The 1,153,433-nt window shown below is 45.3% G+C and overlaps 7 protein-coding genes, 6 long non-coding RNA genes, 1 other non-coding gene and 2 pseudogenes across 34 annotated transcripts; 11 read left to right on the top strand and 5 right to left on the bottom strand.

The window, feature by feature from the left end:
• Positions 1 to 24,650: 24,650 nt before the first annotated feature.
• LOC137208303 (small nucleolar RNA SNORA70) lies at positions 24,651 to 24,785 on the top strand. Its single transcript, XR_010935608.1, has one exon. It is a non-coding gene; the product is annotated as a small nucleolar RNA SNORA70 (small nucleolar RNA).
• A 204,706-nt stretch (positions 24,786 to 229,491) lies between these two features.
• Positions 229,492 to 247,928, top strand: LOC137206396 (uncharacterized). The gene is made up of 3 exons (XR_010934638.1): positions 229,492 to 229,665; positions 244,671 to 244,859; positions 247,846 to 247,928. It is a non-coding gene; the product is annotated as an uncharacterized lncRNA (long non-coding RNA).
• Positions 247,929 to 285,202: 37,274 nt separating this feature from the next.
• RALGAPA2 (Ral GTPase activating protein catalytic subunit alpha 2) lies at positions 285,203 to 567,250 on the top strand. Of its 6 annotated transcripts, XR_010935102.1 has the most exons (42): positions 285,203 to 285,432; positions 307,345 to 307,455; positions 312,625 to 312,677; positions 332,009 to 332,066; positions 341,834 to 341,877; positions 344,425 to 344,602; positions 345,461 to 345,576; positions 348,777 to 348,915; positions 350,576 to 350,775; positions 357,843 to 358,073; positions 365,762 to 365,929; positions 366,928 to 367,065; positions 370,386 to 370,534; positions 374,685 to 374,796; positions 381,374 to 381,611; positions 384,823 to 384,987; positions 388,939 to 389,079; positions 395,139 to 395,276; positions 396,753 to 396,850; positions 401,626 to 401,716; positions 403,062 to 403,238; positions 412,190 to 412,383; positions 413,192 to 413,290; positions 413,521 to 413,676; positions 435,710 to 435,838; positions 439,587 to 439,715; positions 440,813 to 440,871; positions 446,090 to 446,198; positions 450,352 to 450,462; positions 451,751 to 451,819; positions 452,595 to 452,732; positions 453,211 to 453,394; positions 458,048 to 458,819; positions 459,656 to 459,727; positions 464,243 to 464,366; positions 466,692 to 466,847; positions 472,359 to 472,517; positions 490,092 to 490,219; positions 545,632 to 545,753; positions 561,103 to 561,136; positions 564,079 to 564,748; positions 566,178 to 567,250. XR_010935102.1 is itself a non-coding variant. In XM_067707372.1 (41 exons), the coding sequence occupies exons 1-40, from the start codon at positions 285,327 to 285,329 to the stop codon at positions 561,108 to 561,110; spliced, it is 5,769 nt and encodes a 1,922-aa protein (XP_067563473.1). In that variant the 5' UTR covers positions 285,203 to 285,326; the 3' UTR covers positions 561,111 to 561,136; positions 564,079 to 567,250. The 6 variants fall into 6 exon arrangements, 5 of the variants coding, with proteins under 5 accessions (XP_067563473.1, XP_067563475.1, XP_067563474.1 ...); XM_067707372.1 differs by having other exon boundaries at positions 564,079 to 567,250; XM_067707374.1 differs by lacking the exon at positions 388,939 to 389,079 and having other exon boundaries at positions 564,079 to 567,250.
• Positions 525,620 to 545,631, top strand: LOC137207470 (uncharacterized). The gene is made up of 3 exons (XR_010935103.1): positions 525,620 to 525,673; positions 526,110 to 526,453; positions 545,498 to 545,631. It is a non-coding gene; the product is annotated as an uncharacterized lncRNA (long non-coding RNA).
• Positions 567,251 to 583,436: 16,186 nt separating the features above from the next.
• Positions 583,437 to 586,568, bottom strand: INSM1 (INSM transcriptional repressor 1). The gene has a single exon (XM_067707371.1). It carries the CDS (start codon positions 586,114 to 586,116, stop codon positions 584,569 to 584,571), a length of 1,548 nt encoding a protein of 515 aa, XP_067563472.1. The 5' UTR covers positions 586,117 to 586,568; the 3' UTR covers positions 583,437 to 584,568.
• Positions 586,569 to 593,524: 6,956 nt separating this feature from the next.
• Positions 593,525 to 848,650, bottom strand: CFAP61 (cilia and flagella associated protein 61). 2 transcript variants are annotated; one of them, XM_067707353.1, is made up of 27 exons: positions 848,576 to 848,650; positions 844,847 to 844,997; positions 837,548 to 837,698; positions 834,522 to 834,598; positions 833,659 to 833,726; positions 833,296 to 833,422; positions 819,847 to 819,979; positions 806,181 to 806,340; positions 777,650 to 777,741; positions 771,815 to 771,889; positions 769,314 to 769,492; positions 767,821 to 767,860; positions 763,992 to 764,131; positions 738,045 to 738,171; positions 733,565 to 733,642; positions 731,214 to 731,420; positions 728,218 to 728,352; positions 691,535 to 691,662; positions 677,226 to 677,324; positions 671,554 to 671,722; positions 662,028 to 662,202; positions 651,275 to 651,567; positions 646,409 to 646,736; positions 644,979 to 645,070; positions 638,920 to 639,125; positions 601,332 to 601,422; positions 593,525 to 594,023 (listed from the first exon to the last, which is right to left on the bottom strand). In XM_067707353.1, exons 2-27 carry the CDS (start codon positions 844,987 to 844,989, stop codon positions 593,823 to 593,825), a joined length of 3,714 nt encoding a protein of 1,237 aa, XP_067563454.1. In that variant the 5' UTR covers positions 844,990 to 844,997; positions 848,576 to 848,650; the 3' UTR covers positions 593,525 to 593,822. The 2 variants fall into 2 exon arrangements, 1 of the variants encoding a protein (XP_067563454.1); XR_010935095.1 differs by lacking the exons at positions 593,525 to 594,023; positions 601,332 to 601,422; positions 638,920 to 639,125; ... (7 more) ...; positions 728,218 to 728,352; positions 738,045 to 738,171 and having other exon boundaries at positions 731,283 to 731,420.
• On the top strand, positions 782,658 to 783,702 carry LOC137207457 (apoptosis inducing factor BLCAP-like). The gene has a single exon (XM_067707352.1). The coding sequence runs from the start codon at positions 782,921 to 782,923 to the stop codon at positions 783,182 to 783,184; it is 264 nt and encodes an 87-aa protein (XP_067563453.1). The 5' UTR covers positions 782,658 to 782,920; the 3' UTR covers positions 783,185 to 783,702.
• LOC137206395 (3-hydroxyisobutyrate dehydrogenase, mitochondrial pseudogene) lies at positions 824,130 to 825,215 on the top strand (annotated as a pseudogene).
• A 33-nt stretch (positions 848,651 to 848,683) lies between the features above and the next one.
• Positions 848,684 to 871,494, top strand: CRNKL1 (crooked neck pre-mRNA splicing factor 1). The gene is made up of 14 exons (XM_067707368.1): positions 848,684 to 848,856; positions 850,449 to 850,601; positions 851,444 to 851,535; positions 852,355 to 852,513; positions 852,975 to 853,141; positions 861,916 to 862,094; positions 863,254 to 863,424; positions 864,827 to 865,018; positions 866,002 to 866,061; positions 866,727 to 866,807; positions 867,552 to 867,791; positions 869,210 to 869,311; positions 869,767 to 870,015; positions 870,916 to 871,494. Exons 1-14 carry the CDS (start codon positions 848,806 to 848,808, stop codon positions 871,099 to 871,101), a joined length of 2,082 nt encoding a protein of 693 aa, XP_067563469.1. The 5' UTR covers positions 848,684 to 848,805; the 3' UTR covers positions 871,102 to 871,494.
• A 1,965-nt stretch (positions 871,495 to 873,459) lies between these two features.
• NAA20 (N-alpha-acetyltransferase 20, NatB catalytic subunit) lies at positions 873,460 to 899,474 on the bottom strand. The gene is made up of 6 exons (XM_067707370.1): positions 899,334 to 899,474; positions 894,925 to 894,949; positions 879,903 to 879,993; positions 879,284 to 879,419; positions 874,412 to 874,557; positions 873,460 to 873,981 (listed from the first exon to the last, which is right to left on the bottom strand). Exons 1-6 carry the CDS (start codon positions 899,384 to 899,386, stop codon positions 873,896 to 873,898), a joined length of 537 nt encoding a protein of 178 aa, XP_067563471.1. The 5' UTR covers positions 899,387 to 899,474; the 3' UTR covers positions 873,460 to 873,895.
• Positions 899,475 to 907,148: 7,674 nt separating this feature from the next.
• RIN2 (Ras and Rab interactor 2) lies at positions 907,149 to 1,132,675 on the bottom strand. Of its 14 annotated transcripts, XM_067707356.1 has the most exons (14): positions 1,132,512 to 1,132,670; positions 1,091,419 to 1,091,528; positions 1,012,049 to 1,012,364; positions 1,010,640 to 1,010,732; positions 975,188 to 975,288; positions 953,778 to 953,970; positions 950,211 to 950,322; positions 946,828 to 946,900; positions 942,674 to 942,765; positions 938,212 to 939,366; positions 923,599 to 923,904; positions 921,704 to 921,835; positions 917,458 to 917,621; positions 912,807 to 914,668 (listed from the first exon to the last, which is right to left on the bottom strand). In XM_067707356.1, exons 4-14 carry the CDS (start codon positions 1,010,694 to 1,010,696, stop codon positions 914,345 to 914,347), a joined length of 2,709 nt encoding a protein of 902 aa, XP_067563457.1. In that variant the 5' UTR covers positions 1,010,697 to 1,010,732; positions 1,012,049 to 1,012,364; positions 1,091,419 to 1,091,528; positions 1,132,512 to 1,132,670; the 3' UTR covers positions 912,807 to 914,344. The 14 variants fall into 14 exon arrangements, with proteins under 14 accessions (XP_067563466.1, XP_067563457.1, XP_067563463.1 ...); XM_067707365.1 differs by lacking the exons at positions 912,807 to 914,668; positions 1,012,049 to 1,012,364 and adding an exon at positions 907,149 to 910,553 and having other exon boundaries at positions 1,132,512 to 1,132,675; XM_067707362.1 differs by lacking the exon at positions 975,188 to 975,288.
• LOC137207465 (uncharacterized) lies at positions 939,360 to 942,806 on the top strand. 2 transcript variants are annotated; one of them, XR_010935099.1, is made up of 4 exons: positions 939,360 to 939,699; positions 940,422 to 940,521; positions 940,617 to 940,737; positions 941,294 to 942,806. It is a non-coding gene; the product is annotated as an uncharacterized lncRNA (long non-coding RNA). The 2 variants fall into 2 exon arrangements; XR_010935098.1 differs by lacking the exon at positions 940,617 to 940,737.
• Positions 973,054 to 982,126, top strand: LOC137207466 (uncharacterized). Its single transcript, XR_010935100.1, has 3 exons — positions 973,054 to 973,269; positions 976,219 to 976,262; positions 979,716 to 982,126. It is a non-coding gene; the product is annotated as an uncharacterized lncRNA (long non-coding RNA).
• On the bottom strand, positions 989,047 to 995,678 carry LOC137207464 (short coiled-coil protein pseudogene; annotated as a pseudogene).
• Positions 1,048,522 to 1,054,205, top strand: LOC137206394 (uncharacterized). The gene is made up of 3 exons (XR_010934637.1): positions 1,048,522 to 1,048,789; positions 1,053,753 to 1,053,855; positions 1,053,911 to 1,054,205. It is a non-coding gene; the product is annotated as an uncharacterized lncRNA (long non-coding RNA).
• Positions 1,116,044 to 1,121,524, top strand: LOC137207455 (uncharacterized). Its single transcript, XR_010935094.1, has 3 exons — positions 1,116,044 to 1,116,402; positions 1,119,334 to 1,119,579; positions 1,120,031 to 1,121,524. It is a non-coding gene; the product is annotated as an uncharacterized lncRNA (long non-coding RNA).
• Positions 1,132,676 to 1,153,433: the final 20,758 nt, after the last annotated feature.

Below are 1,153,433 nucleotides of genomic sequence, written 5' to 3'. Positions count from 1 at the left end.
GCTGTTGATTGATACGCCGCTGGCTGTCTTAATCGTCGTGATCAAAATCCAGATCTTCGGGAAAGGGGCCCGGGAGGGGTGCGTCTGGGCTTTTAACAAACCCTAGCCTAGACCAAACTCAGAAGCCCAGCCCGCTCTTTTTCAAACCTTTTTCCAGGCAAGAGGCCCCGACAGCCCGCGTGGGGCTCGTAGTATTTCTCGAGTGGTTCGACACCCCCCCTCGTCCCCCAAACCCAGACACACTCCGACCCCGCGAACTGGTCTGGGCTGTCAAAACTCGCGGAGGCGTGTTGAGTCCCAGTAACTCGCACGATGATTAATGAGCGGCTTGATCATTTAATATCGCGTGTGATTAAATTATAAGGCGTGGGGGAGGGGAGTATGGGCCTACGCAGCGGAGCCAGCACGCGCAAAGCCGCGCTCATCCTCCGCGCAGAGCCCAGCGAGGTCGGGCGAGCGGCGGCTCCGCGCCTTCGCAAGGTTAGTGGGTCTAGGAGCGGAGCGCGGCGGGGCGGGGCGGGGCGGGGTTGGGGGAAGGTTGGCTCGCTCACGGAGGGGAGGGAGTGTGCGCTCCGGACCGCTCGGGTCTGAGCCGCAGAACAGGGCAAGCGGCCGGCTCTTCCCCGGCAAAGGCGCGGAGGGGCCGGGAGATGGTCCCCGGCAAGAGGAGATATCTTTCTTAACTCCCCGCCTCTCGGCCACAGGGACCTAGGGAGTCCCTGGGACCCCGGGACCCCTGGGAAAAAGGGGAGTGAGGCCTGGCATCGCGGGGTTTCCTCCCGCCCCCTCCCCCGGGCCTGGACTTTGAGAGGGTTTCCCTGAAGGCGGGGAGGTGGCGGCAGGTTTGAGCCATCCAAGTCCCCTCTCTCCCCCAGCCGAGGCCCCCAGCCCCGTCCCGTGTGGGGCGGGGTCCGTGCCCCCTGGGTCCAGGCAAGTCCAGGAGGAGAGAGGGACTCTCAAGCCGCGCAGGAGCCTGCAGCCCCGGGAGAGCGCAGCGAGGTTGACAAAAACGCGTGGCCCATCTCCGGGGTTCCCAGCTTCATTTACTGGGGAGGAGGTGAGGGAATGTGATCTAGGCCCTTTCGTGGTTACTGGAGGACTCCTCACTGTCACTTCCTTCTCCTTAAAAGCCCGTGGACAGGCTCGGGCGTGGCCCCCTTCCTCCGGGAGAAGTGGGAGGGCAGGTTTGGAGGCGATCGCCCCGCGTTGGCCTGCGCGGGGGGAAGGGGTCCGCTGTCCTCGCGTTGTTGCCGCCGCCCCGGCTGCCCCGAGCCAGTCCGGCGGCTGCTTGTGCTGCAGGGCAGAGCGGCGGGGCTGCGCGGAGACCCCGAGAGGCCACTCGAGGGCAGAGGAAGCGTGGTCTCTCACTTCCTGATTGCATCGCGGGGCTTAAAGTTTAGCCAGAGGAGGGCCTCGAGAGGCGAGATGTCCCCAGAAGCCCCTCGGGAACGGCATCCCGGGCGGTACGGACGCCGAGCAGGAGCGTGCGAGGAATAAGCACCACCACCGGGCTCTGGAGGGCCGGGCGTCCAGGCCGTGCCCCGGGCCTGGCAGGAGGACCGATGCCGGCTGGATTTTCAGGCAGGCGACGAATCCTGGAGCGGACGCCGCGGGCTGAACCCAGGCTATCCCGCTTTCCTTCAGCCAGAGAGGCCCCAGATTGCTCCAGGAGCGGCCGCCTAGTGTCCTGTGCCTTGGACTCCAGGTGCGGTGGCAGAACGTGCCTCCGTGAAAGGGATAGAAGCGTCCTCGGCGTGGTTCCTTCCGACTTGCGGGAATTACCATCCTTCCTCGGCTTCTCTAGATTACGTGGAAGCAGCGCCAAGAAAGAGGGGAAATCACGAACGACCAAATGGACTTGTAAACAGAGGTCATAGGATGGGGAAAAAAAGAAAAGAAATATTTTGTCTCAAAACACTCCAAGAGAATATTAAAAACTAAAATAAAACTGCCTAGCTAGAGCAACAACAAGCCACGAATTGGTTCTAGTAGGCTCAGCCTGAAATGCCTCAATTAGTACAGTGTATGCTGTACCTACAACTCCAGGATATTCGGAACACAAAAAATCCTGCGTAAGAAAAAAATTTGAAGGGGTGTGTGTGCGGAGGAATCGACCAGAAGCCTTATCTCGTCCTTGGCCCGAGTGTGGCTCTGGGGCTGCCTTTCTCCCGGGTGAGATTGGTCCGGACGAAGCCTCTGTGTCCAGGCTCACAGGCTCTACAGAGGAGGCCGCTCCCCTCGTGGGGCCTGCATAATAAGTAAAAAGGATTTATGGGCAAGGCTGCTGCTTGCGCGCCTCTGCCACCGGGAGTGATTCCGCAGAGAGGTGGCCCCAGGTATCATCAGTGTGCGCCCTGGCGCTCCACCCCGGGCACCCACACACCCCGAGGCCAGACGCGGAGGCTGCGGACTGCCGCTTTCATAAGATTTTACGCTCTTCATAAAATCATTCCTTAAATTTGCTTCTCGTCCGTGCTTCTCTCAGACATAAGCTGAACCCCTATATCTGGCTGTCACTAAAAACAGCGGCTGGGCCTACGGAGGACAATTTAAAAGCTCGGGGCCAACTTTTTCCTCCCAAATGTGCCACATGCCGTGGGAATAACAGGCAACTCCTGGACCCAGTATTTTCCCTGGGAATTAAGTTTGAGTTCTGAAAACAGGACTGGAAAGATCCTAGGCACAAATGTGTCCTTGGAAGGAAAGACTCCGCGTTCTCAATATTAACACGGGAGGATGAGGGGGGCTAAGCTAGGTTTTATTTCGCAGATTATCATTAATCTGTTGTCTGACTAAATGACGCCAGGACGCTGTGAAGAAGAGTGCAGCCTCCAATTTCTAACGACTCCCAAAGTTGCGAGAGAAGGAAGAATTCCTTTTATTCTTTCATCCACAAGATCACTCGTGTCTAATGATGTCGGCCACCTGCAAAATGACGTCGAAGTCGGTGGCGCATCGGGTGGCATTGCCAGCCCAACGTGCCAGGACACGAGCCGAGCGGCAGATTCGCTGCCTCCCGAGGGCGAGCTCGCGCGTTCATTTCACCCCTCGCTCTCAGCCCCGCTGTCGAACACCATTTAGGCCAAGATCGGGTGTAATGGGAAACACTATCAGCAGACAATTACCCTTTCAGAGGATTCACTTCTCCTCACAGACACTGTTATTTGAGAAATAGGATCATTTGATTTCATATTGCACTAAATAACACCCAGCCGGTTCAAATTGCCAGCTTCTTAAAAAACGCCCATCGGAATAAATTGCAGCGGCCTCTTTTGCTTTTCAGGGCAATGTGATGGGCACCGGGCAGAACTCGCAAAAATAACTACAAAGCCAGCCCGAAGCCGTCGCTATTGGTGGGAACAGCTCTGCTACCCCGCAGGCAAAGGCATTCAGCCACGCAGTTTCAAGCTACCGCCCCCTCCGCCCGCCAACTTAGAGACGGTTCAACCTCTTGGCTTTGGAATTAAAATGCACCGCCCTAGCCGTCCAGAGAAAGCGCTTCGGGCCACGCGGCGCGTTAGAGTCGGGCGGAAAAAGATGGGCGGGGGCGCAAGGCACAGATTTCCGCGTGTCCCGCCGCGCTCCCTGTCCGGCAGACGTGCTTGGAGACCGTCGGGCGTCTGGGGCTCCGCGTCCGGGTGTGAGCCCTCAGCTTCGCGGGTCCTCGGTTCCTCGCTGGAGCTGCCACTGCCGCCGCGCCCTGCTCCCTCTGGCGCCCTCCAGGCCTGCGGGCCGCAGCGCCCCTCTCTGACCTCAGCCAGAAGCCGTGGCTCGCGGGGTCCGACTGGGGACAGAAAGAGGAAGGGGCTTCACTGTAGCTTCAGCGCGGAGTCAAGGGAGAGAGGGAGAGGGCGAAGGAGAAAGGGAGGAGGGGGCGAGCTGCAGTTCGCTGCACGCCCACCGCCGGAGACTTTTCAGAAAGAATTGAGCTTTTTCAAGTTGGCCACGAACTGCGGCTTGACACCCTGTTCAACTGGGTGACAGTTGTTCAGCTTGATGGGGGCGATCCGCCCCCCCTTTATATAAAACAAGATTTGACTCCTTGATGCTTAGTTCATTTGTGCCAAGGGGCAGGGTGAATTTAAGACGGCCGCGGCCTTGGCGAATCTGCCTGTTGAAGTCTTTATTACCTTTGTGTTAGTGTACTTCACGAAGGCCGAATTAGATTCTCCTGCCCCCAGGAAAATTGAAGGCCGCATCCCGAAAACACCTGTATACTCAGACCTGGGGCGTGAGATGAAAGGACCCTTTTAGGTCCTGAGACGGAGAGGGAGTTAGTCTGGGTATTTGGGGACTGGGGACGGGGTTGGGGGGGGGGTTGGCTTTTCCCTTCCCTGGCGCTGGGAGGAGCCAGGGAGCAGGGGCTTGTGGGCATGCGTCCAGAGGGAAAGTTATGGGCGCCCAGAGAGCGGAAACTAAGTTCCCAAGGCTGGGGTTGGCGCAGACTTTAGCTCCGGAGCCGAGCGGGGGTTGAGGGGTAAGCGTGGGCGCCCACCCTAGACGGCGTACTGGGGGCCTGAGTCCGGCGAACCCTGAGCTGCCCTTGCTCTTTAGCGTTTCACCCAGTCACCCATCTCCCCAGAAAATAAAAGCGCCGCCCAAAGGCCCGAGTGTACACGAGCCAAACTCCGTGCCTCCTCTGGGAGGAGGCCGCGACACGCAGCGTCCCAAGCCGCCAGCTCTGGCGCTGCGTGTGCGGATCCGGGGCAGGCCCGGGGCTGCCCGCCCGAACCCAGGGAGAGCCCCGGGTCCTGCTCCATCCGGGTCCCTCCACCTAGACCCTAGCGCCCTCACTCCGCGTGGCACTCTGCCCCAGCTCCCCACCTCCTCCCCGAGGGGATGCAGCCAAGGAACGCTTTTCCCATCAGAAATCACGCCCAAACGCGACAGCCTTTCGAGCAGGCAGCAACAAGGTGATTAAACTCGAAGCAGCCGGAAAACAGTCTTGACTGGCTCCAATCTTCTCTGCCCGCGGGAATGGAACCACAGAGCTGCGGGTGGAACGGCCGCATCGCAGTCTTCGCGACTCCGACCCGGGGTCTGGAGCCCTAGAGCTGGCGGAGGCTGCTGCCGGGCGGGCTGCGCCCCTGAGGCCCCCGCAGGGGACTCGTGGGACGCCGTGGGTGGGCCTTTCCCTCCGCATGCACCTCTTTCGGACCCGAGCAGGGGCAGCGCGGAAAAGTCGAGCTCCAGCCCCGGGTGGGGAATGTCTGAGTCCGCCCTGTCCCGGCCTGGGAGCCCAAGGTGAGGGCAGTGAGAAGCAGTTGTCGCGGCTCGTGTTGGCTCCGGCCTCGGGCGTTGGCCGTGGCCAGCAGATCATCTTCTCGCCCCTCCCGCCCCATCCGGGTTCACAGCCGCAGTGCCGGTCCCCGCGCTCCCCTCCCTCGCGCGCTCTCCCTCCAGGTCGCCGCGTTTACCAGCGCGTTTTGTTTCCCTTCGGATTCCGGGCCGAGGGGCTGGAACTGTGCTCTCCTCCGAAGGACGCTAATCAAGTAATTTCCCCATCCCAGCCCCATCAAATTGCTCTTTAGCTGTTGAACCGCGGAGTTTTGCTCGCCTTTTCACATGCTAATTACGCCCATTCAGCGGCTCTCGGTGGGGCTGTTTGTCGCGGGATAAATCTCCTTGTTTGCCGGCTGCATGATTAATTGATATTGTTGTCTGGCTTTTGTGGGGGCCGCAAGGAGCTGAAAGGCGTCGCGTCGTGACTGCGCCGCGGGCCGCTGGCGACATCGTCGGGCTGCCGAGGTCCTGGGGAGGTCGAGCCGGGGCCGAAGACATTATGCGCCCGATTTGGTTTTCCTTATTAGAAAGATGATGAAAGACTTAGAGACCCCAATTTTACAGCCCACCACCGAAGCGCAGAAGCCGCACAGAGCCGAAGCCACAAGCGCAGACAAAGCCCGGGCGTTTGCTCAATTCAGAGAGAAGAGTAGGTGTCACTTCGCCACGCAGGAGACAATTAAATGCATTTCGGCCCACCCGGGATTTCAGCAGGACCTGGACGTGCGCGCGCATCGTGGTGGTTTGTTTTTTCAAGCAAGGAATAAAATCTGGTTTTGTTTGTTTTGGTTGGTTGGCTTGTTTTGGTTTTTTTGGTTGGGGGTTAGAGACGGGTTAAAACCCTTTAAAGATAAGTAAAAGGAAGCCAGAGCTCAGATGCAGACCTTGCAGGCAGCGGTCCAGGGGAGCGGCGCAAAGGTGCCTCCAAGCCTGACCCGGGTTTGCGAAGCGCGCGGGGCTGACACGGAATCGCGCATTGATGCTGAACTCGCAGAGTCGCGAAGGCCCGCGTCCGCCTGCAGGCCGATGGTTCCTTTTCCAACACTCGTCTCTGCTCATTGCCGCATTTCCCGCGGTCCACAGGTGTGCAGTCAAACCCACAAATTCCTGCGCCCTCCGCACCCCTCCCGCCCTCTCCCCCGAGTCCTGGGGTTATATCCCCTACCGACAACCCTGAAAACTTGGAGATTCAATTAAATAATTCCAGTTACGCGGTGCTCCTACCGCCTGCTTATTGCAAATATTTCCTTTTTCGAGTTCTTAAAAAAAAAAAAAAAAGCAAAGAGAAGAAAAGAAACTGTGCCTCAGCTTTCACTGCGCGCGGGGTAATTGATAGGCGCCATCGGAGGTCAGAATTTGCATAAGAATTAAGAGCAGTAAATTAATTTAATATTCCATGCACATCTCCAATTATTCCTGGAGACCTTTGTCTCCGCGGCTGCCAGAAAGGGGATTCAGCTGCTCTTCAGCCAAACAACATCTGTGCGGTTAATAATTTGATAAACAGCTCATACAAATAGTTTCTGAATTATCTGGCAGCCCAACGACTATTCAGTTTGGAAGCGTTTTGGCAGGGTCTCCCGGTGTCCTCCGAGGGCCTCAGACGTCCGCCTAGACAAATTTCTTCTTATCTTTTAAACATCAGCAGACGACAATGTGTAAAATATGTCATTATCATTAAGTAATAATCCTGCCCCTTAAAACAAAAAACAAAACAAAACAAAACAAAAAACGCCTGGTGTCCGGAGTTCATCTATTGAAGACCCTGAGATAGATAGACGTCCTGGGGAGGGGGACTGAGGGGGTGGAGGCCTGTTTTTATTTAATATCGAAACAGAGTTTGGACTTGTGCATTGAAACATCTGCAAGGCAAGGGAGAGTCATGGTGGTTCCCACTGGAAGAGGAGCCTGGGTAGGTGGGCTGGAGGGGGACCGAGTTTTCACCATACTGCTTCTTGTACCTTTCAATGTTCTCCTTATCTATGGGTATTATTTATTCCCAAAATAAATACGTAAGAAACAAATTGAGTTATCACAGCAGGAGTGAGTTGTTTTGACTGGATATAGTCCTTACCCGACTTCTTCTCACTTCTCCTCCTGACCACACTCTCTCCTTCCTACCTTCACCCCCAGCCAACGCTGCCCCCATCCTGATAAGCAGCTTCCCACAAAGAGCAAGCATGTCAGTCAAAACATTGAGTTGGCCCAGAATTTTAAAAACAAAACAAAACAACAACAATAAAACCACTTGTAGAATGATGCCATCTTGTTGTCGAAACAGACCTGAATTGATGCTTTTCCTCTGCTATCCCTGTCTCTACACTAAAGATTTTATGGCTGTGATTACGTTCCCTTATCATTCTGCCACCCATAGCAGAGGCCTGTTCCTGATATAGAGTCTAGAAAAGAACCCTTTGATCTTGAATGAGACCCAGACTGCTCTAATTTTTGCAAGCAGTGCATTGCAGCTCAATTTACCCCACATCTGTCTTTACCCTGGAACTGTTCTGCTCCGACTTCACTGTAACAGGGTGTTCGACTAGGATCCTTATCTCCATCTATACATTCCTGCACATTTGATGTATATACCTCACCCATTCAATATTCTACTTTCTATTTCCTGCACTGCTGACAATCTAAGTACTTGAAGCCACTGAGAACTACCCCAAAGTTCTGAGTGGTGTTGAAGCAGTAATATGATAGAGCTTTGTCCTTGTACTCTAATGAGCCTGGGGTAGCACTGAGCTTTAAACACAGGCAAACCCTTCAGACTACAGGTCTGAATATACAACTTTACAATGAACACAGTGCCTGCCTGGGCTCAATGGAAGAATTACTTTTCCGGAAAACAAGTCATTGTGTCACAAGAATACAATAGCGTTTCCACCAAGTACATTCATTTCTATTTTTTCTATTTTCTTCTTGCATCTTATTAAATTTTTTGCCCTTAGGACTATAGACACCACCAGGCCTTGCAGGCTTTTTATAAGCATACAAATCGGCTCTGTTATTTATGACTGGGGGTCTCTGTCTGCATCTTTTTATTAATTTCTGACTTTGATTCAGACTTCTCTAGCCAGCAGAGTGATTTGAAAACATTTCTTTTCTTAAATGGGACTTTATCAATTCTTTGGGGAGCCATTCTAATTTTAAACACCAAGATATTCAGTTTCTTAGTCTGCAGCTCTGAAGTTACTCATTTTTATGCGTACAACCTATCCCCTTTGGTGGTATTTCGTTTATACTTGATATTTATCTACATTTGCTTGACTATTTTTCAAAGCAGTATATAGGCAGAAAATGGCTATTAAACAGGAAGGCAGGGAACTCTGATTATGTTTTTAACTCTCTAAGTAAAGGCACAGAACATTGGCATTTTGAGAATTTTGTTTTTTTAAACTAATGAGCCCTCTCCAGAAAAGCCGTCTGGATACCATTAAAGCTGATGATTTTGGAAGGATTATCCTGATAAATGCTTGGTTTCTTGGTGATTAGACACATATTTTCAGTACAAATGAGACTGAGGTTTGCATTTGGTTGGAGTTTTGTCGGGCATAATGGGAAATTGTTGGGGAAAAAATCCAGAGTGCCACCTTACTTTGTAGAGTTCAATTCAGAGGTAACTGCACTCATATACACTTGCACTTAAAATATTGCACATACAGTAACAAGTGATGGTCAATAACTTAAACAGCACATACCCTGGTTATTTCCAACCTAACTGTAAAAGAAATATACCTTCTATCTTGGGAAAAATTAAAGAATGGCTAAGGAGTAAGATAATGATTTAATAATTCAGTGCTATCTCTATCACGGATAAAGGGATTGTTTTTTTAAATCTGAGAGATAAGAACAGTGTGGAGCCATTAGACAATTTCTTTCAAGTCATTTGTTTCCATTGCCCTTAAAAAAAAAAGACAATTTTTACACATATGACCCAATTTTAGTCAAACACTAAATTTGAAAAATACAAGTTAGCATGTAAAAGTTGTGAACAGCCTTCACTTAGACAGCCCTGTCTACTCTCAGTTTCCTCTATTTTAATATTTTAATGAGCTGTGCTGGGTGCTCATGCTGGGTGTGCATCTCCATCCCTGATATTGTGCTCAAAAGGAAAGAGCTTCAGCACTTAGCCTGTGTGTGGATTATTGCAAACCAAGAACAAGTCCAAGTTCTTCAGAGATGACTGTAAAATGTCCCTGATCGTCACAGATGTCAGCTAGCTCCATGGTTCTTTCCTCTCCCTCCCCAGCCCAGGACTCGTGATTACAACTCACAGGTTGAAAACCTCACCTAACTCCAGGGGTGCCCTTCACATCATTGCCATTGTAGACTTGTACGGTTTTTAAGACACTGTTGTGCTGAATGGCAGTAAATTTCCTTGAGGAAGAGGGAGGGTCATTATTATTATTTTTAAAAATTTGGGAAGGATAAATTGGGAGATTGGGATTGACCTATACACACTACTATGTATAAAATAGATAACTAACAAGGACCTACTGAATAGCACAGGGAACTCTACTCAATACTCTGTAATAACCTATACGGGAAAAGCATCTAAAGTGGATATATGTACATGTATAACTGATTCATTTTGCAGTACACCTAAAACTAACACAACATTGTAAATCAACTATACTCCAATAAAAATTAATTAAAAAATTTGTATTAAGGGGCAACATGGGCTAACAGTGATGCTAGTTGCCTCTGCTTAAAAGGGAGGGTCATGGCAGTAGAGACTATGGGCCGCTATGCCATTTGATTTGGCCAGAAAGTCCAATCTAGCGCCTAGTATGAACTGAAATTGAGAGGGATTCCAAGGGCTTATTTGCTTTGCTGACTCTGTGATGTGGGGAGGTGGACCCTGCAGAATGTCAGATTCTTAAGCATTCGAGACCACAGTCAGGCTGGAATCAGTTTGGGGGCAGAAGGAAAAAAATGGTGGGCAAAAGGCTTATAGTTCTAGTTGTCCACTAACTAGCTGCAGTCCCTTGGTCAATCACCCAATCTCCCTGTGTCAGAGACTCCCGTCTGCCACTTCTCACCAATTTATTCTCTTCTTGCTGGGCATATGGCTGTCCATCTGGACTACATTTCCCAGCCTCCCTTGCAGCTGCATTTGGCCCATGTGACTAAGTTCTCACCAATGGAAGGCAAATGAAAGTGATGGGCGTAATCATCATCTCATACTTGCACCTTCCTCTTCCTTCCTGCTGGCTGGGAACGATGTGAATGGAAGACACATATTGAGGATGACCAAGCTCCCCCAATGGCCTGGGTTTGCAAGATGACTTCCTGGAGCAGAGTGAGCCCTCTCACCCTGAACTGTTACTTGGAGAGAAATAAATTTCCATTTGGTTTGAAAAACTGCATATTTTAGTTCACTTTGTTAAAGCACTCACCCAAGGAATCTGCATCCTGGCTTTATTTTTCCTAACTCTAAAATGAGAGTCTCTTCATTTGGGTTTCTCCAAAGGCAAGCAATTTATTGGGAGGTGATCTCAGGACCTCTAGTAGGAAGTAAATACCAGTAGGAATCAGGGTTGAATAACAGGGAAGGGAACGTAGCCATTAAAGTGCATTATGAACCAAGTTACCATTGTGGGCGACTGGGATTTAATTCTACCAAGGAAACTCTGGGACCCAGCGTAGAACACCTGCCCTAGAGTGAGTCCACCTGAGCTGGGATGTTTCTACACCAACTCCCATCAGTCATTAGTCTCACAGGCATTATCTCCCCCAGCATTTCTGTCCTGTTTGCTTTGGTAGGTGGGCGAGACAACAACAAACAAGCACTCAGGCAATGAAATGCCAGTGCTGGTGGTTGGATGTTGAGCTGGTGCCCACTGAAGAATAAGGGCCGGGGTCTGCTGACAGGGCACTGATAGCATCCACTACAGAGGGCACTGATGAAGAGTCTTGAAGTTCCCCCTCCCATGTTAAAGTTACCTGGGCCCAGTTTATCGATCTACATTCTTCTGATTGCTAACCTGAAATGGCTGCTCTAGCCAGATTGGTTTACTCAGTTCAGGGCATCCCCAAATACTCTGTGCATTCTTTCTCATTCTATTCGTGCCGTCCTCTTATGTGGCAAGCAGCTCACCTCTTTGTCCCCACTGTATCCGTTATTTATGGCTGCTTAACAAACCATCCCAAACTTAGTGGCTTAACACAACAGCAATTTATTCTTTTCCACAGCTCTGTGTCAGGAATTCAGGCAGGACTGCTGGGCGCTTCTCTATGGAGTGTCAGCTGGGCTTATTCATGTGGAATCACCCAGGCAGCCTGTCGTCCTCCAGGACTTTCTTCACGTGGTCTGGAATCGTTCAGTAGCCCAGCCTGGACTTCTGCACGGCAGGTGGCTGAGCTCCCAGGGGAGGAGGCGCAAGCTGCTAGTCCTTGTGAGACCTGTGCACTGCAAGTCTCTGGATGTCACTCCCATCTCATTCTATTGGTTAAAGCAGGTCATATGGTCTGCACAGATTCAAGAAGGTGGGAGATAGGCTCCTCCTCTTGGCGGGAGGAGCTGCATGTGTGTAAGGGAATGGGAGGAGCTGATATGGCCGCATCTGGATACTGTCTAACGTGCCCCTTCACCCCTTTCCACTTATTCAGATCCCCAAATCAGACTCCTGACTTCAGGAATCCTTTCCCATCACGTTAGTCTGCCTGCGTCTTCTAGCCCCGTCTGAATAACTAGGGCACCCTTTGTTAGACACTTATTTTGTCCTTAGTTGTTTACTGTCTTGTGGGTCTTTTTGTTGCTGTTTACTGTTGGCTCTTTGAGGACAGAGAATGCAGGTTAGAGCTCCGAGAACACTTTGTAGAGTTTGGAACACACAATGGGCTCTCAATGTGCATCTGTACAAAGACAAAGGGAGGACAAAGAAGTAAGGGCTGGGTGGAGGCAGTGACATATGCCCTTGGGCTAAGATCTGGATCAGTAGAGCTCATTTCTAGTCGATTTCTGTAGAGTCGTCAGCTGCTTATTCTGAAAACCAAATAATTCTGTATTCCTCCCAGCCTACGTGAGACTTTGATGACACACACACACCTACAGGCAGGAATGGCCAGGTGTAACTGAGCTGGATCACGTGGAAAGTGCCTGGAAGGCTTCCCCTCTTCTGCGATGCACTATTTCCTGTGTCCAGCGTTGCCCTCTTTTAAAATACAAGTACGACCCAACCCGTTGGAGATGGATGGGAAGTGGTGGGGAGAGGGGTGGAAGTTTGAATCTCTGATGTCTTAGTGTAAATTACTTGATAAGAAGAGTGTTTCTTTTTCTCTCACAGAAGAAGCTGGGTCAGCATGAATGTGCTGGAAGATTGGAGGTCACTGATACTGAAGGAAGGAGAACTGAGGAAGGACGGCCCCCACGGACAAGTGGCCTCCCTCATGTCAGCCAGGCCAGGTGTCCCGGAGACATTCTGAATAGTGCATCTTCCTGGGCATTCGAAAGTGGCCAGCGTTCTCACGCACAACAGAGAAAAATGGGAACATGAGTGAAAGGAAGATTCCAGAACTTATGAGCGCATTTGTGTGGGTTGCAGCCAGTGGATGAACATCCCTCCAGTCTCTGGGATCCAATCTTCTATGTTGTGACTGGACACTTAGTCACTAGGTTTCCAAAGGCAGAGGAAGCCTGTGGGAAAACTGACCCATGGTGTCTGCCGGGAGTGGAATAAATATTGTTGTTGTTTTATAGTTGGACCTTTAGTAGAACCACTAAGGGAAGATCGGTAGACCACTGGGATGAGCATCAGTACTAAAAATTGACGAGACTTCCACGGTTGCTCCTAGTAACTGGTGGGAGCACTTCTAGAGCTCCCTGAATATGCAAGCCCCACCCCGCTCTTTAATTAAACACCCTGAATTGCCTTTGTGGATCAAAACGTTCTTTGTTCTGTCAATTAAAGAAGGCTTGCGGCCCACCTCATGGCTAAGGATATCAGATGTGTAAGAGGTGATGGTTTCTGCACATTATCATGACTGGCAACATTTTGTGTGTTAATGTTGTCTGGCATGAAGAAAATGTACTTTCCTGGGCCTGGGGACTTTGTGATGGATGCCGGCTCTGGGAGAGGCAGAATACAGCATGGACTCAGGTCACACCTGAGTTTCAATTCTGCCTCTGTCACTAGCCTGGTGACCTTGGGACATTTGAAAACTCTGATGTGGGAAAAGCGTTCCTCATCTGGAAAGTGGGAATAGCAATACCCAGGTCACGGGATTGTTGCGAGGAATAAGTAAATGTACGCTAAGTTTCTAGAACTTTCCCTGCCACAAAGTTATATTTAATAAATGACTTTTAAAACAAGGTTCTTTTTTGTCACTTACCATCTGATCATTTCGCCACGCCACTGTGCTTGCAGCCTGTGTCTGCATTTTCTATTAACCATCAGAAAATATATGTAGGCATGTGTGATTCCTAAAGATGGGGGAAATATTCAGAGGATCTAGGATTACTGACCATTCTGTTAACTGAAGAGAATCTTTTGATGCCCATTTGAGGGATTCATAAAGATGATGAGGGGTTAAAACCGTAACAGGAAGGAATTCTTTTTTATGGTGGAAATAAGAAATGAACTGATTATAAAAACTGGCAGAAGCCCCTGGATGGAACTGTTCCATCTGTCTAAGAACATTCAACCCCCAATTGCCCATTGACTGGGCACTCACACTTCTTCCTTGTTACAACCTCATCTAAGTGAGCAAAGAAACCCTTTCCTTGTGGATAACCCCTGGTTATTGAGAGCCATCCTTTCCGGCATTCTCTGAATCCCAACCACACTGAGGTTTGCTCTTCAGATGGGAACCTTGGTAAACAGCCCTGCTTGTTCTACCTTTATCCCTTCACCAAACTCCTCCACACGCAATCACGTCTCCAAAAATAAATCCAGAGAAATCCTTCCCATCACCTTCTTCTCTTCCAAAGGCTATTTGTTGGTTGATGACTCTACAGAATTTGCAGTGTCCTTAAACACTTGGTGGAGCAAACATCTCTCCATTGACTCTTTGAGCTAAAGCACCCTGACCAGGGGCCTTTGCTCAGCCTTTTCAGTTACTCTTTGTCAGGAAGCCAGGACCCAGAGGTTTCAGAAAGAAAACAAAGAACTTGATAACTTCCCCAAAAGCCTTTCCACAGATTTGAAAGAGGGAAAAAATGTAGGAAATATATTTAAAGACAAATACCAGAGAAATCTGGGAAACTGCTGGAAATGAACGGATTTACAGATGTCACCTTTCTGAAGGCAGTTGGATCCTTGAGTTTCATTTCACTCATTGTAGTCTGTGCCCATTGCCAAGGATTTATTCTTCCAGGAAATGTGAAGGCAAATTTCTTGGCATTTGTTTTGCTATATTCCCCGGACTAGAAAACTCATTAAGTAGCCATTCCTGATGGCAACTGGAGATGTAAATGAAATGCCCTCCCTGCTCACTTTAGTATTTGGTTGAGACAGCCCAAATGTTTGGCAGTCATTAAAACTTTCCCAAGCAATATGCATAGCGATAAACCAAAGTTGTCAATACACGACATCATTAAAGGGAAGACAGTAGTCACCATCGGGGGTGGGGGTGGGGGGGAAAGGAAATCAAGTTTGCATGGTGGAATACACTCCATTCCAAACTAGGGCTTCGTCTCCACTTTTTGGGGCGGAGGGAGGTTGCACAATCTTCTTATGGAGTTTTTAATCGAGTTGCTATTCCACTCTTTCTTTTATGGAGCCATAGAAGTGCCTGTAATGAAAGATAACAATGGTGGTTTGCAGTGGCTATGCCCAAATAAAATATGACAGGTCTCTCGTAGGGCCTGTATGTACAAGCAGAGGGAGCTCCGTAACAAGCCGCATTATGCTCTCTGTCGTGCATGTTGGTTGCAAATTGTGTGGGTTATCCTCGATGCCATAAGAAAAAGGTGTGTGTGTGTGTTAGAGAGAGAGAATTTCTTTCTCCCAACTAATTATGAACCTCGTGCATAGCAAGCATCGGAGAAACGACACTCAGATTTCCTACAGCAGAGTGTGCGGGTGCGCGCGCGCGCGCGCACACACACACACACACACACACACACACACACACACACACTCTTATACACTGACAGGCTAATGGCTACTTTCCCAAAGAGTGGTTAGAAAGAAGTAGTAAATGGGACTGTGTTGATGCTGGGAGAAGACCCGGGCAAAGATCAAGATACCCTGCAACGTATCGGATAACACATAATTGGCGGGTCACAGCCAAATGAGTGCAGTCACGCATCACCGGGCGGCCTTTGCCGGTGATAAAGACACTTGTAAACAATTCAGTCGCAGAACATGGCAATAATATGTTGATCCGGCGTGTAATGAGGTGTCCCTGGAATCAGTAAGCAGTCCTGGAGAGCAGGGAGCAAGGGCAGTGGCTGTCTTTTTGATGACCTTTCCTCACCACCGAGGACCCCAGCTCCCCTGAAGAGGACTTTTCTCATTTTGCAGTCGGCTCCGAGTGTCAGAACTTCCATTCGCAGCCAGCAAATGAACAGCCGGGCCCTGCATGCTAATGAAGTCCAGGCTATTTTGCACCTTTTCATCCGCACATTATGCTCTTGACTCTGGAGAAGGTGGGAATTAGGCCGGACCCCGGTGTCAGACTGCCTGATGGCTCGGCTCCGGAAAACTGGTAATTGAAGCTGATGAGTGATGCGAGGGAAGCCGGAATTTGGAAATAAACAGTTTCAAGCACTGCATGTCATTTCTAGAGAGACTGCTGAGAGAATGGAAATGAGCTCCGTTTCTTGAATCTAATGCAGTTTCTCAGCAGGAAAAACATCGTCTTTTAGACAACAATGCCAGTCATTAAGATTTAAATGTTCTGGCGATAATAGAACTGGCCTCCTGGTTCACAAACAGCACTTTTGTAAATGTCTTTCAACACCCAGATCTACATTTAATCCACGCCCAAGAAGATAACTGTGTCGGAAAGCGGAACCAACTGCGATTCTTAGTCTATAAATATCATTCATAAGGAGAGAGAGGAAAACAGTCAAATTGTTTGCCAACCTGTCACATAGCATTGCCTATCAGCACCAGCAAAAATGGCAACTCCCTGTTCAAACAATGATAGGACATTCAGAAGTCTGCAATAAAACACCCGGAAGCCACAATTTTCATGCTTATTTTTGCACTGCTGTATTTCTTTGCAGCAGAAATATACCAGATAATATACCATGCTAGCCTTTTATGCAGAAATGGCACGAACGTTCCCTCCCTTATATGCAGGATCTCTGCTTGGAGAATGATCTGTATATTTAATGTTGCAACACAAGGTCAAATCTGGACGCATTCGCTTTTAGTCTTTTAAAAGAAGTTCAGTCATTGCATGTTTATTTCACCTTCTTTTACATTACTAGGCTGTCACAGAACCTGGGACCAAACATGACATACTGTGTTGGTGTCCTCTCCTCAATCTGCCGAGATGATTTGGACCCCATGTTGATGTACGCAAAAAGAAGGGCTTGTAGCCCATACACAGACTTCTGCGGTTTAAGAGGCTTTAAAAATCAGGTTTACTAGACATCTCCCCCAGCCCAGTTCTTCCTGGGCAGGTGAAACACCTTCAGGGAGAGAATTACGAGCCTGGAGAAGAAGAGAACAAGGCGAGTGGTATTTATCATGGCAGGCCCGAGTGATTCATGAATAACCATCACTTTGCCCTTTTCTCGTTTCTCTTTCCTACCAGAAGTGAGAGTTCGCTATTTCGGGCCTTTTTCAATTTAATGGTGACATGCAGGATTCTCACAGGCAGTCTCTGGTTTGTTAGCGACATCAAGGATATCAGCACAACTCGAGAGAAACCGAAGACAGCTGGGGTGTTATTGTCACTTCAGTTTAAAGGTAGCAAACCTATCTTGCAAAGGATCAACAATGAATTACTTCAACATTTCAAAAATATAGATAAGCAATGCATTTCTAATAGCGTACTTGTGGATCCTGGATAGATCAATGAATATTCAGCAATCCTTTGCACGAAATGTATGAAAGAGAAAAGGGATAAATCTTTAACACACACACGCACGCGCACACACACGCAGGCACACACACCCCTCACTGTGACAATGTCACCCCATTCTGTCATTATTTCTGTGTCTCGTGGGGTCTCCCACGACATAATGTAAAAGACAGGGAGAAAATTGGGGTCACTGCAATGCAATGATGATAACTACAAAGCTCTCCGTGCTCGGTGTACACGTATGCTGGGAATTCAATATTTATACGGTGATTCCTCTGTGTCCAGAGCAGTGTTGGTTTTTTGAAAAGCTTTTATGTGTATTTCCTCACTGGACTCTCATTGCAAGCCTATGGCACTAAAGCCCATTTTATTAACATGTAAGAAAAGAGAAGTGAGAGAAATGATGTGATTTTCTAAGGTCACACAGCAAATCCAGTGGTGAAGCTAGATTCGGAGCGTTCTGTTTTAAACATTTGCTTTGTTCTTGTCTATAAATCTGCGCTCTCCTGTGTAGGTATTCTCAATAAAGAAAGTTATGCAGTATTAGGCTATTTCTACTTTTATCTTTCACAAGCACCATGTCTTCGGTTGGTGTTATGAAGTTGAAATTGTTGTGACTTGGAAGGGGGATGGGCAACTCCAACTGCTCTGAGGGAGAATAGCAAAAGCAGGATTTTTCCAGGCTCTCCTGGCCACTGTTGGTGACTACTATAGTAATAGCATCCCTTTTGTGTGGATAAGAGTGATTCAGCATTGTTTGAGGGTCAAATACATGGGTTTGGCTTTGGTTCAAATCCTGGCTCCATCACGGTCTCAGTAGTCACAGAAAAGCAGAGTGGGTTGTTTTTGGATCATGTAACAGGAATTGCAGAAGTAGGTAGTCTAGGGAGGAACTGAATGGGCCCCATGATGCTGTCAATGTCCCAGGTTCCTTTTGTCTTTCTACTCCACCTTTTTTAGAACATTGTTTCCATCTCAAGAATGCCTCATGCTCATACCGCACAGCTGCAGCCATCTCATCTGAAGGAGGGCAAGGCAAAGGGCCCTATTAGTAGGTCCTTCCAAGGAGCTTTGCAGGAGGCGGCTCTACCTTGTGTTTGTAGCTCTTTGCTAGGGTATGTTGCTGTATACTGTACTCCAGATCACTTTCTCTGTCTCTCTCTCTCTGTCTCTCTCTGTTTCTGTCCTCTGTGTCTCTGTCTCTCTGTTTCTCTCTGTCTCTCTCTCTCTGTATATATATTTGTAATTGTACAGCTGACGGTCTGGAAAGGAATGCACCCAACAAATAATGATCGCTCAGAGCAGAAGAACTGTCAAAGGAACTTAATCTTTGACCTCTGTAATGATTTATTTAATGATTTTATAAATGTACATCTTTATTGCCATATTGTGATGAGGCAATTCTCTGTGGGTATCTCATATTGATACTGCATGTCTTATGAGGAGAGGCACTGACGTCTTTTGTTCCAGACTATCTGTTCAAGGATGTTTGTACAGCAAATAGCCTTGGAAGACAGAGAGAGGGTTTTCCTCTGAGGCCAGGGCAGGTTTGTTTGCTGCCCAGTATAATAAAGATGATGGTTGCCTCTGGGACAAAAGTTGAGCAGTGTTTGCTTGCGGCTCCTTTCAAAGACTGAGATTTCCTCGGTGTTCCTTGGGTCTGATGCCAACCCAGTGTGTGTACAGCACCCACCTGGGCCCCCCTCCATGTCACCCCATGATACTTGGGGGTCAAAGGGAGCTGATGTAAACATGAACCTCATGGTTCCTGTGAATAATAAAGTCCTTTGTCTCTGACCCTGGAGTCTCATATCTTCTGCTGGCATCCATGAGATCAAGGCAGGCTAAAATCTCAGCCCCTTCACAGTTCTCATAAATGTAACGTAAGTATCGAAAAGCACGCATATCACAAGTGCACAGTTTGATAAATTTTCACAAAGTAGTTTCACATGTGTAACTGACACCAGATCTGGAAAAAGAACGTTACCAGCATCACAGAATCTCCTTCATGCCCTGTCAGCCAATACCCTCCCAAAGGTAACGCATGTCTATCTATCAGCACAGATTAGTTTTGCCTGTTTTTGAACTTTACATAAATTGAAACATATGGTATGTATGTACTTTTTTGTGTCTAGATTCGTTCTTGCAACATTATGTTTATAAGATTCATCCATATTATTACAGGTATTTGTAGTTCATCATAATAGTTGTGGTATCAATAAACCATAATTTATAGATCTGTTCTATTGGTTATGGACATTTGCATTATTCCTAGATTGTTTGCTATGTAATTATTTCTTTTTTCATTTTTATTGAGGTATAATTGACATATATCCTGTATAACTTTAAGGTGTACAGCATAATGGTTTGACTTACATATATTGTGAAATGATTACTGCAATAAATTTAGTTAGCATCCATCATCTTATATAGATACAATAAAAAGAAAAAGAAAAAGATTTTTCTTGTGATGAGAACTCTTAGGATCTTCTCTCTTAACTTTTCTACATATCATAGAGCAGGGTTAACTACAGTCATCATGTATATTCACAGAGTTGTGCAACCATTAGTGCTATTTAATTCCAGAACATTTTCATCACCCCAAAAAGAAACCCTCCACCATTAGCAGTCACTCTCCATTCTTCCCTTCCCCAGTCTCTGGTAACAACTAATCTACTTTCTGTCTCTGTGGATTTGCCTTTTCTGGAAATGGAATACAATATGTGGCCTTCTGGGTCTGACTTTTTTCACTTACCATAATGTTTTCAAGGTTCATCATGTTACAACCTTTTTATGGCCAGATATTATTTTAGTGTATGGATATATCACAGCTTGTTTAGCCATTCATCAGTTGGTAGACATTTGGGTTATTTTCACGTTTTGAATTATGAATAATGCTGCTACGGACATTTGTGTGCAGATATTTTGTATGGACATATATTTTCATTTCTCTTGGATATATACCTAGGAGTAGAATTGATGGTCATATAGTAATTCTATGTTAACTTTTCCAGAAATTGCCAGATTGATTTCCAACTTGGAAATGTACTATTACCATTATTTTACATTACCATTTTGTGAATGGTATGAGGTAGGGGTCAAAGTTCATTTTTAAAAATAGATTTCTTGGGGTGATATATTCAAACTTCTGCGAGAAAGAAACTGCTAACCAAGAACAATTTACCCAGCAAATGTGTACTTCAAAAATTAAGGAGATAAAGATTTTCCCAGACAAACAAAAGCTGAGGGAGCTCATCACTGCTAGACTTGCTTTATAAGAAACACTGCAAGAAGTTTTTCAAGTTGAAAATGAAAGGATCCTAACCAGTAACAAAAAAACATATAAAAATAAACAACACACTGGTAAAGGCAAGTGTGCAGTCAGATTCAGAATACTGCAATACTGCAATATGGTGAAGTGTTAACCATTTAACTTTAGTATAAAAGTTGAGAGACAAAATAATTAAAAATAACTATCACTATAATAATTTGTTAATAAATACACAACATAAAAAGATGTAAAGTGTGACATCAGAGCATAAAATGTGTATGTTGTGGGGGGAATAAAAGGTTAGATTTTTTTGTGTGATCAAACTTAAGATGTTATTAGCTTAAAATAGACTGCTATATCTATAAGATGTTTCAAATAAGCCTCAGGACAACTACAAAATCAAAACCTATAATAGATATGCACAAGATTAAGAAAAGGAATAAAAGTATACCACTATGAATAATCACCAGTTCACAAAGGAAGACAGTAAGAGAGGAAGAAAGGAAAACAACAACAAAACAACCAGAAAAGAATGAATGGGATGACAATAGTAAGTCCTTACCTATCAATAATTGCTTTAAGTGTGAATGGATTAAATGCTCCAAACAAAAGACATAGAGTGGCTGAATGAATAACAAACAAACAAGACCCAACTATATGCTGCCTACAAGAGACTCACTTCAGTTTGAAGGACACATATACCTTCAAAGTGTAGGGATGGAAAAAGATATTCCAAGCAAATGGAAACCAAAATAGAGCAGAGGTAGCTATATTTATATCAGCAAAATAGACTTTAAGTAAAAAAGAGACAAAGAAGGACATTATATAACGATAAAGGGGTCAATTCATTGAGAGGATATATAATTGTAAATATATACGCACCCAACATTGGAGCACCTAAATATGTTAAGCAAATACTAATGGATCTGAAGGGAGAAATAGACAATAAAATAATAGTAGGGAACTTCAATGCTGCGCTTTCAACAATGAATAGATCATCCAGATAGAAAATCAATAAGGAAACATTGAACTTAAATGATACTTTAGACCAAAAGAATCTAACAGACATATATAGAACATTCCATCTACCAACAGTAGACTACATATTCTTTTTATGTGCACATGGAACATTCTCCAGGATAGATTGTATGTTAGGTCACAAAAGAAGTTTCAGCCAATTTAAAAAGATTAAAATTATACCAAGTATCTTTTCTGATCACAATGGTATGAACCTAGAAATCAATAACAGGAGGAAAACTGTAGAATTCTCAAATATGGGGGTACTAAACAACATACTCCTGAATAACCAATGGGTCAAAGAATTTTAAAACAATTTTCTGTCTTCCAGTAATTGCCTCTATAACTCTAATTAACATGGCCTCCCAATGTTCTTGATTTTTTTTTTTTTTTTTTGCGGTACGCGGGCCTCTCACTGCTGTGGCTTTTCCCGTTGCGGAACAACAGGCTCCGGACGCGCCGGCTCAGCGGCCATGGCTCATGGGCCCAGCCGCTCCACGGCATGTGGGATCCTCCCAGACCGGGGCACAAACCCGTGTCCCCTGCATCGGCAGGCGGACTCTCAACCACTGCGCCACCAGGGAAGCCCTGTCCTTGATTTTTTATCTTCCCATATTTTCTACTGAACTTCTATCACATCACATGAGGATCTGACTGATGTCTATCCTTTTCTATCTTGCCCTCCTTAGTGTTGGTAGGTAGATCTTTTGTACTCGTCTGCTGATTGTCTTTACCAACCTTTCTTTGCCTTGTATTTTCTAATTTAAGCCACTCTACCATGTATTGCTGATACTACGTACACGAAAAAATGTTTTCTTAATGTATATGAGGCCAGACACTTTTATGTCACTTTTCTGGCTGTAAATATTTTCTCCCTTTTGGATCGGAATGCATTTTTGTCTTTGATTCAATCTGCATCACTTCAATTAAAGGACAGGAAAATAAAACTCACATGGGAATCCTTGTGTATGTGAAATGGAAGCTTCATCAAATATTAAACCACACACACACACACACACACACACACACACAAACACACACACAACCAAACTCAACACCTGACTCTTCCTTTTATCTGAGCAACAAGGGTGAGAGACTCTGAAATCCTCCCTGGGATCCATGTAAACTACCAAGGCAGTTAGGTAGCAAATGATCCTCAAAGTGGGCATCCTTCCAACAAATGTTTGCATTGATTTCGTTATTTCTAAAGGCTGACTGAGCCAGAGAGAGCAAAAGAATAAGGCAAAACCCATCTCTTTTACTGCCCCCTGTCCTGTATTTCAGGATGAGAATGTGATATTGGATGAATTCTGTGATCATTTGGGGAATTGTAGACGGTCCTTCTTGGAGGTGAGACATGCTGGTGGCTGGGTAAGACCAAACTGAGCCATGGAGTCAGGCGTCCAGAAGTTCCGTCTGCCGCCTGTTAGTTGTTCTTTACGACATTTGGGGATTAAGCTGCTTAAAATGGGTTAGAGACAACCAACCCACTTACGTTGACATAGTATCAAACATTTATTTTGTTTGAATTTTTAACTTGTAATTCTTCCACTTTTCATGCTGTGAAATGCAGTATGTCTCTTCCATATTTCAGATGAAGAAATGAGAGTGGGTTTTCAGCGTGTGTTAAATAGAAATAAGGAAAGAATGCCTTATCTAAGAATTTCCTGGTGACTGAGGGAGGAGGACAGAAAAAAAGGGTGAGAAGAATCGGGGGATGAATGCAGTCAGGGTGTCCTGAGAAAAAGCCAGAGGCACAAGGAGACCAGGATGAACTCATAAGGAAGCACCTTTTCATTATGAAGAGAATTACTCCTGACTCCTAAATGTAGGTAGCTATGTGTTAACAAGATTTTAATGTTGAAAATATTATTGAAAAAACTTACAAATATGGCTAGTAATGGGAGATTTAATAATATATTATCCAAGAAGAAATGGTTGATTTTGCTTATCTTAATCTTAGTAAAAGAAGACACAAAGGACCTGGAACTTTAATCATTTTGGCAAAAGGAATTAATCTTTTTGTTTACCTAGGGACTTTGGTGAGCAATGGGATACTGGGGGATGAAAATTTTAACCTGATGCTGTCTGATAGAAATAGGGTGCCAACCAGACACGTAATTTAAAATTTTATTGTACCCACATTATAAAAAGTAGAAAGAAACAGGTGAAATTAAGTTTTTTAATTTTTAATTTTTTTCTTCCAGCTTTATTGAGGTATAATTGACGTATACCTTAAAATATATACAGTGCTGTATAGTTTAAGGTGTACAGCATAATGATTAGACTTACATACATCATGAAATTATCACAGTGAGTTTAGTAAACATGCACCGTCTCATATACATACAAAATTAAAGAATAGAAAAAAATACTTTTCCTCGTGATGAGAACTCTCAGGACTTATTCTCTTAACAACTTTCATATATAACATACAGCAGTGTTAACTATATGTGTCATGTTGTACATCACATCTCTAGTACTTATTTATCTTATAACTGAAAATTTGTACTTTTGACCACTTTCTTCTGATTCCCCATACCCACACCCACCTTCACTAACCACAAATTCGATCTCTTATTCTGTTTGTTTGTTTTTGAAGTATAATTGACCTACAACACTGTTAGTCCCCATTACACAAGACAGTGATTTGATATTTCTATACATTTCAAAAGGATCACCAGGATAAATCTAGCCACAATACATCAGTGTAAAGACATTACATAGTTATTGACTGTATTCCCCACACTGTACACATCATACCGGTGACATTTACTTTGCAACTGCAAGTTCGTACCTCTTAATCTCCCTCACCCATTTCTTTCCTCCCCCCGAGTCCTCCCCCCTTCTCTGTATCTATAACTCTGTTTCTGAAACAGGTAACTTAATTTTAATAATGTATTTCATTTAACCTAATGTATTTTAAATGGCCTCATTTCAAACATAATCAACATATGTTTTGTTGATTATCAACATAAAAATTATTAAAGAGATAGTGTACATATTTTTCATTCTAAGTTTTGAATGTCAGTGTATTTTTCATACTGATCAGCCATCACATTTGAGACACAACATTTTTCATAGTTCAAGTGATTTGCAGACAATTAACCTGACCATGCTCTTTTCCCCATGGGGGCCTGATGTGCAATGGCTGCAAACAGTAGCCTCGTCGGTAGTGTATGCAGCCTGTTGCCTGTGTGGGTTGCCCTAAGGGGCCTTGGAGACAGCCCTTGCCCGTGGACATCGTGACTGGCATGCTGTCCCCAATCTAGGCTCAAGACAGGTATGCACGGCACCTTTGGAAAGCCCCAGGGCACAGTGGCCAGGGTCCACATTGGCCAAGTCATAATGTCCATCCGCAGCAGGCTGCAGAACAAGGAGCATGTGATCGAGGCCCTCCACAAGGCCAAGATCAAGTTCCCTGGCAGCCAGAAGATCCACATCTCCAAGAAGTGGGGATTTACTAAGCTTAATGCAGATGAATTTGAAGACATGGTGGCAGAAAAACGTCATCCTGGATAGCTCTGGAGTCAAATACATCCCTAATCGTGTTCCTTGGACAGATGGTGGACAGTGCAGTTCCCTGAACTCATGAGAGCCTTGGTGCTGTCCCTTCTTTACACACACCCACCAATAAATTCTACTTTCCTGTCCAAAAAAAAAGTTCAAGTGAAAGGTATCTCTACTCAAACAATAAAGTTGTGTTTCACAGGAAAACATATTTACTCTCCTTTAGTTTGAAGACTTAAATTAATTAAAATGAAACAAAATTAAGGATTCACTTCCTCAGTGGCAGTAGCCCTATTTCAAGTACTCAGCAGTCACACGTGGCCGTGGCCTGCTGTTATGGACTGGACAGCTCTCACCCAAGGGGGCCCCTGGGATGTTCATGCAGTCCAAGTCTGCTGCCAATCTTCCAGCAAGAACTTATTGGGTTAGAATAGACATAGTTTGTGCACATCCTGGCTTTATGGGCTGAATTGTGTGCCTCCAAATTCATGCATTGAAGCCCTAACTCTGAGGTAATCACGTTACAATGAGGTCACTAAGGTGGGCCCTAATCCAATATGACTGGTGTCCTCATAAGGGGAGGGGAGGGAATTTGGGCACAAGGAGAGACATGATACCAGCACGCACACAGAGGAAAGGCCACGCAAGGACACAGCGAGAAGGTGGCCATCTGCAAACGAGGGAGCTGGGCTTCAGAAAAACCAACCCTACCAACACCTCGATCTTGGACTTCCAGCCTCCAGAAGTGAGAAAATAAATTACCTCCACTAATATTTGCTATTATCTAGAACACTGCACATATTTTCAATAACTTAAAAATGAATGCCTAGGGCTTCCCTGGTGGCGCAGTGGTTGAGAGTCCGCCTGCCAATGCAGGGGACACGGGTTCGTGCCCCGGTCCGGGAGGATCCCACATGCCGTAGAGCGGCTGGGCCCATGAGCCATGGCCGCTGAGTCTGCACGTCTGGAGCCTGTGCTTCGCAACAGGAGAGGCCACAACAGTGAGAGGCCCGCGTAACGCAAAAAAAAAAAAAAAAAAGAATGCCTATTCTTCACATCTACTAATCCCCCTAGGAAGTACAACTTTTTCCCACTAGATTTAAATAATAAATCCACTCATGGTAGGAGATTCTGAAGCTGCCCAGTCTGTGGTATTTTGTTACGGGAGCCTAAGCAGCTAATAAGGCCCAACACACAGAGGGTTAAGAAAAATCTGGTAAGGTCTTCACTATTTCAGATGTGCTCTTCCCATTTTGTCACAGGCTTCATACTTGAATGTCCCACAAATCCTTAGAGCTTGGATCTCTGAAAATCAATTTAAGAAACACACACGTCCAAGGGTGTGTGTGTGTGTGTGTGTGTGTGTGTGTGTGTGTGTGTGTGTGTGTCTTTAGCTGGCTTTGTGCACAAGTTTTTTAGTGGCTGTTTGGCCAGGATGTTGCGTGTGTTTTCCATTTGGAAGGTGGGAAGTGAATAAGTCACACTGACAAACCACAGACACGCGGCTTTGAGGTTCAAAATGAAGTGTTGGTGGCCATCCTCTTGCCTTTGTCCATCACAGACGTGGAGCCTCTTCATCATCACCCACGTTCGTTAACAGCGTCTGTGTCTATGCTAATACAATCAGGAAACGAGGCAGCCCATCTCTTCCTTCCCAGAGAGAACAGGGTGCTCAGCCATTAGTGATTCACACTGATGAGCCTCCACTAATTGAGCAGAATGTAATTAGTGATTACATAATATTTGAGCTCTTGCAACTGTCATTAATGTCCACGATTCACCAGAGATGAGCCCTCCTGAATGGAGTGTGATTGCCGCGGCTAAATCTAGTTAATCTGGGGTATCTTAATCAACACAGGATGCACTTTAGGCAGCAGTTGAAAGCTCTGGTGACCTCGGAGAAAACCCTGCCATCCACCAAGGTCTGGATTGCTTGCGATAGGGATCCCTTTCCAAAGAGAAATTTAATAATTAAATGGCCTGGAAAACTTGAGGGCAGAGTTATTGGATGATATTAACACATTTAGATTTTTCTGTAACAGATATGGTGACCAAAACGTTGTACTGGTGCTGGCATTAATTTATGACACATCTGATATTGACTCAGGGTATTATCTGCTGAAGTTATAGTAGTTTTTGTAATGTGGCTAGGAGAACAGGATTAAGAAATAGTTCTTTATAAGAGGAAAGATGACTATTTATAATGGCCCTCTCAGAGCACACTTTTGAAAGTTCGTTTTATGGAACAAAACTTTAGAAGCAATAACATTAGAGTGATATTTTGCTTCCTGTAATAAGGAAAAGTTGGGTTCATGAGATATTACATTTCACTGTGTCCTGAAGTCAAGATGGATTTTCAAGGCATTTGTAGCAGGAGCTCTTGGTGCCCGACCCCGTGTTCCTCAGTCAATGAGTTCACCTGCAGCTGCACTGGACAGCTCTCGCGTATACTGTAAACGTTCTACCTCAAGCATCTTTATCACCTTGTTTTTCTTCTCAAAGGCTTTCTTCAGCACCCCGTGAAATTGGTCAACCCACTTGTTGGACAACCTGTAAGTGTCAAGGATTCAACAACTCTGGGGTAAGTCTCAACAAAAGGGGGCTGGGAGTTGGTGGATCAATACCCCAGCTCCCCACTCTGAGGATGTGTTCCACAGGGTTTCTCAGAGGGCTTCCAGCACCATGGAGTCTATAGTGATAACCTGCTTGTAAGTACTGTTCTCCCTCCCCTGCCTCACTTCCTGACTCCCTCCCTGTGTTTCCTGGGGTCACCTCCCGTGATGGTTAATTTTATGTGTCAACTGGGCTGGCCGTGCGGTGCCCAGATTAAACATTACTTCTGTGTGATCTGTAAGGGTGTTTCCAGAGATTAGCATTTGAACTTGTAGACTCAGTAAAGTAGATTGCCTTTCCCAGTGTGGGTAGGCAACATCCAATCCAGAGAGGGCCTGAAGAGAACAAAATGCAGAAAAAGAAATTTGCCCCCTTTTTTTCCTGCCTCACTGTTGCGCTGGGAGCCTTCCTAAGTCTCCAGGAAGGAGACAGCAGATCATGGGAATTTTCAGTCTCCATAATTGTGTGAGCCAATTCCTCATTATGTATAATCTCCTATTGAATCTGTTCCTCTGGAGAACCTTGACTAATCACCTCGCAAATAAACTACATGCACTCAAGCCCTTGCGCAGGGTCTGCTTTTGAAGAAACCCAACTAAAAAATCCTTGCCTTCTTACCCTCCTCCCAATCCCAATACTTCATCACCCTAAGAGAATGTAACCAACTGTGATAACTTCCAGTAGCCTCACTGTAGGTGTGGCAAGCCCTCTTGGTATGAAGTTTTTACCACTGAATTTATGTGAATTAAAACCTTTTATACCAACCATAATTTGTGCTTTAAGTGACAGTACACATAAATGGTTGTTTCCAATGTGAAATTTACACAGGTTTACAAATTTCAAAGGTCCGAGCAACTTAATATGGTCCAGTTTTTCATAAAATAATACGACTATTGAAGATTCAAGGAAAACAGCAACTCATGATTTATGGGATTTTCTCCTGTTTACATATTTTATATAAATAATAAATATACTGGCATCTTTGCTTTGTAAGGTGCTTTCTGGTGGTTGTTTAAACAGCTCAGCCTTTCAGATATTGTTTTAGAAAAGTTCTGCTGAGTAATCATCATTGACACGAACTTAGATCACCACTTACTCTGTGCCAGGCACTGTGCTAAGCTTTCTGCTATAAGAGCTATTATCATCCCCACTTACAGGTGAGGAAAATGTGGCTTAAAAAGGTTGTGATGTCTTGCCTAAGGCCACATGACCTCTAAGCGGAGCAGGCAAGAGTCAGCCTAGGCACTCCTTACCTTAAAGGCCGTCATTAATTTTGAGATTAGAAAACTGCCCTTAGGGCTCTTCTACTCTGAGGGGCAGCAGGGGTGCTGGGATTTATGGCTCCTTGGGAAGAGACGTTATGGATTTATGTCTCTTTGAATGGCCCACACAATGTTAGATGGGAGCAGCATCTTGCCCTGGTCAGGACATGCACAGGAGGGACCTGTACTGTCCCCATAACTCCCCTGTTAGATCAAACCAAAGTCATTTCCCAGCTGATTTGCTAGATACTGCACCTGGCCTGGCCTCCTTTCCTGTCCTTCTTCCCCACTCTCCCACGGGTTTTTCCTGGGCTGAGGACTCAGTAAGCCATTTCACAGGAATGCTCATCTCAGGGACCATTTCTGGAAAACCCAGTCTAAGACAGAACTTAAGAAAGAGTCTATCAGTTCTAGGAGCCAACATCACCCAGGAAGGTAAACCTGCAAGACCAACTTGAATTGGGAAGGATGAACAAGGTTTTTCATTATTTGAAATAAAATATGATTGAAATACAGTTGGAAAAGATTTGAATGTCTATCAATAATGGATGAATTGAATAAATTACAGCACATTCATACAATGGAATAATATGCAACCATAAAAAAGAATGAAGAGACTTCATTTTAAATTAGTAGAAGTAAATTCAATCTACTGAATAGGAGGAAAAAAAAAAAAGAAAAAAAATGCACTGAAGAGAAAATGTAAAATAAGAAGGTAGAGTAACATCTAGTATATTACTAATTGTAATAAATATATGTGGCTTAAAAACCAGACTCTTGGACTGTATTTTATTTTATTTATTTTATATTTATTTTTAATTTATTTTATTTATTTGGTTGTGCTGGGTCCTAGTTGCATCGGGCAGGCTCCTTAGTTGTGGCCGGTGGGCTCCTTAGTTGTGGTTGGTGGGCTCCTTTATTGTGGCATGTGAACTCTTAGTTGTGGCAGGCATGTGGGATCTAGTTCCCTGACCAGGGATCAAACACAGGTCCCCTGCACTGGGAGCGTGGAGTCTTAACCACTGCGCCACCAGGAAAGTCCCCAGACTGAATTTTAAAATCCAATGATATATGCAAGAGACACTCTTGAAGTGGAAAGGTAAAGAAAATTTGAAACTAATGGGATGAAAATGCTACACCAGGAAAATACAAATCAAAGTAAAGCTGGTGTAGCAAACTTAACATTCAACAAAATAAAATTCAAGGCAAAATATCGTTAATAACGAAATGTTATTTAACTGCAGAGGAAAAGTAAGACAAAAAATATATATCTGTCCTAACTACATATAGCCCTTCTATACCAAGCAACAGCTGATAGAACAGCAGGGAGAATTGGATAAAGCATTAGTTGTTTTTGAGGCTTTAATATAGCCCTTTCAGAAACTATTAGACCAAGTAGATTAAAAATAAGATATAAAAACCAGAATAGTACAGTATAGCTTGAGCTCAGACATATATAGAGCTCTATATTGAGAAACAGAGAGATTGATTTTTCTTGATCACCAAGGAACTTTTTAATTTAAATTTATTTATTTATTTATGGCTGCGTTGGGTCTTCCTTGCCGCGCAAAGGCTTTCTCTAGTTGCGGTGAGCAGGGGCTACTCTTTGTTGCGGTGCGTGGGTTTCTCATTGCGGTAGCTTCTCTTGTTGTGGACCATGGCCTCTAGGTACGTGGGCTTCAGTGGTTGTGGTACACGGGCTCAGTAGCTGTGGCTCGCAGGCTCTAGAGTGCAGGCTCAGTAGTTGTGGTGCACAGGCTTAGTTGCTCCACGGCATGTGGGATCTTCCTGGACCAGGGATCAAACCCATGTCCCCTGCATTGGCAGGTGGATTCCTAACCACTGCACCACCAGGGAAGTCCCCACCAAGGAACATTGTTGAAAAAAAAAGTTGTACTAGGCCAAAAAGTAAACCTCAGTACATTCCAAATAACCAAATATTATATTTTCTCTATTTGGCTATTTTCTCTGACATAATGGGATCAATTAGAAATGAATACCATTTTTAGAAATTATAGCTAAAAACCTGATATATTTATAAATTAAAATATATATTACTAATTAACCCCTGAGCTAAAAATGAAATAAATAAGGAACAAAGGAATATTTAGAACTGAATGATAATTAAGCCCTCCTTTTCAAAATTTATGGTTCATAGCTAAATATAGCACTTACAAGGAATGTTTTTCACCTTGAAATATTATTTAGGAAACCAGAAATATTAATAATAAATATTCAACAAAAAAATCTGGAAAAAGCATAACAAGGTAAGTACAAAAGAAGAAAGGAATAAAGAGCAGACATTCATGAAAGAGAGAAAAAATAAATGAGTTCTGAAACCAAAAATGCATTCTTCGAAAAGACGGAAAAGATAGTCTGACTTTTGACCTCTGCAAATAATGACAAAGAGTAAACAACTACAGACACACCAGAAACTTAAAGGAAAATAATATTATTATATATGTATGCAAGTGATTAAAAATCCTACATGAAATGGTTAAATTCCTAGATAATGATATAAAATCCCCAAATTTGTATACAAATAATAGATAACTTGAATAACTAATAACTATTAAATAAGTTGAAATTATGGTCAAAGACCTGTTTTTCTCCAAACCTCACATGCCTAGATGGTTCAGATAAATTCTTAAAAAGGTTTTGAAGGAGCAGCTAATTCTTGTCTTAAATAAGGTGTTCCAGAAGATAGTGGAAAAAATGTCTGCTTGAACGCTTTTATGGCATCATCTTGGGTCTAAGACTTGATGAGAACAATGCAAAGACAGAAGATCTTAGGTCCATTTCATTAATGAACATAAATACAGAAACCCTATATAAAATATCAGTTAACTGAACCCAACAGCATATAGAAATATTTCAGATTCAAGTAAGATTTATCCCAGGAAAGTAAGAATGGTACATTCTCCATAATAATTAACTGAAGGAGAAAGTCATGGGATTTTCTTAATTAACACAGAAAAAGTATTTGATATGGTTCAATACCTATTCATGACCAATTTAGCAAATCAAGAACAGAAGGGAACTTCTTTTAGTTGATAAAAGTTTTATACCAAAAGTTGCAGAAATAATTATACTTAATCGAAAATTCCTTCCTTTTAATATAAAGACATTGTTTGAAAGTGTATAATGGGGTCATTGGCTGGAGGACACCAGGTAGAATTAATACAATAACACAATAATGAAAGCAGAGGGACTAACTGACCAAATGCCTAGATGAACACTACTGCTGAAATTCTCATTCCTTTTTTGGAGATTCCCAGAAAGCTAGAATTCTCTTCCATCCAGATACAAGACCGGAAGACTCCATTCCTGGAAATCTGAACATCCCCAAAGGAAAAATCCAAAAACTTTTTTCTTCTTCAATATTGCCTTGGCTATTCTTGGCCCTTTTCATTTCCATATGAATTTCAGAATCAATTTTTGTTAGTCATTATTAGGAATATAATGGTTTAGTGGCTCATAAAAAATGGCCCTTGGTGTATTTTGTTATTCAAATTGAATCTAGCGAACAACAGAGTGAGACAAGTAGGAAATATCCGTACTTTCATTCAGCTCAACGGCAAAGCTCTGTAAAGCATAATTTGTTCTAATGCATATATCTTTAAATCTTCGGCATTGCTGGCTATGCATTTGCAGTCGTGTCGCTCATAAAGGGAGGCGTTTCACCTTCAAGTTCTCTTCATGTTACTGTAGCCACCTCTACTTGGCGTAAAGAAAAGGGCTTGCCCAACAACTGTTGGTAGCTTTTGGTTTTTCTTTATTGAGAAACTTCAATATTTTTCTTAAGCTGAGTGAAACTTTGATAACTTACCGGGTTGAGTATTTTAAAACTTCAAACACTACTGAAAAAAACTGTAGACGCTTTGCTTTTACACCCTGGATGCTGGCTGTATCCACATCCTGGTTATCACCGGGGCTTCCTGCTACCATCTGCTGCTGTTTTCAAACCACAACATAAACATATAGGGTCAGGTTCATTGTCATAGATAATGATTGTATATCCTCATTTCCAGTATTTTTTCTTTTTTGCAGTATGCGGGCCTCTCACTGTTGTGGCCTCTCCAGTTGCGGAGCACAGGCTCCGGATGCGCAGGCTCAGTGGCCATGGCTCACGGGCCCAGCCGCTCCGCGGCATGTGGGATCTTCCCAGACCGGGGCACAAACCCGTGTCCCCTGCATCGGCAGGCGGGCTCTCAACCACTGCGCCACCAGGGAAACCCTATAAGCATCTTTTAAAACTTTTTCTCAGTTACAAAAAACTCTATATAATGTTGAAAATGCCAGTATCTTTCTTTATATTTGGTTAATTTAACTAATGTTGTCGTGAGGAAGTCTTCCCCTCATGACTTAGAAGTTTCCAAACAGGTGATCACTACACCAGCTGAAGCACCAACTGTGCATCTTGGATAAATCAAATCTCAGCCTTAGGATATGTATTCAATGCACAGAGATGAGCAAAAGGTTAACTATTGAGAAATCTGAGTATTTTTCTAAAGGTATTTATTTAGTATTTTAAATGGACTTTCAACTGTGTTTCTGAAAGGATCTGCAAAAATATCCTCACCATTTTCTACACTGGCTCAGCTCACTTTCCTTTCCTTACATGAAAACCTGGTGTCATTGGCTCATTCCTAGAGTTTTTCTACCTGTCAGATGAGACACTGTTGATCTCAGTCTCATGACTTTCTGCTAAATTGAGTTGGCTTGACTGCTTGACGCTAACTCAGGAAGTTTTATACAATGGAATATGACTCAGCCATAAAAAGAATCAAATACTGCCATTTGCAGCAATGCAGATGGACCTAGAGAATATCATGCTTAGTGAAACATCAGACAGAGAAAGATATACTGTACAATATCACTTATATGTGGAATCTAAAAAATAACGTACGTGAATGTATATGCAAAACAGAAACGTTTTCCTTTTCCTTCTCGCGCCCTCCAGGGACTTGCGCGTGGCTCGCCATGGTTGCAGACCCTGCATTGCAATTCTCTTCTGATCCTCAATAAACCTATCTTTCCTGGAGAAATATCTGACAGTCTGTTTGCTTCATGTCAACAAAGAACATTCAGCTGTCTCAGACTTCAAGAGAAAAGATATAGCTGTGAAAGGAAGAAATGCCAGGAACTGTGGCAGCCATCCCAAGACCTGGAACGCTAAGGCCTGAGAACCAATATCCTGAGGATGGCCGTACAGAAAGATGGTGTGAAAGATGTACCCAGTGAGAACTGCTGTGTGCAGACCTCCTGGCTGAGAGTGTCTCGGGCACTCAAGAAACATTCTCTCAATCAGAAATATCCCTTCCTGGCAGAGTCAAGATGGCGAACGAGGAGGATGCAGAATTCCCATCTCCTCACAACTAGGGCCCCTACCAGGCACCGGTGGGGGACCACAGACACCTAAGGGGACAGGAGGAACCCCCAGCGACCAGGTAGGATGTGGGGTGTGGGGGGAGAGTGAAGGGGGAGGAGAAGTGGAGGCGGGACAGGACTGGTGCCCCTGAGGGGCAGCTAGGGGAGGGGAAGGGATCCCACGCCCAAATGGGGAAAATTGGGGAGCCACTGGGAGGGCAGAGGATCAAAAGGGAGCCCACTTGGGCCCCCAGGAACCTGCTGAGATCCTGGGCCTGATCCTCTGCCCACTGAGGCCCCCTCCAGCCACGCGGGTCCTAAGGGAGTGGGAGCGAGGGAAGGGGGAGCAAAAGTAAAGGCCAGACCTCCGGTAGGGGACCCCTGAGGGGTGGCTGGGGGAGGGGAGGAGTTCCTACACCCAGAGGGACCCACCCACGGTTAGGGGTCCAGCAGCAACTGGGGAGACCCTGGGGGAGATGGTGGGGGAGGGGCACTAAGGAGCGGAAGGGAACGTGGCCAGTGCCTCCTTCCCTGTCCACGTAGGCATCGGGGAGCCTGCTGGGCTCCCGGGCCTAATCTTCTGCCCTTGGAGCCTCCCTCCTGCCACTCTGAACCCAAGCCCTGTCCCTACATCCCGACCCAGGGCCCCACCTCTACACTCGGAGAGCCCCTCTGAGACCCCCTCCAACTGCACTGGGCCTAAACCCCAGCCACATACCCTCACTCAGAGCCCTACAGCTAAACTCTGGAACTCCACACTTCAGAGGCCTGCCTTTTGGCCTCTCCCCTTCCACGCAGGTCCTAAGTAGAGGCCCCGCCCCACGCTCAAACGCAACCCCACACCTGCCTAGGTCCCACCCCACCCGAAACCCTGCCCCCGTCTAAGTTCCACACGTGCCTAAACTCCGCCCCCAGAGCCAAGGCTTTTTCTTTTTCCTCTTTTAGATTGGGGTTCTGTTTTACCTTGTTGATTCATTGCTGTTGATTCTTTTATATTTTTATTTTTCCTAATAAATCTTTTATTTTTCTAATTTTATTTTATTCTTTGTACTTTGTTATTGTTCTCTCCTTTTGGTTTGTTACCTCGACCCATTTTTTTTTTCTTTTTTCTGTTGTGGTTTTATTTTACCTTGCTGCAATTGTTTCAAGTATAGTTTTATTATTCCTAATATATTTTTTGTCTTTCTAATTTTATTTTGTTTTTTATTCTTTGATATTGTACTGCTCCTTTTTTTCTTTCTTTCTTCCTTTTTTTTTTTTAACTTTGCCATGAAGTTTGCAGGATCTTGGTTCCCAGCCCAGAGGTCAGGCCTGAGCTCCTGTGGTGGGAGCCAGGAGTCCAAACTGCAGGACTAACAGAGAACCTCAGACCCCCAAGGGAATATCAATTGGAGTGAGGCCTCCTGGAGGTCCTCATCTCAGCACCAAGACCCGGCTCTATCCAACTGCGTGCAAACTCCAGTGCTGGACGTCTCGGACCAAGCAACCAGTAAGACAGGAATACAGCAGCACCCATTAAAAAAAAAAAAAAAAAAAAGAAACGACAAAAAAATATGTTACAGACGAAGGAGCAAGGTAAAAACCTACAAGACCAAATAAATGAGGACGAAATAGGCAACCTACCTGAAGAAGAATTCAGAGTAATGATAGTAAAGATGATCCAAAATCTCAGAAACAGAACGGAGAAAATACAAGAAACATTTAACAAGGACCTAGAAGAACTAAAGGGCAAACAAACAGCGATGAACAACACAATACCTGAAACTACAAATACTCTAGAAGGAATCAATAGCAGAATAACTGAGGAAGAAGAACAGATAAGTGACCTGGAAGATATAATGGTGGAAATAACTGCCAGGGAGCAGAATAAGGAAAAAAGAAAGAAAAGAATTGAGGACTGTCTCAGAGACCTCTGGGACAACATAAATGCACCAACATTCAAATTATAGGGGTCCCAGCAGAAGAAAAGAAAAAGGGGCTGAGAAAATATTTGAGAAGATTATAGTTGAAAACTTCCCTAACATAGGAAAGGAAATAGTCAATCAAGTCCAGGAAGCACAGAGAGTACCATACAGGATAAACTCAAAGAGAAACACACCAAGACACGTATTAATGAAACTATCAAAAATTAAATACCAAGAAAAAATATTAAAAGCATCAAGAGAAAAGCAACAAATAACATACAAGGGAATCCCCATAAGGTTAACAGCTGATCTATCAGCAGAAACTCTGCAAGCCAGAATGGAGTGGCAGGACATATTTAAAGTGAGGAAAGGGAAAAACCTACAACCAAGATTACTCTACCCAGCAAGGATCTCATTCAGATTCGATGGAGAAATTAAAAACTTTACCGACAAGCAAAAGCAAAGAGAATTCAGCACCATCAAACCAGTTTTACAACAATTGCTAAAGGAACTTCTCTAGGCAGGAAACTCAAGAGAAGGAAAAGACCTACAATAACAAACGAAAAACAATTAAGAAAATGGTAATAGGAACATACATATCGATAATTACCTTAAATGTAAATGGATTAAATCCTCCAGCCAAAGACATAGACTAGCTGAATGGATACAAAAACGAGACCCATATATATGCTGTCTACAAGAGACCCAGTTCAGACCTAGGGACACATACAGACTGAAAGTGAGGGGATGGAAAAAGATAGTCCATGCAAATGGAAATCAAAAGAAAGCTGGAAGAGCAATTCTCATATCAGACAAAATAGACTTTATTAAAATAAAATAAAGACTATTACAAGAGACAAAGAAGGACACTACATAATGATCAAGGGGTCTTTCTAAGAAGAAGATATAACAGTTGTAAATATTTATGCACCCAGCATAGGAGCACCTCAATACTTAAGGCAAATGCTAACAGCCATAAAAGGGGAAATCAACAGTAACACAATCATAGTAGGGGACTTTAACACCCCACTTTCACCAATGGACAGATCATCCAAAATGAAAATAAATAAGGAAACATAAGTTTTAAATGACACATTAAACAAGATGGACTTAACTGATGTAGGACATTCCATCCCAAAACAACAGAATAGATTTTGTTTTGAGCCTGGGTCAGCACAAATGCCTTGACTAATGAGCTATGCAGAACTGTCCAAGTTTGGTGCATGTCTGAGGCTGCCCTCGTGAAGCCACTGCCCCGAGCTGTCAGTGGAGCTGTTATGCTTCTCAGCCAGCTGGAGTGTGTGTGTGTGTTTGTGTACATGCATGTGCATCCTTAGATGAGGCGGTATTGGCTAATGATTATCAGCAACTGCAGAAATGAAGGAAATCAGTGACACAATAAAAACTCTAATTGCTTGGCAACAGTTTTTAGGCCTCATTAGGTAGATTTGTAACAGCTTCAAGAGAAATAAACTCCTGTGTCATTAGATAACAAGGCAAGAAATAGGTTATTTCCTTTTTGAAAGGTATGAAAGCTTCCAATTGCCTGATATATTCACTTAGTAGATTATTTTCTGTCATCTCAGTAAATTGAATTTTATCCCTTGCTCTTAAAATGCTTTCCTTTAAAATAAGGTTACAAAGTTCAGAAAAGGCATATTTTAAATTATAGTCATCGAAAGCAGAAATCAACCTTGTCTAGAAGAAGTGCTCCAGGAGGAAATAAAAAACCCAAACCTGGGCTTCCCTGGTGGTGCAGTGGTTAAGAATCCGCCTGCCAATGCAGGGGACATGGGTTTGAGCCCTGGTCTGGGAAGATCCCATATGCCGCAGAGCAGCTAAGCCCGTGTGCCACAACTACTAAGCCTGCACTCTAGAGCCCGCGAACCACAACTACTGAGCCGGCGAGCCACAGCTACTGAGCCCACGTGCAGCAGCTACTGAAGCTCGCGCACCTAGAGCCTGTGCTCTGCAACAAGAGAAGCCCCTGCTCGCTGCAACTAGAGAAAGCCTGTGTGCAGCAACGAAGACACAACACAGCCAAAAAGAAAATAAGTAAAAGAAATAAATTTTTAAAATACTTAAAAAATACTTAAAACCCCCCCAAAACCCAAACCTTTAGAAGATCATCTTTCTCCCATATTCTTGGGTGACTTGGCATTCAAATACTATTTTGTAGAACACATCTTTGCAATATAGTGCCCAATTTAGATTTTAAAAGAAAACCCCAAATTATATATGGTTCCATATACGTTCTTTCTATGGAAATTCCATCAAAGCTTTCCTTGTTGAAAAGTTTTAATTTCAGTTAAAAAGGACAAAAGCAGAACTCAGGCTTGGCTCCAATATAAATTTGGCTTTCAATATGTTTGGTAATATCATGCTTTCAATCTGTCTGTGGCATATTTCAAGCCTGTCCTTTTGTTCCTTGTAAACTCTCGAATCTTTCCAGATAATACACACCATACAGGCACACCCCCCTTCACACACATGGTCAGGTACAATATGGTACATTAGCAAGGTCAGTCATCTTTTCCTTGTAGATGCTTGAAAGTGGACCAAATCAATGTAGCAAAAATATTCACAGTGTCTCACATCTGATTTCCAAGGCTTAACTGTCCTTGCCTATACTGTTTATCACTTTTACTCATTCACTACCAATTTTAAAATCCATTCTCCCTTAGGCAAAAGGCATTTGGGTGTTTAACAGTTTCCCTGGTTTGTTCTACTCAAAGCCCCAGTCCCTCGGAACGTTCAGACCACGGATGGGAGAAGCAGGCAGAAGTCAGTGCTTTGGAAATTCTCCAGCGTATTCTTTGGTGCCAAATAATGTCTCATAGGGGGGATGGTGTCTAATATCTTCCCTCTCTCACAGTGAAAACCTGGAAGGGTCTAGGAAAAGAATATTCTATCCTCAGCCGTCATAATTCTAAGCCCTGGGCCAGAACAGTTTTCTTAGAATCATGCCCCTGTGAGAAGAAGTGATCGTAAGTTTCAGCTAAGAATATCCTTGGCTGGAGAAACATACATGAGGTCAACACTGTCGGTGCCCACCCGCATCCCCGTCCCCTGGCCCTCACCACTCCGTCCATGCCAATGCCTGGGTCAGTCCTGGAACCTGCCCAGCTCAGACGAAGAACAGGCCAAAGTGCCAGAAATGGATGCTTCGGGAGGAGCCCTCAACCAATGTCAGTTAGGAGTTGGTGGACACAGAGCCCAGCCTCCTTGGCCCCTGTGTGGGACAACTCTGGGGAAGTCCACATAGTCACCCAGATGTCCCCAGTGGGATTGGGTCCCAGCTGCCCACCGCGGTGACACACTCACCTCAGATTGGCTTCCCTCTCTCACTTCCCCATCCCCCCCCACCATCCTTCCTGGAATCACCTCCCACATAACATACTTGTCCCCAGATTCTTGTCTCAGGGTCTGTTTTGGGGGGCTCCTAGTGTAATTCCATCGGCCAGGGCAGTGAAGTCTAATATTAGATGCTTCCACTGGACACAGGTGAGGCTGGTCCACGTGGCACTGACTAGGGTTGGCCGTGCAATTCCTGGTCTCTCACTCCCCACCATGCACTGGACCCACCTGGTTCCTCCGTGTGCCAAGAGTCCATACTCTGAAGTGAGATCATCGTGTGCTTGATCCAGCCCCAGCTACCTGTTGCTGGGTAACCCTGCCCAAGTTACTTACCCTCTCTGGTCCCAGCTTCCTCACCTGGGACTGGAGATCAAACTAGTTCTTACATCAGTGGGTTGTTGTACGGAACGGATGAGAAAATGTTCATCAAGGGATTAGTACAGTGCCGGGTACACAGAAAGGGCTTAATAAATGTTAACTATCATGACTATTATTATCGCTACCACTGTTATTGTTACTATTAGGTCTAACTTACTTCCTAGAATGCGCTTCTGCATGTAATTTAGAAGTTTGCCATCTATTTCTTTGGCTCTGTGTTAAGGTAGATATGAGACAAAGAATCCACATTGGTCATGAATTTTGATTCAAGACATTTCTATGGCATAAAATGCCTGAATTCCGGAGCTTGGCGTTCGCAGATGCTAAATTGTATAGTGACAAGCTGCTTACTGTATCTTGAAAGGAGAAAGCTTCATCCGACATTCTCTCTAGATTTTCTCTCCCTCATTGCAACTTCATCTCCTGGAATGTTTCTAATTGTGTTTACAATTTGGTAGTATAATTTGGAAAAACTACCCATTGAAAAGGTATTTTAGCTTAAAAATCTTCTTCAACTACAACTTTTCTCTCTTCTACCTCCAAATTATGTTCTCATCTAACACAGTTCAGGGCAACTGTTCCAGAAAGTGACAAGGTACTGCATCTTAGGGTGGAAAATTGACTACATTGATTTTACCATGACCCAGACAAGCAACTGTATAAAAAAGAAAAGCAGAATTATCTGGGGAGCCCCTCTGTGTCCTCCCCAGCCGAACATTTCTAACCTCCTCTGTCTTTCTTCCTAAGAAACTTTTCCTTCCTCAACCTTTTCCTCTCCTGCCCACCAAATATCCTGGGTCTCTTAACAGGTTTCAACGTGGAAGCTTCCATCAATGAGAATTCTTTAACGAGGGATTTCTAGCCTCCCCCGAGAAAGGGGACTCTCTGGTGATCTCATCACAGGACAGAGTGTGCAAGGCTGGAGGGAGCGTTCCTGTCGCCGGTGATCACACGAGGTGGGTGGCACATGAAACGTGCAGCGGCCTGAGGCTTTGCCGGCGGTCTCTGTCTGGATGTGGCCTTCAATGTCACCTCACCCTTTCAGGTGCTTGATCTCTTCCTTATTGTTTCTTCCATTTTGGCCCCCTCTCGGCCCCCAAAGTTCAGGGAGCCTCTGTGATAGGTTGTTGACACCCTAATGCTGTTAAGCAGAATGATGGGGTTGGAGCATACTTTAGGATGGCCTAGGGGACCGGATAGCAGGCGTTTCTCAATCCGACCCTGGGCTACAGCTGTTTCCCCTCAAGGATTCCAGTAGAGGTAGAGACAGGGATGGCTGTCAGTCATGTTGAGCTGCCAACATGCAGAGCCCAGGGCTCTGGGAGCTGAGCTGGGGAGATGGCCCCGCCCAGCACTGACCCTCCAGAGCAGACCCCTGGCCTTGAAATGCTTCACACACTGGTGAGCCCCCCGGAGGGCCGGGGACCCACAGAAGGACACCAGAACGCCTTAGGGAGAAAAGGATGGAACGCAAGACATCCATGCCTCCTCCCAAATGTGAAAAAAACCTTGGCCCTTTCCCATGCTGGCTCTGTGGAAGGAAGAAGCAGAGAAAGAGATGGAGAGGAAGATGGACAGAGAGACAGAGACGGACCGAGAGACAGAGACAGACCAGCAAGATGAAGCAAGAGGGTCAGGCCTCCTCCTTGTGGGCAAGGCCTTGGGCTGGCTTCTGGCTGAAAGAGGACCACACGAATAAACTTGTCCTAACTGATGTCTTGGAAACTGACCAATTTTAGTGGGGTCCCCCCTTTGGGGGAAGAAGATGTAGAGCCAGGAGGGATTGGGGTGAAAACTCCCCATCTTTGGAGAGCTCGATGAATATAAATTCCTGAATTCCCTTTCACAAGATTATTTGTGTTTCTGAGCCTCTGTTAAAGGAATTTCAGGCATCACTACAGAGGTAAGGAGGAGGAATTTGGGCGCGTTTGGTAGAGACTTCCACTCCGTCCTGGGAGCGTAACCCAGCTTGAGTGGATAAGGCCCCTTTAGTGACTCACAAAGCGGTGTCAGCCCGGAATGGCCTGGGAGGCTGGAGAGATTAGCACCTCTTATCTCAGCCTTGAATTGAAGGTCAATACCCTGGATTCTCCTGCAGTAAGCAGGTGTCTAGAGAGCATAGATTTTCTGCTCTATGAGCTCAACTCTCCCTTATTGTTGGCCCATATCAGGCCAATTTCAAACCCATCAAAACACATGATGGAGACGCCAGCCTCTAACAAACGCTGTGTGAGGTGTTTCTGGAATTCAGGGCTGGGGCTGTGCAGCATTTCCCCTCCTCCCCAGTCTTCAGCACCTGTGCCCCCCCAACCCCCGCCACCCCTTGTTTCCAGATGACAGTGGACCCTGCCTGGAAGCCGCAGGGCCAAGATGCCACGCTCTAGAACAGTTCACACTTAGGTTTTGTGTTCATCCATTGGTAGAGCTGTTCTGGGAAACGATGGATGGTGGGTGAGCCATCTCCGCCCTGGGGACTTGCCACATGAAGTGAGTACATTTAAAGCACGTTGATGAGCCCAAAACCAGTGTGACGGTTAGTCTTTTGTGTCAACTTGACTGGGCCACAGGGTCCCACATATTTGGCAAAAATTATTCCAAGAGTTTCTGTGAGGGTGTTTTTTGATGAGATTAACATGGAAGTCAGTAGATTGCGTAAAGCAGATGGCCCTCCCCCAGAGTGGGTGGGTCTCATGCAATCTGCTGCAGGCTTGAATAGAACGAAAAAGGCTGACCCTCCTCTGAGTAAGAGAGAATTCCTCCTGCCCAATGGCCTTTGAACCGGGGCATCAGCTTTTTCCTGCCTGTGGACTGGAACTGAAAACATTGGCTTTTCCTGAGTCTTGAGACTGTGGGCCTTTGGGCTGGAACTGCACCATTGGGTCTCCTGGTTCTAAGGCCTTTGGACTCAGACCGAAACCAAACCATTGGCTCTCCTGGGCCTCCAGCTTCCTGACTCACCTGCAGACCGTGTGTGAGCCAGTTCCTTATAGTAAATCTCTTTATACAGACATACCTCGGAGATATTGTGGGTTTAGTTGCAGACTACCATAATAAAGCAAATATCATAATAAAGTGAGTCAAGTCATGTTTTTTTGGTTTCCCAATGCATTTAAAGTTATGTTTATACTATACTGCAGTCTATTAATTGTGCGATAGCATTATGTCTAAGGAAACAATGTACATACCTTAAGTCAAAAATACTTTATTGTTGGTACAAATGAACTTATTCACAAAATAGAAATAGAGTCACAGACATAGAAAGCAAACTTATGGTCACCAGGGGGGAAGTGGGGGAGGGATAAATTAGGAGATTGGGAGTGACATATATACACTACTATATATAAAATAAGACCTCATGAGACCTACTGTATAGCACAGGGAACTCAACTCAATAATCTGTAATGGCCCATATGGGAAAAGAATCTAAAAAAGAGTGGATATAAGTATACGTATAACTGATTCACTTTGCTGTACACCTGAAACTAACACAATGTTATAAATCAACTCTACTCCCATCAAAATTATTAAAAAAACACTTTATTGCTAAAAAAAAAACCTTCAGCAAGTCCTGAGAGTAACATCAAAGATCTCTGATCACAGATCACCATAACAAACATAATAATAATGGAAAAGTTTGAAATATTGTAAGAAATACCGAAATATGATACAGAGACATGAAACAAGGGAATGCTGTTGGAAAAATGACACTGATATATTTGCTTGATGCAGGGTTGCTACAAACCTTCAATTTGTAAAAGACACAATATCTGCAAAGCACAATAAAGCAAAGTGCAATAAAATGAGCTATGCCTGCGTGTAGAGTTGGCCTTCCCTACCTGTAGGTTTTGCATCCGCAGACTCAACTAACCGCAAATTAAAAATATTCGGAAAAAAAATCCCAGAAATTTCCAAAAGGCAAAACTTGAATTTGCTGTGCATACACAGCATTTACATTGTATTTACAATTTATATAGCACTGACATTGTATTAGGTACTATTAGCAATCTAGAGACGATTTAAAGTTTATGGGAGGATGTGTGTAGCTTTCATGCAAATATTTCACTATTCTATATGAGACTTGAACATCTGTGGATTTTGATATCCCCTGGGGGGGCAGTGTAGGGTGGGCAGGGGTCCTGGAACCAATGCCCTGCAGATACCGAGGGACGGCAATATATACGTTCTACTGGTTTTGTTTCTCTGGAGAAAACCCTGACTAATACAACCAGCAACTCAGAATAGGCATTGCATGCTAGTTCTTCCAGTGTTTTCCCTTAGTTTTCATGCATTCATTAATTTATTCATTTTTCTGTTCACTCAACAATTACTCCTTAAGCAGCAGCATCTGGCAGACATTAATCACCCCACCATGTAGGCCAGGCTGAGAACCACAGCTTCCGTCCCCCCTGCTCACCCACTTCTCACCCCTGCCCTGCCAGGCCCGCCATCTCCCGTCCCAGCCTTGTCTGTCAGGCGTGCGGGGGGGGGGGGGGCTCCACCTCAGCCCCACCTGCAGGGTTTTTGCCTGCTTCCTTTCTTTCACTAACCCTCTTCCACCGTTTCCTGTCTTCTGGAAATGTGTTGAAGTCTCCCTGGCTGCGAATGCCTCCTTTATTCCATTTGTTTTGCTCTTACTGGGTTTTATCTTTTTAATCCATTATTACGATTTTAACAGGGTCTCAGATGGATGTAGAGGCAAAAAGCACATGCTCAATTCACCATCTTGAACTTCAAAAGCCCAGGATATTTAAAAAGATTTTTAATAGTTTTTTTGTTTGTTTTTTGTTTTTTAAACTATCCGTATGATAGTAACTCACAGCCATGAGCACACTTGTAACCATTAGGGAACAATGGATACAGTTAATTTCTTTTTTAAGCCCCAGTTATATGGCAGTATATTTGACATATAACATTGTGTAAGTTTAAGGGGTACAACAAACTGATTTGATACATGTATATATTGTAAAATGATCACCACAGTAGGTTAACATCCATTGCCTCTCATGGTTACACATTTTTATTTTTCTTGTGATGAGAACTTTTAGGATCTACGCTCTCAGCGACTTTCAAATATACGATATAGGACTGTTGACTGTGGTCATTGTGTTCTATAGTACATCCCCAGGACTTATTTACCTTATAATTGGAAGTTTGTGCCTTTTGACCATCTTCACCCAGTTCTCCTACCTCCTATTCCCTGCTTCTGGCAACCACTAACCTTACAACGGATTTCTTGAGAAATTTGTTGATGGTACCTGGTATCTACCTGATGGCTCAAGTGGTTATTTAATCACAGGGTGCTGTAGTAAGAATACGGTCTTGGAATCACATAGATGTGGGTCCCAATGCCTTATCTAACTTTTCCAAGGCTCAGTTGCATTCTCTCTAAACGGGATAATTACACTTGCCTTGCAGGGCTGGTGTGAGAATTTAATTTAATCTCCCATGTGGATGCTCCTGGTACAGTGCCTGAAACAGGTTATTTTCCTTCCTACTTCAAAACTGCCCCTCAGATTGTGCAAGGGGACCTGGGCTTTCTGCCTAAATCAAATGTCTCCCTATTTTATTCTGTGATGATGCCAGGTATACCAATGCAGGAAGCTGTCTGCATTTTTCAGAGGAATTTAATGGGCAGATGCAAATGTAAGAAGAAGTTGTTATTTCTTCATGGGAGGATCCGAACAGCCCTCTCCTGTTTTAAGGTATGCTCGGTCATGCACCAATTTTGTTAGCAATGTGATTTCTTTCCTTCGCGGGCAGACCTGAGCAGCTGTTTTTACCTTCTTGGTTATCTCCAGCATATGTCGCTTCTTCTATTATTTGGTCTTCAGCTATTCTAAAGCATTCTCTCCCCCATCGCACATCATTATAAAGAAAAGGCTCGAAGCAAACTTAAGGGAATTTCTAACTGACTTCCATATTTCATGAGGACTCAGCTATTGCTCCTTGGTGATACGTTGATGAGAGCAGTGAAAGTTTCACAGGAGAAATGACGCTGAGATTTCAACCTAAGCAAGTTGACGTCTGTCTATTCTTTCAGCGAGGGTCCGTCTAGCTAGGACAGTGAGGCAGGGGTTGGGGCTTACGCAGACAGACCAAACTTTACTTTTCCTATCCTCCTACCTCTTTTGCTACCTGGTAGCATTGCAGAGTGTTTTGGCCCAAAGTCTTTGGAGAAACAAATGTTGATTTCAAGCCAGATGGGCTTCTTAGGGCCAGGTGCATCTGAGCCTCCGTCCCCACCTCTGCAGCCTGGACAAGGGCATCCTTGTCTCGCACAGGTGAATGAGGATTACAGCCCAGGGCATCACACATAGTACTGGGCAGTGGCCAGCATCACTACATTGCTGAGTGGGGCCAGAGATGAAAAGGAGAGGGAAACGCCCATCAGATCACTTTCCCATTAGTGATGCTGGAGAAATGGCTGAAGGAGAAGATGGGACGTAACAGTCAGCATGAGGTGTGGGCATGGTCTGCTAGTTTTGGGAGCTGTGTAAGTGCGGTGTACGGGAAGATGGTAGCACGTCATATCTGTAGTTAATGATGCTGTGAATTTTCTTGTATACGGTGCCACTTAATCCTTGCCCATCCCCACAGAGCCAGGATGGCAGGTCCTCTCTGTATTGGCTTCAGAATTTTACTGGTGTCAATGGCAGCTGACCTCGCCCTTGGAAAATGCAGAGCCGCAGAGAACTGGAATCCTCGTGTCGGAATCAAATACAACTTACATCCAAGTCGATCTTCACAGCTAATGAAATGCATTGTCATCGTCCCCGGGCTAGGTGGGGATCAGGCCCAGGGTAAGTCATGGGGACAATTTCGGTGGATATTGAGTTTCATATTATGTAGTTGGTGAAACTATTTGTCCTGGAAGATGTCTCTGCTCATGGAGGAAGGGGGATCAGACAGGGCAGTTGAGACTAAGAGCTATTGAGTGGCTGCCTCATGCATTCAGTAGGGGAAAGAGTTTGTTGGGGAAATAAGTGTGTGTGTGTATATGTGTGTATGTGTGTTTGTGGTGGTGAACCCTTCCTATTCAGACCAAAGGGAAGCTGAGTGTCGTGAATTGTGGAGAGATTACTGACAGTGTACACAGACCCTTTCCTTCCATGGCTTGAGATACTACTGATTAAAAATTCATTTTAGCCAACACGTATCTCTCTGTGAAAAGATAATGGCTGTAGCAAGTCATTCCCTACCTAGTATGAATTAGTTTAATGAACTCGTTTTCCCAGAGCCTCACAGAAACACAGAAAGGGAGCCGGGGTTTTTTGAAGCCTGCAGCAGAAGCAGGACCATGAGGTTGGTACCTGTGAGGAGCTGTGGGACCTGCCAGGACAGGGCCGCTGGGTGGATGCCACATGTGACCGCAGGCGTCTCAAGCGAAGACAGGGAGGTTGAATTGTTGCTAGCGTGTCTGTGTGTGTGAGATGTGCGTGTGCTTGCATGTGTGCCTGATGACTGCTGGTGGAAGTGGAAGCCTTGGGGAGTGGCAGAGACGAGTAAGCAAGTAGAGAAGACCAGGGAGCAGAAGTAAGGGAAGACAAAAAAGAGATGGGAAGGAAGCCCATTTATTCAAGACATTAATCGTCTTCTACCATCCGCTATGTGCCAAAGAGCATTTCAGGTCCTGTAGGGAAGTGGTGCTCACACTTTTTAGGTAAAGGCATCTCTTTTGTATGAAAATATGTTACATAACCAAGAAGGACCTACTGTATAGCACAGGGAACTATATTCAATATCTTGTAATAATCTATAAGGGAAAAGAATCTGAAAAAAATATATGTATAACTGAATCACCTTGCTGTACACCTGAAACTAACACAACATTGTAAATCAACTATACTACAATATAAAACAAAAATTAAATTAAAAAAAAAGAATTATGGAGTTGGTCCATAACATATTTTTTTTACTTTTTTCCCCTTTAATTTTTTAGTTATTGTAGGGTGGGGCTGGCTGCCTAAGTCCCTTCACTTGGCAGGATGCAAGCTGCCTTATTTGTTAAGTCGGGAGCAGAATGGAGCTAGGAACAGCAGGAGGAGGTCTGGACTAGCACATCTGAGGACCAGACCCAGCTCCACCACGTAGAAGCTGTGGGATGATTGACAAACCACGTGGACTCTGAATTTCCATTCTCTCATCCGTGAGAGAGAGAAATGGGCACATTACTGACAGCACGAGTAAGTTCATGGATGTGAATGCATCGTATAAACCAGGACACCTCTTACACATATGAGGAGTTTCTCCTATTAAGGAAGTGAGGTGAAGGATGAGTGTGATTTGCCCAGGGCCCCAGCATCCCTTTGGAGAAATCCAGATTGTCAAAAGAAGCAACCAAGAGAAAGAATCGGAAAGACTCCTTTTCCCCCTCCCTCTTCCAGATCCACGTGGTCCATTTGTCTCTCAGGCAGCAGTGGAATGAAGCCTGTCTTCTTGGGCGTGTGGTTAGGGGTTTCGGTCCAGAATATCAACAGGAAACCCGGGGCCTGCAGCTGCCCTGGGAGGCTTCCTGAGGCCTTCCGGCTGCCATGGCACTGCAGGGCGCTGGTCACCCAGAGCCCAGGCTGGCTGGCTTTGGTGTCCCGCGGAGGTGGCCGGCCTTCCTCCCTGTCAGGGTTCTGACTTCTCCCCCATCGGCCCACCACGCTCCACAGGCTGCCGCACAAGGTCAGACGCACCATCGCCTGAGCGTCAGGGCTTGGTAATCTCCCTGGGCTCTGGGGCTGCACAACGGGGACCACCAGGGAGAAGGCCAGCCTGGCCTCCAGGGCTGACCCCAAAGGCCTTCTCAGCAGGATCAGGCCATATGTCCTTGTTAATGCAACATTTGGGTCACAGGGTGGAGAAGCCTATAGAGCCTGGCTAACCCCGCGGCTTCCCTCCCCTCCCAAATTCTAATTCTCAGATCCAACGACAGAGGAAACTTAGTTATTGAGAGATGGCTTCGGGGAAGGCAGAAACAAAGCAGATTTTGGAAAACAAACACATTTAATTTGCATGTGGAGTTCTTGAGAGCATAATGAGTTAAGTTTTAACATCTCCCCCTTCCCTCCCCCTTCCAAAGATTAAACTGGAAGTAGTGGGGGTGGGGAGAGAGAGGACAGAGTTCTTTATGGAACTTCAGACTGTGATGTGGGATTTTGCTGCTTTCTCATTAACCTTTCTTGAACCCAAGTTACACGCACGCCCCACTCCCAGTTGTATTTTTTTCTTGTTTCGAAAGTGAAATTTAAGCTTGACATCGTTAAACACCCTCCCAATGTTCACAACACAGCCCTGGGGAGCTGGTACACTCAAGGGACTCCAAAAAAATCTGTCCGTGCAAATTAAAAAGATAATCAGGAGGACAAATAAGAGGACAAGTGATTGAGTAATGGTTTTCAGATCTAGTAATTTTAATCATGTAGTCACCCTCCATCATCACATTTTCAAGTTCATTTTACATTTTACTTTCCAGAAAGGACACTTTCCTCCCTTGATTTAACAGACATAGGTGAACTGGCCAAAAACCAGTTGGTGTTTTTTACTCCCAGATTTTTTTTACACGCATCATGCGTGTAAACATCTGAGTGTAAACACATATTGCTCTCTGTGTCTGCCCTGAAATCACAAGAAAACAAGCTTTGAGCTACTTGGGCGTGTATCTCTATTTAAACCCCAGGATTTCCACTTAATTATAATGACCACTGTTCCATCGTAAGAAAGGCAGCATCCCCTTTGTGGCCCAGGAGGCTGCTTTGCAGAACTGCCTGGTGGTCCCCGAAGGCTCCCACTGGGCCACCCAAGATTCCTGGGGACCCCAGATGGCTTGGGAGTGGGGAAGTTTCCCCACTTTTGAAAAGGCAAGCTCGATTTTCTGCTTTGGTGACTAACAATTGTCCACCAGGCACCTTAGAATAAATCGCACAGCAGGTATGACATGGTTACAAAGTTCCCAACTATTACAGAATAGTATCTGCCCGGGTACTTTTTCTACACCACCCTCCCCCCGGCCCATGGGGTGGAAAGACGTGGAAAAAACACTGTGGGGGGGTGGTCATAAGCAGCCTCCTGGCTTCGTGCCCGCCGTGGCGGCGGCTCAAGTTTATGCGGGTAATTTCGGGGCCTGTGTTTAAAGGATGAAAAGGGAAAAGCATTCAAAGGTGGTTAGAGACACCACCACACTGAAAGCCAGGGAAGCGGCTGAACAGTGGGAAAAGACATCTTCACCCCCCGCTGAAGTTTGCCCAATTATAGGGAGAAAGGCTTAGCCGGTGGCACTTTTAAAACATCCTCTCTGAGAACATGTTGGATGTTGGTTCTTCTGTGTCTCAAATGTCAGATTGGTAGCTTTGGGTCCTTATTAAAAAATTCTGAGCCACAAAGTGGCTCACATACTAGTGTGAACAAACACATCGACAAAAAGAATCGTTAAAGGAGCATCCTTAGAACTAAGCTGATGTGCCAAACATTTCATGAAATAGGATAAGGTGACTTGGGAGGAAGATTTAATTGGGAGAAAAACTTGGCTACCCACCAAACTAGCGTGGGGTGCAGGCGAGGGTCTCCCTCTATGTGAGGGAGAACACTCCTGCCTTTAGACATGTAACTATCATTGGAAAGGCCATGGCAAGAAACACAACTTAATTTATTATTCATTTGTTTGCTTTTCTGAGGGCTCACCATGTGGCATAAGGTACCACGTGATACCCAGATTAAAACATGGCCTTGATGGTTGGGGCTTGTCAGTAAGAATAGAAAATCCATCATTGTCATCATACAGAACGATTATCGGCCATTCGTATGTGGAGTGCGGTTTGCACCACTTTATTTGTTTTAATTCAGTTGATTCTCACAGCAAGCCTCTGAGGCAGGCACTGTTACTGATCCCATTTCCGAGATGGGGAAAATGAGACCTAGAGAGGGGCCTTGCCCAAAGGTACAGAGCGAGCGGGCGGCAGAGCTCGGATGTGTAGATACATGTCCACAAATCTCTAGGCAGGCTGTGGCAGGGACTGTTGGAGACCCATGTGTCGAATGCACTGCTGGTGGAGAAGGGAGAGGTCACATGTGGTGAAGGACCAGTGCAGGCTTCAAGGAGGAGGTGGCTGTTCAATGAGGCTTGGGAAGGTAAGAGGGATTTCATCAGGTGGAGACCAGGGGCTGGAAATAGGAGGGCATTCATGGGAGGGAGACACTTGCCAGGGTGAACACTCAGGCTGGGAGTTCAGCTCCTGTAACTGAGGTCGTGTCCCAATGCTCAGGGTTGGGGCTTTTGTACCATATGTCCTTATGTTACCAAACAGGGATCACTCGATCCAAAAAGAGTGGGTTTCTGTAACTTAAAAAATGTTCATCAGACAATGTGTACAATGTGTACATGAAAGAAAAGGTAAGCAGAAAGTTCCAGGGATGGCAGGGTTGGGGAAAGGGGGGCATAAGTTTCTCTGTGGGTGAATAGCTGACAATAAGGATGGAAAGCGAGAGGGAACCAGCAATGCTGGGGGCCTGTGGGGCAGACCTACCGCGTGCCAAGCATCTTTACACGTCTTACCTCCTTTGGTCCTAAAACCACCCTACAAGATCGGTATCAGTATCAGCTCTTTACTGGTGAACACATTCAGTATCTAAAGAGGAGGTAGCTTACTCAAGACCACATGGCTGGTCCAGTACAAGCACCGGAACATTTGAGTCCAGGCTTCTGTGATTTCGAAGACTGAACTCATTTCATTGCACCAGAGAAGGCTAAAGCCACTCACAGAGGATCTCAAATGTCTGGCCACGGTTGTTTTTAGGTGGAGCAGTACAGTGGTGTGCTTTAGAAGAGTAACCCAGCAGAGATGGTGGGACGGATTGAGGAGGTGCAGGGAGAGGGGAGTCAGGTAGGACAGGGGGGAGTCTGATGTCAGGAGAAAGAAAAGAAGAGGTCTAATTCTAGGCAGAGTTTAGACTGAAGATCAATAGGTCAATGATTCTCAAAGAGTGTTCCCAGCATTAGCAGCTCCTGGGAACTTGCTAGAAATACAAATCTACCTACTGAATCAGAAATTTTAGTGGTGGGGCCCAGAAATCTGTGTGTTAACAAGATCCCCAGGGAATTCTGATGCTTCTTTATGTTTGAGAGACTCTGTCACAGACCAAATTGGTGGACTGGATCTGAGAGGTTAAGAGGGGACTCATGAGTGTAGACTAGGGGTAGATATATAATCTCTAAACCAGTTATTTTCCTGTGGTACTGCCCACCCCACCCCCAGCCCCTGGCACCTGACATGTACTTTCTGTCTCTATGAATTTGACTGTTCTAGGGACCACATATAAGTGGGATCTTACAGTATCTGCCCATTTGTGACTGGCTTATTTCACTTAGCAGAATGACCTCAAGTTTATCCATATTGTAGCATGTGTCAGAATCTCCTTCCTTTTAAAGGCTGAATAATATTCCATTGTATGTATACACCACATTTTGTTTATCCATTCATCTGCCAGTGGACACTTGGGCTGCTTCCACCTTTTGGCTGTTATGAATAAACGCACTATAAACATGGGTGTACAAATATCTCTTCGAGACTCTGCTTTCAATTCTTTTGGTTATTTACCCAGAAGTGGGATTGCTGGATCATACAGTAACTCTATTTTTAATTTTTTTTGTGTTATTGCCATACTAGTTTCCACTGCGTTTGCTCATTTTACATTCCCAACAGTGCACAAGGGTTCCCGTTTCTCCACGTCCTCCCCAACACTTGTTCTTTTCTTTTCTTCCGTTGATTTTTTTTGTGTGTGTGATAGAGGCCATCTTAAAGGATATGAGGTGGTATATCATGGTGATTGGCTTTTCCCTAATGGTTAGTGATGTTAAGTATCTTTTCATGTACTTGTTGGCCATTCGTATATCTTTTTTGGAGAAATGTCTATTCAGGTCCTTGGCCATTTTTGATTGGGTTCTTTGGAGAGTTCTTGTTTTTAACCCTCTTTCAAAGACAATGATCAGAGAGGTCTGGAAGGGACCCAGGTGTCCGTAGGTTATAGAAGCTTCACAGGTGTTTCTGAAGCAAGTCAGGCTTGGAACACACTCTGTTACACGGCAAGATCTTACCCTCTGTCAACTTAATTAAACCTGCCCACGTTCATTTGAATGATCCAAAGAAAAGTCTAAAACTCCCCCAAGTTGTCCAATTTCTCTCTATGTCAAATAGAGTCACTGTGATTTTATTGTGACTCATGAATGACCTAGCTCCCTTCCTCCTTTACCTTTAGATAAACTCAAGGAGGTTAAGGCTGGCCACCAGTGCCTGAGGAGCATGAGGAAAGAAGAGGGAAGCAAAGTCTAACAACGCGAGCGGTCTGGCTGGGGACGAGGCCGAAGCCGTCCTCCGTGGTGCAGTGAATTTCCTCGTTTTGTTCTTCTCTGGATCACACTCCACCAGCAAACAAAGAACAGACTTTGATAACCCCCAAGAGGAAACACCACACCCAACATGTGACCAAGAAGGATCAGCCAGAGTGTGGCTCTCTTGGGTGGGTTCTGCCACTGGATTTCACCCAGGACCGTGGGTGATGGGAAGCTTGAGATATGCTGTATGTTGGTTGCAAGTGACAGAAACACACCTCAAACTGACATGGGGTAAAAGGACACATTGGTGTCTCATGTAGGGACACCCCATGACACATTGTCTATTCGTCTCTTTTCTCTCTGAATATCAGACTGGAAGGAAACACAGACGCTGAGAGGTTCCTGGTCTAACCACCTGTCTTTCTTCAGGTCCAGGCTGAAAAATTCCAGGATAAGTTTCCAACTGGTCTGATGGGTCACTGCCTATGGATGGACCAGTCAACTGTGGCTGGGATAGGGATAGCTAAGACTGTCAGTCCATGAGCATTCCATGCTTGGGTTGGGTGAGGAACAGTTTCTCCTAAAGAAGGGAATCTGCCTGCAGAAGGAAGGATGGCTACAGGGAAAATAAGAGAGAGAGAGAGAGAGAGCGAGAGAGAGAGCTGTCAATTCTCTCCCATCAGACCTGGGCTGAGGAGTCTGTATTTTTGGTTAGTAATGCGCCAGGATTGGACATGGGCAGGAGAGCGTGGGTGTCAGAACATCTTGTCCAAGCAGAGAACACCCTCAACACCCATGGAGTTCCCAGGCCAGCTAGAAGCTTCTCTCAGGGACTGGAGGGGGATAATTTTGGCCTGGAGGAGAAAGCAGCTAAGTTAGATTGGTTTTCTGGAAGAAGTCTCTGAAGCAAAATATAAGAGATTCATTAAAAAGTGATTCCAGGAAAATTCAGTCCAAGAGTGGGGAAGCAGGGCCAGAAAGGCTGAGCAAAGACTTGGTATCCAGCAGAACCTCATGTAGGATAACTTCGGCTCAGTCCTCCGGGAGCTCGGGGGTCAGGGTCACACCGCAAATTTGCTCTGCTCACGGGATGGGATGTAAGCTCCTCAGTCACCTCCTGCTCTCTGTGGTCTCAAGCAAAGCCGGCTCTAGCAGCTCAAGTGCCATTTTCCAGCAAACAGATGCAGAAGATGGTGTTGGGAGTGAATGCACACGGGGGGCGGTTGCATAAAAGTGACAAGGAATTGTAGGGGACCCGGGCAGAGCACCGACAGCATCTGCTATCCTCACACGCTGTCATTCCCTCTTCAAAATATTAAAAAGGGTCATTTCTAATACAGCTGCATATATGGTTAGGGGCCAGTTTTGTCAGATGATCTGCTGTAATTGGTGACAGGAACACCAAGAGAGTCATAAATATGACATCAAGACTCAGTGGCACCCATAACAGTGTGCTTACTACAGTTTGGATGGTTCTTGAAAACGGGCGTAGGTCACATACTTTGCACGTATATCATGTATCATACTTAGCTGGTGACTTTGCAGGTTGGTGGGTGGCTCTTCTGGGCTGGGCTGGCTTGGCTGACCCCTGCTGGACTCTTGCATAGGTCTGTGGCTGTCTGGCGACTGGATGATGGAAGATGGCCTCATGCACAGGTCAGATGGTTGGCAGATGTCGGGTCTTCTCCGTGTGTGTCTCTTCCTCCAACAGGATAGCTCAGGCTTCTTCACTTGGTCTCCAAGTGCAGCAAGAGGGTGGGTGCTAAATGCTTTTCAAGTTTTCTGTGTATGTCACATTTTTTGATGTTCATTGGCCAAAGCAAGTCAATCAAAGCAATGGACAATCTCAGAATCAGGTTCGGAGGCCACTATCAAAGGCCAAGTGTGGGTGGAGGGAGGGGAAGAATGTGCCACCTATCTTGGTCATATTTTGTGGGTGCTTGTACTTGTACATAGTTTCTCAGAAAACTTACCGAATTTTCAAGAAATAGAAAAAAGGGAAAAGCCTACATCCCTTTAGGTAAAATTATTTATTTGGAGCCTTGAAATATACGTGCTATTTTAAAATTGTAAATGCATAAATAGATTGTCAGGATTTTGAGACCTAAATGCAGGTGAATATGTATGTTAAAAGGGCAGATTTAAAAATGGCTTTGGACATTAGAGCCTTTCTAGACACATCAGTGTTTATATATTTCTAAAAAGGATAACAATTAGCTAAGACACTGGAAATCCTTTTTCAATACTCCTCTGTGTGTACGTGTGTGTGTGCACACGTGCATGTGAGCCGCTGGTGAGAATAAATCCATAACTTCATAAGGGCTTTATAACCTCCCTTAATATAGGCGGTCATGGCCCATATTCAACAACCTTTCTCCACTTTTCCATTTGACTTTTGATTCAGTTATGGGATTAACTGATTTGAGGAATTTATTTGTTTATTTAGTTATATTAAAAAAAATAATGTTGGCAACATTCGGATACCAACTGGATTAAGGACCCTTTTCTCACCTGGCATCTGGTCCCCCCATTCTCCACTCAGGGGGGTCCTTGGCGAGGCATTTCCTTTCTCTCCTCCTTGCCTGGGGATGTGTGAAGTGCTCACCTTTCATGAGCTTTGCTCATCGCTTGTGGCAAATCCGTGTGCTTCTTGTTCTGTCAATGAACGAACCACAGGCTGCAAAACAAAACCGTTGGGAAGCAAGGTCATCGGCATTTGGGAACGTTGCTTCACTCTCTTGGGTGTCCCCTGTATTTCCCCTGATTACTCCTAAATTTTTTTTTTTTTTTTTTTTTTTTTTTTGCGGTATGCGGGCCTCTCACTGTTGTGGTCTCTCCCGTTGTGGAGCACAGGCTCCGGACGCGCAGGCTCAGCGGCCATGGCTCACGGGCCCAGCCGCTCCGCGGCATGTGGGATCTTCCCGGACCGGGGCACGAACCCATGTCCCCTGCATTGGCAGGCGGATTCTCAAGCACTGTGCCACCAGGGAAGCCCCTAAATTTTTTTGATCAAAAAATAATCTGCACATTTCAACAAATGTGTGACCGGCAACATTCAATAGAAAAGTGACCCCCTCCCAAAAGCTCTTTATGATGCCAAACGCAGACCTCGAGTAATAGCGATCTTCCTTCATTTCTCCCTGATTTAGCACGAATATTTTTCAAGTCTCCTCTTGGGGCCTAGCAATGTTCTGGTACCTTCTTCATGCTGGGAGCAACCGTTTCTACCTAGTTGCCCTAGTCCCAAACTGGAGCACACAGTTTTAAAATGAGATACCCCCTACCCCCCCGCCCCAAACCCTCAGAACCTACCTTTTTCCATTTTGTTTCTCTGTGTTGAACTGAGTCACCTGCCATCGGTGGAACCTGTGTCCAGGAAGGGTTGACACCCGGGCGGTATCCTCAGCCAGCCTGGGTCAGAACCGATTCAGCCTGCCCAGCCTCAGCAGTGAGGATCCCGGGGTGGGGTGGGCCCAGGCCACCTGCACACAGTGACACAGTTATCCCAGTTTGGTTCTGCCTGGAGCAGGACTCCACCTGGTTCTGGAAAGATGGCCCGACATGGGAGCCCTGTCTCTACTGAAGGCCTCAATTGGAAGTCGGGAAAAAGCTGAAGCGATGCTAGGACGGCGGAGAGGCGGGGCGGGGGCGGGGGAACGTGGACCAGATCGCCCTCAGCTGTCCTAGCAGAAATGCTGGCGTAGACTGCAGCCCGTGACAGACAGCTCCTTATTTGTAAGTAGTTAATGTTTCTTAGCAAGCACTTCTGAAAAAAATAGGTATGTAATGACAGCACTCACTGGAAAACAGGCCGATTAGAAAATGCACTAACTTATCTGGTATTCATTTGAAAAGTAAATGGCTGCGCGGCAAGGTGAGAGTTCACTATCAATTCAAATATTTTCCCCGTCACAGGCTCTAGCACTCCTGCTTTAATTCAAGCAGAAACAGAAGTATGAATAATCAAACTAGATGACGCTCATCAAGAACCTTTGTGCCTTGCACCATTTCAAATGGTCATTGAAGCTTAATGGCAAAAAATTTACATTCTTCCTTTAATTTGTATTCTATTCCTTCCTTCTGAGTGATGTGATTGTGGCTTGCCGCTGCCCCTCGTATTATTTTGATGCAAATGCCTGTTGTGTGTGCCTGGGTCCAATTTCCTGGTTTTTGCCGGGAAGGGGAGTGCCTGCGAGAATAGTTCAAAATCAGGGTTATTTAAAGAGTTTATAACTACTGCTCCTAATGAGTGAAACAAGACAATTGATGAGCCGCCATCTGGAGACATCTTGATGGCCCCAGGTGCACAGATGCCCACAAATGGAAATAAAATCAACAGGAAAATCACTGTTTTCTTGTCTCCTTGTCTTCGGCTCGAAAATTGACTTTATTCTGGTTGCCATCTACAAAAGAATTAAAAAATTTGTAATTCAAGCAAAACTCCCTTTGCTGCGCCAAGCTCGCTGGGGAGGAACGCTTTACGCAGACACTGGGCGTTGTTGGCCAAACACTGCAAACGGAGGGCCCCCAGGGCTATCCTGGAATGTAATGTATGCACTGACTAATTTATGATGCGGTGACTAATTTCCATGTCTTGTGCTTAGAGTTGCCTGGCTAATTACATGGATGTTTTCTTAACTTTGGTAATTACGCTCTGTGCCTTCACCGGGCGCCCAGCGAATGAGCAAGGGCGGATCACGGTCCTCCGAGCCAGGCGGGTCCAGGCTTGTCGGGAGCGCGCGCCCGCGCCGCGGGGCCATCATCCCTGATCAGAAGCCTCGTCAGCTTTGACCAGCGCCCACAGGCTGCCAAGTAAGCATCTGGAGAAATATTTGATGGAACGCTCCGTAATTAGATGGACTGGCTTCATTAGGAGAACTTTGCGGGCAAAGGGAAGCCGGCGTGTCTGTGCGGGGATCTGAAGGTTTGCAGCCTCCTCCCGGGAGGCCCGAGCACAAAGCTCTGCCCGCTGTGCGCGCCCACGCTAGGGCGGCTGTGCTTCCAAAGCGGCTCCGTGGGGTCTGCGAGTCCAGGGCTGGGGTCCAGAGGCCAGCCCCCCTGCAGCAGCCTTGCCAGGACGACCTCAGTCCCACTCATCTGGTCCCCTCCAGCCCCCTCCAGCCCCGATAAGACAAACAGGAGAACTCAGATGCGGTGGCCCTGTGCGAGCTGGCCCTTGGAAGCATTTCTGGAGGTTGGGAGGAGGCTGGGGACTGTGGACCACTGTATTTCTCGCATTCCAGGGCCTGCTACCCCAGCACAAAATTCAAACATCCCAAGCAAACACTTAGCTCTTTAGGAACCAAGGTCTTAATTGTCCAATCCCATCAGTCAGAGCTTTCAAATGAAAACTGGCCCTGGTCATTAGCATTAGGCTGCCCGGCATGGCAGAGGGATGATGTGGGGCTGGAATGTGGGCACAGCACACATCTGGGAGGCATGTACCCCCCACCAGACGGAACCTTTCCATAATCAGGGACCACGGTGGGCAAAAGGAGAAAGGAGGGGTAATAGTCACCAATGCATCACAAACTCATCATTTCACTCACTCTGCTCGCAGCTGGGGGACATCTCATCTTTCTCCCGCATGGGGAAGCAAGGGAGAGGCTGAGGTATATGTGGGTTTGTTTGTGCGCGTGGTAGCTCAGTCATTTTGGGCTTTCTGCGACTTTAATTTTGACATACGATCAGAAAAACGTGAAAAGATTCCAATAATCTGTTCCCAGTCTACCAAATTAAAATGATTCCCTCTGCTTTATAGAAATGATTTGTGCATCAGACCAGTCAAGATATAAAAAATGATCTGTCCCCGAAATATCTCATTAGATACAAACATTCGGTGAAATGCACTTCAAGCCACTCATGATATCAATTTTAAACCCAGCCAACCAGGTAACCTCACTCAAAACAGACCACGCTGAGGATATGTTGCTGTTGAATTTTTAACAGACCATTGAAAAGCATCAACAGGCTTTATTTTGAAATTCTAAAAATGGATTTCAAATGCATTGGAAAAGACTTCTTTGCAGAATGATGAAATCTATATTGGAGCTACTACTTTTTTTTTAAAGTTTAACCTCCCAGTTAAAGAATTTTTTAAAGTTTAGCCTCCCAGTTAAAGAATTAACGTTGCAATGGACATTACCTTCAGTTGCATAAAAAGCAAAAGAAATGAGTAGAGAGAACGCTGGAGATATTCACATCTCAGACATCAAACAGGACATTTGTGGGGTAAATGTTCCTGCCAGCATGGCTTCCCAATCAACCAAGAAAGGAGACGCACAAACAAATCCCAAACATTGGGTAGAATCAACTCGCGCCGTGTCTGGAATCCCAGGCAGCCCTGATGGGAGGAACCCTTCCTTGCCTGGGTATGTTTTGCTGTCAGAACAGCCCTCTCTGAAAAAAAATAGTCCTCCTTTCATCCATTCAGGGGAGGCCGATGTGCTTGCTCATGTGATGTCGAAGAAAGGAAAGCAACAAGAAATGTAATTATTTTGGCACATTCCTTTTTAAAAGGTTATTATTCTTACTTAATGCAAAGTGGTTTACACCGCCATTATGAAAGGGGGCCCACGTCCTTGGTCTCTAAACTGTGACCACTCTGAAGATTCAATGCCAGACACGGAGGCAGGAGGCACAGAGGCCGTCACGAAGAGTTGGATGACAAACTGCAGGGAGGAATCATCTCAGAGCTGTGAGAAATGCAGAGCTTTCCCTCTTCTTTCCAGCATTTTCTCTGCCCTACATTTCACTCCATTTTACCTTGTGAGAAGGAGAAAACAGTTTTGGGGGGTGTCCCTCATTCATCCATCGTTTTCTCCCCCAGATGACTTTGATTTATCCTGAAATTCTGTGTACAGACACATGACCTGGACTGTGTCATTCCTCTGCAATGAGTTCTGGAGAATTATCCATTTGAATCATCATCACGCTGCCCTGCCTGCTGGGAGAGCAGTTCTGGGTACCTGTTAATTGTTGTGCGTGAACAGTCCCTGGTTTGGGGGAGAAGTGTGCCCGTTCCTGTCCCCGCTCCACTGTGTCTTAAGGACGGTTTGATGCCAGGAAATGGAAAGAACCCCCAAACTCTGCTCTCTTTCCATCCACACTGCGGCTACGGAGGGGGCCGAGATGTTCCACCACAAAATGTCATTTGCAAGCAGATCAAAGCCCCCCCCCCCCTCCCCATAACTCACGGGCCTTATCATGCTCCTTGTGGCATCCAGGGGAAGGAAAGGATCAAAGTCATAAATAGAGGCCGAATCACTGAGGAATAATTTACATGCACAGTAGGTGGGAGTGAGTTAGTACATAAAGGTCTCTTTGAAGAGGAAAAAAATTGCTGCCTTTCTAGCAAATTTGGGAGAAGCTCAAGAGAGGAAGCCTTTCCACGGGAGGGCTTGGCTTTGCTTTGACAGTGACCACGGTGCTCTGACAGTCACACGTGTGCTCGAGGGCAGACCTTAAAGGCTGCAGAGGGTTTGTAAACACACGGTTGTTCATTCACTGCCCGCGTGGCAAAAGGGCTCAAACTTAGCATCGGAGTTAATAACTCCAACCAGAAGCCTGCCTTGAAAGAATTTCACCATGCCCTGGCTTTTCTTATCATGAAAACTACGTTTCCCTACTGTGTCCACTCCTATCACTGATAAATTTATCTGAAATTAAAGATAGGCTTAAAACTCCACCAGACTGAGAGATTTGCACCATATTTCCCGCAGAGTAATAATTATATTGGAAAGAAAAGCTTTTATGTACGTGTGTGTCTCTGGATTAAGTGAGGTGCTGGTATTCTACTACAAATGGAAGTGTCTTCTCTCTTTTCAGGATGTAGGCAAAAGAACTGGCTTTTTTTTGTGTGTGTGTGTGGTACACAGGCCTCTCACTGTTGGGGCCTCTCCCGTTGCGGAGCACAGGCTCCGGATGCGCAGGCTCAGCGGCCATGGGTCACGGGCCCAGCCGCTCCGCGGCATGTGGGATCCTCCCAGACCGGGGCACGAACCCGTGTCCCCTGCATCGGCAGGCGGACTCTCAACCTCTGTGCCACCAGGGAAGCCCAAGAACTGGCTTTTGAAAGCAGCCAAATTCATGTTTGTGAAAAGAAAAAAAAAAAAAAAAACTTCAGAAAGAAATAAAGATGAATTTAGCCTTTTATTTAAGACCAAGCATGGGGTTCTCTCACTCTGTCTGAATTTTAGATGCTGACATCATTCATGTGATTTAAATAATTAGGCTGATCATCACTTCCTTAAAATAATTTCAGCACTCAACTAAAAAAAAAAAAAAGATTTCTTTCAAAGACCCCTTCCTTAAATGTGCTCAGTGCTTTCTGTATCATGCAGGCCAGTTTAATTCGGCTCTGCTCTGTCTGCCCAGCTAAACAATTGCTTTTCAGTTTCTGGAGAGTGTGGTCAATGCAGCAAAGAATACCCATCTAGAGACAGAGATGGCCTTGGACGCTTTTGCTCAGCAAAACTTGACATCTGAAGTCTCACTCTTTATTAATCTCTTGTCAAAGAGTGAGTCAAGATTTCTGAAAAAAGGTCAGTGGGGTATAAATCATTATTAATGATTCAATAATGAGTGAGATTAAAAATGGAAGAATGAAACATTTAAGAATGGTGACCAGGCATCCCGTTTATAAATAGTCCATCTCTCGATGGCCATGCCTCTCCACCTGCAGCCTGCTTTTCTCTGCAGTTCCGGACCCCGTGGACAACTCTTGTACTTGACGGTTTAAGAGAGTGACCTGAGATTACAACCTCATGTAGTAGAGACTAGTATTATCTATTTTAACAGATTAGAAGCAGAAGCATGGAGAGATTAAGTCACTTGCCCAGGATGACACAGCTAGTACCAGGTGCAGCCAGGGTTGAACCCATCTACGAGTTCAGGGAAGTCTGTTGTTCGTGTCGATTCACCTCGGCTGAGGGCCCCAGGCCTCACTACACTCAGAACAGGTCCCAGTCAACAGCGTTTTTTGAACAGGGGCCTCAGCAGACTGAGTCACACCAGCTTGGACTCTGAATTTGTCCTGTTGTATTCACATGGTTACAGGTTGCAAAAACGACACCCTCTAAGTATGTGCACGGAGGCCCAGCACCATTTCCATGCCTAGCCTTAGAGTTCCATTTGACTGTATTCCTCTGCTGCTCCGTGCTTATTCTAACAGAAAGTTGCCCTCTGCATCCCTCTAATTGGAGACAGCCTCACTGGGTCCCGTTCCTTGTAATCAAAGAGCAAAAGTGAAACACAAACCAGAGATGCACTGAATATGAGGTCTCCGCAACCGTCTTCCAGCTCTTTGCCTACGTCTGGCCTTGACCCTGTGGGCACCATCCCCAGATGGTGTTGTCCCACTGTCGAATGGCATTTGCTGGATACATTCTGAGACAGTCACCAGGAACCCAGTCACTCATTTGCCTTGGGTGGGCTGGTTATCTTCTGCTGCAGATCAAACCATTGCAAGCCTTAGTGGCTCAAAACAGTTACATCTGTTTTGCTCAAGAATCTGTACTTCGAGCAGGCTTGGCAGATGTCATGGGGTGCGCAGTGTTCCCCCAAATAAATTCATGTTGGAATCTTACCTCCAGTAGCTCAGAATATGACTGAGGGTCTTTTTAGTGATGAAGTTAAAACAAGGTCATTAGGGTGCACCTTTATTCCATATGACTGGTGTCCTTATAAGAAGAGGAAATTTGGTTGCAGACACGGACAGAGGAGAGGTGATGGGAAGGTCCAGCAGGGAGAAGACACCCTTTCAAGTCAGGGAGAGAGACCTGGTACACATCCTTCCTTCTAGCCCTCAGAAAGAACCAACCCTGCGGACGCCTTGATCGTGGACCTCCAGCCTCCAGAACTTTGAGAAAATAAATCTCTGTTGTTTAAGCCACCTGGTCTGTGATACTTTGTTCTTGCAGACTAATAGGGCAGGGCTCACCCATCCATGCTCTACATGGTGTTGACTGGGCATCTTGAAGGCTGGGGGCTGGATTCACCCCAAGGCTCTTCACTCATATATCTGACGGTTGATGCTGGTTTTTGGCTAGACCTCAGCCTGGGGCTGTGACACCTCCACGTGGCCTCCCTGCCTGCCTGGGCTTCCTCATGACATGGTGTTTGAGTTCTGAGCCAGCCAGGTAGAAGCTACTCCTTTTATGACTTAGGTCACAAGTCACTCAGAGACACGTCTGCTGCATCCTGTCCATTAGAAGTGAGTCATAAAGCCCATATCATATTCCACAGGAGGGGAACTAGACACCCTACCTTTTGGTGAGATGACAGCAAAAACATTTGTAGACATATTTTAAATCACGACATCAGGCAAACCAATCAACAACCTTGTTTGAACAAGGGCTTCAGCAGACTGAGTCACACCAGCTTGGACTCTGAATTTGTCCTGTTGTATTCACATGAGTAAAGTTTGTAGAAGTGACACACTCTAAGTGTGTGCGTGGGGGCCTCACTGTATGTGGTCAGCAGAATTCATTGAACTGGACATTGTCAGATACTTAAAGCTAATACCAACTACAGAAAACACAAAAGTCTTAGCACCGTCCTTTCATTGAATAGTGGTTACCCTACCCTGCCCTGTTGTAAAAGTGCATCCCCATGTGGTGCTTGAACTAAAGGGCCACAGGAAATTTAGCCAGGCAGAGGTTGGAAGTACTCTGATCCCACCCCAGTGGATTGGTTGTTGATTTCTGCTGTCATACAGTGATAATTAAATCAAAGATTGAAGTAGATGTGGCATTTTATAGCCACTAGGGATGATGACTAATGATATTTTCACTAAGGTTTTATGCATTGAAGAAAAGTTTATGAGTAGGAGACAACACATCAGGGGCAGAGAATGGAATCTGGGTGTGCAAGGAGGCCAAATCAGACCTGGGGTTTGTGCAACTTGCCACCGGGAGAACTTCTGTCTCTGACCTCACAGCAATAGGGAAACTTCCAGCTGGGGAAAGACAAAGGAACTCTCTTCTCTCCACTGGGAGCATCAGCTACCTCTCCACCATTTCTCTAAACTTTTCCACAAGAGTAGCCCAAGTTAGCCAATTGGATAGTTGGAGATTACGACAGGAAGGCTGTGGCTATTTCTTTCACCAACCCAAATTCTTCTTTTCTATTACAGGAAGACTGAAAGCTGCTGTCCCCCAAGAAAAGACTCTTACTTAGTCATCCATTAGGGGCACCTGCTCATGCCTGCAAATCACCGGGACACCCCATCACTCTCAGGAAGCATAAATATTAATGGGTGCATGGCCTGGGCACTGAGGGCCACATAGCATTTACTATAACAGAGAGGAGGTTGCAGCATGACCAGGGGAAACATCATTAGTGAGGCAGGTGGTGTGTGCATTAAGCAGTGTCTTCACCATAGAGATAGATGCCTGGGAGGGCAAGCTTGAGAGCTGAGAGCCTCGTAGGCATTCAACTGGCTTTGGACCCATGATTCCCAGTTGCAAAAATCTTTCACCTGGTGCAACTGTGACCTCTCTGATCAACTTAGCAGTGGCATAAAAATGGTAGCATCTTTGCTCTCTCCCACGTTTGAACTCCATCTAAATTAGCAAAAGTGAAAAAAGATAGAAGGAACACAAACCATCGTCGATGAAGTAGGAACCTGTAACCACATCACACCACAAACTATGAAACATTCCTGGCAAATGCCGAGAAATCTAGATTGAGATCAGGGAGTAAGCACACTGCTGACACATGCGGCCTCAAACTCTCATAAGGGTCTGTATTTCTTTAAAAGTATCTGTTAACACCAAGAAGAACACACCCAAGGATTCTTACAGAGTTGAGATACAGTTTCATGGGCAGCCCAAGTAGGGAATGTCTTTATTTCTACCAGAAGGTATCCACTGCTCACAGTGAGGTCAGGGGTGAAGGGGTAGCTAAAAAAGATATTGGTATGATGGTAGTCTGTTTCTGTTGCCTGTGACCTGGACTTCTACCCAGGGAAACCCCCCAGAGAGAGAGCTAGGGGAGGGGTGGGAAGTGGACAGCCAGAACCTGACCACAACCCAGAGGGCGGGTGCCCTAATGAGCTTGCCATGAGTGACGCCAGCCCAGGAACATAAGACTTGAGGAAAGATGTACCCTTAAGGCAAGGAACTTAAAAGTACAGGGAAAAAACACTAGAAAATAGAGAGATGGTATGTAGGCTTGAGATCACTGCACAAAATGAAATGGAAAAGTCAACTATAAATAATGATTACAAATAAGATGATAGACATGGAGACAAAAGAGACCTACATATCCATAATTACTGTTTCTGAAGAAGAAAATAGGAAAATGGAACAATAGACTCAAGAATATAATAGAAGAAAACTTTATTAAGATAAGAAAACGTTGGGACTTCCCTGGTGGTACAGTGGTTAAGAATCTGCCTGCCAATGCAGGGGACAGGGGTTCGATTCCTGGTCTGGGAAGATCCCACATGTTGCAGAGCAACTAAACCCATGTGCCACAACTACTGAAGCCCAAGCGTCTAGAGCCCATGTTCCGCAACAAGAGAAGCCACCGCAATGAGAAGCCCGTGCACCGCAACGGAGTAGCCCCCGCTCACTGCAACTAGAGAAAGCGCACGCACAGCAACGAAGACCCAACACAACAACAACAACAACAAAAAGTGTTAATAGAACAAAATGTCCCAGAATAAAGGATGTGCAATGATCAACCTAAAGTACATGCTGGGGAAGCCACTGACCTCCAAGGTGAAAGAATCATAAAGACATCCATGTAGAAATATTTCAACATTCAACATAAATTTTGAGTCTACCATGTGCCAGACACTGTACTTTGAGGATTCCGTGGTGAACAAGATAATCGAAGTTCCTGCCCTCATGGACTTTTCCAGTTTAGGCTGTGGGGTGGGAGGGTTAGAAAACAGAAAATAAATATGTAAACAAATAGAATATTCCATATAATCTCCCCCCCCAATAGACCACCTCTCCTATTTTTTTTGACAATTTATAAAATTTTATAATAAAGGAACATCTGAGACCACAGTCTTCCACTTTTGCATACATCGTTTCTTTGTATTTCATTACCTTAACTGCTCTTCCTGATAATGTAGACTTTATTTATAAATAAATTTATTTTATTTATTTATTTATTTATTTTTGGCTGTGTTAGGTCTTCACTGTTGCACGCAGGCTTTCTCTAGTTGCGGCGAGCGGGAGTTCCTCTTCATTGCAGTGCTCGGGCTTTTCATTGTGGTGTCTTCTTTTGTTGTGGAGAACAGGCTGTAGATGCATGGGTTTCAGTAGCTGTGGCACACGGGCTCAGTACTTCTCCTACTTTGAACGTTTGAGTTGCATAAATGTTTGGAGAGATGTCCAGGATGGTGTTCACCAAATGTTGAAAATTTCATTGAAAATGTTCAATGAAATGTTGAAAGTCAGGCTCCCTGACTTCAGACTATACTACAAAGCTACAGTAATCAAGACAGTATGGTACTGGCACAAAAACACAAATATAGATCAATGGAACAGGATAGAAAGCCCAAAGATAAACCCACACACATATGGTCAACTTATCTTTGATAAAGGAGGCAAGCATATACAATGGAGAAAAGACAGCTTCTTCAATAAGTGGTGCTGGGAAAACTGGACAGCTACATGTAAAAGAATGAAATTAGAACACTCCCTAACACTGTATACAAAAATAAACTCAAAATGGATTAAAGACCTAAATGTAAGGTCAGACACTATAAAACTCTTAGAGGAAAACATAGGCAGAACACTCTATGACATAAATCACAGCAAGATCCTTTTTGACCCACCTCCTAGAGAAATGGAACTAAAAACAAAAATAAACAAATGGGACCTAATGAAACTTAAAAGCTTTTGCACAGCAAAGGAAACCATAAACAAGATGAAAAGACAACCCTCAGAATGGGAAAAATATTTGCAAACGAAGCAACTGACAAAGGATTAATCTCCAAAATATACAAGCAGCTCATGCAGCTCAATATCAAAAAAACAAACAATCCAATCCAAAAATGGGCAGAAGACCTAAATAGACATTTCTCCAAAGAAGATATACAGATTGCCAACAAACACATGAAGGGTTGTTCAACATCGTTAATCAGTATGAGGTATCACCTCATACTGGTCAGAATGGCCATCATCAAAAAATCTACAAACAATAAATGCTGGAGAGGGTGTGGACAAAAGGGAACCCTCTTGCACTGTTGGTGGGAATGTAAATTGATACAGCCACTATGGAGAACAGTATGGAGGTTCCTTAAAAAACTAAAAATAGAACTACCATATGACCCAGCAATCCCACTACGAGGCATATACCCTGAGAAAACCATAATTCAAAAAGTCTCATGTACCACAATGTTCATCGCAGCACTATTTACAATACCCAGGACATGGAAGTAACCTAAGTGTCCATCAACAGATGAATGGATAAAGAAGCTGTGGCACATATATATAATGGAATATTACTCAGCCATAAAAGAAACAAACTTGAGTTATTTATAGTGAGGTGGATGGACCTAGAGTCTGTCATACAGAGTGAAGTAAGTCAGAAAGAGAAAAACAAATACTGTATGCTAACACATATATATGGAATCTAAAAAAAAAGAAAATGGTTCTGAAGAACCTAGGGGCAGGACAGGAATAAAGACGCAGACATAGAGAATGGACTTGAGGACACAGGGAGGGGGAGGGGGAAGGGTAAGCTGGGATGAAGTGAGAGAGTGGCATGGACATATACACACTACCAGATGTAAAATAGATAGCTAGTGGGAAGCAGCTACATAGCACAGGGAGATCAGCTCGGTGCTTTGCAACCACCTAGAGGGGTGGGATAGGGAGGGTGGGAGGCAGGTGCAAGAGGGAGGGGATATGGGGATATATGTGTATATATAGCTGATTCACTTTGTTATACAGCAGAAACTAACACACCATCGTAAAGCAATTATACTCCAATAAAGATGTTAAAAAAAATAATAAAATAAAATAAAAATAAAAAGGAGAAACATTTCCCAATGAATCTTAAAAGAGCATTACAAGAGATGAAAATTGCAGGCCAATCTCACTCTCATGAACATAGGTGCAAAAACACTAAACAAAATATTAGAAAATCAAATCCAGTGATATGCAAAATGGATAGTGCATCACAACATAATATGGCTCATTGCAGAAAGGCAATAGTGATAAAAAAATTCTAATGTGAGAATTGAAGTATATTTACTCTTTAATTTTGAGAATATTTTAAGCAAGAAGGATCATTTAACCAAAGCATGTCCCACTTTACTGACGATGGGAACAGATGGTTAAAATGGAAGGAGGAAGCCAACTCTGCATATACCTGCCTCTCTCCTTTAGTTATCCCTCTCCTGTGGTATGAACCTCTTCCAACCCTCTGATTTTTTTTTTGAAAGAAGAAGATATGATGCACGATGACCATCAACACTACCCACACTGTCCAAACAGACCTCCGAGAGAAAATATGGTTTTGATTCAGTGATTTTGTTGGATCATAAAGATGATCCTATGGCTCAATTATGTCAGCTGATAAATTCATCTCTTGAGAATGTTTGGTCATCACAGAAAGGCTGGGATACTTTTAACATAAATGAAGGCGACTTCAGAAGCATAGCTATCCTCAGATAGAATTCTAGCCCTGGAAAGGATAGTAGCAATGGTGGATTAATTACGGTAATTGTCCCAGTTTGATTCTGTCTCCCTATTACCTGCCTTTTGGTAGTTTTTATCACACTGACTCTAGGTTTGGTTGTGTAACTTGCTTTGGCCAATGGGACGGTAGTAAACGTGATGTAAGTAGAGACAGGAAAGGCACTTGAGCTCTGGTCCATGTTCTGCTCCTGAGGTCCTGCTGAGCTGCCATGTTGAATAAGCTGGAGGTTGAGAGACCACGTGGGGCTGAGATGAGCACCCCCAGCTGAGCCACCTCATACCAGGCAGACCCCAGCAGACCCGGCAGCGGACAGCAGACACGTGAGTGCGCCCAGCCAACGTCAACTGCATCCAGTCCAGAGAGGCAGAGTCACCCAGCTGAGCCCAGTCCCAACTACGATTCTTTAGAATCATGACTAAATAAATAAATGATGGTTGTTTTAAGCCATTATATCCTGGGACACTTTATTATATAAAAATATCCATCTTTTAAAATATTTGAGATCAAAAATACAAAAAAAATAGACTTCTTTTTATCTCCCCAGAAGTGACGTTTTACTTAATCCAGCCAACTCTTGAATATCTAAATAAACGAGGGATAGGGACATGATGGAAAACCCCAATTCACAGACAATCCCGAAGTCTACCATGTGTTGAAAAAGTTCTGGTGATAGATGGTGGTGACGGTTGCACAACCATGTGAATGTACTTAATGCTACTGAGCTGCACTCTTAAAAATAGTTGAAGGGGAAAGTTTATGTGATGTATATTTTACTACAATAGAAAAAAAGAAAAAAAATGATAGCATCTGTTACTAGGTTCAACTTTGTTCTTCATTTTGGCCTGAATCAAGGGGAAAAAAAGGAGGCCTCCTGTGGTTCTGATCTCACCCAAGGCTCCTCTGCCACCAGACGCTAATGAGCCCTGAAACGAAACAAGGCAGGTGGCTGGGGAACGGGGGTGGGGGTGGGGTGCGGGGTGGGGGGGAGTTGGTGATCTGGGTAATCAGCTTCTGGTAACGAGTCAGCCGCCCCAGGGGTCTGTAGGTGAGCACTTTTCTCTCCGTCCTCTTTTGATCAGCATGAATCGTAATCAGCCAGGTCATGCTGTGGCTCCCCACTGATGCGCGTCCGAAGCTCGCGTGGTCCCCACACTCCAGAATAATAGGTGACCGACCCTAATGCATGAATCTCGTGTTTGAAAAATAACGTGTACTCTGCCTACTTCTAAAAGAGAATTTGATGCAGTGACAAGTCTGCTATGTTTATAACAGGAGCTGGTTGTTAGGCTCCCGCGGGCCTGCGCTCCCCTGCCTACCGTGGAGGGTTCCTCTGCACAGTGCCTGGACCGGCCTGTGGCTTTCTGTGTCTCTCCAGAGTGGGCAGCCCACAGGTTAGGGAGTCAGCATCCCCAGAAGTCACCTCCAACCCATGAGGGACAGGAGATGGTGGACCAAGACCCAAGTTCCTTGACCCTTAGTGGGGCAGCTAGTCATGGCTCTGCACGGTCCATTGGGGGCCCTCAGCTGCCCTCGGTGAAAACCGTTCATTGCCACATTTCCTGCTGGCTTTTCTCTCTTCCCTGTCTCCCTTCCCTGCTCCCTCACACGGACCAGCCACGATCCAGTGTGGGAGGGGCTGCACCAGGGCTTGAAAACCAGGAGGGGAGGCTCTTTGGGGGCCACTTTGGAGGCTGACAACCATGCTTCTTTTTTTAAAATTGAAGTATAGTTGAAGTACAATATTATATATAAATTACATGTGTACAATATAGCGATTCACAATTTTTAAAGGTTATACTCCTTTTATACTTATTATAAAATACTTGATATATTTCCCATGTTGTACAACATATCCTTGTAGCTTATTTTATTTACTTTATTTTATTTTTGGCCACACCTCGCTGCTTGCAGGATCTTAGTTCCCCGACCAGGAATCGAACCCGGGTCGTGGCAGTGGAAGCACTGAGTCCTAACCACTGGACCGCCAGGGAATCCCCTTGCAGCTTATTTTATACCTAATAGTGTGTACCTCTTTATCACCTATGCCTGTATTGCCCCTCCCCCTTCCCTCTCCCCACTGGTAACCACTAGTTTGTTCTCTAGATCTGTGAGTCTGCTTCTTTTTTGTTACAGTCACTAGTGTTGTATTTTTTAGATTCCACATATAAGTGATATCACACAGTATTTGTCTTTCTCTGACTTATTTCACTCAGCGTAATGCCCTCCGCACCCATCTACACAACCACACTTCATAAACTGTGCCGTTCTGAGTTTCTGCTCTGATTTGTGAAGAGAACATCTAATTGTTTTTTTCCCACTCCCACTTTCTCCCATTTTTCGATAACTATACCCCCTCAGATGCCTTTTTACCTTTACCGTGTGGGCTTCCCCAGGTTTGGGTGCTCTGAACACCTGCCCCAGGCTGGGATAACCTGTGCTCCTGAGCACCCTGCGAGGTCGGCCCCTGCTGTCCTCTGCGGGCCTCTGCCTGCGACCACACCTGGGCTTGGCGTCCTTGCTTCCTTTTCCAGCTTCTCCGAGCCCTTCTCTGTTTCCCCTGAGAGCACCTGCTTAAGAAAACATGTGCTTCAGAATCCTCATCCCAGGATCTGCTTCTGGGGACGTGCCTGAGAGCTGGGGTTACTAGAGTTGATGACATCTTCAATTTTTTTTCCTTTTTTTTTTTGCGTTACACGGGCCTCTCACTGTTGTGGCCTATCCCGTTGTGGAGCACAGGCTCCAGATGCGCAGGCTCAGCGGCCATGGCTCATGGGCCCAGCCGCTCCGCGGCATGTGGGATCTTCCCAGACCGGGGCATGAACCCATGTCCCCTGCATCGGCAGGTGGACTCTCAACCACTGTGCCACCAGGGAAGCCCAACATCCTCAATTTTGAAGCTATGCCCGTGCTTGCAAACTCCCTCTGAAAAGGAATAAGAGAGAATTTCCTCTTACGATTACTCAAGATTTTAAAATCAATAAAGAAACATTTAAAATAGACATAGCTGTATGATAAAATACTAAAAAGTTTACCCAACTTATATCCAGACAAAACTATAATTCAAAAAGATACATGCACCCCTATGTTCATAGCAGCACTATTTACTATAGCCAAGACATGGAAACAACCTAAATGTCCATTGACAAATGAATGGATAAAGAAGATGTGGTACATATACACAATGGAATATTACTCAGCCATAAAAAAGAATGAAATAATGCCATTTGCAGCTACATGGTTGCAACTAGAGATTATCATACTAAGCAGAGTAAGTCAGACAAAGAAAGACAAATAGCATATGATATCACTTATATGTGGAATCTAAAATATGACACAAATGAACCTATCTATGAAACAAACAGAACCATGAACATAGAGAACAGACTGGTGGTTGCCAAGGGGGAGGATGTTGGAGGAGGGATCGACTGGAAGGTTGGGGTTAGTAGATGTAAGCTATTATATGTAGAATGGATAAACAACAAGGTTCTACAGTATAGCACAGAGAACTATACACAATATCCCATGATAAACCATAATGGAAAAGTATATATAAAAATAGAATGTATATATATGTATAACTGAATCACTTCGCTGTACAGCAGTAATTAACACAACATTGTAAATCAATTAAACGTCAATAAAATAAATAAAAGGAAAAAGGGTGCCCAAATAACAGAAAATGTGCTGTACATTAATTTTCCTGTTAAACCACCCTTTCCTCTCTGCTTTGTTTGGGCTCCCACGACCCTGAGAACCTAGAGAGTCAGAGAGCCCGACATCATATGTCAAGGACATGTCTGGGGGCTCTGGCTTTTGAAGGGCATGTGTTGAACCCACTCTGCCATAAGGAGCTATTAAGCTCACTTCAAACCTTTCTCTAGGAGGCTCTTGGCTGTTCCCAAGTCTCTGGAAATGTGAAGAAGTCAAAACAACTTCCTCCGAAAATAGCCATGCATTTGGCTGACGATGGAGGAGCCTTGATTATGTAGCACATGTTGATACTGAGCTCCCAGCTTCTCATCCAAGCGAGGCACAAGGTAAGGCTCAGAAGACATCCTCATTAGCTCCAGAACGGAGTAGAACTGAGCTCTGTTCCCTCTTCAGATACCTGCAGTTTCTAGTGTTTCCATCATGATCCTGAATCATTTGTGGGCTGTTTAAGGAGCAGCAACCTCATAGACACCCCGTTCACCAGCCGCCAGCCCAACCTGCTGCCTTGGCCCATGGTTGGTTTACAGCCATTTCTAGTCTGCAAAGACACGAGTCCCACTCCTGCAGTGACCACTGTGGACTTTGTGGTGTGTATCTCTTAATCTTGTGGTTTGTTCTGGGAGCCATATTTTCTCCATGGACTCTCGGGAACTCCCTTTGGGACCCATTTAGAACCCCAGACTGGGGAACTTCCCCCAGCAATGGGGCAGTTCATCTGGAATGCATGTCTATGCAGAAGCGGCTGCCTGACACCTTGGCATCATTTATTCCCAACGGAGCTCTTCTCTGCAAAGGTGTGGAGAAACCTGGAAACAACAGGCTTTTATTCAGCCCTGCTGTGGAAACCCCTCTATGCAAACCTCCTGGGAAACCCCTTTCTCCTCGTTCAGAATTGACCCCGCACTATTCTCCCCACCCTCTTGAATCCCCTGTCCCACCTTTCATAGTAAATGTCAGAATGCACGAAATCCTCACAAACGCTTGTTTCTTCTGTGTTGATTGCTTCAGTGATATCTGGAAATTTAAGTTCCCGGGCCCAGCATCTTTTTATGTTTGTCTCATCTCTTTTTTTCCCTAAGACCTTTCCCAAGACCTTTCTTTAGTGTCTTGTTCAAACTAAATCTCTTTGAATTTTGCCAAATTAATGCCTTGTTTTCTTTAGGAGTTTCTTAGACCAAGATTTTGACTGGATCCACAGTTTGTCCACAAAATAAATAAATTTACCGTCAATTCAGTCAAACTAGGGCATTTTCTTTTCTATTTTTCATTTTTTCCTTTGTCAAGTGAGACAAAATGATCAGACTAGAGTAGGGCTGTCTAAAGACTCTGAAACATTCTCACTGGATTGTTTTGAAATTTAAATGAAAGCCTGGTTATCATTACAGGTGATTATTTTATGTATAAAGAGGTTAGTAGTTGCGAGCGGTAAAGAACAGATTTAAATAAAGCAAAGGTACACAAGTGTCTCCTGTGTTGCAGGAATTTCCCTTGCTTTCTTTGAATCACCTGCACAAGGAGGTGGTAGCTCCATGGCCCCAACGTCAGGGCGCCATGATGCTATGGGCTCTGATAGAAATCCATCATCTGTACACATTTAACCAGCATACATGTTGATTCACTAATGAAGGGAATTACACACACACACACAGCTATTCCAGGGAGGGCTGCTTTCAGAGAAACATGCCGCCATTTGCCTATTCAAATTCACAAACATGCCACAAACCATTGTCCTTGGTGACTTCCAGCTCAACCAGTGAGGCTGGGAACAGTCTCTGACGAGAAGGAGACTGGTACCTCGTGGAACTGTGATGATGCTTCACATCAAAATGGCTTGGAACCCTCTTGGTGGGGTGGGGTGGGGGTTCTTTTATTGAAAAGGAAGATGTCCCCCAAGTGGGAGAATGATCATTTACTACTATGTTTAGGGAAAAATGTCCTCACTTAAAGCTGTGCCTTTGACCCATTTGGACTTTGTCTTAATTCAGAAATAAAGGGAAGCATGATGAATTCAACAAATATTTCTGAATGTGTTCTATGTTCCAGCACCTGGTAGGCACCATAGGAAAGTCAAAGATGAAGCTGACTTGACCTCTGAATTCCAGGAGGGCACCGCCTTCCAGGAAGAAATTTCATGTGTGTATATGCGTGCGCGCACACACACACACACACACACACACACACCCAGTACCATACAATGCCTGTTAAGATATAGATTCTGAGGATCTAAGAGCACAGAGGAGGAAGACACAGCAGCAAACTACCTTCCGCAGTTCACACAACAAAGGTCTGGGTATCCCATCCTGGGTCCTGGCGAGCTGTCCTCACTCACTCAGGGGCTGGGCTGCTGGAATTGCCCGTCTTCTGTAGCTGCCTCCTCTGGATCATGTGGCTTCTGAGGTTGCTGTGGTGGGAGGAGGGAAGGACTTGAGAGCTGTGCTCTTCCTGGAAGTGTCCCCATCACTTCCATTCACCATCACTTCATTGTCAGAGCAAGGTACGCTGGGAGGGAGGCTGGAGAGTGACAGGGATCGCACGGATAACAGCAGAGCGGTAACTGCTCTGCCCCAAAACTAAAACTCGTGAGGTCCTGCTGTGTTGTCTGCCTCCCGACCCCCCGAAGGAAAGTGCTTCTTGTCTGTGCCTTGAAGAACCAGTAGGTTCTAAAGTGGAAAAAATACATGAAGAGAAAGGAAGAAATTCTATCACAGATGCTTGTGGGGAAAGGGTTGGAAAGAAAGAATAGGGCCGCAGCAGGTACAAACTTCCAGTAATAAGACAGAGGAATCCTGGGGATGGAATATACAGCACGGTGACTATCGTTAACAATACTGTATTGTAGACTTGAAATTTGCCAACAGTAGATCTTTTTAAAAAATTAATTTATTTTTAAAAGTTTATTTATTTTTATTTTATTGGAGTATAGTTGATTTGCAATGTTGTGTTAGTTTTAGGTGTATAGCAAAGTGATTCAGTTATACATATACATATATTCATTCTTTTTTAGATTCTTTTCTCACATAGGTTATCACAGAATATTGACTAGAGTTCCCTGTGCTATAGAGTAGGTCCTTGTTGGTTATCTATCTTATATATAGTAGTGTCTGTATGCTCACCTCAAGCTCCTGATTTATTCCGTCTTCCTACATTTCCCCTTTGGTAACCATAAGTTTGTTTTTTATGTCTGTAAGTCTGCTTACAGTACATCTTAAAAGTCCTCATCACAAGAAAAAAAAATTGTGACAATGTGTGATGATGGATGTTAACTAGGCTTATTGTGGTGAGCTTATTGCAAAATATATTTAAATATTGAATTATTATGTTATACACCTGAAACTAATAATGTTATATGTCAATTACATCTCAGTTGAAGAAAAAATGAAAGAAACTCAGAGCAGGTTTGGGAAATGGGGAGGGATCCAATCTTTAGAGACGTCAGGGCTGAGCAGCAGGTTAGAGCCGGGCCGTGAAGGGCTTGGGTGCCATAGTCAACTGTAGGTTTTGTCTTCCAGGCAATGGAAGCCTGTTGATGAGCTTCGCTCAAAGAAAGAGCATCTTAATTGTCATCGTTACAGGGGCCGCCATTTATCCAGACCGTCCAATGCAGGGGGCACCATGCTACATGCATTATCTACGTGTATTATCTACATGCATTATCTCATTTGATTCTCATCGTAACCCTGAGGGGCAGGTGCTTTTCTTATCCCTACTGTACAGGTGAGGAAACTGAAGTTCAGAGAGGATAAAGAACTTTCCCAAGATGTCACATTGCAAGCAGGTGGTCGAGAAAACCCTATTTTCTTGAAAATAATTTAAAACTGGGTGGAATCATTGCTATTATTATGATTATAGGTATTTTAAGAAAACCACTGTTCTAGTTCCAATTTTAAGAAAGACCAAGAGCCTGCTAAGAGTCTTGTGTAATAAGATTAAAATGTGTATGCAGTTTACTTTTATTGCAACTATCAACCAGTGACCAGTAACTTAAATGAACCCTGCATCTGGACAGAGGAGATGAACAAAACGGACTGCCAGGAGAAACACATGAAGGTAGAGAGTGAATGTGGAGACTATTTAATCAGCCAGGGGCACCTCCATTTCACTCTGGAAACAAGCCAAGCAATTTACATTACAAAGCCCTGTCCAATAGCACGTGATTTTGCTTACTGAATTATGGCTCCTTCTTGCAAACCTTTTTTTTTTTTTTTCACTTTAACAGGGAGCTTGGGAGCTGCCCTTCTAGAAGGATCAGCGTTCCTTGTGCTGCTACCCCTCTGGGATATGATTACCAGAGATAAGAATGCTTTGCTTGAGCTTTATTGTCCAAATAGGGAAGCCACGTATAAGCAGTAGTTCCAAAAGGGAGCACTTTTCGTTTACATGACTTATAGGTGGTGGCTGCGTCAGAAAGGCTATGATTTGAAGCAGGGCAGGAAGAGTTTGTAGGGGACGTAGCTAGGAAGCAGCCCTGGGCTCCTGATTGATTCTCCACCCTATGGACTGCCTACTGTTCCGCCTCCTGAAGAGTGTAGCAGACACACGTCCTGTGGCTTCCAGTACCTTCTCCGTGCTCTTGACCAAAGACAAGGGATCCACAGGGGACCACTTTGGCAAGGTGGCTCAGCACTTTCCCCCTCCAGTTTTCAGTAACCAGCCTTTGAGACAGGACTACTCTTGCTTCTCATCAGTAAGCCCCCTTCCCAGATCCCATCCATGCAGAGCAGGTGTTTGGTGAGGGAGGCTGGGGGCAAGCTACAAAGTAGTGTTTCTGTCCTTGTTCCCCTTATGCTATAGAGGCAGAGAGAATGCACAGGTGCCTCCTACGTTACCTTAAAAATGTTCAATTAAAATGACACCTTATTAAAATCGTACTGTACATACAGAGGCGTACACAAATGAAGCTCCCCCTGGTGTCCTCTGCCAGTTATTACTGCCACCCAGGCAACCATGATCTCAACTTCTCATACCGTAGAGCAATTTTTCCTGCCTCCAAATGCTTAAAAATGGAATCCTTTTTGTACTGACCCTTGAAGTTTGGCTTCTTTCATTCAGCATCCTGTTTGTGAGATTCATCTGCATAGTTGTGGTTCAGTCGTTCTGATGGCTGTATACTATTCCACTGTAAACCAATTCCCAACCGCTTTATCCATTCTACTGTTGATGGGTATTTGATGATTTTCAGCTGGGCGCCACTCAGAAAGGATGATGCTATGAATGTTCTAGTTCACGTCTTTTGTTAAACACATACGTGCATGTCTGTTGAGAATCTACCTAGGGGTAAAATTGCTGGTGTGTACATGTCTGGTTTTCCAAAGTGGTTTTAGAAATTGACACCAGCAGTGGTTAAGGATTCTGGTTGCTCTAGATTTCATTAACACCTGGTATTTTCCAAATTATATATTTTGGCTCTGCAGCAGAATTACTCTCAAAGAGCAAGGATCTTTGATCTCAAAGAACAAGACCTGGGGTAAGAATGATTTGGTTAATGTCCTGGAGAAGTACTCAACAACCCATCTCTGGCTGCCCTGCTCAGACCCAGCCAATGGTGCTGGTAGTGTGACCGTGATGATTTCTAAGCTCCAGCCCTCCCTGCTTCCTTGAACACCACAGAGGGTCCTGGAGAATCCTTCTAGAGGCAAATTTGTGCAGATAACTGAGAGACTAGTCAATGGCTATGCTTCTGCCAGAGTGGTCCCACCTCTTCCCCTCCCTGTCCTTCCCTCCAAGGCCAGCCCAGAAGGCTCTCGAGGAAGCCAACGGCTACGCCTCTCTTCCAATAACTCAGCATCTCCACTACCTGCCCGAAAGCCAGAGCCTGCTCTCCTGGCGTGCTCTGTGCCCCGGCTTGCTCGTCAAGACAGAGCACGGCGAAGCCGCCACATAATCATTTCCAAACATTAAAATGGCCCCATTGTCATTATAGCAGGGAGATTGAATTCGTCTCATCAAAGCGGAGTGTGACAGGTGACTCAATAGGACAGTGCCAAGCGCGGAGGCAAGAAGATTAACAGGGCACTGATATCATTATTTCCGCCTATCACAGATTCGGCAGGGAGGCAATTGTAATTTCTGGGCTTATTAGTCTACATTCGGAGGGAAAAACCGAGTGATAAAACTCACGGTGACAGCCAGGCATTTGTGCAGCAAGTACCATTAGAAAATGCCAGTGTGCCTACGTCCTCATAATCCTCACTAATAGAGGTTAAAGCCGGGCACAAAGGTACCTTTATCAGCCATCAGTCCACTGATAGCATTTGCATTTTTAAGTTAAATATAGTAAGTAAAGGAGTAAAGTCGTTCTTTGCAGTTGGGACAGTTAATTTCACACTGGAATTAGAAAGCAAAGCCAAAAATTTCCAGTGTCTTCTATCTCTTCCATCGCTTGCAGGAATCCTCCAAGTAAAGAGATGAGTGAACGGCATTGAGAACAATGTTACCAGTGGTATCTGTTGCCCGTGAAACCGTGGATATGAGCACATCACTAAACTCCTGAAATTAGATCTCTGTCCCCCCACTCCAGTCAACAGACAATGCAGCTCAAGGACTTAAAAACTAACAAATGCAGTGGAAAATATCTTCCCATGTTTAACAAACTCCCGTCTTAACCCTCTTGATGCCATCCAGAGCTATATTAAATCACATAAGGAGACTCCAAAGAGCTGGGGCCGGCGGGGAGCGGGGGAGACGGTATAACTATTGGTGACGACATGCAGTACCGCCTATTCTGAGGGCCACTTCCCAGAAAAGCCTTCCTAGCCCCGCTGATTTCCAGAAATCTCCTCTAATTAACACGTTTCTATATCAGCATTTTTCAGGGCTTTGGCAATGAAAGAGAAAATTAAGAGATTCTTTTTGGAGATAGTAGCAGAACTAGAGTTTCATAGCTAAATATATATTCATAGCTAGATGATTGAAAACATCATCTAGGTTGGGGGAAAATATTCGAATTCTGATTTTATTTTGTTGGAAAAATATTACAGGTGGCAAGCCATTACTTTTTCACATTTAAATAAATGAGACCAATTAAGAAGACTATGTAATTCAATTCTTGAGTGAGTGCCACTGAATTCAATTTGTTTCAGGTCAATGAATATAATGCAAAGTTATTAATAAAAAGGTCAGGGGCTGCGTAGAAAGCCCTGTACATCAGGGGTAATTAGTACACATTTCCAGTGTACTGTTGTGCTGGTATATTGTGGAGAAAATCTTAGCAGGATTAGATGTTGATACATTTTCAAGTCCGTTTTTCCTCCCTTACCCCTCTTTAATAAAAAAGCCTTAAATTGCTCTCTCCAGCCATCTCTGTCTCTGTCTGTTCTTTCATCGTGCCCTGGAGACGGTTTAGGAAACCACCCATACCAGCGGGCAGGGCTGAGCGCACGCTCTGAGGAACCCCCTGGGCGGAGCGGCGTCTGACTCGGGAGAATGCAGGCACCCACTCGCCCCCATCCTGAGTTACAGAATCTGATCCAAGTTCACCGAACGAGACGAATGGGAGGAGCGGGCCAGGCACTTTCCTATCTTGTTTCGCGAAGGAGGAAGGAGAAACGTGGGGAGGAAGATTTGCGGCCCCAGACATTCAGGATATTGCTCAAATACCTCTGGGAGGAGGACGCACCTCATCTTCCATCCAACGTAATGCGAGGCCGCGCCCTCGTCACACACCTGAGCCCTGAGCCTGGCGGTGCTCTCCCGAGCTTCTGGAATCCACTGTGGCTTCAGAGGCAGATGCGGACAAGTTCTCACAAGTCCCCACCTTGGCCCAAAGCCATTCCTGCTCAGCACTCTGCAGGCAGGGAGAGCCTGACTCTGGCTGAGTCCGGTGGGCCCGCTGTGGGCAGGTGGCGTCCAGTAGAATCTGATGTTCATTTTCCCAAGTCACCTTCCTTAGGAATAAGGTAGAAGAGGACGCTGGGGAGCCCACCACCGCTGTCCAACATCGCGCCAGCCCCGAAAGGGCTGACGGAGTTGACATCTGCCTTCCACAGCAAGTCAGGGGGGCTGAACACACCCGAGGGTCCCCCCTGGGCCCTGGCCTGCCTCACTGCCAGGACTGCCTGGCCTCACCTCCCACATAGCCCCCTGCGCTTTCCTTGTCTCGGGGTTTACTTCTGGGGGAAACCAATCCCAGACAAGGGACGAGCAGCAAGTGGAGGGAAGGGGGGCAAGGTTGTGCTGACCCTCAGCCTGGGGGGGGGCTTGCTGGCCTGAGTACAGCGTGTGCTCAACCCACAGTGACTGCATCTGACGGCCTGTCGCCCGAAAGCTCCAGGGGTCCTCAGCGGTAACTGCCTTGACGGCCCATGGGCTGCCCTGCATGGGCTGTATCCCTTCCCTGTGTCCCCGCCCCCTCCTCTGCTGGGGTTTCCTGGGGTCCCCTGCCAAGGGATCATCTGCTTGCACCTGACTCCCCATCTCAGGATCTGCTTCTGGGAGAAGGCAACCCAAGACAGCCGTCAAGACACGGTCTGCAGTGTAGCCTCAAGAACTAGAACACTCCATGTCCTTCCCTGGAATATGCCAGTAGGCGCTTTTTATAACGGTTTCATAAACCAGTGTCGCATACAGGTATGAAATATTGATCGGCCTCAGTGTGTGAATAATGAAAAATAAAAACAAACCCAGCCCATTTTCCCTCCCAGAGATAGTAGAGGGAAGCAGAATAACAGGAACAGAAATTCCCCGTCCCCTCTGACAAGATGCAAATAGGAAACCAGAATATGAGGCTGGCGCTGCTGCTGACACATGGCTGAGACATTACTTTAGAAAAATGACTTGCTTTTCGTGCTTTTAGAGAATATTTAAAGATATCCTGTCACTCAAGATTGCTTTAAAATGGCTAACATTTTATTTAAAAATTTGTAAAAAACTGCATATTTGAAAGTAAATGAAACTGCCTTTTTTTAATGTTTAAATTTTTAATGTTTAAAAATTTTAGGATTTAAATTTTTTTTAATTTTCTTTTCTTTTTTTTTTAACATCTTTATTGGAGTATAATTGCTTTACAGTGGTGTGTTAGTTTCTGCTTTATAACAAAGTGAATCAGTTATACATATACATATGTTCCCATATCTCTTCCCTCTTGCATCTCCCTCCCTCCCACCCTCTCTATCCCACCCCTCTAGGTGGTCACAGAGCACCGAGCTGATCTCCCTGTGCTATGCGGCTGTTTCCCACTAGCTATCTATTTTACGTTTGTTTAGTAGCGTATATATGTCCATGCCACTCCCTCACTTTGTCCCAGCTTACCCTTCCCCCTCCCCAGGTCCTCAAACTCCCTTCTGAAGTGTTTTTAAGCAAGAACTTAAAAGTTTGAGTTCTTTTTTTTTTCTCCTCTCGGTTTCCATTCTCATTGTGGCCTGTTTATATGTCAATAATTTGAAGGGTATGTATGTTTTATAGGTGGTTTATATCCTTTGTAAGTGTGGTAGAGGTAGCTAGCTGTTGACCAAAATCAATACTTTCTGCCCATAAGATTTTGTTGTAGTTGGGAAGTGGCTGCCCAGGAAGGGACTATGTTTCTCAGTTTTCCTTGCAAACAAGTGTGAGCATGTGACTGGCTTCACAATGGAATGTGGGTGGAGGTGATGTGTGCAACTTCCCTGCTAAGGCTGTGAAGAGAGGGGGCTGCTCCCACTGGGCTCTCTCTCTCCGGCTGTCGACTTAGTAAAAACAGGTGAGGTCTTAGGAGATGATGGGGCCACAGGTGGAAGGAACCAGAGTCCTTGGTTCCTTGGTTCCTATGACATGGAGTGGAGGTGTCAGCCAACCGCCAGATGAATAAGAAACAGTTTCCTATCGCATTTCAGTCCTAATATACATTTTTGGAGTGTGTGTGTTATAGTAGTCTGACTTACCCTAAGTAATACAGTAAGGAAAGTTGCAAGGATAATTAAAATCTGACATGAGAAACGCACGATTCCTTGCAGCAGAATTCCTCGTCAGGTAACTGGTTTGATGATGTCCTTGGTGAGATGCCTCTGATTTTTGGGAAACCCCATTAATGTGATCGGTTTTGATGTGTCTCTTCTTCTGTGTTACCCTGGGAAACTCCTTATTCCTATAGAACTGCTTCAAGTATCACCTCCCTGATGAATTCTTCTCTGAGGCTCCTCCCTCTTTTTTTCAGTATAGTTAATAATTCTCTTCATTTTTAAAATTATTGCTCATCACTCTGTTTTTGCATCTTTAATATACTATTACAAATACTTGCCTACATCTGTTTCTCTAACAGACGTGCTATGGATTGAATGTCTCCCCTAAATGTGTACGTTAAAACCCTAATCCCCAGTGTGATAGTATTTGGAGAAGGGGCCCTTGGGAGCTAACAAGGCCATGAAGGTGGATCCTGCGTGATGGAATTAGTACTCTTTTAAGAAGAGACATGGGAGAGCTTGCTTTCTCTCTATCTCCCTCTCTCTCCACCATGAGCAGAATCCAGGAAGAGGGCTATCACCAGAACCTGACTTTGCTGGTACCCTCATCTCAAACTTCTAGCTTCCAGAAATGTGAGAAATAAATAAACATTCATTGTTTCAGCTCCCGAGTCTAGAATATTTTTGTCACAGCAGCCTGAACTGACTGAGACAAGATGTAAACAGACAAATGAGTTCCATGAATGCAGAAATGACACAGTATTCAGTTTTGTACCACTTCAATCTATATGGTGCCTTGCCCATAGTAGGGATGTAATATAGACTTTTAGAATGAATAAATAAATGGATCCAATATTTGCTAAAAATTGTTGATTTGATAATAATCAGAAGGTAGAGAGGATAATTCTGCAGTGGTGACTTGGAGTTTTAAATACTCTTGACCCCCATGATTCCTTGCTTGGGGGCACTGGTTTCTGACTCAGGCAGGCTATTCAGTTGGGTATCACAATGTGCCCAAGCCGAGATGTATAAGGGCTCACAGAACGGAAGGCCCAGGGACAGAAGGGACCTGGCAGGATTGGTAACTGGGGATGCTTTCATCTCCATGACAGCAGGTTCAGCCCTTGGCTAGAGCAGATTTCCACCTTTGTTTGAGAAACACACAATCATGGGCTCCCTTGAATTGAGAGTCTGCTTAAGTCAAGCAGAGAATGCAAAGCGGGCTATTAATGCTGGAAAGACCCTTAGGAATCGTTGGGTCCAACCTCTTTGCTAAGAGAGAATTATGGTTTGGCAATCTCTCATCTCTTTTCTGAGGTCTCTCTCTACAGTCCCCGCAGTTATAGAGGGATCTGTCCTGTTACTTGTGAATGGAATCTTGACTATAGTTGATTGGTGCAAAGTGAGCCAATTAGAGTCTTTCTCTGGGAATTTTGGAGCTGAAGTGTGTGTCTTCCTCTTGGGGTCTGGGTTTTATGACATACTAGTTGGAAATTATCCAGAGCTGTACAGTTTTACCTCCTGGGCCAGAGGGACGGAAGAAGTAAATCCGTATCTATAGAGAGAAGAATGCTGCGGATGTAGAGAGGGACGTATCCAGGAGATGCAGAGAGTCTCCTGGGACTGAGCTATTGCTCCTGAAGCCAGGAGTATTCCTCTCACAGCTCTAGATGGTGGCCCTTGTTCCTGCAGAACAGGGGTCGCTCTGTATTTATGCCAGTTCCAGTTGGAACTGGAATAGGGGCCGCTCTGTATTTATGCCAGTTCCAGTTGAGTTTCTGTCCCTTGCAATCAAAACAGTCCTAACAAATAGGCTCCAAGTTTTAAAGAGGAGGAAGAAGAGCTGAGGAGGAAGGATGTATTTCATCACGTGACATTGGCTGTAGATTCCATCCTGAGAAAAAGAGCATTCTTTAAATTACAAAAGTCTGTACCAAGCCACGGCTCAGAATATTAATGGCTTCTTCAAAGGGACTTTACAATAGAAAAATTTCCATCTCTTTTGTCTTTTTTTGAGGGAGAAGGTGATCATGGGGAACCTCGGCTGACATGGAGGCCTCAACCTCCTATCTGTCCATCAGTCTTCCATGGTCATCCCACAGACCCAGGCTTCCAAGGAAGTGGTGTGGACTCATGGCATTGTGTAGGGTCACCAGGAAGCTGACAGCCAATCCCCAGACACCTCCTTCACCTCTTGAGGTGTGAGCCCAAGCCAAAGAGTGATTATAATTCTCTCCAACATCTATTGAAAGAAAGCCGTTTCCATTGTACATGGGCCCAAAATGGGAAATTGGAAAGAGTTCTGAGGTACAGCCAAGTGAATTTTCACATAAGCTTTGGAGTATATTCATATAATACAAGGCACCTTCTTATCAGCTACAGGAAAGTAGGCACAGCTCTCCTCTTAAAATAAAGAGAAATTTATGGACAAAGGATTATAGCTGCCCAAGCTGCCAAAAATGCTATGTTTGTAGAATCCAAGTCCTTTAGACACTCTTCCAAATCCAAGAAATAAATTTTGCTTTTGATATTTGTGTTGGACCTGTTACCCTATGCTTCCTGCCATGTGTGGTGACTGTGCATCAGGAAAGGCCATAACGTTAAAAGATGCTCGAGGAATTTCTTCTCTGTACTTCTACTTCTGAGGTCGGCATCCTCAGAAATAAATGCCGTATAACACATGAAAATCATGGTGGTCTTCCATGAGACCACTGTAGGTGGGTAAACAAGTTAATGAAAAATGAAACAAAACACCTCAGTGGCTTAGCCATGGAATAATGGAGCAATCTGAAGCTGTAGAGTGCATGAGCCCATTTTCTACCCTGAAATACACGCCCTAAGCCTGCCTTTCATTTTAGCTAAGGTAGGTTTCTCCTAAGTACGTTTCAGTGTCTTGTGTCAAGGGCCAATCAAACAGCTCTGCATGCCTCGTTAGGGTTCTTAGAGCCATGGGAGCTCGCTCAGCCATGGGTGCCCCCAAGTAGGCTAGAACCAGGGATAACCCTCCAGCGGTGGCTGATAGGACTTAAAAGATAAATTTCTCAACTTCTAGTCTTTAGAAAAGACAATACAGAAGTATAATCTGCATGATTTCCCGGCAGAACTGAGCCTCAGTTGCCTGCAGCAATAACAATCTCAGCACACAATTTACAGAATTTTTCTCTCCTATAAGGTTCTCCCCTTTCCCTCCCTGGAATCACCTCCCAAATAAACTACCAGCACCCAAGTCCCTAACTCAGGCTCTGCTTTTGCAGGAGCCAAACTAAGGCAGTGTATAAATCTATCTCCTTGTTTTCATTATCATATTGTCTCAGGCTAAATTCCTGCTCCTTGGTAAAATCGAGCTGCCCCAAAGACACATGGTCTTTATTATATGCTGGTGCTCTTTATTCTTCTACCCCAGAGTTTCAGGTGAAACCATTCCATTCTCATAAAGCTCTCAAAATCCGAGTTGCTAAGACTGTGCCACATGGACTTTCATGGGCCGTATGAACTATGAACCATGGCCAGTGGGACATCCCATTGGTAACATTAATAGAAATGGCTACTTATTTAACGGCAGACTGCTCTGTGTCATGCCCTTCTGCTCTGTGTATTTATTTGGAATGTTTTTGCAATGTAGGCATTAACAATCCCACTGCACAGAAGATGTTGAGCCTTGCCCCACCCAGATATGTGTGGATCCAAAGTCCATGTTCTTTCTATGGGTCTGTAATTTTTGAGTTTCCTCCACATTCTTCTACAAATTTTCCTGTGTCCTATTTGGTTTTCAGTCAATTAGACCACATTGGCCATTTGCCATAATAACATGCACTAGAGAAAAGGAAATATCCAGAACTTTAGATTGATAGAAATCTGAGCTGACATGCACACCAAGGGATCCCACCCCTATTGGAGTGGGATTTATGCAGATCAGGTGACAATATGAATTCTGGCCCACAGCCTTAACACAATGTTTCCAGTGGGTCCTCCCACGCATCTTAAGGTTATTTTCCCAGTACTCACGTGCATAATCAGGATGGAGATCCTTACCAGCTGGCAGAATCTTAATTGATTCCCCATTACACAGATGGAAATATTATGAAATGGTGGACCAAGTGGAAGGCCCTGAAATGATTCCTCCCCTGTCCTGGCCAAGATAGTGAATCAGAACACACCCCAGGAGGAATTGCATCAACTCTCAGAGACTTAAGAATACAGGGGTGGTTGTCCCCACCAAATCCTCATCTAATTTACCTATATGAGCTTCTGCAAAAACCAGGTGTATTATGGCAAATGACAATGAATACCGTGAGCTTAACCAAATGATAGCTCTGATCACAGCTGCAGTGCTGAACATGGTATCTATGGGAACAGATAAATGTAGCCTTTGGTACTTGGTATGAATTGATTGCACTTGAGTATGTGTTATTTTCAATCCCCATCAGGAAGGAGCTTCAAAAGCAGTTCACTTTTACACGGGAAGGACAGCAGTACACATTTCCCTGTATTAGTCTAGTTATTAACTTCTTATAACTGAGGCTGGATAAATGATTTTTTTGAGAGAATGAATGGAAATACTGAACCCAGGAAGCATCCAGATTTCTAAAACTCAGGTCACTAGGTTTGCTCTTATCCTCAGGATCTATTTTTTCATTTATTAGCTCAGTTTAAGTGAAAGCTAGGACCTTCCCCAGAGTCCTTCATTACCAAGTAATTATGGTACAGAACATTTTTCTTTTAATTTTTTATCTTGATGTAATTTTAGACTTATAAGAAAGTTTTAAGATTAGTGCAAAGAATCAAAACTACAGTGAGCTACCACTTCACATCTACTAGGATGGCTAGGATAAAAAAAGACAGAAAGTAACAAGTGTTGGTAAGGATGTGGAGAAATTGGAACCCTCATATGCGGTTGGTGGGAATGGGAAATGGTGCAGCCATTTTTGGAAAACAGATTGACAACACCTCAAAAGGTTAAACAAAGAGTTAGCATACGACCCAGCAATTCCACTCCTAGGTATACACCCAGGGGGAATGAAAGCTTTGTCCATGCAAAAACTTGTATATGGAGGTTTATAGCAGGATTAATCATAAGAGCCAAAAAGTGGAAATAATCCAAATGCCCATCAAATGAAGAATGGCTAAACAAAGTGTGGTATATCCATGTAACAGAGTATTTGGCAATAAAAAGAAGTGAAGAACTGATATATGCTACAAGCCTTGAAAACATCATGCTAAGGACAGAAGCTAGTCACAAAAGACTACATATTGTGTGATCCCATTTATATCAAATATCCAGAATCAGCAACTCTATAGAGACAAAAAGCAGATTTATATTTTGTAATATTAATACTTTTGAAGGATGCTGATCAGCTGTATTGTAGAAAGTCCCTTGCCCTTTTTAGGAAATAACACAAACATTGAGGCACACTCAGAACAGGGACCCGGACTTTGACCCCAGCAGAATAAAACTCATTGTCACTGCAATCAAATGCTTCTCCTCTACATTGACCATTATTTGAGGCTCGGATGGTCATTTAGTCTTTGTGGTTTTCTCACCTTTCCCCAGCCTCTCCCCTTAGTGAATTCCTACACCTCCCTCAGCTCCTGGCTTAAACGTCATTTTCTCAGGGAAGACTTTCAGGACACCAGGTGCCACCCTGGCTGGATTAGCTCTAGCTGCCCCACTGTCTGATCCCTGAACTGTTCCTTTCCTAATCACACCCCAACACTAATGAACTGACATTCGGTGTGATCGTTCTGTGGATGGTGAGCTCACTCCCTAGATCTCAGGCTCCACTGTCCTGTCCCTGCTGCAGCCCTGGTGCCCCCAGCACGGTGCCCACGAATCAAGATTGTCGATGGACAAACGAGTGAACAAATGGGTGATTGACAAGCGCTTTGCCAGAATGTCCTGCATGTTGTGATAGCTGAATCACGGCCCCTCTATGGATGCCTGAGTCCTAATCCCCGGAACCTGTGTATGTTACTTTATACAGCAAAAGGGACTTTTCAGATGGGATCAAGTTAAGGATCTTGAGATGGGGAGATTATCGTGGATTGTCTGGGTGGGCCCTGTGTATTCACAAGGATCGTTAAAAGAGGGAGAGATGGGGCCATGAGGACAGAAGCAGAGTGGGAGTGAGACAGCCTGTTGTCACTAAAAACTGCAGGAGGCATGGAATGGGTTCTCCCCTGGAGCATCCAGAAGGAGCCAGCTAAGTTGACCCCTTGATTTTAGCCCGTTAAGATATGTTTTGGATTCTGACCTCCAGAACTGCAAAAGAATAAATTTGTACCATTTTAAGCCACTAAGTTTGTGGTAATTAGTTACAGCAGCAATAGGAAACTGATCCACCTGTCGAATATAACTGAGCATTTCACGGGCATTCACAAGTATTGAGATAGATGCTAATGTTGATGACCCTCACCTCTGTCTCTGAGATGCTCTTACTGGAGATTCCGAAAATATGTTTGGCATTGCGATGACACATCACATTATTTGAGACTCAATGAGCCCAGTAGAATTGCTGGAAAGAGACAATTATCTGCTAGTGAATAAATATAGAATTCAAAGAAATATTGTTTTTTAAAAAAGAATCTGTTGCAGCTTTCTTACCTCTGCTATTCATAGGGAAGGTAGATCTAATTTACTAAAAGATAATATCAGGAATTCATAACTGTAGGTTTGTTAACACTCCCACACAGGTACAGTGATCCTGTGATATAAAGCGATACAAAGACGCCTGGCATTGCCTGGGAGAGGAAGGAGCCAGATAACTCGGTGCCATGGGCTAGAGCTCTGGACTAGGACGGCTCTGTGTCTATGCTGTGCTCCGTGATTGGCTCCATCTGCTCCTTCTGGGAATGAATCGGGAGCCACAGCTCATTTCGGGGACCCAGGGGAGGTTGCCTTTCAGCAGAGCGAGGGTTAGGGGTCCATTCGTGGGCATTGTCTGCCATCCAGATAAGTTGCAGGGATGTGACTCCTGGGGGTGACCCTTGGAGGCTCGAGGCTCAAGTGTTGCAGTGGTCGGAGGGCCAAGAGGAGGCTTGGATGATGGAAATTTCTGTCCCTCCTGTGAAAAGCTGCCATGAGGATGGAATGGATGGTGCTATTGAAAACACTAGATCAGTGGGGCCGTGTGCAGGGGACGCACACACCACTTCTGCATTGTCGTGGACGTGGGCTTTTTGGGATGGGGGACAGCAGTCATCCGCCGGAAAGAAGGACTCTGGTGGGCACTTAGGCAAGGAGGTGCGTAGGGGCAACGTTTCAGGCGGCACTGCCCTGGCTGTCTGGCCCAGGCCTGGACTCTGGGGCCCAGCCGTGATGAAGAGCTAGAGGCAGATGCCCGGATTCCAGGCGTGGCTCTGCAGCCACAGGCTGAGTGACCTTGGGCGAGTTCTTTTCGGGGTCTCGTGAGAGCCGCTATCTCAGGGGATCTGGGGGAAATCAAACGTCAGATGCTTAGAACAATATCTGGTGTGTAGCGATGCTCACATCCTGTTAGCTGTGATGACTTTGATGATCACGACCGTTCAAGGCCATCTGAGAGTGTTTCAGATGTTGAACCTTTGCAATCAATGATAGGCAACAAAAGCAAGAGAAGACCCACACCCTCCCCACCCCCGCAACCAGGATTGTAAGCAGTGGAGCTTCCTGGGAAACTGGAGGAGGAAGACCCTGGCGGAAAGGACGGCCTATCTCTCCATCCTTTTGTTCTACATTTTCCCATATTTGAAACCCGGTCACAAATGCCTTGTGATTTGATGGGCTTCCTCCCGGGCCACCAAGGGTTCTCCTTGGCTCTCCTGTCCAGTGACCTTAGACCTTTAAAAGCCCTTGACTCTCCAGCCAGTGCTCTGGCCTCTGAGATGCCAATTCCCCTGCCGACGGCGACTACGGCGCCTGCCCTTGTGAGAAGCGGTCCAGAGCTCACGGGCGCACAGGGCTGCCAACTCCGTGCGCTCAACAGGTCCTCTCTGCGGACTATTAGGGCCAAAGGATAAATATTGACACATTAGACTATTTCCTCATTTATATTCTGTTGATTGTCTGGGCAATCTGATGGGGCAAAATTCCACTTTTCTGATAACCGATTCTCGACTAATAGAAACAAATAAAGTAAAAGCTTCTGTCCACAATGGGTTGGGCAGACCCATTGTGCAGAACTGCTAATCGGATTAAAGCAACTCCTAGCTCTATTTGCAGCCACCAGACTCCCCGGAACATTTGCCACTTCCCAAGCCTACCCATCATGGTGGCTCTCTTGCCCTTGAAATCAAATGGAAAGAGGCAAGCAAAGGCTTGACATTGCAGCAAATCCTCTCTTTAAGCAAACAAAGTGCAGGATGAGGAAATATACGTGCCTACCCCTTGCCATTAAGTGGACAGGCAGAGAGAGTGGATCTGGCCAACGAGCACAAACCAGTTTTCATTCTTGTAAAAAATTGATTTTTTTCTAATTTTCTTAAAAAAAAAGCGAACAAGAAGGAGAGGAGTGAACATGGTCTGTGCATCTACAAGAAAACTAGAAGGCTTGCAAGAGTCCTTCTGATCCAGCATTCGGGGGCAATGCATCTTTCTGATTTTGCCAATTTATCTAGAAAATATTACAATTTAATCTGTGTTAATGAAAGACCAACAGAGTAACAACGCCTGGGGTTTTATGTGTCTGGCTGGCTTCTATTAGCATTTAAATCTGCATCCGTTACATTAGTCCCTTAAAATAAACACAAACATTTATGCGAGTGACGATTCGAGTTAGCCTTAGTCAGTCTTAAATAATGTCACTCAACTCGGCATTTGGACCGAAGCCTGTGAATCATGAGGTATATTTTTGCCTACAGTCTGATAATTTTCAAAGCTATTGGCAACCTGGGAATTTTCCTTCCTTATCACCAGGGCTCAGCTAACTTCACTAAGACTAATCAGGCCGGGAATCATTCATTCAAGGATTGCGTGATCATGTTTTTCTTTAGCTGTGACAGCTGCCTCGGCCCTATTAGCAATGCAGATTAGGCAGCCTAATAGGTTAATGCAGAGCACGCGAAAATTAGGTTTAATCCCCAGTGAAATAATCTAACATTTTCACATTTCTTGATGTTGGGATAGAGACATTGCTGGTGACTCAATTAGGTGTAATGTAGATCAAAGCAAATTTACCTTCTGGCTGAACCCTCCCAATAGTTTAGACAGAAGAATGTAGCAAGGGCCCTTTACTAATTGGTGAATAGCCGTAGGGAAAATTGCACGGGGAACATGGAGGACGTGAGCCGAACTCTTCGAGCCTGGGACAGACGAGGGATGCATTTTGCAAGCATCCGCATTTATCCCTTGACTAGGCCTCCAAATGATGCTGCAGCTCGGCGCCCATGCAAGCACCTTGGACCAACCCATTCATCCTTCAGGCATAACTGCCAAACGTGGGACCACACACTCTCTCTTCCTCTGCACCTTTTGCATGGCCTGTCTAGAAGCATCACGACCGTGTTCTGAGTGGGCCTGCATTGTGAGGGGCACAGAAAGAGAAGGAGTGTGTCTAATGTTTCCATTCTGGCACATAGCACATCAAATGCTCATCTCTTTCCATCATAAAGGGAAGGAAACAAAAAATTACATGCCCTCAGTTGACAAATTATTTTTTTGCCCTGACATCTTAATTCTTAATCCTTGTGTGTGGTCAAATCAGTCTACTATAAGCAACCAATCAAGCAATTATTTCTAAATTATATTTGCCCAACTCACATTGATTGGCCATTCTTTTCTTATTGGGTTAGCTCATTAATTCTGAGCAGCTTACTTATTATGCCTTCCACATCATTTTCCTCCTGAGCCTATCTGCTCCAACCAGCCTGCTGATGTTTCAAGATGCCATACAGGGGGAAAAAAAAAAAACAAAAACCCGACCACTGATCTATGCATTGTCTCCTCTAGCAATTACAATTCACATTGCTGATTAACTTTGATGTGAGAACTAATGAGATAAGACAAGTTATCAAGGCGGGCCTGATCGTCATTTCATTTATGCAGCATTTGCCATCGGTGAGTGACAAAAAACTAATGAAGACGTATCTGACAGCAGGCTGAGCCCAGGCGGATTTCGGTTCCCCATCAGCAAGAGTTGTGTTCCCTTCTCCTGGTCTATCTGAGACACGTTGGAATTAGCTTAATAATGAAAACACTTCATCTAAATAGACACATGTTTACATTAAAATAACTACATGATAAATAGATGGCAGAGATTTTATGCCTTCTTGAGTCTAAACAACAAAGTAAAAATGTGTTCTAGGATTCACTAAATCATTCAGAGGGAAATTCAATTTCAGCTATTATACTTATCACTGAGTGAGTGTCCCCCTGTTTATGGGTAACAAATGTTGTTTTTCGGAGGGTTGGGGGGAAGGGATGCGATCTAGGCAGAATAGGAATGATTTACTTTTGTTAAGATGGTAATGGGCAGATAAACAGAAGCGTAATATTAGTAAAGCTAATGAACGATGTTGACATGGTAATAACTTAGGGTTGAGAAGATCCCAAGGAATGACATTTCCAGCTGGACATTTTTATACTTTGTCTTCATTTTCTGAACCGAGACCTCGGGGTCTCTGCTTTTTTACACATGTAAATGTAGTTCCAACGTTCTCTACATGTAACATGTATGACTTTAGGAGAATAAATCCAAAGCATTTCTCTGGATATATTCATGTGTTTTTTTTTGTTTGTTTGTTTTTGTTTTTACTAACAAATACAAGGAAAGGCAGATACTAGGCAGGAAATGTAAATTTTCCTTGGACACAATTTTTTGGGCTGAGCATTAAATAATATGAGAAAACACACACTTTATTAAATTGGTTAAATAAAGTGGTTACATGTGAACTTCAATAAAATTCACAAGTATTCATATGGTGAAAAGGATTCCAGTGCATTTTTTTGTCTCTGTAATATTTTACCTTGTAAGTATGAAAGGAAGTAAAACGCTGTTTTTACAGATGACACGGCTTTCCCAATGAGTCTTTTGTTATTTTGATAAATCAATTCTAAAAATGGAAAAAAAGGAAAAATGTTCACTTTCCTAGAAAAAGGCTTTCTTCCCTAAAACATGAATACAGAATACATGCAAGTGTATTCTGGTTTTCACATATAAACATCATGGCATAATATTACACACAAATATCATGGGAAAAGCCGGAATAAAAAAGCAAAAACAAATTGTGGCATGTTAAAACGTATTTTTAAAGTCTCCTTTTTAAAAAATTGGTGGTAGTTCTTATTTCCTTTAGTCAAATATGATCCAGAATATTTGCAGGCTACTGCTCATAAATATCATGTCCAGTTATATTTTTTTGGACTTAAAAAAAGAAGAAATACATGAATGATGTTGGCATCTATACTCAAAATTTCTCCCCCTCCCCCAGCCACTGTCCCCATCCCCAGTCATCACAGACAACAACAACAGCAACAAAACAAAACCCGGCAGGAACACAACCCTATGTTTCTTGAGGGGCTATACTAAAAATCTACCGAATCTGATGAAAATTAATCGCAAGTACTGTTTTAAGGGCGAAAAACAAATTAGGGCTCCAGTGAGGGATTAAGTGTAACAGCTCTTCTCAGAACCGCAGATAAATCCTATATATATTAGAAGACACTATAAAAGTACTTTCGTAAGAGCTAAAGGCACAAGTGGAAAGTTGACCCCCAAGATGGTTTGATGATGGTGTGTGCTCAGTTTATAAAATTCTCCCTCTATAAAAGGAGCCTGTAAGTACAGTGCCCACTAAACACAGAAGCAATTGTCCTAGAAAAAGGGTTTCCAATTGTGACTCAAGTGACAAAATTAAACGCATCTGAACAAGGGCTGACAGATTTCTTCTCTGGAAGCCGCCTCCTCGCCCTCCCCCCCATACACTAGCTTCTCTGGTAGCCCATCTCTCTCTCTCTCTCTCTCTCTCTCTCTCTCTCTCTCTCTCTCTCTCTCTCTCTCTCTCTCTCTCGAATTCTCCCCTGGTTGTGTTTACCACTCAATTCTAATGTTAATTAGAGACACACATCCGTATTAGTAACCCCCGTTTTCATCGGCACAGCCCAGCCTGAGGAATGAAAGCCCCGGAGTGTGTCTTCCTGGGAGCCAACAATGCAGGGGAGGCTGTATTCTTGCACACATATATGTGACATTCTTTCCTCCTTGGTGTTAATTTTCCCTTTCTGTGTACTCTTATTATGCTATCTCTAACATGAGTGGCGGATTCCTTTTTAGCCTATTTCTTTAATCTATTTTAATAAATAATTACAGGCTGCAACAGAATTTATTCATTCCAGAGGGCCACCTCCTTCACATTTTTTCCTGGAGGCTCAGCTCAAGGAGACGTGGTGATAATCAAGGGGGCCTGGAATCCCTTCTATACAATGTCGCTGGGAGCTCCCATTTAAAATGAAAACTGTATATTACACTTAAAAGCCACACAAGGTGAGCGCCTCTTCCCTGGGGATACGTAATAACAAGGGATGCTCTGGTCCCGTCCTCAGGAAAGGAACCGAAGGGAAAAAAATGAAAGAGAACAGAAATCACTACAAAATATTTTAAAGCTATGAAACAAACCCCCTCCTTGAGTGGAAGAAAAAGACTCACACCCTTTGTCTTTCTTACAATCGGGACTCTTTCCCTGGGTTGTTTGAGAATTTTATTCTTAAATTAATCTGTTTTGTTAGTGTAATATTTGGGTTTTATTTTTTTCCTTTTATTCAAAATAAAAAGAGATCTTCTATTTTTTCACAATGTCTTCCATGTTCCCTAAGATGTATTGATTTAAATGCTCACAAAATAGGGTTTCCATCCCAGGGCTGGAGTCCCAGTCACCCAGCCTTTGTGACCCTCATACTACAAACTGGGTTTTATGGTGCTGAGCCCAGAGCTGAACGTTTTTCTTCATTCCTTCAAAATGCCCCCGCAAACACACTGGGTACATTTCTCTGATCAACTTCACTTCTTCAAAATCAAACTTTCCCCCGTCTTGTTCATGCATACTTAGGAGTGTCTGAAATAGGAAACTAACTTCATCGTTTTGCTGCTTAGCTGTCGAGTGGATTTGTAATATTTATCTTTGGAGGATTGAAAGTAAATTCCTTTATTAAGTGCCTGCTTGAAGTGTGTTGCTAAACAGTTCCCCCAGTATGTATCCTAAAATTTGCTAACTGTGCTCCCTTCCCATAAATGATTTGATAACGGGAAAAAAAGCCTTGCTTTGAATTTATATATATTTCAGTCCTGACAAATGTTTTATTTAAAACCATTACGGTGCACCTTTTGATTTGGCGTTTAAAGTAAATAATATTTGTACATCTGAAACATACTTAAGACAAATGAAAAGCCTCTAGATGCTTTTGTGTGAGGTGTTGAAGGGGCTCTACAAACTTAAAAGGACAACCTCGGTGAAGCTCATCATCATCTGGAAAAAAGTAGCAACTGAAAGCTGAATATATTAGATAATACACACTTGCCGAAGAGCATTCTCTTAGTGATTTAAAAAAAATTTTTTTTAAAGGAAAAAAAGAGAGAGAGAGAGAAATATTCTTGATAACCAACCCGAAGCTGGCCCGAGGGTCGCTCCATGCTAATTTTGTTTGAAACTGTTCAACTAACTCTGAATAGAGATCCGTATTCAACAAAGACATAATTAATGGCAACATTTTCTTCAGCCCTGAGACATCATAACAAGATGCAAAGTACAAAAAGATTTTTATGGGAACTAATTTAAGGACAAAGGGTTGACCTCTCCCATTTCATTAACCAACTGAGAGAGGAAGAGAGAAGGCAGTGCTCATCCGCGGTTATTTCAAGCAGCCAATTTCAAAATGCAAATCGCAATCTGCAGATGTTGGAGGCTGATACAGATATTTTAAAATATCATTTGTTCAATTTAAGGACATCAGACATTTGAATTTTAAATAAAAATCAAAACCAATTTTAGGATTCATTTTTAGCCGGGGAATGAATGTATTCATGGTGCGTCCAAGGTCTTTAGGTTAGCTATGTTTTCAAGTGTCTAAAACTATTCTTGTAAACCATTAATTTTATATATTATTTCCAAAACCTTTTAATGGAGAAGCTCCATTAAACTACACATTATTTCTGATTATTGTACCCAGTGAGAAGTAGTGTATTTTGAGTACAGAGTTGAGAAGGATGAAAGCCACCGTCCTAATCAGACACTTAATTCATGGATGTATTAAATAAAAAGCAAAGCTGTGCTCTGGACTCTACAGTTTGCTTTAGGCGGGACCTAAAATAAAATCTGAGAGATTAGCCTTTACAAAACATGCCTTGGGCATGAAAAATGGTTAAGTGCGTTACTCTTTTTAGAATTTTGACCTTTCCTAACTCCATTTTGGCTTTGATTTTTTTCTACAGCACTTTTCACTATCTGACTTACTATGTGTTTTGCTTGTCTATCTTTTTGTGTGTTCTCACTCCACTCACTGGGGTGTAAGTGTCAAGAAAGCAGGAACTTTTCGCTGTCCCGTTCATTGCTGAATCTCCAGTGTCTAGGCTTGCCCTGTCCAATATAGTAGCTGCTGGTCACATGCTGCCATTAAAATTTTTTTTCTTCCAGTTTTATTAAGATACAATTGACATCCAGCACTGTATAAGTTTAAGGTGTACAACATAATGATCTGACTTACATACATCATGAAATGATGACCACAAAGTTTAATGAACATCCATCTTCTCAGATAGATACAGCATTAAAAAAAAATTTTTTTCCCCTGTGATAACTCTTAAGATTTATATTTTAGCAATTTTCGTTTATAATGTACACCAGTGTGAATTATATTTCTTGTGTTGTACATTACGTCCCTAGTACTTATTTATCTTCCAACTGAAAGTTTGTACCTTTTGACTAACTTCATCCATTTGTCCCTTGGCCATTTAAACGTAATTTAAAATTCGCTAATATTAAACAAAATTAAAAATTCAGTTCCTCAGTCACACTAGCCACATTTTATGCACTCAATAATTGCACGGGCCAGCAAGTCCCATATCGGACCCTGCAGATACACAGTGCTCTCATTGTCCATAATTCTATTGGAATGTGCTGGTCTAACAGTGCTTGGCACATAGCAGGCACTTAATAAATATTTGTTGAAATTGAATCTGAAGGTCTAGAAAAGACTATTTCCAGGGAAAAGGGATGTCTGATAACGTTCCCCTTGTGGTCATGTGCTTAGACCGAGCGAGGAAAGCATGGTTTACCAGCAAGCTCTTCCCGTGTTGTCCTATATAGTTTCATATATTCCATCAGTGAAGGTAGATGCCTGCTTCATGACCTCGCTTTTTTTCGTTTAGATTAGAAAAGACCATTCAATTCCTTTTTCATTTCTTCATGTAGGGCTTATGAGGTTGATTAGGGAAGATATTGTCCATCCCATTTTCAGATGGGAACAAGGGTTCCAGGGGGTTAACCCCCCTCCCTGCGAGACAGTGACCACTGTGGGGCTCATGCCTCCTCCAGAGTTTTCCCAATAGTGCATCCTCCGCATGTGCACCCACAGGAGTTTTGGGGAGGAACTTAATAAATGCTTCGGGACTTCCCTGGTGGCGCAGTGGTTAAGAATCGCCTGCCAGTGCAGGGGCCATGGGTTTGATCCCTGGTCCGGGAAGATCCCACATGCTGCGGAGCAACAAAGTCCGTGCGCCACAACTACTGAGCCTGTGCTCTACAGCCTGTGAGCCACAACTACTGAAGCACATGCACCTAGAGCCCATGCTCCTCAACAACAGAAGCCACCACAATGAGAAGCCTGCGCACTGCAACGAAGAGTAGCCCTGGCTTGCAGCAAGTAGAGAAAGCCTGTGCGCAGCAACGAAGACCCAGTGCAGCCAAAACCAAATAAATAATAAATAAATAAATAAAAAAGTGCTTCATTGAGTTGAATTAAGCAATAACAGTAAAAATAATGAAAATGGGTTTCCACTCATTAATTATCATCACCACCACAACCATGTATTAAATTTGACTAACTGGTGAGCACTGAGTGAGAACACATATTCTCTCATTAATCCTGACAGTAGTCAAATAATGTAGATAACGCTTTCTCAGACTGACCCCGGAGGAAGTGGAGATTGTAGGGAGGGAGGGGTGAGATGCAGGGAAGCATCTAGAAGAACAGTCCCGGGACTTGGACCAGAACCGTTGGAGCTGTTAGTCACTTTCTGCATGAGTGTTGAGGATCTGAGGTCAGATTTACTCTGGTTGACATTTTCACTTCCTTTCACCTTAGAACATCTTGTCTTCCTTTCCCCTCATAGATGGGGCCATGTTAGGGTGCAATCAGTCCTCCTGATATTGGGTATGAGGAAAGACAACATAGACTTTTTGGTGCCAAGATAGGGAGAAGAGTGTGTATTCATTGGGACCCGCCAAGGTTGGGGGGTGGTGCTGTCCAGAGTGATGCTGAGAGCACAGGAGAAGGGGGACCACGTGGGAAGGACCGTGTCCTCCAGTCCTACCTGCGCCCCTGCTGCTCATCAGTGCAGCTGGTTGTTATGATGATGGGGGACCCTGAGTGGGGACAGTGGCCCTGGCAATGGGAGAGGGCTTTTTGTTTATATAACCCTGGACAAAATATGTTCCCTTTGAGCCAGGCTCAAACTGTCCACACTGCCTCATGCTGGAAGGCATTCTCACACCACTGGCCCGATGAGTCTCTTGTTTCTCTGTTTTCTTCACCTTATCCTTGGTACCACAGGGAAATGGCTATAAAAATGGGGGAGGGTAAAAATACGGTTGGAACCCATGTAGAAATAGAACTCTGAGGTCTTGAACATATCAATACACAATCTTGACCAATGAACTGGCCTTTTGGAGAGATGTGGACTAAATATATATCTATGGATAGATTTGGAATGAATGTAGTAAAAATTACTAAGGAATGCTTTCTACTTATACTGCAAGGGAAGATTCTATCAGCAAAGGACAAGGGCTTGTGGGAATTCATGATTCTGGGGACCAAATCTCACCACCTGGAGATATTAGCCTTTGGGATTGTTTCCAAGTAAGGGGAAGTAGGAGGCTGAAAGATTCTTGAAGACTCACAAAGAGGACAAACTCTACAGTGAACAAACATCTCTCTCCATGGCCACATATTTTAAGCCCCAAATTAGGACATCTGGTCACAACTGGTTAGCAACCAATTTCCAGGCCGCTTGAGTGACAGGCTGGGAGATAAAGTTTGAATTTCTAGGTTGTAATAATGTTGCTGGGAGCACAATTTTTAAATCAAGGCGATCCCCGAAAATTGGGGATTTACGGATTTCGCAGATCCTATCCGTTTTGGGGTTTATTTATACCCTGTTTTATTTCTAATGAACTTGTTGTGACTTCATAAATAGAGCAACCGACCACATTTTGCCAAGAAAACATCTTAATAAGAAGTATAGTTAATACGAAGTGTAATGACCCAATGGTCAAAATGAAATAAGCCTGAAAAAAGAAAAATAAAATTTAAAAGGTATCACAAGAGGTAGACTGAGCCCTGGAGACAGTCAGCTGTAAAATACAATCCAATCGGGCTTCCCTGGTGGCGCAGTGGTTGAGGGTCCGCCTGCCGATGCAGGGGACACGGGTTCATGCCCCGGTCTGGGAGGATCCCACATGCCGCGGAGCGGCTGCGCCCGTGAGCCATGGCCGCTGGGCCTGCGCGTCCGGAGCCTGTGCTCTGCAACGGGAGAGGCCGCGACAGTGAGAGGCCCGCGTATCGCAAAAAAAAAAAAAAAATACAATCCAATCAGTAAGCAACAGAAACAAAACAGCCCGGTATCGAAAGACTCATTTGGGGATTGATTTGGGTGACATTCTGAAGTGGAAGGAATCTGCTTTGCTTGAGGGTCCCACTGCTGTCCTTGTCAGCTTGTCACATGCTTCTGTCTCGTTCTGTTTTGATCACCATCAGGGCTTCCTCAGCCTCCCTCTGGCCGTGTGCTGGGTTGTCCGAAGGTGGTGGCTGTCACAGAATGGGTACTGGAGGACCGAAGAGAATCGGGGGGACGCAGGCAAGTTTCGTTCCAAGGTAGGCCGTGGACGGCTGTCTAGTGGAAACACGGCTGTCGCTGGACAGCCGTGAGGACCCGAGAGGGACACACCTGGCCCATCCCCTGACTCTTTCATGTCTTGAGTGCAACCTGGCTTAGTGGTCACTGTCACGGTGCCAATTATGACTCCCAACCCACTTCGGTCTCTCCGCTCGCCCTACTTGTCTTTTATTCTTGGCATGTTTTACCCTCTACGGGACTGTGTGCTTGATTTATTTCAGTTTACTGTTTACTGTCTGCTTTCCCTGCTGGGATGGAAGCTTTATGGGGGTAGACATTGTTTTCTGTTTGGTTCGTAGAGACATCCTAAGTGCCTAGAACTGTAGCTGGCATATCCTAGGTACTCAGTAAATATCTGTGGAATGAACGGATGAATGGATTCCTTATGACTCCCCAGCTTGGCTGTGGACAGCAGTCTGTTCTGGACTTCTCTCTTGGCTTCTGGGTCTCACCATGGCTTGTGCTTCCCTTCCTCGTGTGATCGGATCAAGGCAACTTTCATCTTTTCTCCTAGAGCGGGAAAACTCTGCGAGTTATGCCTCTGAATCTTCTGCCACAGACCACACCCGTCAGCTCCCATCTCTCCCTTCCTTCCTGTTACCCAGGAGGCAATATTAGTAGATCTGGTTTCTGATTTAGAAAGACATGAGGCCCCCCTAGAAGCTGGAAAAAGCCCCTGGGTTTCAAGTAAAAGATTTCAGTTATTGATATTACAGACTATGATCTCATCGCATGAGCTTCAGGCCAAGACGCCCTCCTTGCTAGGGGGCCCAGGCTCAGCGTCTCGCCCTTTGTCTCCCCAGGGTGCTACCTTCTCCTGGGTGCCTCTCCTTGATCCCCATCATAATCATCCTCCACCCCACTATCATCATTGCATCCCTACTGCATATTTCAACAGGCTGTTTCTCTATCCCCCACCCCCTCCCTTGAGTGTGCTCTGTAAAAGCCTGAACGGATCCAGCTCTATTGGGCATGATTCTCGTGCCATACTCCAGTTCTTCCTCCTCAGCCATTCAAACACCTCCCCTGGGTCCTCAGCAGGGCTGGTCCCTGTTACAACTATACAGGAGGCCAAGCCAGGCTTCGGAGTTCTCTTGCCAACATCCAGCCCTAGATGACATTCTCATGCTTTTTCTTCCTTCCTTCCTATCAAGCTGCTATGGTGACCAGAGATGCCCGCTGAACTCTAAGCAACTCCAAGAGTATCTGGATGCCCAATAAGCCTGCTAGGAAAGGGCATTGCTTACCACCCCCTAAGTTCTAAGGTTGGCATTGCAGGGCGTGGGATGATGGTGGGGGGTCAGAGGGGCTTTCCTACATCCTTCATTCCGTATCTGGAGCACCGGTGCCCATTCTCAGCAAGGCACAGTGCAACAGTTTAGCCTGTGACCTAGGGGCGTGACCTAGTCTCAGATGTTCTCTTTCTTTGTGAAAGCAGAGGAAGAATCTCTCGCTGGCATCGTTTACGGATGCTCTTTGCCTCCCCAAAGCGCCCAGCTCTGTGCTCCCGATACGTTCTCCCCAGGGTGTGCTGAAATACGGGAAAAGAATCTGAAAAAAAAAAGAAGTGGGTCTATGTATATATATAACTGATTCACTTTGCTGTACACCTGAAACTAACACAACATTGTAAATCAATGTTTTGTAAATCAACTATACTCCAATAAAAATAAAAAAAACAAACAAACAGACCCAAAGGTGTGCTGGAGGTGGATTCCCAAGCGCTTCTTCTGACCAATGAGAATACAAAGGGGCCGAGCAGCCAGCACATGGAGTCATTTTAAAATGATAACTTTGTCGATGTTACATATCTCCTCACCCATACATATATACATACCCACCTACAAAAAGACATCTTGTGTTCAGGCCCATTAGAATGAAATCCCATTAGAAAGAGAGCTGAGCCAGACGTTTTCCTTTTAGGTCTCAAAATGAAGCGTTCATTTTAGCAACATAAATTCCTTTTTCTCCGTGAAGGCATTTTAAGCATTATTTGTCTGGCTCTTTAATTGGTAAACGAGCCCGCATCACCCAGTGGGAAGGCGAGTTCTGCTCTTGCCTCCAACAAAGCCAGGCCTCACCGGGAGCGAGGATGGCCATGGTCTGGCCAGGTTGCCAGCGCCCCTGTCTCTGTCATATGTCAGCAGCTCCTGCAGATGTCTCAGAGCAAAATAAATGACTTCCAGATGTGCAGAAAAGAACTGAACGCATTCACGCAGAAGTGAAGGGGGCATTGTTTTCCCCATGTTGGGGTCTCTTGGAAGGTATCAATGAACAACCGCTTCATTCTTAATATGTCACAGGAAATCTAAAATGGAATGCATTAGCCAGCAAATAATTTCCTATTTTCCATGCTGAGAACCCCAAACTCAATTTCTTGTGAAGTATGAAGACTTATATTCTCCAGGAAAACATTTGACGGCTTACCCACTAGCCTGATTTAACAGCTCATTATTCCAATTTAAATTTCAAAACAAATGCAAAGGTTGGCAGGAATGGCTTTATATGAATTTCATAAACCGATATCCCTTTTTTAGGTCTGCTCAATTCATGGAGGAAGGTCTGTTACCTTCTTGAAAATACTTTCATAGTGGAAGTCCAGATACACACCATCTGCCTGTGTCATAAATAGATCATGTAATTTTCAGCGTTCGGGAGAAAACAAATGACTTTTTCTTCCTTCCAAGGTGCTACCATCTACAAGTTTTCATTTGGAGATGTGTGTGTGTGTGATGACGACAACGATGATGATGATGGATGTGTATTTTTAAAGTAGAAATCATGAGAACAACCAGGAAGCAAGACACAGTGAGGACGAAGCCAGCCCCAAGACAAGGTACCGTTGGCCCCAACGACAAGGTACCGTTGGCCCCAACGACAAGGTATCGTTGGCTTATGATCCATTATCTCTATAGACAGCACCAGACTCTCTTACACACACTTCCTCAGGATGGGATGATAATTAGATTCTGAAGGGCTTGTATTTCATGTGTCTAAACGAGGCATCTGAACTTGGCCTTATCCGGGTCCCCTCCGAAGTCAGAGCTCCGCTGTGCGCCTGTGGGCAGCACTGCTGGATCTTCTTTTCCTCAAGAGTCAGGGCAGGAGGATGAAAAGCCAAGTGAAATACTGGCTGGAGGACAGCCCTCTGTGGTCCTCAAACCAGTTCCTGGTCTGAAATGAATTTGTTTATTGCTTCCTTACTCTCGGTGTCCCCACCTTCCATGGGATTGGAAACCCGGGGCAGCTGGGTCTTCCTTTCCTTCACAAATGTGTCCCTGGTTCCTGAAGTGGTTTCGGGCGCATTGTAGGTACTTCATATCTTTGCAGAATGAACGGATGTGGGCGGGTGTGACCCCTTCCTTGTGGACATCTGGAAAATCCAGGTGTCCTTTGAAAACATTATTTGGCACAAATATTTGGAAATATTGGCCAACATATATTGGGATGGGCGTGGTGCGTTCACTCATATCAATTTAGTGGACTAGAGAAGAAATTAATGTCTTCTTAAATAGAGACACAGACATAGAGGACAAATGTATGGATACCAAGGGGGGAAGGGGAGGTGGGATGGATTGGAAGATGGGAATTGACATATATACACTATTGATACTATGTATAAAATAGATTGCTAATGAGAACCTACCGTATTGCACAGGGAACTCTACTCAGTGCTCTGTGGTGACCTCAATGGGAAGGAAATCCAAAGAAGACGGGATACATGTATACGTGTGGCTGATTCACTTTGCTGTACACCAGAAACTCACACAACATTGTAAAGCAACTATACTCCAATTAAAAAAAAAGAAATTAATGTCTTCTTGCAAAGGACATCCTCAAAAGATAAGGTGGGGGAACCCTAGCATGTGCCACGTTATTAATACTGGAACGCTCACACAAATAAATGTTCTTTAAAACCAGCTGGGCCCTTTAAAGACAACAACATCTAACTATGTTCTGCAAATTAATTCCGATCACATCTTGAGGTCCATTGACAGCCAAGCTCAGAGTCCTCCCCTTCCGTCAGCTGTTGACTTTCTAAGTGTCCCGGGCAGCTGCGTGTCTGTCTGTGGTTCCCTGTGATGACTGGCAAACCTCGCTTTCTTAAGTCTGCTGGCTTCTACGGGACACCTTGACAAAGCCTCTGCTCTGTGGACGCCTCGAGGCCCCGGCATCCAGTCAGCCGGCTGCAGGGGTTCAGGGAGTCCCGAAGGCCTCTTTGAAACCACGTCACGCTCGTGGGATCACTGATCCTCTGTGCGTATTTGAACTGTCCCTCCCAATTAGTGGTAATAAGTGACTCTGTAAAGATGAGCCACCACAGCGGCTTCATTAGTCCGCACCAGCTCTGCACGCCCCCTCCCAAGCCTGCATTCCCTGCCCCGTGCCAATCAGCCCCAGAAAATCCCCAGAGCGTTCCTCCAATAGTGTTTGGAGAAAGCTAAACGCATCTTATTCCAAGAGAAACACGGACCGGCAAAAGGCAAATTAATGACAACCCATTTGAAGAGTTTGCTTGCAATTATTGTGTTTTGCCCATCCACCGCAAAATTGATTACTCCCAGGGTAGGGGGAGAAAAGCCAAATCAATAGACTACAGCAAAATGGTCCAAAGCCATGCACCGAGCCCATTTGTTTTATCTGTTTACTGTTCCTCACTGCCCCCCTTTCCTGGTCTCCTCCCAGGCATCTGTCTGCCCCTTCTCCATCCACACACATTTTTTAAAGAAATGAGATACAATTTCCAGGGCAGGAGCTGTTTGGCCTTTCCAGATAAAGCGCTAATGGCAGACCAGGGAGAGCTGCGTGGTTGTACATCTCCCAGATGGACTGGGGCCTCTGAATTCCTCCACCCCAACTCTGCCAGAAGGGAGTCTGGGTGACGTGGATGCCTCTCTCCGTGCCGGCCAGAGAGATGCGCAGATGAGCCTTTGCCTTGGGACTCCAGGCAGTGCGTGGTGCTAGCCATCCTCTTCCCCAGGCACCTGCCCAACAGGAACAGAAGAGCAGTCCCCTCGTGCCCAAGGGGGCCGGAAGCAGGTATGGCTTCTCCACGCCGGTTTCAATTGCCCCGTGATCTTGGGCGATGTCTCTGAATCTCACCTTCCTTAATGAAAAAACAAGAACGATGATAACAAATTTGGATTTTGTGCCCCCTTCCCATCTCATTAAAGAGCAGAGGGTCTCTCCAACTCTATATCAGAATAGAGTGCCACCTCCCTTACCTGGGATTCTAGCCCTCACAGTGACCTGGTGGCTTACGGCCTTCTGCACCCTCTACCCTCCTCACTCCAGCATCTCCGGCCGGCCATCCCCCTGCCTGGGCTCGCCGAGCCCTTGACCTGGCAGGTCCTCACCCCACTTCTCTCTCTCTTAAGATCTTTGCAATCATTTAAGGCCCAACTCATATTTAATAGTATCAGATGCTTCTCTGCCTGTCCTTGAATCGTCCATCAGCCCCGTCACCTGCTTGCACCCACATCTCTGTTATATCTTCCAACCTGCTTGAGCTCTCGACACATCCAAAACCTGTGATGGTATTTCTGCCCCTACCCCCAGCCCCATCTTGCGAGCTAGAGGACTGTGGGATCAGCGCTACTGGACTCCCTGGATGGAAGTCAGATCACATCTTCCTTTTCATCAGTTGGAGCAATGCCCGAACCCATTTTAAAGGGAAACATATCTTTTTTTTTTTTTTTTTTTTTCCTGGTACGCGGGCCTCTCACCGTTGTGGCCTCTCCCGTTGCGGAGCACAGGCTCCGGATGTGCAGGCTCAGTGGCCATGGCTCACGGGCCAGCCTCTCCACGGCATGTGGGATCTTCCTGGACCGGGGCACGAACCCGTGTCCCCTGCATCGGCAGGCGGACTCTCAACCACTGTGCCACCAGGGAAGCCCAAAGGGAAACATAACTTGAGGACCCTCAGAAGTCACTTATTTTTATTAAAATGAAATTACTTAAGTCTGTATGGATACATATTAATTAACCTTCTTGGATTATAGCTCTTGTGCAACTATTAAATATTTCGCAAATTCAAAGCAAAAGAAGCCCTGCAAAGCCAATAATGTTCAAATTGTCAAGGCTAATTTCACATCAAGGATTGTTTGGCAAAAATTTAAATCTCCACTCACAGTGCGAGCGGGGTCCTGGCCACTGGAACATTCCTTCTTCCAGTTCCAGAACGGCTGCAAATCCTCTCCCCACCGCATACTCTTCCCCGATGGAATTACTCTCAGTCCTTCATCGGTCCTGCATTTGGGTGTCACTTGGGGCAGTGAGGATGGAGGATGCATTGGAAAATGAAGAGTGCAAAGGGACTGCTTAGGAAACCAGTGCATGCGATCTTGTCTCTCAGTGCCAAGCTGCTCCTTTCCACTCTGCTCTGTGATGTGAGGGCTGAGAATCGCAAAGCTCATTTCTGCTTCTCCTGGGCTCTGACAATTTGGGGGGGCTCAGAGGAGCCTGCCAGGCTAAGCAAGAAGGGACTTGCTCCTTCTGTCTTCTCACATGAACAGCACCTTCGCCACACTTCCTGTCTTCCATTCCTGATTACTTCCTGTTCTTTTTTTTTTAAATTGAAGTATAGTTGATTTACAATGTTGTGTTAATTTCTGCAGTACAGAAAAGTGACTCAGTTATACATATATATATGTATATATATATTCTTTTCCATTATGGTTTATTCCAGGATATTGAATAGAGTTCCCTGTGCTCTACAGTAGGAACTTATTGTCTGATTACTTCCTGTTCTTGACAGCATCTCCCAGCCTCACGTCATCCCAGCAGTGGTCGCTCACCTTCCACTCAAGCAATTTGCAGATGACGTGACATTTGCAGAGCCACTCTCCTTGCTTCTGCTGGGAGACACCACCCCAAGCAGCTCTGCAGCCCCGTGGAGCCCCCTTCTCCATGCTTCTAAGGTTTGGTATTTCCACCTCTTCTCTTGTATCCCTCAGCCCCAGAATGGTAGCTGTTTCCTGTGGTTGCTACTTCAGAGACTCCTTAGAGTTTACTTTTTATTGTTTCCGTTACAGAATTTATAACTATTTCATTCCATTTCCACGAAAATATTACGTGAAGTTTCTGTCTTCTAACCACGACTGAAGCCAAGGGGGTGTCTTGGGCGAAGGAAAGAATTAGCAAGGGGAATGGTGGGAGGTGGGTGGATTGGAAGAATATTCAGGAGGCTGATGAATAAAAAGCTCGTGGAAATTGGGGGATAGAGAAGAAAAGAAGACGAAGGCCTCAAGCTGAGCACTGTGGACTGAGCACCGGCTGGAAGAAAGTGTCAGAAACTACGGCAGGTGAGGGCTACTCTCTCCGGTACATTCATTTCCCTTTGCTTGCAAGTTGCACCCCTACTTTTGTTCCCGTATCCATCTTTAAGCTTCATTAAGATGGCACAGTCATCCTGAGGGTGGGGTGGGTGGTCCTGTCATTAGCTGGTCAGCACTTTCCTTCCCCTCAGCCATTGATTGGCTCAGGGATGAGTGGGTGGACTACATTGGTCCAATCAGGATAAAGCCCAGGAATTGATTTCATGTGGAAGAGATCCCACTGGCACCCGGCAGGAATGACCGTGTATTCAGTACTGGCCCACGAGGGTGTATCTGCCACAAATGAGACCAGCACTGAGAAGGCAGAGCCAGGAAATGGAAAGAATTATCCCGGATGCAAAGGTGGCATCAGTTTCCAGCCCATCAGGGAACAGCCGGCTTAGCCCGACTGTTATCTCTGGGGCGGAAGCACAGCTTTCACCGTTAGCCCAGTCCAGCCATCCCCTTGCACCCCAAACTCGCTCTCCTCTGTATAGACTTGTGGTTGGATTGGAGGGTGGTGGTGAGGGAAGAGCATCTTTCACTGAATGACTTTTATCACACTCCTGCAGCTATAATAGTGTGGATCATGGGCTCAAATTAGGAACCAGTGGTCTACATGAGGCAAAGCGCCAAAGTGTTTCCAAGCTTATTTGAATGTTTTTATTTACAAGATACAAACGTATGATATTTCACACTATTGGTATGTTTTCCCCCTTTCTTCCTTTTACATCCGGACATTTTCATCCTCAGTGGCTAAGCCACAGCTCCCCCACTGAGCCAATTCTCACTCTTGGTATTTTCTCTCTAAAGGAACATGCATGGCGCAAATTGTACTTCCCCAAATTGGCCAAAGCGATATTTTTGGTCCCATGCACTTTTCCTGAACTTTGCCACTCTCACACCAAGAGATGGTGTCCATTTCCCCTCCCCTCCAAACCGGGCACAAAGAGACAGCAGGTAGGTTGTGGGGAAGTGACACCGTGTGACTTCTGAGGCCAGGTCATAGAAGACCATCGAGCTTCCACTGGCTCTGTCTGATTCCCAACACTGGCCTTTGGAACCCGGCTACCATGCTGTGAGGAAACCCAGGCCATGGGAGGGGCCATGAGGAGGCGTTTGGGTCACATCTCCGGCTGAGGTCTCAGCTGACAGCCGGCATCGAATGCCGTGTGTGGGTGACCAAGCTGTTAAATCTTCCAGCCCCCAGCCTTGGGGTCTTCCAGCAGAGGCTGTAGACCTTTGGGGTAGAGGCAAGCTGGCCCTGCTCTGCTCTCTCTGAATGTGTCACCCACAGAATCCATGAGTAAATTCAACGATTGTTTCATGCCTCTGAGATTTGGGGTCGTTTTTTATGCAGCTGGGCAGCAAGTCTTTCCTTGAAGGGGAGCTGGGTGGTGGATCTCTGCTCTCTACCACATCTCTGCAGGTTGAAGTCTCTAAAGTTACGGTAGGGATTTATGGCCTTTTGACCTTTTCTCTTTCTGAATAATGTGCCAGAGAAAATCAATCAGGGACCTTGAATCAAAGACAAAGATTGCAGTGTTCCCAGTGTTGCGGGGTTGGCCGGGCTGCTTTGTTTATAAACAATGGAAACAGATCTGAGTAACTCAGCAAACAGGGAGGTGCTGGAAGGCCATGGGACCTCTCCTGGGGCCCAAAGGGGGAACCAGAGCGCCTGGTCTTGGGAAGGACGGGGACCCAGACATCCAGGGAGTGGGGAGGTAATCACCGTGGGCAGCATCCTCACGCATCCTGGGGGACGGTGGCTCCATGAATTTCTCTGTCCTTTTGCCTGGTTCAAGAATCAAATTCCCAGGAGAAAGGGTCTGACTGGCCAAGTGTGGGTCACACGCCCACCCCCTGGAATGGTCAGGACACACGGACTTACGTTCCTACCAGGACTACAAGGACGGGGTGTGTGGTACTGCTCAGTTCTAACCCCAATTCAGCCCTGAGTGTGTGCCAGGCACATAGACTCAGTCACTTAACACTCAGCAGGAAGCAGTGTGTTATTATCTTTATTTTGTAGACGAGGAAACTCCAGCTCAGAGAGGGTAAGCGGCTTACCCAAGGCCGCTCAGCTGGGAAGTGGTATCGCCAGGGCTCAAACACAGAAGCTTCATCTCCTGGACTCAGAATTCCTCATTCACAGCCTCTGTATAGGCCTTGTAGCTATAACACTGCTCATCGCCACAGTTCCCCAAGATAAATCAAGGGGGTACTTACCGCAGAAAGAGGAATGGGTGCTGGGTCAAGAAAAGGTACCACCGTAGACCCTAACTGCCCAGTGAGGGAGAGGAGGAGGTTTGGAGCCAAGGTCTGCGACTTAGGGCAGAGCCAGGACAGGCCCCGTCCTGAAGATGTGTGTGTTTATTTCACGTAGATTTCCTGAGTAATTCCTCACAAAGGGATGCCTACTCACCTTAGGGCCATAGGCATGAGAACTGTAGGTGGGTTGGTGTCCGTGGCTACCTGGGACCCCTGGCCTGACTCCTACACACAGCTGGATTCATCCAGATCCCCACACGTGCTGCTCTGCCTGTATCTCTTTGTCCGCTAGATTTGCACATCCTCAGCAGTTCAACGGCTTTTCTTCCAATGGCCTTGGAAAGCACTTACAGGTGAATTCCTCCTTCAGTAGACATTAAAAGCATGTCTGGCACGCAATTCAGTGAGACACGTAACACATGCTCGATGCTCGATTCAGTGAGACACGTAACACATGCTCGATGCTCGATTCAGTGAGACACGTAACACATGCTCGATGCTCTATAGAGGGGGTGTCTCACCCCCTCAATTTATAAAGTGATTTCACCGAGAAGGGTCCTTCCAGTAGAACTTGCTGCTTTAAGCTACGCCTGTGCCACTCAGCTTAATTACAATGGGATTCAAGAATTCGTTCTAATCCAAATGAAAGAGAATTTTGTTTAAAAAATGATAATCTCGACTCTCTATGTGCTGGTGGCACCCCTAACTCTGCATGCCCACCTGCCCGTCCTTGTTCCAAAAGGACCAGGCTTGGGAGATCCTGAGAAGAGGTCCTCATCTGAATGGGTGTGAAGATAATTATGAGTGATTTTCTGATATTCCATACAGGCATCTTTTTATCAAAGACCAATGAAAACACGTTTTAAATACCTTTTTAATTTAATAAGAGGCAAGCGTTAAAACATTTTAAGTATATACAGAAATTCCCCCATCCCCCATTTTTCTTTTTCCTTCTTAAAGTTTTGGGGCACTTGGCAAATGCTTTGTGATCCCGCACAGAGGCTCTGCCTTCTGAGCCAGACCAGGGAGACACATCTGTGAATCCTCCTGCAAAGGTGGTGCCTCTGGATTCCCAGTCTTGCCTGCTCAACCCCTGTAAATCGTCTACTCATGGAATTATGGGATTTTATAACCAAAATATGCCACAGTGGTTTCAAAAATGTCAATCGGGCCTTTTTCTGTGGACAGGATAAGGCGTTGGACCACGTTTGATCCACCTTCCACATAGGTGCGAGTGCTTTTGTTCAGATCCTTTGTTTTATGAACTGAAAACTAAAATCTGAAGGAGTGAAGGGAGGATGCTCATTCTAGATGTGCTTGTCCTGGATCTGAAAGTGGTGCATGTCAGGAACTAAGGCAGTTCTGGGGCTGTGTGCTTTTCCCCCAAGATCAAACCAGCGACCATGCTTTGTCAAGCTTGCTCTCCCACGGTCCACACTGCCCCCACCCCTCCACACTCCCCTGTTGGATAAGTACCTGTGATTCCTACATCCTACAGAGATTTACCTTACTTGGCACCTGTTGCCCACCCTGCTTGCTTCCACACCCACTTATTCTGCCTTATGTCTGGTTCCCTAGAGGGCGACTCGGAAATCAAGACGTGTGCAGGTGGTTGATTACGAACATGTTGCTGAGGGATCCTGGGGCGTGGGGGGATGCAGGATGGGGACAGGACAAAATCCCGGGGATGCTCCTCAGGCAAAGTCATGCGAAGGGCACTGTGAGCCTGTGAGTGTTATCATAAAGCGTATGTATAATTGATCTTGGCCTTGTTTCTGGCACAGAGCTCCTAAAACCCTGGGAATTTCCTAAATGATGAAAGGGATACCGGTGTCTTCTGTTATGTTAAGGAGGTGATTTTTGGACCCCACCTAAGGATGGGGCTGGTTGCCATGTGATTAGAGGGCTGGAACTTTCATCCCTACCCCTGACCTCCGGGGAGGGGAGAACGGCTGGAGACTAAGTTCAACAGACAATGGCCAATGATTGAATCCATTAGACCTTTGTAATGAAGCCTCCAAAAAACCCCCGAAGTTCTGGGTTGATAATCATGTGACGATTTGGAAAGAGGGGTGTCCTGGGAGAGAGCACGGAAGCTCCGCGCCCTTTCCCCACACCTTGCCTTGTGCATCTCCTCCATCTGGCCATTTCTGAGTTGTATCCTTTTATAATAAACAGGTCATCTGGTAAGTAAAATATTTCTCTGAGTTCTGTGAACCGCTCTAGCAAATTAATAAAACCCGCGGAGGCGTCGTTGGCGCCTCCGATATCCCGCCAGTTGGTGGAAGCACAGGTGACCACCTGGACTTGTGACTGGTGTGGGCAGCCGTGTAGCACCAAGCCCCTAACCCCTGAGATCTGACCCCGTCTCCAGGTAGACAGTGTCAGAATTGAGTTTGATGGTAGGACACCCAGCTCGTGTCAGAGAACCGCTTGGTGGTGGATACTGCCCATCCCCCCAACACACACACACACACACACACACACACACACACACACACACACACACTTTGGAATGGGGTGCAAAATCTTGGGTCCATTTCTAGACACTCCCAAAGCAGGGTCCAGTAGCCAGAGGGCAGTTGTCTGAGAAAGAGACAAGGGTGCAAGCTCTTGTTAGGAAAAGCACATCAAAGCCAGGAACCCCGCCTTCCCCCCAAAATGGTAAACAGTGATCTGAGGGGACCTGGGAGAAGCACCAGAGTTGCCACCACCCATTCTCAGTGGAGAGAGAGAAGCTTGTGTGAGGGCGGGTGGGTGAGTGGCGGGGGCTCTAAAATGGGAAGTCTTCAGGAAAAGTGTAAGGTGCAAGGGCTCTCCAAATCTTTGGGTGTCTTCCAGATAGCCCCATACTTACTGGCAAAGTCTCATTCTCTACCAATCAGATACTTAGCCTGGATCGTGGAAAATGTTAATACTGGGAATTTGGCCCATGCTGCAATTCAGCAGTGCATACGACATTTTCAGGCTTACTCTTCAATGGACCCGTTGTGTCACCTCCAGGCAGGAAGGGCATCGTTCAGTAGGGTCACAATGTGTTCCCAAACAGCTGCACAACCCAGAGGCAGAACTCACTCTTCAGTGACTGGCAATACCTCACTGCTCTTTTGAGCACTCCTCTGACACCTGCAGCCCTGCACAGTGTATCCCCAAACCCCCAAAGCCTCACCTGCAAGGTGGTCTGAGTTATAAGAAACCACAAACTGTAGCCTGATGTACCATTGCATTGCTGTTTGAAATGGCATCTTCCCCTTCTGCCCCAGGTTATGAAGAATTTCTCACAGCCCTGGTTGCCTGTTTCAAATACCCTGCATTTCTTATGAGTGTCTGGCTCCAACAAACCCCCTCCCAGCACTAATTCTTTTTATAGCAAATCTCTTTGGTTACAGGGAACAGAGGTTCACTTGAGTGACTTAGGAATAAGGGAACTTACTGTAATTTATTATAATGTAAAGTTGAACTTGGCATGATACTGAAAGCTGCCAGGACTTCTTGAACTCTCTTGGAATCCCCGCTCTTTTTTATTATCTCTCCTCTGTTTTTCTCTGGTTGGTTGCTTCTGCTTGTTTATTTTCTCTATATTTTTCTCAGTCTCACTGGTTTCTGCCTATTCACACTTTCTGCTCTCTTATGACTTCAGCTTGAATTGGACCATCATGACCGCAAATTTTCTGTTTCCACTGGTGTCTGGCAAATCCTTGCCATTCTTTTACAGAGATGAGCAGAGGTTTGAAAAGTGCTTGCATATTAGGACTTGTCTTTTTTTGTTGCTCTTGGAACTCTTTGACCACCCTGACGTGAGTTAGCCTCCTGGAGAGGCATGTGGAAGATAACCAAGGTGCCTTTGTAATGGCCTGCCAACCTATGTCATGGGAGCGAGGCCATCCCCTATCACCCAGAACAGCTGAGCCCCAGCTGACTACAGTCATAAGAGTGAGCTCAGGCGGGAGTAGCCGGAGAACCACACGGCTGAGCTCAGCTCAGAGGACCAACCCACAGAACCATGAGCTGATACGTGATTACTGTCTTAAGCCGCTAAGTTTTGGAGTTACTTGTTATGCTGCAGGAGCAAACTGATACACCAAGCAAGTCAGTGGATCAAGCCTAGTGTCAGTGGATATAATCCTATTACAGGAAGGGGAAACACGTGGTGAAGCTTGTGTCTTGGTTTTTTAATAGTCCCATCACCCCGCACAATATTGGCATCTAGTGTGTGTGATCAAATATTGGCAAGTAAGTGTACAACACAATGAACAAAGGACATTCTCTGCCCTCAAGTTTCTTATTGTCTAGATAAGGAGATAAGGCACACATTCAAATAATGATCTCGGGAAGTTGAGAATCAATGGTGCCATGGAAATTCTGTGGAGACTCGTTTGCCCTCCGACTTCTCTGTGAAGGCTACTCCCTTGGCTTGAGATGAACAGGGGGACACCCAGCTCTTTCTCGACTGCGGGAGTGCAGGACTCAAAGCAGCAACTACTCTTCAAACTTCCTCTCCTTCCTTCTTCAGTAGCCTCCAACCCCTTTATTCTACTTCTGTGGGTGAACAATTAAGAGTCACATAACCAGCGTCAACCACCTCTTTTGTAAAACCTACATCATGGTCTTGCAACTCACTTAGAATGAGCATCGATTGTCTTGAGCTGAGACCCACCTGAATATCTTGTGACCCCATGTTAAAGTTGAGGCGCCAGTGGCAGAGAAGGATGAAGTAGCTTCTTAATAGTAAGTGGTAGAAGTGGAATCCAATCAGGAAAGTCTGGCGTCAGATCCCAGACTCTAAATTCCTCTACTGAACCATCTCATACACGTTTGCAGGAAAAGGACAAGTCTGGGAATAAACTCACCAAGATATTAAATAGATATTTTTAAGCAGAGGGATTAATTTTTATTTACTTCTGAGTGTTTGTTCATTATACCTTTTTTCAAAATATGTGTATGTATATCTCTCTGTATTTATAATAAGTTATTTTTAAAGATTAGTAAAAGCATTCAGAGGCAGTTTGGTGTGATAGGAAATTGGAGACAAAGATAGTAGCTAAGACGATGTTGAAATAGTCAAGAAATAAGATCTACAACAAAATCAATTATAATAAAGCTCACCGAGTGTTTGCTGAGGACCAGACACTCTATTTACGTCATTCTAACTTGATCCCTCAACAGGCCATCATGCAGATACTCCTGTTATTACAAATTCATAGTGAGAACAGAGATGTAAGTACCTAATCCCTGTCCAATCTCCTCAATTGATTGCAAGTCCCTTGAGGGCAAGAGCCAACCATGTTCATATTTTTTTCTCAGTGCCTGGGATAGAGTTGGCACATCGTGTGTGCTCAGCACATTTGCTGAGCTAAAGAGGACAAAGTGTTTTCAATAGCCAAGACATGGAAGCAACCTAAGTGTCTATCGACAGAGGAATGGATATAGAAGGTGTGATACATATATACAATGGAATATTACTCAACCATAAAAAAGAATGAAATAATACCATTTGCAGCAACATGGATGGGCCTAGAGATTATCATAGTAAGTGAAGTAAGTCAGAGAAAGGCAAATATCATATCATATCACTTACATGTAGAATCTAAAAAAAATGATACAATGAAGTTATTTACAAAACAGAAACAGACTCACAGACTTCGAAAACAAACTTATGGTCACCAAAGGGGAAACATGGGGGAGGGATAAACTGGGAGCTTGGAATGAACAAATACACACTACTATATGTAAAATAGATACCAATGACGACCTACTGTATAGCACAGGGAACTCTACTCAATATTCTGTAATAACCTATATGGGAAAAGAATTTGAAAAAGAATGGATATATCAATATGTATATGTATGACTGAATCACTTTGTTGTATACCTGAAACTAACATGACATTGTAAATCAACTATACTATAATATAGAATAAAAAATTAAATTAAAAAAATAAATTAATTAAAAAAATAAGAAAAATAAAGAAGACAAAGTGATGGAACTTGGAAGTGAAGTAGATGAGAGTAATGAAGTGGGAGGACCCATCATGAAAACAGGCAGTTGGGTGGCTGGCAGAAGCAGCCACATTCTGTAACCAAATCCTGTCATACAGAGGACTAAACACAATTTTAAATTACTTGAGTGAGAATATTAGAGAGTAGCCAAGAGCGAAGATAATCTTTAAAATGCATGTTCAAATGTTAAGTACAGTGGGCCACAAATCTGACCTGAATTTTCTGATGGCCAGTGCAAGGAGAACAACTGGACCAGGCTCATGATTTGTGTTGTAATACAAACTCGGAGTTCTTCAGGAGATTCCAGATGTCCCAGGTATTGAAACTAGAAATGATTTCCCACTCCTGGCATTTCATACAGCAATGTCCTTACAGCAGATACAAGCACACCTGTCATAAAGTTTAACATGTAATTGTCTCCAAGATACCTTGATGGGGTAACACCAAAGCATGATCTTGTAGCAACTGCCCTGGGAGAATGAAAACAATCCAGTCTTAGGATACAGCTCTGCCACCTGGGATTAATGCACAGACATCTTAGAGAATTCGGGCAATGGATGGCATAACTTTCAGGGAGTCCTCTGTAAATATTTTAATCAAGCTTTTGTTAAATATTGAGTGGCGGGAGTTCAAGGTTGCCTGGAATAATTAGAATGCAGCCATTCACTAGCCTGGCTCAATTCAGACTTTAGCAGTGAGTTTAGCTGCGAGCAGGACAGCTATGCTTCTAGGAAGTTTGACGAGCTTGACAAGGACGCCTGTCTCTATGGTGGCAATCCATCACTGCCATGGTAATGCCATGTAACAAGGCTTCCCACCACCCAGTGGCCTAAAACAGCGCTCGTTGATTCTCCACGTGTCCAAGGTGGCTGCTTCACGCTGTGTTCAGCTCCGAGAGCAGGTTGGGTCTCACTCTTCTCCACATCTCCCCTCCTTATTGCATCAGTGGATCAGCTAAGACACGTTCTTCTCAGGGTGCTGGCAGAAGTGCCGGAAGGCAAGGCTCAGGGCACGAGGACGTTACATGCTTTTGCTTCTATCACGTCCATTAACCGTCCATTGGCCCAATCGTTTCACCTGGCTGATGGGCGGGGACATGTACGCAGTGCACCATGAGAGGGAAGCTGGTAATGGTCAAGCCAAGTAATAATCTAAACAGCCATCTTCTCCTTAAAAAGCAATTAGGCCACCCTGGTGAGAGTGGCCAAAATTACAAAGGCTGATAAAACCAGATATTGGCAGGGAAGTGGGCTACCTACCTCTTGCACAGATGTAAAATGGGGCAACCACTTTGGAAAACAGGGTTTGTTTGTTTGTTTGTATATAATGTGTATTTGTAGTTCTAGAACACCTTTAATACATCAGAATATGTTAATAAAAGTTGTCACAATTAGTTTCTATGTGAGAGAGTATGAAAAAAATTTCTGGATTATTTTATGTATTCTCCTCTCTCTTACCATCTCCCTATTGAGAAACCCAATCTCCCCCTCTTCACTCTCCTTCCACAACTTGAATATTGATGGTCATCACCCATTTAAAGTACTCCAGAGGCCAACATTCTTCATACACTTTACTTTTTGAACCATTTCAGCACTCTACCACTTTCTGTGATCTCCAGCTAAATGAAGTATGCTTAATGTCGTAGTTTAAGGCATTCTGTTTATCTCCAGAATTCTCTTGAGATCTTTACACAGAAACACGGCTACCCTCATTCTCCATCTTTGAAACTGACTCCAAGTCTCTTCTTTAGAGGGTTTATTATTAAGATATTTGTCTGCATGATGTAGTCACCTAAAGACAAAATAATTTCCCGTTCCCTTTTTCCCTTTGCTTGTCCCTTAAAAGTTCCTCTTGTTTTCTTTCGATTCTCCTCTTTTCAGGCTTTACTTTTTGGAAAAGAGTTTTTAAAAGTTAAGCTATCGGCCATCCACTCCTAGGTATTTACCCAAGAGAAATGAAGATGTATATCCACGCAAAGACTTGTGCATGAATGTTCATAGCAGCTTAGTCATAAGAGCCCCCAAATATCTATCAGCAGGTGAATGCGTATCAAATTGTGGTAGATTCATCCAATGAGATACCACTCAACCATGAAAGAAACAAACTCTTGATACAGCCAACGAAATGGATACGTCTCAAAACATATTATGATGAGCAAAAAACAAAACAAAACAAAACTAGACACGGAAGATACATACTATGTGAATACGTTTATATCAAGTTCAAGAACAGACAGAACTCATCCAAAACAATGAAACCAGCTCAGTGGTTGCCTTTGACTGAAAGTGATATAAAGGAACTCTTTGGGGTATGGAAAATGCTCTATAGCTTGACTGGGTTGCTGGTTATATGGGTGTATATATTTGTCAATATTCATTTAAAACTAAGCATTGCACTGTATGTACATTTACCTCACTTAAAAGAAACCCCTTCCCCCAGTTTTGCGTTGATCTGGCACATGCAGAAGATTGGACTACCAAGGTCACATTTTTCATGTCACTGAGCCCGGCTAACCCGTATGTCAGCCACGTGGGAACTTCTCAGAAGGCACCCAATGGCTGGTGGACCTTGAGTAAGATACACTCTTCCAAGAAAACTGCTGTAGAACGTCCTTGTTGGCAGCTGTCTTACGGTGGGGTTCTGCAAAAGTTGAGCCTGAGACAAGGACTTGGATGCAGGTGGTTTATCTGGGAGGTGTGCCCAGGGAGCCGGGAGAGTGGGCAGGGAAGGAGGGGATGCCAGCACAGCAAGACCACGCCAGAGTCGGCCAGGCCTGGATTCCATCAGGAGCTCTGAAAAGGACACAGTGTTCCTCCCAGAACTGTCCAGAAAGGAAGAGTGGCTGGCACTCTACCACCAACTCCTGTCTGCGTTAGTTGGAATCCTCCCTCCCCTGGAAGTGCGTTTCCAGGCTGCGCTTGTGCATTTGGATGGAGCTCTCCTGCCATTTTAGGCTCCAGGACACAAAGCAGACAGTCATGGAGCACGTTCTTGAAGGCGAGATGCTGTCAGCGTGACTCTGAGCTCACAAGGGGATGGTCCATCCTGGCTGCAGCTGACATGGGGGTAGGCTCAGGGGATGAGACGTGGGGCACCAAAGTGTCTGCCATTGTCACTGCATGGGCTGGATTGCTGCAAGGATCTGTCAGGTAAACTTGGGGGACCCACTGGTGTATTCACTTTGTGAAAATTCACTGAGCCATTTCTAATTTGTACACTTTTCTCCATATTTTTTAAATCAATTAAAAGTTTCCCCAAAAAGCAAGTGGAATTTTTTTATCCTACTTTTGAACACACACACATGCGTGTGCACACACACACACAGACCTTTATATGACTGTAAAACATGCTGGAAGTGATTTAAAGAATACAAGTCAATATCTTCTAACTTCCCATCTTTCACAAAAGAATTACAAATGCAAGTTAGGAAATACACCTGCATTCAAATTGTTACATTACACTCTGATTCAGTACCAAGTCTCAGAATAATCTGGCAGATTTTTTCTTCCAGTAGATGTTATAAACCTTTGTCCCCACTTAAAAAATCACCTCCAAAACAGAAGCAGCAGAAAAACATCTAACTTTATCATTTAAGGATATTTAGAAAGCTGAACCAGAGAGGAATCTCAGATTGACTTTCTTAAGAGTTTGATATTATCTGATATTATCCTTGAGGTTTGCAGAGCAAAGTCATCTACCTTAAGAGCAAAAGGGAGTTTTTTTTTGTTTTTTTTGCGGTACGCGGGACTCTCACTGTTGTGGCCTCTCCCGTTGCGGTGCTCCGGACGCGCAGGCTCAGCAGCCATGGCTCACGGGCGCAGCCGCTCCGCAGCATGTGGGATCTTCCCGGACCGGGGCACGAACCCGTGCCCCCTGCATCGGCAGGCGGACTCTCAACCACTGCGCCACCAGGAAAGCCCAAAAGGGAGTTTTATACTTATTCTTTTGATGAGGATTTTGATGGTAAAATAGACAAATTCTGAAAACTCACATCAAACGAATTTTCCATTCCCCAAAACCAACAGGCATGCCTTCTATTCCCTCATCGCATCTCAACAATTACCTGCTTTAGACCCTGCTGAGTATCAGCTAAGGTTTGCCAAACTATTTGACCCACAGAGGGGTTGGAGAGGACCTTATTGGCTAATGCTCCCTGCTCTAGCTGTGAGTGTCTCACACTCAGAAGGCAGACTGCTCTGTGAAATGGACATACAAATAAAATATCAAAACTATGATTCTTTGCATCAAGGAAAAGCAGAATGCATTCCACAAAGAACGAAATGTCTCTGGTTTCTAGGTATGGAAATCTAAGGAAGCTGTAGGGAAGATGTTCTAGAAACCCGGTCAGAAAAATGAGATAAATCCCCAGGAATGAAAAAGTAAAAAATATAAATAAAACAAAAGCTGGGAAACAGCGAGGAGTGTCTCATGCCAAGCTGGTGGTGGCAAATCTTCCTAACAGGATGTTCCGTCCAAAGGGCGTTTCTTGTCCCTGTATTCCTTGCTGTCGTCATGGTCAAAGTTCCTTTTCAGGGAGCTGACCTTAGCAGAGCTTCTAAACCTCCTGCACAGATTTCGTTCAGCCAGGTGTCCTACCCACCCAAGACCACGCAGCTAGTTGGCAACTCAGCAGAGCACGCAGTGAAGTCAAAGGGACTTTCCTTCCACGTTCCTTTTGTCACCTTATGCTCTCAATGTCCTTCCATGAGTGGCCCTAAGTCAGTTCCTGGTGAGGAACTGGATTTCTCTTACAAATGGTGTTTGACCGTCAATTCTGAGGGTTTAAAAAGACACTTTCTTTAGTTATGTTTTCAAAAACCCTTTTTCTTAGCCAAGGAAAACCTACCTAAAGAGCCCACAGCACTGTATCGATCTGATGAATTTGTCCAAAATGAAGGCTGCCATGCGACCAGCTTCCAGGTGGAGAAGTAAAACATGACCACCCTCTTGTGCGCCCTCCCAGGCATCAGCCCCTGCCCAGGGGAGCCACTATCCGGGTTTCTGACACCAGAGACAGCTTTCCTGTTCCTGACCTTTCGGTGGACACATACAGTGCATGTTCTTTTCTGTTGGCCATCCCTCTCTCCACACCTGATCTGTGGTTCACCCCTGGGCATAAGTTGTGCTGAATCTCCTGCTGTTGAATATGCCTCCATCTGTCCACTTTCCAGTTGATGGAGGTGTAGGTGAGCTCCAGTTCGGGGTTATTACGGAATAGTGCCGCTGTTACGAACAGTCTGGGGCACGATACGCTTCTGAAAGGAAGGTCCTTAATGTTCAAATCTTGGTTGGTGTGAAATCAAGGTCCCTGGGAGACTGGACTTGTAGTGGTCAAAGATGTAATTTCTGAGCCCAACTGGCTTGGTTTGACTCCTGGATGTGTTGTCTGCTGTCCGATACTGGACATTTCACTTACCCATCCTGTGCCTCAGTCTCCACGTTTGTAATAGGGAATAATAACAGCTGCTCATAGGGTTTTCGTGAGGACTGGGTGAGTCAGTGCCAGAGAAGGCCGGACACATCCCAGGCACCTGCTGAGAGTTTTCTAATGAGTTTTCAGTTATCCTGATGCTGCCAACTTGACCTCTCATCCACCGATGTGGGATGGTCCCGGGTAGAAAGTGATGTGAAGTAAGGGGATTGGAAAGGACCACAGTTGCGCGTGTCTCAGAGCTCGGCTGGGCACCACGACTGCTTGCACGTGGGCGCCAGCCTGTGGAAGTCATCCAAGCTCCCAGCTTGCCGCCTTCCTGGGGGCGCATCTGGGGTCCAGCATCCTCCCCTCCACTGCCTGCTGCCGCTGCCTGGGACCCTTCTAATGTTCTCCTAATTCCTTACCCACTGGGGAGGTTTCCACCCTGCCTAGAATACAGATTCTTTCCGGCATGACGCCATTAGCAGAAAGCAAGCCAGACCTGTAATAACTGACTGATTAAACCAGCCCAGCTGCTTCCATCGGGGGTCATAACACAGACCAAAAAACAAGGCAGCCGTTTTCTAAAATATAGTTTTATTTGAATAAGACCCGTCCACATGGGATTAATTAAATACATCCACAGTGAGTGAGTGGATGCATGCTGGTGGATTTGCTCGTCTGCCTTTCCTATCACGGCTCTGGACGGTTTAGCTTCTACTGCTTTTGTCTGCACGAGATTAAGAAGGAAGAGGTTGCACGGGGTTATTAAAAGAAAAAAGAGCATGCCTAGTGACCTAATTCCCTTCTGCATCTTTATCATGTACCGAGATGTACAAATCCCCATACGGGACAGCAATGCAAATGAGTTTTACTGGAGAATAAAACATTTGAGACAAAAAAGAAACATGAGTTTGTCATACAACATCACCACAACTCACAACGCTCAGACTTTTAAAAAATGACATTCTATTATGGCGTTTTCTTTCCTGTCCCAGTGGGCGGCCAACCATGTATAGCAATTCAGAATTCAAATACTGTACGAGGATATACAGTAACTACGGTTCTCTGAGGATTTGAGCAAATGTCAGAAATCCAAGCCTGAAGTGAAATTTATTAGTTGGTGCTGATACCTAACAATTTTACGTAGCGGCTGATAAGGCCATCTGAGAATCCCTCACGCCATTAAGTGATTTAGGGGCTCTGCGGAAATTTCCTCGTCTGCTGCATTTCACGAAGCGTCACATCCCCCGTCCTGCACTGGCAAACCAGGCAAAATCAACAGCTCTAGTTATCGAGTCTTTCCAACGGATGTATTTTTATTTAAATGCTTATTTCTATAAGACCCACAGATAGAGGGATTTCTCATGAAATCAGCCAAACCCAGAACGAATACAATTTTTCAATTTCACCACAGGGCTGAAAAAGAATGGTTCTGTGTCAGACCTACCTTCCTCCCCAGCTCACGTTTCCTGTTCGTTCCTAGGGTTCTGCCAGAAAGAAGTTGTTCCTGGTGGATGGAGGTTTCTGGCTTCATCTGGACTAGGCTTAGCTCTTGAAGGCAGCAGGAAAAAAGGCTGGGTGTCGGTGATCAGGGTTCTAGTCTGGACTGACCACTGACAGGTGAATGTACTCAGGCCAGGGGCGAATCCGCGCAGGCCTTCAAGCTCTCAGCATGCAATTAATGCCTGGACCACCTGAGCCATGACATCTCCTTCTGGGTCTGAAACAGGGTTTCTAACCTGCGGTCCACTGTTCCACCCCCGTGCTCTCGATTTCTCGTCTCCCTCCGGCTGTCATCCCCACCCCTCTTGCTTCCTTCAGAGAAATCGTCCACTCTATCATGACTCTACAATTATCTCCACCCTATAACTGCCCAAGTGTTCCTCAACGCACCCCAGTCACGTCAAGTAAACGACGAAATGTGGGGCTTTTTTCTGCTCTACATGCCTTGCATATTTGTTGAACTCGGAAACGATCTCAGAACTTAGGAATAAGTTTGAAAAGTCGGTTCAACAGCCTTTGGATTGGCAGGAGGGACAGAATAGGTTCTGGAATGTAAAGCAGAGATCTCCGCCTTCAGGACGCAGGGTGGGCAGGGAGAGGGATCAGGAAGTAGGTGGTTCCACGCCTCATGGACAGAAGCCCCCGAGGAAGGTTCTAGTGCAGCCTGGGGGGCGTCCAGAGGTGGCTTCTTGTCCAAGCTAAGTCTTAAAGGACCAGTAGGAACCATTGAGACAAATGCAAGGAAGGACTGGGCAGGCGTGAGTAAAAGAGAAGATGCTTTCATGGAGATATAAGTAGGCAGGCACTTCTGGAGAGGAAATTACAAGGCCAAAACTGGTGGGAGAGGAAATAACAGTCATGGGGCTCTCTTATGATGCCAGGGAACTTGACCTTTATTCTGTACTTAACAGGGCATGGGTCGGCTCAAGAACTTTAAAGAGCAGAGGATGTGCAGGGTGGGATTTTCATTTCCATTAGGTTGCTGTATTCAGGTGAACAGGTAAAGAGCAGATGTGTGAGGGGTTTGGAGGATGGAGGCCAGGTCAGGAGCTAATGCAGTAATAGCAGAGATGAGCCCCACAGGATCTGTGTAATAATCAAGGGCACACTGGCAGCCATAACAAATAACCCCCCAAATTTCAGTGGGCTTTGTACCAGGAAAGCTTATTTCTTACTCATGTCACAGTTCAACAGGGTGTGTCCTGGTCAGCTGGAGGGCTTTGAAGGTCCTTTCCCTCCTGGAGCTCCACAGTCCTGAGGACCTCAGGGTCCTCTGCACCGAGGCAGAGGGAGCAAGGGAGGATCGAAGTGGCCCACCTGCTTCTTGGAAACCTGGGTCTGGAAGAGACTCGTCACTTCTGTTTCCACAGTTGAGAACGGGTCACATGACCCCCTGAGATGCAGGGAAGGACTGTGGTCGTGACTGTGCTGCTGCCTATCAGGGCTGGAAAGTGTGAAGTCTTAGAGGACAGTTAGGTGTCCCTGAGACAAATGGAGGGGGAGGCGTGGTGACGAGACACATGAACGAGTTGTCTCATCAGGATTTGGGGAGCATTTCTGTTTGGCTGAAATAGCACATAAATGGGGAAGGATATGACATCTTCTTTTCTGACCTAGACAGGTGAAATGATACCAATTGCGAATTGAAATATGAAAGGAGGAACTATGGTTTTTGTTGGGGGGAGAGGGTGCATTTTGCTGGGTGTCTGTCTTAGGACAGGTTTGCCGGAAATGGACCTTGAGAAGAGGCTTCCTGTGCACGTGACTCATTAAGGATGGGCTCCCAGGGGCGAGGGGAGGAAGAGGCAGGACAGTGAAGGCAGTAGGTAAGCAGGGGCAAGACTCCAGGTCAGGTCCCAGCCTCAGCCTGGTCCCTCCTACAGCTCTCCGGGTGTGGAGGCAAAGTTCTAGCAGCCGGTTGTGGGCAGGCAGAGTCTGAACCACACAGAAACTGGAGAAGGAGAACCCAGAAATAATACAAGGGATCCAAGGGTGTCTGGGCAGAGCAGCAAATAATGTCTGCTACAAATTCCCCGTGGGTTGGTCCAGTAGGAAACGTGAGCAGACAATGGGATGTTTGAGGCCGGAGCCTGAAGGTTCAGGACCTGGGACGCAGACCCAAGACTCTGCACGCAGGTGGAGGTTAAAGCTGCTGCTCAGAGGAGACTGTCATGGGCCAGAATGTGTGATACGAGAAGGTGAAAGGGCTAGACGTCTGGGGAGCACCAACGCTTGAGAGTTGGGAGAGAGATGAGACAATGAGCAAAATCAAGAATGAGCATCCGGGCTTCCCTGGTGGGGCAGTGGTTGAGAGTCCGCCTGCCGATGCAGGGGACACATGTTCGTGCCCCGGTCTGGGAAGATCCCACATGCCGTGGAGCGGCTGGGCCCGTGAGCCATGGCCGCTGAGCCTGCGCGTCCGGAGCCTGTGCTCCGCAACGGGAGAGGTCACAACAGTGAGAGGCCCATGTACCGCAAAAAACAAAAAAAAAGAATGAGTATCCAAAGAAGCAGAAGAACCAGGAAAACAGGAGTTGCCTGTCTCAGAGGCGTTTTAGAAAGACAAGGACCAAAATTAAATCTGGGCATCAGGAACCTGTTCCCTGTTTGGGCAAGAGCAGATTTCCTTTCATTCTGCCAAACATCTCCTGTTCCTTTATTTAAAAAAAATTTTTAGTTTTTGGTTCTGATGAACCTAGGGGCAGGACAGGAATAAAGACGCAGATGTAGAGAATGGACTTGAGGACATGGGGGTGGGGAAGGGTAAGCTGGGACGAAGTTAGAGCAGCATGGACATATATACACTACCAAATGTAAAATAGATAGCTAGTGGGAAGCAGCCGCATAGCACAGGGAGATCAGCTCGGTGCTCTGTGACCACCTAGAGGGGTGGGATAAGGAGGGTGGGAGGGAGACACAAGAGGGAGGGACATGGGGATATATGTATACATAGAGCTGATTCACTTTGTTATACAGCAGAAACTAACACAACACTGTAAAGCAATTATACTCCAATAAAGATGTTAAATAAAAAAATAATAAAATAAAATAAAATGTTAAAAAAAATTTTTTTATAACTTTGTATTTTATTTGGCAATGAATACCAACTTTGTTGTGACTTTGTAGGAAAATACCCTAAGGAAAGGGTTAAATAAATATTTTGGCTTATTATTAATACTCAAAGGAGCTCACTCTCTTGCACACCTAAGATATTTTATCATCCCGCAAGATAAGGGCTCCTCATTTCAATTAGTGGAAAGCTCGCCATTAGCTAACTAATTAATGCTATTCCCTTACATCTATTTTCTAATTACAGTCACCACTGAGACTTTTTTACCCAAGTGGCCAGTGATGCTGTGGATTTATTTTAAATTTAGTTTGACAATAACAAACACCTAATTAATGTTTATAAATATAATACAATCCCTCCTGACGAGTTGTGGGTATTGCATACACTAGCAACTGGTTTATTAAAACATTAATTGCATTTGGATTTGTTTTGGGATTCACACATAATCCATTTAATACATAGCGGGACTAACTCATTTTGAAGGGATTATGAATGAAATCCTCCACAAAGTCTATCGTTTAATTCACATTGTAGTCAAGGAAGGGGAAAGTTTGCCTTCAGAAAATTCTGTGGCTCTTCTGGGATCTTCAGTGTGGTCCTCCCTCCCTTCCCTCCTTTCTTCCTTCCTTCTTTCCTTCCTTCCTCCACTCAGTATTTATCCAGCATCTGTTGTGTACATAACTCTAGGAAGGTAGCCAAAATGTGTTCATGCGGTGTACAGATGAAAACTGCAAAACTCAATCAAACTTACACTCCTGGCTGTATTGGAAATTGGCACCCCCATGTTGGAAAAGTGAAAGCATTTCTTAAAGCCGAATACATGCCTACCTTATGACAGCAATTCTACTGCCAGGTACACACAGAAACGTGCCCACATGTTCACCCACAAGACACTTATTAGAATGTTGGTTGCAGCACTATTTGTAATAGCACTAAAGTGGAAACTACCTGAATACCCACCACCAGTTGAATGGGTAAGTAAATTATAGCATATTCCCATAAAGGAATACTGTATGGTATAGCAACGAGAAGGAAAAATCCACAAAGCTCAGAAACAAGCAAGACCAATGCACGATGCTAGAGTTCAGAAGAGCAGCTATCCTTGGGATGGCGAGTGAATGGAGCTTTTGGGGTCTGGTAATGTTGCCTCGATCTGGCTTCTGGTTATGTAAGTGTGCTCAGTTCGTGAAAATTCATTGATTGATTATGATGGATGCATTTTTACACGTGTTATATACATTTTTTTAAATTAATTAATTAATTTTTGGCCGCTTTGGATCTCTGTAGCTGCACACCGGCTTCCTTTATTTGCGGCAAGCAGGGGCTACTCTTCATTGCGGTGCTCGGGCTTCTCATTATGGTGGCTTCTCTTGTTGCAGAGCGCGGGCTCTAGGTACGCGGGCTTCAGTAGTTGTGGCACGCAGGCTCAGTAGTTGTGGTGCATGGGCTTAGTTGCTCTGCGGCATGTGGGGTCTTCCCGGACCAGGGATTGAACCTGTGTCCCCTGCATTGGCAGGCGGATTCTTAACCACTGAGCCACCAAGGAAGACCCACACGTGTTACATTTTAATAAAATTTGCAAAACAAACGAAAACTCAACACATTAGCTAGAGACTAGCCTTTGTTTTTGTGTGTTTGTGCTTATCCTAAAATAAGTGGCTACATGGTATTTTAAGTCTGATTATTCATTCATTCCACAAGCATTGATGGAGTACTTAATTATTTGTAATGCTGGTGGGGGGGATGTGTGAAGATACAAAAGCACATCAATCATGGTCTCTGTCCCCAAGGTTTTTACAAGGCATTGGAGGAGAGAATCATGTCATCAACTATAACCACACAATGTGGTGAATGCTAAGGTCACAGTGGAAGGGCATTTAGTCCAAGCTGGGTGGGTGTAGGTGAGATGGCTAGGACAGGAGTAGAGGATGCTTCTGCCTGAGTCTCTCAGCATCCCCTGGCTCTGTTTAGGCAGCAGCCCTGAGTTTTACCTGTGGCCCAATCCATCCCATCAGCCATTGTTTCAGATGAAGCCCAAGCCCCAGGCTCCAGGGCCAAAGCATATGACCCAGGCCAAAGGCAGTGGAATATTCCTTCCTCTGGCTACACTTATTGGTTCAGAGATGAGCATGTAACCTAAGCTGGTTTGATGCTAGCAAATTGCAGGAACTGTTTGAGAGCTGCTGGGAAAAATACCTCTTTGTTCTCCCTTGAAACTGAGAAGAGGGTAGTAGGTTAGAGCAGTAGCAGCCATCTGCCATTATCTGGAGCCTGAGAATGAAGTCAGTACATGGAGGTGAGCAGGGCTGAATCCAGAGGCCAAGAGAAATTACCTTCTGGTGACATCAACTGAGCCTTGATCAAGCTGAGCCTGAAGCCTGAAAACTACAGGACTTTGCACTTTAATGAGTCATAATTTCTCTTCTGTTCAAGCCCATTATTGTAGTCTTGTGTGTGTGTGTGTGTGTGTGTGTGTGCGTGTTTTAATGTGTAACTGAAAGGGATTTAACTGATACTGAGAGTTTCCAGTAGGAGGTAATGTTCAAGCTGATCTTAGAAGGTAAGAGGAGTTAGAATGATGAAAGGAGAAGCAGTACCCCCCCCAAAATGCTACACTATGCCAGAAGGAAAGGGAAAAAACCAAGAAATTTGATACGGTTGTGGGTTTGATCAGAGAAAAGCATTAGGAGCTGCACACTGGGGCTGGAACACGTAGCCTGTGGCTACTGCTGTCCTGCTCAGAGCCCCGGGCGTCACCTTTCCTGTGCACGTGACAACTTCCTCCGACGAGCACCAGCCAGTCTGGCTGTGGGCGCAGCACTGCTCTCACGCGGGGATGGAGTTCACACCCCAAGGAGCAGCCCTTCACCCAGGATGATGGCTGTTAGTGAATAAACACCTCTCAAGTCAGACCACTCCCGGTCAAATTCGACCACCTCCTAGAGGCCCCGACGGACTGATCCCAGGTACCCAAACAGGACCTGCTCATCCGTGCATCTGGAGCTGAATCCTTTAGCCAGCGATCTCCGTACAAGTGCACCGCCTCCAAACGCCGGGGTTTCCAACAACGCTTAGGCACTATTTCTCCCGATTCTGGGCTCGGGAATGTGTGGACTCAACTGGTTCTGCAACAGCAGGCGGGTTGGCTGGGGTCCTCACGGGGCTGTGCTCTGCTGAGCTGGAAGGTCCAGCGGGTTTCAGTCCTGCCCGGCTCTGCCGCCCTGCTGCTCCACGTGGCCTCTCGCCCCTGTGATGCTGCGTTGTCAGTGGTCCAGCCAGAGGGGCCTTAGAGCTGGGCGGCAAGACTCCCCAGGTGGAGAGGAAGCAGACACTGCCAGACCTCTACACCCTTGGCTGGGTGGCATTCCTGCCATAGCAGGTGGCTGGGCAGTTACAGAGCCCGCCCAGGTCCAGAAGCGGGGCACAGACTCCACCAGTGAGAGGAGCGGCGTGCTGCCCAGGCAGGGGAGCGTGGTGGTGGCCGTCCTTGGAGATGACACAAAGGCCTCTGCCACAACCCACCCCCGACTCCTCCGCCAGCACTACTTGGGGCTTCCTTCCAACCCACTAAAAGCGTTGCCTCGGGGGACCCCAACCTAAGGTAGCCCAGTGTTGGTTTTAGACCTAATCTTTATTTTGCATCTTTAATCTCAACCTTGGAAGGCATGTGTTTATATATAAAACTGATTCTAGTGTGATGTCGGAACTCTAAGGTGGAGAATTTGCCATGAATAGTCACCAGTCACCAGGAGGCTGGTGGGATGACAGGTCGCCTCTGGGCTCCTGACCCCTGACCTGCCTGAAATGTCTCTCTAAGGCAGCTCCCCTGCCAAGAGCATTTAACACAGTCTAACTTCCTTTTTTTTTAGGCCACACTGCGCAGCATGCAGTATCTTAGTTCCCCAGCCAGTGATCTTAACCACTGGGCTGCCAGGGGATTCCGTCGTCTAACTTCCTGATGGTGGCAATGCATCTTCACTTCTCTTTTTCTTGATCAGTTTTGCTCAAGGTTAATGAATTTATTCAGTCTTCAAATAGCCCCCTTTTGGCTTTATGGATTTTCTCTACTGTACATTTATTTCCTGTTTTGTTGATTACTGCGCTTTTATTTCTTTTCCTGTACTTTGTGGTTCTTCTGGCTTCTAGACGTGGTAGCTTAAATCATGGAGTTTCAGCCTTTCTTCTTTTCTAATCTATGAACTAAAGCCTTCAGCTGCATCCTCCAAGTTTGATATTTCTTGGCTTATCTTAAATGCCACCAAAAGGTATCTCAGTTTCCCCCAAGTATTGATATTTCGTGGCATAATTTTACCCACACGTAGTCCTACAGGCTCAGATCTGGAGGACCTCAGAGGAGGTCTCCTTGTCTTGCTTTCAGAATGGTGGTGTGTGGTCTAGACCACAGCTCACTCGTGAGACCCACTTACTTGAACAGAAACGATACCACAGAACTTCAGTTTTCAGGTTGTTTTCCTGCTGACTTATTTGATTCTATTCCAATTGTTCTTTTTTTAAAAAACACCTTTATTGGAATATAATTGCTTTCCGGTGGTGTGTTAGTTTCTGCTGTATAGCAAAGTGACTCAGCTATATGCATAAGTATATCCCCATATCCCCTCCCTCTTGGGTCTCCTTCCCACCCTCCTTATCCCACCCCTCTAGGTGGTGGCAAAGCGCCGAGCTGATCTCCCTGTGCTATGCGGCTGCTCTTTTTGATGGTCTGGCCCAGCCTGACCACCAACCAACCACCTGGTTCATGCCTCAGCTGAGCTACTCTCTTGGAGGGTTTTGTGCCACCCTCTCGGGCTCTTATAACTTGGGTGTGTCACAGCCTCACCTCCGACTACAGCTGGCTTGTGTCCACTCTTGACTTCTTTCCTTGGCAACAACCCCTCTTTACTTGGGATGACTTGAGCCCCACTGCCCTTTCAATACCCTGCCTGGCCCCGCCCCGCCCAGCCCCGCGGCCCCCGGCCCCCCCCGCAAAGGTCTCCGTGGCTCACAGCAGGACTCAGTTCAACCTGGTCTTGCTAGCTGGTCTCAAACAATGGCAACCCTGTAAAACTGACAGACCAGGAAGGAAAACTCTCTTTTAAACTGGGTCCTCCAGAAGCGGAGCCCAGGGATGCTGGTACACGTGAATTGTTGAGGGAGGGGGTGAAGCAGGATGGGGCAGAGGGAGGAGGCCCCAAGGACGTGGTCCCAGCGGTAGCCTGATCCATGTGGTAGCAATGGGGTATTCAAACACGAGCTAGGCTGCACAGTTGCCCTCCCCCGGGGCCAGGAATCCAGCCTTTTCTATGGCAGTCTGTCATAGCGGGGGCTGTGTGGGGTGGGCAAAAGGGGGCTGTAACTTCCCAGGTGAGGCAGAGCCGTAGCTGAGGGCTGGTCCCCGCTTCCAACAGCGCTAAGGATGGGTGGGCTGGGCCAGCGCCGGGATCTCATCTACTGCATGAGCCTGTTTTGCTGAAGACAAACCCAAGGTTCAACAACTGTCGTGATCACAAGGCTAGTAACTTCTGAGGCAGGACCCATGCCTTCCAGTTCACGTTGTATCGCACTGCTCTTCCCATAACACCTTGTCAGCACCATGGGACTGTGGGTCCCTCAGCTGGTCTCATCCGCTCTGAAAACATAGCCTCACCCTCCTACTGGTATGCATTTCAAGCTAGTTTGGTATTTGTGATGCAAAATATCACCCTCAATCCATCATTAACTGTAACCCGGATGTCCCTAGGTCTCGGAGGCTGTAGGTACAAATGAGGTCACGCTGACGTTAGCAGCCAATGAAAGCAGCTCCTTAGGCCTGTGTCTTTAGTGGCACCACTCTCCCTGGGGCTCCCGGTGGAGGGGGGCGGGTCTCATACGTGCTTGTCAAAAACTCCAGCTCACTCTGTGACTTACGGTCAATGACCCCACTGCCATTGGTACCACCATCCGTGGGTTGCTGTGGATTAAAGTGTTGATATTTGAGGGTAATTCAAGATGAGAGTGAAACAACTTATGTTGGGACTTTGCTCATTCGTCAGGGACACGAGCGACTTCTTCCTGAGTCAGATAATAGTTTTTGAACGATGGAAGGATACCTCCTCAAGTTTTTACCCAATGTCATGGCTACAGACACAGAAGAAGTTCCATGTGCGTTATTCACATTTTCTCGACCACTTTTCAAAGTTTAAGCCCCAATATGAGCCGCAAACATTTTTTTCCCTTTTGACTTATTTTGTCATGCAGATGTTTTTCATTATGGTCATTTCAGTCTTTTCCTTTATAGCATCTGGGTGTTGCGTCACCATTAGAAATGTCTCATCTCTTCTAAGTTTATTTTAAAAATCCTCTAGTGTTTTTTTTTAGTATTTGAAGGTAAAAGTTTTTTCAAAACGTTTACATCTTTGACCCATTTGGAATGAATGCTGTTGTAGGCAAGGTGAGGGATGGATTAAGCTTTATTTATTTTCAGATGGCTACTTGGATAGCCCAGCTATAGAATAGTCTGCCTATTCTCCACTGATTTGAAGTGCCTCCCTTACCGTAGGTCTCTTTCTTTTACATTTTGGGGTCTAGTACTAGATTTTATATTCTGTTCTATTGGTCTGTGTGCCAGTGCCACACAACTTTAATCATTGAGGCTTCATAAGATATCATCTTTGGCTCTAATCCCCCACTAATACAATACTTTGTAAGATTCTTCCAATTTTAAAGCTGTCTTTCCATGTAAACTTAAGAATTAGCAGGATAATCCAGTTTTTAAAACCTGAATATTTTGATTTGCTTAGTGTTAAATTTCCAAATTAATTTGAACAGAAATGACATCTTTATAATATTGACATTTCCTGCCCAATGACATGGTGTGTCTTTCTTTAAGTTTTCTGCAGTGATATTTTAGGGTTTTCTTCATATAGGTCATGCACAGTTCCTGTGTAGGTGCTTCACCTGTACTGATGTTTTCACAAGCAGGGCCTGCTGTCATGTCTTTGATCTGGTTGGTATTTGTATTTATGAAAGTTGTTGGTTTCTATGTAGTATCAATTTTGCATCGCACTCCTTTGCTGAATTTTTGTATTGTTTGTTGCAATTTTTCAAGTGGTTCTCTTAAGTCCCTTAGGGAAACAATAATGTCATCGGCTAAAGAGTTTTACATAAGAGTAAAAGCAAAGCCGCTTGGAAATGGCAGCAGGGAGCTGGGTAAAGCCCCAGCCACCTCCCAGGTCCCAGCCTGGGGATGCTGGGAGAAAGCTTGGTGGTAGGCAGTATCTTTGGAGGAAAAGCAGTTATCTGTTCAGGCAGGAGGTGGGGCTGCCTTGGGGCGGTAGTCAGAGTTTCTCTGGGGGAGACTGAGGTTATAGGAGAGTTTCCTTAAAATCGAAGGGACATTTAAGGGGTCCAGGGAAGTTGTCAGCGGACAGTGGCTGTGGGCTTGGGAAGCCTGGAGCATCATGGGAATGAGAAGATGGGCACCTGGGGAGCTTGTGTCTTGGCTGCGGACACAGTGGATGAGGCGCAAAGATTCAGCTGGTCCCAGAGCGTTGAACAAAATGTTCGCTTAAGTGCGTCCTCATTTTTTCTCTAAGTTTTTTGGTTAATCTATTGTTTGTCTCCACTGTCATCCGGTAGTCAGCTGTGAGGTTAAAACATCTGGCAAATACTACCCTCCTCTGCTTCTCTCTCAGAGGTGTTTCATCACTGGGTGAGTTCAAGAGAGGTCAAACAAAGACAAGTCTTTTGAGTGGGGTCTTCCAGTGAAACACTAAAACATATGATGACAGTTACTTGGAACTGAGGCCCATTCTCCTCCCTCTTTTATTTTTCAAGGCTACCATTGAAAGCAAGAAATTGGACTAAAGTACTAGAAATGCCACAAGCTTTCTGTTTTTACCAAGTTTCAGCCACATTTCTAAATGCTCCCAAGGATGCTAGAAGCATTTGGTTAATTTTCAGAGTTCTGAAAAAGTTGGTTCTGACCATTTTGGGCCATTTTCCACGCTTTAATGGAGGGCTGAATTTTCAGAGGTCCTCGCTCCACCATTTTCACTGACGTCATTCTTGTCTCTACTTCCCAGTATACATCTGCCCGCTTTCCTGTTGTATGTGCCCACGTTACTGTCATGATTTTATAATTCTCAGGCCAGTCATTCCCTAAACGGACTCTCTGAGTCTCTTAGTTCAAATTCCTGTGGGAGAAAATCTGATTGGATCCAGCAGCCGACAGAATGATGCACCCTGCACCAGCCATCTGGATCTGGGCTGGAAGACCAGGTGGCGTAGACATGGCCACCTGGCTCCTTCTCCTAAGCAGGGGCTGTGTTGGGAGAAAATGCAAGAGAAAGGGAGACAAGTAGCTTTGTATCGATATTTCTAGAACAGACTTCACAGTAAATTTCTCCCTCTGTGCCAGTGACCCCGTTCTCTCCTGCCTACTCTGGAAACTTGTTTCCAGCAATGCGACTCTCAAAGGCACTGCCCTCAGGGCTAGGCCTGCTCTCCCCTCCCATCTTTCCATCTTCCCCCAGGCCTCAGAAATGTGGCTTTTCCCTTCTTTTATTCTGCCTCCCTGCAGACCTGCTGAGGACCAAGAGAAGCACTTCCCCCTTCACTGTAGGGCTGCTTCTGAAACAAGCATACAAAGCCCTCCTTATTTATTTTTTTGCGGTATGCGGGCCTCTCACTGTTGTGGCCTCTCCCGCTGCGGAGCACAGGCTCCGGACGCGCAGGCTCAGCGGCCATGGCTCACGGGCCCAGCCGCTCCGCGGCATGTGGGATCTTCCCGGACCGGGGCACGAACCCGTGTCCCCTGCATCGGCAGGCGGACTCTCAACCACTGTGCCACCAGGGAAGCCCCGCCCTCCTTATTTTTTAAGAATGTTTACGCTTTTCAGCAGAAGGAGACAGTTTAATAAAAATAAAAAATTCAGGCAATTTTCTTCTCCACCTGCATGTTTCTTCCCCAGTGTTGTCCTGATCTTTGGGTGCTGGATACACTTTCGCTCCCATCTGCTTTGTGTCTTATTTTTCACCTTGGTCTTCGATTCATGTGGCCTCCCAGCTCTCCAGTGGGTGGTTGATTCCTTTTGGCTTTGCATCATGTCCTCGTTTTTCTAAAGTTCTGTTCCAAGGGTAACATCTGCTGCTGCCTCCAGGGTCTAAGGTTACACATTGACGCATCCAATCTTTCACAATCAAGCCATTCAGTTATCAGAAGGGTCATCTGAGAGGCAAAGTGAACGGTTATCTCAGTGTTGGCTGTTGGTTTGTATAGCATGTGATGTCACATCCCACTGGCCCACAGCAGAAGTCACCTGTATCTTGAGTAAACTCTTCCTGTACAAGTGGATGGCTTTCTACTTCAAACACCTGAGTTTCTCTCTTCCTGAGGCTGATGTCTGATCATAGGACATGCTTGGCTACCAGATGGCCAGGCTGGAAGTGCTGGGGAGCGAATGCTCCCAGGAGCGGCACCCACCAATGATAGATGGAGGTTGATGAAAAAGTGCCGCGGCTTCCTCTGCTGGAAAGGTCAACTCTGAAGTGTGTGTTGGAGACAGTCTCCCAGAGATCCCCCCGGGACTGAGCCCCCATTGCTCACAGCATTATTCTCCTCATGAATACCCTGAATTGGTGCTTTCCCCTCCCTCCCTTCTTTGCTTCCTCACAGTATTTCTTGGAATTGCCTCCCAGGTAAGTTACTTGTTCCTAAGTTCTTTTTCCTGGGTTGGCTTTTGGAAGAACCCAAACAAAGACAGTTGGGTAAATGGCTTCACTCAAAGTCACTGAAGACCTGATGCTTGTCAAGAGAGCCATGGTGGAGAAAAGGAGGCTGTGATTACGCCTTTGCCCAGGTACAACTCTGTCTGAAAGTGTTGCCCATATTCTAGTATGGGACTGAGTTGGGGAGAAAACCCGAAGTTTGGAGAGAACTCAGGGGACCAAGATGGAGCTCTAAGTGCCTCATGAAGCCACGAAGATCTTGGCAGGGGAGGACTGCATCTCATCCAAGCCTGCAAAGGGGTTTTCACAAGGCATAAACTGCAGGCGTGCCAACCTCATGCAAGAACCCTGCTGTACAAAGAGAAAATATGTCTCTCCTTTTAGGACAACGTAAGGGACACTGATGTGGTCTCACCATAAGCCAATAATTATCACATTCAAGTCAACAGCCACTGAAGAGTCCCATGTTTTTGTAAGAGCTTGAAGTTTGGAAGGTGTTGATGAGAACAACTCTTACTGCCATGGTGAGTTGTAAGTCCAGTCGGGGGTGCCCCCTTGGACACAATGGCTGATTAAGTAGTTGAAGAGGGAAGAGTATCATGGGTGCCCATCCAGGTGGATAATGGGGTTAGAACAAGCACCAGCTGCTGGGGAGTTAGAGACGCTTTGGAGGAAATGATCTGGGCCCTCAGACACACTCGTGGAGGAGCAAATGGAAAGTTACTGACGCATTTATGGGTTCGGCTCCTTCCTGCTATCTTCAAAGGAGAGATTCTGCAAGCACATGCTGGTGTTTCTGGAGAAAGAACCATGGGTAGGACTGAAAAGAGAAAAGGCACTGCAGTGCTACAACTAGTGTCCAAGACGTAGAGAAATACATAACAAGAAGAGAAACTCTTTGGTTGTACGTCTTACGTACAGCCCTGATTTTGAAATTTCAACCAGTTATTGCCTCATGTCAGGAAGGCACCCTATTAGAGAAGATAGAGGGTGATCTGATATGCAGTTTCACATGGGTTTTCTCTAATATAATGAGTCTATAAGCTATTATCCCCTATTTATTGATAAGGGAATTGAGGCTCAGAGAGAAGGCATGACAGCCAAGATGTGAGGAGTAACAAGTACTGGTCCCCTCTGGTTCTATCCAGTCCTGAAGTGCACTATAATTTCCCAGAGCTTGGATTTCCTGGTAAAGCAAGAAGACATGTGGCCTGTTCAGGAGTGGCTGACTTCACAGGTGTGATGGTGATGATGGAGGTCAGCGCTGGCCTCCCGGCTCCAGTGCTGAGTCCTCCTCTCAGCCGGGGTCCCCAGTCTCCATTTCAGCCCAGCTATCTCACCCAGTCCTGGTTCTGCCTGTGCTCTCACAACACAGATTGACTGATCTTCATGCCCTGTGTTACCTCCATCTCCTCTAAAATGAAAATTTGCTTATTTTCTAAAGGAGATTTGGAACAAAGTGTTTCAATTTGTAGATATGAAAACGGAAAACCTGAATTAATCTGGTCCTCCTCCCACCTCCAAGAGGAGAAGGAACTCCCTTCCTCCAAGTTTTTGACTTTAGTCTAATTCTATGTCCCACCTTCCACCGTATTATAGAAACTAGAAGTATAAAGACTAGACTCCCTTGCCTTTCCCGGCTTCCTTGCAGCTAGGATCCTAGACTCAGGTATTACCAGTCAAATGTGTTCATGCAGAATTTGGAGGATGGAAGGGAAGTAGAGGCCACCTTTCTGCACAGGTGGTGGCTGACGGACAGCCTCTGATTGGCCTCTGTGTTTGCAGTGATGTGTCTAACGGGGCCGTCTGGTGGCACTTGTGAGTATAAAGCCAACATAATTTCCTGACCTGCTGCTGCAGTGGTTTGGTGCAGCCGCAGCCCCTGACTCCTGTGCTTCCAGCTCCTCCCGAGATTTTGTAGGCACTAAAGTCCCTTTATTAAATGTATTTTTACTTAAAGTACCTGGAGTGCTGTCCAGCACAGAAAGTGGCCTAGGGAAGGAATGGGGTGGTCACGGAATAGCAGATTCACAGTCTGTGTCTGGGAGTTCTTCAGCCACCTATGAATTAATTAGCTTGCTGGTATACCTTCCCTCACCTCCCTCAACCCCAGGCTCAGCCCTACCCCTCTCAGCACTTCTAGGAATATCTGTTTACCAGTCCTCCTACTGGCCCTCTGTCCTGGTTGCTGTTTCTTTATAACAAACCACACCCAAACTTAGTGTCATGAGATAATTTTATTATGCCCACAATCAAGGCATAGTGAGTATGCCCTGTCTCTGCTCCACGATGTCTGGAGTTCTACCTGCAAAGACATAATGGCCAAGGGTGACCTCACAGCTGGGGGTGTGGGAATCATCTAGAAGCCTCATTGCTCACAGGTTTGGGAGTTGATGCGGGGTTGGAATGTCAGCTGGGATTTTCCATCAAAGCACCTACAGGGGCTACCCCACAGAGTCAGGGCTTCCTCACAGCTCAGCCATGCAGGGCTCCCAAAGTGAACTCCCCAGAGAAACAGGGGAAACTGCTTGGCCTTTTCTGAGCCTAGAAGTCACGCATCGCCACTTCCACTGTATTCTTTAGATTGAATCAGTCACAAGCTGGCCCAGAATCAAGTGAAGGGAACATCTCGGGGTACGAGGCACTTCAAAGAATAAATAGACATAATGTAAAATCCCTTGACCCTCTCTTCACAAGGTATTTTAGTAATTGTTTAATGATGGTGTGGATATATTCAGACACTGAGGTTTTATTAGGATAATGACATCCTTGGATCTGCGTCTGTTTCCCACTCAAACCAACAAATTTCAAGTTAGAAAGGAAGATAAGCACCTCTAGAAGTAAGAAGAAAAATACACCTGCATAGTATTATATCTTTGAAGAGTTTTCTACCAAAAAAAAAAAAAAAAAAGAAAAATGGCTTTAATAATGTATTGCCAAAAACGATATTTTAAGTAAAAATAATCAATACAAAAAAGTATACACCCTTCAAGGAAGTGGAGAAAAAGGAACCCTGATACACTGTTGGTGGGAATATAAATTGGTGCAACCACTGTGGAAAACAGTATGGAGGTTTCTCAAAAAATTAAAAACAGGGCTGCCCTGGTGGCGCAGTGGTTGAGAGTCCGCCTGCCGGTGCAGGGGACACGGGTTTGTGCCCCGGTCCGGGAAGATCCCACATGCCGCGGAGCGGCTGGGCCCGTGAGCCATGGCCGCTGAGCCTGCGCGTTCAGAGCCTGTGCTCCGCAGCGGGAGAGGCCACGGCAGTGAGAGGCCCGCGTACCGCAAACAAACAAACAAACAAAAAAAACCCTAAAAGTAGAACTACTGTATGACCCAGAAATTCCACTCCTGGGAATATACCTGAAAAAAATGAAAACACTAATTTGAAAAGGTACACGCACCTCAATGTTCATAGCAACATTATTACAAATGCCAAGATATAGAACCAACTTCAGTGCCCGTTGACAGATGAATGAATAAAGATGTGGCATGTAAATATATATATATACACACACACACACACACACACACACACACACACACACACACACACACACATAATGGAATATTACTCAGCCATAAATAGAAGGAAATTTTGCCATTTGCAGCAACATGGATGGACTTGGAGGGCATTATGCTAAGTGAAATAAGTCAGAGAAAGACAAACACTATATGATATCATTTCTTTGTGGAATCTAAAAAACACAACAAACTAGTGAATATAACAAAAAAGGAACAAACTCACAAATACAGAGAACAAACTAGTGGTTACCAGTGGGGAGAGGGAAGGGGGGAGGGGGTTACAGGAATTCAGAATCAGAAAGGAATTCAGAATCACCAAGATTGGTGAAGATGCAAAGTCGAGGCAAACTTCCCCAGATGGGGGGCTGAAATAAGTCACAACTCCAGAACTGTACTCAGAACTATAGCCAGAGCTGCACTCCAAGTCATCAGGAATTGCTTGTATTATGATCACTGTATTTTCTTTGAGAAGGAGGAGATTGTGAAATCCATTTAGGAAAGAGTTCCCTCAAAAATGGTTACATCTTTTTTTTTTTTTTTTTTTTTAAGTGGGCCCTTGAAACAGATGGTGAGCTCCTATTATTTTGGAAAATTCACCAGTGCGGATGGGCTCCTTTCTGGACAATGGCAGATAAATGAGCCGTGGTTGTTTCAGCACCTGTGCGATGTTTGTCTTGCCTCTGACGCAGCGTGGAAGCATTGTCAATGAAGTGGGTTCCTCATTATCCTGGCTATTGTTCCCGGAATCAAAGCTATTATCAGTGCCCACGCTTCATCCTGCATAGCTCAGCCACAATAAGGGGAGAAGTGAGAAAATAGGTGATGGAGTGAGTAACACATTCTCAGGACCACATTTCCTGCGAACCACCGCCTTCCCCAGCTGATTCTTTTTATTTTAACGTTTTCATTACCAAGGTAATACATGATCATCATACAACCGTGAACAATGAGAAGTGTATCAGGTGACAGCCCCTCTCCCATTCTCCAGCCCCACTTCTGGGATGAACCACGATTTCATTGTGTGAAACAGCCAGAGAACTGTACCTGGGCACACACGTGTATTTAAAAATGACACTCGAGCATCTTGTTTTGCCTTTTCCACTCTCTCATCTATCCCTGCACTCTTCCTGTCACCAACATTCTATTCTTTGGAGGGTCTCCCAGAATTCCATTGTCTGGATGTCTCATATATTATCCATTCCCCTTTCAGAGAGTTCGCCTGTACAGGTATTTAAACAGTGGACATCTTTGTACATAACTGTGCATTTGTGACACAATCACTGCAAAAATGAATTGCTAGGATAGGAATGACCAGGTGCAAGGGCATGCACGTTCTTCCCTTTGGCTTAAATATTTTCAAACCGCCCTCCAAATCAAGCCAAAAAATATATTTCATTGTTATTTTAATTTGCATTTCTTTTAGAATTAGTTAGTTAAGCTTTTCCCCTCCCACATTTATTGGTGCTTTGTATGTCTCTATGGACTATGTGGAAATAAACAAAAACTAGCTGAATGAGAACAAGTAAAGCCTATTTATTCAGAGCTTTCAATAGCAAGGGAGTTGGCCACCATTATTTGCATTTGTCAGAGACTTGAAGGCAGGTAGGAAGATGGGAAAACATTACAGTGAAGAGAAGAGCCAGCTTCAGTTCAGGTGTGCCCGGACCAGGGCTGCTGGGCTGGGGAAGCAGGAGACGGGCTGACTAGCCATGAGCATCCTGTGTGGCTTGTTCGGTAGTGTGTTCGGCTCCTCTGCTTGGTCCCGTGTTGGATTCAGGGGCATAAATCAGGGAAGCTGTCTGTCAGTGACTTGCTCTTTCTTCCCGGCAGTTTGTAAACTGCGAGCAGGGATGCCAGCGTGTGGCTTCAGTCTTTGGGATTTTGCTGTATAATTAAAGCAAAGCCCATTTCTGTTGGCTCAGGGGAGACTGTTCAACCCTAGGGAGCACGTGTCACTCCTGCAAGGCAGTTCTGCGTTACTCGGGAGGAAAGGGGGAATTTCAACCCTGTAAAATGAAATGCTCTGCAGGACGAAGCCAAGCTGCCTGGTGCTCCTAGGAGTGTGTGTAAGGTTGGGGTGGGACTAGGGACGGTTTATGATGGCTTTACACATTGGGACAGGATGGAATCCCCAGAACACTGTGCCTTGTGGTGACTCCAGGATGAAGATGCCACATGACCTTTCTTCTTGTCGTTGATTCTGCTGTGCACAAGGCTTGGAGGTGGAGGTCTGGGAACACTCATCACGCCTTCAGACTAGAATTGAACATAAATATCACACATCCATGAATCTTTCGTCTTGGAATAGTGAGCACTGAGTCATTCACTGAAAAATCTACATGCATCTCTTTTTTGGGGCAGCAGCAAGGGGTCAGAAAGGGTTGGGTCTGTCACATCAGCTGCCTTCTACCTGGCAGCCTGGAAAGTCCCCTTTGACCAACATCTGCTGTTCTTTTGTTTGTTTTTTTTGGAGGACTGCCTTTGGGCGACTGGTTTCTGGGAGTTCACTGCCCCATCCCTCTCAACTAACGGTGAAGGGTGTGCAGATATGGAAGCTGCCAACCCGCTCTTCGGGTGGGGCTTAACTCCAGGTCCCTGTGGAATCCCCCCACAGGTGTCTGCCTGAGAGGACACCCCGCTTGACCCCCTCCTCTTCTCTTTCCTGCCACCTCCACTCCCTTCTGATACCCCTGGGATCACCTCCTTCTTACGTCACCTTCCCACTTATCATTGTTCAGGGTCAGCTTCTGATGAAGGAGACATCGATACCATCCAAATCCCTAACTCTGTCACAAATTTGTTGCGTGGCTTTCGGCAAGTATTACTGTCTCCTGACCTCTGCCCGCATCTAGAAAATGAGAGTGAGGACTAAGTTATTTCTAAGGACTTTTAAAGAGTTAAAACACCACAATTTCCTTTAAATCATGACTCCATGTTATATTTCCTGTAGGGAAGGGCTTCTTAATGCGGGACTCATGCATAACTTTCAGATGGTCAGTGAACCCCTGGAAAGTGTATGCAAAATTGTGGATGTGATTTTTTTTCTGGGGAGAGGGTTCACAGCTTTCGTTAGATTTCTAAAGAGTCCATATCCCCCACCAAACGTTGGCGAGCACTCTTTCAGTTTGTTGTTTATAAACATCAGAAGGGATACGGCAAGAGCATTGTCACATGAATCTGTTCAGAGGAATAATGATCTCATTAAGACCACTTAATTCTTATTTTAAAAGGGTATGAAGAAGTATGTGCTAAGTGTATTTTTACGACTAACTCCATCCCCCTTGCTCAGTCTTCAACAGCTTTGTCTCTCAAGCCCAGTCTTTTGTAGGTTCAGGCTTTTTTGACCTTGCAGCGGGGATTTAATATAAATCACAACTTTTTTTTTTTTTTCAGACAGTGTTGAAGCAACCAGCTGGGCTTTGCTAGAGAAGAAAATATGTTTTGTCTGTGATTAGCAAAGACTATGAAATGCACTTACTTGAGTTTCTCCCCACGTTCCTCTCTTTTCATTGACAGACAGACAGGTACACACACAATCTTGTGTGTCAGAAAATCATCCTTGAAGCTTTCCCCAAGGGCAGGACTCCATATCTGATAGCAACAAAAATACTCCCAGCTGATCATAGCTCTGTCCCACTTGTTACGCACACAGTAGGTCAGTAAATTATGAGCCGAGCAGCTGCTTCGGTTTTTAGAACCATCAGGTCCCACGAGTAAAGCACACGGAGGAGGGAGGTGTCAGGAGGCACAGACGGCTTTTCTTGAGAAATGAAACATTTCCTCTTGTGCATCTGGGTCAGCCATGGGTAGTTTCTCTCATAAAGGATATTTTATGAATCCGAATGATAAGAATTTATATAAATAAACACACACAAACTCACACAATGTATATGGAGGTCAAAAAGAACAAGTAAGTAATGGGGAATTAGATGCATTGAAGGGTTCAGCCAGACTTATCATAAACCAAGAGAGAGGAAGGCTTGAGTATGTGTTATGTCCCCTTGATACTGAAGGGTATTTATGTGTTTCAACAAGCTTCTATGGGCTGGACGTAAGAGCTGAAAGCTTTGGAGGGGGGCCGGACCCTAACACTCTGCTATAGCCGAACTGCATACATACCTTCGTGATTTCACTCACCCTCTCTTGAGTTTGTTCATTAATTTATTGAATATGTATTAAGTAGATGCCAGGACCCAGACTCGCTGCTGTTCAAATGCTGATTACTGCCTCATGGGACTTACAGTTCGGAAATGAGGACTGAAATAAACCAGTATTTATTTCTCATGAATATCTAACAACTGATTGTGAAGAGAGTGATTTATGAGGGTGGTGGTGCCTGGAGAAATCAGCAAGGATGAGAGAAGTAGGACAGGGAGGGAGAGGGAGCCACCACGGGGCCGTCAGGTAAAGTCTCCCAGAGGATGGCTGTGCCCCATCCCGCCAGGGACTCCGGAGTGTTAGCTGTGGCTGGAGTTTGTGCTGCCCAGGGAGAGGGGCTGGGCTTTCACACAGGTCCATGCGGATGTCAATTCCCAGGCACACTGGCTCTTGGGGGACAAAGTGCTCCCGTAGCTCGATGGTTATCCTCTGAAGAAGAGTCCCAGGCATGAGCCATGGGTAGAAGAGCTCATCCAGGCTGGGGAGAGACATACGGACACCGTGGAAGGGCTGGAGGGAATCTGTTGTGAGTGCTGACTGTGTCCACCCCAGGAGTGAGTGATGCTCAGATATGAAGGTGGTGAGAATCAAACATATAAGGCAATGCTGTAGGTTGAGGGTGGGGTGGGTAAGAGCATTTGAAGTGGAGAATAAAGCCTGTGCTGGTGCCTGAGGCAGGAGGAGACCCAAGCAGCCCTGGAACGGGTGGCTGGGTGAAGAACAGGCACTGACGGAGGTGAAGTGAGGTTGACGATGCAGGTGAGTCTTCTGTTCAAGTTGGGCATGGAGTCCCAGCTTCAGTAATCCCCCTTCCTGCATATACAAGGCAGTGATGCACGAGGTATGAGGAAACAAGCCATTGGCTGGGCTCAGAAAGGGATCGTCATCTCTGCAAACAAGAAATGGAAACAGAAAACAGCACACATAGAGAGCGAGCCTCCGGCTTGCTGGGCTGCTGTCCTGACAAAGGCAGCGACAGCTGGGACTCCAGTTCCTGGGAGGCCTATAAGTGGCCCCTTGAACGACCCGGACCTGATGCAGGCTCACTGCTTGAATAGAGAATTCTCTATCCCGAGAAATAAGGGCAGGAACCAAATGAGACAAAAATCTGAGTGGTTACGTTGTAGGCCAGGCAGAAATCAGCAAAGTTACAAACATCTGGCTTCCTCCTGGCAAGCATTTTGCACCACAGGGAAGGGAGGGCACCGTAGTCAGTGAGCCTGTGCTGTGGGTAGGCACGTTTATTGTTTAATACTCACAGAGACGGTGTGAAGTAGATTTTCATATGAGATCACTGAGGCTCGGAGAAGTGAAGTAACTTGCCCGAGGTCAGAAGTCATAACTGGAATCTTCCAGAACCCATGTTGTTAATCGCTTTGTGATCTCCTTCAACCATCCAGACGGGGAGCAAAAGACCTCGTGCCAGAGAGGTTCTACCAAAGGTTGAGGGAATAAGCTGTGATTCACTCACGTCTTCCTTCACAAGGAAGTCAAAGAAAGGGACTGTCCACCACACGTGCAAGGATAAGAACAAGTCCAATGTCCTCTTCTCCAAGGACTCCTTGAAAAAATGTGCTGTGGGCAACGAAGAGAGGGAAGGTAGAAAAGGAAGAAAACGGAAGGGAGGGAGGTTGGTGGGTTTCAGGATTTAATTTGTGTCTTTCACTAGATTCTCAGGTTGAAGCAGTTTTCTCAACCAGGGCACTGTCAAATACTTATCAATCAACTTGTAAGATGCACTTTCTCGCTTTCTAGACACCCGTCACGTGAGCATGTACACCGTGACTCAGAAAGCCAAATTCTCATGCTTGGTGTCATCTGCGACCCTAGCATCACCTTATTCTCTCTACCAAAATGATCTATTAACTTAACAAATATGTATTTTTAAGTGAATAATACGGTTGATTTCAGGAAGATTATTGAGCACCCGCTCCAGCTTGGGTGTTGTACTAGGTGCTGGGAATTTCACAGCGAAGAAGCCAAAGTCCCTGCCCTCATAGAAATCACATGCCTGCAGGGAATAGGTCAACAATGGACAAACAGGCACATTGATCACAAGATCCTTGTTGGTTTCAGCAACTTGGTGGCTGGCAGTGCCATTTACTAAGATGAAAAAGACCTGGAAATTCTCAAATTAGGGAAACCAGAAGTTTCTCATTGGACATGTTGAGTAGGTAGGAATAGATGCATCTAGAGCTCCAGGGAGAGGGGTCTGTTTGAGCTGGAAACAAAATGGGAGGAGCATCAACATATACTTGGTGTTGGGATTTGTGGGTGATATTATACTGAAGCTATATAAGATGTCACCATTGCAAGAAACAGGGTAAAGGGTCCATGGGACTCGCTACTGTTTTTGCAACTGCCTGTAACCCTATAATTACTTCAAAACTAAAAGTTAAAAATAAAACCACAGGGCCGGATAAGATTCCCTAGGGATAAATAAAGAAGGGATCACATGATAAAAGACTTAAAATCTACCCCATCCTGGAGTATCCAGAAATGTAGATACACAGTATCTCTGGTCTGTGTTAGCTCAGGTCTTCCAAGAAGTGGACGCCAAGATGACATGAGATGAGCAGGACATCTGGGGAGAACACCTGAGAAGGATGAAGGGGAGCCAGCCCAGGATGCGGAGAGCGGGTTTGGACCCCGATACAGGTCTGAGGGGTGAATGAGGTGGGGGAGGGAGGAGGGCCGGCCAGGAGAGGTTCAGACTGAAGCATGCGGCTCAGGAAATGTCAGCCATGCCCATGGGGAGGCCTTGAGCCAACATTACGGTGAAACACATCTCACTGGAAGGAGCCTGAATTAGCACCCCACAGTGCTCTGTCTTTGGGAGAAGCCCTGGGAAGCATGGCGTCTTGGGGATGTGCCTGGAGCCTTCCCCCAAGACCATGCTCAGGATAACAGGATTCCAGAATTTGCTGTCTACACAGCCCCGAGTCTGCTTCCAGGGTCTGTGCAGGCCCATACCAGGCCTGTCCTGCTGAGGGGACACTGGGCTGTGATGCACCACTCAGGACTCAGAGGTACCCAAGGAGCAGCTGTTTTCAGGGGGTCCATGTCCACATCTGGGCATTTCTCAGTGAAGGGAGGTTGGAGGCAGAAAGAGGAGATGGCCTGGTACTGAGACTGGGGACCAGCTCCCCCTGCATCACCATGTGCCTGGGGGAACGCAGAGGGTCAAGGATCCTACATGCAAACCTGGCCTTCCAGGTCATTTCACAAAGAATATTTTCAAGGTAGGAGGATAAACATGTTTTATCAAAAACCTGATGGGTAAGTTTTAAATATTTAGACAATGATACTGGCTTTCATTTGTACCTTGAGTTCGGCCCAGCCAATGTTAGGACCACTTAACAGATGCCCTGGTTATACTTTCCTGAAAAATCCATATATAGACAGAAGATGACATTCAAAAGATTTAAGAATTTTAAGAAATGGCAAGTAACAAAATTGTGTGTGCATATATATATACACACACATAATACACATACATAAATCTTTTTAAAGTTCTAAATAAGATATATATGTGTACCTTATATATATCATATATAATTATATAATATATTCTATATCTTATAATAAAATTGCTCACCAAGTAACATAATTGTCATTAGTCAAGTTATTCTAATAATTCTGGATTAATTTTAGAAATGGTTAATATGACCTTTTGTCTAACTCAGCTGTCACGAGCTAGGTGACGCCTTGACTGCGTGGCTTAACACAGGAGAGCTCATCAAACTCTCCTTATTAAATTGGAGGTCATTAGGTTCCCAGCTCCTGGGCCATTTTCTTCAGCTACAAGGAGCACCGCATTGTAGCCTGCATATCCGGCATGGCAAGGACCTGGAGCTGCAGCTCCTGACAATGAGACTACTGACTTCTGAATCCCCCAGGATAAAAACCCCAGTAGAAAGAGTCAGTGACAAGCTAGTCCGTACGGGGCATGGGTGGAACTCATCTGTGCTGTCCGAGTTGCCCTGATTTCCACAGCCTGGCATGGCACTGGTGCTCAACACACGTTGACTGATTGACACAGCTCTCGCTCTACCAATTCAATGGCATCAAAAGGATGATTTAGCTACAGGTCTGCCCAAATCCTCAAGTTCACCCAGCTCTGGGAACATAAACAAAAGGACTTCATGTGGGTGAGGCTGCCAATACTCAATGGATTGGATTATACTTCTCTTTTTTCCTTTTGGACGCCCCCCCTTCTTTTAAAAATTCTTGCGTTTGTTGGATTAAAACTTTCAAGTTCCAATGAAAGCTCTAGAGATGCAGACTGAAAGGAAGTAATACAGCTGAGTTTACAATTTCAGAAAGGAATGGAGCTGAGATGGGGATTTGATACAAATATTTCTTCCCCCTCTCTTTGTCAGAGAGCACCATCTTGGCAAAATCCTCAGGTTAGGTGGGTTTGGGTCTTAGCTTGTCTCGAATGTGGCCAGTAGCCCTATGAGTTGAATGTTTTCGGTAATCTATCCTACTCACAAATTAGATGCAATAATGTTAAGGTTGGTGGATCAACTAATCAAGCATGAGAAACGGTTCCTAGTTAGGCAAAAAAAAAATTAAAGAAAGGAGAGATCATAAGGATGCTTCAAAAGCTCAGGGACAATGAATTTTCAGCTGAGGTGTCGTAAATGTATCAGACGTTGGGACCCAGGGAGGCCCAAGATGGGAGGGGTGGGAGAGAGCAGAGCGTCCGTCCACTACAGCAAAGCCCAGAGACCTCTTCCAAATCAAAGGCGGCAGATCAGATAACACACAAAGGAGGATAGGAAAGCAAACGACCCCTTCTATTGTTCACTGCTCAGCCTGCATTATTCAAAGACAGAGTTTTAAATATGTATCAGCATTCCAGTAAACAGGGTAAGCTTGCTAATAACACTGCAATTCAGCCATCCATCGCTAACCCAAATAAATACATTATAAATGTCGCTACTCTAATCAGATTAACCGTTGTCCTTCATGTTATGCTTTGAATAATCACCAAGATTATTCTTAGTGAATTTGGTAAGTACATTGTCTGGAAATGAACTGAAGAAATAGTGTTTCTCTAGTATTTTTCCTCCTTAAATACATTTCTTAAGCGCTTTTAAATGCATTGATTTTTCTTCCTGTAAAGGCGACTTAATTTGGTAAGACCAACTGTGTTCAGTTTCACAATTTCTAGCACCAAGATGTAATTTTTATGCTGGTTTTATTATTCATTACAGTAGTTCATGCCTTTTATGAGAACAATTGCTATGATAGGTTAAATGCCATTATTTTCAAAACTACCCTCAGAGATTAGCTGCAATGTCACCTTCTGGACACTTATACTTGAATATCTGAACCATAGCCCATAATTGTATTATTCACTAGACTGATTCTTCCTGCTAATAACGCCTGTAAATGCTTTTTTCAATAGCTAAGGATCCACTCCTGTGAAGCAAAACGTCTCTACCCATTTTGGCTTTGGGTGACAGCTGGGATCTTTTGTAAGTAAATTGAGATCTAGTGATGAGTTTATTTTCTATTGCAGTTAATTCGTGATGTGAAGGCCATTAAAATTCAGACTTGTGCTGTCAGATGTTCAACATTTTTTAACTCATAGGATTTAAGAGGGAGAAGTACTGTAATCATTCATTAAAATAATTTTTCTTACCAAAAAGAAAGTGCTCTTTTATGCTAAGAAAATGTTAAGGAGCATTGATACTTAATAAATAGTTATATTGAACTAAGCTTCAACAAACATCTAATGAATACTTACCCTCTTCCAGAGTGGAGGTAGGAACTTGCACACATGCTAATAATCCGTCTAAGAGGTGGACCTTTAGCTCTAACTTGACTTTTATTTATTGGGCTGGCCAAAAAGTTCTTTCAGGTTTTCCTGTAACATCTTATGGAAAAAACCCCAACGAACTTTTTGGCCAACCCAATATTTCGCTTTGTCTGTTTGTTTGTTTCTTTCTTACGCAGGCCTCTCACTGCTGTGGCCTCTCCCATTGCGGAGCACAAGCTCCGGACATGCAGGCTCAGTGGCCATGGCTCACGGGCCCAGCCGCTCCGCAGCATGTGGGATCTTCCCGGACCAGGGCACGAACTCGAGTCCCCTGCATCAGCTGACGGACTCTCAACCACTAGCGCCACCAGGGAAGCCCCTGTTTCTTTCTTTTTTGTAATCACTTGACCTTTTTTTCCATCATTCTTTTCTATCCTGAGAATATCAAAAGTCATGATCTATCTATATATGGGGAAATGGAAGGAAATAGTTGGATATTCAGCCAATAGCAGTTGCCCCAAAGTAGCGATAGAACAAATCACACAGTCCTGCATGGATTGTCTATTTCCTTCTGCCTCCTTCACCTCTCTCCCCCATGCACTGTCTATTCCTCAGCTTCAATGATGCCATTTCTTAGTAACTGACTTTCTCAGGTACTTTTGCCTCTGGTGGTCACACCTGTTCCCAATAGGAGTTCCTGCCATCCCACAATGTCTTGAAATGCATAGGCTTTTCAAGGACAGGCTTCTCTTTCAAGAGAAACTGGTGTGGATTTAGAACCAAAGCTGTGGCCAAATTTGCAAAATGAAGTGGGGGAGCACAACTTGGTCCCTAGCATGAGTTTCTGATTGTGGAAATGTGCAGAGAAGCATAGACCCATACCTTACTTTTTGCAACTTACAGCGCCATAAAAAGGAAACATTGACTCTGCTTTTTGGAATGTTTAAGATTTCTTTGAATGGACTATCCATTTTCCCAGATTGGCTAAGATAAAAGAATTATAGGTGGGAAGGAAAATTTTAGTTCATCCAGTTCCTTAATTTTGCACATAAGACAGTGCCACATAGGGACTTCCCTGGTGGCCCAGTGGTAAAGAATCCGCCTTCCAATGCAGGGTTCGGGTTCGATCCCTGGTCAGGGAACTAAGATTCCCACATGCTGCAGGGCAACTAAGCCCACGCACCACAACTACTGAGCTCGTGCGCCTCAGTGAGAGAGCTTGCGTGCTGCAAACTACAGTGCCCACGCGCCCTGGAGCCTGCACACCACAACTAGAGAAGAGAAAAAACCCGCACACCACACTAGAGAGAAGCTCGCACGCTGCAACGAAGAACCCGTGATACAACGAAAGATCCCGTATGCCTCAACGAAGATCCCACATGCTGCAACTGAGACCCAACGCAGCCAAAAATAAAAATAAATGAATAAATATTTAAAAGAAAAAAATAAAGTGCTGCATGGTTCAGCAGAGGCAGACCTCAACCAAAACCAGGTGCATCCTTGAATGCAGTTCTGTGCTCTTCATCCCACTATTGTCTGTGATTCTCTACTACATCAACTCCCCCATTCTCTCTTCCTCTTGAAGTCTGCAAAAATGTACCCTCAAAACATAATTAACACATCCCAGGCGGGTTTCCTAAGTGGTTGGGCCCCCCAAGCAGAGGGCCCAAGCTCTCAACAGCCGGAGCCAGGAAGTCAAACGGAATTAAAGTGGAGGCAAGGGCCACGCCGGCCACAATCTGTGCTGCTCCGGCCACTTCCCAACGAGAGGGTGGCAGACCTCCATTCCTCGTCTTTCCCTGCCAAGCCAATCGAGTTTGTTGCTCCTTTTCTTAATTGGAGGCAAGCAGCAGCATTCCTGGATTCCTTAAGCTTGTTCCTGGAATGCATTCTTTCCTTTTCCGGGATTGTCTAGTCAAGTGGGTTCTCATAGCTGCCAAAAGCAACTTTTCTGAAACACTGGTCTCAGGCGATGTTTGTATTCCCCTTATTTTCAAGGCAAGTATTTCCTGCTCCTAAGGGGTAGCCTCCCACTTTTCCCAAAGCTTTGAGTTTTCCTAATTGATTCTCCCAGGCTCTAAAGCCAGGCTCCGTCCATCCAATCCTCATTCCATGACCTTAGAACAAAGAGGAATCGTTGAACCAGAATTGCAACTCTGTCAAACCAGGATGTTCAACTAAATCTAAAGACATACTCTGCATGTGAGCTAAACTAGCATATATGTGTCATTTATATATATATATACACTACTGTATGTAAAACGTGAAGTGTCCTCTGGTTGAAGTATTCTTATGTTCAGTGGCAATTTATAGACCATCAATTACTTGGGGCTCTGAGCCGCGAGCTAGGGCTGCAGCAGGGAAGACCGTGGTCTCTGACCTCCCAGAGCTCACAGTCCAGCAGAAAAGTGGGTATAAACCTCAAGAATCCTGCTGAGTAGAAACTATCCACGCAGTAAATAACTGATGTTAAAAGTACTTCATTGGTCAAAATGTCAACTCCTCTGAATTCAGTGGAAGCCACTCAAAGAAGGACTTTCTTGAAGTGTGTTTATTGCCATGAAAAAAGAAATAGCATATAGAATTAGCATGGGATTCATTTTATTGCTTTGTGTTGAATTCAAAGACTGTGTATGGGGAGAGTCAAATGATAAGATGAAAACCAGGAGAATTGTAAATTATCTAAGAGAACAAGGTGGACTCAACATATACAGGAAAACGAACATAAACAACATTTATTTGCAACTAATTATTGCGAGATTGGGAGATTCATCAGAACTAGCTACAAAGATCACCTTGTGGGCTTCCCTGGTGGCACAGTGGTTGAGAGTCCGCCTGCCGATGCAGGGGACACGGGTTCGTGCCCCGGTCCGGGAGGATCCCACATGCCGCGGAGCGGCTGGGCCCGTGAGCCATGGCCGCTGAGCCTGCGCATCCGGAGCCTGTGCTCCGCAGCGGAAGAGGCCACAACAGTGAGAGGCCCGCGTACCAAAAAAAAAAAAAAAATCACCTCGCATATTTTAACCTTGGACCTCAGTACATGAATTTTGCTGAAGGCCCACTTTGAGCATGACCCCGTCATGCTGACACCGCCGACGTGACCCTCAACTCAGTTTGTAATAAATGGCATCATATCACACCTGTGAAAGGCCATCCTGGTGTGATTCCTCTTACAAAGTAGAGAACCCTTTTTGAAAGTGAATCTGCAGCCCTGTCTTGGTTAGAGGAGGCTCTCTGCTGCAACAAACCATCCTCACATTTCAGCAGCTTAACCAGTGGAATTGCTTTCTCGCTCAGGTAACGGTTCCATGTGGTTATTCTGAGGCCAGTCTTCTCCAGCTGGAGGTCCCACCATCTCTTGGAACCTGGAGGTCCTTCCTGAGACCTCTGTTCCCACTGGCACGTGTGGGGAGGGAGAGATCATGCGACGGACCCAGCAGGCTGGGAGGTATGGTCCAGCTACTTGTCAGAGAGAGGGAAACTGAGTCAGTGAAAAACTCACCTGTCTGCCAGAAGTCCTGAATGTCTCTGGTGTGGCTTTCATAAGAGGAGAAAATGTATCTGCATATTAAAATCATAACAGGACAGATTTGTTTATTAAGTATGTGCTATTGAATGTTATCTTAATCTTTAAAGGTCTTCATTGATTTGATCTTCAAACCAATAAACCAGCTAATAAAAATAGAAAGATTGGGAAATAATTTTGGCCAAATTACTTTTGCATCATTTAGTTGACAGCCCAAGTCCATCAGCAAGTATTGCTGGTACTGAACTTTGATCCATGAAACATAACCTTCTTTAGAAAAGAACTCAATGGATCAAACATCGAATAGTGTTCATAAGCAGGGCTAAAGGGGACATACTGATTTAGAGTTATCTCCAAGATGGACATTTAAGTGGAAAAAAGCTACAAAGCAGTATATATAGTACACGACTTGCATTAGTTGTTGTTTTTTTTAAAAAATATAGTTGATTTACAATGTTGTGTTAGTTTCAGGTATACAGCAAAGTGATTCAGTTATACATATATATATATATATTTTCTTTTTCAGATTCTTTTCCATTATAGGTTATTACAAGATATTGAATGTCATTCCCTGTACTATACAGTAGGTCCTTGTTTATTTTATATACAGTAGTGTTGCATTAGCTTTCCATCACTGTGTAATAAATGACCACAAATGTAGTGGCTTAAAACAACACAACTTTATTATTTCACAGTTTCTGGGGTCAGGAGTCCAGATACTGGCCAGCTGGCTTCTCTGCTCAGGGTCCCACAAGACTGAGATCAGGGGCTCAGGGCAGGGGTTGCGGATCTCACCCGAGGCTGGGGGCTCACTGGTTGTTGGCTGAGCCCGGTTCCTTGCTGACTCTCAGCCTGGAATCGCCCTTGGCCCCTGTGGACCACACTCAGCCTTAGCAGCGTGGCCCTCCCACGCACGGCAGCACTTCTTCAAAGCCAGCAGGGGCACCTTCCTCCAGCCCGTGGTGGCGAGTCTTAGGTGAGGAGACTTACCTAATCACGGGAGTGACACCCCAGCGTCTTCACTGTCCGCCACACTCCAGGGGGCATTTCAGAGGAAGCAGGAATCTCAGGGACCTCCCACACTGCTGGTGATTTTTAACAAATAGGACAAGCAGACGTGAGTGCAGGAGGAACTCACCCCGGGCGTGGCTCTTTGTATTATGCTTGTTTGAATAGTTGTATCTACTGAATAGTTGTATGTTGTATCATATTCATGAATTACCTGTTCCCTTGAAGCAGTCAGTGAGAATAAGAATAGCTGGCTGGTGCTTCTCTGGAGGAAAGCTGTCCTCCCCGGAGCCCACAAAGCAACATCAAACTGCCCCAGAGAAGATATTGCAGGAGGCTGGCCTGGCCTCGGCCTCTCCCGGTGGAGGGACTCCTGCCTGAGCCTGGAAACGCCAGCCCCCGGGGACAAGGAAGGAAGCTTCTTGTCAGGTGAAGGCTCCCCTCTGAAAAGTCCTTCCGAGTCCTCACATGTGGAGCCTTCAATACAGACCGAAGTAGTAAACTATACGTCCATATGCCTCAGCTCACCAAAGCTGGCTGGGAGATACCTTAGATGATCAGGTGACTCATTTAAAAGAGACCATCTTGCAAGACACCCATCGTTTCATCCAGTTCTTTTTTCAGTATCTATTTTAAAAATGTTAAGGTCCTTGATCCAACTAGGGTACACCTAGGAAACTATATACTGACGATGCTCTGCCGCTATTTATTCAGTTTCACCTCTGGCCTTACAGTGGTTTTGCCGACGATGAGGTGAGCCAGAACATGGTCATGCAGGTAATGCCACCCTTGAGTGTCTTTCTGTAGCTCAAAAATCGCCCACAAAGTAGGAGCGTAGTCTCCCTACATTGTAAATCTAATCACTCTTAAGAAACAAGGATTTCTAACAACTCTGCCCTAAAAGGCCTGTAGGCATTCTCATCTCAGTAAATTAGCATCCGATAGAAGGATCTAACATTATTGGAGGATGGGTGCCATGTGTCTGAGGATACCTAGTCAAGAAGCACATGTGACTCTGCTTTTGGTTTCCATCATATGTGGTGGGAGATGGGATCCAGCAAACAGAAATGCTCACCTGCGTCTGCTTTCCTCCCAGATGCTGATGGGAGTGGGAGACGGTCATTGGCAGTGAATGAAAGAAACATTGGGAGACCCTGTGAACCAAGGAAAGGAAAGGATTCGACAAAGGGAGCCTTAACAAGCAGGTTCCCCCCGTGGGCAATGGATCTTCATCCCCCGGGGGCCCTGGGGGACAGGGCAGAGCACACGGAGCCCCTGCCCCGGGGACGTGGAGCTGGCATTCCTGTACCAACACCTCTCAGCCATTATTTGAGGGCTGATCCCCGAGAAGGGGTGCTGGCTTCCTAGTGCTTCTGCCTGCCCCCCAACTGTGGACCAGAGAATGCCCCAGCAAAGTGGAGAAGCCACAGGGTGGGCGGGTAAGCTGTGGAGAACGCAGGGGTGGGGTGGGGTGGGGATTACAGGCAGATGGTAGTGGTGTGCGCTGCACCTGTGTCTACAAATTAAAAACAAATGCTCCACCTTGGCTGCAATCCAACCCCATGCTTTTTGTTTGTTTGCTTTTATTTATTTTAACTGGATTCGCTTTATGTATTTATTTACTTCTGGCCATGCTGCGTGTAGCATCTTAGTTCCCCAACCAGGGATTGAACCTGTGCCCGCTGCAGTGGAAACACAGAGTCTTAACCACTGGACGACCACCACCACCAGGGAAGTCCCTCTTTGCATTTAAATTAATAGATTTATTTTTAAAGAGACTTTTACAGACAGGTTTACAGAATCTTTACAGAAATTTAGCAAGCTTATAGAAAAAAATACTATACTTCCGAAAGTATTATTACTGTATCCTACAGAGTTCCCAATGCTTTTTAAAAACCTGTCGTTTTTAGCAATTCATGAAGGAAAACCCCCATGCACATTTGAAAGCCTTATTACAAATTCAATTCTGATTTGTCAAAGAAGAAATCAATGAGGCAATTATTTTGGTTGAAGAAGATGAAAGTACCCTCAATTCTTCTAGGATTGCCAGGATGTGCTTGGTTCAAACCTTTGTGGACAAGGGTCTGTTATGGATGGAATTGTCTCCCCTCACCCGCTCCCCAGCCCAAATGTATATATTGAAGCCCTAACCCCCAATGTGACTGTATTTGGAAATGAAGCCTTTAAGGAGGTAATTATGGTTAAATGAGGTCATAAGGGTGGGCATGACAGTTGGATGGTGTCCTTAAAAGAAGAGGAAGGGGCACCAGAGCTCTCTCTCCCCAGGTACCCACAGAGGAAAGGTCACGTGGGAACCCAGTAAAAAGGCAGCGTTTACAAGCCAAGGAGAGAGGCCTCACTGGAACCCAACCCTGCTGGCACCTTGATCATGGACATCCAGCCTCCAGAACCGTGAGAAGATTAATTTTTGTTGTTTAAGCCCCCAGTCCATTATGGCAGCCCGAGCTTTGGGAAAAAACTCCAAGCAAAAGTTGGGGGGCTGCACATCCTGCTTTTCTGTTTGAATCAGGAGGAGATTGCCAGGGGCCCAAGGCGAGGCCTAGAGCTAGGCATTTCTGAAGTGACATGGAGACACTGAGAGCACCGCACAGGCCCCTGGGCTCTCTGCAGCTGCCGGTCCTGGAGGCGGCCCATCAACCAGTTGTCATGACAAATCCGCAGCTGCGAAGTGAATCGCGGAATAAGGCTGTCAGTCATCCTGACTGGATGACACGTGGCCCCAAAAGTACGACATTGGAGAAATGTCACCGTGCGATGGCCAATGAGCCCCACCGAGCCCCCTGTCAAGTCCCCGCACCTCCTCCCGCGCCCCCATCACCGGCACTGCTCTGGTCTCCGTCCCGGTGTGGGTGCCGTTCTTTTACAGACATGTTACCTAAGCAACAATTTGGGTGACAAGAGCTCACCCCCCCTGCACCTCCTCACCAGAGCACCCTGTGGTGTGGGGTTCCTCCCCACCCAGAGCTCGTCCCTCCCCCTCTCCACGGTTTCACTGCAAACACGCTCTATGAACCCCAGACCCATTTTGCAAACTCCCGAGAGGAATTTTGTGGGGCTCTGTTTTTAAAGTGAAAGACATTTGCGAGAAGAAACCGTGGGCCGTCTGGCTTGGAAGCAGCATTATTGACTAGTTAGGGGTGAAGTAAGATTAACAATATGCCAGGAGCTGCTTGCAAGGGGCGTTGAGGTTTTTTACCTGAATCAGTCGAGGGGGCAGAAATCAGCATCGTCTAAGTAAAAACTGGACCAGGAGATTCAGGTTCAGACATAGAGCTTACAAGCGGCTGGGAACACATCCCACCCAGGCAATTCTCAGTTTATTTCGTCATTTCCTAGGGTCTTGGTCAGTCATTAAGTTTCTCCGAATCAAACAAGTCTCCCCATCATGATGGTCCCGTAAAACCAACCTCCTGCTGCTCTGAGAACGGTGGAGAATGGCCCCATACTCGGAAGTCTGAATACACGCTGATAAAAATCAGAGTTTCCGCATTTGATGGATATTAAAAATACCAAACTTTTATGACGTTTGAATGTTAAACAGCGTCCACGGGGCCAAGGTGACCCCGAGGTGTGCAATACGGTAAGAAGAAAGACGGGGCAGACGGCCTCGCATCTCTCATATCGAATAATTTCCCTGTTCAGCCTCCAACCACTATGGTGTCTGAATACAGAGGCTGCCTGGCCACAGCTGTTTTTTTGTAAATATTCCTTAAAGCCGCTGCTTTCCTGGGGCCTCGTGGAGCCCAGTCAACTTGCCTGCATCACAGAGGCCCAGCCAGACCACCTTCCATTCTGGTTTCCCTCCTGACACCAAGTTAATCTAAATTCAAGGAGACCAAAGCCTTCCTAGTGGTCCTGGTACGTTAAGGATTACCACCACTGAAAGGGTTTTCTATGATCAGCTTGTACTGTCTTTGCTACTTAATCTCTTTCTTTCTGTAGCTCAATGGCATCTTCGTACTTTCTCTCTGACTGAAGAAACAGGAGGGTTTTTTTGTTTTTTGTTTTTAATCTCTCTCTCTTCCCTTTTTAACAACTTAGGAAGTTAAAAGCCCAGCTCAGCCTGACCACCTGGCAGGGCGGGAGGCGCCAGCAGCCAGCTGTGACATTGTGCCCGGCCAGCTGTGTTAGGGCCCAGCCCGTGCGATTGTCCCGGCTCCCTCAGCAACCCCCCAGCCAGGGTCCCATCCCCATTGTCCTCAGCATCCCTTGTTTAATGCTGTTTTGCATATTATGGACACTGGAGTCCGTTAATCAAGTTCACGTCCCGTGTAAGGCCACACAGGAGAGGCCGCGCTGGGTGGACAGCCCACTGGCAGGGCCGACTGTCTTGGCCGTGGCCCTTTCACATGCCTAACGAGATCATCGTGGATCACTAAATACAAGCCCAACCTCGTGACCCTCTGCGGAATCACAGACCCGTGTAGGACACCAGTATTGTCCCTCAGCCCCTGCTCCGCTGCCTTCACACCGCAGAAGCTCAACCTGTGCTCAAAGGCCTCTAAACCTGCTCTGGTCCCCAGTCCCCAAGCCTCAGGCACCCAAGTGAGACCCCCCCACCCAGCCTCAAGCGCTTGGGAACCGGCAGGGCAGCACATCGGCCAACCTGACCACCACCTATCCAACCCACGTTCTCCTCGCCCTCCCGTGAATTTAAGCCCACATCCTCTGAGCATCTCACTGCCAGCGCTGGCTCTGACCATAAAAAGGAGAGGGGGAAGCTCATGCCCAAAATGTCTCTGGGGTCTACCCTCTGGGAGGAGAACGGCAGAGGGCCAGGCCTTCCCACCTGAAACATTGGATGGTGGCGGATGGAACCGCTGTCCCTTCAGGCCCCGGAAGGTCCCCAGCACCGCTCACCCATTTACCCTCGCACCTCGCCTCCCACGCCGCCCACACCGCACGGTTTTCACGCGGATGACCAAACTGGACAGAACCTAAAACTGAAACCCTTCCTTCCCAGAACTTGAGCAAATGAGCCTCACTCTCTCAGGTTACGACAGGGCCTTCTCGGCAGCTCAGACCATGAAATCGCCCTGTCGCCTGGGCCTCTCCACTCTGCCGTGTGGGATCGCAGGAAGCCTCTCCCAGCAGAGAGTCACACGTGCTTTATATCATTATTTCTTAAGTAAAAACCAAGGTTTTCACCACCCAAGAGCAGCTTTCCCCCCATGACTTAGCAAAGCAGTGTCCCTCTTCCCAGAGACCTGACGTTTTTAAAACATTAGTTTTGCTTCCCCTGCTTGCCTGACAACTCCGAGGGCACGACTAAACCTGGACAGATAAGGAAAGCAGGAAAGGTTTTTCATTAGATCCTTTTCAACTTTTATCTCAGGAGCAGGAACTTTCATGAAACACCGATTTCAGGTTCAGGGAGCCGGAATATTTGGGTCTGTCTTTGAAGAATGTGGCTTCGTCTAAGAGGCTTTACTGTTTGTTGATGACATATTCCTGCTTAGTACTGGGCTCTTCCTCGTTCGTTTTGCTGTAGCCACACAGCCTTCCTTCGGGCTCCTAAACACCCCAGGGCTGATCCCGCCCCAGGCCCCTTGCACATGCTGCTTCCGCTGCCTGGCTCTCTTTTCCCTGTGCCTCTTTCTCTCCCTCAGATCTCAGCTCAAATGCCTTCTATTTGAAAAGGGCTCTGACTGTCTTAGTACAAGTAGTTCCTAAACCCACTCTGTTGTCTTAGAGGCGTCTTTTCCTCTTTGCATTTGTCTCATCTGACTGTCTTCTGTTTGATTGCCTGCCTGTATGTGGACCTTGCCCCTTGCTCTCCTGGAACAAAAGGCCTGGTACACAGTAGGCACTCAATGAATGTCTATTGGAGGAATTCTGCTTGGAAGATAAGGGAAAGCCACATGATATTCTTGTTGGGACCCATTTGGATATTTCTTGCTTCTCTTACTTTTTTTAATTAAAAAAAATTATTTACCTAATTGAAGTATAGTTGATTTATAATGTTCCAGGTGTACAGCAAAGTGATTCAGAATATATATATATATATATATATATTCTTTTTCAGATTCTTTTCCATTATAGGTTATTACAAGATATTGAATATAGTTCCCTGTGCTATACAGTAGGTCCTTGTTGTTTATCTATTTTATATATAGCAGTATGTACCTGTTAATCTCAAATTCCCAATTGATCCCTCCCTCCCCCGTCTTTCCCTTTGGTATAACCATAAGTTTGTTTTCTATGTCTGCGAGTCTATTTCTATTTTGTAAATAAATTCATTTGTATCTTGCTTCTCTTTTAAGGTTATATTTTATGATAGCACCAAGCAAACTGGTCCACTGGATTTGCCCCCATTAAAAAAAATATACATATACATATAGATCTTGTTATCACTCACCTTTAGTAACCAAATGTTGGCTGTGATCTTTATCCTCATGGTTATTATCTATAAAACTAAATCCACTTCAAATTGCTACTACGTGGAGAAACCATGAAAACATGTGCTATAAGAGCTTTGAAGGATCATTTCAAAAATCCATTCTACCAAGTTTCCCCTTCTCTCCTTCAGAGCTCTTTTTGCACAGAAGCACCATCTCCCGAGCTGCGGAGGCTTCTTGGGAAGAAAACACTTCAGGCCATAAGATGTTTGGACCAACACTTTCCTCCTTCACTGTGGTTATTCTATTCATAAAATACAGTAAAGTTTACTCATCTCTGTTTATATTTTGATGGGGTCCAGGGCAGGCCACCCCCAAATATGCCACATTGGCATGTTGATTATTTTGAATTAAAGTTACTTAAGAAGCAGCCGGTGCAGAAAGGGCACGCTGACCTTCCTCTGTCCCCATGAAAGGGAGAAATATTTCTCCCAGGTGAAAGGTGCCCTCCTGCACCAGGAGGTGGAGAGACACCCTTGTCACCAGAGACGGGGTTCGCAGGCACTAGAGGCTACATAAACTAACCTTGTTACTTCTTTGCTAATTTTTCACTGCCCCAGCCCAAACATCTCTGTCTGGTCAATTCCTCACAAATTTATTGTTTCTTTGTCTAAGAGGTATAAAAGCTGCCTGCTTTGGTCACTTCTTTGAGTCATATTTCTGTGAGCGCCTGTACATGTGAAATTAAATTGTTTTTTTTTTTCTCCTGTTAATCTTTTTTGTGTCAACTTAATTATTTGGCCAGCCAAAGAACCAAGAAGGGAAGAAGGAAACGTCTTCCTCCCCTACAATTTCATGGTACTGTTTTTCCATATTGTTGTTCATTTAATTTTTTCTGAGTATGTGAAAATTAACATGGTTCAAGACCTGTGGTTGCCAAAGGGGATGGGGGGCGGTGGGAGAGGGAAGGATTGGGAGTATGGGATTAGCAGATGTAAGCTAGTATATATAGGATGGATAAACAACAAGATCCTACTGTATAGCACAGGGAACTATATTCAATATCTTGTGATGAACCATAATGGAAAAGAATTTGAAAAAGAATGTACATAGATGGATAATGGAATCATTTTGCTATACAGTAGAAATGAACACACTATAAATCAACTATATTTCAATAAAATAAATTTAAAAAAAAAGAAAAGTCACACGGTTCACAAGTCAAATCTACACCAAAAGGTGTTCTAAGAAAAGTGGTTCCCCCCCGCCCCCATCCTCACCTCTCCATTTTCACCCCACTTTCTCTCCACCCTGTTCTAACACGTTCCCTATAGTAACTAATCTTGTTACTTTCTGGTTTACCCTCCCTGTATTTCTTCCTAAAAAAAAAAAAAATTTGCCCATAAATGCACACTTTCTTATTTTCCACTTTTTCTTACACCAAAGGAGGGAGGCTGCAGAGACTCCTTTGCACTTGGCTTTCTTCACTCAACAGCATATCCTGGAAATTGCTCCATGGCAGGTCACAGGCATCTTCCTCAATGTTTTCTATAGCTGCTCCTCTGCAGAGACGTATATCCTTTATTCAAATACTCTCCTGTGATTGGGCCCCCAGGAAGGTTTCAGCACTTTGCAACGCTAAACAATGCTGCAGTGAGTAATCTCACGTACGTGTGGTTTTGCATTGTTCAAGCTGCGTCTTTAGCGTAAATTCCTTGAATTGGTGTTGCTGGGTCAAAGGCAGGTGCCTGTGTAGTTTTGTTCGCCGTTGCCAGGTTCCCCTCCTCCAGAGCGGCAGCAACTCGGATTCTCCCTGGCGTGTCTCAGAGGGTCTATTTGCACCACAGCCTCATTAACAGAGCGTGCCGTGGAGCTATTTAATGTTCTCCGATTTCACAGATGAGAAATGGGGTCAGCGTCATTTTAACTTGCATTTCTCTTTGTATGAATAAGATTGAGCATCTCTTCTCATATTTAAGGGTCTTTTTTATATCCTCTCGTTGTGAGTTGTCTGTTCATATCTTTTGTCCATTTTTCTATTCAATTTTTGCTCTTTTTTCCTTTATGTGTGAAGAAGCCTCCCTATGTGAGTGACATTAGCCCTTTGTCTTGATATATGTTGAAAATATTTTCTCCCAGTTTATCTTTTGACTTTGCTGCTGGTGCATTCTGTCAGGCAAACTTCAAAATTTCTTTTACATAGTCACACTTGTCAATCTTTTCCTTTATCACCTTTGGATCATGAGGCACAGTTAGCCTTTTCAAAATTGCAGGTTATATAGGAATTCACCGCATTTTCTGCAAATGCTTGTATAGCTTCATTGTTTTACATTCAGATCTCTAATTCTTTTGGATATTATTCTTGTATACAGTGTGAGATCCCCAAACTATTCAGTTGTCAGAGCATCATTGATTAAAAGTCCCATCTTGAGAGGAGCCCTTGGGAGCGAGGAGGGATAAGAAAAAGGAGGGCAGGAAGGGGCAGGAGGACGCACCTTTACATCTGTCCTCTGCACGTTTCTCATCGCAGACAAACCCAATGCCCAGCACACCCAGCAAGGGTGTGTCTGATTCTCAAGGGGCCTGGGCTCTGCCCCCACCACTGAGCTGTTCCTACGCAGGCCTGAGCTTGAGTCCAGGACCTGGAGGTGGCTAAAACCCAAGTTCAAGTGTCCAGTTGTTTGTGGGGAAGAGAGGCCTGGGGGCAGTGGCTCAGAAGTGACAAAGTTCCCTGCAGACTCTGTAATGTCCGGCCTGTCAGAGCCCGCATGTCTGATTTGCTGGCCCCAGCTGGTCGCCAGTTTTACCCACACAATTGGAAGAGTCAGAAAAAGCCCCCGGGCCCCCAGACTCTGGGCTGGAAGGCTGCGGACGATGAGACGCTGCTGATGAAGAGATGGTAGGAGGCAGTGGGTCCCCTGTCCTTCTTGGTGCCTCTTCTCTCTCCCTCTCTCTCTCTGATCCGTTTTGGCATGGAAGTCTCTGGAAGCTTTGACAGTGGGGGCTTCCACACTGAACTGTCCTCCAGAACAATAACAGTGCCAAGAGCATCCCCCTGCCCTGGGGAATCGCCCTGGTCTCATATTTTGACACTGCCTCCTGGGTCTTCCCACAGCCTCCTGAGGTTTGATTTATTATTATAACCATGTTGCAGATGGGGAAACTGAGGCTCAGACAGGTTGTCGTTCTTGCTGAGGTCATTCAGTGGCCAGTAAAGTCGACGGAGAAGCTGGATTTAAATCCAGCTCCCACCTTCGCAATGCCCGAGACTGCTCCTAGGGAGACCGGTTTCTCATTGTCACCGTGGTTTTTTTTAAAAAATAAATTTATTTATTTATTTTTGGCTGCATTGGGTCTTCGTTGCTGTGCGCAGGCTTTCTCTAGTTGCGGCGAATGGGGGCTACTCTTCATTGCGGTGCACGGGCTTCTCATTGTGGTGGCTTCTCTTGTTGCAGAGCACAGGCTCGAGGCGTGTGGGCTCAGTAGCTGTGGCACATGGGCTTCGGTAGTTGTGGCTCGCGGGCTCTAGAGCACAGGCTCAGCAGTTGTGGTGTACGGGATTAGTGGCTCTGCTGCATGTGGGATCTTCCCAGACCAGGGCTCGAGCCCGTGTCCCTTGCATTGGCAGGTGGATTCTTAACCACTGCACCACCAGGGAAGCCCCATGTCACTGTGTTTAATAAGCAAAAAAATATCTCATGGGTTTAAGATGCTGACCTTTTCATTGCTCATTTCACTACGTGCAAGAAGTCAATTATGTCCCAATTTGCACCCCAGCTCTGGGTTGTTACAACCAACCCCAGGCCCAGCCAGCAGGAAAGTCTAAAAGAAATTGACAGGCTGAACTGTCCAAATGACATCTTCAAAATAACTAAGTGCTTTCCAAAGGTGATACAATATTAAGTAAAAAAAAAAAGATTTCCTGGGTAGACCAGGTGCCAGTTGTACATTTAAAATGCAAATGGTCTGAGCTAGGCACACTTAAAAAGTCCAGAGGTACGACTGACTAACGTCAAATACAGAATGTCCTCCCATCCTCGGCATTCATCTGCCGGTCACATTGTCGGTTAAAAGTAGTCATTTTGAAAGCAGTAATTCACTCTCTACAGTCCTTCCTTAACACAATTTCAGCCTGCAATTTAGATGATAGGAAAATTACAACCTCTGTGCACTATATTATGTGGTATAAATGTTATTACAATTAAGCCTGCTATGAACACACACACACACACACACACACACACACGCACACACACAGACCCCAAAACAACTGGTATTTGATTTAGTCTAAATAACCATTTCCTATAAACCAAGGGGTTTCTGTTAGTTCAGTGGAAAATGGGGCCCAAAGAGGTCTCAAACAAGAGACCAAGTGTCCTGGTTTGGATAAAAACTGGACTGGAATGGGACCAAGCAGGAGATGATCTGAGAAGGTCTGAGTTTTACCTTTGTTGGTCAGGAAATGAGTATTGGTCTCACCTAACATGGTGAGTGTTACCAGCCAGCATTAATGCCAGAACTTCAGGGTGATCCAAGAACCTTCTCCTTCAGCTCCAAAGCCACTCGGAAGCGGTGATTTCAACCTCCCAGATCTCTTGATCCTGCCCTGTCATTTACACCCCAGAGCCACTTTATTGGATCAGCAGGTCACATTTTGTTCTAGATTATCACAGCTGCTCCCTAACTGTCCTCTTAGCCAATGATATATTTGCTCCCCAGTTTATCCTTAAGACTGTTGTTCAAATGATGACTATCAATTGCAAATCGAGTTAAGTTACTCTGTTCTAAATCCTCGAAGGCTCTCCGAATACTGTTCCATGCCACAGTGTCGTTCTTTGTCAGGAATGCCACTCTCCGACTCCCCTCCCACCTTGGACGTTCCTTGTCATCCCTGACAGCTGGGTCAGGACCCTCCCTTCCAGGAGATCTACTCCACTAACCTCCCCAATGGAATACATCTCTCTCTTCACCCATCTGTGCTCCTTCTGTATCTGTGATATACATTTATTGTAGCACTTAATGGAACTGTGTGTGTTCATGGCTGGACACTTCTTGGGAGCAGCGACTGTGAGACAATCAGTACTATTCCATTTCCGGGCCTTCCTCATATGGTTAAAAAATGAAAATAAATTAGGGAGTATCAATACAAGGTTTCAAAGCCTGTTGGGTGTTGTATGGTTACCGTCTTCTTTTAATCTTGTTGGGTTAATTCTGTGATTGTGTGCAGAGCCTCATTTGGAGTTAACCTCAAGGGGCCAAATCTAAAGCGTTGTAACATGTGAGTTTCGGCCAAATGGTCTCCCGCTGCCTACCTGGATTTCCCATATACGATAGGTGCTATTCATCCTCCATGTACTTCGTCCCACCTCCGAACAGCAGAAGCCATCAATAAATGTTGTTGAAATTGAATTTGAAAGAGCAAAGATTCCTTCAAATTCAGGTAAATGAAAAGGAGCTGTTCTTTTCATACATTTTAAAAAATATATATTTTTATCACGGCTTTTCTCTCTAGACAAATTAGACAAACCTAGCTGCTATAATAAGGAAATTAAAAGATGAAAAGTGGCTCAAAGACTACAGAAGTTTGTCCCCCTCATGCACAAAGTCCAAAGAGAGTCTCTGACCATCAAGGCATCTCTCCTTCAAGCATTAATCCTAAGGCCCAGGATGCTTCAATCCCTTGGCTTTGCTATCTTCCACATGTGGCTTCCAAAGTTTCACCAAGTTAGAAAAAGAAGAAAAAGCATGGCTGTTTATAGTGGGAGGTTTCCACTCTCATCCCGTTGGCAGAATGTGTGCATGTAACTGCAAGGGATGCTGGGAAATGAAGGATAGCTGTGCTCAGGAAGAAGAAAAAACTGGCTTAGTGAGCTTGCAGTTAGCCTTACCAGTGTTTTTACATAAGATTTGTACAGTTAGGGCAAAAGGCAATGGCAAGTCTTAGCCAAGAAAATAATAACAATAGTAATACCTATGATCTCCTGAGTGTTTACTACATACAAGGCACTGATCTTTACATACATTGCCCCATTTTTGTTCTTGAATAAACTGCAAGGTAGATATTATTATCTCTTTCCTGAAGAGGAAAAAACTGAAGCTCAGAGTGGGACAGTAATTTGCTTGAGGTCACACAGCAGAGTAGGAATTCAAATTTGTGTCTGACTGAGCTCAGAGTTCAGGGTTTTTATTTGCTATCATGTAGTGCTTCCTTTAAAAGATTAGCCTTCAAAATGGAGGAGAAGTTTCAACCTACAACAGAGTGAATTTTAGAGAGCAACAACGTGTAACTTGTTAGGGAGAAAAGGAACTTTGGGAAGACATTGACTTAACCTCCTTACTTTACAGGTGAGAAAATTATGGTTCAGAGAGATCAGACATTTGATTAGTGGTAGAAGCATGGCCAGCCCCCAGAGTTCCTGATTCCCAAGCTTTACAAGCCCAGGGTCTTGTCCAAAAGAATCATGAGACCAGGAGATTAAGCAATAAATGTACTGTTTGTGGTGATTCTCAGCACCACCTTTTGAATCGGCAGGTGCGTATATCTTGGTAGACATGAAACACGGTGTCCCTTCTAGTATTGGATCCTAATATAAACTACCATCAAGAACGGCTAAAAGAGGGCTTCCCTGTGGCGCAGTGGTTGAGAGTCCATCTGCCGATGCAGGAGACACGGGTTCGTGCCCCGGTCCGGGAAGATCCCACATGCCGCGGAGCGGCTGGGCGCGTGAGCCATGGCCACTGAGCCTGCGCGTCTGGAGCCTGTGCTCCGCAACGGGAGAGAGGCCACAACAGTGAGAGGCCCGCGTACCGCAAAAAAAAAAAAAAAAAAAGAACGGCTAAGAGAAGATGATGTGGAATGGCCTCAAATTCTCAGGCTCCTTGATTACAGTTGTTCAACTAAGGGACAACCAGAACCTCTGTTTTCTAAGATTGCAATGAGCTTGGATCTCTTTGTTTGAGTTTCGGAAGCAGATGTGTCTTAACCTACCAAGGAACATGGCGGCTTGATTCCCTGGGATGCCTTCAGTTTCTTGTGCCTGGAGGGCAGAGAACAGGAGTTTTCCTTGCTCGGCTGCTTCTTACCACCCACCCTCAACCCTCCACCAAAACACACGATATTAGATACTTCATGCAGGTGACTGAGTTTGAGAGGAGGGAATAGAGAGGCCGGTGCTGAGCCACAAGTGAACCAGAACTTCTGGCATAAATACAAGAGTCTCTAAATTTTTTCAGTGTCTCCGTACCCAAACACATACATTTCTTATTCTTCTGATACAGATGAAATGGTATTTCCCTGCCCCAATTTGCTTGTAATGTAGTCAGCACTGCTTCACTGTGTTTGCAAAAATAATAGCTAGTTTTGATGATCTTTTTCTAACTCTTTGAGTTTTATTACTTTTTCAGCCTGATGTATTAAGGAACACATTTTTATTGTGGCCAAATATGAAAGTTCAATACCTTTCGCTCTGCATTCTATATGTTATATAAATAGAACATATTTAAATAGGAAAATGGCAACAAAGAAAAAATCGTGGCATCAGAGAGGATTCTACTTTGTGTCCTGTCTTACTGTCTTCTCCTGACCCAAGAACCACTTTTTTTTTTTTTTTTTTAATAAATTTATTTATTTATTTAGGCTGCGTTGGGTCTTTGTTGCTGCGTGGGGCTTTCTCTGGTTGCGGTGAGCAGAGGCTACTCTTTGTTGTACGTTGCAGAGCATGGCCTCTAGGCGTGCCGGCTTCAGTAGTTGTGGCTCACAGGCTCCAGAGCACAGGCTCAGTAGCTGTGGAGCATGGGCTTAGCTGCTCCGCGGCACGTGGGAATCCCCCCCGACCAGGGCTTGAACCCGTGTCCCCTGCACTGGCAGGCGGACTCTCAACCACTGCGCCACCAGGGAAGTCCCCCAAGAACCACTTTTGACCTGACTTAAAGTTAAAGAGATTTCCAAAGCTGTAAGAAAGGCTGCTGATTCAGAAAATCAATCCTGACTTACCTGGTTTTCAATTAGTCCTTAGGAACTGAGCTAATTTGCATTCTGTTCAGACTTGTAAACGTTTCGCTGCAAACAGAGCCCCAGCACACCGCTGGAAGGACAGCCGTGCTGAGGTTTACTAGTCACCTAGGAAAGGTTTTCTAAGCGAGCCTAGGGTGTGAGAAGGCCTAATTTTGATAGTGGATGTGCCCTTCTGGGCTTTTAATTCTGTGTTTAATTGGGCACAAAATTCAGGCTCTCAGATTGAGCGTGGGTGCTGGCCACGCTGGTCAAACGGCATGGCAAGGGACTACCAACTTTGATTCAACAGCACCAAGAGAGCTCTCAAGTGAAGTCTGTGATGTTAAAGTCTCTAAGGACCAGAAGACTGAGAGAGATCGTCCTGACTGGGCTAAGAGCCTCGCTGACATGAAGAAGGTTCAATAATAAACAAGGAACTTTCCGACTCTGACCGTGGCAACAGCTGCCACATCCCAGGCCACCAAATGCGGCCAATAGTGCTCGCCTAGCTGGACCCGCATGAGCAAACCAGGCCGGTGCCAGAGCCGCCAGCCTCCCCGCCCTCCACCTTTACCTGAGATCTTGACATCATGACAGGTGAGAGGCGGTCCGCCTACAACGTGGGCTCAGCACAACTTCTTTCTGATTGAACAAACTGAAATGTTGTCCGTTTTGAAAAGACACTGTTAGTGGTTTGAACATGTGTTTTTAAATAAAGTGTTTATCATAAACCATCGGTGGGTAACCAAAATTTCCATAGAAAAATGAGTCATTTTCTGTTTTCTTCCGTTTTATTAATCGCTCTTTCTACTGTAATTCTTTACCTTCATGCCGTTCTTTCTCTTACGACTTACGTCTTCCTCCCTTCTTTCCTTCTTACGTCTTCCTCCCTTCTTCCTTTCTTCCTCCCTTCTTTCCTTCCTCCCTAAAACAACAAAATTTTATTTCTCACAGTTCCAGAGGCTGGGAAGTCCAAGAGCCAGACACCAGCATGGTTGTGTTCTGGTGGGAGCCCTTTTCCTAGTTCTTAGTTGGTGTCTTCTCACTGTGTCCTCACATGGTGGACTTACTTCCTCATTTTCTTTTTTATTTAAAAAATATTTATTTATTTGGCTGCACCGGGTCTTAGTTACGGCATGTGGAATCTTTAGCTGTGGCGTGTGGGATCTAGTACCCTGACCAGGGTTTGAACCCGGGCCCCCTGCATTGGGAGTGCAGAGTCTTAGCCACTGGACCACCAGGGAAGTCCCCCTCATTTTCTAATAACTGCATTGAAGATTACAATTTTTCTTCTCAGTATAATTTAGCTCTGCCACACATATGTTGACCTGTAGTGTTTTGGTCATTTGGGTCTAGATATTTTTGGGAAATTTTTCACTATTTTTTTTTCTTTAACCCATGAATTTTTCAGGTGGGTGTTTTCAGTTTCCAAAAAGTGTAAGGTGTTTTGGCTGTCTTTTTAGTATTAATTTCTAACTAAGTTTCATTTTAATCAGAGAACAGGCTTCTAACCTATCAACTCTTTGAGGTTAGCTAAGAATTTCTTCACTTAAATATTTTGTGAATGGGGCTTCCCTGGTGGCACAGTGGTTAAGAATCCACCTGCCGATGCAGGGGGCGTGGGTTCGTGCCCCGGTCCGGGAAGATCCCACATGCCGCAGAGCGGCTAGGCCCATGCACCACAACTACTGAGCCTGCGCATCTGGAGCCTGTGCTCTGCAAGGGGAGAGGCCGAGACAGTGAGAGGCCTGCGCACCGCGATGAAGAGTGGCCCCCCCGCTCACCACAACTGGAGATAGCCCTCGCACAGAAACGAAGACCCAACACAGCCAAAAATAAATATAAAAAATAAACAAATAAATTAAAAAAAGAAAATATTCTGTGAATGTTTTTTTAAAAAAATCTTCTCCATAGGATCAAGGTCAAGACATCTAAATACATCTCTTAGATCAAGTGGATGGGCACTATTCTTCTGTGTTATCCTGAAGAATTTTCAGTTTGCTTTAATTTCTCTGCTTCTGAGACTTGGGTTACAATCCCCCATTATATTTGTAAATTTATTTACCCATGCTCCTTGGTCAGCCTCTGCTTATATACATCAAGGTGAAATGGTTAGGTTTATGAATGCTTTATCATACGTAAGGATATTTCCTTTACGAAATCTGTCATGTCTCTTTTCCTGTATTACCTCTTTTTACCCTAAATTCTACTTTTGTCCGCTATGAATATAGCTACCAGCTCTCTTTGGCTTAGTACTTACCCAGAATATCTTTTCCAGTCCTTTATTTTCAACCTTTCTGTGTCGTTTTGGAGCAATTTATAAGTACTCTTGGACTTATTTTGTTTTTCAAAAAACACAAAGAGCTTTAAGATCACTCAGTAATAAATCTAGCCTAAGGCTCAGAGATAAAAAGAACTGTCCTCAGAACGAGGTTCTTCAAATACTTAAAACAACTTGAAAATCTATAGGAATTACAGAAACAAAATTAGTTCCCTTCTTTATTTGTCCATCTCGACTTGGGAGTTTTTGAAACCTGAAGCTGCTGGCTTTTTTTTTTCCCTCCTCATCTTTCAGGGAAATCTTGGACAACAGCCCTCGGAAGCTGAATCCTAAAGATCATTTCCCCAATAGGAAGGCAATAATGGTGAAACAGCCCTCCACGCCCTTTGGGGAGTGTTATGTTTAGAAGAGAAAAACATCCCTAGAAGCATTTGTGAGAGATGACTGAGTGTTTTTATCATCAGTGATAGGGACTTTTTCCCCATAAATATACGGCATTCAGTAACACAATCTCCTTTCGCAGCTATATGCACTCGTCCTTCAAAGCCACTCTTCCTTCAACCATGTGACCATTCAGCAGAGAAAAATCAGCCCGTTTACATAACAGCTGTTAGTGCGAGAGTTGACATATTACTTCAGGGCCTTCTGCCTATAATGGGTTTTTCAAATGTGCTGCCATGTTCAGTTGATTAGTTGTGGGTGATCTGAAATGTCAAACTATTAGCCTTGACAACTACTGCCAAGGTTACTATCTTCGGAAAATATCTTTTTAATAATATAACTGTTTGTAAGTGGAAAAGGTGGTGCTCAAAATACAAAATAACAATAAGTGTGGATTACCGAACCACTGCTGGCTTCGGTTTTTCGTTCTCCTTGGTGAGGCATGGTCTGGGGGCTTCTTTTTAATGAGAGAGCACCACCAACCCAGCCCTGAGCTGCACATATGGGGATTGCAGGATGGGAAATAGACCACAGGGGAGAAAGGGAGAGCAGACAAAAACAAAAATTCTGGATTAAAGAGTTCTACCTTCTCCTGTGGGAACGACATCTGTAAAGTCACTTCCAAACCCACCCACAGGTGAAGGTTTGCAAATTCTGGCTCCAGTATGGAAGGGGGTCTTAAAATCAGAGTTTGCACATTTCGATCATCAAGGTGGTCCTGGCCGTCAGGGAACCTGGGAGGGAGTCCAGTTAGTTTTGGTCCCTCCTCTTTTTTTGTCCTTCACTCTCACCTGAACGGCACCCACCCAAGGGCACCCGGCGTTTTTATCAACTGTCTTCTAATCAGTGATACCTCTAATTATAGTCAACTCTTTCCTGGCCCTTTGCTCCACATGCACTAAGTTTCTGTCACTGTCCACTTCTGTTCCATCCTTAAACTGGCCTGCGTGACAGTCATTACCAACAACTGAACATACGACACAGGGACATCGAGTGGGCTGTGACTCTGCCAGGCATCCAGGATGTACCGTCACCCTGTCAGTAAGGGATCAATGCATCTGCCCCTCTTGGGAAAGATATTTCCATTATAATCCAGGCTTCCTGGAAATTGCACATTAGCCCAGGGATCTCTGCTGGGCTGGGAAATGCTGGTAGAATAAACCAACAAACCATTCTGATCTTCCTTTCTGATCAGAGTGACACCGAAACTTACCCAGGAAGAGGAAATCCACAAGGAGAATGACCACCACCAGGAGTTCATAGGCTGGGGCCTGGACTGAGCCACAGAATCAGGGATTCAGCAAAAGGAGAAAAAAAACCCCACACATCACGACATCGCCATGTGAACGAGCACAGAGAAGCTGTGATGTTTTCTATTTCTTGCTCTTCACAGCAAGGCCGATTGACCTCTTCCGCAGGAATCTGTCTTACTCAGTGGGTGAAGGGGGGAAGGATTTATACAAGAAGAGAGGAGGATTGAAGAAGCATTTTATAATCTATAAAAATACGAGAAACAGTACATCTTTCCTGCGTTTGGTTTTTTGAAGCCAAGTCTCTAAAACCACGATACCTGGATCCCAAGTCAGATTGATAGTGGAGATTTCAGGCAATGTGTCAGGCTGGTGGGGAGGCTATTTGGGGGTTATTTTGGGGATCACTTGCTATTACAGTTTGAGGGACCCTAAAGAAGGATGCCAGCTCTCCAGGAGGGCTGGGATCACAACATCGCGTGAAGACCCGCGCAGGGTAACTCTGCCTCAGCACGACTCTGCCTTTTCACGTGTGCCCCGCACCCCAGCCCCCTTTCCAGAATACCTGGAGATGTGGAGAACTCACTGTGACAAAGAAAATTTTTTCTGTAAGATAGATGCAAATGTCAAAATGTTGTTTATTTAATCATCACAATACAAAATAGTGATTAATGAAAAAAATTTAATGGACACAGATTCTGAAATTTGTTACAGATTTTAGTTAAAACAGGTACATGGGTGGAACTTGAAGAAATGCTGAGTTAAAATGAATGCAGTCCAAAGATGGCCAAACAAATTGTGTCAAGGGAGTTATTTTAAACGTGTATTTTTGTTACTTGTTTCTAAAGCTGAGATCTCTACTTCATTTTATTGAAAACCATCTCATTTAAAACATGAAAACTATGTTTTAAATGCATAAAATAAAACTCAGAGAATTAGGAAGGGATCCAATACCTTAAAATACAGTATCAAAATATTTTAAAAACCAAATGTGTTTTATGATCATGCGTGAAAGTAATGCTTAGGGCATTCAATCACGGGATCTAGGGTTGATCTGTAATCCCTGTAATTTTAAGGTAGTCATGAGCATAAATGGTAGTTTGTTATCTCTGCAACAAGTGTAACATGGTGTGAAAATATCTGATTTCTATTGATGACAAAGTCATGGTTACTATTGATACCATTGTGGTTTGTTGTCTGTATTCGGAAATGCCAAATTTTAGTCAGAGATTTGCAAAAAATGATAGAATTTTTTTTCTCATTCAAGTTCATAGATGCTCTGAATTCCAACTGTGGACCTCACGGGGGTCCACAGACCCCTGATCGCGGACCAACATAATTCTAATAAGTCACATCACTTACTGCGTTCAGGGTCTAGCTTTTTTAAGAAAGGCACCGCCCCCTTCCTGTTCCAGCACAAACGCAAGCCCTGCCCTTTAAGGCTCACAGAGGTCGTCTTGGAAACACTGCCCTTGCCGTCACGGGCCCTCGGTGTCCAATCACAGACCTTGAGACACTTCTTCGAGTCACAGATGGCTTACCTACGGGAAATCTCAAACGTTTAACCATTTCACTGTGACAGTGGAGTGAAACATTGTTCACATCTACAATTCCTTCTGGAATAACTGTTGAGCCTGGAAGTTCCACAATTTCCCCACTCCTGATCAGAAGCTCCAGCAGAAAAGACTTCTTGGCTGCTGAGTTACTGAAAGAGAAAGAAATGGATATTTTTTTTCTCAAAATTTCTTTGACTCAAAAAATTTTAATTAATGCCATTAATTAAACCATCCAATAATATCCAATATCTAGTAAATATCCAATTAAACCCAAATTGGACTATACGAGAGGTAATGTAACATGGTGGATGTGTCTTCAGGGTCAAACCGATCTGGGTTCAAATTCCAGTCAGATGTTTAATAAATATGACCCCGAGTATTTAATCTCCCTGAGCCTCAATTTCCATAGAAGTAAACTATAGAGAGTAGCACATACCCCAGAGCAGCGTTGGGAGCACGAAATGAAGTAGTGAGATGCATGCAGACACTTAGAGCCTTAAACATCAAGGTCAATAAAGCAAATGTCGTTATCACTCTCTCCAAACACGATTATTCCTGCCACCTCCCTTTTTTGTTGTGTGGCTCCTTCTAACAACGGTATAGGTGTCAATTTCCTTATCAGAAAATGCTGTGCTCTACTCCTGAGATTTTTTATGAAAAGGTTAATTGGAGAAACATATTTTTATAGCATATGTCAACTCCCCCACAAGGAATAAATGCCAAGTTTCTGGCACAGAGAAAGAATTGCAAATATGGGGGTGGAAGAGGAATTGGAGCAAGAAACTTTCAAAACACACAAATATTACATTGATGGTCTAATAACAAAATTGCAAGGAGGTAAACTGCGTTCTGAATACCAGACAAAAAGTTGGCTCTACATGGGAACAGGGCTATTGATTCAAATAACAAAGAGCGCTATGTAAATTGCTGTTTCTCTTTTATTTTCAGTCTGGTAAAATCAATTCCTTTAAACATTGCCTCAAATCCACGGCAGCTGCCGATTTAAATGCAACCCACTATTTTAAGCTCCCTCAATTTTAAAAAATTCAGTTTTGGGTACCTATTTGAGCCAATGATTAAAATATAACCTAAAAGGATCGATGCTGGTGAGAGACCAAAAGAGTTGTACCACATCATGGGTCGTTCTTGCTGTTTCTCAGGTCCATTTAGGAAATTTGGGTCAAATCGTGAGAATTTAAATGTAAGGTGATCACCTATAAAGTAAGCAACGAAAAGTAACCTCCTTCAGAAAGGATGCTTCTTTCCTGCAACTGTTGTTCAGTATCAAACCCCCCTAAATCGATAGTAATGATAACAACCAACATTTCTTGAGCATTTACTTACTACATGCTGGTCACATGAATTGCCTCATTTATCCTCCACAAAACCCTAGCAGGCAGGTCCCATTATCATCTCATTTTACAGATCTGAAACTGGCTTATGGAGGTGCAGTTAATGCAGAACAGAAAGCAGAAGGGAAAGTTAATGTATATGTTAAGGTGTGTCCGTGGGCAAAGACCATTCAACACAGGCTTATTCTTGCATCACCAACTAAACATGTCACAACTAGCCATCTTTCCACAGCTCTTCTTCTTTTTTTTAAATTAATTAATTAATTTTATTTTTGTCTGTGCTGGGTCTTCGTTGCTGCACGTGGGCTTTCTCTAGTTGCAGCGAGCGGGGGCTACTCTTCGTTGCGGTGTGCGGGCTTCTCATTGCGGTGGCTTCTCTTGTTGCGGAGCACGGGCTCTAGGCGTGTGGGCTCAGCAGTTGTGGCTCGGGGGCTCTAGAGCTCAGGCTCAGTAGTTGTGGTGCACGAGCTTAGTTGTTCTGCAGCATGCGGAACCTTATTGGACCAGGGCTCAAACCCGTGTCCCCTCATTGGCAGGCAGATTCTTAACCACTGTGCCACCAGGGAAGTCCCTCTATAGCTCTTCTTTAATGAAACTGCAAACTCCCCCAAATAGAGTGGTCCATCAGCTTTGCCCATCCCTGGCAATATTTGTGTGGAAATCTTCAGTCCAGGAGATGGAATTTCTGGCATCAGAACTTGCCTAACAGACCCAGAAGATGAGGGCTCCGTGGCTCCCCGAGGAAATGGGGAGGATCCACGGGGGCCAGGGCATGGGAGGAAAAACCCCAGCGATAAATAGCTGGACATCTCCCCTCCCCCTTAGCAACACTGAAATGACGGTAAATCATTTTGCTCTTCAAAATGTTTGCTGTGAGGGGTGTGAGCACTGCCACAGAAAGACTTCTGGAAGAGATGCAAAGTAACAAGCATTGTCGGAACGTTGACTATGACAGCGCGAAAGCACTTTTCCCAGAGACGCCTAGAGGTTCTGGGGCTCGTTACTCCTCCTCTCCCCACATGTGATCTCCTACACAGTTTTTCTCCTAGAAATGCTGGTATCCGGTGAAAAATCTAGCTTTGGAATCCTGGCATTCTCACCAAGAGGCAAGGTGCTTGCCGGACAATGCTACCAAAGACAGGTCTCTCTTCTAGATTATTGAGTGTAAGAGTTTCATTTTTAAAATCGTGTCTCTTTGCTGAGATGAAGCATTCAGGACATTGCTATTGTTTTTTCCTCTGGATTAAATCAGGCTTAGATATGTAAATTGATGAAATTGAGGAGTTTTAAATCAACGTCCTACCCCGGTTGTCTTTATTTTGGCTTTGTGATGTTAACAACGAAGAGAGCAAAGTTTAATATTTAATTTACCAAGAATCTTCCCAACCCACTAAAGAAAACTATACATTTTCATTATACACTTTCATCCACCTTACTTTATAGAAATGGGCACAAAGGTCAATGAAGGAGAGATCAAGGTTGTTAACGCCATGGAAGGACCATTGTACTCAAATCACTAAGCATTGCTTGTTACCTTCCAAGTTCCTGGTGTTTCTATAGGCACCGAGGAATGAACGAGAAAGGAAATTCATAGTTACCTTTACTGAGTACTTTTACACGCCAGGCACTGTACTGCTCACGTTGCACAGACATTGATTTGATTCTTACTTTTTCTCCGGGAGGTAAGCATAGTAATTTTTATTTGAGACACAAGGACACTTCAAGTCAGAGAGGTGAGTGACTTTCCAAGCTCCCACAGCTGGTAAGTGGTTGGGCATCCCATAACCTCTGCCCTGAAGAAACGTATGTGCAACCTAGGGAATAAAACGCAAGTGCACAAAGGCAGACCATGCAACCTACTTGGGAAAACACTTAGGCGAAGGTCTGGAGGTATAGGAAATCCGCTGGCTACAAAATAGGCAGATCTGTTATATGGCTTGCGTTCAGGATCATCTCAGCAGGATTGTAAAGCCCAAATTTCTCACATTCTGCCAAATCCCCATCAGCGGTAACGACGTATGTATTAGAGTTATACTAATTTATTGGGGCAGCTTTTCCCATGTAGACCATAACAAATAGGCTTTAAAAACTTCCAAAGTAATGGCACTCCTTTTATATTCAGATGAACTTCTTACAGTATTCTGGGGAATTACTCAATAATAACTCATACAGCATCTTGATGAAAAGATAATGGTATATCCATTGCATATGGGTTTTTTTGGGGCCATGGATGAAAAATGAAGGCATCTAAAGGCTAATCACGTTATCTAAGGTCTAACAGCAAATCAAATGAAATTACACTGGCGTGAAAGAGTTTGCCGGAGTGGAGAGCACGACCAAATATAAGGTGTTATTATGAAGAAGCCCGATCCTCCGTAACGTCTGGACCACCACACTCGACATGCATTTTCCTGACTATGATCTGGGACTTGCTGTCAGTGTGATCTTCTAGTTCTTTCACTTCTTTAACAAATACTCAAATGCCAGACGCCATGCTCTTGAACTAGGAAGCAGAGGACACCTCGGGGAAAGGAGAGAAGAAGAGAGGAGCTTTTCTAAGTGCGAGGAAGAATCAGAGTTTAGGCTATGGGAGATTTTATACCCATGACATCCTGAGCTGAGAAACATTGGTTCCATTTGGCATCTACCAGGCACTCAATAAAGGGGTATCGATTAATTGCCTAGCTGAACCAGACTCCATGAGGCAAATTGGAAGAGCTAGATCATTTAAAGCGGCCAAAGGAAGTTTTGGCTATAAATCACTCATGATTTTCTAATGCAATGTATCAAGAGGTGTAAATCGTTTATAAAACAGATTTTTGCCAAATAGCTTCTTTATAACTCTCCCCTCAGAGCAATGTCTCCATCATCTTGGAATGTGGTTTATCCATTCTAAGAATTTGAATGAGTACTTTTTTAAAGAAAGTGTTACCTACCGCTATCTCACGATCCAGCCAGCAACACAGGGCCTTTCTATCTTTACTTGGGAGATTGAATTTATGGAAAGGCTGGGCCTCCCCTGATCACAGCCACGGAGCCCATCCAAGCTCCAACATCTCCACCTTCAGGAAATAATGCAAAACTCAGCTCGGTTCCCAGCCCTTTTTGGATATAGGATCAAACGGTACATCTTACAGCACCCTCATCTGCATTTCTTTTTTCCTTTTTTCCATTCCCAACCCTCCACCTCACTCCCCATAGAAACACCCTGATTCTTAAGGCCGATCTCAGACACCTGCTCCCCACCAGTCATGAGAAGACAGTGGGACGAAGGGAACATTCCAGCCTCCTCCTTGTCTAAACAGCAGGCCTCCTTCAAGGGTCCTTCCAGACGACTCAGCAGACACTCAACACCCGAGTCAGAGACATCCCTCCAACCACGGTTCTGGAGGAAAAGGGGAACACAAAGAAACATTCCAGGATTCCACCCGTTTCTCTGACTGTGTACAAAGTATTGGCTAGAGTTTCCGAGAGTTGGGAAATTAACAACTGAACGATCTCAGAAGAGCGCAGGCCAGCAGAGGTGTTCCCATGGTGCACATTTCTTTCTGTCCCATAATCGAGGGCTGTTGGCTTCAGCTGGAACCAGAGCACGATTCTCCCCTGACGCTAAGCTCACCAAGGTCGGGAACAACCATCACTTCAGAGATGTCACACTGCCAAGGCGCCCTGTTCCTCCTCCCAGCACTTACATCCACGCCAGACAGTGCTGTCCAATAGAATTTTCTGTCAGGATGGAAATGTCCTTTACCTGCTTGTTCAATGCAGTAGCCACTGATGACGTGGCTCAGGGAGTACTTGAAATGTGGCGGGTGGAACCGAGCAACCAAATTTGCAGTTTCCTTTCATTTAAATTAATTTACATTTCAATAGCCTCCTGAGACCAGCTGTTAGTGTCTGGGCCAAAATACTTGAAGCAAAGTACAGTTAGAGTTAGGAATTTGTCAGGGTGAAGCCTGAGATGGTTTCTACCAGCTGTATCTCGACACCCACGGCTTCTCTCCTTCCCTCTCTCTGCTTCCACGTGCGGGTCCATTTTTGATTTTCATTTTCTCACATGGTCATCCTTCACCAACGGCCCCCTTGCCAAAAACCAGTCTCCAGCAGAAAAGTAGGCAAACTTCCCAGAGAGAATCTTGGGCTTTGCAATGAAAGTTTGTTTGTTTGTTTTTTTCAGAAGTTACACTTTGTTTCCACACCTTCTACGTTATAGAACTAGAGTCAAGCTAGATAAATACTCCATGATATAATTTGTCACTTGGGCCTCTACTGCCAGGTGGCAGGTTTTCCAGAGCTGCAGACACTCCGTCTACAGCTGCAGCCTAGAGCCCTTCTAGGGGATGTGGGCAAAGCCATCACCTGTGGCTTCCCGAATTGCCTGATGGTCAGAGCCCCCCGTGAGCTCCTTCCGGGAACTTTCCAGGGCCCCTTCTGGACCCGAGGAGTCAGAATACACAGAGATGGCTTCCCCCTTTAGATTTTATGAGTTCTCCAGCGCCTGGGCAGCTCTGGGGAAACCCTGGCCTGTCCAATACTGAGCATGAAACCCTCAATGGCATTGTCCACCCCACTCCATCCCCCAGCAGGTCCAGTCGGGGGTTGAGCGGAAGAGAATTTCTACGGTGTTACATTGAAAATGCTGTGATTTCAGGGGAGAAAACCATTTTCAACCTAAACTTTTATCAGGAAGTTCTTTCGCCCCTAAGGATTTTGAAATACCCATCTTTCCATGGAGGTGCAGCAGCAATTGCTGCAGAGACAACCAAGGAGCACAGACAGATGCTTACCCGGGATGCAAGGTAGCAGAAAACCAGCTACCACACTGGCCGCCATTCCTAGGGTTGCAAGTAGAGCAAGAAGCCAGCTGCGCAGGAGACCAAGAAGAGAACAACACAGGCCCTCGGAAGACACCAGGAGAAGAATTCCTCCAAGCCTCTACAATTCTGCCAATTCCTTTATGAGGAGGAACTAGCTGTATATAATCAAAATCTTTTAGTTTGTTATATTTCCAGTTTAGTTTCCGGGCGGTAAAATGCACATAGCGCTGACTTTCTGGGCGTGGGTCCAGTGATCTACGAGTGCGTTTGCCATCTTCATAGAGACTCCAAGCTAATCAGTCTTGCAAGAGGGGACTAGGTGTGGTGGCCAGGACTACATGGACCACGTCCTGTCGATACAGTCAGGATTCTGGGGTGCAAACAGCTGCCCACACGGAATGGTGCCCTCGCTCAGGATCATTTCTATGATGGGATTTGAAGGCATAATCTTAACATTTTGAGGACTAGAGTCCGAACGTTTTTCTATTGCGCCTTCCCTTTCCTCCCCATTATATTTCTACGCCCCAAACTAAAATATCTGCCCAAATTGTGGGTCCATCTTTCCCCTCCTCTTCAAGAACTCTCTGGAGGGAGTGCTGAGCTGAGTTTTCCAGAGCTTTCTCCTACAAGTGTGGACAGGGAGAAAATGCATGACATCAGCCACATCGACGGAGCGGGAGGGGACACACAAGCTAGTTCGACGGGGCCATGCTGTAAGCCACACCTATCTGGTTTAGATTTTCTTTGGTCTCTAAGAATTGAGGCTGAAATAGATAAATGTGTCATTTCCCCTGAATTTGGGTAGATATTAGGGCCTCACTCTCCAGATGCCTTTCAGTGCCCTAGAATTCAAGAGCTTTCTCTGTATGCCTCCACTAGAAATTTCTTGGGGTTTTCTGGAAGTGGAGGCCTGAAACCCAAGAGGGTTTCCCTTTCACTGGTTGTGACTCTGACCTTTGGAAGAGTTGGCTGCGCCGGACATGGCAATGTGGGCAAGACGGTCAGATGGCTGCATCCTTTCCCTGCATGACCACACACTAACTGCTCATCGAGATGCCCTGGGCTCTTGTTTTCTACTGTTGAACATTTCTGTTCCTGCCATATTATGCCTCTATGCCTCTGTTATTAGCTGCATCTGCTCAGACAAGTTTGCTTTCATTTATCTTATTTACAGTAACATCGAGCGCACCATTAGTATAACTGAGAATTACCCTGGCTCCATGAAGATGCCCTAATAGTTTTGAAGGAAAGCCACCCAAATTACAGTTTGTAGGGGAGAGAGTTCACACCAGTCTATAAACGTGAAGATCTTCAAGCACTGTGCTGGATTCTTTTTTATCTGTTTTCCCTGGAGTAGGTTAAACCTCTTGAATTAAGAGCCACACTCAGATGCCAACGGGGAACGGAGTGTGTACCAAAACAGATACGTTTACTTGAAAGTGTTTATTGCTTAAGTGCCATTTTTGCCTTCTCATCTCTTTCATTGCCTTTTCAAGCGTTCAGAAAGGAATCTGGTATTTACGATTATTTTATCATCTCTCCCAAATGTGTGCTCTTTGAGTCGGCTGGGAGCCATAGCAAATATTTTCTTTCTTTTTTTTCTTTCTTCCTTTTTAAAGTTATTTCTCTGGTCAACTTGTAAAATAGTGGTTCTGGAAGCTTTAGGTGATTTCTGATTTTTTTTTTTTAACAATTAAGAGGTGCTATATTATTGCGTTCAGTTCCAAGAGTGAAAAGGACTTGTATTGCTTTTTAGGATTCTGTACATTTTGCTAAGTCCATGTACAACCTAACTCCACTGTCCTTCTCCCCTGAATTTGTATCTTGCAGAGGCGGGAGAGAATTGTGGCCAAAAGTGAAATTGCAAGCGGTATGTTTACCTGCGCGATGGTTGCGCTTGTGCGCCCCCTGCTGGCCTAGTTTATGGCAACCGCTGTTGAAGAACCAGGTCTTTGGAAACAGGTGCTTGGGTAGAAAAGTAGATGAAAATGAAGACGACGAAAATATCTTCTGTTATCTAAACATGGAGGGGCTTAGGCTCTCCCCCAAGTGGATAAGAATAAATATTTCTAGAAACTTTCTGACTTTCCATGGACCGTCCCAGGAGATTAGGTTCCCATGCTTTTAAAGCAACTGTTGAGTGCTATTTAATTTAATTAATTAATTAATTTTATTTGTCATTTTTATTAATTATCTGTTTTATACATATTAGTGTATATATGTCAATCCCAGTCTCCTAATTCATCCCACCTCCCCTCCCCCACTTCCCCCTTGGTGTCCGTACGTTTCAGAGAGCTATTTTAGCATTTATTATCATAGGGTCCCAGGCAGGACGACTGGGCACGGGGAAGGGGTGTGTGTGTGTGTGTGTGTGTGTGTGTGTGTGTGTGTGTGTGTATGCGCCCGTGTTTTAGTCCAGCTCCGGCATTTCCATCAGCTTCTCCATTTAAAAAAATAATATGGGCAACTGGCATTTCCTCAAACTTCTATATAAAGTGTTACACAAATATACCATCAGACCCTTCCAGCCAGATGACTGCTTCCAGGCAGAAACTGTGGGCCACCACCCCACTTGTAGTGTCCTGCAATGTATCTGCTTAACTGTCTAGTTATATGTAATGGAAAGGTTACCAAATGGTGATTCTGAAATTTTCTTGTGCCCCCAAAACATGGCTTATTTTCCCTCACAGTCACTCTCTGGTAACAGCCAATTCCTTAAGTATGAGCATCCCACCTGGAGGGAGCTGGCTGAAGCCCGGACTCTGTTCATGTCTGGATCCCAGCCTTCCTGGGCACATCTGGAGGCTGGTGGGCTGGAAGGCACACACTGGAATGAGACGTTTGTAGTGGAGGTCAGAGCTCCTTTGGGGCTGAGACCTCAGACAACAAAATGGCGACAACAGGGAAATAGAATCTCCTTGGATTGGGACCGAACAAATGTGGCTTCTGGTGCTTGGTCAACATGGGCTCCACTGAAGTGCTTGCTGCCCTGGCAGGGGTGGCCTCCTGCCTCCCCATCATGGCCACAGCCCCGTCCCTGCCCCCACTGTGTCTCCTGCACCCCGCAATAGCCTCCCTACTGCTCTCTCCATTTCCATTTGTCTTTCTTGTAACCTGCAATTCCGCTCTGAGTCAGAATGTCATTTACACGTCATGCCAGAGTGTTCATCTAAAACTCCAAACTGGTCACCTCACCCTCTGGATTAAAACTTTCCAAAGATTTCCACTGCTTTTAGAATAAAGACTAAAATCTTCCATGCAGCTTGTGGAGCCCCTTATCTATCTTTCCAATCAACCCCAATTCCAAAAATCTTCTTTTGTTCGCATTGCTTACTTCCGGAGAACATCTAACGTCAGAGTCTAAGCTCCATAAGGGCGAGGTGAGAGCCAGAGTTTGAACCAATCACTGTATCCCAGTGCCCAGCACAGAGCCTGGTATAGAGTCGGTTATCAGTGATTATAGCTATTCACTAAATAAACAAATGAATAACTAACTCAGATGTTGGCATGGAGAGCTTCAGCAGTGCCAGGAACAAGCGGCACCAGCCCCTCTAGGAAAGAGCTCCGTTGGCAGGAATATTGGTGACAGCAGCCAGGCTTCCCACTCTCGTGTCTTCACTGGCAACACAACAATCAACCCCAGACATCGCCCAGTAGGGTCAGAGCAGACAGGAAGGAAGATGGCGGGCACCACGCTTTAACTGGGAGAACTTGGTGGGGAGCAGAGCTGAGATGCCTTCTGGCCACGTGTTGACAAATGTTGGGAGGACTGGGGTTCCAGAAACTTCTCTGGCAAGGGACCCCCGAACTCCAAGAAATATGTGTTCTCTTCTTGTTATCACTTGCCAAGATTTCAGAAGCAGGCATCTCAAGTTACCAAGCAACAGGTATCTTCCTGGTACTGGGACGTAAGGAGATGAGTAGAGTAGCTCAAAGAAAGAACAACAAAGACTCGATGAACTTCAAGGGTTTTAGCCAACACTGAACCATGGGATCCCACCACAGAAGCCCGCTTTGGTCGTTGAGATGTGGTCTCATCTGACTGCACTGCCTCTAATCACATACCAGAGGCATAAAAATGCTCACAACTTCAAAACACGACCTAAATGTATCTCAACACTCTTTATAAACCTATGTTTCTGGCCTATTATGGGGTCTTTAAAATGTGTTTTCTTAGATCTCTTTTGTCACTTAATTGTCACGTCAACCTTGGGGGGTGGGGAGACCTCTGGATTCACGTCACATAGGTCATGGCAGCAATAACTCACTTGTGCCCCTAGTAACCTTGTAAAAGTCAAGTGTACACGGTTAAATCATATTAAGCTCATTCAGATTGCCTAGAGTTATTGAGTCTCTGTGACATAATCGGAGGCAACAGAAAGAGGGTGATCTGGATTCCTCCAACTGCAAACACCACCAGTGTAGACACTAGACAATACCAGGTCTCTGCTCCTAGAACATCCCTGGGAACGGGACCTGCTGGAGCCTTTCCTTCTTCTCCTCGGCAAAGCTGACGGCCTCAGTATCCTCTCCTGCACTGCTTAGAGCCTCTTAGAGAGAGTAGCCACCTCTCTAATCCTGCTTCCAACTCCAGTGATTTTCCAAAATAGCTTGAGTCAGTAAGTGTGCTCTGGGCACCAAAGGTCCATTTATCTGCACCCACAGAAAACTCTAGATGACCGTGAAGCTCCAGGCTCTCGCACCAATCTAAGCAAACTAAGAGAAAAACAGAAACAAAAGATGAACAATCAGAAGGTCCTTTCAATCTTAGGGAGGAGGGTTCTGTACACTCTAAAGTGTTATAGTGATATTGTTTCTATTAACAAGCACCCCTGTGAGACAACAGTAATAAAAATAATAATTTATAAACATTACATATTTTATATCCATAAATTTATATGTACTTATGTATTTTACACATACATGAAATGATTTATAAACATTATAAATATTCCCTTAGAACATCACATTCAACATGTCCAAACACTCATGACCTTCCTCTTCCAAACACAGGCTCCACCCTCACCTCTCTGATTTCGGTCAATGGCAAGAAGGTTGGAAAATTATATTTGATTTGTTTCTTGCCTCATTCATCCCATCAGTCCTCTGGATAATTCCTGCAGGTTCACTCACATCCACTTCCTTTGCCCCATTCCCACTGCTACCTCCTGGGAATGTGAAGGAGGAGGTGGAATTTAAAGCAAATCTGTTAAAAACACACCCCAATGGATCTTTGAATTCAGCCCTCCCCCTCTTGCAATGTGTCTGCACAAAACCAGCACATTAATTTAGCACAGCTCCTCGGGGCTGGGTCAGGACCCCAGCTCAAAAACTTTCAGCACCTGCCCATTGTCGACTCATTCAACTCCAATCCCTTTGCAGATGGGGTTGCAGGACTCTGCAGACTGGCCACAACCTGTCTTTCTAATCCCCACTCTCAGAATGAGTCTTGTTATTTCCCATTTGTACCCCTTGCCCTCTGCACACCCGTCTCCCCCGATGGTGGACACCATGGTGTAACTGCGGGCACTATGCCTGAGCGCCTCCGTATACCTCCTGGCCGGGAGGTTCTTTCAATTCAGCTAAAGGAACCAGTCCAAGCAGCTCCCCTGGTGTCTCAGCACGAATCGCTCTCTTTGGCTTCCTCCCCCAACTCCTCCGCGGTGCCTTCTGAGGGTCTTTGTGTACCTGCCTTAGAGGGGAGTCACCTTCCCCTCTAAGGTTAGGGGCCACGTTTTTATATATTCCCACCCCTCCCCCATAACATCTTCCTTGGGAGGCACTCGCACAGATATGGAGCTGAGCAAAATGGTTGAATTAAGTTAAAAAAAGTAAAGAAAAACAAAATATATATACCTATAAAGAGAGAGGCAGAAAGAATATGAGGGACGTTGAGACTTACAGATCTGTGCAGCTGTGAACGCTAAGCAAAGTCAATCTGTGACGAAGAAACCCACCCACCCAGACAAAACCTTTAGGCTATAGCGTTTCTCAAACTGGAATCCCCGGGAACTCTCGTTTGAATACAGATTCTGACTCAGGACATATAGGGGGGAAATGCCCCCAAATCTGCATTTCCAACCAGGTTGGAGGACGTTGCTATTGCTGGTCTGTGGACCACATTTGGAGTAGTGAGGGAGTGGACAACCAAACGATATTTCAAATAACCGAATCCCTTATTTTGTCATGAGGGCAGAACACTGACCAGATAACAAAGTTGGGACTTGCTTATTTTTGTTCTTTTTGCCAGATATCCTAACCCCAGAAAGTACACAAACATATTATCCAACAGAAATGAATTCCAAATAGGAAGTAAGCAGCTTGGTAGTTGGCAGGCTACTTCATACACTGGGGAAAAAGTCGGGTTTGAAAAATTATATGGAAGCAATTTCATTCCCATTAGATGTTTTAACTGATTTCTTTATGACTGCTGATGTAAAACAAATATACTCAGATGGATCCGGGAGCAATCTTGAGTCTTCACACATATTATTTCATTGCTTCACAGATGATGGAAGAAGGGGAGGAAAGCAATCCGTAAACCAGGGATAACTGCTCCAGATTCAGTCTGCACAGAGATGCTCCAGTTCCTCCGTGGGTGCAGCCCGAGCACCATTTTGCCTCTTCGTGGGGAAATATAAGATGTATTCTTCCTTCAAGCTATTGACTATGGCTCAGATGTTACTCGGCCCTCCAGATGTTTACGGAACAGAGCGCTAAAGACAGACAGACAGAAGGAGGGCAGTTGTGCATCAGAGACACCGAGGGCTCCGTTCATCTGAGAAGACCCGCTGCCATCCCGTCCAGCCTGGAGATTTGTGTTAAAGTCACCCAGCTGCTGAAGGTTGTTTCCCCACTGCGGGGTGGTCCAGGCAGGAGACATCAGAACGGAAGTGGAGGTACACCTCTTGCCAGGATGCAGAAGCCACACTCCTGAATCTGCAGTCACTCAACGCTCAGGCTCAATTTTTGAGCCTGAACCCCTGATGGCCATGGTCCTATTTGCTTCCCCTGCGCAGCCCCTTTTTCTGAAGGATGGAGACCCTCAGTCTCCCAGGGTCTTGAAAACTCAGAAGCCCCAGAAGGATGAAAACAAATGCAAAACCTCTTCTTGTTTCCCTCTCTGGAGCATTCTGTTCAGAATGAAGAAAGTTATTTTGTCAGAGCTCACCTATCAGTTTCATCTGGCAGGTGGAAATTAAAGATGGTTGGTAGCTTCTGAGAAAATGAAAGTGGCCTCCAATCCCTGTCTGATAAGCACAGGCTACCGCTGGATGTCACACGTGGGGTTATTGCTCCAAAGAGGGACACCTAAGCCACTCCTTCACGTTTACACACACACACACACTCACAGCCCTGCAAACACACATTCCTTACACATTCACACACAGACTGTGGAGTAACAATCACCCCGTACTTTTAAATCCAATAATGTCCTACCAGGGGCCCCAACACAAAAATGCCCTGACTGGTTCCCCATGTCCGATTCCCCACGTCCGGGGTCTGCCGTTTTCATATTTAGGACCACACAATAGGCCTTCCTAGGATGGAAACTTAAGAAGCCTGAGGAAACTCTGAAACAACTCCATAGTTCCGCAGCACTTAAGCTACCCTGGCTTCTGTTTGCCCTCAAGAGTCCTGTGCCACCTGCAGCCCAAATTCACATCCAAGTTCACGCCCTTGCATCCGCATCTATTTCCCCTGTGTCCGCCTCCTTCTTGGTAACTGTCACGTTCTGGGGACACCGCCTCACACTTGCTCTGCCCGTGGACTGGCGCCTGGTCTCTGCAGCGGGCGGAGGTCCCCAGTGCTGACCCCCCGCCAGCTCCCTGCCCCAGTGTCTGAATAGAGCCTGCCTGCATGGCCTGTCTCTGTGTGCACAACAGTCCCATCCTCTGGACCCACGGTCTCCCCTAGGTGGACGTCCCCCAGCCCCACTCGTTGCCTGGGTGACCCCTGGTTGCCTAGCATTGTATTTGATCAGCCAGATGGGCTTCCTGTCATTGGGGATCTGGGTCCATCACTACCCTTCAACATATGGATCACCAAGCTCTATCTCCCAGCCACCCCAAGCCCCATTCTAGCATCGATCTAAGTCAAGAGATAAAATTCTTAGATAAAGAAAAATAAGACAATCCGTTCTAACAACCTACTCAGCTATGGACAATAACACTGCCGTATTATTTGAACCAAATGACACCACCTACCCAGAGATGGGTCACAAAAGGTGCCCCTCAATCTCCTTTTGCAAATTTGTATTCTTTCCCCAATATCCACCTGCATCAGAGCTCATAGGCCTCACCTTGACAACGTGGATGTGACAAAAGGCACACAGGGTGTTCCCAAGGAAATAAAAAGAATTCAAACTTCTTAACTAAGCAAACGGAGAACATGTTTTAAATCAATCTAATAGTGTTCAAGGAAACAACCCTCAAAACCCAAGTTATGTCGCATCACGAAACAGATGGTAGCCGCTAAAAATAAACGTTTATTGGAGGAAAAGTGTATATTTACAAAGTAGAAAAACAAAACTAGCAACAGCTTCTACTGGGAGACACTCGGTTTGTGGGTCTGTGTCTGTGAATTTGAGCTGTTTCCTGAAGCGGATGGTTTGAAATTTCTACAGAATCCTTTGTTTTTTTAAAAGATAATACTTAACGTTTATTGAAGGTCTTTTTTTTTTTTTTTTTAGGGAAGGATTATTTATTTATTTATTTATATTGGGTCTTTGTTTTGTGCGAGGGCTTTCTCTAGTTGCGGCAAGTGGGGGCCACTCTTCATCGCGGTGCGCGGGCCTTTCACTGTCACGGTCTCTCTTGTTGCGGAGCACAGGCTCCAGACGCACAGGCTCAGTAGTTGTGGCTCACGGGCCTAGTTGCTCCGCGGCATGGGAGATCCTCCCAGACCGGGGCTCAAACCTGTGTCTGCTGCATTGGCAGGCGGATTCTCAACCATTGCGCCACCAGGGAAGCCCCATCTACAGAATCCTTTGAATCCACACTTTATCTTCACCACGAAAAGGACAAGTTCGGGTCCCCAGAAAGGATGTGCATGTTTGGGTCACTTGCATCAGAAAGAAGTGACTTCTTTGGAGAGAAGGAAGGGAGCTGGGTGATGTCAACAGCTTGAGACCTGGAGGAGAGGGAGAAACTGCAGTGGGAAAGAGAGAGGAGCTTCTCCCTATGACACTGGGGGCTTCTCCTCCCCAGCTCCTTCCTCCTGCTCCGGGCTGGGAGGTCACTGAATACACGGCCGTGAATCAAGAATGTCAGCCCCACCGGGGCAGGCAGTACAAGCTGTCAAGGAATTTTACATGTAAGACATTATAAATGTACATTCTCCTGTGAAACGCTTCACTATTTCTAGACTGAGTAGAGAGACTACTGCACTAAACGTTGTTTAAACAAAATAACCTCTGAACTCCCTGGCCCTGGTGGACATTGACCAGGCAGCAGATATGGTTACAGTCATGACTGCTCTTCCCCGCCAGCTGTTCTCACCCCTCTCGACCCCCTGCTGCCCGCAGCCCAGAAAGCACAGAAACTGTCAGAGGAAAGGGGCGTGTGTCTGTCCATGATAAAACAGAAATGAGGTTTATTCCTTTAAGGTGCAAAATGGACATGAAATGTAAGCTGTAACCCACATCCTCAGAGTCCGCTGACACCCCTGCTCCACCTGCAAAGATCCTGGGTGAGCCCACCCTTCCCTGCCCACCCGAAAGTATGACACTAGCCTCCCAGGGGGCATGGGGCTGTGCACTCCTTAGCTCACCACTCAACTGTTTCCACTGTACGCATCTTCCCTCCGAGCCACGGCATAAGCCCCTCAGACGGAGGGGCTCTCTTTTGTCTTTTCTTATATCTTCGGAGCATTAGGCATTGTTTTCGTCTGTCATAATATAGTCTCATCCTTAGTGATATGTTCTTGTAAGATGGTTCTACTCGGAGATGACCGTGCTCTGACTGTGGAACCCCACCCCTGCAGGTGGGTTTGAAGGGGAAAAAATGAGAGTTTGGGACCACGCCCCCTCTGCCAGAGGTTCGCATTCTTCTCTCTCTCCAAGGAAAATGGGTTTGGAATCGGAAGAGCCGAGTTCAGTTCGCAGATCTATTGCCTACAAGCTGTGTGATCTCAGGCCTCAGTTTGCCCACCTGTGGGATGGAAATATTGATCACCATCCTATGAACCTCTTAGGACTATAGCAAAACGCAGATAATTTCACATGAAAAGTGCTCTGTTATCGTGACACTGCCCACCCCTCACCCATTTTTATTTACCAAGAGGAAATAAAGCGCCCTGGGCTGTGAGAGCCTTATAGGGTGATTTGAATGAGCTCGTCTCCACCTTGTTCATCATGGACTCTCCGTGGGTGAACTATTTAATATCCCAAACATTAACCACTGGAGAGCCAGGGAGGAGGGAGCAAGGTGCTCCCTGGAAGGTGGAGCTCAACGTCAGGACTCCAGGAAGGTCTGGATTCCCACCCTGGAGGGACTTGGGTGTGAAGTTGGGATTTAAGTCTAGTCCACTAGCTGGATTGGTGGCGAGAAAGGAGACCTGTGTTGGGGCAACGGGTGCCCTAACCCTGTCGCTTAGGGATCCTTGTTCCTGAGTCACTGGTATCGACGGGGCCTTGGGGACCAGGGTCTGATGGGGGAGGGGGGACTTTACACAGAACTCAGATGATTAAGGCAGCTCATCATACCTGCTTCCCAGAGGGTTTGGTCTGTGACTGAAGGCAGGGCTGGACACTTTGGACTGGGGGGTGGGTTGAGAAGTAGATTTATTGAAGAAACTCGAGACAGGGCATCTGACGAGTGACGTTAACAAGAAATTGTCCACTAGAAATTTCCAAGCAACGTGCATTTCCCAAGAGGATGCAATGATTTAAAGATCACTTGAGGGCTTCCCTGGTGGCGCAGTGGTTGAGAGTCCGCCTGCCGATGCAGGGGACACGGGTTCGTGCCTCGGTCCGGGAAGATCCCACATGCCGCAGAGCGGCTGGGCCCGTGAGCCATGGCCGCTGAGCCTGTGCGTCCGGAGCCTGTGCTCCACAACGGGAGAGGCCACAACAGTGAGAGGCCCGCGTACCTCAAAAAAAAAAAAAAAAAAAGATCACTTGACCACAGAAACTGAACTGCAGCCTTGCACTGCGAAATCTTTGATCCTGAGAGCTCCCAGCAAGTGAAAGATGCTATTAAGGGTAAGGAAACTATGTTAATTTTTTATTTGCATATGAATGTAATTGTGCCAATTTGTTTCATAACGGTTAATGGTACGGAATGGACTGCACATCCATCCACTGGAGCTATTCCCATCAGCGTGGTTCTAGGTGAAGAACTCTCTCGCCAGAACTGTAGGTCAGCCACATCCTGCTTCTGCCACCTAACAAGTCATCCCTAACTTGGTGGTGAGCACAGCCTCGGGGGTACCTGGACCACACATCCCTTACCCTTCAGTGGCTGCACCAGGCTTTCCTGTGGAGGTTGGGCTCCAGGAGGGAGAAGAGAGGCAGGCAAGACCTCCTGAGACTTAGGCTCTGCCACATTCTATTGACCAGAGCAAGTCACAAGGCCAGTCAGACTTCAGGGGTGGGAAAACAGACCCCACATTTTGAAGGGGGAGCAGCAAAGTCACATTGAAAAGGACTTGGATACAGTGGGGGGGTGGTGGAGAATTGCAGCCATTTGGGGAAGCACTTGACAAGATCCTCATCCCAGGGCAGATCCCAAGTTCCAGTCCAGACTCCGGACTCTGCTCCCACCCTGTAATGAAGAACTCCACCTCCCTCGCCCACACTTCCCCGAGCCCTCCAGGGGCTGGGTTGGAAGCTTCTGGCCCAACTAGCCTTCCTGTGGCATTCAGTGGGTCACAGTCCTCTGCAGGCGGACTTCTGGCTTGGGACACTTTATCAGAGGAGAGGACCATGAGCTGGGGGGCCTTCTACTCCCCAAAGCCACACCCGTGGCCGATCTCCCAGCCCAGTGTCCTGTGCTCTCTGCCATGTTGTTCTGGGCAAAGTCTCCTGCCTGATGTGAGCGAATATGGAAAGTGCCTACTCATCCCAAGCTCGCTCTGTGCATTCAGGAGGAAAAAATTAGAGGTTCTGATGGTTCATTTTATGGGTCAACTTGGCAGGGCCACAGCGTCCAGGTGTTTGGTCAGACATTATCCTGGATGTTTCTGAGAAGGTGTTTTTTGGATGAGATTGACATTTAAATCAGTGGACTTTGAGTCAAGCAGATTGCACCCCATAATGTGGGTGAGCCCCATCCAATCAGGTGTCTTAAAAGAAAAGACTCACCTTCTCAGAAAAGAGGGAATTCCTCCAACAGAGCACCTTCGGACAAAAACTGCAACTCTTCCTTGGTCCACCCTGCAGATTTTGGATTTTCCAAGGCTCCATAACCATGGGAGCCAATTTCTGGAAATCAATCCATCTCTCTGTCTCTCCACATCCTGTTGGTGCTGTTTCTCTGGAGAACCCTAGGCTAGAGATTAAAACACTCCTCGAAATAGCCAACCCCAACCTGGTACTCAAGATTCTGAATTACATGAGAAGTTTAACAACCGAATCTAAAAACTGGAACATTTATAGTATCCTGGGTTAAATATCAATACTATTTTGTTTTATCAGTGGGTTAAGGGGAGAAAGAAAATTTGCACATGAAAGGAAGGAGGGAAGGAAGAAAGCATTTGTAAATCCTCTTCTCATATTATTCCAGGGAAATTACTAGAGTGAATTGAAGTGAATTACACTGATGGTCACGCAGATAGGCCCTACTTATATTTTCCCTTTTTTTTTCTTTTTTTTTGCGGTACGCAGGCCTCTCACTGCTGTGGCCTCTCCCTTCGCGGAGCACAGGCTCCGGACGCACAGGCTCAGCGGCCATGGCTCACGGGCCCAGCCGCTCCGTGGCACGTGGGATCCTCCCGGACTGGGGCACGAACCCGCATCCGCAGGCGGACTCCCAACCACTGCGCCACCAGAGAAGCCCCTATTTTCACTTTTATTTCCATTATTTTCTGTTTGCTTCATTATGACTGGAAGATTGTTTAAAGAGGATTCCTTATGACATGTCCCCCAAAGGTCTCAAGCGTCTTTTACTTACATCTAAGTCAGCTGTTTTGCCAAGAACAGGGAGCCAAAGATGAATATTTTAAAAAACAATATGACCTTTTTTTTCATTTTAACCATCCTGGGAACAAGATTTAGAAACAAATGCTTTTAAAAAAATAATGTAAACTGGCCCTTAAATTGAAGATTTTTTTTCCCCATTGGGTTGCAGTAAAGTTGCCAAAAATCTTTGGGTTTAGACAAAGTACAACAAGGCTGTCCGAAAGGAAGAAGCAGAACCCAGAACGAGCTACCTAAGTCCAGTGAAGTTAAGGAACTCGGGGAGATCACCCTGGTAACACCAGGCCTTCTGAGCAGAGCATCTCCCCGGAGCTTCTGGGCTGGTTGGTCTTTCCAGACGGGAGAGCCTCACATATAACGCGACTCTCTTGAGCCCCTTATCAGAGGTCTTCTGCTAGAGAACTGGAAGGCGTTTTACCCCAAAAAGCCTGAGCTCTGGAAAGACACATTTATTTTCTGGTCCACACTGCCACCTGCTGGTCTGACCATCTCACTACATTAAGCATTTGCTGTTTCTGGGTAGATCCAGCGGTTGATATTTTATTCTAAAATTCATGTACTTGACATGTTACTTCACTCTATTTCCAACACAGTTAAGGGAAGCACTTGATTAAACCAACTCATCAAACAGAAGTTACTCATGTTGACTACGACGTGAAGCAAAACAACAGTCAAGAAGTGAATAATAACTTCCCTGTCTCATTTGGATAATTAGTACCTACACGTGTCGGTGGTTAGATGGCCCGGTAATTATAGTGTGAGTTAAACAGGTAAATCTGATGAATCCACAAACGCCGTTGATGAAGCATCTCCTCGGCACCCTGTCAGAGCCCCATGGCAATTAGTGAGCTGTTACGGGGTTTTTATATATGCAAATAAGTATTTAACAAGAAAATGTCTCTAGAAGACAGACAGCAGGTTCATGAGAAGTGGCGATTTACCACCAGCGTGGACTTCAGTGATGCAGGTAGTCAGCAAACTGCCAACATGCATTTGGAAAGCCATTTCAGGGGGGTTTCAGAACCGGGATATTCATTTAACTGCCACACACATAACAAGTTTGCAGAGTCCTTCAGAGGTTAATCATTCTTGTCCTCCCCCTTTAGCCTGAATTTTATTCTCTTCTCATCACCTCTCACTGATATATAAATAAAAGGAAAGGAAAAGAAGGAAGGGTGAGGGGCTGGAAGAAGAGAGAAAAGGGGATGAAGAAAAACACACAGGAAGTTCCCAAGGAACAGGCATACAGCTGATGCATTTAGGTGAAACTCCTATTCCCTCTATAATATATTCTGAGACAAAGGGAGAAGCCTGCATTTTCTCTTCTCAAAAAAGAAAAACTGTAGGAAATGTCTGCAATAAATGGAGAGCGTCTCCAACCTGGCCCAGCGAACCTGGACCCTTCCCCGCTCCTACTAAGATGATCGACAGGCCACCACGAGGTTCTGAAATAGCACGACTTCAGCAGTGGCCTCATCCCGCTGTCTCAAACTCCCGGCCCCGCTGGGCAGCAGGATGCCGTGTGCAGGACAGTCCCCTCCCAGCTCAGACTCCCAGGAGTGTGTGACTTTGCAGCGGCCGTGCAGGCCAATCGGCTGGAATTATTACCACGTCCTTTGCTCTCAAGCCTAAGGAGCTTCGCCACCTTTTAAACGCCAGAAGCTTATCAAGAGGACCATTCTGATATTTCTTTTTTCTTTCCCAAAGATAAAAGAAATGCATGAGGATGGGAAAAGAAAGGAGAGAAGAAAAGAGGGGAAAAAAGTGGAAACACCACGACTCGTCTTCCACCTCCCCATCCAGTGGCAGCCACGCCCCTCAGCCACAGAGGCCCCCCCATGGCCTCTGGTTTCCTCTTGCTCTTCCGGCCACCTCTCCATCCTTATTTGGAAGGCTCGTCCCTCTCCACCTGGACTTCATCTGGTGGACCATTTTCTTCTCATGTGATACTTTCTCCCTAGGCCTGAAGTTCCAACCCTGTCCGTAGTTACACTTGCCTGGGGGCTTTGGTTATCTACCAATCCCTGGGCTCCATCCCAGGCCAGATAAACCCAAACCTCTGAAGAGGGGGTCTGGGGAACCCAATAGTTTTAAAGGTGTCCCAGGTGATTCTTCCGTTCAGCCAGGATGAACTCCTGGATCCTTCCCCACTTAAACTAAGATGATCAGCAGACCCCTGTCAGTTTCTGAAATAAGCAGGACTTCAGTAGTGGCCAGGTGTGGCATCCAGCAGGGGAACCAAAGTCACAGCTCCTTTGGGCAGGGCCACTTGTTCTCAGATTTGGCCGCACAGGTGGAATCGGAGGGGGATGGTAAAAGCTTCTGAGGGCTGGATCCAGAGTGCCCAGGTCTGACAGGTCTCCGGGGATGCAAGACTTTCAGTATAAAACCAGGAAAGTCCTAGACATCTTGGGCAAACTGGGACAAATCACCCTACCTGGATCCTGGCCCCAGAGATTCTGAAGTAATGGTATGGGACGGACGTTGAGGATTTTGAAAGCTCCCAGAGCGATTCTAGTGTGCAGCAAAGCTTGAACCTTCCTGTGCATCGGAATCCCCTGGAGGGCGTGTTAAAACACAGACCCCCAGCCTCCCTGACAGCGTTTCTGACTCAGTAGGTCTGGGATGGGACCAGAGATTCTGCTTTTCTAACGAGCTTCCAGATGTTGCCGCCACTGTCCAAAGACCACCCCTGGGGGCTCTCGAGTTACCAGCCTCACGGGCACAGGGGCAGCGTCTCTGTCCAGCCCCTTCCTCCAGCTCCGCAAACGCGTAACCAGCTGTGCACTTGGCGTCTCCCCCCACCCGGACGGCACCTCCAATTCAAAATGATCACAGTGGGGTTCGTGGTCATCTTCCCCGAGCCTGGTTTCTTCTGACGGTCTTCATCTGCCACAACTCAGAACTAGGAGTTTCCCGGGGCAGAAATCACCCTGCCCTCTGTCCATCTCCACACCCGAGTCATCTCCAAATTCTGTTGGTTTTACTACTTCAGGACTCTGCGATTCCACCTATTTCTCTCTTTCTGCCCCTCTTACCCCTCACCCCTGCCCTGTCTAAGCCCCAGCACGGCCTTCTCCCTTGGGTGCTGGGTTTCCTAATCTCCCCCTCGTCCTGCAGGTGCGCCCTCCACCCTGTTGTCCACACCTCTTTCCAACAGCCAGATTCAGTCGTACCCTCCCCTGCGCAGACCCCTTCCAGGCACCCTTCTCTCCGGGCCCTTCCCCGGGGCCCCTGCCCTCCCTGCTCTCAGGCCAGGTTGCCCCACGCACTGGCTCATCCTCACTCCGCCTTGTCCCACACCCCCATGGCCCCTGTCTTCTCTCCTGGTCCTCAGATGTTCCCTCCTCATGGTGGATGTGAAGCTGGAAGGCTCGCGTCCACCCGGCCGAGCCGAGTGGGGGCGGGGTCCTGCGCCCCCAAAGCCCTTCCGTGCGGAGCCAGGTCAGCGCCCCCAGGGAGGGGAGGGGGTGGCCGTGCAGGTGATCGCCGTGGGAGCCTCCTTCCTCTGTTGGCCCTCACCTGCTGACCAGCTACTCCGCAGGGGAGCCCTGCCGGGACCCGGCTCCCCACGCGCTCCCCAGCGACCACCACGGCCTCCCAAGCCCCCACCACCACGAACCCCCCCAGGAGCCTCCCCACGGCCCCGCCTTCTCCCCGAGATGCCACCTGAGACCCTCCGCAGGAGCTCCCCTTAAGGACGCCACAGCCCGAGGCTCCACGTGAACCGGGCGGTGTCTGCGTGGCTCCTCCCACGCCGCCTTCGTGCCCCTGCGTGCCCGGCTCCCCATCTGTGAAGCTGTTACCCCCTTATCTACCTCTTGGTCCCCTTGGCTCGCGGGGCTCTGCTTCCTTACGTGAGCCCGACTGATACGGCACTGGGCCCAGTTCCCGTACATGCTGGTCTCTCAGGCATGCGGCCATCACTACAGTTTAGTTGACCTTGGGGGTCAGATAACTGTTTGTTGGGAGAGCTGTCCTTTGTGTCAGCTGCATCCCTGGCTCTACCTACTAGATGCCAGCAGCACCCCCTTCCCCAATCATGACAACCAAAGACATCTCCAGGCACTGCCAGGTGGCCCCTGGGGCACAGCCTGCCCTGTTGAGAGCCAGTGCCTGGACTGTAAGCTCTGAGCAGGCGGGACCCAAATATCTGTCCTGGGAGCTCCTGGTGATGATGCAAAAGGACAAAAGGGGTCCTTTGGTGTGCAGAGAACACGGCACAGGAAAGGTGAGGAAGGGAGATAGGGTGGGAGTTTGGCAAATAAAAGGTACAGTTATTAGGTCACATCACTTTGGACCCCAGAGTGCCGTGCTGTGGGGCAGCATAGCGACTATCCCCAGAACGATGCCACCAGCAGGGCAGGCGGTGGGAGGGGGCCAGTTAACTCCCTGGCATTTCCATCCTGCTGGGTGAGCACAGAGATGCCCGCTGAGGCTCTAAGGAAAGTCCCCCCGGGGCTGGGGTGCCCTGACCCGCAGGATGTGGACCACTGGCCCAGCAGTGTCTGCTGCAACCTGCTCCCAAACTCTCGAATATCTGGTTCCCAACCCAGGTGAGCTTTCTCATAAATGCCTGTCACCAGCCACCAGAGGGACCAGACAGAAGAAGACAGGTGGCTCCAGGTAAAACCATCCACCCCGGTGAAAAACAGGCCAGCAATGAAATATCGCTCTGCTTTCCCCATAGATGGATTAGGTAGACCTCACTGGGTATCACCTAACGGTCCTGAGATTTTTCTCTGTAAGTGGAAATTCTTGCAAATCCAGTACTTTCCTTAGAGGTTTTTGAAAGGACTCCCTTGTGACAACTTTTGACAAGCAAATGGCCCTGCCTGTTGTTCTGGGGTGGGTGGGACAGCATTTGGGTTTTGCATAGAGTTACAGGCAGACCGATTAAGTAGAAGTCCATTAACTTCGAAGAATGACAGGTGCAGAGCAGAATGTGGGTTCCTGGAAGTGCAGGCTCTGGAGAGAAGGGACACAGTGTGTGAGGGACCAGGGCGTGCTGAGGGGACACTTAGCATGGAGTCTGCGTCCCCGGCTGAGATAAAGGCCATCCCAGCTCCAGGGAGACTGCGGTTCAGCAGTTCACTTTCAGGGCGCCCTGACTCCATGTCCATACCCCCACCTCCCAGTCGCCTGGGACGGGCCGACTGCCCCACCATGGGGCATTTCCTGAGGCTCTTCCGCTCTGCCCCACTGGATGACAGCTCTCCAGCGGCCCTCTCAGGTTCAGACTCTCTTCTGTAGGACCTGACCCAGCGTGAGAGCTGTTTACCTAACATCGGCCGTCGACCCTTGTTCGTGACGAGAGGACGCGTAAACTGCTTTTTCTAGCGGGAAACGCTCCTAAGAGGACCATGCTCCACGTACCTCCCCTTCCCTCGGCCCCCTCTCAAATTCCCACAATTCAACAAATCTCGGGGTTTGGAAGAAAGCAGTTCTGCTAACTAAGGAGGAGCCAGGATGCAGAGACAGAAGGAAAGAGAAGGACGAGGAGTTCAGGCTCAGCTGAGTCCAGGAACTAGCTCACCACAACCCTGTGGACGGAGGGGTCACAGAAGAGGAACTGTGGCCCAGGTTTCCTGGGTTTTTGCCTGAAGTCCCACAGCTGGACGCTGGGGATGAGCCTACGTGACGACACTGGTCTTTCCAAACTGCGAACAGCTAACGGGCTCAACTCTCCCAAGGAACTGAACCTGCGGCCAGAGGTTCCCATAATGAGAGGAACCTAATGGGCTTCATGAGTTCAATGTGACAGGCAGACTGTGCTAAGCAGGTGTTATACTTTCAGTTCTCCAAAGAACTCAAGGGAAAAGGCAGCTCTCGTTTGAATTTATACACACATTACGAGGGGGAGAGCCAGAGGGCTTAGAGGACGGAGTGCTGGATTGGGGCTGTGGTTTGGTTGCTGTCTTGGTGACTCAGGTGGTGTGGCAGCCGTGACAACGTGCCTCTCAGGGGTCCTGCTGCAGGGAGCAGAGGGCGCAGCTGACCAAAGGCTCCAGGTGCTGGACTGACTTCCTGCCCTGAGGCTGCTGTCAGCCAGGGACTTAGTACAGCAGGTCATCAAGACAGGTCTGTTCCTTGAGACCCAGGCAGTTTGGGCTGAAGGACTCCCTGTCAGACGTGCTGGTGCTTTTTGGAGAACTGCAGTGCAGAGACTTTCCTCCCCAACCTTCCCGCCGTCCCTCTCTCCTCCGCAGGGGTCAGCCCTGCATCCCAGTAAATCTCCTAAAAATCTAATTCATCTTGACACCTGTTTCTTGGAGGGCCTGGACTTATACAATCAGTGAGAGGAATTTGTTAGAAGAGCACGGGGCGGTCCATGAACTCTAAGGAAAACCTCAGCCAGTGCCCAGGGATCTAGGCAGTGAGAACTGGTGGGTGGTCAGTCAAGGCCCCACCACCAGCAAGAGGCAGTCCCAGTCCCCTTCTGCCTCACAGGACAGGATTTCACTGGCTTCACGTAGGTCATGAACCCACACTTGGCTGGGTTTGCCAGGCCCTCCAAGGCTGCCTATAATGGGAAAGCAGAGTCCCCTAAGGAGAAGTGGAAAAGAAGGAATGGCAGCTGGAAGGACAAGGATGACAAGTGTCCTCACCATGCCTGGTCCAGGATGTTCTCTGCTGAGTCCTGAAGCTTCAGCATAGAACCAAGCTCCACCGTGTCTACAGAAGAGGCTGGCAGCACCCTGCCCAAGTCCCCACGCCCTCCCCTCTTTGCCTGCCTGAGTGCCAGCAGCCTTCACCTGCTTTTCTTCGTCTCAAAACTTTCTCTGGCACTAGAGCTCCTTTGCCTGTCCCTCTGCAGGCCGGGAGAGCCTGGGAATGACCAGCAGCCCTCAGCCAGTGACTAAAGGGAGTTGGCGTATAAACACCCCAGCCCCTCATCCTTCCAGGGAATCTCTCCACTGTCTGCCAGAGGTACTAGTGGGGTTGAACACCAGTGGCCCATGGTAATAACTTGCTCGACAGCACACCCATTACCGGCTGCCTTCCTTTCCTGGGCTCATTTGCTCATTCACCCACCAGGGTTTCCTTCATCTCCCAAATACGCTACTTACTCGGATCCTTGATTAGGGTACGTTCTGGGAGAACCCAATCTGAATTGTGGTGCATTGATACAATGGGAGACCGTACTGCAATGATAATGAATGGTCCACAACTGCATGCCACCATGCAGGTGGATCACACACATGTGATACAGAGTGAGTGAGGCCAGACACAGGGGACCCTCCCACCAAAGGAGGACCCACTGACATAAGAAGGAGGAAGAAACGTAAATACATAATAATTCTAAAACAAACAAAAAAAGAGAGAGAGAGAGAACACACTGAACGAGTCTACTTTAAGTACAAAAGGAGGCAAGTGAAACCATGCTGTCAGTGGTCACCTTTAGGGGTGAGTAGTGACTGGGTGACTGGTGAGGGAACAAGGAAGGCATCTGGAAATGTCCTACCTGTGGATCTGGGCGCTGTTTACAAAGGTGAGTTTAATCTGAGAAAATTCATCAAGCTTAACAACGACTATGTTTTCACATTTCTGTACATAAAGAAGTCTTAAAATGTTTTCAAAAGATACAGTGAGAAGAAAAAAGATTGTGTCCTTGGTTTGTCTATCTGTCTGTCCATTCATCCATCACATCGTTAAATCTGAGCTCCAAGGAGGCATGGGTCTCCCTTCCTCGAGAAAACTACAGTCTCATGAGCGAGGCTGGCCAGTAAACACAGGAGGAGGGTTATGTTTCAATGTGGAAATATGTTGTTCTGGGCAAAAGTTTCCACATGCGTAATACTGAGTGAGTGCCCTGGAGAATAACACTTCTCTGTCACTTGAGAAGGCAGATATAAAAATAAATTCTGCATTTGATGGAACATCCTTAACCCCTTCGACTGCCAGAATCAATGTCTCTACCCCCCACCCCCGCCAAGCAAGATGGGGCTGGAGAGGCAGATCCCCCAAGCGGTGGCAGAAGCTGTAATTGATGACTAATTTATCACTGGCCGACAGCTCAGCACCCTCCCAGCAGGCAGAGCCCAGCACCTGGCGTCCCTCTGCTCCCAGTGTCAGGCTGGGTGATTCTTATCTTGTGCCCCTCCTGACACCAGACCGGAGGCAGAGCTCCACCCTACAGAATGTCACCTGACAGCTCACAGCCTGCGCCTTGGGGGGAACGTGCTGGGCTTTGGAGAGATTGCTGTAGATTCACCACCAGAAAAGACCAAAAACTTGAAAACTACTTATGACCCATCTTTAATAAACAGTTGCATTTGTTCTCCAGCAGAGGGCACTAGAAAGGAGCTGGCCCAGCCTGAGGAACACTGACCACAGGAGTTCGGGAGTAACATATACATACTACAATGTATAAAACAGATAATCCACAAGGACCTACTGTATAGCACAGGGAACTCTATTCAATATTCTGTAATAAGCTGTATGGGAAAAGAATGAAGATATATATATAATACACACACACACACACACACACACACATAATTGAATCATTTTGCTGTACACCTGAAACTAACACAACATTGTAAATCAACTATAGTCTAATATAAGATAAAAATTGAAGTAAAAAAACACAGCCGTTCACCGTTCAGTCTGGCTTCCCTAAGGACTCTCCCCACCAACTTAGCCCCTCCCGATTTCCACTTGAGAATGCAGCCCCCATCCTGCCATGCTCCTGCACATCTGCTGACAGAGTAGGAAACAGAGCTTGGAACATTTTCCTAATCAAAAAAAAAAAAAAGAAAGTTGTTTATAAACGATGGTCATTGTCTCATGGGTGAGATTTATGGGATGCTTGGTGCCCAGACAACTTTATGGTGACCCTTGGGGTCACACATTTGTCTGCAAAGCTCAGAGGGGGCCTTCCTTTACCAGCTCAGTCTTTTTTCTCCTTTGAGGGAAAATAGGGGGTCAAGGCAAAGGGTAGTTGTGCAGGACAACCCAAAACTCTACCACTAGAAGGGTCACTCGGATCTTCCCTTAACAAACTGAGTTGTTTTGATATCTCTGGAGACCATTATTACTATTATCTTAAGTAGTATTATTCTTTGAATTGATTTCTTAACCTAAGTGTGTCTAAATGATGAGTGATTTTAGCAAACGTTTACAAAAGGTAGGAATTTTTAAGAAATTAGGCCCTGTTTTCTAATTTTATTTTTTCTAACTTGTCTTTTTGTCTCTGGGGGCCTGTAGAGTCTTCTATCTATTCTTGGGGGTTGGAGGGAGCGCTGGGGTGCACCGCACAGGTCCCCTTTGGGAACAAAGTGTTCGTGTCCCCAGCGGCAGGGAGAATCGGTATTCACAACTGACACCCTCTCTGGAACTGACCTTGTGGCCACGTGCATCCAATGTCTGGACAATATGGAGGTACAAGGCTGAGTGCCCTTGCCTCAGCTGAGGATGATGCTAAAGGGACATCCTGGCTCCAGGGCTCCCAGGAGGATCAGCTGAGGCTCTGCCTTGCCAGACGACACATGCCCCCCTCCTCCTAGGATCTGGCCCCACCTTCCTGCCTGGAGCAAGAACTAGGGTCGTGTCACAACATACCCCAGTGGGGGGAAGGGCTGGGTCTGCTAGGTGAGGAGGGGGACTATTTGGTGATGGAGATAGAGGAGCCAGCCATCATGTACCAGCAGGAGCCGGAAGGGTGGTCACGACTGCGCCCTGAGGGCACTGGACCAAAGCGGGTAGAACGAGAAGTTGGATAGTGGAGACTCCATTAATATGGGAACACTTGCTCATGATGGGGAATTTAGCAAGGATCCCAAAAGGAGGTGCTAACATACTGGTAGGGTGACTTGGAAGCCTATAAAAAGTGGTGGCCACGTTGAAGGCAGTAGAAATGCTGGAATGGGGTCAAATGCTCAGGGTCGAAGCATGCTCGAGTGTATGTACTGTGTAAAGTCAGAAACCCACTAGGTGACCAGGGGCCGTGGACCAGCCCAGAGGACACGCCATTTACCAAAGCAATGAGGAGTGTGCTGCTGAGAAGGACCCCAAATCTTCGAGACGCTTAGTGGTGGCTGTTCCCTGTAGGGCAGGGCTGGTGGTAGGAAATGGCATTACAGAACTGGGCTCCCTGATAACAAAGACGATGAGAGGATCTGGAACTAACAGAAGTCAGGTGGCAGCCCTTGTTAGCAGCAAGGTGGGCACAAGTATTACAATGAGTGGCAAGATTGGAGGGGCAGCCAGGGTCCCTTGACCTCTAGAGAGCTAAGGGGATGACCAGTAAAACATGGTGGTCTGGCAGCCAAATAGGTGGTCAGTTGTGTCAGTGGTCCACAAGACCACCCTTAGGTTCAGTGATTCACTAGGACTCACAGAACGTGGAAGGGCTATTGTTCTCATGGTTATAGTTTATTACAGGAAAAAGGTACAGCTTAAAATCAAAAGCAAAGGCAAGTGGAAAGAGTGCAAGAGAGACCAGGTATGACCTTCTGGTTGTCCTCTCCCAGGGGAGTCATACGGACAGTGCTTCAGTCTCCCAGCAATGGTGTGTGACCACACACATGGAGTTCTGACAACCAGAGAAGCTTAGCTGAGCCTTGATGTCTAGGTTTGGGGTTGGTTGCATAGACACGGAGTCCCGTGTGGCTGACCTTAGTTGCTTAGTCCTCAGCTCCTCCAGCGTGGCCTAAGGCTCCCCCCATAAGTCACAATGTTAGCATTAACTATCTGTGACCCAAGGCCCCAGGTATAAAGTCATTCTTATCAGGCAGGATATTCCAAGGGCTTAGAGGTTATCTCCTAGGAGCCAGTGGAGGGCCAGTTTCTTCGGACTGTGCATGGTTTGAACACCCCAAACCTGCTGAGTTAACCCCTTCACTGCACATCAGTCTTGCGTTTTTATACAACCAGAAAGAAATCAAGGATGGATGGTGAAGAGTCCAAAAGTAGTTTCTCCCAAGAAGGGTCACAATCCCTTGCCCAGTTTCAGGACTTGCAGTTCTGAGTCCTGGAGCCCACTGAGGAAAGGAGAGGCTGGGCCTCTAGGAAGGAGGACCCTGCCCCCTGTGGCAAAGTGTATGGTGGTCCTTTCCCCCAGACCTTCCCTAAAGGGGTCTATAGCTACTTACTCAGCTAACTGTACACTGGGGTCAAGGGAACACCCAAGCTCGTCAAGGGCTATTAAACACGTGGACTGAGTTGGCACTGATACCTGGGGGCCAAACATCATCCCAGCCCCTCGCCAGAGAGGGCGCCCATGGGGGCCATGCAGCAGATGGAGTCCTGGGTCAGTCCAGCTCCCAGTGGGTCCACCGGGCCCACTGACCCAGGTGGTGGTCACTTTCAAGTCCCTGAAAGTATCACTGGAGCACACACTTGATAGTTGCCAGAATTTTCACACTCTTTCCTTGAACTGCGGGGTGAGAGCTATGCTGTGAGGACCAGTGATGCCCTGGAAACTACCCCCTCCCAAGCTGATAAAATACATTTTTACAAAGTCACATTCAACACACTGCTATATTTAAGATAGATAACCAACAAGGACCTACTGTACAGCACAGGGAACTCTGCTCAATACTCTGTAATAAACTAAATGTGAAAATAATTTGAAAAAGAATAGATACATGTATATGTATAACTAAATCACTTTGCTCTATACCTAAACTGACACAACATTGTTAATCAACCATACTCCAATATAAAATAAAATTTTCTTAAAATCCACTTTTTACCTATCGCTTTGTCTCTCACTGAATTCTTTCTGCAATGAGACATAAAGAACCTGAGCTTCAGTAAGTCCTGAGACCAGGAACTAAGGCCCCTCCCAGGTGGAGGATGGAACGATGGTGCTGACCCTCCTTCCTTCAATCAACTAAAGCTTGGACTCTGTAGACCTTTGCCCCAATTCTATGCTGAATTCTGCCCTGCTCAAGCCCCCTCTTGAGTATGCAGGTACCCTTAGTTTAAAACTTCCCAATTTTGCAGTTTGGGGAGACACTGCTTTGGGAAAAGATCCCCAGTGTTCTCCTTACTTGCTGCAAGTAATAAATCCTTCATTCTCCCCCCACCATGCCCCACAAAAAAAAAAAGAATTTGTGAATCACTATATTGTACACCTGTAACATATAATGTACATCAACTACGCTTCAATAAAAGTGACATTCAGTGATAATGGCAGAGACTCAAGCCATCCTTAGAGATTAAAAGGATGTAGTGCTGGTGGTCCTAATGACGTCGTCATTTAATTCCTTAGTCTATCGCTTGCAAAAGTGGATCAGCCCTGGTGGATGACAGTGGACTAACATAAAACTAACCAAAGAATACCACGATTAGAGTTCTGTGCCAGGTGTGGTATTTTTCCTAGAGCAGATTAACCCAGCCTAAGGGGCAAGGTATTCACCTTTGATATGGGGAATGTTCCTCGTCATTCCTGTTCTAAGAAGGGTCAGAAATGCTTTGTATTCACGTGGGATGGACAATCATACACACTTACAGCCTTGCCCTAGGGCATTGTGTTAATTCTCCTGCTCTCAGTTGTGGCTGTCTTTGAAGAACATGGGAAATCCGGACATTCTGCAGAATATCACCTCTGCCTATTATATTGAGGGTGTTAATCAGACCACGCGAGCAAGAAAGACGGTGTGGTAAGACAGGTACACGCCAGAGGGTGGTTGATAAACAGTTTGAAGAGTAAGGCTCCTGGCACGTCAGTCAAACTGTTCATGGCCAATGATCTAGGGCATGTCTGGACCACCCTTTTAAATAAAAGATAAACTATTACCTCTTAAACCCCCTACCACTAAGATAAAATCACAATACCCTGCGGGCCAATTTGGGTTCTGGAGGCAGCATATTCCATAACTGGTAACTTTCTCTGATCCATTTATAGAGTGACATGAAAAGATACCAGCTTTGCATGTGACCCAGAAGAGGAAGGTCTGATCTACAATGCCAGCAGCTCTGCAGCTTGGACCATACAAACCTCATTATTCTACAGGTGCTGGTGATGAGAAAGATGCCGTGCAAAATCCACGTGAAGATCCAATAGGATGATCACAGTGTAGACCTTAAGGTTCTGAAGCAAGGCCATCTCACCTGCAGCAGAGACCTGCGCACCACTGAAGTAGAGATCTTGGGGTAATAATTGGCCCTGGTAAAAGTCGGGAGACATGTAGCCTGAGCTCCTAACCATGAGCTGGAGTCTGTGGAACCCACTAAATCGCAGGGTAGGGTAATTGTAAGATGGGAGGGGTACATATATGATGGGGCACAGCAAACTGTAGAGTGTGGTGTCCCCTCGCCCACGTCACCCATTGCTGTTGCACCAGCACCTCTCCCTCAGCTCACACAGAAGGGGAGAGTCCTGGCAGGTGGTCAGGGGCTGGAGGAGGCAGGCTGGGCACAGGGAGGTCTGGGGAAGAGACCTGGAGATGGACCCATGGGAGTGCATCCAAGTATGAAGATCTTTCCATCACATGTTAATACCCACCAGAGCCCTCTGTCTACTCAGCTGTTCAGTGCCTTTTCCAGGTTAGAGGCTCTGTGGCGGAGAGGGGTTTTCTCAGCAGACAGGAGCCCAGATAGACCAAGGGGAGCTGGGAGAGCCTCACTCTTGTGACCGGGTGATTTCTGGAGAAGTCATTCCAATCATGGCAATGTTTGGGAAAGATCGTCCTCTTCCAGGGAGGTGAGGTCATACCGTCAAGATATCTCATCTGTAAAATAAAGTTCATAAGTCTGGAAGGAAGCTGACACGACCACCTCATCCAAGGGCTCCATCACCTGGGCTCAGAGCCTCGGAGTGACTCGGTGGGCATCCAGTGGCAGCTGAGGTCGGACCGTGCCTCCCAGCTCGGCTCAGTGTCTGTCCATCTCCCCGCCCACCCACCTGGGGCTGGTACTTTGAAGATCATTAAAGAGCGTTTGAAAAGCCATCTAATGAAAATATATTGCCGCCCCCTTGTTTATCTGCTCTTGTGTTAGGGCAAATGGAGAGCATGAATTGGGGCATTCAAAAGTGCAATCAATTTGCTAGACGCTGGCAACGTTCACAAAGGTAGGTGTTATTGTTTCAGTCCAGGCCAGAGGGAGCGAGATATTCATTTTAACAGGAAAATTATAGGTTAGCATCTGTGACTGCATGTGAGTTTATGTTCTCTTATCAGTTCCCGGTTGGTTTTCAGTGCATTCATCATCATGTGTTCTGTTGGGCTGAAACAAACATTTCTAAAGATCAAAATGTTCTCTTTTTCTCTCCCATCATTCCCAAATCTTGATAAACCACTGCTCTCTAACTTTGTGGAAAGGAAACCCCGAGAGGAGAAATGGATTATGTCTCCTAAAACTTTCAAACAAAGTCAACCTTTTCTGGAAATGAGGTTATTAAGAGCCTGATGTGGGTTACTCATCTCAGACCACTGTCTACCCTCCAAATCTGTGTCAGGATTTCTTTCCTTGCAGTGAGTTTGATTCTTTCATTGCCCAAGGTCTCCCAGGTAGTAAGAGGTAGAACCAGGCAGCTGGACACCTGAACCCACATCCTTAACTATGTTAACAGGCTGGGTGGGAGGAGCAAGCACTCCTCGAGGGCAAACCGTCTTTGGAGGAAGCAGAAGTTGCAGATGGGAGAGGGATAAATTAGGAGGTTGAGCTTAACATACACACACTACTATATATAAAATAGATACCTAACAAGGACCTACTGTGTAGCACTGGGAACTCTACTCAGTATTCTGTAATAACCCATAAGGGAAAAGAACCCGAAAAAGAATGGATATATGTATGTGTATAACTGAATTACTTTGCTGTATAGCAGAGACTAACACGACATTGTAAATCAGCTGTACTACAATAACATTTAAAAAAGGAAGATGTGGGTTGCTGGGATTGGCGTAGTGGGAAACCTGGGTGGGAATCCGGAACAAGTGCCTGTTTAGTAGTACCTCAACTAGAACCGAGAAAGACGTGATGCAACAGCTGAAAGAAGATGGGACGCACGTTTGGAGAGGCTTCAAGGCCAAACGCAGCCCTGAGTAGTTGAGTCAGCAGCTGTGACAGAGACTCAGAGTCTGCGGCTTCAGTACCTTGGGTGGCGATTGTCTCATGGATAAGAGGGTAGGAGGTCGGCTCTCCAGGGCTGGTGTGGCGGCTTCCAGGACCCAGACTCTGTCTATCTTCCTGCTTCTCCATCCTCAAGGCCACGCACTGGCAGCAGGAACTTCAGCCAACTTGTCCGTGTTCTAGCTCCAGTCCTGGGGAGGGGGGGAAGAGCTAAGGGGAACAGGTCACAGCCTTCCAACTGAGTCGGCTCCCCACAACGAGCTTTCTTATGGAAGTTCTAGTCACCTCCACGTACAGCACAGAGGCTGCAAGGGAGGCTGCCAATGCCATCTTTTTAAAAAAATTGTTTTATTGGAGTATAGTTGATTTACGTTTTGTTAGTTTCAGGTGTACAGCAAAGTGATTCAGTTATACATACACGTATATCTATTCTTTTTCAGACTCTTTTCCCTTATAGGTTGTTACAAAATATTGAATATAGTTCTCTGTGCTATGCAGTGGGTCCTTGCTGTTTATCTATTTTACATATAGTAGTGTGTATATGTTAATTCCAAACTCCTAATTTATTCCTCCCCCCTTCCTCTTTGGTAACCATAAGTTTGTTTTCTACGTTTGTGGGTCTATTTCTGTTTTGTATATAAATTCATCTGTATCATTTTTTTTTTAGATTCCACCTATAAGCGATATCGTATAATATTTGTCTTTGTCTGACTTGCTTCACTCAGTATGATCACCTCTAGGTCCATCTATGTTGCTGCAAAGGGCAATGCCATCTTTTAACGGCTATTGCTTCCTGGAAACAAATCAGTGTTCTAAGACCTAAGTGGAAAATGGATATTGGGCAGGCAAAGCAGGTGAGTGGCTGTCAGGAATCTCAGCAGACTATTTTCTTAGTCCTTGGGAGACATTGGAGGATTCTGAGGACTGAGGTGATTAGGTCGAGAAGATGAACTCGGCAGAACTGTGGGAGAAACAGAGGGATGAGCAGAGGCTTGTGCTGTGTGACCTTTCCCTAAAGGGAAGGAGGCAAACACACGTGGTCCTCTCTCGATCCCCTGGGAAACCCAGGCAGCGGGACGGCACTGCACTGAGAGATGCCGTCCCTGCAGCACTAGAAGGAACAGGCCTGATGGTCATGAGAGGTAGTGTCAGCTGTCACGTGATTAGTAACTTTATCTCATCACACTGAATATCTCGTTTCTTCTTTACTCCTGGAAAGCCACCTGAAAACACTTTCTCTTCTGTCTTTTGTGCTCATTCTGACACTAATGCCAGGTTTTGTTTTGTTTTGTTTTCTTTTGTTTTTTGCAGTACGTGGGCCTCTCACTGTTGTGGCCTCTCCCGTTGCGGAGCACAGGCTCCGGACACGCAGGCTCAGCGGCCATGGCTCACGGGCCCAGCCGCTCCACGGCATGTGGGATCTTCCCGGACTGGGGCACGAACCCGTGTCCCCTGCATCAGCAGGCAGACTCTCAACCACTGTGCCACCAGGGAAGCCCAATGCCACGTTTTATAATTGAATAGTATTTCAAACCCTGTTCAATTTGAACCATGTTCAGCTGCCCTTGGAGTTTTGGCCCTTGGGGAATTTGTCATCACATTAGCCCCTACTCATGGACTTTGTAGTCACAATCGAATAGGCATTTACATCAGGGAGGTGGTCAGGAACTTTATGACTCAAAAAACTAAGCCCAGGGGCTTCCCTGGTGGCGCAGTGGTTGGGAGTCCGCCTGCCGATGCAGGGGACACGGGTTCGTGTCCCGGTCTGGGAGGATCCCACGTGCCGCGGAGCGGCTGGGCCCGTGAGCCATGGCCGCTGAGCCTGCGCGTCCGGAGCCTGTGCTCCGCGGCGCGAGAGGCCACGGCGGTGAGAGGCCCGCGTACCGGAAAAAAAAAAAAAAAAAACTAAGCCCAGATACACAGAACAAACACGGCAGTCCTAAATAAAGAATATGGGCTAGTGTGCACAGGATTTATAATAATTGTAGTGGAATCCGTTGTCGAGCTGATGGGACTTTGAATTTAATCATTACAATACTTAGGGACCTCTTTCAATAGTTTACTACCTGGATTTGGAATATTGGGATTTCTGAGATGTTTCAGAGGTTTATGGGGACAGTAGGATGGAGTATTTGAAGTTGGAATTGTTCTGTACAGGGCCTTGGCTCCCTGCCTCGGCTTTCCACACTGTGCATCTTCAAAACTATAGGGCTTGTGTTTGAACTGCAGTTTCTTTGATAAAGGGACCCACAAATGGCAGGATGTAGTTCATTGCCATCAGCACTAAAAGTCAAAAGACTGGCACTAGTGTAAGGAACGAGATGAAAGGGCCGGTTTTCAGGCCACAGACTCTTCGAGGACTTTCAGGGACTAAGCTATATAAAAGCAAGCATCGCCACGCCGGCTGCTTGGAGACGGCATAAATCGAGTCAATCCTCGGGGCACCTCATGTTCGCCCCGACTCATACCTCACGTAAGGGGCGACCTGTATGCTTGAAACCCCATAAAGATATATTTTCACTTTTGTGTTTTAAAACTTAGGTCTCTTATGAAAGAACATGATTCTGCTTCCAAAAAGCAGATGTAGAAGTAGAAAAGGGATGTCCCTGGCGGTCCAGTGGTTAAGACTTTGCCTTCCAATGCAGGGGGTGTGGGTTCAATCCTTGGTTGGAGAACTAAGATCCCACATGCCTCGTGGCTAAAAAACCAAAACATAAAAAAGAGAAGCAATATTGTAACAAATTCAATAAAGACTTTAAAAATGGTCCACATCAGAAAAAAAAAGTCTTAAAAAAAAAAGAAGTAGAAAAAATTCCATTCGTTACATCACCAAATTGCATTTATCCTGTGGGGAAGAATTTTGGTTTGAGTTGGGCACTTTGGCCTCTTTTTTTGGCTAATCACCAACATTAAATGTTTCTTTTTGACAATGGGTTTCTAGCAAAATGTCTGTTTTCATTCAGTGAACTACTAAGAATTATGAATTCCAATATCTGGGCAGATCAGTTAACAACGTGATAAACATGGTTTCACAGCTACAAAGATGGAGACAGGGTCTGCATTGCAGGGCCTGGTCCAGAGGATTTATAAAAAATTATAACAGGGCTTCCCTGGTGGCGCAGTGGTTGAGAGTCCACCTGCCGATGCAGGGGACACGGGTTCGTGCCCCGGTCCGGGAAGATCCCACATGCCGCGGAGCGGCTGGGCCCGTGAGCCATGGCCGCTGAGCCTGCGCGTCCGGAGCCTGTACTCCGCAGCAGGAGAGGCCACAACAGTGAGAGGCCCGCGTACCGCAAAAAAAAAAAAAAAATTATAACAATAAAAACAGCAGATCTTCATCTGAGTTCAAGAGTGAGAGTTATTCTTGCTAACAGAGATATCACCTGATTTGCCTACAAAAACATATTCATGAATAAGGGCAAAACTAGCAGAGTGCAGGTGAATTTTTGGTGGCTGAAGGTCAAGGTCTCCTCTGGCTTTGCTCGGCTCCTCCCCCATCACATTCCTGCCATATTCTACCTGTAGGGTAATCTTCCCTTTAGTTTCTAATATCTACCAATCCCTCCATGAAGGCATCCCAAACTAACATACAGGTGATGTCGAGGTGCTTGCTATGCTACGGTAGCTCTCATACAGGTACCCTAATCCCCTTCCAACCAGATGGCTGCCCCTAAGCCCTGCCTGTATGAAATTTTGGATCAACTGCTGCTTAGAGAATTTAGTGTATCCCAAGCCGACAGAAGAGGCTTCTCTCTATATCGCTGCAAAGCTGGTGAATGAACCTGCCTGAGGACCAGGCACCAGCCAGACACCTGGAGAGCAGTGAGTCTGCTCATCTTTGGAAACCCAGAGAGATCCAACCAGACCTTGAGACCTTTATGATGGCAAAAGTGAGAGAGAACCTTTGTCTGGAGCGTGAGCAAGGCCCTTGCTGACTCTGACACCTAAACTATGGGGTTGCTTCCTGCCAGGAGGGCGCAAAGCAGAACAATGGCTCAGCCCAGCTTCCCAGGGCCTCCTGCCTCAGCATCCAGAGAGGGAGGTAGGAGTGCTTAATGCAGGGACCCCTGGCCAAGCTCCCCATCACCACGGTCAGCTGTGGCAGGACACTGTCATCTTGTCTTTGGAGAACGACGGGCGTAAAACATGCAGGGAGAAGCCCAAACGAGGACAGTGGCATTTGCTCATTTGGTAAATATTATACCAACTGTATGCTGATCTGACCCAGCCGTCAAGCGAGGCGCCGGGGATCCAGCCAGGAGGGGAAACAGTGCCTCCCCTCAGGGAGCTCTCTGGCGGAAAAAGAAGAGAGAGAGGTAGTTGATGGAGATGAGCCAGTGTTGGGTGGAGGTCTTAGGGGGGGTCCCTGAAGACGACGCCACGCCCCACATCCTCAGGCTCACTTGCAGCTGGCGGGCAGTTTCCAGGCGCACCAACAGCTTCGCACCTCCAGCACCTGCCCGTCCCTCCCTCTTCTCTACCTGGGGATGCAGGGCAGCTGATGCCCCTAGGGCGACACTCCACCAGGTGGTGGACACTGCCCTGGCTTCCTCCCCAGCCTCTGTGGGGCGGGGCCAGGCCGAGGCAGGGCCCACCCCTCACCCAGGGGCCCAGCAGGAGGGAGCCCTGGTCACCCACACACCAGCTCACTCATTGACATGGACTTTGTCGACTCCCCTGCCTGTCAACCCCCTACCTCACAGGGCCTCCTGGGCCACCTCCCAATTAGCCCCTTGGCTCAAACCCTTGCCTCGGGCTCTGCCTTTAGCGGGGACCCAGGCCAAGGGTCAGCACATTGCACTTTTGTGACCCTCCGAGGAGAAGGCAGCTGGCCCCAGGTGCACGCTCGGCCGAGCAGAGTGGCCCACCTTGGACGACACCCCAGCTGCTTTTATGACCAAGCAGATTTGCGCAGGTCACAGTCTGACCAGTTTTACACAGCCATCCTGCAGAGGTGACTGCAAGAGGGTTTATAAAGGACTTGGGAAAGCTTGCTCATCTGAAGCACTTAAGGTGGCCCATCTTTTCCCAGCTCCCCACATGATGTGTACCTTTCAAGTGGTACCCATGGGGTCACTGGACACCCATCCTACTCCTGGTGTCCAGGCCTAAAGAAACACAACCCCTCCCTTTCCTGAGACAGGAAGCACAGGTGCACGATCTCCCAGGCAAATTCCTTAGGGCCAGATGTGTTTCAGCATGTTGGAAGGATAAAACCCTACGTATACCATGTAAGACATCTTACCCCTGGTAGGGTCTCCGGCCACATCCCCTGATCAAACAGTTTAAAATTTCTGCAGCTTTGTGTTGAACACGAGTTTGTCCCAACCCTACAGAAACTTTTGGTTCTCAGCACGTTTCAGATTTCATATTGCAGTTTAGAGATGGTGGAGCTGTCCCACATCCAACCCATCCAAGTCCTATCACCTCAAGGCCCACTGCCTGCCCCTTCTCTGACTTCTGACGGACTCACAGGATCCATAGTCTATAATATAAAACACAGCCCTTGGGCTTCCCTGGTGGCGCAGTGGTTGAGAGTCCGCCTGCCGATGCAGGGTTCGTGCCCCGGTCCAGGAAGATCCCACATTGCTGCGGAGCGGCTGGGCCCGTGAGCCATGGCCACTGAGCCTGCGCGTCCGGAGCCTGTGCTCCGCAATGGGAGAGGCCACAACAGTGAGAGGCCCGCGTAATGCAAAAAAAAAAAAAAAAAAAAAACAGCCCTTGATACTACTTTACCTTATATTGTTCTCTCATTGTTTTCATGCGCTGATCTTATCTTCCACTGCAGTTATAAAAATCCTTGAAGGCAGCAATTATGTTTTAGGCACCATCCTGCATTTAGCGGGACTTTTTTGGTTGCAGGAAAAATGAATTCATATTCAACTTTTAAAAATTGAATTTTTGCTCTCATAACTGAAGAGTGCAGGAATAACCCCTGATTCAGGTCCAGCTGCATCCAGGGGCCCTACCAGTCCATCAGGATTCTATCTTAGAGCTCTCTGTGTCTCCGGGTGCTGCTCCTTCTTTGTTGATGTCATTCCTGACCAGGCTTTCTTTACGTGGCAGCCCCCAGAGGCTTGAGGTTTACAACTAGCTGAGCGGTTTCCAGGGAGAGACAGCTTCTCTGTCCTAATGTTTTCACAAAAATTCCCACCACTCATTCCCATTGGCCAGCTTGGTCCTGAACCTATCTCCATAGCCAAGGGCAACAGTGCTTTCCGTGACCAATCTGGCCACCTGTTTCCCCATGGAACAAATGCTTCCAGACATGGCTGGTAGAAGACAAAATGGGACAGCTCCTCAGGAGGGGAAATTACATATACATTTACCTTTTGACCCAGAAATCCCACCTCTAGGGAGCCGTCCCACCAACGCAGTGGCAAACAAATGCGATATGTGCACACAAATTATTCATCGTAGAGCTACTCATGATTGGAAATAATCCAATGTTCATCAGCAGGAGACTGATTTAATAAACTAAGGCACATCCATGCTAAAAGGAGTAAGGAGTATTGTGATGGTTCATTTTACGTGTCAACCTTTTTGGGTCATAGGGTGCCCTGATAGTTGGTCAAACATTATTCTGGGTGTGTCTGGGAGGGTGTTTCTGGATGAGATTAATGTTTAGATTGCTAGACTGAGAGCTGAGGGAAGCAGATGACCCTCCCTAGTGTGGGTGGGCTACACCCAATCAGTTGAAGGCCTGAAGAGAACAAAAAGGCTGACACTCTTATGAGTAAGCGAGAATCCCTCCTGTCTGACGGGCTTTGAGCTGGGACATTAGTCTTTTCCTGCCTTTGGACTGGAGTGTTCAACGTCAGACAGTGCATGTAAACATCGGGCCTTACGGTTGCTGAGACTCCTAATACTGGTCCCATTGATACACTCAGCAACGCTTCCTCCGTAAATGGATGTGTCAGTCAATTAATCCACACGGGAAGGTTGATACTGCAGAGGTTATTTAGCCTGGAAAACAAGAAACTACTCAGACTGGTATCAATCTACACCATGGCTATTCGGGGTCTTCTGTGTCTCCATACAAATTAAAAATTTTTGGTTCTAGTTTTGTGAAAAATGCCATTGGTAGTTTGATAGGGGTTGCATTGAATCTGTAGATTGCTTTGGGTGGTATAGTCATTTTGACAATATTGATTCTTCCAATCCAAGAACATGGTCTATCTCTCCATCTGTGTCATCTTTGATTTCTTTCATCAGTGTCTTATAGTTTTTGGAGTACAGGTCTTTTGCCTCCTTAGGTAGGTTTATCCATAGTATTTTATTCTTTTTGATTCAATGGTAAGTGAATAGTCAATAAATTGAGAGTTTGGGACTGACATATACACACTACTATATTTAAAATAGATAACCAACAAGGACCTACCGTATAGCCCAGGGAACTCTACCCAATATTCTGTAATAACCTAATCGGGAAAAGAATTTGAAAAAGAATAGATACATGTATATGTATAACTGAATCACTTTGCTGTACACCTGAAACTAACACAACATTGTTAATCAACTATAGTCCAATATAAAATTAAAATTTTTTTTAAATAAATAAATCTATACCATGGATCATAAGCATTGCTGGTTGTAGGCAGGAGGGGGGACCAAAGCAAGCAAAACAGTGGTCTGACTCAACCTTGCAAGATGGTGAAAATATGAAAGGCAGGAAAACGTGCAGGTCCAGAATCATTTAGCCACAGGGTCTGGGAAAGAATCTAAGGATCTGAAACGGGGACTTGTCACAACTCACACTTCATCTTCGGAGCAGAGCGAGCCCAGAAGCCACGTTGTGGGAGCTTTGACACAATATCTTCTGAGAAATTGGGCCATTTTAAACTCTTCCTACTGTTAAGCTAGCTTGCATCCAACTGCTTAAACTCCTTTGTGGACTTTCTAATCAAGCGCCTGCAAGGGATTACTCTAACGCTCTGCGGTAATCCGTCATTCCGTGTAACAAGACGTTTCATGATAAATCACTAAAAATGTCCACTGCGCCATGAAAAGCAGATCTCTGTTTGGTGGTGCATGCACGGATGAAGGAGAGGTGGTTTGTGCTGGACATCCCACCCTGCTGATCCCCAGCAAAGCTGTAACAGGTGCAGCCACCACCCTGACTGGCACAATTGGCCGAGCCCTTGAATGCAAGATTCCAGCCTCCTTGGCCCCTCAAAAGTGGCTTTGGATGATGACGCTCCAGGAGAAAAAGAGACCAGATTTGCTTCTGGTACTATCTGAGTCCATTCGTAGTCTGTGCTTGCCCACCAGGCCCCCGGACAGGGCGAACATCACCTACTTGTTGTGGATTTGAAATAGGTAAATGGAAACCTAGGTGACTAGACTAAACCCAGCCTGGGGCCAGGGTCCCTCTGCAGTGAAGCCTGGAGGTAGAAACCTTGGAGCAAAGACCCAACAAAGGAGGAAGGGGGCTCACCCAGGACTCACCCGGAGGATCCTCGTCCCAGCAAAGGTTCCGATCTTTGTCCCTTGGGTGGGACAACATGGGGACCGTGCCGTTTCCCACAGTGGTAGCCTCATCATGATCACACCCTGTATTGGCTGCCTCCCCATCCTTCCCCACTTCTCAAATCCCTGGGATGAGCTGATTACACAGAAATGTTTTCTTCAGGGTCTGCTTCCTGGGGGACCAAGTTAGGACAGTCCCAGAGGCCCACAAACCCCTCTGAGCCCAACAGCACGTGGAAGGGAGTCCAGACTCTTACCAGAGAATCATGCCAGAGGCAGTGTTAGTGCTGTGAGGAGTTGACTGAGAACCATGGAGACAGATCAGCAGGGCCAGTGGTAACACAGGGACTGAATTCTGTAGAAACAATGCAGGCAGAGACTGATATTCCTTCTGTACGATGTGGGTATTAGAGTGAATCCAGACGAGCCCAGCCAAGGCTGGTTCATATCAGCAGAACTGTCTACTCCTGAGCAAGAACAAATGGTGGTTTTTAGACCTGGAAGGTTTGGGGTCATTTGTTATGTAGCAATAGTAACTGCTACATGATATTGAGGTGTAATTGACAAATACAATTGTATATATTTAAAGGGTACAATGTGATGATTTGATATACAAGGAAAAAATTGCTCCGGCTGTTACCAAGTAAGGAAGAAAATTGTAGGAGAGTGCCACTGCCTCAAATGAGGTAGAGAGTGAGGTGAGAGATCACAGCTGGCCTGAAATTTTTAACTAGTGGCATAAAAGGACTCCAAACACTTCCTTCCTTTAATGTGTTGTTGGTTGTACTGGTAGAGGCTCAACTGTAGGTACCTTCTCTGTCATCTACCCCAAATATTTGCTCTGGGGGCTGGGGCTGTTTAGATAACTGTTACCCACTTTCAGGCAGAGGGTGAGAAGGTGTGTGTAGTAGCCAGGTGTTGCTTCGCACTGCATGGTGAGACATATAAAGGACCTGAAACCCTAGGGGTGACATTCAACTGAGACGTTTCCAGCTCACGGTGGTGGGAAAGAACCAAAGGCAGGTCTGGTAAGAGAAGCAGCTCCTAAAACACCAGGGGCTCCAGAATGAAACACACCAGCCTAGGAGCACCGTCTGCCCTCCTCAGTTCTCAAAACGCCTCCACGGGGTGTAAAAATGGGAGAAAATATTTGTAATACCTATATCCAAAGAGAACTTGTATTTAGAATATATAAAAAATTCTTTTTTTTAAATATAAATTTATTTATTTTTGGCTGCGTTGGGTCTTCACTGCTGCACGTGGGTTTTGTCTAGTTGTGGTTAGCGGGGCTACTCTTCATTGCAGTGCTCAGGCTTCTCATTGTGGTGGCTTCTCTTGTTGCGGAGCACGGGCTCTAGGCATGCGGGCTCTAGAGTGCAGGCTCAGTAGTTGTGGCACACAAGCTTAGTTGCTCCGTGGCATCTTCCCGGACTAGGGCTTGAACCCACGTCCCCTGCATTGGCAGGCGGGTTCTTAACCCCTGCACCACCAGGGAAGTCCAAGCATATATAAACAATTCTTGCAACTCCATATTAAGACAACTCAATTTTTTAAAAAAACAGGCAAAAGATTTGAACAGGTACTTTCACCAAAGAAGATTTTAAAACGGCAAACAAATTCATGCAAAGATGTTCCACATCGCTAATCATCAGGGAAATGCAAGTTAAAATCTTACTGAGATACCACTACTAATCCACTAGAACAGCTAAAATTTAAAAGGCTGACCATACCAAGTGTTGGCAAGGATGTGAAACAATTAGAACCCTCTCACTCTGCTGATAAAAAGAGAAAATTGTGCAGCCTCTTTGGAAAATAATTCGGCAGTTTCTTTAAAAAGTTAGAATACTTCCCATATGAACTAGGTATTTCATTCCTGGAGAGAGGAAAGCACTTGTCCAGGTAAACACGTGAACATGAATGATCATAGCGGCTTTAAGTGGAAAAACCGCAAGCTGGACAAAGCCCAGATATTCCTCAGCAGGTCAACGGATAAACAGACTGCATCCATACAGTGGAATACTACTCAACAATAAAAAGGAACAAACTACTGAGACGCACAACAGGGATGAATCTGACAATCATCGCGGTGAGTGAAAGAGGCCATATTGTGTACAGTGTATATTCTGTTTCCATGTATATAAAATTCTAGGGGTTACAAAATTAATCTAAAGTGACAGAAGGCAGATCAGTGTTACCTGGTACTGGTAGGGTTGAGGGAGGGAAAGATTATAAGGACATAAAGGAACTTTTAAGAATGATGTCTCTGTTTCTTGCCATAATCGTGTTGTTTCCGTGGGCATACACATGTGTCAGAACTCATCAAATTGTATGTGTTAAAAAATATATATATATAGGAGAAATGTGAAGGCAGATAAAGGCATATGGCACCTGGCACATTTGGTGCTCCCGCTCTGGAAAAATTCATAAGCCAAGTGGAATGGGGTAAGGTCTTTGAGCCGCATTCTGCAGGGGGCCTGGTGACTTCGGAGCCCAGAGCCAACCTCTGTCCCCAGCAGACGAGGCACATGAAATCTGTGTGACTTGTCCAAGGTCATTATTCAAGTCACAGCCAAGCCAGTGATTTGCCCTCTCAGATCCCAGCTGTGGACCTGTGCTCAGGTCACCCGGTCAACCCGGCTTCTCAAGCCCTTCGCAGCCGCCCGTTGTTTCTCTGGCGTTGTGTTTTCTCTCCGAGTGTTGGACCGAGAGCGTTTTTCTCTGAAGTTCAGAGTTTTTAAAGGCGCTCTTGGAAACCAGTCACGGTCTTCAATGAAATGGTATTCCTCATTCCATTGTATCCCCAGGTCACAGATAAACAGCTCTTTAGTCCCCCTGAGTCACTTTGATCACTGGTGCCTTTATCCCAGATCTGCACCCAGCCGGCCTCACCCCCCTAGACCCCGCATGGGCCCAGACTCCGTCAGGGTAATCTGTGGATCAGTGCGACATGTATATGCGGAGCCGGAGTCATAAATGCCTTCATTATCCGGACCACCCAGCTCATATTTTATCTTCAATATGAATGCCCTGGCCCACAATGGCCCTGTTGTTCTGCACCCTTAGGCTGCAGCCAGGCCCCGCCGTAATCTCCCCGTTCAGAAAGGACCCCCAGGGCTCAGGTTATCCTTTCTACTTTTGTGAGCACTTGCAAAAGCCTTTGGGAAACCGGTGCAGTTGACAGCAGTGTCTCATGCCACTTGTCTCCCCAGCTCCTCCCGGCCATTCAGGGGGGATTTCCAAGGGCCCCGAGCACCACACACAGAGTGGCCGCCCACCCGCCCGCGCCCACGTGCCGGGACCGCTCAGGCTCCACCCGATGCTGGATGCTGGGGAGGCCGCCCGGTCCCCTCTGCCAGGCTCTCGCCTCCCACTTTCTGCTTCTGCCATCTCTCTTGAAAGGAGCTTGGGCTCCGCACACAGAACAGAAATGCAGGGGGGCACGAGAAAGAAAAGCCACTGGCCAAACAAAATTCATTTCATCTGCGTCCGTATACCCTGGAGGAGATGCCTGTCTGTGTGGACAAAACCCCCTCCTGTCTGCTTATTATTCCAGCGGTAAAAGTGACTCTTTGCTGCTTCCAAACTGTGGCTGGAAATCTTCAGTTTTAGGTGCTGAAAAAGACACCCTTTTGCAGAACTGTCCGCTAGCATCTTGACTCTCCGCGTGGTCCATAGACCCGCGGCATCAGCGTCACCAGGGAGCCTGCCAGAAATGCTGACTCTCAAGGCCCTTCCCAGTTTTACTGAATCAGCATCTGTACTTTCATGAGATTCCCAGGTGATCAGAGCCGATAAGATCTTCTCCCCAAACCACTGTTGAATATTCTAAAAAGGGAAAGTTAATTGGTCACCTTGATACAAAAAAATGGGGAGAGGGTGGTTTTTTCCCAGGCCTTTTGTGCAACTTTTAGCAATCAAGAATTCCCTGAAGGGTTGATTCCCCAGTGGCCCTGGTGAGAATGCTTCTGGAAGAAAATAAAGAACACAGCCCAGGGTGGGACACAAAGGACGTATTTGGGGTGGGGCCGGGGGGCAAAGAGAAAGCCACGGGAGATGTAATCTCACCAGGGCCTTGCTCAAAAGCCACCCGAGGGTCACCATCTCAAACAACTCCTGCAGATGACAGCTATTTTTACCAATCTTCAGAAATCTCAGTCACATGCCACGAAAACATGTCTATTTACGATGGTGCCCCTTTGTGGAGGTAGTGTTTGTTCCTTCTCTTTTTAGATCCCTTTTTCCATAACGCACACACCACACACACATCCAAATAAACGTGTTCAACGTGGACTACCGGAAAAAGAGAAGGGGAAAATTTGTCTCTGCCTAGCTAAATCTCTCTCCAGGAAAAGTCAAGTTAACGCCTCTGCCCTGGGGTATTCTTCGCTCTGTATCAGCTTGTTCCCTCTGGACCAGGGTTTCTCAACTGATGGGGATTTTGTTCCCCAGCAGACATTTGGCAATGTCTGGGCACATTTTAGGTTGTCACAGCTAGAGAGACGGGATGCTACTGGCATCTGATGGGCAGAGGCCAGGGATGATGCCAAACACCCCACAATGCAAGGAACAGCCCCAGGATAGAGAAGGGTCTGACCCACAGTGTCAAGTGCTTCTTGGAGAAACCCTGCTCTTGGCCACTCCTGGTCCAACCACATCCATGGCCACTTAATGTTTATCCCACCAAGAGTTGCTTCTTCCTGCTCTGCCCAGACAGGGCCATCTCTCTCCCTCCTTAGGGAAGACACAAGGGATTTAATAAGAATCTCAAATCACATTTATTAAATGCTGCATCTATTCCAGGCATTGCTCTGGGTGCTTTCCATGTTCTTTCCAGCAAATCATTTACTCTTTTCAACAAATTTGGGGGCTACTATTATCATTATATCATTATTATTATCATCCCCCCCATCAACAGAGGAGGAAACTGAGGCCCAGAGAGGAACACTTTGCCTGAGGCCTCCCAGCTGGTTAGGGGCAGAGCCAGCATCTTCACGCGAGTGGATTGTCTCCAGAACCCATACTTTTAACCAGAACACAATTTCAGGAAGTAAATACTTGCCAAGGAACTGAGGGTGATGGACAGAAAGCGTGCTGCACGCCAGCCAGGACTTCAGGAGACCCAGCCCTTCCTTCTCAGGAGACCCAGCCCACCCTTCCTTCTCAGAAGAACATGCTCTATATACACATTGATTTCCTCCTGGAGCCAGGCTGATCATGGGAAATTGGAGGGAAAAGCGGCAGCGTTCATTATAGGAAACCCCAGGGTGAAGAAATTTACAATGTTTCTGGGAGAAGGCATCCCATTTCCCTGACATTTATTATGGAGTAATGAGGGAGAGGAACAGAGTTGGGTCCTCAGGGCTTGTGGCTGCTGATGGAAAAGATGAGGAAGTCGACTGCAACCTGGCCACCTGGCTTGTAAAAGGAGAGGACAAGCGAGCCATGGTGATTCCGTTCTTAGGGTCTGAGGAACAAAATGCAGTGCTGGCTGATTTGACCTGAGGAGTTCCAGTCTTTCTAGGAGAAAAGCTTATTCACCCTCAAGGAAAAGGTTCAAGAGAAGCAAACGTTTTATTCTGGAATCGTGATTTACAAAAGTACCAGCCCCTTTGAGTGTTTCACCAGCCGTGTGGCTCAATGGGTCCTTCCTTACTGGTCCACCTGGCATCCACAAGCTCCCCAGCCCACATGGCAGCCAGGACAGTGCTGGGTGGTTCACAAAAGACAGTCAAAAACCAGTGTGTGGTAAGTACAGCCATCCACCAGGTTTTATGGAGAGAAATTGAAGTTCCAACACTTAAGTTGTATTGAATCGTACAGCTTACTTCATTGGCACAGGCAGAATCTTTTTAGATGAGGCTTTCCTGATAAGAATGTAAACCAACACAGTGACAATATCAACCAGGAATGAACAGATTCCCGAGTGCCAGCACCACCCTCACTATTTTACATGCAAATCTCCTTTAAAACTCACAACAACCCTGCCACTCATGGATGAGTAAATTGAGATTCAGAAAGGCACATTAACTTGCCCAAAGTCACACAGCTGGCCAGGGGCAGAGCTGCAACTCAAGACTCGTTCTAATCGCCAGGCTGTCTTGTGACCTCCTCTCAATTAAGCTGTCCTTAAGATGTTCACTCACAACTTGGGCACCCAGGGTCCAACGGCACCGAAGTTGCAGCTCCTTTCCTCTTGCAGTTTCTCAGAGTTGTTCAGCAGCATCCCCACATCGCTTTGCCACCAGTCTGGCCTGTGGAGCATGAATTGCCTTCCCAAGAAAGTAGGTCCTGCTTCCCCTCCAAGCAGCTCCTGAGTTGGTCAGGGGCTCTCAGAGGAGAAGAGAGATGTTTGTTCCCTTGGAATAAAGAAGACAACACAGACCAGGCTTCTTTGCCTTCGGGGAGAAGGAGTTTAAAACAAAAGTACCAGGAAGAATACACTGATGGAGGAAAGGGAAGAACTCGCCATGGTTACTTTGGTGCATCTTTCTTGGGATGCTTTACTTCTCTCAATCTGTTGAGCTGCCGTAACAAAATAGCAGAGACTGGGTGTCTTCTAAACAATAGAAACTTATTTCTCACAGTTCTGGAGGCTGGACATCTGAGATCAGGTGCCAGCAGGGCCAGATGATGGCCGTCTTCGGGGTCTCTGACTTCTTGCTGTGTCCTCACATGGTTGAAGGGGGCAAGGGCACGAATCCTATTCATGAGGACCCCACCCTCATGACTTAGTCACCTCCAAGGCCCACCCCCTCATTGAGGGTTAGGCTTCAACATATGAATTTGGGGGAAACACATTCATACCACAGCAACATCTGTGTCCGTGGTTCTCAGCTAGGGCATAATGTTTTGGCAATGTCTGGGGACATTTGGGTCACAGCTAAGGGGTGAGGGGTGGTGATATTGACATGTAGCTGGTAAGGCCAGGGATGCTGCTAAACGTCCTACAACGCACAGGACAGCTGCCCACCACAAGGAATTACCTGGCCCCTGACAACAGTGCCAAAGTTGAGAAACTCTGCTCTAAGTAGTAAAACATGGGCTTTCCAAACCCAGATCAAGGGCAGGATAGTTGGGCCAAAACTGCAAATTACCATCAGCTTTGAGAAACACATCCTTCACTCTTACCTGCCCCCATTTCTCTCTCTGTCAACAAATGAATGGGATTCAGAAATTTTCAGATTCTCCATTCCCCACCCCTGAATCTGGACACAAAAGAAAATGATTCCCAGGGCTCACATGCTCACAGGCCTGACGTGCATGACAATCATCCGTGAGGCTGTGACCCGTGTACTTTTCCTTATGGAAGTAGGGTGTGTAAAACAGTCAGCCTGGCAAATTGTGGGGCAAATATGGAAATGGAGACATGCCAGAAACACATTTCACAGGGACCTTCTCACTCCAAGGTAGCTAAGGTGGAATGTATAATTTAAAAAAAGAAAAGTAAATCTAGCAAACACCCAATGAACAACAGAAGTCAGAGGTGCTATCTTTGCAGCCTGAGATGTTTGCAGCTGGCTCTGCAAGTTTGGGAAAGAGCATCACTGTGCCAGCCCAGCCGGGAGCTCTGGGACCAGGGCTGCCCCTTCCAGGAGGCCCAGGCTGGAAGGAAGGGGCCAAGCCCTGTCCCTCCACCTTGCTCAGTCTTTGGCCATCAACCACCCACATTCCGGGCACCCAGCACCTCCTTTCCTAAAGGGGGAACTGAGCTGTGTCTCCCCAGAAGCAGAGATTTGTGGGAAAGGGATTTCTGAGGAAGCGCTCCCACCCCGGGAAGAACCTGGGGTGGGATAGTGGTCCAGAGAAGGGAGGGAGGCTAAGCCAGGTGAGACCTTGGGCAAGATCCCACTGAGAGACTTTGGCTCAGCCCTGGTGAAGGGCAGGCTGGAGCTGACCAATCAGGGCGGCCGCCACTGTCTCCATCCTTGTACCTGTCCCCCAACTCCCCACCCCCACCCCTGACACAGCGAGTCACAGGGCGGGGCCCTAAATTCCCAGACACTTCCGGTCTCTGTGCAGCAGGCAAAGTGAGTTCCGGCAGTTTAGGGACAGCCCCGCAGAGACACTCAGGTGCCTGCTCTGGGTTTGGAAACATACCTGGGCAGGTGTGCTTGAAAATGCCAAGAGCCCAAGGGCACAGAGTAGAGCTCTGGCAGCACCCAGTCCAACCTGAAACCCAAATTTATAATGATTGTGGCAGAGAAGGAAAACTGAAAATAGAATCAATGATTTTAAAAGTTTGTAAAACTACTCACTTAAAGTCAACCTGCACTTTTTTTCTTTAATAAATTAGGGTCTGAGTGTAGGGGGAGGGGAGGTAAGGAGAGGTTGGTGAAAGGGTACAAACTTTCGCTATGGGATGAATAAGCTATAAGGATCTAATATGAACTATGGTGACATAGTTGACAACACTATATTTATTGTATGATTCAAATTTACTACGAGAGTAGAACATAAATGTTCTAATAAGAAAAAGGTACGTATGTGAGGTGATGGATATGTTAATTAACTAGATGGTACGAATTCTTTCCCAGTGTGTGTACATGTATCAAGTCATCACAATGTGCGTTTTAAATATCTTACAATCTTATTTATCAATTATACCTCAATAAAACTGACAAAAGAATCAGAGAGCTATTAAGAGGCTTCGGGCTTGCTGAGAGAGTGCAAGGAAGCACAGATAATGGTGTCATTTACTGAAGGGAGACGGCTGGGGGCCTGGGTCTGGGCGATCCTGAAAGTAGAGCCTGCCACAGGAACTTGGGTGCCTGAACTGTATTTGGAAGGTGGTCCCAGGAAGCTGAGTCAGGGGTGGTGATCGGGAATAAGAATCAGTAAAGGATGTGCCTCCAGGCTGGGCATCACCGTGGACCACTGGACTCAGCCCCACTCTGGACCCTCTTTGTGGGACGTGCTTCCAGGTTGTTCCTCTGAAGGACGAGAGGTTAGGATGTCTTCCCACCAGCCCCCATCATTCCCTTTAGTGGAGAGTCTCCCCAGGCCCCCCACCCCAGGCATGAACTCCCCTTACCTCCTGCCCTTCCTGCACCTGCTGAGGACTGTGGACTCCCGCAGCTTTGGAGGCAGCGCTGGGGCAGGAAAGTGAGGAGGCCGTGGCGACGGCGGGGGGATGCGTGCGTGCCCTACAGATGCAGGACCGTCAGAGGTGGGCAGAGGCACCAGAAAAGCGGCTGTAACGAGAAAGATCGGGTTTCCAAGGGTGGGGTGGAATTAGGCTTTTTCATTTTCAATTTAATAATTATTTATTGAGCATGTAATATACCATAGTGCATTCCGCCCAGGTGCATGGGAGGTAGACATGGAATAGACACCAGAGGGAGTAAATACATGGTCCCTTCTCTCAGGGAATTACATCTAGTGATAAAATATAATATAATATGTAATGTAACATAATATAATATGATGAAATATAATGTAACATGTAATAGAAAATATAACAATGTAATATGTAATATAATGTAATATATAATATAATGTAATATGCACTATAATATGTAATATAATCTAATGTAATATATAATATATGTAATATATAATATAATGTAATATGTAACAAAATATAATGTAATCTGTATTATAATATGATGTAATATAACATGATAAATAGCACTGGCTATGGAGTCATGCGCATCAAATTGAAGTCGGCTATTTTCTACCTACGCAAAGTTAAGACACATCACTTGGCCTTTCTGAGACTATTTCTTCATTTGTAAAATGGGATAACATTAGTTCCTCCCTCAGAAGTCTGTGTTGAGTATTACATGAAACCATGCACGTGAGGTACCACGCACAGGGTCTGGCATCAGCAAAACACTCAGTCACTATTCCGCGCTATTGTTGCTGTGGTTAAGAAGAGAGATGAGATATTTGCCACGATCCTTATAAGGCAAAGAGATTTTCCATATCAGGCAAAGATTTTATTTATCAACCTTCTTCTAGTTCCTTCTAGAATTTTTAGGGGAAAAAATTCCTAATACATGATTATCTAATAAATTCCTTATGGCTACAGAATGAAGAGTCAGCCCAAAAGAATCATTTAAGAATATTTTGCTCACACTCAGCCTTACCTCTTTCCAACTTCAGAATTTAGCCAGTGTAGCTTTAGGACTCCCCATTTGTATCAAGAAGTGGCCTGACAAGAGCATTTCTTTTCCACAAAAACTGTAACCCACGCCACCATTATTTAATTGCCCTGATAGCATTACGGCTTATCACTATCATTTTTAGTCTTTCTTTTATAGATTGAAATCAGTGACTCTCAATTTGGAGAATGTGTATCTGTGGATGTATATGTATGTGTGTGGGTGGAAGGAGGGGGCTGTATCAGTTATCTTCTGACACGATAATGCTGCATAAATAACACAAAACTTCGTGCCTTAGAACAAGAAGCTTTAGTTAGCTCACGTGTCTGTGGGTCAGTGATTCAGGCGTGGTGAGGCTGGGCAGTTCTGGTTTTAGCAAGACCCACTGATGTGTCTGGGAGACAGCTGGCGTTGGCTGATCAGGATGGGCATGGACTTGGCTGGAATGGCTGGGGCAGCTGGACTTGACTTCATAAGCTAAGACCTGGCTTTTGATATGATGCCCCAGGACATCAGTCCTGAACTGCCGACCCCAGGGATGCAGTGACACAGAGAACGATGAACCACCCTTTCCTGCAAGAGAACCCCCTTGCCTACCTCCTGGTTTCTCTAAAGTGCTTCTTCCTGACAAGCATGTGAGTTCAGCTTTGCGAGGGATGAGAAATCAGCCTATGAAAGCTGCAGGTGGTCTCACTTGGAGCCCAGTCTAGAAGCCGAGGATCACCTCATGTGGAAGCTGAAAAGTAGCGGGGAGGTATCTCCGGTAGCTTTTAAACGTGTAAATTCATCGCTCTTGTCTAGCTGGCTTAACCACGAAGGCCTTCAACAGAGGCTTGACGTGATTCGTGTAGTATCTGGACTTCTGATTCTGGGATACAAATGCAGGGGTCTTCAGGAAGTGGGCAGGTAACGTCTAGGAGTAAAGTGGCCAGACCAGTGTATTTCATGTTAAGCAGGCATGGCCTTTGCTTCTAAAAGAATCATGCATTCTCCCATTTTTCTTGAAACACATGGCTTTCTGTATCTATCATTTTGCCTCTTTGAGAGAGATGGGAGCATAAAAATTATTTGATTTCCCTCTTCCCTGTATGTGAAATAACAGAGCAAGTGAGTTGATAATTGACAACTTATATCAGTTTAGACACAAGGAAGGGGGTGAAGTGGGGTGGGGGCTGGGATAAACTGGGGACAGCGTATGACATCTTATCAAAGATAAACAAAGCTGGATCCCGGTTAAAGTGGTAAGGACAGGTTCTAATCAGTAATAACTATTTGTCCAGAGGTGACTAGGGGTTTTAAAGGGAGAATGAGGGAATTGGGAGAGGGGATGGGCAGGGTCCCAATAGAGCCAGGGAAGTGAAAAATTACAAAATCAGGAAAGGGAGTGTTGGTCCGTGTGACAGCCATCTGGGTTTGCTCACTGGCACTTGTGGAAGTTAGGCTCCTGCCCTCCCACAGAGGCTGGGAGACGGGGCCTTATCCTCAGGTGTCGCTGGAACAAAAAGGAACTTCTTCTGGCAGCCCTGAGCTTTCTCGGGCAGGCACTTTAAGGGGGTCTTGGGTCATTCTAGGGATGTGGCCTTGAGCTGTTAGGAACTGTTAGTGTTTCTTCACATCTTTTCAGGCCAAGTTTCAGGCCTAGTCGAGAAGAGGCTCAGAGGAGCCTGGCCAGAATTTGGTCAAGGACAGAATCTCCATCAGTCTCCATGGTGTGTCCTCTGCTCAGCTCAAATGGGTCATAGCCATTTGGGACCCAACATTGCTAAGACTTTCAATTTCTGAAAGAGAGCCAGAAATGCAGATACTTGCATGAAATCTCCCAATATTTAAATTTTGGTAACCTATTCCAATACATATATTTTTAATATGGTGCAGTACAAGCTAACAAAACCTGCCTGTGGCTGGGCTCTGGCCCTTGGGCCACGAGTGCGCAGCTGTTGCATAAGCTCATGGGGGGAAAGTTAATCCTTGACCTTCCTTCTTGCCTCTTAAAAATGTCACCCTTTGGCAATAGCACTTTCCCAAATCTTTATTTTGTGTTCACTTTGATTTACGATGCACAAATAAAAATACTTCCGGACATGTGACCTTTTACCTCCCAGGAAGGTAGATAGGGACATTTTCCTATTTCATTGCTAATTCTAAGGCTGATGAATCCTTTTCCTTTAAGAACTTGCCTTTATCTCATTCCTTTGGGCAACACGGCTACTTTGCTGAAAAACTTGGCAAAAGATTCTATTTAGAAAATTGTGGAGCCAAGCAGATTCCCCTATCAGCTGCACCGAAGCCCATGACCCCACGGGAGGAGAGCCTGCATCCTGCTATTTCTGCCTGTCCTCTGGAGGACCTGTTATTAAACACAGAATTGGGTACTTCTGGCTTGTAGCCCTAAGAGAAGTTTATAAGCACAGATTTAAAGGGACATAATAAATACCTCCCTGCAATCATTGGAATTGCCTGACGTTATTGTTACCTTAAATGCCAGAACTTTAAAAAGAAAAGTTCTTGTGAAGGAAGAGTCAAACTCCTTCCCTCCTCCCCCATCTAGGCCAGGAGTTCATTTCTGAACCCCTTCTGCCTGCATCCACCTCCTTGGAAGCAGCTCCATTGATAAGGTGCTTGAGCACCAGCCCGCAGGAGGACTTCACCGACCCCTCACGCTCATGGTGTGCTATGGACTGAATTGTGTCCCTCCTCGAGTTCACACGTTGGAGTCCTAATCCCTGGTACCTCAGAACACGACCTTATTTAGAGATAGGGCTTTTAAAAAGGGAACTAAGTTAAAATGAGGTCAATAGGGTGGGCCTTGATCCAATATGACTGATGTCCTTAATAGAAGAGGAGATTAGGACACTGACACACACAGAGGGACCACCACATGGGAACACAAGGAGACGACAGCCACCTGAAAGCCAAGGAGAGAGCCCAGAAGAAATCAGCCCCCCTGACACCTTGATCTTGGTCCTTCCAGTCTCCGGAACTGTGAGAAAATGCGTTTCCGTTGTTGAAGCCTCCGGCCTATGGTACGTCGGCACCCCCGGCAGACTCACGTATGGGGGCCTGGCTGCTTTGGCCCCTGTGCTGCTACCAACACTCACAAACTTACCCCTGAGTATCCTAGACCATGGCTTGTGCTGACCCAAAGCTTCTGTTTACGGAGCGATTCTGTGTCCTCATGCTTCCACCTGTTGGGCAAAGCACACAGACCAGCCCTGCTCTCAGGTTGCTGGGTCAAGGTTTGCTGCCCTTTTCCATCTCTGTGGCCAGGAGGTCACAGAGTATGCTTGGAAGAGACCTAAGGCCGTCTGCCTTGGCGTGAGGCTGTGGGAAGAGACTCCCCTTCGAAAGGCGTGTGTGTGCACGGGTGTGCGTGTGTCTGTGCATGTGCGTTCATGCATGTGTATGTGCACGTGTGCTTGTGCCCGTACGTGTGTGTATGAAGCATGCTTATAGTCGGCCCATGGCCACACTCATTTATACAAAAGCCACTTTATTCTAGAAAATTCAAACTAGTCTGCAGTGACAATGAGGTGGGGGAGGGGGAGGGGTAGAAGGCAATGAGGTTTGAGGATGAAGAGAATGCTTTGTGTTCTGACTGTAGCCATGATGTCATGAACTTACCTTTCAAAAGCTCATGAAATCCTATCCTTTACAACATGGAGGCTGTTGATTGTATTAAATCAAACCTAAAAAATAACTTCAAAAAAACGTTGTTGTTTTTAAAAGCCAATGTCTGAGGTTAGTTTCTAGATATTTGGCACCTTGGGGTGTGACAACGAAGCCTGAAGGCTTAGGCCAAGCTTTAGAGAGAGCTCTGTGGAAACCTCCTTCTGTGACCCAAGAGTGTGATTTCTCCACCTTCCTGGCCTGGCAAACCGTGGAGTCGGTTGGCAAGGGCCGCCTGCGTTGGGAAGAGAGTGACTGAATGGGGAAGTCTCAGTGGACGACAGGGAGGGAGTACAGTTTGTACAATGTTCCCGAAACCTCTGATTCAGGGAGAGTCGCAAGAAAAGACCCTCTGGTCCGAGTCCTACTTTTGTTCAACCCCTCCTTGTTCCAGAACCAGGTTTTCTCAAATTTCCACAGCAAACCTAGCTCAGTTTCCACTTTGATGTGCAGGCTTTGATACCCGCCCCATCAGCATGAGTATTTATGAGGCGGTGTTGATTTCAGCATAACCTGGAGTGAATCCTGTTAGCGTCGGGAAGGGATGTGCCCAGACCATGCCCAAGGCCTGGCTTCACTCGCCGTGGTCTCATTTTAAATTCTCAGGCTGGCAAGGGTAGATGGAACCAGTATATCGCTGCTAAACCAAAAACAGTAGAGTTCAAGGATACAGTCAAAATTGAAGGAAAGTGTTTAAAAAGCAGAGAAAGAGATTTTCACCAGATGCTCCTTCTTACAAACACTGTATTGAGCTCCAGGAATCGTCACAAATGGCAAACGCCTGGGTGAGCATCGGATCAAGAGAGAGAACATCACCAGCAATGCTGAAGCCCCCTCATGTCTCCCCCTCCCCCCCAACCCAAAGATGACCACTACCCAGACTTCTGACAACATTAAATAATTTTACCTCTTCTTGACATTCATATAAATGGAATCTTACAAGATGAATTCCTTTGTGTCTAGCTATTTTGTTTAAAATCATGTTGGCAAAATTTATCTGTATTTATCTGTACTTACGGTCATAGATGTTTACTCCCATTGCTGTATAATGCTACTCTCTGTGATTACACCACAATTTATTTATCCATCTACTTTTGCTGGGCATTTGGATAATTCCAGATTGGGGGCTAATATGAGTAGTGCTGTTTTGAATATTTTAGTACATTCTTTAGATGAATACATGTTCAGAATTCTGCTGAGTATATATCTAGAAGTTGAATGGTTGTCTTGGATGATCAGTTTTAGTAGATTCTACCAAATAATTTTCTAAAATGGCTGTAGTAATGTTCACTTCCACCACCAGTGTGTGTGGAACAATTCCTGTTGGTCCTTGTCAACACTGCTTTTTTTAAATCATTTTTTTCATTATCACCATTCCAGTGGGAATCCAGAAATTCCCGAATTCCAGAATTTTCCAGTGGGATTTATAAGTGTAAATCTTCCTAACTTTGGATTAAAGAATGGTTTCTTAGACCTGACACCAAAACCACAACCAAGATAAATAAATAAATAAATAGGACTTCATCAAAACCAAAAGCTTTTGTACTTCAAAGGAACTCTCAAGAAAGTGAAAATACAACGCACAAAATGGGAGAAAATATTTGCAAACCATATATCTGATAAGGGACTTGCATCCAGAATATACAAAAAGCTTCTGCAAATCAACAATAAAAAACAAAGCACTGATTTTCAAAATGAGCAAGGAGTTTGAACAGATATTTCTCCAAAGAAAATATACAATGGCCAATAAATACATAAAAAGATGTCAACATCTTTAATAATAGAGATATGTAAATCAAAACCGCAATGAGATACTACTTCACATCCACTAGGATGGCTATTGTCAAAAGACCAACTATAATAACTGTTCATGAGAGTGTGAAAAATTGGAACCTTCATACATTGCTGATGGGAATGTAAAATGGTGCAGCCACTTTGGAAAGCAGTTTGGCAGCTCCTTCAAAAAGCTAAACATAGAATTACCACAGGCCCCAGCAATTCTACTCCTAGGAATAACCCCAAGAGAACTGAAGGCATAGGTCCACACAAAAACTTGTACATAAATGTTCATAGCAGCATTATTCATAATAGCCAAGAAGTTGAAACAACCCAAATGTCGATCAATGGACGAATGGATAAAGAAAATGTGGCACGTATATCCAATGGAATATTATTCAGCCAAGTACCAACATGTGTGCTAAAAGTTGAATGAACCTTAAAAACGTGCTAAGTGAAAGAAGCCAGACACAGAAGGTCACACATTGTATGATTCCATTTATGTGAAATGACCAGACTAGGCAAATCCACCAAAACGCAAGTAGATTAGTATTTTCCAGGGTTTGGGGGTAGGTGTACAATGGAGGAGTGAGTACTGATGCAAGCAGGGTTTCTTTATGGGGTGGTGGGAATGCTCTGGAATAAGGTACTGGTGATAGTTGCACAACTTTGTGGATATACTAAAAAGCACTGAATCATACATTTTAAAAAGGGTGCATTTTATGGTATGTGAATTATGTCAGTTTAAAAAAGTTCATCTCTACTTCCACATTGCATCATGTGTGCATGCAAAGTCATGTTGTGTTGATTGACCCTCCTGATGACACTTTCATTTTCTATATAAATTCTGGAAAATTCCCATTCTTCCACCTTCCAGCTCTATTTACTTACAGCATTTTAGCTTTGGCACAAAGATATTATTCTGTTGGAAGGTTTTTTGTAGCTTAAGAACTAAATAAACTACAGTCACCGCGACTCAGTTTGAATTCAGGTCAACTGAATTTTTTTCTTTCCTGCTAAGTAAAATTCTGTGAGTTATTTCTCTTCGTCTGTGGTTAATCAAACTTCTTAGATATCAAAAGTACGATCTCGGCCGACCGTTCATGTCAACTCTCACTTCGGAAAATATAAATTTACACATTTTCTTCAGTATAATTTCCAGTATCCTCTATCACGCCATGCTTACACGCCGTCAATTAACAAATACAGCCTTCATTAACAGACAAAAGTCTTTGAATAAATCATATATCTCATTCATGAAAATCATTTTTAAGTTAAATTGAACTTTGTTGAAAGATTGTGTTTTATAGCTTAACTGGACATTTTTTAAAAAGGAAATGAAAAGCAATTATTCCAATCCAGTTTTTATTAAAGTCTTGTCAGATATGTTCCTATTTCCAACTGTTTCTCAAACTGTGTTATGAGTTGAACTGTGTCTCCCCCAAAAGATAAGTTGGATTCCTGTACCTCAAAACACACCCTTATTTGCAAATAGGATCTTTCCAGAGGTAATCAAGTTACAATGAGGTCATTAGGGGGGACCCTACTCCATCTGACTGGAGAAATTTGGAAACATGGACAGACACACATGGAGGGAAGAGAGCGTGAAGAGACACAGGGAGAACCCCATGTAGAGGCAGAGGAGTGATGTACCTAAAGACAGAGGAAACCAAGGTGGCCAGCAAACCACCAGACACTAGGAAGAGACAAGGAAGAGGCCTTCCCTGTAGGTTTCAGAGGAAGTGTGGGCCTGGCCACACCTTGATTTTGGACTTCTAGGCTCCAGAACTATGAGACAACAAATTTCTGGGGTTTTATGTTTGTTTGTTTGGTTAGTTGGTTGGTTGGTTTGGGGCCTTGCTGTGTGGCTCGTGGGATCTCAGTTCCCTGACCAGGGATTGAACCCAGGCCACGGCACTGAAAGCTCAGAATCCTTACCCCTAGGTCACCAGGGAACTCCCAAATTTCTGCTGTTTTAAACCACCCAGTTTGTGGTACTGTGTTAGGGTAGCACTAGGAAACTAATACGAACTACGTAATTTCTTTCCTAAGGATAGTAAATGTGTGTGTGTGTGTGTGTGTGTGTGTGTGTGTGTGTGTGTGTTTGTGTGTGTTTTAAACAAATCCGGACTATTTCATTGTTTCTCATTCAAATTCCCTTCTGCTATTTTTCAGCTCAGTTACACGTCCAGACAACATGGTGAAGTTAGTCTCATGAGCAGAGTCAACGGCCTTCTGTAGTGATGTAAGTAATAAGACACCATATCTGTCCATAAGTGTCTCCAGAGGTGTGTACAGTGGTTGAGATGACCCTTTAGGGGTAATGGCACTGTCTTTGGTTGAAATCACCTCTGTCAAAGGCATAAGGACTCACATCCAGGGGACAGACAGCAGGATATCCTAATCTGGATTCTGTAGGCAGTGGGCCCAAGATGAGGCTTGCATGCCGGGCTCTATTGGAGGTGCGGTCACAGGGCAGCAGGAGTGAGGGGAGAAAGGGAGCCAGGGTGCAGCACGCAGCTGAGCTGACCTTCGCTGCTCTAGAAAGTGCAGCTGATTGCTCAGCCTTTCCTCTGGTCTCCCAGAGAGGCCATGAAGAACACATAACCTCGGAACAGCCTGTCAGGGAAAGGAAGGGAGAAGCATCTATTGTGAACCCTTCCTGTTTTCCACTCATCTGCTTCCCTCACGAGGTGTTAATATCTCTGTGCTTCGGGGCGGTCTTACATTGACCCTCCAGTAGCTACTGAGAAAGAGAAATCCCATGTCCAATGGTGTTTCAATGATCTATTGCTTCATAGCAAACTACCCCCAAGCTTAGTAGCTTCAAATAAGAACAACTTGATAAGTTTTACAGTTGTAGGTTGATGCGCAGGTCTTATGCTGGCTTCACCTGGGCTTACTCTCGAGGCCAGATTCAGCCAGCAGGTTGCCCAGGGCAGGGCTCTGCTGGGGCAGCTGGTCTGACTCAGGTTCCCCCTCTGGTGTCTTTTATCCTCAGCTTCATCCCAGCACAATGCTCTCAGGTGAGGCCATGAGAGGTGGTGAGGGCAGCAGCAGGCCAGGCTCCTGACACATCACTTCCACCACATGCTACGGTCTAAGTGGGTCACATGGCCAGCCCAGAATCAAGGAGAGGGAAACAGACGCTAGCTCTTGGTACTTAGATATTTCATCTACTGTATATGGTCTGGTACTTCCTCGGAGTCCACTCGTGTGGGGTGGAGCCAGGTCAGGCTGTCCCCGGGTGCCAGACCTGCTGGGGCTCCCGCTCTGATGGGTGCCCTAAGGCTCAGATGAGGACCCTCTCACCCAGGAGCACCGAAACAACAGCAGTTGTTGTTAGGAGACCAGGGAACGGCAGCTGTGGCCAGACCTCCCATGTCTCAAGGGCGGCACGAGGGGGTGAATCCTGAGACTCACATATTACGTCCTGTCCATAGGACTCACGGATACAGGATGACAGATGCTGTTGGGGTCAGAGGGAGTGTTGAGAAGACCCAGAGTAGGACTTAGGAACTGGAGTGAGGGGTCTGGGAAGGGAGGAGGGTCCATGGGTGGCGTTCAGCACAACCTGAGGGTCGCCCAGAGCAAGGTGAGGACGCTGGACACCTGGCACATCATCGGAGGGCAAGGCCACCTGGTAAACAAACTTTCCTCTGGCCTCACCTCTTTGCCTGGTGCTGCCCCTGAACAGAATATATCTGAGCTCAAACCAGAGTATCAGTGAAAACATTCTTTAATTCATTCCATCATTAGACTTTCAGTTGTTCACATAATTTCAGTGTTAAAGAGACCTCTAGGTACTGTGTCAATCATAGTCTCTGTTCCCCTAGAAGAGACCCTAAGACAATGACGAGGGTGCAAGTGTTTATTTTTGAGGTGACTTTAGGAAATGGTGGTGGGGAGAGGGGACAAGAGTCAAGGAGAGGAAGCAGCCAGTAAAGGCTGCCTAGTTGACAAGTTACCGAAGGCCTCACGGGGGCGCTCCTATGGGGCAACTTTGGGGCACCTCGTGGAGCCCACCTCTGAGTGACCTTCACCAGTGGGCGAGTTTGTTGGGGTCTTTTAAAAAATTTTTATTTTATATTCACTTACAGTTGATTTACAACATTGTGTTAGTTTCAGGTGTACAGCAGTGAATCAGTTATGCATATAACTATATCCACTGTTTTGGGTTTTTTTAGATTCTTTTCCCATTAGGCTATTACAGAGTATTGAGTAGAGTTCCCTGTGCTATCCAGTAGATCCCTTTTGGTTATGTGTTTTGTATATAGTAGTGTGTATATGTTAATCCTGAACTCCTAATTTCTCCCTCCCCCTCCCTACCTTTCCTTGGGGAACCATAAGTTTGTTTCCAAAGTCTGTGAGTCTGTTTCTGTTTTGTAAGCTAAGTTCATCTGCATCATTTTTTAAGATTCCACATATAAGTGACATCATATGATATTTGTCTTTATTAAGCAATTCCCACCATCTGTGGGTGGAGGGCCACTCCTGAGGATGGAGGGTCTCCAGAGTCCCAGGAGGTCCTGGGGGTCCACAGCTGGGAGCTTTTGGGTGGCATGCCCAGAGATGGGGGACACTGAGGGGACATGGGAGGTATTGGGTGTTGCTCTGGTGACCATCCATGTCTTTAGAAACATACAGTTTATGAAATCAACATATGAAAGATCAAATCCACACTTTTGACAAATACTATCACCTTCCAATAATTTCTTTCCATTGATTTCCACCCTTCCCACATCTGAGTCTCAGAAAACACAAGTTACCAAAGAGTGGCTGTAAAAGCAGGGCCACTGCAGGGCAGTGAACAGAAGCCACAGGCCGCAGGGATAGGTCATAGTTTGCTCTAGGCTGAAAGGACTTACGTCTTGCTCAGTAATACAGAGTTCACGGAGCAGTTGGCTCATAACTTCCCTTTTTAGGGTCAAACTTCCTGGTTGGGCAATCCTAGCTTCTTGGGCACCACCTGCAAACCGAAGCCCGCAGGGTAAGGATCGTCAGGTTCCTTGACAATGTGCAGAGGATGGTCACTCCCTAAGTGGGAGGGGTCTGGCTCTGGTTTCATGGACTTTCTAACTGAGCTGCCTGTCGTACACGTGTCTGAAAGTCAGTTGTGCCGTTTCTGGAGGCTGCCCTGGCCTGGTTCTTGGTGAGCTCAGGCTCCCGCAGGCAAGGAGATCACATTTTACCTTGTCTGACTCTGTTAATGATGTCCTGATCCTCCCAAGGCCTTCCCGACAGCCAGAGGTGCCCTTCCATAGAAATAACCACCAGCAGCAACACGGGGATTGCCATCAGCTCAGTGAGCTGTCATCTCACAGTATGAAAGAAAGAGACAGGTGAGGGGGTGGTGGGGGGAGAAGAGTGTGGGGTGTTAAAAAAGCAGGAGAGAAGAAGGAAAAAGGAGAGAGAGAGAGAAGGAAAGGGGTTGAAAAAGGGGACAAGCATTGGAGTGCAAAGAGCTTCTGTGAGGAGTGAAGGCCGGCCAGCACGGAAGGGATCCAGGGCGGAGGCTGCCATCAAAGCTGTGATCAAGCCAGCTTCCACGGCGGGCAGTGGAGCTTAGCCCCAGTGTGGACGATGCCCCTCGAGTTACCCCCGAGGGGGAGGAGTTGGCACCTGTATACACCAATCTATGGCAGCCGTTGTTTGCGGGCTGCTCCTGAGGGGTCTGAATTCCCTGGTGCTTCCACCCTGTCACAGGAAGTGCTCGATGGCAATACAGGGAGTGCCAGCTGGAAATGAGGCCCCTGGGCACAGCAGGGAGGCAGAGAGGGTAGAGGGCAGGGCGGCCAGTGCGCGCCACAGGTTTCTGCCCAGTTTCTTGAAGCTTCTCGTCTTATAAACCTCTGTCATTGACATTTCAAAGGAAAACAGTGATACTATCTCTGCTTGACTTGAATTTGATTCCAACACTTTCTTATAATGTCCCAGACCGAGGGGACCTGGTGAATCCTCCCCCTGGGAAGCTATACTCCTCCTGGGAGAGCAGAGCAGGGAGGAGCACCTCTGGGGACACAGCCGTGGAGTTGCCTTCTGACTTGTGGTAAACTGGTCTCAGTTTCAATTCTTGAGAAAGGGAAAAACAGAGATATGTACTTTATGTGAAAGCCTTTCAGAAAAAATTCTCATTGCTTGAGGTGACTCACGGCAGGTTGTCTTAAGCAAATAAGAAAAGAGCAAAGAATGGGAGCTTTGGAAAAACCCTTTTGAGTCACAGCCAACGAAGTTCCTTTACTGAAATAATCAGAGCATCTTGTATGGTGGTCTCACAAGATGGTTTGATGGCATGGATTTCAAGGGCAAGTTTAATGTGTCTCTAAGTAACATCTGACCCAATGGAAGTCTCAAAATAATGACTAAATCACTTGTTTAAAATACTCATTCATTTAACAAATACCTGTTGAGAATCCCATAAGAGCTGGGCTCTGTTCTCCATGCTGGGAGAACAGCAGTGAACCACACTCACAAAGACCCCTCCCCTGGGGGAATTTCTTATCTTGTGCAAAACCGACAATGAATAAATAAGCGAACTACAGAAGAGGTCAGATGGTGATAGATGCAACAGAAAAGGACAAAGCAAGGCAAAGAGTGAGGTGGAGAAAATCTGGGAGCTGCAGCTTTAAGCAGAGTAGGTGGGCAATACCTAAGCTGAGTCTGGAAGGAGGGAGGGAGGGAGCCACTGGCACCAGTGGGGAAGGGCCTTCCAGGCAGAGGAAACCTCAGGTGTGAAGCCCTGAGCTGGGAGTGTGCCTGGTGTGTTAGAGCTGCAGCTGCAGGCTGGGGTGGCCAGGACAGACCACTGAGGGGCTTGGACAGAGGAGTAGTGTAGTATGAATTCGTTTTCAACACAGTCCCTTGGGCAACTGAGGTGAGATCAGGCTGGTGGGGGGTGGGGGTGGGGGTGGGGGTGGGGAGGGCGGGGCAAAGATGGGAATAACTTAATCTCCATCCTTGGTGTCAGTATCTGACTGTGGTCACTTTAGGGGTGCTAATCATGGAAGGAAATTTTGAGAGCTGGCAGAGGAGCAATTTGGAAAGAGTCAAGGGCTCCTTTATGCCAGGAAAATTTCCCACAAAAACTTCTTTACGTTTGATGATTCTAGTCCACATATATGGCCAAAGAGAGTGAGACACTAACTTTAAAAGGCAGGCTGAACCTCATATAAAAATGAGCCAAAGGGGCTTCCCTGGTGGTGCAGTGGTTGAGAGTCCGCCTGCTGATTCAGGGGACACGGGTTTGTGACCCAGTCCGGGAAGATCCCACATGCCGCGGAGCGGCTGGGCCCGTAAGCCATGGCCGCTGAGCCTGCACGTCCGCAACAGGAGAGGCTACAACAGTGAGAGGCCCACATACCGCAAAAAAAAAAAAAAAAAGAGCCAAAGGCCTTAACAGACACCTCACCAAAAAAGGATACAAATGGCAAAGAGCATATGAAAAGATGCACCACATCTCCTGTTATCAGGGAAATGCAAATTGAAACAACAAAAGATATGACTGCACACCTCCTAGAATGGCCCAAATCCAGAACACTCACAACACCAAATGCTGAGGAGGATGTGGAGCAACAGGAACGCTCATTCGTTGCTGGAGGGAATGCAAAATGGTTCAGCCGCTTTGGAAGACAGTTTGGTGGTTTCTTACAAAGGTAAACATACTCTTACCACATGATCCAGCAATCACTATTTGCTCAAGAGTTGATGAAAACTTACGTCCACACAAAAACCTGCACACAGATGTTTACAGAAGCTTTATTCACCATTACTAAAACTTGGAAGCAACCAAGCTATGCTTCAGTAGATGAATGGGTAAATAAGCAGTGTTACATCCAGATAATGGAATATTATTCAATGGTAAAAAAGAAATGAGCTATCGAGCCATGGAAAGACATAAATACATATTACTGGGTGAAAGAAGCCAAACTGAAAAGTCTACATACTCTCTGGTTCCAACTATACAACATTCTGGACAAGGCAAAACTATGGAGACAGTGAAAAGACCCATGGTTGCCAGGGTTTGAGGGGAAGGAAAGGATGAACAGGCAGAGCACGGAGGATTCTTAGGGCAGAGAAACTACTCTTGTATGATCCTGTCATGGTGGATACAGGTCAGTATACATTTGTCCAAACCCATACAGTGTACAACTGTCAAGAGTAAACTATAAACTCTCAGCAATAATGTGTCAGTGTAAGCTCATCAATTGTAGCAAATGTCCCACTTCGGTGGGGGATGTTGATAATGGGGGAGGCTATGCTTTGGGGGAGATATAAGGGGAATCTTGGTACCTTCTGCTCAATTTTGCTGTGAACTTATAACTGCTCTAAAAATGAAAGCCTATAAAATAAAATAGGTTGATATAAAGTACTTGCATATAAATTGTTCTCATTAATTAACACGAAAGGGGAAATTAGCATTTGATGACCTGCCCTAGGCTAGGCATCCACCGCACCTGCTGTTTCACTGTCACCAAAGCCCTTCAGGGTGGGATGTAAAGCTATGCATCCTCTGTGATTCATCTCCACCTATCCTACCCAGCACTCTCCAGGCCTCGGGGAGTGGGGAGGGGTGCAAAATCCAGCTGGTTCCAAGGAGAACTTTTCTTTGGGCTTTATTTCCATGAGTTTGGCTCTCTCTGGCCAACTACAGTCAAGTTCTCTGGTGGAGACCAAGGCAGATAGAAAGATATGCCCAGAATGGAGCGTTCTGGTACTCACTCGATGAAGATTTTTTGTGGCTGTTTAAAATAATGGTTCTGATGACTATGCAACAATATACGAAATGTTTGGGGGAAAGGTAAAACAAAATACACAGTTGAATTCATGCCACAATCACCAGTATACATTTTAAGAAAATTGACAAGAAAAAGAAAGAGAGTGGGAAGAGCATGAGTATGAAGTGCCACAGGGTCACGTGACTAAAGCGTCACAGGGCTACAATCCCTGTGAGTGCATTTTCTTTTCTCAGTTGTTTCGAACTCCTTGCTTCCTGGTCTCTCCTTTGCTACCAAAAAAAGTCTGCTTTCCGTGAACTGACAGTTTTAAAGCGTTTGAACATCAGACTCTAGATGGCTAAGTGGGTCTGCTTTCTCCTCTCCTGAGTCTGGAAGCTGAGACGCAAATCTTATTCCGAGGGCTCCTGTGTCCCACGCGGGAGGCCAACCTTTGAGTCACTCTGTCCCTTTCAAAGTTCCGGGGACAATATAACAATTTCCTGGCAGTAATCGTTTGTCATCAGCAAATTAAAGGAACAACGATACCTGATACTGTCTTTCCTCCTTCCTTCTCTCCTTTCACAAATTTAGTCCAACAGGAACTTCTCAGGTCACCTTTCTTGCCATGTGACTTTAATACCCTTCCAACAACCTCAGACACTTTGCTGCAACTTTATGAATGAACGATCCCTGCTAACAAATGTCAAAGGAGGAAGATTCAACTCTTGAGCTTTAACTAGAAAAGGGGGTAAAAATATGATTTATAAAGAAGTCTGTTCAGACTAAAAGGTTCAGAATAAAAGGTTTAAGGTACTAAGTCCACATGTTTATGCCTATAGGAAGGCTGCCATTTACTTCCATCAATGCATATTTTGTGTGTGTGTGAAGCAATTTATAGACTCACTCAGGACCTTAATTTTTACTTCTATGGGAAGTTTTTAAAACTTGCTGTCCAAAATGCCCTCTGGTAGTACTACAGTGATAGTCATTGAGTATTTATACTACCCGAAGATTTTTGATCTGTGAAACTAGTTGTCACACTGTTTCGAATGCATTTAAAAAGGATTCGATTTATCAAGTCTTTATTTTCTAGATTAACCCCTAGTAAGACGCTCCCATGTAACAATCATGTATTTTTACGGCCATTTCTTTCTCCTCCCTGCGCCCCCTTCCTTTCCTCCCTCTCTGCCTTCTGAATTAGTCATTTGTCACTTGTGCTCCTACTGCTGTATTTCTCGTAATGCTTAAATTATTCAGAGTATTTAACAGGCAAACATTTTTTTTTTTACTTTTTATTAGGTAAAAATGCAATTAGTGACACTCTCCAGTATATTTCCTCTTGTTCTCCTCTCCTGCCTTGTTTTTCTTACTTTGCCTTTGTTCTCTTGCAAATAGGAATGTGGGAAAGCCCAAGATATGGGGGGAGATGTAGTAAGGCTCCATCGCGCATTAATGCTCTAATTAACGTGGTAGTTGGCAGCGCTCTGCTAATAAACTGCTGCATCCCAGTTCCTCTGCTGTGACCTCACTGTTTGATGTAGCTGCTGTGTGGCTCTGGTTCCAACCTTAGCTGTAAAAGGTAGACCCCGGCATAAGTTGGCACATGCGCGTGGTTGCCATCATCTCCTGGCCCTCCTACAGACGCTGCATAGTTCCTGCTCTGCTCTGAGCCAAGCTGGCTTGTCCTTCCTCTCTTTCTTCCCTGGTTCTGCAGTGGGACGTGGCTGGCACATAGATGACTGTGATTCGAAGTGAACATTTCTAAGAGTTGTCTTTGACAAGATTAGGTGTCTCAGTGGCTCCCCCGTACCCTGGCTTCCCTGCCATCGGAAACCTGACCCTCGCACTATTGTAACCTCAGTCTGACTCTGAGCCCCAACACCACTTCTCTCAGGTTTCCTCCCGTCCAAACAATGACCCAAATCTGCTGAAGAAAGAGTCCAGATATTTAGACCAAAACTCTTAACACTTCTTCTAAAAATAGCTATCAGGACCCACTTTGTATACAATTAGCACAGCAGGAATTGTATAGGCCCATGCAATGTCCAAATAACTCCATTTATTCTGGTGGCGGACATCCAGAATTTACAAATAGTGCACACATGTTATAACTGGATTTGTTCCCAATAATATACTGGTCCCAGTGTAGCCATTTACTTGCAGCAATGTTTACTACAGGATTTGAAATAGCCACATGTTTGTGAGAGAGACAATCCGGTGCCTCTGTTTTTGAGTAATTTGCCAGCATAGGGGAAGCTTCTGGGTCATAGAGTATGTATTGGGTTGGCCAAAAAGGTCGTTCCGGTTTTTCCATAGGATGTTACGGAAAAACCTGAATGAACTTTTTGGCCAGCCCAATACATATCAACCCTCTTAGGGTCCCTGGCTGGGTCTGAAAACTAGATTGATGAAGATGAGCAGGAGAAAAGCAGACAGGTTTATTTATTATAAGTTTTACATGACATGGGACACTTTATAAGGAAATGAAGCTCCAAAGAAACAGATCTATGTACCTTAGTGCTGGGTTTGATGACGTGTGGACTGCCGCGGAAGAACATGATAGGTTAAGGAGTACGAGGAATTGTAATAACTGCAGGAACTTAGCAAGGCCTGTTTGCTAGGAGTCTTTTCAGTGTCCCTTTATTTTTGGAGAAAAGGATGTTGCTTTCATGGGGGCCGGGCACACCTCTCACAGGAAGGTTTTATAGCCTGTTCCAGGGAAGGGTTAGGTGGGAGGAGGTCCGAGTGACCGTCTTGGTTTTGTCTTTTTCTCAAATTCCTTCAGCTTAAAATATTCAATATGCCAAGGTGACATTGTTTGGGGTGGCATGTCCGAAATCCCATCAAAACACAACAGTGAGTTTTAAAATATCATCTTTTGACATTGCATTTTGCTTAAAACTACTTAAGGTGACATTTCTGCAGGACCTGAGCACCATTTTCAGTTCGAACTTGTGTGTTAGGTTGATTCAGGTGGTTGCCGGCATAGAGATTTGAAGAGGAAAGAGGGTTTTCTTGAAGTATAAAAACATTTATTGAAGTATATTAAAAAAAAAAGAGTATGAGGTATATAAACAAGAGTGTACATGTCAAGAGTATACAGTTCAAACTGAACACATCCGTGGAACCAGGACCCAGATCGAGAATCAGCACCTTCCCCATCCCCAGACACAACTCTCCAGCAAGGGTAGCCATACCCTGACTTCTAACAGCACAGATGAATTTTTTCTATTTTTGTACTTCTTTCTATTTTGTACTTTCACTCCACATCATATTTGTGATATTTACACGGTTGCATGTAGTTGTAGTTCGTTCATTTTTATTGGCGCAGAGATTTGCATTTCCATGATGTGAATAGACCTAGCATCCATTCTACTATTGCTGGGAATTTGGTTGTCTTGTTTTAGCTGTGACAAAGAGCTCTGCTGTGAATGAGCATCCTGGCATATGTCTTTTGGTGCATTTCTAACGGGTGTGCTAAAGTGACATTGCTGGATCATAGAGTATGGACATGGCGGCTTTATTTGACATGGCCAAGCTGTTTTCCAGGGTCGTGGTGTGTCAGTTCACACTTCCATCAGCAGACCACGCGTGGTCAAGTTTCTCCACATCCTCACCCACACTTGGCATTATCTGTGTTCTTCATTTTAGCCATTCTGAGGGTGGCTGTAATTTGCATTTCCCTAATGACTAATTAAATGGGGCAAGGCCCGTATATTCACTGACCATTTGAATATACCTTGGGAGAAAGACTTTTAATATTTCCAAGGAGTGTTTGCTTGTGCCATACAAAATGAAGTAGAAGAAACATTTTGCATGAAAAAATAAAAATGTAAAACTAACTTTTCACCCTCACTTAACTTTCCATCCAGGTATACAAGCACAGGTGGACATCACTTTCCTGGCGGGTAACCATCTAACTTAGATGGATTCATGAAGAGCCTTCCACAGTGGTACAGGCGGGATTCACCGGAGAGTAAGAAGCACCCAGGGACACACAACAGTGGGAGCCATTAACACCCCAGACCTAAAGAGGCAAAGGGAACAGTCCCAGGAGACAGGTGAGAACCGCTCCAGGGAGGAGGACCTCCTGGCAGAAGCCGTGGTTGTGACAGGATACAACCACTGCCAGGAAACATTGCCCAGAGCAGAGAGGAAATGGGGAGGAGATACCGTAACCCCTCTCTTCCCCTGCCCTACATTCCTCGGGTCGTGCTGGCCACTGGCCAAATCCAACCAAAGTCCAAAGAACAAAGGAGCCCCGAAGAGGTGACCCAGGGCTCAGAGCAGGAGAACAGGAGAGTGGAATGGCCCTGCGGGGGATGGAAGTGAAGCAAGGAGATTAACCAGCACACGCAGGTGCTGCAGAGTGATGGGAAGGGTACTAGAAGCTCTGGACTCTTGTCACTCACTGCTGTGTCATTGAGAAGATAAATCATCTTTCTGAGCCTCAATATCCTAGTCTGTAAAAGAGGTTTGCCTCAACGGTCTGTGAGGTTCCTTTCTGTCCCCTGACTGTGTTTTTCGAAAATCGTTGAGTCACTGCCATCTTCATCAGGATGGGCTAGCCAGGTCCCCAAGGTCCGCACCCATCCTATACAGCACCCATTGGCTTTTGGGTTTACAAACCATGGCCTAAGCTGTCTAGGTGGAAAGAATCTCAATGAAAATCTGTTCCTGGGTAAATCTTATATTGCCACCTATAAATAGGTTCCTGCTTCATTAAAGTAGTGCCCAGTGAGAAAGAAATGATGCAGCTAGTCTGGGTTTCAGACGCTCCATCCTTCTCCAGCAGAGAGCAGTCTAGATGCAGGGCAGGCCCATTGGGGAAGATGATGTGGCATAAAGCACAGGGTGGCACTAAAGCCACCAATATAAGGTAAAGTAGAGGTCCAGCCCCATATGCTAACCAAATACAAGGAAGGGGGAACGGAAGTTCTCAAAAGCACCCCTGCAAAATGTACCAGTAGCTTTTAAAATCTGAAAAAACACCCCCCCCTATGCTCCAGCAATTTCACTTCTGGATATATCCCCTAAAGAAAGCCTCGAGCATGGTTTGCTGAAGCTAACTTGAATTGGAGTTTACCCCTTATTACCTCCTTATCGCCTAGCCTGTGTGGTTAGAGTGTATTGACTAATAATTTATCTTGACACTATTTGTGGAGATTGTTCTTTGAACTTCTGTTATAAGCTTGGTTTCTGCTGTGTATTGGAGTGTTTCTGTTAAGAGTTATGCCATCCAGAGAAACTCAATGCCAGGAAGTGTTGCCCAATAGATAGAGGGCCAAAGGGAAAGCCGGAGGGCCAGCTGTCCTAGCCAGCTCCTCTGCTATTGCTGGCCGACCTTGGGTGACCTTTTCACTGCTCCTGTTCCCCTTATCTGGCGCTGGCAGGTCTTCGCCCCAGATCATGAGGTAACTTTCATTTATGAAGAACCTCAGGAAAACCTTAGGTCTTTCTCTGCTTCACGACGACGAATACCTCTGTGACCGTCTAAGGTGGATGCCTATCCTTTCTTTGGCCATACTTGCAGGATCTTAACTCACCGACCAGGGATGGAACCCAGGCCCTGGCAGTGAGAGCACAGAGTCCCAACCACTGGACCACCAGGGAATTCCAGGATACCTATTCTTTTATCAGCTGCATTTGCATTGTTGATGTACAAAATAGCTGTTCAGACATCATCCCATGGACGTTGTTTATTAAATGAGACTAAAGTCAAATTTGGCATTTATGGCCTCAAGAAGTCAGTGAACTTATGCGATGAAAATTTTATCATCAGCCATGTAGATTTTCATCTGTCTTCTAGCTTGGAAGTGGACATGCCACTGAATTTAATAATTGATGAATAAAGAGTTCTACTGAAATTATGAGTCGAATTATTCAAAATTTACACGGTATTGCAAAACATTATGTTTCCTCTAACGATGTGAGATGGTGGGATTTTTTTGATTGAGTCACTGAAGGCATGGAGTTTTAGCTTAGTTTCAACTCTCCAATTTTGTCTCCTACAAAAGATGAGCCTTAATCATCAAGGTTTTTGAGTTCTTTAAGAGGAAATTGTATAGTTAAAAAAGTAAGAAACACACCAAGATGGTTTTCACAGACATAATGTTGGGCAAAAGAAATTGAACACAAAAGGCAATAGACTATAGGATTTCACTGGTGTGAGGTTCACAAACAGACCAAACTGGTCCAGGCTGACAGAAGTCAAAGTCGTGGTTACTTCCGAGGGTTGTAGGGGAGGACATGAGACAGTCCTTTGAGTGCTCAAAATAGTCTATATTTTGATGATTTCACGAGTGTCGACATATGTAAAATTTATCAAGCTGTATCCTTGCTATTTTTGCCCTTTGCTGTATAGGTTATAGCTAAAAATAAATTAATTACAATAACTTTTAAAGAATTGAGAAAAAAAAAAAAACACCTGGAACACAGTGGTAGATTAAGATGAGTATTTTGCAAATCATCCGTCTATAGTCTAGACTTACTCTGGTACTATTTTAAGGAACTATGAAAACGAAGAAAGCCAATCCACAGATAGTTTGAGCTATATTTAGAAAACAATTGATTTAGGTAATTAATAAATCAGTTTGTTGTGTATGAATCTCTCAGAATGAAAAGGCATCATCTTTCCTAAACCTGATTTATTTCTCAGCCATACAGAGAGCAATCTCACTGCCCAAGTTATCTGATATCAATGCTCTGGGTCCCATAGAAGTTTCCACGATATCACATATTTTAATTACCTTATTGTCCATAACGTCCATATCTAATTACAAATAATTTTCCTGTAATATTTGCTTGTATGTATTTGCTTGTATGTATTTGTAATATTTGCTTGTATGTATTTGCTCAGATAATATCTTGTGATAAACATTTTTCCTTTAATATGTTTTCAGAGTTGTACACAGTTTTCTGCAAAGCGTCAGCTGTGTTGCTAAAAATGAATCTATTTCTTGTGTTCTGCTGGCTGTTGGATGGAAAAAATGTTGACAAATTATTAAACTAATCTTGAAGCTCTAATTATTGTAATTTCTTTTGCAGCAATCCATTTGAAGGAAAAGAAGTGTCAAGTCCCTAAATTATCAGCGAGCCAAGAACACTTGTTAATAAATCCTGTACACAGAGCTTGCTGGACAGTTTTATGTTTATTTTCAATTGCATGCACAATGACTGTTCCCAGTTTATTTTTTCTAACTTCTGCCCTAGAGACCTGGCACTAGATAAAGCTCAGACGTACAAGAAAACAAGGAAGTGACTGATAAAAATCATGACATGGAGTCTAGAACTAAACTGCTTATTCTGTCCACAGAGATCATAAAAATTCTTGCTCGTGGTCATTTCTGGATGATTTCCACCACAGGGATTGGACAAGTCCCCATCTTCCTAAGCCACAAAGTTGGGCTACCTGAGGCTGGGGTGACCTACAGCAGACACTGTTAGCACCCTGCCCAGATTTCTTTGTACGCTCCTCAGTGTGTTTACATGCCACCCTCACCAGTCCTCAAGGACCCCTCCAACTTCGGTGTGTTTTTCCTTCCAACAACCTGAGGCATGTTCTCTAGCTACCACCTTGCCCAAATGTGCAGACAGCCTGGAGAACTGGGAAGTTACTCCCCTCCAGTGACTGTTGGGTGTGGGACTTCGAAAGCCCAGCTCCCTTGTCTCAGGTTGGAACAAATTTTCGGATTAACTTACCCCCCAGAGTTCTTCGTGGGATCAAGCAGCAGTCACCTTCTGCAGGACTTTGCAAGACCCTGTACCCTTGCTTCGTGCCCTTCCTCCCTCCTTCTGCTCCCCGCGCTGTTTCCCCATTTCCTTAGTGTCTCCCCGGGGGTATTTCCTTAATCAATCGCTCTCACATAAATCTTCATCTTAGGACTTACTTCTGGGGAACTTGAACATGACCCTGAACCCTCATATGCAATCTGCAACGTGGGTTTCACAAATGCTGCATCATTACTGAGATTGGAAGGGGCTCAGGAGCTGAAGACTGCTCACCATGACTGCTTTTTCGCTGCTTTCTTTTTACTATTGCAAGAATTCAGTTCTAACTTACCCCCCACCCCCCATACACACACTCCCTTTTACACATTCAGCACCTTTGGGATGTCAACTCGATGTTGCATACAACACCAAACTGTATGCAATTGCATAGTCAATTGTATATAACTTCAAAATGACCTTGAGTGCAAAAATGTTGGACCCATCACCTACGTACCTAATTCACCTCTAATAGGTTGGGGGCAAAAACATAAATCCTTCCAATCAAGGTCTTACAAGTTCAGTGTTATTACGAAACATTGTCATTACAAAGCAGCATACCTAGTTGAAATATAAGGCAAATATTCACAACTCATGAATTTAAAATACATGCAGTAAAGAAATAAACAGAATCTGTTATGCATTTTTCACTCCATGTGCATGATTGTAAATGTAATAGTGAAAAACACTTCAACTCTTTTGGAGAAATACAGTCAAACATTCACTCATGAGGACTGATCCTGAATTCACAATATTCCTTACTATAGATGATTGGCTACCAATTTGCACTTTGTTAAGCCCAGGAGACCTTATTCAGCAATCTTGTTTGTAATTTCTAACATCAAAGAGAATTCTTCCTTTTCTAGTTACCTTTAAAATCTCCCTGGAACAATAGAGGGGAATAATTGGATGTGTTAGTGTAAATAATTCGGTGTCTATTTTTGTGAATATGTTTTAAAATAATCAACCAATCAAGTAATTGTTAAGTCCCTGAGATCACAGCAGATGTAGCATGCCTAAAAATAGAATACAAAAACAGAACCATTCTTCTCAATTTAGTACTTTTTTCTCACAACTCAAGGATTAAAACAGAACTAGTTAGTTGGGTTATTAATCTCTGTTACAAACTATTTTTCTGAAGAGTAAGTTCTGGATAATTCAGGGGGCAGTTCTTGTCCCCTATTTCCCAACACTGAAATGAAAATAAGTTAACAGTGATGTCAAAGCATGGAAATAATTGACCCGATAAGTGGCCCCTCGTTCTTGATCTTTATGGAACTGGGTCTTTACCCAAGGGCTTTGGACATAGGAATTCAAGAATGGCTGTCAGAACCCCACTATGGGCCTCAAGTTCTTTTTTTAAAAATTAATTAATTTATTTATTATTTATTTTTGGCTGCATTGGGTCTTCGTTGCTGCGTGCGACTTTCTCTAGTTGTGGCGAGCGGGGGCTACGCTTCGTTGCGGTGCATGGGCTTCTCATTGTGGTGGCTTCTCTTGTTGCGGAGCACGGGCTCTAGGTGCGCAGCCCAGGCATCAGGCATGTGAGTGAATGAACCTCAGTTGATTCCAGCCCTTGGCCTTGGAGCCTCCCCAGCTGATAGAGAGTGACACAGAAATGAATTGTGCCCACCAAGCCCTATCCAGTTTACAGATTTCTGAGCAAAATAATTGTATACATTGTTTTAAGTTGCTAAGTTTTGAGATAATTTGTTACGCTGTCCTAGCAAGGGAAACACCAAGTGAAGACAGAGTTTCAAGCTCTCCCTCCTGTCAAAGCCTGCTGGGGTCAAAATAAGATGATGGCTGAGACCTCACCGCTGGGTTGATCATGTAAAAGGCTCTGGGAACACTGAAAGGGGGTGAGGGTAGAGCTGGAATGGAGTGGGTTTAAGAAAGCAGTGGCATGGAATTGTAAACAGCCAGTAAGGACAACCCATTCAAGGAGTTTTGCTACAAAGTAGATTTAAGAAATGGGGCAGTGGCTGGAGAGGAAGTGGGATCAGGAGAGAGGTTTTGCTTCGTATGGCAAACATAATGGTACATATGTCGACAGGAATCAGCCAGTAAAAAGGGGCAAGTGGATGATGTAAAAGCGAAAGGAGAACATTGCTGGAGCCCATTCCACAAGAGATAAGAAGGTCTGGGGTCTATGACTCTGTGACACAGCTGGAGAAGTTGGCTTTAGCTGGAGATGGGCAGTTCATTCATAGTTACAGAGGGAAGGGCACAGATGCAGACAAGTGGGTAAACATGGTGGGGGGAAAGATGAGCAGGTACTTGTCTGCTCACTTCCATTTTCTTAGTGGGAGAGTAGGGGGCTGAGGCAGTGTATGGGATCACCGAGGAGTATTGGGGGCTCACTGGAGGCCCCTCATCATGAATTGAAAGGGAGACCAGGTAGTGTGGTCATGTTCTTGGCCAGCCACATTCAGTGGCCTGGGTGCAAGCACAAAGGTAGGGCATCAGACTTAACCAGGGGTATGGTGTTGCCAAGAGGAAACCAATAAGAGAGAGGGGCAAGGAAGCCGAGGGTCTTTGCAAGGGAGTGATTATACTGACTGGCTGTGGAATTTAAGCTGCATAAAGAGGAGAGGAGAGATGTGTGGGGCTCAGGGGCAGCAAAGACGCAGTAGGATCCACGGATTGTCGGTCACAGTAAAGTTCAAGAATTGCTTGAGTTCATACACCTTAATTACCCCCATTCTGAGAATGAGGAACTTCTGCTTAGAGAGATGAAATTACCTTGCAAGTGAAGTAGCCAGGGAGTGGCCAAGCTGGGGTTCATTCCCAGGCTGCCCAGCTCCTGTAATAGTGAGAACACTTTTCACAACCCAGCTTCTGGTCAGAAAGAAAGGAGAGGAAAAAAGAGCAATCAGCATTGATGGTCACCAAAGGCTCCAAACACCAGATCTGGAAAACACCGGATCTGGAAAAGTCTCCAGGAGAGATCCCTGGGGTCCTGAAAGCTTGGTTTTAAGTCCTGAGTGAAATTATATTATGTGCTTTTTGAAAGATCTGAGCTTATTTTTTGTGGAAGTCAGTTCTTAATTGAGTTCTCTTTAGAACAGGGATGCAGCAGAAAGGTTGGCATGTGGGTATAGAAACTACAACTGGTCATTTCAGTCTATCTTGTGTGACTGGTACATGCATCCTTCCCCACCGAGGTATTTCCTGCAGCCCATGGAAGATTTCATCAAAGGAAGCCTGTGTTGGAATTACATCATGATTCCGATTGTTTCAAGTTTCTATTACAGCCAATTACTTATAATGAGAACCAGGGGACTCTCTGTTTCGTCCCTGATGAGATGCTTTGGTGGGTGGTTATCACGCCACAGTTATGAGAGGATGTTTGCAAGAGGAAGTTTTGTAAGAGGAATTTGACAAGGGCCTCATGTGTATTCTGCCCACCATTGCATTTGCAATAACATCTCCTATAGTTGACTGTCCTGTAATTCTAGTCCGGCGGCAGCTCTGACGTTGGTAATGTTTATTTCCAGAGGAGGTGGCTTGGCTGGGAAAAGGCGATAGCTAAGAGGTTGTTCGTGTGTGTTTAAAAAGGGCAGGTTAGCCTCAAGGTAATTATCTTCTCTTTCTTTTTGCTTGTAGGGAGAGAGAGAGGGGGAAAAAAACAACAAAAGAAAACAAAACATGGCTAAGTTCTATGATTTAGGAGATGAGCACATTAAAATAATTTGAAGAAAATTAGGTCATTCAAAACAAAAGTTGTAGGGAAGGAAGGATTTTCTCTGCCCCTTGCTTGGACCACATTTCTCCTACTTCACTCCACAAGCCCACCCCTAACCTCACCCCCACTGGGACTTTTGGGACCTCCCGTTACTTTATAAATACTGATCCAAGGTGCAGGGAAAAGAACATAAGTTTTAGCCTCAGAAAGACCTGAGTTTTCATCTAAATTCCATCTATGAATGAGTAGCCTTGAGCCAGATACGGCTGTCTGAGCCTCAGTTTTGTCCTCCATAAAGTGGGGATGATAATGCCTACGTGGTAAGGTGGTTTGTGAGGCTTACATGAGATAAAGCGTGAAAAGCATCTAGCTGCTCACAACTGGCACATTTTGTTGCTTTCTTCTCCTCGGCATGTCCTTTGATTCCCCCCACCATCTCGTCCTGACCTTGGTATGTAGTGCTTGAAATTATTTGGCGTGCCCTCTCTCCCTTTCTTTCACCCATTCATCCTCCCTTCCTTCCTTCTTTCCTTCCTTTGAGGCCCCCAAATTCCAGTTCTCTGATAAAGCCTTTCCAACTATCAGAAGCTACAGTTTACATATCAAGTTTCCCTTGACATTATATGTAAATTTCCATGACTCACATGATTTACTGTGATATCAATCACACGTTCATTATTTCATCCCAGCATCTGATTTACAAGATGGTTCAACATTTCCCTTCTTGTTTATTGCCTCCCCACATTTATATCATACCTGAAATCTTACATTTTTACAGTGTTTAATACTTTGTTTCCAGCATGCTTTATCATATATTATCTCAGTCGAGCTTTATAACATCCTGGGAGGTAAGCAAGACAGATACTATCATTTTCTACGTTGATAAATGTGGAAACAGGTTGAGCAGGCTTATCTACCCACCCAAGGTCAGAACTCTGGTTTCCAGAAGCTTGTTGTAGCCATCTTGACCCAAAGCATATGCATGACCTTCACAAGTCACCTCCTACCTGGTCCAATCTCTCTTACACTGTACGTGACCCTAATTCCATCAGTGGAACTCTCTGGCTGCAGAACCCCGGGAATGTGGGTCACTGTGTACCCAGTCAGTTTTCCAGGCTGCACAAGGACATGTTTGAGGTGCCCTTGATATTACATAAATCCTCATTTGTCTTTAATCTGAGATTTCCTTAAGTGCTGAGATAGACTTTGGTTTTGATTTTCTAACAGTTTAGGGCCATCAGAAGCAATATCTTAATCCTTATGGTGAGGACAGAAGATTCCCAGCAAAGCATTAGGTTCTGGCCTAAAGATTTGGCAAGTATTTGACCAAACAGGTTCAGCCATTCCTAATCATAATTCGTAAGTTCAAAAGTACCTGCCCGGTCACCATATCACATCCCCATAAACCAAAAATCAGAACACTCCCATACTGACACTACAATAACCCTCTAATTATATTTTGATTCCAGGAGAGGCTGTGTTCCAAGGGATTTGAATGGCCTCAGACAGGCCTGTGGAATCTTGATGACCTTATTTGTGTTGCATATGGCCCCATTTCAAACTCGAACCCCACCACGAAGTGCATGAGCCTAGGATACAAACACAATGCTGAAAAATACAGTCAATGTTTGAAGCTTTTTAAAATGAACATGCCGGCAGTATAGCAGCTTTGGAACCAGCTTTGGACTCATATGTCGGAACCAGCTTTGGACTCATATGTCGCTGGCTGTTATCCATTACCACCCCCGTTTTCTTTCAAATTTATCTTGACAAATTGTTATTGAGTATGTATTTGTGGTTTTCTGTTTTACCCTCCAAGGAAGCTTTAAATGATTAACCTGTTACACATAAGACCGAATTAAGGCAGCTATTGTCTCTTGGTCTCCGGAGCTAGTTTGAAAAGACAATCCTACATGCAGGAAGGAATATTCGTAAATGAACTTTCAATTCAACAATATGTTGCGTGTTTACTTTGCAATAAGTGATGGGGGAAGGAAAAAGAAAGATTTAAACACGGGCTTGTTTTTGGAGTACATGAGATTTGTCCATAAAATAATTAGAGAAATATTACATATAATTTAAAATAAAATGCTAAAATGGAATATAACCAATGGATAGATGAGCTTATTTGTGCTACACCTAGAAGAAAAGAGAATTATCAATATGAACCCAAGTTGTTGAGGAATTGGTGCCTGCTAGGGCATGCCAAGCACCTTGCCTTCTGGGTTCTCAGCATATTAGGTGTCTTGAATGATGGTTAAGGAAAGTACTCATTAGAAGCCTATTTGCAGAGTGAGAATAGAGACGTAGAGGTAGAGAACGGACATGTGGACACAGCGGGGGAAGGGGAGGGTGGGACGAATTGGGAGAGTAGGATTGACATATATACACTACCAGGCGTAAAACAGATAGCTATTTGGGAACCTGCTCTAAAGCACAGGGAGCTCAGCTCAGTGACGACCTAGATGGGTGGGATGGGGGGGCAGGTGGGAGGGAGGTCCAAGAGGGAGGGGATATAGGTATGCATATGGCTGATTCACTTCATTGTACAGCAGAAGCTAGCAGAGCATTGGAAAGCAATTATACTCCAATTAAAAAAAAAAAAGCCAAGACATTTATTGAGTCTGTTTTGGTTATACTGGAGAAAAAACACTCCCAAACTTAGGACCTTGGAAACAACCAGCATTTTATTATCTTTCCAACTCTGTGGGTTGACTTGGGCTCCACTGGCTGCTTTTCTGCTCCATGTGCTGTTGGCTGGGCCTCTAGTCGACAATCTGGAGACTTTTCTGAACTGTGTATCTGCCATGGAGAACTCACATGGCCGGTGGTTGACGCTGGCTGTCGACTGGGAGCTGAGCTGGGGCCAGACACTGAGTGTCTCTGTTCTCCTCTCCTCCAAGGAGCCTTGGGCTCCTCAGAGCATGGTGACTGTGTTCCAAGAAGGAGTGGAAGCTGCCAGGCTTCTTAAGGCTCAGGACAGAAGTCCCAGAACGTCACGTGCCATATAGGCTATTGACCAAAGCAGCCACAAGGCCAGCCCAGAGGCAAGGAGAGGAAAAGTAAAGGCCACCTGTCAATGGCAGAGGGACGTGTGCATAAAGGTGAGGGAAAGAATTTCGTTGGAGACTGTGTACCACAGGGCTTAAGCAAACACACAAGACATGCACTCGAAGGTAAGAACTTTGCGTTGGTCCGCCTGCCAGATCCATCCACTGCTACCAGTGCTGCCACCAGCCTCTTGTCTTCCTCTTCCTCCCACCTTTTTCCCTTGAGTGAACTGAACCTACGACTTCTGAGTGCATTCCAAACGCAGATGCCTGCGCCTTTCTGGGGACTGACGGTCTTCTGTCATAGACTCACGTCCCAGGCTTGATGCTACTTCCTGCACCCCAGCCCCTCACAACTACCCTTAGTGTGACGGGTTCTCGCTCGGGCCTCTGCTTTGGGCCCTGATGCCTAATTGTCTCCACAGGGGTTTCATAGACTCTTAGTCCCACCTTGCCCTTGTCGAATCTCGTCTATTGCTCCCAACACTCTGGTTCTAATATTGCTAGAACATGGGATGGGAGTGGATGGATAGCCATGAAAGATCCCATAGATCTTAACACTTTAGACAGGTTTTGACTGAACAGAGGATGAAAAGTCTGAGCAAAGCTGTACGCTTAGGACCAAGCATAGGATGTTTACAGAACAGAGAGGGTGGAGGAAACTTGGCTTGGAAGAGGAAAAAGGTGTGTGTGGGGGGGAAACTGGGGTATTAGGGCTGGATGATGACAGTCAGGCAAAGAACGTTAGATTTGCTGTGATAAGGAGCAGTAAGCCACTGTGCACTTTTTTTTTTTTTTTTTTGCGGTATGTGGGCCTCTCACTGTTGTGGCCTCTCCCGTTGCGGAGCACAGGCTCCAGACACGCAGGCTCAGCGGCCATGGCTCACGGGCCCAGGAGCTCCGCGGCATGTGGGATCCTCCCGGACCGGGGCACGAACCCGTGTCCCCTGCATCGGCAGGCGGACCCTCAACCACTGCGCCACCAGGGAAGCCCCACTGTGCATTCTTGAGCAGAGTTTTGGCCAGGTGAAATGATGCTGAAGCGAGATTAGTGCAGTGGTGGAATGTCAGGGAGAGTGGAGAAATCGCAGTCAAGGAGGCCAGTGGTTACTGGGTTCATGGGTGTTGAGTGCTAGGATTAAGGGGGCTGCAATGGAAATGATGAAAAAAGATGGATATGAGACAATTTCAAGGAAAAAAATGTATAGGGCAGTGACTTCTTGGATATGAGAAATTAAACTAAAGATGACCAGGAAGTGGACAAATGAGATGGACAATGGGAGGCTGCTGTGGGGTGGGGGAGGGGCTGGAATGATTGACAGCAGTGTGCAGAAAGCAATGGACAGGGAGAGACCAGAGTGAAGGAAAAGTCAGACAGGAATGGCTCCCCATCTGGGCTGGTGGATGCAGAAATGAAGAAAGGTTGAGTCAGGAAATGTCAAAGGCAGAAGAGATGGTCCTTAATGAAAGTTTCAATTGAGAAGAAAAGGAGAAAGGATAAAATAAAAGCGACTTATCTGGATTTCAAAAATTTTGGAGCCATTGGCAGAAAGAGGGACACGGTGAAGGAAGGTTAGTTGGAAGGGAAAGTGAATATCATACAGGGTGAGAGGAAGGTAGCAGTTGGTACTCTGGTAGGAATACCTAGAAAGGCCAAGATGTGGGGTGAGAATTAGGTGAGGCAACATTAAAGATTAAGTCCCTTGTTCAGAGTTGAGATCCCGTACCAGTGTAGTTGTGGTGTTCACCTATACTCCTGGACCACCTTGGGTTTGCTCTTCACCATCTTGAGTCAAGGCTAAAATGTTAGGGTAAGAAGGCAGATGGTACAGGGATGGGACCGGGAGCCCCGAGATTCCAGCTCTTGCATTTATTCTTCTGAGTTCTCCATTGGGCTCCCCTATTGCATACCTGACCTCCATCACCCGGCATGAACTGTTCTGCTCACCAGGTCTGAGGGAATATGCGTACATTACTGAGGTATCCCCCAAGTGTGATTCACACCACTCAGCCTCAAATGAATTTGAAGCCATGGATCCCAGCCATAAGTCACAGGTGGAGGGCCAGGCTGAAAGCCTCACAACCCCTTATGCAAACATACATTGATAGCCCCGGACCTGAGGTGCTCCTGCATCCTCCTGCTTCTCCCCCATCTCACAGGGAGCCTGCTGCCTCCCAAGATGCCTGGGTGGAGCGAGCCCTTCCCCACCTCTTCTCTCCTCTCCTTTTGACTTGGAACATAGGTGCTGCTCCTAGCTTGTCTCTTTGCCTGCTCGGTGGAATCTGGGGATCTGTCTTTTTCAGTCCTGTTCTCTCAATTAGCAGCCTGCATCTAAAGGAACTCCATGAACTTCAAACTTTTAATCAGTTAGAAGCATCCTTCCTTTCCTCATCAGCTGATATCAGGATTTTCCAATATCTTCTCTCTTCTCTCTCTTAAATCTTCTGAAGGTAAGTTGAATACGTCATAGCTTTTTCTCCTAAAGACTCCAGTGTATATTATTGAAGAATAGGGATATTCTCTCAATGACCAAAGCAATTATCAACTTCATCTACCGCCTTTGTAAACGTGATTTTCGAGTACACACATTAAGACAGAAATCCACTGTTTTCTTTTCAGCGATAGCACTACCGATAAAGCTACGTCTTTGCCCTGCCCCACCTCCAACCCTGGCTCCCTCCACCCTCCTAGATCTCGTCACTGCTGTAAGTCTGGTTTCTATCTTTGCAAAAGTTTATTTTATTTAAACAGTGTTACATACATAACAGCCCAAGAACAGTGTTAAACAGTGTTACATACATAACAGCCCAAGAAAAAGGCAACATATTTGAACAATAAAAAGGAACTACTGATATCCAACAACATGGATGAATCTCAAATGCATCACGCTAAGTGAAAAAAGCCAGTCTCAAAAGACTACATACGGTAAGACTTCAATCATACAACATTTTGGAAAAGGCAAAACTATCAGGAGGGAAAACTTATCAGTGGTTGCTAGTTGCTTTTTCTTTCGACTATTTACTTTAGATCTATCCAGGTTGATATGCAGAGCTTTAGTTCATTCCTTTTTAATGGCTATACAGTTACTCTATCATATAAATACATAATTTTTCATTTATCTAGGGACATTTAACAATATTTTGCTAATATAACAAACAGCAATGAATATCATTGTGCACATTTGAATGAGTTTCTCTAGGATGGATATGAAAAAGTAGTATTGTCAGGTGGTAAAAAGTCTGTGCACTTTCAGTTTCAATAATTACTGTCAAGACGCCCTCTGATAACGGCCATACAAAATTGGACTCCCATCAAAATGGTGTGAGAAGACTCACCTCCTTTAATGCCTTACAACACTTAATATTATCATAAAACATAAAAGTTCAAACATAAAAATTCACCCAGCTGCTTTTACTACACTTTCTAAAACATTTGAAATGACAATTTTTTTTTTTTAACAGGGACTGCTGCTGTCGCCTGATGGGGGTAGGATGGAATGGAGACCGAGGGGGGATTCGCTATGGATCAGTGTTTGAAGGGGCTTGAGTATTTCTTTCCTATTAACTTTGGATGTGGATGAAATCATTCGGCAGGAAGAGAGTGGAAAACTTGGGCTGGACCTTGGGAAATACTTGCTTCAGTTCAGGGAGTGAAAATAAAACAGGGTGAGGAACAGAAAGAAGGGATCAAAGATAAGGACAAAACCAAGAGACAAAGAAGCGCTGGAAGGAGCTGGTCAGCAGCACCTGGGGTCAGAGGGCTGGTGGGAAGCAGGCTGTGCTCATGTCTACTGAGCCTTTATTAGGTGCCGGGTTCCGCACTGTTTTGCATGAACTTTGTGTCATCTTCACAATTCGCTTTATAAGTTATTCACTCTGAGGCCTGTTCTGCATTGTTTCTTAGCTTCCCCAGGGGGATTAAGCCCCAGTTGCCCACAGTGGCAATTTGCTTAACAACGCAAGCTTTCCTGGTTTGTCTTTTCCCTGTTTACTCCCTCACTCCCTACAGTGATTCCCAGTGTCACCTCCCAAGTGAACTATTTGCACTCACATGCTTGTGTCAGGGTCTCAGCGGAGTTGCTGTGGGTAGCAGGCCCTGAAATGTAGCTTTCCCAGGCCCTCAGGGGCTGATGCACTGAGACCTCTGGGTGCAGTCCGGGGGGCAGGTAAGGGGTCCGCAGAAGCCGGGTGGATGTTTAGCAGCTGGGGGACTCGGCATGATTTGAGGGTCTGCATCAGGGAGAGCGAAGGCGATGTTAACCAGCCAGAGGACAATGGCTGACGGTCCTCGTGGGCATGGGAGGACAGACCCCGAGTCCTCCAGTGGCCGACTTTGTCCCCCAAAGGCCAGCCAGGTGCTCAAGAACCAGGGGCACAACGGGCTGTCGCCCCAGGAAGGAGTGAGAGGACACCATCCCCAATGACCCTAAATCTTCCTCCCAAACATCCAAAAAGTCATTTTGCAAAAGATTCTGGGAAAGAAGCAGAAGAGACAGAAATTGGAAAGACCGAGCATCGCTTCATACGACAGTGAAACGATCAGATGGGCAGAATTAAAAGTTAGCTGTTTTCTCTCACTCGTGGGTATGGGAGGCTCAGGATCAAGGTCAGACCGTAGGAGGAGCTCCCTCTTCTCTGCACATATGAGCCATGTGGTGTGTTCAAGTGGGCGACTCCCCTGGAGCAGCCGGTGGGTCTGAGCTGGGGGCATCCACACTGGGAGCCAGTCCCCTCAGGGTTCAAATATCTTGGAGAAATGTCATGTGCCCCACCGAGGGGCAGAAACAGGAAACACACTTCACCACCTCTTGTGGACACGCTCAGATGTGAATTGGTCTCTTTCAGGGGCTTTCTTTGTTTGCATTAAAGCCCTTCTCCACCCAGGAGTTGTGGCCCTCCGTGAAGAGGGTGTTATGCAATTAGGCCAAGTTCTCCAGTGCTCCCTTTCCAGGAGGGCATCAACGTGCAAAGGGCACTTGTTGGCCCTCTGTTTTGTGTTCCGCTGAAGTGGCTCCTCCTGCCGTCTGCTGAGATGGGAGCTGGCCTCCCTCAGTGGTGTGGGACCCGCTCCAGCCCCTCCTGGCCAGGGCTGGGGGACCACGGGCTTCCCAGTGAGACTGACCCAGAACTGCTACTGACAAAGTGCCCACGAGGGAAAGGGCAGCATCGAAGGCTTAGAGCTTCTGGCTAAATCACAACACAGATGTGATGGTCTTGGGGGACGGGGGGACATGCTGTTATAGAGAAAACTGGAGGCTGCTCTGAGGCAGGCACAGGGCACTTTGTGTTTAATTATTAATTCCCAGGCAGCCGGGTCACAAACGCTCAGCTGACAAAGCTTCAGCCCTTCCCTGTGGCCCTTCGAGGAAGCAGTTTGAACCCCCTGGCTTGAGTAAACACACAGTGAACTCTGCTTCCTATGTCCTGGGTATTATCTGTGAATAGGGCTCCAGACCATTTCCTTTCCTGGCAGAAGAGTGAATTTTCATGAGGACAGCTCCAAATGTAAGGGACAGAGGCCCATCTGCAGCTCACATCCGGGGAGTGGGGGGTGGGGTGGGGTGGGGTAACCATAGCAACAAAAACAAACCGCCTCCAATAGAAGCAATTATGCCTTGAGCCCCTTCCACACGCCAGGCACCTTGGGCAACCTCCCTGCTCCAGAGCCACCCTTGATGATCACAGGCCCCACGTTACATTTGAGGAAACTTGGGCTCAGAGAAGGAATTTGCCTCAAATTTTAATCCTACCACTGCTAAGTGATTGAACCAAGAAGCCAACGTGACAGTCCAGGTCTAGTCACTAAACTGCCTTCCGTCGATATATCATCCTCTGTCTTTGCCTCTGTCTCTCTCACTTTTCTATGAAACTATCTTCAAAACCTTTGGTTTTACAAATCAAACACTGAGACGTATGGTTGGCAATTCCTCCTCCAAAGGTCTAAAATCAAGTCACTTCACTCAGAAATTTAAAGATTAAAGAATACCCCAAAATTCCATACTGGCTCAGAAAACTGGGTGTCGGTCACCTGCCACGGGTTTCGTTTCCTGCATGATGCGAGGTTAAGCAGGGTGGGTGGCTAAATTTCATGTACCTTTATGTACATGACGTTTTCGGTAGAAATTTTGTGCACAATCCCATGTTCCCCTCATGTTGGCGGACAAGCATGGTGACCTCTCCTTCAAGTCTCTGAGTGTCTGAATCTTCCTTTCTAGAACTTTTCCTCTTACCTCTCAGGTCCAGAAACACGGCTGAGAAACAAGGTCTTTGGAGGCGTTCCATGGAGTGCACTTTCCCCGTCACATCCCAGACAAGGTTAACCAACGCTCGGTTGTCTGTATCCATTTTAAAACCGTTAAATTAGCGAGTTCAAATTATACTTCAGACCCTATAAGATGTACCCGCGGTTTGGGTTCAATCACATCAATTTTATCTCACAGGGCAATCATACTGCAAATATATACACGTTCCATATCAAGTAGTGAAAAAAGACAAAGACGGCAGCAAGGTCACTGCATGGGAGTGTTTTCCTCAGCCCATCATTCACGGAGGTGAGCCACACCCTGGCTGTGTCACACCTCTTCTTTCTATGTGCCCACTGTCACCATGGCTGCAGGACAACCCCCCAAAACTGGTTCTGGGAGACCAGGTTGATCTAGCAAGGTATTACTTAAGTGTTTTTATATTTGGGGAGCAGAAGCCACTACTTGGTGGATTTCTGCTGGATTTCTCACTGCTCCAGGGTAAAAAGACAGACAAAATCACTGTTAGATATTTGTTAAAAGGTGACGTTTTAATGATCTCAGTCGGGCTTTTCTTCGTACATCAGGTCGTGTCATATCACCGTGAAGGCTCCCCTGTCCGAGACAAACTCTATTTGCAACAATTGTTCTTGACACAGCGTCCCATTCAAGAAAGTAATTTCAACAGTAATTTCCACACTGTAGATTAGTCCGAAACTGTCAAACTACAGACTTGATTTAGGTTCCATCTGTTATCTTCCCAGGAGGACACCTCACATAAAATTCCCCCTGACAGTCCATGTGCGTTCGGTGACTATAAGACTGAGCACTGCCCGCCCTCCCACACCGGGTGGGGTGGTCCCACGCCACTGTCACCTCTGAATACCCCAAGCCTTGTGTGTAGAGCAGGAGCGCGATGTCTTTCGTTCCTGCTCAAGAGATACTCCGACTGGGTCAGAACGCCACTGTCAAAGGCAAGGGAAGCATAGAGGTAAAAACGCAAACAAACAAGTGTTCCTATAAAACTTACTCCTGCCAAATCTTGCTTTAGAGTTTGAAAGAATACAGCTGTTCTGCCTGATAGCTTACCTTGTCTCAACCATCCTAGTGGCTCATTACTTCAAACTTTCAGGGACTTGCTTCTTTTTGTAAACCACAGGAAACCTGGAAAGATGTCGCACAGCTTTTTGTGGCAAATATACATTACAAACCTGGTTCTTAGGCCTGGAACGTTTTGAGTGACAAAATAAATAATGATAACCATGGACCATAACCCATAGAATACAATCAACATCCAGGACTCCATACTGATATAAATAAATAATTGAATAAACAAATAAAGAGGGGAGAAGGGGGACTTCCCTGGTGGCGCAGTGGTTGAGAGTCCGCCTGCTGATGCAGGGGACACAGGTTCGTGCCCCAGTCCGGGAAGATCCCACATGCTGCGGAGCGGCTGGGCCTGTGAGCCGTGGCCTCTGGGCCTGCGCATCTGGAGCCTGTGCTCCGCAACGGAAGAGGCCACAACAGTGAGAGGCCCGCGTACCACAAAAAAAAAAAAAAAAAAAAAAAAAAGAGGGGAGAAAGGAAAGCTTTTCATTACAGCAGACTTCCAATTACTAAATGAAGAAGGAATGATGGAATGAGAAAATCACTATTTAGCAAACACCACAGTCATAATGATTCCAGATAAGAAACATCAATGGAAAAACAGGTGGTAATGAAAGTATGAAAACAAATTATTTGCATAGTCTCAAAGTATCTTCCCACAAAATAATGATTAATTTCAAAGGGCAAAGGTAGTAACTTTGGGGAAACCTGGAGACACCACCTTAATGAAATGAGCAAAGTTAACAGCACCATCATGAAACACGTTGGCATTTGGTACTTCCTGATCCGATGCACAGAGAAGGACACAACATCACTTCTGTATGTATTTCCCCCCAAATGCAAGACCTGAATTTAATCATGGAGAAACATCAGGCAATCTCAGATTGATGGATAGTCTCCCCCCAAATGGACTAGAACTCCTCAGAAGTGTCAAAGTCATGAAAGATAAGGGTTGAGGACGAAAGATTGCAGGAGACTAAGGAGAAACAACACCTGGGTGCAATATAGGGTCTCTGACTGGAGAACAAAGGACATTAGTGGGACAATTGGCAAAATTTGAGTAAGGTCTGTAGGTTAGTGAACAGCATTGTATGCATGTTAATTTGCTGACTTTGAACAATGGTTATGTGAGACCTTAACATGAGTGGAAGCTGAGTGAAAGGTATAAGAGAAATCCCATACTTACTGATTTTGTAACTTTTTTGTAATTATTTGAAAATGAAAAGTTAAAAAATTAAAGTAAACTGACTCTTCCACTAAATAGTTTCCCTATACATTTAAAACATGGTTAGAATTAAGAAGTGGATTTACCTAAATTAAAAACACTTCTATTGCACTTCTTATGCATTTCTTTTTGTCCGTTCTCTATATGATCAGTCTCTTCATTCCAATTTGCTATATGCAAGCAGATTTCAAAACCATTTGCATGGTAATATCTTGAAGACTCTCCCTCTCTGCTTCTCTGTCTCTCTCAGACATATGGCCCTGCACTATTTTTTCTTTCCCATACCTCTCCTGTCCTTCCCAATCAAAACAGATGGATGAGTGGGTAGATTGGTGGATGGATAAGGCCAAAGAGCATGCTCAGCTAGCTCTCGGGGACAGAGCTGAGGCCCAGATAGGGAAACTATGTCTGGGAATGAAGCTGTTTGGGAGGAAGACTCCAGAAGTCAAAGAGGAAGGCTGGGAGGACCCATCGCCATTTGGAAGCAAAGCAGGGCCATCTCAAGGAGTTCAGAGCACATGTTACAGCTCTGGAGAGAGGAAAGTCAGGGGTCGTGCCCCCGTGGAAGCACCGTGAGGTGGCAGAGGTGTGGCCTGATGTAGGGAGGTGACCTCCAGGTCACCCTGCAGACAGTTCTCCTCATTGCTCCCTGCATCTTGGTGTCCAAGGCTTTTTCTGGCCAGGAGGGTGGTAAACCAGCACAGGGCGGTATGAAAGTGCCCAGCTGGAGTTCATGCCACTGAGTGATGGGAATTGGTGGGTAAATATCTCAGCTTCCCTGCCTTTCGTATAGGACAACAGTGAGTGTGTTCCACACATTTCCCCAGAGGGTCTCCAGTGGGATTGAGCTCCCATCGCCTATCCCACATGCCCTACCTTCCCTGATCACGCTCCCATTCCTTCACTGAGCTTCCCGAATCACCTTCCAGATCAACCACATGCATCCAAATCCTTGTCTCAGAGTCTGCCTTTGGGGAGACCCCCAGCTAAGACACTGGGGAGAGGGGTCTTTCCCTAACTGCACAGACACCGATGCTGCAGGCTCTGTCTGTCTCCGATGGAATGGCCCTGCTAATTCCACGTCTTCTGTCAGGCTCATGCTTCATGCCCTTTGAGGATGGCCCAGAGCACTTGACCTTGTTTACCTCCACCACTCCTTAACTTTGAGAAACAGGAGATTAGATTCTCCCTATGATTCTGGTCCACCCTGGCTAAGCTGTCCAGGTCCACACAGCTCAGATGCTATATAGGTGATCATGTCACCAAACCCAGTTGAGAGAGACCTAAGGATCGACTCCAGACAGTATTCATGATGGTGAACTTCTTCACTTCCCCGGGATCAAAGCACAACCAGACCATCCTGAACTACTGGGGCGATCCCTGAGGAGGAGGAGGTTCTAATTACCCTGTTGGAAGGTAGTCAGGACACCTCCTGTCAGTAGCAATTAGTATAAATCTCTTAGTGTCCACTTAGTTTCTCTATTAGGTTGTTGGAAATGTTTCATTTTCTTTATGGACCTGTATAGGCTTGAAAAGGAAAATATTTTAGCAAAGAAGCTGAATGATCCAGGCAGAAAGTTGCCATGCTTAACTCTTACAATTAATTTGTTTCTTGAAGAGAATGCCATTCAATCCTCATCTGTTTTAAGTGATGTCTTTTTCTGATTGTCAAAAGGAGTATATCCTCATGTAATGAATCTGGAAAGGCACAGCTCTGAAAATAAAAATCAGTGTCTGCATAAAATCTAGGTTAACATTTTGGGGTCTTGTGTTTCCTTTTGTTGGCATTATATAGAATTGTAGATGCTTGCATGTACTTACACAGAATTAGGAAATCTGTATTATATTGCACTTACAAAATTCTACTCTCTCTGTTTTAATCTGGCATTATAATATTAACATTTTACCTTGCCATGATTCATTTGTAAAGTAAGTTTAGTGGTTGCATTCCATTGAATGAATACACTATAACCTATTTATTTTCCCTATTTATTTTATTTTAACCTCTTTTAACCTATTTATTTTATTAACTGTACACTTAAGTTAATTATAATTTTTGGTATTATTAAACAGTGCTTTGATATCTGTACATAAATGATGCTGTGATAGATATCTATGTACATATTTTGACTTTCCTATTATTTCCTAAGGCTGGTTCCCACATGGAGAATTATAAGGCCAAGAGTACAGACTTATTTAAGACCAAATTTCTTATTAAAAGGGCTGTCCCAACTTACGACCACCAGTGTATTAGTGTGCTCATTTAGCTGTTAATTTAAAAACAACTTTACTAACTTGATAGGAGAAAAATGGCTTCCCAGTTTTGTTTAATTTGTTGTTCTTTGCTTGGTAGTGAAGTTAATATTCTCTTCTGTGAATTTTTTGTTTATATTCTTTGCCTATTTTCCTATTAGAATTTTGGTGTATATAAACTTCAAGTAGTATGAAGTTTATATGCAATAAAAATAGAAACATTTGTTCTATCACATTTATTGCAAATATTTTTCAAGTCTTTCATCAGACTGTAAACTTACTGTGCTTTCAGAAAGTTTGTTGATGTGTATTTCTAGTTTTTAAAAAATGATTTTAACTTTTATAGTTAATTCCAGGATTTATTTTGATATAAATGGCCTACTTCTGTTTTATAAGAAAATTATTTTACATTTAAAACTATTTAGTTAAGTATTTTAAGTAAAGATCACTAGAATTTTTCTTTTTTAAGCTGATAGTTAAAGTTACACTTTGTCCAAGCTGGAGGTATGACACTCCCTGACTTCAGACTATACTACAAAGCTACAGTCATCAAAATGGCATGGTACTGGCATTAAAAACAGACACATAGATCAATGGATGTGTGACCCAGAAATAAACCCAAACACCTATGGTCAATTAATCTACAACAAAGGAGGCAAGAATATACAGGGAAAAAACAGTCTCTTCGATAAGTGGTGCAGGGAAAACTGGACAGCTACATATAAAAGAATCAGATTAGAACATTTCCTCACACTATATATAAAAATAAACTCACAAAGGATTAAAGACCTAAATGTAAAATCTGAAACCTCAAAACTCCTAGAAGAGAACATACACAGAGCACGCTGCCATAAAACATAGCAATATTTTTAAAAAATCTGCCTCCTAAGGCAAAAGAAGTAAAAGCAAAAATAAGCAAAATTTGACCCAGTTAAACTTAAAAGCATTTGCACAGCAAGGGAAAACATTGACAAAATGAAAAGACAATGGGAGAAAATATTTGCAAATGCTATGACCAACAAGGTCATAATATCCAAAATATATCAACAGCTTATACAACTCAGTATCAAAAAAACAAACAACCCAATGAAAAAAATGGGCAGAAGTCCTGAAAAGACATTTCTCTGAAGAAGACATACAGATGGCCAACAGGCACATGAAAAGATGCTCAACATCACTAATTATCAGAGAAATGCAAATCAAAACTACAATGAGGTATCCCTCACACTAGTCAGAATGGCCATTATAAAAAAAATCTAGAAACAATAAATGCTGAAAAGGGTGTGGTGAAAAGGGAACCCTCCTTCACTGTTGGTGGGAATGTAAATTGATACAACCACTATGGAAAACAGTACGGAGGTTCCTTAAAAAACTAAAAATAGAACAACCGTATGACCCAGCAATCCCACTCCTGTGCATATACCCTGAGAAAACTATAAGTCAAAGAGATACATGTACCACAATATTCATTGAAGCACTATTTACAATAGCCAGGACATGGAACCAACCTAAATGTCCATCGACAGATGAATGGATAAAGAAGATGTGGCACATATATACAATGGAATATTACTCAGCCATAAAAAGTAATGAAATTGAGTTATTTGTAGTGAGGTGGATGGACCTAGAGTTTGTTATACAGAGTGAAGTAAGTCAGAAAGGGAAAAACAAATACTGTATGCTAATACATATATATGGAATCTAAAAAAAAAAAAATGGTACTGATGAACCTAGTTACAGAGCAGGAATAAAGAGGTAGACATAGAAAATGGACTTGAGAACACGGGGTGAGAGGGCGAAGCTGGGGCGAAGTGAGAGTAGCGTCGACTTATATACACACTACTGAATGTAAAGTAGTTGGCTGGTGGGAAGCAGCAGCATAGCACAGGGAGATCAGCTCAGTGCTTTGTGATGACCTAGAGGAGTGGGATAGGGAGGATGGTAGGGTGGCTCAAGAGGGAGGGGATATTAGGACATGTGTATGCATATGGCTGACTCGCTTTGTTGTGCAATAGAAATTAACACAGTATTGTGAAGCAATTATACTCCAATAAAGATCTATTAAAAAAAGTCTACAAATAATAAATGTTGGTGAGGATATGGAGAAAAGGGATCTCTCATACACTGTTGGTAGGAATGTAAATTGGTACAACCACTATGGAAAACACTATGGAGATTCCTCAAAAAACTAAAAATAGAACTATCATATGATCCAACAATCCCACTTCTGGGTATAAATCTAGAAAATATGGAAACACTAATTTGAAAAGATACATGCACCACATTGTTCATAGCAGCACTATTTATAATTGTCAAGATAAGGAAGCAACCCAAGTGTCTATCAACAAATGAATGGATAAAGATGTGGTACATACATACAGTGGAATACTACTCTGTCATAAAAAGAATGAAATTCTGCCATTTGAAGCAGAATGGACCTAGAGATTATTATGCTTAGTGAAACGTCAGAGAAAGACAAATACTATATGATATCACTTATATGTGGAATCTACAAAATAAAACAAATGAATGAATATAACAAAACAAAAACGAACTCACAGATACAGAAAACAAACTAGTGGTTACCATTGTGAGAGGGAAGAGGGGGACGGGGAAGACAGCAGAAGGGTTTAAGAGATACAGCCTACTGTGTGTAAAATAGATAAGCAACAAGGATATATTGTACAACACAGGGAATTATAACTATTACCTTGTAATCACTTTTAATGGAGTATAATCTGTAAAAATACTGAGTCACTATGTTGTACACCTGAAACTACTATAATATTGTAAATCAACTATACTTCAAATACGTACATACATATATACATACATAACAAGTAAGTTACACTTTGTCCAAAACTGGAAAAGAAAAAAATCTGCAAATTCTCTTTGCTTCCTTGGAATTGTAGATTCAGATGTTGGAAAATGAATGACCAAAAAGCATTTCAGAGGCTTAAACTTTTCTAAAAAACTATGATGGGGAGGTAGAAAGGCTTGTTTGCCTCTTGGGGAAGCAGAGACAATCCAAGGCTTTGGTCCTGGGATTTTCTGAGCGCACGAAAACTCTCGGGCAGGCATTCAAATGCTGCTTCTTCACCTCCTTTCCGTAGGTCACACTCAGTTATAATTCTGCCAGCAGGTTAGGGACTGGAGGAAGCCACTTGTTACCAGGCAATTGTCTAATACAGAGGTGTTTGCCCTTCCTGGAATAAAGTGATGATATTTGTGTGAAAAAGGAAACACCAGGCACAATGATCTCTTGTTTGCTATCCATCTCTGGCAGGTTTTAGATTTAGTTTCAGCAAGAAAAGAAAAGGAAAAACATTCCTTACACAAACAAGTCCCCAGCCCACCAAACTGGAGGTCGCTAGCTGATATCAGTACATTTATCTTCTTGGCAAATTGCTGAGTGAGGGGTTGCATTTAAGTAGTTCATGAGGAGCTGGACTCTCCTCCATCATTTTGTCCTAACGCTGCAGCGGCCTCGTGGGTGTTGGACTCCCCTCCACAAGCATTTGCTGTATTTCGCGTGACAGCCCCTCATTTTCTTTGGGGAGCTCTCATTTCTCATCCTCTCACAGCTGGCTTGGTTTTTCTCCATGGTCCAGCCATGGTGATGGGCAGGGGGCCCAACGAGGGCCTATCCAGGGCTTTTGCATGAGCCCCCGACCTGCGGTGGCTACCCTACTATGGCGGGGTGCCTGCAAAGGAGCCAGCCGAGGGGGAGGACAGACAGCTGAGAGCCGGGAGGCCGGTCACATGTGAACCTTGAACCCTGAAGCCAACTCCACGCCTGACTTCTCACTTACGTGAAATAACAAACTCCCTTTTCTTTCTTCTCCCAGCTTGTGTTGGGCTTCCTCAGACTTATATCAGAAAAAGTCTTCTCATATCATTTTGCTGTTTTACTCCACATTCTGGCAGTTTTAATTCCTCCTTACAATTAACCACACGGCTTTATCTCACTGTTTCACCTTGGGATTGTGGGGAGAGGGTTTTTTTAAATAACTTTTTTTTTTTTAAGATACAACAAAATAAAACAGTTCTGAAATATTCAGTTTGATGATTCTTGACAAATGTATGCAACTGTGTAATAACTGTCCCAAACAAAATACTTTTCCCATGTCACCTGAAAGTTCTCTCATTCGCTTTCTGGTCAATCTCCACACCCTATATGAAGAAACCATGCTCTGATTTCTGTAACTAGAGAGTAGCTTTGCCTCTTCTAGAACTTTATATAAGAGGAATCATACAAGATGTGTTCTTCTGTGTCTGCTTTTTCACTCAAAATAATGTTTTTGAGATTCACTAATACCATTGCCTGAATCACTTGTTCTTTCCTCTTTATTGCTGAGTCATGTTCTGTAGTTTCGATGGGTAGTTTGTCTATTGTTTTTCCCGTTGGACATTTGCATTGTTTCAGAGATTAGATGTTTTTTCAAATTCATGTCACACAAAACTCAGGAGCCCAGTGTGAACCCCAGAATATCACAGACATGAAAACTCACCCGCCATGAGTTTTCTCAGCTAGGTGCTCATCAGAGAGGGTGGACAGGAGAAATAAAGGAATTGTGAAGACAACGGCCTTCTCTGCCCGAAACAGGCAGACAGAATTCATCTGTTCAACACACACTTATTAAATGCCCATTGTGCGCCAGGCATTCTTTTTTTTTAATTGAAATATAGTTGATTTACAACGTTGTGTTAATTTCTGGTGTACATATTCTTTTCCATTATAGCTTATTACAGGATATTGAATATAGTTCCCTGTGCTATCCAGTAGGTCCTTGTTGTTTATCTATTTTATTTATAGTAGTGTGTATCTCCAAACTCCTAATTTATCCCTCCCTGACCCCTTTTCCCTTTTGATAACCATAAGTTTGTTTTCTGTGTCTGTGAGTCTGTTTTATGTTTTGAAAATAAATTAATTTGCCTCATTATTTTAGATTCCACATATAAGCGATATCATATGATATTTGTCTTTGTCGGACACTATCTTTTCTTTTTAACATCTTTATTGGAGTACAATTGCTTTACAATGGTGTGTTAGTTTCTGCTTTATAACGAAGTGAATCAGCTATACATATACATATATCCCCATATCTCCTCCCTCTCGCGTGTCGGACACTCTTGACGGCAGTAATACAGCAGAATCCCGGCCGTCACGGAGCTCACGTTCTAGAGGGAGCTTTCATTATGCACAGCTGCCTGCACACACTTGAACAAGATCATTTTGGCTTATGAAAGTGTCCTGGGGAAAACGAAGCCAGTTGATGCTGACGGCGTGCAGGAGGGCTGGGTCCTGTTTTTATCTGGGGTCCGGGATGGGACAGGCCCCCAGGGGTGGTGATGTTGGGGTGAGGGCGGGTCCACCAGTCACCCTGCGCAGAGCCAGGATCAGCTTCCATCCAAGGTGACAGCAAGTGTAAAACCATGAGGCCGGAACATCCAAGGGAAAGAGAACCAACGGGACCAAGCGGGACGGCGGAGGGATTGGGGGTGGAGAAGAGGTCTGGGCAGTTAGAGCAGGCCAGACGGGCAGGACTTTGCAGGCCCTCGTGTGATGATGCCTGCTTAGAAGCTGGTCATGAGCAGAAGGACAACGTCTGGGATGTGCGGCCCACTTGGTGGGCCCCTCCCCTTCTCCTCCTCCCTCCTGGGGCATCCATCTTCACAGGCCCATTTGGGGTGAACAGGAGATGCTGGTGCGCCTTGTACCGACACCGCCACCAGGCACTCAGCTTCTCTCCAGCTCGGTTCTGTTTGTTCCTGCTCACCTCTGACTGAGCACCCAGGAAAACTGCCCTTTGCCTGGACTTGAGGGTCAGACTTGGAAAAACTATGCAAGCTCGGTTCTGTGCAGGTCAGCACTGTGTGGCCCCAAGAGTGAGGGCCCCCTAAATCTTGTGTCCTAGGTGCCTCCCCCAGGCCAATTTCCTCTTTGTCGCCCCACACTGGGACTTCACCCAGGACTCATCCTCTGCTCTGAATCACACTGGGTCATGTTCAGAGAGCTGGTGATTTTGCGAGAGAAGAAGTATCCTTTGAAAATTTAGCTTCTTATAGCATCTTACTTACAGCATCCTCTCCAGGGCTCCTCACGGAGCTTCTCTTTGGTGTTTTTGCTCTAAAGGAGTCTGGATCATTCCTAACTCCAAGCCACCCAAGAACAGCTGGTAATTTTTGTCTTTTCTATTTCTTGGGAGCAAAAGGCCATCGTTTACCTCCTTCTTCTAACTTTTGATCTTTAGATGGGCCTTATCTCTGCTCCTGGGGCAGGGCTTTCACATACATAACATCCATGCCCTATAATATTTATCATTTGCAACTGTTGGCTAGCACTCCAGAGGCGGCTTGGTAATTGAGAGAAATGAGATTCTTGTATAAATTGACAATAAACTGAAGAAGGACCTTGACTCCCCCTTTTATTTTTTTGTAGAAAAGTAGTAATTAATATCTTGGGCTTCACAAGAAGATGATCTGGATTAAAACCTTGGCTCTGCCCTTAGATAGCTGTGTGATTATTTGCAAGTGGTGTAGCTCCCGTGAGCCTCAGGATGGCAAAGGGATCAAGAACAGGAAGCGAAGAGCCAGGCTGCCTGTTTCGAATCCTGGCTCTAGCATTTACTAGCTGTGCACATTTAGGTGAGTTACTTGGCCTCTCTCTACCTCAGCCCCTGCATCTGTACAAAGGGGATAATAGTAATCTCTACCTCATAAAGAGACTATGTGGATTAAATGAGATAGTGTAAAAAAAAAACCAGTTACCGTATCTCACACATATTAGATGCTTTATGAATTTTAGCTATGAGTATTTTGAAGTCTTATTTCTATGGACTAGTTAAGGTAAGGTATTGATGGCCTGATAGCTGCTAGCATGGAAGTGCCCTAAAGGGAACACTCAAAATGAGGAGGTTTCCATTATCCAAGGTATCACCTCTAAATAGCAGCAGAGTCCTTGCTGACTTGATTAGTTAATCAGTGCCGGCAAAACAGCTGAATCATAGCCCCAATTCCTCCCAGTGGAAACTCACATGGTCATTGCGCTCACTTTCTATTTTTGAACTATACCTTCATGGGTGGAATTTTTGGTGAGGAAGTAAGGGAAAACCTGGGCTACCTAATTCAGAAACCTTGTGTGCCATCACATCAATTTGGCGAAAAGATTTTTTTTATCAAAATCAACTGATTGGAGGTGGGAAAGGAATAAGGGCCATTTAATCTCATTTCTAGTAAGAATAAAGAGGTGAAAAGGAATGAATAAGCCAAATCAACCTATTATCTTAATCAAGTAAGCCAGAGCAAACCAACTCCTGAGTCACCTTCCTGGCCAACTTTTTTATTGACTTGAAATAACAAAGGATGAAAGCCTGAAATGACCTAGATGGCTTTTCTCACAGAGCTGCCCACGGATAAAGCTATCCTGGAATTCCCCCAGAGGTGAGGACTGTTTACCTAAGTCAATATTCCGAAAATAGATTTTTTTTTAAGTTGGGGGAAGAAGTTAAAGTCAAAGAAAAATTTCCTGTCAGTCACAGATTTAAGAATTCCTTTTTTTAATGATTGCTTTACTAACTTTGCTCAAAACTGATTCTCTGTTTCTTTAGTACATGCTTCTTGGAGACATCAGTGCTTGAGAGGAAGTTTTAACAAATAAAGGCAACAAGGTAAAGCCAAGAAAGAGTTGTCTCTGGGTCAATTCAAAACCAGAGTAGATTTGTGTATTTTTAAATTTTGAGCAATGTACTTCAGGTAGGAATGATGAGACCAACATCCCTTGAACAATCACTCTCCTTCCAAGGACCCACTCTTGCTAAGCCCACCACCAGAGGTGACCACTGTTGCAGATTTGTTGTTTTCTACCCGTGTACATAACCTAGCAACCCTGCATGGACATACCCACACAGGCACACACACACGCGCACACACACACATGTGCACACATACTGGGGCACAGACAGGAACGTTTGTCAAAGCATGGGCTGCGATCATGAAATTTTAGAACAGTTTGAATATCCATCTCCAGGAGAATGAACCGACACATTGTGCAGTATTCGTGCCCTCGGACTATGATGAAGCAACTAAAATAAGAGCATATATATCCAAACTGAAAAAAAGTCTCAGATACATAATATTGAGCGAGCAGAGCAAGCTGCAGGAGGGGAGCCATAGAGAACGATGCTGTCTTTCTATCAGGCTTCATGCAGTGTCTGAGTTAGGTGGGCAAGACTGGAGCCTCTTTCCTCAAGTTTGCAGTTTGCCCTACTGCCCCAGGCTAAGGTCTAGACTAATAGGTCATGTGGATGGCTGGAGCCATCCTTTCTCCATCTGTCTATCTGTCTATCTGATATCTGTCATCCATCTAGAAGCCCTGAGATTTGTCTTGTTTGAATCTCATCAACGTAATTCACTTTCTTTTAACTTATAACATTGGTTTCTCCTTCACGGAACACAACACTGGCAAAGAAAAACTGGTATCCTAGGTATTGTTCTGTTAACAACCACGGCCGCTTATTAACCTGACTGTGTTCTCTTGTGAGACTGAGTGCTCTCTTGGGTTGAAACGGATTTGAGAGCAAGTAGTTGATTTGGGAGGGGATCCCAGCAAACACTGGGGGAAGTGAAGAAGGGAGACAGAGAGGGGAAGGTAGCCCATATGGGGTTCATGACCAAGCAGGTAAGCACGACATTCCCATTCCCGTCATTCTACTCCCAAGGCGAGGGAGCTGGGCTCCTTATCCAGCACCTCCCTGTCTGGTATTGCTGAGGGCTGCTTCTGAGAGCACGAACTCTCCTGTGTTAGTGCTGTGCACGGACCAAGCATGCTCCCACAATGAAAAAAAGCCTTCGGACAGAGAGTCACAGTTTTTGGTCGTACGTGGCCTTTAGGCAGAGGTGAGTGCCAAGGGTTTGGGTGGAACACCAAGAATCTCTACTCATTCCTGAACCTTGACCTTGAGGGCATTGTGATAAGTGAAATGTAAGTCAGACAGAAAAAGACAAATATTGTATGATCTCTCTTATATGGAGAACCTAAAGAAAGAAAGAAAGAACCCCCAAAAAACCAAACTCATGGAAAAAGAGATCAGATTTGTGGTTACCAGAGGTGGGACATGGGAGGAGGAAGAATTGGATCAAAGTGGTCAAAAGGTACAAACTCCCAGTTATAAGATAAATAAATATTAGGGATGTAACGTACAACATGACAGCTATAGTTATATAGTTATGACACTGCTGTAGGATATATTAGAAAGTTATGAGAGTAGATTCTAAGAGTTCTCATCACAAAGGGAAAATTTTTTTTTCATCCTTTTTCGTATCTGTATGAGACGATGAATGTTAAGTAAACTTACTGTGGTAGTTACTTCACCATTTAAATCAAATCTTTATGCTGAACACCTTAAACTTATGTGCTATGTGTCAATTATATCTCAATAAAACTGGAAAAAACTCTGAAGAAAAGAATCTCTGTTCAGCTTCTTGAGTGAATATCATCGGGGAAGTTTTACGTCTGCCAATATTTTCTAATCAATTTTAACTTATCCTGTGGTATAGCAGATCCAGTTAAATACAAGTTGCTGTTTGCTAGGATTTCACTGTCCAAAGCAAGAGACATATAAACCATATAAACATTGCATTGAATGCCACACTTTAAAAAAAATTCCTTTGTGTCAGGACACTGAACATACGTCCAGGGGTCAGGGCTTCTAGAAGGTGGGACTTCTCATTAGAGACTCACCTAACGTAGGTCCTGCAGCTTGAGAATTGTTAACCTGGGAGGAAAGCTAGTGTTCCCCAGGGCCTCACGAGGTCTGCACGTATCGGTAGGATCACTGTGAATCTGTGTCTGGGGTTTGGTGATGCAGGTCCAGAAGCTCAGGGTTACAATGTCTGCTTGTGGTTTTCAAGCTCTGGGTGACTAGCATGGGCCAAGCAAGCCAATTTGTAAAAGGCTTTATCAAGTCAGGCAGAGTAAGAGCCATGGGGATGGGCAGTTCTCAAACAACACTTCCCGCCTTCCAGAAGTTTCCACTAGAGTATGATTGACACCTGTACTCTTCCTCTCCTGGGAGTCCTCGGTCAACACTGGCAATGTCTTACAACCAAATCTGCCTTCTGATTAATCAATCATCCAAGTCACCTTTCCTTTGTCATCTGAAAAGTATAATGTAATTAAATCTGCTGCAACCGTCTCATTTTAGCAATTCCTTCCTGAGATTACACCTGGGTCTCTTAGCAGAGACTGGGAAAGCCCACTAGCCTTGCAACCAATGCATTTATTCCCTGTCTCCTGGTGTTACTGAACCAAACTTGGGTCCACTCACTCACTCGCAGTAAAGCCAATCTACCGACACTGGATTGTGGTGAAGGAAAGTGCAGTGTTTATTGTAAGGTACCTTACGAGGAGTCTGGGATACCTAGTGCTCTAAACACACGAACTCCCTGATGGGTGTCGGCATAGCATTTTTAGAGGCCAGGTGAGGGAGGGGTGTCCCAGGGTCTGTGATCAGCTTGTATACAATTCTCTGATTGGTTGATGGTGAGGTCACAGGGGTTAACATGATCAATCCTTAGGCTCCAGTAGGCTTGGGGACTATGTACTCTTGGTTATCAAGTAGTTAACGTCTTTCATTGGGTGGTGGTTTTAGCACCTGTAAAGCAGCTCAGAAATGTGCATCAGATACCATTACCTGGGTACTTCAGCGAGGAGCTAAAGCAGAAGATGGGGGGAGGGGTCTGTCCCCGGAAGGCCCAATAAGGTCCTGTTCCTTTACATCAGGGCAGCCTCCTTCTCAGACTCCAAAGTCCAGTGGTCTATCTGGTGGGGGATTTTGAAGGATGGTCATAAAAGGACAGTCACGTGAATGGCCAGGCTGAAATACGAGCTCCTTCAATGTGGATAAAGGACTTCAGGGTAGGCAGGATAGCAGGCACTCCTTAGCGAAGGGGAAAGATTCCTTTGTTTCAAGTCCCCGGGGTTAGGAACACCGCCTAACAGACAGAAGTTCCTGATAGATCCTTCGAAAATCTCCCTTTGTCCATTTTCAAGGTTGATTTTTACAAAATACCTTCTTCGGCAGATTGATTAATGGCCATAATTCTTAATCCCTCTCTCTATCCATTCGTTCCCAAGACACTCCTCCCCTGACTCTCAGCTCAGCCACAGGAGTTGCTTTGGCCAATAGGATAATAGCAAATATATCACAATTAGAGGCTTATAACTGCTGTGCAATGAGGCTTGCTCACACCTGCCCTTTGTCATTATCATGAGAAGGACATGCCCAGGCTGGTCCACTGGGCTCTGGACGAGGTTGAGAAAAATATGGACCAGAGCCAGGATACCCTAGTCATTCCAACCAAGGCCACCCTGGATCAACCAATAGGTAGCGAACTCCCAGACATGGAAGGAGTCCCAGCCAAGAAGAGCCAAGTCCAACCCAGATCAGATGAACCCCATAGACTCTTGAGCTGAACAAATACTTAACTGGTGTATGCCACTGACTCTTGTGGTTGGTCGCCATACAACATTTTAGTGGCATAGCTAATTGATACGCCCTCTTCCCAACTCTTCTGGAAATTTCATCTATGTTCTCGTCTGCTTACCTGCTGCAAGTAACTAGTTACAAACCCAGCACATTTTTAAGTGATTCCTATAATACTGGATGAATCAAAAGTCAATTTCTCAGGTCAATTTCTGTTGCCCTGCCTGTTTCAGGTGTGCCCCATGCTTTTCCTATGAGTATTCTACTATTTACTCTGTAAATACCCTAATATCCTCTATGGAGACAAACTCTGGGTTTCTCTCCTTGCTGCCAGCAGCCAAATTCTTGAAGCTGCTTCTTTTGTCTGCCTCTACCTCTGGATGACCTTTTGTCCTCCCTTCTTGCCACTGACATTCCTGCTCTTTGATGGGTAAAGCAATCCCTGTCAAGCCAGTCACTTTCTGGGAACAAAAATCTAAATTATTATGTGGATACCAGGCTAGTCTGAGGTCATAGGGACGAGCCATGGAGAGAGTCATAGGCTCAAAGAATTTGAGCACCAGGAAGATGCTGGAGATAAGCCATCAGAGATAGTGTCTGGCTTTGTCCAGCTGAGGAAACGAGTCTTTGAGACTTGTTAGTTCCAGATCCTTGGGGCTGCAAGCAGATAACCTCCTTGTTTACCACTCTGTAACAAACAATCTCCAAACTCAGTGGCTGAATGCATTTTGTTTATTTTTTCGGAATCCTGAAATTTGAGTTAGGCTTGGCTGGGACAGTTCGCCTCAGCTCTGATGGAGAAAAATGTCATTTGGTACCTTTTGGATACATTACGTAAGCCAAAATTTTTAGTCTCTGAGGTGTTACTTTGTTGTTTTTATGATTATAAATGAGTTGTTAATCTCATTTATAATAACCTGAATTATTAATTTAGCTTTGCAAAGACCCATAAACCATTCTTGGGTTTGGTCTTAACGTAACCAGTAAAATATACCCAGGACAAACTGCTGGGTCACATTATTTAGGTCCATGAGCCTTTGGCCAGCATTCTTAACCCAGCATCATTTAAGGTCCAAAAAGATGCAGCTATTTCACCTGGTGTGATGGGGATGTCAGTGAAAATACCCCTCCTTGCCAAGGGGTGCACATAACAAAAGCGGGGTATAAAAGATTCTGGGACACTGCTTCGACCTATTTTGATGGTGTCCAGTGTAAACCATGGAAAGCCATGGAAAACCATAGCTGTGTAAAGCCTTCCTATTAAACACGTTTAGAAATAAAATGTGCACACAAATGGACAATCTTAGTAAGCAGGAATTTCGTCGTTTGTATTTTCTGGGAGTGGGAGAGAAGGGAGAAACAAAATAATCTTTATTGAACGTTTTGGTACGAGGCATTGTCCTCGTTCTTTTTATGCTGATTTACTCCTTAGAATAAATAGCCCAATGTAAGTTTGTCTCCATTTTCTAGATGAGGAAAACTGAGGCTTGGAGAATTAAGTCACCCACTTAAGATCGCACAGCAAGTAAGCGGGGAAAACTGGGAGTCAGAGCATTTGCCTTTGCTGTCATCTCATCCTGCCTTCCACAGATCCGGAAGAAGTTCACTTGTCTCTTCTCACTTTGGCATCGCCACCCTTTACTTTCATTTGGTCCTGCTGTTTTTACAAGGCTACGAGAACACACACATTTCTGCAATCCCAAGAGTATGCTGAATACTATCGCAGCACAAATAGCAACCATACAGAACCAAACTGCTTCTGGTGTTCTTCACACAATCCTTTGCATCTTACCTCCTAGCCTTGCCTGGGGTGTGTTCAGCTTCTTTCCCAGTTCAGGTGTCACCTCCTCCAGGAAGCCTTCTCTGAGCCCTCCACTCATGGCCACTCCCCAGTCCTTCCCGCCATCTCCCATAATGCCTTTCATGTATCGCTGCTGTGAATTACTACTATCTAGTTAGGTGTCTGTCTCTTCCATTAGACTGTGACTTCTCAGGGAGTTGAGGCTGCGTCCTCATTATCTTTGTAACTCCCAGAGCTGCATCAGTATCTGTTTTCCTAGTTACTTTCTAAGCCTGGTTTTCCAACCTCCCTTTGATTTTGACAGCCAACATTCTTCGAATGAATTTTCTTTTGCTTAAACAGCCTGTCAATTTCTGTTGCTTGAAACTAAGAATCCCATCTGAAATACCAGGTAAAAATAGTCTCAGTTTAAGACATAGGTTTATATGTATATTAGGAAAAGGATTTGTATTCTTGTATTGTTTTTCCCAAGGATGGTTATGCTCTCCAATAATTATTTTGAGATTCAGTTTTTCCCAGAAAATTTCAAAAACTTGCAAGTAAAACAAACTGTATGATGATGTTCTCCATTTTGAATGCATAATTTTTGTTGACATTTCATAATCTGCATTCATTTTTAGAAAATCTAACACTCAGTTCAAAATTAAGGTGTATATCTGATCTAATATTAAACCGAATGGTGGTACTTTGTATATTGGGGGCAGATGTGAGGTAATGAACAAATTTTTGCAGACTTCTTACCTTATGTAACTCTGTCTCTCCAGCCTCTGTACATCACCTTTTATTCAAGTTTTATTTACTGTTTAGATAGTTTCCATGATTCTTGATTTTTTTTTATCATTATCATGCGAAGATATGTTTTTTTTACTTATAGATGTTCTCATGTGCTTACATCTGTGCTTATTTTTTCTAATGTTGATGTATATCCATGATTTAATACTGAAATGTTATTACTGTTTTGATGATAAAAAAAAATGAAAATATATCCCAAGCAGATGACATCGTGGTTGAGATGCACAGCTGTGAAAACATCTGCTTGAGTACATTGAGAAAAACGATTCTGTTTCTTTCCCTTCGGGCATTACTTCGTTATCAGGAAGCCATCAGACATATCAAAATGAGTAGAACATTTTCAAAAACTTTTTTCTGAGTCTTTTCTGAATTGAAATTCTCATATAAAATGATTTATAGTCAAGTTTAAAGTTAAGTATTAAATCTCCTTGCTTGACAGATATTTGGAAAGAAAAGAAACTAATGGGAAATATTTTTGGAGGAGAAAATAATATATATTTTTAGGGTAACAGTAATACATCATCTGGAAAACAGAGACCTTAGGTTTCTCGTTTCTTAAGGACTGGGTTTTTCATTTCATTCTTATGAAGTGTCGTCATCTCTTCTTTTCTGGGAATTTTAGGTAGGAGTAGAGTCTCAGGAGCACAAGATACATGTTGAATATCTTAAGTCAATGTTTCAGGGTGAAAGCTGATACAAGAAAAAAAACCTGAATTTATTAGGTTGTAGCTTTTTGTAAGGAAATAAGCATGCAAAGTGTCCGATGATCAATAAAACAGACAACCTGGGGTTGATGTTTGCAGCAATAACATTCAAATGAAGATCCACAGTATGTCTGACCCACTAAAACATCTTACGCTGGAGGATAGGCACAACGAACATAACTGACAGGAATATTTGAGGCTGAAAGTTGATTTTTTCCAGATATTAAAATTAACATAATATTCATGACTATCAGGATTAACACGCAGGCATGAGGTATTTTAGTCAATCTAAAAAAACTTCTTCCAATCTGAAAAATTCTGATGCATGAAATATTTGGAAATAAAATACATTAATGTGTAGGTTACCTGGAAACCACAGAGCTGGCAGATCTAAGTATTTGGAATGATTCCAACTGTGGAAGTTAAGAAGACGAACAAATTGTCTCTGATAGCAATGACTGAGTTTTGGGGCAAGATGTGGTCAAAATTAGATGGGGGAAGCCTACGAGGTATTTCTCCTTTGTTGCTAGTAGGAACACCAATGAAGGAAGAGATGCAGGGGGCCAGAGTGGTGGTGGGAGATAAATGATGGTTTCATAAACAATGAACAGTCTGTTTAAGGAGATGTGGAATATAGTCAATAATATTGGAATAACTGTGTCTGATGACAATCTAGATGGTGACTAGATTATTATGGTGATCATTTCGTAATGCATAAAGATATTGAATCACTATGTTGTACACCTGAAACTAATAGAATATTGTGTGTCAATTATAACGCAATAAAAAGTAAGATGGGGAAAACTGAGGTATATTTTAGAAAGATTTCCGAGAAAAGAAGGGTAGAATTTTTTTAAAATAAATTTTATGTATTTATGGCTGAGTTGGGTCTTTGTTGCTGCACGTGGGCTTTCTCTAGTTGCGGTGAGCAGGGGCCACTCTTTGTTGCGGTGCGTGGGCTTCTCATTGCGGTGGCTTCTCTTGTTGCGGAGCATGGGCTCTAGGTGTGCAGGCTTCAGTAGTTGTGGCACGTGGGCTCAGTAGTTGCGGCACACGGGCTTAGCTGCTCCATGGCATGTGGGATTGTCCCGGACCATGGCTCGAACCCGTATCCCCTACATTGGCAGGTGGATTCTTAACCACTGCACCACCAGGGAAGCCCAAGAAGGTTAGAATTTTAAAATATGGGTGCACGGTATGTTAATTAAATCAAACCCATTGTACTGAACAATATTCTCTAATTATGCTGACTGAGATATTAACGAATGAATGAATGAATGAAGTAAAATGAGAACATAGGACATTTTCTCATTACTTCTTATGGTGGCACAGCTCTGCATAGCACTGCCTTATGTGGATGGGCAGGGTTCAGTCAGCTACTCTCCGGTGTGCGCGTATGTGCAGAAATTTATTTTCACACAGTTCTGGAGTCCAGAAGTCTGAAATCAAAGTCAAGGTTAGGCTCCCTCTGGAAAACCCCTAGGGAGACTCCTTCCTGGCTCCTTCCAGCTTCTGGTGACTGCAGGGGTCACTTGGCTGTGGTCACATGACTCCAATCTCTGCCTCTGTTTTCACCTTCTTCTTTTTTTGTGTGCCTTCTCTTCTGTGTCTTATAAGGACACTCATTAGATTTAGGGCCCAGCCAGATAATCCAAGATGATTTCACCTTGAGATCCTTGACTTGACTACATCTGCAAAGATCTTTTTCCAAAAAAAGTCACTATCACACATTCTGGGGATTAGGACATGGACATATCTGTTCACCCTGCTATACTGGTTATTATAAATAATGCTAAAGGAATAACCGTCCACATGTGGTTTTATATATTTGTGGAGGTATATCTTCAGAGTAGATTCGTAGAAATAGGATTTGTGTCAAAGAGCAAGTTTCTGTAATTTGGCTAAATTCTCCCCCTTAGGAGTTGTACTATTTTACACTCCTATTAGCTGTGTTTCTCTACAGCTTTGTTACCAGAGTGTGTTGTCAAATCATGTTTTTGTTTTTGCTTTTTTTTTGAAAACCCAAATAGCATTTCAGGGTAGTCTTAGTTTACATTGTAAATTTTTAACTCTTGATTTCATTATCTGTATTTATTGATGACAGCAGGACACTTTTTCAACAGTACTCAAGAGTCTACAAAATACTTGGCACTCTGAACCTCCAGGGATAAAAATCGATTGCAAAGCAGGTGATGTTCTCAAGAAGTTCAAAGTCTAGCAGGAATGATTTTGTGGAGCAACAGAGAATAAGAAGTGTTTTTATTTATTTTTATTTCACATGGAATATATATACATGGTGGGTGGGTGAAAAACCTCAAAATAATAACTTATGTTTCTTGATTATTTTAGAGAAGACCTGGAGTTCTACATTTTCATCAGTGAGTAAAGGCTAGATACGATGGATGAGATGAACCTGTATGCATGAATGCCTATTTCTGTTACTACCAAGTTTTGACCATGTCATGTGTTCACTGAACACTGTTGTTTATCTCTTCATTTATCTAGCTGCTCTGCCTCTCAACTAAATTGGAAGCTTTGGAGGTAAGGAGGCTGCATCTTATACAGCTTTTTATCCCCAAGGTTTAAACTCATGCCTTGCACATAGCAGGTGCTCAACAAATGTTTGACTTTGATGATAGGTTGACCTGCGATAGATAAATTGAATTCCCTAAGACAAGTGCATCCTATTTTTTTTCCATCAATGCAATGAAAGTTATCTTCCCCTAAAAGAATGGTGCGGTGAATATTGCGACTTACTATGTGTAGCCAGGTACAGGCTAAATTTCTGCAACAAAGACACCCAGAACGCTTTGACTTAAGAGAGAAGGTTATTTCACTCTTGTGACAGTCTTGGAGGGTTTGTGGTCCTGATGGAGAGGTCATCCAGGAACCCAGGCTGGTAGGACAGTTCTGTCATCCTGAGTGTGGGGCTTCCATCTCTGGGTCTGAGATTCATCCATGCCATTGGGTTTATTGGTTGTCTATTCCTTTTTACTGCTGAGTAACATTCCTTTGTATGAATATATCCCAGTTCTATCAATGCTATTTGATAACTTGAAAAATAGAGGATCTAACAACCAAGAGATATTTTTTGCATGCCTGGATTAAATATGTAGGATTATTTTAGCTTTTTATCCCATTTTATTTAACGAACTTTCATTGAGTGCTTCGAGGTCAAATACAGTGCCCAGCGATGAGGCTAGAAGGCTGTGTAAATCGCTGGCTCTTCCCCCAAGTTACAGTTTAGCCGAATGAGGAAAAGACAGTTGTGCTGTCCCAATTTGATGGAGATCACGTGATTTTAAACAGCCAGCTTAAGTGTTTGCTAAAATGTTGTCAAAATTTGAAGCATCAAAGGATCCAGATGCCAATAAATAACCCTGCAGATCTCCAGACCATCTTCCATCTCAAAGTCTTGCCTCAGGTTACAGGCACCTGGCCTTAAAAAGCATCCCAGCCTGAGAGTAAGGTCCCTCAGGTTCTATTTCTGGTTCTGCTACTGTATTGCTAGGTGGCCTTGCACAACACAGAGAACATGCACTTCCTACAAAGCAAGAGGAAAGACGTTGAGGAACCTGCCAGTGAGGCACTCTCACATCCCAAGTGAAGACGGGTCCCAGGAACCAAGGGGAGTGGGGCTGGCCTCCTCTCCCAGAGACTAGGCATGCCCTTCCCTACTGCCAAAGCCATTCATTTTAGTGTGTAATTGGAGCTCCGATTTTGGTATGATCAACGGGATTTCCACTCGCTCCCTCACTCCCTGTTGTGAGTTTCTGTGGTTCACGTTGCACTAGAGGGAACTGGGTGGGCGCACAGGCCGGAGACTACAGATACAGAAGCCTTGGGCCTCCTGGGGTAAGGGGCGGGCGGATGCTGCCCAGTGACCGGGACCCTGGAAATGTGGTCTCAGGGTCTCGCCTCCTGGAGAACTACCTTTCCCAGGAGCACTTGCGGCCCACGGAGGGGCGGAGAGGGGGGCACGTGCTCAGAGCCGGCCCACTGACTCTCATCGCGCCGAAAGCGCGCCAGCCTGATTGGAGGGCTCTGTCGCGGTGCATCCCGGGACTTGGAGTACAGCGTGTGCGCGGGGCCCGCTTCTTTGTGATTCGCGGCGCCTCCTCGGAGCCCGGGCGCGCCCCCGCGAGGCGGGTCCAGACGACGCGCGCGTGCGCTGCGCCCAGGGGCCGGACGGCACCTCCCGTGGGGCGGGGCGATGGGTTTAGCGTCGACACCGCCTTCCTGCTCCGCCCCTCGCCGGCCAGGCCCGCCCCTCCTTCCTGGAGCCACAGCCGTAGCGGCGGCGGGCGGCGGCGGGCGGCCCGGGAGACACGCGCCGGCCTGACCCTATGCGGTGACTCGCGCGGCGCAGGCGCCTCCTGCCCCGCCGGCGGGGCCCGGGCTCCCCGCGGCGGGATGTTCTCCCGAAGGAGCCACGGGGATGTGAAGAAGTCCACGCAGAAGGTGCTGGACCCCAAGAAGGACGTGCTGACCCGCCTGAAGCACCTGCGGGCGCTGCTGGGTGAGGCGCGGCGCGGGCGGGGGTCGGGGCGGGATGCCGGGGCGGGGGGCGCAGACCCTCTGCCCGGGCCCCGGCGTTGTTCCCGGGAAGCGGGCAGCCTGGCCCGCGGGCTTGCCCGTCGCCCTCTAGTGTAAACTTACCCCAGATTCTCGCCGGGTGGCCTCGGGGCCGGGCGCGGCCGGGACGGTCCCCTCCCCAGCAAACCCTGGACGCCCGGGGGTCCTCTCACGCACATATCGAACTGTCATCTTCCCTCCCAGTTTTTAGTTTTTATTTTTAAGTCCGAGACCCTAAGTAGACTGAGACCCCAAGTGGTCCCAGCACGGACTTAATTGAACTGTCATCTCCTCCTCCCCCTCCACTTTAATTTTATTTTTACTTTTGAGTCCGATCCCCGAACAGACTGAGCCCCCAAGTGGCCCCGGGTTAAATTTAAGTGCCCTCTCTCTTCCCATGGGTCTGGCTGCTTCATTTTCTTTGTGTTCTTGGTGTGAAGGGGGCTCCTCGTGTCTGCTTGGAGGGAGGGGTGACTTTCCTGGGTTCAAGGAGGCTGCTTCTCCTTTATTGTCAGGATGACACTGATGGTTATGTGCCTTCTTCCGTTTTTATGAGCCCTCTGGGTGGAGATTCTGCAGAGCCCAGGTCGGCCTGCACTTGACCTGGGATGAAACTCACCCCTGTGGGTGTGAAGTGTTCCCAAGGCTTCCTCTCCCCTGCCACCTGTGATCTGTAGCTGGTTTGCTATGCTGTTTTGTTTTCTCTTCTTACCTCCTTAGTCTTAACTTGTGTTTAAGGTGGAAACACCTTTGCTGTCTATAGACAGGCTTGTCTTTGTGTTATTTGCGGGCTGAGAAAAAGATACTTTATGTTTCTTCTAGATGTCTTTTTTTTATTCTTAAAATGAGCAAAATCACCTGATTTAGGGCACAGAGTCTTAATGTGTCTGTCACTTGAGGAAATACGGTATAACAGAATTCATCATATAGGTGAGAATTTTAAATAAAGATCTTGTTCATGAGATTAAAATTTGCAGATGATTTCTATTTATACTCCGTGAAGTACCTCTAAGGAAAACAACAAATCCACACACCTGGTTTTGCCAGGTGAAGTTTTTTACATTCTCGGATTCCTTGAGATTCCGCCCGTCTGGGTCAGCTTGGAATGAAATGTAAATTAAGTACTGTTAGAGGGATTAGTTTTCAAGACTTTTGAAAGTGAAATTTGGTGTTCTTGGTAAACTGAACTTTCTACTTCCTGTACTAAAATACCAGGAGCACACAGGACGCATTGTGTGGGGTTCTCTTAGTAGTGACTGATTAACACCTCCTGCAGGGACATTTTTTGATAAAGGAGAGTAGAGTGGTATTTTAAAGCAGTTGATACTTGGGACTTTTTCTGTGGTAGAGAGCTTGAACTTTTGTTCTGTCCAAGTCTACAGGATTAAGTTGGCTACATTTTGCAAAGGCAGACGCAATTAAACCTAGATGTTCATTTTCTTAGAGACACACAGTACATTGTTACTGTTCTGAGAAAGTAGTTAGTTTTCAAGGCTCTGTGGTTTCAGTTGAAGATGTGTGTCTTATTTTGAGGAACTTTCTTTTGTCCTTTCATTGAGCCATCTGACCTCAGTTTTGCAGCGTGGAGAGGCTCTGTGATATTTCCTTATGTATGTTGGTTTTTGTTGATGCATCGCTGGTGGACTGGCCCAGTTTACTTCATTTATTACTGTAATCTTATCTGTAGGTACTAGATTTTTGTAAATGTGTCTGAGGAGTTCTAGTTCATAATGTTTCATGTAAACTTTCACTTACGACTGTGGTTGAAAGGCTTTAAAGAAAAATAGTACAGCAACGTACTAGTCCCACCACGTCGCATATCCTACTGGTTTGCTACTTTAAGGAAAAGTCTACTAGGAAAAAAGTCCTTTTCATCTGAAAAATAGGATTTAGCCAAGATCAAGAAACTATTTGAATTGGGGTTGACATATACACACTACTATATGTAGAATAGATAACTAATGAGGACCTACTGTATAGCACAGGGAACTCTACTCAATACTCCGGAATGACTTATATGGGAAAAGAATCTAAAAAAGAGGGGATGTATGTATATGTATATGTATAACTGATTCATTTTTCTGTACAGCAGAAACTAACACAACATTGTAAATCAACCATACACAAATAAAAATTAAAAAGAAAAAGAAGAAGAGACCAGATTTGTGGTTACCAGAGGCAGGGTGTGGGGGGATGATTGGATGAAGTTAGTCAAAAGGTACACACTTCCAGTTATAAAATAAGTCCTAGGAATGTAATGTACAGCATGGTAACTGTAATTAACACTCCTGTATATTGCATATGGAAGTTGTTAAAGGATGGTGATGTCTGCCTCATAAAGGTTATTGGGAGTGTGATGTATAAGCCACTTCAGCTTGGAGTGGACATGTAACAGTTTCCTCTGTCATTACTGTTTTCCTGTCGTTAGTAGGATGGGACAAGCGTTTTGGTAGGTTGTCCCTTCTCCTTTCTTATTTTAATAATTGTGATGGATTTGCTCCCTCTTCATAAAAATTAGTCTGTATTTAAGACAGCTGGCTGAGAAAGATACAGTTAGCTGTGAAAGGTAGAGTATTTCTTCATATCATGGTAATGACTCCAGTTAGAACTTGCTTAGCTACTTTGACCTGCCTATATATTGTAGATTGGCCTGGTATTATTAACTTTATTTTATTTAATTTTAATTTAATTTAATTTTATTTTTTTGTGGTATGCGGACCTCTCACTGTTGTGGCCTCTCCCATTGTGGAGCACAGGCTCAGCGGCCATGGCTCACGGGCCCAGCCGCTCTGCAGCATGTGAGATCTTCCCGGACCGGGGCACGAACCCGTGTCCCCTGCCTCAGCAGGTGGACTCTCAACCACTGTGCCACCAGGGAAGCCCTTAACTTTATTTTAAAGGGGGAGGGGAAACTGAGACACAGGCAGGGCTTACTGGGGGCCAAGCCATGCACTCAACGTTGTGTATGTATTATGTAATTTAGAGGAAGAACAAAGAGCTGATAGGTCCCCTGACTCCCAGGTCTCCTTACATTGTTGAAATCATCCTTGGGAAAATAAATAAGTAAACAAAACAAAACTAAAAAAACATTCTGTAAACTGCTGTCTTGCTGCAGCAAAGATTCCATGTCTAATTACAAGTTGAGTGCCTACTGTGAGTCCCAAAATAGGATTTAGAAATGGTATTGATGTGGCAGGAAGAATAGACGTAAAATACCAGTAAGCACGTAGTGTGCTATGTAATTAGATAGTGGCTTATATACGGTGGACTCCATTATAGGATTTCTAGGGGCAGAAAAGATCATTAAGAACAAAGATAGGGGCATCTTGAAGGAGACCCTGAAGAATGGTTAGACTTGTTCTGTCCAATAGAAATAGATGTCAGCCACAGGTGTGATTAAAAATGCTCTGGTAGCCACATCTAAAAAAGTAAAAAGAAACAGGTGAAATTAATTTTACTAATATCTATATATTTTTAACCCCATACATCTAATATGTGTTAAATCAACAGGTAATGAAAGTAAAATGTTCAGTTTTTTCCATCATTTTTTGATAGCAAGTCTTTGAAATCCCATGTGTACTGTACGTGTGCAGCACGTCTCCGGTCGGGCCAGTGGCATTTCGAGAGCTCAGGAGCCACAGGTAGCCAGCGGCATGCTGGACAGAGCAGGGTTAGACTTGGGGAGAGTCGAGGGGGAGAGCATTTCAGGCCGAGGTGGGGAGGAGCTGGTGGTGGAAATACACAGTGATGATGCGGGAGGTTGAGGAACCTCGGGCACTGAGGATTGGGTGCTGGAACCCTGGCCCTGAGGGTGTCCACAGTGTCAGAGCAGTCACCAAAGTGGTGTGTAGGCCAGGGGTAAGGGCAGGACAGCGAGTTGGACTTCGGGGTCATGGGGGAGGGGAGGAGAGGTGGCCTGACCGGTAGGAGCTGAGGCAGGTTGGGGCCAGATCAGAAAGGGCCTTGTTTGCCGCAGTTAGAAGCTCAGATCTTATCCTGCAGGTGAGAGGGCCCATTGGAGAATTCTTAGCAGGTCGAATGGTAATATTCAAGCACTGCCTCTCTGCCGGCAGGGCCAGGATAAATGGACGGGGCCAGTGGGAAGGCAGGGAGACACTGAGAAGACTGGTGACGAAGGAACAGACAGGGGCTGGGGCCTGGAGAGGAGGGGCGGGGCCACGAAGGACCCTGTGGCAGGACAAGCGATTCTCAGGGAGGAATGAACATGAGGTTTGCAGAAGCTGGGCGAGGAGTGATTAATCTGAAGGAGAAGAGGTTTGGGGTCAGGGGCCACAGGCCAGTCAAATCTAGTGAGACCAGGGTTCAGACCAAATATCTGGAACCAGAGAGGAGAGAACAGTTGCTCACAGAGGCTCTATATGCCCATAGAGCAAAACTCAACATTTTGACGTTTCCTTTTGTGCATCTGTTGCTTTAAGTAGGGACAAGTTCACTTACAATTTTAAACGTTGCCTTTTAAGCTTACTTTTAGCATTTCCCCATGTTTTGTTCCTTTTATTTTTATTAACTACAGATGTTTGTTGAGGCGATGTACCATAATTTAGCTTAAATAGTAGTTAAATAGTTTCCTTCCTTCATCTCTCCCTCTTTTTTCTCTCTCGCTTTTTCTCTCTTTTTCTTTCTTTCTCTGGTGTAAATAATAACTACTCTGAACATCTTGGGAGGCGGCTTCTCCTGCATTTTGCATTATTTTCTTGGATTAGATTCCATGGAGGTCAGACTGCTGCGTTTCTGCCTCAACCCACAGTGCTGTCCCACAGTGCTGTCCTCAGTGTCGCTCCCATTGCCCTGCAGGCAGCGAGGGTTGAGGCGGCCACTTCCTTTGCAATCTGACTAGCAATAAACTGCGTTGTTAGAATTTGATAATTGGTGTTAGGTATTTGGGGGAGTGGAGGTGTCTTGGATAGAGCCAGAAGAGTTGGGAGGAGACTCTGGCTAACGACAGAGCAAGATGAGTTTGGTGCTGATGTGTGTTGAGTTTGAGAAGAAGGTGAGATACAAATGGAACTGTCTGGGAGGTGCTGGATGTGGTGTCTGGAGCTTAATGAGGGGTTAGAAAGCTATGGCATGGTTATTAGCATTGTGATCTCACTGGATCGTCCTACAACCTGTGATGAAGGTAGTGTTCCCACCCCCGACCTCGAGATGGGGAGACTGAGGCTCCCGGAGGTGGGCTCCTTGTCTGCCAGCTCCCTGTCTCTAAGGGGCAGAGCTGGGGGTCATAGGATTATACAGCCCGTGTCGAGCTTTTGCTAGTTACCTGACGCAAGCATATTTACGTACCAGAAAATATATTTACCCACCAGAGTGAATGTTAACTTGTAAACAAAAGCCAAGCAGTTTTTGCGCGTCTCCCAGAAATGTTGCTTTGAGTTTTGCTGCTCTCTGCCTAGTCTGCTTTACCGTATTCTTCTAGGGAGACTTGAGGCCATATTTGACTTGAACATGGCAGAAGATAAAAAGACTCCTTCTGTGTTTTCGTGTTCACTGACCTCTCTGTGCCCTTGGCAGGCCTTACAGGTGGTAAAATATTTGCATGGACATTAGTGCCACATGGACATTCTGCAACCAGAGCAAAGCTGGGGGTATAACTCCAGGCCCTTCAGACAGTCTTGGGATGGTTTCTCTCAGTTGACCTCGTCTTAATTAAAGCGATTTTGCCCTAATGCTCCCTTTGCTCATTTTTCACCGGTTAGTAACATTTTATATCTGTAACTTCTGGAATGTAAAATGAACTTTGGACACATATATGTCACACAAATACGCCGTCCCTGCTCCTAGTGCTTGAAATTGTCTAGCCTTCTGAAGTGAGAAAGGTGGACCTAGGATAAAAGTCTGACTGAGCTCAGATGTTTTGTTTGAGATAACTAGAAAAGGTTGCCTTTGACCTTTTATTCTGGGAAGAGAGATAATTGGTAGGTCTGGAATATTTTGATGTAAACTTTTATAATTTGTACTTTTATTTTGTTTGTAAGTGCTTTATTTGCAGATGGACATAAATACTTTTACTAGCTGTTTAGAGCACTGATCTTTGGTCTCTAAGTGCCACAGATGAAACTAGAGAACAGTTTATTGCTTTCAAAATAGCAAATTGATTCAATTTAAATTTTAAAATTATTTTTAAAAGAAGGAATATGTTACTCTACTGTAAAATCAAGAATAATTAATATATAAATGTAGTAAGCAACTATCTTTTTCTTGGATTTTTAAAAAATTCAGTTTCACGTACATTTTTTCGAGTCCGTGTGTGTGTGTGTGTGTGTGTGTGTGTGTGTGTGTGTGTGTCTGCTTGGTAGGGCTGTGTCTTCAGAGATCAATAAGGCACAAGCCCAGGATTTACTGTTTGTTAGGGGAGACAGTCAGGTAAACAGCTGCATTTACCACGAGGATGTTAGTGCTGGGGTGTGGGGATGGGGTAGGGGTGGGGGAGTGCGTGTGGTGGGTGGGACTGTACAGGTGGCTGCAGGTGTAGAGGAGGCACAGCAGAAGGGCCCCTTGGAGAGGCTGCCAGTGCTTCCTTAGGGGTGCGGGGCTGAGGTGGGTCTGGAGTAATGAACACGGGTTTCCCAGGTGGGCAGGCTGGGGGCAAGGGGACTGCCGAGAGAGGAGCTTGTGCAGAGGTGATGGTGTGGCCACCACGTGGCTAAGTGCACACTGTCCTTTACCCTGTGCCATGGGTGGACGTTTGGAATCCGGGGAAGAGTTTTAAGCAGAGGAGCCACCAAATCCAGTGCCTTCCCTCGGTGATAGTCCAGGAGTCCCAGTCTCCCTGAGGTTTGAAACATGGATTCCTGGCGGGTGAGAGCTCCCATGCATTTGGATTACAGACCAGGAGGATGTAGCCTGGGCTGCCAGTGTTCATCTTTCCCTCCATGTGGGGAGCACACACCTCAAATTGAATTCACAGTCAGAGGGAAGCAGAGCGGAGAGATGGAGAGTGAGGAGTGTCCGTGGACCCTGTGTGAGCTGAGGGGCTCAGCCCTGTCTGTGCCATCCCCACCCTGAGCTTCTCAGTTGTAGGAGCCTGGAGCACCCTGTTTTTGCTCTAGCCGGCTTGAGTCATATAAGATTTCTGGGCCTTGCAATGGGAATAGTACACATTAATATGCCAGGAAGAGACTGGGAAATTACAGATTGAGGATGGATGGGTCTGTGTGTGTATGTGTATATATATTTATATATATATAAATATAAATATATATGATGTGTATCTATATAAATAAAATGGGCACAGTTTAAGTGATGTGGATGCTGCCTGCCCTTCCACTCAGCGACCATGTGCCTGCCTGGCGGCATGAGGAGGGACAAGGGACTTCGCTGTGTCCTCAGAGGTCTTCTTTCCTTCATGTCTGTCACTGTGGGAACATCTTCCCTGCTGGGTGTGCCGCTCATGTTTAAGGGTAATTGTGATTTTCTCCATTTTTACCTTTCACGTGACTTAACCCCACCTAAGACGTAACTTGACTGTATCCATAGCTCACATTCATGTAGCACTTCACGCTTTTGCAAATGTTTTCTCGTATTCTCATTTGATCAAATTGCTGTCTTAAGGATTTATTACCCTCTAGGTTCTTAGCAGAGCTTTGTTTCTGCATTAGTTCTGAATCCTCATTCCAGAATTTTAACTTTGATATTTAGCAAAGAGATGTTTCATAACGATTTTATGTCCTTTATGTTGTTTTAGAAACTGAAACCACGTCTGAAAGATACTGAACACTATTTTAAAAGTAGTTGTAATCTTTAACAGTAAATATGTACTTTGATTTTGCAACTGTGGTTTAGTTAAAAAAAAAATTCCTTTTGAAAAAGATAAGGAACCCGTTGATGTTGTCTTGTGTTTGAGTTTCAGTGATGTCATTTATTTATTGAGGCTCAACCTGGCTTTCAAGGGCACAGGAGGTACTAGGGACGATGCTTGTGCCCAGCTGTGGGAGCTGTGAGGGTGAGCATTCAGATCAGCTGTGCTCCGGGGAGCGCCACTGGCCGTTGCTCCCAATGCTGCCCTTGGATTCACCACCACTGTGTAGCCAAAGCTGAGCTCCTCCTGGGCTCCTCCCAGCCAGTTACTGAACACGCGGGGGTACTGATGTGGCCGTTCCTTTGAGACCCAGATGCCTCTGAAGGGAGACTTTGTCTCAAGGGCTCCCTGTTGGCCTGGCCGGCAGCTTTTCAGACCTGTGCTGCCTCTTCCTCCTCAGCCCTCCTCCCCTCCCCTCTTCTGTGCAGGGGTCAGACCTCCCTTCTCAGGTCCTCCCCTTCATCCTTCACAGACAGCTCCCTCAGTAAACCTCCTGCGTGTCCACTCCTGTCTTGGTGTCTGCTTTTCGGAGAACCCAAACTAATATGCCGTCCCTTTTCCCAGAGGTGTCATCCAACCTGTCAAGTAAAATTCTTCCAGGAGCCGGCAGAGGTATATTACATCTTCACACAAAGTGTCTTCGTCCCTTTTCGCTGAAATGATCTTTCCTCAGAATTCCCATAGCATTTTGTGCCTTCCATTTGGCATTTATAGCCTTTGGTTTTGTATTCTACTTATCTGCGTTCTGCCTAATCTCTCTCACTAAGTGATATTGATACTAAATAACGTTGAGAACACCAGCAGCTTTTTGTACATCTTGATTCCTTTTGGTGACATACTTTCTTATTTGTAATAATAATAAGTAGCATTTAATCAGCGCTTTCCATGTGCCAAGTACCGCAGAAACACTTCACATGTGTTAATGCATTTAATCCTCTCCCAAGTGGGATAGGGAATGTTATTATCCCCATTTTACCAATAAGACCCAGAGAAGTTGAGAACGTTGCCTACGGTTGCACAGCTAGTAAGTGACAGAGTCAGGATTTGAACCCAGGCAGCTGGCTCCAGAGTCCCTTTATTCGTTTAACAGTTATTTTTTATCCAACCCCAGCCATGTGCCAGGCATTGTACACAGCACTGGGCACGCCTGAGCTTGCATTCTGAAAAACCAAGAATGTGATTTCCACATAGATGGATCTCAGTCTGGGGGAGAGTAGCGGCCACCGCTATGGATGTTTAGAAAAATTTCTAGAAGCCTTCCTACCCCAGCCAGAAGTTCCCATCATTAAAGTAATGATTCAAGGGACTTCCCTGGCGGTCCAGTGGCTAAGACTCTGCGCTTCCAGTGCAGGGGGCGTGGGTTCGATCCCTGGTTGGGGAACTAAGATGCTATGTGGTGCGTGGCACAGCCAGAAAAAAAAAAAAAGATTCAAGACCACGAATTAAGTTCTCCTGACAGAGCCCTCTCTCCTCCCATGTGTGCGTGCACTGTCAGACCCACCCCCTGGATCCAAGGGGAAGAGCTTTAAGAAAGGACGATTTCTGTGGACAAAAGGGAGAAGAGGTTGGGGAAACCTTGACTGGGGTGGAGGCTGAGGGCCAGCGGGGCCAGAGGGCTGTGGGTAAGGACAGGCTTGGGTGAGGCTTAGGCAAGTACCCCAGATATTTTTGCATGGAAACAAAATGGGAGAGACACTGTTGTCAAATTTTAAATTTACAAAAACCAAAACTGAATTACCATCCCCCGAAAAGGGCCTGTTATAACTAGTGGTGAACATTCTTCCAGTGAAATCTTGATAGTATTTTCAGGACTGCATGGAAGAGAGGGGAGCTGAGGACACATGTTGCTTCCTTACAGCTTTCTAAAGGGGTTAGCGTGTTTTCATTCTGTCTGGTCATATTTCCGGTGCCGACAGTGTAAACCTCTTTATTCCATGGATTCTGTATCTGATAAGATGAGGATGTGTTTGGGCCAGAGAGGCTTGGTAGAGTAGAGCTTATGCTGAGCTCCCAGAGTGGGAGTAAAGTATTACATAGTCTTTCTGTGTATGTGTGTGCACGTGTGTGTATGCATGTGTGTGTATGTGTGTGCGTGTGTCATGTTGCAGATACTTACTTTTGAGAGAATGGTTCCATTCCTTTCTTCCTGCTCCTAAAATAAATACATATACAAACATATCATCTTTAACTGAAGCAAAAAGTAAATAATGAACTGGAAAAATAACTTGAAACTTAGAGGAGAGGAAATAGTTATATCCCCCAAACATAAAGAGCTCCTACATATTAATAGGAAAAATTATAATAAATAGATATTCAAAATGTATGTGTATACATAAGTCACAAATGAAGAAATGACACCTAGGGAGATGGCCTTTGCCCCCAAACGGAACAGTGACTGCAGACAGAAAAGAGAAGAGGGGAGAGAAAGAAGCAGTGCTGGAGAGGAGAAGCCAGCCGTGGCCGGGGAGCCCTAGCTGGCACACGTGGCTGGTCCTTCCTTGTTGCAGCAGTGGGTCCTGATAAGAAGACAGGCCAGGACCACCGTGGCCAGTGGGGCAGGAATGCTTGAGTGTGCCAGACGTGAGATGGGGCCACACAGCAGACCGAGCTTGTGATAGTGTGTAGATGCGCTTACTACGTCGCCCCAAATTCTAGTAAGAGCCAAAGAGTAGGTATCTTTGAAAGTGCCCTGATGCTGACAAGAAATGGAGATCAGCCAGTGGCTGGAAATGAATGAGCACAGGAAAACGTTGATGGGTCAGTGCAATGTTAATTAATCTCTGAATGGTGAGAAAGGCAGCAGACGGGCTCAGTTTCAGGTACCTGCTAAATTAGAACGCTGTTTGTGCTCTAAGTTGTGTTTCTTTTTTAAGAACTTGAGCCATTTCAAAATAAATTTTGTTTTGGCTACCCCCCCACAGCTTGGAGGATCTCAGTTCCCTGACCCGGGATTGAACCTGGGCCTTAGGTAGTGAAAGCCCGAATCCTAACCACTAGACCACCACGGGACTCCCTCTAGGTTGTTTCTTAATGCAAAGGCCTGAGGGAGTCTTGGTCTTTGGCTCAGTGTTAATTGAAAAGACGTGTGGTTTCTAGGACCTGGTGTTGCTGCTGAGCGTGCGCCGAAGGGGAGTCTGCTCCGCGGTCGGTGATCAGTCCAGGTTTAAACAGGACTTGACGTGTGCTAAGGCCACCAGGTCTTGTAAGTGAACCTGCCGGTGATTGGAAATTTCATCACCTTTTTGCATTCAGAGGTGTCACACCTTTGCTTGTTCCTATTCAGTTCAAGCTGTTGAGTGGCTGGACAGAGACCGTTTCTTCCTGCCCGACCTATCATTTTTCTACCCTTTCCAGTAAATGACAATTAGAGAAACATAGCTTTCTCTAAAGACAGCAGAAGTCCTCTACACCTAGATCATTACAAGGCATTATGTACAACGTACGTGTTATTACAGAAGAGGTCTAACGCCAATGTTGGGCAGAGGAAATTTAAATTATTTTCTGTTTTTAGGGCATTTTAGTCTTGGCAAAGATACTACTGTACGTATTGTTTAGGTCTTCAATGTTCTTCAAGTTTCAAAAGTAAGACACGTTTGGAGGAAACTATGGCCGATGTCATGTCTGCTGTTCTTTTTTATGGTACATAGTCAGGTTTTGAAAACAAGTTCTTTCTAAATACTCTGGCAGCTTTTTTTTTCTGAAATGAATAATAGTTTTTTCTGAAAAATAGTAGTTGTTTTCTGGTTATAAAATTTTACATACTCATAAACATTTGAATAATACGAATAAGCAAAAAATAATTTAAGTATGAAAAAGCTGTTCACATTCTGCAGTCCTCTGATAACCATTGTTAAAATTTTGGTAAACATGCTTTCTGTTCTTGTTGTTGCTTACGTGCAACCTCTCTCTCTGTGTCTTGTAGGTACACACATAAACACAGTCTTACATGAATAGTTGTTATACGTGGGCTGACACTGTATTTTTGACCTAACATGCCTTGGACATTTTTCACATGAGTAAGTGAAGGCTTACATGATACTTAAATGGCCCTATCGGGTCCCACTGGACTCACGCAACAAATTATCCACTGCCCATTCTTCAGGTTGGCAGTGCCAGGCCCTTCCATGCTGTCAGCAGACCCCGGCTTGGGGGGAGCAGGGTGACTGCCCGGTGGCCAGAGGGGCGTTTGGTTTCTTATATGAGGATGAGTGGGGCTGACGGTGTTGCAGCTGCTGATGCGGCAGGGGACAGTGGGATGATTTTCTGGAAGTAAAGAGAGCTCCTTGGGGAGGGCCGTCTCAGTCTCTGCGGAATTAGCTTCATAGAAAGGCCGCCCTTTTAACCTATCATGGAGGAAGGCCATTCCCCTTGCAAGCTAGCTCTGGTGTCCTAAATAAACCAACTTCTGGGTCCTCCCTGGGGTTTAGTATCTATTTAGTTCCGGGACATCTACCAGCTCTCTCTTATGGACTTAAAAATCTTGTGTTTCCAGGTGTACTTCCCTGCCCCTCCTCCATCACTTTCAGCTAACGTTAGACGTACTTAGGTAAGCAGTGCGGGAGCCGGACTGCCTGGGTTCGAGTCCTGGCGGGGACCTAACCTCTCTGACCCTCACCTGGTGGTGGGACAGTACCTGCTTCCTAGGGCTGTTGGAGGTTTAATTGAGTTAATATATACAAAGCCCTTTTGTAAGCCGTTATTATGCTTATTAATAATAATTATTTGACGTAAGTAAGACGGCTCTCTGCCCTCAGCACCACTTTTCTGCTGCCTTACTTGTTAGAAATGGAGCGGGAGAGGTTACCATTTAGCTCCTGTTTTATCTATTTCTATCTCCAGCTCTTTCCCTAGTGAGTGGTTTTGACTGTAATATAGGCCAGTTCAGATCAAGAAAAGTAGAAGTAGTTATGCATCGCCTCAAAAAATCGGATGAAACTTGATTCCTACAAAAGAAATAGATATATGAAAATATAAACTGTTATGTATAAGTTAAACTACAAGGATATATTGTACAACACAGGGAATGTAGCCAATATTTTATAATAAAGTATAACCTTTAAAAACTGTGAAATACTATATTGTATACCTGTAACATAATACTGTACATCAACTATACTTCATAAAAAATACATGTATATGGGCTTCCCTGGTGGCGCAGTGGTTGAGAGTCCGCCTGCCGATGCAGGGGACACGGGTTCGTGCCCCGGTCCGGGAGGATCCCACATGCCGCGGAGCGGCTGGGCCCGTGAGCCATGGCCACTGAGCCTGCGCATCCGGAGCCTGTGCTCCGCAACGGGAGAGGCCACAACAGTGGCCCACATACCGCAAAAAAAAAAAAAAAACATGTATATAAAACACATTAGATTTGAACATTATATTTCATTGGTGTATATATTTTTGTTTTATTGTGTTGGCACTTGATATCCGTTAAAAATAATGTTTGAGTCCTGCTTTTGAGACAGGTGTGTCAAAAATGTTTAAGATAAAAGTAGCTCTACTTTTAAAAATTAGAGCTCTGGGTACGTGGAGTATATCGTCATCAGAATCACTTTTACATGGGGACTATCAATCCAGGATAACAAAGTGTTAACATCTTTCTGACTTCTAAGAATTTTACTTTCTGCACCTAGCTACCATATAGGTATAAAGAAATGAAAATAATACATCTTAGGAAACAAAGTGGGATGAATATAACTTCTACAACCTTTCAATTATACTAGGATTTGTTTCCTGTTCTACTGTCAGATTTTACTTCAGTATCTACAAGGATGTTTTTGGATATAGGTAACAGAAAACCCAAATATAAACATAAATGATGAAGAATTTTTTCTCCTATAGAAAGAGGTCCCAAAGCAGGTGGCCCCCCGAGCCAGCTGTCACGGCAGCTCAGTGACGTGCCCATCCGCACGCTCTCCCCTCCCTGCTTTGCCCTCTTTAGTGTCCTCTGCATGGCAGAGGTTTGTCCCCTCAGTGGCAAAATGAACTGCAGGCATCGCACCCGGACGGAACAGCGTCCAGAGGCAGGAGGAAAGAAGCACTTCTGCTTTGTGTCCCTTTAAGAACAATGACCCGTTTCCAGGCATCTCCACCAGAATTCTTCCCCTTGCTTGTTGGCCAGCACTGGGTCACAGGCTTGAGTCTAAACTCATAGCTGGCAGGGGACTAATGCCACAGTAATTGGCTCAGCAGCATCAGGTCCCACCCCCACGAAGGGCACACGGATTTGCGGGGTGGATGGTCCCTGAACAAACAGGGGCTCCATTAGGAAGAGGAAGGGTCTGCCGTGGGAGTGGCTGGGCGAGGGGGCAGGAGGGAAACCGGGAGCGTTTGCTCCAGGCCACTCTCGCTTTCAGTTTAAATTCTACAGAGATAGAACAGTCCAACATGGCTGTAATAATGTATGTAGGAAACACAGTTATCAGCAGAGCTAAAATGCGAGTTCATTTCATTTCCTACAAACAGGAATATGTGGTTTAGGCCTCCAAGTGCTTCCAAAAGTATTATGTCGGCGTTCTAGGCTCCTCTTCCTTCCGTGGCGCTTGGGCACAGAGGTGCATGCGCACCAGCTATTGGCCCCAGAGAGGGCTGAGAACTGGATGAATGGTGTGGAGCCCCGTAAAGTGGGGGTTGGGGATGCTTGGTTGAGTTGGTGAGTGGGTTTAAAGTGCATGTTTTATTATACAGCATCAGTTGCACAGGTACAAAACATTCTTTCACATCTATTCAAGTACTTAAACCAACAACTTAAAAAAATCTTTGCTATCTGGCACATGACCTGTGCTCAAATAAATACTTTCGGTTGAATTAAGGGTGAAACTGACTGGGTTTTTTTTTTTTTTTTTTTTTTTTTGCGGTACGCGGGCCTCTCACTGCTGTGGCCTCTCCCGTTGCGGAGCACAGGCTCCGGACGCGCAGGCTCAGCGGCCATGGCTCACGGGCCCAGCCGCTCCGCGGCATGTGGGATCCTCCCGGACCGGGGCACGAACCCATGTCCCCTGCATCGGCAGGCGGACTCTCAACCACTGTGCCACCAGGGAAGCCCTGACTGGGGTTTTATGGAGTGAATATGATGCAGGGGGAAGGGAGGTGATTGAGGGACAATGACAGGGCTGATTAAAAAGGTGGATCGTGGAAACCAAATTAGGAAGAAAAAAAGAAGTGAAGACTTCAGAGGGGTCATAGATCATGACAGAGGGGTGAGATCATTGGATTGAAGGACCCAGGAAGGTCGAAGAGTTGTTGGAATTAGGTTTCCAGAAGGAGGGAGCAGGGGAGGTAGGGAGAATGGGTTCAGAATTGGGAGGCAGGGAGGTTAGAGGGATGCCCGGGCGGGCCTGGGGGCAGAGGTTGCGGAGGGGGCATGGAGGACAACCTCAGTGGAGATAAGGAAGTTGGGCATCACCTGTGTAAATGTGGCAATCAGTGCTGGCTATGAGGGCAAAGACAGTGAGCCAGGCCCTGAAATCTTCTGGAGAGCGTCCTGGGGGCGGGTGAGCGGGTGTAGACTGTAGCCACTGAAGCCAGAGCCTCCATCTGCCATGCAGGTTAGCGCCCCCATCCACACGAGGATTTTGTATTTGCATGTAATCAGCACAAGGATGCTTTTAGGTCTGCACATAGATGCATTTTCAGATGTGAATTTCTCTTTGATAATAATGATGACCATAAAAGTATTGCGTTACCACTGAAGCATAGTCAGCATACCTGCTGTCTTATGACCCGAATACCTGCTGAGTCTTGAAAGGGCTTCATTATGAGGACTTTACCTCCTCACCAGGTGAGTTCCAGGTCAGTTACCTGCCCTTGGAACAGCATTGCACACAGGAGGTTCTAAAACCTACCGGCTGGTGTCAGAAAAAGGAGTCCCTGCCTGCACTCTAGTTAGTGTTGCAGAAACTTTCTGTTGAGGAAAGTGTGTATCAGCTGGCAGCTCTTGTTATTCAGACCCATATTGTCTCCTTTTCCTTCTTTGACGGAGGTGACAATGTGTCGTACTTGGGGCACCTCTTCACGGGCTTGCCGGCTCTCATGGCCGGTGAAACTTCTTGGTGATGAGTTGCTTTTTCTTCCCCACCAACATTTTCACAGCAACGGTGCAAGACAACCCATCCCAAACCTCAGGCTTACAGAGACCTTACGGCAACAAGCATCTGTTTTATTCCCTCACCTATCTGCATTGCTGCGTGCTACTGCCCTGGCTGCAGGTTGCCTGGGGTTGGGTCCTGCTCTGCTCCATGAGTTTCCTCATTTCCTTTGTTTTTGTTTTTTAACTTTTTATTGGAGTATAGTTGATTTACAGTGTTGTGTTAGTTTCAGGTGTACAGGAAAGTGAATCAGTTATACATATACATATATCCACTCTTTTAAGATTCTTTTCCCATACAGGTTATTACAGAGTATTGAGTAGAGTTCTCTGTGCTGTTACAGTAGGTCCTTATTAATTATCTATTTTGTATATAGTAGTGTGTATATGTCAATCCCAGTCTCTTTGAACCAGAGACTACTCGACACTCTCCAGCCACTGCTGCGTCGGGCTTCTAATGACAGGTTGTCCACAGCAGGTCGGGAGATCAGCCCCAGATCAGTGTGGGTGGGCATTTTCTAAAGGAGTGGATGGAGGGCGGGAATAGTTCGTGGCATTATTATAAAGTACTTAACGCAAGAGGGAAGGAGGGCAGGGAGCTAGGCAGTTGTGAAAAGGTGGAATCACCAAAATCTCATTAGCCCTTAAGTAAAGGCGCCATACTCATGACATTTTTCCTTGTCAGTGTTTTCTGTCTTGTGTCTGACTCATTTATTTTCCTTGTTCTCACTGTTTCTAAATTACGTTTTATTAAGTCGCCACATTCGCCTTGAATTTTTCACTCACCCCTTTTCCCTTTCACCGGCATGTGATCTTGAGCATCGTGCTTCAGTGCCAGTATCTAGGGAATCTGAGTAAAATAGCAAATGACACCGTCTTCATCTACGTGCAGATGTGTAGGCAGCACTGGGATGGTTCTTGGCCCTGGGGAGGGTGGGGGACGGAGGACAGGAGGATTGGGGGTCACTCCCTACTCCAGAGGAGCTGGTCTGAACCCCTTCTTCCTCTTGACAGTGTCCACCAGGGCCCCCAAGTCTGAGAAGGACATTCCCTCCTCCTTTGGTGCTTTCAGGGTCTGCAGCAGGTTTTTATGAGGCTGGGCTATGATCCTCCCAACTAAAAAGGAGTAAGATTGCTATTGGGAAGGGTTATATGTGGGAGGAAGTGGAGGGACAGTCCCACTAGTTTTGGAGCATCTGCTGCTGAATTGGGATTAAGTGCTGTGCCTTTTCGAAAGGTCTCATTAAGTGGGTGAGTTTCACGTATCATTGAGTTTTATGGCTCCACAGGTGAAGCTGGGTTATTCCCACCTCGTGAGATGGCCTTTGCCAGGAGCTAGGTAATTGGAAAACAACTAACATTTATTTACGTAATGCTGACTACACACTTAGGAGCACTTTGCTTATGTTCATTTTATGGGCCAGGAACCATCGTTGGCCACATTTCTCAGGTGAGGAAATTGAGGCACAAAGTGTTTTAAATAACTCGCCAAGGTCTTGTAGCTTCTGGACTTGAACCCAGGCAGTCTGCTCCAAAGGGTCTGCCTTCAAGCTTTGCTATTGTCTTCCAGCTAGATGTGGGGAAATCATTGTCAGCAGGAGGCTTAGCTGGACAAAAGGCCAGGGGAGGGTAGCTTCTGCTGTGGAATATAGATTATTTTTCAGATATAATGGGAAAATAGTAGAAACAGTTGATTGGCTGTTGGTTGGTGGTAAAGGAGATTGCTTTACAAATCCCAGAATGACCCTCAGCTCTGTAAAGCTGGCTGCTGGTTGCTTCTCTGTGGTCAGTGTGAATGCACTTGCCTGGGTTTTGTGATGCCAGCCAGGCAGCGTGCTAGCGTCGGTGCCAAACACACCCAGACTCATCACCTCAAAGGTGGTCTACAGCCTGGGCTCTGTACCTGGGGACTTCCCCTCCTTCCCGCTTCCTTGCTGGCCCCACGAGGCCACGGGGAGGTTGCTGTGAGGTCATTGTGGGGAGCCGGGCTGCGTCTCCCCTCGTGTCTTACCTGTCCTCTCATCCCCCTGCTCTTCTCCCTCAGGCTCTCCTGCACATCCCATCCCCGAGGGGACGACGTATTTCTCTATATTCCTGACCCAATTTCTGGTTTTGACTTCTTCCGTCTGTTTCTGAGGCCTTTGTGTAGCTCAGGTTTGAGCTGGAGACCCGGACAGGAGTCTCTGACTGGCCTGATACCTTGGGCAGGTTACAGACGATTCTGAACCTGAGGTTTCTTTGTCTTAACCACACCTGCCCCATCCCCCTCACAGGGTTGTGGTGAGGGTCAAATAAAATACAGTCATGAAAGTGTGTCTTTCAAAGCATAAATGTACGGTGTTTTTAATGTTCCCAACCCCCCCAGGTGGCCTTGTCACTCCCTGCTTTGATGCCCTGCCTGAGCTTCAGGCACGCTGCCGTCTCCGTTACTCGCTTGTGTTCCTGTACCCTGGAGGGCCCTGCACTGTATTCTCTTGGAATTTCCCAGCATTTGGCGCAGGGCTATTTGGCAGGGCTCAGGACTCAGTCTTGTTTGAATGAACAGATGAAGAGTGTCTTTCGAAAGGAAGTTTGTGGTCATAGGCTTTTTTTTGTTATTTTCCTGAGCAGTCTTCCTCCTATATATCTTTGGTTCTCGAAGTTACCTTGTTACAAAGTAGACCTGTGATACTCCCTTGTGTTCCCTTCTGCAGGACGCTAACTCCCAGTGCCCGCCTTCTCCAAGATCTATGCTTTGTAAATATTCATCTGATGAGTCTTGTTTTTCAAAAACAAGACAGATCGTGGAAACAGTCTAGGTTTTGAAGTAGAGATAGAAAATATTTGATATTTATTTTTTGTTTGTTCATTTAACAAATGTGTGTCAAGTACCTTTCAGGTACCAAACTCTATTCCTGGGGCTGGAAGTACAGCAGGGAACAAAACAGATGTGATTCCTGCCCATATGTGGCTTCCATTCTAGTGGAGTGCCGGTCGGTGGAGAAGTAAATGAATAAATGAGACAGTCTCCACTAATCTTAAGTGCTGTGGGCAGGGATCACGTGAAGGGGACTCCCAGACGAGTGAGGAGTCCTCACATGGGTAAATAAACTAGTAGTTACAGATGTTACACCCTTCGTTCACTGTGTGCTGGGTGACCTGGAGGGCGTCTGCTTGTCTTGTCCTGAGGACTTTAAGCTCCATCCACTGCTAACCCACAAGGAAGACAGTGAATGGCTGAGGAGGAAGGTGGCTGCCGCCTGGACTCTGGCCTCATGAGGGTGTCTCTGTCTGCATGAAGCCCCTCAGCCTTGACGAGGACCCTCTTTGCTCAGGTCGCTGACACTCGAGTATTTCTGAGGGACCGGGGAGGTGAGGGAAGGTAGACTGTTCGTGGCCCATAACCTTTCTGTGCTGTCTTGCCATACCTGTGTACCCATGTCCTCAGCATGGGGATGCTTTGCTCGCTGCGGCCCATTCACAGGCGAGCAGTTGGCCGCCCACCCGCCAGACTCCGTGAAGGAGGAGGTGGGTGATGGAGGCCATGCTTGGGGACACGGGGGCTCCTTAGATTTCTCTGTGGAGGTTGTGTGGGGTCCCAGCTCTGAAGGATGAGAAGGAATGAGCTGGATGAAGATCAGGGAGGGGAACACGTGTGGGAAGCTTGGGAGATGGAAAGAAGCCACGGCGGCCAGAGTGCAGGGCGCAGAGAGAGTGGTGTGGGACGGACTTGGCCTTGAGTGGAGGAAAGCCCGCAGGGCCGCCAGGCTATGGTAAAGGGTTTGGATTTTATTGTAAGCAGAACTGGAGGCCGTTGGAAGGTTTTGAGTAAAAGAATGGTCTGATTTGGTTTATTCCATTTTACTGTTGACGGCAGTGTGGAGAGGGGACCGTGGAGGGGAAGTGGGGATGCGGGGACCCTGGGCGGGGATGGGTGGTGGGCAGGGATGGGGTACAGTGCCCGGTGGGTCTGTGGAGGAGCCCACACCCCGGACACGGGCTGGGAAGGAGCTGGGAGGAGCCGGGATGGGGACTAGGTTTCGGCTTGAGCAGCGCAGTGGGTGGTTCCTGCGGGAAGAGCAGAAAGTGAGGGTGAGAACGAGAAGCCTTTAGACCCTCACTTGGAACAGGGGCCGCGAGAGCTGGGGCTGCAGAGCGGAATCGGGCGTCCTCAGCAGAGGGTTGACATTTCTCTCCTAATAACCCCAAGGATCTGAAGAAGGTCAGGCCACTTTTTCCCATCGGCATGAGATCTGATGGGTTACAAGCTGTGGTCACTGTCCTGTGATTGTATATTATAGGCTGTTTCTTTTATTTAGTTCGTTCAAGAAAATATTGAGCTAAATGCTATATTCCCTGCAGGGTGCCTGATGATGCAGAGACACACAGGAGGTCTGTGAGGGTGGGGACTGTCTCTAACAGAGGAGACAGACCCTTCCATCAGAACTAAGTCAGGAGCTGCACCAAGAGTGGAGTACAGTGTGACACCATCTAGGACGGGGAGGAACAGGGCTGTGGGCCCCAGAGCAGAGGCCCTGACCTGGCCTGGGGGGCGGGGGAGGTTTCAGCGGTCCCGGGAGCAGTTGGTGTTGGCATGAACATGAACAAAGCCCTCTCTTGGAAGTGACACATCCTGCAGAAGGCACTTGAGCATTCCTTGGCAGGGTTGTGTAGCTCGTGAGAATGGTGATATTCACATGGGTTAAGGATCCTGATGTCATTGTTACCTGCTTGGGTGAAGGTAAACTGGTTAGTTGCTAGGAACTTCCACTGCTCTGTGCTCAGTGTTAATTTGTGGCAAGAAACAGAAAGTGAAATTGGCAGTTCCTATGACTTTACCAACACCTTATGTGCATTGTTTCAAAGAACCAGGGCAGATTTTTGCATGAAAGGCGCTGTGTAGTTATCAGAGGGAGACAACTCTAGACTCACCAGCAAGAGTGTTAACTTTATGGAATGTAAGCATAGCAGTGGGTGTGTTCATACATATTCACATTAGGACCTTCCAAAGCTGATACGACTCTGTTATAGATTGAATAGCAACACACTTTATTTTCTTGAGTAATCTTATAGAACTTTAAGGAAGCTGTTTTTAATTTTCCTGAGGTTTCCTAAGGTGTATTCTTCCAAAGAGCTAACACCTTGGTCAGGACACTGCTGTAAACGCACAGACAACCTTGTTTGCTAAGGAACCTGTACAGAGGTGTGTTGACAGTGGGCGACTGACCGGAGCTGCGAGGGATGCTGGCTGTGTTGTCGCTCAGCCCCTGCGGGGGCCAGGGCTGGTGGTGGGAGTGCGGGGAAGCTGTTCTTGGGCTAAGTTCCCTGTACCACCTGCCGATCCACCCGCAGCCCTGGTTTAGCAACACTGGTGCAGCTGGGAGACACACTGCTGGGACGAGGCTAGGAGCACGTGGCGGGTCCGCCGTGTCCACGCAGGGGTGGGGCGGGTCACGTAGAAGCTGGAGGGACGCGGTGGCAAGTGGCCCAGGTGGATGTGGGCAGGTGTCGGGGGAGGGCCTGCTGTCCTCTGGGCGGTGGCACGGGAGCCAGGAGGGAGGGAGGAGATTCTGGGTCATGCCGGGCTCCTGGCAGAGTTGTTTCTCAGCCGTACAGACTCATCCCTCCTTATGGTCTGGGTCAGCAGCCACCTCTTCCATGAACTTTTACTTCCCCACCCCTAACAGGAAGTCATCTTTGTCCCTCCCTGGACCCTCACTTACCCCTGGCCTTCTAGCTGCTCGTAGGTGCTGTGCCCCCAGGCTCTGACCTTGAGGTCTGGGATGGGGAGGGGAGGTGCCCCAGGCCACCTCAGAGCTCTCCTTAGGTGGAGAAAGAAGTGGACTGGAATACACTTTGCTTTGTTTTGTCTTATAAGGGGATATGGCTCGTTTTTACATTCCTTCATTTCTGAAAAGATTGTGAACTCTGATAGTTGTGTAAGTTTGTCATAAATGGGAACTTTTTCTTTGCAGATAACGTGGATGCAAGTGATCTTAAGCAGTTTTTTGAGACCAACTATTCTCAGATATATTTCATCTTCTATGAAAATTTTATAACACTGGAAAATAGTTTGAAATTAAAAGGTAAGAATTTCTACAAAATGTTTTTGATATACAAAGTTTTTTGTTTTTTTAAATAAACATTCAGGAAGTTCTGAGAGGTAATGTGTGTCATGTGCCACAAGTTACATGCTTTTTTTTTTTGCGGTACGCGGGCCTCTCACTGCTGTGGCCTCTCCCGTTGTGGAGCACAGGCTCCGGATGCGCAGGCTCAGCGGCCAATGCATAATTTACTTAAAAAGAAAGAAAGAAAAGTAATGTATGCACATCATTAAAAAAATTCAGATTCCACTAAAGGGTTTGGAATGAAAACTGATGTGTCTGTTTGCCCAGATACCCAGTCTTGCTGTGCAGAGGCAACCACTATCAAAGTGTCCTGTATATGTTATTAATATACTGTGTTTATATATGTTTATGGTTATGCCCATACATATTGGGTTGGCTAAAAAGTGCCTTTGGTTTTTTAAGTAAAAATAAAAGACACGTTTTTCATTTTCACCAAGAACTTTATTGAACAAGGTATTCACCCTTTAGTTCCACTACCTTCTGCCATTTTTCAGGCAACTTCATAATTCCATCTTCCCAAAACTTTTTATCTTTTTGAGCAAAGAACTTTTCCAGGTACCTTTTACGGTCTTCCACGGAATTGAAATTTTTTCCATTAAGAGAATTTTGTAAAAACCGAATAAATGGAAATCCGAAGGTGCAATATCTGGTGAATACGGCAGATGAATCAGAACTTCCCAGCCAAGCTGTAACAGTTTTTGCCTGGTCATCAAAGAAACATGCGGTCTTGCGTTATCCTGATGGAAGATCATATTGACTAACCTTGGATGCTTTTCGTCGAGTGCTGCTTTCATTTGGTCTAATTGGGAGCAGTACTTGTTGGAATTAATTGTTTGGTTTTCCAGAAGGAGCTCGTAATAGAGGACTCCCGATCCTACCATATACACAATATCGCCTTCTTTGGATGAAGACTGGCCTTTGGTGTGGTTGGTGGCGGTTCATTTCACTTGCCCCATGATCTCTTCCATTCCACATTATTGTACAGTATCCACTTTTCATCTCCCATCACAATTTGCTGTTTTCCTTACGTTTAAGTAGGGAATCTCATGCGGAAATACGGTCAAGAAGGTTTTTTTCACATAACTTATGTGGAACCCAAACATCAAAGCGATTGACATAACCAAGCTGGTACAGATGATTTTCAACACTTGATTTGGATATTTTGAGTATGTTGGCTATCTCCCAGGTGGTATAACATTGACTGTTCTCGATTAATGTTTCGATTTGATCTCTGTCGACTTCAGCTGGTCTACCCAACAGTGGAGCGTCGTCCAGCGAGAAATCTCCAGCATGAAACTTTGCAAACCACTTTTCACACATTCGATCAGTCAGCACCATCTCCATACACTGCACAAATCTTTTTTTTGTGTTTCAGTTGGGTTTTTACCTTTCTTGAAATAATAAAGCATAATATGCTAAAAATGTTGCTTTTTTCTTCCATCTTCAATAATAAAATGGCTACACAAAAATTCACCCATTTTGATGTCTTTTTTTAAATGCATGCTGATGTGACCTGTCACAATACAATCTAGCAAAATTGTTTCGAATGAAGTTTAAGACAATTAAGTGCTATTAGACCACCTTACGGAAAAAACCGAATGAAACTTTTGGCCACCCCAATACTTACATGAAATATTCTTTGAAAACCAAGCCAATAAAGTCATGCTGCACATTCTGCTCTGTATTTATGTGGCAGGATAGAGTAGCCCGGGGAGCCAGACAGGTTTGGGTCCTTGCCCTACCCTTCTAGCTGTTTCTCCTTGGACAGGTTACTTCATCTGTGACTCAGTTTCCTTTTGTCAGCATTAAGTGGGTTGACACGTGTCCTGGGATTCCAGGACAAAGCATGGCACGTGGTCCGTGGTAACTGTTGGCTGTCATTATCATCATCATCTTTCACTTTTATGTAATGTGTTTTGGAAATCCTTGCACGTTAGCACCTGTATATCCACCACAGTTTTAAACAGTTGCAGCACTGCGTTGGGCAGAAGTGCCATTGTTCTGGGTGACTGACTGCTGAGTGACTGAGTCAGGACCACAGAGTTTTAAGGTTGGAAGGGGCTCAGGAGATTGGGTTTTTCACAGTCATCATTCTAGAGTTGAGAAAACCGTGTCCAGAGAGGTTATATCACTGGCCTGAGGCCACACAGATTGTTTAGTTAACTGTATAGCCGGAATTGCAACCAGGCTTCTTGATGCCATGTTCAGAGCACCTTCCCTGTACCAGTGGCTCTCAGAGCGCCTTGTGGTTTTTAGACTAGCAGCACGGGTATCACCTGGGCACTCGTTAAGCCTCCTGAATCAGAAACTCTGCAGGTGGAAAGTCAGCAATTGGTGTTTTAAGAAGCCCTCCGCTGATACTCATGTGCTCTCAAGTTTGAGAAGCACTGTTCTATTTCATATTTCTCCCATTAAATAAACAACACAGATGATAGGTTGATGGATAGACATTGAAATGTCATCTGTGTTGCTCACCCACAGGCAAGAGCATCTTCTACCTGGGGCCTAGACCATCCATGCTTTAGCATCCTGAAGGGTGCCTTTCGCCCTTGTGGACCCTGGCCTTTTGGACCCTGGCCCTGGCAGCTCTGTCTCCCTCTCCTGTTTAATTCTACATTTATTCACCCATCCAGGATTTGAAGCTGACGATGAGCAAGGCACTGGGCTAGATTCCTGAGAGGAATCCGGAGATGTATCAGATGCTGAACATGCGTCATAGGTGGTGGTAGTTGCGGATGGGTCAGGGAATAAGCCATAGGCATGGTTCACCGTGGACTAGGTCAGAAAGTAGATGTGTTGTCAGATATAGACACCCCATCTGTGGCTGCTGATTTCCCGTAGAGTGCATGAGGGAGGTTTGGGGACGAGGTGGCCTTGGGGACGGAGGGTAGAGAATGAGCGACGGCAGGGAGGCCATCTCTGGGGCATGTCTGGGGAAAGCATTTCTTTTTCTCTCGACATCAGATGTATGAAAGAGGTTTATGCTTGCTTCGTGGGGAGCCTGCAATTCCAGGTTAAGGCATCTGAACTTCGTTCTTTGAGTGGTCAGGGCTCTCGAAAACATTGGCTACTAAGACAGTGTCTTATAATGTGGTGAGTGAACCGGAGGGAGGAAGACCAGTTAGGAGGCTGATGTTGTCATCCGTGTGAGGTCTGGGGACGCCTGCTCCAGGGACGTGGCAGTTGAGGGCAGAGAAAGTGTTAGGGGTCTGTGGGTGCACCGACCGATCGTGAGACGTGGATATGGGAAAAGGGATCCCAGAGGGGGAAGCCAGAGATGCTTTCAGGATGTTGAGTCTGGTTCCTCTGCTGCCCTTGCAGCAGAGGGAGCCCTGCAGGGGAGTCAGGTGTGAGGGACGAGAGGGTGAGCCCGGTTTTTGGCAGTCTGTGTCTGCGGTGCCCGGGGCACACCTGGGCTTAGGTGGGCTGTTAAATTATAGAGACTGGAGCTTGGGAGAAGGGAGGTGCAGTCATCCTGTTGCCAAGGGAGAGAGTGTATGCAGAGCGAGAGAGTGGCAGTCAGGGATTTGGGGGAATTCCTTCTTTTATTGGGCAGACAGAGGAAAATAAGGGGGGTAGCCGGGAGGGTGCCAGGAAGCCTGAGAATAGAGGAGTTCAAGGGATGAAAGGTCAGCAGCGCCCGCCAGTGCAGAGAGTTGAGTACCAGCAGGACGGGGAAGGGTGTTGTCATTGAAAGGAATGTTCTGAGCGGCCAGCGGGATCAGAAGGCAGACAGACAGGGATGGAGCAACGGGCAGTGAGACAGTGAGCTGCACGGGAGGTGGTCTTTGTGAAGCTGTGAGGATGAAGCCAGAGGAGCTGCGCAGTCCCGGGAAGGTTTTAGGGGCGCGTTTCCCTGGTCGCAGGCTGAGGAACAGGAGGCAGCAAATGGTGCCCGGTGTGGGGATGGGCTGAGACAGGGTCATATGGAAAGAAGAGGCCGTGGAGAGGAGCGTGTGGACCCCTGGCTGTTCCTGTGAGACTGAGGCGGAGGCCGAGCATGGAGGGGGGCTGGGGGAGGCCACACAGCTGATGCTCAGGCCCTGCAAGGGGCGCTGCTCCAGCCTCTAGTAGGTCAGGTCACATGTGGGCATGTACCCAGCATGCCAACATGTGTTCTTTTTAAATGAATTTCTCAGTTTTTTCCCCTGTGATTTATAAATTGGTATAAATCTTGAACTTAAATTTTTTTTCTTGCCAAATGTGGTAGATATTTCAAATATGAAATTATGTGATTTTTATCTTGCTTCCTAGCTCTGTTCCACTTCACTATTTTTCACAGGTGTGTGGAGGAGACAAATGTGATATTACGTATGATCAATAACAAGGAAAAAAATTAAAATCCATATCTGAAAAACCCCCTACAACCTAGAATCCTGTTTTTAAAAGGCCACCCCCTCCCCCCCTTTGCTCCTTCTATCCTTAGGAACATGTAGCGGTTCAAGACCATCAGTCAGTTTGTGCTGTGTAACAAATTGCACAACAGACCATCCCAACACTGAGCACCTTAAAACAACTACCAGTCATTTAGCTTGTGATTTTTCTGGGTCTGTTGGACAGTTCCTCTGGTTTGGGCTGGCTCACGCCTCTGACCAGTTGGTGGCGGGTGGCCTCATTCACACGTGTCCTGGTTAGCAAGCCATGCCCAGGGTGCCTTAGTGCTCCTCCATGTGGCCCCTCTTCCCCAGCTGGCAGGCTCTCTTGGGCTCCTTCACACGGTGGCCTTAGGGCTCCACACTCACAGGTGCGGAAGGCTTTTCAAGCTCGCTTCACATTTGCTGTCATCAGGGAGCAGAGCAGGTCACAGGGCCTCTCAAATTCAAGGGCTGGAGAAGTGGACCCCTCTTGTTGCGGGGGAAGATGCTCCACTGTTGATTAAAACTTAGAAAGCCTGGAAGCTGTGTGTCACCAGCTAGCAAGGAGCAGCTCTGCTGAACGTGGCCCTGGGCAGTCTGGCTCCGCCACGCATCTGCATCCGTAACGCAGGCTGCACAGCACCTCCCGGGATCTTTGACTGAATGTCTGTATGTTGAGGCTTGAATGTTTTAAGATACCTTTTAGCATAATTTTTAATATCCTAAAATTTGTACATTGTCATGATAACTGATTTTTTTTTATATATTCCAGGGAATAATAAGTCACAAAGGGAGGAGCTGGACTCCATCCTCTTTCTTTTTGAAGTAAGTTTTTATTAATTCATTTAGCTTTTAAGATTCTTGTCAAAAATATGGTATTTTAGATCTTTAATTTTACTTGAAGATAAGTAAAAATGATGGACATGTATACCCTGCCTTCCTCTTTTACAAACAATGCTGCTAAGAATGTTCTTCTGACTTGTTTTCCTTGTGGGAGAATTTTTCCTGTATGGGTACCTAGATGGGAAGTTGTATGCACATTTTAAATATCGATATTGCCAAGTTGCTCTTTGAAAAGGTCATATAAACTTATTTATTTTTTAAAATATTTATTTGGCTGCACCCGGTCTTAGTTGCAGCACGCAGGATCCTCATTGCCACGTGTGGGATCTTAGTTGCGGCATGTGTGTGGGATCTAGTTCCCTGACCAGGGATCGAACCCAGGCCCCCTGCATTGGGAGTGCGGAGTCTCACCCACTGGACCACCAGGAAAGTCCCCATATGCAAGTTCTGAAGCGTGAGGGTAAAGCTTGCGTGCTTGTCCCCCCCCTTGCCCTCCCCCCAGTTTAAGATCCAGAAACGGCAGTTGCCTCTCCCCTGACCCCATCCCTTCTCTGCTCCAAAGGCAGCCATGCCATGCCCTTTGTGCCATTCCCTTTCTTTTCAAAGATGATTTTCCACAAGCATTTGTACCCCTAAACAATGCACCATGGGGTTTTGTTTGGTTTTGAGTGTCATAAACATGGTCTCATCTGGTGCACAGTCAACGTTATTTCTAACCTTTATCTGTGTGTTTGAATCTAGTGCTGGTTCGTTCATTCCATTCCCACTGCCGGGTCAGGTGGATGTATGATTTAATTCCAGCATTTCATCTGTAGATGGTTTTGGTTTTCTTGGTAGGTAGGCAGATGGTCTGGGAATAAAGGTGACTCTGGTCTCCTTGTCTTCCTCCACTGGCTCGGCCCTGCAGCGTGCTGGTAAATGGGAATGATAAAGGTGGTCTTCCTGTTTCTGATTTAAAGAGAGTTTTGTTAATGTTTCATCATTACGAATAATGTTTTCTGTAAATTTTTGGTAGTTACTCTTTATCATAATAAGGAAGATTGTTTCTATTCCTAGGTTGGTAAGATTTATAAAAAATCATAGATGGGTTTTGAAGTTTTGAAAAGTTTTTTTCTGCATTGATTAAGACGATTCTTCATGAATATTAATGTGGTGAATTCCAGTTCTGAGTTTTGGGAAGGCTAGTATTATGTTTGCATTTTTGGATGTATGTTCACAACTGAGGTTGGTCTGGATTTCCTTTCCTCATACTGTTTTGAATGATTCTGTTACAAAGGTTACAGGACCTGTTGTCAAGTGTCTGTTCTTTTTCTGTTATATAAAATAGTTTGTATAAGATTGGACTCATCTGCTCCTGGAAATTTTTTTAGTCTTCCCTGTAAAAAACATCTGAAACTGATGCTTTTTTGGTTATGTTTTTTTTTAGTGGGAGGACTTTAACTACTCCTTCCATTTCTTTAATAGTTTTTGGATTACTCTATGATGATTCAGGTTTAATATTTCTTCTTGATTCTGGTTTGGTAAATTATATATTTTTCTAAGAATTCAAGGAATATGGTCTTATCACCAGTTTTAAAACTTATGGGCACGGTCCTTCTTTTAAGAGCCATACATAATCCCTTCAATTTTATCTGCTTTCGATTAACCTTCGCTGTCTCCACACTGTTGCTATTTCTTATTACTAGAAGTAGTAGTAGTAATAAAAGCATTTATGTTACACTTTACAGGTATGATTTTACTATCTTTCAGTTGCCATCGCAGCAGTTTTAAGCTCTGTTCTCAGTCTAATTGCTGTTCCTTTAAACGCCTTTTCTCTCTGGCTTAACAATCTTGTCTTAATTTACCCTTTGGTTCTGCAGTCTCACCACGAAATGTCTAGTTGAAAATTTCTTGCTTTGTATCTGTGTGCTTCCTATATTTCTGGATTCAAATCTTTTATAATGTCTGTAAAATTCTCTGCTACTTTCTTCTCAAATATTGACTCTTTCCTCTTCTTTCTGGCCATACTTTCTAGGATTCCCATGCAAAATTCTTGGTCTGTCCTCCGCATCCCTCAGGCTCACCTCTGTCCTCCCCACCCTGTCTCCTGGCCTTGTGCTCTGCCAGGCGGCCTCGGCTGTCTCTCCCCAGGGCACTGTCTCCATTTGGGTCTAATCTGCTGCTTCACTGTGCTATTGAGCTTTTAATTTCTATGTTTTAACTTCTTTTGGTTTGATATTCATATGTGGCTGGTTGCTTTTGATGGTCTCTTGATCCTTGTTCATTTTTAGACATCTTTTATTTTCTGAAACATTTATAATGGAAGAGTTCGTGCTCTGTATCTGATCATTCTTCTATCTGAAGTATGTCTTTGGTTGTCGAAAGCTGTTGGTTATTTCTGCCATCTCTCACGATGGCTTCTTTTCTTGTATGTTTTGTGATATGATTTTGAGATCAGATTTCATTGGATGCAGATTTACTCTGCTTGAATCCTGTTTTTCCAGAGGGTTTGTCTTTGCTTTTGCTAGGGGTCTGGTTTGAATCCCATTTTTTTCTGGAGGGTTTGTCTTTGCTTTTGCAGGGGGTCTGGGAGTGCTCTTGTTTGGGATCACTTTGGCTCCACTTGAGGGTCCTGGTTCATTACTGGCATCCCTGGTTCAGTTCCTCACACCCACCTTGGGATGGGCACAGGTGTCTGGAGCGCGCAGATGTCCATAAGTCCTCCTGTGTACTTGGTGTTCCCTCCCCTCCTGCTTCCTCTCTCACTGCTTTTTAAGTCCCTTGCTAGTTTCTCTGTGTCCTCCGAAGCCCAATAACAGTTAACTTTGCTGTCACTGTCCTGCAACAGGAAAGCCCATCAGAGCCTGTGGTCCTGTACCCACACAGAGGGGGTTTCAACACCTTCTCCTCGTGTCCAGAAAGTCTAGATCAAGGAGGGTGTTACTCCCCATACATTACCATCTACAGGGGATGTGTTGCCTATATAAGAGAACAAATATATATTACTCAAAGCTTCATAAAACCTTCATTTGGCACAGTAAATATGAATGAAAAATGAACTTGCATTGCTTTTGTTTTTGTTTATGTTCTCTCTCTGTCTCTCGCTTCAGAAGGTAGGTTGTAATTTGTATGGTTCGTTCTGAGAATTAAGTAACTTCATCGCTACCTTCTACAAGTTAGTGCCACGTAAAGAGATGGTTTATGAGGATTTGAAGGTAACTACTTATCAAGGTGTAAATAATTGGGAAAGGCTTCCTTTAGAAGAAGTGGTATTATTAAGACATGTTAAATCACAGAAGGGATACCATGTAAAGACTGTCTATAAATAAGAAATGGATTGAAAGAAAGCGCAGAGGTAAGGGAGTTAAGAAGGCAGGAAAGAGGAGTCTTAGGAGAGCTGCTGCCTGCTTTGTGAGTCAGGGCTGGTTGGAAGGGAACCTTTGAGAAAGGAAGCAGTCATTTGTTCAATGTAGTGAGCTACCGAAGACATCACACTGCTTGGATGAAGCAAGTGGCGACAGTCAAGGCTGCCAGCCCAGGCCGAGTCTCCTTCAGGCAGCGGGTGGACCTTCCCATCCTTATGTTGGGTGGCAGCACTGTACCCCTCAGAAGCTGACCTCCAGCTACCGTTGCCTGTGGCTTCAAATCTCTGTACCACTTGGAGTTTCTCTTGTTGCTGGTTCATGGAGATGTGTGTCACGTCTAATTGAGGTTACGGCTCCTTAATTTTACTCTTCTTTTAAAAAGATATTTCATCTGTCATTGCCATATGTTTCAGATGGGCCTGCAGGATGATGGTGTGGGACCCCATCAAATGAATCAACGTTGCTGACTTGACCAGAATATAAATATTTTACTCAGGCCATCCTGTTTAATCCTTTCCCTCGGAAATAGGTTCAGTCTTTCCAGTTTTTATCAATGGAAGGTTGGGGGCTTGGTTGTGTCAGGTGACTTGCCCAAGATTGCACATCTGTCCAGTGGTAGATAGAGATTTAACCTCTGGTCTCACTCTAGAACCCATTCCTTAACTCAGCGCCAGGCTGCTCACCACTTAGAAGTCTCGATATTCAAGCTGTATTCCATGGGCCACCTATACCAACACATGCCTATTCTTGTACAGGTCATTCATTCATTAGACACATTTATTGGGTACCTACTGTGTGTCAGGCACACTTCTAGGTGTTGGAGGTATGGCAATGGGCAGTGGGATGGATGGAACGCCCTGCTCTCATGGAGCACGTCCTAACGTTTCATGGTAAACTGAAGAGTCCAGTGGTGAGAATGGATATGTCAGTGCTCCAGTAACCACCTTATGAGTCAGAAAATTCTGAAAGGCCCTTTTCAGAAGTGACACTTAGATGGTGGCCCTTGAGGTGGCTGCCTACATAGGGGAAAAGGAGGGTTGGTGTAACAGTGTAAGGCACCTGGTGAATGGGTTTCAAGATCAAATAATTCACTTGACTTTGAGCAGCGTCTGCATTCAGCAGTTGAGAGGTGTTCATGGTTCCTGGGATTTGTTTTAATCAGGTATGGTAAGACACACAGACCTGAAAATGATTGGCATGAAGGAAGACGTTATTACAGTGCATCCAGTGCCTTAGAAGCAGGAGGCATGGCGCGTCAGGTAGGGCCATAAAGAGAAGCTCCAAGGTGAAAAGAGCAGGCAGAGAGGGAATCCAGGGCTCTAGTGGAATCTCTGTCTGAGAGGTGGTTTCTGCAGGAAGGAATGGGCCAGGCGAGGTCGCCAGCAAGCTGAGCAGGTTAGGATTGGATAGTGTGAATAATTGCTGCGGCCCCCAGCTTTCAGTACCTGGTCGCCAGGCGATGCGGGCAGGGGATAGTGTCCCAGAGTGTGAGATCCCATTAAAGGAGGTGGCTGAGGTGTGGATTTGGGCTTGGCTGCTTTGCATATCAAAGGTGTGCTGGCAGGTACTCCCAGGAATTCACTAACCTGGGAGGGCAGCTCCTGCCAGGGCAGCGGGACCCCAGGTGTCAGAGCATCGACAAAGTGAGAGAGTGGCATGGACATATACACACTACCAAACGTAAAATAGATAGCTACTGGGAAGCAGCCGCATAGCACAGGGAGGTCAGCTCGGTGCTTTGTGTCCACCTAGAGGGGTGGGATAGGGAGGGTGGGAGGGAGGGAGACGCAAGAGGGAGGAGATATGGGGATATATGTATATGTATACGTATAACTGATTCAATTTGTTATAAAGCAGAAACTAACACACCATTGTAAAGCAATTATACTCCAATAAAGATGTTAAAAAAAAAAGAATACAGAAAACAAGAAGATACAGTTCTTAGATGGTGTTTCAGGCCGTCTGCCATGCTGTATGTCATCCCCCCTTTGGTAGAGAAATCGGGGAGTTTGGATAGAGTTTGATAGCAGGGCATTTCCCCAGCCTCCCAGTCCCCAATTAAAATGTACATCAGCAGAAGAGATTTCATATTAAAACTTACACATATCCTGGCCTCAGAATGCTACTTATTCATCTGTTTTTCAAATATCACAGAGTTAGAAATCACAGATACACGGACATTTAATATCTAGATCCCTTGTTTTTGAATTTATCTAAATTACCCCACCAGATTAAATAAACCCTGTTTTTTTCCCTTCCTAGAGGCTGAACGGGTTCTTGTTATCCTGTGAAGTGTGGCGGGAGCTGGTCTCGCACTCGGAGTCCCTGGGGCTCCCTGTTTGGCTGTTGGGGTCACTCTATGAGAGCACTGTCACCCGCACTTGGCTTGTTGCCCCCTGGCCTCTTTGCGCACAGTTTCACTCCTACCTCTTGGTGTATGCAGCTCTCTTTTCAGGGCCTGCCCTTTGCTCTCCTGCTCTTCCGGCCCAGTCTTTCAGGCTGTGTTCAGACCCCTCGTTTCTCCTGGCAGCTCCAGCTAGAGGTGCCCATTCTCTTCTGTCAGCTTGTATAATGCACTCCCACTTGGTACCGTTGCATTACAGCCGGATGTTCTTGGTTTTCCCTCCAGGTGTCTTAGATTCCTACGGAGACTAGGAAGTTCCTGGGGCCCCTTGTAATCCTTTGTGTGCCCCACACCGATTGGCACTTGTTAATATTTATTGTTGGATTAAAGCCTCTTAAATTCTCGACTTATCTCCCATGGGGTTTATGTGGTATTTTTCTATTAAAACTATTTTCTTTCCTTGCCTATAACTCCCTGGACAAAGGGGATGAGAGAAAGGTAGCAGAAGGGCTGGCGAGGTTTGGATCTGGCTTTGGCACAGCGCGCCGTGCAGCCCTGACTGAGGCAATGAACCTTCCTTTGCCTTGGGGTCCGCGTTCCTGCGGCAGGGGTGGGACCAGATGAGGTCTGGGGGCTCTTCAGCTCTGCCAGCAGCCTAGGGTCCCACAAAGGTAGCTTTGATGGAAGTCTCCAAACAAAGACGTCTTCAAAATAAGAAGTCCACGGGGGAGTCTTTTTCAGCATGAAATTTAGTTTCATGCTTTTATTTAGTTTTAATATCAAATCACTTTGATCAGCCTTTGAGTATCTAAACACCTCAGTTGCTGTCTTCTCTCGAGCAGCTCTGTTCACTAGAACTTTCTGGGACGATGGGAATATTCTACATGCAGCTAGGTGACCACTCGCTACATGGGCTACTTTGTGCTGGGAATGTGGCTGGTGTGACTGGGCAACATAAATTTTAATTGTAAGTAGTTTGATTTGATTTAATTTTTTTTTTTTTTTTGTGGTATGCTGGCCTCTCACTGTTGTGGCCTCTCCCATTGTGGAGCACAGGCTCCAGACGCGCAGGCTCAGCGGCCATGGCTCACGGGCCCAGCCGCTCCGCGGCATGTGGGATCTTCCTGGACCAGGCCACAAACCCGTGTCCCCTGCACCGGCAGGCAGACTCTCGACCACTGCGCCACCGGGGAAGCCCCCTTTTCATGCTTATTTTAAGATGAAAATAATAGTATAAACCAGGGACAGTCAAATAGGTTTGTACTTCATCTTGCCCCTTCCCTCCAGCCACCCATCGAGATAAAGAAAACACTGTCAGTGTCCTCCCAGGGCAGTGCCCACTGGTCCTCACCCTTCCTGCGGTGGGAGGTTCTGGTTGGAGAGGACTTGACATCAGAGCCATCGGTGAGCTGCCCAGAGAGCGCAGGTGACGTGGGGCTTCTTCAGGGGCCAGCAGAGGAGGAGGGGTGATGCTGGGGTCCTTAGGTTTTATTTTTCCGTTACCAGCAAAGATGACAGTTTGTCTGACAAGCCTCCTACCTAGCGTCTGTGGGAGTGATGCTGGCTTGGAGGGCACTTGGGGGTGGCAGCCTTGCTGGGCACGCTGATGTTGGGGAATTGTTACTGACCGGCTGGGAATCCAGGGCTCTAGTGGAATCTCTGTCTGACGTTAATGGAATTCAACCCAGGCTCTCCGGTTCTTCAGTGTTCCAAGGGAGCTTATACAGAAGTGGGTTCAGCCTCAGATTCTTTTCCTCAAAATAGGGGAAAGGACTTTTAGTAGCTTCCCAGATGATGATAATTCAGCTGGACTGGTGAGGTGCCTGGGGTTGTGCGAGAGGAGGTGACATGATGTGCTGGTCTTCGCTCTGTGCAGTTGCTTTCCCTGTGCCAGCCAGCGATTTGAGGATTAACTGTATTTACCACACACTCACACATTTATTTATCTTTTCACTCTTAATTACCTCATTCTGCTCCAGATATTAACAGTGAAGAAGAATTGCCTGAAGAGAAACTAGAATAATGGATATAATAGGATTATAAGCAATGCTGAGATGTTTGTCCTCCCAACTTCTCTCCTCCTCCCCCACCATCTTTCTTCTTTTGGTGGAACTGTTTATCTTTTCCAACTGTTTGAAAATGAAAACAAATTAGAAGCTTCTGTGGAGGTTCAGGGGAAACGCTTGGACTGAATCATGGCCAGGTCTGTGCATTCAGGGCAGATGACCTGCAGGATATTAAGTCAAGGCCCTCTTTTCTTCTGAGCAAATGACACAGAGCAAGGCAGCAGAATTGTATTTTGACAATTAACTAGTTTCCACAGCCCTGCTCGCCCCTGCTTTATTTGTCATTAGTTATTCCAGACTGTCCAGCGTGCAGAAAACCTCCAGGGCTGCTGCCCTCCCCACGCTGAGGGGGAGGACTTCACGGGCCTCTCACACTGTTAGTGCTTTTTATTTCTTTTTCCCGTAAGGACCACTTTACTGCTGGTGAGTGGAGGAGGGACAAGAACAAATAAAATGCACACGAAAAACAGATTCCTCTTAAATTCTTGGAATTTAAGTACTTACTGAGAATTTCAAAGATTTGGATGCTTCAATGGACTTTTTTGCTTGTTTGTTTAAAGGAATGATTCCAACTTTGAATGCGGCTCCTCGGTCATTGCCGTAATTCTAAATGACTGATTGCAGCTGAGAGAAGTCAGGGTCAGCTCACAGTTCCCGGAGAACTGGGCCGACAGATACTCCTCTCCATCCCCAAAGCTGCCCTGAGGTCCGGTTGGCAAGCATGACCAGGATACTTGGTCATCTTTCTGACATCGGGGTTTACTTTAATGTGTGACATATATTTAAAGTGATCATATAGAGACATAGAATTGCTCTGGCTTTCTTCATAGCGTTAGTCATGTTTGCTGTTTTTATCAACATTGGGCCCTTGGTTGGGGGCAACTCCAGGTGGTGACGTTCGTGTCACGGCAGAGTGTGACCTGCTCCCCGACAGCCCCTGAGACTTCCTCGGCCGGAGTTGCAGTGGAGGCTGGGTGGCTCGTCGAGCCCTTTCTCCCTGGTCTCAGGTGTTGTTTGTGGTGGTGAGTTAGCTCAGTAATCGCCCCTCAGTGCCGGGTCCTGTACGGGATGCTGGGGACATAACAGAACACAGGGCCCGGGTCTTCTGTTTCTGTAGCACATGGTTATCCTGGTGTCTGCTTTTGATCATGAAATGTTTATGATCTCTGCAGACTGGAAGATGGAAGCAAAGCATAAACATCGAGTCCTTTCTAGAATTCTGTGACTGCATTGTTTGCAGTTACAATTTGATTATCTTATTACAGCGTGTTAATAATTTGAGATGAGTGTCTGTGTTGAAAGGAGCCATTTTCAATGGACATTTTAACTCTAAATTTAATACCAAGACTACAGTTTTCCTTATGCCTTGTGACTTCCAGGTGAGAAACTTGGGATTGACCCAACAGGATATACTGAATTACTCAGTTTACCTCGGAGGAAGGGAAACTGGAGATGTCTGGAGCTGTTTGCGGCTGTGTGAAATTACATTCCCCCTTTTCTCTGCCGCAGCCCGGGTGCCCTGGCCCCGCTCTCCTGGGTAGCTGACACCTTCAGGAGTGGGTCGCCCAAAGGCAGCACCAGCAGATGCTTCCAGGAACCCTGCAAGGGCAAAGGGTAGAAACTGCATCAGGACTACACGTATGGAAACCTCACAGTGAAACGAGCACGTTGTATTTACTGTTAGAACAGCAGGAGATACGTAAAGAGCTTTTTCTCTCCCTTTAAATTGATTGGAACTCATATGGGAACACAGTTTGGACGAGTTGGTTTCTTTGTCAGTTTAGGAGGTAGTTGTACACAGACTTGCTGTGTTGTCAGTTTTCTGTGGCTTGTTTTGCTTGGATATGGCATGGTGGCTGTCACAGAGTGACACCCGGTGTGTGATGTGCTCCCGACACAGGATAGGCTGTAAACCTGCTGAGCACCAGCTGCTCCCACAGACCCTGGCATTCGCCCGGTGAACTTGGCAGAGGGGCTAGTCGTGAGCCAACTGCAGGTCTGCGACACTTTGTAACTGTGGGGAAGCGGGCGTTTAAATCCTCAAAGGTTCTGGGAGGGTGGGGACCACGTGCTGGCATCTCACTGCGGGGGGGCTGTTATTTCTCTACTTTCCACTTACCTGGAAACGCTCTGGGAGTGATTTTTTTTTTCCATTTTGTGAAAAATGACACAGAAAAGACAGACAACTGGTTGTGTTGGTATCAAAATTGAAAAGATCTGAAAAATACAGTTTTTAGCCAGAAAATAGAAGCTGGAAATGAAGAAGAGCTCAGCAGATTTGATTGTGACTGAGGTTTCCTGTGTCAGATCCTTGTGTGAAAAGAAGACTCCTCTTGGGTGTGTTCCAGTGAGTGTGTTATTCAGGGCAAGACCACATATTATGGGTAGAATTACCTGCTACTCTGTCATTTTCTGTATTTTATTGTTCATCTTTCTGTGTTTGAAAGCCAGTTCTGATTGACTTGGTCTTTGGTAGAGGAATTTAACTTATTTATATTTATTATTTTTATGTGATAATTAACATTACACTTTTTTTTTTCTACTTTTGTTTTTTGTGGGAGAGGTTACTGACTTTCAATGCTTTGCAATTTGGGAGATATACTTTCACTTTTCTGTCATTCCAATAATTGTCTTTAAATTAACAAAATGCTATTTGAACCTTTTTCTTTCTGTTATCCATATCAAGAATAAAGCAGTGTTTGGTGGTACTTTTACTCTAACACCACATATCTTTTGTACTTCTTACTTTTCACCTATTTTAAGCATTTTATATCCAGATTATTTTAATGTTTTTTAGAATTTATTTCTCTTATGTTAATGATTTTGAGGATTTACTCTATTTTTCATACCCACATTAATTCCAATTATATAAATATAGCTCATTGTTCATAGTGTTTATGCACCTGCATCCTTGTTTTTGGATTGTTTATTTTAACTAATCTCTTTATTTGCTGGAACATGACTCACTTAGTATGTTGAGGAAGTGAGGTGTGTGTCTGATAAACTCCCAGCTCTAGAATATCTTGTTTTTTTAAACTTCAAACACATACAGCTGGCTCTATGCTTTTTGAATCATATTTTTTTCTCAATACTTTGAATCTTATTTGCTTTTCAAAAGAGCTGTAGTTTACTCTAGTTCTCTGTATCACATGCTGGATTCACATGTCGGCATCTGGTTTGCTGTGGGACTCCTGTCCTCCATGTGTGTCTGTGTTCTGGTGCCCCTTCTTCTTGGCCTGGCCTGCAGTGAGCAGCTGACCACGCTGTCTTCTGAAGCTTAATGTTGCAGAGAGAAAGACTGAGGTCAGCCCGGGTTTTGTTACTTTGTGGATAATCCATTTGTCCTTTTTAGATTTGTGTAGGATTTTTAATTATATTTTCAATTTGCAGCTTGGAACGTGCTGCGTCTAGACATTTATCTACGTTCAGCTTATTTAGTTCTAGGGAGGCCTCGGGATGTGCATCGTCTCAGCGCAAGGTTATGGTGGGAAACCGCGGCAGACTCTAGATCCGTGTTTTCCAGGTTTTCATATGCACGTGATATTTTCTGATTTCAAATGTCACTTACTTGTGCATCTGCTGCTTTTATTTACCTAGGTCTTTAAAAAGATTCAGCATCCTCTTGGGTTTCTTAAGAATGTGAATCAGAATTTCTAAAAACGTATCCTCCTCTTGCAGCAAATCTATTTCAGGAGGAACCCGTTCCTCTTGAGGGTGGTCTCCTCCTTTGCTGCGTATTCTAGGTATGTTCGGCTTTCACGGGAAGGGGCCCCCACCCACCACGCCTCTTTGCAGTTCCCTTTATGCTTTAAGCAGTAATTCCTCTGAGTGTTTTGCTTGTAGATGGGATCCTTTACCCTTTCTGGGTTTTCATTATTTAATGAGGTTTTCTAACATTTTTATATTGGTCGATTTCTAGAATACAGGAGGATGAAATTAGATGCCCCCTTCTCTTTTTTTTTTTACATTCTGTATTTCCTTTAGATGTCTTTGCCTTGTGTTTTAAGTCTTTTGAAATATTTTTTTTTCTCATTAGCCGAGAAAAGTCTTGCCTTTTGAATGATGATCTAATCAAGTATTAAGATTTACTGTAAGGTTGTAAGCACAGTTGTATTCTCCTTTATCTTTATCAAATGCCTGCTCTCCAGGTTCTGTGTTTCTATGATGTCAGAGCATGAGCACCTTCCTTAAACGTGGGCATTTTCTTGTGTCTGCTTGTACACATGCACAAAATTAGAATCCCCTTTGTCTTCCTTTCTTTTTTTTTTTCATTTTTCATTCATTCATCTATTTGTGCATGCAGTGCTCGTTAAGAAACATTATTGCCAGCCACTGTTCTGGGTGTTAGGGGTACCAGGTGGCTCATAGGGGGTCTCTTCTCTCAAGGAATCCAGGAGCTGCTGGTGGAGCAGGCCCAGTGCCTGTCTCACTGGGGTGGGATGTGTTGGAGGGGAGGTTGCAGTGGGCCCTTCTCAAGAGGTGAAGTTTGAGTTCGGTCCTAAAGACTGAAAGGGATGTAGGAAGATGGAGCTGTGTTTTCCCAGCTCAGTAACAGCATGGCGAGTGATTAGCTAGAAGGGGACGTGGGATAAGAAAAAAAGCATTACTTTTTTACCTAAAAATATAGTCACCTTATTTTTAAGATTATGCAGTTCGTTATTTTAGCTCTATTTCTCTTACATTTTGAAGTCCCAAATGTTGACACTCAAAATTCAATGAAAAGGTTTTGTCCGCATTAGATAGTTGGGTCATTTTTAGTGAGAGAGGAGTGGCCAGGCCCAGGACAGCTGAAGGACACGTTGCTGTGTCCAGAGGTCACCCCGGGAGTGTCCAGGCCGGCGGACTCCTGCTCACAGGGGTCCTTCTGAGACCACCTCACACGTGGCCCAGGCATTCACAGGATGTTTCCTGTGAAACCATCTGCCCTGTCTCATCATAAGTTTTTCAAACATTTATTACTCAAAGGGCCAAGCGACTAAGACTTCCGTTCTTCCAAACTGAACTTTCTGTTTTCTCCCTGGTCAGTGTTTTCTGCACCTAGCACCCTTGTGCCACGTGGCTGGTTTCAGGGAGAGTTGCTCCCATGTTCTGTACTTGTGGGCATAACAGGTTTAGTTGGTCATCGTTTACAGACGTTACCTTGCGTCAGTGAGTATGTCATATTTTCCTTCTTCTTCACTGACCTACCCTTCTAAGTGGAATCGAAATCAAATGTGAATCTACTGGGATATGTTGCAATCATCTGGGAATAATTTGAAAAAAAAACAAGTTGCCCACACAAATTAAATGAAGATCAACAGTTTTAAAGTACACGATAGCATCTTGTATAAACTACAGCTTCCATTTCACATTATTCCTGGTCATGCAGTAGGTTCTGGAGAAAAAAGGACTATGGATAATCAGTTAAAAGAATGACAGATTCCCCGATGTGCTGAGCAGTAGTAATACCTAATTTCGATTTCGAGTGTGCTATAATGGATTACCATATAGATGCAGCTGATCACTGAGCATTAACTACGGCCATGTGCTTTTCAGAAAAGTAATATTTATTCACACTGTGTGGCTTTCCTGCACTTTTAAAATTTTACTCTCCAGCGAAACTACAAACAAGATGTCAGTAGCTTATGTGGCATTCGCAGTAGTGTAGCTTGGAATGTGGGCTGCAGTAGCAATACCTTATTGTGTTTGCCTCCGTAGAGGTAGGCTTCATCTGGGGCTTTCTGAGGGACAGGGTTAGCATTTAGACACAGATGGTTGTTTGGGGCTTCATTTTTATTGACCTCATAGACTTTAATGCATAAAAAAGGGCCCTTGCCACGTTTGAGTGCAAAAAGCATCTGTGTGGGTAGTTTCAGCCTTCTAGTTGTTGTATAATATTACATCCACTTGGGAATAGTCTTCGTAGCTCAGATATCGGGCATGGTGTTTCCTATCCAAACCTTACTGAGTTTATTTTTGAGTATCTTTAAAGTCCATCCATTTTGTAAATCTGAAAACTTTTATCCAGAAGTGGTGATGATGATATAGACCCGTCCTCAGAACATGTTGAGTCTACTTGTGGCCAACTGAGGGCATCCAGGCATCCAGATGCACGCCACCTTGCTGTATCCTTTGTCCTTCTTTATATTAAAAAGACACTTGTCTTTGTCGCATACTAAGAAAAGAAACCTAAATCAAGAAGACCCATGTGTATTTTGGAAAGCTGAAGAGCGTGATTCAGTGCCCACTTGGTTTCCTGACTACAGTGAATATCTGAAGAGCCAGTGGGCATGCCAGGCATTCGTCTTGTCCAAGATGAGTTCTCTCCTAACTCTTCAGAGTAATTTTCTCAGCCTCAGCTGTACGAAATTTTTAGATTAAGTAGCAAGATGGGCGCAGGGGATGATCCCGGAATGTAGGTGGGGTGCCACATCCCCCTGGAGGAAAGCATGACAGAGGAGGACACCGAGTGCTGCTGTCTCGCTCACTCTGGAAGAGCGGGCTGGATGCAAGGAGGCAGGAGATGTGCAGGGATGACGCAGCTGTCCAGCTCCCATCGCCTTGAGGCTGCAGCCAGCAGAGACCCCGTCCCCGAAGTAGGGTGCACTTCTTTAGGACTTCAGCCTCTTGATATGAGAATGTCCTGATTAGTCATTGGAAGATGACCGTGGCAGACAGAGACGAGTGCAGCTCGAATCCCCTTCAGCCTGGCTGCAAGGAGTGGGGTCACCCCAGCCCCCGGCTGTCAGCGCCGTCTTCAGCTTTCCAGCCACGGCCATGCTCTTCCCATCATGACCCCAGCCAGTGACTGAGCGAGGCAGTGGTACAGTGGCCTGGCCATCGTCAGGCACGTGGGGCTCCTCTAACATACTGTGAGCTCTGTGTGGGGGTCTGTTTCTCTTTCACAGATGCTATTCCCCATAAACCACTAGGGCTTCTAACTGCACACAGGGTCTGTTTCCCAGAGAACTCAACCTGCAACCATGATTATTCATTTGGTAGCAAACATATTGAAATAGCCTCTGTAGTAAATTTTTCGGTAAAGAGAAAGGATGAGTTAAAGAATCCTAAAACTTAACAGCATTATTTACAGTTGCCAAGGTATGGAAGCAACCTAAATGTCCACCGACAGATGATGGATAAAGAAGATGTGGAATATATAAACAATGGAATACTACTCAGCCATAAAAAAGAATGAAATATTGCCATTTGCAGCAGCATGGATGAACTTGGAGGGCATTATGCTGAGCGAAATAAGTCAGACAGAGAAAGACAAATGCTGTATGATATCACTTATATGTGGGATCTAAAAAATACAACCAACTAGTGAATAAAACCAAAAAGAAGCAGACTCACAGATATAGAGAACAAACTAGTGGTTACCAGTGGGGAGAGGGAAGGGGGGAGGGGCAATATGGGAGTTGGGGGGAAAAAGGGTTATTATGAGATTGTATGAAATCATGTGTGTGAAACTTTTGAAAATTGTTAAAGTACTATAGAATTTAAAGACTCATTTAATAAAAATTAAAAATAAATAAATAAATGAATGAATAAATATTGACTGAAAAAAAAGAATCATAAAACTTAGGCACAAATGGAAGCTGTCTTTCTCTCTTGAGTCTGGAGAGCCCCCAGCCCACCCCCAGATGTGCTTGTTCTGGGCTCCAGAGCTGCTTGTTTGGCTGGACAGCAGCCCAACTGCTGATACCCTCATCCATAACCTTGGTTCCAGAGTAGGTGGTTTTCTTGTACTCACCTCCTTGCTTGTGATATTCTCCCGCAATCCATAGACCTCTCTCTGGGTTTTCTCTGCTGTCGTGTCTTCTGCAGCTCATGGGGACATTCAGGTTTACATTCTGATGGTAGGACAATGCTTGGTTCCTGTTAAACAATTGGTTCCTGTTAAAATGTTCTGTAGAAATCTGACTTTCTTCTTCTTCTTCTTCTTGTGATTCCCTTTTAATGTAATGGAACTTAACAAGACATAACCGAGTTTTTACATTTAGTTCCTTTTGTGTGTTATCCATCTAAAATGCATGTTGGTATAATTGCAGAGTGAAGACCTTTTTTGATTTTTTCCCCCCAGAGAGCCACTTGCCTTCATAGAGTTTATAGACTGATAGATCCATCCTGCCTGGCACTTGGTGTTTGGCCGACAAAGGTTGTGGGTTCTCTGGGCAAGGGAAACCATCGAGCTCACTTGATTTAACGCTGAAGTCACTTTGTTATGTGGCATCGATTTCCCCACATTTCCAGCATCTTTAGCTTTTTCTAACTAGTTGTCATATCAATTAGTCATACGTATTTCTAACCTTTAACACAATAAGCCTACAAACACCTGGCACATCCAGAGTTTCTCCTTTGACTTGTGCACGCTTGCTTCTAACTTCTGTTCCCCCGTCCGGCCCCCCGCGTCCTTACCTCCTTAGCAGAACTTCAGGAAACTGTTAGTGCTTGGGTTTTACCTCATTTCATTTCAGGCTCTCTCCCTGAAGGGTCTCATATACACGCACCTTTAACTGCTGCCTGTTTTCTGTTACCATCCAGATCCCATTTCTATATTCTAGACCCATATACCCGATTGCCTATCAGGACATCTTCAGTAAGGTGGTCCACTGACACCTCAAATTCCAGGATGTCCAGAGCCAAAGCTGACATGCTTCAATTATGGAATTCCTTCTGGATTTGACATCTTGGATTAAATTATTGCCATCTACCGAGCCCTCTGGTGGGTGGGTGGGGGGGTCATTCTTGAGTCCTCCATTTACCCCAGCTACTCAACCTGTCCACCTTGACAGTTTCCCCTTCTGAATGTCACTGTGCCAGCTTCTCCTCTTACCCTGCTGCCCCTGGTCCAGGCCATTTCACTCTGTCTGAAATACTACCACTGCTTCTTCCTGCACGCCCCTGCCTTTCTTCTCAGCCGTCTTACGGAACCTGCTCCAGGGAGAGCATCAACCCCAGCCTCGCCTGCCTCTCCAGGCCCGTCTCCTCCCTTCTCAGCCGCCTGCCTGCTACGCTTACTGCCTGCTGCTGTCTGCCTCTGAACCTTCACACACGCTCCTCCTCTGTTCCTGCCCTCCACTTGGCAATTTAATTAATCTCTAAGTCTTAGCCCAAGTGTCCTTTTTTCCAGGAAGCAATCCATGAAGTCCCCACTGATGGGAGGCGCTTTCCCCTCACCCCTGTAACACGTCATACAAATTTCTGTCAGGCTTCTTTTTTTCCCTGAATGATATTTTCCTTACCGTCTCTCTTGGCCATGAATCATGAAACCCTTGGAAGTAAAGACAAAGTATTTTATTCATAGTTATTTTATTTCTGCATTTCAAATACCAAGTCTTGTAGATATTTTTCACTAAGTGGGATCTGGCGCGCGCGCGTGTGTGTGTGTGTGTGTGTAGATCTGCCGTGTGTGTGTGTGTGGTGTGTAGGTATGTTTGAGTGTATGTCATTATTATCACATAGTAAAACAGATTTAAGATACCCTTTAGAATTATGGGGTTAAAAGATAACAAACCAACATGTTCTAGGGGAAGTCTGAAGTGGAAAAATGGAGGAGAGAATTTAGTGATTTTCAGCATGTGGTCAGCTATGTACAGCTTTTAATATATAATCAGAAATAATCTTTGATGGTCTGTGTAGCATTTTCATCTTGTGTAGTGTGTAGAATTCATGACAAATTATGTAACTTAATACATTTATATTTTATGTTTATCAGATTTTGAAAAACTTAGGTCTTTTAAATGATACAGCTTTTATTTTTGGTTTGGGTTTTCTTTACTAGGTTCAGGGCTAAAAAACACCCACACATTTTAATGTATTTTAATGTAAATGCCATCACTAATTCAGTGATGCTTAAGGAAATACAAGGTACATATTATGTCAACGTGAATATAAGACCATAGCAAAGATCAGGATTACCTATAAAATTCACAATTTCACAAGTAAAAAACATTCAGAATTCTTTTACTGAATATTTATTGAGCACCGACTGTGTGCCAGGCATGCTTCAGGCCCTGGGGATATTTCAGGGTGTTCTGGCCTTCATGAGGCTTCCAGTCAGCCAGGGTGAGGACTGTGCCAGGGACGATGGGACAGGTGATGGAGGAGGTGACGTTTACAGTGAGGCCCAGCTGCTGGGAAAGACGTCCAAGCCGGGACAAGTCGTGCCCTTGATAGTCACCCACATTGGATCAGGTTTACCTGTGGTGGCTTTCCCAGTAGACGTTCTTACACATTGCTTTATTGTCAGGTGGGAACAAATGAGGTAAATGAGGTAAACACACTTGTATGTTGCTGACTCAGTTGGAAAGTTACGACAAGAAAACCAAACCAAACCCCAAGCTGGCTTGAATGGAAGAGGTGGTGTGTCGATAGCTGCCTGGAAATATACTTATTCTGGAGGTCTGAATATATCAATAAGTTTTTTACCTTAATTTTTTTTTCAATTTTTTAATCATAGGAATCTGATGTATTTTTTAAAATATTTGTTTATGTATTTATTTGGCTGTGCCAGATCTTAGTTGCGGCACTTGGGATCTTTGTTGCAGCGTGTGAGATCTTTAGTTGCGGCATTCGGGGTCTAGTTCCCTGACTGGGGATCGAACCCGGGCGCCCTGCATTGGGAGCGCGCAGAGTCTTAGCCACTGGACCACCAGGGAAGTCCCTACCTTAATCTTTCAAAATGTTAGACTGTTAGGCTAGATAAACCTAGAATGAGGATTTTCATAGTAAATAGAAATATATTATCAATACCAAGGAATGAATTTTAACCAGTGTTTGGATTTTCTACATTTTTTAAAAAGGCAGTTACAGATAGAATACAAGGACTTTTATTGCCCAAGAGTAACTTGCCAATACTTGTTGTAGAGTGAAAAAAAAGTCGTTCTCGTTTGTTTGGGTCTTTCGGGAACAGCTGCTTTCATTTTCCAAATACTCTTGTATATTGTAAATTTTGTTCTTTATTGTATCTACCAGAGGCAGCGGTGGGGAGATTCATGACTACAATCCTAAAACTAATTTTTAGCTATTGATTTCAAGAAATTCTTGCCACCAATTTCATTTCCTTATTCCACTGAGTAAGGTCGTATCCTCTTTGTCGTTCATCTTTCTTCCCAATTCCGTTTCTTGTCCAGAGACCAGTGAGGATTTTAATGAAAATGGGAAGTGGAAGGTGAAAAAGAAGACACCTAGAGAATCTGGCATTTGAGAGCTTATTCTTGTAATATTTAAGCAATGGCTGTGATTTAATTAAGATAAAATGATCACTTCAGGTTTTTTTTTTTTTTCTTTTCTTTTCTTTCTTATAGGGAGAATTCAAGTTGGGACAGTAATCTCTTTAAAACATTCAGGGAAGGAAGTTTGCTTGGGGCAAGTAAAAGAGACTGTCCCATTGGGGTCCAAGATAAAGTGCAATATTTATGTTATTACGAAGTTTTTTTTTCTTTTCTGAAATATATCTATATAGATATATATAGATATACAGCATGTACTATGGGCTAACATGAAAATGTGTAATTTCATTTGTTGTTTATTTTCTCTTTATATCCTCTGAATTTTCGTTTGTTTGTTTTATAGAAAATACTGCAGTTTCTACCTGAACGAATTTTCTTTCGATGGCATTACCAGAGTATAGGTAAGAACAGTTACAAAAATTTTAAGTAATACAAATTTCTTCCAATCGTATTTTCAGTATTGTTTTGTATAATTAGCACCATCAAGATAGGTTACAGCAGGGAATATTAATAAGTGTGCCAGTTAAAGCTGAGACAGTCCCACCTGGCCTTCAGAGGGAAGTGCATCATCTGTCTCCTGCTCTAAAAGGGGTTCACAGACCAGCAGCCTCAACCTCACCTGAGAGCTTGTTAGAAAATGCAGAATCTCAGGCCCCAGCCAGACCTCTTGAATTACAGCCTGCTTTTCCAACAAGCGTCCCAGGGGATTCCTGTGCACGTAAAGCTGATCTGGAGTATTTTACTTAAATAATTTTACATTTTTTTCTTGCAAGAATATCTTGTTCTTCAGGCCTTTATCATGGACTCAGAATTATTTTGTTTGACCGTTTTAGAATGTGGCAGCAAGAGGGAACTTGAAATAAAGCAAGTTACCGTGGCTGCCCTTCTGTCCCGTTCTCGACATCTCACAGTTTACTCTCAATTTACTATTCACAGTACAACAAGAGTAATTTGTGGCATCGATTGTGAATTCTACCTTATCTTTAAATAGAGTGTCTGGTTCAGTCCTCCTGCCTTAGAGGACTCTGACATTTCCTGTAACTCTTCTGCCTTACCAGGTGGTCATATTTGAGGAGAGCATGACCTTATAGTGGAATCTTAACTATTAGATCATTCATTCATTGAAATATTTATTGAGGGAGAGACTTTTATTGAGGGAGAGACTTTTCAAATGTTTATTGAGGGAGAGAGGCAAAAACAGAGCATCTCACCATGCTGTATTATGTAAGCTGATTGCCTAATGGGGATTAGGTGAGAAAAAACGAGTACAGTATGATCGTTGCTCTACAAGAAGTGTAATGGGAGCAAAGAAGAAAAGTTGAATAATCCTATTCAGAGGGATTGAGGAAGCCTTTGAAAGAGGTCATTTCAATCTGAGCCTTGAAAGATGAGTGTGGGAAGGGCTTTCCAGGTAAGAGATCAATAGGAAAACGATAGGGAACCTGAAAGAATGTGGCACAGTCAGGGGATGTTCCAAAATTCAGGGTCCTAAACTTAATTTAGGATTATTTATGTGAAAACTGTAACCGATCTTTATATAAACTGAATTATTTAAAGTTATATGTTATAAATGTTATAAGTGTAAAGAAGGTAAAGTATATATACTAAGCACACTATTGAACTGAATGAATAAATCGTTATCTTAAGATTGTGCCTTGGTCTTTCAAGCTTTCAAACACACAAAGAAAGTTTTTCTTTAAATTTTAGAGTTGTTGATAGCCTTTCTGTTTAACTGATGCTTTGACCTTCTGTATTTAAATTAAGGTAAAAATTAAAAAAAAATTAAACATTAAGTATAAGAGTGACATCACGGGGATTTGTGGTGCTCTGCGGTACAGCAGGAATGGATGACAGTGAAAAATACCTGCATGCAGTGTTTATCTGTGCTCCCTATAATCCTTCAATGTTGTTTATGTCGTCTGTGTGAAAACCACCCTCATTTTCTTCAGATAATACTTTACAATGTCTGAAGACTAGTAGGCTCCCCTCAGCATGAATGAACTTACTAGAACTATGTGTGGAAATTAACTTGCCACTTGTGTTGTGAAACTTTAGGTACCCATTAGGCAGTGTGTAGTATCACTTCAACTCTGCGCAGGACCTCGTGGGCTGGTTACAATTGCTGGTACAAGTAGCGTTGGTACCCAGTTTAAGAGTATCTCTCTGAGAACAGTGACTTCTGGCTCGGGGGACTGCAGAGCGTCAGGTCTCCTGAGCCCCTGGGAGAGCAGGTGTTATCTTTGTCCGTTGTGTAGAATAAGCCAGCTCTGTAACTCAGTCAGAACGCATCATGTCTAAGGACGTTCAAGAATGAGCATTTGTGTATCAAATCATCCTTATTGTTGACACTTGTATACTTAATGCTTGAATCAAACAGGCTTTTTTCAGATAAGTAAATTTTTGCGCGATTTATCGAACTGGGTAGAAGTTGGTGTTGCGATGGGCCCACATCCCTTTTCTGATGCTCTCCAGGCTAGATGTGGGTTGAATCAGAGTTTCTCAGATTTCAGAATGGCAGTGTGGTGCGTGGGTGTATAACGACCATTGAGTCACCATTAGTGTCTGTAAGTAACCCCCAGGGGCCTGGGCAGCACCCTGTAACCCAGTGTCAGGTTTTCTGTAGCCTGAGGTGTAAGTACTCATCATTGTGAGATAACTACACCCCAAATAGCCTCAGGCTAGCCCGGTGTTGCCACCGCATGAGTTCAGGTCACATCAGGTCTTTTCCACTAAAGAATTACACAGAAAGAGAAAAACAAATCTCGAATATAATGCATATATGTGGAATCTAAAAAAATGGTATAAATGATCTTATTTGCAAAGCAGAAATAGAGACAGACATAGAGAACAAACGTATGGATATCAAGGGGGTAAGGGGCGGGTGGGATGAATTGGAAGATGGGGATTGATATCTATACACTATTGATACTATGTATAAAATAGATATCTAATGAGAACCTACTGTACCGCACAGCACAGGGGACTCTACTCAGTGCCCTGTGGTGACCTAAATGGGAAGGAAATCCAAAAAAGAGGAGATATATGTATACGTGTAGCTGATCCACTTTGCTGTACGGTGGAAACTAACACAGCATTGTAAAGCAACTATACTCCAATAAAAAAATGAAAATGTAAAACCAAAAAAGAGTTACACAGGAAAGTTTCTGTTTTCATAGCGTTTTGGATTTTGAAATCGCCAGTAAGCGACTGTGGATTTGTAATTCTACACGTTTTTTTTTTTTTTAATACCTCAGCTGTACCTCTTGCATTCTTCCCAGTTTGTTTGGACCTGTTAAAACTGTTGCTATTTGTCACTCAAGATCTTGACCAAGTTCGTTATAGAAAGTAAGAAACTGTAGGGAAATACCAGATATCAAAGGGAAGGAATGTGCCTTGGATCTCTCCTTAGCACTGGCGTCTTGACGTGTGCAAAACCTCTGGGGTCAGGGCAGGAGGCTTTTCCCAGCGCCCGGCAGTTTAGGGACCTAAGCTCCCTTATTGCAGGCTTTCGCATTCTATATAGATATTTGGTATTCCTTACCTAATAGGAAGAACACTGCTGTGTAAACCTCTTAATTAAATGTTAATTGGGCCTGGTAGGGGCCAAGGTACTCTGAAATATTGGGTTAGCACCTTGGAGTTTGGTTTTCACAGCACTGACACAGCATGCTTCCTGCCCCACAGCACGAATGACAATGTTACTAGCACAGAAGCCGCAAATATGAGCAACTCCTGCATCTGCAAGTCTTAGAAGCTCTCAGACCCACCCGATAGCCACATTTTACCCTGAGAAGGAAGGAGATAATTGGAAACATCAGTTGCCACAGTGTTTGAAGTCGGCTTCTTATCTTGTCATCATGTTTTGTCCGTAGCAAAGAGAGACATTCTATTTCTCTTAAAAGTGTTTTTAGAGGGAAAAAATACGGTGTAAGGTTGTTTTTTTTTGTTTGTTTGTTTTTGCGATACGCGGGCCTCTCACTGTTGTGGCCTCTCCCGTTGCGGAGCACAGGCTCTGGACGCGCAGGCTCAGTGGCCATGGGTCACGGGCCTAGCCGCTTCACGGCATGTGGGATCTTCCCGGACCGGGGCACGAACCTGTGTCCCCTGCATCGGCAGGCGGACTCTCAACCACTGCGCCACCAGGGAAGCCTATCTGTAAGGTTTTTAAGGCTGGCTCCTTGCTGTAAATCTGTGAACAAGGAACATATTTGAACTCTAAGGCTTGCAGTGTGAAATGAACACTGGCTCATTATTCTGAGCATCTGGAGATACTGATTCAAGTGATGTTTGGAGAGTAAGGAGATTAGGGAAGTGGCTGACACAGCACTTATGAACTCTGCGATATATGCTGGCCTGTTACTCAACTATTTGCAAATTTCCATTACTAATTACAAATGGAAAAAAATTTGTTTATTAGATTTTTCTTGAAGTCCATTTTAGGCCAGTAGTAAATCATGGTGGGTAAACGTGGCTGCTTGAAGCCTTATCTGAGAGTAATACTGAGAACTGACAGGGAGTGAGATGATGACAAAGAATGGCACAGCAGCAAACCAGGGATATTTGGTACAAGGGCAGGCTGTGGCACCCCTTCATGTGCCCATGTGTCTTAGTACAGGACTCAAGTTATACATGTGTTCGCTTTAAGAAGGTTTACTACTCCCGAGCTTCTATAAAGATTTTCTGTCCCATTCAGTGTATAGTGCTGCGTCTGTCCTCAGTAAATGTTTGCCGAGTGGATGAAAGTATATATTTCATATTAGAGATGTTTTATATTAAAAATGTTAAAAAAGTAAATAACCTTTGGGCTTAAAGGAGCAGGCTCAATTAATGAAAGTTCACACATGTACAAAACTTCATACATGGTTTTTATATATGAGTCACTGAATCTAGTTTGTTCAACTAGGTTTTTCTTATACGTAGTATAAAAACCAGGGGCATAACTAAACTGCAAATATGTTTATGGCTTTTAAAGAGTATCCTTGCGTTGGGTATACCTCAGGCTACCCAGGGCTCACATTGCTTGGGATGTGAACACACTCTCTGAGGCTCATTTCTCATAGTTTCTGCTGCTCACTCTTTGGGAGTCTGAGTCTGACAGCCCTCCCAGGGCCCCTCCCAGGGCCCCGCCCCGTCAGCCCACTCTTCCCGAGGGAGCGGGGGCTCCCCAGGCACTTCACACCAGGACTCCCTCAGGATGCATCACAGCCAGGCTGGGCTAAGTCCGGGGCCCTGTGTGCCTCGTGTCCACCGAGGGCTGGCTGGGCCTGATGCCCTGTCAGCTCACTTGGTGTCCTCCCAGCATCCTCCTTCGGGTGCTTCCCCCATCACTGCTCTGCGTTTCTTCCCCTCCTTCGCCTTTGTGCTCTGCCCTCCGGAAGCCCTCTTCTTGGGTTAAGCGACAGCCCTACAGCCTCGGCCTCTTGCTTTCACCTCCTTGGCTGCAGAAACCTGGGTTTTCTCTGATGCTTCTCTGTCTCCCTCAGGGGTATGGGGGTGAGACCACGGTCTTTTTTCCTTCAAGGCCCACTCCAGACCTCATCCACCACCCCCTCTACGGAAACCTCTCTCCCTTGACGATGCTGCCTTCTTCCCCTTGTTGTTGCCATGTCCTCTGATCTTCTGCTCACTTGCTTTTCTTTTTTAACAGCTTTACTCTCTCTCAGTCCTTTTCCTTCATGACAGCCATAGCTACCCATCAGCCCCTTGACCCCCTCGCCTTCTGTGGCTTCCTGACTTCTCTTCCAACCCATGTCATGATGCAGATCTCTGTCTGACCACGATCTCCATCCCTGATCTTTCACTCAGTCATTTCCAGGCTACCTGCTCTGTTTTTATTTTTTAAATACAGCTTTTTAAAAGTATAATTGACATAAAACAAATTGTACATGTTTAAAATATACATTTTCATAAGTTTAAGCATAGGTGTACACCTATGCAGCCATTGCTGCAATCAAGATAATGAACATAGCCATCACTCCCAAAGTTTCCTCCTGCCCCATTCCACCCTTCCCCAGCTCACCCCCCAGTCCCCAGGCAACCACTGATCTGCTTTTTGCCCTTATAGTTTGATTTTTTAGAGTCTTATAGAAATAGAATCATGCAGTGTACTCTTTTTTGTTTGGCTTCTTTCACTCAATACAATTATTTTGAGAGTCATCTGTGTTGGTGCATGTATTAATAGTTCATTCCTTTTTATTTCTAAGTTGTACAGTAGTCCATTGAATGGATATACCATAGTTTTTTTATCCATTCATTTGATGATGGGCCTTTGGGTTGTTTCTAGTATGTGGCTACAAATAAAGCTACTGTAAACATTTGTGTACAAGTCTTTGTGTGTGGACATGTTCTTTCCAGTCTCTTGAGAATGGAATGGCTGAATCAAATAAAGACATATGTTTAACTGCCAGACTATTTTCCCAAGTGGTTGTACCATTTTACATTCCTGCCAGCAGTGTGAGAGTTCCGATTACTCCACATTCTCATCAACACTTAGTCTTATCAGTCTTTTAATTTTAGCGGTAGTGGTATCTCGTTGTGGTTGTAATTTGCATTTCTCTAACGACTAATGATCTTGAGCATCTTTTCATGCGCTATTTGCCACCTGTATGTCTTTGGTGAAATGTATCTTTGAATCTATTGCCTATTTTTAAATTGAGAGTTTTCCCCCCAATACTGAATTTTAAGAATTCTTCACATATTCTAGTTATAAGTGTTTCAGTCAAATATATGATTTGAAAATACTGTCTTCCCGGCTCTGGCTCATCTTTTCATTTCTTTAATAGTGTCCTTCAAAGAGTAGAAGTTTCTACTTTTGATGAAATCCAGTTTATCAGTTTTGCTTTTATGGATTGTGCTTTTGGTGTCATGTCTAAGGAATCTTTGCCTAACCCAAGATCACAAAGATCTCCTGTGTTTCCTTCTAGAAGTTTTATAGTTATATATTTCACATTTAGGCCCTTGATTCATTTTGAGATAATCATTGTTAATTTCAGCTTCCCCCGGTAGACTGCTGCTCCCCTGTGCTTAGATGTTGTAGTGCCAGAAAGTCCTGTGCTTCTGCTCCACTGGCACTTTCAGCACAGCTTGTACACCAGCACCCACTTGGCATTCCTCCATGTTCTTGCCCCTTCTCTGATGTCATACTGCCATCGCTTATTAATTGGCTTGAGGCACGATGCATACACAGAGGGAGGTTTTTTTTAAATTAAAAATAAATAAGAAAGAGTTTTATAATGTTAAAGTTAGATTTGACACGTCTTTGTGAAATTGTGGCCTTAAAAATATCTTTAAAAGATCTTGAAAAGATTGCCACTTTATCAGGAGAAATCTTCAAGCACTGCAGTTCTTATCAGTGAGATAAGCAAAGAAGTAGACTTTGAAAACATTGATTAATTTGCTTCCATTAAAGCCAGGAAAGTAAAATTATAATACATTCTGTGTTATAAATATTTAAACTAGTGTGATTTTTCATAATACTTTTTCATTTTTCAATATTGAGCTTTTTGATTTTTCAGTATTTTTCAACTACTTTACTGTACTCATTCATTTATTCTTTTTTCACATGAGTCAATATAGTGGTAATCGGTAGGCTTGAAGAGGCACATAAAAGAGATGGAGGTGGGTATAATCACAGTTTGGTTGAGGAGTTTAAAAATACACACAGGAATGATATATACAGAGAGAAACTTTTTGAAATTAAAATGAAACTGATTTCATAATGGTAAAGTAAAAGTAGAAATATCTTTGTGAACTTAGGGTCTTTAAGAAATACCTAACGTGACCAGGGAAGGCTCTCAGGTACTCATCACCAATTCTCACGTTGAAACCCTCTGACATGTGCCTGCACTGCACACATTTTTCTTTCTAACGTTGATCTTATTTAAAAAGAGGTCCTTAGAGAATAGCTGATGCCCTGTCTTCCGGGGGGAATGTGCTTCGCATGTACCAGACACTGTTCTAAGCATGTATATAAACTCATTTAAACCTCATTACAGTGCTCTCTGATAGGCGCTGTTATTATCCCATTTTACAGATGAGAAAACTCAGGCATGGTGAAAGTAAGTAAGTGACCCAGGTTACACAGTAAGCACAGAACCTAGGTTTGAACCCTAGCAGTCTGGCTCCTGAATCTGGCTTGCAACTGCTAAGCTGCACTGCCTCACACATCTGAGAGTTTCTGAATACAGCAGGATGGAATAGATCAAATATATATATATTAGTTTTCTATTGCTGCTGTGACGAATTAACAGAATCATTTCAAAAAGTAGGGTACTGTTGACAGATATGGGCCATAGATTCTCTATGTCTCTTTGTAAAGTCTGTCCTTTTCCTATGTATTTTCTCCTCCCTGTGTAGGGAAGTGTGGATATAGGCAACTATGGGTAGGCTGAGAGTTTAAAATAAAAATGTTGAGCCCATTTCAAGAAGGGGAAGGAAGGACTGACAGCCCCCCCGTGGTCACACACAACGAGCAGGAGAAAGTGTTTCTGAGAATGTGTTGCAAGATGATGGATTTGCCGGATGTCTGGGAAGAGAGCTGTGCAGACTTTATCCCGAGTCTCCCGGGAGGTGAGGTTCTGCCGGCTCTGCCAAGCCTTGGGAGGTCCTCATGGGCATAACGGAGCAAATACTAAGCTGAGGCAGAGTGGACTTGGTCCAAGAATGGATGAACAGGGAGGCGAGGGACGAGGAGCAGGTGGAGGACAGGTGTGGGATAAGTAGTCCCGTGAGCACAGGCACTCAGGGCTCGGCTGTGAGAGAGCCCAGCCTAGTCAATGCTGACTCTGGACCCCAAATCACTAGACGTGCTTTGGTGACAGATGTGGAGGGAAGTGGGCGTTTTAACTTCCTACTTCATCACAAACCATTAGTAATTCAGTGCTGCAACCTAGTCACGACGATGGTGAGTTCCCACCGAGCCCAGCGTTAGGTGTTATCAACAGTACAGCAGATAGCTGTACAAGGTTCCTTCAGAAAGCCAATGATTTCATTCCAGGTAATGAATTCCTAGAGTGTATGCATTTAACTGACATACGTGTATCTGTCCACATAGATACAACCTGTAGCAGTTGTCGAGGCACTGGCTCTATTTCTTCAAAATATGTTGGTGGTATAAAGTGACTTGATATCCAGTTTTAAAATATTGCACAAAACTTTCCATCAGGAAATCTAAATAATTTTTTTTTCTCAAAAAAATTGGGAAAAAAGGTTCTCTCGCTTAAGACTTCCAATTTATTTTTATTTTAAAAGATTACTTCCAGGGCTTCCCTGGTGGCGCAGTGGTTGAGAGTCCGCCTGCCGATGCAGGGGACACGGGTTCGTGCCCCGGTCCAGGAAGATCCCACATGCCGCGGAGCGGCTGGGCCCGTGAGCCATGGCCGCTGAGCCTGTGCGTCCAGAGCCTATGCTCCGCAATAGGAGAGGCCACAACAGTGAGAGGCCCGCGTACTGCAAAAAAAAGAAAAAAAAAAAAAGATTACTTCCTTTTTGAGGTTGAGATCTCATTTAGGGGCTACATGTGATACTGAGGTGTGGTTGCCAAGCCATCTCTATGCTAAAGGCATGAACACATCTAGCGAGTAATAGGTACTATGTCTCCGTCCTCATGAGGGGCACTTCTCCCCCAAGTGGGCTGCAGCACCAGCTGGTGTAGTTCTGTGGAAACCTTGAATTCCTCTCCTCAACAGTGACCTAAGTGCTCTGCTAGATGATTTATTGATGGACAGAACCCATAAATGTGGTTGTCATTGCAAAGAGAGAGACATGCTGTCCTGAATATTTGCAAAATGGTCTTGTAAAAATGTTTTGTGAGTGGTAGTTTTATATTATGTTTTCCTTTAGAGATTTAAAGAAATCATTCATTTTGTGCCTGACAGAGACATTTGCACATAATCCACTGTGGGCATTTGGGTTACCTTAATATCAATCACTTTGACTCTTTTAAAAGAATTTTGAAGAGGTTCATACTTAAAGTATTTTTGTCCTAACAACATCTCTCCTTCTATGACATTGCTTTGCTTCTGAAGGTCAGCCTTCTTTCCTTTTATTTTTTAAAAATGATATCTTTTGTCATAAGTACATTTTTTCTTTCTAAAACTAATTTTTAAAAAATAGGTCTTAGATATGCATTCACATACTCCATTTCTAATTCATTGTTTTAAACTTTCAGGCTCAACGTTAAAGAAGCTTCTACACACTGGAAATTCTATTAAGGTATTTATTTTAGATGAAAGTGTAATGGCTTTTTTCATTACTCTTAAACTTACTCATGCCATAAAGTGACAAAATTAGGCCATTTTGAAAAAAAAAATCTTTAAAAGCCATTTAACTTAATTTTTATTTTAATTGAGAAATGATATGACAAATATTGTTAGAGTTTTTATACTTACATCATAATTTATTGTGCTAGACATTTTAAACATTAGTAGGAGAAAGTGGCTTGGCATTCGGAGTTTGGAATCCTGCGTTCTAATTTCGATTCTGCCGTGTGCAGCCGGGGCACCACCGGCGAGGTGCTGACTGCTTCAGCTGTATCATCAGAAAAGAGAAGTTGAACCAGATCCTCCCTCAGCTTCAGAGCTAATGTGCCTGATTCTGTTCACCCCAGTAATCTTGTTGTTAAAAATTATAGTTGTCTCTCAATTATTTTTTGCTATTTTTTTTTGCGGTACGCGGGCCTGTCACTGTTGTGGCCTCTCCCGTTGCGGAGCACAGGCTCCGGACGTGCAGGCTCAGCGGCCATGGCTCACGGGCCCAGCCGCTCCGCGGCATGTGGGATCTTCCCGGACTGGGGCACGAACCTGTGTCCCCTACATCGACAGGCGGACTCTCAACCACTGCGCCACCAGGGAAGCCCTATATTTTGCTCTTTTTGAGAACACTTGTGGGGAAAAAGAGCAGCAGAGGCTGACTCTTGAATGTTTATTTGCAGCGGATTGATCTTGTAATTTAGGTTAAAATTGGCTTATTTTATAATGAATGTGCCTTTTATAAAAGTATACCATTTGATGCTGGAATAAGATGACCCTAAAACGTAAGTGGCAAAAGAAGCCAGCCTGGGATGTATGTTTTATGGAAGATAATTCACTTCATAGCTATTTAATTTATGTGCGTGCCTTTAATAAGCTAATACATTTTTGGTTTTATATCAGTTTAAACAATCCTAGCCACTCAAACTGGATAGGTTCACTCTCTCTTACCTGTTGGAAAAAAGAGATGAGCTGTCCCTAGTTTCGTGACTGTTCCATATTTTGTCCCTCCTATTTTAATGAATGGTCTTATAGCTAAAACTTACCAGCTTATCTTCTGTTTATTATTGGACTTATTTATATTTAATTATCTTAATGCAGTTAACATAAAAAATTGGAGATTTGTTATCGGAGTATGTAGAAAATTTTCTCTTGTTAAATTTGATATAATTTGGTTAGCTATACATAGAGCCCTGTCATTTTTTGTTGGGTGCTGAATAGCATTATGTATTTAGCATCGTCACCGCTCATCTTACCTGCTGGGCAGGTGTGAGCGGCTGAGCAAAGCAGAGCAGAGCAGTGCTGAGTCCAGGGCATGTCTGGAAGAGTGTCATGGGATCAGTGTTGATGGGGTATCTGTCTTGGTGTATTTGATTTCTCTGGGGGGTCAGCCAAGCTTTTCTCTCTCCCTCTCTCCCTCTCTCCCTCTCTCCCTCTCTCCCTCTCTCCCTCTCTCCCTCTCTCCCTCTCTCCCTCCCTCCCTCCCTCCCTCCCTCCCTCCCTCCTTCCCTCCCTCCCTCCCTCTCTTCCTTCCTGTCTCTCCTCCTCCTCTTACCTTTCCTGCAGAGCCTGGGGCTTGGCTTGAACACTTGCTGTGGAGGAATCAGCACCACTTTGGTGTCACTGAAAGGAGATCAGGCAGCCCCTCAGTTACCTGTATTTGGAGCTCACTACGTCTTTCAGCTGCGTCTGACATTTTTTTCTTCTCCTTTCCTTATTTAACCTCTTTTATTGACATCATCTTCCCAGCCATTTAGGAATATAAAAATGGAGTTACCTGTGTTTATGAATTCTAGGAATGGGAAGTTGAAAGTAAGTGCAGAGGAGGAAAAAGGGCACGTCTGCCTATATTGATATTTTCTACAGATGATGCCAACGATTTGGCGCATGGCAAAGGGTAGGAGAGAATAGAGTAGGGACACAGACAGGGGAGCCAGGTCTTCAGGGTCTATTCAGCTCTAAGTGTTCTGATTTTCAAGAACATCATACATGTGCATAATGTAGTGACATGACAAAAATTCTATCCAAAGCACAGTGTAAGTTTGGAGGACGATTCTCTTTGCATTGTTTTCATGAGTATTCAAGCATTGACGGTATGGGTGCTGTTGCCATGAAGAATGAAATACTGCTTATAGGAAATGCTTAGGTAGCACTTATGTGAGCTGGGCAGTTCTAACTCACTTCACCCCATACCAGCACTTTGTGGTAAACTCTGTTATCATCCCTGTTTTACAGATGGGGGCGACGAGGCACAGAGGAGTTAAGTGGTCCTCCACGGCTCACAGCTAAAGCTAGAAAGTGGCTGAGGCTGCACTGGGGCTCAGGCACTCTGGCCCTCGTGCTGGGTTGCAGTGCCCTTGTTTCCTGGTCACTCAGGGAAGGACTTGGTGCAGGACTTCAGTAATGCTTTTAGCTTCTTGTTTATTTTCCCCCAGAACCAATGCTACACTGCAATGCATTCCTACAAATACATGTACGTATTCACTTTTGTTGCCTTTGATATTGTTTCTAGATAAGATGTGAAGGAATCAGGCTGTTTCTCCTGTGGCTCCAAGCACTTCAGACAAACTGTGCAGAAGAGCAGGTGCTGATCTTTGCTTGCCTGGTGCCCGGTTTCCCAGCCATCATGTCGTCCAGGGGCCCCAGTACACTGGAGACACTCATCAATCCCGGCCCCAGCGCAGCTGACGGTGAGCGATGGTGGCACATCTTACAGGTGGAAACAACCCTCCAAGTTGCGTTGAGGAATTCCTTGGTCTGTCCTCTTCCTGAATAGAAACCTTGGTTTCATAGATGGGTAGTCATGTTTTGTACTCACAGTAGATTCTTACAAACATTAGAACTGACAGAGTTGGAGCCTGTTTTATATGAAATGATGACAGGAGAAATTTACTGGAGTGGTGGAAACAGGAACGGAAGGGAGGGGACGGCTGTTGGCAGGAGCAGAGACGCATGGTACGTCCGGAGTGAGTGCTTTTGTTGCTGTTAATGAGATTTAAATCCGCCTCCCAAACTGCTGCCTGTTGCCCTCATCGCGATTGTTCTATAAGTGGGCGTTCATCTGCTCCCCCAGGCTCTTCGTTGCCAGCTGTGTATTTTCATGCAGCATTCATGGAAGGGCAGTGGTGGCCTCACCGGACTATTAATGCCAGCCGTTTGTGCCCAGTGAGTTTTCAAGGAACTTGCTCATTAGGGCCACTGATTTATTACTGCCTATCACTTTATTGCCCAGTGACAGGTATTTGATCTTGGGCTGGCCAGAGCAGAATGTGAAAGGGAAAAGAATGGTCCAGTGAGGGAAGTGGCTTCATGGGCCTCTGTCCCCTGTGTCAGATGGGCCTGGCCTGAAGTGTGAGCAGTTCCAGTGGTTGGTACATATATTTTATTTTATTTTTTTGAAATTTTTATTGGAGTGTAGTTGATTTACAATGTTGTGTTAGTTTCTGCTGTACTGCAAAGTGAGGTACATGTATTTTAATAGAGCTTTTTCAAGTCCTGTTTGAAATTTAACTTTGGTGAAAGAGGTTTCCTTATTTTCCACTCTGCAGCAAAGATATATCCAGAAGAAATCACGCCACTCCTGCCAGCCATATCAGGGGAAAAGATCACTGAGGACCAAACATGCTTTTTTCTTCAAATACTGTTGAAATATATGGTTACTCAGGTATGAGTAAAATTGTGGATAATTCAGTGATGGTCGGATTCTCAGTAGGAAAGAGAAAACATTGCCTCTTTTCTTCCTCTTTGTTCATATTTTATATTTTTGCTTTTTCTTTGAGGTGATTTTATTTGGTATTTCACTAAACATAGAATGCGTGCCAGGACACTTCAGCAGAGACCAGGCCTACATACTAGTATGTGTGTGTATGTGTGCGTAAAGGACGCAATTCCATCCTCCATCCGTCTCCTTTACTTTCATATGGTTTCACATTATTCACACAGAACACTTCACTTATGACACTTCTGCTCACCAAACGTGTGGGATTTGAATCACCTAGTAATTCTCTGCGACACTAGCCGGGTGTCTTAACAATTTAACTCACTTCCGACACTCTCTACCTGGAGGTGGCCTCAGGTCTCACAGGAAAGGACTCAGTCCTCTAATGTGCCCCCACCCCCTCAGATGCCAGTCGCAGGGAGTCGGTCCCCAGGTTGCCCACGACTTCTGTCCAATCTGCCTACAAATCAGAGGTTCACATGACTCACTCCTCAGGTTCAATTCATTTTCTGAGTGGCTCACAGAACTCCGGGAAACATTGATTTACATTTCCCAGTTTATGAAAGGATATGATAGAGGACACGGGTGAACAACCAGATGAAGACACACACAGGGTGAGGTCTGGGGGCATCCGGGGTGCAGTCCCTGTCCCTGTGGATGGGGGTGCTTCTGTCCCTGTGGATGGGGGTGCGTTCCCCTCCTGGAGTGTCCATGTGTTCAGCCTGGACACTCCCTGAAACCCAGGCTGTTGGGATTTTTCTGGCAGCTTCTTCACGGGGACATGATCAATTATTAACTCCATTTCCAGCCCCCCTCCCGCCTCTGGAACAGTGGGGCAGGGGGCGGGGAGAGGTTGAAAATTCCAAGCTTCAGACCGAGGCTTGTCCTCCTGGTGACCAGCCCTGTCCAGGAGCCCCTTCAGAGTTTCCTAGAGCTCTTGTCACTTAGAAGTGACCAGGGTGTTAGGGCCTCTGTGCCAGGAGCCAGGGGCAGAGACCAGTATAGGTATTTCTGTTATCTCAGAGTATCTGACGATTTTTGTCTGTTTGCTCCTTTCCTGCCCCTGTTGGTGGGAGGATGGGGGAGGAGCAAGCCTGAGGCTGACCGGGCGGGTCCGGAATGATTGGGCAGAGCGGGCAGGGGTCCTGGAAGGAAACCCGTGGAATGATCTCATCCTGCCGTCAGCACAGCCTGCTTTATGGCGCGTGGTCCTTTCTCTGAAATTTACCAGCTGAACACAGAACTAAACTAGGGGATTTATGTCTCTTGGTCTGTATTTCTGAACAGTGATGAGGTTTGGAAAAAGCTACTGCTTCTTTTCTCTCAGCGAACACGTCCCTGGTCCCTGAGCTCCTCCGGGGTGTCGTCCAGGCTCTGCCCTTCCCGTCACAACCTGGTTTGTTGACGTGTAATCTCTGCCATGTCCGCTTCCTCACCCAATGGGCCTTTGACACCCGCTGTCGCCTGCCTCTGCCCCGTCACCGCGAAATCAGGGACCCGGGATGCACAGGGTTCTAGTGTCAGGTCCAGAGAAGGACACTTGAGTGTTTGTCGTCCTTGACCTTCCGGGTGATTCCAGGGGACCCCCTTCTTTGTCAGGGTCTCTCCTCCTGTGATGCTTCCCCTCCCATCCTTTCCTCCTTTCCACCTTTCTCTAGGAGACTGTGTTTCTCACTGCCCTTTCTGCCCACCATGTCCCACGGGGCGACCTTGTGTGCTCTCCTCTCCCCGATTCCTTTAGCAGCACCGCAGGCACAGGACTCCCACATCCTGAGCGCCTGGCCTGGGTTCTGTCGCCGTCGGGGAGCCCCATGTCCTAGCTGTGCGGCCCCTCCTGCACGCCTCTCAGCCCCATATGTCAGGAGTGGTTGGGTCGGGCTTTCCATCCATCCCAGGAGAGCAGCAGAGTAGCCAGAACCCGGATGTGCTGGGGGACTTGGGTTTCATTCTAGATGTGTGACCTCAGATGAGTCCTGTAGCCCCTGGGACCCCATCAGAGGAAGGATTGGTAGAGGGTGGAGGTGACCCCCCTCCACTGTGTGCAGGATTGTGTGTGCGTGTCCGCCCGCCCCCTCCCTCCCTCGGCCTGTTGGGTGGGTGGGTCCTCGGAGCAGAGCTTCGCCCTTGCCTCACCCCGGGGGGCTTCTGACAGGTGGGAGACATGGGCCCCTCTGCCCCAGGTCGGCCACGGCCGCTCCTCCCTGGACCGCAGGTGCCCCGGGGGGGCCGAGTCAGGAAGGTGTCGGGAAGCTCTGCTGTAGAGCGCGCTGTGGTCTCACAAGCGTGACGGCCAGTGGCAAGCATTCTCTAAGGGCCTGTTCACGCCACGTTTCCCTCAGTCGTGGGAGGACCCCCACCCCGCTCCGTCACCATCTGGGCTCCTGGCCTGTGTGGGCCCCTCCCTGCGGGGGAGCTGTTTGCAGTGCTCCCACTGGGGGATGCGGCACTGGTTATTTGAGGGGGAAACAGTGTCTTGACACTGTGAAAGGGTTAAACTTAATCAGTAGCTGGGCTGGCAGGCCAGGTTTATCCCAGCCTGTGGATTGCTCTATTTTTTTTACTTGAAATACAGTTGCTTTACGATACTGTGTTAGTTTCACAGTAGTGCTGTGAAGTGATTCAGTTATACGTGTAGCCTATGGATTGCTTTTCATGCCCTTTCCAAGATTCCATAGCTTTGTGTTTTGATAATGATTTTGCATGTAGGTAACATTGGATGAAATTCTTGCAAGGGATTGTTTCCTTAATTCTTGTTTACTGTAAGTGGCCTTTTTTGAATTAAAAAAAAACACCTGATTACTTCTGACAGAACATTTTAAGGGCGCAAAGAACATTAAATCATTACAGACAACATGTAGAAAAAAATATGGGCATGATGTAGTAGGACAAGTTTAAAAAGATAGGTATTATTGTTTTATTTTTTTGAATATCCGGTAAAAATTCTGTTTTTAACCTAGTTACTGTTTTGTTTTGAAGTATTCCTTCTTGTCATCTTTTGAGTTTTAAGATGTTATTACATAATTGTCACTATTTCTCACGTTTTTTTATTTAGGATAGGGATTTTAATAACATAGCAGCATTTCAGTTGAGTGTTCACTAACCTGAAATGTAACTATATATATGTTTTTCCCATGTGTTATCTGAAGGCCGCAAGCTTGGAGTGGAAGCACAAGGAGAATCAAGAGACTGGTTTTAAATTTCTTTTTACATTGTTTAGAAAGTATTACCTTCCTCATTTGTTTCCATCATTTACCAAGTTAACGAACATCTACAAGCCTGTGCTTGGTAAGTACTGAGTGGGCTGTGTGTCCCGCCTCTTCCAAAGTGGACTTTGATTATTTTTAAATAAAATAATCATTCTTTCTCATGTTTAGTGATAACTTTGTTGTAAGAAGTTTACGGTTTCCTAATGAATGATTTTAACTATTTGTACAAACTAAGATTTACCTCAGTTCACAGCAATAAAGGGAATCTGTGGCTCCGGTACTTAGAAGTAATTTGATATATATCCTGGTATTTTTGGTGTCATTACGTTTAATAAAATTTTTAACGTAAAAAAATCCTGAATTTCCTGAAGTGTACTCTTACGGGTGGTGGGGTGTGGAGACCCCAGACCTTGCCCAGGGATGAGGCCAGCACAGGCCACAGAGCTGCCCTCAGTATGGCTTTTTCAGCACTGGATCCTTCATCCAGCAGGTGCTACTCACAGCTTCTAACGGAGGGACAGATGTTTGGGTGACTGGGGAGCCGAGGGACGGTGAGCCCCCGAGAGATAGGAAACGTAAAGGATTTCTAATTTAGCTTCCAGGGTTTTCCTTCTATAAGAGGTGAGGACGCATAGGACAGAAGCATCCCTTGCAGTGGTGGCGGAGGGAGTGGGGTGGTGGACAAATCTTTCTCTCCCTATTATTTCAAAATGAGTGAAAATAGTTCAAATAAATGATCAAGAACAGTTTTGGAAGAGAAAAGGTCACAACAGCCGTAAACACATCTGGGGAGTGTGGACAGCTAATTCAGTTACCTTTGGGTGTCTCTGTGTTCACCCACACACCTGGGCAAGGAGAAGCAGCTGAAGCTCGGCTCACTTGGAAGGTGGTAGAAGTGCTGACTTAGTGGCACCAGGGTATGTATTTTGTTAGCTATATATTTGTGGGCAACTTTTTCAAAAATTGTTTCTGATTTTATAAGTCCTCCATTTCATTGTAGAAAACATAGTGTATTGTTACTATCCTTAGATTAAAAGGGATTTGTTGAGAACTTTTCTGCCGCAGGTATTTCCGTAAGAGAGTTGAACTTAGAGCAAATGGTATCTCAGATTCAATACCATGTCATTTTCATATTAATTATGGTATTTAAAGAATAAGAAGTGGACTTCTTATTAATTCTTCGGAAATGGTGGTGTCTGATATCTCCAAGATGAAACATGACTGTCTGAATTCTTTTAGACATAAAGTAGATTATACTAATTCTATGTCTTTGGATGCATCTAAAGGGAGAAGGATATAAAACTAAAGATTGATAGATTTGATCAGTGTAACGTTAGGTGATAAAATACCTAATGCAATAAAAAATGTCTATATATGCTTTTACATCTATTCTAGTCATAAAATAAGATTAAATTAGTTATATGTGAAAAGATTTTCATGATTGTAATCTCATGTAATTTCTCAAATTCATTAAAAAGAGTTATGACCTTTGTTTTTCCACAGCTGTATACATAGTTGTATGTAGATAATAGCAACCACCACCCCGCGTTGGTCAGACTGCAAGGCAGACCCAGAGACGAGCCTACCAGAAGATGCCATTTTTAATCACTTGGGTTTTTAAATCTCAGCTGCTGTTAAACAACCAGATAGATGTCTATTTAATTAGAAACTGAAACATTTGTAAGGGTTACATGATGTTAAGACTCACTAACCTGATCATGTGTTCTTTTGTCTTGCAGACATCCCCCACTTGAGACCAAAGCCCGTGTATGTTGCTACAACTCGAGACAGTGAGAACACTTACAGCACAAAAACCCCATACATGGCAGCTCGCGTTGTTTTTATTAAGTGGATCGTGACTTTCTTTTTGGAAAAAAAGTATCTAACTGCAACACAAAACGCTAAGAATGGAGTTGATGTATTGCCCAAAATCATTCAGGTATGTCATTCATCACTTTTTTATCTTTCAATTCTGGTGTCATAACCTATACTAACACCAAAGTAATTGACTGTCAGGGTTATTGGCTCTCACAGGTTGTTGGTCATAGGGACTCAATTTACTGGTTCCTCTGTCTGTACTGCTGAGGTCTCAGAGGAAGCCGTGAATTGGAAGCACTTGCCGTGCTCTGTTGGTGTTGGCATGACAAGGCGACCCTGGGGCCGAGGGAGGCCTTCCGAGCAGGTGGCTGACCTGTGCGCTCCTGGCTCCCTCTCACCTCCCGTGCTTCACTCGGGCCCCAGTGACCTTGAGCATGACGCCGAGGGCCTCTCTTGCCTTGTTCCTCCCAGCCCCAGCAGGATCCTCAGGAATTGTGAGGTGGTCCTTGGAGAGGACCCCTGAGACTGCCAGGTGCCCTCTGGGATCCCAGGGAGGGAAGGGGTGGGTCAGCAGCTCAGGATTTTGGGTGGTTGTTGAGCCACTGTGGGGTCCCCAGAAGAGAGGGCTGTGTCTCCCTGAGGCCTGGGTGAAGCCGTCTTCTCACCTGGGGGCTGCGGTGCTTCCCTCTCTCAGTGGCATTGGTCAGACACGTGGGGCTTTCCCGGCAGGCTGTGTGGCTTCAGGCCTTTGTGCAGGCAGAGCAGGACCACTTGTGGAAGTCAGAGAGGCCGCTGTGTGGAGGAGTCATGGTTTCGTGTGCTTTGTTTCACTGGCGCCAAGAACAGGGGCAGGAAGTGTGGTCCACTTAGTGCCGGTTGGCTGCTGCTCTGCAGTTCCCAGATGTGTGATGTCGGCCTGGGCTGGAGGGTGCGCTCCCCGAGGGGCACTCAGTACCCTGATGGCAGCGCACCGAGCCGGTCCAGAGCACAGGCTCCGTAATAAGAACAACAAAAGACTCGCTAAAAGAAAGTTTTAAAAACCCTTCAATTTCTGAATTTAAAAATTTAGTAGGTAAACTCTAAATGGTAATGATCACTGCTGAGAACAAAATTGGTTTTCTGACGAAATATCCCACAACACTGATAAAAAAATCAGAGATGGAAATAGAAACTAATAGATAAAACCTTAGGTGCAGACCTACCTTGCAGATATTGTGAGGACAGAAGGAGAAAAGAATGAGAAGTAATAATTGAACGAACAGTAAGAAAAGTTTACCTAAGCTAAAAAAAAAAGTCATGCCTTAAACTGAAAGGGCTTTTGAGTCCCAGGAAGAATTAGCAAAACAGACACCAACCTAAGCAGACATTTGACATCCAGGGATTAATGAAAAATGCTAGACTTCCAAACAGGAACTGCAGTTATTTCAAAAGAATGACACTGAGATTAGCACCAAATATCTAATGAAATCTGCAGCGCTGGAAGCCAGAGGAAACTGTCTGTCTGTCCCTCGGTCTGTCCCTTTCTCAGAATCTCACTTCATATCACGTACATAAGTACTTGGTCACATTGGTTTAAGGCCTAAGTTGACTTAAGGTCTAAATATAAAAACAAAGTGATAAAGAACTTAGGAAAAAATCTAGGAGAATGTATAAATTTGGGAAGTGGGAGACCACCTTTGGTAGAGATGAAACCCGCAAACCAAAGACTAATCGAGGTTTGACTTTATTTTAAAAAATAGGGCTTCCCTGGTGGCGCAGTGGTTGAGAGTCCACCTGCCGATGCAGGGGACACGGGTTTGTGCCCTGGTCCGGGAAGATCCCACATGCCGTAGAGCGGCTGGGCCCGTGAGCCATGGCCGCTGAGCCTGCGCGTCCGGAGCCTGTGCTCCGCAACGGGAGAGGCCACAACAGTGAGAGGCCCACGTACCGCAAAATAAATAAATAAATAAATAATAAATAGAAAAAGATTTCTAATGTCAAAAGATAACATAAAGCCAGGCCCAAACAATAGACTGTGAAAACATTGGTCACATCATGCCTGTTCATAGTCTCTGCTGTATAAAGAGCACCTATGAATAGACATGAAGACAAATAAGTTAACTGAAAATGGACAAAGGAGGTGAAAGGCAATTCACAGAAGAGGAAATAAAAATGGCCCTGGATCTCTCCAGCAGTCAGGAAAACACAGTTAGTTCTGAGCCACAATGAGAGGCCTTTATTCACCCATCAGGTAGACAAAAGCTAAAAATCCTCAGGTAGACAAAAATCTGTAGGAAATATAAGAAACTCAGTCACACTCTGATAAATTTTTCATGGCGTCTTAATGTGGTTATGCAGGCAATTCAAAACGCTATCGTAGAAAGGATGTAATTTTTCCTGCCTAGTTTCAAAATTTCAGAAAATCATCACCTGTATTTATTGAAAATAAGTTGCTCATTCTTGAAAAATACATTTGGAGGATGAGAAGTAGCAAGACTAGCAAATTAACCACTGCCTCCAGGTTCTAATTTTTTTCCTGTTGACTCTTCACACTTGTGACTCATTTCCTTTTATTATATAGCTAAAAGTGTCATAAGGTTCTGACCTCCTGAGTCGGTTAGGAGAGTTTTAGCACCCTCACAGGAAAAAGGCACCAGAACTCAAACTGTCATATCCATAAAAGAAATGTTTCAGTCTCATAAAAGAGCAGCTCGAGGTGAGGCTGGCCGAGGCTGTGGCTGGTGCCTGCCCTCTCCCTTGTTCTCTCCTTCGCCCTTTCCCTCTGCTCCTCCCTGAAGGTTGCAGCAGCAGCTGGGACCCTGCTTTCCTAGTTCATGTTTAAAGACAGTCCAGAAGTGCAGAGCCCTTCCCTTTTGTCTTTGGGGAACAATTTAGGTTACCTGTGCGCGCTGAGGACAAAAATAAGTTGCTGATTGGTTCAGATCTGGGGGTGTGAACAGCCCAGGGGGGCGGTGACCAGCTTCCAGGAAGCAGAAGGCTCCCCTGGTGCCGGGGCTCAGCTTCCTGTGAGGCAGGTGCGCTGCATACGAGGGGTGAGGTGCCGAGCACTGGGGTTCCATGAGGGGGGAAGGGATGCTGGGCAGACACCATCCAGGCCCACGGCTACTGTGCCCTGAAGGTGGCCATGCCCAAACATGGCCACTGCCGTGGTCCAGGCTGTTAATACACCTTGCAGTCAGTTGTTATGTTAGTTTCCTGCTGCTACTGTAGCTAATCACCACAAATGTGTTGTCTTACAGCTCTGGAAGCCAGAAAGCCAGAACCGGTCTCAGTGGGCTAAAATCAAGGTGTGGGCAGCTCTGTGTTCCCTCTGGAGGTTCTGGGGCGGGGAGGGGGTCCATGCTCTTGCCTTACCTGGCCTCCAGAGGCTGCTGCATTCCCCAGCTCACCGCCCCTCCTCACATCATTTCTCCCTCTGTTTCCATCTTCACATCACCTTCTCTGTGTCTGCTCCTCCTGCCTCCTTGTGGGTCCTTGTGGTTACATTGGGACCACCCATGTAATTCAGGGTCCTCTCCCTATCTCAGAATCCCTAATTTAGTCACATCTGCTCAGGCCCTTCTGCCACGTAAGGCAGCGCAGTCAAAGGTTCCGGGATTCCGGGCGCGTAGACATCTTGGTCATTATTCAGCCGACCTGTCTTCTTGTGTTTCCGTTTCTGCCTTACAATTCTGTTTTCCCTCTCATCTCACGTGTGTCTACTGTATGTTCTGCTCCTCATTTACATCATACAGGAGAAAAAGCAGTTTAAACAACTGAATATTAAATTTTGGAAATGGAGTTGCAGGAATAAAAGCACATGTAATTGTATTTATCTCCTGAAAGTTTTTGTTTGGAGTTTCAAGTTTAATATAATTTTACCCGTGTAAAGTGAACATCACTGTCTAAGTCAGGTGATCCAGAATCTCTTTTCAAAGAAAGTACTGCTCTATAAAAGCCCTTTAAAACAATATTTTAAATGCTGCTTCCAAATAGAGTTCACACTTTTGCCACTATTACTGTGTTAAAGGTCATGTATGGGGGTTTTTGTGTGTGTGTTTTTCCAAAGTGAATTTACTTCCTTTTGATCTAGAACTAATAACTTTGAAAGTATTTTTCACCAGGGAGGAAAGGAATTAGCTCACTTAGCCCTCGGAGAATGTGGTTTGACAGATATTCTTGTTTGGTGGCATCATTCATGGGAGAGCGAGAATACGGTTACCTGGAAATCTGGTACCATGTTGGCAACAATGACCACAAATCCCCCTTTCAAACCTGAACATTCTTGGTGCTTCATCTCAGCCGAAAGTGTTTTCAGTGAACTATTATTTATTCCTTTGTAATTCATTTTTGTATGATATAGAAGTACTCCAGCACGTATTAGAGGAAGCGGAGTCGTGATTTTAAAATTTCAGTAGCACATTAATTAAGCATTAAAACCCAAAGAAGTCCATGAGGGAATGAAAAAGAGTGTCCGATACTAAGACAGTTGATCGCACTTATTTGTATGATAACTCTTTAGTTACAGTGTTAAAGTACCACTTTTACTAATTCTGAGCCAGCCCTTCAGTAATGATTCATGGGCTATGGGTTTCCCGAAATTGTTGTATCTTACGGGGTGAACAGTTAGAAAAGGTGAATCACACAACTTGACACCCCTGGGGAAGCTTGTGTATCACACAGACCCACCTGTCTGTTGACTGCCACTCTAGTGCTCTGTGTTCTTACTTCTATCAAGGCAAGCGTAGGCTGCCTCCAACCCCGTGGGCAAATCATGACGGGGAATTGAGTGGCATCAGGCATCACCAGCAGAATGGCAGCTGCATCCTCGTTTCACACCTGCTTTGTGGGTGTCCTCATCTGGCCTGACCCTGAGGGTGAGCAAGTCTCAGTATGAGCCATGGGTTGAGAGGAAACCAGGATGGGGAGGGGAGGGATTAAGTGGAGCCTGTATCATGCAATTTCCTGAGCCCTAACAGCACAGACCTAGTCCAAGCAGATATGTCTGCTTCACTGGCTAAGCCTTCATCATATGGCAAAGAGGTAAAAAGCATCTTTATATTTACCACCAGAATCAACTAATACTAAATTATAGTTGAGAATTCCAGCTTGATTGTAGTGGGCAGAAAATGGACCTCTGTCTGTAGTTAATTTGTATTCATGCTTTTATTGTTAATCTTCAGAAAAGAGGCAAGAAATGATTAAGCTTGAATTACCAGTTTGTTTCCACTCTCATCACTTACTATAATTATAAATGTCTGTTAAATCATACAGATGTTTTTGGAAAGCAGCCTTTTGCTGGTGTGAACTAGTGGAGGCTGAGAAAAGCACTGTTTTATCAAGAGTAGTTTTCAATTTATGACATGATGGGAAGTTCATCTGTGTTATCATTATGTTCTATTTGGATCACAGAGCTCACTTTTTAAAAACAATTTGGTGCCTTTAAACATAATTCTTTATGTACATGATTTTAGTTATCTAATTGCTGTGTTATCTAATTCGTTATCTAATGACCTCAAAATGGAGTGGCTTAAAACAACCACCCTTTAATCATATTACTTATTTCCCTTTCTGGGTCAGGAATTTGGGTGGGATTTGGTTGGACAATTTGTGTACTTCATGTGGCATTAGCTGAGGTCAGTGGGCGGTGGTCAGTGGCTGGCTGGTCCGGAGGGTCCAGGATGACTTCATTCCCGTGCCTGTTACTCTGGTGGGTGCAGCTGGAAGGCTGGGCTCTACTGGGCCTCCCTTTCCACGTAGCCCCTCTAGCGAGGCAGTTGGACTTCTTCCCTGGCCGCTTAGGGCTCCGAGAGCAAAAGTTCACAGAGATGCCAAGCGGGAGTGGTCAGCCTCCTGGGCCCGGGGCCCGAGAAGGCACAGGTCCCCGCCACCCTTCCGTTCTGCTGGTTAACTCTGTCCCCCAGCCAGTGGGGATCCAAAGGAGGGGATGCAGATTTCCCCCTTCTGCAGAGGGAGTGCCAAAGAATTTGTGGCCATTTAAAATTTTCTATGTAAGTATGTGTGTACTTTTTTTTTTTTTTTTGGCCTGTTGGGAAAATGAAAGTTATTGATCAAAAAGTCACAGTTTATTAAACCATAAAGGACATTAGATTTAATCCAACCTCCATGCTTTACAGATTAAAAATGTGTGTATATCAGTAAAAATGAGTAAAATTTTATTTTTCTCTGCAAGGTAGTTGACCCATCGAAAAGATGACATAATTTCTATAGGGTAGCTCACTGCACAGTGTGGCAGTGCCTTTGGTAAGCCACACAGGCTTAATATCCCAGGCATGAAGAGAAAAGTTACTATCAATATAATTTTCTATTAATTTTCTCTAGAGATTATTTTTTGGATATCTGCTTTGCTTTCAAACTATCCTTGGTAGTTACTGAAGTTATTTTGTACGACTCATTTCTTGTCACTTCTTGTAAAAAATATTCACAGTAGGTAGAATTTTAGTGGTATTTGGGTTATATATTTTTGACACAAAAGAATAATACTACTGTCATTTACAAAGATTGAAGCAAAATTACATGTATCTTGTGTTTGGAGGAAATCTTTAATTCTGGGGGAAATGAGAGCAAAAAACAAATTAAACTTTGTGAATGCTTACATAGATTATTTTATTTCTTTGTGCTCCTAAAGCCTCTGAATATTTAAAGTTTTATAAATATTTTAGTTAAGTTTGATCCGAGATTCTGAACATAAAACTCAGATCAAGGTCCTTCTCATAAAATACTCTTTAAAGATATTGACGCTCCTCCGATCAAGGTGTCACTTACTCATGTGAATCAGATGAAGCTTCCCAGCACTGTGGCTGCAAAAAGTCCACCAAATTTTCAAATCTCTGTGACGGTAGATTAAGTGCTGAAGGGTGGAGACCAGAGGTGAATTCATTTACACGTTAATTTATTCTGTGATTTCACAGATATAAACCAAACGTTTTAGGCTGATAACATTTCGCAGCCTCCCTCCCTGCAATGCTTTTCCCATTAAAATAACTTAGTTGGGGAGGAGGTTAGTTGGTGAATTAGAAAGTGGGTAAGTGCAGGTCCTGGAGTCCCTTGTGCTCCGAGCAGGGCTGCGTTTCAGCTGCTCTTCAACTGCATGGTAACCGGAGTCCCTGAAAACAAGGCAAGCCTTCAGTCTTGCCAGGTGTTCTGGAGTCTGGGAGGATCACTCAGGAGCGGGTGCCTTTCTTGCAGACCGTCGGGGGTGGAGGTGCGGTGCCGGAGCGGGCGCCAGAGCTGGACAGCGGCGGGGCGACCGAGCAGGACAGAAGCCACTCGGACAGCGGCACCTTGTCCGAGCGCCGGCTCAGCAGCTGCAGCGTCTGTGGCGTTGAGGAGGAGCACCGCGCCGTGTACGAGATGGTCCAGCGCATCCTCCTGTCCACGCGTGGCTACATAAACTTCGTGAACGAAGTGTTCCGCCAGGTGAGAGTGTGTGTGTGTGTGTGTGTGTGTGTGTGTGTGTGTGGTCACGAAGCTGAAGAGGTTTTTGTTCTTGTTCTTTCACTCACACTACTCCAAGAAATATAATCGATAAGTTGGGCTCCATCACACAACTCCATAATGATTTCTCTAATCCCGCATTTAATGTGTCATGTGGAGGGGTATGATTTGGGCTTTTTGGTAATTTTTAATTTTGTTTTTATGACTTTGGTTTTTGTAAAATTCCTACACGGGGTGGGAAGATTTTATATTTGAACAAAATCATCCTGCAACTACCTCGTGTTTCCAAAACAAACTTTAAACCCAGAGGGAGGCAGGGAGAAAGCCGTTCCTGAACCCCCCGCAGCGGGCGCGCGAGCACAGCCGAGACGGCCCGAGGCTGGGTTGTTCCAGGGCTGTAGGAGCTCACGAGCTGCAGGTTCCTGCACAGCTGGACTTTGCCCACAGAGGCATATATATGGCAGGCACCTCTAGTAGAGGTATTTATGGCCTGAGGGGAAAAAGGAGGCTGGGGAGGGGATTCAGAGGAAGGAAAGGAGCCGAGGCCAAGACTTTGAAATAATTGACCTTTGGTGGAAACTGGCAGGTGAGAAGGTGTCGGGATGAGCAGAAGTGCAGACAAGAAAACAGGTGCAGCAAGGGAGGATGCTGGAGAGGTCAGAGCAGCCGGCGAGCAGCCTGCCCACAGCTGCAGCTGATTCACTGTCTGGACATGTGTGTGACTGGACACGTGTGTGACTGTCACAGTGGGGAGGGAGGTGCTGCTACTGGCATCTAGTGGGAGGGAGCCTGGATGACTTTAAGCATCTGTGGTGCACAGGACAGCATCCCCTCAACCCCCCCGCCCATGACACCTGTGCCCACAAGGCAGTAGTGCTGCTGGGCAGAAACCCTCAGCTGCAGCTTCGGACATAGGAAGCAGGACCTTGATGGGGTGAGACAATGGCCTGGCACATCGGAGCAGCCGTTGGCCACCTGTGTCTTGGAACTGGTGCCCCGGGAAATGGAGAGCTTGTATGTGATGAGCGGATAGTCACTTAGTCTGTGCCCCGAGCAGAGGGGGAGGCCCTCGGATGGCAGAAACCTGTTGGGGGGAGAAGAGGAGGAGCCTGTTCACACATGAGCGATGCACGTGGACCGCCAAGAGCTTCCCGCGGAGGCGAGACCCGCATGGGGAATGAGGAAACCTTCACCTCTGAGACTTATAGGAAAGAAACATCCACCGAGAGTGACAGTCCCAGCACAATCCACAGCAGTCTGGAGGTTTTACTGTATTTTGTATTTTAATCAATAAAACATTTCTACTTAAGAAAATGGTGAGAAAGTGGCCATGGACAACATGGAACAAGCAAGCATGGCTGTTTTCCCGTAAAACCTTACTTACAGAAATTAAGTGGCAGACTGCATTTGCATGTGGATCATAGTTTGCTGATCCTGATCTAGAGTAATGTTTTAAACCCTTGGATACAAATACTTAAAATCAGATATCATTAACAAAGCTTTTCAATTTTGCACAAGAGAGAAGTGCTAAATTGATGTGGTTCTACCTATATTGCGTATTTATTTATTTATTATACACAAAGTTCCATTTGCATCCATTATTGGCATTCCACCCCTGGCAATAGTGTGTTCTAAGTTCTAGATTCAATCAAAATCCTAACTCCAGTGTAAATTCAGTTTTGAAGTAGAAACTGCATCATTGAGGTAACTGCAGACTACTTATGCCTGAAGTTATGAGCCATCTTTGTATCATGAAATTCAAAAACGTTTACATTTTATAATTATTCTTTTTTGTTTTTTTTTTTGTGGTATGCGGGCCTCTCACTGTTGTGGCCTCTCCCGTTGCGGAGCACAGGCTCCGGACGCGCAGGCTCAGCGGCCATGGCTCACGGGCCCAGCCGCTCCGCGGCATGTGGGATCCTCCCGGACCGGGGCACAAACCCGTGTCCCCTGCATCGGCAGGTGGACTCTCAACCACTGCGCCATCAGGGAAGCCCTATAATTATTCTTAATCAAATATAATTTGAAAGCTTATATGAAATTTCAAATATGATTATTATGCATTGTTAAAATACTGAAATAGAGACATTTGGGAAAAGGGGCATGGGTTTGAACATTGCGTTTTATTGCCCTCTCTTGGTCAATGATGAAGTTTTCTTTTATGGAAGACAAAATGTGACTTCTTTTATAATAATTTCTTTTTTAATTTTAAATTCTTCAGAGACTAAGCCTAAAGGCTGTTAAAGTTTAAAAATGTGCATTCATTCAAGAAGTGCACGTTTTCAGTGTGGAGTTAAGATGTGTGTGTACGTAACAGAGAACAGCGCAAGAGGCAGGTCAGATGTCCACACGTATGATGTGGGAACAAAGGCCCACGAGGACCACTGGGGGCTGGGCGGCTCAGGGCAGGGCTGACGGAGCAGTCACCTCAGACTGGATGGTTCAGTGAGTTGAAGGCGGTGGCCGTAGATGGTTCCTGAGGGAGATGAGGTTTGGCAAGTTTCAAGGCAGTCTCCAGCAGGCAGGCTGGGCGGGTGGAGTGTGTCAGGAGTGCGGTTCTGATCCCTGGGTCACTCCACCAGAAACTTGTCTCCTAACTGCTGTTTTTCAGGCTACCTTATGTGATCATTTGTTGGTCATGAAATCAATGTAGTGGGTCAAGAGCCAGTATTTTTTTAAAAATTAATGAAATAGAGTAAAATAGAACAGACCAAAAAAACTCACAGCACAGTGCATATTGTAAGAATTAGTATTTCCTTGTGAAACTTCTGACTTATTTTTGTGTATACTACATACACAAATGCATATATCCTTATGGAAAATGTCTTACTTAGGTTATGATCTGAAATGAAAGTACTGCTCTAAAGGATGTTTGTTCACTAGGTTGTTTTGTTGGTGGTTTGGTTTTATTTTAAAGAGCAACTTTATTTTTATTAAAAAAAAGATGAATTCATTAGATAAAGATAGTATCTTTCTATAGATATAAGTATAGTGTAGAAAGCCAAAAACAAATCACTCAAACACTGCCATCCAAGTAACTGTTATCAGTGTTAGAAGAGCATCATTCTCGGTATTTCTCTGTGTGTATAGATGGCTGCTGGCCTGGCAGCATGAGAGACCAGCAGAGAGGACAGGGTGAGACAGGATATGAACAGACAGGAAGCAGCCTGGTGGACAGTTAGACAGGAGGGCTTACAGATGAGCTGATAGACATAAACGAACTGGCAGGCAGGTGTAGAACAGACAGGAAGGTGCAGACTGGCCAGCCAGCAGAGGTGGAGATAAGCAGGAAGGTGTAGCCAGACAGGTGGGTGGGTGCAGGTAGACGGGCAGACAGAGGTAGAATTTGGCTGGCAGGGATGGGTAGACAGGCAGGCAGGCAGTCGTGGACAGAAACAGGCGAATTAGACAGAGGTTGACCAAGGTGAAGGCAGGGGCCACGACAGGTGTGTGGAAGTGGCAGGGTTGGGGTGGGGGACCTCAGAATAGCTTTATGACAATGGAACCTTTAATTCTGAATGAATCTTTAATGCAGTTTTAATGAGTAGTTCTGAATTTTATTTTTACCTGAATTTAACAGAAGAGAAGACAGCAAACCCGAAGGAATTGTTGAAATTCCAGTAAATATTCCTTTACCACAAGAAATATTAATTGCTAGAAGACGTGTCTATAATAAAAAGATTATAATAGCATTAAAATATTGGAATCACTTTTTACCTGCATGTTTTAATGTTAGGTGGCACTTGATTTCTTGTTATGAAACGTGAAGAGCTTAGCAGCCTTGTATTTTTTTGAGCCTCCTCTCCCCATCTGCTGATTTCATTATATTATAAATTTATAATATAATGAATATATAAATATGCATTATATTGTAAATTTACATTTGCAGTTGATTTTGGAATCCTGATGGGCAGAGGCATTTAATCTTGGTTCTGTATTTTGACAGATTCGTTCCTCCTGGTGTCCACAGCCCTAAAATACTTGCTTTGATTGACTTCTTGGTTGGTCTCGTTTTGTCACTGAGTGGTGTTTTCAAGAAGTTGTATTGGCAGCTCTATTCCCTGAGTCCTACTTATTTATTTATTGAACTATAGTTGATTTACAATATTGTGTTAGTTTCAGGTATACAGCAAAGTGACTCAGTTATTTTTTTATATATATATATATAAAACATATTACATAGAATATAGAATATAACATATAGAATATAACACATAGAATATGGAATATAGAATATATATGACATACAGAATATAGAATAGAGAAGATATATATATATTCTTTTTCAGATTCATTTCCATTATAGGTTATTATCAATACAAGATACTGAATGTAGTTCCCTGTGCTATATAGTAAATCCTTGTTGTTTATCTACCTTGAGTCCTTTTGTGATGGGTAATGTTTTCTTTTTGCCTTTGCACATGAACAGTAGTTTAGCTGGGTATAATAATTTCAGGTCACTTTCTTCCTCTTAGGAATTTATACATCAAAACTTTTCTAGATAAACAAATCAGAAGAGGCAAGAAAACCTCACAAGGATTTCAGTTATACAATTGAGACTTTAGAATGAATATGTTTAACACGTTTAAAGAAATAAAAGACAAGCTTGAAAATGTTTGCAGAAAACAAGAAACCATAACAGATGACTAAGCAGATATGAATAGGAAGAAAATAGAACTTCTAATGATGAAAAAAATGTAATAATTGAAATATTAAAGGAAAATTTCAATGGGTAGGTTTAATAGCAGATTAGATGCAGCTGAAGAGGGAATGCATTTGATGACAGGTCTGAAGAAATTATCCTGAATGCACCTTGGAGAGACAAAGAGAGGAAGAGTATGAGAGATTGAGACGTGGAGGAGAGTGAGAAGGTCTGATGTATGTGTTCAGCTCTCTTCTATCCTTGTTATTTTTATTTTTTTGCGGTACGCGGGCCTCTCACTGTCGTGGCCTCTCCCGTTGCGGAGCACAGGCTCTGGACGCGCAGGCTCAGCGGCCATGGCTCACGGGCCCAGCCGCTCCGCGGCATGTGGGATCTTCCCGGACTGGGGCACGAACCCGTGTCCCCTGCATCGGCAGGCGGACTCTCAACCACTGCGCCACCAGGGAAGCCCTATCCTTGTTATTTTTGTCTGCTCTTTTCTCAGCTGAGAAATATCCTACTCTGACTGTGGGTTTGTCTATGTTCACAGTTTATCAGTATTTGATATATATGAATATGAATTTTACTAAGTAAAATTCTTAGTTGCAATACAGATTTAGAATTATTATATGTTCCTTTGAATTGAATCTTTTATCATTAAGAACTTTTTTTTTCTCTAATAATGCCTTTTTTTTTTTTTGCCTCAAAATTGTTCTTGCCTGTTCTGAATATAGCTCTCCAGTTTTCTTTTGGTTAGTATTTTCATGGTGATCTTTTTCTAACTTTTTGCTTTCAACGTCCCCTTTTCATATGTTTTGGATGTCCTCTTATAAATGGCATGTGGTCTTTTTAATAGTTTTTAAAATCCAACCTTATAATCTCCATCTTTTGATTGGAGCATTATTGCATTTACATTTAATGTAACAACTGCTCTAATTGTGTTTACATCTACTATCTTTCTACTTTCTGTCTTAATTTTTTCAGACTGATTACATTTAGCATCCTATTTTTCTCCTCTAGATAAGTATTTTTACACTCATTTGTAATACTTTAAGCATTAACGATATGCATCCCTAACTTAAAATCTAGCTAATTTCAACTTTTACCTCTCGGTATGCATTTTAGTTCCATTTACTCCTTCTCAGTTTATATACCACTGTTATGTATGTGTATGCCATTTAATGCCATATTATGAATATATAATATGTATTGTATATACGCAAATATATATATACATATACATATATATCATCTCTTTCAGAACTACTATAATTATTTTATCCAGTTTTATTCTTTTTATTCATATATATTCATATATATATATTATTCATTCAGATTTATCCAAATAATTACCATTTTTATTGCACTTTATTTCTTCCCAAATCTCTGACCTGGAATTATTTTCCTTCTGCTTAAAGAATAACTTTTAGTATTTCCCTTAGATTAGGTCTCTTGGTAAAAATGTTCTCATTTTCTTATCTGAAAAAGTCTTTGTTTTGCTTTTATTTTTGAACTCTTTCTTTATGGATGTCAGATTCTACTTCAGCAGCTGTTTTCTTTCTGCACATTGAATATTTTGTTCCATTGGTTTTCGGCTTTCATTGTTTCTTTGAGAAGTTATGCTAAGTTATGTGGTTATTCCTTTGGAAGAAATGTGTCTTTTTTCCCCCTGGCTCCTTTTAAGGTTTTCAGATTGTCTTTGGTTTTCAGCAGTCTTAGTGCAATATACTTTGAATGTATCCTGCTTGTGTTTCTTTGTGATTCTTGAATCTGTGGCTTGATGTGTTTTATTATTTTGGGTAAAATTCTCAGCCATTCTATCTTCAGATATTGTTTCTGCTGCTTTTGACTCATTCTTTCCTTCTGCATCTCCAGCCATGGAAAGGATAACCTTTGCATTGAGTTCTCTCTCACCTCTCTTCTGATGGAGCCATCCTTTGTGCTTCATTCTGTATATTTTCATCGGATTTTTTTTTCCAGTTTACTCTTCAGCTATGTCCATCCTACTGTCAGCCATTTACACTGGGCTTTTAATTTGGGTTATTTTATTTTTCAATTTCATATACATCTTTTTCTGATACTTTACCTAGATCTCTTATATGTTTAAATTATTATCTATTTTTAATGTGATTTTATTAATGTTGACTTCTTTTCTCACATTTCTGATTTTTTTATTAATGTGCTATATATCATATTAATCAGACTGTGCAAATAATTTTGGTTTTACTCTGCTTTTATTTTCCTCCAGAGGGGATTTATATTTGCTTTCTGGGAGGAAGGTAATATTGAATTTGGGTTACATAGTTGTCTATGTTTGGATTCTGATCACCTTAAACAAAAATTCTGTGTGCAGATGTGTAAGGGGATTCTTTAATGTTAAAAAGTTCACATAAGTATGCATAATGCTACAACTGGCCAGTTGGACAACTGACTCTCAAGAAAAGAAGGGAGGGAAGGAAGGAGGAAAGAAAGAAGAAAGGGAAAGGAAGAAAGAGAAAGGAAAGGACAGGGAAAGGCAAAAAAAGACAAAAGAAAGAAAACAAAAGCCCTGGTTGGTAACATTTGCCAACTTCTCTGTTGCCACTACTCCCACTATGGCCAATTCAAGTTACCAAAACAGTGTCACTGAATGTGAACTTGGGAAGAGACATGACAACTGGCTGTACTATAATCTCTACCATCTCATCATCTATTTCTCATTTGTGGGGAAAAGTTCTCAGTTGTACAATTATTATTGTTCATACAGCAAATTAATATATCTCTATAGGTATGCATTTTGGTTATTTTGTGGGAAAAAAAATTGCAGTTTGTTTTCTGGCCCAGTTACACAATTGGCCCAATTGAAGCAACTGCCGTAAACACAATTGTCTTTTTTCCTCAGATAAGTTTGGTGTGCACAGGAACATGTGGCCCTGTGTAGTCTGTGTTTCAAAGGAAAGTCTGAGATTGGTGCTGGGTGTTGAAAATGTCTGTTGGGCTCTTTGGTGACCTGAACTTGTGTTAAAGGGAGTTTCTCTTATCATTTTAGGCATTTTTGCTGCCTTCCTGTGACATAGCTGTAACCAGAAAAGTAGTTCAAGTGTACAGAAACTGGATCCTCCAGGACAAACCTGTGTTCATGGAGGAACCAGACATAAAAGAAGTTGCCCAAGAAGATGCTGAAAAATTAGAATTTTCAGAGACTGATAAGAAGCAGGTAATATTTTATCACTTAGTGTTTGAGTTGGGAACATCTGTATTAAAATATAAAGCCAAGTATTCTGCTCCGTCAAAGGTCGCAGTCAGGCCACCTCTTTGTTGTCAGCTCTGTTGCTCTCGGGTTGCTGAGTTCCATGATGAGCGCCTGCCTCAGGGAGGCTGCTTCTGTTCTCTGTTCAAGGTCCTCTGTCACATCCTAAGCTCAGGCTTGGCCACATGTGCGTGGAAGCTTCTTTATTCACTACTGCATGAGAGTCTTTGAATAAGCCAATATACTTTGCATGTCTCTGTATGAGACTAAAAATGTCACTGCCATATCATTGATATGCTTAAATAAGTAATATTCACTTAACTAAATTTAGAATGTTTTGGGAGACTTTCCTTGTACAGTGGCCATACCAGCAACAGTCCAATGTGACACACAATATTAATAAGCGAAGTGAGCCTTGCTTCAGGGCTGGGTGCTGTTCTCAGAGAGGGGTGCTATCAGGATGGACCTTTCATTCCATGTTAGATAAAGCCACAGGTGCGAGTGGGCCTCTACTTGACGCACAAAAAAAACTTAGGTCGTATTTATATTTCTGGCATGCTATTTTGACATCTAGTCTGAGAATTCTTTCTAAAAGTGGGTGTTTGTCATGGCAATTAACACCAAACATTAAAAAATACTTGTAACCAAAGGTATATCACTTTTAAATATCTACATTAATTCCCTAATTTGATTTTTCAATATTGAAGTCATCTTAATAACTAGTCATGAGATCAAAACAAATCAACAGTCATGTTCACTGGGTCACTGGACAAACGTTATCTATTTCTTCAGCACATACTAAGTGCTAAGCACCATTTTAGGTGATGGAGGTAGAATGGTGAACACAATAGAAGAGAGACTTGCCTTCTAGAACCTGTAATCTCATGAATTCTGGTGAGCGTAAGGAACTAAATACACAACATGTGCTTCTCCCCACTCTGTTGACTGATTGTTATTTTCTAAAGACCTCATCTGAAAGTTCTGGTCACAAGCGATCTTCCAGTTGGGGACGAACTTATTCCTTCACGAGTGCTGTGAGCAGAGGGTGTGTGACCGAAGAGGAGAATAAAAACGTGAAGGCTGGGGCCCAGGCTATGCTGCAGGTATGCTCTGGCCACAGACGGGAAGGCTCCCGGATGGAGTCAGCTTGAACATTTTGTTTATTGGGGGTGACATCGTATAAAGTATGGTGATGTTTTTAGCTATCCATCAGTAAACAGCCCTTAAATTCTCATGCTAAGTTTTCTTTCTGCTTTCCCACCTTCAATTTATAAAGATTTTTTTTTTTTTTCAGTCAGAGAAGCATCTGAACTGGTTGCAGTTTTTTGAGAGGGATTGTTAAACAGTGAATATATGACTGAGATTTCAACCTTAAAAGTATCTTCTTTTTATTTATTTATTTAACATCTTTATTGGAGTATAATTACTTTACAATGGTGTGTTAGTTTCTGCTTTATAACAAAGTGAATCAGCTGTACATATACATATGTTCCCATATCCCCTCCCTCTTGCATCTCCCTCCCACCCTCCCTATCCCACCCCTCTAGGTGGTCACAAAGCACTGAGCTGATTTCCCTGTGCTATGCGGCTGCTTCCCACTAGCTATCTATTTTACGTTTGGTAGTGTATATATGTCAATGCTACTCTCTCACTTCTTCCCAGCTTACCCTTCCCCCTCCCTGTGTCCTCAAGTCCATTCTCTACGTCTGCGTCTTTATTCCTGTCCTGCCCCTAGGTTCTTCAGAACCATTTTTTTTCTTTTTTTAGATTCCATGTATATGTGTTAGCATACGGTATTTGTTTTTCTCTCTCTGACTGACGTCACTCTGTATGACAGACTCTAGGTCCATCCACCTCATTACAAATAACTCAATTTCTTTTCTTTTTACGGCTGAGTAATATTCCATTGTATATATGTGCCACATTCTGAACACATATGGGTAGTGAGTTACCTGGATTCTAATTTGTAAGACAAACTTGGTGATTATATAATCGTATAAGTAATATTCCTCTTAAAACTTGCCTGTGTTTATGAAGAATGATGATTAATGCAGTAATTTTTAGATATTTATCTGAATGAATATATGAAATACCATTTGGGAACATTGGGAAAAGCAGCTTTGGCTTATCACTCAGTCTCCCCAGATCTCAGGATTTGATCTCAAAAATGGAGATTTATCTCAAAAAAAAAGATTACCTCTTGGGTTGCACCCAGTGTGAAGGTTGTTAGAAGTATAAGTGAAAACACAGGGTCCTTCTCTTTCTCCTGATCCCTGGCACCCCACCCTCCTCCCCATATCCATATGCACGTTCCTCTGTGTCCAGTTAGGCCTCCCACACAGAGGCTGGGCGTAGGGTCTGGGGCAGGAAGGCATGGTACCCAGTTTTCAGTGATACCGTGTTTCTGTCATCTGTCTCTTGAGAGGATTCCTTATCATGGGATCCTTTTTGTTTTTAAATTAATTGGCAGTTTAATATACTGTAATTAATGAATTTTCTCATTTTTCATTGAAAATCAGCAAATAATTTGAAAATCAGCAAATAATATTAGCTTTAAAAAACTCAAGATGATTTTACTTGAATAGCTTCAGAGAATTTTGGCGCAGCTCCTAAATGTCACCTGTGTGCCCACCAGAGCAGTGGTTGCAGGAGTCCCCGCCCCGCCCCCTCCCCGCAGAGCATCCCGTAGTCGGCCAGTTGGGGTTGCGGGTGCCTGTTATTTCCCTGAGTTCAGGTGAGTTATTTATTCTCTAGAAGGAGAACTTAATCCCCTTGGCTGAGCCAAGAAAGAGAATTTCTACTTGATTATAGCTCTACAGTTTTAAAAAATATTTTGTTTGGATTTAGATAGCTGTTTTTGTTCTCATTTTATCGAGTACCTTGGTCCTTGATTTGGTTAATGAGGAAAACGTGGCCAAATGAAGGTTTGATAAGATAGTACTGTTTTATAGTTGCTTCTGACAGGTACAGTTTGGACATACTCATTTTGTTGATCTATTTTTATCCTAACTGATACTAACATGGTAATAAATAGTCATGGAGTCAACATTTTTGATGTTGTTTTGAAAGTAAAGTGAAAGAAATATATGAAGACTCCTCACTTTTACTTTGGAGTATGCAAAGGTTTAAAATTAAATCAAGGAGCCAAGTACATTGAATTAAAAAGAATCTGTATTGTAGTATATCATCTATGGCGTACTTCTTTAAAAGACATAGTCACTAAAGCTATAGTTCGCTAGTCAAAAGGTTCTTTATTTTCATTTTTCTTACTCGAAGCTTAGTAAATCTTCACAAGTGCTGTTATCATCTGTTATCAACTATTACAGTGCTGATTTTGTGATTCTTCCTAGAAAATTGGGACACAATACATTTTTAATCTTGCATAAAATTATCTCAGAGGCTGTCAGCATTTTAGTTCGCCCACTTGACTTTTGAGTGTGCTCATTTCAGTTCCTCTGGTCAGTTTGTGCATCTGTTTTGAGATGCTGTGTTAATGGATTTCGTCCACAAGTGAGCCAGCTCTGTTTGTCCCCAGATCATTGGTGTCTGTGCTGTTGAATAGAGAGGAGAACTAAGAGGGACTGTAGGTCTAGAAGGTGGAGAAGCTCCACCCTTGGCACCAGGTTGACAGCTCAGAATGTCCTGACTCTGTGTAAATGATGACACGTTGTTATGCCGCAGCAGTGCCCCTGGGCAATAACTCCCTACAGGGTAGCCTGGATCCGTGCTCCCCACAACTCTCTAAGGATGGTACAGGACAGGGGACTTGTATCCTAAAGGCAGAGTGTAGAGCAGTTGGCGTACTTTCTAAATTTTGTTGGGAATCTCAGTTTTTATCCTAAGAATTTCCTTAGGTTTTGTGTTCTGCTGCATATTGTATTTCTCATATTGAAAACCCATGCTCCTGGAAGGTGTGCAGTGTTGGCCACACGCCTTTGCCCCTTTGCTGGCTGCCCTTTGGGTGGTACTGGCTGCCTCCTGTCAGCAAGGCCTTCATGTCAGCAAGGCTGGAGACTCAACAAGAGCCAGGTCTTTCTTTCCAGCCGCTGTCTGACCCAGGGCCCCTACCCTCTCTGCCGGCCCCCCAAGGTTCCTCACCCACAGGCAATGATCCTGTCTTATCTTTTTAAAAAATTTTTGAGGGGGTGTCAAAAAGAAATCTGCAGAAGCCTTTCTGATTCATAAATTTCCAAATCTGCAATATTAATATGTAATAGCAATTATTTTTCTAGAAAAGATCTTTCAAGGATCAGTATTTAAGTAATTCTAGGGGGTGAACTAGAATAAATTTGAGTATGTGTTGGTACCACTTGTCTTATTGAAATAGCTCAAAGGTGAAATTAATATCATTCCCTTTAAACAAAATTTGTTCAGGTTTATCTGTTTAATTATATCTTCTCATGTAAAATGTGTTGATTCTAAGGTATTTTTGACAAACGCTGCAAACGTCTTCTTGCTGGAACCGTGTGTGGAAGTTCCCATGCTCTTGAAGGAGCAAGTTGATGCGTGTAAAGCTGTTCTGATGTTTTTTAGGCGCATGATAATGGAGCTTACAATGAATAAGAAGACATGGTGAGTATCTTTTCAGTAAGTTAACACTGTAAAACAGATGTTTCTGTTTTCAACGAAATAATTAAAATGCTAAAGGCTTCGTTTATTAAATAGCTCTACAAAGTGAACGATGAGATGATAATCAGTCTTTTGTAACAGAATTATGAAGGTAAGTATCCAGTACTTTGACAGTTCATTTATTTTCATTATTGGTTTTAAAAAAAGTTCTCAAATTAAGAGAAAGCAGTCATATTACTTAATAGTAGATTTTTCCATTTTAAACTGTCGTCAAGCAGTTTGTGGAAAAGCAGTAACTGACGTTTCATAATGTCATTCTTCATAATCCCAGGAGGGTTGGTTAATTGCTCCAGAATACTTTTAACTGATTGGATTGTTTTAAACTTGAAGTTTTAAATTCATTTTAGAAAAACAGTTATTTTAAGTGATAAATTGTCAGAGTGCAGTGAAAAATATAGTGGCGTCATTAAAATACACGTATGTGAAGTGTTTTCCTCCTGGTCGTTCATTTTTGTTTGGTGTCTTTGTGTCTATAATGTCCCAGAGGTAAGCAGTGCATTAGAGTTTCCCGTGATGAGTGTCTGCACATCCCTCCAGCTCCTAAGGTTTGGGGGGTGGGGGGCAGCCTCTCCCTTCTACTTGTCCAGTCCGGTCCTTGCAGGTTCCTGCCACCCAGGGAGCACCCTCCCTACCTGCCTGGCAGTGGTCAGCACCTTCAGACCCGGGCTGGTGGCACCTGCCTCCCAGAAATGCTCGGGGTCCCTGTTCCCAGGCCTGTGCTCTGGAGGCTGGAGCCGTTGCTCAGGGAGCCATGGGGGTGAGATGGGACTGAGCCCGCAGGGCCTCCAGGGCCTTGCATCCAGCCCTTTTCTTTCTCAGATGAGGGGGAGCGGGCCCAGAGGAAGCCGGCGGGCCGAAGGTGCACAAATACAGGAACCACAGATGCCAAAATGGTCACTTGAAGCTGTACCTTCCGGTGTCATCTTTCCCAGACTTTTACACTTAGCACTGTTTGCCGAGAAGCTGTTGCTAAAGCGTCACAGGGATGAACAAGGCAATTTAAACAAAGTTAAAAGCTGTGTCAGTGATGCTGAAAGCAATGAGAAATGCTGGAAGCTTTCAACTGAAATATCTGCTCCACATACCAGTTGTATCAAGTGTTTTTGATGCTTTTTTTTTCCTTTGAAAACTCTATGAATTCTGTATACCAGTGTATCAGTAATATTTTGATATTTTTGATAATCTTTTTTGGGGTGAAAATTCTAGGAAATAAAATTAAACAATGCTTCTCTGTTTCTTTAATAATTCAGAGATTTCCAGGTAAAACTATAAAAAAATCAAAATATAGGAATAGATGAAAATACTCACCGAAAAAAAAAAACTAAAGTCAGTAGAGCATAGACCAGGGATGTGATCTATTTGCCTAGCAGATTTTCCTGTGTATTGAAGTACCGGACGATCAGTGAATTCCCTCCCTCCCTCCCTCCCTTCTTTCGTCTGGTAAATAACTAGGGAGCTTCTACTATGAGGACAGAGGGTAAACTAGACAGGGTCCCTGCCCTCCCGAGGCATCCGTCCTCATAGGCCTGAGAGACGCGATGAACACAAAAGTGGGGTCAGGTGGGGTTCAGCGCTAAGAACCGTGGAGCTGGTTGTGGGGGGCAGTGTGGAGGGTGGGAAGGCCTCTCTGAGCAGAGCCCAGAGGGAAGAGCATCCCCACGAGGAGGAACTGCAGGTCACAGCTGCTGGGTTCCGGGCAGGATGAGATGGCGGCCAGTGCAGTGGGGGGCACCCCAGGCCAGGGGGCACAGGGCCCCGCGGGCTGCAGGAAGGTCCCCGCTACCTCTGCTTGAGCGCGAGAGTGTGACACGACCCGATTTATGTTTCCAAAAGATCTCTGGCTGCTGCGTGGAGAGAGACAGTGCCTGGAGTGCAGACTCTGTGGCGGTGGATGACGGTGGCTGAGAGCAGGCTGTAGCCCGGCAGGTGCCGAGTAGTGGCCCCCAAAGAGGGGATAGCCGGTGTTAGTGAGTAGGTGTGCAAGGAGATGGGGGCAAAGTAGAGAACAAAGAGGCAGCAAGAGCCGCTCCTCCGCCACTTGGGCAGCACACATGGGCCGTCCTGGTCTCGCTCTTCAGGCAGGTCCCCTTTGAGAGGAGCGACCAGAGTTAATGTTTCTCAAAACACAAAGGAACAAGCAGAGATCAGAACTGTTAGCAAAGATTTTTCCAAACTGGAGGTAGTTTTCCACCCCCATTCTCTTCCAGAAGACTCCGTGTGGGAATGTTGTGGTTCCCAAGCTTTCTTAGGTTCAGAAGTTAAACCTGCCTTGTGTCTGTGTCGGTCTTTGCCTCCATCAGGTCTGCATCTTTGGTAACAGTTCCCATGACTGAGGTTTTGGCTGAAAGTTACTACGTTTCTTGTTCTCACGTTCGCACGATGGGTGTGGAAGGGGCTGTTTTTCCTTGTCTTGAGCATCACACAAGGTGCGCAGCAGAGGCGACCCTGGGTGCAGCCCTCCCTTCCCCCTGTGACAGGGCCCGGGGGACGCTGGCCGGGGCGAGCGCAGGCTGTCCCAGCCCTGGGCCATTTCTCCCCTCATCCTCCTCAAAGTCGCCAGCTGCTCCAGGCATGCGTGCCCCGATCCTCTAGTCCTGAGCCTGCAGGGTCCGTGGGTAGGGGGCCGGGCGGGCAGGCAGAGCAGAGCACAGTGGGAACGGGCACCTGCAGAAACCAGGACGGAAGTCGGACAGGGTCAGCCACGAGGAGGGCAGGAGACCCTGGAGAAGTTTAATGAGATCCAGCATCGTGTTAAGAGAAAACATTGTTCTCAGAAATGTGAGAAAACTATAAAGGAACCATGATTTGAGATCTTATTATCCAACCTGGACCAGATTACTTTGTCCACTTGGTTTTATCACTGAAGAGCCAGGCCAAGGAGGAAGTTACAGAGATGAAAGAACGGTTCGTGCTCAAGACCTCGAAGTAGTTAAAGGGACCGGGGTGATTTCCCTCCATTAACAGAAAATAATGTGTTCTCCGTTTCCATGGCATCTGGGGGAAGATGTGAAGAATGTAACTCAGCTGTGAGAGAAAAGAATGCCCTTTGGCTGTGCTAGAGAACTTACCATCATCATCACAATTAGCGGTGCTATTTTGGGTCTCTAGTGTTTTATATTCTTCAAAGACTTTTTACATAAAATGCCATCTCCGGGACTTCCCTGGTGGCGCAGTGGTTAAGAATCCGCCTGCCAATGCAGGGGACATGGGTTCGAGCCCTGGTCCGGGAAGATCCCATATGCTGGGGAGCAACTAAGCCCGTGTGCCACAACTACTGGGCCCACGTGCCACAGCTACCTAAGCCCGTGCGCCTAGACTCGTGCTCTGCAACAAGAGAAGCCACCTCAATGAGAAGCCCGCGGACCGCAACAAAGAGTAGCCCCTGCTCGCCACAAATAGAGAAAGCCCACACGCAGTAACGAAGACCCAAAACAGCCAAAAAAAAAAAAAAACACCGTGCGAGGAGTGCTGTGATGGAGACATTGTGACCGCGGTTCTGAGGGGTGCCCTGTTTGCAGAGTCAGGATCTTCCAGGCACAAAGCTCTGTACCCTAAGCGTCCAGTGGTGACCTTTCCCAGCCCTCCTACCTGTGGGAGTGCTGTGGAGCGCGGCCACCCACCACTGCCGATGGAAGACCTCCCCAGGACGAGGACCAGAAAGTCCATGTTGTTTACTGTCACACAGAGAGATAGGGAGGCCGCTCAGTTTAAGTAAAATAATGGATGTGAAAGTTTGAGAGTGCTGCGTAAGTTCAGTAGGCACGTTCTCCCCGTGTGCCGTAGGTGCTGGCACAGGTGGAGAAAACGCGTCGCCTCCGTTTTTACAAGCGGGGGGTGGTGGTCAAGCTGGGATGAGACCTGGGTTGTCCTGTCTACTGATGTGGGCACAAGAGGCGTATTTTTAGAACTGTGGTAACATAAGCTAGCTTATTGTGATAAGTATGGCGTGCATTATGTAATGGGCATTGAGATACTTCTGAATGATATGTGATTATCAATTTTGCTGAATCCTTAAGAGAATTTCATGTACCTATAAATGTAAGTGCTTTGGAGATGTGATTAATAATATGAGCTTTTATTTTGGGTGGCCCAGGGAACAGATGTTGCAAATACTACTCAGGATAACAGAAGCTGTCATGCAGAAGCCAAAGGATAAACAAATAAAGGACTTGTTTGCCCAGAGCTTGGCAGGGTTACTGTTTAGGGTAAGTTTTTTTTATTAAAACACTGCAAATGCAAGAAATGAATTAGATTTTACAGCAAATTAGTTTTAATCACAGAATTTCAAGAGTAAAATTAAACTAACTTTAAATTTCTAAAAATTTAATTAGAAAATTTCCTTCTTAGCTTTGTCTTGAAGGTTGTAATCTTGCCTTTACAATTAGTGCTGCTCTTCTCTTAGGCCTTCCCACCTTTCTGCCATCTACTTCCTCTTTTGATTTGCTGAAGGTTGCTAGAAATTAGGAAGATGACAAGAGCTGATGCCCTTGGTGTCGGGCCAGGTAGATTTGAAGAGATGAAGGATGGACAGAGCATGGGAATAGGAATAGGATGGGAGAGGTTCGGTCTAGAGATAAACGTGTGAGGGCCATTGATGTGCTGAGCGATTGTGTTTAAAGCCACAGGGCTGGGTGGGATCACCTGGGGAGGGAGAGTGTGTCAGAGAGAAGAGGGCCATCTGCCGATGGTCAGATGGAGAGGGCCAGCCAGAGATGCTGAGGAATGGTGGCCAGTGACCTGGGAGGGTCACTGGGGGCGCATGTGTCCTGGATGCCCTGAGAGCAGTGTTGAGTAAGAGGAGACAGCCAGTCGACTGTTGGCTTTGCCAAGATGTTGGTGGCTGAGAATGTTCTAGGGGAATGAGGCCCACCTGGAGTGGATGGAGGAGAAAGTGAGAGCTGGGCAGTGGAGGTCCCAGCTAGAGTCACAGCTTTGCAGAGGGAATGGTGTGGAAGGGAGAGGGGAGGAGGGGGTGAGCTGGAGCCAGCGGGGATGTGGGGAGCAGGGTTTCAGGAAGGTGGCGGTAAAGTATGCTTGGTCACCAGTGGGGATGATCCAGGGAGGGAGAGCAGCATCGTCTGGGGCAGAGAGAACCTCAGAGGTGAAGTTCTGGACCAGGTGAGGAGCCGGGTTGGCCTCCAATGGGAGCGGAGAGCCAAGGAGATGGCTGCGGTTCCTGCATCTCATGGCAAGAAGGGTCTAGCGCAGGAGTCTCTGACGTCACCCTAAGGGGCAGAGAGGAGAAGGCAGGTGAGGAACTGACGGCCTGGAAAGAAGTTGAAAGGGTCCTGAGGGCGGCAGCCTGTTGCAGCATTTCTCTTTTCTAGAATCACTAGTATTTATGGAATGCATGGTTGTTATGAAATATTTCTGACAGAGAGCAGTGTGAAAGAATGTGACGTTCTATCCAATAAAGGCTGTGGTCCAGTGGATGGGCCTGACTTTGAGTAATCCAACAGGAGAACGAGGGTGGACCATCGGCTGGGGTGACACTGCAGGGACAGAGGTGGCTGCCCTCCTCGGGGACTGGAAGGTGGTTTTGGAGGTTATGTGTTAAGAGCATATCCAGAATACAGGTAGGTTCTGTGGGTGAAAGTGACAAAAAAGAGAAGTTAGTACTCTAAATAAAGCCAAATATTCCCTTTGTAACGCAAGAGAAGCCAGCTGTTCATAGTAATTTTGAATAGTTTACTATGACTGAATGATCCTGACCTGACGAGAAACGTAGGAAAGGCTGCAGGAGTAATTGGCATGAACTCAGTTAACCCCTCATGGTATAATCACCTTTAGTCTGATAACCTTGCCTTCACTGGATGGGTGAAGTGCTCTGCACACCCTTCTGTGTGTCCCACTTTGCTGTGCTCTCGCCTGTAAGGTGGCACTGACCACCTGCCCTGCGGTCTGCCTGGGCAGACAGACCCTCTGCTCACCTTGCTCTGACTCTGGGGCATCTCACTGTTCGACCTTCCTGACCTCCCCTTCTTTTTTTTTTTTTTAATATCTTTATTGGGGTATAATTGCTTTACAATGGTGTGTTAGTTTCTGCTTTATAACAAAGTGAATCAGTTATACATATACATATGTTCCCATATCCTGACCTCCCCTTCTTGATGGGACTGGAGCTGCCATGTGACATGGATGGGGGCCGGGCTCAGGCGGCGGGTGCCTGGGCCCCACTCCTCACCAGTTGTCTAGTCCCATATCTATTGTGGGTCTTGGAATTAGAGTGAGAACTTGTCACTAAACTAAGCAAGAGTGTATTGTGGAGTGTGGTTTCTGTTTGTTTGGTTTGGGTTTGGGGGGGAGGGCAGAATCCTCCTCATTAATGGAGAAGTCTTGTCAGATCTTACTCGAAGATGAGTTTGGAGTCCATGATTATTAATGATTTTGATGTCGTTGTTGTTATTATTTTGGCAGTGGTTCAGCGCATCCAGAGGAATGCTTACATTAATTAAGAGCTAACCATAAAGTAGCAGAGAGAAGATGTGCTTTTTAGACTTAGACAGATTCTGGGTTCTGACCCCAGCTCTGGTACTTCCTGGCTTGTGTGGCCTTGAGCAAATCACTTCATCTTTCTGAGTCTTGTCCCTCATCTGCCACAGTCAGGAAAGGGCTCCTTCCTACCTTCCAGGGTTGTTGGAAGAATCAGAGAGGATGCACCTGGATTTATGATCATCTGTTGGCCTCCCAAGTCCTTTTGTGAGACCCCAGGAGGAGGGAAATGTGAAAGGTCAGGGCAGATCTGCCAGGCAGTCAGGCGGCTCCATCTTAGTCCCATCCTACAATTAAAATGTGCTCTCTGGATTCCCTGGTGGCGCAGTGGTTGAGAGTCCGCCTGCCGATGCAGGGGACACGGGTTCGTGCCCCGGTCTGGGAGGATCCCACATGCCGCAGAGCGGCTGGGCCCATGAGCCATGGCCGCTGAGCCTGCGCGTCCGGAGCCTGTGCTCCGCAACGGGAGAGGCCACGACAGTGAGAGGCCCACGTACCGCAAAAAAAAAAAAAAAGTGCTGTCTGATCATTATTTGTGTGGTCATGCAGCCTGTCTACAATTGCCAGATACTTGATTTTTAAAATTTTGAATAAAGAGACTATTAAAGGGGACGGGGAATTTTAAGTTGCCATTATCCTTTTATCTTTTTCTAATTTTTCCTTTAGCGTTTAGTTTTTTCTCTGTCAGTAAATAAGTTGGGTTGACAAATTTTCTTGAAAGGATAGTTGAGTTTTACTTAGTTTTAAATACTTACCAAGTCATGCTGATTGCCATAAATGATGCTTTACATACTTCCATCAGTGCTAACTGTGCCTCCTGCTTGAAGCTCAGAAGTATATCAGGAAACTTGGACTTCGGTCCTTCTGTTTATAGCCTGAGCCAATACCTTAAAATTATGTCATCCCCTAAGTGAGGTGGGTAGAGAGACATAGAAAGTGGTTGGTTAGGAAACTTTGTAAGAAAAGGAGTGATTTACCAGTGAAGGTGTCTTTTATACGTCTTGTGTGCCAAGACATACTTGATAAAACATGACTTTCAGTGCCGAAGGATGAAATTAGGGATGCCCTTATTCAGCTTTTTATCTTTAGAGAGAAATAGGACTCCAGAAAAGCCACGTAAATTGTCCAGGTCACAAACCAGGTTAGTGACAACCGAGTCTGAGGCCCTCTCTTCCCCTCTTCCTGTTAGAAAAGGGGGCCCTGGGCTTACGTCTGCTGACTGTCCTTAGCTGTGAATGAGAATGAGGTGTGATGTGTGATGATGCACATGTTTGTGAGATTTGCGGAGGTGAAGCCTATAAGCTGCAGGAAGTCATGGTTCTGTCCTTGTCTAATAATTAGTCAATAAAGCGAGGCTGGTGCAGGACCCAGGGGGCATCTTATACACACTCCTCTGCTTTTAAACCGGAAGCCAGCACCGTGACATGTGAGGCTGAGTCCTGGCAACTTGGCCAGTCTCTGCATTCTCCTACTCTGGAAGATTATATGTATATTTTAAAATTTATTTTATTTTATTTCTGGCTGTGTTGGGTCTTCATTGCTGTGTGCGGGCTTTCTCTAACTGCGTCGAGCGGGGGCTACTCTTTGTTGCCGCGTGCGGGCTTCTCATTGCGGTGGCTTCTCTTGTCACGGAGCATGGGCTCTAGGTGCGCGGGCTTCAGTAGTTGTGGCTCACGGACTCTAGAGCGCAGGCTCAGTAGTTGTGGCGCACAGGCTTAATTGCTCCGCGGTACATGGGATCTTCCCGGATCAGGGCTTGAACCCGTGTCCCCTGCATTGGCAGGCGGATTCTTAACCACTGCACCACTAGGGAAACCCCTGGAAGATTATATTTTTGATCTACCATTTATTAATTTTATTGTGTATATGCACTTTATGGTAATGACCTCAAACTCATTTTGAAAACAGGAGTGTAAAAAATGAATAAACAGAAGCTGGCATTTTAGTCAGAATAAAAATGTATAATAAAGTACTAATAACAATAAATGGTAACATTATTTTACTTTTTCCTTTTGCATTGTCCTTAATTTTTAAAAAATTCATTCATCTTAGAACCAGATTTTAAATATGAGTGTTTAGAACCTTGTTTTCAATATACTCAACTATTTTAGCTCAACTTTAACATTTTTACCCCTTTAAAAAGTGTAGTTAACATGAATTAAAACAGAGAACAGGTACATTGTCATGAGGGTCACTTTATATATGATTTTTCAGGTGGTCAGAGCAGGCTTGTCTAGGTACAGACTCCTTTCTTTTTCTCAAAGTTTTCCTAGGTCTATGTTAGAAAAATTTCTTTTAATTAAAAAGCAGTCTACGGCCATACGACCCTGAACCCGTCTAATCTAATCTAAATTAAAAAGCAAATTCACCCCCATCCCATGCACAGTACAACTCCTGACAGCAGTGGGAGCCTATTTGCATCTGGGTTGGGCAGAGATATTGGCACGTTGGCACCTTACCTGGTACATTTTAGCTCTGACAATAGATCAGGGAAGTTACCCAGACTTTGGCTATAAAGATTCCCTCTACTAAGATTAGGAAAGCATCTGGGGCTCATCTGAGATGGACTTGGCACTTCTTTCAAGGGAGATACATTTTGGTTTTTTGTTGTTGTTTGTTTTTTATTTATTTTAGTTTTAGGCTGTGTCGGGTCTTAGTTGAGGCACGCGGGATCTTCGTTGAGGCATGCGGGATCTTTCGTTGTGGTGTGAGGTCTTCTTTCTGGTTGTGGTGTGCGGGTTTTCTCTTCTCTAGTTGTGGCGTGCAGGCTCCAGGGTGCGTGGGCTCTGTAGTTTGCGGCACGCGGGCTCTCTAGTTGAGGCGCACGAGCTCAGTAGTTGTGGCACACGGGCTTAGTTCCCCAACCACGGATTGAACCCTCGTCCCCTGCGTTGGAAGGCGGATTCTTTACCACTGGACCACCAGGGAAGTCCCGGGAGATACACTTTGAGTTGAATTTTAAAGGATGCGGAATATTTTGGCAGAGGTAAGGAGCTGGGCACCTTGGAGGTAAGGAAATACCCAGAATACATGCATAATTGTCTTGTTGTAGGGTTGCCCCTGCGAGCAGCTGTAGTACTGTGGACCGTGAGACCAGGGGGACTGAGGGACTCTTAGGGAAACGAACTCCGATGGGGGAAATGCAGGCTGCTTCCTGGAGGCTGGGGGTGGGTGACATCAGGGACACCCAGGAGGAAGTGACGTCCAAGTTGTGACCTGAAGAGTGGGCGGAAGTTAAAGAAGCAAAATGAGGAAAGAGAGGGAGGGAAGGGTATGTGCAGAGGCCGGGAGAGGAGAGGCCAGGTGGAGGGCCTGGAGGGCTCTCAGTGGAGGAAACTGAGTTCTTTTCACAACTACGCTGCGTGGCAGGTGCCTGCAGGACGTGGCATGTGGGCTACGAGTGAGCAGAGAGAAGGGTCAGGAAACCAGCATCTCGAGAGGTCTGGGTTGAATGTGGGCAGCGAGCAGATGGTCATTGGAGCCATGAGAACGGGGACCAAAACCTAGGCAGAAGGTGGGGTGGCAGAGGATGGAGTGAGTGTGGAAGATGGAGTGAGTGTGGGCCATTCTTTCAAGAAATTTGGCTTTGAAAGGGGAAGAAGGGGCTGTAGCTCGAAAGGGACATCAGGGCTCAAGGGAACTTCTGTGGGGTTTTTTTGAGATAAGGAAGAATTGGATCATGTTTACATGCTGATGGGTAGGAGCTGGGGAAGTAGGATGGGCAGGGGGTCAAGGTGAGGTGGGGTTAACAGAAATGCAGAGTCTGAGGAGGAGGCCGGGAGCAGGGGTCAGGGTCGGGGGGCACGCAGGAGAGCAGGGCCCCCTCCCTGCACGGCCTGCAGTGGGGGAGGAGCTGGGCAGATGCAGGCCTAGTGGGCGGAGGTCCAGGGCATTGTTTCCTGGGGTCTGTGCTCTGAAGTCTGCTTTGAGCTCATCTGCTGCCAGTCAGGCAGGAGCTGGTGGAGGTGGAGGTTTACCTGCAGAATACAAGGCTCAGAGTGGCCCCTGCAGGGAGTGAGGGGGCAAATAGGCTCCCCAGGTCCCGCCAGGACCAACCACAGACACTAGGATCATTTTGATCAGTGTCTGTTCAGAATGATAACTAATTTCACAGTAGCTCAAATCTTGATTACAGTGGATCAGATGCATTTTGAGAAATTAAACACAGTATCCCCAAGCACTTTTTATGTTAAAATTCATTTTATTAATAGTGATTTTCAATGTTTTGTCGAAAGTACACTTCTTCCAAATGGAGATGATTGAATTCTCCTGTTGATTGGTCGTTTTCAGACGCTCATGGTGGCCTGGATCCGCGCAAACCTCTGCGTGTACATCTCTCGGGAGCTCTGGGACGACTTCCTCGGGGTGCTGTCCTCCCTCACAGACTGGGAAGAACTCATCTACGAGTGGGCCAGCATCATGGACTCCTTGACGGTGGTGCTTGCCAGGACCGTGTACGGAGTTGAGATGACAAACCTACCTCTGGACAAATTAAGTGAACAGAAGGAGAAGAAGCAGCGAGGCAAAGGTATTTCCTGCCTGGCTGGGTGGCACCGGGCGTCTGAGTCTGGGGAGGAGTGTGTATTAAACAGCAGGCAGTCGACGCATGGAATTTCATAGTCAGCTGAACCAGCTGTACGGACAGTATCTTTTTTTTTTTTGTGGTACGCGGGCCTCTCACTGCTGTGGCCTCTTCCGTTGCGGAGCACAGGCTCCAGACGTGCAGGCTCAGCGGCCATGGCTCACGGGCCCAGCTGCTCCGCAGCATGTGGGATCTTCCCGGACCAGGGCACGAACCCATGTCACCTGCATCGGCAGGCGGACTCTCAACCACTGCGCCACCAGGGAAGCCCCGGACAGTATCTTTTAACGGTGGTGTTCAATCGCGTCTCCTAGCACTGTGTCCCCTTAGTGAGGATGACGGACAGGCTGGGAAGAAGGAAGAAGGAGGATTGGGAACAGTAGTGATAGCGGTGGGGGCCGGGTGCACCTTCTCTGCCTTCACCCTCAGGGGAGCCTGTGATGTCCGTGCCACTCTCCCCACATCACAGACCAAGAAACTCAAGGACAGAGTCCACAGGGATTGGCTCACTTGGGGTCACACAGCTAAGAAGCGGTAAAGCCGGAAATCAAAGCCAGGCAAGTCCCACACAAGGCGCCCCACTATTTATCATCTATTCTGCTGCGCCCCACCCCCGGGAAGGTGGAGAAGTTCTGAATGCTTCACATGGAGTCATTCTGGCTTTTTTGTGTTTCTGGGTGAAAATTGTTTTGAGACCTGGAGTCAGATCAAGGCGGGAAACCTCAGTACTGATCTCTGTTGGGGATGACACTCTGCAGCCCGTCTTCATTACTGTTTTTAAGGCTGTGACGCAGTCCTTGGATTAGTTCCCTGTACTCCAGCTTATTGTGTAAAGATTTTGAGGCCGCTCATAGAAATACACATAATACAATGGATAAAATACATAAGGACACTGGGGCGGAATGAACAGGGGTGGAGCTCCAGGCATGGATAAAATGCCAGGATGCACAGTGAAGAGCCTCGGTGCTGCTGGGGAGGCGGGAAGGGGGCCACCGCAGATTCAACTCCGATCATCACAGAGTAACACGGGAGAATCACAGAGTACAAAAGGTGTAAACAAGCTGGTTGCTTGGCTTGTCCTGGTCCTGGGGCCTGTGAGGAATTTTTCCTCCAGAGACTTACAAAAAGCATGTTACTTGCTGTGGTCAACTACAGCCTCGACAGTGGTCTTAGTGTAGATGGTGTCAGTTAGCTTTGCTGTGTGACAAAGCACCCCAAAATATAGCGACTTCAAATAACACCATTTATTCAGATCATGATTTTATGGGTTGGCAGTTGTGTTGGCCTCACAGCTGCGTTCGCAGTCAGCCGGGCTGTGACATGCTCAGCGAGCGGCAGTTCCACTGCCAGGGGTTAGCCGGCTGTCAGCTGTGCAGTAGAGGTGACGAGGCCGTACATCTTTCATCACCCAGCAGGCTAGCTCAGGCTGTTCACCTAATGGCTTAGGGTTCCAGGAGCAGGGGAGGACACACTCAGATTTTCAGGTACATTTCAAATCTCTGCTTGCTCAGTTTTGCAACCAAAAGTCATGTGCTGAAGCCCAGAGTTGATGTGGGAGAGGATGACAGAGGATGTGGATACGGGGAAGTGTGAACCAATTATGATTAGTTAACTGCAGAGCCGTGTAGTTAATGTGACTGATTCCTAGAATGTCTTCATTGCAGTCTGTGAGTGGCTTGCCAAGGCACCAATTAGTAAGAGCAAGTCAGTGAGAAAGCAAAACTAACTAGTTGAAGTATGGGGCATTCCAGTGGAATTGTCTAATCCCAGTTTGGATTTAGACTGTCTAATGCAATGTTCTCACATACTTTAGCAGAAGATCCTTTTTTCTCCCTAGTTGAAGTTGTAAGGAGCCCCTTCCTAAAAAAAATATATTAGTTGGAGATTTGGGATTGAAGTCAGGGCAGGGAGCCCAGAGCCTGAGCCCTGGGCCTCTGTAGTGTCCTCCATAGCAGCTCTGGGGGCCTCTCTGTAAACCCAGAGTCTGGGAGGGTCTAGGTGCTTCCAGCCAGGAACTTGGCTCCCTGGACTGTGGCTCTCAGTCCCGAAGAGTCTACCTGACTGGGGCACCTTTCAGGATGGAGGGGAGTGGCTGAGACAGAAAGTAAGGACTTTCTCAAACTAACCGTGTTCCCTGCCTCCTGGAATTCTTATAATCCACCCTCCCCTTCAGCCCCCAAAATATTCTCTTCCCTCCCACTATGTGAACACAGATTCATAGGGAGAGATAGGCTTGTCTTAGGAAGGTAAACAACTTCAAAAAATGCTATTTTCAGGAAAGATACAGAACAAATTTTACTGTTTAATTAATGACCATGGCAAATATTTCTGATTTATTTATTATATTGCCTTGTTCTTAAAACACATTTAAATATCCATTATGGAAATACTTGCTGTACAAGCACTAGATTTGTGGAAACAAAGTACACTCTCAGAAGAATCTGGGTGTGACAGCGAGCCACAGGTGGCAGCCGCCAGCCACATCGCACGTGTGCAGAAACCTCTAAGTGGCTGATCCTCTTTTCTTCTGTCTTTCTTTTGATCCTTGACCACTTACTTAAAATACTCGTCCAGAGCAGTATGAGAGGAGAAAAAAGGTGATTCACAGATCTGCAGTATTTTACTATTTGGAGCTTCGCTTAAAATAGGATTTTGTATTGTTTGTAGAATTTCATTAACTTTGCTTATTTGAGTATAATTAGAGTTTATGGGCATAAATTTCTTTCAGGGATTCATGGAGAGGTTGGCGTCTACAGGATGGAATACTGTTCTCAAATCAGGATCTCTAATTTACTGGTTTATAGAAGCAGTTTTTGGAGTATCCTGAGAGCCGTGGTGTAACTTCCTTTGACATTGTTCTTATGTTGAGGAAGATTTATTAATTTTTTTTGTATATTGGAATGAGTACCGTGAAGATATGTGAATTTTCATGAGACCATTGAAGATGCTTGAAAAATACTTTGGCAACAGGAATTTTCAGATTCCTGATATATGAATAACTCCCTAAATTGTAATATAAGGAAGTGGCACCTAATCTGCGGCAAGAGAATCTGCTGACTTATATACATCATTCTATGTATGACATTTGCTGAGCAGCACAGGCTATGAAAGAAATAATAATGAATTCAGTCTCTGGATTATTTTCCTTGTCTCGTAGGCTGTGTTCCAGATTCTCAGAAAGGAACCACCGTGGGGAGATCCTTTTCTCTGAGCTGGCGGAGCCACCCCGATGTGGCCGAGCCCATGAGATTTAGGAGTGCCACCACATCCGGGGCGCCGGGAGTCGAGAAAGCGAGAAACATCGTCCGCCAGAAAGCAACCGGTAAGCACGTGTTCTAGTATTTCTCAAAGGAATGGATTTATAGGAATCAAATGTTTTTAAAGTTTTAAAGTTCCACTCAGGACTTAAAACACCAGGCCTTTTATTAACTGAGATGTCTCTGTATCTTTTCAACTTTCTGTCTGACTACTTTCCGAATCAGTTTGTGACATTTATTCTAAATCCTTCATTGTGAAAAAGAACTTGAGATGTTAATATTGAGTGAGATATTTGTGCAAAAGAGAGAAAATAGATGTTTTGTTTGACCCTTGAAGAAAATAGATTCTTAGTAATCACACAACCAGTTGCATTGTTGTTGCTGTTGAACAATGCTGATCTGAAGAGAGGGTGGAAACTTATTCCAGCAAAGAAAAGGAGAATAAGGGCTTAGTTTTCAGGACTGGAAGGAGACATTTACATTTTTTGCTTCTTTGGAAAATGGAGCTTTACATGCCTGTAGATGTTGACCTTACAGGCTGTTAGAATTAACAAGAACTTGACCGGGAACCTCCAGTTAATCAAACTGTTGCTACAGTTTACTCTTAAATAACTCTTTAATAAGTAAGAACTCTTTAATAAGTAAGCTTGTATACAGTTTTTAATAAGAACAAATAAAGCCCCGAACCTTCCCAGTGACTTTGAGGCTGTAACTTAAGTTTAAAACAGATTCCTATGAGTTTTTCTCAGATTCCTGTAGTTTTTCACATCAATAATACCATGCAATTGTCATTGATATTCAGCATGTTGACCGCAGAGAGAAGGTCACAGTTTCCTCTGGTCATAAATCAAGGATTCATGGACACTCAACATTTTTTCCAATGCTTAGTAAAGGCTTACTACAGACGGCTTAGAATCCTGTTGGAGTTTTAATGAAAATATATTACGCCTCAACCCTAACTCCTCCTTGTTTTCACCATAGTATTTGTTTGTCATTGTCACCTTATTTATACCCTCCTTCTTGCTTCCTCCTCTCCCTGAGGAGAGACCTAGTTTCTGGTAACAGGCAGCTTTGGGGGAGGCTTATTCACGCATTTCCTTTCTCATCCCAGCTCCCAAAATACCTTTCTTCCATCACTGGATCCTTAAAAGGGATCAGAAGAGAAGTTTGTGACAAAGGTGGCATCATGCCTGAGCCGCCCAGACTTCCTGCTGCCTCTCACAACCCCTGAATTACAGAGGTGATAAAAGTGTTCATTCAAAGCACTTTTTAAAATTTTATTCTCACATTTTAACGAGCAGCAAATGATTGTATATTGCATGTTCCATATGCCACTACTTGGCCAAAACACAGCCATAGGAGAGATTGCATCTTCCTTTTTCAAGAGGTATTCTAGACCAACAATATGGTAGAGGCGCCAGTAGGTTTTAGAAAATCTTCTGTGCCTTTACGCCCGTGCGGTTCTGTTTATCAGTGTTCTCAGGGGCCTGAAAAGTCATACAAAGCTAAGAGCTTTTATTGGGTTGGCCAGAAAGTAACATCTTACAGAAAAACCCAAATGAAGTTTCTGGCCAACCCAATACAAAGTCATGTAAAGGTCCTTGTAGAGTATGTCACTTCAGCACCATAAACCTGGCCTTTGTAGGATTCATTCAGTTAAAAACACTTGGAAGCATAACCTTTAAAAGAGAATGAAGATGAGAGCTATTGAGTAGGACAGATCTATTATCTTCATGTATTCTACACACATACATGTATGGATACGTATATATGTATTTCCTATTTTATACTTTTTAATATTATAAAATATTATGATTCTTGTTGCCTGTGAAAACAATGGTTTTTGAGTATTTTATTACATCCTGCTGTTTTATAAATGTAATCTGCATAGACTACACGAGCTTTTACTCACTTCTATTATTTTTACGTATTTTTAGTCTTTTAAGAAGGCCCAGAACATTTTTATGGTAGATTTTGGTTGTGTAGAGGCCACCTTTTAATGAGAGAACAGGAAGCAGCTCATGACATTAGTTTGTGCACTGTTATCATGAAGATTTTTTATTATGGAAGACCCATTTGAAAGTGACTTTTTTTTCTAATCCCAGTAAGAGAATATTTTAAGATTATTCTATTATAATTTGCCCCACAGACTACACTTAGACTGAGAAACTGTCAGTGGTGGTGGCAAGAGGGAAATATAAAATCAGCAGTTGTGGAGTAGGGGAGTGACAATTAATTTAACAGAGAATGTACTCGTTTGCACCTTAAAAGGACTGGCAGGGGGAGTCTTAAGAATGACAGAGTCAGCCTCCATTCCTGAGTATGAATGATGCTAAAACTTTACATGTCTAAAATGAATGGTTAAAGCAAGTCAATTAATTTTCACACAAAATAATCTATATTTTATTATCTCTAAAATATCTAGTGATCAATTTTAGAAAAATGCACAATTATTTGAATTATAAGAGGAAAACCTTTTTTCTTTTTTTTTTTCTTTTTTTTTTTCTTTTTTTTTTTGCGGTACACGGGCCTCTCACTCCCGCTGTGGAGCACAGGCTCCGGATGCGCAGGCCCAGTGGCCATGACCCACGGGCCCAGCCGCTCCGTGGCATGTGGGATCCTCCTGGACCAGGGCACGAACCCGTGTCCCCTGCATCGGCAGGCGGACTCCCAACCACTGCGCCACCAGGAAAGCCCAAGAGGAAAACGTTTTAAAAGCAACACTCAAATGAAATGTCCCTGACATTGAGCATTAGACAAATCTTTTAGGAAATTTGAAGTCAGTCAGTTTGATGTTTACACAGAAGTCGTTTTCACCTAAATAGTATCTTATACGTTTGTGATTATGCTGTAGTCAGTTCTGCAGACAGTTCTGTAGAGCTGGGAATTCTGATAGAGAGTGGGGGAAGACAGGAAAGTAAAAAGTTTGTTTTGCTTTTTGCAAATGTGTCACTACCGTTTGTAGTTGTATTCCGTTAATGTTAAATAAAATCATGTGAAAATAGTACAGCAAGTAAACCTCCATATTTTTGTTTTAAGGATAAAACTGGTTTTGCTAATGGTGGTTTCATATGTATGAGGCCTATTCTCTTCCTGTGTCTATCCATTTTCTCAAATGGTTTTGACTAGCAGTACATAGAAACTTAAGAACACCATAAATTTTGTACTAAGAAATTGTGGATTTAATAAGCACGAAATGTGATTTAAAAGGATGGGTTTCATGGAGATTTTTTTACCTTTTTCCCAAATATCAGACCCTTGAATGTTCAACTTGACTTTTATGTGTTCTGAAGCTTTTAGGCTCTTCAGTTTACTAAACGATTTGCTTCTGAATACAGTCATCTCTCAGTAAACCAATTTTTGAATTATTGATTATTTATGAAACCATTTTAATCTTAGGTTAGATTTTCCGTCCCTCACCGTGGCCTTTTTTTTTTTTACTCTTTTTTTTTTTCGGTACGTGGGCCTCTCACTGCTGTGGCCTCTCCCGTTGCGGAGCACAGGCTCCAGACGTGCAGGCTCAGCGGCCATGGCTCACGGGCCCAGCCGCTCCCCGGCATGTGGGATCCTCCCGGACTGGGGCACGAACCCGCGTCCCCTGCATCGGCAGGCGCACTCTCAACCACTGTGCCACCAGGGAAGCCCCTCACCATGGCCTTTTTGTTTGGACCCATTAGGAAGAGAAAACTGGTTGTAATGTCTGCCCAAGTAAACAAACAAGCTAAATGTGAATCTGATACACAGCAGAAAAAAAGGAAAGGCTCAACATACAAAGCATTATAAAATGAGATTGATTATTTGTGAAAGTCCTGTGCTCCCATGCCATCGGAATGACTGAAAGTTGGCTGTATTTAGAGACTATCATTAAATACTGTGCTTTGTGCTAACTTCCTTCAAAGTTTGAAATGACCTCCTTTGAATATTTAAAGAGAGACCAGAAAAATAATAATAATGAAAAGGAAGTGAAAGATCCTGCGGTTCTTCTGACATGATTGTTGCTTTATCTCTCCTGGAAGCTAAGCGAAGCCAGTCTGTCAGCAGCTGTGCCCACCTCTCTGAGGCTTTGCCCGCCACTAAAAGCGTCCCGCTTCTCCTCCACACCGTGAGCGCTCTCTTCCCTGGTCTATCTTACACCTCTTGCTCTCACAGGCTGTCAGGTACTGTAATGCTGTCTCATGTGGCACCCCCACGTCCCTGGGCTGCTCCCGCTCGCCTCTGCGCCTGGCTTCCTTTGTTAATTTCCCCACGTCACGCATGCCTACCTGGCCATTGCACTTTGCCTTTATTTTCAACGAATATCAATTGTTTCTATGCAGTTAAGATGCTTAGTAGCAATTGGATAGTCAGGCAGAATTTCTGTAACACCACTGGTCTTTGCATTCCCAGCTGAGCACGATAGTTTTTACGAGGGGAAAACAGTGATGCCTGCCTCGTGTGCCTTCGACAGGGAGCCTACAGAGAGGAAGGAAGTCTTCATAACATTCTGCAACACTTACGAGTGTGCCGATGTTAGCATGTTTGCTGGGCCTCCCCCGCAAAATGAATAAACTGGAAAAATTCTGCAGGCTAGACTTCCTTGGAGTTAGTAAATCATGTAATAATTCATGTTTAAAGTAATGATCAGTTTATACAGATTCATACTGATTATTGAGCTTAGAGTCAAAAAAAAATGAAAAAAATGGCTAATTTCCAAAACAAAGAAATGTTATTCCTGGCCTTCAGCCAGTTAAAATTGAGTTTAGCTACCTGTTGTTTATATACAGAGCACTTTCTGGTTTATTAAGATGTTACAGCACCAGAAGAAATTTTTGGCGTGGACACCTCAACAAAAGGATTTACTTTGCTCTACTGTGAATAATTAGGTCTATGTGTACTTATTTTTCAATGATCCTAAAATGAACTGAATCTTCTTGCGAAAGCGGGAAATATTTCCATGTTCTTTTTATTTTCCAAAAGATGGTATTATAGACTAGTACTTATTTAATACTGGAGATAGCTTACTTGTGGCTTTGAGTGGCACTAAATCATGTCATATTGTGGTTTAGCAAAGCAAAATTAGCTTCATTCCCCTGATGAGAATCTAAAATATCATATTATTTAATTTCTAGAATATGAGGGAAGACTAAGAACTGTGTTTCTCAGAAAGCTCTTTTTCCCTAGTAAATACTGAAGTTGGAAAATAGTAAGAACGGTACAGGAGAAGATGGCCACCAGTCAGTTAAATTACCGATGAGCATTAACTGCTTCATAATTTGGTTTTCCAAAAAATACTCCTGCCTGGAGATGATTAATAAGGTATTTAAAATACTTTGGCTTTCTATTTGGCTGATATACATCCATAAGGAACTTTTTGCATGGTGAAAAGTTTTCTCTTTTCACAACCCACTTTTTCCCATTTCGTTTAAGTTTTTTTAACTAGTTTGTCCAGAATGTGTTCTCACAAGAAATCTTTTCCTGTTAGTAATTTCATTTTGGAAGCTTTTTTCTCATTCATTATTATATTTTAGTTTACTCAGATTCTTGATTCCTATATTTACATACACAGTTCCAGCAGAAGCAGAATATGATTTAGAGCAGGGGTTCTCAACTGGGGACGATTTGCCCCCCGGGGAACATGTGGCAATGTCCGGAGACATCTGTGGTTGTCACAGCTGGGGTCGTGCCACCGGCATCCAGTGGATGGATACTGCTAACCATCCTACAGTGGAGAAGACAGCCGCCACAGAGAACCGTCTGACCCAAAATACCAGTGATGCTGAGGCTTGAGAGACCCCGACTTAGCGTGGCGTGAAGCAGGCCATGCTTGCTCCGTGCTTTCCGGCCTCTGCCATCCTCACTACCGGTTTTACAGCACAAAGGGTGAAGGGACCTAGCCCTACGGTGACTTTGAGGACGATCTGCTGATCTGTTTCCTCTGAAAACCACAGTCGCAAGCTCCTCCCTCATCTGAAGCCATTTCTTCTTTACCAGAAAAGTGAGCCACGGTCCCGTGTAACTGTCCTGTCAAGAGTCTGGGCCCAGAGTGATGCGCGTCAGTCCCCAGTCTGAGATTGTACATCTGCCACTGACTGGCACACGAGAGAATTAAACGTGTGCTCCAGTTTGAATTCTGGTGTTGGCGTATCTTGCTAACCTTTTGCTGAATACAGATGTAGTAGGCACACATCGCATGTGCATCATACACAGGCAATTTTAATGTTGACCTTCTGGACACACGTTCTTTACTAGAGGATGATTGCTAATTTTGTTTTCATTTAAGTTAACATTTCTTGGTTTTGTCCCTTGTCTATATGATTATTCAACCCACCAAAATTGTTTTAATAACTGAAACTACAGAGAGTTACTTACCTTCACCCACTGTGATGTCTTATTCTGATCCCTTTGGGGCTCTCTATTTGGTGGCAGCAGAACTTTGGGACAGTCACAACCACCTATATTCCGTTAATTAGTATGAATAGCTGCATAAGCGAACACGCGGGGGTGGAACTGGCAGTTTCAGTGATTTCCTTTTTTTCTCCTTTGTGGACACAATTCTTTCTAGCTGTTTTGCAATTTTACCTGCTTTTATGTTGGGACATTTATCGATCTGTAGCCCTTACAGGCCATGCAGACGGTAGATTTTATTTTACGTTGGGGGATATTGTAATAGTCGTAATTAGAGGATCAGTGATCTTCCCTCATTCCAAAAGAGGCTTCATGGGACCTGATTGAAAGTCTCACTTTGCGGCGTCTGCATCTGGTTCTCTGGCTTCCAGGTAGCGCCCAGTTATCAGGATGTGCTTGTGGGCAGGGTTCGGGCTGATTCACCTGTGGTCCTTGTGGGACACGTCAAGATGCTGAGTTGATTTATGTCTCTTGTACTTTCATAGGGTCAGCTTGGTTAGTGCCCAGTGCTTTAAAAGTTAGGAAATGGCACAATTAATTCTGCTTGTGCAACCTCATATGAGGGGTAAATGGAACCCAGAATTTTGGTGATTGAAGAATGAGTCTCAGTATGTTTAATAAGATGGATTAAGGAAGGCTTAGATTAAAGAGTGAATGAAATTTCTTTTGAAAAGTAGTCAGATTCTTGAATAAATAGAAGTTTCTGAAGAGTTTACACACTTAATTTAATCATGCCAGTTCTTCTCTCAGTGTGGGAAAAAATGAAATTAATCCTTATTCGATCATTTTTCTGGTGCTTTGAATGAGCTTTAGAAAGCAATGATTTAGTAATGGTGTTGGTGTTGTGTAACGTACACTATCAAGAAGCTAGAAAGTTGGTGCTTTCAGAGTTTGGGTTATTGGGTTAGCTCTGCTTGAGAGAAAGTAAATAATTCGGTGAATCTGACATAGAATTCAGCTCTTTGAAGTGATTCAAATTGTGTGATAGTCAAAACAGAGAATGCATTAGACCTCCCAAAATTTATTACGCAATTTTTATATAACCTAGACTGTCCTTTTTATATTTTTCATATCAGATAATCCTCTACCTTGATATTTGCATATCAGTGTTAAATGGTTTTAATCTGTTATGAAAGAGCATTTGCTACAGCTGATCCTGTAGAAGGGGTGCAGCCTTAACAAAAATAAAAAGCCAGCAGAGGGAGCTCGAGAACTGTTTAAAAAAGAAAGGAAAAAGGTATTAAGAAAATGTTTCTCATATTCATTTGTTCATCTATACAAAACAAATCTTGAGTGTATACTTAGTACAAAGTATGAGAAAAGGCCAAAAAGTGTACATATATATAACTTGTGGGATAAGGAGAATTTATATCTTTTTTTTCACACTCTGTCAACATAACAGCCAAGTATAGGGACAGCTCAGGGCACCGTCCCCACACAGCCTGACAGATCCCCAGACCCATGGTTCTCCCCTTCCCTCCCACTCTTCTCAGCGGTTCCCGTCCCACCTCTTCCCATGGTTTCTTCAGGCTTGGACTTCCTCCATCTGAGAAGGCCCTACCAACAGGTTTACAAAAACAGAGCATTAAAGCCACATCAGGCCAGCCTGTTGGGAAGGCAGACCAGCTGGCCATGGCAGGCTCTTCGTCTGTCTGTTGTCTGAGGACCAGTGGGGACACTCGAGTTTGGAAGCCGTGGTCCTGTGGCTCTGTTGCATCCCACCAGATGGCGTCGTTCTTTATCTTGAAAATGATGCTGCCACTGTTGGCCCCGCTCTTATTTGTTTCTGCTCAGAGGCCAGAAACCAACATCTACCAGTTCTTGGCATCACGTTTAAGGGAATAAAACCCACTCTTCCCACTGTCCATAGAGACCAGCGGGTGCCAATTATCTTTTAGAGAAGTAGGAAGCTCTTGGGCTCCCTCTGCTAACCTGCTGACTGGGATTTACAAGTAGAAACCCTTCCCAGAAGGTGTCAGTATCTTGCATAACTAGAATAAACAATGAAAGAAGACAGTGGGAAGGATGGTCCGCGGGGTCATCTGGCTTCTGTTGCCTGCTGCTGAGGAGCCTGGGAGTAGAGCCGAGGGGGCTGGTTTCTGCTCCGGGATGCTTGGGCGGAGCGTCCCAGAGCACTTAGGATGTCTGGTGTTTCTCGTGGCTGTTCAGGAGCAGGGAAGAGCAGAGACAGCCTGGAAAGACGAGGCTGTAACGGGTCTGTCTGCTCCTGCCACCTTCCCTTACTCTGCTTGTCCCCTAAGCCCAGCTTCCCATCAGTATCTGAATGGAGAATGTGGCCCAGGACTTTGCATTATAAGCGAGGGATCACACACATCTCACGGTTTTGAGGCCTGGTAACTTGTATCAGTGTACTTAAAAACGGAGCTTTTATGTGGATAGTAAAAGTAAAAGCAGCAGTCCTTCGGTGAAATCCTCCGTGTTATATTTAGAACCTTCCTACATACACCTTCCTGGTTGGGGCCGACCAGCCCTTTGGATTGTGGCTCTGGTGAAAGGGTTACACAGAATGGGGGCACCTTGGTGGTGAGTTGCATTTCAGGTGAGGAAGCAGGTGACACTTCCAGGTAAGGCTGAATTTTGATGAGTCCCTTTTTAAAAGGACTGAAACTTCAGCTAATGAAAATTTGGGGAAAATCTGGGTGTAGAGTTCCGTGACGGCACGGGGAAGTGTGGAGCCTGGGGCGCAGGCAGCGGTGGGGGTCACACGCAAGGACCACGTGGCAAGTCCTACAGGAGGGGTGCCTGGGCGGCCCGGGGGAGGTCAGCCTCGAGGGGGGAGCTGCAGGGGCTGTGTGGGCGGGGCCTGCTCAAGACTAAAGTGAGGGAGAGCTCCTGGTGGGGGATCAAGCCTGTGGGGTGACCTGTAGGGGCCCTGGAGTGCAAGCCTGACGGACAGTGATGGGGGCCTGGGGCCTCCGCAGGAGGAGTGGCGCGGTCGCATCTCTCTTGTAGCGGGACCTCTCTGAGGCCACAAGTTAGGAGTCTGATGGTAATGCCAGAGCAGAGGGATGATAGAACCCCGGAGCTGCAGAGAGGTGGTGGGGTGACTCTTCAGCACCTTGGGTTGTCTTTGGAGATTAAAATGAACCGTGAAGTTTAGAAACGAGCTCGGAGGGACTTCCCTTCTTTAGGGGAATATGGTTCATAGATATCCTAGCTGGGATCACCCAGTGGTCAGTGCTCAGCTGTGGTTTTCTATTTTATGACATGTATTTATTGATTCTCTAAAAACACCAATGGGTCGTTTTTGTACTTTAGTGATTAATTCAACCTTGCATTTGGTGAAATGTCATTAAATAATTACAGTATTTTATTTTAGACAGTTGTACATTTATCTCTTAAAAAGAATAATCAAGTTGAAATTCCCATTTCTTTTTATCTTCCTTTAGGGGGTGTGTGTGTGTGTGTGTGTGTGTATGTGTATGTGTGCACACGCGCGTGCGTGCACATGTAAGTGACCTTCCCTCGCATCTCCCGGCTCCCTCTTCCCTTGACATGCCTGTCCCTGAAACGCCAATGACTTTCACAGTTCTCAACCATTCTGCTCGCTCTCCCTTCTTGTTTTCTTCACTTTGATTGAAAGAAAATGCTTTGTAGAACTTAAAAAGCAGATGTACACTTGGAGTGGAATATTACTGTTAACAAGTGTAGAAAACTTTATGATGTGAAGGACAATGATCTTACTGCACAATTTTTGTGGGAAAAAATAGTATCTAAAACTATGATTTTGAGAATCAGTTGTTTTAAGTAGTGAAATTATTTTTAAAAATCTTGAAATACATCCCTGCATGTTCTGTGTCAATGCCCACAGAAGTGGAAGAATGCCCGCAGCCGGAAAATGCAGCTGCAGCCGAATCCGGCCCCCTGGCAGCAGCCGAGCAGCAGCCAATGGTTCGGAGCAGCAGCAGCCCTGACGTCACGGAGCCACTGTGCTCAGAGGCCCCTCCGGGTACCAGCAGCTTCCCTTACTCACACGGGACCGTAGACTCTGGCCGGGAAGGGGCTGCATGTCGTGTGGCTTTCTACATTTATCCTAACTCTACTCTATTTATTTCAAGGGAATTTATAAGTTGATTTGCAAGGATGTGATTTCTGGCAATGAAATATTTTAACTGCTTATTTTAATCTATCCAAATTGTGTGTGTGTGTGTGTGTGTGTGTGTGTGTGTGTGTGTGTACTTTTTTCAAGTGTGGCATGTTTGAGGACTAGAAAAAAGTCCAGAGTGGCTGGAGTGGGCGGGAGGTAGAGAATGTTCACCACGGGTGAGGGAGGGCAGCAAGTTAGGGCGGAGGCAGGGAGGAGAGGTGTGAGGGGTGAGGAAAGGACTGCGAGGAGAAACGTCGACAGTGAGAGTGGAAGGCTGACCAGACTCGTGAAGGAGTTTATTAGCAGTGTGCAGAGTCTGCCGAGGTTGAAGATGATAACTTGTAATAGCATTAACCCACACAGTTTCTCCAACAGCTTTTAGCAGCAACTGGTGTGGAGGGCAAAGAGGCAGATGGTTAGACCTGTAAACAGTGACTAATGTATTTTACAGTGAAAGCACATGTTTAAACGTATCTTGCAACAGTGAACACGCTTATTTAGTTTCACGGGTTAGAGAAGAAATCAACCCAGCCATCCCCTAGTCCTTAAAGTCAGCGTCATGCCAGCCTCATCAAATGCGTAGAAAGTATCCCCTCTTAGAAATCCTCTTGAAATAAGAAAATACGGTAAAAATAATTTGAGAAATGTATTATCTGAAAGACTTTCTCTTCTCCAAAAGTTTTTGTGTAAGATCATTATGACTTTTTTTTCCCCCTTAAATACTTGGTAGAATCCATCGGTTGCTTGGAGTTTTCTTCTAGGAAGATTTTAAAGTACTATTCAAATTTTTAAATCACTGTAAGACTATTCATATTTTCTTTTTCCTGTTTTCTTTTGGATAAGTTGTGTTTTTTTCCTAGGAATTCGTTCAATTCATGTAATTTTTTTTCAAATTTATTGGCCCCAGACTACTCATAGAATGTGATCTTTTAAATTACCTTTTGCAGGCTTGGTGGTGATATGCCCTTTTTTATTACTGACACTGGTTATTTCTCTTGCCAGCAACGCTGAGCCACCTCACTGCTTCCTTTCCCCTTCAGCTTGCCTGGCTGACTCAGGCAGCTCTTGTCTGAGACCCCTTCCCCGAGGCTCCGGGACAGGCCTTGTTGCCTGCCCCCTGGGTAACGTAACCCAAGACAGTGAAGCTGTCTGTGCGTCAGAGACCAGGTCTATGGAGCAGACGTGATCCATAGGCTACCAGTGTGCTGGGCCCAGATCTCTCTCTTTTGTATATCTTAGGATACTTAAATTTAATAATTACCTACGTATAAAAACCTTTTCCAGTTTTACCATCTGAAGTATTCCTGCTGTTGATTCTCCCCTCTCCCAAATCTCTAGGTCAAAAGGTAGAAAATGCACAGAATGCGAGTTCTTCAGAGCCCAGGCCTGTTCAGGAGAACAAAGGACATGAGAAGAAAGAACATGAAGGAATAACAGTAAGATCTTTTCAGAATATATCCATTTGTCATTAAAAATAAACATACAAATTATTGCCACAATACATAAATTTATTAGTGGTGTGATGCTATCTTTTAACACATTTGGATGTGTTTTAGGGCCAAATGACCTTGAGGCCTTTTAAAGCCTTGCCTACTTTCTATGTAAAATTACAGTCAAATTACAAAAATAGGGAAAAAATAAACATGAAAACAGAATTTACCATCTGGTCTGTATGTGCCCTTTCTATTTTTAAGGAGCATCCTTACCTTCAAACAAACGTTCACATTCCCTATTCCTGATATCACTTTAGGTTGTAGCCTCCACCTGACACGAGTTCCTAGATAAGTGAGATGCTGCAAAGATCTGTTACAGTTTCTTTTTTTTTTTTAATCTAAAATAGCATTTATTATTTTTTTAAAACACAACTTTAAAGTATAAAGAAGAAAATTAGAAAGTAACCCTAACTCATTCATGCAGATAATTCCTATTTATTCATTTTCTAAAATTAGTATATATGAATAGAAAACTCAGATATCACTGAAAGGTACAAAATAAACAAAGAAAGTCTCTCCCTACTCTGCCCTGCCTGGAAGCTAATGAGTGTTAAATTTCCTCTGTCTTCATTTCTGTAAAGGACATATACCAGTTTGCACATTCCATATGCAATGTATATTATATGTGTATATTTCAATAATCAGATAAACACCCAGAGGCTCACCACCAGCTTAGGAACTAGAATATCTGCAGTGTTGTTGCCGTGGCCTGTGGGCTTCATCCTGGTCCCTCAGAGAGCAGCTTTCTGTTGGCTTTGTGTTTATCGTGTCCTTGCTTTGCTCTATAGTTTTGCGCAAAATGTATGTATCTCCAAACAATATGTCCTTTAGTTTTCCTTATTTTTAAACTTTACAAAAGTGGTATTATTGCTTTGTTCACTCATTATTATGTATTTCTAAGTCCACATTGCAGCACGTAGCCCTAGTTCATTGCTTTCTTTGCTGTATGATACTCCACTGTGAATAGACCACAGCCTACTTTCCCATTCTCTTGTTGACAGACATTTAGATTGTTTCACTTTTTTTTTAAAATGAAAAATGAAGCTATGTACATTCTTCATCAAGAATGTGAGTGGAATTGATGAGTCACAGAGCAGCATAATGTTGTTCTTTACAAAAGAATGTGTCTTTTTCCAAAGTGAAAGTTGTACCACTTATGTACCAGCGGTGTGTAGAGTTACCATTCATCCACATTCTTGTCAACACTTACTACTGTCAGATTTTAAATCTTTTGAGTCAGGTGGGTGGAAATGGGATCTCATTTTATTTTGCATTTCTCAAATTACTAATAAAGTTTAAAATCTTTCCTTATGTTGATTGGCCGTATGTCTTTCATCTGTTGAATGCCTACTGATGTCTTTTCCATTTTCCTATTGATTTCTTTGTCTTTTTCTCTTTTATTTGTACTAATTCTTTATATAATCTGAATACTGATCCTATGTTGGTTATGTTTCTGGCAGATATCTTCTTCCAGTGTCTGGCATATATTTTCACTTTCTCTATGTTGTCTTTTGATGAACAGAAGTTCTTAATTTTGATATTCTTGGTTATCATTTTTGTGGTTATGTTTTATGAAAATTTTAGAATATCAACTGCACAGGGATAAAAGTATTTACCTTGTATTTATAAGTGTTTCAGTTTTGCTTTATACATTTAAGTCTTTCAGCTACCTAGAGTTGATATTTATGGAGTGAGGTGGGGATCCAATTTCATTTTTCTTTCCCCACATGTATATCCACTTCTGGGTCCCATATATTGAATTCATTTTTCCTTTATTAATCTGAATGCTACCTTTTTCTCATATATACTGCTTCCCAGATGTGTAAGGCTTTATTTTGGTGCTTCTTGAATCATTGGTTTCTTTGTCTCTCTGTCTTAATTACCATAGTCCCCCCACTTCCTTCTTCCTTCCTCCCACCCCTTCTGATGGAAGCTATTTTTCTACTATCTTTTGTCTTTCATTGTTGCTGTTGAGAGGTCTTCTGTTCATCTTGTCTATTTGTTGTTCCTTGTTGTTCTTCCTCCTTGTCCTTTAGTTTCACCACAGTATATTTAGGTGCATTTTCTTTTGGTCTATACGTTTGTCCTGTTTTGGATATGGTATATGTGACATGTGTCTTTGAATACTTGTTCTTCCATTGCTTCTGCAAAATTCTTGGTAACCATTTCTTCAAATATTGCCTCTTTTTTGTTCTCTCTGGCTCTTTCCTTCTGGAATTCTGGGTAGAAATATATTTAGACCTTCTCATTCTGTCTTCCATGTCTCTCAAGCCCCCTTTCATATTTTCCATTCTCCTTGGCTATGTGGGTGCATTCTGGGTAGTTCATCAGATCTTCACTCAGTTCAATAATTCTCTCCTTACTCATAAATAGTCTGCTGTTTAATACTTTCATTCAGTATTTTGGTTCAACACTTATACCTTTTGCTTCTGCAAGTTGAGGTTAATTCTTTTCAAGTATATCTTGCAGTCTCTCATAATCTCTTGTCGCTTGCTCATTTTTGTGATTGCCATCTTTTATTCCTTTAAAATAATCACAGATTATTTTATTCTAAATTCTAAACTCTTTATCATTATCTGAAATCAGCCTGATATTTGTTGTTTCTGAGACTCTTGTGCATGTTGGTTTATTTATTTCCCTTGCTGTTTGGTGATCTTTGATTGTGAGTTCCTACCTGGCTCATCTGAATCTACAGAAAACCTGGGTATCTGAAGTGATGAAGTTCACCAGGGCAACATTTTCATTTGTTTCTTCCAGGAAACAGGGAGTGCTATTAATCCTGGACTCTTGGTCCTTTTGCCACAGGGAGTGGTAACATTAGATTTACCCCTAAAGTAGCCGCATTTCACTGCCCTGGTTTCAGTTTGCTTTGTGGGGTAGGGAGAGGGTGTGGATCACTTGGAGGTTTATTTTACTTCCTGTGAGACCCAAATTTTTATGTAGGTTCTAGTTCTGTAGTGGGAGGATATTTCATCTCTCAGAGAATCAGAAGCAGAAGAGCCCACATTCTGCTTTTCAATTAAGGAAGTATCCTGGGTATATTTCCACTGTCATATTAGACCTATATTATCCTTCCTTAAGGCTGAGTAATATTTTTTTCATATACTGTTAATCTTCTAAATATCTTATTTATGACCTACTTCTGTGTTTTAGCTTAATAATTATTCTGTTCTTTAATTATACATCTTAGTCCCCCCTTTTCATGTGTTTGCTTGTTTAATATTCATTCCTTTAGTTGGCTCATTGAATCCCATGTTTTTTGTATACTCTGAACTGGAGGGCCTTAAATATATATCTTCATTTTTGGCTGTATCCTCCATCTCACCAGCCGTGGATTTTTATTGCACACTTATAGCACATTCTCTTTAGATATTCAGCCCAAAGATGAAAATTAAAATATCAGAAACTTTCTCAAGTTCCTCTATCCATTGTCTGTCCATCCATCCGTCCTCCCTCCCTTCCTTTCTCCCTCCCTCCCTCCCTCTCTCCCTTCTTTCCTTCTTTCCTTCATCACCATCATTCTCGTGGTCCCCTAGATTCATATCCTTTTGTGATTAAACTTCCACTCCCATGTACAACTCTTATATAAGCTCTCATATAAGCTCTTGACTGTCATTCTGCAGCATTTTTAAATTTATCTTTTCTTCTCCTTTTCTACCATCAAAAGCCTTATCTCCTCACTCCTGAGTCACTGTAACAGTTCCATAGCAACTTCTTAACTCTGTCCTGCAGATAGCTACTCGACTTAACCTTTCTCGTTTTGTTTTTAATCACAATAAGCTATTGTCTGGAACAGACAGTTGCTCATTTTGTCAATACTGGGTTGAAATTCCTAAGCCTGATGTTGGCAGCCCCCTGGCAGCTGCCTCTTGTAGAAGGTGGTCGCATTTTCTTCCTACCATTTTCACCTGACTGCCCTGCATGGCCTGCTATAATCGGCTTCTTTTCCTGCACATAGAACTTGCTGATTCCTCAGTGCTTCCTGCCCTGAGTCCCCTCCTGCCTTCTCTCTACCACCTCATGTCTGTTGCTTCTTGAACAGCTACTGTCACTGTGAGCCGATCAAGGTAATGCTTTATTCTGCAAACCTTTTAGAGAGAGTTGACTCGCATATTTTGCTACTCTGCGTTGTAACCGTTTTGTGTAATTTGTGTATGTTTTGTCTTTCCAAGCCAGTTATGTAAATTTTAGAGGATGCGAGTTGCCTCACAGTGTTCTAGTCCCCTGTTTTTAAACCACGGTCCAGTGCTGAGCGGTGCTCAGGAAAGCCTGCTGCACACGTAACAAGGGAAGCACTGAATGACCTTTGGGAGTCTGGGTGGAGTTTCTGCCTTCCCTGCCAGCACCCTGGCCATCCACGGGGACTTAGGCTTCCTGGAGGATTGTATCCGTTATCCATGTGTGCCAGAGCAGAGGTACAAGTAGAATTTCAAAATAAACGATTTCCATATAACTTGGCACCCCTCCTCAGTAGACCATTTTAATTGGATGTCAACTGACAAAGTAGAAGCCTTAAATTTCAGATCTTGTGTAATTTATAATTCAGTTATGGTAATTTGTGAACCCGTATCCTTCCAATGCAAAACGTCATTCAGTTTTTTTGTTGCCCGTTATTATTGTTTGTTTCTTTTTCTTTAGAAATGTGGACTAGAAACTTACCGGTCTTATAAAAATGAAAACTTCCCTGTACCAAATGCAATATTTCTTTCTGTCTGAAGATCTCAGTACGAAGAAGCAGCAGCCCCGCTGAATTGGATTTGAAAGATGATTTGCAGCAGACGCAAGGGAGATACAGGGGGAGACAGAAGAGTGAGTGCCAGCAAATGTGGTCTGTGTTCCTCCAGCTTTGGCGAGGCTGCATTTTGTTCCCTTTTGACTTTCTAACTCGAATGATACCTTGTCATCTGAAGGCACGTGGTTGTGAAATGGGACATCTTTATTCCTGGGATCCCAGGATTGATGGGTGGTTAGTGTGCACATACAGTTGAATAGATCCAGTCAGTTACCTATACCTTCGAGGCCTGTCTTTCCAGCCCTGGGACTTTCTCCAGGTGAGAAGCACAACCAAGGTTGATGTCTGGGTGAGCAGACAGACCCAGAAGGAAACACGGCCTTCCCCAGAAAGTTTCCCCAGGTTAGGAGCAAAAGCTTCAGAAGTACCTTGAAGTCAACGGCATAAGTATTTAAAAAATAAAATCTGACTGGGATGCTGAGACGTACCATCACATACTGTGAAATGCAGTCCCTGATACTCCGCTTCCCTGAGGTCCACTGCCAGGGCCCCTCCTTCCTGGCGGATCCTGGTGGAGGGCGGAGCAGGGCCTCTCAGGCTCCACCTTCTAGAGTCCTGGGGCAGTCAAAGTTAGGGACCTAGCAGGTTGGGGACTGGGACAGCTGTCAGTTCTCTGCAGGTGAAGAGCGGACAGCAGATTAGAAGCGGCAGGGCTGGGGGACTGTCAGCGGCAGATCGAAACGCAGCCGGCAGAGCTGCAGGCAGAGAGGGCGGACACCCCGAGTCCTTGTGGAGCAGACGGGATTTGGGGGGCAGGCTGGCTGGGTCTGTTCTGCGTCAGACTGAATAGTCCTGGGAGGCTTCACAGCCTTTGAAAGCATCCTTGTATCATGACAAATTAGAACTTTTTAGTGTTTAAAGGGGAGAGTATTGAAGAAAACCTTTTGTGTGGGACACCTCATCCCCCGGTAATCCTGGGTGATTCACCCCAGGTTCAAGTCTAGACATCAGGCACGAGGTGGAAGGCATCCTCGGGCTCTTCAGCCTGCCAGCATAAACTCGCTTCTGTGGTGGAATCGATTCCCCTCCCCTCCTCCACCCACCCCCGTTTTGTAGTTGAATAAGTCAGGGTAGAAAGCGTAAGAACTCGAGGTGATCTTCTCCGTACCTGGGGGAACTCAGTTAAGACCCCTGAATAGGGTGCGGCTTGGGCTGTAGGTGGCACGGCCCATAAGGACTGCTTGTGCCCCACGCCTGGAACCTCTGTTTCATTGACCAGGAGCCCCACACAGGCCCCTTTTGAGCCTCTGTCCTGAGAACGATTCCTGCTGGGACAGCTGCTTAGTTCCCTGTGTGCTGGGATTGTGGACATGCTGGTTCCCTGCCCTTGGCTGTCTCAGACTGTGTCTCCCATTGTGCCAGGTGACAGTGTCAGCAGTGACCCTGCTCTGGGCTGCAACACCGAGGCAGAGCTGTCCCTGAGCCCGTGGCAGATCTGCGAGGAAGACCCGGAACTGAGCACGCCCACGGATGCTGTGACTGACTCCGATGCCCGCCACTGGTTACAACTCAGTCCCACGGATGCTTCCAACCTCACAGGTAACCAACTGCGTCTTTGAAAAGAGGCGCCGGTGCTAACACTGGTTGGGAGATCCCAGGGTTTGCCAGTTGCAAGAACTCTAGGGGTCCCTCAGCACAGTGATAATGGGGGCTCCCTCCTCCCACATGGGTGCGCCGGCCCCAACCCCCTGTTCATAATCAGTTGTGAATTCGCAGAGTCCTATGTGGAGAGGGTGCTGAAACAGTGGCCAAAAAGGGAGAAGGCCTGCCATGCCGACACCCACTGTCCACCATGGGAGGAGGTCTCTGATATTCATGCCAAGGCTTTGCGATCCGTGACCAAATGTGATTTACTCTGGAAACAGAGAAGAGTGATTTTTCCAACTGGCATGTGTCCTAAATCCAGGATAAGTTAAAGAATTTGGATAGCTTATTGATTACTATTTTCTTTAACTTTACTGTAGAATGTTTGATATATACAAGATAAGTTGTGAGGCATGTGTAAGTTAGGGACTGTAGTAATCAAATGAACACCAGCAAACCTGCACCCCGTGTAAGAAGTAGAACAGCTGCCCCACCAGTGAGGCCCCAGCAGGCCCTTCTCAAGTCCTTCCCCTCCCGTCATCCTGTGACCCTGTCCCCAATTCTTCCTAAAATCATGCCCTTAACTTCTTTATAATTTTACCACAATATCTGTCTCCTCAAACACTACATCATTTAATTCTGGTTTTAAGCTCTTGAAAAATGTTGTCATATTCTGTATTTTTGCAACTTTTTTCCCTTGAGTGTCTGTATTTCTAAGATTCATGAATAGATTACAGAGCCGAACTTTCTGGGTCTGCATCCAGGCTCTGCCAGGGAATGGCAGGGTGGCCTTGAGCCAGTGAATCTCTCTGTCCTTCAGTTTCCTTTCTGTAGAGTGGGGATAGGAATCGTCTGTATTATGGGTTGTTGCAGGAATCAGTGAGTGAGCACCTGAATCAAGAGCGCAGAGCAGTGTGTGTGGAAGCACTCTGCAGTCTTAGCTGTTCACACGCACACACACACGTCCTGTGACCCTGGGCAAGTGAACCTCTAAAGGCTCAGTTCCCTTACCTTGTGACAGGGGAGGACGGGGACACCAAGAGAAGTTGGGTTTTTGTTTTGCTTTGTTTTGCTAAGTGTCAGGAGAGACTAGTGTTCTGAGGAGCTCAGCGAGGGCGATGCCGACCATGGCCACGTCCCTCCTGGCCCACTGCATTCCTGCATCCATAGACGTCCTCGATGAGAACAGCAACAGCAAACCACGAAGCGCATGTTGAGTAAAAAGTGGTATTAAAATGCTAAAAGTCATTTTAAAATTAGAAGTCAAGGCAAAACTTTGAACTTTGTTTTTTCTTTTTGTTTTTTTTAACCAGGCAAACTGGTTTTCACTAATTACAATATAAAATTTAACCAGCCCCTGATGTTTTTGGAAGTTCCTAACGGAGTAACATAAAAACTTCGTAAAATTTAGTTTTTGGTAAAACTTAGTGTTGGATAAAATCTTTTATCTGTGAGGTAGATAAGACCAAGGAGAATAATCTTCATGTGTATTTAATGTGTATCTTAATTAAGACTAGAAAAACGAGCAGAGAAAAACAAACCAGGTAACTGTAAATGAGTAACGCATTGCCCTATAATGCTGTATATGCCGTCCTTCAGAGATAGTGGACATTTTTGGTCTAAGTATTCACATCTGCCAATGGTAGAAGCCTTGCAAAATCAATGAGAGAATGATTGGCAAAGCCATGTGCTGACTTTTATAAATTATTGGGTAGTATTGATAACTTGTGCTTCTCAAAGGTGTGGTTCTTTTGGAAATGATTTAAAATTCTTCATATATATAGTGATACATAGACATGTATAATGATTTTGAATAATAATACCATAAACTTTTAAGGGATTTGACAGTTTGCAAGGAACTTTGAGGCATCCTCTTTGATTTTTATGGTAAGCAGGCCAGGTCATACAAATTCTGTTCTAGGGATGGAGAAGCTGAGACCCAGAGAAATTGTGTTGTCTCGCTGGGGAGTAAGTGCCAGAGTTGGAACTGGCTTCCAGAGTGTTCTGACTCCAGATGCAGCTCCAGATGCAGCTCCTTTCTTCTACGCTGCTGTTAAAATTACAGCTGCAAACCCCTCTGAACTATTGGGGAATTATTAACACATTTATGGAATAAATGGCTTCTTTGGGTCCAATATACAGATTGTCCAACGGAAATCATCTTCGTGGTACTATCAAAGGCAATACTGAATTTTCAGTAAGTTGAATTTACTTAAACAAGGACTAGTTTTAATTAGTTTTATTGAAAGGAAAGAAAATTGGGTGATTATGTCTTTTGTCTGTCCTCTGGGAAGATTAGTTCTGATCCCATCTCAGAGTGTGCATGGGACCGCTTAATTTAATAAACTCGTGTGAGGTAATTTTATATGATGCACTCTCTGTTGTGATTAACTCCTCCAAATACTTAGTTCTTCTTTGAAATTCTAATATCGAGAATCAGTACACTCAGTTCAATAGTTCATCTTGTCATCTGTGAAAAGGACAAACCGTAATATGATAAGGTTTAAGGATTATCGCAGTTCTGAATTTAACTTTCTGTTCTTAGGAGAACAATTTCTTCATAAATGGACAAAATAAAACTCATGTTACCCTGATCTCCAGGACACACAAAGAGAGTGACCCAACAATTTGAGTGTGTCTCTGTTTCTCGTTGAATAATCCTACCAGTTATCAAATGCTTAGAATAATAAACTGCTCCCAAAATCTGAAATTCCTTTATCATTGGCAAGCTAACAGTTCAGTTTTATATTTGCTTTCTTATTTAAATCATTTCATGTTTTCTGAGACTAACAGCTAAATTTATGGTGCATTGTTTCACAGTGTGTCTGGGATTTGTATGGCAAGACATGGAGACATAGAGATGATTGTCATGAAGGAAGAAGTTTATAGAAATAGGGGCATGACATGCCATGCAGGGGGGCACATGAGGAGGCACAAGGGTTAGGGGCAGGAAGACAGGGGAGAACGTGGGCAACAGTCTTTACTGTCGTTTACATGGGAAACGGAAGGCAAGGCAGGCTATGCAGACTCAGGAGCGGCTAGTTGGGATAATTTCAGCAGACCCTAGAGCACAGACACTGGCCCTGGTTGCCTGGTGCCGGACCCCATGGTGATGAGGGCACAGGGACATCCCCTTGATGGCAAGAGCTGGACAGAGGAGGTAGGTGGGAGGCCTGGGTTTGGGATTGTGGGGTTCGCATGTGGAAGACACACTCCCTGGGGAGTTGTTTGCTATCTCTAGGAATTAGCTAACCCTGGGACGGGCAGTCCCTTCCTGGTCAAGGAGGCCCCAGATGCCAGAGCGTCAAGAATACTGAAAATAAGAAATTAGAGTTGACTCGTGCGTAAGTTTTGTTCTGTTGAGCTTATGATTTTCTAGGGGGGAGTATTTTTGACTCTATAGGTAAGAACCAGTATTGCTGTTGACCTCATCTCTTATTTAGCAAATAAGCTTATAGTCTAGAAATACTGAATTTGATGCTATAAGAAATAAAAAGATGAATAAGTCATAGCCATGACTGACTTACGAGCTTACCAGAAATAAGACATTTATCCTGATAAGGACAAATAATTCAATAAGTGCTATGTGATTTATTTAAAAGGAGTTTTAATCACAGGGATAGACGAATAGACTAAGGGAATGGAGTATAAAATACATACTGGATCCACACAGGCACGGAGTCCTGATACACGAAAGAGACAGCATTCCAGGTCTGACAAGGGAAGAATGGACTGCCCCCACAAAGGCCTGCGGGACAATATTTAGCCACAGGGCAGAAAATGGGACAGATTCCCTACCTCCCACCTTGCCCACAGCCAGGTCCCTATGGATAAAATGCTTAAATGTGGAAAGGAAAACTTAAGAACTTTTGGAAGAAAATATCCTCTAAAAATATGTCTAAGACCTTGGGGTAGGGAAGGCTTTCTTAAATGGGATGGAAAAAAAAAAAAAAGCTAACCATAAGAAACGTGTCAGTCATTAATTCAACTTCAGCATAAGGAAAACTTTCTTTTCATTGTCAGAGAAACTTTAAGAACTCAGGGTTAGCAGAACGCTGCAGGTAAGGGCCAGCTCTGTTGCTCCTTCCAGGTGCCTGTCAATTGTCATTGGTCATTGCTCACTGGTCATATTCACAGCTGATTCTTGGCTCCCAGGACACTACATAGCAGGAGAGGAATAGTCAGTAAATACTTGAATCAGTGAATGAATAAGCTTTAAGCTGCAGGCTGTTGTTTGAGTTAGCTAAAAACAGCAGTGAAATTTTAACCTTTTTTGATCATAAAAAATATGTACGATTGAGTTTCCAAGTCTCTTGTTTAGTATATTTATTACAGCTCTGCCTCTAGATGTTGTTATCAAAATCCTTTGACCATTTCTGCTTTTAACTATAACTTCTGCTTTTAATTATCACTGTTACCTGCCACCAAAACCATTCACAGGAATGGTGTGTCAGCATCCTCTGCCGTTGCAGACATTTTTGGCATTTCCACCAGGCTTTGATCTATTTTGAAAACATAAAACTTTCTAAAGAAAAATAACGATGAGAAGTACCGTGGAGTTGCTTGCTCTCCTTTGTAATCTTTAACATGAATGTTGCGTGTGCCTGGGAAGCAGATGAGGAAGGAGAAAGAGGGTCAGACGGCAGTGACGGTCAGCAGAGTGCCAACCTGTGTCTTCTCCACTTTTAATCAAAAGTCTAGGCCTAATTTTTCTGGTCCCAGAACTAAGGTGTTTCTGTTGAGCCTTTGGTTTGTGCCTTTGGTTAAGTTTTCAACTCAAAAGGGAAGATCATTGGGCTTCCCTGGTGGTGCAGTGGTTGAGAGTCCGCCTGCCGATGCAGGGGACACGGGTTCGTGCCCCGGTCCGGGAAGATCCCACATGCTGCGGAGTGGCTGGGCCCGTGAGCCATGGCCGCTGAGCCTGTGCGTCCGGAGCCTGTGCTCCGCAACAGGAGAGGCCACAACAGTGAGAGGCCCGCGTACCGCAAAAAAAAAAAAAAAAAAGGAAAATCATTTCCAAAGCACCAGCTATGTTTCATCAACCCTCCACCAAACCTACACGAGACTGCTGCTGTGTGAAGCCGCCCTTGGGTCCTAAGTGCCTGTTTTACTGATTAGCAAGCCTTAACTCACGGCTAAAATCCCTTGCATGTTTGCAAAGTTCTGAACTTTAGATTGCTCCTGTATTAAAGTCCTGTATGTGTTGGGAGAAAGATGATATAACTTTTATTTGTTTGCAAGACTTCCTACTTTAACAACAACAAAAAAATGTTAATGTCTCTATAGCATTGAATAATAATGGAACAAAAAGATGCTAGGCTAGCATACTAGCTTGCTCATGAAAAAGAAAATGAACTAAGTGTTTGGTGTTTTTAAGGTGAACATGAAATTTTCAGAAATCTCTCAAATCCCGATTCTTAATTAAGTGCTGCTTCACTGAGGAACCATCTACATGCAAAATGTCAGCATCTGTTCTGTTGCTTATGCCATGCATGGAATAATTTTGGGTAAAAACATTTCAACTCATTAAAAAATTTTTTTCACAGTAATATTGAGCATGCAATCGTTTCAAATACCTCGAAAAGACTCCCTGTATTTTGATAATGTGATGGGGGATGCTACCTAGAATTTTATCATTGAGGAATACATTTTTCTGAGAGCAAAGCAGTATTGAAACAGATTCTTTTTTTGGAGGGGGGGATCCTTCCATAACTGAGAATGTGTTTGCTGGCAGGTAGCAGGGAGGTGTAGGTGATAAGACACCTGAACTCTGTTTACTTGGAGCTGTCACTCAAGGGAAGTCCCAGCCTGACTAGAAGGCTGGGGGCTAATCTCCAGCTCAGATGGCTGCATTTTGGGGGTGATGGTTGGGGATGGAGCAAAGCTCTAAGTCACTGAGTTCCCTTACTTTTTTCACCCCTCAAGGAATTAAAGACTCATGGATGAGAATTTTTCTCATTCTTGAGGAAAATACATGCTGTATCATGCTGCTTGTTCACTTGGGAGCTTAGGTTGGTTTGTAAGGTTCATTTGAAGCTTCAGCAAGCCTTCTTGGACTGTCAGATGCTACTGCACGCATTTTACAGAGTAAATGTGAGGGGGGCGAGCCTGTCTTCTGAGGTTTTGTAAAAGGCAGTCTGAGAGCCCAGAAGGGCCGTAGTCAGGCTTTTGCTGTCTGCAGGCACACTGTGTGGGACTCCGGCTCGGATTATCTGTGTCACCTCAGTTGATTGTGTGATACGGATGTGGGAAATACAGATGTGTTTTGCTCTAAGAAGGAACAGTGCTCCTGGATTTGGGAAGATCTGTCCATGACAACATGTACCATCCGTATCAAATCCTCTGTTTCAGGGTCTTGGCATCTTTCCATAACGAATATATTGATAATAAGCTGTCAGCAGCTGTCTCGGGCACAGTGCGGGAAGCGCACGGAGCCCGCCCTGGATTTGCCCTGGTCCCTCCTCCACCCACTCCTCCTGGTCCTTGCCGGCTCTGCTCATCCCTCTACTTGAGCTCCTTGCATCCGTAGACTGTGCTCCCATTTCTATGGTTAGGCCCCAGCAATATATGCACCCAAGATGATGCTCAGCGGTGGTTAATGGTTGCCACCGTGTCTGGGTGGGACACAGCTCTTTAAACCCCCTCCAAAGATTCGAAAGAGAAGCAAAGCAGAGGTGACTTAAACAGAAAGCCAAAAGTAAGATGTGAGAGATAAAAATCAAATAAATCAGCAGCTACAATAAAAATAAACAATTTAAACTTGCAATTCAATTCAGAAACTCTTGGGTTAGGTTGAAGACATAAAATCCAGCCATATGATGTTTACCAGAGGTACCCGTAATACATAATGTACAGGGAGATCCTAAGTAAATAAATAAACACATTGATACATGGGAAGAAAGGTGGACCAGGGGTGTAGCTCTGTGTGTGTCAGTCACGTAAACTTTAAAGCAGAAGTCATTTATTAGTGACAGCAATAATTCTGAATTTATATGAACTTCATAGCCTCCAGATATATGAAGCGAAATTTACACAATACAATTAATCTTGATTGAATGTAGATCTATATGTGTAAAATTGTTTGAACTTAATTTTAAAATACCTGAGATTTTTTTTTTCAAACACATGGAACATTTACAGAAATTGACCAGTTAGATCATTAAGCAAGCCTCAACAAACGTCCATGATTTGAAACTGTATTACATTCCATGAATATGATGAAAGACATTCAGAAGAACAAAAAGGAAAGAGAAGAAAACGACATTAAGAAGCTGAAACTGCATTTCAAATAAATTAAGTCCAAAAAGAAATCAAATTTTGAACTGGAAAATATTTCAAATTGACTACAGCGAAATGTAGCTGAGTACTGATATGGAGGAAAATATGTGGCCTTAGGTGTGTACACTAGAAGCAAAAAACACTAATTTATTCAATGTCTTATTCAAAAAATTAGGAAAAGAATGGCAGCAGAATAATATACAGAAGTTGACAAAAAAGGAACTAATAAAGCTAAGTACATAACATATACTAGAAAGCAATAGAGAAAACAAAGACCACTCTTTAAAGACATGAATAAAATAGACAAATAGGCAAGATAAATCAAGGAAAAAATATTGGGAGTGAAAAAGGGAACAGAGCTGCAAAAACAATATCAAATTAAAAAATAATACAATAGGTTAATTCTAATAGAGTTATTTAAAATTAAGAGGACAATTCCTAGCTTTACTGAAGCTTCAAATAAAAGAGAAACTGTCTTTTTCAACCTGTTTCAGACAGGTTGAAACTCTCCAGAGTTAATAATTTTTCACCCCAGAAAATTTCAAGAATTGGAACGCTGCTGACTCTAAAATTACAAAGGAAACTACGGGAAAGTGAGCACTTTTCCAACACAGAATTCTGTACCCAGCCAAACTATGAATTACAAGTCAGGGACCCAAGACTTTCAGACATGAGGACGTGCGCCTTCCTCAGGCAGCCACAGGAAGACGTGGTCCACTAAAGGCGAGAAGCAAGCAGAGAAATACCGTGTGCCGTTTGTGATTCTGGTCTTACAAAGAAGAAATGTAAACGTGTTCACACAAAAGCCTGTATGCAATTGTAGCTTTATTTATAATCACCAAAACCAGGAAACTCTCCAATGTCCTTCATCAGGTCAGTGGATAAACTATCATACCTGTGGATACACAACCCCGTGGATGAATCTCTCAAATAAACGCATTATGCTAAGTGAAAGGAACCAGACAGAAAAGCTGCTTGCTATAGGGTTCCATTTATCGGACATTCTGGAAACTGCAGGATGTAGGGACACTGTAGGGACAAAAAACAGCAGGGGTTGTCTGGAACAGAGGTTCGGGAAGGGGACTGACTGTGAAGGGGCACTTGTGGAGTGAAGGGGCTATTTCGTATCAATTATGGTGGCAGTGTGTGGTGACAGTTACACCATCGTATACCTTTCTTACAAGTCCTTGAATCCAAGGAGGGTAAAATTTATTATAAGCAAATTATATAACCCGCCCCATAAACAGCCACCACAAATGTCACTCCAGCCATGAGGCCTCCCCGGCCACCTTTTTTCATGGCCCTGTTCCCTACCTATCGTGCTCAAGTTCTCCTCCCCACCCCCCTGCTGCTTTATAAAGCCCTTCACAGGGTCTCCAGGAACTGTTCTGTCATCTCTGGGCTGTTGTCCTTTTAGTTGGAAAGGAGCAGAATCATCTAACCTTTCCTCATGGAGCCCACTTTTCTGTCCTTCTGTCCTTCCAAGTTGTCAGCCATTTCATACTTCATCTTATTTTACTCTGAACACGTAAATTTTCAAGCACAGGTAATTTGCATGACAGAAAAAAAGGCTGTAACAATGAAATCAAAATTGCATTTACAGGGTTAACACACATCTTTCCCCACAGATAGCAGCGAATGCCTTGCTGATGACTGTAGTATAATCGCTGGGGGGACCCTCACGGGTTGGCACCCAGACTCGGCCGCCGTGTTATGGCGAAGAATCTTGGGAATCCTCGGAGACGTGAATAATATCCAGTCACCCAAGATCCATGCCAGAGTGTTTGGCTATCTCTATGAACTCTGGTACAAGCTAGCGAAGGTAAGTCCTGCCATCACCTTTTATTCTAATACGGGAACATTGCCTTATCACTTGACATAAAAACTGTGTTGCACGTAACTTCTGAACAGAAGTTTAGATGCTTAGACAAAGTACATTTGACGATCCAAGAATAAATAATAATACTTACAGTTTGGTCATTTTATAAATGCCTAAGAGTTATTTCGTTTAATGTGCAAGTAGACTGTTACTCTAGGATATTAAAGAATGGGATATTATACACTAGTTTTAGTTACTCTCTTTATCAAGTGATACTGGTTTTATTGTACAAAATTGGAAGAATGTAGAAAAATGCTAAGAAGACAATCTCACCATCCACAGAGAAAACCAATATTAATATATAATCTTATTTCTGTGGATAAACATATTTTTATAAAAGAACTGTCTTAGAGTGCATACAATTTTCATTCTGGTTTTTGTTTTTGTTTACAACATACATTTTCCCCATGCTAGTACTTTTTTTTTTTTTTTTTCCAAAAACACAGTTCGTGTTTATACAGTATAACCTGTGAAACCATTCCTTATCATTTGGAGTTCAGGGAGGCCTCTCCAGGCATTAAGATTGAAGGAAAAACAACGCCCTTGTTTTGTATTAGATCTAAAACCACCACACAGTTCAAAAAGACAGTAGACCTCGTGATAAAAGAAACACTTGTAAATGTTGTAGCTTTTCACTCAACTTACAGAAATTTAATTGGGAGCAGCTGTTTGACCATGGAGCACGTTTCTGAAGTATCATTGGGATAAACTGTGTGTTGCCTTCCCTAAAAGTCTCCTCTTTGTGAATTAGATACGGGATAACCTAGCAATAAGCCTGGATAACCAGTCTTCTCCGTCTCCTCCCGCCTTGATCCCACCCCTCAGAATGTTTGCATCATGGCTATTTAAGGCAAGTGAACATGTGTTTATTCCTTTACTGTAATTTCCTCTTCCTTCCTAAATTGAGTTTAAAAAATGTAATTGCCCAAGACTGCATGTTTTGAGGACAGGCTGGATCTCACTCCAGCCAGCACATCCCACATCTCCATAAACAACTTTATGGAAAACTGAAAAGTAAGTGAATGGACAAAATGCATCTGCATCTGGAGTTGATTAAATCTCTAAACGTCTCCTTGGCAGGCGACAACGCTGCCCGATGCATATAAGGAAGGCAAACTCCAAGCCTACAAGCTGATCTGCGCCATGATGACCCGACGCCAGGACGTGCTGCCCAACTCGGACTTCCTGGTGCATTTTTACCTCGTCATGCACCTGGGACTAACCAGCGAGGACCAGGTATCTGGGACTCCGCCATCGCGGTGGCCTGTCGTTCGGAAAGTGCATGTCACTCTTTGCAGGTGAAATTGGGGTTTATGAAAGTACCTCCAAAATGTTGAAATCCTCATTAGTTCCGCGTCTTCTACACCCAGCAGCACCAGCGGCCTTTCAGAAATGTAAGTCTGACTTGTCTCACCGGAGCTGCTTCTCCCCACTGACTCTGCATTTCACCAGCCAAATTTGAATTTTACCCCTTGGCCTGTCCAGTTATGTATCATTTAACGTCTGCCTGTTGTCAGCCTCAAAAATACTTATCTCACCCACTTTTTGTTGGGGTTCTACATTAGCTATTGTATGAAGAAAATGATTTTGGTCATTTAAAAATGTTCGAAAGCTACTGTCTTAGGAGTTAGGATGTTTTTGTGAACAACCTCACCTATAGATTAGGGATCCTGACATCTCTTGATAAGGAGTCTCTCAAAGAAATGTGATTGGTAGTTAAGTTGAAACAGAAGGGCCAAAGGAGCCACTAGCAATCAGCCTGTAGCCCTCGGCCTTCCTCCCTCTGGAAGTCCCCTGGTGGTGGGCAGAGGACCTGGACCGGCAGGAACACTGACTTTTGACTTGCTGTCTGAATATCAAGCAGGCGAGTGAAGAGGTTGATTTGTGAAGCCTGAGGTTATTCTGGACACTATCTGGAGGATGGATTTAGAGATGTGACAGTGGTGGGGTAGAGTAGGAGGCTGGGCCTGGAGGTTAATTAGGAAGTGATTAAACAAATATAGATTTTTTTTTAAATGGCGAGAACTAAGATGGTAGCACTGGAGATGGGAAGAAGGAAAGGGAAAGGTTTAAGAGGTTTGAAGGCATTTAATTTTATCACTGAGTCTTCTTGACTGATTAGAGATTTGAGGAGTGTTTCAGAATTTACCCTTTAAATTGTAGATACTTACCAGTGAACTTGAATCATTCGTGAACTACCAAGTAGCCATCCTTTGTGTCTTTATTTGATGCTTTGAATATATGATGCAGACACACGGACCTTTTGATACATGGAAGAGGTCATTCTTTGGATTTGCCAGCCTTACCTTGGGCCCTGTTTAAAACTCTTGTAAAATATTCCCTGATAAACACTTCAAGCTTCAGTCACTGAACTTTTCTTCTGAAGTAATAGCCATTCTGTCCTACTGAGTTGTCTCTGTCATATTCGCTCCAATTCCAGCAGTGTGCAATGGACATCTGTAGAGCAGAGACTGGACTTAGATGCACAGGCTCGTTTATTTCCTAAACAAATGTAGAAATAGAGACACATAAGTAGACCTGTTTGTACTCCTTGCTCAGATATTTTGCAGCCATCATTGCGGACGGAAGCATGTTTTACAGAATGATGCAACTCAGGGCATGTGGAAGATTAAGGGGTAGAAATAGGGAAGAGAATTAACTCACAGATAATAATGAGATCCCTCAGTGACAGAACCAAGAGAGGAAGGTTTAGTTAACAACGCTGTACTTTAAAGCAGTATTTTGCTAAGATTTGCAGGAAAAACTTCTACTTGGAAATGATAATCAACTGTAGAATCTTCTTATTTAATAAAAACAAATTTGAAGTCAGAATTGGGAGATTGGGATTGACATACAGTAATATGTATAATAGATAACTAATAAGAACCTGCTGTATAAAAAATAAATTAAATTAAATTTAAAAAAAATTAGAAGTCAGCTGTAAGCAGTATTTCCAGAATGAGCTTTCCAGAAACTCACATAAGGAGGTGTGTTTAGAATCCTCTTTCTGTTTTAAATTGTGTTGTAGTGAAAATGAAACAATAAAATGAGATGAAATCTGTATAACATTTGAGTACCCAAAACATTATTTCAAAAATGGGATTTTGGGACATCCCTGGCAGTCCACTGGTTAAGATTTCGCCTTCCAATGCAGGGGGTGCGGGTTTGATCCCTGGTTGGGGAGCTAAGATCCCACATGCCTCATGGCCAAAAACCCAAAACTTAGAAAAAACAGAAGCAATATTGTAACAAATTAAATAAAGACCTAAACAATTTTTTTTTTAAAAAATGGGATTTTACAGTGTAGAAAAAGGAGTTTTCAAATTCTATACTTAAAATAATTTTCACGTTTAATGTATCCCTTATTTTTGGTCAAGTTTGATCTTTTGTAGTTCACTGTAAAATGTGTCAATCTTAAACGATGGCCCATTGCTAGCAGTAATCTCAACATTCAGACTTCTAAGAGAAAACGGGGATATCATAAATCTCTATTTTCTAATCAGCCTACTGTTTCGACCATTAGAAGCTTGAGTTGTTATGCGTTTCATAGAATTGACTGTTTTGCTTTAACCTTAACAATTATTGGTATATGTTTTAGAAGCCCTGACTGTCTGCCAAACAGAACTACTCTAAATAAACTTTATTCCTTTGCCAGAAGAAAATTACACAGAAGGCTTTCTAATGAAAGAAACTTTTCTCATTTAAGTAAGAAATGTCTCCGGTAATTAGTTTAACTTTTGGTCCACATGTCTAAACAGGTCATGGTGGTTGATCCAGAACTTACATGACTTCTGGAAACACATGTTATATTAATTATAAGAAAAGAAAGCATTTGCTCTAGAGAATAGAGTTAAATTCAATGTTTTAGTTGACGCACTGTGCACCTGCAACTCGGACCATCTCAGGGCTGTTTCCATCTTGTGAGAGTTTTCAAAGAGCTACACTTCTACGTAGTCTGGCACTAAAAGCCTTCGTTCCTGCAGAGAGAACCTTGTTAAAATGTTCCTTATTTTTTAATAAGTAATAGCAAATCATTTTTAGATTTTTAATATTTATAATTTTGTCTTCCAACAAAATCCAAAGTGAATTTCCTCCTTTGGCCTCTGGGTGGCACCCTTGTCTGCAGGACTCTCGGCTGCCTGGTTCATGGACCACACTGAGCCTTAGAACCGCTGGGAGACCCAGCGCTGTGGGAGCTCGGTGCTGTGGCCTGGCCGCTTTACAGATGCTTTCGTAGATCTGAGAGTAGCAAAATCATGCCAGTGGTGACTAATAAAGTGTTGAATTAGAAGTAAGATCTAAAATGTGAAATATCTTTATTCCAAACGTAAGAGTGCTCGTAGTAATTGAAGATTTCTTCTCGTTAAAAGAAAAAAATTGTAAAACAGGTATGATTGTGTTGTGTTACAATCATATAAAATCACAATTTCATCTAATATAATAGCAAATTAATTATTTAAATAAATAGTTATTTCTATATTTTAGAAAGTAATAATACGTATAGCAAACAGCCAGAATTCAAAATGTAGCATATTCCAAACCAACTGTTCTCAATGTTGCTTGGACCAGTTTTTTTTGTTTTGTTTTGTTTTGTTTTTTGCGGTACGCGGGCCCCTCACTGTTGTGGCCTCTCCCGTTGCGGAGCACAGGCTCCGGACGCGCAGGCTCAGCGGCCATGGCTCACGGGCCCAGCCGCTCCGCGGCATGTGGGATCTTCCCGGACCAGGGCACGAACCCGTGTCCCCTGCATCGGCAGGCGGACTCTCAACCACTGCGCCACCAGGGAAGCCCGATTGGACCAGTTTTAGCTATTCCAGTCACTCAACAATGTCATAGATAAAACAGGGGCCTTACCGAGTAGTATTTCCCACAGTACGTGTACAGTGGAAGTTTACAGTTTATTAGTATGATTGAGAAAACGCTTTGAAATGGCTTTATTCTTCCTTGACTGTGAGCTTTTAAAAATTTCATTCTGTTACTGATTTAGAAAATATTTAGGATCATAAAAACTTTCGGAAATAACTATAAATTATGAATAAGATTCAGGATGACGTGCAGGACTGCCCAGACTGCCTGTGAAGGGGTCTTCCAGCTGGCTTCATTCTGTCCTGCTGCTTTGTGTCTGGGCGGGGGACTGGGCAGGGGGGTGTACGGAGGGTCTTAATTTCCCCAGCACCCCAGCGCCAGACTGTGTGCTGGGAACTCATGATGTTGTCCCATCAATTCTTCTCTGCAGTTCAGTTAGATAAATATCACAACCTGCTGTATAAATAGCTAAGGCTCAAAAGGTATTGAGGACGTCTGCCCAGTGCCACACATGAAAAGGGCTGTGAGAATTCACAGGCAGCCCGGCTTATTCCACACGGTCTGCCTTGCCCATTGACTCACACCAAACAGATAAGCTCACCCGACTCACATTGTGCAAACAAACAGGCCCTGGTCGTATTCCTTCTCCTTCTTGTCTCCGCTGGGCTTTGGCCTCCGTCCTGCCCCACCTCCGAATCCTCCTTACCAGACTTTCCTCCCACCCCAGCCTGCAAACACCTTCCCCAGTGGCCCGCCCGGCTCCCCACTGCCTTCTGCTTCTCTTCCAAAGCTGTTCCCGGTTTCTCCTAATACTTAAGCAGCTTTTTCACCTCAGTCTCCCCCAAAATATTTGGACATGAAAGGATTTGGATTTATTAAATACAGGTCCTATTAATTTCATCGTTATTTAAAACATATGGAAAGATCAATATGTGTGAAATGGAAAAGGACAGCTGAGGAAAGAAATTTTATTTTTATGTTTCTGAGAACATATATCAAAGACTGGAAAGTTTTCTTTGCTTAAAATAAGTAAACTATTTTTTAACAATGACTTACAGATTTAATGTCTTAATGCGATTTGTCTGTTAAATACATCAAAGTTAAATTCACTTTTAAGTGCAAAGTTTACATCAATGCAAAATTATTGTTGCAAATTTGCATATAGAAATTTTGGGAAATGTGGGTCTATGTCGTTTTCATCTATGATGTTGTATTATCGTGACTTGCAACAAACCAAAAAGCACGAGGCCTCTCTCAGGTGGGGAAATAGGTTTTGTTCCACCCCGAGGTGACCGTCCAGCTACAGACTTGAGCCCTCACCATGTGAAGTCATGATACTGTCAGGTGACAGTTAAGAACGTGGGCTTCCAGAGATAAACCCATGCACCTATGGTCAACTAATCTATGACAAAGGAGGCAAGGATATAGAATGGAGAAAAGACAGTCTCTTCAATAAATGGTGCTGGGAAAACTGGACAGCTACATGTAAAAGAATGAAATTAGAACACTCCCTAACACCATACACAAAAATAAACTCAAAATGGATTGGAGACCTAAATGTAAGACAACACTATAAAACTCTTAGAGGAAAACATAGGAAGAACACTCTTTGACATAAATCACAGCAAGATCTTTTTTGATCCACCTTCTAGAGAAATGGAAATAAAAACAAAAATAAACAAATGGGACCTATTGAAACTTAAAAGCTTTTGCAAAGCAAAGGAAACTACAAACAAGACGAAAAGACAATCCTCAGAAAGGGAGAAAATATTTGCAAACAAATCAACGGACAAAGGATTAATCTCCAAAATATATAAACAGCTCATGCAGCTCAACATTAAAAAAAAAAAAAACAACCCAATCCAAAAAATGGGCAGAAGACCTAAATAGACATTTCTCCAAAGAAGACATACAGATGGCCAAGAAGCACATGAAAAGCTGCTCAACATCACTAATTATTAGAGAAATGCAAATCAAGACTACAATGAGGTATCACCTCACACCAGCTAGAATGGGCATCATCAGAAAATCTACAAACAACAAATGCGGGAGAGGGTGTGGAGAAAAGGGAACCCTCTTGCACTATTGGTGGGAATGAAAATTGATACAGCCACTATGGAGAACAGTATGGAGGTTCCTTAAAAAACTAAAAATAGAATTAACATATGACCCAGCAATCCCACTCCTGGGCATATACCCAGAGAAAACCATAATTCAGAAAGACACATGCACCCCAATGTTCATCGCAGCACTATTTACAATAGCCAGGCCATGGAAGCAACCTAAATGCCCATCAACAGATGAATGTTAAAGAAGATATGGTACATATATACAATGGAATATTACTCAGCCATAAAAAGGAACAAAATTGGGTCATTTGTAGAGACGTGGATGGACCTAGAGACTGTCATACAGAGTGACGTAAATCAGAAAGAGAAAAACAAATTCCGTATACTAACGCATATATGTGGAATCTAGAAAAATGGTACAGATGAACCGGTTTGCAGGTCAGAAATAGAAACACAGGTGTAGAGAACAAATGTATGGACACCAAGGGGGGAAAGTGACAGGGGGGTGGTGGTGTGATGAACTGGGAGATTGGGATTGACATATGTATAAAATGGATAACTAATAAGAACCTGCTCTTTAAAAATAAATAAATAAAATTAAAAAAAAAAAAAAAAGAGCCTGGGCTTTGAGCCTTTCTGAGCACCAGGCTTGGTGTCCCTCTGATGAGCCAGGTGATCTGACCTCACTGTGCCTGGGCTCCCTTATCTGCAAATGTAGGTAATTAGAGTGCCGCCTTGGAGGGCCGTCGGGAGACTTTGAGGGGGCAGAGCGTGTAACGCACTCAGTTCAGGGCCTGGATGCGACAGCGCTCAGTGAGCACAAGGCCTCGCAGTGACACTGAGGACAGGGATGGGACAGCAGCCCCTCGACCAACCAAGCCCGTTTTATTTTTCCGATATCTTAGGGTGTTGATGTTTTTCCCCTTCCCCATATATTTTCTTACTTTTAAACATAACAATTTGAGTAAAAAAATGTAACTAGGCATCGTGGAATCTCAGACCATGAGGAGAAGTAACCCCTCCCCCTGCCATGGGTCAGACACAAGGAATGACATCTCCAGTTACCCTTTTGTGACTCGGTCGTTTCTTGTGTGTCCTTGGCTGTTGGCTCCGCTTCCACCTGCTCCCCGCCCCAGGCAGCGTGCCCTCTGTGGGATGGATGCCGGAAAGCTGGACCCTTGCGGCCCAGTCGACATCCAGCCAGGTTCCGGCCCAGCAGGGTCCCCAGTGTGGCTCTGGACAGCGGGCGGGGGCGAGACAGTTGTGCTGGGGCTGCTGCTCGGGCACCTGCGTCACTGGCAGCCGAGACCCCGTGGGAACCACTCCCGGTGGCTGGGTGCCTGGATGTGCAGGGTTCCCGAGTGGGTCCTCCAGCATCCTGTGAACCCTCTAACACCCTGGTAGAAACCCCCCTCATCTCAGTCACAGCGAGGGGAATCTGTCGTCTGCAAGTAAGGACCTGGCTTTACCAGTGATGCCCTGCAAGGCACCGGTGGTACGGGTTCCACACGGCTCCATGTTTCAGGTGCTAAAGGCACTTGCAGCATTTCTTGTTTTCCCCTTTAATTTGTTTTGTAGCCAAGAATATTTAACTTGTTTTAGGAACATTTTGCTCTCACTCAACTTTACATTTCAATTCAACTTTTCATTCGACTTCATATTTTAATGAACCTTTTCCCCACCAATGTTAAAGAAAACATAATTCTAAACATCACGTATAGAGTGATATTCTATCACAGAAGTCAAAGTAGTTTGTGATTTTCTTAGCGGATGTTACAGCCTCCTCTCATGAGGTATATGATGGAATAATATAATAATAAACATACATTTGTAAAAAGATCCCAAGGGGGCCCTCAGTGAGCATAAGACTCCGCGGTGAGCCATGAAAGCAAGGTGCAGGGGTGACACTCATAAGTTGGCCATACCTGACTCTTTTAATAACCCCAGACAGCCTGTATCATGCAGTGATGCGTAATAATTGCATCACCTTTTCTCAGACAGAGAGTTGTTCTTTGCTGGAAATTTAGATATAACTAGAACCATGTATGTTAGATATACATAAATTTATAAATATATTTAAGGCTAAACATAAATGAGCATTCAGCTTCAGAAAAAGTGAAGAATTACATGTCCAATTAAGGACCTGATTTGTCTCCTATCCAAGGAAATAATTCTAATACATCTCTGAAGTACTTCTGTACAGTGAGTGATTTTTACCAAGGTTTGAATTCATGGGATTTTAATTCAATGCTAGCAGGACAAAGTGCATATTTATAAATTTAAAGGTCCAACTGATATTTAGAGGATTAAATAATAACCTTAATGTGTATCAGGAGAGGAACTTTAGAAGTCTACCTTAAAAGCTTTACTGAAATACAATTTTTAAAAACTGTAGGGTTGTACAATGAGTAAAAAAAAGACTAATTCCAGGCCTTATTCCTAAGGTTTTTAAGAATGGGGAAATGTATATTCCAAGACTTCAGGATATCCTATGGCTTCAGAATATATTCAACTTTGACTTTAATGGAGGACAAGCCTCGTACTGGCAACTCACAGACCTGGGCACTAGATTCAGCTCTGTCCCCTGCCGACCATGGGGACCTTGCCTGACCACAGGTGGTCAAGTGGATGAGATGGACTGGAGGACCTCGGAGGCCCTCTCTTGAGCATTATTGGGTCCTCTGATTTATTGTTAGGCATTTTATTATTAGGGTCACATTGTCCTTTCCCAAATACAGTAAAAACTTGAATAATCTTTTCCTGTTGAATATTTTTCCCCACCACAATAAAGATCTAGTCCAGTTCTGAGGGCATATCCAGTGGTATGAGACCCACAAATAATGAGTATCCGTGATATCCATCCACTTGTGAAAAGGGCCAAGTGAGTGACACACACACACTGTAGGGAGGGAACTGTGCTCAACACCCCTCGAGCTCAGTTGGCTTGAAGGCAGCTCACAGGGGAGATGGGATTTGAGTAGGATTTTCAACGATGGTTAGGATGACAGGAAGCAGGGTGGGATTTCACGGGCTGTGTTCAAGGAACAATGACCAGAGTGGTTTTGATTTAGTGCCACATACGTATGTGGACATAATGCATGGACGAGGATCCAGGAAGCACTGGAGAGAGCCTTGGTTCAGAGCCATGTTCGTCCCACAGATAATGGGGAGCTGAGCACAACACTCAACACGACCAAAAGGCATGTTAAGAAGTTTAAGGCACAGTGGTTCTGTGGGACGGATTAGGGTTAGGAGAGAGTGATGGCAACAGGCATAGAAAGGGACCAGGTAACACGGGCCCAACAAGGGTTTGTGTGTGTGTGTGAGAATTTATTTATGTGTGTGTATACCTGTCTGTGTGCATATATATATACTTGTGTGCATGTGCGTTTTGTGTATTCTGTGTGTGGAATATCGTGGACCAGTGGGGTGTCGGACTGAGTGGTAAGTGCCCCGAGAAGACAAGGTCTCCTGACACTATTCTCATGATCTCTCAAAACATACGTTGGTTCAGAAAGGCAAGGTGATGAATTGAGAAAAGGTGAGGGCAGGGTAGGATGGGACCCCCTCCTCAGCATGGACATCGCAGCACCAGGGCAGGCTCCACAGGTGTGTCAGGATACAGCCAGGGGTGTCCCCAAAGAATTCTCGCCTGTTGGGAAGTAGACATGTACGGGAAAGATTTCCAGGCACATTTTCTCTCCACGTAAGAGAACGTGTTCTCTAATCCTGTCGGAATTCAGATGGATGATGTGCAAACTGTAGATTTATTTACAGTTATTAAACTAGAACTTCTAAAAGTCTCAGTTATTTTGTGTTATGTTAGCCAGTTTTGCTACTGTTTGGTTTTGAAAGTAATTAGACACTTAAAAACAAACTCTCTTATTTTTCTAAAAATATAATTCCTATTAGTTTGAATTTACTTTAGTCAAATTACATGATCTTTTATTGAAATAAGAGTTTACTGTAGCAATAAACAAACCTTTCAAGTTTGACTTAGGTTTGACGGAAGAAGACCGTATTATAAGGATAGGCAGTGTATGTCAGTCCTCTCTTGACATGTATCGTTAAGTGAATAATAATTCTTATCATGTGCTTGTTGTACAAACTCAGAGTGATGAAATGTAGCCTGTATCATAGAGTTAGTCTTCTATCATCAAGTAACATCCACTGGTTCCTGAGTGTTTCCCCAGAAGGTTTCGTGAGAATGGACAAGCCATAGATTAGTCAAGTTTCATCAAAGATTTTATTATAACTTTGTTCAGCTCTCAGTGGCCATGGAGACTTAAGATAGATGACTGCACCAAAATAACAGGCTGGAGAGCTTTTTCCTTTTCTTTTCAGTTGTAAAACCAGTAATTATTTTCATTAAGCTGCAGACCAAGCCCACTGACACCTAAGTAAGGAAAGTGGAAATATGTGAAAGGTAACAGATGGCGGAGACTTCGGTTATGAGGGTAACACGTGTGCAGCGAACTTGTTCCACAGCTTTAAAAGGTGTAAGGTGATAGCATGGGGGGTGGCCCGGAGAGGAGAAGTCCACCGGAGAGGCGGACACTAGAGTTTTGTTTGATTTCCCTTTCGGAGCTGAAGATGTCAAGACTTTCTTTCAAGTAAATGCTATCAGTGAAGGATACGAGTTATCTCTATTTAGCCATCAGAGTCTAATGAGCACGTACTGCGTGAAATACATTAAATAAAAATGCAATATAATAGCAACTCAATATATGTGAAAAATTAAAAGATTTTATTCCTACTAAATACACTTACCATGTAATGTATAAGCTGGCCTGCATTTTTCAGCGGAGAAAACGTTCTTTGGCCCTGAAGTCTCTCTGGAAGAGACTCTGCTGTGGTCTCTTGCAGCCCAAGTCACCAGAATCTTCCTTCGGAGACTCTTCCCAGACAGAGTGGGCACTCCATCAATGTGTCAATTGACGGAGCGTCGAAGGACTAACAGGAGAGCTCCTTAACCCACATGCGTCCCGGGGAGGAGCGGTGACCGTGGCAGCTGAGCTGGACCTTTCGGTTGAGCTTTCGGCTCCGTCAGTTTCAAAGCAGGCGTTGACCTTGCGCAATGGGGAGCTCACCCACATTGATGGGAGAACAGTGATTCCTGAGATGCGTGGGGACTCCGGGGACATTGGGCGTGTCTGGAGACGTTCTGTTTGTCACAGTGGGCGGGGGCTGCACTGGCATCTAGTGGGTAGAGCCTGGGGATGTCACACACCCTAAGGCACCCAGGACCACAGCAGAGACTTCACAGCCTGAAGTGTCAGCAGTGCTGAGGTTGGGAAACCCTGTCCTCGAAGAGAAGTTGTTCAGGTGCCACCAGGCCCTGTGAATTAACCCACAAAGCTTGGCAGCCATCAGAGGATGAAAGGCAGCTCTCAGTGTAACCAAGGACGTGAAAGCACACGAAGGTTTAACCAGGGAGACTAAAGCAAGAGAGGCAAGTGTTTTAGGTTGAACTGTATGGAAATTGCCAACATGAGACTGTTTCTCCAAAAAGGGGGGTGCAGTTTCCTACGGTTGAGCTGGTAAAGTTCCCCATTTATTTAGTTTTTCATTAATTAATTAATTTATATTTGGCTGTGTTGGGTCTTCGTTGCGGTGCACGGGCTTCTCATTGCAGTGGCTTCTCTCGTTGCAAGCATGGGCTCTAGGCATGCAGGCTTCAGTAGTTGTGGCACGTGGGCTTCAGTAGTTATGGCTCGCGGGCTTTAGAGCGCAGGCTCAGTAGTTGCGGTGCACGGGCTTAGCTGCTTCACGGCATGTGGGATCTTCCCGGACCAGGGCTCGAACCTGTGTCCCCTGCCTTGGCAGATGGATTCTTAACCACTGTGCCATCAGGGAAGCCCCCCCATTTATTTTTTACTTTGAAGAAGTACAACATGGAGTGAGCTGATTAATTCAGAGTCAACGAAAAATATCTGCAATGTGTTTTGCCCAGAGCCCAGTCTGAATGAGGGGTGGCGCTGCAGGCGTGAGTGGAGGGGCTGGGGGCTCAGTGGGGTCCTCTGCTCACCCACGCAGGCCACCCGGGAGCCGACAGGGAACAGGTGACCAGAGCGCAGACTGCGTGGCGCAGAGTCAGCCCACAGGCACAGATGATCGCTCTCTCCAAATGTCTGGGGCCCCAGTTCCGTCAGGGCAGGTGGCCGATTTGGGGTTTGCAAGCCTCTCACACTCTGGGGAGTCTTTCCAAGGCCACCTGGCCTGGCCGCCACACGGGCAGCCTGGGGAGAGGGACGTCCACTGTGGAGCTTGAGCCCTGACCTTGCGTGTAGGTCCCTGTTTCCTTGCGTCGGTGACCACACGGGCTTTTCTAGCTTGAGGTTCTTGTCCTGTGAAGTGGGGTCCTTACGACTCTCTCAGGGGCCTTGGAAAAGTGAGCACGGTGAGGCTCTGGTGCTGGATGGCAGAAGGGGTTCCCTGTGGCTGGAATATCGCTTGTTGACCTAGAAGATCATCTTTTCCCATTTAGAATTTGACAAAGATTTTTAAGAAAATTCACATTTTTTCTTTAGGCAGAAAAGAAATCAGAGGTCGAGAAAGAGATGGTTTCTACCATTTCAAGTACTAAATGGTTACTTCCCGCGAGGAATGCTTTAACTCCCATTTGGAAGGGAGTGATTTTTGAATGTAAGAGATTTTCAGTCATGACTGTCATTTATGATCCATCAGGGTTGGGTTTGGATACGATGAAATAACATCAAGAAGAGCATTTTAAACGGCAAGTTTTGTTTCTTTGAGAAAGTGCTCTCCTTGTGGGGAATAATCTCTTTTTGTCTGTTGATTTCTTTTTAACACATAACAATAAGTGGCAGGGTAATAATTGCAGATTGTTCAGCTATTAACGCTATTTACTGGAACACATTTCAGAGAGAACATTGTTTTCTGAAGACAATCAACAACAGTTTTCTTTTGTTCTTCCATGGAAAAATATCCTTTGGTAGGTATATGTGGGCTAGAGGAATATTAACACGAGAGACCCTTTTAGTAATAAGACATTAAAATAAAATACCTACCTTTTTTTTTTTTTCCCCTTCCCTTACTTGAGCCTTGGGTTGAGTGTGTGCAGTGTGGTGCTCCTGTCAAGACCCAGTGCCTTTGTGTCACCCATTTGCCTCCCCTCCTGGGTCCCCCTGGAGTACTGGCTGTTCCCCAGAAGATCCCTGTGCTCTTGGTCTGGCCTCACTCTCAACGGTACATCACTGTTCCCTGCCTCTTAGAGGACATTGCTGGGAGGCGGGGGCCCTGCTTTACTCTGCCTCAGACCCCTCAGAGAGGCTGCCGTGTACCTTCAAGCCCAGTGTGCACTGGAGAAATTTGTCAACTTACTGTTAGCTGTTTCTGTCTGGAATTATCAGAATGACTTGGCTTTCATTTCAGACTCTTTTTTTAATGAATAGATTTTTAATCCAGTCTACTTCAAGTCAATTTTCAATCAATCCTTCAAAAATTAATATTTTAATGAGATTACGATTCAAAATGCTGCTGTAATTTAATAATAGCCATGATGTATGGGGCTTTAGAATTTACAAAATGCTTTCTCTTCGTACATTAATTTTTAAATGTTGATCGGGTATTCCTGGAATTTGAAGCGATGAGTCCTGTGTCGACTCCTTAGAGGTCAGTTAATTATTCCGGGTGGCCTGATTCCCTCCCGTTCTGCTCTGCTGGGATTTGTGCCAAATGGTCTCCGTCGCAGGATGGACAGCCGGGCTGGGTCTCAGGGTCGCTGATACTGCTTCTTTGTCAGTGGTCCTGGCCTGAGGTTTCTTCAGAATCGGGTTGACGGAGCTGGCTCGTCTGGTGATTTTTCTCTCAAATCTCAGCTATTCTTGGGAGCTCTATGTCCAGAAGGAGTAGCAGTTGTACTTCTGTTGCCCAAGCGGAAACCGAAAATGGTACCAATTTGGACAGCTCTTGTCCTCTGTCCAACGCTGGCGGGATGGTCTGTAGGCTCCCGGAATTGAATGACCACCGGGTTTCCTCTTTTTTTTTTTTTTAACAGAACACAAAAATGTTGAAAGCCTCATTTGTGCTCCTATGTGCATGTGGAATAATTTTACTTTTAAGGAAGCAAATTAAAGAAACATGCATTTTGTGTTATCATAGAATGAAAAGAGTGAGTAATCATCACATTCCAAAGTTTTTTTATTTTCTGGTGTGAGAACACACCAGAAGACATGGAAGCTCCAACAGAAATAGTTTTTCGTCTTTAACTTGTTCCTGGCCATGGGCTGGGAGACAGACAGCAGATCTCAGCAGCACCAGGCGGGCCTGAGAACCAGGCATCTCGTCTCCAGCAGGTGAGGAGGGGGTGGGGGTAGACGCACTGGACGCTGGGCTTTAACAGCGTCAGAAGCCCTGGGTCTTGCAAGCAGAGTTGAAGCTACAGGTAAATGAACACAGAAGCCACAGCTGTTGTAGCTTCTCTGCATTTTCAGGGAAAAATACAAATCTCGATTTCTTGTTGCAACCCTAGGCAATTTCTTGGTGTCTTTCCACCGAATATTTCCAACCACCCGCTCCCCACACCCGTGCCTGTGCACGCGCACACACGCACAGAGTTCGTTTCTAGCAGTTTCCTAGGAAGAATGCTTGGCAAAGTCTCCTTCTTATTCAGAAGGTCGTACTCTCTGAGCCGGTTCCATCCTGTGACTGCACTTCCGTGCCAGTCAGGGCTGCATGTCTACTGTATACATTCCAGAAGCACATTTTTAAGCCACAGCAGCCATTTGTTGATTTCACTTGAAAGTATAGCTTTAAAAATACATGTGCGTTTTTCGGCGATTCGTGGGCAAAGTGAATGAGTTGAAAGAATAATCTGCACTGGAGAGCCCTGCACGTGGTGCTGTGCTCCACGTGTGAGTCTCGCTGCTTACGGGTGTCCACTGGTGCCTCATGGACCACAGGCTCACAGTTTCTCTTCCAGTAAAGACAAGGAGCGCACCTGGATTTGTGTCCAAACCTTGGGCCCTTTCTGGCCTTGATCGACCTCCTACTCCATGTCTGTGAAATGGAAAGATCGAATGATGACCTTTTAGATCTTCTCTAAGTTTTTATGGTCCCAAAGGAACAAGGTAAACACACTGCCACCCAGATTCATTAGAGATGTGTTTTCCCTCCTGGATTTCTGTACTTTGTCCTAAGATAACAGGAGTGTGGGTTGGGTTCTAGTGGGTCCCAGCGTGAGGGTGAGGAACTATTCTGCTTGGCATCAGGGGGGATGTCGATTATACCTGCCCTGCACCTTTGCCACGGCCTTGGGTGGTGCCTGAGTGTGTTAAGCCTATGGTTTCCTCCAAGAATTTCTTTTCAGTATCCTAAGAAGAATATATTTCTAGCTGATGTAGTCCTGAGACAGGATGAACAGTGAATCTGGGAACAGTATGGCTGCCCGACTCTTTGGTATCTACATGAATTAGACGTGTGCATGGTTCACTCAATGGGGTAATTACTACCTTAATGATTCTGTAGGTACTCGCGTGATTAGGCGCCGTCTGTACGTTGCTAACCATCTTGTTATTGATGATGCCGTGACTCCCTACTTCTGCTTCCGCTGCAGAACATGGTCAGAGCTGTAGAGGATGGGGCAGAGGAGACAGTGGAGAGACCTGATTCAGTTTGGCCTCTTCTGAAACGAGCAGCCAGTTGCCGCAGAGAAAGCAGAGTTTAGTATCCTCCAGCCCCCTCCTGTACCCCACCCCCGTCCCCTGGTAAATTCTTGGAAGGCACAGATGCCTTTCTACGCAGACTTGGCTGTCAGGGGCGGTGGACCCTCTTCCAGAGTATGGAGTCCATGTCCGGCGAGCTGAGCGCGTGGTCTGTGCGCACGCGAGTCTAACGCAGCCTCCAGGCCGCCCCCCCACCAAGCCCCCGCCACTTACCAGCAGCAGCTCCTTGAAGCCCTCACTTGCTAAAGTCTCGTCGCGAGGGGTTAATCACTGCTCTGGAGCATCTGCACCAGCCTCATTAGGCCGGCCTGTTGTGCAAACTGTCATGTTTCAGATTTGAAGCTTATCAGGGTCACGGCTAAGACAGTCCTTACAGAGGCAGGTCGAGGCATCTCCAGGGCCTGGGGCAGCGGGGGGCGGGTGGCAGCTGGCAAGTCACTTCTGTCTATGACCCTGTGACAGTGTCCCTCGTCTTGTGGAATCATAAATGTGCCAGGATTTCCTGATGGGTTTGCCACCTCCCTGCCTGTCTCCCCTAGATCGTGGTGACAGCGCACAATTCTATGAATACGTTAAAAACTACCAAGCTGTACACTTTAAAGCGTGAATTTTATTAAAGGTAAATTACATCTAAAGCTTTTACAAATAACAAAAAGAAAAAGAAGCAGTTATGACAACGCAGTAACATATCAACTCCAGTATCAGATAAAATTCATATAGTGTTTCTTAAAATCAGTTAACCAATCAGTCTCCCCCTTTTCCTGAAGCAGTCAGTCTTCATCAGTTTAAAGGCGAGCTGAGTTTTTCTTCACAGATGAGGGATTAATTGTAGAACAATCATAAAAAAATATTTGAGGCTCTCCTTTAGGGCTTGAGGGTTGCAGTGATTTTCTCTGCCATCTGCCCGCTTGTTCTGTCACTGATCCCATGCACAAGGTCAAAGCAGCAGCTCCTGCGACCCTCAGAAGTTTGTTTTGTGTTTGTCACTCCCTCCTTTGCATGCTGCCATGTCTTCTCCGGAGCATTCCTCATGGCGAGAAGTGCGAGGTGATTTTGTTTCTCCAGCTGCAGAACCCAATTACTCTGTCCTGTCATATTTCTTCCGGCCTTGGTAACAAAGTTACACCCAGAGAAGTAACATTTGTCCAGCATGTATAAAAATCTCCGCCTTTTCTCCAAACGGATTACACCACACTTAGCCTTTTGAACAGAGACTGTCGCAGGTACCACGTATGCCTTGGCCCAGACTTGAAAGTAATTTTTACGCTTGTCCTGCTATGTTTTTATTTCCAGTGACTTTTCTGGAAGGGCAGTGCCTGTGACATGATCTGTTGTGCTTTTCTTAAGGGCTATAATCATAAAGCCTTTCTTTTTATCAACAAAAACCCCTCCCTGAACCAGTGTAGAGCCTGGACAGGCCAGGTCGCAGCTCATGCTGTGTAGAGGAGGTCTGTGCTGCTTCTGAAGGAGCAGAGACCCAGCAGCAGAAGAGAGAACACCAGGCCTTGGACTTGGAGGGCTCTTCAGATCTGTCCTTCCTGTAACTAAGACTTTTTTGCCACTCAGCATATCTGAGCCTCGCCAATAAGGCGATAACTGATACTTACAAATTTGTCTTCGAGGTCCTGCAGGATCACGTCTGCCTATTTAATTGTTAAAGAAAGCTTCAGTTATATCCAGGGGTAGTGTTAAAAGTATCCCTCTGCCCTCACATCTTCTGCTAATTAGTAATTCCACTTGGGTGTGGAATGAACGGGATCTTTCTATTAACTAGATTAATGGGATAACCAGATCCGAACAGTCCCCATCTTCCCAAACAAAAGAACTTCCTGTAGAATATTCTAGATACAAGGTATCTTCTGAAAAATAGCAATGAAATCATTAATTGTTTAACATTTTCGTTTTCTTCAAAGTGAAAGGAGGAGTCCAGTGACTTTGCACACAGGGGTTCTATTTCTGAACAATTCCGTTTGGCCTCCTGGAAGGTCTGAGTGACTTTCGGTGGAATAACCGGATCTGTTTGCTCCGAGGAGAGGGCGCAAGTCCTCTGAGGAAGCAGGGAGACAGATGGCCAGCTATTGTGTTACCACCATCATCTGCTGGGCCGTGAGCAAATATTAAGTGAATAATATATATGTAATTGGTGTGAAAGTACAGTCGCAACATTTCTAATTCCGTCTGAAGGATGGCTACTTCTTGAACATTTGTATTTCATAGAATACTATATTGAAATGTTTCTGTTTACAGGGTTAATCCATTTTAAACCGCTTTAAAGTGAACATTTTCCCCCATTTTTGACACCACTGTGCAATATTTTGAATTGAAATGGCCCGTAATGGCCCTTTTTTATTTTCCATAACAACGTGAGCACTGAATTATAGCTGTGCAATTATGTAAACAATGGAAATGCTTCCAGAATGAATCCTTCCTTTTAAATTTTCATTTTGTGTAATTGTTGGAAGGTTTGGAGCCATAATAAACAAAATTATTTTACACATTTATCGTTCTAAAGGTCAATTATAAGAGAACTAAAGAAACAACACTATGCAAAATGAATAAACCAATTTCTGTTGCCATCGCCATATGTTTTTCTTATCACTTATGGTTTTTCCAGTTACTGTGTACATAGCATTCAATTAAAGCGATTCATTTACTAGGCTGAATGTGGTTTGTGTTTATAGAACTGTGCTTTGGAGGGGAGGAAACAACATGCCTCTATTTGAATTACCTGATTTTTTTTGTAAGATCAGTGATAAGAGACAGATGTTCTCACCAGTTACTTTCTCATAAACCTGAATCTCTGGATAAGCTGCAAATTCACAGCTATCATCTTACAATCCAGTTTTCACACTCAGTGTGTAGCATGCGTGTGGACTTGTAACCAAAAATGAGAGGAAAATACTAGTTTGGTGGTCCGTTCCTCATATTACAGCATTTTGCGGATTGAATTTTATTTCCTCTGAACAAAAAGCATGCGAAAGAGTTTCATGCTGGTCAATTTTCAAGAATAAGCTTAATTCCTATTTTAGAGTCCATCTTTTCATTGAGCTTATAGTTTTGCTTATTATTTTCAGTCTGTTTAGAACGTGGAAAAGAAACTAATTTTTGCTACCAGACTCACTTGATTGGGTATCTTCTAGAACTCCTTAGAAGCATGGACTCTTGAATATCTAAAAACAGAGCATTTTCCGGTTTTTATTTCATTATTTGCCCTATAAATTATATACACTATGGCTAATTGCTGTAACACTTTGCTAAGGATGTTATTGGAGAGAATTAGTTTTTAGGGTTTTTTAACTTTTGGGAGAATGTAATCTAAGAGGCTTTGGGGACCACCTTTGAAATGTTTTAAAAAGCTCTTTCTGAGTATCAGCAAAATAGTAGTTCACGGAATTCTACAAAGTAAATTCTAGAAAGTAAAAATCCTTCATAGTCCTTCCCTTTTATTTTTACTCTGTTTACTTCTGTGTGACCCTCTTCAGTTTACAAGGCATGTGTTCACATCTCTCCCGTTACCCACAAGTCCAGGGGGAATCAGTCCCTTCTGTGGAAGAGAAACGAGAAGCTCTAAGCTCGACGTGACCTGTCCACGGTCACATACACGAGGTCTTGACCCCAGGCCTGGGGCTCTTTTCACTCTGCCAGAGTCTGACGAGTACAGAGGCATTTTCCACCATGATCACAAAGGAGGGGGCACTGAATAGCCCTGAGTCGAACCCGGGGTGCCATGGCCCTGGCTCTGCCAGCCCTGTGACTCCCGGACAGGTGGCTGGAGCGGGCACAGAACTTCTCTCTCCACCCAGGATGCAAACCACGCTGTTAACAAGGAGAGCCTCCATCTGACGGGGACGTTTAGCAAAAACTCAGTCGCCTTGGTTTACCATAATTGTACTGATTTAAGGGTTATTTTCTACTTATGACAGGATACGAGTTTTCCAGAATACTCTTATTTACATGAAAAAAAATGAGTTACTTTGAGAAACAGACAAATCATGTTCACTTTGGACTTGAATAGGACAAAAAGCCTAAGGGTTGTACGTGAATAATTTGTGTTTGGGAAGCACCATCCTGTTCGGTCTCCCTGAAACCCCAGGGACCCAGGAGAAAGCTTCAGTCTCAAGATTTTCATTTTCGCAAGGATTCCGGCTATCGCCATGGTCTCAGTGTGTGGACAGGAAGGCTCCTACCAGAAGTGCCGGCAGCCCTTTGTGGACGCCCCTCTGCTGGGAAGATGCAGCTGCTCTCCTTCGAGCACCACAGTTATTCCTAATTTCAAAATGTTGTCATAAAGATTGTCATCTTTGGGTTGTTCCATTTCAGTGTGGATAAGCAAAATAAGCAAGCATATGGCCCTAACTTGGCCGACTGGCCATACAGCCCCCTCTTTAACCCCCATATTAACCCCAGCCCAGAGCTGCTGTAACTGGCGGCCTCACTTCTCCTGGGGGGCCGCCTTCCGTGGGTGGCGGGCAGGCTAGGCCAGCCATCTGTTATTTTGCCTTCTCTTTCCAACCTTCTCGCCCGTAGAAACAGGTTCTGTTCAAGAGACTGGCCAGGGTCCAGGGGGTGGGGAGCCTGTGACTTTCTCTTGCTGCACACATTTCTGCTTCCTTCAGCATCAGTGGCAACTTAGTCATTTCTGGGAATGCCCCACTTCCAGCTCATTGCCTTGACGCATCTGAATCTTGTGAAGCAAAATGGATTTCATGTATAAATTCTGGCTTTAGCTTGTTAAAGGATTTAGTTCAGAATTCCCGTAAACGTATCCCAGAAAACCCTTTTTTAAAATTAAACCTCTCAATTCCAGTGGTGAAAAATCTGTGATTTAAGTACGTGCTAAAGGTGTTAAAAACCCACATGGTTCAAGGCTCGGTTCCTCCTCTCAACAGATGGAATTAACACAAACCGAACAAAGTTAACATCATGGTTGTTTGCATTATTAATCTTCCCACGCACGGCATTCTACTACCTTGCGAGCCAGGTTTGCACGAATCCTTTCGTGGCAGCAGATGTCAACAGAAGCGTGCTTCCATCTGCTGCCCGAGACCTTGATGCCTGATACCCCGAGACGAGGCCCAGCACAGAGCGTACCTCTGTGAGTAATTACAGGTGTGTGGTGAGGAGTCCAGGGCATTAATCAGAGGCTTCATTATGAAAAAGGTGGATCTTTTGTTCTGCGCTCAGAGCGGGAGTTGACCACACACTTTCTAAACTGCAGTGTCCATCTGCTCAGCCCCTAGAATGTTTGCCTTGGTTGATGTGGACACTGAAATGTATCAAAGGACGTGATTACAGCAGGTTTAAACATTAACCCGGGGGAAGCGTGGTTCGGGTTTTTCTTTCCTTTCCTCCTTCCTTCCTCCCTTTTATCTGTCTATTTATCTGTTTGTCTCTCTGTTTATTTTTGGTATAGGAAAAAGTCTGCTGCAATGCTAAAACCTTAAGTTAGTACTTGCTAAATAATTTACCATATAAGAGTTCTAATAAAGCACTGCGCCATCATTTTAAGGACACACGCAGCATGATTTGTAGATGCTAAATGAGCCTGCTATGTGAGGAAGAAGTCTTAGAAAAAATATTTTGTGAACACCTAAAGGTTCTCTTTTAAGATACAAGTTCTTCAATAAGGTTATTTTTATGAAAAGGGACTTAAGGTGTTAGAATCGAGCACACTGCTATCCCTTGCTCGAATTTAATCAAGTTAAATCAGGATTATTTTAAAGGATTTTCAAATAGCTACACTGAAATTTGAGAAAACAAACCAGAGGTTTTGGGGGGCTTTTTGTCGTTGTTGTTGTTTTGGTATTTTGCTTCTTGTATTTTGCGACTAACTCTAGGTTATATAACTACAAGTCCCGTAGCTACAGCACTTCAGTGCATTTGATGAATGCATTTGGCCTAGAACTGCATAAAAGCAGTTTGTGGTTTTCTTACTAATCCCCTTTGCACACACTCGCACAGATGGCTTCAGAGACGCGGCCTGGCCGTGGATGGCACGAACGCCGTCCAGGAGAAGAGCCCTGGTCTGCCACGGGCTGGAATGAGGCAACGCCTCAGAACAGAGCTGGCGGGCAGGGGCCAGCCGGCCACCCACCAGTGAAAGGCCCTTCCAGACCCAGGGACACCAGGTGTCTGGGGGCAGATGGTCCACACGCAGCACTGGGCACACGTGCCTTGCCACCCACTTCTACCCGGAGCCCCACCGACCACCTGACTTTGGCGTGTGACCCATCCCAGCGGGACCCCCACTCCCATTGTTTCACACGGGAGTTGCCCGAAGAATGCAAGTTTCCATCTCTGCCTACTTCAGGAGTTTGTAATAGACCAGTGTGCTTTGACTTTTGAAAATTGAAGAAGATAAGAAGTGATAGCTGCTTGCAGGTTTAATTTATGTATTTACCTCAGCACTCCTGTAGCTTGTCCGAGGAGCCCACCTCTACGTGGAAGATGGAAGAGTGTCTAGTCCCAATGCCACAATTCAGGTCTTGGACAAGCCACCTCACAGTGTCGGGTCTCCATCCTCTTACGTGTAAAATGAGTACAATAGCCCCTGGACTAGCTCATCTCCTGGAACGCTTTTCACTGAAAAAGTTCCGTGGTCTGTGTTCTTTCAGATAAGCTCACAGTAGTCATATGTACAGACGAACTGATGACTTTGGAATTTTGGTCTGGAAACTTACAGTTGTGTTTTCTTTTCTCCCCTTCTAGGATATTTTAAATACCATTGTAAGGCACTGCCCACCCCGCTTTTTCTCCCTGGGTTTGCCCGGCTTCTCCATGCTGGTGGGGGACTTCATCACGGCCGCCGTCAGGGTCCTCAGTGCAGACACGCTGGCGGTGAGTGTGACAATGCTCAGCATCCCAGCTCCCAGGAGGCTTCACAGCGGCTAACAAGGTTCAGATTTCTCCACTCCTAACAGGTGTTGACTCATTAGTGCAACGTGAAACCGGGCTCTCGGGTAGATGCCCTGGCAGCTGACGTGTGAAATTGTAGGATAAGGTGACACACTGGGAGTGGAAAGGCGTTTCATCAAAAGGCCAGAGTGTGAGAAATCATGTGCTCACTAATAGTGCAGCACATTTACATAGTCAGAGGCAGGACTGGTCTCCTAGAATCTTACTAGCATTTTTCAGTAAATGGTGGCACAGACACTAACGTCTGTGGTCAAGAGAGATTTTTTTTTTTTTTTTTTTGCGGTACGCGGGCCTCTCACCATTGTGGCCTCTCCCGTTGCGGAGCACAGGCTCCGGACGCGCAGGCTCAGCGGCCATGGCTCACGGGTGCAGCCGCTCTGCGGCATGTGGGATCTTCCCGGACCGGGGCACGAACCCGCGTCCCCTGCATCGGCAGGCGGACTCTCAACCACTGCGCCACCAGGGAAGCCCAAGAGAGAATTTTAAGTGTACATCATCAATAAGGTTTTTTTTCTATTATTAAGTCTTAGTTATAAGTCTAATAGAAAATAGTTTCTTAAAATGTTAGAACACTAAAATTTTTAACCGGAAAATTAATATATATCGTTGTATTCATATGCCATAAAACTCTGGCAGAATTCTTGTACTAAGAAATGAGAAGCAAGTGGACTAAGTGAGCGCTAAGGGCTACGAAAAGAATTGATCTGTAGTCTCCACCTTTACCTCCACTATTAGGGCGATGTATTAACGCCTTTGAGAGGACACTCTCACCCATTTCAATTTAAAGGCCTCTCACAGTTGTGCTCTGTACAGCTGTTACCTGTTCAGAGCCAGTTTTCCCTTCTTTAAATGGTGTAAATAAAACTAGCTTTACTGTTTGCCAGGCACTTCTACTGAAATCAGTGTGAGTATCTAGCTACCTAAATTCTGTTTGACACGTTGTTACTTTCTTAGTCTACGTATTTCTTCACTGCAGGGCGAATTCAAACTCCAACCCTGGGTTTTGAATTAAATTGTTTTTTGAATGCTTTGTATAGCTGGTATTTCATGCGCTTTTTCTTCTAGGGGTAAATTAAAAAGCAAAGGGGAGGGAAGAGAGGCAGGAGCAAAAGGGATGGATGAGTGGAAAGAAGGAAGAAAGAAGGAAAATGTTGACTTTGTTCATCCGTTTTTCTTTCTTGTAAAGACTATGACAACTTTTCATACTTATTTCTGAAAAACTTTTTGTAGGATAATCATTCTCAAGGAACCTTCTAATTTACTTTTAACCATTCAAATCAACATTGAAAAAACTTTGGGAAAAAAATTGAAAAACTTTGGAAAAAACATTGAAAAAACAGGATATAGGAAGGAAAATACTTTATTGCAATTTTCCTTACTTGCTCTGAGAGTTTCCTGTGAAAATGCGGGCGCCCTTTCTAGTGATAATATCATGCATGGTGGTCATTCTCTGTGAAAATTTATCTTTCGGCTAGATGAGCTATTAAAGTGGCCTTCCAAAACATTTGTTTAAAGAGAAAGAGAGAGAGAGAAAATATGAGAATGTGAGTGTAAGATTTATGTTACATAAAGGAACAATAACTCTGAATTACTTTGAATCACTCTCTGAGTTTAAACTTGAGGTTTAAAATTGTAGGAGAACTAGTGAGAGGTGTTCGGATAGGGACACACCTGCTCAGTCAGAATTTTCTGTTAATTACAAGCCTGGAGGACTCCTGCTACGTAGATCTGCCTGCTGAGGCCATGAGGGAAAGTGAAACGCGTGCACAAGTACCCAGGAGGTGGGGGAAGATCGTGCTCAGCAAACATTGTTATCACATCTCCAAACTAGAGACGATCCGAAAGTCCACCAGCGGCAGAGTGGATGCATCCTGATGTGCACACAGCGTGGGATATTACATGTAATTCTCTTCCCATTCTCCATCCTGCAGCCCTGCCCAGCCAGGCCCAGGGTCCTTCCCAGCATTGTGGGTACTAGTCATCCACCCTGGGGCAACAGACGCACAGGCCTCACTCTTCTGTGTGTAAATTGGGGCTCACCACAGGCCCAGTACCCAGGCAAAAAAATTGTCTAGATTTACTCCGTTCTTTGAATAAAGCTGCGTAACAGCTCTTTATTTTATGTAGGAGCTGTTGTTTTGTATCCAGTGGTTACAGAGTCACACACGACTCAGGGGAAAAAATCAGCCTCAGCGAGGTTCAAACCAAGACTATATGGTGGGTCAAGGGAACCGTTAGTGAAGGCCGAAAGAACAAGTCTGTGCGAGAAACACTGACTGCGGATGTACTATATGCCAGGACCTGGCCTGCGTAAATGTGACAGGGAACCCATCCTCCGGGAATCGGACAGGTAAACTAAGCGTTAATATTTGCACATAAGTTTCTAGCAGCCACAATAGAAGCACCTCCAGAACCCAGAGGGGTGCCAGTGTGGGACCAATTAATTCTGCGTGATGAGAGCTGGAAGGGAAGGCATCTGTTAGAAAAGTCTTCATGGAAGAAGCAAAGCTGACGCGGAGACCTGCAGGGTGGGCCCTGTCCGTCCGTGAATGAGAACCACAGCCACCACCTTGTCCCCAGGTGGTGCTTACTGGGCATCCTCGGGGGAGAGAAGTGACGAAGACTGTCTGCCCCCTGTCTTCGTGGGGAATGCAAACATCAAATGAATACATAACGCGTCGTCAGGAAGTGATGAATACCAAGGAAAAACCCAAAGCAGGGATGCTGGAGGACACAGAGGTGCAATGACACAATGTCTTGAATTTGCTTTAAAACTGAAAGTGGAAAACTTTTAAACATTTTAAATATTGAAATGAAAAAAACGGAAAGGAGATAAATGAGGCAAGAGTGGTAACATCTTGAGTCTAGGCATTGGGTGCATGGATATAACATTCTGTCTACTTTTACATTTAGAGATTTTCTTAACAGGAAAATAGAGGAAGGTACAGGTAGCAGGTAAGGGGGCAGTGATGGAGGCTGGGTGGTGTCACACAGAACCATAGCACCCTGTGGCGAGGGGGCGCTTGTCAGGGGAGATGGCTTCTGGACCCTGAGTGGAGATGGCAAACAGGTAGTCGGATCTGCAGATCTGGACTCAGGAAGGAAACCAGGGCTACCGAGAGGTGCTGAGGGGTCGGCGACACGTAGGAGGCATTTAAACCCTCGGGTCTGGACATCCCAGACGAGTTGAGTGTCGATCTCGGAGGGAAGAGGGCCGAGAATTGCACTCAGCACCCTGGAGTCTATATCCTGAGGAGGCGAGGGGTCCCAGCAAGGAGACTGTCAGGTCCCCTCGGGAACCAAGAAAGGTGTCCAAGCGATGGAAGGGCTCCCAGGTGCGCGGGAGCTGTCAGCTGCATCCCCTTCCGTGCGGGGTCGGGTGAGACCAGGCCTGGATGGGAACTGGTGGGTCTTGTGTTGTGGGGGTCATGTAACGAGAAGCTGTGTGCTCACTGACCAACTTTGAAAAACCTGAACATTTTGGTGTTAGTAGTTTCAAATCTTTCTATTTAAAAAATGAAGTAAAACAGGAAACAGTAAACTTCACCCCTGATGCCGTTGCCCCAGCAGGGCTGCCTCAAAATCATGAAAAAGTAAAACACATTGTTGCTTATCTAACGTTTATAACCAGAAGGAAAATGTGTGTCTCATTTCCCTTTGCCATGTGCAGGCCCCTCGTTTGGAAGCTCTCACCATTCTCGGGTCTCTGGTCTGCTTTCCCAACACGTACCGCGAGATCCCTCTGTGGCAGCCGGTGCCCGAAGTTACTGAGGTCACCAAGGGAACGGAAGATGTCAAGGTACGTGATGCAATGACCGAATCTCAGGTTAGCATCTTCTATAAATTTATTTAGTTAGTTAGTTATTTTTTATTTTTGACTGTGTTGGGTCTTCGCTGCTGTGCACGGGCTTCCTCTAGTTGAGGTGAGCGGGGGCTAATCTTCGTTGTGGTACGCGGGCTTCTCATTGCAGTGGCTTCTCTTGTTGCAGAGCACGGGCTCTAGGTGTGCAGGCTTCAGTAGCTGCTCCGCGGCATGTGGGATCTTCCCGGGCCGGGGATCGAACCCATGTCCTCCTGCATTGGCAGGCGGATTCTTAACCACTGCGCCACCAGGGAAGCCCTGGTTAGCATCTTCTAGCTCGAGCTGTGTGGTTCTCTCTTCCATTATTATGCATTGAGCTGCTTATCCCTGAAAGTTTGGCTATATCGTTTAGATGTATCAGTTGGTTTTTTAGAAGGCTGGTTTTGGGGGGATTAAATGAACTAGATGGAGAGCGATGGTTAGGTTCCTCGGGTGTTTTTTATTAGATCTGTTTATCATGCCTACGGATCATGATTATGTAATGAATCATTCTTTGTAATAATTTTATTAGTGTAACTATGCTGCATTAGTGCAGCAAATGAATTTATAAGAAATAATTGAAATAAGCAAAACATTCAATCCCATTGTTGGCCTGATTAAATACTACTACTATTTGAGGTTCTAAATTAATCCTTGGAGAATAAAATTAAACAGTCTCTCCTCAGCTGACGTTGGGGCAAAGAAAAATGCTTTTCAAATCAATCAATTAATTTATCTATCTATAGTACACAAGTACGACGTGTAATTCAGTGTACGATGTATAATCCAGTTGAAGTAAAAGAAAACCGAGATTTTTCCTATGACGAAGAGTCATTTGCTCTGCTTGGTTTTTATCGTATACACAGGAAAGCTCTTCCCTAGGCAGGCTCCAAGCCCTGCGAGCCCCCGGCTGAGACCACCATGCTGCTCCCCTGAGCCCCTTGTGTCCTTCCCCCAGTCCTTCAGTGGCCCCTCACTGCCTAGAATGAGGACAGAACATGTGGGAAATCGACTACTAAACAAGGTTTTTATTTTACGTCATTTTGTGTTTTTAGCACTACCTCATAAGTATTTTACTGAAGAATGCCACAGAGGAACCAAATGAGAGTGCAAGGTAAATGCTAAATAAAAGGTAAACTAGTTTAGAATTTTAAGATACACATTCATGTGTAATCAGTTAATGTTAAAAATACTTATTCTTTCACATTACTCTTACACTAAAAAGTACAGTAAGAATTATGTGGGGAAAAGGCTTTATTAATTTTTTCAGAGGTGCCATTATTAAGTGAAAAGCACAAGGTGTGGATGATTGTGTGTAGCACATCCTACCTGTTGTGTAAGAAAAAGCAGGATTGCGAATACATAGGTGTATTCCCTGATATTTTTAACATGGAAGAAAATGGAAGGATAAACCGAAATGTATAAAAATGATGTACTTACAGGATAGTGATTCTCAATCGGCAGTGCTTTTGTATCCCGGGAAACATTCAGCAATGCCTGGAAACATTTTGGTTGCTTCCACCAGGCATCTGAGGTTGCTGGCAGTCTGTGGCCAAGATAGGAGGTTTTCTGGGGCACGTACAGAGTGAAAAGTTCCTATCTGTTCTCCCCAGGTGAGGCCCGGAGCTGGGAGCACTGGTGGCGGGCACAGCAGTTTCTGATCCTCAACCTCCAAGCTTGTAAGGTCACCAGAACCCCAGCTCCGCCTCTTGCTCGTGTCCTGCTCCCTCCGGGCCGGTTCCAAGCGAGCGGCGAGCACTTGCACTGTCTTATTAGCTCTCCGATCATTTTCAAGGGTTTTTTCTTTTGTATTTTGTCTAACTTCTTCACTTACCTTCAGTGGACGGTTTAGTCACAATTTTCTAGTCTGCCATTACCAGAAGCTGTAAATTCATGATCAATTTGATAATATTAAATAACCTTGCATTTGGGGATAAACACAACTTGGTTTACACAGCACTGGATCTGATTTGACTAACATTTTGTTCAGGAAAGTTGCATTTATATTCATGGCCTTTAATTTTCTCTCCCCATCCTGTCCTTGTCAGGTTTGATTACAAGGTTATATAGTCTCACAAAATGAGCAAAGTGCTGTTTCATTCTGTTCAGTCAGCAAGAGTTTTTGTAAAATTGGACTTGATAGTCTTGTGTATTTATTTAATAGACCTTGATAGTAAAACTATCAAGGTATTTTCTTTATAAGAAGGTTCACCACGGACTCATTTTCTTCAATGATTTTAAGGAAAAGGTTTTTTTTGACAGTTTAGATAAACTAAAATTTTCTAAAAACTTGTCCATTCCAAGTTTTGAAACATTGTGGCATCCACGGTGTTTCCATTATCCCTTTGCTATCTTTTATCTCTTTCACTTCTATAGCTATAAGCACTTTTTAATCTCTGACACTTTTTGTGTGTTCTCTGATTTTTCTCACTAGTCTTACCAAATATCTGTCAATTTTATTGGTCTTTTCAAAGAAGAGACTTTTGTCTTTGTTCAACCTCTCTATTCTATATTTTAATTTCCTACTCTCTGCTCTTTTTTTAATGTCCATTCTACTTTCTTTACATTCTATAATTCTTTTTCTCACTTTTGAAGTTGTATACTTAGTATATTAATTCTCAGCCTTTCTTTTATGCAAATATGAACAGTTAAGTCCATATGTTTATTTCTAGGTGCTACTTTGTCTGAGTTCTTTAAGTTTTGATATGTAATATTTTTGCACTACAAAGCTTTTCCAATTTCCATTATGATTCCTTCATTGAGTCATGATTTATTGAGCAATATATTTCTTAATTTCCAAAAATATCATTCTTTCTATTTATCTTTATGCTGCTGATGCCTTAGTTAATTGCATTGTGGATCAAAAATGTTGTTGGTCTTTGGAATTGTTGAGATGTGCTTTATGGTCCAATATGTAGTCAGTTTTTGCAAATGTCCCGTATATGCTTGAAAGAATGTATATACTATTCTTCAGTTGTTGGGTGTAGTGTTCTAGATGTGTCCATTAGATTAATTTTTTAACTCATGTGTTTCAAATATTACACATTCTTTCTATTTTTTTCATCATCTAGATCATTTACTGAGAAAGATATGTTAAAAATCTCCCAATTTTATGGTGCATTTATATATTTCTCTTCGTATTTCTGTCAATTTTTGTTTTATATATTTTGAAGCTATGTTATTAGCTGCACAGAAGTGTAAAATTATCCTATCTCTATAGTTAATCAAATCTTTTATATTTATGTAGTGACCTCTTCATCTTTAAGGGTGATTTTTTTTTATCTTAAAGACCAGTTGTCTGATATTGATTCACCTATATTTTTAAATAATATTTTCTTTTAAATTTAACCTTTCTATATTCTTCTCTTTTAAATGTCTTTGCAAAAGCTGTACATACTTGATTTTATGTGTTTATCCTGTCTGATCTTTAGCTTTTAACTGAAGCTTTAGTTCATTTGCATTTACTGTAGTTACTGATATATTTGGATGTAAATCTTTCATCTTATTTTATACTTTGCTATTTGTCTTTTTCAATATTTCTTTCATTTTCTCCTGTTTTTTTACCTTCATTTTTTTTCACTCACCTTTTCTTCCTTCCTTCCTTCCTGTTTTTGGGAGTGATTGTGTTTTTTTCACATTCCATTTATTACCTCTATTTTTTTAGAAGTCATAGACTTTCAGTTCTTTTAGAGGCTGCCTTAGAAATTTTAATATGCATACTTATCTTGCTAGTTCTTAGTCTGTCTTTATCCTCCTCCTGAACAATGCCAGTTCCTTAGAATGTAATATTCTGATTTTGCTCCTCTGTCACTGTAGCTGTTCCTCTCCTGTCTGCCTTCTCTACCTACCTCTGGGGGTTAGAGTGACTCAGGGTTTAGGGCTGGCTGTCTTTCCCTCTGCATGACGTTCCTAGGTGCTCTTATTCATTTCACCAGACTTTTTTAACACCATCTGCTTGCTGATGGTACTGAATTTATTTTCCTGGCCCCTTCTGTCAACCCCTTAAATATTCAGGCTTTTATATTAAACTGCCTACTTGATATCTCAACTTGGGTGTCTTAACACGTGTAAACTTAACACAACCATAACTGAAGCCTTGAGTCTGCTGTCTGCCCCAGAGCCTAACTGTCCTCAGACATCATCTCAGTACTTGTCACCATCATCTGCCCAGACTGTCAATTCAGAAACTTGGGAAAATCCTTGATTTCTCCTTTACCTGCACCTGCTACATTCAGACCTTCAACAAGTCTTGGCAGTATCTTTCTTCCCTCTTTTCCTTTAGTGTAGAAAGCCAAATTCCTGTGGAGTTAAAAGTGGAATAGAAATATGTATAATATGGTCAGTCTTTCTTAGTTGTGTGTAAAAGGAGTTAGGCAATGAAATTAAGGTCATATGAGTGTAGGTAAGCAAGCAGACTGAAATATGATCAAGATTCAAATAAATGGAGGAGAACTGAGAGAGAATATAGTTATAATTGTGAGTGATAGTGATTCAGAAAAATTAAGAAAAAACAAGAAGTTTTTGTTATATAAATTGGAGTGGTATGAGGTGGCATAGTAGCAAACAGTATTAAGAGAGTATATTGGAATACAGAGTGAGAGCAAGGTAATACTGCCATTAGCTTAAAAAAGTCTTGATAGATAAAACTCATTCACAATCACAAAGGACATCCTGGGGATATAGAGAACATGAGGAGTCACTGGGAGTGTAAGAATAGGAAGATGCTAAATGAGGATGCTAAATGAATTTCAAAGAGAGAAAATAGCAGGAAGAGCTGTTATAAGCGAGTGTGGCTCAAAACTCAAGGCAGGTGAGAGTAGCTTAGGTTATAAAACCATTTTACAGGTCACAGTATTCTCCATAGTGCAAGGCTAATAGTTACAGAGAAATGCAGGTGTTCCTAGAAACGAGCGCTCTTAACAAATTACACTTAACAAATAGGTTAATGGGTCATAAAAAAAAAATAGAATATACACACATATATATACACACATGCACTCAAAGGAAGAGCAGCTCTTAAAACGGTAACAGTATGATTTGGGGCATAATTCCAAGTGGTATAGTTTTCATGGGTCAAACAATCAGTCTGAGTTTGGCTGAGGGAAGATAAAGAGGCTTTGGGAAAGAATATAGAGTTCTTGGGAATGACTATAGACTAAGATGCAAGGGGCAATTTCTAGGAATTGGGCAAGAGAAGAGAGACATGTAGACAATTCTAGACGGTCAGGAAGGTGTGGCGTCTAATGCTGGCGCCGGAGAAACAAGAAAGGCCCGGCACACACCTTGTAACCGAGGCAAAAGCACAGCTGTTACCGAGGGCGTTTTGGTAGAAGGTGACATGGTCGCCAAAGGGGTTTTAATTAACTGGTTCGGAAGCGCTTAGTCCATTCTGATCGAAAGAGGTGAGAATCCAGTGAAGTATGGTGGTTTTAAAACCTCAAAATAGCTTGATTTCAATTGCTGAATTATACTGATGGCCTTTAAGGGACGTTCAGTGTGGAGGGATGGGCAGTGTGTCCGGTTTGACTGGCCCTGGATGTGACCTCCTGCTACAGAGAACAGCATATTACATATTACAGCAAGCATCTGGTTCCAAGTAGTGGTTTGAAGCCCCTTTTTGTTCAGAAAGTGAGCAGGTTGGGGGGCAAGCATTTAAATTTCATATACATGCATTCAGGAAACGTTCAGAAGAATGTGACTTTTTGATCATTGCAAAAGATATTGAGTGTATCAATTCCAAAGAGAATTACCATCCAATCTTGATTTATAATTGAGAAAGGTAATTTTTAAAGGAGTATGCAACTTAAAGAGTATTTTGTCTTAACACATTGTTTAAAAGAAGTAACAGTGAAACTTATTTTGAAAGTTGTACTCAGGTATTCTTTACGATAAAATACAGGATTTGTCCTCTGTTTTTGGTAAGTGTTGTGTATTTTATTGTAAGGAAAACAATTACAAACTCAATTTCCAACAATCTTCTAAGATTCATGTTTTTGATTCTTCCTCAAAAATATCCTGAAGCAAGAAATTGTAATAAAAAAATTAGTTTCAGCAAAAATAAGTGATAATGTGCTGTGACAATTAACAGAAAATATACCATTTATTTCATTAAATATTTAATTACTAGCCATTATGAATATTTCTATTTGTCCTGAAAACTGGTCTGTTGAGGGTACCTTATCTTTTTTCTCAAGAAGATATTTTGTTAATATGTCTGTAACTTTTGTACTTTATAAACAAGGCTTAAAATATTTTGTCATTTGAAAATACCAAGAAAATTCATCTCTTCGTGAGAGATGAATTTTCCTCCTTGTCTCCTTCTTTTTCAAAAGGTGCATTGCCATTTGCTCCCTGGGCGTCTGGATCTGTGAAGAGCTTGCACAGGGCACGAACCATCCTCAGCTGAGAGAGGCCGTCAACGTGATAGGCGTCACTTTGAAGGTATTGCCAGTTCGTCATGTGTATTTGACATTAAGCTGTTTCCCAGGTATTCAACCCGTTTTAGTTTGAATTAGCCCCATTTCTATTTCCCCCTACATTACAGAGAAGTTTTGATTCAGAAATCTTTTCTCTCAGAGCCACGTTGAACGTTCTGTGAGGGGTCCTGGCAAAGCCACCCATGGCTGCTTACCCACTGGCGGCTGCAGCCTGGCTGTCCATAGCCTGAGCTTCGTGGACCGGCCCAGTGGGTTCCTCTGGTGGCTGGGCAGCTCCTGGGGGCAGGATGCCTGTCACCTGTGGGTTGGAGTGACAAGAAAGTGGGGTTTCATGCCCTGGCCTCCTCGGCAGGACCAGGAGAGACCAGACAGCTCCTGGGCAACAGCCTGAGTGCTTCACATCAGTGGGGCCTTGGGCACTTTGAGGATGTCTGTCTTCCTTGGCTTTGTTAGTAAGAAGGGCTGCCATGTGCTGCGTGCTCACCTCATGCTGGGCCAGATTTTTCTTAGTATTTCTGTAAATTTTCAAAAAGTTCTTTAATTTTTCTATAATTATGAGGAGAAACATTAAGGCAGCAGAAGAGAATGTACCTGCCGTGTCGAGCCCTTGCCCTGTCAGGGGCGTCCCAGCGCAGTGCACGGACTGAGCCATGGAATCCCGCCACCCCTGTGGACACTGCTGCTTCCCCCATTTTAGAAATAAAAGAGAAGGCGACTAAGGGGAAGGCCAGGGAACCTGCTCCAGCTTGAATTGCTGAGAAATCAGAGGGCCAGGATCAGTCAGATTGGCCTCCCTTTAAACATTGTAAATAACAGAGGAGAACTCCTGGACAGAAGTCCTGGGCCCTGGGGCAGCTCCCTCACCTTTCAGTGCCTGTGTCGCCGTGCTGGTTGGAAGGGGGAGCACATCAATATAAGAGAACCGAGGGCCAGAGAGGAAAGAGCAGCCTCAAGGAGCACGGGGGACGGTGAGCAGCCACTCTGGGAAGAGGGCCTTAGGGGGCTTGGGGCTCTACCAGGTGGAGGAGAGCGCAGGGGAGGGGAGGGGGAGGAGGGGGTGGGGAGGGGGAAGAGGGGGAGGGGGAGAAGGGGGGAGGAAGAGGAGGGAAGAGTGCCTTAGGGGGCTTGGGGCTCTACCAGGGGGAGGAGAGTGCAGGGGAGAGGAGGGGGAAGAGGGGGTGGGGAGGGGGAAGGGAGGGAGGGGAGGGGGAAGAGGGGGGAGAAGGAGGGAGGGGGAGGAGGGGGAGAAGGAGGGAGGAGGAGGAGGGAAGAGGGCCTTAGGGGGCTTGGGGCTCTACCAGGGGGAGGAGAGCGCAGGGGAGAGGAGGGGGAAGAGGGGGAGGGGAGGGGGAAGAGGGGGAGGGGAGGGGGAAGAGGGGGAGGGGAGGGGGAGAAGGGGAGGAGAAGGAACAGGGGTGGGGGGGAGGAGGAGGCTCGGCCCTACCTGCCCGGTTGGCAGCAGGGAGCACGAGTTCTGCCTGTGGGCTTTGCATGGCTCCGTCTCCGGGCTCTGCTCTGCTGGAAACGTGCCCTCCAGGAGCGCTTGGCGAGGTTGACATAGGTGTCCCCTCAGGCACGGGAAGGGCATGGGCAGCAAAGGTAGGGAAGCGCCCGCCAGGGGGTGTCGATAAAAACCAGCCTCTGGCTGTGACAGCGATGGGAACAAAGGGCTGTGCAGCCTCTGGAGAAGTCCACTCGGCTACTCGTTTGTTGCGGGCGGGAGCTCGTGTGGGCAGCGGGGTGGGACTCTGCTAAGCCAGAGCCAGACTTACAGACTCCGGCATCCTCATGGGCGAGTGGCAGCATCGGCGCTCGGGCCCTGCGTTCCTGCCCTCAGCCCCACTGTCCTCCTTCCCTTGCCCATCTTAGGAGCCATAGTCGCCTCTCCCTTCCTCACCACCATGGTCCTGGTCACCGGGTCCTGAACGGCCTTCGATCACTCCCGCCTGCTGCCCGGGGCCACCCCTCCCACAGCTGGCTCCCTCGGCCTCCTCCCCAGCCCACCCCCACTCCGACCCCCATGGCCCGAGCCTGGACCTGCAGATCTGCCCTCCGTGCTGCTGCCAGAGAGGGACGTCCGTGAGCGGGCCCCTGTCTGCTGCACCAAGCTGCCAGTTCCTTCAGAGCAGGGACCGTGTCACCCTGTACCTGTGTCCTCTGTGCTGCTCATTCAGTGCCGGGTACATTGTTGGTACCCCGTGGGCATGTGCTGGTGAGCAAGTGGGTGATACGTTTCATCCCCACATCCCGCAGCCCTCCACGTGTCAGGAACACCACCGCCCTCGCAGACCTCCACAGCGACTCTTCTTGACTCTTCTTGCCTTGGTGCCTGCACCCTGGGCCCTGGGCCCACTGCCTGGAAGGAAACTGGCCCCTGCCCGACCCCACGTTCTTCCCGGCTCAGCACAGCTCTCCCCCTCCCTTCCCCCGCCCCCCCCCCCCGGCCCCAGTGGCTTCTCTCTGTCATCTGCCCCCACCTCTCACGCCTCAGCCCTCTCTGCCCTCTTGTCTGCCATGTCCCTCATTTCACCATTGTCACCTCGTCTGTCTCCGGCCATAATGCAAGAGCCATGCCAACCTTATGTTTCTACCATGTGACCCGACCAGCGGGACGCAGCAGAAATGCCCCCAGTGCCCACTCTTACTCTTCCTCTCCCTCCACATTCCGACGTCCCCTCAGACTTCCTTGGGGCTGTGCTCAGCATTAGGAATACGACAGAGAATAAGATGCAAGAAGATAAACACACAAAACAACAAGCAAACAAACACAGAGGATCAGCTCTGATAGCCCTTAATGCCGTCTAGAAATTACAGCAGGGGAGGAGGATGGAACGGAAGAGCTGGAGGGGGTGGGCTCCACGCCTTTGGACAGTCTTGGTGGCCTCATGGGGGAGATGACATCTTGAGTCGTGATCTGAAAAATGTGGCAGCACCTGCCGAGTGCAGACCTGGGGAATGAGTGTCCCAGGCAGAGCAAGGAGCAGGTGCAAAGGCCCTGGGGCAGAAATAAGTCAGAGTGTTTGAGGAGTGGACAGAGGCCATGAGGGTCAGGGGGCGGGAGATCTGGGTGGCCGGAGGAGGCTGTGCAGAGCCCCTTGGGGCAGATGCTCTCACCCCAGGTTTCCTTGTGCCTGTCAGGAGGGGAGCAGTCAGTAACTGTTCTGTAGAAGTAAAACTGACCACCTTTCCCATCTCATACTGTGATTTGTCACTGAGCTGCTAAATGTTGACTTCTCTCTGTTGTTTTTGTGGCCCTCTGGTCAGTTGGCATCTGCTTCCTGCAACCTGGAGCTCCTGGGGTGGAAATAGCTGAGACGCAAGTCCAGAGATCTCCCTAGACAGGGACACAGATTTGGTGACAAAGCGTTCTGCCCTAGATGGTGGGGTGTGGATGGCAGTGTGGCCCAGGGTCTGGCCAGGGAGGGAGCACTGGGAGTCCTCATCCCTCCCCCACACCCCCCCCAGCCCACAGTCCCTGCGAGAACTGCCCCATTGCTGTGCCATCTCCCAAGAAACAGGGGCACCTAGAGGACCCTGAGCACACGCCAGATGCAGAAAACAGACTCAATAATAACCGAATATCCCATAACTTTGAATTATGTTCTCCTAGCTTCACATTTTTCACATTTCTTAGAATGTCATATGTGCAGGTTAAGTTTAATTTCATCGGATAGAAAGGCTTTTGATCAATCCTTGTTTCCCCAAGTGTAAAATGAAGATAGCGACTGCCTTATGGAGCTGTTAATGAAGAGTTATCAAGGCGAAAATGAGCACAATTCTCGTTAGAGGTTCAGTACACAGGGGGTACTCAATAATGTACTACATTTCAGTTTCCTCCAGTCGGCAAAACTATCATTTGTGTGATCTGAATAAGGCATTTGAATTTATGCTTTTAATTTCCAAATGATTAAATGACAACTACTTGTTTCTATAGAATGTTATGTAAATTAGTACAGCTAGTCTAGCAGAAGGCAGTTACAGGACAGTGACCGCATACAAACTGTCTGGTGATAAGATACATTTTTCATATATTTAATGCACAACAGGGACATGGATCCCCAAATGGAGCTGGAAAGAAATCGTTGTGGGTTCTCCTTTAGGAGTACTGCACACGTGAAGTGAGGTTATTTCGTTTGGGGTTTTGTTTTCTTTTCTAGTTTCCTAACAAAATCGTGGCCCAGGTAGCTTGTGATGTGCTTCAGTTGCTGGTTTCCTACTGGGAAAAGCTTCAGATGTTTGAAACCTCTCTGCCTCGGAAAATTGCAGAAGTAAGTCTTTTTCCCATAATGCTCAAACATCAGCGTGTCCCTTTTATTACATTGGATATTTAATTAATTCTAGATACTCAAATAATGGTTGGAGAACCAACCATTAAACTGCCGTGTGAGTCACCCATTTTCAGAGTAAATTGCGCTGGTTCTTCTCAGCTGCGATTTCAGGCACCACGTAAGAAGCCACCAGTGTTCCAGGGCAGCCTTACACTTGGGGAGTTTGAAAGGCAAACACGGCCACAACAAAGAGACCTTTTGTTGATTGGGCTTCATTCATCCAGAGTAATTTGGATGGTGCCAACAAGGAGTCGGCAGCTGGTTGTGATGCCCTGTGTGTGTGGGCGGGGGTGGGGTGTGGGGGCCTCTCCCAGACTGAAGACCCGGAGCGAGCTTTCTGCCATAGCGTGATCGCCCGGCTGTAATGAGATTACGACTGTAATACCCTCCGTGGGGTCACTGGTGGAGGACGGGGGCGAGAGGAACAGGAAGAACCTTCTCCACGAAAACACCCCGGATGTCAGTGGCACGTGAAGGTGCCGGCTGGCACAGGGGCAGGTACCCTCACCCTGTAGGTGTGGTTGGTAAGGCTCGGCCGTTCCTGCCAGGTTTTGTCGCTGCCCTTCTTTAAACATGCCCTGTTCTGTACACACCCAGTGCAGAGGAAGGGATGTGATTTATTTTCTCTCAGCCCTAGACAGATTTCACCCGTGAGGTCACTTTGTTCTCTCAGAGATACAGCAGAAACCACAAGCGATTTTCAACCTCAAGGGACCTAGAGTGAAACAGAACTTTGGACGATAGGCATATAAGCTGCTGCAAAATGTATAGTTGGGTTTTAGGGCGACCATATAATTTATCACCTAAACTGGAATACCTTTGAGAATGAAAGTGGTGCTGGTACCCTGCAGCCGCAGGTGTGGGGAGACCTGGGGTAATTGATAAGAAAAGTAAATGGGAGCATCTTCAGAATTACTTTTGCAAGTATTTGTTGCTTTCCTTGTGAGAAGTGTGGAGATGGAAAATGGAGATTGTGTGACTGCAGAGAGAAATACTCCTTCCTCTGGGCCCCCGATTTCACTGCCAGCAGAGTGGAAACAGGCATGGCCATCGCCTTCTGGTTTTCAGGTCACACAAATCTCTGAGGTGACTCTTCGCTTGATGTCACCTTCCTCTGGGAGTTGGCACCAGGCTGGCTTTAGTGGCAAGGCCGTCCTGGGCCTCCTTTCACGCGGCTTCCAGAACTGTTACTGGGGTCTGTTTGATTGGGAATTTGTCTTCTCTGCAGATCCTCGTGGCCACGATTGCTTTTCTTTTACCAAGTGCAGAGCACTCCTCAGTGGAAGCAGACAAGAAGGTAAGTGGCACATCGGCCAGGTCCTCCCTAGACTTTGTTTTTTTTACAGAATGGCACTTTTTTTTTTTAGTATTTTATTTATTTTTTTATACAGCAGGTTCTTACTAGTTATCCATTTTATACATATTAGTGTATATATGTCAATCCCAATCTCTAGAGGGTTTTTTTTTTTTTTTGCGGTACGCGGGCCTCTCACTGTTGTGGCCCCTCCCGTTGCGGAGCACAGGCTCCAGACGCGCAGGCTCAGTGGCCATGGCTCACGGGCCCAGCCGTCCCGCGGCATGTGGGATCTTCCCAGACCGGGGCACGAACCCGTGTCCCCTGCATCGGCAGGCGGACTTTCAACCACTGCGCCACCAGGGAAGCCCTCTAGAGTTTGTTTTTTAAGAATGTAATAAAACAGATGGCAAATACTATCACATACAGGGCTATCCTTTATAATATCCCCTGTTAGGAGCTGCCGCGGAGCGGCTGGGCCCGTGAGCCATGGCCGCTGAGCCTGCGCGTCCGGAGCCTGTGCTCCGCAACGGGAGAGGCCACAACAGTGAGAGGCCTGAGTACCGCAAAAAAATAAAAAACAACAAACAAGGATATCTATAATATCCCCTGTTAGGACGGGCCCTAACAGCCTCTCTGTGAAAACCTCATTCATTTCTGTGTCCCTGAACAATGGCTGCGATGCCGGGAAGGTTCTGCTTCACTGAAGGTTTGCTGTCACTTGGGGTGGAGTCTGCGAGGCTGCAGCCTGAGGCTCTGGGTCTGCTTCGTCTTCCAGTTCCTCGTGTCCCTGCTGCTCTGCCTCCTGGACTGGTGCATGGCGCTGCCGGCGGGCACCCTCCTCCACCCCGTGTCCACGGCGGCCCTGGACGAGCAGCCCGCGGCCCGGACCCCCTTGCTGGATTACATCTACAGGGTGAGTCTCCCCTAGGCCTCGGGGCACGGAGCGTGGACTGCAGCATCAGAGAATCACCAAAACAGGTTTTAGGCATTCACATACTTATCTGTGCCCTTTTGACAAGGATTTATGGGGGTTCAGCATTTTAAAAGAAATGAATGACTTAAGGAGTGAGAGCAGAACAGTTATCCTAGAGAAGCAGTGGTTACCCAGTTCACGATGCGTGCACTTTACCCAACTGCTATCGTCAAACAACTGCAGTTTGGTCAGAATCCCCCAGTGTTCATGGGACGTGGTCTGTATCTGCTTCGTTATGAAAAGAACTGTTTCTGTTGTAGGAATATCCACAGCCTTAGTTGGACAAAATCTGTTTATCAAAGGAAGAAAAAGTATAATGGTCCCAGTTACCTCCTAAGTGCTGTTGTAGTTTGACAGGTCGTCAGGGGGCAGGAGGTTGGGGGCATCCCTGGCACACAATCCCTTCCGTGCTTCACAGGTTCTGCACTGCTGTGTTTGCGGCTCAAGCACTTACACCCAGCAGAGCCGCTACACCCTGACCCTGGCTGACCTGTCATCCGCGGATTACGACCCCTTCCTCCCACTGGCAAACGTGAAGAATTCTGAGCCGGTCCAATTTCATTCATCAGCAGAACTGGGCAACCTGCTTACTGTCGAAGAGGGTAAGATTCTTCAGAATAGTCATCCCAGTTGACAGGAAAAGGAAAGACGGTAGCCATTTGTTAATACTCGCTGTGTTACTTTTTAAGCATCTGGTGGTTGAAATCCAGGTTTCTAGAGTGCTCTGTGATAGCAAGTCCTTCCTTCCTCGTTTCCTCTCTTTTTCTGTTCTCCTCGCCTTTCTTTTCCCATCTTAGTTAAATTTTGTATTATCGAGGACGCACGGGACCCACAAACACAGTCCATTTTCTGTCCCCAAGGAGCTTTTCATCTCATGGTGGCGGGGGGTGGGGGTGGCGACAGGATTCAGGCAGAAGGACTCGTGTGTGGCCCGGCAGCACCATAGGGGCTTCCCACAGAGAAGGACCTAAGCCAGACTTGGAAGGACGGGCTGACTTTGCGAGGAGCTGGTAGAGCGTCGGGACCAGGCGGGCATCACAAAGGGATGGTGTGAGGCCACTCTGCTCCCGGCGGAGGTCCCCTCGTAGACATGTGGGTGTGTCAGGACCTCGGGGCTGTGCTTACCCCCCTAACCACCTTCTCCCCAAATGACAAGAGCCCATCTCTAGGCCTTGGAATATGAGTCAGCATGTGGATGTGTCATCTGTATGTGTGATAGATGCCATCTGTATGCCTAGACTCACATACACACACGCACTGAAACTAGTGAACTCTGAAGACTGATGAATTCTTTCGATGACAAATGTGATATTATAGTATTGTTACTCAAGATGTTACCATTCGGGTGAAGGATATCTGGGCTCTCTCTGTATTATTTCTTACAAGTGCGTGTGAATCTTCAGTTGTCTCAAAAATTAAAAGTTAAGGGGCTTCCCTGGCGGCGCAGTGGTTGAGAGTCCGCCTGCCGATGCAGGGGACACGGGCTCGTGCCCCGGTCCGGGAGGATCCCACGTGTCGTGGAGCGGCTGCGCCTGCGAGCCATGGCCGCTGAGCCTGCGTGTCCAGAGCCTGTGCTCCGCAACGGGAGAGGCCACAACAGTGAGAGGCCCATGTACCGCAAAAAAAAAAAAAAAAGTTAAAAAAAAATGTGGGTATAGAGTGTTAGATCATCCATGAAAATGTTATGGACTTTACAAGTTAAAAACTTAGGCCTAAGAACAGAACCTTGCAGGTAAAACTTCCTTAAAGGAAAAGGAGCGAGGGCGTGTCACCAGGAAAACAAAGTCAGGGAAATGGACAAAGAACCAAAAGGAGTCATTTCTAGGAGGTCAAGGGAAGAAAGCAGACAAGGAGCTGAAGAAGGTCAGCAGGGTCACAGGCTTCCAGAAGCTCGGGGAGGGTGAGACCAGAACAGCAGCTGTTTTATTTCCCAACCAAGTGTCTGGTGGTGGGTTTTGCTGAATACTTTGCACAGCGTGGTTGGTCTGCAGCCAGACAGCATGAGCAGGTGACCTGGGGCGTGACTGTTTGGAGCCCCAAGACAGTCCCCTGTGGGGCCTCCTGGGAAGGGAGGAAGGACACAGCGGCATTAGCCAGTGAGGGTTCAGGTCCAGGGCTGTGTTTGCAAGACTGCAGAGTCCAGGGTGTGCTTCTGGCTGGGAGCGGGGCGCCAGTCGGGAGCGAGGCCTCATTTTAGCTCCTTTTATAGACGAGCAGACCAAGGCAAAGGGATTTTCCCAAGGGTGTACAGGTCAGAAGTAACAGAGGTGGAATGTGGATTTAAGGTTTATCCACAGGGTCGTGGAACAGTGAATTCTTCACTCGGGGTTTTGCGTAGTGGAGACAGAAGACTGATCGGGGTTGTGTTGCTGGCTGGCAGCACGAGACACCTCGTCACGTTGTGTCGCCCATTTGCTTCGTCATTTGTGGGTCTCCTTCTGGAGTCCCCTGTTCTTTCCAGTTGCAATCTTTTCTTGACACTTTTTTCCCACAGTTGTAAATTCAAAACTTTTTTTTTTCAGTAAAATGACCTTTGATCTATTTCTTTTTGCTGTTTCCTACCTTGTAGTCCAAAAACAGGTTCCCTGCTGATTATGACTCTTCACAGAAAAATGGCAGAAGATTAATAGGGTAATGAAAAAGGATAAACCTAAAATTGCACATTTAAATTTTTGTACCACTTTCTTTCAATGTCCAACACTCTTTGACTTGACCATTCATTCTCCAGAAAACCTCAGGACCTTATGCAAACTTGTCCTAACACAGCTCTGTGTTACTCAAAATGAGGTTTAAACTTCTATGGCAAAGGAGTTTTAAAATTCTCTAACATATTTACTAAGTTAGAAAACAAGGCTTAAAAACGTACTAGCACCCACAGCCTCTCTAGCCAAATAAGTACATCCGTGTTAAGAATGAAGAGGAAACATAAAGATATAGGTATTTCAGGTTAAACAAAACGTGCCCATATTTGAGGGGTGTTTTCATTCAGTGTCATTAATCCATCATTTATAACCACACTGTTTCTACTCAGATAATGTTTCTGATAAGCAATGTTATATTTTTATCTGTTATTGTCAGATGATTCTTTCATAGACCATTTCCCACATTTGATGTAATTACTACTTTCAAATAGAGTTACAAGCGGGAGAGACCCAAGGGGAGGAACCATCAATGTCATGACACCTGCTCACTTTTCTCATCATTAATACCTAAGTGCTTAAGAAGAAGGGAAGGGAGGAGCTTTAAAAAAAATGAAAGTTAAAGGACAACCTAACATTACTGTTTTTATATTTCATCTCTAAATTTAGAAAAATAAATATTGGGAATATATTTTTGCATACTTTTTGGACGTCACAAGCTTGTTTTCTCATAGATGGAGTCTAGACTTCCTCTTTATTTTTCAGGGCAGCCCCGGGCAGTTGATGCAGCTGAAGTCTGCCAGGGAAGAGCAGTTCTTATTTCACAAATACTCCCTTCCTTACTTTTCAGTACCAGAGATATTTGGGGTTTTTATTGGGTGTGTCATGGTTTATGACTTGATTAACGTGACTCCAGGTTAATTTCCCATTGTAGAATTCAAGCACATTCATTAAAATACAAATTTGTATTTACTGCAAGTTGAAAGTACAACCTTATGTAAGTAAAAGTAGAGGAAAGTCGCTTTTCCAGTTGTTGTTTTCTGCCATGGCCTTTATCCAGTTGGACCTTTCTTGTTAGTTTCGTAGCCTGTGCTACTGTGTCATCACCATGCGGTGTCTTACATTATGGACTTCTGAGCCCCCAGCTGGCTGCACCTTTGTTGTTGGAGCATTAACATTTCTGATGGAGCGTGTATTCATATGGGATGATAAGCATGAATAAAAAGCATCTGTAACTTTTGAAAAAGTTAATATGGACACAAAAGCAAAGGCATTCATAACTGTGATTTCAAGGGAATGAGTTGAGGTGTTTAAATTTCTCAGCTGTATGGAAATCATGAGCACTTCAGAAGGGTCAGGAAGAAGCATTTCATTTCAGAGACAGATGTAGATGACCTCCTCTGCTTCTAAAAAGTTACGATTTTTAAATGAAGTTTTATTTTTCATTGTTGGATACACGTGATTTCCTGTTCCTCAAAAAGAAAAAATTCAGAAGAAATCCAAGAAAAGTGAGGACAGTCTGGTTCTCACTCATCACACAGAATTTCCTAGATTCTAGGATTTGATCGTTTCTAGGATTTTTACATCATAATATTGATGATGTACAAATAAGTCAGTTAGATTTCTGCTGTCTGAGAGGGAGGATGGTTAGCATGAGAAAGCATATTTATAGTTATTGATGTTTTAATTAATATTTGATTTTTCATGCTGTGAATTTAGAAATCAAGTATTTCCTAAACTTTAAGCCCAAATTAGAAATCTTAGTTTGTTTAAATGTCTAGTGATTTTTTTTATTAAAAGGTTTTATTTTGACCTGTTCTTAGATTAATGCACAGTTGCCTTGTAAATTTGGTGGATTAAGATTTCCCTAACTGTTCTCAGGCTTAAGTAACCGTTTCAGTCCCTACTTGTGGATTTCATCTGCTTCTCCTTCATATCGCAAACATTTCACACAGCCCCCTTTCACATGATATTGTCCAAGTCCTTCTATACATCTGAAGTCTTAAAAATTTTATAAATTAGTTGCTCCTGGGCATTTAATCATCAACTACAAATTCAGTGAAAGCCTTCTAAGTAATTCCATGAATTATTAATATATCAGATTCTGTTAAATATTTAAAATGACCTCACAGCAAAACATAAATAGCCACAATAATCCTAAAGCAAATTGCTTCAGATATATTTCAACAGTCCCAGGCTCAGTTCATCCCTTATGAATGTCTCCCGTCACCCACTGAGGGGAGCGAGGCCACCTCCCCAGCCCCCAGCCCTCTGCGCTGCCGTCCTGTCCAACGGCAGATGTCCACCTCCTGGAGCTCCTAGAACTGTCACCCCTTCAGGATCGGGATCTGTCTCTGGTTTATGTCTGTATCTACACGTTTTTAAATATCCCTTTCCGAATGAGATCTTCACGTAAGTTGGTTCTTTCAGCCATCTATCTAACTTGTGCTTTTAAATTCAAGTAGAATGAATGTCAAAAAGAGAAAACAGGTGGAAAAAATCCCCAGACTAAAAAAAAACAATCCACCGTGCTAGGGACCGATTGCAATCCGGCGGTGGTCCTTTTTCACTTTCATTCTCCACTGTCTCTCGGTGTCCCCGTCCTGCTGTCGGCAGAGAGGAGGCGAAGGAGCGTGGAGCTGATCCCGCTGACTGCGCGCATGGTGATGGCACACCTGGTGAACCACCTGGGACACTTCCCCCTGCACGGGGGCCCCGCCGTGCTGCACAGCTTGGTCAGTGAGCACCACGACAACACACATGCCGACGCTGCCGAGCTCTCCCCCGACGTGTTCAGGAGCCCGAACCTGCAATTGTTTGTGTTCAACGATAGCACCCTCATCTCCTACCTGCAGACACCCGCGGCGGGTCCTCCCGGCGGGTCGCCAGAGGGCGCCCCCTCGGACGTGAGAGTGATCGTGAGGGACATCTCGGGGAAGTACTCCTGGGACGGGAAGGTGCTCTATGGACCTCTGGAAGGCTGCTTAGCCCCAAAGGGCAGAAGTCCCTCGTTCCTGATCTCGGGCTGGCATCACCAAACACCTGGACCTCAGAGGGATCTTTCTCAGACTGAGGAGGGGGAGGACGTCCTCAACAAATTACTTGAAAACATTGGCCACACAAGTCCCGAATGCCTTTTACCGTCACAGCTCCATCTCAACGAGCCTTCCCCACCCCCGTGTGGAATGAACCGTGCCCAAGAGAAGGAAATCACCGAGATCCTCCTGCGCCAGAGCGCACAGGAAGATGAGTATGTCCAGAGGTGCGACTTGGACGTGGCCATGAAGGTTGCCAGCCAGGAGCCGCCATCACCGGTGGAGCCCCGGGGAGCCTTTTACTTCTGCAGGTTGCTGCTCGATGACTTGGGAATGAATTCTTGGGACAGAAGGTAACGATCCACTCTAGACCTTCAACTGTCTTCTTATTTTTGTGTGACAGTTCTTATCAGTTTTGGGTTTGGGAAGCAGAACAGAAGTGGAGATTTTTCTCTATTTCAGGATTTATAGCTTATTTTCTGCTAAATTAAAGCTAGAAATGAAATTAAGTGGGCTGTACTGATGCACAGATGGAATTCCCAACATCGGTTGTGTATTTTAAAGGGTATCGAGCATTTACTCTGTGTGTGTGTTTAAATTACTGCTCTGTCCATTGTTGCTTCTGCCATCATTAAAGATGCCAGTGGACTACAGAGGTGAATAAGCCACAGTCTCTCCTTAGCTCTGGTGAGGGAAGAAGACTTAATATTGAGTTGGCCAAAAAGTTTGTTCGGGTTTTTCTGTACCACAGTACCCGACACAACTCTGATGAAAGACAGTGTGACTCAGGACCTCTAGAAGAACCGCCAGGCCATCCAGAAGTAGGGGGCAGTGGAGAAGACTCTGCGGAAGGGGTGGGTTTGAGCTGCAGAGATGGAGAAGAGTCTCATGGCAGAGCTGACAGTGGAAACAGAGATACAGGCACACACACAAGTCACACACTCATGGACCACAGCCACCCGTTGTCCCTGGACAGTAAACCGGATGCAGTGGAGTCATGATGCCTTCGAATATCTTAAGAATGAAGTTCATTCTATAGGCTTCGGCCACAAATCTTTGGTGAATGATGTAGTTGTGGATGGGTAGACAGATGGATGGATGAATAGGTAGGTTTGTTCATTGACTGATTGGAAAGGGCAGAATTGATCTGTGATCACACGACTTTTCTTCCATTCCTTTTCCTTTATAGGAAGAATTTCCATCTGTTGAAGAAAAATTCAAAATTATTGAGAGAGCTAAAAAATCTGGACTCCCGACAGTGGTATGTGAAAGTATATCAAACCACCTTATTCCTGTCTGTCTTTGTGTGGGGGGGATGTCGGAGATGGCTGCAGAAGTGATACCCCTGCAGAGACCTGGCAGCTGGTGGCATTTGCACAGGCCATGCCTTTGGTAGTTTTACTCTGTGCGGTAAACTTACATGTTTACTACACAAGGAAGAGGTCCCCTAACCTCTGCCTTGATTGAGAGCCTTTCAGCCAGTGGGCACTTGTTCTCATTTCATCTCTGCAGCCCCTCTTGTCCCGCCGGCCCAGGTCACAGAGCCGCCCATGTTCACGGACCTCGTGGTTGGGAGCCTGTGAGTCTGACTCCATGGGCTGGCGTGCAGTGGTCTCTGCTCTGTGGGGTAGGCAAGGTTAAGACCCCGGTGCTGTAATCAGGCGCTCTCTAGCCCTAAACCTCGTTCTCCAAAGCAGGTCAGATCTCAGATCTACCTCTTTTCTGTACAATCTTAGAAGCAGTTCCAAAGATAAGCTCCAACCAGTGTTTGATCTGGGGAAATGTGTGCTTCCGAAAACATCTTAGTCCGGAGCTGGTGTTGTACCGGGTACATGATGGGTGCTTGGAAGAAATGAATACACTGCTGCCTTAATCTTGAGTTTTTACAAACTGATTTTAAAAAAAAATAGCTTTCTGCTCCTCTTGTATTCCCTTTAGGAGCTTCATTAGACATCTCATTAGAGAAGAAGACCTGAAGCCGTTATTCCTCACACTGTCCTTCCCCACATTCAGTTTCCTAATAGTTGTTGTGCTGCTTTTTCTCCAGAGGAAGAGACTGAGTTCTCTGTGGAAATTTGGGGGGTTGGATTTTTGCTGAAGGGCTCGGGGATTCACTGCCCCTTCCCTCTTGTCCTCCAGTAGGAAACAAGCGGTCACTTGGGTTCCAAACTCAGCTTTTCAAATGTACGCTGAATTATTTCATGCTCCTTCGTATTAAGTGAAGACATTGGTATCTTGTGATTGTGGCCAATTTGTTGAGTGTTAATGCACTTTAGTTGCATGAGGTACAATCGAAGTAGCTCCCTGGCGGGGCTGTTGCAGTATAATACGGCTTCGGAGAGCTGATTGGCAAGTCCTCTCCCCCCCGATTAACCTTCACCTAAAACCCCAACTCCTGGATTGAGTGTCTTCTCAACATCTAAAAAGGTATCCACTTACTTTATGGTAAAGGGTGTTTTCAAGGTTCTTTTTAGAAAAAAAAAACCCAGAAATAAGTTGAGGGCTCTTTAGCTCTGAGATCCCGCGTACCAGTAAGTTAGCAGGTAAGAACATAACCTCGGCCCTCAATTTCCAGTCAAGATGTTTCTATTTATTTCTGGTGTCAATTTATTTCCCTGCTGTCAAGGCAGAGTTTCTGCTTAGCATGTTCTTAGGAAAAGGAGAGACCACCTCACAGCTACGATTTGTATACTGTGAAGTTAGCAAAGCTGTAAATAATGTGATGAACGTACATACAGATTAAAGAAGGCTCCCCTTTTCAATATTAACACCTCTTGCCACCACATGGTAAAGTGAAAGTTACAGTCGTGTTTCTTTGTTTGGCTTTTTAATGTGACAGCACAAGGAAACTGAGCGATTCTGGTCTATTCTTAATAAGAAAGAAAACTGCGTTCTAATGAGGAAGAGGAAATGGTTGCTTTTCTGTACGTGTGGCCCTGAATTACCTGCTCCTTCGAGCACTGGCCCAGCAGCTTGTGGATATGAAGTGCTGTTGATGTTGCTAATTGTCATTGCAAAAGCCTGGCTCTAATAAGGCCGGACACAGCGTCTGCATCCTCCCAGGCTCTCTGCGGCGCTAACATTTTGGAGGCTGTGAAATTTGATGAGTGTTTACAGCTAAAGGTCACCTTTGCTCACACCTCCATCAGTCACACAGTCACCGGGCCGAGCTCTCTCTGCTCCACATTGAGTTGATGAGGACCTGTAAGCAGCTACAACATAAAAAGCTTGGACTTTAAGGAGAACAAACAAAATCATTTCAGATAAACCTGAGACCGCTTTATGTATGTCAAGTGTATAGAATAGAGAAAAATTAAATGCTGAGGACTTTTAAATATATAGACAGAGCTGCAGAAAGGAATTGAGTGACTATCCTTTTCTCTCCATTTGTTGAAAGAGACTGTCTTTTAGTTCATAGGTTATGACCTCTCTTACCATCCAAGCCCCCACATGACTACAGCTCTTAGAATAAGCTAGTCAGAGTCCAGACTGCTGGCCAGCCCTGCCTGCAGTCTGGAAGGAAATGATGTCACAGTTTTGGGCTCCACGTGCCTGAGGACAAGCTTTCCGACAGGCTGAGAGCACAAGGTCTCTGCTAGAGCACCGCCCACTAGCATCCATCACCCCCTATGTCTGTTCCCCTGAGAGCAGCACCCCACCAGCGTGTCCGTCAGGGCCTTCAGGACACCCACCTTCCCCACTGGCAGCAGGACAGTACACTTCAAAAGCCTTAAAAGTGGGCAATGACCGAGGCTCCACATCCATGAATTTATTTTAAGGACATACCAAAGATAATGTGAAAACGTCTTTCAAATGGAAGCAACCTAAATGTCCAATAGCAAGGACTGAGGATATGGAATATTAATATAATGGAATATTACACAACCATTATTAGTAACTTTGTTATACAAGCACACGGTATAGAAATGTTCACACTCCAACACGGTTTAAATGGTGACTTTTCGGTTATGTATATTTTATACAATTAAAAAAAGTGTTCACAGATATTTTAAGTGAAAAAATTAGTGGCAGAACACAAGATAGACTTCTCATTTTGTATGCAAAAATGCATCCTGAAGTAGTAACAATTGTGATTTCAACATAGAAGCAAAGAACATTAGTGGGTTTTTTTTGGGGGGGGGGTTGTTTTGTTTTGTTTTTTGTGGTACGCGGGCCTCTCACTGCTGTGGCCTCTCCTGTTGTGGAGCACAGGCTCCGGACGCACAGGCTCAGCGGCCATGGCTCACTGGCCCAGCTGCTCCGCGGCACGTGGGATCTTCCCAGACCGGGGCACGAACCCGTGTCTCCTGCATCGGTAGACAGACTCTCAACCACTGTGCCACCAGACAAGCCCATTAGTGGTTTTTTTTAATTCTTCTTTTTCCTTTCTATATTTTCTAATTTCTTCTCTAAGTATGATAATTTCATGTAAATTATGGAGGGACATGAATAAGCTATCTAGACAAATAAAAGGAGCGTACTCTCCTCCTTGATTTATTTTTATGACTTTCCAGTTGAGTTTCAATTCATTCTGCTAATTAAGTAGAAAAATAACATTCCTGCAGAAGGAGATATTGGGAGATATGTTAAAATACAGAGCCCAGATTCCACCACCATTGATGTCCCATCGGATTATAATGTTGAGGTATTGAACGATAAGACAACAGAAGCATTTCCATGTTGTTGAAGTGCTTGGTAGTTTTTCCTATGAGATTTTTTCAAAGTGTATGGTAGAAATCAGGAGAAGCGTGGAACTGCTCTGGAAATGATAATCTAAAATTTTAGAACATAGAGACTGGAGTCAAGGTCTTGGGTGATGGAGCTGCGGAATGGTTCTTGATTAAAGCTCTGGTCCAATAAGAGCGGTGTCTTTGCCTCTGAACTGTCTCCAGATCACTTGGTGTAGGTCTAGTGACTTTGACACTTTACTCCAGGGTATAGTTTATAGAAATGGTTATTGATATGTTCAAATATATCATCGTATCTCTGGTCAATTCAACAGAGTTTTAACTGAGCAACTTCTATGCACCAAGGACCATGCTGGATGCACAAAAGGTTAAGAAACAGGGCTGCTTTCCTCAAAGTGGTGTCACATTTACCTGATTTAACAGCAAAGTGCCCCAAATCCATCATGGAGGAAGTGGACGAACAGTTTGTATGTCCAAAGAAGTTTCCCTGGGCAGCTGTCCACCCTGAGGGTGCCACCCCTCACAAAGAAAGTACCTAAGTGTGTTCTGCTTTGAAGAAGTAGTTTCCATTTCTCACAAAGTCTCGGCCAATTTTACAGTTCCAATCAGGGAGCTCCCCGGTTTCCTTATCTCAAAGTGTGGGAAGTGAAGTATGTGTGGTCACAAGGATCTGTTCACAACTGAGATCTATCTGAAATGCTTTCAGAGGTATATTTTTACCGAAGTTGGAGAGAATTTGTCAAGCCATGTGCTCTTACATGCTGTTCGTACATCATACCTGTGAGAGAGTGGTGTCAGGAGCCCAGGCTGCCCTGTCTCAGCTCCCGGTGTCCTGCTTGCTACAAGTGCTTTTCTGTCACTTTCTGTGCCTCCTTTCCACCGTGTCCATGAGGAGGTGATGATAAGACCTGTCTCATTAGGGCGTCTGCAAGGATAGATGAGACGTGTGTTGAGCCTTCTTGGAACAGTGCCTGACCCCTTGTAAGTTCTCAGCAAGTGTAAGCTGTGTAGTAGAAGCATAGGTGGTGGCAGTAAAACAAAACTTTGTACGTAAGTATTCTAACTCCTTTAAATCTAAAAATTTACAGCCGTGAAACGCACAAAATCGCCGTGTTTTACGTTGCTGACGGCCAAGAAGACAAGTGCTCGATCCTTTCCAATGAAAGAGGAAGCCGAGCGTACGAAGACTTTGTTGCTGGACTGGGATGGGAGGTAATTCATTTCATTCAGGAGGCGTTTATCGATCAGCACTTTTTAAGGATGTATGTAAACTAGTCATTGATGGTCTAAATTTTTACTTAGGTTTTTACATTCAAATATAGCATGGGTAGAGTTCTGGAGTTGAAGAATATATCGAATTTGACATCTTCTATCAGTTATTTTTGTACTTTATACACAAACTTTTGTTTCCCCTTAACTTTCTTCTTAATATGATTTCATTTGCTTTTCATCAGAACTGAATAGTCAGGTCGGCTCTCCCAGCCATAGACAGTGTGTAGTAAGAGAGGACAGTGGGCAGGGAAGCAATGGCTTTGGTCCCTACACGGAGGCTGGAAAAGAAATCAATGGTGAAAAATGAAGAGTTGGATGAAGTTAAAAGTTGACTTGACGGTAGCCATGATGGTTTAGCTCTCAACCTGTTTCCCTAAGGTAGATCCCAGGATGGTTGATATTTTAAAATTTTGTTTTCTCTTTACTAAGTCATACTCTGACCAAAAGACATCTATACATTTATACACATGCACACATACACACACATATATCTGTCTCCAGAACATATTCCCAGAATCTAAAAGAATTCAGAGTAGTTAAAATGGAAATCAGCATATCTGAAATAATTTTCTTACTTTTTCTTACTTTTGTTTTGGTTTCTTGGTTATCTGTGTTGTGGGAAACTCTCTGGGTGCCTAAGCGAGACTTACCTCTGAGAGCTGAGTGTTAGCGAAGGGACCGATGTGGAGGTGGGGACAGGGTAAGGGTACTTCAAGGTCAAGACCATATACTTTCTGAAATGTCAAGTCGGTTTTAGTCTAAAAGAGTTACTGAACTTTCAATAAACTGTTCTTCTTACCAATAAGATGACTTCTTGTCATAGAATATACTTACTATTTAACCAACATTTTTTTTTAATTAGTTAATTATTTATTTTTATTTTTGGCTGCCTTGGGTCTTCGTTGCTGCGCGCGAGCTTTCTCTAGTTGCGGCGAGCGGGGGCTACTCTTCGTCATAGTGTGCGGGCTTCTCATTGCAGTGGCTTCTCTTATTGCGGAGCATGGACTCTAGTCGCACGGGCTTCAGTAGTTGTGGCACACGGGCTTAGTTGCTCCGCAGCATGTGGGATCTTCCCGGACCAGGGCTCGAACCCGTGTCGCCTGCATTGACAGGTGGATTCTTAACCACTGCGCCACCCCGGAAGTCCTAACCAACATTTTTAAACCGTACATTTCTTTTTTGTTTGTTTTTTGTTTTTTGGGTTTTTTTTTTTGGCAGTATGTGGGCCTCTCACTGTTGTGGCCTCTCCCGTTGAGGAGCACAGGCTCCGGACGCACAGGCTCAACGGCCATGGCTCACGGGCCCAGCCGCTCCGCGGCATGTGGGATCTTCCCGGACCAGGGCACGAACCCGTGTCCCCTGCATCGGCAGGCGGACTCTCAACCACTGCGCCACCAGGGAAGCCCAACCGTACATTTCTTAACTAGAGTTTTAAGAAAAGATTAGAACATTAATTCAGTGTATGTATTGATTGTCTTTAGCACAGAAGAAATTCTTCCATTTCTTTTTCTTTTTCCAGTTGTGTTACCACAGGTGCTTTACTGAAAGAATAGTAGTTTATGAAAAGTAAAACAACAAAAAAAGAAAATACCAAAATGGAATCTAAGCACTGACTAAGTGAACATTCACACATAGCTTGAAAAAGAATTATAACTCAGAGACTTTTGGCAGTGGTATAAATTGGAACAACCCTTTTGAAAGGCAGTTTAGGAATGGCTGTTAAGTTTGGAAACTTTTGTACCCCTTGACCTGAAACACTGCTTTGAATGCTCCTTCTGGTTTGAGAAAACAGAAAATCCCACAAATCCAGCGATAGGGGAGCTCCGTGTGTGTCTATACATATATACATATTTATGTATAGGAGGGGATAAAGTTGGAGAAATATGCACCAAACTTTTTTTTGTTTTGTTTTGGTTTGGTTTGGTTTGGTTTTTTCTTTTTGCGGTACGCGGGCCTCTCCCGTTGCGGAGCACAGGCTCCGGACACGCAGGCCCAGCGGCCATGGCCCATGGGCCCAGCCGCTCCGCGGCACATGGGATCCTCCCAGACCGGGGCACAAACCCACGTCCCCTGCATCGGCAGGCGGACCCCCAACCACTGTGCCACCAGGGAGGCCCAATGTCATCTAACTTTGTATTACGTTTGCTTATAATCAGAAAACTATAAATGAACATACTTAGATTTTTAAAAAACTCTGCATTCCTGGTAAGTAAATAAGAACGGCTCCCGTTTGACCTCCACTTCTTTCCCTCGTGCCTGTGTCAGGTGGACCTCTCAACCCACTGCGGGTTCATGGGCGGACTTCAACGCAACGGCAGCACAGGCCAGACTGCCCCCTACTACGCTACCTCGACCGTGGAAGTGATTTTCCACGTTTCAACTCGGATGCCATCAGACTCAGATGATTCGCTCACCAAAAAGGTAAAGGGCCTCCTTGGGGACCATGCTTGGCGGCCCCAGTTTGTAGGTGAGGCACACCTGGGACAGAGTGAAGTCCGTGGCCTGATGTACATGGAGACTGGTTTCCTTTGGATGCGACCTTGGGGTCGCTGTCCTCAAGCTACACTTGTCATGAGTCTGAAATATCCAGCTTGGCACAAACTAGGTAAAGAAATGCATGAAAAGCAATCAGTCGTTTAAGTCTTAAATCCTGAGATTAAGATTTAGGAAAAGGAAGGGTCTTAAATGTTGTTAACTTTAGATCTTCTCTCACATGACTGTTAACTGAGAGAAAATGATGCTGTCAACCTCTCGGGTTGGCCGAGGTCATCTGACGTAAGGACCCTGTACTGATGGGGTCAGAGAAAGCAGGCGCCCCCCCAACCAGGGCTGCTGGGGGGCAGCTTAGCAAACGACTGTCAAAATGGCAAGCGCAGGTGCGCTGCTGCCTGGCTGCCCTCCTCTCGGGCCCCCACCTCTTGTTCTCCAGAGTTCAAAGGAGACCTCCTCCACCTCTGAGAAAGCTCTGCAGGGTTCCCCCTATGCTTTCTAACCTGCAGGATGTCCACCTCAGGTAACTTGCAGGAAGTGAGGGACATCCTAAGAGAAGAGGACTTTTTACTCTGGGGAGAAAGCCTAGGAATCTGACCTACGTCTCTGTTTGCAGATGAGAACATCTGGGCCTCGCCTGCTGGTGGGTGGCAGAGCCCGGAATCCCTGTCTCACACCCACTCTCTTCCTGCAAGGATGCCAGGAACCTAGGGCAGTAACTGGTGGGTGGAAAGCAGACCATTCCCATGCCTGATGGGCGGTGGCAGGGGGGTGGGGGGGGGCGTCTAGCATGGTGGCTGTAGCCAAGGTTCAAGTGTGTCTCAAGGTACTTCACCAGCCTGTGTCTCAGTTTTCTGATCTATTAAATGAGATTAAAAACACAGCCCACGTCCCAGGGTTGCTGGGCAGTAGGTAAACAAGGCCTGTGAAATGGCTGAGTGTGGTGCTGGTAGCATCCCTACCCGTCAGCCCCCGTTGTTGCTGACTGGTCTGATGGACTCTTTCCTCCTGGCCTGTTAGGCAGGTGATTGATACTGGCCAGAGGGCCTCACTGCACCTGCCTCATTTCTCTCCTCCGTGGTTTTGCTCTTTCATCGCTGCAGCCACAGACATCTGGACCATGTACATGGTGGGCAGCAGAGCTAGTGGGATCTGAGAAGTTGGGTCACAGCATGAGCAGATCCCTGTCACAGCGACCAAGGGTATCGGATGGACAGAGCATGACAGGCTTTCACTCGGTGGCCACGTGCTGGCTCCCGAGGGCCTGGGGAGCTGCCTCCACATCTTAGGTTTTGGTGGCGGCGGTGTTCTTAGCGAAGGGGACTCTGCCCGCAGGGATGCCACCTCAGATTACCAAGACCCTAGGCAAGACTCACACCTCCTTTTTATTGGCTGTACCTTGTAAATCGCTGCTACTCTGCAAATGTGTCACCATATTCTATGATTTTCATATGACTGAAAACTATTTTGTTAAAAGACAGGTTTGTATTTTAAACATTTAAAAAATTATTTCCTAAGTAAGATTGTCTTTTTTTTTTTTTTTTGAGAAAAGACAGTGTTTTCTTGATAAAACACCATGTTATGAATACTTTTTCGGGGCTTGGCCGGGTTGTAAGGTTCCCTACTGTAATAATCAAAATGCAGCTGATACCTTTTGCAGCTCCAAGATTTAGCATCATTAGTGGCAAACTCTGTCAGGATGTCTCACAGCTCAACTAAAAATCAGTCACAGGAAAAGCAGCCCCACAGTTCCTTGACTTATTCTGACTAAATTGCCCCTAACAGCTTAAAAATGAGCTGCAAAATTCTAAAGTGATGCATGCTCTCCCCTGCCCCCATCACGGGGGCACTTTTTCAACCCTGCAATCTGGTTGCAACCCCATACTGAACTTTTGATCCTTCACTGCAGAAATTTGTTAGCTCCAGCTAGATTAGATTTTTCACAGCTAATCTAACTGCTGTAGGGGTTTGCAGAGTAGGGACAGAGCTGTGCTATTGGATTTGTCCAATTCATTTGACTCCAGGACTATAATTGCACTTATGTCTTACAAGGCTTTTATAGCCTCAGGCTGCCCAGCCACATAAAAAACAAATTGGCAGTGATACAGTGCGAGTGGATGGGATGAAAGGCCCACATTATCAGACTGCAGGCAGCACTGTTCTGGCAGGAAGTTTCTTGGTTAATTTACAAATAAAACTTAGATTTTAGGATGGGCACACTGTCAGCTGAACAATGGGGATGTCAGGCCTGCCTGTTACTTAGTTAAAAGTAGCAGCCGGGCCCACTGAGGAGCAGGAATTCTTCAATCACACAGACGACTCCTTCTGGAGCCAGCTGGCGCCGTAATGCAATTAGTCGGGGAAGGAGGTCAGCCCATTAGGTGTGTCCCAGGGCCAGTGTCACAGTGCGCGCCGCCTGGCAGCGCGGGCAGAAAGTCCCAGGCAGAGGGACTGCAAAACTCTGTCAGGATGAGAAGTGGCAGCACACGAGCTGATTTCTTAAGGCTTAAGCCCTGGGCGCTCGTTCCGAGCCTCTTGTGCGTTTGAAGTAGTAGCTGGCGTGAAGGACGGCTCTGTCCAGATGACACACGACTCTGGTCAACGTGACTTGTGTGCACGGGTTTCTCACTTGAGGGCCTGTCGTCAGAATTCTCCAAAACTCACAAAACAACGTCTCCGTAATGAAACCCCCTTTAAATCGAGTGACACTTGGAAGCTTCCAGAGTATTTCCGTGTGTTCTGACATGGTTGACAATTTGGCCGGGTTGATCTTACTTGTTTTACCTGCCTCTGTTCTTGTCGTGGGCAGAAGAGGGTGTGTCCTTGCTCTTTGTTCAACGACCGGTCCCGTGGCCTCAGCTCTTAGTTCTGTGCGTTGCCTAATTAAACTGACGCGTGCGGAGGTCTGAGGCACATGACCCTGAAAGCAGCTTTCAGATGATGAATCTCGTGTTATCACCACCTGCAGAATCGCCACACTGGGAGGGTGGGCCCATTCCTGTGATGATGTCCTCCCTTGCCCCCGTCCTGAGGATATAGTTGCAAACAGAATTAGGAGAGACTTCATTGGGTTATGTAATCGAGTTACCTAATTTAGAAAAGAGAGGGTAACTGCAACATTTCAATAGTCACCGTATTACCTCAGAGCTAATGCCTTGCAACTTACACGTCTGGCCGGGGAGCTGTCCCAGGTTCTGGGGTGCTGACCTGTGGCGGGACAGCCACACAGGAAGGCTGTTCTGTAGGTGTGTTGGTCCCATTCAGAAGTTCATGCCAGCCCTGCATCAAGGGGCACAAAACTACCCAGAAGGTTGGCTCTCTCTGTGGGGCGAGGAGAGTGGGTTTGCACCCTGGGGCGGCCCCGGCTCTCACAGTCCCCTTCTGCTGCTCTAAATTCCTCCCAAAGTTTCCATCTGAAACTACTCCTATTTCCCTCAAAAACATGCCTTTATTGTGCTGCTGGTGAGCTGCTACCATGTGTTTGACTCCAAAAGGATTGAATTTCAGGAGTGCGTTGTGAACTCCTTGCATGCTTTACTGAAAAGGAAAAAGAAAGAAAAATGGAAATAGAGAAAGAGAGAGATAGATGCCTAGTATTACTGTGAAAATCCGGGGTCTTCTTTTTTAACTATTTATGTAACAGGTTGGTACACCTTTTGCCTGCTACCCTTTTAGTGTTTATATGTAAGAGAGGAGGAGAAGGAAAAAGACATGTACTGGGTGATTTTGCATTTAGAAAGTTGTAGACGCCGTTGAATTTTTCTGCACTGTCGTGCCATGCTCAACGCCTGCAGTGGCATGTGTCGCAGAGCCCAGGTTCAGACGCAGCTGAATAGAGCGCCTCACCTAGGAGCCACCTGAGCTCGCACCTCACCGTAGGTGCAGAGGTACAGTGGTCCCCAGAGGTGTGGCAGAGGGAGGGAGAAGCAGGCATTGCAGCAAACCAGCCTCCTTTGTGACCTTGTAAACAGAAAGGAGACCTATTGGGGTGATCTCAGGTTTTCCCTTTGTGGTCAGAGAGTCTATAAAGAAATTGTATTTATATTAAAGTGTTTTAAATACATAGTACTTCAGAGCATCCTTTTTTATACTTTAAGACAAAACCAAAGCATTAGCTTTGACATAACATCTCTGCTGTACTAAAGTGCCTCCGAATCTAGTCACTTTTAGGGTTCACCTGTTAAATAAGCTAGGAAGCAGGACACACTTTGTCATGGTGGTAGATGGCCTCCTTCTGCAGTGTGTGCAGGGCCGGGACCTCACATCCTTAGGAGGCGTCCAAGGGCCTTCACCAGTCAACCTCTGTGGGTTTAGGACTTCAATTTCAGCCAGGATTTTAACCTTTACAATCGAGTTTGCTTGAGTCACACTGCCAGGCCTGCCCAGATGACCTCACCTGCACTTTCTCCAGCCTGGGACACGCAGTCACTGTGCAGGACCTTTGTCGAGGGTGTTCTTGCATTGGACCCAGCTGGTCCCTGAGGGATGCTCACAGGTTCCCTTCCTTGGAGGCATGGGAAGCCCTCCTCGAGAGGCCAGGAGTCTCAGACTTGTTTTTGGACCACGTGACCTCTTGTGTATAAAGTGATACACGAGAGGGCTGGGGGAGTTGAGCTGTGACAGCGCAGTTGCCCTGGCTACAGCTTAGATGGCCATGGGCAGTGGAGGCCAGGTGGGTCAGAAGCCCCAGCCAGCTTCCAGGCCGCCCTGCCTCCTACACCGTGGCAGGGGTGTGCCCCGCCTTCCTGAGCCCCCTCCCCTCCTTATCAGACAGCATAAAGATAACGTGGCCTACCTCAGAGAGTTAGTGGAAAGACTGAACAAAATGTATGTGTGAACAGACTTTCTCTACAGTAAGGCACTCTTCAAATGCTAGGTACTAGTGCTTGGTATTAGTCTCTTATGAAATTTAAGTAACACATTAGTTTCTTAACAAAGGTAGTGTTATACATACTTAATGGTTTGTCATAAATCTAGTTTTTATGCATTTGGTAAGGATTGTATTATAATGGCTTCTGTTCTCTTACGCTCATCTTCTGTTTTTCTTAATAACCATTGAATTCAGAGCCTACTGAAGCTCTACTGTAATGTAGAATAAAAGTCTCACACCATCCACTGTGTAGAAACATGCTCAGCCACATACTGCGTCAGGCTTTGCTGCAGGAGTAAAATTAAATTTTTAACAAATCCTGGAAAAGGTCTTGCACCTGCGATGCTTACATGCCTCTCTCTCGGTTCCAATGTGTTTCATAGCAGGGCGAGCTGTGTTTTTTTCGTGTACCTGTGCTTTTTTAAAATCCCCACAGAAGGCATCGGTGTTGTAGCCTTTTTTGGTGGTGAATTATTTTTGCCTCTGTGTATAATAATTCAATTTGTAAGCCACGACCCCTCCTAAAGTGCTGTTATCGCTCTGATTAATAAGGAGCCAATTTGCCGTTGCAGCTCCGTCACTTGGGGAATGACGAGGTCCACATCATCTGGTCTGAACACTCCCGGGACTACCGCAGGGGGATCATCCCCACCGCCTTCGGAGACGTTTCAATCATCATCTACCCCATGAAGAATCACATGTTCTTTATCGCGATAACGAAGAAACCCGAGGTACGTTTTCACCGCGTTATTCTTCTGGCTCGTACAGGCGTTTGCCGTATGATTCGCTGTTACTGAAAAGCAGTGATACCAGTATGCTAAAGGGGCCACTTTACATGTATGTGACTTACACATGCTAAACAGGAATTAAATATGAATTGGGATTTTCAAAGAATCTTTCATCAGGAGCACAGAATTCTGTATTTTATTACTGAGACTCTGAAAATTATAATGTAAAGACACGTATGGTTTTTTAAATGTTTTTAATTTTTAAGATTTTATAATTTAAAGAAATTGTCATTTAGAACTTGGGGCATGTTGATGAATAGCAATAAGAGTTGAATGAGCCCCTTGTCACATCTAGCATTTTGTGGGTAGCTGTGGGTACGGGATCCAGCCTTGCCTCTGCCGCTGCTAACGGGGGTCAGTCCTGAAGGATCGTGGAAAAGTCCTAAAGAGCTGGGCCTCCATGGCTCGGCCCATGTCGGGGCTTCTAACAATGGACGTGCCTTGCCACCCGTCAGTTCAGCCGGGTCCATTGGCATCGATCATGGGAACAGCCGGAACCATCCAGGGCCTGAGTGCCGGGACCTGGATTGGCTTCCGTTTCTGTCTTTGCCCTGCCTTTAGTGGTGGTTTAACAGTGCTTGATACAGTGACTTGATTTTATTTGCAACTACTAATACAAGGTGAGTTTTTTGGGGTTTTTTTTTTTTAGTTTTTTAATTAGACATTTAGTGTATTAATTCTCTCCTTCTCAAGAAAATGACTTGATATTAAATACAACCTTCATTTCCATTCCAAATTGTCCTCCTGCAGGAGCTAAAAGTTACTGTTCTAAATACTCACTATTTTTAAGCTTTAAAAATAGTAGGTAAAGATTTCCTGGGATTTATAACCTAATCTAGTGTTCAAGTTGTGAGGATTAAACGAGCTAAGAAATGGAAGGTGCTTCAAACAGTGCCTGGTCCAGAGGAAAAGCTACTTAAGTGTTAATGATAATAATAATTATTATTATTGCTATTATTTTCTTTGTTATTGTTACTACCATGAAAATAGAATAAATAATGACAGTGCTAGTCAACTCCTGAACTCAGAAAAGCCCCTACTCTGGCTGGTGAGAAGCCTGACATAAAGGGAACCCTCTTTTCTATTCAGGGAGCAAAGATGCCAAAGTTCTTCGTGTTAAATATTTGTGTTATCTTTGGTTCAAGTCTGTGTGCGTGCGAAGTGTTCACGTTTGTATAAGAAAATGGCTCTTAGTGCTAATAACATTTGCGTGTGTCCGTGAAGGACATTAATTTAAAAAATTAAACTGAAAATTTTAATATTAGACAACCAATAAATTCAGTATCCTGTAGCTTTCAAAACTGGAGAATGTGTTTCTTTAATATTTAGTATGGATTAACTGGCTTTATTAGTTCATTTTCAACACGGCCCTCTAAAATGTCATTTAATGTCCTAAAAATGTCACTTTTATTTTTATAGTAAATTAAGAACATAAAAGGCATTTGAGTTCACTTCATAGTGTCCAAGTGATTTTTGAAAAGGTACTATAATGCATGAAAACAAGTTTCTTTAAAAAATGTGTAAGTTTTATAAATTTGGCCATAAATTCTGACAAGATGAATCGAGCAAATCGTTTTCTTAATATTTCAATTCAAAAAGCCTAAAGGGAAGAAGAGAATAATGGCCAACTGGAAATTTAGTGTTATCCCCACATTTAAAGGACAAACCATTACAATGTAATAAAATTAATCCAGACATTTCCAGGGCAAGTGTGGCTGACCTTTTGTTCACCAACCACTGACCCCAGGGTGAATGCGAGAGGCTTGTGGAGGGAAAGTCTGTTTGTTTGGCTTCGGTCCCTGGTATTTAAATTGCATTCCCTAATCAAATGAAAAGGCTGTCCTCTCTATCAGGTTACAGAATCCATGGCAACATTTGGCCTTTTATATCCATAATGTTAGCCTTTTTGTTCGCATCTAAGTAGAGACACCTGGAGCAATGTTAACATTAACCGATTTAGCATTAATAGCTTCATTATATAAGAATTTCTGATCAGATAGCTGTTACTTTTGTTATATTGCTTCAGCTTGTATTGTTGTCATTTTTTATCTCCCTGCTTGGCAACCAGGCAATGATTTGCAAATTTTTTTTGTCTTGATTAATTAAGCAATATAATTATCAGTAACCACGATGCAGCCTTTGCTCAACAAAGCTTCAGAGAGAAAACAATGGTAAGTCTGTTAGTATGAATGCATTCCACGCGTCCCAGATGCATGAGGATATTATGAACAATGAGGGGAAAGGCCGCCTGGGAGTGGGGACAAAGGGTGCCACGCAGACTCGACACACTGCGCATACCGCCAGGGACGCGCCGCGGGCTCCCGGGGACACAGACGCCTCGTTAGATTACAGCTAGTCAGCAGAGATTAATTCTCAGCCATTTGGTGCAATAATTTACCCATTCCCCAGTATTTTAACCAGAGCGCCTTACCACGGAAGGGAAGGCTTTGTACTTGAAAGGTTTATTTAACCTTGCCTACTTTTAGGGATCGCCACCAAAATCAGTATTTTTGCTTAGAAATTGTCATGACGCAGCTGTTTGAAGTTGAGGAAGCTCCTTCTCGGGAGGGCAGGCTGTGCACGAGTTTCCAAAATGATAGGTAGCATCAGAGCTGTCTGTGGAGGACCTGTATCTTTTATCTGAACGTGGTATGACTTTGTGGTCTGAGTACACTTTACCAGCCTCTGGGTAGCCATACTTCTCTAAGAATAATTTTAATCCTTCTTTAGGAGGGAAAAAAAAAAAAAACAAACCTCATCAGTACACAAAAGTCCTGCTCACTGGATAGAGTCATGCATATTCAAATTGTACTTTCATTCACTGGGCCTCATTAATAGCCTGTGTAATAATGTGAGGCTGTTTGTAATACAAGCTCACAGACAGCACTGCTTCCAAGGCCTTTGAAATTTAACATATTTCGCTTTTTCATCCATACACCTCCCTTAAATATACAAATTATGTGCCTGGCAGAATCCGCCTCCTCTTCATAATACAGCCTTTGCAAAACGGTATGTCGAAGGACCACGGCTGTGTTCGTGTCAGGCAGGCATCTGAGAGGGTCTGCTCCCTTCTTGAGCTTTTCATTGAACTTTTTAAAAGATACATTTAAAAAAAATCAGTGTGCTGAGAAATGTAATACCATTGTTAGGTTACTTTCAAGATAAGTCTGTCTCCATAAATGTGGATACCGTAGCCTTTGGTCACGGAAAAGAAATGTGCTGTTGTCAGACTTGTGGTTTTTCCTACTTGTATTACTAAGTCGGTAGTCAGAGAAGACGTACACATGGGGCAGAAGGTGAGTGATATACAGGGTTTGTTAAAGCGCCCAGTCTGTCCTGCAGAAAAGTGATTCATAAAGTCTCCAAACTGCAGGAGGTACCCGTGTTACTTTCCTTCTTCCAGTAATTGGAAACAGTACGGGTACTCAGCACATTGGCTTGTATGAATTCGTGAAGGTACGTTTTAGCATTTTTGTCATGTTTCTCTCCGGGCACATGAGTGACTGGCTGGTGACTATCTGACCAAAGGGTAGATGAGCGGAAGAATCCTTGACCAGGAGCAGTTAAGACAAGAGGAAGCTGTGGGAAAGCGTCCTCTTTGTCACCCCAACCAGTGTCCATTTTGTAAATGAAAAACATGTTAACATCCTCTAGACTCTCCTTACTTGGCCATGGTAGTTATGGGCCTGGGAGGAAAACAGGTGATGATTCAGTCCTTTCTAAGAAGCACAGGCAGGAGAGAGTAATAGGATAGGAGCTGGGGACCGCAAAGTTCCAGTTCCTGTGCTGCCACAGTGGGGGGTATCTTGGGCAAATCTCTTAATGTCTTTGGACCTTAACTTCCTCAGGTGTAACATTCAGGTTGGGGACCAGGGTGTCTACAGTCCTTCCGGGGATTCTAAGCACACTTTAAAGAGGATGGGCCCTCCTTGGGTCCTCGTGTTCCTAGATGCCCATCCTTTCCCTAAGTTGCCCTGAAGCTGCCGTTGAGGTAGTTTCTGGCTCCCTTGCAGGCTCAGCAGCTGTTGTGTGTGTGTGTGTGTGTGTGTGTGTGTGTGTGTGTGTGTGTGTGTGTGTGTCTCCAGAATGACACCTAGCCCAGGACCTTTCCCTGGAGTAAGTGCTCAAAATGCTAGTTAGGGCTGATGCACCAGAAGCCACAAGAGCACCTGCACATGTGAGACCAAGAGGAGCCAGTGTTGGCACCTGTGTTTGGAAGGAAATCTTTTCCTAGCGTGGCTTTATTATAAAGGGAATGTGTTTGACTGCAACATGGTTATGTAAATTTCCTCTTATTTCAAATGTTCAATTTTCTTATTTATCTCAACCCCAACCAAATAACCTTTTTGAGATTAAGTCATACATTTTAAAATACTTTGGGACATTCTCAGGGAAAGTAAGTTGTTAGTTTTTGAATATGTAAAGAATCATTTATTTTGAAAAGATAACTGAGAATACTGAATAACCAGAATTCACTAAATATGTTATTAAGTGGATTACTGCAATATGTTCTGTTTTGGTAATTTATTATTATCGTTATTGGGAGTTTTTAAAGTAGAGGAATGACACTGGGAACTTTGTGAAAAGGCAGCTGTCATTTGCAGATGTTATATCAAAATCAAATTTCTTCTCTAATTCATGGCCACTCCTAATCTGAGGAATTCCCTGGATACAAGAGATCTATATTATTCCTTTTGTCCAGTTTTGAAAGACTATCTGAGTCACCCACAAACAGTTGCCAAAGAATAATAAGGAACATTTATTTATAAGATAAGCCTCAGTACAGATGGAAAAAAAATCTGTAGCCTATTATTAACTCATAGCTCCTGTTTTATCTTTCACAACAATTTGGCTATTAAGAATTCCTTCTCAATTGATTTTCCTCAAAAGTTGCCATTGTTTTCCCTTTTTTTCAGTTGGTCTTTGATAATACATCTTCCTGCTTTTGCCTTATCCTCCTCCTTTGGCCAGAGCCAGCCTGTGTAAATGTATCCTGAGTGGCCAGTGGAAGAGCCCGCTTTGTGTCAGAAAGTAGGACAGTTCTCATCCTCTGCCCCAAGTGACCTCAGCAGGAAAGGCCTTCGGGCCCACGATGCCCACTCTCTGACCCCTCGGCAGACACGCATGTGCCTTTCAAATCTCCTGCACGCGGCTGCACACACCCTCGGCCAAAGCTGGGCAAAGCAGGCTGGGGTGTCAGGAGTGTAAAGAACTCCTCCATAAGCAGGACACTGGCCCAGCGCCCCCAGAACAAGAGGCGTACTTTCTGTGCTGTACTTGAAGTTCATTAGTTTGTTGTATTGGGTTTTTTGTTGTCTAGTTTTCTTCATGAATTCTTTTATCACAGCTCCATCTCACTGATTACGGGACTGCTTTTTAGGGTTAGGATTAGGGTTAGGGACCTCATGACAGGTCCGTGGAGCACTTCTCCCCCACACCTCACCATGGCATCAGCCAGACTTTTGTATAGTAATAGGAAACAACCAAAAGAGCTGCACATCTGAGACCTTATCCATGAAGTCTCTAGAGAAACCCAAACACAACAGGGGAGTCAGAAACGGAGGCATCCAAGGAAGCTTTAGCCTCTGACACCTTCATCTACAACTTCAGCAAACCATAAACACAGCCTGACTCCTAGCCAGACAAACATAAAGCCTTACACTAAAGGCCTATTTACTTCAGTTCCTTTTACCTGGTATATCATGTCCAGCTTTCAACAAAAAAATTACAAGGCATACTAAAAGGCAAAACAACCCCCACAGTTTGAAGAGACAGAGCAAGCATCAAAATCAGACTCAGATATGGCAAAGATTTTGAAATGATCAAATCACGAATTTAAAAGAACTATGATTAATATGCTAAAGGCTCTAATAGAAAAAATGGACAACATGCAAGAAGAGATGAGTAATGGAAGCAGAGAGATGCAAACTCCAAGAAAGAATTAAAAGGAAATGCTAGAAATCAAAAACACTGTAGCAGAAATGAAGAATGCCTTTGATGGGTTCACCAATAAACTGGACGGGTGAGGAAAGGAACTATGAGCTTGAAGACATGTCAATAGAAATATCAAAACTGAAATGCAAAGGGAAAAAATGATCAGAAAACTGAACAGAGCATTCAAAACCTGTGGGATAATTATAAAGTGTTATATACCCCTAATGGGAATACTAGAAGGAAAAGAAAGAGAAAGAAACAGAAGAAATATTTGAAATTATAACTTAAAGATATTTTTATATAACGTATTTTAATACAATTATGTGAAAAATTTCCAAGTTGATGACAGATACCAAACCACAGATCCAGGAAGTGTAGACAACACCCAGGAGGATAATACCAAAGTATCTACACCTAGACATATCACATTCAAACTGCACGTTGCAGACTGAATGTTTGTGTCCCCCCCCACCCCCCAGAATTCATATTTTGAAATCTAACCATCACTGTGATGGTATTTAGGGGTAGGGGTAGAAAGATGATTAGGTCATAAGGGTGGGGCCCTCAGGAGTAGGATTGGTGACCTTATAAAAGAGGCCCCAGAGAGCTCCCTTACCCCTTACTGCGTGTGAGAACACAGAGAGAAGACAGCCGTCCATGTACCAGCCATCTTCTGACGTCTTGTTCTGGGACTTTCCAGCCTCCAGAACTGTGAGAAATAAATTTCTGTTGTTTATAAGCCAACCAGTCTATAGTACTCTGTTAAAGCAGCCCAAACAGACACTACCAAAAATCAAAAACAATGGGAAAATCTTAAAAGAAGCCAGAGGAAAAAAAATAACAACTGTAGAGGTTCAAGGATAGGTATTACATTGGACTTCTAGCCAGAAATCATTCAAGTTAGAAGCAAATGAAGTAAAATATTTCAAGTGTTGAAAGATAAAAACGACCAGCATGGAATTCTGTATTCTTCAAAAGTGAAAGAAGAAATGAAGACTTTCTCAAACAAAAATTAGGAAATTTGTAGCCAGGAGACCTGCCTTGCAAGAAATATTACAATAAGTTCATAAAAAAGAGAAAATATTACAGAACAGAAACACAGATCTACTTTAAAAAGGAAGAGCTTTAGAGAAGGAATAAATGAAGGTAAAATGAAATGTTTTATCTTCTTATTCTTAATTGATCTAACAAATAACATTTTGTTCCAAACAATAATAGCAACAATGTATTCAGTGATTATAACTTATGGATAAGTAATGAATGACAGCAGTGTTATAAGGATGGGAGGGAAGAATTAGAAATATTCTGTTATATGGTACTTGCACTACCTGTGAAGCAGTAAGTGTTATTTGAAAGAGGACTTGGATTAGTTATAAATGTATATGTCAAACTCAAGGGCAAACACTAAAAGAAGTAAAGTGTATATAAAATATACACACACACACACGTATGTGCATGTCTGGAGGACAGGGCCATGCCTCCCCCTCCACATCCCACCCTGGACCATGGAGCACATGAGAAGTGCTTGGAATTTAACACATTTTAACTTTTTATAAAGTTTTCAGTCCATGGACTTCTCAGTCTTTCTGACAAATAACGTAACTGATATTTCTTTTTTCCAACGGAAAAGTTGTTATACTTAAATGCAATTTTTTAACCAATGTATCTGTCACCCACTTTGGCATCTCAGGCACAAATGCAGGGCCAGAACACACCCTCTCAGTTCAGAAGTTCATATCGTGGGATCATGAGCTTCCCAGAGGGGGAAACTGGCAGGTCCTGGAATCCTAGACACGGAGGGTAGAAGCGCCCTGAGAAACCACCGGTTCTGACCTCACTCACGCACGGATGACCCTGTGAGGGTCAGCCTGTCTGTGCAGCCAGCATCCCTGGTGCCTACAGCCCTGTGAATAACCACGCCCAGAAATCACTCCTTTCCCTTCGGCCTCTCATTTTGGCCCTTCGTTATTTCCAGTCTGGCACTTGATTCTCTCATTGTTCATTATAACTTTTTGGTTGTTTTAGGTTGACTTTGGGGATCTGGTCAGAAACGTGAGAAACTGTGTTGTTTGCAGTTTTCATGAAACGCCCCCAAATAGGTTCTCTTCTCCTCGGTTCATAGGCAGGATTTGGGGCAAGGCACGTGGTGTCCCCGGTGGTGGGGCTGCTCTGCCCTGGTGCCTTGGTTGGTAGACGTGAAGGCCTGCCCCTCAATGTGAGCCTTGTAGGACCACATCTCCAGGGATGGCCCCCGTCCCCATGGGTGATGAGGCGGTTCTGGCTTCGGGGTAGGTAACCAGACGGCTTCTCTGGGGGGGGTGGGCATCTCCCCGCATGCCTAGTCGCCCGTGTGTAGGAGCTCTTTTCTTCCGTGTCTTTCCTTCCTGACCCCTTATTCTAACATTATTTTCCAGCTCACAAAGTTCTGTTCATAGAGATTGTGGTCATTATTGCCATTACTCTTCACTTCACAGGCCCTTGCTTTACTCCCATCTTTTTGTAATGTGGCTTTTCCCTCCGAGTATAAAAACATGCATTCTTCCCTGCCTGACTTCTGCGTTTGGTTCCTGACCACTTAGTTTGCAAAGACCGTCTCCAGGTTAGCTCTGTGGCCTCTGCCAGGTTGTATCTCCTAGCGACACGCACAGACTTGAAGAGCACGCTTTCGTCGTGGCCTTTTCATCTCATGAATAAATGTAGAAAATTTACCTGGGGCTCTGTGTTGCCTGCATTTGGTTTCCCAGGACATTAGGTGGGTGGAGAGGCTGCAGGTGGGCAAATATAGCAGCAGCGAGTTGTGAAAACGAGCTGGTTATTTCTGCTGGGCGTTCGCGGAGTCTGCTGTCAGCTGGGTCCCCGGCTGTTCTTCAGTATTTTCCTGTATCTCTCAGTGATTCTGATGCGCCGTGCATTTCCCAAGGTACCAATTCCAGAGCTTTTCAGTCTTCTCAAGTCCACAGTCTAGGCTTCCCTCCTGCCTTACCTCCTTTAGTGCCCAACCTCTGACTTACCCAGGAAGCCCCTCGGCAGCAGCGTGCGGGCTGTTGCCCGGTTCTGTCGACACCCTTGCTCTTTATTTATCTGTAACCTTTTAGTCACGTCTGTTCACACAACACCAACATAATGCTCAACTGGATTAACACCTCCTGACGTACGCGGTGGGGAAGCTGCCTTAGCAAAAGAGCCAGTGCCCCCTCACCCTTTCCTTCCCGTCCTACACTGTTTGCCTGGGGTGTACCTCCCCTCCCACCACCAGTCTCTGCTGACACCCACGGTCATGACCGCCTCCTACAGGAAGGTTTCCGAGGCTTCTCTCAGCTAGAAGAAGACTCTCTCTGGCTACAGAACGTTATGTCTGTACTCACCCTAAAGCTCTTTTTTTCTCTTCATCTTTTTGCCTTCTTGAATACGTATTTTTATCTTCCGTGCAAACTGCCTGTGGGCAAGAGCCGTGATTTATTTTTCTGCATTCCTCCATAGCCCTCAAAGCAGGCAAATACGTAACTATGAAACAGATGAAATCTGATCTCCCTGCCCCTTTCAGCCTAGAAAGATTCTGTGTACTCTTCAGAAGTTTCAGGCAAAATTTGAGAGTCCTCTGATTATCCACTTTTTCCAAAAATTACCTTCTGATATTTAGAGAACATATTTATACATATACAGAGATTAAAATATTTGGAAATAAACATTCTCCTTCTCAGAAACATACCTTATATTTCTTTTAAAGTTTTCACCCTTATCTCAAAAGTATATGATTCTTCTACATTCCCTCTCATTAGGACAGTACTGTTTGCACCGCACTTATTAATATAGCATTTGAACCTTTCAGCCAGTCTGTGAGGGCAGTAGGGCAGACCACACTGCCCCTGGGCTCCAAATACGTCCACAGTTGGTGCAAGTGTAGCAAACTTGGTTTCCGGGTAGCCAAACCAAGTCCAGAATTTGAATCCCAGTAGCACTGATCTCTTTCTGAGTAGAAGAGTGTTAGTTTTCACACCTGTGGGCAGCGGCTTATTAATGAAGGACTGTACACTTTACAGGCATATGTGCGGAATCCTAGACCTTTGATTAAGTCACCCACCTCTTACATGAGAAAAGCAGTGTCAAAGAGCTGGGCACAAAAATCATGGCCATATCTTTGTTATGAACAGATGCCTTTAGTTTTAAAGGGAGGCATAACTGACCAAACTGGGTAAGTCACACCACCCAGACTCTGCATTTACAGCTTCCAGCACAGCCTGGGGCTCAGCAGGCCTGGATCTCGAGGCAGTGTTCCAGTTCTGGAAGCTAGAGGTCATCCATGAGGAACTGGAACAGACCTCAGTTGTTGATTATCCAAAATGTCTCGACTGAGTCCTTGAAAGATTAATTCCCACAAATCAAATGGAGATTTCCAATCACTTTGTGTGTCCCAAGGACTCTCCCTTGTCCTTGCTCCAGCAACTGGGTGCACCCCTGTGCTGTTAGGCTGCACAGTGTTGCAGCAGGAACTTCTCTGCAGATGCGAGTCTTCTCTGCTTTCACGGTATCTGGCCAAGAGAACCTGGCTGTGAAAGTGCCTTGGACTAGACGCGGGCCTGATGAGGAGAAAATCATTGGGGCTCTACTTTCTAGCTTTGTGCCTCATCTCACAGCTGTTCTTCCTTTCAATGCGGAGCACGTGAGAGGGGCTCCACATGCATCTCCTAATTTGCAGCTGGAAAGGAAATCTAGTTTGTCAGCAGTCTTGGAAAATCTTATTAATCTCCAGGATTTGGTCATCATGCAGAAGCTTTAGTTGGTTGTGAATATACATGCTCAACAGGGACGAAGTGATGAATTGAGGTTGTGATTAGGCCTAATACTTGATGTAGTCTTCCAATAAATTTCCCGTTGGGCGTGGGAGCAGGACGGGGTGCGCAGGAGATTCCCTTTTCCCCGTCCCCGTTGTGTAGCAGAGCCACTCACCCAGGCCACCCCAGAATTCCCTGTACTACCTTGCTGTCCAGCGATCTGGGGAGCCTGATAACCAGGGGCAGTTTCCCCTTCCAACTGAGGGGACCACAGTGCCTTCTTCTGGTAGGGTTGCTGCTCCCTTCCATACTAAAAACTAACAGCAGAGACCAGCATTGTAGGAGCAAAAGAAAAAACTTACATGTGGGTCAGGAGGAGTAAAGGGAGCAGCACTCTCCTTCCCCTGCTATACCTAGATGTGAGTATTCTGATTATGGAAGAAAGGCCACCATGTATTGGTTCCTGGTTCCAAGGACATACCATATCTTATAAGTCAGTATCCCACCCTCACATGGCAGTATGTCCCAGTGAGCATGGGAAATGAGCTTTCAACAATCTTCTTGCATGTAGGCCCCTCCATTCAGCTCCACTGGGTCCAGTGGACCTCTGTCACACTGTCTTGCTTCCTACACCTTGTGGTGTAACTTGCTATAAAATGAGGCCAGCCCCTACCCTGTTCTCCCTCAAGAATGTCTTAGCTTTTCCTGGCCTCTCTGATTCCCATATACATTTTAGAATCAGCTCATCAGATACGGTGTGTTGAATCCACAGATCAGTCTGGGATGGGAAGTAACAAATGCTGAGTCTTCTAGTCCATGGACAGATACATCCTTCCATTTATTATATTTAGACTACTGGAACGTCTCTCAGTGAAGTTTTACAGATTTCTGTATACTTTCCTTGTTAGATCTATTCCTGTGGACTTCATATTCTTATGCAGTTGTAAATAGTATCTCTTCATTTCATTTTCTAATCATTGGTTGCTGGTAGATAGAAATGCAGTAGGATTTTTCTGTTTATGCTGTGTCCATTGACCTTGATAAACCCTCTTATGAATTTGAAGTGTTTTCTGTAGATTCTTTTGGAGATTCTGTGAATATAATCGTGTCATCTGAAATAATGACCGTTTTGCCTCTTCATTTCTAATTCATAATCTCCTATTTCTATTTCTTGCATCTATTTCTTGCATCTCCTGCACAGATGTTGATAGATGTGATCAAGGGGACACTCTTCTCTCTTACATACGTAAAGCTTTTAATGTTTTACCCTTAAGTTTAGTGGTTTCTGTAGGGTTTAGTAGATATTCTTTAACAGATTAAGGAAGTTCCCGTCTATTCCAAGATGGCTAAGAATTTTTCTTTATCATAAATGAATTTTGAATTTTATGAAACACCGTTTTCAACATCTGTTGAGGTGATCCTCTGACTTTTCTCATTTCTACTACTAATGTCATTAAGTATATAGGTTGATTTTTAATGAAAACCCACACATATTCCTGGGATATACTCAACTTGGTCATGATGTTTTATTATTTTTTGCATGTTATTGAATTGGTTGGCTAGAATTTTGCCGGGATTTTTGCCTGCATGTTCATGAGTGAGATTGGCTCCTGGTTTGTTATTAAGATTACACTAGCCTAATAAAATGAATGGGTTTGGTTTCCCTTTTCCTATACACTGGAATTGTCTCTAAAATAATAATTTGTCCTTTAAAGGTTTTGTAGAATTTGCCAGTAAAGCTATCTGGGATGGCTTTTCCTCTTTAAAATAGTTTTTTTTCACTGTGATTCAATTACTTTAAAGCTTATAGAATTATGGTTTTTATGTATCATCTTGTATCTATATTAGCTAAGTTGTATGTTACTGGAAATTTAGCAATTTCGTCTAAATTTCCAAATGAAGAGGGATAAAAAGCTATACACGTTTTCTAAGCATCTGTGGTCGTGTCCCCCTTTTATTTTTAATATTATTTATTTGTACTTTCTTCTTTTCTTGATTCATCTTGCCAAAGACCTATCAATTAATTGTATTAGACTTTCTTCAAAGAACCAACTTTTGATCCTGGTTATTCTCTCTATTGTGTTTCTATTTCATTAATGGCTAGTTCTGCCTTTTTTTCTTTCCCTTTACTCTTCGAGTTTATTTTATTCTTTTGGCTTTCCAGTATTTCTTGAGATGGGCGCCTGTCTCACTCAGTTGCAGCCTTTGTTCCTTCTAATATAAGCATTTAATCTTACACATTTCCTCTGAGTACTGTTTCAACATGTAAGTTATAATATCCACTATTTTCATTGTTATTCAGCTTAACATATCTTAAAATATTCATTTCAGTATTTTTGTTGGCCCCTGAGTTATTTTGAAGTATTTCTTCATTTCTAAACATAGAGATTTGTTCTGGTTTTCCTTTTGCTGTGGATTTTTAACTAATAGCTCTTTGGGCACACAATACGGATCGTATGAGTTCAACCCCTTGACGTTTTTTGAGACTTGCTCTGTGACCTAGAACAGGGCCCAGCTAACTTTTTCTTTAAAGGACCAGGTAGTAAACATTTTGGGGTTTGTTGCCCATGCAGTGTCTGTCACAACTGCTCGGCTCTGCCGTTGCTGTGTGAAAGCAGACACAGGTGAAGAGGGTGGCCATGTTCCAGTAAGACTGTATTTTGGGCTGATTTTGAGTTTCATATCACAAACTATTTTTTTCCAACCATTTGAAAACGTAAAAACCATTCTTAAGGTTGCAGGCCATTCAAAAAAGGCACCAGGCTGGAATTAGGCCCCACGGGCTATATCCTTGGCCTCGAATATGATCAATTAAAAAAAAAATTCTGCGCACGCTTGAAGAGAATATGTCTCCTGCAACTGTATTTTGTATGTATCCATTAGGATGAGTTTGTCAGCTGTGTTGTTGGAATCGTCTATATTCTTACTTGTCTTTTAAAAAATATTTTCTTTGAAATGTAACATAAAGAAAAGGGCACACATTGTAAATGCACAGCTTGATGAGTGTCTTCAGAGCAGACGATTGATTTATTTATTTGTTTTGGCCACGCCGTGCAGCATGCGGAACTTCCTCAACCAGGGATCGAACCCACGCCCCCTGCATTGGGAGCATGGAGTCTTAACCACTGGACCACCAGGGAAGCCCCTCAAAGTAGACAATTTAATACTACCCAGATGTAAACACAGGATATCACCAACCCCCAGAAATCACCAGTCCTCCCCAAAAGTGGCCACTATTCTGATTTCTGTCAACGTTGATTAGTTCTACCTGTTTTTGAACAGTATTATATAGCATGAACTTCTTTGTGTCTGTTTCTTTCACTCAGCATTATATTGGGGCATTCCCATGATGTTATAGATTTGTTCCTTTCATTACTGTGGACTATTCTTTTGAGTCAACATGCCACAAATTTTGATTCATGCTCTTGTTGATGAACATTTAGGATATATACACTTTGGTGGAATATGTGTGCCTTGCCTTTTCACTTTCATGATGAGCAGAATTTTTAAAATTTTTATTGTCCAATTAATTTTTTTCTTTCATGATTGGTACTTTTATTTTTTATTTTTATTTTTTTGGGCTGCGCCGGGTCTTAGTTGCAGCATGTGGGATCTTTTAGTTGTGGCCTGCGGACTTCTTAGTTGCAGCATGTGGGATCTAGTTCCCTGACCAGGGATCGAACCTGGGCCCCCTGCATTGGGAGCCTAGAGTGTTACCCACCGGACCACCAGGGAAGTCCCTGGTTGGTACCTTTTGTACCCTAAAAAATCCTTGCCTCACCCAAGGTTGCAAAGATTTTTTCATGTTTCCTTCTAGAAACTTTGTGGTTTTAGCTTTAATATTTCAACCTATAATCCATCTCAGTTTTGTGTGTAGTATGAGGTAGAGGTCAAGGTTCACTTTTTAATATGTCTATGCAGTTGTTTCAGTGTCTTTATTGAAACAGACTTTCCTTCCCCATAAAATTGGTATGTTGCCTTTATTGCAAATCAATTATCATATATGTGTGATTCTATTCTTGGACTCTATATTTTGTTCTGTTGATATATTTGTCTATCCTGGTTCCAATATTATGTTATAGGCATTATTATGGTTTTATAGTATTTCTTGAAATCAGGTAATATGTCTTATTATTATTGTCTTGGCTAATCTATGTATTTTCATTTCCATGTAAATTTAAAATCAGCTTGTCCATATCTATAACAGCAGCTTGTTGGAATTTTTATTTGTTTTGTACTGAATCTATAATTCAGTTTCAGAAGACTTGACATTTTTATAATATGGAAACTTCCAATCGATGAACATTGTACATCTTTCTGTTTGTTTTGGTTGCCTTTAATTTATCTCAGCAATGTTTGGTAGTTTTAAGTACAGTTGTTTTGCATATCTTTTGTCAAGTTTATTTCTAGGTATTTGACGTTTTTGGTGCCATTATGAATAGTATTTTTAAATGTCATTTTCCAATTATTGGTTGCTAACATTCAAAAATACAATTATTTGGAGGGTATATTGTATACAGTGACCTTTCACAATTCACTTACTAGTTCTAGTTAAAGTCCTTTGGATTTCTCATGGACATAATCATGTTATCTGTGAATAAAAATTACTTTACTTCTTTCTAATCTTTATGCTCCTTTCATTTTTCTTCCTCTCTTTTATTTTTCTTTGTTGTAATGACTAGGACCTTTAAAAATGTTGACTAACAGGGGTGAGGGTAGACATCCTTGCCTTTTCAGGTCTTTAGGTAGAAAACATTTATTGTTTTACCATGAATTATGCCATAATTTTTTTTCCCTCGAAGCTTTCATCAAATCGAGGAAGTTCCCTTCTATTCCCAGTTTGCTGGGAATTACTTTTTTTTATCATGAATGAGAGTTGAATTTTATCTGTGCTTTTCGTGTTTCTATTAAGAAGGTCATATGGTTTTTCTTCTTTATTCTACTAATGTAGTAAATTGCATTGATGGATTTATGGGTATTGAACCAACCTTGGTTTTTTTTTTTATGGAAAGTACCCTTTGGCCAAGATACAGTGTCCTTTTTATATATTGCTGGATTTAATTTGCTAAAAATTTGTAAAGGGTTCTTACATTTTTGTTGAAGGATATTAGTGCATAGTTTTCTTGTGTCAGCTCCTCATGTCAGTTCCTCCGGGCAAAGATAGTCTTTCATTCACTGTGTATGCCAAGCCCCTCCCCCAATTCTAACCACAGAAAAGGTGTTCTACAGATAAATAGTCTTTGACATGAGTCAAAAGACCTAGGCTGGAGACCCACATTTATTAGTTTATTTAAATTATTTCAAATATTAATGAATTTTACTCATTTGCATTCCAGCCGTGTACCAGGGTCAGTGCTGCTCATTGGAGATTTTCCTCCTCCACGTGCAGCCACTCCTCAGCGTTATTCGATAATTCTTCCTCATGTCTCTAACCTCTAAACATTGGAGGGCCACAGGATGTAGTTCTTGAACCCCTTTTCTTGATCATCTGAATACCCAGCCTGGGCTATGGCCATACCACCCTGTACGTGCCTATTTTGTCTGAACATCCGGCCTCATGGCTGTGAGCACCAGGTGTCAGTGAATAACTCTTACAAATCTGCAGCCTGAGCCTTCCGCCTGGCTTGCCACTCGATGTGTCCACTGCCGCCCTCGAGCATCACCACTGGGCAGTTAAAAGGCATCTCAAGCTTAGCACGTGTAACACTGAGCTCATGGCCCTCCCCGCCAGTCTTTCAGGACAAGGTGGCTCCAACCTTCCGGTCATCAGGCCACACACCGTGGCATCATCCGTACCTCTTTTTCTCTCCCACTTCATTAGTAATTCTCTGCAAATCCTCTCAGCTCTACCCCCCCACTTCCCCTGCTACCACTGGCATCCAAGCCAGCATCACCCCTCGCCTGGATCACACAGTAGTTCCCTAACTGGTTTCCATAATGCTCGCTCTTCACAGTTTTCCCAACATAGCAGCCAGAGCAATACCTTTAAAGTGCAGGTTTGGGACTTCCCTGGTGGTCCAGCAGTTAGGACTCCACGCTTTCACAGCCAAGGGTGTGGGTTCAATCCCTGGTCGGGGAACTAAGATCTCGTAAGCTGTGCAGCGCGACCAAAAAAAAAAAAAAAAAAAGCAGGTTAGATCATATCCCTCACTTCCTAAACCCTCCAGAAGGTATTTGCCTCACTCAGAGCGGAAATCCAGATCTATAAAATTCCCCTCACAGCCCCTCTTACTACCTGTCTGACTTTATCTCCTTCCGTGCTTTCTCTCGCTCACTCGACTTCAGCACCGTGGCTTCCTTACTGTTGCTGAAGCATACGGATTCTGCTCCCACCCAGGGCATCGTACTTGCTGTTGCCCTGCCTGGGATGCTCTCCTGTCAGCCGTCCTCGAAGCTTGAGGTCACCCCTCCCTCTGTCCAGTCCTCTGCTTGCAGCGCCCCTGGCTGTGCGACCTCTAACTGGAGGACCCCCCCCCCGAGAAAGAGCCCTATTGCTCTTCCCTTTCTTTTTCACCTTAGCACTTTACTACCTGACATATTACATATTATATGTATTTAAACTGTGACAATCTGTCATGAGAAGTTTAGCCAAAGAGTTCGCAATAGAGGAGCGTCGTGGAACAATCCTGCTTGGCTTGATCCGAAAGCCCTGGAACTGGGTCCAGGTCTAGCATCCAGTCTGTGGGTGGCAGCCTGTGCAGTTGTGACAGGTCCGAGACATCAAGCAGCTGTTCTCATGTCTTTGGTTTGACTTTTACTGGTTTTTTTTTTTTTTTAAATTAAGTGGTTTTGTTTTGTCTTGAATCAACAGGTTCCGTTTTTTGGGCCCCTGTTTGATGGAGCAATCGTGAGTGGGCAGCTCCTGCCAAGCCTTATCTGTGCCACTTGCATCAACGCCAGCAGGGCCGTGAAGTGCCTCATCCCCCTCTACCAGAGCTTGTATCTTTTTGCGCTAAGTGTGTAATGTATTAACCGTCCCAGCATCCAGCTTCCAGGCACCTTCTCGTGAGAGGTAAGTCTTAACAACTGGATGGAAGAGGGAAGAGGGAATTTTTTTCAATCTGGGTTGAAGAAAACTATGATTTTCACACCATTCCTTAGTTTATATTAAATATAATAATTTTGTGCTACATCAAACTTAGAAGAGTTGATTTTCATAATCAAGTCACATATGTTTATGCTAAGAAGTGGTGCCTATGACAAGATGCTCATTCCTCCTGGGGTATTTCTCCCCGAGTTCGGTCTCCTCCTCCCTCCCTGTTTGCTGCAGTCTGTTGTGTGTAAGGTGGGGTGCTGAGAAAATGCAACGGGGTCACTCCACGTGCCTACCAGAAACGACGCTAATTAATCAAAGAACGTGGCAGGTGCCACCAGAGAAGCACAAATGGTGTTCCAGGAGGTCGGGGGAGGGGAACATTGCGTCTGCTCGGGAGGACGGAAAGTTGTACTTGAACTCATCAGTAAGAATGGCTGGAATTCCTTTTGTCATTTTCCCAAATCATTAATATCTCCTTCTCTCATTTCTGGTCTTCTCTCTAAAAACAGAAGAAATTTCACTAGCGTAATTGTTTTTTCTGCAACATTAGTTGGCATGCTGTCATCTTTAAATTCAGGCCTGACCCCTGACCATAAGAAAAAGAAATTAAGGCAACTTCATAAAATCACTGCAAAAAAAAAAAAAAAAAAAAAAATCACTGCGAAAGGCATCTGACCTCCTAATAAAACTCAGGATCTCTGTTTCTAATTAGTATTGGTAATGATGATAAGCGTATTGTGTTTGACCTCTGTCTCTGTACTTCTCGCAACCTTACCATCAGTGACATGTTGCTGGAGAGTGGGGGTGAGGGGTGGGTGAGAAATATAACGTGTGAATAGATACAGTTCATGAAAAATACCTTTCATTAAAATCCTGGTCACTTCATTGACAGATATTCTGTCTTTAGGTTAAAAAAAAAAATACATATGCCATGTGGCAACTCGGAATTATCATAGAAATTAGTAGTAGAAAAGAGCTATTAGGTCCCATCTGGTCCCTCCCCGGGGGCCTGGGCAGCATTATCCCCTCGGCCTGTTCCCTCCTGCTTTGTCCGGTGGTGGTGGTGTTTGGGAGAAGGCGTTCTGTGCAGTGATCTCCACGGCACTCTGGACTTAATCTTACGGCTGGTGTCGATTCAGCCTTCCGCGTGGCGTTTTTATTTCACAGACTCAGAGAGAGGTTCTTGGCAGAAATGAGAAAGACCTTTTTAGCAATTGGCTTGTCGGTTTGCATGATGAACTGGACACTTATCAGTCAAGGACATTGGACCAAGGCATGAAAAAGCCATTTGCAAACAGGAAAATTCCGTCTTGTGTAAGTCCATTGTGATTTTTGTCACCCCACCTTCTCCACTTACGGAACTGCTTGTTACGAGAGCCACGCTTTGCTGTGTTGTTGGACGCTGCTTTCTCAAGTCAGAATTAACGTGTCTTCAGAATAATCAGGTTCAAGGGAAAACGATATTTTTAAAAGTTCAAAGGATAGGATTCAGCATCACTTTAAAAACTCTCCAAGCAACCACACTTGACTAAAGTGGGTGCCGGCTTAGGGCTACTGATGCCAACGTGAGTTAGAAAATGCTGTATTCCAAAGTCACTCATAAAATAGCCAGGTCGACATCTTGGAGGATGACTTAGTACAGAAATTAGGAAAAAGAAAGTAACAAAACTTACTATGTTGATCATTATAAAATGTTAAACATTTTTCTTTTGCGTTATGCCTTGAGAAGATGTAATTGGTACTAATAAATTATTTGAAACAAGAAATAAAATATTATAAATATTTATAGAGATGTAATTAATGGGGAAAGCTTTGCAATCACTTAACTACTCTATTCTTTAATTTCTGCTTGCAAAAGAGCTAATATTCAGGCTAGAAACCAAAGGTATGAGAAGAAGAAAAGTTAGGAGAAGTGGAAAAAATAAGAGAAAATGAAGGTGGGGCTGTTTGTATTTTTGTTCTTTAAAAAATTACTAATTTAAAAATTTTTAAATATTTATAGATATCTGCCTAGGCTATTAATAATGAATTGCTCTTTTAACATTTTATTAAAACATCCTGGTCCTCACATGCTTTAGCAAAAGTCTAAGCTTGTTGGTGTCACAGCTAATGTCTGGAATTCACTGCTTCACTGAGATAAGCCCTAGATTTGAATTTTGAAAAACACTGAATAACCTAACACATCCTAACATGGGTGTCTCCTTGCACTGATTCATTTATCAAACAAATAGTCAGTGTGGACTCAGAATCTGCCCAGCCCAGTGCCGGGCTCGAGATCCACGGGGAGCAGGCAGGCACGGTCCTGGCCCCGCGCTACCCTGAGAAGAGAGGCAGACTAATCAAGTTCCAGGGCAACTGGGGAACGGGGCTGAGATGGCCAGGGAGAGAGCTGGTGGCCGAGCTGGGGGGATGCGAGCGGCTCTGTCCCCCAGGAAGCAGGGGCGGGTCCCAGGCGGAGGGCACAAGAGCAAACACAGGGACTCAGAGTGTTCTCAAGTGGTCAGCCGTAGGAGTGAGCTTCCAGCAGAGATGGTCTTCTGAGCGGGACCAGGGGAGCTGAGGGGACCCTAACTTTCACCTCATGGCCACCTTGAAAGTTCACATCCTAGGACAGCATCACTGCCACCTGACGCCAGGGGAAGAGGTCAAGAGTGGGTGTAGGGTCCACTACCCCAAGCCCCTGCAAGCCCTCTCAAGGGCTGAGAAGATCAGTGATACCTGGGACACCCCTGAAACCATGGCTGGCTGTATAACCTCTGGGTCCCAGTGCAGAATGAAAATGTGGGGTCCTTTATTCAAAAAGCAGGGAAAGTGCCTTTAAAGATGCTAAAATAGAAAGCTTTTTCCATTCTCCTGCAGTTTTTCTCTGACTTGTCATGGTGTTTTTTAATTTGCTATTTATTATCAGTTTAAGTAAAGAAATACAAAAAATTTAGATTATTAGCATTAATTTTATCATTCTTTATATTGTGCAGTGCCAGTTTAATATGCAAATATAAAAGCATTTAACTCATGTATGAAGTCACCCGTTCGTACTTCATAACTTGTATGTGGATATATTTTGTTTTGACTAGGACGGTGGAAACACGGCACAAAACACGGCAAAAACTGGTTTTATTTCACTCTCCCTATGCTCTCAAACTTACCCTCAGTTTACGGATGAGTCAGGAAGGACTGACCGGAAAGGGAACCACGGTGCCGTTTTCCCCTTTCCTTCTATGTCATCATTCTTAGAGTAAATTGTTGGCTAATACAGGGAAGTAACACAGCTGAGGACACACAGCGTTCCTTGGCTGTTCACGTTTCTTAGGACACCGTAGCCGCCTTTCTGCGTTCACTGCAAGTTCTGGTTCAGATGGGGAGCGTGGCCTCCCCAGGGAGCCAGCCCCCCACCCCAGCGAGCGACTGATACTCAACTGCCTTCATATACTGTCCACTGAGATTCAGTTCTGTATAATATTTAACTACTTCTATATCAACTTTGTTCAGTAATGTTCAAGAAAATACGATGTTTGTTATTAAGCTGAGGACTGGGGGTGTTGTTGGAACAAATTTGCCTTTTGGAGATCTTTTCTCAAACAGTAACTCCAGCTTAAAGTCAGTATCAGAGGAGTTCTCGTTTGGGGTACCCTCGGCTAAGTGATCACACAGTTGCAAGTGTGTGTTGAAGGCTCATAGGAGACTGAAAAATACCATTGTCTTATGTGATTCAAAAAGAAAGTGAAGGTGGTAGGGATGTTTGGAAAGCGCCCTCAGTGACGTCTCAGCCGGGCCCCTGTGCCTCCCAGGTCCCTGGTCACCTCCTCCATGGGGGCTTCCTAGTCACCCACTCCGGGGGCCAAGTCCAGTCCAACGAGTGGAGCCTTCATCTTGCGGCCCCCGCCCTCCCGAGCGATGAGGGCCAGCTCACCTGCCATCAGCTTTCCCTGCCCACCGTGGGCAATCAGAGGGCCCAGGCCTGTGTCTGGAGGGCTTGGATGGGGAACTTGCTACACGTGGTGTGTACAGGTCCCAAGCCAACTCGAGATTCCAAAATCAGACCATGGACCGCTGAGAGAGGTTTCCAGAACCATCGGGCCAGGGCTCCATGCTCCTGCTTGGAGAGCTTGTATCACAAGAGGTTGCCATGGCCCGCAGTGTGCCCATTAGGAGGGGTTCTCCCAGAACCACACAGATGGTGGCCTTTGAAAGTGCACGTCCCCTCCGGGGACACAGTGGTCTCAATGACGTCCCCCGCTTCCTCCCTGGAACTGTCTTCATTGATGGGGAGGACCCAGCTGCCTCAAGAAGGTAGTTGGCCTCCACTCTTTCGCAGGTGAAAGTTAGTTTCATTTTCAATTAGCAGATAGACTTGATGATTCCAGAGCATCTCTCTTAGACTCATGACTTCTTTGTATCTTTGCTCAGTTGTGTTCTCAATTTACACACTTTCAAAAGTGGCCCCTCTTCCTAAAGCTGACACCATCCTGTTTCTTCCCTCTCCCCTGGACTTTTGGTTCTTTCTCCTGGGAAGACCTTATGTTCCTCCATGTGTCTTCACACACTTAAGTGTAGGAGAAGGACTCTGACGCAACAGCACAGAGCGAGTTACGCATCTGTCAGCATTTACTGTGCTCTTCCACATGCCGGGCACTGTCCTGGCCGCCCAGAATAGGAACATGAACACGATATTCCAAGTGAGGAGACGGCATTTGCTCGGACCAAGCTCTGGGAGAACGCATCATGTTTGAGAACCACGGATGCTTCTGTACGGCAGCGTGTGGGACAGACACGCAGACACGCACACAAACACACACGTGTATACGCATATGCACGCATACACACAAACACATGTGCATACAATACACACGCATACACACAAACACACGTGCATACGCATACACACGCGCACGTGCGTACTCATACACACAAGCACACGTGTGCACGCGCGCACAACAAAACACACGTGTATGCGCCTGCACGGGCACACACGTGTGTGTGCGCATGCACACATATACGCATGCGTGCGCACACACATACGCACATGCATGCACGCACGCATGTACACATATATACACACACGTGCACATGCACACACACTCCTGGGAAAGATCGAGGTGATGAAGGCATTGCAGGGGCAGTAGAAGGGTCCTGAGGAGAAGTGAGGGCCTGGTCTGTGGCCTCATCAGGGGAGGATGGGCGCCTCCACCAGGCAGGTGGACTGATTGGGGTGGGGTCTGCTAGATGTGCGGATGTGGGGGACAATGGGAAGAGGATTAAGGCCAGACTCCCTGGAGCATCACCTTTGAAGAGGAGGCTTGGGAGGAGGGGGAGAGAGAGAGGTCTGTGGAGGAAAAGGAGAGAACAGTTTTCCAGAAAATCAAGGCGTAGGGAAGGGGAGGGCGGTCACCTCGGCAGGGCAGTCAGGCAGGACGCGTGTCCCCGAGGGGCTCAGCCATGGCTGGTACCCGAGTGCCCAGTCTTCACCTGGAGAACTGGGTAAAACAGGACCCAGAGCAGAATCACTTCAGGAAAGAGGCAAAAACATACCAGATAACAGCAGTACCTCCGAGGAAGAAGACGCTCCCGGGTGGGGTCAGAGTGCCGGGGATGGAGAATGCGCCGGGTGGGGAGTGGCAGTCCACGTGGGGCGTGCGCCGAGCTGCCCGAAGGTAAACCAGAGCTGTGATAGGGAGTTCGGCTACTCGATACCGGCTCCAAGGTACATCCTAATAAAGGCAGCAAGCGTTTGATAAATTCTTGGCTATCAGACCCTCTCTCAGAAGACAGAGGAAAACTTTCTGTGGGATAGAAAAGGGGGAGGCCCCAGGCGAGCAGCCAGTGGAGCCGCAGGGCGTGCGGTCTGCGGAACATCGGGTTAAGAGGGTCGCTCCGAGCGGTGCTGCGTGAGGCCCTCACCGTGGACCCCATCCCACTTGTCCTCCAGCTTCTTCCTCTGGGAGGTGGCAGAAAAGTGTCACTGTGTATCAGTTAAAACTCAAAGTACTGAGAACACAATAATAATAATAATAATAATAATAAACCAGATTGGCCCCTGCAAGTAACCATACCCCAGGTTGTAGAACAAATTTACAACAGCGATCTCAGAACCATAAGAACTGTTTCATCAGAAGTCATGTAAATTAAGGAGGCACCCAGAACTGAAAACAGGAAAAGATTTTCCTTGTTTTCAAATAGAATTAAGGGTGAATTTTGGAATGTTGCCTGGGTCCCTTGTAAAACTGTTAGACTTGATAAATATTAAATAGCTTGTGAGCCTTAAGAAAAGAATGAGTTCACATAGAATAAAGTCTCTCAAACACACTCATGGTGTTTGATAAGATCACTATTTTCAGAGATTAGAGAAAGCTTGTAAATATAAATCTTAATTTTGGTAAAACACAAGATAAAGTATCATAATCAGCTGGCAGATGGGAGAGGGTTTGGGCCCCTGGGAGCTGGGTGACTTCACTGCAGCCAAACCTAAATGCATTCATTCACAGACACCGATCAACTGGGGCCCGCGCCTCTGGTCCCGTGTGGGCCAAGGCTTGGCTCAAACCCTCTTCCATCTAGCAACTTTCACAAAGGTCTAGAGCACCTGTTTATCAAAATAAATACCATTTTTAAGGAGAGCTGAGAGGGCTAACTACCTTGACCCAAGGCAAAACCAGAAATGAGATTATCCCAACAGACGAGACTTCCAGGCCCAAACCAACCAGATGAGACCAAGGCCGTAGCCTGAAGAGCCACACCTTGGGTTTAGCTGGGTCCCTACATGCCGAGGGCGCTCAGCGTGGCAGCAGGCGGTGTCTGCAACAAACACCCGAGGATCGCGGTGGAGCATAGATTGGAGATGAGGGACGCGACCAGGAGGGGCAAAGGCACGGTCCCTGTGCCCCTACAGCCTCGAGTCACGTCTTAAACGGGGTGCCACTCCAGGCCCACATCATAAGAGAGCCCCACCCACCTGCAGCAGGTACAGAGGGGCCTTACAGCTCAGGGAACCCATAAAACCAGGAAGGCGTGGTCTCAGGAACTTCGGGGGTTCAAAGAGGAGACAAGACTGCAGAATGGGGAGCAGTGAACAGACACAGCCGGGAATCAGGTTTTAGCTCAATGTCAAAACAAACATGCAAAACCAGAGCCCACAAACGAGCTGCCTGCAGGCTGAATCCAGCCCCCAGATGGGTTTCCTTTAAGCTGTGCTGGCCTCCAGCATTGCTCATAAAAATTGAGTTTGTCAGCCACGTCGAAATCTAGATTTCTGATATTTCTTGAAGAGTCAGAACCTCTGACCCCACTAGGCCTCCTTTGCTGTTGGCAACAAAGGCAGCAGTCAGCCTCCTGACCCGCTGGCCATGGGCCCCCCCTGTTCACCACAGCCCCCTGGACCACGGCTCCCCGGCGCTGGGGTCCGGAGCCCCAGCTGGTCCCCCTCGGAGGGAGAGGAGGTGGTTAGTGGGCCACGCAGGGGGAATAGTGCCCGGTCCTGGGTGAGAGCCCAGTAAGTGTCACCGCAGTTGTTACTGTCACGCTGCCAGCCTGGCGCCCGTAAATATCAGAGTTTCAGACCTCTGTTGTAAAATGTGGAAGCGCCCGTCTGTGGAGTTAGGTCTCGGAAGTACTTTTCAGCATCGCAGGTGCTCAGATGAAGGCTGGAGACCGCTCCGCCCTCCCAAGTGTAGAAGGTGCCCCCTGGGCGGGGGGGGGAGGGGGGGTGCTGCCTCCACCCTTGGGGCCTGGGAACCAGGCCTGTGAGAAGCACGTGTTTGTGCAGGGGAAGCTTCAAGGAGGGAGAGGAAGACACCACTTTGCTTTAACGTTTTTGCTGCAGATTTGTGACTTATCACTGTTAGACAAAAAGCCATCCCTTCAGGAAAAGTCAGCGTAAATCTAACAATCTGTGCAGAAAGCAGGCTGCAGCTTTGCTTCTCACTCAGATCCGTGGCTAGGCTGCCCCATCTCATCCCATCCTTTGCGGGGGTTGCTCCTCCCTACTGCAGGGCCTTTGGGCATGGGACTGCCCCCCAGGATTCCCCTCCTGGCCACGCTGGTGGCCTCCGCCCCCAGCGGCTGCCCCCGGGTCTCTGCTGTGACCCAGTTGCTTCCCCTCCCACAGCCGTGCACGCCCTCCACGCGCTCCCTGCCAGACCCGGCCGCCTCCTGCCTCTTCTCTCTCCTGATTGTTCCAGAAGCTCCCCATCCTGTTGCTGTCCCTCCCACATATTCCTGCTAGGACATTATGAATATGTATGTGTGTGAAGGGAGAGACAGAGGGAAAGAGATTGATTTGGTTTAAAAACAACAACAAGGACTTCCCTAGTGGCGCAGTGGTTAAGAATCCACCTGCCAATGCAGGGGACACAGGTTCTATCCCTGGTCTTGGAAGATCCCACATGCCGCGGAGCAGCTAAGCCCGTGCGCCTAGAGCCTACCAGCCACAGCTGCTGAGCCCACATGCCACAACTAATGAGCCCACATGCCACAACTACTGAAGCCCGCTCACCTAGAACCCGTGCTCCACAACAAGAGAAGCCACCACGATGAGGAGCCTGCACACCGCAGCAAAGAGCAAGCCCCCGCTCGCCACAACTAGAGAAAGTCTGTGCACGGCAATGAAGACCCAGCGTAGCCAAAAAATAATTAATTAATTAATTAAAAAAACATTTTGGAAAGCAGAAGGCAAAAACAACTCATATTTGGTAAAACTGCATTTTTTTTTCAAAATTGAAAACCTTTATTATCCAAGAAATATAGCTCTACAAACAGAGTATGTATCTCTTTCTGTACAGATAGATACATTTTTAAGTCCTTTTTGCTCATTTTTGAGTGTTTAGTTTACAGCCGGATCCCCAACACTTGGAACAGCGTGCCTGGCACGTAGTAGGTGCTCAATGCGCAGTTCCTGAGTGAGTCTCGTTGGCAAACACACATAGATGGTAGTAGTCAAGAGAAAAACACGTTAGCATTTTTACTGAAAAATTGGATTTTGTGTGTATTTTTCTTTATGTTGAACGATAGAGTATTTGGGGCATCTTGCTTTTCTTTTGCGTTCTAAATAATAATGCTTCCATCACCACCCCAAAAAGTTATTGAAGGACGTTTAGGTGGAAATCCCGACAATTAGAATGACGACTTCATTCATATTTGATTTTTAAATTAATAGAATTTTATTGAGAGCCATGAAATGTAAGTGACGGCTATTCAGTAATCCCACATTCTTAGAGCTGTAAGTTTAGTTAGTTAGAGGGAGAGACGGATTCAAACAGTGTTAAGGTCAGAGAACGGCAGCTGGGAAGGAAGTAGGAAGGAAAGGAGGAAAGGCACAGTCAGGAAAGCCCGGGTCTCCGGGGAGGGGAGTGGCCCTTCAGTCTGGAGACCTTAAATAACACAGGCCTCAGAGTCTGTTTCTAAATCCTAGCGACAGGGACGTAGTCGTAGGGTTGTTGTGAGCCCTGGGGAAGCCCTTGCAGTCCAGCCTCAGCCACTGGCCAGGCCGCGTGGGCAAGGCTGTCAGTTGAAGTCACTTGTTGGGGAGTCTGCAAACTCTGGTTACAGCTGCATGTGTCAGTAGCTTTAAGGGAAGTGTAATCAGCCAGAGAGATTAATTTGCATCTCAATTAGAAAAGAGTCGGGAGGAAGCACTAGGGTCTGGTGCTGGAAGGTTGTGGAAGAAATCTCACCAAGCACAAAAGCCTGGCCGCCTGTCCTCCAGCTGAGTGGAGGACAATATTGAGTTGCGTTTCCATAGGGACCAGAAGCCTGCTGGGCCCCGCAAGAACCTCGGTTTGCACCGTAATCATTTGGTCATGATGACACAAATTCCACTGTTGTTCCCAAATACATTTTGCTATTAGAAAGATGTTAGAAAAGTGGAAATGGTCATCCTGGCAAAAGCAGGCGAGAAGGTATTTGCTGACCCCTACCCACCTTTTTTCATAGTGCCGCTAGGATTTCTGGGCATTTCACATTTATTAATGTCTGAATATCCAAAGAGCGAAAGGTCATTCCATAGATGACGAGGTTTCCTTAGCATCCGGATGGTTATTTTGGGACTGGCACAGTTTCAAGGGAGCCATTATTCCTGATTCTGCCACACTCTTCAGCAGTAGGCAAACAAGAGTATGAATTTTAAAATGCAGGTGAGGAAGAAATATGGACTCTTCTTGCCATGGAGCATGGAAAAAATTTTGGCCGTTACAGGTCTTTTTATAATCCTAGCAAAACAACAAGAGGTATCCCTAACCTTAACTGTAAAGAGCACAAAGTGGTATTAATTTAAAATTTTTCCTTCATGTATTATCCAGTAGTCATTTTCATAGCCTTTGATATCTGTACCTTTCAGAGAAGGTCTCCTGGGTCTCAGAATTCTGTGCTTGAGCTCGGTGAGAGCTGAGCCCGCCTGAGCCATCTAACACGTCAAGTCCCTCTGCCAGAACCAGGGGGCTCACCCTTGGCGTTTTGGGAGGAAGACTATTTATTTTTTTAATTAAAAAAATTTTTTTGGCCTCACCATGCAGCATCTGGGATCTTAGTACCCCGACCAGGGATCGAACCCATACTCCCTGCACTGGAAGTGCAGAGTCTTAACCACTGGACCTCCAGGGAAGTCCCTGGAGGAAGACTTTTATTTCTAGTCAATCTTGTTCTCTCTCAAATAGTTAATTCATTGGTTTCAGCTTCAAAGTGAGAAAACAACAGAGTGAGAAAAAACTGAATCCGACATTATAAACTGTTGCATCCAAACTGAACTTCTTAAAAAATCAGGGTTTTAATTTCATCCTCCCATCTTGGAGAGGGGAAGACAGGAGCTTCCTAAGGACAGTCTCTTCCAGTGCCCACAGACTGAAATAATACATCACAGCGAGACATCAGAACCTCTTAATCCAACATTAATCAGATTTCAGTTTACTAATTATCGGTCCCATTTCAAAAGGAACATCATGCCATAAACAGCATCCCAGAACGTTAAGTTGACTCTGCAGTTGTAAGCAATATATTCGAAAGTGAGACTTTCTGTTATTTACATCTCCACAAAGGATAATAACACATGTCTTGTTATAATAAGAGATGGAGCAAAGCCGAAGAAGGACAGAGCAGCAAGTCCAAATGGTGACCCCTTCTGGGCCCGTCTGCCTTAGTGTCTGCAGTGAGGTCCCAGCAGGTTGCAGCGCTGGAGTAATTTGCAACACACTCCAGTAAATTTTTTAATCAAAGGGGGATAGTCCTTTGGTAATCTGTGGGTGAGAGCAACCTAAATGCCATCATGTTAGCCTTGAAACGGTGTCCTTTCTAGTTCACTCTGTGGAATGAGTACTTTGTTTTGTTTTTTTAAAATAAATAAATAAATTTATTTATTTATTTATGTCTGCATTGCGTCCCCATTGCTGTGCACGGGCTTCCTCTGGTTGCCGCAAACAGGGGCTACTCTTCATTGCAGTGTGCAAGCTTCTCGTTGTGGTGGCTTCTCTTGTTACGGAGCACGGGCTCTAGGCACGCGGGCTTCAGTAGTTGTGGCACACGGGCTTCAGTAGTTGTGGCCTGTGGGCTCAGTAGTTGTGGCTCGCAGGCTCTAGAGCACAGGCTCAGTAGTTGTGGCGCACGGGCTTAGTTGCTCCGCGGCGTGTGGGATCTTCCCAGACCAGGGATTGAACCCGTGTCCTCAGCATTGGTGGGCAGATTCTTAACCACTGCGCCACCGGGAAAGTCCCTAAAATGAGTACTTTGAATGCTGTGCTTCGAATGTTTCTGGGGTCCTGTGCTTTGAAAGCCTTTTGACTTTATTCCCTGAGGCTTGACAGAGACCCCTGGGGCCAGTGGGGGGAGGTGGAAGCTCTGAGGATCAGCGCCAGTGCCTGTACCACTCCCTCCTCCACCGTGATCATGATGGACTCTGTGTTGTATTTTGCACATGCCTTTAACTTGAGAAATACACAGCTGCCTCAGTTCAAAACGCCACAGTATTTTAACGTGACACCTCCATGGACATTGCTCGTTATTACTTACAGACACACGTCTCGTATCACAGATGTCCAAATGACCTTCTCATCATTTTCATCAGAATCACAAAAATGAAACTATACAGTATTTAGTGGTTTATGATATTTTTCTTTCTTCAGCTTATTTCTTCTAATGCTTCATTCCAGTCTCTGAGCTTCCTAATTCAGTCATAGGATGTAAAAGGGCACCAAACGTGCCCCTCTGCTGTGTCCACCCGTTTAAACTCTCCAGTGCAAAGCTTTCGTCCTTAATCTATCCGTGATCGATGTAGAGGCTGCCTCCTAAAAAACGGGGTCTGCTAGTCATCTTAAGCCAGCCCTTAAGATGCCAAGTCCCTTTGGTTCTGCCTTCATTTGCCTATGAAGTGGGATGTGAGTCTATGGGCACATCCTGGCTTGGAGGCAGCTGTGAGCCTGGAAGTGCAGGCTCATACCTCCACAAAGGGAAGCAGGCCTGAGCGCTGATGGGATTCTGAATTTATAAGCAGAGTTCCAGAACTCCCCCAGGGCCTACTTTTCAAAGGCAAATTAGTATGTTTGCAACTTGATCCCTGGGCAACTTTTGACAGTTGTTCTAAGAATAATAAAACAGATGGACAGAATAGATTTTGGGGTCTCCATCCAAACTGCCATCCTCAGTGGAATTTAAAGGAGGCAAAGACTCGATGGGAGCCTCTGCCACTCACCATTGTGTTCTGCCTTCGACACCCGAGAACCAGAACTTTCTCCCAGAAGGTGACAGTCGTCATCATGCTGTTCCTCCTGAGGAGAGTTCAGCTTGGCTGGGAGAAAATAAGTAGGATGTGTGTTTCCTTCACATTTTTAAAATGATAGGAACTGAACTGAGATAAATTGAATTCTTACTCCCAAGAAATCAATATGAGGTTTTAATATGAGGAAGAAATGGAAATTCGTTTTAAGTTTAAGGAATATTTTCAGAGGATTTTTGACCCCTTTAAGTAAAGGAGAGCCTCTTTCGAATGTCTTGGAAATACTGTCTACTCATTAGTTTGGGAAAATAGAATTTACGCCTCTCTGACAGGATAAACATTCTCTGCATATAACCACATATGTGCACATCAGAAGTCTACATCAGAAAACAGCATTTAAATTATCTTAATGAAGAAAACAGATTATTTCTGTGTTTTTGTGCTATAACTTTGTCCCCCAAATGCTTACATATTTGTGCATAAACACCGCACATAAACTGCTCTACCTTTTGTGGAATTTCAGACTTCTCTAACTGTTGGTTTTAGCTCAGATCAGGATGGGATGTGCTTTCCTTTTAATTTATTGGCTTCCTCTGAGATAAACGTCCATCCTCTTCAATCACTCCTTTTCCTGGATTCATTTGCCCCAAGTATTGCACTTTTGGCCGTCAAGAGTACACAGGGTGGCAGATCAGCTGTGATTTGGGGGGTCCCCAAGCTGCTTGAGCGACCGACCGTGAGGTACACGTACTGGGGTCCCCCAATTTCCTCGGTGGGTTTGTCATTAGACCAATTGTTTAACCAAAGTTCCACTGATGACAGCTCAGTAGGAGAGTAAACTTTTTTTTTTTTTGAGAAGACACATTTAAAACCTGTTGCTAGCTCTCGTGTTGGACAGTATCCCTGAGCATCACAGTGGACCCTCCCGGTCAAGTCTTGATTCTGACTAAGAAGCTTTCTTTCGGGGACATTCTCTTCCCTCCTCAGCAGCGATGTTCCTACCAGGGCCAGGTGTATTGTCAAGTGCGTCTTTTTGATGTAGTGCTCAAACTAGCAGGTGATGCCTGGGGGCTGGCCTCACACAGACCCCGGGATTCGGTTTCAGTGGAAAGTTCTTTGGCTTTTAACAAGTATCTTTACCTCGATCAGTTTCCTTATCTGTAAAATGAGGGTAGTAATTCTTCACAGACAGATTATCGTAAGGATGTATGGAATGAAGTATATATAAAATGAATCAATCCACAAAACATAACCCCAGTCCGGCTGCCTCACCCTACCCCGGGTTGGGTGTCCTCATCACTCATCTCTCCCTGGGCTGGTGCCACAGCCAGTCCCTGTCTCCCTGGAAAACTCACCAGCAGCCAGAGTTTTCCTCTGAAATAGAAATGAGAGCGTGTCACAGTTCAGGAGCCTCCAATTACTTCCCCCTTTTCCCTGAGGTAACAGCTAAGGCTGTAGTGCCAAGCACAGCCTCCTGACTGTGTCTGGCTTCTGCCCCGCGTCTGCCCCGGTCTGCACTCGGCCAGCCTGCTAAAATGTGGGTCAGACCACAGTGGCGGCCCTGCCCACACTCTCCAGGGGCTCCGCCTCACTCAGAGTCAAGGCCAGAGTCCTCCCGCGAGGCCTGAGTGCCCAGTGCCCTGGGCCGAGAACGCTGTTCTCTAGATGTCCACTGGCTCAGCCTCCCCGTGTGCCAGGACCTCCTCCACTTGTGCACACACCTCCACCACCCCCCACCCCCGCTCACCTGCACCCTATTTACTATGTAAATTTACTAATTCACTTTACTTATTTGGACGTGAGGGCAGGGGTTTTGTCTTTTGTGTTCACTGAAGCTTCCGAGGGTTGAAATATCCAACCTCAGGGACCTCGAGGGCACCAGTGGGGCGCAGGCCAGGACGCCACCCATGCGGGCACTCTCCAGGTGAATACCAGCCCTGGGTGTGGCCTCTCCACCTGTCACAGCATCCACATTTTGTTCCGTAAATAATTGTTGAATGCATAAATTCAGTCCCTTGTCATCACAGAAAAGGTTGCCAAATTTAGAACATTTGTCTTTCCATCAAAAAGAAAGATGAGTAATTCATCTTTGTGTTCAAGAGCTTTTATAAGAACTTTCCTGGGAGATAAAGATCAAACCATCACATGGTACGAAAGATTTGCATCTCCTGCCCTGCCTCCACACACTAGATGGGAGGGGTGATACTCTGTAAGAATAAAATTCAAAACTTCGGGGACTTCGGTCCCGTGGTTAGGACTCCGCACTTCCACTGCAGCGGGCGTGGGTTCGACCCCTGGTCGGAAAACTAAGATCCCGCATGCCGTGCAGCATGGCCAAAAAAAAAAAAAAAAAAAAATTCAAAACTTCAGCATGGAGGGTCGTGTGAACCTCGATACAGCCCTGTGTGGTGAATGAGGGAGCCGGGCTCAGCCCCGCCCAGCTCACCCTCAGGACCGGTCCTGACCCGGTCGACTGCAGATGACAGGGCAGGAAGAGTGCCTCACTCAGGACGTGTGTTAAATCTCAGTGAAGCTGAATTTCCTTATCAATTTTAGATCAAAATGTTTTAATTTTAGCAGAATTTTAGAGTTTTAATACAAGTCCTAGCCCGTCCTCTCGCTTTGGAGGCCTGCGGGATAAAGTCAGGTCACCTGCTGAGGCTTGAAAGGGTGGTAGTGGAGGGGAACTGGCGCGTCCGCCGGCCTGGCTGGGCTCAGCTGGGTGGTTCGCACACGGGCCTGGTGCCTGCGCTGGACCAGCTGCGGGCCGGCCAGGCGTCCTCGCTCTCTGGCAACCTCCCCACTTGGCAAGCTGGGATCGCCTCACAGCAAAGTGACCTCCCAGCAACCAGACTGAACACATGGCTGCCCAGGGCTCCCAGAGACCCAGGCAGGGGAAGGCACAAGGTTTTTCACCATCTAACTTTGGAAGTCCCAGAGCTGTTGACCAAGGCAGGTCCCCAGGCCAGCCCAGACTCAAGGGAGGAGGGTCAAACTGCCGAGGGCAGCAGTAGCCTGCCATGCAGGGAGGGGGGCGGCCAGCGGGCACCCCCTCCTGGCTTCCACAGAAAGTGTGGTCTGACCACCTGGGCCAGGGCGCGTCCTGATGCACCTGCCCCCCACGCTGGGCAAAGACCACATCTTCCTGGTCTTTTAGTCTCCAGCATCCGACCTGATAAGAACTCAGGAGGTGTTAGATCAATTAAAATCTGAAATGCAAACACTTTAAGGAATTTCTAATAGGGGAAAGTGGACTCTAGTACCATCTATTTCATGACACTCGATGTCTTTATGCTGACAAGGAGGAAATGACTTATAATGGATCCCAAAGAGAGATAAATGATTATAAATGACCTCTTGATCCAAAGAATTTAATCATGAAAGCAATAAAACTGAGTTCACTCTGCTTTCCTGTCCACAGAAACACACATTTAAAGGGTTCATTTTGTTCTTAGCATAATTTCTTTGGGTTCCTTATTTTCATTTTAATCTGCTCTCATTAATCCTTTATTTAATTTTATATTGCCTCCAAGAATCACGAGTTGTGAAGTACTTCATAATTTTACTTGACTTTTTTAGATAATTTTATGTGTTTATGCCTGTGGACGTTTGTCTTCACAAAAATATTTTGAAAGCCGTTTATATCATTGAGATGCCCTTAAGGAGAATGTCAGTTTGGGCCAATTTTTAAATGCTCTGCTCTAAATGGGGGGAGAGATCCACCTGGAGTGCGGAAGAGGTTTTTGTGTTTTCTAATAAGAGTTGTCCTCCTGGCTTTGGCGAACCTCTCAGACGTTGGAGGGATATTCTCGAGGAACGTGCACATTGCTCTCACAGCTTCTGGACGTGGCCTCTGGCAGTTCTCTGTGGCCCTGGTCTGTCTGCCTTGAAGGAATGCACAAATGCCCATCCTAGGCTTCCGTTGCCATGTTTTTTATAAATCCCAAGATTTTACTTGGCATCCTCGGCTTCTCTGAGAGGCACTGTGACAGCCGACACGAGAGGAGGTGGCCCCAGGCCCTGGCGTTTGGCCCGGCTCCCCGCACCCCCCCTCCGTGTGCCCCGATGCACACAGCACAGGAACCCTTCCAGGTGCTGTGAAGGAGCGCTGACCTTTGTCTGGAAGCGCAGCCCCGGGCTGCGCCGGTCAATACCGGAGCCGTCTGCTCTGCCGCTCACCTTCCTTGTGCACAGCGAGACCCTTCTGCGAGAGGGTCGATAGCTCTAATAAGAGGCAGCCTGCGGCAAGTCATGCGAGGAGGCGCTCAGGTGATGGTCCTGGGACTGTGGAGGCCACAGCTTGTGGCTCAGATTCACAGCATCCTTCCTAGGACCACATTCCACGTGGCATGTGCGCTCCGTACACGCTCGCCCATGGATCTGCATTCCGCTGAAGCTTATCAAGGTCGTGGGCTGCTGGGGGCATGTGCATGTGAATTTCAGACACACATTTCTCCCTCTTCCCAAACTCTGCCAGCTCTCTCTCTGCTGCTCTGGATCATAACTGCATCCTGGACTGTGTTGTCTGGTCCTGAGCCTTGTGCTGTAATTATTTCTATCGTGGGTATTTTTTTTTTTCTTTTTTGTTTTCCTTTGAAAAACACAGCTAAAGATTTTCTTTTCTTTTCTTTTCTTTTTTTTTTAATTTTGACTGTGTTGGGTCTTCGTTGCTGCACATGGGCCTTCTCTAGTTACGGCAAGCGGGGGCTACTGTTCGTTGCAGTGCGCGGGCTTCTCATTACAGTGGCTTTTCTCGTTGTGCAGCACAGGCTCTAGGCGCATGGGCTTCAGTAGTTGTGGCACGTGGGCTCAGTAGTTGTGGCTGGCGGGCTCTAGAGCGCAGGCTCAGTAGTTGTGGCTCACGGGCTTAGTTGCTCCGCAGCATGCGGGATCTTCCCAGACCAGGGCTCAAACCCGTGTCCCCTGCATTGGCAGGCAGATTCTTAACCACTGCGCCACCAGGAAAGCCCTCTGGGTATTTTTTAAATGTTAAAGTTTTCTTTTTTTAATCTTTAAAATCCCAGTGAGTGAAGAGCATTCGTATTCCAGCAACTGCTTTCCCACAAAAGATCATTAGAAGATAATGAACACTGTGTGTCACTCCCATCTCTGAATGGCTGTGACCAAGAGAAAATCTGAGGGTTGAAGGCCCGGCTCTTCCAGGACCACTGATGCCTCAGGAGCCCCCGCCAGGGGACTGGCTGTTGACCTGCTGCTGACTGTGCATCCTCCGGAAGCAGCGGGAAGTCAGAAAGAGCCCCTTCCAGCCCTCACTTCCATATCTAGTTATCCTGATTTTGTCTGTGGAGTTCTGGATGCTACAGAAATTAAGGGCTGGATGTAAAGACAGCAAATAGACGGGAGATAACGAATTTGAACCAGGTACAGCACTGGCTGCTGTGCCAGCCCCGCCTTCGAGGAGTAGCCGCGGTGGCGGGCAGAGCCCAGGGTCTCCTGCTGCTGCCACTCAGAGAGGACAGAGACTTCCTCCAGGAATGCAGCTTTCCAAATTAAAACATGCTTGAACTCATCAATGAGTTCCACACCGTATTTCACACAGAGTTCCCTAGGATATTTATCACTGTACTTCCTTAAATTTAACTCTCCTGGCGTGAATCCTTGTTTCAGTCTTTATAGCCTCTGAAACTCTGCGGCAGGTCTTGTCACAGATCTGCACGCCATGGGCAAACGCGTGCTTTCTATTTTTCAGAAAGTACCGACGTCACCTTGGGAGACCCCCTGAGCTGGCTGACTTGCAGGAAGACTCGGGGGAAACCAGGTTTGCTCTGAGTACCAGGCAGTTCCCTCATCGTATTTACACACCCCCAACCCTAGGAAATAGAGACGGAAGTGCATTTGCTGCTGGAGCTGATCTGTCCATTAAATGTCTTTTACTTAAGAGCTTTTAAAAAAAAAAAATCTTGCTGAAAAAGTGATCAGCAGATTCTGAGCATCTCATTCACACTCCCAGGCCCCAAGTCTGAACATGACAAGTCTAAAACGCAGTTGTTTTCATCAGTTTACTCGTTCAACAAAATATCTGTTGGCCATTTCCTGTGCTCTTGCTGAAGGTCACAAGTGGAAGGCAGGGTACCAGGACCCACCCTCACGGCTCCTTGATGAGTGTGGAAAACATCAGGGAAGAGAGGGGTATAGCTTCCTAATGGCTCTGCCGGAATTCAGCCCGGAGCCCAAAGTGGAAGGCATCCCTAGGAGGGGCCTTGCACCTGGCATTTGGTGGGCGACTAGGAGTCAGGGGACTTGATCGAAGGAAGGAGTAAACGCCTCCAGCAGAACTGAGCTTTTAGGAAACCTGGAACCTTCAGGGAACTTAGTGGTCTGGGGACCCCACATGCCACTGGGAGCACATACCCACCCATCACCAGTCATCACACGGGGTCCCCAGGGCTCCACCCCTACTCCCCTCTTCACTGCCAACCCATCTTGCCGCGTCTGCCAGTTGCCTTCCAACCCCTGATAACGGGATGCGCTGCTGCATTAGACATCGGGAAAAACACAGCTAGGAGGGGAAGCAACTGCCGCCTTGGTTCCAGGAAGAGCTTCCCCGCCTTGCTCTGTCCCAGGCACTACCAACGTCACACATATGTACCATCATTTGGTCCTTACGGCAATGCTGTGCGGAAGGTACGGTTATCATCCTGCTTTAGCACGTTATGCAAACATAGTACAGTGTCTTACTTAGTAAAGTCTGTTACGTATCTGATTTTATTTGAAAATGTAGTTTAGGGCACCGAGGCCCAGAGAGGTTAACTAACACGCCCGAGGCCACGCAGTTGTGTTAGTGGTGAGCTAGGACGTGGACCCCACAGTGGCTGCCGCCACTCCCCGCGGTCCCTAAAGATGCCCGTGGAGTCATGCAGACATTTCAGTGCAACTTTGTAGAGCACGTCGGGTGCGTTGGGTGGATTTCTAAGCTGCGACTTACAACTGATTTTGATAAACCACAAACACCAGGATTACGTTTTAATGAGACTGAAGGCATGAGAGAGCAGACCCGCTCTGGAGGCTGTTGTGGAGACACAGGACGCCGCTGTCGCCCCTCTAAAGGCCGGCATTGTCGCCAGGCCAGGCTCATTAGCATCCGCGCGCGGCCGGCCGTGGAGCTGGCTGGCTTACCAGCTGTTCTGCTGCTCCGCACAATGTTGGATGTGTTCAGCTCACTGGGTCCCTGTCCTCGCCGCCGGAGGAGACAGCCTTTCCACTGGGGATACCCACGTGGCTGCCTGTCAGCGGTGGCACCGAATAAAGTAATAGGCCTTCGCATGGCATATGGTGTCTGGATTCGTACAAGATGCACAACTCTTCTGCTGCTAATGCACGATGACTCATAGCATTGCTAATTTTTCAGACAAAAGCTGACTTCCACACCCAGGCTTTTAACCCCTGCGGCTAAAAAGTCTTCAGTTGCAAAGCTCTAGAAAGGTGGCTTCTGGACCGCTATGTAAAATGTGTTACACTTACTGAAAGCATCTGAATGTCTTGCTTTGCTTTGGGTTGAGGTTAATTTTATATTTCTGGACCTTCTTTTCTTTCCTCCAGAGAAAGGGAATTTTTAAGCTTAAATTTTGTTCCTTTCTCACAATGGAAGAGTCTAACAGTTTGGTTGATTGATTTTTTTTAAGCTGTTTATTAGAAAACCAGTCCGAAGGCACCATATTGGTAGAACACTAGAAACTGTTTCTAAATTAACTTTCTTGTTTAAAAGTTCCATAGAAACTACGGCCGATCCTGTATCGACCCTGTGTCTGGAGCGTTCCACATTAGAATGTCTCTAAGTCACAAGAGAATGTTGGTTCTTTTGTCGAATATGGTGTTGCGGTCCCTAGGGTACAAAATGCCCAGCTCATTTAAATAATCAAATTCTACCAAAACAAATTTAGCTTGTAAATTTACGTTAGAACGGTTTTTCAAACTATCATATAAATATGTGGGGCTAGTCTAAAAAATGTTCCTACTAAATTATTTAGGATCAGTTGTGCTAATAGATGTCTAAATGTAATCTGAGATTTTATGTACTAAAATAAGGAAGTTATTTGCATTTATACAATCAGGACCCCCTTCGAATTCATGATCAAAATATTGGTTCTTTTACAAATAATCCTTCATGGAACATTTTATTTAAACATTTCAGAGTCAAGAATGGCCAACAGAAATGATTAGACAGTTTCTAATTATGGACTGAATCACTGAGTGTTTTGTAGTCAGTCTGGCACATGAGAGCTTTTGCAATCAGAATTTGGCGAATGCATGAATTTTTAAAGGAACTTCACCCTAGGAGGATAATACAGATTTTTTTTGATTGATTACTTTTTGCAACCCCAAAAGATTTCTTTGGGGGAGGGGACTGGAGACTCGTATTCTCTTTATTAATATTTCCTTTTGATTATATTTTGAAATCCAAAATTGGTGCTTTCTTTTCTACAGATGGGAATTCAGATGTGCATCTGACTTCCTACAAAAGGCATTCTGTTTTCAGAAAATGAAACAGAATATATAAACTTCCTAAATGTGCTTCGCTTTCTAGATCTTAGTATTTGATGTGGTTTTTCTAGCGTGTTTCTAGCATTCTTGCCCTCACCATTGGAAATGAGCTGGTGTGTATTCTGTGAACCCAAAAATTCATTAGACACTTAAAATTCACCATGACAGTGAAATTAAAACTAAACAGGTACTGAAGTTTTAAAAATATTTCCCTTGAGTTTACCAAAGAAAGGATTTCCAGTTTTGTTTCTACTGCCTGGAGTTTGAGAGCTATGTTTGTCATTAATAGTGCCAGTACTTCAGTTTTTTTCCTGTTTCCACTCATTTTTATGAAATGTGGGTGCAATGCAATGGAATATCCAAATAATTGCATAGGCATAGAAACAGGGACACTGCTAAGACTGAACTGTTGGTCAGTAGTTTGTATCTGCAGGTGACCAATAAAATGTTCTCCCATCAGCTGAGGGACCAGAACCATATGCAGAACCAGAGGGCAGTTTGGGACAGCGGTAGGTAATGTGCAGAAGCACAGCCTGATCAAAGGTGCATAAGATGAGGACCACTGGTCCACTGTTCTGCTCTTAGTGACAGCCCTGCAGAATAGGGCCGTGTTCATCCAGCCACACAGATGGAGAGAGTGAAGCTGGAGATGCAGGAGTCTTGGCAAAGGCCCCACAGCCTGGGCAGGGCCAGGATGGGAGCCCAGACCAGCCTGACTCTGAGGCCTCCCTGCTGTTTCTCAGTGGTCCACACTTTTGACCTAAGAACAAGAGGCCATCAAAATTATGTAGCTTTGATCTTCAAAAAATTAAAAATAGAACTACCATATCATCTAGCAATTCTCCTTCTGGGAATACATCCAAAGGAAATAAAAGCCCTAACTCAAAAAGATACATGTACCCCCATGTTTATAGCAGCATTATTCACAACAGCCAAGGCATGGAAACAACCCAAGTGTCCATTGATGGATGAGTGGATAAAGAAGTGGTGGCATATCTGTATACACACACAGTGGAATGTTACTCAGCCTTTTTTTTAATATTTGTTTTAAATTTATTTTATTTATTTATTTATTTTATTTTGGCTGCGTTGGGTCTTCGTTGCTGCACGCGGGCTTTCTCTAGTTGCAGCGAGCGGGGGCTACTCTTTGCTGCGGTGCACAAGCTTCTCATTGCGGTGGCTTCTCTTGTTGCGGAGCACGGGCTCTAGGCGCACGGGCTTCAGTAGTTGTGGCACGCAGGCTCAGTTATTGTGGCTCGTAGGCTCTAGAGCGCAGACTCAGTAGTTGTGGTGCACGGGCTTAGTTGCTCCGCAGCATGTGGGCTCTTCCTGGCCAGGGCTCAAACCCGTGTCCCCTGCGTTGGCAGGCAGATTCTTAACCACTGCGCCACCAGGGAAGTCCTACTCAGCCTTTTAAAAACAAAAAAATTCTACCATTTATGACAACACGGATGGACTTTGAAGGCATTATGCTAAGTGAAATAAGTTGGATAGAGAAAGACAAATACTATATGATCTCACTTTCAGGTGGAATCTTAAAAAAAAAAGAAAAAAAAACTCGTACAAAAAGAAATCAGACTTATTAACAAAGGCAGGGTGTGGGCGGAGGGGGAATTGGAGGAAGGTGGTCAAAGGAACAAACTTTCAGTTATGAGATAATTAAGTTCCAGGGATGTAGTGTACAGCATGGTGACTATAGTTAAAAATATTATGTTGTATATTTGAAAGTTGCTAAGAGAGTAAATCTTAAAAGCTCTCATCACAGGGAGAAATTTTTTTCCTTTTTTCTTTTCCTTTTTTTCTTTTTCTTTTATCTATATAAAAAGATGGATGTTAGCTGGACCTTTGTGATAATCATTTCACAATACATGTAAATCAAACTGTCACACTGTGCCTTAAACTTGTGCCGTGATGTATACCAATTATTTCTCAGTAAAACTGGGGGGGAAAGTATATCGCTTTTAAAAAGCAAAGCAGTCCCACTAGTTTTAGCCTATTTCATCATTATGGTTAAGAAGAGGTCTTAGCCCTTTAAATCTTGATTTTATGGAATAAAGATGACAACAAAACTATCATAAATTCGAATGGACCCATTCTGATACCATATGTACATCCCTTGAACCTAAGTACATGTGGCTTCCAAATTAAAAAGCAAAGAAAACATTAAGTGTACATATCCTCAATGACCTATCTCACAACAGAGTCTAGCTCAAAACAAGGACCTGATTGGCATGACTTATTGTGCTTTTGCCTTGATAAATGATTGAGAACACAGTTCTATCAAGGTGATATTGGGTCTTGCAACCAAGACATTTATTTCTATATGTTGACTCTATTTATATTCTACCTCTTTCCAAAATAGGTTTTAATTTGCAGTAAAGGTCATGTGTCCTGAGAAAGAGAAAATCAGCACCATGACATGGGGCATCCCAGTGGGGGCCGTGGTGACAGAAGCAGGGGTCCCCGTTAACTACTGTGACCTCTACAGCAGCACTATAATGTATAGTTTTCAGTTTCTGTTAATGAGATTATATTGTCTACATTGGAAAACATAATACTGTAGATCATTCTAAAGAAATATATTCTTAGTTTCAAAATGTTATGTTCCAGACAGTAACAATATATTTAGAGCAAATTTTTCCCATGAAAATAATTTCTATTCTACCCATGATTCCAACAAATATCTTTTGAATGATACACAAGTCCATGTGCAGCAAAGACTAATTAGGGCCCTAAAAGGAAAAAAAAAAGTTGAGAGTTTGACATAGCTGAAAAAGTAAAGAATTAATTAGTGATATGGAAAAAAGTATCATTAAAAAGATAATTTTAATGCCCACATTTTCTGGATAGCTGCTAGCCCAAGCACCTGACATTTTGCATCTGTGTTTTTCTGTAAAGATAAAAGGAAACTTGAGTGTCTCATTCTCAGTAATGCACTGAATATGTGACAGAAAGTGTTCTGTTCCCTTCATTTCCACGACCAGGCATTTTCGTAGTATTGCACCACTGTCATTTCGTGCTTAACCCTTTGTGGACCAGACTGCTTTCCTCAGCCTCCAGGGACAAGCTGGGCTGGAATGACCTCAGAGGTTTTGTGTATCAGATACTTGCGCTCACACTGGTCTTCTCGTTACCATGTTGCAGGACTTGTTGCCTGATAATCCAGCGCTTGGGCAGGCTTGTTTACTTGTGATTCCTATGTAATCATTCATTTTATGGAGCCTCATTAAGGACTACAAACCTCTGTCCCAATTTAGCGTCGTTGGAGCGTAGGTAGCATCCATCTGCTCCACCCGCACTGTTTAATTAATGAACTTCGTCACGTGCTCATTGCCTGTGAAAAGCTCTCTGTCTTCTCAGGTTGTTGAATGGGACCTACGTTCCAGGTTCCCCTGGTGAGATTCTAGAAAGCCCGCCGTGCTTGGTGCTGGCTGTGGACTCACTCACTTCTGTTGGTCTGGATTTGAAAGCACATTTACTTTTTCTTTCATTATATATTCATAAACCCAAAGGCAGATCGCTTTTTGAGTAAGTAAATTATTAATCAATTTGTATAGTTTCTTGCTCTTCGGTGAGAGTAAAAAAACACACATAAAAGCTCTATTTCCTTTCAGTGCAGTGAAAATATACTTGTTAGTTTGAGATTTCCCCTTCTGAGATTAAAGTTAGAGACATGCCCAAATACCAAAAATGACGATACTGTTTTCCAGTATCTCTGTTTTATGGAATTGCCTAAGAAACTTTGTAGCATAGATTTTATTAAAAGTAACAGAATAAAACCTGAATCCACTTCTTCTGGGAAAATGGTAAGACTCAAGTAAAACATTTTTAAAACTTCATTACCTTGAGACTTCCCTGGCGGTCCAGTGGTTAAGACTTCGCCTTCCAATGCAGGGGGTGCAGGTTCAATCCCTTGTCAGGAGCTAAGATCCCACATGCCTTGTGGCCAAAAAAAACAAAACATAAAACAGAAGCAATATGGTAACAAATTCAATAAAGACTTTAAAAATGGTCCACATCAAAAACTCTTCAAAAAAACCCAAATAATTCATTACGTTTTATTTTTAGTATATTATAAAATTCTGTCTGGATTTAGAGGTGTTTTGTGAGCACCTATTCAAAGACCTGATAAATTTGATAAATACAACAAAAGGTATGAGCCTAGCTATGTTCATTTATTTAAAACATCTTTTACAAACTAAGACCTGGGGTTTAATCTTGATTTAAAAAACAAAAAAGTACATACCTGTGGACTGCCCTGCTGGCGCAGCGGTTAAGAGTCCGCCTGCGGGCTTCCCTGGTGGCGCAGTGGTTGAGAGTCCGCCTGCCGATGCAGGGGACACGGGTTCGTGCCCCGGTCCGGGAAGATCCCACATGCCGTGGAGTGGCTGGGCCTGTGAGCCATGGCCGCTGACCCTGCGTGTCCGGAGCCTGTGCTCCACAGCGGGAGAGGCCACAGCAGTGAGAGGCCCGTGTACCGCAGAAAAAAAAAAAAAAAAAGAAAAGAAAAGAATCCACCTGCTAATGCAGGGGACACGGGTTCGAGCCCTGGTCCAGGAAGATCCCACATGCCGCGGAGCAACTAAGCCCGTGAGCCACAACTACTGAGCCTGCGCTCTAGAACCTGCAAGCCACAACTGCTGAAGCCCGTGCGCCATAACTACTGAAGACCACGTGCCTAGAGCCCGTGCTCTGCAACAAGAGAAGCCACCACGATGAGAAGCCCACGCACTGCAACGAAGAGTAGTCCCTGCTCTCCGCAACTAGAGAAAGCCCACGTGCAGCAACGAAGACCAAACGCAGCCAAAAATAAAATAAATAAATTTATAAAAAAATAAAAAATTAAAACCATACCTGTGATTTGTGTGCCATTTCTTAAAGTCTATTTAATGTAGGGATTAAACTCCATTCTACCCTGTCAAGAGCCCTCAAATCCTAGAATTTCTTTCCATCCTGAAATATGAGAGTCTCACATTCATACTGTATTCAGTGTTCTTCTTTACAGTATTAGCTCCTATTCCTATAATGGCAAAAAATATGTCTGAAGATTTATTTCTTCAAAAAAGCATTTTTACCTACCTCCACCAGAATTAGAGGGAAAACTATATTTGTGTTCTCACTTAATCATTATAAAGTTAATAAATTTGAAAATCAATGTTAAAGTTGTTCCAAACTAAGTACCCCTGTACATAAGCATAAAAGCAAAAGGGATTAAAGAGCTGCAAGAGTACATGGGACCAAGGCAGCTAGAACGGGAAACGCTCGCGTGTAGATGAAGTGGGATTATTATCCAGAAGGGGGCGCACTTGGCTCTCCCTCCCCCAGCGTCCGTTGAGCAACATGTGGTTGGGGGCATGGCACCCTCCTTGGCGATGTCCTTGACGGGGCTTGGGGTAGGCCCTGAGGCCCTGTCCACGTGACGACATCCAGAACCATCCCGCCTGGTCTCTCTAAAGGTACCTGGGAAAATAGCTGCATGATGACAAAGAGACAGGTTGCAAGGTGAGCTCCACACCTTATTTTAAATTGGGTTGAAATACATGAAATTGTTGACCTGTGACTTTTTTTGGCCTAGTGAAAAAAGGCATTGTCAAACAATTCGACCTGATTTTTTGATTCCCAAAACGTGTATTACACATGAACATCAACTCCATTAACTGTGCAGAGAATTCCGTGTGCGCGGGGGGCTGTGAGGAGGGTTTGACCACCTGCCAGGACACCTCCCGGAGCCCAGGGCCGTGTCTGAGAGGCTGCTCGTTCCTGGAACCCCCAGTTGTTGAGGCAGCTACATCTTGAACCTTCTTGGTCTCTCTCTCTGAAACCATCATTTTCCTTTAACCTTCTATTTGTGTGGCTGGTTTTGGGGGGCCCTGTGCCCAATGAATGGTGTTTCATTATTGTTGTTGTATGCAGTGCCTCCAACCCTGTTGTGTGACAAGGGCTTTAAAAATCAGTTTACAGATGAAATACGTCTTCACCTGGGACACTTTCGAATGGCCTGCCGGGTTAGCGAACTCTCAAGACTGACAAAGACCCCGACAGCTAACCCCCTTCTGGTGCGGGGCAGTAGATAGTCCTCCTTCATTTACCAGCCCATAAAATGGGGACTCAAACCACCTGTATATCATTGCCATCAAAATTGTAAAGGGAAAAAAGTACCTCTGCTTTATACGCAATTTTTAGTAAAAATATTAAAAATCTACGAGTGAGATCATTAAAATACTATGCCTGCCAGTCAGCTGGGAGACCAGTTTAAGTGGATTTTGAATCATGGCAAATGGCCCATCGAACCAAAGTCCAGCAGAACCGTGGCAGCCAGAGGGCTTCAGAGCAGGATTCAGCCCCAGAGTGAGCAGTTGAGCACAGCCAGCCCAGCTGATCGGTGACTTGTTACTCCAGGGAGGTTACCCAGTGTTCCCAACCCCATCCTGGCCCAGGCGTTTTGAAGTCCCAGGACCTATAAGTCCAGTCTAATAAGTCACGTTATCATTTATACATAAAACCATCGGGCACTGTGACATGTTTGGCCTCTGCACTGTACCCATGGCAGCCCACGTCAGCTGCTTTCTGTGTCACCTGGGGCACAACGCAGCCTTGCTCCTTGCTGCATGAATTCAGGTAGTTTCCACAGTGGTCTTGTGACCTCACGGCGCTGTAACTGTCGATGCTGCTGCTCTCCCTTCTCTCTCCCCTCCCTCCTGCCCCTCCTCTCCCCCGTCTCATTAATTTCAAAACCTGGCTTGAAATGTGCATCTCTCACTGTCAGAAGATGTGATGCTTTCCAAAAACAGGTTGATAACCTGCCACCCTATGTGTCTAACTAATGTAGAATTCATTTAGAATTGTCTTCTATTTCTCTAAATGATTTTCACTTGTTTTTAAGTGAAACTCTCAACGTGGAGAAATTGAGAGGAGACAAATCCCAAATGTTTCTGTTTTATAACTTTCCGTTTTTAACTGTACACACCTACTAACTAGAAGCATATACATTCACTCGACAATCCAAAGAGGTCACAGTTTTGATCTCTATAAAGAACAGGTAGTTCGGTAAGAATAAAAAATGTTGCTGACCACGGCTTCTGTTAGAACGAGAGGAAAAGGTCATCCAGCAGAGGAAGTGATGTTTTTGGCTCTAAGAAGAAAATCGACTGTATTTATAAATTCAGTCATGAATGTTTTTTTCAAAACAGGCAGGCATTGTTGCATGCTAGCGACTGTGTTAGCGTCGGCTAGGTTGTGATTTCAGCTTTTCAGGAAATGCTTACAAATTCAGATCTTAGAGTGCTTTCAGAGCAGTTGCTGGGTTTTGCTACTTTTCTTTTTAAGAGTATACTTCTTTACAGGCTGGTTCTCAGAAGGGTAAACACATTGGACAAGCTGATAAAGTCTGGTATAAATTAAGATCACTCGAACTGTGTGTCTTAAGGCCTGTTTGACAGTTCAAGGTCATGCGAGTGTTTGGTTCTAGGCAGGGGAGGCACTTTGGAGATCATCCCGGCCAGGTGGCCCTGGGGAAGATGGCCTTGTCTAGGGTGGCAGGGAGGAGGTGATTGGGCTTTTCTGCTTTTGGTTTGTTTTTAAAATAAGATACTGCAGGAGCAGTCCTTTCCGGGAGATGTTCGCCTGGCAAGGCCACAAGCTGAGCCAAAGCCAGAATGAGGTTAAAGGCTCCCCTGAGCTTCCGAATACAGTGGCTCAGCGAACCTCACTCAGCGGCCCTCATACCCGGAGCCAACCTGGGACCAATAGATTTGTCCTGACCTCTGCCCTCCCGCCATCCTGACTTCAGCCCTGTGGGCATGAAGCCTTCTCTGCCTTTAGGAATCTCCTTTCAAGACTCAGACACTCCTGGGATAGGCCGACGTTATGTTAGAATGTCTCCAGTTGGGAACCCGGCGGCGAGCCAGGGTGCAGGCAAGTCCAGCGAGAAGCTAAGCTGCCTTTGCAGACCAGCAGCAGTGCTTGGTGGTTAATCATTCACAACACTTTTTACTAAAGTAAACACAAGCCATGAATTTGCATTATCTTAAAGATAAGCAACCTTGCCTGCTTGCAGGCCTCTCGGGGCCCAGCTCCCAGGCCCCTGGAGGTCCTGCCCTCCAGTCCTATAACCTGTGCCAGAGAAGGGCTCAGGGCAAATGCTCATCTGCATTGCCCTTAGCCACGGTTCTCAACCCTAGACCCGCCGGGAGAATTGCAACATACCCTGATGCCCAGGACCCGCTCCCCTGATGCCCAGGACCCGCTCCCCTGATGCCCAGGACCCGCTCTGGTTCCCTGGGCTTGGAGTGGGGATTAATCAATGCCCAGGTGATTGTAATGCACAGCCAGGCCTCAGGCAGCACCCTTCTCAGGAGTTCACGGATGCCTGAGGAATGGGAGGGAAGACGTGTACTGCCCGTGGGGGTTAGAGTCAGGAAGCTCCCCGCCCGCACCTCTTTGGGGCTCAGGGCTCAGTTTGTGCTGGGTGCCGGACTCACTCCTCCAATGGGACCGCTGCATTCACTCCTCACCCACAAGGAACCCGAGACCCGAAGCGGTGGCTGCCGTGCTGTGGAGCACGCGGCTGGCTGAGTGGCAGGGGCAGACCTGCGGCACGGGCAGTGTGACCGCAGAGAGAGACTCCACTGCACGAGGATGCCCCGCAGTGGGACTCAGAGTAGCAGCCCGGCCGGGAGGCAGGGACGCCGGGAAAGTGGCTGGAAACCGTGAAGGGCAAACAGCACCAGCTTCACAACTAGGCATCTGGTCTGGGGCACCCGAGGCTGGAGAGGGACCCAGAGGCACAAGGAGAGGAAGGTGAAGGGCAGGAGGCATCCGGAGACACCCTTTCCTAGTCGCCCCAAAATAACGCAGCATTGGAAGACTCACTGCCTGGGTGGCCTCAGTTCTAGGCATCTGCTTGCTGGAGAACTGACTCCCCATCCCTGCCCAGAAAGGTGCTTCTGCACCCTTCCTCACCCAGGGGTCCAGTCTAATCCCCTTCAGATCACCTCCCTGTGCCACTGTAGTTGTGTAAGGCCATGCGATATCACCATCTCACCTTTTCAGACCTTTGACAATTGATCAAAGGGTTAAGGTATAAAAAGTATGCAGCTTTAAGGAAAATGTAGATCTTAATGCCTTTCTTTAATCTCTAACAATGACTGGTTTTAGTCAGAATGCTTCAAATGCAGCTATTGTCAAGTCCCTGCCCTTGTATCAGTGGTGAAGTATCCTGGCCCATTGAAATAGCTTTAAAAAGGGCAAAGGCTATACTAGCGTGTCTTTGTCACCTCATCTTTTAACTGCAAAGGAAGAAATGTCCTTGTATCAAGCCTCAGCATTTATGTGAAAAATGAAGTTGGGTTCAGTTTGTGCATAGATTTTTCAGAGATAAAAGTGGACATCACACAGTTTTTCTCCATAAAAGGCTGCCTTTGATGCGCTTTCTGTCTATTCACGCAGAAGTGTCAGCCATTGTTTTTGAGCTGCAAAAGAGCGTCTGCTTGTCACCGACACATCCTCATACCTTTGTGTGGGAGCCTCATTCCAGGTGGGTCTCATAATTCAGAGATAATGTCATGAGAGCCGTACACTGTGACCAGGCAGCAGGCTGCCTCGGGAAGATAAATGCCAAGGCAAAGCCAAAGCGCTTATCGAAAATGATCAGGAAGCAAAACTAAAACATTTATTTCTCAACGTCCGATTGTAGTCAGGGCTCTTGGTGTTTCATCAGCCACAAAGCAGAAAGTTGCTCTCTGGTGCTGGCTTTGTTCTGGCCCTGGGTTCCAGTTTGGTTTTGCCTTTGAGGTTTTACTGCAGAGGAAACGAGTGAAGTGGTTGCATGATGGGGCCCAGGGGCCGGAGCGCGTGCTCCCAGCCCGGCTCAGGCCAAGACCAGGGGAGCAGGGTGGAGATGCCGGGGGTTGGGCAGCTTCCGCAAAACATCCTCTGAGCATCCACCCTCGGCGAGACCTTGGGGTGTGGGGACACAGTCAGTCACGACTCACAGTGGGGTTGCTGCACAGAGGGTGTTGGGGTGGATTGGCTAAGCCTGTGGGCCGTTGGCGGAGAGGAATCCATAATCTTAGCCCCCGTGCGCACCCCCGTCCTCAGCTCCCCAAGTGCACTGTCGCTAATTGCTAAAACTACTCACATGCAGGACTTTGACTTTGCCTATCAACTAAAATTGGCACCTGTCTTCCTAAATTTGTTTAAATTTGCTTAGACCTTCTTCATCTCTGAGAAAAGGCAGCGTTGTTTTCCTTAAATGAAAGTGAAATCCAATAGAAATTTTTATGTTCTTTTTGATAATCGATGTGTACTTTAGGATAATCTAACTTTCTGATGTTTTTGTTAATGCTACCTCCAAATTAAAAAAAAAAAAAATTCTGTTTTAAAACAACCTCCCAAACAGCTAAGGCTAAATCCTTAGGACAAGGTTATTTAACCAACTGTTGGATCTCTGTTCACCTTTGTTTCCTTTATGTTCCCTCCACTTTAAGCTTTGTCTGTACATTCAATCCGTGAGACCGGCCTGGACATCTAACCATAGGACACTAAAGCCTGCTCGGGAAGGGAAGAGACGGCCCCTTTGGGGAACCCCACCCCTGTCAACTCCTGGAGGGGAGAAACAGAAGGGGAGGACGGGAGGGGGCTCCTTTCTACCGCCGTCCCACTGTGACCCGCCGCTGCCCACTGAGGCCTCCGCGAGCAGCTCTAAGTGGGGCGGGAGGGGACGTCCAAGCCACCATCAAATTCCACCCACACTCACCTCCCCAGGACCACCTCCCACCTAAGCCCTTCCCCAACTTAGAGATTCTTGACCCTTCACACGTCCTACTTTTGTTTCCTTCTCTTCCGTTTTCTATCATGGAAACGGTGATCATATGAGAGACCCAAAAAAAAGAAAAAGAAAGAAAAAGCATCTGATGTAAATTCATGCCGATATATATGAAAGTCCTCCTGCAAAAAAAAAGGGGAATGTGAATTCTCTGTTAAAATGAGAGAGACTTCATTCTCTGGCCACTCAAATTCTGCTTTTGTTTGTTTTTTATTTGCGAGTGAGCATTAACCCACATTAAAATGAAGGCAAAGCTACACTGTTCTGTCCCGAAGAAGCATTTGGCCACTCAGTAAAAAGAGCCAGGATCCATGTATAAATTATTCAGAAATTTGGTAAATAAACGGGCAAACTTCTCACTGGGGCTATCGCTATTGCATTATTCAGTCCAATAAAGAGAATTTAATTTAATGGGTTTTCAGCAACATTGTTCAGCGATCAACAAAAGGCATAGTGTCCTTTATGAATAACTGATTTTCCCGGGGCGTTCTGAAGAAAGTGGGTCCTCGTTAACCCTAGAATGGCCAGCTCGTGTCATTGAAGCACGACCACCTGGCAGGGAGGTTGCCCGTCAGCTGTCAAGGGAGGGCCAGCCTGGAGGACCAGGTGCTCTGTCCGCGCCGTCTGATTGTTACAGTGGAATAAACAGTGTGATTGCACAGTGTGGCTGGGGGCGAGGATCCAAGACTCCTGCCAACTGGGGAGCCTGCTTTCTTCCCGGCTCGGCGACCAGGGGCCTGAGAGCGCCTCTATTGAGAGCAGGTAACGCTGACAAAGCTGCGATGCTGTCTGCTGTAATTAGGACGGAAAAAAAATCAGACCGTTGAGAACAAGGCAGCAGTGAGCCTCAAGTACCTGTCTCTGCCTCATAGGGAGCCTCCGCCTTTCAACCCAGGCTGGCGAGTTTCAGCATCAACATGTAGGAGGAATTCTGGAAAGGAACTTACATCCTGAGTGACCCCTGTTTCTTAAGGCATGTTGGCTTGATGATGCTGCCTGTTTGCAAGTCTCACGCCAAGCCATCGCCAAATGATAAACTTTATTTAGGTCCGAATTCCATGGCAACCCCAAATCCCTGGTTCTTTGATTATCCTTAATAAACTGCTGGTCGTTTCTCTTTATCTTCCTTTATAGAGCCCTACGAGCATCTATGTTTAACCAACTGAAATAGTCCTCATTCTGTGCTGTTGTTTATCCTCAGTAATTTCTTTAAAGCACTGCTCCCTGCACGGAGGTATAAAAGAAAATTAGCATTATTGGACTTCAAAAAATTTAATTAAGAAATAAGCATTACGACCTTTCTAAGGGGTTGTGAATGTGAAACGGTTCATTAAGTTCATGTTAATAGACAAGTAAAGAGCACTTCCCCCAAATGGCAAGAAAAAAAAAATCACTCTCTCTTAACACATTGATTTATTTCATTTGCTAAAGCACAGGAACCATGAAATGGTTCGTCCCCAGCAGCACGTTAAATATGTGCAGAAGTAAAATTACAGCCTGACGGTGCCTTGTACTTTGTACTCATGATGTGTACATTTCAATACGCTGGGAGGAAAAAAACAAACTCTGGAAAGATCCTTTTATGAAATTAAATTACCTGTGTCGCGTTGCTCCGAAGCCGTGCGTGTGGCTGTTGATTCAGAGGGACTTTAACTGTGGCTGGTAGCTTTTCTGTGGGTTAATCCCCCACCCAGGTCAGTCTCTATCATTAGAAAACAGAAAGGAGAAAAATGTTTCCAGTCGGGCATCTAGTCTGGCCAGGGGCACCTAATTATAAAGAGTTATCAGGATTGCTTAAGGGCGAGTGCCAGCTCTGCAATGTTTTCAGCGCTTCTTAATCCAATGGTAGTCAGGCCTCTAAATTATAAATTGGGAGAGGGGCTTGAGCCACGTCAGGTCATGTGTCCTGGCTCAGTTGCCACATCTGTGAAAAGGGAGGGTCAGTGCAATGGTCCATAAAAGCTACCAGTGCAGCAGGGTCTGCAAGGACGCTGGCTTCATAAAAGTAATCCCCTTCCTCCTGCTCACACATGGGGTATTTTCCAGTGGAAAATGACCCCGTATCATGCCTTTCTTTCCCAAAGGATGTATTTTTCAGGCCCCACTTTACAAAAAGGACCCTGTAAGGACAAAGGGAATATATATGAATGCAGTTGTTGGAGAACAGCATTTGTTTAGCTACCTTTTCATTATAGGTATTACATATAACACGTGTACTAAAGGATGGGTTCTGTAATGCACCCATTTTACAGAGGCAACCACGTCTCAGGGAGGGCGAGAACTGGCCAGGGTCCTGCAGGCAGCATTGCATCTCTGAGAACCACCCCCGCAGTCATCCTGGAGCTGGGGGTCTGGTGCACCCAGGGCCCTGCCCAGTGCCGGCTGACGCACAGGCTTTGAGGCCACGGGCTCCTGGCAGGATGGAGGTGGGGCAGGGCCGTCAGGATGGTAACTCTGCTCCCTGCCGTCCGGGTCGTTGAGCACGGCGTCTCCTTCCCCAGGACCCGATGGCCCTGACACAGCCAGGGCTCTGTTCCTTCTGTTTAGTTGGCTCTCCCGCCTCCACTTTTAGGGCGGCAGAGTCAACAGTGTCATCTTGTCACCTTGCAGAGCCATCCCAGTGCCTGCCTCCCGGCCCTCGCTGCCGTGCTGCTGTTTCTGTACCTCTGTGCCCAGGCCTGACGTGGCCCTGGCTGCCCGGCCGGGACACAGGCCTCATTACTTCCTTATGGCTGTAGCACCTAAGTACACCTTCTCCGTCAGCCACCAGTCTGTTCTTCCTTCCTGGTAGGAACTGTGTTAGGAGGGGGACTAGGTGACACCTTCGAGAAAGGAAAGATGTATTTCTAATATTTACAAATCCACTGAGATCTTCTCAGGAAACTCATGTGAAACATATCTGTAAAGGCCTTGAGTTGTGGGGCTGGGACATAACGGCACCAAGGGTTCAGTCTCTCAGTGGTTCCTTTGTGGGGTTTGTCTGAAGGGCTCTGAGAGCACTACGTGCTGCAGGCCGCCGAGTGCCCAGGCGAGCAAGTGGCCTGTGGCCTGAAAATGAAGAAGCGGCCACAGGTGAGACTGTGGCCAGGCCAGCTCAGGGGGAGCGTCGTGGGCCGTGGGCCTTCCAAAGCGATCCAAGACTGAATCAGGTTAGACCATGTGGAACTGCCACTTTTGTAGGTCAGAAGCCAGCAGTTTTGCATGATTCAACCAAATGCGTCATTCGACCCATTTTCAGCAGCTACCGTATTTCTAGGATTGTCCTTTTCAACAGAATTTGGAGCAAGGAATCTCTGAAAACTTCTACTAATCCTGTCCACAGACCTGATCTCGATTCCGGTCCGTGAGTGTTCAGCCTAGAACAGTCCCTGGAAAGGGAATGGAATGCAGCTCCTGCCTTTTGGGCGGGGCGGGTGGGCTGCCACAGACGTGCCCCCTCGTTGGGTCCCTCGTTCCCCTAATGGAGAGAACAGAGCCCCCTCGTTTCACCACAGGGCTCTGGGCGGTCTCCCCACAAGCCCACCAGCTCCTTCTTTGCTGAGAACGGAGCTGCCCGTCTCGGCTCCCCTGCCCTCCCCTCCCCCTGCCTGCGGGGGCAGCGTCCTCAGCTCTGCACTAACGACCTTTATATTAATAGTAAGAGGATGGCCCTGTTCCCTCCTCTTCTCCCTCAGATATAATTTAGTGAGCTTGCATTTGATTGCAGAGTATTCTTTACTCTCCTTCCTTTTTTGCTCCACATCAACTGCATCTCTGTATATTTTCCTCCGTCAAGGTGGAGCCGGGGGAAGCAGGAGCCCTTGTGCGCCCCTCTCTCCTCCCTCCCCAGCGGCACCCGCTCGGCTCAGGGATGACAGAACACGCTAAATTGACAATCTCACTGCCCGCCCCCGCCTTTCCATCATGGAACTGAGTTTCGTATTTTTGCTTGGTTCTTCTCTCCCTCCCGCTGCCTCCCATGGCCATGCCCTTCACCGAGGGCTGAGCTGAGGCCCAGGGGTCTCCAGCAGCAGAAAGAGCATCTCATCGATACACAGCAGGCTGGCGTCAGCACGCAGGACACCGTGCAGGGCCTCCTGCACGGACGGGGGCTGCAGTGTCCCCGGCTCCTGGTATCAGGTGAGCCCCCTACACCTCAAGTGTTGGGACAGATCAGATTCTGGGACTGCAGGTGGAGATTCCCCGAAGGAGCCACCTCTCTGGGACATCCTATCTGATTTCAGGGCATAGGGGTGGAACACGTAAGAATAACTTGTGTAATTGTTCCTAAGTTCCCCTCGGGTTTTTTTTTTTTTTATTGAAGTATAGTTGATTTACAGCATTTCAGATGTACAGTAATGTGATTCAGTTATACATATAGTTTTTTCAGATTCTTTTCCATTATAGGTTATTACAAAATATTGAATATAGCCCCCTGTGCTATACAGCAGGTCCTGGTAGTTTCGCTATTTTATATAGAGTATACCTGTCCTAAGTTTACTTTGAATGCGTCTCTCTAGAAGGAATTTAAATACGGTCCTCTGACTCGAAGTGATAAAAGATGATGTCACACCGCTTCAAAACGAGCGTGCCCCATCGGGGAGACAGCCTTCCCCTGCCTTGTCTTCGCCTCAGAGCATTTAGCTGAAAACACCTCTGTGTTCTAGTGTTGGGATGTCCATGACTTGCCCTCAGCAGTTTCTGGGTACAGCTGAAACAGAGCCTGCAGAACCCGATGGGGTGCGGGGGGAGCATCTCTGCTCGTGGCTGAAATGCTCTTGCCGTTTCCCATCCACTCTGGCCTTGAACTTACTGCTTTCAAAGCCCAGGCCCTGTGGAGGTCAGTCTTAACCCAGCGTCTTCCCCAGAAGCATCACTAAGAGAAGATGCTGCTGCTTCTCCCAAATCCTCGCGCGAGGCTGGTGTGTGGGGACAACTTTTTTTTTTTTCTTTAAAAATATATATATTTAATGTTCAGGATTGGAAAAAAAGACTCTTTGATAATAAACATATTCCATTCCAGGTAAACACAGGCTCCCTAAACTGATGAATATTTAATTGCAAATATTAATACCCTAAGTTACACTTCTATATAAAGGAGAAACTCCAAATTCTGTTCTTTAGGAAGATGTGGAAGGCACGTAATACCTTAAGAGCAACTACTGCTGTTTCTCCCCTTTCCTTGGGTGATCTAACATTTTACACAGATTAGTTAAAAAAGGAAATATTAGACTCCATTGAATTTAAGCCCAAGACACAGCTAAAATTTATCACTGAGAGTACTAAATATTTGATGCTTATGAGTGTGAATAAATAAGTTAATTAAATATTAGGTACAAGGCAGATTCCAAAACTAACTGAAGTATGAAAAAATAATGGTATAAATACCTAATAGTCAGTTAATATAAACTTTGCTATTGGATATGTTCCAGGACAGCTGTGGATACGTTCCACAGCTAACCGTGTGATTAAAATTTGCTTTACTTTTTGCTTTCCTTGTGCTTATATACACCTCATTCCTCACTGCCTGGCCTGCTAAATGACTGAGGTTCCGTTCTCCAGGGTTTTTCTCAGATACCAAGTCACAGTCACCCCATGCATTCCCACTCCCCTTTGTTCTCTCTTCCTTCCACTGCAGATGCTCTGCGGCTATGTGCCGTGTCTCAGATGCTATGGTTGAAACCGAGGGCTTATGATGGTACAAAAATGTAATCAAAATCTTTATCTACATTTCTGTTAAGTGCACTTCTCTTCACTATATGCAATACACGTTACGGAATATTGTATTTCTTATTTGATCTACGTTCTGTTCTGGAAAGTGTCAGAATTCCATCACTGTGGACTGCATTTCTAAACCATCTTAGCCCTTAATCTGTTGCGCTTTGAAGCCGAGGTTCCCGGCCTAGTTCTGTGTGAATGTTGTCTTCATTCTCAAGAAAATATCCCGACTGTGTAATTTGTCAGGCAAGCTTGTCTCTGTAGTCGTTTGGGTGCACGATGCTGACGAAAGGGAGAACACGTTAATTTAAGAGCTTGCTTTAAGTGAGCTGAGTGTGTTTGTGCATGAATATTTACAGTTTTTAGACCTCATCAGAGAAATATTTCAATCTTGTGGTACAAGTCAAACTGTTGGTGATACAGTTTTTCAGAAACGTACTACGTTTTTAAATTGAATTTGTGTTTATTACTTCCGTCAGAGGGCTTATTCCTGATTTGTCGTAGATGGGCAGCCTCCAGAGGTGCATGGCCCAGCCTCTGCAAACACTCCACCCCAAGCTGGGTTTAGGTCCCTTTCCTAGTTTCTTCCACCTCTTTCCAAATATTTTGTGGGAGGAATGCAGTACCCCCCAACCTCCCACCCACCCTGGCTCTGGGCAGATTATTACGTTGAACCATGAAAATACCAACGTTCAGCTAATATTTAACTTATTAGAGACTCAGTTTCTCCAGCTGTAAAGTGAAAATTGCAATACTTTCTCTTCATAGAATTTTCCAAGAATTATTCTAATAATCCTGGCTCATGGTTGGCACATAATAGGATTAATAATTATGTTTGTAGATGGACAGATGGATGGACAGATGGACGGAAGGATGGATGGATAAAAATGTTTGTGTTTGTGGCATGAAGTGACAATGGCTAACGGATTGTCAATAAATTTGAATGGTCTTTCTTAAATTAGCACGGGCAGGATACACCTAGGAGATGTGGGCATCCAGGGAGCTGGAGTGGAGATTCTGCCCTGATGGAGATGCCGGCAGAGAGCAGCTGCTTCTCATATGGGCAACTCCAAGATGGGCAATTTCAGGACTTCGTGTATTTAACAATGATAGAGAATCTCCCTGGCAAAAAGAGGAGGCCAGCTAGTTTTAAAACAACAACAACAACAAAAGCCAGAGACAAAGCTATTTGGAGGGAGATCAGAATTTTTTCTTTCAAAATAAATAATTTGAAGTAAAAAATAATTATTTGCCTTCTCATGTGCATACAACGTGGCAGAATCTGTTTTCCCAACATTGAATTAGTCCGCTGGTCTCCCTTAAATAATTAACTTTACATAACTGTTTTCAAAAGGTATGCCATGGCCTTTACTTTTTTCTCTTATTTTTAAATTTTATTTATTTATTTTTTTTTACTGACGTATAATTGATTTACAATATTGTGTTAGTTTCAGGTGTATAGCAAAGTGATTCGGTTATACATATATATGTATATATCTATATTCTTTTTTCTTTTCTTTTCCATTATAGTCTGTTACAAGGTATTTAATATAGTTCCCTGTGCTATACAGTAAAAGATGTGGGGTGTGTGTGTGTGTGTGTGTATACACACACACACACACACACACACACACACCCCATATACACAGTGGAATATTACTCAACCATAAAAAAGAATGAAAAATGCCATTTGCAGCAACATGGATGGACCTAGAAATAATCATACTAAGTGAAGTAAGTCAGACAGAAAAAGACAAATATTATATGATATCACTTATATGTGGAATCTAAAAAATAGTACAAAGGAACTTACTTATAAGACAGAAACAGACTCACAGACATAGAAAACAAACTTTTGGGTACCAAAGGGGAAGGGGTGGTGGAATTAGGAGTATGGGATTAACAGATGCACACCACTATATATAAAATAGGGAAACAACAAGGATTTACTGTGGCCTTAATTTTTGATTCTCTCCAATCAAGGGAATTGTTTGGCATTACTAAGTGATTAAAAAGTCCAGGTAGGTGCCTCTAATTTGTCCTCCAAAAAGTCCAAAAATAAAGCTCATTAGGTGACATCGCTCAACTCTAATAAGATTAGCGTTGTCACAAAGCTCGGGGGACCACCACGGGGTAACTTCTGACCCTTCCCCCAGTTTTTGTCTCACACGATCACCTGGCTTGTGACACCAGGCAGCTAAGTCTATCACCAAAGGAAAGCCCTGGCAGTCACTCGTTACCAGGTTCAAGAGGACAGTCACATCCTCGGACCATCTCTGTAGAAAATGACCCAGGCATTTCCTTCTGTAGTGAAAACTGTCAGAAACCTCAGTTTACAAAGTAAATCCCCAGCACACTTGATGCGGTTCAGGATCCGCTGTAGGGGGGAACCAAGTTTCCATCATTTAAAGTGACTGCTCCCCTAGTCCCTGGTCCTCCTGTTTCCATTTTTAATGGAGAAAAACATCTCCCCTGAAGTGTTTCCTTTTGCCTGTTGGAGGAAGCGATTTCAGGCTGAGGACGGAGGAGCTTTCCCACACACGGGGGACCTGCTGCCTCAGCCCTCGGCAGGGCTACGACTCTGGGCCAGTCGCCTGAGCACCAGCGGCCAGTAGGCGACGGATCAGCCTGCAGCTCCAAGCCCATCCTGCCTTCCACCCTCCGCTCCGAGACGCCGGGTTCCACACACCCCGGTGCTGCTTTGCCAGCTGTGCCGGTGGGTTCCACCTGTGGGCGCTGCAGGGGCCGTGCGCTCTCACAGGCAGGTACTCTGCCCGCCCAGACTCGGCACACACGGCCTCTGTTCCCGCAGGTCACCCCGGGACCCCCTTTTCCGGAGGAAGGACCGAGATCCCAGGAGGCAGGCTGCTTGCCTGGGGCGACATCCCAGGGGGGGCTGACCTTGACCGTGCTGCCCAGCACCGCACGGGATGCAGGGCCTGCGTTTCTAGTCCGAGTCATTGCACAGATGCTTTAAACCTCTCCAGTGTTTTCGAATGACACCAAATGGCACATAATTAAAAATAAGGATTTGCCAAGAAGCTTTATGACCCTTGGAAGATAGCAGTTGAGGAAGAACAATCCATTCTCATTGCGGCTCAGTGTTTTAATTGTGAAGCAGAAGCCAAGCGGACCTCCCAGCGGACAGAGCTGCCGTGTCCAGTGTCCTGACCTGTCACCCCTGCCCAACAGTGCTCAGCCATCCTCTCCTCGAAAATGTCCACTCGAAATAGCTAATTAATAAAACTTTAGAATTCCACACTGGTTATCTTCAAAATGTGACCAGAAATAAGCACAGTAAGATCAATTTGGCTTAAACAAACTCTGACGCATAAATGAAAGGATTGAATTAATATAGTTTATCACTCTGTATCCTGGCTTCCTAAGTCAGTCCTACAGATAATAATTCGGCTAGGAAGTCACCATTTATGCCAGATTAGCTATAAAACTTGCCAGTTTCTTTTGTGCTACTCTTGGCTCTGGAGGGAGAGAGAAGGATCTAGTTTGTCTTTTCTTACCTTCATGTCAGCAGCAAACAACAGTATTTGTGAATTAACTTAGCATGAACATTGCAAACTCTTAACTAATATTCATACTAAACTGAGACAGTGTAAGAGAGAGGCAGAGACCAGCGCTGGGAACAGACTGGCCTGGGCTTGAGTTCGAGCCGCACTCACTGCTAGCTGGATGGTCTCGGAAGAATCATTTCTGTTCCATCTCCACCTTATCATTTGTGGATGGAGATTTCCAGGAGGATCCAGTGGCTCATGGCTACAAAAGGGCAGAGCCTTATACCAACGCTGGGTAGGTTGTTCTTACTTATTACATAAAGAGTGTATCTTTTATTCTAAGAGAGCTATCATCCCAACAGAACTCAGGCTAATGGTAATGTAACCTCACCACGATGTGTTTTAGAATCCCCCCAGAATAATACTGTAACACTCAGTGTGATGGTCAGGTATTGTAGAAGCCAAGACTTAGAAGAGAGCTGAGCAGCAAGGAAGTAGTTTCCTTACAGCTGAAGGAAGAATAATGGATACATAGGAGGCCCTTAGTAAATATCGTATGGATGGATGGATGGACGGATGCGTGGATGGGTGGGTGGATGGATGGATGAATGGATGGGTGGGTGGCAGACACAATAATTGGAAGAAATAAGAAATTGAGGGAAGATAGACCTGGGCTCTCTGCTGTGCATGGCTCCCTCATGGGCATAATATTGGCCTCTTGGTCTGGGGACCTGTGATACAGTTCTGCTTCACGTTTGACTTGTGAGGAACATCTCCATCTCTCTTTAAATAAAGTACAAAATGGCTCCAAAGGACATTTTCCTCATCTGGGCCATGTCTCGTGCCATTAATATAAAACTGATGGCTTAATGGAGTTGCTTTTGATCTGTCAAGAAAGGACACACCTAATTCAATTTTGCTATTTTTCCAAGAGTAAGTGTCTTAATTTGCAAGAGAATGATTAGATTATAATTTTAAGTAATACTGCAGTTATATTTTTAGTCACGAAGATGATATCGAGTGACTCTATGAGACTCAAATGTGGAAAGTCCCAGAGAGTTGTGTGAGTTGGGAATTTTATCTTTAATGGCATTCTGGGTTGTTTCTGTGTGTAATGTGACGAATATATTTTAGTCAGAATGAACGGGCTCTCTGACAGGGAATTTTGAATATAAAATATAAAAACAGGCAGTTTTCATTTAAAGTATAAAGTAGAATTATCCCAACATATAAAACCATATAAAATCAAGATGTAAACACCCATCCTTTTTCATCTGTATATCTTCTTTTTAAAGTGTATGTTATTGTGAGGGATTTTTCTAATTCTGATCTTTGTTCCCACCGGGACAGCCTTGTTTCTTTATTTCCTTCTGCATTACTCTTAAAAATGGGAAATTTCGGGCTTCCCTGGTGGTGCAGTGGTTGAGAGTCCGCCTGCCGATGCAGGGGACGCGGGTTTGTGCCCCGGTCTGGGAAGATCCCACATGCCGCGGAGCGGCTGGGCCCGTGAGCCACGGCCGCTGAGCCTGCACGTCCGGAGCCTGTGCTCCGTGACGGGAGAGGCCACAAAAGTGAGAGGCCCGCATACTGCAAAAAAAAAGAAATTTCTAGATACTCAAAGGTACCTTTTAAGATGTAGTGTAGATGTTGAATCTGTTGTCCTTCATGGATGGAACTGGGCCTTCTGTTGGCTGTGGCTACACCAGTCTCTTCTCTTCAGGGGAGAATTCTGAGGTCGAGAGGCAGGGCCGCGTCCGGGAGCTGGGGCCCTGAGTCAGGCGCTGGGTGGGAGTCCAGGCATTGGCATTTACCATCTCGGGGCCTGGAGCCAAACACTCTGCTTCCTGCTCTCCAACCTGCTCCTCTGGGAAAAGACAGTAACAGTACAGACCATACACGGGGTCGTGAGGATAAGTGAGGCAGATACGGCCTCCAAAAGGCCTCACACAGTGCTGGACCCTGCAAAGCACTTGACCGTTTCCATCAGTCTCACCGTCTAAACAGAGCCTGTGACGGAGGAGCTCACACTCGGGGCACCTTTGGATTTCTGTGCCACCCACAGGCACCTCACCTGAAGGACTGTCTGAGTTAGTGAAAGCGCATCCTGTACTCCGTGAGGTGCCCCCTGTCTCTGAGAACCTGCAGCATATGTGCTGGATGCTGGCACTGGGCGTCCCCCAGGCCTCCTCGGCTTCATCAGACGGCGTGTCCCTCCCCCGCCAGGAACACACGGCCACAGGCGGGCCCTTACCCAGCGCTCCTCACTGGGGCCTCATGAGGAAGTGTCATTTCTCTCCTTTTTTTGGAAGGTGCTGGAAGGACCACTCAAGCACCTAGACTCTCCTCTAGACACACTGTTTATGACAGAACTGTGTGTATGTATTTTTTTCTCTCTGCACAGCCTAGAACTAAGATAAGCAGAGGTCGTAGAACGCCACATCGAGTCCCTGTGAAACCAGAGTCATTCCAGTAACCCCTGGGAAGTCTGGCCAACCTTGAAGGCAAAGCACAGCAATTTCCCACTACGTTATTTAGGTGACTTTGTATGCTTCCTGATCATCACTTTGTTTTAACCTAACACTGATCCAAATGCTGAGACAGGTGTAAAAAGAGCAAAAGAGATGCTTTTTGCCCTCCAGCTGCTCAAAACCCCTTTCCCGGTCACAGAACAAACAAGGCTGGGGTTCTCCGGGCTTCTCTGGCCCCTGTGGTCAGCTCGGGGCCCGGATCCATGGACAGGCCCGGCCGTGCCCACAGATGGGCAGCCCTTCAGAGGGCTGCCTCCGGGGCCACTCGGCAGGACCGCTCAACCCTTGTGTCCGCTTTAGCGTAACCTACGTGAGCCCCTGGCATCCCACACTGTTTCTAATTGCCAGAAATTAGTTGCTTTAATATTATGTGGCAAACACAGTTTTGCTACTGCTAACCACGGAGGAGCTTTGCATTATTAGAATTCCCCCAAATTTCCAGTTAGGTTTCGATCACTTGGGCAGTATTTTTTCGCTCTAAGTGATAAGTCTGTGGGTGTATTGAGTTTCAGGCACAGGTCAGCTGCTGTGGTTCAGGTGTGCTGTGAGTGACGCCCTGTTTTACCCACTAGAACTGAGTCTGGATGGGCCCCGGGAGGCCAGTGTGCCCCCTTCACAGGCGCTGCTGTCCTCAGTTTCCAGGTCGCTTGCATTTGGTAAACCCCTAACTTTTCTTGGAGTTACTTCTTGTCATTTGATAATTTGGTATTAAGATGAGTATCTTCCTGGAAAACTCAGATGCCATTAAGCTATAATTATTTCACAGAAATATAGAAATACTATTTTCTGTTTTCAGACACAGTCTTATTTATCGTTTTTAAATACAGCTCGAAGTTTTTAAACATCATAAAAAGGAGTATTTCCTCAAAATTGTTTTTGGAAATGAAAACTCAAGAAAATCTGTACAGAGCTTGGTGCAAATACTTGGGACTGCAGAATTTAATTCTGCCTGAGCCCACCCTAACTTCATCTGGGCCCAGTGGGTTGGTGACGGACTACAGTTGAGAACATTTCAAGAAAATTATAACCAGAACATCTGCCACAGAAGACTTTTTTTGTCCTTTTTGGTTTTGTTCTCTTATCTATCGTGTATCATCATGAATCCATTTTACTTTTAGAATCAACCCGGATAGAAACCAAGCCATAGGTCACATGGAGCTGGCTTTCTTCTCCATAGTGACAGTGGTTGAGGACTAAATATTGGATGATTTAGTTCAAATTACGTTGCACTAAATAATAACTGTCACATTTTTTTTTTTTCTTTGCGGTACTCGGGCCTCTCACTGTTGTGGCCTCTCCTGTTGCGGAGCACAGGCTCCAGACGCGCAGGCTCAGCGGCCATGGCTCATGGGCCCAGCCACTCCGCGGCATGTGGGATCTTCTCGGACTGGGGCACGAACCCGTGTCCCCTGCATCGGCAGGTGGATTCCCAACCACTGTGCCACCAGGGAAGCCCTCACATATATTATTTAATAACTTGTCCCTTACAGTCAGCGATGAGAGTTTAAAATCCACGTGTACTGCTATTTAGTTGTCGACCCTTTTTATTCCTTGCCGCAAAGAGAGTCTAAGACAGAGACGGTTCCGCATTTCTAATTGTTTTCCATTTGGTCGTAACTTCGTGGATATTAAACGCCAACAAATTGTCAGCAGTGGTCATTTCTGTAACTGACGTTGAGAGCACATTTGTTAGCTCCTAACACACCGTATCTCTGGGATGAGGGAGAACCTGTGAAAGAGAAACAGTTCAGGTGACACCGAGTCCCTTCCACCCAGAAACCAAGTTATTGGCATCCGCCTGGCTGACTGTGGTCCATACTGATCAGTCACTTCTTGGGTCGTTTCATCAGCGAAGCAGCCAGCGGGGTCTCTGCTGTCTCTGCTCATTCACTCGACAGTGCGGCCTCTAGATGGGAAAGAGGCCAAACGCCTGTTTTTCTCATCACTTACGTTTTTACTGAGGTGAGGCTTGGAGGGACGGTGTCACAGGGCCCTTTCTTGCCTGGTGATTTACGGAAGGTGAGACACACGGGGCGCCGGGGAGGATGGAAATGGAAAGCGCGTGACTGAGGGTGTGCTCCTCCCACATCGGTCCCTGCGAAGAGCTGATGTGAACGTTCCTAATCAAACTGTACATCAGTCCCTCGCACCCTCGGAGCACCTCCCATCCTAAGAGCAAGACCTTCCTTTCCCTACGCCTATGAGAGCAGACCTTCTCCAAAAGTCTGTAATTTAATAGCCTGAAGAAAATCTATTTTTCCCCATTTCCATTTACTCTGGTCATTTCCTCAGAATTATTCTTAAACTTGGTTAAATGTGTCTTTTCTCCTTTCTTAGCAGTGGTGCACTGTTTCCTCTCCAGGAGTGTACCATTAGGGTCTGAAACCTAATCTAATATCTTATGTGTTTAATTTCCTTTTCCCAAACATCTATCTCTTCAGCTACATTGTTCAGTGAAGTCGTCCTCTTTATCCGTTTCCAGGCTGTGACATTTACTTTGAATGATTCATTTATTTGGGGTCTTAAAGAGTCCTAGAATTTCAATTTGCATTATATTTGAAAGACAAACAAAATCTTCGTAAAAATGATGTATGGCTTTAGGCTGTACCTGGCACCTGCTCCTGTCTTGATTTATTATGGAATTTCATCCATTTATTTCGGATTATCAAATGCCAGCCCAGCCCACCTGTGGAGCATCCCTCCCTCCGGGTGGCAGGTACCAGGGAAGAGGTTAAGGGAGCAGACCCAAGACGTGAGCGGTGGCCCCTCCCTCCAGAAACACATGGCCCCGGGCTCCTGCCCTCCCTCTCCCGTCGTCTTGTTCCCTCCTCCACGGGCTTCTGCCCCCACTCCGAAGTGGGGAGGAGGGAGATCCCAGCGTGCGTCCTCCCCTGGTCTCCTCCAGGACCGGCTCCAAGTCCGTGACTCTGGGCCGTTCATCCGCAGCCCAGGCCTCGGCCGAGCCTCTTCCCCAGCACTGCTTCCCCGACACCTTCAGGCCCTGCACACTCCCGTCCCCTCTCCATCCTCTGCATCAGCGTCTGCACCTAAGCCACTGCCCCGCGGTCTGGCCAGAGCGAGTGTCCCCACGCCCAGCAGAGCATCCTGTGGTCCACAGCACCTCCATTCCCCTCCATCTCTGCTCTCCAGAGGCCCACATCTCCTCCCTCTTTCTGACTAGTCGCCCTTCCTCTGGGCCCTTCCACACACATCCCCACTGCCCCGCCCAGTGTTCCATCCCCACCGCCCCGCCCAGCCCCATGACCTCTCAAGTACAGAGTAGACCTGGCTGCTGTTGCAGAACCTCCAGCGGTGGTTCTCCCAGGGGCTAGAGACCCTGCGCTCCTCCCATCACCACAGGCCCTCAGGGAGCCCTTCCACCCGCTGGGTCCCTGTGCCCTATGCAGGTCCTGCCCGCCTGGCAAGTGATGAGTTTGTGGCTGTCTTTTCAGATAAGCTGTGGGTACCCGTGAGGGACAACACTGCCTCTTTTTGATCCTGGTCTCTCCAACTCCTAGAAGAACCCCTGGCACACGGTTCAGGGATCTTCCGTGAATAAACGCCACCATTTAGCGTGGCCAGGCCACCTTTCCACTTGTTCTGCATTGTGGTCAGTGAGGACCTTTTTATCAGAAGACCTTCCCCACAATGCATCGCATGTACCGTGTACTCAGAGGCATTTGGGGGGACAGTTTTTCATTGAGGTATAATTCACATACCCTAAAATTCAGTGGTTTTTAGTGTCTTCACCAGATTGCCCGATTCCAGAGCATTTTTGTGCCCCCATCCCCATCAGGAGTCACCTCATCCCCTCTCCCCCGAGTCCCTGGCAATCGCTGATTTCTTTTCTGTCTGTGGGTTTTCTTATTCTGGACATTTATAGGAACGGGTTCACACAGTGCGAGGCCTTTTGTATCTGGCTTCTTTCGCGTAGCATAGTTCCCTTCTCAAGTTTCACTCGTGTTGTAGCATGTTCAGTATTTTATTCCTTTTTTATGAATATACGAACAAGATTACATTGTCGTCAGTTTATGGACAGTTGGGCTGTTTCCAGTTAGGGGCTATCACGAATAATACTATTGTGAACGTTTGTGTCCACATTTTTGTGTGAAGGTACGTTTTCAGTTCTCTTGGGTACATTCCTGGAAGTGGATTTCCTGGATCATATGTGTAACTTGATGGGAAACAAACTTTTCTACAGTGGCTGCACCCTTCTACTGTCCCTCCAGTGTCTCCGCACCCTCACCAACACTTGTTCATTCTTGTCCTTTTGATCATAACCATCCCAGTAGGTGTGAGGTGCTATCTCACTGTGGTTTGATTTCCGTTGCCCCGATGACTAAAGGGTGCTGAGCACCTTTACATGTGTTTGTCGGTCATGTAGATATCTTCTTTGGAGAAATATCTATTTAATTGTGCTGTATTTTATTATTGAGTTATAAGTATTTTTATATATTCTGAATATGAGATGCCTATCGGGTAAACGATTTGCAAATACATTCCGTCATTCTGTGGGTTGTGTCTTCACTCACTTTTCAGAGTCCTTTGAAGCACAGAAGTTTTTATTTTGATAAAGTCTAATTTTCCTATTTGTATTTTGGTTGCTTGTGCTTTTGCTGTCATACCTAAGACCAGTAGCATTTTAAAGCTTTATCCTTTGGTCAATATTCAAAACATCACCTGAGAAATGAAAATGTGTTATTATCATCCTCTGCATCTATTCCAGAAGCTCCTGGTCGTGGGCCCAGCAGAAGACATCAGCTCATTCATTTCTTAGTTTTGTAAACTATCCTTAGCCATTCCTTCTCAGAGCTCAGAGCCTGCCACTGTGGGCTCATCATCGTCCTAGGTTTAAAGTATATCTGTGGATATATTCAGGGACGCTTTCCTGCACCCACAGCTGTCCTAAGTAATCTCCTTCTCCCCAGGTTTCTGTGAGCCCGGGGTCTGTCCTTGTGTGAGGAGTGTCCACTCTCTCACCTGTACCTCTTCCTCCCGCGGTCACCTGGTTAGGCTACTTCCTCCCCTGCCTCTGCCTAACACCCTCTTCCTTCCAAGTCAGGGACATCCACCAACCTGACCATATATATGTCATTCACTTCTGAAATTAGGCGAAGAATAAGTCTAAAATATTGAGACGTTTGTAGAAGCCCGTTGCTTGAACATAGAGATGCAAGTCAGCCTCAGCCTCTACAAACCTTGAGGGTGCTCTGGACTTGCCTCAGTGCTGGCAGATCTTCTAAGGGTGAGCAAAACACCTTGGGAAGACACTACTGCTCCCGTGCCTCAGACCGTGCAGGCCTCCAGTGACCCAACCAAGCCTTTCAGCTGCACCTTCCGCCCTTCCTGCTGCCCTGTGGCTCCCGCCTCCTTCCCCTGAAACTCCCCGCTTCCAGCTCCTGATTCCTGGTGCCAGAGATGCTCTTATCATCCCCACTCCCGGCCCTCACAGTGGTTAAACCCCTTCCCTGCCACCTCTTCAGAGAGCCTGCCCCTCTTGTCGCTATGTCCTACCTGGCACTAACGTGAGGACAGTGGGCCTTAGCCTGCAGGCTTGTCCCTGCTGGAACGCAGGCTTGGGGAGGGCGGGGACAGCATCTCTGACCTTCTCCCAGTTGCGTGCCCATCACCGGGCTCACGTGGGCGCTCAGTACTCATTTCTTGAATAGGTGAACACTTGTGTGAAGGTGGACTTGCTTTTTGGAAAGGGCAAAGTCACTCGAGATCAGGTTTTCGAAACAGAGCGAGATAATACGCAGAAATCATACGCAGGGGTCCACGGATATCTGTAAGATTTTGACCACTCTCTAGTTCAGCCCATTCTGTCATCCTGGTGCATAGCAATTCTAGCAAAGAATTTCTGTAGGAAAATGTATTTTTTTTGCAGTCGTACCCCCAGCCCCCTGAATGGCGTGTGTATCCATGTTTGACGCAAGCTCTTTAAATCCCACCTGTCAAAGTTCTCCATGACATTCTGAAAATTTTGAGCTCTAATATTTTGGCCTATTTCTGGAACTAATAAAAATAGCTAGGCCCTGGTGGCCTAATGGTTAGGATTCTGGGCTTTCACTGCCATGGCCCGGGCTCAGTCCCTGGTCAGGGAACTGAGATCCAGCAAGCCACACACTGCAGCCAAAGAACAACAACAACAAAAATAGCTGATATTTTTAGCTAATATCAAAAAACTAAAAATGGCACTGGCTGTTTTCTGCTTTCCCTGCGTCTGAATCAAATGGACTTTTCTACCATCATTATCCCTAACAACCAACATACCTTCCCTATCCCCCCGCCCCTTTGGCTTAAAGAAGCTCATTCTGTCCTTTCAGAGGGTAAGAAAGGATCCACTTGATTTGTGCTATATTCCATTGTCACCAGATGCTTATTTTTATTATGAACTGTTTTATACATACTAGAAAACATGTAATATTTACCCCCTCATGTGCACCAACCGTTGTGTTTGAGACCCTCCCATGTGCCACCTCCACCCCCACCCCTGAGATAACGCTGGTTAGAGTTTCACTGCGTATGTGTGCATCCCTCAGCAATATGTTTCACTTTGCCTGTTTTTTGGTTTTTTTGGTTTTTTGTGGGTTTTTTTGCGGTACGCGGGCCTCTCACCGCTGTGGCCTCTCCTGCTGCGGAGCACAGGCTCCGAACATGCAAGCTCAGTGGCCATGGCCCGCGGGCCCAGCCGCTCTGCGGTATGTGGGATCCTCCTGGACCGGGGCACAAACCCGTGTCCCCCACATCAGCAGGCGGACTCCCAACCACTGTGCCACCAGGGAAGCCCTGCCTGTTTTTAAATTTTATGTAAATAGAGTTTCACCATGTGTGTTCTTCAGTAACTTGCTTTTTTCATTGAATGTTGTTTTGAGTTTCATTCATGCTAATACACAGACCTGTAGTTTATTTTCAGTGCTGTATAGTATTCCACCATGCAGCTGCATTTATCAGTGGGTGTCCAGAGGCCCCCTCCTCCACGGCCCTGTCCACTCTTGGGAAGTACAGAGAAGGTCCAGGCAAGAAGGGTTTGAAGGTTTGGAAAAAAATACAATCTGCAACATAACCTCTTTCAAACAGTTCTCTTTACTCCTTGAATTTAAAAAAAAAAAAAATGGAGTTATCCCAAGATTTATTCCCAGATAACTTTTTGGCTTTGAATAAGCCAAAAACTGAAGTAATTGTTATTTTTATGAATGTATAAAGTCAGCATGGTCTGTGGATATCAATGCAGCTTAAACCTATATACTCAAGTTTCAGTTATAGGTTGACTTCTATGCCCATATATACTTAAATCAGTTGATTTATTCTCACTTGGAGTTTAATTCCCAACCTTGCATAAGATCATGAACTTAGAATTTATGTGTTTTAGAATTTACGATATTAGCTGAAAGCAGTAAAGTTAGAAGACCCGAGTTCTAGTCCCAGTTGCACCCCTGAGTGACTGTGACTCTAGAGAAATCACTTGAGCTCTTCGAGCATCCATTCTTGATCAGTAACATGGAGACCACAGGACTCACCCCAGCTCATGTGGGTCTAGCATAAAGGAGGCTGTCGCCTAAAGCCTGACGCAGAAGACCCCCTCATTTAACCACCATGTTCTTTCTGGAAGACAAACTCATAAACCCACATTGGGGATGAGGGGGAACAGGCAATCCACATTTATGGTGCTTCTCTTGTGTGCTGGGACTTGGTCAATGTTTCCTCCGATGATTCTATCCAATCTATCTAATCCTCCCACAGCCCCGAGAGCTGATGTCAGCATCCCCACCGTACACAGAAGGCAGCCGAGGCTGGAGACTGGGGAGGAGTTGGCGGGTGGGGTTCAAGCTCCAGCCCATCCTCCTGCGAAGAGCAAGCTCCTTTCTCACTGTCGTGCTGCTACTGTCATTGCTAAAAATTAAAACAAAACTAATCAGAATTAGTAAATAAATTTGGGGGCTTGGCTTTGGATTCTCAGGCTTTTGCAGCCCAGCAGAGTTTATCTTGAGGGTTCAGGAAAGTTCTCTTGGAGGTTTGGGGGAAAATGTAACCAGTGAAGACATATGTCCTCTTTATTCAAGTGGAGGAATATTGAGTAGACAGAGTAGGTCATTAAAAAACCCAAAAATATCCAGAAACCGAGATGGATTTCTAGTTAGTAATTTGAATGTTCTCTGAATTGAGGAATCAAGGGGACATTTTCTCTTTAAAAAGTACTGTGTGTGGTATTTAATGAGGTAATAATTCAGGACAGAATATAAGTTTCACATTTGTTAGTGGACTTACTGACAGCAGAAGGGCAAAGGCTGGTATTGAAACAGGTATTGGATGTGTGACCAGGTGCCTCCGTAGCCACCTGCTTCTGGTCAGAGGTCACTAATCATCCACTGCCTGGCATTACTTCAGCATTCAGTTCATGTCTTGTTTTGTTTTTGTTTGTTTGTTTTTGCGGTACGCGGGCCTCTCACTGCTGTGGCCTCTCCTGCTGCGGAGCACAGGCTCCGGACGCACAGGCTCAGCGGCCATGGCTCACGGGCCTAGCCGCTCCGCGGCATGTGGGATCTTCCCGGACCGGGGCACGAACCCATGTCCCCTGCATCGGCAGGCGGACTCTCAACCACTGCGCCACCAGGGAAGCCCATCAGTTCACGTCTTAACATGTCTTACGCGTGAAGAGACAAACCTTATAAAGCCTTTGATGTCTAAATTATAAATGCCTTTTTGAATAGAAAGCAGCCAGCATTGAAGCCCTAAGGATGTTAGGTAAGAAAATGATGGAAGACACTGCTCCTGGTTAGTTGCCCTTACTAGTAGTGCTACTAACAAATTCCGTTAAGATCCCAGAGCTACATTTTCTTAAAGCTACTTAAAAAAAAAAAAGATTTTGGCACGCATGAACTCCTTGGCTGTTTCTAAATGGTGCCAGAGTTGGGGTGATGTTTGTTTTCTCTTTGTCATGGCGTTTACATGCCCTGGCTTGGGCTGTGAGTGCAGACGCATTTCATGCTCTCCGGGTCTCACCCCATTCCCTAACAGATGTTTGTCTGAGAGACGACACCCAGTTCAGCACAGCGTAGCCCAGCCTGGGGTGGGGAGTGTCTGCTCCACGTGACAGCCAGGGAACCTTCTAGGAAGCAACCCTTCCTCGAGGACCCTGTTCTGGACACACCTTCTGTGCTCTCCCATGGTACCTGCATTGAGGAGTCAGACCATAAATATTTACTGCACCTGAGAATCTCAAAACTGGATTATTAACCCGAGAGTCCAGTGCTGGATTTGCCCTCAGGAGCCCAGATCTCTCAGCCTTGACAAGGGACAAATTTATGGACAATAGGAGAGTGTCGCTCAGGACGGGGCTGCCAGGCCACCCTGTGGGTCCTGTAGGTGGTGGTGTACACGGCGTCCCGTTGTGGTGGATGGTGAGCTCGGTCAGCGTCACGGCCGCCCCTCCAGATGTGTGGCCTCCGCCGTGTCTTCAGCCCAGCGCATCCTCACGTCCAAGCACTGTGTGTGGGTGTCTGGGCGCAGCGGGGCCTCGGGACCCAGCAGGACAGGCCTGCAGAGGCCGAGAGCAGGCTGCACTGAGAGGGGGCCGGGAAAGGGCACTGACAGGGCCACAGGCTCAGGTGGTCTTCAGCCGTAAGTTGAGCTCAGCTTTTTGAGTAATTTGTCACGCCTGGCTTGGCCCCTGCTGGGCCCGCACGTGCCAGTTCAGTGTCACAGTGCCTGTCCGCCAGCCGGCCGTCCAGGCCTAGCGTCCTGCTGTTCGCGGCCCAGCGGCTCGGAGGGCCGCACTCAGTGACAGCCAAGTGCTGTGCAGAATAAGCGTGTTCATAATGAGACGTGAATGGCATTAGCGGGTCCCTCCAGGCCTGGGCAGCCTGTCCGGGAAGGCGAGTCACCCGGAGTTCAGCCCGCCATGCAGGCTCACGCAGCCAGGCCTCAGGATGCCGTGACCATCTCTGTAAACCTTCATATATCATCAGAGGGGCCACTTTTGAACCTTTAAACTCATGTTCCTCTTTAAAAGTTGCATAGAGCCAACCTGCAGAGAAATTCTGGAATAGCGCAGCCCAGGAAAGCTTTCCCCAGCGATGGGCGTGTCCTGTATCTGCACAGTGCAGGCCGGTGGCCCCTGGCCACACGTGGCTGTGCATGCTTGAAATACGGCGAGTGGGACAGAAGAACCGAATTTCTATTTCTTTGTATTTATTAATTTAAATTTCAGTGTAGCTAGGCACCTACGGCTCGTGGCTACCACGTTTGCACAGCCAGCCCTAGAATGTCTCTGGTCTCCTCCCGGGGAGAAAACCTTTCCCTGAATGTAATTAAAGGAAGAGGGGAAGAGCCTATCCCAGGAAACTCGTGAGCATCCTCTGCCGAAAGAATAGAAAAATATTCTCCTCTTTTAAAGCACATGCTTATCGACAGCTTATTGGAAGGGCATCATTTTCCCCAACTTACATTTTTAAAAGAGGCCATTTTGAAAAGAGCGCTTTAAAATATGGTGAGAAAGGCTAGAATTATTTTTGCCCTTCTGGAGCTGCAAATAATAAACTGGCGGTGACCCGCATTCCCCCTGTTCCTGGAGAATTAGCACGATTTTCAAAAGACTAAAACGTGTCTCTTAACTTTTGCGTTGATCACGGGAAGGCAGGGTACGACATCACGCCGACTCCCCCGAGTGTTAATTCATAAAACCCTACGTGTGGCACCGCCATCCGCTGTCAGATTGTCCTGACGTTATCCTGTTATTGGGAGGCATGATTCACCTTCCGAGGAAACAGAAGCCACACACAAAAGGGGAAGATTTGCTTTCTGCCCTGTGAAAGGCTGCCACACGCAGGGGTCCTATTAAGACAGCTGGAAAGTTGCTTCAGCGTGTTACGCTTCTAAGTTTTATTGGTGACTGGTTTTTGATTGCACATTTGAATGTGTGTGTTCCAGACTGCAGTTTTAATTAAAAGGCAATAGTCTTCTTTTTTAATATTGCATTGTGCACTCCCTGCTAGACTCTCCCCACTTATCCTTATTTTCTAATGCTCGTGGCTTATCTCGGCTTGAGGCTCTGGTGTCCTTCAGAGCATACCTTCCTGGCCTTCCCTCTCCCCAGTGGTCTTATTTTTTAAGTGTGTGTCAGCAATTATTGCTTGGAGTATCGATTCATTTTATCAGTAGGCTGAGAAGAACATTTCATCCACAGAACTAAGAAGGGGCGATCCAGCGCTGTCCCACGGTTGTGGATAGAAAGGGATGAGGCCGCTACCAATGTCTCTGTTTTTGTTTGTTCCAATCCAGTTGATGACCTTTTGCTGTGATTCTGGAACTATTGGTTTATATATTTTTTCAGTGATACTAGTTTGGGTGCAGTTGAAATCTAAGGGAAACTTAGGCCTCCAAATTGGAATGTTCTCATGAATTATGACTAATATTTAATTCTCCAACAGGATGTTCACTTGCAAGGTACCTCTTCCCACACAAGTGTAAAAAATGCGTGATTGTATTTAAAACAAAGTGAACGCTGTCACTGTTCTGCGTGTCATTCTGCATGAGCACTTGTTTCCTTAACCGACTCCTGCAGCTACGAGGAGAGAGCTCTGTATCTCGAAGCAGTAATCCAGAACCATCGCGAAGTCATGACGTTTGAGGATTTCACAGCCCAGGTCTTCTCCCCGTCTTCCAGCTACTCCGTCAGCGGAACTGGTGAGTGGCCGCTTTATTCTCCCCTCGTGCCCTCCAAACGCTCGAACCGCAGATGTACACCTGTTTTTCACAGATAAATGCTTTCAAATTTACGAAGCAGCGCATTCGCCCCCTGAATCCACTAATGAATATCAAAAGGAGTGATGACATTCATTCTGATTTGTTTTGTATCCAAGCTGTTCGCCAGTCCTTTTCTCCCGCCGTTCTGTTAACCTCCGCATCCAGCAAGGTTAATGCACTTGTTGTCAGTCATGTGCTCCGGTTCACTTGGGGGTGTGGGTTGTTGAAGAGCGATGCCCGAATCAGTGCTTACTTGTCAAAAAAGAGTTCCTCGCCGTTGAAGCCGTTGCCACTGATGCTTAATGGGGATTATGCTGCTGAGATGCTCGGGTCAGGGATTAACGCGGGAGCAATGAGAGGACAGTGTCCCTTGGCCATGGTGACAGCAGCGCGACGAGCTCGCTTTCTGGAGCGGTCTGCGTCCCCGGGACCATCCGCCGAGAGCAGCACCTGGTGTGGACCTGCTCCGACACTGGCTCACAATCACTTTCACTTATTAGGCCAGTGGAAATTTTCAAAAATGTTGTTTCTAGGTTTTACCCTTTTTATATTTCCAATTTAGGAAAGAAAAAAAAATATGTGCTGGCACTTAAACTGATGATATGATTACTGTGGGGGTTTTTTTTCCCAAAGAGTAGAATGACTTGTAAATTTCTGTATGTAATTACAGATTAATTGCCTTTCAGAAAGCAAATAGGATATGGAGTCAATGCACGTTGAAATCCTTGATGAGGGGCTTCCTTCCTCTTCCACTAGGGCGGGCACAACTGTTAGAGGGCCTAATAGATTTCTACCCCGTGTCCGTTGCCTCTGATCGCTGCCTGGCTTCTCCCATCCTGACTTGTTAACAAATATCTTACACACAAAGTGAAAAAAATTAAATTCGGTGAAATAAATCACTTACAAATAAAATCAGCCATGCATCATTGTTGAGCATCGCTGGCTCCAGTCCTGGCCTCCCCGAGCTTTGTCGGGAGATAAGAGGGAGAGGCTGGCCCCGCACGGGGAGCCAGGAGCAGCAGGCAGAAGGCCTGGGAGATAAGCGGCCACGGAGGTGCGGGAGCCGCGAGATTAACATAATCACGCCTCTGCTTCCCTGGCGAGGCGTCCAGAAACACAGGGATGGCCTCTATTGATCTTTGTTGAACTGGAATACTAAGCAACATGAGAAAAGCTTATAACTTAAAGCTTTGATTAATGTTTCTTACATTAAAAAAGTAGAACAGCTGTGAATTGAATTCTTTTATACACTCTGCCAACATTCTATCTAAAACCAAAAAAAACAAAAATCGGTTTCAAGGGGAATGAAGATTTCATACCCAGTCTGGCTAGAGGTTTAAAATCACTTCAATTTATAGGTGAGAGAACATGAAGGATCTACAGCAAAGCTAGTTTTTTAAAGATCTCATTCAGCTTTTTCCCATCCTCATGAAGTACTGGGACTGAAGTTTTTAGTGCAGCGTAGTTATTTTTTTTTTAATCTCGAGAAGCCTTTTTGTTTTTTAAAATTAAAAGAAATTAAGTCATAACTAGATGTTTCCACTTCTTAACTGTTATGTTCTTAAGGCTCTTGATTAAGATGTTATTGAAACCAATATTGAGGAACTTTATTTTCTATGTATATTTTAGTCTCTATGTAAATTAATTTGCTCTTTCCCAGAAGTTCATAATTATTTAAAGCAGTTCAAATGAGTCCACGTGTAGGCAACATCTTAAGTGAGCCTCTAGGAGTGATTTGGGGTTTTTAAGACTTGCCGTTTGGAGACAGGCTGCTATAAGAATGTCACTGAACAGATAAAGGTTCTGACAGCTCGTTAAGAGTGGGCATGGGAACCTGTATGAAAGGAACATGAGACCAAAGATGAGATATCAAGACAAATGCCAGTCCTTCCTCTTTTCAAGTTATTGACAACAGCGTCACATGTCATAACACGCAGGGTTCAGGGTATTCTGTGTGGCGTGATAACATTTTCTACGCATACAGCACCAACCCACGAGCGCGATTATAAGTCTGGGCTTAATGTTCTCTTTCAACGCTTTGCGTATCTGCCCACGACACCCATCAGGAAAGAGCTAGAAATGAACTTGGTTTGCCCAGGAATCTGAGGGGTACATTTCTGTCCCATTTACAGGTCCACTTTCAGAACCACATCCTCATTTTCAGACCAGTTTTGCTTTTGAGGAATCCCTATTCCCTGTCGGTTACCACTTTGACAGATGAAAACATTTTTCACTGTGTTTTATTTTCCTGGGACAAGTACAGTCAAACCCAGATGAGCCAGGCAGCTTAAACTAAGAAATTGAGGTGAGGCCTGCTCTTCCAAGCGACAAGCCAGCTGGAAAAATTGACCCTGAGCGGCTTAAGCTCCCACAGCGTTCTTAGGATCCGATCACACCATCTCAGCAGCGGTGTCTTCAGAGCAGGGCCTCGGGCCCCCGCTCACAGGCACAGTCTGAGGAACTCGGGGCTCAGATCTTCTTTGTGTCCTTGCAGCAGGGCCCTGTGGTCAAGCACAGGGACAGTGGCCTGAACACTGTGTTCGGCCCACACTGTACCCTGGGAAATGCCTCCCCTGCTCCCCGGGCTCCCCTACCTCAGCACTGCTGCCTGTCACCCAGGGCAGCCCAGAGGGGCATCTGGACTCACTGTCGACACCAAGACGTAGGACCTTCTATTGTTAGGCTAACAGGTGGGTGCTCAGCTTATTAAAAGAGGTTCAAAACAGCTATTTCCCAGTCAGAAAAATGTTATTTTAAACACCTCCTGCCCTGTATCTCTTCTGCCCATTACTCATGTTGATAACGCCCAGAACATAAAAGGCATTTGAGCTGACTTTCCCCCCAGCTCTGTAGTTTGCATCTCTTTTGACTCCTTCCTTATTGACCAGCAATTTCTAAAAGGTGACCAGTGATAAAATACGGGCTGCAGTGAACACACACACACACACACACACACACACACATATAAGTACATATCTGTGTTTTATGCGTGTATTTATATGTGCATTTCACACACACACACATACACGGGGGTGAGAGACTAAGTTTGTGTTTTCAAGCATGTTTCCAGGCAAGCGGGTGGCAGAGAGGCCCTTAAAGAGTTAACTGGAAGGGGAGGGACTGATGTAATCACTGCAGCTCATAGCCAAGTGCATCTGTTCACCATGAGGTCATTCTTCTGCATGCTAATGATTTGGAAAATCAAGTCTAATGCTTGACATTATCGGAAAGGCTATAAATAGTACAAATCTTTACTTTTTGGAAGCTGCTCTTATAAACTAAAGGAGAAAAAAAAAAAAGAGGGACTTTGGCGTGGACTTGAGATTTTTTTTTCCAGAGCTGCTTTAAAGATCGTGTCTGGACCTTCAAGTCTTGGAGGAATCCACTTATGTCTGTTGATAAATGAATCCCCAAATCACTATTACAGTCACAGCTAGCAATTTGGGAGTGCAGGACTATTGGCATGTGTACTTTGACGTCTGATTGTAAGCATTTTCAAGTACCTTGCTCAGAAGTTGACAAAGATGGGTTTTTCTCAAAGAATGCCTAACACCAGGTTAAATGAGGGGTCCTTCTCCGGAAACGTGAATTGACTGCGTTTGCTGAAGATGGCTTTCTGCTTTAATGGTGCTGTCGAGAGCCAGCAGAGGGAGCACAGATCTTTGTTTATTTGTTAGCCCTGCATAAACACATCTGATTTCTCCAGATCTGGTCGGAAGCAATTCCTCCTTCACAAAAGGCTGGATTGTAAAGGCTCCAGGATTTAGAGCAAGTGGAAGGAAATTCCTCACCAGGCCCCATCAGACTCTCTGCCACTTTTCATGTAGGTCATACTTGGAGCTTAAACCAGATTAGCCTGAGTCGGTGTCAGGCTGCTGCCACCGCTTGCAGCTACTGTGCAAGAACGGCAGACTTGCATCTGCACGCCCAGGAGGGTGCACTCCTGGAAAGCTTACTGTGCTCACCTACCTGACGAAAAAGACTTGTCATTCTTTTCTACGACAAAATCACTGTTTTAAGTTTGCAGAAGCTATCAGAGGACCCTGCCTGGGACCGCTGGGTCATTCTGGTGGCCAGTAACTGTCCCCGTGAGACTGCAGATGTGTTACACATTGGCCCCAAAGTGAACCTGGCGTGTGGATGCTACACGGCCGGATAGCCCACCAGGCTTTGCCTCGAGGAAGAAGCTGCACCCAGCTCTCACTTGCTAAGAACCCCAATGGCAGGTGTCCTAGCCCTTCTGCAGTGACCCCGTCACGGCCATTTGCTGGGCGGTAAGCCTTCAAGTCAGTCAGCAGAAACAGCACAAGGTGGAACTAACTCTAACCCCCCAAAGAGGAAAGGATTTCCCTGTTCGGTGAGGGTGGTCACTTCACAGATTCATTCGATATGTCTCCCTCTTTCCCTCCCCCCCTCCCTGTAAAAGTGGTCTGAATAAGGTTTTGCCGGATAGCACTTCTTATGTGTTCGCCTTCCTCATAAATTTGCTGAAACCAGCCAAGAGCATTGTAGACCGTGAAGCTAGAAGGGGCTTCAGGAGACCCCACGTCCAGCCCCTCACATTCTGATAAGCTGCACCAGCAGTGAGGAACGATCCGGAGCACCGGCCTCGGCCCCTCCACTCTCTTCTCCTCCTCTCTGTGAGGTCAGCACGCGTGTCAGGACAGCATCCCAGGCTCAGAGGGTGACCGCTTCCCTCGGCCCCCGCTGCCCTGGGTAGTTTGTCACCTAACACTAGTTGTTGGTGACCTTGGTCACAGAGCTCCTGACCAGCCAGTGAGAAGGGAGTTTTTCAGTTTAAACAACCCGTGCAGCCTCTCTGGGAGGAGAGAAGCGAACACTGTCTCAGTGTGTCTTTTGGAACCGAGCCTGCTGGGGAAAGCTATTTCTCCTTTGTGGTCCTTCAGGAAGGCTTCATGAGATGAGAGTGGGGTTTGGGAAAGACGCTGACAGGACCGCAGGAACTGGGGCTCCCAGCGCATGCCCTGTGATGCTGTGGGTTCTGTTCCTTCCTGTCACGGTGGCAGTTTCTGCGTTTGTTGGCCAGTACGCCCGTGGGACCGTGAAGGTCTGTGGGGTCACCTAGCAGCTGTAGCTACAGGATCCTTCTAACCGACCACATCGAACAGATCAGGGAACTGAAGCCCAGAGTATGCCCCGACTTCACACAGTCAACAGACGCACATCAGATGCTCCCAGGTGCCCGGGTAGGTCAAGCCCTAGGGCTCCAGGGGGCCGTCCCAAGGCCGCGAGGGGCTTCAACGTTCTGGGGGTGCTAGGAACGCGGCAGGATCCGGGCCCCGAGTACTGGAGTGGAGGGAGAATGTGGAGCCGTCAGCAAGCCTCGGGCCACCCTTCGTGTCCCGGGGTTCGTATTTTCCTCCCTTGGTGCTGGATACAGTGCGGGCTGGCCTGCCCTTGCTCCATCCTCAGATCCCACTGTCTTCCTGTCCCCCGACCCCACGCTCAACACTGGCCAGAACCTTCCAGTTCCAGCCTGGAGCCAGCCTCCCCAGCTGCAAGGGGGATGTGTCCTATCAGAGGCCAGGCTCTGATGTCCCCTTTGTCCAGCCTGTGGCCTCAGTCAAGTTCACGTTGCTCTGCAGCCCGTAGTCCAATTCTGTAAAATGGGTCTAACGCAGTACCTTCTACATAGTGCCCAATAATACGAACTGAAGGGCATTCGTAAGGCTCAGCAAGTTAGTATGTGTAAGGGGCTGAGGATAGTGCCCGGCACGTAGGAGCCCTCCACAGACGTCCCCTGGGCGGTCCCCTCACCACCCCGCCAGTCTGGGTTTTTCCTCACTCCGTCCTGTGCCACCCTCTTCCCTCCTGTTTCCACATGGAACTTGTGCCTCCTGGTTCCTCCTCTTGTCCTGGAGTCCCCTCCACCTGCGTTGGCCCATCTCTTGGGGGGGGGCGTGCAAACGGGGCCACTACCCATGAGATGCTGGCCAAACATCCCGCCTGTGGGGACCGTCCCAGACGTCAGAGCCACGGCTACAGAGCAGGACAGCCTAGAACTATACTCAGGCCATCCACAAGTGTCCCCCAAATACAGGTTCTCTGATGTTGCTGTCCGTTCAAGAGCTCGGGGCCACCCACTCTGCCCGCAGCGCGCTGGGCTGTATCTGAGCCGCGTTGCCACCTGGCCTGAGAACCACCGACCACCCCGCAGGGGCTGTGAGACCCAGCCGCTCCCTCCCTCCCACGTCACCAGTCGGCTCAGCCTGACCCCTGTGCATAGGACGCTTCTTTAGAAACTTAAAATGCATCTTCTTGGACAGATGGTAAAGCATCCGTGGGAACTGTTTTAACCCATAGTCCCATACCCGAACCCGGTGGTGCTGGCTCAGCTGTGCACTGGGCCACCCTTGAAGCCACACCATGCAGATGGTCCCTCCACCAGAGAGTTGGAGTTGGGTCTGGGCATGGGTGGGGACTTGCTGTTCAAAACTAAGCAGTGCTGAGAACCACCGTCCCGCACGAAGGCAGTTCTGTGATACTTCCATCCTCGGTCCAGCTCCCTTTAACTTATCTCACTTCTTGATTTTTCTCAGCACATGGAAGGCAGGCTTTGTCTTGTGTGTGTTTCTTCTATCTATAATGGGCTGTAATCTCTTTAAAGAATGATGTGTAAGTTTCTTTCTTACGTCATATGCAACAGGATTGCAGTAGAAATGCAGGCAGGAAGGAGTCTGGCTGTTGCTTTAAGGGGTCCAGGTGTCTCTAGACCACAGATGTGTGTGAGGCCTGATGCCGGAGCCAGACCAAACACCTGGAATCGGCTGTCATTCTCCGCCCCCCGACCCTCCTGGTCTCCTAGTGAAAGTGGACCAGTGAAGGGCAGCAGGGGTTCTCCGGGTGTGGAGCAGACAGGGCAGCCAGCAGCCTGGTTACTGCACAGACTGGGTACTGCAGCTGGAATAACTGAAACCTGGTTAGGATGCTTTCCTACGTGATATTGAGGGTTTTAAAGAGAATGTTCGACTACCCTGTTTCGCACCACATTTTGCCTCGTGCTTATTCATCCCTTTTTCCTCTAAAACTCCTTTACTCTCCCTGGTGTCAGCTCCGGAAGAGGGAAGCAAGAGATGAGACAAACATCTGTTCCAGTTGATCGGTTAGAAAACAATGTCACCCTCTCGCAGCCACCCCTGAGCAGGACTCTGCTGCGCGTTTCAGGGGAGCACAGAGGGCTCTGGAGACCCTGCACTCTGTCTCTCCCCTTCCCTCCCGGAGCTTGAACTCTTGTTAGGGAAAAGCAGACACTCGTGAATCACCAAAATTGGCTACTTATTAATAAGCGCAGATCAGTTAGCTCCAAACCACAACTACGTGTCACAAAGGTTCATCAAAAAAAAAAGACATTTAGTCAGTGGCTTGGGTCAGTTGTTGAGATTTCCCTGAGCCGGCCTTGCCGTCTGCTTCGTGAGCCTGGAACGAATGGAAACTTGCCTGATGTGTGTCAGTTGTCCCACTCGGCGTCCTGCTGGCCAGCCTGTAAGTTTCCCACGCTGGCTGAGATGGGGACTCTGAGAACTGGAAGGCCCGGTGGACAAGAGAATGAGATGCAGAGAGGAAGAAACCAGTCCTTCAGAGCCAGCGGGGGGACCCTCCTGCCCCGGGCAGGCAGGTGCGGAGGCTGGTCCCAGGTTCCCGGGAAAAGGCGGTACCCGAGACGATTCATTCCAGAGTATCGACATGACATTTAATGTGTTCCTTTGGAAGAACTTGAAGCTGCTGCTTTTTCTGTGAAATGCTGCCTTAGGTTTGCTCTGGTTTCTCAGTCTTGCAGGGTTTTAAGTGCGAACGGCACCCTCCTCCTGCCTCACTGTTAAATACGGCCCCCGGGGAGACACAGCAGTTGCCAGGAGATGGTCGGCAGGTACCAAGAATTTTTCTCACAGTTTTTGGAAAAGACCCTTAAAGCTTATTTGAAATGACCTTGAGAAATTGTTTCGGAAGAGTCTGGAGCTCCTGACACCACAGGTTCACATGCCTTGTGAGCCATGGCTGGGGCCCTCACCTCCAGAAGGTTCTAGCAGGTGGAACACAGACAGCCTCAGCCGTCAGGGTGGGTTCCTGGAAGCCTCAATGGTTTTGCCTGAATTTCTATTTAGCAACAACCAAGGCAGAGGCCAAATGGGACCTCTCTTAGTAACGTTGCAGACAGCTGAAGAAAAAAAGGAAGAATATTTTATACCCTCCTTTTCCTGAAGAATATATGATGATAACCAGGAAATAAACCTCTAAATAGCATAGTAGAGAGAAAAACTGGTTCCTCTTTTCCCATTGGCCTTTAAAGTCTCTCGAAAGGCTTTAAGGAAGTCCCTTAAAAATGGGAAACATACCAGTCAACTTTGTAAAAAATTTAAAAAAAAAAAAGATTGCATGAAGCAGACAGCATTGACGTGGCCAGAATTTGTTTCTCAGCACCTGAGAAACCTCGTAGCATCAGTGCAGAGAGTGTTGAGAATGAACAGGCAGAACCCTATCCTCTGACCGCTTCCAGAATATGAATCCCAGCTGCACAGGACACGCTCCACCTACCTGGGCCCCCACGCGGGCCACCCAGCATCTCTCCTCCTGAGCGGGATGGGCTGATTCGTGTGGTCACCTGGGGGTGAGGGAAGCCGCCGGGTCTTCCAGGACCCTCTGGCAAGGTTCTGCCCCGCGGCCCCGATCCTGGGCGGGACCATGAAGCACACGCTGCCTTGCATGGCTGCAGAAGTGCACCCGGGCAGACGCTGCAGCTGGCGTGTTCCCAGCCCTGCAACCCTGCTCCCTAGCTGCGTCCCCAAGGCTGGGATCAGCCCGGTGCCACGTAACACCAGGGCCCTCCGTGACATCGGGCGTGACATGCGGCTCTCTGAGGCCGGGCGCTCCTGACCAGGGGTGTCTGCTGGCCCAGGAGCATCAGGGACGAGGGTCCCGGAGGATAGAGGTCACCACTGAAGAAAGGAAGCAGCCAGAAATAAGGGTTCTCAGGCCACTAGGCTGACTCTACTCTCTATCCCATTACCCAGAGTTGGTGACTTGCTAGAGGCCATATTTAGATACTCGGGTCCAGCTTGGGTCCCGGGACCCGCACACCTTTGATGCAGCTTCAGTAGATGGGGCGACAGTTCCGCTTGATCGTCACACAAACCCCACGGGGCCGGGGCCTCCACACACATTCCATAAAGATTGGGGATAGTGAGGGGTGCTAAGGAGGAAAAGCACGAAGGAGGGCCAGGAGTGCTACGGACACATAAAACAGGGGTGGGGTGCACTTGAAATGGGGTGGCAGCAGCGGCCTCCCCGAGACGGTGACGTTTGCGGGAAGCCTTGAGGGAGACAAGGGAGAGGGAGCCATTTGGAATTTGGGGGAAGCAGTCCGGGCAGAGGGAACAGCACGAGCAAAGGCCCTGAGGCCCATGTGAGGAGCAGCGAGGAGCCCAGCAAGGTGGGGACGGAAGAGCAGGAGATGGTCAGAGTGGCCCTCGACCCAGGCACAGACCTCAGCTGTCACTCTGGTGAGACTGGCAGCTCCCTGGGGGTGTGAGGCAGTGGGTGACATGTTGTGATTCTTGTTCGAAAAGATCACTCTGGCTTCTGTGGGGCGTATTCCTCAGGAGGGGTGGGCGGAAGGCCAGCCAGGTAAAAGGCACACCCATCACCTGGCATGCGGCAGGCACGTGGTTCATGTGTGACTGAGGAGTGAACGTGGGTGGTTCAAAAGCTGTTCTCCCCAGACCTTCACTGTGGGCCCACAAGAGAGACCCCCAGAGAAGCCCCCTCAGCCCGGTGCCACGGAACGCAGCCCTAACCCAGCCAGCACAGGTGGAGGGAGCGCAGTAACACCCCTCCTTCAGGGGAACTGGGCGGGATTCGGACCTGTGCTCACCCCTTTAAGACCCCCAGACTCACACCAGAACCCATGAGCTTGCATGAAGGACCACGGTGGGTACCTCTCCATCGTCTGGAGAGACTTAACATGACTCCCAGTTACCCAGAAGGGCTGGGACAGGGGGTGAGCTTCCCTGGCATTTCTGATACAAATTGTCTCTAGAACAATCCATGGACAGTAATTCTTTACATCCCCGTGGGGATTTGCAGCTTCCTGTCCATGCTTCCCACCGTCTGCCCTCAGCAGAGTAAGAGTGAGCCCTTCGAGAGTTTGGAGCTGTTCTCAGCCTTGGGTGTTTTTTGTTGTGTCAAGGCCAGGGTCACGGCTTAAGTTTCTCCCAAACGAGACTCATCACCCACCCCGAAAGGACCCCTGCTTGTGGGGAGCACGCTCACAGAAGTGAAAAGCAGGGTGCAGGGAGGAGGCCTGCCTTAGAGGCAAAGGCAAAATGTTCCTCCCCAGAGGCAGAAAGGACGATCTCGGAGCCTTTATGGTCTGTACAGGGTGTAAGGTGGCAAATGCACCCCCTCTTCGGCACGGATAACTGAGAAATCCAACTGAAAGCTAACCAAAGTATTTCCTACGTTAGAAGTGGGCAGCGCAGGAAGACTTCACATGTAGAAAACAGCTGTGGGCTAAAGCAGCTTCCTTCACATCTGAAGACCAAAGGACAGCTTTTATCCGTAGGACCCAGACAGCCCACTGCACCCTTACTGCTTCCTCAGAGCAATACGGAGAACTCACCGTCCTCCCGCGTGTCACCACAGACGTAACTTCTGTGTTTCCTGGAGCTGTTGATTACTGGGAAATTTAAAAAACAATGCCCAGCAGCACACAGAATCCCAGTGTAATCCCGCCTCACCGCCCAAGGCCACTCCTGAGTTGTTGTTGTTGGGTTTTTTTGCGGTACGAGGGCCTCTCACTGTTGTGGCCTCTCCCGTTGCGGAGCACAGGCTCCGGACACGCAGGCTCAGCGGCCATGGCTCACGGGCCCAGCCGCTCCGTGGCATGTGGGATCTTCCCGGACGGGGCACGAACCCGTGTCCCCTGCATCGGCAGGCGGACTCTCAACCACTGCACCACCAGAGAAGCCCTCACTCCTGAGTTTTTATAAAACAGACGAAGTTAGAATAAAGCTGGGAGACAACCTTGCAGGGAGAGCAGTGTGTCACCCGAGGGGTAGCGCCGTTTGCTCTGCTTTGAGGATGGTTCGCGGCGTGCGGCGTGGCTCGAGAGGACCCTGGCTGGGGCTCCAGCTGAACCCCACAGCTGCCCCCGGCCCCCTGCCTCCCTGGGTCCCACAGGGGATTTCTCCCTGCAACTTGGAGCCACTTCTGTCGTTTCCCTCTTGGAAAGGCTCTGGCAGTAGTGGTGCCCAGGCCAACTTCTATTCTTTTTTGTCACTTTTGAAAAACGACGTTATTGAAATATAATGTGCATACCATACAATTCATCCATTTAAAGTATGCTACTCAGTGCTTTTAGTATATTCACAAAGTTGTGCAACCATCACCACAATCTAATTTTAGAACCTTTTTATCCCTCCTGAAAAACAAAAACATAAACCCACTAGTAGTCAGTCCCCATTCCCCCCACCCCCAGCCCTAAGCAACCACTAGTCCACTTTCTGTCTGTCTGGATCTGCCTATTGTGGGCGTTGCGTGTACATGGAATCAGACAATACGTGGTCTTTACTGACTGGCGTCTTTCACTTAGCACGTTCTCAAGGGTCGTCCGCGTTGTAGCCTGTATCGGTATTTTACATGTTTTTGTTGCCAGATACTATTCCATTCCGACCACACTTCTGTTCCATTCATCATGTGGTGGACATTTGGCCTATTTCCACTTTTTAGCTATTGTGGTATTGCTGCTATCAACATTTCTGTACTGTTTTTCCATCTTGAGATGTGAAGAATTCAGTCTGGTAAAATGAGCCGTCTCTCCATGGCCGGGATAGACGGAGATCTCCGTGTTCACGCTCCGTGAGCTAGCTGGAGGGTCTGGAAGCATCTTTCTCCACGAGGGCCTAACAAGACATTAATTTTCAGTGTTTAGTTAAATTCAGTCATAGATGCATAAATGTACATTATAGTCATGGAAGGGGGAGAGAAAAATGCCAGACAAGCGTTTTCAAGAACGTTCCACCCGCCAGCCGGGCCCCCGCACAGGTGGGCGGGCACAGTGCACGCACTTTCTCTGCCCGTCTGTCTCTCGGTCCAGCTGCCCTAGCTTTCTGCTTCAGAACCCAAGTTGATGGGCCAGACCAACGACCAAAAAAGAAGCCAAGCCCAGAGCCAGGTCCGGGGCCAGGACACAGCCCCTTCTGCTGGGTTGGAAATTCTGGAAGCCATCCTTGGGCCATTTGGCCATGGTAATTAGGCTGGCTAGTGCCCACTGGCCTTGGGTTGCCAGTGCTGCGTTGAGTGTGTAGGCTTACCCCGTTCCTGGTGCTCAGAGCCATTCCAAGGGGTCTGAGTAGCCCAGACAGCTCTCTGATCTCCCGCTCAGTCCGCCTTCCTGCTGGGAGGGTATTTAGCGCTCATCTAAAGCTGAAACCCCAGCCCACTGTTTCTCTCCCTCACCGTGGCAGCTCTCAAAACCATTCCCTTCGCTAATTATCCTGAACCAGCTCATCATTTCCCACACTGATGGCTCAGTAACAAGGACCCAGGGAGAGCAGCCACTTTTCTTCTCTGACCCTGCCCAGCGTTATCCCGGGGGACAGTCCTGGATGGCAGCCTTGCCTCAGAGATAAGACGCCTGGTGCAAATCCTTGCTCTTTTGCTCTCCGGTGAGTACAGCTAGAGAAAACAGGCCACAGAAAGGCCCACCGGTTTTCGGAAAGCCTCCGACAGAGCTGCATAGAACACAGCAAATCTCCAACCAAGACGGTGGTTTCCTGTGTCTCTTGAAACCCTTGTGGATATCCAGGTGTCAGAGGAGCCTCACGAAGCCCAAGAAGCAGGACATCTTTCTCTAAAAGCAACTTCTGGAGTCTCCAGACGCCCGCTCTGTGTCTGAGCCGCTGAGTGACCGCAGTTGGCCCGTTGGCATCCAAGTTACTCCTGAAAGGGTCTCCCCAGGGGCGTCTCGCTCAGCTGCTCTCAGATGTCAGTGGGGCTGACTCCTGATTCCCAGCACCACTCACGTGTAAGAAATCTCTGAATTTAAGATACATATTAACCCGTGCAATCAGTGTTTCTCCACCTTTTATTCTTCCTGCCGTACCAGGGAGGCTTCTAAGACATTTTTATTTCCTAATTTGTCTCCTCCCCTGAAACACCACAGAAATACCGTTTACCTGTATATTCTCTGTACTTCTATCTGCGCGTTATACAAATAAAGAGTAAGATATTTTTGCCCCCCGATGGCATGCCGTTAACTTTGCCACCAAAGCTTTCAAAGGCAGGGGTTTCATCTGCTCTGTTCACCGCTGTCACCTGGAGCCTAGAACAGTACCTGGCACATACCAGGCACCCGGTTGATGAAATAATTAGGGTTGGCGTCTCCCATGCCCCTGGGCATCACGCAGCTCCAAGCACCATGGTCTCTTCTGGTGTCTCCACCACTGCCCAGGGTGGTGGGTACCTCTTGCTGACCCCCAAGGAGGCGTCAGGAAGCTGACAGCCTGCTCCTCCGTGCCACGCACAGGGGCCCCGCCCTTTGGTAGCACTGTCTGTTTGTCAAGGGCAAGTGACATTTGAGCCCCATGGAATAATTACGGCAGCCCCCAACTGCCTCTGTGTTTGCATCTCCTTAACTCGCCCGTGGATTGGCAGTTCCTGAGACATTCTGTCTGGTCCAGCACAGCACACCGGGCTGCATCTGGGGACACACCGGGAAAGGGGCAGGCTGTCCTCATCAGCAATTACAAACAAGCCCTCCATTGTCAGACGCACCATCTGTTTGCTTGCTTCCACCAATCGGCTGCCTGTACGCCCAGCATCACCAGGGCCGAGGGGCTGCTGGGGAGGGGGATCGAGAAGCCCCTTCGTGGGGAGAGGGTCAGCAGCACGGGGCCCTGGGAAGCCCAGCCCCTCCACTGGAGGAAGACCCACCTAGAGATGTCCCACGACTGCCGTCTTCCAGGAGCACGTGGTGCATTGGGGGAGGACAGGCAATCTAGATCATCGCATTGTCTAAAGGTCCCTCAGAAAACATACCAGTCCAGCACCAGGAAGCAACGCTGCCCGAGAACTTCCTGTGCCCCTAGAGCTCGATCACCGTGTAAAGAAGGAGCCGTTAACAGTGGCTAGAAATCAAGTAAGACAGAGAAGCCTAGTGTATCATCACGATCAGTTATTTATCCTGAAGTTTCCAATCCCACATAATTTTGGAGGGTGGGGAGGAGTGAAATTTTCATTGATGGACTGTACAGTACAGCTTCAGAGAAGCCCAGATTTCTTCCGGAGAGCCCCACCTAAGATCTGTCGGTGGTCCCTCCTCCGACGGCATCCGTCTTAGAAACTGGCCCTGGTCACCGTGCCTGCCTTGCTGGTGAGGTCAGCAGACAATCCAAGTTTACAACGGCGGCCGGACAGACAGCAGTCCATGTCGTTGATAAATGTCCTTTGTCCAGATATGATGGTGGTCTAGTGACACTGAATTCAGGAGTACTGTGGCGGTTAGGGTGAGGAGCTGTCACCTGACGCGGAAAGAGGCTGCGTTTGCTAAGGAAACCCACGTGGGAAATAGGATGGCCGTGGTGAGGGGGGAGTTGGGGTAGTTAAGAAAAACTATCACAAAGCACGAAAGAGCTCAGAGCCTCTCTGGGGTCTGGCAGGACTGCTGGGGTCCTGCTACTCTGTGCGCGAGGGTCCGATGTCGTCTCTGCGGGGTCCCTTTCGCAGCCACACTCTGCACCGCACACTGCGTGCTTCCCCCCTGGGGACTGTTACATCGCAGGTGCCACCCGTACTGAACTGACACACTGCGTACCACTCAAAACCTGTAAAATGAAACTTGGAGACATGTAAACTTGTACACTTGGAGGGTGTCAGTTATTTTTTCAAGGCATCCATAGAATTCCAATTGCTGGTCTTGAAAACTCTTCTCTTTGACTGTATCTTAGACCAAATATTTAGGAAACATCAGGCAGCAGGGACAGGATACCAAGGTCAGTGCCACCCAGTGTCTGCGGGGCTCCCAAGAGCATCTGTCACACATCCTGGGAGAGCTAACGTTACCTTCGTTTCACACCTATCTGGGTGACACCAGCTAGAATTCTGTCCTGCCGAGGGACTTGTAGGGGAATTTCCAATTCGTAATGATCTCTGAAACTGCAAGAACACTCAGGCCGCCCAGGAATAAACGTATTTTTAGCACTGTGCTCATATCAAGTTGGGCTGTGCGTGTGCCAGGCTTGCATTCACTTCATTTTATGTTCTTTCCCTTCAGATACGTAAAGGCCTCGGCGCGGTATTTGTACAAGGTAAGACTGATACTTCAGCGGATTGGCCAACCACCCTGCTTATTCACTAACCCATCTCCCTCCGTGGCTGACTCAATGCTGAGATGCCCACAGGTTCCTGCCTCCTGCTCTCCTCCATAGGGGCTCTGCCCTGCGTGTCTGCGCTGCCTGCCCACCCGGGAAACCCAGGCTGGCCTTTCTTCGGCCCCTGTACTCTGGGTGGAATCTCACACCAACACCGGCCATCCCAGAAAATGTCTTTGTCACCCGCCCTTTTGTGTGCGGGGCCTCGGGGAGCCAGTGGACCCGGGGCCGCCCCCTTTTTTGTCGCCGAGCCAGGAGGAGCAGGGTCTTGAGATGGGCTGATAAGACGCAGCACGTGCGGGCTGGCCTTTGACCGTTGGCCTTAATGGGGCCCCCGAGGCCTAGGCTGGGGAGGGCAGGTCGTCCCGGGTCTGCTGAATGGAACAGCTGGGAAAGGAAGAGCAGACAAAAGCTGGGGGAATCTCAGAGGGTGGAGAACCCCGGGATTGCTGTGGTTTAGGACCCAGAGGGCAGGCCAGCCACGGCAGGTGTGACCTCCGTGCGCCTCCCCTTTCTGCCCCGGTCTGGAGTCCAGGCCCTTCCTGTGCGCCCCAATGGATGGCAGACACCCCGCAGCAGTGCTGCAGAAAAGCCTCTTGGGGTGGCCTGGGCTGTACCCACTCATGGGCTCATAGGTGGAAGGGAGAGCAGATGATGAGGAAGATGATGGGGCAGGTCAGGGAGCGAGGTGTCATTTATCAGTCACGTCACCCACAGTGGGGCCGCAGCACAGACGCCGCCACTGCCTGAGTAGATGTGGAGGGGAAGTTAGGGGCTAGAGTTCTTGGTTTAGCCGAAGCACTGCCCACCTCCCACAGGCAGGGCCACTGCCACAAGGAGGTGACCCTCCAACCCAGCTGCCCTTTCTTAGCCCCTCAGCCACGGAATTGCCCCAACCCCGGGCTCACTGGGGCCAGCCCCCAGGGCGGCACAAGCCACAAAGCCCAGGTGCCCATGTCGGCCAGGCAGAGCAGCTGTACAGTCCCCTCCAGCAGTGGGGATGCGTGCAAAAGCCTTTATTTGCTGGGACCCCGTATCCACACGTGTCCTCCCGCCCCTCCACAAAGGTGGCCAAGTGGGGCTCCAGTGTCCTTTGAACAGACGCCCAGCTTCCAGCTCGAGGAAAGGCCGGGCGGGGGCAGTGGCTGTCAGCAGCCAGGAGTGGAATCGCCCCCTTTGCGGCTGGCCTGCTCGGTCCGCAGCTGCCGCCTCCCCATCAATCACGGGGTACAGTGGGCACAACGGGAGCCAGGGGACGGGCCAACAGAAAGGTGGGGACTGGAGGAATGCCGGGGGCGTGCAGGGCAGGCTCCTGCCCGGGCGTGACCTTCCCGGGGCACCCGGTGGTGGGTCCACTGCCCTCAGATGCACGAAAGCCGCTTTGCTGCAAGAGCTTCGCAGCTCGTCAAAGTTGGCATCACCCTGCCCACCCGCCACGCCGCGGTGCAGGACCGAGAGGGGCCCCCTCCTGCCTCCCTGGTAGGGGTGGAGGGTTAAATGTTTCCCTTCTGGCCCAGAAGTACTCTCACTTAATATCAGGTCTTTGAACATCACTTTATCTCTTTCATTTACTTGCTTTTTTTTTGGGAAGGGGGGTCCCTCTCCCAATCGATCTGATTCCAAAGTGGGTGGGGTGAAGTCTTACACAATTCTAAGTGAAGGTATTCAAACTAGAATCGTACCTGGGATTCAGTCAGGGCTGTTCGCCCTGCGGCCCGCTCCCCTGGACTACATGCTGATGTGATGCCCACCTCTGGCTCCAGGGTGATGGGGCGATGTAACCAACACTGCCTCCACCTCTGATGGCAGTACAGCTCTGCTGCTTTTAGCGAAAGCAGCCTGTTTTCAAAGACAAAAACAGCAGGAGAGAGACCCACAACTCTTCTCTCTGCTGCGGACCTTCCTGGGATCAGAGGGAGGAGACAGAAGCCCGGGCTGGGGGACCTTAAAGCTGAATTTCGGAACAGCACCGGGGAAGGTGGTCTCCTTGGCTCCAGGCGTGTTTGCAGGTATTGATTCCAGAGGCACTCCCTGGAAACAATGAGGTCAGATCCGAAAATGACAGAAGATGCTGTGAATAAGGTCACTGCGTACATTAATTTCAAAGGCCAGTAATGATGGAAATGGCAGTAGCGAAAGCCCCAGAAGTGAAGGATGTCGGGAGAAGGTTAGAAAGCCTGCTTTTGAGGAAGCTGGGGCGCAGCCCAGCGGGTTTAAAAATAGGTTATTAGGAGGGTGACGAAACGGTCCTCCCTCGAAGCACTGCCCAGGGGACCTGCCTCAGCAACCGCGGCCCGGTGTTGCAGCAGCGGGCGCCGGGGTTCCTCCGAGCAGCCCTGGGGACTGGGGGCGCGGCGGGCACGCAGCCTTCAGCTTCATTCCTTTTTCCCTCTGGAGCTAAACAGCTGTAGGCACTTCTGGATGCATTCAATTAGTCCTGACCTCCTGTCTCAGACCCCTTGGGGAATAATCGAGTTGTAACTCCTGGTGTAAAGTACCAGCATGTAGATCCGTGTAAATAACAACACTGACCGGTCCACAAGCTACCCCTGAAGTTTTCTTGCTCTTTCATTGACTCTGGGCCGTGCTGCTCCTTTGGCTTCCCCCGTTCCCCGCACTGTCATCAGCGCCTTTTCTCTTCATTCTTTATTGCAGATTGGACGGTAAGGCCCAGTGAATTTCAAAAAGATTCATAGCTTCCTTTATGCTGCAGGAAAGTCCAGAGCAAAGGCTGGGAAGAAAGACCTTGGTCTGTGGGTTCATTCAGCAAACACCCCTGCACGCACAGCTCCGGGCGGGGGTCCAGCCCTCTTCCAGGGGCCGTGGCACATCCTCCCTCCAACCTGTGCCCACGTGGGCCTCCCTCTGCTTCCTTCCAGGGCCCTGGCCGCCAGGCTGAGCCTCCTACACGGTGCCTCTCGGGGAGTGTGAGACGGCTGAGAGTCCCCCACTTCCCACCCGAATCCCCAAACCCAGACTCCGGGAACATCGCTGCCCTGCTGGTGCCCTCAGCCGGTCTCCCCGTTCACCGTCTTCTGAAGTTGAAGAGGAATCCCACCGAAATGCTGTGGATCGGACTTTCAAACTAGGCGGTGGCATCTCAGGAACCCTGGGCTTCGAAAGAAGAAAAGAAAAAGTCGCCAACAACCGGAGACTCGCCCACTGTCATGCGGCGCCGGTGGGGCTGCCCTAGCAGAGGAAAAAGGAGAAGGTTCCAGGCTTTGCGGGAGGGCGGGGGGCAGCTGACTCTGTCTGCCGGTCGTTTATAAACCCATCATGTCTCACCGAGGGGCCGGTTGTTGGAGGAATGTTCCCTGCCTTGATTTTGCTCATTCTTCTTCTGTTAGGATTTATGGTTAGTCCAGAATTTCATCATCATGGAAATTGGCTTTCCCTAGAGTCTCGAGCCCGGGAGAAGTTTTATCTCCGTTGCTGTGTGTATTCCACCTGGTTCCTGATGCCCGCTAACTGGGGAGAGGTTTCCTGCCCCTGGCCCTGCTGGAGGCCCTCCAGGTGATGATGATGAAGCTTCTATCACAGAGCGCTCAGGTGATTCTAGAAACACAGGGTCCTGTCCCCGCAAAGCTCCCTTCCAGGCACCTCCGAAGGCTTTGCCCTGTGGTGCCCAGCCAGCAGGGGCCTCACACACGTTTCCCGACACACAGAGCTTTAGGGTGACAGATCCCGAGCGGAGGGTGTGTGATGCCTACTTTGTACCCATTTGCCTCCCCAAGGAAGGCCTGTTGCATCTTTTTAAAAAAAAAAAAAAAAAAAGAAAGAAAGAAAGCCCCACCTTCCGTCTGGGGTCGGTGTGTTGGGTGCAGGCCCTCTGCTTGTCATCTAGGCCCTCGGGCCATCTGCGGAGTAAGCCCAGGGCTCAACAGGGGAGCCGCCAGCTAAGGGCTTGGAAAGGTCTCCGCGCAGGTGCTTCCCCACCTCTCCACTCTTGCCCTCACCTGTGCACACCCCCAGCCTACCTTGGCCACCTTCCCGCTGAGCCCACTCTCCCGCAGAGCTGCCGTTTCCCCTGACCACCCAGGTCCAGGTGGCTGGGCTGGTACCCGACGTTGGCAGGAGAGGTGGGCAGACCCGGGAGCCAGCCTTGGTGTGGGGACAGTGGAGAAAGGCTTTCCTGGAAGGAGGGGACTTCTAATTCTCAAGGGAGCGTGTTCTTCTGTTTTACAGAGGATTGCAGGTAGGACTTGAGGCCAGGCCCACAGAAAGGGGGAGCTCGAGCACCGCTGGGACCCGAGAGAACCAGGTTCATTCCAAACAGAGGCCGTGCTCTGGGCCGGCCTGTAAACGGGGCCGATTTGTTGCTTTATTGGGGACTTAGTGGCAACATAAAGGGTGACCGGAAGTGACAGCCTTTTCTGCTGTGTTAGCAGCTGTCACGATTCTTATCTTCCTGGGCACCCCCTCCCCGACCTTAAGTGATGTGGGCTGTCTGCTTGGTGTGCTTTGGCCCACGTGGCTCTGGACTCAGCACGCTCACCGCTGCTCCGTGGTACCTCATTCCTGCGGGAAGGGCATCCCATGCGCCTGGGCTCCCGAGTGCCACGGAAGCTCTAGCTTCTGGGAGAATGTGTCACCTTCAGGCTCTAGAATACCCCTGTTGCAGAATTCTTGGATTTAGTCAGTGTCAGGATTCAGAATCGTATTGAACCCCCCCGGACTCTTGCACCGTGATTCCACTTCATCTCCAGGAACCAGTCCTGACCTGGAGTGGGAAATCCGGTTGTAGGTAGCAAATAGGTAGACCTTCCTATAATCCCTCATGATCTTTGGCAGCCCCGTGGCCCTAGAGGACAGCCAGAAGTTCTATGGCTCTTAGCAGTAACAGCTTTGGTTTGGAGATTTGGAACCGGGAGACAGGAACCCTAGCGACCAGTTTTGCTTGCACTCACATGCACTTGAATCGTTCATGTTATTTGGGGTGGAAAATTGAAATGATCAAGTTTTTTTTTTTTTCACTTAGAAAAGCAAATATCGAGCTTCTGTAATAAATGCCTTTCAGCAAAATTGCCGAGGATCACTCATCCGGTGGGGACCCCACCGGAGTCACAGTGCTGACTCGTCACTTCAGTAGGTCAGCCATCTGTAAACAGAAGTGGCCCTAAGCGGCCCAAAATAGATAAGACTTGCTGGCTTCCAGGCAGGGCCAGGCCAGTCCCCTCACTTCTCTGCACGCTGATTTCCATCTGAAGCAAAGATGTTGTTCTATAGTCTCACTGAGTAGGTTTTTGTCCTTAAAAAAATAGTAATTCCACAAAATGAGGACATTTGAAGTGGTAAAACCTTAAGTAGACAGCAGTGGGGACGTGTAGCTCGGGTAAGCGACTGTCACAGCGTCTTCCTGCGGTTAAGGCTGCAGTTCCCGACGGCCGCTGGGAAGGAGGGGGTTTCAGCCTGACTCTATGAGCGAGGCCGGCTTATGGGACCTTAGCCTTACCAACAAGATCCTGTGGCTCGGCAGACAATGCAAATCACGTCTTCCCGACCTTCCTCAGGTGTGACCACTTCGTTCACTGTCCTATCTGTATCATCTGGAGGTCTGAAGGACGCTTTCATGTTTACTGTGATGTCGTAGATGTAACTGTGCTACCTTCATAGCTACTGAAGGGGAATGTCCACATCCGAAGGGAAATTCAGCAGGAAACAACCATGTTTTAGTTGCACTCAGTACCTATGTATGACATACACATTAAGTGAATGTTTTCTTGTGTTTTCAGGTCTACAATATTTAGTACATGTAAATGAGGATGAAATTTGATAAACCTGGTAAATTAAGTTATAGGGTGTCATGTGATTTCTATCTTGCTGTCTCTTATTATTTAATTTTCCTGATGCTCCACACCTGGGCTTATACCACCATCGGTGTAGACTTCGCCTGTAACCCACTTGGCAGGCACGGTGCCCCGTGGCGAGGGGTGTCCCTCGCCCAGAGAAGCACACGGCCCACCGATGGCCACTACCTGACTCTCCAGTTTGCCCTCTGTCTTTAATTCTGATTTACTGTGACGACTTAATAAAGTAGAAACACAGTACTCACATGCCACGTTTCTCTTATTTTCATTATAGTTTGTAGGAAAATAAAGTTTATCCTGGCATCTAACAAAAGATGGTTTACATTTTTGTCAGACGAAGTTGTTCAAAAGCATTTTTTTGAACCAAAGCCTTAATATGTATCCAGAATGGTAGCCAGTATGGATACAGGGAGGTTTGCCAATGTATTCATGTAAAAATTGACCTCTCAGTTCATACCCTGGAATGCCAAGACCAAGCATCATTGATCTCCTATATCCAAGTCCCTCCTGTTTTCGTGATTAAATAGCCAGGTGTGTATCAAAGCCCACAGTGAGCCCCGGCCTGGGCTCCTGTCTCTCCGGGGCAGCCTCTGCACCAGCCACCCTTCCAGAGGTCTGGAGTCCCTGACCCTGCTGAGCAAGAGGCCAGCTTTGAGGGTTTGTCTTGTGAAGAAGTGGTAGGAAGGATGTAATAATGCTTCCTGTTGGTGTGCTGAAGCCCGGCTGTGGCCCCAACTCAGGGCTCCAGCCACATTCGGACCACCTGGCCAGGTGGCCCCTGCCAGCATCCTGAGCTACTCCCATGCTCTGGACAGCAGGGGACTTCCAGGACATTAGACAGTCAAGCTTTGTAAAAAGCATCCGTTCGTCCATCTGCAAATATTTGTTGAGTACCTGTTACTTACAAGACATGTAGTGACCTCCACGGGGATCCAGCTGCCTTCCTGGGAGCCGAGTAGAGCCTGAATCCATTTGGCTTTTTTTAGCTTTTGACTGTTAGCGAGAGCTCGCTTGAAGGTATGTTGTGCCTTTAGTACTTGGTCCCTCATAAAAGGAAGCTGGATGATTTTATTCGTTACAGAGGCTTCGTAAGATGCTAAGTCCTACCCAACCCCCCCCCCCCCACCTAGATTCCCATCATGAGGTCTCGGTAGAAACCCATCGTCTGTCTTTTTCAAGCCTCCCAAGCATTCTGATCTGCAGAAGGATTGGGGTTGAGGCGCTTGGACCAGCCCCATCGAGATGCATTGGGCAGCCCTCACCTGCAGTCCCTCTCGCATGTGCATCTTGGAGGGGCGGGGAGTGTGAGGCATTGGGGAGACCGAGAGCGGCTGCCTTAGGGCAGCACCCGCTCTCCTCTCTAGATGCAGATGTTTGTTCACTTCTGTACACCTCTGAGGTAGTGCTATGGTCCTGTGTCTGTGTATAAACTAAATCGGGGCCACTTGATTTGTTAAACAGTGTATGTCAAGGGGAACTATTATCGTTCACCTTCTTTCTATAGACGGCAATGGTTTTAATTGCCTTTCATTTTTCAAATCAAAAAGTGGAAGTCATGAATGTGGAGCCCAGTGGACGTGCTCTGATGCACCCAGCTCACCGAGGCCCAACTGTCTAGTCGGAAGGGCCATCCCTCCACTCCCACCACCTCCTTCTACAGCTGTTGAAACCCAGGCTCCCTGGAGCCCCGCAGCTGGAAAGTGGGGCTCCAGGCAGGGGCCCCATTTCTTGATGACACTTACCTCAGCAGCAGTCGCTGTTCTTAACCAGTGTACGCGTTCCTTTCGGCTTCGTGAAAATGTAGCTTCGTGTTCCTTTCAGCCACCAGGCACGTTTCCCTGAGGCCAAGTCTGAAGCCACCTGGCAGTCCTCACGCAGACCAGGCCCAACGAAGACCAGGGAACTTGTTTCCTGGGAGACCCTCCCTGTGGGCAGAGAAGAGGACGCTGGGCCTGGCCTTTCCCTTGGGCCCCAGGAACTGCTGGATGGTACCTCTCTGGAAAGATGAATTTGCTCACATCTTCAGATCTGAACAGTGGGCTTCTGGCGAAGAACCGGCGCGAGAGCAGGCTTCCCAAGCTTGGTGGCGGTGATGCCTGGGCAGCCCTGCCACCCTCTGGAAGGACCCTCTGCTCTCTGCACACACATATCCTCAGAGTCATTGAGCACTTGGGGAAGTTTGGCCAAAATTTTCTGTTCATTGTCTCCTGAAAAAAAGTTCTATGTTCAGGAGTTCAAGGGAAAGGAGGGAAAGACACATCAATGGTCTCACATGCCCTTAGGGTGTCTCCCAAGACCTACATCAGAGGTTCTTTGTACTCAGCTCCAGCCACACCTCCTGCCCCAGATAACAAAGCATGGCCAGCTGACACCCCAGGGAGTCAGGGGCATCTATAATCATAGGAATACTCTCTTCCCCAAATCAAATGCTCTCCAACTCGCCCTCCACTACAATCTAACAGCAGCAACAAAAGCATCTGAAATGATATCATCTGAAGTGATACTTTCTGAGCAATATTAAAGAACTTTCTGGAATTGGAGATTACATCCTTTTTGTCGTGAACATTTTAATTGAAAAATACTTCTGCTACCTAAGTCTCCACTAGCCTATGTTAAATTGGATGAGATGAAAGGGGTGAGAATTTATAACCAGCTGTCATGGTAAGAAATATTTGTCTGGAAGATTCTGCCTCTTACAGAACAAGGGAGAAATTAGGAATTCTCCCTGGCGGTCCAGTGGTTAGGACTCTGTGCTTTCACTGCCGAGGGCGCGGGTTCGATCCCTGGTCGGGGAACTAAGATCCCACAAGCTGCATGTTGCGGCCAAAAAAGAAAAGAAAAATTAGGAATTCTCAGCAGCCTCCCTTCTGGACCGTGTCAGATATAAAAACACTGACTAGATTCTTTTTCTAAACATTCAAACCAAAATATTCCCAGCACAAATATCAGACGACATTGTCTATGTGATCAAAATTCTATTTTTAACATTATTTTAGGAAATAAAGACAAAAATGAATAAATTCTGTCTGGGACAAGAATACAGTTCCCTGTGCGTCCCGGTGTAATTTTCAATCTTCCACTTATATGTCCCACCTCAGCCTCTAGCAAGACACGTGTTGGGTTTGACGGAGAATCTTTTCTATAAAGAGGTCATGCTCACCAGCTCCCACCTTGAAGCGGGGTCCTGGGGGCCTGAAAATTGGAGTGTGGCTCTTGGGCGGGTGTGAAGTGGGCAGGGGCTTGCTATTAGAGCTCCTGAAAGGATCTTTCTGGCTTCGGAATAGAGCCTGGCAAAGAAAAGCTTTTTTCCAGGAATACTCGGGGACTGCCCTCTGCTGCTCCGATGGCAGAGGTGAGCACTTGTGATCAATATTCCCTCAGAAAAGGCCGCTGGGCTAAGTGCAGGCAGAGGGGCTCCCAGCAGGCCTCCCTCCCTCCCAGCAGGCAGAGCACCCGCAGCAAAGCCCTCCCCCCGCCACGCGCCCCCAACACTTGGAACCAGCGAGGGTGGCACGTGAATGGCATCACCTCCCCCTCCCTTTAAAAACTGTCACCTCGTCTTGTCCTCCATGTTGATGGCTGATTATGGGCCACTGGAAACAGCTACGTCCATCCCCTTCCTCCAGGGAAGTTGTGGCGTCTTCATTTTAGGCACTGGGAAAAGGAAGGCCTGCCGCTGTTTCCCCTGAAAGAGAGGGCAGTGCCGGGAAGAAAATGCAAAACCGTGGCTTCTCTTAATCAAGGAAGATTGATTACTGATCAGCATTGAGATTTAAATGAAATAGCCAAAGTACAGATTTGTACTTTACACCGTGGGTTCTATATTTTTTTCCTTCTAACACTAAACATCTGCCCACCGCCCGTCAAACCCCCGATCAGTAAACAGATTCTCTGCAGATTAATGCAAAGACACGGGCTTTCCTTTTTTACCGAAATAGCATTTGACAACACACATCATTCTGTAGCTTTCTCTTTAAGCTTTGCAATATGTCATGGGCACCCCTCCCTTAATTTACCCTTTTAATAGTTGCGGGACTTTCCTGGTGGAGCAGTGGTTAAGAATCTGCCTGCCACTGCAGGGGACACACGTTCGAGCCCTGGTCCGGGAAGATCCCACATGCCACGGAGCAACTCAGCCTGTGCGCCACAACTACTGAGCCTGCACTCTAGAGCCCACAAGCCACAACTACTGGGCCCGTGTGCCACAACTACTGAAGCCCGCGCCCCTAGAGCCCGCATGCCACAGCTACTGAAGCCCACGCGCCTAGAGCCCGTGCTCCGCAACAAGAGAAGCCACCACAATGAGAAGCCCGCGCACCGCAACGAAGAGTAGCCCCCGCTCGCTGCAACTAGAGAAAGCCCGCGCAGCAGTGAAGACCCAATGCAGCAAAAATAATAATAATAATAATAATTAATTAAGAACAAATAGTTGCATATTATTCCTTAGTGTAGACACACCTTTCTTTACTCAACCATCTGTGGACATGTGGGTCGTCTCCAATGTTTGTTATAACAAGTGCACCTGTGATCAACACCATCTCACCTTACAGTTAACATATAGCCACTGCTTTTATTTCTGTGAGTTAAATTCCCAAATGTGAAATTACTGAGGCAGAAGGTAGATGTAATTTCTTTGTGAATTTTATAAAATTATTTTATCTTTAGCTTCCTGTTGATTTTTAGTGGAGCTAAATATTTTCTCGCATTTCTTTACTAACTATAGGTCCATATTTGTGAATTGTGCGTTTACTTCTATTAATCTGTTACAATCTTTTATGTTTTTCTTCTCAGTTTTTATGAGCTTTTATGTAATTAAGTTTGTAGCAAAACATACTTTTTCATATTTAGCTCTTAGTGTTCACCATTTTTTCAAGTAAAAAATGTAAGGTATGCAAAAAATTAAAATTATTAAAGAAAGTAGACGTAATTTTAGCCCTAATAGACTATTTGGTCATTTTAGAATTCTATAACATCAGCTTTGGGGGTCTATAAAAAAGCGAAGCGGAGACCAGTGTCTTCCCACGTTTGCAGGAGGGAACTCATTAAGTTACCCACCTGCTTAAGAAAAGGAAACGTTTTAAAGGGGGCACCCAGGTAAAAGGCAGGATTTCAGCCGCGGTAAAATGAGGCCTTTATTGACTAAAGAAAGTGAGGCCTCCCTTCGGCTTACTGCCCCCGACACGCCCCATGTTTCCTTCCATGATGGCGCGCCAAGGAATTTCCTGACTTGGAAGATGTTTCTGAAAATACTAACATATATGCATCAAAACACACCATGAATTCACCTTTTATTGTAGATGGAGAGGAACACGAGCCTGGGAGTCAGATACCACTGCCTTCAAATTCCTGCTGCGTGCTCCCTGTGTGACCTCGAGCCCTTGAATCCCAGCCATTCTGACTCTTGTTTCCTCACCTGTGAATTAGGGTAATAATACTGACCGTGGGGGCCAGCCTCAAAGATGGCCCCAGGGACCATCACCGCTAGTGATCACACCCTGTGTGGTCCCTCCCACGCTGATTCAGAGTGGACCAGTGGGACCAAGAGAACACAGTACAAATGATGGTGTGAGTCTCCCAAGTTCAGCTCATAAAGTATTGCAGCTTCCACCTTGGCCCCTTGGATGGCTTACTCTGGAGAAAGGCACGGTGAGGGGAGGACACTCGGGCAGTGCTGGGGAGACTGGCAACCATGGAAGGTGGCCATTCTGGAAGTGAACCCTCCAGTCCATCGAGCCCTCACTTGACTACAGCCCCGGGCGACATCTAATGGTAACTTCCTGAGGGACCCCAAGCCAGAACCACCCAGCCGGGCTGCTTCTGAATTCCTGACCCACTGAAACAATGAAATATAATAAATGACTATTGTTGTTCTAAGCCACTAAGTTTTGGGGTGATTTGTTGTTCCACCCTTGTAGTGACTGGGACATTGACCTAGTGGGTGTTTGGAAGATGCTAATGTACAGAAGGCGCGTACATAGGACACATTCTGATGGTGCTTTAAATGGTGCGATGGGTGAGATGATGATAGCCCCATTCCTCTGGACCCTGACCACATCACTACACAGGGAGACTGCAGGACCAGGGAGCCAGAGACCGAGGTTCTGGTCTCCCTGCGTCTCAGACGATGAGCCTTGTGATATAGGGCAAGGCACTCAACATTCACAGGCGCTTTCCTCACGTCCAGATTAGTGAATCTGAATACTTTCCATAGAGAGTTGATGTGAAGACCGAATAGAAACAACACATTCAAGCACCTGGAAACCAGACGATGCTCTAAAAATGAAAGGTGTATTCCAGTTACCTGCTGCTACACAACACATCACCTTAAAACTGAGTGACTTAAAACAACACTCACGGGCTTCCCTGGTGGCGCAGTGGTTGAGAGTCCGCCTGCCGATGCAGGGGACACGGGTTCATGCCCCGGTCTGGGAAGATCCCACATGCCGCGGAGCGGCTGGGCCCGTGAGCCATGGCCGCTGAGCCTGCGCGTCCGGAGCCTGTGCTCCGCAACGGGAGAGGCCACAACAGTGAGAGGCCCGCGTACCGCAAAAACAAAACAAAACAAAACAACACTCACTTTATTCCTCTCTCATGGTTCTGGGGTGATGGGGCCCAGATGGGCTGCTCTGCCCTGGGCTCTCTCACGCAGGTGTTCCCAGGCGATGGAGGGACCAGAGTCAGGCGCTCACCTCCTCCCTGTGCGTCTGGGGTCGATCCTGGCTGTTGACTGGGATCTCATCTCGCGCCGTCAGCCCAGCACCTGCGTGTGGCCTGTGTGTGCAGCTTGGGCTTCCCCATGGCTTGGAGTCTGTGAGCACCAAGGGCTCCCCAGGGAGAAGCTGCTGCCCTTTCGTATCCTGGTCTCAGAGTCACACAGTGTCATTCCCACTGCATTCGATTCAAGGAAGCAGTCACAAAGGTCTACTCAGCTTCAAGGGAGGGACCCAGACTCACCTCTCAGTGGAAGGTGCATCAAAGAGTTTGCAGAGGGCTTTCCTGGTGGCGCAGTGGTTGAGAGTCCGCCTGCCGATGCAGGGGCCACGGGTTCCTGCCCCGGTCCGGGAAGATCCCACAATGCCGCGGAGCGGCTGGGCCCGTGAGCCATGGCCGCTGAGCCTGCGCGTCCGGAGCCTGTGCTCCGCAACGGGAGGGGCCACAACAGTGAGAGGCCCGCGTACCGCAAAAAAAAAAAAAAAAAAAAAAAAAAGAGTTTGCAGAAATATTTTTAAAACCTACATCAGCGGGCATTAACATTCTATACAATTTTAAATCAGTATTCTCTCCCATCCAGCGGTTGGGGCTGATGGAGATCAAAGAACTTCTAATAACAATGATCATGAGCAAGTTCTCACCAGCACTTGACCTGAATAACACAAGCTCCACAGCAGCGTGGGCGGTACTTGGGTGCAGAGGGCCAGCTGAAGGGAATAATCTACTCAGGGCTCTTGACTATCTCGCAGACTGTGCTGGTGGGACCGCACGATCAGACTTTGGGGCTAAAAGAGCCAGGAACAACACCCAAATCACCCTGCGAGACAAGTCCCACTGCAGCTCGCACCAGGGTGCTGGGCCTTCCCCACAGCCACCTCCGAGAAACAAGGGTCAAAGCAGGGGCCTGCCAGTGAGATCAGAATCCGCCACTTCACGGTGACTCAACTGTGAGTCTCAGATTCGGGGCTGGACTGGCCCCTCTGTCCCCAGCCTGGGCATCGCCCTGGCTTGAGGCTGAGCAGGGATGCCTGGCGCCCTGGGCTCCGGGATTTTTCCTTCTCTCGCTCTTGCCGGTTGCCATGGTTCTGGGCTGGCCTGTTAACTTGCCTGCAGGTGTCAACTAGTAAGTGGTTTCCACAACCAAGTGCTTTTAGAGCCGGAGTGGAGGCGGCTGGGGCGTGCTGGCGCTGGGTGATGTCTTCGCTGCGGTGCGGCTTCAGACTCCATCCTTCACAAGGGGCTCAGGCATTTCACTATCTTACGGTTTGCACCTGGAGCACGTTAAAGCACAGTGAAAATGGTCCAGAACCTGCGAATTTGGTACTGCGATCATGCCAGCGTGGTAGCCTTGGTTACCGTCGTGGAGGGAGGGCTACCTTAACCTGTGTCTCAGCAGTGTCAGTGATTTGAGCTCGCAGGTTGGGCAGTACAGAAATCAGCAATTTCTCCAATGGACAAGATAGGAGGTGACTTGAAAGGATGATATACTCGGCTTCTCTCCCTCTCACCGGGTGGAATTTTCAGGCTATTCTGGAGTCGGATTGCCAAAACACAAATCCGTTGTTTCCACGATTTGGGATTAGAACCATATATGTCCTTAAGCTGTCACATCACGCTCCATGCCTAGGTAGCCCCTTGACGAGGAGATGGAGTCAAGACTCTTGCATTTTACTCTCCAGTTGAATTCTCCCACACGGGCACATCTGCCCCCACCTCCCTACCCCCGAGGGTTTATATAAACCAGTGTCCTTGCTCTCGACTAAATTTCCCCACTTCCTGGTCATGTCACCTCTTAGGGCCTTCCGTTTCCCCATCAATACAGCCTCACAGAGTAATTGTGAGAAATCAGCGAGTAATTCATGTCAGTGATAAGGGCTCAATGACTTTTCACTGATAGGATTGTTACAGATCAGTCCATCATTAGTCGGGGTTAGTGGCCTCTGGTTAAGACTTCAAGCCGTCAACTCTTCTCAGGCCAAACTTCCTGTTGGCGGCAACAGCTGGGAACACTCTGTGTGTGATGGAGACCCCCAAACTCCACCAGCGCACATGAAACACCAGCAGGCACACAGGCCCCCGGGGATCCTGTGAAAATGCAGATTCTTCTCATCTGGTAGGTCTGCAGTGCAGTCTGCAATTCTGCATTTCTAACCAACCCCCAGGGATACAGATGCTACAGGTTGGTGGCCCACACTTTAACAAGGCTCTGAAAAATACATGCTAGGAAAGTACAAGTTCTCCACTATTGTTGCCATAATTGACTCACGTGTGAGACTGGGTCAGAAACCTGCCCTAGAAAAAATTTCAAGAAGAGATTGGGAACTTCTTTTTTAAATTTTTTTAAATTGAAGTATAGTTGATTTACAATATTGTGTTCATTACTGCTGTACAGCAAAGTGATTCAGTTATACATATGTATGCATACTTTTAAAATATATTCTTTTCCATTATGGTTTATCATAGGATATTGAATACAGTTCCCTGTGCTATGCAGTAGGACCTTGTTGTTTATCCATCTTATATATACTAGTTTTGCATCTGCTCATCCCAAACTCGCACTCCATCCCTGCCTGCCCCCACCCTTCAGCAAACACAAGTCTATTCTCTATGTCTGTGAGTCTGTTTCTGTTTTGTAGATAGGTTCATTTGGGTCAGACTTTAGATTCCACATATAAGTGATATTGTACAGTATTTGTCTTTCTTTTTCTGACTTACTTCGCTTAGTATGATAATCTCCAGGTCCATCCATGTTGCTGCAAATGGCATTAGTTTGTACTTTTTTATGGCTGAGTAATATTCCATTACTGTACAGCTTTTTTTCCATTCATCTGTTGATGGACATTTAGGTTGTTTTCATGTCTTGGCTATTGTGAATAGTGCTGCTATGAACATAGGGAGTGCATGTATCTTTTTGAATTATAGTTTTGTCCAGATATATGCCCAGGAGAGGGATTGCTGGATCTTATGTTAATTCTATTTTCAGTTTTCTGAGGAACCTCCATACTGTTTCCACAGTGGCTACACCAACTTACATTCTAGGTTGGAAACTTCAAATCAGAGCTGACTTCTCCCTGCTAGACATTGATCTACATGCCCCCAATGCTCAAATATTTGCACAATTGAATGAGGTCGGGAGATGTCAGAAAGGTGCTTTTTGCTTTTGAATTCATATTATTTTAAAACTGATCAATGCTGCATTAAAGTTGTCTTCTCTTGAATTCAATTGTTAAGCTAATAGTTACCAAAAGTCCTTGAAAGGTTAGGTAGAACCATGCAAACTTGTTGATATTAAACTTTTCATTTTACCTATAAAAATGGCAATCTCTTACGATTCAGCTGAACAGTTGCGATTTCACTTGGTAAATGCAGCCACCGTTGCGGTGAAGAAAACAACGTTCAAACCAGGAGACGCTGCTTCTTCCATTTAGATTTCTGTGAGCCGCTGCAGCTGACATGACGAACAGCATGAATAACACCTTTTGGAAGCAGCCTCCTACCTAGCTAACATTCTCATTTAAATGATCAGGGCTTTGAAAATGGTGCCTGAGAAGGTAACACCTGTGAAAATCCGTAGGACTCAGTTTTGCAATTTTCAGGCGCATGTGTGCTGAGTCCTGGAGTTCGTGGCACTCAACACACAACTGAGAAAAGCACAGGTTTTCCTAAGGACCAAGTTTCCATCTCATCAAGGGCAGGAATGTGGGCGATCTATACAATATTTTCTTTAAATCTGCATGATCTATAAAACCACACGATTTTATTGTCTAGCCCTGAGGCTCGGTAAACTTTTTCTACAAAGGGGCCAATAATAAATATTTTAGGTTTTGTGGGCCATATAATTTCTACGTTCATGACTAACTTCTGCCACTTCGGTATGAAAGTAGCCATAGACAGTAAGTAAGTAAATGCGCGTGGCTATGCTCCAATAAAACTTTATTTACAAAATCAGGCTCAGGGCTAGATCTGGCCATGGGCCTTAGTTTGCCAACCTCTGGTTTAGCCTTTTCTGTTACAATGATAGAGATGGTGAAATACTGCAATGGTGGCAATAATTCTGGATTCTCAGTATAAACTTAGAAGATACAATCACAGTTGCTGGAACAAAGAAGGCCAGATGGTATAATATGTGGTTAATTATATTTTGGGTTCTCTTTAATATCGATGATCACATTTTGAAAATACAAAGGGGAAAGTTCATGATTTTCTCTGTGGTTAACAGAGCAAAAAGTTTTGGGTATGCAAATCTGAAATCTTAATTATGTAATAAGTGTTTCACTAAAATGATTTAAAATTTTCATGTGAAAACCTTCAAGAAGATATCAAGGATAATAATAGTGTTTAAAGGATCAATAAAGGCCTTCTTTTCAAGAGATGAGTGAAGACAGAGTATGTTCCTTTGTGGTGTAAAATATCTGATGAGCTCTAAGATGATTCTGTTCAGATTTAGACGCCCAGAGAAGGCGATTCGTCCATCTCCTTTTATGCCTGACAGTTCTCAATTACATCATTTTCATGTACCTTATTCCTGTAGGTTTCTATCACCTAATAATAACCCCTTTGTAGCTGTATTCTGAAATGGTAAAGACTCATCTTACATAATACAGTAGGACAGATCGCGGTAGAAAAGAATGGCCATCCATTGGTGTTACGAGCTTTTCAACCACAATATTGTACACGTGTGTTTCAGCCCAAGTTCCCCAGGCTTTTCTGTCCTTTGTGTTCAGAGGAAATTCTAGCCTAATTTTCCTTCTCCCGTAGAAAGAGCGTCCTGTGAAGCCTTCCGTGCCCTAACGCCTCCTCTGTCTCCTATCAGATCCCACAGACAATAACCTCCTGGCTCACTTGGTCCATCCCGTCACCATCAGGTGTGACCGTCACCTGGCTGTGGTGTTTGAGAAGGGGCGTTGCATCAAGGCTCCTATCCTCAACAACAGACGGAGCAGATGTTGTCTTCAAATACAAGGGCCTTCTTTGATGAGTGAAGGAGGAGAGGGGTGGATTCCGGGGGAAGTTTCTGCCATTACTGTTTCCCCTGGGGCAATGCTCAGTCTACCGGTTTAGGCCAAGTGGAGGGAACAGTGAACACCTGGGTTCTGATGAAAGGGAGGCACTACAGGCGAACCATGAACGCAAGTGGTGTGGACAAGCTTCTTATAGACGTTGGTGAAAATGCACAGCGTGAGTATGACGTGTGAAACGCTGGGTCTCCATCATCATGCTCTTGAATGAGCGCTGACTGGTGGTAAACACGTATAGGTGTCATTTCAATATGGAGAATATTCTAAGACCCGTTTATCTCAGGAGTGTGAGCTTGTGCGATGAGCTGAGGGAAAAAACATGGCTATTGATGCTTTGGGTGGAAATTCCACCAGGAAGACCATACAGTCTAGAAATCTTCAAACAAGGCAAATATGAACACGTTTACCCCCCAAGCCATCTGCTCACCATATATGCTGCCAGAGGAAGCATGCCTGTCCTCAACATTCCACTTTCCAGATGCGATAGAACAAGCCCGCAATAATAAAAAGTGTGTCGCAGACAAATGATGACAGCTGGGGTTTAAGAGATGAAGGGATGTGTATTTGGGTCAGTGAAAATATGGTAACTGACTTCAAATCAGAGGCTCAAAAATGTTCAGTGGTTCTAAGAAGCTTATCAGGCCTCCATGATGCCCCAAACCAGCGGGGAGTGGTCAACGTGGGAGCCAAGGTGTTTCTCTCACTCAACCCTGAGAAATCAGTTCCCCTTCACCAGGAAGGTCTGTCTACCTCCCATCAGGCTCGGTCACTTTCGAGACCCAGTCTGGCTCGTAGCAATTACCCCTGCAGTTCCTCCTAACTGTCCAGAGAAACAGGACGCATTTGTCTTCAGAAAATCCTCTCGAGTGGGAAATTGCCTTGATGACACCAAAACCTGTAGCTGGTTGTTTGCACAAGGCAAGGAGATGCTGATGAATCCACTGGAAATTCTTTAGGTTTCCTTAGCAACCTCAGGAGTTCCCTAGTGCTCCTGGTGAAAAAAGATTTCCCTCTTCCTGGAAATCCCTGGGCAGGTGGGTGCTCTCTTCTCTGGCCCCTTCTTCCTGTGGACTCAAGGTCCCTGGCCTCACCAGGGAGCCTTGGTCGACTGAGGGGCCGGGGGGATGGGAGAAAGTGCCCGGACGAGGAGCAGCCCTTCAGAGGGTGGCCTTCTCATCTGGGTGTCTGGGACCACTTCTTTCTCCTAGGGCCACTTGGTGGGGACATTCTTGTGAGTCCTGTGACCAGGCTTCACATCCGAACTGCTCTCTGGGATGCTGACGGGCCTGATAGAGCCGGTCGCCGTATTACAATGCAGGAGTGATGCATATCCCAGCCTTTCCCCGTGAGTATGGGCTGTTTGATGCTGCAGTTAGTCATAAAGACACTAAGCTTCACACTAAGATATGTATAACTTGAAGATGATTAGGCTGCTTCTTTCTCCACTCGATGGGATTCTCAGGCTCTTACTTTCGGGTTATGTTGCCAAAACATGATTTGGATGTTTCCAGGATTTAGGATTAGAATCCTAGTTGTCTCTGGACCGCCATATTGTACTCCATGCCTTGGTCCCACCTTGGCGGTCCAATGGAACCAACATCCTTGCTTGGTGCTGTTCAGTTGATCCTCTCACTCTGGCGCGTTTCGCTACCTCGTGGGTCTCTCTCTGCAAGTCAGTCCCTTGCTTGATCTTTTCTAAATCCCACAGCATGGGCTTTTAACTGCCAAACACACAGCTTTCTCTAGCCTAGCCACCAAAAGACTGTAACTTAACCTGGTCCTGTAACAGGCTACATCGCTGGCACACACGCAGTATGTGTGGATGACAATCTGACCTCATACACTAGGGTCTATTTGCCAGAAAACTTCTCCACAAGACCAAAACGTCCCTTCTGCAAAAAGATAGCAAGTTCTGCTCAAAGCCTGCCTGCCCCAGGCCAGTGGGTTTATAACTAATTCTAAACACCATAGGACACACTCCCCGGTTGGAGTTTTTCTCCTACCTGCTCCCTTTGGCGTCCCGACTGCCTCTCCTCTCACAGTCTAGGAAGTCCTCTCCAGTGTCTCACCGTGTCTCCCAGAAGCTCATTCCCTCTGGTTTAGAGATGAGGAGACAGGCCTGCAGGAAGTCCTGGAGTTGCCCAAGCTGCTTCTAGACCTTTCCCTTCCACAAGATATCTGGCGGGTGAAGAATTCCTATGATGTCATATAGGACTGTTAAGAGATTCTTCTGCTTCCTTAGTTTTGGAGACGTTGCGGATGGCTGTGGAATGAAGTCCAAGGAGATGGAGGGGTGGCTGGTGGAAGGAGACGGCTGCCCCAGGGAGCCTCCTGCAGAGCAATGGTGGCACGTGAGGACCGGGCCCCTCACCGGTGGCCTCTGGGCGCAGACACGCTGGGCAAGAGGAGCCCGGTGACTGGCATTGCCCGGCCCAACCTTGTGTACCCAGATCTCTGCAGGGCACCCCAGTATACCTACATGTGCCACCGAGGGGCCAGAGTGCAGCCAGCCTCCAGCCTTCTTCTGCTCTGCACCACGACGCTGTCATCATGCACAGCTGTTCAGGTTGGGCCTCGCTCCATGTGGTCACGAGTCACCCTGGCGCGGCTGCCTCCACCGTGTGACCTGGGCTCCCAGAATGAAGTCAAAGGGCCCAGGGATCACCTGTAGTGATGGTGCTACACGGAAGGAACAGCGCCCCCCAGGGTAGGCCTCGGACCCCGCCCCCCTTACCCAGGCTGAACTCTGTGCAACACGTCCCCGCGTGGCCGGTTTCCACCCGTGGGCATCCAAGTCTGGAGCAGCCTCAGACGCAGGGGCATGTCCGCCGCATCCTTCACACACTTGTGAAGAAGGTGGGTGCGTTTCCACTTGATATTTTATAAGAGGAGCTCTTGGGAACTTATTAGCCAGGGAGGGAGAAAAAAAGAGAGAGAATCTGATTTCTTTCCTGTGGAATATTCTGCTGACTCGCATTGCATTACTTTGAAACAAACTGACCAAGGTTTTCTATTTCTTCTATACTTTTTAGTCACCTTCAATGTGCTCCCTTCACTATATGATTTCACTTGCTATCTCACGTAAATGAAATTTTGGTTTCTTTTTGAGAAAAGGTATATTTGGTCCATCGAAATAAGTTTCCGCAGGGGGTGAAACAGCACATTTGCAAACAACCACATCTTATTGACCATGATGAAGACGGACATTAGGGTTTTTGATTTATGATCCTGGACAAGAAAAAGTAAGCCAAACATAGATGCCAAGACGACATCCCTGCGGGCCAACCGCCAGGTTTTTAAGGATACTTTTCATTGGCATAGAGCACACGCTCACCCTCGGGATGCAGGATCTTCTATTGTGAGGTGTCATTCAGAGAGAACCTTTGAAAAGTCTCACATTATTGCTTAGAGGGAGCAATCATCAGGCCACAAATCTGAATTTTTCTTTGTTTCATTCCAACTTTTCAGGATGTTACAAACACAGCTTTGTCCCCATGCTTTCAGGTTGTGCTGCACCAAGCTTCTGTCTTCTTGTATTTTCCAAACTGGTAAATAATACAAACAATAAGAGGAGGGGCAGTTCGTCCTGGAGGCAACTTACCTGTGCTGGCTGCTCCTTCATTGTTACTGAGTCTATTTCAAGCCCTCACAAAGGGAGGAATACTCCACCGTCCTGACAGCTGAGCCTTTTAGTGAACCCTTTCCCACATAAAACTTTAGGTTCAAAATCTGAAAACGATCGCTTTCGTCACATTTTCCTTCCCAGTTTCTCACGTACTGCCCTTCCCACCATCACGCCAGCTACACGTTCTGGAAATGCAGCTCGTACTGTACAGATTTCTAACATCCCTTTGCTGGGCAAATCTTAGATTTAGTGTGCCACAGGAGAAAAGCAGCAAACACACATCAGGAAGGGAAGGGCGTGCACAATTGTGATGTTTAGCTCGGCTCCGTGGTCAAGTGTTCCAAAGGCAGAGGAAAACAACTCAAAATATTAACTGGTGAGTGTCAGGATTGTTCTTCAAAGAGCTTTGTGACACATAACGGAAAACAGTGTAATTACCGTTATTAAATTTAATACCCCAAACAGATGGTGTTCCAGTTTTTTCCCCCAAAATGGACTGCTACCTGATTGGAAAATTATTTCTGAGCCCTTACCCCAAACCCTGTTGCTTAACTTCTTTTGCATCCAAATGAGAATTGGTCTGCTTCCCTTATTTTGAAAATCTGACCATAAAATCGTTTCTACTTTCTCCTAGTTGTTACCTAAGGATCAGAAATTACCCATTTTACTTGAGGAATTACGGTTACACTGAGCCCCAAACTGTCAGGAAACGAAGGATCTGCTAAATTAAAGCGGTGTTCTTATATCCCCTTGGTTAAAAGGATAGGTTTGTGTGGACGTTTATCTAGATTTCTCTGGAAAAGGTTTGCACAGCTTCCCTTCTAACCCCCACCTTCCAGTACATTCCTAAGGACCCCTAACAAGCCTTTGGCTCCAGCTTAGCTGTTCTGAGCCTACACCCTTGAAGTGCCGGAAGGGGAGAATCTGGCAGCTCAGGCTCAGCTCTAAAAACCCACGATCCTAGTGACGGTGGTGGGTTTTCTTAATAAACAATAGACACACATATAAGAAATCATTGGAAGCTCTATTTTAAATCCTTGTGGAAACCACGTGATGCAGAAATAAGTCCACCTTACTTTGACTTTGAAAATATTTTATTTGAATAGTAAATAGTTATACAGTTGAAACAGTTCTATTGAAGCTTTCTATAAATAGCTAACAATTAAGAAAATAATGTATGTAGAAAAGAGATTGCATTTAAAAGTAAGAGCTGTCGTTTGTACGAGGGCCCTGGGGGCGCTCCAAGCAGAATAAAATGGTAGGTTGTCTGTAATTCGCTCAGATAGGTATAAAAGTTAAAACTTTTAACAGATCCCCTTAGAAAAAGGCTCTCTTCTAAAATGCACAGTGAAATGTCAAGAGTGGCGGGGGGGGGGGGGGAAGCGCACCAAAAAAAACCTGCAATCAAATAATATCATAATCTTCATAATTAATATAAATAAATAAAGAATAAATAACAATTACTCATAAATCAACATATACATTTAGAGGGAACTCATTATAGTCCTACCTCAACAAAGATGATCAAACCGAAAAGTCTTACGTGAAACATTGAGGCAGTTTCTACAGCATCTTCTGAAAATTCCCTTCCCTCCCCCCGAAAAACAATCCCAAACAGACAACAGTTCAAGGCATTTGTGGCTAGACTAAAGAGAACTCTTTTTTAAGCAATTTGATTTGTTCACATACAAAAAGGTAAAGCCAGACTCCAGCAGTTCACAAGCCATAATAAAGCTAATCGTGTGGGAAGTTCAATTTACAGCCTGTGAAATATAAAGGCATTTATTCCTCAAGATTCACCCAAAACAACCCGTACGCTACATACATAGAGAGCAGAGATTGGTAGGCGAGAGCAAACCGCGTTTCTAGACCGTGAGCACAGAGAATACTAGCAAGAAAAACATCTCCCCTCCAAGGGGAGGCTTCCAACCACGAGACAAACGCGTACAGCTTTTCTCCCTTGTACAGAAAGAGATTGGCTCCTGTTGCGCCATGGGGGGGAAGGGGACACAACGCAAAGGGGGCGAGGGGTCCAAAAGGAGTCACAACGAGAGGATCGGGGTTACCGTCACGCTACACCGAGAGAAGCGGAGACGACACTTTCACCGGGGGTGGGTGCCCCCGGCGCGGACGCGGGGTCGGGGCGCGCTCTCTTCGTGGGTCTCCAAGCGAAGGCACGGTTCGGGGGGCCGGGGTGGAGGGCGCGCTCTAGCAGGCCGGACGCACGGGCACCTGCAGGAGGATCACTTGTCTGTTCTCGGATGGGTGGCACTTGTTGATGTGCCGCGTGAGGCCGGGCGAGCTGTAGAAGGTGGCCGGGCAGTACTTGCAGGGGAACACCTGGGCGGCGTGCAGCAGGCGCAGGTGGCGCTCCTGGGCGCCCTTGCTGGGGAACGTCTCCCCGCACACTGGGCACAGGTGGCACTCGGCGGACGCACTCAGGCCCAGCACGCCGGCCGCCTCGCCGTCGCCGGCCGCCTCCTGGGGCGCCTTCTCGTCGGGCCCGGGGTACAAGGCCAGTAGGTCCTCGGCGGGGGGCGCCGGCGGCGCGCCCTTGGCCTGCAGCGCCTGGTGGTGCGCCAGCAGGTGCTTGCGCAGATAGGCCTGGCGGCGGAACTTCTTGGCGCAGTGGTGGCACTCGTAGAGCCCGTCCTCCGAGCCCGACTCGGACACGCCGCCGGGGCTCGGCGTGTCGCGGTCGCTGCCGCCGCCCGTCGCCTCCCGCACCTCAGCCCTGGCAACGGTTTCGGGCTCGGACGCGCGGGCGGCGGCGGGCGCAGGCCGCGGTTTGTGCCAGCGGCGGTGCGAGGCCAGGTTGGCCGGGCAGCTGAAGACCTTGGCGCACTCGGGGCAGCGGTACTCCACGCGCACGATGCGCGAGCACTTGTGCTGCGCCAGCGCAAACGGGTCGGCGTACTCCTCCTTGCAGAGCTGGCAGATGAACTCGCCCAGCGGCCGCGCCGCGCTTCCCGCGCGGCCCCGCGGCGCCTCCACCGGGCCTTCCTTGATCTTGAGCCCCAGCACGGGCGACGTGGTCACCTCGTCCTCGAAGTGCAGCTTGCGGATGGCTTTGGGCTTCTTGGCGCCTGGGGCCTTGGCTACCTTGGCGGGCGGCTCGGCGGCGGTGGCGGCGGCGGCGGGGGGCGCGGGTCGCTTGCCTGGGGGTCGCAGGGAGGCGGCGGGGGGTAGCGGGGGGCCGGGCCCCGGGCCGCGGGCCGCCTCGGCGCCTGCCGAGAACGCCGTGCCCATCTTGAGCTCGGCGGGCGCGAAGAGCAGCGGGTCGCCGCCGCAGGTGCCGCCGCCGCCCGCGCCATTGGCCCCGCCGCCGCCGCCGCCGCCTCCAACGAGCAGCGCGGCGGGCGTGGGGAAGGACTCGGCCGAGACGGGCGAGCCGAGGTTGAAGCTGCGCTCGAAGTACTTGTGCTTCTCGTGCTCGCGGCTCACGGGCCGCGTGGGGCTGTAGAGCGGCGCGGGGTGCGCGGCCTCGGGGTTGCCGAAGTGCGCGGCCCGCGGCCCCGGCGGGGGTGGCGGCGGGCCCGGCGCGCAGGCGAGCGCGGCGGCGAGCGTCGCATGGGCGCGCTCGGCGGGCGGCGGCGGCAGAGGGCCCGGCCCGGGGCTCGGCGCCGGGGGCGAGGCGCGGGCGCCCCCGCAGCCCGGCGAGAGCAGCAGCGCGCGGTCGCCGTCCTCGCCGCCGCGGACCCGGTAGGACACGGGCGTGGACTTCTTGCTGCGCTTCACCAGAAAGCCGCGGGGCATGTTGGCGCGGCGCGAGGGCGAGAGCGAGGCGCTGGCTCGGTCCCACCTTCGCGCTCGGCCCCGGCGGCCCTCAGTGCCCTCGGCCCATGGCCCGGGCGCGGCGGCGACGGCGGCGAGACTCGCGTGGCGCCGGCGGCGGCTCGGCCCGGCTCTGCGCCCTGCACGCGCGTCCCTATCCCCGGGCCCGGGAGCCGCTCCCTTTTAACTGGGGGAGGGGGCCATTGTTCTCGCCTCCCGCTTCCCCCGGAGCCAATCAGCGCGTCCGCAGCTCCTCCGCCCGGTCGGGTTGGGAGGGCGACGCGGCGGCCAAGAGGGGGCCGGGACTCGGGGGTCGCCCGGTAGGTGCAGCAGATGTACCTGAGGGCGCGGGGCCCCCGCGCGCGCCTCGCCGCCGCCCCGCCCGGCGCCACCGCCCCGCCCGGCCCAGGCACACGCCCGGCCCCGCCTCCCTTCACGGTCGGCTGCTCCTCTATGGGGAGGCGCACGTGCCTGGGCTTTGTGTCTCTCCTCCCGGGGGCGCGGAGCCGCCAAATGGGCCCGTCCATCAGCACGACAATGCTCGCCCCCCTCCCGCGCTGGGATTACCCGCGGGTCGCGAGCAAAATAGCAACAAAGGAGAAGAATGGCCCCAAATATGTCAGGAGGGTTCAATCCGCGAGCCGAAGCGGAGGGGGAAGTTGTGCTCGCTGATTGGGTAGGGGCGGCGGTGGGCAGCAGCAGGCGCGGGGGAGATCTGAGTTAGGCGGCCGGGGCGGGAGTGGGGTTGGGGGAGGCGCAGGAACTCCTCCTGGTGTTTGGGAAATAATCCGGAATCGAAAATAGCTGCAAAGCCCGGGCCGCCCAGAGCCCCGCCCGGGCCTCGGACTGATGGGCCGGGGGACCCAGGGTCTAAACGAAAATGGGACCCTGGAGTTCCAAGTTTGGGTGGAGGGTCTGGCCTTCTGGCAGCAGCTGAGGGCGATGTTTGTGTCCGCAGCCGCTGCGCACTCTCGGGCCTCGGGAAGGTTCCTCTCGAGTTTGAGAAACAGTTGGCACCTCACTTCTTCAATCGCCAGCAGACGCAGCGCTGGATGGGGGAGGGGGCAGGCTGGGCTGTGTTCCAAAAACCTTGAATTTCTGAACTTTTTTTTTAAAGTTCCCGGAGGCTCCGGCATTGGCATCGTTGGAGGGGCCCGGTCCAGGCTGCTCGGAGCCTCCGCGCCGCCCAGGGCCGGGTTGATTCGGGTGGACTTGGCCAAAGCCCGAAACGCGCGGCTAGCCGCGTGCGCCCCAGTGAAGTTGGTTTCCGCTCTCCTTGCACGGCCTCATGCATTTTCATTCCGAGCGGGCATTTTGTCTGTCGGTTGACATCAGATGCTAAATCAAGGGCTCCAATCAAGGCGCCTCGGAATAAAGCGGCCGCCTGTTTGGGCGCGGGGCCCCCCCGGAGCCGTGCCCCCTTCACCTTTGTGAAGGAAATTAACCTCCCGCTATTGAGCGCCGGTCGCGGCCAATCTGGACTCAAAAGAGGCGCGTGCTGCCGGCCGGGGGGAGAGGGGGGCAATCTGTCCTCTGAGGCAGGCTGCGGCCTCGGAGAGGACAGGCCGCCTCCCCCCGCCCCCCCCCGGTGCCACCAGGAAAAGACAACAGTGAAAATCCACCCCCCAGCCCCGCCACCCCGACTGGACCCCAGACCGGGCCCTTTGCCTCCAACCTCTTCCCAGCCCTGCCCCAAGGAAACACAAAAGGCAGAATCTCCGGGGGATGGGGGCAGAACCCCAAGAGTGCGTAGTGGCCCTGATCGCCCATCACTAGGGAACAAATTGCAAAACCACAGAAAATGTCATATGTTGTGAAGAAGATGTCACTTTATTGAAAGAGAAGGAAACGAACACTTTTCTGAAAAGCTCTGTGCACTCAGATAGACTTTGCTGAGTTTTGCTTACGTCTGATTCCACTGAAGGTATTTCATTGTTTTGGATTTTCCCTGTGAAAATACCCTGGCGTGGAAATGAAAGATTAAAAAAAAAAAAGTCCACATGAGTAGTAAGTTGTAATGGGGACAGTTGTTAGAATTAGTTAATCAAGAGGTTAATCAAGTTGACTAATCAAGGGGAAAACATTTGGTGATTTTATGTTTGTAATTTCTTTTTTAACTCACAGACTGAAACGAGAAGAATACACATAATGGAAGATATTTTGAAAACTCTCATCGTTTTAAAAATGCTAACTACGATGAATGCTAGTCCTGAAAAAAGTTAGAAATTCTAAAACGAGTTTATCTAAAATTTATATATATCTTTCAGTCTAAAAGTAACTGACGTTATTTCCTTGCTCTTTTGAGCGCTGATTGATACTGCTGATGAAATTAGAAGTGGGAAGGGGATTCCGGGACAGCTTTGGCCAATTTTATTTTCTAATCACGAATCCCATCTGGATTGTGGAATAATAGGGCGGGGGCTCAGCCCGCCATCCCCAACTGACGGCGGGGTATTTGGTCTTACATGTGTAACACTCCTTTCATTCAACAGATAACAGGGAGAGTTAGTCACCTTGTGAATCCTTTAAAAATAACAACACCCATAATTGTAAAGAGGGCGGGGGTGGGAGGCTAAAAACAAAACAAAACAAAACCCCTGCCTGAATGCAGCAAATTCAAATAGGGCTCTGAATTAAGGCAAGAGCATCTATTGAACACTATTGAAATACTGAGATTCAATGGATCCATTTCTTTTTCTTTGTGGTTTCTAGTCTGGCCAGCGAAAATGAAATCTGCTTTCAGACAGGTACCGTCAAAAACAAATGGAAACTTGAAAGGTCCGAGTATTAGAAACTAATTTCATAACCCAGGGCTGAGGAAGAATTAGGCTGCGCTCACGCACACACCGGCAACCTCCAAGGACGTGCACCCTTGCACCCGGCCGTGGGTTTGCGTCTTCTGCGTGATTTTATTTCTCAGAACCTGCCCGCCCGCGGGCATTTGGACAGTGAGTCGAGATGTTTTCCTTCCTCTTGGAAGAGAGCGAAGCGCTACCACGCTGCGCCGCGGCGGCGGGCCTTTGCGCATTGCGATTCCGGATAGGGGCCGCGTGGAGTTGGGCTGGGGAAACACTGAGCGCTGACTTGCCCCCTCCTGGGGAGTTTCACGGGAGGAGGCGAGCAGAGGGATCTCAGGCAGGGTCCCGAAGTGTCCTTCCCAGGCCCCAAGCGACTCCTCCCCTTCCTGTGGGGTCCTGGCCGGCGCTTGGGAAAAATCCAGAGGCCTCTTCGGCCCTCGTGCTTGCGGACCCCGCGGTGGATTCTTCCTCTGACCGCTGCAGAGCTGGAGGCCGCGGCCGCTCTAAGATCTCCTGTCCTGGAGTCCTAGGTTGCCGTCGGGGAACGCAGTGGGGTTCACTGTGACCCTCGGCTCCCGAGTTTAGCGCCAGGGAGTTTCTGGAAGCGCAAAGCTTGGAGATAAGCGCCAGAGCGAGGAATTTCGGCTCAGGAATTGCCCTGTGGGATGTCGCCGGGACTAGGCAGCCCCTAAGCTCCTAAGAGGAGAGGACAGGAGGGTCCGCAGTCTCACCCCGCGGCGCGCGGCGCGTTTGGAGACGCTCGGGAGGCGCGAGAGGGAGTGGTCAGCGCCCCCAGCGCCTTCCCGGGCCGGCTGCGGACGCCTCTGCCGGATTCGCAGAGGCCCTCCCGGCCCGCGAGCCACGGCCGGGCCTGGACCAAGCGTTCCAGGCGCAGAGCCCGCCGTCAGGTCCCGGAGGGGCCCAGTTCCCCGTGCGCCGCGCGCGCCGGCCCGAGCCGGAGAGGCTTTGTGTTTGCAGGAATGAGGGGCTGCCGTGTCTGGCCCCAGGGCACGCGAGAGCCACGCGCAGCCCGCTGCCTCCCCGCCCGTCCCGCTCCGGCCTCCAGGCACCTTCCGGGCCCCCGCCGGCGGGCCGTCGCCTTTGTTCGGCACATTAGCATAAAGCTGCCATGGATCTCCCGTTTAAATAATTCCACACAAAAGGAGAGCGCATGAAAGAGGGCAGACGACGGCGAATCCGCGAGGCTGCGCCGTCCGCCGGGCGCGGGGAGGGACCGCGCTCCAGCAGTTCCCTCCCCTCGAGTTTCAAGTGCCCCCGGCAATCTGCCGCGCGCCCATTATTCGCCGGGGCCCACGGGGTGGCCGGCCGCCCCCTTTCATCCTCCCGAGTGTGCCGTCGGGCCTCCGCACGCTCCTTGAAGTGCCCTCGGGGCTGTTTGTTTTCGCCTCGGGTGGGACTGTCGCGGGCCGGGCAGGGGAGGCGGGCCGGACAGTCCCCGGGCCGGGCGACGGAAAGGGCGATGTTGGCCAAAGCGGGCGAAGGAGAAGCCAGGAAGTGTGGGAAAGTCCTAAGCAGAAGATGAGGCCAGGAAGAGCTGGGAGGGCACCGAGCGGAGCGGGAGGGCCCCGAGCGTGGGGCGCGCAGGGGGCGGCTCCCACCTGTGAGGGGCGGCCCGGCTCCCCGCGCGCCCCAGTCTCAGGAAAGGCAGCGACGAAGCCCCAGCAAAACTGACCAGAAAGGCCACGGCGACTCGGAACGTCCCCAGTCCTCGCCAGCCCCGGGGGGCGGACAGAGAGGCAGCCAGACGCCCGGGGGCTGGAGAGTCGCGCTGTCCGCCTGGGCCTCTGTTCCCACCCCCACCCCCCAACTCCGTCCGTCCTGCTGCTGCTGTTGGGTTTAGGTGTCCGTGTTCCTCCTCTCGCCCTCCTTCTCTGCCGGCCCCCCCCCGCCCGCCTCCTTCTCTCTCCCACCTTCCCTCCCCCACCCTCCTCTCCTCCTTCCCGGGCGCTCCCTTCTTTCTCCCCTGCCCCTCTCTGCCCACCCCGTCCCACCTCTCCCTCTCTCTTCGCATGTTTCACTCCCCCATCTCTCTCCTCCTCACGGTCTCGCCCACCCCCGACCCTCTCCCCCTCGGACTGTCCCTCTCATTCTTTTCCCTGGTCTCCCTCCCTGCCCCCCATCACCTCGTCTCCCCTCCCCTCTCTCCCCGTCCATCCTCTCTCCTTCAGGGGCTCCCTCTCTCCCCTCCCCTCCCTCCCCCTCCCACCCTCTCCTCCCGCTCCTCTCCCCCTCTGGTTCTCCCCACTCCCCGCAGGCCAACGTGTGTTATTTTATTTGTCTAGAGAGAGCCTATTTGTTCAGTGATGTGTGGCCTCCTGGCCGCCTGCTTTAATGGGGGACGCGGAGGCTGGTTTCTGCGAGTATTAGCATACAGCTGTCGCTCCGCCCGGCCCGGCGCGCACTGTATCCCAGCCTTATCATCACCTCTTCTCTCAACCAGAAAACAATCAACAGCTCCTCGCTCACGACGACTTTCGAGCCCCTCTCCCTGCGCCTTGGCTAACACTCAGCCGTGCACCCGTGTGCGCGCGCTCTCTCTCTCACGCGCAGACACACACACACACACACACACACACGCACACACACCCTCTTCTGAGGGTAAATATTGATTGGCTGGCTTCACATTTTCTCCGTACAGTGTTCTCTTTCCTCTCCCACATCATCTTCTCTTTTTCTCTCGCCTTCCTGGGATATTTCCGTGGCATCTCAGGAGCCATTTTGGGGAAGGAGGTGGCCACGTGCTAGTAAAAACCGACTTATGTCAGAAGATCATTAGAGGCAACTGTGAGGCATGGTTGTGACATGTGATTTGGGGGGAATACAACGTGGGAAATTTAACTTTGGTGTTTTCCTGTCAGTAAGATTGGGCTTAGAGTTCAAGACTCCCTGCTGAGCAGCACACGCTGAAATGCCTGGGGACTTCCTGGCACTCATGTCTCTTACAGAAGCCATGCCAGGGCTCCCCAAGAGAAGTTCAAACTTGGTCTTTCTGAAGCCCTTTCTTCTGCCAGGATTCATCATCATCGAGGAATAAATATCTTTATTTTCCTAAAGCCCTTAAAACAGCCAGTTTCAAGCTATGATCAACAACTCTTGGGTTCGTCTCTTATTAGAAAAGTGGTTCCTCAGTGACAAAATGCTTGTCTGCACATATATGCTAAAATTCCTATCTAGATTCAGGAAACGACTCACTTTCTGAATATAGGACAACGGTCAGTAACTTCCTCCAATGCACCATGTAGACTAAATTATATTCTAGACATTTTCAAATCTGCCATGATACCTCTGGGGGCCCAAGACTACTTTTAAAAAGGCAGCAAAGGAAAACTTACTAGAAAGTGTATGCATGATTTGACATTAAGGTTGGCACTATCATATGGGGTCACTTTTATGTGACCAGAAGCTTTTTAATGGTAGTACTCAGTCACAGAAATCATAACTGTTGATCCTCTAACTGGTTGTACTGTTAATCTCCACCCAAGGTCCCAGGGCCTGTCAAAGAAACTCACTCCATTTGCTGATGAATTTAATCCAGGGCCTCTCAGAGGAAGGGGGTGAGGGAAGGAGAGTTTCTTGAGCTGACTCATTTGCAGGCCCTGAAATATGGTTCCATATGTGTTGGGCTTGCAGTTTGAAGAGGGGACCAGTAGCAATTGTTCTCCACAAGAGTTACACAGTTTGTACCATATGGTGGGAGCTGGGCCCTCCCTCTGAATGACCCATGTGCTTGTGAAAAACATACGTGTGCAGGAATTAATGGAGTTTATTGCTTGCTTTTGCCTGCCTTAGAAAAATCAGAGTCTAGGGTTCCAAAACCATTTTATTTCTGAGAGGTATCAGTTTGTTAATGGTGGATAATTCTGTAATGCCAGCTGTGACAGCCTCCAAATTACTGTGTAGTCATTGTAATTGAGCTAACTTTTGCTAAATATTAACATAAATGCCAAAAAAAAAAAAAAAACGAAAACTGTAATTCTGTCCATGAAAGCCACTTTTAAGCTCTACTGGTCAAAAATTCAGGCACAAATTGTGTCACACTATCTGCTTAAAAGAGATTCAAATAAATGAAAACAGTCTTATGTGTTGTTCTTGAATCCATATTTTGTGCTAGGCACTTAATTTGCTTTATTTACAAGAAAGAGGGCTACTGACCCACGTTACAGGTGACAGGTACCAGAGGGGGCCGATGCAAAGCAACAGCGCTGAGGGTCAAAGGAAATGACCGAGATTAGTTTCCCACCACCGTTTTCTAGTCTAAAACCTGTGTGTGAACCTGAATTGATCTTCCAGTTTTTCGGTGCATTTATGCTCCTGATCTGGGACAGGAAGTAGAAATACAGGGGCCGTGAGAGCAGCCTCCTCGTTTCAAAAGGTCCTGTAAACTTGTCTGTGCAATCAGTCCTTCTGATGTTAACTTACAGAGATAATTTCCTGTCATCTGTTTTACTCATTTTCCATCCTGGGCACACGATTTTCTTTTTTATCGCCCACGAGTATGACCGGGTAAACATGTAAAGGACTAGCAGCATTGGCGGCAGGACTTTTCAGGAAATCAAACAGAACCACGCGCAAGGTAAAAAACAAGTTTTACACAGTACGGTCTCATTTTATTGCTAAAATGGGTTATTCTGCCCAGGAACACGCCTGGTGTTGGTAAAGCGCCTCCCTGCCCCAGAATCCAGACGCACCGCCGTGCGCCACCTACTGGGACGATAGGAAACCACAGGCATCGGTGGACACGGAAAAGAAAGGAGGGAACCACGACGGTGCCTGGCGGTCCAGCCAGGCTTCAGAGAGGTTTCCTGCTTCTGCGGAGCACTTCCCGGAACGATACGAGTGGAAGCAATCAAGTGGAGGCCGTGGCCACCGCTAAACGATGCCCTGCCACGCGTACATGGGCAGGTGGTAATGATTATAGCGCAGATAGTCAAGGATGCTCTTCTCCACCAGAGGCCTGTAGATGGTTTCCTGGAAAACTCTTCTGAGGTAATTCCTGGGCTTCTCGGGCAGGTTAATGCCCTCATCTTCGATCCGACGGGCTAATTCTTCTATGGAAGGAAGGTTTTCCTCCTGGAAAATACGGTAAGAGGCCAGATACTAAAATTACTTGGGCTTAGCTCCACAGTAAGAGGGCAGTTTCACTAAAACTCCCCAAGGTTGGTCATTTTGTTTTCTACATTAAAAAAAAAAATTTTTTTAACTGTGGCAAAACACACATAGCATAAAATTTACCACTTTAACCATTTTTAAGTGTAAGATTCAAAGGTGTTAGGGGCTTTCACACTGTCAGCCATGACCACCCTCATCTCCAGAATGTCCGCATCCTCCCAAATTGTAACTCTTTAATTTAACACCTGACTCCCCCTCCCTCTCCTCCCAGCCCCTGGCGACCACCCTTCTCCTTTCTCTATGGCATCTCGTGTAAATGGAATCAAACACTATTTGTCTTTTTGTGACTGTCTTACTTCACGTAGCATAATGTCTTCAAGGTTCAGCAAGGGTAGTAATTTTAAGCTCTTAATTTTAAGCTCTTAATGTACAGATAGAAAAGATCTGTGTATCAGGCTTGTTTTAAAAATAAGAAAGGAGGTGATTAAAGATTTTTACATGAAAACTCCTAGATGGCTACTTTACTTGGTTACAGTCCCCAAGAAATGGGATTTTTAAAACCCTGGAATAAATTCTGAGTAAAGGCAAATTTCATTGATATCTTTAAAGATGGGGCTCAGAGGGAATAAAGTTATTTGAAGTTGAGAAGCATATGCTGTGCAGGTTTACAATACAGTAGAGATTTTTCCAACATTTTATTATAAAGTAAAAGGATTCAAACATAGAGGGAAGTTGACAGAACGGTGCGCTTGACACCTGCATACACACTACCTGGTTTCTACAGCTACCATACTTGCTCCATCACCTATCTGCGCATCTATAGGAGGGTTGTTATAAAAAGCACTTCACTCAAAAATTAAAAAACGTTTTTAAAAAGGGACTTCCCTGGTAGTCCAGTGGTTAAGACTCTGTGCTGCCAATGCAGGAGGCACAGGTTCGATCCCCAGTCAGGGGACTAAGATCCCACATGCCATGTGGCGTGGCCGAAATAAAATCACTTCACTGAGATTTGAGCTGTGTGCTTTCTGAACACCACAATAATTGAAAATTACCCTAAAGGAAGATGGACTTTGATGGTATATTTATTTGACCTTCCAATAATTCTTTTTTATTTTTAACAGCAAAAAACCACAAAAAAGCGGATAACTTGCAGAGTTCTATTGGATCATTAATTTATTAATAGTAAGAACTTAGAAAACTAGATTCAAACTATATGGAGACATAAGGTAATTATCACTTGGTTAAGTAAGTGAGACACTGTCAGGTGTGGCAGATTATACACACATCACTTGGAAGTACAGTCAGTGCGGGGCCAGGACTCCAAATGGGCTCAACAAAGACGGTAAGAGAGAAAATGGCAAGGGATACCCAGAACTAAATATTAGAGGCACTGAAACATTTGAGTGCCCAAGCACGTATGCAGTACATCTGAGATTCTTTCTCCCTTAATTTTTCAGGAAAAATGTATCAAACATAAGCAGTGAATATACAAAAATTAGAGAAGATTTTGGGCTCGTGTTGCATGATGCTGTTCTAACATCAGGGTAAATGGTGTAAGGTCACATAATGGAGCTTTTAAATTTACGGAACACAAATACTGTTCTAGATCGTAAACTCATTTTTGTACATTTGCCTCTCCTGGTGTGACCTTTTCTCAGTGTGATCACCTCCCGCGACACTGTGACCACCCCCGCCCAGGGTGACCACCCCCCCTCCCAACGTGCTCATCTGTGAGCAGCTCACCTCACAATGCCACAGACGACACTTGACCTTTTATGTCTGGCTTCTTTCAGTTAACTCAGTGTTTTGAGGTTCATCCACTTTCTAGACTGTATCAGCACTTCATGTCTTTTATGGCAGAATAACGTTCCATCGTGTGGATAGTCCACATTTGTTGATCCACCTGTCCCTTGATGGGCATTTGGGTTCTTTCTTCCATCTTGTAATTCTGAATAGTGCTGCTATGAGCGTTCATATACAAGTATTCCTTTGGGTATATACCTAGGAGTGCAATGGCTAGGTCATATAGTAATTCTGTTTGTAAGCTGTTAGGAGCCATCAAACCATTTTTTTCACAGCAACTGCATAATAATTTTACATTCCCACTAGCAATGTGTGAGTTCCAATTTTTCCACATCTTTGCCAACAATCATTATTTCCTCTTTTTTTTTTTTTTAACTATAGCCATCCCAGTGGGCGTGATGTGGTATTTCACTGGGGCCCTGGTTTGCATTTCCCTAATGATTAATGATGTGGTTTGCATTTCCCTAAAGATTAGTGATGTTAACATCTTTTCATATAAATGGGTTTACTCTGGCTCTTAATTTTACTCCATTGATCTATATGTCTATCCTTATGCAAGTACCATACTGTCTTGGTTACTGTTGATTTGTATTAAGTTTTGAAATTGCAAAGTGTGTATCCTTCAACTTTTTAAAAATTCCTCAAATTGTTTTAGCTTGCATTTCCATCTGAACTTTAGGATTGACTTTTCCATTTCTAAAAAAAAAGCCATGGGGATTTTTATAGGATTGCATTGAATCCGTAGATTGCTTTGCATAGTATTCCTATCTTAACAATATTCTTTTTTAGTTTAAAACTTGGCACTTTGGTTTTTAAAATTTTTATTTTATATTGGAGTATAGTTGACTTACAGTGTTGTGTTAGTTTCAGTATACAGCAAAGTGATTGTTATACATATACATATATCTATTCTTTTTTTTTTTATCATATATCTATTCTTTTTCAGATTCTTTTCCCGTTTAGGTTATCCTATCTTAACAATATTAAATATTCAAATCCATGAACATAGATGTCTTTTCATTATTAAGGTCTTCTTTAATTTCTTTCAGAAATGTTTTGTGGTTTGCAGAGTACAAGTCTTATACCTCCTTGCTTAAATTTATTCCCAAGTATTTTAATATTTTTGATGCTATTGTAAATGGAATTGTTTTCTTAATTTCATTTTGGATTATTGATCGCTAATGCAGACAACTGATTATTGTATGTTGATCTTATATCCTGTAACTTTGCCAAGTCCATCTATTAGCTCTAATATTCTTTTGTGATTTTTTAAAATTTTCTTTATATAAGATCACGTCCTTTGAAAATAGAGGTAGTTTTCCTTTCAAACGTGGATGCCTTTTATTTCTTTTTCCTGCCTAATTGCTGGGGCTAGAACTTCCAGTACACTGTTGAATGTAAGTGGTGAAAGCAGGCATTCTTGTCTAGTTCCAGATCTCTGAGGTAAAACTTTCAGTCCTTCACTATTGAGTGTGATGTTAGCTGTAGGCTTTTCATAAATACTCTTTATCAGGTTGGGTCAGTTTCCTTCTGTTCCTGGCTTTTTAGTGTTTTTACTATGAAAGCATGTGTGATTTAGTCAAATGCTTTTTCTGCATCAATTGAGATTATAGCACTTCTCCCCCTCTTTCATTTTATTAATGTGGTGTATTACAAGGATTAATTTTCATATGTTGAACCACTCTTACATTCCTGGCGTAAATCTTGGTCGTGGTGTATAATCCTTTTAGTGTGCTACTGGATTTAGTTTGCTAGTATTCTGCTGAAGATTTTTGCATCATAACTTCATAAGGGATATTGTTCTGTAGTTTTCTTTTCTTTTGATGTCTTTGGCTCTGGTATCAGGGTAATGCTGGCCTCATAGAATGGGCTAGGAAGTGTTCCTTCCTCTCCTATTTGTCTGAGGAGTTTGAAAAGGATCAGTGTTAATTCTTATTCAAACGTCTGGTAGAATTCAGCAGTGAAACCGTCAGGTCTTGGGATTCCCTTTTTTGGGAGGTTTTAGGTTACTGATTCAATACCTTTACTTGTCATATAGGTCTCTTGAGATTGTCTGTTTCTTCTTGAGTCAGTTTTTGTAGTTTGTGTGTTTCTTGGAATTTCTCTGTTTCATCTAGGTTATCTGTTTAGTTGGCATACAATTGTTCGTAATATTCTCTTTTAACCTTTATTATTTAAGGTTGGTAAATGTCCCCATTTTCATTTCATTAGGGATTTGAGTCTTTTTTTTCTTGATTAATCTAGCTAAAGGTTTATTTTGTTGATCTTTTAAAAGAACCAGCTTTTGGTTTCATCAGTTTTCTCTGTTTTTTTTTTTAATTCTTTATTTCATTTATCTCCACTCTAATGTTTATTAAGTCCTTCCTTCTGCAGGCATTGGGTTTAGTTTGGTTTTCTTTTTCTAGTTTGGTTTTCTTTCTTCTAGTTCCTTAAGGAGTAGAATTAAGTTACTGATTTGAGGGCTTCCCTGTTTTCTAAATGTAAGCATTTACAGCTATAAATTTCTCTCTGAAAACTGTTTTCTCTTTGCATCCCATAAATTTTGGTCGGTTGTGTTTTCATTTTCATTTGTCTCTAAGTACTTCTAGCATCCCATTTGGTTTCTTCTTTGAAACCAAAGAAGTTGCTTAAGAATCTGTTGTTCACTTTCTAGTTGATTTCTAGTCTCACTTCATCGTGGTTGGAGAATATACTTTGTATGGTTTAAGTCTTTTACAATTTATTGACACTTGTTTGGTGGCCTGTCCTGGAGAATGTTCCACACGCACTTGAGAAGACCATGCATCCTGCTGTTGTTGGGTCGAGTGCTCTGTATGAATCTGTTAGGTCCGGTTGGTTTTTAGTGCTATTCAAGTATTCTATTATCTTGTTAATCTTCTACCTGGTTCTATCCATTACTGAAAGTGAGATATTAAAGTCTCTATTATTTTCAAACTATTTTTTCCCAACTCTATCAATACCCATCTTTCTGAAGGATGATTTTGACTATACAGCATTTCACCTAGGTCAGTGACGCTTTGGCTAGATGCATGACCAGAGGATTTATAAGCCGTTCCCCTTTTGACTTCCACAAAAGGATTTGAGATGTCTTATAATGATCTTGTTTTCAAAATAAATCATATACACGTTTAAAATCTACATATGACTTATGGAAGTCCTAGATAATAGTCATTTATTTCTTTCTCCACACGTGGAGGGAGGGGAAAGTTGATAAGCTAAGTGCTAGGACATCATAGTTAATGGGATTGAACTTCTGTACTTCCCTGAAGACAAGGTAGAAAGTGAAATTAAGTGGGTTACATCATCTCAACATTTGATAAAAGGAATTACTGTTATTCTGTAGTGAAGGCTATCTGCTTTGTTTTCCTATTACCAGACTCCTCAGTGAAATTCCCGCATGTCTGTTTGTATGACTACCACTTCCACTGTTGGCCTGTCTCCACCATACCTGTCACAGTCACTCTGACTTTTGGTGGCCGGCACTTCCTTGGGGCCATTCTTCTGTGCCCCGTGCTCGCACACAAGCCCTCCCTTTCTCCCCCCGAGCTCTCTGAGTCCCTGTTCCATGTGTATCTGAGCTACAGGCAGACACCACTACAGGCCCCAACGCCTCCTGTGGCCCTTGCACTTGACAGATGTCAGAACAGTCCCCCAGTGGAGGCTCTTCTTGCAGAGGTTCCCCTTTCTGGAAATGTAGAGAACCCATGAGGATGGTTGGGGAAGCCTTAGAGCATCTTCTGCAAAGGCCACTTGCAGTCTCCCTGCTCTCCTGCCAGGGCCCACTGCCAGGCCGAGTTTACGCACTGCAGACTGACCCACGGCAAACATGTTCTCCTGCCTAAAAGGTTTCAGGAGTCTCAGCGGGCGCCATGAGAAGCAGCCACCATTGCGTTTGAGGATGCGTGCTTGGGAAAATGAAGGGAAAGTTTCCCTTTTAAACTTGACACCAAAAACCGCTTGGCTCTGTGCAAAAGGTTAACTGAGGAGTTCAGATCTGGGGTTTAGAAGGTTTAGGCATAGAATGTTGATGGAATAGCGAGAATACTGATGACTCCTTCTTATGGGGCAGTGGTGAGCTGCAGGTTGTCCTGGGAGGGAGCTTAGCCAAGCTCAGTGAGCACCAGGCTTCCAGCTCGGGGTCATGTTTTAATGTGGACCGACTTCCTCACAGCCCCGAACGAAGTGCAGGGACCTGGCTGACCTGTGACATCCTAAATCTCTCTATCTCATTACTATTCTCATTTCCAATTTGAATGACTCTTGCCGTGGCTGACCTGGGCCTTTAGCCGTCGGCCCCTCTGCTTCCCTTGGGTACGCTTCCCCGCCTGGTTCCTATCTTTGTGGGCATCAAAGAGAATTGAGTTTGGTTTAAACTTTAAACCTATGTTTCCCAATCTGAATCTACGTCTGATTAGTAAAATTACGTCAGTTTCCCAGCTTGGACCCCCCCAGGGATGAAACTGAACAGGGGCGGGGCAATGAGGAGAGGGTACCAGCCACCGCTGTGGTCCAGGGCCGACAACCCTGGCTTGGGAGCGGGAGACCCTTGGGTTGCGTGAAGTCTCTCGGCTTCAGCTTCCTCATGGGTGAAGTGGAGGTGATGACAACAGTGCCTCCACCCACCTCAGAGGGTCCCTGTGTGGTTCGGTGAGGTGGGGCTTGCAGCGGCTAGAACGAGGGGCCTGGGGACCTGGGCTGCATCTGTGCCTCCGGTGTGGCAGCCCACACCCCGGGGACCCACGAGGAGGCGACACAGAGACGCAGAACCTGCCCGTCTAGACAGTCGGACGAGGCGGAAGGTCAGCTGAGCCCCAGCTCTCGTCCGAGTGAATCGAGGAGGAGTCTAGAATGCACGTTTGACCAAAGATGTAAACTCCCCACAACTCCGGTAAGGACTCTAGGTGTTGAAAAAGATAAATTTCCACAAATATTTCACTACGTACACGGCAGAGTCCAATTTCCTGCCGAGTACGGAGCCTGCGGGGTGTGCAGCCTCACTTCCAGTTAATCCTACGTTGCTTGGAGAAAGAAGTTTCGGTTATAAAAGGAGTGCATTTCGACACCTGTTGAGTCCCCTGACACCTTTGGAACAACACACGCACACGAATGGTTAGCGAACAGCTGGCAAACGCGGACAGAAACTATAGGAACGCAGCCTTCATGCTCGAGGGCAAGGAGATGCCACCCACACCGCGCTTTCAGCCCTCACTGTCCGCGGATAATGAAAGTACAGGTACTTGTAAAAGTGGAAAGCAAATCTGCCCCGCATAAAAGATTGGAACAATCCACATTCCCTGAAATATCACCATCTACGTTTACCTACTCCTTAGTTTGTTTCTGTGAGGGACAGTTGATTTTCAAAGTGAAACCGTCAAGTGGGAATGTAGGGAAAAGTCTAAATGATCAACAACTGTAACTGCTTCTAATTTGCAAGGAATAACCTACATATCTGTTAGTCACTCTCACCTCCTTGGAGGATAAGATCTGGCGTAACTCTTTCCGGAGATCAATAAAACGATCGTGAAAGAGGGCCATGCACCACGGCTCCATGAAGTAGCTGGTGAGGGAAGAAAAAGGTTCAGTTAGTTGGAAACTTTCTCATTACCACTGATAAAGTATTTACCTGCTTTTTTTGCCTTTATAAATCACGGTTCTGGCCCTTTTGCGATCGTTTGCTCATGAAATGGCTCGCGGAACAGCATGGCCAATCAATTTTGTAAATGGATGTCCCTGATGTAAGGCCAGCTTCCATAATTACATTTAAAGTGGTTTAATTCAGAGCTGGGGCAAGACCCAGTGAAGAACCCTGATTTTATCAGAATTTAAAAGCCTGAAGACTTGTAAAGAACGGTGTCTCCATTATCTGCCCTCGTTTGAGAAAAACAGATTGCAGGATTAACTGAACTGCTGCATAAACAAATTAAATTTGGGGAGACAATAACACAAATGTTGTTCATCATTAAGGTTTCTGGATTAATAATGACCAGAAAAACAGGCCACCTCGGTGTTGCAACACGGCCTTCGTGCAACTGCACGGACGCCTAATTGAATCTTTCTTCAGAGAGCAGTTCTGTTGGTGGCCCTATTTGCTAACTTTGCCCTGAAAACTGTTTGAACACATGCTTTCTTATGTGGAAGACAGTATGGCCATCCTTTATTTACAGGGGATTGCTGAATATTTGATGCATTCTTGGAAGAGCCAGGAACATTTACTGGTATTTTAACTCTTACTTTGTCTTAATGTTCAGTGTCTCGGAACAGGAAACTTCGCTCCTTCATGGTTAGAGACACGTGGGTGATGTGAGCTCCTCTGGATGTGAGTTTGTTGTTCCTGGGACTGTTAGTGGATGTCACGTGTGTGTCCAGCGGAAGAAAAACTGGTGCCCACGTGCAGATGAGCACCTTCTGTTTTCCGAGACAAGTTAATTCTTGGGAAGGAGGTGACGAGCCCCAGGGACACCGAGGCATTAAAGGACCGGGGCAGTGACAAGCATGCGTACAATCAACCTGGCACTCAGCCACACGGCTCAGTACCTATCACCTGTTCGCCTGACCAGAATAGGACCTAATTTCATCCTTAACTACCTACTTTGTTGTTCAGGTCATATTTTCATCCAACTATGAATTCCACTAATGTGGGCTCCATACCCACTCTGTGACCAGCACTGTCCTGGGTACTGGGGAACCAGCAGGGACCAACACAGACAAACATCCCTGCCACCGCGGAGCTTATATCCAAGTGATAAATAGGTCCATGTTCAGTATGCAAATAAGAACTGCTTAGGAGGAAACATAAATCAAGCGAGGACGGGAGACACAGAGCAAGGCTCTCCCCTAAGACAGTGACTTAGTGAGTAAAGCCCGAGGGACAGAGACAGGAGAGAGTGAGCCACGTGGGGCTCTGGGGAAAGAGCCTTCCAGGAACAGCAGGTGCAAAGGCCTGGAGGCAGGAATGTGCCTGGCCCTCCAGGAGGCGGAGTAGAGATAAGCAGGGCGGGGGTGGGGGGTGGGGTGGGGTGGTAGGGGTTGAGCTTAGGAAGGTGATGGGCAGGAAGGATGATCCTGGAGGCAGAAATGCACTCACACGTGCTGTGTGATAGCTCCACGGCTGTCTAGCTCAGCACCTGTGTGCAACAGGCGTCCTATAGATGTTCACTGAACCAAGGAAGGAATAATGAATGCGTAAACGGCACACAGCGTGGTATACACTCCATGCTGCCTGGCCCTGATTGGTCTTTCATTAATATAGAGTAAAGTTCTGCTAAATACATAGGCGACAAAACACTGCAAAGTGCCCCAAGATGGGCAGTAGTACCAAAGAGCGAGCCTCATGGGAACAGGGGGAGAGCCGTGGGTGAGCCCAGGCTTGAAGGGTGGTCTGCCTGAGCCCTGAGGCCCGGAGGGAGGGCAGAGGAGGTCCGGGGGGCACTCGTGGAAACCTGTCAGAGGTCTGAGTGACTCAAGGCTGCTGAATCCTGAATGAATGGAGTTGATGGGGGTTCTGGCTGGGGTTCTGGGCCCCCACAGACCCAGGCCGACATCCAACACCCATCTAATTCCTGGAGCAAAGGCACTGATGCGGAGCCGGCCACCTTGGAAGGCATCAACTGAGAGGGGTGATGTTGATCTCCTCAGACGGTAGCTTCTTGGACCAAAGCATCAGTAATGCCTAAGCCCAGACACTCAAGCGCAGCTGTGCCAGGATGGTCCCTGCCTCTTAGGTCTCAGCAGCTTCTAGAAAAGCTTCAGGGAGTTGTGGACTTGCAAATCTTGAAACCACTATAATGCCTGAGTTAGAGACCAGTGGGCGCTTTTATGTTTGTCGCCATCTTTCCTGCGTTGCTCAGACGCCCAATCCTCCCGTGTGTGTTTCCACGGCAGCATCCCTGTGGAGGGTCTGAGGCTCTCACCTCCTCCAGCCCCTCCAGACACCTTCCACCCTGGCCCTCCTGCCAGATGGGCAGCCCAGAGGACCCGTGTCCACGTCTGCACCTCCCCAGTGCCATCCATGCCCACATCCAGTGCAAACCTCCTCTGTGGAGCTAACTCGTGGCCTGAAGGCTTCCACCCACTTCAGTGCGTGGAACACTTCTGACCGTGCGGGAAAGCTGACGCAGGGAGTGTCTTAACCTCTAACGCATGGTGGGCAACGGGTCCCCACGGCTTCCAGCACGGGCTGGTTCTCAGGAGACTGGAGGAGCCGGTGAGGATACCTGGGCCTGCTTCTCCCCGCTCTGTGGGGAGCTTCTGCGCTGGTGCGGTGACTCCGTTTAGGGTGGGCAAGAGGGGATTTTGAGTGGCATGGACCCCTGTGGGCCTCCTTGAAATCATCCTGGAAACATGGCAGCCTTCATTCTTAAAATTGGAAGAGCTTTGAATTTAACAGAACTCATTTTGCAATGGATGAGAACATTTCGTCAAGTGAAGATCGTCTCCTTTTGATATAATGTTAGAAAGAAGTTTTACTTTAGGAAAAGCTTTAGGTCTAGTTTTTCCCCCAAACTGAATGGCTCCTGTGCTTTAGTTTCTTTCCTTCTCCGTAGAAAGGAGAGGGGCTTCTGGAATCCTTGCCGAGGCTGGTGGGGTGGGGGGCAGGTCTGCATTAACGGCCCCGGGGGCTTTGGATAGCTGGCATTAGTGCTGACCTTTGGGGAAATGTATATTTCCGTGAACACTGTGAATTTAAAAAATAGAAAACAATTGCTTCTTTCCCAGTTTACATTCAAAATGGAAGACCTCCATCGTTGGCGGCCGCGCAATCTTCAGGAGACACTGTCTGGTAAGAGCACGGCCACGTGTGGTTTCTAAGTGGCTGTGTAGACTTGGGTGTTCGCATCATGAAATTCATTTCTAAACAGCCATGAGAAAAAGCTTACACGAACGCTCCAGGACCCAAACAGAAGGTGTGAATGTCTCTGTTCATCTTGCCACGGCTGGCCTGGTTTATTTGGGGGGACTTAGATTCTCCGTGACTTTTGCAAACGATACACTTTTCTCAGAAGGCCCAAGAAATGTCAACTTGTGGAACTGAATTAAGCATTCTGGTCGATGTGGTGCAATCGTGAAGGAATTGGTCAGACTTCTCCAGAGCTCGTCCTCGTCTGGTCATTCGGCCTAGTTGATGGACACCATCACACCAATGGGGTAGGGATCTGGTAACCAGCTCTGCCACTGGCCACGCCGGACGCTGAGAAAAGCAAATGGACAAGACACGCCGGTGAGGCTGCACTCGCCAGCCATGGGACAAGCAGGACGCGTCTGAGGGGAAAGATAGGTGGATAAATGCTGTTCTTTCAGATCCTGGATCTCAAGCCCAAGGCCAGGGCCCTTCAGCAGCAGGTAGGGAAGGAGAGAGCGTTTCAGAAGAGCAACTGGAAATGCTACACTACACAACAGTTGGAAAAGGCAGAGAGTGGCAGAGAAGAAACACACCTTGCCCTCCAAGATTTTTTTTTTTTTTTTAATGAAAAGCATTCTCATTTTATCTTAGTGTGATAATAGTCAGTTTTTGCTTTTGGACCCGATCAGAGGGTCCCCAGCTGCCCCTCACACCTGCACAGAGGTTTATTCAAGCTGGAAACTCACCCAAGAGTTGCCTTTTCTCCTGGGGGTTGGGGGGCACTGCAGCTGGGGGGCCCGCAGACCTTCCCGGGAGCATGATGTTCTCGTGGTCCAGGCCCTTTCTTGTACTGACAGCACCACAGACTCATGGTGGAGGACCGACATTCTCCTCCTGCCAGGCCTGGGAGTAGGTGACACCCAGCAGGAAGCCTCAGCCTTTGGGCTGCAGCGTGGCTGGGGCACCTCGGCCCTCCTGTGGACACTCCACATGCAGAAGAAAGGAAGTGACAGACGACAGGGTCCATCATCCAGGTTGCAGACACCCTGGGGGCCAGGTGTGACCTAGAGACGTCTTTGCTTTGGCCTGAACAGCATTTGGAAATTGGAGTTTCGGCCTTTCTCTAAAAGGTCAGATTTGGCCACGTTGGGTCCTCGTTGTTCTACGGCGGCAACCAACTCAATGGACAGATGCCCCTGCAGTCCCTTGTGGTCCATCCACCAGCCCGGCCAGCATCCCTCACCTTTGGGGCCACGGTGGGCATGTGGTGTGCCCACCAGTTCTGGTTAAGCAATTTGGGTGACACGGAGGTGTCACCAGCAAAGCCCACTGGGGTACCCAGGAAAAATGAGATGGAATCTGGGTGATAAGGTCTAACTCTTCTTTTGTGCTCAGTCTAGTTTCACTTGCCCGGAGGGGGACTGTGTGCAGATGCCTCGCACCTAACGTGTCGGATTAGAGTTCCCAGCTGTAGAACCGACACCCTAGCTGAGCTGGGCGTGTGCAGAGAGGGTGTGCCCAGCTCTGGGCCCGGGGCCGGAGCAGCACAGCTACCCCGCCACCCCCCAGAACCCCGTCCCTCCCGCCGGTGAGACCCCTAAAAGCAGTCCTGTCCCCATCCCTGTCCCGCCCAAGGCCTGTCCCAGAGAGCCTGTGCTCTAGGGTGCTCTTGCACCCCTCCCTTCCGTGATCAGAGCAGAAAGCTGTCCTCCGCTCTGAGCCCATCTCCATCTTGTTCTATTGGCACAAGTAACACGGGGCCGGAGGACCCTTGTCGGGACTTGACTCGAAGGGGTGGTAACAGAAGCAGGTGTGTAAACATGTTCTCTGAAGCCACCTGCCCCCGTCCCCTTCCCCAGGCCAGTATGTGTGCCCAAAACACATATGCTGTCCTGTCTTCCTTTCTTCTTCCATCCTCTGTCCATTCGTTCATCCTTCCTAACAGGTTCCGTGAGGCCTTTCAAAGCCCTCTGTCTTTCCCTCCGACACCCATTTTGGTCTGGTCCTCTGTTCTCTGCCGCCTCTGCCCACCCCTCAGCGAATGCTTGCTCCTTCTCCGCCGTGCTCTCCCCTCCTCTCTGTCTGAGGCGTCGGCCAGAGCTGACCTCAGTGGCTGCAAAGTGGCAACGAGGGGGACAACCTAGGGGGGCGATTCTTTGCTGTTACTCCATCACAGCCATTGGTGGCAGATGCTTTGCTGGGCACTGTGGTCCCCACCCCCAAAGTGCACACACGAGGGTGGATGTGGTAGAGTGGAGGGCCGGGGGTGGGGAGGAGGGCCAGGTGGGGCGGCTGCCCTCACATCTGCGTCCTTTCTGTCGCTGCATTTCTATGTCACCCCTCTCGGGCAAGTGTTTGCCAAAAAGTTCAAAATAACCCTGGCTTTAAAAAGGCATAGCGGTACTTTGTTCATATAAAGAAAGTCTAGGTGGGGTGTCCAGGATTGGCACGGTGGTTCCATAGACATCAGATCACAGCACTAACCATAGGGCCCTTGGCCTCACAGAGCAAAATGGCTGCTGAGCTCCAGTCATCATAGATATGTTCTTGGATGGAAAAAGGGAAAATGAGGGTCCTTATTCTTTATTTTAGGAACAATTCCTAGAAATCTCACACAGTACTTCTATTTATATTTACTGGCTAAGTTCGGTCAAATGGCTTCCTTGGCTGCCGGGAGTCTGGGGATCATTGTCATTTATTTTAGGTACAAAATAACATCCTATAACTCAGGATTCTGAAGAGCAAAGAGAGAACATACATTGTCTGCCATGATACCCAATAGACGCCACAACATCTACTTAACAATCTTTTCTTACAGTTAAATCTACATAAATTGGGAGAGTGTGTTTAGTTGAAGTTCCCAGAATGAGAACATATCTTTAACTAGATTTAAACCTGTCCCCAAAGTAAGCCTTGTGGAAACACACACACACACACACACACACACTACTTTCTATATGTGACAGTCACCTCCAAGTCCATGGGAAAGCCCTGGTGTCGTCCACATCCCCATCTGGCCTGAGTTGGCTTAAATGCAGAGGACAGGGGAGAACAATTTGTGTTCCCACTGTGAGGTTGCATTCTGGTCATTTTATTCTGCCCATAAAAGAAAGTGGATTCATGCATTTCAAAACAGTTTTCAAAAATAAGAATAGGAACAAATAAGCATTTCCAGTTAGCCCTAGGTTTGCTTGGAAATTAAATTACACATTTCTGGGGTGGTGGATTTGCTCAAGGACGCCACATATTACACAAGCAGACACAGCCCCGTGACACACTGTGACAAGAAAACCCCGAAGACCAAAATGGAAGTTTGATGTGACTATTTCCGGTCCAGTTCAAGTTTGCCAGAATCGCTATCTAGTTCATTTATGGCTTCGAGGCAGATCTAGAAAGGTAAGATGAATGATTTTCAAAGCAAAACCGACTAGTTATTTGAGATCAGTTGTAATTGTCACCTGCACAAGATCTAGATAACAGAAAACCAAGTCTCCTCTGAATATAATTCGGCTACAGTGTTGTTGTCGCAATCTACAACAGGCATCACCAGATAAAGGATGTTTACTGCTCTAAGGAAAAATGCCTCTCGATGCCCTGGCGCTAAAAGCAAAATTCTGATCTTTGGCAGAAGTCACCATCTTCTGACTGGCTTGTAAGCAACCTCTCTCTTAGTGCTGGTCAGCTCGTGGCTCTGCAGAGCTGGTGTTTGGCCAGTTACGCTGGTGTGCCAGGAACCAGAAGCTGACACTGCCTGCGGCTGGGCACCCTGGGAGCCCCCGCCTGGCTGCAGAGGTGCCAGGAGAGACAGTCCCGAGCGGCTTGGAGTGTGAAGGCTGCTGTCTGCCGGATGCACTGGAACAAGTGTGATTTATTTGCCTGTGAGTGGACGCACCCTCGGCCCCGAGCCGAGGTGCCAGGAGGATGTGCTATCTCTCAAACACGAGTCTGTAAGAACACAGAATCCCAGAGCACATTTGTCCTGAGTCTGTGTCGGTGCCCAGATCGTGCTGAGGTTGGAGTCCTGCCTGACTGCCTCTGGAGTCTTGGTTTCCAGAAATGCTATTCCTACACGATTCTCTGAAAGATGTGTCTGCTGACCATTTGTTTTTCTGAATCCTGGACACTTAGCCCAGGAAAAGCTGTGCTTCATCTTAGGAAATGGAATACATTTCTCTCAGGCACCCTGCAAATCTAGCCACCGATACACATTTCCCTCCTTGCTTTGTCCTGGAAGGAACCCAAAGCTAAGTGTTCGAGTTCACTGCAGAAGCACCTGCGCTGTGAAGGGCGCAGCCTCTCCACCTGGGCTCAGCTTCGCATTGCTGGCCTGCCCGTGGCTGCCCTTTTACTGATGGCCTTTCTTTTTATCCCAGCTCTGCCACTTGTTAGCTTATGTAATCTTGAGCTGGGCTGCTTTAACCTCCCAGCCTCAGTCTTCATAGCTGTAAAATGGGGATAATGATGGTCCTTACCGCAAAGAATGACTATCAGAATTCTCGGAGACACTGCAGGAAAGGGGTCTGGCTGTGTGCCTGGCGCAGGGCGGAGGGCCTGTGTACTGTGTTCTTCTTCTTCTTGTTATTATTATTACTGCTGTTGTTGTTCTTAATTACCCTATTGCATATACTTTGTGTAAGCTGCCTCAGACCCTTTCTGGTGTGAGTTAGAGACCAAATAAATGATTAAAATAAACCCTTTTTGTTTGCCATGTAATCGAAAGTCTTTCTTTGGCATAATTCTGCAGTTCTTCTTCTTGGGGACTGCTTTTGCTCCACTCCAGGGTGTCTGCATAAACTCATGTAGCTGCAGTTTTAGACTATAAATTCGTTTTAGCTGAGATCCAGGTAAGAGGGGCTTCACGACAAGCCTTCATGGAGTTCTGTCGTGCCCTGGAGAGTTACGTGGGAGTAAATAAACTGTGGCCTCGACTGCTCATTTTGGTCTGAGCTGATGGAAGTTAAATAAAAGGTTTACGTGGAGTTCCCTCTTTTTGCCTGTTTATTATGAAGAGTGAGCCAATCAGTCACAATAGTGAACCCAGCCCTTGGTAGGATGTATGCAGAAACAGAGAGGAAACTAGTGGGGTGAGGACATGGGCCCCCCGCCCCAACGCCCAGCTGGACAAGATTATCTTCTGACCTGCTTTTTTGCCTGACTTGCCAGGGCAAAACAGTCTTCTCATAGAAATAGCATGATTTTTATATAGCTAAGAATTTTGTTTCTATTTAAGTTGACCTTTCCATTCTCATTGAAGTTGTGACATCACCTGCCCAGACCTTTGGCTGCAGTGGGCAGCTGGCCGGCCGCCCTCTGGGCCCAGAGCCCGGGGACCAGTTGACATCCAGCTCCACGTACCTGCCCTTTCAGCCCATCTGCGGTATTTCCTTGCATGTTGCTGGGGGCTGCATTAATTGAATTTTGATGAGAAATCTAGTGCCCTGGAAGTTGTCCAGCTATTTACATTGATTTGTTGGATACAGTCAGGACTCAAAGGAGGAGGCGAGGTTAGCGTTTAATTCCGTGGAGAAAGGCAAGCTCTTAGAGCTCAGCTTCCCTTCCTGTGCCCCCTCCTCCTATTCTGTGCCTCTCTTCATAGAAAGCACAACCATTTTCCTTTAATTAGGCTGCAGAGAGCACAGGCTAGCATTAGGCCACTCAGCCACTCAGCCGTGCTCACAACCATGGCCATTTCCTATCTATTTTCTGTAGGAAAAGAAAAAAAAAAGTGTATATATGCACACATAACCCCCCAGAAGTCTTGGGGGGGATGGAACAAAGGAATCAGTGGAATTACCTTTTGTGAGACCGAGGCCACGGGAGCTAGCAAACCCCAGAAAGCAAGGTGTTTTGCTACCTCACGAGTCCTCTGGTTAGACGAACTGCTCTTTAAATTCTAAAGGACTGCTTAGTAGAAATATCATTCGCTAGTACAGAATATATACGGCATGTTTGATATATGTTTACAATGATTGTGATTAGTACATATTTAAAATAATTACCTTTCATAACAACAGTTTTTCTAATTAATATGTTTTTTTAACTGATAAAGCTTTTATAGAGACGATGACAAACTGCAAACTGTTCTTTCCCTTTCTTTGTTACGTTTATGCTTTCAGGTTTGTAGTTTCCAAAAATCATGTATTAAAATTCAACTAACATATTCCCAGTTCTTATTTCCCTACAGCATAATAATGAGGGGAACGGATACGACCATGTCTAGAAGAATCCGTAAGTGCATGCTGATATAGATAAGTGAATAAATAAACGGAGGAGAAGGGACAACTCTTCCTTACGGTCGAAAGCCAAGTAATAAATGTGGAGTGAATGCTGGAGCTAGACAAAAAGCACCCTTTGGCAAACAACACAGTAACAGTTGTTTCAGGCAAGAATTGTTTATGAATGCTAAAATAATTGGAAAAAAGGACGATTGCAAATAGGATATTTATAGTCTCAAAGTATCACTAATTGATTATGAAGGTAAAAACAGAGAAGCCTGCATCCTCCAGTTTACAAATGACCACAGTTAACAACACAAGTAGAAGGACAAATCTGCACGCGTTGCACAGAGGGGGACAGAGCACCGCTCCCGCAGTTCCTGCCAAGAAGGCACAGCCCGAAATGAATGAGGAACTATCAGACAGACTGAAATGGGTAGACTTCTACAAAATGCCTGGCCAGGGCTTCCCTGGTGGTGCAGTGGTTGGGGGTCCGCATGCCGATGCAGGGGACGCAGGTTCGTGCCCTGGTCCGGGGAGATCCCACATGCCGCGGAGCGGCTGGGCCCGTGAGCCACGGCCGCTGAGCCTGCGCGTCCGGAGCCTGTGCTCCGCAACGGGAGAGGCCACAACAGTGAGAGGCCCGCGTACTGCAAAAAAAAAAAAAAAAAAATACCTGGCCTGTGTACTTCACAAGTGAAGGCTCCCGACAGAAAAGGGCTGAGGAGCCGTCCCAGATTGGAGGCAATGATGGAGACACAAGAAAGAGTTGACAAGAGGACTGATGAGAAGCCGGGGAAACACCAGACCGGGTCACGGGGAGGGGGCGTGCTCTGATCACGGCTGCATTCCACGAGCACTGGGTATCACGGCCTCGCTGCTGGCTTCTGGGACCATTTTTCACTTTCTCGGAATGGACCCAGGAGGCTGAGACGGGGAAGGAAGACAGAGTGCCTCCCATCAGCGGCTCCCTAGAGGTGGAGCTCCAGGAACCTCCCTTGCAAACACCCTCTCACCCCCCATTCAACCCAGCTGTCTGCCTACTTCTCTCCTGCACCCAAGCAGCAGAACATAGATGGAAGGAACCCCACATGACCATGCTGCCAGATTGGAGCTCATGCCCATTCATCCTCGCAGATTCTAACGGGCACGCAGCGTTGCCTGGCCATCCAGACGCTGCCTGAGTGAATACACTTTTCTGCTCTCTGAGATGACTTTTCCTCTCTCCTCAAACATCCAACGTCCCTTTCTGCTTTACTCTGCTCTCAGCCGATGACCTTGCCTCATGCTTTATTGAGAAAATAGGAGCGGTCAAGCACTGCCTTGTCTTCTCACCCCGAGACCTGATTTTCTCCCATGACCCTGCCCCTGCAGCTGTTAGGATAGAAAGTTGTCCCGGCTCTGCCACTGTCCTCTCTCTCTTGCATCTTTTATTTGTTTACAGACAAGACTCAGCACCTCCCCTCTTTAACAAGCCCTCTCCTGACTCCGTTTTCCCCCTGCAAAGTATTCCCCGGATCTCTCTCCACGTCGCAGAAAGCTTCTCCAAGTTGGACTCTGCAGCATCTTCAGTTCCTCAGGTCATAAACTCTCTCCTGGGCTCTTTCCACCTCCCCACCTGCTCTGAAGCAGCTCTTATGAAAGCCAAATCCACCAACCAGCTCTCTGTCCTTGATGCAGCCCCTCTGTGGAAACGACACAGGTGACCGCTGCTGCACTTTGCAAACACGTCCTCCTCTTAGCTTCTGCCAAACCCCACGTCCTGTCCTCCTTTCTGAACCATATCTCTGGACATGGGAACATTGGGGTCCTCTTGGCCCTTTTCTCTAGGAGCTGAGCGGGAACGGATCTGAACTGGAGTCTGGCCCATGCCTCGGACCAGGCGGCTCTGGGTGTGAACTGCATCACAGGGTTGGCCGGACCTTGAGGCAGGGGCTTCTGGAGGCCGTGCCTGTCACTGGCCATGGGCTCCTCGGGACCAGGCAGATTGGAAGCTCCGGGCAAGGTGGCTCCCAGCTCGTTACCTCCAGGGGGCAGCTGTGAGTTATAAGCCCACATTCACCCCAGGGGGTGGGGGGGTGGAGGGGTGGATGGGAGGATGGGGGCACTGGACCAGTAAGGGCTGGGGAGGTGGGCCCCAGCAGTGCCCACGACAGAGGTGGAGGGCCACGAGTTCTCTCTGGGTAAGTCTGAGAGTCAAGCGAGCAGTTGGATGTTTTGTCAGAGCTTAGGGCATGTCTCGCACACCCTGCCGCTACAACACATCTCAAATCCAAATGCTTCACCCTGCATCCATCTGGTCCAACCCCCGCATCTCTCACGTGGGAAACCAGCAAGAGCCTCCTAATAGCTGCTACTGTCCATTCTCTGTGGCAGCTGCGGTGAACTTTAAAGCGCGATTTGGCAGGTTACTGCCCTTCCTTTATGGAAATAAGCATCTCAGCCCAAACCTCCGCCTACAGAGATCTACACAATGTAGCTCCTCTGACCTTCATTCACTCCGCTACAGCTTTTGCTCCCCAGACGTACCAAGACCTCTCCCACTCACGGGCCTCTGCACCCACTGTTCCCTCTGGACTCCTCTCCCTCACATCTTGCAGGCCTGGCTGTGTCTCAGCGTCCAGGACTGGCTCAGAGTCTGCCCCGCACACCTCGACTCCTGCCCAGTGCTGCTTTGCCATATTTTCTTTTTGACTTTGTTTCGTAGCCTTTAGCACCATTTGAAATGGTCTTATTTCCGTATTTATTTACTTGCTTGTGGCCTGCCTTCCTTCTCTAGAATATAAAATCCAGAAGGGCTGGCTTTTTTCAGTCTTATTCTCAACTGTATCTTCAGAACATAGTACACAGCAGGTGCTTAATAAATGTTGATTGAATGAATGAGTAAATAAAAAGCATAGATCAAAAACTATGCTGGGTTTGCAATTAGGAGACCATCAAAATCTTAACTGGGAGGGGTGTGTTGCAGAGGAAATGAGCTGAGTGTAGTTTACTCCTTCAGAGACAGACAGACAGACAGATGGACAGTCACATGTCCATCTGACGTCTGTCCCTATCTGCCAACCACCATGCCAAGTGCTGAGGATCCACAGGTGAAGATGTGCCTTGTTCGGAGGCGCTCAGCCACCGGGAAAACACAGTGGTGTGTGAGCTGGAACGTAGCCAGCTCAGGGACCCAAGGTCAGGGTCACTTTGCTTCGCCTCATGACCACCATCAACAGATAGCTGTTTCAGGCACACAGGCAATTTGGAATATTGTTTTGTAACATGGGTTCTATCAACATAAGCAAACTGGCTTTGATTATTCAGCAGGTTTAATCCAGCAAGTTAAAATATCAAGTGACTATTGAAAGCCCAGGTTTTAAAACAGGCTTGCTCACTTCTCAAAGTGAGGAAGCAGTGAAACCAGTCGGGTCTGCTTGTGTCAGCTGGACCATGGACGTGACTTCAGCGTGGCCTCTGGCAAGACGGGCGGTGCCTTGGAGCGGGGTGGGAGGACCACCCAAGACTGTGAGCTCTCTCTCCAGGCAGAGGAGACCTGACCTCCCCCCTGGCGACTGCCCAGCGACTCATGCTACACAGAGATCTGATCCATCAGGAAGAAAGATGTAGGAAACCTCGGGGAGGAGGGACCTTCAGGGGATGCAAGTGCTCCTGCATCTTCTGCTTTCCATTTTGGGAGGAAATTTAGTGATTCACTCATGAAGTATATTTGGTCATTTCCCTTCTTCCTTAAATTACCTTCCTAAGCTGGGATAGTTAACCCATCTCCTCTTTAGGGAAGGTCTTGGTTATAACGTAAACTAAAAATGTTTTTGTTACCCAAAGTTGAAGATAATGGCAGTCCAAAGATATAAACACGTGACCTTAGCCACAGGAGAGTCCACTAAAATCAAGATGAGAGCCCACACCAACCATTCTGGAGACATACCATTATGTAAAATGGAGCATATCTATATTCACTGGGGACACTTTAATTTTTCTGAGGGAATAGAACTTATAATGAGAAGGTACATCAATGTTATTTGATCCCAATCTATGAAATATTGGACTAGCCTTCCAAGTCCTTGATTTAGTTTCTCTTAAAAAAAATATCACTTGTTCATTGTCTCTTTTTCATGAAAGGCAAGAGAAAGACAATAGTGGCAACTATCTCCACTATGATTTAATATTACACCAGTTATTCTAGGGAAGTCAATAAAACAAGAAAAATTAATAGGAAGTATAGCTATTGGAAAGGAAAGAAGAAAAGCTGTCATTATTTGCAGCTGATAATCATCTACCTAGAAATATGAAGATAACCTACTAAAACACATTTAAACAAAAAGAATTCAGGACTAGAGCAACTTACAAAAACCAATATTTTCCCTATCTACCAATATTTTTTAAATTAGAAAATGTAATAGAATAAAATTATCCCATTTACAATAGCAACAAAACAATAAACAATACTAAAATAAATCTAAAAGCAAATGTGCAAGCTCTGTGAAGAGACCTATCAGAAGAAAACAACCAAACTGAAGACAGCAAACAAAGATATGAATGGTAATATTCACTTTTATAAATATATTCCAAACTAACCTAAAAATTAAATTCAAAAACGCAGTTAAAATCCCAAAATTAATTTTTAATGAAATTAGACATGGTATTCATTTGGAAAAGTATAAGAATAGCTAAGAAAACTGCACATCAAAGAGATCAAAACAAACTGTAATGCAACAGTAATTCAAAGAGTGTGGCAGAATCCAGAAACAGAAATGAAATAACATTTCATTTAACAGGATGGAAGATAACAGGATAGCAAGTCCAGAAATGGACTCACCTGTATGAAAGAATTTAGCTCAGTATATGATACTGGTAGCATATCAATTAAATAGGAAAAAAAAACATAAACTATTTTAAAAGTTATTGGGAAAGTTGTTTCTTAGAAAAAGTAAAATTAGAGTCTCATGTTAAACTATACACAAGCATGAAAAAAATTCCAAATGAATTAAAGATGTCAATGTGAAAAAAAGCCAGAAAAGTGAAAAAATAAAATAGAATACTTTATAATTGTCAGTTGGAAGAGATTTTCCTAAGTAGGAGACAAAATTCAGAAGCTCTAAAGAAGATGTGATTAGGTAAAAATTAAAACATTTATATGAAAAAAATCATAAACAAATGGTATAAGAGAATGAAAAGACTAGTCAAAGACTTGGGAGAAAATCTTTGCAAAACACATGTCTGATAAAGGACTAATGTCCAAAATATCCAGAACTCTTAAAGTTCACCAATAAAAAACATACAACGCAATTAAAAGATGGACAAAAGATCTTAACAGACACCTCACCAAAGAAGATATAGAGAGAGCAAATAAGCATAGAAAAAGATGCTCCACATCATTTGTCATCAGGGAAATGCAAATTAAAACAAAAATGAGATAGCACTACACACCTATTAGAATGTCTAAAATCGCAAACACCGACAATACCAAATGCTGGCGAGGATGTGGAGCAACAGGAACTCTCATTCATTGCTGATGGGAATGTAAAATGGTTCAGACACCTTGGAAGACAGTTTGGCAGTTTTTCCTTACAAAACAAAAAACATTGTTACCATAGGATCCCAAATCATGCCCCTCGGTTGACACCCAAATGAGTTGAAAACCTATGTCCATGCAAAAACCTGCACACAAATGTTTACGGCAGCTTTATTCTTAATTGCCAAAACTTGGAAGCAACCAAGATGTCCTTCAGTAGGTGAGTGGATAAACAATCTGTGGTCCATCCAGACAATAGAATATTATTCATCAATAAAAAGGAATGAGCTATCAAGCTTTGAAAAGACATGGACGAAACTTACATGGATATTGTTAAGTGAAAGAAACTAACCTGCAGGGCTACATACTGTATGAATCCAAGTATATGACAACTGGAAAAGGCCAAACTATTGAGGCAGTTAAAAGATCAGTGGTTGCCAGGGTTTTCTTATTTTTTTTTTGGTGGGGGTGGGATGGGGTGGGGAGGGGTGAATAGGTGGAGCACAGGAGATTTTTAGGGCAGTGACACAATAATGATGGATACCTTATTATATGTTTGTCAAGACACCTACAGAACGTACAACACAAAGAATCAACGGTAACAAGCTACGGACTTTAGTTAATAATAAAGTAACAGTATTGGTTCACCAGTTGTAACAAATATACCACAGGAATTCCAGATATAAATAGTAGGGAAAACTGTGTGTGTGGAGGGGAGGGTATGTAGGAATGCTGACCTTGCCCATCAGTTTTTCTGAAAACTTAGACCTGGTCTTAAAAAAAAAAGTCTATTAACTAAAAAAAACGATATACAGGAAAATATTTGCCATGTGTACCATGAGAATTATTAGTCCTATTTTATCATAAATCAAAAAGAAAAAGGCAATCAGTAGAAAATTGGCAAAGGATAGAAACAAGGAATTTGAGGAAATGCAAGCTGAAAGTACAAGATAGTTTTCTTACTCTTTCTTCCTCCTGCAGATTGACAAAAATTAAAACGTGGACTATATCAGAGTTGGTGAGGGCGGGGATAAACACACACTCTCATAGCTATTGGGGGGTATACATTGGAGTAACCCTTTTTGAGGATAATTTAAGCTAATGTCTTTTTTTTTTTTAAAGATTTTTTGATGTGGACCATTTTTAAAGACTTTATTGAATTTGTTACAGTATTGCCTCTGTTTCATGTTTTTTGGTTTTTTGGCCGTGAGGTATGTGGGATCTTAGCTCCCTGACCAGGGATCAAACCTGCACCCCCTGCATCGGAAGGCGGAGTCTTAACCACTGGACCGCCAGGGAAGTCCCTAAGCTAATGTCTTGATCAAAAAGTAAATACGCATACCCTTCGATCCAGAAATTCCACTAGTGCCGATAAAGATGGGAATGTTACTTACAATAACAGAAAAATAATAGCAAATAACCTAAAAACTCATTAATAAGAAAATAGCTAAGTAAACTGGGATTTAGTCATTCTATGGGATATAAAGAAGCCATGAAAAAGAATGAGACCTATGTGTACTAACGCGGAAAGACGTTCAATATGTATTATTAATGGAAAAAAGAAAAATGAAGAAAAATACGTAAAGTATTTTTGAGAAACACACATTCACGCCTCTACGATGTGGTCTGTGCTGGGGAGAGGAGTGGGACTGAGAAGGACAGACACTCATTTGGGTGATGGTAGAATTTTTTTAACCTCCATTGAAACATTTCTATCTTTGCTACTTAATTTCAAGCACTGTGAAGGCAAGAAGCCCGTCTGTCTTTCTGTTTGGTGGCTATGTCCCAAGTACCCAGCACACTGGTGTTCAATAAATATATGTTGAGTGAACACGAATTAGCAATGCTTAAAAAACTATAATGGAAATAATCACAGATAGGGTCAAAAGATGTATCATTAAGGATGCTTATTGCAGGGTTAATGATCAAAAAGCCGGAAGCAACCTGATTAACGAAGGAAGACACATTCGTATGGTAGAACACTTTTCAGGCATTGAAAAGTCATGCCATTAAAATAATATTCCAAGAAGTGAAAAAATGTTCAGACTATCCTGATAAACCAAATTAGCAAGCTATAAATCAGCACTGAAAATATTATTAAATATATATAAATATTTATGTATTCATAGGATAAAATGTCCTGGAAGGACATACATCAGAAAATGTACCATGGCTGTCTCTGGGTGATTGCTTACGGACTTTTGGTTTCTTCTTCGCACTTCTCTGTTTTATATCCCTGTTTCCTTTGGGTTATGCAGCGATTATATGTTACGTTTAATAGAGAAAATATATATATTACGTGTAAATAGAGAAAAAAAAAGTTTGTTAAAAAAATACTTCTAGAAATAGAGTGCTGCAGTTTAGAGTTTTGGAAGTTTTCTTTCCGGATGCCTTTAGAGGCTGTGCTTGGCTTATGGATGTCAGCTCCGTGTATTTGACTGTAATACCACTTGCCTGTGCACATCTTAGCCACTGATGCCCCCCAAACTCCTTCCTGAGTGCTGAGTTCAGAGCCTCATCTGCTAAAGGTAGTAAAGGACACTTTGAGCGATCGCCCTCTGACTCTACGGAAAGGGAATTCCCCTTATAAGATACTAGTCTATGACTGGCTTTTGCACATTTGAACTCCATTCTTGTTTTCTCAAGAGTAAATTGTGTTTGAAAGTAGGGGACTGTCTGTGTTATCCTCTGTTTAGTGCCTGGTATATTTAGGTTTTTTGTTATCGTTTTTTAGAAAGAAGAGGATGGCTGAATAGATTCTGGTAGCTCCTTTCATGCTTACATGACGTGAGATCCATTTATTCACTGGAGCCTTCTTTAGGCCACAGGTGCTTCTTCAGTTCTCTGAGCTCCAAAGAAAGATGTGGATAGGCTGGAAAGTATACCGGCTCAAACCAGAATCCTCTCCTAGCTGAGGTTTCAACAGTAAGAAGTTGGGTGGCAGACAGTTAACTGGCAGTGGGGCTGGACCTCGGGGGAGGGGGCTTGGTCTGGGATGGTGATCACAGGGTTATAGGTGTGTAATCACATCATTAACAGCCATCTGATATGATTGAAAACAAAGTCATTATTATGATCCTTTGACAGTCTCAAGCTTAAAACCACTCACAGTCTAATTCAATAAATAAGCTACTTAAGTACAGAAAGTTACAAGCAAGAACAGATTTTGTGTCATATTAGCAAATCTGATTTTCATTAATTCAAGATGAATGTCTTCTATGAAACACTTTCATATCATATTAATGACATGATAGCAAACAGCATTCACGGGTTGCTAGGCAACATGAGGGCCCTCTAATGATCTCCTCTGTACTGGAGATGGAGGGAAGATGCCAGAGCTCTGAGGCTCTTCCCCACTTCTTGGAAACTGTTTCTGTTGGAAGACCACCATGCGGCCGGGAGGGGAAGGAACGAATGATACCATTTACCGTGTCACCGTGTCACATATAGCTTTACTGGTGGGAGAGCAAGAACTAGAAGTAGGCTCAAGAGAGGTCAATCTACCTCTGCTTAGGTAGGCAACAGGCTGCCGGGAGACCACGAAAGGCAATGGAGTGGACACCTTGAGGGGTTTCTGTCAAGCCATAATTTTCTGGACTCTGCTCTGCTCCTGGCATCCCTACCTCTTTGGGGGGTAGGTCCCCAGCAGTCATGTTGTGACTTCATGATTCCATGGATCCGAGATGGCATCTGATCTAAGCCTTCTAGTTCCATGCTGATGTGCAAAAACCACCCCCAAACTTAGTGGCGCAGAGGGAAAACCATTTTATTACGCTCACGGCGGCTTGGCTCTGCTTTATGACTGCAGGGGCTCCACATGGGAAGACAAATGCCTCGGGGCCACTCGGACGGCCGGGGCTGGAATCATCTGGAGGCTTCTTCCCCTACACATCTGGCACCTGTGCTAGGATGACTGGAAAGCTTGGCTCAGCTGGGACTCTTGCTGGAGTGTCTACCTGGTCCCTCCAAACAGCTTGGGCTTCTCCACAGCATGGCAGCCTCAGGATGCTTGGACTTCTTACCTGACAGGTCAGGACTCTAAGAGCAAATGTTCCAGCAAAGAAGCTGGAACTATGGGGCCTTCTAGAACTCAGCCTCCGAAGTCACACAGCCCCGCTTCTGCTGCACTCCACTGGTCAAAGCCATCACGAGCTCGCCCAGATTCAACGGAGGGGGCACAGACCCCATCTCTCTTCGGGAAGAGTGCCAAATAATTTGAAGCTGCCCCCGCAAGCCATGCCCGTCACTCTGTGGGGAATCTGGAGCTGGGACTGAGATGCACCTGGTTATTCTCTGTGGGTTTGGGGCTGTGGCAGGGGCAAGCCGAGAAAGCCGACCTGCAGAGACAGAGCAGCCGCCACTGCTTGGCTTCTGCTCGCTTTAGCCTTCCTGACTGTAGTCTCCGTCCTGAGATGGAGCCATCTCGACGCCCTTTGTTCCTATGAGATACAACCATGAATCCTTACGATGAATTCTCCTTTTTAGCTTACATCTAGCTTTGGTTGGTTTCTGCTGCTTGCAGCCAGAGTCCTAAGTGGCTCAGACAGAGCGAGCTGGTTTTTCCTGTGATTACTGATATAAATGTGATTGGTTATATGCATGATACAAATGATTACTTATGAATTTCAAGTATGCCTATCGACTCCTTGTTGTGGTAAATGACGATTTATCTTTTTAAGCACAAACCCCCCAGTTCTCCCTAATCCCAAACTCTCCCAACAGTTTGTATGGCAACTCTTGGTTAAATTAGTATCTGTGATTATGTTATTTTAACAATGCAAATACTAACTATATTTCTTTCTTGTATAACTTTTTGCTTTTCTTAGAAATAATGATGGCGCTATTTTTTTTTCTTAGCTTTCAATGTATCTAGCGCAAGTTTTTTTTTTTTTTTCAAAATGCTCCAGCAGGTATGTAAAATGCCCTTCAATATTATTTTCTACATAAACATGTCAAATAATCAAAATTAATTCTTTTTTCCTCAGGATCCCTCTATGTTATTGTCTCTGTGCTCCTGTCTGGCCTGGCCTGGCCTGGTTGTCCCCTGGGCCCATGGGGACTTCTCCCCACTATTCTCCAGTGTTGGATCCTCTTCATTTACAACTTTGGTTGTTTCCTTTTTTTTTTTTTTGATGGTAATATTCTTTTTACATTAAAAAATTTTTTTTTATTGAAATATAGCTGATTTACAATGTTAGTTTTAGGCGTACAACAAAGTGATTCAAATATGTATATCTATATATCTACATACATAACACATATATACACATATGTATATTCTTTTTAAAAGTCTTTTCCATTATAGGTTATTACAAGATATTGAGTAGAGTTCCCTGTGCTATACAGTAGGTCCTTGGGTTGCTTCTTAAAAATAACCCTTATATACAGGAAAAATTACTGGTTACCAGTGGGGAGAGGGAAGGGGGAGAGGCAATATAGGGGCAGGGGAGTAACAGGTACAAGCTATTAGGTATAAAATAAGCTACAAGGATATATTGTACAGCACAGGGAATATAGCCAATATTTTATAATTAATATAAGTGGAGTATAATCTTTAAAAAATAACTCTTTATTATGCAGAATTTTAAAGTATTTTTTAACTTAGGACACCCAGTTCCAACAGCTATCAACACATGGCCAATCTTGTGTCATTTCTAGCCCCATCTACTCTTCTCCCTCTGGGGTTATTTTGAAGAATATCCCAGATATTTCAATGTGTATCTCTGAAAGGTAAAGATACTTCTCTTAAAATTTGTGTAACTACAATATCATCTTCACATTTAAAAATGAATTAATTCCTTAACATCATCAAACATCCAGTGTTCAAATTTCCAATAATGTCATAAAGGGCATAATTTTTTTTACAGCCTATCTGAATCAGGATCCAAATCAGTTGATATGCTTATAAAGTCTATTTTACTCCACAGGCTCCCAACCCCATCTCTCTTTCATTTTTTGCAGTTTATTTGTGGAAGGAGTCAGGCTGTTTGCTCTGTACAGTTTCCTACACTCTGAATTTGGCGGACAGAAGCTCTGTGGTTTTAGTGAATATGCTCCTCTGTCTCCTCTATTTCCCATAAACTGGTGGTAGACCTAAGGTTCTGGACAGATTCATGTTCAATTTGTTTTTCAAGGTGGTGTGTTTTCCCGACAAGTAGCACAGGGTGTCTGGCTGTGTCTTTTTCTGTGTCAGCAGCCACATCCCCATGTCCTTTCATTCAGGAGGGGTTGCAAAATGGTGACATTCTAACCGTGCCATTCCTCCTTCATGTATGGGCAGGGACAGTTCTCTGTCCTTGGTACCTCCTTGAAGGATGGTCGTAGAATTACTGCTGGAAATATTTCCTTTCAGAAGGATGGGGACCTTGCCCATCGTTTGTTTGGTTCTGGGGCTGCTATTGAGAAACCTGGTGCTATTTTGACCCTTGTTCTTTTCTAAGTGACGTGCTTTCCTCACCAGACACTTGTAGGAGCTTCTCATTATCGCTGGTGTCTGGAATTTCATCACAGAGAGCCTCGGGCTGTTTATCATTTATTGTGCATTTTTCAATCTGGAGATTGATATCTTTCAGTTCTGGGCATTTTTTTTTACCTTCTGCCCAACTGAGTTTTCTCTGCTGTCTCAGGAATTCCTATTAGTCAGATAAAAGGCCTTGTTCTCTTTTTCCTGAAGTGTCCTTGACTTCGTCTTCCGATACCTCTGCTCCGACTACTGCCATGCTGGGGACAGGGCAGCAGAGGGGGACCAGGGACTCTACCGGTCAGTATCAGGACGTTCATCTGATTCCTTCTCTCTTCACACTTTTCCTCTCTTGGGTCTGCTGCCCTCCCGTCTCAGTCTCTCCAGTTCACATTTTCCAAAGAACAAGCCTCCAGTCTCTTACGGAGGGTGACAGGGAGGAGGGGGTTCCTGGCTGTTGCAGGAAGGGGAGGGGGTGCTTTGGGGGGGTGACATTACAGTCTCTTCTGGGGTTTCAGTTCTGTCACTTGCAGAGGTTCCCGACTAATGGTTATGACCAGGAAGAAAATCAACAACCACAAAAAATTTTAACATTTTATCCAACTTGAAATGACTGATTTTTTTAAAGAAAACCCTGAAATTAAAAATGCTTCTCTGCCTCAGCTATCTTCCTACTCCATGTGCTACAGCCTGACCCGGTGCAAAAAAAGCCCTAGTTTAGCACTTCGGTCCGGTTTGTAATTGGAGAGATCAGGGTGGGGTTATATACGTTCATATATTAAATCCTTGCCAGGACCCCAGGAGCCTCAGACCTGCAACCAGAAAGATCCACTTGCAGGTCCGTCCAGAGGGCAATAACTGACCCCATGGACACCCTTCAGGGTGCCCTGGAGAGGTTTCGATTCGGGGGCCTGACAAGCCTGGCAGATCCTTGGTGGTGAATCCGTGTTAACATCTTGAAGGCGGCCTAGCTTTGTTCAATTATCACGTGCAGAAAGCCTGCAGCTTGCAGGCGCCGCTTGTCAGCTGGGGCTGCTGGTGGCCGGGAGCGGATCGTTAAGCCCGCCACGGAGCAACCTCCCAGCAGCCTCACAGCCTCCAGCGTGGTGTATATCTTCCTATTTCACTTGGATTTGCTCCTAATGATTGAACTATAGATTATTAATGCTGCGAGCCTCCGAGATCCCAGCGTGACTGTGCTGGGCTCTATTCTGCCCTCAGAGCCTTCGGCACGTATCCTGGCCTGGCAAACAGTGCTCCGGCAGCTGTCAGAGCCGCTGGGGCCAAGACAGGACCGTGGGATGCAAACAGCGGCTCCTATTAGCAGCTGCGGGTGTGTCGCTGGTGGCATTTGGAGTTCTCTTCTCCCCAAATTACCAGATAGAGGGAATAATAAGTCACAAAACCCAGCTCGGAGTTTGCTGGGTGGGTGACAAAAAGTGTCTTTGGAGAGAAGGAACTTGGGGCTATGCCATCTGTCACTCTGCAAGGGATCCTGGGTGGGTGTCAGGTTCGGGGATGCACAGGGCCTGAGGCAGGGCGACCCCAGGGCAGCCACCAGCCCCGCCTGGAGCAGAAGTGCAGCAAAGAGAGTGTTTGTGCCGTGACTCCTCCAGGACAGGCTCTGAGCCGAATACTTCCTGCAGGGCATCTCGTTTAGTCTTCACGGCAAGGGCTGGAAGCTGGTATAAGCCCCACTTACAGGTAAGGGAAACGAAGCTTACAGGAACAGTTACCTGCCTAAGACAACACTGGTAAGTGAGGTCTGAGGGACTCCCAGGTGTGTTTTCTGAGATGTGCACTCTCCTTTTCACACCTTATCACCACCGAGTGAGAACCAAGTTCCTGATAAGGAACCTGAGGCTGGTATAATGTCAGAAGTAGGGGTCAAACCCAGGACAAGCTGACATGGAGGTCGTTCCCATGGTGGCTGAATGGGAGTGCCCGGGGGGTACCATGTGCCTTGTGCAGCACGGCGGGTGGCTGTTGGAAGCCGCAAAATACCCTCTGCCCTCGTGGGGGGACAAAGCAGCACCAAACTTGGGATGTAAATCTGGCCTAGCGCAGGCTGCCACAACAAAATGCCCCAGACTGGGCGGCTTAAATAATAAACATTTATTTCACACAGTTCTGGGGGCTGCAAGTCCAAGATCAGGGTGCCAGGATGGTCAGGTTCTGGTGAGGACTCTCTTCCTGGCTTGTAGATGGCTGCCTCCTCACTGTGTCCTCAGACGGAGGAGAGAAACAGAGATGTCCCTCTCTCTCTTCCTGTTCTTATAAGGCTACAGTCCTACAGGATTAGGGCCCCACTTTTGTGACCTCATTTTACCTTAATTGCCTCCTAAAGACCCTGTCTCCAGATATAGTCACACTGGGGATTAGTGATTCAACATATGAATTCTGGGGTCATGGTGGTGTTATCAATTGGGAGAACAAACCAATAGAGGAGTTAAACAGGGTAATGGGATAGAAAATGACTCAGATGTTGGTTGGGGGTAGGTAGGGTAATCTATGTAATATAAGGGGATGTTATGCTATGTATTAGGCTGGAGATGTTATATAATATGTAATAAACTTGTTCTCAAATTTGAAAAAAATTTCAGTATTTTAAAGATGTTAGTCCACTGACTTCTCACTTGCATTGTTTCTGATGAGGAATCTGTTGTCATTCTTATCTTTATTCCTCTGAAAACAATGTTTTCTCTTGTTCCTTCTTGACGTTCTCTTTATCACTGGTTTTGAGCAGTCTGATTATGATATGCCTTGGTGTAACTTTTTCTTTTTTTATTGTACAATATTATATGTTACAGGTATACAATATAGTGATTCACAATTTTTAAAGCTTATACTCTATTTATAGTTATTATAAAATATTGGCTATATCCCTGGGTTGTACAATATATCCTTGTAGCTTATTTTATAGTTAGTAGTTTGTACCTCTTACTCCCCTATCCCTATATTGCTCCCCCTTCCCTCCCCCTACTGGTAAACACTAGTTTCTTCTCTGTATCTGTGAGTCTGTTTCTTTTTTGTTATATTCACTAGTTATTTTTTGTTGGTTTTTTTTTTTACATTACACATATAAGTGACATCATATAGTATTTGTCTTTCTCTGTCTGACTTATTTCACTTAGCATAATGCCCTCCAAGTTCATCCATGTTGTTACAAATGGGGAAAGTTCATTCCTTTTTATGGCTGAGTAGTATTCCATTGTATATATCTGTATATCACATCTTCTTTATCCATTCATCTGTTGATGGATACTCAGGTTGCTTCCATGTCTTGGTAATTGTAAATAATGCTGCTTTGAACATTGTGGTACATGTATCTTTTTGAATTAGTGGGTTTTTAAAAAATTTATTTATTTGGCTTCTCTGGGTCTTAGTTGCAGCACGTGAGATCTTTAGTTGCAGCATGTGGGATCTTTAGTTGTGGCGAACTCTTAGTTGTAGCATGTGGGATCTAGTTCCCTGACCAGGGATTGAACCCAGGGCCCCTGCACTGGGAGCATGGAATCTTTGCCACTGGACCAGCAGGGAAGTCCCTTGAATTAGTATTTTTGTTTCTTTCAGATATATATCCAAGAATGGAACTGCTGGGTCATATGGTGGTTCTATTTTTAGCTTTTTGAGAAACCTCCATACTGATTTCCTCTTCATGTTTTTTCATGCTTGACATTCACTGAGCTTCTTGGATTTGTGGGTTTATGGTTTACATCAAATTTGGAAAAAAAATTGGTCATAATTTCTTTAGGCTGTTTGAAGTTGCCTCGTAGCTCACTGACACTCTGCTCGTTGCTTTAAATTCTTTTTTTCTCTTTGTGTTTCATTTTGGGTAGTTTCAACTAGTATGTCTTCAAATTCACTAATATTTTCTTCAGCAAGGTCTAATCTTCCATTAATCCCATCCAGTGTATTTTTTCATCTCAGACGTTGTAGTTTCCATCTCTAGAAGTTTTATCTGGGTCTTTCATATACCTTCTACATCTCTACTTAATTTTTTGATCATGTGGAATACAGTTATAATAACTGTTTCAATATGCTTGTCTGCTAATTCTAACAACTGTGTCAGTTCTAGATTGGTTTCAATTGACTGATTCTTCTCCTCATTATGGGTTGTATTTTCTTGAGTCTTTGGATGCATGTTCATTTTTCTCACCACTGAGGGGAGACCATAAGTGTATACTCTACCCGCTGATGAATCTTGAGGTTCTCCAGGCTGGCTGGTGGAAATACACACTGTTCCCAGCCCTGTGTGAGTGCCAGGAAATATAACCTCTAGTCCTTTGAGTGATTCTTTCCCAGACTTGGGGGGTTTCCTCTCCTGCATGCACTGAGCAGGACTAGACTGAATTTTCAAGGGGGACCTCCTGCTGATCCCCACGCTCCTCTCTCTGAGCAGCGACCTCCCCTCCAGTTCCTTGTCTTGAGAACACTAGCTGCCTTGGCCTCTGCACACTCACAGTTCCAGTCCTCAACTCAGGGAGTCTGCTGGGTTCCTGTCCCTTTGCCACAGCTTGGAAATTCTAAGGCAGCAAGCTGGAGTAATTTCAGGGTTCACCTTCTTTCTTTCCAGATTCTCAGAGATCACTGTCCTTCATTGTCTTATGTCCAATATTTATTTTTGAATGTTTTTTCACATTTTCTAAAGTTTTTTAGTTATTTCAGGTGAGAGGATAAATCTACTCCCCAAACAACTTTTTTTTAAAAAAATGTAATATCTGCTCCTAGGATGTTGGGTAAGGGTTTGTCAACCTATAAATAATTAGGACAAAGTTCAAGTTTATTGAGATGTAAATTCAAATTTCAAGTGTCCTTCTTGATGGTTTTGCATTTGGGTGGGGTGCTGGTTTCTGGTCAGATTTGATTAGTTAGTTATGTGAGATATTACAGACTAGTTCATCCAGCTGCATTCCAGACCCCTGGTAGCATGACTTACCCAAAATACCAGGTAGGAAAGGGAAAGACTACATTTTCCAGGCAGTGGAAATGTGGGTTCTACCTGGGACCGAGTCTCTGGTGTAGGTTCTACATGAGACCAAGCATCCTCCAAAGAGACATCCTCATGGAGGACTTGGAAGGTGGGCATGAGTACCATGAGGCGGAGACCATGTTTCCACTGTTTTTCTTCCTTTGCTGGCAAGCCTGGTCCTGGTAGCGTTTGGTGTTGGCTGCACCAGAATCCCATGGGCAGTGAGAGGCAGGGCTTAGGGGACCCATTCTGCTGGTGTGGACTGTGGCAGAGAAGGTGTGGTTGTGGACTGGCAGTTTCCTGACTCCACACATTCCTCAATGTGGCAGAGGTTGGCCAGGTCTGTAGAGCTGATTTCTGAATTTTCCCTGGAAGCCAGTTTAAAGCTTGCTCCTCCAGCCCATTCAAGGAATTTATTTTTATTTTTATTTTTATTTTTTTTGCAGTAAGCAGGGCTGTCACTCTTGTGGCCTCTCCCATTGCGGAGCACAGGCTCTGGACGCGCAGGCTTAGAGGCCATGGCTCACGGGCCCAGCCGCTCCGCGGCATGTGGGATCTTCCCGGACCAGGGCATGGTCCCGTGTCCCCTGCATCGGCAGGCGGACTCTCAACCACTGAGTCACCAGGGAAGCCCCATTCAAGGAATTTTATAAACCACCTATCACTGGCAGTACATCACATTCTGTTTGAACTAGCCAGAGAGGATTCTGTTGTCTGCAACTGAACCCCGACTGAGGATTCATTGTTGTGCTTACTCATAATACGGCCGGTAAAGATCCCGTCTGAGGACTTGGAGACAGGTCAGCTCTGCCTTTTCCTGGTTTATGCATGCATGCTTTCCCAGGATTTTCAATCTGTGGTTTCTTTGGAGGAGTCCTTTAAATGATCTTGCCCATGCTGTGGAGGTTAGTTTAGCTAAAACCAGATCATTATTTATAAATCCACAAAACCAGACACACAAAAACTGCAGTAATTCCAAGTTCACTAATAAGGTTGACCCCTCTAAGCTGTGACATCCCCCCGTAACACTCGATGTGTTGAGTCCATGTAGAACACACATCTGTCTTTCATCTGGCCCAAGAGGGTGCCAGTATCTGTGCTTCAAATACGAATAAAGCCTGATTGCTCTCCTTTTTTCTTAAAATAAAAGTACAAACAGAAGTTCTAATGTTTTCTTTCTCCACATCATGTGAATCATCCTGGTCATTCCCTGAGGTATTTTGTCAGAGAAGCAAAATTATTCTCATGTTCCAAGCAGGTGCTTTCTCTAAATGATGTCACTGCACAACGGGAAACGTGCTCCTCTGGTCCTGTATGAAGGGAACTGGACTTGGAGGCAGGGGACTCTGATTCTTATGTTCCTGATGCCACCCTCGTGGCTGTGAGCCACGGCCAGCCCTGCCGCTTTCGTTTTCTCATCTCCAAGGTGAGCGTGCTGGACCACAGTTAAGGTCCTTCCTAGCACCTGGTCACAAGAGAGGGTCTGTGGACCGTCCACAAGCTTGTTGCAGGTCTTAATTCTGGGAGCCGATAGCAGTGACTCTTCAACTCTTCTCATCTCGTATAGCTCAGTCATCTGAAATAGGTTCTGGGTAGTGGGATTAGGTATGGACTTTGTATTCTACTTAGCTTTTAAAATATTTTTCTAAATTTTATATAACAAACATGTATTGCTTTTGTAATGGAAAATGCTAAAGGATAAAAAAATGTACAAAAGAATCCTCAAAAAGAAACATATAAAGATCCAGGCCTGGGGGGAGGGGGCTGAAAGCATCGCGTGCGTGACACTCCACTCTGCCCAGGTGGCTCTGGAGCATCTTTTTGCGTTATTGGGCCATAAAAAATGTAGGCAGGCAGGCCAGTTTCTTCTCACAGTTCAGTAGACTGAAAGATTTCTGAAATGTGTTTATGCTGACAATTCCAATAACAATAGAACAATTCTGTTGTTTCTTGGAGCTTGGTAAAGAGGTATTTATATTAAAGCAACTTGGTAGCCTTGGAGATAACCATTGGCTCATCAGCTATTATTTTAGACTCATAAATAACACCTTTGACCCACAGGCCGCCAGGTGGAAAGGAGGAAGAAAATCTATAAAGGACTTTAGTTCCTGCAGCAAAAGCTTGAAAAGATGCTCAGAGGGCATCTAGTCAGTTCTGAACATACCAGTCAGATCTGCTGAGCCCCAGATCAAGACCTGGGGTCTGACAAGGGCTAGAATGTTAGCAACTGAGTCTGCTGAGGATAACTGGTGAGGAAGTGCGGGCTGGCTGGGGTGGGGTCAGCTGAACTGTACACAAGGAAGCCCCTAGTGTGACCAAGGGCCCCAGGGAGCTCGACTGCCTCGCCACTTCTCCCACGCTGTCCTTGCTCCCCCTCTGTCCACCCTTGGCATGTGATCTGGGGAGAATCTCCTTTCCAGTTGACCCCACAAAAGCAGGTATAGAGAGATATCACTTCCTCCTTCTCCCCCTGGGGCTTTCACTGAGCACCCATCTCTGAGCTACCACATCTGCAAGTCAGGGATTCAGAACCAAATGGGCCTGGTGATTAGCACTTTAGGAAATGATTGTCCAGAGATGCTCTGCTCCACACCACTCACTACCACGTCCATGAATGTGACTGGCCTACACCATCACGGCCCAGTAGAACTTTCTGCCATGATGGATGTCATCTATCCTGCGCTATCCAATATGGTAGCCACCAGCCACGTGTGGCTGTTGAGTACGCAGGCCATGGCAAGTGTGACCAAGGAGCTGAGCTTTTAATTTTTTTTAATCCTAATTAAAATTTAAAAGTCACACCTGGCAATTGGCTGTCATATGGGACAGTGCAGATCTAAGGTGCTGGTAACTCTTCACAATGCGTGAAACAATTTTCCGAAGCAATTTTTAAAACTATATGATATTAGATTCTAGATGTACTTTATAACTCAAACAGCTCATGATTCCAAATTTTAGATGCTATTCAGAGCCTACGTGATTGCTTTTGGTGGCAGTGTCTTGAAATGAAATCGTCTTTAAGTGTTGCTTATACAGAAACGTGTGACCCATTCCTTTGCTCTTAGCGCCCTGGGAGGTACAGTCTTCATACATCACTAACTCTGAATAAAGCACCTGATTTCGCACATATTTAATTCTTGATAATGACCTCTCCCCAAGTTTTTTTTTCCTCAGAGCATGACTCTGAAAAAAAAAAGCACGTGAAATTTCATGAGTACCTCCAATAAGATAATTTTTAAAACAGGACATAGCAAGCACATATATAAATGCAATTTTAAAACATTTGCTTACTTGATTTTAAAAGAAGCACCGTATTTCCTTAAATTTGTATTAACTTGGGAGGGAGAAGGAAAACTGTGTAAAAGGCTGAAAGAGTGCCTCTCCATGAAGGCTAGTATGGACTTAGAGGGAACGTGAACACTTGAGCTAAAGTAATGACGAAACTTGGCGTTTGTATATTACTTTACGTCTTTTAAATACTTCCGCATCATCATCTGCTTTTATCCTGTGATGTGGGCAGTTTGATCATTGGTGATATCTCCACTTCAGAAATGAGGAAGAGGATGCTCAGTGAGATTAAATGTCTTGCCCAAGTTTGCAAGGCTAGTAAACAACAGCGCAGAAATTGAACCCATCTCAGTCTAGCGTCCTTTCCACTCTAGGATGGAGAAGTAAGGATTCACTCTTACGCACTGTTGGGTTTTCACACCAAATTACCTTAGGATATATACCATGAGTGTACGGGCAAGCGTGACAGAAACGTGGCTGGTTCGGCAGCTGTGGAGATGGGGGGCTATCTAGAGCTTACAGATGGCAGTGGTGGTTTCGCCATGAAGTGTTTGTTTATTTTTATACAGCTAGGTGAAAAGTTTGAAATTTTTCATAATATTGTAGATGTGGTCCAACAGACGCATATGTGAGTTATGTGTCCCACATCACGTGAACTGTCCCGCGTACGGGTCACACTGCAGCACGGTGTCTAGGATGCTGGATCCCTGCGCTGCAGGTATCTCCCCCAGGTACTAAGATGTGATTTAAATATCCCTGTTTCCCTTCAGATACTGAAAGCAATCATTTTCTTTTATAGTAGGGAGACTGTCAAGCTCCTCCGTTTCAGGAGATGGTGATGCCTGCTCAGAGGTGGTGACATAAGGTCAGGGGCATTCACAAGGAACCAGGTGGGTGAAGAAACGTGCATTCCTGTCCCTCATCCTTCACTTTATTTATTTTTTTAAAGTAATTTATTTACTTATTTATTTCTGGCTGCGTTGGGTCTTTGTTGCTGTGCGGGCTTTCTCTAGTTGCGGTGAGCAGAGGCTACCGTTCACTGTGGTGCGCAGGCTTCTCATTGCGGTGGCTTCTCTTGCTGCAGAGCACGGGCTCTAGGCATGTGGGCTTCAGTAGTTGTGGCACGCGGGCTCAGTAGTTGTGGCTCGCAGGCTCTAGAGCGCAGGCTCAGTAGTTGTGGCTCACGGGCTTAGTTTCTCCGTGGCATGTGGGATCTTCCCGGACCAGGGCTTGAACCCGTGTCCCCTGCATTGGCAGGTGGATTCTTAACCACTGCACCACCAAGGAAGCCCCCATCCTTCACTTTAGACTGATGGGAATGGGCACTGCGTGCGCTTGATGAGTCTTTACACATTCTCATTAATAAAGGCCTTTAACGTTGAAATGAATCTTGGCTGTGAGATGGGATACGCACTTTTCTTTCACTCACTTATGGGCACTGTCCTCAAGGCAAAGATTCTCACTAACACGAATGAGACTGAGGCAGTTGAAATAAGAAAATGTACCTTCCAGATACCTCAAAACCATAAAAATATCTCAATCCAGGCCTTTCTGATAAATGTTGAGATAATATGCCAAACTATAATTTCATGACGAATGAGGCAAATTATTGGAACACATCGGATAAGAGATGAAAAAGCAAAGCTCCAGACCCCAAGCACTGCTCCAGGGTCATTACCTTAACATTCAGCCCTGACCGTGTGCACGCCTGCGTTTGTTTTTCCTGCATGTTATCATCTTGGGATGAATGTCTGAAGGGACACGTTCTGGCCATGACTTCAGAACCGCTTAAAACAATCTTGCCCTTCATCCCAGGAAAGGTTAATGCCATACAATGGCACTGTGGGAAGGAAGGAGATGACATATACTAGGAAAAAAGAATCCTAGTCTTTTAGTCAGAGCAATATTACAAATAAAAATGGACATAGGTTGTGTTAAATGGAATTTGGCCCCTTCATTGGTCTATACTTTGAGACCTAAGGTTGACCGTCTCAGTAATGAGGGATGTTCCAAAACATGGGTTCAGCCTCACACGCAACGTGATCGTATGAGAAAACCAGTGGGCAAGGAGATGCCTCTTGGATCAACGAGGCCAGGGAATGACCAGTGAGGAGCCCCAGGTGAAAGTGTGTGAACATGCACAAGGGTGGAGAAACAGAGTTAAATAACGGGGAAGCAAAATGAAGAGGATGGATTTTTAAAAATATTTATCTATTTATTTACTTATTTATTTGGCTGTGCCAGGTCTTAGTCGTGGCACGAGGGATCTTCATTGTGGCATGTGGGATCTTTAGCTGTGGCATGAAGGATCTAGTTCCCCGAACAAGGATCGAAACTGGGCCCCCTGCATTGGGAGCACGGAGTCTTAACCACTGGACCACCAGGGACGTCCCAAGAGGATGGATTTTGATTTTAGCAAATCAGTTGAAAAAGGATTCTTCATAAGGCTATGAAATGGAATTGGCATTATCTGAAATGAATGATGGACAGGAACACTGATCTAAAGGGTCTCCAGAAAGGCAGGGGGGTGACTCGGTAAGCAGCCAACAGGGAAAGTTGCATCTTGGGAGAACTATTATCCAACAAATTTTAGGCGTGCACCAAAAAATTGACAAGTTGGAGTGGGCAGCCATAGTTCAATAAAATTTTGATAAGTCTGGAAAAATGGGCACCTAGTATTTAGTGTGTGATATCCTACCGGGCATAGCACAAGGTCACTGACTACAGGGGAACTGAAAAACACGTTAAGTCATGATTAAATGATTCCAGTTGAGTCTAATAAGGGAATTAGGAGGCTGCGCGGGCTGGCAGCGTCCTACTTGGCTTCTCTGAAGACAGAGAGAGTGCACGGCAGCTTTCCTGAGGGAGTCACTCCTTGGGCTACGTGGTTCAAAAAGGTAACGGCAGCCTTTTAAAGGGCCTGCTCAAATCCCATTTAGAACACTGTGCACAGCAGCACTTAGCCATTAAAAATAGGCATCCGAGCATTTGGGAAGCATGGAGGGGGACGCAGCGCTCGCAGGAGGAGAGGGCCGGGGGAGGGCAGCCTTTGAGAGCTGAGCACGTTAAGATGTGAGAAGAGGTGATTTAATCAAGGTTTATGAGTATCTGATGGGCTCACACAAAGAAGCCAGGGCAAGACCTATTCACGCCGTGAGGATAAAGGATGCTACAGACTGTTAATTAAGGCCATGGTGTGGGGGAAGTCGGTAGGCAGGAGCTTTTCTTTGCAGGGTCACCGCTAAGCGGCGTACATGAAGATGAGGCAGAGGTAAGGAAGCAGGGAGGACAGGGGACAGGCCTTGTTAGAGCCCCGTGATGGGGACTTCGCAGGGCCCCGCCTCCACCTCCCCTTCCTCTCCACGCACGGTTCCCATCTCCGACTTCCTGGCACCCCCGTGGAAGCTGCTTCTGCCCCAGTGTCTGAGGGCGAAGCAGCCCAGCAGGTGGAGGGAAGGAGCGGCCCCTTCTAGACATCGTCAGAGGGGGTGGGCGAGAGCTGCAGGGGCTGTGACAGGCGTGTGCACGCGTACGTGGGACACCGCGGGGCACAGGTGCTCTGAGGGGAAGATTGCAGAAAAGTCCATTTTGTAACACATTTGTTATGTGACTTTCAAATGCTGGTTGGTTCAGAAAGGAACAGATAAATTACGGGGACTCCATTCTTTTTCCAAAGTGATAAATCCGTCAACCCATCCATTTATTTCTCTCTTTCACACACACTAACAGACACACTCACACACAAAGGCACACACATTCACAGGCACACACTCACATGCACGCACACACACAGTCACCAGGGGTGAATTTATTCTCTCCATCACCAGTGGTTTGCACTGGAGCGCCAAGGGGAAAACAAAGGATGAGACAGAGGTAGACTCCAAGCCAGCCTGGCTCCAGACCCTCAGCGGCACTGCTGTCCTGTGACAGCTGTCGGCCTGGGTGTCACAGCGGCTGACTGCTCGGCAGCCACCACGTGTCCCCAAATGGCTCCAAGTGAGCCTGTCCGCAGGCAGCCAGAGACACGGCTGGGGAGGCCTTGGCTGCTACAGCGTCTGCCTGAGTGGCTGCCACAACTCCCACTGGGGCCACCAGCACCTCCTCTGTCCTGGCCCTGGATGGGGTGAGAATAGATTGAGGGAAGTGGAGAGAAAGGATCCAGAGGGTTTCTTTGAACCCGGAGAGGAACTTGACCTTGAGGTCATGTCTGTCTTGCAGAAGACAGAGCGGCTGGTTAATGGTCAGCCCTCCCAGCCTGGAGGAAGGTACCCCCAGACGCAACAGATGGAAACGCGCCCAGATTTGAACAAGAGATGTTACTGGTGCTGCCGAGGTCAGGGAAACAATCGGTAATCATATCTCGGCCAAAATCAGCTAAACCATTCACCCTGCCTGCTTGGAAAGAGCCTTGCCAGTTGGTCTGACAACAGACAGGGCGAGCAGTGCTGGGCCAAGAGTCAGCACGGGCCCTGGCAGCATTTCGTGGCACTTGAAAAGAACGTGGCCGCAGCTGCTCGTGCACTAACAGGCATCCGGGAGGGACGGACGGGGCCTGGAAGCGCCCTGGGTACCACACTAGAACGTGATCAGCCACCATCCCCCTGTCCCCTTTCTTACAGATGTCAGTTGGCACGTCCTAATAGCCAGTGCTGTCCCATTTTGCCATACCAAATATTCACTCCTAGCAAATCAAATTCACTTTTAAACTTATTACTGTCCTCAGTTAACAGCTGTGCCCAGACCAGTGGTCTCGAGCTCACAAAGTCTGTCTCTTTCAGCATCTCTTCTCAGGAAAAACAAACTGAATTTGGTCAAATGTGAAAATATTTTCTTTTCAGAGAAGACTCTTAATACATAGCTCCCATAAAAATGTTCTTTGACGAACAACTGATTCCCCTCTAACTCAAATATTTTGTGTAAGATTGAGAGCCACAATAAAATCCTACCCACAAGCTGAGGAACAAATGAATTCACTTTCTAAATACTTGTAATTTTCTTTATTTTAAATAAATGTTGGAGTCATGTCTACAAAGACCTGAGGAGGGGAAGCCTATGATTAAGGAATTTGATACTTTATCAAAATGTAGTTTATAATGGGAAACATATAGGAAGATATCCTCACACATAAAAGGTTTCAAAAGTTAAGTATTCTTTCTTGGGCTTCCCTGGTGGCGCAGTGGTTGGGAGTCCACCTGCTGATGCAGGGGACACGGGTTCGTGCCCCGGTCCGGGAAGATCCCACATGCCGCAGAGCGGCTGGGCCCATGAGCCATGGCCGCTGAGCCTGCGCGTCCGGAGCCTGTGCTCCACAATGGGAGAAGCCACAACAGTGAGAGGCCCGCGTACAGCAAAAAAAAAAAAAAAAAAAGTTAAGTACTCTTTCTGGGAAAAAATAAAAATCCATGCACGATAAAAATGCTTAGCAAGCCAGTAATAAAAACAAACTTCCTTATCCTGATAAAGGGTGTCTACAAAAATATGTATGGCAAACGTCACACACTTAATATTGAACGAATTCCCTTTAAAATTAAGAATGAGGCCAGGGTGTCATCCCTCACTACTTCTATCCCAAATTTTACCACAAATCTTAGCCAGTGAAGTAAGACAGGAAAAAGAAATAAAAGTTACAAAGATTTAAAAAGAAGAAACAAACAAAACCGTCATTATTTGCAGATGACATAATTTTTTTGTGTGGAAAATCTAAAAGAATCTACAGGTAAATTATCTGAATGAATGAGGGAGTTTAGCAAAGTTGCAGAATCCAAAACCATAAAAAAGCACATTTCTATACACTATATAGAAGCAATCAGTAAGAAAATGATATTTACAACAGCAATAAAAATATAAAGAACTTTGGATCATATCAAACAAAAATTAAGCAAGCCATTGATGGAGAAAATGATAAATCTTTACTGAAAGATATTAAACAGACCCACATAAATCAAGATCTACACAGTTGACCCTTGAACAATTGTGGTTTGAACTGCGTGGGTCCACTTACGCACAAATTTTTTTCAGTAGTAAATACTATAGTACTACACGATCCATGCTTGGTTGATCGGCCCTTAGCTGAATCCGAGGAGGTGGAACCACAGGCACAGAGGGCAGAAGGTGAGTTATACTCAGACTTTCGACTTTTGACTATATTGACACTATAGTTCAAGGGTTAACTAGTATGTTATGAGACTAAAATTAATATCAAAGATGTCAACTCTTATGTAATTGATCTAAGGTTTAATGCATTTCCTATCAAATCCAGTGGGGCTTTTCACGGAGCGTCACAAGGTTACTGTAAAACTATTAGAAGAGCACAGGGACGAAAATATCCAAGACATCGGGAAAAAGACAGATGATTTTAAAATGAAGAATATCTGTTAATTGACACTATAAAGAAAGTGAAAAGACAAGCCTCAGAATGCAAGAAGACGTATGAAGGAAATGTAAACAACCAAGTTTGTATCCAGAATATACGAACAATTCCTGTGAGTTAGTAAGAGAAGACGCCCCCCGCCCCCCAAAAAGGGACAAATGTCATAAACAGGCATTTCCCCAGAAACTACCATGAGTGGCTCACAAACAAATGAAAAGGCACTGAACTGCATTAGAAATCAGGAAAGGGGGGGAGTCCCTGGTGGCGCAGTGGTCGAGAGTCCGCCTGCTAATGCAGGGGACACAGGTTCGTGCCCCGGTCTGGGAGGATCCCACATGCCGCGGAGCGGCTGGGCCCGTGAGCCATGGCCGCTGAGCCTGCACGTCCGGAGCCTGTGCTCCGCAGCGGGAGAGGCCACAACAGTGAGAGGCCCGTGTACCACACACAAAAAAAATAAAATAAATCAGGAAAGGGAACACTGAAACCCTGGGTAGACACCTTTCCACACCACCAGGGTGGCCAAATGTTCAAGCTGAACGGTGCCGAGGACTGCCAGGGCTGCGGAGGGCTCTCATGGCTGGCTGGAGGGAGGGTAACAGACACCACTACCGTGGGGAACATTTGGGCGTCACCTAGTACACCCGAGAGAAATTCCTGCACAGGTGTGCCCACGATGCCAATGGCACCAAACTGGAACAATATGAACATCGATCGACAGGAAAATGGACGGATGACCTGTGACACAGTTATCTTACACACGGAATACCATACAGCAGGGAAAACACACAAACTCCAGCTACACGCATTGCCATGAGCAGGCTCGCAAACAGGGCCCCAAACGGAGTGCTGACTTGCTCCGTTTGGGGATCTAGAGCCCCCAGTCTAACCAACCTGCTGGAGCAGAATTCCTTCCCAACGTCTTAGGCAAACGGTCGCCCCCTCTGCTTGAGCACGTGCCGTGAGGAGGCGGCTGGGGTCACAGACAGCCTGTCCGTGGTGCTGGAACTCCCCCCAGGACCAGGTACCTCCATCCTGCCCCCAAATCGACCTCTTACGTTTCTGACCACTGCTCTTAGCAGCCTGTGTCTCGAGAGAGACTTGAATATCATCTGTGGCGTGGAGGCCGTGCACGGATGCGTCTGGGACCCAGGCCTGCACGTGGCCGTGCGGCCACTTGTGGACACACCAAGAGCCTGTGCTCTTCTCCGTGGGCCTCTCCAGTGCTGGTGGGTCTGATACTCTTCACTGTTGAGAAGCTCTAGCTTCTCCCAGGGGTTCCCGTGTACTTCCTGGTGCATCACAAAACCCCTCCCTCATTCACAAGACATCCATGGCTTGTGTCTGCATTCCCCCCACCCCATAACCCCCGGGAAAGGGCAACGCCCAGCTCACCTGTAGAGGTCTGGGACCAGCCCATCCTTGTATCGAGCGCACAGGTTGTTGAGGACTTGCTCGTGCTGGCCGAACAGGCGGATGTAGTTGGAGGCAGGGAAAGGCACTTTGGAAAGGCACGTGATGGTTTCCACCATCTTGTACTTGTTGGTGTGGATTCGGAAGTAAGTCCCGTTCTTCACGTTACCTGTTACTATTTCTGAACCCTGGCGGAGGAGTGCATCAGAAAAACAACGTTAGAAACATTTCTGGACTTTGGGAACTTTATCATAGCAATTTATTTTTCAAATATAATGGGTGGATTAGAGCTTATCGCCTGTTGCAAATCACAGTAGTAGATATGGACCAAACTCGACTGAAGATAAGTGCGTGTCAGAAACCATGTGTTTGAATTTGATGACTGAAAGTTCCTCAGGGCATTTGACACTGTGATTATATCGCTCCACGTTTCTAAATGAGTTGCTAGGTTACGGTCAATTCTCCGTTATTTAATACGTGGCACAGCCAGTAGGTGGAACTGGGTCTATGCTCTCCTGCGCGGTGTCAGAAGACTGTTAACTTTAATTTTTTCACAGCACCATTTTGAGAAAAACCTCCTAGTCAAAGGTGCGCAAAAGGAATTTCAGTTTTTAAAGTTCTACTCGAACAAAGGAAAGAAGGAAAAAGGTGAATCCCTGACAGCTGGGTTTGCAGAGGTTCACCTGTTTGGTAGGGTCTGTTCCTGGGAAGAAGGTTCAAGTTCATGGAAAATATCTACACCGTTCTGTGGGCTACCTGTTAGTTTGTAAATTGTGAAAGGTGTAGATTCATGGCTTTATGTCCCCTAGAAACTGGCTGAACCACCATGTGAACCCAGATGACAAGGAAAGATGCCCCTCTACCCCAGTCATGACCACTTTTTCTATTTCAGCCCCTGATGGCCACTGACTGACCAGCCAGAGACATGCTTCCCACCGGCTCCAGCAACAAACAGAACCTCCGTGGACAAACCTGGGTTTGGCTGGTGGTGGCTGAACCCACAGACTTTGCCTCTGGACTCTGAACTCAGTACACAGTAGCACTCAGTAAATCTCTCCTGAGTGCATATAGATTTAAGCTTTTGTTCTGAACTTGAATGTGGCATTTAGAAATCCAGGGCAAGTTGAACTGCACTGATCCCAAACATTTACTGAGTCCCGGACATCCCCTGGGGACTTTATCTAAACAAGGACACATGGATTAACTGGATTTTTAAGTAAATTGAAGCAACTGGTGGGTGTTTGTGTATCACATGACTAAGCCCTGAGGAGGAACCAGCCAACTATAAAGGCACAAGGTGAGAAATACAGGAGGAATGCCAGGTAAGTCCTGGGCCAGCCCCAAGGATATGCACGAGATTGGGGGACAGAACAAACACAGCTTAGGATGGGGGTGGGGGACAGCGCCCCAGGGAGGTGCACGAGGTCCCGCATCATAGAGATGGATGGATACAGAGAGGAAATCTACCTCCATAGCAAAGTGTTTAAAAAAACACCGAGTAAGGTATTATCTAACGCAACAATGGTATATGCACACATCTGGATGCAATGCATCCAATAGAAATTATTGGTGAGTTATTTCATAACAGGAAAATATGTTCCCAGTACATTTTATACTATAGAAGTATAGTATAAAAATTTATAATGTTTTATAATTTGTAGAGAATCATTCTATTTTCATAAAAATAAGCGGTATCATTTATTTGTTTCTGTGTCAATATTTTAACAAAATGTTAATGGAAGGGGCTAAGACTAAAGCTGCTGGTGCCAAACTCAAATGGTTTTTAAAGTCTTGTATTTATTCTTAGAGATGCTCGCAACGGGCGCGTTCATCACTTTCATAGCTCTGTGTGTATTTAATTCAGAAATAGCGTTTGCTATGACGAGCCACCAAGTAAAGTTGACCCTGGGGAGGCCTCTTCGCAGTCAGGGGTGCCTTGGTGAAGTTGAATGAGTGTCTGGGGGAGGGGCTGCTCCCTGGCCTTGCTGGTAGGGCGGCTGGGGGTCCAGGAGAGAGGGCACTGGCCACAGCTCTGGCATACTTTTAGCACCAGGTTTCCCTGGCCTCAGTGGACAGCAGATCCCACAAGGTCGTGGACTCTCCTCTTCCTCTTTGAAATTTCTTTATGCTGAGTGATTAAGGAAGGGAACTCAGGCCTCAGAGGGGTACATCTCGGGATCCACCCACGTGGCTGACAATATTTTTGACTTGGCAAAGAGTTTCACTGAACATCCCACCCTCTGCTCACAAGCACTTGTATTTGGGGGCTGATTCAGTGGATTCTGAGCACCTCAACTCGAGGGCCACGGTGACTCCGTGGCTGGTGTCTCAGCATCACACGCCCTCTGAGGTCACCCTGTTCTACAAGGGCTGTGTCGTCAGCATCGTTTCCAGTGATGTGTCATCGTGGGTCTGTTTCTTTGGTGGAGGGGAGTTGGCCTTACTTTTTAATTTAAAGGCACACGGAGGAAAGAAATGCCCAGTGGTGCAAAGACAGCACATCTTGACTCTGGAAGTGACCGTGACCATCGTTAATGAGATCTGGCACTGCGATCACAGAACCAGGGGGCCGTCCTAGGCATGAGGCATCAAAATAGTTTGCATTGACATGAAAGGCAAGTCGCCTACAGATGGGTTTCTCAGACACAAGTTACCCCTGTGGGGCTGGGCAGACTTATCTAAATTTCTGAGGTCATTCCTAGTCACTGTTGCTGACAGATGGGAAAATCCAGTGAAGTCCAGGACCCTTTCTGCTTATCCTTCCAGAAAATCACTCCACTAAACAAGGACTTAAGGCAGCTTCCAGCCCTGCCACCCGGTGAGGGATTCTGGGCTAACGACGATGATGATTTCATACACTTTCCAATTCTGTGGGATGTGGCTAGTTTCTTCCTTTAAGTATATGAATAAATTGTTAGGAGATTTGGGTGTTGAGTTTAAAATTTTGACAGAGTAACGGGTTCTGATGTGTTGTTTTTTTTGTCTCTTCCTTTTTTCCTGAATATAATTATCCTTTTGAGCTCCTTTATGATTTTGACAAAGATTGGAATATGGCTCTGGAATTCATGCCAAACGAAAGACCCAGGGGTAATCAGACTCGGCATGCAAGAAACCAGGTTCCCAGCTCCCACGATGAATACACAATTTTAAATTTAATGGTACCCAGGCAGAGTTTGTTGTGACAAATTTGTTTATTCTGTGGAGTATAAGCCAACAAAGCATGTGGACTGGAATCTGCGGATCAGTTCATTATGTAGACGACTTGGGGTCCCCTGTCTTCCTTTTGTCGGGTTACCTCATGAATTACTAAAGCATCTCCTTACTTACATATCCCGATGCATGACTGCTACAAGAGTCTGATGAGATTCATCTGTACTACATTTGCTGTAAGAACAGTAATTTAGTTTCTCTAGTGAAATACTGCTCCGTGGGCTCCATTCTCGATCCACTGGCCATATTTAGGCAACTGCCTGACCATTTTGGCAACAATTTTACTTAATCAAATTAATTCCAAATCCAAAAGATTGCCATGGAACCATCCTACATTTTTTTTCTTGGTGAATAAAATGGGGGAAAAAAATCTGTTTAGATCTTCTGTACTAATTAAAAAGGAGGCCCACCTGGCAAAATGGTTAATTACAGTCAGGGTTCCTGCTCAAATACTGTCACAGCACCAGCCAAAGAAGCTAGTCAAGTTCCATTCTTATGAAAACCCTCATTATCTAAAACTCCCTTTCGCTCCTCCTCTGACTTTATTCTGAGAGAGAACCAGTGGTTGATAAATAAATGACACTGCATGTCAGAAATCACACACTGTCCTTGAAGAATCTGGTTCAGTGTGAAACCAAGTCCAGTATTTCCTAGCTTTTGAACCCATTCCCACCGTGTACTGTCCGAATTCCTAACCCACAGAATCTGTGAGCGGAATCCAATGGCTGCTTCATGTCCCTAAGTTTTGTTACACAGCAGTACAGACTGGAGCACCATTCACTACGGTCCTTTCTTTACTTGTAAGAACATTTTGCATCAGACTGTGGATACAGGACACACCTGAAAGAATCTGGGTAAGGCCCAAGGGAAATAAGTTTTAAACACACAGCATCCATCCTTTCCTTGGAAGAACCAGGTTTCATTATTTTTCTGGAACTATAATTAACAACATCTACCACTGACGGGTCACTGTTTTATTCCTTGAAGGCAGTGTTACTTTATATGGGATCCCTAATAACCCCAGAAATGCAGAGGAGTTGATAACTCGTCCAAAGTCCATGGGAAGTCGATGGAAGAGCTGGGATTCTGACTTCCCGAAGAGAGAGGGTGAGGGGCCAGGAGCCTGCGACATCCGGAGTCTGCTCCCCCTTACGGAATTTTCCAGCAGCTTCTGCTACATCTCATTGGCCGGGACCTGCCACATGGCTGACCTCATTCTCAAGGAAATCTGGGAGATGTGCTTATTTTAACTTAGTCAGATCATTAACCCTCAAAAAAATTCAGGATGAGAAAATGGGAGTGGAAGCAGGCAACCTCCAGTGTCTTCCTCACTGACGAAAAAGCAAACATGAAGCACCAGAAAGGAAACCCCAGTTGACAACAAACACCGGTTGGGACCAACTGTCCGATAGTCTTACCTGAGAAGCTCACCAACCGACCAACCATGTTGTGTCCTTTCTAGTTACCTTGAACACAGGGAACGCCCCTCCCAACCCCCAAGCACACGCAGCTTCAGCTTCACCTCGCTGGCCCTTCCTGTGTCATCCAGGGAAGGCAGGGGAACAGGGGGGCCTGGACAGACATCCCAGACCCTAAGCAATTTACTATTGCCACAGAGGTGGTTATTTTAATTATCTATGGATTCATCACAGGCTACCTCAAAACTTAGTGGCTTAATGTCCTTCAGGAGGTGGATGGATAAACTGTGGTCCATCCAGCCAGTGGAATACTATTCAGGGCTAAAAAGAAATGGGTTATCACACCATGAAAAGACATGGAGGGAACTGAAATGCAAATTATTAAGTGAAGGAGCCAATCTGAAAAGGCCACATGCTGTATGATTCCAACTCTATGACATTCTGGGAAAGGCAAAAGTATGGAGACAGTAAAAAGATCAGTGGTTACCAGGAGTTGCAGGGGAGGGAGGGAGGGATGAATAGGTGGAACAGAGGGATTTTTAGGGCAGTGACACTACTCTGCATGATACTGTAATAGTGGGTACATGTCATTACACATTCGTCCAAACCCACAGAATGTACAACACCAAGAGTGGACCGTCATGGAAACTGTGGGCTTTAGGTGATAATGATGTACCAATGTAGGTTCATCAATGCTAAAAAATGTACCACCCTGGTGGGGATGTTGACAATGCGGGAGGCTGTGCATGAATGGGGGCAGGGGGTATATGGGAAATCTCTGTACTTTCCTCTCACTTTTGATGTGAACCTAAAACTTCTCTAAAAAATAAATGGTTTAAAATGACAACACACTTTTATAACCTCAGTCTTTGGGAGTCAGAAATTGGGAATAGCTTATCTGGGGGATTCTGGCTCACGGTCTCCTGTACGTTTTAGTCAAGATGTTGGCCAGGGCTGCATCATCGGAAGGCTGGACTAGGGCTGGAGGACCACTTCCACGGTGGCTTCATCACACGACTGGCTGGTGCAGAAATCCTCAGTCCCTCTCCACGCGCACCTCCCGAAGGGCCACCTGGGTGACCTTACAATATGGCAGCAGTGACCCAGGAGGGTGCAAGTTGGAAGCTGTATTATCTTTCAGGACCTGGCCTTGGAAGTCACACACTGTCATTTCCACAATATTCTGCTGGCCACACAGGTCAGCCCTAGTCAGTGTGGGAGGGGACCATACAAGGACATGAATACCAAGGGGTGGGAGTCAGTGGGGGCCGTTTTGGGGGCCAAACTGCCACATGGCTTTCTGATGCGTGAACCAATACATTACACTGAAGACTGAATTAAGAATTTCACCCCTACCCCCATAAACAAAGTGTTATATTTGAAAGTAAAATGAAATTCAGGAATAATACTTACAAAATCAGACTGGGCCATTTGTACCTCCAATAGGGTTGGGATGGCAGGCTTGGCGATATGCAGATAATGGTACGACCCAGGGAGGATGCCTCCTGGTGGAAATGGCAAGTTTTCCACATTTTAATTCAGTCGGGTAACAACTGGGTAACAGGGCTTACATCTGTACCACAGGACAACCAGAGATGCCTGCCGTGGTGTATGCTACTCAAACTTTCCCACTCAAGTACCTCTATTAGCAAGGAACACCCTGCGATTTATTTTATTTAATAAAATCAACATGAATGTGCCGTTATAACCCATAATATAGCCACCAATGTTCTAAGATGTGCCAAGCTGATCCCGTGCATCCTGATTTCCCATAACTTGTGGCATTCTCATCTCTGCCTGCTAAAGCCAGCCAAGACTCTGGTCTACAAATGTTGCCATGGTGTTCCCATTCTCCATCCTCCTCCACTATGTAACCAAAATACTAAGTAAATGTTATAAGGAAAATCAACAAAGTTCTTGTTCAATGCTTTAGAAAACTCGTATTATGAAACTGTTACTATTTCTAGCTTGCCCTAGAAGCCCGAGCCTGGTCTAGCTCTGATCAGCCTCTGACACCCATGCCTTGTCTTCCTTTCCCACATCCACCACCTTCCTTAAGGTCTCATCCAGAGTGAGAAGGAGATCACGACCTCTCGGAGGCCATTTAGTTGGGCAGATAAACACAAGGACTGCAATACAGGGCTTTTGTCTCTTTAGCCTGATGTTTTGTTTACTGGATTAGGGCTCACAGACCCCCTAGGGGTCCACGGGTGACTATGGGGGTTGGTCCATCAACCTTCTGGAAGTAAACGTACAGTTTTGTAAACATGTGCATTTTTCTGGTAGAAGATCCACAACATTCAAAGATACTGTTTTCAGGGGTAACTCCCACCTCCCCAATATAAGAAAGTTCCGTGTCACTCATATGATGATCTCCTTAGGGGTCAATAAAGCTGAGGGGATAAAACTGGACCGTTTTACAGCTGCTAATGGTCTAGCTTATCCATCCAGACAGCAGACCAAAGCCTGGGAGGCTTGGAAGTTCTCCTTACCTCTCAACTTATATTGAGAATGAAAGTTTGGTAAGATGTCAGGGCATCGAACCCTACACCAGTTGTGAGGGACCTCTGGGCAAGTTACTCATCATCCCCTAGTCTCAGTTTCCTTATATGCAAAGTGAGCATCACATTCTGATGTGAAAAATGTTATCACATCAGTTCTGATGTGATAAAATCAAGTCCATAATAAACAGTTAAACATAAAAGAGAGCCCTCCCGTGTCTCTGTGCAAACCCACTGAGGGACACAGGTGCCTCCTCACCAAACCTACAGGAAACGGAGGGCTGGCTGGTCCAGATCCAACCAGTGGCTCCGTCACAGGGATGAAGGTGGCCCACTACCTACCTTTGATCTTGGCTCCCCTGTACATGGGGATGAGGCGGTCAAGGTCAGCCGGCGGCTCAGTCACAGGCTCGAGGGTCGGGTCAAAGAGGTTGAGCATCACGGCTGCCAGCTGGAAGCCAACTTCCTTGGAATTGAAGTTGCTGTGAGTCCACTCATTCGAGTAATACCTGTTGGAGAACTTGGTGAGGGAGCCGGCAGCTCTGATGGCTATGTCATTGGTGTGGAAGTTGGTGTCTATCACAAGGCGGCCGTCGTAGACAAGGCACGCGTCGTTGAAGGCTCTGAATGTTTCGTAATCCACGTTCTTCTCACAGAAGCTGAAGAACATCTACAAAGTGAACAATCACATTATTTCTAGTTATCACTCTTCACTGTACCTTCCCAACAGGGTGAAGAGTCTCTATTTTATTACTTGGGGCACACAAGAAAACCTAAATCTACAAACAGTATGTCATAATGGTGTGTGTATCTTTGGTACACAGAAGAAATTAAGATCATTCAATGTCACTCTTCTTTTTTTAAATTGCTCAGTCTAGACATCCAGGGGCGAGGGTGCCACGTGGTGGAATATCTCCCACAACAGCACGTTCTTCCCCGTAAGGAGGTTTACATTCATAAACACCACTTTCCTCTCATTCTCGGACATTTCGAATCGTTCCTTCTCAGCCTCCTACCATTTTCCTCTCCTGCGTCTGACACTTAGGTCTCTCCAGGTTCCTTCTTGGGGTCACTTCGTCCAGTTTTGAGTCTTCAGGCTGCCCCATTCCTGCTCCTTTAAACCCAGAAAGCCTGTCTCTCCCTGCAGGACGCCCCAGAGAGGATGCAAGCCCCGTCCGCCTTGGTCCCCCCGAGGCTTGGGCTCCTGCCTTGTTACTTCCTGCCCTGGGATGGCAGGTGCTGATTCAGTGAAGATTTACAAGGTACCTGCAGGCCCCTCCATTCTCTGCCCAAATTTTAATGCGTTCTCGTACTTATCTGGAGATCATCTTCCGTATTGATGTTAAGTCATTAAAGCAGTCCAAGTTAGCTGTTTTTAAGTCTTCAGTTGTCATTGAAGTAGCTAAGCTGAATCATTTTTATCTTTACCTAAACACGGTTTGCCACCTTATTAAAAGCATGCTAAGAAATGAACATATGACCTGGGTCCTCATCATACTGGTGGATACCACACTCCCTGCTTCCTTCACACGCCAGCTCTACCCACCTCACTTGCCTCATTACGTACAGAAATCAGCTGTCCTGAGCCAGAGGTAACCCCCTTCCATGCCCTTCCCTACATCTGGGAATGGCGTGCCAATGAGGAATGAGCCACGAATGAGCCTGCAGTAGCCACTAGTCATGGGTGACTATATACTTTTAAATCTAAATTAATTACAATTAAACAAAATTTAAAATCCAGACCCTCAGTTGTGGTGGCCTATTTCAAATGCCCCAAAGCTACAGGTGGCAGTGGCTGCCATGTTAGACTGCACAGACATGGACCATTTCCACCATTGCAGACAGTTCTATTGGACGGCACTGGACTCAGATCCACCATCCCTATGACGTCCTTTCTTCTCCCTCAGGGAACCGGCAGGGCCTTTGCCCTTTTCCCTATCTCTGTTCACTCAGATGTCTAATCCTATCCCAATTACTCCCATCCAGGCAGCTTCTTTCCTTCAAACCTCTTTAAAATTTTTTCTGTTTTATAACCTTGCTCAGTGACCACAGGAAAATATATTTCTCTGAGTCTGTGACTCTGAAACTTTCTGTCTCTCTACTCCTCTTTTTTTCCCCTCCTCTACTCGTTTCCCATCTCTATAGAAACAGACTTCCCACTCACAGAAAAATAGGAAAGACGTTTGATTTGAATTGAAATTATGCATGAAAAACAGGACCGTTAATGCTCAGCAGCTCCCTTCAGCATCCCTGCAAAGTTCTTCTACCTACCCAGTTTTTCTCCTACTTAAAACGACTCTTTTATTAACGGGGCATATACCTATACTAGCCCTTGTTTTACTGCGTTTTAAAGACTATCAGTACCTCTATCATATTATTTTATATGGTTTTGGCATAGGCATTGACGCTACGGTTACATTTGGGACATAGGGGTTTGTGGAATAGAGTGAACGCCGGATCAGCAAATCCAACACTGTCCATGGGAGCACGTGTTCTGAGTTACAGACCTCTCAGACCCCTCAAACACAACTCACGTGCTCCTGTAATGCCAACTGAATAAATAGTACATAGTGGATGAAAATATGAAGTAGGAACATCTGCTTTAAATGCTTCTACAAATAATGACCTAAGGGTCTACCTTAAGGAACTAGAAAAAGAAAGCCAAAGTAGATCCAAAGCAAGCAGAAAAAAGAACATAATTGTTAAGAGTGGAAATCAATGAGAGAGAAAACTGACAGATGACGGAGATAATTAAAAACTCAAAAGCCGTTTCTCTGGGGGGAAAAAATCAATAAAATTGACAAATGTCTAGCTAGACAGAGAACTTCAGAGAGGTCCTCATCTCTCCTTAGCTGCTGGTGGGCGCTGGCCATCCCTGCTGCTCCAGGACCTGTGGCTGCCATCACTCCATCTCTGCCTCCGTCAGCATGGGGCCTTCTTCCTCATGGGCCTCCTCTCTGTCATCAAGTCTCTCTCTCCATGTAAGGGCACCAATCATTAGAGTTCGAACCCACCCCAAACCAGGATGACCTTCTCTGTACTTGACTACAACTGCAAAGATCCTATTTCCAAATAAGGTCACATCCACAGGTACTGGTTCTTAGGACCGTATCTCCTCTCTGGGGGCACATAATTCAGCCCACGACACCATGACCACATGGCCACAGTGAAGATCGTGAATATATTCGTGCCCATCAAAAGTCTCCTAATTCCCTGGCAGAGATGCCACCCAAAGCTGACGATCAGGAGGGATAAATACCCTGACTGTTCCCTTCTTCCAGTTTCTAATCTCCTGCCAGGTTGGCCAACCTACTGAGAGTCAGGGGAAACGGGCTGGGAGGGTCCTCTGTAGAGGCCCCTCGTCATGGTGCAGAGCAGAGCAGGGGAAGCTGGAGACAGGACCTGAGGACAGCAGGCCAATGTCCGACTCATCCATTTAGGGTGCAGTTTGGGCAGGAAGGTGTGTTGGATCAAGGCAGCTGAGAGTATCTGCAAGATGTCCTTGCCATGATTCCAATTCTGACCTGGACAGCAGAGTGAAGGCCAGCAGGGGCTGCTGAAGAATCTGTATTCAGTTGGATACTGGGGGAGGTTTTCCTGCACCCATGCGCCCTAAGCAGGGTATATGTTCACCCCCAGAGTTGCCCAGGATAACCTGGGCATACATCTTCCACGATCATCATTTTGGGAGGAAACTTTTGGTGAAAAGATGTTGATTTTCCCTATCTTATACAGGTATTGTGACATACATGTGTAGATGGTGTCACTTTTATGTTAAAATAAAATGAACTTTTTCTGTCTTTTTCACTGCTATATCCCTCACACTTAGGACTAAGCCTGAGACCTAGTAGGTGTCCAATAAATGTTTGTGGAGTGAAGGAGTAAATGAAGGTACTGAGAGCAGAATGTGAAATCTCCCTGGGTTATCCGAATGAAATGACAGGTGGCAGGGAAACCCCCTCTGTGCAGGTGGTGTGCCTTGACCTCCAGTCCAGACTCTGGGGGGATGAGGGTGGCCCATAGGGGCCCTTGGGTGAGAAGCCCTGACTTAGGCTGACCCACCCCTACTGCCAGGTGAGGGACTGCTATGAGCCCCCACGGGGTTCCCCAGCTGGCTTGCCCACTAGATGCTGCTGGCATCCTTTATCCCAACCGCCAACACAGCCCTTGACCCCCATAGCTCCAGCACTCACTCGGACCGCAGCCCCCTCTCTCTCAGGGATCTCCTGCTTCTCCATCACATCAACTGGCCCCTTTCCCCTCTTCCTCCCTCCTGGCTTCTGCTCATCTCCTGAACAGGGTGTGAGCTGAGCTGTGACAAGCCCCAAAGCAAAGTACTCTCTCCATACATCATGGGGGAAGATCCCCTATTGCTGTTTCCAGAATCTTAGGAGGTCGACACAGCATGGACTTTGAGGCCCTGCTGGCCTGGGTTGGGATCTCAGCTGACGCGGAGCCACGGTGTTCTCGTCTGTAAGGTGGGGATGCTTCCCTTGAAAGAGCTGTTGTGAGGAGGGGACAGAATACACTGCCAGTGTGCAGCATGGTACCCGGGACACGGGGAGCGCTCAGTGGGGCTGGCCCTCTTCAAAGCCGCCCCCCTGACACTCTGCCCAGGAACAGGCGGGGTCCAGTTCCCTTCCCCTTGAGTGTGGGCTGCCTTAGTGACCTGCTTCTAGGGCACAGAATGCGGTGGAAGGGTGCAGCTTGACTTCTGAGGCTAGGTCACGAAAGGAGATATGCTGTCTCTCTCTCTCTCTTTCTCTCTGCGTCTCTCTCTCTGTCTCTGTCCCATTGCTTTCGGAACCCAGCCACCATGCAGAGGGGAAGCTCAGTCCCATGAAGGGGCCACTTGTAAGTGTTCAGGTCAAAATCTTACCTGAAGCTGAGCTGACACCAGCAGACGGACAAGTGGGTGAACACACCTTCTAGACGATTCTAGCCCCAGCCCCAGTCTGACGTCAGCCCCAGGAGACACCTCCAGGGAGAGCTGCTGGGGGAGCCCGGTCCAGCCCCAGGACCACGGGAGAGAATATGGAATGGCTGTTGTTGTTTTAGGCCACTCGGTTTGGGTGGCTCATTTCTCAGCAATAGAAAATCTGAACGTTTAGGGGAAAAAGAACGCTGTGACTATAAATTCACCACCTACCACTTTTCAGACCCCAAGTCCCCCAAAGGCGGTGTGTGAGGTTCTGGGGACCTACTTACGGAGCAAGGGAGCTGGAAGGGCTTGGTGGGTGTGGTGAAGCTGGCGCTGTGGATGGGGTCTGGGTTCAGGCCATCGTTCCACTGAGCTAGGACCGCATCCCGGTAGACGGTCACCCCCGCGGCTCGGAGCGCATCCTCCACTGCGCCCTCCACTGCGTAGTTGTTGATGCAGGTGACGATGGAGGTGGGTGGGTGCTGCACCAGGTGGATGTAGGAGCCCCTCACACCCAAGTTCAAGAGCGTCTCCACCGTGGTGTATGTGTCAATTGTGTTCCCATAGATGATGACATTCCCTACAGAAGGGGACAGATGCTTAGATACATAGTTTAAAAAAAAAAACCCAACAACCTTATTAGTCAAATGCTAATAATGCCGAATTGCTCCCTCCAACCCTCTCATTTTTTTTCAGCTGTGGGAGGTCAGCGGTGTTACCTAGCAACAGCGACCAAGAAAATTTAGTAAAGAATGGGCACACAACGTCCCACAAAGTAGTCAAGTACTTTTAACACAGAAGTAGGACATTCATTTATGTTCCTATAATTTGAAAGTTGAAATTATGCTAAATGAAACTGGTGAGAATAAAACCTTTTGCCTTGTTTTTGCTCCCTATTTGCTAGACTTATTAAGAGGAAAAATGGCTGAAGTTTGCAATAAATGCAAGTTCTTCCTGAGTGATGAAAAGGACAATGGTGAAAATAATTGTCATGTGCGTGATGGTACGGATATTTTAATACTTAGCTGTTGAATCATGTTGATTTCAAGGACATTTTTCCTTCTTTGAGAACTAAAGACTAGAACATTCTGCTTGCAACAGATAATCTTATATTCAAATTCTGATTTTTAGGATTTAATGTGTCAAGACCTAGCAAAAGAGATTGACAGGTATTCTTTTGGTGAGGAAAAATAAAATCACAAAATGACTTTGAGAGATTTCCCCTGTGTAAGAGCATTTTGATGGTAACAGTCTATATGATTTATTTATATTTCTTAAAAATATTATAGAAGTAATTACATATGCTCTTCTACTAATGATATAAGTTTTAAGACCAATGATCCTATTACATGAGTGAGATGTATTACATGCTATTTATATGCTGTTTTTGACACTGAATTGGCATTATTACCTCTTCACAAAGACAGAAACTGCTGTTGGCTCACGTTTCAGGCGAGCTGTAACAATTTTACCACAAAATGATAGGTTTGTCAATCTACCTCTCTTTTTCCTCCTGTTTATAAAATGATCTGAAGAGGAATTTTATGAGACAAAATAAATGGCAAGTGTACTTACTCAATTTGGTGGAATAAATTATGCAAAAATCTATTTCTATCCAAAATTGAGAGGACGTATAACGGCTTGTCTTACTTGTTTAGAAGGAAAGGAACTAGAATAGCTTTCAGATGGCTTCCCTAAGGTTAAGAGCTTCTGGAAAGTCCTCCCCTACTTCCTGTTGCTCAAACGTGGAATGCCAAGGGGGCAAGGCAGTCAGGGGCAGGGTCCTTCCTTCCCGGCTTCCCTAGGATGCTCCGATTTGGGGGCTCTGATTGCCGCCCTATTCAGACGCGCTAGTGCAGCATTCCTGGGTGAGCTGCCTTTTCCTTGGCTGAAAGAGCCAACATTTTGCTTAAATTATTGAGGCTCCCACCTGCTGTGCAACATGAATCCTGGCGGTCTGACACAACAAAGAACTAGCCTGCCAGGAGAGCCAAAACTTGAACCTCAAACTGTCATAGGTTTGAGGTCTTCTGCCCCTTTAAAATATGCAGGCAAAAACAATATTCATTTTCCGTGAAACAGATTTAAGTGCTTAGGCCCCATGCAACTCAGAGTTGAATATTTTTCCAGTCTCTCCTTCATGTTGGCTTTTAGTAACTATTCTGTGAGATGGGCTTTTTCATTACAGGCTCATGGAAGCCCCAGCAATGCAGAGTTATTTAGCCAGGGTTGCCCACAGATTGTAGGCGGCTGGAGAGGATGAGGACTTCCATACATTTCATAAAAGCTCTACTATTTAAATTAGACGTTTATTTATAGATATGCTAACTTCTAAATAGTTTTGTCTATCTTTTAGTTTAATTCGAAATGCCTCCCCCAAATATGAGACTTCAGTTATTGTAACTGTCAGCTATTGTCACGATAATGCTGCATGACAAACTACCCCCAAACTCAATGCCAAACAACAATAAGCCTGTTGCAGGTTGGCCTACATGTCTGTGGGCTGACTGATGTTGGCTGATGTGGCTCCAAGCTGTGGTTGGAGTCAGATCTGCACCACGTCTCTCTCATCCTCTCTGGACCAACAGTGACCTGAGGCATATTCTCTTTCAGGAGCTGTGCAGGAGCACAGGCGGGCAAGCACAACTGCTCAGACACTTTCTAAGCCTCTCCTTGCAAGACATCCACTAATGTTCCATTGACCAAAGCAAGTCATGCGGCCACACCCACACCCGCCCAAGGGGGTGAAGCAAACTCTGCCCACAGCGGGGATGTGTGTGTGTACATATTTGCTGAACAACGGTCCAATATAACAGTTGTATTGGGCACATAGTAAATCATGCCTATGTGATGTCATCTAAAATTTTTCACCTAAACGTGTTTTATATGATTATTTACTTACATTGTCTCATTACCCACAAAACAATAAAATCTCATTATAATTTTTTTACTACCTAAATAAGAACATGTCACAGGTCAAATCACATTCCTCCACATACATAAGACCCAATGTTACAAAGTCAGCCTGTTATTCTTTGCTAGTTTGATCCCTTGCCTTTTACATGTTTCCACTCTGGGGGGGATTATTCTTTCCATTATCTTTGTGCAATTGTGAGTTCTTTCTACATCATTTCCCACTTTTTCTTTGTAAAGAATTTTTAGATTCAATTCCTGTTTATCTCGTGACTCTTATATACCTGGCCTAAAGCCAGGCACTTTAATACACAATCCCAGGAACTCCCTGGTGGTCCAGTGGTTAGGACTCCAAGCTCTCACTGCTAGGGACCTGAGTTCCAGCCCTGATCGGGGATCCAGCAAGCTGTGCAGCATGGCCAAAAGAAAATAAAAAGTTATCTCTGGTATCAGCTCTCTTTCTGGGCCTGGCCTCCTATCTAAATTCTTAAAAAAAAATACACAATCCATTATTATTATTATTACCAGTAACAGTAACATTTAGAACTGTTACCAATAACCTTGGCTTCACGCAAATGCCCGTAAGTAATTTTTTCATAAGCTAACAGTAAAAATATAAGCACGAAGATAATTCATAGGATAAGCAAAGACATATTTGGGGGAGTCCCCAGGACAAAAGTTAGCAGACAAAGATTCTGATTAGTAATGTATGCGTTTCGGGACAAATCAATCTAGATATAAAAATATGATTACTTATAATTATCAGAGTAAGTTTACTAGCAGGGATGGGGTGGAACTAGGGCCTTTGAAGCCCCCTGGACTGGCCTATGCTTGTGGTTGTACCTGGGCCCCAGCAGAAGGTCCAGCCCCAGGCAGGTGAGGTCCCTGCAGGCCCGAGGCCGTCTGTGCCTTGCCTTCCTTGCATCGGCCGTCTACACGCCCTGGCTTACCTGGGGGAGGAGAGGACTTCAGGCCCACCCTGCCCACCCTGGGGCCTCACACAGAGCCTGGCCTGCAATGGGTGTGACAAAACGTTTCCCGACCAGATGCGCGGATGAGTGTTTGAGCTTCATCAGCTTTTGCTGATCCGAAACTAACTGGGCTTTCCCTTTGTGGCCTGTCGATATTTGCTGCAGAACACCCTCACTCTGGCCAGGTTCTCCTACTACGTATTTCGACCTGGTGTTCACTATTAAGTTGGCACTACATACCAGTCCAGCCACAGGATGGGCTGTGTACCTGAGATGTGTAACACAGAAACATGTTAGATCTGGCTATTAGGTTTCCCTTCTAGCCCACGAAATCCTACACGATCCTAAATGTAACCAAAACTGTGTGTGCCTCCAACACGACAGTAGAAAATAATACTGCTGCCATGTTGGTGCAGTTTAAACCAAGAGACCAAGGATGTTTCACAGGGAGGTTAGCCCTTGGGTAACTATCACGCTGCGGACAGCTGGGTGAATTTGGGGCCAAATCAAAGAGGGATGGAAAGGGATGGAGAGGGAAGGAAACAGAGAAAGAAAGGGAGGGGGCAGAGAGAGAGAAGAACCCAGAACGCCTCAGAGAAGTAGATTTTCTTCCATCGCTGGCTGAGTTAGAAGCAAGCAAGAGTTTAAAAGCAGGTGAGAAAAGTGGTTGTGAGGTGGGGGAGGGGTGGGGGAACTGAGCCGTGAATAACAACACTGCAAAGGGCTTTGTAAGGGCGATGCTGGGTCTGACAGCGTGTCCCAGTCCAAGTGGACCAGGCGGGTGGCTGGGGTCCTGCTGGCGCAGAACATCCTGACGGCTGGTGGAGGAGAGGGGGGCAGCCTCAGGGTATGTGGAACCCACGGCATCTGTCATCTACAGCGGGCTTAAGAGGTCAGACAACCCCAGTTCATTAAAGATTCATTCAGCTCATGCATTTCCACCACTTTGGTGCTCTGTAACTCACGGAGTCTTTGCAAATATTTTGAAGGAGGTGACACATTGCAGGGGCTTCCTTTATCTTGTTGGGATTTCGCATATATTCTTTGGAAGTTTCTATGCATATGTGGAAGAAACAGAGTGGCAAAGCTGAGGATTTCCCCCTGGATATCAGTTTTATGCTAAGAGATCTGGTCACTGTCTTCTTCACAGCAGCTCAGTTTACTTAACAGACAAGAAACAGCCAGTCTTTGCACTTGACCTGATGGGTGACAGAGGGGAAGTGGTGGGCGGCCCTACTTTGAACTGGCAAATGATAACTCAGGATTCGAACAGTCTGGGTGGATTTTCAATAGGGGGCAACGGAATATAACTATACCAGTTTTCATGGGAGGCCGATCTTTGTTGCTCCTTCTAGGGGATAAATTATGCATTACTGAGAGTACAGAGCAGAATCGGGAGGCATAGTACAAGGAGGGCACGGTGGTGAAAAGACGACCTTGTGAAAGCCCCTGGAATTGAAGTTGGCAGGAAGGAGCACCCAGTCTCTCTCTCACGCTCGCCTGCAACGACCTTTGGGACAGAATGTGCAAGGGAGCTTCCAAAGGAATGAGGGGCCCAGCTGGGGAGGAAGCGGGGGCATGATGATTCCCATCACCACCTGGGTGAGCTGTCACTTCTCCACCTCAGGCTGCAAAAGCACTAAGACCAGCCGTCTGAAGTGTTGGCATGAACGTAAAGGTGATGCTTGTGCTTTCTGATACACTCTTGTTGAAGGTGTAAATGAATACACCAGCAACTCTGATTGTGTGACCACCAAAATGAGGCAAGCCCACACAAGAGGTAAAGATGAAGGATTCTCCAGGAAGGAAACCATCACTTGGAAAGGAGAAAAGGGAAGGATTTTCCGATCTGGCATTCTGGCCAGGAACTCACATCTCAAGAGGATAAGAAGTAAATTCAAGATTTATGCACATAGATATTAATAAGAATTTTTCTTTACAGTTATTGCATTTTAAGACCAGAGAAAATAAGAATTATATACTACATTTTATAATTTATGTATTTTAAGTTATTTTATTATTGTATGTATATTTACATATTCCATTGTATTTTAATGAAGAATTATGGTTCCTTTCCACTTCAAAAGAAACAGAGATTATGTAAGATCAGAACAGGCCCATGAGAAAAGTTTTATTATGCTCTCCAGAAAACTGAGGACAGAGGGGTTAAGTAACAAGCTCCAGGTCACACAGCAGTAGATGGTTCATCAGAACTCAGACCTGCCAGATCTGATTTCAGAACCAGTGCTCACACCACTGCACTATATTTGCAGATGGAGATATATAACATGTTCCTTAAAAACTCCTCTAATCGGCATTGTATCTGTATTATTAACTTTAGGGAATAACCAGATAATGAAAGAATTTTAAATAGATACCCTAGAATATTAATAAATTGTGAAATAAACACATACTTAAAAAACATATTATGTTCATGAATAGACCAGAAAATACTCTTTTTACTTTTTAGAAGTCAAAGCATAAGATTTCTATGACACGTCTCATTTTGCTCTGTCAAATAAAAAGGGAAGAATATATTAGATATAGCATAACAAAGGCTTTGTTCGGTGATTCATGCACTGGAATTTTAATGTTATACTTTTCTTACAAACATGCTTTTAATAAGGCAGTAAACTGTATTTAGCTAAAGATGAAAATAATTGATCCATTTTGGGCCATCAAGGCGGTGTATTTTTTTGTGCTTTACTTTCATCCTACTTTTCATTTTCATGGAAAGTACAGAGGTAATAGCAGATGAATTTCAATTAGTTTCAATTAATGCCATAAATTGTTATAATGTATTAGGTTGCTGGGTTCTATCTGAAACACCCCCCCGCTCCCGCCGGCTAAACCCTCCAGGTTTTTTTTGCAGTTGAAAGCCAGTGATGTCAGCTATTCTCCAGGATAGTGGAGCAGTTCTAATCGTTTACGATAATTTACATCTATAAACTCATCCAACTGCAGAGACCAATAAACAATTTCCTTCAGACTGGACAAATTCCATCACAGAACAACTGTTTCTCCTTTGGAAGCAGAGGAAGACATGATAAAACAGAGACAGGGGCAGGGGAGAGTGGTGATGCTTTGGGGGAGATGTCTGTGCTTTTTCAAGGGGCAGAAATTCAGAGGAAAGCTAACCTCCTCCTATTAAAAAAAAAAAATCCATTGTTTCTGCTATGTAGCATCCTTCTGTCCTTCTAGAACAATCCCTCCACCGTCCTCAGCAAACAAGCCCCTCCTCTCGAGTCTGTTTGCTTCAAAGTTAGGCCTGGAGTTTCCCAGGATTCGGGGTGTGATTCCTGGAAGGACATTCGACCCAATCACAGCCCGTGAGACACAGGAGTTTTTTTCGCAGGCTCTTGGGAGAAGGGCCCTATCCTCAGCTCCCACCCTCCAACCCCAGCCTGAACTATTGAGAAAAAGGAAAATTAGCACTGAGGGAGCAAAAGCTAACTATCATGAAAAATGTCCACATTCTTTCTGGTGTTATTAGAAACCAAGGGCTGACAGGCGGAGTGACGGTAATGGATGCGGGAACAAAGCCCTGCTCCTCGTTTTCATGAAGTGCCAACTTCCAGTTTCCAGCTTCAAATACCATCAGCCCATAACTGACTTGGAAATAAGCTAGATGCAGCTGTGCCAGCAGGACCTCAAATGGATCAGAGATGGCTGCTTCCAGCCCGCCCCTGCCTGAACGGCTGCCCCGCTCCAGCCCTGACCCATCCTTCCCCGAGGGCTTTCTCTCTGCCGCCGTGGGCGCCAGAGATGGGAGTTCACCTTCCTGCAGTGCTGTTTTGTACACAGCATCACCCCTGGTTCCCCAGCCTCTAAAAAGTAACCACTTAAACCTGGACTCCCCTGGATCCTCCACCTTCTCCTTCCACTGCTGCCCTTCACGGAGTCTGCCCGGCCTGAGTTGTTGGGTCATGGTCTTTGAATACAAATCAAACTCCCCCAACCTCTCTCTTCCTTGCTTATCCTGCCCTTCTTTTTTTTTCAGCAATTTCAGTCTTTTTAAAATTTTTTTATTTTTGGCTGTGTTGGGTATTCGTTGCTGCGCGAAGGCTCTCTCCAGTTGCGTCAAGCGGGGGCTATTCTTCATTACAGTGCACGGGCTTCTCATTGCGGTGGCTTCTCTTGTTGTGGAGCATGGGCTCTAGGCACACGGGCTTCAGTAGTTGTGGCACATGGGCTCAGTAGTTGTGGCTCACGGGCTCTAGAGCGCAGGCTCAGTAGTTGTGGCGCACGGGCTTGGTTGCTCCGCAGCATGTGGGATCTTCCCGGACCAGGGCTCGAACCCGTGTCCCCTGCATTGGCAGGCGGATTCTTAAACACTGTGCCACCAGAGAAGCCCCTATCCTGCCTTTCTTTAAGGCTGAGCTCAAATCCTCCTTTCTTGAGGAAACCTTCTCTAAACTTCACAGCCTCCAGGGCTCTCACGAAGGTCACGATGCCTCTCTACAACCAGACTGGTACCTGGTGTACACGGCTCCCCATCTTTTGTGTAGAGACTGTGCTAGGCTGCACCATCACCAGGATGGCAGTGGCTGAGACCTACACCCTGGAGAAACAACCCTATCACATGTAGTGGTAGTAGTAGTAACAAGGCTAACAACAGCCCATATGATTGAACTCCTACTGTGCTGCCCTGAGCTGGACATGTAATATCTTATCTCGTTTAATCCTCATAGCAGTCCATGTGAGGAAGATATCTGGAATGGCACTAATTAAATTCAAGTCTGAATATGACTCTAATTATGGAAAAACTACAAAGAGAAAGAGCTTCCTCAAGGCAGGAGGTTAACATTTTTCTTTCCAACTTTTCTTATAGTCATTTGAAAAGGGTCACTACCCTAAGTTGAATGAACTTGTCTGGTCTGTTTCTCAGATGCCTCCCAGAGCCTGGGCCCAGCATCTGAGTGTTTGGACCACCTACCTGGGAGATGCCCTGCCCTGGGGGTGTCATTAATCACTGGACCTGGGGAAAATAGCCTACTTTTAGGACAAGAAACTAATGTCTATAAACTCCCTAACCTGGCTGTTCAGTGGACAAAAGCGGGCACGCAGGGGTTTTATGAAACAGTTAATGGGAGACATTCTTAACTCTTGCAAAAGCATTTATTTCCCTTTAGGTGGGCACCAGAGTATCACCATCTTCAACAGCTAGTCAAGGCAACACGATAGCTGGATGCTATTCCCCCATCTGAAAACCAAGAGCTTCTTACATTGGAATTTCTAAGTTCTCTGCCATAAGCATTCAACCTTAAGGACTTGCATTGCCATGTTCAAAGGCCCTTTTCTTGGTCAAAAGGCTCCTGAACCCTAACATTCAAAACAGCCAACAGTTCAATTAAAACACTGCATTATAACAGGACTGGGCACATTCCTAAGACATAATGTATATTTTGTATTGAACCATTGGCTTTTGTGCTTTCAGCAAGCTTAAGTTACATTTTGAGCTCTGGACTTGAAGAAATGGTAATGAGTTGTCACAAATTGTATGGATAAAAGCAGGGTTCTGCAAACTATGACTCATCCCCTAGTTTTGTAAATAAAGTTTTATTGGAACACAGCCATGCCTATTCACTGACATATTGTCTGTGGCTGCCTTCTTGCCATAGCAGCAGAGTTGGGTTGTTGGGACAGAGACCATATGGCCTGCTAAATCTAAAAGTTTTACTATCTGGCCCTTTACAGTAAAAGTTTGCTGACCCCCAGATCAGAGAACTCCCTAAGTGTACTTAGGTCATAGGGCAATGATTAAAGAATGACTAAAATATTGAAACAGGTTTAAACACATACAGATGCAAAACTGAAAATAATAGTGAGTTTTAATGCAAAAATTAAAATATTGAATACTTTGACAAGTTTTTATTCTGGGTCCCCAGTATATATCTATATATACCACCTCTGCCCAAAGGTTCCAGACCCAGTTGATTTTATGGGTGATTCCTGTCCAATTTTTAGGTTATACAAAGTATTTCTGACCCACCAAAAATATGGAAAGCTTCCCCAAAACACTTTGTGAGACTAGCATACCCTTGATTCCAAAAACTTGCCAAGTAAAGCATAAAAGAGAAAACAGGCCAATCTTACTCATGAGTTTAGATGCAAATAGCCTCTAAGTACTAACAAATTGAATTCAGCAATGTATCGAATATCCTTTGATACCTATTTTTGATTTTTAATGAAGTAAATGTAGAAACTTGACAAAAAGTTAACACCTAAATCTTCCACCAAAAATCGGAAGAAACTATATTTAATTTTAATAATTATATTAACTAACATAATGAAATTATATTTAAACAAATACATTCAATAAACTAATATATTTAATTTTATATACTGATCTCCACACTCCAGTAACTTACTGATTTTTCCATCCCGGGACTGAATCAAAGGTCTGGGTTAGAAGCCTAGCCCATCACAGGTGGTTGTATAACCCAACCAAGTCCCTGATCCTCCCTGTGCTTTCGGTAAAATGAAGGAGCTGCAGTAAGTCATCTCTAAAACTTGACTCCCCAGGTTTCAATTAAAGACAAATAGGCAGCCAGGCCCTGTTCTAGTTATTCTACTGGTCAAACAATTTCCATTAACCCAAGCAATAGAGAGGAAGATGCTTGAGAAAACAATTTGTACAAATGTTTTACTCTCTCATTTGGCTTCAGGAAGTGGCAGGCAACTCGAACATGTTCATTTGTGGGAAGGACTGTGCAGGCAACCACGAAGGAGAACAATGGGTTGTGAAAGAGAAGAGCCCTTCCAACTCAGACCTTTCCTTTTCTTCCGAGGTCTTTTCAGCTTCACAAAAGGAGTCATATTTTCCATATAATTGCTAAACATGTTTGCTTATTAAATTATTCTTTAATTAGTTAATGATTTTAGCCATGCTTTGCTCTTTGGATATTCATTTTTGTGTAATAAAATAATTATAGATAATTAAACTATCTCAAGCCTTTTTCTTTCCCCCAGAAAACATGCTGGGTATCCAAAAATGACAAGTTGTAAATTAATCTGGAAAACAAAGCACAGCAGATGAATGATTTGGTTGGAATTAATTAGGCACTAATTATATACTGGAACTAGACGAAGAATAAGACTCATTATAAAGATAAAATGCTGTTCTGAAAAGATGCACAGTTACCAGCATCCTTACCTTCTGCAGCAATGGAGTTGTTCCTGATCCAAGACAGGGCCTTCAAGCAATCTTCTTCGTCGTTGAGGGTGAAATGATTGCAGGGAACTGGGCCCGTGTACTGCTGCAGACCGCTGTTCGGAACTTCTCTGTTTGTCGGGTGTTGACTAATGTCGGCCCCTGTAGGGCGTGGGACCTGAGATACGTTACAGAGAGATGCTTATTTCAGTGGTAACAGGTGAAGCGCTCACAAGTAATGAGTTAATTCATTGATTGATTGATTAATTAATTAAAATAAACAGAGCAATACCCAGTACAGGTGTGCCTTTTGCTGTCTCAAGATATAATCAGGTCTTAATTAAAAAAACAAAAAACAAAAAACGGGTGAAATGATCCCTTGGAGCTAATTCTCAGAAGGAGCTGCCCTGGTCATCTGATGCTGCGTAACAAGTTATTCCAAGGCTCGGTAGTGCAAAACCCCCATTCAGTAGGCTCACAGATTCTGTAGGTCAGCCATGCAGCCAGGGAATGGTGGGGCACAGTTTGTCTGTTTAGCAATGTTGGAGGCCTCAGCTGGGAAGACCGAAAGGCTGGGGGTGGTGACCTGATGGCCGGGGGCTGGAATCACCTGGAGATAAACTCTCTCAATCCTTTTTCTTTCCCCAAGAAAACATGGTGGGTATTTAAAAAAAAAACAAGTCATCACTCTATGTCTAGCAGTTGGTGCTGGCTGTGATCCCAGCTGGCGTTGTCGGCCGGAACTCCACGTGGGGCCTCTCCCTGTGGCCTGAGCTTCCTCACAGCTGGGGGGCTGGGGGGTTGAGTTCCAGGGCACATGTCCTGGGAGAGGGTAGCAGTCCAGAGAGCTCCACATTCTTCTCTTCTCGGTCCTGGGAGCCCAGCAGGGCCTCTCTTGCCATGTTCAGTCACGGAGGTCTTCACAGAGGCCTGGCCAGGGTCAAGGGGAGGGAACCCAGGACCCGCTTGTTCCTGCAAGGGGGGCAGGGCCATGGAAGAGCACATGGTACTGGATTTGATGTCACTGTTTTTGGTAAAAACAATCTGCACTGAGGCAATTATATCAAGGATTGAAATTCAAGCACATAGAGGGTCTACCCACAAAATGAGGGAAGTGGGCTACTACTTACTTGTGAAAATTATAGGATTATCTTTCACTTTGTCAAAGAAGTGCTCTCTCTCTCTCTCTCTCTCTCAACACTGAGCCCTCCCAGTACAGCTCCTGTTCCCTCGCTTTTGACATAGACGTGGGTGAAGACAGACGCTTTCCTCTGCTGTAGGAAACCCAATAACGGATGATGGCCAACTCTTGTCCTTGGTGTCCAGGATGCTGTGACAAGCTGGACGCCCAGGCCCTGGCCAGAGCGTTCAGCCATGACTCAACTCCATCTGGGCATTGTCAGGGTGGAGTAGGGGTTCAGGGTGGCCAGATCTGATCGCTCAAGAAATGCCAGATACTTGGGTATTTTATATGGACTCCTGATATGTTCATTACTTTGGTTCAATTAAAATCGAGCAAACAGACGCCATTGTAGAAGCCAAGTCAAATGGCACAGTGGGGCGGGTGTGCCCAGTGGGCCCCCATGCTGCCCCTCCGAGGTTCATTTGGCGGCAGGTGGAGATTATGGGAGATAACGAGGCCGGAGCCTAGGGCAAGACTCCCAGGCAGCTCGGCTGCTGTTAGATGCCCCGCAGCAGCCGTCCTGCACATTTGTGGCGTGAGGCCTAAGGATGTGAGGCCAGACTCCTACAGCTACAAAGGGCAAAACATTCACTGGCAGCAGAGACTAACACGGGCTCTCGGGAGGCTCCTCCTCCCTGACAACCGCGGGCAATGCCTGCTGTGCTGGGGGATGTGAATGCCGGCTGGTGCCGGGACACGTGGGGCTCCACTAAACCCCAGATGACATTTAGGAAACTTTCGGGTATATCCTTCCTCAAGAGAAGTTTTAAAGCCTTGGCACATTGCTGTGATGTATTTAATTCAATTTCAGGCTGGACTAAAACAAAAAACAAAAAAAACAGAATCTATTTTTAAAGCTGGATGTCCTTTCTCCACAAAGAGGCTGCAGTAAAATGATACTTAGTAAAAAGGAACAACCCAATAAGTAGTGGTCATTGACTACAACGAAAATTGTGGAGGAAAGCTCTTATTAGCAATATAATTTATTTAGCAATATCACACTACAATTTTGGCATTAGTATATTCATAGTTATCATAAAGCAGTCCACTGAGGGCTGCACAATACTGAATACTGTGCTTTGGAGGTTTGAAACTTTACCAGAACTACAACAAGCATTATAGTATAAGAGAAAATGAAATTGGGGTAACATTATACCAGTTTAGTAAATCATGCTTTAACAAGTCAGGAAAAATCCTTGGCAGGAAAAGGCAGGGCTGAAGAACAAATTGAGAGCCATTCAATTTATAAAACTTTCAATGACTTATCGTTCCAAATAGTGGGTGTTCATATGAAAAAACAAGGAAAAGAGGGGTGGAAAGAAAGAAGGTCAAAAACGAGAATTAGTTTGCTACAGTCCTGAGAGGCAACTGCATTCTGATAATCTATATAATTCTTCCACACACGTAACTGGATGGAGTTGTTTTTGCACATTTTTAACTATAAAGAATTAGAGAAATTAAAGGGATAATATATTTTCATGTTTGCACGGTGGCATTTCACAAAATAGGTAAAACTGGAGCTAGAATTTTAAATCCCAAAGCTAATTAATTTGTCCACAAAGAGTTTAGCAAAACTCAGTATATCAAGAAGGATCTATGGGGAAAAATCATATTATGTCATCAACAAAAGGAGGGAGTAGAGTTCAATTGGAGGGAGTAGAGTTCGACAGGAGGGAGTAGAGTTCAACAAGAGGTGTGGGCACATTTACTGAAGACGCACCATCAGCGCTGGCTCCCCAAAGCAGAGCTTCTCTACCACCACTGAACTGGCACTGACTCGTGATTGGAGAGAAGCAGACACTTCTCAACCATTCCAGATGATTTGGGATGGAGCATCACCTGCTGGTGGGAGCCCCTTGGCCACCCTGTTCTCCTCAGCAATTTAACATGGCAGTAGGGGATGCTGGTGGCCTACCCAATATCCTGTCTCCCTTTCTTTCTTAGTAACAGACTCCTGGGACATATGCCCAGTTGGAACATTTCCCAACTCATGACCTGAGAGGTCAAGAGAGATAAGCAGGTGTCCTTTGGGGGCAGGGGGAGGGCAACTCGAAAAGTCATTCTGCTCTAGTCTTTCCTCCTTCCTGCTTCTTGCACATGAAATGGCTGGAACCACAGCAGTCACCACAAGGTGCTGAGGATGGAAGGCACATTCCAAAGATGGAAGAACAAAAGACAGAAGGGCCTGGGTTCTTGAGGACACCAGGAAGCCACCTTACCAGAACTGAGGTTGCTTTTCTCCAGATATATATATATATATATATTTTAAGATGTTTGGGGTAGGAGTTTATTAATTAATTAATTAATTTTTGCTGTGTTGGGTCTTTGTTTCTGTGCGAGGGTTTTCTCTAGTGTGGCAAGCGGGGGCCACTCTTCATTGTGGTGTGCAGGCCCCTCACTATCGCGGCCTCTCTTGTTGCAGAGCACAGGCTCCAGATGCGCAGGCTCAGTACTTGTGGCTCACGGGCCCAGTTGCTCCGTGGCATGTGGGATCCTCCCAGACCAGGGCTCGAACCCGTGTCCCCTGCATTGGCAGGCAGATTCTCAACCACTGCACCACCAGGGAAGCCCCACATAGTTTTAAAGAGAGGTGAAAAAAAAACTTAAAAAAAAACTGTTTATTTGACTCTAGCTATAAACGGTTAGTTCTAGAATTTGTGAGTTGTGAAGACTTTTAAAGCCATCCAGTGTAACCTCTGCAGCACATGGATGGGAGAGGGCAGGAGGGAAGGAGGAGGTACAGGGAAGGAGACGGGGAGAGAGGGAGGGAGGAGAGAGACAGGCAGCGGCGAAGAACTGGAGCCAGACCACCTGCGCTCAAACACTAACCCCTAGTCTGCCACCCTTGTGCGACCTTGGACAAGTTGTCTTGTCTGACTTTTAACCTCAGCCCCACTGCAGCTTGGTTCCCTCACCTGCGAAATGGGGGTGGGAGTGGCAGGGAGCTCAGGGTGTTACCACAAGGGTGACTTCAGGGAGCACTGGTGTGGTGCAAGGCCAGTGCTCGATCTAGGTCAGGTGCTCTGACCCCTCCTGCCGGCTGCCCGCTGTACCCGGGGGTTGGACAGTCCCTCTTGGCAGAGGCTCTGACCCTTAGGAGGTAGTTTCTTAGGATGGATGCACGCTGTAGTCCCCTGGCTTCTGATGTCTGTCGTTATCTGCTCCCCGGGCCACACTGAGTCGAATTCATTTCTACATGAACACTCCCAGCCATCGGACTCTTTGCCCTTCTGGCTAAACATCCGGGATGACCTCTTATCTCTGGAGGTGCTTCAGCTGGTTCCTTCCCTTATGTGTGACACCAAGAAATGCACGTCATGCTGCAGGTGCACTTCTGTCCTGTGATACACTCTGTGACACAACCACATTGTGCCATGTAACGGGCTCGTGACCTCCACGTCATCGTCACGAATTTCACCCTTTGTCAGGATCAGTGCTCTTATTTCTCCAGCTGATTCTGCTTCGCCGGATATGACTATTGCTGCTGCTCGTAACAGCTGTTTGAATTTGCTTGACATCTTTGGCTGGTGCCCCTGGAACTATCTTTTCACTCTTAAACTCTGAGTGTGGTTCGTTTTGTATTCCTCTTGTATTTCGACGTCCACGTAAAAACAGATCCTTGATCTTGTAATGGGGGCAATTTAAAACCATGACACTCGCTGTTACAACTGTTAGGTTTTTTTTCCTTATGCCATTCTGGTTCATACTTTCAAGTGTAAGCATCGTGGCTATTTTCTTTCTTTTCTTGCCTCTGGTTACATGAAGGATGTTTTCTTCCTTTTTATCTTCTCCGGTTTTTGGAAGGTGAATTTATTTAGGCTGCTCAAAAGCATTCTTTAACCTTATTTCCTCTAAATATAAGAGTCAAGAATGAAACATTGCCTTTGTGCTTCCCCATTTAAGACACTGCATCGTCCTTGGCCACCTCTCTCCCTATTTTCAAGAACTCGGTTTTTTTTTGTTTTTTGTTTTTTAAGAACTCAATTTTGATTAGATTACTTTAGAGTAAGATTCATTATTGCCCATCTTGGATTTATTCTCAGATTTATAAAAATGATTTGGATTACCTTTTGTTTGTGGCGTTGCCATGTGTCCTTTTATACTACTGTGTCCAGTTCTTTTCTGTCTCCGTTATCCAGAGTGCGAATTAAAGACCACGGAAGATCTTCTTTCTCAGGCCTGGCCCATAAAGAACACATTTTGCCATCCTCCAATAGGATACACTTAGGCGAGCATGTGATGACTGAATTGCCCATTTTCTTCAAAATTCTGAGCAGCCAGTTTCATTTTCTTAAACCACTGAAGGCTGGAGAGGTAATTTTTTGCCTTATTTGCCTTGCCTTATTTTTGTTCCTTTTGAGGCAGGGTGGGGGGAGGTAATCTGCTATTTTTCTCTTGAAGTTTGTTCATTGTTTTCCCTATCGTTCTCATAGAACCAAAATTTCATCAGAATGTAACTAGCTGAGAAAATTCTTCCTTGATTTTGCCAAGAATGTGGTCAACTGGATGATGTTTTCAGGTAAGGAAAGTTTTCTTCTAGCATATCTTTATTGTCTCTATTCCATGTATTTGGGCCTCTTCTTTGGGAGAAGCACTGTCCAGGAATGGCCTCCACCTCTAGCATATCTTCTTGTCTCTGGCACCCAGTGTATCCCTTTGCCCTTTGCCTCCACCCTCCAGGGGAGTTTTGTGATTGGTCTCCAGCTGACTTCACCAACTTATACAGAAGCAGGTCTGTCTCTTGATGGAGATTTAACATCAATCCTTTCTTACTCCATCTCCCTTTTCATCTCACCCTGTGGCCTTCTCAGCTCAGCCTCTGCTCTTCGAATGTCTTTGGCTCCTGTGATGGAGGCCGTAATGAGGATGATGCACAGTGTCCTGGGGAGAGAGACAGAGACAGAGACAGAGAAGGAGGGGCAGGGAGAGACAGAGAGAGAGAGACAGAGAGAGAGAGAGGGAGAGGATCCTTCTGGAATATTTTCAAAAGTATGTCCTTGCTCTGATTTTTCTAGATGTTGTTCTCTTTTCTCTTATTCTGTTATCTTTTTGTTCCAGTTGTTTCTTGCTCTGCAACAAGCTCACACCAAAACGTAGTGGTTTAAACCACCATTTTATCACCTTTCATGACTTTGTGGCCAGAAGTTCCAGTAGAGCTTGGCTGGGCAATCCTTTTATTCCACGTGTTATGGATAGAGGGCACTTGGTGACATTCAGTGTATGGATGGTCTGGTCTGGAGGGTCCATGATGGCTTCACTCACATGTCTGGGGCCTTGGCAGGGATGGCTGAGAGCCTGGGCTTGGCTGGAACCCTCAACTGGAGAACCCATGTATGGCATTTCCAGCATGGCGGTCATAGGGTATCTGGAATCCTTATGTGGCAGCTCAGGGCTCCAGGAGCCACTGTTCCCACAGACAAAGAGAAGCTGCCTAGCCTTTGACTTGGACTTAAATTCATGCCATGTCACTTCCTTCATAGTCTGCCGGTCAAGGCTGTCACAGATTCAAGGGGAGGAGATGTTGGCTCTGATGGGAGAAGCCTCAGGGAATCTGAAGTCTTGATTTAAAACGGACTCTTTTCTTTGGCCTCATGCTGTTATTTTCCCCTTTAATCTGCCCCAACACAGGGAGGTCTCTTCATGCTGGGTGCTGCCGAACGACAAGGGGTGGCACCTTGATGCATGCAGCTCTGTCCACCCTCTGCAGCAGGCTCTCGCCCGGGCCTGCACTGTCCCGATGCCACGTTCTTCTATCTCCCATCTGAGACATAACTCGCCTCCTTGGAGACCACATCCGTTGCTCACCCACACCAAGCTCACCAGAGCTCACACCCCACTTGCCCTCACCCGGCTGCATGCTCTCGCCCCACCCCCCGCTGGCTTTCCCCGAGCGTCACCCCGTGGGAGTCCCAGCCACGGTTTTCTCATGGCCCACACCAACTCATCTGACTTCAGGCTGACACATTTTTATCCCTCCTCTCTCTGAGATGACCCACACCCAGGCGTGGGAGTGGGCATCTCTCCGTCTCTGCTCAATGCTCCATGAGCCAGCGAGGGGGCTCGGGGACCCTGGTTATAAGGTCTTGCAGACGGCTTTTCAGAACCGGCATGTGCTCACCAATAAAAATAATCAAATCCATCCGTGGGGCTGGGGAGGGGCTTAGAGGGTACTGGACGTGAGCTAGAAAAACCTTCATCGTCCAAAGCGGAAAGGTCATAGGTAATGTCGGAAGTTGACCGATCAAGGGGAAAACTTCTATAAACACATTGTAGTTCTGGCAGGTAACCAATGAAGAACAAACAACAGAAATGCCTCAGAATGGCTGACCCTGGCGAGAGGGCTTGGAAGTAGAGACCAGGGCCCCTCACACGCAGCCCTGCAGCACACTGTATCTTGTGCATGGATCTTCTGATTAAAAAAATAAGTGCTATGGATTTGGATATCAAAAATATTGCACAATATTTTAGACTGGTACATGCCATTTACAGGTCAGATTAGAGGTTAAGATTTGTAATTATATTTTATAACAGGTAGTCTTCTTGCTTATTTTCATCATTTTAACTTGTTGGTATTTTTTTAAATCACAAAATTGGGGCAAAACCGTGAGAGTGGCAGAGAAGGGAAATAGGGAAAGAAATTCGAGCCGGAAGCTCCTAGTGAATCCAGCTGCCTTTTTTATATCAGTCTACGTACTTTTAATCTTTATCTCCTTCTGGAAAAATTAAATTGAAACTCTCTTTATCACTTCATTTCGTGTTTCCCATTGTTAAAAGGGCAAGAGCTTAATGTACCACAGACTAAAGCCGCAGGGGCAGCTGGGCACACATGGGCAGACGCCTGAGTCTCTGGACAGCTGGCCGGGCCTTCCTGTCACATTTTCCCAAGTCCACAGTCGCAGGCAGCAGTTGGAACTCGGAGGGGTAGGTGAGGGGGGACAAAGGGGTGCTTGGTGGTTTCTTCTGGTTTCACGTTTGAAAAAGAGGAGTACTTAAGTAACCAGTTTATTTTTCTCCTTTATCCAGAAAAAAAAAAATCCTTTCCTACACTTTGAGAATGGATTGCTTTAAAAGAAGAAGAAGGAGAAGGAGAAGAGGAAGAAGGGGAGGAGGAAGGGGAAGAAAGAAAAGAAAAGAAATCACTCAGACGCTGATCCAAGCTGGGTCCTCAGGTGGTCCCCTCACTAGCGGCCTTGGCCTTACCCAGAAACGTGTTAGAACCGAGGCATCTCAGCCACAGCCCCCCCACCCCCACCCCCTGCTCAGCATCTACATTTTAACGAGATGCACAGGGGATGTGTGTGCACATGGCAGTTTGAGAAGTGCTGCTCTAAGGTACAGATGAGGTTCTAGGTCGAGAAAGTTCAAGTCTGTGTTTCTCCACCTTAGCTTAGAATCACCTGGGAGCTTCAAAAAAATACTGATGACTGGACCCCACTCATCCCCAGAATAATTAAAACAGAGCCTCTGGGGGCAGGGCCCTGGCCTGGGTTTATTTCAAAAGTGCCCCAGGTGCTCTCAGTGGGTAGCCCAGGCTCAGCGCTGGAAGTCAGTGATGTGCGCAGTTGCTGGGCTGTCTATCCCCCCCAGGCCGGCCACCCGTGGCTCATCTGTGGGAAGCAGGCCTGAGCACATCCCCAAGGTGGCCTAGGACAGGAGCAGAAAATCATGACCAGTGCCTGGGGTGGAGAGTGGATAACTCCCTACAAACCCAACTTGGAGGCCTATCCAGTCCCTGAGAGAAAATGTAATGAAAGGACTCCATCATCTAAATCTCTTTTCATCAAAGAGATGCCCTATTTCTGTGGCATTTCTGCATGAAATGCTCCAGCGTTGCAAAGCAAGAATGTTCAAATTCGCTTCTGTCGGATGTTGAATAGGTAACATCCTGCAACACTTCCCTGGAATGTGGCTTGAGAATCTAATCGAGTTGGAAAGCACGGTCACCAGGTAAGCAACCAGCACACTTCCTAGCTTTGTACCGAGAGACAAAATAAAATAAGGCTGACAGAAGGTGCACATGTTTGAAATACTTTCTCACAAGCCCATCACCACCGCCAAATGTTAGCCTCTTGAAGCATAAATTAATTTTCCACAGACGCACGCCGGGCTGCGTCTGGATTCTGCTCTGGTGAGCAGTACGTGTTAGACTTTTGGACAACAGCTTCAAGGATGACATTTCTCCAACTTGCTGTGATTCTTATCCTTGGGCAGAATGTTTTTCTTGGAATGGGTTTCCAGGAGGATTTTGGACCCAGTTCCGGTCACATGTGCAGGTGGGAGGCACGCTCTTGACCCTGAGACGTGGGCCTGGTCAGCACGTGACCCCTGCCATCCCCGAGGGCTCACCTGGTACTGCTGCCCGGTGCAGAGGACAAGGTGGTCGTAGAGCACGACTTCTTCTCTGGAAACAATGACCTGCTTAGCTGCTCGGTCTATGGCCGTCATTTTACCGACCACCACGTTGACCCAGGAGCACAGCGACATCAACGCGTGATCTCTGTCATTATAACAGTGGCTGCGGAGAGAGAGGCTCCATCAGTGACATTTGAGCAGCTGACAGCGGGCATTAATTAGACATCTGCTGAGCTGGTTCAAGTCCCCTGGTTGGCTGAGCCTGTGCTCTTGCTGGGAGTTTACCGGGACCCAGGCTAGCCAGGAGATTTGTCCTTATGAGACACTTAGTCGCAAATTGACATCTTCCCATTAAAGCTAAATTGTTCTGCCTGGGGTAGACCAGTCCACAACAGGGAGGGGGTGTGTGTGTGTGTGTGTGTGTGTGTGTGTGCGTGTAATCATTCATATATACTCTTGCTTCCATTTCAAGAGTATATATGTAAATTTACCTTAGCGGTTGATCTGTCATACTGACAACTGTCATATTGACCACAGACTCGGAGCAAATGAGGATGAAGAAAGTGACATCTGAGGATTCCCACAGGCAGGGGTCAAGGTCCAGCATATTGAGAACCCTGTCTATTTGCTAAGGCTTTTCAATAAATGATTCATTCTTAGAATTAGTGTATGGATTCATGCCAAAACAACAAAACACATTTTATTTAGAGAAAGTGTCCATTAGGGAATTATGTTTGCATCTAGTACAATCCCTGGGGACTCTGGGGGGTGGGGTCACTTCTCAGGGTAAAGGTGATTTACGGGGACCGCTGCTTCCATAAGAGCAGGCCCAGGGTAGACGGGTTTTGTTCTCTGGGTTCTATTCGAGGGTGAACACAATACTGTAATGGGAGAAAAGTGGGTTTCCTGTGGCTTTGGGTTTATTTAGAGTTCTGTGAGGGTTGTTTCCAGAATTTTCTGGAAGGTTTGACCTCATGTACATGACGTTTTAATAACCCTGTTCTGAAGACGCAGAGTGTAGGGCAGCAGAACAGTGAGAGTCTGTTTAAATCTAGGCTTCCCGGTGCCAGGGTCTGTGTCCCTGCTCTGTCGCCAATGCAAATGGACCCTGGGGACTCTGCATCCCTTTTTAGAACTTCAGTTTCCTCACCTCTCAGCAGGAGATAACGACCCCTCCTCACATGCCTCGAGCATTGCAAGGGATGGACCCAAGAATGTAAGAGATGCTGTCTGTCAAGTGGGATGCATATGTGAAGGGTATTATTCCAAATAGTATTAATGGTACACAATCCTGTTTACTCTCCTTGGAGGCAAACAGGATTCTGAAGTGGTAATGGGAGAACATTTTTTCTTTTTGATCCACGCATGAGTCTGCTCTCACCACACAAAAAGAATCCTGGTAATGGATGCACATTAGACCCTGTTATAGGGCCTGTGAAAGAGAACGGAGTCTGGGCTTTGTATCTCTCCACACAATGACACTTAAAAACAAGAAAATTTCTTCTTAATAAGAAAGGAAAATCGGGGGCTGGTCTGCCACAGGAAAATAACAGATAGTGAGATGAAATTCTCTAATAAAAAGCCATTTTGGTAGCTTTACAGGAAAACAGGAGGCTTCACTGATTTCATACATCTGTGAGAGACCCACAAGGGATTGTTCTTACTTGGGATGTGATCCATTCCTAACAGAAGCAGTACTGTCAGCCGTCCAAGATGAGGAAAAATTAAATATAGTTAATGCACAGAGATTCGTCATATGAGGGTTTGCTCGAAGATGAAAGTTCTCAGGGGAAGTTTGGGGAAGGCTAAGACAGTGTTATTTCTAATGACAGTAGGCCAGCGGTGTTGATAATTTCAGAATGCATACTTCAGAGATAAAATCTGAAGCTCTGTCCCGTGGGAACTGGCCCTCGGGAACGCTGGGGTTGTAGGGACCTTAGGAAGCACTGAAAAATGTGGGGTGCTTGCTTTTACAGCCTGTGACCACACGGAATGACATTTCTCAGTTTCGAAACTGAGAAATTTACACTGCGTGTAGCTGATGCCTATCTGTTTCGGATATTAGAATACATTCTGGACCTTCTTTAATTTACCCATGAGGCAGTGAGACTAGATATTGGAGACTGTAAATGATATTTCTCCAAAATTATTTCCTAAGCAGAGTTAATGAGCATTAAGATTCCCACAGGGCAGGGACCATCTCCAGGCTCGAGGACAAGAGAAATATCTCCACTAGAGTCCTCTGGAAGAGAGAGAAGGAACCAAAGAAGGTAGGTCAATGAAACTTCGTGTTTCTCAAGTGACCTTGACTCTGACGCAAAAATAATGTGGAAGCTTGTCTTCACAGAACATTCTGGAGACAGGTAATAAGGAGGAGAAAAAAAGGAGAAATGCAGGATGGGGGAATTGCTGGAACAGGACATATGTGGAGAGTGGCCAGCTTGCTCAAAGTTGCAGTGACCCCAAATCTAGTGATGGGAAGACTTAGCCTAAAGTTCCAGGTACAAAATTAAGAGCAAACTCCAGAGGAATAAACGTAAGTGTGGTGAGGACCTGCATTTCATGCAATCAGAACCCTGCAGGACCGGAAAGAACCTCAGAGGTTTCCAGCAAGGGTTTATCATGACGCTCCCAGAAGAAGGAGCATCATAATTAACCTTCAGTTATTCAGAGCTGATTGTCCAATTAGTGGATTTCTCCCACTGCCGGTTCCTCCTCTCCTCCCTCCGCCCTCCTTTCTGCTGCATCCCGGGCACATCATTAGCACGTCCACCAGAGGCTGGACAGGGCGGGATTTGGGCAGGGGAGGTGGGGAGACAAAACATGGCTTTTCAAAAACTAGTAACAGCAATAATAAATCAAAACACTGGTTATGGAAAAGTTCAGAATTTGTATTTGGCGTGAGGAATTTGAATCATTAAATTTTTGGATATCAATGCACTTGTTCTTTCTAAACTCCATGACCAGACATAATTTCCTGTATTGGGGTCTGAGGAACATTTGAAAGCCAACATCTTGTTGATGTTTCAATTTGTGGTTTCTAAGAGGATGACATGCAGGTACCCATCCAGAGACGTCTTGTATGCCTGTGTTATTTAGTCCCTGTCTACACCCTGATGGAGAGGACTTCTTCAGGTACTTTCGGAGGTAACTGTCATCTATTTGACATTATTTACTGAGCACCTGCTAAGTGCCAAGCATTGTCCCAGATGCTGGGAACCCATCAGTGAACAAAAGGCAAAAAATTCCTGCCCTTGTGGAGTTTACATCATAGTTGAAGGATTCAGAATAAACAATTTAAAAAGGCAAATTGTATAATATTTACAAGGATTTCAGTAGCAAGAAAGAGAGCAGAGAAGGAGGATAGAGTGTGTTGGAGAGTTTGCTGCAGACGACTGGATGGTCAGAGTAGGTCTCATGGAAAAGCTGACATTTCAGCAAAGACCTGAAGAGAGAAAAGCAAAGACCCCCAAGGTGAGGACTTGCCTGTTGTGTTCGAGGGACATCAAGTAGGCCGGTGTGGTGACAGCAGAGAGAACAAGGGCAAAAACAGTAAAAGAGGGGGTCGGAGGAGCCAGCAGAACAGGGGCAGATTTCGGATCGGAGCATCTGGAAATTTCTGTGACTACAGAATCCTTCTGCAGCTGGGCTGTCTGATAGGGCTGCGAGCCACACGTGGCTGGCCTCCCGCTCCAAATGTGGCTCATGTAATCAACGAGCTGAATTTTAATCCCGTTTAACTGTAATTAATTGAAATTTAAGCAGCCACATGTGGCTCACTGCCGCCACACTGGACAGAGCAGCTCCAGGCTGCTCGGGAGTTGATGGGATCTGATTCACGTTTCTGCAGCCTTGCTCTGGCTACTGGGTTGGGAGTGTGGAGGGGGAAGGACAGAGGCAGAGACCCCAGGTGACCATGCACCCACCCACACGCAGGTCCCCACAGAATCAGGCCAGCAGAGCATCACTTGCTAGCTGGTCTCTCCTGGAACACACCTGACCTGGACTGACAGAACCTTTGCCAGGCCGACTGAATGAAATTCCTCATGAGACATTTATCAGGAACACCAGCATTTCCTGGGAATTATGTCATTTGGAAAGAAGGGAAAGTGAGGGAAGGGGGGTGTACGTGGGCTGATCCTCCATGCTCAGCCAGAACTTGGTGTTAGGCTAATTTTAACCAAAAACTCCAGCAAGGCTGGCTTATCATACACATTTCCAGTCAAAACCCCCAAAGCTCAGAGAGATGAAATCCCCTTTGTGGTGGCAGCAGGATCTGAATTCATCAACCTGGCTCAAAACCCACGTCTTGGGGCTTCCCTGGTGGCGCAGTGGTTGAGAATCCGCCTGCCGATGCAGGGGACACGGGTTTGAGCCCTGGTCTGGGAAGATCCCACATGCCGCGGAGCAACTAGGCCCGTGAGCCACAAGTACTGAGCCTGCGCGTCTGGAGCCTGTGCTCCGCAACAAGAGAGGCCGCGATAGTGAGAGGCCCGCGCACCACGATGAAGAGTGGCCCCCCCCTCGCTGCAACCAGAGAAAGCCCTTGCACAGAAATGAAGACCCAACACAGCCAAAAATAAATAAATAAATAAATAAATAATTTTTTAAAAAAGAAAAAACCACATCTTTTTGACTGCACCCTAATGATGTCCTTCCCCAAACCTCAGAGTTTATAGTCTGATCAAAGTATTAGGTCAAAACGAGCCTAGTTCTGCTGGCAAGGAGACTGCCGTTTCTCTCACCGTTTGAAGGCAAAGTCAGCCTTTTTCACAGAGGAAAGAGGGTCCTTCGTTGTGGATCTAAAATGAAACCCCCCCGAGAGAGAACAATTTCCTCCCTCCTTGTTGGAAAAATTGGGACATTGTTTCTAGAGGCAGGGAGCCTAATCATTCTTGTACTCATGCTTTGCTACAGGAAATTAAAATGAATGGAAGCTGTGTGACAATGAAGTGGCATTTTCTAGAAGGGGTGTTGTCAAAGACTGATTCTACTGGGACAGAAACAGTGACAGGCTCAGGGGACTCAGAAGGCCTCTGCCTCATCAGCCCTGATGACAAAGGGCCAGGTGGGCCTGAGACCCTCACCCCACGGAGGTGCCCAGACTTTAGCTCCCTCTGGCAAGTTGCCTGGTCTGATGCAAATATAGTCACCAAGCTCCCATGCCCTGGAGTGTCACTCAGAACCCAAAAGCAGGTGGTGTCTGGGTCACAGACCCGTCCCAGTTGTTTGGAACAGGGCTGGCATCCTCCCAGACCTGCTATTCACTCTTAACTTGCATTTGTATCTCTTAAGGAATCTCTGAACTCAGGAGAAAAGGCTGCCACTTCCCTTTTCTATCATTTAGCAGAAAAAGGACTGCACACAAATTAGGACATTCAGCCTTCAGAATGAAAAAGCAGGGGAGGGATAAATTAGGAGATTGGGATTAACATACACACACTACTATATATTAAATAATCAACAAGGACCTACTATATAGGACTGGGAACTCTACTCAGTATTCTGTAATAACCTATATGGGAAAAGAATCTGAAAAAGAGGAGATATATGTATATGTATAACTGAGTCAGTTTGCTGTACACCTGAAACTAACACAACATTGTAAATCAACTATAATCCAATATAAAATAAAATTTAAAAAAAAAAGAAAATAGAATACATACTCGCTTGCTAAAAACTTCCTTTGTTCAGTGCCCAGAAGGTTTTTTCCTGGGAGTCCGTGGGTTGAAATCAGGGTGAGATTACTGAACTTCAGGTGAGAGCTAAGGAGAAAGAAAAAAAAAAAAAAAAGAGGTAAAGCACAATTCAGTGAAAGTTTATTACAATTCAATTTAACCTTATTTCACGTGTCTTCCAATTGTTGAGTCTTTCTTTGAACGCAGCAAATCTTTTTGCACAAACCTTCCAAGAGAACCGACCATTTAAATGAAAGAAGCGAGAGGGTGCCGGAGCAGCTAATGGCAGAAACTTCCAAAAGCTGTGATCTTGTGAAGGCAGGTGCCATTTAACTTTCTAAAATTTGCTTCTCAGAGTAAAACAAAATAAAACCCCAAACGGGGAGGAAGCAGGTAAATTTAGTATAAGTCAACGCCAAGTTTGAGTTTCAGACTCCTTCTGAGAGATGGCCTGGAATTCTAACCACCACGGTGAAACTTGCTGAGTGCTTACACTCCAGTGCTCTGCAAGGCCCTCACTGAGTCCTGGAAGCAGTACGATGAGGTCAGTACTATTATTACCCCGATGTTATTATGCGGAACAGAGGCAAAGTGATTTGCCTAAGACAGTGCAGCCAGGTAATCTGGAGGCTGGGTGTGAACCCAGGCCATCTGGCTTTAGCATCTCCTCATCTAACCTTGGCCTTCACTGCCCTGTAGACCCCAAACTGTGGACAGGGATGCAAAGCTCATCTAATTCCCATAGTCAGCATTAGCTTTATGACTTTCAGATATATGTAACTACTCAGATCAGGAGAGCACAGAGGAGAGAATTCTAGAAGATTCCTTTCAAGAGCAAAGCTGCCTCATATTTATTTGCATCAGGCTTTCCAGGGCCCGAGGCATGATTATGGGTGTCGTCATAGAGATTAATCTTCAGGACAATTTCTGCGGGGGGTGGTGGCAGGGGGGCGGTGCAGGTTTGTATTCTCTGTATTTCAGACAGAAGAAAATCGAGGTTGGAAACGGTAGGTAATTTGTCCACGGTCACGAAGCTCAGAAGCAGCAGGGCCGGAAATGAAAGCCACATCTTCTGACCCCAAGTAGTGCCCTCTGCACTCACCCAGGCGGCCCAGGGACCAGTCCCCCAGGTATAGTAGGCAGCACGCCCAGCACACTAAGCGGACGCTCCTCAGCGCTCCCGCCGTATCTCCCTGAAATAGTTAAGATACTCCTGCTGCAGATCTGCCTTCCAGCTACAGTCAGCAACGTCTTATGGGTGGGCTGATCTCCTGCGCTTCAGCAGGATGAGAAAAACATTTTTTTTTTCTAAAAATCTCTTCTTGGTTCACCCCTCCCCTTAGACCAACCAAATGCAGAAAAAGAAACCTTCTCCAAGTTAGAGGAAAACACCTGCCCTCTTTTCCCAGGAGAAAACTGGAAAATTTCCAAACGTGGAAATGCTGTCAATTTGCGGACAATCCGTTAAGTACCATTAAAAGCAGGAGATTTCTGGGGATGGCACGGCAGGCAATGGAAGAAACTCAACTGCACCTGACATTTAAAAATAGCTAAATATTAGGAAGGGTTTTGCTTTAAAGTCTCTAAGGATGTGTGTCATTTAAGAATGAATATTCTTATTTGATACAAAGAAAAGCAAGCACATTTTATCCCCTAATAATAAGAATAAAATTTTGAATACGTTCAAATAACATAAAGGTCACAATTAACCCCGACTACTTATGGCTGCAGTCTGCAAACACACCAATTACCATTTAACGGAAAATGCAAATAATAATACGTGTTTATACTTACACGCGGTCAAAATTTATTTGGGCTTTGGAGCCTATGTGGCTAAAATGTGGTTTATGTTGTACTAATAATACAATTATATGCAGGCCTCTTTTACGTCTCTATGTGAATAAGTGGATTAGTAATTATCCAGCGGTATTTTTTACTAAAGAAACAATCTCTTTGGCACTGAACAGTTTGAACTATCTAACAATGTGGATCACTTGTAAAATGACTTGTAAATTGCCGAATTACCACACTGTATTACCCTGAATTATGCTATTGTACAATTAAAGATTTCGCCAAAAGATTGGGGGAGGGGCCTTTTCTTACTTTTTATCTATTAAGGAACCAGCTTCCCACCCTTCTTCTCTAGCCTTAGCCAAATTCCTTTTGCATTCTTCATTGTGGCTGTTCTGGTTCTATATCCAATCTTCAAGGTCCCTACTTCACCCTTTCTTGTTCTCCCTACTATCCCCCTTTCTCATTCTCAAGTGAGAACATCTCCCACGTCATAAGGAAAACAGAAACTAGTCCCCTGGCAAGACCCCTCCCTCCATTTCCCTTCTTGCCACCTCCAGATACAGCTACAAGAGCCATCTTCCATTCCCCCCATTCAGAAGGGAGGGGTGTCCCATTAACCCTGTCTCCTCTTCAAGTTCCTCTCCTGTCTCTCCCTCTCCCTATCCCAGCAAGTTTCTCTTACAACTGCACTTAAGAAACCTGGAAGTGACCTGTCTAGTGCTGACAGGTGGAGCCACGCTGTCAGCAGGCCCTGCTTCTCCACTTCTCAATGTGTGCCTTCCATTCGCAAGGTCACCTCAGGTCCAAGGTGGCTCCTGGAGCTCCAGCCATCACAACCCACATCCACATTACAGGCAGAAGGGAGGAGGAATGGGTAGAAAAGGATGCCCATTAAAGAGCTTCCCTGAATGTCTCACATGACATTTCTGTTGACGTGGGAGAACTTAGTGACATGGCCATATATAGCAGCAAGGGAGGCTGAGAAATGTGGCTTTTCAAAGAGAAACACAATGGGTTTTCCAAGAACCACACTGCCCAGGGTTCTGTTGTCAAGGAAAAAGAATGGAATAAACACTGGAAAGGAACTAGAAATCTCTATGTATTGACTCCTAAAGGAAAGGTGGGGGGGTGATGAGGGAAGATGCTTGTATCAGTCAGGGTCTGAGCAGGAAGTAGACAGCCGACTCCACAGTGTTTGACTGAGTGAAGGCAGAGGTGTGGGCAGGGTTCTGGGGCTCATCCAGGGACTAGCAATGGTGGGTGGGGTGCCACTGCTGGTGGGAATCCTGAGGAACAAGGGCTGGAGGACATGTGGACAGCTGGGACCATGCAGGAGGCCACACCCAGGAGCTACCGCCATAGAACACGTGGTCTGAGACAGCACTGTCTTAAGGTTCTCTTTGAAGACCGCTTTCCTCGCCAGCTCCTCCTCCATGCCCCATTTATCCTTTGCCAAACTTCCCAGTCTCCATGCCCAGCTCCCTGGGTGATGTGATTGACACCACAACTTCATCTTACATCTTTACATTATAGTTTTCTTCTGAGCTAGAAACCTAATTTCCAGATGCCCATCAGTCCTAATGTGGCCCCTCCACAGGTATCCCAAATTCAATACGTGTCCAAACAAAGGTCCATGTGGCCCAGTCCCACTCCTCTTTTAACTTCATCAAAGGCATGGTCAACAGACTGCCTCTCAAGTTAGGAATTTGGGAGCCAACCTCAAACTCCTACCCTCTCTCTCCCTTTCCACAATTGGTCACCATGTCCAGTCATGTCTACGTCGTCCACATCTCTTGAATGCCCAACACCTGCCATTCCCAGGATACACTGCTTTTGCTCACCTTCTTGCCCAGAGAAAACAGTCTCAGGGTTAGTCGTCCCGGCACAAGCCTCTCTCCTGCCCATCTTCCACACGGCTACTGGAAACCTCTTTTTAAATTAAATCCCATCTCACGTCTATGTCTGCTCACCGCTTTGGTAGATACAGAGCAGAGCAGCTAAGACCATGGGCTCAGGGGTCAGATTGCCTCACTGGACTCCTGGCCCGAGCACTTTCTAACTCTTTGACTTTGAGCAAGTTATTCAACCTCTCTGTGGCTCAGTTGCTAGCTGGTAAAATGGGAATAATAGAACCTAGCTCCTCACAGTGGTGCTGTGAGGATGAGATGAAATAATATCTGTAAAATGCTTAGACTATTGTCTGCTGCACAAAACATTTTCAATGAATGTTACCTATTTTTATAACCAAAATACTAAGTCCAAATTCATGAGCATGGTATCTCAGGCCCTTATGGTTGGGGCCTAACCTAGCCTCTTCACCCTTCTTTGTAACATCAACCTTTTTGCTATTCCATGAAGGTTCCCTGTCTCTTTCATGACTTTATATGAACTTACCATCAGCATTTCCATTTTATCTTCAACCTCATATTTTGCTGTGATAGTTATCTCTGTCATCTGATTTAGAAACATCCAATATTTGATTTCTTAAATTTATAACTATCTAAGAGTATCAGTCCAAAGTCATTATACTATTTATAATGTACAAATAGATCTTAGCTCTTCTGAGGATGAAATATGGATATAAAACATTTAAGGCTTTTATTCTGATTACCTATGAATATTCAAAAAGTTCCTGCAGGGAGTTCCCTGGTGGTGCAGTGGTTAGGAATCTGCCTGCCAATGCAGGGGACACGGGTTCGAGCCCTGGTCTGGGAAGATCCCACATGCCGCGGAGCAACTAAGCCCGTGCGCCACAACAAGAGAAGCCCCGCAATGAGAAGCCCGTGCACCACAACGAAGAGTAGCCCCTGCTCGCTGCAACTAGAGAAAGCCCGCGCACAGCAACGAAGACCCAACGCAGCCAAAAATAAATTAATTAATGAATTTCTTTTAAAAAGTTCCTGTACATGGAAGTGGGTCACGGGGTGCATCCTGGTTTGGACACGTGTTAGACGAGATGGCAGAAGCAGCAGCACATCGGGAAAAGCACGATCTCGGGTCTAATGGTATCGGCTTAACGCATAGAAACGAAACCTAGCATCATTGTGAGCCCTCGGCTCCAAAATCAAAGGTCACCATGCTGTGGAAGCAAAAAAAGTTCAAGTGAAGCGCTCGGGCCAATGAAACATTGAACAAGTGCACCTGCATTTCCACAGCAGATAATTCCGGTGGGATTTCACGTTGCTGTGGATACAGAGGGAGGAACAGCTCACAGATACTTGTAAAGCAGGGAGGGATTAGAGTATCCAGGGAAATAAGTAAAAGCTATTGTGTTTCATCCCATGCTTCGGGAGGACAGCTACAAAATTAGGTCTGAGAATTCTTATCCCTCAAATAAAGAGGGTCACATTGCCAATTTATGGTGAACATGGTAAAAGAAACATAACACTTCTCATGTGGCTTACCCTTCTGAACGGTAGAAACCTGTCAACCTGCCAGGTGAATGCTTATTATTTTTTATTTTTATGTTTTTGCTGATTTCCTATTTTTGGGGGGGGGCACATAACAAGGACAACCAAAGCAAGGGATTTAATTAACTGTTTTCATTAATGCTTTTATTTGAACAAATAATATAGAGGGAAACTAATTATCCCATATCGATCTAAACGTTACAATTTAATTTACTAAAATCTCTGCTTCCTGAATTGCTCAAGCAATGACAAAAATATCTGCTAACTGACAGTAGGTTCCAGCTCAAGACAGATATTTAACCTAACTGCACGTGTGACTTGTCAGAGAATAACTCCGACTTAATGATACCACATAATTCCACAAAATTAATGATAAAATGATGGGATTTAAAAGCTCAGAGTTCTATGAACTTCCAGTAGGAGAGGAAAAATAGGGACAAAACAAATCAAAACAAAATATTTATCCTGAGAACCAGTTAAGAGAATCTACAGTTTTTCCTTGAAAAATGTTTAATTTCAGCAATATTTTTTCCACTTAGATCACAAAAGAGACTTTTAGACAATGTCCTTGGCTACTGACTTCGTTTTTGTTGTGTGAGTAAAAATGACACAGCAGCTGCACGCGTGGCCACAAAGCTGTCAGTAACAGCACACCCTGACCTCTGGGGGAGACCAGAGGCGTAGGGGCGTGTGGTCAAGGATTCCGAGCTCTCTATCGATAGAAGGGATGCAGTCAGTGTACATGGGGCGGGTGCCATCTTCCACGGCTCCGCCCGCTCATGGAAGCCCCTGTAGGAACCGGGATACAGCCCAGCGGAAGGGGCCAAGGAGCAAGTCTCTTCAGCCTGCCTGAGTCCAGCCTTGTGTCCCGGGGCAAGGATCTCTGATCAGCACTGGATCCAACAATAAGTAAAAACGCTTGCCTGGCGGGACCTCAGTGCTCTGTGGATTCTCCAGGGACCTGGCAGGGGAGGGGGCTGGTGGCCGGGGTAAAGGGGTTTGGGGGAGGGAGATTTGGGGCTTCAGGATTTCAGATGAAAAGCTTATGTATCTCTGCATGAAAGGAAAACATAAATCCTTACTGAAAAAGAGAAAATGAGTGTAATGTTTGAAATGTCCACTGAACAAATAAGAATAAAATGTGGGAGTTCTGGCAAAAAAGACCAAAATGAAATTGAGTTTTGCTTTATGATTTAGGGGAAATGATTTATGATGTTTTCATCTCTATATACATGAAGTAAAAATGTCATACATTTATCCTTTGAGCATATAAATGTAAGATGTAAATACCAAGATGGAAGGTATGAAAGACAAGCCGGAAAGCCTTCGCACACAAGAGGCGGCCAAGTACAAGACAAAATCGGTCGTCCCATGGGACTGGAAAAACCAAGCATTATGGGAATTCAAAAGCAAGTGAGATCACTTCTAGTCTCGAAGGATGAGGAAAGGTTTTATGCTTTGGGCAAATGCTGGCAGTTACGAAGGCTTTATTGACACCATCAGGGCAGGTTTCCTCATGCTTGGCAGGTGTATCTCCTTGGACCTGCATTCTCAATGGTGAATAGTTGAAGCATGAAGCTTTGTGAAATGCTTTCTACTAGGTCCGATGCAGCATGTAAATACTATGAACTTAGGGTAATGACTTCAGCTATGCAATGTTTAATGATACATTAATAATTATGCCTGGTAAGCCCTGAAGTAATGATGTGACTTAGAAGTGCTATGATTTGTTGAGAATTTAAAAATATGGTTTGGAAAACACGGCCCATAAAAACAGCTCAGTTACAATGAGCAATCTGAGGGGGAAATAGGTTTCCTCATAGATAAGACTGCCAATTTGAGGAAATGTCTATATAAATGTTACTAAACCCGGCTGCATGTCAGAATTACCTGGAGAGTCTTAAAAATACAAATTCCTGGAGCCCAGTCCAACCTGGTGAATTGTAACCACAGGAACAGGGGCCCAGGAAGCTGTCTTTTTACAACTACCACCTCCCCACCCTTACCTGCACCCCAAAAGTAGCTCTGATGTACCGGATGGTAGAGTCTGGAATTTCCACAAACTGTTGCTTATATGGAAAGTTACTCCACCTTAACCCCGAGGTCTAGGAAGCTGATCCACAACGTTTTTCTTCACCACAGTTCTTAAAATCAAAAGGGAAATGCAGGGCTTCCCTGGTGGCGCAGTGGTTGAGAGTCCGCCTGCCGATGCAGGGGACACGGCTTCGTGCCCCGGTCCGGGAGGATCCCACATGCCGCAGAGCGGCTGGGCCCATGAGCCATGGCCACTGAGCTTGCGTGTCCAGAGCCTGTGCTTCGCAACGGGAGAGGCCGCGACGGTGAGAGGCCCGCGTACCGCAGGAAAAACAAAAAAAGAAGGGAAATGTAAGCAGTTTTTTCCAAGCCCTAGCACCTTACCATGTGGCGAGTGTTCCTTTGAAAGGAACGCTCTTCAGAGAACTACACTTAGAGATAAAGTCTCTGCTCAGCGGGCGGCCTTGCCTGGTCTGGGTCTCATACAATGGTTCCGGGTGCTCCCTTTCTCCAAAGATCACGGCTACGGGCACCTCTACGGAAGGGTCCTGGCCTATGTTTCCACCTAACATCAGATGCTGTAAGGCAGAAGGGTGAGGGGTTTGACACCCCCTGACTCCCTCAGTGCGGGGAAGCAGGCGCGGACGCCTCAGGAAACGCCCCTGGTTCATCCCCAGTCCTTGGGGAAGAGAGCACCTCCCACATCATGACTCTCCAGGCAATTCCCTCACAACGCTCAGCTCCCACCCGGATCTGGACATGCAAATGGCATTAGCGGGGAGGTGTCAGTCTAGCAAGAATTGAGTGCTAGGTCTTTCTAGGTGCTTTGCCTTCTTGCCAGTGGAGGAGGAGAGATCCTGGGTGCTTCCCTGTTGTACAGCTGTGGAAACGACGGAGGTTCAGAGAGGTCAGATGGTCCACGTGGTGCCCAGCAGTAATGGCAGAGAGCTGACTCTACCCCAACTCAGCGGTTCTCGTGCTCCCAAAAGCGGTGTGAAAACACGGGTCCCAGCCTCCGGCCCCGGGTTTCCGATTCAGTCCTTACAGGGGGGCCTGTATCGGCACCTGCAACAGGTTCCCAGGCAGCGCTAAAGGTGAAAACTGCTGATCTAATTTCATCTCCATCCCAAAGGAGAAATCGAGTATTTGCCAAGACAGGCCCACTCTCCCTCTTTGTTCCAGCAGAGGTTGCTGGTGGAGCAGAGTACATGGGTTCTCTCTAGAGCTGCCAGGACGCCCGGGGAGAGAGGTGGAAGGAGTTCAGGAGATGCTCCCGACACAGTTTTCCCGTCTGGCCTTGCTTCCCTCTGCCTTTGTCTAGACCCACGCCTTCGTTAAAGGGCAATTGTATGAGCATCAAGAAAGGAGAACAAATGAAAGAAACCGGGCCGGCAGCGGGCCCACCCGCATCACCTGCAAATGGTCCTCCCGTCCCAGTGCTTTCCTGCCTTCTCTGCCCGGGGTCTCCCCCTGACTGTGGCAGCTTGAGGGACAGGCTGGAAGCACAGCCCAGGGTGACCAGATGGACAGGAATTGTTGGGTAAATACCCCACTTCCTCGGGCACGGAGGGACTGGTCCCAGCCGTGTCCTCGGAGGGGGTCCCGGCGGGACTGAGCCTCGTTGCCCATGGTGAGCCAAAGGCACATGATTTGGGGGCTTTGCTGGCATTCCTGCCGGTCCCATCTCACCTGCTCGCTCGGGTAGTTCCCAGGGATCACCCCCAAATAAACTACTCGCACCAAATTCTTTGTTTTCAGCTTTTGCAGGACCTCAAACCAAGACGGAGCCAATGTCGTCATTTGAAAATGACCTGATAGTAGAGAACAGAGGCTGAAGTTACTGGTCCGTGTTTGCGGTTTGTGTTTTGTGCGATCGTGAAGACAATTTGTAAAAAACGCAGTATCTGTGAAACACAATAAAACCAGGTATGCCTGTACATTTAAATACCGGAATCAGGTTAGGAAATGGGATGGTGATTAGGAACCAGGGACAGCTCCAGGTCAGTATTTTCTGGAGGCAGGATGTCAGGTCCTTCTGCCTGGGGAGGCTGAGCCTTTGAACCTGACATACTGCCCCACCCCTATTTTCCCCCTACCAGGCCATCAGAGGGGCCTCTGTATCAGTCCCGACAGGCCCCACTGTAATGCCAACATAACAAGATGGTGAGATGTGACCTGCCCCGTGGATCTCCACCTGTGCCCCGGGCACATGCCCCGGGCCTGGCCGCCACCCTGCATTTCCCTGGTACCCAAAGGGGTATTGGGGAGAGCACACAGCCCTCAGTTCGTGTGGCAGAGGCCGACGGCATGGACAGCCACCAACCTGTTCGTGGGGTTCATCGCTGAGATCAGCACGTAAGCACTGACTACTTAATTAGTCACCTAATTAATGACAACCACAACGAAGCCTTCAGATGTCCTCAAAGGTAAAGATAAGAAGCTCATTAATCTGCAAGTGCTCGGCTGCTGCCGCCAGACCCCACAGCTGGGCCGGAGGCTGTGTGGCCCTGTGCGGCCCGATAACATGTGTTCCGGTCATCCAGCCACAACTGCAGCTTCACAAACGTGCCCTGTCGTTCCCAGCTAGTCTTAGTTGTTCTCGACACACCCCACCAGATGAGGGATCAATGCCCAGGTCGAAAACCAGAAACTTCACCCTTTGGTGAGATGACTCGGTGGGTGTTTTGAGACATCTCTTCCCGGGGTGGAAGTGGAAGCCGAGGTGATGGTGGGTGGTTCCCGTGAACCAAAGTGCATCTTCTTCTAACCACCCAGCCTCGGCGGGATGCCACCCAGGGCTGCCTTCATTCACTGTCATCCCAGGAGTCATACATGAATTTTTCTAGCCCTGTTATAGGCTGCTTGAGAGATTCTTTACATCAGAACTGAATTAGGTAAGATTTTAAAATAATGGATTAAAAGGAACTGCTCCATAATTGGGAGTAAATAATATAATACACAAAGCACAGAGACGTACGAGCTGAAACAGAATCAAATAGTAACTGCTTCAGCTCAGTGACTTGACGCCCAAGACATAGGGAAGAAGCTGTTGTGAATAATTCTGGAAAATAAAATGTCTGTTTGGGACACTGACTGCAGCAGGGCCTGAGATTCTGTGTTTCTAATCAGCTCCCAGGCGATACCAATCCTGCTGGACTCCAGACCAAACTTTTGAGTAGAAAGGACATAAGACGTAGGATGAGTCCATAGACCCGGTTCCTACTCCTTTTTTGGTAGAGCATATCCATATTTCTTTTTTTTTAAAATGATTTTGGAGTACTACTGTGGAAAGTAGCATTACTTTGAGGAGTTCATCAGGTCCAGACCTGGTACACAAAGGGACTGCTAAAAATATGGCCAGCTAAGCTGCGTGAAAAGAGGCCCCTTGCTTTCTGGAAAGAGCTTTCAGACTTCATTGCAAAGTTCTCCTTCGGGAAATAGCATTTCCTTGACAGATGACAGAAGCTCCCCTCTGGCCTTGGCTGTTGACCCAAGAATAGGGAGTTCCCTTTAGACCTCTGATACGGTCGGTGGAGTTCCTAGTGTGACAGCGCCCAGGGCTGGCAGGGCCAGGGGAGCCCTGCCGTGACCCTCCCTCAGCAGAGGAGGAGGGCAGGACCACAGCACTGGTTGGTAGCAGAGGTGGGCTGATGACCGAGGCCAAGATCTTTCTGCCAAAAACCAATGTTTGGGGTTTTAAAGAGGTTTTATTAATAGAAGTACCAAGAAGGATAATGTACATGAAACACCTACGGTGCCCAAGCCAACACCTTTCCGTCCGGAAGAGCCAGGCAAACGAACAAACACATGAGAACCACAATTTAAAAATAGCTCAGGTTCGTCACCTGAATGTCTTGGGCATGATGAGAAACACAGATAATTCACAGCAAAGTGTCTTAAGAGTGGCCTTTCCCCTCCAATTCACTGCCCTCTATTCCATAGGATGAGTGAGGGTTTCCTCCTCTATGCCCCCCACCCCAAGAAAGCTCCCCGGCCCTGGTTCTGTGCCTGCTGTCCTTCCCCCTGCCAGCCCCTGGTCCCCACCCAGGGGGCACACAGCCCGGCAAGGCAGGTGATGAGGGGAAAGGAGGCCAGGACGTGTGTGCCCGCAGGGTGGGGCCTGGGAGCCTGAACATGCTCCCTCCTCTGCCCTCCATGGAGTTACCTGGGCACAGCACCCTCAGAAGACAGATGCACAAGACGCGGAGAGGGGGGACAAATTAGCCAAGTCTCACCTCCACCCTGAATCACCCTGCACCCTCGCCCTTCTGCATCAGCTAGCCAGGGGCCTCAGGAGTGTCCATGGAGATTGCAGGAAGTCTAAGGGCAGGGCTGCCACTCAGCCCAGCGCTGGAATATTCACCAGGACCAGGAGGACACAGAGAACCACGGGGGGGGGGGGGGTTTGGTGTGTGTCCCTAGAAAACGCCTGTCACTCATGTCACCAGGTACTGGAGGGCCCAGGAGGTCTTGCCCTTGTAAGGACAAGAAGAAGATGCAGGGTGACCCACAGGCCTCACAACCAGAAAAGAAAGTGTGTCCTCCGTGCAGGTGTAACTGTGGACTGGTGGCAGCTGAGGACCAGACAGAAGATTGTACTAAAAACCAAAACCCCAAATATCCCCTCAACACTCACACCTCGCATGGAGCTTCTATCCTGGTGTCTGTATTAGTTGGTGACTTTGGGCAAGTCACGTCAGCACCCCTAGTAGCACCGTGGCACTTGTGGAAAGAAGAGAATTTCTGCAAGGACTGCTTTTGGTGTCTTTGAAGAGGAGACCAAAGGTGCTTTGCAATTTGTTTTGCATGTAAATAATATAAGAACAAAGAGTTGTGCTTGTTTTGTCACCAGATGACAGGATGACCAGATTTTCTGGAAAAAGAGGCGGCTGTACTGGGCCTCAAATGGATTTTCCAGGAACTACAGTGCCCCAACTGAGTTTAATAATGCAGGGCATGAGCGTGGGAGGGCGATTTTCCTAAATCTTGCCTCCAAAATGTGGATTTAATCCTCACTGGAGGTCAGTGTTTGGTGAAAACTCTGTTTCTTCAATTCCATCCCAACTCAAATCATTTACAAAGTTTAGTTCAAATGGCAGTTAAATTGGTAAAGTAAAATCTGCAACAGGTTACTATGGTGACTGCTGATATGAAGTAATTAGAGAAAATAATGAGAGAACTACTTCCTCTCTCCGGGATTTGATATCCGTAAACTGATCCCGGTCTCTTTTTAGTGCACGTAATCTGTATCACGATGATAGAGAATTATGAGTACTTTAAAATGCTTTAAAAAGCTCTGTCTGATTGACGAATTTAATCAACCAAGTACTTATATCAAAATTTATACCTTTCTTTATTAAATCTAAGTTGATTCCACAAAAAAAAATTATATGTGTATATCTTAATGTAATCATTTTAAAGAAGACATAATGACAAGATATATAGCTAAACTAAGATTTAAGATCTGTTTATGGTAACTTCTTGACTACTGTAATTTCACAACTCCACCCTGATGGTTCATCTTTCAAAAGTGGCTGTACAGATTGCTGTTCAGAGTCTGAGGTGAAGAGACCTGTCAGAATAGGGAAAGCCCTCAAACTACAGAGTGGAACAGGCAGGAAAATGGAGATTCCTGGGTGCTTCTCATGATTTCTTTCTTGCAATGAGAGATTGCTGTAGACTGACCACAGTATTTAAAGCCTGTGAACTTGGTTGCTAATTTCAATAAAGACAGGCGACTTATTTCTGGTTAACTAAGGGTGTGTTCCGGATAATTGAACAAATTGGCTAGAAAGTGAAAAAATCTTCGGTTACGTATGATGTCAAATGAGCAAAATAACCATCTGGGTTACTTCGTCTCCATATCCACCAGGGACAAACACCTTCTAGGAGTCATTTCCTCCACCCTTTTCCTTGTCTAGACCCTCACCACTTATCTGGCCTCCGGAGGAGTCATGGTGGGGATGCCTTTCCCCATCTGCCACTCTCCTCTTAGCACCTACAGCTTTGAACAGTAGCTAAAGTTTCTCATGCGATCCTGAGCAAAAGGTCTGGGAAAAACTGGATTCTCCTAACTTAGGAGTCTGTGGTTCTCCAAAGCCTGGGTCTTTGAAAACATCTAGAGACTTTTTACGAAATGAATGAGGAAGCTAGGTCTGAGAGAAGTCAGGCACACATCGAAGGTTCCATGCCAGTGGTGGCAATGCCAGGCCATGAATCCAAGTTCTTGGACAATAACCCAGGGCTCTTCCTGTTAAAGAGAGGCTGAAATTCGCTGAGCAGATGAAGAGCTAACTGGGGGAGCTGAGAACGCTCAGGAATCACCTATCGGGAAAATGGGCTCTGCAAGGAAACTGTGCAGTGCTTTGAGGATAATAGAAAACACATCAAACAGCTGCACAGACCTCAGTTGTCCTGGGGAAATGTACTCTGTTCCCTGGCACCTGAAATGCAGGTGTTGAAGGAAAGGTCCTGGACTGTCTGCCACTTCTGAAGCCTATTTGTGATGTATACAGTCAAAACTGGTCCCCAAACCTGCTTGATCACACAGAGCACCTGTTAAAATACAGGTTCCCAGGGCCCTCCATAGGAGTTTCTGCTTCTCTGTGTCTGTGAGGTCTGGGAATCTACATCTTTAACAAATGCTCTAGGTGATTCTTATAATCCAGCCAAGAGAGGGGAGCACCAGTATAGAATAGGGGCTGGAAAACTTCTTCTGGAAAGGGTCAGAGTGACATATACTAGGCACTGCCAGCCAAACGGTCTCTGTCACGGCTACTCAAAGCTGCCGCTGTATCAACAAAACAGAGACAACACATAAATAAATGAGCGCGACTGTGTTCCCATAAAGCTTTATTTACAAAAGCAGGTGGACCTGTTTTGACCTGGGGGGCTAGAGTTTGCCAACCCCTGATCTAGAATATTCCACTGATTCATTAATCCACATAGACAACGTATGTGAGGTAGCAGAAAGCTCAGGTCTGTCCTTTCAAGGGACCCTCTCAGGTGTAGGAAGAGAAAGGCCCTTTAAAAACAAAAAAATAAAGTAAAACAACTCACCAAAATATCAGTGTCTCTAGGAAGGAAATTCCAACATTGGATGCACCAACTACAACAATCTTGGCATTGACAGTTATTTTAGGTTCCAACGTTAGTTTTCTGTTTATATGGTTCAAGGCGTAACTCAACTGGAAAAAAATACAAAGAGAAAAAGGGACTTGAGGAAAATGTAGTTGAGTCTGCATTCCCAAATTGGCAATTACTTAACCAGTAATTACCAGCAAATCAAACTGAAAAATGCCCCTGTGCAGCCCTGAGGAAATTTATGGGAAGTAATTTTTAAGAAATTAATGTAAGAATATGGCAATATACCTAACACCTAGGCTGGTTCACATCAAAATACTTGATTTAGATCATTTTCGTCTTATTGTTGACAGATGTTTCGTATAGAACCCAGGCCATCTATGACTAGAGATGATAAGGTAAATAATTCCCCAAGAAGACAGGCAAGTTGCTGCTTGAGAATCTGTAGTTTCATCAAAGGTCCCAATCTTTCCTTCTGTCCATGGTTTGAACAATTATATTACAGTAGCTGGGTGCCTGATGGAAGGTATTAGCTCTCATTCAATTCTGCATTCCTCACACAACACCTGGAGCACAGTAGGTGTTCAGTAATATTTATAGAAGGACAAATGTGTTGAATGACAGAAGCATATTGGATGATAAGGATTGTTCAGTCTTTCAAATAACTTAGGGTCAGGGAGGACTCTTAGAAGCACAGAAAGTAACAGGTGATCGTTTTAATGTCCACCTTTGAAAAAATCACCTGGATTGATTTGTTTGGTTACTTTCCTGCAGAGGCTTCAGTGGGAACATGAAATGTACAAAGGAAGGTTTTACAAAGAGGTGGTGGGGTCTGTTTGTTTGTTTGTTTTTTGCCCACAAGGCACAGCATGTGGGATCTGAGTTTCCCGACCAGGGATTGAACCCATGCCCCTTGCATTGGGAGCGTGGACTCTTAACAACTGGACTGCCAGGGAAGTTGGGGTACTCTTAAAAGAACGTTGGATTGGCTCAGAAGACCTTGATTCTCTTTTTTAATTCATAAATTCAACACACATTTTTATTTGATGCTTCCTGTGTGTCTGGACAATAACAGGGCTTACAGCCAACTTCTCATCATAGGCAATGGAGGACAGGAGTCAGTGGAATGACATCCACACCAATGTGTCCCACTCGTTCAAGTTCTCATTACATTAGCATTAACTCACCCTCTAGGTCAGAGACCTTCAAATTCTAGTAGAACAAACCTATTTTTAATTTTCTTAAAATCCTGAGATACCAGGAGCTGGAAGTCCAGCAGGCTAATGGTAAAGTCCTATGGAAAGCTAGGCTCCCACCCACCTTCCAGTGCCTAAGGCAGCATGGGTGGGGTCACATGCTTTGCAATTTACCTGGCAACATGTGTGACCTAGATGATAAATCCCCTCTCTTTTGCTCGAGCTAGCCCAGCAACATGCAGGTAAAAAAATGTCTTGAGCCAAATAAGGTATTAATAGAAATTCAAAACAAAGTCTGGAGGTTTTAGACTCTCTCCATAATTAACATTGCTGGTGCCTCTCAGCATCTGTCCCACCCCCACTCCCACCTCTAATGAGACACACCAGGGATTCTGGAAAAGACTGAACCCACTCCCATCTTTAAGAGGGGGCTCTGGCTGACATAAACCAAGTTGCATAATCCCACCCTCCTTGCTCAACAATTGGCCCAGGATAGACACATGACCTATGCTGGTTTAATCAGAGTGAAGTCCAGGACTTTTGTGTGATGGTTTAAGAAGAAAAGCCTCTTGCCTTCCAGATGGTACGAGGTGTAGATTGTGAAGCCTGAAATAGTACAGTCATCATGCCACCAAGAGGGAAACCATTCTGGGATGAAGCCCCAAGAGAATCACAAAGAAATAGAACAGGAATTCCTTTCAAATCCTACCTGAAGCCCATGCTAACTTTGGACTCTTCAGTTACATGAGCGATAAATATCAGTCAGCTATCGCCAAACAGTGCTGCATAACAAACCACCCCAAAATGCATTGGCATAAAAAATTGCCATCTATCCTGACCCATGTAACTCTGAGTCAGCTGGAAGAAGGCTGATGTCAGCGGGATTCAGCTGGCTTTGGCTCCACTCTGCAGATTTCAGCTTAGCCTCACATCTCTCCTATGTTTTTTTTTTTTTTTTTGCGGTACGCAGGGCTTTCACTGTTGTGGCCTCTCCTGTTGCAGAGCACAGGCTCCAGACACGCAGGCCCAGTGGCCATGGCTCACGGACCCAGCCACTCCGCGGCATGTGGGATCTTCCCGGACCGGGGCACGAACCTGCGTCCCCTGCATCGGCAGGCGGACTCCCAACCACTGCGCCACCAGGGAAGCCCTCTCCTATCTTTTTTGATGAGAAAGAGCTGGGTCTGTTCTTCTCATGGCAATGCAGAAGTACAAGAAGGTAAGTGAAAATAAGAAATACTTCTTCAGCCTGGACAAAGCAAGTCACACGGTGGAGCCCAACACCAATGAGGTGGGGAAGCCGACTCCCCTGTAGTGGGAGGAACCTCAAAGTCACACAGTAAGGGCACAACCCAGGGAGGGAGGAAGAACTGGGGAGAAAGACTGCAACCCACTGTGTTTCCTTGATTGTTTAGCTCAGTTTGATCCTTTTACATGCAACTAAAAACTTCCTAAACTGATAGACTTTCTAAATGACAATAATGAATATATCATTTGGGTGAAAGAGTATCTGTTCTTCAAATAAATGTCATTCTGATCTGCCCTATGAAAATTTCCCAGCACAGGCCAGTGAGGAATTCTGGGAGAAAACTAGTTAACACTGGTACATCTGGCTGCCAGTGTGTACTGTGTTCCCATTAACTTGCAAGACAAGCCTGGTAGCAGCAGGCTGGGTCTGGTGGTTTAGAGTGAGGAAGATAGGAAGCATAAATGGTGGTATGAAGGCATGTAGTCACAGGTCTAATTAAGAGACTTAAGATGCAAGCATCTTCACAGAGGTCAGAACCCAAGATTCCTTCCATAGGAGGTATGTTCAGACATTCCCCTCTGCTGTCCGGAAGCATATACTAAAACATGGGCAGTAATGAAATTCCCTGGTAAAGAATTGTACCCCATTTATGAAACAGTTCCTGAATCAATGATTCAAAGGCACCTGGGGAACAGAACAGAATGGCTTTTGTTTCCCACACAATAGCTTTAACACCAACAGCTGCCAGGCCTCAGAAATCACCTTTCTAACCTCTGAATACACAAAGTGGCCTCGGGTGTCAAGAGTTAGCATCAGTACCAACGGTGGTGGGTGTCTCAGGAGAGTGCTCAGGCACCACAACGGTTCTCACGAAACCCAATTTGTACCCAGGCTTTAATTAAAAACATATTCATCACTGGGTATGAAGAAGTGACCTGAAAAAGCCACATTTTTCTTTTGTTAGGATAGATGGTTTTTAAATACCTTGAAAAGAAATTCTTTCCAGCCTGGAAATATCTTTCAGTGACAACTGCAAATGAAGAGGGCTTCTTCGGCTTTCAAAGGGTTTTGCCCATAAGCTGAAAGCTCGAGGCATTTTTGGAAGAAAGCAGAATATGTCCTTCCTTTATGTTCCTTCAAACTACAGGTTTTCCCAGTAAAGAAAAACAGGTACGGAAGACCCTCTGAGCCAAGCCAGCTTTTCCTTTTCTTTGTCTGAGCATCTACCAAAAATGTCCCGTGCACTAGAGATCCTGTTTTAGATGTTTGTTTTTGTTTTTTATTTCCTTAACAGCAAAGTAAAAATAAAAGCTGTACCTACTGATTCATATTTTATAGACAGAAATTAAATGTGCCTTGTAATAGTGAATTATCAAAGATGAAACAGAGGAGTCTCTGTAAGCTATTTAACTACGTATCATACCAGTGATAATATGGGTGAGAAATCAGATTCTTACCTCCATATTCTTTGGAGACATTTATGCTTCTATTCTCCTAATGACACTAAGTTAGTATTTTTAGACAAACGGATGATTTTAAATAGATCAACAGGCACCCCAGCAAGAAGGAATAGGCCATATATCATGTATAAGCTGACCTTTCAAGGCTGAAAGAAATGTTCCTTAAAATTGATTACGGCTTTCATAATAAGTTTAAAACACAAGCATTAAGTTCCATCCCTGAGATGGAAGAAGAAAGAATGATAAAATGGGACTCCCTATTTGGAAATTCTAGAGCCAGGCTTGAGGTGTGGGGAGGGGAGGGAGTGTGGACGGTTCAGAGGGAAGTGACAATAAAGGTCAGGTGAGGGGGTTGTTGAGATGAGAAAACAGGGAACAGAAACGAGCACATGTTTAAATTTTAAGCTATTTATCTGTAATTTCCTATGAGCTTCTGAATTGGCACACCTTGTGCAAGCGAGTCATTGAGCAGTTTGGTCCCTTTATTAATTCATCTGGTTTGTCTGCTGCCCTCCACCTAGACTGTTTGCTTTCTGAGGTCAGGGGCTATGTCTTTGTTTTTTTGAGGCATTCGTTTAGTTTTAGTTTAGTTTTGTTTTATCTGAACAATTCCTGCCACACATTTTTGGACGTTTGGTAAATGATGAAAGGACAGATATGCTGACTTTGCGTTCCGCGAGCCCTTCTTAAAGGGTGTTGACGTAATTTCTACTGATTCAGGTTATTTCTGTTGGTGCTTTTCCAGTTGCTTACATGACAAACAAATGATTTATATATGATGAGAAGAACTTGGATTAAATTTGATCTTTTTAGTGAAAGTGATACTGACGTACATGCTCAGGTGAGTTTATGCTGTCATTCGCATACATTTATCAAGAGACCTTAAAGACACAGTTCTGAATTTCATGCATGTTTGTTAACTGTTCTGTGTGTACAAAAAGAAAAATTTGTCAAAGTATAATTTTATCTGATACGCACAGACCTGAGTTCTGTGTTTCTATATCTGGTTTAGTTTTTCTCATGCACTTAGAATGAGTTAGAATGACAACAAAAACAGTATTAAAACTCGGTTTCGATGATAGATCCCAAATCAGAAGTTGCTAAAATAACAAATAGGCCATTGAACTAGAAAGCAGTCAAAATAACTACAAATGATCCTACATAATAAACCCAATTCATACTAAAATGGGACATGACAGCGTCTACGGTGAATTTTTTCTAATGATACCCTTTCGTTTGGGGGTCACATTCAACCTCCAGGATCACTGGACTGGGCATCATTAGCCCAGTCCAAACAAGGGACTGTTTTCTTAACTCTGCTACTGGTTGAAATTCTGAGCCTCTTTTTCTTAAACATCAGTTTCCTCAGGTGTAAAATGGAAGTAAATTACACAAACCTCTGCTTCCTCAGCAGGCAAACACGGGAACTATTCATTAAAAAACGTCTACAAATACTTGGAGCTTTTCAGGCAAAGATGTTACACAAGGTAAAATTGCACATCCTCTCTCGCATCTGTAATATGAAAGGCAAATCTTCGAAAAACACGTTTTAAAAGGGCGAAACAAGGAGCTCCATTTTCAGCTCCACACCCATGTGTATATATATTTTTTCTTCTAGAAAGCTTCCAAAGACTTCAAAGGGAGCTCTGTCCAGGCAAGAAAATGGAAGATGGAGAGATTCAAAGCCATTAGAAATAGAATTTCTGAAATTCTTAATAAGCCTATTTTTGCTTTATAAATGTAATTTTTTCTCCTTACACTTTTCCATTCTCTCTCTTCTTTTTGAGAAGCTCCCCTTTCCCCAATTTGATCAAAACAAATAATGACAGGTTGACAGAGCTATAAATATCAGTGTCAGTTTCAGAGTTCAAAGTAAACGAATTGACCTCTTGGGGTCAAAGTATTGCAATATTTACCAAATACATAAAGAGTAGGGAGATACAGACATGTAAACTAGAACCAATAAGTCGGGCATCTCTTCCACAGACAAAATGCAATTTTGAAAAACCTTTCTGCTAAGATCATTAAAAGGGCTCAAAACTACGATAGGGGGCTTCCCTGGTGGCACAGTGGTTGAGAGTCTGCCTGCCGATGCAGGGGACACGGGTCCATGTCCCGGTCCGGGAAGATCCCACATGCCGCAGAGCGGCTGGGCCCATGAGCCATGGCCGCTGAGCCTGCGCATCCGGCTCCGCAACGGGAGAGGCCCAACAGTAAGAGGCGCGCGTACCGCAAAACAAAAACAAAAACAAAAACAAAAACAACTATGATAGGAACGCCATCACCTCTGTCCTAGCAGAACATGAGGAGGCTGTCAAGACAACGCCATGGTTTTGAGCCTCGTTTTCTGAAGGATTCCCTTAACCTTCCTCTTTGTTAGGGTATGGGGAGCTTCTAACACTTCTTGCAGCTCCAGCATGTGGGGAAAATGCACACTGTTCTGTCTCTGGCATCTGCTGAGAGTGACAATGACTCAAAGACCCTTTCTGGCTGGCTCTCCTATCACGGGGAGGAGTGTACTCAAAACCGTGCAACGTGGGCCAAAGGGTGGGCTGGGGTTCCTGCAGCATCCCCACCACTGCACCAGGCACAAGCTAGGCACACAGTAAAGTTTGGGAAGTGAATGAGGCACTAATTTGGCCTCTGCAAAATTATTAGTAACCCTACCCATGAAGAATTCTCATTTCTTTAAAGAACTATAATACCTTTAATTCCTTTACATTCTTCACATTATCCCAGGCAAACAGTGGGAGCTTGAACCCGAGCTAAAGAAGAGGGTTCTGTTTCAGTTAGGATTGGGCTTGGCTGCATACAACAGAAAATGCAGCTTAAACAGAAAACGGAGGCTTTGACAGGATAGAAGATAATTTCTCACTTATGCAAAAGAAATCTGGAAATACATAATCCAGGGCTAGACTTAATAATCCAGGCAGAGCCAGACTTCTACCTGCCTAACTCCCCATCCTAGTGCATGGCTTCAATCCTCAAGGATGGCCTAGGATGGCTGCCGGACATCCAGATATCACGTCCTCATTCCAGGGAGCAGGAAGGAGAAGGAAGGAAAGAAAAAAGGCCCTTCCTTCCAGTGAGCCACACCCTTTAAGCAGCCATCTCAGAATTCCCATTCCAACTACTGCTACTTCCAGCTCAGTGGCCAAAATTGAGTCATATGGTCATGCCAGATGCAAGGGAGGCTGGGAAACATATTCTCTTAGTTGGGTGCATTGCTGCCTTGCACAAAATTGAGATCTCTTTACTAAGGCTAAAGGGAGGAATGGATATTGGGGGCAACTCATGGTCTTTGCTGTTGTTCCTTAAGCCTCTATAATTCAATGAGTAAATTTCTTTTACTTGCATTTTTCTTATATTTTTCTTATCAACTCCATCTGTCCCAATCCCTCCTACACCCATATTCCCAACCTGGCTATTATCATTATTTTGCAAATGTTTTTAAAAGTTCAAATTATTGCCACCCCATGACAATCACTGGCAACCATTCTTATACATTTATATGTGGGGAAAAAAAGTGTTTTGGAAGTTGAGTGACTTTACTGAATTTCGCCAGTTCTAGGATGCACGTTTTTTCCACATTAGCATCCCTGAAATCAGCCTCATGGTCAATGTCACCTTAGCCGTTGGGATTGGCCAGGTAGCAGCAGTGACACAGCTGTCCTTTCCTGGGAATAGGTGACTTGGTCAAGGCTGTTCACTGTCATCATTTCCGGAGAGTCATGTGCGTTATGGGACAACATGTGTTGAGTTTAACTGCTGCTGACAACGCCTTCAAAAAGATTACAGCATGATTTGGCATCGAAATGAACACTTAATATGTTCGCATGCAGGCCCAGAAACCGAGCGGCAGGGTGCAAATTTGATATTAATGAAGCAAATATTAGTCATCGGAGGGAATGGCTGCAATTCCGTATTTTCTTGCAATGAAACAATTGAATGCTTTACAGGAACAAATCAGGGATGATAGATACCTACAAGCAGACGAAGCTGTGTCACATTTTGTTACCAAGACACATGCAAAAGTTTTTTTCCCATCATGCAGCAAACAATGCAATTGAAGGTACGTAAATTGGCTCTCCTCTCTGAATAGGTAAAAGAAATTTCAAAGCAATAAGACTTATATGACTGATTCATATTCTGTTCAGGGCTCTTATTAAGACATTGTGTCACAGTTTAATTGGCCATGTTTTTTTCTTAATGGTACATAAAGTAAGGGTCCATCTAGTAATAATGGCATCTTAGATTTGATAAGGGTGATGAAATTCACTTGTTTATAATTAGATAACAGCCTGAACAAGTAGTTATATAATCATTGAAAATATGGTTATTTGATGCAATACTCGAGCATGGGCAAGGGAGACCCACTGTTGGCTTTTCAGGGACACAGTGACTCACTGATTCCCAATGTGGGGATGCTAGCACAGGTGCCAGGATAACCTCAAGTGGCTCCACGTCCCTCCCCTTCCCACCTGGAGTGGTACCAAGTGTTTAGAAATGTCCTCTGTGCCCCACATCACTCCCAGGAAATCCTGTCTGTTAGGGTTCAGCTACTTGGCTACCTCCAGGTATCACTGTCAATACAGAGTCACCCACTAACCGGAGAAATGACCTCTCTGGGGTGAACAGACAGCAAAAGGCAGGGAGAAAGCAAATCCATGGCAGGGAAATGGTTTGCAGAATCAATGACAAATTACTATTATGTTATATCTGTGTCTCTTAAGAAAAGCTCATTGACTTAGCATGTAGTTGCCTAATCATTCTCAACTTCTATAGCCCTATGAAAGACCCATTTTTAATGAAATAAAATGAAGGTGTGGCCTCAAAGGTTTTGAAAATAATCAAATTCAAGAGCGATGAAAGGCATTCTTCCTGTTAAATGATGCCCTTCCAAAATGATGGCACTTTCCTACAGGTATCCAAGGATAAAAATGGTCCTGTATATATTAAATACAAAATGCATATATGGCCGGGGGGATCTTCAAGATGGCGGAGGAGTAAGACATGGAGATCACCTTCCTCCCCACAAATACATCAGAAATACATCTACATGTGGAACAACTCCTACAGAACACCTACTGAACGCTGGCAGAAGACCTCAGACTTCCCAAAAGGCAAGAAACTCCCCACATACCTGGGTAGGGCAAAAGAAAAAAGAAAAAACAGAGACAAAAGAATAGGGACAGGATGGGGCTTCCCTGGTGGCGCAGTGGTTGAGAGTCCACCTGCCGACGCAGGGCACACGGGTTCGTGCCCTGGTCCGGGAAGATCCCACATGCCGCAGAGCGGCTGGGCCCGTGAGCCATGGCTGCTGAGCCTGCGCATCCGGAGCCTGTGCTCCGCAACAGGAGAGGCCACAACAGTGAGAGGCCCGCGTACCGCAAAAAAAAAAAGAATAGGGACAGGACCTGCTCCTCTGGGAGGGAGCTGTGAAGGAGGAAAGGTTTCCACACACTAGGAAGCCCCTTCACTAGCAGAGACTGGGGATGGGCGGGGGGAAGCTTTGGAGCCGTGGAGGAGAGCGCAGCCACAGAGGTGAAGAGGGCAAAGTGGAGAGATTCCCGCACAGAGGATCGGTGCCGACCAGCACTCACCAGCCTGAGAGGCTTGTCTGCTTACCCACTGGGGCAGGCGGGGGCTGGGAGCTGAGGCTCGGGCTTTGGAGGTGAGATCCCAGGGAGAGGAGTGGGGTGGGCGGCATGAACACAGCCTGAAGGGGGATAGTGCACCACGGCTAGCCGGTAGGCAGTCCGGGAAAAAGTCTGGAACTGCCTAAGAGGCAAGAGACCATTATTTCAGGGTGAATGAGGAGAGGGGATTCAGAGCACCGCCTAAACGAGCTCCAGGGATGGGCGCGAGCTGCAGCTATCAGCACGGACACCAGAGATGGGCATGAAACGCTAAGGCTGCTGCTGCAGCCACCAAGAATCCTGTGCACAAGCACAGGTCACTATCCACACCTCCCCTCCTGGGAGCCCGTGCAGCCCGCCACTGCCAGGGTCCCATGATCCAGGGACATCTTCCCCGGGAGAACACACAGCGCGCCTCAGACTTTTGCAACGTCACATTGGCCTCTACCACTGCAGGCTCGCTCCGCATTCCATACCCCTCCCTCCCCCAAGGCCTGAGTGAGCCAGAGCCCCCTAATCAGCCGTTCCTTTAACCCCCTCCTGTCTGGGCAAAGAACAGACACCAGAGGGTGACCTACACCAGAGGCGGGGCCAAATCCAGAGCTGAACCCCAGGAGCTGTACGAACAAAGAAGAGAAAGGGAAATCTCTCCCAGCAGCCTCAGGAGCAGTGGGTTAAATCTCCACAATCAACTTGATATACCCTGCATCTGTGGAAGACCTGAATCGACAATGAAGCATCCCACAATTTGAGGTGGTGGACTTTGGGAGCACCTGTAGACTTGGGGTTTGTTTTCTGCATATAATTTGTTTCTGGTTTTATGTTTATCTCAGTTTAGTATTTAGAGCTTACTATCATTGGTAGATTTGTTTATTAATTTAGTTGCTCTCTTCCTTTATTTTTATATATATATATTTTTTCCTTTTTCTTCTTTTGTGAGTGTGTATATGTATGCTTCTTTGTGTGATTTTGTCTGTATAGTTTTGCTTTTACCATTTATCCCTGGGTTCTGTCTGTCCAGTTTTTTTTGTGTGTTTTGTTTTGTTTTGTTTGGTTTTAGTATAGTTTTTAGCACTTGTTATCATTGGTGGTTTTGTTTATTGGTTTGGTTGCTCTCTTCTTTCCTTTCTTTTTTGAAATTACTTTTTAATTTTAATAATTATTTTTTATTTTAATAAGTTTATTTTATTTATTTCTTCTTTCTCTTTCTTTCTTTTTTTTCCTCCCTTTTCTTCTGAGTCGTGTGGCTGACAGGGTCTTGGTGCTCTGGCCGGGTGTGAGGCCTTAGTCTCTGAGGCGGGAGAGCCAAGTTCAGGACATTGGTCCACCAGAGACCTCCCAGCCCCACATAATATTAATTGGCAAGAGGTCTTCCAGAGATCTCCATCTCAGTGCTAAGACCCAGCTCCACTCAACGAACAGCAAGCTACAGTGCTGGACACCCTATGCCAAACAACTAGCAAAACAGGAACACAACCCCACCCATTAGAAGAGAGCCTGCCTAAAATCATAGTAAGTTCACAGACACCCCCAAACACACCATCGGACGTGGTCCTACCCACCAGAAAGACAAGATCCAGCCTCATCCACCAGAACACAGGCACCATCCCCTCCACCAGGAAGCCTACACAACCCACTGAACCAACCTTAGCCACTGGGGACAGATACCAAAAACAACGGGAACTACGAACCTGCAGCCTGCAAAAAGGAGACCCCAAACACAGTAAGATAAGCAAAGTGAGAAGGCAGAAAAACACACAGCAGATGAAGGAGCAAGGTAAAAACCCAGCAGACCAAACAAATGAAGAAGAAATAGGTAGTCTACCTGAAAAAGAATTCAGAGTAATGATAGTAAAGATGATCCAAAATCTTGGAAATAGAATGGAGGAAGTACAAGAAATGTTTAACGAGGACCTAGAAGAACTACAGAGCAAACAAACAATGATGAACAACACAATAAATGAAATTAAAAATTCTCTAGAAGAAACCAATAGAAGGATAACTGAGGCAGAAGAATGGATAAGTGACCTGGAAGATAAAATAGTGGAAATACCTACCACAGACCAGAATAAAGAAAATAAAATGAAAAGAATTGAGGACAGTCTCAGAGACTTCTGAGACAACATTAAATGCACCAACATTCGAATTATAGGGGTCCCAGAAGAAGAAGAGAAAAAGAAAGGGACTGAGAAAATATTTGAAGAGATTATAGTTGAAAACTTCCTTAACATGGGAAAGGAAATAATCAATCAAGTCCAGGAGGCACAGAGGCCCATTCAGGAGAAACACACCAAGACACGTATTAATCAAACTATCAAAAATTAAATACAAAGAAAAAATATTAAAAGCAGCAAGGGAAAAGCAACAAATAACATACAAGGGAATCCCCATAAAGTCAAAAGCTGATCTTTCAGCAGAAACTCTGCAAGCCAGAAGGGTGTGGCAGGACATATTTAAAGTGATGAAAGGTAAAACCTACAACCAAGATTATTCTACCCAGCAAGGATCTCATTCAGATTCGACAGAGAATTTAAAACCTTTACAGACAAGCAAAAGCTAAGAGAATTCAGCACCACCAAACCAGGTTTACAACAAATGCTAAAGGAACTACTTTAGGCAGGAAACACAAGACAAGGAAGAGACCTACAATAATAAACCCAAGACAATAAAGAAAATGGTAATAGGAACATACATTTCGATAATTACCTTAAATGAAAATGGATTAAATGCTCCAACCAACAGACATAGACTGGCTGAATGCATACAAAAACAAGACCTGTATGTATGCTGTCTACAAGAGACCCATCTCAGACCTAGGGACACATACAGACTGAAAGTGAGGGGAAGGAAAAACATACTCCATGCAAATAGAAATCAAAAGAAAGCTGGAGTAGTAATTCTTATATCAGACAAATTAGACTTTAAAATAAAGACTATTACAAGAGACAAAGAAGGACACTACATAATGATCAAGGGATCAATCCAAGAAGATATAACAATTGTAAATATTTATGCACCCAACATAGGAGCACCTCAATACATAAGGCAAATACTAACAGCCATAAAAGGGGAAATCGAGAGTAACACAATAATAGTAGGGGACGTAAACACCCCACTTTCACCAATGGACAGATCATCCAAAATGAAAATAAATAAGGAAACACAGTCTTTAAATGATACATTAAACAAGATGGACTTAATTGATTTTATAGGACATTCCATTCAAAAACAACAGAATACACTTTCTTCTCAAGTGTTCATGGAGGATTCTCCAGGATAGATCATATCTTCATTCACAAATCAAGCCTTTGTAAATTTAAGAAAATTGAAATCATATCAAGTATCTTTTCTGACCAAACGCTATGAGCCTAGATATCAATTACAGGAAAAAAAAATCTCTAAAAAATACAAACACATAGAGGCTAAACAATACACTACTAAATAACCAAGAGATCACTGAAGAAATCAAAGAGGAAATCAAAAAACACCTAGAAACAAATGACAATGAAAACACGATGACCCAAAACCTATGGGATGCAGCAAAAGCAGTTCTAAGAGAGAAGTTTATAGCAATACAATCCTACCTCAAGAAACAAGAAACATCTCAAATAAACAACCTAACCTTACACCCAAAGCAACTGGAGAAAGAACAACAACAACAAAACCACCCCCCCAAAGTTAGCAGAAGGAAAGAAATCATAAAGATCAGATCAGAAATAAATGAAAAAGAAATGAAGGAAACGATAGCAAAGATCAATAAAACTAAAAGCTGGTTCTTTGAGAAGATAAACAAAATTGATAAACCATTAGCCAGACTCATCAAGAAAAAAAGGGAGAAGACTCAAATCAATAGAATTAGTAATGAAAAAGGAGAAGTAACAACTGACACTGCAGAAATACAAAGGATCATGAGAGATTACTACAAGCAACTATATGCCAATAAAATGAACAACCTGGAAGAAATGGACAAATTCTTAGAAAAGCACAAACTTCCGAGACTGAACCAGGAAGAAATAGAAAATATAAACAGACCAATCACAAGCACTGAAATTGAAACTGGGATTAAAAATCTTCCAACATACAAAAGCTCAGGACCAGATGGCTTCACAGGTGAATTCCAGCAAACATTTAGAAAAGAGCTAACACCTATCCTTCTCAACCTCTTCCAAAATATAGAAGAGGTAGGAACACTCCCAAACTCATTCTACAAGGCCACCATCACTCTGATACCAAAACCAGACAAAGATGTCACAAAAAAAGAAAAGTACAGGCCAATATCACTGATGAACACAGATGCAAAAATCCTCAACAAAATTCTAGCAAACAGAATCCAACAGCACATTAAACGGACCATACACCATGATCAAGTGGAGTTTATCCCAGGAATGCAAGCATTCTTCAATATACACAAATCAATCAATGTGATAAACCATATTAACAAATTAAAGGAGAAAAATCATATGATCATCTCAATAGATGCAGAAAACCCTTTCGACAAAATTCAACACCGATTTATGATAAAAGCCCTCCAGAAAGCAGGCATAGAGGGAACTCGCCTCAACATAATAAAGGCCATATATGACAAACCCACAGCCAACATCTTTATCAATGATGAAAAATTGAAACCATTTCCACTAAGATCATGAACAAGACAAGGCTGCCCACTCTCACCACTATTATTCAACATAGTTTTGGTAGTTTTAGCCACAGCAAACAGAGAAGAAAAAGAAATAAAAGGAATCCAAGTCAGAAAAGAAGTAGTAAGGGCTTCCCTGGTGGCTATCAAACGCTTAGAGGAAAACATAGGCAGAACACTCTATGACATAAATCACAGCAAGATCCTTTTTGACCCACCTCCTAGAGAAATGGAAATAAAAACAAAAATAAACAGATGGGACCTAATGAAACTTAAAAGCTTTTGCACAGCAAACGAAACCATAAACAAGACGAAAAGACAACCCTCAGAATGGGAGAAAATATTTGCAAATGATTCAGCTGACAAAGTATTAATCTCCAAAATATGCAAGCAGCTCGTGCATCTCAATATCAAAAAAACCAAACAACCCTATCCAAAAATGGGCAGAAGACCTAAATCAACATTTCTCCAAAGAACATATACAGATTGCCAACAAACACATGAAAGAATGCTCAACATCACTGATCATTAGAGAAATGCACATCAAAATTACAATGAGGTATCACCTCACACCAGTCAGAATGGCCATCATCAAAAAATCTACAAACAATAAATGCTGGACAGGGTGTGGAGAAAAGGGAACCCTCTTGCACTGTTGGTGGTAATGTAAATTGATACAGCCACTATGGACAACAGTGTGGAGGTTCCTTCAAAACTAAAAATAGAACTACCATACGACCCAGCAATCCCACTACTGGGCATATACCCTGAGAAAACCATAATTCAAAAAGAGTCATGTACCACAATGTTCACTGCAGCTCTATTTACAATAGCCAGGACATGGAAGCAACCTAAGTGTCCAACGACAGATGAATGGATAAAAAAGATGTGGCATATATATATATATATATATATATATATATATATATATACAGTGAAATAATACTCAGCCATAAAAAGAAACGAAATTGAGTTACTTGTAGTGAGGTGGATGGACCTAGAGTCTGTCATACAGAGTGAAGTAAGTCAGAAAGAGAAAAACAAATACCGTATGCTAACACATATATATGGAATCTAAAAAAAAAAAAAAAATGGTTTTGAAGAAGCTAGGGGCAGGACAGGAATAGAGACGCAGACATAGAGAATGGACTTGAGGACACGGGGAGGGGGAAGGGTAAGCTGGGACAAAGTGAGAGACTGGCACGGACTTATATACACTACCAAATGTAAAACAGGTAGCTAGTGGGAAGCAGCCACATAGCACGGGGAGATCAGCTCGGTGCTTTGTGTCCACCTAGAGGTATGGGATAGGGAGGGTGGGAGGGAGACGCAAGAGGGAGGGGATATGGGGGTATATGTATATGTATAGCTGATTCGCTTTGTTATACAGCAGAAACTAACACAGCATTGTAAAGCAATTATACTCCAATAAAGATGTTAAAAATATACATATATGTATGTTTAAAATATAGAATTTGAATGTCTTAATAATTAGGTAAGGAATCAGAGAAATATACAAAATGATCGGTGATAAGTTTATTCTCTCAGGACTTTTGTTAAGTGAAAAAAGTTGTACTGCTAATTGTTTCTGCTTGCTAAAAAAAAGAAGGTTTAAAGAAAATGTGTCAGGTGTCATATGTCTGAACACTATTTGATTCAAGAAAGAGGACTTCAGGCCATCCTTCCATTTCCATCCCAGATCTGGGATGTGTGCTTTATCAGGATGCACATACAGTTGATATTTAGCCACAGGCTTAAAAATATTTTGCATTTAATATCCCAGAAGTAGACTGGAATCCACCCTTATTCCCATAGAGCAACTTACAAATATATAGCAAAGAGTTTCTATGGCATAGAGTCATTTCCTCAGCGTGAGAAGCAACTCTGGGAAAAACTGTTTGTATGAAATCAACATTCTAGCAACAAGGTCAGTCTGACTTGTTGGCAGAGAAGGCAGTTGGATACATGGAGTGATTCTGAGGGCACCGGGATTATCCATCCAGAATCCCGATGCCTGATATTCTTCCATCAAAACTTTAACACAGACCTTAATTCAACAATTTCAATCCAACAGATACTCATTGAGCATCTCCCATGTGCCAAGCACTGGCCTCAGCACTGAGGTAAGAATGAGGCACAGCTCCTGTCTTTAAGGAATTCTCATTAAGTCAGGAGACAGACATGTAAACAAATAAAATGCAGTGGTGTATCAGGAAGCTATGGCTGTGTAACAAACCAGTCCAAGATTGAGTGGATTAAAAGAACAAGTGTTCACTGAACTCATGATGGCAGGGAAGTCAGGAAGGTCTTCTTGGAGAAAATGATAGTTGAGCTGGGTTTAGAAGGATCCTTCCCAGGTGGGCGAGGGAGAGAACAGCCTTCTGGATGGGAGGAAAAGCCAGTGCAAGCGTCTGGAAGGGTGACACGTCCCACTGAAGAACAAATAAGCCTCTACACGTGCATTTTCAGATGATGTCCTGAGAAGGCAGAGTGGTCCTGCGTGGGCCACATGGGAGGCAGACATAGAGGGGCTGCATGGGGAGGAACAGGGTCAGGAGAGACCCTGGCATCTCTGGGCACAGAGCATGATGGGAACTTTCTGTTCCCCCCAGGAACAAGCTGTTTGCTCAGGTCAGGTCCCTGGCTATTTGCACTGCTGGTTTAGGCCTCGGGTTCATTTGCCAGGAAAATGACAGCAGTGGAAAAGGAACTCATTTTCCTGAGAACTCCGGTCCACCCGAGTGCCATTCTATAGATACAACTTTTCAATCTGGCTGTCTCCCCGCAGCCGTTTCTTTATTTTCACTCCTGGATCTTTTCAACACACACTTGCACGTCCTGTAAGCAGGGCTCCACTGTTCACGTCTAAGGTGTGCCTTCATGCACACTTTTAGTCTTTCAATCAGGCTAGTTATTTCCGTTGACATCCAACTGTATCTCAGAGCTGCTCTGAAGAAATTAAGCACATCATCTCTTTCACCTCGATGCAAACATTTGTACTCTCTTGCACACGACTTGACATTTCTGCACACCTAAATGAAAGGTTCACTCGGCTTTTGTGTGAGCAACACACAACGACTCTTGTGAAAGAATAAGCCTTTCTGAAAATTCCTATGGAGAACGCTAAGGCTGAAAACAGAGCTCAAAGGACCTTGATCAGAATCCGTGGGCCAGCCACTTAGTTCGAGGGAAGGACGTGCAGGGGGGAAAGAAACAAAACCAGCTTATTTTTAAATTGAAATTAAAAGAGAGCTTGGTAGAGAGTGAAGCAGGAACCACAACAGTAAGGAAGCTGGCCACCAGAAACGGGGGTGGCCAGAGCTGAACAAAGGTGGGGACACGTGTGAATAAAACACGGAGGCTAACTTCAGCCACGCAGATATTTCACATCAGATCAGGGAAAGCAAAAGCCTTGTTCCGCTCCTCGTTCTTATGAAAAGATCTCATTGCACAGAGAACATCGGTATAGAAGATTTCTACTTCGCTCCTTCCCCTCTTTCTTTGAATCCATTCCTGATGATTTTGACAGCACTTTTGAGAGACACTAATTCCACGCTCGCAACGGGAACTTTCCCATCATAGTAAGATAGTAAGTATTTTAAATATCTGAAGTTACAACACACATGCACACAAACGCACACATACACACAGACGCACAGCAATAACAATCCTGCTGTAATTAATTAGCACAAAAGGCCAGGCCAGGCCTGGAGGGCTTAAAAGGGAAGCTGGCTTGCCGCTCCTGTGGGAACCACCCATGGGATGGCAGGTGTCACTGGCAGGGTGTCTGAGTCTCCACGTATCAAATCAAGCAGAAGACCTGGGGAAAATGTCCCCCTTTGCTCACTCTGCTGTGTATTCAAACACAAAGTGTAACAACAACAACTACTAAAATGGCTCTTGGTGGGGCGGAAGGGCAGAGGCAAGCGTATTGCTCTGTCTTTACACCTGTGCACGGCTGACATCACGCTTCAGTGCAAAGACAGGCCCAGAACTTTTCATTTGTCGCATGCACGTCAGCGGTAAACAGCCCCAGCGTTCGTGTTAATGACACCATCTGTCGGCTCCCATAACTGTGTAGCGTTCGGCTTCCAAACAAGATGTAATGGCAGCAACACATGAAACCCACTGACATTTACAGTAAGGAAATTTATTATCCGCCGTCGGTTTGTATAAATGTGTTTGCATGACTGCTGGGGCTATAAAATCATCACCTTTGCCAGGCAAGAGAAGGTGCAATAAATAATGGATTTTAAGCCATGCATGTACTACCAAATCATTAAACATTTATCACTCAGGCACAATAGCATCTTAAGCAACAGTTACCACTTGAAAAATTAATGTCACTTTTGCGGGTTAAATGAAAACCATTTAGTGTAAGCTTTAATGATGTTCAATATGGTTTGGTATAGAATACAGGGATTTTTAAATTTTTTAGTTGAGCATGATATATGCATGTAAATAACTCTTTTATAATAATTTTCTCTTGAGAAACAACCAGTCTATGCTCTTTTGTTAAAAAAAATACTCAAAAATATAAACTGAAATGTTTCTTGAAAAAGGAAGTCAATGTTAAAACCTTTTCAAAACTAGAAATGACAAAAGAAAGGTTCAAATGGCATTCTTCCCTTTGAAATCCTTAATGGATTGCTCAGTTATGGTTGCAATTAAATCATTTTAACTTAGAATTAAGGAAACAAGTAAATATAAAGTCAAAACCAACCAAATCCCTTGAGTAATCGAGCCACATTTGTCCCCATTACTTAGTCCTTTAAAGTACTCTCCCCACAGGGTGCCCAGTAATTTTTTCCTTTTTTCTTGTTCTATGGGTATCCACGGCTTTAAAAAAAAATCCATGGAAATAACAATTCAAAATACAGATAGACTGGGCGATGGTTACTGGCTTTATGGAGGACTCATCAAAGAATACTGTTGGATTCAAAGGAACAAAGAGAGACAAAGGGGGAACAAGTTACTTGTTTTCTTCCTAGACACAGAACAGTGAAGGTGGGGAGCCCCTGGCTGCCCTGACACAAGCCTCCCGGCAGGCGGGAGGGGGACCAGCAGACCCAGCCTGGACCGAGGCTCTGTCACGGGATACTCCGAGGAGGATGTATCCTTGAAATAACACCATATCAACACGTATAAGGATCACTTATCAAGAGGAAACAGAGGAAGCTCTGTTTTTAGTGAACAGCACTGTTTTGTTTTGTTTTTTTAAATAGTTTTAGGCAGAAGTCAAGAGATGACTGAACTAGAGATTTCTAGCTCAGTTTGTGAGTCCGGCTTAAGTCCTTGGTGAGAACTGACATGTAGGTTTACAGGCCTGCGTGACAGGCGGGTTTCCCTGTCCACTATCCCCCGCCCCTGCAGGCACAGCCCCAGCACAGGAGGCAGAGGAGGGCATCCCTGTAGCAGGGGGACCGGGCCGGGCAGGAGAGTCAGGACGCCCTCGTGGCAGCCCTGCTCCCATCACTGGATCCGTGGAAGGACTTCAATGTCAGGATTTCAACGCCTTCATCCCCAGGGCTGACTGTCATCTCAGTGGCTCCTGGGGTCGCCCCTCTGTGCACTCTAGGATTGAAATCCCAGGTTTTGTCAAGTGAGTCTGGGAGGACGGCTTCCTCGATTGCCAGGGAGAGCCACCCGTCCTTCGATGGAGGACTTCAGAGCCCAGTTTGGGCAGACAGAGGGGCGGGGGTGCCACTCGACGTCCCCTGCCGTCCTGAGTACCTGGCAAGGCGCACCACGTGTGGAAGCAGCCCAATTCCATGCACACGCCCACGAGTCTCTCCCGCACAAAGGAGCTACTCCAGCGACTAACTCTGATGAGCTTATGTGGACATGAACCTCAACCACAGGGACTGTCGTCCTATTATGATGTAACATGTATTGCTTAAGCCTTGACGTTCAGACAAAAGCACCAAGTGGGGGATTCTTCTCAAGCAGTGTTCCTATCCAATATCCTGTGAAAGCACCACACACTCGCCCTGTCCTTCCATCTGTCACTAATTAATTTAAATACTTCCTTGAGTTCTAGCTGTTATATGGCATGTTCTGGAAATGATTCTCAGGGCTCTCTCAGGGGCTGAGGATGGATGAAAGACCAAGAAGGCCTTGCTCTTTTCTTTCAAAGTGGCGTTGGTGCCTCTAGTTCTTGATTAATCACTCTGCCTTTGCACACGTGTGTGCATGTGTACGTGTGTGTGTGTGTGTGTGTGTGTGTGATGGACAGAGAGAGAGACAGAGAGACACAGGGAGAGCGTGCAGCATGACAAAAACAGCTCTCCTGAGGGTGTGACACAAGGTGACAGCCTGAATGCAACTGTGAAATGAAAAAAAACAGTTAACAATGAAGAAAGAGAAACAAAAAGCAATTCAACAGATGCATGTCATTTTTACTCTGCAGCGAGGATCAGTTTTTTTTGTTAATTATATCACCTATTCTTTCCTTATATTGATAATTACATAATTACATGAAACAGATGGGTGACAGAATGCACCCAGATGGTGAGAATGTAAACAAGCTTACCAATTGCTTATGCTTGAGCATATTATAAAGAATTATTTAATAATACATAGATTTCTATACTCTGCACATCTGTTAAATAGAGCCTTCAAAATAGCAGCTACTTTGTCATTTTTTCATACCCAGATACAACGCCCTCCTAGGAATCCATGGGAGGCCAACTGCCATCCAGGTAAAATAGTTAACCTTTTCCAAACAGTTGGCCGTGTGAAATTCTAAACTCTTATCTGAGTCCATGGGTTTCCCCTGCTCCTTTTAAAAATAGAAATAATCATTTCAAGGGGAGTTACAATCCCACATAGCTCTAGTTCTGCTTTGAGCAAGCTATGGAAGATTGAAAAGGCACGGGGGGAACATAATTTGAAATGTTTCCACTGCATCTGATGGACTTCTGGAACTAAATTCTTTTAAAATAACCATGAACTAGAAGTCAAAGCATCAGCGCTGCATCGTTGGCCGTGTGTCCACAGGGCTCAGGGCCAGGCTGCATTCTGTGGGTGCAAAGAAAGAAGAGAAACCTTCCTGGCCCTCACACCATGCCTCTGCCCCATCAGTTCAGGCCTCTGCTTAAATGGCCCTCACCGGCGTCACCCTCCAGCCCCGCCTGGGTTTTCTTCTTGCCCCACCTGGCGCAGAGCATCCTTTTCCGTCTGTCCCTTCTCTGCCTCCCCGCTGGACACAGGCACCAGGGCAGCAGGGATTTGTCCACTTTCTTATTGCTGCAGCCCCAGTGCCCAGAACAGGCCCTCCATGTGGTCAGCACACAATAAGCACTGATGGAACAAATGACGTAAATTAACTGTCCACCTCCAAGCTTCCCAACCATCCATGCAGGATGGACCCGGGCCCGAGGTTCAGACAGGACCTCGGGCACTGGGGCCTGTCCACGCAGGGGCAGGGGTGACTCTGGGAAAGGTGGGTCCACACTGTGGTGTGCATCAGAGTCCGGGCAAAGAACACAACACTGGGACCAGTGTTGCCGTGGGGAGAGAAGCGGGCTCAGGCTCCAAGTGGGGAGGACCTGGACGGGGGAGTCTGGTGAAGAACAGAACTCAGAATCAGGCCGTGGTCACCCACTGCTCTCTAGGAGTTGCCTAGGTGTAGACGTGCTTGGAATTCGGGCACTTCTCTAGGGATGGTGATTGTGGGGTGTGTGTGTGTGTGTGTGTGAGAAAGAGAGAGAGAGAGAGAGAATGAGAATGAGAGAGAGGGAGGTTGGTTCATAAGCAGCATTTGAGAAGACTTGGGTTTGAAACCTAACTATGTGCTTTATCAATAAGGAGAGTTTCTAGACCATGGGTGGTTGTTGGGATTAAATGTACTAATTCTTATAAGGAATATAGAAGAGTGCCTTTCACACATAACACATGACAAATGTTAACTATTATTGACATTTCTCTTGACTTTACTTGGTTGTTCTTACTTTTAGCATATTTTTTTATTTTGAAAAGAAATATAATGAGACTAATTGAATGGTCTCATTCAATTACACAGTGCTTTGTTATGTTTTATTTTGCAAAGTCAATAATATTCAGAAAAAAACTTTAATTCTCCAACGCAAGCACTAAACACAACTAGTTTTGTTTGTATATATTTCCTGTTTTTGTCCTATGCATGCATATCTCTAGAAAGTTGAAATAAACCCATAGTTAAATAACACACACACACGTGCACGCGCGCGCACACACACACACACACAAATGCATTTGATTACTCAGGGTCTGGAGAGTCTTTTGGAATCTGGGCTTGGTGAGGTGCATCCCCCATCTGCTCTCCAGTGGGGGTGAGTCCCCAGAGGGCAGCCCAGCTGGGAAGGAGAAGCCTGGTCATCTCTCCTGGTGCTCAGGGGAACCCGGGTCTCAGTGTGGCTGCCCTGAGTGGAGTCAAGGATTCTCGGGCTCCAAGCAGCATCCCCCAGAGCACACAGCTCTCAGGGAGCAGGACACAGAGAGAGGGGAGATGGCGGGGACAACCCCATGAGGGGTACGTCAGGCGCCTCCACCTGAAAAGTCAAAGAGGAGGGACAGCCAAGGGCGGGGGCAGACGTGAGCCCAGCCGCCGAAACTCCTTCCGCCTCTGGCACTTGCTCCCCTCTTTGGGGTGAATCAAATCACCGGTGTAGGTACTTGTCTGTCTGTGTGACTGTCTGTAGCCTCGGTCCTACCAACCCAGAGTGACCCAAGACCCAGCGGGTGGGGAGGGAGGCCGTCTAGTAACAAATTAAAATAGTTGTCAATTGTACATAATTCCGTGGGACAGACCATCAGGTCAGACAGCAGGTCAGACCAGCTTTGTGACCTGCTCACAGATTGTAACTTGTGAAAAGATAATAATACCCCGCTCACTTTTTAAAGTCAGCAATCACCTCTGGTTTCACGGAGGCACCATATTGAGGGGAAATCGGGGTGCTTTTGGCCAGCAGAGCTTCACTATGGTGACCAGAAAGTGCTCCCTGAGCCTGACTCCCTGGAAGCACGGCTCCTTTTGGTTAAATATATAAACTACCATAAAACCCTCGATTATAACAACTACCGTGGTGATCATTTCAATGCACTGAATTATATTTTTTAAAAAACAAAACAAACAAAAGCTAGGACATGATTGAAGATCGCCAAGGTGGGAGCCAGGGTATAGTGTGTAATTCTCGGTTATCACCACAGGTGCCCAGCCCTGGAGGGCGGGAGCCGGCAGCACAGTGGCTGAATCATGTTTGATATCGCGAAGAAGCAGCCGTAAAATCCTTTCTGGCTCCCACGCTTCTTCCACACCTTATTTATTCTCTTTTTTTTCCTCCCCTGTTTTTAAGTCATGCTTTTTGTTTTCTTCTTGCTTATTAAGTTGGTTACTATGGAGATCATGACATCAGTAATCTTGACTAAGCTTAATGGTCTTGAGGCAACATACGGGGTAAAGGGTTTTATTCTTCCTGAAAGAGGTTCAACCCCAGACAAGAGCAGCAGCCTGAGGTCTGAGGCCTTCGAGCTGCTTCTCTGACTGGGGAGGCACATGGGGGAGGGCACACGGTGGCGGAGGGCACAGCAGCTCCCCAGCCATGTGGCCAGAATGGGCAGGGAGGCCACACCCCCAGATACCCGGCACTTCAGTTTCCAAGGCTCATTTAATCCTTTGCCTCTGACGAACACAAATGCCATTTCCCTTCAGATTCACCGAGTGTGTAAATAATGATAAATAAACTCGGACAGCTTCATGAAAATTACTAAAATGTGGAAGATTTTAATGCACCTGTGCTCAATTTGAATGTAAAGCCTCCCTAGACTCTTGGTCTGTTTGGTGTTTTTCCTAGTCTTTCACATCTTTCAAGAAAGCATGTCCTACATTGTTTCCACCAGAATTTATTAACAAGATGTACCATCTAAAAACGTTCACAAAAAGACCTAAAAGTTAGACTTACGCACTTTCTAGTACAGGCATCTATTGACATAAAATCACGTCGTGACCGAGGGGCTATGCTTGTATAACTCCTCCAGGGGATAGAGGGAGTGGGCCAGCCCCGCGAGGAGCCTGCTGCGTCTGCAGTCCGTGTGTACATCACTGCCATCATCATAGTCAGCTACTGTTTTATATTAACAGATGCAATTCATTCCTGCCAAGTGCCCAGCCCCTCCTGACCCCCAAGCAGCAGCCAGGAGACACCAGCCGTCGTACACACGCGCCTCCTCATTTCGAGGCAGAGAGCAGGTTGAGAGGCTTTGGGGCCTCAAGAGAGCCTGACTTCTGAGTCCCAAAAATCAGAGTTGATGCTTCAAACAACAGATTTCAGAAGAACACGTGGTGACGGCAGAGTCTGCTGTCCCAAGACCAGATGAGGAGGCCAATTGGAGGGAGGGAGAGAGAGATAAATGCAGCCCACCCTCTCCTTCCCTCAGTTAAGGCCGCAAAGCGGAAGGAGGGGGCAGGATCCCCAAGGGGGTTCTGAAGAACACAGAGGGTAGAGTGGCCTGAGCCGCATGGGGACGCCCGGCTGCCTCTCCCGAGAAGGTGGAGCTGCTTGAGGGTGGAGCCAGGGCAAGAGAGGATGAGGCTGGCCAGGAGCTTTCCAAAGAGGGAGGAAGGGAGGGAGGGAGGGAGAGGGTGCGCATGCTCCAGAACCTGAGTCCTGACCCGAAGAGGGGACCCCACTGTGAGCCCTGAGGGCCATCTGGGAGCCTGGATACCAAAATGAGGGAAGGCTGAAGACAGGCTGAAGCTCTGAAAATGAGCAGATGCCTGTGAGGAGGGAACACTCCTGAATGGACTCCATTTAAATGGTAAATGTCTAAATGTGCCTGGAATCAATGGAGATTCCTTGTCCTCCCATCAGGTGGAATGGAGGCTCCAAGCAGAGATCCAGCTGAGTTAAAGGAAAACGGGGAAATGAAAGGCTGTTGGCCACTTGCACACCCGATTATCTGCTTAAAAATCTACGTCTCACTGTAGTATATGTATATACAATGGAATACTACTCGGCCATAAAAAAGAATGAAATGATGCCATTTGCAGCAACATGGATGGACCTAGAGATTCTCATACTAAGTGAAGTAACTCAGAAAGAGAAAGACAAATACCATATGATATCAGTTATATATGGAATCTAAAACATGACACAAATGAACTTATCTAAGACACAGAAACAGACTCACAGACATAGAGAATAGACTTGTGGTTGCCAAGAGGGAGGGGGTGGGGAAGGGATGGATTGGGAGTTTGGGACTGGCAGATGCAAAGTATTATATATACAACGGATAAACAACAAGGTCCTACCGTATAGCACAGGGAACTATATTCAATATCCTGGGACAAACCAGGATGGAAAAGAAAAAAAATGAATTAAAAAAATCTACATCTCACAATAAAAGAGAGTGTTCCTCATGCTGGCGGCTTACTTAGATAATGCAAACACACTGCAAGGAGAAATCATCTTTTAAAGCTGGGAATCACAAGCTTCCATTTTCAAATTCTACAACGTTATCCCTTTTGATTAAAGAGATAGTAGCTTTACCTTTGACCTAGCAAACCGTTTCTAGGAATTTACTGAAATGAACTCATGATGAATGTACTCAAAAAAAATAAGGATGGACATGGTGGCATTGTTTATAATGATAAAAATTTGTCAAGTACATTAGGGAACTGGCTACAAGCAGCAGTGGTGGCTCTCGGGATCTGGCATCCCTACACTGTGTCCCGGCGCCTCAGCCCAGCAGCTGCTCGGCCTGGGGAAGCTGATGTCACTGAGGACATGTGAAGCAGGAAGACAAAGCATGCTGCATTCCACAGGAGCTGCTCCCGTGAAAATGCAAAAGCAGGTGGGCAAGCACTGGTTAAATGACTTTTAAACCCCTCATTCACAATGAAGATACAAAAGCGTTGGAAGAATGAACAGAAGAGGATTTTTCTGGAAATTTCCTCTATGAGAACTGTTGATGTGCTGTGGGCCGCATGCCACTCCACCCCTAGGAGGAGGGCTGGGGGGGTGTCTCGTCCTTCAAGTCACAAGATGAGGGTTTGGGAGCCTCAGAGACCCTGGAGTGAGTTCCCACAGTTAGTGGACACAGCACAGTGGCATGTGGTTCCCACCCATATTGACGAAACTGATGAGCCGGCCAGCTGCTGGAAGGCCGGAGGGAAGGTGGCCGTGCTGGGCGCATCTGCTGACCAGACAGCCTGGCTTTTATCGGAGGCCCTTCCTGTAGGGCCGCCTCCAGGGGCAAATCAGATTCCGGCCGCAGAGTTGGAGGGTGCATTGCCTGCATTACGGGATGCAGGTGGGACGTTGAGGCACAGGAATCTCTAAAGAAGCTCCAAGCACACGCATGAGAAGAGCCGCCCGGCCCCCGGGGCAGGAGCCACCCTCTGACACATGCCTGCTCTCCCAACTGTCCTTCCCTGCCCTGGTCCCAATTCCAGAAGGACCGGAAATACAGCTAAACAAGATCGAGAAAACAACAGGCTTTCTTTCCGAAAGCTAAATAATAATAAGCTAAATAGATGCTAAGCGGAGGGCATAGTGAGTTAGAGAGAGCAAGGAGGCCCCACCCTCCTTCCCCAGCTACCAGCTTCAGTGGAGATATGGGGAGGACAGACTCCAGTCTTTAGATGACAACTGAGTTTGAGTTTTGATTATTACACAAAATAAAACTGGACATTTTACAGAATTAAGACCATGTTTTGTGATTTGGAGTGACCCACTATAACTACCTAAAACTGACCAGAAAAGTAACAGGACTTGCCCACTCTCTGTCCGGGCCCATGGGAAACCCGGCCCCGGGGAACGTATTCTCAGGGGGACTGATGGGAGACAGAGATCAAGGGGACTCATGATTATTCCCACAAGTCCTGCTGGATTAATGTTCAGTTACATAACCAAACCTCTCCTAACCTCAGTTTCCCCCACTGCAAAATGGAGAAAATAACACATAAACTTCTCTGAGAACGTGGCAAGATAATCCAAGTGGGCACATAACACAGAGCCTGGCACAGAGGACAAGGAGGCCACCCAAACGACGCTCTAGAATACACAGTGACACGCGAGATGTTCACAACATCGGAAGTGAAAAGGCTTGTTTCAAAACACTATGTGCTGCAAAGATGCTCAACATCACTAATTATTAGAGACATGCAAATCAAAACTACAATGAGGTATCACCTCACACCAGTTAGAATGGGCATCATCAGAAAATCTACAAAGGGAACCCTCTTGCACTGCTGGTGGGAATGTAAATTGATAGAGCCACTATGCAGAACAGTATGGATGTTCCTTAAAAAACTAAAAATAGAACTACTATATGACCCAGCAATCCCACTACTGGGCATATATCCAGAGAAAACCATAATTCAAAAAGACACATGCTGGGCTTGCCTGGTGGCGCAGTGGTTGAGAGTCCGTCTGCCGATGCAGGGGACGCAGGTTTGTGCCCCAGTCTGGGAAGATCCCACATGCTGCAGAGCGGCTGGGCCCGTGAGCCATGGCCGCTGAGCCTGTGCATCCGGAGCCTGTGCTCCACAACGGGAGAGGCCACAACAGTGAGAGGCCCGCGTACCGCAAAAAAAAAAAAAGAAGACACATGCACCCCAATGTTCATTGCAGCACTATTTACAATAGCCAGGTCATGGAAGCAACCTAAATGCCCATCGACAGACGAATGGATAAAGAAGTTGTGGTACATGTATACAATGGAATATTGCTTAGCCATAAAAAGGAATGAAATTGAGTCATTTGTTGAGATGTGGATGGATCTAGAGACTGTCATACAGAGTGAAGTAAGTCAGAAAGAGAAAAATAAATATCGTATTTTAACGCATGTATGTGGAACCTAGAAAAATGGTACAGATGAACCAGTTTGCAGGGCAGAAGTTGAGACACAGATGTAGAGAACAAACGTATGGACACCAAGGGGGGAAAACCGTGGTGGGGTGGGGATGGTGGTAAAAAAAAAAAAAAAAAAAAACCCACTATGTGCGTATAACTCCGTATTTAATTGCATGTATTTTTTTTTCACAGAAAATAATCTAGAAGTGAAAACACCAAAGTATTAAGAAAGGTAATCTATAGCGGATTGCAGGTTTCATCCATTTTCTCTTTAGTTTTTTTTCCCCTAAAATTTCTCCTATCAATATGCACTGCTTTTGTAACCACATATATTATTTTAATCAAAGGGAAAGATGTAACTTCCCTAGTGGGCATCTGCAGCTCTAATTGTCCCCTTTGTCGTTTTATATCCCCAGCTCCTTTAAAATACACAAAGCAAAGCTTCCTGTTGGCGGGCGTGCTTTTCCTCCCTGAAGGCGGATTCTGAAGAAGCCACTTAGCTGCGAAGGCCAGCTCCTGCCTGGTAGCTCGGGTCCACTCGGAAGCCTTGCTGGGCCGTGGCGTCCAGAGCGCTGCAGCCGGCAGCTGGCGCATCCCGAGGCCCTTCTGGACCTCCGCGGCCTTCATTACCCTGGCTCTGCAGGGAACAGAATGCATTTTCCCCCTACTGGGCTGTGGCGAGAACCCCATCAGCATCTAAGAAAGCCTCAGAATTTTTTTTTTTTTTTCTGTTGGTAGCTGTTTTAAAAGCAATAACATTATTAAAGGTGGGCTGAAGTGCTGGACGTGCTGGTGTGAACAACAGAAAGTCCTCCACGTCACTCCTGGGGTCTGGATGGGCATTCCCTGTGCTGCAGGAGCTCTCTGAAACATTTGTGCAGGCCCCTGGGAGGCTGATGGGCCAGAGAGGGTGAGGCAGGGAAGATGAGTGCAGGAGAGATTTTATTTTAGAAAAAATCTCTGCTTTCCAAAGAAATGAAGCTTAGATTGGTGGTGTACTGCCAAATATGTGTATGGTGCTCTCCCAAAGCGGTGAGAAAGCTCCACTCCTGAAACTGAAGGAACGGTCAGGTTCACGGCTCAACCATGGCCTTGAGTTGGCCAGCACCTCGCCACCTACTAGCAGTGATGCTGAGCCTGATCTACGAATGAGAGTACAAAGTGGTGCCGGCACTTGGGAACATGGTCTGGAAGTTCCTCAAAACATTAAACCTAGACTTACCACATGACCAAGCAATTCTACGCCTAGGCATAGTACCCAAGAGAAATTAAAACATACAAGCACATAGAAACTTGTGCACAAATGTCCATAGCAACATTGTTCATAGTCGCCAAACAGTGGAAACAACTCAAATGTCCATTAACTGATGAATGGACAAGTAAAATGGTGTATGTACACACAACAGAGTATTATTCAGCCATAAAAAGCAATTAATGGGAACTTCCCTGGCGGTGGTCTGGTGGTTAAGACTCTGTGCTTCCATGCGCTCGATCTCTGGTTGGGGAACTAAGATCCCCCATGCCGTGCAGCACGGCCAAAAACAAAGGAATCAAATACTGATACGTACTGCAAATTGCTTGAACCTTGAAAAGATGCTCAATGAAAAAAGACAGTCACAAATATCATGTATTGTAGAGTTCAGTTATACGAAATGCCCAGAAAAGGCAGATTCATAGAAACAGAAACTAAAATAGTATTTGCCTAGGGCTTGGGGTGGGGGGACAGGGAGTGACTACTAATGGGTTTCTTTTGGGGAGAGGTGACAAAAATGTTCTAAAATTAGATGGTGATTGTTGCCCAACTCTGTGAATATATTAAGAACCAATAAATTGTTCAATTTAAGTGGGTGAATTGTATGGTAGGTGATTTATATGTCAATAAAGCTGTTAAGGGGGGGAGGGAAGATGGAGGAAGACGGTGGGGGGTGGGGGGAGAGAGAAAGAGATCAACTCTCCTATAATATCTGTCCTAGAAAACGATGATAAGATACAGGATTGATTTTTGACAATACTGAGATGTTAAGAAGTAACTTTACTTTTCACAATTTCTTATCACACCCTAGAGACCTCCTTTTGCTACTCTACCACAACTCAATTTCTAAACAGCGTCCAGGCGGGTCCATCACGCCGCCAGCGCACCCCCACCCACCCCTCACCTCCTGAGTAAACCTTCAGTTGCTCATCCTGGGCATTTACTCGAGGGTTTTCTAACAACACCATGAAGCCACACATAGCATGGAAGTGAATCTTGAAAAACGGATAATGTGACCCACATACGGGGTTATTATTTTTTTCCACCTTTCCCAGCAGCTGCCACTATAATTTCAAAAGGTTTATAACAACGAGCTGACACAGCAAAGAGAGACATGGAGATAGCCTGGATCAGCTGCTGTCCAAAAAGTGACCCCAGGGCTCTATCCTGGACCCCTGTGTCTGCTCCCAGCCCAGCCAGGGTCAGGCTGGCACAGGAACAAACCCAAGGCTGGATGGCTCAGCCAGGAGGAAAATCCAGCTGTTCGGGCGGAAAGCCAATTATCCGTGGGTCACCTTTTGATTATGTAGCTGGTGCCAAAGATCTGGGAGATTCCAAAAGGTCTCTGTCAAGCCATCTTCCTTTTCTGTGGTTTGGTTTTCCTACAATAAGCTATGATATCACTGCTTTAACTTTTTAGATAAGAGAGCATATATAATGGTATGAGTTTTGGCATCCAACTGCCTGGGTTTGAAGCTCTGTCAAGAATTCGCCTTTGGACAAGTCACTTACTCTCCCTCCTGCAAGCCTGTTTTCTTTATGTACATTGAAGACGACAGTAGCAGTAACTGTTTACAAGTGTTGATATGAGGATTAAACGACATAACTCATGGGGAGCCTTTAGCGACAGCATGTTAGTAATAGTAGTAGTAGTTGTTGTTTATTACCCTGTAACCTTTATAAGAGGGAGGAATTTGATAACAAGGAGAATAAATCACTGATTCATAAGTCATTTTGATGTACACATACACTATGTACAATACTAAACTAGATAGTATTCAAAGAATTGGAAAGAAATGACCATACAACTTGTATTCGTTTGAAAAAGAAAAAAACTCACAAAGGAATTTATGTAAATTATTCTAAGAATGTCAGAGAAAAGGGTTCATCATAAATAGGAGGAAATGCATTTCCCACAGGTAGGGTAACTGTAGGAAATGGCGGGGAAGTGGCTTGAAAAAGCAAACTGGACTCATGGCGGTGATTTGAAGTGGGTTAATTTCATTTCAGGAAAATATCACCATGGTCACATTAATAATGTTCAGTGCATATATGATGTTGAAAAATATGGGTTTGCATTTTTAGAAACTTCTACCAAGGAGATTCTAAAGGGCTAATTTAAACACACACACACACACACACACACACACACACACACACAAGTACAACCAAGGAAAGTCTAACGCGGGCAGTGAAAGTTTCCAAGTTTAAGGAAGGGGTTGGGGAAACAATTAAGCTGGGGAAAATCTAGCAGGTGCTGGGAGAATAATGCAATTTCCTAGGGCAGCAGATGTACAAGTGAAACAGTATCCAGCAACAGTCCATCAGATGGTAATTATAGCTGAACTGGGGAAGAACAGCCCAGATGAAAGGGGCGATTCAAAGGGTAACCGAATGCCAGAGCGTGACATCTTCCTGAGAGATCACACACTAGGAAAAATCGGGCCAGCACTTAGCTCCGAGAAGGGGGGTTAAACAAACCGTCATTTTTCTTTTGTAGAAGGACAAAGGGAAAACAGAGGCTTCAAATAATTCATTAGTCGAGATTTAAACAGACCGTCACCAATAAACAACCACAAAAAAAATAACAGGTGTTGATCACTCTGAAAGTCTGATTCCTGAGATGATTCTGTCATCTGAAAGAAGATGGATTGATCTGGTACAAAAAAATTTTGGAAAAAAAAAAAAAAGGAGAGGTGAGTTGACACTGTAATTCTATGAATACTAGAAATCAACATAGAGAACTAAAGTGATTGAAGTGGATAATGGGGAGCATCTCTTAATACTGAAGCAAAGGTAGGAGCTTTTTAAGTTCCAAGCAGATTTTCTGGTGTCTAATATGACAAGTAAGAGTCATTTAAAACCCCAGTCCTGGAAAGGAAACCATGCCTCCGACCAGACACATTCCCTCCCAAAGGATTCCACAGAACAGGTCTGACCCCGGCGGGGCTCAGGGACCCATGCAGCCCTCTCCCATCCCCAGTTTAACCAGCCCTGAGCAGTCCCGCATTAATACTGACACGGGGCTGTACGCTCCCCGAGGACAGGGCCCCTGTCACGGTCATGTTTGAATCCCTACGGCGAGGCAGGAAGGACAGCAAGCCAGCTTGCCCAAGGAACCACCCGAAAGTAAGCGTGGGTCAAATTGGTCCACAGTCTGTAATTAATATGGCCATCAGTTCATTCAGCCAAATTCTGAGCACTTCCCAGATCATAGTTCGCATGCAAGTGGGCCACACTGATTCATTTCATTAAAAATTCCCATGATAATAATTCTCAGAGGGCAAATGCCCAGGCCAAGACTGCCCATTCAAGCTAAGAAACGAAATCTTCTCGGTCCATGCCACGTGGATTACGGTTAGGAAAAAGCCTTCTCTTATCCACGTATCTCTGCTGGTTGACTGTGGCGACATAATGAACCTTCCGGGCCTACCTCGGTGATGTGTGATGAAAACCATTCACATGTTTTCCAGGTCCTTTCTTGTGACCTGACACGGGGCACACTGTCAATTGATACGAATGACAGGGACAGTTTGGTGGCAGGGACACCGACTCATCTAAACCAGGCAGCAGCTACCTGACCTTGGGGCGAGGGGAGCACACTACCCTGCCACGCAGTGATGAATTTCAATCTCTGCTGGCTTGTGCCAGAGTCAGATTGGCAACCCACTGAGATGAAACGCTTTCTATCCCATTACTCATGCCTGAAGTGATCTGTTCCCTTGAAGACTGGCTTCCTAGGTGAAAGCCAGGGAACGGATGGTCAGTCTGAGATGCGATAAAAAGTATGAAAGGCCAGTGCCCAGCGAGAGCAGTGTGCGGACACGTGAGGGCGCTGAGGGTTGCTCGTAGCTCCAGGCAGAGGGGGGTGTAAAACTTAAAGGGACAAAGAGAGATTCATTTAGTAAGACAATCGCTCAACTTCAACGGCTGCAGTACTATTTGCTCTGCTAAGAAATCAACGTGCTTAGGACCCTGTAGAAAGTCCTCCAAAAAATTTTCCATCTGGCTCACCTTGACTCAGATAATCAGCCTAAAACATTAAATCCGCCTACAACGTTTTTTAAAATTTAAAGTAATGTAATGTAGTATTTTAACGTTTGAATGTCTAGGCTCATCCCATGTGGATTATGCTCTCGATAATCCTCTGGTCCAACTTTAAAATTTCTAACATTTTCACTAAACCTTGTTTACTAAATCTAAATCTTTACTAAACCCTTCTCAAGAATAAGTATAACAAGCAGCGGTAAAGTACTTCTTAAAAAGTCAGAATTCACCAATACAGTAAACAACACAGCACAAAGTGGCGGATACGAGCACCAGCCCCACCCATCTGGTAAGTGGTTGTCTTCCTGGAGCAGGGATTTAAAAACCCATCCTTGGGGACTTCTCTGGTGGTCCAGTGGGTAAGACTCCGTGCTCCCTGGGCTTCCCTGGTGGCGCAGTGGTTGAGAGTCCGCCTGCCGATGCAGGGAACACGGGTTCGTGCCCCGGTCCGGGAAGATCCCACATGCCGCGGAGCGGCTGGGCCCGTGAGCCATGGCCGCTGAGCCAGCGCGTCCAGGGCCTGTGCTCCGCAGCGGGAGAGGCCACAACAGTGAGAGGCCTGCGTACCGAAAAAAAAAAAAAAAAAGACTCCGTGCTCCCAATGCAGGGGGCCTGGGTTTGATCCGTGGTCGGGGAACTAGATCCGACATGCATGCCGCAACAAAGATCCTGCGTACCGCAACTAAGACCCGGCGCAGCCAAAATCAATCAATCAATTAATTAATTAATTAATTAAACAAAATCCATCCTCTGCTAGGTCTTGAAATAAGCCAGGGGCTCTGTGGGGACACAGCACAGAGAGATGGCCATGGAAAAGCTTATTAAATGTAAGCAATGATTTCAACTCATAACAACCTGGGAAGTCATGATAGGATCATTTTATTTATTTATTTATTTATTACAAATTTATTTATTTGTGGCCGCGCTGGGTCTTCGCTGTTGTGCGCGGGCCTTCTCCAGTTGCAGCGAGCGGGGGTCACTCTTCGGTGCAGTGCGCGGGCCTCTCACTACAGATGCCCTTCCTGTTGTGGATCATGGGCTCTGGGCACGCGGGCCTCAGCAGTTGTGGCACGCGAGCTCAGCAGTTGTGGCTCGTGGGGCTCTAGAGCGCAGGCTCAGTAGTTGTGGTGCACGGGCCTAGCTGGTCCGTGGCATGCGGGATCCTCCCGGACCAGGGCTCGAACCCGTGTCCCCTGCATTGGCAGGTGGACTCCCAACCACTGCGCCACCAGGGAAGTCCCGGTAGGGTTGTTTTAAGTGAAATAAAATGTTTTCTCTGGCTTTTTCCCCACCAGGAGCTCCAGCTCAACTCAAAGTCATCCAGGTCTGTAGATTCCCAGGGTTGGGGGTGGGGTGAGGATGGGGAAGCTCCAGAGGTTCAGGAACACGGCTCTTGATACCAGATGGCAGCCCCGTGCTGCGCCCCGTCTTCCCAGCCATACCACTCACGCCCCCTGGGGACCAGCTGAAGGTGCTGGGGCTGCGGGCTGCCGCCGACGTGTGAGGGCTTCTCTTGGCCTGGCCACGTGGTCTATCCCAACTCAAAGGCATCTCAGCAGTGGCTGCAAAAGGGCAGCACCTCTCACACAGAAGCTACATCTCTGTACTTTGTACCTGTGGCCCCTTCTCCTGGGATCAGGAGGATGTCACATTAGCTGTGTTTCAGTGACAGATATAGATGAGGCCACCCTTCCTGACCCCGACACACTCTCTTGGCTCTCATTCCAAAAGAATCCAATCCCAGGATCTCCACACACCAGCAGACCACCTGGTGGTCAACCCCACAGTCCTACAGATTTGCCCGGGGCCCCTTCCTCTCTAGAGTGTGATGCTGGGGCCCTGCTACCTAAGGACACACCTGTGGTCTTGGATGAAGTGATGACATGCATCTGTTGCAAGATGATAAGGGAGGAAGGAGAAGTGGGTGAGGCTGTAGAAGATGCAAAACTGGCCAAGAGTTGAACCCCGTTGGAGCTGTTTCTGCGCAGCCCATCGTGTGGGCTGAAACACGTGCTCGTCTGCCTTCAGAAGCTTTTAGAGCAAGTGGGCAGAGTAATTCTGTGTCTGTTAAACCTAGTGATAAAATAATAGGACCTGAATTTGGTCTCTGTTTTTAATCTCCTTCTAGGAATTCACATTTCACAAAACTATCAGTCTATGAGGGACTGTACATTAAGAAAAGAAGACGAGGTCCCTCAGCACAGACAGAAGGAGAATCCCTGCTTCGTAGAACTTGCTCTACTTTTGTACATGCTTCACATTTTCCATAATGAAGATTTGGGTAGAGCAAAAGAATTGCTATTCGTTTTTAGTCTCTACTCAAATACAAAGTTAGAACTTAGAAAATAAATACAAATTTATTTTTTATTTTACAAATATAAAGACTTAGGACTTTACATAGGACTTAGAGCAGCCTGCCTCTAAGATGGGTCTTGGTGGACCCACCCCCCATACGTAAAGCAGGAGCTGGGGGCCGTGAGGTGACGCATGTCCTGCAAAACTGGGGTGTTGATTTGAGCACCATTTCCAGCACCATTTTTAGCTCCTTTGCTAAACGTTCGGAGAGTGTAAACTTTCCACTTTCCTCCTTTCTCACAAAGAACAAGTGTCGGCCCACTGCGGGGCGTTTTGCTACCGTATTTAAGTGGAAGTGTGCACATACAGTACAAGCTTACATGTAAGTCAGCCCGACAAAGTCACGCTTCCAGCCAAGTTCCTGAACACGGCTCTGTGTATGGTTGTTTACGCGTCCACTTCCACTGAAAGCGAAATCTAGGTTCTGTTTGGTCCCTTTTCCTGTTCTGGTACTAAGAGTGTCCCAGGGCTGTGCACTCTAAGCTCAAAGCCCCCGCCACCCAGGACAGCTGAGACGTTCCTGTTCATCACGCGGACTCCCCCAGGAGGAGGGAACAAACCTAGCTCAGGACTCAGCCCCAAACGTCCTCATGCAGCCAGACCTAGGTTCTCAAACCGAGAAAGCAGAGCATGAAGGAAAGGGGAGTCTGCTTTGAAGCAAGGGGGCTAAACCCAGAAAGATGCTGGGAGGTGGACCCCCAAGCCACTGGTACTGAGGCGCAGCAGCCCGCGGCGGCGTCCCCCGTGTGAGGGGGGGTGGCGCGTTACGAGGGACCACATGGCGTCCGCTCTGCTCCGGGCTCGCTGCGGAGGCACCACCCTAGGGCAGGGGCCGGTGGGAGGGAGCCTGGGCTCCTGGATGAAGGAGCAGCCGTTGGGCTCCGTCTCCGCGTATGCAGCGCCGCCCCATCTGCCACGCCCGCCCGCCCGCCCGCCCGCTCGCTCGCCCGCGCTGGCACTGCGCCCCGCCTGCTGCCGCCGGCTACCCACCGCGTCCCTGGAGACCTCCTTTGATGGGGCGTTGATGCCAAGCTTTTCCAGGGGATAGACAATCTGTCGTCGGGGCCGCACGGGAACCAAGTAGTGGAGGGCGGACGTCAGCGAGTGGGCACTGGAGCTCTGAAACTGGGAGACAGCGACCTCGATGTTAGGGGGAAGGGCGTGGGAGCCGCGCGCACATTTGCCGGCACGCGCCTCGACAAATACAAAACTCCCAACCCGGCCAAACCGGAGGGGGGGGGGGAACCAGCAAATAAACAAACATACTCTTCGACCAGAGGAATGAATTGTAGATAATGCCTGACACTAATGAAGATAATTACGGGAGTAATTGCATTACTATCTCTGTGGGAATGACAGATAAACAAGTGGTTTGGTTTATGGGATTTTTCAGCACAAGTATTTTCCCCAGGAGGATATTCTTCTCCGTAGTGATCATGAATCAGCTCGATTTGACCCCATTAAGCTGTGTTATCTGCGTCCTGGTAACCTTTGCGTGTTTCACACAAGCTGCTTTAAGAAGGCACATAGATAAAAATGTCATCTGAGGGGCAATAGGGCGCAGATGTGAAAATCCTCATGTTTGTGAAAGTCACTGCTACTTCAGCTGGACGTCTGTTGATCAGATAAGTGTTTTAAAACAAAAGGATAAAACCGGAGAGTGGGGGAGTGGAGGGGGGAGGGGGCTGGACCAGATTATTCTGCTTTATATTAATACTAAATTGTGAGCTGGATTTATGGTTACTGAAACGGGCTACAATAAATCATGTTTTAGGTGAATGCTTTAAATATTAACTTTATCCAAGTTTTAGACTTGGCAGAGAAAACTGAACATGGTGATCTTTATTTCTTTCACATTTATGAAATCTTAGGGGTTTTGGTGAAACCCCTAAGCTTTGGGTATGTCAACTGTGTAAACCTCAAACTGTCAAACCAAAAATTTTTAATGAGACATTTACCGAATTTAACCTGGAAAGCAAAGAAAGTAAAACGGAACTGTAGCTGTAGTTTAATAAATGACGTGGTTTACACATGACTTATTTGTGGTTCTAAAAATAGCCCCTAGGCCTTTCTAAGAGCTTCTGGAAGGGATTTCTAAAATCCTTCACTATTGAACTTCACTGCCTGATTTTACACACTGAGAAACAGAAGCCAGGGATCTCTAGCCAAAGCTGTGTTTTTAAGCCTGGAAGAGCTCTCAGTACATGTTCTGGCAGGAGGGTGTGGAGAAAACCGTCTTCATCGTGTCAGCCGAAAGCTCACTTGTACTGCAGTCAACTGGGGATTTATAGCAGAATTTGGAGATTCTTACCTGTACTATTTGGTATTGCTTCTTGCACTTATTTAAATGTACGTGTATAAATCAACTAGAGGTGCAGACAGAGAGGAAATCTGTTTCCAAGTGTGTTTCTATGTTATATATACAATAGCGTGTAACATGGTCCTAATTCCACACCATGGAGGGAAATACGTGAACACTCAATGAGTTCAGTTCAAGTCACCATTTTTTAGGATGCATGCAAAAGGACTTTCTACCAACTGGGCACTGGCAGGAAACACTGGGAATAAAAACTGAGAATGTAACATCCCATCCTTAAAGGTCACCAAATTGGCACTTGGCCAAATGTGAAGTACAAAGAAATTGTGCAGGACCAGGATTTTCAGGCAAAACTGTTAAACTTCTCATGTCCCAGGTTCAAATCTGGGGCATTCACATTGCTGTAGGGCTGCATTTTGACAGGAAAAAAATCATCACTAGAGCATATTCTACATTCGCTACCTATCTTTTCCATGTTTTTTCTTCTTTCTCCTCCATTCCTTCTGTTTTTCCCCAAAAGGCATTTGTCAAATAAGATACATTGGTAAAATTACTGTTATGTGTATGTACCCATATACCTTAGATTGTTTTTAAGTTTAATAATTCAGAGCATTTAAAAAACCCACTTAGCTCACCATGGTAACTAAGAAGAAACGTGACAATGTCAGACTCTAGGCAGAGCCTAAGAAAGTTTTTGGTCACGAATGGGATCTTATGGGACAATTTCTACCTAGGGGGGTAGAAATTTCTACCTGGGGGTTCAGTTCTCAACACCCCTCAAGTCTGCATCAACACTGTCAGTGACAGAGGGACCATTTTGCAGGAAAGAACTGCTTGGGGATCCAGCTCCAAGAAGCCCTTGCCTGTGAGCAAGCGGGACACTGCGTGTGAGCACGTGTGAGCACGTGTGAGTGTGTGGGACCCTCCTACGTAACAGGGCTGCAGCTCTGAACAGGGCAAACAGCTCCAGCTTTACGGCACAAGACAGAATGTGAGCGAGTGAGAAGTGCTATGAAGGAGACGGAAGCAGGATACACGGAAGCAGGAAGCAAGAGCTTGCTATCTGTGCACAGTATACATAATGTATACACAGCAGACACATATTTGTTATAGAAGTATTGCTCTATGTAAGTACAAGTATTATGCAGACATAGTGGTATCTACTACATAAAGGTTACATCAATAACACATATCTCCACTTTTTATCCATCACTTTTATGGGGATGTTATACTGCTGTTTTGCAATACCGTGATAGCACACCAGTATTAAGGACTGAGCTAATTTATTCTATGGGTTCACTACTAGAACATTCTTTGCTTGAAGAACATCATAGGACATTTTGGTCTTCACTAATTCACATGAGAAATAATTTGATTTTCACATCCCTTAGAGTGTTTTTCCATAGCTTTCAGTGTCTGCTTTGTAGATATGGAAAAGCCAACAATTTGTTCTACTAATTATATGGGTTGTGATGGTTTCAGAAATTCAAAGCCTTCTGGGTTTTCACTGTAGTGTAAGAAAAGGACCAAACTCAATATGGCCATTTGAAATTCAGAGCCACATTACAATCAAAATACATGGAGTGAAGAAGAAATAAAATATGGCACACGACACAAATGACACCGTGACACAGATCTGCTGGAAAAGTGACTTAAGACATTCTTTTACCTTGCCTTCCTTGGCTCGCGGGTAAACAGGGTAGTAGAGACAGGACTTATATCCTAAACGGAGGATCTCCTTCAGAAAAAACTTGGTGTAGTGCTGAAAAATGGGGTTCAGGGCAAAGTGATACAGGTGGCCATGCTCTTCGCGCTGGTGGTGACTAAAGTATATGAAGTCTTCAATATTGTAGTGGGATCGTATGTACTCTATATCCTAAAAAGAGATGTGAGAAAAGACACCTAAGAAGGTTTTAAACAAACGGCATACGCTTTCTGAGAAACATCATTTAAAAATGACTTTAGGTACAATAATGAGAGACGAGTTTTTCCCTCCTATTATTTACGATCTCATTTTCATTGTTAATTTTTTTAAAGCTAAAACTTATGTTTCCTGAAAGTCACTTGTTTTGATGGCTTACTTCTGGAGGGTGGCTCAGAGCTTTGGGATTTGCTCCTCACAGCCGTGCTAAAAACCTGGAGAGCCTTGAGTCCCTGCTCATGGACAGCCTCCCAGTGGCCAGAGCAATGCAATGGAGAAGCAGATATACACTACTGTCAAAGAGCCCCTGCCAACCATCCACACTGATACTCTCATTCATGACATGGAGAGACTTTTGGGGAAAACTGACGAATGCAAAAGACCAGTTAGAGAAACATACAACTCACTCCAGAGGAAACAGAGGTTATCCAGCAAATGGAGGAGAATTTTTTAAAAATTCTACTCAGTGTCCTCAGAGATACCAAAAAAGAATCTCGCATAAAACATAACAAACAAGCTCCTACAAAAAAGGAACAATAAGAGAACAAGGAAGAGACTTGGAAGTTAAACACATGAACTCTGAAATTAAAATTCCAATAGAAGGCCTGGATAATAGACTAGATGTGGCTGAACAGTAAATTAGGAATCTGGAAGATAAAATCAAGAACAACTCCTAGAATGAAGAGTAAGAAGTACAAGAGATTAAAAAGTACAAGAAGAAACGTAAAAGACAGTGAAGGGTCACTTCCATCCAAAAAGGAATGGAGAATAGAGAAAATGGAAGGGAAGAAATCATTAGTGAAATCATAGAAGAAAGATGTTCCCAAGCTCAAAAGAGGCATAAGGTACTTCATAAGAATTTTTGAAATAAAAGGGAAAAACTAATTCTCAAGAGAGAAAGCAGACATACATACATTTATTTACATCAGACTGTATTTTGTCCGTGACATTGGATACTGGAAGATAATGAGAGTAAAAACATCAACACTCTGATGAGAAATAATTTGCATATGAATTCTATTCACAGCTGAATGAGTGTTCAAGTGTGAGGACAGATGAAAACTTGTATATGTGTGTGGACTCAGAGACCCTACCCTCTTCCACTCACGCTCCAAGAATTCTTAAAGATATATTGAATCAAAAGAGAAATGAATCCAAGAATAAGGATAGTTTGAACACATTAGAGAAATAAAGTCATACGAACATCTCCATAAATGCCGAAACACATTTAATAAAATTCAACACCCATGCGTAACAAAAACTTTTAGTAAATTAGAAATAGGAGAGAAGTTCCTTAACATGATAAAGGGTATCTTCCAGAAGCCATGTTCCCAGAAGGGAAGTCTCAATATTACAATTATCAGTTCTGCCTAAATTGTTTTGTAAAATCTACATAGGCACAAATAAATTCATAGTAAGTATTACAAGGTTTATCTGGAAAAGAAAACACCCAAGTTTAACCAAGAAACTTTAGGCAAAAAAATATAAATAAGAGAAGACTTCCCCACCAGATACCAAAGCACGTGATAGTGCAATAGATATCAACAAATAAATCCATGGAACAGAACAGAGAGTAAAAATAGACACAGACACATGGAAATTTAATAATATAAAGGCAGCATTTTAAATCAGTAGGGAAAGAATGGACTACTCAGTACTAAATACTTTGGAATAATTGGCTGTGCACTGGGACAAAATAAAATTAGATGTCCACTTACACACGCACGCACGCACGCACGCACACGATGCATGAAAATAAGTGCAAGGAAGAACGCTGGAAGGGATAAATGCCTAACTCTCAATAGTGGTAATCCTTTGGGGAGGGAGCTGGGACTTGTTTTTGGTGGTGGAAGGTTATTTGAATTTTTAGATGGTGAATGTTTTCATGTACTCTTCGTAATATTTTAAACATTTTGAACCGAAAAAAAAATGGAGACTTGAAAGGCTGCCCAGTGGGATGCAAGCAGATCTACAGCCTTCAGAAAAAGAAGATATTCATCCTAAATAAGTAAAAATGAAACTTCAAAAGAGGCATTGTGTACTAATTCACGAGAGGAAAAGGCACGATCAAGGGAAGTAGTATCCACTTCACAATTTACCATTTCATCTCTGATCACTGCAATGCCAACTACTTGTTCTGCAACTTCGGCTACAAATGCCTTCAGTGGTGTTCCATCCTGACAAGAGAAGCAGATATTTTAAGACCCTAAAAAATATTGCTATTAGTGTTTCCATAAGCTGTCAATAAAGGGTTTCAACCGTGATCACATAACGACAATGATAAAGCCACCATCCTATCACCACTTACCTCTGGGCCAGGTAATAGGTTAAATGCCCTCTTTGTATGCGTTTAACCCTCACTTCAACCCCTCTGAAGTAAGTATTACCATTACATCTCTACTTCATTTACGAGAAAATAAGGCCTGGGAGGCTGCCTTGCCAAGATCTCCAGCTGGTACGGGATGGATCTATTGATTCGAACCACATTCCTTTGACTGGGAATCTGTTTTCTTTAGCATAACATCAGTGGTTCTCAAACACTGTCTGTCATCCCAGGCCCCCTGTGTCCTGAGGATGCTAAAGAGCTTTGGTTCACGTATGTAATGTCTACCACTATTTTCTATATTAGAAATTAAAACTGAGAAAATTTTGAATTCTTTGATTAATTTTTGTTGAACTTATTAATTAAAGCACATGTTTTAGTTTGATAAAAATATTTAGAGAGAAGAGTAGCATTGTTTCATATTTTTGCAAATCTCTTGAATATCTGGCTCAATGGAAGACGGCTGGATTCTCACACCTACTTCTGTATTGTATTCAATCTGTTGTAACATGTTATTTTGGTTGAAATATATGCAAAAAAATCTGTCTTCACAAAGATACGTAGTTGGAAAAGGGAGAAGTATTTAAATAATATTTTCAGATAATGATGGATATTCTCCTTTGATGCGCCACCAAAACTCAACATGTAGTAAGTAGTGTTTTAAAGATAAGTTGCAATGTGGCTCTGAAGCCATGTCAGTGACCTTTGTATACCCTACTACATTAAAATGTATCGGTCTCTTTTGCACTTTGAATCTTTTACCCATGCATGATTTTTGTAACATCGTGTACTGTCTATCTGGAAAATATTGATTCACCAAGCTTATGCAGGTTTTCCAAACGTTGACCTATTTCATTACAAAATATCAAAACATTGCGTGTGGTAATATCACCACCAGTCTCATCAGAAAAAGTTTTTTTTAAGTTTTGGGAAGCTGTCAAGCTCATGATGGCAGATACTGACTTTCTGAAAGTCTAATTTTTTTGTGAAAGCGTGGACTTTATCATGGGGGAACACATGCTGTCAGTTGTTTCTTTGGAGTGACACTCTCACCTCACTCATTTTTAAGAAAAAGTCTGCCAACTCCCCAGGACTGAATTACCATATTTTGTCTGCCAGCTGTTCTGTGACAATGGTGCTGCTTCAGCCTGCAATTCAAACAACTGCAGAAACATTTTTCTTGAAACAACCAATATACTTCAGCCTGCAGCCAAGAGCAGTATGCGCACGTCTCATTTTGCTACACAGAATACTGCAAATACATATACTCAAGGGCTAAGACTTAGTAAGTTAATGTTTACAGCTTCAAGGGAAACTGGCTTTCCCTTTTGTTTGAATTTTAATTAAAATGTCTATGGAGATAGTTGCAGATTCACCAGCAGTTGTAAAAAACAATACAGAGAGATTCCTTCTACACTTTGCCCAGTATCCCATAATGGTAACCTTTGCAAAACACTAGTATCATATGACAAGCAGGGAACCCACACTGATGCCATTTCGCGTGCACGCGCGCGTGCCCATGTGTGTGCGTATTAAAATCTATGCAATTTTATCCCCTGTGTAGGTTCATATGTCCACCACTGCAGTCAAGATACTGAACAGTTCCAACACAAGGATCTCATGGGTTGCCTATTATACCACACCTACCTGCCTCCTGTCCCACTTCCATCCTTAACCCTGGCAACAAACGATCTGTTCTCCAGTTCTAAAATGTTGTCATTTCAAAAATGTCATATAAGTGAAATCATACAGTATGTAACCTCTAGGGACTGGCTTATTTTTCCATTTAGCATAATTCTCTGGACATCCACCCAAGCTGATATATGAATCAACAGTGCATTCCTGAATAGTATGGAGGGTCCCTAAAAAAATAAAGTAGAACTACCATATGATCCAGCAATCCCACTTCTGGGCATATATCCAGAAAAGATGAAAACTCTAATTTGAAAACATACATTCACCCCGATGTTCATAGCAGCACTATTGACAATAGCCACGACATGGAAGCAATCTAAATGTCCACCAACAGATGAATGGATAAAGAAGATGTGGCACCTATATACAATGGAATATTACTCAGCCATAAAAAAGAATGAAATTTTGCCATTTGCAGCAACATGGATGGACCTAGAGATTACCATAGTAAGTGAAGTAAATCAGAGAAAGACAAATACCATATGATATCACTTATTTGTGGAATCTAAAAAAAATGATACAGATGAACTTATTTACAAAACAGAAACAGACTCACAGACATAGAAAACAATCTTATGGTTACCGAAGGGGAAAGGGGAGGGAGGGATAAATTAAGAGTCTGGGATTAACAGATACACACTACTTACTATATATAAAATATATAAACAACAAGGACTGACTGTATAGATACACATATATTTATCTGAATCACTTTGCTGTACCTGAAACTAACACAACATTATAAATCAACTATACTTAAACAAACAAACAAAAAAACTGGTGCATCCCTTTGCACTGCTGAGCACTATTCCATGGCATGGAATTGCCACAGCTCACCCTACCCATTCCCCTGTTGGAGGACATCTAGGCTGATTCCAGCTGCTATGAACATTTGTGACCAAGTCTTCATTTCTCTGCGATAAATGCTCAGAGATAACTGTTGCATTTTTTTTTGTTTTTTAAGAAACAGCCAAAATGTTCTCCAGAGCAGGGGTACCATTTCACATTCCCACCAGCAGCATAGGAGTGATCCAATTTCCCCGCACCTTCGCCACACCTGAGTGGTGTCACTCTTCTTTGTTTTAGCCATTCTCCTGGTGCACAGTGACATCCCGTTGTGGATTTTCTGTTCCTGTTGTTGCTGTGAGTGCATCGCAGCAAACTCGAAGGCCACTGGGAAGTTTGGTGACACTGCTTCAATCCACATTGAGGTCCCTGAGGTTTTGCCCACCATTGCCTTTCCGCTGAATATCAATTCAGTGGAAAAGGAAAATAATTTCTTACTCTTATTTTGAGCATAGTTTTTACCTCATAGACTCCCTGCATGTGTCTTGGAGACCCCTGTGTCAGCGAGCCAGGAGGGAAGGAACAAACAAAAAAAGAAACAAAGAGACCAAGACAAACCAAAACAAACAAAAAAAACATGTGCTGGAGGGAAGTTTTACTTTAATTCAATGCCTTTATAAATATTAAACATCTCACCACGTTTGGTGTTTGTTGTCTCCCTCTTGATGAGTTTAAAATTAACTGAGAGGTTTATCCAAAAGAGCCCATAACTGGGAACTCGCCAGATGACCCCAGAGGCGGAATGAAGAAATACATTGAGGTATATTCATGCAATGAAGCATCAATACTTTACAGCACAATGTGGATGAATCTCACAATCATTGCTGAGCAAAAGAGGCTAGATGTCAGAAAACACACTGTATGATCCCTTTAAATAAAGCTCAGAAGCCAGGCATCTATGATCTTAGAAGTCAAGGTGGTACTAACTGGGGGAAGAGTGACTAAATGAGAGCTTGAAAGGGACTTCCAGTGGGCTGAGGTCAGTCTGTTTCCTGAAACAGGCACTCGTTATGTGGCGTATTCAAACAGTGAAGGCCATCAAACTTTTTATTGGTTAAACTTTTTAATATAATTCATCAAGAAGTAATTAAGCATTTCCCTAGCTACATGCATTGTTCCATGTCTGGTGAAGTTAACTGGCCTGGTCCTTAAGAAAGCAGCGATGATGTAAGGACCACTGCTAGCTTGCCCTCTGCAATGGCAAAAGTACAGTACAGTTACTGTACTAGAAAGAGAACCCAGCATTGGTCATACAGGATCTTCCCAGCCAATCCGATCCTTGAGGATGCAGCCAGCGTCCTCAAGGGTATGGACAGACCCATCACCCAGAAGGGCAAAATGGGGTGCTGCTGGGATGGGCACCAGGCACCCCAAGGATCCACTAACCTTGGTCAGATTTGCCTATTCCAAGCACTGAGATCTAATTTTGTTATATTTGTCTAGATCAAGTTCAAATTTTCTAGCCCCGTGATAAGAATTTAGGGCATCTGATCAGCCCTCATAGGGCAACTAGTGAGAAGAACAGCCCCACTTCCTTAAACCTCAGTTTCCTTGTTCTTTTCTTCTCCCTCCCACCTTCCAACCCCACCTCTGCCACTCCCCACCACACGATTCTCCAACTAGGCCCAAGGAAACTTCTGGGTTGAACATACATGAGTCATAATGGTCCCAAAACATGAGGAAAAGAAGCCAGTCTGGTCATAGCAGGTACTTACAGGGTCCCTGCGAGCCTCGTTGTACTGCTGTAAATCTTCCAATATGCTTTTACTCAGCATGAGGGTGCTGACAAGATTTTCAACACCAGGAGTATCCGAGAGAGTGGCTAATCTTATTTTAATGGTCCTGGGTAAGGAGAGACACATTTTCTTTTTCAGGTTAACGTACTAAAATATGTATTCCGTCCTCCACCCAAATGGAGACAAAATTGTAACAGATCACACTTACATAAAATAATATCTGGTAAAATATTTTTTATATAACATTGGGGTTTGATTAACTACAAAAGTAATTCTTCATTCTAGAAAACCTGGAAAACACACATTTTAAAAAGTGCAAACATTGTAAATCAACTATACTTCAGTTTTTTTAAATTTTAAAATAATTTAAAAATAAAAATTTAAAAAAGAGAAAGAAGAACAAAGAAAACCCAAAGTCAGCAGAAGGAAGGAAATCATAAAGATCAGAGCAGAAACAAGTGAAATAGAAATGAAGAAAACAATAGCAAATATCAATAAAATTAAAAGTTTGTTCTTTGAGAAGATAAAATTGATAAACCTTTAGCTATACTCATCAAGAAAAAAAGGGAGAGGACTCAAATCAATAAAATTATAAATGAAAAAGGAGAAATCACAACTGACACCGCAGAAATACAAAGGATTATAAGAGACTACTACAAACGATTATATGCCAATAAAATGGACAACCTGGAAGAAATGGACAAATTCTTGGAAAGGTACAATTTTCCAAGACTGAACCAGGAAGAATTAGAAAATAGAAGCCGAACTATCACAACTAATGAAACTGAAACTGTGATTAAAACTCTTCCGACAGGGTTTCCCTGGTGGCGCAGTGGTTGAGAGTCCGCCTGCCGACGCAGGGGACACAGGTTCGTGCCCCGGTCTGGGAAGATCCCACATGCCGCGGAGCAGCTGGGCCCGTGAGCCATGGCTGCTGAGCCTGCGCATCCGGAGCCTGTACTCCACGACGGGAGAGGCCACAACAGTGAGAGGCCCACGTACCACAAAAAACAAACAAAAAAAACAAACAAAAAACTCTTCCAGCAAACAAAAGCCCAGGACCAGATGGCTTCACAGATAATTCTATCAAACATTTAGAGAAGAGCTAAAATCCATCCTTCCCAAATTCTTCCCAAAAATTACAGAGGGAGGAACACTCCCAAATTTGTTCTACAAAGCCACCATCACCCTGATACCAAAACCAGACAAAGATATCACAAAAAATGAAAATTACAGGTCAATATCACTGATGAATATAGATGCAAAAATCGTGAACAGAATACTAGCAAACAGAATCCAACAACACATTAAAAGGATCATACACCATGATCAAGTGGGATTTATTCCAGGAACGCAACGATTCTTCAATATGTGCAAACCAACCAACATGATACACAATATTATCAAATTAAGGAATAAAACCATATGATCATCTAAATAGACAAGGAAAAAGCTTTTGACAAAATACAACACCCATTTATGATAAAAACTCTCCAGAAAATGGGCATAGAGGGAATCTACCTCAACATAATAAAGGCCATATATGACAAACCCACAGCAAACATCATACTCAATGGTGAAAACCTGAAAGCATTTCCACTAAGATCAGGAACAGCACAAGGCTGTCTACTCTTGCCACTCTTATTCAACATAGTTTTGGAAGTCCTAGCCACGGAAATCAGAGAAGAAAAAGAAATAAAAGGAATACAAATTGGAAAAGAAGAAGTAAAACTGTCACTGTTTGCAGATGACATGATACTATACATAGAAAATCCTAAAGATGCCATTATAAAACTATTAGAACTAATCAACAAAATTTGGTAAGGTTGTGGGATACAAAGTTAATGCACAGAAATCTCTTGCATTGCTATACACTAACAATGAAAAATCAGAAAGAGAAATTAAGGAAACAATCCCATTTACCACTGCAAAATAAATAAATAAATAAAATACCTAGGAATAACCGACCTAAAGAGGCAAAAGACTTTTACTCAGAAAACTATAAAAAACTGATGAAAGAAATCTGAGATGACATAAACAGATGGAGAAATATGCCATATTCTTGAATTGGAAGGAAGAATCAATATTGTGGAAATGACTATACTACCCATAGCAATCTACAGATTCAATGCAATCCCTACTAAACTACCAATGGCATTCTTCACAGAATTAGAACAAAAAATGTTACAATTTGTATGGAAACACAAAAGACCCCAAATAGCCAAAACAATCTTGAGAAAGAAAAACGGAGCTGGAGGAATCAGGCTCCCCAACTTTAAACTATACTACAAAGCTACAGTAATCAAGACAGTATGGTACTGGCACAAAAACAGAAATACAGATTAATGGTATGGGACAGAAAGCCCAGAGATAAACCCATGCACATATGGTCACAGAATTTATGACTAAGGAGGCAAGAACATACAATGGAGAAAATCAGCCTCTTCAATAAGTAGTGCTGGGAAAACTGGACAGCTACATGTAAAAGAATGAAATTAGAACGCTACCTAACACCATACACAAAAATAAACTCCAAATGGATTAAAGACCTAAATGTAAGACCAGAGACTATAAAACCCTTAGAGGAAACATAGGAAAAACACTCTTTGACATAAATTACAGCAAGATCTTTTTTGACCCACCTCCTAGAGTAATGAAAATAAAAACAAAAATAAAAAAATGGAACCTAATTAAACTTAAAAGCTTTGCACAGCAAAGGAAACCATAAGCAAGACGAAAAGACAACCCTCAGAATGGGAGAAAATATTTGCAAATGAAGCAATGAACAAAGGATTAATCTCCAAAATATACAAACAGCTCATGGAGCTCAGTATCAAAAAAGCAAACCCAATTAATAAATGGGCAGAAGACCTAAATAGACATTTCACCAAAGAAGACATACAGATGGCCAAGAGGCACATGAAAAGATGCTCAACATCACTTAGTTATTAGAGAAATGCAAATCAAAACTACAATGAGGTATCACCTCACACCAGTCAGAATGGCCATCTTCAAAAAATCTACAAACAATAAATGCTGGAGAGGGTGTGGAGAAAAGGGAACCCTTTTGCACTGTTGGAGGGAATGTAAATTGGTATAGCCACTATGGAGAACAGTATGGAGGTTCCTTAAAAATCTAAAACTAGAACTACCATATGACCCAGCAATCCCAATAATGGACATACACCCTAAGAAAACCATAATTCAAAAGGACACATGTACCCCAGTGTTCATTGTAGCACTATTTACAATAGCCAGGACATGAAACAACCTAAATGTCCAATGATAGATGAATGGATAAAGAAGATGTGGTACATATATACAATGGAGTATTACTCAGCCATATAAAGGAAAAAAGTCGGGTGATTTGTAGAGATGTGGATAGACCTAGAGACGGCCATACAGAGTGAAGTAAGCCAGAAAGAGAACAACAAATATTGTATATTAACGCATATATGTGGAATCTAGAAAAATGGTACAGATGAACCTATTTGTAGGGCAGGAATACAGATGTAGACGTAGAGAACAGACATGTGGACAGTGGGGAAGCAGGGGGGGACGAACTGGGAGATTAGGTTTGACATAAATACACTACCATGTGTAAAATAGATAGCTAGTGGGAACCTGCTGTACGGTGCAGGGAGCTCAGCTTGGTGCTCTGTGATAACCTAGATGGGTGGGAGGGAGGTCTAGTAGGGAGGGGATATAGGTATACACATAGCTGATTCATTTCATTGTACAGGAGAAACTAACACAACATTGTAAAGCAATTTTATTACAATTTAAAAAAATAAATTAAAAATAATTTTAAAAGTACAAAGAATAAGGTTAAAAAAAAATCACTGATTATACCCATTAACCAGACAACACAATGTCACACTTTAAATTTATTTAATTTAAAATGTTCAGCACCATGTTTTATGTCATATTTACATTGTACATAAAGCCAAATTCTTCCCCCAGTTTTCAAAGTATGTTAAGAAGTTAAAAAAATTAAACTGAACCCAGGTGGGCTTCATGAGTCTCAAAATTCTTACTAATTTTATTTTTGATTTCGTGTTTTTACGTGAAGTCAAGTAGGACAGTGGAGCACGTCCGGGGCTTGGAGCCTTGGTTCACACGTGGTACCCACCTCGCACCAGCACCCGTGATGGTTTCTCCCCCATCTGTACCTTGCCCCTGGCACCTCCCCGACCCTGCCTTGTGACTGCTGCCACCCTCTGCCAGGGGTGACGACTGGGTTGCATCGGGGAGCCCCATGTTGAACCATCCCGCTCCACCCTCACTGGGGTCCTGGACACGGGCATGGGGAGGATCGAGGTCAGGTGTGTGCTCCTGGAGTCTAATCAGAGCAGGGTGGTGGCCGTCCTCACCGAGGGTCCCCACCCAGGGCAGGCAGTGCCATGCTGTGTTCGGCAGGCAACTCAGTGTGGAACTCTAGCCCACCCCGTGCCCGGGTATGTAGGGCATGCCAGTGCCTGTTTGCCACGGGATGGAGCCGTGGGCCTATGTGAGGGGGAGATGACCTCTCCACCTTAGGCTGGAGTCCCACATTTTCGTTTTGTAATGGGCCCTGCATACGATGTAGGGTTCATATAATGCATGCTCTCCAGTCATTGGGGTGTTATTACCAAATAGAGCAGGGCTACTCCTCCTACTATTAATAAAGTGAAATACTCTAACCTACTTAGCTTTCACTTGTAGTGAATATTTGTGCTTACATTTTAGTGCATGCTTCCGTTCTATGGACAACGCGGCATATTTGCCAAGAACAATCTACATCTATAATTAACTGATAGAAAGATGATCAATTTACTATCACATTAATAATACAAATAGTATGAGCAATTTTTAAGTGTAAGGTAAGAACTTGATTATGATATGGCCACCTGATGCCAAAATCTAGTTCAGATGAATTAAAGATATAAATGTAAAAAACAAGACCACAAAAGTACTAGGAAAATACCCAAGGGAATTAAGACCATATGTTCACAGGAAACCTTGTTCGTAGCAACATTATCCATAATAGTTCCCAAAATGGAAAGAACCCAAATGTTCATCAACTTCTGAAGGGATAAACAATATGTGGTCTATCCATACACTGGAATATTATTCAGCCACAAAAGGGAATGAAGTACTGACACAGGCTACAGCAGGGATGAACCTTGAAAAGTGAAAGAAGGCCACATAGTTTCATTCCATTTATATGAGATGCCCATAATAGGCAAGTGTACAGAGACAGGATGTAGATTAGCTGCTGGGGGCTGGGGGGGACAAGGGGACAGGGGTGATTGCAGCATGGGTAAGGGGTATCCTTTGGGGTGATGAATTGAGAATGTACTAAAAACAACAGAACTGTACACTCTGAGTGGGTGAATTGTATAGTGTGAATTATACCTCAATAAAGCAGTTACAAAATACACATATATACAATACCAAAGAAAGATGAAGGGAAAAGGACAGGGGAATGGCAATGAAGAGTCAAAAGAATAAGCTGGGGCAGCACATAATATCAGGTAAGTTAGACCCCAAGGCAAAAAGCATTATGAGGAAAAGAGGGTCTTTAACTATAAAAGTAAAAGTTCACTAGGAAGATATAACAATATCAAATCTGTAGAGATCTAACAATATAATTTCAGAATACTGAATTAAAAAACTGACATACTATGACAAGAATAAGACAAATTCCACCATCACATTGCTAGAGTTGGAGACACTTTGCTCACAAATTGGTATCGGGCAAAAGATTTAAAACACTGTTGAAGATCTGGATAAAGTTAATCTAAAGGATCTTGCTTCTCCCAAATGAAAACACCTGGCCCTCTACCCGTCCTCTCGCTCTTACCATCCCGGAGCCTCTGGCAGCTTAGTCAATGGCTGCTCCATCCTTCCTGTGGTTCAGGCCCAAACCCTTGGCTTAGTCTTGGCTCTCTTTCTTGCACGCCTCACTTCCCGGCAGCACGTCAGCTGGCTCACCCTGAAAATGCGCCCAGAACCAACCACTTCTCATGACCTCGGATGCTGGCGCAGCCACCAGTACCTCTTGCCTGGCTGTTGCAGCAGCACCTTGATGGCTCTTCCTCACTCCCACCTCTGCCGCCCGACACTCATCCTCAACAAAGCAGGTAGAGTGACGCTTACAAAATGCTAAGTCGGTACTTCCCTGGTGGTGCAGTGGTTAAGAACCCGCCTGCCAAGGCAGGGGACACGGGTTCAATCCCTGGTCTGGGAAGATCCCACATGTCATGGAGCAGCTAAGCCCGTGCGCCACAACTACTGAGCCTGTGCTCTAGAGCCTGCGAGCCACAACTACTGAGCCCGTGCACCACAACTACTGAAGGCCACACACCCCAGAGCCCGCGAGCTGCAACTACTGAAGCCTGTGAGCTCTAGGGCCTGCATGCCACAACTACTGAGCCTGCATGCTGCAACTATAGAAGCCCATGTGCCTAGAACCCGTGGTCCACAACAAGAGAAGCCACCGCAATGAGAAGCCCATGCACTGCAATGAAGAGTAGCCCCCGCTTGCCGCAACTAGAGAAAGCCCCAGGGCAGCAACGAAGACCCAACGCAGGCAAAAATAAATAAATAAATAAAAAGCTAAGTCAGATCATACCACTCTTCTACTCAAATCTCAGTAAATGCAGGGTTTTTAAGCTCTTTCCTGCCAAGGACCCCTCTCAGAAAAGTGTTTTTAAATGCACAAAATAAAATATGTAGGATTACTCTCTATGGCCTCATTAAACGACATGACTCAGCAGTGATCTAATAATCTCCATACTTTTGCTGTATAAATGAGCATAGGCCTTAAGCAACATTTGCAGATATCTGCAAATCCCATGATATGACAGGATAGGAAAATACCTGTTGTTTCAATGGAAGAGAAAGTTACAGGTGCTACTGATACTATTGTGGTTGGTTGCCTACTTTTACAATGGAAGGAAATGCTAGATTTTAGTTAAGCCTTAATAAAAATAAAGATGCGGTTTTCTCCTGAATTCTCCCCGTGGACCAAGGTTAAGGGCCTCAGCAATGATTCCCAAAGTCCCAGGATGGCTGAGCACCCCTCCTCTGACTCATCTCATATTTTTCTCCATAGTACTTCCTACCTTCTATTTATTTTGTTCATTGCTTGTCCCCTCTCACTAAAGTAAAACTTCATGAGGATAAGAATTTGGGTCTGTTTGCTCACTGCTGCCTCCCCTTGGCCAGACCAACACCTGGCACATAGTAGGTGCTCAAGCAACATCTGTTGAATGAGTGAATTATACAGCTTGCATGTAGACGGCCAGAGCATTTCCCCCAGGCTTCTGTGCATGACAAACGCTTCAACTGAGTTATTAAGAGTGTTGGGGGAGCCACTGTGCTGGCCTTTGCTCTCTGGGTTGTGGGCATCGTCCCCCTCCACCCTACCCTCCCCAAGCCAGGCTCACAGCTCAGACCACATCATGGTCCACTCTGAAAGCCCAGGGCTCTTCCTAGCGCACAGCAGTGCTCACATGTTCAAAGGGAAAGGGGCCATTTTACTGCCAAGTATCACAAAAACTCAAACGTTATTTCGTTAGTTTGTACTTGAAAATCTACTGTCGATTAGGGAACACAACCATTTTGTGTTATATTGTGAAGCTCTCACCTCTGCTACTTACATTTGCCAAAGAAGAGTATTTCACAATTTACATGAAAGTTCCTGGACTTTCAGGGGAGGACTGAGCAGCAGCGGCATGTCTGTGCCCTGCTCTAAGGCCATGCCGTCCAGTCTGGAGGCCACAAGCCACACGTGGCTGCTGAGCGTTGAAAGGTAGCATCTCTGAATCCAGATGTGCTGTCCATGCAAGATACCCACTGAATTCTGCAGACTTGGCCCCAAACGAGAATGCAGACAATCTCATTGATACTTTTTTATACTGATTATACTTGAAAGCAATAATATTTTGACTACAAAGCGTTAACTGATAAATATTACAATTAGTTTTGCCTACCTCTTTTTGATTTTTAAATTACTGAGGCTATTAGAACACTTAAAATCACATACTCTGCGCTCACTCCGTAGTTCCATTGGAAAAGGCTGCTCTCTATTGCTTCGTGTTTGCCTCTGAACGCTATTTTTCAATTGTTTTCTGCTTAGCTCAAAAAGCAGAATGTAGTTTTGCTCCACAAGTGACCTCTTCACCAGGACTCTAAGGCAAGTGGCTGGTGTGGATACGACCTGCTTACACATCAGTAGCCTGTTAGTTCTGCTTTTACCAGGAATAAGATGATGAGGACCTAGAGACGGCAAAAGGGAAACTGTGGCAATAGGTAGGCGTCCTAATTGCTTTTATGTGGCAATTGACAGGAGCACCCAGAAAAAGAGAAAAATTAATATGCATAAGAAACAGATCCTCAATTAAAATGCATGCCTTAAAAATCAACGATTCGAGCGGCTTTATTGAGAATGATTCAGTCAGTCATTCTGACTGAGTCAGCCAGACGCTGTCTCAACATTCGCTCGTGCCCAGCATGTCCTGGGTGTTGGGAACAAGACAGTCCACAAGGCCTGCCCTCGTGGAGCTGACCTACTATGGATTCCAGAACTATCTTCAGAGAAGTAATTCTGAAATCCCTTCAAATTTTAAATGATGAGAATGAGGTTAGAAATGGACGGGTGTTACGCAGACCTCAGTCTGTGTTTTAGCCATAGAGGGCCTCTGGAAAAATAAAATGACTTCAAAAGAAAGTTGTAGCACAAACTAACTCAACATTGTAAAGCAATTATACTCCAATAAAGATGTTAAAAAAAAAGTTGTAAGGATGCTTAGTATTTTATTCTCAACATGTGTGATCCTTAATTAAAATGAAATTTTCTTGAATATACATGGATGTCACACACACACGCACACACCAAAAGGAGACTGCATTTATTGTCAAATTATCGAGCAGCTATCTTTATTTCTTGCCATATTTTCAGATAAGTCATAAAGATTAAGAATAGTCAATTGAGGGTTTACAAAATGATGTCAAGACCTTCTGTGGAATGAACTTTTAATGTGCTAAATAAATATCCAAAGAGACAAAGTTCGTTTTGATGTTTACATATCAGAATTGGGGCCTGGCGGGACTGAAACAGATGGCGGGCCCACCAGATATACCTAAACGTGGTCCCACTTTCATCTCTCCACAAGTTTGGAATGAGGAGTTTCTGATATTCATTCTTTCATTATAACCTCTATACTGAGCCCCTTCCCCTGTCCCAACACCAGGTGCGGAACCAGGAAGGAAACCACGCCCCCAGCTCCCACCTGTTATACAGGTCGCCTTGCACGACCTTCCTGGAAGTGAACACGTGCTCAGTCGCCAGGATGGTTTAGCCATTCTTTTCTCAAGGGCTCACACGTGGTTCTAAAGCCACCTTGAATCAGAGAGGCACTTTGCTGTGGCTGTCCTCATCCATCCACAGGGCTTCCTCCAGCCACAGAATAAGCAAGGTCTCCTGAGGGGTCCTGCGTGGGGCTCCCATGTTTCCTGACCCTTCCCCGTGGTCCTTCACCTCCCCACGGCACTACTCTCTCACACGTCCTCCCTCTGATGTGCTTGGATGCCTGGGGAAATCTAGCCTCTCCAGGAAGAAATGATGTCGCCCTTGCCCACTGGTCCCTTCTTGGGTCTGGAAAGTTTTGATTCCCAGGAGTTTTTCTTCTCCTGCTTTTGGCAGACTCTGGCCTCAAAGGTCAGAATTTATAGCATTTAATCAGACTACATGCATAACAAAACAAAATCATACACAAAAATAGAAGGGAAAAGATTTAACAGTTGATTTTTCGACCCTAAGTTGAACGAATGCATGATTTTAGACACCTAGCAGTCTATGTGTGTATCGTCCCTCGGCCTTGCAGAATATAGGGCAATTTTTTGATGCCAGTAAATTAAAACTAAATGATGGAAAGAATAAAAAGTAATTTGAGTCTTTCTGAATTCCAAAGGAGTGATCTATGTAACAGAAACATAAAATAATTCGACAGCCATCAGCATTTCAGTTTAATCCGAACAACAAAACAAAACAATAACCACAAAATAAAGTTTCTCTTGCCTTCTCTTCAAGGAAGCTGATTAAAAGCACAAGAAAGACTGATATCCCTAAAACACCCTCCGTGACAACATGAGCCCAAAATAGGTATAACGGTGACGTCCTAGAAAAAGGTGACAACCAGGCATGAGTGAGTCACCCACAGAAAAACACATAAAACAAAAATACTGAGGGAAGGAAACATTTAAAAGCCAACTACCTAAGGGCATTTTTATTTGCTGAGCAAAGTTGACAATTGGTGGTATGACTCAACTTAGCTGTCAATATTTATTCACAGAAAATCATTTCTGGCACAGTAAATATCAGTTGGAAGAGTAAGTTCTAAACATAGTCCCCTAAATTAAAAACGGCAAATTTCAGAAAAACATGGTTTGGAAGGGCAGGAAGATGGAATAAGTGGCTGGTTCACCCAAATGTGTCCTCTGCTCATGAATAAAGAAGGAGGAGAGCCGGGGTGATGATGAAGGACGGGCAGCAGAAGGAAAAGGAAAGAGGTTCTTGTACCACACTCCAGCCTCAGGTTACATGAGGAAACATCCCAGAGATCACTCAGTGAAGTCCAGTGTTAAAAAGCATTTAGTTTATGCACATTCCAAATGAAAGCTAACATAAATATTGAGAACCGTCCTCTCAAAGACCAGCAGCCATAAAGGAAACGAGAGGGGCCCTAGTGTGGAATCTGTTGACGAGAGAGGTGGCATTACTAGCGACTGAGTTAGTGATTCGTCCCCGTGCTCAGCAGCATGGCCAAAGGGCAGGTGACAGACACAAATATAACTTCCCAAGAGAAGAGGAATGCGATCGGGTGGGAGACCAGGACACGAGGTCATGAAATTTAGAGTAACCAAACTTAAGGGCATGAACGATCCATCCCAAATGTCAAGAGAAGTGAAACAAAAACAACGGAAGAACATAATGCATTTTAAAGCCACGGCAGGAAAAGCGTGGGTGTGGAGGGCCGTGCCCACCTGGCTGTTCCCCTGCCTCCCTCCCCCCCACCCCGCCGCGCACCTGCATCTCTCATCCCTCTTCGCGGTCACCCTCACGCTTACACACACTGTATCTTCTCACTCTTCTTTCTTTATGTCTTTCTCTTCCACCTGGAGTGCAGGCACCATAAGGGCGAGGGTTTTTGTCGGTTTGGGTCACTTTTGCTTTCCCAGCACCTAGGATGGGGGCAGGCACACCCTGCACACTCAACGTCAAGAACAGGGTGAATGAAGGGGGCGTGGGCCTGGGGCCTCTGGGAAAGAAAGCCCACCTGCTGCCAGCTCCCCCCTGTGGTGATCACAGGTGTCAGCCATCAGGCCGACATGAGGGACGCCAACTTCATGCTGGGGGACACGGGGGAAGCAGAGTGGACACGGAAAGAAGCCAGGACCCCGAAGGTTCAAACCCCAAAGCCCTGCCCATCTCCAGACCTCCCAGCTATGGAGGCCAATGACTGCCCTATGGCTGAAGCCATTCTGAGTTGGGGTTTCTTTTATTTCCAACTGAAAACGTTTCCACTGATAGTCTAAGTTTTAAAATTTCAAAAGATGGTTTTAGAAGAACTCATGCTGTGAGAAGCATGTTTACGAAAAGACAAGAATTAGATGCAATGTACAGCACAGGGAATATAGCCAATATTTTATAACTTTTATGGGGTATAATCTATAAAAATATTGAATCACTATGTTGTATACCTGATACTAATGTAATATTGTAAGTCACCTATACTTCAATTTTAAAAAAAGAATTAGAAAAAGATAAGAGAAATTAAAGCATTACTTTGTATTAGATAAAAATCCACAAGACTGCCGTTGTTCAAATATTCTTATAAAATCTAGCCCAGGGGTCTATTTATACAATATAGAAGGGCCTTAAGAGCTCAACAGGAACTTGATTTAGATTCTTTCCGATACCAGAGTCTCTGGAGGGTTGCAGCCTTAAAGACAACGAAGGCTGACAGTGAAGGCAGACAACGAAGGAAAACAATGCCTTTCCAGGCGGACATTTGATTTTCCTCCCGGGTGCAGAATGGGGTTTGGCAGCGCATGGACTTCCGAGCCCGCTAGCGGCGCCTGCCTCCCGGGTGGGACCTGCCATAACCCGACTGCGACCGGCTCTGCTTAATTTACTCCACGGAAGGCCGCACGTGGGAACCGGCCACCTGCCTCCAGTGCAGGTTGGGGAAGAGAAAAGGCCTCGGGCCTTGTGCCCCGACCCTGGGTACCGTGGGCTTGTCCTTAGACCCAAAGTTGTCACTTTCAGCACCAAGTCTGTCAGGTAGACGGCAGTCCAGCCGCCCACTAGCACCGCCACCACCAGCTGCATCCCGGCCTTGGTGGAGGCAGCAGAGGGAAGGCGAGCCCCAGCCAGCCCACTGAAGCAGCACCTATAGCCCCAGTGTTTGGTGTTCTGGATTTCTGACCTCCATAGCTCCTTTTTTTCTTAGTCATTAAGACACCTGTACTGTCTACTAAAAATCACATTGATTGACAGAGCTTCAAGATGGCGGAAGAGTAAGACGTGGAGATCGCTTTCCTCCCCACAAATACACCAGAAATACATCTACACGTGGAAAAACTCCTACAGAACACCTACTGGACGCTGGCAGAAGACCTCAGACTTCCCAAAAGGCAAGAAACTCCCCACGTACCTGGGTAGGGCAAAATAAAAAAGAAAAAACAGAGACAAAAGAATAGGGACGGGACCTGCATCAGTGGGAGGGAGCCATGAAGGAGGAAAGGTTTCCACACACTAGGAAGCCCCTTCGCGGGCGGAGACTGCAGGTGGTGGAGGGGAAAGCTTCGGAACCGCAGAGGAGTGCACAGCGACAGGGGTGCGGACGGCAAAGCGGGGAGATTCCCGCACAGAGGATCAGTGCCGACCAACACTCACCAGCCCGAGAGGCTTGTCTGCTCACCCGCCAGGGCGGGCGGGGCTGGGAGTGGAGCCTTGGGCTTCGGGTCGGAGCGCAGGGAGAGGACTGGGGTTGGCGGCATGAACACAGCCTGAAGGGGGCGAGTGCACCACGGCTAGCCGGGAGGGGGTCCGGGAAAAAGTCTAGAGCTGCCGAAGAGGCAAGAAACTTTTTCTTGCCTCTTTGTTTCCTGGTGCGCGAGGAGAGGGGATTAAGAGCGCTGCTTAAAGGACAACTTCCCTGGGAGAACGCACGGCGCACCTCAGGCTGATGCAACATCACGTAGGCCTCTGCCGCCGCAGGATCGCCCCGCATCCGCACCCCTCCCTCCCCGCGGCCTGAGTGAGCCAGAGCCCCCAAAGCAGCTGCTCCTTTAACCCCGTCCTGTCTGAGCGAAGAAGAGACGCCCTCAGGAGACCTACACGCAGAGGCGGGGCCAAATCCAAGCTGAACCCCAGGAGCTGTGCGAACAAAGAAGAGAAAGGGAAATCTCTCCCAGCAGCCTCAGGAGCAGCAGATTAAATCTCCACAATCAACTTGATGTACCTTGCATCTGTGGAAGACCTGAATAGACAACAAATCATCCCAAATTGAGGTGGTGGAATTTGGGAGCAACGATATATATATTTTTTTTTACCTTTTTCTCTTTTTGTGACCGTGTATGTGTATGCTCTGTGTGTGATTTTGTTTGTATAGCTTTGCTTTTAGCATTTCTCCTAGGGTTCTGTCTGTCCGTTTTTTTTGTTTTTTCCTAGTATAGTTTTTAACACCTGTTATCATTGGTGGATTTTTTTGGTTTTGTTGCTCTCTTCTTTCTTTCTTTCTTTTTTAAAATTTTTTATTACTTAAAAAAATTTTTTTAATAATTATTTTTTATTTCAGTAACTTTATTTTATTTTACTTTATTTTATTTTATCTTCTTTCTTTCTTTCTTTTTTTTCTCCCTTTTATTTTGAGCCGTGTGGATGACAGGCTTTTGGTGCTCCAGCCAGGCGTCAGGGCTGTGCCTCTGAGGTGGGAGAGCCAAGTTCAGGACACTGGTCCACAAGAGATCTCCCAGCTCTACATAATATCAAATGGTGAAAATCTCTCAGAGATCTCACCTCAATGTCAAGACCCAGCTCCACTCAATGACCAGCAAGCTACAGTACAGGACACCCTATGCCAAACAACTAGCAAGACAGGAACACAACCCCATCCATTAGCAGAGAGTCTGCCTAAAATCACAATAAGGCCACAGACACCCCAAAACACACCACCAGACGTGGACCTGCCCACCAGAAAGACAAGATCCAGCTTCATCCACCAGAACACAGGCACTAGTCCCCTCCACCAGGAAGTCTACACAACCCACTGAACTAACCTTAGCCACTGGGGACAGACACCAAAAACAACAGGAACTACGAACCTGCAGCCTGCGGAAAGGAGACCCCAAACACAGTAGGTTAAGCAAAATGAGAAGACAGAGAAACACACAGTAGATGAAGGAGCAAGGTAAAAACCCACCAGTCCTAACAAATGAAGAGGAAATAGGCAGTCTACCTGAAAAAGGAATTCAGAATAATGATAATAAAGATAATCCAAAATCTTGGAAATAGAATGGAGAAAACACAAGAAACGTTTAACAAGGACCTAGAAGAACTAAAGAGCAAACGAACAGTGATGAACAACACAATAAATGAAATTAAAAATTCTCCAGAAGGGATCAATAGCAGAATAACTGAGGCAGAAGAACGGATAAGTGACCTGGAAGATAAAATAGTGGAAATAACTACTGCAGAGCAGAATAAAGAAAAAAGAATGAGAAGAATTGAGGACAGTCTAAGAGACCTCTGGGACAACATTAAACACACCAACATTCGACTTATAGGGGTCCCAGAAGAAAAAGAGAAAAAGAAAGGGACTGAGAAAATATTTGAAGAGATTATAGTTGAAAACTTCCCTAATATGGGAAAGGAAATAGTTAATCAAGTCCAGGAAGCACAGAAAGTCCCATACAGGATAAATCCAAGGAGAAACATGCCAGGACACATATTAATCAAACTACCAAAAATTAAATACAAAGAAAAAATATTAAAAGCAGCAAGGGAAAAACAACAAATAACATACAAGGGGATCCCCATAAGGTTAACAGCTGATCTTTCAGCAGAAACTCTGCAAGCCAGAAGGGAGTGGCAGGACATATTTAGAGAGATGAAGGAGAAAAACCTACGACCAAGATTACGCTACCCAGAAAGGATCTCATTTACATTTGATGGAGAAATTAAAACCTTTACAGACAAGCACAAGCTGAGAGAGTTCAGCACCACCAAACCAGCTTTACAAAAAATGCTAAAGGAACTTCTCTAGGCAGGAAACACAAGAGAAGGAAAAGACCTACAATAACAAACCCAAAACAATTAAGAAAATGGTAATAGGAACATACATATTGATAATTGCCTTAAATGTAAATGGATTAAATGCTCCAACCAACAGACATAGACTGGCTGAATGCATACAAAAACAAGACCCGTATATATGCTGTCTAAAAGAGACCCACCTCAGACCTAGGGACACATACAGACTGAAAGTGAGGGGACGGAAAAAGATATTCCATGCAAATGGAGATCAAAAGAAAGCTGGAGTAGCAATACTCGTATCAGACAAAATAGACTTTAAAACAAAGACTATTACAAGAGACAAAGAAGGACACTACATGATGATCAAGGGATCAATCCAAGAAGAAGATATAACAATTATAAATATTTATGCACTCAACATAGGAGCACCTCAATACATAAGGAAAAAAAAATACATAAGGCAAATGCTAACAGCCATAAAAGCGGAAATAGACAGTAACACAATCATGGAAGGGGACTTTAACACCACACTTTCACCAATGGACAGATCATCCAAAATGAAAATAAATAAGGAAACACAATCTTTAAATGATACATTAAATAAGATGGACTTAACTGATATTTACAGGACATTCCGTTCAAAAACAACAGAATACACATTCTTCTCAAGTGCTCATGGAACATTCTCCAAGATAGATCATATCTTGGGTCACAAATCAAGCCTTGGTAAATTTAGGAAAATTGAAATCATATCAAATATCTTTTCCAACCACAATGCTATGAGACTAGGTATCAATTATAGGAAAATATCTGTAAGAAATACAAACACATGGAGGCTAAACAATACACTACTTAATAACCAAGAGATCACTGAAGAAAGCAAAGAGGAAATTTTAAAATACCTAGAAACAAATGACAATGAAAACACGACGACCCAAAACCTATGGGATGCAGCAAAAGCAGTTCTAAGAGAGAAGTTTATAGTACTACAACCCTACCTTAAGAAACAAGAAACATCTCAAATAAACAACCTAAACTTACACCTAAAGCAATAGAGAAAGAAGAACAAAAATACCCCAAAGTTAGCAGAAGGAAAGAAATCATAAAGATCAGATCAGAAATAAATGAAAAAGAAATGAAGGAAACGATAGCAAAGATCAATAAAACTAAAAGCTGGTTTTCTGAGAAGATAAACAAAAATTGATAAACCATTAGCCAGACTCAACAAGAAAAAAAAAAGGGAGAAGACTCAAATCAATAGAACTAGTAATGAAAAAGGAGAAGTAACAACTGACACTGCAGAAATACAAAGGATTATGAGAGATTACTACAAGCAGCTATATGCCAATAAAATGGACAACCTGGAAGAAATGGACAAATTCTTAGAAATACACAACCTTCTGACACTGAACCAGGAAGAAATAGAAAATATGAACAGACCAGTCACAAGCACTGAAATTGAAACTGGGATTAAAAATCTTCCAACAAACAAAAGCCCAGAACCAGATGGCTTCACAGGAGAATTCTATCAAACATTTAGAGAAGAGCTAACACCTATCCTTCTCAAACTCTTCCAAAATATAGCAGAGGGAGGAACACTCCCAAACTCATTCTACGAGGCCACCATCACCCTGATACCAAAACCAGATAAAGATGTCACAAAGAAAGAAAACTACAGGCCAATATCACTGATGAACACAGATGCAAAAATCCTCAACAAAATACTAGCAAACAGAATCCAACAGCACATTAAAAGGATCATACACCATGATCAAGTGGGGTTTATTCCAGGAATGCAAGGATTCTTCAATATACGCAAATCAATCAATGTGATACACCATATTAACAAATTGAAGGAGAAAAACCATATGATCATCTCAATAGATGCAGAGAAAGCTTTCAACAAAATTCAACACCCATTTATGATAAAAAACCCTCCAGAAAGCAGGCATAGAGGGAACTTGCCTCAACATAATAAAGGCCATATATGACAAACCCAAAGCCAACATTGTCCTCAATGGTGAAAAAGTGAAACCATTTCCACTAAGATCAGGAAGAAGACAAGGTTGCCCACCCTCACCACTATTATTCAACATAGTTTTGAAAGTTTTAGCCACAGCAAACAGAGAAGAAAAAGAAATAAAAGGAATCCAAATCAGAAAAGAAGAAGTAAAGCTGTCACTGTTTGCAGATGACATGATACTATACATAGAGAATCCTAAAGATGCCAGAAAACTACTAGAGCTAATCAATGAATTTGGTAAAGTAGCAGGATACAAAATTAATGCACAGAAATCTCTTGCATCCCTATACACTAATGATGAAAAATATGAAAGTGAAATAAAGAAAACACTCCCATTTACCATTGCAACAAAAAGACTAAAATATCTAGGAATAAACCTACCTAAGGAGACAAAAGACCTGTATGCAGAAAATTACACTGATGAAAGAAATTAAAGATGATACAAATAGATGGAGAGATATACCATGTTTTTGGATTGGAAGAATCAACACTGTGAAAATGACTGTACTACCCAAAGCAATCTACAGACGCAATGCAATCCCTATCAAACTACCACTGGCATTTTTCACAGAACTAGAACAAAAAATTTCACAATTGTATGGAAACACAAAAGACCCCAAACAGCCAAAGCAATCTTGAGGAGGAAAAACCGAGCTGGAGGAATCAGGCTCCCTGACTTCAGACTATACTACAAAGCTACAGTAATCAAGACAGTATGGTACGGGCACAAAAACAGAAATATAGATCAATGGAACAACATAGAAAGTCCAGAGATAAACCCACACACATATAGTCACCTTATCTTTGATAAAGGAGATAAGAATATACAATGGAGAAAAGACAGTCTCTTCAATAAGTGGTGCTGGGAAACTGGACAGCTACATGTAAAAAAATGAAATTAAAACATTTCCTAACACCATACACAAAAATTAACTCAAAATGGATTAAAGACCTAAATATAAGGCCAGACACTATCAAACGCTTAGAGGAAATCATAGGCAGAACACTCTATGACATAAATCACAGCAAGATCCTTTTTGACCCACCTCCTAGAGAAACGTAAATAAAAACAAAAATAAACAGATGGGACCTAATGAAACTTAAAAGCTTTTGCACAGCAAACGAAACCATAAGCAAGATGAAAAGACAACCCTCAGAGTGGGAGAAAATATTTGCAAATGAAGCAACTGACAAAGGATTAATCTCCAAAATTTACAAGCAGCTCCATGCAGCTCCACATCAAAAAAACAAACAACCCAATCCAAAAATGGGCAGAAGACCTAAATAGACATTTCTCCAAAGAACATATATAGATTGCCAACAAACACATAAAAGAATTCTTAGCATCATTAATCGTTAGAGAAATGCAAATCAAAACTACATTGAGATATCATCTCACACTGGTCAGAATGGCCATCATCAAAACATCTACAAACAATAAATGCTGGACAGGGTGTGGAGAAAAGGGAACCCTCTTGCACTGTTGGTGGGAATGTAAATTGATACAGCCACTATGGACAACAGTATGGAGGTTCCTTAAAAAACTAAAAATAGAACTACCATACCACCCAGCAATCCCACTACTAGGCATATACCCTGAGAAAACCATAATTCAAAAAGAGTCATGTACCAAAATGTTCATTGCAGCTCTATTTACAATAGCCAGGACATGGAAGCAACCTAAGTGTCCATCAACAGATGAACGGATAAAGAAGATGTGGTACATATATACAATGGAGTATTACCCAGCCATAATAGGAAACGAAATTGAGTTATTTGTAGTGAGGTGGATGGACCTAGAGTCTGTCTTACAGAGTGAAGTAAGTCAGAAAGAGAAAGACAAATACCGTATGCTAACACATATATATGGAATCTAGAAAAAAAAAAAAAGTCATGAAGAACCTAGGGGTAAGACGGGAATAAAGACGCAGACCTGCTAGAGAATGGACTTATGGACTTGAGGATATCGGGAGGGGGAAGGGTAAGCAGGGACAAAGTGAGAGAGTGGCATGGACATATATACACTACCAAATGTAAAATAGATAGCTAGTGGGAAGCAGCCGCATAGCACAGGGAGATCAGCTCAGTGCTTTGTGACCACCTAGAGGGATGGGATAGGGAGGGTGGGAGGGAGGGAGACGCAAGAGGGAAGAGATATGGGGATATATGTATATGTATAACTGATTCACTTTGTTATAAAGGAGAAACTAACACACCATTGTATAGCAATTATACTCCAATAAAGATGTTAAATATAATAATAATTTTTATAGATTTTCAAAAAAAAAAAAAAAAGAGCATAGGGAAGAAGCCGGTTCTGATATCGTGTTCCCATTATGAGCTGAACGATCCTACAGGCAAAACTACCATTCCTAACATTTGTAAAGCTCTTTGTGTTTAGAACTTAAAGAATTAAAAATCTAAGCTTGCTCTAGAGAACAGTGACCTGCTGCCATGGCCACAAGAGAGACAGGAACAAGAGTAAAAGTGCAAAGACTGGACACGCTGAGAACCGGGTGTGCAGTTGTCACTGGGCTGGCGACAAAACTCACAGCAACAAAGGAAAGCTCCCAATGAGGGTTCAGATGGGAATGGTGACAAAGGTCATGATCTTCTAAAGGCACAGAAACTACTTCGGTTTGTAAGTCTTTAATTTTTCAGAAAAGAACCCAGGTGTACATGATTTGCTCCAACTTTATACGTAAGTGATTAAAACAAAACAAAAACGAAGCTGACACTGCAAATGGTTGCAAAGAAAAACTAGGGCCATGCTGCAACCAGGACTAATTTCCAGACAAGTGTTGAAAGCCTCATCGCTTTAAAAGCTTAAACTTAATTGTTAATAAAAGCAATACACGTACATAGTAAATAAGAGAGAGAGTGTACAAGAAAAGAATATGACTGTGAATTAAGTAATTAAGCCACTAAGAACAAGACCACTACCTCAGGCAGACCCATGGCCCGACCCTGATCCCGTCATCTGGTTGCTCTCATCAGCGTGTATTTATTCATAAAGAGAAGCCCAAGTCGTAAGAAAATGCCACCAATACACTCTATGTAAGAATGCAGAGAGCATAAAGAACATTCTAATGAAAGTTTCACCTGAGTCATAGTAAAATTTAAAATCTCAGTGATTAAAAATTAACTACACTTTCTATTATGGAAGTAATGCATGCTCATAAGTTTTTAAAAATCAAACATAAATGAACAACCCAATCTTAAAAAAGGGCAGAAGATATGAACAGACACCTCTCCAAAGTAGACATACACATGGCAAATAGCAAACGAAAAGATGCTCAACACCATAAGTCAGTATGGAAACGCGAATTAAAACAAGATACCACTACCCACCTATGAGAATGGCGAAAATTCAAAACACTGACAAATGCTGGCGAGGATGTGAGGAAACAGGAACTCTCCTTCGTTGCTGGCGGGAATGCAAAATGGTGGAGGACTTTGGAAGACAGTGAGACAGTTTCTTACAAAACTCAATATTCTTACCATACAATCTAAAGTTGTGCTCTTTGGTATATACCCAAATGAGCTGAAAACCTACACCCATACAAAATCCTGCACATAGATTCATAATTGCTGAAATTCATAACTGCCAAAACTTGGAAGCAACCAAGCTGTCCTTCAGTAGGTGACTGGATAAATAAAATGTGGTCCATCCAGACAATGGAATATTATTCAGGGCTAAAAAGAAATAAGCTATCAAGCCACGAAGAGACATGGAGGAACATTAAAATATTCATTACTAACTGAAAGAGGCCAATCTGTAAAGGCCACGTACTGTAGGATTCCAACTATGACATTCTAGAAAAGGCAAAACTATGGGGACAGGAGAAAGACCAGTGGTTGCCAGAGGCTGTGGGGAAGGAGAGAGGGATGGATAGGGGGAGCAGAGGGCATTTTTAGAAACTACTCTGTATGATAGTATGGTGGTAGCTACGTCATTGCACATTTGTCCAGACCCAGAGAGTGTACGACAGAAGAGTGAGCCCTCATGTAAACTGTGGACTCCGGTTGATAATGGTGAGTCCCTGTAGGTTCCTTGATGGTACAAATGGTGTCGCTCTGGTGTGGGATGTTAACTGTGGGAGAGTCTTTGGGGGGACTGGGGAAGGGGTCTGTAGGAACCCTCTGCACTTTCTGCTCAGTTGTACTGTGAGCCTAAAACTGCTCTAAAAAATAAAGTGTATTAATGAAAAAAATCAAACGGAACCGACAGACAGAAAGCAAAGAGTACGTCGCCATCTACACCCCTCACGCCTCTGTCCTGCTCCTCAGAAGCACAAAAGGTTAATAAAGTCCCGTGGACCCTTCTAGAACATCTTTACATATGCAAGATAAAAACTAGATACGATGGTCCCCCAGTTTCCCTCTCGCCTTCTCCCTTTTAATAACTGAGTCAACTGAGTTTTTGCCGGGCGCACATCTGACCCTCCAGCAACTTGTCCCCCGGCCTCCCCCGCGGCTCGGCAGGGCCATGCAACCAACTTCCCGAGCACAGACTGTGACAAGAAGTGATGTAACTTCCGTAAGAGGACAGGCTTCCCCTCCCTTTCTCTTTGCACCCTTCCCCGTGGCTAACATGTGACTACGGTGCCCCAAGCCGGCTCACAGCACCAAGAGGAAAAGAGCTCACTCTGACGGCGGTCTAACACTTGTGTGCCCCATGGGCCCCTCTGACAGTCTGGGGATGCTCGGGACCCCTTCTCAGACTGATGCTTTTCAACGTGTAAAATCAAAGACAACAAATTATATCGAGTAGAGCTATCAAAATGTTTTTTAAAATGTGTGTTTTGGTAATATCTGTGCCTCCTCATCAATGCATCAAGTAACAAGTTTTGGTTGAGAATAAATTTACTGAAATGTCAAAGTATGATGGGCATCCATGTTTTGAGACATGTGCGACAACCGTAAGGTGGCAGGAGAATATCCGTGACTTCCACGGGCTACAAAGTCACGGCTTCGCTGACACTTCTGAGGTTTGTTGCCTCCATTCACAGGGGAAGGACACGTCAAACTTCAATCAGAGGTTAATAACAGAAAGATGTAATTTTTTTTCCCATCCGAATTCGCAGACCCCTGACTCTCCACACAGACAGTAGGTGAGACCCTTGCTCTATGAGACGGAGGAGCAATGAGAGAAGTAACTGGGTCCCTGGACAGCTTTGTGGCGAAAAGCCATGACTCTCCTTAGACCACCTGTTCCTGTCTGGACCACTGTGTGGTAGAGGTGGAACTGTCCTCTGGCTCAAGCCACTGTGCTTTAGGGTCTCTCTGCTACAACAGCCTTACGCTGAAAACACAGCATAGGAAGCAATACGTGAGGCAGTTATGAGTTGGCTCTGGAAGCCGGCTGCCTTCGTTCCAGTTCCAGCTCTGCTACTTTCTGCTATGTGCATTTTGGACTAGTTACTTAACCTCTCTGTGTCTCAGTTTCCTTACCTGTAAGATGGGGATAATAATAATGGTATCTAGCTAATAAGGTCACTGTGCATAAAGACACATGGAAAGTGATTAAGAAAGTCCTTGAAACACTACAAACCTTCCATAAATGTAAGCTGTCATTACGATTATTACTATTATCATCTGACCCTTGCTTTTCTCACCATCCCAGCTATTATTCCATATAGTATGATATAGATCTGTTTTTATTTTTTCAAAATCTGCATAATAATGTACTGAATGAATATGCCAAAATTCATTTAACCATTCCCCAATTATAAAGTGATCATTTAGAAGGTTCCTCAAAGTTTCACTTAAAAGGCTAATATATCAATTATAGAGAAAGCTCTCTGAAACTACTCTACCAATTCCTTTGTCACAAGATTTTGTAACAGCTTTACTGAGGCATAATTTACATACAATTAAATATACCCATTTTAAATGCACAGTTTGATGAGCTCCATAATATTTTGTAAGAATGAGACTATGTGAATAAGACAGCTTGAAAAAGTTAAATTATAGAAAATGGACGGTATTGACATTGTTCCTGTAATAGATCTACTGTTCACTTTCTATTGATCGAGTTGGTCCTATTCCAAGATGGAAGTGTGGGGAGCAGCTCCATTGCCCATTTCTCCAGAAAAGCCTCCACATTTGTATAGGTGATGCACCCTTCCCCCACCCAGCCCTGAGCTTTGGGACCAGACCCAAGGACGCCAACCAGCAGCCTCTGACCCGGTGATGGGTTCAAAGTCAGCCAGCAGAGGGCCAATCTGAGCCACTGAGATGCAGTAAGACTGCTGTGTTGGGGCTTCTGAACAGAAGCATCCCCACCACTCTTCACCTGGTGGACTTAAGTGATAAAGGGTCTCATCCCGCAACCACTGTGTCTGAGAAGGGGTCAACTCGGAAGAGAGAGATCCAACAGGGCTAATAATCCACGTATGGAACCTGAATTGCCCTCGGAGTCTTCCCTTGCTTCTGTGTAGTAATAAATTCTCCAGTTACTTAAGCCTATTTGATGGGTTTCAACCACTTGCTATATCCAAGGTTGGTATAGGAAAATTCCAAAATTTAGGCAATGTGAGAAAGGAAATTAAAAATCACCCATGACAGTCCTCCTACCACCCCGAGGCAACCACAGGCCATCTCTAGCGCCTAGCGCCGCTAGCCGGGTTCCCCAGGAGGCAGCCTCACACAGAGATCTGCATGCTGGGGGAGATGAGGGTGGCTCCTGGGACCCTCCACACCTCTGGGGAGGGGCAGGGCAGGTCAGGGAAGAGGTGAAGACGGACTGCAAGCCACGGGGTCACAACAAATGCCCAGCTGACACCTCGGGGCGTCCTGGCCCTGGGAAGACCCTTCACAGGTGTCCCTCCCCTCGCTCCACACACACAGACTAGTTGCTGGATGCAGGCTGCCCTCAGGAGGGTGGACCTTGGGCAAAGCCCTCTCTTCTGTCCAGGGCAGTCTCCTCAGCGGGGGACCCAGCTTTGAGCTGGTGGTGCCCACACATCCCGCAGGTGCGAAATTAGTCCTGAACGAGGGGGCCTGGGCGGCATGAACTACATCTGCACGTGCCCTTTTAGTCTACTTTGTTCATGCATTTTCTCCTTCTTTAGAAATTTTGGTCATATTTAAATGCTGTTTTATTTGATAGGTTTTCTACCCTAACATTACATTCTGAGCATTTTCTAATCATTAGATAGTCTTAAAATGAACTGTAAGCATAGTTATAGATTACTTCCTATAGGTACCATAAAGTATTTAAACATTCTCTTACTACTGGATGTTTGGAGTATTTCCAATGTTCTTTAATCCTCAGATGTAAATTTTTGTTTGCATCTCTGCAACAAGTTTCCTAGGATATGTTTCTAGGAGTGGAAGTAAAGAGTGAAAAAATATAAACTACCTTAATGTTCTGGCCAAATTGCCTTTGAAATTTTATGTCTATTTACATTCTGACAAGAGTTACATTTTTCTCATTAGAATTGAATGTTTCTATATTCTAATTCTCGCCAACTGACCAAAAATGATGTCTCATTCTTGCTTTTGTTTCTTTTCCCTTATTAGCAATAAGTTTGAAGATTTTTTAATACCCACTGATTTTTTGTTTCTTTCATATGCAAACAGTCTGGCCATTTGTGTGTGGGGGTTAGTTTTTCTATTTTGGTGTTAAATAGTCTTCTAATTGATTTATTAAAGCTCTTTATATATAAAATATACCAACCTTGTGTCTGTTATATTTGTTAAAAATATCCTTCCACTAGTCAGCTGCATTTTAATTAAATTAGAGTGGTTCTGAAGTTTCATATAGTAAAAAAAAAAATCTTAATTTTTTTCTTCCATGTTCTAAAAAGACCTTCCCATCCTGAGGCACAATCAAGTTCAATCTTCACTCACACTCCTTGTCTAGAACTCAGCGTCCTTCCTCAGGGAAGCTTCCTCTGACTGGGCTGAATCTCCCAATGATACGTCTCCATAGTCCCACAGACCCACTGCTGGTACACCCATCGCAGATGCAGTTTTACTTTTACAAGAGTGTTTATAAGCTTTGAAAGGATGTGGGACAACCAGTAGGCTGTTCACTGCTGTATTCTCAGAATCTGGCCCAGAACCTAGCACTGTAGGTAACAGTTTCTAATTTTTAACTATTGCAATATCTACATTTAACTCTTCGATCACTTGGGAATCTATTTTACTGTAGAATATGAAGAACATTTCTGTCTTTATTTTGTCCCACCATTTACAAAATAATCCTTCCTTTTCTCACTGTAACAAAAATGCCATCATATACATCAGTCTATAATACCTTTACACACAGACACACGTTCAATTCTTACTCTATTGGGGTCTGCGGTGGGACTCTTTCTTGTGTTACCTTGTTCCAGCCATAGAAATGTCAACATGGCTATTGTTCTGACTATTTTGGAGTTAGATTATGCTCTAATATCTGACTAGACCAGCAACTTTCACCATGACTCTTCCCGTAAATGGACTGGTTAAAATCACTTGATCAAGTCCTCCGCCAATAAGACAATTTTAAAAATAAATCATTAAATTAAAATGTCACGGAGCTCCTGTTCCATTCTCTTTTTTAAATTTCATGGACTATCTTTTGGCCAAACGCGCATCTGCTTACTTGAGCAATCCTGCCCGATGGAAGACGTAGAGGTCCTGGTCCAGGGTGCAGTTGTTGAAGGGGACAATCTTCACGAAGTTCTGTATGAGGGCAAACTCAGGGGTGAGATGTGGCAGAGAAATGATGCAGAAGTTCTTGTCCTGGCGTGATTGGAGACCAGATACAAATCATTTATCACTAAACAAATTCCTGCCATAAAACACTAAATAGGAGTAAAATGTGTAAAGGAGATGGTATTCAAGTTAAAGATTCCTATCATTTGGAAAGTAATCAGAAAATTCAGGGGATAAGCAATTGCAAGAATATGGAGAAGGGCTTCCCTGGTGGCGCAGTGGTTGAGGGTCTGCCTGCTGATTCAGGGGACATGGGTTCGTGCCCCGGTTCGGGAAGATTCCACATTCCGTGGAGCAGCTGGGCCCATGAGCCATGGCCACTGAGTCTGCGCGTATGGAGCCTGTGCTCCGCAACGGGAGAGGCCACAATAGTGAGAGGAACGCATACCGCAAAAAAAAAAATAAATAAAGAATATGGAGAAAATATCTGTTTGACTGAAACCTGAATAAAGGCATATTGTGAATCATAGGACCCATTCAGCACAGCTCTTTTCCAGAAGTAGAGTTTTAAACTAAGGACGTTTGCATTTGCAAATTCACTTGTATCCAGGAGTGATGAGGCTGCTCAGTATCATGGCAAAGGCCCTGGGTTTACCAAGTAATGCTGCACCAGCCGCCAGCCGTGGGCCCCACCTCTGTGAGATGAGAGCGTGGTGCTCCAGGCCTTTTCTGCTCTAAAGTCCTGTGATTACACATCAATGGATGTCTGTGTATTTTATCAGGGCACAGTCCCACCTGGGTGATGAGATCTAAGGGCTGGTTAACCTGGGCAGTGGGATCTGCGTGTCCTGACCTGTATCTGTGCTGTCCAATATGCTGGCCAGGAGCTGAGTCTGGCCACCGAGCATTTGGAATGCGGCTAGTGAGACTGGGGAACCGAATTTTTAATTTTATTTCATTTGATTAAATTTACATTTCAAAACTGATACTTGGGAACCCTCCTACATTGTTGGTGGGGATGTAAATTGGTGCAGCCACTATGGAGAACGTTATGGAGATTCCTCAAAAAAGTAAACAAACATAGAGCTACCATATGATCCAGCAATCCCACTCCTGGACACATACCCAGACAAAACTCTAATTCAAAAAGACACATGCACCTCAATGTTCACTGCAGCACTATTCACAATAGCCAAGACATAGAAAAAATCGAAATGTCCACTGACAGATGAATGGATAAAGGAGATGTGGTATATATACACAGTGGAATACTACTCAGCCATAAAAAAGAACAAAATAATGCCATTTGCAGCTACATGGATTGACCTAGATATTATCATACTAAGCGAAGTAAGTCAAAAAGAGAAAGACAAATATCAAGTGATATCACTTATACGTGGAATCTAAAACGTGACACAAATGAACCTATGTATGAAACAGAAACAGACTCACAGACATGGAGAACAGGCTTATGGTTGCCACAGGGAAGGGGGTGTGGGGGAAGGTTGGACAGGGAGTTTGGGGTTAGTAGATGCAAACTATTACATATGGAATGGATAAACAACAAGGTCCTACTGTATAGCACAGGGAACTACATTCAATATCCTATAATAAACCATAGTGGAAAAGAAAAAAATAATAAAATAAAAACTGATACTCAGTTCAGTTATTGGAAAAGTTTTATGTATGTTTAGAACAATTTGGGTATGTGAATCTACTCATTCAACTGTAAATTTTACAAAATCTAGAAGCAGAGTGAGGATTTCTGATGACAGTTTAGTGCTCGTATAGAGATGTGCCCTAAATGTAAAATACACATTGGATTTTAAAAACTGAGAAAATGGATGTACAAGATCTCATTAATACTTTGCATACTGATTACATATTAAAATCATTAAATTTTGGACATATTGCATTAAGTAAAATATATTATTAAAACTGATTTCACCTGTGTCTTTTTACTTTTTTTTTATAATGTGGCTGCTGGAACATTTAGAGTTTGTTGTCTATGGGACAGTGCTGCCATGGACTGTCTGTGCTCCTCACGTCCACCGTGACCCTCTGCCAGGTGCCTGCAGAAGCAGCTTGCTCTTCTCAGAGCTAATTTGTCCCTTTGGCATCTCACCTCCTCCTGAACCCTGTGAAGGCCTTGCCTGGGCGAATCCAAAACCCTGGACACATGTGCAACCCAAAGGAGTGAATCACTCTTTCACCTGATCTTCCTTCTTTCTAGCAAAACAACACAGCTCCTTCTGGGGAACTTGCGAGTCACGTTGTCAAAATACTCAAGCTGAAAATAAGGACCAAGTGCCAAGCCCTGGGGGGCTTCCTCTGGGAGAAATGAGTAATTCCTACCATATGATCCAGCAATCCCACTCCTGGACATATACCCAGACAAAACTCTAATTCAAAAAGACACATGCACCTCAATGTTCATCGCAGCACTATTCACAATAGCCAAGACATAGAAACAACCAAAATGTCCATTGAGAGATGAATGGATAAAGGAGATGTGGTATATATACACAATGGAATACTACTCAGCCATAAAAGAGAATGAACGTAATGAGTTGCTTCAACATGGATGGGAAGGATTAAGGATGAAGTAACGAAGGTATTTTGTTTCTGTCTCCCCATATCCTGAAATAATTAATTAAAAAGTAAACATGTCTTTTACTACCTTAAAGCCAGCATTGCTTTTGTAATAATACTGAAGATCTGTCTCTGCATGGACTTCAAAATAGGAATGAATTGAACTTACTGAATTTACTTTGGGGCATCTCGGAGGGAAGCCGGCTTTGCAAACCCTCCCTCAGGGTCATCTACAGTGTTTTATGAGCTTCAAAATTAATTCAAAAAAATTACGATGGAAAACATCATTGCCAAGTCTTCATCATCTTAACAAAATGAGGAAATACAATCTATGATCACATAGCTTTCAGGCAACAGAATTAAACCTATTTTGTTTTTTAGCCTTGGTATAAAGAACATCGAGGAAAAATAAAAAAATAGATAATTTGCCTGTAATTAGCTAACTGAAGAAGCATGGTTTTTGACTTGACTAAATTGATAGACCAGCCATGGAAAAAGTCATAAAACTCCAATTAAGGAACCTAAATTGTCTTCTTGCCCCACTTTCTTCCCTCCAATAAAGTGATGAGAGATTGGTCAGAATCTCTATCCCTTGACGACCATGAAACAAAAGTGGAGGAGGTGGCCTGGACAACCTGAGATGGAGAACCTTGTTTGCACTTGTGTGCCTGCCTGGGGCCATCCACCAACCAACCGTAGAGGGTCAAGTCAATCCCATGTGTCAGGCGACACCAACCAGAAGATCAACTGCAAGTTCCCACTTTCCTACCCTCAGAAAAGCAATCTAATGGTGTCAGCATTCTTTGAGCCAAAGCAAACTATAAAGTAATACAACCGTCTAACTCACTTTAGAGTAATTCCTGACATTTGCATGTACTACCAGCATTCTATTCATGATTTGATTGTAATAAGACACTGATGAAGCAATCTCTAAAATAAATTATGCATTGAAAGAAAACTATTACAACAGCGTGACTGAAAAATTATTGAAAATGACAATCTTTTCTACTTTTAAGAGTTCAGGACATGTCATTCAACCTTTTTTTTCAGAACAGAGAAGTGGTTCCAACCTTAACATTCATAGCAGATTAAATGTTTGGACAATGAATATGGCATCCTACTATTTTATCATTTTTCTAGCTTATAAAATCAATTATATTACTCAAAATTCAACATGTACTTACAGGAAAAAGACTGAAAACAAAATTCATAAAGTCCAGTGACCTGTAAACAAGACAGTAAAAACTGTCAGTGCACATTTAAAAAGACCTATGGCTCTCCCCGCTTAGGTAGTGATTAGCCAACCAGTAACCAGAATTTGTGTCTAACTGAATAGTAATCAGCTGCAGAAGGCATAAGCTTCAAATGTCAGTAATGAAGTGTTTTTCTAGAACCAAAAGTACTATTATAGCAATTAAAAATCTCTACACATTCAAAAAGCAAGATAGTCATTCTGTGGACACGATCCCTCCCTTCCTTTTAGGAGGTGCTGCGGAGGAGACATGGGCATATTATAAGCTACTCTGATCTTTTTCTCTTTTATATGCAAAAGATTTTCTGACCAGCTGCAGGTGTATATTTATAGGCGAACCATAATGGGTCATCAAATGTTTGTTTGAAAATTCAAAAAGCACAATCTTATCCGAATGCACAGGGGAAAATAAATATACACGACAGATCTAGAAGGGTTTACAGGCTTTTTAGATGTCTACAATATAATTAGAATAAAAAGATTTCCCTTTTCAACCTTTCAATTGAATTTCAATTCCAAAGAAATCGAAAACTTGAAAGGATAAAAGTCCAAGAAAAGCATGGTTCTAAGGAAAGCTAGGAGAACGGGAATGTGATTAAATACATCCTCTAAAACGGGAGTGTCCAGCGGTGCTCTTGGTCATCTTAAAGATACTCTGGAAGCTTCCAGTCTATCAAAATGGGCCAGTCTTTCCTTTTCAACATTGTTCTGTGGACGGAATGGTGGACTATGTGGGCATCCCAAAGGGGCTGTGGAATCTCGGCACCGAGGGCAGGGGTCCAATCCAGACCACAGGGCGCAGCGAGCACTGAACACGGGGTTGCTCTGGAGGGACAGGAAGCCTCGTCTGCCCGGGACCAGACCTCCTACCTCTGGCAGCTGCCCTGGATTGTTGATGGGTGTCCTGCTAACACCCCTCTCAGATTGAGACTCCAGCCCCGATTCAGTGGGGAGCATAAAGCAAGGGACAAAGCCATCATCGTGGCCTGGCCTGGCCCCCCGCCGTCAGCTCAGGAATAGGGTAGAGGGTAGAGTGAGAAGCCTGGCCTGTGACTGGGGTATCTACTAAGTCCTAGATCAAGCCACACTGAAAATCGGTCCCACCACTGGATTATCCTTTCTTACGTGAGGCAATTATTCCATTTTTCCAAAGCCAGTTTCAGCTGGATTTTCTATTGCTTGCAACTAAAAGACTCCAGACAAGCAGCAACCTAAACCCAAAGTCCCCCCAAAATGCAAACTCTAGAGAATGGGGAACAGCATGTGGCTGAGGAAGGGATGATTTTCCAGACCCTGGGCAGCCCAGTTCTGCGGGTCTGACCCAAATTTTATGGGCTGGAGTCTGGAAGTGGGGCTTCCAGTGTTGGGCCACCAAGGCCAGGAGAAGGTCTTCGCGCGGCAGACACACTGGAGACCAGTGCTTACCTTGCTTCGTACTTCTCGTCAATACAAAACAGCTGGATGCAGAAGGCAGTGGAGGCGCCCTTGTAGATGGGGCGGAAGTTGCTCGTCTCTTCGGGCAGAGAGATGGATACTGAGCTCGTGTTGCTGATGCAGTAATCCGTGTAATCCACACTGTACTCCTGACTGAGTTTTTCTGCGTCCTACAGCAAGGAGAGAGGAGGAACTGAACTGGGAATCCTATTTATTTTCTACCATTTAATGGGCTAGTGGCTGCCTTGTCTCCACAGGACACTGTTCCCAGGACAGATGTGACTGCCTCACCTGAAACAAACCGCCCCGAGCCAGGCCCGGTTTTAAGGAGGTGTTCTTAGTGAGATTTCAAAATTGTTGAGGATGGAAACAAGTTCTCGCGTGAAGGTCAGAAAATGAACGGTCTCAGTTGGTCTTTGATACAGGATCCATATTTTAACTGCATCCCTGGATAGAGGTTAGAGCATGGGACTACTACATGCGTATTAATTCCATATAAGCAAAACACCTCTGTCCCCAGTTTTCCTTGTGATTTTGTGCTACAAGAATTTTTGGATCTTGGGACTGTTCCGGTGGTTTGCTAGTGAGGGGGAGCCCCGGGAGCCAATTGCCCGGAGCCACCTGGAGAGTCAGTGCTGAGTCCTGTCAGGTCTCATTCATCGAAGGAGGTGTTACAGCTCAGTGAGAGGAACATGATTCACTCCGAGATCCTCTCGGAGTTCTTTGAAATTGAAGTAATGCGTGCGTATGGTAAAAAGTAAACTAATATTAGCATTACAAGGTTATAAAGAAAGTCAGGAGCCTCCTACTCCCCCATTGACGAGCATTTTCAACTTTTTCCTTTCTTTTGGCCTTTACCTCTATATTTCTGAGTACTATTATGCTGGTGTCTGTATTTGGAGAACAGGGCGGGAGGACAGGGCAGGGGTTCCTCCACGTGAAATGGAGAAACCCACTGATCCGTCTGTTCTCTGTATTTCCCCATCGCACAGCCTCGCACCGTGCACTGGATTTGGAGCTGCTTCTGCTTGACCCTTCAGAGAACGATCACCTGGTCCTTTCACTTGGGGGGTAGTTGACAAGCTAAATGTCCTCTGCAGGGAATCTATTGTCCCCAACACCACCTGGCAGACTGTCACACAGAGCCCTCGCCCCACCTTCTGCAGAAGCCCCAGGGCCCGGGCTCTTTGTGGGCACACGTGGAGAATCCCTCCTCATCACGGTGCCCGGGCTCCACCTTCCCCAGCTGTGAAGAGCCAGTGCAGACCCCGCCATCGATTTCCTTCTTTCTAAACACCTTTAAAGTGCTCGTGTTCCAATATCTCCTCTCCCAGTCTTCTTGTCTGTGTGGATTTGTGCCCTTATTCTTCCCTTATGGTTATTTCAGTGGTTTTTTCCAGAAAGGAGAGGAGATAAACATGGGAGATCAATCCTCCTTGTTGACCCGGATACCCTCTGGGATGCCAGTGCATCTAATGCAGTATGGACCACCCTGACCCCCTCCACATCCTTGTTTGGGTCCCTAAAGGAATGGCTACCCTCTTAGAAATACTGGAGAGAGATTGCTCCCCTCTGCTGCGTGCCCTGAGGAGTGGACACCCTAATGTGGGTTCCCCAGAAGCAAAAGGAGCTAAGTTCACACAGGGAGCGATGCCAGGAAATTCTGTGAGGCTAGTGGGCGAGTGAGGAGGGAAGAGAAGGACCCCAACGCGGCACAATGAACAAGTGGTTATTGTCAATCCCGCCAAGACCTCGGGGAGATGTGGAGAGCACTCCTGGGAGCCATCCTACCCAAAAGGCAGAGGAGCTGGGGGCTGATTCTCCAACTGCCCCTGGAGGTGGCGACCTGCCTGCAGGAATAGCCCCAGGGAAAGAGCAGGCACTGAAACCCCCATCCTCAGGGTGCTGGGGGGTGAGCAGTGCCAGAGGAGCTGGTAGGGGACCTGCAGCACATGCCAATGTGAGGCTCGGAAAGCGGACCTGTGCCCGCCTGGGGCCCACTCCTTCCAGAAGCATGTCCCGCTCCTGGCAGCTGGTGGAAGATGCTACCACCCCTTGGCCTGAATCTGTAACAGGAGGAAGCAGTTCCTGGAACCAGAGATGCGTGTGAATGACACATCAGACACATAAGTGTGTACATGGACGTACTCTACGTAGAGCAGGAGAAAACTCCTACAGACGTTTGCCCCTCCAAAATGTTTTCTCTCTAGACAATGGGAAGAACAGAAAGATTCTATTTACTGAAATGGTTGCAAATTATTGATGTAGAAAGTGTAACTTCTAGGACCAAGCTGTGCAAGGGATATAGAATAAAGGTCTCATGACAGTGGAGTGAGAGTTCACCGAGGAAGGCTTTGTGGAGCAGGTTCTGAGTAAGGAGGTGGCTCTGAACTGGGAAAGAAGGCGGGAGGCCTGGCGAGGAAAGCGCACGAAGACGCAGGTGGAGAGGAGTGAGCCGCACTGGCCCCCTGAAGGGCCCTCGCAAGCCCTACCTCCGCTTCACTAGCGTTTCGACTTTGGACTGGTGATAAAGCTTCCTCCATTGCGGCTTCTTCTGTGCTTTTTCTCTGCAAAAGACAAAGGCAAGACATGAGAATAAATCAACACCCACAGTGGTTCAGAGCTCGAGCTCTGTATGAGCTGCCTGGGTCAGATCCTGGCCTCCCTTCTTACAGGGCATGTGGCGTTGGGAAAGTGAGGGATCCCCAGTTTCCTCATCTGTACAAAGGGGCTAAGAGCAGCACCTACCTCATAAGGTTGTCCTGAGGATAAAATAAGGACAGGTGGATGGAGAGATGCTTAGCATCTCCTGACTCTCTGTAGATGTTAGTTATTCCTCCTTTATTCTTATTCTTCTGTGTAACTTAAAAGATGCACTAGGGCTTTTTAAAAAACTGCTTTATTGAGGTATAGTTGACATACAGTAAACAGCATATATTTAAAGTGTAGCTTCTGAAAAGTTTTGACCTATAGGTACCTATAAAAATATCACCACGATAAAAATAATGAACATATACATCACTCCCCAAAGCTTCTGTGTTTCTGTATGGCTCTTCCTCCCACCCGGGGCCACTCTGCCAACCACAGGCAAACAATGATCTGCTCTTTGTCACTGTAGATTATATGCTGAGTATCTAGAAAGATCTAGATCTTTCTAGATCTAGAAATAGAAAGATAAATAGAAAGATAAACAGAAAGATCTATTTCTGGATCTTCTATTCTGTTCCGTTCATCTATTTGTTGACCTTGACATCATTACCACACTGTCTCAGTTACAAAAACCTTATAATAAATCTTGAAGTCAGTAGCATTAGACCTACAACCTTGTTCTCTTTCCATAGTTTCTTTGTGCTAGGTCCTTCCCACTTCCTCATGAATTTTGAAATCACTTTTTCAATTTCTCTAAAAATTCCTCCTGAAATTTTGACTGTATTTCATTGATCAATCAACAACTTGACAATATCGAGTCCTCGAAATTATGTACAGGGGATATCTCTCCATTTATTTAGGTCTTATTTCATTTCTCTCAGAAATGTTTTGTAGTTTTTAGCATACACAAAATACTTAAATCTGACAACATCTTTTGTCAGATTTAAGTATTCTGTGTATTTGTACTGTTGTAAATGGTAGTTATTTAAATTTCTGATTGTTCATTGCCATTATACAGAGATAAAATTGAACTTTGCATGTTAATTTTGTGTATATTCTTTTGATTCTTTTCTTGTCTTTTTTCACTGGCTTGAACCGCCAGAATAATTCTGAATAGAAGTGGTGAGAACTGACATTCTTGTTTTGTTTCTGACCTTGGCGGAAAAGCACTCAGTCTTTTACCAAGGATGATGTTAGCTATAGGTTTTTCAACGATAACCTCTATCAAATTGAAGAAGTTCTCTTCTACTCCTAATTTTCTGAGAGTTTTTATGAGGAATGAATGTGAATTTTCAGACACCTTTCCTGCATTTATGAGATAAACATATAAGTACTCTTTTTTAGAATGTTAATGTGGTGAATTACATTGATTTTCTTATGTTAAACCAACCTTGCATTCTCAGAATAAAGCCTACTTGATCATGACATTGTCCTTTTAATATATCGGTTCAATTTATTAAAGGTTTTATTTGAATTTTTCCATCGATGTTTATGAGAGCTGTTGATTTGAAGTTTTATTTCCCTGTGATGTCTTTTGTTGGGAAAGAACATACTTTAGATGACCTGAATCCTTTTAAATTTATTGAGACTTCTTTTCTAGCTTGAAATATGATCTAACTTGGTAACTATTCCATGTGGATGTGGGAAAGTGTATTCTGCCGTTGTTGGGTAGAGTTAGGTCAAATTGGTCAATAGTATTCTTAAAATCTTCTACATTCTTACTGATTTACTGTCTACTCGTTCTATCAATGATTAAGGGAGGGATATTGAAATCTCCAAATATAGTTGTTTGTTTATTTATTTATTTGTCTTTGCAGTTCTATCAATTTTTGCTTCATGTGTTTTGAAGTTCTACTATTAGGTGCATAAATATTTAGGATTGTTATGTCCTCTTGACCTTTGTTATCCCTGGTAATATTCCCTTTTCTGAAATCCACTTTGTCTGAAATGAATAAAGCTACTCCAGCTTTCTTTTGATTAGTGTTACCATGATGTATCTATTCGCATGTTTTTCATCTGAACCTATTGTATCTACTCAAAGTGCATTTTTTTTTTGTAATTCACATGTAACTGTTTTGCTTTTTAATCCAAACTATATCTGATTTATACATTCTTTAATTGGGATATTTAGACCATTTTACATTTAATGTAATCATTGATGTGGTTAGGTTTAAGTCTGTTATCTTGCTGTTTGTTTTCTATTTGTCCTATCTGTTCTTTATTCCCCTTTTCCTCTCTTTTTGCCTTCTTTTGGAGTCATTGTATACTTTTATGATTCCACTTCACCTCTTTGTAGGCTTATTAGATATAACTTTCTGAATTTGACTTGTAACTTTCATGTTCTTCTAGTTTATAGTATACATCTTTAAGTCTATCTTCAGGTGATATAATATCACTTCAGGTGTAGTATAAGGACCCTAAAATAGGGTTCTTACATTGTGCCCTCTGGCCTTTGTGCTGTTCTTGTCAGATGTTTTTACACATGTTGAAAGCGCCACACTATGTTGTTTTTATTTTATTTAGGCCGTCAACTATCTTTTAAAGAGATATAAATAATAAAAGCAAAATCTTACACATTTACCCATTTAGTTACCATTTCCAGTGTTCATCACCCTCTGTGTAGATCCAGATTTCCATCTGGCATCATTTTCCTTCTGCCTGAAGGACTTCCTTTCACATTTCTTGTAGTTGGGTCTACTGGTAATGAATTCTTTCCCCTTTTCTGCGTAGGCAGAGTCTTTATTTCACCTTTATTTTTGAAAGATATTCAATGGGTGTAAAGTTCTCAGTTGACAGTTTATTTTCTTCCAGTTCCTTAAAGATGTGACTCCACCGTCTTTTTTGCTCACATTGTTTCCAACAAGAAATCTGCTGCCATCCTTATCTTTGGGTCTCTGTTCCCAACTTGTCCTTTTTTCTTCTCCCTCTGGGTACTTTTAAGATTTTCTTTTTATGGCTGGTTTTCCACTATTTGATTATGATGGGCTTTGGTATAGTTTTCTTCATGTTTCTTGTGCTTGTTATTGGTTGAGCTTGTGTCTGTGGGTTTACTGTTTTCATAAAATTTGGAATTTTTAAGTCATTATTTCTTCAAATATTTTTTCCAACCTCTTTCTCCTCTTCTTTATGAATTCCAATTACACGCATATTAGGTACTTAAAGTTATCCCACAGCTCATTGATACATTGATTTTTTTTTTTAATTCTCATTTCTGTTTCACTAATCCCTTTCTCTGCAATGTCTAATCTGTGGTTAATCCTTCCAGTGTATTTTTCATCTCATGAATTGTAGTTTTAATCTCTAAAAGGTTTATTTGGGGTGTTTTTACAGGCATACGTTGGAGGTATTGCAGGTTCATATTCCAGGTTCATTCACCACAATAAAGTGAATATTGCAATAAAGCAAGTCATATGAATTTTTGGTTTCCCAGTACATATAAAAGTTATGTTATACTATACTGTAGGACATTAAGTGTGCAAAAGCATTATGTCTTTAAGAAAAAAAAAAATCCAAACATTGTGGATTTAATCTACTTGGGTGTTGGATAATTTTGTATTCCTACAAATATTCTTGAACTTTGTTCTGGGACTCAAATGACTTGGAAGCAGTTTGTTGCTTTTGGATCTTGCTCTAAAGATTTGTTAGATAGGACTGGAGCAGTGCTCTCTCCAGAGCTAATTATTCCTCGCTACTGATGCAGTACCCTTCTGTGCATTCTCCCAATGCCTTGTGAGTCACAGGGTTCCCTGGTCTGGCTGATGGAACACGCACTATTCCCAGCCTTGTATGAGCTCTGTGCACTGTTAATGCTAATCCTTTTAGGAAGTTCTTTCCTCAGCCTGATCTTCAGTAGTTTTGAAGATCAGGTTGATGTGCATGTGCACACCAGTACTCAGCACGTGCAGATCAGTACTCAGCTGAATACCCAAGAGTGACCCTCGCTGGCGTCAACCATCTCTCTGTACAGCTCTCTCCTCTCTGGTACTCTGTCCTGCAAAACTTAGTGGCTTTAGTCTCCATGGACATACCACTTGGCTTCTGTGGTTCCTCCTGTCCTGTGCCGTGGTCAGGGACTCTCTCAAAGGAGGAGGTCACGATGTTTGGAGGGCTTACTTGGCTTGTTTCCCACCTCCCAGGCATCACTCTCCTTTGTTACCTGATGAGAAGTGTCTTAAAAACTTATTTCATATACTTTGGCCATTTTTTTTGTTTTTTTTCAGGCAGGAAAGTAAATCTAGCCATCTTTGCCAGAAGCAGAAATCCCTCACGCTAAGTTCTTTCTATTAATTCCATTCATCAGCTTCATTTCCCGCAATCTTGTCCATGCCAAACAACCTTCTTTAAAAGCTTCAGGTGTCCCTCGTGCCCTCTTCTGGGATGTTTTCCACCCTCATTTCCACATACTGAATTAGGAGGCTTTCCTCTTCCCACCGTGCACCACCTCCTGAAGGCTGTGGCTGTGTTTTGGTCTCGCGAACGCCCTCAGCACCTAGCAGAGAGCCTGGCCATTGTGAGCGTCCAACCCCTGTGCAGAGAATAAATCAGCCCTCGAAATACAAGAGCCACCCAGCTACAGGTTGGGTCCTTTTGTGGTTTGGGGTATAAGAAGGCATTTTCCATAGAGACAATGTGAAAATGCAGCAGGACGAGCCATGTGGCCTAATGCTAAGATAAAGGTGTTCCCTGACTCCTCTTCTTCCCAATATCTTCTTTGTATGAGCTGATGGGCAGGGGGAATGTTATTTTGTCCAAGATTGGAAAGGAGAAAAAAAGAAGAGCTGGGGGCTGGAGTCCAAGAAGCAATGGCACTGCACCAGCCCCCGTCCTGGCCTCAGGTGGACGGAACAGTCAGGAGGACCAGAAGCAGAAGGGCCCATGCAGTGAAACGCGTGCTGGGACTCTTGGCCACACGCAGTGCTGATGCAGGGCCAGGCCGCCAATGGTGGCCTAGAGGTAAGCCCGTTCATTCTCTCAGCCCCCTTGGTGAGGCCAGTTCCAGAGGACACAAGGGACATGCGCTGAGGTCCTGCAGGAGCAGGTGAGGACCCAGAGCCCAGTCAATATGGGCGTTTGTATTTCTGTGAACCATCAGTGGTCAGAGGGTGGCAGAGATGGAACAATGGCTGGATCCCCAGGCCCATCCCCCAAATCCTATGTCCTCTATTACATGGCTGACTGTGGCCTCCTTCAGTGCGGGTATGCCCCCCTTTAGGTCAGGGTGGCAGCACTCACAGAGCAGGAGGGTGTGAGAGGGGCCCCTGCTGAAGCCAGGCTGGGCCAGTGGGCCAGGCGCAATCCAGGGAGCTGTGGCAGGTGGTTCTAGAGCCTGCAGGGCCCAGTGGGGCAGGAAGGAAAATGCGGCCTCATTTGAGTCTGTGGACAGGGTGAGCTTTCTAACCGCCTTTAAGCGAGCTGCTTTACCCACATCAGCCTCCTGAAGCCAGGGGATGAGTGAGAAGGCAGGGGGAGAAGGGATGGGGCTCCATCCTGAGCTGGATTCTTGAGGGTGCTGTGAGGCTGATTTGTTACAAACACGCAGCCTGTTTCCTCCCCGCCCTTGTCCCCCAGATCTTAATGTCAGTGAGACCTTTCCCTTCTCGGGAGTGACTCCAGTGCCAGGAACACCCCTGACCCCGATGGCACAAGCAGCACCAGGCTGGGGGGATGATCTCCGTTACCTGGATGCTCTCCTCGGCCTCCGGGGAGACAGCTTCCTGCGGCTCCTTGACTATTTGCTGGCATTCCTGGCTGCTGCTCCTGAGCTCGGCGCCTTTCAGAGAAAAAGGGACAAGAGGACAGAAAAGAGATGGTGAATATCTGCAGAGCACAGGACATTGGAGGCAGCGTGGTCACGTGTTTCTAAGCTGCAGCATATCTGAAGGATTATATTGCTGAGGGCAGAGCCGCGAGGTGGGGAGAACAGGGTCTTTGCAGCCCACTCGGATTCTGACCTCTCTGTGCCTCCATCCGCACAGGATGGGGGTCCAGTGATACGTGGCCCGACAGAGCTGTAGACATAAACCGAGGCCAGGATGGGGCTGGGCTGGGCTGCCCCCCAGGAGGCCCTCGAACCTGCCAGAGACCAAGCTCCGTGATCCTTTCATGGGAGCCCCTTTGAAGTTTGTAAACAACTGATTATCAACCTCCTGGATGGCAGGCTTTGAAATGATTTTAAGGCAGAATATGGAAAAGACCACATCGGCTATGTCAGTGCTCTCAGAACACAGAGATTAGCACAAGGGCTGCTTTCCCCGTGCTGGGAAATACTATGAACAGGCATCTGACAGAGGCCACGATGTTAACTTTTCTACTTTCTAAGCAAGACCTGGAGCTAACTTTGCATTATTGTTTTAATATGTTCTGGAAAGTCAATAATCGGAGTAGTGTTCATATATTTACCATTCACCAAAAACTAAAGTAGAAAAAACTTTTTTCCCATTTTGTCTGAAAAGTTCTTTTGCCCCTCCCTTTCTTCCTTCTCCTTCTGCTGTCTTTTCTTTTCCTTGTTCCTGTCTGTCTTTCTCCCCACCCACCCCCTTCCACTGTCTCACTCTCTCCCTCCCACCCTCCCCCGCTCTCTCGCCACCCCCGGCCCCTCCTTTCTTGTTCACTCTGTGTCTGCTCCACTGGGACTCTTAGCCCTCACACCTGCTTGCAGCCTTTCGGCCTTAGCTCAGAGCAGCCCTAGGATGCTCTTGCCCAGGGGCTGCCCCTCCTCAGAATTGTCCACACATACACAGGAGGGACCCAGGACCTGCTGGAGGTCCCAGATACTGGGCTGCCAGTGGGGCCTGCTGCCCTGTCTTTTTGTTTCTAAGCATCACAGCAGACGTGGTGGCGTCAGAGGCAGCCTATCCTCTCCGCATCCTCCTCTCCCACTGCATTCGTTCCTGCAGCAACAGCCAGTGCAACGGCCCCTGCAGATGCCTCTCAACCCCAAATTCCCACTTACTCATGCCTTATACCTGCTTCTGGAAAAGATGCAGGCAAATGAAGTAGAATGAAATTCTAAGAGAAGAATCAGATGCCCAGGGAGGTGTAAAGGGCAGAGACGAAGAGGCATATAACGTTGAAGGTACAATGAGAGAATGGCACCCCAGCAGAGCAAGTGGCTCTTCTGGGTGGAGAGCAAATGACATGAGAGGGGACAAAGCACTCAGAATCGCTCTTCTGAAGAAAGACGCTTTGGGGAGAATGAAACCTAGCGAGTCTCTAGCACCTGGATACGTCCTGCTCCCTGCAAAACTTTCCAGATCGTTTGTACAGTGTTTCCAGTGTTCTCACAACAGCAAGACTAGAGTGCTTTTCAGGTTAATTCAGCTTGTTATTAAGATACAACATGTAGGGCTTCCCTGGTGGCACAGTGGTTGAGAGTCCGCCTGCGGATGCAGGGGACACGGGTTCGTGCCCCGGTCTGGGAAGATCCAACATGCCGCAGAGCGGCTGGGCCCGTGAGCCATGGCCACTGGGCCTGCGCGTCTGGAGCCTGTGCTCTGCAATGGGAGAGGCCACAACAGTGAGAGGCCCGTGTACCGCAAAAAAAAAAAAAAGACACAACATGTATACGGCACAGTGCATGAATCTCTACCTGTATGTACCGCACGTTAACAACCCCTTAAATGAATATTAAAGCTTTTCCAGGGCCCAGAAGTTTCCCTCACCTGCTGTCCAGCCAACACACCTCTTAAAGGTAGCTGCTGGCCTGACTTCTACCATCACTGATTCGTTTTGCTCAGCAGCAAAGTTTTTGAATCAAAAACAAACAAACGTTATCAATAACTCCCTATTAAGTTGCACTATTTTAAAAATAATCTTTTCTTATATTAAGTTTTAAATTTGAAGAACTACCAAAACCACTGTTGAGTTTAAAAGAAAACTAGACTTTCCCTGTGCATTTATTTTATTGAAGTATAGTTGATTTGTAATGTTGTGTTAGTTTCAGGTGTGCAGCAAAGTGATTCAGTTTTATGTATATATGTATATGTATATGTGTGTGTGTGTGTATATATATATATTCTTTTTCAGATTCTTTTCCATTATAGGTTATCACAAAATACTGAGTATAACTTCCAGGGCTATACAGTAGGTCCTTGTTGTTTATGTATTTAATATACTTTATGATTAGGACAAAATTACTAAAAAGCCAGAAATTTCAGAGACTGAATTAGATTTGCAGTGAACAGTTCATCCTGGAGCCCTCACCGTCTGACAGGCTGATGTTCACAAGACAATTACCAACGACAACGACTAACTGTCTGGGCTAAAGTGTCGTGGGCGTTGCCATTTATTAAGAAGCAGCTGCCCTGCTTGTCCCCAGAGGTGGCTGCATTTCAGAACTGGGCAAGGTGATGCCACGTCCCTCCTTCCTGTGTCTCTAGGGTTTTGTGGGGTTTAATTAATTAATTAATGTTCTTAATGTGCCCTGAGATCCTCAGATGTGAGGTGCTGTCCTAGCAAAAACTCAAGGCAGCGGTATTATATAACACACAGCTAGAAACACGACTGAGGTTGCAAATTTAAGTGTTTTTTTTTTTTTTATTTGCGGTACGTGGGCCTCTCACTGTTGTGGCCTCTCCCGTTGCGGAGCACAGGCTCCGGACACGCAGGCCCAGCGGCCATGGCTCACGGGCCCAGCCACTCCGCAGCATGTGGGATCTTCCTGAACCGGGGCACGAACCCGTGTCCCCTGCACCGGCAGGCGGACTCTCAACCACTGCGCCACCAGGGAAGCCCCTTAACTGTTATTTTATTGCTTACACCACCTAAATAGCTTGGTAGTCACGAACTAGGGCTTTATTCTAGTGGGAGCGAAGGCATCGTTTACTAGCACTTCCTCTCTCAGTCAGATTGCTACCCTGAGGCGGGGTTACCATGAAGCAAATAAAGCTGGAGGTCCAGGTTCCTCCCAAGGCACAGCACCCACTATTGCATTCCTAATTTTGTATTATTTTTCTTAAAGAGAGCTCCCAAATTGTATAGACCCAAGATCTGTGTCTGTCTTGCTCTTTAACAGAAATAATACAGAGGAAAAGCTAAATAATACATTGTGAAGGCTTTAGGAAAAAGTAGCAGTATACAATCTGGTGGGTTTTGACATTTTTTAAAAATAGTGATCAAAAATTCTAACAAGGTTTTTTTGTGAAATGAAATAAAGTGATTCTAAAAGAGCAAATATGGAAGAACAGCTAGTCAGCAAAATTTTAAGAAATAACAACAAAGAGTGGGCCATATTTTCTAATGAATATTAAGACATATTATATTATTGATACTATGTATAAAATAGACAACTGATGGGAACATACTGTATAGCACAGGGAACTCTACCTAATGCACTGTGGTAACCTAAATGTGAGGGAAGTCCAAAAGGGAGGGGATATCTGTATGTGTATGGCTGATGCATTTTGTTGTGTAGTGGAGGCTAACACAATGTTGTAAAGCAACCATACTCCAATAAAAATTAATTTAAAAAATAACTATTGGGCTTCCCTGGTGGCGCAGTGGTTGAGAGTCCGCCTGCCGATGCAGGGGACACGGGTTCGTGCCCCGGTCCGGGAAGATCCCACATGCCGCGGAGCGGCTGGGCCCGTGAGCCATGGCCACTGAGCCTGCGCGTCCGGAGCCTGTGCTCCGCAACGGGAGAGGGCACAACAGTGAGAGGCCCGTGTACCGCAAAAAAAAAAAAAAACAAACAAACAGAAAAACAAAAAACTATTTAATCACATAATCCCAAAATAAAAATGGAGATACTTTTCTTAAAAAAAAAAGACATATTATAAAGCCATAGTTATTAAAACAGAGGGTTATTGGGAGTAGGAACAGAACAGAAGGCAATCCAGAAAAGAGCCAGATAATTATGAAATGTTCATATATGTTAAAGGTAGCATTGGTGCGGGAAGAATAAACTGTACAATAAGTAGTGCTAACCATAAGGAAAACAATTCATTTGGGCCCCTATTTCATACAATACACAAAGATCATTTGCAGATATATTAACAGCTTAAAGTTTTTTAAATACTTTTAAGTTACGAGAAGAAAATATAGGAGAACATCTCTATCTTGGGGGCGGAGAAACCCTTCCTTAAAAATGTAGAAGGCAGAAGTCATAAAAAAAATATTGACATGCTAGACACCATCAGAATTTAAAAGTTCTGTCTGTCAAAAGAACCCCCTATTTTTTAAATAAGTAGATACATGGAGAAGATATTTGCAACACACATGATAGACCAACAATTGAATTCTAGGGAAAGAGGAAAAAAACCACAATAGGCAGAGGAAATGAATGGACAGAAAATGCAAATGACCAATAAACACACAGAAAGTGTCCAACCTCAGTAATAGAGAAATGATGTTAAAACAGTATCTCCTTTCACAGCTATCATACTGGCAAAAGTTAAAAATGCTGACAACACTAAATCCTGGAAACTAGGAGAGGCTCTGGAGGAAGGCCACTGCTATGGCCATGTTTGGTGGCAATGTATTTCCAGGCCCAACAAGAACGATTCTGGGAATATAGCCTGTGGAAACTCTTGCAAGGGGCCCAGGGATACGTGTGCAAGGATAGTTATTGCAGCACAGTTTGCAATAACAAAATAGTGGAAACAATTTAAATTTCCATCTAGGGACAAATGTGGCCCATTCCATACAGTGGAATCCTACCCAGAAGATAAAAGGAGGGTCGCAGCTTCCTGCGGCGTCGGAGGCGAGTTGAGGTGGAGGCAGGCTGCGGCTGCGAAGGCGTCAGCAGTGGCGGCGGCGCCATGGCAGGACTCGCAGGATCCCTGCTGCCTTGGTGATCCCGGGCAGACAGCCAGAGACCACAGCGGCTCAGCTCCTGGAGAGCGAGGGTTGAAGAAAGCAGAGGGCAGCCGCCCGCACCCACTGGCTCCCATTAGGTCGGTTCCTGCAGCAGTGCCCGGTGGCCTTGGCAAAGGCCCTGTCCAGCAGAGATCATGTATTGCCTCCAGTGGCTGCTGCCCGTCTTCCTCATCCCCAAGCCCCTCAACCCTGCCCTGTGGTTCAGCCACTCCATGTTCATGGGCTTCTACCTGCTCAGCTTCCTCCTGGAACGGAAGCCTTGCACAATTTGTGCCTTCGTTCTCCTGGCAGCCCTGTTCCTCATCTGCTATAGCTGCTGGGGAAACTGTTTCCTGTACCACTGCTCCGATTCCCCGCTTCCGGAATCGGCACATGACCCTGGCGTTGTGGGCACCTAACAGCCAGCCCGGTTAGCTTTCCAAGGAAGCAGAAGACGGGAGGGGAGGCATTGACATAAGTCATAAAGCATTGGAGTTTCAAATCCCGCGGCCCTGTGGGAGCCACATTCCTAATGGCGCCTTTTTGGCCTGTGACGTTTTATCCTTATAATGTGAATAATAGCACTGACCGGTGCTTTTATCGTAGAGTCCTGTAGTCGTGGGTGGTCTTGTGGTTGTGTGTGTTCTGTCCCCATCTTGGCCCCTGACTGGCAGGATGGCCACCCCCCTCGCCTCATTCCCACGAGGAGCCTGCACCCATCCTGGTCAACTGCCCCAGCATGATCCGGGCAGATAAAATGCCAGTCTCATTGTCACCTCTGTGACCCTTCCTTGTCAGAGTGTTACTGACTCCTCCGTCCCTCTCTTGGCTTCCTGTTAGTTCTCTTTAGCCCTTTCCTTTTTTGGGGAGCACCTGTCCAAGACAGGGCTCAGTTTTGCACTTATCTCGAATATAAAGAGATTGCTGATGCCCGAGAGCCTCGCTTTTTCATTCTTCTTCCCTGGCCGGCAGGCTAGACAGAATTGTGTCTTGACTGCTGTCCACAAATCTTCAGTATTTTCCCCACTTCATTTTGAAGGAAGAAGTAACAGATACATGTTGCTCTTTCACCTGGGGGTCTGGGCTCTGGCTCAGCAGCCCAGCTTCGCTTCCTCTGCCCTTCCTCCTGCCTTTCTCAACTGTCACAAGGAGGGGGCCTCATTTTGTCTCCCATGCATGCTCTGCAGGATTGATGTGTTTACGTAGATCTAGCAGTCCCCAGCCGAGTGAATGGGAGAGTACTTGTGTGTTTCATAACAGCCACGATCCCCTGATAGGTGTTTGGATATTTTTTGGTGTGGTGTGCCGTGCACGTGCGTGTGTGTATACGTACGTGTACAAGTACATGTGTAAATCATTTTTAAAGAAGCTTTATCGAACGTATTGTGATTTTGAGGTGTAGCAATAGCTAGCTTGTAGGGGCCGCTACAGTTGGTATTTAGTCTGGGGATTGCAGAGTGACCAGCACACTGGACTCCGAGGTGGTTCAGACGAGACAGAGGGGAGCGGTGGCCATCGTGCCAGGAGCTTCTCCGGTCCTGCGCGTATAGACTGTATACGTTACGAAGAATACACGGGAAGACTTTGTGACTGTCACTTGCTTTTTTCTTTTTCTGCACTTCAGTAAAAGTGTTGGCAAATGAGACTGTCTCCTGGCCCTGCCCGCTGGGGATCAGCATGGTTGTCCTTCCAGTCTAAACCATCCATCTTTCTCTTGCCTGAAGGGGGAGGGAGGTGGGCCAGGCAGAGGACAGAACTGGAGGCAGTCCATCTATGTAATGGGACTGCGGGGCCACACTTGTGGAACATTTGGACTGCTATTCTGGAGCTTTTATTTCTGGTGTGTTCATTGCACAGCGTTTGAAATGTTTAATAAACCTTTATAAACTTAAAAAAAAAAGGAGGGTCGCAGACCTAGGCTTATCAACGTTATTAGATCTCAAAGAGCTGAGTGAAGAAGCAAATTTCAGAACGTCCCATACCCAAAAGGTGCCATTTATGTAAAAAATACTGCCACGGGCTTCCCTGGTGGCGCAGTGGTTGAGAATCCACCTGCCAATGCAGGGGACACAGGTTCGATCCCCGGTCCGGGAAGATCCCACATGCCGCGGAGCAACTAAGCCCATGCACCACAACTACTGAGCCTGTGCTCTAGAGCCCACGAGCCACAACGGCTGAGCCCACGTGCTGCAACTACTGAAAGCCCACGCGCCTAGAGCCCGTGCTCTGCAACAAGAGAAGCCACTGCAATGAGAAGCCCACGCATCACATGGAAGAGTAGCCCCTGCTTGCTGCAAATAGAGAACGCATGTGCACAGCAATGAAGACACAACGCAGCCAAAATAAATAAATAAATAAAATTAATTTTAAAAACAAAAAAAACCCTCAAAAAACAAAAACACTGCCACAAGATGGTAGTGGTTTTTTTCTGTGAATACGTGCATAAAAAGAGGTCTGGATGGATGCATGCTAACAACAATGGCCACTTCTGGGGATGAGAGAGAGAACCAGGCTTGGCCACTGACCAAAGGGAATTCAACTTTTACTGCATTACCCTAACTTTTTAAAGGAGGACAGTTTCGTGTATTATTAACACAATTAAGATTCCCCCCAAAATGTCTAATTATAAAAGTAAATTTCTATCTTCAGAATATTACAAAATGATCATTTTGTTTAGTATTTTAATATTATGATTTCAGAAAAGACTGACAAATGAATTTAAGCCACTCAGCTCTAAGAAGAGGAAAGATTAGAGGTTCGCGTTAAATCATTCATTCAACGGAAGTTCAGTGGAGAACGGGGAGTTGAGGGCACTCTAGAGGTACTGCGAAGTACATAATGAATCAGATGTAGTCCTTACTCTAAGAGGCTCACAAGTAATTAGGGTGTGAGTGCACCCCCCAACCCCCCCCCCACCTCTAATGATTTTGCAGTGTGAAAGTTGCTAAAGCAGAGGTAGGAACAAAGCACAGTGTGTGTTCACTTATTTATTCATTCTTTCATTTAAAAATTTATATTTTACACCTACCATCTGGTAGACATTAACACACTAGACGTTGAAGATTCAGCAGCGAACAAGACTAACTTGCACTCCCAAAGCAAGTCAGTGAGAGAAGGAGGAAACATTAAGCTCTGCTAGATGCAGAAAATAAGAGCACGGGAGCTGCTTCAAGGTTGAGTGGTCAGAGACGTCCCCCTGGACATTTAAGCTGAGATCTGAAGGATAAGAAGTAGCCTCGAGACAGTAAGAGGATGGAAACAGTGAGCAGACAGTGCTATCAAGCATTTCTGCTGAAGAGTGGAGATGTCCTTATTTCCTGACCTGTTTCCTTCCTTGGTTTGCCTCTGACCCTTTGGTCTTCTTCGTAACTGTGCTAGTTTCCTGTGGCCACTGTAACAAATTACCACTCACTCGGTGGCTTAAAACAACAGAAATGTATACTCCCACAGTGCTGGAAGCCAGAAGTCCTAAATCAGTATAGAATCCCTGGGCAGAAATCAAGGTGTTGGCAGGGGCAGGCTCCTTCTGTCTTGGATAATTTCATCTCAAGATCCTTCATCACACGTACAAAGACCTTTTACCAAAACTAAGGTAACATTTGCACGTTCCAGGGATTGGGATGTGAACATCTTTCGGGAAGTCACGTTTCAGTCTAACCTCGGGAGCACCTGGGTGCTGTGTATCCACCCAAGTGCTTCCTAGGAAGGTAAACTCAACTTGTCCGAATCGGAAGTCAGAGCACCTCCACCAAATGATTCACTCACTCTTCTTATTCCCATCTTGCAAAACGGCTCCACCATCCACCTAGTTTCTGAAGTCACCCTGGAGGCTTCCCTCTTCCACAGTCTTCCTTCCCCATATGCAGTAAAACATCAAGTTCCATTAAGTCTCCAAAATATCTCCCAGGTTCATCCACAGTCACGCTTCTGGTTCAGCCCCTCATCTCCTTCCAGCACAGTCCAGTGGCCCTTGGAAAGTCTTCCTAGAAACTAGAAGTTGACGGTGTATCCCTCTCTAGTTTAAGGTTCCTGATGGTTGCTCATTAGTGATGTTGTGATTAAACAGAATCTAGACTCTTTCGTGAGGGCTCATAAGACCTCAGATGCCTCTCCTCCATCTCCTGTCCTGCTTCCTATTTCCCACCACCCCCTCACTTCCCGCTTCAGCAACACTGAGCTGGTGCTTTCCCCTCATACGCCCTGGTCTCTAACACCTCCTTATTTTGCACATGCACATTGTTTTTCCTCTGCCAGGAAAATCTTTATGAAAGCTCCAATTTGTTTTTGAAGTTTTGACTCAAAAGTTTTCTTTTCTATGAAGTCTATGTTAATGTTCCCAAGATGACTTAGGTATAACTCTGCTGTGGTCCCACCACAATTTTCTATCCTTCAAAACACATCTCTGATTATAAATTCATTTGTCTTGTATGTTTATCCTGTCATTAGACCATGCAAGGCTCACCAGGTGCTAGACCAGGCTCCCGAAGGTTAGTATATGGGATGTATTAGCTGAATGAACAGCAAGAGGCTGATGATGAAGTCTACAATGATACAAAGGAAAACACTCGCAGGCCGCATAAAAGCAGGACAATGAGCTTTTCCATATTGTTCAAGGAAACTCCTCCCTCCTGGACTGCAGTGCAGACTCCAAGCCATAGAGTACGGTGAACTTGAGCTCAGTGCACTGGTAATTCCCAGATAACTGTCCTGACATGAGACTGTAGGTTTTATCCTCCAACAGGCTAAACTGGAGTTTGTGTCTCCTGAGGACAGGAGAAAGGAGGCCATGACAAAAATCACCAGCGTTCTTCTTTTTTTGGGAACATGGGTTGTAATCATGATGCTGATTTTTCAGCCTCGCTTTGTTTAGGCCCTTTGTCATGTAGTGGCCTCCACTCCAATTCTGGGCTCAGCCTGGGACCTGCTTTGGATAAGTGACATGTGTTAGCTCTAAGCCTAGACCTCAAGAGGCCTTGTGTATTTCCACTTGGTCTCTTGCAGCTGTGCCGTCACCATGAGAACATGCCCCATCCAGCCTGCTACGGGACGAGAGGCACACGGGGCAGAGCCAAGGCCAGCCTAGATCTGCCAAGAGGCAACTGACCCCAAGACACGTGAGAAGACCCAGCCAAGATCAGCAGAGCTGCCTAGCTGACCCCAGCTGCATGAGCAAAACACACTTATTGTGGGACGCCACTGTGGTTTTGCAGTTGTTTGTTAGCAGCATTATTGTGGTAATGGACTACTGATGCAGTGACAAAATATAACAGTGAGAATCAAGTAAGTACTGAAGCTGGTTCTTTGAAAAATACCAATTAAATTAACACTGGTGAGACTAATGGAAAAAAAGACACAAATACAAAATACCAGGAATAAAACACAGAAACATAGGGGACATCTATAAAGTAAGACGGTAGATATAAACCCATAAGAACATTAAATGTAAATGAATGAAATACTATAATTAAAAGACAACAGTTGTCACACTAGATAAAAATAACAACAACCAAACTTATGCTGTTTGTAAGAGACACATCTAACATGTAAGGAAATAGGAAGGATGAAAATAAAAGAGTGGATAGAGATATAACATGCAAATATGAATCAAAGAAAGCAGGTGTGGCCATATTAAAATCAGAAAAAGTAGGCTTTAAGGCAAAAAATTTTCACTAGAGATAAAGAAGGACACTTCATAACTGATTTATTTTAAGTTCAGGGAAGACATAATGACTTAAAAATTATGCACCTAATAACATAGACTCAAAATACATAATTAAAAATTATAGACTATGAATGGAAATTGGTACATCCACAATCAAAGCAGGAGACTTTAACAGACCTCTCATGAATTGATGAAACAACTGATGAAGTCAAAAGGATAAAATATTTGACATTATTATCAAACGTGACTGATTCATATAGAACCCTGTACCTAACAACTAAGGATATACACTTTTTTCATGGACTCCAGGAACATTTACCAAAATAGACCATATGCTGAACAAAATTTAAAGGGTCAAAATCACACAGAGTAGGTTCTCTGACTTTAGTGCAATTAAGCTAAAAGCTAGTGATAGAAAGATAACGAGACTATCCAAATAGACAGAGAAAACGTGGTATGTACAAACAATGGAATATTAATCAGTCTTAAAGAGAAGGAACTCCTGCAACATGTGACGATATGGATAAACCTTGAACATATTATGCTAGGTGAAATAAGTCAGTCACAGGAGGGCAAATACTACATGATTTCACTTATATGTGGTATCTAAAAGTCAAACCCATAGAAGCAGTAAAATGGTAGTTGCCAGGGGTTGGGGGGCGGGGGAAATAAGGAGATGCTATTCAAAAGTGTAAAGTGCAGTAACGCAAGATGAGTAAGTTCTAGATCTGCTGAAAACACTGTGACTGTAGTTAACACAAATCCAGTATACACTTAAAAATTTAAGAAAGTAATTCTCATGTTAGGTGTTCTTACCATAATAAAAAAATATTTTAAAAAGATAAATAGGATATCCCCATATGTTTGGGAGTAAATATTCTTTTAAATAACTTATGAGCCGAAGAATAAATAAAATGAAATTTCAAAAATGTTGATAATGAGTACATTATAAAACAAAACTTGTAAGGTGCAGCTAAATCCAAGCATAGAGGAATACTTATAGTTTAAACACTCATTTTAGAAAAGAACAACAACTGAAAATCAACGAGGGGGCTTCCCTGGTGGCGCAGTGGTTAAGAATCCACCTGCGAATGCAGGGGACACAGGTTTGAGCCCTGGTCCAGGAAGATCCCACACGCCGTGGAGCAACTAACCCCGTGTGCCACAACTACTGAGTCTGCGCTCTAGAGCCTCAGAGACACAACTACTGAGACCACGCACCACAATTGCTGAAGCCCGCACGCCTAGAGCCCATGCTCCGCAACAAGCCACCACAATGAGAAGCCAGCGCACTGCAATGAAGAGTAGTCCCTGCTCTCCACAAATGGAGAAAGCCTGCGTGCAGCAACAAAAACCCAACTCAGCCCAAAATAAATAAATTTAAAAATAAAAAAAAAGTAGTGAAGAATCCCAAAACTCAACCCACAAATACAATATGGGCAATTGATTTACGCAAAGGTGGCACTATAACAAGGGAAATGATGACCTTTTCAGTAAATGGTGCTTGGTCAATTGGCTATCCATACTCTTTAAATGAAACAATTCCTCTGCCACAGCATGCATGAAAATCAATTCCGTGTGGATGGTAGATCTAAATGTGAAAGGCACACCAACATGAAGTGAGGAATTGAGCAAAGTTGTCTAGGACCCATTCTTCACTACCACACCCCAAGACTGTCTACAACCCGAGTTATGCTAAATTAAGTAATAAACACTTAGCAAACTTCTAAATCATTTCTAAAGAAGATAAAACATTAAAACATTCACTACTAAGTTTAAGTTTATATACTTTTGGCTTCTTTTTTTTTTTTTTTTTACAGAGGGGTTAAAGATATTTGGATCTATTAATGAAGCTATTTGGATATGCTACATCAAAAAATTGTGCTGTAAAGAAGCATATACCTCTAAAAATTATGAAATTCATGAAATTTGCTAGTCTGCTAGGAAATGCTAGCATATGACAGACAATCCACAATTGTCTACGTCCTCATTTTCTCTGTAAAATGAAGGCTATAATGGTTAAAAATTAGAATCAACATATATAATTGAAATTACTAGAAATATTAAGGATAAAGGGAAACAATTTTGTATGAAAAATATGCAAGGAATGTAGAATGTGTTTTTGTTAAGGTGAAAAAGAAAGAAATTGACTCATTTCAGAATAAGAAAGGGAAGGAATAGGACAAAACCTGAATGATACAGAAAGCTGTAGAAGGTTTATGGAAAGAAATTTTATGTTAAGTGGTTGGTCAAAGCTGGTAAAGGTTGGACGGATTTACTTATAAGGTTTCTTTTTTTAATGAGCTTTTAGTATCAATAACACTTGAATGCAAAACTAGAGTTTGGCTTTTCCTCTTTTAAAACAACAAAGTCTTCTTGGGTTATTGGTCTACTATAATGAGACATCGCAAAGATTTTTATTTACCTTTTAAGTAATCTGCCTAGGAAACAAAGACTCTATGTCTTATTAGAATAATTTCCTGTGCTTTATGTGGACCTTTATTATGTCCTTGACTAAGAGAACTAAGTCTTCTTGCTTTTAAAAGAGCTAAGGTTTGTTTGTTTTTACAACCATCTCACCTCCTATAGTTACTTTTAGATTCTTTATTGTTACCTTGATTAAATAGGTAACTAGGTATTTTTTCATAGTGACTTGTGGTCCTATAAAATCAGGTGTTCAAACCTTTTAAGGTGTTTGACAACCTTTGGTATTTTGTCTTCCCCAAATCAAATCCTAAATAAAAGCTTGATCCTGAATTGATTTTCCAGAGAGCCCCCTTGGAAAATCTCAAAGGATTTGTTCTTTTAGCTTGTAAAAGACAGATATCAGAAATTAATAGATGTGTGAAGACCTAAATGTAAGGCCAGACACTATCAAACTCTTAGAGGAAAACATAGGCAGAACACTCTATGAGACAAATCACAGCAAGATCCTTTTTGACCCACCTCCTAGAGAAATGGAAATAAAAACAAAAATAAACGAATGGGACCTAATGAAACTTAAAAACTTTTGCACAGCAAAGGAAACCATAAACAAGATGAAAAGACAACCCTCAGAATGGGAGAAAAGATTTGCAAATGAAGCAACTGACAAAGGATTAATCTCCAAAATTTATAAGCAGCTTATGTAGCTCAACATCAAAAAACAAACAACCCAATCCAAAAATGGGCAGAAGACCTAAATAGGCATTTCTCCAAAGAAGATACACAGATGGCCAAAAAACACATGAAAGAATGCTTAACATCATTAAGCATTGCATTAGAGAAATGCAAATCAAAACTACAATGAGATATCATCTCACACCAGTCAGAATAGCCATCATCAAAAAATCTACAAACAATAAATGCTGGACAGGGTGTGGAGAAAAGGGAACCCTCTTGCACTGTTGGTGGGAATGTAAATTGATACAGCCACTATGGACAACAGTATGGAGGTTCCTTAAAAAACTAAAAATAGAACTACCATACCACCCAGCAATCCCACTACTGGGCATATACCCTGAGAAAACCATAATTCAAAAAGAGTCATGTACCAAAATGTTCACTGCAGCTCTATTTACAATAGCTAGGACATGGAAGCAACCTAAGTGTCCATCAACAGATGAATGGATAAAGAAGATGTGGTACATATACACAATGGAATATTACTCAGCCATAAAAAGAAAAGAAATTGAGCTATTTGTAGTAAGGTGGATGGACCTAGAGTCTGTCATACAGAGTGAAGTAAGTCAGAGAGAGAAAAACAAATACCATATGCTAACACATATATATGGAATCTAAAAAAAAAAAAATTGGTCATGAAAAACCTAGGGGCAAGATGGGAATAAAGACACAGACCTACTAGAGAATGGACTTGAGGATATGGGGAGGGGGAAGGGTAAGCTGAGACAAAGCGAGAGAGTGGCATGGCCATATATACACTACCAAACGTAAAATAGATAGCTAGTGGAAAGCAGTCGCATAGCATGGGGAGATCAGCTCGGCGCTTGGTGACCACCTAGAGGGGTGGGATAGGGAGGGTGGGAGGGAGGGAGACGCAAGAGGGAAGAGATATGGGGACATATGTATATGTATAACTGATTCACTTTGTTATAAAGCAGAAACTAACACACCATTGTAAAGCAATTATACTCCAATAAAGATGTTAAAAAAAAAAAAGAGAACAGAATGAACATAACTATGGCACACCCATATGCTGCCACCAAACAAAATGAGGAAAGAAAAAAATAGATGTGTGGAGTTGCATGAAAAGTTCCTGTCAAACAGGAACAGATGCTTAACTTTCCCTAGGTTATATTTGTATGGGCAAGTGTTATTAATATAAATATTTCAGGAATTATATGAAGTGCCTAGGAATTTGTCAATGTCCTTGCAGTCCATATGTCCCAGTACTGCTTTGCCTGATATTAAATAAGAAAAACATAATGTTACCAATATGCCAGTTATTATTTTAAAATGTAGTATGCCACAGAAACAACCACATTTCCTTGTCAACTGAGTAATTTTTAAATGAACTCTCATAAGATCTTTAGCCACAGCCATTTAAGTCTTTTGTCATCCACAAATAGTTATTGCTTTACTCTGATGATTTCCTGAAAGCTCTTGCAATCAGCTACAAGCCAGAAGGTTTGTCTTCAACAAAAGGAACTGTCTTGGAGACCTAGGGTAAAGGAACTATGCAAGGTACTATGGAGGACAGGTTCTGGTGGCATTGTTTAAATACCTCTGAGATAATATCAGTGGACAGAGTAAGGATTTACAAAACTCTCATGAGGAAGCCGATGGGTTCATGAAACTGCAAACCCAAGATCAAGCAGGACAAGAATTAATTACATGGTACTAAATGAACTGATGAAGGATAATTAAGTTTTTGTTTAAAATTTTGTTCCTGGATTTGGGGACTTCCCTGGTGGTCCAGTGGTTAAGAATCTGCCTTCCAATGCAGGGGATGTGGGTTTGATCCCTGGTCCGGGAACTAAGACCCCACGTGCTGCAGGGCAACTAAGCCTGCGTGCTGCAACTACTGAGCCAGTGTGCTCTGGAGCCCGTGTGCCACAACTAGAGAGCCCACGCACCACAATGAAAGACCCTGCATACCGCAACAAAGATCCTGAGTGCCGCAACTAAGACCTAACGCAGCCAAATAATAAAACAAAACACAAACAAACCAAAAAAAAAAGAGAAGGCAGAGAAAGAGTGGAAGACAAGAAAAGAAACAAAGAACAAGGGCAATGAATAGAACCAACAGTTACAAATAAGGGAAATATTGATTGAACTATACCACTAAAAAAATAATAAAATAAAATAAAATAATAAAATAAAATTTTTTCCTGGATTTAAGGAACCACTTTCTTTTTCTCTTAAGCTATTTTTTAAGGTTTTTTTTTTTAATTTATTTGATTACACCGGGTCTTATCTGCAGCAGGCGGGCTTCTTAGTTGCAGCTTGCCAGCTCCTTAGCTGTAGCATGAGAACTCTTAGTTGTGGCATGCGTGTGGGATCTGGTTCCCTGACCAGGGATAGCACCCAGGCCCCCTGCATTGGGAGCTTGGAATCTTAACCACTGTGCCACCAGAGAAGTCCCTCTTAAGCTATTTTTAACTTACAACAATTTAATAAATTATACTTTGTTTTAGTTTTTCATTTCTGGTTTATTGAAGTATAGTTGATTTACAATATTTTATTAGTTCAGGTTTACAACAGTGATTCAATATTTTTATAGATTATACTCCATTTAAAGTTGTTACCAAGTAATGACTATATTTCTCCATACTATACAGTATATCCTTGTTACTTAAACACAATTCATACGTCTTAATCCCATAGCCCTATCTTGCCCCTCTACTTCCCTTTTCTCACTGGTAAACACTAGTTTAAATTATACTTTTATAAACAGAAATGAAATATTTATATTTTTCTCTCTGCCTGATCCCTCCAGAAATCAGAAACTCTTATTTAGTATTCTCATTCTCATGACAATATAGCTGTTATCACAGGTTTAATAAGAATCTGTCCTCCTTGTAATAGAACATAACTGGGAACGTTGGTTATATGACCAAGGCTTTGATTAAAATGTCATATTTGAGAATGATGTGTATAGAATCTAATATGACCAGACAGTTTTAAGGAACTAGGTTGATTTACGGAGCTAAGGCTTACAAATCCCTCTTGGGTATCTAGTGCCTGGCTTACAGGTTTCCCAGCATTACAAGTGAGTAAAGAAGGATATTTTGGGGGACCTTGAGAAGACGGAAATTCACCCAAATCTATAGGTATTGCAAGTGAAATCTGGTGGTGAGTTCTTGGCTTGGCCTCCTAGCCTTGAGAAGCTTTTAAAAGTCCAATGTAAGCCTCCTCAAAATTCCAGCAAAGCAGGCTTTCTGCTCCTCCCCAGTCAATACTGCGTTTTCTTCTGCAGTGCCAGCATGTTCCTGAGTCACAGTGGTGAAGCTGAGAGAAAACAGATTTGGCCATATTGGGTACCTGGTCACCAGAGCTCCTTTTAACTCTGGCAAAATGGATATGGTCACCATCAATGATCCCTTCATTGACCTCAACTATATAGTCCACATTTCCAGTATGATTCTGCCCATGGCAGCAAGTTCAATGGTTTAATGGCACAATCCCATTAGCATTAAAAGCCCTATAGAACCTTCCATATTTTCCCATTGAAGCCCTAACTAACCCTCCCCCACCCCTTTGATTAAGTTGGTACATACACCTTTACTCCTGGCTATTCAGTGAGTTACACACCACTACAGAGTACTCCTGCATGTGTAATTAACTTTTCTCCTGTTAATCTGTTTACTGTCAGTTAATTTGCAGGTGCCTGACCACTTGGACCTGAGTTGACAGAGGAAAAGTTTTTCTTTCCAACAAATGCTTTTATATCAGACAAGAGAGAAATGAAAATAAATTAATCAAGCAGCTAGAATAGGAAGAACAAAACAAGGCCAAATTAAGGGAAAGGAGGTCATAGGATTAAAAGCAGATATTAATAAATTCAAAAAGAAATAAACCCACAAACTTGACAGATAAATTGAAAAGCAAGCTCTTTGAAAAAGCCAATCAAGCAAAAGAAACTTTAAAAAAAAGCAAGAAAGAAAGGTTAAAAAGCAAAAACAACCTTAGGGAGAAGAAAGAGCTATAACCAGCTACAGCAGAGAAAAAATTGTAGGTAGAGCTCCAGCCTGGGCCCTTGGAAGCTGGGTCCATGCAGTTTGCAAGCATCCTAGTTAGAGGCTGCAGCAGAGCCTGCCTGTGTGAAGGCTATTTTGGTTGCAAGGAGAGTCTGGAACCATTTCCTTGACATGAACCATGCAGCAGCGATTATGAGGCTGAAGCTGGATCAGGCACAGATGTGCTGACTCTCTGAGAAACCACGCGTGTCATTAATCCGGGGAGACAGCAACAGCACCTGTGGTGGGAAGCCAAGCTGAATCTCCCAGGTGGGGTTAAAATAGGACCAGCAAATTGAAGTTGCTGATTCCGAGTGAGAATCAAGAGAGAGCCGAACAGAGAGGTCAGGAATAAAGGAGTTATTATAGAACTCTGCACAGGCTGGGGTAAGCGAAAATAATTTTCATTTTTTACCTACAAGAGTCACTTTAATCAAGTGATCCAAGTGACACACATCAGCAGTGGAACAGGCTGAAAATGTGTAACACCAGAGAGGATGCAATGAGAACCCATCTCTCCCACCATAGTCCTGCCAAATGTGCACAACATGAATCCCATCATGGGAAACATCAGACAAACACAAACGGAAGCACATTCTACAAAATTAGGGGCCGATAATCTTCAAAAGTGTTTAGGTCGTGAAAGTTAAGGGAAGACAGGAACTGCTCCAAAATGAAAGGTAATACAACAACTAAATGCAGCTTGTCATTCTGGACTGGACATTTTTGCTAGCAAGGGCATTATTGGAACAAATGGAGAAACCTGAATGAGGTCTGGGATTGTGGATTAGATGGTAGTAACATATGCAAGTTAATTGCTTGACTTTGATGGATGTCTGAGGCTCACTGAAGTAGTGACTACTACACTCACTGAGGTAGTCACAGGTGAGTCAGCATCATGTCAGCAACTCACTTGCAAATGGTTCAGGAAGGAAAAAAAGTACCCGCAACTTTTCTGTAAAGTTAAGATTGTTTTCATATTTTAAAAAACAGAAACGAAAGAAAAGCCTTGCCTTAGTGTCACTTCTGTGACTAGGTCCATGTTGTCATTTTCTTAGACAGTTTTACCCACACTTCAATTCACGTCGCGTTTATTTTTTTCACGTAAGATTATATCGTACCCATTTCCCTTCACTGTCTGTAAACTTTTTAAAGGCTACTGCACAGCCGTACAGTGAATACTCACAAGTTTAGCCATCCCTCTGTTAAGGGAGATTTGGGTTTTTTTAATTTGTCTGTTTATTTGGATATTTTCTGTTCGTTCATTTTTAGTATTATGATTAAGCTTAGGGAAAAGTCTTGAATGTGTATCTTTTTACAGATTCAGGATTATTTCCTCAGACTTGTTACAGTTGAGGTCAAAGAATATGAGCACTTAATGGATTCTGGTAGCCATTTCTGGACCGTATTCCAGAAATACAACCTTCACAGCTGTCAGAAACCGAGGACTAGTTGCCAAGCTTCTTGCCTAGAACCGAGCATCTTAATTACAACACATATTTAAAACTTAGTAGGCAACAGCGGGGAGAAAAAGGTCTTGGGTTTTAACGCGCATTTTAGTTTTATGGAAGCTGAATATTTTCCCACACTTAGTATGAATAATTTTTTGTATAGTTAGTTTTGTGATTTACTTATGTTTCTCTTTTCTCTAAAATATTTTATGTAGATTGAAATCAGCACTCAATAAAAAAAGACAAGTTTTTTTCCAAACGGAGTTGGAGACATAATATATAGAAAGCTGAAATAACTTTCTAGGCCCAAGGTGGAGCCACTCCTGCCCAGGGTGGGGATGAGGGCGTGCCAGGTCAGCAAACCAAAACTTGGGTCACTTTCGTGTCCCGGTAAAATGCAACACGACCAGAAATGCAGTCGATCCTTCAGTCAATCCCCAACCGCCGACCCAACCCTGGATCTTCTCACCCCAAACAAGGGTGACTGCAGGACCCCAGCCAATCAGGTATTTTCTCTTCCTTGTTCTTTATTCTTTATCCTATAAAAGCTTCCTGCTTTCTCGCCCATTTTGCAGTTCTCTGAAAAGAGACTGTCTACTTCATGAAGTGTTAAATAAAGTTTGTTTATATCACCTAAATTGTCTTCTTTAATCATTTTAACAGTATATATATATATACTGCTATATACATATGTGTTTGTGTATGTATATATACATATACAAACATACACACTGGAGATACATATATATGTAGACCCACCACTGTACACTAATCATTTTTTAACCTTCGTATACTAAATGATGCTTTTCTAGAAATATCTAATTTCCTAAAGTTGATTCAAAAGAAATAGAAAATCTGAATGTATGAGTAACCTTGAGGGGAAATGGAACATCGTGAAACATGAACCTGAAGTTGGAACCAGCGTCCAAGGTGACTGTCCCTGGTCTTCCACTGAGTGAGCCCACGTGCTCCTGGAAGTCTGAAAACACCCAAAGCCAGAGCGCTATGCAGAGGAGAAAAGGTTTGCAACCCCTTAATGAAATTAACCGGCTTCATGTTGAGCTTAGAATTAATACGTTTTCCTTTGTTGCCACGTGCAAAGACTGATTTTTAGCAATTGCCTCTTCAGTTGCTTCGCTTGCTTGGATTAAACTTGCTCCGTGATATTTTAAGAGTCGTCAAAACCCCTGTGTAAACAGACACAGAACTCACAGTGACCCAAGTGCAATGGGTGCAGCCCGCCGAGAGCCAATTTAATCAAGGGGGAATTCAGAGTATTCATCACAAGCAATTGATTTTCAAGAGAAAAGTCAGCAGGATCAAACAGCCTGTTGGGATGAAAACCCTCTGAATCACCCCTACCACCGTATTTTCTAGCAACTAACTCCTGACTCCATATAGTGTAAGAGCCAAATTACTATAATTATCCTGCAACACAAGTGCCATATCAACATTATTTTAAACATGGATTTTTTGCATAATCTTTCATTATTATCATTCAGTCTCCCATTTGGAAATATAAAACAACAACAAAGCGCGATCTACCCCCAAAAGAAGAAAGGTCACCAGAGAGAACAAATAAAAGGGCTATTTACATGTGAATGTACTAAGAGAGGGGTGTTTTACAGTCAAATACACTCTTGAAATTCATTAAATGCCTTCTCCCCTGCTTCATAAATATGGGCAAAAGACACATCGCCTACTGAGAAAATAATCCCAGTACATAATGATCATAACGAATATAAATAATGCCACTTTTCTTTCAAAGACCTCCAGGTCCTATATACAAATGCATTTGTATTTCGACCACTGAGAAACGAATCTGCTTGGTGACGAGCGCAGCAGAATCATCACTTAACCAGTGGCTCCCAGTGCTGAGGAGAGTAGGAACGTGGCTCCCAGTCATCCTGTGCTCTGCGTAATAACGGAGTCTTCAGAGGGTACCCTCATTTGTTGCTGCTGTTTTTAAAGACATTCAAAAGGGCTTAGAAACCAGTATCTGAATGAAGGTGGAAAATCAGCACTAGGTTTTATTAAATAATCAAAAGGCTTCCGGGGCAATGACCCTGACAAGATTGATTTCAAGTCTGGATGGCCTCCTTCCTGGTATGTTACCAGCCCAAGGGTTCCACCCAGGGAACCCATGCAAGAGTTTATACTGTTGATGAAGTAAAAATTCGTATTCTAAGGCAAGTCATGGAAAATTTAAACATAAACATTTTTCTCTGCCCCTTGTTCTCCTCTCTCCCCTCTGCTGTGTATCGACATTATGCATGGACCAGACCTCCCCATTGGCAGAAGTACCTGCTCAACCATAAACAGTGACATTCTCCCCGCACCCACAAGACAACTCCTTAAAAGGTAACATTCCTTCTTGACCTTGTAAGGGATCACAGTGACCCACCACTTTGTACTTAAAGATCTGGACTGTGCAAACTCTCTACATCATTTAACGTACAGCCCCTCTGTCTCAAAAACCTGTGTAATTGTGCTTTGACCTCTAAGGGGTAAAACAGTTCTCAGAGCTTTCTGAGAGGTTGTTCCTGGGTTATAATCCTCAGTTTGGCTCCAATAAAATTTCCCATTTCTTTCTTAGATTGACTGATTAATTTTTCGTTGACACCGCCAACCTTGGAGATAATCATGTCAGCCTGGGCATAAGTCTGGAATTATTTATTTGTTTTGTCAACATCTTTAACAAAGCGTTAGAACTCACACAGTTACTTCTAGAAAACCAAAGTTGGCAAGAGTGGCTCAAGTTTTAGAAGGACGCAATTTTGTTACCTTCATATACTAAAAAGACATTTGGTGGTTAAAAAAGATGCAATTTAAATTGTGGCAAACGTGAGTCAGTGTATCAGGCTTTCATGAGCATGGGTAGAAGCAAGCAAGTAGAAGGGACCTTGTTGCCACGATCGGCATTATCACCATACAGCCTTGACCGCAGGGCTCCAGAGAACCGCTGACACAGGATTCTAGGTGCTGCACATTGAATCGTGTCCCCACAAAACTCGTGTTTAACCCCCACCCCCTGATACCTCAGAATGTGACTAAATGTGGAGAAAGGGCCTTTAAAGAGATAAAGTAATATGAGGTCAGCTGGCTGGGCCCTTAAGCCAATGTGACCGGTGTCCTTATAAGAAGAGGAGATTAGGACACAGACAGGAACAAAAGGGAAAACCACGTGAAGACGCGAGGAAAAGAATCTCCAAGCCATGGAGAGCGACCTCAGAAGAAACCAACCCTGCTGACACCTTGATCTCAGATTTCTATATTTCCAGAACTGTGAGAAAGTGAATTTATGTTGTTTAAGCCCCCTGGTCTGTGGTACTCTGCTAAAACAGCCCGAGCAAACGTATACAGAGTCCTAGTGGGTCACTAGTTCAATAACTACTGAACGTACCAGGTGGTAAATACATGGTCTGAGATACAGAATGCAAACCTCTTGGCAGAAATACTACTATGCTCTGTAGATGAGTATTTCATCCACATTTGGAATCCAAGTTAAAAGAAGAATAAACTAAAACAGAAAGCCACCCAGGCATATAAAATCTAACCTTAGGAAGAGAGGCTAGAAGACCTGGGCTATCACTATTCAATAAATCAGACTCGGTTTAGCCATTGTTTCTTAGCCCTGCCATCTTTGTTCCAGACATTTCCTCGCCCTGCGGAGGAGAGACCCTGAGGTAAGAAGCAAGTGTAAGTTCCATGAAAGAAATTTAAACAAGACACAAAGAAACATTTCCTGACAGCAAGAGTGATTTTCTTTCATTTAAAAGGCAACATTGCTATGTTTTTGGATGGAAATGTTATGAAAATTATATTTCAAAGGGCCTTTTAACTGTAGAGTAAGGGACTTGCCTGGTGGCGCAGTGGTTAAGAATCTGCCTGCTAATGCAGGGGACACAGGTTCGAGCCCTGGTCCGGGAAGATCCCACATGCCACAGAGCAACAAAGCCCGTGCACCACAACTACTGAGCCTGCGCTCTAGAGCCCACGAGCCACCACTACTGAGCCCGTGCGCCTAGAGCCTGCACTCTGCAACAAGAGAAGCCACCACAATGAGAAGCCCTCGCACCACAACAAAGAGGAGCCCCCGCTTGTCACAACTAGAGAAAGCCCACGTGCGCAACGAAGACCCAAGCAGCCAAGAATAAATAAACTTAAAAAAATTTAAAAATAATAAAATAAAATAAATGTAGAGTAAGCAGCACTTTTCCTGGGTGGGTTGGTTATAAGGAGCTGCCCTGGATGTTCTTCGGGACACCCACGATTCTGTTGTATGAAATTGTATTTCTCCCTGCCAAGGGCACGTCGAGGTCACAGAGACTCTGTGTGGTGGACCCCATGTACGTACTGAGATGCACCTTTCAGGGCTCTTTCAAAACCGAGACTCCCACTCCCCAGGTCACACCAGCCGTGTGACAAACAAAAGTTTTGTCTTTCACTTGCTTTCAGTTTTTTCATTTTAACTGGTAAATGTGCCGATGCCAATACAGCTGTGGAAATGCAGGCTGTGCCCTATTTTGCCTTCTGCATCATCAAGAAAATGGCCAGCTCACTCTGGTTCCAAAGTCTTTATTGTGATGATGCAGTCAACAGAAGACAGCCTGATGTGCCGTCGCTGGGCAGGGCCAGTGGTGGACCCAACTATTGTCTTGAACCACTGTATTGTCGCTGAAGGAAAATATGCATAAACTATCAGCATACGGTCGCCACTGCGTGTTCACTAAGCTTTCAGACTCTTGCCATTTGCGGGATCTTGGATTTCATTTCGCACAATCTCCCACACAAGCAGAAAGCCCTTTCCTGAGCAGCTATGACTCTTTATGAATTCTTCCAATATTTGGGGAACTTGCTACTTCTAAACTAGGTACTCTGCTTAATAAAAAATAAACTTTTACTAGATTTTCCTTATACTGGGACAAAATCTGCATCCTTATGAGGCAGGAGATAGATGGGTCCCAGGCTGAGCAGCTGGAGTTTGTCCCCTGTGGACAGATACTCCAAGATAGAGATAATAGCAGGAGGCTAACAGGAGAGGCTGAGCCCCGCCCAGATAAGAGATAGGGACCACATATTTCTCATTCTCAAGGTCAAGGAGAACTTCCGGACTATACATGTGCAGAAAGCCTCCTTGGAAGTCAAAAGGGGAGTGATATCAACCTACCCATAGGCCTCCCCACTAGAATCCATCTTGACTAAGAGATGCGCATGCACACATGGGAGGACCCTGAGATAAACCAAATATGGACTCAGAACCAGGCAAAGCAAGATGATTGGCCAAAGGAAACCCAGAAGAAATGCCCCACATAAGTGACTTAAACTACCACCCTCTCTCTCAGTCTGCCCGTGTGTCTATTCACACGTACTCTCTTTCCTCCTAATAAACACTTTTTTTTTTTACTACTTTCCATCTTTGTGGGAATTCATTTCTGCAAAGCCAAAGGGGCAGGGTCTTGTCACTGGATATTGGTCTAGTGGCTAGGATTCAGAGCTCTCACTGCTGTGGCCCAACCTTGATTCCCGGTCAGGGAATCAAAATCCTGCTTCAAGCCGCTGCAGGCCGAGGCCACCCGAGATCACTTTGACTTTGTTCACATTGGTTCCAGTTTAGTCCCAAGGTTTAGTAGATAAAAACCCAAATTTACAAGTGTGTGTAATAGTTTGTATATGGCGAATAGGTGACTAAAAAAATGGGATCACTTAAAAATTATTCAAGTAAAATGCAAAATGAATGTGTATGGTTACACTTTTTAGATCCAATGGAAACTTCTGATACTGCTGAAATGATGAGATAGCAAGCCAATCACAATGTATGCAGTAGCTAAAGAAGGGGGACCACTGTGTGAGCTCAGGAATGTCGAGCCGTGACATTGTTATTCTGCTTGGAAGGGTGGAGGTTCATGTGAAATAGCAAGTCTCACGGCTGGTGGGAAAAGAGCAGACCTTGAGTTCAGGATTTGAGAACAAGAGTTTATTTGGGAAGTGACTCCAGGAAGCACAGTAGGGTGGTGAGGAAGAGAGAATGGGAAAGGAAGGCAGCTAACAAAACACATGTCATCACACGGATCACCAGCTGGAGGTGATCCTGGAGGAACGTTGAGAAACAGCAAAAAACTCGTGTCTCAGAATTATCCCACCCTAGGGGTGAGGGAGCTGGGGTATTTATACCCCGACTCCTGTCAGTTGTGTGTAAATAAATGTTTTCACAGCTGGTGGGAAAAGACTAGACCAGCAGTGTCTTGGGGTGTGTTCTCTCAGAGGCACAGTCTGAGTCAAGGATTCAAGCACAACTGTTTACTTGGGAGTTGGTGGAGAAAGTAGCAGTAGGGGTGCAGGGACAAGAAATAGGGAAGCAGAGGTTGCTCCTGGGGTGTCAATGTCCTGGCACTTCCAGCCTGCCTCTGGAGCAGGGCAGAGTGGCCTCACATGGTTCTGGCAAATCCCACAGACACAGAGGTGGAGATTCTAGAAGTTGGAAGTTTTCAAAGCACTCACGTGCACGCGCATACACATAGACGTCACCTAGAACTCCTAAAAGTGATAACTCATTAAATAACTCATTGAAGTGAAAAAATTGATCATGTATTTGTGTAGTAGGCCCACCATTGGAGTTTTCAATCACAGCCACCCTAGATAAGAAGTCACCTTGCCAAGCTGAAGCCTCAGTTGGGTTCTGGGTCAGCCCCTGTTGAGCTGTAACACCTTTTGGGAATGTGGGCAGGTGTCACCTTTCCTAGCTCTCCTACATCAAGTTATGAGGATAAAATGAGATGATATATACAGAAATCCTTTGAAAAGTAAAAAGCATAAACAAAATTGAAGGCATAGGGCATAATGGTGTGTGCCCAATGAAACAAGCATTTTAGTTCATATTTTAGAGAAATTATATTTCCTTTAACTTGAGACTTTCATCAGAAAAAGAAAATGGACAGATCATAGGACATTTCAGATTTTCTCTGGAGTCTCATTCTTTGCTGCTGTTGATGGGAAGATCGCAGCAAAATGTGCTGATGACTCTTTTCTTAGATATAATGAGCTGCTGACGATTTGTGAATCCATTCCTGAGTTATTCGGAAGTCTACAATAGTGCTCCCTAGTGACAACTTCGTAATCACCTTCGCATCAGTGAAAATAAAGCTGGATTTTCAGAAATAAACAAGGCACACAAAATAACAAGAGAAGTTTTCCTATCTCCTTTACTTACCATCCTGTTCTAGATCAACTAATTTTAAGTAAAAATATTAAAGGTGGTAGAGAGAAGTAAGACTTCTTTCAGCTTCCATATCTCTGGGGCTTTTTGCTAGACAGAGGTACTAGATAGATTATGTGTGTTTTGAAGTCCAGGGTTCAGCCGAAATTTTGAATTTTGTTCCTGCCCATAAAGTTTCTAAGATGGGAACTTCCCAGTCATTCTATGTAACATCAGAGCCACTCAGAAACATACTGGAAAGGGCTATATCTTTTCAATTTATTTTTAATAATGACAACAGTCACGGGGGGAGGAAAAACGACTTCAATTTTTTCAAAACTTACTCTGTGTTTGGCACACAGACCTAAGGACATCATGTAGATTCTAACGTTTAATCTTCCCAACAACTCTTTGGGTTCGATACTATTTTTATCTCCATCTTAGACATGAGAAAACTGAGCCATAAAACTTATTTAATGGTGCCTTCAAGAAGAATTTATATTGTGTTGATACATTCGAAAGTGACAGTGATAACTTTTTGTTCAGGACTGTCTCATGCTGAAAAGTCCTTCAGAACTCTCCTGTGTCTCTGCTGAGAAGCAAGGGCTAGCCAGCCTTCACCATTAGACAATAAAGACCTCAAAAGCTCTCTTTCGGGAAGAGCACCGTCATCAGTACAAAAGGGAATCACATCTCCAGCTTCAGCTCTGCAAGCTCTTTGTAACGACTGTGAACATTCAGACGAGCTCCCTGCACTTGGTTTCCCATCCAGAGGATAAGATCTGCCAAACCCACACCTGCCGTTGTTTAGATCAACAAGTCTCCTGCTTGTCAATCGTGTCCCCAACACGCTCCTCTTCCTGTTTTTTGAACAGTCTTGGTAGAATCTCTCAGACACAAGAAAGCAGAGCAATTCAAAATGCCCCGATTTTAACCTGGGAAGACTCAACTAGGTGAAAGGCCAATCACAAAGTGATAATAATGACCGCTCAAGATGATGGTCCATGCTGACTGAGTGCTAACTTTGCCCGAGACACTGAATAAAGCCCTGGACGTGAGTGATCTCGGCGAGACCCCATGTGGGAGGTATTACTACTATTCCTATTTTACAAATGAGGAAACCCACATTTGGAGAACTGAATTTACATGCTCTCCTTGCATCTGCCTGATTTAAGAACCAAAACACTTAACCTCAAAGATACTCATGGATGCAGGAAGACCTCATTAAAATACCAAAATTTGAGATGACCTAGTTTCACTTGGTGAAAACCCTAATACAGACATTATTTTAGAATCAGTGCAAGTATTGACTACTTGCAATAGACCTGTATAACATAATAATTTGTTGAAGACATAAACACAGAAGCTCTAACTGCTGGGATTAAAACTTAAAGGCATATATGAAAAAGAAAATATATGTATATATATACACATATATGTATAACTGAATATATATGTATATGTATAACTGAATCACTTTGCTGTACACCTGAAACTAACACAACATTGTAAATCAGCTATATATTTCAATTTTTTTTAAATTTAGAAAAGAAAAAACTTAATATAATTTCTCGAGTTCTTGACTTGAAAAATTCACTCATCATATTCAGGTTTTGTGTTGTACGTGTGTGTCTGAGTAAACTCCTGAAATGCTATCAGTTATTTCCCCACAGCTTACCTCTAACAATGAACATCCTGAAGGTAGATGTTCTGAATTCAGGAAACCTTCAGTGGCAAGGCCGCAGTGCACCCTTGACTCCCTGTGCTCACAGATACATGCACAAGGATGAGATGGACCAGGAACTACTCCTCAGAGGGGACTGGAGACAGAGCTATAGTAGGTGCCACCTAGTTCCGGCACTTAGCCAGGAGCACAGCACAGCATGTAAAGCTTGAATTCCTGACACGCTCCTTTGACGGCCACTGTACCTGAACTTCCTTGAACGCGTAGCTCTTGGGGTGGCTCCAGGACGTCATCGGGATGCGGGGTGCAGAGTCCGTGGAAGGGCCCCAAGTCAAAGCACTCATGCAGGAGCTGCATGTTCACTCTCGAGCACACGCTCATGAACCCGACGGCTACACCTTCCACCTGAAACGTCCAAAACATCTCATGACTGTCTGACCTCAGGTGAATGCTCATCACGAAACTCCCAGGAGCCCCAGCCCATGGGCACCTGGAGATGTCTGAGGGAGGGAGCAGCCCTAGTGTCCAAAGCAATGCACGGCATACAGGACAGGCTCGAAAAACGATGCCGTGGACGACCACTGTGGGCACTCCCAGAGGTGGGTATATAACTTAGGGAGGCCACCAGGATGTTCTTTAGGGAAAACTCTTTGGAACTTTGCCCAGACAACGCCCCTGCCTGCCCCATATCCCTTTATTGCCCCACTGCAAGCCCAGCCCTCCCATCCACTCTCCTCCCCTCCACAATGCGGTTCTCAGGAAGACTGGCCATTGTTCCAGTGGCCATCTGGTTGATCCTCGGTTCAGAGAAAGTTCATGGTCTTTCACTCCTCATCAGGTAGGAATGCTTCGATCTTCTTAAACTCATTTATTTTTTTGATTGGATGGTCTCACGGGGAGGAGACGTGAGGAAGGAGGTTTGGTGGGAAGCTTTGAGTGAAATAAACTCATTGCACCTGTTCACCAGATGTGTCTGACCTACAACTGCATCACCTCCCAGCACCCTACCTGATTCTGAACCTCTTGCAATGGCCCTCATCATTTTAGGCCTTTGATGAGGAATACATAAGTGGGAAGATGAGGGTGACAGTGTGACATAATATTCAGTCTTCATCCCTCACTCCTGTCACAAAGCTCCTAAAACACCTGTAATTTCCTGAGAGGAGCATCTTTTGTTTTTCATAATTAAGTCCCTTTCAATCACACCTGAGTTTACACTAAAGAGGTGACTTTCGGAGCATGGGAGCTAGTTACCAGAGGAATCAACCTTGTGATTAGAAGGTTGGAACTTTCAGCCCCGTCCCCTCGACCTCTGGGAAGGGGAAGGGGGCTGGAGATTGAGTTCAACCACCAGTGGCCAATGATTTAATCAGTTGTTAATGGAACCACCAGAGAAACCCCTAAACGATGGGGTTCAGGATCTTCCGGGCTGGTGAACACACTGAGGTGCTGGGCAGCGGTGAGCCCAGAGAGGGCATGGAAGCTCCCCGCCCCCTCCTCCCCACCTCCCCCCACGCACTTCTTCCATTTGGGCTGTTCCTGAATTGTATCCTTTACAACGAATCGATGATGGCAAGTAAAGTGTTCTCCTAAGTTCTGGGAGCCCTTTCCAGCAGATTGTCACACCCGAGGAGGGGGTCATGGGAAACCCTGATTTATAGTCGGTCAGTTCAAAGTACAGGTGACAACCTGGGTCTTGTAACTGGCATCTGACAGGGGCAGGGGACAGTCTTGTGGGCCTGAGTCCTTAAACTGTAGGGCCTGTGCTAAGTCTGGGTAGTGTCAGAAGTGAATCAAACTGCAGGACACCCAGCTGGTGTCTAGGAAGCTGGAGAGTTGGCTGGTATGGGGAAATGCAACACATTTGGGGTCATAAGTATTGCGAGTAGAGGAAACAACTTATCTTTCTGTGAGTAACTAGCTGAGCTGAGCCTATTACTGGTACTGAAATATTATAAATTAACAACGAATTTTAATTCTATCAAATTTTAATACCACATTGAGAGATGACTGTGATTGAAATTCTCTATTATGTTCCATCGGTAATTCTGTATTTCATTCTTCTCTGCAAGGAAAGCATTTAGAATTTTAAAAGAGGCGAGAGAGAATGCAGAGTTCTTACGTTAACTAATCTTATTTGGTGGTAATTATTTTGCGATATGTACATAAATCAAAATGTTAGGTTGGACACCTTAAACTTATACAATGTTATGTGTCAATTATATCTTAATAAAACTGGAAAAAAAGGAAAATAAATAAATTTCACATAAATAATTCATTTGATCATTATGTGGGTTTTAAGCAAATTCTGGTGACTGATTTGACTCTGACAGCTCTTATAAGAAACCAGCATTTACTGGGCAGGTGCGATCCCACCAGAATTCACACTTTATTTCTCGAGACAGCCATTCCATCCAAGAAGGAGAACGCAACAGGACTTCCCTAGTGGTGCAGTGGTTAAAAATTCGCCTGCCAATGCAGGGGATATGGGTTCAATCCCTGGTCTGGGAAGATCCCACATGCCACAAAGCAACTAAGCCCATGTGCCACAACTACTGAGCCTGCGCTCTAGAGCCCACGAGCAACAACTACTGAGCCTGTGCTCCACAACTACTGAAGCCTGCGCACCTAGAGCCTGTGCTCTGCAACAAGAGAAGCCACCGCAATGAGAAGCCCGTGCACCACAACAAAGAGTAGCCCCCGCTCATCGCAACTAGAGAAAGCCCACGTGCAGCAACGAAGACCCAACACAGCCAAAAATAAATAATAAATTTTAAAAAACCCTCAACAATCACCAGCATTCCCTGTTCCTAAGAAGGCAGCATCATTCCATAAATGCCCAGTCAGAGAAAATGGTTAATACTTGAACTTCCTACAGTAGAGAAAGAAGCTACAACACTCCTTTAAACAACAGAGAAAAAAATGAGGTATTTAACTGTTTGTTCTCAAATGTTCTCTTCTGGTTTAAAACCACTTGTTCTCAAAGATGTGTTTGAAAAGTAAAGACTCCCTGTACTTTCTCCCAAATACTGGAATACAAAAAGACTTTTTAAAAAATTGATTTTTTCCATGCATATTCTTTTCTTTACACGCTCCCCAAAATACTAGCTGTAAAAGGCTGGATTTACACAGCTGTTTTATAAAGCCATCGACACTTTAATAAAAGTCCAAAATACACGTTTTAATTTTTTTCCCAAATAACAAGTGATCGTTTGTCTTGTTTGCGCATTTGAACAAAGGCTGTGTAGCCACAGTTGTCTGGCTTCTCTGTAATTTTAGGCCCAAGACTCAGCAGACGCTGATTAACCAATCCCTCTACCATATGTGCAGAGAGAGCCGGCCAGCCTCCCTCTCGGCAGGGAAAATTGGCATCCATCTTTGGTTCACATGGAGATGTCCTTCTCATCTAGAGCCACGCTGGCGCGATGCAACTTCCATGGCCTGAAATACCTTTTGCTGGCTTCATGGCGAGCTGCATGTGCATGATAAGAATGCATTATTTATAAGACCGCTGTTAGTAATGAGCTATTATACTAATGGCTCGTCATGTTTGGAATTTGATTCAAATGGCATGGATCACACATTCTGATGAAAATGAGAAAAACACGTTTCACTATTAGGAACAAAGATTTCACGTTCTCCAATTCTGCAACCTGTTATATTCCCATCTTTCATCTCGGGACTGTGACAATTCACAAAAGTTAAGAATGATCGACTCAACAGAGCGAGGACGTATTGTGGAAGTGTCTGCTTTTTCCTTTGGGTTTCTTTGGGATGACTGTTCCGATTTGAGAAACACTGTTCTTAAATATGAATTTGTAGGAGTATTCAAATGCATCTTTGTGTGTGTGTGTGTGTGTGTGTGTTTTCTGGAAAAATAAATTGATTTGATGGACTTTTTTTTCTTGTACAGTGAAAAGGCACTGATTGCTGGCTGCTGTCTGTCTTCCAGGTAACCAATACTTTCCACCACAAAGGTGCCTTTAATTATCTCACATTGGAGAGCAAACTGGGAGTTTGTTGTCGTCCTTGGTTTTCCCTGAGGATCCATATGATGAGGCATAAGGCTCAGGTCGCTATAAACCACGTGTGCAGTGGCCACACCTTCACAAGCAGGACCATTCATAGGCCCGTATGCACTGCATCGTTCATGCTTCCATCTAAAAAGCCCTACGTCACCTGCCCCTTCTGGGTGCCCTCATCGTGACCACTTCCAGCTCTGATCCTTCCTGCCTGATGTCAAAGGCATGGCTGCGCTGGCAGGCTCTGCCCCAGTGCCTCCTCGGACCACTACTGCCCACGCCACAGATGCTGCCAAGGCAGACGCTCTGCCCATCTGTCTCTAGGAGCTGCCCTTGGCCTCCAACCGCCCTGCCCTGAAATCGCAGTTTGGAGTAAACACCAGATGTCAAGGTCAGCCAGGATAAAGTTATGAAAAGCAACTTGCAGCAAAGTGATGACTCAGAACTCCTCCAAAGTTGCGATTAAGACAAAGAAAGTGTTCGCAGTTAAAAACCTTTAGTTGAGGGCCCCCCAACGGTGCAGACATGGCTCTCAGGGCATTCACATCCATGGCCTGTGACTGCCATGGACGGGTTTGGGAAGGGACAGGCTTGGTGTACTATGTCCCGTTATCTCTGGTCACCTAAAAGTATAGTGTGCTGGTTAATGCCTAATCAGCATTGTAGGGGAAAGCTTAATTGTAACACTTGCCAATTTCTGTGGTGTAAATATTCCCGTTGCAGCCCATTGTAAGCTCTTGGTGTGATGTCACTGAGTAGAGAATTGGGAGAAGATGCACAGTAGCTGTAGTTACAGTATTTCCACTCTGCAGAGACCACAGATATAAATGACCCCAAGAGGACAAATAAAACAATTAAAAAGTAATGAATTTTGAGGATTTATTAATTTTGTTTTTAGTATAATTTACTACACTGTTAGTTGATATAACTTAATTTTTGACAATGGCCGTGTTTAACAAGCAGCTTGCCAGTTCCTAAAGATTTAGCAACTGGCTCTCGTGAGCCAAGGTGAGCGAGCTCCAGCACACTGCTGCCAAAAGGCAGGTCTGAGGAAGCCCAGGTCATTGGGAGGAGGGTCCTGGCAGGTAGGTGGTAGGGTGGTGACTGCACTGATCTTGAACCCAAAAAGGCTTAAGACACCTGCGGGTGTCTTAAGGGCTTGGTGAAGACCAGAGTTTCACTCCCAGATCCTAGGCTGGTTTACTCACTGTTGACAGGTCCTGTTCCTGCCCTTCCATTTAAGGTTGAGGCCCGTGGTCACATCTCCATGGGGCATGCCTCTCAGAGATCAGGCTGGACTCCGTTTGTGTCTTTGGAGACACCAAAGGATCCCTGCGGGGTTGGGACTGCAATTTTCAGCCTACAACTTTCCTCTGATATTTACACACGCTGAAAGTTTGTAACACATGACAAGAGAGGGAAGGAACTGAGGGAAGAGGTCACTGCAGCTGCTCTTCACAAGAACTAACTCAAGAGATTTGGGTTCAAACTCGCACCTTGAAACCAAAGAATTAAAAGCCTTCTCCAGAGTGAGGTCGGCATCATGGTGGTAAAAGACATCCCTTGTTTTTGTCCCCTGCTCAACAGCAAATATTCGGCATCCATCCATGAACAAAAGTGCCTTTGAAGGAGCCGTGGGATCCAGCACCATCCACCAAGGGGCCTGGGAGGAGTCTTGCCCACCTTTGCATCAGGAAATAGGCAGACAGACCTCGGTCACAGCTGTGGACCCTGCAGAGGCCGCTGAACTGGCTCTAGCCTCTCTCAGCCTCAGTCCAGGAGCCCCTGAGAACAGTGACTTAGACGATCACTCATGGATGAGAGAGCCTTTGATGAAGTTCAGATTTCCCGAGGAGAAGTTTCAGCTCCATTGGAGCAAAAAAATACCAGTTTGGATGCCCTGGAGTGGGTAAGACAAACAGTCTGCCTTTCCCCACAACACCCATCCTCCAAGGCAGCACAGCTTAGGGCCAAGAATTATCCCCCTAATTTATCCCGTGGCAGGTAAGAGGGAGACTGTGTAAGTGAGCACCTGGCTTCCCTAGCTATGCAGGATGCTGCCAGAGGGGCTCATTTCTCTCTTGCCAGATCCAGAGTACTAAATTGGGAGCTCACGACTGGGGGGTGGAAGGGGTCTGGGACAGCAGCAGGTAGGACCCCCAGAGGACATTACCAGGCCTCATGGATTCTATCAAGAAGCCCACCCACGAGCTACTGGGAATATTTCACCCATGGATCCTGCCAGCCTGCCCACGAGCACCCCCAGTGCTCCACATGCCTTACGCACACACCAGCCCACCTTGTGGCAGCTCCCTGTGTGTACTCCTAATGGTGCCATGAGCAGACTTTGGCAGATGGCTAAGGAGCATATGGAGAAAGTCAGCCCAATCTGTGGGCCAGGAAGAGACCACAAATTTGAGCTGCAGTGCCACCTTTGGGAATACAGAAGCACTCGACCTGGTGCTTTGCAGGGTCCAGAGAAGACATAGAAGCTTAAGAATTCTGCCACAAGAGAGAGCAAGAAGCATGGAGCAGGCATACCCATAGACGGTCTGAGGAAGCCTCAGAGTCGCCAGCAGAGCTGAGAGAAGTTATTTCTCCTCCAAAGACCAGAGGAGGTGACTGCGATTCAAATGTGAAGACAGCAATGCAAAACTCAATGACCATGAAAAATCAAGGAAGTATGACACCACCAAAGGGTCACAATAATCTTCTGGTAACTGAACCCAAAGACAAGAGTAAATGGTAAATCTCCAATTTACCAGATAAAGAATTCAAAATAGCTGTGTTAAGGAGACTCAGTGAGCTACAAGAAAACAAAGACAATTCAACAAAATCAGGAAAACAACACACAAACAAAATGAGAAGTTGAACAAAGAGAGCGAAACCATAAAAAGAACCAACCAGAAATTCTGGAGCTGAAGAATCAACAAATGACATGAAAATGCAACAGAGAGCATCAACAGCAGACTTGATCAATCAGAAGAAAGAATCAATGAGACTGAATACGGGAACTTTAAACATATCAAGTCAGAGGAGAACATAGTAAAAAGAATGAAAAGGGTCATAGGATGGTATCCTATGATTTATAGGATACCATCCAAAGGACCAATTTGTGAATCACCAGAGTTCCAAACTGAGAAGAGAGGGAGAAGGGGGCAGAGAGTTTATTTAAAGAGATAATGGCCAAGAACATCCCAAATCTGGGGAGAGATATAGATATCCAAGTTCATGAAGCTCATTGGTCACCACATAAAATCAACTTAATGAGATCCTCTCTCAGCTCAGTGCTTTGTGACCACATAGAGGGGTGGGATAGGGAGGGTGGGAGGGAGGGAGACGCAAGAGGGAAGAGATATGGGGACATATGTATATGTATAACTGATTCACTTTGTTATAAAGCAGAAACTAACACACCGTTGTAAAGCAATTATACTCCAATAAAGATGTTAAAAAAAGAGATCCTCTCAAAGACACATTATAATAAAACTCAAAAATCAAAGACAAGAGGAGAATCTTAAAAGCAGTGGGAGAAAAACATCTTGGGACTTACAAGGTAACCCCCCATAACACCGTCAGCAGATTTCTCAGCAGAAACCTTACAGGCCAGGAGTTAGCAGGATGACATATTCAAAGCGCTGAGAGAAAAAAACTGCTAACCAAGAATACTTTACTCAGCAAAGCTGTCCCTCAGAAATTAAGGAGAAAGACTTTCCGAGACAGACAAAAGCTGAGGAAATTCATCACGACTAGACCTGCCCCCCAAGAAATGCTTAAAGGAGTTCTTCAAGATGAAATGAAAGGATGCTAATAACATGAAAATATAGAAAAATATACAACACAATAGTAAAGGTAAGTATACAGTCAAGTTCAGGATATCCTAAAACTTTAATATGCTGAAGCATTAACCATGTAACTCTAATGTAGGTATTAAAGGACAAGAATTTTAATATTTTAATAACTATAGCTACAATAATTTAGTAATGAATATGTAATATAAAAAGAGATAAATTGTGACATTAAAAACATAACAGGGGAAGTAAAAGGGTAAAATTTTTGTGTGCAATTGAAATTAAGTCTTTAGTGTAAAACAGACTGTTATATCCGTAAGATGTTTTATGTAAGCCTCAATGGTAACCACACAGCAAACATCTACAGTAGATTCACAAAAGATAAAGAAAAAGGAATCAAAGCATCTCGTTACAGAAAATCATCAATTCATAAAGGAAGGCAGCAAGAAAGGAATAAAGGAACAAGGGTACTACACAACAGCCAGAACACAATAAGGTGGCATTAGTAAGTCCTTACCTATAATTACTCTAAATGTAAATGAATTTTATTCTCCAATCAAAATATACAGAGTGGCTAGATGGATAAAAAGCAAGACCCAACAATACACTGCCTACAAGAGACTCACTTCAGCTTTAAGGACACATATAGGTTCGAAGTGAAGAGATGGAAAAAATATTCCACGCAAGTGGAAACAGAAAGAGAACAGGGGTAGCTATGCTTATACCAGACAAAACCGACTAAGCCAAAAACACTAACAAGAGACAAAGAAGGTTATTATATAATGATAAAGGAGTCAACTCATCAAGAAGATATAACAATCATAAATATATATACAGTCAACATTGGAGCGCCTAAATATATTAAGCAAATACTAACAGGTATAAAGGGAGAAATAGACAACAGTACAATAATAGCAGGGGACTTCAACACCTTACTTGCAACAATGGATAGACCATCCAGAGGGAAAATGAACAAGAAAATGTTAGACGTGGTTCATACTTTAGATAAAATCAACCTAACAGACGTGTACAGAACATCCCATTCAAGAGCAGCAGAGTACAAATGCTTCTCAAGAACACATGGAACATTTTCCATGATACATCATATGATAGATCACAAAATGAGTCTTAGCAAATTTAAGAAGATTTAAATCATACCAAGTATTTTTCCCAACTACAGTGGTATTAAACTAGAAATCAATAACAGGAGGAAAGCTGGAAAATTCACAGTATGTGGAAATTTTAAAATACACTCCTGAAAGACCAAGAGGTCAAAAAAGAAACAAAAGGGAATCAAAAAATATCTTGAAACAAGCAAAAATGGAAATACAGTAAACCAATTTGGGGATGCTGCAAAAGCAGTTCTAAGAGGTAAGTTTATAGTGGTAAATGCCTACATTGAGAAAAAAGAAAGATCTCAATAAACAACCTAACTGTATGCCTCAAAGATCTAGAAAAAGAAGAACAAATTAAGCCCAAAGTTAGCAGAAGGAAGAAAATAACAAAGATCAGAGCAGAAATAAATGAAATAGAGACCAGAAAAATAATAGAAAAACTAAGAGCTGTTTTTTTAAAAGGTAAACAAAATTGATAACCTGTTAGCTAGACTAAGAAAAAGAGAGAAGACTGAAATAAAATCAGAAAGGAAAGAGTAGACATTACAACTGATGCCATAAATACAAAGGGTAAAAGATTACTAAGAAAAATTATATACCCAAAAATTGGATAACCTAGAAGAAACAGATAAATTCCTAGAAATAGACAAGCTACCTAGACCGAATTATGAAGAAATAGAAAATATTGACAGACAAATAACAAGTAAAGAGATTGAATCAGTAATCAAAAACTTCCCAATAAAGAAAAGCCCAGGATCAGAGGGTTTCACTGGTGAATTCTAGCGAACATTTAAGGAAGAATTAATGCCAATCCTTCTTGAACTCCTCCAGAAAATTAAGGAGGAGGGATCATTCCTATCTCATTTTATAAGGCAAGCATTACCCTGATATCAAAGCCAAATAAGAACATTACAAGAAAAGAAAACTACAGATAACTATTCCTGATAAATACAGATGCAAAAATTCTCAACAAAATATTGATATTAGCAAACTGAATTCAACAGCACATTAAAAGGATCATTCACCATGATCAAGCAGTACTTATCCCTGGGATGCAAGGAGGTTCGATACATGCAAATCAATAAATGTGATACACCACATTAATAGAGTGAAAGATTAGAATCATATGATCATCTCAATAGATGTAGAAAAAGCATTTGACAAAATATAACACCCTTTCATGACTAAAATGCTCAACAAATTGGGTATAGAAGAAACATACTTCAACATAACAAAGGCCAATAATAACAAGCCCACAGTTATCATCATACTCAATGGTTCAAGATTGAAAGCTTTTCCTCCAATCAGGAACAAGATGAGGGTGCTCACTCTCGCCATTCCTCTTCACCAAAGTACTAGAATCCTAGCCAGAGAAATCAGGCAAGGAAAAGAAATAAACTGCATCCAAATCGGAAAGGCACATGCAAAATTGTCTTTGTTTGTAGATGATATGATCTTACATACAGAAAATCCTAGAGACTCTACCTAAACACTGTTAAAACTAATCAACAAATTCAGTAAGGTTGTAGGACGCAAAATCAACACACAGAAATCAGTTGCACTTCTATACACTAGAAATACAATCTCTGAAAAAGAAATACCGAAAACAGTCCCATTCACAATAGCATCAAAAACAATAAAATACCTAGGAATAAATTTAACTAAGGAGGTGAAAGATCTGTACACTGAAAACTACAAGACTCTGATGAAAGAAAATGAAGAAGACAGAAATAGAAAAATACCCTGTGACCCTGTGTTCATGGACCAGAAGAATTATATGCTGTCAAAATGTCCATACTGCTCAAAGCCATCCATAGATTCAATTAATCCCTATCAAAATTCCAAAGGCATTTTCATGGAAACAGAAAAAAAAAATCATAAAATTTGTATGGAACAACAAAAGGCCCCCAAAAGCCAAAGCAACAGTGAGAAAGAAAAACAAAGCCAGAGGCATCACACTTCTGATTTCAAGCAATATTATAAAGCTATGGTAATCAAAACACTACATGGGGGCTTCCCTGGTGACTCAGTGGTTGAGAATCCACCTGCCAATGCAGGGGACACGGGTTCGATCCCTGGTCTGGGAAGATCCGACATGCCGTGGAGCAACTAAGCCCGTGAGCCACAACTACTGAGCCTGCGCTCTAGAGCCCACGAGCCACAACTTCTGAGCCCACGTGCCACAATTACTGAAGCCCATGTGCCTAGAACCCATGCTCCGCAACAAGAGAAGCCACCACAATGAGAAGCCTGCACACCGCAATGAAGAGTAGCCCCTGCTCACCGCAACTAGAGAAAGCCCGCACGCAGCAATGAAGACCCAACGCAGCCAAAAATAAATAAATTTAAAATAAATTTTAAAAAAAGTACACTACTGGAATAACAGACACATAGACCAGTGTAACAGAATAGAGAGTCCAGAAATAAACTCCCACATTTACAGTCAACTAAAATTTGACAAGGGAGCCAAGAAGACTCAATGGAGAAAGGGTAGTCTCTTCAATAAATGGTGCTGGGAAAACGAGATAATCGTACGGTGAAGAATGAAATTGTACCCTTATCTTATGCCACTGACAAAAATGAACTGGAAATGGATTAAATACTTAAACATAAGACCTGAAACTATAAAAGTCCTACAAGAAAACATAGGGGAAAGCTTCTTGACATTAGTCTTGGCAACAATTTTTTTGATATAACACCGAAAGCACAAGCAACAAAAGCAAAAATTAGTGAGACTATATCAAACAAAAAAAACTTCTACACAGCAAGAGACACAACAAAATGAAAAGGCAAAGGCAAAGAACCCATACAACTCAATAGCAAAAAACCACACAACCCAATTTTAAAATGGGCAGAGGAACTAAATAGACATTTTTCTAAGAAGACATCCAAATGGCCAACAGGTACATGAAAAGATGCTCAATATCACTAATCATCAGGGACATGCAAATCAAAATCACAATAAGATTATCACCTCACACCTGTCAGAATGGCCACCATCAAAAGACAAGAAATGGGACCTCCCTGGTGGTTCAGTGGTTAAGACTCTGAGCTCCCAATGCAGGGGGTGCAGGTTCTAACCCTGGTTGGGGAACTAAGATCCCATGTGGTGCACAGTGCGGCCAAAAAAAAAAAAAAAACGTACTAAAGACAAGAGATAACAAATGTTAGCAAGGATGCAGGGAACTCTTGTGCACTGTTGGTGGGGATGTAAATTAGTGCAGACACTATGGAAAACAACATGGAGGTTCCTCAAAAAATTGAAAATAGAACTACCATATGATTCAGCAATTCCACTTCTGGGTATATATCCAAAGGAAATGAAAACAGGGTATTGAAAAGATCTCTGCACTCCCATGTTTACTGCAGTATTATACACAATAGGCAAGATATGGAAACAACCTAAGTGGCCATCAACAGATGAACGGATAAAGAAGATGTGGTACGTATGTATGTATGTACATATGTATGTATACATATATATGTGCACATATATGTAATAGATATTATTCAGCCATGAGAAAGAAGGAAATCCTGCCATTTGTGACAACAAGGATGGACCCTGAGGATATTATATAAGTGAAATAGGTCAGACAGAGAAAAACAAATACTGTATGATACTGCTTTTATGTAGAATCTAAAAGGGTTGAACTCAAAGAAACAGAGAGTTGAATGGTGGCTATGAGGGGTTAGGTGCAGGGCAAAGGGGAGGTGTTGATCAAAGGATACAAATTTCCAGTTATAAGATGAATACGTTCTGGGGATCTAATGTACAGTGTGTTGATTATAGCTAATAATACTCTCTGATATACCTGGAAGTTGTTAAGATAGTAGACTTTAAATGTTTTCACCACAAAAGAAAGTGGTAATTATGTGCCATGATGGAGATGTTAGCTAATGCTATGGTGGTGATCATTTTGCAATATATAAGTGTGTCAAACTAACGCATTGTCCACCTTAATCTTATACAATGTTATATGTCAATTATATCTCAATAAAGCTGGAAAAATAAATAAAGGCCTTCTCCAAAAAACAAAGACCTGACAAAACTGAATAGGTACAGTTGCGTCATTAAAAGCCCTTATTTGGGTCTGTATGAATCATTTTAATTATCAGCAGTTTTTGTTTCATCGAGTAAGACATGGTTTTTCAAAATGGTGCTGCTGGGCCCAAGTATTTCCTGACCCTTCCTTCTGTCACCAGCGTGGAGCTAAAGGTCAAATGACAATATTTGAAAGCAAGTCCTTAAAAGACAATTCAGAAACCTAAATATGAAAGAATAAAAATGTAGCTGAAATGTAGAAGAAACAGCTATCATGGACTAGTATGTCAGAATCTAATTTTCAGGGCCAGTTCTCACCTTAAGAAACTAACGCCCATGTATATTTAAATTAATCCTGTTCTTCACCTGATGTGTTTTCCATCATGTAGATAAATGTTTTACCACCTGGGCTGCACATTGGAATTATGTGGGGAGCTTTTTAAATATACTGATGTACTCTACCCCAAAAGATTCTTTCATTGGTCTCAGTGCATCCTGGCATCAGAAATTTTTTCTGAGATAGAATTCACCTACTGAAACCAAGGGTAATCATCAGTTAAGTCCATCACACCTGAAGCCCACCGTCATGCTCAAGCTCGCTTTAACTGTTGCTACCAAAGACTGGCATATCCTCCAAGGGGCACATAGCCCAAACGATAAGATGTTTGCCCAAGTTGTTTTTCAGGAACTTGGAGCCAGCTGCATCTAGTTCGAGCTGGAGCCTGTTAAGACTGGGCATCTGGAAGGACCTCGTAAGACCTGAAAACCTAAAGTGGGAACCCTGGGGAGGTGGGTGATGGCACAGCTGGGAGGAGGGCCGGGCACACCACCTAGAAGGAGGAAGGGAGGCAGCTCCCGGGATGCTCAGCAAACCGGGACCAGGGCTGCTCACTTCTGTCATCCCTCTCCCTCAGCGGGCTCCCAGGTGGTTTATCACGCACCTCACACACGATGGCATGATTCTCTTCATCTTGGGCCTCTATGAGTTCAGCCAGGAAGTATTCGCCATAAGTCTCCTTCAGGATGGTGTCATGGTGCAGGAATATTGGCACGAGGTCATCGTGATCTTCCACCCTGTTTACCGGAAAGGCTTAAATTCAGTGCTGGTTCCTCTGCTTGCTCCTGCCACCCTGTTCTAAATGCCAGGGATAGAGCAACACACCCACGAAATGAACTTACATTCTAATGGGGGGAACAGACAACAAAAATGTAACACACAAACCACCTGGAACATTTCAAAGAGTGGTAAGTTGCTTTGGGATGGAGAGTGATGGGGTCAGGGAATGACACTTGAGTGAGACCTGAGTGGAGACGGGAAGGAAGCTGTGTCGAGAATTGGAGGTGGGATGTCCCAGGCAGAGGGGACACGCTCGGCCCTGCTGGGCGTGGACTGCAGGGCAGCATCGCTCACGAGCCAGAGGACAGCAAGGTGGGCACAGCACCTCCCAAAAGTGCTCCAAGGAGCACTGCTTCTATGATATTGCTCCCAGCAGCCCTTCCTCCCCTTAGAAGAAATCCACTGTCTAAAAACACTTTTCTGCTATAGTGTCCCTCATGGATCGTCACAGTTATAAAGACTCTGGGAATTACTAAGGTAAAGAATATTTAAGCTTGTTTATGCATTCCTCCCAACAGGCCCATGGTACCCTTTACTCCTAAAATATCTTTCTACTTCCATGGAGGGGGAGATGCTGGCTTGAAGGTAACGAAGATCTGCTCACCATCTTGGGCACGTCTACCTCAAGCCTCCTTCTCAGGACCTCTACCGTGACCTCGACCACCAGTGTGCGTGGGGAGAGGAAGACCCAAGAACCAGGTTTACAGCAGCATGAGGATGCTGGTCCTTGGTCTCCATTTTGCTGCCATATTCCACATTCCTTTCTTCTTTTTAGCAGATTCGTGATTAAGTCTACTCTATTTTACCTGTCTGGGATGTTCTTATACATTTTCCTGGTCCTTTTCTTTTAAAATGTTCCATGTTCATATTATATTTTTCTAGTGTAACTGATTTAGCTACTACCTTTATCCTCCCTCCCCCTTATTTCATTACTCTGACATCTTCATCATCCCACTTTATCTTCCAATATGTTCTCTTTGATGTTAATAGCAGCTCCATCTAATGAGTGACAAAGACTCCGTGACCAGACCCTAGCCTAGTACACCCTGAGCCTCTTTTCCACTAGGCCTGAAAAGACATGAACAAACACTAACAGTTCCTAACAGCTCAAGGCCACATCCCTAGAAGGACCTGAGACCCCCTTAAAGTGCCTGCTTGAGAAAGCTCAGGGCTGCCAGAAGAAGTTCCTGTTTGTTCCAGCGACACCTGAGGATAAGGCCCCATCTCCCAGCCTCTTTGGGAGGGCAGGAGCCTAATTTCCATCAGGGCTAGTGAGTGACTCAGATGGGTCTCACAGGGACCAACCCTGCCTTCCCATTTTTTGTAATTTGTCACTTCCCTGACTCTACTGAGACCCTGCTCACTGCCCACCCAGCTCCCTCATTTTCTCTTTATTTAATTTAATTTAATTTATTTATTTATTTATGTTTTATTTATGTTTTATTTTCCCTCCTTTTCTCTTCAAAAGGCCCAGTCACCGTGGAGCAACTAAGCCCGTGAGCCACAACTACTGAGCCCGCATGCCACAACTACTGAAGACCGCGCACCACAACTACTGAAGCCCGCACGCTGCAACAAAGAGTAGCCCCCACTCGACGCAACTACAGAAAGCTGGCGTGCAGCAATGAAGACCCAATGCAGTCAAAAATACATAAATTAAAATTAAAAAGAAAAAAAGGCCCAGTCACCTCTGTACAAATCAGAGTTCAGTCCACCCTGGATGTTTCCCCCTATCGCAACGGTTATTACGGATTAAAATCTGTCCTTACCAGCATCCAGCTTTGTCAACCTTTGACATCTGCACACCCTGGAGCCCACAGCCCAGGGGCAACAGTGACAGCCAACATGGATGGGGCCCTACCTCACGCACTGACAGCGCTGGGGTGCCGTCGCTCGGCCTGTTTGCAGGTACGGATGTGTGGCCCAAGGGGGCGCCTCTGGGGAGTGACCCCTGCTCCACGCTGGCAACTCCCAGCCCTCTAATCAGCCTCTGCCTCTCCTGGTTGAGAAATTGGTCCAGTCCCCTCGCTGCTGAGCCTTGGTGTCTCACCTGCACAAGGGCAGGTATGAGGAGAGCGGGAGGGTACAGTGTGGGGACGCCCTCAAGGTCACTCTCAGGCAGGCAGGCAGCCCCTGGCAGCATCTGCTGTGGGAAACTTCACAGTCCCCCCACCATCTGATATGCTCCGAAACCCCCATCAGCAGCCTCCACCTGAGAGCCCCGGACCTCAGCTGGAAGGGCCGAGAAGGCCCCAGTGCATTCCAGAAACCCCTCATTTCCCCGCAAAACCACCCTCAAAAAGGTGCTGCTAATGGAGATGGCTTTTCTCTGTAAAAAGAGTCCTGGACGATATTGGTTAAGAAAAAACAAAACAAGAAGATTCTAGGAGAGAACAGCCAACAAATCTACTTTCAAATATCCTGCCAAAACACAAAGTCCACATCAGTATTTATTAACAGAGATAATTATTTTAAATTATGTGAAAGTAATTCAATATCCTAATCTTCTTAAGTGGATCAAGACAGCTATCACTGTGTACCATGGGCTTTTATCTATATGATGGACACAAAAATACTACTTTGTGGTATAAAAATCAGGAATAAAGGTTCAGAGAGACCCGGGGCCGTAAGCCTAGTCATGAGCCCTCGGCAGCCCGTGGACAAAGTGATCCATAATCACACCTCAACACTTACTCTTCTGGGAATAAGAAGAAAACATCCACATCGTGGAGCTCTGAAGAGTCTCTCCCTTCAGCCCTTCCCCAAAATGGATAAAGAGGAACTTGTTCTCAGAAACGCATTCCTTGGGGTAATCGATGATTTATGATCTTGCATCAGCCCCGGTGCTAATGATGAAGTATGACATCAGCCTCGCAGAGTCTCAAATGGCATATGACAAAGTCCAGCCCCATGGAAACAGACACCCTGGCTACTGAAAACAATTCATTCAGTAAAATGTTTAAATTTGAGCACTGCCTGCCGCTCGGATAGGAGAGCCACAGCTTCCTGTGGAGCCGCTGGGCACAGCAGGGCCACGTGCCCAGCACTTCCGTGACCCCCAGAGTTTAGGTGGTGATGATTGTGAAGGTCAGGGTTGACCAACACAAAGTACAATGAGGCTGACACCGCTGAATAAGGATCAGCCTTCCTTTGGAGCTTCCAGCCAGCACGTGCTTGGAGAAGGCGACCACGTGCGTGTTAATGGAATTGATTATAGACTATTTTATTTGAACTTGTTTGGAGGAAACAAAAGGTCCATCCCATAGAAACGGGTTTGATCATCCAGGCCCTTAAATGTCCACTAAACTCTGAAAAACGTGCTAGTGAAAATGGGGCGGGATCCAAAGCTGAAGAAAATCAACAGCCTCTCAGGACATCTCACTTGGGGCTTGGGTGTCCTGTAAACCCAGGAGAAGGCAAGGTGAAGGATGACAGGGCCCTGGTGGCTGTTGCTGGCTTCCTCAGAGGTGGGGAGAAGGGAGGACAAACTCACTCACCACTTCCACTACATCAGTGAACCGGGCTTTCAAGGAGCAGTGCAATGCCAGACCCCAGGGCACTTGCCCGGCCGGCTGACACTGTCCTGTGGTGGCAGGTGGACCTCTCAGCATCCGGACCACTCTTCTGTAGCATCACAAGCCTAGAGGAGAACCTACAGGTGGCTTCCCTGGATGCGGGAGGTGTGCGTTGTTTCCTTGCCAGCAAAGAAACTACTGCGAACTCACAGATGGTAAGTTCCTGCTTAGGGGCCGTAAGGACGGCCGCAGCCTATCTTTGCGTTCAGAATACTGGCATGGCCTCCTCTCTCCTGTCTGATGGCAACTTCCACAACCAGAGAGGATCCGAATTTCATTAGCTAGACTTAAAAATGTACCATTGGAAAAGTGATTCTGATATTTAAATGCCATAAATATTGTATTTATTTAAGCCTGAGAGAGTGTGTATATATGTGTGCATGTTCTTTAAGAAATCGATGAATAGCTGCAGCTGATCCCACCCGCTGCACTGCGCACCCTAGCAGTCAGTGGGTGAGCTGGGAGCCGCAGACGTCACCACGGGGAGGCGGGGTGGGGGCAGCATGGCAGCCTCGTTATGGCTCCGTGGAGCCGCCGGCAGCAACCAGCAGTGGCCAGCCTTGCAGCAGTGTGTTCTAGGTCAGTGGCTTCTAAGACTCAAGTTGGATTCACTGGAGTAGGCAACATGGGGAATCCAATGGCAAAAAATGTCATGAAACATGGCTATCCACTCATTATTTATGATGTGTTCCCTGATGCATGCAAAGAGTTTCTAGATGCACGTGAACAGGTAGTGTCTTCCCCAGCAGATGTAGCTGAAAAAGCTGACAGAATTATCACAGTGTTGCCCACCAGCATCAATGCGATAGAAGCTTATTCTGGAGCAAACGGATTCTAAAGAAAGTGAAGAAAGGCTCACTGTTAATAGATTCCAGCACTATTGATCCTATGGTTTTGAAAGAATTGGCCAAAGAAGTTGAGAAAATGGGAGCAGTTTTCATGGATGCCCGTTTCTGGTGGTGTGGGAGCTGCTCGGTCTGCGAACCTCACGTTTATGGTGGGAGGAGTCGCAGACAAATTTGCTGCTGCTGCCCAACAGCTGCTGGGATGCGTGGGCTCCAATGCGGCGTGTTGTGGAGCTGCTGGGAGTGGGCAGGCTGCAAAGATCTGCAACAACTTGCTGTTAGCTTAGTATGACCGGAACTGCTGAAGCTATGAATCTGGGAATCAGGTTGGGGCTTGACCCAAAACTCCTGGCTAAAATCCTAAATATGAGCTCAGGACGATGTTGGTCAAGTGACACTTATAATCCTGTACCTGGGGTGACGGATGGAGTTCCCTCGGCTGATAACTATTAGGGTGGATTCGGAACAACACTCATGGCTAAGGATCTGGGATTAACACAAGACTCTGCTACCAGCACGAACAGCTCAATCCTTCTGGGCACTCAGGCCCACCAGATCTACAGGATGATATGCGTGAAAGGCTACTCCAAAAAAGACTTCTCATCCGTGTTCCAGTTTCTACGAGAGGAGGAGACGTTCTGAGTTTGCCCTTTGGCTGTGGACGCTGTTGGAAACCACACTCTATCTTGGAGCCCCTTATAGCTCACTCCACAAGTAAATGGGCTTAATCAAAGGTCACCTGTCTGCTTTTGATTGTCTAGGTCACAGTAAACCCTGGGATTTTTCACCCATATTTATTTAACTGCTTATTCTTTTTATCTATTTAGCAAGGACATATTATCTGAATTTGTGGTTTTTTCTGCAAGCCACTGATGGTCTTTGCTAGCTAGCTGATTGACCTTTTCCAAAAGTTTGATTCCTGAGCACTGTCAGCTAAAACGCTGCCTACTGCAATCAGGATATTATTTACTCCACTTTACAAATAAAAGCAAATTTTTTTCCCACAGGATAAAACCTATCCTGGAGGAAAGAAAAGAAATTGGTGTGAGGAAAGGAGTTAGAGAAAGGGGAAGTATAGTGAATAACTCCTTGTGTCCCTCAGAAAGTTTGTCCTGTTACCAGTGGTGGTATTCTTGCATTCTGAGGTTACCGGTTCACTTTCCAGGAGCTGATAAGGCGAGAACTCCTTGCTGCATGCTATGTAATCTGGACTCTGTTACATTACCCCGGTGTGCCCCTCTTGTAACAACTCCCAATACTCAGCAAACTTATTTTTTATATTTTTGTACATTTGCACAGTACATTCTTACTACATAATTTTTGACTTCAAAAGAATAACATCTTTAGAACTGTTTCAGAGCCAATGATGATATGTGCTTTACATAATTATTATATTATCCTAAATATAACCATATTATTTTGAATTCAAATAAATTTCTATGTTGATAAAAAAAGAAATCAGTGAATAAAGAAAAATTCAGAGAATCCAGTTTAGTGGTAGTGCTAAAAAGTGCAATGTATTTGGCTTAAACCAACCCTTACCACGAACAGTTTCAACTTGGGGTTGGAGAACCTACAGTGGGCGCCAGCTAAGCAACTAGATTTTTCTTTTTATTCAGCTGTGTGAAACAAAGCACCTTTTTCTTTCCAAGATCTCTTGTGACCTCTAGTGGTCTTCTTTAGGAGAATCAAATCCATCATTTCTAAACCGTATATTCCATTCAAAACTTTAACATGGGTCTTGGAGCCATTTAGCTTCTACTCATTGGAAAATGTCATGATTTTACAAGTTATGGAGGACTTCGGAATGAAGTGCTTCAAAGCACATTCAGGGCCAATTAGAGGCCCCTGCACTTACACCACTGGGATCTGATCCAAAAGTCGGTGTTGGCACACCATAGTTCCAGTTGGATTGTGAACCCAATTCTATTTGCTGGGTTACTCATCAGGACTCAAGAAGACTAGCGGTGAAATTCCTAGCTGCCCTACAACTTCTTTCGAATGCTTTAGGATATTTATCACTTAAGCATCAGAATGTTCATTTACATGAAATTGCTCAGAAGTCAAGCTTAAGTGGATTCCTAATAATTGTGAGACTATCAAACGCTTAATAAAAATAACTGCTTTAAAAGGTGAGAAGTTAGCATTTAAAAAACACCACATCTTACATTTTAAAGTCCTAAATTGACCTAACGTCCTAAATGTTGACCTAACTTAATTTTTATTATTAGCAAAAAAGCAGTACTATATAAAGGAAACTTTAAATTGCTTTACAACACTGACTGACAGCACACACAATCCTTTCCTTTGTGAGTCCTCTCCTATCCCTGTGAGGACTTGAAAAAGGTAGGTTTCCCCCAGAAAGGCCATTCCAATAGCTTCTAAATCTGAGAACATCTCAAATCCACCACCAATGATTAATCAAGCCCATTACAGATTATAAAGATGTGTCTAGAAGCACCTATGCTTTACTTCATATATTATGCAAAATACAGAACAGGAACTTCAGTAATTTGTGTCTAAGTAGAGGGGCACATTACAGCACAATTTTCCACATGGGTAAATCAAAGAAAACGGGACTGGGGATTACAGCGTTAATTTGCTGGCTCTGAATGCGTTGCTAGGTAAATGGCAGAAGGATAATTACATCCCCAAACTCTTCACTGGTTTAGTGTCTTAAGAACTGTGTTCTTCACCATTAATTATCAGTGCAAGTAACAACTGATGAAACAGATGTTGAGAAATGCATGCGGGGGAAACAAGAGAAATGAGGCAGCCTAAGCGGACGCATGGCCACGCCCATCTGACTCTGAAGTGTCCTTTTTTCCTGTATCCTTAAAGAGGGAGATCATCCACATAAGTACATTTTCCAGATACCTGAAGTCCTACACCTGTAAGTATCAAAAGTCTAATATGAACGCTGTGGACAGAGGGCCTCTTAAAATGTGTTACACTTCCCCTTCTGCAAGCAAAAGCATCAACTCTCATAATGTCAGTTATCTCTGTATTTCACGACTATATACTAAAAAGTTCTCTTTTTCTAAACATCCCTTCCTCATTACAAAGTACCCTCTGTCATCGCTTTGCCACCAGCACTATGTTCCTCTCGTGAATTGCTTCTTGCAGATTTTCTGGACCAGCAGGACATTTCACCCTCAGAGGCTGAATAAGCATGACCTCAGGGAAAGGAATTGTGAGGTTTAGTTCAGGCCAGGACAGCCTGTCCACATGAAGGTTAGCACTCATAACACTCAAGTTTTCAAGGGTAGAAGGAAGAAAGGAAGGAGGGGGTGGGAAGGAGGGAACTGGGAGACCAGCTCATAACCACCAGTTACCACGTGCTTCTAGGAGCCAGCACTGGGCGAGGCACACTCTACACCTGACTTCTCCAGCACCCTACATCCTTGAAATGACAAGTGGGGATCTGTGAGTAAGTTAGCAAAGATGCCACTTACTTTTCAAAAAGTGAAAGAAATAGGTGATTTTTCCCCTTGTGACTCATTTATTTTGTAACTGGAAGTTTTTACCTCTTAATCTCCCTCACCTATTCCACTCATGCCCCACGCCAGAAATAGGGGATTTTGAGATAGGCTGCCTCCGCATATGTCAGTTTCAGTATTAGATTTGTATATAATTTTCTATTACAATCATGTCTTGCTGAATATCTATGTCGAAAGTATATAAGCTTTAAAATGCCTCAAGAAAATGACAATTCCCATGACCCAAAGTTTGTATACTGCCTACACTTTAAGAAAATTAGGAGCTTCCAGGTTGGTGAACACGTGGAAGTTTGGGGAGACTGGTGAACCTGGAGGGGGCACGGAGGTTCTGAGCCCCGTCCCCACACCTTGCCCTGTGCACTTCTTCCATCTGACTGTTCCTAAGTTATATCCTTTTATAATAAACTGGTGACCTACTAAGTGAAAAAAACAAAAAAGACCTGGAAATGTGTCTACCTCAACTGTAACCATTCCCCTCTACCCTCCCCCAAAGAACTGTCTGCTTTGCATGCACATGTTTAATCATCCATCTGGATAATTTCTAAACTGGAAATTATTTTAAATGCAACTATTTTCTACACTTAAAAAGGAACCTGTAAAATCGCACTGAAACCCACAAGTATTTGGATAAATGCAAATTAAAACAACAAATTACTATTGTATTGGAGACAGCTTTTTTTGTTTGTTTTTTTGCGGTACGCAGGCCTCTCACTGTTATGGCCTCTCCCATTGTGGAGCACAGGCTACGGATGCGCAGGCTCAGCGGCCGTGGCTCACGGGCCTAGCCGCTCTGCGGCATGTGGGATCTTCCCGGACCGGGGCATGAACCCGTGTCCCCTGCATCGGCAGGCGGACTCTCAACCACTGCGCCACCAGGGAAGCCCTGGAGACAGTTTTAATAACTGAAACATCCAGCATAAATGAAGGTGCAAGAAAATGAGACTCTATTGGTTAGGATACAAATTGACATGATTATTTTGGTTGAATAATTTGGTAGTATCTATTTTTAAATGTTAGTGTTTAATGCAACCTTACCCAGAAATTCCACTTGTAGGTATCTATACTACAGAGAAAAATAGCATGAATGCTTAAAAATATATGTACAAGGCTGTTTACCACAGCATTTCTTGTTATAGAAAAAAAAAAGAGGACAAATTTCCATAAATAAGGAATACTTAAATGAATTATAGTAGAACCACACGATGAAATACCACACAGCCAAGAAAAAGAACAAAATTGATCTGGAAGGTGGATGAGCTGGTACCTTAAGTGGAAAATACAATTAACAGAACATATTATCATGACTATAGACATATATGTGCATATATATATATATAGAGAGAGAGAGAGAGAGAGAGAAAGAGAGAGAGAGAGAGAGAGAGGGAGAGAATACACACATATACTTGCATTTGCATGTATGGTTACATACTCACATAGAAGACTGAAACAATGAGTAATTTTTTCTTTAAAATGTTTTCTGATTTGAAAATATAATTCATTTTATTAAATAAGCCCATGTCTCAAATTAATTAGCAAATGGCAGGAAAAAAATGAGAGATTTCTAAATGAAATGAAGACAAAATTATAGCAATTGTGAGACTACTTACAAGATCCTAAGAAATTAATTATCAGAAATTTGTCAAAACATAATTTAAAAAACTGCCAAGTGGCCAGAGGTAGAGCACTGGACTGAATGGCCAAGACTGGTGCAGAGGAGCCAAAGGGATGAGCCTGGGAGAAAGCTGAGGCCCAAATCCTGGAAGGGGCAGAGTTCAGAGCCACAACAACAAGAGGAAAGAAAAGAGAAGAAGCAAGTCAGGATGGGTGGGGGCTGGGGGAGGGGTCAGCGTCAGGGCAGGCAGTCACCCTCCCTCTCACCCAAAGTTCACTGGACTTTTCTTTAATAGGTATAGAATTACTCAAGTTATTCTTTTTTAAGTAAATTTAATTAATTAATTAATTATTTTTGGCTGCATTGGGTCTTCCTTGCTGCGTGCAGGCTTTCTCTAGTTGTGGTGAGCAGGGGCTTCTCTTCGTTGTGGTGCGTGGGCTTCTCACTGCGGTGGCTTCTCTTGTTGCGGAGCATGGGCTCTAGGCGCACAGGGCTTAGTAGTTGTGGCTCGCAGGCTCTAGAGCGCAGGCTCAGTAGTTGTGGTGCGTGGGCTTGGTTGTTCCATGGCATGTGGGATCTTCCTGGACCAGGGCTCGAACCCGTGTCCCTGCATTGGCAGGCGGATTCTTAACCACTGCACCACCAGGGAAGTCCTATTCTTATTTCTAAAATGAGTTTTGGTAGTTTGTGTTTGAACACAAATTGTTGAATTTATAGAGTTGTTGCAGTCTTCCCTTATCCTTTCAATGTCTATAGGATCTGTAATATCACCTCTTTCAATACTGATATCGGTGATATATTTTCTCTCTTTTTTTTCTTGGTCAGTTTAGCTAGTAGTTCATCAATTTTATTCATCTCATCTGTGTCTTTTAAATTACCAAATCCAACGGTCTCTTCTTTGTATTCAAATTATTTGATTTCCCTATGAATTATTTGATTTGCCACTTTAAGAGTCTTTGACTTCTACAATACCCCTCTTCCAATTTTTCTTTACAATCATTAACGGCTCACTTTCATCTTTCAAAATTGTGCTCTAATCCTCTGCTTTCCACTTTAAAATCTCCTCCTCAACTAGACCATCTCCGTTATTCTCATGATCTCCTCATTCATGAGAAGCCCTGTATTTCCAACTGTCTCCTGTCCATCTAGTGCTATTACTTCCACTTTCAGTTAATGAATCCACCATCCCCCCTAAAGTTGAAACCCCGAGTCACCATTAACTCATTCTCATCCTTCAACTTCTCTAACCAATTGGTAATCAAACTGCACCTTCCCTCTCAAACATTTCTTTGCATCTATGCACCTGCCTTGATCCATTCCCCAACCTGGACCTCTTTGATTCGTCACTGCCTGAATTCCAGCCGGCATCATTCTTGGCCAGACTGTTCTGTGCTCCTCCCCTGCAAGCCACTGGCCACATGAAAAGCAGTTCTTTTTAACATACAGTCCATACCATGCCTTTCTTCAGTGCTTCCTGCTGGCTCCAAGTTACAGCCTGCTCATCACACTTTTTCTGCTCTTCCTCACATCTGCCCACCTGCCTGGTAGCAGACATTCCGGGTGCTTTCCTGCCTCCACGCCTTTGCCCATCTGTCCATCTGGCTGAACTCTGACTCACCCTTCCTGACCAGATTCAGAGGCTACCTTCTCTATGAAGCCTCTTTTCTTTTACATTTTTCCCACTGAGGTATAATAATATAGTGTACAGTGCACAGATATTAAGAGTGCAGCTCGATGACCTTTGACAGCCGCGTGCGCCGCGTGCACCCCGATCAATGCACAGAGCACTGTCTCCCCACCGTATCCCTCCCACCATCACTCTTCCCTCCGCCAGAGGCAACCACTGATCTGACCTCTCCTGTTTTGTACATCTTACAAGTGAAATCAACAGTATATGGTCTTTGTTTCTATGTCTGCCTTCTTTCATTCAGCATAAGCTTTCTGAGACTGATCCATGCTATTGTGTGTACACGTAGTTTACTCCATTTCATTGCTGAGTAGTGTCCATTGTACAGAGGTACCACAGTTTGTGAACATTTACACGTTGATGAACATTTAGATTTTGGGGGGCCTGGGGGGTTGAAGCTGTCTTCATCCCTCTCTGCCCTTCCCTCTTTCAAGCTACACAGCATCACAGTTTATCATAGATGGGTCTCTCTTCCCCAGATAACTCTAATAATATTTATAATAATATTTAATTTCCTTGGGCACCTACATGTGACTGGCAGTGTGCTAAGTACTTGATTTTTATCAGCTCATCCCATCACTACAACAGTCCCATACAGCAGACAATATGCTCACACCCAGGGACAGAGAGGAAACTGAGGCGGGCGGAGGCCCAGTTCCTTCTTTAAGTTAACCCATCTGGTGAGTAGTAAAACCAAGATCAGGATCAAGATCTACCTGATGTCATTACTGCAAATTCTTCACAATTATGCCATAACACTACATGCCTGGTAAACATTAGGCTCTTGCTTTTTAAAAAATTTAGTTTCCATACTTTCTAAAGAAATGCAGCACTCATCAAATATGGCAATGGTGGGAAGTCCCTGGCGGTCCAGTGATTAGGAGTCCACGCTTCCACTGCCAGGGGCATGGGTTCAATCCCTGGTCGGGGAACTAAGATCCCCGCATGCCACATGGTGCAGCCCAAAATAAAAACAAACAAACAAAAACAAATATGGCAATGGTTACCCCCAAAAGATACAGCTTACTCTTCACTGATAAAGGAAACAACCACCCTTGTGAAATGATTTTATAGGCCCTCTTATTTCAAAACAGCCGTTCTATTTTGCTCACAGTTTTGTGCATCAGAAACCTGGGAGGACTCAGCTGGGCAGTGCGTGCTTGGGGTCTCTCATGTGGCTACAGTCAGATGTCAGCGGGGATGCAGACACTGGGGGTTCTCCTGGGCTGCACATCCACATGGTGAATGCTGTCAGCGGTAGCCCCTTGGGGCTGCAGGCCCAGCACTGACTTGTGGCCTCTCCAGCACGGTGGTCTCAGGGCAGTCAGACTTCTGCCCCTCGTCTCCTCCACAGCGAGCATCCCAAGAGAACCAGGCAGAAGCCTCCCAACCTCCCACGTCACAGAGCATCCCTTCCGCCATGCTGTGTGGGTCACAGCAGCCATAAAACACCCAGACTCAAAAAGAGCGGACACGGAGCCCACCTCTTGATGAGAAGAGTGGCCAGGCCACATTATAGGAGAGCATGCAGGACGGAAGATGGCCTTCTTTGGAAAACAGAATCTGCCACAGCCATTGCCTTGAGATTGCTGACCTTCAAGGCATGTCATGTGGGCCGTGGATGGTAAAGACTTTCAGCTTGGAAAACTCCTCTTTGGGGTCAACAGAATCCTCATTCACTGAATGCTGGAAAATAGGTGGGCTTTACTGGGGAAACTAAATAGGCAGAATCATTTCTATGTTTGTTTTATTTGAGAGTTATTTCACTCAGTGTGGAGCCAAGGATTGTGTGTCTTCAGAAACCCTTAAGTAGGAAATGCACAGCTTTGCTGACCACACGGCACCAAATGGGTCTCATCAGATATTCAGTCCTGCAAGTTATGTCATCAAGGGGAATTGTAAACATCTCCAGATGAAGTAATGCTTCTGGGTATTATAAAGCGATTTCATTCAAGCTATAATCACTTACTGTAAGAAGTGGCAATTTTTAAACTCTTTGTAAGGTAACCGTCAGGGTAAAGCTTAGGTAGCAAAAGACACGGCTCCACACTTACCTGGCTTTGCGGATGTGTAGCTGAGGGTAGTGGCTGTGCCTGTGACATATGTGCACGGCAAAGTCCTCATCATATGTCAGGCTTGGAATGTTCCCCACTTGGTCGAACACAGTTATGAGAGTCGAGCCTAAATCCCAGAGACAAAAAAGTGAGGCCTCGATTTACCAAGGAATAACTTTAGGACTTCAGGGCAAATGTAGTTTCCATTCTAATGTGTGTTTTAATTGTTACAGTCGAATGGGCACATTATACATTGAGGACCTGGAGACCCGTGGTTCTTATGTCCCATCCCCAAAGCCCCATTTTAAGCACAAATTTCCTACGTTAGCGACTGGGGTCAGGAGGTGGTGGAGGAGGACTTACCGAGGCTCATGTAGGACGGCACGATGAGGAATATGAAGTGCAGGTCTGGCACCGCCTTGAACACGGTCCTGGCGAGGGAATAGGAGGGGACGGGGTGTCAACAATCCTATTAGCCAGCACCTGGCGAGACGAACGCCTTCACTACAAAAATGAGGCGTTCATAGATCCACCTGTGTGCCCTGCTCCCTGCCTGCAAAGGCAAGAACGTCTTCGCGGCAATTCCTTTTTCTTCTCTGCTTTTCCCTGGATTCCAAATGCCCCCTCTTCTATCTGTTCCACGGAGGCAGCGAGAACCGAGGCACCATGTCCACGTGGTGCACCAGGTTTCTGCTGAGATTAACCTTTGCCCTGGCATCTGGATGGTCTGGTGTGACACTGCAAAGTGACTTGAGAGCCGAGGCCACCACCCCCAAGTGTCTATGCAGCCTGTCAGAGACCCGTTGTGGCGGAAGCCCTGCGGGTCAGGTTTCTGCAGGCGGTCCTGTTAATAACATGTCTAAGGATGAGATTGAGGAAAACTATTTTTAGAAACATCCAAGCCTGTGACCTCTTCTCTTCCCCTCCTCCCCCCAAATCCATTTTTTTCAAATGACCGTGTGACCTGTTTGCCTCCAACAGTGGTAGTTAAAGGCGTCCATTCAAAGGAAGGATTGTATTCTTTCAGAAACATCACCACCGTTCAGAGTAAATGCTTGACTAGAGCCAGAAAGTACAAGCAAATTGAACACCTCAAAGAATTTCCTTTAAAAATATTTTTTTGACTATCCAGATAGTTAAAGACATGATAAAGACATGAACGTGTCTCGTCTACGATGCTGCTGCCACTGCCCCATGTCACTGTCTGCCACGCCGTGGCCACTCACCGAATAATCTCTTTGCAGCAGCCGACAGAATACTCGTCCACGGCCACAAAGAGGTGCATGAACAACGTGTTCAGAGGCTGCAGAAGAAAAGAGGACATGATTAGAGGCTGAGTCAGAGCAAGGGGAGGGGTGGGAGATAGGGGGAGGGTCTGGGGGCAGCCATGCCACAGAGCTGCCTGGTGTCGATGGAAGATATTTTATGTCTAAAATAAGGAGACACCCAGGCAGAGTTCGAGCCACTTTCTGTCCTCCTAGCTTGGAATTATTCAAGGAAAGGGGGGGTCGTAAATGAGTCCAGCGTGTCGGGCCCTTCCTCCCGCCTCACTACGGCCGCGGGCAGGGGGGCGCCTGCGGGGGACTGAAGTCGATTCTGAACTCAGTGGTCTTGTCCCCAGGGCGCCTCAGCCCAAGTGAAAGACAATCCTCCTCCCCCAGGGCTCTGGAGTCAGCAGCTGCTGCTCTATTCAAGTGACACCAGGGAAAGCGCCTCTCATGAATTTGGAGGATGGAAGGCAGATGCCCCACTAGGAATCCAACGGCTTGTTTTGTTCAACATTCCCAGAGTCAGAAGCAAATACTATGCTCGGGACCCAGAAAACCTGGGAGCGGAAAACAAAGTAGCAAGATTCTAATATGGCTTTCGGGTCACGTCTTCAGGGGTTTTAAAGAATGCTGCCCCGTAACTTTTTTTTTAATTTTATCGAAGTATAGTTGATTTACGACACTATTAATTTCTTCCGTACAGCAATGTGACTCAGTTGTACTGAAGACTTTCTAAGTGGCTGGTCATGAGGAGTTGCTCTACACATCCCCACATCCCTCTGTTCAGCTCAGTACCCCTGTGTTTATGGACAGATCCTCAAATTCTAGAGACAATGCAAATGGGAGGGGGCTGAGTGGTGAGGTGAGGGCAGTGCTTGCACCTCGATCTGGACAACAGGAGCACTTCTGTGTCTCTTGTTTCCTGAGCAATTTCATAGACGGCCTTGGGTGACCACCTGCACATCCGTGTGCCTCGGTCTCCCCTCCTGTTGGGTGGCACGTGCCCTAAGAACACTCAGAAGGTGTTTATCAGACATAAAATGGCGAGAGAAGAATCATGAGTTTAGTTCATGAGCTTGAAAACTCCCCAGAGGCAAGCAACACGAACTCCAGAGTCCAGATAACAACAGCGACAGTGAGAGTTCAATGTCGCAATGTGAGCACTTCCCATGCATGGACTCACCTAACCCCATGGCATCTGCTTTACATTCTGGTCAGGACTCGCCTTGCTAGCTCATGGTTTATTACTTGGCTGATTTATCCCCCAAATTCTCTCTTCCATCAAAAATATTACAGTTCAATATTCATTCCTTAGCTTTAAGATAAAAATCATTATTTTAGTTGCAGATACCCCCGGGGTAGGTAAGCCATTAAGTCATAAGCCTCTATACCCATGCTGTCCAATGGGAAAATAATTCAAGCCACAAATGCTGGGAACATATGTAATTTTCAAGTTTCTAGTAGATATATTTTTAAAAAGAAGTAAACAGGTGAAATAAATGTTAATATGTTTTATTTAACCTAATATATTCACATTATTATCCTTTTAAGAAGTAGTAAATATAAAAATTCTCAACAAGGTATTTTATACTCTTTTTTTTCCTACTGAGTGTTTGATGTCCAGTGCATATTTTATACTCAGAGCTCATCTCAGTTCAAACTAGCCACATTTCAAGTGCCCAAATAGCTACATATGGCTGATGTACCCTCCAGGACTGGCCCAGCTCTACACTATTGAAGGAAGTAGTTTAAAAAGAAACAATTTTAAAAGAACAAGAAAAGGAACAAAAGGGGAAAGAATTTAGGAAGAATGGTGTTAATTTATAATTCTCAAAAAGATAAAATCATGACCCTAATGCAAATACAAAATGCACGTATCAGAGATTGATTCAACCCATCAATCCATGAGGTGACCAGTGAGATGATACAAAACGATTCATTGCACTTGAGACGCTGGCTTCAGGCAGTTTTAATGAGGAAATGTTAGAAGATTGCCCAGCTAGATACAAAAGAGTTCAGGTCCCACTGGGCCAGAAACTGTAACCTTTGAGGTTATCTCTTCCACCACACTGAAGTTATTTACATCTCAAATGAACAAAAATCTACCAGTTCATCACTGTTCCTGCGGAACTGTAAAATAGCTCAGTCAATAGAAAATCAATCAAAAGTACAAGCACAATGGAAAGAATCTTGTTGGTCTATTTCCAAGCTTGAGATAATTTTTCTGACAGTGGTGACTGCGAGCGCAGAGGACCAGGGGGAGGCAGCCTCTAGCTGAACAGATGCTGGGTAACTAAGTGCTGGGCTGTGCGTGTTTGCGTGTGTGCGCACGCACGAGTCCACTCGTTCACACAGTTGCCGTTCCCCAGGGCTCCGGGACGCACTCTTGAACTCCACCGACAGGCCAAGTGTGCTGCCCGCAGTTGCAGCCTCAGCTCTGGCTCTCTGCAGCAACTGGCCCGGATGCTAGCCTGGCTCTGGCAGCCGAGGGACAGCTCAGGCTACCAAAGCCCAACTCCCCGAGACCCGATGACCTGGCTTCTCTGGGTCGACAGGGTGTCCTGTGTCCGCAGCTGGGAGACATCAAATAAGCCAGAGCCCATGAGGGCACTTTGAAAATTACAGAGCATGACTTGAATCTGAGGCCCTGTTGTCATTATTTCAGGGGCAGATGTGTAAATGGCAGGTCCCTCCCAGCAGGTCAAAGACTTGGGAGCACAGCGTGGAGGCCTGGGAAGCGCAGTCCTGATGCTCCACTAATTCCTTGCCGTGCCCCACCCCCAGTCCTCCTCTGAGGCTTCCTGCTCTCAGACTCCCCTTCCCTCTCCACCAGATAAGTTCATTTCTGTCTGTCATGATGTCACACACTTTCTGTTGTGACTTTTGAACTGCTCAGTCTAAAAACTGAGAAGACCTATATGCAAACATAGGACTTCCCTTCCAAATTCAAGCTGTTCTCATAAGCAACGTGCATGGTTACTCACTGTGCATGGGATTTCACTGTCCATCTCCCGGAACACGGACACCCAGTCGTCCTGTGGGGCGACATTCCAGCTGGGATAGTCTAGGAAGGTGGCCTGGGCCATGATCTCCTCCTGGTCATTGTGGAGGGTGATGGCAAGGTTTGCCTTCTCCCTGCGGAAACGATTCCAATTGCACACATGAGGAAGGTACCAGAAGTGAGATGAAGAGGTGTCGTTTTCTCCCACCTTTGGCTACTGGATCTTGGCAACCACTGCACGAGATATGATAGCCTATGGAAGAGGTGGGAGCGATGTGGCAGCAAGTATGGAAGTGCACCTTTCAGGACATCTGGTGCTACCAACCCCATCTTTACAGAAAATTACACTTCATTAGAAAGGTGTCACGTCTATGATATAACGTGTCCAATACCCCTCCCTTGGAGACAGGCTGGGGAAACCGTTGACCGTAGTCTTCCCCATCCTCTCCATGTTGCCAGCTCCACTGTGTTGCCCTAAACACATACATTTAGGATGGCCAACTGGCCCACGTACGTGTCCCTCACACACATGCACTTCCAGTACTTAATTATTTTCTTTAAGCCAGTTCACTTTTGGTTGAAATAAGTCTATTTCAATAAAAAAATTTTACATCGCTATCATAAATGGAAAACCATTATACCTTCCTATAAACAGAAGGTAACTATAAAAATGAAGAGATGACACTTAAAACAAAAATTGCTCTGGGGCTTTCCTGGTGGCGCAGTGGTTGAGAGTCCGCCTGCCGATGCAGGGGACACAGGTTCATGCCCCGGTCCAGGAAGATCCCACATGCCGCGGAGCGGCTGGGCTCATGAGCCATGGCCGCTGAGCCTGCGCGTCCGGAGCCTGTGCTCCGCAACGGGAGAGGCCACAACAGTGAGAGGCCCGCGTACCACTAAAAAAAAAAAAAAAAAAAAAAAAAAAAATTTCTTGCATGGTTTGAGTCAAATCACTTGGGTCCCACCAGAGCTGTGGGCACCTTTGGGAAACACTGTGCTTAGGACAGCAATCTCAGCACCTCCAGCCACCATCCCCTCTCACAGGAAGTCACAGTCCTCAGCCACCGGGGACTCCACCAGGGGTGCCCCTGGCCCAGGCACTGCAGCTGGCTGCCCTCTGGTACCAAGAACAGGGGATCCACACAGGGCGCTCATTAGCGGGAGGAGGTAGCCCCCCAGCTCCTCCCGTCTGATTCACTGAAGCCCCTACCCCTCATTCCACTCCCGCAGGGCTCCCTCCAGCTCCTGGTCCTCTGGGGTCCCCTGCTCCGGGCTCCCAGAGCCACGACCTATGGCTTCACACTGACAGTCCTCGCTCTAATCCAGATGAGAAAAGGCCCAGGGCACGGGACCACGGAGCATCAGCAATGATAGTGATAGACGTGGTGGAGGAGGAAGTGGGCAAGAGCTGGGACCAGGCAGCTGCCATCCCCTCAGGGAAGCAAGGGAAATGTGTTCCTGGAATCCCAATTTGAACTTGAAATGCATTTATCCATGGGAACCTAGGGTGGCGGTTGTGTTCTGTAGTACAATTAGCATGGTACTATATGGCACAGACATTGTAGATTAAATAGGCTTTTGTGGGCAGCCAGTCACCAATAACATTGTTTCAATGGGAAAATGCACTGCAATTTCCAGAGAGCCTGACTACAAAAAGTAACTTTGGCAGCATATCCTTTTGTATGTACAATTTCACTTCTTATTACCTCTCAGCCAGTAGGTCCTCTACAGGACAGATAAAAATCATCATGGGAGCAAAAGAGGGAGAGGAGGGAAAAAGGTAGAGGGAGAAGGTGTGTTTCTTTAAAGCTGGTTTAAAATTATTCTTTGTAATAAGCCAAATCCAAACCAAAGGAGCCCTTAAAAATATATAGACACAAGCACGAGCACAGGTATGTATTTCACAGAAAATATATTAAAACTCGAAGATATTATCCAGCAATAGAAATTAGAGTTCTTTTCATTAGAGCAGTGCTTCATTTATTCAATTGGTTTAAGGAGTTTTCCAAGTTCAGCCAACACTCGCTTTACTTAATCGTACTCGGTGGAAATCTTGGTGAAACAGTGTCTCCATTTTCTGCCTCATTAAGCAGCGTGAGTGAAACAGGGCTCAGAGTCCCTTTACGTGCCCCTCCTCATGCTCTGAACCGTGGAGCTTCCGCCCCCCCGACTGCACTGTGCCATCTGCACACCAAGTGGCCACTCTTGTGGCCCTTTACCCACTCACCCGCTCTGCCCAATCCGCTCATGTCCTCCCCTAAAACTGAGCAGGGTTTTTAGGTGAGACCACTGTTACTCATTCCTGTATCTCTGTGACTGAGCCAGCAGTCAATAAAAGGAAACTGAATAAACGAGAAAAGAAACCGCCAGTTTTAGAAATGCCCGTAAGATGGGTCTGGAAGCTTGAGGCTGGCCGGCGAGGGGATGGGAGTTAGTTACCTAATGTGAAAACGAAAGGCTACAAGGGCTGGGTAGCAAGGGAGCTGTTTGGGGAGCTCCAGGACACTAATGAAAATGTAAATTTACTTTTACTTCTGAAAATAGGCTGGCTTCTAAGGCAGGTCTCAACATTATAAGGGCCCCATTTTCACATTAAAAAAACTTTCACTACTCCCCTCCCACATGATGTAAGTTACGCTTTTTGTACCTGCCAATTCAGAAAATACATAAACACATCAGACACATGGATTCCAGGAACCTTACAGCCACTCCAAGGCCCAGCAGGGGTAGGGTGCTCAGGGATCAGGGACCAGGGACCGGCACAGCACATGTCCAACACATTCTATTGGATGAGTCACAGCTCCAGGCTGATTTCAGAGGCAGAGACTACAGTGCAGGGAGGAACACAGAAGCCCAGAGAATAGGGGAGGCATGGGAGCCTCCAATGTCATCAACGCCCACACCTGCTTTAGCTGCAACACCAGAATTAACTTGATTTCACGTATTGTATGTATTTACATTTACATACGTATAATTATATATCTAACATATATTTTTATTTTCATTCAACTCATGTATTCTAATTTTTCTTTTTTGACGCATGATTATTTATTATTGCATTTAAAATTTTTCAAATATATGGGCGTTCCTTAATTATCTTTTTGTTATTGATCTCTAACTCCATTGCATTGTTGTCAAAGAACTTGCTTTGTGGTACTAACCACTGCTGGGGTTGCTTCATGGTCTAAGAGGAAGTTAGTTTTTATACATGTTTCCATGTCTACTTGACAAGATTATGTACGTTCTAACACTGGCTACAGTGTTCTACATATATCCGTTAGATCAAGTTCTTTAATTGGGTTCTTGTTGAAATCTTTTCTGTTGTAACTGATTTTCAGTTTGCTTGACCTTTCATTTATTTTGTATTTATTTATTTATTTTGCGGTCCGCGGGCCTCTCACTGTTGTGGCCTCTCCCGTTGTGGAGCGCAGGCTCTGGACGCGCAGGCTCAGCGGCCATGGCTCGCGGGCCCAGCCGCTCCGCGGCATGTGGGATCTTCCCGGACCGGGCACAAACCCACGTCCCCTGCATCGGCAGGCGGAATCTCAACCACTGCGCCACCAGGGAAGCCCGACCTTTCATTTATTAACAGAGGTATATTAAATCTCCCATTATGATGGTGGGTATGTCTATTTCATCCTTTGGTTCTATTGACTTTTTGCTTTATATATTTTATGATTGTCATTAGGAGCATGCAAGTTTAAATTGTCACACCTCCCTCAAGCACAAAACCTTTTATCATTATATTGCTATAATGACCCTCTTTATCTGCAATGATCCTTTCTGCCAAAAGTATATTTTGTCTGCTATTTATAGAGCAACAGTAGCCTTTTTTTGGATGAGATTTTGGCTGGCATCTTTTTTTTCCCAAATACTTTGACTTTAAATCCTTCTGTGACTTTATATATTAGGTGTGTCTCTTACATGTAAAATATGACTGCTGTTTGTTTTGTTCTGTTTTTAGCCAATCTGCCCATCTTTCTCTTTAAACTGAAAAATTTTGTTCAAATACATTTATTTTGATTACTGATATAACTGAACTGTTTTCTATCTTCCTATTACATGATTTTAACATGTTCTATGTCTTCTGTTTCTTTTTTCTTCCTTTCTTGCCTTCTTTGAGATTCAGTTTGTTATAAATTTCTTGTTCCATTTTCCCTCTATAGATCAGAAGCTATAATCTCTACACCTATCTTTAAATGATTATTCTAGCCACGTTAACATATATTTCTAACAAGGTCTTTACCCTCTGCTCCAGTTATCAACTGACATGTACCAAACCACCCCTAAGCTTAGTGGCTTAAAACAATTCATTATTATCCCTCATGGTTCTGTGGGCTGGCTGGGCTTGACTGAGAAGTTTTTGGTTGGGATCTCTCAGGTGATGGCAGTCAAGTGGTGCTGGTGGCCGGAGTCACCTGACTATCCAATGTCTAGAACAGCTCCACTCATACTGTTAGCAGTTGATGCTGGTTGTTGGCTGGGAGCTCGGCCGAGGATGCCAAGTAAAGCACCTGCGTGTGGCCACATGACTTGAGCGTTTAACAGTATGGCATCTGGGTTCCAAGAGGGAGCATTCCAGAGCCCAGTGGAAGCTGCAGACTTCTTATGATCTAGACTTGAAGTCATAAAACATCACTTTTACTGACTTCTATTGGTTACACAGGGCCAACCCTGATTCAGGACAAGAAGGGACTACAAAAGGACTGAATGCAGGACATGTGGCTCATGGGAGGGAGGGGGAGCACCTCTGAATACTAGCTACCAACCCTCCCCCTGAACAATATCTTAAGAGTACTTTCAATCTAATCACATGACTCCCAATTTATCTGCTATTTTTGTCCTGTATTTTAGCTAACTTATTATTCATATCTTATAACTTACCATTTACATTTAATACCTATATTAAATTAGTCATTATTAATGTTATTATTTCATACAAGCTAGATTTTTCTCATATTTGTACATATTTTTGTTTACATTCCTTCTTTTATCTTGGGTTTTCCAGCTGGGATATTCTTCCGTCTGCCTAGAGTATATTCTGAGGAATTTCCTTAATTCAGAGTTCACTGGTAAACTAGCTTTTGTTTGTCTAAAAAATGCATTCATTTTCCCCTAGGTATTGAAAAATTGTTTCTCTAGGTATACAATTCTAGTTCAATGTTATTTTCTCTCCAATATTAAAGACAGTCCACTATCTTCTGGGTACCATTGTTGCTAGTGAGAAATCATCATTGGTCTAATTTTTAGTTGTTTGCAGGTAATTTGTCTTTTCTTTATAGTTACTTTTCAGATCTTCTCTTTAGCTTTGGTGTTTTGCTGTTTCATTATGATGTGGTTAGTTGTAGAATTCTCTGTGTATTTTTCCTATTTGGGATCCACTGAGTTTTCTAGAAGAATTGGTGCTTCTCAACAATTCTGGGCCATTATCTCTTCAAATATTGACTCTTGCACTTCCTATTATCTCCCTTTAGAAGTCTGATTAGACCTATTTGTTAAATATTCCATTCTTATTTTTTGTCTCTGTCTCTTTGTGCTGAATTCTAGGTGATTTATTGGTATTGATGCCCCAGTTCACTACTTCTGTCTTTAGCTGTGTCTATTACAATGTTTAATTCATCCACAGAGCTTTTAATATTAACTCTATTTTTTTCTAGATGGTCTATTAGACTTTTTTTAATTCTCATTTTTCATTTTTATGGTCTTTTAAAACATATCTTCTCACTTTAGACAAAGTAAGCATAGTTATTTTATATTCTTTGACTTAATATCTGAAGTCTTTGAGAGTCTGATTCTGCTGTATAGTTTTTTGTTGTTGGTTCTCACTAATGGTGAATGTCTCCTTATATATTTTTTATTTTTGACTGTGAGCTCATGTTCCTTGGAATTTTATCTGTGAGTATTATTTGAAGTCTGAGCTGAAGCTCCACCCCTTCAGACCTGAGCTGTACTTATTTCAGTGGGTCTCCTGGACACACTACTAACGTGCAACCACTTTTAATCAAATTCTCCACTTCCTCTACTTTATTCAGTCTATGAAACTAGTTTAGGTGGTCTAAAAATGCATTCATTACTTGGGAAGTTTTGAAGCTTTTGGGGACCATGCAGATAATTAACACAGACTTTGAATCAACACGTGCTTATGAATTCTTGGGGAAGGATTTATCCCCCTTCATTCATGCTGAGGTTGAAACAGGCTAGTTTCCTTACTTTTATGCAGTGGGTTTGTCTCCTTCATCCTTACAAAGAACTGCACAGTTTTATACAAAGAAATCTAATACTTCCCTCCTTAAGTGGATGGAGTATTTATCTTCTGTTCTTTGTGAACCTGTCAAAACAAAACTGTGAGGTTTCTAGAATGCAGCAAAAATCCTCAAGGAGAAAGTGGTGTGGGTTCCTGCTATTGTCCTGAAGTTTCTGATTTCATTTTGACAATGTTCTCTGCACAGTCCATACGTGTGTGTGTGTGTGTGTGTGTGTGTGTATGTATCAACATGTTTCCATCCAGAGGACATCATTAAGGTGTTTAATTCACCATAATGTCAAAAAAAATGAAATCATTTCATTGTTATACATATTTTTAAAGATTTTTATACACATATTGTTCTCCAACAAAACTGTGCCAAATTTACGTTACATTCATCAGTGTGGTGATCAGAAATTGCAAATTTTAATGTCTTAGGCTGGCCTAGTTTAAACATTTCAATTGTATTTAACCTGAAGCTTTATGAAATCCAAAACACTGTGCTCTCCCTTATCATTTTCAATAAAAATAATGAGGAACAGCATATAGGATATTCATATTCTGGTGTCCAAAAAAAACAAAACAGGGAGAAAAAAGATTTAAAAAAAAACCTAGGCATATTTTGAAGATTAGAAGAACATTTCAACAGGAGTGGCTAAGAGCACATCCAGGCTTTGTCACTTACTAACTGCTGGACCTTGGGCGAGCCTCCACTCTCTCATCTGTAAAATGGGCATGACAGTGGCTACCTCAGAGTTAAACAAGACGATGTTGGCAAAGCACAGAGTCTGAAAGAAAATAAATTCTCAAAACGGGTAGCTAAGTGACTCTACTAGTGGGTGGGGCAGTTGAGATTTGAACCCTAGTTTGCCTGAATCCAGAAGTCATGAGAAGTCTTTTCAATTTACATGTTGTTACAGGACTTAGCGATGGTTGTTCCCAGAGATCTCCCGCTCAATAGGGCAGATTTTCCTGCTGCCCTTTCCTCACCAAGCCCCACAAGGACAAAGGAGTGGAGCCCCTTTGCTATGTACTTACAGAAGAGAGATGATATTAAGACTCCCAAACAGCTTCTGGGTAAATTTTCTAATGAGGTTTTTGATGCAATAAATATCCTGTGACTCTGTTCTTCGGCAGTGAACCACCTCCACCTTTCCTCTTGGAGAAGTGAGTACTGACATTTTTGATCCTGTCCCCGAAAGAGAGAAAAACAGCCCACAGTTAGCCTGAGATGACAAGCCAGTCTGGCTTCAGTACTTACGAAACAGGACATTCCTCCAATTTCCGTGTGGTCAGAGTGAGCGTGGCTGGTGGGACGCATCTCCCCTGGGGGTAGGCTGTGACGACTGTCCCCAAAAACCAGTTGACACGTGTCTCTCCAGGAGAATGATGTTTCTGAGGACTGGCCTGTCTAGAAATGTCTGCAACTGTATTCTTTGTTTCCCACAAAGCTGCTTTAAAATATTCAAACAATAGGACTGAAGAACATTGAAAGGAATTATTTACTGATTCAGGCTCTTCATATTTAATCAGCTGCCATGGCACGTGGTCAGGAGTTACAGGGGAAAAACAGTTGCCGCCCATGGTCCATACAGAGCTCCCCAAACTGGAGCCCTGAGGGGCAGCAGTCCTGAGAGGTATTTTGAAGGTAAAAGAGTACTGTGGTCAAATAAGTGTAAGAGGCACTGCTTGCAAAGGCCTTCTGCAGGGGCCGCTATGCCCATGAAAGTCTCTGGGAAGCTCCAGGATACAGTACCTGCTTTCTTTGTAGAACTCAGCCTTTCCCACAGCCAATCTGAGGAGAATCTCTAATGACAGCAATGGTGGAGAGTCTCATGTTCAGAGAGACACGGTGGGGATGCTGCTGACAGAACAGCAGGCAGCAAATGAGCTCAATCTCTCTCTCTCGATGTCTCGAGGCCTCAATGTGTGTGTCTCTCCCTCCCTCTCTGTTTCCTTTCCTCCCTTCCTACCTCCATCTCTCCCTCCCTTCCTTTCTGTTTCCTCTCTTCTTTTTGCCTAAGGAAAAACATCTTATTTTAGCCATTGGGAAGTTCACTTCCGCCATTGCACTGACTCTAAGAGCAGTGTGGGGACTTCCCTGGTGGCACACTGGTTAAGAATCCACCTGCCAATGCAGGGGACACAGGTTCGAGCCCTGGTCCGGGAAGAACCCACATTCCATGGAGCAACTAAGCCAGTGCGCCACAACTACTGAGCCTGCGCTCTAGAGCCCGCGAGCCAAAACTACTGAGCCCGTGTGCCACAACTACTGAGCCCACGTGCCTGGAGCCCGTGCTCTGCAACAAGAGAAGCCACTGCAATAAGAAGCCCACAAACTGCAACAAAGAGTAGCCGCCGCTCACCGCAACTAGAGAAAGCCCGCGCGCAGCAACGACGACCCAACACAGTCAAAAATAAATAAATAAATATTAAAAAAATAAAAAGAGCAGCGTGGAGCGTTCCCAGTGCCCTGGAAGGCTGCCCCATCCCAAGGTAAGCACCATTCTGACTTCTATCACACAGATGCCCTTGGCCACTTTTTGAATACCCTATAAATGGAATTATACAGTGTGTATGGTTTTCTTTCAGAACACAGTATTATATCATTTGGCCTTTTGATGTTGTTTAGATATATTCTTGCACAAATTTCATGATGACTGTATTCCAATAAAATTTTACTTTATGGACACTGAAATTTGACTTTTATAATAGTGAGTGTATCCTGAAATATTCTTTTGGGTTTTTTTCAATTGTTTAAAAATGTTTTAAAAAAATTCTTAGCTCATGGGCCACACAAAAAATAGATAATGTGCTGAATTTGGCCTATGGGCTATCATTTCCCGACCACCAGAACAGTATTTTAAAAATACAGAGGTAAAAATAATCATTAACCTAGAATTCTATACCTACCTGAATGATCATTCAAAAATGAAAGTGAAATAAGACAATTACTACAAAGACTGAGAGAAATTACCATTCAAAGAACCCAGTTGAAAGGACGAGTAAAAGATGTATCTCAGGAAGAAGAAAATTAAACTCAGAAAGGAGCGGAATACAGATGAAACGCTGGGGAGAGACTAGTAAACATGCATGTGCATCTAAATAAGCACTGATGGCCAGAAAAAAAAAAAGTAATAATGATGATAAATTTTGCTCTAAAAACAATAGCTGAATTGAATTACCAGACAATTAAAAATTTGTGAGATGGAAGGAAGGCAATCAGAAATAAAACATTCTAAGGTGTTTGAATCTTTTAGAGGCAGCTACAGATGATTAAACTTTGTCAAATCAATTGCGTTGAGTTACAAATTTAAGGGAACTCAAGGGAAATACCTTTTTATTCTAATAGCTATGTATTTATTTACTTCTCTTTATCGCAGTTATATAAAATCTCATTCAATTTATCCAAGATTTGAAAAATGAGATAACTTTAAAATGTTTAAATAATAATACGGTGGTACAGAGCTATGGCAAATGTTTTTATATCAGTTACGAATGACTTCCGTTTGAGAAATCAGCATAAAAATTTTTTTGAAAGCACTATTATTTTGAAAGCAGAGGTAGATGTGATAGTTCTATGTACATAAATATATAAATAAGTGACTTGTAACTGTCAAAAATTACCAATGAGCCATCAAGCCATGAAAAGACATGGAGGAATCTTAAATGCATATTACTAAGTGAAAGAAGCCAATCTGAAAAGGTTACACACTATATAATTCTAATGATATGACATTCTGAAAAAGACTCATTGAAGACAAAAAGTCAGTGGTTGCAGAAGCAAAAGGGGAGGGAGGGATGAATAGGTGGAGCACAAGGATTTTTAGGGCAGTGAAGCTATACTTTACCATTCTATTATGATGGATACATGGCAATGTATTATTTGTCAAATCCCATACACTGTTCAACACCACGAGTGAACCCTCTGTTAACTATGAACACTGGGTGATGATGATGTGTGATGTGTCAATGTGGGTCCAAGGAATGTGACAAATGTACTACTATTGATAGTGGGGGGGTTGGAAGGGTCGGGAGAAATAGGAATTTTCTGTACCTTTCATTCAATTTTTCTGTGAACCTAAAACTGCTCTATAAAAATAAAGTCTATTATTTAAAAATTCTCTTAGCCATTTGCGTGCACATAATTAATTTTTCTGTTTCTGAAGACAGGTCAAGAACTATACCAGCTAACATTTACTGGGCACTTTACATAGATTTTCTCTTTAAACCTGGTGAAATAGATATTATTTTTGTCGTATAGTTAAGGACACTGGGGATAAGAGAATTGACGAAATTAAGACAGTCACAGAAACTTTAAATATCTGCTTATCTGATCACAAGGCTGGCTTATTTACTAGTACTCTGATGACTTATTTTCACTTTTTTCTAGTATCTGGCCTTAAAATACCTTCAGTTGCTTTTAGTTACAAGCCTTAGAGTTAATTATTGGGTCACAACTGTCCAGAAACCAAGTGGGAGTAGACCTCAGGGACTACAAAGCCTAGAATGCACCGCGGCGCCGGGCTGCCGAGCCGCCAAGCCGCCGAGGAGCGCAGCAGCTCGCGCTCTGGCCTGCCTCTCTTCCCCCGCCCTCGAGCGTCCGGACCGGAGCCTGGTTCCTGTCCCCTTGCCCGGTGCCGCGGCTCCACAGAGCCACCCGTCCTCGCACGGTCATCCCAGTCCCTGAGGCGACCTGGGAATGCGCCCCGGACGCCCCGGAACCTACCCACCTCCCTGCCGGGCAGCCAGCACTCCCCACCTCACCTGCAACTCCAGACGCCGTGCTCCAACCGCGGCTCCGAGTAGGACGCGCAGCCCGGTTACCACAGAAACGACGTTGCCTCCGTCACGGCGCGAGAGGGAAGTCAAAGGTCACTCCAGCCATTTCCGCTTCCCGTTCCGGGATCCAGCTTGTTGGAAAGCTTTGCGGTGCGGGCGAGTACCCTGGGCCCATTTTTGGGGTCTAGGGGTCGCCTGAGTCGGCTGTTGCAGCCATGGCGGCCTCCACCGCGGCCGGGAAGCAGAGGATCCCCAAAGTGGCCAAGGTAGGCGGCGGCGCGGGGCTTCGTGGAAGGAGGCCTAGAAGAGGGTTTGGCCCCCGCCTGAGTGGTTCCCGGGGCGGGAGGCGTGTGGTCCCGGGAGCCGGGCCACCCCGTGCGGGACCGCGGGGGAGCGGGAGGGAAGGGCCAGCCGGTGGGGGGCGGGGGGCGGGGAGACACACCAGTGTCCGCGGGGCCGTAGTGTGGGGAGGTGTTTTGCGAGGGAAGGAGTGGGGTCCTTCAATACAGACCAGCTGAGCCGGGTAAGCGCTAGGCGCTGGGGAGCTCCAACGAGGGCGGGCGACGAGCAGCCCTCCAGTAAGATACCTTAAGTGTAAAATTGCAACCTTGCAAAGGCTACTGAGGCCGAGTGGAATATGCCGTGGCATCTGGGCTTGTGAGGGGTTTCCAGCGTAAACTTTGCTGAGGAAGAGATAGTTAAGCTGACCCTTGAAGGCGGAATAGGAGTTACCCAGCTGAGAGTGGAGGGAATGAGAGTAGATGAGAAGAGCTGTGTGTTGGCATAATTTAAGCAATTAAACAAAATATCTGAAACGCGCTGATATTTCCGTCGGCGGCTAATACTTAGCGAGTGCTTAATATATGTGACAGGCTTTGTTCTAAAGCATTTACAGCTACTCTCCCTCCACTCTGTTTCTGGAGCCTGTCCTTTACATACCCATGTAGATGACCCCCTGAGATAATGCGTAGAAAGCACATAGCACAGCTTCTGGTAGTTAATACTCATTAGGTATGAGCCATCGTCATTTTCATTAGCATCATTCTACACATGGCATTAAATACTTAATATTTCTTATAATTCAGTTCCATAAACTTCTATTGGGCTCCATGGGTCCCATAGAAATATAACACGAGCCACATAGGTAATTGTACGTTTTCTCATAGCTATGTTAAAACAGGTGACGTGAATTTTAATTTATATATTATATTTAGCTGGTGTAGCCAAGATAGTGTCATTCCAACATGTAAGGAATATAAAAAGTTTAATTAGGTAGTTTATTCTCTTTTTCATATTAAGTCTTCAAAATCCCGTGTGTGTTTTACACTTGCAGCCTAGTTTGGACTCACCAAATGTGATTCATGGCTGCTGTGTTGGACAGCACAGCTCTGAGACCTCAAGAAGCTTACAGTCTAATGATGGGAACTTACTGAATATGTCTTTGAAATGCCATGAAAAGTCAAACGCAGTTATCCACCTGGGGCAGAAGTTGAAGACTTCTGTAAATAGAGGTTGAAATGCCAGATAAGAAATGGCACACATCTTGATAAAACCTTCTGTGAGAATTTTACCAAGGCAGCCTCCAAGTTTATTATTACACTATTCTAAAAGGGAAAACTTGCTGGTTTTGCTATCTTGTCTCTTGAGGCTTTTACCTATGGCTTTGTAACAGATAACCTGCATAAGATAGAAAATACTTTTTTTACCTTGTTTCATAGAGAAATGGGAGCATGTCATGCAAAGAGGGCATCTTGTAGTAATGTTTATAAAGTTCACATCCAAAAATATGTTCATTTGTTTCTTAAACCTTGTTGTGAAGAGCACTTGCTAAAAATAGAAATGTTTCCTGTCTTAAAAGGTGAAAAACAAAGCCCCAGCTGAGGTGCAGATAACTGCAGAGCAACTGCTAAGAGAAGCTAAGGAAAGAGAACTTGAGCTTCTTCCACCTCCCCCTCAACAGAAGATCACAGATGAAGAAGAGTTAAATGATTACAAACTAAGGAAGAGGAAGGTGGGTCCATGTGATATCTTTTAGTCCGTTGATGTTGTTAAGAATTTATAGGTCAGAGTTTGAAAAGTTCCTCACTGGTTAGAGAGACTAGAAGCTAAGAAGAGGTGAGTGTTTCTAGCCACATGAATAGTATAACTTCTGGTTACCAGGTGATTGCATTGTGCTGAGCTCTATGAAATATGCCATGAGTTGTCTGTCTTAAAGAAATTAAATCCATCAGAGACAGAATGTTTGGTGCTGAAACAAAGATGAGTGGAAGTTTAACAGGCAGAACAACAGACAGCTGGAGGAGGAGTGGAATTAGCCAGATTGCATTATGTTCTTCTGTCTGTACCGCCTTGTGTGTTAAGAGGTAACACCTGGGATAGAGCCGCGAGAAGACTTGGGGAATCTGATCCAACCTTCTCACCCTAGGATGTGGGATCATTTTAAACTGCTAATCTTACTGTATCTACTTATTAGTTATCCTCAATGAGCTGTGTATGAAATTCTGAGACATTGAGAGGACTTAAATAGGTAAAAACGTTTTCTTATTAGGAAAAGTGTAGAGTATATTAAAGTACCAGTTAGTTGTCATGAGCAATAAGAGAAAATATCAACAATTCTACTAATAATTCTTTTTATCTGAAGTTTTTCTCTCTGTTTGCATGTAAGACTTTAAGGAAATACTTGTGACCATAACCTTCTTTAGTAGGTTTCTTATTTCTTGAGGCTTCCAGGATGTAATTTCTCTTAAATAAGAGCAAAATGAATAAACTTCTTAGTACAAAGATCAATAGACAAAAGACGATATCATTTTTAGTTATTTTCCCTTTAATTTGACCCTTTTTGCCTTTTGCCAGACTTTTGAAGATAACATAAGAAAAAACAGGACTGTGATTAGTAACTGGATAAAATATGCACAATGGGAAGAGAGTCTAAAGGAGATTCAAAGGTAAAAATCACTGAGCATGTAATTGTATAAATAAAAATTCATAAATTACCAGATACTAAAACAGAAAAAGTTAAAGCACGAGTAAAAGCGTGTGTCTCTGGTAGTAGTTTTCAAAGTCTGTTCCATGGGACCCTAGGGTTCCTTTGAGGGGCGTGAGGGCCACTGTGGTGGAACAGTCCTGGGGGGAGCAGTGGAGGCTCTCCAAGGTGGGTCTTGCCATGGGCACACACTTTATAGCCAGAGAAGTGCAGTTCCATCTGCTGTCTCCATATTGGGATTTTTTTTTTTTAAATAAAAATTATTCCACTGAAAACCAGTGGCCAAAAAGATGACATCACAGCCTGAGCCTTCCTGTTGTTCCCTTTTCTGTGTTCTCCCAGCATGACCCCTGCTCTGGCTGGGCCCGAGCACCTGTCGCTCCCTGGACACATCTTGCCTCCTCAACCTGACATCTGGCTGTTCTCTCTGCCCGCACTGAGCATCCTCCCTACCCACCTTGGCCTCTGGAACTTTTCCCAAGTTCTTACCTACTGCCTGGCATTTTCCACCAGACGTTTTCATTTCTTTCCCCTCTACTTCCTTGTGCAGACCTTGACTATAACATTTGTCACATTGTGTTGCAATTACACACGCATGTCAGTCTTTCTCTGAGTCTTGTTAAGGTTCCTGAGAACATCAGATCTTTTCACCTTTTTATGCCCAGAACGTGGCTCATGGTAAACACCTGACAGAATAGCAGAGCACTGCAGACGGTTTCAAATGCTTGCCATGTGTGTTGCGTGTACTGTTTCTGATACCCTCCAAATCTTGCTTCTCTAGGGCTCGATCCATATACGAACGTGCTTTGGATGTGGACTATCGAAATATTACACTCTGGCTGAAATATGCAGAAATGGAAATGAAGAATCGCCAGGTCAACCATGCCCGAAATATCTGGGACCGGGCCATAACGACTCTGCCTCGCGTCAACCAGTTCTGGTAAGTTTCTGATCTATTGAAATGGCTTTTTGTAGACTACAAATATCCACATTTTTGTGTATTTATTTTATTTATAGTTGTAATCGTATATATATTTAATCTTACATCTTATTTTTTCTTTAAACATACTATCAGTACTTTTTAATGTCCTTTAGTCTGCTAAGTTATCTCAATGTATAATAGCTGTGTAATCAAAACAAATTTTGGTTGTAATCTTTTATGCATAAAAATCATCTTGTCAAACTAAGCAACTTTTGAGGAGAAAAATCCTTTTTTCCAATGGTTGATCCTTTTCAGATTTACATTTTAATAAGAAAACATGTTTGACTTAACCTTTAGGGAAGATAAAGCCCTAAATCTTCTTCATGTTTAACAAAGTTAGAGCTAGAAATTGCCAGAGACTGTTTTTTTCCCTAAGTCATTTTGACCATGACAGATAATTTGGGATGATTTTGTTAAAGGTACAAGTACACGTACATGGAGGAGATGCTGGGGAACATGGCGGGTGCCCGGCAGGTGTTCGAGCGCTGGATGGAGTGGCAGCCAGAGGAGCAGGCCTGGCACTCCTACATCAACTTCGAGCTGAGATACAAAGAGGTGGATCGGGCCCGCACCATTTATGAACGCTATATCCTTTGGACGGGTCTGCGTGGTGCCCTTTTCCCAGGTGCTGCACTCCCGTGGGGCTGTGGTCTGGTTGAGACATGTGGTCATTGATGTTGGCCTAGAAATCAATATCTGCTGCATAGACTTCGTTTATATTTTCTAGGGACACAGGTTGGTCAGAAAAAAAGTTTGTGGTCTGGATAATTGAATCTTTTCCGGTGAGACTTTGGTCTGTTTATACTTTGGCATTAACACTGTGGTTCCTTGTGGAAGGTGACATCCTAAGGCCCTGGCCGCTGCATTGGGTCCTGGTTTGTTCTGGGGTGTATGTTGGTCATTAGCACTGGTACTGGAGTCGATCTAGAGGGTTACCATTTACTAGCCATGTGACCTCAATGCATCGGGTAACTCCTTGGAGCCCTGGTGTCCTCATCTTTAAAAGGAAGGTAAAAGTTCCCGCTGTGGGCTGACTGTGAACAGGAGATGGTAACACGGGAAAGCACTCTGAGGAACTTGAAATAGTTGATTCTACTTTTTCACTGTTCTTGTACTTGTGAATTCTCTTACTTGCTAAAGTTTATTTGTAAACCCAAAATCAGTATTTGTGGTACTTTGGCAGTCAGTTGCAGACAAGCCCAGAGTGATGAAAACTTTGAATCACCCAAGGCACATGGTCCCAGTTGAGGACAAACAAGACAGTCATCTGCCTTCTGTCTCTGCTGTCCTGCAAGGATGACTGGGGCAAGGGATGGGGGGGGCGGTACAGGGGAGAGAGAGAGACACTTCAGCTCTGGGGCCAGCTGCATGGGGCTGAATCCTTTCTCTGGCACCAGTTAGTGGGCAGCCTCAGGCAAGTCACTTAACACTTCTGAGACTTGTTTTCTCTTTCATAAAATAAAGAAAATAGAATCTACCAACATTAGTTGTTTTTAGGATTTAAAATCACAATCTGTGTGAGATGTGTGTGTGTGTATATATTTGTGTGTGTATATTTCCCCTAGGAGCAGTGATTTGGTATTTGCTAGGCAGAATGACTTCATAGAACATAACTACTGCGAGATACAAGACTCAACTTTATTATGCAATTTTAACATCTTAATTATGACTACTCATTTTGATATTACTAGTTTAACAACAGCATTTATAGTGACTGCTTTGTGCCATGCATTACTCTAAGCACTTTAAAGATATTGTCCTTTAATTCCCACCATAGCCCTGTGACTCAGGAAATTGCTTCATTCTACAGATGAGGAAACAGGCAGGAGAGGGTCTCTCGGGTAGTGATGGAGATGGGATTTGAACCCAGTAGCCGCTTTAGAGCTTGCACTCTTTACATCGTTGCCCTATTTGAATGTATTACTACTTAAGTAATTAACGATTTCTTCACGGAAGGTAGATTAAAAATACATACGTCCTGTGAAGAAGTAAATGGTAATTCAGAACTTTCTCTTTTGGCTCTGGTTAGAAGTTTTCCTTTTGTGACATGTTTTTTTCTTTCTTCCTTTCTTTTTTTTTAAGATTTTTTTTTTTTTGTCTGCGCCACGAACCTTGCAGAATCTTAGTTGTCTGACCAGGGATTGAACCTGGACCATGGCAGTGAAAGCGCCAAGTCCTAACCACTGGACTGCTAGGGAACTTCCTTTTTTTTTTTCCTTAAATTTTTATTGGAGTATAGTTGATTTACAGTGTTGTGTTAGTTTCACATGTACAGCAAAGTGAATCAGTTATACATATATATGTATCCATTCTTTTTCAGATTCTTTTCCCATATAGGTTACCACAGAACATTGAGTAGAGTTCCCTGTGCTATACAATAGGTCCCTGTTATCTATCTTATATATAGTAGTGTGTATATGTTAATCCCAATCTCCCAATCGATCACTTCCCCTGACATTTCCCCTTTGGTAACCGTAAGTTTGATTTGAAGATCAATGAGTCTGTTTCTCTCTGCAAAAAAGTTCATTTGTATCATTTTTTAAATTAAATTCCACATATAAGTGGTATATATTTGTCTTTCTCTGCCTGACTTACTTCACTTAGTAAGATAATTTCTAGATTTATCTATGTTACTGCACATGGCATTATTTCGTTCTTTTTTATGGCTGAGTAGTATTCCATTGTATATATGTACAATATCTCATTTATCCATTCCTTTGTAAATGGACATTTAGGTTGTTTCCATGTCTTCACTATCGTAAATGCTGCTACAATGAACATGGGATGCATGTATCGTTTCAAATTACAGTTTTCTGCAGATGTATGCTCAGATTGCTGGATCATATGGTAGTTCTATATGTAGTTTGTGTTTTTTTTCAAACATCTTTATTGGAGTATAATTGCTTTACAGTGGTGTGTTAGTTTCTGCTGTATCACAAAGTGAATCAGCTATACGTATACATATATTCCCATATCCCCTCCCTCTTGCAACTCCCTCCCACCCTCCCTATCCCACCCCTCTAGGTGGTCACAAAGCACCGAGCTGATCTCCCCATGCTATGCGGGTGCTTCCCACTAGCTACCTGTTTTACATTTGGTAGTGTATATATGTCCATGCCACTCTCTCACTTCGTCCCAGCTTACCCTTCCCCTCTCCCCGTGTCCTCAAGTCCATTCTCTATGCCATTCTCTATGTCTACGTCTTTATTCCTGTCCTACCCCTAGGTTCATCAGAACCTTTTTTTTTTTAAATTCCATATATATGTGTTAGCATATGTTATTTGTTTTTCTCTTTCTGACTTACTTCAGTCTGTATAACAGACTCTAGGTCCATCCACCTCACTACAAATAACTCACTTTAGATTCTTTTATGGCTGAGTAATATTCCATTGTATATATGTGCCACGTCTTCTTTATCTGTTCATCTGTCAATGGACACTTAGGTTGCTTCCATGTCCTGGCTATTGTAAATGGTGCTGCAGTGAACATTGTGGTACATGACTCTTTGAATTATGGTTTTCTCAGTGTATGTGCCCAGTAGTGGGATTGCTGGGTCGTATGGTAGTTCTATTTTTAGTTTTTTAAGGAACCTCCATACTGTTGTCCATAGTGGCTGTATCAATTTACATTCCCACCAACAGTGCAAGAGAGTTCCCTTTTCTCCACACCCTCTCCAGCATTTATTATTTGTAGACTTTTTTTTTTTTTTGTGGTACACGGGCCTCTCACTGTTGTGGTCTCTCCCGTTGCGGCACAGGCTCTAGATGCACAGGCTCAGCGGCTGTGGCTCACGGGCCCGGCCGCTCCGCAGCATGTGGGATCTTCCCGGACCGGGGCACGAACCCGTGTCCCCTGCATCAGCAGGCGGACTCTCAACCACTGCGCCACCAGGGAAGCCCTGTTTGTAGACATTTTGATGATGACCATTCTGACTGGTGTGAGGTGATACCTCATTGGTTTTGGAAGTTGGAAGTTTTGATGTGCATTTCTCTAATAATTAGTGATGTTGAGCATCTTTTCAAGTGCATTTTGACCATCTCTCTGTCCTCTTTGGAGAAATGTCTGTTTAGATCTTCTGACCATTTGTTGATTGGGTTGTTTGTTTTTTTGATATAGAGCTGCATGAGCTATTTGTATATTTTGGAGATTAATCACTTGTTGGTTGCTTCATTTGCAAATATTTTCTCCCATTCTGTGGGTTATCTTTTCATTTTGTTTATGGTTTCCTTTGATGTGCAAGGGCTTTTAAGTTTAATTAGGTCCCATTTATTTTTGTTTTTAATTTCATTATTCTAGGAGGTGGAACCAAAAAGATGTTGCTGTGATTTATGTCAGTGTTCTGCCTGTTTTCCTCTCAGAGTATCTGGCTTTACATTTAGTTCTTTAATGTATTTTGAGCTTATTTTTATATATGGTGTTAGGGAGTGTTCTAATTTCATTCTTTTACATGTAACTGTCCAGTTTTCTCAGCACCCCTTATTAAAGAGGTTATCTTTGCTCCATTTTATATTCTGGCCTCTTTTGTCATAGATTAGTTGACCATAGGTGTGTGGGTTTATCGCTGAGCTTTCTATCCTGTTCTCTAGATCTATATTTCTGTTTTTGTGCCAATACCATACTGTTTTGATGACTGTAGCTTTGTAGTGTAGTCTGAAGCCAGGGAGCCTAATTCCTCCAACTCTTTTTTTTCCTCAAGATTGCCTTGGCTGTTTGGGGTCTTTTGTGTTTCCATACAGATTAAAACTTTTTTTCTTTTAGTTCTGTGAAAAATGCCATTGATAGGGATTGCATTGAATCTCTAGGTTGCCTTGGGTAGTGTAGTAATTTTGACAATGCTGATTCTTCCAATCCAAGAACATGTTATATCTTTCCATCTGTTTGTGTTGTCTTTGATTTCTTTCATTAGCATTTTATAGTTTTCTAAGTACAAGTGTTTTGCCTTCTTACATAATAGGTTTACTCCCAGGTATTTTATTCTTTTTGATGTGATGGTAAATGGGATTGTTTCCTTAATTTCTCTTTCTGATCGTTCGTTGTTAGTGTATAGGAATGCAAGAGATTTCTGTGTATTTTGTATCCTTCAGCTTTACCAGATTGAGCTCTAGTAGTTTTCTGGTAGTATCTTTGGGATTTTCTAAGTATAATATCATGTCGTCTGCAAACAGTGACAGTTACTTTCTCTCCAACTTGGATTCCTTTTATTTTTATTCTCTGATTGCCATGCCTAGGACTTCCAAAACTGTGTTGAATAAAAGTGGTGACAGTGGACATCCTTGCCTTGTTCCTGATCTTAGAGGAAATGCTTTCAGTTTTTCACCATTGAGTATGATGTTAGCTGTGGGTTTGTCATATATGGCCTTTATTATGTTGAGGTATGTCCCCTCTGTGCCCACTTTTTGGAGAGTTTTTATCATAAATGGGTGTTGAATTTTGTCAAAAGCTTTTTCTGCATCTATTGAGATGATCATATGGTTTTTATTCTTCAGTTAACGTGGTGTATCACACTGATTGATTTGCAGATATTGAAGCATCCTTGCATCCCTTGGATAAATCCCACTTGATCATGGTGTATGATCCTTTTAATGTATTGTTTGATTAGGTTTGCTAGTATTTTGTTGAGGATTTTTGCATCTGTTCATTAGTGATATTGACCTGTAATTTTCTTTTTTGTGGTACCTTTTACTGGTTTTGGTATTGGGATGATGGTGGCCTTGTAGAATGAACTTGGGAGTATTCCTTCCTCTGCAATTTTTTGGAAAAGTTTCAGAAGAATCGGTGTTAACGCTTCTCTAAGTGTTCAATAGAATTCACCTGTGAAGCCATCTAGTCCTGGACTTTCGTTTGTTGGAAGTTTTTAATCACAGTTTCAACTTCAGTACTTGAGATTGGTCGGTTCATGTTTTCTATTTGTTCCTGGTTCAGTCTTGGAAGGTTGTATCTTTCTAAGAATTTGCTAAGAATTTGTCCATTTCTTCTAGGTTGTCCATTTTATTGGCGTATGGTTGCTTTAGTAGTCCCTTATGATCCTTGGTTTTTCTGTGGTGTCAGTTGTACCTTCTCCTTTTTCATTTCTAATTTTATTGATTTGAGGCATCTCCCTTTTTATTCTTGATGAGTCTGGCTAAAGGTTTATCAGTTTTGTTTATCTTTTCAAAGAACCAGCTTTTCATTGATTTTTTTTTCCTATTGTTTTTTTCTATTTCATTTATTTCTGCCCTGAATTTGATGATTACTTTCCTTCTACTAACTTTGGGGTTTTTGTTGTTCTTCTTTCTCTTGTTGCTTTAGGTGTAAGGTTAGGTTGTTTACTTGAGATTTTTCTTGTTTTCTGATGTAAGATTGTATTGCTGTAAACTTCCCTCTTAGAACTGCTTTTGCTGCATCCAGTAGGTTTTGGACTGTTGTGTTTTTGTTGTCATTTGTTTCTAGGTATTTTATGATTTCCTCTTTGAGTTCTTCAGTGATCCCTTGGTTGTTTAGTAACATATTGTTCAGCTTCCAAGTGTTTGTGTTTTTTAGTTTTTTTCCTGTAATTGATTTCTAATCTCACAGCGTTGTGGTTAGAAAAGATGCTTGATATGATCTCAATTTTCTTAAATTTACCGAGGCTTGACTTGTGGCCCAATATGTGATCTATCCTGGAGAATGTTCCATATGCACTTGAAGAAAGTGTATTCTGCTGCTTTCGAATGGAATGTTCTGTAAATATCAATTAGGTCTATCTGGTCTAATGTGTCATTTAAAGGCCTGTGTTTCCTGATTGATTTTCTGTCTGGATGATCTGTCCGTTGATGAAAGTGGGGTGTTGAAGTCCCCCACTATTATTGTGTTACTGTCGATTTCCCCTTTTATGGCTGTTAGCATTTGCCTTATGTATCGAGGTGCTCCTATGTTGGGTGCATCTATATTTACAATTGTTACATCTTCTTGAATTGATCCCTTGATCATTATGTAGTGTCCTTCCTTGTCTTTTGTAAAAGTCTTTATTTTAAAGGCTGTTTTGTCTGATATGAGTATTGCTACTCCAGCTTTGATTTCCATTTGCATGGAATACCTTTTTCCATCCCCTCACTTTCAGTCTGTGTCCCTAGATCTGAAGTGGGTCTCTTGTAGACAGCATATATATGGGTCTTGTTTTTGTATCCATTTAGCCAGTCTGTGTCCTTTGATTGGAGCATTTAATCCATTTACATTTAAGGTAGTTATCGATATGTATGTCCTTGTTGCCATTTCCTTAATTGTTTTGGATTTGTTTTTGTAGGTTTTTTTCCTTCCCTTCCTCTTTTGTTCTCTTGTCTTGTGATTTGATGACTGTCTTTAGTGTTGTGTTTGGATTGCTTTTGTGTGTGTGTGTGTATCTATTGTAGTTTTTTGGTTTGCAGGTTCCATGAGGTTCTGATATAGCAGTCTATGTATATATATACACAAGGTTGTTTTAAGTTGTTCGTCTCTTAATTTCAGGTGCACTTCCCATTTCCTGCATTTGTATTCTCCTCTTCTCACGGTTGCTGGTTTTGATAACATGTGTGTGGATAATTTCCTGCCTTTACTTTATGTTTGCCTTTACCAGTGAGCTTTCCCATTTCTTGTTTCTAGTCGTGGCCTTTTCTTTTCCACCTAAAGAAGTACCTTTAGCATTTGTTGTAAAGCTGGTTTGGTAGTGCTGAATTCTCTTAGCTTTCGCTTGTCTGTAAATCTTTTGATTTCTCCATTGAATCTGAATGAGAGCCTTGCTGGGTAGAGTATTCTCGGTTGTACGTTTTTCCCTTTCATCACTTTAAATATATGGTGCCACGCCATTCTGGCCTACAGTTTCAGCTGAAAAATCAGCTGATAACCTCATGGGGATTCTCTTGTATGTTATTTGTTGCTTTTCCCTTGTTGCTTTGATATTTTTTCTTTGTATTTAATTTTTGTCACTTTGATTAATATGTGTCTTGGGGGCTTCCCTGGTGGCGCAGTGGTTGAGAGTCCGCCTGCCAATGCAGCAAACACGGGTTCATGGCCTGGTCCGGGAGGATCCCACATGCTGCAGAGCAGCTGGGTCCGTGAGCCATGGCCGCTGGGCCTGCATGTCCAGAGCCTGTGCTCCGCAACGGGAGAGGCTACAACAGTGAGAGGACTGCATACCGCAAAAAAAAAAAACAAAAAAAAAACAATATGTGTCCTGGCCTGTTCCTCCTTGGGTTCAGGTCAGAGGGGGCTGGGCCAGGAATTGGGGTGTTCAAGCCCACCCACGTGGGAGTCCCTCCCAGTGCATGTGGAGGCAGGGCCTGGTACGTGGAGAAGGAGGCTGCAATGGCAGCCCCAGCTTCCTCCACAAACGTTCCTGGTTGCCGGAGCTCCACACTCCTGTCCCTCCAGGCTGTCTCTGTGCAGCCAACGGCAGTCTTCTCCCCAGATCTGCTCTCCAACGCCATGTTCCAGCACCCAGCCCCTTCTGCACCGGCAGACACACATCTCAGGTTGGGGTGTGCAGGGCTGAGGCAGGGACCATCTGTGTAGGTCACACTCTGTCCTGCCTGCCACAGACCAGTTGCTGTGCTCTTCTGCAAGCCCCTGAAGCTCCCCTTCTGTCCCAGCTGATCTCCCCACCAGGGATGGGGCTTCCCTGGGTGCGGGAGCCTCCCCACTCCTTAAGCTCCCCCAAAGGGGCGCAGGTCCCATCCCCCTTCCTCTTCTTTTTGTTTCTTTTGTCCTACCTGGTTACGCAGGGATCTTTCTTGCCCTTTCAGGTGTCTGAGGTCTTCTGCAAGTGTTCAGCAGGTGCTCTGTGAGAACTGTTCCATTTGTAGATGTATTCTTAATGTATTTGTGGGGTGAGGTGAGCTCCATGTACTCCTATTCAGCTATCTTGACTCCTCCCACATGTTTTTTTGCTTAATCAGTAATTCAAATATTAATGTTATTGAGCAGATACTACAAAAAGTGCCATTTGTTGAGCACATTCTTTTGGCCTGAAATTGCTAAGAGCTTTACACACATTTTTTTCATTTAAAGTTGGCAATCATCAAATGAGGTTGGTTGGTATTATTTTCCTCTATTTATAGATGATAAAACTGAGGCTTAGATAAGATTAATGACTTGTCCAGATCACGTGCCTAGTCATAGGCTTCAGCTTTTTCGTGGCTCCAAACTCCTGTTTGTACCACTCCTGAAATACTGAATAAGAGTTGGAGGAGGCCACACAAACAAGACACGGCCTCTTGGGTGGTCACAGGTTAGTGGGTCTCCACCTTCGTACATGTGTTATCACCCCTGTAGCCACCCTGTGTGTGGTGTTGAGGTTCTGGGTTTGGGTTTGGGTTTTTGTTTTTTAAGCCACGTTGTTCTGCCTGGTTTGTCTTTAATCCCGCTCACTTGTTCTTGTGCATCCTGATGTGAAGAACTGGATCAAGTACGCCCGCTTTGAAGAAAAGCATGGTTACTTTGCCCATGCGCGGAAGGTGTATGAGAGAGCTGTTGAATTCTTTGGGGATGAACATATGGATGAACACCTTTATGTTGCCTTTGCCAAATTTGAGGAAAATCAGAAAGAAGTAAGTAAACTTAAAGGAACTTGATTATGTTGCAAAACAGCTTAGAAAAGATTACTTTTTGTGCACATTGAGTTCATTTACATTTTCTTATTCACTTATTCTTGGAGAAAATGCTTTCAAGATATGAAAACGTGATTTCTCAAGGAAAACAGCATATATCTGGCTAAGCTGCAGATTGGGAGTGAGTGATTATGGATTATATTATAACTGTCTTAATTTTGTTGTGCTCTGCTTCAAAATTAAGTCTTTAAACCTAAATGAGAATATTATCTGTAAACTGAGAGTCATTTGATACTCTGATTAAAGGGCTTTACAGGTAATGAACCTGGGAAACAAAAAGCCCCAGAGCCCTCAGTACAGAGAACAGAATATGAAATGGAAACAGAGATTGTCCCACGAGAAGTCAGTTATTTTTCCCATAGTATGTATGGAAAATAATCCTGAAATGTAGCTCAGATAATACAGGATGGGGAGGGGTTGGCTGGGATCTGAATGCAGGGTCTTGCACAGGTCCCAGAGGTGAGTTCAGATTCTGTCCTCAGGCCGGTGGGAAGTGTGGAGGGTCTTAAGCAGGAAGTGGTCGGATGTCATCTGTGCTGTGAGGGGAGCCTCTGGCTGGTTCATGCAGAGTGTATTGGGAAGAGGGCGGCAGAGTGGGCATGGGGGCGCTTTTCACATGGTCAAGGGAGAAATGGAGGTGGGTCGGCAGAGGCCTGGGGAGAAGTGAAGGGCTGTGTTGAGGAGGTAGAAAGGGCAGGGCTGTGGAAGCAGCCAGTGTGAGGAATGCAGGAGAGAGGAGTTGGGGAGGCCCCTGACAGAGCAGGTGTGTGATCAGGGTGGTGGGTGTGACTACCCAGGACGGGGAGTCTGACAACGACCCAGCTGGGTGGGAGGAGCGAGCTTGGGTGAGTCTGAGATGCATGGACGACATCCAGCTGGCAGCGTTAGGTACACTGTTAAATGTGGGGCTCAGAGGAGAGTGTCAGTCCATCCTGGCTAAAAGTACCTCAACAAAAGGGAGAAGAAAAGTCGTACTTCGGGCATTTTGAGGCCTCATAATCTAACTTACAAGTAATGTTTTATGTCATAATTACTTTTCAAGTTGTGGCTAGAATGAGAATACTGTGTTCTGGAAGATAATCATCCTGTCTGCTTTCAGTTTGAGAGGGTACGAGTGATCTATAAGTACGCCCTGGATCGAATTTCAAAGCAGGAAGCCCAGGAACTCTTTAAAAATTACACCATCTTTGAGAAGAAGTTTGGTGACAGGCGGGGCATTGAAGACATCATCGTGAGCAAACGGAGGTTCCAGTATGAGGAGGAGGTGAAGGTGAGCACTGGCGGTGAGTGGTTGTGCTGGCAGGGACCTGCTGGCTAGTCCTGGGCCACAGCATCGCTCTCCGTCCTGTGTGTGCAGTAAATTGGCATTCCAGATGGGGAGGTAAACGGGGCTGGTAGAAAAGGCAAGCAGACAGCGCTTGGATTTGCTCTGCCACTCGCATGTTGGAAGTCACTTTGTTGGTTGCTGATTATACACAAAGAACTTGAGCAAAAGCAATCTGAAATCCATTTGAGCTCATTTTTTAAAGAAGATGGAAGAGTCAGAGATTGATCGAAAAAACCCATTTTTATACATTACCTTTTGGCTTAATTGCTTGAACAAAAGACATATTGTAGTTAGGGTTCCATTCTCATCTCTGTCTGTAAGGTACTATTTTGATTTGAATTCAAAGGTAGTAGTGTTTTCCTTTACTGCTCTGCTCTGTATTTTAAAATACTTCTGCTTGGCCAAATTAATTAAGATATCTCCAAACAAAGGACTAAGTCTGGTGTTAAATGGGGTCAGCAAGATAATATTCAAGACATATTGCTATTAATTGAAAAGGCAGGTTTGCAGTTGTGAGCATGGTATAATTCCATCGTAATTTTAAATCTAGGCATAGTGCTATGGAGTCACATATATAAACAAAGACACATAAAAAAATAGATGTCTATTTTCATAGCTATAGATACTGGGAGGTTTACAGAATCAATAGGAAGCTGGAGGAGCAGGCTTGGATAATGGGCGGGAATCAGGGCAGTTGCAGAAAGTCCTGGAGCAGGAGATGAGACAGTCACATTTCAGTCTGGCCAGGGATGACTGACCCACCAATGGATACTACTTCCAGAAACCAGTTCGCAGTGTGCTTCATCTCCACGTCACCCACTCATGTGCCCCAGACCCTCAATCAGGGGTCTTTACTCAGCCAAGTGCGGTGGCTGCCAGGGTGGGAAGACGGGGAGCTGGCACCCTTCACCTCTGTGGAGGAGAGGCATCCAGGGCACCACCAGAGCAGGGGTCTACTCTGATTACCATTTGCTGCTGCATTAAAAAAAATAAAAAAGGAAAAAACATCAGTTGTTATTGATCTTTATGTATTTGTCTCTAAGTCATTTTTCCACTTACACCTTCTTGAAAAAAAATGAAAAATTGGTATAGTCCAAAAAAATAAGCTGTTGTAGATAAAAGGGGCTTTGCTGGGGGAACCTCTGGCTAATAGTCTGTCTTCTATAGTCCTTTTCCTTTTCTATTATAGAACCTCAAGAATGGTATTTTTAAATGAAATAGCCTGTAAAGTCTAGAAAAAAGTTGCTAGAGTACAGAAAGTCAGTCTGCTGCCTTCTTTCACCTCACATAGTCCCGCAGGTGCAGCTCTGGGTTTGTTTTCTAATTATTAACCTTATCTTTCTAGGCTAACCCGCACAACTACGATGCATGGTTCGATTACTTGCGCTTGGTTGAAAGCGACGCAGAGGCAGAGACGGTGCGGGAAGTCTACGAGCGAGCCATCGCCAACGTGCCGCCTGTGCAGGAGAAGAGGCACTGGAAGCGCTACATCTACCTGTGGATCAACTACGCCCTCTACGAGGAGCTGGAGGCGAAGGTGCAGAGCCTAGTCCTGGGGTGGCTGGGGGCGGGCTCCTCCCCCTGCGCGTTGGCCCTGCTGGCGCGGCTGGGAACTGATACCACATTTTATAAGGTTGTTTGTTTTTTGGGGTTTTTTTGGCTGCGTTGGGTCTTCGTTGCTGCACATGGGTTTTCTCTAGTTGCAGGGAGCGGGGGCTACTCTTCGTTGCAGTGCACGGGCTTCTCATTGCGGTGGCTTCTGTTGTTGTGGAGCATGGGCTCTAGGTGCATGGGCTTCAGTAGTTGTGGCTCGTGGGCTCAGTAGTTGCGGTACACGGGCTTCAGTAGTTGTGGCTCGTGGGCTCTAGGTACGCAGGCTCAGTAGTTGTGGTGCACGGGCTTAGTTGCTCTGCAGCATGTGGGATCTTCCTGGACCAGGGATCAAACCCACGTCCCCTGCGTTGGCAGGCGGGTTCTTAACCACTATGCCACCAGGGAAGTCCCCTCTGCCACGTTTTAAACTCCACACCTGTAGTGGACATAGGTGAGGTGGTTTTTAGTTTTGCTGTATTTTTTTTTAAACCTTGAGATGCAACAAGATTATTACTTGGAACTTGAAAGGGAACAATGAACTAGCCCTTAGTTTCATTATCTATAGTTTCCTGGGTTTTCTCATGAAGAGGGATCACAGCTGGATTGCACATTCTTACTTTTAGCAAATTTTCAGAAATTGGTTGTGTGTAAGTTAATAGGAAAATGTTAACTTTCTGCTGCTGATCCGAGACTGTAGAACATCTTTGTTTCTGCTGTCAGGCGAAAGAGTTTGAGGGCTGTATTGTGGGTGATTCTGTGATCAAAGTTTGATGGCCAGAGGCAGTTCAATTTTGATCATAAATGCAATCAGGGTTTGAAAATAACTTGTAGGAACATATTCAATGTTAGGGGTATATATTAGTAATAGTAAAATTAGTATTAGTAATAGACGTAAATATTTTGTGCAAATTTCTTATCCTAATGCAGGATCCGGAGAGGACAAGACAAGTTTACCAAGCCTCTTTGGAACTCATTCCTCATAAAAAGGTATGTTTGCTCTAAATGTTCTGTTCCAGACACATCAAACTCCTGCATCTGTTACTTGTGAAATAATTCAGTGAAATCATATTTATTGATTGGCTCTTCCCTGTGCTAGGCTCTGTGGAAAACATAAATAAGAATAAGATATACTCTTTGCCTCTGAAAACAGCTTACAGTCTAGTTGAGCAGGCAGCCTGTGTTAAGTGACCAATGACTGATATATATGCTAATGGAAAAATTCCAGGAGGATGGTAATCAGAAGAGACTGAGCTCAGCATGAGAGGGGACAGCCAACCGGCTGCTGGCACCTGTGTGGTCGTCTGCAGGCGCAGGGAACACGCGTGTTCTGGGGATGGTTGACACATGATCTCTGTGTATTTCCCAGCATGAGAGACACAGGTGTTGACCGAGTTGCCTTCTAGAATAGAGGGCCATGTTCTGCCTGATCACAGCACACCCACAAACCAAGCTGCCTCTCAGTAGGGGCTGCAGAGCCCTGCGTTAGAGTGAAGTGCCTAGATTACTGTTCCTAATTTCTGTCAAATATTGTCTTCTTAGCTTATAAATGAAAAGATACATCTGTCCTAGCTCTGTAGCTTTAGGGAAGTTCGTCTGTGGCCCTTGTTAATTTAAATTTAACTTATGTGAGTTTTTGCGCTTTTGTTTTCTAGTTCACATTTGCCAAAATGTGGTTACTGTATGCACAGTTTGAAATAAGACAGAAAAATTTACCATTTGCCAGAAGAGCTTTGGTGAGTAAAGAAAGGCTCAAGATGCATCATTAAGTCCTTCGAGAAGGAAATTAAAATCTTAATGCTTACAGGTTATGTGATTCCTCTTGAGAAGGCAGCAGAAATACTGTGCCTTTATAACCTGAGACTTGTTCGAAAGCACGGCCTTTGAAGAAAGATTGGGTGATGATGCTTAAGTTATTCTGTGTCAACATTGGACAGTTAGAGATGTTTCAGATCTTTCCTCCGGCTAGAGACATCGGATCTTAGCTCTTTAGTATTCTGATCCTGTACAAGATTTTTGGTGTATTAAGTGCACCTTCCTCTTAACAAGTGTTCTAAAATTTCTTAATAGGATCAGATGCAGCTATCCTTCTGGTAAGCTACTCTCACCCTGGCTGTGGGCAGCAGGGTTCGTCCCTTGATTATCCTTTTACTCATGGGAGGTGTTGTCCATCTGACATCCGCATTCACTAGGACATCCTGAGAAACCAGGTGAAATTCAAAATAGTTTTCCGAACAGTTCTGGAACACTATATCTCTTGCAAAACAGGCCGACTTGACAGCTGAGTGAATTGGAGGGTTTCCTTTGGTCTCTGTCGAGCCAGTTTGAGCAGTGCGTTACTGCAGAGGGAGAGGGTGGTGCGCCGTGTTGATGTGCCAAGGCTGTTGCTCAGCAGAGAACAGCTTCTAGGCCAGGCTGAGGATGTCTGCACAAGTCAGACCCACTCAGACATCACAGCGGTCGGTTATCTTTTTTTCCAGGGAACTTCCATAGGCAAGTGTCCGAAGAACAAGTTATTTAAAGGTTACATAGAACTGGAGCTACAGCTTCGAGAATTTGACAGATGCCGGAAGCTTTATGAAAAGTTCCTGGAATTTGGGCCTGAAAATTGTACCTCTTGGATTAAATTTGCAGAATTAGAGACAATCCTTGGCGATATCGAGAGAGCCCGGGCCATCTACGAGTTAGCCATCAGTCAGCCACGCTTGGACATGCCGGAGGTGAGGCCCGCGGGGTGACTATGGCTTTATCTTAGACGCTTGCCCAGTGTTACCTCAGATGACCTTGTGAATATGTGTGCCTCTTAGAGTATAAAGACCATCTCACCTATAGTCTTTTTCACTCAGATTAGGACTTCCTGTTTTGGAGACAGGAAGGCGGGGGAAGCAGCCCTCTCTAGTCGGGTAGCACAGCACAACACAGCCCCACTGTGACGCCAGGATGAATTGGGATCTTATGGGTGGGATCTTCCTCCCTTTCTCTTTTTCGTGGATTTTTTTTTTTTTTTTTTTTTTTTTTTTTTTTGGGCGGTACGCGGGCCTCTCACTGCTGTGGCCTCTCCCGTTGCGGAGCACAGGCTCCGAACGTGCAGGCTCAGCGGTCACGGCTCACGGGCCCAGCCGCTCCGCGGCATGTGGGATCCTCCTGGACCGGGGCACGAACCCGCGTCCCCTGCATCGGGAGGCAGACTCCCAACCACTGCGCCACCAGGGAAGCCCTCCTCCCTTTCTCTTAACAGAAGGCTAAAGAGGATGAGCCAGGGCAGCGCAGTCAAGGCCACCTGGAGAACAAGGGAGGTAAAGGTTGAGACTGCACAGCCCCGGATCCCTCTGGTGCAGTTTTGCCTGGATTAGGCTCTCACTAAACCAGGATGTTCCTGGAGGTACCACTGCCCCTGTCCAGGCTGGCCTGGCTGGCCACAGGGCCTGAAATCATCCCGTCAGGATCTAAGCTTGAGCCGCGAGGTGGCACCAGACAACAGCTAGGACAGCGTGAACCTCTCAGGAACCACTGAGCTCGCTCAGTGACTCTCGCTCTGGTGTGACCCTGCACTGAGCGGTTCACCAGGCCCTGCTGACTGCACTGGGCAGGGCTCTTATGTGTCACTGGTCCCATCACTTGGCCTCAGCCGCTCCACAGACTGCGGCCTCCAGGCGTCTGGGCCACATCTTCCTGGTCCCTGTGCCCTGACGGGCTGTGCCAGGCGGGTGGGCAGCTGTGCCCTGGATGCTTGTTGAGTTGGACTCAGGCATATCAGGGAACTTAGAGTGGAGACAAAAACGGTATGCACTGGCTGATCTAGGCCTGTTTTCTCCCCGCAAGTCCGTGGTTTGTGGCAGCCTCATGACAGTGCCTGGGAGGTTTGGCAAGTTACCCTGCTCTTTTGATAAGTCTAGAAGAGAATCCAAAAGTGAACCCAAGGTCTTTTTTCTCATAATGTAGACACTTAGCCAAATTTTGGCCAGTCTGTAAACACCAGTATTATTTCTTGTATCCACATACAGTCTGTTCCTTAATTGGTCATGAAAGTTCTAGGTTCCTAGATTTCCTAGGTTAGAATGCTAGTTAGGCTGTACTTTGGATAGGGGCATGTTGCTTCTTAAATGTCAAGACTGACCTATGAGGTTATCTTTCTTAGGTGCTTTGGAAATCATATATTGATTTTGAAATTGAGCAGGAAGAAACTGAAAGAACACGAAATCTTTACCGACGATTGCTTCAACGGACACAACATGTCAAGGTATCCTGTGCATTGTGGGTTATCTTTAATTTTGCTTGAATCAGCAGTCCAGAAGAAATAGTGTATTTCTATATTTTAAGTGTGTGGGATTTTTTAATATATTTATTTTATATGATTTCCTTACTTTTACAGAGAGCTTGTGAGTCTCAGAGGACTTTGGAATGTTAAGCTTATACCAGGTCAATATTTATACTGCGTGTAAATAACTTGGATATCGTAGGGTTGAATAAAAAATTAAACTTCAGGATTTTGAGACTATTTCAGACACCTAATTGGATGTAGAAGCAGACTGCTTCACCATTCCTATATAGAAGCATCTAGTCAGTCTGTTGTATTGAAATACTAGAGATGAACACGTTACTATGCTCAGATGTCACTAACAAGAAATTAGCTTTATTATTACATTGTTTTCTGGGTGACATGGTTAATTTGGTTCTTTAATAATATTTTTTAAGGTATGGATCAGTTTTGCACAGTTTGAGTTGTCCTCAGGGAAGGAAGGAAGTTTGGCTAAATGCAGACAAATTTATGAAGAGGCTAACAAAACCATGCGGAACTGTGAAGAAAAGGAAGAGAGACTTATGTTGCTGGAATCTTGGCGAAGCTTTGAAGATGAATTTGGAACAGTATCAGATAAGGAGAGAGTAGACCAACTCATGCCAGAGAAAGTCAAGAAGAGAAGAAAGGTCCAAGCTGATGATGGGGTAAGAACTGAGCCCCTGAGCTGGTCCTTTCCTGCCAGCTGAGCAGAAATGCACCCGACTTTGAAATGCATACTTTGAAGTGGCGTGTATACAATCTGAGAAAGGGGGTTGACAGCTGGAGGAGGAGCCAGTCACAGTCTGGCTACCATGGCAACACAGCAGGGTGTATGGTCCACCCAGGGCTGGAGAACGGTGGGGGGTGGGGGTTGGCAAAGGTTCTTCCTGGTGCTTGGTTCCAGAAACTGCATGAAATGTATTTCCGGAGCATTAAGCAGGAGGTCAGGGTGGAGGCTTTGTAGGCTGTAGTAAAGCTCTGACACAGTTGGTGTCTCCTGCGGGTTGATTTGAGGGGCTTCGTTGGAGGAGGGTCTGTTGGGAGGCTATTGTAAGCAAAGCAAGGTGGTGTTGGGAGCTGGGACCAGGGCGACCTTTAGGAAGTGAAATCAGTGCCCGATTGGAGGTGGGATTCAAAGGCAGGGTGTCAGGATAATCACAGATTTATGGCTTTCACTATTGGGTAAATACTAAGTAAATCTTTAAAAATTTAAAGACTCACGTAAGACTGCAAGATGGGGTTGAAGACACTGACTGTCTTTTCGATTGACCATACAGGAGCTATGCTTAGATTTTTAGGGCATTTTCCACCAGGTTGTAGCTCTCAGTGAGCTACAGCTGCAGCAACACCCATCCAACAGCAATTACTCCCACTCTACCAGGCCAGGCCCTTCTAATTTCTCTTTGAAAATTCTGCTTTCCAAGTAGACTTTGATGTTGTTTTGCACAATGAAGGTAAGTTGAATTTGAACCCTGGGTTTCCCAGTGAGAATTCTCCACTTTAACTGAAACGTATTCCAGCCTTGTGTTAGCTTATCTTTTAACTGTTTTACTTTTTTCCTGTAGTCGGATGCAGGCTGGGAAGAATACTATGATTACATCTTTCCGGAAGATGCTGCCAACCAGCCCAACCTCAAGCTCCTGGCCATGGCCAAACTGTGGAAGAAACAGCAGCAGGAGAAGGAGCCTGGCGAGGAAGACCCAGATGCGGACGCTGCCGAGCAGGAGTCCGGGCCTTCCTGTTCCTGTTGAGAGATGTTTTATTATTTTTATAGATGTATAGTTTGGAACTCTTGCAAATCCTGTAAGTTTTTGGATATTTCACCAGTGATGAATCGATGGGAATCTTTGGCAGCTACTTTTGAATTATTTTTAAAAGGTTCTTGGGTTAGTTACGGGTGGGTTGCAAGTAAAGGAATCTTTTTAACTGTTGGATTTCTTTGAGTCTCAACATTTTGTGTTGTCCTAATGCATCATGCATTAGGAAATCCTTAAGGTAACACTTAGCGTGTCTTTTAGATCGAACTGCAAAATTTTGAAAGAGTCTTTTTTTAGAAGTTCTCAGTCACATCTCACGGTAACTTTTCAGGTGAAGTTTTCTCATGCTTGCCTTCTTCATAAAGATGTTTTATGCATTCATCTGAATCCTGTAACTTATTTACATCTTAAGAGTCACACTGACTTGAGTTCCATTCCCAGCTCTGCCACATGGTGATACATAACGTTTATTTTCAGTTTCTTCACTCATAAAATGGGCTTTTGCCAGCTCATTTTGAAGATTAAATTAGAAAGGGAGTATTCCTGGCACAGAGTAAGTGCTCAATAAAATGTTCATTCCTGGCCACTTTATTAAATAACGTTCATTCCTTGTGGAATTGAATGTGCTTAGATTAACTTCTAAATAGCTATACCTTCTTAATGGCCATTTATACTAAGTGTTTTTGAAAACACCAGTTAGAAAATAATTTACAGTTACTGTATTACTGAACAAGGTCTTTTTTTTTTACCAAAAACATTTTAGTTGAATTTCAGTTATGCTGTAATCAGTCTCCCAAACTAGTTGAGCTCTGCAGCGGCTTGTTTAAAGAATAGTAATGCAAGAGCTGTGAAAAACAATGTCCCATGCTCCAGTGAGTTTGGGAAACCCTAGGTTAAGGGTTAAGCCTTGTTGACAAATCTCTTCATAGTTAGGCTTCTCAGGGCCCTTGCTAACACTCCCTATACATTGTGAATCCCCAGGTGCAATGCTGGCTGTGCTTCCCAAACTTAATGGACAAGGGAATCATCTCTACCTAGAGCACCAGTAAATGTTGCCCGGCGTGCTGCAGTAGACTGTCTACCTGTAAAACCTGACATGTTCAACTTAGCCTCGATTTAGAACGTGAAAAACAGCTGAGGTAACTATATGCTAAGTCATGAAACAAAGCAGCACAAGATGATAATGTACTTGCTGGCTGATACGCTGCTTATATTCTCAGGCAAAAAATACTTGCCTTAATTAACTCATCTGAGAGATTGTTTCCTTTAATCCAGCCTGTATTTCTCAAGCCTATTTTTTTTTTGTTCACTACACAAGCTGTTTGACTAGAACCGTATCTTTGTGTTTTTTTCACCTATAAGGCCAATTAGCAAATATACTGTTTGCAAATTTATTATTACATTTTCAAGTGTATTATTCACCCAAGGGAATAAAAGCTAATCAATACAGTGTTAAATTGTATCTTGAAAATTGGGGGCAGAAGGAAATAGGACTAGCAGGTGAAAGCAACCTGCTCTTAGCCTCGCTACTTCAGTCACCTGACTAGCTTCAGCTGCTGGGATCAGAGGCTCTGACTGTTGAGTTCCAAGGTCTGTCCAGTCAGCGAAGAGGAGCACTGCTCTGAGTTGGCTAAGTACACAGGGCCACGGGGTGAGATGAAAACAGGCCAGATGCTACTCTAAGTAAGTGACTAATCATAATCATGTTCTGTTTGTGTCACATGTGTGTGTCAGGAAAAAAACTAGCAGTCAGGTCCTCATGTAAACTCCTAAGGCCACTTTCGGGCAGGTAATGTGCCAGTGTGAAATGCATGAAAGAAAAAATTACTCTCCTGGGAGAACCTCACTTCTCTCTCACCCTCAACTCCGCCAAAGTAAGTCCTTTCAAAAGTAACAGGGTTTTAATAATCATTTCTGTGATTTATTTCGTTTTCTTTAGCTACTGTTACTCACTGGATATTTTCAGATACTGCATGCGATGAAAACTACACATGAAAATATGTGGTTAGCCTGTGATCTAATTACGTGGCCTTTCTTTGGGAATTAGGTTCTTTTTCCCCTTTATTTTAGCATCTTTTTGTATTTTGTTGAAAGGCAGGATTTAAGCAAAGCACTGTGAGACTAGACAAAGAAAAGACCTGAGACCAGCAGTATGGAAACAAGTATCTGGGAAGAACTTTGCAATAAGAAGGACGCTTAAGTGTGCTGGGCAGGGACTGTCCAAGTAAGCAATTAAACAATGCTTTGTATATAAATGAAAAATGTAAGGGAAACAACATACCCTAAATGATGACCTTCTTCAATCCTGATAACCTGACGTTTATAAATGACCAAAAACCTTCCAGAAAACACTCGAGTCAACAGTGCATTTTATTATACATCTTAGATTTACACATTCCATATATGCTTTTAAAGCTTCAATTAACAGTTCAATACAAAATAAAAAATATATATGCAGCAGTGGTTCTCAGGCACAGAATTGAGGAGGAGATTGGAGCAAGCTTTTTCCCTAGCATACCATGAATATTACATTATGAACCATAACAGTGGAATGTTTCCTTTTGACCTAGCTGCCTTTTTTGGCTGAATTTTATTACAGTGGACAGCTTTAGAAGGTATGATATTGCTAATAGGAAACAAGACAAGTTTATAACCTGTTTTTTTCTTGAAGTCTTTAAGATCTAAACAATTCCCTTTTCTCCTAATAGAGCTCCAGGATCATCTAATGAAAATAATATTGTCCATAAAATATCTGGAGCATCATCAGCCTAAGAACCACTGCTCGTGGTTATTCAATGTCTTCCGGCCTCACAGGATGAGGTAATGGTATGATGGATTTCTTCTCAGTGTCCCTGGAAAGTGCTTTCCTCATATCTGTTAGGAAGCAAAGTTTAATGTAAGTACCCAAATGTCAGAATATTTTATATCAAATTTAAAGTGTATAGGTTAAGAGGTTTTGTCCCCTACCCCCACTTCTACCATATTCTAAGAGAAATGTATTTGTAAGTGATTCTCAATCACAAGTACACCAAACCCCAGCTGGGATCCAGCTCTTCCTACAAATGTTCTTTTGACAGAACCTTAGTAAAAATGTGTCTGTACCAGTAAAACAATAATTGACAGTAATTAACCAATGGTTAGTTAATGTAAGTTCATCAGTGGTAGGTTCTTAAGGGCAGGTTAAAGCAGATTTAATTATAGCCCAGATTTTAAATATGATTCTCTTAAGTGTATTAAAATAGCCGAGTATTTCAGTCTGTAGGATGAATGTAGACATTTGGCTTCCTCTCAGGGGGGAGCTCACCGTAAGCATCCTCATCGGGCTCCCCGTTGCTGGCCGAATAGTACTCTATGACTGTCCTGTACACACTGTAGCCTAACTGCTTGTACATGTTGACTGCAACTTGGTTAGACACTCTTACAAAGAGATCAACAAAAAATCCACCCTTTCTGTAATTAAAAAAAAAAAAAATTAGAAGTCCTTGAAAATAATACAGAATTTTTAAAACTACTTTGACTATTCATAGGATGGTACTATGAAACCCTGCAGTCAATTACATCATGTTATCAATTTTTACTGCTGAGGATTTTGCAGTACAAAAGATAACTATAACATTTCAAAACCTACAGGTTTTCTTAAAAGATAAACTTTAAATTTTTACCGCAATTCTGTTACCTGGCTTTAAAAATCATTTTACCAATTAGTCATATAATAGTTTCACCCAAGGTTTTGAAGAAAGCACCAATGTGGCCTTGTATAACTACAGGACACTGGTCACAGCTCTGAAGCCCTTGGGTCCCTCTGGTCAGTGACAGCCCCTTTCTTACCCAGGTCTCCATGTCCTGACTCGTGTGGTCATCAGCACCTTGCTTTATGCAGCAGACTTACCACCTGTTCTGGTTTATGTTCTGGTTTAATTTCTCCTGTTTGTGAACATCACCTGAATGGAGTGAAACTTACTTTACTCTTTAGTGACTCGCCTCCCAGTCGGTACTGAGTCAGTCCGAGGGCAGCTGGAGCTTGTCCGTCCTCCCTGTGTTTAGTGTGTCCCTGTATGGACACACTATGAGATGTGAGATGTCTGTGGTCCTATACATTATCAACTATGCTGCTACGAGTATTTTGTTGTGTGTCTTGTGGTACATCCAGGATATCTAAGGTCTGCAGTTAGTGTCACTGCTGGCTCACAGGGACACCTTCAACTTTATCAGATAATGCCTGTCTCCCAGCCCACATGTGCCACCTGACACTCCCACAGGAGGGGGTAGACTCCTGATGGCATCTCAGGGCAATTTTAGCTGGCATTTCTGATTACTAACAAGGCTGATTATATTTGTGTCCACCATTAGATTTCTCATTCTGTATGGTCTTTATTGGTTGTTCTCCCCCACATGTAGTTCTCTATGTATTCTGGATATTCAGCCTTGTGTAAAGGATGGTGCAAGTCTTCTCCCCAATTTGCAAATCTTTTTCCAATTTGTGACTTGTCATCATCCTTATGTATCGTTTGATGAACAAAGTTACCGCACTCTAGTGAAGTTGAATATATGACTTCCTTGCACTTTTTAGGGCTTGAGAAGTTCTTTTCTACCCTGAGGTCATGGAGACACTCTCCTTTGAAGGGCTTTTTAGTTTTGCTCTTCACATATAGGTTTTTAATAAATATGGAATTGATCTGTGCATGATAAGGTACTAATGTGGGAAAATCTTTTCCCATATGGATATCCAGTGGTGCCACCACGTTTATTGGAAAGTGTATCCTTCCCCACCACTGATCTGCAGTTGCCTCCTCCAAGGTGTGTCTAAAGTCCATGTGTTCCTGAGTCGGTGTCTCAAATTCTGTTCCACTAGCCTAGACAATTACTCCACTCACTTTTTTGCTGTTCAAGAGTGTCTTACCTCTTTTTGGCTCCTTCCATTCCCTGTAAGTTTCAGAATCAACAAGTTGCACGGAAAAGACTTGTGATTTGGGTTGCAGTTACGCTGACTGTGGATCAGTTACCTGTCTACTGTAGAGACGGCTAACTCTATGCTGCAGCGGTAGTTCCTCCCTCCACTTAGGTAGGTCATCTGCTCTGTCTCTGGGTAAAGTTGTATAAACTTCAGAGAGGTCTTGCACAGCTTTTGTTAGATTTCTCCTAAGGGCTTAATGTACTGATGCCAATGCAAATCACATCCTCTTCTAAATGTTACTGTTTGTATAGAAAAGCAATTTAATTTATACTAACTTTATATCCAACAACTTAGCTTAACTTTTATTAAAATTCTAAATATTTGTAGATTCCTTCCTGTAGGTTTTCTATTTATACAATCTTACCTATCCAAAATAACGGTTTTGTTTCTTCTCAAACCTTTTATTTTTCTTGCTTGCTTCACTTGTATGGTAGAGGATGATTTCCAGTAAATTACTGAAGAGAAGCCGACTTTAGGCATCCTGTCCTGTCCCAGAAATCATTCAGTGCATCACCACTCATATTTACTACAGGTTTTCAGTTTTTCAGGTTAAGTAAGTTTTCCTATTGCTAACAGTTTTTATCAAGAGTGAACTCTGGATTGTATCAAAGCATTTTCTACATTTACTGAGATAAATATTCTTCAGCCTATTAACTGGTAGGATACATTCTAATATTAAAACAAACTTCCCCCGATATGTCATCCTTTTCATGAATTGCTGAATCCATTTTGCTAAGAATTTTCTGGGACTTTGCATCTGTCATGAGATTTTCCTTCCTCTTGTCAGGTTTTGTGATTGTTCCCTTTTTGTGTGTAAAAGTAAACTTAGTGTCATTATTTCTTAAATTGTTGGTGAAATTTGCAAATTTGCCAGAGAAGCCATAGCTTTCTTTGTGGAAAGATTCTGGCTAACTGACTGAAATTAGTTAAGGCAGGGGTCAGCTTTCAACCTATTTTTATGCTGCTCTCAAGCAAAGAATGGTTTTTTACAATTTTGAAGAAGCAATAGAGACCTTGGGTGGCCTGTGAAGCCTTAACGTTTACTATCTGGCCCAGAAAAAGTTTGTTGACCCCTGTTCTGTACCCTTAATCAATTTCTGACTGTCCTAACAATTAGGATGAGGCATGCTCATATCTCTAATTATGATGATTTGTCTATTTCTTCTTGTAGTTTTGTCAACTGTTGCATTTTTACTTTGAATTTGTCACTGGGTACGTACAGTTTTTAATTATTACATCTCCCTGATTAACTCTTTTCAGTATGCAGACCCTTTTTTATTTTCGTAATTATTGAACTATAATGTGACTGTTGTTAATTTAAGCACACCCTGTTAGAATTTGCATAATTAAAAAAAATTTCTTTACTTTCGATCTTTAACCTTTATACATATTTCCTGTAAATAGAATACAGTTCTGACAGTCCATCATTTTTTAATGTTACTGTCCTAAGAATACATGAGATCTACCCTCTCAATAAATTTTAAATGTACACTATCTTCAAGTGTAGGTATACAACGTTATATATCAAACTCTAGAGCTTATTCTTCTTGCTGAACTGAAACTTTAGTAACTTGACATTTCCCCCGTCCCCAGCCACCACCATTCCACTCTTCATGAATTTAACTACTTTAGGTATCTAAGTGGAATCACACAATATTTGTCTTCCTGTGCCTGGTTCACTTGGCATAATAACGTCTTTTAACTGGAGTCATTAGTCCATTAACATTTGCTGTTGTATTTATCAATTACTACATTTATCAATTATATTTGGATTCACTGCTACGCCTTATTTCATGCGTTTTATTTGTTTTGCTACTTTAGTTTCCTTTTTTTCTTTGGAATTGACTTTTATTATCCTATTTTTCTCTCTGGATATTATATACTGTTTCTATTTTTAGTGTACAGATTTAATGTATACATTAAAAATATATGTGTGTGTGTGTGTATATACGTATACACACACACACACCCTACACAAATATAGGCCACTTAAATCTTAGCAACTATTGTAAAGTAAATGAACGTTTAGACCCTGTAAGGGAAGGGAGCATAGTGGTTTTCTACTCTAAGAGATGGTCTATCCTATAAATACATTAAATCTGATGTGCAATTAGAACAGTTCCTAACTCCCTGTCAACTATACATGATAATGCCAAATACTTGTTTTCAACAAGATATGCCATTAACCAATGTGTGTAAACTACAATCTTGCTAAAGATTTTCCCTCTTCTGTATTCACTCTAGGAAGAATTTTTTAAGTTCTTAAGGACTAGACTTTTTCAGCTAAATTAATTAAGAATGAGCTCAGGTTCCTCTTGCCCTTGACTTGGCTCAGTGTTTTCAGGCCATGGTTACTTCTTTAAAATGTTCCACTTTAATGGATTTAATAAAAGTAACACATAGTGAGTGAGTGTTTGACACATAAAACAGGTCTGAAAAAAAAGCTACAATATTTGCAGTTCTCAAACTCATGGAGGTGCATATTTCAAATGTTTGGGGAAAACGTAGGCAAACCTTACATGTTGTACACTGGCAAACTACTAGCTTTATATAGTTCACAAATACACATCATATCACATTATATTCCTTTTGGTGACATAGTATCTTTATGAAGCCAGGCTTCTGGCAATTCCTGTGATTACATGAAAATCAACATGGAACAAGAATGCTGGCAGTTCTGCAGACTCTGGTTCCAAGGTTTGAGAAGCATGCAATGCCCAGCAGGTACACACATCTCATTAGGAGGTAACCACAGTTATTTAACAATGAAATGAAAATATTTTTTTCTTCCTAATAGCTACTAGCTTGCTGGGACACAACTGCTTAAGACTACACTTCTGTTTAGCCTAGGGCACTATGAGAAAATGACTGAGATGCCAAGGACAGTGTTAACGAAGAATTTGGAAACACCTGCTGCAGTGGCAAGAACACTAACAGAAACCTTGAGGGCTAGATTTTGATTCCACCAGTTACCCAGCTCATAAGCCTATGGCAGGTCACTCACACTGCCTTAATTTTCCTCAGTGGCCAAACAGGAACAATAATATCACTCTGAATATGTGACAGAATTGGTATAAGGACTATTAGAGGCTGAAAATGAAATTCCTATGAAACTGCATCATGACAGATGTTCAATCTGAAGGAAAAAATCTGATAAAACATTCACCAAGAGAAAACTCAAATGGTTAGAGTTCAAAAATCATTTGCAAAGCAGGTGCCTACCTTTCTGAAATCTCCTCTAATAACTCCATAAGCTTAGCAGCCAGACCAAGGCGTCGGAATTCCGGGGCAACAGACAGAGCTGTGACGTGCCCGTGCCACTCTTCCCTCGCCACCGAGCCTTCTGCTTTGCCCATGACTGCCAATGAAGATCACATCCAGTAACTAACATGAGGATTTACACATACAGAAATGCTGTTTAGTACATTTTTATTATAAAGGAAACTAATGACCAAGTTCTGATCTTTAAGCAATACTTAAAAGTCATCTAGCTAATTGTTATTAATGCTTTTACTTGATAAGTATTTTTTTAAATATCTACATTTCATGTGGGTATGTATGTGTGTCATGTACACATAACAGAAAATCTACAGCTCAAATTTTTGTTAGCAATGCAACCAAGTCTGTCTGGGTCACTGCTCTATCCCCTGGGCCTAGCATAGTACCTAAAATACAACGGATCAGAAGGGATCAGTGAGCTGTCAAATGGTTGAAAAGGAAATAAAATTATGGGCATCACGATTATACTTCCAGTTCTGTGATCAATATAAAATAATCAGTTAAAACCTGTATTTTAATCTCAACTGCCTATCCAAAAAAGTACTAGTGGTATTATACTTACTATAACCCATTAACTCTCCACCAGGGGCCTCTGCAACAATGAAGTACTCTGGCCAGTGGGCGAGGTACTGTAAGTAAAAAGGAATCCCATACTAGAGTCTTGTTAAGGAGGATGCAAAGTAATGGACAGTCAGATTTCTTCATGAAAGGGGTATTTTCAAGTTTCCTTTAAAAAGTATATTTTTTATCCCCAGCCATATGTATGACTTCCATAATCAATTTATTGGATGAAATATTTAGGTTAAGCACTAATTTTTAAGAAAATTGACTGAATATATATAAACTCAAATGTGACTGGAGACAGTAGCATCCAATAGACAGCAAAGAACCAGGCTCCCAAGTTCTACAGTCGTCTCCCCCGCTGCTCACACTGTGTCTAGATCCCTGCACAGCACTTTATCCATAATCACCTGATACTCTACTTGTTTACTGTCTCCCCTTGGAACATGTATGCCATGTTCCCTCTATCCCTGGTGCTTGGCAAACAGCACATGCTCAGTATGTTTATTTTTCATCATTGCACTGGGAAATTGACGACTAGTTCCTACATTAGCTTCAGCCATGGGACAGTGAAAATAACTTTAAACTTAAGTATTTCCAAAGGCTACTTAACAAACCTAGTTTTTCCCCTCCACCAATTCAAGGTCTCCATTTCTAGTAATGCAAAAAAAAAAAAAAAAGCTGACTTAAAAGTGAATGCCTGAGTACTGCTCATTACTTAACTCTTCAACCCTGGTGTCCTTGCTGACTTGTACTCAATTCCTGTCCTCCTCCTTAGTATAAGCTTGCTGATGCAGTTCTATAAGGGGACACCATCAATCATTTTTTTTTAAACTTCCTGGAAAATCTGTTCAGTGTAAATTCTTCAAACTCTTCTCTGAAGAACAGCCTTTATTCTGTCTCTTCAAACATAACCCTTAACATGGCAGTCGTCAAGTCCTTCTGCCATCCAGCCACTGACATCATAACCATCTCTTCTCTGGCTACTGGAGGAGCCCCTGGCTCAAGCTCATGGACCAAGAAGCCCTGGCAGGTTACTCTGAAACATGGCCTCACCTGGATTATGGGACTTTCACCAAAAACTTTTAAGTGTAACGGGAAGCACACCACATAAATTGATTTGCATCCTAATACTTTCCCTTATATACAGTGAAAATTTTCTGCCATTCAGAATTCTTCAAACTCCTTTTACTTTTTTATAAACATGGAGAAGTCTTTAATAGGTCAATGTTTTAAATACAAATGAAAATTATGGAGTCTTTTTCCATTCAACTTTGTTTCTGATACGTAGCCCTGTTGCTGCATGTATCTATAGTTGATTTTTACTGCTGTTACTGACATTAACTCAGGGGCTAACAAAATAACAAACATTTTCTCTAAAGAGCCAGACTGGAGGGTGGGGGGAGTGGGTGATGAATTGGGAAATTGGGATTGACATATACACTATTGATACTATGTATAAAATAGATAACTAACAAGAACCTAAAGTAAAGCACAGGGAACTCAATGCTTTGTGGTAACCTAAATGGGAAGGAAATCGAAAAAAGAGGAAATACATGTATAACTGATTCACTTTGCTGTACACCTGAAACTAACAAAACACTATAAAGCAACTATACTCCAATAAAAATCAGAAAACAAAAAAGGAGACAGACAGTAAATATTCAAGGCTGTGTGTACCATATTGGCCTCTGTTGCAGCTACTCAAACTGTGAAAACCACAACAAAACCTAAAGGAACTTCTCTGTGGAAAAGGCCACAACTAGAATCAAGAAAATTACAAATGGGAAAGCTCACTGGTAAAGGCAAACATAAAGGTAGGAAACCATCCACACATAAATATGATATCAAAATCAGCAACCATGAGAAGAGTACAAATGCAGGATACTGGAAATGCACTGGAAATTGAGACCAGCAACTTAAAACAATCTTGTAGTTATACAGACTGCTCTATCAAAACCTCATGGGAACCACAAACCAAAACTCTACCATAGATACACACACAAAAAAGAAAAAGCAATCCAAACAACACTAAAGATAGACATCAAATCACAAGAGAACAAGAGGAAAGGAAGAAAAAAGACCTTCAAAAACAAACCCCAATTAACAAAACAGCAGTAAGAACACTTATTGATAATTACCTTAAATGTAAATGGATTAAATGCTCCAACCAACAGACACAGACTGGCTAAATGGATACAAAAACAAGACCCATATATATGCCATCTACAAGAGACCTACTTCTTATCTAGGGACACATACAGACAAAGTGAGGGGATGGAAAAAGGTATTCCATGCAAATGGAATTCAAAAGAAAGCAGGAGTAGCAATACTCATATCAGACAAAACAAACTTTAAAGACTTACAAAAGATCAGGAAGGACACTACATAATGATCAAGGGATCAATCCAAGAAAAGGATGTAACAATTGTAAATATACAGACACCCAACACAGGAGCACCTCAATACATAAGGCAAATGGTAACAGCTACAAAAAGAGAAGTTGACAGTAACACAATAATAGGGGGGGACTTTAACACACCACTTTCATCAGTGGACAGATCGTTCAGACAGAAAATCAATCAGGAAACACAGGCCTTAAATGACACATCAGACCAGATGGCCTTAACTGATATTTATAGATCATTCCATCCAAAACCAGAATACACTGTCTTCTCAAGTGCACATGGAACATTCTCCAGGACAGATCACATATTGGGCCACAAATCAAGCCTCAGTAAATTTAAGAAAATTGAAATCACATCAAGCATCTTTTTCTGACCACAATGCTATGAGATTAGAAATCAATTACAGGCAAAAAAAATTGTAAAAAAACACAAACACATGGAGGCTAAACAATATGTTACTAAACAACCAATGGATCACTGAAGAAATCAAAGAAGAAATCAAGTACCTAAAGACAAATGACATCAAAAACACAGCAATCCAAAACCTATGGGACACAGCAAAAGCAGTTCTAAGAGGGAAGTTTATAGCAATACAGTCTTACCTCAGAAAACAAAAATCTCAAGTAAACAACCTACCCTTACACCTAAAGCAACCAGAGAGAGTACAAAAAAAGAAAAAAAAAACCCCCGAAGTTAGTAAAAGTAAAGAAATCATAAAGATCAGAGCAGAAATAAATGAAATAGAGACAAAACAAAAAAGATCAATGAAACTAAAAGCTGGGTCTTTGAGAAGATAAGCAAAATGGATAAACCTTTAGCCAGACTCAAAAACAAAGGGAGAGGGCTCAAATCAATAAGATCAGAAATGAAGAAGTTACAACTGACATCAGAGAAAAACAATCATAATAGACTACTACAAACAACTGTATACCAATAAAACAGACAACCTAGAAGAAATGGACAAATTCTTAGAAAGATACAACCTTCCAAGACTGAACCAGAAAAAAATACAAAATATGAACGGACTAATCACAAGTACTGAAATTGAAACAGTGTTTAAGAAACTTTCAACAAAGAAAAGTCCAGGACCACATGGCTTCACAGGCAAATTCTATCAACATTCAGAGAAGAGTTAACACCTATCCTTCTGAAACTCTTCCAACAAACTGCAGAGGAAAGAATACTCCCAAGCTCATTCTGTGAGGCCATCATCACCCTGATATCAAAACCAGACAAAGATACCACAAAAAAAATTACAGGTCAATATCACTGATGAACATAAGTGCAAAAATCCTCAACCAAATACTAGTTAACTGAATCAAACAATACATTAAAAGGATCATACACCATGATCAAGTGGGCTTTATCCAAGGGATGCAAGGATGCTTCAATATCTGCAAATCAGTGTGATACACCACAACAACAAACTGAAGAATAAAAACCATATGATCATCTCAATAGATGCAGAAAAAGCTTTTGACAAAATTCAACACTGATTTATGATAAGAACTCTCCAGAAAGTGGGCATAGAGGGAACTTACCTAAACATAATAAAGGCCATATATGACAAACCCACAGCTAACATCATTCTCAACAGTGAAAAGCTGAGGGCATTCCATCTAAGATCAGGAACAAGGCAAAGATGTCCACTGTCACCACTTTTATTCAACATAGTTTTGGAAGTCCTAGCCATGGCAATCAGAGAAAAAGAAATAAAAGGAATCCAAATTGGAAAAGAAGTACTATCATCACTGCAGATAAAATGATACCACACATAGAAAATCCTGAAGATTCTACCAGAAAACTACTAGGGCTCATCAATGATTCTGGTAAAGTTGCAGGATGCAAAACTAAGACACAGAAATCTCTTCCCTTCCTGTACACTAACAATGAAAGACCAAAAAAGAGAAATTAAGGAAATAATCCCACTTACCATCACATCAAAAAGAATAAAACACCTAGGAATAAACTTACCAAGGGGACAAAAGACCTGTACTCTGAAAACTATAAGATGCTGATGAAAGAAATCGAAGATGACACAAACGGAAAGACATACCATGCTCTTTGATTGAAAGAATCAATACTGTCAAAATGACTATACTACCCAAGGCAATCAGATTCAACTACAATCCCTATCAATTAGCAATGGCATTTTTCACAGAACTAGAACCAAAAAAATTTTAAATTTGTATGGAAACACAAAAGACCCCTAATAGCAAAAGCAATCCTGAGAATGAAAAACAGAGCTGGAGCAATCAGGCTCGCTGACTTCAGGCTATATTACAATGCTACAGTCATCAAAACAGTATGGTACTGGCACAAAAACAAATACAACTCAATGGAACAGGATAGAAAGCCGAGAGATAAACCCACACACCTATGGTCAACTAATCTATGACAAAGGAGGCAAGAATATACAATGGAGAAAAGACAGTCTCTTCAATAAGTGAGGCTGTGAAAATTGGACAGCTACAAGTAAAAGAATGAAGTTAGCACACTCCCTAACACCATACACAAAAATAAACTCAAAACAGATTAAAGACTTAAATGAAGGCCAGACACTATAAAACTTAGAGGAAAACACAGGCAAAACACTCTTTGACATAAATTGCAGCAGTATCTTCTTTGATCCACCTCCTAGAGTAATGAAAATAAAAACAAAAATAAATGGGACCTAATTAAACTTAAAAGCTTCTACACAGCAAAAGAAACCATAAACAAAATGAAAACACAGCCCACAGAATGGGAGAAAATATTTGCAAATGAAGCAACTGACAAGGGATTAATCTCCAAAATATACAAATAGCTCATGCATCTATATATCAAAAAAACAACCCAATCAAAAGATGGGCAGAAGATCTAAATAGACATTTCTCCAAAAAAAAAAGATGGCTAAAAAGCACATTAAAAAAATGTTCTACATCACTAATTATCAGAGAAATGCAAATCAAAACTACAATGAGGGAGGGAGGAACCAAAATGGCAGAGTAGAAGGACGTGCTCTCACTCCCTCTGCAGAGAACACCAGAATCACAACTAGCTGCTGGACAATCATCAACAGGAAGACACTGGAACTCACCAAAAAAGATAACCCACATCCAAAGACAAAGGAGAAGCCACAATGAGATGGTAGGAGGGGCTCAATCACAGTAAAATCAAATCCCGTAACTGCTGGGTGGGTGACTCACAGACTGGAGAACACTTATACTACAGAAATCCACCCACTAGAGTGAAGGTTCTGAGCCCCACATCAGGCTTCCCAATCTGGGGGTCCAGCAACGGGAGGAAGAATTCCTAGAGAATGAAACTTTGAAACCTAGTGGGATTTGACTGCAGAACTTCAACAGGACTGGGGGAAACAGAGACTCCACTCTTGGAGGGAACACACAAAGTAGTGTGCACATTGGGACTCAGCAGGAGCAGTGACCCCAGGGGAGACTGAACCAGACCTGCTAGTGTTAGAGGGTCTCCTGCAGAGGTGGGAGATGGCTGCGGCTCACTGTGGGGACAAGGACACTGACAAAAGTTCTGGGAAGTACTCCTTGGCGTGAGCCCTCCCAGAGTCTGTCATTACCCCAGCAAAGAGCCCAGGTAGGCTCCAGTGTTGGGTTGCCTCAGGCCAAACAACCAACAGGGAGGGAACCCAGCCCCACCCATCAGCAGTAAGGCTGATTAAAGTTTTACTGAGCTCTTCGGAACAGAGCAACAGTCAGCTCTACGAACCACCAGTCCCTCCCATCAGGAAACTCACACAAGCCTCTTAAGATAGCCTCATCCACCAGAGGGCAGACAAAAGAAGCAAGAACTACAATCCTGAAGCCTGTGGAACAAAAACCACATTCACAGAAAGACAGACAAGATGAAAAGGCAGAGGGCTATGTACCAGATGAAGGAACAAGATAAAACCCCAGAAAAACATCTAAATGAAGTGGAGATAGGCAACTTTCCAGGAAAATAATTCAGAATAATGATAGTGAAGATGATCCAGAACCTTGGAAAAAGAATGGAGGCTGAGATCAAGAAGATGCAAGAAATGTTTAACAAAGACCTAAAAGAATTAAAGAACAAACAAACAGAGATGAACAATACAATAACTGAAATGAAAACTACACTAGAAGGAATCAATAGCAGAATAACTGAGGCAGAAGAATGGATAAGTGACCTGGAAGACAGAATGGTGGAATTCACTGCTGTGGAACAGAATAAAGAAAAACGAATGAAAAGAAATGAAGACAGCCTAAGAGACCTCTGGGACAACATTAAACGCAACAACATTCACATTACAGGGGTCCCAGAAGAAGAGAGAGAGAAAGGACCTGAGAAAATATTTGAAGAGATTATAGTCAAAAACTTCCCTAACATGGGAAAAGAAATAGCCACCAAGTCCAGGAAGTGCAGCGAGTTCCATACAGGATAAACCCAAGGTGAAACATGCCGAGACACATAGTAATCAAATTGGCAAAAACTAAAGACAAAGAAAAATTATTGAAAGTAGCAAGGGAAAAACAACAAATAACATACAAGGGAACTCCCATAAGGTTAACAGCTGATTTCTCAGCAGAAACTCTACAAGCCAGAAGGGAGTGGCATGATATACTTAAAGTGATGAAAGGCAAGAACCTACAACCACAAGGATCTCATTCAGATCCAATGGAGAAATCAAAAGCTTTACAGACAAGCAAAAGCTAAGAGAAGTCAGCACCACCAAACCAGCTCTACAACAAATGCTAAAGGAACTTCTCTAAGTGGGAAGCACAAGAGGAGAAAAGGACCTACAAAAACAAACCCAAAACAAAACAATTAAGAAAATGATCATAGGAACATACATACTGATAATTACCTTAAACGTGAATGGATTAAATGCTCCAACCAAAAGACACAGGCTTGCTGAATGGATACAAAAATAAGACCCATATATATGCTGTCTATAAAAGAACCACTTCAGACCTAGGGACACATACAGACTGCAAGTGAGAGGATGGAAAAAGATATTCCATGCAAATGGAAATCAAAAGAAAACTGGAGTAGCAATACTCATATCAGATAAAATAGACTTTAAAATATAGAATAAGAGACAAGGAAGGACATTACATAATGATCAAGGGATCAATCCAGGAAGAATATATAACAATTATATATGCACCCAACATAGGAGCACCTTAATACATAAGGCAACTGCTAACAGCTATAAAAAAGGAAATCAACAGTAACACAATAATACTGGGGGACTTTAACACCTCACTTACACCAATGGACAGATCATCCAAAATGAAAATAAATAAGGAAACAAGCTTTAAGTGACACAATAGACCAGATAGATTTAACTGATATTTATAGGACATTCCAACCAAAAACAGCAGATTACACTTTTTTCTCAAGTGCGCATGGAACATTCTCCAGGATAGATCACATCCTGGGTCACAAATCAAGCCTCAGTAAATTTAAGAAAATTGAAATCGTATCAAGCATCTTTTCTGACAACGCTATGAGATTAGAAATGAATTACAGGGAAAACAACGTAAAAAACACAAACACATGGAGGCTAAACAATACATTACTAAGTAACCAAGAGATCACTGAAGAAATCAAAGAGGAAATTAAAAAATACGTAGAGACAAATGACAATGAAAACACGATGATCCAAAACCTATGGGATGCAGCAAAAGCAGTCCTAAGAGGGAAGTTTATAGCTATACAAGCCTACCTAAAGAAACAAGAAAAATCTCAAACAATCTAACCTTATATCTAAAGGAACTAGAGAAAGAAGAAGAAAACTCAAAGTTAGCAGAAGGAAAGAAATCATGAAGATCAGAGCACACATAAATGAAACAGAAACAAAGAAAACAAGAGCTAAGATCAATAAAACTAAAAGCTGGTTCTCTGAGAAGATAAAATTGATAAACCATTAGCCAGACTCATCAAGAAAAAGAGTGAGAGGACTCAAATCAATAAAATTAGAAACGAAAAAGGAGAAGTTACAACAGACACCACAGAAATACGAAGCATCCTGAGAGACTACTACAAACAACTCTATGCCAATAAAATGGACAACCTGGAAGAAATGGACAAATTCTTAGAAAGGTATAACCTTCCAAGATTGAACCAGGAAGAAACAGAAAATATGAACAGACCAATCACAAGTAATGAAATTGAAACTGTGATTAAAAATCTTGCAACAAACAAAAGCCCTAGACCAGACGGCTTCACAGGTGAATTCTATCCAACATTTAGAGAAGAGCTAACACCCATCCTTCTCAAACTCTTCCAAAAATTGCAGAGGAAGGAACACTCCCAAACTCATTCTATGAGGTCACCATCACCCTGATACCAAAACCAGACAAAGATACTATAAAAAAAAGAAAATTACAGACCAGTATCACTCATGAATATAGATTAAAAACTCAACAAAATACTAGCAAACAGAATCCAACAACACATTAAAAGGATCATCCACCATGATCAAGTGGGCTTTATCCCAGGGATGCAAGGATTCTTCAATATATGCAAATCAATCAATGTGATATACCATATTAACAAACTGAAGAATAAAAACCATATGATCATCTCAATAGATGCAGATGATAAAAAGTCTCCAGAAAATGGGCATAGAGGGAACCTACCTCAACATAATAAAGGCCATATATGACAAACCCACAGCAAACATCATTCTCAATGGTGAAAAACTGAAAGCATTTCCTCTAAGATCAGGAGCAAGACAAGGTTGTCCACCCTCACCACTATTATTCAACATAGTTTTGGAAGTCCTAGCCACGGCAAGCAGAGAAGAAAAAGAAATAAAAGGAATGCAAATTGGAAAAGAAGAAGTAAAACTGTCACTGTTTGCAGATGACATGATACTATACATAGAGAATCCTAAAAATGCCACCAGAAAACTACTAGAGCTAATCAATAAATTTGGTAAAGTTGCAGGACACAAAATTAATGCACAGAAATCTCTTGCATTCCTATACGCTAATGATGAAAAATCTGAAAGAGAAATTAAGGAATTGGTAAACTCCAATTTACCATTGCAACAAAAAGAAAAAAATACCTAGGAATAAACCTACCTAGGGAGACAAAAGACTTGTATGCAGAAAACTATAAAACACTGATGAAAGAAATTAAAGATGATACCAACAGACGAAGAGATATACCATGTTCTTGGACTGGAAGAATCAATATGGTGAAAATGACTATACTACCCAAAGCAATCTACAGATTCAATGCAATCCCTGTCAAATTACCAATGGCATTTTTTACAGAACTAGAACAAAAAATCTTAAAATTTGTATGGAGACACAAAAGACCCCGAATAGCCAAAGCAGTCTTGAGGGTAAAAAACAGAGCTGGAGGAATCAGACTCCCTGACTGCAGACTATACTACAAAGCTACAGTAATCAAGACAATATGGTACTGGCACAAAAACAGAAACACAGATCAATGAAACAAGATAGAAAGCCTAGAGATAAACCCACGCACCTATGGTCAACTAATCTATGACAGAAGAGGCAAGGATATACAATGGATAAAAGACAGTCTCTTCAATAAGTGGTACCAGGAAAACTGGACAGTTACATGTAAAACAATGAGATTAGAACACTCCCTAACACCATACAGAAAAATAAACTCAAAATGGATTAGAGATCTAAATTTAAGACTGGACACTATAAAACTCTTAGAGGAAAACATAGGAAGAACACTCTTTGATATAAATCACAGGAAGATCTGTTTTGATACACCTCCTAGAGTAATGGAAATAACAAAAATAAACAAATGGGACCTAATGAAACTTCAAAGCTTTTGCACAGCAAAGGAAACCATAAACAAGACGAAAAGACAACCCTCAGAATGGGAGAAAATATTTGCAAACCAATCAACAGACAAAGGATTAATCTCTAAAATATATAAACAGCTCATGCAGCTCAATATTTAAAAAACAAACAACCAGGGCTTCCCTGATGGCGCAGTGGTTGAGAGTCCGCCTGCCGATGCAGGGGACAGGGGTTCGTGCCCTGTTCCGGGAAGATCCCACATGCCGCGGTGTGGCTGGTCCTGTGAGCCATGGCTGCTGAGCCTGCGCGTCCGGAGCCTGTGCTCCGCAACGGGAGAGGCCACAACAGTGAGAGGCCCGCGTACCACAAAAACAAACAACCAACCCAATCCAAAAATGGGCAGGCCTAAATAGACATTTCTCCAAAGGCATCCAGATGGCCAAGAAGCACATGAAAAGCTGCTCAACATCACTAATTATTAGAGAAATGCAAATCAAAACTACAATGAGCTATCACCTCACACCAGTTAGAATCATCAGAAATGATGGGCATAATTCAGAAAGACACATGCACCCCAATGTTCACTGCAGCACAATTTACAATAGCCAGGTCATGGAAGCAACCTAAATGCCCATTGACAGACGAATGGGTAAAGAAGTTTTGGTACATATATACAATGGAATATTACTCAGCCATAAAAAGGAACAAAATTGGGTAATTTGTTGAGACGTGGATGGATCTAGAGACTGTCATACAGAGTGAAGTAAGTCAGAAAGAGAAAAACAAATATTGTATATTAATGCATGTATGTGGAACCTAGAAAAATGGTACAGATGAACCGGTTTGCAGGGCAGAAGTTGAGACACAGATGTAGAGAACAAACGTATGGACACCAAGGGGGGGAAGCCATGGTGGGGTGGGGATGGTGGTGTGATGAATTGGGCGATTTGGACTGACATGTATACACTGATGTGTATAAAGCTGATGACTAATAAGAACCTGCTGTATAAAAAAATAAAATAAAATTCAAAAATAACAACTAGTACTAAAACTTTCTTTGGGTTATTTGTATGGAAATATGTTAATATAAACGTTTCAGACATTACAAGAAATTCCTAAAAATCTTATATGTTCTGGTATAATGTTATAAGTCATAATTCTAGTTATTATTTTTAAATGTATATCTCAGAAATAACTAAATTTCCTTGTCAAGTGCATTATTATGAACTTTCATCAAATCTTTAACTGTGGTCATTTTTAAGTCTTTTGTCATTTACAGACAGTTCTGGGTGTACTCTGTTGCTTTTGCAAAAATGTTCCTATAAAGGGTTTTATCTTCAAGTAATTCATGGAAAAGACTGACAAGTACAGGTTTCTGGTAAGTGACTATACTGCTGAACTGAATGAATAAGCATTTTCAGAACTCTAATGGAAAACTGATGAATTCAAAAAAGTGCTAACAGAAGATCAAGATGAAAAATAATTACATGGGACTGAGTGAACTGATGATGATGATTACAATTTTTGTGACTTTCTGTTTGAAACATTGTTGGTTCTTCTGTGCTTTGTTTTTCCAGATTTAAGAAAACTTTTTTTCTCTTTAAAAAAAAACACAAACCTACAATGAGATATCATCTCACACCAGTCAGAATGGCCATCATCAAAAAATCTACAAATAATAAATGCTGGAGAGGGTGTGGAGAAAAGGGAACCCTCTTGCACTGTTGGTGGGAATGTAAATTGATACAGCCAATATGGAGAACAGTATGGAGGTTCCTTAAAAAACTAAAAATAGAACTATCATACCACCCAGCAATCCCACTACTGGGCATATACCCTGAGAAAACCATAATTCGAAATGAGTCATGTACCACAATGTTCATTGCAGCTCTATTTACAATAGCCAGGACATGGAAGCAACCTAAGTGTCCATCAATAGATGAATGGATAAAGAAGACGTGGCACATATATACAATGGAATATTACTCAGTCATAAAAAGAAAAGAAATTGAGTTATTTGTAGTGAGGTGGATGGACCTAGGGTCTGTCATACAGACTGAGGTAAGTCAGAAAGAGAAAAACAAATACCATATGCTAACACATATATACGGAATCTTAAAAAAAAAAAAAAAAAAACTACAATGAGATATCATCTCACACTGGTCAGAATGGCCATCATCAAAAAGTCTACAAACAAATGCTGGATAGAGTGTGGACAAAAGGGAACCCTCCTACACTGTTGGTGGGAATGTAAATTGGTACAACCACTATGAGAACAGTATGGAGGTTCCTTAAAAAACTAAAAATAGAACTACCATATGACCCAGCAATCCCACTACTGGGCATTTATCAGGAGAAAACTATAATTTGAAAAGATACATGCACCCCAATGTTCACTGCAGCACTGTTTACAACAGCCAAGACATGGAAGCAACCTAAATGTCCATCGACAAAGGAACGGATAAAGAAGATATGGTATACATATATACAGTGGAATACTACTCAGCCCAAAAAAAAGAAAAGAATGCCATTTGCAGCAACATGGATGGACCCAGAGATTATCAGACTAAGTCAGACAAAGACAAATATCATATATCACTGATATGTGGAGTCTAATTTAAAAACTGATACAAATGAACTTATTTACAAAACAGAAACAGGCTTACAAATATCAAAAACAAACTTATGGTTACCAAAGAGGAAACGTGGAGGGGAGGGGGGGGATAAATCAGGAGTTTAGGGTTAACATACACACACTACTATATATAAGATAGGTAACCAATAAGAACCTACTGTATAGCACAGGGAACTTTACTCAATATTCTGTGATAACCTGTAGGAGAAAAGACTGAAAAATAATGAATATATGTATAACTGAATCACTCTGCTGTACACCTGAAACACAACACTGTAAATCAATTATACTCCAATAAAATTTTAAAAAAACGGCATAGAACAGAAAAAAAACTCGTTATATATTCTAGCTATTCACTTCCTGTCAGTTTTAGATATTAAAAAAAATCTGCTTCCATTCTTTCAACTTTTTAGTTTTATGCATGATGTTCTTTAAGTAGATATTCATGTTTTAAGTATTCAATTAAAAATATTTTCTTGATTTCTACTGCTAGTGTACAGAAATGCTATTGATTTTTCAAAACTTGATCTTGGTTCTAACATTGCTGAACTCGCTTATTATTAATAGGTTGTTCTTTTTTTCTAGATAGATGACTGTATTATCAATTATAAATAATGACAGTTTTATTTCTACTTTTCTTATCCTTATACTTTCTTTCACTTCTTTCTTCTTTCCAATACCTTTGGTCAGTTCCTCTGGAACTATGTTAACGTGCAGTAGTGACAGCAGGCATTCTCATCTTACACCCAATCTTAAAGGGAACGAATCTAATTTCTCACTTACCTATAATGCTTACTGAAGGTTTTTAGTATCAAACCTTTACCAAATTAAGAAAGGTTCTTCTACTTCTACCTTGTTGTGCATTCTTACCATAAAAAACTACTGAACTTATACAACATTGTAAATCAACTCTATTTCCATTTAAAAGAAAAAACTGTGAAAACCAAGGAGAAGAGCACAGACAATATGTACATTATTCACCATGGTTGTGTCCAATAAAGCTTTATTTACAAAAAAAGGCAGTGGGCCAAACCTGGCCCATGCACATTACTGTGCCAACCCGACATAATTGACTCTATTTCTTATTATCTTCAGCTTCCAGGAAATTGAATTACTAGGTATTACATTACCAAAGTGCCTTCCAGAAAGACTAGCATTTACTCTGTCACTCGCAGTTTATGAGACTGCTCCCCTCACCTCACCTTCATCAGCCTTGAGTTTTATCACTGCTTGAAATCCTTCATAATTTGATAGATAAAACATGGTATCTCATTTTGGTTTTAATCTGCATGTCTTTTAACTGGTGAGACCGAACTCTTTTTAATATTTTCATAGCATCCTATATGCCCTCTTTGTTAAATTATCAATTAATACTACCCTCCTACCCTGCAGTGGACATGGCACATAACCCCAAAGTGCAGCTCTGTTTCACGCTCCTGAGCGTGTGGGGATTGTCTGTTAGGGTCAGAGGACCCTCACTTCACACATCTTTGCCCGTATCTCTAGTGGGGAGCATGAGAAGTACTGCTGATGTTAGCCAAAGTCCTTCTTTCACTTTAGCAACATGCCCCAATATAAATCAGGCTCATTCCAGACTCTGTTCTAGATAGGCAGGTATGGCACGAGGCAGGGGTCCACAGGATGCAGAAGGCTGTGTGGCACCTCCCAGAGGTACCCCTGGGAGTCTGGGAAGGACGCACTCACCTTCCCCTCTGTTGATCGATCCTCCTGCCAAGAACATGGCTGAGATGCGGTACGCTCCGGGAGCCACCTGGACAGGAAGCCAGGAACACCCGGGAATGGGAGAGTGGTTCCACTGCAGAGCCCGGTCGCTGGGGATGTCACAGAGCCACCAGGACTGCTCGTCCACTCTAGACTCATTCACATCAGGCAGGAATAGCCCCTCCTGCTGAAGTCACCACTTTCTGCTGCTCACAGCTATGCTTACTACTGAGGGGCAGGGTGGGCAGGGAACTGTACTGTTCTTGATTTATGAGGTCATTATATTAGCGGCTTGTCAACAGGTGTAAGATAACTCTTGTTCCCAGGTTTTTAGTGTTTTTTATTTTCAACTGCTTTCAATGTTGCTTATGTTTCCTGACCTCCAAGTTTTAAACATTTTCGGTACTCAAGTCTATTTTTTTCCTTTTGATCCTCTATTTTCCTTATTCTTAGTAAGCCTTCATTTAACTTTTTAAAAAAGGATACAGTTTCTGTAAGTGGATCCAAGTTACTAAAAGAAACAAGAAAAATGTCAACAGTAAGCAGTGTTTACAAAACCAGTTTAAATAAGGAGACTACAACTAAAAATAACATGCACAGGGAAAACAAAACATGTTAAATCCACAACTTTAAAACCAACTTTACAGCTAAGAAAGATGGTTTAATTTACCTAATGACCATAATGAGCTATCATCACAGCCACTATAAAGACATCTGTACATTTTCATTTAACTGCTGCTTCTTTACAAATTATAGTTAATACATCATCAAAACCTTCCTTTTTGCTTTTTCCTTTGGCTGCACCAAGTGGCTCGTGGGATCTTAGTTCTGGACCAGGGACTGGACCCAGGCCCGAAGCAGTGAGAGCACCGAGTCTTCACCACCGGACTGCCAGGGAAGTCCCTAAAACCTTCCATTTTCTAAATGGCAATAAACTGTTACCGGAACTGGGGACCAAGCTGGCATGTCAATCACAGATGGGGGTAATAACCCTAGCCCTGCAGCATCTGACAAGCACCCCCTCTCTGCCAATTCCTCCTCCTCCCTCCCTCCTCCCCCAAAATGTGGGCCATCTCACCACTCAGGCTTCTGCTCGCCACTCTTCTACATTTCTGCCCCCCACCGCCCCCATTCCCATACTTTCAATTTTGTTCTCAGAGGGAAGCTCCTGATCTGGCTCTGGAGCTGCTGAGCGCCTGCCACGCCAGCATATCCGATCACAACACTCCCGACAGCATTTCTTAAATGCACACCTGCCTCTGTCTACAAAGAACTCTGCCCCTTACTTTCCTATTCAATTAATGGAACCAATATTTTGCCAGACCCCAAAACAGCTACCTTCAACTCTTCCTCTTGCACAGTCAAACTCTGCTTTTGGACCCTTAACAATGCAAACAGTCACACTGCATTTCTGAAGACCAGCAGTTCTTAGGATCCCTTTACACTCAAAAATTACTGAAAACCCCAAGAACTTCTGTTTATGTGAATTACATCTATTGACATTTAAATGTTTAAAACATTCATTTAAAAAATAAATAATACATTAATATGAATAACTTTTTTTAAACCAAAAACGTCACTATTTTCGAAAACAAAAATTTAGTGACAAGAATGGCATTATTTTAACAATTTTACAGATCTTTTTAATGTCTGGTTTAATAGAAGGCAGCTGATTTCTCATTTCTGTGCCTGTTATGCTTACTATTACATGATCACAAACCTTGAAAACTCCACTGTGCACTTGTGAGAGAATGAAAATGAAAAAGGCAAAAGAAAAACCACCCCAAACAAAACCCTTATTATCATGAAAATGGCTTGCAGAACCCCCAAAACAATCTTGAGGCGCCCCTGGCCACACCTGGAGAATCACTAATCCATGTGGACTCACTCTCCCCTGCTTCTCAGGACTACTCTATACCCTCTCCTGTCTCCTCAACACTCCCCCTTCCACCTCAGCTGCTTCCAATTTCAAGAAGAAAACAGCAGTAAGGAGAAAGCTTCACCAAGGTCCCACCCCCGCCCCACCCCCCCTACACCTCTGCGCCCACACTCCACCTGCACTCCTAGACCCAGGCCTGGAGGCCTGGTGAGCAGATGCCCCCACCTCTCGGGACCCAGGACTCTGCTCCCCTGAAAGAAATGTATAAACGTGCTGCACACCTAGCCACCGGCAGACCTGACACAGTTCAGGGCTCCGTCCTCCTGAAATGCTGTCCTCTCTCAGACTCCAGACCCACCATCAGGTTTTCCTCCCACCTCACAGGGCCACTGTGTCTCCTTTAACATGTGATGCCCTGGGGCACATTCCTGGAACCTCCTTTTTCTTGTCTGCACTCACTCATCACTGATGTCACCTAGCCACGTGGTTTTTTGTGTTTGTTTTTATTTGGCTGCACTGGGTGTTAGCTGCAGCACCACGGGATCTCAGTTGCCGCGTGTGGGATCTCAGTTGTGGCATGCAGGATCTAGTTCCCTGACCAGGGGTCAAACCCGGGCCCCCTGCATTGGGAGCGTGGAGTCTTAACCACTGGACCGCCAGAGAAGTCCCTAGCCACCTGGTTTTAATGCCATCCACATAGTGTTGACCCCGAAATTTCTATCTTTAGCCCAGACCTAAACTTGAGACTCCCACATCCGGATGCCCAGCTGACTTCTCCACCTGGGTGTCTGAGCGCCCTTGGCGGAGACCCACGTTCTATGCCTCTCCGAGGTCGAGCCCTTCGACTCCGATCGGACCTGGTGTTCTCACACTCCCACACTCACTGTTCCAGCACAGCTGCCGCTGCCTCCTCCTCCGAAACAGGAATCTGTGCCCGTGCCACTCCCTCTGCCTGGAAGTCTCCCGCCCACAGTGCCCACAGACTCCCTCCCCTCCAGGTCTTTCTGCAGTGACACCTTCCCTGAACACCTCACCCAAAGCCGAATCCCCACTCACTCCCTATTTCCCTTTCCAGCTCACATTTTTTCCTTTGTACTGAATGCTAAGTTCTATCTTACTCTTCCCTCTAAACTGTAAATTCTGGGAATTCCCTGGCGGTTCAGTGGTTATGACTATGACTCCCCCAACTTGGTTCTCACTGCCAAGGGTCTAAGTTCAATCCCTGGTCAGGGAACTAAGATTCCACAAGCCACACAGCACAGCCAATTTAAATAAGTAAACTGTAAATTCCATAAAGATAACATTTTTTTCCTGTTTTGTTCACTACTGTCTCTTCAGCACTGGTGCACAATAGGCATAAAACATTTTGCCAAGAATAAAATATTTGTTAAATTAACTGCAACGTTTCTACATCCACTGCTTCTTTCAGTTACTACTGCAACACCCTACTCCAGTGATTCTCGGAGTTCTTGATGGAAGTGCCCTAATCAAAGTGAGAAGTAGGAGAAAACGAGGAGGGAGAGGAGCTCCCCTATTGGCATATTCTGAAGAAGACTTCACAAGCTACATGATTCTCGGAAATCAAATGTTTTGTTATAAATAAATGGTCATGCTTATTTTCCTTCTACTCTATTCATTTTCGTATAAAAATATTGGCCCTTCCTAGGTCTTCGGTTATAACTGGTTCTCCAGCAGGCTTTGCCTCATCTATTCTTGAAACTTCAAGGCATACTGTCACCTCCAGAGCCTGGGCTTCCCAAACCCAAGCCTTTGTCAAGTCATCATCTCCCGGCCATTGCCAAGACCACCTAAATGGCTCACACCTGCCTGGTATACCTCCTCCAGCAGGCCCGCGGTGGCGAGCTCAGGCTCCTGGGCGGCCAGGAACGTGCATTTCCAAAAAGCTCCCGGTGCTCACGGACCACTGTAAGAACCACCCGCCTGGAGCCAATCTCGTTGATCAGTCTCCTTGCTCTGCCCACTCCCACGCAGGGCTCTACCACCTGGGCCATTCCCCTGCGCTCTCAGGACCTTAGTTTACTCACACCAAAACTGGGGATGAGAAGGGCAGCTACTTCACAGAGTTGTCAGGAGGAAATGGGTTACTCCAGTGCCAGGCACAGCGAGCCCTCAACAGTCGCCTTAGTTACACTGCTCCTACTGGGAGAGGCCCCACAGAAAGTTCCCCCAATAGTGGAGCAGAAGTCCAGTCTCACCAGTTTCTCTGACCACTGAGTTACAGAAACCCGCTCCTACCATCACTCACCTCCCAGGTGTCGGCCACGCCCGCACCTGCTTCCTCCTCCAGAACCTCCTTCCTCAACCCTGTCAACACTTACCCATTTTCCAAGGCTCAGCCCCTCTTTGAATGTTTCTAGCCACCTCATCTCAAGTTCTTTCCATCCTCCTGACACTTGAATATGTACTCTCTGGTCCTTAGTTTTCACATAACTGCCCCGGGGTGTTTAAACTGGGTCTGGGATTGGTGGCTGCATGGATAGATGGGTGGGTGGACAGAAATGTGATGAAGCCAATGTAGCGAAATGTTAACGGTAGAGTCCAGCTAATAGTCTACACGTGTTCACGGTAAAATTCTACCAACTTTTTAAGTGTTCAGGAACTTTCGTAAAACTTAAAAAAAAAATGGCACCTGCAAGTCACAGTCCTTGACTTAACTCGGACGGAGGAACGTGCATACCCTGGGCCTGCCGCAGCACTGCTCCCGCCGGGATGCGCAGCAACAGTAACGAGACGCGCAAACCCGCCGGGCCCTGGACGGGGCCACAGTGTTAACCCGCCCGGAGAGGAACGCGGGCCGGAGCCGGGGGTCAGAGCCGGGCTGGCGCCCCCCGCCCTGCCCGGCGCCCCGAGAAGCGCCCACACCGCGCGCAGGGCTGCGAGGGGACGACCGCCCGGCCAAGGTCAGCGGGGCGTCCGCACGTCCTCCCGCCCCCCCCCCCCCCCACGGCCCCAGGGACGCGCCGGCGGCAGCTGGGCCCGGGCGCGCCTCACTCACATGTTGTTGAAGCGGAACAGGTCGTCGCACGTGAAGGCCCGGAGAGTGGTCATCGCGTCGCCACCGCAGGAGCCTGCTCTCCGCAACTCAGCGCACTCCCCACCGGAAATTATCTGGCGCGCGGCAGTCACGGGGCGTGGCGGGATGGGAAACTGCTTCCGGGCCAAGACTTGCTTAGCAACGGCGGCGGCGACGCAGCGCCCTCTGGCGGCCAGATCCGGGAAAGCCTGTAAAGTCTGGGGTCTTCCCTCTTAGAACCTCAAAACCCCTCCTTGGAGTGACAGGGGAAAGCAGGCAGAGTGATCCTCCGGGGAAGAAGACAAGACGCTGCCAGGGGTTAGGAACCCAAAGCAGAAAAGCGGGGATCAGGACCACTTGGTGCCGCCTGGCAAATGAGGAAGGAAGCGGAGAGGGATGGGAGAATTCACGGTCCAAAGTGGCCTGTCCCAGTGATGACAGCCATGCATGTGATCGCAAATTTTCTAGTATCATGTTTCACAACATAAGAGAAAGGTGAAATTAATTGCAATTATATATATATATTATTTTACCCAGTATATCAAAAATATACTGGGTAATTTATTTAAAAAAAATAAAATTAAAAAAAAAATTTTTTTTAAATATATTTTACCCAGTATATCAAATATATACAAAAATATACAAACACGTAATCAGTAGGAAAAAAAAAAAACTAATGTAATGTTTTGCTTTTTTTTTTTTTTTTTGGTGCTAAGTCTTTGAAATCTTGTGTGTATTTTACATTTGCAGCACATTTCAATCCAGGAGCTAAACTGTCATAGGAAATTCTTGTTCTGTATTTAGAGTTCATAAAATGTGTGGTTAAAAAGTGGATACCCAAATGGTTCCAGTCATGCTGTTTTCAAATAACTGAATGGAATATCACTTTTCAAATGTAAATTTAAGTTATTTAAATAAAGTTAAAGTCCTGGGGGACAGGTTGCAGAGGTCAAACCAACCCACATAACTGAAGTCTAAATTCAAAGCCCTCACAGCTCTTAACTGCCCTGGGGCCCTACTTGCCCCACAGGAATCTCAGCAGCCCCTGCCCAGATGTGTGGCCCAGGCAGGGCAGGTAGAGAGAGCGATGACAGAGGAAGTAGGCAGGCCCCCCAAGAAAGATGCCCCCCACCAAGGTCCAAGCTCAGCTCCAGGCCTTGTCTCCGAAAGCCCAATAACAGAGGCATGTGACAGTCCCTGGGGAACAAACTCATGTCCAAGGTTTCTACAAATGCTCCAGGAGGGGAGACTGACCTCATAAGCTCACCTGCCTGCCAGGTGTTTCAACAGGGAGAAATTTCAGAGACAATTTCCTATCAGGAAAACCCAATGTGCTACATTATTTTGTTTTGAATTTTATTTTATTTAGTTTTTTATACAGCAGGTTCTTATTAGCTATCCATTTAATACATATTAGTGTATACATGTCAATCCCAATCTCCCAATTCATCCCACCACCACCAACTGCCCCTAATGTGCTACATTAAATGAATGCTAAAAGATAATTTTTAGAAAAGGTAAAATTGTGATTCTCATACAAATATGAAATGAACACATGACAAAGATTTCAACTCATTCATTATGAAAGAACCAGTAAGATGTTGCAATCGGTTCAAAGGAGAATTTAAACTGCACAAGGCAATCAGGAATGCTGAAATGTATTTATAAATTTATGGGTTGGCTGGATTTCATTATAGTATTTTCTTTTTGTTTTGCTTTGCTTTGCTTTGTTTTCCAGGGGCCCCACGGGGCTGCTGCTCTTTTCCCAGAGCTCCTTAGTCTGAGATGCCTGATTAGAATATTGGCTGGATATTCATGGATCCCATGTTCTCTCCCTGCCAAGAACTTTGTAAACATCATTATTCTATTTTTTCCCTGGGGTTTAAAGTTTCTGGGGGAAAAGAGTAAGGCCAGCATGATTTTTGTTTTCCCTTTTGGGAGTGACTTAGGTTTTTTTTATTGCAGTGAGATTAGTCATGACACTTCGAGAAAGAAAACATTCTTAAAAGTGCATACATTTTAACCTGAGTAAATCTTTGACAGTTTCAGCAGTTTAACACAAATTTACAAAAAATCAAAGCTGAATCACTTCCACATAACCAGTGGGAATGTAAAGTGGCACAGCCTCTCTGGAAAACAGTTTGGTGGTTTCTTTAAAAACTAAATATGCAACTACCATTTAAGCCCAGCTTGCACTCCTGGGCATTTATCCCAGAGAAATGAAAACTTATGTTCCCACAAAAACCTGTACAGAAATATTTAAGCCAGAATAAAAATTCTGTCTACTGTATGATTCCATTTATAAGATAAACTGGAAAGGAGAGAATTTCGGGAACAGAAAACAGATCATTGGTTGCAGGGGCTGGGGTTGGGGAACAGAAGGAAATTAGGGGAGAGTTTTATGGGACTGATCACAGCGGTGACTCCCTCACTGAATGGATCTGTCAAAATTCATAGAACGTACGCTGAAAAGAGTGAATTTCACTGTATGTAAGTTATATCTTAATAAACCTGACTCTAAAGAAAATAGAACCACCATGGTTTACCTCAGTGTCCCCACCACTCAGTAACTTTAAAAAGCACGAACTACATTTAAATGCCTTGGAGTCCCATAGTTACTTGGGCTCCTAGGCCATGCTGTTATTGCTTTCTGTTTCAGCACGTTCAATCTTATTTTTACCCTGCCCATTGTCCTATGTTACTGATGACTCAGAGCTTCTCATTGATCATTTTACATTGTGTACTTCCTTTTACTGCTTAGTTGGAAAAAATGACAAGCTTTTACCACATTTTATCACAAAACATCTTCCTGCTCATTGAGACAAAACATCATGTGCTCTTCTGTAAACAGTGCTGACCCAGGCTCTCCTGCATCATTCACTGTGGCAACATTCTGACATTTAAACAAGCAAAGAGCTTGACGTTTCATCCCTTGCTACTCTGTTTCTTTTCCTTCAGATCAAGTGGAAAAGACAAAGTGCCCAGTAAGTATATATTCTGATAAATCCTTAGCAATGTGCTTGACAATGAAACAGCTGGGATGGGTAGTCGCCTTCAGATAAAAAATTTATTTCTTTATAAAATAAGTGGGTCAGATAGATGCATTGACTCCAACCACCCATGTAATCAATTATTTTTAGTTTGGGTAACTAGCTTGTACAAAAAGCACTCACCATTCGTATGAAAAGCTGACTACAGGTTTCAGTGAAACAAGATGAGCTGAACACATGAGCTTCCTATCAACACCTCACTTAAGATGAGAAGAAAAGAGAATTAAAAAACTTTTTAAAGGCATAAAGTCATAAAAACAAAGAGAATGGAGAAGGAGACAATAGCCGATGAGAGCTAGCTGCACAGTTACAGATGCTAGTAAACTCATTTAGCAGACAGACGCAAGCTGAGAGTTCAGCAACTACAGGACGAAAAGCCAAGGGGCAAGGCAATGGATTCCCAGTGCAGAATCTGCTGAGGCTCAGGATTCAGACAAGACAGGGACAACGGCAGGGAGAAGAGGACAGCCTTATTCCCTGGAGAGGCATAGGAAGCTGTGTTCCCAAGTTCCCAGAGCACAGTCCATACTACAGAAGGTGAAGATTTAATCTTCTTATACCATATACATAGACATGCAATTTTTCTTCGCCAATCTCCCCAAATAATTATATAACATTTTGGATAAACTAATGTTTTTTATTATGATTTTTTTTCATAAATTTATTTATTTTTGGCTGCATTGGGTCTTCGTTGCTGCAGACGGGCTTTCTCTAGTTGCGGCGAGTGGGGGCTACTCTTCGCTGTGGTGCGCGGGCTTCTCATTGCAGTGGCCTCTCTTGCTGCAGAGCAAGGGTTCTAGATGCGTGGGCTTCAGCAGTTGTGGCACACGGGCTGAGTAGCTGTGGCGCACAGGCTTAGTTGCTCCGTGGCATGTGGGGTCTTCCCGGGCCAGGGATCGAACCCGTGTCCCCTACATTCCAGACCACCGCATTGGAAATCGGGGTTAAGTAAGAGCTGGCACATTCACCCTGCCCTACGTAGGTCCCAGAATGCTGGCAGTGAGATTTAATCCCACCCTGCAACCCCCAGTAGGGTACTGGAGAACTTTTCCTGGGGAAATCGCCTGACCCAAGAGAAAAGCCCCAAAGATATTCACATTTTTCATCCTTCCAATAAAATGACCAGGTTGCGACATGGTCACCCTAAAGGGAGGGCCGCCAGTTCACAAACTCTGCCAATATACACAGCTTCCAAGAAGCTTTGTGGTGCTTTACATTTAATTATGAATAATCGGGACTTCCCTGGTGGTACAGCGGATAAGACCCCATGCTCCCAATGCAGGGGGCCCAGGTTTGATCCCTGGTCAGGGAACTAGATCCCACATGTGTACTGTAACTAAGGAGCCTGCCTGCCGCAACTACAGAACCTGCCTGCTGCAGCTAAGGAGCTGGCAAGCCGCAACAAAGGAGCCTGCCTGCCACAACTAAGACCCGGTGCAACCAAAATAAATAAATAAATAAATATTAACCAAAAAACCCCACAACCCGCCACCCAAAACTATGAATAATCAAAAGCCACTGAACATCTGAGTACAGCCGCTAATCCAAAAGACAGAATAAAACAAACAGAAAAAGAAAAGTGGGATGAACAGAGATTTTTTTAAAAAAAATAATGCTATAACTAAGATCCACAGACAGACAAGATATTTCATCCAGGGAAAAAAAGAACTAAATATTATAAAAATGACATTCAGAAACAAAGTATGTTATTATTATAAATTAAAAATTCAATCATTGAAGCAATACCCCAGAAAGTATAAGAAAAAGACATAGAGACAAGAAGTAGGAATTAAAGCTTGAAAAAAACAAATAGGAGTGCAATCTAGTAGGTCTGTTACCAAGCCAGGTTTATTTGCCTGACCTGAAGCAAGCCAAACGTTAAGACATGGAGGTTTGTCACACAGAAAAGGTTCCTTTGCAAGGCAGCCAAAGAAGGAGAATGGAGAACAAATTTCAAATCTGCCTCCCTGAAGGCGAGGGCTTGAGATATTTATGGGATAAAGGAGTAGGGTGGTCTTAGGTGTGGGAAAAGGTGACTGGAGGTAGGGAAAAAGTGAGGTAACCGGTGTTGTGCGCAGGTGTATCTGGGTTACACGCTTTTCCACGGGATGCCTGTTTAAAAAAAAATGGAGGCATTTAGCACGATCTGAGGGTGGAGTTTTTCAGCCCTCTGGTGTCAAGATGTATGTCACTGGACACCTGCGCAAGCCAAATTTTAGGGTGGGCATTCCTAATCAGTCTTACTCAGCTTCAACTGCACTGGAGCTGACTCCAAGTTCCTGGAAAACAACTTAAGCCCCCATTACTATAGCAACCCCTACTTCAAAGGTGTTATCTATAGGGGGCAGTTAGGGAGCCAAAAAATAATTAAGGTGAGCTTGGTCAGTGAAGGCAGGTCACAAGTGAAGGGTTTCTTAACAAGCTGTTCCCTTATCTGGTGTTCTGTAAGACAAGATCAAGAATTTCTGTTAGTCACCAGTTTCTGTTAACCCAATGGGGCACGTTTTCAGGTCCAATATTTAAATAATAGGAACTCCGGAAAGAGAAAATAGATGGGAAGAAATAATAATTTTGAAAATATGAGAAATGTTCTCAGAATTAAAGAATATCAGCTTCCAGAGAGTGAAAGAGATCTGAGTCTCCAACACAACTGATGAAAAAAAAATCCACATCGAGGCACATCTTTGAAATTTGAGAACAGTAGGGATAAGGAGACTCAGCTTCTAGAAAATGGAAGGGAAGTGTATCAGTTAGCTTTCGCTGTGTAACGAATCACCCAAACCTAGCGACTTAAGTTGTGGGTTGGTTGGGTGGTTCTTCTGGTCTGAGCTGGAGGCTTGTTAGTTGTATCATCCCAGACGGCCTCGCTCACGTGTCTGGGATGTCCTGGGATGGCTGGGACTTCTCTCTACACAATCTTTTATCTTCTAGGAAACTAGTTTGTTCTGTTCACAAGGGTGATGGAAGGGTTCTCAGCAGCAAGAAGGGGCCAGCCCAATGCACAAGCACTTTTCAAACCTCCACTTGCACCCTGTTTACTAGAGTCCTTTTGACCAAGGTGAGTCCTCTGGCTGGGCCTACAGTCAAGGTGGAAGGAGATGATTCAATGGTATAAAATGAGATGAGATTCATATATGCATGGATTAGAAATCAAGTGATGTCAGACACCAGCATCTCTGAAAGCTAGATGACAAGAGAAAAAAACATTATTTCTAACCTTCAAGAGTCTGAGAGGAGGGCTTCCCTGGTGGCACAGTGGTTATGAATCTGCCTGCCAATGCAGGGGACACGGGTTCGAGCCCTGGCCCAGGAAGATCCCACATGCCGTGGAACAGCTAGGCCCATGTGCCACAACCACTGTGCCTGAGCTCTAGAGCCCACAAGCCACAAATACTGAGCCCACATGCCACAACTGCTGAAGCCTGCGTGCCTGGAACCAGTGCTCCGCAACAAGAGAAGCCACCATAATGAGAAGCCCGCGAACCACAATGAAGAGTAGCCCCCGCTCACTGCAACTAGAGAAAGCCTGCACACAGCAATAAAGACCCAACACAGCCAAAAATTAATTAATTAATTAATTATTAAAAAAAAGATTCTGAGAGGAAATTTCTAACAGGGTTCTCGACCTAGTCAAACTATCAAGCACTAGGAATGATAGAAGAATCAGAAGAATATGTAAAAGCCTCAAACGTTTCACCTTCAATTCTTCTAAATAATGTGCTCCAGTAAAAAAAGAAGTGAGTGAAGAAAGAGAAAAAAAGGATCCAAGAAATAGGATATAGGACATTTAACTCTGTAGAATGGTAAGGAGAATTTCCAGGAAGACAGTTCTATCACAGTCCTAGAAACCAACTGGCCCACCCACATTACAACAGGAGGACAGCTCTAGGAAAGATATCTCAATGAAAAAAATAAAAGGAAATGATAGATTATTCTGAATTATTAGAGCATGTTGAAAGGAATTTCTCGGCTGTGGAATAGAGGTTGAGAATGAATTAGTGATGGGTACATTAAAGGTAAACCATAAAAATGGAAGCAATCATTAACTCCAAGAAAAACAAAAAGTTGTACAAAAAGGAAATACAATTGCATTATAGTTTAGCTCTGAACAATATTTACATTGCCATCATAATAAAAAACATGAATTTATCCAAAATGTTATATAATTATTTGGGGAGACTGGCAGAGAAAAATTGCATGTCTATGTATATGGTATAAGAAGATTAAATCCTCACCTTCCATAGTACGGACTCAGTAAATAATGTCTAATATTGGAAAAGAAATCAATAAGCAACAGTATAAGCATTTTTTAAAGAAATATGCAGATAAATAATGGCAGATGGAGCTGGAGAAGTTGTTTAGAGGGGGAGGCATCAGAAATGGGATTCAGGGACTTCCCTGGCGGTCCAGTGGTTAAGAACCCGCCTTCCAGTATAGGGGATGGGAGTTCAATACCTCGTAGGGAACTAAGATCCCACATGCCGTGGGGCAACTAAGCCCCCGCGCCGCAACTACTGAGCCTGTGAGCTCTAGAGCCCACGCGCCACAACTAGAGAGCCCACACACTGCAACAGCAAGATCCCGCATGCCGCAACGAAGATCCTGCATGCTGCAACTAAGACCTGACATAGCCAAATAAATAAATAAGTTTTAAAAAGGATTGTACATTAAGTGAAAAATATTTTTAAAAATAGAAATGGGATTGGGGGAGGGGACAGGAACTGCTGCTTCATTATACACCTGGGAATATTTGATGTGGTGTTTATTTTGTAAAAACAAATCCTCCCTTCCCCCACAAAAAAAGAGCAAAACCACATGCATGAAACAACATTGCAAGCATAGGACGGTTCAGGATTGTTTGGAATCACTGTCCGGAGGAATGCAAGCGTTCTGCAGGGTCCACAGCACTTTCCCTTTGCAGCCGCCGCCTGCTGAGTCCAAAGATGTTTTAAACAATTCACTCCTTAGTCACCAAATACATTTTAAATACATCTATCTTCCCTGCTTTTCAAAATCGATGAGCAAAATGGCCCTGTAGATAATAGATTCTCAGGGAATGAAATGCCTTTAAAAGAAAGTTGGCTGTCCTTTCAGAAAATAAAAAAGCCCATAAACTTCCGATATCACGTGCAGACAGTGTGACTAGTTAATTATCCAGACTACATAATGATGTCCCTGCACACACATGCACACACACGCACACACACACACACACACGAGTACACATGTGAGAGCAGCTGGCCCAGACAGAAAGAACCTTCTGACTCAGCTTCTGTTTGCCTCACATAGTTGGAGGTAAAAGAAGATGCCTGGCAAAACCACTGTATTTGTCTTCAACCCCACCTCATTTTGAGTCTTTCCCCCTACGTTTCAGGTCTCTTTTCCCTATGAAAGCAAGAAGACTAAATCATCATCAGAAAAGCACGTGTTTCCTGACATCTGCATTTTAAGCCTTTTGTGATCATGTACGTGGTTTGAAGTGAGGTTATGCCTTTTTTTTAGTTAGTGTCACAAGCTCCATCCCTCCAGAGATTTAACAGCAGCACTTTAATTGTATCAGCTGCACAAATGCCCTCAACACAAACAGGCCTTGAACTAATACTGCTCAAACTGTAACGTGCAGGTGGATCATCTGGGAATTTTGTTAAAATGTAGATTCTGTTTCAGTAGGTCTGGGAGGGTCCTGAGACTCTGAGGAGCTCCTGGAAGATACTATGCTTGGTCCATGGATTGCATTTTCACCAGCAAAATCTTCAACTATCTGTGAAATGAGATTTTGCCATTTGCCAAGTATTGTATTTCCACATGCTTGTGAAAAGCAGAAGCTTTCCAGTGTCCTAGCTAGTTCACATGTATTTAATTTTGATTGGTTAAAGAGTCTTGGGCAGTTTATTTTTCTTTGCAATTTTTCATTCTTTCAGTTCATTGTCGATGCATTTCTGTTCTGTGCGTGATTGTATATCAGTAGACTGAAGAAACAGAGTGAAAAAGATAAAATTGACTGAAACTGCAATCTGAGTCCATTCTCTCAAAATTTGTAGAACTGGCAGGAAAGAGGAAGCACAGACATCAGAGATAAGGAAAATCGCATCAAATCACACGTTATTCTTTTTGGTAAAGCCTATTGTATTTAAGAGTAATCCAGTTAAATAATAGACATGTATATATAAATATCTAAATGAATAAGTGAATGTAAAAAATAAAATTAAAAGAGGAAAAGCTGTGGCAATAATCACTGACTGTAGTTACACTTTTACTTAAGTAATCATTCCGTTCTGGGAAGCGCTACTGTAGCCACCCTCGGGGCAGAGCCGGTTCCTCCCAGGATGTCACTCTGGCCATCCCTGCAATCTCCCTCCCTCCTCCCCTTTCCCCCTCTTGGCAATAGTCACCACTGGCCAGGGCCCTGCTGATGTTCTTGGCCAGTAGGGAACACTGGGAATATCCTCCCAGTTCACACCTGTACTCCTCCATCACCACCATCATCAACAACAAAGTTAACGGATGGCATTCACTTTATTTTTAATCCTCCCACACTGGGCATCTCATCCCTATATATATATAAATATAAATATATATATATATATATGTGTGTGTGTGTGTGTGTGTATATATGTATGTATATATATATAAAATATATATATACATACATATATAAACATATATAGTTAATATATATAATATATACATTAACACATATAGTTAATATAAATAATATATACATTATATAGTTTATATATAATATATACATTGATATATAGTTAATATATTATATATATTAACATAGTTAATATATAATATACACATAATATATATAGTTAATATATAATATATACATTGATATATATAGTTAATATATATAATATGTATATTGATATAGTTAATATATAATATATATAGATATATAGTTAATATATATGTATATTGATAGATAGTTAATATAGATAGTTAATATATATAATATATATAGTTAATATATATGTATATTGATATATAGTTAATATATATAATATATATAGATATATAGTTAATATATATAATATATAGATTTATATAGTTAATATATATAATATATAGCGATATCTATATAATATGTATATTGATATATATAGTTTATCTATATTAAACCTTAGTACCTGTTATTGTCTTTCTTTTTTTCACAAGAAACTTGCCAGCAGATAAAAACGTGAATGGGTCCGTAGAAACAAACAACGGCAGTGGAAAATTTTCTTTCGAAGAGGTTGATTGTCTCATGATAATAGTGACAAATATTCAATGTGCCTGTGGAGTACCGGGTTCTAAGACGTCACATGGATTAATTCAGTGCCTCATGGCTCTCGCAGGAGCCAAGAGGGAGATGCCGTCAGCACCTCGGCTGGTAAGGGGTGCCTGTTTGACAGTGCGCATGTGTGTGTTTTGTGGTTTTATTTTACATGCACCGATGACTGTATTTTTTCAGTCTTAAGTCATTCCTAGTTAGTTTGCTAGAACTGCACTCTCCAACACTGCAGCCACCCGTCATCCGTGGCTGCTGAGCGTTCGACATCTGGCTACTGAGACGTGACATAAGTGCCCAATACACACAAGATTTTGGAGGTGATGAAAAAAAATTAGTGTAAAATACCTCTAATGTTTTTGATTGATTAATTGTTGAAATATTATATTTGGGATAGCATGGGTTAAATAATAAAATAGATTACTAAAATAAAATAAATTATTAGTAATACTGTAATATAGTGCTATTGATTTCACCCATTTGTTTTTCTTCTTTTTTTTAACGTGGCTACTAGAAAATTTAAACTCATCTGTGTGGCTTGCTTCCTGTTTCCATGGAACGGTGCCATGCTACAAGTACATTTTCCATGGTCTTTTGCTGAAGTCAGCCGACTAAGACCAAGAACCTGTAATTGATTAGGCATTAGGGGCTGTAGACAAAGTCTTACCTCTCTCAGGTGTGTTTCTCTCCTAAGACCTGTGTCTTGATCTATCCTGGTATTTCTCAGCCCCGATTTCACAGTAGAATCACCTTGGAAGTTTCAGTAGAAGTTGCTGCCTGGGTCCCATGTGCAGAGATTCTGATGGTCTGGGCAGCCTGGCCTTCAGGGTTTTAAAGGCCTGCAGGTGAGCTGAAGAAGCGGCCGAAGCTGAGAACCTGATGGGAATAGGACCAGCGGACACTGAGCCCTGGGGACAGACCAGGCGGGCGGGTGTAGGTGGTGGCACCTGGCTCACCCTGCATCTCAGGTAGAACTGGAGAAGCGTGTGTTGTGGACAGGCCTCAGGGAAAGGCCAGAGCCCGCCCCGCTCATTAAAACCTAAAACCTGCCCCCCAGGGTCCTGGGGGAGGGAAGGGAAGGAATGGAGCTAAATGGGGGGGAACTGCCTTCAGCTGTGTGAGGTGATGTATTCCCCAGGGGACCGAGGGCGGGCCGCGGGGGCGATAGACACCAGGGAGGAAACCTTAGCCCAGAGCTGAGCCCTGCCTGGTCCCCGCTACCCGCCCACCCCAGCCACTGTCCCTCTCCCCGCCATGGGCCCTGAGCGCCTCCCCCTCCAGGCTGACAGAGTCCAGGATCCACCCCAGCAGATCTGCGTTCGGTGGAAGGAAATACTCAGATTCATTCTTATGATGATATTCTAAATGTCTATTACGTACAGAACTTTCAGGCAACTTCCACTCTGGAAGGTTAGGTTATTAGCATCGAGAGACAAGAAGCTGTCCGGCCCCCGTCCCCCCACCCTCCAGACCAATCCAAGCTGCCACCCTGCACACGTGCCTGCTGGGTGGGGGTCTGAGGGCAGACCCTTGGTACTACTTCATTAAATGTATCGGCCCAGACCTTTCTGAATAATTTTTTATAAACTTCCCCTGCATACCTTCCTGACAAAAGTCACTGTCCATGGGGGAAATGTTTGTGCCAAATGCCACCCATCCTTCCACGTTGGAGGGAAACATCTTTTTCAAATAAGAGCGTGTTCTCCAGATCTTCCTCCCTCCACCTCTTCTATTTTTTTACGATCCCTTTAGGATTCTGCCATGTTATGTGAATTTTCTCCCATTTCCAACTTGATCAGGGTTCACGAAATGACCAACAATACTTTTGGTCTCAAATTCACCATCACAAGCATGGTTTGAAAGATGATGATTTTTAGTATTTTATCATCAGATACTGCCAGGCGATTAGAATGCCCGTGTCCCATGTACGTAGCCCTTCCTCTCAGACTTTAGCGAGTAAGCAGGCAGTGCTGTTGATAATCAGAGTGCTGTCTCATTTCCAGTCTCTTAAAGATGGAGGTAAGAGATGCCCGGCAGACGTGAAGCCACATTTATGAATGAAAGCATTCATGGTTGGGTTTCCTGCCTTCTGTGTTTCCTTACAGATCTAAAGTTGTAACTTCCACACGATACTGATCTGCTCGAATAGTTTCTATTTCTATTCTGCGTCCCGAGGAGAGAATATTTGGCACTGCATATAACATTAAAAAAAAAAAAAAAAAAGAAATTCTTTCCTCTGGCTGGCATTCAACTTTTATATTTTTAGATTTGGAAATACATTTTCCTCTCCCTCCACCCAGCATGTATATTTTTATTCTCCTCTTATTCCTTCAAACTGCCCCAAAATCTGTTTCCTGGCAATTTGAGAAGTGAGAAATGTTGGCGTGGGGAAAAAAGTGAAGACGCATGTGAAGCTGTAATTTTAGCATGGAAACATTGCCCAACGACAAAACCAGGGGCTGTCTTGTGATGTTTTCTTCTGCTCACACTAGCGTCCTATTTTGATCTCACTGAAGTTTACTCCGGCTGTCTCCCATTCAGGCACAGTGACCTGCTTTAAGTCAGCAGTGTACTGACTTCGGAGGACAAGGAGAGCGTGACGACCTTAAACTACAGGGACTGAATTGTCACTCTGAATTCATTGTAAATATGCAAAGCAGGCAGTCGGCTCAGCCACAGTTCTGATCTTTAAGCATCCATCCTACTGACGGGTTAGAAAGTTCGTTCAGTCAACAAGGACCTATCAAGCCATTGCCAAGCACCAGGAATAGGCCAGCCTCTGCCGTGCTGATTTTGAAACAGCCCTGAACTTTCAGCTGGGGCACTTCAGAGGTTACATAAAAAAAAAGACCAGGGCGGGGTGTCTGCAGGGCTCTTCTGATTAGCTGTGATGTTCTCTTGGTCCAACTAAGCGAAGGACTGTCCCAGATAACACCAAATCCTTTCAGGTTAGAACACGTTCTTTTCCTTCTGCTCCTGTCAGAACATGAGCTTGGTGAAAAAATGTCAACTTTTCTGTTTCCTCTCTATGGATTATCTAACCACAAACACTGGCGTGGGTTCCAGATTTACATAACGTTCTCTGGTGCGTAATCACATTCTGCTTCTCAAAGGAAAAAGACAACTGAAGAATATTTCAAGAATTATTTTCACACATGATTATCGCACAGTATTACAATGTATTATGTGCAAAATTCCATTAAAAAATCATTTACAAAAGGAAGTACAACACAGTATGTGTTGAGGGTTCCAGATGTACAGCAAAAGCTTAAAAAGGTACAAGGTACAAAGCCAACAAAATTAGATGACTACGCATCCTTACACAGTACAATAACATGTTTTTGTAACTACCTTTGTTATGTTGATACGAGACCCTCATCCTCTGTGCAAACCGCCCCTCCCCAGGCCCCGCCCAAACAGGTTTCGTAAAACAGAAATTTAACTTCCGCCACACATTCTACAACACAGATGGGCTTTTTGGTGCATTTGCAAACTCCTTTCCAAATGGCATTTATTTAACTCAATGAAACTCACAATACATGGTTTCTGCCCAAAATAATCTGACGCTGTTAGTTTTGATTTATGTGGAAAAGGAAAAAAAAAGTGGTGTTCTTATTTTTTTTTTTTTTCCTCGTGGGGTTTTCAAAATTGCTTCCGAAAGCAAATAACATGGGACAGATTTTGCAAATCTCACTGCACATTTACAGTATTTTCAGCATAGGTGGTTCCTTTTATCTCCTTTTCCCACTTCCTTCAAGGAGTCTGAACCAGCAGACTCCACCCCTTAGTCCTCTGTTAGAGTCTGTATTTCCCTCTCGACCTCTCTCTACATTCATTTCTTTCCTGATCCCCAGCACCACTTGGTGAAAGCACAAAACAACGCGATACCACTGAGCGTGAACAAGGTAATAACAGTACGTTGGATTTCCAAAGGCATTCTGTGGCCAGTGTCAGTAATACATCGCTGTAAGAAACCCAGCAGTCTCTCCCCACAAAGTTGCTCAAACATCCAGTTACAGAAGAGAGACTTTTAAAATGCAATACTCTCAAATCCAGCAAGAGATTTCTTTTTGCATATTAAATGTTAAAATCACATGCATAATTATAGAATATCTTAAAGTTACAAAAATATTTTAAAAACCAATCCTGACAGTTTACCTGCAACTGCTATAAAAATTTCTATGAAATATATAAAAACGCAAAGGCTCTTCGTAAAAAAAAGAAGAAGAAAGGAAGGAAAGGATGAAGGCACCCACTGAACTGAGAGGTCCCTGATGCACTGCATCGGACAGTCTTGTCAAACGCCTGCTGTTGAACTCAAGAGAAGAGCTTGTACCTTAAATGTTCATTCAGTACGTATACATACACGTGAGCCAACCCTGTACCTGGCTGGGGGTAGGCAGCAAGCTATCTCGGGACACCTGAACCATCAGATGCAGTTCTCCATCTCTGAAGGACGGATCCTACTGTTTCATGAACCTCAGCTACTGTGCTTGGGCGTCGTGGCTAAAGGTGCCCTTGGCCAAGTCGGCCTGTGGATGGCTCCGTCACTGAACCGAGCGGACCCCAAGGAGGTGACTGCTTTGCAAGCACAAGCACGTGGAAGCCAGAGGCCAGGTTCCTAACTCCGCTCTTCGGATGCACCACTGGGAAGCCTCGCGTGTCTCCTAGGAGGCGGTGAGCTCTTCTTCCCCGTTCTGGAAGATGACGCCGTAAGGATCCTTCTTGATGCGCTTGTAGACAAAGTGGAAGACGTGGGACTGTGGCCGGCTGTGCAGCTCGGCCTTGATTTTCTGAGGGTATGTGTCCTCTGCCAGCTGCTGCCACGTTTCATCCACAAAGAGGAAGAGGCTGTACTCCTCGGGGTCAGCCACCTTGAACTTCTCGGCACAGAGCTGACACACGTCCTCCGTGGTGACGTAAGGCCTCACAAGGAGGGTCTTTCCCGTGCAGCCACTGTTGACATCCTGGAATGCAACCCGGAGGTAATTCTGCAGGTGGAAAGAGAGGTGCAGGGGCGGCATCAGAAGAGGAAGTGAGATGGTGCAGGTGAGCTGGGGGACACCAGGGAGAGGCCTCACAGGTGAGCCTCGCCGGGACGTCCAGGGTCAGGAGACGAGGCCCCCAAGTACAGGGAAAGAGGCTGATGTGAAACGGGATGGTGGGGAGCACAACTGTATGGACTTTAATTCATCCCCAGTACAAGAAGCGGGAGGAAGTCCGTTCAGCCCTGCTCTCACCCTTCAGTCTCTCTCATAAAGCTGGGCTGAGAAATCCCTGGTTAAGAGTGTCAACCAGATCTGACGGGTTTATTTTATTCCCAGCTTGAAAAACCAACCAAATGTCAGAAGAGCCAGGAGTCAGCAGCAGGAGACACATTAACATATGTTGACACAAGAGCGCACGTTCTATTCACTTTGGACTCCTTTTTATGAAGCCTAGGCAGGGGCGATGGCGTTAGGCTGCACCACGAAATACTGCGGACGGTTGACCGTCCTTCCCCTCCCCCACTGGCAATTTCACATGGTTCAACCCAACACAAGGTGGCTCTGAGTGCTGTGTGGGAAAGTCGGCGGGGGTTGTGGATTCTGTGGAAAGGCCTGGGAGATGCAGGGCGCCTCTGGGTGCAGGGCGGTGCCGTGGAGATGGGGGCTGCAGGCTGGGGGGTGTCTGCAGGCCCTGCATCGTGAGCAGCACCAGGCGAGCGGCTCCACGGAACAGAACAGACCTGGGGCCCGGACGAGGTGCGGGGCATCCTAGGCTCCTGCCCGGCTCTCTGAGATTCTGTGGCCCTGGGTCATTCTGCAGTTCTGCTTCCTCAGGAGTGGGGTTACCAGGTAAAATAGGGAACGCCCAGTTAAATCTGATTTTCAGACAGAAGACAAATACATCTTCCTTTTCGAAATCTGGCCGCCCTACTCAGGAGTAATGGGGAGTGGGGCTCTCTGCCGGGGGCCCTACACGGTTACCCTGAGGGTTTCCTCAGGTGATAGAAAAGAGAGCTCTTGGGCAGGCCAGTGCACCCTGCACACGGATGAGAACACCGACGCTCTTGAACTGGAACATAGAGGGCCCCTTCGGGTACACACACGCCCGGCTTCACCAACCCCTCGTCTCCCATACCGCCCCCCAGCACATGGCCTGCACATGGTATGCATTTACTTACTGACTCCTAAAAAAAACCTTGTGAAGGAGGCCTACACTATCCCTGTTTGACCAGTGAAGAAACTGAGGCACAGAGAGGTTAAGGAACTTGCCCAAGGCCACAGAGCGAGTGAGTGGCAGGGCCAGTGTTCTGGTGTCTCGACCACTGAGGTGAGGTGTGCTGCCTCTCCAGGGTGAGCAGATGTGTGTGTCTGTGACCCTGACTTAGGAGTTCCAAGTGCAGCTTTGCTTCCTGGCTTTGGCTTCTATAGCCAAGCTGAGTGCTGACAATTCCCATCTTGGGTCTGTTCTTAGAAGATGTGCCTCTCTGAGGTGAGTGAGGCCAGTGGGGAGGGGCGTGCACAAGGCATGGACTCTGGGGGTTCTAGGTTAGAAGCTCCAGATGGAGAGAGGGGACCGGGGGAAGGGGCTAATGGCAGGTGGGGATGTGGAAGGATGCGTTTTTATCCCTTCTTATTTCCCTTCCTCCGTTCTTCTCCCCAGAGGCTGTGTGGCCTTAGGAACCCCGTCCCCAGATGGCCAATAGTCGCCACATTCCAAGGGCCTGCAGATGCTAAATCGCTCAGCACGTGGACGGTTCTTCAACAATCCACGGGGTGGGGGGCGCACAGGATGCCTTCTCGCCCCTTAGGTTTACGTACCGGGGAAGGAATTTCTGGGAACACTCCTATCTTGGAGAAAACCTTGCTGACCTTGCCTTTCCACGATGGGTGGCTTTAAACCAAATGTACCTTTTGAGTGTTTTCAGAGCATTAAGAAGGCAAAAAGGGCAAGGAAGGTGAATCTGGACGTGGAGCAAATCTGTCCTGCTTGGAAATTCACCACGTGGCACGTGGACACAAAGCACGGTTGGGGTTTACAATTCTATTTGAAACTTTTGAAATATTATCTGAAGACATTTGCAGACTTACTCATCGTTTCACAGACTGTGAGCAAATCAAGCGTTCCTGTGTTGGGTCAAGATTTCTATAGCCTCAACCTGCCTCTCCTCTCTAGGAAGCGAGCTCTGTGGGAACCCGCCTTCCCAGGGACCAGCTCAGGGGCACAGAAAATTCTGGAAGGGGATCCAGGCAGGACCTGGCCCAGATGCTCACTCTTCAACTCTGGCCCTGACCAGCTGCCAGAGCTGACGCTGCTGACGAGATGCTGGGGTCTTCTGTTTTGGGGGGTGGCGAGATGAAAGAGGAGAGGTGTCCCTCTTCTCAGAGAGACCAGGTCAAGTGCAGGGCCTCACACGGCTGCTTCCACCTCCCAGTCTCCCATCTGCCACCTGTGCTGAGAGCATCCTTCCTTCTGGCTTCCTGTGCGCTCAGGTGGGCAGTATCCACGCTGGACCTTCTGGAGGAAATCCTGCCCTAACTTGACTCTGATTTCTTAAGGGCAGCAAAACTTGGGCCAAATCCACACACACATATATATATTCTGTTAATTTAAGGAAAACAGAGAAGTGAAACAACAAGGTCAGAGGGTGGTTTAAAATATCCCTCTTCCACCAGATGGTCCGACGAAGGGAGGCCCTCGGGTGCCCTGAGCTGCGTGCGCCATGAGCCAGCTCTGCTTCCCAAGGACAAAGGAAGCAGCAGGAGTCTGTCCCCACCGCCGGCCGGCCACATACCTGAAAGTCGTCCACTGAGGGGATGGTCCGGTTGGTGGTCCTCCGCTTGTGCCACTGCCTCAGGGTGTCCCTGGCCTCAGAGCTCAGCAGTCTCGCTGCCTGCTCTTCCTGGAAATTCTTTATCAGGGAAAGTGCTCCGTAGGCGCTGGTCAGGTAGTAGCCTCCTGGAAAGGGTGGAAAGAATGAGTTCTCCAGGGGTTTACCAGTTGGACAACAGTTGGGGGGCCCACCGTGTTGGAGGTCCGGTTCGGCATTTTCTCCTTCTCTTCCGCATGCACTTCCTTGAGGGACCGCATGAGAGCACATCCTAACCCATCCATTCCTGCATCCGTCTCCGTGGATGTACGGCTGACCCAGGCCTGGGCCACTGCCCACCGCGGACCATTCCAACGGGTGAGACACACAGAATCTCTATTATCTAAACACAATTGTGAAAATGCTTTGCCAGAAAAGGTCAGGGTGCTGGGGCCTGAGGCAGGTGGGGAGGTGCGTGAGGACGGCAGGGTCCACCTTTCTGAGGCCAGAACCCTTTAGTACAGGAACAGGAATCCACCTACTTCTGGCAACACCTGCTTTGGGGCTTTTCCTTTAGGAATTACTCTTTTCTAAAGTTTAAGTAAACTATACACTTTGAAAGGAATACACAGTATACATGCGTGCTCACGACAATATGGATTCTTCAAAATAACTTCTCCCTCCTGATTCCCTTTCTTACCCTTCCCTGGGGACTCTCAAAACATGACATTTAGGAAAGAGTAATTTACAAGGAAAAGCAAGTGATGCCCCTTTGCTGGTGCATTTGGTAACGATGTCTTATGTTTGGGGGAGTGTTAAAAAGATTTACAACACTCTGAGAGACATAAGTGTGTTCACAGTTTGGTCTTAAACTATAATTAGGTGCCTTCCTGAAACTTGTAAGCTGTGTGCTAGAGAAACACTAGGGGGCGCCCCAAACACTTATTACAAATTCCCTAATTGGGCACAGCACATCATCGAGAGACATTTCTTTGTCCAAATACCTATTGAATCTCCACCGTGAGCCAGGTACAGAGCGGGGGTGGGTTTGTAAAAATTAGAATCAGAGTCTTTGCTTTATAAATGTATTAAAGAAAACGGACATTGGCGGTTTATTCATGCAGGGACCGGAAGTTAGTTGTGGTTTAATAAGTTTTGTCTGCAAGTATCTCTTTCACGGCCAAAGTATTTAGCTGCTAACACAAGACCCTGGAGAACTTTCTCTCTGGTCAACAGGTGACAACATTCAAGATGGCAACTGGTCCACCATCTAGGAAACGAGCTGAACGCCCCCCTGTGACTCATACTGAGAAAGAAACACACTTTTGTGGCTTTCAGGTCGCTGGCAGAGATTTGGAGTACAGCGCTTTGAGTGGCTGATTTTTACTAAATATTTTCCCCATGAACAAATCACATGATTGAGTGGGAAACTCAGTAGTATGGAATTTAAATGCCACACAGAGGATTTCAGGAGAAACCAATATGGACTTAATACTTAAGAGAGGCTTGTGGAGGTGTCAGGATTGGAGCTCGGACTTGGAGGGACTATGACAGTTGAGTTTGGGAGGGGACTGTTTCCTCTGAACGCCAAATTTTAGACTCCACGGCTCAAAGTTCAGGCCGCTATGGAGAAAACTCCAAATGCTGGAAGCACAAAACTGACCACACTTTGAAACATGTGGATGCAATTAGAGGAAGGTTTAAATTTCTGCAAAACTCTAACCCTGCCAGCAGGGCTGTGCACGTAAAAGGGATTCCATGACGCTTTTTCCGCAAATGAAACTACCTGCTTAAACAGCAGAAAACAGATGTGGGCTGTCGTCCCGCAAACCAAAGAGGGCTTTGGGCAGTAGGGCAGGATGCAGGGCTGGACCAGCAGTGCATCTCTGCTTGGCTGCCTCTTCCTCCCAGACTGCAGAGCTCTGGTCTGAGAGGAGGGCCTGGTCTGCAACCATGGCCACCCGACGGGGCCGCCCTGCTCTCCCAGGAAGCAGGCTGAGAAACCAGGACACGGCTGAGTGGAGGCAGGCTCTAGTGAAAACCCGAGCTTGCTGGCTGCGCTGTAGTTTTGCTAGCTGGGTCCTTGTCTCTCTCTGTGATTCCTGGAGTTGAGCACTGCCACCCGCCCCATCCGTCACCGACATAGTGGCCAGGGCAGTGCCTCGCTCCGGGGAAACGATGGGAAAGGTGGCAGGAAGTGGCTGTCTCGACCCTCAGGCCACATGATGTAAGTGTATGTTTGTCCTAAGCACACTCTGTCAGCAGCAGAACGGTAATTTTCTGAGGGAAACTGGCATGCCCTTCCCCCAAAGCCCCAAGAGTTCAGCACACTTTTTACTAGAATTAAATATGACTGAAGCTCAAAAAAATCCCAGATGCATATAAAATTATAATAATAACGCAGTGGAAGAAAGGAAAGCATGGGACAGAGACAGATGTATGTTTCCTCTTAGTCCCTGGACAGAGCCACATGCTTCTCCCCTTCTGGAAATCCCAGGGCAGAGCAGGGGAGGAATGCTCCTGGCAGGGTCTGGCCGGAGGGTCTGGCCTCAGCGTCGTGAATATGGATGAGGGGAGATAAATGGGGGAGAGGTAAAGGGATGGACAGGCTCATTCACAGGATGAAGATATTCATCACTGGTCCAGAGTCAGCGTTGTCCCTACAGGGACGGAAGGGGGACCCTCAGGGCTCCCTGGAGGTCAGACACTCTGAACGAAAGCCAGGCACTGGGGACTTGGTGAATGAATGTACACACTCAGGGGGGGTGACACTGCACTGCAGTTTCCTCCAGGGAAAATCCTGGGATGATGCATTCCCTGGGGAATCCCATGAGCACGTGGATGGACCTTTTTACTCAAGCCCAGACTAAAGCTCACTGGAGAGAAAACATGTTATGCAACAATTCATCACTCAGGGTCTATCTGGGCTCCAACAGGGACACATGGAAATGGACTGTCAGAATGCACCAGGATGAATAGGCTCCGATCTGCTCCCCTATAAGAAGACAAGGTCACACAAGAGTCCTAGTTATTCCAAGCCTGTGCATCACAGTGACAAACGCCCCAATTATTTCTGTGATAAATGTGTAAGGAGAGGAATTCCTGAGAAGACATGTGGATACAAGAAGGAGACTGGAATAAAGACAAAGACCTACTAGACAATGGACTTGAGGATATGGGGAGAGGGAAGGGTAAGCTGTGACAAAGCGAGGGAGTGGCATGGACATATATACACTACCAAACGTAAAATAGATAGCTAGTGGGAAGCAGCCGCATAGCACAGGGAGATCAGCTCGGTGCTTTGTGACCGCCTGGAGGGGTGGGATAGGGAGGGTGGGAGGGAGGGAGATGCAAGAGGGAAGAGATATGGGAACATATGTATATGTATAACTGATTCACTTTGTTATAAAGGAAAAATTAACACACCATTGTAAAGCAATTATACTCTAATAAAGATGTAAAAAAAAAGTCATATACCACAATGTTCATTGCAGCACTATAAAAAAAAAAAAAAAAAAGGAGACTGAACGGACAAAGTAAATCGAAAGCAAATCGCCCAGATTTTACTCCTCTGTAGTTTCATGTTAATGATGAGCAGATTCTATTTTTTTAATAGAAAAGGAAATTAATGCTGTTTTCGTCTTGAAAACCAAATTTAAAAAATAAAGATGAAACAAAAGACAGGGCTTTGTCCGATTCGCTGACAGCGGGCGGTTGTGCCAGCAGTGGAATTATTCTCCAACAAAAGTTTATAGCTTCCCTTTGGAATCAAAGAAATCATTTCTTCTAAAAAATCGCATTTATTCTACTGAAAGTTATTTTTTATTGCACTTAACCAATCTCAGTGAAGTATAACTATGGCAGGGTTGCATTTTTTTGTGTTTTTCTAACTTTTCCAAATTTTCTGCGATGAACATGTATTACTCTTGTAATCTGAAAAAAAAAAGTCAGCACATTCTTATAAATGAACAAAACTAAAACGGCCGTTACCCCTGAAGATGTCAAAAAAGCACCCATATAAGTGCCAAATGGGCCTGGGGTTTTATTTTGGGGGATGAAAATGTTTTGGAGCTGGAAAGATGTGGAGGATTGCCCCAGATTGTGAATGTATTAAATGCTACTGAATTGTTCCTTTTAAAATGGTAATTCTATGTCACGTGAACTTCAATTTAAAGAAAATGAAACCGAAGAAAAGCACCCAGATCCTCCCACTTCTTCAAAAGCCTGTTACCTTCTCCGTGTAACAGGGATGGGTCCAGGAGTTCCATCATGTACTCAATCTCTGTGTCCAGTTCCAACATGTCGCACTGGGCTATGACATAGGTCAGGACCGGTAAAAAGTCATCAGCTCCATACATCCTCCCTGGAGTAGGAAGAAAGGGGGAGACAGACGGGGATATTTTTATCAACATTTCTTCCTTTCATATCCTACTTGCTGCTTTTATTAGACAGCGAGGAGTCATGCTGGGGAAGTGAGCTATTCATAAAGAGAGATGGGTGTTTCTGGAATCCTACAGGGCCTGGGCCCCTCCCCACTGCCCACGTCAGAGACCAACCCTAACTCACAATTTCAGAATGAATGTCTGAGTCAATGAACACAGGGAAGATTTTCTCCCCATTGCCATGATTTGCATCAACCTCCGCAATAGAACAGAGTACTTTGAAAGAGTTTAAACTTTTTAGCAAGTGACACGATAAACCATTTGCGGAAGTGTCTACTTAATGCTGTTACTCCTTTGTGTCTTGTTTCCGGTTGCTTTCTGTGCAAAGTAATCAAAACTCAGTGACAGAACCAAACTCGAGCAAGGAATAACTTGTTCCTTCTCTGTCTTCCATGTGAGCTAAATGTACTCATTCAGTGTACACTGAATACATATATACGATTAATATCTGGCGAAAAATGTTTAGTCTTTACTGCTACTTTTTATGACAATGCAGATTCTCAACTAGGGGTGATTTTGCCCGCCCCCCATCCCCACCAGGGGAGTCTGGCTTTGTCTGGAGACGTTTTGCATGGCATCCGGATGCTGATAAACTTCCTACAGGAAGCAAGATGGCCTCACAATGAAGAATTCTCCAGATGTAATGGCATTAGTGCTGGGATTGAGAAACTGTGCCTGAGAAGAGCAGAACCCTGTGCAGATATAATTCGGGGGGCGTTTTATAAACGATTTCACGGACTCCAGAAAGTACATTTCTTGCGTGTGACGTATCTTCAAAACTGCAGAGGTGCTGTTCGTCAGCATCACCAGCTCTGGAGCGCATGTGGTAACGTTTCTGCCTAACAATCTGCAAAGTGCTTGCACACGGCAACCTCCTCCAGCCATGGGTAACAGAGCCTGTGTTTTCTCTCCGCTGCTTCTGCATCGAGCGATTACACTCAGAGGAAAAGTTGTGACCATCCACAGAATTAAGAAGGCTCACCCAAGACCTGGAGCCCTGTAGGGCTCATCGCTACCCACGAATCAGGGTCACTCCTGCACCTACAAGAAGCAGCGCAGGGGAAACCCGAGGGCTGACTTATGTGAATTCCTACTACACTGCATCAGTATGGAGCAAAGAAGGGAGAGCCAATGAAATGGCTATGATGAAGCCACATTATAGCCGAATGCTCCAAGTTTGCTGTAAATCACTGACACAAACCGTCACTGGCCAAAATGTAGTAACAACAGGAATAATCATAAATATTTCCACCATGCTTGGGGCTATGCATGCGTTGTCCTATCTAATCTGCACCTTTGGAGGAAGGATGGGGTCATACCCACGACAGGTGCAGAATCGCAGCTTAGAAGGTTGATTATGGTGGCCAAAGCCCCACAGTTAATGAACCCATTCGCAGAGCTAGGATCTGAACTCAGACTCCCAAGACTGACTCTGTATCCACTACCCTGAACTAAATCTTTTATCATCTGGCATCGTACAGAAATCTCGTTGCCCTCCTCCGCTTACTTTTTCGGTGCTGTCTGCTGCACGTGGACTAATTTGCCAGACACCAGAGCAACACTTGTATTTTTGTGAGCCAGTTGGTGAAGTCAAGAAACTGAAAGGAAGAGCAGTTGGGAATCAGAAAGCCCGACGTGTCCCAGCCCCATCGCGAGGCCAAGAGCCCGGGCGGTGTGGCCTCACCTGAGTTGTTCTCCATGACGGTGTAGATGAGTTTGCAGACCCTCAGCAGCAGCATGACTTTCTTTTCTGGTGAATACATCTTCTGCATGGTCATGAACTTGACTTTGATTTTCTCCACGTCCACAAAGTCAGGGGTGGGGGCGAAGACGCCCAGCTCCTGTGGATTCCTCTGCCGCACGAGCTGCAAGTTCTCCTTGAGTTGTTTCCATGAGCCGTCGGCCACGTGGAAGTGCTTCAGCATGGCCTCGACGTGGCCCTTCAGGGGCTTCAAGATGCACTTGTGCATGGCTTTTTCCAATACCACATCTGCCAAAGAAAGCACAGCTACTGTGACCATTGACTGAAGAACGAAGGAGTGCAAGGTCTGCTTTCTGGGAATGGACAACTGCAACCTAGTGCATTGGTTATCGGGCAGACGCGTCCGAACTACACATCCAACCAGCCAAAATTTAGCGCCACGTCACTCACGCGCCAACCTTTTCTCTTCAGTAGAGCCAGGAAGAATGCATCTTCCCTAATAGTCTTACAGTCTCCCTTGCATGCAGTCCATACAATTGAATATACTTGGCTTTAACTGCTTTTACACCTCCTCACCCATAAGCACAGGTGAATATTCTAGAAGACATTCTTTCGACCCAGTCCTTCCACTGAGGGTCCAGTGGACAGTTAAGCAAATGTGTTATGTTAAAGGAAGGATTTGCTAATAGCAAGGGTTCCAGCTCCCTTAAAATATTTCCTGATGAAAAAACATTCAGTCAAATACACATGGTATCTCGGATTGGATTCTGGACCATAAAAAGTCTTTATGTCATTTGTTATACGTAAAGGACATGAGTGGGGCATTAGTCGAGATTTGAATAAAGTCTGCAGATTAGATAATATTGTTAACAGTGAATCTGGCTTCTTTCACACAGATTGACTCTTGGAGACTCAGCCAGCTGTGTCTGGAGCAGAAGTGTGCTCTTTTTCACAGAATGAATCTTCCACGAAAGTTAATGAAAGTTAATTTCACTGCAGTTTTGTAACACAATGTCCCTGTTTTTAGAAAATACCCAGTGAGTATTTTGGGATCAAGGGACACAATGCCTACAGCCCGCTCTTGTGGTTTAGATAAAAGAGAATGTGTGCATGTGTGTGCGTGTTTGTGTGTGTATACACACGCGCGTGTGTAAACAGAGAGAGATGCAGGGAATGAGGCAAGTGTGGCAAAGCATTAACACTGGGGAATTCGGGTGAAGGGCAGACGTGATTTCTTCATACCCTTTTTGCAACTTTTCTGTACGTCTGAAATGACTTCAAAATAAAAATTTTTTAAGTTTTGAAGTGTGTTTCTGTTCAGAGTTAGGAAACACCTTTAGGTGTGGGAGGCATTAGTTTTCCCTCTTTCTTGGAATGCTTTTGCCCAGTGGAGTAGCTTTCTTGGCTGACAGGACAATGACCAGGACCATGAATCTGGAGGTCTGGTTTGAAGATGGTCTGTACTGTGAGAAGCTCTCTGCTTCTCCCACACCCGCTTTTCCATCTCAAATGTTTCACGTTCTCATCAAAGCTCCACGGGTAGCAACCACATCTAATATATGACACTAGGATGTGATTTCATCTTGGAAGCCCACAGATCCACGGAAATAGCCGAGTAACCTCCCTGGCCTTTGGAATTCCTGACATAGTTCAGATCACATTGAATCCAAATGATCACCTATTATTAGAAGATCAGGGACAGAGAGAAATCTAAACCAGACATACCCACAGAAATCAAGGTTGAAGCAAAAGAGGTTATGAAGTAAGAAGAAAAACAGAACAGCATTTTCACTTCACATCTGGCATTATAACAAATTACTTGGTTTGCACTGGTTACATTGTGTTAATAAACTTATATAAAGTCATACAGCATCTTTGACTTCACCCCAAATGGTCACTATGATGAAAAGTCAATCACAGCAATTAACATTGAGTGCTAGGCTTAATGTTAGGCTAGGCTCAGCTGGGCTAGGCTCTATCTAAGTACTTTTTTTTTTTTTTTTTTCCAGTACGCGGGCCTCTCACTGCTGTGACATTTCCCGTTGCGGAGCACAGGCTCCGGACGCACAGGCTCAGCGGCCATGGGTCACAGGCCCAGCCACTCCACGGCATGTGGGATCTTCCAGGACCAGGGCATGAACCCGTGTCCCCTACATCGGCAGGCGGACTCTCAACCACTGCGCCACCAGGGAAGCCCTTATCTAAGTACTTTATATCATTATCTCATCTAATTTTTACAATACCTCTATTATTTTTGCATAATACGACAATTATGCCCTTTTTACAGATGAGGAAACTGAGGCTTGGAGATGCCTAATGGCTCGCTCGAGGCCATACAACCAATCATCCTGCTTTTCAAAGTCAATGATTTCTTAGTTCTAAAGTTCATGGTGTTTCATAAACATTCACCAGTTTATTCCTCTATCCAAAGGTTCTGAAGCTACATTCCTGGTGACCTCTCTGCAGGAACGAGGTCACCAAGGGGGTTGAAAATCACGTCAATCCTTAACCAGGATGCACGTGAATGTTGGCAGCAGTGTTACTCGTAACAGTCCCAAACTGGAAACCACCCAAGGCCCATCCCAGTGGCATGGATGCAAGGATATATTCACACAATGGAATTCAGAAAATGGAATTCAGACAACAGAAGATTCATTCCGTGAGAAAGAGCACACTGCTGCTCCAGACACAACCGGCTGAGTCTGCAAGATACCATCTCTGTGTGAAAGAAGCCAGACACAGAAGGGTGTCTCCTTTAGCACGTCATGTATACATAAAGTTCAAGAGCAGGCAAAACCGATCTGCGATGACAGGTCAGGATGGCAGTCGGCCTTAGGAATAACCAGGGCCGAGGGGGGCACTTCCGGGGGGAAGGAGACGGTTGATGTCTGGATCCGGGTGGTGGCTACAGGTGTGAAAATTGTCAAGCTGAGCACTCGAGATTCGCACACTTTGTGGATATAAGTTAAACCTCAAGAACCATGTGGATAAATCAAACCAACAGAAAACACCTGGAGACCTTGAACCCCCAAGGGCAACTTTTAACTTCCGAGCAAGGTTGGTCACCTCTGGGCCAGGGCATGCACACAAGTCATCTCCAAAAGGTTGTGTGCTGTTCCAGGGACGAGAGCAGAAAGCTCGTCATCGGCAGGCTGAGTGGGTCCCCTGAGCAACGCATCCTCGTCCCCAGGGAAGGGACGTTGGCCTTTGTGCCATAAACTCCGCCCTTAGGAGCAAATGGGGCTGTGGAAATCTGCTAGGAGGGTTGAAACCTACAACCCATTGCCATGTGCCCACTCCCTTAAAACCCCAAATGAACAAAAACAAACTTAGTACGTTTTTTAAAGGCCGTAATTTAGAAATAAGGAAGACTGGTCCCTTTGCATTCTTTTTCAGGACTTTATTCCTAACTACCTCTCTACCCCCACAAATCCTTAATAAACGTGATGAATAGAAAAAAAGGCCAAGTGACAGGAACCCAGTACCCAACTGGTTCTCTCCAATAGGAAAAAAAAGGTTCTGCTCATGTAGCAAGAGGGAAAAATGATTTTAGGAAACAAAAGGAACAGAAAATCTTTCAGAATGTGGGCTAGCTCAGAACAAAAGGTAAGAACACATCGGTCAACGTGGCTTATAAATTACTACTGTCTGTTTTTTTCTACTGTCTCCAGTTGCTTTAAACCCAAGAATAATGCTGTGGTAGGCACTTTACATGCACTGACTTTTCAGATCCTCCAACAAACCCACGGTGGAAGGACGATGATTTATTTTATAGATGAGGAAACTGATCCCCAGGGAGATTGATGCCACACAGGTAGCAAGAGGGGTAGCGACGATTCAAACCCAAGAACTCTGGTTATGTCACCTGTGTTTAATTACAAACATAGAAACAAGAAGATACTGGAGAACTGTCTGAGCTACAACAGTTTGAATATTAGAAACCAATTGCTAACTGAATCACCAACTGGAAATACATTCTCTGAAAATATTTATAGAGAGCCTATCAACTGGCCCCAAAGCTCAGCCACAGAAGGGAAGAGTAAGGAGCGTCGGCTTGGAGATCCCTGCCCTGGTGTGACCCAACACCGTGATTTACAGGAAGAGTTAAATGTGTCGGTTTCTGGTGCTGTGAAGGGATCGCCCCCCTCTTAGGAATGAGGACAGAGATTCCAGAGAAAGTCAGACTTGAGACAAGGAACCATCACAGGACAGGATCACTCAGCAGCTCGTCTGAACACTTTCTGCTCACCCACTGCTGCCGTAGGGGACGCGAGAGCCCAGAAGATGAAGTCCAGAGAAGGCGCGTGTCTTAGAAAGGGTGCGAGGAAGCGGCCTGGCAGCCCAACCGTCTCCATCTTTCTCAGTGACTCTGGCCATGTGACCTCACCTCACCTCTCTCACCGTCACCGCCTGGAACTTCTGAACCGCCATCGACTCCTCACCCATGGCAGGCAAGACAGAAGGAGCACTCTGAACCTGACCGGTTGTCAAAATAAAACAAAATAATATTCAACATTCTCCGGGGACTCTAACCGAACCCAGAGTCTAAACAACATGATGTCCAAAAGGAGTGGGTCGCAACCTGCTTGACAAAAGATCAAAGACGAAGTTCGGGCTTCCCTGGTGGCGCAGTGGTTGAGAGTCTGCCTGCCGATGCAGGGGACGCGGGTTCGTGCCCCGGTCCGGGAAGATCCCACATGCCGCGGAGCAGCTGGGCCCGTGAGCCATGGCCGCTGAGCCTGTGCGGCCTGTGCTCCGCAACGGGAGAGGCCACAACAGTGAGAGGCCCGCGTAACGCAAAAAAAAAAAAATAAAAAGATGAAGTTAGGTCATACCACCTCTTGGTGTATTCAAGTTCTAGCATTCTGATTATCCTTTCGAGAAAGTAAAGTAGAAGAAATAGAAGCTAATGTTTTTTGGCAAGAGGTGGGCCTTTTTTGTAGGGAACTCAAACTGTGAAATGCAAACGTTTGCCGTCTCTAATACTGATGGGTGTCTGTTTGCACAGTTCCTGTTACAAGGGGCTGTACGGATGCCCGAGCTCTATCTTAGCGTTGCTCCAGCCCTTTGATGAGGAACAAGCACCATCCTCATTTTGCAGATGGACACGAGGCTTAGCAGGCAAATGACTTTCCCTGGACGGTGGAGAACCTGGTCATTCCTACTGCAAAGAAGCCAGGAGGTGGCACAACGGGCCTTGGTCTGTACAAGAAGGGCAAAACGAGCTGGTTCGTTCTTTCTGTGCTCACAGTTTCCTTTGGCTACACAGCTGGATTAAAGATCAGGGCTGATGTCGACTCAGTGCTTTCTAAACACTTTTATGTACTTTACGCGTTTTTAAACTACCCTTCCACTGACATGAGTACATAACCCCTATTTGTCTTCATTTGAGGTCTTCCAGAAGCCCACCCAGACACAAAAGGACTTGAGTGGTTCCCCTGGGAGGGGAGTCCAGGAAGCATTGGTACCAGATGGGGGGAGGCGGCCAACGCCAAGCGCTTTGTTAACCAGTTACCCCTGGGAGGAGATGCAGCGCAGGGGTGCCTCAGAGCTGGACCCCCAGGGGAGGAGGCTGGGGGACTCACACACCTGCTCCCTTCAGTCCCTGCCTGAGGGTGGCTTCCCCAGGGTGGGGTGGGCTTTAATCCCCCAGCCTTTCCATCCGCCCTGGACTAGGGCTCTGGTGGCATCAGAAAGTGTCGGGAAAATGCTGCAGGTGCTGGCAGCTGGAAATCCAGCAGGGGAGTGAGTGTCAGTGGGGCGGGCACAACAGTGTCTGGTAACCCTACTGCAGGTGAAGAAGCAGAGGCACAGAGAGGTTAAGACATGTGACCAAGCACACACAGCTCAGCAGCAGCCGAACTGGGACTTAAGACCACAGTCCTGGGCTTCCCTGGTGGCGCAGTGGTTGAGAGTCTGCCTGTCGATGCAGGGGACACGGGTTCGTGCCCCGGTCCGGGAAGATCCCACATGCCGCGGAGCGGCTGGGCCTGTGAGCCATGGCCACTGAGCCTGCGCATCCGGAGCCTGTGCTCCGCAACGGGAGAGGCCACAACAGTGAGAGGCCCGCGTACCGCAAAAAAAAAATAAAACCACAGTCCAGCCTGAGCACTTACTCTAAACCACCCCCTGTCCCCTCCACCCCCTACCTTTCATCTGGGAAATGTATTCACCCTTCTTAGCGAGCTGAGATGTGACACCCAGGTGGCCACAGGAACACCTGTCTAACCCTCTGCACAAACTAATTATGAAAAGCAGACAGACCACCTTGTGTCCCAGTGGCCCTCGGGTCAGATGTGAACTCCAAACGAGCGGTTTTCTACTTTGCGGCCTGGAGGGAAGAAGATGAGCTTTTCAGGCCTCAGCTTCCTCATCTGTAAAATGGGACCACTCACAGCTTCCTGATAGGACTGTCGGGAGGACTGGGGGAGACCTACATAATGAACACCTCGTACGCACCTGACACCTAGTAAGTGAGCAAAAGTCACTGGTTCCCTCTGTTCCTTTCCACGGTGAAGTGTATGTCTTTGATAAAGGACACCAGGATTACTGATTCAGGCCTGTTTGGTTTGGTTTGGGTTTTTTCTGTATTAACTGTGGTTTACTTGGTTTGATGAATAGAAAAGTCGCCTGGCTTCCTGTACAGTCAGTCCCCTGGTATTTGCAGGTTCCACATCAGTGGATTCAACCAACTGTGGATGGAAATATTCTGGAAAAAATAATTCGGAAAGTTCCAAAAGACAGAGCTTGAATTTGCTGTACGTGGTCAACTATTTACATAGCATTTACACTGTTTTGGGTATTAAAAGCAATCTGGAGATGATTTAAAGCATAGGGAGCATGTGTGTGGGTTCTGTGCAAATACCACACCATTTCATATAAGGGACCTGAGCATCCTCGAACTTTGGTATTCACGGGGGTCCTAGAACCAACCCCCTCAGATACCAAAGGACAAGTGTACACCTTTCTCTCTCCTGTCTTCCGACTCTTCTGCAGCCCCTCCCATCCACAGGTACAAGGACAGAGGATCTGAAGTCTGGCCCTCGGGGTCTTCCTGCCCTGAAACTCCCAGTGTTTTGTCACTACCTCATTCCGACCCCATCTCACAGCTCAAGACCACAGATGAGCTGAGTGTCTTGGGCAGCTGTGTGTCTCAGAGCGATGGGAACAGACAGCCCCCAGCCCCATTGCAGATGAGCTGGCGTGTGGGATGAAGGGTGGGTTTAATTCATCACCAACACTTTTTGGTCAACTAGCTGCAGAGGGCCTGGGTCACGCTGCTGCCCCTGCCCTGTGTGTGCCCACTCCAGGCCCCTGGCACCCGGCCTGTCACACGGATCCTCAGGTGTTTTTGGCCAGTGTCTGATTTGACTGGCGGGTACCTGGGCTGGAGCGACTATTGAAGAGTGTGACTCTTACCCTGCCTGGGGCGATCTCTCTAAAATGCTCTCCAGCACCTTTAAGGCTCAGGCAGCTCTAGGGATGGACCCTGACTCGTCCTCCATCCCTTCCTCCTGCCACATCCCCACGAATGAGCAGCCCACGCTCTCGCTGAAGCCAACAGCCCTCTGCGCCTTTCCTCACACTGTTCCCTGTGCCCGGCAGGCTCCTCATGTCCCCCGATGACAGGGATTCCCAGGAAGCCTTGCCTGCCTACCTACCTCCCCACACAGCTCCCCCTTGCTGCATCCTCGGAGCTCTTTGCTGCGTCTGCAATGCGTGGCACAGAGCAAACTTGACCCCCCTCCTGGAGAAGCCCTCCGCACACCAGACCTGGGGTGAGCCGCCTGCAGCCCTGAGCCCAAGGCCCACATGTAGCGTGTGTTCCACAAGTGACCTCTGAATGGAACTGAAAATCCTTCCTTGGGGTGGCTACATGAAAACTATGTTTCTTCTCCTTAGCCCTGCAGAATCCAGAAAGTGTGATTCTAGTGAGGAGCCCCTTGCTCGGGTGTGGGGCAGCCACCAGAGGCCCCTGCAGGGATGTCTTGTAACCGGGGTTTGCTTTAAGGATTGTCAGTAATGCATCCTTCGGCGCTTAAATAATGAATGATAAAGGATGCTTTATCACTTAAAGGAAGATCCCATCAGCCCAGCAGAGACGACCAAAATAAAAATGACAAGCACTGGGGTGGTGGTCGATCATTCACGTTCGTTTTGGTGGGCTTCTAGGAAGGGCATTCTGTAAACGTATAGGCTACTCTTCGTTGCGGTGCGCGAGCTCTAGGTACGCGGGCTACAGTAGCTGTGGTTCGTGGGCTTAGTTGCTCCACGGCATGGGGGATCTTCCCGGACCAGGGCTCGAACCCGTGTCCCCTGTATTGGCAGGGGGATTCTTAACCACTGTGCCACCAGGGAAGTCCCGGGGGGGACGTTTTTATACGGCAGAGATCTGGCAAGCTCGGCCTTGGGCTGGTGATCCAGGCTGACACCATCACTGAGGAGTCACGTGGACGGGAGGACCCTCTGGTGTGGTGACCACCACAGGAGGGGCAGGAAGGCCTCCACAGGAGTTGGCTTTGGCCCTACATGCATCCTGGCTTGAGGGCACTAGGCTCTGTTTCCTTATCTATAAACCTGAGGATACTAAACGGGGCCTCCCGAGGCAGTAAGGGGGGTTAAGGGATCCTCTGCATAAAAGTGTTCTTAAACTATTGTGGAGGCTGTCACTTGGTTCTACTAAAAACACACTCTCTACTCAACAGAGGGCTGTGACTTCCGGTTTCTCAAAGAAGCCCCTGGGCCTGGATGATAAGTGAGAACCTCCCGCATGGACGCCGTGTCCGTGGCGGGAGCAGGGCTGGCCCTGCAGGATGCAGTCCCTGTTGGGAGGCTGGGCCAACCAGGCAAGGCTGGGATGAGGCCAGGAGGATGAGGGCTCCTCTGTGGGGTCTGGCCTCACCAAGACAGCCAATCAGAGCCATCCTTTCTGTGGAGCAGAGTAATAGAAACAGTGTCAAAGATTCTGATGCTTCCCTTTCAGTCTGCCTGGCCCTTCAAGTGTGCCTGGGCTCCCGCTCTCAGTTCCCATGTGGAGTCCTCTCTTGCCTGGGGGCGTTCCCTGCCAGGGAGGTGCTTCTCTCTCTCGAGATGGCAGATTCCAGGGATAGAGTCAGGAAACACGCCAGCACAGACACCTCCGTGTGCCTCACACTCTGTGACGCCGTCCCCCTTCCCCACCTCAAGAGCAGAGCTCTCTGACGGTTCCCTTGCTCAGAGCATCACAGAGACAGCGACTACTGGGCAGAGATTCTTAACTCCAGGGCCGTGGACCTTCTTTTACTTGATATGACATAATGAACCCAATGTTGACGCCCTGAAGTAAAAATTATACAACAAATGATGCTCCATGGAGAATAAGAGGGGCTTCTTGCTGCGGTCTTCTATCTATTTAAACTAATTTTCAAAAATACTATAGGCATTCTTTTTCTATGCTGCAAGAGGTCAGTCTTTCTCCTTCTCTCTACCCTTTGTTAACGTACAAAGAGACTGACTCCTTGCAGGTGATATGGACACAAGGACTAGATCAGAAGTCAGAGTCAAGGTTTTAATCTCAACTTGGCACCAATATGCCTCTCTGGCCACAACTTTCATTTAAAAAAAAAAAAGAAGATCTGAAGCAAAGTAGTTTTAATTGTTTAACGTCCAAGGAATGATTTCAGATCTCCTTTCTTATTCATGCTATGCTCTCTGGTGATTAACCACATTTCAGTATCATTTCTCTATTAAACACACACACACACACACACATAAGTAAATTGATGTTCTCTTTGAAATATGTTGGAATCATGTTTAAGGATATTTTTTCTTCAAATAATTGAAATGCTCTTCAGAGAAAATACACATTTTGACAGCTATTAAAGAAAGTAAAACAATATATTGTCTTGTTTTTCATTATTGACTTTTAGGAATACAGTTGGCTTATTTGTATCTTTGTTGATCATCTATGGGCAATTTGAATGAAATAGAAAATTTGGGATTACTAACATTTTTGGAGTTGGAAAAATTTTGTTTTTCTTGAAACAAGACTTGAAAACAGAGGGATTTCCCAAGATTAACATCAAATCAGAAGTAAGACTTCTTTTGCTTGAATAAAATCAAAACACTAACCACAAAAATGCAACAAGTTCTGCAAAGTGTAGATTTCACGACCAGCAAGTTTGGACTAAGTTCTCCCATTGGTTGAAAGAGACTGAAGCAAGAGTGGTGTGATGTGAAAACCCACCAATGAGCAGCACGCGTTGGGATAATACGTGATGTCGCACCTGTCAGTACCTTACAGGGCTGGACACACTGGTGGTGAGTACACCTCACTCTGTCCATGAAGTCACCGATCCTGGGCTTTTGAGGAAGATGTCAAGCAGTGTACACACTTTGTTAAAGCAGTTGTTTGTCCCTCCATGTACCACTTTTGTAGAGTCGGGGGTGGAGTGGTCCCCACAAGGGAAACACAGTAAGTGGCCCTGGAATCAAGAAAGAGCTGGCTCTCATGGGAACTCATCTCATCCTCCAATCAGAAGAGCAAAGCTGATGTCAATCAACCAAGAGGTTCTTACTGAAGAACCTCTAAATGTCAGGGCTTTGCGTGGCAGTGCTTTAAAGAGTGGTCTAAACAGAATTCAAATTCTCCACGATAGGGCACAACCGTTTAGACTGGCAGTTTTTCATCTTTGAGATTGTTTATCATTTTATTCTCACCTAGAAAGTGCTGACTTACAGGGCTGTGACAAGAGCACATGGACAAAGTGGCAGTGGGGGAGGGCGATTCAGTTTTTTCATTGGCTTTTCTCTATGCAACTGAAGAACCACTCTCTGAGGAAGATTAGCACTGTATCGAAACACTAAACGCATATATACGTGCATTCACATGGTTATTTTTCGCAGATGAATGACGGTTCTAATTCTACGTGGGTTAAACCAGTGAAATACCTCCTCCAACTTCCTTGTTTTCAGGATGGAATTCTGTAAATCTAGGCTTTAAAATCCCACCTCCTAGTTCAGAGCTCTCTCCCTCAGAAGCTGTGGGAAAGGAGGACAGGACTAGATTTTTTCTGAAGCAGAGAAACCCAAGTGGCATTCCTGAAAAGACTTCTGAGCATCAGTAGACACCTGTTCTGAACAAACTTGAGGCTTAGAATTCTGGGGGTGGCATTCAAGTGAATCCATTCAAAGTGAATGACAACCTCCCAGGAAGTGAGATTGGTGGGAATGAGCAGACAAGCGAGAGGAGATGGGGGTTGAATCCAAGCTCCCCTACCTACCAGCAGCATAACCCTCTGCAAGTCACTTTATACATCTCGGCCTCCATTCCTGAATCTGCAAAATGTGAACAAAATCTACACAAATGTACCAACCTTGAGTTGGTTACGAGGTTTAAAGGAATCACTGTATTAGTAGGTTTTTAGTAAACTAGTGAGTCCTTCATTTAGGAATATGTAAAGCAGACAATTAGACTAAGTCCATTTTCTTGCCAGGGTCCTAATCTAAACGTGCACATTTAAAGGGACTGGTTTTCTAATAATTAGGGTCACATCCTTCCCTCCAGCTGGGCGCATGATGAGTTCCTCGGGTCACTGTCTGCTCTGGCTCGCCTTCCTCTTAATTTCAAAAGCCCAGCACGTTCACTGCACTTTTCAAAACAGAATAATGATTTCATTGGGGAAGCAACAGATACGATGAAGTGTCTGCTTTAATGCAAAAGCTTAGAAAACCAAAACGAACCAATAAAAAAGTGAGGCAGTGCTCGGGCTGGGCACACCTACACCTCCATAGGCAGCTTCGGTCTGAGCTGCCTCCACTGAGGGTAAGCCTGTATTCTAATTCCCCTTTAAATTAAATTTTAAATTAATTTTTATTGAGATACAATTGACATATACCATATTCATTTTAGGTGTATAACATAATTAAACAATTTTCCAATCCTCTTAATTTCTTTTCTTTTTCCCTTGTAGAACATTTGATGTTCTTGTTATTTTTTTATCTTTACTAAAAGAAAATTTTTTTAACTTTTTATTTTACATTGGAGTACAGTTGATTAACAGTGCTGTGATAGTTTCAGGTGTACAGCAAAGTGATTCAGTTATACATATACATGTATCTATTCTTTTTCAAATTCTTCTCCCATTTAGGTTGATACATAATATTGGGCAGAGTTCCCTGTGCTATATAGTAGGTCCTTGTGGGTTATCCATTGTAAATACAGCAGCGTGTACCTGTCAATCCCACCTTATCCCCCTTAATTTCTGATGAGAAAATATGAACATAGGCCGCAGCAGGGGAGAGGGGTGAGGTTCAAAAACCATGGCCTTTGAATCCGACAGAAGGAAGTTCAGAAGCTGCACGGGCTAATTCCTGGCCGGCGTGGCCCTGGGACACCCCGCTCCACCTGGCAGAGCCCTGCCTTGCTACATGGCACACGGATGCCTGCTTCACTGGGCTGAGGCCAGGACCCACTGCCATCGCTTGGACAGGCGGCCTGGCTCAAATTAGGGGCGCCCTAGACGTCAGCTTCCCTTCTCCTTACGACCTTAGATTTTAAATTGAAAGCTGCATCCTTCCGGAGCAGCAAAGTGTTTGCAGCAAAGACTGCTGGCCAAATTCAAATTTGTTTTTGGAGAAAAGGAGATTTGGTGCTCCAAGAGCAAGTACCCTCTCTGAACTTCACCCACAAAGAAGCTGGCAGGAGAGCTTCCTGGGACGGGCGCTTCTGTTGGTGATCACAGCATCGGCGGAGAAGGAAGGGAAGGCCTGGTTCCCCAGGGAGGAGCCTCCTCTCCATGGGCTGGTTGGCGCTGCCGGCCACATAACCCAGGGCTGACATCAGCGCCCGCAGAGGAAGCTGCTCCTGCCGGTTCGGGGTCTGAGTGGGTCTCCTCTGAGAGGCAGGCTCTGGGGGGCGGGGACAGAGGGGGCCTGGGTGGCTATTCTGTTGTCCCGAAGGCGTTTCCATCTCTAAGGCATATCCTGGGGCACATTCCTTCCAGCATTCTCTCCAGCAGCCCAGCTCTAACCACGCCCCATCAACCCAGGCACAAGCCATAGGAAAACAAACAAGGCTTTGATTCCTTTGTGAGAAAATCAAAAAGCTGCTGAAACCCAAAGGAGAGAGAGGGAGAAGGAAGGAGAGAGAGACAGAGAGACAGCACTTGCTACCACACACTGTTTACTCCTTTCGTCAAACGGACCCAATCAGAAAGAGAAATTGGGGTTTTGCTTTATGAACTGCCTGCAAATGTTTGGGAGCCCTTCTGGCTGCTGTGCCCAGTCAATGAGGTCTCTGAAACTAGCCTTTCAGAGTCAATCTTCTGAAGTTAAAAAAAAAAAAAAAAAATCCCTTAACACTCTCGCCCTGGAAAAAAAAAGATGGCTTGCCAAATTCAATTTTTCCTTGGCCAAAGTAACCACTAGCAATTCAGCCCTCCAACAAGGTTATAAAGAAAGTATTTCCCCTTGACTTTGGAGAAAACACCTTTCATGTGACCTCCAAATATGTGACTTAGTTTAAAGGTACACAAACCAACCTGTCCATTGATTTTTTTTTTTTTTTTTGCTTACTCCCTCACAGTGCTACTTACTGAATTCTGCGATGAGAAGCCGGCAAGGCGGTTACCCTCTGGGGAGAAGGGGGACAAGGCGGGGATCCCAGGGGGCTCTGGATGCTGTCATGTTCTGCTGGGCTGGGGCTTGTTCCCTGTGGAAACTCACCCAGCTGCACACCGTGGGCTCTGCCCTCTTCTGAGGGTAAAAAGGGCACTTCCCAACCAAAGCAGCGCAAACCCCCCGCCTCTCAGAAGACAGCAAAAAACGCCTTTTCCTCGCACACAACCTGCAGAGACGCACCTTCAGGAGACCCTCAACAGGCGTGTCACACACACAGCACAAAATCAGGTGGGCTAACGGACCCTCAGAAGGCAAGCTCCGTCCCTGGACAGACCCATCTGCTGCCCCATCGGTCACCCCCACCCCAAACACGTCCAAGCCTGGCGCACAGCAGCCAAGTCAGGTATAACGTGAAGTCTCCTTCAAGAAGCTGTGTTTCCAGTTCAAATCAGCCCAGGGGCTGCGGTGCGTTGCTGTTTTGAACTCCAGAGAAAACTCCATCCAAGAGAACTAGCACAGGATGCGCTGTCCTGCCAGGCTACAGATATATATCTATATATAGATATATATAGATATATATCTATATATATATATATATTTGTTGTAGTTTTATTGAAGTAGAGTTGATTTACAATGTCATGTTAGTTTCAGGTGTCTAGCAAAGTGATTCAGATATACAGATATATATATATTTTTTTTCTTTTTCAGCCTCCTTTCCCATATCGGTTATTATGAAATATTAAGTATAGTTTCCTGGGCTATACAGTAAGTTCTTGTTAGTTATCTATTTTATATAGAGCAATGTGCCTCTGTTAACCCCAACCTCCTAATCTATCCCTACCCCCCTTTCCCTTTGGTAACCGTAAGTTTGTTTTCTATGTCTGTGAGTCTCTTTCTGTTTTGTAAATAAGTTCACCTGGGTCTTTTTTTTTTTTTGATTCCACATATAATCGATTATATATATATATATATTTTTAAGGCAAGGTGGGTACTCACCTATTTGGTCTTCGGGGATCAGCGACTCGATGGGGGGGTCCAGCTCCGAGCTCTGGGACAAGTAGTTCTTCACCTGGGTCATGAACTGCCGGACGGTCTGCAACAGGTCCGTGCTGGACACGTGGCACTCCTTGTTCTCCTGCAGGAAGCTCACGTAGTCCTGCACCAGGCAGCCGAAGTAGGTGCGCTTGTCGCGGGCCAGCTCGGCGATCCTGCGCACCATGCGCTTCTCGGGGGTCAGGAAGGAGCTGAACACCCCGCTCATCTTGCGGAGCTGGGACTTGACGAGCTTGGGCAGCACGAAGGAGCTGTTCCTCTTCTTCTTGGACTTGATGGGGGGGGCCATGGTCTCCTGGTCGCTCTCCACGTCGTAGTCCTCCAGGCTGCTGTTGGTGTCCGCCTCGTAGCCAAACAGGGGCATGCTGCGGTCCAGGTCCAGCGAGTCGGAGGAGGAAGTGGAAATGCTCATGTCACTCAGCCTCTGTCGGCCTCCGCGCCACGGGGCCCGGGATGGGGATGCAGGGGCGGCGGCCGGCCGGGCCCTTGTGCAATCCCGCGGGGCCGCCTCCTCCACCGCCTCCACCGCCGCCGGGGCTCCACCTGCGCCGCCGGCCGGGCCCGCCGCGGGCTCCGGGCGAGGCCGGCCGCCGATCAAGGTCTTGGCGCCGCCCTCCGCCTCGAGAAAAGACGCCTGCTTCTTGAGCCGGGGCGGAGGGACGGGGGTTGGTTTCGCTCCAAGCCGAGCTCCGTCGCCGTGTTGGTGATGGGCCACGGTTTCCGGCATGCTCGCGGCGGCCGCGGGCCCGGACAGCTGGGGGCTGCCGTGCACACTATTAATAGCGGGGGGCGGGGGCCGGGGTGGGGGGGACCGAGGCCTGTCCGTGCCATTCGCGTCGGGGGGAGTCCGGGTGCAGGGCCGCTTCGGGCCTCCGCCGAGCTCCTGGCTGTGCACTTTGAAGAACAGAGGATTAATAAAGCACAGGGCTCCGTTGGTCTGGCTGCACTCCAGCTCCGAGGGCGTCCTGGTTTTTATAGAATGCACTCCATTTATAAGGCAGAGCTGACGCGAGGCAGGACCCACACCGTCGGAGGAGAGAGGCCTATGGGGAGGTGGAGGGTTTGGGGGTTTGTTGTCAGCTGGAGAGCTCCAAAAATCTGAAAGTCATTATCAGTGAACACAAGAATGTAAATACAGTGCACTCGGCCAGTCCTTCACAAAAAATCACACTTGCCTGGCAATGCACAGCTTTGGAAGGGGAGGCGCTGCTATACTGGAGTGTGGTGTTTTTCTTTCTTTCTTTCTTTCTCTGTCTCTCTCTCTCTCTTTTTTTTTTTGTTTTTGTTTTCACTGCATTCCTTTACTGGAAAGGGTGGAAATGCTGCCAGGTCCAGCTGCCGGCTCATGGGAAGGCTCCGGAGGCTTTTCACCTTCAAAGCCCTTGTGGGATGGTTTGGCTGTGGCACTGAGCCGGCCAGGCCTTTCCCCAGGTGAGGAAAAAGGAACTGGGGTGGTTACAGTACGAGCTTGGAAAAGGCCGTGGGACTCCCTACTTGCTCCACAAAGACCAAGTCCTCCCACTAAGCAGCAGCATCCTTTCTGATTCCTTCTCCCGGGGTGCCCTCCGCAGGGGGCCCGCAGTTCCCCTTTAATAGGCAGGACCAGCAGCTGGGCCTGGCGGACGTTACACAATCTGCCTTGGGTTTGACACATTCAGCATTAAAACCCAAAAGGAGGAAAAATACACTCATGGGTCCCATCAGCAAAAAACAGGACAGCCAGCTCATGCAAAGGTTAAGTGCAAGTTCGCCCGTCCATCTTTGTGGTTTGCTGCCCATCCTTCCCAAATCCTACAACCTCCTGGCCTTGACTATCGGTGCTCAGCACTCTGGAGTGGTGCACGTCGCTGACTGCAGCCGTACTGCCTGGGCGCCCTTTGACAGACGGGTCCGTTTTCCACACAAATCGAGGGAGGCAGTGGTGGTGCTGAACACCTGTTGTAATTTCCATCTGGAATAGGTTCTTGTCTCTACAGTTCTGCCTTGTTGTGTTTGCTGAAACTGTGTTTCTTTCCCGAGGGCCCAGAATGGCTGGTCACAGGGGCCTGGGGAGAGGCTGAGGCTGGGAGCCCTGGCCCTGTCCTGTCTGTGCTGTGAACATGCCTGACCTTGACTTGTGTTGCCCGCTTTCTCTCATCCTTCCTTCCCTCTAGGTCTGTGCTGTCCAATAGGGGAGCCAGCAGCCACCTGTGGCCAGTGAGCGCTTGAAATCCAGCTCGTAAACGGAGGGGCTCCATTTTCCATTTATTTCAGGTGAATCAATTTAAATGTAAAAACTGACACAATTCAGTTACTGGGAAAGTCTAAAGTATGTGAAACTTTATATGAAACTACTTTTTCAATTGTAGATGTAACGAAATCTAAATACAGATCCATGTACTTCTGACAAAAATTTAGTGCCTGAATAGAGATGTGCTATAAGGATAAAATACATACTGGATTTCAAACACTTAGCATGAAAAAAAGAAGGTAAAATATTTGATCAATACTTTAAAAAATAGGGATGATATATTGAAATAACATTGCAGATATCACATTAAGTAAATTGTAAAAATTAATTGCACCTTTAATTTTCTTTCATGCGGCTACTAGAAAATTTAAAGGTACACACTGGCTTGCCTTACATCTATTTCTACTGGCCAGTGTAGAGCAGCTCTCGCCTCCTTTGCGTCCTCCTTAGACTCCCCCTGCCACCGTTGTAAGACTTTACAAACTTAGAACACTTAGTCCCCATGTTATGTATTCCTCCCATGCAGACTAAACCTGGGGAGTGGGGGAGAGGGAGGGACCCTATGCATCTTTGAACCCTTGTTGTGGGACATAGCGTCTGCCACATAGCGGACCCTCCAGAAAGACTTGTTGGACAAACAAATAAATTAGGTACAGAATTTTTTAAAGTGCTGTCTCTTCACGAAATGGATAAGGTGCACGTTGACCATTACACATGGAATATCTATGAATGAGACCTTATTTGCCTCCGGTGAGCGGCCACCAGAGCGAGCTCTTTCTGCTTCGATCTCTGCAGGGCACGAGTGCTGTCCCTGATACTGCGGTCCTGGAGCCCTGGCACGAGGCACACACAGCAGGCTGACCCCTGAACCAGGAGTCCTGGGGATGGAGGTCACCAGAGGAAACGGAGACCTGGCGCTTGTCCTCAAGAGGCCTATAATCTAGTGGAGGATCTGACCTTAAATTCAGGAAATGTTTTAAACTCTCTCCAAAGGTGTGTAAAGCTCGGGGGCAGAGATGGTGTGACTTTTCAGCAGGAACATTTATGCGGCCCTGATATGTTTACCTGGATTCTATTTCCCAATCCTGAAACCCAGCTGCCCATCAGACAGGCCTCGGATGCACGTGGCAATTCTTTGGAAACCAAGTTTCGGAGGGGAATGTGAATCCACCTCCGGGCTTCTCTATGTGTTTTGGAGGCTCTCTTGGCAACGGTACCCGCTTCAGAACAAGTTCTTGAGATTTACGGGCAAACTGGCCAAAGGAGGGACACATATATTTCTTATTTGCTGGGTCAAGTATCACAGTTTCTTAGGTCCTTGGAATCCTGGTAGTTGCACTTCAGAATCCCAAACTCAAATACTATATACTGGTATATAAACTCAAATACTATGGCCTGGTTGTTCATCTCTCTGAAGACTGAAGCCCCAAAATCTTAAGAGAATTCCCCCTTCCCATCGAGGAGGAAAACATTTTTTGTGAAAGTTAAACCCACACGGGTTCCCCAGGGCAACAGAACCAAGAAGTGACACTGGGAGAGTGGTGTGTCCTGAGCCCCTGCCATCCACCGTCCACCACGGGGCTGGGTTGAGGGGCATTGGCAAAGGGCAGGAGGGGAAGCGAGCGCCCAGCTGGCCGGAGTGAGGATACACGGCGGCGTAAGGGACATGGCCCAGGACACCAGGGCCGGAACTGAGCAAGAGAGGAACTGAGACAGATGTTACTCTTGGAAGCCTGCGCTGTCAAATTCCTCAAAGCACAGAAATGCCATCAATACCGTGTGTTCCTCTAGAATAAAACTCATGCACACGAGGTGCCTGCACTGGCTTTCCCCGTCCGTCAGGCACGGCCTTTCCCCAGCAAGATGCCACAGAAGGGCAGGACCCATGACAGAGGTTCACCTTATCTTAAGACTTGGACATTTTGGGGAGCTCAAACTCATCGACGGGAGATGCTGGGGAGAATACGTGGGCTACTCAGGCAAACTCGGCACCTGCCTCTGAGAGCGGGTTGGACGTTTGACTTAGAAAAAGACTCTCAGAAGGTGTGACTCAGGGCCTCATGGAGTTCTACCATGGAGATGAGGGTTGCTTTCTGATGCAACGATGTATCGTCTGCCATTGGCTCTGCTCCATGCTTTCACATCAAGAGAAACCGGGCAGGGGCACCCACTTACTTAGTCCCAGTTGGGCTAGTTCTTCAAGCTGAGCCTCAGTCTTGGCTGTTGAAATGGCATAAGGCAACTTCAAGGTAAACGGCAGGACGTCCCTGATTTTTCAAAAGAGAGAATACATGTAATTACATGTCTTGTTCTGTCTCTTGCTTTCATTTCCATCCTAGAGATGTTTTAGCTTAAACTATTTATTTTTGTTTTATTTTTTAATTGAAGTATAGTTGACTTACAGTGTTTCAGGTATACAGCAAAGTGATTCAGTTTTATACATATATATTCTTTTCCATTATAGGTTATTACAAGACACTGAATATAGTTCCCTGTGCTACACAGTAGGTCCCTGTTGTTTGTCTATAGCTTAAACTATTTCAGATGGCCCAGACATCACAGCATACCCAACCAGACTCGTCTTTACTGATAGGACTGTGGGATCACTACTCCTGCCTGTGTTAACACACGCAGGACAGGCTGAGAGACAAGCCCGCATGGTTTCAGTATTTGCAGCGAGGACCAAATTGCCTTCCTGGGCAGCTAAGCCGTATCTAGAGTTAATATCAGAATCGCTAACTATGTTGGTGGATCCATCACATAAATAACACATTAGGTACTGATTTGCTAGATGCTCTGAATGTTGGGCCCCGACTCCCCGGGCAGGAATGTGTGATCCTAAACCAAAATGTATTACCCCACTGCCTTAGGCACGGCAGATTCTCAATGAATGTCTGTTGGTTTTATTTGTGACGTGTTCCGGCTACAGCCCGTGTATTGTCCTTTGTGTGCTGGGGACAAAACTCCCTCTTGAGTCTTAAGGTAGTGCTTCTCTAACTGTAATGTGCACCTGAATCTCTGGGGGGTCTTGTGAGTCTGCACTCTGACTCAGCAGGTCTGGGGGAGGCCGGAGGTTGGGCGTTTCTGTCAAGCCGCCTGACCCTGGGCCATGCTTTGAGCAGAAAGGCAAATCTAAAGGACCTCATGTGACAACATTTCCCCCAAGCAGCATCATGCCATGTGTAGACCAGGAAACAAATCACTGCAGCATCACAGACCAGCAGCCCCAAGAGGAAGGAGCTGGGCTGGCACCAGGGTCCTGCTGCGGCCAGGGCATAGCGTCGCCACCATGACCTCCTGCTTTCTCCGAAAGGGCAGAGGCAGACTTCAAAAGCACTTGTTCATCTTCATGCACAAGGGTTAGGATCATGCTCTAAGCACTGATGAAATCCTCACGGGGCTCAGCACAGGGCCTTGCCTGACACAGATAGGGAGAGAATGTGTTTTGAATAAATGGATGAATGAATATGCAATGACAAGGGTGACTTATCAGAAAAGGACTTATTTTTTTCAGTGGTGGTACTGGTGTTACAAAGAAAGAATTCATTCATCCATCCAGCAAAGTCTATGGTCATCTATGATGTGCCAGGTGCTGGGAACAAAACAGACAAAGTCCCCACCTGCACAGAGCTTCACTCCAGCGGACGCCAGCAGACAGAGAACAATAAAGCAATTCATAGAATACACGGGAAGGGGATGTGCCCCATGGATAAAAGTAAAGCACAAAAGGGGAAAAATAAAGAGGGTTCAAGTGTGAGAGTTGGCCAGGGAAGGCCCCCTGAGCAGGTAAGCATTTGACTGAAGATCTAAAGGTGGCCAGGAAGTAAACTATGAGGGAAAGAACATTCCAGGCAGAAGGAGCAGCAGGTGCAAAGGCCCTGGGGTGGGAGAGGGTCTGGCATGTATGAAGAACAGCAAGGAGACCCCACCTCCGCGCCCCCGTGGCTGGGGTGGAGAAAGTGAGGACAAAGTTCGGAGCTCCTGCCTGTGTTCTGTCAACACAAGATGACCTGAACGTTTCCACTGAAGAAAATAACTATACCAAACAACTAGTCGTTTACAGTAACATTGGGCAACGCTGTAGGCTGAATCAGATTAAATCTGGATGACTGGAGACTTTTGGAACCCTTGAGGCTGTTGGCAATGAATAACAAATTAGTAAGGTCGATGGAAAGAGCAAAACACGAGGGCTCACATAAATGCTAGGAGTTGGCAGTCGGGAGGCTCCTCTTTCCTGGGGTATTAAGCCCGGGTCGCCTCCTGCTTCCAGGAGACCCTTTCATCTGTCCCTGTTGTGAGCACCTCGTCCACTTGCATCTGTTCTGGATGAAGCAGGTGGAGCGTCAGGGGATGCAGCGTTTGTATAAGAGCTGCTGCCGGACCCAGGAGAGGCCATGGCCCTGATTATGATGTTAAATGAAGACTATTGAGACCAGAATTTGGTAACGTCAAAGCATCATGCAAATCTGTATTTCCATGGCTGTACCCACTTAATGAAAACCTACTTTCTTTAGGCAATTGGGAGGAAAGCCACACATAATAAAACCAACCTACGTTTATTTTAAGGTTTTACTTTGCCCAATGCAGTACCTAGAGCCTAAATATTGCATAATTGGTTTGGGTTTTCCTTAATGACAGAGATGACAGGAAACCACACCCGTCATTCACTAATGGGTGGTTTTAGGTTTTGATCTACTAGAAAATTAGATGTTGTGCGTGAGTACTCTCCCGCCGTGCCAGCCAAGGGCATGATACAGCCTCTCCTCTCTCTCTCTCTCTCTCTCTCTCTCTCTCTCTCTCACTCACTCTCTCTCTCTCTCTCTCACACACACACACACACACACACACACACACACACACAAGAGGGGGCGCCTCCTTCTCACCTAACCCTGGTTCTAAAACTTGCATAACAGACAAAATAAAGCCATCTTCTGTATAAACGTTTCACTCAAGAGTTTTAATGCATGTATAAGTTAATTTATTTTTTTAATATTTTTTTACTCTACATGTCATATCTCTAAAGAGGAGGAGACTGACTAGTAATCTCAAAATGTCAACGTAGGGCTTTGCCTGGGAGCATCTTGTGTTGGCATCATGCTTTGTGGGTCACCAAGCCTTCTAGGTACTCGGTCCCCTTCAGTCACCAAGCGACTCCAGACAGCGACACTTAGTTGACAGTGACCACTGAGGGGAGAGATGGTACCTTTCGTGCATGGCTGCCAAATCCTGTTTTATAGGTGGGATGATCTTTCACAACAACAGCAGGTTCATCAAGGAGCAAACTATAACGTGTAAATGCCGGCCAGCCTCACCTCTGACCGACATACCAGGGTTGACAGTCACTCCCAGGGGCTGCCGGGCTCATGCCAGTGCAGGTGTGCATCCCTGGGGATGTGAGGGCTTCTGCACTGGCCTCCTCGATTTGGGCGGACTTCCTCACACAGGTGAGGGCTCCTGCCCACACCCTGGCAGGTGGCGGCCCCTGCAGGGCACTCACAGGGCTCTGGTCCCATTCTGGAGGAAGCCCCCCACTTCTTCCCGCTGGGCTCCCCCTCTGGAAGTGCCCTCCCCCATCAGGCCACTGACTGCAGCTTCGGCTGGCCTGGCCTGGGGACCTCCAGGAGTGGACAGCTTGGTGCCTACCTTCCCCCCAACCCCCAAGGATCTAGCCCGTCTCTGCTCTATCGGCTGTGACGGATGCACAAGAAAAACCAAGGAGGCCAACTGAGCCAGGCGACCTGAGGGGAGGCAACATCGACCTCTGCAGACGATGAGTTTTGAGCCTCATTCGTGGAAAGAACCCTTGACTTGAGAAACTGGGATGGCTCACAGAAAAGAAAGAAGAAAGCCTTCCCCAGCTTGCACTCCCCTGACACTTTTTAACATCGGGATTTGGGGCTTGGCTTCATGTAGACTGAAACAGTCCCTTTAGTTACAAAAAAGACAGGGGTACCCAGCAGGCCTGAAGGAGAGCGATGCAAGATTTATGGACTGGTTGAAGGAACCACATTTCTAGATGAACTGCATCCACTGGCGGTTTTTCAGAAACATTATCAGGGACCTTTAAATGTTACACGCTTGCATCACGGGCCCCTTTCTGCATGTGTGTGTTATTTTACACTTAGAGGGGCTGGGCTAGTTATTCTGATCTTAAGCCTGGTACAGGGGGCCTGGTGACTCTTTCACCTCAGGGGCCAATCCTTCCAGGGACATTCAATAGGTGACAAGCCTTCCAGAGCCCTGCGCCTGGGACGCATCAAGAAACCCGGGGGCCGGTGATAGCGCACACGCCAAGCAGGGGCTTGAAATCGGGAGACGAAGAGCCTTACCTGCTGATGCAGTAGAAAGCAATGAGCCGGAATAAATCCGCAAAACTGATTCCTGAGCCTTCCAGGGAAAAGGCTGGAAAAGAGAGAGTTTGGAAACCAGCTGAGTGTCCCTGAGCATCCTGGGAAAGGAAAGGCCCTCAGTGCTGGATGTTGCCTGCTGCGAGGGCAGGAGCATCCCTGTGCTCCCTGACCAACTCTCACACGGCTGACGGGAACCAGCTGTGCGGCCGCCAGACACAGGCCAGGGGAGGGGCTGGGGGCCTAGAAGTCTGGCCCCTGACTCATTGGAGCACGTGCTCCAGTGCCTGGTAAACAGACCAGCGCAGACTCAAATGACACAGCTAAAGTTTGGGATGCAAAGCTGGGCAGGGTCCAGGGGCCAGACTGGCAGGAGTGAGAGGCCATCAGGAGACAGGGCTTGGGGGACGCCAAGGCCCCACCGGCCCTTGACCCTCCCGGGCTGGACCTCCTGGGTCACAATCCTCTTTGCCAAAACGGGCCACTTCTGGTACAGACACAAGGCAGAGAAGGAGCTCGAGGCTTGGAGGATAACACGTGGTTCTCATAAATCAGCTTTGAGGTCAACTCTGTAGGAAAGATTCTAAAATTAATTTAGCCCCTACCCACTCCCACCACCACCACCAAGCGTGCAAGCGTGCAAGAAATATTCTGTCAAGTCGGTGCGCCACTTCATACATCTTCTAGTTGATGGAACAGAGAGTGGCTTGACTTCAAAAATTCATGTATTTGCCAACCACTCCTCAGTCCCTCTTTGCTGAAATGCCACCCCTGCAGCCATTCTTCCAGCAACATTCCAAAGAGCCTCAGCTGTGTGAAGATTTCCTCATTTCCTCAATCAGACGAGTTTCTCTCCCTTCCATAGCCTCATTTATTTTGCTTATTACTTGCTTACATTGTATTATTTCACTTACTATTTCTGTAGCACCCAAAACACATCTATACCTCCACACATATACCATGAGCGACAGACAGACAGACACAGAAACAGAAACACACACACATGTGCACCACAGTTTTGTGAGTTAAGTAAAAGGGAATGGACTTGGGGTAGGTTAACCTCTCTGAGCCTCGGTTTTCTCATCTGTAAAATGGACAATAACTGTACTTCCCTTGTCTCCCAGAAGGATAGTAGTGGGAAGTGCAATTTTTTAACAAATGTAGTAACTTAGGGTCTTCCCTGGTGGTCCAGTGGGTAAGACTCCACGTTCCCAATGCAGGGGGCCCAGGTTCAATCCCTGGTCAGGGAATTAGATCCCACACACATGCCGCAACTAAGAGTCCGCATACCACAACTAAGGAGCCAACGCAACCAAATAAGTAAATAAATGAACATTAAAAAAAAATGGAGTAACGTGTGAAAGAAATCTACACAGATATGAGGTGGTACTTATTATGAAACACACTGTCCAGATGTTATGATAAAATATCTATGTTTTTAAAGCCAGCCCTTCCTCTCTCAGTGCACCTCAATTTGCAGAGAAGGTAGACCCTGGCCGGGAAGGGGCCATCCTGGTGTGACTGAGGCCTTGTGGTAATCAGTTATAGGCAGGTTAATTCTTTGCTCAGACTAGCTCTTTCAGCCACTTTAAGTCACCTGGAGAGGACTAGGGAAGTGATAAAAGTCTTTACAAAATAGGGAGGAAATTGTTCAGCCAGGGAGGGACCTCAGGTGAACAACAAGTAAAGTTTAAAGTACAAACACTAACTGTACTTATTGCAGGAGGGGAAGGAGGGATTTGCAGGCTAACTTATCATGGTTAACTTTGGCTGTTAGAAGGTATTTAAAAACCACTTAGGGGACTTCCTTGGTGGTGCAGTGGTTAAGAATCCTCCTGCCAATGCAGGGAACATGGGTCCGGGAAGATCCCACATGCCATGGAGCCACTAAGTCCGTGCGCCACAACTACTGAACCTGCACCCTAGAGCCCGTGAGCAACAACTACTGAGCCCGTGTGCCACAACTAACTGAAGCCCGCGCGCCTAGCGCCCATGCTCTGCAACAAGAGAAGCCACCGCAATAAGAAGCCCGCGCACCGCAACGAAGAGTAGGCCCTGCTCGCCGCAACTAGAGAAAGCCCGCGCGCAGCAACGAAGACACAACGCAGCCAAAAGTAAATATATAATTAAAAAAAAAAAAAACACTTAGATGTATCACTTCTTGGCTAGCTGAGCTTCAAAAGCCAACTCAGAACCACCTTTCTTCATTTAATATTTAATTCATTGCCTTTCAGATGGTGGGTTTGAAATCTACCTTCTGATTCCCTCCTAACGTAAATAAACCAGGGATCATTAGCCAGGTTCAGTGACGGCTCAGATGATTTTGCACGTGGAAGCTTTTCCCTGAAGCCAGGGGCCTTGGGAGAGGCCTGGAGGGAAAACATCATGGGACCTGAGGCCAGTCATACATCACAGAGGCTGCTCCAGAAACACCTCCTCCAGACCCAGTTAACGACTCTTGGGCTCAGCAAGACTATGAACTCTGGGCTGAGTGGAAGCCAGGATCTGCCCTGAAATTGGTCTCAGGACCTTCGGCTCCTTCCAAGGCAGGGACTGAGGCTCACTCAGGTTATAACGAGAACCTGGTCTCCGTCATCTTATTGGACAGTTGATCAGCATCCAAACTCGCCTTCACACCTCAGCTGCTCACCTGTGGCTCAGTGAAGCCTCCCCCTTGGGGGTGTAGGTCCATCTTCTGATGGCGGCTGGGAGCCTGTCAGGACATCAGGACTGTTTGCTCCCTTTCCCATTGAAAACTTGGCCCTCCAAGATTTCAGATTTCCAATGACCATGGTTCGGCAGAAAGAAACCGACACTCCTGACCACGATCCCTCCAAAACTTCAGCCGGTCCATTTTTTCCAAAGGGCTAGATTCTGCCTACGATCAGCTGCCTTTCATAGCACACTGAACAGTGATGGCCTAGAGGGAACATATCCCCTCAAGGACTATTCACAGAGCTGTGCAGACACACTCTTTGGCGTGAGAGCCCATAAAAAGGCTCAGCGGTGCAGCCCACCCTGCAGCTCAGTCATCAGCAAACCTGGGGACTGTGCCCTGCATAACTGGGAAGAGGGCGAGGAAACCAGCCTCTGTTAGGCCCCTGCTGTATGCCAGGCAGCAGAATGCGAACCTTGCACACAAGTTGTTTAACTGAACTGTTAACACCGTACAGATGTCGCTATACAGATAAGAAAACCGAGGCTCCTAGGGTAGGTTACCTGCCCAGTCATCCTGGGACAAGCGATAGCGCTGGGACACAGACCCACGTCTGTTCGTCTCAAAGTGCAGGCTCTCTCCTATTCTACTGGCTCAAAGACCCCAGGCCCCCGTGTCACCGGGACCCAACCACCCGATGACCACTTACTGTATGTGCTTTCCTTGATGGCAAATTCCTTGAGTGGGGCTCCAAATTCACAGGGCAGGCGAAGGGAGAGGACTTTCTTCTGCATTTTGGTGGATTTACGAACCAGGAAGATCTAGGGGAGGGAAAAAAAAATTCAAGCTTAGGAAACATCTCAAAGGCTGGGACCTGGGCATGTGATAACCTGCACACCCAGCACCCATGAGTGGAGCCCCTCTTGTAGCCGAGCTACACGGCTTAAGGCAGAACACTACTGCCATGGAAAGGGGTGATGAGCAGACAGGCCACAGGTGCCCTTCTTGGGTAACTGGCCTCAGGAGAATCCCACTTTCCCTTTGCCAGAACCTTCTCCGTGAGGCTAAGTCTGCAACAGCATTTTCAGCCTGGTGACTGCTTTACAGCTCACGGTACATATTCTCTAGCCCGTGTCTGATAAAGGCATCCTGGTTGACGAACCCTAAATTTCTAGACACAGGTAACACGGCTAAGCCATAGGTGGTGAATTAGAGGTTCTTTGGCTAATTTGGCTTATGGGTGTATTTAAGATAGAAATCTGAATTTGCTGCCAACAGTGAAAAAGCACAAGGTGTTTTGTTTTTCACATTAAAATCCGAATGTCTAGCTTCTCTTGGAGAATGGGATGATAAGGCAAGACCAGGCATGGCCACATCCGCTGGAGCTGAAAAGGGCAACTTCCCCTGGGAGACAGGTAGCTGGGCTCTGAGGTTCGCCACAGCCAACCCTGAGGTGGCGGTCCTAACTTTACTCCTGACTCGCTTCACTTTGTGACAGCTCCCTCCAGTTCCAAATAATGTCTTTAGATGTATGTGTTTTTTTTTGGTTTTTTTTGCGTTACACGGGCCTCTCACTGTTGTGGCCTCTCCCGTTGCGGAGCACAGGCTCCGGACGCGCAGGCTCAGCGGCCATGGCTCACGGGCCCAGCCGCTCCGCGGCATGTGGGATCTTCCCAGACCGGGGCACGAACCCGCGTCCCCTGCGTCGGCAGGCGGACTCCCAACCACTGCGCCACCAGGGAAGCCCTGGATGTATGTTTAAACCCACCCAACCCCCGGTGCTGATCTCAGGAGACCATCCTAGCCTCTGTCACTGCAGAGGTGAGTATGCCGTGTACTGCTCTGTGCAGGCCATGCACTGCACAACTCCAGGGGGCGCCACCTACTTAGACAACAAACCAAATGGCACTCCTTGGAGCTTGCAGTGTGGCGATCCGCTGCGTCCTTGTTCCTTCCTGGGGTGCATGAGCCTTCTCCAAGGATCCCATCCTGTCCTGTTTCTTTACCCACATCTCTTTCCTCTGCATTTGGATACCTACTCTCTCCTGCTTTTCTAAAGCCTTTTATTTTTTCCACCTAATCTTCATTTCTTTCTCGATGTCCAGTCAATAGCTCCTAAGATGATTTTTGGGGGAGGAGGGGTAATGGGAATTGGGTATCTGGTAAGGAGACAGGAAGATCTTAAGTTCCCTCTTTTTTCCCAGCACCCATAGGGAGGCAGCCAAAGAATTTGCCAGCTCTGGGAGTCAATGGCTCTGGGTCACCCTGAAGCTTAAGCAGGTGTTTCCTCAGTGCTATCGGGTTGAGTAAAAGCCCCAAAGTACTGGTGGGAGGTAGCTGCTGGTGGGTGGAAAGAAGTATCGCTCCCTTAGGGAGGTGGGATCTCCTTGAGCCTTGGGGTCAGGGAGGGCACAACCTCTAAGCTGTATCTCCTGAACGTCTGAAACCTTAGGTCAACAGTTGGTAAAGCTTGGCCTACAGACCAAATCCATCCTGCTGCTTGCTTTCACGAACACAGTGTTACTGACATACAGCCTTGCTTCTTGGTTTACGTACTGTCTATGGCTATGGCTGCCCTACGATGGCAGAGTTGAGTGGCTGTGACAGAGACTGTATGCGCTACAAAGCCCCAAATAGTGATACTCCGACTCTTTATAGAAACAGTTTGCCAGCCACTGTCTTAGGCTGTAGATGAGTCAGGGATGGTGGCAGCCCAAGGACCAGATGCCACCAGAGCTGCTCTTGCAAATCTCTCTCCTTCACACACCTGCCCTTCTTTCTCTTCAGCAGCCTCACTTCTCCTGGTGAACCGTGGCCTCTCGCGTCCTCACCCCACCCTCGGCCTGCCCCACCCCGTCAGGCAGGTCCTGCCCAGGGCTCAGGTAGGTGGAGAACCTTCTGCCTGACTCGTTCCCCATCAGGTCTCAGCAGGAATGGACGTGCCTGACTCCAGAAACTGGGATGGGCAGGGAGGGGAATTGTTGCCTAGCAACATGGCAACCTCCCTCTTTAGAATTTTTTGCAGAAATACAGGAGCAGACAACTCAGCCTGAAAAAAGTGGGGGCCTCACAGAAGGGGGTCCTGATCATATAGACCAAAACCAAGGGCAACAACCCGGCACGCTGGCCAAGGAATTCTCTGCAGAGATGATCCAATACTGCGCTTGTCACCCTGAGTGTGTCCCAACAGAGGACTTAGTCCTGTCTGCTTCTGTCAGATGAGAAACTTACAAGTCAAAAAGTGATCACTGACAAGCTCTGGCTGATAGGAAACTTAAAAGTTTATTTTTGTGCCCAACTGTTACAACATTCTTCAGCCAGCTATGGAAGGAATTTTCTCCTTGCCTCTCCATCTATTTCTTAGTTTCTATCTCTTGTTATGTGTTGTTTCCAGTATTATTTTATCTGTGATTTACTGTATTTATCCTTGTTTTGGAAGTAGACATTGTACACAAGCGCTGTCCAGTAGAACTTTCTATGATGGTGGAAATGTTCACTACTTTGAGCTATCCATCCAATATGGTAGCCACCAACCCCTGGGACTAGGGAGCCCTTAAAATGTGGCTAATGCCACAGAGGAACCGAATTTTTTATTCTATTTTATTAATGTAATTTAAATAGCTACATGAGGCAAGCGGCTACCATGACAGACAGCACAGGAAATACCTACCCATCACTGAATAACATTTTCTGAGAAACTTCTCTAGCGTCATGGAGTGGGCTTGAGTAAGATGAGACTGGTCTTGGGTAGGGGGGAGCTGAAAAAACCCAACTGGACTTTGATTTGTCCCTGAGACAATCCAAGGAAAGGAGGATCACATTGACAGCCAGAGCAGACAAGACTATGGACATGGAACTTTTGAAGACTGGGTCCCATGTTGGATGGTTGGGCCCTGGCAGGGTTCCCAGGCTCATGCTGAAAGGAAAACCACAGGGGCAACTGAGGACCCCACAACCAGACTCATCCCCAACGTCATATCTCCAGAAGGCAGGCCCAGGGCCTCCAGCCAACGGCCCCTCCTCAGGACCCCGGCGCCCGGTTACCCTGCAGACCTGGGTACACATCGTCACCGGGCAGAGGAAGGCAGAAAGGCAAATCACGAAGGGCTCTGTTCCTGGGAGCTGCCTCCAGAACTTCTCTGCAGTGTAACGAGGTACACACTGGGAACCGTGCTCCCTGCAGGCTGGGAAGAACTCTCTGGAAGTCCACGTCTTTCTCTTTAAGGAAGCGGCAGCCCTGCCCACCTCCACTTGCTTTCCCGCTTCCGAGTCTTACCCCCGGAGGCTGTGCCCGTAGGACTCCTGCCGCCTCGTCTTCGCTCAGACCCAGCTGCAGCCATATGGGGTGGGTGTGCAGGAGCCGGTCCAAGATGCTGAGCCTGTTGGACAGGCTGTCGTAGCCAGAGTCCCGGGGACAGGTCTTCACATCCTTTTCCTCGGAGTAGCCATCGTCCTTGTGTCTCACCATGCTAGGAGAGAGAATTGGCAGGGGTCAAACGGCTGCGGCACAATCCCCCACACAAGGACAGCATCTCTCGGTCTCCTTGATGGGGCTGTCCTGTCATCACCACCTCCTTTGCCTTCCCCTCCAGACTGAAAGCTTTCCGGGGGCAGACACAAAGTTCTAGTTCACTCTTGATCTCTAACGTTACAGACAGTACTCAACAACACTCAACACACCCAACCTTCTACTTCTAACCCAGTTTTCACAAGGTTCTAAACATCCTAAATGCTGTTTACTCTGTCTTCTGCCATAGAACATTTCTAACTTTGAGCCAAACACGCTAAATTCCGTATGGTAACCGTGAAGTCAAGAGCATGACCAGGCAAGCGCTAAAAGCAAAGACAAACACTCACACTCACACACACTCATTTTGAACCCAAAGAACTGCATTTCATTTCTTGCCAGGCACTTTCGTTTTCCTTACTATATTATTTCCAATAGAAAACCACAGGTGAATGGTGTGTTGTGCTATTCATAAAACCATATGAACATTATTCATAATTGCCATACATACAGTGGAAACATCCCGAATCTCCATCAACTAGAGAATGGATAAATAAAACGTGGTCTATCCATACAATGGAATTTGATTCAGCCATTAGAGTCATTCATTCTTTTTATGAATGAGGCACTGGTCCATGCTACGAAATGAATAAACCTTGAAGACCCCACGCTAAGTGAAAGAAGCCCGACACAATAGTGTACTGATTCTACTTATATGAAATATCTGGATTAGGGAAAAACATAGGGACAGAAAGATTAGTGGCTGCTGGGGGATGGGGAGTGGCGTGGGGTATCTCATGACCGCTCATAGGAGTGGAGGTTCTTTCGAGGTAACGAAACTGCTCTGGAATGAAGTGAGCTCATGGCTGTACAACTTCATGAAATACTGAAAACCACAGAACTGCATGGCATGTGATGAAATCTCAAAAAAAAAAAAGAAAAAAAATTGGACTTCCCTGGTGGTGCAGTGGTTAAGAATCCGCCTGCCAATGCAGGGGACACGGGTTCGAGCCCTGGTCCGGGAAGATCCCACATGCCACGGAGCAGCTTAAGCCCGTGCGCCACAACTACTGAGCCTGCGCTCTAGAGCCCGCGAGCCACAACTACTGAAGCCCGCGCGCCTAGAGCCCGTGCTCCGCAACAAGAGAAGCCACCGCAGTGAGAAGCCCGTGCACCGCGGCCAAGAGTAGCCCCCGCTCGCCACAACTAGAGAAAGGCCGCATGCAGCAACAAAGACCCAATGCAGCCAAAACTAAATAAATTTATAAAAAAAGATACCATATTGCTGTCCATCATTTCCCTTGGCACCCAACCCTACCCCTGCTATTGAGTATTTAATCCCCATTCTACAAATGAGGAAACTGAGCCCCAAGAAGCTCCCGAGCTGTCCAGAGTAATAAACAACCATGAAATGGCAGAGGTAGAAATTCCAGAGGTCTGGTGTTCCTCCAACTTTGCAAGTAACAGCTGAGATCATGCACACGGGAAGGCTTGTATCAAGTGGTGCCTACTGTTGGCCCAACCTTTATCAATATTTTCTCATCCCTTCCTCACGGTAGCCCTGAAAGGAGGGGCCAGGATCCCAGTTTTCTAAAAGAGGACCAGAGGAGGCTCTTTCCTTCCTTGAGGAGCCTGCCCAAGGGCAGGCCTCTGTCAAGAGAGGGTGGAGACCCCTGCCCAAGGCTGCTTAAGCTCTGGGGTGTCTTCCCCTCTACCACGCTCAGAGCTCTCCATGAGCTGGTCATCAACATGGCCCTGGAACAGCCAGTGGGACCACCAGGCCTGACCATCCATGTCTGCACAGCCTGTCTGCACAGGTGGGGTACACACCATCTTCAAATGTCTGCACCCAAAGAGACACAAATGTATGGCCTGGAGGAAGGCTTTACCAGTGAGGAAGACAGGTGGTGGGTCTGAATGAAGGGGAGGGAGGGAAAGGAAGTGTGTCACCCCCACGTGGACCACTCCACCCCTAAGAGGAAGCCCACCTAAGTGAACATTTTGGGGCATGCAGGCTCAGAAACAGCCCCCCACGATGACAGCACGAGGGCCGCCAGAGACCCCCCCTCCCCACACCCTCTCCATCACCTCTTGACTCGCTCCAGATCTAAAGAATCTCGTGTTCCCATTCAAGATTTACATTCCTCTGCTCTCAGATATGTGAGTGTTTTTCTTTACCGCTGCTGCAGTTTTCCAGATGGGACCATCTGTGCCCAGAGAGGGCAGTTCCTCATTCTGGAAATGCCATTCCAGGGCCTCCAGGTATTTTGAAGTTAATCTTTGCAGCTCTAGGAACAAACTCTTCAAAATGAAGCTGGTGTTAAAATTCCTTTCCCATGAGGTAAGGCAGGCAACTTTATGGCAGTGATTTTCACCCCTGGCTGCCCATGAAAATCGCCTGGGGAGTTTAAAGTTTTGTGATGGCTAGACTGCACCCCCAGATCCAATAAATCAGACACTTTGGGGCAGAACGCAGACATCAGAATGGTTTAGGTTCCCCAGGGTACAGCCAAGTTTACAACCATTGCTTTGCATCAGCACTTGAGCCTGGGTGAGAAATCTCCTGGGGAGTGTGAAGCCACACTTCCTGGTTTCAGCCCCAGATATTCTGATTGTGCAGGTCCGGAGTAGGCCTAGGATTCTGCATTTGTAGCAGGTTCTGGGGTAACGCTGATGCTGCCAGTCCCAGAACCTGAGGAGCACGTGCTTGAGACCTAAGAGCAAAATATGCACTTGAACTCAGACCCAGTTAGGTTTTTTTTTTTTTTGGAGGGGAGGGGAGACAGGTAACAAGCCATTGAAAGAGTTCTGGGAACTCTAATAAAGATATATTTCAGGCCTGTCATCTCAAGTTGGCGATATTTTACCAAGACCAAATTCTACCACCTGTAACACGGCAATCCTGACACTCACGTGCTGAGAGTTGACACTTCTTCCTTCCCTAGAAGGGCCCACCCTGCTCATCCAGTTGTTAAGAAGCTACACAGCAGAAACTAACACAACACTGTAAAGCAATTACACTCCAATAAAGATGGTAAAAAAAAAAAAAGAAAAGAAATATAAGAGTGAGAGAGATCCACCCCCCCCCCCAAAAAAAAGAAGCTATAAAGACTTTGTTCTGACAACAGACCTCACCTTTAAAAACCACGGCCCAGGGCTTCCCTGGTGGCGCAGTGGTTGGGAATCCGCCTGCCGATGCGGGACACGGCTTCGTGCCCCAGTCCGGGAAGATCCCACATGCCGCAGAGCAGCTGGGCCCGTGAGCCATGGCCGCTGAGCCTACGCGCCCGGAGCCTGTGCTCCGCAACGGGAGAGGCCACAACAGTGAGAGGTCCGCGTACCGCAAAAGAAAAAAAATATAAAAACCACGGCCCAGACAGGAAGGCGGTGAATAAGATTCATGGGGTCTCATAAAGGAGCAACCATAAATTAGACCTTGTCTTTGCAAATGACTAAGCTCACGCTTGTCCTGCTTATGGGGACAAGCCTTGGGAAAGAACTAATGAGGGAGATACTAAAACTGTAGTGGATGCTGTTGGCGCCCTGCCCGCCTAGACCGCCTTTACCAACCAGGCATCCATGCCCCTGCTGCTATGAGTGGGACGCGTCTGGGGTGCTAGTCCCACTTCAGAGCTCCCTGCGGGGTCAGGCAGAGGCGACACCCCTGCTGACCCCACATCTTTGCCTGGCTTCCTCCCCATCCCATCCTATAAGCCCCGTCTCTGGCTCTGTTTCTAGAGAATCCAACCCAAGAAAGAACCTGATGAGATGAATAGAACCATGATTTCTAAGACAGATGTCTGCATGCAGATGTGAGGGTGGGCAAAGGATGAGTGGCTTATAAAAGATAAACCACCGAGTAGGAGACTCAGGAGATGGTCACAGTGGGAAGACTGGAGCCTGAGACCTGGCCAGCTCCCTTTTTAAGCTTTGTCTGAAAGTGGCAAATAACATCTCATGAATGGATGCTAATGAAAGACTTAGGAAACAGAACGTTCAGAGCCTTAAAATATCATCCCACGGATTCCTTATCCTGAAGAGGAGAAGATGCCCTGACAGTGGAGGAACCTGGGAGACATCTCCCTGACCAAGCGATCAGGGTCAACATCTCCAGCACCTGACATGGTACCTCTGACCTCTGATGCTCTGAGAAGGTTATAACACCACCAAGTCCTCCTGCCCCCAAATGTATTTAACCTGAATCCACATGGGAGGGAACAGACAAATCCAAATTCAGGGACTTCTGCAAAACCACTGGCCTGAACTCTTCAAAATGTCAGTGTGGTGAAAGATTATTTAAAGAAAAGAAACTGTGGGTTATTGTAGATAAAAGGAGACTAAACAGATGTAATAACCATGTTGAGTGCACAGAATTGATCACATATGGCCTCAGAATAAAAAGCAGCTATACGGTTTCCCTGGTGGCACAGTGGTTGAGAGTCCGCCTGCCGATGCAGGGGACGTGGGTTCGTGCCCCGGTCCGGGAAGATCCCACATGCCGCGAAGCGGCTGGGCCCGTGAGCCATGGCCGCTGAGCCTGCGCGTCCGGAGCCTGTGCTCCGCAACGGGAGAGGCCACAGCAGTGAGAGGTCCGCGTACCGCCAAAAAAAAAAAAAAAAAAAAAAGCAGCTATAAAGAACAACTGGGAATAACTGAAAAGGGTAGATATTAGATAACATTTTATTGATAGTTAATCTCCTGACTGTGCTAGCTTTATTATGGTTATGTAGGAAAATGTTCTTGTTCTTAAAAGATGCATGAGAGAGGCAAAGTGTGAAAATGTTAGAAATTAAGTACCAAATGATCAGCCCCTCATGCCCTTCCACCCCCTCAAAAAAAGGGGAAAATACAGAGGTAAGGAAAATGTGGTAACATTTCAACAACTGGTGAGTATGGGTGAATAGTACTCTTCTTACTGCTTTTCTGCAATTTGAAATTTCTTAAAATAATAGGTTGGGGGAAATGGGATGGGAAAATATATAGCATCTCACTGGGCTTTTATGAGCATAGGATTCATTTATTTATTCAACTATTACTACTATTGCCAAGTGTCTAGGCCCACTTTCATGGGGAGATGAAGTTCAATTATGGATTCAGTGAGACCCGCACCTACATGTGAAAATACTGGGCAAAGCACAGAATGCCCCACACACCTAAGGTGCCTCCAGGGGCAGAGAGAAAAGCACTGGAAAACTCAGACAGTATGTGCTCCCATTCCAACCAACCCGGGCCTCAGGGCTCTACGGGAGATGGGTGGCAACTACACCGGCTCTGGCGGGAGCCGCGCTCTCTAACATTCTGGTCACACTCAATTTAAGACTCTTCAGAGTGTGGGATGTGAGTGGCCTTTCCACTTGGCTGTATTCCCGTCATTCCCGGCACCAGGCGTTGGTAGCCTAGGCAGGTGCAAGAAAAAGTGATGGCAGCCCGCACATCCTAATGCAGGACGGGCGGAAAGACCTGATCACAGAATCAGATTCAGCTCAGAGAAACCACAAACTTGCAGCAGTGTTCCCAAGGGATGCTTTCTTTTCCTCCTAATCCAGAACCCCACAGGATGGCACAGTTCATTGAGGCAGCTTCTAAGGTCCAGGGTCTAAACCAAAGTATATTCAGAAAGGCTCCCTTGTCCCTCCCAACACACCACTCCCTCTCCCCAGCTCCAGCCCCAACAACACATTACTTTACAGCTAAGTCTCTTTTTTTTTTCAAATAAAGACAGGCAATTAAGAAAGCAATACATAAAATACGGGAAACTTTGACGTGAAGTTGTTTCAGTGCAGTCGATACCCTCGACAGCCTTCTGTATACAAGAATCCTAGCTCAGCTGTCGAATAGCAGATATGAACTTTAAGGGAACTAGATACAAGGCAAAATGCCCAACTGTGACTCTCAACAAGGGTGGCACACGTCCATCTGGCGAATGGGTCTCAGCACGAGTGCAGTGCTCTGGAGGGCTCTGTCCTCAGTCAGGACACGGGGACAAAACAAGTATACAGAAGAAAACAGAAAGCCCTCCAAACCTTTCCTATGTGCATTAGAAACACATCATGAAGCTGAACAATTACATTTTTTAAATGGATAATTTATATCAACACCTATGATAAGATGTACTTGATTATTTTTTAAGGACAAAAGCTATTTCAATTAAATATTTTAAATGTGCTAAGACTTTTCCTATCTAGAGCAGAGTGTTATATCCCAGTTCAATGAAAAAAGAGACAGGTTTAGTCAATCAACAACTTGAGAAAACCTCTCGTAGAATGAATGGCAAGTGCTCTGAGGAATTATATCTATGTAATTATATGATATATATATAAGGTGGGCTCCCAAACCAGATTCCATGGCTCCCTGGCTCACTCTGTGTGTTTGCACGGAGGAGAGCAATGCACCTTTGCACAAACCCTATCCCATCTACCTTGGAATTCGCTACCTTTGCAATCTCCTTCATGGAAAAGCCGTCCTCATATTTTAACTAGGTTTTCTGCTTTGCCTCTACTAACAGAACTAGTGGGCCCTGTAAGTTGAGTCATGTGGAGACATGTGGATGACTAAGTCTGCAGGATTATTTGGAGGAAGGATTATCAAAACCCCCTAAAGTACACCTTGGCTTTCGGCCTTTGTCTCCTTCTTCCCTACTCCTCGATTCCTTGCCCCACGCACCACCCTTGATCTCCTCTATCAGGCTTTACAAAAGGCAGTTCTCTTCGTGGAAGCAGTACCCTGCCCGCCGTGCCTGCTCTTTTCAGGCCAATCCTGGCGTTGGATGTGGGACTGAGTAATTTACAAGGGCCGCCTCGTGGGATCTGAAGGGGTGAGAGACAGGCTCTACCTGGGTCTTACCTCCCAGGCCCTACCTGGATTTCCAGCAAAGATAACTCTCAGGGAAGACAGAGCTCTTCCTGCAGCCCAAGGGCTGGTTCCCTGAAGGTCACCAGTGGACCTTCCAGACCTTTAAGAAAACTAATCGTTTTTCCTTACTTACACTGTAAAGGCCTAATAAACAGTCAGAGGATGAATCAAGAGAAGCAGATGGGGCTGATTATTATCAATAAGATGCTAACGTCGTCATTAAAACAAAACAAAAACAAACAAGAGAAGAGCCCAAGGTTCCAAGTTGCTTTTGTCTAGGACTTAATTATGGCTTAAGATTCATCTCATTGCCTATTTGCCTGACATAGAGAGCTGCAGTCCTGCTACAAAGCGAAGAACTCAAAAACAAAACAAAATCCTACCTGGTAGGATAGAACAGATTAATTTTGATATTTTATAACTTTTCAGTGGTTTATTAAAAGTTGACAGTAATTCCCAAAGAGTGCTGGATACACTAAGGTAGTTCATGGAAGCACAATTTTTATTTTAATGTCCAGTATTTAATATAATAGTTACATGTATTTAGTGTAATTCCCAATTATGGTGGGGATATTTACTTTTTTCCCCATTTTTTATTGTGGAAAAATACACATGACATAAAACTTACTATCCTAACCATTTTTAAGTGGTATTAAATACATTCGTATTGTTGTACAACCATCAGTACTGTTCAAAAAGAAACAACAGGTCCCAAATGGAGTCACTTGTGCTGAGCTCATCAAAACTTACTACCTAACCTAAGTATGGTTTCAACCTTCCCCAGGAATGTGTCCTTTAACCAGCCAGCTTGAAATTTCCTTGCAAGCACTAATAAGATATTCAGCCTGAGAGACCCCTTCCTTTCCCTTAGGAGGGTGACCTTGCCAAAAACAACGAATTCTTTGCTAATAATTTCATGTTTCCATTTCCTCTCTACCTTAAAAAACCTTTCCTTTTCTGCAGCTCTAGGGAGTTCCTTTCTCCTGGCTAGATGGGATGCTTCCTGATTTGAGAATCGTCCAATAAAGCCATTCATGTTCAGAACTGTTTTCCTCTTGCAAATCTGAAGCTCTATACCTGTTAAACAGTAACTCACATTCCTCCCTTCCCCCTAGTCCCTGGAAACCACCCTCTACTTTCTGTCCCTATGAATTTCACGACTCTAAATACCTCATATAGGGACCTCCCTGGTGGCGCAGTGGTTAAGAATCCACCTGCCAATGCAGGGGACACGGGTTCAAGCCCTGGTCCGGGAGGATCCCGCGTGCCACGGAGCAGCTGAGCTCGTGCGCCACAACTACTGAGCCTGAGCTCTAAGTAGAATCACGTGGCACTTGTCTTTTCATGACTGACTTATTAAATTTATTTTAAAATAAATGTAACAAGTGAGTCAATTTAAAGAAAAACATGAGGTAAATGAAGAGTAAAGATGGTACATGAATAAGTGAAAAATCATGGCACAATCAATGAAGCTTGGGCCGAGACAGTTCAAATGAGAAGAGAATATTTTTCCCGTATTCATCTTCACAAACCCTTCTCTTAGTTTCAAGGGGGAAGGTCATCCTGAGACAAGCATCTATTTGCCCCTGCTCAGCCCCCTCCTTGCTCACGTTCAAGCTGTTCTTGAGTGTCCATAACTGACTGCGACCCGCCTGTCAAAACCAGGCTCAAATCCTGTCCCCAGTGCCCCCCCACCCCGCCCCGGGCCCCTGCAGCTGCACTGAATTCCTTCACCCACTGTTTATATGCCTCCGGGGCGCTCACCCCATTTTACTCTGTATCACACGTATCTCTTTCTAGCCTTACTTCATCCCTTGGCCATACTCAGGCCTAATCCTGGGCAGGCGTGGAATAAATGCCTGCTCTGGGCATGACAGGGATGGGGTAGGAGGTTGATTCCTTGTGATGGAGAAAGGGGAGAAGCTCAGTGGGCAAAGAGAAGTGGGGGACCCTGGGTCTCCATAGCTTCTGCCTGGGTCCCCACTGCACATCCTCTGACTCAGGCCTGTCCTCAGCCAGGCCCCAACAATAGAATCTGGCCACTGGTTCCTGTCTCAGGAGACAAAGGGTTCTTGTCTCTGTGTTTACCAGGAAATGGGTGGGGAGGGGAAGCAGATACGCCACCCCAAAATACGCCACTTTGGCAAGTGGATTGTTTCAAGTTGAAGACTCAGCCCAGCTGACTCAGAGAGAGCCACCTTCCCCTTAACTGCTTGAAAGAACTCGGATAGAGCCCTGGCCAGGAAAAGAGCTACTGGCAAAGATGACCTTCCATAACAGAAAGACTTCTCTGCATCGCAGACACCTGTTTACCAACACCTGCTCCTCTCACCTTCCTGTGAACTGTCTTCTCCTCTTTGAAGGAGATCCTGAGCCCTGTCTTAGCTCAGGATGGCACAGAAGCCTTGTCTGCTGACCGTCTTTGGGCTTCACGCCTTTAGGGCCCTGTTACGTACAAAATTTATTTTTCTCCTGTTAAGGTCTTATGTCAATTTAATTACTAGATCAATATAGAAGCTAGAGGGTAGAAAGGAAAGTTTTCCTCCCCTACAGTGGCAAAAATCACCAGAGCCAGCAAGAGCCCCCTGGCCTCTGGCCATCTCAGGGTCTGGGGCAAGAAAAGAAGCAGGCCAAATCCTTCCAGGGCAACAAATCCAAACTTTTAGCGGCTCTGTCCTCACTGCTCGTGTGTTTCCCTCATGGACACCCCCTCCAGCCTCCCTTGAGCAACAGGGGGTAGACTTTGAGTGTAAAAGCCATTGCTGAGTTTTGGTCTAGAATTGCCCTTCCACGCCTGCCAGACAAAGGGCATTGGTGCTAAGCTCTCCAATCAAGGCCCCCCGACACAGAATGCCTTCCCCACCTCTGGGGATGAGACTTAGAATTCCAACCAAAGTGGCCGGATGTGCCCCAGCTGGTTGAGCACAGGAGGCATCGGGAGACCCTCCTGGCAGGAAAGCTACCTTTGGTGAAGGAAAGGAAAAACCCCAAGTGGGAACCTCACGCACACACCTCCTGGGGATGTACCATTCATTTATCAGTGGATTCTCATTTACTCAGAATCAAACCCCCCCACTTCCCACACATGTGAACGAGGCAATATCAAGACGCAATGTTTTGGAAGGCACGTGGACCCCGATCCTAGGGTCCGCTAAGCCTCATGATCCTCAGTGGTTTTGGGGGAAGAGCATTTGTAGTCAGACCTGGATCAAAGCCTCAGTTGACTCTTTCTAACTGTGAGGCTTGGGCCCATTACTGCCTGTCCTCCAGTCTCAGTTGCCCCGACTCTAGAGACGGATTCTTGTTGAAAAAAGGAATCTGTTACTAAAACAAACAAAATCCGAAAAGAGCTGAGTAGAAGAGCCTGGAGCTTCTTGAGAACTACGAGTAGATTCTGTTCAGTAGTTTCCAGGATGTCTCTTATTCTCTCCTAATTTTTAGAAATTCAGAAAAAGAAACAAGGCAATGTCTTTTCACTCTAGACTATTCAAATACTATTCTACAGGGAATTCTGTGGCGGCCCAGTGGTTAGGACTCTGCACTTCTACAGCAGGGGGCCCGGGTTCCGTCCCTGGTCGGGGAACTAAGATCCCGCAAGCCACGTGGTGCGGCCAAAAAAAAAAAAAAAGTGAGACTTCCTGAGGATGGCTCCCAGCAGGTGCCTCTAGTTGGGGTGCCCTCCGTCCATCATCAGGGTCGAGTCCCAACCTGGACTCTGGTGCTCGCCATCCTCAACCTCCAGATGGAAAAAAGTAAGGATGGAAAGCTACTTCTCCTGATGTTTCTGTGTCGAAATTTCCAGGCATATCCTCCCTCTCGGGGAGACTCCCTTCCTCGTTCTGCCCGTGTTGAGCCTTCAGCTGCCCCCCAGCCTAACAGAACCTCTTCACATGATGAACCAGCTGCAATGGCAAGGAAGGTGCACCTGGACACGGCCCTCCAGAGGGCTCAGCCTTCCAGCTACAAGAGGTCAGTGCAGAGTTGTCTTCAGAATTAAGGACCAGACAGAAGTCGGAGCCCTGCGTCCACCCTGGCCTTGCTCTTGGAGCAGTAGATCCTTGCCGATGTATCAGAAGGAATCCAAACACACCCCAAATACCAAGAAGTGGCTAAGATGCCAGGCTTGGTGGGAGATGAATCAGGACATCAATAGGCTCTAGAAAAATGTTAGCAGAAAAAGACTCCTCTGTAGAGAGACAGAGGAAACAACAGCTCATCCCAAACAGATCCATCTAATAAAAATTTCTGGCAGAAGGACCAGTTCCAAATTTTTTTTTTTTTTTTTTTTTTTGCGGTACGTGGGCCTCTCACTGTTGTGACCTCTCCCGTTGCAGAGCACAGGCTTTATTTATTTAGTTTATTGCCTTCTTTGAGGTCAAAACACTAGAAATTGATAGAACTGGGCCCAGTCCTGACTTGTGCAGTTTCCCTATACCACGAAAATGGATATTTTCATTCCTCAAGGCCTTTTTGTACCCTTAAACTCTGCAAGGAAAAAGATGAACAGATTTTGGGTCACGGGCTTCATTCCTCAAGGGCTGCTGCTTTCTGGGGGAGGAGGCCTCAACTTCCTCAAAGAGATTTCTAAAAGCACGTGGTAGGAGGATTTTTGTGAAAAGGCTTCATCTACTGAGGACCAGTTGGAGAGAACAGCACAGAAAAGGGAACATTTCCCCTTCGGGGAGGAGGCCCTGCCATTTTCACGAGAGGAGAAGGATTTGGTGACTTTTTTTGCTTATCAACTTCCTGCCGTCATCTCTCCAGTGAGAGATGAAAAGGGCAGATATGGGCCAGAGCTGGCAGGGGCCTTCACTCGTTCCTGTAAAACTAAGAAAGGAACAAAGAACCTGTTGTCCTGGGAACGCTTGGAGCTGAAAGCAGGAGCAGGGGCCAGGCCGGCTGGGTCTCGCCCGCTGACCCTGGAGCCCGGGCTGCGGCCAGTGCGGGGTTTCACGGAAAGGCAGCTCTCCTTTGGGTCACACCGCTGTTGTCTCCGAGCTGAACTAAATCACCACTGCATCTAACCGAGCAGATGTTTTGCGGCAGAGTCAACTACCAATGTAGCAGCCAGCCAGGGTGTGTAAAGGCCGAGATGGATCCAACTCCAAAGGATGCCACTGTCAAAATTGTGTGCCCAAGTGCAGTGTGGGCAGGGATGCCAGCCCCCCGACAAAGATGGAATCAACTTCTAGGACACACTGTGCATTTCCAGGACGATCCAAAACGCCCTCGTAAGTCAGCGAAAATCATGCACGATCTACCACTTGGACGCACAGAAAACACTGGCAGGACACGCACTCAGGCGAAGAAATAAAATAGCCAACAAGCAATCAGAAGTGGCTCTATCTCAGGCGGTGGTTCATGGCAATACTTATTTTTATTTTTTGCACTGTGCTTTCTCCACAATGTACATGTTCTACTTTGCTAATCAAAAAAGAAATCCTTATACACACTACTATATGTAAAATAGATAACTAATAAGGACCTACTGTATAGCACAGGGAACTCTTCTCAACACCATGTAATGATCTATATGGGAAAATGATTTTAAAAAGAGTGGATATATGTATAATTGATTCACTTTGCTGTACAGCAGAAACTAACATAACATTTAAAATCAACTATACTCCAATAAAAATTTTTTTAAAAAAAGAAATCTTACATGTTCTTTTTAAAAACCTTCCCCAATATCTCCAATCAAGATGGGCAAAACAGCTGTTTGGGGAACTTGTACTTACACTTGCTCACCTCATTCTTTAAGGCTGAGTCTCATCTTTCCTAAAACCACCTCCTACCTGGAATTACCTGCATTGTCTCCGAGGTCCCCAGGACATCTGGCATAGTCCCCTATTACGTCCTCATTCCATTATTCAATACTTGTTTACAATTCTTTCTCCCTTAGGTTGGGTAACTCTTCAGGCTCCCCTGAAGAGTTATAGGTATTTTAGCAAATAGCACCCACTCAAGAAATAGTTTCTGTAAATTGGACTTAATTGTTGCTACATTGGTAACAGTGTGAGCAAGGAGTTGGTCAATCCTCATAGAATTCCTTGACACACTGTTCCAGACACTCGTGGTGCCTTGAAATCAGGAAACACCTTAAGGAACTGGGGGCAAATTGATCAAGCTAGTCATAGCAGAATATCCTCAGGACTTCCCTGGTGGCCCAGTGGTAAAGAATCCTCCTTCCAATGCAGGGTATGCAGGTTCGATCCGTGGTCAGGGAAATAAGATCCCACATGCCGCAGGGCAATTAAGCCCGCGCACCACAACTACTGAGCTCACCACCTCAACTACAGAGCCCACGCGCCGCAACTAGAGAGAAGCCCACGCACCGCAACAAAAGATCCCACATGCGTCATCGAAAAATCTGCGTGCCACAACTAAGACCCGATACAGCCAAAAAAAAAAAAAAAAGAAAAGAACATCCTCGATGAGCGTGATAGGTAAATGTCTTACTGCAAAACCGTTACTGCTAATTATGAACAGAGCTATGTCCCTCCAAAGCACCCCACCTGTCCTGCTTCCATTGAAGGCAAGAGGGGCTGTGTCTATGGTGTCCCTTGGGGTGTTTCAGACAAATGGAGTTTCAACTGTTTTCAACCCAAGCAAAGAGCTTCTCTATCCTGTTTGCCATCAGATATTCTTTGAGAGAGAATGTGAACAGGCAAGCACTGACAAATTAGAATTAGTGGAAATGTGCATTAACAATTCTTAGCAATAGATCATGTGTAAGACAAAGCCATAAACTTTGATAACAGCAAACATTTTTTAGAAGGGACCTAAGATACTGAAAGATACACCTAATATTCTGTAGCAAATGATTATTCTGAGCTTCCTGTGTCTGCTGCAGGAAGCAAACCAACCTTTCTGACAGGTGTGGCTGGTTCTAGGTGTGGCCTGCCGTCAGATGCCACAGCATCTGAACGTATGGCCTGAGGTACAGGCAGGTTTCCAGATATGGCAAAAGAGGAAAATGTTTGTTCTTCTGGCTAACACTGCACACAACACAGACACTATGCAAGGAGACAAAATGCAAAGCGAGTTTTGCCTCCAATGACTTGAACTTGCTTCCAAATGACCTCATGAATACATTCTCCAAGATCTTCAGAAGAGCAGAAGTAGCCATAAATCAGAGAAGAATAGTCACGCTGTATGTGACGTTCCAAGAGAAAAAAAATGGAAAGGAATAATATGAAGTCACATTAAATTCTGCGTTTGAAGTTACCGACGTTGAGGACATGTATTTATTAAATATGGGAAACTGTACTGGAGGCAGATGTATTCTGAGTTTAAAAGAAGAATTTAAACGCCCATAGTAGCTGTATCAGATTTGAGCACATTCAGTTCTTAGTTATGATGCAGCCAATGGCCTTGGTCAAATCAATTCACGCGATGCTAAATATTTCTGCATATAAGTACTGAGCAAAGTAAAGGAGAAGAAGTTAAGAGGTGGAGAGAATTTTGTTGGCAGTTCTTTTCTGCTGCAGGTTTATGATCTAAGATTCACAAGCAGAAATAGAAATAATAAAAGGTACATATTTTTTCTCATTATTTCTGGATTATTGTCTCTTTTCATCCCCTCCCCCAAATAATCCTTTCCATAACTTCACAGGTTTCATAAATATCACCCAATGAATAGGCTGTCAGCTCAGAACTCCCCAGGACTTTAGCCTTGAATCTAGACATATGAAAATGGTAAAAGGGTGCTCTGTTAAAACTGGAGAGTCAGGGCTTCCCTGGTGGTGCAGTGGTTAAGAATCCACCTGCCAGTGCAGGGGACACGGGTTCGAGCCCTGGTCCGGGAAGATCCCACATGCCGCGGAGCAACTAAGCCCGTGCGCCACAACTACTGAGCCCATGTGTCATAACTACTGAGCCCGCATGCCTAGAGCCCGTGCTCCTCAACAACAGAGGCCAACTCAATAAGAAGCCCACACACCACAACAAAGAGTAGTCCCTGCTAGCCGCAACTAGAGAAAGCCCGCGCACAGCAACGAAGACCCAACGCAGCCAGAAATAAAATAAAAAACAAAACAGAAAAACTGGAAAGTCCCTAATTCCTGACTCCCAGAGCACTGAGATAAGCACTGAGTCACAACATACAGGTAATCACACCTGCGTTCATCCGTCATGGTTTCAGAAGCTCTACACCCACACATCCATCCAAATGGCTAGATTGAAAAAGTAGCCGATAGCAAGTATAGATGAGAACAGAGCATTCAGAACTCCCACACACTGTTGGTGGAAGTGCAAATTGACAAAATGACTTTGGAAAACTCCTGGGCACCGTTTACTAATGTGGAATATATAAGCATCCTACAACTAAACAATTCACTCCCATACCCCTAATTGAAGCATGTCACATGTGTTCCCCAAAAGACACGCACAAGAAATTTCACTGCAGCATTACTCAAAATGGTCCCACGCTGGAAACAACGCAAATATCCATCAACAGTAGAATGGATACACAACTTGTGTTGTAGTCACAGAACGGAATACGTGCTGTATGATTCCAGTCACATAAAGTTCAAAAAGAGGCAAAACTAATCGATGGCAATAGAAGGTGGTTACCTTGCCGTGCAGTGTTCAGAATGGAGCCCCTGGGGGGCACTGAGAATGTTCTGTGTCTTGATCTAGGTGCTGTGCTGTGTTTACTTTGTGACAACTCATCAAACTGCGAACTGATGTGTGTGCTTTTTCTTCATCTTGTTTTACTCTGGTGGGACTTTCTGAAATGCAGCACTAAATGCGAGAGGGTTTCATTCAGAAGCCACAGGGCAGCTAACAGGTCCTGGCTGTGCCTCTTCCCCAGACTGTAAGGCACCACTCTCCTCTTCCAATCTCGTGTTCCAACCTCTAGCCAAGTGAAGAAGTGAAGGGCTGTACCAGGGGCGGGCAGTCTGAGTGTCTTGTGGTTTTGCTATCAATGCTGTTGCACAGCTGCTAAGAAGCTTGCAACTTCCCCAGGGACACAGACCCTTCCAGAAGTGGCCAGTGGTGGGGAACGCCTGCTACCCCGTGGCATTGGGCAGGGCTGGCCAAGGGAGTTTTGAATTCTGTGTGTCTGAACTGGGGGGTGGAGTGATGGGGGTGGAGTTTCAGGAGCCTGGGCACCCCCAGCCATCCACTTAGGCTGGAGTGTCCCAGTGAGGCGACAGCAGGAATGAGGGGGGTAAAGGAGGATAAGACGGTACAGAGGGGCAGTGACAGCCATCATGACCTGGTCCAGCCGGGATCCCCAGGGGGCCTGCACACCCAGCCGGAGCCTCTTTTAGTGAAGTCGTTTTGCTGGATCCCTCTTTCTACATGAGGACAAAGGGGTCTTTGGAGATGGGCCTCAGTCCAGAGGTGATGAGTCCAGGTGGGGATGCGGGGGGAGCACTGATGACGTGCCTGCCCAGAGACACCCTTCCCCCAACTGCAAAGGGATTGGGAAATCGCGGGGGAAGGAGGGGAAAGTAAAAAGCCTTTATTTTCCCAGACTCTAGTCTTTGGGGGAAAGGGGTGGGGAGAAAGAGGGAACAAGCTGCAGCATTTGGAGAGAGCATCGACAAGAAACCCGTCAGCCTCCTCCGGGCTTCCCAGCTTCTCTTCAGTAAACCACCAGCAGAGGGCCTGGGGTGGAGCTAATCAGCTGCTCCTTTATTGGTAAACATTACAACAGCCTGTAACTCAGAACTGATGGAGGAAGCATGGCTGGAACATAGCGGGAAGGGGTTCTGGGCCCTCCCTCCGCTTTGCTAGGGAGGAAGCTTAAGGCCTATCACACATCTTCAACTTTTTTTTTTTTTTTTGCGGTACGCGGGCCTCTCACTGTAGTGGCCTCTCCCGTTGTGGAGCACAGGCTCCGGACGCGCAGGCTCAGCGGCCATGGCTCACGGACCCAGCCGCTCTGCGGCATGTGGGATCTTCCCAGACCGGGGCACGAACCCGCGTCCCCTGCATCGGCAGGCGGACTCTCAACCAGTGCGCCACCAGGGAAGGCCCTTTTTATTTTTTACGCACTAGCTGGGATCCCCTAATGGCTTTACGAGCGTGACGTCTTGTTTCTGCAAGAGGCTTCTGGTGCTTGAATACTTTTAGAATCTCCAAGGGGCTGGCATCTGTCATTTGTCCATTCACCAAACATTTACTGAGTGTATGCCACATGCCAGACACCATTCTGGGCACTGAAAACACAGCACTGAACAGAGACCAAATCCCTGCTCTCACAGAGCTTACTTTCTAGTGCTGGGAGTCAGAAGACACATGATTAGGCAAGTGAATCTATGTCAGGTCTGTACAAGTTCTACAAATTAAGATAAAGCCAGGGGCTTCCCTGGTGGCGCAGTGGTTGAGAATCCACCTGCCAATGCAGGGGACATGGGTTTGAGCCCCGGTCTGGGAAGATCTCACATGCCGTGGAGCAACTAAGCCCATGCACCACAACTACTGAGCCTGTGCTCTAGAGCCCATGAGTCACAACTACTGAGCCCGCGTGCCACAACTACTGAAGCCCACGTGCCTAGAGCCCATGCTCTGCAACAAGAGAAGCCACTGCAACGAGAAGCCCGTGCTCTGCAACGAAGAGTAGCCCCCGCTCACCGCAACTAGAGAAAGCCCACGCACAGCAACGAAGACCCAACACAGCCAAAAATAAATAAATTAAATAAATAAATTTATTAAAAAAAAAAAGATAAAGCCAGCTAAGGGGACAGAAGAAGGGAAGGTCCGTGGGTGATTGCTTCCTGGAGGAGAGGCATTCCAGGCAGAGGGAACAGTAGGTACAAAGGCCGGATGGGAGGAGCCTGCTTGGCCAGGAGCCGGGGTGCTGGAGCAGACAGATAGAGGGGAAGACACTGTAAGAAGAGCCAGCGAGGACGGGGAGGGATCAGATCCCATAGGGCTGAAGGATTTTGGTTTTAAATGGAAAACTACTAAAGGGCTTTGAACGGGAGTGCCATGACTTGGATTCAGAGGAACTAAAGTCAGAGCATCCTCTCTGCTGCTTAGATAACAGCCCAGAGAAGGTGGGTCGGTGATGATGAAGCAGAGGCACCAGGCAGGGGTCTACTGCAGTGGTGGTGAGGGGTGGTCCGACCCTGGGTCTATCTTACGGGTAGAGCTGCAAGGATCTGGAGGGAAGGGGAAGGCGATTATGAGAGAAGAGGCATCAGGGTTGATGCAAGGCCCAAACACCTGGAGGCAGGTTACTGGGATGGGGAAGACCAGGGAAGAAGCAGGTTTGTGAAGGGAAACCGAGGGCTCAGTCTCGGTCTTTGTAAGTTTGAGATGCCGAAGGTCAGGCTGAGTGGGCAACTGGATGCAAACATCTGGATTCCAAGAGAGGACCAACGTAGGGATAGATACAAGTTGGGAATCACCAACATATAGATAGGATCAAAGCCACAAGCCTGGATGAGATCGCACACAAAGTTACTCTAGAGATCTCTCTGTAGACAACATATTGTACTTACCACGTGCCAACACTGTGCTAACAATAAGTCCTTTACAGCTATTGACTCAATCGTCCTGACAACTTGGAGGTAAAGCTCCGCTATTATCCCCATCTTACTGATGTGGACACTAAGGCACTTCCTCAGAGAGACAAGGGGACAGTGCAGAGGCCTCTGGGTACTCCAGGGTCAGGAGGGCAGGGAGACCAGGAGGAACCAGCCGGGACACTAGAGGCGGTGGCAGGCGAGGTGAGAGGAAACCAGGGAGCATGGTGTCCCCAAAGCCCACAGGTGTCCCTGCAGGGGACAGGAGGTGGAAGCTGACCACTGGATGGAAGAAAGGGACAGCTTTGCTTTCACTAAACTGGTTCTGAAATTACTTTCCTCCCATTTCGAATGCAGGCAACAAATCCCAGTAGTTCTCTCAGCCCCTGAGACTCTGTCACCAGCAGCAGCCCTAGGTGCTCTCACCGTCGGTGCAGAAGTACCCTGTGTGCTCATCTCTGCTTCCAGATGACAGCAGTTCCTAGACCCACAGCCTCACCTGGCTTTTTAACGTGTCAGTAAAGAAGTACCTGTGCTGTGAAATCACACATGTTAAAATTCTGCTCCTTGTATCCCGATACAACTCTTTCCCCTGTCAGCCTACATATTTTATACCATGCATTTAAAATACCCTGAGAAGGGGTTCATGACACCAGGAAAGGTTTAAAGATCTCCAGCTCATCTCAATATTAACCACGGGTGAACAACCAAAAGCCACCGCAGGTTGGGGAACGGCAACCTAACCTAGGGCGCCAGCTTGGCACTTAACCTCGGATTCCACAAGCTAAGGAAGCCCAGACACTTCCTGATGACTGTGTCTGGGGCAGGTAAGGTTAGATCACAGCTCACAGGCACCCCCACCGAGGACAATGCCACGAAGACGACTGTGATGCCTCCCTGCGGCCCCCAGAACATGCCCAGCCCAGGTATGGGGGATGGGCGGGGAATTGCTTCTTCTCTCTCCCGGGGTCTCACTTGAGACGACTCTGCTACCCCTACTCCTTCTCCTTCCCTCTCGTCTGCCCTTTGGGCTGCTCGGTGCCAGGCTGACCTGCTGTTTCCCTGTGACCACATCTCTGCTCTGCCTTCACTTTGGAAGCAACTCAGAGTGTTCCTCATCATACCCTGCCCCCGTCATCTGGCTCTCCTGACTTCTCTGCTGGGCAAAGTGGAGGGGTTAAAACAAAGTCACTGTTCCACGCTTCCGAACAATCAATGAGAGACCCCAGCACAGGAGCCACAGCCTCCTCAGGCTGGCTTTTTTTCCATGTCACGTGGGTCCCACACCAGCAGAACGAGGGTCATGACGGAGCTTTCCTTTATAGGGTCATTAGGAGATTCAATGAGTTGGCAGCTGTAAGGCACTTACAACAGTGGCTGGCACGTGGTAAACACCATATACATCGTTAAATAAAGACAATCTTGACTTTTCTGATTCCCATTTAAAAAAAAAAAAACAATTCATAAATTCTGTGTTAACCAACAGAGCATTCAAGAATAACTGACATTAACCTGGGAAAAAAAAGGTATGGTGGAATGCTTACAGTCACTCTTAAATTTGAAAAGCTTAAAGGAGATGTTAAGGGTAAAGAGAGATCCTCTGGCTAAAAGTTCCACAGAGTTTGGAACTACTCTGAACATGGAGCAGAAAATCTCTAATCAAAGATCCTTGTGCATTTGTCTAGTTTATGGGGAAAAAAATGAAACCACCAAAGCTGTTCACACCGAGATCAAGGGGAATCACACAATACCACGGCGAGGACCACCTGGTCTACCTCCGTCGTTTTTGTAGGAAGGAGAGGAAATGGAAGGCACGAGAATTTTCCACGGCTAAGGGGGAAATTCTCCAGAGACGCAGGGTGTGGAAGTACCATCTCCCAGCTGCAGGGTGCCTCGCGGGGACTGCCAGCTCTCCCCTCCTCCAGGGCAGGAACAAGTCTGGCTGGTTTGAAACTTGCCTGGATAACCAGAACCTGGTTCGTCTGCCTCTGCAGGACCCCTCCTGCCCGTCTCATGACTTGCAAGCAAAACCAACTCTGCAGATCTCACCCTTGCCCTGCACCCAGCAGGCAACCCCGACTCCATTTCCCGAGAAAAGGGGGAAGCTGACAATGAATCTGGCCTCCGGGGCAGCAAGTGTCCATGCCGTTTCTGTACTGCTTATACTCTGCTGTCCTTGCTAGAAATGAACTAGAGCCTCCAAGAGCTGGAAGAGGTTTGGGGGAATCTCCTCCGCCTGCCCCCCACCCCGACCTCTGCACCCCCATTCTGCAGAAAAAGCCAGTCCCTAACTACCTACCTAGACCACGTGCAATGTGAACACATTGTAACACATCTAACCAGTGCCTTCCTTAATCACTCACAACCACATCCGATCTCCAACACGCTGGGCTGGATCGCATTTCAGGCTAAGGGCCACGGAAGGGGCTGGGGTGTTTTCTGACCTGAGAATGCAAAACGAGTCCATCCTCTTTAGTGCTCCCTTTAAACCTTCTGGAGACTGACACGGGCTACACTGAATTCTACTTTGCACACGGAGGATCCCACTGCGTTACTGTTTCCATCACTGTGAGTAGGTGGATGTGACAGACAGAACTTTAGCTTTCCAGGTTCTGATGCCAGGAGGAATGGAGAAGGTGTAAAATTCAAGTGCCTTCACGGGGATTAACGGGAACCCGGACAACTGGTTCCTAGGCCACGCCCACCTCCTACAGAGAGCTTCTTCTGGAGCGGCTACCGCACCCCCAGCTCCCAAACCTGAGGGGTGACCAGAACGGCAGTCCTCGTGGCTAACAGGCTCACGTCGCCCCCATCACGCGCCCGACGCCTAATCGCCTCGGTCACCTGTGGGCTTCTGTGGGTCCCAGGCCATTTTCCAGGCTGACATCTGTCTGCACCATCTCCTGTTTCAGTTCTCCAATCTCCGAGGCGATTGTGTCAATGAGCTATTCAAAGACAAAAATAGTGTGACGTCAGGAAGTGGAAGAGGCGTGTGCAGAGCTGGGCAGCTCCAGCCGCTGCAATAGGAGCACAGAGATGACCACTTTTTTTTTTTTTTTAAATCCTGGCTTTGTGAATTTCCTTTACCCAGCTGCGGGGGGGGGGGGGGCAAAAAATAGAGAGGGAGGGAGCAGCTTCTTAGAAACAGGAAGAACTTAGGTTTCGGTATCACCCTAAGAAAAAAATATTGACACCCAGTTTGGCTTCTCAACATGACTACAAAGAGGAATAAGTAAATCTTGGCAAAACCAGGCAGGCCTCAAAATTCCTATTGCCAAAGTGAAAACTCCTAAAGGATGCCCTGGGTTAAAATGTATACCATCCTTATTCTGGTTACAGAAAGAAGCCTATTTCAAAGATATATACACTTGGCAAATCAATTTCCAATGACTTTAATTTATTTCTCGTCTTATTCTTTGCTTTCTTTCTTTCTTTTTTTTCTTTCTTTTTTTTTTTTTTTTTTTGATGAGAAGATTGTTAGGGGAAAGGGAAGAGAGAGGGTTGTGTGGGGCTGGGAGCAGGTGTGTGGGCAGTCAGGGAGCCACAGGGGGAAGAGATGGGTAAATGTGTCCTCTTCTTGGAAAAGACTTGTGTGGGCTCACATTCCCCGCCCACATGCCTGGAAGAGGCTACATCTGACCCTGAAGTTTGGTGTGAATTCTTGAGCACCCCCAACTACTCATTCAAAAGCATCTTCACTGGTGCTAACCCGGCTCTGCGTGTGTGGAACAGAGGCTCTCAAAGTGTCACTGCTCATCCATTTTTTTAAAATGTAGTTAATTATTTCACATAAATGTTACTTATGTCAACATGTAATCAATTACTGTTTTAAAATACATATTTAAAATTTTTTCTTCATTTATTTCGTAATACAGCAAGTCCGCTACATACGAATGAGTTCCATTCCGAGAGCGTGTTGGTAAGTCCAATTTGTTCGCTAAGTCCAACAAAGTTAGCCTAGGTACCCAACTAACACAATTGGCTATATACCGCTGCTTTTACGCTTGCTTCCGGACATCCTGGGCTTGAAATAAAGATACTGTACTACTGTACTCTATACAGTACTGTACAGTAAAGTACACAAAAGCACAACCACTTCTAGAGGATGCATGCACGTGACAGTGTACGCCAGACACGTGAACTAACGTATGTGACTGGACGTGCGAACGCACGTTTGCATCTTTGAAAGTTCGCAACTTGAAGGTTCGTATGTAGGGGACTTACGGTACAGCAGGTATCTATAGATATAATACACATGAACACAAGCAGTTTGTAGGGCCCTTCATAATTTTTAACAGTGTGAAGGGGTCCTGGGGTTTATAAAACGCTTGAGAATCACTGTTTTGGCTAAGGACAGGTGTCGTCTTGCCTCAAGCAGCTTTCATCCCACCCAGACTCTGGGAGCAATTTCATTTTGAGCCTAGAGACTGTTCCAAAATGTTGACGTCCATCTATTCATTCATTCATTCATAACTTTATGGCTACCCACTTCCTGCCATGCACTGCAAGTGTAGAGTAGGGTTGACAGTCCTCACGGAGATGATATTCTGGTGGGACACAGACCAGAGCACTGAGCACTGAGACGTTCCAGAATGAAAAGAGAGTCAAGTGATGCTGCAGGGAGCAGCTAAAGGGCCACCCTAGCTATGGCGGGGTGGTCAGGACAGGTCTTCCGGGAAGTGATGGAGCCCTGAATGACAAGGGAGCCATGAAAGATCAAGGGAAGAGCCATCCACACAGAGTCCCAGAGGTTAGGGAGGCATATGGAAGGGTGCAGTCTGCCTGCGACCAGACCTTGTCCGCCTTCTACATCATGGTACCCTCGGATTTGAGTTTTCCACTGAGAACCATTGGAGAGCTTTAGTGGGGGAATGGCATTTTACCCGTTTTATGTTCTAAAAAGAACCCCTTGACCGTGGGTTAGAGACGGTTTGTAAGGAGAAGCAGCAAAACTAGTTAGGAGGCAACTGCAATGGTCCAGCCAAGAGGTGATGGTGGCTTTGGTCAAAGTGGTAGCAGAGGAATTAGAAAGAAGGGGGGAAATCCAGGAACAACTGGACACGGAAATTAATGTACGTTGATGGGCTGAACGTGGCAGTGGGGAAAGAGAAGAATCAAGGACAACTCCTAAGTTGTTGGCTTGAGCAATTAGAGAGATGACAGTGCCCTTGACTGAGATGGGAAAATATGGGGAAGGATTAGATTTGAGGAGGAAATCAAGCTGGACACTGCGCAGGTTAAGGTTTTTTTGTTTTTTTGGTTTTTTTTTTGCGGTACACGGGCCTCTTACTGTTGTGGCCTCTCCCGTTGCGGAGCACAGGCTCCAGACGCGCAGGCTCCGGATGCGCAGGCTCAGTGGCCATGGCTCACGGGCCCAGCCGCTCCGCGGCATGTGGGATCCTCCCGGACCGGGGCACGAACCCGCGTCCCCCGCATCGGCAGGCGGACTCTCACCTACCGCGCCACCAGGGAAGCCCCAGGTTAAGTTTTAACTGAGTTGCTTATCGGCCATCAATTAAATGTATTAAGTGGCTTTTGATATGAAGGGTGGAACAACCTGTACGTTTGGAAGTCACTGGAATAGGTGTTACTGTTTCAAAGTCCTGTGACAAGGAGAGATTACCTAAGGGGGTGGGGAAGTTAGAGAAGGAGCCCCAGCAAACAGCTCTGTGCACTCCCAATACTTAGAGGTCAGGGGACAGGAGACCAGCCAAATCCATCCCCTTCGTGTGTGACTGGGGTGCAGGCTGTAGGTGGAGCTTCTGGAAGCACTGGGGCCTTGGGAGAGAAGACCAGGAGACCTTTTACACACAGTCCAGTGGCACAGATTAAAGAGTCTGACAATGCCAAACACTCGAGGACGTGGGAAAACAAACACCCACGTGTTGCTGGAGGAGCGTTTGGCGAGCACTTTGGAGAGTGACGTGCAGTTTCTTGTAGAGCTGGAGATACACAGACCTGCATACGTACTACGTACGAGAGAAATTCGTGCACATGGGTACAGGGAGACCTTGAAAAGAATATTGGCTGTACCGCCATCTGTAAGAAAACCAGATTATAAGCACCTAGATGTCCATCAATTGGAGAATGGATAAACGGAGGGATAGAATACTACGTGGCAGTTAAAATTAACGAACCAGATTATATGGATCAACACATATATAGACGCAAAAGCTCAAACAAGTTTTCATAAAAGCGAAAACAAAAAAGGTTGAAAAGGATTACATTCAGTACATGAGGTTTAAAACTAGGCAAAACTGTACTATTGAGGGTTTGTAGATGTACACATAAATAAAGACAACTGCAAGATGCAGTACAGGGTTATCTTCCTAAACCTCAGGAAGAGAAGTGGATGGAGGTGAGCACAGGTAGAGGGGCTCAACCTCCGGCAACTTTTCATTTCTGAAAGCAAAATGACAAAATGATGAGATTTGACGGAGCTAGTGATGTGTGTTTTAGTATCATGTGTGATCTTCTGTATGTTTAAACGACTTCATCATCAAAATTATTAGGAAAATAAGAAAAAGGGTGGATGTGTATGAAAATGGAAAAAGGACGAACTAAAACGGTGGGAAGAGTGGGGTGAGCTTGGTAGGTCCCCCCTCCCATTCTAGGCCGTGGCTGGGGTCCTGGACAGGAGCGCCACACACAGCCCATGAGGGACACACAGGACAGACAGGTCTGCCCTGGGGAGGCCCAGCCTCGGGCTCGGGCAAGCCTCGGCCTCCGGCAAACCTCGGAGGAAAGAGTCCCACTGCAGCACATTCAGCCTCTCCGCCCTCAGTCCCCTTCACGGCCACAACTGTGATCTGAATGTCAAAATCCCAAATGGCTTTCCCCAGGAAAAGCAGCTGGCCCGCTCCGGCCAGCCTGTTTTTTCCCAAACACACACTACAAACTGTGGTTGCCACTCAGCCGCACTTGGATGGCAAATCACAGGTAATACTGCTTATCTGTAAGGCAGAGGGAGGCGTAGTGCTCCCAAGACACAAAGGTGGGTGATGACAGAGGTTGCCCCTGGCTGGATGGCTATGGGACTCTTCAGGCCGGATGAGGGCTTTTTCAGCCCCTCCATCCCTTTCGACCCCAACTCATCCACCTGACGGCACAGATTTACCCGACAAATGGAGCAGAGGCTAGGGGTCCAGAGCCAGGCCTGCCTCTGAGTGACCTGTTTATATGCCAGCCAGGCCCCTCCAAAAGTAAGAGTCATCCTGAAATCTCTGCCACCCCCTGAGGTCGGCCCAGATGTCACTGATGGGATTTGAGCTATTCCCCACGTTGTCCCCAGATACACGTCTGTGTGTGTGTGTGATTGGTTTTAATTCCTGCAGATGTTTGACCTCAACCCTGTGCTCTCATGTTCTTCCAGATTTGAGGCCTTGAGGGCAAACAGAGATAACTTACCACCCACCAAAGGGGACCAGTTTGAACCTAAGTTTTAGCCTTTTCCCATGTTAAAGCCAACAGTGGTTTCAATGTATACGCTTTATCCAAGTCAGTGCTGCCTCATCAAAATTTCTCCAAACCCACTTACACAACCCGAAACCCCAACACATCCTGGTCCCTGTCGAGAATTCCTTCAAGGGGGAAGGGGCTGCCTAAGCACGTGCCAAGCTGGGAAGCCAGCGCTTCTGTCCACAACCCTGATTGGCCGCCCAGGACATGCCGTGGACACCTGGGAAGGAGGCAACAGAGCCAAAGGGCTGTTCTTCAGTGAATCTTCTCCAGAGATGGGCCATCAGGTTTCAGGGCACTGAGCTGGTGAGACAGTAGTTCTTGCACCAAAACACAGCAGGTGTGATCCGTCTCTCCAGAAAGCTCCACAGGCAGTGACACAGTCAGGGCACGGCAGAGCCCGCCTTGATAGAGCCAGGGCACTGCCTGTGTCCGCCACGCCCCTTGGGGAGACGGGGCTGGTGTGTTGGACGTACCAGCAGGACGAGCCCTTCTGCAGCCGCCACAGGGGTACCAAGCCAGGGGTTGGGTCTCTGGGTCCCTCCCTCATTCTGCTCAGAAAGCCAGCACCCCGGGGCCCCAAAACAAAGCACAGGAAGTGCTCACCTAGGCGATTTTCACACTCTCCCGGCAGCCAGGCCAAGGGCAGGAGAAGAATTCGGGAAGTCCCAGGTTCTTTCCCGACATCACACCCAGGACTCACACCCTGGACAAGGCGGGACCTGCCGGGCTCTAGCCTGGCACAGGAGTCTACACTGATGTGGACCAATCTGTAATCATTCTGGGTAACGTCCCAGTCGGCGGGAACCTCACCTTCGGGGCCACACTTCCAGCAGCAGGCGGGCACAGTGTGGAGGCAGCCAGCTTCCAGCCACTCCCGGGTGGTCTGGCAGCAAGGAGGGGTGGTGAGCGCCCCAGCTTGGGCTCGGAAAGACCTGCCTTCAAATCCCACCTCGGCCTCCTGTCAGCTGGGTCCTGAACCCATCTGGGCCCACTCATCCCTGGACCTTGGATGATTTGGGGGAGAGAGTTGGATGTTTAAATAGGATGATGACATTAAAACATTCTGCAGCATGCCCCTAAATGCTCTCGCATTCTCTTCCTAGTCAAATCCTCTCTTTATATCAATGGTGACCTGCTAGGAAGCAGAGAGCTGATAAAGCTGACACTTAAAACGGACTCACACACCTCCCAGCCTGCAAAGAGGCCATTTCATCCCCAGCAGCCGACAGGATCTACAAAAGACCAGTGTTCGCAGACTCCAACCCTCCTTCTGCCTGTCTGCCCAGAAGTCTCTCATCTCAAGATCTGCCCACTAGATGTCAATTTCCACCACCGACCGGGAGAGAAGCTGCTGTCTGCCACCCCTGCTTGCAGGGCAGGCTGGAGGGAGGGAAAAGGGAGGGACTCCAAACCTTGTTTTCTTTCTTTCAGGGTTAGATAAAAGGAGAAAAATTCTCTTGAAGGTCAAGTAAAAATAAAACGAGAAAGTACTTATAGAGCAAGTTCTGATACAGTGCTCTTGGAATTCCAGGACCAACTCAGGAATGTTACCCGTGGTTCTGAAAAGGATGTACCACTGAAAGATGAAGACTTGAAACCTAGGGTGTGGGAAAAGTCAAGTGCTTGGCCCTTAGCCACGGAATTTCTATTCCCCAAGTGCCTCAACTTGGCCTTGGGGTGTGATTGGCCTTTACAATCCTATCAGCTTTGTGGGATTAGACCCAGCTCCAGGTCACGAACAACCACTGACCCTGACAACTGCCTTTCCTGTCTGCTTCTGCTGAGCTGGAGAAGGCTCCCGGTGTTGCGGACACACCCCATGCTGGAGTTTTTCTGAAGCAGTCTGGAAAATAATGGACTTCCTACAAACTTTCAAATGATCTTTGCCCCCAGGAACCGTCACCATGGAAACAAAGAAGTAAGGAAAGCTGCTTCCCTTCACCTGCAGAGGAGTGTCTGGGGAATAATGTTGGAGCATCTCGGAAACTTGCCCTTTTCTTTGTTTTGCTTTTACTCTGTGTGTGTCACGTCTCCCAAGAGTGTTTGCATTTACATTTTTGAAATTTAATTAAAATTACAAACATAATACATTCCCATGAAAAACACAGATTATTGTAGTTGTAGATGAAGAGCGTTGCCTGTCGTATCAGTAAACAAAGGATGTCAGGACCATCAGGCCAGCAGCCACTGCAGTTCCCTGACTCTGCACCCTGAGGGGACTCAAAACAGGATAGTGTCCCTAGATAGCTACGGTGCATACCGAGGAATGATGTCAATGAGCCCAGACTCTTGCATCTTTCCCAGAGGGAAGTGCTAAATTCATTAATTTGCGATGTCTGTTTTTTCTTTAATGAACAGTAATCTTTTGATGTTCAGACTACTTGTTCTTTTTTGTAAAAACTCCTATATATCTGGCTCCTCCCTGACCTCTCTGGAACAGTCCCTCAGAGTTATCGCCTCAGGATGTCCACCGAATAAAATATAATTCTCAACTTTTAGGTTGTGCATTTTTTTCAGTCCACATAATTAAAACTAATCTCCCTCAGGACTTCCCTGGCAGTCCAGTGGTTAAGACTCCACGCTCCCAATGCAGGGGGCATGGGTTCGATCCCTGGCCGGGGAACTAAGATCCTGCATGTCGCATGGCGCAGCCACAAACAAACAAAACTAACCTCCCTGGACTAACACCTATAATCCCACCTACTCAGAAGGAACCACAACGATCAGTTTTGTACGTATCGCTCTTGAATGTTATCACTGTGTGCTTTTTCTACCAGATGGAATCCTACTGACGTATTGTCCTATACCTTGTCTACACTCATTTCACCCAAGGAAATCTTGTAGGATTTATCCATGTTGATACACGAAACCTTGGTTCATTCATTTTAAGTGGGAGTGGTTTTCCACCAGAGGGATAAACCATGCAGGAGGAATATACCATGTATCCATTCTATCTTTTTTTTTTTTTTTGGCTGCGTTGGTCTTCGTTGCTCCGCACAGCCTTCTCGGGGCGGTGGCTTCTCTTGTGGAGCATGGGCTCTAGAGTGAAGCCTCAGTAGTTGTGGCGTGTGGGCTCAGTAGTTGTGGCTCACGGGCTCAGTAGTTGTGGCTCACGGGCTCTAGAGTGTAGGCTCAGTAGTTGTGGCGTATGGGCTTAGTTGCTCCGTGGCATGTGGGATCTCCCCAGACCAGGGATTGAACCCGTGTCCCCTGCATTGGCGGGCAGATTCTTAACCATTGCGCCACCAGGGGAGTCCTATCCATTCTATCTTGATAGACGCTTAGGTCGTTTCCAATACGTTGCTGTCACAATCCTTACCATAATGAACAGCCCTGTGTATTGTGTGAAACCTCAGAGAAAATGCCAGGTTCTAGGCACGTGATAGGTTGAGGTGGTACCACGTGGCTCTCCCCGGGTCCGTGTCCAGCTACAGTGCCTCCACCTTCTTTGAAAACATCCACCTCACTTAGTGTTTGCTGGTATCAGACTTCTAAGCTTTGGCTAATCTGATGAGTACAAGTGGCTTTTTATTGTCTTAATGTGCTTTGCCCAGATTAGATGCGTCAGGGAGGAATAAACTTTCCTCTACCCTTCTAGGTTCTTCTGGCTGGTCTAAGAGTTAAGAACTAAAATAAATTAAATAAATTAAAAGGAGACAGATTCACAGCAGAAAATCAAACAGAAGTTTAATAACATGTACACATGGGAGAGACCCAGGAGAACTGAGTAACTGGCCAAATGGCCAAAACCTTTATATACCACCTTCAGCTCAAGACAAAAGAGGATGTTGGGATAGTGGTTTGGGGTTTCAAAGGGGAGGAAGGCAGTTCACATGAGATGGAACAGCAGATGTTTGGGAAACAAAGGTTTGCTGGGCCCTGCAGAGACAATGGGACCCAGAGAGGAGTATGAACAGACTTCCTGTCCGCCACCTCATTCATATTAGAGGTATTTATGGTGACGGCTCCCTTCCTGGAACAGGTCCTCTATCTGCATTCTTTTAGGCAGTTTAGGGGGAAGGTCAAAGGTTCCTCCTGAGTTGTTTTTTTTTTAATATTTATTTTGGCTGTGCCGGGTCTTAGTTGCGGCATGGAGACTCCTTAGTTGTGGCATGCATGCAGTATCTAGTTCCCCAATCAGGGATCAAACCCGGGCCCCCTGCATTGGAAGTGCAGATTCTTACCCACTGGACCACCAGGGAAGTCCCCTTCCTGAGTCTTCTGGGTGATTGTTTTCAACTCCAAATAATCTGCGTGCCAAAGAGATATTTTGGGGTGGCAACTTTTTCTCCCCTACCTATTTTTGTTGTCTATTTGTATTTCTTCCTCGGAAGGATTGCCTGTTCATTTATTTGTTGCCGTTTTGGGGTTTCTTGATTTTTCTTAAGTTGTGTAAGTTGTGGATATGAATCCATTGTCTCAAATATTTAAAAGATTTTCTCTCATCCTGCGTCTCTGTCTTTTACGTTTCGTTAAACTTTCAATGTTGATAGAATCAAAAGTTCCTTACGGTTCTTGCTGACTAAACTTTGCTAGGAAGACATACCTTATCTTGAAGTAATAAAGTCTCCTCTGTTTTATGCTAAGACACACATAGTTTTCCTATGTACATATGATGTATTTGTTTATTTGTAGGCCTTTCATCCATCTGGACTTAATTCTGAGTGTGCTGTGAAGTCAGGACGAGGAGGTGAAGAGATGTCTATAGTAAGGCCAGGGCTGGTTACCCATGCCCCCCGGTCCCCCACCCCTAAACCCTGGCCCTGGGATGCCTACATCTGCCCCAAGGTGCCTTCTGCAGACCAAAGAATGTGCCCAGAAGGCTGCTTTTCCTCAATCTGCCCAAAGGCTGGGGGTGGCCCACAAGGCATGAGCTCTGCCCTGGATTTTTCATTCCAAATGGAAAGCAAACTGCCACAGTATTTATGCCACAGTCCCTACTAGCCCTGCTGATCCAAAACGGCCCCTTAACCACAATCAGAACCTTCCCATTTACCAAAAAATAACACACACTACCTTTTTATTCCACTTTCTCCTTTGTAATTAAAAAAAATACAGCCTATCTCCAACACACTCACACAGAGGAAAAGCTGACGAGCAACCCACCCCTCCCCGTCCTCTGGGTTAAGTGAATGGTTCGACACGAGTAACTTTCTGTTTTTAGCACAAAGCAGTAAATAGCAGTATTTAGAAGAAACAAACACAAGTGAATAACTGAATATTTAAAAGCAGAATTTTGGCTAAAGGCCCAGCTTCAAATTCCTTTGGCTCTGCTAATTCAAGCAAGGCATCCTTGAGGAAATAATTTGACCCCTTAAATGTTCTCATCCACGAACTGAGGACACTCTGAGGCCTGCTTCTCAGGGCTGTTTAAGAGTCCCAGGAGGTGCTGCAGGCCAAGTCCGCAGCAGACGGGCACCTTTAGTGTTTGCCCGTGGGGAGAGGGCTTAGCGATGTACACCACCACCGTTGGAGGACAGAAAAGTGAGAGTCTGGTTTCAGGCGTGCCAGAAGTATGGGCTGGGGTTAAGGATGCAGTATGTGCTGGCTGATTGCATCTGCTGGGGACGCAGGTCCTGCGACAATGCCCATGAGGGAGCCCTCCACGTGCTATGTCCTCCCGGCACCTGAATTCCACAGGGCTTGTTAGGGGCCTGATAAGCATGGATGTACTTTGTTTTTGTTTTTTTAAAATAAATTTATTTATCTTTGGCTGCGTTGGGTCTTCGTTGTGGCGCACGGGCTTCTCATCGCGGTGGCTTCTCTTGTTGCAGAGCACGGGCTCTAGGTGTGGGGGCTTCAGTAGTTGTGGCTCGTGGGCTCAGTAGTTATGGCGCACAGACTTAGTTGCTCTGCAGCATGTGGGATCTTCCCCAGACCAGGTCTCGAAGCCATGTCCTCTGTATTCGCAGGCAGATTCTTAACCACTGAGCCACCAGGGAAGTCCAGCATGGATGTACTTTGAACGGGTAGAAATATTTGAAATTCGGGGAGACCCAATCAGTACTGGTGCCCCTTACGTGCACTGGTACTCCTTGCAGGACCTCATCGAGGGACCAGGCTTCGGTAGCGCTTAGCCTCTTGGGCCTTCCCCACATCTGAAGAGCCCTGCTGCACAGTGGCCTCCCCCGAGACTGGTGCTTCTGCCAGACACGTTAGGTGCTTCCCCAATGCCTTCAGGGGAAGGGAACTGGCCCTCCACGGCCAGCCCCAAGTCCCTTGTCGGAGGACGGAACCTGATTTGTCTGGTGCACAGAGACCCAGAAGGGCCCTCAGAGTCAGTTCTGGACCACTGACTGATGGGCGCTGGGGTGTAAATACTCCAGATCCCTCACCTCTGTTCCTTTAAGATGGAGCCAAAGTTACCCTCAGGGGACTGTGCTTGAACTTGGACCCTTGCTGACCTTCTCTGCCCCACTCCGCTATGAGTTTCTCTCGGGAGCACTTCTTGATAAGCCACTTTCATGAAAATCTTTAGCTCTGGGTTTGTTTCTGGAGATACTGACCCAAGATGCCCTCAACCTTCCCACTTGGCCGCCCTCTTTCACCACTTGAGGTTGATGGTCCTGCACCTGGGACCCTCCTGGAGCCAGAGGCTCTCTCGAATGGCTGCCACCTGGATGTAAATTCTGTACAGCAGCAACGGTGTCCTTCTGCTCTGTGGAGACCTCTGAACTCAGCAAAGTCCGGGGCCCAGGAGTTGTTGAATGAATGGGTGCTCTCCCCTCTTCCGCCTTCCTCTTGGTAACTTCCCTGTTCATTTCCTTCTAGACCAGGGGTAAATCAGGACACAGATTGGGTGGCGCTCCAGCCCGACCATTAGAGCCTCAGCTGGACACCATGGGGAAGTAGCTGACATTGCGGCAGCCACTGCAAAGGTGCCGCTTAAGAGTTTTCCATTATTCACCAGCAAACACACCGATGTGGTTGCACATGCAGAGCGCAGAGCTCTCTTCTGAGCCATGATTAAGCGCTCACTGAGCGGAAGCCGTTGGCTTTAAAACACGGCCTCTTTAATGACTCAATTGTAAACTGCTTCTGTCGACTTGTAAGAGAGACCCACACTGGCTCTACCCTGCCAGACACTTGCCACCAAACATGGGGAGGCCCAAATGTGGGGAATAAATCGGTGTCACTTCTAGAGGCCCAGCCCAAAGCTGTCTGTTAGTTTAACCATATTTGAAATGATCCTCCACAGCAAACACTGATATAACTTTAAATTTAGTTACATTGGAAAAAAAAAATTTTTTTTAAGATAGAGTGGGGCTTCCCTGGTGGCACAGTGGTTAAGAATCCGCCTGCCAATGCAGGGGACACGGGTTTGAGCCCTGGTCCAGGAAGATCCCACATGCCGTGGAGCAACTAAGCCAGTGAGCCACAACTACTGAAGCCTGCGCTCTAGAACCCGTGCTCCGCAACAAGAGAAGCCACCGCAATGAGAAGCGCGCGTACCGCAACGAAGAGTAGCCCTCGCTCACCACAACTAGAAAAAGCCTGTGCGCAGCAACAAAGACCCAACGCAGCCAAAAATAAATAAATTAAATAAATAAATTGATTAAAAAATAAAGATACACAGAGTGTCTGTAGTTCTACATACGAAACATGGAAGCAGCCAGTGTGGTGTACCTTGAAACAGTCATTTGGCTGAGGTCCTGGTTTACTCTGTCAGTTGTCTGAGGCCAGTGTTGCGTTAGATTCTTCAATGACCTCAGATGTCACAGATATCGCCATATCACTGCCCGTGGCTTTGTGTTTTAAGGTGAAACAATAAGCTAACCGACAGAAGCACAAAGCTCTTTCTAAGAGTTGGCACTAATGTTTCTACAGCCCTGGCTTCAGCATTTGTGTCTGAAGTCTTGATTTTGCATATTTTCAAAAGATTTTAAAGAAATGTTTACAGTGGTGATCATTTTGTAACGTACAGAAATACTGAATCACCATGTTGTGCACCAGAAATTAACTTAGTCTTGTAGCTCAATTATACTTCAAAAACAAACAAACTGATAGAAAAAGAGATCAGATTTGTGGTTACCAGAGGTGGGAGTGGAGGGTCGGGGAGGGGAAATTGGATGAAGGTGGTCAAAAGGTATAAACTTTCAGTTATAAGATAAGTAAGTACTGGGATGTAATGTAAGAGAGTAAATCCTAAGAGTTCTCATCACAAGGAAAAAAAATCTTTTTTCTTTTTCTTTTCTTTTGTATCTATATGAGATGATGGATGTTCATTCAACTTCGTGTGATCATCATTTCATGATGTATGCAAGTCAGATCATTATGCTGAACAGTGCTGGATGTCAATTATATCTCAATAAAGCCGGGGGAAAATAAGCAAAAAAAAGAAACATATATAGAGTACTCTAGGTCAACAACAGAGAAGAAAGACATACAATGTGCTCCATCAAATTTAAGATAGTATCATTATAAGACACCATCAAGAAAAAAAAAAGATCTGCCAGTTATAACACACCCTTGACTATAGGATACAAATAACTTCAGAGATGGTAAAGTTTGAAAATCAGTACATCTTAGAATCGAAATGCGCTGTCAATTGTCTTCATGGAGCTCAAGTGGAAGGGCCTGAGGTTGTGTTGGTTGATTGTTAGTGCCTTGTTTTGCTGTCTTCTTAGTAACAAACGTGCTGCGTGTGACTAACATCCTGGAACTTACAAAACGGGTGCGGTCGGATGACCAGCCAGCCTTCCAGCTTCCTGGGCTCCACCTGGCACCCCCTCCAGGTGTGACAGTCTCCCGAGAGGTGTTCCACAAAGTCAGAGGCTGGAAGACTGGCCAGAGCAGATTCCCACACAGCGAGCAGGCATCTCTGCTCAGGTCCTGGGAAAAAGGAAACTGGGAGGCCGATCGCATGGGAAACTAGAGCTAAAGCCCGAATGTGCTGCCCTTTCAGCCTTCGAGCATTCAGAGGAATCCCAATGTGGGTAGGTTCACCACTACAATCAGCCTTGCCCACCCACTCACCGGTTCAGCCACAAAAGTTGTTCCTACAGTTAAGAAAACTATGCAAAACTTGAAGTGAAAAAGCTCCCTTCAGGGTTTCCCTGGTGGCGCAGTGGTTGAGAGTCCGCCTGCCGATGCAGGGGACGCAGGTTCGTGCCCCGGTCCGGCAAGATCCCACATGCCGCGGAGCGGCTGGGCCCGTGAGCCATGGCCGCTGAGCCTGCGCGTCCGGAGCCTGTGCTCCGCAACGGGAGAGGCCACAGCAGTGAGAGGCCCGCTTCAAAAGTTCCCTTCAAAGTCCTAGTTGGGCACCATCTAACAAGCCTGCCTAAGGGTCGCCTGGGATCACATTTTGTTCAACTCTTCTTTTTTTTATTTTTTTGTCTGAATCGCATGGCTTGCGGGATCTTAGTTCCCCGACCAGGGATTGAACCCGGGACCCCGGCAGTGAGAGCGCAGAGTCCTAACCACTGAACAGCCAGGAATTCCCTCAACTCTTTTCTTTGGATGAAGGCTCAGATTCTGTAAAGTCAGATGCAGAACTTATGGAAGATTGATACGGTGCAAATGATATTTGTTTGGCAGAAAAGATAACCCCAGAGGTTTTGGTTTTATTGCCCTGTCCACGTTGAGCCAGTTTTGTGTTAGGCTGAATTATATAAAATTGCAGTGTTGGAAGTGCAAAAAATGGTTGCATATTGGCAATATCAAGCCCATATCTAACTTTGCAAAGTTAGATACACAAAGCTGGCCAGTGGCCGATGTTAAAGCTGGTTCAAGATAAAATACTTCTGTCCGCTCTTTATTTATTTATTTAGTTTTTTGAAACAGCTTTTTATTAAACAGCAAAGCATAACGGCAACACAACTTTAAATGTTTGAAAACTTTAAATGTTTGAAAATTAGGTCACAAAGGGATGCAAAATGTTTGCAGTATGACTATCATATATTCATACAGCTAAAGTCATCAGATCTTACACCAATACGAACATTAAGATTATTCTATGATTAGCCTAAATTTAATAACCATAAACTATATTAGTGGATCTCTCTTCCTATTTAATATTTTAACATTACTTCTGATACTGATTTCTTTACCAAATGGAATCTACAAACTAATTTTTTTTTTTTTTTTTTTACAAACTAAATTTCAAAAAACTGTTAAATGACTAAAACTCTGCAAACCAGTAGCTGGGTTTACAGAAAATTCTGGGAGAAGTAGATAAAATACTGAGAAAGCATCAGTTCGTATACATGTAAAACTCTCCCATTTTATTCATGATCCTGATACTGAAACACTTTTAAGGGACTTTGCAAAGTTGATCATCTGGGTACTGCAAATAAACCTGAGACCAAACTTTATTCCCTTCTAGGTGTGGTTACATAAGGTTAGCCAAACTTAATCCATTTTCTTATATATTCCCCCCCAAATCTAATCTGTGCCAGAGACACCACAAATCTGGACTAAAAACAAGTACTTACCAAGTACTTGGTTACAAGTACTTACCAAGTATTGAATACTTCTCCTACCCTATTTCTGTTTTCCTCAAAATTTTCTATTTCAAACACACACACAACCAGAGCTCGTCTTTTCAGATATCAAGTGGATTATTTTGTGCAAAGGAAGTTTTTAATGACAAATCTTCCCAATATGATAATTCAGTTTCAAAGAAAAATCTTCATCTTTATAGCCCCCGTTTTCAATTGATGAAACAGAAACCAACTATCTTATCTTATTACTAAATATAACAAATAAGCCCTGAACTGAGAAAGTATCTTACTTTGGTTAAGTTTCAACAGAGTTCGGGCTACTCTCTTAGATGATTAACTACTGAAATTACTTTTTACAAATGTGAAACCAATTTTTTCCTTAGGGGAAGGAAAATGGGAAGAAAGCAAATGGAGAAGAGACACACGATGGTGGACAGGGTGTATAAAGCTGTGCGTTCAGGACATGATTTTGGTCACTTTTTCACAACACGGTGGTTATCTTCTTGTGTCTCTAACTATGCCTATAATAAAAGACAATGCTAAACCTATAGATCAAAGCAAATTTGATATAACATTCATTTTCAAGTTTCACAAATATATGCATTTCTAATTATAAAGTCTCTACAATACGTCTGCACATTTTTGTAGACTAACATAATACACAAACTCATGGAAGTCTCCTGTTATGCTCTTAATTTTGCTTAGATCTGACATTATCTTCGTAAGTACTCAGTGAAGCCACAAACAAAAGTACTATAACTATTGCAATCTATCCAAGTTTTAAAGAAAAAAAGGTCAGCAGCAATTCCATAAGACATAAGGGATATCAATCCCTTATTTTCTTTGGCTTTTTGTGTCAGTTGTTTGAAAAACACTAGAAGCTGACATGAGGTTTTCTATCTACTGTCCAAGAACTTGGTTTTCTGATTTTAGCTTCAGATTTTCTTCCTTAACTGCATCTACTCTTGCAGAGAGATCTTCAAGTGTGTGTTGGAGTTCCAACACTTGATTAATAAGTCATGTTTTTTCCTCCAGTTCCACCTGATTTTCAGCATCGACTGCATCCATGTCAGCATTCATTACCTTCAGTAACAAAACTTCTGGGCTTTGGATACAAAATCCTTGGTGAATGGTCTGCCGTTTGAGGCACCGGCAGGGGGAGGGACCCAGAGGATAACTCAGGTCTGGACACTTGGACCAACTGGCCCACTCTTTATTTGCTAGTCTCTGCCATCTATGATTGGCTCTAATAACTTGTTGATTTTCTCCTTAATGAGTTAAATCAATCTCTGACACACGCTCACTACGTATTTGTATGAGAATTATGTTTTTCACGTCTATCCATTCTGAGAGACTTGACGACTGTGGGTCCTTGGCCCTGTGTGTGTATAGGGTGAGGGGTGTGGGTCGCTTAACCTCTCTGGACTTCAGTTTCCTCAAGCATTCAATACATCAATGGATTTCTAACGCCTCTTCTGGCTCAAACTCTTGGTGACGGCCAGCTGCCCCCCTTAGCCTTTCCGGAATGCAGTGGCATAAATATCTAAGTCACATTCACTTCCCTTTTTACCACCTCCAGCTTCCTACCGAGCAGCTGCCTGCACAGGGCTTTCAATAAGCCCTGGTGGAGAAATAATGACTCCCTCTTTCTGGAAGTCAATCTGAATGTATATATCTGCAACTCAGTATGCAAACTATCGAATTCAGCATTTCCAATTCTAGGAATTGATCCAAAGAAGCAGTCAGGTATATGTTAAAGAAGGTTCTTGGGAACATCATTTATAATCATGAACAATAGAAAAAGGACTAAGTGTCTAATAACAGTGGCCTCCTTAAAAGCGTGGTACAGCAAGGTACTGGAATATTATACAACCCTTAAAATGGTGATTCTGTCATATATATACATACACATATATATGTTTATTGATATGTCAGTATATACATACAGAGACCTGTTATTCAGTGGGAAAAAAAGTTGCATGTGTTCTCTGAGCCCATTTATGTAATATATTTATCTATGGATTAATATAATACACTAGAATTACAAACAGAGAAAGCAAAATTCTGTACTCATCAGCATCAAGATTCTCACAGGGCTCATTTCCAGGTGGTGCAATTAAAGAGGGTACAATATAGGTGAAATTCTCGTTCTTCTTTACGTTAAGAATTTTTTCTGCAATAGCTTTTTTTTTCCATAGGAAAAATAGCTATCTTCTTTGGGAAAAAGAGAAGTAAGAGAACAGTTCAACGGGTGGAATTCATACAGAGCCTGGAGTTAACAGCCTAGCAGTTAGATCAGTCTTCAGAGCTCCTGGGTTTGGCAATATGATAGTCGGCCAGTAGGTGCTCAAAGTTGCCAAATGGAAGTACCAGCAATATACCACTTGGTTGGTGCAGGCCTTGATAAAACTAAGGAAATGGGATGCTCTGCCACTTGTCATGGCCTGAGCTAATGAACTACGTTCCTCTCCCCTCGAGGCCAGGTTGACACTCAGAGCTGTACCTCACCCACACAGCCCCCCTTTTTTTTTTGACAAGTCTACTCAATTACAGGCCAGGGGTTAACTTCAGCATGGAATCAGAGTCACTCCTCATTCCAAAACCTCAGTTACACGTAAGGAAGTTTTCTCTCTCTCTTTTTTTTTCCTAGCTGCAAAAAGCAGTGCAAACTCGGAGCTGTAATTTTCCTGTGCCCACTGTCTCTGCTCAGCCCACCCCAGTGCTACTAATTTCAAATGCACTGAGAGTGTTTCAAGTGGCATTTCTTCCAATGTTTTCACCCAACACTAGCAGTGTGGGATGTGAACAGGCATGATTTCAAAACAAGAGTTACTGCTCCAGTAACATTGGAAATAGCCAATGAAACTGGGTTAAACATTCAATTAAACAAGTTCACGTGGACTCCTCAGAACCTTTTAAGAAGCCGGTGTAAGTGAGGGTCTCCAGGAAGAGAACAGAGTGTGTAGGATTCCACAGCCTTCTTGATCTTTTTTTTCTTTTAATTTTTATTTTATATTGGAGTATAGTTGATTAACAATGTTTTGTTAGTTTCAGGTGTACAGCAAAGTGAGTGAGTTATACATATACATATATCCTCTCTTTTTTTAGATATTTTCTCATATAGTCCATTACAGAGTACTGAGTAGAGTTCCCTGTGCTATACAGTAGGTCCTTATTAGTTATCTATTTTATATATAGTGGTGTGTATATATCAATCTCAAACTCCCAATCTATCCATCCCCCAACTCTCCCCCCACTGGTAACCGTAAGTTCATTCTCTAAGTCTGTGAGTCTGTTTCTGTTTTATAAATAAGTTCATGTGTCTTATTAGTTTTTTAGATTCCCCTTATAAGCCCTTCTGATCGTTAAGACTCTGTTGAGGACACTTTCCGAGGAGCAGTGTTCTACAGAAACTCTTAAGGAAATGCTGACTTGAGGAGATGCTGACATGGCCCCTAGGAATAGTAACTGCCGTATTTGGAATTTCAATTTTAATTTTTTTTTTAAAAAGAGAAATGGAGTAAGGATTCAAGGGGAAAGTAACAGGAGAGGAGACATGAATCTCCAACTTGCAACATGAAGATGAAAAATTTAGAATCGATCATCAAAAATGTTTTTTTCTGTAAGTTGAGTATGACAACATCCTCTGAGCACATATATTTAATTTAGGGAAGGAAGAAAGCAGAGGGATTATGAAAAGGGACTTTGGATTGTAAGACAATGTAAAGTCTGGTCATTTTCAGTCTTGTGAAGATGATTAGTAACTGGCAGGCAATGAATCATTGAGGCTTTGAAACTGACTAAAATGCAAACGCTTTGTTTCTAATCAGGACCTGGAGCTCTGATGTAGATGTCGGCGAGGCACCCCAGAACTTCAGATGGGATACAGGCAGCACCCCGCCCGTACCTCCCGGGGTCGCTGCTCCCTCAGGCTCCACTGCAAGCACGTGGACGCCTCTGCCCAAGGCTGTCGATGCTCTGTGGGCGGATGAGGTCAGAGCAGGAGGGGCTCCATGCACGGATACCCCAGCTTCCCCTCACCCAGGAGGGACAGTTCTGATGCTCACTATACAGTCTCCCCAAGGCCCCCAGCGGGACTGAGCCCCAGTGGCTGTTCTCCCTTCTCTGTCTCACCTCCCTACGCCCCGACCTGAGCTTCTGGTGGTCACCTCCCAAACAGACTGCTGGTGTTCATAACCTGTCTCTGAACCTGCGTCTGGGGACCCCAACCAGTGTGGTTCTTTTCGCTATAAATTCAGAGCAAGGCCTCTCAGGTTACCTCCTCTACCTGAGGCAGCTGGGTGCCTTGGTCCCTCCCTAACGTTCCCAGGTAACAGGTATACGCGGGACTATTCCTGCAACTCTGCTTACGTAAAGTGACCAGAACGGGGCACAGCGTTCCAGCGCTAGCTTGGCCTCGTCTCTCCTCTACACAAACAGGACAAGTTTGATAAAGAGGGTTTCAACCCTCTTTATCATTCAGAATGAAACTAGCAGAATAATATTCCCCAGACTAGTATTTCCCAAACTGGGATGCACACGCGCATCACTTGGGGATCCTGTCAAAAACGCAGGTCTTGGTTCCTAGGTCTGGGGTAGGGCCTGAGATTCTGCATTTCAACAAACTCCTCGGCTGACGTGGAACAAGGTTCTAGGGGTCCAAGAGCCCTGAGGACAAAACCAATATATATGCATATATATATAGGTTAATCAACTCGAATTGTTTTAAGACTTCCATTCACTAATTTAATTCAGCTGCTCAGCTGCAAACACGAGAACAGCTGTTGAAAAGTCCTTCTGATGGTGGGAAAGTACATATTTGGCATATCCGGACACCAAAGATGTCCATGCACAGCACGGGGAGATAGCAGATTTGGAATGAGAGCCACTGTCAACACACATTTATTGAAGATCGGCCACCTTTGGGGAACTGGGCTCAATGGACACTGAAAGATGTAGAAGACATTGTCCCTGTCCCTAAAAAGGCTTACAATGTGACCGGAAAGGTAAGACAGAGAAAAGTAACAGGAAACACATGCCTGGTGAGTGGCCACAGCCGGTAGTGACTTGGACAACTTTAATTGGTCCTAAGTCACAGTGCCGCCCCTCTGCTCACCGAGCAGACTGCATGGCCCCCGCCCCAGCGGGCAGACACCAGGAGCTGCATTTTGCAAGAGACTCAGGCTTAACTTCAGCCGTAGCACACACTCCCCACAACACACATGCTCATGTACCTTGTGGGTGATGTTCCTCTGTTAGAGACGTTTTAATGTCCGTACTCAGGGCAAGAGAACTAAAAACTTTTAGAGGGGCTTCCCTGGTGGTGCAGTGGTTGAGAGTCCGCCTGCCGACGCAGGGGACGCGGGTTCGTGCCCCGGACCGGGAAGATCCCACATGCCGCGGAGCGGCTGGGCCCGTGAGCCATGGCCGCTGAGTCTGCGCGTCCGGAGCCTGTGCTCCGCAACAGGAGAGGCCACAACAGTGAGAGGCCCGCATACCACAAAAAAAAAAACTCTTAGAAGCAGAATCCATCCCACGTTCATAGCTGCATTACTCACAATAGGTGGAAGGGGGAAGCAGCCCACATGTTCATCAACAGATGAATGGATAAACAAGATGCGGTTTATACACATAATCAAATACTGTTCTGCCTTAAAAAGGAAGGAAATTCTGATACATGCTCCATCATGGGTGAACCTGGAGGACATGATGCTGAGTGAAATAAGCCAGTCACAAAAGGACAAACATTGTACGATTCCACGGATGTGAGGTTCCTAGAGTATAATCAAGTTCATAGAGACAGGCAGTAGAATGGTGGCTGCCAGGGGCTGGGGGGGAGAAAGGAAGGGGAAGTGAGTGTTTCATGGGTACGGAGTTTCAGTTTGGGAAGATGTAAAGGTTCTGAAGATGGATGGTTGGGACGGGGGCACAATAATGTGAATGTACTTAATGCAACAGAAATGCACACTTAAATATGGTTAAAACGGTAAATTTTAGGTATGTTTTACCACAGTTAAAAACCAGAATCCACAAAAGTCAGAAAACAGGGCTTCAGAGTTTTTTGTTTTGTCTTTTTTACAGATCTATGCTACAGGGACTGTCTTTGGAGGAAATAAGCTACAATGGCCCTGCTCCAGCTTCTAAACCCTGGGGTCCCCTAAGAAGGTAACGGTCGTCTGAAGCGAAGCCCCAGAGGGTCCGAGATGTGACCTCTGGAGAGCCTGTCCACCGATTCCACACCTACGGACCCAGGGCCTCTTGATGCCGGGATAAAATGCAGCCCCCGCGGCCATGTGTCCCTACACCTCGGCGTCTCCTGTCTCCTGATGACAACAAACACTCAGGATGGAGAACAGCCTGATGTTCACACACCAAGATGGTTAGGAGTGACCAGCCCAGCCCAGGATACTGGGAATCTTCCCAATGCTGGACAAGCCTCCTGGAACCAGGCGGCTGGGCTGAGACCCTCCAGGAGGGAAGAGCTGATCTTACAACAGGTGCATCGACCTGCAGGCCTGAGGTCGGGGCCGGAGCTAGAGAGCTGGGTCCAACCCCACATGCCTTCCTTTGGTGCCTACAAGCGATGCCCGAAAGCTCTCGCCTGGTTTTGGATCTGAGCATTTTGGTTCAGACAAGAAACTTGTCTATGGCCAGATGACTTCTGTGAGCATACGGAAGGCCCTTGAACTCTTTTTGCAACTTTATATGGAGATTTGAAATTGTATAGCATGTATATGTGATATTATATAGCATACATGATAGTATATAATACAAAGAATCCTCTGTGCCATTGTCACAACTCTGCTGTAAATTTGAAATGATATCACTCAAAACCCTCACCCCCTACCCCCGGGGCGGCGTGGGGGGGAATTAAAACAACGTACTTAAGAATGAAAACCAGGCTGCCAGATGTAGAGAATGGACTTGAGGACACAGGGGGTAAGGGGAAGCTGGGACGAAGTGAGAGAGTAGCACTGACATATATACACTACCAGATGTAAAATAGATAGCTAGTGGGAAGCAGCCGCATAGCACAGGGAGATCAGCTCGGTGCTTTGTGACCCCCTAGAGGGGTGGGATAGGGAGGGTGGGAGGGAGACGCAGGAGGGAGGGGATATGGGGATATATGTATATGTATAGCTGATTCACTTTGTTATACAGCAGAAACTAACACAACACTGTAAAGCAATCATATGCCAGTAAAGATGAAAAAAAACCCAAAAAACAAAACAGGCTGCCAGGAATCACTTCCCTAATTTCTCCCAGCTCATCTTCAAAGCTCACTTTGCACACTCTTCTTGCTGGGAAATCTCTGCTTTGGAAAGTTCAGGCAGCTCTGTTCCTCACCCTCAAAATCTGCGTCTAAGTATGCTTGGACCCCTAGTCAGAGGAAGTGTGGCCGACACACCTCTTCCTGCACAGGCCACTGGGCTCCAAGGCCTGGTTGTGCCATGGCCCCTGGGCACCCTGACCACACCGAGCTGAGCCCCTTCACCGGGGCTCCTGCTTAGTCCCCTGGCGAGCCAAGGTTCAGGGGTCCCCAGGCAGACCCGCCGAGCTTCCTGATGAGCCCCAGAACCACACAGCCCCGGTTGGAAGGCCAGCTTGGGCTCCTGCCGCCTGGGGGACCCGTGGGGGGAGACCGTAACCTCCCTGAGCCTCAGTCTTCTCATCTGTAAAAGGGGTGATGATCACTTGGTGGGGGGAATGAATGGGAACCAGCATAGGGAAGGTGCCCGCACATCTGTGGCCGTAAGAGCCCCAGCCGGTGGTGGGTGGAGGCGGCTGAGCCCAGCACTTGGCTGTCAAACGTTTCCAGGAAGGAAGCATTTTAATTTCATCATATAGTTAACTTGCGTGCCACGTGGGAAAGATAAAAAAATATTTTAAATTATATACAAATGGTGGTGGTGGGACAGAATTTTTCAGGCTTTGGGAAACTCTAAAGGCATTTAGTGTGGTCTTGGGGTAGGGCAGGAAAGCACCGTAGGGCGAGTGGCAGGGGTGAAGGAGACAGGGAGGGGGGCTCGGGGGGAGATTATGAAATGGGCTGCACTGGGGACAGGTGTTTTACGTCCTTTAGTAGATTACTAGCAAAAACTTGAGAGCAGGCCTAGTGTTCCCTGTGGGGATATTATTCCGCCACTCAAGCCCGAAATACAGCTCCTTCAAACAGGAGATGCTCATCAAATGACCACGAATCTCTCCGAATGGAAATGAAGTGTTACCTTCTTCGGCCTGGCAGTCATTTCTCTCTCTCCAGTCTGATTCTGAAAAACTCTGAACTTTTGAACTTGAAGCCTTAGTTATAAATGATGATGTCTTTGCGCTCCTCGAATTATCCCCAACTCTCATTCACTTGTATGCCCCGCGATGAGAGATTCCTTCCGCACCATGATTCTAGTTACCAGTGGGTTAGTCTCCCCCTCTCTCTGATGTCCAAAGTCTTTCTGAAGCTCTTATGGACAGAACATAACGTGACGCTTCTTAGATGAGTCTTGTCAGGCCTTGAGGCGGTAGCTCTATGGATGTGACGGGTGACGGACAGACAGAAGCTGTCCTAACTGGGGAAGTCTCAGGACATCCACGTCACGTGTCACAGGACAGGTAAAGAAATATGCTTTGTCAACCAGCTTCAGCCAATGGCAGCTACCACTTAATGGGTACCACCCATCATGTCATTTATTTAATGCTCACATCATCCTGGTGTGATAGGTCTGGGGCTTTTCGTAACCCTATTTCACAGATGAGGAAACTGAGGTTTGGACAGTTTGTCCCACATCAAGCAGGTGGTAACGGAGCAACAGGGCTTGGCAGACAGGGTTCTTAGACCTGTAGAGCCATGACCTTCCCACGAGTCTTTTCTTTTGTGTAAGGATGCACATCTTTGAGGCACTGAAGGTAATACTGGGCTTTGCTACAGTGGAGAAGGCTCACATGTGCACCCCTGGGAAGCTCCTGTTGGCTGTCCCCAGGATGAACTTACCAGCTTCATCTCAGACCCTGGGGCTCCCCAGGACATCCTGAGCTCAGCCTTCCTGCATCTGTCTCCTTTTTGGCTCCTGGGCATTTCCTTTCCTCTGCGGATAAGTGGAGTCTGAAGCTGCTCTCATGCCCAGCTGAAGGCTTGCCCAGAAGCCAGGGCTAAAGGCTGGTACGGAAGCTCCCCTGGTTAGAGCCCAGGGCAACTCCCAGCTGCCTGGCATCTCGTTAGGGACCCGCCCTTCCCGAGGACGGCTTTGACAGTCCCTCCAACGTGGATGTCATATATCAGAGGTCCTTGGAGGCCTCAGGACACACTCAGCTATGTTTTGTCTGACTCGCCCCACGTGGGCTTGTCCCGTCTTTTATAACTAAAATGGTTTCAGCATTTAAACATATGATGTTTCCTACAAAAAAATCAGGAGGTTTCCATAAAAATCTAGGTTTCTAGCTTCTTGAAACTGAAAAACTCTGGGCCGTGGTGATGCTGACCTCTTTATACGGGATATCTGCTTCTGGTTTGCCTCAGTCCCCACCACTCCCTACTGTTCGCCAATACTGAGGCCAAAGGTCAGCGCTCAATTACCAACTTGCACCTGGGAGGGCTCGACTGGTTTAGGTTATGCGCCTGGCCCCTGTAGGCACCAGGGGTCGAGAGCTCTGGTATATTCACTCTGGCTACTTCTGATGATCTATAGGAGGCAGAGAATGTGGTTCGGGAAAGCGCATGGGCCACGCCCTTGGAGACCAGGCCCTTAGTGGCCCTGTCATGTGTTCATCTGTAAACTGGAGGCGCTGCTACCCACACTCAGATTGCCTTTGAGAATTCAGTTTCAAAATGCAATTATCTCCCAAGTCAGGGCTCAGCAAACTCTTCCTACAGAGGGCCAGAGGGTCAATATGTTAAGCTCCAGAGGCCGTATGGTCTCTGGAGCAACTTGGTTCCACCACCGTGGGATGGAAGCAGCCGTGCACAGCACCTCAGTGACCAGGTGTGTCTGTGTCCCCACCATGGAGACAGGTGCTGGCCGGGTCTGGCCTGAGCGTGGCAGTTTGCTGACTCTGCCCTAAGTGACTGTCCGGTTGCCTGGGTGTCTGCCCTCCGGTCTACTCCGCATATTTCAGGTAGAGAAGTTATTTCAAAAACTCTGGGGCGGGCCTGAGCAACAAATACACACCGAGACCTCACAACATTCCTAAACGCCTTGCCTTCAAGTGGCTCTGGTTCAGCGTTCCCAGGGCCGATTCTGAGAAGGTTCAGAGAAGGAAAACACGAAGTCCACGGCTCCAGACGGGCCAAGATGACATGCGCAATAAAGATGAGAAGGTGGAGGGTGAGGCAGAGTGAACCGGAGGTGATGGGGAGACTCGGGAGGCATTTTGGGAGAGGGGAGAAGGGATGTTTCTGGAGGGAGCGGCCAGGCACGGGGACACGGATGGGTTGACCAGCAAGCTGAGCTGTGCTGGGTGGGAGGCCCACTCTGCACCCTATGAGGGGTGGGGGCCAGGGAAGATGTGAATTGCACTCTGGTTTTCTTGGTTGATGGATTAAAGACAGGGTGCTGTTGCCAAGCTTTCCGAGGGCTGCTCGTGTTGGATCATGTCACTCCCTCTCCCCCAAATGCTCATGGCTTCACTGCACTAAGAATGATTCCCAGGTCCTCACCCAGTCAGCACGATGGCCCTGGCTACTCCCCCCACACCGGGCCCTTACCTCATGCCCACCCCCGTCTCCCACCACCCAGACACTGGCCACCCCGTTCTTTCAGAGTCTCAGGCCCTGCTCCCCGGCTTGTGTGCTTCCCCCTTGTCTGGGAATAATTTTCTCCCTGCCTCTTTCTCTCCTGCAGGGTTCAGCTTAAACACCACCTCCTCAACGAGCCCTCCCCCCTCAGGCCTTCCTACCTGTCTGTCCTTCAAGCTCAAGTTTCTCTGATCGTTATCTGCTTCCCCATCACCGCACACTCAGTGCCCAGGGCTGGCCCTGCCACCATAGGTGCTGAATCAATACAGGTTGAAGAAATGAACGATATATGGGTAATACACACATACATGCATTACACGCTTTTTCATTCATTCAGCGTATTTACTGAACACCTACTATTAATGGCCAGAACAGTGGGCGCTAACTACACTCACACTTTCCTTGCTTTCTTTACTTCTGGAAGACCTGCCCCAGAGATAGAGAAACCCCAGGAATGGGTTATTTCCTAATTGACATTGCAGACCAGGAGTTTTCAACTTCAGCACAGTGGAAATTTAGGGTCAGATGATTCTTTGTTCTGGGGGCTGCCTGTGTGTGATAGGAAGCCCGCCAGCTGCACACCCACCCAAGCTATAACAACCAAAAGTATGTCCAGAGAACCAGCGGCCTAGACTGGACTGGCTGTCCTGGACCAGAACCCGGAGGATCTGCATCTTCAGCCATCAGCTTCTCGGGAAACAAGCCCCGAACTGGGAAGTTCAACGAGAACTGGCCTGTTTCCACCTGAACTTAAGTAACACACACAGAATGTCAACACACCAATTCGACAAGGCTGCCAGGGGCCAGGTCTGAAACAAGACAGAACACAGACACTCAAACCACAAAAATGACTAAACGGCCCCCTCTTCTGACACACAGCGTCGCTGCTTCTTAGCATTGGCGCCTTGACTCCCTCCATTCCTCCTGCCTCTGGATAAAACTCACTGCGCTGCCCAATCACGGGATTGCCCTCACTTCCTGATGACACTCCAAGCCTCCTTCAGGGTTGCCAGATGAAAGACAGGGTGCCCAGTTAAATCTGAATTTTAGATAAACAGTGAATACTTATTTTAATGTAAGTATGTCCCCAATATTGCATAGGATGTACTTATGCTATATCTGAAATTCAAATTCAGCTGGTGTCCGGTATTTTTATTTGCCACTCTGCAACCTAATTCCTTAGAATTAGCCCAAATCCTATACTATGCGCCTCCGGGTGCCCTCTTGCTGAGAGTCCTCTGCTTGAGGGTTCTTCTAGTATGTTCTCAGCAGTTGCAGCAGCTAGTAAACCCTGACTCTGATGCAGGTTGTGTTCCTGGGTGTCTTTAGAAAGAACAATCCCCACTTTTTGAGGCAGGAAACTCTGAGAGGCGGTCGTCCGAAAGGGATATCTGTGAGTGGCCAGCAGAGGACAGGCTGGGGGTGACAAGCAGGGAAAGTGGAGTCAGGCTCACATCTTAGTTAACCAGCGTCCAATACAGGGGCTGCAACCTGGAAAGACGTGTGGGGGGAGTATCTCATTTCAGCACTGGACGAGGCACAAGGTCAACAATTTAAGGCCCCGAGGGTGCTAGGTCCCAGCTCTACAAAATTCCTTACAAGTTGAAGTACAGTCACCAGGGAACCACCACAGAATTGACAAGTGGTGTGACCCTGGGCAAGTTTTGTAACCTCTCCCGGTCTCAGTTTTCCCACCTGTAAAATGGGCATAACGATAGTGTGAGGATTAAATAACTCAATGGGTTGAAAGTTCTTGGAACAGGCCTGGGAGAGTGTGAAATTAAGAATAAATTTTTAAAAGTAGTTGAATAAGGAGGAAGGTGGGCTGTGCATGTGAAGTGGCACCAGGATGGTAGTTGTTGCCAAAATGCCAGGCATCCAGCAAAGGACATGCTGCTTCTGTTTGTTCTTCGGTTCCTTTGGCTAACGGCCGTGTAGACCAACAACAGAGTTAAAAAATTAACCTCCCCCAAGCCTTCCCGGGAGAGGGGAGGAGCCCACGTCTCTGAACCTCAGCTTAGAGAATATCAGAGCACCGGTGGGCAGGTGTCGGAGGCCTGGTGGGCGATTTGGCTTCTGGTTTACAGGGGCTGGGGCAGGTGCCTCAGTGTCTGTGTGCAGCCGCTCTTGAGAGAGTGAATGAAACATGGGCGTGGGGTGAGGGCACAGAGAGAATAAAACAGAAGATCTTATCAGACGGTGGCAATTATTCCAAGGCTTGTAGAGAGTGAGTGGGCACAATCATCAAAGTACCATGTGTGAGCTCACAACTCCACTGGGAAGGTGATGTCACTGCATTTTCCAGACGGGGACATGGAGACAAGCCCAGAATGCAGCCATTTCTATGTTTTTTTTCTATCAGTCTGTTTAGTCATTCAAATCTAAGACATAGAGCAGTGATTCTCCAGCCTGACGCCCCCCGGCGAGCCTGTTAAAACGCAGACCACGGGCCCCAACCCCATCATCTGATTCCCACATTCCACAATCCAAGAACCTGCATTTCTAAGACGTCTCCAGGTAAGCTGACGCGGGGAGCTGGCATCACACTTTGAGAACCACTAGTCGAGGCTGCCTCGGTAACAAACTCCGGGTGATGCCGACACTGCCCGTCTGTCCGGGGACCACATTTCACGTGTCAATTACTTCCTAAAATGCAGGCAAATGCAGAGACACAGACTCGGGCATCTCACCTTGACAGGTTTACCTGGTGAATCGGTGTCTTCTGGTGGCTCCAAAAACAGGAATCACCAGGGCCCTTGTTAATGCCAGAGGCTTCCGTTCCCTCCCTTGGAGGTTCTGATTTATGGATATGAGACGGGCCTGGGAGTTTCTATATTAATAAGAACCCACAGGGAGTACATCCTTTCATTGTCATGCTCTGGCACTGTTTAACTAGGTCACCTAAAGATTATTTAATTATCTAAGGGGTGCACCTGTGTTTGACTTTGCTCTGTGCTGTTAATGAAGGACTCAGGCACTGTGAAGATACAAGTCAGCCTGCAGATTTCGGTTCAGAAAAAAAAAAGATTACCCCAAAGGACACAGTTTTATTGCCCTGTAGTACTACTACCAGTTTTGACTTGAACTTAGCAAACTCATTACAGAATGACTTTTTAAGTCAACTACAAATACATCATCTGTCCAAGTGTTATTTGAACCAGCCTTACACTGGCCTCCTGGATTCATGCATGGTTTGAATAAAGCTTTGACAGATGTTCCTTTTATACTGTGTGAGGTGTTCATTTTATATTGCATGATTTAATTTTTCGAAAATCATACATTGAAACAAGAGTCCTTCAAACCTACATCTTCTTCCTTGGTATCCTCCTAATTATAAAAACTCGGAGTTACAAGTAAGCCTGTGGAAATAACGTGGTTGAGGGGACCTGGGGGAATCTATTTCACTCCCGATGTTTAAAAGGCAGAAGCAAGTGAGAACGTGTTGTGGCCTAACACGCAACATTTAATATCAGAAATGGATGGCCAACATGTGCTGGGAAACTACCCTCTAAAACCATGAAATCCACTGTTTTTGGAAACACGAACAGGAACCGCTGTCCAAAATGTTCAGGGCATTCCTAGAAAGTCAGGCCCTGGGTGGGGGTAGGGGTGCAGGGTGTGCGGCCTGTGTCCTGGAAGCATTTGGAGCAGATGGTGAAAGATATGCATGTGTGTCCAAAAAAAAAGCCAACCAATGCTCCAGAAAGAGGCCACTGTCCCCATGACCTCTTCAGATGGAGTTTCCTGGGGGATCTCTCTGGAGAAGGGTGAAGCGACCAGAGTGGAACCGTCAGGAAGGCTACGTGGGATGGGGGTGCCACATGAGAAAGTCAGGCCAGGTGCAATTCCCACCCCTGCTGGGGACTAATAACCAGCCCCTGGCACTCCAACCTCCCTGGGTCTTAGTTTCACTATCTGTGAAAGGAGGAGGTATAGAGTCCACAAAACATAAGCCTTCACTCTCCAATACGGAAGCCACCTGCCACGTGTGGCTGTGGAACCTTTGAAATGCTGCTAGCCTGAATCAAGATGCACTCGGTGTAAAACACACACTGGATTTCAAAGGCGTGGTGCTAAAATAAAATGTAAAATATCCAATTAATATTTTTATATTGTTACATGTTGACATGACAATATTTTAGATATACTAAGTTAAATAAAATATATTATTAAAAATCAATGTCGCTCCTTTGTTTTCTTAAATGTGGCTACTAGAACATTTAAAATGACATCTGCAGTTCACTTTGTATTTCTATGGGGCAGCACTCCTCTAAGGCCTCTCCAGGTGTAAGCATCTAGGAAGAAAGAAAAGACACACCGAATACTGATGTCAGGTATGCTTTGCAATATTATTATGACGAATTAGCAAAACACTCTCTGACATAGATTGCAGCAAGATCTTTTTGATCCACCTCCTAGAGTAATGAAAATAAAAACAAAAATAAAATGGGACCGAATTAAAAGTTTTTGCACAGCAAAGGAAACCATCAACGAAATGAAAAGACAAACCACAGAATGGGAGAAAATATTTGCAAATGAAGCGACCAACAATGGATTAATCTCCAAAACATAGAAACATCTCATGAAGCTCTATAACAAAACAGCAAACAACCCAATCAAAAAATGGGCAGAAGATCTAAATAGACATTTCTCCAAAGAAGACATACAGATGGCCAAGGGGCACATGAAAAGATGCTCAACATCATTAATTATTAGAGAAATGCAAATCAAAACTACAATGAGGTATCACCTCACACCGGTCAGAATGGCCATCATCAAAAAAAATCTACAAACAGTAAATGCTGGAGAGGGTGTGGAGAAAAGGGAACCCTCCTACACTATTGGTGGGAATGTAAACTGGTGCAGCCACTATGGAGAACAGTATGGAGATTCCTTAAAAAAATAAAAATAGAACTACCATATGACCCCAGCAATCCCACTACTGGGCATATACCCAGAGAAAACCATAATTCAAAAAGACACATGCACCCCAATGTTCATTGCAGCACTATTTACAATAGCCAGGACATGGAAGCAACCTAAATGTCTATCGACAGAGGAACGGATAAAGAAGATGTGGTATATATATACAATGGAATATTACTCAGCCATAAAAAAGAACAAGATAATGCCATTTGCGGCAAGGTGGATGGACCTAGAGATTGTCATACTGAGTGAAATAAGTCAGACAGAGAAAGACAAATATCATATGATATTGCTTATATGTGGAATCTAAAGAAATGGTACAAACAAACCTATTTACAAAACAGAAGTTGAGTCACAGATGTAGAAAACAAACTTGTGGTTACCGGGGGGAAAGGGGGGGGAAGGGATAAATTGGGAAATTGGGATTGACATATACACACTACTATATATAGAATAGATAACTAATAAGAACCTACTGTATAGCACAGGGAACTCTACTCAATACTCTGTAATGACCTATATGGGAACAGAATCTAAAAAAGAATGGTATAGGTATATGTAGAACTGCTCAGGGGGGCAATCACACCAGTCCTCTTCCCGCACCATTCTCTGCTCCAAGAGGATCCCCCTCGGGGTCATGGACATGGCGACGAAAGACAGAACGAATCTCTCATGGCAGTGCTCGAGCTGTGAATTGAGGATGACTTCCTGGCACTACGCCAGAGCCACGGCTAGGCCTACGTGACATTTCTACCACCAGGCAGACACCCGCTCAGCCCACATGAGCTCCGTTGTCAATGGATAAAGGGGGTTGACACCAGCTTGGAAGGGCAGCTGGGAGCCTGATGGGGAGGGGTGGAAGGTGGGCAGGAGGAGGGAGGGACACAGCAGGTTTGGGCTACAGAGGCAGACCCGTGAGGGCACAGGGACAAGACCGGTGGAGAAAGAGCTGGGAGAAGGTGGAAGCACCATCTGAAAGTCCTCGAATGTCAAGGTGAAGAGTACAGACCTGGTCCAGGGTGCAGCACGGAGCCGGGGTCTGCAAGCAGGCAACTCAGATGGATGGAATGATTGACAAGAAACAACCAACCAACCACATTCAGAGGTGGTGCAGATGGATTCCGGGCATCATCTGCAGTGCCCGCAAAGGGAAGAACGAGACCCTAAGCAGGGAGTTGGATGTAGGGAAGGGAAGGAGGGGTGGATCCTGAAGACTCGAGGGGGATCTGCCAGCACTGGGCGCCTGGATGGGGTCGGGGAGGGGTGGCTTTGGAAGCCAGGCAATCCAGGAAAAGGAGGGTTCCAAGATGATGCTGAGTTTCTCGGCCCTCAGCCAGGACCACTTAGAACTCTTCCAGCCCAGATGACGCCTTTCTTACTGTCTCTTTCACACAACACAGCCTTGCAATCTGACAGCTCTCTGTGTCCACATCTATGACTAGGTGCAGATAACTTTGCTGCCTTGTCTGGGGCATCACCTGTCTGCCTCCACATGTTTTCACAGAGACCTTGCAGGGCAGGAAGACACTTTTCTCACGGGTGGTTGAGGAACATTAGCAATGATGCTGGGAAGGGCTGTGGACCATGTGTTTGTCCGGCACAGGATTTCTGTGGCCAGGCTTCCAGGAAGAGACTCCACGAGCACCACAACCCCGGGGCTTTGTCAATTACACCAGAATGCTCAGACCATCCACCTTACCCAAGACCCTTGCGTCCTGCAACTCATCTGGGTCACTTCCAGGAGCCAGGACAGATGCGAAACCACAAATCAAGGCTCGCTGCTCGTGGTTAGCAGCTCTGGCTTAAAAGCACACACAGGATAGGGGAAGATGACGCTGCAAAAGAGGTCTGCTGATTGTCTTTCAATGACCCACGCTTTGCACAAAATCACGTGAGCCCTAATAATCAAGAAAGGGATAATGAACATGTGGAATCCAGCTGTGAGCCAAGAATGTAACCACGAATCCCCACCTTATGAAGTGGTCCTACCTGGATGTAGGGCATCGCTGGTGTGGTGGAGGGCAGCCCTGCAGGGACACAAGAGGTTCACTGAGTCCCTAGATTCACCCCCGGCTCTACAGCAGAGGCCACTTCCTAGCAAAGACTGCGCTGGGGCCCCACTCAGGTCATCTGTCCTCAGAGTCCCTCTAACTTCTTTCACGAAGCATTGTTTTCTCTTATAATTCGTTATTATGGGTTTAATATTATATTTGAGCAATATCCTTCTTTGGTACCAGACTGAAAGCCCCATGAAGTGGGATGGCTTCTGGCTTTTCTCTCCCTGGTGCCTAGAACAGAGCCTGGCTGATCACAGGTGCTCCATCAAGGTGAGTCAAAAAAAAGCATGACGAGTAAACGAAGAGCCAGTGGGTCCAGGGCTGTGCGGAGGGACAGCCCATCTCAGCGACTGAGGGCTACCCTGGTAACCATTTTTACAACGAACCTCCAAGGAGTCAGTATGAAATGTCCAAGGGGCAGTTGTCTTCATCCTATGGGTAACTGCATGCCTAAATTGTGGAATAATTCATAATAACTAACAATATTATTTATCTAATATTATAATAATGAATGATATTATTATTCCATAATAACTATGAAATAGCCATAGTAAAGAGTAACAACGTCTATAAAGAAGAGAGAAAGAAGTATAAGGTAACTAGATCATCCACTTGGACAATCTAATGAATAAACGAAACAATTTAAGCTCTGCAGAAAAAAAAAAAAAAAAGACAACACCAAGTTATATAGTTCCAGCCACTTCCACATGTTTTCCTCAAGGGCATTTGACTCAGGAGAGAAGCAGACTTGCCCTCAGTGGGTTCAGGCAGCCTCTCACCTCTTGTCTGATGGATTCTTTCATAGGACATGGCCCAGAAATACAAGTTAACTACTTTACCTGTTATACAACTTAAAAAAAAAAAAAAGATTTTTCCCAGGACTGCAGGAAAAACTGGCTACATTGGACCTAACAGTAGGTAGTATTGGGTCCAACAAATTCCTCAGGAATTTTCAAAGGCAATTTGGACTCTATTCAATTTTCTCCTTTTGCTGGGACTTTAAAACCTAACTACTAGGTGAGATTCAGCCCCACTGCATTTCCTGAGCATAAGGTGGTGATTACGGACGATCCAATATTTAGGCTGATGTAGGCGGTGCCTTGGGAGAAGGGGGGTTTGGGTCCACCCTGTCCACCAGGAGGAAATGAATATCTCAGCGTAAGACAGAATCCAGGAACCAAAGAGGAGTCAGGAGCCTGGTCCACTGGGGGCTTGAGGGGCCCCTCTTGTGCCTCCAGTGGTGGATTTTACACAGGTTTGATTGAAATCAAGTAAACGGGCTGCGAACTAAGATGGCTGCGTCCACAAAACTTAACTCTTACGACTGAGAATCGAGACCATCTGTGTCAACACAACTTAAGCATTTCTTCCAGGAAGTTATTGTAAACCAATAAATAACTCTGCTGTTCACGGCAGGAAATTCCTACGAAACAATCTGTCCTGGCACAGTTCGCTCACCTGGGAAAACAGCCTGCTGATCAATGGTTTACCCGCCAAGATTCCCTTTAAGGCCCTCGTCCTGCTGTATCCACCCATCCTGAACCATATTACGTCACAAACTTTGCTGAAACCCAGTCGATTCTCTGCCTTGAGAAGCACAGCTTAAAGGGTTTGGGCCTGGACCTCTAAACTCTATAAAGATGCCTCCTGACCTTAGACACCAATAGGCCTGTGCCCTGGCGACGCCCTCCTTGACAGCAGCTGCTTGAATGAACTTGGCTTTGCTTTACCAACAGCCTCTTCTGATGGATTTTTTTGAGCCCACAACTGACAGAATAAATCAGGTTTGGCCTCTTGGAAACAGGAAGCATATAAAAGCTATGACTAGCCTATGACAGATTTCAAACGCACATTTCACCTCCACTGCCTTCCTCTTTTACATGATTCTGTATTTTCCAAATTTTCCACAATGAGTTTGCATTATTTTGAGGGTGAGTGAGAGGATGCAAAGCAAACACCATAGGAAGAAAATCAATTCCCAAGTGTACGTTAGAAACGATTGTCAGGTCTTAATTTAACACACACACACACACACACACACACACACACACACACACACACAGAGTATATAAAATACCCATTGAGCAGCTCATCTCATTAAGCTAGCAAGGTCTCCCATTGACATCAAAAGGCATGGAGAAAAGTGGTCCAGTTTTAATCAGGCTGCCTTGGTTCTCTCAGTCCTCTGGGGTGTTGATAAAATACACCAGCAAAAACATTCAGTCAGTTTAGGGTAAGGCCCAGGGATCTGTGTGTCGTTCTCTTTTTTTAATGAGCACTTAAGTGATTCACAGAATCAAGCCACGTGCAAAAGCACAGGAGCCTACAACCGACTCACTAGAATGCCAAGTCCAGCTTCCATCAAAAACTGTCCAGATGAAAAAGGACCAGGTTGGCGGTTGACAAAGGAAGGATGCCTCAACTGTCTCACTCAGGTGGCATTTCCCCATGCCTCGGTCCTGGGCCTGTCTGGAAGCACACTGACTCACAAAAGCCCCGACCTCCTGTAAAATCTGGGAATAGCTCACAGCTGGGCTCAGGCAGGGTTCCTCCCCACCCCAGCCAGAGCTGGCTCAGAGAGCAGGCTTCCCCCACCGTTCTCTGCAGCCCTGCAGCTCTCCGTGCAGCCAGCACAGGGAGTGAGATGCCCGTTAGCAGCCCCAATCAAGGCCTCCTTTTACCTTAAAGAAACTTCCTCGCTTCTCTGGACTGCAGGCGCCCATGGTCCAAGCTGACATTTCCCGCGGCGAGGCTCTACTGCACGCCTGGGACTCCTGAAGGTAGAGACATTTGTAATGGTTAGTCCAGCCTGTCGGAAATTCCTTTCTAAGCCACAGAACACTCACAACAACAGTCCTGCCAAGATCTTTTTCCATCAACAACAGAGTGCCATTTTATTTCCCACCAAAGCCCTTCCATCTCCTTTCAGGCTGATTTCCTGCTACAGACAGCACAGTTCCTAGACTCAGCCCCACCTCGCTGCCCGCTGCCCCCCCGCTCGCTCCTCCAGCTGACGCCGAAGCCCCCTGGGACTGCAGAAAGCATAATGATTGCTCTGTGTGTTTGCTTGACCTCACGCTCAAGTCCTAAAGGGACTATGTTAGATGTCACTGTAATCTGCTCTAAAGCTCATGGACTTAATGTGGTTGATCACACAAGGCCAGCGGAAGAGTGAGGGCCTGCATGTCCCAGGAAATCCTGCAGGAATGGGATGAGGTCATTATGAGCTGGGCTGGCCCTCTCCCTCCGGCAAGGTCAACACGAGGGCACTGGGAATAAATCCCTCTATTTTCTCCAAAGAAATCAAAGACTGGGATGAAATCCTGTGCCCCTGTTTTCAGAGATCAGTTTGTGTAAGAAACAGCTCCAGGATAACCAGGGAAGAGGGGAGTGGACTTTGGAACGCGGAGAGGAATTTAAGGGCATGATATGATTCTGAATCACAACTGTGGCTATTTGAGCTTGGAATTTCCCTCATTGGAGCATCAAAACCCAATAATCTTCTCTCCTGGCTGCAACGCCTTCCGTGTCCACTTGTAAATAAAACACACACACACACACACACCCTCCCACGCAGCTGGCCCCGCCCCGGCCAGCATGCATGGAGAGGATACCTGGGGGAGCATCCCCAAACCATCTCCTGGACCAGCAGCAATTATGAAACCAACTCCCGCTCACATAACTTGCACAAGATGTGGCTGGTCCTAACCACAACCAGCCTGGTGGAAGGACGATAAAGGAAACATTAAATGAAAACATGTCTGGGGATCTTAAAAGGGGTTCAGCTGCAGGGGTAGAGCGGGAAGGCACCAAAGCCACAGTAGCCGCTGCCAGTTTGCTGAGGCTCTTTCATTATTAGCTGGGGAACAGAGAGGCAGCTGCACTCAAGGGCATTTCAACAAGTGGAAAAGCATAATGACTTTGCAGAGAACTGCATACGTTAGGAAGCAAGGATCTTTGGAGACAGGCACATTTCTGCCCCAAGATCGGCCCCTCCCTTCACATCCGCGGTGCTCTGTGATGACCCGTAGAATTCCATCTCGGAAAATGAGAACGCAGCGCACACCCACCCCTCCTCTGGGGCCGTCACCTATGTTAGTCGTTTCTCCGTGGTTCGGTCCCTTTAAAGGTTCAGAGGTATCTTCCCTGCGATTCTTCTCACTTGGAATCCCATTGGGATGAAGGTCAACCTTCCAAAAGCCTCCTGAGATGACTGGTGAGCTTTCTATTGCGATTCTACTGACTCTGAGATTCACATTCTTGGGCTCAGCCCCTGAATGCAGCCCCAGCTCTAAGCCCTTTGAAGTTCATCATTTAACAGCGAAGTCCACGGATTGGAGTGACTCCAGAAGGAAAGTAGGGTGCTGTCTTCAGAACAAGAAGCAGAACCACAACCACACTGTAACCTTGGGGAACAAATGATTAACTGTTTCAACCCAGAAGCACACAAAGAAAAAAGTACACTTCTTGAAACCAAGCCTAATGCCTGTAATTCTTTTTCTTCCAGACGCTTTCTCTGCAAGGAATCTGGCATGGCATAGCAGTGAAGGAAGAGCTTGGGGAGTGCCAAGCCGTTCATTCCTCATCCAGACCTAAGTCCTTTTGTTTTGTTCAGAAAGTTTCCTAGTACAAACCCTTTCTGATGATCCAGGACAGGGAGGGAATTTTGCCTATAACAATGGAGCAGTCTGGATTCCGCACGTTTACTACGTTAATTAGCTGCCTGAAAACTGCACACGAACACTTCCACCTCAAGTGGTCCTCAAGGAAACACCCAGTTTGGATTCTGTGCGAGAGCGGCAGAGCCATCACATTTCTTCCAGAGGATGCAGGTTGCATCCCCGCTTCTTCAGAAGGCTGCTCCAGGATAGAGATGAGAGCAGGTGACAAAGACAGGCGGCCAGGGGCCACGGCAGGCCCTTCCCACAGAATGGAATCCAAGTGGACAGAACATCACACCTTGTTCTAATTCTTAAAGTTCTTAAGGGCCCCAAAGAAGTTTGGGTTTCAGGTCTTTCCTGTCGTAGCAATAGTCCTTCCCAAAGCATAGCCTCTGACACCCCAACTCAACACAGACAGACATTTAATACAATTTATAAGGAGACATTCTTTCCACTTGTGGTTCCTACCCTTCCCCCCAAAGGGTTAGGTTACACTGGTAGTTTCATCCGAAAACCACCCCCAGGAACAGACTGGACCAAGAAACAGAAAAGGTACCGTAGTTGGAGAGGCTGTAAAATTCCTCCAGACTTATACAGTGGAAGCTTGCTTCTTGCTTGGTTTCCCTGAATGGCGGAGCGGAGTCTCGAAAAAGGAGCCTAGCACATCCAGTGGATCTTTCCAGATGCTAGCTGAAAGCTAGCAAAAAAAAAAAAAAAAAATAGAGAGAGAAAAAAAAGCCCTAATGGGACTAAAGGACACTGCAAGCACTTTGGAGCTGCCAAGCCTCTTCAATAACAGCACTGAAGGAATGTAAACGAAGCTGGTCGCTGCGGTCCGGCTAAAAGACAAAGGCAGGAAGTGAATATTCCTGACTCTCCCCCAACACCGGGCTCGGCCACTTTGGAGGGAGGCTTGCAGTGGCTTCCATGTGGCCCCAAGAGCGAGTGCTGAGGTGAAGTCTGTCCTGAGATTTCAGCCTCCAGGACTCACTGAGTCGTCCGGCTGGGCGCCAGGCTGCATGGACTGCCGCTAAGCAGGATGGCTCCCGGCCGGCTTTCCAGCCCATTCCGCTGGGAGCGCTGGGGCACCGCCACCTGGCCCTGGGCTGTGGGCTGGCCGACGGGGCTGGAACACCCAGAGCCTGGTTTTCAGTTCACTGAGCCACGGAGCTAAGTCACTGGCAAAATTCCAGCTGTTGCTCGAAATTCCAGCTTGCCAAATCGGGGCAAGACAGGTTTACATCTGAGAGGGACCTCGTCCTCCCCCTGTCCACCCGGATTTATTTAGTCAGCCCATACCCTTCCCATTCCATCCGCCTCAGGTCACAAGTGCAAAGCCACAAAGCAGCAGCAGTAACACTGACACTGGCAACCACGACCCCCAAGTCTCATTTAAAAGAGACTCGTCTTGTCCAAGTCACGGGGGTTCTCATCACCTGCTGCTGTGAAAGTCGGCCACAGAAGCTTTCTAATCACTCCGTTCTCCCTTCTTCTTTCTAGCAGTTGAATAAAGCGAGGCAAAGCGGACTTCGCTTCTTGGTAAACAAGAGCTCATAATCATTTTACAGCCAAACTGACTGAAGTAAAAGAAAGTGACTCACCCCTGGGGACCTGTCAGGTCGAGGCCAGTCCTGAGACAGGCAGGTCACCTTTTTGCCTGGTTCCTTGAGTGGCTCCGAGGATGGCGGGTCCTCCCTCTTTTGAATGCTTTTCGTCTTTACTAAGAGGTAAAAGCCAGTGGGGCGGTTCTGTGTCTGGATCCAGGCAAGGTCTCTGAATATTTCCATAATTATCTTTGTATGATCACAGATTTTACAAGTGGAATAGAAAATCTCTATTCCAGCCTCTGCCCTGACAATTCAAGTTATGTAAATTTAAAATTTGTTCTTTGAGCATCTTGTATCACTGCCCAGCACCGATTATCTCTCAATCGTTAAACTTCTTTTTTTTAATTTTTTTTGCGGTACGCGGGCCTCTCACTGTTGTGGCCTCTCCCGTTGCGGAGCACAGGCTCCGGACGCGCAGGCTCAGCGGCCATGGCTCACGGGCCCAGCCGCTCTGCGGCATGTGGGATCCTCCCGGACCGGGGCACGAACCCGTGTCCCCTGCATCAGCAGGCGGACTCTCAACCACTGCGCCACCAGGGAAGCCCTCGATAACCGCTTTTAAATAGAACTAGGAACAATGCTCTTTGTCCTGACTTTCACAAGAGTAACCAAGGATAATAAAATAATTTTTCTTCTTTTTTTAGGAAGGTGCTCACGGGTGAGACTGTGCATTCCTGCCACTCACAGGACTGGCCTGTAACAAATTCCAGGGGAGGTCCATCCCTTTGGTCCTTGGAAAACAGATGTCTCACAGAGACGCTGCAGAAGCTCTGCCACTGCCCAGGAAGCCCAGGTGTGGACATCTCCACCAAAGGCAATGAACGTGCCCTGGACACAGGTGGGCAGCTCTGCTGTCGGAAGTTCCCCCTTCCCTCGGATGGGAAACTGCCTCTCTTACCTCCCACCCGATGCCCTCATTTTACCCCTCCAGCCATCCAAGAGTTAGCCTCCCGCCTCCTTCTCCTTGCCCCTTGTCCCTGCAGGGCGACAGCTTCTCAGGCCTCAGGGCTGCTGCACCCTGCCCTCCTGGAACAGGGCTGAGAAGGGAGGGGGGTGACCCCCCCACAAGGTCGTTCTCAGAAGTCTGTGTCTTTTAACCTCCTCACTTGAAAAGCGGCCCGTAGTCAGCGGTCACACCCGGCACGCATGCGCAGAGACCACACGTACAATGAAGCCCCATAAGCCACATCGGCCCTGAACCTGAAGGACAGCACAGAGGGAAGCCACACCCTCCAGGGCTCCCCCAGGTTTACCGTCAACACGTGAGCACCTGAGTTTAGAGCTTTGCTTCCCAACGTTCTCCGGCCACGATGGTAAAACGGTCTACACTGGTGGTTAATTTTAACTGGAGGTTTATAACCAGGCGGCTCTTGGATGGAGTCTACGCTGCAGATACGATAGACGAAGTAACACACTTTTTAACAATTTGAATGAACAGTCTCCAGAGACCCCGAGTCAAAAATTCATGTCCCAGTCGTTTATGAGAGGTGACTTCAGGACACACTGGTCGGGCAGAGGGGATGTGACACAGGGGAGGAAGGGCAGCAGTACAAAGGGCATCACCAAGCAAGCAATCAGCGTGGGTGACTGGGTTGGGAACTCTGAGAGCCAGTGTAGACCATGGCTCAGGTGGTCCCAACTGAGGGGTATTTTTCTGACTCCCCTCAGGGGGTCTTGGGTCACCAGCACCTCCAAAATATGCCTGGTGCCGGCAAAGTGGGCTCTTGGGGCGAAGAGAGCCCTTGGGCAAAGCTGGCAGTTGGAAATCAGGGCACCATGCGTGGAAATGCCAAACACCCAAGGGATACGGGAAGGTCTTGACAGTGTCTGCTACACCTGGCGGCTCAAAAATATCAGGACATTTTGCCTAAAATGTGGGTGTCTAGCTTCTCTGTCACAGTGAGCTGTCATCCCAGAATGGCCATGGCTGGCTGGCTTGGAGGGTTCTCTCTGGCTAGGATGTGAGCTCCTCCAGTTCAACAGTGCCCACAGGTTTGCTCTCTGTACCCAGACACCCTGCCTGACCTACCACACCCCTCGTAAAGCACCTGCCATGCCCAGCTCCTGCCTGACGTGCAGAGGGCGGTGATTCTGCCCATTCGGTTCTCTCGGCTGACTGGATGACCTAGTGATGTCATATGACCCAGGCTAGTAATTCACTGGCTGTTCTCAGATGAGGGAGAACCTTCTGAGCTGAGAATCACAGGGTACGTGCTCACTCATGAAACCTGGATTGTGAGCCACATGCCAGCTTAATTAATGAGGAGCAGATACCCTGAGTGAGCAGATATGAGAAGCCTTTGGACCACGGGGGTGGGGGGGATGGGGGAGGGGAGAGTCTTGAATCTCAGCCTCAGGCTGATGGCTTTCTACTTCCCACCAGGCCTGGCAGTGCCAGGGTCCAGGGCATCTTGTATCCTGACAATAAGGGTCCCCTCTTCTTGAGCAGGTGGATAGATGTATATTCCCTTCCATCACATATGCTTTGACCAGAAGAGCTTCTTCAAGCTGTTTATCATCATCTTATCAAATGTTTAATTCAAAGGTCTTGGGGGAACCCTCCTACACTGTTGGTAGGAATGTAAATTGGTGTAGCCACTGCGGAGAACAGTATGGAAGCTCCTTAAAAAACTAAAAATACAGTTACCATATGATCTAGCAATCCCATGCCTGGGCACATATCCAGAAAAGATGAAAATTCCAATTCGAAAAGACACATGCAGCCCTATGCTCATAAGCACTATTTACAATAGCCAAGACATGGAAGCAACCTAAATTTCCATTGACAGATGAATGCATAAAGACACACACACACACACACACACACACACACACACACACACAATGGAATACTACTCGTCCGTAAAAAAGAATGAAATGATGCCATTTGCAGCAACATGGATGGACCTAGAGATTATCATACTAAGTGAAGTAAGCCAGATAAAGACAAGATATCATATGATATAACTTATATGTGGAATCTCAAATATGATGCAATGAACTTATTTACAAAACAAATAGACTCACAGACATAGAAAACAAACTTATGGTTACCCAAGGAGGGGGGGAGGGATAAATTAATCCACAAATTATCTGTGGATTAACAGATATACATTACTATATATAAAAGATAACCAACAAGGACCGGCTGTACAGCACAGGGAACTATATTCAATATCTTGTAATAACCTAAAATGGAAAAGAATCTGAAGAAGAACATATACATGTATATGTATAACTGAATCACTTTGCTGTGCACCTAAAACTAACACAACATTGTAAATCAACTATGCTTCAATTAAAAAAGCAAAGATCTTGGAATAAAGCACACACTGATAAAGGAAAAGCTCCATTAAACCAGAACAGAACTTGCAGATGTCTCCACTGGTGGGGGTTTCCTAAGGGAGTATGAGAGAGGGAGGCCTTTGGACCATCCGAGGGAAGATGCTTCAGTTGTGGGGTGAGGAGGACGGGCAAAAGACACATTTCCCCGTCTTCTATCACGATCCCAAAGGTGTGTGTGGGCTCTGCTGCCTGGGTGGACCTCTTCTCTTTGAAAAAAATTAAGTTTCTGGGACTTCCCCGGCAGTTCAGTGGTTAGGACTCCGCGCTTCCACTGCAGGGGGCACGGGCTCCACCCCTGGTCAGGGAACTAAGATCCAGTAAGCTGCGCGGTGAGGTCAAAGAAAAAAAAAATTTAAGTTTCTGACTTAAAAGAAATGGAATTGAGTCGGCTTTTCTGATAAGAGTTGTGGACTGTTGTAAAGATGTTTTTACCTTATTTTAATCTGGTCTCTGTGTCTTCAAGGAAGTTTTAACTCAGTGGTTAATAAGCACAAATATTTTCATTGGAATTATACCAATATCGATCATTTTCATGGAGAAAATATTTTCTGGAGCAAACTCCATTAAGCCATCTTAATTCCTTAATCAGTTTCTTATACAGTGCAGACAACTGTTTAAAACTTTCTTCTGTCCTATTTTAATTTTGTACCTTCTTTTCTAACATAAGAAATTAAAGCTATTGAATATTCTGTGTTTTATTCTGAAAGCTTTATAGTTTTAGCTTTTTTTAAAAAAATTATTTTATTTTATTTTAGGCTGTGTTGGGTCTTCGTTGCTGCACGTGGGCTTTCTCTAGTTGCAGTGAGCAGGGGCTACTCTTCGTTGTGGTGCTCTAGCTTCTCATTGCGGTGGCTTCTCTTGTTGGGAGCACAGGCCCTAGGTGCGCGGGCTTCAGTAGTTGTGGCGCATGGGCTTAGTTGCTCCGCGGCATGTGGGATCTTCCCGGACCAGGGCTTGAACCCGTGTCCCCTGCATTGGCAGGCGGATTCTTAACCACTGTGCCACCAGGGAAGCCCCTATAGTTTTAGCTTTAATGCATAGATCTATGATCCATCTCAAATTAATTTTTGTGTATGGTGTAAAGCAGGGGTTTTTTTTCTTTCTTTTTTTTTTAATCTGTGATTGCCTTTCTCTGCGGAAAGCAGGGGTTTAAAAGTCCTTATTTTTCCATATGGATACCCATTTAATTTTAAATTTATGGAAACTAGTTTTTAGGGAATTCTGTTCCTTGTAAACTTTATATCAGAGCTGTGATTGATCGAACAGAATTTTGTCTTCATGAAATGCTACTGATTAAAGTCCCTGCCCTGTAAGGTGGCTGTGGTTATTGTCATTATTTCTATGAAGTTGTCCCAATTTTCCTGTGTTAAATTTTGACTACATATCTTGCAAGATTATTTGATGCTTCCGTAAAATCTTCGTCAATAACAAACATGACTGTGCAGTTTTAGCTGTTGTCAGGTTTTCGTCTACCAGCATAAAATATTTCTCAGACCAAGTATTTTTCACTTTCAAAAACTACACACAAATGTAACGTCAGGTTTGGATCTATCACAAACTATGTCCAGTGCAGCTTTATCTATTTCATTATGAACTGGCTACATTACTGGATAGTTTGTATTTCTTAGAAAATCAGTGAGAAAAGTGAAAGCGATTCTCCTCAGGGCCTCTGAGAGTACTCAAGCAACACCACAGCGAAGGCAAGTGGGTCATTTGCAGAGACGTGGATGGACCTAGAGAGTGTCATACAGAGGGAAGTAAGTCTGAAACAGAGAGCAAATATATAATAATACATATATGTGGAATCTAGAAAAATGGTATAGATGATCTTATTTGCAAAGCAGAAACAGAGACACAGACTTAGAGAACAAATGTATGGATACCAAGGGGGGAAGGGGTGGGAGGGAGGAATTGGGGGACTTGGATTGACACATATACATTATTGATACTATGTATAAAATAGACAACTGATGGGAACATACTGTATGGCACAGGGCACTCTACCTAATGCACTGGGGTAACCTAAATGGGAGGGAAGTCCAAAAGGGAGGGGATATCTGTATGTGCATGGCTGATTCATTTTGTTGTGCGGTGAAGGCTAACACAACATTGTAAAGCAACCATACTCCAATAAAAATTAATATAAAAAAGGAATACCCCAGCAATGGGTTATTATAATTCCAAACTCCATACCATTTATTCTTTTAATATTTTTTGGTTTGTTTACTAACAACCTATGTCATTAGCTGACAAAAGAGTAAAGAACGTACACCAGGTCCAAACGGCCACAGAAAAATGTCCTCTTTAACAGAGCATAACTCATGTTCAGCGTTCTTACTGAAACGAAATAAAATGAAATAAAACAGTCCCAGGTTAAAATGTCATGACAACCACCTCTATGAAGGAAAAAAAAACGACGTCATCACTATGTAATAAACTAGGGTGGAGAGTGCCTGGAATTTCATGGACTAATTTGCTTCTTTCTCCTTCATTTTGATCCTGCACATGTTGACATCTTTCCAAACTTTCCACTTCATCATTAGAATATTTATCTTCCCCTTTAATCAGTGATATGCTGGGAAATGTCCAACAACTGGCTTCCTGGGAAATAAAAGCTCCAAGGTTTATCATTTGCCTCCTCTGTCGGGTAAATACTCCCATCGGGGCCAATTTCAAGCTACCAACGTGACAGCAGCGGGCTTGTAGAATTCACGAAAATTTAACAATCAGCTCTAGTGAGCAGAGAGAACTGGCTTCAGCTCCCACTGCACCCACTTCACCCATTCTCCACCACAAGGTCTCTGAAGAGGTTGCTTTTATTTGATTCTTCATACACGGAAGTCATACAAGAGAGCAAAAGTAAGAAACGGGATCTCCAGACTGAAACCAGTGCTTTCTCCATGAAAACACATTATTTGTCCCTAGTAAGACATGAAATATTTCTGGCTATCACCTTCACCACGTTAAATGGTACCATCAGGAACACTGAAGGAAGCTATACACTCAGTCTGTTCTTTTAGATTTAGAAGGTGCCGTGTTTTAAAGGTTGAAGAAGAGAAGAGCTTCGTTTAGCCCACAGACACTGGGGATTCACATGCCTTACTCGGAGTAGTCTCTCCCATACCGTACACAGTGCCTGGCACGTATGTGCTCAATAAGTGTTGGAAAAGTAAGTGCATGAGATCTTACACACACGTCATTGAGGCTGAAAGGGAGGGTTTTAAAGGAATGGTTTCATCCAAGCAGAAGACGATAGGAAGAACACAGCTTCAGGAACGGCAAGGCAAGCTCAAATGCCAGGAACGTGCATTCCATGCTGTCGACCCACACAACATGCTGGAAGAAACGTTCTTTATACCACCCTGAAACACAAGAACATTGGCTTATGGAGCCCATGCGTTCTCCCTGCGACTGGATTTTTCCTGTGGAGTCTGTGATCTGGAAGCCTCTCCTCTCTCTATAACATACAGACCCACTGTTCTCTCCGCATCCTCAGCCACTCATGTTCCTCAGCTCTTTCATTTCTGCACCAACAGAATCCTCAAGAGGTCTCCAGGTGTGTGTCCAAGCTAGCACAGCTTCACTTGAGACCACAAAACAAAAGAAATCCACAGAAAAGATGCCAAACTCCCAATGAAACATAACTAACCGAGCAAGTGGGCTTCTCCGTGTGTTTGTGCACGCACTTGCATCATGTGTTACGGGGATTAGACCCTTAAAATTCCCATCCTTCCTCTTAAGAAGTGGGATGGAGAACAACTGAGCCTCCTCTGGAGATACCCTCCTTCTAAGCCCGCAGATTCCACGTGGGGTGCTAAGCAGAAGCGCACCGTCCAACACCAAAGTAACGAAATACCACAATACCTTCTGTACAGAGTAAGTGCCCCATTAACATGTATTAATACTATCTCACAGCCAGAATCCGTGTTATCAAGGGAGGTGCATATAGGTATAAACAGTTGCTCTCCAAAATAATTTATTACTTTATGTGTCTGCAAAAGAGTCATGGAAACCCACAGAGGTCAGTAAGGTTCTCAGTGATGTCTGCTGCCATCACCAAAAAGGTGGTTTTTGTCTGAAATGGTGCCTCCGAAGTTCGGGCGTGTTTAAAAAGTCTGTCTCTCAGCTGGCCAAGGGCACTTGCAGCTTTTGCTGGGAGAGACAAGCACAGACGACTGGGGCATTTCACAAATCCAGTTTCATGTTACTCGGTTTGGCACAAGCTACAAGTACCAAACAGTTTCTGCCGGCTCTGTAGGCTGTCTTTAAAGCTCAGGGCTTTCCTCTCAGTGGTCTACCCCTTCTATCCTCTTGGTCAGGTGTCTGACCCAGGCTTAGGGCACAGAGGCCAGACAGGTAGGCACAGTTAGCGTGGAGGCCAAGGGGGCAGGGGGGCAGCTGGATCACCCCTTTCCATCGGGAGTCCTGGTGGGTGGGGACACACTCACATCTGAGGAGAGAGCTTTGGGTCATAATGACAGCGTTGGAGTCAGAGTCCTGGAAAAAGAAATCAAAGGCAATGGGGTCAAATGGACTCACGGACGGATGGTCTGAGTGGACAGGGCAGTCAGTGTGCCATTGACCATGTCCGGGCTCTCATGCCTTCAAGGGCATGCTGGGCAGACACCAGTATTTTCAGGGCAAGAGGACAAATGGAGACTCAGATACTTTATGTCTGAATTTTTTAAAGTTATACATCAAGACGACAAGACGTTGTTAACTAAAATGTATTCTATTCTTCTACCACAACAAATTGAAATTAGAAGGACTTGGGAAGCCTGGTTGCAATTTAAAATGTTCAGACTCTTCAGTATTCTGTGTTGACTGTGAGGACACGGGCCATCCTGAACCTACTCCCTGGCTTGTCACCCTTCTTTTCCCTGGAGCAGCTTGGTGGACACCCCAGCCTTCCCGTCCAAGCCCTGTCCATCTCGCATTCCCTCCCAAACCCGCAGCCTACGGAAGTGTAATAACTACGTCTCCAGAAGCAGAGCCAGCCCTCGGGTGGAGGGATGTGGGGGAAGTCTGCACAGGCAGGGCAAGCAGGTGTGGGGCGTGAGGACAGGGATTCCAAGGAACGTGTATCTGAAGCAAGAGGCATCAGGGGATGCGGGCTCTGGGTCAGCACAGCCTTTGACCCTGTAGACTTCTCCTTCCATGGGGAGGGATGAGGCTAGAGTGGGGCTAAGGACACTACCAGAGGGCAGACTGGGTCATTCCATGGGCCACGAAAGGATGCACACGGGTTCCACCACTGCTTCGGGGCTTCTCCCACCCTCACCTGACCTTCATTTGCAGGTGTGTAAGGCTCAGTCCCAAGTGACCTGAGTTACACCCTTGTGGCACTTGGAGAAAACAGACAAGCTTGGATTCAATAGCCCTAAGGCCTCCTAATCTCTCTCTAGCTTCTAATTCTAGTTTACAAGGTCATGTTCTCTCCTTCAAAGCAGCCCAGCCATCATGCTTCTCCTCTGCCTTCTCTCCTTCCCCAGCTATCCTGAAACACTGTAGCCCCTTCACTATGGGTCTACCACCCGGGGCTTCTCCCTCAATCCTGTCTTCATCCTAAACCAGCTGCCCTTCTCCTCCCAGCATCCTCACTGCCGAGGTCCAAACACTCCCAGTACGCACTGACAAATACCTCTGCCCTGTGTCTGAGATCAAGGCCCTATACGCACGCTTGCTTAGGGTTTGGGGATATTCTATGACCCTCTGTAATCAGCTTCTACTGACCTCGAGTTACTGTAGATAACAGAACACTGGATAACATGCCTGAGAATCCACCCGAGCTGCTTATCTTGGTAAAACAAGGCCTCCCTCTCTTTGGGTGGCTGTAACAGGTCCCCAACAAAGGGGAAGATTAGAGGTGAATGCTTTCATCTTCCCGAAGGCCTTATCCTTTTGCTTTTCTCCACGAGGCCGAAAGTGTTTTCATCAAAGCCGGGAAGAGAGTCTATGTCTGCTTCAGTGCAGGGCCAGACCGTGCTACTCACAATCCCCTTTGGCCTAACCCAGATTGTAGGGGGAGGAGTCTGGCTATACCAGAGCTATCGTCCCAGCGCTGTCAGGACAGCGACCCAATTGGTGTGTGGTATTTTGCTCTACAGAGGGATTTTACCCAAACAGCCTCATCTCACCTGCCTGCTACGGCATCACAGGCTCCTCCATCTACAAACACGAGGCTCCCCTACAGCCGGAAGCTTCTATTTTAACCGCGTCTTCTCCAGGGACCCTGTTCTCAGTGCTCGAGTGCTTCCTTTTCCTTCCTGCTCCCTACTTTTTTTAAAAATTTTTATTTGTTTATTTTATGGCTGTGTTGGGTCTTCGTTTCTGTGCGACGGCTTTTCTCTAGTTGCGGCAAGCGGGGGCCGCTCTTCATCGTGGTGCGCGGGCCTCTCACTATCGTGGCCTCTCTTTGCGGAGCACAGGCTGCGGACGCGCAGGCTCAGCGGCCATGGCTCACCGGCCCAGCCGCTTCGCGGCACGTGGGATTTTCCCAGACCGGGGCACGAACTCGCGTCCCCTGCATCGGCAGGCGGACTCTCAACCACTGCACCACCAGGGAAGCCCTCGCGGTCTCTCTTGTTGCGGAGCACAGGCTCCAGACGCGCAGGCTCAGTAGTTGTGGCTCATGGGCCTAGTTGCTCCGCGGCATGTGGGATCTTCTGGGACCGGGACTCGAACCCGTGTCCCCTGCATTGGCAGGCAGACTCTCAACCACTGCGCCACCAGGGAAGCTCCCTGCTCCCTATTTTTGATTATTTTCTATCCCTCTATGATTTCACTGAGGTGTACAAAGAGAGTGGGCAGAAGTCAATCACTCAGCTGGCAGGCTCACGCGTGATCTCTGGATCACAGCTCTTTGTTTTGTCCGCTTCCAATTTAGGAATAAAAAAAAGCAAAACCAAACCAAAAAGTGTTTGTCGGATCCTCTTACTCCTCCCCCACCTCCTTTTCTGAACTCAGAAAGATCTGCCTACAAAAAATTACAAAAAGAAGCACTCCTTTTTGGTTTCTGTCTCTGAAACGCTGACTTTCCACTCAGCATTCCTTTCCCCTGAAGTCCGCGCTCCCGTCTCTTAACGACAACACCAGGCTTGAATTCCCACTTCACCGTTCCCATCAATCACCTCCAGTCCTGCGGGGTCTCTTGTCCAAACCTCAGTCATCTTCCTCCCCACTCCCCACATCCACTCAGGCCCTGGACCGAGGCATCCTCAATGTTTTGGGCATCTTGTTGCTATCTGTGGTCCCCACTGTGTGTCTGCTACCCTTCATCCCGCGGGTCCACCTCAAGGGAACGGCCCTTTCCAGCATCCCGCTTCCTGTTGCTGCACTGCAGCCCGTTTTTAGGAACCTAATGTCCATGTTCCCTGGGTGAGTATTCACGGCCCCTTTTCAATCTGTTTCCAGCCTGATGTTCCAACCTCAGCAGTGATGTGTGTGCAGACCGGCCCTGTCCCCTCCAGAATGGAGCTCCCACAAGAGTAGAGAAGGAGAACACTCCTCACTGGCACCCCCATCCTCGTGGTGTTTCACACCTGACATTTGCACACTGTCACTTCCGGCCACACCGCAAACCTGGACCAGCAAGGTGACGTGGCCTAAGTGGGCAGCCGCTGGCAGGTGAGATTCTGAAGGCATGTGATGCTTGGTGCAACAGCGATGCCTCCCCGGACCCGGCTCCCGGACCGCCCAGATCGGGCAGCTCCCAGGCGCTATCTGCGCTGTCTCCCAGGGTCCCCGTGAGATCAGGCTCTAGTCGTCCAAGGGTGGGAGCTTGCTTGACGACACACCCCTTCACCTTTCCTTTCTCACTTCACATCCTCTGACCAGAGGACGGGCTCAGAGCTCACGCAGAGATGTTGGCCGGGGTGAGCATCGCTGCCTAAACCTCACCCCTCTCTCCTTGCTTGGCCTCCTTGTGACAAGTAACCAAAGGTTCTCTTTGCTGTGAGATCCAGCTGCAGCCACAGGAGATCTAAACCTCGGTTTCCTCTGACTAGCTGTAATGAGAATTAACCCAAAGCCATGCCTGCACTTCTTTTTGACTGTTTCTGGGCCTGTGAGCTCCAGGACCTCCCCTGCCCTCTTGTTAGGACAATTAGCCCGCTGCTTGTTTCTGCTCTGCTGAATGCCTCCTTATTTGTACTCTGTGACCCACTTTAATATGCTGCTTTTATGTATCCAAAGAGGTAACTGCTCTAACTTTCAGAGTTCTTGATTCTCGCCATGCTGGTGTGAATGGACGCTTCTGTGACGCCCACCAGTAATGCATTTGGGATGTCCTTGAAATATTAAAGTTTGGTCCTTAAAAAAAACCGTCCCCCCAAACTATCTGCACGTGAATCCTTATCTTAGAGTCTGCTTCTGGGGGCACCCAAACCAAGACAATCACAATCGCAGACTCACACACACACACATGCACAGCACACTTTAACGGCTGCTCGCCCTGCCCTGTGTCCTGTCCCCACTTTCCTGAGATCACCTCCCAGTTAATGACTTCTACACAAATCCTTGTCTCAGAGACTGGTTCACTAGTTCTCTTAGGAATCCTGCTCATCTGGTACGGAATTCACAATTAAAGGAAACATATTTGCCAATATAAAATCCAGAAAAAATACACAAACATATTTTGAATAAAATTTCTATGTCCCTGTAAATAACCAATATTCTTTGTGAGCATAACTTACAATTTCCAGGCAAAAATGGAAACAAAAGACTTACTTTGCAAACTGTTGCAAATTCGCAAAAAATTTGAAAGACTTATTTGCAAATAAGTTAAAATGTTATATTACTCAGTGCAACTAATGATAAATCTATTTTAAACGAGGATGTAATTTGTATTACTAGAGAATCTTTTCTTTGTCTAGCCCTTGCAAAATAAATTCAAAGACTAAGAAGTGTCACCGGAGGACAAGTCCTCTCAGGATACCCATGCACTTTGGTCCAGTTCTGCTCCCATCTGACCACAATTAGAGCTTTTAAGAAACTCCTCTGATTTTTCTCATCATAATCCCTTGCTTGTTTCCCCATGGTAATGAGCAATTAATCCCACAATATAAATAGGCCCTTGAATCAGTGAGGAGCTTTTATGTCGTAAGCAACAGAAAACCCAATTCAAATTGGCTTAAGAATAAACAGTCACGTCTCCTTATAGATGGTACATTAATTGCAAGAGGAATGATAGTAATCAAACAGTGGAGAAACTAGACCACACCAGGACCAGGTGAGCAAGATGAATACCCCGCTGAGGGCAGAGAGATGCTGTGTTCCTCCACACTCGAGATGAATACAACATCAATTACAGGGTATCCCAACAGGAGGCAGGGAACCTGAAACCAGTCATAAGGAAACATCACATGAACTCGATAAAGGACTGGCCTGGAGTTTGCAAAAATATCAATGTCATGAAGGACAAGGAAAGGCTGGGGAATCATTCCCAGATTAAAAGAGATTAAAGAGACCTGAACCTCCAAAAACACATGATGCTGGACTTAGAGAAAGAAACATGCTATAGAGCAGCGGTCCCAAACCTTTTTGGCACCAGGGACTGGTTTCGTGGACAACAATTTTTCCACGGACTGGGGGGCTGGGGGATGGTTTTGGGATGATTCAAGCACATTACATTTATTGTGCACTTTACTTCTATTATTATTACATTATAATATATAATGAAATAATTATACACCTCACCATAATGCTGACAAGAGGCGGAGCTCAGGCGGTAATGCGAGCGATGGCGAGCGGCTGTAAATACAGATGAAGCTTCACTTGCTCGCCCTCCCACCATTCACCTCCTGCTGTGTGGCTCCATTCCTAACAGGCTGTGGAACGCTACTGGTCCATGGCCCGGGGGTTGGGGACCCGTGCTATAGAGGACGCAGTTGGGAAAATTGATTAAAATTGGTATCTGTGGTTTAGAGTAAACTATCGTATCAATGATTAAGCTCCAGTCCTGGATGATAGGACTGCAGGGATGTGAGAGAAGGTCCCTGTTCTGATGAACAACATACGGAAGTAGCACGTGCTCAAGGGGCGTGATGTCCGCTATCTGCTCTCAGTGGGTTCAGAGAGGATTCAGCCTGGGGATAAAATGGTACAAATTGGTGAATCTGCATAAGTGGTAAATGGGGGTTCTCTGAACCATTCTTGCAAATTTCTTGAAGTTTGAAAGTATTTCGAAATCAAAACTTAACAATCACTGAGCAGTGAAAGCCATTAGGGGACCCAGGGGGCCAAGCCAGTGGCTCCGTGACTTCAGCGAGGCCCTACTTTCCCTGGCTTTCTTCTGTCTCCCGGTTCTGCCCTCCTGGGGTCAGCGCTGCCCGTCCTGAGAGTGGCCGGGGTGAACGGGCTGGTGGGGGGCCCAGGCTTCCCACCCCCTCAGAAGGGCAAGTGAGGGCCTGTTCTTCCCTCACGTCTGAGAAACCCTGCTCCAACACACAGAATCTAATCAGGATGTCCCTGGTACTTCGGGCATAAATTCCCTAAACGCTTTGATGCAGCAGATACCCCAGGTCTTCTCCAATTTCACTCGAACCTTCATTCCCATTTCCGACACCCCCATGAGCCAACCCTCACCTGCCACCCCCCGACTCTCTGCAACAGTCCCTCTGTTTCAAATGTCCCCACCCCCCACCACTTGGTAAACACTTTCTGTCCCTCAAGACTCGGCTCAGGGAGCACCTCCTCTACATGACCTTTCCCCACCCCCCCAACAAGGCCTTCCCTTTCCTGGTGTCCTCGGCCCCTCTGACAGCCTCCCACGATGTATGAGTCCATGTTTCTATTTGCTACCCACAGGCCTTATGCTTCTGGAGGGCAAAGCCCAGCTATGGTCTAAGGTTCAGAAAGTGCTCACATACCCACAAACCATGGACCCGAGCATCACGTCTGCCCTGCCGACACCACGCGCTCCCTGCCCAGTAAAACTCTGTGGAATGATTTGCATAAGTGAATCTGTGAACATGCTTACAATAGTGCTAGACACCAAATAACTCACTAAAATAAACCATTACTCAATAAAATACATCTTAATTAGGTTGGGTATTTTACTCTGGGAAGGAAAATTACCGTTATTCAAGCCACATGGAACCACTGAGAAACGCAAGATTTAGCCGAGACGTGGCCACTGCATATGTTCTAATTTCCTGTTTTTCTCCGAGAGGCCACTGTCCCAGTCTGGGTTGGGCAATGCATGATGGGCAGCCCGGCCCTGGCTTAGGAGAAAGACTGCCTTCATTTCATACGGGAAAAAGGGAAATCTCAGAAAAGCCACAAATCACAAATATCACATCATCAAACGAGAACCGGGGACAAACAGCCACACTCCGCAATCATCCTGGTGGCCTGGTGGGTGTTAGCTCTTCATGCCCCAGGGGGCCCCACGCCAGACACACGGACATGATGGCTTTTGCAGCTCCTGCCACCGAGCAGAGTCCCTTTCCGGGGCACCAAAGTGCCTCACAGCTGAAAGAGCAGGCCCGCTCACCCAGCGAGATGACTTCTTCAGAGCAACTTGGGACGCATCACCCTGAAAGATCTAAATAATCTCCGTTTGATTCATCCCTCATTTTTAGTCAGATCATGGCTCTCAAAAACCTCCCACTGGAGGACACAGCTGCAGCCCCCCATGCCTCCCGAAACTGGGCACGGAGGAGGATACAGCATGTCTTCTGGGCCCAAGAGCATGTGACCTGAATCCACTTGTCAGAAGCAATGGACAAACCAAACTGAGGGTCACTCTGCAAAAACAACTGGCCTGAGGTCTTCAGAAATGTCGGGGTCTTGGAAGAGAAAGGCTGAAGACCCATTTCAGATTGAGGGAGAAAGGACAGATCTAAAAGGAAATGACAAATAAATGCAACACATGATCCTGGACTGGATCTAAATCTAAAGAAAATTGCTCTAAGTGGCATTACTGGGATAACTGCTGAAACTGGAATATGGACTGTATTGCATCAATGTTAAATTTCATGAATTTGGTAACTGTATTCTGGTGACATAAGAACATCCTTGTTCTCAAGAAATAAACACTGAAGTGTTAAGTAGTACAGAGATAGGATGCATGCAATTGACTCTCAAAACCTCTAGGAAAAGGGCTGTGTGTGTGTGTGTGTGTGTGTGTGTGTGTGTGTGTGTGTGTGTGTATGTGTTTGTAGGAGAGAGAATGATAAAACAGATGTGGGAATATGTTAAAAATTTATTAATCCAGGGCTTCCCTGCTGGTGCAGTGGCTGGGAATCCACCTGCCAGTGCAGGGGACACGGGTTCGAGCCCTGGTCCAGGAAGATCCCACATGCCACGGAGCAACAAAGCCCATGCACCACAGCTACTGAGCCTGTGCTCTAGAGCCTGTGAGCCACAACTACTGAGCCCGCGTGCCACAGCAACTGAAGCCCGCGTGCCTAGAGCCCGAACTCTGCAACGAGAGGCCACTGCAATGAGACGTCCGCGCACTGCAATGAAAAGTAGCCCCCACTCGCAGCAACTAGAGAAAGCCCGTGTGCAGCAACAAAGACCCAACGCAGCCAAAATAAATAAACTAAATCTAAAAAAATTTATTAATCTGGGTAAATAAATGGCATACTAGTATTCTTTGTACTACACTTGCAACATGTATTAAGTTTGAAATTGCTTTAAAATCTGAAAGTACATTCCACTGCCTCGTTTTATAAAATAATATAAAACAAGATTTTTAGTGACAGTTTAATATTTTTGAACAGCTCACCATACAACACTGGAAAACATTCAATTAAACAGAGAGGGCGGGGGAAAGCTTTATGCCATCGCTTATACAAAATAAGTTAGTCTGGCAGCACAATTTGATGGGTGAGTGGTTTTTAAAGGTTTGAAATTTGATATAAAATGCATTTGTGGGTGTGTGTTTTATTATTTCTTATGCAGTATTTCAGAGATGCAAAAAAGTTTTAAGATAGTATCACACACCTCACCACCCCTGAGCACTCCCTTCGTTATATCTTCTTCTCCCTTTCAGAAGTTACCAGAATTCTACTGTGGCTGTACCAATTTACATTCCCACCAACAGTGTACAAGGATGGAGGTTTCTCAAAAAGTTAAAAATAGAACTACCATATGACCCAGCAATTCCACTCCTGGATGTATATACAACCCCTCCCCCACTAATTCAAAAAGATACATGCGCCCCAATGTTCATAGTGCATTAGTTACAATTGCCAAGATATGGAAGTAACCTGAGTGTCCAACAACAGATGAATGGATAAAGAAGATGTGATACATACACACACACACACACACACACACACACAATGGAATCCTACTCAGCCATTAAAAAAAAAAAAGAAAAGAATGAGGGACTTCTCTGGTGGTGCAGTGGTTAAGAATCTGCCTGCCAATGCAGGGGACATGAGTTCGAGCCCTAGTCCGGGAAGATCCCACATGCCGCGGAGCAACTAAGCCTGTGCACCACAACTACTGAGCCTGCGCTTTACAGCCTGCGAGCCACAATTACTGAAGCCCGTGTGCCACAACTACTGAAGCCCGCCTGCCATAACTACTGAGCCTGTGCTCCACAACAAAAGAAGCCACCCCAATGAGAAGCCTGTGCACCACAAAGAAGAACAGCCCACACTCTCCGCAACTAGAGAAAGCCCGCGTGCAGCAACGGAGACACAACACAGCCAAAATTAAGTAAATAAATTTAATTTAATTTAAAAAGAAACAAAATATATCTTAACCTGGGTAATGATAAAATGGGTATATACATATGTAAATGGTATTTACATCTCTGAGGTGCACTTTAAGTTATGTATATTGCACCTCAATTAAAAAAACAAGAGGGGGGAGACCTTCTAGATGGCGAGGGAGTAGGACGTGGAGATTACCTTCCTCCAGACAAATACATCAAAAATACATCTACGTGTGGAACAACTCCTACAGAACACCTACTGAACGCTGGCAGAAGACCTCAAACTTCCCAAAAGGCAAGAGATTCACCACATACCTGATTAGGGCAAAAGAAAAAAGAGACAAAAGTATAGGGATGGGAACTGCACCTCTGGGAGGGAGTTGTGAAGGAGGAAAAGTTTCCACACACTAGGAAGCCCCTTTATTGGCAGAGACATGGGGTGGCGAGGGGGAAGCTTCGGAGCCGCGGAGGACAGCACAGCAACAGAGGTGCGGAGGGCAAAGAGGAGAGATTCCCGCACAGAGGATTGGCGCCGACCAGCACTCACCAGACTGAGAGGCTTGTCTGCTCACCCGCTGGGGAGGGCAGGGCTGGGAGCTGAGGCTCGGGCTTCGGAGGTGAGAGCCCAGGGAGAGGACTGGAGTGGGCGGCATGAACACAGCCTGAAGGGGGATAGTGCGCCAGAGCTAACCAGGAGGGAGTCCGGGAAAAAGTCTGGAACTGCCTAAGAGACCATTGTTTAGGGGTGCGCAAGGAGAGGGGATTCAGAGCACCGCCTAAAGCTCCATAGACGGGCGTGAGCCGCAGCTATTAGTGCAGACACCAGAGACGGGCATGAAACGCTAAGGCTGCTGCTGCCGCCACCAAGAAGCCTGTGTGTGAGCACAGGTCACTATCCACCCCTCCCCTCCCGGGAGGCTGTGCAGCCCGCCACTGCCAGGGTCCCATGATCCAGGGACAACTTGCCCAGGAGAACACACGCGCAGCTCAGGCTGTTGCAATGTCACACGGGCCTCTGCCGCCACAGGCTCACCCCGCATTCCAGTTATAACTACCGTACCCCTCCCTTGGCCCAGCCTGAATGAGCAAGAGCCCCCTAATCAGCTGCTGCTTTAACCCCGTCCTTTCTGGCTGGGAACAGAAGCCTGAGGGCAAACTACATGCAGAGGTGGCACCAAACCCAAAGCTGAACCCCGGGAGCTGTGCGAAAAAAGAAGAGAAAGGGAAATCTCTCTATGAAGCCTCAGGAGCAGCGGATCAAATCCCCACAGTCAACTTGATGTACCTGCATCTGTGAAACACCTGAAGAGACAGTGAATCAACTCAAAATCGAGGCAGTGGACTTTGGGAGCAACTGTAGACTGGGGGTTTGCTGTCTGCAACTGACTTGTTTCTCAATTTTATGTTTATCTTAGTATAGTTTTTAACGCTTGTTATCATTGGTGGATTTGTTTATTGGTTTGGTTGCTCTCTTCTTTTATTACTTTTTTATTTTAATAATTTTTAAATTTTAATTATTTTATCTTTTCTTTCTTTTTTTTCCCCTTTTCTTCTGAGCCATGTGGCTGACAGGGTCTTGGTGCTCCAGCCTGGTGTTAGGCCTGAGCCTCTGAGGTGGGAGAGTCAAGTTCAGGACATTGCACCACCAGAGACTTCCTGGCTCCACGTAATATCAATTGGCGAGAGTTTTCTCAGAGACCTCCGTCTCAATGCTAAGACCCAGCTCCACCCAACGGCCAGCAAGCTTCAGTGCTGGAAGCCCCATGCCAAACAACTAGCAAAACAGGAACACAACCCCACTCATTAGCAGAGAGGCTGCCTAAAATCATAATAAGTTCACAGACACCCAAAACACACCACTGGATGCGGCCCTGCCCACCAAAAAGAAAAGATCCAGCCTCATCCACCAGAACACAGGCACCAGTCCCCTCCACCAGGAAGCCTACACAACCCACTGAACCAACCTCCCCCACTGGGGGCAGACGCCAAAAACAATGGGAACTACGAACCTGCAGCCTGAGAAAAGGAGACCCCAAACACAGTAAGTTAAGCAAAATGAGAAGACAGAGAAATATTCAGCAGATGAAGGAGCAAGGTGAAAACCCAGCAGACCAAACAAATGAAGAGGAAATAGGCAGTCTACCTGAGAAAGAATTCAGAGTAATGATAGTAAAGATGATCCAAAATCTTGGAAATAGAATGGAGAAAATACAAGAAACGTTGAACAAGGACCTAGAAGAACAAAAGAGCAAACAAACAATGATGAACAACACAATAAATGAAATTAAAAATTCTCTAGAAGGAATCAATAGCAGAATAGCTGAGGCAGAAGAACGGATAAGTGACCTGGAAGATAAAACAGTGGAAATAACTAGCACAGAGCAGAATAAAGAAAAAAGAATGAAAAGAATTGAGGACAGTGTCAGAGACCTCTGGGACAATATTAAATGCACCAACATTCGAATTATAGGGGTCCCAGAAGAAGAAGAGAAAAAGAAAGGGACAGAGAAAATATTTGAAGAGATTATAGTTGAAAACTTCCCTAACATGGGAAAGGAAATAGTCAATTGAGTCCAGGAAGTGCAGAGAATCCCATACAGGATAAATCCAAGGAGAAACATGCCAAGACATATTAATCAAACTATCAAAAATTAAATACAAAGAAAAGATATCAAAAGCAGCAAGGGAAAAGCAACAAATAACATACAAGGGAATCTCCATAATGTTAACAGCTGATTTTTCAGCAGAAACTCTGCAAGCCAGAAGCGAGTGTCAGGACATATTTAAAGTGATGAAAGGGAAAAACCTACAAACAAGATTACTCTATCCAGCAAGGATCTCATTCAGATTCGACAGAGAAATTAAAACCTTTACAGACAAGCAAAAGTTAAGAGAATTCAGCACCACCAAACCAGCTTTATAACAAATGCTAAAGGAACTTCTCTAGGCAAGAAACACAAGAGAAGGAAAACAAAAGAGACCTACAAAAACAAACCCAAAAAAATTAATAAAATGGTAACAGGAACATACACATCGATAATTACCTTAAATGTAAATGGATTAAATGCTCCAACCAAAAGACATAGACTGGCTGAATGGATACAGAAAGAAGACCCATATATATGCTGTCTAAAAGAGACCCACTTCAGACCTAGGGACACATACAGACTGAAAGTGAGGGGATGGAAAAAGATATTCCATACAAATGGAAATCAAAAGAAAGCTGGGATAGCAATTCTCATATCAGACAAAATAGACTCTAAAATAAAGACTATTACAAGAGACAAAGAAGAACACTACATAATGATCAAAGGATCAATCCAAGAAGAAGATCTAACAATTGTAAATATTTATGCAACATAGGAGCACCTCAATACATAAGGCAAATGCTAACAGCCATAAAAGGGGAAATTGACAGTAATTCAATAATAGTGGGGGACTTTAACACCCCACTTTCATCAATGGACAGATCATCCAAAATGAAAATAAATAAGGAAACACAAGCTTTAAATGATACATTAAATAAGATGGACTTAATTGATATTTATAGGACATTCCATCCAAAAACAAGAGAATACACTTTCTTCTCAAGTGCTCATGGAACATTCTCCAGGATTGATCATATCTTGGGTCACAAACCAAGCCTTGGTAAATTTAAGAAAATTGAAATCATATCAAGTACCTTTTCTGACCACAATGTTATGAGACTAGATATCAATTACCAGAAAAAAACTGTAAAAAATACAAACACACAGGGGCTAAACAATACACTACTAAATAACCAAGAGATAACTGAAGAAATCAAAGAGGAAATCAAAAAATACCTAGAAACAAATGACAATGAAAACACAACGACCCAAAACCTATGGGATGCAGCAAAAGCAGTTCTAAGAGAGAAGTTTATAGCAATACAATCCTACCTCAAGAAACAAGAAAAATTTCAAAAAAACAACCTGACCTTACACCTAAAGCAATTAGAGAAAGAAGAACAAAAAAACCCCAGAGTTAGCAGAATTTAATAGAATATGACTAGAGCTAATCAATGAATTTGTTAAGTAGCAGGATACAAAATTAATGCACAGAAATCTCTTGCATTCCTATACACTAATGATGAAAAATCTGAAAGAGAAATAAAGGAAACACTCCCATTTACCATTGCAACAGAAAGGATAAAATACCTAGGGGTAAACTTACCTAAGGAGACAAAAGACCTGTATGCAGAAAATTATAAGACACTGATGAAAGAAATTAAAGATAATACAAATAGATGGAGAGATATACCATGTTCTTGGATTGGAAGAATCAACATAGTGAAAATGACTATACTACCCAAAGTAATCTACAGATTCAATGCAATCCCTATCAAACTACCACTGGTATTTTTCACAGAACTAGAAGAAAAATTTTACAATTTGTATGGAAACACAAAAATCCTGAATAGCCAAAGCAATCTTGAGAAAGAAAAATGGAGCTGGAGAAATCAGGCTCCCTGACTTCAGACTATACTACAAAGCTACAGTAATCAAGACAGTATGGTACTGGCACAAAAACAGAAATATAAATCAATGGAACAGGATAGGAAGCCCAGAGATAAACCCACACACATATGGTCACCTTATCTTTGATAAAGGAGGCAATGGATACAATGGAGAAAAGACAGCCTCTTCAATAAGTGGTGCTGGGAAAACTGGACAGCTACATGTAAAAGAATGAAATTAGATCACTTCCTAACACCATACACACAAAAAAAACTCAAAATGGATTAAAGACCTAAATGTAAGGCTAGACACTATAAAACCCTCAGAGGAAAACATAGGAAGAACACTCTGACATAAATCACAGCAAGATCCTTTTTGACCCACCTCCTAGAGAAATAGAAATAAAAACAAAAATAAACAAATGGGACCTAATGAAACTTAAAAGTTTTTTCACAGCAAATGAAACCATAAACAAGACGAAAAGACAAGCCTCAGAATGGGAGAAAATATTTGCAAACGAAGCAATTGACAAAGGATTAATCTCCAAAATATACAAGCAGCTCATGCAGCTCAACATCATAAAAACAAACAACTCAATCCAAAAATGGGCAGAAGACCTAAATAGACATTTCTCCAAAGAAGATATACTGATTGCCAACAAATACATGAAAGGATGCTCAACATTACTAATCATTAGAGAAATGCAAATCAAAACTACAATGAGGGCTTCCCAGATGGTGCAGTGGTGAGAGTCCGCCTGCCGATGCAGGGGACATGGGTTCGTGCCCCGGTCCGGGAAGATCCCACATGCAGTGGAGTGGCTGGGTCTGTGAGCCATGGCCACTGAGCTTGCGCATCCGGAGCCTGTGCTCCGCAACGGGAGAGGCCACAGCAGTGAGAGGCCCAGGTACCGCAAAAAAAAAAAAAAAAAAAAAACTACAATGAGGTATCACCTCACACTGGTCAGAATGGCCATCATCAAAAAATCTACAAACAATAAATGCTGGAGAGGGTGTGGAGAAAAGGGAACCCTCTTGCACTGTTGGTGGGAATGTAAATTGATACAACCACTATGGAAAACAGTATGGAGGTTCCTTGAAAAACTAAAAATAGAACTACCTTATGACCCAGCAATCCCACTACTGGGCATATACTCTGAGAAAACCATAATTCAAAAAGAGTCATGTACCACAATGTTCATTGCAGCACTATTTACAATAGCCAGGACATGGAAGCAACCTAAGTGTCCATCGACAGATGAATGGATAAAAGGACGTGGCACATATACACAATGGAATATTACTCAGCCATAAAAAGAAACGAAATTGAGTTATTTGTAGTGAGGTGGATGGACCTAGAGTCTGTCATACAGAGTGAAGTAAGTCAGAAAGAGAAAAACAAATACCATATGCTAACACATATATATGGAATCTTAAAAAAAAAAAAGGTCCTGATGTACCTAGGGGCAGGACAGGAATAAAGATGCAGACGTAGAGAATGGACTTGAGGACACGGGGAGGGGGAAGGGGAAGCTGGGACGAAGTAGAGAGTAGCATTGACATATATACACTACCAAATGTAAAATAGATAGCTAGTGGGAAGCAGCTGCATCGCACGGGGAGATCAACTCGGTGCTTTGTGACCACCTAGAGGGGTGGGATCGGGAGGGTGGGAGGGAGACGCAAGAGGGAGGGGATATGGAGATATATGTATACATATTGCTGATTCACTTTGTTATACAGCAGAAACTAACACACCATTGTAAAGCAATTACACTCCAATAAAGATGTTAATAAAAAAAAAAAGAATGAAATTTTGCCATCTGCAGCAACATGGATGGACTAGGAGGGTATTATGCTAAATGAAATAAGCCAGACAGAGAAAGACATATACTGTATGATATTACTTATACATGGAATCTAAAAAATACAATAAACTAGTGAATATAACAAAAAAGAAGCAGACTCACAGATACAGAGAACAAACTAGCAGTTACCAGTGGGGAGATGGGAGGGGGGAGGGGCAACATAGGGGAGGGGATTAAGAGGTACAAACTATTAGGTATAAAATAAGCTACAAAGATATATTGTACAACACAGGGAATATAGCCAATATTTTATAATACCTATAAATGGAGGATAATCTTTAAAAATGGTGATTATATTGTACACCTGTGACATATATAATATTGTACCTCAACTATACTTCAGTTAAAAAATAAAAACAAATTAAATTAAAAAGCAGTTACAAGAATTCTAAACTTAGTGCTCATCAGTCCCCTATATTTCTTTTTTTTTTTGCGGTATGCAGGCCTCTCACCGTTGTGGCCTCTCCCGCTGCAGAGCACAGGCTCCAGACACGCAGGCCCAGCGGCCACGGCTCACGGGCCCAGCCGCTCCGCAGCATGTGGAATCTTCCCGGACCGGGGCATGATCCCGCGTCCCCTGCATCGGCAGGCGGACTCCCAACAACTGCGCCACCAGGGAAGCCCCCCTATATTTCTTTTTATGTTTGTTACATATATGTATATGTGTATATTTTCATCATATTTTTAAAAATAAAACTTTTTTTTTTTGGAAACCACTAGAACATCCCAGTGTAGCTGTACCACTTTCCTATCACATTATGTACATGTCACAGTGCTACATGGTTGGTTTGTTTGTTTGTTTTTTGGCTGTGTTGGGTCTTTGTTGCTGCACGCAGGCTTTCTCTAGTTGTGGCGAGCAGGGTCTACTCTTTGTTGCGGTGTGCGGGCTTCTCACTGCAGTGGCTTCTCTTGCTGCGGAGCACGGGCTCTCGGCAGGCAGGCTTCAGAGTTGTGGCTCGTGGGCTTAGTTGTTCCACCGCGTGTGGGATCTTCCTGGACCAGGGATCAAACCCGTGTCCCCTGTATTCGCAGCCGGATTCTTATCCCCTGAGCCACCAGGGAAGCCCAAACTTTTAAAAAGAAATCTGAATTAAGTTTGTGTAACTCCTGAGGTACTCTCAAGGAATATTATAGTTCCAAGGATTATAATCTTAGAACAACTGGATGAGCTAATCTCTCAGGCTCTTCAAAGATAGTTACCCAGTGACCTTGATTCCACACCCTTGGAAAGTAACTTGAACACCGTGGCAATAATCCATAAAATGTACGTCACAACACACAACCAATGATGTGCTGGGACCAGAAAATACTGGCACGTAGTAGTGACTGTATAAATCTCTTCCCCACTCTGTCTTCAATGCCTTAGTCGGCCGAAATTCACCCTGACTGGAGTATTTACACCACGAAAATAGGCAAGTACTACATACTGGGGTGCTATAAACATTTACAGCAAACCAGTGGAGGCACCTAGCTACTAGGTGCCTTTGATGTAAAAGTTTTTCAGATAGCCTTTCAGATACTCCAAAGGGAAGATGAAGAACTAAAGCTTGTTAAGATTTCATAGCCCAGACAGACTGGTATAGAAAGTGTTAAGGTGAATCCAAATGACAATTTTAGAAAAATTGTCCAAAATATCCAGATATAATCATCCAAATACAATTTACAAATTAAATTTGTCCAGTAGAGGAGAACTCCAAAGATTATAGTTTGACTGCCCTGTAGGACAATAACTAGTTGGGTCTCTAAGTTGCGAGCCTATTTTAGCAGCCTTGCTTTGAGTTGACGATATATGCATCAGTCTCCTGTAACCTATTTGGAATTAGCTTGGCCTTTCTGCTGATGCTTTCTTAAGGGGTGAAGAAAATCTTTAGGTCATGTACCTTTGACGTCTGCAGGAGAGCTATATTTTAAAAACTCTTTAACGATCATACTTTGACAAAGGAAATACGGGCTGGAACTAAAGAACCTGGTCTTTTTTCTTCTTGTCAAATTCAGTTCTGTCAGCCAAGAGGAGGAGAAGCTTTAGAGAAGTGAGGAAGGAAAGATTCAAAAGACACCGTCTTTGATGAACTGGCCCCTTGTTTACCAGAGCCAAGCTTCATGGTTCTTGAAATGTACCAAGTCTTGTTGTAATAAGAACCAGGAAAATCTTAACCACAAACAGACAGATGTTTTGCCAAAAAGCCTGGTGCCTCTCAGAGCAAATTTAACCAAACAACTTTATGAAAGTTCAGCTGTTAACTCCCAACTCCAGAAAAGAGGACATGAACCCGGCAAACTAAATAGTGCCACCAAGATGGTCCAAAGCCAGGGTAATGTCAATAGTAACTTTTCCTGCCTGTTATAAGCCGTTGGGGTTTTGTTATTATTGTTATTGCCTGACCCCTCTTCCAGGAGACTTTTAGACAATGTTTTCCAATTGATTCCTTTCATTAAAAATTTTTTTCTTCTTTTTTTTTTTTTTGGCTGTGCCACACAGCATGCGGGATCTTAGTTCCCAACCAGGGATCGACCCCATGCTCCCTGCAGTGGAAGTATGGAGTCCTAACAACTGGACTGTCAGGGAATTCCCTCATTAAATTTTTTTTTCAAAGATTTTTTTTTTTTTGATGTGGACCATTTTTTAAAGTCTTTATTGAATTTGTTACAATATTGCTTCTGTTTTATGTTTTGGTTTTTTGACCCCGAGGCATGTGGGATCTAGTTCCCCGACCAGGGATTGAACCCGTACCCACTGCACTGGAAGGCAAAGTCCCAACCACTGGACCACCAGGGAAGTCCCCCTCATTAAATTTGAATACCACAGACATACTGTATATTTGTTTATACGTTGTCAGATGTATCTCTGTGATTTTTTAAATTAATTTTAATTAATTTTTTTTTTTTTTTTGCGGTACGCGGGCCTCTCACTGTTGTGGCCTCTCCCGTTGTGGAGCACAGGCTCCAGACGCGCAGGCTCAGCGGCCATGGCTCACGGGCCCAGCCGCTCTGCAGCATGTGGGATCTTCCCAGACTGGGGCACGAACCCGTGTCCCCTGCATCGGCAGGCGGACTCTCAACCACTGTGCCACCAGGGAAGCCCTAATTTTAATTAATTTTTAAATTAATTAATTAATTAATTTATTTTTAGCTGCATTGGGTCTTCGTTGCTCGCACGGGCTTTCTCTAGTTGTGGCGGGCGGGGGCTACTCTTCGTTGCGGTGTGTGGGCTTCTCATTGCAGTGGCTTCTCGTTGCGGAGCATGGGATCTAGGCACGCAGGCTTCAGTAGTTGTGGCTCGCAGGCTCTAGAGCGCAGGCTCAGTAGTTGTGGCTCACGGGTTTAGTTGCTCCGAGGCATGTGGGATCTTCCCGGACCAGGGCTCGAATCCGTGTCCCCTGCATTGGCAGGTGGATTCTTAACCACTGCGCCACCAGGGAAGCCCTATCTCTGTGATTTATATACAAAAACAGTAGGATTTTTTGAACCCCCCCCCCCCACCTCAAAACCCAGTCTTGGCTTCATGAATTTGAGAACTGCTGAGTTTGAGCTGTCAGTAGGGAAGTTCAGGAGGCAGGTCCATCCACTGACCTGGCTCTTGATGGGGGGACACGTGCTGGAGATAGAAACATGAGAGTTGTCAGCATGTACACGTGTGATGGACTGAAGTTCACTCCCAAAATTCAAATGTTGAAGCCCTAACCCCAAGTACCTCAGAACGTGACCGTATTTATGGACAGGACCTTTACAGAGGTAACTGGGTTAAAATGAGGCTGTTAGGGTGGCTGCCCCACGGCAATATGACTGGTGTCCTTGTAAGAAGAGGAGATTAGGGTACACAGGGAGAGACACCAGGGATGCACACACACAGAGGAAAGACCATGTGAAGAAGCAGTAAGAGGGTGGCCATCTGCACACCAAGGAGAGAGGCCTCAGAGGAATCTGACCCACCAGCACCTTGATCTTGAACATCCAGCCCCCAGAACTGTGAGGAAATTAATTCATGTTGTTTAAAGCACCCACTCCATCTATGGCAGCCCTCGCTGACTAATACAACATGGTAGCCATGGTCATGGAACAGAGGGATCTACGTAGGAGCCAAGGGCAGGTTTTATTTCAAGACGTTGTGACTGTTCAATGGAGCCAGTGTGGAAAGTGGGCAGAAAAGACAAGGCCTGGAAGCTTCCTGTTGGGTGTAGCAACAGGAAGGAAGGGCTAAAAAAATGGGAGGAAAATAGGAAAGTCAGCGTTTTATACTTACTATTCTATTTGATCTCCTTGTCAGTCTCGGGATGGAGGTACCATCTTGCCCAGTGTCCTACAATTAGTGAGCGGTAGAGCTGGGACCAAGAGCCCTCCCCGTCTGCGGCACCATCTCCATCCATCCTGCTCCTGAGGGTGAAGGCCCAAGGGCACCACTGTGGCCTCAGCCAGCTCACCCTCCTGGAAGCTGAGTGGCTACTCCCCATCTTGTTCCTGCCGACTTACTGTCCCCTAGGACACTCAGCTCCATTGCTGTTGTCCCAGCATTCTAAGGATGAACTCCTGGGATGGCCTGGTGTGCAGCTGAACCACACTGACTCCGTTCGCCAGCTCCCTCCTAGGCCCACAGTCCCCCCACCCCCTTCTCCTCGTGGCTGAGCTTCAGCTTCCTCGCGAGGAATGTATCCAAGCCAGATGAGCTCCCTATCAACGTGCACCCCTGCCTTCATCTGATATAAAACTGGAAGCGTGCCTTTTGCTGACACAGATGGTTAAGGGTCATGAGACCCCTGGGTGGAGGAAAACCCCCAGCTGCAGTCAGTGTGGACGTGCTTCTCACTCGGTAGTCAGATTCCGTTTTTACCTTTGGCCCCTTTAATCCCGCTGTCCCCCTTTCGGCCGCACAGAGGCAGCTTCGAAGGCCTCTGGATCATCTGTCTGCCCCATCTTTCCTGCCTCTATGTAAGTTCCCCACAACAGACTTCACAATAGCACCTTATGGAGTTGTCTGCTCCACTTTTCATTCTCAAAGTTCCTCCTCAGTTCGGAGGATATTATTCAACAGCTCCACCTCCCAACACCTGGCATGGAGGGACCTCCTACTATCTTCCCAGGAAAGCCTTGCCGCCCCCATGGCCTCCGGAGTCCCCCTCCCAGCTCTGGGGTCTCAGCTCAGCTGCCTGGACCTGAGCTCAACCCACTTTGGGACACGGAGTTGACAGTGGTCCTGCCTTCTCCCCACATGTCCTGTGCCTCCCGCCAACTTCCACTTGGCTCTGTCCCCAAGCCTGGGCAGTTCCATCCCAGTCCTGCCAGGGTCTCACTATGAAAAGCAGACCCAAACATTTACCCTGGACTGCAGGAAAACAGATGAGATCATGGAACTATTGACATTGATTTTTTTTCAGGAAAACTTATGGAGAACAGGAGAGGAGTGAGCGAGGGTTGGGTAGATGTTATTTCAAGAGGAAATTTTATTTCCTGAATATGGTTACGAAAGAATTGTTAAGAGGGTGGGTTCTGAGCACTTAGGAAAACAAGGATGGCTGGTAGACATGAGCATGATTTCTCTAAAACATGAATTCCTTGACTTTTTAAGGTTTCTGAGCAATAGGTCAGGGGCTGTGAACATCTAAGTGTTTGACTTTATGAAGGAGTTTGACAAGCCTTTCAAAATACTCTTAAGAAATACAACATGGGCCAGACAGCAATACAGACAATTGTCTGGTAACCCAACCACAAAGCCTCTAGAATACATTTTTCCTTTCAGTCCTTGGACCAAAACCTAACAGCGCTGGGCCTCTTTCTGCTTCAATTCTACAAATCAGCTGAATTCATCTTGCTGACAACCTCTGGCATAATTCCCACCTCACCCAGTTGTAGCCTGATCTGACTTCTGTCCTTCCTAGTCAAGAAAATATGTTGACTTTGGCATGCAACTGAATTGTCAAGAGAAATTATCTCTAATTGACCCCCTCAACGACAGGTGGGCGAAGATTTTTTTAATAGGACGTAAAAAGCAAGAACCACATCAGTAAAACATTTAAAAGGGGCAAACCATTAAAAAGGGATAGACTTCATTAAAATTAAAAACTTTGTTCAACAAAACACATCATTAAAAAGTGAATATATAGGGCTTCCCTGGTGGTGCAGTGGTTGAGAGCCCGCCTGTCGATGCAGGGGGCGCGGGTTCGTGCCCCGGTCCGGGAGGATCCCACGTGTCGCGGAGCGGCTGGGCCTGTGGGCCATGGCCACTGAGCCTGCGCGTCCGGAGCCTGTGCTCCACAACGGGAGAGGCCACAGCAGTGAGAGGCCCACGTACCGCAAAAAAAAAAAAAAAAGTGAATATATAAAGAACTTATACCCAGAATATATATTTTTAAAAACCCTGAAAACCAGTAAGAAAAAAGACAAAACAAATTTTTTAAAGGAGCAAAAGACTTGAATGTACCCTACAGTAAAGAGAATATGCAAATCTAAAGCACATGAAAAGGTGTTCAATGCTATTACTCATCAGGAAAATCAGAATTAAAACCACAATGAGATACATCCCTGTAAGCAGCTGATAAAATTTAAAATACCGATCACATCAAGTGTCGGCAATGACGTAGAGCAACTGGAACTCTCTTTCACTGCTGGTGGGAGCAAAATTTGGTTCAACCACGTTGGAAAACTAGAATATCTACTAATATCTATGCTTACTCTGTAACAAGGAGTTCCACATCTAGGTATACGTCTAGGATAAATGAGTGTATGTGTCTACAGAAAGACAAGAATATCCAAAGCAACCTAATTCATAAAAGGTCAAACTGAAAACAACTTAAATATCCATGAACAGGAAAATGGATACAAAAATGATGCTATAGGGCTTCCCTGGTGGCGCAGTGGTTGAGAGTCCGCCTGCCGATGCAGGGGACACGGGTTCGTGCCCCCGTCCGGGAAGATCCCACATGCTGCGGAGCGGCTGGGCCCGTGAGCCATGGCCGCTGAGCCTGCACGTCTGGAGCCTGTGCTCTGCAACGGGAGAGGCCACAACGGTGAGAGGCCCGCGTACCGCAAAAAAAAAAAAAAAAAAAATGATGCTATATTCATACTAAGTACCCAGGAATTAAAAGGAACAAATTATTGATATATATCACAACACAAATGAATTTAAAAACATTACATTGAGCAAAAGGAGGCAATCACAGAAGTATATATACTTTATGTCACTTTATGTGACAGCTATCAGAATAGTGGCCACTCTTATTCAGAAATAATGTTGACAAAAACCAGCTGGGGTGATGAAGAGGTTCTATACCTTGATCTGAGTGCTGGCTACAGGGGTGTGACGCAAAAAGTTCACTGACCTGTACATGTAAGATTTTATTTTTACTGTACGAAAATCATGTCTCAATAAAAATAATTTTTAAAATAATGAGGGCAGATAGAGGCTAAGATATGCCAGTAAAGGCCTTAAAAATCAATACAGAAAGCGGTCTCCCTTCCTTTTTCTTCCTTACTAGCCATGCTGCAGAGTCCAGAATCACTCCACTCAGGGTTCTAGATCCATTTCTTTTTTTTTAATATCACTCCCAACTATGAATCTTTCATTCTAGCTCTATCAAATTTCTTGTCACTATACAAAATGTGAAAATACCATGTGTCCACCTTTTTTTTCTTACTGAGATTGCCTGTCTCTTTTTTTTTAATTTTTTACTTTATATTGGAGTATAATTGATTTACAATGTTGTGTTAGTTTCAGGTGTACAGCAAAGTGGTTCAGTTATACATATACATATATTCACTCTTTTTTCAGATTCTTTTCCCATATAGGTTATTACAGAATATTGAGTAGAGTTCCCTATTTCTGGTGACCAATCACTGGAATGCTTCAGTGGGGAAATACTAAATTTGAAAGCTGCTAAGTCACCGGTGACAGCAAAAGGCCCATATTCTACACACCACCCAGCATAGGCTAAACATTGGCAATTAAACCATGACATGATGCTTTCTAATCCCTCAGAATTTACCTCAGTCTTACTGAAAGAGGTCTCAAAAGCCAGAAGGTTTATCTAGACATACAGTGCTATCATATATAATTTTTCTGCACACATTGAAAGGAAAATAAAATATAAGCAAAATAAATTGATTAATATAGTCTTGAAACTCCTCCATAGACAGAGTCTGGTCTTAACCACTGCGCCACCAGAAAAGTCCCATGATGCCGGTATTTTCTTGATCTCACAGAAGGGGTCAATGGAAGGTTTTCAGATGACAACCTAGATTCTTATTCCTTCCTCAAACGGTCCTGAAATGCTTTGTGGACTGAAACGTTGAGGCTACACATGTGCAGTCAGGTCCCCAAGAATAGCAAGCACGTGTGCACACACACAGGAAAGAACCACCACCACATGACCATGTGGCTGGCAGGGACTGCACCATGCCATCAGATGTGATACCCACAGTTTCAGAGACACGAATACAAAGCACCTTGTCCTAAGTCACAGTCAATAACTTGAGTGGCTGCGGAATTCTGCATATGCCTTAATTCTCAACAGGATGGTCGGCCTGAGGTCAGAGAAGAATAATTCCGTTTGTATCTCTAAAACTATACTTGAGTCGTACCTAAAGAAAGAATGGAGATTCAGAAGGATCTGAGGTTAGAAAAGAGTAGTGCAACAAGTTGACATGGTCCCCACCTAAATGGGGATGGCCTGCCCAGTCCCCCTGTGGTGGATATTTTCCTGTAGAGGAGGTGGGAGCCTTCAGCAACCAGACCTGGATCCTTCAGGCCATTCAGATCATCCAACCATGCCCCTTGCTCTGTCTCCATGTTCATAAGCAAAATTTGAATCATGATTAGGTGCTCTCAGTAGGCTTCCTAGGAGAAAAGAATACACAGAGTAGATGGTAAGAATTACCAATACACAGAGTGGATGATAAGAATTACCGATCCACAGCATATTCCGGTTTCTCATTGCAAATCAATCCACTGGCATCCTGGCTTACGGGACAGCTGCATGAGTTTAGCTAGCGGGAGTCCATCTGAGCCGTGACCACCACCTGGACACGCTGGCAGAAATCAACTTGTTCATGCTACCCACCTCCAACTCTTCACACCTCCCTTGGTCCATGCCCTTTGCCACGTGACCTTGCAGTTCCCCTCAAGAGAGGCAGAGCATATCTCCCTGCACCCTCGACACTGGGCTTGGTTGTACGACCTGCTTTGGCCAACAGAAGCAGTGATGCGGGCACTGGCCTTAAAAGTGCTTGTGCAGTGGGATTTGTGTCCTAATGCACCTCTGTCACCGCATGAGAAAGACACATCCCAGACAGCCCAGAAGGCTGAGAGGCACGTGCACACCTGAACCAGCCCAGGCCTGGGAGCCACGTCCAGATGAACTCCAGCCAACCTGCAGACGTGACCGCGAGAAGGAAACACTTGTGGTTGTATGCCTCTGAGTTTGGGGGCGCTTTGTTAAGCAGCACCATTTAGATGACAGCTGACTGATACACCTTCCCAGCCAGTCTCACTTGGGCTGCCACAGTGCCACCACCAACATGCAGTCACCCCACCTGGAGCTCTCGGGAGCCCAGGGTTCTCTGTCCCTCTGGGTCTCGGGCAGCTGGGTAGGCCTCGCCGGAGCTGGAAACTTTTCCCAATCCCCTTTGACTGTCCCTGTCTCCAAGCTTCACCTTGTCTGGGACTCCAGAAACTGAAAATCCTTCTTCCCCCTTGGACTGGATCCTCCAGTGTCACCTCTGCACCACCTGGACTCCTTCCTCCACCTCCATCTCGTACTTCTCAAGGCTTTCTCTCTGCTGCCTTGCTGCACTGTCCTCTCCCCCTGCCCCAGTTCCCAGCAGGCTTGGAGGTCATTGTCAGAGTCCAGGGTCACTAGGCAGCCTCCCTTCTGGGGGCCATTTCTAACCCCTACACACACTCCCTTAGAAGTTGATCTCAGAACTGGATATACACCACCAGGAGCGAGCACCGGGTGAGAAAAGTGCAGGTGGAATTTTTGCTGAATTCAGGGTACCCCACACCCAGCCTCCTAGTAGCCTGTGCTGTGCTTTCAGCCGCACCTATGACTGTGACGGCTGCAAACAGAAGGTAAGATGACCACGGTGGCCAAAAGGTCTGTGAGAACCATAGACTACATCACTCGCGAACTGACTGATCCATGTGCTATGTCCCATCTGGAGTCCAGCCAGAGTCCACACCAATGACGGGATGCACAGCATTTCTCCTTACAAACCATCTCTCTTAGGAGAAATGACAGCCTCCCCGAGCCAGACGGATGTGCAGGGACAGTGAACCATCCCCTCGTCCTCGGGGGGCCTCAGTCGATTCTGCATCCGGCAAAAGGAGAGCTGGGGGGTGGGGTTAGCTACACAAGACCTGCTCAGAAAACAGAAACCGAGTGAGGGTTCTCTTAATGTTAGTTTAAAGATGATGTGGGATTAAGCAAATGTCAGTGGCCTTTGTCCCTGGGCACATTTTTCCACAGGGCCAGGCTTAAAGCTCCCCAGGGGAGGCTGTGCCCACAGCATAGCCACTTTCAGAGAACTTTGAAATTTACTTTAATGACAACAGTCGCTTGTGTAAAACTCAAAATAGAGGCAGGAGGAGATTCAGGAAGAAGGAACTTGTTCCTTTCTGATAAATCACAAGGATCAAAGAGGGAAAACTTGGATCTTTAAAAAACTGTTTTTTCTAGCCTCATCGATAAAACTTCACATTTTCTGGAGGCTGCTGTTTTGAGGCATTAAGAGACTTGTATTTTAATATAAAAACCGCACAACCCTTGCTTTTTCTGTGCTGTGCCATTATCTGACTCTTGGCAGACTTAAAATTCTTCCTTTTAAAACGATTTCCTTTTGGAGGTCAGCTGAAAGGCCGGTTCAAGCACCACATTGATAGAACTGAATTCTTAAAAGCAGCCATTATGGGTCCCAGTAGAAAAACACTCCGTGGTGCCAGGCTTCCGAGACATCAGGCTCAAACGTGGCTTTGTGTCAACGCAGCTGGATCCACAGGCGAAAAGTTAAAAGACTGATTTAAAAATGTTTCCACTTCTGGAGGCTCCTCTCCCTGCAACTTCGACGCCGAGCAGAAGCAAAGATCTGGGGTAGAAGGATGCTCCCTGTGTCCCGGGATGCCTGCGGACGGAGTTCCTTTGCCCAGACCTCGCCCGTTTCCCAGGCTCTCTCCGTAGATCCCAGCGGGCAGGCACCCACAAGTGCCCTGAGAGCTGGTAAGCATCGAGGTCCAGAAGGGAAAGTCATACCTTTCTGGCTGTTTATACTTCATTGAGAAAATCTTAAAACCGTTTATTCATTCTACAGACAAGATGAGCTCATAGGGAATCAGAATTTTTTTTTTTTAATTGGCAAAATCTGGTGCTTTAAGGCCATGCAGCTTTAATACAGCTTAAGATTTTAACATCCACTGAATTCTGTCCCCTTAAAACTCCCCCACGTGGCCGGGAGCTTGACTTTTCTCCCTGCACGATACTCCCAAAGGTAGTGACCATTGTACAGAACGAATGGACAGTAAGATAGGAGTTACAGATGCTTGGGGCAAAAGCCAAATGTTTTGGATGATTTAAATGGTTGACCACTGGTGGAGAACTAAAAAACTGGTTTCACTCTTGTTAAAAGATAAACTGAAGCATATCAAAGCGTTTACGAGTTTATTGGAGCAAAAATCGATCCAAGTCGGGCAGCACCCGATCTAGCAGGTACAAAGGGGCTCCGAGGAGCTGTACAAAAATGAAAGACTTCCCCAGGCAGAGGGAGCAGGAACAAGGAAGTTACACCAGGTAAAAAAGTGGGTTGTTTATTGTAAGATCACTTTCCTTTAGGGGATGGTAGGGGTCGATCAGGTAGGTGACCTCACTAGCGCTGATCACGCAACTCCGTGACTGGTTTAAGATTCCATTTCTGGGAGAGCTGAAACTGTCATTAACTCGGTTTGGTGGTGTTGGGCTTCATTTGGGGGCCTGTTGTCTTGTTTTTAATACTCTTAAAGTGGGAAGAGGATGGTCACTGATTGACAAGAGCAGACGCACATCTTTGGCTCTTTTTAAGACAGCTCTTTAGTGTACATATGCACAAATATGCCAGTTATACATAAAGAGCCTGATGTATTTTCAAAAATTAGCACACTAACTTATTTTACAAAATAGAAATAGACTCACAGACATAGAAAACAAACTTACGGTGACCAAAGGAGAAGGGGTGAGGGAGGGATAAATTAGGAGTTTGGGATTAACAGATATACACGACTACATATAAAATAGACAAAAAACAGGATTTACTATATAGCACAAGGAACTATATTCAATATCTTGTAATAACCTATAATGGAAAAGAATCTGGAAAAAATGTATGTATAACTGAATATACATACAGAATATACATACTGAATAAGTGTACTTTGCTGTACGCTTGAAACTATATTGTAAATCAACTATACTTTAATAAACAAAAAAAGAAAAAAGTAAAAAATAAATAGGTAAAATTAATCTCTATTTACCCAACACATCTAAAATATTATCATTTCAGCATGTAATCAATATAAAAAATGAGACATTTTCTCTCTCTTCTATACCGTTTCCAAAGCCTGTGTGTTTCACATCTCAATTCACTGTAGTCACACTCAAGTGCCGGACAGTCCTATTTGGCCAGGGCCCACTATGTTGGACAGCACAGTTCTGGAACACCCTCTGGCTCTCGGAACCCGGAGCTCCTGCACCTCTACCCCCTGGCTCACCCCCCTGCCAGCCTGGGCTCCTCCCCTTCAACTGCATGTGCCATGCGGCATAAGCTTCCCTGATTCTTTAAAAATGTGAATAAAAGGGCTTCCCCGGTGGCGCAGTGGTTGAGAGTCCGCCTGCCGATGCAGGGGACACGGGTTCGTGCCCCGGTCCGTGAAGATCCCACATGCTGCGGAGCGGCTGGACCCGTGAGCCATGGCTGCTGAGTCTGCGTGTCCGGAGCCTGTGCTCCGCAACGGGAGAGGCCACAACAGTGAGAGGCCCGCGTACCGCAAAAAAAAAAAAAAAAAAAAAAAAAAAAAAAAAAATGTGACTAGAAGAATCACATTCAGAATTCTTACAAGTTTTATTTGTAACACATCCCTGGGACAAAAAGTGAAAGAACTGCTTATACTCACAGCTTTACAAGAAAAGGCAGAATGAGTTGATGGGGAGTATTAGAACACTTTAAACTTTGTCAGGGGGAAACGATGCTAATAAACAAGCTAAAATAAACAAACGCTAAAGGCGTCAGAAGAAGGACAGAAGGAAAAGAGGACTTGATGAACATCCCTTCAGAATATCTTTGGCAATTCAGCCGTGTGATTATTCTATTTAGCAATAAAAGAATGCTGACTGCAGGGCAAAGCATGAATTCAATTTTGGTTTGCCTAGTGTTACAGAAACAAACAAACAAAACTAAATAGCTGCCACTATTTAAAAATTAAGACATACCGCTTACCAATGAATTTCTGGCATCTTTCGAAAAATGACAAGGGCTGAGAACCCAGGTTGGGTGGACGGAACGGCAGGTGCCTCTCGCCCACAGATGGCATGTGTGCTCTCTAGTGGGCCACAGTCCCCATCCTTCCGGGTCATCACACACCAGCCATGCACCTGTTTATACGAGTCCCTGTTTTTGAGTCTGTACCTCTTCAGTAGACATAACTTTGAGACACCAAGATAACTTTTTGGAAGTATGACAGGCTAACGTTGAAAGCAATGCAGTTACATCTTATTGGCAATGGGGAAAATTTTAGCAGGAGTAAAAACTATTATTTGTCAGGTTTATATTCTAGTGGTTTCAGTCTTGAGGGGCTTTGATCCTTTAGCTTATATATTGGTAGAATAGTTGGTCCCAGATTCAGAGGCAAGTGATTTTTTTTTTTATCCTTTAATTATCCGAGATGATATAGTGTCTACAGGCAGCTCCCAAGGGCACACAATTGCGATCACAAACTCTTTCCAATATCACTGGCCAAACTGGAAAAACACTCCACCAACATCATTTTTAGAGTTATTCTCTCTTAAATTATTATGGCCTTGGAGTCTGACACACTTGAGGATTTAAATATGTTTGACAATCAGGAAACAAGCAGTTTTGTCTTTTGGCACCCCCAGTTCAGCTATCTGTTCCCTGAATCTTGTTTATGTACCTCTGTCATGTTGTATTAAGTTATAGTTTATGAGCCACGGCATTGCACGTTTTACAGAACTATGAAATGTGTTCTTTATAAAGTCAACATCTTTTACGTGAAAACATTTTGAGGGCTGAAAGTTACTTTGTCAGAATAATTTTCTACTTCTAACCAGAAGTTCCTCTCAAAAGAATTCAAAGAAAGTGGCTACGCTTCAACATGGCTTGCCATTTTGCTTTGGACATGCTGGTGGGGTGTGGTAGCATAAGGCTGACTGAATCTGTCTTTGACTAGCTGGACAGTCTACAAAGGAACAGCCTCACCCCTCTGAGCCTCAGTTTCCCTGTATTTAGCACGGGGTAAGGCCTGGAGTGGCCAATTCCTACATTACTTATTTACCAGATTTCCTTTCTTCAATTCACCAGAAAAGGGCAGAGCTGCCTTGCTGATGGGGGCGGGTGTGAGGTTGTTGGCTGGGATCCCCAACCCCCCCTCCTCACAGGCAGCCATGGCTGTGGCTAGTGGCCGAGTGACATGCTCATTCCTCTTCCAGGCAGCAGAGTTTCTGAACCAATCATCAAAATGGCCTAGGGCAGCACAGCAGCCCCGCAAAGATTCCCCATCACCTCTGTCAGGTGCTTGAACAGCCCTGGACCATCTGGTGAGCCACTCTCCCTCCCGCCTTTCTGCTGTCTGAACTTCACCCGTCAAGAGCTTCTCAAGCCCCACCTCCCTCCAGAGAGCTTCCTCAGACACCTGGGGCTATCCTACCCCCATCTTACTTCTCCCCAGGTCCCTTCTCCACCACGGAGCACTGACGTTACTGGGACCTTAGTGCAGAATCGACCAACGCCCCTGACAGAACCCCACACGGAGGAGGGACGGGGGCCAGCCGCGCACCTCCACGGTGGACCCAGAGCCTCCCCTTGATTTTAGACTGTGGGAGGCTCTCAAAGGTTTTGACCTTTGAAAAGGTCCCTTTCATCACACAATAAGCCCCTTTACAATGAGGAAACATCATTGTACCATCGGATCATCTTCCAAAATGAATATGAACACTTATAGACGACAAAGAGGAAGCTCTGCCTCTATGGGTCAAATCATCCTTTCAACAGTGGCCTTTTTATTCCGTAAGCCGGCACGCCCTATGAGCTGCACTGGTTACTCCCAACTCTAGGTTAAGTTATAGATTCACTTCGCTTCAGTGGAGCTGAAAGAACAAAGGCCAACTCATGTTCAAGGCAGTGATGCCAAACAATCATAATAAAGTCCTTTTGAAAAAGTCCTTACGTGTTATGGATGAGGGACTGGATGTAGCCCGTTTGATCAAATGCCCCCAAAAGAACAGACATCTTTTAGGGAATGAGGGGACCCAGGGAAGAAAGGAGAAAGTGGCGCACAATCTCCACATCGGGATGGTGGGAACACTCCTGAATCTGACTTACCTTTCAACAAAATACCTTGACCAAATTTTAAGACTTTTAACCTGTGAGTTCCTAGAAAGAAAAGCCATCTGTTGCTCTATTGCTTTGGACAAGTCCAGGCACGAGAAGATGTCCAGGACAGGACCTTGGAAAATGTGCACGGAAAAGGCTCGGTCAGGCCCCAGGACAGTGTGCATTTGAGGCTGGTCACTCGCTACCTATCGTGGCCAGAGATGCTCTCCCAGCAATTCAGGGCATGACTGGACGTGTAAAGACACCTCCTTAATTATCAGAAGGATTTTTGGGTTGGATTCAGGGGCATGGAGACTTAGCCTTGAGGGGGACCTGTGAATACACTGTGTCAACAACTACAAAACATTCCTGGGGACTTCCCTGGTGGTCCAGTAGTTAAGACTTTGTGCTTCCATTGCAGGGGGCATGCGTTGCATCCCTGGTTGGGGAACTGAGATCCCACATACCTCGCAGCGTGGTCAAAAATGAAGTAAATAAATAAATAAAACATTGCTGTAAACTGTGGGGAGGGCTCTCTGTGGAGAGGGAATGATGATGTCTGTATGCTAAAAATCAAAACAGAACAGGGCCATCTCTCTGTTTCAGTTTGTGTCTCTCTAGACATTGCCTGCTCTGAGTCACATCAGGGAAACTCAGGCACCTGCTGAGGAACAGACAAACACCAAACCGCAAACTCCTGCCCAAGTAGGTGAGAAGTAAGTGAGAAGTAAGTAAGTGAGAAGTAAGTGAGAAGAAGTAAGAAGTAAGTGAGAAGACTGACCACTCTCTTCTGACGGGTGGCGCCAGGGGAAAGCCACGGAGACAGGAGCTATGAGACCTGGATCTGGCCGGTTCCACTGTTGCGACCTTGGACCAGGCATGTTCTCTATGAGTTTTTGTCCCTTTGTTCAAGAAATTTCAGGTTGAAACTGCTAGTACTGAAAAACTAGCTTTTAGTGTTTTTATTCCCTTGATTATAGAAAGAATACATGCCCACTGTAATAATCCATGATTCATTCAGAGGATGGGTGGAAAGAGGAAAACCCTGCGGACCGCATCACACCCGAGGTGGGGAGGGGCAGGGGGACGGGGAAACAGAGATACGAGAAGAAAGCCTAGGGGAGCAGCCAGGGCCGAGGACTGAACTACAGCCTCCAGGAGAAGGTTGGAGGGAGGAAACGGACCAGGGCTTTCTCTCCTCAAACACTGCTCATGACACAGCAGACTGAGTAGCTGAGCAGCCACTGGTAGAGGAAAAGCATTAGGCCAGGAGACATGTCTGGCTCCATTGTGGAACTGGTTTTGTGACTTTGGGTGGGTGACTGAACCTCCCCTGAGTTTCCATTTCCTCATCTGTAAAATGTAGGCAATGGTTCCTACTGCAAAGTGTGGCCGGGAGGGTAAAATGGATGAGCTCATGAAAGCTGCAGGCAAGCTCTGAGCGTCTACACGGCAAGTCATTCTCACCACGATGGGAAGGAGGCTTTCCCCCACTTTGGCCTTTATTTCCTTCATAAGTATTTGGGCAGCTACAGACCCACAAAAGGGCCTGTGTGCACAGAGCTTTTCTCACTGGTTATTGTGTTCCTCCCGTGGAGACTGCGTGGTGATGAAGCCAAGGTTAAAGCAGACCTGGGGTGAGAACGAGCGGCATGACACAACGAGGTGGCAAGCACAGGCCAGCGCAGGATGGGACTCGGGCCCTTCCCACTGAGAAAACAACCTCAGCCCGCAGTTCCTGCTGGACTCCTGCTCTTAATAAACAGGTTGGTCCACCTACGTACAGATTAAAAAGGATCGCAGAGGCCTGCCAAGCTGAGCAGCGTGTGCTGTCAGGCCACTGGGAGGAGTTACAGGGACTAGCAGAGGATTGAGTGAGGTCTCCAGCGGTCCGGTGTATGGCGTTGGGTGGCATCCCTGGCGTCAGCGCTCCACCCAGAGCCACAGCCCACATTGGGGAAACAGGCGCTGGCAGCTGGGTGTGCCCAGATGTGCCGGGTCATCCAGCCCACTGTGGCCACAAACAGTGCCAAACTTCCTCAATAGACTTACCCAGGCCTTTGGTTTAGATCTTACCACATTTGGGACTGTGATTTCCCCAGACAAGAAAGAGACGGGAAGGGAACAGCCAGCAGCGGACCCCAGGGTGATGCCCCCGGGGAAGGGAGTGGCCTCAATGACAATCTGACCCAAGTGCTGTGAAACTCCCTGCGCTTTGCAACCACCCACTGTCCCAAAGGCCCCCACTCCATCTTCATCTCCTTCCAGTGCTAAATTGCCCATAGATGCATTCCCCGCCACACTGCTCATTTACTCAATTTTTGCTCAAAACATCTTTTTTCTCCTATCTGATTTAAAAGGCAACTGCATAAAACTGTAATTATAAAACTGTGTTGGTGGGCTTACAGTATATAAAGATGTAATTTGTATGAGAATATTAGCACAAAGGAGAGGAAATAACTATACAGAAGCAAATCTGTTATATATATATATATATATATATATATATATATATATATATATATATAAATAATTTATTTTTGGCTGTGCCACTTGGCATGTGGAATCTTAGTTCCCCAGTCAGGGATCAAACCCACACCCTCTGCAGTGGAAGCACAGCATCCTAATCACTGGACAGCCAGGGAAGTCCCAAAGTTGTTATACATTATTTAAATTAAGTTGGTATTAGTCCAAACTTAATTGTTACAAATTAATATGTTAATTGTAATCCCCAGGGCAAACACTAAGAAAATAACTAAAAAAGAAACATAACAAGGGAATTAAAATGGTACACTAAAAAGTCCCTATTTAATATAAAAGAAGTCAACAGTGTAGGAATAGAGAAACAAAAAGGCATAAGACATATAGAAAACACATAGCAAAATGGCAGATGTAAACCCTACCTTACCAGTAATTATATTAAATGTAAATGGACTAAACACGCCAATAAAGCAGAGATGGGCAGAAGAAAAAATTTTTCATTGATCCAGCTATATGCTCTCTGTGATGGTTAATTTTGTATGTAACTTGACTGGGTTAAGGCATGTCCAGAGAGCTGGTAAAATATCATTTCTGGGTCTGTCTGTACAGATGTCTCCAGAAGAGATTAGCATTTGAATATGCAGACTGAGTAAAGAAGATCGCCTTTACCAGTGGGGATAAACACCATCCAATCTGCTAAAGGCTTGAACAGAACAAAAAGGTGGAGGAAAGGCAAATTTGCTCTCTCTGTTTGAGTCAAGACATTCATCTTCTCCTGCCCTCAGAGATTGTTGCTTCTAGTCTAAAGTTCTTGGGACTTTAGACTCACACTGGTACTTATACCCCCACCCCCCAATCTCCTGATTATAGGGCCTTTGGACTTGGGCTTACGTCACTGGCTCCCCTGATTCTCAGACTTTTGAGCTTGGACTGAACTGAACCACTTGCTTTCCTGGTTCCCCAGCTTACAGACTGAAGATTGTGAGACTACTTGGTCTCCAAAATAATGTGAGTCAATTTACTATAATAAATCTTTTCATATATTTATATCTCTGTCTCTGTATCTTATTGGTTCTGTTTCTTTGGAGAACCCTGACTGATACCCTATCTGTAACAGATTCACTTTCTCTTCAAAGACACAAACAGCTTGAAAGTAAAAGAATGGAAAAAGTTATACCATGCAAACAGTACCCATAAGAGAGATGGAGGGGCTATCCTAATATCAGACAAAATGGACTTTACGACACAAATTGTTACTAGACAAAGAACGTTTATAAGGATAACAGGATCAATCCATCTAACAACAGAGTCTCCAAATACATGTAGCAAAATCTTACAGAATTGAAGGGAGAAACAGAAATTCAACAAAAATAGCTGCAGATTTCAGTGCCCACTTTTAATTATGAAGAGAAGAATTAGAAGATGAGCAAGGAAATAGAAGACTGAATGGCACTAGGAACCAACAAGACCTAACAGGTATCCATAGAACGTCCCACCCAACAGCAGCAGAATACACATGCTTCTTAAGTACACGTGAATATTTTCCGAGACAGATCATATCTTAGGTCATAAAACAAGTCTCAACAAATTCAAAAGGATTAAAATTACACACAGCATGTTCTCTGACAACAATAGATGAAATTATAAATCAACTGCCGGAGAATTAGGAAATTTCCATGTATGTGGAAATTAAACTATGCACTCAAATAACCAATGGATCAAAGAAGAAATTAAAAAGGAAATTAGAAAATACTTTGAGATGAATGAAAACAGAAACACAACATACCAAAATTTATGGGATGCAGCTAAGGTAGTGCTTAGAGGGAAATTTACAGTTGTAAAATGGTTATATTTAAAAGACATTAAGACTTCAAATCAATAACATAACCTTTCACCTTAGGACATTTTTTAAAATAGAAAATTAAACCCAAAGCAGACAGAAGGAAGGAAATAATAAAGATCAGAGTGGAAATAAATAAATTAAAGAATAGAAAAGTTGAGAAAGTTGTTTCTTTAAAACATAAACAAAATTGATAAACCTTTAAGTAGACTGAATTAGAAAAAGGAAAGAAGCCTCAAATTACTAACATCAGGAATGAAAGAGAAGACATTACTATCTACTTTACATTATTAAAAAGAATAAAAAGAATTATAGGAGAATACTATGAACAACTATATGCCAACAAGTTAAATAACCTAGATGAAAGGACAAATTCCTAGAAAGACACAAACTACTGAAACTGACTCAAAAGAGATAGAGGTAGAATTAGTTTTAAAAAGACAAAAAAGGGCTTCCCTGGTGGCGCAGTGGTTGAGAGTCCGCCTGCGATGCAGGGGACACGGGTTCGTGCCCTGGTCCAGGAAGATCCCACATGCCGCGGAGCGGCTGGGCCCGTGAGCCATGGCTGCTGAGCCTGCGCGTCCGGAGCCTGTGCTCCGCAACGGGAGAGGCCACAACAGTGAGAGGCCCGCGTAACGCAAAAAAAAAAAAAAAAAAAAAAAGACAAAAAAAATTCCCACAATGAAAAGCCCAGGACTAGATGACTTCACTCATGAATCCCACCAATTGTTAAAAAATTAATACCAATACTTCACAAACTCTTCCAAAATACAGAAGAGGAGGAAACACTACCTAACTTATTCCATAAGGTCATATTATATGATACCCAAACCAGACAAAGTCATCACAAGAAAAGAAAACTACAATCCAATATGCATTGTGAATATAGGTGCAAAATTCTCAGCAAAATACAAGCAAACCAAATCCAGCAACATATACAAAGGTTTAAACATCATGACCAACTGGGATTTATCTCCAGAATGCAAGGTTAATTCAACATATAAAATCAATCAGTGTACAAGTATTGGCAAGGATGTGGAGAAATGGTAACCCTTATACATTGCTGATGGGAATGTAACTGGTGTAGCCACTATGAAAAACAGTATAAAGTTTCCTTAAAAAAAAAAATAGAACTACTGTATCATCCAGCAATCCCATTTTGGGGCATGAATCTGAAGGAAATGAAAACAGGATATTGAAGAAATATCTGCACTCCCATGTTCATTGCAGCATTATTCACAATAGCCAGGACATGACCACAACCTAGGTGTCCACTGATGGATGAATCGATAAAGGAGATATTATTCAGTCACAAGAAGGAAAGGAATCCTGCTGTTTGCGACAACACCTTAAGGGCGCTATGGTATGTGAAATAAGCCAGACAGAGAATGACAAATACTGCATGGTATCACTTATATGTGGGATCTTAAAAAAGTCAAACTCATAGAAACAGAGAGTAGAAAATTAGTTTCCAGAGGCTGGGGGGTGGAGGAAATAGGGAGCAGTTGGTAAAAGGGTACAAATTTTCAGCTACAAGATGAATCAAGGGGGAATTCTTTGGTGGCACAGTGGTTAAGAATACACCTGCCAATGCAGGGGACACAGGTTCGAGCCCTGGTCCGGGAAGATCCCACATGCCGCGGAACAACTAAGCCCATGTGCCACAACTACTGAGCTTGCACTCTAGAGCCCGTGAGCCACAACTACTGAGCCCATGTGCCACAACTACTGAAGCCCACACGCCTAGAGCCCGCAACAAGAGAAGCCATGGCAATGAGAAGCCCACGCACTGCAACGAAGAGTAGCCCCCACTCGCTGCAACTAGAGAAAGCCCTCACACAGCAATGAAGACCCAACACAGCCAAAAATAAAAATACATAAATAAATACATTTATTTTTAAAAAAAGATGAATCAGGTCTGAGGAACTAACGTATAACCTGGTGACTATGGTTAATATCACTGTATTCTAGGATTGAAATCTGCTAAGAGAGTAGAACTTAAATGTTCTCATGCAAAGGAAGGGGAAAAAAGAAACGTGAGGTGATGGATGTGTTAATTAACTACATGGAAGGAATCTTTTCACAATGTATACATACGTCAAATCATCATGATGCACACTTTAAATATCTTACAATTTTATTTGTCAATTATACCTCAATAAAGTTGAAAAAAATCAGTCATATACCATATAAATAAAGGACAAAACCACATGATCATCTCAATAGATGCAGAAAAAAGCAATTGATAAAATCTAATCCATGATAAAAAAAACACTTAAAAAACTAGGACTCTAAGGGAACTTCCTCAACCTGATAAAGAGCAGCTATGAAAAATCCACAGCTATCATACTTAATGGTGAAAGACCGAAAGCTTTCCCCTTAAGATCAAGAACAAGACAAGGATGTCTGCTTTTGCCACTTTTATTCAACATTGTACTGGAGGTTGTAGCCAGGGCAATTAGGCAAGAAAAAGAAATAAAAAACTTACATATCAGGAAGGAAGAAGTAAAATTATATTTATTCACAGATGACATGACCTTGTATACAGGAAATCCTAAGGAATCCACAAAAAAAAACCAGAACCAATAAACAAGTTTAGCAGGACAGATGATCAGTGAACAGAAATTAATTGTATTTCTATACACTAGCAATTAAAATGAAATTAAGAAACAACTCAAGTTGCAATAGCATCAGAAAGAACAAAATACTTAGGAATAAACTGAACAAAAGAAGTATAAGACTTGAACAGTGAAAACCACAAAATATCATTGAGAGACATAAGGAAGATATAAATAAATGGAAAGACATTCCATGTTCATGGATTGGAAGATATTAGGATGGCCGTGCTCCCCAAATTGATCTACATATTCAACACGATTGCTTTCAAAACCTTTTTTTTTCAGAAATTGACAAGCTGATCCTAAAGTGAAAGAGACTGCAGAACGGCCAAAATACTCTCGAAGAGAACACAGTTGGAGGATTCAACTTTGAATTTGAAACTTCCCGGTTTCAAAACTTACTACAAAGCTACAATACAAATTATATATCTGATAATGGACTTGTACCCAGAATTTATAAAGAACTTGTTTTATTCTTACAACAATAAAGAGAGAACTACCCCAATGAAAAAATGGGGAAAGGATCTGAATAGATATCTCTCCAAAGAATATATATAAATAGCCAATAAGCACATGAAAAGATGTTCAGTATCGTTAGTCATTAGGGAAATGCAAATCAATATCACAATGAGATACCACTTCACACACACTGGGATGGCTATAATCAAAAAGAGGGGTAATAACAATTGTTGGTGAGGATATGGAGAAATTGGAACCCTCACATTGCCGGTGGGGTTGTAAAATGATGCCAATACTAAACAGTTTAGCAATTCCTCAGAAAGCTAAACAGAGTTATCCTCTGACCCATCAATTCCACTCCTGGGTACACCCCAGAGAACCGAAAACCCTGTGTGCATATTCACACAAAACCTTGTACGTGAATCTATATACCAGTATTATTCATAGTAGTCAAATAGTGGAAATAACCTAAATGTTCATCAGCTGATGAATGGGTAAACAGGGTGGTATATCCATACACTGCAATATTATTTAGCTCTAAAAAAGAATGAAGTATTGATATATGCTACAACGTTGATGAACCTTGAAAATATTATGCTAAGTGAAAGAGGACAGACACAAAGGTCACATATTGTATGATTCCATTTATACAAAATGTCCAGAATAGGCAACTCCATAGAGAAAGACAGTAAATTAATGGTTGCTAGTGGCTGGGAGGAAGGAGGAGTGCGGGTGACTGCTTATGGTTATGGGGTTTCTTCTTAGGGTGATGCAAACATTGTGGAATTAGATAGGGGTCATGGTTGCAAAACTCTGAATATACTGAAGGCCATGGAATCGTAGGCTCTGAAAGGGTGAATTTTATGACATATGAATCATATCTCAATTTTTTAAGAGTAAAAAGAAAAGGAATGGTCTTATTAAAGTTAGGGCCACTGTTCAACTTGGTTGAAGAAACTAGTTAATTAACCATAGCATCTAGTCTATTTGTCCAGGGCAGACCTCTGCTCCTCAAGACACGGAGCAAAGGCCAGCTCATCTCACAACCTCTCACCCTGTGTCGTATGATAAGACCAGTCTTAGACTGACAATGCAGAATCTGTTTAAAAATAAGTTAGACGGTAACTAACAAAAGTATCTTCACGCTAAAGGAAGAACAGAACAGCCTCCCAAATGAGAGAAGATGTGATTTTATTTTCAAGCTAAAATCTCCGAAAATTTTTTGAGTAAAAAAGAAAAAAAAAAAAAAAAAAGACCTGATTTTTATGAAGTGACTGTGTTAGCAACTAAATAAAGTGCTTTCTTTTTCTTGCCCCCCCAACTCAAAATGCATTTCAGATGTATTATAGAATTAAATAAACGAGTAATAAAACTAGATGAAATTACAGGCATTCATCCATCTCATCTCTGGATGGGGAAGGCCATTCTCAGCATACACCCCAATCCAAGAAAAACAAACAAAGGAATCAAAAAGGAAAAGACTGATAAACGTAATTATATTTAAAAATAATTAAAGTATCTGTACATTAACACACATCATGAACACAATTAAATGGCAAAGTAAAAGGATGATTTAACATTTGCTAGGAATTTGACAAAAAATAATATATAATTAATTCAAATAAGTCAGTAAAAAGTCAAATTTCCCAATGGTGAAATTAGCAGAAGTTATGAACAGAAAAAAAAAAAGGCATGAAAATACACAGTTTAGAAAAGATATGTGGTTAATTGGAAAATGTTGAAACTTCCTAGGAATAAAAATGCAAATAAAACTGACAATGTAAGGCTGTTTCTCACTTATGAAATTAGCCAAAATTAGGAAAGAGACAAGGCACAAATTTGTTGATTTCTCAGAGCCTTTATTTTCCCCTGAGGTATTTTAATTTTCTTTGAACATTTCCCCATGTTAACTGAGTTAAATTCATTCCCAAGTGTTTCCTTTTTTGCTGCTATTAAATGTAAAAGCTTTTGACTCAGTCAGAACTGGGTTAAAACCCAGCACTGTAAGTTACGGTGTGAACGTGTCTGTGAGAGTGTGTGTGTTCAATGTTCTGTGTTACTCCACCTCTCTGAGGCTCAGTTTCCACATCCATAAAATGGGGACAAGTAGAGCTTTAAGGGAAGTACCTGCAAATGACAAGTGATAAGTGACAGCAATAACAATGGTGGGATGGCCATAATGATCCTCTTTTGATATCTTCCAATTCCTCTAAAATGAATATCTATTACTTGCATGGTTATGAGTCTAATAATTTGCTGTTGTTTTCATAATGGTATGATTTACATACCTTAGGGTTGCACAAAAATCAACAAAAAATTTCTTTGAGGAAATAGGTTCAGGAAAATTATAGGATGTTACCTATAAATGAAAAATCAATTGCATTATTTGATCTTAGTAACAGAGTAGAAACTCACTATCTTCCCCCATCATAATAGCTACAGAAATTAAATAGAAAAGAATTATATAATTCAATAAACAAGAACCATTTAAAATTATGTAACCCTAATGGGAAAAATGAAGAAAGATTTAAGTAACGGGGAGAGAAATCATGGTCTCCTTGTTGGCAGTCCCAAAATACTACATATGACAGTACTCCTTAATTTAATAGAGATTTAACGTAACTCCAACTAAAACACTGACATAACTGTAAGGAATGAAGTTGAATTCAATCAGCTCAGTTTTTCCGAAGAACAAGCTGGTGATACACAACGAGAATTATAAATCTCTTCATAGCGTCATTTTTAACTTGTTGATTTGAGTGTTGAGGGTAAATCCTGTTAGCTTTGGTGTGATGCTCTGAGGAAACAGTCACTCAAGAATTCACTCTGATTTTATTTAACTGAAACTAGAAAGAAATGGGGAGGGAGGGTAGGAAATCTATTACGCTCAGCGTTATCATGGTGAGGAATTTAAATGCATTCACCATTTTCTTTTTTAGTGCTTATGGTCGAATTTATTGTGGTCTTTTAAAATTAAGGTCTAATTGACATATGACAACAGTTTCAGTTGTACAACATAAGGATTCAGTATTTGCTTATACTGCAGAATGATCACAGTAAGTCTAGTTCACATGCCTCACCATACATAGTTACAGAATGTTTTTCTTGTGATGAGAACTTCTAAGATCTACCCTCTTATCATCTTTCAAATGTGCAGTACAGTACTGTTAACTACAGTCGCCATGCAGTATATTATATCCCATGACTTACAGCTGGAGGTGTGTGCCTTTTGACTCCCTTCACCCGCTCCCCACACCCCACACCCCACCTCCAGCCTCGATCTGTCCTCTATGACCTTGGTTTTAGTTTCTGTTTTAGATTCCATATATGAGATCATACTGCACTTGCCTTTCTCTGTCTGACTTATTTCCCTAAGCATAATGCCCTCAAGTTCCATCCATGTGGTTGGGAATACATTCATTCTTTAATCCACTTTGCCCAGCAGAGCACAGGACAGATTGTGCGGGATGATGACATCATGGGATGACATCACAGAATGACATCACAGGAACAGGAAGTGGCCACGTTTCAACCCATGGTCTGTCCTGAACATGCTTGGTGTGGAGCTCAGATCTCCCTCTGGGTGTGCAGGGTGAGGGGGCCTGTCTGTTGCCCTGGACAGCCAGACAGCCCGACCCAACCTGCCTGTTCCCAGCACGGTGCTCACACACAGATCAGTGATTGGCAAGGGCCGCCCTTGGCTTCCGTCACCATGGGGGCCACACGGGGAAGCACCATGGTTGGTGAGGAGGCAGAGGGAAGGGGGAAACTGTGGCAGGAGACTTTTTTCTAAAAATTAATTTTATTGGAGTATAGTTGCTTTACAATGCTGTGTTAGTTTCACTGTACAGCAAAGTGAATCAGCTACACGTAAACATATATCTCCCCTTTTTTGGATTTCCTTCCCATTTAGGTCACCACGGAGCACTGAGTAGAGTTCTCTGTGCTGTAAAGTTGGTTCTCATTAGTTATCTATTTTATATACAGTAGTGTGTCTATATTAATCCCAAGTTCCCAGTTCATCCCACCGCCCCGCTTTCCCCCTTGGTATTGTGACAAGAGCCTTCACTGTGGTTTCCACGGGGAAGACATGGGTGAGAAGGGCAGGCAGGCTTACATTTGGCTCAGTGGGCTCCGGGACACAGGCCTGTCCCAGGTGGTCTGCTGCCTGGTCCTGGGGTGATCAGGGCAGGGGGATAGTGGTCCAGGCTGGGAGAGGCCCATAAAGGGGGTGGTGGCGGTGTGGGTTCTGGATGGGTGGGTTTGCATTTGAAAGGTGCCCTCACTGGGGTGAGTGGTTGACTATTTCTAGGATGTTACTAAATCGAGGGTCAGCAAGGCCCCAGCTGTTAATACGTCAGAACGCAGAAAATACAGGACATGGTTGATGCACTGGCCCCAAACCTGAAGAAAGGGGCTGTACAACCAAGCCCAACGGTCCAGGGCACCTGAGCGGCCCAGGCAGCTTGTTATCTGGAGGGCCTGGTCAAACCCCAGTCCTGCCTCTGCTGCCCACCTGTCTTCTTCTGCATCCCCGGGGCCCCAGGCACCAAGTTTCTTACCTCGGTGAAGCAGAACTCCCCGTGAAAGCCCGGCCTTGCCCTCAAACACTATACACTGTACCTGTATCTTTCTGTAAGATCAGTGTTCCCCCCCCACCCCTCCCCCGTGCCACAAACCAAGCAGGCAGGGTGAGAGCTGCACATCCCCTCCAGCACTGTTCTCCTCCACGCCTTCTGTCTTAAAGGGGCAGGTTCTAAATACCAGATCTCTCCATAGCAGTGTGGCAGCACATCAAGTCAAGAATAAGACCCCAGACGTAGAGGATGGACTTGAGGACACGGGGAGGGGGAAGGGTAAGCTGGGACAAAGTGAGAGAGTGGCATGGACATACCTACACTACCAAACATAAAATAGATAGCTAGTGGGAAGCAGCCGCATAGCACAGGGAGATCAGCTCCGTGTTCTGTGACCACCTAGAGGGGTGGGATAGGGAAGGTGGGAGGGAGGAGATATGGGGATAGATGTATACGTATAACTGATTCACTTTGTTATAAAGCAGGAACTAACACACCATTGTAAAGCAATTATACTCCAATAAAGATGCCAAAAAAAAAAAAAAAAAGAGTAAGACCCCAAAGGAGAGTCACAGGGGAGGAGCCAGCTCTGCCTTTTAGCAGGTGCTTGATGTGGGTGGAGATAATACTACGCGCAAGGTTGCTGCGGATTAAACTGGATGAAGAGTGCCTGCACCATTCATACACGAGTTGTCATCATCACCATCACCATCCTCCTCCTCCTCCTCCTCAGTTATAACCTCTAGATGCTGCCTTCCCAACTTTTAACATTCAAGACCCACCCTAGAGCATCATCTTCTTAGAAATAAGATGTTGCCAGAGACACGGGTCAGAATGCCAGCTCAGCTGTATGACCTTCGCAAGTTACTTCCCTCAGGTTCCTCGTATGTAAAATGAAGATAAAAACACTACTGCTCATAGGACAGAAGTGTTAGTGCAGGTCCTCTGAGATGAAGATACCCAGACAGGATCAACTGTGCAAAGACTGTCTTAGAGGGATGCCTGTGGGAGGCTGGGAGAGCCATCCGGCTGAGATGCAAGTCTCCTCCCTGTGAAGGAGGGAGGGGAGAAAGGGGGAGGGGAGAGGAACACCCTAGAACACTGTGCAGCCTGAGGAAGGCTGGGGAGGCCCCAGGGGTCACGGAGGCAGTGATGGCCATCAAAGGAGCCCCCCATCTCTCAGCAATGGGCCGGACTCAGTATCCCTGCTGGGGTGAGTCACTGGCTGGGAAATTCGGTGACAGATTACAGAGCACAGCGGCTGGGCCCTCAGTCAGTCATGTCCCCTTTAGTTGGAAATCTGCACACGTGAAGCCCTTGGAACGGGGCCGGGCACACAGTGAGCTCTGTGTAAGTGGCTGTCATTGTCATGATTAATTATTACCAATTGCCAGACATGGTATCTGACAGTGGAACTAATAAACACATTAAAAAATCTATGTCAAGGATGATATGACATGAAAGATTATTATTTAACTTTCTTTATGTATTTGTTTTATCTACTGTAATAACAGTTGCAGAAAAAAGCACTTATATTTCTTTATCCTCCCTGGAACATCTCCTCTATATACAAGTTCATAGTATACATTCAATGAATGTTTGCTGAATAAATAATGAATTCAAAATATCAGGGAATCTATACTGATATAATCTTCAGTACTAGATGGGCTTAACCTTATCTTTGAAATAAATTCATACAAGTTTCCCAGTCTGCCCTTCCTAGGAAGGTTATACATAGTTATTTTTCCAATATTTTATAATAAAAATATCAAACAAAGTCGAAAGACTTTTTCAGTGAACACCCATATACACACCGCCTAGGTTCTACCGTTAACATTTTACAATACTTATTTTATCACGTATTTATCCATCTATCCATCCCTTTCTCATCCATCAATCCATCTTATTTTTGGTGTATTTCAAAGGAAATTGTAGACATCTGTATTCTCCCCTAAATATATACTTCACCATGCATACAATTAACTAGAGTCCAGCCTTTTTCAGTTTTTATTCTTTTAACGTAAAGTTTACAATGAGATTTTAAATGAATGAAAACGACTTCCAAGCACCAGGACGTTACCTGGTTGAGAGTAGCTGGCAGCTCTTCATTTCTAAGGAGCATTTAATGCCCTGGGTGGGCACAGCATTTGCTTGGAATGTGGCACTCGGCCTCTGTTTACCTGCTTCTTACAGATGCTAGTCATTGCAAGAAGGATGGGGTCTCCAGGAGGCAAGAAGTTTATGAAGAAGCATCCATGGGACGAATGCCTGTGGCCTCCAGGGGGAGAAAGCAGGAGTCACAGAGGGAGAAGTGCAGCCGCGGTGCAGGTACGGCCAGCCCCACGGGGAGCGAGAATGGTGTGCAGAGCTGTCCTGAGTTGGGCTGAGATGGCTGGGCTTTTGTATCTCTGAGGCCATCAGTCCCTGGTCATGGTTATTCCCCTGACCATGGTGCTGTCTGCAGCTGAAGCACCCCTGCAGGGGCTGACATTGAGGGCTGCCGGTGGTGGGCACGCCCAACAGCTGGGGGACAAGTCCCTCCTGGAAGATGGTCTGGTGGCACACCACAGAGTCCACCACACTGTTGACACCTCACTCATTTTATTTTATTTATTGGGCTGCATCAGGTCTTAGTTGCTGCATGCGGGATCTTTGCTGCAGAGCGCAGGCTTAGAGCACACGGGCTTAGTTGCCCCGCAGCATGTGGGATCTCAGTTCCCTGACCAGGAATCGAACCCGCACCCCCTCCTGCAATGGAAGGCAGATTCTTTTCTTTTTTTTTTTAAACATCTTTATTGGAGTATAATTGCTTTACAATGGTGTGTTAGTTTCTGCTTTATAACAAAGTGAATCAGCTATACATATACACATATCCCCCTATCTCCTCCCTCTTGCGTCTCCCTCCCACCCGCCTTATCCCACCCCTCTAGGTGGTCACAAAGCACCGAGCTGATCTCCCTGTGCTATGTGGCTGCTTCCCACTAGCTATCTATTTTACATTTGGTAGCGTATATATGCCAATGCTACTCTCTCACTTTGTCCCAGCTTACCCTTCCCCCTCCCCGTGTCCTCAAGTCCATTCTCTACCGTCTGTTGGAAGGCAGATTCTTAACCACTGGACCACCAGGGAAGTCCCGACGCCTCACTCGTTTTAGAGACCCATCATGGGGCAACTGCACAAGCTTTATTCCACAGCAACAGGAAATTCCAGCCAAACCATGTTTAGGGTCCTGGAGTCTGAATTAGCGGCGTGGAGTAGGTTGTGATAAACAGTTGCTTGTATTTAACAGCCGGGTGGGAAATGACTCTGCAAAGGGCTGGAGTTCATGGCTGACTCTTCCATCACTAGAGTGTTCCCCATGTGCCATGGGAGGGCGCTGCACCTCAGGCAGCAGGTGGTACTCACCAAACTGTGCACCAGTGATGTAGCAGAGAGGGACCAGGAAAGGATTTCAGGCTCGTGCTATGTAAGTAAAAAATGATTTGAGACCTGGTGTAAAAACTAATGGACTGGGCTTCCCTGGTGGCACAGTGCTTGAGAGTCCACCTGCCGATGCAGGGGACACAGGTTCGTGCCCCAGTCCGGGAAGATTCCACATGCCACGGAGCAGCTGGGCCCGTGAGCCATGGCCGCTGAGCCTGTGCATCCGGAGCCTGTGCTCCGCAACAGGAGAGGCCACAACAGTGAGAGGCCCACGTACCGCAAAAAAAAAAAAAAAAAAAAAAAAAACCAAAAAAAACCTAATGGACTGCTAACCTAGATTCAGAGAACTAGTCAAAATAAAACGTGACGCTAGCTAAAGAAGCCAGCAGCCACAGACTTTATACACAATCGTTAGGATTAGCCTTGGCTGAAAAACCAAATGGTCTCATCAAAATGACATTTTACAATGAAAAATCTATCTCCAGTATCTGAATGTCTGTGCACCCCCCCTAAATTCATGCTGAAAACCTAACACCCAAGGTGGTGGAATTAGAAGATGGGACTCTTGGGAGGTGCTCAGGTCATGAGAGCACAGCCCACATGAGTAGGATTAGCGCCCTTTTCAAAGAGGCCTCAGAGAGCTCCCTAGTCCCTCCCACCACGTGAGGACACGAAAGAAATCTGCAACCAGGAAGAGCCTCACCTGACCACGCTGCCGCTGACCTCAGACTTCCAGCCTCCAGAACTGTGGGCAGTAAATTTCTGTTGTCTATAAGCCACCCAGTCCCTGGTGTTTTGCTGCAGCAGCTGGACATTACGCTCTACTCCTTCCTTTAAAACATTAAGTCCCTTCCTGAAGTGGACACCTGTCCTTTGTGGATGCCCCTCTGACCATACTACCCACATCGATAACACCTTACAAGATAATTCCTGTCTTTCCAATGGAGAATGCAGAAAATCAAACAACCAAACCCTCACTTCCTGGCCTCCGTGCTGCTGGGATGCAGTCGTGTGACCTAGGTTCTGCCAAGCAGAAGGGCTCCAGGGAGGCTTTGCTGGGAACGGAAGGGGGCAGGAGTAGAGGCAGGGCCAGGAGCCAGGCAGAGCTGGTGTGGCCTGAGTGGCAGCTGGGAAGGGGTCCCCTGACTCACCAGCTTCCTGACCCTTGGCAGGCTGATTCTGTCGTATCTTTCTGGGAGTCACCTGGGAAGCCCAACCCACTTCTTGATGGAGCGCAGGGGCCTGAGAGCTCTGTTCCTCAACATTTCTTCCTGTATCAACCAGCTAGGGGCGATTCAGTTGTATGCATCTAAAAACTCTGACCAATATACTTCCTGTCACCGACAACAGTGGAAAGGAAATTACAACCTCTTTTGGACCCAACCTGTTTTGTTCTACTTTATCCATCATGCCTCCTGTTCTAAGTCCTTCCCAGCAAATCCGCACTGCCTGCCCTACAACTCTGCGTCTCCAGACCTGTTTATCTATTCTTCCCGCTTCCTAGCATGTCTGGCATGATGTTATCTACCTGTGCACTCTTCCCAAAGCTCTTTCCAGTGGCTGCTTCGCATCCTCTGACGGGTCATTTCAACAGCCCTTAGCGTTCGTGGGCCTGCCATTTGCAGACATGACTATGCTGCAGTGATAACCGCAGGTAATCTGTAAGTTTGCGGAGGCACAAATCTGAATCACTAATACACCAAGGCTGGTGAATTGCCTTGGTTTTTCTCTTCCTTCCACCCCAATACCCACCAGTGCTCACATCGGCCAAACCCGGCGGGGAGCCAGTTAGCAAAGGGAGCCCGAGGAAATGTAGCTGGTTGGGTCAGTCCGATTGCCACACGGAGCAGAGTCAGGGAAAAGCCAATTTGGATCTGGGGCAGTGGAGGCAACGACAGCTCGGCAAAAGGTCACAGGAGGCAGGAGGACCACAAGAAACAAGACTCTAATTAGAATACAACAAAAGGAGGGTGTGCTCTGTCATGTTCTGTTGATAAGGAATAGAGTTTTGTTGGGTTGGTTTGGAGAGTCAGTAAGCTGTCTCTGGAAGTCAAGAACAAATAAAGCATGTGGTACATATATACAATGGAATATTACTCAGCCGTAAAAAGAAAAGAAATTGAGTTATTTTGTAGTGAGGTGGATGGACTTAGAGACTGTCATACAAAGTGAAGTAAGTCAGAAAGGGAGAAACAAATATCATATATTAACACATATATGTGGAACCTAGAAAACTGGTACAGATGAACCGGTCTGCAAGGCAGAAATAGACACACAGATGTAGAGAACAAACGTATGGACACCAAGGGGGGATAGGAGGGGGTGGGATGAATTGGTAGATTGGGATTGACATATATACACTAACATGTATAAAATAGTTAACTAATAAGAAAAAAAAAAGAACAAATAAATCTATGCATCTATGTACCAGTTCTCACGCTGGATAAAAATGGGGATGAATCGAGAAAAGTGCTACTGTAGCAGCAGGATATTACAGCCACTGCCAAACACAGGAAATGAGTGAGTGTTTCTGCTACAGAAATCAGGAGGAAACATCAAAGACAGAACTGGTGGGGATTCAACTGTGCACACATATTCTCATAGTGTCATTGTGATCAAAACTGCGCCTGACACGTCCTTGACCCAACTCACTGACAGACCCAGGCCTCGGAAGTTTGAGAAAGTAGTGGGAGGGGCCACCGGTCTTGACTTACTTCCAATTAACAAGGAGGAAGTGATGGGAGAAGTGGAAGCGATGGGAGAAGTGGGAGCGATGAGAGAAATGGAAGTGACCAGCACCACAAGGGAAGACACTCACGTCACATTTACGTTCACGACGGCCAGGAATGAGAAACCTAGTCTGGCTGAGAACCCCGTAATTTCTTTTTTCTTTCTTTTTTTAAAAAATTAATTAATTAATTTAGTTCGTTTTTGGCTGCGTTGGGTCTTCTTTGCTGAGCGTGGGCTTCCTCTAGCTGCAGCGAGCAGGGGTCATCCTTTGTTGCGGTGCACGGGCTTTTCATTGCTGTGACTTCTCTTGTTGCGGAGCACAGGTTCTAGGTGTGCGGGCTTCAATAGTTGCAGCACACGGGCCCTAGAGCACGCAGGCTTCAGTAGTTGTGGTGCACGGGCTTAGTTGCTCTGAGGCGTGTGGGATCTTCCCGGACTAGGGCTCAAACCCGTGTCCCCTGCATTGGCAGGCGGATTCTTAACCCCTGCGCCACCCGAATCCTGTCATTTCTGAGCAGAGATTCCAAAAAGTTGAAAGGTGAGTTGGAATCTTAAAAAAATGTCCTCCTTCTCAGTTAAGGTGAGACGTTCTTGAAAATGGGGTTCTGACACCACAAACACAGATCATTAGTGAAGAGGTAGAAGAATCCCAACAAGCTGCTGTGTCTGCGCCGACAACTTTGCAGTGAACTCACGGCTAGAAAGGACAAACTACGAGGAACGGTTCCGGAGGCAGAGACGGGTCTAAATGAACGATGTCTACAAGCCTAAGACCCAGGGAAGGGAGTCTTGCAAATAAAGCTAAAGAAAACCATCAAAGAACTTTTTAAAGGTGTTTTTGGAACAAGATAAGGTTGACTGGTGGCAGAATAAAAGAAAACAAACCTACTCAACTCCTGTCCATTGGAGTGTTTAATACCCGTGACAGGAGCAAATAAAGAAAGAAGTAAGACTTCTGGGCTGGGAAGAGGAGGCCAGCATTAACAAGCAGGACTGGATCCTCAAGGCCACGGCACCACTGTAAGAGGGCATCTGGGTGTTCCATGGGCATCTCCATTTCCCAGCCTGGAGGGACCACCTGCCGGGCTCTGATTAAAACTAAAATACACGTGACATAATTTGTGGTCACCATCCAGCATTCACAGGGAATTGAAGAGGTGCTGAGACAAGGTGGGTACGTAATGTTGACCCCTGGTTTCAAAATCAGAGAAGGCACTGGACTCTTCCTTATGAAGATGTGGGCTTCAGGGCCATCTTACGCATGACTCTTAACTGGGATTACTGGCAAAACGGTCTATCTTTGGCCAAAAGTGCTCATCCCCAGGGGGGGTCAGCTTGGGTTTCTAAAGACAAGCTATGTCAGCTCAGGGGTGCTCAGAGCAGCTCATAGCTGTTCACACTTGCTATGTTTTTGGCAGGGCTGTTGGACTAGGAATGGTCAAAACCCGTTAGACATGGATCTGAATTTCAAAAAAGGAGCTGACAAGTAACGATACCTTTTAAGCAAGATGGAAAATTGTGTGTAACAGGATGACAAAACAGCTGTTAAACGTCCACACACCCAGAGCCCCTAGTTGATAAATCACTATCACACGGGAGGAGGCCCCAAGTTTCTTCCCATGACCGTTCTGTTCAGGATGTTTTTTAAAAAGTTAAATTAGGATAAGGAGTACATCAAGGTTAAACTGACAAATGGCTTAAAGTTGAGAGAAATGGTAAATCTTCTAAGCCAGTGTTTTCTAAACATCAGTCCTGTGTGAACTGCCTTCATAATTCTCACCACATGCGCTTAAGGATTTTCTTTAAGTTGACTCATTTTAAACTTAAATTTTAAAAAAAAGAAGCTATGCATTTGATGTGTTAATTACATTTTTATATAATAAATTAAGTTCATAAGAATTAAAACGAACAATGAAATAAAAGTGTAAAAAATGCTCATCTCAGTACCACCTAAAAATCTTCTGGGCTATCTCTAGCGGTGTCTGTAACATGCTTTGGAAACATGGGACCAGGTGACATCACTGGGATACAAAATACCACTCAACTGGCTGAGACAACAGGTTCACAAAATGAAATTTGGTAGAAATAAATGTGAACTCCTGTGAGCAGGGGTACAGAAAGCATTAATGGAGCACATGCTGGGGACGGTGCTGTGGGCCAGGAGCACACGTGAAAGGGACTCTGGATTGAATTGACTCTTCCTGCAAAATGATGGAGATGCCCGAGTCCCTGACGTGCATTTGGGCTCATGGGAGGCAGTTTCTACGTTGCGGCAAGTCCTGCTCCGTGAGTCCCCAGCTCTCACTGAGAATGCGGAGCTCAGCTTTGGTGGGCACCAAGGGTGGGATTCTGACACACTGGACTGAGGTGAGGTGAACAGAATCCTGGCCACAAAAAGATGAGCTGACAGCCTGGGAAGGTTTTCCCAGGGAAGACTGAGAAGCAGGGTAGGATGGGGCAGGCGGGCTGTCTTCTTACAAATAGGTTCAGCCTGCTGGGCTCAGCCTAGGAAGGACCCATCGGATGATCCGAGCTGCCTACAAACGGGATTGGCTGCCCTGGAAGGAGGGAGCCCCTGATTGCTGGGAAGGACAAGCACAGGCTGCTCAAGCATTTGGAGCTGAGAGAGGCTTAGTCCTGGACCAAGTTCCCCAGAAGCAGAGGTCGAGATGGGGATTCAGATGCACACGGCTTATTGGGAGTGTCTTTGGGAGCGAGAGAAGCAGAGGGGAAGGATAAAGACCCCAGCAAGCCTGTGTTCGCAGCTAAGTCTAGCCTTGGCCTGACCCCACGGGCAGCTCTGTAGCGTGAACGGAACCGCGCTTATCCCACAGGAGGCAGGGGCCTGCCTTTTACTGTCAGGCAGGTGGCTTGACCTGCCCTGTGAGGTGTGTCCTCCTAAGTGTCACTGAGAGCAGGTCTCCGGAGAAGGGGGCCCCTGTGATGCCATCAGAACCCAACACCCACCCCAGCCTGTGAGGAGACCTCGGTGCTTTAGGAAGGTGGCTTTTGCGTGTCCTCTCCACCTGGAAATGATTGGTGGCCCCTGAGTTTTTGTAACTAATGTCTGAGTTCAGTTTTAAAAAACTGTTAGAGACCATATTTGTCTTCTTCTTGGCCCCTACTGTGTCCCTGACAGCCAGAACTTGCAAAAATCTCTCTTCTGTAAGAGGCTCCTGTAATTGTTACCACGTCCAAGTCAGGCAGGGGCAGACCCAGGTTTTAGGGGGCCCGAGGCTTATTCTATTTTGGAAGCCCCCTTAATGGGAAAGAATACAAAATTACTAATGCAAGATGCCCACAGGCCCGTGGAAGGGCTGGGGGCAAGGCAAGGGCCTAGATGACCCTTGAGTGTTACTTGATACCCCAAAAATCTACGTCTGCCTGCAGTAATTTTTGCCATGTAAATGGAATAGTCTACTATTATTTATTTACCTTTTAAAATTAATTCACTTAAAACCAAATATATCTAAACTCATCCTAAATAATAATCATGGTGGTATCACAATTTGATGCACTAGTTACATGTATTTTAAATAAGCTTAAAACAAATCCCTAAGCTCAAAAAAGATTTATCTTTGGTCCATCTAAAATCATCTCATGTTCAACCAAAGGGAGACATAATCCCTTTGGATAAGTGGTGATAGGAAACAGTCTTAGATGCTTCGTTCTCTACCCCAGGTTTCATCCCGAAAGAGTCACCTGGAAGGAGCCTAGTTCAGGCCCCTAAAGCAGGACCCTGCTCAGGTCCAGCTTTCAAAGCATGTTTATACAATTACTAACTCAGTCAGTGCTCACCCAGCCGCTAGGAGGGAAGGGAACAAAGCAGGTTCATTCGCTTACCATCCACTCGCTTTTGCTCAGAGGTCAAACAGCTACGCAGGGGGGAAATCCAACTTAACTCAGTGTCCAGATTTCACAGCATGAACATTTTCACTACCTTTTGCTTCCTTACCATGTTCATTATCAGTCAGCTTTGATTTTAAGATAAGAAACTCCAACAATCAGCAACATCTCCTTGCTATGCGTCTGTGACTATTTAAACAGGGAAGGGTTCCCCCCTCCCAGGGACTCACTAAGTGGGAGGCTTTGAGCAGTGACTTAGTCTCCTTATGCCTTAGTTTCCTCATCAGTAAAGTGGGTATTCAATGAAATAACCTATGGAAAAGGACTTCTTAGTGCAATGCCTGGAATATAGTACATCTTTAATATATGTTAGCTATTCTAATGATTATTATCAATCACTAGAATTTTTTCTTTTAATTTTAAAGCACGGTTTACTAAGTTCCTAGGCCAAGCTAAGAAGTATCTGAGCAAACAGCTACTTCCTTTTACAATGTACATTGTGAAGAAAGAATACACTAAAGGCACACAAAGTACTTTCAAGTTAAATTATGTCAAAATTATGTAGCCATAAGAATGCATATATTAGCATGAGCAATAGTGACCATCAATAATTAAAACTTCATTCTTCTCATCCAAATAGATGTACGTGGTATTTTAGCATCCAGGATTTATAATTGTGTGTATGTGTCTCTCTCATTAGTGTTGATCAGTGGGCACAGTATCTGCTACAATAAAGGTACTTAGAGAGGGTCATGGAAGGATGGCCCGGAGCAAGACAGCTTCATAGATCAAATCAGAACATTAGTTTAGAATCTATTCTTGGCTTTTAAATTTCCTTATTCCCCATGTCTCTTCGTACTAATATGGGCTCTTCCATCTATTCCATTGATCCAGCCCCTGAAAATTCTTGCCATTCTTTGGATTCATGATAAGAAACTCATCTGTAAGCTCTGAGAAAACACAGGAAGCCCAAGAGAAAAAAAATAGTGCTGCTATCCCACCAGAGCTGCCAATAGTCAAATCTAGGCAGTTTCCACACCACCACCTCAGTCTTGGAGAACTGGTCGACTGGCCCCAGACATGTGCTGCACTATTTCTAGTCTGCAAATCTCCCAGGAAGCTCGGACCTCTGAGCCACCTTGAAATAAAATACACATGTGTCCATCTTAAAGGATGGAACACAGACTAGAATAAACTCCATGGGCCTAAAGGTTCTGGAGACCATATTCATGAGTAGTCTGAAAACATCCTCCGTAAACTTGCAGAAGAGGAATGAGCCTGCTCTAACCTTGCATCCACCTTGCCAGTTCTCTCTTTCCCAATCCATGCACCGAGGACGGGTGTATCTTGGCCGATGGTTCATTCAACCATTCTTCTATTTAACAAACATGGTGGAGCATCTAGAAGGCACCAGGCTGTCAGCATGAGATAACAGACATATTAAAAAGCTACCCTTGGAAATTCCCTGGCAGCCCAGTGGTTAGGACCTGGCGCTTTTACTGCCATGGGTCCAGGTTCAATCCCTGGTCAGGGAACTAAGATCCTGCAAGCCACACATAGAGTGGCCAAAAAAAAAAAAAAAAGCTACCCTCTGCACCCAGACATGTACAGCAAGATCACTGTTAAAACTGAGATTTGTCTGGGATGAAGTGAGAGAGTGGCATGGACATATATACGCTACCAAATGTAAAATAGATAGCTAGTGGGAAGCAGCCGCATAGCTCAGGGAGAGCAGCTCGGTGCTTTGTGTCCACCTAGAGGGATGGGATAGGGAGGGTGGGAGGGAGACACCAGAGGGAGGAGATATGGGGATGTATGTATATGTATAGCTGATTCACTTTGTTATACAGCAGAAACTAACACACCATTGTAAAGCAATTATACTCCAATAAAGATGTTAAAAAAAAAACCCCTGAGATTTGTGACCAGCACAATGACAACAGAAGACAGAAAGCGTAAGTTCTTCTGAGAAAGTCCAGGATTGCTTTACAAAGAAGGCAGTATCAGAGTTGAGCCTGGAAGGATGAGTAGGCAGTGGAAGGGATTCCAGGCAGAGAGAAGAGGGTGAGAAATGCCATTCAGAGGCGAGGGGTGAGCAAGTGCTTTGGGAAAACCATAAATCCAATCTTTCTCAGTATTGCTAGAGCCCCAAGGGTTCTGTGGAAGGGGAACTGGGGTTGCACAGAACAGATCACCTTGTAGGCCAAGCAAACAAACGTAGATTTGACCCTATGGGTGATGACAAGACACCAATGGATACCTCTGAGCAGCAGATGGACATTTTGGGGGGCCAACCAAGTGGGGGGGTGGGAGGATGATCCATGCATATTAAGCGTGAGGCATATATAGGTGAGAAATATTTAAGGGGGTCAGGACTTGATACATGTGGGAGGTGGGTAGAAGATAGGGATTCCCAGAGAAGTTTCAGGTTTCAGCTGTAGGAAACTTGCGTAGAAGGTGGTAGAATTCACCAAATTATGGCATCCAGAAAAATGGCAGGTGTAGTGGGAGAAACAAAAACAGATGAACTTTAGAGCAGTGGAATGTGAAGAGACCGTGGGTCACCAAAGTGGAGATGACCGACAGAGCTGGGTATGAGTTTGGAGCTTGGGCACATGGCCAGGGGTTGGAGAGACAGCGTTAGCATAGGCGGGATGGCTAATGGATGCCACCAATGAAATCTGAGGTAAAGCCAGAGGGCTCGGCTAGATCAGAGGACAGCATCACCTGCAGAGATGTCCTGGGACCAGCTCACACCACATCCAGTTAAGTTCCCGAAATTAAGTCCTGTGAAGCGACTAAAATAGGAAGTAAAGAAAAGGCTAAAGAGAACAAACATTACTGGAATCACATTGACACCAACTGCTGTTCCTCACCGTACCAGCCAGGAGTGACACGATAATTGCAGCTGAACATTCCCGCCTACACTGTTGGTGGGAAGGTACAATAAGTTGGTGCAGCCACTATGGAGAATGGTATGGAGGTTCCTTAAAAATGTAAAAATAGGGGCTTCCCTGGTGGCGCAGTGGTTGAGAGTCTGCCTGCCGATGCAGGGGACACGGGTTCGTGCCCCGGTCTGGGAAGATCCCACATGCCGCGGAGCGGCTGGGCCCGTGAGCCATGGCCGCTGAGCCTGCGTGTCCGGAGCCTGTGCTCTGCAATGGGAGAGGCCACAACAGTGAGAGGCCCGCGTACCACAAAAAAAAAAAAAAAAAAAAAAGTAAAAATAGAGCTACCATGTGATCCAGCAATCCCACCACTGGGCATATATCTGGAGAAAACTCTAATTCGAAAAGATACCTGCACCTCAATGTTCATAGCAGTACTATTTACAACAGCCAGGACATGGAAGCAACCTAAATGTCCATTGACAGATGAGTGGATAAAGAAGATGAGCTACAAATATACAATGGAATATTACTCAGCCATTAAAAAGAATGAAATAACGCCATTGCAGAGACATGGATGTACCTAGAGATTATCATCCTGAGGGAAGTAAGACAGACAGAGAAAGACTTAGTGTCTGTGCCTGCATCGCTTTCTGGCCAGCGCTCAGGCTAGCTAGTAATCCATGATGTGAGCAACAGGCAGGGCTTCTGGACCTGCTGCAAGTCACAGCTGAGAGCTCACTGAGCGTGTGGATGGTGGGTAGGGGCTGCTGCCTCTCTCCTGGACGCTGCAGACACTGGTAACAGCTGTGGTGCTACTTCCCAGTGGGGTCCCCAGCGTCCTCTTCCATCAGCACTCCCGGCCTTCAGGTAGAGAGGCCCTACTCTGATTCCACCAGGGAAGAAGGTGAGGTCCGAAGGCTGAGTTACCTCCCCGAGTCCTCACAGCTGGCCAGCGCCGGTGCCGGGGTAGAGCGTGGCTCTCGGGGTCGCCTCACCCGCGCGCCAACCCTTAACTCGTAACTGATCAGGAGGGTTACTGTGCTCTGTGTGCCCCTGAGCTCCAGAGGACCAACAGGACAGGCAACAGCAGAACCTCCAGACGAATGTTCCGCTGTCTCGGGAAACAGAGCTGGCGATCCTTTTTACTGTGAAGGTTAAGGGCTTACACTCCCTGTATGTCCACCTAATGTTTGGTCAGGCTTTTTGTTTGTGTGACCCCATTCTGACTGCAGGGCCACCGTGCCCGGTGCTCACTTGGCTACACTGTTCGGGGTTGGCCTTTCTGCCCCCTACAAGCTAACAGACTCAAAGAAACTGAGGCCGAGGGCGGCACACACAGTTCCCCAAAGCCACCCCCAGCTCAGACCAAAACGTGATCTCCTGACACCTTGGTCAGTTTATCTAACTGGTTAACCACTGGTCCCTGCCCTTCAGCTGCTCTAGTTCCTCAAACTGGAAGGGGCTTCACTCTGAATAGGAAAATTAAAGAGTTCTCCCGATCATGGAGACCACAGCCACAGCACCCTTAGGTCAGGTGATACCAAATGGAGGGAAGATGGTGACGACACCTGGGGACAGGGGGTCACAAGCTGTCAATCAATGATGCTAAATGGAAGCTGAAACCTAGCAACAGTTATTGATATGATTAAGGTGTGACCTTGGGAATGTCTTTCTAAGTCTGGCCTATAAAGAAAAATCCTTTGGCTTGAAATTTCTGAAATTAGACTCAAGTAGATTAGGTGAAAACATGTTGGAGATAAATAAACCTGGTCCAAGTTTTTCAAAATCACATCAGTATATTAAGATTCAGCCCATCCCCAAACATTATGCACGTGCCACAGGCAAGAGGTTCCGATCAACTCTGATGTCTGTTTCCTGAGGGCAGAAGTGTGCCTGAGAAGCTTCATAACCAAATGAGATCTCTGTCTTTCTTAATATCCTATCGCCTGTGTGTTATATCATAAAGATGAATCCAGGGAGTGTGACAAGCCATACACACCCCCAAACTGAGGCCTTATTCCTTCCCCAAAGGAAGACGCTACAGCAGTTTTCATCTTCCTCCTAAAGGCACGGTTGTTGGAGCTGATACCGACCGTAGAGGAAATAGCTCCAGAGGAAGTGGATGGCAATAATCAGTGCTCAGGAGTGGAAAACGCAATGTGATTCACATTAACTAAAAGAAAAGGTCGAGGGAGAAAAAACAACCAAAAATTAAAACCACAGGCACTCTTACGCATCAGCAAATGCCACACTGAGCATGTCACTGTGACATGCTTTTTAAAGTCCAAGGAAGAAAAAAAAAGGCAAAATTTCAAAACAAAGCCTAATAAAACCTAGTTATGGCAATACTGAACTAGTACAATGCAAAATGCAGTTATATAAAAACAAATGAATTCTTTTTAGTGAAGCTAGCATTTGTTTTAAGAAAAAAGGAACCAATACATTATTTTTCACTCAATGTCAAATACTCCTTTATATACCTTCGTTAACTTTTGTTGAATATTATCAAACTTTAAAATGTTAACTTTTGGGCTTCCCTGGTGGCGCAGTGGTTGAGAATCCGCCTGCCGATGCAGGGGACACAGGTTTGTGTCCCGGTCCGAGAAGATCCCACATGCTGCGGAGCGGCTGGGCCCGTGGGCCATGGCCGCTGAGCCTGCGCGTCCTGGAGCCTGTGCTCCGCAACGGGAGAGGCCACAACAGTGAGAGGCCCGCGTACCGCAAAAAAAAAAAAAAAAAAAAGTTAACTTTTGCTCAAAGTGTACTTTATCTTTGTAGCTAGAATTCTTGCCTCATTATAAGCCTTCTCTCAAGTAGCATCATTTAATTTCTCAATAATGAGTGATCTAGGAACGTAAAACAAAGGAGTGACAGTTGGGCTCCTTAGAATCCAATCAACAAGGAAGTAAAAAATAAATAAACAAAAAAGAAACCTCGAAGCTACTGGGATCAATCGCTCTGGAACAACGGAAACCACTGGAAACAGTGAGTAGAGCCACGGAACTCCGACTTAAAGTAAGAGCCAATTAAGAATCCATGTGGGGACTTCCCTGGTGGTGCAGTGGTTAAGAATCCACCTGCCAGTTCAGGGGACACGGGTTTGAGCCCTGGTCTGGGAAGATCCCACATGCCGTGGAGTAACTAAGCCTGTGCACCACAACTACTGAACCTGTGCTCTAGAGCCCGTGAGCCACAACTACTTAGCCCACGTGCCACAACTACTGAAGCCTGTGCGCCCTAGAGTCCACGCTCCACAACAAGAGAAGCCCCGCAATGAGAAGTCGGTGCACCGCAACGAAGAGTAGCCCCCACTCACCGCAACTAGAGAAAGCCTGCGTGCAGCAATGAAGACCGAACACAACCAAAAATAAATAATAATAATAATTCACGTGGACGCAGATTTTGAGTTTCTTTATCAGTGCGTACATGGATAACTATGAATTTGAATCAGTTATAAGAAACCATGACCAAGCTTGCAAACCATCCAATGAAGTTACTATTTGGATGGGATCTGATGTATTCCCAAGTGGATTTTAATGTCAGCCTAGACCAGAAACGGAATGACTTGACTGTGTAGCGTGGGAAGGTTTTGGGCGGATGTCTTGGGTGGGAGTGTTGTGTGACCACACGAGTTGTCGTGAGCGGTTGTTATAAGCAGTGGTGACTTTAGGAGACAAAGTGTCACCTTTTTTGGAAAGCGGCACCAATCAATGAAAAGGTAGACTTAGTCACATGGAAGCACGGAGGAGGGGAGAGAGAAGGAGGGAAGGAGGGAGGGGCAACGTAATCATACATGTATGCATGTTCCTGGGAGCTGAGCCCCAGGCAAAGAGTCTGGGTGGGGCCTTAAAATGTTTTATTTTTGTCTGACTTCACAAGTCTGGGAGTCTTCCTGGGCCAAGCTAACCCAATGACTGTATGTTCTGCTGTGTGAACTCCTGGACATACATTTGCAGTTCCCTTTGCCAGTGAAAACAAAACAATATTAGAAGCAGCATTTGGGGCTCAAATGGTTGGTCTCCGCATCTTGCATTTAATGCTACTATTTTCTATTCTGGCCAACTTAGAAACATTTGTAATTGACCAAGACTTGAAGAGACCATTCATCATTCCAAGTTACCCATCAGAAAGGCATTTCATAAACATGTCTGGTTTTCCATAATTTATTGATCTTGTATTTCCACATATCAAAATTCCTAAAACAGGCAGAAACCACACTGCAGACAATAAAGACTATGTATTATTTTCCAGTTGATTTTTTTCAATATTTTTGGTTATAAAATTATGATACCAGTGACACAATGAATCATATGGATTTAAAATCTAATGTTTTTGGCAAATTTGGCATAACTTTTTTTACCAAAAAGAGCAATACAAGTTTGTTATAGAAAAATTAGAAAACAAATTACTAACGTAAATTTTTTCAAACTACACGTCTATTTGTTAATCCTCTGGAGTACATCCTTCCAGAACTTTTATGAACCCATCTGTCTCAACCTCCTTATTGTGTTGTATTTCATTTTGTAATGCTTATTATAACCTGATATCTATGGTGTATTTATTTGCTTAATTATTTATTGTCTGTTTCTCCCACTTCCATCCATCTATTTCTTCCTTCCAAGAGAATGGAAGCCTCTTGAGGGAAAGCACTTTGCCCCTTTGCTTCACTACTAATCCCCCCTCCCATCCCTACCCCCAGCCTCAAACAGTGGCTGAGTTTGGAGTGGCATGTTAGGAGTTCATAAAGACTTAGTGAATGAATGAAACAATGAACAGTTGATACTCGCTAAATATTTGGAAAATTGAAAGCCGGTAAGTACAGGCCGATGTGGCCGGTGTCAGGGAGATGGCAAGTGGGTTGGAAGGTCTTCCTTCTCCACCTCATCATCCTTATTTCCTCTGCTGTTGACTAAATCAGCCCATTAAGTCCTGTTTGAATTCAGCACATTTAGCTACAGGCGTGGATTTGGTTCACGTTCGTGATGTGAGAAGTTACAGAAGAAGGAGGGGATTCGGTGGGGGGGCCTACTGCACACAGGTGTGTCTGTTCTCTCGTTGCCAGAACGGGGACCGCGCAGCCCTGCCCACCCCTCCAGACCCACCGTGTGACCTGCCCGCCAGGCGCCTCCTGACCACACGTGAAGGGGAAGGCTAAGGAGGCTGAGTAACTTCCACAGTAAAGAGAGGAAGGGAGATATTAATAAGCTCTATCATGCATTCCTTTATCCAACATCTGGACACGCTTTAATCACTGATTTCCCACTCATAGTGAAAAAGTGGTCAAGGAAGTATGTCTCGATTTAGTAAAGAGCCATTGTGTCGTTACCAGACAATGACTCCTTCTGGACAAAGATCCCTAGTCTGATCTCTCCCTTCCCTTGAATTATTTTAGCGAGCATGTCCACGCTGAAACAATTCCTGGGTGTACCGTCCTGAAGGGGCATGGGGAGGGTGGTGGGGGGTTAGACTTTTTTTTTAACTTTTTATTTGGAAACAATTTCAGACTTATAGAAAAAATGGCAATAGTCCAGAACTCTTACTAGTGAATAAGAAGATAAAGAACCCAACACAAACATAAGAAAAGATCTGAACAGACGCTTCACCAAGGAAGATAACCCACTAGCAAATAAGCCCATGAAAAGATACTCAACATTCTTAGTCACCGGGAAATGCTAAACTCACGATAAGATGCAACTATACTTCTATCAGAGTGGCGAGCATCAAAAAAAACTGACCACACCAACTGTTCATGAGAACAGGAAGAAATCAGGCTCCCATTGTTGGTGGGAATGCAGTAAAAGGGAGCAGCCTCTTTGGAAAACAGTTTGGCAGTGTCTTAAAGAACTAAACAAACACTCACCATACGACCGAGAAATTTCACTCCTAAGCACCTACTCAAGAGAAATAAAAATCCATGTCCATATAAAGACTTGTATGTGGATGTTCGTAGTAGCATCATTCATAATAATAAAACTAAAATCAATCCAAATGTCTATCCACTGTGGAATGGATAAACAAAAAGTGATATATCCAATCAATGAAATACTTTTCCACGGTAAAAAGGAAACAAACTATTGACATGCTACAGACTCGGACGACCAAGTGAAAGCAGCCAGACACAAAAGACCACACAGTGTATGATTCCATTTGCAAGAAAGTTCTAGAAAACTGTAAAAGTTTACTAAAGCACTCATACCTGTACACTTAAAAGGGATGAATTTTATGATATGTAAATTAGATCCCAATAAAGCTATTTCTATAATTAGGAACCTGTTCTAAAGATCGTTCTGTATTGTGCTTTTTCTCTACTCAAAACTGTAACTTGAAGACAGTTGCATATCATCACAGTAGTTCTTCTACCTTTTTTAGTGGTGGTATAATGTTTCATTGTATGGCTATGACAAAACAGAAATAAATTAAATAGCCACGCCAAAAAAAATGTTCTCCTTTCCCCATTCTGTCCAGAGGCCTCAGAGGGATTCAGTTTCCGCTGTGCTCAGATTTAAAAGCTATGCATTCCCTCCTTCCATTCCTCAAACTGTCTGGCACACCCCATAGCAGATGCTAAGGGTGCCTCACCCATGCCCCCTCAGCACCACCCTCCCATACATGCCATTTTTTCGACTTTAAGAAAGGTCAATGTTACTTTTCTTTAAAAATATCACAAATTACCTAGCTCCTCCAAAATAATCATCCTCTGGTACCCACAGCTCTCTTTGATCTGAAGACTGATGGCAGGGGTACGCCTAGGTGGGCAGGGGTACGCCTAGGTGGGCTGGAAGACCAAAAAGCTATTGCCCCTTGGAATGGTCCTCACCAATGATGGATGGAGGTTGGTGGATAACGCCCCAGGGTCCTCACTCCCTGGGTGAAGTGACTCTGAGGTGAGGTCACTGCCATCTCCCAGAGCTCCCCGGCGGGCCTGGCCCAGCTGCCCACAGTGGTCACATGCTTGTGAACACACCTGCTTCCGTTTCTCATCTCACCTCTCCACTCCCCCACCATCCTTCCCACCCAGAAGTGACACGCGAATTGGCTCACACATCTGGTACTTTCTGCCTTATCCCTATGCATTCACGAAGACAGAGACAAGCCACTGAGTCCACAGGCATTTTAGCAGCATTTGTACGGCGCGTGCTTTGCACTGATCGGTTAATTAGAAAGCTCTGTCGGGCCAGATACGGTGCCGTCATTCAGCAAGGTCTTATTACTTGCTTGGCCAATGTGCAAACACAGTATGAATAACTTACAAGTGTTTGGAAAGACGTTCAGGGCCAAGAACACAACAGTCAAGCCACTCTCAGCAGAATGCTTTATGACTGAGAACTCACAAAAAGCATAAAGTGGAAAGTTTTTTCCATGCTCACTGGGAAAAAGTCCTGTAAATCTATTGCTGCTAATTCCAACCAACATAGAAGCATGGCCGCCTCTCCAGCTCAACTGTATCTGTGCCAGGCGGGAGAGCCAAGGTATTGATCGAGGCAAAGAAATGACATTTTCTCAGAACTCAGAGCATTCTCCCAAAACGGAGGACAACATACACATACATGTAATTGACAATTTATTCATCCCACTGGCTGCTCTTATTTCAGTCCGACACACTTGAGCAACCAGTACGCACTGATGCCAAGTCAAACCATTTTAGGCAGCTGTGGGGAGGCAGTGCGTTGTCACTGAGGGAGCCGGACAACGCCAGACACCTCCCAAGTCCACGAGGAGCAAAGCGGCGGGACCAGGTGGGGCAGCAGTCCCTGGCGAAGGTCTGAGCTACCAGAAGTTTCTGCAACCTGAGGCCGTGTAGCTTTTAATAACCACATCATCGCTCATTAATAACAACTCAGACTATCATTAAAGGTTTGAGGCTTTGCCCAGAGTTATAACCAAAACTGCCATGGGTAAAGGCCTTTAAATTTCACCTTGTATTTGCCCAGTTAGGCAGAAGCAGTGGGCTTTCTGGGTCCTGACCAAGGCCAACAGGAGACAACCCCCAGGACAGGCAGAGTTCACCGCTCGGCCTCTTGACTTGGGCTTGACCGTGTGACTTGCGTTATCAATACGATAACATAGAAGCAGCAGTGCAGAGGCCTCTGGGTCTCCACCTGCACCCACTGCCTCTCCCCTGGTCATGAGAAGAGCTTCCCTGGGCTGCCGCTGTCTGTAAGGCTGGACTTAGAATGCACTCGGGTGGAGCAGGCTTGAGGCCAGACCTCAGCGAGAGGCCAAGCCTAGCTGGACCCAGGCTGGAAACAGACACCCAGCTGAACCCAGCCTGGATCAGCCACTCCCCCTGCCCTCCAATGTGCGTTGGCCCAACCAAGGTCAGCAGAGCTGCCCAGCTGAGCCCAGCCCAGATCAGCCAAGCCCCAGCCAACCTTCACTGCAGGAGCTACATAGACGCTTATTATTAGTTTTTCCACTGCATCTGGGGGCAGTTTGTTGCACAGGAAGAGTTGAGATGCAGAGAACCAAGGGGAAGTTCAGCAAGCCAGGGGAATCCTGCACAATAGGTTCTCCTTCCTTCCTTCCCTGGACAAATGGGGGCAACTTATAGGATATAATTATGAAATTCACAATTGCTTCAAAAGGTCCCCATGATTTCGCTAGGAACACCCCAGCTTCCGTGTCCCTTGGTGAGACAATTCCCAGATGCCCCCTACATGGTCTGTCACAGGTCCCCAGTGGGACTGAGCCCCGGTCACCCACAGCAGTCACCTGCTCAGGCCCCACCCTGAATGGCCTCTCCCCCTTCCCTGCCCCAGCTGCACCCCCTTATGCCCTTCTGTACTGCCCATAGAAACTGCCCATAGAAACCCTTGCACCTGAATTTTCGACTCAAACTAAGACATGGCTCATTTTACAAATAATATCAAGCACTTGAATGTGCCAGGCATCATGACACACAGGTGACTTCACCTCTCTGTACCTCAGTTTCCTCATCTGTAAAATGGGGACAAAACCAGTGCCCCTCAGGGCTGTTGTGAGAAAAGAAAGCGTAACGTGCCTAGAACAGGACCTGGCTTGTGGCAAAGCCTTTAATAAATGCTACTATTTTCAAGCAATTCCTGCTTCTCCTTATTACCGTCGGGCTTCCAAGCTGCATCCGCCTATTGGAAAGAATGGGTAGGACTGAGGAAAAGAAAAAGGAAAAAAAAGAGAATGAAGAAGAAGGAACACATTCCATCCTCATGAAACCACTTGAAAAGTCTCAGCCAGCTGATGGCAGCACTGACTTTAACTAAACCACGAGCAGGGCCATAAATGAGCATCCTCCATTGACTATATTTGGTTCAGGGCGTTCTTGTGCATGGAGAGCAGGGGAAGCCTGAGAACCAGAGATGGTACAAGAGCGGCGTCCGGGGGGAGATGCCAGCGGGGTCCCGCTCCTCGGAGCACGTGGCTGAGGCGCATGAGCCCTTCCCAGAGGAACTGGGAGGAACCGAGTGAGGAATATTTCAAACGGACTCAGCAGCGGCCCGAGGACTTGGGCAGAGGACCAGGCTTGCCCAGCCCCCACCAGAGCATTCCCAGGGCTGCTGTGAAGCAGGGTGCTCAGACCCAGCCTCGGGGGTGGGGTGGGGGCTCAGGACTCTGCCAGGGGAGGAGGCTGGAGATTCCCCATCCTGATTACCCAGGGCTCCTGATGACCTGGGGGAGGGCGGGGTTTCCCCCAGGTAGCTGCTTCTTGCTGCTGCTGAATTCTCTAGGGTGACACCTTCCTAAGCACAGTCCTCAGACCTCAGACCTCCTTCCAAGCAGCAGCCGGGGAGGGGAAGGGATGACACCCCGCTGTCCTGATTACACCTGGCTGGGCAGCCGTTTCTGTCTGACCTGCAGGCCATGTACCGTGGAACCCAAAGCATAGCCCAGCTTCGAACCCTGCTCTGGCCACCGCCCACCTGTGTGATCCAGGCAAGTTGCTGAACCTCTCAGCACTCGGTTTCCCCATCTGTAAAGCGATGATAACTCAGTCTCAGCCTTCTAGGGCCACTGTGACAAAGAGATGCAAAACAGATGTCAGGAGGCTGGGGCCCGGCGGTGCAAGGTGAAGCCTCCCTGAAATGCCATGGCAAAAGGGATGCAGCAGACAGACGATTCGACCCTTCCCCCCCCCCCCCAGCAAACAAACCCATCAGACGAACAGATGCACTTGAAGCCTCAGGGGCCGGAAGCAGGCGGCACTGAGGCTGCCCCCGGGTTGTTGGATTCCGCGCAGGGCGCCTTCTGCTAACTCAGACGTGAAGGCGGCTCCTTACTCTTCACCTGTGATCTGCTGCCACCCCCAGCAGACAGAGGGAGAGAAAACTGCAGCAAAGGAAAAGAAACCCTCTTTGCGACCAACTATCCACCCTGTGCTCTGCCTCTATCTCCCCTCCCCCCGACCTGTCTCAACACCCCCTTTTCCAGACTTGGGAGCTGGAGAACTGGGGGGAGGTGTGGCACCCAGGGCTCTTCTCTTCTGTGTCCATCTCAGCCTCTCCTGCTAGCCTCTCCTCTCAATCCAGTCCCATTTTCTCATAAGTTATAAAGCACATAAGGAGTTTCATTTCCACCACCTGCACTGTAGCGCTGCCAGTGTCCCCCGCGCAATGCCGCATCTCACTGGGTGTGTGCGTTTCCGCGGTGGCCACAGTCCTCCACCCTCTCTGCGAGCCTGCCCCTTGCAGGCTTTGCAAACCCTGCCACCAAGGGCTGGAGCCTACTGCTCATGTCTCGGATCTCAAGTGTCCTGTGACTTGCTCTGGCCAACAGAAAGCGGCAGAAGTAGCCCTGTGTCCCTCTCGAGCCCCAGCCTCAAGAAGCCATGCACGTGCGTCCTCTTGGGAGTCCTGCTGGGGGGAGGGGAGCGGAGCAGAGGTGGGTCACCTGGGCCGAGGCTTCCTCCACCTGTCAGCTCCCAGCCAACCAGTTAGCCCGGAAAACCCAGCTAGACCAGCTGACCCAGGTGGCCTGAACTTCCCACCTGCAGAATCGTGAACTAAATCCATGACGATTATTTGAAGCTACTAAGTTTTGGGGGTTTGTTAGACGGCAAAAGCTGACAGATAGATTAGGCACTAAAAAAAGATGGGATTTAAACTTGCCTAACGTTTTGCATGCATTCATTTCTCCTTCTTAAAAAACAAAATCCTCGGGGCTTCCCTGGCGGCCCAGTGGTTGGGACTCGGTGCTTTCACTGTCATGGCCAGGGTTTGATCCCTGGCCATGGAACTAGGAACTAGGAACTAGGAACTAGGATCCCAGAGGCCAAAATAAAAGAAACAAATAGCCTCATATTCTGGTCCTGCAGATCTTCCACCTACTGAGCATAGGATCCAGTGTTGGACACTGGACAACGTAGAGAGAAGAGCTGTCCCCAGTTCTGGAGCAGCTGCAATGCCACGCAGACATGGAACTAAATTCAAGTTGAAATACACAAGGCCACCGATACTATGAGCAAAGGTCGACCGCGATGAGTGTGGACGTTACATGTCACATATCAACATTCATACCAAAGTCAATTCTCCAACGCTGCACATCTGAAAATATCTTCCACTTGAGTAACAACCCACCGAGAAATATTGTCTCAGAGCTCTGCCAGTTCCTGTTATTGTTTAGTTTACTGTTGCCTTTTGTGGAAGTTCTTTGTTTATAAAAGTGAAACCCAAAGATGTTTTATCTAACAGGAGAAACAGAGGAAATGACAAAGAAACCTTGACCTCAAAAGACAAATCTTTAGCACCAAGATAAGACTTCAGTATTTATACCTGGAATTTTGCACTTCCTTATATGCTACCATCATCCTTCTCGAGAAAATTCACACTTAACGGCTCTTTGGTATTTATTTAACTTGCATTTATTCACTGTCTACTACAGGTTAGAGTCTGTGCTAAAAACTGAATAGGAGACACAGGCCAGGCTCTGGCCTCACGGAGCCTGAAGTCAAACAGGGATGACACAGAAACATGATTATTACTTCACATGATCTGAATCTCGTGTAACACGAGCAGATACCACGAATCTAAGCTCTGGGAGGGAAAGCAGGCAGCTTCCCGAGAGGACTGTATGTTTAAGGCAGGATCCCAGGGTTTAACTAGGATTCAAATTAAGGAAAGAGAGTCAGAGCCAACTATGTAAAGCTAGTTCTCCAAAGCTGTATTCTCTGGACCTCCTATTCCAAATGGTTCGCCTTCTCTGAGAGGGCTGTGTTTGAGGGGCAGCAAAGGCCCCAGCTCCCAGTCCAGAAGGAACGGGCCCTGGGGTAGGGGGGGATCTCACAAGCTGGGGATCAGGGAGCCCTGGGTTCCAATCCCAGCTCCTCGTGTGGCCTTGGGTGAGTCACTTCATCTGACTTGGCCTCCCTCCTCTTATTTGTAAATCTGTGTAATGAATGACATCTACCTTCAACGGTGTCGTGGTGGGTTTAAATGAGAGAGCACCAAGCAGTGACGATGTTTATCCTCTCCTGAATCTGCTGTGGGGACAGGGCTCCGCGGGGACAGTTCACTTTGTCCTCACTCCACTCGTTAGTGGTGGGGCAGCTCCAAGGCTGGGGCCTGGCGCCATCAGAGTCTCCCTCACGTGTCAATGGGGCCCTGGAGGGGCTGTCGGCTGGAACCCCTACTCGGGGCCTTTCCACGGGGCCCAGCTGGTCTCACAGGCAGCCCTGCCCGGAGCGTTGAGCGCCGGCTGGGAGCCCCGTACGCTTTGCTGATCTCCGCTTTGAGGTCACTCAGTGTCATCTCTGCCGCCTTCCCTGTGCAGGTGGTTGCCGAGTCCCACCCAGACTCAAGAGGAGGGAAAGCAGACCTCCCAGCTTGAGGGGACCCGGCGAGGTTCTGGAAGAGCAGCGATACCACGGTGGCCATTTAGGGAAACTATGATCCGCCACGGTGACCTATGCTGACGTCCCTCTGGTGCTAAGTCCCTTTCATACAGAGATCTATGATTCCATGAAAAAAAAAAAAAGATGAAAAGCGGGCATGGGGAGAAAGGCAAGCGGGGGATGTATGAGGAAGAGGAAGAGGCTTTTCCCTTGGGATGGGGCCACCATCAGGACCATATGCTCTCAGTAATCAACCAGGTTCCTTGCGCTCCCTGGTGGCCCAGCTCTAAGATGAGAACGAAATGAATTAATGCATTAAAGCACCGGGGCCTGCCACGCAGTTGGCACTCCATAAAGGTGCACGGTTAGTTTACGCTCTGGGGCTCTTGAGCTGTCCTCATCTTGGTTGGGCCCTGCAGCCACTGCATGATAACAGAATCCCTTAGGTACCAGGAAACAGGTAAGCATCCTCCCTGATCCTCTGTCAGAGAGAGGTCACATCCACAGCAGCACACCAAGCCAGAGCACACCATATCCCTGCACACTGAGGAACTTGGAAACCAGAGTCCAGGCCATGGCGCACTGGGCTTCAGTCGTCACTTACCCTTCACGCCAGCATCTCTCACTCCAGCCCCCACCTGCCCAGCATCCTGGAGGGCTTGAACTGTTATCTTCTCCGGCGGAAGCTCAAAAGTCCACAAGTCCTTTATCCATCTACAACACACAGAATTGGCCACTTAGCATTTGTACGCATTTTTTAAATGCCATGAAAACCACACGGGGACTTGCCCTTCACCTGGCTGGGAGGGGGTGCTGAGAGGTGAGGGCACAGTCATCCTTGGTGTCTGCATGGGGTCGGTTCCAGGACCTGTGGATACCAAAACCCACGACGTCCAAGTTCCTTATTATTAAGCTCCATGCCTTGGGCTGGGTTACTCAATAAATATTTATATTTGACTGTCCTCGGAGGCCTTTAGTCAAATGCTAACAATCGTTCTCCCCTTTGCTAACACATTGGTGGCTGTGAAGTTTCTTCTCCCAATTAAAAAATTTTTTTTAATTAAAAAAATTTTTTATCTTCACTTTCCAAGGTTCCATGTCTTTTCTCCTGGTTCTCATATCTGGGAAATTTAGAAGCCAGCCTTTCCTTCATCAAGAATAGCATGCTTCGGGCTTCCCTGGTGGCGCAGTGGTTGAGAGTCCGCCTGCCGATGCAGGGGACACGGGTTCGTGTCCTGGTCCGGGAGGATCCCACATGCCGCGGAGCGGCTGGGCCCGTGAGCCATGGCCGCTGAGCCTGTGCGTCTGGAGCCTGCGCTCCGCAACGGGAGAGGCCACAGCAGTGAGAGGCCCACGTACCGAAAGAAAAAAAAAAAAAATAGCATGCCTGCGGGGGGATGAATTGGGAGATTGGGACTGACATATATACACTACTGTATGTAAAACAGATAACTAATGAGAACCTGCTGTATAGCACACAGAATGATGCTACTCAGTGCTCTGTGGTGACCTAAATGGGAAGGAAATCTAAAAAAGAGTGGCTATATGTGTACGTATAGCTGATTCACTTTGCTGTACAGAGGAAACTAACACAACATTGTAAAGCAACTATACTCCAATAAAAATAAAACAAATAAAAAAATAAAAACGGAGGTGTACGTAGTACGTGAATACAATCGGCCTCCATATTGGAAGTTCCGCATCTGCAGATTCAACCTCCTCGGACAGAAATTTCGAGAAATTGAACCCACGGATGTGGAGGGCAGACTGTTACCTCAAAGGGTCTTTTCTGGGCATCCCTGGTGGCGCAGTGGTTGAGAGTCCGCCTGCCAATGCAGGGGACACGGGTTCGTGCCCCGGTCCGGGAAGATCCCACATGCCGCGGAGCGGCTGGGCCCGCGAGCCATGGCCGCTGAGCCTGTGCGTCCGGAGCCTGTGCTCCGCAGCGGGAGAGGCCACAGCAGTGAGAGGCCCGCGTACCGCAGAAAAAGAAAAAAAAAAAAAAAAAAAGGGTCTTTTCTTCCTATTTTGATCCCTATTCCCACCTCTGGGCCAGGTAACGCAAGAAGGGACTTGCTTTACCAGAACGTTCTCTACACCCCTATGCCAATGCTCAGATTTCTAAAACTCCAAATAGTCTTCCACGTTAAAAAAGGAACTAATCAGCAAGGATGCTGTCTTCGCCATGAATTCAGTGACAGTTTGTTCCTTTAGCCCTTGCATGACCTCAGCTCCAACAATGTGAACAGTCCTGAAATCTTCAAGCCTAGGACTTGGAGATGGTACAGAATATGAAATTCCCAAATGATTCCATTTCTTTTTCTTTTCTCCTAACAACACCCTCCACCTTTTCAGAATTACCTAAGTGCATGAATGCAGTCATCTTGCTTACAAACAAACAGAAAACAAAACATAAATGCTAGATCAATGCTCAAGTTTCCTTTAGCCATCTAAATGTCCACTGACAGAGGAATGGATAAAGAAGATGTGGTACATAACTACAATGGAACATCACTCAAGTCATAAAAAAGAATGAAATCATGCCATTTGCAGCAACATGGAAGGACCTAGAGATTATCATACCAAGTGAAGTAAGTCAGACAGAGAAGACAAATATGATATGACCTCACTTATTTGTGGAATCTAAACTATGATACAAATGCACTTATTTACAAAACAGACTCACAGACTTTGAAAACAAACTTGTGGTTACCAAAGTGGGGGAGGGAAAAATTAGGAGTTTGGGATTAACATACACACACTACCACATACAAAACAGATAATCAACAAGGACCTACTGTATAGCACAGGGAACTCTACTCAATATTCCGTAATAACCTATAAGGGAAAAGAATCTGAAAAAGAATAGATACATGTATATGTATAACTGATTCACTTTGCTGTGCACCTAAAACTAACACAACATTGTAAATCAACTATACTCCAATATAAAATAAAAATTAAATTAAAAAAAGCTCAAGTTTCCTTTGACTGTCACCACTAATGCCTGCAGCCTGCATCCTTGGCACACATGGACACTGTCAGAACTTGGAAGGATATCTTTCCAGATCAATTCTGTGCAAACATTTACTCTCTCTCTCTCTCTCTCTCTCACACACACACACACACACACACGTGTTTCTTTTCTAAATAAATATTTGTGTCGTCCTGCACATTGCTTATTCCATTCTCAGGATGTCTTATCAGGGATCCTACAACAGTATAAAAGGATGAACTCATCCTTTTTTTTTAAACTCTTTCATCAATATTTCATAGTCTCACTGCTCTGCCAGGCTGTGTAACTGGACGCTGACCTCCTTGCCAGCACCTCCCCTGGTACCCTCCCTAGCACAGGCACACACACCCCCTCCATCATTCCCTGGGTTCACATTTTCTGGCCTGGAATAGCCTCCCTGCCCTCTCCATGTACTTAAGACTCAGCTCTAAGGCCTGGAGGCAACATATTTGATCTTGAATCCCAGTTGAATCTCTCAGACAAGTTACTTAATTGTTACTTACTTGGGTTCCTTCTGTGTAAAGTGGGGTGATTGTAATAGCACCTGCCTCAAAGGGTTGTTCTAAGGGTCAAGTAAAATAACCATGGAAAGCACAGGCCCATTTCAGGTTACTTAGCAAATGCTTAATAAATGTTAACCGCCACCCACCATAACCAACATCAGTCGCTGTCATCATCATCCTCACCTTTTTTTTTTTGATAATAATTTAAATCCCACTTTCCTCCTTAATTCAGATTTTCCTCGGAACCCCTATTTCACGTGTAGATAGGGCTACTGAAAAATAATCCCAATAAGCTTCAAGCTCCATTTACATCACTTATAAAGTCTCCTCTTTTTAAAAGTTATTTTCTTTTTTCATGGAAAGGCATTTTATTATAAATATAGCAGTGTGTACATGTCAATCCCAAACTCCCAATCCATCCTTCCCCCACCCCTCCCCCCTGGCAACCATAAGTTTGTTCTCTATGTCTGTGAGTCTGTTTCTGTTTTGTAAATAATTTCATTTGTATTATTATTATTTTTTTTAGGTTTCACATATAAGGATATCATATATTTGTCTTTCTCTGTCTGACTTACTTCACTTGGTATTATAATCTCCAGGTCCATCCACATTGCTGCAAATGACATTGTTTCATTGTTTTTTATACTGAGTCATATTCCGTTGTATATATGTACCACGTCTTTATCCATTCATCTGCTGATGGGCATTTAGGTTGCTTCCACGTCTTGGCTATTGTAAATAGTGCTGCAATGAACATTGGGGTGCAGGTATCTTTTCGAATTAGAGTTTTCATCTTGTCCGGATACATGCCCAGGAGTGGGATTGCTGGATCATATAGTAGTTCTATTTTTAGTTTTCTGAGGAACCTCCATACTGTTCTCCATAGTGGCTGCACCAAATTACATTCCCGTCAACCGTGTAGGAGGGTTCCCTTTTTTCCACACCCTCTCCAGCATTTATTGTTTGTAGGTTTTTTGATGATGGCCATTCTGACTGGTGTGAGGTGATACCTTACTGTAGTTTTGATTTGCATTTCTCTAATAATTAGCGATGTTGAGCATCTTTTCAAGTACCTCTTGGCCATCTGTATGTCTTCTCTGGAGAAATGTCTCTGTAGGTCTTCTGCCCATTTTTTGATTGGGTTGATTGGTTTTTTTTGATAGTGAGCTGTTTGTAAATTTTGGAGACTAATCCCTTGTCAGTTGCATCGTTTGCAAATATTGATATTTTCTTCCATTCTGTGGGTTGTCTTTTCATTTTGTTTATGGTTTCCTTTGCTGTGCAGAAGCTTTTGAGTTTAATTAGGTCCCATTTGTTTATTTTTGTTTTTATTTCCGTTACACTACACAACGTCTTCTGATCTTTGCTAATAGATCAATAAGAGGTCGGGTTAATTTACTGGCCACTGTATCCAGGTGGGCTGCACAGTCACACAGAGCAAAGGGGCCCAGCGAGGAAAGGAAGCTTATCCTTTCAAGGCACAAAAAATCCACTGCTTTCTCCATTATATTGTTTCTATTATATTAATTAAGTATAGACAAATAAAATAACTAGGTATCAATACCTTATTCTCATGAGCTTGTACACTTATAAAACCAAGCACAATGACAAATTATATAAGAACAAGAATGTAACCAATACGATTAGAAGTAACAAGATTAATTTAATGTAAGAGATGATGTTGTTTTGCTGAAACTCGTCCCTTGTGACGGGAGTATAGTGGAGTTGCATCTTCTGTGAGGGAAGGGCTAACGGAAGAGAATCAGTCAAGGGTCACCCTCCAAGGTAAGCTGCTGTATGGAGGCACCCACACACAGACCACCTGGGGAAATCGCAGACTCCGAGGGGAAGAGCAGGTGAAACTGCTCACACGATTCAAATGATACCAACCTCTCTTCCACTCTCTGTGTTCTCCTCACCCCAACCCACGTGTCTCTGCCTGAACCTCTGTGAACTTCATCCACTTGCCCCACTAGACTGCACTTGCCTTCACCTGGGGCAAAGCATCTATGCCCTCAGCCCCCCTGTTCCCTCCTCCCACCCTCCAACAATTCCAGTCTGTGGGAAGACTTGGCCCCAAGGCAAATTAAAGAAACACAAACCAGAGGCAGGACTGAAGTTACCTGGCTACAAGGCTCAAACCCTGCCAGGGTCGCACCCCTGGCTGCACAGCTAAGAAGGTTTACGCAACAAAGCAAGCCTCATGGCCAGGTCACACCTGAAATCAATTACAGCAGAATTTCTGGGGGTGGACCCTCACAGTCTTAATTTTCAAAGCCCATTGGGTGATTCCAGTGTTGAGTGAAGGTTGAGAACCAGTGATCTAGTGATTAATGGCTTTCAATCTCTTTGGACATCTGCCCACAGTAATACAGTTCACATCATGACCCAGACCTACACGCACACATACAGCACAGAAACAAACATTTTATAAGACAGTACCTAACCCTTACATCCTGATGTTTTCCAGTCCATTCACTTTTACTGAAAGCAATGCCGGACATGCCTATTAAAGAGTCATAAGCCACTAGTCCACTAGAAGTTATGACCCATAGTTTGATAAACATTGCCTTAGATGACCCAGAATATAGTTAGATGAATTATGAACCATTATCCTTAAAATAAAAACACACTTCAAACATTCCCAAAGAGGATATATGAATCCCTGAGCATAAGTCCACACTTACAGATGCCCATTTTGAAAATCTTCATTATACTCCAATCTCTCATTTGACAAAACAGGAAAGGCCAAACTTGTATGTCTGTCCACTCAGTGTGCACGTATGTCTGTGTATGTTCTGCTTTGCCCACTACCCATGATTTCACAACTATATTATCAGGCAGCGTTTGGTCTACTTGAAATATCCTGAAATTATTACATTGTGGACCCCAAAGCTTAGAGCTTAATTACACTGTTTCAATGTGTGCAGAGGTGCTGGTCTTAAGTTTTCCTTTGTCCATACACCCTGGTGCATCGCACGGTATGGAGCATGAAGTAGGCATTTGCATTAATACCTGTTGACTGAGTTTTAGCATTCTGGCATAGATTTCCAACGTGGATTTAACAAAATAGTGTACTAGGGAGGCTGATAAACCTATCTGGCCTTACCGAAAAGGGGGTTTGCTATCCCCAGCCATATCTCAATAGTTACCGTGCTCCTAACATCAGGCTATAGTTGTAGGTATCCGGTGCTCTTGCCACACAAGCAAATTATAATTCAATGTTGCTTCCAGCACCCATTTTTCACTAATGTCGCTGCATGTTGAAATATTTTAATACATTGTATTAAATAAAATATATTATTAAAATTCATTTTACCTATTTCTTTCAACATTTTTTAATGTAACTCCTAGAAAATTTAGAATATGTGGCTCACATTATATTTCTACTGGACAGCATTTCTCTGTGGAACAGCCCTCAAAGTCTTATGGGCTCCTAGTACTACTGTCTCCTATGCCTTGGTTGGTGTACTTGCTGTATTCTAAACACACACACACACACACACACACACACACAAAGACACAAACACACACACACACAAAGACACATACATACAAAGACGCACAGATGTACTCAAAGACACACACACAAACACACATACATATAAATACACACAGACGTACACAAAGACACACAAAGACACAGACACACACACAGACACACACAAAGACACATACAAAGACACAGACACACAAAGACACACACACAGAGACACAGACAGACACACATATACAAAGACACACACACATACAAAGACACAGAAACACACACACAAAGACACACACACACAAAGACACATACATATAAATACACGTACATATAAATACACACAGATGTACACAAAGACACACACAAAGACACACACAAAGACACACACACACAGACACACACACACAAAGACAGACATAGACACACACAAAGACACATACAAAGACACAGACACACAAAGACACAGACACACACACACACACAAAGACACACACACAAAGAGACACACACACACGCACACATGCACACAGGAGGATGCTCAGCCTGAAACCCCTCACCCTCTGCTGCCACCTCCTGCTCCAATCCAGGCTTTCCTTTAAGATCCATCTCAAAGTACAGCAGGCCACCGCGGCGCCGGACTGACGGCACGCCAGGCACTACGCCAATTGCTTTCCCCCGACGCCCTTACACCATCACAGCAGCCTCATGAGGCAAGCAGCATTAGAGTCTCAACTGAAAGCAGGACAAAGTGAAGTGAGCTGCTTAGCACCATGAGCTGGTCATGGCAAAACCCAGATCTGTCCCCACTGTCCCCACCTTTAACCCCCGTGGTGGCCCCTGCCCCCTCCCCAAGTCTGCTCTGGGTCCCATGCATCATGTGTCCCTCACTCCTTTGAAGTCTCACTGAACTTGGTTAATACATCTCTGTTTACATGCCTTTCCACAGCGTGGATTACTATGTTGTACTGTCATGATCTTGATCTTGTTTGACCCACACAATTTCCTCTCAAGACCAGGATGAACTCTGCTCTTGCTTAAGTCTTCGTGGAACACGGCACTTTGGGACCTCAGTCAGTGTTTGACTAAAATACAGCATATTATATATTTGAATGTCCTCCTCTCACCACCTTTTACAAATAATAAACTTTGGCTGTTGAAAAGGGAATTGGGGAAATTGGTGTGGACGCCCGCTGCCGACAGGCGGAACCTAAAAGGGGCGGCAAAGGAGAGCAGCTGGGCGTCTAAGGTCCCCTCCGGCAGGGCCACCTGTGAGGACCTTCTTAGTTTCTCTCGTTCACCTCATGCTGTCAGGTTGACCCTGTCCTTGACCTTGCCCCTAGAGGGCATCCTGACCCCCACCTACCCAACCACAGAAAACTGCCTGAGAAGAAACTGATGGGGGAGGGAAGGAAGGAAATATGTAAGGAATTAGGAGAGTAATTACGGGTATTTCCAACACAGGAACATTTCTGGTAAGTCTAGAAGACTCTAACCTTTAGCTATTTTATTGTCTGAGTGGGCACAAAAAAAAGTCAGAATGCAGACCCATAGTCATACAGATAGATAAATCATTCCAAATGCCGGCTTTGCATGAGAATAGGAACATTTCCCAAAACACATCTTCTGTTAACAGTTCTAGGAACATTTATCCCAAGAAATAATTTACTTTTTGGTAATATTAATAGAAGTTACAATACCTATGAAATAAGAATTCAAATTAGCTATATATGTTCTATTCCCTTTCCAAAGACTTTTGGGCAATTGAGGAATTTTAGATTACTTCCGATTACTTTAAAATAGACCTGTTAGTTAACTTTCCTTATGCAAATTTTTCTCACTTCCAGGGGAGGGGCATACCTCCTCTCCTGGTGGGTCATCTCTTACTCTGATATGTTTTCTTTCAAAGGACAAATCAAGAATTTTGTTGCCCTTTGACAATCCAAACCTTAGCACTGTACTAACTCACTAAATTAGATTCTTTGACCTTTGCTTAAACGTGTACGATTAAATTAAATAAGATCTACAAGATTGTTTTAAAGAATTTTCTCGAATAAATAGGTTCACTATTATGGAAACGTCTTCTTAACTTCAGAAATGACCAGCATTTCTAGGAATGCAGATACATCCGTGGTAATTCTGCAACCATTCCTGTTTCTATTCTGCCAGTTAAGGAAAGGGCCAGCAGTTCATTTGTTTATTCACTTTAATAAATATTGGCTGGGTTTTGCTCAAGGTCTCAGCTGGACACTGCGGGGACACAGACAGGGCCCTGTTTTTAAATGTGAGCATCTGAAAGAGATGCAGAAGACGAGTGGAGTTTCAACGGGGGAGCGAGAGGAAAGGCATTTTAGAGAAAACCACTTGGCCAAAAGCAGGTGTGCCGAGGTCAAAGCATTAGAACACCAGTTGGCCTTGGGAGGCCTGGGGATGGGAGAGGACAGGCAGTCCAGGAAAGGGCCCGGACCAAGGGTGGGGCTTCCACTGTACAATGTAAACCTAGGGGAGCCCCCGAAGTCTGTGTCGGGGTGGGGTGCTGGAGGTGGAAGGGCCACTTAGGGCAGATAATGAAGACCTGAACCATGAACTACGACCTTGAACTAGGAAAGACGGTACCGGACATGAGAGCTGTTACAGAAGGCAACTGCTGTACGTGAGGAAGCTCCAAAAGGGCCCCCAAGAGGAAAAGGATGCCGTGAGAAGGAGCTGGTGCAGGCAGGTGACGATTATTATATTTTTAGATAAGCTGAGTCTAAGTGGAAAAGTCCAACACTAGTTGAAAAATTAACAGGAATAAATATGTATTTCTGTTTCAGCATAGAAGTCCCCTCCCCACAAACCCACATACACAGATAGAGAATCAAGGACAAGTGGTTAACAGCCGCCCTTGTGATCGACAAGGCCAGGGGTCAAGTTTCCTGTGTGGGAAGCAGGCATCCTGACCGCTGGCCTTATTAAAACTAGAGGAATTGAGTGGGTGTGTTTCACTTTTGGATGAGTTGAGTCTGAGGCTCCAGGGGCAGGCCGGCTGGGATCCAGAGCATGGCCACTGCACCATTAGGAATGAAATCTCGTTCCAGCCCTCTGTGTGAGGTCACTTCTCTCCATTGTGACCTAGGGCATTAGGCAAGTTGCTTACCACCAGCCAGCGTGGGAGCCACCCAACCTTGGGCTTCATCGGAAAGCTTGAGGATGGTACCCATGTTCTCAGTTGCTGCGTTTTTGGAGGTTTACCCCATTTGAGGACAAGGTAAACAGATCTCTCCAGCATTCTCTCCTATCAGTTACTTTTGCCAAAAGCAGTAGATATTTAAAGCTCTAAAACTACAAAAAAGAAAACCTGAAAAGAACTCAATTCTTTACCAGTAGAAAGGTCAGTTTGTAAGCTACATCTAGAGACGTTCCGGTTAAAAATTATCCAAAACAAAACCACTACAAAAGGTATTAGGCATAGTTACTCCTCCATCAAAACAGTCCTTATTTGTTTAGTCACTGAGGCCCCATTCATTCTAGATACCCGTCACTGCATAACAAATCCCCACAGGGGTCAGTGGCTTGAAACAGCCATCATTTTATTCTCTCTCTGGTTTCTGAGGGTCTGGAATTCAGGCAGGGCTTGGCTGGGTGGTTCCGGATGAGCGTCCTCAATGTGACTGCAGCCACAGAGAAAGGAGCTGGGGCTGGAATAAAGGGCGGGAGTGGGGGTGGGGGGCGGAGAGACAGCTGGCACAGGTGGAGAGCGGCAGGGCATCTTCTCTTACTTCTTGCAGGTTCAGACCATGCAGTCTCTTCCCATGGACCAGTCTGGGCTTCCTCACAGCGTGGCAGCCTCAGCATGGTCCAGAGAGCAAGGTGGAGAATGCATCACCTTTTCCAACTCATCCTCAGAAGTAAGGCAGTGTTATTTTTGCCACATTCTACTGGTTACAAGTGAGACTCAAACCTAGCCAGATTCAAAGGGAAGAGATGAGACTGTATCTCTTGTTGGGGTGTGGGGTGCGGGTGGGCAAAGAGAACATGTGACGACGGTGCGTCCATCGTTAGAGAAGTGAGCCTCCCCCAGTCTAAGGTTAGCTGTGTACGGCAGACGTCACATACAAGGAAACCATCGCCATTCTCATTTCTGAGGTACGTAAACCAGGCAAAGCATTTCTAAGCTGCTTGTCACACAGAGGAGGGGAAGAAACCATCATATCCTTGTGTTTTAGCCCCTTTGCAACTTTAAAGATAATACAACATGTGGAAGGTACTCTGTGAACTTGAAGTTGTCGTGATCGTTCAATGCAATTTGGAAACATCTCTGAAAAGTTTGTTATCTCTGAAATTCTTACATATTATCAAGGGAGATGACACTCTCCTTGGCAAGTTTTATCTTCTTGACAAATAGCACTTGACTTGCCCTTAGAAAGTATTTGGGTATTTCCTAGAGTCTCATGTAACAGAGAACTTGGAAGGTAAAAACCATCACCAAGACTGGCCTTATAAACTGTTTCTCATTGGATGAGACAGTAAGTACAGCTGTGGGCAAGGAATGCTTGCCTTGGGCTGCAGTTTAGGAAAGAAAGTGCAACACAGCAGGTGCCAGGTGATTGGTCAGTCTGCTGTCCTCGGAAGGGACGGTCCCAAGGACAACATTACCGTCTGCAAACTGAAGCTCACTTCTCCTCCTGGGTCCAGCCAACTCTCATTTCACATCTTCCTGGGTTTTGTCCATTTTAGTTCTGATTTTTTAAATCTTTGATTCAAGGTTGCCGTACATAAACATATATATATACACATACACAAATATATATATGACAAATATATGTACGACAACCTTGAATCAAAAACTTTTAAAAGAAAATGCTTATCTCAGGATATTTAATTAACTAATGTTGGAACACTGCCATTTTCTTCTGCTTTGGGGTATATATGTGTGTTTAGAGAGGGGTGAACATTTAACCCCTGAAACGTTTTGATTCTCAAACTCTTCTTTTCTTCTGATTGCAGCTCTGCGTGCATGTGGCCTGCGGCATTCTGTTCCTTTTATAATAGATTTTCTTTCCTGGACCGGCAGTGAGCTTGGACACAGACAAGGGACGGGGCCTGGGGTGGCTAACGAGGTTTCTTGATTCAAGCTCGCCCCCTGCTGTTGGTTTGGTGAAGTGCAGTTTCTTTATTGCGTAGTGCATTTCTTGGCGAGGGGGATTCTGATCTCTTTCATCTCTGCAGGACTCCTCCACTGTTCTTTCTCCACATCTTCTCCAAGGGGCAACCTTCCAAGGTTCCCCTTCTGTCTCGAAGCCTCGGGTCCCACACGCATTCCAGTATTTCCACCCAGGATGGGGCTTGTCTTTCTAGGGGTGATGTTTTCTGGGCTAGGTCACCACAGGCTTCCCAGACTCCTGTTCTTTTCTCCACATTTTCTCTGCTATCTCTGCCCACTGCTCCGGACAGGGGTGGGCTCCAGAGCTGCCTGGCTGGACTTGGGTGTTTATCTCATTAATCACAGGTAACTTGGAAGTTTGTAGAATTCTGTCTCCTTGAAATATGCACGGCATCTGTAAACAATGGTTTTCTTTGCTCTATTTGTCGATTTGGGTTATTTTTGGGGAAGTTACGCAAAGATATTTGGACCTAAGCAACCAGCATTCTATTGTAACTCAGAGCCCTATATGTCGAAAGCCATTTACTGCATTAAATAGGTCCGTTCTACCCAAACCTACATACTCTTCACAATACAAGAATGTCTCAGCGCAGCAGTATAGGTAACTTTTTAAACAAGGAACACTTTGTCATCACTAGCATGCTTTCACACACGCACCCACAGAACCAATTGTTTAAAAGACTTTCTGACAACTAAAGCAGACTGGAGCAAAAATTCTTAAATACCATCAGCTGTCACCAAAACATCCCAACTTGCCCCGACCAGATCAGCAGAGGGCAGAGCCCCTGACACCACCTGCCGCCCTGAATGAAACCTCAGGTAGCAGAAGTCATGGGGAAAGCCACATCCGGTTCCAAGCTGCCCTGGGATATTCAAGTTTCCGCCTAAATTCAGATAATCCTCAGGGTTGGAGGAGGGCGCTCCTGGCCTCGGTGCCAGCCCGGCTCAGACACACCCTGCAGGAGACGCTGTCCCCCCGGCACCGGAGGATGTCTGTGGCTGGGGGAGAGGAGGACAGGCCCTTCCCGGGGGCACAGCAGGCCTGAGGGCTGGGAATTGCCCCCCCTCCTGCCAAACAGCCCCCATTCAGGCCTGCTGGGAGCAGGCGTCGGAATCCTGGGCCCCCCCAGCGCTCACCCTCAGCAGGGTGACCGAGTCAGGTTGTCACCGACCTTGTCCGCAGGCTGATTTGACAGATCACACACCCTGGATCAGCTGCCTCCCAGCACCCCCGCTCCCCTCCCGGTGTTTCCTAGGGTCCCCGGCCCCAACATCCCCCTCCCCCGATGAGTCACACTCGGATCTCTGCTCAGGGCCTGCTTCTAGAGGCACCCGGAGTGAGGCAGCCTCCCGGGGGAGCCTCTCCTCCAGCCTCCCAGAGCCTCCAGTGGGACAGTCATCGCCCAGGTCAGAGCAAGGAAGGCGGCCCCAAACAGGGCGAGATGGACAGGGGTCGTGGATGCAACGCCCCCCGGTCTGGGAGGCTCCCGAGCTGGTCCCGATGGGAGTGCCGAGCAGAGTCTGGACCACTGGTGGGGCTGCGGCGGAGCATTTAAAGGGCGGGTGGTGAGGAGGACCCCCGGCTTTCTCTGACCCGGGCCTGCGGACACAGCAACGTCTCTGTAAATATTTGTGGAAGGGAGGAGTTCAGCGTGAGGGAACCACACTAACGTAAACCCTGTTCACCACGGAAGCCTCTTCCGGTCAGCACTCGAACAACAGGGGAACATTTGTTGTTTCTTGATGCAACAGAGAAATCAGGGCAGCAGGCTGAGCTGGAGTTGAATTTGACAGAATCCCTCCCGCTGCCACCGTGGGGCTCTGAAAACCCGACACCGACCCCCAGCATCCTCTCTGCGGCGAATTCTTGGGTGAGGTCGCATGTGCAAGGAGCTGTCATGTGTGGAGACGTGGACACGGCTCACGGGCGCCTCCCCAGCCCCTCACTCTGCCACAAGGCTGGCGGGTGCCCCACGTTCCCACCCCACCCATTAGAGGCAGGAGCTGGCGTCCCAGCATCCAGGTGTGCAGTGGAGCCCACGAAATACCACTGAGTGGCTGAGATCAATGCACCTGTTCACCAGGTAGGGCCCCCACCTTAGTGATTCAGACAAGGACAATCCGCCTGAGTCCTGTTTCAGAAGAGGCCATGCAAAGCTCACGTCCTACCCAGGAGCAAGGGAAGCATTTTGAACGCAGGAGAGAAAGATGAACATTTACACACAAGATCATCGCTGTTTTCAATTCTTGGAGAGATCAGTTCATCAAATCAACAGTTATTTTTAAATTTCATTATTTTACAATAATCAACACTTTTTTTTTTTTAAAGATGTTGGGGGTAGGAGTTTGTTAATTAATTTATTTATTTTTGCTGTGTTGGGTCTTCGTTTCTGTGCGATGGCTTTCTCTAGTTGCGGCGAGAGGGGGCCACTCTTCATCGCGGTGTGCAGGCCTCTCACTATCGCGGCCTCTCTTGTTGCGGAGCACAGGCCCCAGACGCGCAGGCTCAGTAGTTGTGGCTCACGGGCCTAGCTGCTCCCCGGCATGTGGGATCCTCCCAGACCAGGGCTCGAACCCGTGTCCCCTTTATTAGCAGGCAGAATTCTCAACCACTGCGCCACCAGGGAAGCCCAATCAACACTTTTTAATACACATTTCATGCCTGGCATGGGGTTAGATACTGGGCACACGGCCAGGAACAGGCAGGCTCCAGCTTGACCCTCCCCTCAAGGAGCTTTGTGAGAAAGGCCACTCTAGTGCAATCAATCCACTGAATATTTTATGACTAATTCTCCTGTAAATATCTACTTTGTCTAATGTGGGTCTGTGGGATCTGGTCACAGAGCCCAGATAAGGAACGCCTAACCATTCAGGCATTAAAACCTCAAAGAATTAAACAGGGCTTTATATAAAATGTGTTCTAAATCACTCTCCCTTAAGTAAGCAACCTGTCAGGAGAAACGTTAACATTTCTGTGATGCTCTGGGACCTTGATCATGGGACCTTTGATGGTCAACAACCTTCAGTGCATAGGTCTGCATGAAGGCTTTGCACCCTTCACTGTGAGGAGCATTGTAAGTACAAGCACAGGTTAGGGAGACTGGCCACAGACTTCCACCTGGATACACCTTTCCCGGAAAAAACAAAACCAAGTAGCACACCATCCTCCTCTGTTGGCATCGGCCTCTCGTCAAAGCGCGGTGAAGGGGATGTGGATGCAGGATTTCCAGGTGATGCAACACTGCTGCTTTTCTAAACAGACCCCCGAAGCCGGGACATGAGCTTCCCCAGCCTCACCTGTTCAAAGCCACAGTCGGTGCTCTCTCTCTTGCGCTCTATGATTATATCTAGCAGTATGATAAGCAGGTGATCCAATAGCGCTGCGTCCAGCACGGCAGCCCCTGCGGCAGAGGCCACGGCTGCTCCCCAAGCACCCATGTGCCCCTTCTATTTCTCAGACCTTCTTGCATCTGGGGAGTCTATGGGATTGGGTTCTGTACAGCCAAATAGGGGTGGTAGTTACGTGTGTCCCTCTTAGACGTGGGATTTAACCATCCCAGTCTGCAGCCCCTTCGCCCCTCCTGCAGTGACCTTGTAACTGCGTGTTCCTGATGACTTGCTGCAGTAAAGGACAGCCCGGGGCACTGAGCCCCGACCTGCAGAAGAGCCATCCAACACGCACTGCCAGACGCACACCTTTATGTGTTAAGCTCCGAACGTTTGGGGTTTATTTACTAACCTCTCCAGACAAACGCAACCATCTGGTCAGACGTGCCCTGCGTCTCTCTGTTACTGGGAAACCTGGCATAAAATGCACGGAGGCCCTGCCCCCCATTCAGGACCTCCATTATCGTCCTCACTGCCCATCGGACTGAACTGTTACGCACGCATAACTCTTTCTAATTCTCTCTTTTGTGACAGGGGCTGTTCTTAGCCCCATTTCACACATGAAGAAACTGGGGCTCAGAGACGTTCATTCATTTGCCTCGATACACACAGCTAGCGAGTGAGGCCCCGTGGCTTTACAGCACACGCTCTTGTTCACCACACAGCGCTCCGTCTCCGCCAGCCTCTTGCTTCCGCCCCAGCCATCTCCTGGAGGCTGCGTGCTTCACCTAACTGCATTGCTCCACGGGGGTCCCACGGTGATACCCCTGTCTACACTTGGTTTGACCTGAGATTTATGGCACCCTAGGTTCAGAGGAGGGCAGGGCACGGGATGTCTCAGCAAAGAATGAAACACCATGGCCCCTTGTGATTGGACTTTTTGGGAGACAGTGCTTCTTCAAAACCCAGAAATTCATGACCGTGATGGGAAGCTATCTCTGCAAATAGCCCTGGGAAACGACTGCTTCCAGGTTATTTTAATGCCTTCCTTTGAACAGAGCCCCAGGTATAGAGCTGCCTCCACGATGGATGAAGTTTCTCAAGAAATATCTTCTCCATTACCAACTCATGCTCTGAATCACATTCCACTCTGGCCCAAGAATTCCATCAATGAGCTTTGGTGTTTTATATTTTCGTCTCTGAATTTTTCGGAATTGTTCTAATTGTGTATAAGTAGATAGTACCTTTATAATCAGAAATGAAAGCTATTATCTATTAAAGAGGGACGCACAGGGAGGAGAAACGCTCAACTATTACACCAGCCGTAACAGCGGTTTTTTAGGGCAAACACTCGGACTCCCGGACTGGGGTGGGTTTTACTAGGCTTGGACTGACTTGAGATTTGGTGTCTTCTTTCCCTCGAGGCACAAAATATGCTGGTACCGATCGAAACCAAATCAATCGCACTGACTCGAGCTCTGTAAGCAACAGCTGTGATACTTTTAGAAGTGCGGTGTGGCGGCACGGTCTCGGCAGCAAAGGTTTTATTTTAGAAAGTCTCTTAAGTGTTCAGGTTTGTAAGTATACTCCCATTTCTAGCTTCTGGATCTGGGATGCTTACTTATCTGAGGCTCTCGGCTTGGCTACAGTTTGACAAGAGCGGCCAAAATGAATGTTTTTCTTCCTGGAAGGCATCACGGGTCCTGGGATTTGGAATCACACTCCTCACTCAAATCCCGGCTTCCATATCTTCTCACCTTGGGACCCCAAGCCAGTGAATTACATCCGCCCGAAGTTCAGTTCTGCTGATCCATGAACAGTGGGAAGTAACAGCTCACCCCAGGATGTAGTAGGAATGGGATGAGCTGACATCGGTGGCACGTCCAGCCCAGGGCCTGGCCCAGAGAAGCTGCCCCACGAGCTGCTCACTCCGTCCCTCCTCCCTTCCACACTGGCTGGGGGCTGGCCGTGCTCAGAAGTGAGCCTCTGAAAACACAAGCCAGAAGTTTCCTTCAACACTGTTCCTCAGCATCTGGTTTTGCTGACTGTGTGCTTTTTTGATATCTATCACAATCCTTCAGCTTAATGACTGCAAGACTCAATAACATAACTGGAAGTGCCCTTAGCTGCAGGGCAGCACACGATGGAGAGTAACTACTGTTGTTATTATTATTGTGAAGGTCATTTTTATCTGGGCTTTGAATGCCTGCTCTCGCTTTGACACACAAGATGCAGCATTTATCTTGTAGAACTGGCTGATGTAGTGAGAATTGAGCCAGAAGTCAGACACCCTCCCCGTCCGCACTGCAATCCCCTCCCAGGCCTGACACCGCTTCTTTGGACACAGAATTGCAAAGAACATCACCAGGCAGGTCTCCTCGTACCACTTTGCAGTGACCCAAGTGGATAGATCCTCCGAAACACTGCCATTAGCATTCTCACAGGGTCAGCTGCATGCTCTTTCTTTTCTTTTCTTTTCTTTTTTAATTAAAAAAATTTTTTTTGGCTCAGTTGGGTCTTCATTGCAGTGCGCAGGCTTCTCACTGCAGTGGCTGCAGAGCACGGGCACTAGGTGCGTGGGTTTCAGTAGTTGCAGCACATGGGCTCAGTAGTTGTGGCTCGTGGGCTCAGTAGTTGTGGCACACGGGCTTAGTTGCTCCATGGCATGTGGGATCTTCCCGGACCAGGGTTTGAACACGTGTCCCCTGCACCGGCAGGCAGATTCTTAACCACTGAGCCACCAGGGAAGTCCCCTGTCTTCTCTTTTAAGTTACTTTTAATTTTCTCTTGGGTATTCATACCTTTTGACTTAATATGTTCCCCAATCCAAATTCTACTCATTGTAGTGTTCCCCAATTCAAGATCCAGCCTCTCCACTGCTGGTCTTTAAGGAACCCTGGAGTCGTGGGAAAGTCGGGAAGCTTGGGCCACCATCCCAGACACTAACGAGGCAGCTCTGTGGCTTCTCTGGGCCTCAGTTCCCTTCCTTGCACCCCAACGGGCTCGGGGCTCTCCCAGCATCTGCTCTGTGTTCGGGACGTGGCATGGGAAGTCCGCTCCTGGTTTCTAAATCTTGGCTCTGGCCCCACTTACGAACTCTGTGACTTGGGACAAGCTTACTTAACTTCTCAGAGCCTGTGTTTACCCATCTGTAAAATGGGATCAAGGAGCTTACTTCACAAACTATGTGGGGACCCTGAATGGTATGACGTAGAGAAGGTTCCCAGCACAGTGGGAACTACTTTTCTTTTAATCACAGACTTCAAAAAAATTCTCATCAAAAGAGCTCTATTCAAGTTAAGACACGTTTTTTATAAACCATAACCACTCTTGGACAAACCCATAAAAAGATAACTATGAGCAAATCAGTTGTTTAAGGTCTCAGAGTCCAGCTCCGCTGGATCACTGTTTCACTCAGGCTTTTTTCAGGTGACACTGTCCTCTGTAATGTCAAGAGCAAAGAGAGCAAAGATAATGCTGTTTTGTTTTCTGGTTTCTGGGTTGTTTTTTTTTTACTTATTTAATTTGAAAAAATTAGAAAAAGATAAGTTTGAAATTAGAGCAGGTAGCACACAGGAAGCAAAGAAACTAAAAAGAAAAATCCAAATAGGTAAAAACAACTCAGTCATAAAAGTACAATTTACAGTCTCACATATCTCATAAAAACAAACAAAAACACAAAATGTCTTTCCTGCTAGATTAGACTTCTTGATCTCTCCAGAAAGGGGACAAAAAGCAACTAGTGATGTGAGATTAAAATCAAACATAACTGTTATTCACCCCAGCAACATTTAAATAAATGGCCCACAGGGCCTCAAACGTGAAGTGTGTGTGCTGTGAGAACCCGGACACATAATTTAACTTTTCTAGGACTTGGTGTTCCCCTTCTGTACAGTTAGGTGCTAGGATTCAACGATTTTTAGGGTCTTTTGTTACCTAAAGTTCTTTGTCTACGTAAATGCTTATGCAAATTTAATTCACCATCTTGTCTGAACACCGATACTGCACCTGTTTTATAACACCTGTCAAGGAAGCATGTTCGTGTAGATAATTTATAAATTTGTAAATGCCCAGGGGCAATAATACCCCTTGCATTTCTAAAGTTATCACTTCTGTATCAGGAGACTTTATTTTTCCTTTCCAAACAAATAAAAATCTGTTCAGCTAGACCTCAAACAGAGACGTGATTGTTTTCTTTTCCATTGAAAATATAGCTTCTATAGCATTATTTGCCTTTCTGGGAATTTCATTAGATTTGGAGGAAAATCACACCCCGTAAGACTGGAGTGTAGCACGTGTCGATTGTAATCAGAGGTCCCAAGTCTCCCAATATTCAATTATGTTTTTGTTTCTAAGAGTGAAATCTGACTTTAAAAAACCACAGAGTAAAAGCCCAGGGATGCCACAAAGCAAGGCTTTGCTCCCCCTGAGCATTTTATTTGTTTTTTCACAGTATTTTTTAATTCTTGTGGAATGAAAACTGCACCAGAGCCATGAAAGAGTTCATGTGAACAGGAAATCCCCCTCATCACAAAGAAGGTTGATTCTCAGCTGGAAACAAATATAAAGTCAGAGAAAAATATTGGTGAAGTTTCTGCCATGAGTCAAGATGGCTCCAGTTGGCTTGAGGGTTTAGTTTAAAATTGTCATTTTCTGGAACCTCCAGGCTATTTGGGGGGCGGTGTCAAATCTAATCAACAATTTATAAAAGCCTGTTTAATCCCTGTGGTGTCATTTTATGGTAACTGGAGTGTGGGATTTAAAACTTCCTGTGTGGAGGAAAAAATGTGAAGAAAGCGGAGCTCAGGTTCCAAAGAATCTTTTCCTCAGTGTGGCTGGGGCTACCCTACCCTGGCTCTCCACTGCGGCAAAGACCCCAGCAGACAGGTGAGCACGGAGCCATAGGCAGAAGGGGCCCTGGTGGACTGGGGATGGGGAAGGGGTCCCCTGGGCTTAGAGGGGAAGGAGCTTGTATGGACCAGGCCACCAGTAGCTGGTGTAACCCCACTCCTGGGGGCACGGCTCAGCCACACACTTATTCCCCGTTTCCTTGTGTTTCCCCTAGCAATGCCCATCAGCATCCTTCCTTTCCCCGCCTCACCAGGATTTCCACAGCCTCTGCCTGCATCCTCAGCCCCTTTAAAGGCTTCACATTCAAACAGAATGAAAAAACAAACAAAAATCCAAAACACTTTGCTGTTAATGATGGAGAAGGATTAAAGGATGGAGGAGGATTAAAACACACTCCCTCCTGTTTTTAAGAGCAGAAATAAGACAAGGACGCCCACTTTCACCACTTCTATTCAACACAGTACTGGAAGCCCAAGCCAGAGCGTTAGGCAAGAAAGAGAAATAAAAGGTATCCAAATTGGAAAGAAAAGAAGAGTTATCCCTGTTTACAGATGACATGATCTTATATGTTAGAAAATCCTAAAGATTCTGCAAACAATTAGAACTAATAAAAGAATTCAGCAAAGTTGCAGGATACAAAATCAACACACAAAATCAGTTGCATTTCTATACATTTAGAATGAACAGTACAAAAAGGAAATTAAGAAAACAATTCCATTTATAATCACATTAAAAAGAATATAATACTTAGGAATAAATTTAAATTTTTCCAAGGAGGCAAAAGACGTACACTGAACACTACAAAATGTTGCTGACAGAAATTAAAGAAGACACAAATAAATGCGAAGACATTCAGCGTTTATGGATTGGAAGATTTATATTAAGATGTCAATACTAACCAGATGTAATGCAATCCCTAGCAAAATACCAACACCATATTTTCTTTTGCAAACATTGAAAAATTCATCCTAAAATTCATATAGAATCTCCAGAAACCCTGAATAGTCAAAACAATCTTGAAAAAGAAGAACAAATTTGGAAGACTCACACTTCCTAATTTCAAAACTTACTGTAAAGCTACAGTAATCAAAACAATGTGGTATTGGCATAAAGACAGACAAAAAGACCCACAGATTAGAACATAAAGCCCAAAGATAAACCCATGCATATATGGTGAAATAATTTTCAATAAGAGTGCCAAGACCATTCAACGAGGAAAGGACAGTCTTTCCAACAAATGGTGCTAGGAAAAATGGATATCCACATGCAAAAGAATGCAGCTGGTCCCTTAACTCATACCATATACAAAAATTAAAACAGATCAAAGACCGAAGTGTAAAAGCTAAAACTATAAAACTCTTGCAAGAAAATATAGGAGAAAAACTTTAAGACATTGTATCTGGCAATGATTTCCTGGTACGACTCCAGAAGCAGACAACAGAAAAAAAAAAAAAAAGATAAATTGGACTACATCACAATTAAAAAACATGTGTGCCTGAAAGGACACAAGCATTTGAGTGAAAAGGCAGCCCACAGAATGGGAGAAAATATTTACAAAGCATGTATCTGATAAAGGATTAATATCCAGAATATAGACTGAACTTCTACAACCTGACAACAAAAACAAACAACTAGATTTAAAAATGGTCAAAAGACTTGAGTAAAAATTTCTCCAAAGAAGATATACAAGTGGCCAACAAGCAAATAAAAAGATGCTTCACGTAAGTAACCATTAGAGAAAGGCAAATCAAAACCACAATGAGATACTATGTTGTACCCATTAGGATGACTATTACCCAAAAAAACCACACACACACACACACAAACCCCAAAATAACAAGTGTTAGCGAAGATGTGGAGAAATCGGAACCCTTGTGAACTCTTGGTGGGAATGCAAAATGGTGCAGCTGCTATGGAAAACAGTATGGCAGTTCCTCAAGAAATTAAAAATAGAATTACCATATGACCTAGCAATCCCACTTCTGGGTATACACCCCTAAAAACTGAAAACAAATATCTCTTTCAAAGAGATATTTGAACTTGCATGTTCGGAGAAGCATTATTTACCATAGTCAAAAGGCAGAAGCAGCCCAACTGTCCACGGACAGATTAACAGATAAACAAAATGTGGTATTACATGCAATAGACGATTATTCAGCCTTAAAAAGGAAGGAAATTCTGCCACGTGCTACAATATGGTTGAACCTTGAGGACATTATGCTAAGTGAAATAAGCCAGTATTTCATGTGGTAAATACATAGCATTTATGCTGTATGAAATAAGCCAATAAACAAGACAAATACTGTATGATTCTACCTATATGAAGCATCTAGAGTTGTGGAAATCAGAGACAGAGAGTGGAGTGGTGATTGCCAGGATCTGGAGAGAGAGGGACGGAGAGTTATTGTTTAGTGGGTATTTCCGTTCGGAAAGATGAGAAGAGTTCTGTGGATGGAAGGTGGGGATGGACGTACAGCAATCTGAATATACTTCATGTCGCTGAACTGTACCCTTAAAATGGTGAAGATGGTAAATTTTGTTATATTTTACAATTAAAAAAGAAGGGAAAAAAAACTATAACCAATCTATTAGTTGAAATTCTTTCTTTGTTAAAGAATTTGATGGTCCACCAGCAATACAGGCTTACAAATAAGCGAGAAGATAGTTAAAGGTGGGGTGGGGTGGTACATGTGCGCCTTCACACCTCCACTGCCGCCCTTCACCCCTTTTCCTATTTCATCAACTCACTGCAAAGAAATTATTGGTAGACTTGAGGGCACAGAAAGGATGGAGGTTTGAGAATGCCTAGGAAAGTGAACTATAAACGAACTATAAACGTCACAAAAATATTTGTGTTAAGTATTTCTATTTCAGAGGGAAATTGTGAAACCAGATTTCCTGAGCATTTCTCCACAGCTGTGGTGGGAGCCAAGCTGGAGGCTCGGACAAGGGAGGGTGGGGGGAACACAGGTTCCCGGATGCACCAACTGTCACACCCACCTGCACAACGGTGGGTCACGTGATGGAAAGTTCCTCGGCCTGCTGACTCGGAGAATCAGGCTCTGTCCATGGATACACCTGGGGCCAAACTGTTCCAGCCCTGATTAGCTTGACCTTGAGCAGGTCACTCATGCTGTCCAAGCTTCCATCTTCCCAGTGTCAAATGGGCATAAGAAGAGTACCCATCTTCAGGATTGGTGCAAGCACTTGAAAAGACAGTGCATGGTCTGTGCGGGGTACGAGACATGCACAGACTCAATAAAGGTCAGCTCTCACCATGATGCCCAGTTCAGTCAGTCCTCAGTACTCTATCAACAAAATCAAGTGGTCTCTTCAGCCCCAAGGCCCTTCTCCATCAGACTCAGAAACCGTGTGTTAGAGGGCGCCAGATGAGTCCCAACTATCAGAGGGGCTCTGTCTGCGGGGAAGATAAGCAGTTAAGAGGAATGAACCAGCAGCAACCCTTGAGCTGCAACATTTTCAGACTCCTGTCACCAGATCAAGAAACATAAAATTCTGCACTTATGACCATCCTGCTCCATGAGCTAACCCTAGGACAACACCTCCATACCTCTGCTATAGACAATGTCACCCTCTCCTGGATTTAGATATACTAAAACGGCTAACTGTGGGGTTGCAGCTCAAAGCTCTCTTAAGCTCCAGACCCTGGAATCAGTCTCCTTGACACCTCCGCCTGAGTTCCCACTGTCACTGCAAACTTAACACATACAACAGGGGACTCTTCAGTGTCACGCCTTTTCCTCCCAGGTTTACCATCTCCTTCAATGGCACTCCCGCTAGCCCGAGTGGTCAATGCAGGAAGCCCGGGGCCATCCCGGATGATTTCCTCCTTTGCACACCTCACAGCAAATCCATCATTGAGCTCTGCTGGGTCTTCTCTAAACAGTGCCTCTGATTCTTCCTGAGAACCCACAGCCGCCCTCTGAAGGATTATAAGACTCTCCCATCTGGTCCCCTCGAGGCCACTCTTGCTTCACTGAAACCCTTTCTGTAACCAGCAGTCAGGGTGATCTTTTTAAGATAAAATCCTATTACAATTGGCTCCACTGAGTGCAGGTGTTGTCACCCGTCCTCTTGAACAATCCCAAGGTTCTCTCCTCCTTCAGTGCCGGGCTTCGGGGGTTGGGAAGGGGCAGGCGTTGCTGGAGCCAGTTCAGATGCATTACGTAAGCTGAGTTCAGGAACCTGAGCTCTGCCCTCACCAGTTTTCTGTGAGAAAAAAGAGCGGAGCCTGCAGAGACCTGTGAATCCTGCCCCTGCGTGACAGCAGCGGTTCCACGGGACAGAACCTCAGGGTTTGAACGGAGGAAACTCCAAGGTCATGGTGTTGGTCAGGGGGAAAGCAAGGGCAGGACCATGAGTTTTCTACAAAGCTAAATCTATTCTTTTAATTACATGTATATATTATTTTATGGTATTTATGTAATATCATAGAATCTTTTTTATTATTTTTAGTGTCACACTCCATGATGTTATTTTTTTTTTCATGATGTTATTTTTAATAGGCTGTGATCAGAATCTGCATTTTTAGGAATTCGGAAGTTCTATTACTCATCTCCCAAATCCAGTCATTTGGTCTCTAGCACTCCCTGAGGCAGCAGAAGGAGAAGCTGTGGTTGGTTAAGGGCTGACTCTCCAGGGACCCCGGCACCCAGCGCTGCTGGTTTAACAGACAGCACACCTCCAAACCAGCAGTCGAGATCCACCCACTTCACCTGTCATTTCTTTAAGCCTTCGGCTCCCATTCTCGGCTTCCTCCACTTCTGGGCGGGTGGCGAGGACTCCCTGCCCTGAGAACAAGGCAGGAGGGCAGGAGTGAGGTGATTCCTATCGGGCGCTTTGACCACAGAATAACTACTCACCACCGAGAATGCCTGACTCTACTTCTGACCATGTGCACTGGTCACACTTCCTGCATATTTGATCATTTTCCAACTTTACATCCTGTTATGGGTTGAATTATGTGTCCTGCAAAAGATCAGTGGGGTTCTGATCCCCAGCGCCACACAGAATGGGCCCTTATTTGGAAATAGGGCCTCTGCTGCTTTCATCAAGATGAGGTCTTTAAGCCCATAATCCAGTGTGACCCGGGTCCTTATTAAAGGGGCAAATTTGGACACAGACACGTGCAGAGGGAAGGCCATGTGCGGACGGAGAGGGAGGACATCACCGGAGGACGCAGGTGGAGACTGGAGCCCTGCGTCCACAGGCTGAGGATTGCCCAAGGCCACCAGAAGGTAGGAGAGGGGCCCAGACCGGTTCTGTCCTTGGCACCTCCAGAGGGAGTTAACGGCAGCTCTAATACACCTTCGTATTTCCACAAAGAGATGCTCTGGAGATGTGATGGGTGTGGCTAAGGGTGTAGGTCCTGGCATTTGACAGAGCAGCTTTGAATTTCGGCTCTTCCATTTTCACGCTTTGTGACCACAGACAAGTTACTTAACCTCTCTGTGCCTTGGGTCTACGATCTGAAGAAAAGAGGGAAAATAAAACCACTTCCTGTGTCCCAAGGGACAACACAGGGGGTAACCACCTCAAAGGCGCTCGGTGCCCCTGGCTGGTGTGCTCCTCAGCTAGACCTTGAAGCCCTGGTCAGCGGACGCTCACGTCTCACGTGGCCTGTGGCGAGCTCGGTGGCGTGTGGCCCGTGTGGTCGCACAGGCCCTGCATTCAGGAAGGCCCTACTCTTGGTTTAACGCTCTGACACCTCCTTGAAATTTTTCATAATTTTTGACCAGGGCGCCCCCATTTTCATTTTGCATCGAGCCCTGCAAATTATGTAGCGGTCCTGCCTGGCCCCTCAAGTCACGCACGTGGGTTGAAACTTGTCTGTCACCGGGGTTTGCAGGGCGGCGCCCTCTTCCGGAGGACGGAAGCAACTCTCCCGGGTCTGGAGCCTTTATTAGCTGTAAGCATCCCAGTCCCTCGGCCCATCCCACCCATCCTTCTGGAGGCTGCATTCAAATTTCCAAATGTCTTTATCTCTGTCTTAAAGTTGAGCACTGCATGTACTTAGACTTAAAAGAATCTCTCTTGCAGAAACTTTTTCCAGGGTTCGGGGAAAAGAATCAAGAGAAAGAGCTTCCAAGGCTCGTGCTCTTCCTGATTCCACAGCACGGCCCCCGCGCCCTGGGCTGGAGCAGCCAAGCGGGCAGCATCTCCTGCAGGAAGCTGGAAAGCTGCCTCACAACAGGCGTACTTTTATTTTTAGCCCAAAGGGATATTTTGGCCCTTTAGTCACCCCGCCCAAGCTTCACGATTCTTTGTGCCTTCATTATTTAATTCAACAAGTTTTTATTAAGTACCTGCTATAGATATGCCAGCACTACTCTGGGGACAAACCAGACGAACCCCCGACTTGCCCAGCGCGTGTCAGGTGCAAACTGATGCCGGGAGAACAGAGGAGGGCGTGGGTCGATTTGCTGTTTTTCACGGGGCGGTCAGGGACACCGTCTCTGCAGTGATGCTCGGGAGAGACCAGAAGCAGTGAGGGCGGGTCACGTGGGGATCTGGAGGGGACCCATCCCTGGCTAAGGAGGAGCCGGACAGGGCTGGGACGGGGGCAGGCTTACCACCTCTTGGGAGGGCGGGAGGGGAGGGGAGACGGGTGCTGAGCCCTGGCCATAAAGGGACTTGCGGGCTGTAGAGAAGGCTGTGGGTTTTACTCTGAGTGAGATGAAAACTGGAAGGAGAGGCACTGACATGTTTTTAGAAGTCGGCTGTGAGTACCCCGTGGAGAGAAACACTGCAGGGAGGCAAGAACAGAGCAAGGCCATGCGTCAGGTGGACACTGCAGGATTCCACGTAAGAGACGATGGGGGCTTAGAGGTGGTGGCAGTGGGCGGGCGACATGTGGACAGCTCAGGGATACTGCTTGAAGGCAGAGCTGATCACACCTGCTGAAGGACTGGATGCAAGATATTGGGGTAGGGGGACAGTCCATGGTGTTGAGCCTGAAAACCTGGGAGAATGGCACTACTGGATACTGGGGAAATGAGAGGAGGGGGCAGGACCAGGCGGGCAGGACAAGGAGTCCGCTTGGGACACATCCAGTCTGAGATTCCTACGAGCCCACCGAGCGGAGATACCCAAGAGACCACTGGGCACCCAAGAGTGGCTGCAGTTTCGGGGAGGCTTGACTTGGAAACCATCGCGCGCAGGTGGGATTGAGAGCAGCAAGGCTGGATGAGATCGCCTAGCGGAAGAATCAACTAGAAGAGACCAAGGACTAATCCCCAAGGCACTCGATGGTCAGGGATTAAGGAAAAGGCAGGGGGGCTTGCAAAGGAGGCTGAGAAGGAGCCCCCAGAGAATCAGGAAAAGCGAGAGAAAGTGTGGCGTTGAAAGCCAAGGATTTTTAAGAAGGAAGAGCGGGTACCTGTGTCTGATGCTACTGGAAGACGGAGGGAGATGGGGACCAAAAACTGGCCACAGGATGTGGCAACGTGGAGGTCACGGGTGCCCCTGACAAGGTCAGATGGGGTTACAAGACCTTGATGGGAGTGGGTCTAGGAAAGAATGGGCGGGGCAGTGGGGACAGAGAACACACCCCTGAGAAAAGGGAGGAGTGGGAGGCAGGTGTGGGGTCAGGGGAAGCTTCTCTAAAGATGGGTGATACGACGGTATGACTGTACCTGGACAGAAGTGAGTCGGGAGAGACGCCAGGAAACTGGTGATCCAGGACACAGAGGGAGCCACTGTGGGAGGGATGTCCTCGAGTATGGGGAAAAGTTGGGGTCCACTGCACCAGCGCAGGGGTGGACCCCAGAGAGGAGGACAGACGATCTATCCATCGTGGCAGGAGGGGGACACAGAAGGTACATCCAGGTGCAGGTCTGTTGGTAGTTTCAGGGCAGGAGTCATGGAAGTTCTTCTAATTCTAGCATCTCAGTGAAATAAGAAGTAAGGTCATCAACTGAGAGTGAGGAGGGCGAGGAGTGCGTGGGAGGTTCTAGAAGGGAGGGATCAGCATGAAATAGTCCGGGGCTTCTTTTTTTCCAAGCCCATTAGTGGCCTGTGAAATCGATTTAGACGGTCACCATCAGCACACTTTAAGTAAATGAAATAGGATAGGATCAGAGAGAAGGGAAAAGGAAACATCAGAGCAGTGTTAGTTTCTGAAACTTTATCTCCCGTATATATGTGAATGTGATTTTTTTTTTTTTAAGTCTGTCAAATCTGATCTGAAGAGGACAGCGGACGGACTGATAAATGGAACAGGAGCCCTTGAGATCAATGGCCACAAACCCTCAACGCGCCCGTGGTTTTCCAGCCTGTCTGCCTGCCTGGTGCAGACACAGACCAGGGTTTGGATTCAGTCAGGGGAGTCCCCTGAGAGAGACAAGAAAATTAACGTTTATGCAAAGGAACAGCTATAACCCCAGACCCCGAGATCCAGGCTGAGAAGGACACAGGTGAGGATGTGACGTGGACGAGGGGCAGTGACCAGGTGGCAGGGTCAATGGATTGTAGAGCATGGTTGTGGCCAAGCCAAAGCAACGCTACAGGAAAAACAAGATTCCACATCCCCTCCTCGAGACAGAGGGCAAGGCGGATCGGGTCCCCTCACCGTCCATTCGAAGACCTTTTCTGTTAAACGTTAAGTTTATTGGAAAATGCTTTATCAGTCAGAGGGTTTTCTCCTTGCTTCTGTGCTGGGTTTTCACATGGTGTGTAAACGTGCTTGAAGTCAAATGGCTTAATAGCTTGGTCCATTTTCCTAGCACTCACCAAAAAATGTTTCCTCAAAGGCAGTTTTGCTAAACTACATAATACTTAATCATGCAGCTGTATAAGGACCTTCAGTTCAGTCAAACTTTAACGACTACTTTGCCATAATGCATTGATTTTTATCTCTGTTTCTAGAATGCTGTTTAATTTAGAAAAGCATCAAAATCTTTGAGAACTACGAAGTCTTGGTTCTTATGCCAGGCTCTTTTTCTCTCTCTGGAAGAACTGAGTACAGCTTACCCTGAAGCCTCCCATACTTTCACGGGATGTATCATCTTTCATGGGATGTATAGAGAATCCCACAGAACAGTAAACAACAACTAAGACCCAGGACTTTAAATGGACTTATGGAAAAACAGAAGTGAAAATGCTACATTTTCAAACTATTCATTTTCTTTTACCCTTACAGTTGATCATTTTTTTCTCTTGCAATTCTTATTTTAATGGTTTCTTGATACTTACACGAAATGAAAAATACCTTAGGAAAAAACTAAGAAATAGATATTTCTACCTTATATCGATAGTTAAAATTAGATCTGGTGATAGATCTCTTGAGAGCTTGAATCATAATGTTTAAAATCTCATCTCAGAAATACTTGAAAATGATGTGACCTACAAGGGCTTAATTTCCAAAATACAAATAGCTCATACAACTCAACAACAGAAAAACAAACAACCCAATCCAAAAATGGGCAGAAGACCTAAATAGACATTTCTCCAAAGAATACAGATGGCCAATATGCACATGAAAAGATGCTCAACAGCACTAATTACTAGAGAAATGCAAATCAAAACTACAATGAGGTATCACCTCACACCGGTCAGAATGGCCATCATTAAAAAGTGTACAAATAACAAAAGCTGGAGAGGGTGTGGAGAAAAGGGAACCCTCCAACGCTGTTGGTGGGAATGTAAGTTGGCGCACCCACTGTGGAAAACAGTACGGATGTTCCTCAGAAAACTAAAAATAGTTACCATATGATCCAGGAATCCCACTCCTGGGCATATATCCAGACAAAACTATAATCCAAAAAGATACACGCACCCCTACGTTCATAGCAGCATTACAGCCAAGACATGGAAACAACCTAAATGTCCACTGACAGATGAATGGATAAAGAAGATGTGGTATGTATATATATATATAAACACACACACACACACACACACACACACACACACACACAATGGAATACTACTCAGCCATAAAAAACAAAATAATGCCATTTGCAGCAACATAGATGGACCTAGAGATTATCATACTACGTGAAGTCAGAAAGAGAAAGACAAATACCATATGATATAATTTATATGTGGAATCTAAAATATGACACAAATATCTATGAAACAGAAATAGAATCACGGACATAGAGAATAGACTTGTGGTTGCCAAGGGGGAGGGGGTTGGGGGAGGGATGGAGTGGGAGGTTGTGGTCAGCAGATATAAGCTAGCATATACAGGACGGATAAAAAACAAGGTCCTACTGTATAGCACAGGGAACTATATTCAATACCCTACGATAAACCATAATGGAAAAGAATATTTTACAAAGTGCATATGTATGTATAACTGAGTCACTTTGCTGTACAGCAGTAATTAACACAACATTGTAAATCAACTGTACTCAATTAAAAAAAAAAATCTCATCTCAGACCACGTGGTACTGTCATGTAATTCTGGCTTCTCTGTCTCAACTCTTATTCCAGCTGCTGGGTTCTCAGAAGAGCAGATGAGTGGACTCCTTATCACGGGAGGGTCTGCAGGTTGAATTGCAGCCCCTGGTAGCCATGGGTTTCATTCATCTCTGAAGCCTCCTGTGATTGGCTAGTTTGAAGCAATTCACAAGTCCATGGTCTTACGCTTCCACTGCGGGGCTGGTGCAAACTACCAGAACTGGGGGGGGGGGGGGGGGGAGGGTGACTACAGCACAGAAAAGATGGAAGGTGCAGGTACGAATGCACTCAGATGCTTAGGTGTATTTAGTGACTGGCCGGGACAGTGAGGATTTATGTTGTTGTCTCCTGACAGGATTAAGAAGCTCTTCAGATCTTAAAGTTCCCTGAGGTTCTCAATGTCCCCTGTCCTACACCTCATCAGTCTTCAAGGAACTGGGAGCCAACAGTGGTAGAACCCAAGGGCTAACTATGTCCACGAAGGCTCTTTGCATAGTTACAGGCATCCTGTGATTATGTTGACTATTTCCAATAAGATCTGAGGGCATAAATACCTGCCGCAGAACTGAGGGAAATCAACATGGTGAGGAAGTTTCAGAGATGGTTTCTGGTGAGCCAGTGTGACCACCATGGGCCGGTAAGCCGCACACATTATCCCTCACAGCAGAGGGTTAGCAAGAAACTCCTGTGCGTCGCACCATCCCAAGAAATGGAGGAGGGACCACCTTCCAACCACCCACCCTGCCGGCTTCTGTGGGGCTGAGAACAAGCGTCCCAGGCCAGGTCTGCGCGGGTCCCCGTGCGACTTTCAAACACATCTTCCCTCCCACCGCCGGCGCCCCTGTCTCTGCGGGAGGACAGCCTTCAGGCTGACGGGCCCTGCTCGGACCGCGTGCAGGAGCCAGAAGCGCTTGGGGCGGCCCTCGGCCAAAGACTGACCCGCGAGGGGGCACAACGATGCCTGCGTCCAGTGGGCTGGCCTCGGATCCGGCCACTCTCCTGGGTCCCACACTGTCTCCAGCACTTTCCTGTGAAGATGCCCCCTTGTCTCCTCTTATAGACAAAGGAAGCTGAGATTCTACTTAGATCAAAAATAGAGCGCAATTCCCCGCAGGGCCTGAGCCGTTCCACCCAGGGCAGCTGATGACAGCTTTCCCTCCGAGACCCTCTCCATCTTTCCACACGGTCTGGGTCTTCAGGACATGATGCTGCCCTAAGCCGGCCTCTGCTGGTCCCGCATGTGAAGCACCTGCCTCCCTGGTCTAGGAGCCCTCAGAGGGCCTGGACCACGGCCTCCCTCTCTCCACACTTCACAGGCGGGGAAGCTCGGGTCCATAGTGGAGCCACAGTGAACAGCGCATTCTTCCCCCAAACGTCCACACTCCTCCTGGTTCTTGTTCTTTGCACTGGACCCTCCTCTATCCCAAACCCAGCGGATACCAGCTAACACCCACCACCCCGTCCATCCAGCTAATCCCTTCCACTGTGCTCCTCTGTGACACCCAGGACAGGAGGAAATGCCCCTTCTATGTGCAATCACACCACCCTTGGATGGAAGAAGGAGGTCGCTGCCCTCTGCCAGCCCCCTGCTCTTTGACATGACTCTACCCCCAGGAGGTACCACAGTCCCAGGGAAACAGAGTTCAAGAGAGGGGGATGGCTCTTTGGGACGCCAGTCCACCATCTTCTCAGTCAGCTGGCTTTCCAAATAAAGTCACCATTCCTTCCCCCAACAACTCGTCTCTCCATTTACTGGCCTGTCATGTGGCGAGCGGTATGAGCTTGGACTCAGTAACATGAGTGGAACACTGACCACCCTGCCCTGTCCTCACCAGTGTTTATAAGTATCCCCTTCAAGGCCAGGGGCCCTTCAGGCCGGGAATTACAGAGGGATACCTGCAGAGGTCAGATCCCAAAGGAACCTCGGCGCCCATCCTGGAAGTCAGCCAGGACCCACACCTCCCAGCATCACTGAAACCAAAAGCAACCACATCCCTGCAGGACCAGCCCAGGTTTGTATCTTCTACCCCAGGCATCCTGCTGCCTAGGAAATCAGTGAGGCCTGAATCTGCACAAGAAATGCCTACAGGCTCTAATTCAACTGATGGGGGAAGAGAATCAAAAATGACGTCTCAGGTCTTCCCAAACCAGTGGCTAGGCCTAATACAACTCCAAACTAACGCCATGGAATAAAACTAATGGGAAGAATTAAGGCGAACTTTGCCAAGAAAATCTGGGGGACAAAAGGAAAGAAAGATAAAGAGGCGAAAAGTGGAGTGGGATTTGCTCAGCTAAATACAGCCTGTTTTACAGAGTTGGGGAGAGCTGGGTTCATTCACCAAATGACGCTGGGCCTTTGGGTAAACTAGTGGGGACCAAAAAGAATGAAGTTGCATCCTGACTTCACAGACCATCTGCCAAGTGATTCCAAGTGAATTTCAACAGTCACCTGTAAAACTGAAAGCATCAAAATAAGAAGAAACTGTACGTGGCTCGCTGACTGAGGATGCAGAAAGGACTTCTACGCACAGGAGCCAATTAAAGAAGTCCATAGGAAAAGTCCAGGCACTTGACTACATGGAAAGTGAAAGTATTTGTGTGATAAAAAGTCACGAATGCACAGCACTTAGTTGAACAAAGTCTGGATCGTGAGACGAGGATGGTTGTTTAGATGACGTCTCACTTTCTGTCGCCACATGTTGAAGGCAGCCAAACCCCAGGCTGGTTACAGAGATACGGTCTCTGGTTTTGGCCCTGTGGGGTCATGGGGGGGGGGTCTTGGCTGATTTCTGGGGACACAGGGTCCAGGAACAATTTGACCTGTGAAGGTGCCCCTCCCTAACCATCCAGGAGAGACATCTGCCTCAATTCATTTTTCAAAAATGTTCTTGTACTCAAACCTGAGTTTAAATGCAATGGGGAGTTAGATATTTGTAATAAAACCTGTGGTGATATCTTCAATAAAGGGGGAAAAAAAAAGCTTTTTAAAGCAAATAAAGTTCAACGAGCTAATATTTCAACTAGCTGAATGTTTGGATTTCTGTATTTTGCATGTCTGACCTAACATGAAATCATATACATGAAATCTAAAATACCTGTCGTTTATCTCATTTACTACTCAATTAAAATAGACTTAATTCAATTTTAACCTACTCAATTAGACTTAACCTACTCAATTAAAACAGACTTAACTCATTAAAAATGGTAAAATACAAATGTTTCACCCAAGCCTTACCTTTAAAATGCTCAACTTTCGAGAATTTCAAGCAAGTGGGGGAATTACATAATAACTCCGTTGACCGTCACTTGACCACAAGTCATGATCAAATACAAATGAGACAGAAGCTCACAGTAATTAGAACACCTGAAACCAAGCAGGGCCCTGCAGGGCCTTCAGAGGTATGAGACCTCAGAGTCCCGCACTTCTTGTCTGTAAAAAAATTTTAGTCTCCTAGGCCTTCCACGAGTTCCAAAGAGCAGAGTCAGGTAGTGAATAATTAGAGAAGTGAGAAAATGCAGAAACAAAGGAAAAGCAGTCCAACAAGAAAAGTAATAATAGCTTAAACAACAATTCAGCCATAAAACAGTCGCAGGACTCCTAGTTCCTCCTCAAGGGATATAGCTAACACCTGATGCATATCTTCCAGTTGTTTTGCAAAAACTAAGACCCCCACCCAGGCGGAGGACGGCAACTACATGATGTCTACATGGTCGTTGGAACCAGAAGACTGATGATTGAGATTCCAGAAACTTAACCTTGTCACCTCACCACCAATAAATCAGAAGAATGTCCACGAGCTGACCATGTAGCCTATGACCCCTACCCCTAATGTTGCCTTGAAAAACCCTTGTCTGAAGGCCATCAGGGAGTTCAGGTATTTTGAGCACAGGCATTCTCCTTGCTTGATGCCCTGCAAATAAACACCACACTTTCCTTCACCACAACTTGGTGTCAGTAGACTGGCTTTGCTGTGCAGTGGGCGAGTAGACCCAAGTTTGGTAATGCACTTCCTAAATTAGTTTCTCATTTGTACACTATGAAGCACAGCATCATCATTGAAATCACTGCTAAAAAGCCGGTAAAGCTGTTGGAGTGGACATGTGATTCTTTCCTTTAGGTTTTAAAATAAGGATTTTTGCCAAAAAAAAAAAAAATGATGGCTTAAACGAATTGGCATACCTTCATAAACCCTCCTACAACTTTTGGGCTTATTCAAAGTTACTAATGGGGTTCCTTGCCACCAAAGATTCTTGACCAGAATAAGACATCTCACGTGGAGTGCCCATAACTTCATCCCCTGCTCCTCCTCAAATCCAACTTTAGCTTTTAAGAAACTTCTGCAAAATGGCTCTGTTTAGACTTTCACCATAGCATTAGCAAGTTTTAAAAGTTTCTACTACCAAAAACAGTGTCATTTAATCACTCATTCATTCAATATGTGATAATTCTGTAGAGTCAGTTTGCTAGTATTAACTGATGTGGATCTATTCACACTCTCAGCTGACACTCCACATTTCTCAGGGATTAAACAGAAAGATATTCTGTGCTCATGGACTGGAAAAACTAACATTGTTAAAAATGCCCATACTACCCAAAGCAATCTATAGGTTCAATGCAATCCCTACCAAAATTCCAATGGCATTTTTCACAGAAATATTTAGAACACTCCTAAAATTTGTATGGAGCCACAGAAGACCCCAAATAGCCAAAGCAATCTTGAGAAAGAAGAACAAAGCTGGAGGCATCAAGTTTGCTGATTTCAAACTATATTACAAAGCTATCATGATCAAACAGTACAGTATTGCCATAAAAACAGACACATTATATCAATGGAACAGAAAAGAGAGCCCCAAAATAAACCCACACATATATGGTCAATTAATTTACAACAAAGGAGCCAAGAATTTTAAAAACGGGTAAGGACGGTCTCCTCAATAAATGATGTCGGGAAAACTGGACAGCCACATACAAAACAATGAACCTAGACCACTATCTTACACCATACACAAAGATTAACTCAAAATGGATTAAAGCCTTGAACATAAGACCTGAAACCATAGCAATCCCAGAAGAAAACATAGGTGGCAAGCTCCTTGACATCAGTCTTGGCAATGATTTTTTGGATCTGACACCAAAAGCAAGGGCAACAAAAACAATAAACAAACAAACAAGGTGGCACTACATCAAACTAAAAAGCTTCTGCACAGCAAAGGAAACCATCAACAAAATGAAAAGGCAACCTACTGAATGGGAGGAAATATTTGCAAATCATATATCTGATAAGGGGTTAATATCCAAAATACATAAAGAACTCATACAACTCAATAGCAAAAAAATCATACAATCTGATTAAAAAATGGGCAGAGGATCTGAACATTTTTCCAAAGATGTACAGATGGCCAACAGGCATATGAAAGGATGGTCAACATCACTAATCATGAGGGAAATTCGATATCGCCTCACACCCATTAGAATGGCTATTATCAAAAAGACAAGAGTTAACAAATACTGGTGAGAATGTGGAGAAAAGAGAACACTTGTGTGCTATTTGTGGGAATGTAAATTGCTGCAACCACTATAGAAAACAGTACGGAGGTTCCTCAAAAAATTTAAACTAGAACTGCCATATGATCCTTCAATTCCACTTCTGGGTATTTATCCAAAGAAAATGAAAACACTAACTTGAAAAGATATCTGCACCCCATGTTCACTGCAGCATTATTTACAATAGCCGAGATATGGAAACAACCTAAGTGTCCACTGATGGATGAACAGATAAAGATGCGGTATATAGATATAATGGAACATTATCTAGCCATCAAAAAGAATGAAATCTTGCCATTTGCAGCAACATGAATGGACGTTGAGGGCATCATGCTAAGTGAAATAAGTCAGACAGAGAAAGGCAAACACCTTATGGTCTCACTTATATATGGAATCTTGAAAACACACACACACAACCAAGCTCATAGATACAGAGGACAGATTGCTGGTTGCCAGAGTTGAAGGTGCAGGGGGTAGGGATGGGGAAGAAATGGGTGAAGATGGTCAAAAGGTACAAACTTTCAGGTATAAAATAAATAAGTCATGGAATGTAATGAACAGCATGGTGGCTATAGTTAATAATACTGTATTGCATATTTGAAAGTTGCTGAAAGCAGATAGGTCTTAAAGGTTCTCATCACAAGAAAAAAAATTCTGTAACTCAACAGTGACGGATGTTAACTAGACTTATGGTGATCATTTCACAATATATAGAAATATTGAATCATTAAGTTATATACCTGAAACTAATATGATGTCTGTTAAAAAAAATTCACAATCTGGGGTAAGCCTGGGCCCTGGTCAATCACAACACACGATGGCCAGGAACTAGTGGGTTGAAAGTTCTGGGTTGTCCGGCTCATCATCAATGCAGGCTCTTTCTCTTTCCTTCCCTGGATCTGGATGTGGGCTTCTAGGTTCTACCTTGACGCCATTCTGCTTGGCCCGTGGCCTCTCTCTGGGTGAGTTCACCAACTCCCCTGCTCCAGTCCCCCACAGCACCCCTGTGACCCCCTGACCCTGCCTGCTTATTGACAATTTCTATCAGGTAACATACAGGACTTCAAAACTCAGCGGGTTGGAAATCACACTCAGTATTTCCTCCCCACTCTCTTCCTTGGCCACACATGCAGAAGGGGACACACACACACACACACACACACACACACACACACATCCTCCTCTCACGAACACCCATCCCATCTGATAGGTCCATTTTTCTCAAAATATTCCTTTCCTTGACCTCTGTGACACCACCCTATTCAATTATAGATCTCTAAATGAGCTGCTTAGATTCTGCGCTTTGGAAACATCTATGAAACAAATTGGAAGATAATTTGCTCAGCACTGGAAACCTAGAAATGTCTCCATCCAAAAGCAGACGGACGTTAAATTCACCCAGCCTCTCTCTGATCCGGCATCACCTTTCCCAAGGCTCCTCCAAACCCACCACTCTCCTCTGAATCCCTGAAATACAAACTCTGGAATCCACTGTTCATCTCCTCTCCTAAATGCAATAAGGCCTGAACAGCCAGGGTTACTGGTCTGTGAAAAGTACCTCACAGTGGATTGCAGGCCCGCTCTAATTCAAAACAATTTCAAACAATGCGCATGTCTGAACTGGGGGCTGCACCTCCTGCAGTGGGGGACCTGGATGACGGATGACCGTCAGCAGCCCTTTGTTTCTGATCCCAGGCACTCAGACAGTGACCGCGGCTTCCTCTTCACGAGTAAATGTAGACATGGGTCCCCTACAGGATCCACAGCTCCCAGGGAGAGAAGAAGGGAGGCAACTGCATTTCCCACTCGATGGGTGCGGTCAACAAAGACGAGTCACCATCAGGACAAGAGGCCCTAAGCGGCCACTCCATAGAAACAGCTGCATCTGAGGGGTTCTCCGGGGAGGCTGGGTGAGCTCTGCCTGCTGCTGGCAGCATGAAGGGCCCATGCTCTCTAGGGCCTGTCTGCATTGTCTACCCAACTCCTCCAGTTCCCTCAGATCTGATCAAACCCGGGAGAACTGACTCTTGTTAATCAGATGCACAGAAGCTGGGGAACCAACAATTTACTCTAAATTTACAAGGGGGTTATTACTGTGCCTTTTAAATGTCCAGAACATACGTTTGTTTACTATTCTGCACACTAGTGGTCCTTGAACACTGCCTAGATGTCAGAAGGTTTTGAGTGAACTAAGCAACATTTCCCCAAGTGGACCCGTTAGAACACTGGATCCAGAAGATGTTCCATGGTTCTGTGGCCAAAAGAAGCTGGCAAACATTACATGTTATGGAGTCATCCTAAAGAGTCCCAATGCACATAATGATAATAAAGGCACTGAAAAGTCCTGCAGTGGAAAACCTGCTTAACACTAGCATTTCTCTAAAGCATTTTATCCGAGTAACTCTAGTAATTCCTTAGTAAAACCGCCTCCTAAAACACCACTGTAAATTCTGCTCTGGACATACACTGCGTGGGATGTGCATCTGAGCAGGGCCACCTCTAGCAAGTCAGCAGTGGTTCAGCAAAATGATTACTGGGCCTGGAGCCCTGGTTCCAACTTTGGTGCTTTGACCTCTCCAGGCCTCTGTTTTCCCACCTACCAAATGGAATTGTTAGTATTGTTGTGAGAAACAACTGAGATATTATCTGGACAAGCATTTTATAAAGCACTATAAAAATATTATCTGCTGGGACTTCCCTCGTGGTCCAGCGGTTAAGACTCCACGCTCCCAATGCAGGGGGCCCGGGTTCGATCCCTGGTTGGGGAACTAGAATCCTGCATGCCACAACTAAAAGATTCCGCATGCTGCAACTAAAGATCCCTCACGTGGCAACAAAGATCCCGCGTGCCGCAACTAAGACCTGGTGCAGACAAATAAATAAATAAATACTAAAAAAATAAAATGTCAAGGGCAATAATAGTGACATTAAAAAAAATATTATCTGCTAAGGATATACTTATTGCCCTGTAACTCCTCTAAATGCTTTTTAACAGGGGGATACTTCTGTTCACTTGTTCAACACCCATTCCTTAAGTGTTAGAACTAGGAGCTGGCTCTCACCCTTAGGAAGTTCACCGTGGGCAAATGGCGGCCATTGCATACTGCTCGTAAGTAATACACACCCAAGGAATTCTGGTGCCGTACCAGGGAATCCTTCCCAGCTGAAACCACTAGGAATCTTGAAGGATCATCAGGAGGATTGGATATACGAGGGGAATGGGACACAGAGCAAAATGATGGAATGCAGGCCGTGTGTGCTGCTTGGGCCCAGTTGAGGTTGACCTCCCAGTGGTGACTGCCCTTGGAGAGAGGAGAAATGAGTTATCTGTCTCCTCCAAGCAGAGGGGGAGGATTTACCTCTGAAAAGAGGTATTTCTGGAGAAGGAACTCCTCTTTGTTGTGGGTAGTGGCCCTTGAATTTGGCGAAGGGGAGGAGGACCTCATGGGGTGGGGCGGCTGCTGGGAAGTTATCTCTAAACAAGCGCATACCACAGACCTGGGAGTCAAGCTGCTCCCATCTGCCCCTGCATTGGAGTGGGGAGTCAAGGGTGGACTATTTTAGGGTTACTTCTCTACTCAGATAACCTGTCTATGGGACAGTGTCTCCAGACAAAGAGGTCACGGTAGCAGGTTGGTCTTCTCACATCCCCTGTCTCCAAATGCTGAAGGTGGAGTCCCCAAACCCCAAAGCTCCTGTCAACCCCCAGCCTACTTTCTAGAGTCCCAAATGTGAGTCTCCCCCCAGGCCCCTCCCAACCCACGGCCCCCGATGCCCTCTGTGAAGGTGCCAGAGCAGGGACTGCACGATTGTTCTAGAGACACGTTGGAAAAGAGAAAATGCCCACCTTTATGTCCACTCGTCAAAATACTCTCGCGTATCTGACCTGGGTAAAAAGTTAGTAAGAGTTCCACAGTCAAAAAAATAACTTAAAAGGGATAAGAATCTGAAAAAAAATATATATATATACGTGTGTGTGTGTGTAATTGATCACTTTGCTGTAACCTGAAAATAACACACTGTAAATCAACTATATACTTCAATTTTAAAAAATTTCATAGTAAAACCAAAAAAAACCCATGACTATATACAAAGTCGGCATTGCATAATCTGCTGCATGCCACTGTCAAGCCTCATAAACCCCCAGGTGGGGTCCAGATAAACTGAGGGCGACTGGAAACACTGCCTCCATTGAACAATGATGCAAAGTCATAACCACAACCCGGACTTGATGTAAAATGTTGATATTTTGTTCACTGTGGATTTTTTTACATGAAATTTGATGTTTTTCAATATCGCATTAAAACACTATTTTTCTTAATGACCGAGTTCCGCCAGATGTTTGCTTTTGTTGCAATATTTACAAAGTCCTGTTGGTCCGAAGAGTGCTCTGGGGTTTCCTTGTTGATGACAGCATGTTCCCAAGAAATCCCACTGTGCCTGAAACCCTCAGGCCTGCAAGAAACTACCGCTCCACAGCGCTCGGGTTCGTGCGCGGCTTCCTCTGCTGACTTAGGAAAGCCCCCCACCCCCACCCCGCCCCAGGATCTGAAAGCTCAGAGGAGAAGCGAGGCGCCGGTCAGGGCCCAGGGGGTCGGTCGCGCCCTGTATTTCTTGGCAACACATCACAGGGTTTAAAGCTGAATTCTGCAAACTCCCCGCCGTCCCGCGGCCGTCGAGGGGCGCGGGTGGGTGGACGCTGCGCTGGTGGGAGCCGAGGCCAAGGGTGGAGGCCGAGCCCGGGGGGTGGAGGTGGGGGGCTAGGAGGCCTCAAAGTGGGAAAGTGGCCCCATTGCTTCCCGGCAGGAACCCGGACTCCTCCTCCGCCTGCCATCAATCACCGCGAAAACCCCATTGCCCCCAGTCCGGCTTCTCCCCCCGGGGGAGGCAATCCCTAGCCCAAGCGTCTGCCCCGCTCATGGGCTGAGCGCACGTACCCGGTCTGCGCCGGGCACCCAGGCATGCGACCCCGCTCTGGGCCGCGCGCGCCGGCGCGGGGCGCACTTGACACCCCGTAGGCGTCCCCGCAGGTAGAACTCGACCAAAGTCCCTACCTCCTCCGCCGCGCGCGCCCGCACCCGCACCCCGTGCGCCCGCACCCGCAGCCTCGGCGGCCCCTCACCACCCCCACCCCGGCAGAGGTCCGCTTAAGATCCTTGCCCGGAAGCCCACCCTGCCCCCGTCCCGGCGCCCCCACTCCCTGTTCCCCCCTCCCCCGCCCGTCCCCAAAACCCCCGAGGCCGCTCTCTCGCTCTGCCCCCAGGCCTTAGGGGAGGAGCGTGCGAGGAGCGGCACCCGTGCCTCGAACCCCGCAACGCCTCCGCCCCAGTCTAGGAGTCTCCCGGCGCGCCGGGTGCGGGCACAGGGGGTGGGGTCTCCGCTACCGCCGCCCCTTACCTCGCGCAGGCCCTCCCCGCAGGTCCCGGAGGCGGGGGCGACCGGTGGCCCCGCGGACTAGCGCGGGGCTGACTTTCCCCGCCCGAGAGGAGGAGGAGGAAGAGAAGGAGGGGAGGTGGAGGCGAGGGAAGGGCTTTGTGTCTGCCTCCCGCCCTCCCTCGGCTCCAGCTCTAGCCATCCCCCTCCCCCAACCGCCCTACAGAGCTCAGGAGGGATGGGGCGGGGGAATCCGAGGGGGCGAGGAAGGCGCCTGCGCGACCGGGGCCCCCAGCGCCCCCGGTACCGCCCACCCTCCGCTGCGGGGACGCGCAGCCTCTGCGCTCACCCGGGGACCAGGGACCCAGGCTGCAGGGAGGAGAGCTGGACCAGAAAGTTGATCTGACCCGGAGCGAACTTGGTTGGCCCGGCTCCCGCCCCGCCTCGGCGCCGCCGCCCGGCTCTTCTCAGTCCCCGGGGAGGACCGGACTTTTGTTCTCGGAGACTCGGCCCAGTCTCCTTTCTATCCGCCCATCACAGGGCAGCACACACGCTTGCACCCCCTTCCCGTGACGAGCCCCGCCGCCCCCCAGCGGACCCCGATCCGCCGCGCGGTCTGGGAGCCCCAGCTGGGGAGGCCCGCGTGGGCGCGGCCCTTTGTCCCGGGTTTGGCCGCGCCGTGTCCCCGCCGCGAGGTGTTTTGCTCGTCCTCGCTGGGTAGGGGACCGCCTGGGTTGGTTTCTGTGTGTTCAGGGCCACCCAGCCCCGGCCCCGCGGGAGCGAGAGCGGCGGGGAGGAGGGATGTGGTTTGGCTCCGCGCTGGGAGACCTTTATCACCCCTGGGGAGGCGACGCGGACAGGCGGGGAGCTGCTGGCTGGTTGTCGGCCAGGAACCAGCAGGCTTTCTTCCGAGTCGGGCGGGTCCCTGGTGAGCTGCTGAGTTTTCCCACTTCCGCGCTGGGGAGAGCACCTTTGCAGAGAAATACCTAACAGCGTTCGAGTTACCGAAGTAGCTGGTGTCGCAAAAAAAAAAAAAAAAACCAAAAACGCAAAGACACCTGTTTCGGACAGAGCAGAAAAAGGAAACAAACGGACAAAGACCTTATTTTTGCTGCTGTTCTGCTTCAGACCAGTAGCCAAAGAGGCGACTTAGATTTCACTGGTGTTGGCTCCTGTGAATCCTGCCTTCTAAAATCCCCAAATTTATTTTTCATTTGTAATCAGCTCAGCTCCCAGGAAAACATAGCCCACTGTGCTTCTCTTCTGCTCCAAGTCAACCATTCAATAAAGAATTGAGCACCTGCTATGTGCCTGGCACTGCTCTAATGTTTGGGATGAGCTGGGGAACAAAAGATGAAAAGATCTTTGTTATTGATTAGAAACAAAGATCTCCCTGCCCTGGTGGAGCTGGCCTTCTGGGGGGGCAGGGGCAGAGGGTGAACCATGAACATCAATGAGTTAATTATCTGGGATGGTAGAAGAGGTCAGTGATAGGGAACCAAAGAAAAAGTAGAATAAGGAGGCCAAATAAGGAGGTTGGGGAGTGCTAGCGTGTGGTGCAGTGTGTGGGATCCAACAGGTGGGGTAGGCAGAGGAGGCTTGCTTGAGAAGGTGGGATTTGGGCAGGTGAGGAAGGGAATACCTGGGGAGAGAACTAGGGGCAAAGGCTCTGAGCCGCTGGCTGGAAATCGTGAGGGTCTGAGTGGAGAGTGATGTGGTCTGGCTATATTGCTGAAAGATGGGCCTGATGCTGTATAGGAGCGTCTACTGTAAGGGGCAAAGGTGGAAACAAGTTAGGAGACTGTTGAGATAATCCTGGCTGGAGATGAAGGTGGCACAGAGCAGGGTGGTGGCACTGGAGCTGGAGGGAAGTATGGATTCTTATTTATTTTGCAGGTAGAACAGTCAGGAATTCCTCTGCAGTTGGATACGTTGGCAGAAGGGAGAAGTAGACAGAGACAGACCTGGTCCCACATCTCTCCTCCTTCTCTCCCTTCTTCCACCGGATTGATTGTGTTTTGTAGACAAAGTGCCCCAGGTAAATGCTGAACAGGTATGGCCTCTGCTCCTTTCTTCCTGTTCTTTTCCCTGTCTCCCTTTCCAGGCACCCTCCTGAAAACTTCCTTCGTCTTGTGGACACAGGCTCAATCTGTTCCAGAACTCGGGGCCCATTTGGCCCTGTCCCCTACCCCACCCCCCACCACCGGAAAACATCTTACTGTAGAGATGGATTTGGGGTTATTCATCAGAACTATTTATTGAGGAGCAACTGTGTATGTGCAAGCACTGTTGTAGGCTCTGGGGCGATAGCAGGGAACCAAAAGATAAAACATTGTGTTCTCCTGGAACCCACGGTCTCATGGGGAGGGAGGCCAGAAACCAGACGAGCAAGGAAAATATGTGACATGGTTGATGAAACGTACCATGGAAAAAAGTTAACCTGGTTGAGGGGGAAGAAAGGGTGCTAGGGAGGCTGCGATTTAAGGTAGGTGGTCAGAGAAAACTCCAGGAAAAAAAAAACAAACAACTCTAAAATAACAAGGCTTGGACCCTCTCCGGGACTTACACTCGGCAGGTTTGGCCTCCTGCTCTGGGTCCCTGGAGATGGCAACGTGCACTCCATCAGCCGCAGAGTTCACAAGTGCTCCAGGGGCACTTCTGTCAGCTGAGGGCCAGCCAGCCAAGAAAATGTCATTTCTAATGAAGTTATTTCCCTTCCAGAGTAAACCAAGCAGCACTGGTCTGGAAGCACTGCCCAGAGCTGGCAACTCAGCAATTTGTTTCTCTCCTCTGTCGAGCAGGGCACGTAGAGGTGAGTGTCCTGTGCACACAGAATGACCGCAAAAGAGTGGTTTTGTACTCCAGGGTCTGAGCTGTACCGTAATCATGATAATAATCATGGCCATTCTTTATTTTTTCATCTGCAGTGGTAATGGGTAACATTACCTTGCTCAATCCCCGTAGCCACCCTGAAATTAATTGGGGCTTTCTTTGTGACCTAGTATATGATCTATTTTGAAAAAAAAATTCTATATTTATCAAAAAAGAATGTTTATTAAACACCCCCCATAATCTAGTTCATACGTAGCATATAGTAGTTGTTCAAAACTTTTTATTACTGAACTTGAATACCAATTAATTAAATGTGAATTCATCTTTTATATTTATTTTAATTCTCCATGTCATTTATTTTTACTATTCTCTTTGCCAATCTCCTAATTGATACCCTGCCTTCTCCCCTACCCACCTTCTTGAATAAAATGGACTTAGGGCAGATGTGTTAACATCTTCCATTTCACTTGGAGTTTTGACATTTTTCGTTGAATGTTCTACCATTCATACTCTAGCATTTTCATGCTGTTACACAGTACATAAATATTTACGTGTACTGTGATGTTACCGTGGATGGCATAGCTATCAGGATAATAAACCTCCTTTGCCCCATTAAGTGTGTTTGTCCTGATTTATTCTGAAATTCATATCATGACCCCTGCTTTCTTTGTGTTTGTATTCATTTAATAAATTCTTTTGTCTATCCTCTATTTTAAATCTTTCTGCATCTTTTTATTTAGATGAGCCGTTCTGAAGCAACTGAATTTTCGGTTATATAACTGAATTTTCTTTTTAAACCCAACTGGTGAATTTGTTTCCATTTTTGCCATTTGTTTTATGGTTTGGGGGTTTTCTAAACCCCTGCCATTTCCTGAGTTCTATGCTTTTGGGTTAAACTGACTGTACTCTATGTCTTCGTAGTTTCTCCAGTCATTTGAAAAGTGTAGTTCTTGTTTTACCCAGAGTAGTTCATTCAGTCCTGTATTCAATTATGATTCTGTTCTGGGTGGCAGGCACAGTTCCAGGCACTGTGGCTATATGATAAATATATGAGCCTCAAAAGAATCTGTACAAACACATGAAAAGAACTCTTATCTCCTCTTTGCTTCCTCGTATATTTCAAATGCTTTTTCACAATCACTCTTTGTTCAACCTAGTTTATAAGCACTTAGGCTTAACCACTTTGGGGGTTTTCCTGTGAAGGCCTCTCCCCGTTGCGGAGCACAGGCTCTGGACGCGCAGGCTCAGCGGCCATGGCTCACGGGCCCAGCCGCTCCGTGGCATGTGGGATCTTCCCGGACCGGGGCACGAACCCGTGTCCCCTGCATCGGCAGGTGGACTCTCAACCACTGCACCACCAGGGAAGCCCTGCTTTTAGACTTTTTATTCATCTTTCTAATTTAAGCATTTTTGCCTCCTGACCCACCCTGGTGCTTCCCCACGAGGCCCCCTGTGGTGTGCTGTGCCCCCTTCCCTTGGAAATTGTGAGTGACAAACTGTCTTTTCAGTGGCAGTCCTCTCCTGAGCTGTTGCCTCGCCAAACCTGAATAATAATAAAACCTACATTTTAAACCATCATCTTCCTCACGAAGACTAAACTATTCACCACCTGGCCATTTATTGAAGAGTCTGCTGTCCCCTGGACTGGGCCACCTGTAACTCTGAAATCACGTCACTCTTGTCCCAAGTCCACGTCTTCCTCACCCACCATTTGCTCTGATGTTAGGCTGAAATGGCTTTTGTCAGTCGCCATTGCCAGGATGTTGCCAATTCCGTGGACACTTCCCTCTCTTCATTTTACCCCACACAAACTGATTTCCCTCATACAATTAAGCCCCATTTTCTCTTGGCTTCTATGCCAACAGCATGTTCTCTGGATCTGTGCCTCCTCCTGGGCTGCTTCCCTTTCTTCTCCTTTGCTGCCTCTTCCTGTGACACCAGACGCCAGCGAGTCCCCCCTCCCCCTCCCGTGCCCCATCTCTATACACATTCTCTCTCTCTGGGGAATTAATTAAACACTTTATCTATACCAATGATCATGAATCTGTAAACCCAGCCCTGACCTCTCACGTGTTCGACAAACTTCTATACTCGACAATCCTCTTACATCTTCTATGCTTGGGAGGTAACAGCTACTCAGTGTTTTCATACCGAAGTTAGAACTCCTAATTTGCTCCCGTAAAACTCTCCCCAGACTTCCCTATCTCTGCATTTTCCTTAATTTCTTGCTTTTTCTTTTTCTCTTACCTTTTTTCTTCCAGTTTTATTGAGATATAATTGACATACAGCACTGTATATTGTACAGTATGCTGATCTGACTTACATACATCAATCTGATACAACAATCAGTTTAGTGAACATCCATCATCTCTTATAGATGCAAAGTTAGAGAAATAAAAAATGTTTTCCCTGTGATGGGAACTCTCTTAACAACTTTCATATATAACATGCAGCAGTGTTAATTATGTTTATCATGTTGTACGTTACATCCCTAGTGTTTATTTATCTTATAACTGGAGGTTGTACCTTTTGACTACTTTTAGCCAATTCCCCCCTCCCCCCAACCCCTGCCTCTGATAACCAGAAATCTGATCTCCTTTTTTATGAGTTTGTTTGAAGTATAACTGACCTACAGCACTACGTTAGTTCCTGTTGCACAACAAAGTGATTTGGTATTTCCACACATTTCAAAATGATCCCCACCATAAGTCTGTTTACAAATCTGTTAACCTACAAAGGCATAACTTTTGCTTTTTCTTTGGTTCCAACTACAGACACATCGATGACACCTTCCTGCTCTCCCCACAAAGCTAACCTGAATCTGTCCCCTTCTCTCCACCTCCATTGCCACCAGGCTAGGCTGAGCCACCACCACGTCACAAGCCCAGGAGCCTTCTCCCTGGTAAACTGCATCTACTCCTGCCCGCTATGGGGTTTTTCTACACACAGCCGGCAGAATGATGTACTGCAGTTAGAGGGGAAATTGGATCACATTCCTTTCCTGCTCACCCGTCTGGCTTCTCATCATTCTTCAGGGAATCCAAAGTCTTTCTCAAGGCTCACGGAGTCCTCACACTCTGGCCTGTGCCCTGGCTTTAACCCCATCACCCCCCAGCCACCCAACTCTGGTCTTTCCTTTGTTCTTTGACCACACGGGGCTTATTCCAGCCTCAGAGCCTTTGCACGAGCTGTTTTCTCTGTGGTCCTTTGCATATCTGCACCACTGGCAAAGAGCGCACTTTTGAAGACTTTATAGACCTTAGGATGTTTTTATTACACCCTCACAGTTCAATGACAGTTTGGCTAATTATAAAGTTCTAGGTCCAGAGTCATATTTATTCAAAAATCTAACTTCATGGTCTTCTTGATCAGAACACGGCTGTTGAGAAGCCTGAGGTCAGTTTCATTCCTGCTCCACTGTAGGTGGTCTGCTTCTGTCACCTGGAAGCTGAAGAATAATAGCTTTGTCTTCAATGTGTTTGAATTCCACTATGATGGGGTCTGAGCGTTTTCCCCATCCACCATGAGGTGCCCTATGTACCTTTCCATCTGTAGACTTTCATCTTGTTTAATTCGGGGGAAGTTAAGACACGCCTTTAAATTTCTCCTCCTCTCCTTCTGGATCTGTGCGTTGACTTCCGTCCTCCGAGCCCTTTAACTTCTCCACCTCCCATCTCCAGTCTCCCCCGAGGCCTCCTTGGAGAGGTCCCGGATCACATCTTCCCGCTCATGCGTTCTTTGCATCCATTTATTATTATTATTTTCTCGGCCACGCCGTGTGGCTTGTGGGATCTTAGCTCCCCGACCAGGGATCGAACCCAGGCCCTCAGCAGTGAAAGCATGGAGTAATAACCACTGGACTGCCAGGGAATTCCCGGTATCCATCTATTCCTTATTCCACCTATCATTTTCTGAATTATTCTTTTTCATATAATATTTCCACTTGCTTCCCTTTCGTGTGATGTCTGATTCTTGTTTCACATGGCTAATTTCTCCTTCTTAACATTTTTATCAGGCTTATTTGAAAATTTTGGTGTGGCCATTCCAGTAATTCTGCTTCAGGTGGTGTATATTGTTACATTTGCTGCCCCTTTCTGGCAGTGGTACCCCTCAGGCATGACATTCTGAAGGTACCGGCTATTCTAACTGGTATATGTACTGGGGGAGGGTCCAAGCCTGGCTCCAGGCTGTGTCACTCCTCGTGCGTGTAAGGATCTGTGTGCTCGTTTTCTGTGGCTGCATGTCACATCGCCACACACATAGCAGCCCGACATAGCACACCTGTATCATCTCAGTTTCCGTGGGTCAAGAGTCTGGGTGCAGCTTAGCTGGGTTTCCCGTCCTGACGAGGCTTCAATCCGGGTGTTGGCGAGGGCTGCGACCTCAGCTGAGACCCCTGCTCCCTCCTCTGGATTCTCTAAGCTCATGTGTTTGTTGGCAGAATTCACTCCCTTGCAGCTATGTGGCTGAGGCTCTTGGCTCGGTGGCAATAAATTAAGACCAACCAAATGACAACAATGAAAGGCCATTTTTTCAGAGCTTTCAATAGCAAGGGAGTCGGCCACCATTATTTGAGTTTGGCAGAGACTCGAAGGCAGGTAGGGGGTTGGGAAAGCTTTACAGTGGAGAAAAGAGGCAGCTTCAGCTCAGGTGTGCCTGGACCAGGGCTACTGTGCTGGGGAAGCAGGAGGCGGGCTGACTTGCTGTGAACATCCTGTGTGGCTTGTTCAGTAGCGTGTTTAGGTTTCTCTGCTTGGTCCCATGTTGGAAATCGGGACAAAATCAGGAGGCTGTCAGTTATTCATCAAGTTCTGGTTGTTTTGTCAAGGGGAGCGTTAACCTTCTCTCCCTTCATACAAAAGTTCTGGGCACTTTGGACCAATGGCTACAGAGGGCATTGTTTGTCTTCCTGGACCAGTGGCTAGAGACAGCGGTCTGATGTCCTACAAGTCTGACTTGTAAATGGGGTGGCCGCTTCCTGGTTACTGTAGATAACGGCTTGGTTTCCTGGGCTGGTTGCTGCAGGTTGTGGGTCAGGGTTCTCTTTCTACCTATGGCCTGGCCACTGTCTGTTGGTACAGCTGGTCCTCAACTCCTAGAGGCAGCCCCTGGCACATGGCCTTCTCCTTAGGACGTTCACAACACGGCAATTGCTTCTTCGGGACCAGCAGAGAGCATCTGTCACTCTAATGCGTTCTAATGTCACCGAAAATTCAACTCACTATCAAGTTAAGAAGAAATAAAAAGGAATTTTATTCAATCCAAACTGAAGTTTATAACCTGGGAAGCAGATTCTCAGAAAGCTCTGAGAACTGTTCCGCCTGTTAGAAGTGGAAGGCACAGTCATACACATTTTCGAGACAAAGGATTATACATCAAAGTGACATCAGATATTTTACATAAAGCTCACGAAGGACACATAGTCCCGGTAAGCACCTACAAAGCGAGCAGCACGTCACCGTGACTCCCCACGGAGCTGGGAAAGAACACTGTTCTTTTTTTTTTTTTTTTTTTAACATCTTTATTGGGGTATAATTGCTTTACAATGGTGTGTTAGTTTCTGCTTTATAACAAAGTGAATCAGTCATACATAAACATATGTTCCCATATGTCTTCCCTCTTGCGTCTCCCTCCCTCCCACCCTCCCTATCCCACCCCTCCAGGCTGTCACAAAGCACGGAGCCAATATCCCTGTGCCATGCGGCTGCTTCCCACTAGCTATCTACCTTACTACGTTTGTTAGTGTGTATATGCCCATGACTCTCTCTCGCCCTGTCACAGGGCGAGAACACTGTTCTTTCAAGAAGTTGCATCGCGAGCATCAGAGGAAAGAAAAAAATCGATCTTTGCGTTGGGCAGGCATTCCCATCTTTGAGGAGCTCTGGTTCATGTGTAATTCAGATGCATACTGCACAGCGGGGAAGGAGGGAGGAGGCCCAAACAAATGCAGAGAGAGAATTTTATGTTTAATTTTTCTTGTCCTGCCTTAAAATATAAATTTTAGGGGCTTCCCTGGTGGCGCAGTGGTTGAGAATCTGCCTGCCGACGCAGGGGACACGGGTTCGAGCCCTGGTCTGGGAGGATCCCACTTGCCGCGGAGCAACTGGGCCCGTGAGCCACAACTACTGAGCCTGTGCGTCTGGAGCCTGTGCTCCGCAACAAGAGAGGCCGCCATAGTGAGAGGCCTGCGCACCGCGATGAAGAGTGGCCCCCGCTTGCCACAAATAGAGAAAGCCCTCGCACAGAAACAAAGATGCAACACAGCAAAAAATAAATTAATTAATAAACTCCTACCCCCAACATCTTAAAAAAACTATATATATATATATATATATATATAAATTTTATTTCATCACTAGTAAGACGGGGTTTTTTTATATATGTCATTATGTATTCACAGGAGTGACAGCCATACCTTTGCCATGTTCTATAGGCTAGAAGTGAGTCACAGTCCTGTGCAAATGGGAGGAGAGGATTACAGGATGGAACTCCAGGGCTGGGGAGCATGAGGCCCTCTGACCCCATGTCAGACTCTGCATACTGCAGTGGGGGAGGGGAGGGGCCCTTGAGCAGCGCCTCAAGCCCTGGAGAACATTTGTTGGTCACGCCCATTACTGGCTTCCACCGAAAACATCCCTGGTCCAGGTTTCATCTTTAAATTCGTAGAAGCAGCAACACTGGGAGAAAACCATTTCCCCCAGGCTCTGCCAGCCCCACCCTGGGGTCTCGAGGAAGGAATGCCCAGGGGCTGCTGGTCCTGGGAGCCTCCTTCCAGGGACAGTCACCACAGGATGCTGGCTGATTCCTGTGGGGAAAGGGCCCATGGCCGCTGTTGCAGGGTAGTGGGGTCCGGGGGGAGAGGCAAGAGCAGAAATTAGAAGCTTTCTTCTTATTAAAAGTGGGAACTGATCACCTAATCCACTACCCAGTTCTCTGTCTCTCTAATGATGTAAGTGAAAAACTCTATTCCCTCAAATACCATCACATGCGTCCGTAGCGTTACTTGTCTCTTCTGTGGCTTCCTTCACATGCAGGATCCCCTGGCTCCTGCTACGGGGTTTCTCGCCCATTCCTCTCCACCATCAGTGCTCTGTTATACACGGGGCAGCGGGGCTCAACCTTGGCCATACATTACACGCACCTGGAGAGTCTGATAAAACCCTGAGGCCCAGGTCACAGCCCTGACCTATTAGTCTCTAGGGTGAGGTGCCGGCCACAGCAGCTTTATAGCTATCAGGTGATTTTAATATGTAGCCAAAGTCCTAGAAAAGTCTAGAAGCTGCAGCCTGCAAATCAGTTCTTAGTCTTGCTATACTTGGGGATCACCTGGAAAGCTTTTAAAAAAACACTGATGCCCGGGCCCCAGCACCAGAGGTTCTGAGGGAACTGGTCTGGAGTGAGGTCAGGATTTTCCAAAGCTCCCCAGGTGATGGCAGCATGCAGCCAACGGCGAGAACCGCTGGTCCTGCATCCAGATAGCAAGGTGCCCTCAGGGAACCGGCTTGGTCATCTGCTCTTCTCAGTAAGAAAAGGGGCATATGCAGTTTAAGTGTGATGGATAATGAGTGTGACGAGAACACAAGGGTGTGTTACTTTTGTCCTGAAAGTTGAAATGATCGAGAATATTAGCTCAAGGATAGATCAGGTTCCCAGCTGTAGGCTAGTTTTCTAAAGGAGCCACTGGAATTTCCCTTTGCTATCACATTCAGCACGCTTTTTGGTTTTATAAGTAGTGTTAAGAGAACATCCCCCATCTCCTACATCGGGTAGTCACCTTGAGCTTGAGAAGCCGTCCCCAAACGTGCAGTGAGAGGTCATCATCCACTGGGGTTGCCGAGGGAGCCGGCCGGAGCCTGAAGGGTAGATCCGCTCGGCTGGAAGGAGAGAGACAGAGCAGCCAGGCCCGAGGTGCAGAGCTGGGCCCTGCAAGGCGTGTTGAACAACAAACCCAACAGACCTGGGAGAGGAGACGTCGTGTAGAGGACAAACGTCATCTGACGGCCTCGGTGACACTGTCATTGTCAGCTACAGGTTTACTTTTACAGGTGCGTCCTGCTCTGTAATCATAAGTCAGTTTTCTAGACTTTGTTTAGAGGTTGATTCTACAGACTGAACACCAATGAACCACATTAACACTGATAACCGGTGCTAACTCTGCAGCCTCATCGTGAGCTAAGATGAATTCTCCTTCTCTGTGACTCCAGGGTCACTACTCCCATGACATTTAAAGGGAAATGTTTCTAGCATCAAGGTCAAATGAATTCTCTTCTCGTCCCCCTTCAATTGCTCAAAATTATGATTGTGCTGTATTTCAGCTCACTTCTTGTTTGAATCCTTATTTTCTTAAATGGTCCCTTCCTCAGGAGGTTTCTAATTGCCTTTCTTTTTCTTCCTTCTCCCTCCCTCCTTCCCTCCCTCTCTTCCATCTGTCCTTCCTTTTACAATTTTTTATTGTTTCTGCTGTCAACAGAGGACATTTACTACCACAGACCTTCAGAAATATCCAGACTTTCAATTCTACAAACTGCTGCAGAAAATCTGCTTTCTTTCTGAAAACGTGCTTCCAGAGACTTCTGCGTTTCTGCTCCAATCTGAATTTCTTATTTTCTAGATCTGCAGGGAATTCTAGTCCCAAGGCCGTTTTTTTTTTTCTTGTCCCTGTATTTCCAGGGTAGATCCATTGTTTTCTATCAATAGATCTCAAATATTTTTCTTCCTTATTTTATCTCAATAGATCTCAAATATTTTTCTTCCTTATTTTATCTCAAGAAATGTTTTATCTGAAAACATTTATTTTGCCCTCATGCTTGATCGATATTTTGACTAACAGTGACATTTTAGGTTCAAAATACATTCCCTCTTAATTTGAAGACATTTCTCCATTGTGCTTCACTATATGATGTTGTTGAAAAGAGATCCAATCCATGCTGGTCTGAATCTCCTTCCCCTTATAATTGATCTGATTTTCTTTTCCTCTGGAAAGTTTTCTTAATCTTCCAAGTTGTAAAATTCACAGGGATATGTCTGGGACTGGAGGGTTCCTACATTGCTTTGTTGTATCCATCAGTATCCTCTTATCTGCTTTTATCTTCAATAAATTTATCATAGGTTCAAATTTCCTGACGAATTTCATGTAGATCTCATTGTTTTTATGGATTTAATTCCTCTTGTCCACCTTTACTTTCATTTTAAGAGGACTTGGGGAGGGGAGGGAGAGAAATGTGTATGATTAGTCTGCCATTTGGAACACGATTTCTAGAAACGTAGTATTTGGATATTAAAGGAAAGGAGGACCCCCGAAGGCAGAAAGAGGTGGAGATCCTTGACTTTCATCTCGGAGAAATGACTTGGAGAGTCTGTCCCATGCCTCTCCCTGAGTTGCTTGGTGGTTGTTGGCAGTCCTTGGCCCGTGGCAGAATAACTCCAGCCTCTGCCTCCGTGGCCATGTGGCATTCTCTCTGTGTGTCTCTGTCCAAATTTCCCTTTTATAAGGGCACTAGTCATTGGGTTAGGGCCCACCTGACTCCAGTATGGTCTCATCTTTACTTGAATATATCTGCAAAGGCTATTTCCAAATAGGGCCACTTTACAGGTTGCAGGGCGTAGGACTTGAACATACTGTGTGTGTGTGTGTGTGTGTGTGTGTGTGTGTGTGTGTGTGTGTGGCCAGGTGAGATACAATTCAATCTGTAACAATTATCAAAGTAAATTAAAAGATAATCAAAATAGTAAAATGTGACAAATCTTGTTATTCTTTGAACAATAGTATTGTGAAATTTTCCTAGCTTTACCGATAGCTCCAACTTTTTCAAGTACAGAAAGACTGGTTTATAAATACCTAGATTACTGAAAAATTGAAAAATACATGCTCTCACCTCTGTTAAGCTCCTAATTAATGCATGCAATCGGAAAAAAGAATGAGAAACACAAGTAGCCCTCTACCACGAATGGCAAAACAAATATAGAGAAAGTGTGTTCATACAAGCATGAAAACAATCAGTGTATCACAGAGGAAGGAATGCTTCCAAACTCATTCTGCAAGGCCAGCATCACCCTGACACCAAAACCAGACCGATGTCACTGATGAACATAGATTCCTCAACAAAATATTAGCAAACCAAATCCAACAATACATTCAAAGGATCATGCACCGTGATCAAGTGGGCTTTATCCCAGAGACGCAAGGATTTTTCAATATCTGCAAATCAATCAGTGTGACGCACCACGTTAACAAATTGAAGAATAAAAACCATATGATCATCTCAACAGATGCAGAAAAACCTTTTGACAAAATTCAGCATCTACTTATGATAAAGTCAGTGTATCTCTTTTAAAAAGGAAGCCAAAGTTTGTCTCTTGCTTCATCTTTTTTTTTTTTTTTTTTTTTTTGCGGTACGTAGGCCTCTCACTGTTGTGGTCTCTCCCGTTGCGGAACACAGGCTCCGGACGCGCAGGCTTAGAGGCCATGGCTCATGGGCCCAGCCACTCCGCAGCATGTGGGATCTTCCCGGACCGGGGCACGAACCCGTGTCCCCTGCATCGGCAGGCGGACTCTCAACCACTGCGCCACCGGGGAAGCCCGCTTCATCTTATTTTTAAGGTGACAATAATATTTAAGAATGAGCTTCTTTCATAATGCTTTAATTTCTTTCTTTCTGTAGAATCCCTCCAAATAGAAATTAACACTATACTATGTTTCAGTTTTTCACTGTTTTGTGCATGTATCACACTTAGAGCGAGAAGCATCACAGAAGTTTTAATGCCGTATCCAGCACTTTTCTTTACTCAGCCCCTGTATGTACTTCCAAACCCCCAGATCCTCAAAGTGCCCCTGGGACCAGCTCTACCAAGTCACTGGTTCCTGCAATGATGAGTTAACAATTCTTAGACCTACACTTGTCCCCTTCTTTTATTTTTGCATGAGAGTTATCTCGAAAACCTTTTTGAATGTGTGCTTTGACTTACTCTGTACTTTGACATACTTAGGACTTTTTCTCTGTATCCTTGTTCTGGTGGTGGGATATAAGAAGTTATGTGTCAAAGCTCCAATGGTGTGCTTTCTTGTGCCAGGCCCTTGTAGGTCCCCCGGAGGAGGTGACTGACCGAATCCCCTCACTGCTTTGCACTTACGTGTGGGTAGAGTCACACAAAATGCCAGAATTAAATACCTCCTTTGTTTTCATCTTGTGCTTTTTTGCAAATGAAAGTCTATGATTGCTTTAAAAAATAGCTACTGTATAAGGGGAAGAGGGGAGATGAATATTGATAAGAAATCATTGAATCCGCTTTCTGGGGGCAGGATTTCGAATGGCCTGGACAGCTGTGAAAGAGGCATTAAAACCCATTCCCAGTTGTATTGTTTTATATTTGGGTTGGGGGTGCCACCTAGGGAAAGGAGTAGGGGGGCAGGAGGTCCCTAAGGAAGGAAAATTCAGAGGCTGTCTGGGCTAAACAGCCAGAATTTGGCATGCAGAGAGCTGTGATTAAATTACTCACATGAGCTGCCTGAGGAATGTTTTCCTTCTCACTCACACCAAGATGACTGCAGGATACCACCAACACCATGGATGACTGTTGGTGCTCCCCTGGGTGAAGAAATGATCCCAGCCCTCCCATGTTCTAGGGGCTGAGTCATCTGCTCCTCCACTCCCAGCTGTGTTTGCTTCTGGCTTCAAACCTGGGTCCCCATTATCATTTCAAAAATGATAGCTTAGGGGCCTCCCTGGTGGTGCAGTGGTTGAGAGTCCGCCTGCCGATGCAGGGGACACGGGTTCCTGCCCCGGTCCGGGAAGATCCCACATGCCGCGGAGTGGCTGGGCCCGTGAGCCATGGCCGCTGAGCCTGCGCGTCCGGAGCCTGTGCTCCGCAACGGGAGAGACCACAACAGTGAGAGGCCCGCGTAGCGCATAAAAAAAAAAAAAAATGACAGCCTAAATGTCCTCCCGATGGGACCTGTCCCCACATTCACTACAAAAAATTGCTGTTATATAAGCCACTCCCCTCCGTTTTCTATTTTCTGCCCCCTTTTGCTACATGCAATGACTTTCTTTGCTGAGCTATTTTTTTCCTCCATAGGAAATCTCTCATCTTGCAAGTGAAGCAAAATCTTATGGGGCTTAAAAGGAAACATGTAGAATCAGTCCCGGCTTCATTACAGAAAGGAGACAGGCCTGTTTAGTTCATCAGTACCACACAGGAATTTCCAATATTAGCAATACACCTGGCAGCATATCCAAGGGGTCCACGTCTAAAGAGTGGGGTGAATCTGAAGATTGGGTGAGAGTCACCCTGAGTTAGATCCTGGCCCTTCAATTAAGTTCTCTGTAGTTATTCCTTTATCCAGTGAAAATGAGGGCTTATTAGAACAAAAAGATGACTCTCTTGCCTTCCAGATTCACCAATCCACCCCCAATTTCAAGTGTGTTGTTCCGCGTCATCTGTGCCTGTCCCCATTTGGTACTTCCTGTAGCATCCGCGATGCCAGCAACAACGCACGGTGACCTCCTAGAAAAGAGTGTGTGTGAATGGCCACGTGCCCCCTGGAGAGCAGAGCAGCATTTACTGGCAGAGCTTCTCAAACTCAGATGTTCGTACACGTGACCTGGGGACCTTGTTAAAATGCAGATTCTGATTCGGGAGGCCTGATTCGAGAGCCCGCAGGAGACGCTGCTGCTGCTGGTCTGGGAAGCACCCTGTGAGCACGGCTGCCCTGAGGCACCCCTCCTATTTCCAGGCAGCCGGCCTCAGGACCCAGGAGATGCTGGGGCAGAAGGGGCGTCTTCTGGACACCATGGAAGAAGATGTACCATGTTTGTCCGCCCAGTCGGCCCCTTAATACTCTCTATCTGCTCTGCTCAGTACTGCAGCCACTAATCACACGTGGCTCTTTTAAAGCAAATTTAAATTAATTAAACAAGATTTAAAATGTTATTCTTAGTTGCCCGGAGCCACCTTTCAAGTGTTCAACAGCCACTCGTGCCTCACAGCTACCATATCAGACAGCACAGATGTAGGACATCCACATCATCTCCGAAAGTTCCAGCTGACGGTGCCATTCTACAGGAATTCCCCAAATCTCTCGTTCTAGCCAGAGCCGCCAGGTGCAGGCCTAACCACACTTCAAGTAGCAAAGACCTACAGGACACACAGCATTCCTTTTTGGATCTGCACAATAAAATATCCCAAATGGTCTGATCACAACTCCACGAGCTGTGATTCTGAACCAGGGACACAGGTAGAAACACCAGGTAGCCCGAAACCGGTAACCACATCGCCCAGCTGCGAATGATGGCAGGGGTGGGGATGGGTAATCGTAAATACACCCCAGGTGATTCTAATGTGGGACCAACGACCACTGCTTTAGGACTGAACTCAGTACCGTGAGCAGCACTGACACACAGTGGGAGGCCTAGGATTTGTCTTCTGGGCTTGCTGTCAAAATAGACACTCTCCAGGGAGAGGGGTGGGTCTCCGAACAGTGAGCAGAAGACTTCTCGGTTTGGTCTACTTGCAGGTTTTTAGCGCCTGCATTTTCAGGTGAAGTCTGAGACACAAGATTGCAGCTTTAACAACTATTATTACTTTAAAATTCTAATTGGGACTAAGAAACTGAGGCCCCTGAGCTGCGATGTTCTCACACAAGAAGAGCTGTTTTGCAGACATTGAGGGTAAAACTGAAACCTGCCTCGTTTACACTAGTGGAGAAAGTAAAACATTTTTATGGTAACACATTTCTGACACCCATCAGTATCCCTCTGAAACTGCTCTCAGTGTATCCATTGCCCCTGGAACGCCCGTCTCACTGGGAAACAGACACTGCCAAGCAGGCCCATGAAAACCACGCAAACGGTTACAATTGAGCTAGTTCATCTCTATGGGGTTTGTGTCTCCAATTGCCCTTGTGTCCAGACCTTGCTGGCTCCTCTGAATTATGCCTTTCACTAGAAGAAGGATGCTATTATGGCCACCATGTCATTATCCGAGAGCTTGAAAGTTGGGTTAGAAACGTTCCCTGTCTTTATTTCATGTATCACAGAACCTGGGTCTCCCGGTACCCCAGCCCTCCCTGTCTGGGGACTTGGTGTGTGTCAGCATCACTGCTCAGCTGGTAATGAGAGCCCTTGAGGAACCCAGCTCTACCCACCTCCAGGCAAGCGGAAGGGAGAAGTCAGGTCAGGCTGTGACACGTGACAAAGTGCCAAGTGAGAATGATCAGGACCAGTGACGGATGACAAGCGGGCGGAGGAAACAGAGGGACCCGGTCTGCTTTCCAGACCACTGACTCACAACCAGGAACTCTCAGAAGAAACAGTGACACATGACGTCACCTCCCTGCAGGGTGTGCAGGGAAACTTACCACTCACCCCGAAAGGCTGTCTTGTCCCAGAATTCACACGTAGAAACTGTGAAACTTTCTGCGTAGCCAGCCCACCCAGGGTAAAACACCACCGGGCCACAATTCCTGCCTGAAACAGATACCAAAATGGCGTTTACAATTTGGAATTGGCTTAGATTCCTTTTGAGAGTCATACGAACAACGCTGTTACCTGGTCATCCAAGGCACGTGAAGATCTCTTTTATATCTTCGAACTTCTTGTTCTTCCTCCTAAGGCGTGTGCTTGGTTAACATCCAGTCGGAAGGTTAAATTCTGCCTCCGAGTGTAAAGAGCTGCCTCCATTACCAAGGGGGCTTGGAAAAAGAAGTGCCTCACATTCAATTAACTGTAACGCGACACACGTGAGCCTTCCAGTAGCAAAGCTGCCTGGGGAGCTAGCAGTTTACTTGATGGGTGATGCTACCACTTCTTAGCGCAGGGAGACATTTCCTTGCCTTCCAGGGACCACCCCTGTTCCGGCAGAGCTAAGTATAAAATGTTTTATTTCTGGAAGGGAAGGCTTTGCCTTTCCTCCTTGTCCTACCCGACCCCGGTTGGGCACAGCAATATCTAAACCCACTTCCTGCCTCTGAGCAAAGCTTTTAGTAGATATAAAAAATCTGGCTTTTACCATGTCATTCCAGAGCCCAGGGTGTCCACTGAGGGTCCCGTGGATCAGTCAGGAAGTCCAGGTTAAGGTCTGGCCGCAGGCACAGCCATGCCCGTGACGGTCTCACCTGGGAAAGGCAATCATTTCCGGGTGGGAGCTGATCCAGGCCGACTGTGGATGCAGGTTTCTGAGCCCCAGGCAGGATCTCGAGCTGGGGGTGTTCCGCTCCTGTTTTATAGGCAAGACCACGATGCAGACACGTGCGACAGTCTGAAGCACTTGGGCCATGACGGCCGAGGCTGGTGCAAGCCTCTTATTTCTTTTTTGAGTCATGACATCTTTGTTGGGCGGATTTGCATCACAACAACATTTTTAGATTAGGAACTTATTTAGACATGGCTGTAATGTGCAAGCAGAAGTTTTTGTGTAGAAAATGTCTCCTCTATTCACCAATACTTTGTCTTGTTGGAGTTTAGAACAAAATCTTTTTCACCTGGAATGAAATTGGTGGTTGCCTGCTCACATCTCTCTCAATCTAATACACATGGTGGGTACATTTCCCCCAGAATCTTGGCTCTCCTGCATCTTCATCTTAAACCATTTGCTTTGATCTGCTTTAGTTTTAATTTAAAGGTTGTCTTTGGCTGGGAGCAGATGCACCCTGCCAGATGATAGAGAATGTGGGTTTTGAAGAACTGACCATATTTCTACTCCTACCTTCAGCCATTCATAAATCTTTGTGGAAGTAGAAAGAAAAAAGAATTTTGAAAGAAAGAAATCGTACACGTCTGTATGTGTGTGTTTTTCATAAGCTGTAAATCAATGATACTGGTAGACGCTGGTGTAGGAAAAATGTGGCTTAATGGGCAAAAGACATTATTTACACCAGTGGTTCTGAAAGTGGGACTGAGACCCAGCAGTGCTAGCATCTGGGAGTTGGTGAGAAATGCACATTCTTGGGCCTGTCCTTAGACCTACTGAACCAAAAAATCAGGGGCGGGGCCCCCACATCTGTATTTTAATATGTCTCCAGGTAATTCTGATGCATGCTTGAATTTGGGAAACACTGATTTAGACAATAAGGTGAGTAAATGCGGGTAAATGCATTTTTTTCATATATGAAGTTGAATAATATTTAACTTTTAAGTAACTGGAGGGAACAATTCAACCTGATTGACAATGAATTTTTAGATATTATAGAACTAGTATTTCACAAACCTGTAACCAGTGGACAAAATAAATTCTCCTAACGATAAAGCAGCAGGCATCTGGGTTCAAACCCGTTGGTGGTTAGGGTAAAAGTGTCTGACCAGAGCATAGGCTTAGTACTGTATCTAGCATTTGAAGAATGAATCATCTTCACCAGTCATGGGACAGGGGGTAAATGTCTGACTTATGTATGAGAAAGAAAGATATGAAACTGAGTGGGTACATTTTTTTTTTCTGAAAAAATTTTAAAAGATTAGTTTTATTCTGAAAGCATGTTGCACATATGTGCATCTCTTTTTAAAAATAACCTGTAGGCGTGGCTCAGAAGTATCCAGAAAACAACTGTAGGCATCCGGAAATTCCTTGTCAAATTTCACTGCCAGTTTTGTATGCAGTTCTCTGGAATCAGCTACTGGATTAATTGTCCCAACAAACGGGAAGATATATCGCCAAATTCAGCTTTTGATAAACAGGATAAGATGGACGTTATGTAAAGAAGAAATGCGATTCATATCTATTTTCGTTTGCTTATGAAATGACTTCAGTTTATGCGTTGAATAGCATATGTGCTGAAACTGTCATCTTACATCTTCCCTCTCCTCCCACCTGTTGCGAAAAGAAAGACCAAAACCAGAACGAGTATTAACTACGATTATTCACCGTATTTAAAAACTCTACAACTTGGCAAGAGTGTTTGCTAAACTGAGGTTCAGTAAAAAAGTTAATGGGACTCCTGGGTATATTTTATTAGGGAAATAAATGTCCTGAGTGCAGCAGTAAGCCATCTGAAAGATTTGGTGGAGTTTTATTACCCTGCCCTGTGTTTTGAAATGAACCACAAAATTCAATGTGAAATCAGTCCTGAGGCATAATTTATCTTGTGTGCATTTTTGCTATTTCTCTGCTCGTCCATGGCCTCAGTCCCTGACTTTTCCAGCATCTCTGGAGTGCCCTGAATCTCTAGATGATGAGGCAATGGACACATGGCTTTTTATTTATCAGAGGAAAGTTGGCTGAATCCACCCCATTCCTGCAGCTGGATTGCAATAGACAGCTGGATAACTGGAAAACTTTCAAAGATTCACTGAATTGTTTTCATACAAAGTTTTGGTGTCAGAGAGATGGTGTGTGTGTGTGTGTGTGTGTGTGTGTGTTGAGCAGCCACTGCAGAAAATATCAAAATAAATGAGACATTAATTAGTACGAGATTACACAAAATCCAACATGGAGATGTCCCATCTAAATACTTCAAAATAGTTGATCAAGATGGGTCAGAATAATTGGACAATTATCTATTAATGGGATAATCATCCTATTTTGAAAAGATTAAATCTCGGAAAGAGCAACACACCATCTCTAATTTCCTTCTATTTTTCCCTCAAATCTGACTATCTTCATGAACAATTAGGTAAAGTTCTAAGGCTACCCTTAATTATATTTATTGCAGGTTGACTGTTATTCTTATTTTATATACCACAACGGAAAACTGTCTGGACTTTGCATATCATCACCCCTAACCTCCCTTTTAAAAAAAATATTTAGGCTTTTCTTTGAAGCCTGGGTGCTTAAAATGAGTTCAGACTTGCCGTTTGAGCTATATAGAGTCTCAAACCCTAGCTTGTAAATTTAGGACTAAACTGCAAAGGTCAGAAGCAGCAGATTTAGGAAAACATAATAAGCAGCCCTCCAGGTCATTTTGGAGGTAAATATTGTACAAACCATATACGTATAAAAGTGCACTCTCTCTAGAAAGATGGGGCCACAACTTTCCTTTGGGAAGGGGCAAAGCCATCTGGAAACTTCCCCCATCATGGCCTCTCAGTGTATCCCACGCCACCTAAGGGCATGTGTGGGGACAGTGACCTTTGGCAGGCCCGGGCCACGTTGGGAACACACTTTCCAGAAAGAGGACATTCTGGC

The sequence above is a fragment of the Pseudorca crassidens genome, chromosome 15 (assembly GCF_039906515.1).
Source record: "Pseudorca crassidens isolate mPseCra1 chromosome 15, mPseCra1.hap1, whole genome shotgun sequence".
Taxonomy (NCBI): Eukaryota; Metazoa; Chordata; class Mammalia; order Artiodactyla; family Delphinidae; genus Pseudorca; species Pseudorca crassidens.
This window is presented reverse-complemented; position numbering and strand designations above follow the sequence as displayed.

What these genes read in the sequence shown, in the direction of transcription:
- RALGAPA2 (XM_067707372.1), top strand. Translation starts at nt 285,327, where the DNA reads ATGTTCTCCCGAAGGAGCCACGGGGATGTGAAGAAGTCCACGCAGAAG. An exon ending in GCACCTGCGGGCGCTGCTGG is followed by an intron (nt 285,433 to 307,344) that starts GTGAGGCGCGGC and finishes TTTTCTTTGCAG; the next exon opens with ATAACGTGGATGCAAGTGAT. An exon ending in GACTAACCAGCGAGGACCAG is followed by an intron (nt 413,677 to 435,709) that starts GTATCTGGGACT and finishes CTCCCCTTCTAG; the next exon opens with GATATTTTAAATACCATTGT.
- INSM1 (XM_067707371.1), bottom strand. Translation starts at nt 586,116, where the DNA reads ATGCCCCGCGGCTTTCTGGTGAAGCGCAGCAAGAAGTCCACGCCCGTG.
- LOC137207457 (XM_067707352.1), top strand. Translation starts at nt 782,921, where the DNA reads ATGTATTGCCTCCAGTGGCTGCTGCCCGTCTTCCTCATCCCCAAGCCC.
- CFAP61 (XM_067707353.1), bottom strand. Translation starts at nt 844,989, where the DNA reads ATGTCAGTACTCACTTCTCCAAGAGGAAAGGTGGAGGTGGTTCACTGC. An exon ending in CTTAATATCATCTCTCTTCT is followed by an intron (nt 837,699 to 844,846) that starts GTAAGTACATAG and finishes TCGTTTCCGCAG; the next exon opens with GGAGAAGGCAAACCTTGCCA. An exon ending in AGGCCGAGGAGAGCATCCAG is followed by an intron (nt 771,890 to 777,649) that starts GTAACGGAGATC and finishes TGTCTTTTGCAG; the next exon opens with AGAAAAAGCACAGAAGAAGC.
- CRNKL1 (XM_067707368.1), top strand. Translation starts at nt 848,806, where the DNA reads ATGGCGGCCTCCACCGCGGCCGGGAAGCAGAGGATCCCCAAAGTGGCC. An exon ending in AGTCTAAAGGAGATTCAAAG is followed by an intron (nt 851,536 to 852,354) that starts GTAAAAATCACT and finishes TTGCTTCTCTAG; the next exon opens with GGCTCGATCCATATACGAAC. An exon ending in TTGAGGAAAATCAGAAAGAA is followed by an intron (nt 862,095 to 863,253) that starts GTAAGTAAACTT and finishes GTCTGCTTTCAG; the next exon opens with TTTGAGAGGGTACGAGTGAT.
- NAA20 (XM_067707370.1), bottom strand. Translation starts at nt 899,386, where the DNA reads ATGACCACTCTCCGGGCCTTCACGTGCGACGACCTGTTCCGCTTCAAC. An exon ending in TGGATCCACTTACAGAAACT is followed by an intron (nt 879,994 to 894,924) that starts GTATCCTTTTTT and finishes ACAAGACTCTAG; the next exon opens with TATGGGATTCCTTTTTACTT. An exon ending in TTAGAGGAGATTTCAGAAAG is followed by an intron (nt 874,558 to 879,283) that starts GTAGGCACCTGC and finishes TTTTAATTACAG; the next exon opens with AAAGGGTGGATTTTTTGTTG.
- RIN2 (XM_067707356.1), bottom strand. Translation starts at nt 1,010,696, where the DNA reads ATGTCAGCTTGGACCATGGGCGCCTGCAGTCCAGAGAAGCGAGGAAGT. An exon ending in CATCAAGGAAAGCACATACA is followed by an intron (nt 946,901 to 950,210) that starts GTAAGTGGTCAT and finishes TCTCTTTTCCAG; the next exon opens with CCTTTTCCCTGGAAGGCTCA. An exon ending in GATCCCCGAAGACCAAATAG is followed by an intron (nt 923,905 to 938,211) that starts GTGAGTACCCAC and finishes TTTCTTTGGCAG; the next exon opens with ATGTGGTATTGGAAAAAGCC.